The sequence below is a fragment of the Schistocerca americana genome, chromosome 1 (assembly GCF_021461395.2).
Source record: "Schistocerca americana isolate TAMUIC-IGC-003095 chromosome 1, iqSchAmer2.1, whole genome shotgun sequence".
Taxonomy (NCBI): Eukaryota; Metazoa; Arthropoda; class Insecta; order Orthoptera; family Acrididae; genus Schistocerca; species Schistocerca americana.
In genome coordinates, this window is record NC_060119.1 from 167,418,478 (window position 1) to 168,539,345 (window position 1,120,868).

A 1,120,868-nucleotide genomic window follows, 5' to 3' on the forward strand; every position below is an offset into this window, starting at 1 on the left:
ACGTATGGATGTAAGGAATATATATGTCAGTTTTTAAGTAAACACCCAACGGTGTGTGGCGGGGGGGCACTTTACGTGCCACTGTCATTACCTCCCTTCCCTGTTACAGTCGCGTATGTTTCGCGGGAAGAACGACTGCCGGAAAGCCTCCGTGCGATCTCGAATCTCTCTAATTTTACATTTGTGATCTCCTCGGGAGTTATAAGTAGGGGGTTCAAATGGTTCAAATGGCTCTGAGCACTATGGGACTTAACATCTGTGGTCATCAGTCCCCTAGAACTTAGAACTACTTAAACCTAACTAACCTAAGGACATCACACACATCCATGCCCGAGCCAGGATTCGAACCTGCGACCGTAGCAGTATAAGTAGGGGGGAGCAATATATTCGATACCTCATCCAGAAACGCACCCTCTCGAAACTTCCTGGCAGATTAAAACTGTGTGCCCGACCGAGACTCGAACTCGGGACCTTTGCCTTTCGCGGGCAAGTGCTCTACCATCTGAGCTACCGAAACACGACTTACGCCCGGTACTCACAGTTTTACTTCTGCCAGTATCTCGTCTCCTACCTTCCAAACTTTACAGAAGCTAGTTCTAGCAGGAGTGGTAGTTCTGCAAGGTTCGCAGGAGAGCTTCTGTAAAGTTTGGAAGGTAGGAGACGAGATACTGGCAGAAGTAAAGCTGTGAGTACCGGACGTGAGCCTTGCACTTAGAGGAACAGGACAGGTAGGGCAGGTTACACGTATTACATGAGGGAGGGGAAGCAAGATTAGGGCACTGCCTGCCGAAATGACAGGATTTACAATGGAGGCAGGTGGAAGGGTGTTCACAGTCAGTGTTCAGGTGGTCCTTATACATGAGGCATCTTTGACAGTGGTAGGACTGACAACATGATCTGGATAGTTCAGCTGTGTGTTGTTGTTTGTAGATCTGAGCCCTATGGTGGAGAGGATGGTCGATTGTGGATGAGGATTCAGTCAAGATGTGGACTTTGAAGGTCAAGTCAGAATCGTCAAAGATACGGAGCCAAACTTTCAGATCAGGATGGCAGTTGAGCTCAGACGCCACCTCCTCCATTGTGGTCTCAGGGTTGATCCCTTTGATCACTGTGATGTGGGTGAGGGGATGGCAGAGAGGTTGTGATTACTTAGTCTGGGTGGTTGTAGGAAAAGGTGTGAGGCTTGCATGGGGACCGAAAATGACATGGGGAATCTTCTGGATGAGTCTGGTGTGGAATTCTGGATCATGGGTTTGATGAGGATGGAGTTTCTTCTACGGATGATCTGAGTGGTAGGCAAGGAAAGCATATATTTTCTGATTTCAATGAGGAGGGTTTCCGATTTGAGGAAGCTGGAGTCAGGATGGGAGAGAAGGAAGATATGCAGTTCGGTAGATGTGGTGGCAGATGGGATGGCCTGGCAGTCCACATAGTATGGGCTTTCCATGTGTTAGGCTTTCTTTTTGGTGTCAGAAGTGGCAGCAGATCAGTGCTGAGGCATTTGGCAGTCTTCCTGATAGCTGTAGGTAAGGAGGGTGTGGTGCACACAATTGAGAGTAACAGGTGACAGGGTTGTTTGGAAGGAGGCTTGGGTGAAGGAACCTGGCCAAGTCAATGGAGATGGTGCAGGTGGACTGACATATGGTAGTGGTAGTTTTGGTGTTGTTGCTGTACTAGATGATGTTGGTCCTTATGCTGGATCTGAAGAGGGTGCTACTGAGGATGATATGGCTGGAGAAGAGACAACTGAGAGAGGAGGATAGGCCTGATGAAAGTGCTCCAAGTGATAGTAGGACAGGATTGGGAGGGGCAGTTACAATGGTGGTGGTTGGAGAAGGCATGGTGGCGGCAAAGTTACCAGTTGATTGATGATGACGAAGTTGGCAGTAGTGGTATCGGTGATGAAGGCGGTGGTGGTTGTGCTGGCAGTGGCACTGATGGTTGTGGCAGAAGCAGCAGCAGTGGCGGCGATGGTGGAACAGCAACAAGATATTGGCGAGATGGAGATGGTGACAGTGATGATGGACAGGCACACGCGCATGCGTGCATCGTGTGCGTGCGTACACACACACACACACACACACACACACACACACACACACACACACACACGCACACGCACACAAAGTCTTGGAGGCAGAATAAAAGAATGATGAATAAGCACAATCACAGAAGAAGTCAAAGGCACAAAAAACTTCACAGACAAACAGACGCAAAGGAGAGGGGAGTTGCCCTATCAGTCTGTGGTATAAGTAGAGTAACAAGAAGTAAACTAGTTGTAGCTACACTAGCCAGTTGATGCTAGTCAAAGGATACACACTGATAACTTTGATTCAAAGCTATATATCATTTACAGTGGAACACTAGAACGAGTAGATAGCGAGCTTTTCTATAAACAACTAAAAACCAATAATTGCTTATAAAAGGCAGGGTGTCTCAAAAAATTTACTAACACTTTGAATCAATATAAAAACTTTATTTATAATCGTAGAAATAAGTTTAAAGGCTTGAATTACAGAAGACAAATGTACTTAAAGAGTCATGTTCAAATTGATGACCATCATTGTCCAGACAAACCCGATAACACCAACCAATGGATTCACAAATGTCACTATACAGTTCCCTTGGCAATTTCGCGACATTATCGCTAAGTTTACAATTTCAGTTTATCAATTGTTCTATTTTGTGCGATAAATTCTGTCCTAGAGGTATCCCCAGCTAAAGAAGTTCATTGGCATGAGGTCTGGAGAACACGCAGGGTATTCAGGGGTAACCCTCCGTCCAGTTCAGATGTTTCAGAATGCTGCATCAAGGTGAGCTCTTACATTGTAATGATAGTGGAGAGGTGCTCCATCTTGATGAAAGTAAAGCTCATCATCATCAAACATCAAAGTGGACTGATTGACTCATCAGTAGGGTTAGGTTCCTGCCACCAGCAACAGTTCTGTTAAAAAAATGGTCCTATGGTGCCCATTGCTGATATACCACACTACACTGTTACCCCTGGTCATTTTAAATGTTGTTCAGCTGTAACATGGGGATTTACAACACTGTACTAGGTAAATTATGGCCATTAGTTGTGCCATTTAATTTAAAGGTGGCCTCACCACTCCAGGCAATTTTGTATGGACGCCCTGCATTTTCTGCACATTTCACCACGTACCGGTCACAGAATTGAGCCCTCCAGTCTGGATTGTCTTCATTGAGACCGTGAAGTAGTGTTAGTATGTAGCATTTCCGGAGCAAATGCTTCATGATGCGATGAACACTATCTTTTGAGACGCGTATCTCCAAGCTGTTTGTCATAGAGATTTCTGTGGGGATTGAATGAGGGTTTCTCCCACCTGCTTTTATTTTCTAGGGCTGGTGGATGTCTGTGGCCGTCCAGAACGTTTCTTGTTAACGTTGTGAGCGCTTCCACCTGCTTCAAATTCATCTCTGATGCGAGAAATGGTCTAGTGCATTGATGGCAGCTTATCGAACTCCCTTCTGAACCGTCTTTGCAATTCTATGTAGTGTTTTCGGTTTTCCAGTAATATTTAAGGACGAACTTTCTCTCTTCAAAGCTAAGTTGTTCTACTGCCATTCTGTTCCATTAGTTACACTTGGAAAAACAAAAATGTCAGCACGATATGGGCAGTCAAAGTGTTAACACATTTTTTGAGACAGCCTGAATAAATAATTCTCATTTGTTGAAAATGAGTTGCTTACCTTAAGTATTACCCCAAAAGCTCTGAAAATGTAAATAAAGGCAACTTTGCTGTCCTAGTCGTTGCCATCACCAGCAGACGGCTGCAATGAAAAAACGATATTTTTCCACAAATAATTAAAAATTAATACTTGCTTATAAAATACAAATAACGAGTTAGGAATTTGTATTTGCTGAACATACGTTTTACCTAAAATACCATTCCACAAACCCAGAAAATGCGAAATACTACCAAATCCAGTTTCACATCGCAGTTCCTTCTGTCTCTAGTAGATGTCTGCACTGAAAAATCGCGATCGAAGTTCCATGGTCGCATCACACCATTAGATGGCTCCACTGTTAAAAATCGTCCTTAGACCATCGGTTATACCATCCCAGATCACGTAAGAAACAGATTGACCGTCCTTACGGCGGAACAGGCAACCGTAAAAATAGTTTTCCCGTCGGTCAACAGATGTCGCAGGCGACGCTACAATGCTAACTGACCTGTCCATGTCGCGGAATTGGCAACGCTGTATCTTCGGTGACGTGAATGACGCTGTTTTGCGTTCGGCTAGAGCGCTGCGCGCGAAATGCATTCGTCACACTGCTGACTGTAGCTCATGATCGGCTGTCGTTTTTCCCGAGTTTTCAATCTAAGAATGTAGATTAGCTCCTGTAATTCTACAAACCAAGTTTATTTCTCACAATCATATGTGAAATGAAATAAAAGAAAAGTAACACACAAACATATTTTCTCGCGAGTTACTGTTTAAATGCAGACTTTATTGCAGTCGCAAGGGTTTTACACTCGCCTTCCATGCCGTCTATTTCCTCTTTGCTATATAGCTCTACTGATACGGATTATGGTGGTAAAAAAGATCTCCACGTGCAGGTTAACACTAGAAAGTTTTCAAAATACGCACTCGGTTATGATGCGAATTAAGGCTGGACATATTTCAGTGACAGTCATTTCAAATTTAAATTCTTTTACTTTGCATGTAACTTATCGCAAATGATATAAGAGTGGCACAAAACGAATAATTTTGCATTGTTGTTGAAAGGGGGCTGCAAACGCGGTAATATACAAGTGAAAGCGTGTTTTTCGAGCATATTTTGGCGGTTCAACTTTGAAGAGCCACAGACGGCAAACCATAATTATGTTAAAAATTTACTTTGTACAGTTTAAAGATAACCCGCAAATATTCGCAACAGACCTACGCCTTTATCTGCAACACAGATATTACTGGGGATATCTGCACTCGCGCAGACCTGTTACTATAAGCAGTGTTGTTTTCTAGTGAAAGCTGTGTGAGGATTATTGGCGCACAGATAAAAAAAAAAAAATAAAAATAGGCAGCGTCTATAGTTTGCATGTTATGCTCGTTCTCTTCTATTCTCCTCCCTTCATTCCAGTATAAACGCTTGTTCACAAGTGTAAACGAATGGCAGTGAACATTGGCGAATTATCTATGAATACTCGTTTTCAGCAGTGTAAACGAGGTTTTACACTCGTTCACTTCGTTCGCTCTAGTATATACCAGGATTTTTCAGTTAGATGACGACTATTGTTCATTTATTTCACTGTTGCGATTTCAGCTCTAGAGATATTTTCAAGTACCAAGGGAAAGGTCTTGTAAGGTAATGCTTCTTAAATTGTTTACCAAATGTTACCACACTATGCTTTGCATTTTGTTATCCATATGTTATATTGGTTTCAGTTTTCACATTGCACACAAAAATGCCTCTACACCCAAAATTAACGATAGCGAAGTGAATAAACAGATTTAAAAAGTACAAATGGCAGCAAAGATTTCATTTAAAAATTATATGATATGATTCTTGTACAGGAAGGGCTGCCACGTTATATCGAATATAACATCGAGAAAATTTAAATAGGATCGAATGCTTATGGCTCTTTATTAATTCTTACTCGTAACTAATTTATTGATTTACCTGAATTTAAAATCCACTCACGTAACCTTTCTTTATCTTTGACCAGAAATCTGAACATTTTTAGTTCAGGATTTGTTCGTCTACCCCTTCCACAGTTGATATACTCGTAGGTCCTCGGTATGACGACTCGATCCTCTACCACCGGTATGTCAGAAACAGCTGTACTTCACAGACGCTTAATAGTGGAAAGCTGCAAACGTTCGGCCGATGTTGCCACATATTTCACAGAACGGAGTGTCATCTAGTGGTTGATTCCACAAGTAAGGGTGTGACGCTGTTGCCGCCTGGTGGCCGTTCCCTGACAAGGGTTGCCTGCTAGACCAAGCGATCGGGCAATCTGTTTCTTAGGTGATCTGGGATACCATGAATAAAGTAGTTCTCATTCTTACCAACAGATGGCTCTCAGTAAAAAACAGGCCTGAGTCGTAAATTATTTTCCTCAGCTAAGAAGTTGGAGTATTCTAACATACCTGCATAATACATAAGCAGTGCAAAAGTACAATGTTTACCCCTGTAAGACTCAAATCAGTTCATGATATGTCACCATACTGTGATTTAAAAAGGCAAAAAAGTTGTCAATTAATTTTTTTTATTTATTGATCCATTTTCATCTACAGCTGCACAATGTGCAAGAGATATTCGGATTTTTTTGTTAATATTAACAGTTTTACATATAATATACCGTTGTACATAATAACACACATTAATATATCAATTAATGATGAATACTTAAATAAGTTATGCTATATACAGAGAGATAAAATGCAAATATTCTTCTGAATGAGACTACACAGGGTAACCACACAAAAATTTAGTTTTATAGGTATTCATTTACTGTGTAAAAGCAGTGATCAACCAAGTACGACTCCAGTTTAGCTTTGAAGTGACCAATGTTTTGTATGTGTTTAATGGTATCTGGTAAGGCATTGTATAGTTTGGTACTAGGATGGATAAGGCTCTTTTGAAATAACTTTGTGTTGGTGCTTTGAACATGTACATCCAATTTTTGTCTTGCATCATAGCTGTGTATTGTGTGATTTTTAGTGATGAGTGGTCTTCATGTATGTAAGTTTTGCTTTATAAATGTTATATTTTCAAGTACATATATGCAAGGAAGTGGCAGGATCATCCTTTTTTGAAACAATGGTCTGCATGATTTGCGATTATCTACCCCTTCAATTATTCTTATAATTTTTTTTTTGAATTTTGAATGTTTTGATGGCATCTCCAGAATTTCCCCAGAACATAATCCCATACCTGAGGTGAGAGTGTACAACTGCATAATATACACACTGAAGGGTGTGGTAGCTCGTACAATTTTTAATGTACGCAGCACAAAACAAGAAGTACTTAATTTTTTGTTCATCTGCTCAGTATGTGCGTTCCACTTCAAGTTGTCTTGTAGATGATGTCGAAGAAGTTTGGTACAGGCTGTTTTGGCAATTGTCTGTCTGTATAGCTCTAGATTGGGTGATATCAGATTTTTTGTTTGTGCTGTGTTTATTATTAATGCATTGTCATCAAAGTAACATGTTAGCCTGTCAGTGGTTTCTTTTATGTTTTTTATAAGAGTTTCTTCTGAGTTTCCTGTAATTAGAACACCCGTATCATCAGCAAATTGAAATATTTTACTGCTGTCATTGCTTATGTTTAGGTCATTTACATAGAGTAAGAACAGAACAGTACCCATTACTGATCCTCGTGGCACTCCATATTTAAGAGTCAGTAGCTTGGAATTATATTTCCACATATTGTTCCCTGTTTTTAAGATAAGGGCTGAGCCAGTTGTTAGCTGTTCACCTAATGCCAAGATTTTCTAGCTTGTGTAGCAATTTGTCATGATTTATGGTGTCAAATGCCTTTGACAAATCTAAAAATATACCCATGGTAAATTTTTTGTTGTCTAATGCTATCAGTGCCTCCAATAGAAAGAAGTGAACAGCAGATTCGGTTGAGCGGTTTGCTCTAAATCCATGTTGAGATTCTGACAGAATGCCATTTACCTCTAAGAAGTCTGTTAGGCTCTTATTGAAAAGTCTTTCTAATATTTTTGAGAAAACAGAAAGAAGTGCCAGTGGTCTGCAGTTGGAAACGTCATCTTTGTTTCCTCTCTTGTATAATGGCTTTACTTTTGCTATTTTCAAACATGAAGGAAAAGTTCCTGTAGCAGAAGATAGGTTACATAGGTGGGTTAAGGTCTCAGTAATCAAGTCCCCACACTTCTTTATAATGAAATTAGGTATATCATCTACACCTGCAGAGTGTTTCATTTTGAGACTTTTTATTGTAACCTGTATTTCTTCTACATTTGTTGGGTACAGAAACATTGATCTGCTTGAGATTTTTTCCCCGTTTCTTTATTCTGTTTTCTACTAGAAGTCTGTTGTAGTAGTTTTCTGTTACATTTGTAAAATAGTTATTAAACATATTAGCTACTTCCTGTGGGTTATTAATGTTTTCCAAGCCAGCCTTTAATACTATATTATTAACTCTACTTTCGTAAGTTTTGGTTCCTTTTATACAACTTGCCAGATTGCTTTGGTTTTGTTTGAAGCATCTTCTATGTATTTGTCATTGTCTCGTTTCTTTGCCTCCTTTATTGTTGTATTTAACATAGATTTATATGTTTTAAAGTAACTATCGCCGGCCGGTGTGGCCGTGTGGTTCTAGGCGCTTCAGTGTGGAACAGCATGACCGCTACGGTCGCAGTTTCGAATCCTGCCTCGGGCATGGATGTGTGTGATGTCCTTAGGTTAGTTAGGTTTAAGTAGTTCTAAGTTCTAGGGAACTGATGACCACAGATGTTAAGTCCCATAGTGCTCAGAGCCATTTGAACCATTTGAAGTAACTATCAAACTCCTGAGTTGTGTTGTAGCTTCTTGCAATATTGTGAAGGTACCATTTTCTAGCACAAGATTTCCTTATACCACTAGAAATCCACTTGTTGCTTTTAGTGGTTTGCATTGTTTTGGCTTTCACTGGAAAAGCAAGATTAAAATAATATTTAAAAATATTCATGAATGTCTGAAACTTATCAGAAATATTTTCTGTACTGTACACTATCTCCCATGATTCTTGTTGGAGATAATTCTGGAATGTTTGTACTGCAGTATTACTGAAAGTTCTGCCCAAGTGTGTAGTCTTCCTCATATAATTATAGGATGGATTAGTGCTTACACAAAAGCTTATAGCCTTTGCATGATAGTCTACCAGTCCAGCATTTATTACAACTGATTTATATTTTGTTTTGGAGATTATTATTATTTGGTCTATGGTAGTGCTGGAATGATTCGTTTTACTTGTAGGGGAGTGGATTCTAATCTCCAAATTATTGGCTGTCAATATGTTCATCAGCTCAGATTTTGAATTGCTTTGCTTTTTAAAGTCTCCATTTAGGTCTCCACATATAAGAACTGTTTTTCGATTTGTTACTACTTTATTTAGTAAAGTATCAAGCCGATTACTGAATTTTTTTAGGTGGGTATCTGGAGATCTGTATAAACATATTACAATTAACTTGAATGCTGGAATTTCTACACCTGATATTTCAAAATTTTTCTCAGTGTTTAAGGATTCAACATTGTATAAGTTATTGAATTCAATATCTTTCTTTATGTATATGCAGTTCCCTCCACATGTAAACTGATTTCTACAAGTTTGTGCTGCTAACACATAATCCGTTATTTTCACTGTCTTTAACTCATTTTCTTCCAGCCAGTGTTCAGTTAAGCACAGTATATTAATGTATCTGAGTTCACGTGATAGCAAGATTTCAAGCTCTCTTACTTTATTCCTAAGTGACTGTATATTCTGATGAAGAAGACTGACCTGGTGAAATTTTAGGTTTGTTCTCATTGTACTTGGTTGACCACTTACCTTTATTCCTGAATTTAAATTGTGTGAGAAATCTTCGTTCTCATCTAGAGGTGCGAGTTGGTTTTTTCCATTGGTCATAAGAAAATGTCCTGATGGTGAAAAGGGACAGTTCTCCATCTCTCTAGTCATTTTACTTGTGTGGTCGATGTTGAGGTGGTTTCTGTTTTTTCTGCAAGGACTCCTACTGGAGGTGGTGTTGATAGGTGCACTAGTTATCCTAATTTGGTCTTCAGGCTTTTTGGGAATAAAAAATCTTGTAGATGACATGGTAGCCTTACATTTCTTCTCACTGGAATTGCTGAACTTCCTCCTGTTGCTGGGGTGGTAGTAGTTGATTGTTGGTGTTCACTGATACATGTAAAATTAGATGTCCTTGGTGATACTTTCGAGACTGGATCTGCTGATGTCTTTAGTGGGTCTCCTGTAGGTACTGCTTCTGGTTTCCAGTGCCCAGTTCATCTTGTTGTATCTTGAATATCTTCGGGTGTGGAATTTTAAAGTGTTAATCAATGTTAGCATGCTTATGATACACTCTTTTAAATGTTCAATATCTGTTACACATTTGTGACAAGGAATATTTTCACTTTCAACAGCTGTATTTCCACGTGGTAGAACATTGCGCACATCACACTCGTGAGCAATTTTATTTGGCTTCATATAAGTACCAGTAGTTCACTAGTTCTAGACCGAATTTCCGGACACTTGAGTTATAATATCACGCACAATGCATTTGCGACTGCAATATTCGCTGATTTTTACGTATGTCGTACATTTTTCGTTCAATTTACGTTTATATTTGTAGAGCTAACACACTTGCAGTTTATATTTTCCGTATCTAAAACGCTGAAAAATTCTAAAAGTCTACGAAATACGTCAGTAGCGCGAAAAATGCTAAGTTGAATTAGCTTCTTGAGGGGAAATTCGATTTTTAGGTCACGATTTTCTACTGGTGCCAATATATTGCTGCACAGTTAAAAACCGCAACAGAGTTGTAAATTAATTATCTTTCCTAAATTCTAAAGTACCCCAGTACTAATAACAGCCAACATTACAAAATGTAGCCTAAAAACTCGACAGCTGAAAACTACCCTGACCAGGCTTCTAACAGCAGAAAAATACGTGTCAGCTAACCAGGCAAATAGACAGACTGAATTTAACTAATTAGGCTTATATTGATGTGAGTCACCAAACAATATTTCCAGATTTCAGTGGTTCTGAAGTACAATTTTAAGTGGGATAAGGCTAATCTGTTGTGTGTCAGTCAGTAGAAAAAATATAAATGACTATAATGATTGAAAATAGGTGCTTTTACTAGGAAACACACAGACCTACAAGAGATTAAGTAGAAGAACAGCAGTTTGCAATCAGAACTACGGTATTATAGCTCTCTAAAACCTTTACAGATGGTATTTCCTACATTCTTTTACACAACTAAGTAGTCACAAAATTCCAAAATCCATCGCAAAATGTGAAGTTCACATTGCAGCAATTATTAAATAAGTAACATGTGTACTCAATCCGAGCAGCAGTATTCTGGGAAACTACAGATCACGAAAAGAAAAGCTGTAAACCAGTACATCCCACAAACACGTGCACAACACAAGTGCTGTTATCAAAGAAGGAAGCAATACGGTGCTCTATTAAGTAATGTCACTTGAGGTGGCATGTACATAACCAAACCAGTGAAAGATGTGAGATTTCCAAAGACAATGTTTGAATCGATATCGAAGAAACATGTATTAAAGTGATGTTATTCTCTACCACACACCGAGTCGGGAGGCCGTGGAAAGAAGACCTGCTAGCGAAGCGCAGCCGAAGCGGGCCAGTCTGCCCCGCCACCCCCTCCGCGCCGCGCCGAGACCAGCGGAGCAGTGCGCAGCGCCCACAGTCAACGGGCAGCGGCCGTAGCGTGCGGACCTCGTCCAGCGCGCTCTCCCCACCACCCAGCAGCGCCAGAGCGGCGCAGAACAGCGCAGCGCTCACAGTCGGCTCAATGTCCGTAAAAAAAATAAGGTTGAGCAGTAAGCGTTCTGTCCTGCCATTGGCTGCGGCTGTGACGTCACGAAGGAACCGCCGCTGCCTCTGGAACAGCGCTACAAGACGCAGCCGGCGGATTTAAGCGATGTATTTGTGAAATGTTTCAGTTTCTACAGAAATAGTGAAAGGTAAATTGTTATTCTGCTATTTCTAGAAAGCTACTGCTATATTCTGTAACTTGTCCAGCTTTTAAACAGACACTGCTGAGTGCTGACTTTAATAAAATCAAGCGTCTATATACAAAAATAAGCGCAAAGTTCAATCTGTTTTGCAGTTCTCGACGAAGTAAACGTTCGAAATGAGCATTCAATTTTCTAACTTTGGTTCTGGGAGAAGTGTTAACTTGTAGACAAGCTCTATGTAACGCTCATTTATATTCTGTTTATATCATGTCTACAAAAACACTGTCATTTTCACTCAAGAAATTATGCAACTGCCTTATTTGTAGGAAGCATTTGAATTACCTACCTGAACTGCCACAAACACACACACACACACACACACACACACACACACACACACACACACACACACACACATTCTTAATTTTCTCACACCTCAAACCTTTGGGTTATATTTTTATCAAGGTGGATGTATAATGTTTGCCCTAGTTGTTAGAAGGGCATTGAATCAAAAAAGTGCTGCAAAATACGATTTACAGGAAATAGTGGTAAATTAACTTACCGAGTCCGCCGTTCAGCAAAGTTGGTATGTAGTGTGGGAAACAATAAGCCAATCCTTGTCACTGTCAGTGTAGAGTCTTGCTAGTTGTGAAACAAACACAGAGGACCTTCACTTCTAGCACTAAGTTTATATATTATTTAACTTTCACAAATATGGTTTATTTACATTCTAAAGCGATGACAAATACCACTTTCTTGCTTTCCGTTGCTGCGCGGCAACTGCTTTCTTTGACTTGTCCTTTGCAGACAGCCAACGCAGTCGGATAAATGTTCTCGTCCTAGCGTAAATCTTAATGATTTCTGGGTGAATAGTGGGCAATAGCTCGGTAAGTATAGTGCACAGGTTCTTGGTGTCACCAGTTTCCCTGGACAAACTGTCGTGTCCATGGATCTGGGCAAAAATTAATTCAAATTTGCTAATTGTTTCGAGCCACGTTTCTGAAGGCACAAGCAAACCCCCATGAGAAACCATGCCCAGCCATCCTCTCGATGTCTCCTCAGGCAGTGTCAGTAACTCCCCAGTGGGTGTGGCCAATGATCTGTCATACTGTCTGCATCGATAAGCTACATATCCAGCAAGATATTTAAATCCTTCAGTGCTACAATCAGAAGCCAGTGACATTGGAGGCACATCAGATTCTCCTACTCCAAAATCTAAATCTTCTATCTCCTTCTCTCCTTCAACCGCTGCCAACGCCTCACACATATCAGACAGGATATTGCCAAAAACAGTTGCAGTCACGAATCTTCCTTCTTCATCTGGCTCAACAGACGATGCATTTGAAAGTGAAATATCATGAGCGTTTGCTTCCAACAGCAACAGTCTTATCCGGCTCTTTGCCTCGACTGGCAATGGATGATCATAAAAACGTCCAAGGCCTCTTAAAAGAGAAAAAAAGTTCTCCAAGCAGTCTTGATTTAATCTTGCTGTAAGAATATATTCAATATTATAAACAGCTAAGTCACTGAACAGACCCAATAGTGACCGAACAGTTTTCAAAAATCCTTTCTGGAAGGGTAGGAGATGCTTTGTGTTGCCAACACGCATCTTCTCACAACACTTAGAAAATTTACATAGGCACTGTTCTTGGTCTTGAAAATTGACACCAAATCCACAGGCTAGTGATTTATTACTTTCTTTTGTCCTTGAATTAAGTACATCGAAAGTCTCACCCACCATCTGTATGAAATCACTGGCGTGTCCTTCTTCAGGCATCAATTACTGAATCGCCTGTGCGGTTGTATTTGATAGCAGCTGAGCTGCTTAGCGTACTCGCTGTCGCTCTCTGCCCTTCACTGTAATGTGTTGCTGAGATAACTTAGGACATATTTTCATCTCGCCACTGTCCAAAACTAACAGTTTCTAAACACAGTTTTTGTCACAGCCTTGTTTTCCAACATTATTCCTTGATCCAGCAAGTGGTTCCTTAAGAGTTTGAGGAAATGGGGAACGTCAGCAAACACCCACACACGTCTCAGAGAATCACACGGGTGTGGAAAACAAGTATTTTCATGAGTAACGCCAAGCTCCTTCCAGACAGAACTATTCTTTGCACCCATGTCTGCTACTGCAGCCACAACGTTGTAGCAAATGCTGGCCAGGGAAACAATTACTTCGTTCAAGAGTGCTGCTGTCATCTGAACGTCAAAATTGAAATAGACAGGCTGCTTCCACGTTGCAAACAAGCCTCGGACCATGACAACAAGGACATTACTGTGAGGTCCAAGAATCCAGTCATCTTGCTGATCGTAACAAATTCTACCGTCAATGTTCATTTCATCAAAGGACAAAACACAAATACGTTCCCTGTCAGTCAGTGTTGCAGCCTGCATTTTCATCATCACTAAAACATCCTTCAAAATTCCTGGTTGGCAACTGAAACTGCGATTAATCCAAGAACGCAAGGTTGACACTGCTGGCAGAGGATATCCGAGTTTTTCTCTGAGAAAATTGTAACTCTTCTGCAAAAGAGCATGTAAAGTAATAGACTTACAAATGTCCTCTTTGTCCCATCGAACCCGTTTTGAACCATGCAAAAAACTTCTAATTTGATTGGGTGAAAATATTTTACCCAGTATTCGATTAGTTTCACGAGACACAAGTTCCTTTTTATTAAATTATTCTTCGTGCAGACGTCGTTTCATTGACAGCTGACCTCTAAGATCTTTATTACGTGCTCGCAATTTCATGCACATGTTCCTTAGATGAGCATTTCTCCTCTGTAGTGACGCTACAGAATTCTGTAAAGTGACTTTATGTGGATCACTACAAAGAACTTCATCTGTAAATGTATACATGTCAACATTCCTCTTCAATGGTGAGAGCTTCTTCAAAGTCTCTAGGCTTCTTCTACGAATTTCACGTTTGTTAAATCGTTCTTTCCTTTCTTCTATTGCAGTCGGTGTGTTATCACTGGCGCTACTACCACAAGGCAAATTGCAAGACGGATACGCATCACTCTTAAGGATTAGTTTCCGCGGTAAATTTAACAGTTCTGAACGTAAGTCCCGGATATAATCCGTTTCCTTGAAATGACGAGAGCATATTCTAGCGTTCCCTACGTTCTTTCCTAAAGCATTTTGAAAGCCAAACCTTTTGCAGACTTTCACCACGTGGGAATCAATGCAACAGTATTTCAGTCCCTTTTGTATTGCGATTGTGAGAGTTACTGCCAACAACAGCACGACCTGGAATTGCTTCCACACACTCAAATACTTCGGACAAACACTCACTGCACAAAGATAACCAAACAGAAACGAGAACACGCACGAAACACAACACGGACGAACCACGACAACACAAAGCTCAGACGTACACTTCGCGCGCGCCAAGAACTGTTCCTCAGTGACGTCATGTGCAGAACGTCAGAAATGGGTTTTCTTCTGCGCAGCAGTTACTGTTCCCTCGTGAATCGGCTGGCAGCAGCCGTAGCGTCGGACCTATTCCGTCGCGCTGCCCTCACCACCTGGTGGTGTGTCGCACGTGGCGCAGCGCCTTCAGTCGCGGTTTAACGGCCGTAGCGTGCGCAGCCCAGACGCCGCGCTACCCACGCCGCCGAGCAGCGTGCCGATAGTATTTCGGCAGTCATCAATCGACATCAAAGCGGTCGCTATAGCGCGGCACGGCTCTCCACCGCCGACTGAGGGAGGCAGACTGGCACCTCTCACAACTTTCTGAAACGATGGTGACACATGGGATGAAGCAAAATTGTCGACTCACAAAAAAGCAATGTCGTGTTCACACCCAGGGTGCCGCCCCACGACAGGACGCGTTCTGTCGTAACTCATCGACTGAGTCGCCACCGCCGAGTGAACACTCACTCTACACCTGGATCACTGAGTTCTGTCTCAGCCACAGCACACAAGTGTCACACCTCCCATTAAAACAGCTAGGGCAACTACCGTGCCAGGGCCCGGTGGCTTGCCCCCTCGAACTGAACGGAATCGAGGTGGCCAGCACCCATCTCCCATGTATGTGGAGCAAGTTTAGGAGACCCTCTCTCCCGTGGAGATCCTCAATCCCTCACGGATCACAGGAGGTGTTAACGAAGTGGGCGAAGGTCCACCCCACTCTAGTGCGACCACACTTCCACACCAGTCCGTCCTTCCCCCTCTCCCTCCTGGGATGGCGTAGTACCAATCTCGTCAACCCAAGGACAAAGGCGACCCCCCAACCACAAACATGGACGCACCAAGCTATGCACCACCAGCAACCCCAACCTACCCCACTCCTACCACATCCTCAGTAACTCAGAGGCTATCCCTCACCCTAGATCTTGACCCCACACTCCAGTTTGACTCCACCCAGGAAAGCCAACAACCAGAAGAGGAAGGATGGCAAACAGTGCAGCGAAAGAAAAAGTTCTCCAGAAAGCACATCTCACTGAAAGACACATCCCTCCCCCCCTCCTCCCCTCCCAACAATGACACCATGCTGGAAGATCCCAGGTTTCGACATAACAGCCTCCCCATTTCCCCCATCCCCTCTCCTGTAACCCTCTGGCCCTACAACCTCCTCAACACATCATCATTTCCCACCCACTCCCCAAAGCAGGAACCCTCAAAATCCTCTGCTCCCTCCATATACTTCCTCAAGAACCTCCCAGACAACTCCGCAAACAAAACCCTATCCCTCACCCTCAGGGAACACCTCCCCTCGTTCCGAAACTTCAATGGCTCCCTCAATGTATTCAGAGATCGCAGGACGGCCAAATTAACCCCCTACAAAGGCATCGACCTGAACCAACTACAACAAGAGCTCAAGAAACTCCTCAACTCTAGGGTGACAGTGGAGAGGAAAATGTTCAGGAAAACTGCGGCCCCTCCTCACCACCCGAAACCCCCACAATCAGCATAGTAATCAAAGATGTCGGCTTTGACATTCTTCCTGAAGATGTCAAAGCCGAACTCCAACGCCAGGGTATCCCTGTCCTAAATGCCTGGAGAATTAAATCAAGGAAGACAGGCGGCTTTGGCCCCATGATTCGAGTCATCTCGAACAATCAGAGCGACATTGACTTCATGCTTGAACATGGAGTCCACATATTCCTATCTCACCACAGGGTGGAACCATCCAACCCACCTAATCCACTTCCAATACAATACCATAGATGCCAACAGTTCAGTCACAGAACTGAACAACGTTCTTCACCACACAAATGCAGCCGCTGTGGCAAGGATCGCCCTCTCTCATCCTGCTAACTAGACCCCTCCGTTACCCCCACCTGCACCAACTGTGGTGGCCCACACTCCTCCCGCTCCTTCAGATGCGAAAACCGCCCCCAACAAGCAGAAAACGACCACCTTCAAGCCCCCCTCTACCTCGCCGCTACCCCCGCCACCCAAGGACCTCACCTTCTCATCGAGGACTTCCTAAAAATCATCACCTTCACACCTGCTTCTCTCTTCTGAGGCCGACGTAAAGAGATCATATCTACTCTTCGACAGGTGGTCCAAAAATTCTTCCATAAGGACCTTAAGTACAACCAAACAAGCAACAACGTCATGACGACAGTAACCAAAACACCATACTCGCAAGCACTGAGGAGCTAAATAACAAATGCCAACACCCCCATCCCCTCCTCCTTAACCCGAATCATGGCAGTACACCCCAACAGAGATCTCACCAACCTTCTTTTTGTCAACATAGAAGGCCTCCACAGCCACAAAGCCCTCCTCAACGACTGCCTCTGCAGAAACGACATAGACCTCCTTGGACTAGCAGAGACCTGGACCAAACCTACCAACAACATGAGACTAAATTGCAACTACGACCATTATGCCAAACACCGACCTGACGCCAGAGGCGGCGTTGCGATATACACCAAGACAACCCTGGCCACCCAAGTGGTCCCACTTCCCCACCAAAACCATCGCCTCCTTCAAACCGCACCTACCCCCCGAAATCCTCAGACTGATCCGAGAAAAATGAAAGCTCTACAGCGAAATCAACAAAGACAGAAACCCCGACCAAAAAAACAATTTGGAACAGGCTGAATAACGAAATTAAGCGCCTCCCCTCTGAACACCGACAAAAACAATGGGATGAAACCTGCTCCAAACTTGACTACAGACAAGGATGCAAATTTTCGAACAAGTTCAAGACACTCACAGGACAAAACACTGACAGGACCATCAAACTAAACCTAGGCAACTCCCCTACCACCGACCCCACCCAAATAGCAGAAGCCTTCAAAACCGTCTTAGAAGATACCCACAAATTTCCACAGGACCCCCTATTTAACGAACCATTCTACCACACAGTCGCCACAGAACTCCCTCTGCTACTCGTCTCCCCCACGGCCCCCTCAGAAGACATTAAACTTAAGAATGCAATCACTGAAAGAGAAGTAAAAAAGGCCATATTCTCAGGCATGAATTCAGCCCTCTCCTCACCCTCCTTTTCATCTTCTGCCTTTCCCACACCACCATCCTCACAGCGTGGAAATCTGGTAGTCATCATGATCCTCAAACCAGGTAAACCCAAATCAGATTCAAAATCCTACCGCCACATATCCCTCCTTGATGTCCTCCGTAAGACCTTTGAGAGAATAATTACAGACAGACTCACACACTTTACCGACAAACTCCAACTCATCCTTCACCTCTAGTCCGGCTTCCACAGGCTCCACTCCACCAATGATCCCCTTCTCCAACTCACTTCAGACAACACAAGACAGCAGAACCTTGGACAGTGCACGCTCGCTGTCTTCCTGGACATCGAGTGGGCATTCGACAAAATCTGGCATGATGGACTTTCATACAAACTGCTAAAGACAGGCTTCCCACCTCAGACAGTACAACTAATCCAATCCCTCTTACACAATAGGTGCTGCCAAATCCACATCAACCAAACCACCTCATCCTCCTTCTGCCCTGTAGCAGGAGTAGCTCAGGGCGGGATTATCTCTCCCCTGCTCTACTCCCTTTCCACAATCGACATCCCCACCCCGATAAGAACAACTGAACAACTCCAATTATATGCAGATGACACAGCATATTGGAACTCAGGACCCTCGACAAACACCATCAACAATCAGACAGCGACCTACCTCACCAAACTAGAAGACTGGAAGCGACAATGGCGCATTAAACCCAACCCCACCAAAACCCAACTCATCCTTTTCAAACACCGCAACATCCACAAAAAGACCAACCGAAAATCTGACCACATTTCCCTCACACTGTGGGGCACCCAGCTCATCCCCTCCTCCAATGCAAAATACCTAGGCATCCATGTAGACAAGTACCTAAACCTGAGCAACCACATAAAGGAGACTCTGAACAAAGTCTGACAACGCCAATCCCTCATATGGCGAATCCAAGGCAAATTCATAGGCTGTAACGATAAGCCAGCTGTAAATACATACAAAACGTTCGTCCGCCCACTATTCGAATATGCGGCAGCGCCCCTCACATGCATCTCCAGAACCCAAGCCGAAAGAATCTACCACATTGAGAGACGAATTGTACGCAGCATCCTTCGACTCCCACCCTCCACCCCCAGACAAGAGGTCTTTGAGGAAGCAAAAGTAACACCCATTCAATCAAGACTAGCCAACCTGAGAGCCCGCTATGGGAAAACCATCCTCACCTCCTGACCGGACCTACACACAATATACACCCACAGAACCAGACACAGAAACAAACCCAAACACAAATACACGTACCCACCCAGAACAATCATAAACAACACCCTCCACACCTTCCCTGACACAATACACCAACACGAGCATGCAAGACAATTACACATACAGAACAGCAACACTCCCACCCCTCCCCACCTCCAGGCGCTGAACCCCAACCACCCACCACCATAAACCCGCCCCAGTCTACTGTAACCAAAACGGCAAATAACTCCGCTTCCACTGTCACCCTAGCAACAACGCAACAAAACCCATTACACAATATGTACAGTGGCTTGAGCCAATATAAAAATATAAAGTAAGTCATTATAAAGCTGTATCAATGCAGTCCAATCACACAATTGTTAACCCATTCCCATCCCCACTCAGGCCACTGGTACAAAGTAACTCTATCAGATACTATCAAAATTCAAAAATTCCATATTAAGTAAAATGCTACTAACTTATAAGATAGGGTAAAGAAAAATAAAAACGAAAAAAACATAACTAGGTATCCATTTATTTCTTTATTTCTTGAAAAACTGTAGTCTCTAAGTTAACAAAACAATTATATAAAACAATTACATGTTGCTAAAAGCTACTTAAGAAAAACTGTAATTAGTATGTAAGTTAGCAATAAGTTCAATATGAATAAACAAAACCAAAAGAAATACCCTCATCTCTGGCCCCATTAGAGCAATAAGCTCTCCTGTGGCCCATCTGCCTCCCTTTAGGAGCGGAAATGAATAGTATAAAAAAATAAAAAATAAATATAATGTACACATTTGTAGATGTGTTCTAAATCTTATTAGTCACAACCAGAAATGACGTTAAGAGATTCTGCAACCCTTGATGCTGCGACAACCGAAGTATATACTTAATATCAAATGCCCATCCAACTGTTCATATTCGAACATTCAGTAAGCAAAGCGCAAACAAAATGACTGTAGTATTACAAGGTGCAGTACGTTAACATTGCTGTGTAACGGTATGACTGTGCCAGTGTTCAGATCCGAAAATGTCAACGTCATAATACAAGGAAAATAATGTGATAACAGCAGCGTTGGTGACGGAGAATTTCCAAAAACAGTCAAAATGACATAATTATATTCCATAACAGAGTAGCTGAAAAGAAAAATATAAGTCACCAAGTATATTTCAAACGTTCTTCCAAGCTTGGATACTACTTATCATATTTTGTGAGACATCTCACACTTTGGAAGAACAAATTAAATATTGCTGTATCTAAATTGTCTGCGTAACTCATTCAAATATATTCTTATTGTAACTAAAACAAAATCGTACGCCTTGCAGACCCAAAGAGCCATCATAACAAGCCTAATTCAAGGCCTTGTATGACCGCCCTCCATTGCTATGAACGCTAAACAAATGTCACAACATGTATTAAAATGATGCTATTCTCCATAACGTGTAGATATGAAGATGTAGATGTGGAAGTCATCGTGTTCTAAAATTCTGTTCAGTACTTTTCAGATTATGCATAAGGAAAGATCTGGCCAACCAAAAACATCAACAAGTCCAGCTTCCAGCGCTGCAGTGTTACAACATTTTACTAGGTCACCTCATAAATCTATAAGCAGGATGCATGTGAAAGTGGGATAAGACGATCAAGCATATGACTAATTCTGAATTCCGCAAAGTGGAATGTGTACATTCCAAGATTGCTGCATGCTATGAACAAGGGTCAAAGGAAGGAGTGCTGCGAATGGTTTGAAGGCATCCTTCGAGAAAACGAACGGTTTGCAGGGATGGTTATCTGGTCTGAAGAGGAGCAATCCAAACTGAAAGGTAGTGTAAACCACCACAACTGCGTGTACTGGATGCTTGAAAACCCTCACATGGACAAACATGTTAATCTACCAGGTGTTAATGTGTAGTGTGATCTGTCATTGCAGGGTTTGATTGTCCCATTCTTCTTTGAAGGTACCGTAAATGGTGCATATCTTCATATGCTGAAAACATCGATTTTGCCTGCCATCCAAGAGGTGTTTTGAAATGAAAGATTTTACCTACAACAAGATGGCGCACTGCCTCACTACTACACAAATGTCAGAGCCCACTTGGATGAAGCTCTACCTGAATGATGGATAAGTTGAAGAGGAACTGTTGAGTACCTACCACTGTCTCCAGACTTTACACCTCTTGACTTCCATCTCTGGGGAATCTTGGAAAATGAAGTTTATGAACAGAAGCCAGCTACACTGAATGAGCTACGAGAAACCATCAAGGATCCTGTGCAGCTATCACATCTACAACACAGACAACTGTAGTTCGATCAACAGTTCAGGGGCATCGACGTTGTTTTAACACGTGTCACTTTGAACAGATAAAATAATCCAGCCCCATGCAAGAATTGTAACGGTATGTCATTTTGTTTCATTAATAATGACTATCACAGAGTGTCCACATTTTTCTGGACCCCTGTGTATGTACCCAGGATGGTTACATGACTATCATCGATCTGAAAATGCCTTGAATTGGAATCACAATGCACACTGCTGCACCACGTGCAGCTGCAGAGTACTCCAAGAACTGAGGACTCTGCATAGCAATACCATGACTGCTATGACATGTAGGTGCAATCAGAGACAGGTCAGGTCTGAAGGCTCTTCTTGATATCACCTAAGGTTGAAAACTGGTGAACTGATGTCTTGGCACCATGACTGTTGGGATATGCTGTTAGGACCTGCTGTTGCCATCAGAGAACAGGCAGGTCTCACACTTAGCAGCAACAGATGTGCAGCACAAGCTGGAGAATGAACACTAGGAAGCGAGTTCACTTCTTGGCACTGTGAGCACATCAATAAAAAAAAAATGTGTTCGAGACTTGGGATTTTACCACATACCGGGAGGTTCGCAAGGGGTCCTGGATACAAGTGGCAATCGACCGCTGGCCATTTGATCGTCGTATTAACGAAATCTCCAAAATTATTTCACCTATTCCTCAACAGGGGCGTAGACGACATATGTTAAATACGTACATGGAGCCAGTAAGTGAAGAGATGGAAATTGGGAAGAGAATAAATAAATAGACGGTTCCATTTATAAAAGAGATATTTACTGGTGGACGTGTACTTTACACTCCAATATCAGTAACAAGATTGTTCATTTTCTCCAGTAATAACCACAAACCAAAGAGTTCATCAGTTGGTTTCTTCTTCCTATCTGATAGCTGAGGAATGTTTAGCACACTGGGGGAAGACATATTAATACTTTCCATTACTACAGAAGCATCCTTTTACACTCTAAAGATCAAATACGAGAGTACTCATCATGTGATATTTGGCTCATTCCTACTAAATTTGCTTATACTTACAGTATAATTGTAAACTCTTAGCTCAACTGCACTATCGTGTGTGCATGAGTGTCAGTTTCTTGCAGGGATGTCAGGCATCGGACATTGGGCATTGTGCATCAGGCTTCAGGTATCAGGCATCTGGTGTCATGCATCGGACATTATGCAGCAGATGTCAGGTGTCTGGCGGCAGATAACCAGCATATCCACTCAAATTTGTGTCCTGTTAATGTTAGATAGTAGGGAAACTCCTTGTCCTGGCACGCTAATACCGCATTTTATAACATGCAGCAACATAGGTGGAAAGTGGGCAGAGAAGCAAGGCATCCAATGTCACTCACAAGTAGGCAGAACCACTTAGGAAATTTCAAGTTAAACATCACATGGTCTGCAGTTTGTATTTGGAAAGAACATCTTGATATATAGATCAGAAATCTCTCTTTAACATATTTTTGTACCAGTACACCCACACATTCTGTGGCTTTTTCGACAAATATGGAGATGAGGTAAGGTATGTATTCTACATAAGTTTTGTATTGTTATATACATTATCTAGCAGCCAGAAATCATCTATTTGCTTCTTAAGGTTTAATGTTTAACAAAATTATCGTGCTGTGCTACAGTTTTAGTGTGTTTTATGGGCATCATTTCCCATAACTTTTTAACATTCATTCATTTTTCCCCATATTCCACATATAAATGGGCAAGTATGGATATGCTCTTATTGATTACATAACCAGGTGTGGTTTGCTCAGCTATACATCAAGATATTAATGTGTATGGGTCACCTAACAACTCAATGCTTGCAAGATAACCGGAAGTTAATGATAAGATGATTAACATAATAGTAGAGATATTGCCGATTGTAAGGTTCAAGACATAGATGCAAGCATCTATCTGTAACATATGTTTCTGCCACAATATCCATGGAATCTCTAGTTTTCTTGGTGAGTATGGAAGTGGGAGTACTCTGCTGCTCCCTCCACCAACACCGGAGGCAACGGCAGTTACAGTGGCGGCAGACATAACACAAGAAGATCAAAATTTTGGATACTAACCTGGACCACACGTGGGTGGATCCATACTGTACATTATATAGTAATGATTGTATGGATGGTTCCTGTCCAAGCATAATCTCAAACTTTGTACAGTTGGACCCATCCTGAAAAATATTCTGTGATACACCACATGATGGATCCTACCTGAACAATATTCCCAGATGTAGCGATCGTGGAGCCACCTTTCAGAAGATACCACAGATGATACATGGGTGGAACCATACAGAGTGTTATCCAAAAATTGTTTTATGTTGATCATTGTCTTGGCCTTGGCACAGGTGGATCCATTCTGAACAGTATCCCAGATGTGGTGCATACTGGATCCAACCGGAACAATATTCCCTGACTTGCTGCATGCTGGGTCCAGCCCAAACAATATTCCCAGGTGTAATGCTGGTGGATTCACCTTTTGGATGCATTCCACCACTTGTGCTATCGCTGCCATTGCTGCCACTGCCGCCACCTCTGGCATCAGTGGAGTGGGTGTCAGAGCACACCCAACTCCATAGTCATCTAGAGTCAAATGTGGGAAATGTCATCCACACAAACTAATATAAATAGTATAGCACGATAATTTCATTAAATACTAAAAAACCATACAGCAGATAGATGCTTTCTGGGTGCTAGATAACATATATAATAATAATATAAAACTTATGTAAAATGTAAGCCTAATCTAAAGCAGCCTCACCTCCATACTCATGTGGAAATCCAAAGACTCCCTTATGTCTCTGGTCGCTTTATGCCTCTGCTGCTGCACTGTATGTTACAATGTGTTGTACCAGCATGAAGTGTTGCCATACTATCTACTGTTAACAGATCATAGATTCGAACATGCATGCTGCTTGCCTGACACCTGACACTGACACATGGTGTCTGATGCATAATGTCCAACACATGATGCATGATGTATGATGTCTGATGCATGATGCACAATGACCATTGCCTGACTCCTGACACATCTGCAAGAAACTTACACTCATGCACACATCATAGTGCAATTGAGCTAGGAGTTTATGACTAGACTCAAGTACAAGCAAATTTAGAAGGAATGAGTGGAAGCTAGCGTACCCAGTGCTACCACCATCTTTGATCTTTAGGCTAAAAAATGAGGCTTCTGTGATAGTGGAAAGTATTAACACGTATTCCTACAATGTGCTAAACATCTCTCAGATATTAGGGAAGAAGAAGAGCGCAGTTGATGAATGCATTGACTTGTGATTATCACTGGAGCACATGGACAATATTGTTATTGATATTGGTTTCATAAACCATACCAGACAAAGCAAACTTCTTAGCAGGAAGAATTTAAGTGTGCTTACAGCCTTACAGAACCATTTTGCGATAAGATTATGGTTGTTAAAATCTAATGATCAAGTGGACTGTGAGGAGCAATTAGAGAAGGGGCAGTCTATTATGCTAAAGAAGGAGATGTGCGAATCGTTTTACTATTATCTATGTATAAATTATCCAAGTTCGTCACTGTGAGACATGGTGTCAAGGCAAAGCTACGTCTTCCCTCTGCACAGGAACGACAGTGTAACAGCAAGAGTAGCACCGGAAAGAATTCGGCAAGGAAGCCCTGAAAACCGTTTTAGGAATCACAAATATTCTGGGGCTATACCATATTAAATGGAATTAGCTGACATTGAAATCGGTATTCAAATGAAAGAGCTGCCTGGAATATTGCACCAGCTTGATTTAGATAATTATTACCTTTTCGATTCGGACATAATGCAAGATTCTGCTAGGATTTTTAACAAAGTGGAGATGTGCGAATGCCTAATGTCAAAGTACAGCTTCTGCATGGAGTGAAGTTGACAGGGAAACAGCAATTTGATTTTGGACAACGATAAGACAGTTGGAATAGACTGCTTAATGTGGATAACCTAAATAGGAGAGTAAAGATGTATAATAAGTTTATGTGTCAAATTGCAATTTGGTAGTAAGCAAAGTTTTGGTAATCATGTTATAAATTTCATATTGTGGCCATATACACGACTATGAGGAAGTTTTATATTTTTCCTAGCTAAGGAGCACGGTATTGCCAGGTTGGAGGCTAGAATCTACGACTACAGATTGTATGGTGTCTTTGGTCCCTGTACGAGATTGTTTAGGTGTGTATTTCATTACTTTTACCTTCCTTTTCAACTACTCCATCTTCAGGCCACAAGTGGCCAACCGGGACCATCCGATCGCCGTGTCATAGGAGGGGTGTGGGGTCAGTACACCGCTCTCCCGGTCATTATGATGGTATTCTTGACCGAAGTTGCTACTAATCGGTCGAGTAGCTCCTCAATTGGCATCGCGAGGCTCAGTGCACCCCGAAAAATGGCAACAGCAAGTGCCGACCACACCCAACAGCGTTTAACTTCGGTGATGTCACTGGAACCGATGTATCCACTGCGACAAGGCCATTGCCCTTTTGACTACTGTGTCACGAATAATTGTGTCACCACAGCAATTATTGGTAATTCTGCACGCTTATTGCAGCTGTAATCACATTATTTCATCTCTGTTTTCCGTGTATTATGGCGTCGATATCTTCATCTAGCACAGTTATGCTGTTACACTACAGTGTTGAGATACCATACTTTTTAATATTTGCAACCGTTTTGTTAGAGCTTTGCTTATTGGAAGTCATAACAAGTATGATGTTATTATGAGCTTGTTATTAAGTCTGTATTCCCCCTGGGGCAGCATCAAGGACTGGCAGAATTTCTAACGATATTTCCGGTTGTGAACCACTAAATTTTAGAATACGACGACTTCCACATCTATACCTAATATCTATACCTTATAGAGAATAGCATCACTTTAATATGAATTGTTTCATTTGTTTAGCGTTTATAGCAGTGGAGGGTGGTCATACAAAGTCTTGTGTTAGATCTATTTTGATGTCTTTTTGTGTCTGCAAGGCACACGAAATCGAATTTTCGTAGAGATTTTGTTTATATTACGATAAACATGTATTTCAAGAGTTACACTCCCAATTTAGATGTGGCAGTATTTAATTTGTGCTCGTAAAGTGTGGAACATCTGGCATTCATGATACATCGTTTCTTTCGAGTATACAAGACTGTTTACGAATGTACTTGACAATAGTCTCTTTTTTTTCTATTACTCTGTCTTGGAATATAATTACATCACATTGACAATTATTGGCAATTATTGGCTAATGCGGCTGTAATCACATGTTTCCACATATTATGATGTTGATTTCTTCGTGTTTGCAAACTGGCACTGTCGTGTTGTTATACTACAGGTGTTGGGGTACCACACCTTGTAACATTCACAGTTGTTTTATTTGAGCTTTGCTTATTGGAAGTCCAAGCGTAAACGGTGTGCTTGGACACTTGATATTGGCATAGCTATATGTTCGGTGTAGCAGCACCAAGATTATCAGAACCTCCAACGTCATTTCTGGTAACAACCTACTAATATTTAGAACACATCTACATACCTGAACATTATAGGGAATATCACCACTTTAACCCTCGAATGGATGAGCTCATATATTAAGTGTGCCAGCTGCAAATAACATTGTGTTGCACCATTCCATTGTTTTTAATGACTGCTTGTCTGTACCTATTCCTTTATTATTGCTTCAACTAACACAGTCATAAATTGTGCTGTCATATGTCCAAGAGTGCAGCAGTAATATGAAATAAATAGCGAGCTAGGAGATAAAAAAATTATACTCAATGGAAGAAAATTGGTCGGATTCTGAGCTAGCAGCACAGTCCGACAATGAGGCAGCTGTCTACAAGATAATTAGCAATCAAATAAGCAGTTTATTGGAACCTAATGCAAATACGCTGTTTAAATGCATTGTGTCGCTCATTACTGTAGGTAACACTTGTATACAGCAACAGAATGATATAATGAAAGTTTACTTTATTACAGTTTAAGTAAACAGTTGTCTAGGTGATACAATGTAAGTTTATTATACGGATGTTTAACTAAACTAAGATTACACTGTGATTTTACTCATACATATTTACCTTGGTAAGATAAAGACATATGTACAAAGTGTGCTATATCTTTTGTATGTCCATCCTTCTGACTGGGGACCACAGCTGTTCACTACTGTAAGAAAATGAAACGCCTACAGCTGTCCTTATGATCTTCTTTATTGGGTAGATACAAGTTTTGGCGCTTCAGTGCGCTATCGTAAGGCCATAGTTGATGCTGAAGGGGTTAACTCGATCCATATGAAGACGCATCAGTGGCCAACATAACTCGTTTACACAGACTGTCTGTAAACTTTAGTGTCAGCACTCCAACCAAGTTTGGAGTCTGCATAAACCAGTTATGTTACCCACTGATGTGGTGTATATATGGATTGTGTTAACTCCTTCAGCATCAACTACAACCTCAAGATGGCACATTGAAGTGCCGAAACTGGTAGCTACAAAATAAATAAGACCATAAGGACGGCTGCAGGGGTTTCATTCTCTTACAAAAGTATGCTGTACACCCGCTCGTGTTGTAAGAAAAAAGCACGCCTTCTCGAGGGTTAATATCTGTTGCTTGAGATATGGACCCTAATGTTATCTTTGAAATTTTCACAACTCTGTTATCGACTTTGGTCGTGCGTTCGCAAGCTCTACATGTTCTTATGTTATCTATGTAATGTTTCTGTAGTAAAAAAACTTAGTCTTTCCTTCTTTTCCTAATAACACAATTGTGTTGTGTGTGTGTGTTTGTTTTGGTGTAGTTGGCTACTGTTTTTTTTTTTTTTATTTTTGCGAGCCATAGTTTCCAGAGATACAGCTGTACAGACCGAATAATCAATTTACATATCTGTACATCTCTCTTTTGACGCTGCTAACGTATTTTTTAGAATAATATTAGCCGTAATGTTGGACAAACACAGACCTTAATGCTTTAAGGGAGTCTTTTGCCTGGAAACAACTGTTATTTACATGGCTTTCAGTAGGTCTGTGTCGTTCGTAATGATAACAATAACTGGCAATGAATAGCTTCGATTATAGTGTTTGAGTGAAGAACATGATGAATTATGTTGCTTGAGAACTGTTTTAAATGCTGGAATATATACTTTGAGATGTATTGTGAGTAGGCCTAATTGATCCGTCTGTTTGCTTGTTTAGCTAACACATACCGTTTTCTACAGTTATAAGCATAGGCATGGTAGTTTTACAACATCAAGTTTGGGGGGGGGGGTTTGAGGTTTACGGGCTCTAAACAGCGTGGTCATCAGCGCCCAAACATCAAGTTATTAGAACTACCTTCTAAAATGTCAAGTATTATATCGATATCTACCATTGGGCCACACACCTCACACTTTTTGGGGGGAACTAATTTCGTGAATATGAGTGCATGTGGAAGTTAATTCACACTTTCTTTGATGTTGCAGATGTATGTGAAGTCACTTTAATTTATTTGAGTCCCACAGTGTTTTTTTTCATGTAATAACCCTAATTTGCAATCTAATCATTGTACTTTTTGTGCTTTTGCAGGTATATTTTGCTTAGGAATGTGCCTAATTGGTTACATTCAGCCAGTGTGTTTTTCTTGCATGGCTAACACTCATTTTTCTGCTTTTGTAAGCCTGGTCAGTGTAGTTTTACGATGTCGATTTTTAGGTCTGCATTCTCAAATGTCAACTATTATTAGGCATTGAAATCTACCATTGGGGTACTTGTCTTAGAAATTTGGGCACTAATATTGCGAATATGTGGATGTGCAGAAATTAGCTCATGGTTTCTTTTATACTGTAGACGGATTTTTGCAATATTGTGACATCAAACAGCATTTTTCGCATATTAAACTCAACCTGCAATGTAACCATTGCACTTTTTCGTGCTGCTGACGTATTTTTCAGACATCTTATAATTTTTTCAACACTGTGGATGTAGAAAAATAATTAATGTACGAATCTGTTGAATGTTGTAACTGTGTGGCAGTATATTGACGGCAGTATAAAATCGTGGTCTAAAAATCGAACTTCCCATCAACAAGCTATGGAAACATCGCATTTTTCTCGCTGATGACGTATTTTGCAGACAGTCTAGAATTTTTGCAGCTTTTTAGTTGGAGGAAACAATTAATTTACAGCTCTCTTAGGTTTTGTTAATTGCAATATTGTTATATCTGGTTAACTAATATTAGTCTTACAGAGTTTTTTTATATGCCTTCACCTCAGGCTCGGTGTTAACAGCGCAACTTTCGCGCTGGCGACGTATTTTGCAGATATTTTAGAATATTCCAACATATTATCTGTGGAAAATAATTAATTTACGATTCATTTGTGTTTTTTACTGTAGAGACTCTGTTTGTAACATGAGAAATATTTACTTATGGTACACCCGACTACCTAATGACGATTTTTGGAAGTGAAGCCATCCATCAGTGTGGTACAACAATGATCTTTGATAGCGATTTTTCAGTGCAGCCGTCTGCTGATCGCAAGAGGACTGGGAAGCAACACTGGATTCGGTAATATTTTGCATTTTTTGGGTTTGTGGAACGCTATTTATGGTAAAACCCATGTTAACAAATACGAATTCTTATTCTGTTATTTCAGTTTGATAAGCAAATAATGGTTCTTAATGTTTGTAGAGAAATATGCAATCTACTCATTCCAATATTCCATGGCGAATGATGTATCCTTTCAAACCAAAGTTGCCAATGAGAGAACTGGCCAGCCAGTGTTTAAACGAATTCTTGGAAGTTAATATCTCACTGCACTATGACTACAAAATGTCTGTCATGTCTCTGCCTTTATCCTCACTGTAAATTCTGCGGGTCAGTGACACTCAGACTACCAGTGTTTCATGTGTTCCAAATCTGCTATGCAGTGTTGTTATGCATGTGCCCCCAAACTTACAGGCGCCATTACTAACGGTGCTTGCTATAAAGCAGTTACTAATGCCCCCCCCCCCCCCCCCGCCCTGTGCATTATAAGGCTCATTGCCTCAACACCATCAAACTCCGCCATGCTAAAGCTGGTATTCAGGACCTCTTAGATTCCTAAATTGTGTGCTCTTGAGACAGTAACTGGTTGTCGCCTACACATTTTGTACCTAAGAAAGATGTTCTGCTTTTGTGGGGCCTATCACAAACTCAACAGTTGGATGATATTTGACTATTATCTGATAATGCACATCCAGGATTTTGCACAACTGTATGGTGCGCAGATTTTGAGAGGTATCAACTGTCACAAGGGGAAGAAATCCCCATGCACGGTGACGAGATACGTAAAAAAAGCCATTATCAAGCCATTCTGTTTGTTTGAATACTACTACATGCCAAGCGGTCTCAAAAAACCCCTGCAGGTGTGGTAATGTTTTATCGACTCTGTTTTCTTTTCTGGTTCCCATTTTGCTTTGCATATCTTGATGATATACTCATCTACCCCTCCTATGCTCAAGAACACAAATTCCATTTATCTCAAGTCCTCAGCACATTCGCTGACAACATTGTCGAGATAAACTATGATAAATCTCAGTTACATACTACCAGAATAATTTTCTTGGCCCATACAATCTCCACCGACGGTAATCACCCTACATACAATCAAATCGTGTTCATCCATGGTTTTACATTACCCAAGATGTTTTGTGACCTCCATTGTTTCCTTGGAATGATTATTTTTTTCTGCGTCATATTCCTCACACTACATCTCTGAAAGCACCTCTGACAGATGTCTTGGCAGGCAGAAACACTCGTGGCGCCCACAATGTGCTATGCTCTGACGTTATGCCATGTGCTCTTGTTGTGCTTAAAACGACGCTGGCCAACACTGTCACACCCGCTTACTGTGGCACTAATATGCGAATTTCTATCACAACTTACACAAGCGATTCTTCTATCAGCGTTGTCCTACATCAGCTAGTGGGCGACTCAATGTAGCCCCTTCGTTTCTTCTCCAAGAAACTATCCACCTCATTATGTAAGTGGTCCAACTTCGATAGGGAACTGCTTGCAATATTCGAGATGGTCTGGCAATGTCATGAGGACATAGAGGGCCTGTATATAACTGTCTACACAGGTCACAAACCACTTGCAGATGCCATCCATAATCCTGCTAATGATTTGCCACTTCGTCACGTAGAACTCATTTGCCAGTACATCATTGACGTCTGCTATATCGAAGGAGCCCATAATATTATCGCCTATGGTATGTCATATCTATAAATCATCTCCCCATTGTTGCACTAGGGTGAACCAGCGCACCTGCAACAAGATGATCCAGATATATGCCATTTACAACAAGAATGTACTACCAAATTGACAATCAAGCCACACTGCCTCCCTTGCTCTTCGTGTTCTGTGCCATGTGACACGTCCACAGGTATCCTCCACCGCTATGCAGTCATATTGTGCTAACTTCAATAAAAGTGATTTCTATGTGTTAGTGATCTCCTTTCTTCATCAATTTGTTGTGGGAATAGGAATTGCCACATGTTAATTCTTTTTGTTACGAGGTTTTTATGTTTGAATAGAAAACGCTAAAAATAGTTCTTCCAGATAGCTAAAACATTTTTTCTGATGAATGATAGATAGTAACACAGAGATTCTAAATAATTCATAAAAATATTGATATAGGAAATGTAGCTATCTGGCTGGTTCTTTTATATGCTGCTGCATTGAGAATGCTCGTGAAAAATTGCATCCTGTTGGATTCGTTGAGTCTAAGAAAACAACAAGGCTATGGAAACAAGTATATAAAAAAATTCAGAAGAGTTTTGTTGCCAATTCGCTGAAAAATTCAATAACGAACTACAAGCGGTTGTGAGCAGTGCCTCCTATGAATTGATAAATTCTGGCAAGATAAGCTAAGTTTTAGAACTCCAATCTCTGATGAAATCTACCCAACAGGACCAGTGCTACCTTAACAGAGCCCTCTACCATTTTTCACAGCATCCAGATCTGCCTTTTGACTTCTTTCAGCTATCACATCAACAACACTCCCTCCCAACTTCCCGCAAAACCCAGAGCATAAAAAAAACCTGCGACACTTTTGTCCTCATCAAACTTGCAAATTCTCTTTATACTCGAACTAACCACGTTAACTAACTGCGCCCTCCCACCCCTCTTGTTAACTAGTTACACTGGAAGAACTTAACCACATCCTCAGCCAAGGCTTGACCAACCTTCATCATATGATACAGAATGAACATCCTTGCCAGCTCCCCATGAAGCAGGATTGTGCTGTCCACTGAATTTATGAAATATCCTCAACCATCCTTATCTCAGTCCTACTCCCAACTCCTTTCAACAAGATCATGTCTGTCTGCAACACCTATATAAAGTCTTGTCCAAAGTATCCAACCAGTATATCATATACCACACCCATCACAAGCATACCATACTTCATCAGAGGCAAGGCTACCAAGGAAATAAGATCCATTGTGTATCAGTTTCACTATAACTTTAGCACTTTCTTTTATGTGGGAATTACCATTATTTAGCTGTCCACCTAAATGAATGGTCACTACCAAGCTGTGGTCACTTTATTTTTCTGCCCACCCAAATGAATGGCCACCATCAACCTGTGGCCATTTTAACTTCAGTAGAAGATTTACAACCAACACCATCTAGGATTCCAGCACCAGTTATCCTGAATTCAGAAGACGAGAAGAATACCTATATCACATCATTTGATTGATTCTATCTCTGTAGCTTTACTCTCTTAATTTTTAGCCCTCATTCCTTCCCTATTCTTGTCCTCTCCTTGAGGTAATACTAAATGGCTCCACCCAACACAATCCCTTTCAACATTGATATCATAACGCTGCATATATTTTGATAGATCAGAAGAAAATTGCTTGTAAAATAAACAATACATTCTAAATATTACTTAGCTAAATGGTAAGGCTGTAGTCACTTGCTGGAGATGTGCATCTCATTGGTTTGAGTCCCACCTTCTACTGTTATTAATGATGTGATGTTTCTGATTTCTGAAACGTTCTGAGACTTTCTCATTTACGAAAATGGTAATCTTGTGGACGTTTCCTGTATGTATAAGTAGGAGCACTCTGCAGAGGCAGACAGATCAGCTCTTTGTATACTTAATACACGCGCTTTCAGTGTAAGGTGTTAGTTCTCGTTGATGACCCTGTTCTTGTGACTGGTACTCGAATGTGGATAGCATGTGACAGACTTTGACGGATGTTTTGGGTATCCCAGAAATCGTCATTGCTTTGGTTAAAATAACATTAGGCAAAAGTCATCACCTTCACAGAAAGGAATCTACACTCCTGGAAATTGAAATAAGAACACCGTGAATTCATTGTCCCAGGAAGGGGAAACTTTATTGACACATTCCTGGGGTCAGATACATCACATGATCACACTGACAGAACCACAGGCACATAGACACAGGCAACAGAGCATGCACAATGTCGGCACTAGTACAGTGTATATCCACCTTTCGCAGCAATGCAGGCTGCTATTCTCCCATGGAGACGATCGTAGAGATGTTGGATGTAGTCCTGTGGAACGGCTTGCCATGCCATTTTCACCTGGCGCCTCAGTTGGACCAGCGTTCGTGCTGGACGTGCAGACCGCGTGAGACGACGCTTCATCCAGTCCCAAACATGCTCAATGGGGGACAGATCCGGAGATCTTGCTGGCCAGGGTAGTTGACGTACACCTTCTAGAGCACGTTGGGTGGCACGGGATACATGCGGACGTGCATTGTCCTGTTGGAACAGCGAGTTCCCTTGCCGGTCTAGGAATGGTAGAACGATGGGTTCGATGACGGTTTGGATGTACCGTGCACTATTCAGTGTCCCCTCGACGATCACCAGTGGTGTACGGCCAGTGTAGGAGACCGCTCCCCACACCATGATGCCGGGTGTTGGCCCTGTGTGCCTCGGTCGTATGCAGTCCTGATTGTGGCGCTCACCTGCACGGCGCCAAACACGCATACGACCATCATTGGCACCAAGGCAGAAGCGACTCTCATCGCTGAAGACGACACGTCTCCATTCGTCCCTCCATTCACGCCTGTCGCGACACCACTGGAGGCGGGCTGCACGATGTTGGGGCGTGAGCGGAAGACGGCCTAACGGTGTGTGGGACCGTAGCCCAGCTTCATGGAGACGGTTGCGAATGGCCCTCGCCGATACCCCAGGAGCAACAGTGTCCCTAATTTGCTGGGAAGTGGCGGTGTGGTCCCCTACGGCACTGCGTAAGATCCTACGGTCTTGGCGTGCATCCGTGCGTCGCTGCGGTCCGGTCCCAGGTTGACGGGCACGTGCACCTTCCGCCGACCACTGGCGACAACATCGATGTACTGTGGAGACCTCACGCCCCACGTGTTGAGCAATTCGGCGGTACGTCCACCCGGCCTCCCGCATGCCCACTATACGCCCTCGCTCAAAGTCCGTCAACTGCACATACGGTTCACGTCCACGCTGTCGCGGCATGCTACCAGTGTTAAAGACTGCGATGGAGCTCCATATGCCACGGCAAACTGGCTGACACTGACGGCGGCGGTGCACAAATGCTGCGCAGCTAGCGCCATTCGACGGCCAACACCGCGGTTCCTGGTGTGTCCGCTGTGCCGTGCGTGTGATCATTGCTTGTACAGCCCTCTCGCAGTGTCCGGAGCAAGTATGGTGGCTCTGACACACCGGTGTCAATGTGTTCTTTTTTCCATTTCCAGGAGTGTATATATACACAGTACAGTCCGCTGTTGCGCTGCATTGTCACAGTATCAACCAATAAAAAAGCATTGGCAAGAGATACAGATCAAGCACTCAGTACTGTTTTTGCGAGGCACTGGCCAGGATCTAAGTAAATGCTTAAATGGATTTGACTGTTTATTAAATATAACAGACTGAATAACACAATGTGTCTTGCCAATGTCTACTTTTAATTGTATGGTACTGTCCATCTGGATATTGAGAACAGCCAGGAAACAAGAACTAGAATGCATTACAGACTAAAATTAAGAAGACATTCGGCATCAAGTAACAGAAGGTGTTTATGTAATAAAACATATGACAGTGGTGAATGGCCTGAAAAAACAAGGAACCACGAAATGCAGCGAGCACAGGACAATCAGCCTCATTTCACATGCAGCCAAAGTGATGTTAAGAATAATTAATAAAAAACTTGAAAAAGTAATGGCGGAGAATCTTGGCGGAGCAGTGTGGCTGTAGATGGAATATGGGCACCAGAGATACAATAGGGCTCCTACGAATCTTGGGAGAAAGGTTTATTGAAAAAGGAAGAGACCTATACATGTGCTACATTGATCTAGAAAAGGCATTTGACAATGTGGTTTGGGACAAGCTGGCGATTATAATGAGGGAAAAGAGAGTGGACTGGAAAACCAGGAGACCATTATATCTTAATCAAAAAGCTTCAGTTAAAGTGAGAGGAGAAAGCACAAACTGGATGAGACAAGGAAAAGGAGTAAGACAAGGATGCTGTCTATCACCTACACTTTTCAACCTCTACTTGGAAAATATGATTCAACAATGCTCATTAGATCACAAAAGAGTAGAAATTGGAGGAAGAACAGTAGGGTGTTTGAGGTTTGCTGATGACATGGTCCTTCTAGCCACAGGGGAAAAAAATTACAGGATTTGGTGGACACCATTGCAGCTAACGGAAAAAATTATGGAATGAAAATTAACACAAAGAAAACAAAAGCATTGGCACTAGGACGAAATAAAGAAATAAAAATTATGCTGAATGTAGATATACTAGAACAGGTGCAAAATTTTAAGTATCTTGGAATCAGGATAGACATCGATTTGAAGTGCACCACAGAAATTAAAACAAGGATAGCAATGGCAAAAGAGGCGTTTTATAAGAAAAGGAGAATTTTCTGCAGCAGTCTGGACAGAGAATTTTCGTTGCGTTGAGTCCGGTAAATTTTCGATTGGCCAGTTAACGGCATATGACGGAAATCTCCTTAGCTTTGCCTTGTTAAGCAGTTTATTACCTTTCATGAAAACAGAAATATCTCAGGTATTAACGGTCGTTTTAAAATTAGTACATAATTAATCCAGTTGCCATCAGGCCCCTGAGAACTAATTTTTATTACAACATTCCGTGCAATACACGCAGATTAAAGCCGGGTTCACACAGGCAACAAAAGTATCGCCACTGCTAATGGCGAACTGCCGTTGCTTTGTAGTTGCATGTGTGACCTCCTGGTTTTAGATGGCGCCATTTAAGAAGCGTAACTTTTGTCACGCCACAAAAAGTTGAACTTGGTTCTACTTTGTTGCGCCATTTTGCCTTCTCCACAATCGAATAACGTCATTCGATTACTACCTCGCGGCTGGATTCAAACCTTTCTAGTGCGTATTCGTTCGCAGATAGTGCTTTTGTTTGCGCGGTTGCTATCAATATGTCGAAAAAGTGGTCAACAGCGACAATTATGAGATTCTTGGAGGTGTATCAAGAACGAGAATGCCTTTGGAACCACCATAGCGAATCATACAAAGACAGAAACTTGAGAGATGCTGCATTAATTGAAATAGTAAACAGTATGCGTGAATATGTACCTGGAATTGATGTAGCTACAACAAAATTAAAAATTCGAAGCATTCGAAATGCTTACATTAATGAACATAAAAAGTACTGAAATCACTTAAGAGTGGTGCGTCTACAGACGGTATTTATAAACCTAGCCTTGCTTGGTTTGACGCTGCAGACCGGTTCTTAACATGTAGTCGAGACAAGAGAGACGAGAAACACTTTGGTAAATAATATTTTACATTTATTATGTATCCTAAACATCTTATTTAGTAATATGTACAGCCGTTTAATGAGCTCAGACAGGTGATACCATTTTGCAAACTGCGCAATTACGAAGAATTTGTGGCGTCCTATGTGAATGGGAGCGAAAGGCTATTTATAATTTGTACAGAAAGCAGATGGCAGTTATACGAGTCGAGGGGTATGAAAGGGAAGCAGTGGTCGGGAAGGGAGTGAGACAGGGTTGTAGCCTATCCCTGATGCTATGCAATATGTATATTGAGCAAGCAATAAAGGAAACAAAAGAAAAGTTCGGAGTTGGTATTAAAATCCATGCAGAAGAAATAAAAACTTTGAGGTACGCCGATGACATTGTAATTCTGTCAGAGACAGCAAAGGACTTGGAAGAGCAGTTGAACGGAATGGACAGTGTCCTGAAAGGAGGGTATAAGATGAACATCAACAAAAGCAAAACGAGGATAATGGAATGTAGTCGAATTAAGTCGTGTGATGCTGAGGGAATTAGATTAGGAAATGAGACACTTAAAGTAGTTGAGGAGTTTTGCTATTTGGGGAGCAAAATAACTGATGATGGTCGAAGTAGAGAGGATATAAAATGTAGACTGGCAATAGCAAGAAAAGCGTTACTGAAGAAGAAAAATTTGTTAACATCGAGTATAGATTTAAATGTCAGGAAGTCGTTTCTGAAAGTATTTGTATGGAGTGTAGCCGTGTATGGAAGTGGAACGTGGACGATAAATAGTTTAGACAAGATGAGAATAGAAGCTTTCGAAATGTGGTGCAACAGAAGAATGCTGAAGATTAGATGGGTAGATCACATAACTAATGAGGAGGTATTGAATAGAATTGGGGAGAATAGGAGCATGAGGCACAACTTGACTAGAAGAAGGGATCGCTTGGTAGGACATGTTCTGAGACATCGAGGGATCACCAATTTAGTATTGGAGGGCAGCGTGGAGGGTAAAAATCTTAGAGGGAGACGAAGAGATGAATACACTAAGCAGATTCAGAAGGACGTAGGTTGCAGTAGGTACTGGGACATGAAGAAGCTTGCACAGGATAGAGTAGCATGGAGAGCTGCATCAAACCAGTCTCAGGACTGAAGACCACAACAACAACATGTGAACGATAGCTCACAGCGCCACTCCAAAATGAATTGACTTGTGGCGATACTTTCGTTGCATGTGTGAACCCGGCTTAATGATAGCAGCCACTCACGCAAACTTAACCTTAGAAGGCGGTGAGTCCCGCGCTATTATTCGAGAATTGTTACGTACCAACTGCACCGCGGAAAATCCAAAGTCTACGTAAATACTTGTGGTGGTATTGAGTTTGCTTAACAGTCTCATGCTAGCCAAAATCAGAATCCAGTGCTTATGACGACCAAGTACCAAAATATAAATAGGAAATTGCTATTTTACGTAATATTATCACCCACCAAATAAGAAATATTGTTAAATTTTTTTACATACCACAACAAAGTACAAATAGAAATTACTTCAGGAAACATAGCACATAATGTGCACAGATTTGAACAAAGAGTTTGAAGGAAATTGGAAATTACATTTTTGTTGTAATTATAAAGAGATGTCAGTGAACGTAGAACATGACATACACAGATTCAGATGACATGGAATACCATTCCTGACAGTAGCATTGTGCTGAAACTGGTGTATAATATATTCTATTACACCTGAGTAATAATAAGTAAATATTTATATTGTAATATTTCATTGTATTTATAACAATTATATTCATATAGACATGTTTCTTTCTTTTCGTAATGTGGAGATAACAGGATTGAGGAACTGTGTTTTTCACTTGATACATATCTCCCAAGTGGTGATCATCGATTACCCACTGGTGAGAGATGTGTGAGAAGATGGCAGCTGTATTGTCAAGATAGTCTCTGTTTCCGATTGTAAGAAAAAAAATAGTATTTGTCTGACTGTCATAGCATACAGTTTATTGTGTATTTACTAAGTTTGATAAAGGGAGAAAAGTTTAATGTGGTTTTCTGTATCCTCCTGTATACTACTGAGATGTGGACAATGAAGAAGAAAGAGCAAGGTTGAAGGATTCTGAAGATGTGGATGTGGCAGCAAACAGAAAACAGTGGATAGGGAGTAGGACAGTAGAGACATTTACTGAGTGTAATAATGAACGGAAAGAAAAGAAATCGGATAGCTTATAGATAAAAAATGAATGAGGGGTTTATATAAACAGCGTTGGACGGATATGTGGAAGGAAAGAGAAGGTAACAGAATGAGAGATTACTTGTCCTGGATGATGTGATGCATGGCAGCATATACAGGAGCTTATATAAATTGAAGGTGGAAAGGGGCAGGGCAGAGGAAGAGAAAAGGAAAGGGGAAAATTCATGATGACAGCTGCATCGGGACTATGCGGAGTCAGCAGGGATGAGTGAAAATGTGTGCCGCAACGGGATTCGAACCTGGGATCTCCTGCTTACTAGAAATTTGCATTAGCCACTACGGAATCTGGACACAGTGTTTATCGCAGCTGTGCAGGCTATCTTGGTACACACCTCGGGTGACTCACATTCCTACCCAGCACCATCTATTGACAATTTCCGCCCATATTCCCCTTGCTCACTACTTTGACATTCCCAAAAGAGGCTGAATGTGATAGTGTATTCTCACTGAAGGTAGTGGATTCATAACCCAAAGTCCGTCAAGGTAAATTAATTATATGAATGCGTGCTGTCTGTTCTTTCAGACATGTCCAAAAGAACAAACACCATGCATTCATATAACAAATGGAGACACAAAGGACTTGCTAACAGCTGAAAACTGATGATGATGATGATGACTATGCACACTGAACAGTCATTACATACATCAAGAAATTAATAAACTGTGGTTTGAGGAGTATTTATTGAAAAGGAAATAATTAACAGTTGCATTTTTTCATTTACAACAAATTTAATTTATTTCAAACCCAAAAATGAAGGTTATCTCCTGTCATTTTAAATTACTTGGAAAAGAAATAAGATTTACAATAAAATAAACAGAAGTCATTGCAATCAGAGATATTCATTCACAAATTCTGCACTGTAAATCCCGTATGAAAGAAAGCCTACAGAGATGCGGTACGAGTCAATTTATACATCAACAGGCAGAAGCAACCAATGCTGGGAATTTCTGTAAAGTGTACTAGCAACAGTTTGTGACTGGTGCTACTCTATTCAAACTGAAAATTATGGTAATTCCTTTTAGATTACTTTATATATGTATGTTGGGAGAAACACAGCTGCTCAGAAAAGAGCCACAGTTCCTCCTCCTATACTACTCAGCTACTGTTATTTAAACAAAGTATTTATGTTAATTTCACAGACCACGATCAACTGTCTATAAACTGGCAAAATCATAATTTAGATTCTTTAGTACAAATATTCTGATAGTGGTACGAGGAGTTGTTAATGACCCTTTTTCTTCCTCATGATGACTGGGTGTTGTGTGATGTCCTTAGGTTAGTTAGGTTTAAGTAGTCCTAAGTTCTAAGGGACTGATGACCATAGATGTTAAGTCCCATAGTGTTCAGAGCCATTTGAACCATTTTGTTAATGACCTTCTTTATTTCATTTTCAAATATCTGGGGGCTTTCGATTTCCTGCCTGATCTACATTGGCAACCAGTTATAGATTTTTGCATCAGAATATAAAACTCCATTCTTAACCCTAGAGAGTGGCGGATAATCTACTTGGAAATTATTTCTGCTACATGTACTGTGATTGTGAATTACTGAGTTCAACTTAAATTCACTTTTGCATTAACCACAAATACCACTTGAGAGTCTATGTCTTGGGATGCAAATGTAAGAATTCATAGGCCCCAAGAATTCCTAGACCCCTGAAGAGGCTTCTGCAAGAGCTTTGGTTATCAACTTTACACAATATCCTATTGGCACAGCTCCATAGAGTAAACACTTTTTTCATCTTAGCTGCACTGCCACAGAAGATTATGCCAAAGGACAGAATTGGGTGAAAGAATGCTAGAACTTGTGTTAGCAAGGTGGACAGACAGACGTTTTTAGTTAATTTATCCACATGTTGTTGCCATTATAGTTTGAGATTCATCTGGAGGTCCAGGAACTTCACACATAGAGCCTTATCAGTGTATTCCCATCGATCTCTACTTCTGGTTCTTGTTAAGTTGTTTTACTTATTTGGAATTTCATAGTCTGAGCTTTTGAAAGATTTAGATTTCAGCTGTTGGCTGTCAACCAGTTGTGAGCATTTTCCATGAATCTCCTGCCTTGGTCTGGTACAAGTGTTGTTGGACATTTCATCAATATGCTTGTGTCATCAGCTTATATTACAGTTCTCCATTGTTCCAAGTAAATCATTTATATAGACCAAGGAAAGGAGAATCACTGTATGGTAATTTGCTAATGCGATCTTCTACTTTCTATTGTTAAGATATGACTCAATCTGTGCAAAGGGATGACCCTGAATGCTAGTTCATTTTACTCTACCAAGCAGAATTTTATAAACTGTACAGTAAAAGGCCTCGGCAACATCACAGAAAATGCCAGAACGATAATCTGTATGATCTAGACAGTCAAAGATCTTGACAATGTCACAGAAAATGCAAAAAGGATAATTCGTGTTGTTTAATTCTACTAGAATTCAGCCTGTGAGCTCACATATTGCATTCTCAGTAGATAACACTTTACAGAAGCTAAACTGAGCTGTTGTTAAAAGGTTGTTTTAGTAAGATGCCTCAGTGTTCTTTCGTAAGCCACTTTCTCAAAAAAAATCTGAGAACATGAGAAGGAGAGAGACCAATTTATAATTGGAGGTCGCTTCCTTATATAAACTTTTGTGCATTCACGTTACTACTGCATGCCTTAGTCTTCAGGAAATGCTCTGTGACATATCAAGTAATTACCAAAGTAACTCAAGGGTGGTGCTTACAAAGTCAAAACAAGATTTTAATACTTTGGCTGAGAAACCATTATAGTCAGAAGAGTTACTACTTTTTAGTGGCCTAATGATTTTTGTGATCTCTAAGCAGATGACTTGGCAAAACTTAGGCCTGTCTGTGAAGCACACATTGCCTGTCCAACAGTATGTTAAGTTTATTGGACCTGCTTTATGTGGATGATTTTTTGTCCTTGTTGTTTAAGGTAGTGTTAGGAAAAATTAATTGAATTTAGTAGCCAACGATATTTATTTGATATCATCTGTCTCGCCGCTACTGTCATCTGGGACTTCAGTGTCATTTGGCTTGCCAAATTTATTCACTTTATACCCAATAATGCTCCAAATTGCCCTTGCTTTGTTCTTGGAACCTTGCATTTTTTGTGTCTAGTGCTTTAAACCGCAACAATGTGTCCCCAGGTGCCAGAAAGGAGAATGCCCATCAGGATTTGATACATAGAACATCTGACACGGAGAGGGAAGGTAGAGGAAGTGGTAGACTTGATGAATAGGAGGAGACTGGACATTCTAGGATTGTAAGGAATCAGGTGGAATGATAAAGGAAGTAGGGAATTGAGAAGTAGACATAAGACATACTGTAGTTGGAATGAGGAAGAACGAAGACAGGAAGTGAATGTAGTTATGAGAAGAGGGCTGAAAGAAGAGGCGAATGGCCTAAGTGACAGAATAATGAAGGTAACAGTGAAAGTAAAAAGTAAAGTTGTACAGCATTGTTGGCAGAAAGATCCCAAGGAGTAGGCTCAGCCACTGAGTTAGAAAGGGTTTTCTCTGCTGTGCACAATGTCTCTTTCCCTTGTAGATATGTGAGAGGTGTGTCTTCTGCATGTTTGTAGAGTGTAGATGAATGTAATTGATACATGTAACTACGGTGTTAAGCTTGTGGATGATGATGATGATGATGAGAGAAGGGAGAGAGTGAAACCCAGTGCCAGCACAAGTCTTACTCCTTTCAAATAGCACCAAGTGGGCTGCTAGCTTAAAATCCTCATCTTACAAATAGATCACCATCAACATCGTCACATGCTCTCACATCATGAGACACTGTGGAGACGTCTGAGATTCAATCTAGAACATTGATGCAAAGAATAGTGATGGAGATCTTTAACATTACAACATTTGCTCCCTTTGCTGGCCAAATACTGACTGTGAAAATTTCATCTACCAGCAGGCTTCGAATCAGCTTACCTCTAAGTCAAGAATTTTGAAGAGGAAATTCAGAGACAACTAACAGAAGATCATGATATGGGGAGACATGTGAGCAAGAAAGGAGAAGGGTATGAGGAAGTATTGTGAGAGAAAGTGTGGGGAAGGAGAAACAAGTAAAACTGTAGACTTTTGTAAAAGGAATAGACTAGGAGTAGGCAACAACTGGTTTAGAAGGAAGCAGACTGTAAGCTACAACAGTCAAAAGTCACAGTTACTGAATGTCACTAGATGTGTTCCCCAAGGATCAGCGCTTGGGCCATTACTATTTATAATATTTATAAATGACCTGCCCAGCAATATGCCATGCAAATCTGTGCTTTACACAGATGATACAACTTTCATCAATTTAGGGAAGGACATAAATAAACTGAAGGAGCAAAGTAAAGATTTTCTCAGACCATCCAATATGTGGTTCGAAGCCAGCGAGTTAGCTATTAACTATGAAAAGACTGTAAATATATCCTTCAGCTTATCCAATGCTGATATTGAGTACGCTTCTACCAAACTTCTTGGCATATACTTAGATATGAAATTAACCTGACAGAGTCACATAGACAACATATCTCGAAAGCTTTCACAAGTTATCTATCTACTGAAAAAATTACACACCTGTGTTTCTGAAAGCCTGCTGATTAATTCCTATTATGCATTCTTTCATTGCCATATTAGCTATGGTATTCTTCTATGGAGTAATTCTCCATGGTCCAGGAAAATTTTTATTTGGCAGAAGAAAGCCATCAGGAGCATTTCTAGGATTACCAAAAATAACATATCATGTAGGTCATACTTCAAAGAATTACAGATAATGACAGTCCTATCTCTTTTTATATACAGCTGCCTTTTGTGCATAAAAGAAAACTTTAACAGTTACAACCTTAGGCAGTCCGTTCATAATCATAACACTCGTCAAACATTTAAGATAGACATACCAACAACTCGACCCAAGAAAACACAAGACAATTAGGAATACATGGGAATAAGGCTTTTCAACACAATACCTGTGCAGGCACATTGTGTCTCTCTTAATATATTTAAAAGTAAGACTAAAAAATGGCTGAAAGACAAAGCTTTTTACAGTGTTAAAGAATTTGAAAACTCTTCAAAAATAGACGTGACTTACAAAACAAGTTGCAACTTTGTTTGTACCTCTTCCTAAGCTAGTTTTGTCTCTGTGGTTCCACATTTAAATGTTAAACATGTGGAGAAATCCTTATGTATGAAAATATTATTTCATTATGCACATTCTTTAAAATGCATACTTTAGTTATGTGGGATATCTGTATGTATCAGATGTATTCCTTTTTATGTATGTTCTTTTAAAATGTATACTTTAGCTTTGTGTGATACCTCACAATAGTTATACTTCTTAATACGTAAATTATACATTACTCATAACGACATCGATTGCATGTAAATGCTTAAAGATGGATAAATAAATAAAAATCATAAGGTAAGGTGGTACAGTCATTTACATCTGTGGTAAACTACATAATATGTGACCAGGACACAAAGAAAACAGTCACAGATGTCAAGGTAATACCTTCCAAAGTCCTAGATAATGGTCACTATCTTTTAGTAGTAACAGTTAGAAGGATTAAACAGGAAAACTATGCAGGAAGAAAGACAAGAGTGTGGAAATTGCAAGAACAGAAATGAAAGGATAATTTCAGAAAATAATAAAGAGCTTTACACCAAGGGGTGAAATGCAGTCACTAGAGGAGAAACGAGGAAGGTTCAAAGTGATGATGGTAGAAGCACTGGAAAAAGAAAAAGCATGCAGAAGAATCAGTAATATGAAAAGATAGAAAGAAACACCCTGATAGAATGATAAGAGCAGGGGAGGAGGTTGTGAAGGGCGGCTAAGGATTCTGTATACACTGCCCAACCAACAGTATCTGGACACTTCTATGTGATGCAGAATTGATCATTAGATGTCACGAGTATAAAAGGAGGCAGGGAGTATTGTGTTGTCAGTAGAGAAGCAGTAACAGCAGAATGGGCCAGTCAGTAGAGCTCAGTGATTTCCATCATTAACATTTCAATCCTTCCACAGCTGCCCAAGTCACCTGTTGGTGATGTGGCTGTGAGGTGGAAACATGAAGGAGCAACCAAAGATAAAGCAAGAGCAGACCTTATGTACCATTGTACACAAGGACCATCGAGCATTGCAGGGGGTGGTTGTTAAAAAACACATGAAATCACAGAAGTAATCACTTGTGAATTCCAAAGTGGTACCAGCAGTCCAACTGGCACTGTGATTGCATAGAGAGTTGGAAAGAATGGGGTTCAATGGTCAAGCAGCTCATCGTAAGCCACACATTTCTGTAGTCAACACTAAGTGATGTTTGAGGTGGAGTAAAGAGCAATACCACTGGACAACGGATGGTCAGAAACAGGTAACAAATCATGGTATCCCCTGTAACAATCCAATGGAAGGATTTTAGTTTGAGGAATTCTGGGACAAGAGAGCAGTTAGGGAAGATCCTGTATGGAATGGTTTAAAGTTAAGAAGTGAGGCATGATGGAAAATGCCAAGACAATCTATAATGAAAGAAAGGGAGATGAGAATAAATGAAATAAACAAGATGTGGGACAAATATTTTTTACTAAGCCCCAATGGAAATATGGGAGACGAAAATGTAGAGCCAGGGAATGTACAGGACGAAGAGATGGACTTAACCTGGACAGAAGTAGACGAAGCGATAAAGACCTTGCAATGAGGAAAAGCACCTGGGCTGGATGAAGTAATTTTGAAGATGATGAAAGCAGCGGACTCTTCTGGAGTGCAGTGTTTCTATTGGATCAAGAGAACAGTATAGTCCAGTCAAGGGGAGAAAATTAGGGGAAAAACCGTGTAGTCACAAATTTTTGTACAGTTGTAGGACACTATGGGACAATGGGATGTCAGTGCATGGTGAGGGAGAAGAAGGAGGGGTGTTTATGGGCCACTTTTTAATGTTTCCCTTGAATAACTTGAAAACTGTGATTCAAGTGGCAACATTTTCCAATAAAAAATAGACTACTTTAAATTTCCTATAAAAATTCTCCTATTTATTTTTGCTTACAACCAATAGTTTCCACTTTGCAGGGGTTGGAATACTCACACGTGACTGTAAAAAGTATTTTAATGGTATAAAATTAATGTTTATTGTTAAATGAAGTCAGCTAACAACAAATATTAAATTTGTGTACCATGTCTATGTGCAGTAGCAACGTATTAAGGAATAAACTGTGTTCTGGGGGTGTAACAGGGTGGAGGGGTCAGGGGGCAGAGGATAGAAGTGTGAGAGAATTTAGGTTGCCAAATGGTAATCATGCAATTTTCTTCTTCATAGATCTGCAAACTGAAGAGCAAGCAACTGATTCTCCGCTCTATCTAACTCACAAAGTCACAAGATGCAACTACAGGATGTTATACTGGCCTTTCGTTGTGCAGCTTTTGAACTGCTGGCAATGAATGTTTTGATGGGAATTAATAATGCAGATAATAAGATTAAAATTTTATAGGAGGTTGTCAACTGGGAAACAGAAGTGTACAAGCTAACTTAAAAATTAAACTAAATGACAGTGTTGTGACTGATAATTCACAAGCAGCAGGTACTTTTAATATCACATCCTAAATGCAACAGCATAGGTAGGATTAAATGGTTCAATTGAAGAAGCAAGAGAATATATTAATAATGTCACTCCACAAGACTTCAAGCTAACAGAAGCTTCACTGCAATTAACAGAATTATAAAAATTCTAAGAAACAAAAGCTCATGTGGCGTTGATGGAATTTCAAACAGAACCCTGAAAAGTTGTTCCAATATAATAAGTGATGTCCTAAGTGATATTCGCAATGCATCACTAGCACATAGAATTTTTGTGGCCAGGTTAAAATATTCAGTTGAAGCGTGCACACAAATAATGTTGTATGACACATTTTGACATTTTGTAGAATCGTGTGGAGTAATGTTCTATATGGCAGTCTGCATTGCCTGCTGTAACAGTTGACCTGTTTACTGTCCAAGGCAGCGCTAGACAGCAAGGAAAGAGAGACACAGTTTTTGTGCCTCTGCATGAACAATGCTGTATGTTACAAGAATGGCAAAGTGTAGCAAGGTGATGCTTACTGCAAGTGGTTTGAGTAATGAGTGTGAGTAATGAGAAGAAAAGGAAAATTAACTTCAGTAATTGGCAGGATATCAAGAGCAAAAGACTTCATGATGCTGGATAGGAGCATAAATTGTGGAAAGGAAAGGTAGTTCATGCCAAACAGCCTCCAGTACAGATGCTTTATCGGTTTTATAGAAAGGTGAATGTCTATAGAATAGCATGTGTGTACTGTGTAGCTGCATATATGCCCTGTAGAGTAGATGACTCTAATGACATATGTTATTTGCATCTTCTGAAAACATTACAGTAAAACTATGTAACAGAAATAAAATTAACTATAGTTCTGTTGTTATCCTCAACAAAATAATATAATACACACTATGACCACTGTTAAATTATTAAAAGAGAATGTGAAATATGATAATTCAGTTGAATATTAGGTAGTAATATTGATTGCTTGATTCAGGCTCATGTATACAATGCAAAAGTGTGTTCAAAAGATGGCTGCAAGGACATAAACCTGGAAATTAAGGTAAAGCTGTATGAAGAATATCATGCCTTGATGCATGATGAGCAGTCAATTTACTTGATAAAATCCATGGAAATAGGCATGCCAACCAGACAAAAGGAAGATCAGACAGATGAGACTTCACAGAAACAAGCCACTTTCAAATACAAAGCACAGTCAGAAGAAGCGTGTCAAAAAATGTTGCTTGACATATTCTGCATCACCCACCAATGAATACAGGCTCTTCAACGTAAACTGAAAGATGGAATGACCACTCATAAAGATGGTGGAGGAAAACATTTCAATAGGCCACATGGCATATCAAATGACAACAGGGCTCTGATTTGGAACACATTTCGAGTTTCCTGAAGCAGGTGAGCCATTACAGCATGAATAAATATTGAAAAGAATGTCTGTACCACAATATCAACCTCTGCAGAATGTGTCAGTTGCGTGATATCAGATTTTTTGTTTGTGCTGTGTGTACATCCACAGCTACAGTTTTTTCAGTGTTTGCTATTAAGTCATTGTCATCAAAGTAACATGTTAGCCTGTCAGTGGCTTCTTTTATGTTTTTTACAAGAGCTACTTCTGAGTTTCCTCTATTTAGAACACCCATATCATCAGCAAACTGAAATATTTTACTGCTGTCATTGCTTATGTTTAGGTCATTTATATAGAGAAAGAACAGAACAAGACCCATTACTGATCCTTGTGGCACTCCATATTTAACAGTCAGTAGCTTGGAATTATATTTCCTAATTACATTGTCCCTTTTTTGATCTATTTCAACATATTGTTCCCTGTTCTTAAGATAAGAGCTGAGCCACTTGTTAGCTGTTCCCCTAATGCCAAGATTTTCTAGCTTGTGTAGCAATTTGTCATGATTTATGGTGTCAAATGCCTTTGACAAATCTAAAAATATGCCAACGGTAAGTTTTTTGTTGTCTAATGCTATCAGTGCCTCTAATAGAAAGGAGTGAACTGCAGATTCGGTTGAGCGGTTTGCTCTAAATCCATGTTGAGATTCTGACAGAATGCCATTTACCTCTAAGAAGTCTGGTAGCCTCTTATTGAAAAGCCTTTATAATATTTTTGAGAAAACAGACAGAAGTGCCAGTGGTCTGTAGTTGGAAATATCATCTTTGTTTCCTTTCTTGTATAATGACTTTACTTTTGCTATTTTCAAACATGAAGGAAAAGTTCCTGTAGCAAAAGATAGGTTACGTAAGTGGGTTAAGGGCTCAGTAATCAAGTCCCCACACTTCTTTATAATGAAGTCAGGTGTATCATCTACACCTGCAGAGTGTTTCATTTTGAGACTTTTTATTGTAATCTGTACTTCTTCTACATTGATCTGCTTGACACTTTTTTCCCTGTTTCTGTATGCTGTTTCCTATTAGAAGTCTGTTGTAGTAGTTTCTCTGTTACATTTATAAAATAGTTATTAAACATATTAGCTACTTTCTGTGGGTTATTAATGTTTTCCAAGCCAGCCTTTAATACTATATTATTAACTCTATTTTTGTGAGATTTGGTTTCTTTTTTTACAGCTTGCCAGATTGCTTTGGTTCTGTTTGAAGCATCTTCTATGTATTTGTCATTGTCTCATTTCTTTGCCTCCTTTATTATTTTATTTAAGATAGATTTATATTTTTTAAAGTAACTGTCAAACTCCTGAGTTGTGTTGTAGCTTCTTGCAATATTGTGAAGGTATCATTTTCTAGCACAAGATTTCCTTATACCACCAGTAATCCACTTGTTGCTTTTAGTGGTTTGCGTTGTTTTGGCTTTCAATGGAAAAGCAAGATCAAAATAATATTTAAAAATATTCATGAATGTCTGTAACTTATCAGAAATATTTTCTGTACTATACACTATCTCCAATGATTCTTGTTGGAGATAATTCTGGAATGTTTGTACTGCAGTATCACTGAAAGTTCTGCCCAAGTGTGTGGTCTTCCTCATATAATTATGGGATGGATTAGTGTTTACGCAAAAGCTTATAGCCTTTGCATGATGGTCTGCCAGTCCAGCTTTAATTACAACTGATTTATATTTTGTTTTGGAGACTATTATTATTTAGTCTATGGTAGTGCTAGAATGATTCATTTCGATTGTAGGGCAGTGTATTATAATCTCCTAATTATTGGCTGTTAATATGTTCATCAGCTCAGATTTTGAATTGCTTCGCTTATTAAAGTCTACATTTAGGTCTCCACATACAGGGTGAGTCACCTAACGTTACCGCTGGATATATTTCGCAAACCACATCAAATACTGACGAACCGATTCCACAGACCGAACGTGAGGATAGGGGCTAGTGTAATTGTTTAATACAAACCATACAAAAATGCACGGAAGTATGTTTTTGAAACAAACCTACGTTGTTTTAAATGGAACCCTGTTAGTTTTGTTAGCACATCTCAATATATAAACAAATACGTAATCAGTGCCGTTTGTTGCATTGTAAAATGTTAATTACATCCGGAGATATTGTAACGTAAAGTTGGCGGTTGAGCACCACTCCTCCGCTGTTCGATTGTGTGTATCGGAGAGCACGGAATTATGTAGGGATCCAAAGGGAACGGTGATGGACCTTAGGTACAGAAGAGATGGAAACAGCACATTACGTCCACATGCTAACACCTTTTTATTGGTCTTTTTCACTGACGCACATGTACATTACCATGAGGGGTGAGGTACACGTACACACGTGGTTTCTGTTTTCAATTACGGAGTGGAATAGAGCGTGTCCCGACATGTCAGGCCAATAGATGTTCAATGTGGTGGCCATCATTTGCTGCACACAATTGCAATATCTGGTGTAATGAATGTCGTACACACTGCAGTACATCTGGTGTAATGTCACCGCAGGCTGCCACAATACATTGTTTCATATCCTCTGGGGTTGTAGGCACATCACAGTACACATTCTCCTTTAACGTACCCCACAGAAAGAAGTCCAGAGGTGTAAGATCAGGAGAACGGGCTGGCCAATTTATGCGTCCTCCACGTCCTAAGAAACACCCGTCGAACATCCTGTCAAGGGTCAGCCTAGTGTTAATTGCGGAATGTGCAGATGCACCACCTTGCTGATACCACATACGTCGACGCGTTTCCAGTGGGACATTTTCGAGCTACGTTGGCAGATCATTCTGTAGAAACGCGATGTATGTTGCAGTGCTCTCCGATACACACGATCGAACAGCGGAGGAGTGGTACTGAAGCGTCAACTTTTCGTTACAATATCTCTGGATGTAATTAACATTTTACAATGCAACAAACGGCACTGATTACGTATTTGTTTATATGTTCAGATGTGCTAACAAAACTAACGTGGTTCCATTTTAAAAAAAACGTAGGTTTGTGTTAAAAAACATACTTCCGTGCATTTTTGTATGGTTTGTATTAAACAATTATACTAGCCCCTCTCCTCACGTTTGGTCCGTGGAATCGATTCATCAGTATTTGATGTGGTTTACAAAATATATCCAGCGGTAACGTTAGGTGACTCACCCTGTATAAGAACTGTTTTTCAATTTGTTACTACTTTATTTAGTAAAGTATCAAGCCGAGTATTGCATTTTTTTAGGTGGTTATCTGGAGATCTATGTAAACATATTACAATTAACCCAAATGGTGGAATTTCTATGCCTGATACTTCAAATTCTTTTTCATTGTTTAAGGATTCAACATTGTCTAAGTTATTGAATTCGATACCTTTCTTTATGTATATGCAGTTCCCTCCACATGTAAACTGATTTCTACAAGTTTGTGCTGCTAACACATAATCCGTTATTTTCACTGTCTTTAACTTATTTTCTTTCAGCAAGTGTTCAGTTAAGCACAGTATATTAATGTATCTGAGTTCACTTGATAGCAAGATTTCAAGCTCTCTTACTTTATTCCTAAGTGACTGTATATTCTGATGAAGAAGAGTGACCTGGTGAAATTTTAGGTTTGTTCTGATTGTATTTGGTTGACCACTCACCTTTATTCCTGAATTTAAATTGTGTGAGAAATCTTCATTCTCACTTAGAAGTGTGAGTTGGTTTTTTTCCATTGGTCATGAGAAAATGTTCTGATGGTGAAAAGGGGCAGTTGTCCATCTCTCTGGTCATTATACTTGTGTGGTCGATGTTGAGGTGGTTTCTGTTTTTGCTGCAAGGACTGCTACTGGAGGTGGTGTTGATAGGTGCTCTAGTTATCCTAATTTGGTCTTCAGGCTTTTTGGGAATAAAAAATCTTGTAGATGAAATGGTCGCCTTACATTTCTGCTCACTGGAATTGCTGAACTTCCTCCTGTTGCTGGGGTGGTAGTAGTTGATTGTTGGTGTTCACTGATAAATGTAAAATTAGGTGTCCTTGGTGATACTTTTGAGACTGGATCTGCTTATGTCTTTAGTGGGTCTCCTGTAGGTACTGCTTCTGGTTTCCAGTGCCCAGTTCTTCTTGTTGTATTTTGAACATCTTTGGGTGTGGAACTTGGTTCTCCTGCTTTTCTTGGGTTAGATGCTTTTGCCGGTATCACAGCTTGGTTTAGTCAATGGTAGTTTTGTTTCGCTGTGTCTTCTTTGAGTGATGAAGGTGTGGTACAATTCTTTTTTGCGTCTGCTCGTTTATCTTTGATAACTATCGAGTTGGATAAGTCCGTTTCTGCTGCTGATTTTTCTTGTGTTTTCACTGTCATATTTGCTGAAAGGTCTTCACATTGTATGTATGTTAGAGCTGGTATTTCCAGATTGGCACCTACTGCTAAATGTAAACGTCTACATAATTTCTCTTTGCCTTCCATTCACAAGTGAAGTCCATGCTTTGTATAATCGCTTCTGCTGAGGAATGTATTGATGTCCACTACCAATTCAAGCTCATAATTTTTTGCAGTCCTCATTGAGAATTCGTTTGCAGGATAGATTCTGTTGTTCAGTTTTGGTACATCGTATCTGTACGGAATTGTGCACAAGATAACTTTTGTGTGGATTGTCTTATGAAGAGAATCTGTTAAGGCAAATTTGAAATCCTGAAATTTCTTTAGGATGTCGTTTGACCCACCTAGAATGATGACACTGTTATTTTTCGTATATTCTTTCGTCTCCCCATCTATGTTACAAACCATGTCCTTTAACTGTGCGTTAGTTTTTATTACAGAAGAGATGGAGTGTTTTTGATTTTGAGAACTGATCATAATTTTTGCACAGTGATGACCATGACTGTCAGAAAGAATTAATACGTTCTGTCTCTTGTTATCACTGTGTATCATTTTCTGGGGCACTGGGCGATTGCTTTTTTTACAGTTTTCATTTGTATTAACGCTGTTGGTTTTGTCAGGGCACTTCATAACACAAGCACTTGAGTCCTTTGCTGTAGTATATTTGCTTCTGATCCATTCATGCTGCTTTTCTTTCTCACTATTTACAGTTTTTGTCGGTTTTGTTTTGATTGGTGCAATCGATTTCAGATAACCTAACAGTTCGGTATTTTCATTTCGAAGTTTCGTTAAATCATTCTTTAAAGTGTTAATCACTGTTTGCATGCTTATGATACACTCTTTTAAATGTTCAATATCTGTTTCACATTTGTTACATAGAATATTTTCACTTTTAACGGCTGTATTTCCATGTGGTAGAACATTGCGCACATCACACTCGTGAGCAATTTCATTTGACTTTCATTTGACTTCATATATGTACCAGTAGTTCACTATTTCTAGACCGAATTTCCGAACACTTGAGTTATAATATCACACACAATGCATTTATAACTGCAGTATTTACTGATTTTTACGTATGTCGTACATTTTTCGTTCAATTTATGTTTATATTTGTTATATGTGTGTACCTACAACAGGTTTTACTTTGTCCTACATTGACACATTCCACAGTATTCTGCCTGAGACAGCTGTCATACAATTTCATGAAATTGGTACTGGGAACACCACACTAAATTTGTGGGACAAATCCACTGCAAGGAAAGGTCCACCAAAATAGCTTCCTGTCTGCTTAAATTTGGGATGTTCGAAGAAGATACGGAATGCAAACTGATTGTATGGTCTGATCACTGTATTGGGCCGAACAATAACTGGAGAAATTTAGTGCTTAATTTATATCTTGCAGCTGCAACTACTTTACAGAAATACATCAAAAGTTTTTAGGTTTGAGTCATAGTTTCCTACCATGTGACAGGAACTCCACAAAGATCGAGAAAAGAAAGAAAATGTCAAAAGTTATGGTACCTATAGAATGGAAGCATGTCATTGCTTAGGCATTTGTCGATCCTTCAAAACTGACCATTCAAGAGATGATGATGGAAGACTTCAAGGACATAGAGTCCATTGACTTGGTTTTCAAAACGCTACCTCCTTTGAAAATTACTGATGTGCTCTGGTTGAAGCTACGTACTGATGATCCTTGAGACATAAGCATGTGTTGTAATCACAATGTGCTTCATTAATGGGAAAGGCATTGTATTATGAAACATGGTTGTGAACAGAAAGTAAAAAAAAAAAAAAGAGTAAATTCTATTGCCTTCTGGTTTTAGCTTGCTCTACAGTAGGGCACTGAAACTTCATACAGAGAAGAAAAGCAATGTATTGGACATGACAAAACATATGAACCCAAAATACAGGGATTTTTACAAAAATCAGCAGTGTGACAACTGAGTTTAATGTGCAAGATTTGTGTCTCAGGTTGACAGCAAGCTCATGTTCTATTACCTTTTTAAGACCAAAGTAATCAGTTTACAAAAAATATTAATTCATATATTGTTATAAAATTCTTACCTACAACTTTTGGATTCTAGGCAGCCTTATCATTACAGTCTGTAAATGTGAACAATACATATCTGCTATTATATTACTATTGCAATAATTCTCTGGAATTAACAGAAAACTATGGCAATTCGTTCATCTCCCAGAACTCGCAGAGAGGAGCTTTGGCAAGACTCCCTAGCTGAAGACAATCACATAACGGCCAAGGAGGAAATAGCCGAAGGTTCACACTTGCCATATGTGACCTGGAAGACTTTGAACAGACTGTGAGTTGGGGTGTCAAAGTGCAAAGTGAACCTCAGGAAGTGGGGCTTCAGTAATGGGGAGGAAACTTGTCAGTGTGGTGATGTACAGGACGAACAACATCTGGTAACCTGCAGGAACCTACTGGCTGCATGCACTATCTGTGATGTTGCTGCAGCCATCAAAACTGCTGTGATAACTGTCGAATACTGGGCCCGTCAAAAAATATAATCATCTTGCTGTTTGTTTTTATATATTATTGAATCTGTCTCATAAGTACTACTGTACATATTTAATTTTGCAAATTTGTTAAGTGAATCAATACTTATTAGTTTTTGTATTTACTTTATGTCCTGGACATGAAAAATAAATAAAATTTCTTAAACACTGTAAATGCGTCATACAGCATTATTTGTGCACACACTTCAATTGTTACACCCTTTTATAAGGAAGGTGATAAGATCAAAAATGGTTCAAATGGCTCTGAGCACTATGGGACTTAATATCTGTGGTCATCAGTCCCCTAGAACTTAGAACTACTTAACCTAACTAACCTAAGGACATCACGCACATCCATGCCCGACGAAGGATTCAAACCTGTGACCGGAGTGATAAGATTAACTTAAACAATTACTGTCCTGTTTCCTTACTGACACCTTTTTCCAAAATACGCAAAAAGTAATGTACTGATGAGTACCAGTAGTCTCACTTTAAATAGAAACAATTTACTTGGCATATTACAGTTTGACTTCCAGAAGGGTTGCTTGAGTAAGAATGCTAATTACACATTCATGCATCAAAAAAAAAAAAGTTTGGCATCACCTCGGTTCTGAGAGTTCCAGAACCCCTACAGAAAACTCGAATAGAGAACAACATAAGTATCATTTGCACCCTTTTTATTGCTCATGAAAACCACACATTGCATGTTGTACCACCATACAGCGAGACCTTCAGAGGTGGTGATCCAGATTGCTGTACACACGGGTACCTCTAATACCCAGTAGCATGTATTACCTATATTTGTTGTGGCATATTATCCACAAGTTCATCAAGGCACTGTTGGTCCACGTTGTCCCACTCCTCAACAACGATTTGACGTTGATCTCTCAGAGTGGTTGGTGCATCATCTATAAACAGCCCTTTCCAATCTATCCCAGGCATTTTCGATAGGGTTCATGTCTGGAGAATATGCTGGCTACTCTAGTCAAGTGATGTTGTTATCCTGAAGGAAGTCATTCACAAGATGTGGACAATGGGGGCATGAATTGTAGTCCATGAAGATGAATGCCTCACCAATATGTTGCCGATATGGTTGAACTGTCGTTCAGAGGATGGCACTCGCATATCGTACACTCGTTATGGCACCTTCCATGTCCACCAGCAGTGTACATTGGCCTCACATAATACCATCCCAAAACAGCAGGGAACCTCCACCTTGTTGCAGTTACTGGACAGTGTGTCTAAGGCGTTCAGCCTGACCAGGTTGCCTCCAAACATGTCTCCGATGATTGTCTGGTTGAAGGCATACGCGATACTCATTGGTGAAGAGAATGTGATGCCAATCCTGAGCGGTCCATTTGGCATGTTGTTGGGCTCATCTGTGCTGCACTGCATGGTGTTGTGGTTGCAAAGACGGACCTCGCCATGGATGTTTGAAGTGAAGTTGCACATCATGCAGCCTATTGTGCACAGTTTGAGTCATAACACAACGTCCTGTGGCTGCACGAAAAGCATTGCTGTCAGGGTTCCTCCGAGCCATAATCCGTAGGTAGTGATCATCCACTGCAGTAGTAGCCCTTGGGCGGCCTGATTGAGGCATGTCATGGACAGTTTCTGTCTCTCTGTATCTCCTCCACGTCTGAACAACATCACTTTGGTCCACTCCAAGACACCTGGGAACTTCACTTGTTGAGAGCCCTTCCTGGCACAAAGTAACAATGTGGACATGGTCAAACTGTGGTGTTGACCATCTAGGCTTGTTTGAACTACAGACATCACAAGCTGTGTACCTCCTTCCTGGTGGAATGACTGGAAGTGATCAGCTGCTGGACCCCCTCCGTCTAATAGGCACTGCACCTGCATGGTTGTTTACATCTTTGGGCAGGATTAGTGACATCTAGGAACAGTCAAAGGGGCTATGTCTGTGATACAATATCCACAGTAAACATCTGTCTTCAGGAGTTCTGGGAACTGGGGTGATGCAGAACTTTTTTTGATGTGTGTAGTACAAGCCTAAAATAATAAAATATTGTCAGCTGATGGCATTTGATTGAGTACATCATGTAACTTTCTCAGAAATTTTCACTAATGGCTTTACATGGCTGGTTTGAATCATACTTTATAAACAGAATGCACAAGTTGTGCTGAATAATTCAAACAAATTTTAGTTACTGGGGAGAAATCACAGGGGGAGTCCCACAGGCTTCAATTTAGTGTTCACTTCTATTCCTTATATATGTGAATGACCTTCTAATTAGAGTAGACAATACTTGTGTCATGATAAATGCTATTAGAAAGGAAGCAACAGAAGAGATCGTAAATGATATTTTCCAAAGAATTATAAAGTGGTTCTCAGAAAATCAACTAAAAAAACCATATTCAGTTCTGTACAAGAAACAGAGTCATACTGACAATTGATGTAGCACATCAGCAGGAGTGAGTAAACAGGGCAGAATGCTCCAAATTTTTTAGTGTACTTACTGGTGTAAACTTGAACTGGAAGAAGCATTACTGAGCTTCTCAAGCAGTTAAGTTCAGCTACTTTTGCTCGCCATATAATTGCCAGTCTTGGAAACAAACAAATCAACCTCCTGATTTATTTAGCATATTTTCACTCAACAATGTCTTATGTAATAATTTGCTGGGGTAATTCATCACTTAGAAAGAAAGTAGTGATTTCACAAAAGCAAGAAATAAGAATAATACCTCTTGCAGCTAGGCCTTTAAACTGTACCATCACAATACGGACATTCACCAAAAAAATCCATCATAAATAATCTATCACAATTTAAGAAGAACAGTGAGGTCCAGACCTACAACACTAGAGAGAAAAATAACCTTTTTCCCAAGTATTAAAGCTGTCAGAGGCTCAGAATAAGAATTCAATATGCAACAACAAAAATTTGTGATTATTTCCACAATAACATAAAATGTCTGAGAAGTAGCAAAGCGCATTTTGAATCTAACCTTAAATCAGTTCACCTAAACAGCTCTATCTAATCCAGGGGTCTCCAAACTGCGGCCCGCGGGCCGAAACTGGCCCGCGAGGGCCGGCAAACCGGCCCGCGTTAGCTGGCCGGACATCCCTGGTATCGGGCCCACGAGTCTGGTGCAAGTCTTTCAAATGGACGCCACTTCGGCGACTAGCCTTAGTAATCAATCATTATGGAAGATGCTTCTTAAGCAAGGTTTCACTTTCTTTACGTATTTAGATTTTCAGATTTTCCTTGTCTCTTCGAATTCAATCTTTGAATTTTCCCACACCTACTAATACAGCGCATAAACTAAAAAACTCGTGCGACACTCGCAACATACACACAATCACGCAACAGAACTGTCAAATATATGCTCTGGCTCTGCTACTCGCTACAAGACTACATAACTAAACTTATTGTTGCGCTGCTTGAAATATCAATGCTTTGACATCTCTACCTGTGCTACGTCTTGTAGTAATAGTGTTGTTAACAATGATTTTGATATTTCGTTAACTTTGCAGTACGCTTTTGTGAAGAATGTGCAGTGACATACATTTTTGTCGGTGAAATTCGCCAGAATAAAATATGCCTGAAACTCGGTCAGGTACGTCCACCAATCAAAATTATGTAATTAAATAAAAATCATAGTTCGTTTCAGTGCTAGCTATTCCCACAACCTTATATTTTTGTGATTTCATCTTTCCTTTAGTCTTACATTACGGTGATCATGGAATGCTAGGGTTCTTTAATCCCACTAGGTAGATCTTGGCCCTTATGGCTTTGTGGAGGAATCAATGTGGCCTACAGACTAAAATGTTTGGAGACCCCTGATCTAATCCATAGATGACTTTATTTTTAAAAACTGGCAGCATATATATATAAAGTGTAGTTGCCTGAGTACAGGTAAATAAATAAATAAATTGTTCATTAATGTCGATAAAATAATCATTCAAATGATCTACGAACATGAAACTAACTAATTAAGTAGTTAAATCAAACAATGGATTATTCAGGATGAAATAATGACAGTAATGCTACTCATGATATAGAGGAGATGTCGAGTTGCAGACAGGCATACAAAAAATTCGGCTAAACATGTGAGCTTTCAGCAAAAAGCCCTTTTTCTTAAGTAGACAACACACAAACATTCATGCAACCACAACTCACGCACACACATGACCACTGTCTCCAGCCACACAGGCTAGAATGTGAGCAACCGTACATGATGGGAGAAGCATTCTGGGTAGTGGGAGTAAGGAAGTGGTTGGAATGGGGAGGGGGAAGAATAGTAGGATAGGTGTGGGGGATGAGGGATGGTAAAGTGCTGTTTGTGGGAGCATGCAGGAACATGATGGGGACATGGTAGGGCAGTTAGGTTCAGTTGGGAGGTTAGAAGGGGAGGGGGGAGGGTAGATAAGAAGAGAAGTAGAGGAGGGGAAAAAAGAGAGAAGTAGAGGGGGTTCGGGGGGGAGAGAGAGAGACTAGTTGGTGCACTGGTGGAACAGAAGGCTATAAAGTGTTCGAGTGGAAGTAGGGAAGGGAATAGGTGGTTGAAGGACAGGTACTAATGATGACTGATGTCGAAGGGTTACTGTAATGTAGGGTATATTGCAGGGAGAATTCCCACCAGTACGGTTCAGAAAAGCTGATGTTGGTAGATAGGATCCAGGTGGTGTAGGCTGTGAAGTACTCACTGAAGTGCAGAACTTTTTGGTGGCCAGCATTCTCAGCAACTGGATGGTCCAGCCGTCTCTTGGCCTCAGTTTGTCGGTGGCCATTCCTGAGGAGAGACAGGTTGTTTGCTGTCAAGCACATACAGCACAGTGGCTGCAGCTTAGCTTGTAGATCACATGAATAATTTCACAGATAGCCCTGTTTTTGATTGGTTGTCTTTGATGGACTAGGTGAAGCTTGTGACTGGACTGGAGTGGGCGCTGGTGGTGGGAGGATTTATGGGACAGGTCTTGCATCTAAGACTATTACGGGGATATGAGCCATGAGGCATGGGGCTCGAAGCAGGGATGGAGTAGGGACAGACAGAATAATTCCTTAGGTTCAGCAGGTGACAGAGTACCACTGTGGGAGTGGTGGTAGGGATATTTGGTAGGATACTCCTCATTTCAGTGCATGACAAGAGATGATCAGAAGCCTAACGGAGAACGTGGTTCAGTTGCTCCAGTCCTGCATGGTACTGGGTCATGAAGAGACTGCTCCATTGTGGCTAGACAGTGAGACACTGGGAGGTGGTGGGTGATTGCAGAGATACGGCGCACTTTTTCTGGAGAAGGTTGTGAGGGTAATTTTGTTCTGTGAAGGCCACAGTGAGAACTTTGTTATATTTGGACAGGGACTGCTCATTACCACACGTGTGATGGTCACACATGGTTGGACTGTATGGAAGTGACTTCTTGGTATGGAATGGGTGATTCACCCACTCTGTCCACAAATCAACCCCCGTTAACATTTCAAAAGTTCCTAACATCAAGACTTGCCTCATCGTCATTCCCCAAATCACTCAACATGGAAGCTAACCTTACATCCACAGAAAGAACTTTTAATCTGCCACCTAAAAACTGATCCTACCTTCCACATCTTATTAAAGTTCATAAACCCAACCAACCCCCCAACGCCCCCCCCCCCCCCCCCCCCCCATGAACCATAGACCTTGCCGTTGGTGGGGAGGCTTGCGTGCCTCAGCGATACAGATAGCCGTACCGTAGATGCAACCACAACGGAGGGGTATCTGTTGAGAGGCCGGACAAACGTATGGTTCCTGAAGAAGGGCAGCAGCCTTTTCAGTACTTGCAGGCGCAACAGTCTGGATGATTGACTGATCTGGCCTTGTAACACTAACCAAAATGGCCTTGCTGTGCTGGTACTGCGAACGACTGCCGTAATTTTTTCCCAGGGCATGCAGCTTTACTGCATGGATAAATGATGATGGCGTCCTCTTGGGTAAAATATTCTGGAGGTAAAATAGTCCCCCATTCGGATCTCCAGGCGGGGACTACTCAAGAGGACGTTGTTATCAGCAGAAAGAAAACTGGCATTCTACGGATCGGAGCGTGGATGTCAGAGCCCTTAATTGGGCAGGTAGATTAGAAAATTTAAAAAGAGAAATGGATAGGTTAAAGTTAGACATAGTGGGAATTAGCAAAGTTTGGTGGCAGGAGGAACAAGACTTTTGGTCAGGTGAATACAGGGTTATAAATACAAAATCAAATAGGGGTAATGCAGGAGTAGGTTTAATAATGAATAAAAAAAATAGGAGTTCGGGTAAGCTACTACAAACAGCATAGTGAACGCATTATTGTGGCCAAGATAGACACAAAGCCCATGCCTATGACAGTAGTACAAGTCTATATGCGAACTAGCTCTGCAGATGACAAAGAAATTGAAGAAATGTATGATGAGATAAAAGAAATTATTCAGATAGTGAAGAGAGACGAGAATTTAATAGTCATGGGTGACTGGAATTCAATAGTAGGAACAGGAAGAGAAGGAAACGTAGTAGCTGGATATGGATTTGGGGTAAGAAATGAACGAGGAAGCCGCCTGGTAGAATTTTGCACAGAGCATAACTTAATTGTAGCTAACACTTGGTTCAAGAATCATAAAAGAAGGTTGTATACATGGAAGAATCCTGGAGATACTAAAAGGTATCAGATAGATTATATAATGGTAAGACAGAGATTTAGGAACCAGGTTTTAAACTGTAAGGCATTTCCAGGGGCAGGTGTCGACTCTGACCACAATCTATTGGTTATGAACTGTAGATTAAAACTGAAGAAACTGCAAAAAGGTGGGAATTTAAGGAGATGGGACCTGGATAAACTGGCTAAACCAGAGGTTGTACAGAGTTTCAGGGAGAGCATAAGGGAACAATTGACAGGAATGGGGGAAAGAAATACAGTAGAAGAAGAATGGGTAGCTTTGAGGAATTAAGCAGTGAAGGCAGCAGAGGATCAAGTAGGTAAAAAGACGAGGGCTAGTAGAAATCCTCAGGTGACAGAAGAAATATTGAATTTAATTGATGAAAGGAGAAAATATAAGAATGCAGTAAATGAAGCAGGCAAAAAGGAATACAAACTTCTCAAAAATGAGATCGACAGGAAGTGCAAAATGGCTAAGCAGGCATGGCTAGAGGACAAATGTAAGGATGTAGAGCCTCATCTCACTAAGGGTAAGATAGATACTGCCTACAGAAAAATTAAAGAAACTATCAGTTTAATAGTCACAGCTGCAAAATACTAATGCAAATTCTTTACAGACAAATGGAAAAACTGGTAGAAGCCGACCTCGGGGAAGATCAGTTTGGATTCCGTAGAAACGTTGGAACATATGAGGCAATACTGACTCTACGACTTATCATAGAAAATAGATTAAGAAAAGGCAAACCTACGTTTCTAGCATTTGTAGACTTGGAGAAATCTTTTGACAATGTTGACTAGAATACTCTCTTTCAAATTCTAAAGGTGTCAGGGGTAAAATACATGGAGTGAAAGGCTATTTACAATTTGTACAGAAACCAGATGTCAGTTATAAGAGTCGAGGGACATGAAAGGGAAGCAGTGATTGGGAAAGGAGTAAGACAGGGTTGTAGCCTCTCCCCGATGTTATTCAATCTGTATATCGAGCAAGTAGTAAAGGAAACAAAAGAGACCTTTGGAGGAAAGAGAACCACTTGTATGAATATCAAAAGACACAGATGGAAACCCAGTTCCAAGCAAAGAAGGGAAAGCAGAAAGGTGGAAGGAGTATATAGAGGGACTATACAAGGGTGATGTACTTGAGGGCAATGTTATAGAAAGGGAAGAGGATGTAGATGAAGATGAAATGGGAGATATGATACTGCGTGAAGAGTTTGACAAAGCACTGAAAGACCTAAGTCGAAACAAGGCCCCGGGAGTAGACAACATTCCATTAGAACTACTGACAGCCTTGGGAGAGCCAGTCCTGACAAAACTCTACCATCTGGTAACAAAATGTATGAGACAGGTGAAATACCCTCAGACTTCAAGAAGAATATAATAACTCCAATCCCAAAGAAAGCAGGTGTTGACAGATGTGAAAATTACCGAACTATCAGTTTAATAAATCACAGCTCCAAAATACTAACGCGAATTCTTTACAGACGAATGGGAAAACTGGTAGAAGCCGACCTTGGGGAAGATCAGTTTGGATTCCGTAGAAACGTTGGAACAAGTGAGGCAATACTGACTCTATGACTTATCTTAGAAAATAGATCAAGGAAAGGCAAACCTACGTTTCTAGCATTTGTAGACTTGGAGAAAGCTTTTGAAAATGTTGAGTGGAATACTCTCTTTCAAATTCTGAAGGTGGCAGGGATAAAATACAGGGAGCGAAAGGCTATTTACAATTTGTACAGAAACCAGATGGCAGTTATAAAGAGTCGAGGGACATGAAAGGGAAGCAGTGGTTGGGAAGGGAGTGAGACAGGGTTGTAGCCTCTCCCTGATGTTATTCAATCTGTATATTGAGCAAGTAGTAAAGGAAACAAAAGAAAAATTTGGAGTAGGTATTAAAATCCATGGAGAAGAAATAAAAACTTTAAGGTTCGCTGATGACATTGTAACTCTGTCAGAGACGGCAATGGACTTGGAAGAGCAGTTGAACGGAATGGACAGTGTCTTGAAGGGAGGATATAAGATGAACATTAACAAAATCAAAACGAGGATAATGGAATGTAGTCGAATTAAGTCGGGTGATGCTGAGGGAATTAGATTTGGAAATGAGACACTTAAAGTAGTAAATGAGTTTTGCTATTTGGGGAGCAAAGTAACTGATGATGGTCGAAGTAGAGAGGATATAAAATGTAGGCTGGCAATGGCAAGGAAAGCATTTCTGAAGAAGAGAAATTTGTTAACATCAAATATTGATTTACGTGTCAGGAAGTCGTTTCTGAAAGTATTTATATGGAGTATTTATATGGAAGTGAAACATGGACAATAAATAGTTTGTACAAGAAGAGAATAGAAGCTTTTGAAATGTGGTGCTACAGAAGAATGCTGAAGATTAGATGGGTAGATCACACAACTAATGAGGAGGTATTGAATAGGATTGGGGAAAAAAGGAGTTTGTGGCACAACTTGATTAGAAGAAGGGATCGGTTGGTAGGACATGTTCTGAGGCATCAAGGGATCACCAATTTAGTATTGGAGGGCAGCATGGAGGGTAAAAATAGTAGAGGGAGACCAAGAGATGAATACACTAAGCAGATTCAGAAGGATGTAGGCTGCAGTACGTACTGGGAGATGAAGAAGCTTGCACAGGATAGAGTAGCATGGGGATCTGCATCAAACCAGTCTCAGGACTGAAGACCTCAATAACAACAAACAACAAACCCAACCACCCAGGATGTCCCATAGTGGCCAGTTACTGTGCCCCCACCGAGAGAATCTCTGCTCTTGTAGGCCAACATCGTCAGCCTATCACCAGTAACCTACTGTGCTATATAAAAGACGCCAACTATTTCCTCCACTGACTCTCCACAGTTCCTGCTCTTGATTATATGGCACCTTGCTCATCACAGTTGATGCCCCCTCCCTTTACACTAAGATCCCAAATGTATATGGTCTTGCTGCTATGCAACACTACCTTTCCCAAAGCCTGATTGATTACAAACCTACAACCTCCTTCTGGGTCACCATGAGCAACTATATCCTCACCCACAATTACTTCACCTCTGAAGGCACCACCTACATACAAATCTATGGTACAGCAATGGGCACCCAAATGGCACCATCCTATGCCAACCTATTCACGGACCATCTACACGAATCCTTCCTAACAATCCAGTATACCAAACCCCCCACCTGTTTCAGATTCACTGATGGCATGTTCGTGATCTGGATTGCGGGTGAGGACACTCTATCCATATTCCTCCAGAACCTCATCTCCCTCTCCCCCATTTGCCTTCACCTGGTCCTCCTCAACCCAACAAGCCAACTTCTTGTTGTTGAATTCCACCTCAAAAGAGTGCAACATCAGTACCTCCATCCATATAAAACCTATCAACTACCAGCAATACCTCCCACTTGACAGACACCGTCCATTCCATACCAAGCAGTCCCTTCCATACAGCTTAGCCACCCTTTGTTGTCACATCTGTTGTGATGAGCAGTCCCTCCCCAAATATAACAAAGGTCTCACTGAGGCTTTCACAGATTGAGATTGCCTCCCAATCTTTGTACAGAAACACATCTCCCATGCCTCATCTCACCAGTCACCCACCACCTCCCAGAGTCCAGACTTCCAGCCATAAAGATCATTCTCCTCATGACTCAGTGTCACACAGGACTGGAACAAATGAACCACATTCTGTGCCATGGTTTCAACTACCTCACATCATGCACTGAAATGAGGTATATCCTGCCCCTGGTATTCTGCTACACATTGAATTTACGAAATGTCCTCACCCACTCCTGCTCCTAGCATCTTGCTCCATGGCTCATATCCCTGTAACAGACCTAGATGCAAGATCTGTGCCTACAACATCCCACCACCACCACCCACTCCCATCCAGTCACAAGCATCACCTATCTCATCAAAAGCAGGGCTACCTGTGAAAGTAGTCATGCGATCTACATGTTAAGCTGCTACTATTGAGCTGCACTCTATGCAGCCATGACAACCATCAAGCTGTCTGCCTGTATGAATGGCTACTGAAACTGTGATCGAAAGCCAGATGGACTACCCAGTTGCTGAGCATGCTGGCCAACACAATGCTCTTCACTTCAATGACGGCTTCCCAGCCTGCACAATCTGGATCCTTTCTACCAACAACAGCTTTTCTGAATTGCGCATTTGGGAACTCTCTCTGCAATATATCGTATTTCACCATAACCCCGCTTGCCTCAAACTTTGTTAGTCCCTGTTCTTCAACCTCTTGTTCCGGTTCCTGCTCCCATTCCAGCACTTCCTCCACTTCTCTTATTATCTGCTCCCCCCTCCCCCCTCCAATCCCTGTCTATCATCCTGACTACCTAGTTGCCCTCCTACACAGCTCTTTACCATTCCCCACCCCTGTCCTGCTATCCCTCCCCCTACTCCACCCAGATTGCTTGTTCCATTGTGTGCAGCTGCTCACAGTCTTGCCTCTGTGACCGGAGACAGAGTGGTCATGTGTGTGTGAGTTGTGGTTGTGTGAATATGTGTGTATCATCTACTTTAGAAGAAGGCCTTTTGACCAAAAACTCACAAGTTTAGCAGTCTTTTTAGTGTGCTTGTCTGCAACTCAATTTCTCCTCTGTGTGGTGAGCAGCAGTCTGCCATTTTCATAATGTTGTAACTAACTAACAAACCATTCACGGCCGGGGTGTTTATTTTCTGTAAAGTGTGTTAACAGTACATGGAATATAGATATTAATTACTAATAGTACCAATGTAGGAAATGCAAATGGACATAATCTATGTAAATCTCTGCACACTGTTTTATAGAGCTATAGGGAAACTGATTCTTGGTCATCCTATATGGCAGCTGTAGCATTCCTCTGGAAAAGGTAATGTTATCTTTGCATTTCAGTTTATGGACAGATAATATTTCCTGTTCAGTTCTCTTACGTGAACAGGCAAAATAGTTTCACTGAGATCACATTTATGCAGTGGAATTATTTTCAGTTTATTAAATGAGTACTTATTTGCAGTTGTTAAGTGAACATTTATGTAAATTATGTTTCTGTATAGAATGGCTAAGAAGTGTATAACTTAATAATTGTGATGTCATCAGTGATCCTTGTAGTGTTGGTGATAAAGGGACTGGATTCGTAAATGTCACCATGCTTTTGTCTATAGTTGACAGGGTCTTGTTAACCTGTTTTATTGTGTTGTAGTCACTTAGTGGTGAGTTAATGACTGACCAGAGGGTTCCTGTACTCCCATCATCATTAGCTGTATTACTGGTAGACTGCATAAATGTTTTCCATTCAGGCATTGATGGGGCTTGTAGTGTGAGCTGCACTGAATGGAAACACTTACCACACATACACAGTATATCTTCCAAGGTGGGTGCCAATATGTCTGATGGGATGGGACTGATCACATTCAAACCTAGGACAGTTATCTGCTGTAATGCTTTGATTGACTCATGTTGAAATGTCTGAAGTTCCAGAACGCATATGTCACCTATTTCTGTTACAGAGGGAGGCAATTTAAGCTTCTGGAAGAGCTGAATTGGAGGTGATGCAATTCATACCCCTCATTCTGTGAAAAGTAACCCAGACTGTGATAGTGGAGGCAATGAAATCAACATGGTTGATTATCTTCTGACAGCATGTTACATTTGGGATAGGCTCTTCAATATGGCAGATAATTGACAGCTCCAGCTGTTGAACTTTTCTACATAATAGTTCACTTAATGCAAATAAGTACTCATTTAATAAATTGAAAAATTCATGTTTGAGAACTGGGCACGAAATTCTGAGGAGGTATATTCTGCAAAATTAAAAGTGAGCAGTGCTCATGGTGGTGAAGATGCCTTCCCCAGAAGAATGTTACAGCTGTTGTACAGGATGATTAAGAACCAGTTTTCCATCTAGAAATGTGGAACAGTGTGCAGAGTTTTATGTAGACTGTGTCCACATGTATTCCTTGCATTAGCATTATTAGTAACTCATATCTGTACTCCATGTTGTGTTGATGCAATCTGTGGAAAATAAACACACGCAGGCATGTCTGCACACAATTTATTCATAAGGTGTCACTGCATAGAGTTGGTATAACTTTGTGAAACACACTGTAGTTGCTTCTCATGATGTAGTGTGGTAGATAGAGTGAGGTATTATCTGCTCACTCTTCAGTCTGCAGACCTACAATGGAGGGGAATGTATGACCACAACCTGGTGACTTGCCTTCCCTTGTGCTACTATCCTACATTCCCGCCCCCTCCATGCTGTTACATCACCAGAACACAATTTATCCCATAATATGGCTTCACCACACTTGGATATGGTACACACATTTCGTATTTGTTCTTAACCTACTTCACTTAATAGTAAACAGTAAACTTATTCCATTAAACACTATTTTCAATAATCAGTGATTTTCCCAGCTACTGTAATGTGGAAACTGTTAGACCCGAGGAAAAAAACGAAAAAAAAAAAAAAAAAAAAAAAAAAAAAAAAGAAAGAAACATGAATAGGAGCTATTTTGTAGGAAATTTGATGTAGTTTAATTTTGCTTGGGGAAACATTTTTGCTAGAAGGTGCCATTTCTTAGTTACTCAAGAATAACATAAAAAGTGACATATAATCCCCCCCCCCCCCCACACACACACACACCCCTTTTATGTTGTTCTTTATACTCCCTCCTACCAGCATACAAAAGTTTGCCACTACATGATTTTTTTCCTCTACTTGACCCTTTTCGGTCTTCACTAATTGGACTAGTAGGGAAAGAAAGGACCACTTAAGGCTGGAAAAAGGAACCATAGAACTAATTCCTCAGAAGGGTTGCACAAAACAATGTCAGAATTATAGCGGAGTTAGTTTGGTGTGTCAAGGAGTTAGTTTGATGTGTCATGCTGTCAAGGTATTTAAGAAGGTTCTCAGAAAGAGAGTATGGAAGATAGTGGGAGGAGGACTGAGAGAGGAAGAATATGGGTTGAGACCAGGAAGGTCAATAATGGATCTAATTTTTTATTGCAAGGCAGCTCCAAGAGGAGCATCACGAAGATGGTAAAGATTCAGTAATAGTGTTCCTGGACACTTTGAAGGTGTGTGATACTGTGAAAAGCAGCGAGATCTGGGAAACACTTCAGAAAGGAATAATTGGATGTCTGACTAGAAGAAAAATAATGTGAGTTGTGTAAAAGTAGAAGAGAAGACCGACAGATTTGAACAGATAAATGGGATGAAGCACGGGAGTCCACTATCCTTTCCACTTTTCATCACTGCCACAGATGAGATAATGACATGAGTGGCAGTGTGAATAGTAGGTGAAAATATGAAACCAATGGTATTTCCAGATAATTTAAAAGTGTGAGGAAATGGAGAAGGAGAGTCACAAAAGGGATAAGTGTAGGGTTGAAGTAGAGGTTGGTGGGGACATGCAGAGGGGGATGAAGAGGTAGAGGAAAAAGGAAAGAAGCAGAGAAGAGGGAAGGACTATGTATATGTGTTGGCAGGATAGAAGGCATGTGTAGTACTGGAGTGGGAGCAGGGAAAGGGATAGGCGGTGGAGGAAACAGCTAGCAGAGGTTGAGGTCTTGAGGCAGTTTATGGGAGCAAAGAATATGTTGTAAAAAAGAGTTCACACCTGTGAAATTCAGAAAATCTGGTGTTGGTGGGAAGAATCCAGATGGCACAGACTGTAAAGCAGCCATTAAAGTGAAGCATACCATGTTGGGTGGCATGCTCAGTAACTGGGTGGTTCAGGTATCTCTTGGTCACAGTTTGGCAAAGGCCATTCATGCAGACTGACAGCTTGTTAGACTTTATGACCATGTAGATAGCTACATAATGGTTGCAGCTAAGTTAGTAGATCACATGGCTGCTTTCACAGGAGGCTCTGCTTCAGAAGTGGTGGCAGGTAAGGAATTGGGGGGGGGGGGGGGGGTTACAAGGAGGATGTTTGGGACAGGTGTTGCATCAAGGGCTATTGCAAGGATATGAGTCATGAGGCAAGGGGCTGGGAGCAAGGGCAGAGTAGGAATGAACAAGGATTTTGCTTAGGATGGGTGGGTGGCGGAATACCACTGTAGTAGGGGATGGGGAGTTTATGAGAGATAATCCAAACGGTAGTGGAGAATGTGATTCATTGCTTCAGCCCTTGGTAATATTGAGTCATGAGAGTTGGGTCATGAGATTAATGCTCTTTTGTGGCTGGATGGTGGGAATGTGGAAGGTGACTGAAGAGATAAGGTATAGGAGATCTGTTTCCGTACAAGGATGGGAGGGTAATTTCAGTGTGCGAAGGCCTCAGTGAGACCCTTGGCATATTTAGAGAGAGGATGCTTGTCACCACCAATGCCGTGTCCAAGGGTCACTAGACTGGATGGAACGGACATCTTGGAATGGGTGGCAACTGTTGAAGAGGAAGTATGTTGGTGGTTGGTAGGTTTGAAGTGGACAGTGGTACTGATGTAGCCATCCTTGTGATGGAGAAAGCATTGAGGAAGGAGGCTTGCTTAGCTGATGAGGACCAGGTGAAGCATATGACAGAGAAGGTGTTAAGGTTCTGAGGGACTGGGATAGGCTTTCCCCTTATTTACTTCTCTCCTTCACCTCCCCCCCCCCCTCCCCCCCAACATAACTCCCAAATGCTACACATAGCAGATCTATCCTGTCCCCACAGGCAGCACTAATATCTTCCCCCACCCCTACCCTGAATCCATCCCCCATTAAACCCATACTTCTTTCTCACCACCGCTACACACCCCAGATGGACTGCCGTTGCATCAGACACTGCCATAGTTGGGCTTTAGTGCCTGGGTAGAGTGAACATTTGTTTGTGTGTTGTCCTTGTGCAATGTGTATGCTATCTATAGGACGAGGCAGAAAGAATGAACATTTTTAGAACAGCTAGTATTCAGGCTCAGGCGGTCAGAGTGGGGGGAGTGATTTGGTAACGTGATTGTTAGCACCTGAAATTCTGTTTAGTCAAGGTCATGGAGCTGTGGACTGTGCAACATCGTCTGTTTAGCTACAATAGTTTTGTGCACAATAGTGAGGCTATCATTGCAGTACAGTGTGAGTTTTGTTGCCATTTCAATCTCGCTAGACATGATAAGTGTTCCCACCCGTAACACCATTTTACATTGGGTAGAATCATTTTGAAAATGAGGAACAGTTATGAACAAAAAACTACCAGGAGCTCCTTGCTCAGTTCGGACACATGAAAATGTGGAAAGAGTTCAGTAAGCCATACTCCGTAGTCCTGGTTGATCTGCTAGAAGACACTCGGCTGAGCAGCATCTCAGTAATCGCTCGGTAAGTTGTATTTTGCACACTAACCTAAACTTTCATCCTTACAAAGTGGCCATTGTGCAAAAATTAAACCCAAGAGATTATGAACAGCGGCTAAATTTTGTCCGAGAAATGGAGGCCTTATTTGAGCAAAATGACAACATTATTTTGATTATGAGTGATGAAGCTCATTTCCATTTGAAAGGAATGGTAAGTCAGCAGAACTGTCATTACTGGGCCAGTGAAAACCCAAAACTACTGCATGAGAAAGCATTACATAATCCTAGGGTGACAGTTGGGTGTGCAGTGACAGGTACAGATGTTATTGGTCCACACTTTTCCCAAGACGAGAATGGGAACACTGTAACCTTACCCTCTGAACAATACAGAGAGATGATCACTGAATTCTTCCTACCTGAATTAAGAAGAAAATGTATTCCTATCCGGCAAGTGTGGTTTCAGCAGGATGGAGCTACAGCTCACACGGCAAGATTGACTATGGAAGCAATTAAGACTGTTTTTCGTGGTAGAGTTATTTCCCGGTTCGGGGACATTCATTAGCCTCCTCGTTCCACTGACCTATCCATGTGACTACTATTTGTGGGGTTACCTCAAATCATGTGTGTACATGCATAAACCACGTACACTTGAAGAACTGAAGGAAGCTGTTCATGTGGAAATCGTCCAAATAGACAGAGGCATGTTGCAGAGAGTTGAAGCCAACTTCTGAGAGTGCCTTGAGACGTGCATCGCTGGATACAGCCGTCACCTGAGAGATGTTGTTTTTAAGCATTAATTTTGTTAAATGGCAACATTATTTGAGTGTTATTCTGTAATTAAAATTTTTTTGAAACACTCCTAATGATGTATTGTTCATTTGAAAACCAATGTATTGTTCATTTGGAAACCGTTCATCCATTATGCCTCACCCTGTATTTCTGAGGAAGAAGTTTATCCGCAAGCTGAAATATTTCTAGTATTCTTTATGATTGTGCTTGTCTGCAACACAATGTGTTCTCTGTGTGGTGAGTACTAATCCATCCTTTCCATATTGTTGTTATTCCATTCTGTCCTTTCCATTATCATAATTTTTTAGCTCCAGACCAGTGTGTTCATGGTTAAAAAGCATTCTGAGGTTGAATTAAGCTTATAATATAAATATAATGGAACAATGTTAAAGTCAAACCAAGGTAAGATGATACTATTCTTGGTGAAATGAATGTCTGCTCTATTCATGTACGGAGTTTTCAACTTTTGTAAGGTCATGTTAATGTTACTTCTCAATTTTCATGTTTCTGATTTTTCAGGTGCAAGGGAAAAATTAAATGTAGTTTATTTAGAAGATAAGTTTTGTATTATGGCCAATCATATCACAATGAGTTATTTACAATATTATTTTCTCTTTTCTTTTCTCATATATAGCACAGCTCTTTTAAATATTACAAACTCACCCCACAATTTCAACAGTGTAACCATTTCTAGAACAAATGGAATATTTATGGACCAGTCATAAGCTCCCAATCCCAGTTAGAAAGGGTAAATTTTACTGTATTTAGCACTATTTGATAACAATGTGCTAAATAGATTGATATACATGTAACACATTTTGTTATATTAAAATGTATGTAGTCCCATGAGTAATGTACAATTTTTGTGTGAACCATCTGCTAGAACTGTCTGTGAGTACTTAAAAGAAATACAATGAACTGCACCATAAAATTAACAAAACTGATTAGTGATAAACTCCAAAACTGAAATTTTATTTTCTCTATCCACTAGATGACAATGCTGTTGAGTGTTTGTAGCTGTCATAGTAATCTGAGTGCATACATTGAAGTGTTTCATGTATATCAAACATTTCAGCAAAATAGAAAGCCTGTCAGTTGTTCAAGCAGTACACTTGAAGTGGAGTCTGAAAAGCTCCTTCTTTCTGAGGCACTTCAATATGTTAGCAATTTAAATCAAATTATTAATAAATATGCTTTTTCTTGAAAAATAAATAACTAGACAAATAATAAATACTTAGAATGGGGTGTATAACTTTGCTGTTATATTTCTTCTCTTTACTAGTTGCAGGACTACGAAGTTTTTTGTTACACACATACATTTTTAAAATGTGTGTGTAAGAATAGTGCACTAGTGCCAATGGTTTAAACTATTTAAGAGTAAAAAAAAGTAATAACTGAACTGTCATATCCATTATCAATAGTTATGATTCTGACAACAACTTAATGTTAAATGACATCTCATTTGTGAGCAGGAACCACAGACATATTCCTTTTTATTATCTCCATAAGACATAAGTTACTCTATTTCCAGCAAAATGTGAGGAATTTAAAAATAATAGGCAATTTTACTGTTCAGTGATAAACAGAGAAACAGAAATTTCTAAATAAGGAAGAAACAGGCCCTTACAAATAATCAACAACTTTTAAATAAAAATGTATGATTTTATGAATTGAATGTATGATTTGTCATTCAATTAAAAACAAAAAGATTATCAAATTCTAGAAACCCTTATCTACTGTGAATATTTTTAAATTACTAATTACACACCCACTGCATGTACAGTAGTTATCCATTAAACTGGTGGTGTGTGATAATTGAATGTGCACACAGCACTCAATTTTAATTAATGGTGAGTGATGCACATAAGCAACTTTGTGGCTGTGAGTCCTGCTTACATAATTTTAAAATTTCCGGGAGAAAAATGATAGCTTTCCCAACTCATAATCTGAACCAACCACATGTAAAACAGTTCTAACAATATTAGCACAATTCTCTAACTGAATCAAAAATTGATATTGCAAGTAAAACAGGAGGGGGGAAAATTGAATTAAAAGTTAATCAGTTTCAATGATCATGCCTTACATACTGACAGACTAACTAAAGAGCTAAATGCAGGAATAAGAAATCTTACTTGCATGTCCATTCTCTACTAATCACATTTCTTATTTTGATTCATAGAGAAAGACGTGGTGGTAAAATTTAGGAATCATGTCAAACAGAGTTTTATGGTTGCATACAAAAAGAACTGCAACAGTAACAATTGCATTAACTCTTACTAAAATGACACATTGCACAAAAATATATAAAAGAAATATTTCAACTTGAATTAATGCACATGAGTAATAAAAATTGAGGTGATGAATTGATCACCAAATTCAACAAGACACACAGGTGAAATAGCTTACACTCATTTACAGTGATAAGATATTTAAACTTAGCTTCCATTTTCTCAAAGTTACATTGAAAGAACACACACTTTAGCACAAAAAATATCACTTTGGATTTATAAAGCATTTTGCTACAGCCTCAACAAGTTCAAGTCAATTCACAAGGTCACTAATATTTTGTAGAGGACCACAGGCCCAAAAGAACCACACTCTTGTGTAAAATATTCACACCAGTGTAGAATATATTTTGTAAAATACACACCAGTAACAGTGAGTCCTGTAATAGCAAATCAGACCTAGTTTATTCCAAAAATACAGATAAAAATGTCTTCATAGATGATTGTAGGTAAAGACTTAATGCTCACATACATGAATTCCAAATAAACATTTTAGTAGTTAAGAAGTCACACACAAGATTGCTATGAGAATTATGTTAAATTGCTTTAAATCATACTGCAGAAGATCTGAACATTAGCATTATAGTTAAATTGGTACTAAAAACTGAAAAACTGCAATAAATTTTTATCACAGTCAACTGAATAAAATATGGATCATATAAATTCACCAGTATGTAAAACTGTACTATATTACAGTTCACTGCAGTAGATTTTTTTTTGGTCAACAAGTAATTTACAACAATCTTCTCCACTTTCTTAAGAAATTCTGTTCTTCTGGAAGACTTTCATAGCAATTTATGCTTTCATTCTCAATACTGAGATACAAGTTACCCAGAAGTTACACCAGAATACAAATCACTTTATAAGAACTGGTTTAAAAAAAAAAAGATTAATTTTACATAAGGTTTCAATTAGCATTAAAACATGGATTAAGAATGGAGTGGAATACATCTTACTAATAAGTCACTCTTCATTCCTCATACCCTACTGCAACCCCCAGAATACGAACAGTAAAAACTTCAAGTCTGAATAATAAACATGTCCGTCAACTGCTGCTACTGTTCACCCAGAGGAATGACTGAAATGTGAAGCAAAAACTTCCACTTTATTTATTTTCAAAAAGCCATGTAAACTGTTTCATTTATTTTGCTTTATTCTGTTTATAATGAGAAAAGGAAATTAGCACCACTGAAAAATATTGTCGACTATTCAGACTCACACTAACTCATAAAACGGGAATTTGCCACTGTAGCTTCTATAGTTAGTTGAGAAAGTAAATTTACAAGTTTCTTAACATATATGAAGCAATTTAAATAAAACTGATGATGATCCATTTTCATGCATGTCACCATGCCTAAAGTTATAATATTTGATTGATGGGCACATATATATCCATGAGAATGCTTTACAAACAGCTACCCAATGTGAAGAAGAACTCTGTACCATTGCCCACAGATGTTTTCATTTCTTATCATGAACAGCTCTCAATTTCATTGTTTGTTTGAGGTAATACGACATTCTAGATTTATTAAGGAGGACTATGGCAGGAAAATAACACCTCATCAAATGCAGAAAAAAAAATCCTGCCTGGCTTTAATGTTTTATAATGATTACCAAAAGTAAAGTGTGAGATTTGGTTAACCATTTACAGAAAAAGGGCATTTTGTTACAACCAAGTACACTACATTGTCCCAAGCACAGTATCCTTCATTAGAAGATAAAATCAATTGACCAAAACATCCTTACTTTAAGCAGCAGGTAACCTGTAGGAAATGCAGATCTCTGCTAGTGCTAAGTCTCTTAGCAGAAAATGAATTTCAGTTTTATTGTTAGTTACAATTTCACTCAAAATTCCACCAATAAAAGAGTCCTGAGTTGATTGAATGTGTAAAAATATTTCAGAATATTAATTCAGTGCTCAATAATGAGACTACCTGCCTATTATTTACATAGACAAGTAACAACAATTTAGATGAACTTGCAGTATTTGCAGTTTTTAGTAATGATTTATAAAGGTGACATTCTTGACATTAGGCCTTCAGTTAAAATGCATAACAGTACACCCAACTGTCATCAATAACAGAAAATAATACAGTGTGCACCTAATACACAAGCACAGAACTTCAGCAGCTGATTATTACAAATTTCAGAGATTAAAACAAGTCCAGAGCTGCAATCTTACACTAGCGGGGATATTTACATATGATAACAAATTACTCTGTAACATACAACCCTGTGTGTGAGCATTTGAGCGTTGTACTTGTATAAAAACATACATCTGCGAACACACTCACTCAACCTCACACACACGCACACAATAATTTCATTCTTATATAATTTCACAAGCATTTTTACATATTAATTGTTAACAAAAGTAGAGTATTTCATAATTATTAACATGTTTAGAGCCAAACAATGAGGTTAATGGCTTAACAGCAGATATATAAAAATTTTATGGCAAATACTTTACTGTAACCTTTTCTACTAAAATATGTATTTAAAAAAGCATGCACTTCAAAAAAATGAAGTTGCAGCTGTGACATGTTGCTGACAGTCATTTCCCACAGTACTTGGAAATAGAAACCCAACCAAATATTTTTGTCAATAGTGTACAACTCAGAAGGAAATCACCATCTCGGTATGAAAGCCATTGTGGTTTGAACCAAAGCCGAATGTCAACACTGCTTACATGACTGAACAAATGATATGGAATACTCTTTCAAAAATATGGATAAATGGAATACAGCTTGGGAAATAATTACAATAAGAAACTAGTTTATGACAAACATTCTGTTTATCTGTTTTACATGTATTTCCTTTCTGTAATGCAAAACTATGGCAACAAGACCAATAAGCATTCTGACATGTTCCACATCCTGGAGGACCTCCTCACTACAGATCAATTGGAATGAAAGTAAATCTAATCTAATCTAATCTAACCTTCAATCATAGAGTAACATCTATCTGAACAATTTAAATTGGTTATAAGAGAGAAGAATGGAAATAGTGTAATATTGAAACAAAACCCCTTTGATAAGCTATTTCCAGAAAATTTCTAAATGCAGTTTTTCGCTGTATTTAAATCACACAGTCAGTAATAAACTCCTGTTTACAGCCAGTTCTCAAGAGTTTTATCATTAATTGTTGCTATCTGATTCTTGTGCTGTATTTCACTTTCATTCCAAATAATTCTCATGCTAAATTAGCAGTGGTTCTTAGTTAATATAAAAATTCTGTTTAGTTTTAGCAGAAAATCAGTTCTGGATGAGTTCATATTTTAGTTTATATTTTTTTAAATTAAACCATAAATCATACACCATTCAAGGTGAACAGTAATATTTAGCATTATCTGATGAATGTTTGTTTAGATTTATTAACTCACTGGACAACTGTATAGGCCAAGTAAGTGCAGAGGGTAAAACAATTTATAGTTATTTTCTATTATTGACAAATGTCTCTGGGATTCCTACATTCATTACAGAAACCATTGAAATAGATTTTGTTTATTTTTAATGAAAATACAAATATTTTTGACGTTTCTTATCATTATTGAAACTGCTTCTGTTATTAGTTATTATGTTTAAAACTAATATAAGGAAATTCTAGGATACTGAAACAGCAAATGAAAATCAGGAAAGGCAGTCTTCTAGTTGCAGATTTTTTATGAATGTCTCAGAGACACAAGTTGTGCCAAATCAGAAAATTATATTAGCATTTTTCTAGTCCCCTCTCTTTCCCTCTCAAATACACATGCACCCACCCACACGCACACACACACACACACACACACACACACACACGCACACACACACACAGAGAGAGAGAGAGAGAGAGAGAGAGAGAGAGAGAGAGAGAATGTGGACAGAAACAGTTGTTGCCACAAGTGTGTGTGTGTGTGTGTGTGTGTGTGTGTGTGTGTGTGTGTGTGTGTGTGGGTGTGTGCATATGTACGCTCTAGGTGTGTGTGTGGGGAGGGGGGGGGGAGAGGGGGGAGAGCTTATGAGAATGTGTAATTAGTTAGACTAGAAGAAGAATAAGAGCATGAATGCCAGTGCAGTTATTTGATTTGTTGCATGTATTGTTGATTGTTAAACATTTAAAACTTATGTGAAATGATTCTACACAAATTTCTATAGATCAATAAGAATTAACCACGTCAGTCACTTTTTAAATATTAAAGTAGGATGGTAAAAGGCTTAAAAAGAAAGACTGATCTCAACTGATTATTCGTGTTACATCCACAACAAAAACTTTTCAGAAAAAGAAAATGAATTGTGTTAAGCTCCATATATTTAAAATATACCAAGAGCAGTGTTGAATTCTTCTAATTTCAATATAATATTCCACCACATAAACATAATTATGGAAGTAAGCATCAAAGGACAGATTAATGTGGGGAAAAATATCTGAGACTAAACTGTTCTTTTACAGCACTTTCATTAGATGCAATAATTTTTAATTTTTCCACTGGAACCACCAGTATTTCAGTTTAATCTCATAATGAATTTCAAGAAGTAGACTTACAATAATTGTATAATTCGACTACACTTTAGTTCATGAGGTGTATAATTATAAAATAAGTTATTGTGAATAGCATTTACTTCATAGAGTAAAGTCAGTTTTAAATTTAGTTTCATAGGGTGAGGGAGACACTGAAATTTTCAATGGAACTGCTATAATCTGATTACTGTAATGTATCTGAAGAAAAACAACAAAATATTCGGATTAAATGTTGTTAGCAAAACATGAAATAATGACAGTTATGAAATGAATAGAAGACATGTGAAGTTCTCATTCCAAGTACATTTAATATCAAAATGAAAGTACAAAATCTCAGTGAAGTATTTGCCATTAATTCCTTTTCTTAACAATAGTTTATAATCCATCTTGCTACAAAATATTTATTTTATTTTAGAGATTTTATTATAACAACACATTTAGTAAAACTTCCTTGTTCAATACTTTTCAAGAAGCGCTATAATTATGAACGGATATTGAGCTGAAAACTGGCTCTTGAAATTGTCAGTATATATTGCTTCAATATGTAGCAGCCCTTTACAATTAGGCCAGGATAATCAGTACTACCTGGCAATGATGGCCCCTACAACTTTATTCCTATTATTTTGCCTGCACATATGGAGCACTGAGATACAGATTCGATGGTGGCCTAAGTCAATTTTTCACAAAATAATGTGATCACATTCATATAAGGAACACATTCCTATGTGACACGTCAATTCCCTATAACAAAAATGGTGGCCAATAAATCATAAATAAATGGGAGTACATGTCTGAAACATACTTTTAGTGAAGATGCAATAGATATTAAACTGTTTCCACAGTAGCTACTTAGACCTTTCTTCAGTTTTCACACATATCAACCAACAGCTATATTCTCTGTGACTTATTGACTTAGATCACAACCATATAAGGCATACATAAGGTACATGCTACATTTAATGTAACATGAATTTGAGAAACTCCACCACTTCTTTAAAATTTTATGAAAATTAATTGCTGAAGAAAACCAGAATATCACATATTGACTTAAAAAAATATGTATTTAAGTGTGAAAGCACAGTCTGAAAACAAATGTCTGTGCACCTTAGCTTCAAATTGCTGAGCAAAGTACCTAATATTAAACCACTTATTCAACATCACAAGTGTTCCCTGAATCTGCCACAGCACTCTGTTTTCAGGAAATTCTATTTGTCACCAGTGCAGACAAAAGAGGATGATGTTTTAGATATAGGAGTAGGGTCCATCGGTCAGGGCGCTACACAGCAGCAGTCAGGAGTTGTCATCTTTTCCACGTGCCCCTCTGTTTGGTTTGTACTCAAGCCCTGGATCAAACTGCATCAATACAAACACCTGGGAAAGACAGAAATGTTTAGAGTTATTTACATGATATGGACAGTACATATATTTTTTATTTTTATCCTTTTCAAGCTCACCAGGAGAGAAAGATCATCTGATGCATTTTGGTTAGTAATAACTTCAAGTGCTTTCAAATTATACAGACAGGTGAACATTCCTTTGGGACTGTAAATAAGTGCTTGAAGTGCCTAAGAGATTATACATACATAAAAAAGTTATACATCACCCCAATTGACAGAACTCCTGAAGACAGACGTTGACTGTGGATATTGTATCACAGACACAGTCCCTTCAACTGTTCAGAGATGTTACTAAACCTGCCCAAAGATGTAAACAACCATGCATGAGCAGCACCTATTAGACAGAGGTGGTCCGACAGCCAATCAAGTTAATTCCAGTCATTCCACCAGGAAGGAGGTACACAGCTCATTTTGTCTGTAGTTCAACCATGCCTAGACCGTCAATATTACAGTTTGATCATGTCCGCATTGTTACTTTGTGCCAGGAAGGGCTCTCAACAAGGGAATTGCCCAGATGTCTTGGAGTGAATCAAAGCGATGTTGTTTGGACGTGGAGGAGATAACAGAGAGACAGAAACTGTCAATGACATGCCTCACTCAGGCCACCCAAGGCTACAAATGCAGTGGATGACTGCTACCTATGGATTATGGCTCAGAGAACTCTGACAGCAAAGCCACCATGTTGAATATTGCTTCAACTGTGCGCTACAGGTTGCATGATTTGTAACTTCACTCCTGACGTCCATGGTGAGGTCCATCTTTGCAATCATGACACCATGCAGTGTGGTACAGATGGGCCCAACAACATGCCAAATGGACCGCTCAGGATTGGAATCATGTTCTCTTCACCAATGAGTGTTGCATATGCCTTCAATCAGACAATTGTCAGAGTTGGTCAGGATGAATGCCTTAGACACACTGTCCAGTGTGTGCAGCTAGGTGGAGGTTCCCTGCTGTTTTGGGGTGGCATTATGTGGGGCTGACATGCGCCGCAGATAGTCATGGAAGGCACTGTAACGACTATACAATATGTGAATATCATCCTCCGACCGATAGTGCAGCATATTGGCGAGACATTTGTCTTCATGCATGACAATTCGTTTCCCCATCATGCGAATCTTGTGAATGACTTCCTTCAGGATAACGACATCGCTTGACTAGAGTGGCCAGCATGTTCTCCAGACATGTACCCTATTGAACATGCCTGGGATAGTTGAAAAGGGCTGTTTATGGATGACGTGACTCACCAACCACTCTGAGGGATCTACACTGAATCGCCGTTGAGGTGTGTGACAATCTTGACCAGCAGTGCCTTGATGAACTTGTGGATGCCACAACGAATACAGGCATGCATCAATGCAAGAGGACATGCTACTGGGTGTTAGAGGTACTGGTGTGTACAAAAATCTGGGCCACCACCTCTGAAGGTCTTGCTGTATGGTAGTACAACATGCAATGTGGTTTTCATGAGCAATAAAAAGGGCAGAAATGATGTTTATGTTGATCTCTATTCCAATTTTCTGTACAGGTTCCAGAACTCTTGGAATCAAGGTGATGCAAAACTTTTTTTGATGCAAGTATAACCTTCAGATGTCTTGCTGACAGTGTGCAAGGCAGATGTGAGAGGTTGGAGACAGAACGTGATTGTCAGCATTTCCGTCTTTTTGTTTTGAATGCTGCTTTTGTGATTTTGGTCCCAAACAATGAGGCCACATATTTTTTTTTTTTTTTTGTTTTTTTTTTTTTAATTGCCGTTCTGATTTTTTTTTGGCAGGAGAGGAATTAATGTGATGCCACTGTGACAACTGTCTTTTTGTCTCATGCATGTAATGAGCCACCCACATTTCATCTCTAACCACAAAAGAGCTCATAATATCCTCACCTACCAATTCAAGTCACTCAAGAAATTTGTGGGTGCTACTGACCTGATTTTTCTTGTGCTGCTTTGTCAGCTATTTTGGGACCCATCCTGTGCACATTTTCCAGTATTTCAGCATTTCTGTGGGTGTCTCATATAAAGGATTTCTCAAAAGTTGTGGAAACACTACAGAAATTTCATCACTAACAGTTTCCTCAGTTTTTTTACACCAACTCATCAGTCAAAATGGGAGGTCTACATCTCCTCTATTTGTCATGAACATTTGTTCTACCTCCACTCAACTCCATACACTACTTAAACACACCTGTTATATTCATAAACCTTTACAGTAAATCGTTTTGCTTTGCAAAACAATTTCAGTAAGTGTTATTCTTTTCATTAGTGCAAAGCGGATCACAGAACATCGCTTGCACTTGGTGGGATTTTTTACTAAAATCTTTCATGCAATTTGACACTAAAATGTACTACCATGTTGCTGTGATGCTTGATATGGTCAGGGGTCTCCCGCAACCACTCAGTACTGCCAGCCTTCAAAAAACAAAAAAAAAAAAAAAAAAAAAAAAACAAAAAAAAAAAAACTACAGCTCATTATGGTCACTTACTTTCTGAACAACCTCATAACACCAGAAAAAGAAAGGAACAACCCCAGAAGGAAAATAATATAAAAATTAAACAATGGAAAGCCCAGGATGGAATAACAATGACACTATCACTGCTACTCACCATATGGAGGAGGCATTGAGTAGCAGACTGGCACAATGAAATGCTCATTCACACAAGCACAACTCTCACACATATGACCACAGTCTCTGACTGAGGTGTATGAGTTGTGCTTGTGTAAATGTGTGTGTGTGTGTATGTTTTCTGCTTCAGAAGAAGGCCTTTAGGCCAAAAGCTAAAATGTATGGCAGTCTTTTTATTTTGCCTGTCTGCAACCCGATGTCTCCTCTTCACATGAGTAGCAATCCATCATTTCCACAAAATCAGTGAACAAATTATGAAGAGTGTAATGTTGCTTTTTGAAAGTTGAAATAAAACAATGTAAATCTTAGGACATACATAAAAAATTTATAACTTCTATGCTTCAGATAGTCTGTTCTTTCTCAACAGTAGTCAGACTTGTGGTGGTCTAACAATGGCAGCCTAAAGACACACTGTAGAAACCATTTCACTCATTGCAATCCTCAAGTGAGCATTCCAAAGTTCCACTGTAACTGTGAAATATCCCTCTTCTTTCTTGGTCAGGGACTCAGGAAAGGAGGATGTGGATTCCAGGAGAAATGTCAGCAAACTAAGGATTACTCTCCGATGCTTTCAGATGGAACATTTTTATACAAATGCGTTTTATGAAGAGTGCAGCTGGTCAATCAAATTAAAAGCCACATCTAGGGTGAATTTTGCTGAACTCTGGAGGAGAGATTCAACTTAGAGATATTACAACTGGATGTACTTTTTTTATGTGCCACTGCTGCTAAAGATTTGGTCCACCTCAGTCTGGCTGCAGCAAACAAGCAACACTGGGTGCACAAGGATGCTGACCACTGAAGGACACAGCATGAAAGTCACCAGTTACTAGATGCCTGCCCACACACTCATCTGGCAAAGAAATATAAAATGTACCCCTGTAAAAGTCTGTCCATCAATATTCATTTTGCCAAAAAAGTAATAAATAACATCCAAGAAATTGTTCCTCAGACATTCACAACAGAATAGGAATATAACAATTTTCACTTTCGTCTGAGTATGTGATGGTGATATATTAATTGGTTTAGGTCAAATATTACTGAGTAAGTTCTCAAGTAACTTTGTAATAGGTAACTACCATCAGTTTAGCCATGGTTCAAAGTAGATAAATTTTGTGGAAGATAAGCAATTATGGTGTACATTATCACATTCTTGTAACTGGCACACCTAATCCATTTATTTTTATTGACTGGAAATGCTACACTTATGAGAATTTAATAAACATAAATTAGCTTCACGAGCTGTATAGTACAATAAATCCATCACCACATAAAACAGATTTGTAAGATGAGCTTAGGAAAGTATCACCACAGAATGAAAGACACCATAATTTTCCAGATTCTTAACTAGCTAAAATCTGAGGAACAAATTTTATATTAGTGTGTGCTGTTTCATATGGATTTTAATCTAAAGTTCTGCTTTTCTGTGTTTTTATTATACATGTTTACTTTTGCGTTAGTTCAATTACTGTGTGTGGACAGACTGTGGTGTACCACACAATGATTAGCATTACCAAGGTAAGAAAGTGAGTTTGTGTTTACTGGACAACTAATGACACTGAACAACTTGAGTATCATTAGGAGAAACATAAAGCAAATAAAATGGCATGAAAACTCTAGTCTCTCTAAATTTTTTACAGCCTTTTTTTAAAAAGAAGTGAAAGGAAAAGAAAGATGAAGGCAAAATAAAAAAAAAAAAGAATGAATGAAAGACGAAGAATTGCTTGAAAAAAGGAAAAGAAAAATACCTCCAATTACAAATCAGAATATCCATAAAAGGACTTGAATGAAATAATATTGTACAATGGCCATTCTAGGTGGTAAGAAATTGGCAGTTCAAAGAGGCAAGCTAAATGATTCCACCGGTTCCAGGTGAAATTGAAAGACAAGAAGGTGACACAGGATTCAGTGGACTAGTGTGTCTATATTGATGGTCTGTTGACTGCACTCCACAAGCTGGCATAATACAGTATTTTCTTCTCGTGGTTCTAGTTTGTGAGTGAATGTTTTTCATCACCATAAGATTTACTCAGAACTGTGCTTACTATTGTAACTGCCATTTATGTATACAACAAAGTAGTCATGCTTGCCCTACATTAATTTCAGTCGAGAACTATTAGTGTTTGGTTGTTTACACTAACAGAGAGTATAATCTGTTGCTACAGAAATCTTATTTTGTGTTCAATAAATGTTTATTGACCCTAAAGTGATGGTTCTAATATTGGTGACAGGATAGTCTAAGTTTGATATGCCAAGCACCACAATGGATGTAAAATTTTTTGAGCTTTGGCAGTTACAGCTAAACCAGTATCAGAAATTAGTCAAGCACCTAACTAGTTCTACGCAGTAGTATTACAGATACTGTCAGCCATCCTGGCATTTCAGCCATTTAATGAGGCTTAAGAAGACTACAAAGTATAGGAAAAATGACTTGTGCTTCACATCCAGATTGTGAGTGGGCCTTTTAGCTCTACACAAATCCAGAGTTATATAATTTGATTCAAAAGTTAGCTACACTGTCTGATGCAATGTCTGACATATTCTTCTTCTTATCAGACAATTTTTTACACAAAATGGATGCAGTAGTAGCAACGCTCAAATTCTTACAACACTGCAAGTCACTTGCTATAAGTTATGGCTCCTGCAGAGTGGATTTGTAGGGGCTGAGTAGGACATGTCAATTCAGTTTTGAGTGATGTGAAGCATACGCAGAAAATTTGATATGTGATGTAGTGATTTGCATAGCTCCACTTAACCATTGAGCAGGTGTGCCTATGTGTTAAGTGTGCCAACCACAAATAAAACTGTTTTGAATTGTTCCATTGTTGTATCACAATTATGAGCCCATAAGTATCCTTCATTATTGCTTCAGCTAAGTTGATGATACATAATGGTGTCATACATCCAAGAGAGCTGCAGTTATATAAAATAAACAGTGAGCAGGGTGAGAAAAAAAGTAAGATTCATGCAAGAAAATGACCCAGATTATGAGCTAGCAGCACAATCCCACAATGAGGCAGTTATCTATGAGATAGTTAGTAATTGAATAAACAGTTGGTTGGGATCCGATGCAAATGCACTGTTTAATGGTCATTACTGTGAGGCAAAACCTGCCTGTGGGAACAGAGTAGATAATGAAAATTTATTTTATTATTTTTTAATTAAACAGTGCTTTAGCTCATATAATGTAAGTTTAATTTATCATAGTTTTATTAAAATGAGATAAAACTGTGATTTTGTTCATACATGTTTGCCTTGCCTTGGTGACATAAAGCCAGATATTCATCCCGTGTGTACAAAGTACACCACTCGCCTGCTCATGTGTTAAAGATGTCAGCATGCAAAACTTAAGACAGTGTGATCACTACATGGTTGAAGTGCTGTGAACTGTGCATGTATTTGAAAGTTGCAAGCTGTATAGCAAAATTTTTCAGTAGACTTTCATGTTTCACATGTGACCCAGAACCACAGCAATACAGTGCAGCAGGTTTCCATAACAGACTCTACAGATGCAACTAATTTCTGTTCACCCACCATCACTCTCCACAAGCCTGAGCTAGTACTATGTGTCGTTCACAGTGATACATTTGGTTTCCAAATTGGTTCAACTGTTTTATCTTGCATCTCAAAACAGTATGTCGACAGTACGAGGACGTGTGTTATAAGTGTTTCCACAGATGTCATATTGCAGAAGTATGCCATAGCTTGGTGGGGTAACTGGTATCAGCTCCACCTGATTCAAGTTAATAAAAGTCAAGCAGTGATCATTTGGTGGCACCACATAAGTTGATACTGGCATATCAGTCAGCCATTAACCAGCCCACGTGTTTTAGTATGGGTGATCCCTAGTTCAGCAAAATGTAGTCAAAGTTGTGGATGTACTGCCATCACGAGGTACCACTTCTGGGTCATGTGCACCTGACAGACACTTAAATCTGTTACCTCTGGTTGAAGCAAATCTAGTGGCTGAGAAAATTTTTGGTCTTAATGCATATGCTTCCTTAGGATTATTGATACATGGTGAAGTGTACTCCATCAGCTTGTCACAACCTTGTGAGCCCACTGCTACACTTTGTAAATAATTTGCACTACTGCTTAAATGAGGGTTAGGGAAAAGTTGTTGACTTTCAGGTCTGCATTGTCTTAGAGCCAATGTCTATGATTTTGCAAAGCTCGTCTGATTCTGTTGACCACTAAGGATGAGGTTAACACTGAATTACATGCATTAGGACAACAATAGGTTTTGTCTCCTGTTTCCAAAAGTAATTTGGCTTCCCATTAGTGGAGGTTAGGCAGCCTGGGGGCTCTCTTCGGTTGTGTGGAGACTTCAAGTAAACCATTAATGCGCAAGTGGACATTATTCTTATCCAATGTCTTGTCCAGATGAACTTTCAGGAGAAAATCTATTTTCTAAAATCAGTCTAGCAGAAAAATATTTTCAGTTGACGTTTGTTGAACACACATGGAGGAATTTAGTCTTGAACACCACTGAAAGCATGCAATATAACAGATTGCCTTTGGCATATCCAGCACCCCTGACATATTCCAGAGGTTTCTTGAACACGCTGGTGTACCAGCTCTGTATTATGTGAATTAACACTACTGTGGTCACTGGGTGAATGACAGAAGACCATTTGCATAATCTATGTCTAAATTTGTGGCCCTTGCACAGAATGATTTTATGTGTAAATTTTTTTTTTTTTTTTTTCAAATGAGCCTTCTTTCAACCAGAAGTAACTTATTTAGGCACATCAGTGAAGAGGGCTTTCAGGCCATCAAAGAATATGTAGGAGCCATTCAGAACATGCTTGGCCTGAATCTATAAAAGTCTTTCAAATATTTTTAAGAATACTGAATTACCATGTTTGGTTTCTTCCCTGGGCAGTCTCCACAGCTCACCCATTAAATCATCTCCATGGAAAGGGTGTCTCCTTTCAGTGCTCAGAAAAAAGACTTTTCAGAAATTAAAATTGGTCCTCCAGTCAGCACCTTGTTTATGACCTACTAGCTCCACATGCTGTTGCTGTTGGCAACAGATAGATACCCACAAGGCGTCAGGGATGATGTGCGTCATAAGGTAAGGGGTCGTACTGAAAGCCTGAGAGGCCACTTGCATTTATGTCAAGGATGCTTACTCCAGCCAATAAACATTATTGACAGATTGAGAAGGAAGTGATGGTGCTCATCTTTCACACACACACACACACACACACACACACACACAAACACACAGACACACACACACACACACACACACACACACACACGCACACACACACACCAACGTGTCAGAACTCCGGAGATGGGAACTTGCCTTTCAGTATATCCTCTCCTCTCATTATACACCAGGCCTCAACCTCCGCTAATTTCAAGTTGCCGCCTCTCATACCTCACCTGTCTTTCAACATCTTTGCCTTGGATATGTGTGTGTATGCGAGTGTATACCCGTCCTTTTTTCCCCATAAGGTAAGTCTTTCCGCTCCCGGGATTGGAATGACTCCTTACCCTCTCCCTTAAAACCCACATCCTTTCGTCTTTCCCTCTCCTTCCCTCTTTCCTGATGAAGCAACCGTTGGTTGACAAAGCTAGAATTTTGTGTGTATGTTTGTGTGTCTATCGACCTGCCAGCACTTTTGTTTGGTAATATATATATATATATATATATATGATATGGTTATAATAAAGGGAAACATTCCATGTAGGAAAAATATATCTAAAAACAAAGATGATGTGACTTACCAAATGAAAGTGCTGGCAGGTCGACAGACACACAAACAAACACAAACATACACACAAAATTCAAGCTTTCGCAACAAACTGTTGCCTCATCAGGAAAGAGGGAAGGAGAGGGAAAGACGAAAGGATGTGGGTTTTAAGGCAGAGGGTAAGGAGTCATTCCAATCCCGGGAGCGGAAAGACTTACCTTAGGGGGGAAAAAGGAAAAAAGGACGGGTATACACTCGCACACACGCACATATCCATCCACACATATACAGACACAAGCAGATGTATTTAAAGACAAAGAGTTTGGGCATATATATATATATATATATATATATATATATATATATATATATATATATATATATATATATAAAACAAAGATGATGTGACTTACCAAATGAAAGTGCTGGCAGGTCAACAGACACACAAACACACACACACATATATATATATCTGCTTGTGTCTGTATGTGTGGATGGATATGTGCGTGTGCACGAGTGTATACCTGTCCTTTTTTCCCCCTAAGGTAAGTCTTTCCGCCCCCGGGATTGGAATGACTCCTTACCCTCTCCCTTAAAACCCACTTCCTTTCGTCTTCCCCTCTCCTTCCCTCTTTCCTGATGAGGCAACAGTTTGTTGCGAAAGCTTGAATTTTGTGTGTATGTTTGTGTTTGTTTGTGTGTCTATCGACCTGCCAGCGCTTTTGTTCGGTAAGTCACCTCATCTTTGTTTATATATATATATATATATATATATATATATATATATATATATATATTATTGGTGTTTTGCCCTTAAAGAGCGCATTTGGACTAAACTACATGGCCAGTTCCTTTTGCTGCCTTCCTTGCTGCCCAAACTTCCCTCATTCGCTCGCTGTGTTTCTGTTTCCGGTCCTCTGTCCATGCTTCTTGTCGGCTTCGTGTCTTCGGCTTCATCTTGATTGCCTTTTTGGTTGCCCATATTTCTTTCATCTTCTGGCTGTGATTTTGCTTGCGTTCTTCGGTCCATTTTATGCCTGTTCGTTTGTCGCATTGTATCTCATGTAGTTTACTTTTCTTAATGATGTTTCTGAACTTTATTCTGTCGTTTATTGTGTCTGCTGTTATGTTGAGCTGGTTCAGGTCGTTTTCTACCTCTGCCACCCATTTGTTGTTTCTAGTGGTTACCCAGTCAAAGATCTGTTTGGTCAGCCTGTGTGATGGCATTCTGTATAGGTGTCCATAGAATTGTAGTCTGCGTTTTCTAATCTTTTCTGTGATTGTCTCCGTATGTTTGTACAGTTCCTCTGTAGGTTTCTTGATCCATATTCCATTGTTGTTAGTTGCGCCAAATATTTTCCTAAGTATTTTCCGTTCTACTTTTTCTAATTGTCTGATACGTGTATGCCCTCGGATTAGTGTGGTCTCTGCTGCATATAGTGCCTCGGGGAGCACCACCGTGTCGTAATGGCGTAATTTGGATTTTTGTGAGATAGACTTCTTGTTGTAATGATTCCACACTACTTTGTATGCCTTGTCCAGTTTAGTCTTTCTTTCTTCATTTGAGTCTCTGTTATGTCCACTCATTTGTAGTGTTTCACCGAGGTATTTGAAGTTTGCTGTTTTGTAAATCGTGCCATACTTTGTGTTCAGAGATGAGAGTTTCTTTGTGCTCATAAACTGTGTCTTTTCGTAAGAGATCTGTAGTCCAGTTTTGGAAGCGATTTCGTGCAGTTTTTCAATAGCGTCTTTTGTTTCCTTTATACCTTTCGCGACAATCGCCAAATCGTCTGCAAAAGCCAGGCATTTAATCTGTAGGTTTCCTAAGGTTATCCCCTGTTGTGATGTTTCCCATTCTCTTATGACCTTATCTATATATATATATATATATATATATATATATATATATATATATATATTAAGATGATGTGACTTACCAAATGAAAGTGCTGGCAGGTCGACAGACACACAAACAAACACAAACACACACACAAAATTCTAGCTTTCGCAACCAACGGTTGCTTCGTCAGGAAAGAGGGAAGGAGAAGGAAAGATGAAAGGATGTGGGTTTTAAGGGAGAGGGTAAGGAGTCATTCCAATCCCGGGAACGGAAAGACTTACCTTGGGGGAAAAAAGCACAGGTATACACTCGCACACACACATATCCATCCGCACATACACAGACACAAGCAGACATTTGTAAAGGCAAAGATTTCGGGCAGAGATGTCAGTCGAGGTGGAAGTACAGAGGCAAAGATGTTGAAAGACAGGTGAGGTATGAGCGGCGGCAACTTGAAATTAGCGGAGGTTGAGGCCTGGTGGATAACGAGAGGAGAGGATATACTGAAGGGCAAGTTCCCATCTCCGGAGTACTGACAGGTTGGTGTTAGTGGGAAGCATCCAGATAACCCGGACGGTGTAACACTGTGCCAGGATGTGCTGACCGTGCACCAAGGCATGTTTAACCACAGGGTGATCCTCATTACCAACAAACACTGTCTGCCTGTGTCCATTCATGCGAATGGACAGTTTGTTGCTGGTCATTCCCACATAGAAAGCTTCACAGTGTAGGCAGGTTAGTTGGTAAATCACGTGAGTGCTTTCACACATGGCTCTGCCTTTGATCGTGTACACCTTCCGGGTTACAGGACTGGAGTAGGTGGTGGTGGGAGGGTGCATGGGACAGGTTTTACAGCGGGGGCGGTTACAGGGGTAGGAGCCATAGGGTAGGGAAGGTGGTTTGGGGATTTCATAGGGATGAACTAAGAGGTTACGAAGGTTAGGTGGACGGCGGAAAGACACTCTTGGTGGAGTGGGGAGGATTTCATGAAGGATGGATCTCATTTCAGGGCAGGATTTGAGGAAGTCGTATCCCTGCTGGAAAGACACATTCAGAGTCTGATCCAGTCCCGGAAAGTATCCTGTCACAAGTGGGGCAATTTTGTGGTTCTTCTGTGGGAGGTTCTGGGTTTGAGGGGATGAGGTAGTGGCTCTGGTTATTTGCTTCTAAACCAGGTCGGGAGGGTAGTTGCGGGATGCGAAAGCTGTTTTCAGGTTGTTGGTGTAATGGTTCAGTGATTCAGGACTGGAGCAGATTCGTTTGCCACGAAGACCTAGGCTGTAGGGAAGGGACCGTTTGATGTGGAATGGGTGGCAGCTGTCATAATGGAGGTACTATTGCTTGTTGGTGGGTTTGATGTGGACAGACGTGTGAAGCTGGCCATTGGCCAGATGCAGGTCAACGTCAAGGAAAGTGGCATGGGATTTGGAGTAGCACCAAGTGAATCTGATGGAACCAAAGGAGTTGAGGTTGGAGAGGAAATTCTGGAGTTCTTCTTCACTGAAGATGTCATCAATAAATCTGTACCAAACTTTGGGTTGGCAGGCCTGGGTAACCAAGAAGGCTTCCTCTAAGCGACCCATGAATAGGTTGGCGTACGAGGGGGTCATCCTGGCACCCATGGCTGTTCCCTTTAATTGTTGGTATGTCTGGCCTTCAAAAGTGAAGAAGTTGTGGGTCAGGATGAAGCTGGCTAAGGTAATGAGGAAAGAGGTTTTAGGTAGGGTGGCAGGTGATCGGCGTGAAAGGAAGTGCTCCATCACAGCAAGGCCCTAGACGTGTGGAATATTTGTGTATAAGGAAGTGTCATCAATGGTTACAAGGATGGTTTCCGGGGGTAACAGATTGGGTAAGGATTCCAGGCGTTTGAGAAAGTGCTTGGTAACCAGCTACAATGGGGTGGCCGGGATGATTGGGTTTATGAATTTTGGGAAGAAGGTAGAAGGTAGGGGTGCGGGGTGTCGGTGAGGTCAAGCCCCCACAGAGCGTATCTCTGCCTACGTAGATCAACAGCTTCAACCCATTACATGCAGTCTCCCATCCTTCATCAAAGACGCCAACCACTTTCTCAAACGCCTGGAATCCTTACCCAATCTGTTACCCCCGGAAACCATACTTGTAACCATTGATGACACTTCCTTATACACAAATATTCCGCACGTCCAGGGCCTCGCTGCGATGGAGCACTTCCTTTCACGCCGATCACCTGCCACCCTACTTAAACCTCTTTCCTCATTACCTTAGCCAGCTTCATCCTGACCCACAACTTCTTCACTTTTGAAGGCCAGACATACCAACAATTAAAGGGAACAGCCACGGGTGCCAGGATGGCCCCCTCGTACGCCAACCTATTCATGGGTCACTTAGAGGAAGCCTTCTTGGTTACCCAGGCCTGCAAACCCAAAGTTTGGTACAGATTTATTGATGACATCTTCATGACCTGGACCCACAGTGAAGAAGAACTCCAGAATTTCCTCTCCAACCTCAACTCCTTTGGTTCCATCAGATTCACTTGGTCCTACTCCAAATCCCATGCCACTTTCCTTGACGTTGACCTGCATCTGGCCAATGGCCAGCTTCACACGTCCGTCCACATCAAACCCACCAACAAGCAACAGTACCTCCATTATGACAGCTGCCACCCATTCCACATCAAACGGTCCCTTCCCTACAGCCTAGGTCTTCATGGCAAACGAATCTGCTCCAGTCCGGAATCCCTGAACCATTACACCCACAACCTGAAAACAGCTTTCGCATCCCGCAACTACCCTCTCGACCTGGTACAGAAGCAAATAACCAGAGCCACTTCCTCATCCCCTCAAACCCAGAAGCTCCCACAGAAGAAACACAAAAGTGCCCCACTTGTGACAGGATACTTTCCGGGACTGGATCAGACTCTGAATGTGGCTCTCCAGCAGGGATACGACTTCCTCAAATCCTGCCCTGAAATGAGATCCATCCTTCATGAAATCCTCCCCACTCCACCAAGAGTGTCTTTCCGCCGTCCACCTAACCTTCGTAACCTCTTAGTTCATCCCTATGAAATCCCCAAACCACCTTCCCTACCCTCTGGCTCCTACCCCTGTAACTGCCCCCACTGTAAAACCTGTCCCATGCACCCTCCCACCACCACCTACTCCAGTCCTGTAACCCGGAAGGTGTACACGATCAAAGGCAGAGCCATGTGTGAAAGCACCCACGTGATTTACCTACTGACCTGCCTACGCTGTGAAGCTTTCTATGTGGGAATGACCAGCAACAAACTGTCCATTCACATGAATGGACACAGGCAGACAGTGTTTGTTGGTAATGAGGATCACCCTGTGGCTAAACATGCCTTGGTGCACGGTCAGCACATCCTGGCACAGTGTTACACCGTCCGGGTTATCTGGATGCTTCCCACTAACACCAACATGTCAGAACTCCGGAGATGGGAACTTGCCCTTCAGTATATCCTCTCCTCTCATTATCCACCAGGCCTCAACCTCCGCTAATTTCAAGTTGCCGCCTCTCATACCTCACCTGTCTTTCAACATCTTTGCCTTGGATATGTGTGTGTGCGAGTGTATACCTGTCCTTTTTTCCTCCAAGGTAAGTCTTTCCGCTCCCGGGATTGGAATGACTGCTTACCCTCTCCCTTAAAACCCACATCCTTTCATTTTTCCTCCTCCTTCCCTCTTTCCTGAAGAAGCCACCGTTGGTTGCGAAAGCTAGAATTTTGTGTGTATGTTTGTGTTTGTTTGTGTGTCTGTCGACCTGCCAGCACTTTCATTTGGTAAGTCACATCATCTTCGTTTTTAGATATATTTTTCCTACGTGGAATGTTTCGACTTACCTTAGGGGAAAAAAGGACGGGTATACACTCGCACATACACACATATCCATCGACACATATACAGACACAAGCAGACATATTAAAAGGCAAAGAGTTTGGGCAGAGATGTCAGTCGAGGGGGAAGTGCAGAGGCAAAGATGTTGTTGAATGACAGGTGAGGTACGAGTGGCGGCAACTTGAAATTAGTAGAGATTGAGGTCTGGTGGGCAACGGGAAAAGAGGATATATTGAAGAGCAAGTTCCCATCTCCGGAGTTCAGATAGGTTGGTGTTAGTGGGAAGTATCCAGATAACCCGGACGGTGTAACACTGTGCCAAGATTTGCTGGCCATGCACCAAGGCATGTTTAGCCACAGGGTGATCCTCATTACCAACAAACACTGTCTGCCTGTGTCCATTCATGGGAATGGACAGTTTGTTGCTGGTCATTCCCACATAGAATGCGTCACATTGTAGGCAGGTTAGTTGGTAAATCAGGTGGGTGCTTTCACACGTGGCTCTGCCTTTGATCGTGTACACCTTCCGGGTTACAGGACTGGAGTAGGTGGTGGTGGGAGGGTGCATGGAACAGATTTTGCACCGGGGGCGGTTACAAGGGTAGGAGCCAGAGGGTAGGGAAGAAGGTTTTGGGATTTCATAGGAATGAACTAAGAGGTTACGAAGGTTAGGTGGACAGCAGAAAGACACTCTTGGTGGAGTGGGGAGAATTTCATGAAGGATGGATCTTATTTCAGTGCAGGATTTGAGGAAGTCGTATCCCTGCTGGAGAGCCACATTCAGAGTCTGATCCAGTCCCGGAAAGTATCCTGTCACAAGTGGGGCACTTTTGTGGTTCTTCTGTGGGAGTTACTGGGTTTGAGAGGATGAGGAAGTGGCTCTGGTAATTTGCTTCTGTACCAGGTCGGGAGGGTAGTTGCGGGATGCGAAATCTGTTGTCCGGTTGTTGGTGTAATGGTTCAGGGATTCAGGACTGGAGCAGATTCGTTTGCCACGAAGACCTAGGCTGTAGGGAAGGGACCGTTTGATGTGGAATGGGTGGCAGCTGTCATAATGGAGGTACTGTTGCTTGTTGGTGGGTTTGATGTGGACGGAGGTGTGAAGCTGGCCATTGGACAGGTGGAGGTCAATGTCAAGGAAAGTGGCATGGGATTTGGAGTAGGACCAGGTGAATCTGATGGAACCAAAGGAGTTGAGGTTGGAGAGGAAATTCTGGAGTTCTTCTTCACTGTGAGTCCAGATCATGAAGATGTCATCAATAAATCTGTACCAAACTTTGGGTTGGCAGGCCTGGGTAACCAAGAAGGCTTCCTCTAAGCGACCCATGAATAGGTTGGCGTACGAGGGGGCCATCCTGGTACCAATGGCTGTTCCCTTTAATTGTTGGTATGTCTGGCCTTCAAAAGTGAAGAAGTTGTGGGTCAGGATGAAGCTGGCTAAGGTAATGAGGAAAGGGGTTTTAGGTAGGGTGGCAGGTGATCGGCGTGAAAGGAAGTGCTCCATTGCAGTGAGGCCCTGGACGTTCGGGATATTTGTGTATAAGGAAGTGTCATCAATGGTTACAAGGATGGTTTCCGGGGGTAACAGATTGGGTAAGGATTCCAGGCGTTTGAGAAAGTGCTTGGTGTCTTTGATGAAGGATGGGAGACTGCATGTAATGGGTTGAAGGTGTTGATCTACGTAGGCGGAGATACATTCTGTGGGGGCTTGGTAACCAGCTACAATGGGGCAGCCGGGATTATTGGGTTTGTGAATTTTAGGAAGAAGGTAGAAGGTAGGGGTGCGGGGTGTCGGTGGGGTTAGGAGGTTGATGGAGTCAGGTGAAAGGTTTTGTAGGGGGCCTAAGGTTCTGAGGATTCCTTGAAGCTCTGCCTGGACATCAGGAATGGGATTACCTTGGCAAACTTTGTATGTGGTGTTGTCTGAAAGCTGACGCAGTCCCTCAGCCACATACTCCCGACGATCAAGTACCATGGTCATAGAACCCTTGTCCGCCGGAAGAATGACGATGGATAGGTCAGCCTTCAGATCACGGATAGCCTGGGCTTCAGCAGTGGTGATGTTGGGAGTAGGATTAAGGTTTTTTAAGAAGGATTGAGAGGCAAGGCTGGAAGTGAGAAATTCCTGGAAGGTTTGGAGAGGGTGATTTTGAGGGAGAGGAGGCGGGTCCCGCTGTGACGGAGGACGGAACTGTTCCAGGCAGGGTTCAATTTGGATAGTGTCTTGGGGAGTTGGATCATTAGGAGTAGGATTAGGATCATTTTTCTTCGTGGCAAAGTGATATTTCCAGCAGAGAGTACGAGTGTGTCTATATATATATATATATATATATATATATATATATATATATACACTCTTTCCAATTTTTGCACCTAAGACAAAATTGACATAGCTTACAGCACATCTACATCACTGATGGGCTCTCTATTTTACAAATTTCCAATAATCGATTCACTATCACTAACTCATTCAATATTCTAATGCAGATACATTCTATTGTCATACTGTGGACCTGGATTCTGATTTGGATCATCAGCAGACAGTTTGCTTTCTGACAGCCAGCTGGAGGAACAGCTCAACGAGATCCCTGTAAATTCCCAGGACACTGCTATAGCATCTAGGAGAGAACCACTTCTTCAATAGGTCCTACGATATATCCAGTTGGGTTGGCCAAAAATCCTCCCTGGTGCAGATACACTTGACCTTCACTGTCCCCCCCCCCCACCCTTCCCCCAGATGGTGGGCACCAACTTTAGGTTTGGCAAGGTGTGACATTCCTTAAGCAACATGAACACTGCTAAATCTACTGGTCTAGTATGGATGATGATGTTGCAAGGTTGGTTTACAGTGTGCTCTTTGCCAAGCACGCCAGCTGGTCCCATCCATGCCATTCTCTCCATGGCCAGTGTTGACGCAGCTGTGAGTCATTTTTTGTTTGGACAGTGTCGATGCAGCCATGGAACCGAGTTCACACTGACTTTATGGGACCTTCACTGAGGTCCAGGTGGTTAATAATCATGGACACCATCTCTCACTTCCCATATGTCAGCCACCTCCAGCAGACAACAAAGGTGGCCACAGTAGGAGCCTTGGAACGGATTTTTGCGGTTCAGGATGCACCCTGCATGATGGTAATCATTAATGGTCCTCAATTCATGGCTGAAGATTTAGGTTATGAAAGTTATTACAAGATATTGGACATTTCTGTGACTGTCTTCCTGTTGAGATTTCTCTGTATTTACACTACACTCAACCATGAGCTGAACAGTCCTGTCACTATTTGCACTGCCTTCCTTAGTTTACACTTGATGACTCTTGATAGCGTAACTTAATGCAAACCATAGCTACATGGTTGAACAGTATTCCAGTATGAGTGAATCATGTGCTTCATTTGCAATTTATTTTGAAGACAATTGTAATTTTCCAGTGTCCTACTAATTAATCAAACTTAATGCTGTGCTTTCCACAAGCACACCTTTAATCAAATGCTCAAAGAAAACTTGAGAGAACAAATCAAAACTTGCCATAAACATTCTCCACAACTCAGCCAGTTTCATTATTCCACTTCATATCCCCAAATTGACAGTACCAGCAGTAGCCAGTCCAGTTTGACTCATTAATCACATAGTAGGAAGCTACTGCAGTTTTTAAGTTTATGAGGAGCACAACTTTACATTTATTATTATTAAAATCCATATTTATGTTTGCATCAGACTGATATTTTATCTAGATCTAAGTAGATATTGCTACATTACTTATTGGATAACAATTCCTGTGTCTATGACAAAGCTAATTGCACCATCTGCAAACAATCTGAGATTTCAACTAATACTATCCACAAATCCAGTAACCTTTTCAGTGCCCAATTATCTGGAACATATTCACTGTCTGAACGCCAGTGTGTGAAATAGGAGCACACCTCTGATGCTCAATTGTTTTATAAGCATGCTTGCTTAGACCTGTTGTAGAATTATTTTTACAAGTGTGCTTCATTTAATGTATGTTCCATTTTTTATTTTACAATTGCACTTTATTGGATCTGTTTGTAAGTACAATGGCTGGATTGTATTCCCAACAACTGTGAAAGCGTGTGGAAGGTGTATCATATTTTATGAAAATGGCAGTGAACAATAAGTGTGCTTTTACCTCTCAATTATATCCACACATCAGGAGGCTGAGAGAAGCGTCTAACATAAATCTGATAACACATCAGGAGCCTCAGTTGAACACTTGACCTAAATGAGTTAACAAGATTAATGGAAATGATGAGAGGAGTCAGATATAATACGAACAACAGATCTTCCCCTTTCGCAAGACACATCTGAAATTCTTCTATGTCCTTGGATGGCTTTCTGCATTAGATAATGTGATGAATTTTTCAGTCTAAATTCAAACCTGACTAGACATATCACATCAACATATTTTCTAAAGGAAGTATCAGTGTGGTACTGAATTAAAAGTTTTATGATGTTATAGGAACACTGGATATTCCACACAACCTCATCTATGACTACTAGTACATTGTGTCTGAAGAGTTAATAGCCAGATTTCAAATGAATGGTATCTTGGGAATCCACACATTATGCCATAACTTCTCAGCTCAGAATGTGTTCTATAATTCTGTTAGCAATGGAGGTGAATCATACAGGATTGTAATTCTGGAGACCAGATCTGCTGTCTTTTCTTTACATAACTGTTACCTGTGTTCTCCTCCAAACACAGGGAAAAGTTACCCTTTCATGGAATCACTGACATATTATCACCAAGAATGGAGTTCTATAGCTTGTACAATCTGCATAGAGCCAAATGGAGACTCGTAAGATCCTATGTACAACTGTAACATTTGCCAGCCACTATGACTGATTACTAAGTCATTTATATTTACGGTGGCATGGTAAGGGAATGAAAGCAGCATTGTGTGATGTTTGTTTCAGAAGGAAAATTGGGGGAAAGAATTAAATAATTATTATTCCACTTTTCTCCCTTAGGATAGAAAGAGGTTGGGTGGGTGATAGAACACCACTTAAGAAGGAGTGAGGAGTATCCTGAGCAGGATGTCTCTCATTTCTGTGCATGATGAGATTGTCAAAGCTCTGATAAATGATGTGATTCAGTCGTTCCAATCTGGGTTGGTATTGGGTGATGAAAGGGGTGCTCATTTTAGCCTGGTTCTTGAGGGTGGTGTGAGGATAGGGGGTGTCAGCCACCCAACCTGCACAACATCCTATAGTCCATCCATATCCCAGTTCCAACCCTTTGTCACAGGAATCCTGTCCCTGTGGAAGACCCAGGTGTAAGACCTGCCAAATCCATCCAGCATATCCTGTTCCAGTCCTGTCATAGGTTAATCCTATCCCATCAGGGGCCAGATGACCTGTGAAAGCAGCCATGTCATATACCAGCTCTGCTGCAATCACTGATACATTTTTATATTTTTTTGACTTTCAACCAGCGGTCCACCAGGATGAATTGCCACTGCCAAACTCTGGCCAAGAGCAAAGTGCACCACCGTGTGGCACAACATGCACCTGAACATAACATGTTTGATTTCAATTGCTGCTTCACACACCTGGGCTCTCTGGATCCTCCTCTCTACCACCATCTTTTCTGAAATGCGCAAATGGGAGTTATCCTTAAGACACATTCTCCACTCTTGAAATCATCCCAGCTTCAACCTAAGGTAACCTACTATCCTCACCTCCTCCACCCAACAGTTTCCAGTTTCTGCCACCTCTGTCCTATCACTTCTCCCAATTCATGTCTCCTCATCCTCACTGTGTGCCACTCTCTGCCACTGCATGCACAGGTCTTCTCACCTTCTCTGCTTTTCTCCTACCACCATCTAGTCCCTGCACAGTCTGCCATGCTTGACTGACTTCTCTCCCCCCACTGTACCCTGCTATCCCTTCCCCTTCATCACCAATCTTCTGATCGCTGCTTCTGTTCAATGCAACACAGTTGCATTCTGGTCAGAGCGGCTGGAGATAGCAGTCATGTACGCATGTGTGCTCACTTGTGTTCATGTGTGTGTGTTTTCCTTTCTGAAGAAGGCTTTGGCCCAAAGCTCCATTGTGTAACAGTCTTTTTTGTTGTGCCTGTCTACAACTCAGCATGTCATCTTTACAGTGAGTAGCAATCTATCCTACTCATGAGATATCACACTACACAGTTTAACCATGTCAGGCTTTATAAAATAATTCTTGCTACTGCATGTTTCTGTAGAATAAATACTATTTTGAGCCTAGTTACACTGTGCCAGTCAGTTAAGTCTTAGGAAAGTGCTAACTGAAAGTGTGCAAGGTTATGCTAGCACTTGCATCTGCAGCCAACATAATCAGAAACAGTTCTAATTGCTAAGTTAAACACAGACATAGCTCAGCTTTTTAGTTAACTTATCCACATTTGGTGGTAGTTTACTATCCTTCTGAATATCTATGAACTTCTCACTTGGAATCTCATCCAGTGTGTACCCACTGATCTCTACTTCTGGCACCTGTAAGTTATTTTCTTTGTTTGGAATCTACATCTACATTGATAATCTGCAGCAAATTACTGTGAACTGCATTACAGATCCTATCTGCCATTGTAGTACATTTCAGGTTTTGTTTCTGTTCCATATACATTTGGCACACATGATGAGTGGCTACCTAAATGCCTCAGTGGATGCAATAATTAGTCTAATCATGTTTACAGTCTCTGTGGAAACAATATGAATGAGGCTGCAGTATTCTTCTCAATTTCTCACGTAATACTAGTTCTTTTAATTTCATATGTACTTTCCAAATATCCTGCTTTGGGTAATAGCTGTATGTCATTTCATTATTGAAAACATTATCTGTTTTGGTGAAACAACAGACCATCCTCAGGAATTAAGAATAATATTAATTAAAAGTAATGCTTCCAAATATGATAGCTGGTATCAAAATCACTGTTATCCATTTTAAAGTTTTGGCACAGAAAGTGGATAATGGTTATTTCAATACAAATAATTACTTTTGGAAACACAATATGTAATTAATTTTATCTTTAAGTGATCATTAAACTTATGTGCCAAAAGATTAACTGGCTGATAGTTTTTGTCTTGATTTACTGATAGATGTAACTGAAGACTGGAAAACTGAAGAACTAATCAGCACTAGTGAACCACTTTCCATGAAATTTTGCTAGCTTTTACCAGAAAAGACAGGACTGGTGGTGGTGTAACAATATTCATTGTAAAAGAAAGTAATTTTAATGTTAATTATGTAAGTGTTTCTGCTTATGAGTCTCATCAGAATTAGCTGCAATAAATCCAAAATGTGGCAGAGAAAACAAAACAGTTATTGGTGTCTACAGGCCACCTGGGGCAAATACAGATAACTTTTTCAAAAATATATTTGTCTTCCTTGTGTGTACAGATAAAAGATTTTCTCAGTTAAATGGCTGCGTAAATTTTGTAACAGCAAGGGATATAAATACAGATTTTTAACCAATGATGCCAGCACCAAAAAGATACATCTCCTATTAGATGAATTCCATATGACCTCCCTCATTTGTGAGTCAACTAGAAAAGCTGGCAACAGAAAAATATGTCTCAATAACATAATAATAAACATAACCCATCTTTCCTACAGTACATTTGTGCTAAAGCAAGCCATCTCTGACCACCATTCAGTATGGCTGCAACTGGAGTCCTACAAGACACCCATTATCATTAAAAAAAAAAAAAAAAGTAAGCAAAAGAATTATGTATAATTATGACATCAATAGGCTGAACTGCATCTTAGCACACATACCATGATTTAATGACCATTATAGCTTTTCCTACAATAACTTTAATGCTGACTTCTACTACTGTTCTGATGCCATATGCGCAGTTGTATCCACAAAAGTTAACCATACTAAAATATAAACAAAAGTATCTGCATAAATAGTAATGTCATGAAAACAACGGGGAAATAAAAATTACTCCATTGTGCAGAGTTAAATGATAGAGAAAATCTCGCGTTAAAAGAAGCCTTCCAGATTTATCATAAGTAGTACAAAGATTTATTAACACAGACCAGGAGTAACTATGTTACAAGAAAGCTTCAAGTTTCACTACCTGAACCAGTGTAGATAGAAAACTATTTATCGTAAGGCTACCTAAATTTTTGGAAATGTTTCTCAGACTGTACGCAGTGGATGTCATTAGGTGCAGGTACTGGTACTGTGATGTTAAATACCTGAATAAATAAAGTAGTGACAACCTTTTATGTGATGATTCCTGACAACTGTGCACTGCCATCGGTCAGCTGAACATCACATGATACAAGACAGCCATTTTGGACCCAAGTAAGTGCATGAGCATAAGTGGCAGAATTGATCTAATTAGCAGTTATCTTAGTATACAGGGGTGTGTGGAACACACAGACTCATATCAAATTAAGAGCCTAAGAAAACTCGTCAGCTTTCCTGTGGTGAAAAATGCTGCAGTGTTGTGCAGTAAACTTCTGTTCAATGGCAGAGGGTGGTAGCAGGTTTTCCAAATTTCACATGGTAAAAGAACTGCAAAAAGATAAAAAATATGCCTGCACTGAACTGAAAGGGAAGATATATTCCCATACAAGTCTGCTGGACTATGCAAAATAGACAAGCATTTCTCTCATTATGGATTACTTAACATTAAAATTATATCTTTCATTACATAGTACTTATAATGTGTAAACACTTGTTGCACTTTTTTCCACATTCTCTTCACTTATTACTACCATATTTTTACTTTTTTCATAATAAAGTTGTGTAAGGGCTCAAAATTTTATGTTACATTTAATATCTTTTTTCATTTATTGGTTTCATTTTGCATGCAATCAATTTGAGATGAATGAGAAGGATGGTGTTAAGAAACTGTACTTAATGTCTATGGTAAAGCTGTATCATTTTGACAAAGAGAATAAACTGGACGTTGCTTGGAACCTACGCAAAATGTAACAAGACCAGGGCATTATTATGAAATGAAAGATGATCCTGCTTAAGCACTTTTAAATCATAGTAGCTCAGGCAGCACTTAAGTATGCTGTGGAACAACAGATACTTCAAGGTTGTCAAGTGCATATTTCATACAGAAAATTTTCCAGTAGTTAAAATCAATGACCTAGAAGAACAGAAAAATTGCAATATGTGAAGCTGTTAAAGGCAAAAACAATGATGCTCTGCAGTTGGCCATGAGTGTTGTTATGCTGTGTGAGAATTTAAAAATTTGGAAAAGAGGTATCTGGATAACAATAGTAGTTCTGGAAAAAACCATATCACTTAACAATCAGAATTAACTTTGAATCAAAAAGGTTTCCACTGTTTTTTATTGTGCTGGCTTTCACATGATGCACTGGAAAACTTTTTGGCACGGTTCGGGCGTAAAAACCAGTCCAAGATCCCTTCAGTTTTAAGACAGTTTTGTGGCTTATTGCTGTGTCACAGTATTTTTGTCCCAGTTGCCATGGCAATTATCAGACAAAAATACTTAGTTCCTCACTTATTACCTAAATCAAAAGTGTACTTGTGATATATCACAGAACAACAATGATGCACCCATGCCTGTAAGTGCAAATTTAGACAAAAGCAACCTAGATGAGATTTCACATAATGCAGAACAGTCCGTATTATCTAGTTGGGAGAACGGTAAAACAAGTTAAGCAAAATATGTGTTGTGTGATTTGCAACTTGTAATTCTTCCACTGAGTTAACAGTCTGAATGAGAAAGGTAAAAAATTAAGGTACAACTGATAACTAGAAGAACCCTCAAAGAGAAAAACCACACTTTAACCCAAATTAGGGTTATGTTCATGTAAATAATTAATTTGAAAATATTAGTTATTACTTTACTACTCATGAAGCTGTCTGGCCAGTTTAACAAACATCTTAGGTTCATTAGCTATTTTCATTTCAGTAGTTGTACGTGTTGGATGAAAGATATTTTAGGCATGGGAGAGACAAGATGGAAAGGAGAAGGCAGTAGGGAACTGAGGGAAGGTTACAGATTGCATTAGATGGAAATGAAAAAGAAAGACAAAAGGGAATAGAGTTGTTGTGAGGAATGGTCTGAAAGAAGAAGTACAGAGGGTAAGTGACAGGATAATGAAGATCAGAATAACGACGAAGGGGAGAATTATAGGTGTTTCAGGCATATGCCCCTTATGTGGGCTGTACACCTCAAGTGGAGGAAGACTACAAAAGCAGATGAATGGACAAAGGATAATACAGCGGAACTTTGATTTTATGTTTTTTGTGATTCTGCACCATAAATTTGTAGTCCCTGTGAAAACCATTAAGATCAATGCTAAACTTTCACGGATTTTACGTTTATTCCTACTAAAGCTTACCTTGATTCTATGATCTTACTCGATGTCTCACTTGAGTTCATCCCTGTTTATTACTATGGACATTTGATGTGATTGAACGAATTATAAGTGGCACAAAAGACAGACAGTTTGCACTGGTGGAGTTAAGGGAATATTTTAGGCCATTGCAAAGAGGGGAGACATGAGAGAGAAAATGCTGATGTAATCCAATACAGCTTGCAGTGTTTAGCTTCATCATGCAGTTATGATACAACTACTGCTAGGTCGTGGCAAAAATGGAAAAACAGCACAATTGACATGAAATATTCTGGACTGAGCCAATACATGGTGAAGGGGCTCAACAGCCACCTTTTCATATGACACTTATAACTCAGTCTCATCTATTTGCTTGTATTTATGATGTACTGCATTCAGCAACAATATCAGTTGTCAACCTTTTAAATTCAAACACTGAGTCTCAGAGAAGATGCTTGGTCGGAATCAAGGAAACCTTGGCCATTTCTGCCTAGTGAGCTCTTATTGGCTGGTGACTTGTTATGTCACCCAACAACCAGGCAGCCTCCACACCCCGCTAACACCCATAATAAGTTTACAGACCTTAGTCAACGAAACATTTGAAATTCCAAGTACTGGATTATAAAGTATAAACAGGCTCAGAAGCTATAAATAAAAGCCGGTGCAAGAATTTCATTCTTCTTCTTGTAGGTAGCAATTTTATCAACACTCATGTCAAGTGACATAGCCGCATCACAAATCTATAAACAAACAAGACAGTAATTTCAAAATTTTATGTCATATACTAGACCTATTAGGAAAAAAAGTGGGTTTTGCCACAAGTAATACTGTAGGGCATGCAATTGTAAAGACTATCACTTTTGCTAATGATGAACAAGGTAATTTAGTGTTTTCCCAACACAATAATGCCACAAATTATACCTTGAAACGCGCAGTTTTGAGGGTTCCTTCATTTTATATCCACCTCAAAATTAGCAAAAATTTATAGCCTACATGGCTACTGATACTGTAAAATACACTGAAAACTGCCAGGTTACAAAATCTCAGATGTTTGTTTTCCATCTGCAGCCAATAACTGTATAACATGGTGACATCATGTTACTGCAGTGGTTTCTAGCATATAGAGTGATAAACAGCAAGCATACTAAGTGGCTTGTTCCAAAGTACAGCTGATGTTATCAGCGTATAGCAGACACAGTGACTGCAGTTTCCACTCAGGTTTAATTTATGTAGTTAGACACTGTATGCCCATCACTGCTGTACTTTAATTTTGCTGGTAAAATTTTACTTATGGCAGCAGTGGCCTAGTGTACTAATGTTGGCAACATGCAATGGATCTGCAAGAGCACATTGATGAAGTGGATGAATGTTTTTTAATTAAATCATGGGAGGAGATGGGTGGATCAATGTTTTTTAATTAACTCATGGGTCTCCCATGGGTCAATGTTGTTTAATATATTGAATATGCAACACTATTATGAATAAACATTAATCCACCTACCTTCTCACATGATTTAATTAAAGAGCAATGATCCAGTGTGATCACGCAGATCAATTGTGCATTGTCAACATTAGCAAATGATGCCACCACTGCCACAGTGAAATTTAACCAATTTTACTTACAGTAGTCCTGTTTGGAGCCTGTTGACAGAATCCAGAATGTATCATGCCTCTACCAACTGCAGCCACTGTAGGTTACTTCATTTGCAATGTGTGGCATCACAATTAACAGAGTGTGTTCAGTGAACAGTTGTGCAATGGTTTGTTCAACTTAGTTGCAATGCTCATTGGTGTTTAATGTACTGTGATAGCAGACAGATTGTTGTAAATGTAACAGATTGCTGGGACAGACAATCACTGAAATCACAGCAGGCTTAACTTTATTTCATATTCATTGTTATAAATAAGTAGCACATATGAAGGAAATTTTTTTGTATATACGTACTATCACAAAACCTGCTGTTTACACAACAAGTAAAACAGTAGCATTACATTTTCATAATGTCAAGAGAAACATTGAAGAGGATATAAGAATTCAGATGTCAGACATGGATATTGCAAGTGTGCCTAATACAAAATTTCTGGGGGTCTGGCTACAGGATAATCTTAGATGGGAAACTCAAATTGACAACATATTAAAGAAGCTAAGTACCATGTGTTATTTAATGAGAGTGCTAGAAAACTGCTGTCATAAGGACTGTCTAATGACAGTTTACTATTCTGTCCTAAAATATTGGATCACTTTTTGGGGTAACTCGCCACCCTGCCTAAAACTCTTCAGGACGCAAAAAAGGATAGTGAGAATCATGGCTGGAATAAAAAGGAACAAACCATGTAGACCATTATTTAAAAGGATGGGGATTCTTCCCCTTCCATGTATTTTCCTATTTGAAAGTGCAATGTTTATAAAGAAATATACAATAACAAATCCTAGTATCCTCCCCAAAAATGAAAATGTTCATCATCATAATACAAGACAGAAAACTGACTTTCATGTACTCCATACAAAAACCAGTTTGTGCCAAAAAGGAACATTACACCATGGAAAAATTATCTACAATAAATTGCCAAGAGAAATTAAAGTAAAGACTGATGTAAAAATTTTAAAGCAGCATTAAAAGAATATCTGTTGACACATTGCTTTTATAGTGTGGAAGAGTTCCTCCAAAATTCTCGAGAGCCTAAGTGATGATTATGCAAATACTGTAACCATTAATATTGGCCTATAAATACATTCAGATGTAATTCTCAAGTTTCTAATGGGGTTCAAGTATAAGTTGTATACTGACTTGCCCAGTATATGAAGTAAAATTCTGTGAATGTAATTCTCTAGTGTACATGTCAATTCATAGTGTAGAAGAGTTCCTCAAAAATCCTTAGAGCTTAAGTGAGGATCATGCAAATACTGTAATCATTAATATTGGCTTATACATGTATTCAGTTGTAAACTTCAAGTTTATAATGTGGTTTAATTATAACTTACAAATTGACTTGCCCAGTATATGAAGTGCTGTAAAAATTTTGTGAACATAATTTTCTAGTTTCTAAAGTGTTTTAATTGTAAGATATACTTTGACCTGTCCAATATCTGATGTGCTGTACTGTACATGTAAGATTTACTGGACCAATAATACAATACAATACAATACAAGTGATGAGTTTGAAGTGCAAGCATACATTGGCAATATGGCAGAACACTCCGTTTTGACTACTCCGCACAATGAACAAGAAAAAGTTTACAAGCAGTACACTAGAGGTCATTGCACTCATGTCACCAGAGTGTGCTACACTGCCATCATCTATAGAAGAAACACACACACACACACACACACACACACACACACACACACACACACACACACACGTTAGAACTGATGCCTTTTACCGTACTTCACAATTTTCGGTTTAATTCACCATGTCATTCACCAATTTTTGTTTTTCTTTTCTGGGTGAATCTAAACTTTTCTGGGTGAGTACAAGGGAAAGATTTATTAAAAAATGTGTTTTGAAATATAAATTGTGGTCACATAATATTGGAAAATACACTACTGGGCATTAAAATTGCTACACCACAAAGATGACATGCTACAGATGTGAAATTTAACCGACAGGAAGAAGATGCTGTGATATGCAAATGATTAGCTTTTCAGAGCATTCACACAAGGTTGACACTGGTGGTGACACCTACAACGTGCTGACATGAGGAAAGTTTCCAACCGATTTCTCATACACAAACAGCAGCTGAACGGCATTGCCTGGTGAAACATTGTTGTGATGTCTCGTGTAAGGAGGAGAAATGCGTACTATCACATCTCCGACTTTGATAAAGGTCAGATTTTAGCCTATCGCGATTGTGATTTATCGTATCGCGACATTGCTGCTCGCATTGGTCAAGATCCAATGACTGTTAGCAGAATATGGAATCGGTGGGTTCAGGAGGGTAATACGGAACGCTGTGCTAGATCCCAACAGCCTCACATCACTAGCAGTTGAGATGACAGGCATCTTATCCGCATGGCTGTAACAGATCGTGCAGCCACTTCTTGATTCCTGAGTTAACAGATGGGGATGTTTGCAAGACAACAACCACCTGCACAAACAGTTTGGCGACGTTTGCAGCAGCATGGACTATCAGCTCGAAGGCCATGGCTGCGGTTACCTTTGATGCTGCATCACAGACAGGAGTGCCTGCGATGGTGTACTCAATGATGAACCTGGGTGCACGAATGGCAAAACGTCATTTTTTCGGACAAATCCAGGTTCTGTTTACAGCATCATGATGGTTGCATCCGTGTTTGGCAACATCGCGGTGAACACACATTGGAAGCGTGTACTCATCATCGTCATACTGGCATATCACCTGGCATGATGGTATGGAGTGCCACCGGTTACACGTCTAGGTCACCTCTTGTTTGCATTGATGGCACTTTGAACAGTGGACGTTACATTTTAGATGTGTTACGACCTGCGGCTCTACCCTTCATTTGATCCCTGCGAAGCCCTACATTTCAGGAGGATAATGCACGACCGCATGTTGCAGGTCCTGTACAGGCCTTTCTGAATACAAAAAATGTTCAGCAGCTGCCCTGGCCAGCAGATTCTCCAGATCTCCCACCAACTGAAAACGTCTGGTCAATGGTGGCTGAGCAATTGCCTCATCACAATATGCCATTCATTACTCTTGATGAACTGTGGTATTGTGTTGAAGCTGCATGGGCAGCTGTACCTGTACATGCCATCCAAGCTCTGTTTCACTCAATGTCCAGGCGTATCAAGGCCGTTATTACAGCCAGAGGTGGTTGTTCTGGGTACTGATTCCTCAGGATCTATGCACCCAAATTGCATGAAAATGAAATCACATGTCAGCTCTAGTATAATATATTTGTCCAATGAATACCCGTTTATCATCTGCATTTCTTCTTGGTGTAGCAATTTTAATGGCCAGTAGTGTAGCTCAGTTACCTCATACCCAAATACGTATTTCAATTTTTTCCCAAGTTTTTACTCTCTGTTACACACCTGTGATTTTCTAAAAACTGATGAAATTCTTTAGCACAAATTATTGTGTAAATATTGTGTTGTACATTTAATTTCCTTTACTTATACAGATTTTATACAATGTATTGGAGAGGATCACATTTTTTAATCAAATCTGCCAATTATATATATTTTTGCTCATATTTTTGGGGGTTTTAACATTTTCCTCAGTTTTGCATTTTTTAAGACTGGACCGCACGAAAACATAAAATACAGGGTTCACTGTAGTGTGGGCTGCAGAAGGGAAAGGCACAAAAATATACTAGGAGGAGAAGGATGGGGATGTAGAAATGAAGAAGCAAGAAGATTGCTGGAATTGTGCAAGAGAAATTGTTTAGTGATAGGTAACTCATGTATTCAGTTGAAAGAGAGCAACTAAGTAATGTCAGCAGGAATCTAACACAGAAATGGTTGGTGAATTACATGCTCCATGAATGGAAAGCGAAGAGGACTATAATGGATGTAAAGGTACAACCATCTGAGGCATTGTTTAGTGACAACTGGCTACTGGTGATGAGCATGAGGAATGGAAGAAGACAGAGAATGAGGAAAGGGGAATTAAGAGTATGGAAACTGAAGGAAAAGAAAGTTAAGGAGGAACACCGACAGATTACAAGGGAAAGGTTACCAAAGGATGAACAAAAGACAGGAGAAGACGAATGGGGATGATTTAAAAGTGCTATGGTAGAAGCTACAGTAGGTGTCTGCAGAAGGAAAAGTGGCAGAAGATGGTGGAAGGGGACACCATGGTGGAATGAGAGAGTCAAGGAGATAGAAGGAAGCACAAGGCCTTCAGACTAAGTTCGCAGAAAGGACAGGATTAGCAAGAGAGGTATAAGAAAAAGAAGAAAGAGGCAAGTAAGATAGTGGCTGAGGGGAGAAGATTGGACAAATGAGCAGAGGCAGTAAGAAAGTACTATATGGAATGGTCAAAAGTGATAGGAGAGGTTGGGGGGGGGGGGGGGGGGACCTAACATGGAAAGAAATGGAAATGGCACTAATCAAATTGAAAGGAGGAAAGATGCCAGGTACGAGTGAAGTAAATGTCAAAATGGTGAAGGCAGCATGGGAGCTTGGGAAACAGTGGCTGTATTGTGTGATGAGGGTGGTGTGGAATGAGAAGACTCCAGAAGATTGGAAGAGAACACTAATTGTCCCTGTATTCAAGAAAGAGAGTAGGAAGGATTGTAGATACTACAGAGGGTTCACACTGATACCACACTGTGCCATGGTATATGAAAAGATCCTGGGAAGCAGAATCCAAACAAAGGCCGAAAACAAAATGAGAGAAGAACAGATCTGGAAGGTGAATTTTTGACCTCACATTTGCAGTGAGGCAGCTCCAGGAGTGCCACTATGAATTTGGGTAAGACCTCATGATAGCCTATCTCAACATAGAAAAGACATTTGATAGCATCTGTAGAAGAAAGGTCTGGGAAGCACTAGAAAAAAAAGGAAGTGGTAAAAGAGACTATTAGAGTGGAGAAGATCTAATGTGGAATTCTGAGTTGTAGGAAAGTGGGAAATGAAAGGACAGATTGCTTCCAGCTACCGAGTGGTGTGAAACAAGGCAGTGCGACAGCACCTCTCCTCTTCATTGTTGTCTTGGATAAGATAATGACTGCAGTGGGAGGAAAAACTAGAGGAAACAAGCTGAAAGCAAAGGTGTTTACAGATGACTTAATGACCTGGGGAAATAGAGGGGAATACTGCGAGACAGTATGGAATGAAATTAAGTGTAAACAAATGCATGAGCCTGGTTACAACTAGAAAGAAAAATAGATAAACTAGCAGAATAAGGATTCAAGGTGAACAACTGAGGAAGGTGAAAAGTGTTAAGTACTTTGGAAGCAAGATGGAGGAAAATGGAAGAAATAAGAAAGACATCAGTGGATGTGGATGACAGGCAGAAGCATTCCTTCGAAGTGTTAGTAGCCTGGTTTGGAACAAAAATGTACCAAAAAAAGGAAAGAAGTGATATACAGAAGTAACTACATCCCAGTAGTGACCTATGCATCAGAAACATGAGCAACAGGGGGGGGGGGGGGGGGGGGGGAGATGTAAATAGACTACAGGTAGATAAAAATATAAAAAGGATTAAGAAGACACTTGAAAACAAAGCTCTCCTCCAAATTGATGAAGAATTTGCTAAAAACAACACAAGAAGCTTTTACAGAACTTTCAAACAAAGGTTCTCAAGATACGAAGCACCCACCCTCCAATTTTGAGATGTAAATGGGACCATTGCTCACAATAACACGGAAAATTGCAAAATGCTAGCAGGGTACTTTGAGAAAATCTTGAATTGTGAACCCATCCTTGAAAAATTTGAATCCATCCCAAGTAACAGTGAGAAGCCAAGTTCAGAAACACCAATGACTGAAGAACTACAGAAGGTCATTTCAGAACTTAAAAACAACAAAGCATCCGGAGAAAACCATATAGTGGCTGAACTATGGCAAAAAGCTGACAAAAATGCAATTACATCCCTTCAGTGTGTTTTCGATAAAATCTGGAAAGAAGAAGAGATCCCCACAGAATGGAGAATAGGTCTCATCCACTCTATCCACAAGAAAGGTTTGAAGACAGACCCCAACAATTACAGAGGAATATCACTGCTGGATATAACATACAAGATTCTTTCTTAAGTCCTTTTGAACAGGGCAGAGCCACAATTGGACCCACAAATCGGGGAATACCAGGGAGGTTTTAGAAAGGGTAGATCATGTTCGGAACAAATACTAAACCTCAAAAACATCATGGCATACCAAAAATCAAGGGCAAAGACATATGTAATCTCCTTCATTGATTTCAAAAAAGCATATGATTTGATTGATTGAGGATCTCTATTATCAGTCCTGGAAGAAATGGGTTTGGATAAGAAAACAACCAATATTATAAAAGCGACCCTTACAAATACATTTTAGAAAGTTAAATTTATGGGCAAATTATCACAACCCTTTGAAATAAAAATGGGAGTGCAACAGGGGGATGGGCTCTCACCGTTGCTGTTCAATTGTGCACTTGAGAAAATAGTCAGAGAATAAAACACAAATATTAAGAGTGGTATAAGACTGGGTTGCAAAAAGAAGAACCTCAAAGTAAATTGCATTGCCTTTGCAAATGATATGGCCCTATTTGCTGAAACAATGGAAGAAGCATGGGAGCAAATTCTTGAATTAAACAAACAGCTAAAATAGGTCTTCACATCTCCTTTGAAAAAATTAAGATATTGACAAACATCAAGCATTATGTAAATACCTCAAAGTTCAAGAACAAAAGATTGAAATAGTAAAAGAATTCAAATATCTTGGAGAATGTATTAGTTGGGATGCTGGGGAAAGCAAAGCAATGGAATCCAGAAAAAATAAACTTGAATTGGCCTTCCAACAAACAAAAAATACGTACAACAAAAAATCCCTTTCATAGGGGTCCAAAGTTACACATTACAAAACAGTGATTAAGCCAGAAGCACTGTATGCAGCAGAAACACTAAACATGAATTTCAAGGGCCAAATGGAGAAACTTGAGCTAAAGGAAAGAAAACTTTTAAGAAAAATCATAGGATCAAAATTTTAAGAAAATAAGATTATGTACATCAAAAATGAAACTCTCTACAAGAAAATTGAAAACTTTCAGATACTATGCGAAAAAGGAGGATAAATTTTTATGGCCATCTTCTCAGAATGAATTCCAACAGATTAACTAAACAAATCTTTGACTCTTTCCGTGACGACAAAACAAAACCCAACTGGTTTAAAGAAACTGAGAAAGACCTAGTAGAATTAAGGATTTCAGAAAATTCACTTACTGATCGGACAGCTAAATTAATTACTAAAGATGAAAGCATAAGGTTCCAAGACAAATCTAGACGGAAGTCCAAACTCTGCATCTCGGAAGAAGAGAGGAAAAGAAGATCAGAAAGAATGAAGAAATACTGGGCCCTAAGAAAAGAACAACACACAAGGAAATGATTGATCCAGTGTACCCCAAAGAGAGTGAAACAAAAGAAGAAGAAGATTACAGGTATGGGGAATGAAGCCCTTCAGAAGTAGGATAGGAGTAACAAGGAGAGGTAGGATGAGGAATGAAAAGGTAAGGAAAACACTGAAAGAGGAACCCTTGCAGAGCAGGACAGAAATATCAAGGCTAAAATGATATGGACACTTAAAGAGAATGGAAAACATGAAGATTCTCAAGAAGATACATGAAATAGAGATGCGAAGAAAACAAACTAGAGGAAGACAAAGGGATTGATGGCTGGAGAGTGTGTTGAAAAAAGAGGCAAGAACTGGACCAAAGTAAATACAGAAAGATGGTGGGGAAAACAGGGCTGTACATGGTGAGGCTTATGTTCCAAACAGACTCAGCCTGGGGCTAGAAACGTTCAAGATGATGATGATCAGTTTTATGTTGGTCACACTCTCCTTTTATGATTGCTTATATTGTGAGGTAATTCAGAAAAGCTCACAAATCAATTATCCTCTAAGTATATTTTGCATCTGATATCTTGCAGACAATTATCCTCTGAAAACAATCATGATCAATGCCAAAAATTGTATACTGATTATTTTTCAACTGCTGTTTTATTCTGACAGAATCTGAAAGGCCATGGATAAAATGAATAGGACAAATTATTGCTAGATTAATTCCAATTTCTGTGTGCCTCATAGTTATGCAAAATGATCAGTAAGTTCTAGGCCATTTCATTGTCAGTCCATTAAACATGATCTTTGTTTGAATTTGCTCCTACTGGCATTTCATTTACTTGGCAGTCACATTACTTTAAAATCAGTTGGATCAGGTTCACTTTCTTTATGTGTTATCTTTGTACTTGCAGCCATGGTTTTAACTTCACACAAGAATCAAAGAAAATTGTCAAGTAATAAACCCTCAAACAGCACTGATGAATTACCAGACTCTGCTTTAAAAGCAGGGGCTTAGCACATAACAATATCATTATCAGTTATCTGCACTCTCTCTGTACAGAATAATGTCTTTCTGGGTATTCTCAACACAGATACTACTACACAAAAACATCCTACTGATGTAGTATCCAACTACAGAGCTGCATCACAACAGAACTTCTGTTCAAAAGTGTTCGTCTACACTCCCAAAAATATCTTAACTAAATATTCACCGTGTACCTTTAAATACAACAGCCTTAAAACAGCAACTCTGAATTGTTAGAGTACACTTCAACTTCACTAGGACTTTATTCGACTTTTCAAAAGCATTTCATATTCTGTATCTTCAAACTCCAACTAGGAAAATTAGAAAGAAGGGATGAAAGGTGCACAGCATATGGCTAGAAAAACTACAGTACTAAAGTGAAATTTCAGTATAAGTTCAATGTCCAGAATAAACCAATAAACAGAATTTTCCTTTCATGTAAATAATTAGCAAAACCTTAAGAATTTGCCAGGGCTTAATTCTAGGGCAGTTACTGTTTTCATTTGAAGTAGATGTTGTTGAATGTATAAGTCTCCAAAAATCTGTGTTTTTTAATGACACAAGTGTATTCTTCATTGAATCTGGTCTATAAAGACTGCAGTCAACACTAGAAAATTCTGTGTCAAACTTTCAGAGTGGTTAAACAGAAACAAATACCTCTTGACTCACAGAAACATAAATCACAGTATGACTTTGATTGAAGTATATACCAGAGAAAAATTTCTCTTCTGTACAAGTTTTTTTCAATTATAGCATATCAGTAATTTTTCTTTACATGTAGATTAATAGCCTTAACTTAGAACATAAAAATATGTGTGTGTGTCTACTGTAAGGAATATAATTGAATACTTGTTACAATTTAATTGTTTAAATTTAAGTATGAGTGTATTATGTATTGAATAACAGTGCCTGCAATGTTACTATAAAATATCTATACTGATATAATTAATTTAAAGTCCCTTGAATCAATTTCAGTCTATATATTAAAGATAATCTCAGGAACTATTGTACAAATTTTGATATGGTTTTCACTAATAAACTGATTCATGAGAAAGGTTTGTGTGCATATTTTTCCATTGCTATGCCAGACAAATCATCTGGCCACAGACAAATAAAAGCAACTTTTGCAAAGCCAGGGTGGGTCAGCAGCTTTTATTACTAGATACCACAGATTTACTTGGAATCCAGTTATTCAGGATTTTGTGAAATACAGATCACCGTCCTGCAGTTATTTATAAGTTAATTTGAATTCAACAGTGGAAAATGCATGATGGAATGTAATAATATTCTGAAAAGAATAGTTGCTACTCAGCCTATAGCGGAGATGCTGAGTCGCAGATAAGCATAACGAAAAGACTGTCACACAATAAGCTTTTGGCCAACAAGGCCTTTGTCAAAAACACACACACACACAAACACACACACACACACACACACACACACACACACACATGACCCAAGTCTCCAGTAGCTGAAACCAGACTACAGCAGTGCATAAAGGGAGAGGCAACTGGGTGGGGGTACGGAAGAGGGCGCGGCCACGTTCCTCAATGTTGACCTCCCCCTCAAAGATGGCTACATCAGTACCTCTGTCCATACCAAAACTACCAACTACCAGCAATACCTCCATTTCGACAGTTGCCACCCATTCCATTGCAAGAAGCCCCTTCCTTACAGCCTAGGCTGTAATGAGCGGTCCATCTCAAAATACCCTGAGGGTCTCACTCAGGCCTTTACAGACTGTAATCACCCCTTAAATCTTGTACAAAAACAGATCTCCCATGCCTTATCTTTCCAGTCACTCACCACTTCCCAAAGTCCCACCATCCAGCCACAGAGGTGCATTCCCCCTTGTGACTCAGTACCACCCAGGACTGGGGCAACTGAATTACATTCTCCACCAGGGTTTCAACTATGTAACCTATCCCATCAAAGGTAGGGCTACCTGTAAAACCAGTCATGTGAACTACAAGCTAAACTGCAACAACTGTGCTGCATTCTACATCGGCATGACAACCAACAAGCTGTCTGCCTGTATGAATGGCCACCAACAAACTGTGGCCAACTAACAAATGGACCACCCCGTTGCTGAGCATGCCACCCAACACAACGTTCTTCATTTCAATGACTGCTTTACAGCCTGTGCCATCTGGATCCTTCCCACCAACACCAGTTTTTCTGAATTGTGCAGGTGGGAACTCTCCCAGCAATATATCCTATGCTCCCACAACCCTCTTGGCTTTACCTTTTGAAGGTCATTGTCCTTACCCATCTGGCCCTTTCCCTGTTCCCATTCCATCACTACACAGCTCTCTATTCCACCAATACACCCAGTCTTTTTATTTCTCTTCTTTCCTGCTTTTCCCCCACTCCCCCGCTCTTTGTCTATCTCCCGACTGCACCTGACTGCCCTAAGCCCTCTCCACCTTGCCCCTGTATGCTGCACTTTACTGTCCCCCATCCTTACCCTGCAATCCCTCCCCCTATCCGCCCCAGCCCCTTCCTTACCCCCACTCTCACGCCTCTCTCATCATGCACTGGTGTTCATAGTCTGACTTCAGCTGCCAGAAACAGTAATCATGTGCGTGTGTGTGTGTGTGTGTGTGTGTGTGTGTGTGTGTGTGTGTGGGTGGGTGGGTGGGTGGGTGTGTGCTGTCTATTTTTGACAAACCCTTGTTGGTTGAAAGCTTACTGTGTGACAGTCTTTTTGTTGGGCCTATTCTGCACTGTGAATTAGCATCTACGCTATATCATGATTAGTAACTATCCTTTTCATAATAACATTAATTTGAATTAAACTGCAGCTTGCATAAAAACATCACGTTGGGAAATAGAATATACTGTTGTCTTACGAAAAACATACCTGATCTGTAGGTAGGAGCGAAAAATCATCAGGTGGGTTTGTAATTACATATCGTTTTGTTGATGCATCACAAGAAGAACTTGTGTCCCGAAACCTGTAACATACAGAAAACATTTCTTATAACCACACTTTTAATCACTCTTCTTATGTACCACATAATACTTTCTGGTTGGTGCTGAGTTATTTGGAAACAAATTTAGTAATGCAGTCTACTTATACATGAAGTAGTGTTTCCAATGTTGTATAACACTTTGTTGCTGAAAGGAATTGAAAATGGTATCTTATTACTCATATTTACCAAAAGAATTCCACCACTGAGACTTACAACATTTGACAATTATTTTATTAGACAAACATTAATACATAAATGGACCCATATATGGTCATACATGGCTTGTTTAATTCTGTGTGTATGTATTTAAATTGAAAAAAGAGTGGTAAGATATAAGTTGGTAACATCTTTGTGCTGTAATATGTTTACTATGAAGTATACATCGATGATATACAGCCAGAATGTCAACTGCACACATAATCAAGAGATGAAGCAATAAGAGATTCCCCCAAATACACAAATGTCTAAGTGATCAAATATTCACACATCAAGCTGCTAAGATAGTAAATACACAACTGGCTTGAGCCAGCGGCTTCCTTAACATGATATCTTGGAAACAAGAGGCTCTCTCCAATACACATGGTGTGGGTACCTCTTGTCAATGACCGTCATACCTAGTTTGCTGCTTACCATCATTGTTGGTTATACATCTTCCATTGCCAACGCATTATTGGCAGGCATGGATATTAAAGTGACTGAGCAGCAGAGGCACTGAGTTGTCAACAGGCACATAACCAAGAGTGAAAACTTTGGCAGCTTTTGGACGAATTCTTTTTTGAGCTAGTATACATACATACACATGCGCAAAGCAACATGCAGCACGTGCAAGCATGAAGGACCATGCACACACACGCACACGCGCATGCTGCTTTGACTTCATCTTTTCTGGTTATCTGGATTCAAATACATCGGAGATTTTTTGTGCAGCAAATTAGTAATTCGCACTAATTTAGGCTATTTTTTGACATTGGTTACATTGGGCCTCACCAGTATGTAGAATGAAGGAAACATGTTAGATTAAAAGCTAATGTACCATTGCAGTTTGCATGTAACACAAAGCTCAGGCACATGGTAGGAATGAAATGCTATTGTAATTATGGAGTAATTAATGATTAAAGTTCCTATATTTCTAGTCATCAAGAGACAGCTATTTTTATGCTTTGTTAAATCAAAAATAAACTAAGTGTATCTCTAATTGAAATATGACATCATGATTTTTCAGCCAGAATTAAGCATACTCATGTTTTAATTGGTGTTAGTTAACTGAACTATAATCCTGAATATATAGGAATGTAAAGTTTTAGTTGTACAAAATTGAATTAATTGAATGTAGGCCTTTCATTCAATAAAACTAATCCCTTTGTTCACCTGAAAACGATTGGGTGATTATCCTTTAAGTAAGTAAAATAATATATGCAAATTAATGAAATATATTGTTGCAATGATAAAACATAACTTGTAGTCTTAATAGAAACAGATTCTTTCCTATCTTTGTATGAAATTTTAATTGTATAAATCTAAAAATTTAATATGTAACTGCAGTAGCCACCAGAAAGATCATGGGAGGCGCACATCAGCATGGCACATCACGGACAGTAGTTGCCGCAAGCAAAGTCCCGTCCACCAGAGGGCACATGAGAATTAGGCCGTGCCCTCTGCCAGCGGAACAACAACAACTCAGGCAGCACGGGCCGTGCCCAGTTCAGTTCACATCAGGCATGCTTAGCAGACAGTTCCTGGTCTACACTGCGTGAAGTGTGACAGAAACGTGAATTGTGTTACTACACAATTAGTGACGAGGATGGGATCATTCTTTCGTGTGTTGCGTCATTGTTCCGGTTTCGCAGCTTATCCATGACATGGAGGAATTAATGTGGGTTTTGGTTGAGCAGCAGACGGATCTGATGGCCACCATGAAACAACTGCTTCCGGCGTTGCTCTCCCCGCAGTCTTCTCCAGCGCCATTCCCTCCTCCCTTTCCCCCGTATGACGAGACGGCGGAGGATTGGGATGCATATGAACATTGCCTTGGGCAGCATTTCCAGGCGTTTCATGTTGCCGATGCGGAGGTATGTCGTGCTCTTTTCTTGTCTTGGATATCTCCCTCGCTGTATCAAGTTTTGCGGCAGCTAGCGCCATTGCAGGAGCCCTTGTCCTTGTCTTTTGACGCATTGTGTTCATTACTGTCTTCATATTATCGCCCCTGCACGCATGTTGTGGTGGCTAGGGTCGAGTTCTATCAATGCAAGAAACAGCCCCATCAGTCTTACCGGGCGTGGGCCGCTACCTTGCACGGTCTTAGTCGCAAGTGTCATTTTGTCACAGAGCAGTCGCGAAAGTTGTATGCCCACGTTATGGTGCGTGACGTCATTGTTCGTTTGGCCCCTGATAGGAAGGTCTGGCAATGGGCCCTGCAGTTCGAAGATCCTTCCCTTGAGGAAGTCCTGTCCATTGCTCAATCGTATGAAGTCTCTCATGCCGCAGGTCAACAGTTGGAAGCGTGATGTGACATCGCAGCGGTTCAGGGCAGCACGGCCGCGTCCACTGTGTCCAGGGTGGACGACGTGCGAGCGGTACAATCCAGCCGTTATGCCCGCTCCTGCACGGCACTTAAACAGAGTTCCAGCCGTCGGCCCCTGTTACCGTCCTGTGCGTCATGTTGTATACGTCGATCGGGAAGAGATTATGTGTTTTCATTTCGATGTGGCGTCCCGCCAAGCAGTTGATGGCTTCCCAATCACTAGCTCTCCAGTCGCCAGGGAAACGGCAGCTCACCCGGTTCTCCGGAAAGTAGTTTGCCCCCGTTCAGCAGAGATGGTCATCCCGAACTCCAGGCTGGGCCTCGGACCCTCTTTGTAATTATTTTGTTCTACGAGACTGCCTCTCAGTCTCGGAAGGAGTTCCCCTTCTGGCTACCGATGATACAGCTCCTCGCGTGGTTGCTCCTGCAAGTTTGCGAAGGGAGGTCCTCACGTTATTACATGAGGGGCACTGGGGTGTTTCCTGTACTAAAACCTTGGCTCGCAGACATATGTACTGGCCCAGTATTGACAGAGAAATTGAGCACTTGGTGGCCACCTGTTCCCATTGTGCGAGCCAACAGGCGTCTTGCAGGTCAGCATTCTCTTCATGGCTGCCTGCAACCCAGACATGGGAACGGGTTCACATAGATTTTGCAAGCCCATTTCTCAATGGCTTTTGGCTCATTGTCATTGATGCTTATTCCCGATTCCCATATGGGGTTCGCTGCTCCTCAACCACTTCAGAAGTTGTCATCCAGGCACTAGCGAAAATCTTTTCTGTGGAAGGTCTGCCAGTCAACCTGGTATCGGACAATAGACCGCAGTTTCTTTCACAGACCTTCCAGGATTTTTTTAGGCGCTTCGGTATTCGGCACGTTTACTCTCCCCCCTTTCATCCACAATTGAATGGGGAAGCCGAGCGCATGGTGCACACATTTAAGACGCAGATGAAAAGTATGTACACGAATTTCCTGTAGAGGAGGTGTTGACGTTTTTCCTGATGGCATACCAGACCACACCAATGGGGGAACGCAGCCCCACAGAGCTCCTCCATGGGCACCAACCTAGGACTCTGCTGCACCTCCTCTGGCCTGGTCCTCGCCAGTCTTTGCAAAATGAAGTACCCGGCTTTCCACCGGGTATGTCGGTCTAAGCACGCGGGTTTGGTCGCAATCCACATTGGATACCAGCAGTGGTCCTGCGCTGCAATGGCCACTGGCTCTATACTTTGCAGGTGGGGGACCGGGAGGTACGTCGTCACCAAAATCAGCTACGTCCACATTTGGGCACCCATCCTCCGACTCCTCGGGCGCCGGCTTCCCCATTGCCAGCACCTGTGTTGTTTTCTCAGGGGACGCTACCACCCCTCCCACCTCTGACTCCACCACACTGCGATGGTTCTCAGCCTTGGCAGCCTCCAGTAGCTCTAGCACCGGCATCGCCATTGTTAGAGATGCCCTGGCGAGAGCAGGCCCCCCTCGCAGGCCCAGTTTCTCAGGAGGCTGGTTCCCTTCCCCATCATCCGCACCACTGGGTCTTGCCCCTTCTGAGGTGGACCGGGATCTGGAGTTCGACGGCTTGTCACCCATTCTGTCCCGGGCTCCAGTGGTGGGACGACGGGGGCCTCTTTGTGTGGGTCAGTTCCAGCCGCATTTGAAGGTCCTGGCTCGAGGGTTGGCAGATCCCCCCAACTTCAGCCTTCCAATGGACGTGGAGGTCATCGCTATGGCACAATGCTCCACCTTCCGACGGAGTGGATCACAGTGGCTTCGCTCCCTGAAGGAGGAGGAGTGCAGTAGCCACCAGAAAGATCGTGGGAGGCGCACATCAGCACAGCGTATCACGGACAGTAGTTGCCGTAAGTAAAGTACCGTCCACAAGAGGGCACGTGAGAATTCATCCAAGTCCTCTGCCAGCGGAACAACAACAACTCAGGCAGCACGGGCCATGCCCAGTTCAGTTCACATCGGGCACGCTTAGCAGACAGTTGCCGGTCTACACTATGTGAAGTGCAATGGAAATGTGAATCGTGTTACAACAGTAACAATGACCATAATTTTTTCAAACCATGCTTTTTTTTTTTTTTTTTTTTATTTATTTAGCCATCCGTGGACATTTTTAAATATATGAATGTTGTCAGTTTGTGTACACTCATATATTTATACAGTTTGTTGTTATATGTAGTTAAACATTGTGACATATGAGTTACTTACAATCATTTTTGCTCCTTATCAAAATATTACACATGCTTAAATATTGCGCAACAAAAGTTATTTACAATCATCTTGTACTATGAAATTCACTTATAGTGTAAAAGCAGTGTTCCTGCAAAAACAATTTAAGATTTTTCCTAAAGTGGTAAATGCTATCTGTTTCTTTTATTTTCCGTGGCAGTTTATTATACAGTTTTACACCTTCATAAAAGAAGCTAGTTTGAGTCTTATGTAAATAGAAGTGATTTGTACGCAGTCATAGGTCAGTCTTATGTCAGTCATGAGGCAGTTTTAAATCAATTTTACGCATATAGTGTACCGCTGAAGTTCTAGCATGCAAAATAAAACTCTTTGTGAACAAGAAACACTGGAACTTATTTCTACCATTGAATGATTCCCATGTGGCGATGCAGCAACATCAAAATGAATCTATGGCAGCATTAAGAAGCAGCACCCCGGATTACACAAGATACGTACTATTTATTTGATGGAGGATATCTGTAATATGATGTGGTACATTTTTTCTCTTGTTTTAAGCAACAATACACATCCCAAACTTCACTAACAAGAAACATATTTGCCATGTTATATTACAGTCCTTAAACGGTAGTAAAGTAGGGAGTCATGATATTGGTAATTTTTCAGATCATATTAATGATGTTTATGGTATTTTTTGAATATAATAAATTGAAGGTAAGTGATGATGATGAGAATATTAATGAGGAAGAAAAGTATTTTGTTTGTTTTAAAGAAGAATTGGAGGCTTTAGGTATTAGTATAGAAATGTGGAGTAGTAGCTATGATGCTCTTAAATGATAATGTGAAATTAATGACTATAACACACCAAATAAAGCTCTTGATTTAATTACTAGTAAGGGGGCATGTATAGATGATCATACTAATTCTGTTACTGGTTGTAACAGTGACAGTCAGCTGTTTAATGTTATGAATGAGAATGAATCCTTTTTATGTAATATGTGGTTAAATAGTGATGCTAGTGAGAAAGATGAAAGCTTTAGAATAATGACAAAAAAATCTGTGTTTAACTTTGTATTCATACTGGTGGCATAAAATTAAACACATTATTGTAAAACAACTTAAAGACAAGTACCACAGTGCTGTTCCAAGTGAAACAAGTAAGTGCATATGGACTGATGAAATTCTCAGTGACAGTGACAATGATATCCATGTTGTTGTTGTTGTTGTTGTTGTCTTCAGTCCTATGACTGGTTTGATGCAGCTCTCCATGCTACGCTATCCTGTGCAAGCTTCTTCATTTCCCAGTACTTACTGCAACCTACATCCTTCTAAATCTGCTTAGTGCATTCATCTCTAGGTCTCCCTCTACGATTTTTACCCTCCACGCTGCCCTCCAATGCTAAATTTGTGATCCCTTGATGCCTCAGAACATGTCTTACCAACCGGTCCCTTCTTCTTGTCAAGTTGTGCCACAAACTCCTCTTCTCCCCAATTCTATTCAATACCTCCTCATTGGTTATGTGATCTACCCATCCAATCTTCAGCATTCTTCTGAAGCACCACATTTTGAAAGCTTCTATTCTCTTCTTGTCGAAACTATTTATCATCCATGTTTCACTTCCATACACGGCTACACTCCATACAAATACTTTCAGAAACGACTTCCTGACATTTAAATCTATACTCGATGTTAACAAATTTCTCTTCTTCAGAAACGCTTTCCTTGCCATTGCCAGTCTACATTTTATATCCTCTCTACTTCGACCATCGTCAATTATTTTGCTCCCCAAATAGCAAAACTCCTTTACTATTTTAAGTGTCTCATTTCCTAATCTAATACCCTCAGCATCACCCGATTTAATTCAACTACATTCCACTATCCTTGCTTTGCTTTTGATTATGTTCATCTTATATCCTCCTTTCAAGACACTGTCCATTCCGTTCAACTGCTCTTCCAAGTTCTTTGCTGTCTCTGACAGAATTACAATGTCATCAGTGAACCTCAACGTTTTTATTTCTTCTCCATGGACTTTAATACCTACTCCAAATTTTTCTTTTGTTTCCTTTACTGCTTGCTCGATATACAGATTGAATAACATAGGGGGCAGACTACAACCCTGTCTCACTCCCTTCCCAACCGCTGCTTCCCTTTCAAGCCCCTCGACTCTTATAACTGCCATCTGGTTTCTGTACATATTGAAAATAGCCTTTCGCTCCCTGTATTTTACCCCTGCCACCTTTAGAATTTGAAAGAGAGTATTCCACTCAACATTGTAAAAGCTTTCTCCAAGCCTACAAATGCCAGAAATGTAGGTTTGCCTTTTCGTAATCTATTTTCTAAGATAAGTCGTAGAGAAAGTATTGCCTCACATGTTCCAATGTTTCTACGGAATCCAAACTGATCTTCCCCGAGGTCGGCTTCTACCAGTTTTTCCATTCGTCTGTAAAGAATTCGCATTAGTATTTTGCAGCTGTGACTTATTAAACTGATAGTTCGGTAATTTTCACATCTGTCAACACCTGCTTTCTTTGCGATTGGAATTATTATATTCTTCTTGAAGTCTGAGGGTATTTCGCCTGTCTCATACATCTTGATCACCAGATGGTAGAGTTTTGTTAGGACTGGCTCTCCCAAGACCGTCAGTAGTTCTAATGGAATGTTGTCTACTCTCGGGGCCTTGTTTCGACTCAGGTCTTTCAGTGCTCTGTCAAACTCTTCACGCAGTATCATATCTCCCATTTCATCTTCATCTACATCCTCTTTCATTTCCATAATTGTCCTCAAGTACACTGCCCTTGTATAGACCCTCTATATATTCCTTCCACGTTTCTGCTTTCCCTTCTTTACTTAGAACTGGGTTTCCATCTGAGCTCTTGATATTCATGCAAGTGGCTCTCTTTTCTCCAAAGCTCTCTTTAATTTTCCTGTAGTCAGTATCTATCTTACCCCTAGTGAGATAAGCCTCTACATCCTTACATTTGTCTTTTAGCCATCCCTACTTAGCCATTTTGCACTTCCTGTCGATCTCATTTTTGAGACGTTTGTATTCCCTTTTGCCTGCTTCATTTACAGTGTTTTTATATTTTCTCCTTTCATCAATTAAATTCGATATTTCTTCTGTTACCCAAGGAGTTCTACTAGCCCTCGTCTTTTTACCTACTTGATCCTCTGCTACCTTCACTACTTCATCCCTCAGAGCTACCCATTCTTCTTCTGCTGTATTTCTTTCCCCCATTCCTGTCAATTGTTCCCTTATGCTCTCCCTGAAACTCTGTACAACCTCTGGTTTAGTCAGATTATCCAGGCCCCATCTCCTTAAATTCCCACCTTTTTGCAGTTTCTTCAGTTTTAATCTACAGTTCATAACCAATAGATTGTGGTTAGAGTCCACGTCTGCCCCTGGAAATGTCTTACAATTTAAAACCTGGTTCCTAAGTCTCTGTCTTACCATTAAATAATCTATCTCAAACCTGTCAGTATCTCCAGGATTCTTCCATGTATACAACCTTCTTTTATGATTCTTGAACCAAGTGTTAGCTATAATTAACTTATGCTCTGTGCAAAATTCTACCAGCCGGCTTCCTCTTTCATTTATCTCCCCCAATCCATATTCACCCACTATGTTTCCTTCTCTCCCTTTTCCTACTCTCAAATTTCAGTCACCCATGACTATTAAATTTTCGTCTCCCTTCACTACCTGAATAATTTCTTTTATCTCATCATACATTTCATCAATTTCTTCATCATCTGCAGAGCTAGTTGGCATATAAACTTGTACTACTATAGTAGGCATGGGCTTCGTGTCTATCTTGGCCACAATAATGCGTTCACTAAGCTATTGGTAGTCGCTTATCCACACTCCTATTTTTTTATTCATTATTAAACCTACTCCTGCATTACCCCTATTTGATTTTGTATTTATAACCCTGTATTCACCTGACCAAAAGTCTTGTTCCTCCTGCCACCAAACTTCACTAATTCCCACTATATCTAACTTCAACCTATCCAGTTCCCTTTTTAAATTTTCTAACCTACCTGCCCAGTTAAGGGATCTGACGTTCCACGCTCTGATCCGTAGAATGCCAGTTTTCTTTCTCCTGATAACGACGTCCACTTGAGTAGTCCCCGCCCGCAGATATCCATGTTAGTTTAATGAAAATATAATGTGTACTCACCAAATAGCAGCAGCAGAAAACACACACACACACACACACACACACACACACACACACACACACACACACACACACACACACACAAAAGGGTTTAACTTTTACAAGCTTTCGCAACCAGTGGCTCCTTCTTCTGATCGAAGGGGTAGGAACAGGGGTGAAGGAAAAGGACTGGAGAGGTTTAGGGAAAGGGGTACAGTTCAGAAAAGTCAACCAGAACCCTGGGTCAGGGGAGACTTGCAGGATGGGGTGAGAAGGAATTGTCAATAATTGATTACTTTCATTGTTATATTAGTTTAATGAAAGTGTGTCATGGCAATGAAAGTGGTAAGAGCAACAATGATTTTAGAGGCTTTTTTTTGAAGAGATAGAAGATGACCTGTCATATGAGGATGTTAGGATTATAAATGTACTGAAGTTTGTTGTCTGTTCATTAAGGTCAGAACAGGATCATGGGAAGGCAGGTGCCTTGCTGACACAGGCAGTCAAATCTCTGGAGTATCAAAATCCTCAGATAAAAAAATAAACCATAATGAGGACTATATAGAACTACCTGTAATTGGAGTATGGGTTAAAGGTGCAACTGGGAAACATAGTAAAGTGGTTAAAAGTCAGGCTTTAATAACTTTTGCAATTGAGGGAGGGACTTTTATGCATGGATATTTAATAATTCAAGCTCTCTGTGAAGGTCTTGTTCTTGGCATGACATGGATAATTAGTGTAAAAGCAGGTTTTGATTGGGGAGGCCAGAAATTGATTATCAATGCAGTTGATGGAGACTATATTTGTACTGATTTTAATAAAGTTAACTATATATTATGAGGAGGAGAAAATAAATAGAACACAGTGTTAAAAAGACAATGGATTTGTAGTCAAAGATATTCTAGGATTAGACACAAATGAAGCAGAATTTAAAGAACTTGTAGACACTAAGATTTCAGAAGCAAAAGGGTTAACAGATAATCAAAAAGACGCATTGGAATCTTTTTTTATGGGATTATAGTGATGTGTTTAGTAATATTCCAGGCAGAGTGAGAGAATATCAGTGTACTTTACAGCTAAAACCACATCAACCATTCTTTATAAAATCATATTGTGTACCTGTAGCTAAGAGACCTGCAGTTGAAAAAGAATTGCGTAAGATGGAAGTTTGTGACATCACTGAGAGAAGTGTTAGCCCAAATTAATAACCCATTAGTCATTGCTTCCAAAAGAGATGGAGGAATGGCACTGGTTTGTGATTCTAGGCATTTGAACAAGTATTTGTACAGAGAAACAGATCTAGCTGAAAACACTGATGAACACAAATTTAAAAATATTCAGATTATGTCTAGTTTGGAGTTAACTTCCAGATTCATCAGGTATCTTTAGCTCCTGAATCTTGTAAATATACTGCCTCTCTTTACAGTGGTAGATGTTTGCTATGCTGTGTAGTACCTTTTGGTCTGAACTCATCTATACTGAGTTTTTAAGAGCATTAGATTATGTACTTGGCCAGAATTGGTAGAAAAACTTACTATTTTTGTGTATGATGTTTTGGTAACTGGACAAAGTTAGGAAGAACATTTGAAGTTGTTGAAACAGGTGTGTGAAAAATTCAGAGAATGAGGTATGACCCTGAAACTCGAAAAATGTAAATTTGCTGTCCCTGAACTAAAATTCTTAGGTCACGTAATTGCTGGGAAAGGAATCTTGACAGAGCCTGATAAAATGAAAGTAATCTCAGATTTTCCATCACCACATAGTAGAAGTCTGTTTATGGATTTTATTGATAATTTATGAGTGGACAATGTTTGAATGCATCCTGTTTAAGCAATTTATTTATAAAGAAGACTAATTGGATTTGGACCCAAGAGTGTCAGAAAGTGTTTGAAAACATTAAGAAAGAATTGAATAATCAAAATTTGTTACACAGACCAGATTTTTGCCTATCATTTTGTTACACACAAAGAAGAGGCATTACAGTTTGGGAGCAGAACTATTACAGGAAATGAAGTTAATGGGGAAATCACACATGACACAACTGTCTTTGCAAGTAGAATGCTGTTAAAACATGAGAAATTTTATGGAGTTACAGAGAAGGAATTGTTAGCTGTTTACTGGGCATTTATTAAATTCAGAACATATTTGTTGGGTCATAGAATAATTGTATATTCAGACCACAAAGCACTAAGCTGTGTGAATACCTAAGGGACCAAACTGCTGAGGTCATTGGTCCCTCGATTTACACACTACTTAAACTAACTTATGCTAAGAACAACACACACACACCCATGCCTGAGGGAGGGCTCGACCCTCTGGCAGGAGGGGCCGCGCAATCTGGGATATGGCACCTCACATTACACTACCTACAAGAATGTAGACTATATTGCAACAGACTTACCAGATGGGGAATATATTTGCAACAATTTAATTATGAAATTAAATATATTAAAGTTGTAGACAATGTTGTGCAGATGCATTGTCAAGGATACCATTAGGTGCAGGTATAAAAATTTTGATCAGATGAGGAAAAAAGTGTTTAAAACCAGATATATGAAGGGTATACATACTGAGAAAATTAATAGGGTGATGTGCAACAAAATCAGAAGGAACCAAAACCATGATTCAAACTGGAGGTATATAAAAGGTTGTTTAGGCAAAAGAGGTTATGAAAAATTGGAGAGGTATTATAAAGTATACAAAGGAACTCTTTTTGGGAGAACAGATGTGGATTCTAATGATTGGAAGTCATGTCGGCTGGCAGAAGGAGCTGGACAGTTAATTAAATATATACATGAAAGTGACAGACACTGAAAAAGGGACAGGTATACACTCGCACACACACATATCCATCTGCACATATACATACACAATTACATATGTCTGCTTGTGTCTGTATATGTGTGGATGGATATGTGTGTGTGTGTGCGAGTGTATACCTGTCCCTTTTTCCACCTAAGGTAAGTCTTTCCGCTCCCAGGGTTGGAATGACTCCTTACCCTCTCCCTTAAAACCCACATCCTTTTGTCTTTCCCTCTCCTTCCCTCTTTCCTGATGAAGCAACCGTGGGTTGCGAAAGCTTGAAATTTGTGTGTGTGTTTGTGTGTTTTTTATTGTCTCCTATCAACATACCAACGCTTTCGTTTGGTAAGTTACAGCATCTTTATTTTTAAATGTAAGTAGTTTGTCACTCCACATCCTAAACTTCTACAGATCGCCAAATGGGTGCATACACACTTCCACTGAAAACTAAGCAAAAGCTGTGCACTTATACCACTAAGTGACCTAAACATACACACATTCCATGATTCCAGAGACAGTAGTGAACTTCTTAAATATATGGCTTACACAATGCAGCCTCAAATCCAACATGTACAACTGCAAACACCTATCAATAAATAGATCACATATTCACAAATCTATGTGACTTTCAGTATAAAACTGAAATCATAGAAACAGCTGTCAGACCATAAGGCAATCAAAATATGCTTAAATTGTATCACCACAAAAGAAAAGATGCAAAGAAATGTGAAAAATGAAGCCTAAATGAACAGAACTTTACAGCCCTTAGATTTAAGTTTGAGAAAGAAGGATGGGAAATGCTGGAAAAGATTATTTACTGGATATTGAAACTACAAATTTTATAAATACCTTTTCCTACTATCTCAACATAACGTGCCCAGTAAAAGTGACTAATTCCAAAAGTCCATAAAAATGAAGTTGTGTAACAAAAAGTGTTTTGGTGTCTAGGAACAACAGAAAAATGTTTCAGAGGATATACAAAACTAGCAATGATGAAATCTTTAAAGAGTATTACAGAAAATACAAAACAATGTATGCCCCCTAATGCACTATAAGTTGATTAATTTAGCCACAGGAGGGCATAAACTAAAAGAAAAAACAAATACTAAATATAACAACACATTGAAAGCATTTATGAGCCCAAATAAATAACCACTGAGCTGTTTCCAGTGAAAGCGGAAACAAGACAGATAATAAAAAACCTAAAACAAACAAAATCACATGGCACTGATAGATTATCATCTATAGAAATTAAATACTGTATATAGGAACCCAAGAAATCTGTTACACAACTCAGTAACACACAATTCCTGAAGGAATTTTTTAAAATTGCTTAAAGAAGCACTGATAAAACCAGTTCATAGAAAGGGAAAAAGAATATAGACCAGGACATTATAGATCTATAGTTATATAAAAGTATTTGAATGAGCTTATGCACAAAGACTAATTGCATTTATGATGAAATATGAATTAAACAATGAGAACCAGTTTGTCTTCCAGAAAGACAAATGCACCACAGATGCAGTCATAAATCCTATCATGACTATAACCAACTTAGACTCTAAAAGGCAAAGTGTATGAGTATTTATGGATCTAATAAAAGCATCTGATTGTGTAGAGTACCAAATTTTAGTAGAAATGTTAGCATAAGAGGGAACGCAGCAGAGTGGATGCTATTATAAACTGACAAACATAAGACAAAAATAGAACCACAAAAATGACACAAGAGAAAATAAGATCTGAGGCAATGACTCTGCACTTTTATGTACCACATGGATCAGTTCTTGGCCCGCTGCTTTTCATTTTATACGCAAATCAGACCCCAAACATCATAAATTATGGTAAAATAGTTACTTTTGCCGATGACACAATTCTATTGTTCATGGACAAAAACACAGAAAATATAGAAATAAAAGACAGATTAGAAATAAATAGTGCTATTCAAAGATTTACTGAATTAAATTTGCATAAAAATATTACTAAAATTCTTTGTCTAAATTTCAAACTAAACAGCCTTCACAGTGAAGACATCAACATTCACATAGATGGGTGCAAAGTTGAAAATTTCAAGTACACTAAATTTGTTGGAATAATAATCAATGAAAATATAAACTGGGATCAACACACTGAATATGTAAGTCAGAAAATCATCTTAAAACCATTTGTACTGCCCAAACTCAGCTACCCAAAAGCCACAAATACAGTATTATGAAAATATTGTGAAAAGGATAGTTGCTACTCACCATATAGAGGAGATGCTAACTCACAGATAGGCGCAACAGAATGACTATCATCAAATGAGATTTTGGCCAATGAGGCCTTTGTCAGAGAGAGAAAACACACACACACACACACACACACACACACACACACACATACACATCATGATCACAGTCTCTGGCTGCTGTGAACTCAGCAGCCAAGACTGCAGTCATGCGTATGTGAGTTGCATTTGCATGAGAGAGAGAGAGAGAGAGAGAGAGAGAGAGAGAGAGAGTCCTATCTCTGATGAAGGCCTTCTTGACTGAAAGATCAATTTCTTACTGTCTTTTTGTTGTGACTATATGCAACTCAGCATCTCTGCTACACAGTGAGTAGAAACTATCCTTTTCATAGTAATGTTACAGTCCATCCTGGGTTTTCCATTGTTGAAATATTGTGAAAATGATATACTAAGTACTACTCTTTTCAACAGGAAGTTAGGGCATAGTTTTATGGGGAGGCACCTCCAAACCAAACATTAATGAGTTATTCAAATTACAAAAAGGAGCAATAAGAATGATAGCCAACCTTAAATGGAGAGAATCATGTAGGCCAACATTTAAAGCTATTTATGATCATAACACTATGGAACATACATGATCTGTCCAGAAAATTCCAGAACATTCTTAATTTTGCATCAATAGTGTGTTGGAGTGAAATGTGGTTGGAATCCCTGCACACATCAGTGTTTAATGTGTAACCACTGTAAGTTCCATTGTCATATGCTGTTACTCATTGTTCAGTGCTGTATTGAGTAGAATGTTGTGTCACACAGTCTGTGAATTTTGAGATGGTAGAGTTAGAGAAGCAAGGCATCCGCATTAAATTCTGTGTGAAACTAAAGAAAACTGTTATGTCTAAAGACTTCTTTCAGTTCAGAATAACATACTATGTTCTGTTTGCTAGTAATTCTTCAAGCCACTCACATGACTTGTTCATGAAGTGCCAGTATGAAACTGTATTGAAAAGGAAGTATTTCCCATAGCCATATGGGTCACACAGACATGCTGTTATCAGTGTTCAACTGCGTGCACTCCTCGTGGCAATTTTGGGACAAGAGGCATTTTTCCAGGCCACAATTGAAAGTCAGGGTTCTTTGCAGCAACAATCTGGGAAGTTATCTGATAGTCCACCTACAGTAGATGTTTTCTACTAGTTTTTTGGGCCTGGACATTGTGTCCTACTACTGCTAGAATTCAGGTACTCCTGATGATGGGGCTAAGCACCCATAACTGTGGTAGTGTATTGCAGCTTCTGTCATGCAAGACTTCATTAAGTGTTTTACATGTGTATTGGATTTGTTTACCATGAACATACTGCACAACAGTTGTGGATGTCCCTCAAATAAAAATTTATATATGAACGGTCTTAGCTGGCATTAAAGCATTTACTGATAGTAGCACAAACAGAATTTGTACAATTGGCATGTTCAATTCCAAATTAACATTTATGAAATAAGGGTTGTCTGTAAAGCATATAGAGAGTTCTTACATGAATATGCAGTTGTCCTACTGTATACGGATATTTAAAATAACCCTTCGTAGCAAAATAATATCGTTGAACACATTATATATAACTTTACTTCCATGGACATGTATTATTTAGCAATAATCGAAATTCCTGGATGGAGCAATAAGTAAAATAAGGAAAAGACAACCTCTCACCTACAGAAGATCAATGGATGGAGCACAGAAACACACAATAGCAGCAGTATTTACACTATCTTTCATGCTCTAGCCCTTTTTGACCGAAAATACGTACATTCACATGCACAACAAATGACATAAGTGGAAATACAATAGGACTAATTATAATAACTACAAAAATGTAAGAATCTATGTGTTTTATTTAAAAAGAACAATTGTATCAACCACTGGTGACATCCATACAATGTACATTGTACAACAGAAGAATAAATAAATAAATAAATAAAAATTCCTTAATGTGGCATACCTCAAAAGAGCTGCTGACACAGTACTCTTTAAGATGTAGAGTACAAGATTTGATTCTGTTTTGTCAGTCTATTACCAATTCATTCATTTTAAAAGTTTGGCAGTGATATGGTGCCTACAGAGTGTGTCTGATAAGTGTTTGTTATTTCTGTAAGATGTCCTGATAATATTTATTTAACTTCTCACAAACTTACATTGACAGTAAAAGATACCTGTAATCAGACGAGACAACAAACAAAACTTTATAACTCGATCCCCTTTCAACTTACATAGAGCCGCTTTCTGCTTCACATGTCTGAATATAAATGCAGCATGATGGCAGAGCTGCAATGAGTGGTGCAGAAGGGTTGGTCTTTATGTTGAAGGATGCAACTGGTTCAAAGGGCAATGCTCTATTCTGTGTTGTATTAGCTTTATCTTAATTTCTGGAAAATATGTTATTAATTTAAAATCTGCAAGTTGTTATTCACTATGTGTATAATCTTTTGCCAATATGATGTGTGAAATCCATTCTGTGCATCTATTATTTCATGTACACAAATGCTTACCTGTTCTCATGCTCAGTACATCTGATGTCTTATTCTCTTGTCAGCAAACATGAAAAAAGTGTTTTTAATGTTCCAGATCATACTAACAGTTACAAATGGATTATGAGCTGAGTGGAGGGCATGCAATGAAATCAAGAGAAAATTTTTTCTTCTGAATAGTTCTCACATGCTTGACTGGTCTAGCACCTTTGACACCCCCCCCCCCCCCCCCCCCCCCCACGCCGCCTTCCCCATATACATATTTTCTTAGATGAATAAGTAATTGCAGGACACAAATTGTTTATGCCCAACATTCATAACCGAGCTGCTATTGTTAAAACTCTTAAAAACCAGCTGAATGGAAAGAGGAAATTTTATGTGACAAGATGCACATTATCTGAACTTCTAGCAAATGTGTCTACTTTTCCACTTTTCTCTTCCATAGTATATTTTTCCACATGGGGAATATTTCTTCTTCTTCCAGTTCTGAAAAGTTATGCAGGTTCTGCAATTGTTTGTGAAGTAATCTCATAGGTTATTTGTGGTCATAATAAAAGTAAAGACAATTGACAGTGATGTTCACTATATTTACAATATTGATTTGATGAGCATAAAGATCCTGAGATCCTGTAGCATATTTTCTGTGGTCTCTGCACTTGCAAGATGTCCAATTAATGGCTCTTGAGACTCCACTAGCATATATATGTAAACTGTAACCATTTTTTGTTACGTCTGGATGGAGGATATCACTGGATGACCTCCCTGGGGCCATCTCAAAATGACTTTGTTGTATGTAGGGAAGTATCATTGACAGAAAATTGTAGGACTTATACACAATAAAGTAGATCCAGGGAACAGTCATATATTTTGTTATTAGCTCCTTTAGTATTATTAATATTCTACTTGGTATATTGCCTGTAATGTTTGTTGTATGTATGAATCTTTGCTAAATTACATCAATATCTACTCCTTAGGATTGCAATACAAACTGTATTTTTTCTTGTAAATACTTAACCATGTCCAATATCCTTGTATATATTCTATACTTATAGGATTTGAAGGACTAAATAAATAAAAAATAGTAAGTGCGAAAACAACATGTAAGGACCCAGCCAAATTCAGCTGCAGATTTTACAAAAAGTTACTATACATCATGGGGTGGTTCACTGTTAATATTTCAAGAACATATACTCCAGGAAGAGTTAAGGAACATACTACCACTTCTTAAACATATCATGTGAAATGAACATGACAGTAAGATCAGATAAATACGTTCTCATACAGAGGTTCACCAACAGCCATTCTTCCTGAACGTCATTGGTGAATGGAACAAAAAAAAATGATGAAAATGATAGTGGCATAAAGAATACCTGCTCCTAAACATAATGAAGTGGTTTTAGCAGTATAAATGTAGAGTGAAGGCAGTAAATACACTTAACATCACTGCTCGTACCTGCCACTAAAACGTGGTTATTTTAGTCCCTGAGATATGGGACAAAAAGACTTAATCATAACTCTAATAATGCTCAGAAATATATTACATGGTAAATATGACAGGATAGTTATAAACTGATATGTATGGATGAAAATTAGCAGTGTCTTGCATGCTGATATTATGGTGAAAAACTGGACAACTGTGAATAGGGCTTGAGTTCTGAGAGTTCTGCACAAACTTATATATGTATATAGATAATAAATCTAAAAACGAAGATGATGTAACTTACCAAACGAAAGAATTGGTATGTTGATAGACACACAAACAAACACACACGCAATATTCAAGCTTTTGCAACCCACGGTTGCTTCATCAGGAAAGAGGGAAGGAGAGGAAAAGACGAAAGGATGTGGGTTTTAGGGGAGAGGGTAAGGAGTTATTCCAATCCCGGGAGCGGAAAGACTTACCTTAGGGGGATAAAAGAACAGGTATACACTCGCGCGCGCACACACACACACACACACACACACACACACACACACACACACACACACACACATATCCATCCGCACATATACAGACACAAGCAGACATATGTCATATGTCTGCTTGTGCCTCTATATGTGCGGATGGATATGTGTGTGTGCGTGCAAGTGTATACCTGTCCTTTGCCCCCTAAGGTAAGTCTTTCTGCTCTCAGGATTGGAATAACTCCTTACCCTCTCCCTTAAAATCCACATCCTTTCGTCTTTCCCTCTCCTTCCATCTTTCCTGATGAAGCAACCGTGGGTTGTGAAAGCTTGAATTTTGTGTGTGTGTTTGTGTTTGTTTGTGTGTCTATCAACACACCAATGCTTTCGTTTGGTAAGTTACATCATCTTTGTTTTTAGATATATTTTTCCCACGTGGAATGTTTCCCTCTATTATATTCATATATAGATAAAATAATGATAATTTTATGTGGCTCTGCAGCCTGGTGCAGGTCTTTCTATTGGATGCCACTTTGGCAACAATTATGTCCCTAACCCATCTCAGTTATCCAACTAGGGAAATGTGACATACCGTTTAATGTTGTATCTGAACCATGTTGTTCCTTGTGACTCCTCAGATTGTTCAGATGTGATGACTAGCTTAACAACAAAGAGTAAAAAAATCTGTCATCTGATTGAGATTTGATCCCTTCATGCCTCGGTTTCCTGGCACGATTTACTGCTAGGCCATCAGGCCCTCAACATGTATACAAATACTTTACCCATAGGTTTTGATGACTGAGTTTGTAAGTACCACAATAAGTGACATGGCAGCCATATCTTTTGATTGCAGTGACTTAGAAGCTTAAACTTTTTACATTGCCAAGGGAGTCTAGACATTAGTACCTAACATGAATTTCAACTTCATACATCTACCCATTCCTGAAAAAAAAGGGGATTTTAACAGTTGGAAAAAAAGACAGACTGACAAACTTTTTGACAGATGAACAACAAGGTGATCCTATAAAGGTTCCATTTTTACTGACTGATGTATGGAACTATAAAAAACAGTTAAATCATAAATATACACTATTTTATGGAAGAAAAAATTAATGCAAGAAAAAGAAGGTACAAGTAACTAAAAATGCTTCTAATGTGGGACACAGTTGCAACTTATGCAACAAATGCTAAACTACATATAATGTCAAAAATAATTACTAATTAAAAGTATGCCTACCTGTACAGCCCAATACAAAGCATGCCATATGACTTCAGTGCAGCTACAAACAGGTCACCATACTTTCCAGTCTCACCATACTGAGCTAGAGGTCCATCATACAATGATATTTGACCCACTCTGCACCTATCTCTGTTTGATAAACTGTCTGCAGTACTGCAAATGTGAAAATAATTAAGAAGCTTAAATTAGCATACAGTGCTGAAAAGAATTTAACACTAATTTTTGTTATTTTTTTCCATTTTTACTTAGCGAATACAATAATTTTGAAGTGAAAAGATCAAAACTAATGCATATACATACCTGTAACCTCCCCTCAGGCCTGCACCTTCTGCCAGAATAAGCTCCAACTCAGGAGTAGCACCACCAGTTATTAGTGAACGGATGAGTGTCAGTGCATTCTGATTGAAATATGTCTAAAAATCCAAACAAGATTATCTGTTTAACAGAGTGTATATTGATATAGTAGGCCAATTTAAATTAACAAATGAGATGTGTTAAGATCTCTCTTCTCAGCAACTTAGATATTATGGCCCATATATTGTGGTAAAAAAAAATATTACTAATAATTTTACAAAAATCACATGTTAGAAGGCTTGGAATGTTATCGTTGAGCATTCAGCACACTGAAAGTGAGAGAGGGTAATATGAAATTTCAGTACAATAACCCTACTGAAGAAGAAATAGAAGAAACTTTCACTTACGAAAATTATAAAATTATGAAAAGAATTGCTTCCCAGACTTTCCTTCTGGAGGTGAAATATTAAGTGCTGCTGATAAGCATAAGACACAATCCAAACTTTGGACATCATTGATAATAGTATAAAGAAAAAGAATTCCATAAAACATTAAGAAAAAGAAATTACGCTGCCAGTGAAACTCCCACTATTAAAAATAACAAAGTAATTGGCATGGGACAAAGGAGAAAAAGTAGCTTGTTAGGAAGGTTTTGTAAAAATGTTTCATATGTAATGGAGAAAACCATCACTGCTCATCCTCCAACAAATTTCAGGCTCGAAGCCAGTTGCCATCAATACATTTCATGATATTTCACACTGGAACCTGCCACTTTTCCTCAGGCATTGAAGACCGACAAAGATATCCTCCATTCTGCAATGAATAACATGCTGTGGGTATTATGCACATGCATCAAAATCAAGTTGACAGATGGACCACACTACCTGGTGGCAGTGTCGTCACTGGTGGAACCACAGAACTCAGCTGGCCACTGCATTACTGCTCACCACAGTCATCAGCAGAGTCTGTCATCTACAATTAGAGCAAATCGTGAAGATGATGGGGGTTCCAAGTACTGTCCAATGGCTAGCCACTATCGAGGTTCATCAGATTGTCTGTCAAGTTTATTTCCATAGATTCTTTAATAAAGGAGTCCCAAAAAGACATTACTGTGTGCCAGAATCATTGTTTTATCAGATTCCATCAAATGTCTAATGGAATTATAATGCTTGGCAATAGCTGACTTGCTTGGATGTAAAAGGTGAGTGCAGTATTAATGTTCAGTGCAGCGTTTTTTTTTTTCCTTCCCCCCCCCCCCCCCCCCCCCCCCACAGTGCTTGTGGACTGACCTACATAACCCATACAAAACTGGCAAAGTATTTTGTAAATTTTGGCCCTCTACAATAACAATTCATCCTTTAATGATCCTACAAGGTCTGCAATGTCAAGTGGGGGATGGAAAACCATTTTCACTTGAAATCTATGGAGGATTCTTGTTATCTTTAATAAAATAATGCCCATAAAAAGGAAGAAAAGTTAAAGATTTTGCTGGTGTGTTCTCCTCTTTAACCATTTTCTGGCTCTTGGTTTTAACTAATAGCACCCTGTTAATCGGCCAGGTAGAAAATCCATTTTCCCTGAACACTGTCTTTCAGTGAGTGAGGTCTGTAGGCAAACTATCTAATCTGAGACTGTGTGAGCTCTGTGTGCAAATGTTTTAAGCACACTCATAGTTTGCAATAGGTGATGACAACTCAACAATTTAAATACAAAACAGTTTTTGAACTATTCTTGGAAAAGGAGACAATGTAATTACAGTAGAAAGTGGAAGCAACAGTTTGGACCATAAGCTCAATTATACGATTGATAACGAAGTCAAGCACATCACTGAGAATGCTTGTCACACCAATGTGAATATTGTGTAACTCTTTCAGTGGTATGGTAAACACTGTATGAACCATTCTGTCAAATGCGCTATTGTAGAGCTAGGAGAACTTCTTACAAAAGAGGGGCTTTCACACATGGATGTGACCAATGCATTGTGTCCTAATCTTACCAGTTAAAATGTCCTATTGATTATTAATTGAAATTAATACTTTTAGTGTATCACAATACTAAAAAAATGTTCTTATCTGTGTTGCTAAATCACTACAAAAGTTACCTGGATCCAGTTCTAGGCTGCCTATCTAACAGCTTCCAGGAACAACAAAAAATTGATTTTCAGTTTTTATATAATTACTGACCAAATTCAAAATTTTCAAAAGTTGTCATTAAGATTTGACACAGCATGTTAGGTATTAAACTTAGAGAATCTGTATATGTCTTGACGTTGTACAACTCATGGTGTGCAAATTATCCAGACTACAGCTCATGCTGAGTTTGAAAACAAAAGCACTTAGTGATGTCCAATAAGCTTTATGTATAATTTCAAACATTTTGAAACTTTTTATCACTGACACCCTGCAAAAAATAATGAAACGAAAAAAAGTTTAGTGTTTACTACATTTTTGCTGTCCATGCAGTAAAACTTTAGCATCAGGCAGGGCATTTTAATTTATTACTTCTTTGTAGCCACATACACTACTGAATGTACCTGTAGAAACACATCACTGTATGAGACACAGTTTAGGAGATGTGACATCTAGTTTAGGAGCTATAACATCACAAACAAGGGGGAATTTTCTTTTGAACTGGTAGGTATTCATAATCTCTTACATAAAGTCAGATGAGAGCTTGTTGAATACTCCTGCACTCAGAAATGTGCAAAAAGTATTTTGTAATGCCTATAACACAGTTATATTTCCTGCTTTAGAGCATAGTCAAAAGGATTTAATGCTGACTGAAGCAGTATCAACATTAATATTAAAAACTGACACCTTTTATTAAATTAGCAGCTTTTCTGCATTTAGGTAATAGGACATCAGTTTACTAATGTATGTGTAAATGCTTGAATCAATATTAATAGTTTTATTTTAATTACAGCTGAAGTGGTTGTCACTGAAAATTATCTGCAAGAAAAGATTTCTATCCTTTGTTGTAGAAAATGTAACAATATGACACAGTACAAAAAATAATCAGGTAACATGTTTACCAGGAGAGAAAATGCACAGTGGGACCAGACTATCTTAATGAGCGAACCACATCAACGGATTTAAAAGTAAGTGGCCACTGGTAAACACATGAAAATATCACTTTATACAAGGGCTATACAGAGAGTAACTTATGTTTTGCCTCTGCATGGTGAAAGATGGTGCTAGCATCCCTACCTTGATGTCAGAATGTCTACTGACTTATTACATACAAGGTTGTGATTGTTCACAGGCCACGTTGACCCTGCTTCATTCATTGCTCGCAGAGCATGTCGCCTCTGCTTCATTCACTTCTTCTTCTTCGGTTATCAACCCACAGGTTGGTTGGCAGCAGCACGCCATTCCGTTCTTTTGTCAACTTTCTTCTTCATATCTGCATAGGTCTGGCACCCGATGTCATTTATTACTTGTTGAATGTAGCTTAATCTAGGTCGTCCTCGGCGAGTTCTTCCTTCAATGATTCCTTCTAATATTCTCTTAATGAAATTGTTATGCCGTAAAATGTGACCTATGAAGGTTATTCTTCTTTTCTGTATATTTCGCCAAAGAGATCTGTTTTCTTTCACTCTTCTGAGGACATCTTCGTTTGTAGCCTTGTCTCGCCAGCTGATTTTTTCCATTCTCCGGTAGCACCACATTTCGAATGCCTCTAATCTTCTCTTTTCTTCTTTTCCACTAGTCCAAGTTTCACATCCGTAAAGGGCTGTACTCCACACATAGGTTTTCATGACTCTCTTTCTTACGTCTAAACTAACATTTCTACTCGTCAGTAAGTTTCTTTTTCCTTTGAATGCTATTTTGGCAAGTTGTATTCTGTTTTTAATGTCACTTTTGCTCCTTCCATCTGCTGTTATTTTGCTACCTAAGTAGTTAAATTCTGTAACCTGCCCTAGTTTCTCTCCCTTTATTGTTATTCGTATGGGTTCATTGTAGTTCAGGGCGCCACTCACCATCACTTTAGTCTTTTTCTTATTTATTTTCATTCCATACTGTTCTTTTAAGGTGTTTTCCATTTCATTGAGTGCGGCTTCTAAATCTTCTTTCCTTTCTGTAATTATGGCGATATCATCTGCATATCGCAACATATCTATTTTCATTCCGTTAAGTTTTATTCCTACTTCAATATTCTCTCTTATTTTGTCTATTGCTTCTTGGATATATGCGTTGAAAATTACTGGAGATAGTGGGCATCAATGTCTCACTCCTTTCCTTATTCTTGCTGTTTCTTCTTTGTTTTCCTTCTTAACTAAGGCTGTTTCATTTTGGTATATTTTAAAGATTATCCTTCTATCATTATATTTCAGACCAGCCTTCTTCAGAATTCTAAACATTTCTGGCCATACAACATTGTCAAATGCCTTTTCGAGGTCTACGAAGGCTATAAATACTTGTTTGTTTTTGGAAATTTGTTTCTCAATTATTAGTCTTAAAGATAAGATTGCTTCCCTCGTCCCTACACCGCTTCTAAAACCGAATTGGTCTTCACTTAGAGTGCTATTCAATTGGTTTTCAACTCTTTTCAAAATTATTCTTATTAGAATTTTTGATGCGTGTGAAAGAAGACTGAGTGTTCGATGGTTTTCACAGTCCATAGTAGATGCTTTCTTAGGTATGGGGAATATGATGCATTTCTGATAGTCTTCAGGAACTTCACCTGTTTTGTATATTTTCTGTATGAGTTGCAGTAATGTAGCTTTCATTTTGTCTCCTGATTTCTTAATTAGTTCAGAAGGTATATCATCAACACCTGCCGCTTTCTTATCTGGTAGTTCTTTTAGTGCTTTTTCAAATTCATCTTTCAGAATTGTGTCCCCTAGTTCTTCTTTCTCTACTTCTTCGCTTAATTCTATCATATTATCTGTTAGAGGGTCTCCTTGATATAGCTCTTCAATGTATTCTTGCCATCTCTTCAGCGTGTCATATCCAAATAGTACCTTGCCCTCTTTGTTCTTTATAGTTCCTGAAGATTTTACTTTCCGTTTAGCAAAGTTTTGTTTTATTGTTCTGTAGGCCAAGTCAGTTTTTCCTTTAACCATGTTTTCCTCCACCTCTTTACAAATGCTGTTGAGGTAATTTTCTTTTGCTTTCCTAGATTCTCTGTTTATTTGGTTTCTAAGCTTTCTATATTTGTTTTCGCTTTGCTCGTCAGAGGCATTTTTGTATAGTCTTCTTTCTTCCATTAGACAAATTATTTCAGGTGTTATCCACTCTTTCCTGTTTACAGGTTTGGCTTTCCCAATAAATTCTTCTGCTGCTTTATGTATGCCTTCTTTGATTTGTTTCCACTCCTCGTTAGTACTCCCGGGAATAATGTTTGATGCCATCTCATCAGTTTTCCGTGCATAAGGGATCACTAGTTCTTCAGACTTTAGGTTATCTCTGTTCCATACTTTGTTCGTTTTTCTCTCTAATCGCTTGAGTTTGAGTAAGCATTTCATCATTACAAGGTTGTGATCACTATTAATATCCGCAGACGGGTAGCTTCTGCAATCCTTGATTTGGTTTTTAAAACGCGATTTTACTAATATATAGTCGATTTGGTGTCTTCTAGTATCTCCTGGGGCTTTCCACGTGTACCTTCTTCTTTTATGGTGGTTGAAAAGGGAGTTCGCTATGACCAACTTGTTTTTGGCACAAAATTCAATTAGCCGGCTTCCTCTTTCGTTTCTATCTCCTAGACCATATTTCCCTACAATTCCGTCAACTTTCTCTTCTCCAACACTAGCATTCCAATCTCCCATTATAATTAAGTTCTCTTCACCTTTAACATAATTTATAACTTTGTTGATGTCTTCATACACTGTTTCTATTACATCGTCTTCTTCTGCCGATGTCGGCATATAGACTTGTACTATTACCGTGTTCTTTGGTTTAGTTCCAATTTTGACTAGTATTATCCTAGAGTTAAATTGCACATATCCTGTGACTAGATTCCCGAGTTTTCCTTTTAGAATTATTCCAACTCCACCGATTCCAGTTGTTCCTTGGTTAGTACCTGTATGAATGATACGATAATTTCCTGATCTGAAGTCTCCTGGTTCAGGCCATCGCATCTCAGATATTCCTATTATGTCTGTTCCCATTCTGTCCATCTCTAGTTTGAGGTTCTCTAATTTCCCGCATTGGAGGAGTGTTCTTACATTCCATGTTGCTATTTTTAGTGTATTCTTCAACTTTGCCTGACCTTCCATTGTCCCCACCCGGAGATCCGATTGGGGGACTATTACTCCGGATTTATGTTTAACAGAAGATTCTGGCATGGTGCGCTACTGATTCTTGGGATATCTTGAGTGATCTTTAATGGAGTGGTTTCCCGTTGCCTTCTCCATCCTATGCCGTTGACTGTGAAGTTCTTCCGCCTTTAGGAGCAATTTCTCACTCCAAGGACAAGAGAGTGCCCCGCCTCTATCCGCTCATCCGCTCTCTTTGAGACCGTTGGCACTTGATAGGGGGCGTTTCCTTATCCCGGGAAACACTCGGTCGTCAGAGCCTCGTTAGCAATAACAGGGTGTACCGTGCAGCAATCCTTAGCTGCAACTCGGGTAGGTGAGGTTGACATTTGTACAGGAGAGGCTGTTAGAGTCGCTTCACTGTACCTTACATTCACTGTGAATGTTTAAAATGTGCGCTGCAATAGAAAATCCCTTCAAGCTGTGAAGTGTTATCAGTTATTAGGTTCTTGTTTGTCAGAAACCTGAGATCAATTGAAATTTATTGGGAACTCTGTAAGTGTATAGAAACAATGTAATGAGTGAAACTGGAGTGAGACAATGGTGCATCATGTTTAATAATGGCTGCACTAACATTCACGAGGAAGTATGAAGTCAGCAGACAAGCATGTTGGACTGGTGGAGAAAATAGACAAAAAGATTTGCAAAACAAGTGTTTCACAATTGTGGGTCTCTCAGTGAAGATTTCTCAAATTTCATGAACTTTGTTGTTTAGTGTTGTGATGCAAGATCTTATGCCACTTGAGAATCAAAGCTCTTGTCAGAAGACCACATAAAGCATTGCACAGTTGCTGCTTTGAAATTTCTTGAGGCTTACAATGAACATGGTGAAGCACTTCTACATTGTGATGTAATAGGAGACAAGTCTTGGACACATTTCATGATTTGTGAGACAAAACAACAGTGTATGGAGTGGAATCACATGAGTTCTACCAGGAAACTAAGGAACTGTTTGCAAACACTGTCATCAAGAAATATCAAGGCAGCTGTTTTTTAGGGACAGAGAGAGCATGCTTATGATGGATTTCCTAGAATGTGGTCAAACAATAAATAATGATAGTGCAGAATTTTACAGTAATTAAGAAGACTGAAACAGAAAAAGCATTGAGGAAAGCTGCATTCCATGGTTTTCCCTCTCATGACAATGCTTGACCCAACACAGCAGTTAGAACTTAATGGAACTTGGATGGTCTCGCATGGGAGCATTATGGTCATCCATTGCACAGTTCAGGTCTTGCTCTGAGCGATTTTCACTTGTTTCCACATGCAAAGGTCTGCTCTTGCAACACAGCGCTTTGGCGATGATGAGGAAGTGCATGGATGTATCCATTCGTAGTTGAAGTATCAGATGGCAATATTTTATGACAATGGAATTAACAAGCTGGTGTACTAATAAGATAAGTGTTCTAATTTATATGGAGTTATGTATGTTATAAAAATGTATCCTCTCATCTTTTTTTTTATTTTTATTTTATTAAGTAAGTTACTCTCTGGTTAGCTCTTGAATAACATACAAGTCATCTAGAGAGTGACAATTTTCAGCTAGCAAAAAGTTTTGGTTTAATTCATCCATAAATTCTAAAATTATGCTTGCCAGACCTTAACATGAAGAACACTAGATGGCTACATATCAGACTGGTACTTACAGTAGACATAAGGGAGTCAAGGACGCTAACAGCAAAAGCAGTACCACAGGCAAAAGGCTGTGTAAGATAAAGCTCTGTGTCAGGATCGTCATCATCATCTTGGTCCAGGAACTGCACATTGCTGTCATTTACTAGCTCTGAAAAAATGTAACAGGTGAAACAGTTCATTCCACACTACAATGTAACACATCACAATATTCTACAAATTCCTCTGGATGAAAGTATTAATTATATTCCTATATCAATTAAAAAGTTATTTGTATTCTTTTTTAGTGATAACATTATGTCTTCAAGAATAGAATACACAGCCCACCATATAATTTCATATCATACTGAGTACTGCAGATACCTGTTATCATAGGCACATTGGCTCCGTAGACCGACCCTCTCCTTTGAAGAACAATAGGACTACCTACAGGCGTGAGATTGTCTTGCTCACTTGCTGCTGCAAAGTAAAGAAGTACATGTCAAACATTGAAGCAAAGCAGAAAATACAACAATTTTTATTCCAGAAAACAGTTTGTGGTTTCACTTTGACTCATTCATTAAAAAGGGATTGATGGAAAGACAGAGAAACTGCTAACCTATGAAAATTATAGTTTTATATCTGGGGGTCTTAAGAATAGTATACATAGATGTACCTACACTGAAGAGCCAAAGAAATTGGTACATCTGCCTAATATCATGTAGGGCCCAAGCGAGCACACATAAGTGCCACAACACGACATTGCACGGACTTGACTAATCCCTGAAGAGGTGCTGGATGGAATTGGCACCATGGATCCTGCAGGGCTGTCCATAAATCCATAAGAGTATGAGGGGGTGGAGATCTCTTCTGAGCAGCACGTTGCAAGGCATCCAAGATATGCTCAATAATGTTCATATCTGGGGAGTTTGGTGGCCAGTGGAAGTGTTTAAGCTCAGAAGAGTTTTCCTGGATCCTCTCTGTAGCAGTTCCAGATGTGTGGGGTGTTGCAGTGTCATGATGGAATTGCCCAAGTCCGTCGACATACACAATGGGCACGAACAGATGCAGGTGATCAGACAGGTGGCTTACATACATTCACCTGTCACACAGTCATATATAGACATATCAGGGGTCTCTTATTATTCCAATACACACATCACTACAAAGTCTCCACCAGCGTGAGCAGCACCCAGTGACATGCAGGGTCCATGGATTCATGGGATTGTTTCCATACCTGTACACATCCATCCATTCTACACAATTTGAAATGAGATTCGTCTGACCAGGCAACATGTTTCCAGTCATCAACAGTCCAATGTCAGTGTTGATAGGCCAAGACAAGGTGTAGAACTTTGTAGTGTGCAGTCATCAGGGGTACATGAGTGGGCCTGTGGCTCCAAAAGCCCATAGTGGTGATGTTTTGTTGAATGGTTCACATGATGATGCTTGTTGATGGCCCGGCATTGAAATCTCCAGGAATATGTGGAAGGGTTGCACTTCTGTGACAGAAGATCTTGAACAATTCTCTTCAGTCATCATTGGTCCCATTCTTGCAGGATATTTTTCCAGCTGCAGTGATGTCAGAGATTTGATGTTTTACTGGATTCCTGATATTCTTGATACACTCATGAAATGGCCGTAAGGGAAAATCCCCACTTCATCACTACCCTGGAGATGCTGTGTCCCATCACTCGTGTGCTGACTATAAACCATGTTCAGACTCATTTAAATCTTGATAACCTGCCAAAGTAACAGCAATAACTGATCTAACAATAATACCAGACACTTGTTGTCTTATATACGTGTTGCCGACTGCAGTGCTGTATTCTGCCTGTTAACATATCTCTGTATTTGACTATGCACACCTATACCAATTTCTTTGGGGTTTCAGTGTAAATACTGAAGAAGCAGAGGAAAATTATCTCTAAAGTAAAAAGCATTTTTATAACTGCTAGGTAGACACTGGTAAATTTACAAATTAAAAATGAATATGTGACTACATTTTCACTGTTCTGATCTATCTTAGTTGAGGTTTTCAACTGGGTCTTAAGTGTACGTACACGCACACACACACACACACAGACACAGACACACACACACACACACACACACACACACACACACACACACACACACACACAGAGAGAGAGAGAGAGAGAGAGAGAGAGAGAGAGAGAGAGAGAGAGAGAGAGAGAGAGATAATTTTGATAAATGGCCACAAACCGCATGAAAAAAATATTGCAGAGGGGATAAGGAGCAAAAACGTTCATATGGACTCAGGGGTATTCTACAACCATGCGAAGGTGGAGATGGAAGATCTTTTGACAGTGACCCTGATATCAGCACCAGGCACGTGGACCACCAACATGAGGTAAGCCAGGGAAGCATGTGGAATATTCTCCATCACAGCTGCCACTATCCATATCACTAAAAATGCATGCAAACCTTATTACCTATTGACTTGCCACTGTGGCAACTGTTTTGTCACTGGTTGAGTGCACAGGCCACCATTAATGGCAATATCATCAGCCATCACAACACTCACTTTTGGGTTAAGGAGAATTCCCTTAGTCTGTTGGGAGCAAACCACCAGCACCAGTTCAGCTTCATTGTGTGGATGGAAATTATTGGCGAGTATCTCTTTGAACCAGTTATCCTTCTGCAATACCCCACAGTCAAGGCGTATCTGCACTTAGTGTGAGTGACACAGACCCCCTGGTGGGACTACATGCCTTTAGTGGTAAGGATGATGTGGCTACTACATGATGGTGCTCCTGCTCACTGCCCTCTCAAGTGTGCTGCTAAAACACTAGCACAGACAGAAAATTCTCATTTGCCTGCTGTCTTCTCATGTGTGCTTTTAATCATTGAAATGAAACAAAATGATAATCTGGGAAAGCTAATCTGGGGTTCTTTGACCACTTAGTGCACCTTTATTTGACACCACTTCAGTATCTTGTGCATTGATGATAATGAGGAAAACACAACTCCCAGTCCCTGAACAGATAAAATCCCCAACATGGACAGGAATCACAGCCAGTTGCATGCACTGAGTACTCAGCTATGGAGGGGGACTTTGATCATTGAAACCTACACTGACAAACATCTTTTATCTCCACCTTCAAATGAGTGTACCTCGCGCAATTGCAGTTTGTCATCATTTAGCAATATCACTCTGTATATAAGTCCTAATTTGGAATCTCCTATTATGTTATCATCTCAACAACAAATTTTATGGCAACCCCTGTATTACCTCAAGTTTGAACTAATCCACTTTTCCAAATTCTGGCAGCTTACATCTTAACACTAGCAATTTTAATTAAAATTTATTACAACAAAGTTTAATTCTGGGTCTCTCAAAATAAAACTTATACATGTGAATACAATGAAGAAAGGAGAGCTACAATCAATTCTGATAATGATTACTAAGAAAGAAATATAAAAAACATGGTCACGGTAGGAATTTTTGAAACACGAACTCAAAACAAGACTAGAAGACTTTTCTTCATCAATGCATGCAGCATTGCAAATAAATATGCATTTGTGGAGGGATTTATCAAATTGTGAAGATTTGTGATCTGCTAGGTGAACGAAAATGCAGATGTGGAGAGCCAACAATTATGTCATTTGCATAATGATTAAGAGATGTTTTTGGTAATTCTATTCACTAAAAACTGCATTTTTTCAGGTATTTATGTCTGTAAGTAGCATACTTTTGTTAAGTGAAATTGTTGCCACAGGGTTCCTATTATCCCATTATATATAACATTATTTTCCAGGAATGAAGCTAAACGAGGCTATTAAAATCACTTCATATTTTAATATTTATAAAAAAGCATTCCACTTTCAATTGAATTTATTTGCTTCAATTCAGTACTTACAACAAAAATATCCCAAAATTATTACAGAAACTGAAACAAGTTCAAAATTTGACAAACATTAAGGAAAAATCATTATTTGCATGACAATTTATGTTGTTGATCTGTTATGTAACAGAGTTTGGTTACAAAGAGGTCTCATTCCTGTAAGCCATGGAAGAGAAATGGTTTTTTGAAACATCACTGCGCGTGTTCTTCAGTAAAGAGAGTGGAAAGATAAGAATGTGGTTTGTGGCATGCAGTTAGTGATCTTTATATTGTCTTCTTGGAATATGTACCATCAACAAAAAACAAAACTTATTACAGATTAAATTAAAACAAGAAAATTAAGTCACACAAATAAATATTAATTAAATTAATAGGCAAAAAAATATTTAATTTAAATTTGTTTGTAAATAATTTCTAAATAGAAACACAGAATCATTGAACAGAAATGATAAAGGGGAATAACTATGACAGTGGAAAAATCACGTCTTTAGTCTTTTTCCAACTCCAACATACCACACAATGTTGAAACCAGTGATGCAGTCTGCATTTTCTTTTGCATGAATGGGGCTGAAACATTGAAAAGCAAAAATGTCATGCACCTTTTGCCTTATGTCTCAACAGAAAAATGCAGAAACAAAAAGAAAAGAAGGAAAAAAATATCACTCAAATAATAACTGTTTTGCATTTCACTGGTACTGCTTCAAAATATGTTAAGACCAAATAAACTGCTGCAAAGTGTAATCTGCAGATAGATGCTTCCAAAGATCCAAATATCAAGTCAATGAAAATAAGAAGTGACAGTATTGAATGATATCTATAAGCACCCACATGATTGTAGAGGTAACTTAAAAGTAACTAGTACTTTCAGATTTCAGGAGTCAATTATCTCAACACTAAATTGTGTTAGTTGAAGATTCTAAACTTAGTTGGAGTGGGAATGCAGGTAGAATAGAAGAGTACAGAAATAATGTCAGAAGTATTTACAGGCGGAAATTAAAGTAGTTAAGAAAGATAAATTGCAAATGCAGCTAAGGACAAGACTGATTAAATGCACATCCAATAAGTTAGAGATTTGCTAAAAAGTCACAAACTTTATAGATACATCTACTACTCTGATTAGTTCATGAAATATTGGATATTGCTATAATGTTAACAATCAGCTGGAACACTAGAGATGTAGGTTCAGTTCAGAAGGGGAAGAAAATAGTAACTGGTTGTTAAAAAGCACAATAATACTGCTGTAATTATAGGCATCATGAATAAAAAAAATAAAAAAAATTAAAAACCATTAGACATGCTGAATTCTTGCAAGAAAACAGACAGCCTACATTTTGCGACAGAAATGCATACTTGGGTTTGTGCCACTAGTTCATAGTCTTTTTTCCACTTTAGCTGTGGCATTGTTGTGACAGATGCATCTATTTTTTGCTGTAAAACAAACAAATAGAGAAAAAGGGAAAGAGGGAATGAAAGAACAGGAGACTGTGTGAATCCTAGCACTGTAACACAGAGTCAGGCAAGTGAAATATGAGACTTAATTCTGACAAGGGAAACTCCCCATTGCTCCCCTCTCAGATTTAGTGGTAAGATGGCTCAGTGGATAGCCCATCAAAAACTGGACACAGATCAAGCATGAAAAGAGGAAGAAGGTGTACTGAAATATGAAAAAAGAAGCAAAATAGAAACAGTGAACAGTACCAGCTTAACAAGTTTAATAATGAGGAAAGATAGAATGCTGCAGTGACGTGATTAAGTGGTCACGATGTTGGACTGTAAAATGGGTGAGCAATATTCAAAACTCCCTTGTGCCATTTACTTTATTTTTTTTTTCACAAAATTATGAACTGTCCATTCCATCATTCAAATGTTCATTCTCTTTCTGTAGGCTTTGTATCTGTCATACTATACAATGGTTATAGAATACAAATCATGCGGTAAGAATATGTTTCTATCACAAATAAACTTTATGAACAGTGAGAGCAGGCAAGATTGTTAATGTGAAAAATTCCAAGTAGAGCCACAGTTTGCCATACATGTTCAATTGTAGGTCCTCTTATAACTGGCTGGGTAATGCAGTTCAAAGGTCACAGAAGGTTGAATCTATGTATAGCTTGATTTAAATTCCAAGTATCTCCAATCGGAACATGTTCTGTGAATACTACAGTGTTCAAACCAGTCATTGGCCCTGGCATTCCAGCCCAGAACTGCACAGTTATGTACACAGTTACTTGGATGTTCAGCATCATATTCTGTTGGCAATGTGTTTGTGACTGTGGCCATCTATACATTTCTTTCTACCAGCTACACAAATTCCAGAAAGCACAGTAGCCACCACTGACAGCAGCCATCATCCAGGAACACTGCAATCTGATGTTGACCACTGCAGGGTGCCTCACTCAATACACTTCAATTATTCCTTTTGGTCTTACCACTGCAACCTGCTACTAGACCACCACAAGACCATAGGATGTGATGCTGCTCACTCAGGTTTCCCAAGGATCTGGATTTATTGCTTCCACTGGAAGGCCTGAATCAAGTACAAGCAGTCATGTCTTCTCCTTTCAATATCCCTCCATACTGTTGTGCTGTCCCTGGCAGATATCAACACCGATTTATACACACATCCAGACATTCAGATAGCCTGCAGCTGGCCATCACATTGTTTAACAGTCTCCCAACACCCATCAGAAAGAGCCACAAATGCGGGCATCTGTATCAAACTCCAAAGGTGATACTGCAGATCTAGCAGAGATGGCGACTGCCAGATACAGGGGCACCAGCAATGGCATAAATATTACATTCTGGCACAGTGTCAGCTTTGTGGACAATTCTGTTTCCCAGGAGCAATAAACATGGGATTGTGTTCTGTGCAGCAAGCAACAGTGAGTCAAAGCACCAACAGTGAGAATGCTCCACTTCCATATATCAGTCCATCAGTAAGTCTGATGATGAGAACTTAGGTTATTCTTCAATTATGGTACATGTAGACCACTACTTTCTGAGTGTACACCCAAGAGCTCTTGTTACAGTGTATATTAACGTTTTTCAGGTTATGTTGACAGTGATCTCAGAATTTTTACAGATGAAGTAGTTATCCATAACAGAGTAGTACCTAAAAAAAGTTCTACTAATATCATATCCATTCTGGATAAGATTTCATAGTGGTGCTGAGAGTGCCAACATGCTTCAAATGTTTATAAATGTAAAATTGTGCACTTCACAAAATTATCCAAAAGTGTTGGATATTATGACTACAATATCAATGCATCCCATTTGTAATCAGTCAATCCAAGTAATTACCTGCGAGTAACAATTTGAAGTCACATGAAATGAAATGATAATAAATGCTCAATTGTAGGTAAGGCATATGGCAAATTCCAGTGCACTGGTAGGAAGGTGAGGAAAATGTAGTCAGTTTACAAAGGAAATTGCTTACAAAATAATTGTGTATCCATCCCAGAATGTTTTGCAAGTGTGTGAGATGATTATAAAAATACAAACATCAAGGTTACTGAATTTATACAAGGCAGTACAGTACAAACGGTCACAGATTTGTAGAGTCACACATAAGAATCACTGAAATACTGAAAAACTTGAATTGGCAGCTGCTTCGAGATAGATGTCAACTATCCCACTAGCATAAGTTTCAAGAACCAATATTAAGTGAGGAATCTAGGAATATTTGAAAGTCCCTGTCATATCAATCCAATAGGGAACATGAAGAGAAAATCAGACTAATTACAGTGAGCACTGAGGTATTTCAACAATCATCCCTCCCATGATCCATATGAATACAAAACATATGTGATTCTGTTTGTTGTTTCCATAAAGCATTTGGCTGTTTTCTAAAAACTGCAAGAAGCTGTAAAATGATGTTGCATTTGTAAAAATATTGCTCAGAATTTCCTAGAATGGAGATGATGCTATGGTTATAGTTGCTGGGCATGGACAGGAAGTTCTAGCATAATTTATAAGTGATGGTGAGACATTTGTTTTATGATGAATTAATTTTCAAGTTGGAAATAAAAAATCATAATAATTACATAATCTCGATTCACAGAATATTTACTTACAATTAAATAATTTCTCTTTAGTCCAAGAATTTATCTTTAGTCGAAAAAGAGTGTTTTCTGTTATTTGCACTTTATCTCTACAAACTGAGGATATCAGGAGTAATGAAGTACTACGAAGCTAGGATGTAGGGAACTACGCTGCACATTTCAATTTGAGTATGTACATATGGACTTGGAACAGTGTTTTAAAGCACAGTCTGGTGTATTTACAGGAGGATACGACTAGAGTATGTTCACACAACCATAAGGGTACAAAAATGACAAAGGAGGTGCATGCAATGTAGAATAAATTATATACTGATATTAGTAGTGAGGTAAGAGCCTAATGTTTACAATTGTGGAGGGATAATGCTCAATGAGGTTTCTAAAATAAAAGATCATACTGACTGAGAAAATGAAACTACATTGTAATTTTATAAAACATTATGAAATAATAGTATAACTCAGATTACATATAACAACCATGACAGTGAGAAGTGTTACATAAAGCTTTAAACATTTAAAAAAAGCTGTACAGCCATAAATGGAATACTAGCCGCTGCTTACAAATGATAATTTTTATCGGACGTGATTAAGTACATACAAATTATCTTTGTAGTTACTCACGAACCAAAATAATATTAAAACTGAAAATAATAGAAAGAAAGTTGATATTTAGGACTGGGACTGTTTGAAGCAATTGTTTACTCTCATGTTTAACTACAATAACTAAAATTGTTTTTACAGATAATGATAGGTTATAACAAACATCAATTCTTCTTTGACTTCTTAGAATAATTAGGCTGTAGCTTAACAGAGATTATTGGCTCTTTTACTTCCACATCCTAAAGAAGACAGAAGGAATATTAGAGTTTAACATCCTGTACACAGCAAGGCTATTAGAGGGGCAGCCAAAAATGATATAAGGCAAGGATGGGAAGGAAATCAGCCATGTCATTTTCAAGGAAACCATCCTGGACTCTGCCTCAGTCAGTTTCAAGACAAGACCAGAAATTTAAATCTGTATGCTTGAACATATATCTGAATACTAATCATCCAGAATACACATCAAGAGCTTTAATTACCATTCCATGATAACTGGTCAACTAAGAATCTTGATGCAAACCCTAATCCTATAATATCTAAAGGGGATGAAAGATTTCAAACTGCAATTTTCTAAGGATAAGGACCATGAAATCACAAGATACACTGATACCGGCTGGGCTCGGGACACTGGAGATAGGAAATCAATCATTGGTTTCTTGTTTATGTCACAAGGTACAGCAATCTCATGGGACAGCAGAAAACAACCAACAATGTTGCTGCAAACCCAGCAGCTCTGTCTGATGTTTTATTACACCTGATAAGATATGATTTACTGAATGATAATCCTCCAAAAACATTTACTTCATGTTAGTGTAATATAATGTTGGAAGTTAGAATCAATGCCTCAACTAGAAAATTCACCTTTGGTTTCATTGCTATAGGCACTTTTTATATACACACATAAAAAAAAGTACTGCATCAGCTCGGTTCCAAGAGTTCCGGAAACTGAACAGAAAATTGGAATAGAGATCAACATAAACATCATTTCTGCCCTTTTTATTGCTCATGAAAACTACACATTGCATGTTGTACTACCATACAGTGACACCTTCAGAGGTGGTGGTCCAGATTGCCGTACACACTGGTACCTCTAATACTCAGTAGCACATCCTCTTGCATTGATGCATGCCTGTATTCATCATGGCATACTATCCACAAGTTCATCAAGGCATTGTTGGTCACACTCCTCAATAGCAATTTGGTGTAGATCCCTCAGAGTGGTTGGTGGGTCATGTCATCCATAAACAGCCCTTTTCAATCAATCCCGTGCATGTTTGATAGTGTTCATGTCTGGAGAACATGCTGGCCACCCTAGTTGAGTGATGGAATTTTCCTGAAGGAAGTCATTCACAAGATGTGTACGATGAGGGCACAAATTATTGTCCATGAAGACAAATACCTCACCAATATGCTGCCGATATGATTGCACTATCAGTTGGAGGATGGCATTCATGTATCGCACAGCCATTAAGGTGCCTTCCTTGACCACCAGTGGCGTACATTGGCCCCACCCCAAAAACAGTAGGCAACCTCCACCTTGCTGCACTTGCTGGACAGTGTGTCTAAGGCATTCAGCCTGACTGGGTTGCCTCCAAACATGTCTCCAACGACTGTCTGTCTGGAGGCACATACAACACTCATTGGTGAAGAGAATGTGATGCCAATCCTGAGTGATCCGTTAGGCATGTTGTTGGGAATAGAGATCAACATAAACATCATTTCTGCCCTTTTTATTGCTCATCGTGTCGTGGTTGCAAAGATGGACCTCATCATGGATGTCGGGAGTGAAGTTGCACATCATGCAGCCTATTGTGCTCGGTTTGGTTCTTAACACGACGTCCTGTGGCTGCACAAAAAGCATTATTAAACATGGTGGCATTGCTGTCAGGGTTCCTCTGAGACATAATCTGTAGGTAGTAGTCATCCACTGCAGTAGTAGCCCTTGGGCGGCCTGAGCAAGGCATGTCATCAACAGTTCCTTTCTGTCTGTATCTCCTTCATGTCTGAACAACATTGCTTTGGTTCACTGCGAGACACCTGGAAACTTCCCTCATTGAGAGCCCTTCCTGGCACAAAGTAACAATGTGGGCGCAATCGAACCACAGTAGGCATGGTTGAACTACATACAACATGAGCCGTGTACCTACTTCCTAGTGGAATGACTGGAAATGATTGGCTGTAGGACCCCCTCTATCTAATAGGGAGAGTTTAGTGACATCTCAGAACAGTCAAACGGACTGTGTGATACAATATCCACAGTCAATGTCTATCTTCAGGAGTTCTGGGAACTGGGGTGATGCAAAACGTTTTTTGATGTGTGTATGTTATTTTACTTAATTCCAATTTGTTACTGATCATGTCAACATTCGTTCTGTGTAGAGAGAAAGTTTATTACTCAGTTTCAGACTATAGCCATTTTTTCATTTAGAACTCAAATAATAACAGGTTATGGGGCCCAGTTATGTAGTTAGTCAATATTACCTAAAAACAGTAATTTATTTGCGGAGGAGAGGGGGGAGGGGGGTGGGGGAGAACTATGTGAGTCTCGATTACATCAAGAAAGTTCAGTTCAAGACACAAATACAGAACACTGAAATCATGAGTTCCATCAGTTTTAACTGGTTGCCATTAATCAAAAAAACTAAAAGGAAGAGAAAGCTACAACACATGGAAATTTGCAATGAAAACTTATTTGCAACATGAACAATTGTGGCAGCACACAAAGGGCAACATCTAAGGTGAAGTTACGAGACTTGTATGGCAGGGGCCAAAATAATCTTATTAGTTGACCCTGCTATTTATGTGCATCCACAGAGCATGTCAACTGTGAAACAAGCATGAGATAAATTAAAACAAATTTATGAGGACTGAAGAATAGGATTGTTGAGAACACTTAACTACAAGGCTGTAGAACTGTTCATGCATGGAAGAATATGTGTTGAGAATAATTTCCATGTCAAACAAATTAAATGATCTTAACTTCAAAGTGCAAGAATTTTATTAGCTGGGTTATCTAATGAGTACAAACCAATGATAACGGGTTTAGAAAATTCCAAGATGCTGACAACAAAAGAGTCCACTAAAAATAAACTACTACAGGAAGTAAAGGATGATGCATGCAGCAATTCAAGTTCCAGTGATACAGCTCTTCAACTAGATAAAAAGGAAAACTACAATAACCCATATTACAGTCCTAAAGTACCAAAATGTTACAACTGCAAAAAATATGGACACACAGTGAAGAACTGTCACGTAGAAACAAAGCGAGTGGAACATATACCATGGAAGAAACAAGTTATAAGACATTCTTAACATCATCAGTGTCAGTTGAAGCCATATGCAAAGACTAGTACGTAGATTCTGGTACATCTGCACATATGTAAAAGCAACCATGTGATTTGAATTTTACTATGTCACTGTTCAGTTCACAAGTGGTAATAGCTAACAACAAAAATTTACCTAACAAAAGGAACACATTGCATGCATATTGAGAGATTGAGAGCACTAGGAGTCAGAGAGATGACAAACATTAGAGAGATAGATGTACCTCAGTCGAGTACAAATTTGCTTTCTGTAAGAAAATTAGTGGAACAGGGCTACTCAATCATCTGTGATGATAGATGCTGTCACATTCATGATGCAGAGAAGAAATTGATAGTGACAGCACTGTTAATCAGCAGAATGTATAAAATGGATTGACCAAGTGATCACAGTGTTGAAACAAAGTGTGCATCCTTGTCTAATGATGCAAATTTATGGCACAGAACATTACAAAACCTACAATCAGATCTGCTGGAAGAATCATGGAAATGTTTGGCTAATGGCATCGGATACAAAGGAGCTGCCAACACGCCATGCATCATATGCCTAGAAGTTAAGCAAATTTGATTTTCCTTCTCACCTTCCACTTCTAGAGCTAAGAGGATTTTGGAATTATAACAATTTTATTTCATATACTCAGTAATTGTCACCCTGTAAATGATGACTTCCAATACCCAACTAGAAGTGATGCTTCTCAGTACTTAATCCTCGTAGTCCAAATTTTTGTGTTAAATGATGTCTGGTTCTTGGCAGTGGCTTTGTTATCATACCTGCAACCATTCTGTTTGTTGAAATTTTCCCCACTGTGATTTCTTCTGAATAAATTTGTCCATGATTAAATGATATGTGGTGTCAATGTGTCTAATGCAACCTTTGTATCCACTAGTCTTTGACAGATTGGTTGAACCTTTGTTATCACAAAACAGTTTAATCAGCCCCTCTTTTGGGAAAGGGGATATTTCTATTTGCAGTTAGTGCAGCCAAAGTGCATCCTGACAGGCGGATTTTAATGCCCTACACTCTGCTTCTGTCTTCGAGAGAGCTACTGTTGGTTGTTTTCTGCTGTCCCATTGTGTGTTCCAAATCAAAACACATCAATTGGGGGAGCTAAATATTTTATAACTCTGAGTGCAGATTTTTCCAGAAAGATTTTTTGTACACGGTCAGTAATAAATACCAAGTGCCTGAAATTATTTGCATTTTTAAGAAATTGGTAGATAATCAGACAGGTGAAAGACTCTGTGTCTTATAAACTGATAATGGAAAGGAATACGCAATTGAAAGATTGACAAAATTATTTAGGGGACAAAGGAGTCAAACATCAAATGACAGTTTGCCCCACTCCAGAACAAAAAGTGTAGCAGAGAGATATAATGGAATGATTTTGGAGAAAGCAAGCTGTATTTCATTTACCTACACTGAAGTTTATCTTATTAATGGATCACTGACCAAAGCTTTCAACAACACATTGCCACAGGAAGCTTTCTCAGGGAAGAAACCAGACTTTTGATGTCTGATATTATTCAGCAGTAAGACATATGTTAACATACCAAAATGGGACAAGAAATATGTTCAGTGCATACTTGTTGGATACTGCGAATCAGCAAGGCATACCAGTTGTTTTGTCCTGTCCAACAAAGAATTGTAAAAGCCAGAGATGTAATCTTTAAAAAAGAAAAATTCAGAAGAGTAATGATAATTCAGAAACATCTGGTCATTCGCTGTAACTGGACCAAACAAAATATTTATTACATTCACAGATAAGGAGGAGAACACTAAGGCACAAGACAAGTCAAGAGATGCCGAGATGGGTAATACCATTCCAGAAGAAACTGGCTCAGTTGAAATAAAAGAAGATTCTGAGCCATCTTCCTATATACTAAGATCAAAGAAGATGAATGATTACAAATCCTATTGTACTTAAGTTTCACAAGGATCAGAACCATCAACTTTACAAGAAGTGTTGCAATTTAAGGACTCTTAGAAACAACTTTATGCAATTCAAGTAGATTTAAAAGCCCATGCAAGAAATCAAACTTGGGAGTCATAACTCTTGCATCCAAGTGAAACAGCTTAAGATGCCAAGTTGGTCTTTAAGATAAAAGAAAGGCAAACAAGGACAAATAATTCCCCATAAACCTTGTATGGTAGTTAGCGATGTCCACAAGGCAGAGGTTCAGACTATGAACAAGCATACACACCAGTGGTATGATACAATTCATTCAGATATTTATTTAGTCTAGCTGCTAAATATGATTTGGACATTGGTCATTGTGATATAGTGTTATGGTTTTTGCAAGGTGACTTGAAAGAAGAAATTTATGTTAAAATTCCCATGAGTGACTACATGACAAAAAACACTGGAAGATGAATGGATTAAAAGACTTAAGAAAGCTGTCTATGGACTGAAACAGGGAAGCCTCTTTTGGAACATCAAACTCAACAAATCTCTACTAAGTAGGTCCACAGCTGACACTCGAGTTTACCACAAAAATCAGAGAACTGATATATTCATAGTAGAAGTTTAAATAGATGACATGATTCTTCGTAACAATCTGCAACAAAAAATTAAATTAAAGACAAACTTAACAAACTCTTAAAACTAAAGAACTTTGGAGACATGTCCAAATGTCTAGGAAAGCGTGTAACAGGAGACTGAAGGCGTGGCCTTTTATGGATGAGCCTGACTCATTATATAAATCAGATTGTGCAAAAATATAACATGGAACATTGCCATCTGGTATCCACACAAACAATCTTTATAATGCAGAAAAGGCTATTAAAGATAATGAAGTAAGAAAATTCTAGATCAGCAACCTTCACAACAATTTGAACATTCATCTGCTGCCACAGAGAATAAGTAGGTGTCTACGTGGTATCAGGAACATAGGAACTCAGCTGTACAATAAACTTCCTATGACCATTCAAAATAGTGAAGGGATCTAATTCAGGAAAAAAGTAAAGTGCTGATGAGTGCTTAAGGGCAAATTTACACTACCTCTCCAAAATTACTTCCCAAAAAATAAGAACACAAGCTCACTACTTGTCAAGAACACATTAAATTTATTTTTGCCTATTCTTAGTCTTGTTTTATAAACTGAAATAAATAACACGCCAAGTCAGTTCTGTTAGGACTGTACAGAAATAAGCCTATGTGTCTGTACTTACTGTAGTTTCTTAATTCCCATCACACACTGGAAGCCCATATATATTACTGTTACTTTATGTTCTATGCACCCCCACATAAATGTAAACCGTCCCTATGTGTATTTAGCTTTATGTCAGTTTTTAACTCAATCATACATGTGAACTGTCCCCTATGTGTGTTTAGTTTTTTGACAGTATTTAATGCCATCATACATGTAGGCTTTTTCATTTGAAAATATTTAACTTTAATACTGTTAGTACTATGTCTCATAAAAAATGAAACCATCGTCACACAGTTACAGCAAACCATGTCCTATATATTTGTGCATCGTACACCATAAGATGCCAGGGGCAATAAATAAATAAATAAATAAATAAGTATTAATTCATGAAATGAGCCCACAGATGGAGAGTGAAACAGCTGGCATGAAGAATGTCCTGTATAGAGGAGCCTGATGTATGCAAAACTATGTACTAGACCATATCTAGTATTTACAATGGTAGTGGTGAGTTGTTTAACATTAATTGAGGAGTGCTCTTGGTTTAAAAATAACTGAGGAGTACCCCACTGGCAAACTGCAAAAAAAAATCCTAATCCTATAATATCTAAAGGGGATTAAAGATTTCAAACTGCAATTTTTTAAGGATAAGGACCACGAAATCACAAGATACACAAATGCTGACTGGGCTCGGGGTACTGGATATAGGAAATCAATCATTGGTTTCTTGTTTATGTCACAAGGTACAGCAATCTCACGGGACAGCAGAAAACAACCAACAGTGGCTCTCTCGAAGACAGAAGCTAAGTGCATGGCATTAAAATCTGCCTGTCAGGATGCACTTTGGCTGCACTAACTGCAAATAGAAATATCCCCTTTCCCAAAAGAGGAGCTGATGAAACTGTTTTGTGATAACAAAAGTACAACCAATCTGTCAAAGACTAGTGGATACAAAGGTTGTACTAGACACATTTACACCAAGTATCATTTAATCGTGGAAAAAATTTATTCAGAAGAAATCACAGTGGGGAAAATTTCAACAAACAGAATGGTTGCAGATATGATAACAAAGCCACTGCCAAGAACCAGACATCATCATTTAACACAAAAATTTGGACTACGAGGATTAAGTACTGAGAAGCATCACTTCTATTTGGGTGTTGAAAGTCACCATTTACAGGGTGACAATTACTGAGTATATGAAATATAATTTTTATAACTTCTGAAACAGTTTGCATTAGGACGTTCAAACTGCATGGTTGGTTGTGGGGCATGATGAGAATTTGTATGGTTTGGTTTAGTGACAAAGCCCAATTTCATATGGATGGGCTTGTCAATAAGCAAAATTGGGGCATTTACGGGACCAAGAATCCACATTTCTACATCTACATCTACATATGTAGTCCGCACTCCACCATTCGGTGCGTGGCGGAGGGTGCCTTGTACCACAACTAGCATCTTCTCTCCCTGTTCCACTCCCAAACAGAACGAGGGAAAAATGACTGCCTATATGCCTCTGTACGAGCCCTAATCTCTCTTATCTTATCTTTGTGGTCTTTCCACAAAATGTAAGTTGGCGGCAGTAAAATTGTACTGCAGTCAGCCTCAAATGCTGGTTCTCTAAATTTCCTCAGTAGTGATTCACGAAAAGAATGCCTCCTTTCCTCTAGAGACTCCCACCCGAGTTCCTGTAGCATTTCCATGATCAGACCTACCAGTAACAAATCTAGCAGCATGCCTCTGAACTGCTTCTATGTCCTCCCTCAATCCAACCTGATAGGGATCCCAAACACTCGAGCAGTATTCAAGAATAGGTCGTATTAGTGTTTTAGCGGTCTCCTTTACAGATGAACCACATCTTCCCAAAATTCTACCAATGAACTGAAGACGACTATCTGCCTTCCACACAACTGCCATTACATGCTTGTCCCACTTCATATCGCTCTGCAATGTTACACCCAAATATTTAATCGACATGACTGTGTCAAGCGCTACACTACTAATGGAGTATTCACACATTACAGGATTCTTTTTCCTATTCATCTGCATTAATTTACATTTATCTACATTTAGAGTTAGCTGCCATTCTTTACACCAATCACAAATCCTGTCCAAGTCATCTCGTATCCTCCTACAGTCACTCAATGACAACATCTTCCTGTACACCACAGCATCATCAGCAAACAGCTGCACATTGCTATCCACCCTATCCAAAAGATCATTTATGTAGATAGAAAACAACAGTGGACCTACCACACTTCCCTAGGGCACTCCAGATAATGCCCTCACCTCCGATGAACACTCACCATCGAGGACAATGTACTGGGTTCTATTACTTAAGAAGTCTTCAAGCCACTCACATACTTCAGAACCAATCCCATATGCTCGTACCTTAGTTAGGAGTCTGCAGTGGGGCACCAAGTCAAACTCTTTCCGGAAGTCAACGAATATGGCATCCGTCTGATACACTTCATCCATGGTTCGCAAGATATCATGTGAAAAAAGGGCGAGTTGCGTTTCGCAGGAGCGATGCTTTCTACAGCCGTGCTGATGCATGGACACCAACTTCTCTGTCTCAAGGAAATTCATTATATTCGAACAGAGAATATGTTTGAGAATCCTGCAACAAACCGATGTTAAGGATATTGGTCTGTAATTTTGAGGATCTGTCCTTCTACCCTTCTTATATACAGGCGTCACCTGCGCTTTTTTCCAGTCGCTCAGGACTTTATGTTGGGCAAGAGATTCACAATAAATGCAAGGTAAGTAAGGAGCCAATGCAGTAGAGTACTCTCTGTAAAACCGAATTGGAATCCCATCAGGACCTGGCAATTTATTTATTTTCAACCCATTCAGCTGCCTCACAACCCCAGGGATGTCTATCACTATGTCCTCCATACGGGAATCTATACGAGACTCAAACGGCGGTATGTTTGTAAGATCCTCATGCGTGAAAGATTTCTCAAATGCTAAATTTAAAATTTCAGCTTTCGTTTTGCTCATCCCCAATATCCAAAATGACCCTGATTTAAACAGGATGAGGTTTATCCAAGGCAGAGCTTTACTCCATCAAAGCAGGAAAGTTATTGATGTCTTGGAGGAGCACTTTGGGGACTGCATTCTGGCTCTGGAGTACCCAGAGGCCACTGGCATGGGCCTCGATTGGCTGCCATATTCTCCAGATCTGAACACATTCGGATCCTTTTCATGGGGCTATATTAAAGACAAGGTGTACAGCAATAACCCCAAAACCATTGCTGAGCTGAAAACAGCCATTCAGGAGGTAATCGAGAGCATCAATGTTCCGACACTTCAGTGCGTCATGTAGAATTTTGCTGTTCGTCTGCGCCACATCATCAGTGATGGCAGGCATATCAAACATGTCATAACCTATATCAAAATATCTGGATGACATTTACATATTGAATAAAGTGTGTGCACACCATAGTTTGTAACTAATTTATGTTTTTTTTTTTTTTCCATATAGATCAATAATTGTCATCCTGTAGAATCAATGCCTCTAATGGCATATTCATCTGTGGTGTCATTGCTATGGATTCTTTTTATGTACAGTATTTGATTAATTCAGGTCTGCCACTGATCACATTGATATTCATTCTTTGTAGAAATAACGTTTATTATTCAGTTTCAAACTATAATTGCATTTTCATTTAGAGCTCAAATAACAATATATAATAATGTATCAGAATTTTTATAATCATACAAGAAATGCAAGTACTTGGTCTCTATACAGATCATCATTCACCTATACTTATTCTCTGTCATCTAGTATCATCAGTAATGCAACGATGATCTAAACTGCTTACAACATTCTATTGTGTATACTTTTCTATTGTAAATGCAGAAAAGAAAATTCAGACAGAAAGTTGCTTAACCCCACATTCTCTTTTACATACATTATTTTTTCTGTCTACATCAAGAGAGCTGTTCAAATCCTTGTGAAAACCATACTAGTTGAGATTTAGTGTGGTTTCTGTAACTATGTTAGAAGCGGGCTGAAATGGTTCTATGGACATGGCAACAAACAATGCCTTGCACAACTGAGACTTTCAATCCTCTTGGAAATAATCAGTCAAAGTTTTGAATCTAAACTGTTCAGATGTCTTAATGATTGAAAATGAAAGAGTAGACTCCTTCTAATCTCTGACTCTGAATGTGTTTTCAGTAACAATATACCATACAAGTAAAACACAGATTATGATTGCACAATATTTAAATTGTCCATTTAAATGAGATACGCATAACATGAGTACTTTAAATAGTTCTATAAACAAAACCGATGAAGCTGACATTTAACCAACATTATGATGCACATGCACTGTGTGCCGCACTTTGACTGGGTGAAGGATAGTCTGTGGTGTGGCAGTTTGTCTTCACTCACAATATTGGAAATCATTGCTTAGCTCAGTCACGTAATGTCACTGGAAGAGAGAAGGAGACAATGAGAATGTAAACAAGTGGGGATGATAGAGAATGAGAGGAGAAGAAAGACATGGGGGGAGAGAGAAGGTCAGGTGAGAGGAGGGTATGAGAGAGGAAGGAGACCAGAGATTGAGAACTGGGGTATATTAGCTGAGGAACAATAATCGTTACTATTTTGTATCTCTGACAGCTGTTCAGTGATTGTACTATATAATGAATAGTGTCTGATCTCATTTCAGTTCTTATATGCCATTTGGTATTTTTTATAGTTTGTCAACAAAATCACAGTAGTAAAAGCAAGTGATCTGTCTATGGATTTGATAAATTATCAAGTATAAAGCTTATCTCACAGTTTTAACAACACCAGGTACAAAACTGCATTATTCAGTCATACGTTACACATTGTAAATATTTCCTGTGATGACTTCAGTGACAGAAGTTTTTTAAGTGTCTTGGATATCACACCACAATTGAACACAATAACAAAATAATCCAAATAGCAGAGACCACAAAGCAAAGGTTTTCACTTACTGGCATCAAGACATATCCCACTGTTACCATATCTGTCTCATTCATAATCAGTCCAACTATTTAAACAATTTTTATTAGGCTGACTTACCTTGGCTTAAGACACCAATTGTGTCATCAAATGTCATAGCTTTAATATTTAATGACGCTAAGATGGCTTCTTTATCAGCCAATGTTGGATCATCATTACTTGGTACTTTGGCTGACAGGATGACACACATATCACATAAGTTGACATTCACTGCACGCAGGTCTGCACGGCTCAGTGGCGAACCCTAAACACATCAAGATTAGACATGGATATAGCACTGTAATAAGTTGATTCATGTTTGTGGATACATATATCTCTCCGAGGTGTTTTGAAAGGCACAAGATTAGATTAGATTAGATTCAGTTTTTGTTCCATAGATCCAAAAAATGAGATTATTCTCGTGGGTGTGGAACATGTCAGGAAGTATAAACTAAAAACATAAAACATTTGAATATAATATTTACTACCCTGATCATTTGTCAGGAGATTGTCAAAATAGGTGAATACAATGCGATAAACCGGAACAGCTAATATTTATAGAATTACCATGCTGTCAGAATGAAACATTGTTATGCACTATTAATAAATTTATCACACACAAAATACGTAATCTTGACTGTTGTGACCAAGTTCTGTCAAAAGTGAAATCCAAAAGACATTTTTACTTAAGCTGGCTTAGCAGTCTATTTTAAGATATTCATCTAAAGAGTAGAAGGATTTGCCTACCAAAAAGTCTTTCAAACTCTGTTTAAATGGTGCTTTATCTGAAACCAAGTTTTTAATGGTTGCTGGAAATTTATTGAAAAATCTGTGTTCCTGAATATTGGACACCTTTTTGGACCAAGGTAAGTGATTTTAGGTTTTTATATACAAGATGTACAACTTTGCTTCTGCCGTTTGCCGACAGGTGGCGACAACAGTAAGTAGTGGTCGAAAGAAACAGGTCGCAGGTGTCAGGCAATTAGCTTGGACCTCAGTCAACATAACCTCATCCAAACATTGGTCAATTTGTGTCTGCATCATAAAGTTGTTCTTGATTGAAAACGTCAGTTTACGAGCCTAATTCTTGTCATTTGCGGGAGGTGTTACTGTTTTGTTTCAATATTAAGAAAACAGAAGCTGAGTCTCATCGAATGCTCTCAAGTATGTATGGTAAGGACGATATTAGTGAAAGAATGTGTTGTGAGTGGTTTTAATGGTTCAAGAACGGTGCTTTTAAAATCGTAGACTGGCACAGTGGTGGAAGAGATAAAGTTTTTGTGCTGACTGAAGACTCACGTCAAACTCAAGAAGAATTGGCATGACTAGTGGTAGTGACACAGCAAGCCACTTCAAAACGTCTCAAGGCTATGGGCATGATTCAGTAAGAAGGAACTTGGGTCTCAAGTGAGCTGGAACCAAGAGACATTGAACTGCATTTATGTGTTTGTGAACAGTTGCTTCAGAGGCAAAAACGGAAGGGATTTCTGCATTGCATTGTAACTGGGGACAGAAAATGGGTTCATTATGATAACCATAAATGAAAAAAATCATGGGGTTGTCCCGGCCATGCTTCCACGTCAACGGCCAAACCGAATATTCATTGCTCCAAGATCATGCTCTGCATTTGGTGGGACCAGCTTGGCATCGTGTACTATAACGTGTTGAAACCAAGTTAAAGAATCACAGATGATTGTTATCAAATGCAATTAATGTGTTTGAGCAGAGTATTAAAAGACAAAAGGCTGCAATACCGCGAGAGGCACAATAAAGTGATTTTGCAGCACAACAACACTTGACTCCACATTGCAAAAGAGGCCAAAGTGCACTTGGAAACGTTGAAATGGGAAGTCGTACCCCACCTGACATATTTTCCAGACGTTGCTCCCTCTGACACATGTTTATATCGATGGTGCATGGCCTGGCTGACCAACACTTCCGATCTCATGAAGAAGTCACAAGTTGGATCGATTTGTGGATTGCTTCAAAAGATGAACAATTTTTTCGTTGCGGAATTCATACACTGCCCAAAAGATTGGATAAAGGAGGGGCCAGCGATGGAAAATACTTTGAATGATACATGTATAACCGTTTGTTTAGTTAAAGCCTCAACTGTTGGGGAAAAATGATTCTTATAATGTGCTTTCGCATCACAAAAACGTTTGCTTGGTTTGATGAGTTGTCCCAGAATATGAGCAAATATGACATAATAGAATGAAAGTAAGCAAAGTATGCAAGTTTTTTACATTTATGTCTCCTACATCGGACATTGTTCTCAATGCAAATACAGACTTATTTAGGTGCTTAAGCAATTCTGTGGTATGCCCTTCCCAACTGAATTTATTATCGAGTTGTAATCCCAGAACCGCCCCCGTGAACCATGGGCCTTGCCATTGGTGGAGAGGTTTGTGTACCTCAGCAATAAAGATAGCTGTACCGTAGGTGCATCCACAATGGAGGGGTATCTGTGGAGAGGCCAGACAAACATGTTGTTCCTGAAGAGGGGCAGCAGTCTTTTCAATAGTTGCAGGGGCAACAGTCTGGATGATTGACTGATCTGGCCATGTAACATTAACCAAAATGGCCTTGCTGTGGTGCTACTGCCAACAGCTGAAACCAAGGGGAAACAACAGCCGTAATTTTTCCTGAGGGCATGCAGCTTTACTGTCTGATTAAATGATGAGGCTATCCTCTTGGGTAAAATATTCCGGAGGTAAAATAGTCCCCCATTCAGACCTCCAGGCGGGGAATACTCAGGAGGACTTTGGTATCAGGAGAAAGAAAACTGGCATTCTATGGATCGGAGTGTGGAATGTCATCTGCCTTAATCGGGCAGGTAGGTTAGAAAATTTAAAAAGGGAAATGGATAGGTTAAAGTTAGATATGGTGGGAATTAGTGAAGTTTGGTGGCAGAAGGAAAAAGGCTTCTGGTCATGTGAGTACGGGATTATAAATACAAAATCAAATAGGAATAAAGCAGCAGTAGGTTTAACAACGAATAAAAAATTGGAGCGCGGGTAAGCTACTAGAAACAGCATAGTGAATGCATTATTGTAGCCAAGATGGACACAAAGCTCACGCCTGTCACAGTAGTACAAGTTTATAAGCCAACTGGCTCCACAGATGACGAAGAGATTTTGAAGAAATGTATGGTGAGATAAAAGAAATTATTCAGATAGTAAAGGGAGACAAAAATTTAATAGTCATGGGTGACTGCAATTTGATAGTAGGAAAAGGAAGAGAAGGAAACGTAGTAGGTGAATAAGGAATGGGGGTAAGGAATGATAGAGGACGCTGCCTGGTAGAATTTTGCACAGAGCATAACTTAATCATAGCTAACAATTGGTTCAAGAACCATGAAAGAAGGTTGTATGAATGGAAGAGGATTGGAGATAGTGGAAGGTTTCAGATGGATTGTATAATGGTGAGACAGAGATTTAGGAACCAGACTTTAAATTGTAAGACATTTCCAGGGGCAGATGTGGACTCTGACCACAATCTATTGCTTATGAACTGTAGATTAAAACTGAAGAAACTACAAAAAGGTGGGAATTTAAGGAGATGGGACATGGATAAACTGACAGAACCAGAGTTTGTAGAGAGTTTCAGGCAGAGCATTAGGGAACAATTGACAAGAATGGGGGAAAGAAATACCGTAGAAGAAGAATGTGTAGCTTTGAGAGATGAAATAGTGAAGGCAGAAGAGGATCAAGTAGGTAAAAATATGAGGGCTGGTAGAAATCCTTGGGTAACAGAAGATATGCCGAATTTAATTGATGAAAGGAGAAAATATAAAAATATGGTAAATGAAGCAGGTAGAAAGGAATACAAACGTCTCATAAATGAGATTGACAGGAAGTGCAAAATGGCTAATCAGGGATGGCTTGAGGGCAAATGTCAAGATGTAGAGGCATATATCAGTAGGGATAAGATAGATATTGCCTACAGGAAAATTAAAGAGACTTTTGGAGAAAAGAGAACCACTTGTATGAATATCAAGAACCTAGATGGAAACCCAGTTCTAAGCAAAGAAGGGAAAGCAGAAAGGTGGAAGGAGTATGTAGAGGGTCTATACAAGGGTGATGTAGTTGAGGGCAGTATCATGGAAATGGAGGAGGATGTAGATGAAGATGAAATGGGAGATGATAGTGTGTGAAGAGTTTGACAGAGCACTGAAATACCTTGCATTAGAAGTTCTCGGTTTACTTTCCACATCAAATTTGGATAAAAATCCAAGCTTTCGATGACTGACTCCATCATCTTTGTCAGGGGTAAAACTGACTGTCATGGACCGGTGAGGTTTCTGCTTTTATAAGCAGTGGATGGCCTCTCATTGGCTGGGTGACGTCACGGTGAAAATGGTGTGTACGGAACTGGCGGCCTCTATATCTATAGATTTTGTTTGCACGCTTTATCCAGCGTTGCTTGCAGCGCCATCCATCACAACAGGTGGAGAACTGCGAGAAATGTAAGAAGTCTCCATCTGTGCTCTTTCTTTATCAATTGCGTGCTTCCATGCATTGATGAGTGCATATCCGGAGTCTCTGTTGAAATTATTTTCACAGAGTCTTATTTCAACTGCTTCCCTGATGGCAGAGTCTCAATAGTTTGAAGTGTGAGCAAGTATTCTTGTTTCATCGAATAAAATCATATGTTTATTTAACAAACTGTGCTCAGCCACTGCTGATTTTTCTAGATACCTGTATTTCAGGTGACGCTGATATTCCACACAGCGATTGGCAACAGTTCTTATAGACTGCCCCACATAATTTTTGCCACACTCGCAACGAATGCTGTAAATTCCCGGTACTCTCAGGCTGAGATTATCTTTCATGGGTTGCAACATCTACTTAATCTTGCTGGGTGGCCAGAGGACTGGTCTGATTCCCTGCTGACTCAGGACTCTACCGATCTTGCTGGTCGTTGCACCACAGAATGGTAGCCGTGTGATGCGTTGGTCCTCTTGATCTGTTCGAACAGCATCCTTCCTAGGTTTCTTTGCTAGTGTAGATCTGATATCACAATCAGAATATCCATTTTTTCTGAATACCATTGTCAGATGGTTAATCTCAGAGCCGGGATGATCCTTGTCCAAAATAGTCCTTGCTCTGTGTACCAAGGTAGCATAGCTCTCTTCTGAGCTGGGTGGAGAAAATTATGTGCATTTAGATATAAATCTGTATGTGTCGGTTTTCTCTACATAGAATGTCTGAGACATCCATCTGATTTTCGCTCCAACAGCACATCTACGAAGGGTAACTTCCCATCCTTCTCCACCTCCACTGTAAATCTTATGTTCTGATGTATACCATTCAAATGATCAAAAACTGCAGCAGTGCCTCATTGCCATGTGGTCAGATTAAAAATGTATCGTCAACATACCTGAAGAAGCAGGATGGGCGTAAGGGAGCACTGTTCAATACTCATTCTTTGAAATCCTCCATGAAAAAGTTAGCTATAGCCGGTGACAGTGGCGAACCCATGGCTGTTCCATCAGTCATTTCATAATATTTTCCACCTTACAAAAAATAAGTGGTCATCAAAGTGTGTTGAAATAATTTCAGTATTTCAGGAAAGAAATGAGCAGCCAACAGTTTTAACGTATCTTCCACCGATATCTTTGTAAACAAAGAGAGTACATCTAGGCTGAGCATGATGTCATTCGGACCTATCCTCATCTGCTTTATGATGTCAACAAACATTTTGAGTTATTAATATGATGGTTGCAGTGGCCGACTATAGGTGCTAATAATTTGGTTAAGTATTTTGCCAACTGATATGTAGGAGACCCAATAGCACAAACAATAGGTCTCAACAGGACGCCATCTTTATGGACCTTGGGTAGACTGTATAACCTAGCTGGCCTTGGTGCTCCTGGTCATAGATTCTTGACTAGTTCTTCTGGGAGGCCAGAGTTTTTCAGTAGCTCCCTTGTCTTCCTGCTAAGTGTTGCTGTGGGATCCTGTTTAAGAATCCGGCACGTGGTATCTTCCAATAATAGAGCCACTTTCTAATGATAATCAGTAGCATTGAGAATAATTGTGGCATTCCATTTCTCGGTTGGTAGCACAACTAACGCTTCATCCTTCCCCAAAGATTTCAATGCCAGTTTCTCCACTCTGCTTACATTGGACTTAGGTGGCGCAACCTCACCAGTTCACGACAGTCAGTTTTACTCCTAACGAAGATGATGGAGGTAGTCATCGAAAGCTTGGGATTTTATCCAAATTTGACGTGGCAGGTAAACCGAGAACTTTTTATGCAAGGACTTCGTCGCGAAAGACTTCTTAATCTCACTGAAAGACATCAGTCGAAACAAGGCTCCTGTGAGTAGACAACATTCCATTAGATCCAGTTATAGCCTTGAGAGAGCGAGCCCCAAAAAAGCTCTACCGTGTGGTGAGCAAGATGTATGAGACAGGTGAAATGCCCTCAGACTTCAAGAAGAATATAATAATTCTATTCTGAAAGAAAGCAGATGTTGACAGATGTGAAAATTACCGAAGTATCAGTTTCATAAGTCATGGCTGCAAAATATTAACTCAAATTCTTTACAGACAAATGGAAAAACTGGTAGAAGCTGACCTCGGGGAAGTTCAGTTTGGATTCCGTACAAATGTTGGAACACGTGAGGCAATTCAGACCCTACGACTTATCTTAGAAGACAGATTAAGAAAAGGCAAACCTATGTTTCTAGCATTTGTAGACTTAGAGAAACCTTTTGACAATGTTGACTGGAATACTCTCTTTCAAATTCTTAAAATGGCAGGGGCAAAACACAGGGAGCAAAAGGCTATTTACAGTTTGTAAAGAAACCAGATGGCAGTTATAAGAGTCGAGGGGCATGGAAGGGAAGCATTGGTTGGGAAGGGAGTGAGACAGGGTTGTAGCCTATCCCCAATGTTATTCTATCTGTATATTGAGCAGTAAAGGAAACAAAATAAAAATTTGGAGTAGGAATTAAAATCCACAGAAAAGAAATAAAAAACTCTGAGGTTTGCCAGTGTAACTCTGTCAGAGACAGCAAAGGACCTGGAAGAGCAGTTGAACTGAATGGACAGTGTCTTGAAAGGAGGATATAAGATGAACACCAACAAAATCAAAACAAGGATAATGGAATGTAGTTGAATTAAATTGGGTTATGCTGAGGGAATTAGATTAGGAAATGAGACACTTAAAGTAGTAAAGGAGTTTTGCTATTTAGGGAGCAAAATAACTGATGTTGGTCAAAGTAGCGAGGATATAAAATGTAGACTGGCAATCGAAAGGAAAGCGTTTCTGAATAAGAGAAGTTTGTTTACATTGAGTTAAGTGTCAGGAAGTCATTTCTGAAAGTATTGTAGGGAGTGTAGCCATGTATGGATGTGAAACGTGGACGATAAATAGTTTATACCATAAGAGAATAGAAGCTTTCGAAATGTGGTGCTACATAAGAATGCTGAAGATTAGATGGGTAGATCACATAACTAGCGAGGAGGAATTGAACATAATTTGGGAGAAGAGAAATTTGGGGCGCAACTTGACTAGAAGAAGGGATCGGTTGGTAAGATATGTTCTGAGGCATCAAAGGATCACCAATTTAGTACTGGAGGGCAGTGTGGAGGGTAAAAACTGTAGAGGGAGACCAAGAGATGAATACACTAAGCAGATTAACAAGGATGTAGGTTGCAGTAGGTACTAGGAGATGAAGAAGCTTGCATAGGGTAGAGTAGCATGGAGAACTGCATCAAACCAGTTTCTGGACTGAAGACCACAAAAACAACAACAACATTGTGGTTTTCACAAGACTTAGTAATTACTGTGCAGGATGTACAGAGAGGCCACAGAAACTCAACAACACAAAAGCAGTTTCGAAGGATTGAAATTAGACAAGCTGAGGCCCCTAGTGCTAAATAAAACAAACAGCACCTACTCTTCCCCTGTACAAGCTCCACAGCATGCATTGGCACAACTCTATGATCTTAGGCAATGGTCTGATGTCATGAATCGACCACTGAGTGGATACATGAAAACAGTTCAGTTTGTTGAGTTTGTTTTGAGTCTGTAACAGCTTTCTGCTTTGTTAAAACCTCCGATGGAGTCTCCAGCAGTGGAAGAAGAAATGTTAGGAAGAGGCTAATGGCTTGGATCATGGCCTTATGCCCATAAATCAAATATCAGCAACATCACAAATGAAAGCCTACATTGAGCGATTGCTTCTTTAGCCATTCCTTCTACAATATAATTATCTGAATTTTTGGCTGTATTAATGTAAAATTTGCCTAATTAATTAATATTTATGTGAAATATTGGAAAGGCAACCACTCACCTATAGCCACATATAATAAATAACAACACTTACACTAGCTTTTGACTGTTGCTCTTTTTCTAACAAAATTATACACATTCACACAAATAACCACATAGACTCCCAAACATGTACTTAGGCAGCTGCAGCGAGACTCATTATTGTTTATTGATAACAGCTGACTGGACAGATGGAATCTGGGAGGTGGGAGGTGGGTGGGAGAGGGGACAGGCAAGGAGGCAGTAGTGGGGTAATGCGAGGCATGACAGATGACTCAGTGGTTACGCAACAGATGAAAGTAGTTCAGAGGGTAGAGCATATAAGGGATAGAGAGGGGGTGGGGATGGGGAAAGAGAGCAAGGTGATGATGAAGAGGGAGGCAGAGAGAGGGGAAAGAAACAGAAAGGGGAGGGGTGGGGAAGGGAGGAGAGAGAGGAGGAGGAGGAGGAGGAGGAGGAGGAGGAGAGAGAGAGAGAGAAAGAGAGAGAGAGAGAGAGAGAGAGAGAGAGAGAGAGAGAGAGAGAGAGAGAGAGAGAATGCCTAATGGGAGGGGATGGGGGTGGGGAGGAGTGGTAGGATAATGTAGTAGAGCCCACACAGGGTACAGTGGCTGGTAGATGCACAGATGGCAGGGCATGCATGGGGAGAGAGAGTGGTAGTGATGAGGGTTATGGGCAGGCACTGCAGGGGACATGCCGGGCTCTGGAGGGGATGTGCTGTTCTAAACTGAACACTATGTTCACATTTTTGTAAATATTAAGTAGAGCCTCTCCATGCACATACTTGCATGGTGACCAGTCAAAAGATCTGTCTTCTCTGCCTTGGTTACTATTTAAAAAGAATTCCACCAAAAATGCAGTAATTTATTTTAACCTGGCTTATTAACCACTTGTAACTTTCAGAGAAGTGTCATGACTGGCGAATTTTGAGTAAAACCTATGCATTCCCCTTCTTGCCATGTTAAAATTTGCTTCTTTTTCCATAACACAGCATAGCTTACACAGTCTCAAATCACTAACATGTGCAGACGCAATAGCAAGAGAATTCTGAAACAGTGGTTTATGTAGTTTACGAAGTGCGGAGCTGAGCTAAAACAACGTCAGTATCTTATAAAAAAGCACATCCTTGCTACAAAATAAACATGTAATGTCTTCATTTATGCTGTTCCAAAATCCATTTTTTTCTCATTTCACTAGCTACCTGTTGTTGTTGTTTGTTGTTGTGGTCTTCAGTCCTGAGACTGGTTTGATGCAGCTCTCCATGCTACTCTATCCTGTGCAAGTTCCTTCATCTCCCAGTACCTACTGCAACGTACATCCTTCTGAATCTGCTTAGTGTATTGATCTCTTGGTTTCCCTCTACAATTTTTACCCTCCACGCTGCCCTCCAATGCTAAATTTGTGATCCCTTGATGTCTCAAAACATGTCCTACCAACCGATCCCTTCTTCTAGTCAAGTTGTGCCACAAACTTCTCTTCTCCCCAATCCTATTCAATACCTCCTCATTAGTTACATGATTTACCCACCTTATCTTCAGCATTCTTCTGTAGCACCACATTTCAAAAGCTTCTATTCTCTTCTTGTCCAACTGGTTATCGTCCATGTTTCACTTCCATAAATGGCTACACTCCATATAAATACTTTCAGAAACGACTTCCTGACACTTAAATCTATACTCAATGTTAACAAATTTCTCTTCTTCAGAAACGATTTCCTTGCCATTGCCAGTCTACATTTTATATCCTCTCTACTTCGACCATCATCAGTTATTTTACTCCCTAAATAGCAAAACTCCTTTACTACTTTAAGTGTCTCATTTCCTAATCTAATCCCCTCAGCATCACCCGATTTAATTTGACTACATTCCATTATCCTCGTTTTGCTTTTGTTGATGTTCATCTTATATCCTCCTTTCAAGACACTGTCCATTCCGTTCAACTGCTCTTCCAAGTCCTTTGCTGTCTCTGACAGAATTACAATGTCATCGGCGAACCTCAAAGTTTTTACTTCTTCTCCATGAATTTTAATACCTACTCCGAATTTTTCTTTTGTTTCCTTTACTGCTTGCTCAATATACAGATTGAATAACATCGGGGAGAGGCTACAACCCTGTCTCACTCCTTTCCCAACCACTGCTTCCCTTTCATGCCTCTCGACTCTTATAACTGCCATCTGGTTTCTGTACAAATTGTAAATAGCCTTTTGCTCCCTGTATTTTACCCCTGCCAAATTCAGAATTTGAAAGAGAGTATTCCAGTTAACGTTGTCAAAAGCTTTCTCTAAGTCTACAAATGCTAGAAATGTAGGTTTGCCATTTCTTAATCTTTCTTCTAAGATAAGTCATAAGGTTAGTATTGCCTCACGTGTTCCAACATTTCTACGGAATCCAAACTGATCTTCCCCGAGGTCCGCTTCTACCAGTTTTTCCACTAGCTACCTATGGCACTTAAAAATGACATTCTTTAGTTAGAAGAGACTGTAGTTAGTGGAATAATACAGCAGATAATGAAGTTTTGCATAATATCCAAACGGCATAATACTCTCCTCTTTGTATGCTATCATTTGCCAAAATCTCATTTTGATATCTCAAATTATTTATGAAATATGACGAATGATGTGGATACTTCACTCTGGCTTTATCACTATCACAGAGTGATCACAAATGAGTGTGCCTACGTCTGATCAATTGTCTTGAGACTGGTGACAGATAGAGACCTACACACAAGTCTAAAGAAAAATTCAATACGCCAGCTAAATTTCATATGCTGCAACATATCATGTAATAGAAACCAAATGCAAAATCAAAGCAACCCCTATTTTTCATTTCAAACTTATTCAAATTTCACATACTGTCATACTTCCAAGTAAATATCACAGTAACTATGACCATTAGCGAAACGATGGGCACATCATCATGAACCTGACATATAAAGCTGTAAGTAATGCAAAAACGAATTTTTTTACGAAAGAGTTTCCATAAGATCATTTGAGAAAGACTGCAGCAGCTTAATTCTGTCATCACAGACTGGCCGAAAGTAGTCAAAACACAATCTGCCTCTCCTTCCATACAAGAGTGAATTTGCCCAGTGCTTTGGATGCAAACTGGCCACTGCACATCGGCCACTGTATCCTGTATAGACTCTACATGATATGCATGGGGAAGGACTGGTGTGGACAGAAGAGAGAAGGGAAATGGTAAGGAGAGGCAGTAAGGAAGAGGTTGGCAGAGGTTTACACCAGAGGTATTGCGAGAGGGTAAGATATGCTGGATAGACAATACTCACCTGTGTAGTTCAGAGAAGCTAGTGCTGGAAGGAGGTATATGAATATCCTGAATACTGAAGCTGCTGTTGGAATCATTTATGTAGTGGTGTACAGCATGTTCAGCAATGGGATCGTCAAGTTTACAGTTGACCATTAGTGAGATTAGTCGGTTACTTGTCATGCCCATGCAGAATACTGTGCAGTAATTGCAGCATAGCTGCTTTCATGCATGGCCCTGGGTTTTATTGGGTGGAAAATGCCTGTTTCTGGACAGAGATAGGAGGTGGTGGGTGGGAGTATAGAACAGGCCTTCCACTTGGATTGACTGCAAGGATTGGGAGCAGGATTGGGATTCATTGGTGACGGATTTAGGAAAGAAGGGTAAGGGCAGGTTAGAAGAGGGGTATTCCTGAAAGATTACCAGTGGATGACTGGGTGGAAGGGGAGGGGGGACCACAGTTGGAGAGAGGTGGCTAATGTTTTATATGGGGTTTTGTTTGGCTGTTTGGCTATTGTCAGTGGCGTGCATGGTGAAGAAATGTTTCCAATACAGAGAAGGAGTGAAGGAAAGAAGATCCTTTATAAGTCCAGCATGTGAACCAAGATTTCTAGCTAAAGGTGAGGCCATTAGAAAGAACAGAGATGTCTGCAGGGGTCAGAGTTTTGTCAGAAAGTCTGAAACAGTGTTGTGAGACGAAGTTCACATGAAATGTGGTTTGTGAAGGGTTAGAGGAAGTTTTTGGGGCTATGGAAGACAGATTAAGTCAGCAAGGCATGGTCGGCAAGCTATGAGGTGCTGATTGGGGGGCAGTGAAGGGGGGGTAGTGGGTGAGGTCGGGGGCTGGCAAAGTGGTAGGCTTTTCCTTGGCTATACGGCTACATGTAATCCCATGCAGACATGAGACAGGAATAGCTGAGACAGCTTGCTCAGATGGTGCTGAGGATGCTGTTCCAACTGTTGAAGGGCAAGAGCTCCTACTGCAGTGATGGCATTCATAAGTTGTTGTCACAGAGTAAAAAGATTTTGCAAAAGGAGTAAAGGCTGTCAAGCATGGTTTTATAATAATATTTATAGACAGAAAAGGAAAAGAAATGGCTGTTTTTCTCCTAACATACATATACAAAGCAATATAAAAGTAACAAACTAATGATCGGTTTGACTATATTAGTGTTAGTAATTCATAGTAAATAGAACTTACAGAAGTAGGTGGCAATGGTTGCTACAGCACATTAATGTATAACTTTACTTGTTCCACATTCCTGAAGGATCTCTTTCAAGATGGGACTGACAGAACACAATGTATGAAAGGGTGAATGAATGACTGAACAAAACTTATTTGCATACATCCAATAACTGCTTCCAGCACATTGATATATCGGCACTGAAGCCTGTGTTTGGATAAATTATTGTGTTAGCAGACAAAAATGGAAGGCTTTAGAGTGTTTGGATCCTTCAACATTATTTCTGTATGTTATTTAAAAGAAAATAAAACTCCAGAAATATTATGTACAGGAAAAGGCAATCTGAATCAATTTTCTGGGCATCAGAAGTTATTAAAAAATAAGAATACTCACCCCCCCCCTCCCCCATACGTCTACTGCCTCATTTAATGTGGCCTGGCAAGACATCCTCTACTGGTACAACCTCTTCATCTCAGAGGAAAACTTATACCCAACATCCTCAATTATTTGATAATATTATTAGAAGGATAGTTGCTACTCACCATATAGTGGAGATACTGAGTCACAGTAGGCACAACAAAGAGACTCTCACAATTAAAGCTTTCAGCCATTAAGGCCATTGTCAACAATAGACACACACACACTTGCATGAGATTGCAGTCGTGTGTGTGAGTTGCATTTGTGTGGGTGTGTGTGTGTTTGTGTGTGTGTACGTATTGTTGACAAATGCCTTAATGGCCAAAAGCTTTAATTGTGAGAGTCTTTTTGTTGTGCCTATCTGTGACTCAGCATCTCCACTATATGGTGAGCATCAACTTTCCTTCTCATAATATTGTTACATTCCATCCTAGATTTTCCATGTTTGATCCTCAATTAGTTATTACATATATTCCAATCTCTGTCTTCCCTGATAGTTTTTGCCCTCTGTGGTTCCCTCTAGTACCACAGACAATATTCCCTGATGTCTTAATACACGTTCTATAATTCTGTCCCTACTTCTCATCGCTGTTTTCCTTGTATTCCTTTCGTTGCTGATTCTGCAGAGAATCGCCTCATTTCTTGTCTTGTCAGTCCATCTAATTTCAGCATCTTTATACATTGCCATATCACAAAAGCTTTGATTCTATTCTTTTCCATTTTTCCCACAGTCCACAATAAACTACCATACAATGCAGCGCTACAAAAATACGTTCTCAAATATGTCTTCCTCAATCTAATGCTGATGTTTGGTACTGACAGATATCTTTTGGCCAGGAATGCCATCTTTATATCTGCTAGTCAGTGTTTTATGTCCATCATGCTTTGCTTATCATGTGTATTTTAGCCTCCAACTTAGTGGAATCTGTTCACTTCACCTACTTTGTAATATCCAATTTTGGTGTTAGACTTATTGCTAATGTCAATTCTCTTACTCCTCATTACTTTTTTTTCTCTCAATCCATAACCTGTGCTTATTAGACTTATCATTGCATTCAGCAGGTGCTGTAATTCTACTTCACTTTCATTTATGATAGTGAAGTGATCAGGACATGTTATCGCTGATATCCTTTCACAATGAATTCTTGTCTCACTCCTGCAACTAATTTTTTTATCCAATCATTGCTGACTTGATGTATATATTGAACAACAGACACAAAAGATAGCACCCTTGTCTTTCACCTTTTTCAATCTGAGTACTTCATTCTTGGTTTTCCATTCTTATTGTTTCCCCTTGGTTTGTATATGCACTGTATATCTCTCATCTTTCTCTATAGTTTACAACTATTTGTCTTGAGAATTTCCATTGTCATGGGCCATTTTACTTTATTGAATCCTTTTTCTAGGATGACAAATCATATAACAGTGTCTTATTTTTCTTAAGTCTTGCTGTCATTGTCAGGTGCAATGTCAGACCTACCTCTGTGGTGCCTTTACCTTTCTTAATACCAACTGATAGTAATGTAACAGGTCTTCAATTTTACTTTCTATTCTGCTGCAATTATTCTTGTCAGTAACTTGGATGCATGAGCTGCTAAACTGATTGTACAATTGTTCTTTTATTTATCTGTCCTTGCTATCTCAGGATTGTGTGGATGATATTTTTTCAAATGTCTGATGTTATTTCTCCAGTCTCATAGACTTTACATGCCAACTTGAATAGTCATTTGATTTCCATTACCTCTAATGATTTTAGAAATTCATAAAGCATTTAATTTATGCCTTCTGCCTTATTTCATCATAAGTCTATGTTTGACTCTAGTAATGGATTCCCTGTACATTTCACATTAGTTCCCATTTCTTCCTGTATCTTGTTATCAAGCAGCTCCCCTTGTAAAGGCCTTTATTTTATTTTGACTCTCATTTCTTGATATACATGTCATCAGACATGTCTGAAAGAACAGATACCATGCATTAATATAATGGGCACTGAAGTCACCACCTTCAGTGAGGATGCACAATTATGTTTGGCCTCCTGGGGGACTCTCGAAGTAGTATGCATGGAGAACATGAATGGGGTCTGCAGATAAATGGTGCTGGGTGGGAGTGTGGGTCATGCTGAGAGGTTTGTTGAGATAGTCCATGCAGTTGCAATAAGCACAGTGTCCAAGTGACACAGCGGTTAATGTGACTGCCTAATAAGCAGGAGAACCTGGATTCAAATCCTGGTCCTGCATGCTTTTTCATTGTCACTATTGATTCTGCATACAGTTCCAATCCAGCTGACATCAACAGTCCCTTCCCTTTCCTTTCCTTTCTCCCCCTCCACCGTCAGTTTACACAATCATCACACTGTTTGCATAATGCATGAATTATAGGTAATTAATTAATTCTATTTCTGTGATTAAGCTCTCGGTCTGTCAGTCTGTTGAACAAATCTGATGGTAAGCTTATCTCATTCACCGTACAAAGTAACCTGATGTTTTGTGCTATGTAAGCACCATAAAGAAGTCCATGACATGGATGGTCACATTCCCCATACGAAACATAACAAACAGTATAATTGAATCTCATGAAACAGCCGCCTGTGATGAGTGATGCAAAACTACTCATTTGACTATTGAGGAATACATGCTGAGCAGCAGATATTTTGATTGGTTACAATAAATAACCAAATTGAATCAGAAAACAAATATCACTTTCATAATAGGTTGCTAAAATTATTTGAAAAAGTACTAATACAAACTTAATTTTGGTCAAGAAATGAATTTTAGCATCTCTAACGGTTTCCTAGCAGAATACCTAATTTGTAGGAAATTTTCACAGTATGAAATAGCCATCAGAACTGCTTTTACACTCACTGCATTTATTTTGTCTTGGTAGTGGCAAAACCTCTAGCTACAAGATTAGTCATTCCAGAATTATTCATCGCAAGGTGAGGGAGGTTGCTCATTTCACATTGTACATGGCGCCCTTAGAAAAGGGGTGTATTTTGATATGGCAAGGCATGTAAATGGATTGGGGAGTACAATCCATTTATGAAGACAAATAAAGCAATATTAATGAAAATAAAGGGTTTAAAACAGAAAATCTAAATCTGTAAAATGCAAAATGATTTCCACATAAATTCAAGGAATCAAGTCTCTGACATTTAGGTGCCCACATTGGCATGCAACATGCCATATGTGTGGCAAAAAGGACACTTGCAAGAGGCACATTGTAGCAGTTTCAATGCAGGTACGTCCCAACGTATGACAGTGTGCCAAGTCCACAATACATCAACAGAAGTGCAGACTGTCCAAGACGAAACTCACAGGCATACATACTGTGAATTACTTCTGGACACTGGTGCTTCTGTCTCTTTCCTAAACCAATCTACTTACTTATGCTTACAGATACTGTCCTTGCAGCGAGCTGAGACAAAACTGTGGAACTAGGGACACTATCACATATCACTGTCAGTATGGTGTTACATACAACTCCAGAGCAGTGATGCGAATCTCTGCATGTTCTTACCAATGAATGATCTATAATGGTGAGCACAAATATTGTGTGGATTTCTTATTTTACTTCCATGTGGAGAACCATGGTGAGAACAGCTTGTGTCTTCAAAATGGGATGGTGACCGCAGTAACTTTGTAAAATGAAGTGCTCCCCGGATGCAAATATATGAGTTCCCAGCATCATGGGCCTACATTGGAGACATGTGACATTTTTGGAGTGGGAAAATATATATACACAAAAATAATTAAATTTGAAACTATAATGTAATTGCATGGATTAAAATATCTACTCATTATGTGGGGACAAGAGAACACACATATAACAAGTACACTCCTGGAAATGGAAAAAAGAACACATTGACACCGGTGTGTCAGACCCACCATACTTGCTCCGGACACTGCGAGAGGGCTGTACAAGCAATGATCACACGCACGGCACAGTGGACACACCAGGAACCGCGGTGTTGGCCGTCGAATGGTGCTAGCTGCGCAGCATTTGTGCACCGCCGCCGTCAGTGTCAGCCAGTTTGCCGTGGCATACGGAGCTCCATCACAGTCTTTAACACTGGTAGCATGCCGCGACAGCATAGACGTGAACCGTATGTGCAGTTGACGGACTTTGAGCGAGGGCGTAGAGTGGGCATGAGGGAGGCCGGGTGGACGTACCGCCGAATTGCTCAACACGTGGGGCGTGAGGTCTCCACAGTACATCGATGTTGTCGCCAGTGGTCGGCGGAAGGTGCACGTGCCCGTCGACCTGGGACCGGACCGCAGCGACGCACGGATGCACGCCAAGACCGTAGGATCCTACGCAATGCCGTAGGGGACCGCACCGCCACTTCCCAGCAAATTAGGGACACTGTTGCTCCTGGGGTATCGGTGAGGACCATTCGCAACTGTCTCCATGAAGCTGGGCTACGGTCCCGCACACCGTTAGGCCGTCTTCCGCTCACACCCCAACATCGTGCAGCCCGCCTCCAGTGGTGTCGCGACAGGCGTGAATGGAGGGACGAATGGAGACGTGTCATCTTCAGCGATGAGAGTCGCTTCTGCCTTGGTGCCAATGATGGTCATATGCGTGTTTGGCGCCGTGCAGGTGAGCGCCACAATCAGGACTGCATACGACCGAGGCACACAGGGCCAACACCCGGCATCATGGTGTGGGGAGCGATCTCCTACACTGGCCGTACACCACTGGTGATCGTCGAGGGGACACTGAATAGTGCACGGTACATCCAAACCGTCATCGAACCCATCGTTCTACCATTCCTAGACCGGCAAGGAAACGTGCTGTTCCAACAAGACAATGCACGTCCGCATGTATCCCGTGCCACCCAACATGCTCTAGAAGGTGTAAGTCAACCACCCTGGCCAGCAAGATCTCCGGATCTGTCCCCCATTGAGCATGTTTGGGACTGGATGAAGCGTCGCCTCACGCGGTCTGCACGTCCAGCACGAACACTGGTCCAACTGAGGCGCCAGGTGGAAATGGCATGGCAAGCCGTTCCACAGGACTACATCCAGCATCTCTACGATCGTCTCCATGGGAGAATAGCAGCCTGCATTGCTGCGAAAGGTGGATATACACTGTACTAGTGCCGACATTGTGCATGCTCTGTTGCCTGTGTCTATGTGCCTGTGGTTCTGTCAGTGTGATCATGTGATGTATCTGACCCCAGGAATGTGTCAATAAAGTTTCCCCTTCCTGGGACAATGAATTCACAGTGTTCTTATTTCAATTTCCAGGAGTGTATTAAAGTTTGCAAGCTTTCAGAGCCAATGGCTTCTTCTTCTGGCAACAGGATTGAAGTGGAAGAAAGAGGGGTCAAGGCAAAGGACTGGTGAGGTGTTTGTAAAGGGGGTAGAGTTTGGGAAAGTTGCCCAGAAACCCCGGGTCAGGGGAGATTTACCAGATGGGATGAGAAGGAAAGAAATTAAAGTTTTGGAGACTGCCACCTGGTAGAATTTTGCACACAGCATAGCTTAATCATTGCTAAAACTTGGTTTAAGAATGAGAAAAGAAGGTTGTATTTGTGGAAGAGGCCTGGAGACACTGGAAGGTTTCAGATTGGTTATATAATGGCTGGACAGAAATTTGGAAACCAGATTTGAAATTGTAAGACACTTCCAGGAAGAGATGTGGAGTCTGATCACAATTTATTATTTATGAACGGCACATTATAACTGAAGAAATTGCAAGAAGGTAGTGAATTGAGGAGATGGTACCTAGATATGTTGAAAGAACCAAAATTTGTAGAGATTTTCATAGGGAGGATCAGGCACTGATTGGCTAGAATAGGAGGAAGGAATAGAGCAGAAGATGAATAGGGAGATGCAACAGGGGATCAAATAGGTAGAAAGAACAAGGCCTAGTCGAAATCCTTGCATAACACAAGAGATATTGAATTTCACTGATGAAAGGAGAACATATAAAAATACTGCAAAAGAAATAGGCATTTAAAAAATGAAATTGATAGGGAGTGCAAAATGGCTAAGCAGGAATGGCTAGATGACCAGTGTAAGGATTTAAACACATTTATCACTAGGGGAAAGAAAGACACCACCTACTGGAAAATTAAAGGGACCTTTGGAGAAAAGAGAAGCAGCTGTATAAATATCAAGAGCTCAGATGGAAAACGAGTCCTAAGCAAAGAAGAGAAAGCCGAAAAGGTGGAAGGAGTATATACAGGGTCTCTACAAAGGAGATGAACTTGCAGGCAATATTATAGAACTGGAAGAGAATGTAGACAAAGATGAGACGGGAGATATGTTACTGTGAGCAGAATTTGATAGAGCAGTGAAATATCTCAGTTGAAACAAGGCCACAGGAGTAGATGACATTCCGTCAGAACTTCTAATTCCAATGTAGACATTTCATGTGGGCCATTCTGATTTGATGTTTAATATTACTGGATACTGTATATGTATTTATTCTAGAAAATTTGATGTTGTAGTGTTGCATTTTCTTTCAGCAATCAGAAAGCAAGGAGGAAACAAACTCCTTTACTACTCCATCTAAGACAGTTTTCAAAAAAAGTAAGAGATTAAGAATATTGATATCAAATCCACATTGAACGATTCATATCTAAAACAGCTGAAATGCTACATTTTTGGTGACCTAGTTGAAGAACACTGAACTTGATTCTGAATCTTTTTGCAAGATGTTAATTTTCAAATCATGTTGCTTCACTTGGCAGTGCTGTTACAATGCATTACAACGATAGACTACATTTGCAGTGCCCTAGTGGAGGAAGCAGAGCTGATTATTACTGGAAGAAAGGCTGGAAGTAAAACACTGATAAAACAGTTTGTAAATGATATTTTTTAAGAATAAACCATTGTGAGTGAAGATTTATTGTAAAATAACGTGGTTACCATTGAAAACTAAATAAATAAGTGCTGGATGGGAAGACATGGACATATCAATACACACAATAAAAACCAGATATTAAACGTAATGTATTGTTGAATAAATACAGCTTTACTGACGCCATTATATGTGAGAAAGAAGATTATTAAAAGAGTGAGTTGGAAGATTGGCACCTGACAGCTTTTATGATGCAGCTACTAGTAGGACAATTGGCAGCTTCTCTACAGCTTTATGATGTCGATGAGTTGCGGCGGTGAAGCAGATTCTACATAACAATGCTGCATGCTGCACAATAGAGCCTGTTGTTAAGACAAAACAGTTTTATTAATTCTTTAGTGTCTCTGTGTGTTATATGAGTGTTCCCAACAAATGTAAAGCAGCATGGGACATTATCAACCAATATAATTCACAAACCCACACACAACATGCAATGCTGGTCCAAGAAGAAGTAAATAATTATTTCCTAACCTCAGTGAGTGAGCTGAAAAACAAAATCATGCAAAATGGCACTTGTGCACTAGATCATCTTGATGCTGTGCCCCATAGAAGGTATACTTTCCACTGGAGTGTTGTCACTCCAGAGGATATTGTAAAAGCTGTGGCAAGGTTCACCAACTCCAAAAGTATGGACTGTTATTGGTTCTCTAACTATGTAATGAAAAAAATGATACACTTTATCTATCAACCTCTTTCTTTCATTTTTAATATGTGTTTCGAATCTGGAGTATTCACAGATGCACTCAAAACTGCTAAAGTTATACCAATCTTTAAAAAGGGAGATAAGCATCTGCCTCAAAACTAGCGACCAGTTTCTATTGTCCCAATTTTCTCTAAGGTTTCTGAATATCTAATGTACAGTCAACTAAATAACTATTTTGAAAAGCATGATCTCCTCTCCAACAGACAATTTGCATATCAACATGGTAAAAATACTACTACCACTGTCACTGAAGTTGTTAACCAGGTGTTAACTGCATTCGAAAATAAGGATCTAGTATCAATTCTTCTTTGTGATCTTAGCAAAGCCTTTGACTGCATGCCATTTAACACCCTACTTGCAAAACTGGAATTTTATGGCTTACACAAACCATCTCTATATGTAATCGAATCATACTTCAGTAACAGGAGACAGTTTGTATCGATTAAAAATAGATGCTCCTTGATGAAGGAAGTTCGGACTGGAGTGCCTCAGGGTTTGGTCCTAGGTCCTTTTCTGTTCATCATTGCAATTAATAAATTAAATTGTGTGCACATGAGACAACACTGCTCAATACACACCATGACACAACAGAATTGCATCGGGCGACACAGGGAAAACTAGAACTAGTAATGAATTGATTTTCTTCTGATGAACTCCTATGTAATCCTGATAAAACCCAAGAACTTATTCTGGGTTTAACTACAGCTGTTGAAAGCAAATCAGTAAAATTGTTAGGATTCCACATTAATTCAAAATTAAACTGGGAGGAACATATTAGTCATGTCTGCAAGAGAATAGCAAGCATGTGTTATCTCATCTGGAGACTGACAGATGTAGTCACTGATGAGTATCTAAAGGTGGTATATTTTGGCCTGTTTAAGTCACACATTTTCTATGGCATATTGTTATGGGAACATTCTTGCTTTGTCAGTGAAATTCTGAAAATTAAAAAAAAGTAATCAGAATAATGAGCAAAGTTAGGCCCAAGGAACACTGCCGCCCCCTCTTCATCAAGCACACGATATTAACTGTTGTGAATCTATACATCTACACAGCACTGCTTTATGTCACAAACAACTTAAATGAGTTCGAGACCAGAGAGAACATTCATCCCCACAACACCAGAGGCAAACTGGACTTCGACATACCAAGACACAGACTCTCAAAGACTGCAAACTCACACAAAATAATGAGTTTAAAATTCTTCAATAAACTTCCAGCATATGCTCGGTCACTGACCAGTAACATTTTCAAACATAAGATTTATGACTGGTTACTCAACACACATTTTATAAGATAAGAGAATATTTTGAAATAATCATTGACATTAGTATATAAGAATATTCCCAAAAGAAGTGAAATTGGATTGTAAAAACTTTTCTGTAAAGCTATTGTTAATTGTATATTTAATGTTCAGACCTATGCCGCTGTAAGTGGTCAATGGTAAATAAAATGAATACTGAAACTGAATGAGAAATGAGTTGGGTTTTCTAAGAAAGTGTTAATCACTATTGTGAACTGGGGATGTATTATTCAGGTGTTAGGATTGTTTGCCAGTGAGAACTAGAAAGATGAAGACAATATTGGAGGCTATTGCTGACCCAGAGCATAAATTAGAAGCAACCAATGATAACTTAAATGCCATTCTGGCCCAAGCTGCCTGAGTTGGCAATCATGAGGTGTGCTTGCTTGTGTGAATGAATGATGTGTGTTTCTCTTTTTCTGACAAAAGCTGTGGCCAAAACCTTACGTATAAGTGCCTTTTAACTGTGGCTGTCTGCAACTTAATGTGTCATTTTTACAGTAAGTAAAATCTATACTTTTCATTATATTGTAAACAAACATTCCAGCTAATTAGATGCTGATCTGAAACCAGTTTCAGTCGCTAGTGTCAGACTTAATATTACTGAACAATGTACAGATCCAAATGAGTTATAAACTTCATGTTGCACTTTTACAGCATAGCACGAACATGACAGAGATTTAATTTAAAAAAAAAAAAAAATATGTACAGCAAAATATTAAGTCATTTTTTCATACAGCTTTTTCATCAGGTATTGTCTGTGAAGAATTAATTTTGGAGAAATTATTTAAATTTAATAAACAGCTACATCTGAACTGGTGGGAAAATACATAAATAGTTTTAGTGAATAATTTAGAAATAACTGCAATGACTTTGGTGATTCAATAATATTTGGTGCTAGTTTATCTGCAATGTTTGACTTTGGCATAAAATTAAAGACCATAGTTTAACATTAGCAATAAATGAGACAACTATTAATGAAAGGAAAATAATAAGGTTCAGTTATCCATGTAAGTCTAGATGGTATGGTACAAACAGCAAAAAAGTAATTATCTTTTGACAACTAATAAACAGAAAATAAAAATTTTAAATACAAGGTAGGAGACCTCAGGGTTATATTAATCAAAAGGAGGTAGGTTAGTTGGTATCTATATCAAGAGGTGGGTATTTGGATGCACTTTCAGGTGCCAATGCCACGATGTGATTACAGTTACTTCCAAGTTCTTAGGGGAATCACATTTTTTGTTGCTTACTAGACTGATGTCTACAAGGTCCAGAGAGAGTTGCTCTATTTCTTCATATTTAATTTCATACAATGATTCTCCTCTTCTACTATCCTATATACTTTAGCAATGTTTTCTGTTAACTATCATGATCACAGGCTATAGGCTATAATCATGTTGAGTGCATAGGGAAAAATCAGGAAGGGGGCTTAGGTGTTTTTATACCATTACATATGGTTAGTGAACCTTATAGTTCATATCAAAATGCAATAAAATTGCTACTTTTCATGAGAGTAAGTGGAATTATCTTCTACAACACAGATTTTGTAATGATAGGGCTCGTGTTATGTGACCATGAATTGGCATATTCCATACACAATACTTCTTATAGATATGTTTTATAAGTATAAATTGATATGAACCAATTACAGTAACCAAAAAATTATTGAAAGGGAATTTGAACACCCCACAGTAGCTCTCCTACTTTAGTTGTAGTATGACCTTACGCAATTTACCGTAAGCACATGGATCATCATTTTATTGAGCACTGCAGTGGAATTTCTTCTTCAGAAGTTAGCAACATTATGTTGACAAGGGGAAGAATAGGCAGATGGTTTAGAGAAAGCATAATTTATGACATGTTAACTTCAATATTACATTAAACAATGAATGATGTGCCTTTATAACAGTGAAAATAACAGTATCGCAAATTAATACAATTTTTTGATGATCAACTTAATAGCAACAAATGCCAGCCTTAAAAGAGATACAAGGAATGCAACTAATGTTGTCTAGTTGAGTACTTAGTTGATAAAGATTAGACAAAACAAAGCACCTGAGTGTGTTCATACAAAACATGAGTAAGGATGTTTCAATGTAATACATGTATAAAACTAGGTTGCTGTGACCTAATGTATGTAGTGTGGCAGCAAACAGTGTAGATATACTGAGGAAAGAGGATGTACACCTGTGCTGAAGCAGGGGAATGATTTGATATTTACGGACATCATCTCTGTACAGTAAAGGACAAGTGATGACAGAAAAACAGGAGAAATGAGTCTGTTGAAAGAGGTGTGAAAAATAATTTCTATAAAAGTGGAATATTTAATACTTTGAAACTTATCCTGAGCTTGTGTAGAAGTGCACAAGATAGTATGTCAATCTGAGAACATCTTTTCTGCAAAAGTTTGTTTCTAACTGTGTTTTCCATTATGGTTCAAATGGCTCTGAGCACTATGGGACTTAACACCTGAGATCATCAGTCCCCTAGAACATAGAACTAGTTAAACCTAACCAACCTAAAGACATCACACACATCCATGCCTGAGGCAGGATTCGAACCTGTGACCGTCGCGGTCGCGTGGTTCCAGACTGAAGTGCCTAGAACCACTCGACCACAGCGGCCAGCGTTTTCCATTAAGTCTTTCATGTACTTGCCCAATATAACTTCACCAGTGACACTATAAGGTGCTGAATTCATCATCACACCACTTTTTCTGTGCATCTGCTGAATTGACTGGTGTAGCCATGCCACTGTTTTAATGAAAAGCAAAAATGAGAGGCAAGTTACATGTGTGGTCACTAGAGGGTCTTACAAAATATGGTGCAACTGCTTCTCTCCCTTGTTATCCAGCTTTCAGACAGAGATGACAGTTTCTTCTGTTGTAGTATTTGTTCGGGGCAGAGGGCCTTGTACTGTCTGTCTGTATTTGTCATTCACAATTCTTCCCAATTTATCTTTACCTGTTTTATTTTGCAACATCCTTTCTGATGCTCATCTGTCCTGCTCTGCATCCTTTACAAATTGGCATCAGAATCAGGATCTAATCCACCGTCCAGTCCAAAGGGTGACCACAAAACTTTGGTTCACACTCAACACTGTGTGGGCAGTCAACAACAGTCACCATTGTTATTTGCGAGAGCTGTGGACAAACTTGCTGTGCAGCCTAGTGTGCACCATGCACCCATGCGCCAATCACTGGGCTGAATCTCAACATGAGCACATCAAGCCAACATATAGTGTATGTTGTGGACGTGCAAACTGTGTGTGAGGCTGCCCTGTTTGACTGTTGAGGGCTGCTAGTCAGCTGGAGTTTCTCGATTTGCACTTGCTTCTTCTGTGCATCCTTGCTGAATGTGTGGGCATGCTTTTATGGCCAGCATGGGTCACCTTCCACTGCTGCTATCCAGAGGCGCCACTTGGTTAGCTGGCTGAGGCCCATTGTCATTTCCCACATGTAAATTACCATGTGGCTGGCCTTGATGCCCTGCTGCCTGCTGTCTGTCTGCCTATGAGCCAAGCTATTCACCACCTAGTTGCATGGCATACAATGACAAGTGGCATGCTGCTCTCATCTAGGCAACACAGTCTCACTACCACCTACAGCACGTTTGCTGGTCATTCAGTAGTGCAGCCCATCTTCTTTACCTGAGGGTCCTGCTGTCGACCCTGTTGCCACATGATGCCTCGCCGCTGCTGCAATAGCCACTGCCGGGACCCTGCTGCACTTGTGCAGATACCACATGTCTTCTGCCCCACTACCATTATGCCACATCACACTGCACAACAATAACCAAGAGGAGAAGCATTTTGTCATGTTATTCACTACTCTTGTCAGTTAAATTTTGAGATGTTCAAACATGGAAGATGGCACATAACTTTGCTTTATAGGATTAATGACTGAGTATGCTGTAACAATGTCTTTAGGAAGAGATTCATTCTGACTTGTTAAGAGTTGTAATTTCATAGACAGAACATTGCATTGCTTGATAAATGTAAGTAACAGTGGACAAGTGACTTTGTTGCTTTGTAATCTTGAAGCTAACTCATATTCATATACAAGAGCTTTAGTTTTGAGAGTGCTTAATGATTTGTTAGTAAATGTTTACATATTAATGATATCATTTTAAGTTAATTTTTATAAAGCCAAAATAAAATGAAATACTGCTTCTCAAAACAATAATTAGTAATTTTATCATGTGGTCAGGTGAGTCCCTTCTTCTTACAATGCCTTGATTTGAAGCAGATGTTTTTGAGTAAATACATGAGTTGAATTATAGTACATAACATTACATTTTATGATTTTTGAGTAGAGTTTTCAACTAATCTCAAGAGACTTGTGACTAGAAAGATGTGGTTTGCAACTGTGGAGTATCCCTGCTGTTCATGGCACTTTCTCCAGTTTAAGTGTCATGTGATAATCCTTTTTGTCTCTTTTCAATCTTCCCATTGATACCATTTGCTACCAGTGGGAGTAGGTTTCTGTCCCTTGGGCACATTGCTCCACAGATGTGAAGGCCCCAACCTGCTGTGGCTCCACACTGCATATGCAAGCCTTGCAAAACCATCAATGCACTGAATCTTTGAACCTTTGTGGCAATGACTTTTTGTTCAGGTAAGGACACATTCTGATATCTAGGTATTGTAAGGAAAACCACATACCATTAACTTTCTCAATACAGGTTGTGTTTACTGGATTACCAGAGGAATTAGGTAATATTGGCCTGTGGGGTCTATACAGTAACTAAACATGATTAGCACCTGCTGTCACTGAAACTACTACGATGCTGTTGTGGCCTACCAAACTGTGGAACCAAATGCCTAAATTCTTTCCTCTCTACCCTCTGAGTCTTGTATACCTTTTTCTCTCCATTTTTCTCTGTAAGTAATGGTTATGTTCGTTCCCTCTCACACTCCAATTAAGTTTAAAGTTGTTTCATGTTCCTGTCATTGCTGTCATATATGTGAGAGGCACCACCACACAAGAACAGATTAGATTCTTCCCCTTCACCTTTTACGTTTTGTTTGCTTTTTTTTTCTTGCCTCGTAAACTGGACAATTCTGCACATGACTATGTGTTTCCAAGAGGCTATTATGAAGAACTGATCCACCACAGCCTAGTAAGTTGTAAGTAAGTAAGTAATGATGAAGTACATTTATGCTGCACATTGTATTAGAATACAGCATCTTATGCCTGGCAACTATTACAACTCATTGCTTTGGGTTACTTCACTTACCCTAGAGGACAGCAAAAATTAGCTGAGTATTAAGCAGTTTTAAGCTGATGGCATCTATCATGTATACTGATGATGGCATTGTAATTAATAATGTGCCTGAGAATATGATTAATCAATGTGAAGAAGACAAAGTGCACTAATACTGAATAATGATGACTTGTTTGTGACTTCGGAATTAAGCTCCTATGTAGCAAGTTGCAGCATAAACAACACATTTTCTGACCTCTGAGTAATTCTTCTGATTGTAATGTTTACTCTGACAGATGTCTTTAACTGTTACTCTACCCTCACTGTTCAAAGAATGCCTGCAGTACAAGGAAACTCATTGTATGAACTATATTTACTATGTTCAAATTTGTTTCTAATGACCTTCTGGTAGGAATGATGCTGGGTGATAAATACTACTACTATTTTGATGGTGTTGAGACAGCAACCAGCCACTAATTTATTTTAAGTTCCTTTATTCAAAAGGTACCGGTACCATTACTGGTTTCAAATCATTACAATTCATCATCAGATGGCTTTCATGCTTTCATTAGAACATGGAGTGCATTTTTAATTATTAGTTGTCCTAAAATATAAATAATACATTATTAGAAGCACGTCACACAGATGGTTGCATTATAGATTTTCATTGGGATATGTGACTTACGTGAAATGTCAGTCTGGAGTATTTGCTTTCATAGTTTTCGTCCAACAAATCTGTAACGCAAGCATTTGTGTGGCATGCTTATAACTATGCATTATTTATATTTTATGACAACTAATCAATAAAAAGTGCACCACATGTTCTAATGAAAGTATGAAAGTCATCTGATGATGAATTGTAATGATTTGAAACTGGTAATGGTACCTTTTGGATAAAGGAACTCAAATGTGTGGCTGTTTGCTGTTTTAACACCATCAACATCTGTTTACAAACAACAGCCACAGTCTCCAACCATGTCTCCTTATGACAAAATTGCACTGAAAGCAAGATATTGTGTCTATGTCCAGTGGTTGTTTCTTGCTTAAATTTGCTTCATTTTGTGAGAATGAGTTTTCATGTGTATATTTGCTTATATTTTACACTGAGTGTTGGTTTTTAGTGACCATAAACATTAATGGCCTTGGTGAGAATGAACTTCTTTTTATTAGAAAAATCAGGAAGCTGTGACAATGAACTGCATGTGTTTTAAGTTATAGCTTTTCTCTAACTAAGAAACTGCATAAGTCAACAAGAATGCAGGCTTTTAGGTATACAAAGGTGCCCTCTCTCATTTATTGTATAGGTCTTTGCCATTTTATTATATTAAGCAATTTACATTATTCAGTCATGTTGCAGAATTTTAAGAAGAGGTCGGAAGAGGTCATGATACAGATGTTCTTTCATATTCTTTTTCTATAGATAAAGGTTTTGTTCTGTCTATTTTGAGGCTTTCTTGGGAGTTGAAAGAATGTATTAAGTCTGCCCTGTTAACAACGTTGTTCTGCAGTACTATGTTTTATATTTCTCATTCATTGAGTGTTACAGTTTGTTGACAAGTTTAAAACATGCAACCCTATTTTTGTGGAATCTATTCGCTTCAATCTTTATTTTCAGTGGACCATTCTACCCTGAATTTTCATTTGATTTCAGTAACTAATGCTGCACTGCTATGCAGATGATCTAAGTTTTGTCTCTTGTATTGAAGTATTTATCACAGTCTTTTCCTTTTAAGTTCATTCTTAAGAGTCGAAAATAATAGTAAATTTTTAATTTTTATGCCTACTGTAGTGTTTACCTTCTCCATTTCTTTATACAACATTTGTGTCCTATATTCTGTGAAAAAATATACATTCTGTACCTGCTCACTTAATTTCACGAGCATAATTTCACCTGAGGTCTGAGTTACTATACTTTATGTAAGCCTTGCTCTTCATGTAACGAAATTTTCATCATCTTAGCGCAATTCTATTGCAATTTACATGCACACAGAAAATTCTTGCAATGGGTGGCCAATGTTTTTGGAACCTTCTGTTAACTGAAGTTAAAAAAATGGGAAGCATCATCTTACTCTGTTTCTGTCATCACTACACTTTTCTATGATATGTTTTCCATGATAAACACAATATCCTTTGTCTTACATAAGTTTTGAGTACCAGCACACCTGTATGAACTGCGTTCTGTGTTTGGTATTTTGTCACATAAAAGTTCCTTTACTACTCTCCCAGTATAACTTTGCCAGTGTCTTTGTTCCATCCCAGCCTGCCTTTCATGATAGAGGCAGTTCAAGCCAGTATAAGTTGTTGAATTCAACATCATGCCACTTTCCCAGTGTCTCTGCTAATTAGACTGGTGTGCCCATGGCACTGTTTTAATAAAGAGGGGAAGTGGGAGGAGAATCATGTGTGTGGTCAGTGAAGGATCTCAGAGGTAAGAGCACAGGTGCTTCTCACTGTTGGTTTCCAGTTCTGAGACAGAGCAGATGTTCACTTCCGTTGTAGCTTTTGGTCAGAGTGGAGGGTCTCATATCATCCACTTCTCTTTCTGCTTGCCAGCACCAGCCACGAGCCACACAAAAATGTCAAATGTTACCTCTCCCATTCCCCATTCCATTATTTTGTTCAAACTGTTAGGCTAGCAGTCAGTCCTTATCTTCAACCCCAGGGCGAGCCCTTTCTGTATTTGTTATTGAAAATCTATCCAAAATTTTCTATACTTAACTGTTTTATTTTGCCATCTCTCTTTCAATGCTCACCCATCCTGCTCCGTATCCTATACAGAAGGGAACTTACCTAAGTTGTAGAAGTTTGGTAAGCATAACTGGACAGGAAATTATTGTAGACCAGTGAACCTGGCAATGCCCTGCAGTTCCTAAATAAGTATGGATATTGGGTGTAAATCCTAGCTCCTTCTCCCCCTCCCCACCCTCTTGTTCTCCATCTCCTCCTCCTCTCCCTCTCTCTGTCCATCTCCTCCTCCTCCTCCTCCTCCTCCTTTTCCATATCCATTTCCTCCCTCCCTCTCCATCCATTTCTTCTTCCCCCCTTTCACTGACCTTAAGACTTCTTTATTGATTGGGAACTGAAGCCAACTGAAAGAAATGAGCAATTTAATTGGAATCAGTGATATACAGGGTGAAAGACCACTCCTGCTGCTGGATCTGCATGGATAGTAGCTTTAGAGATAATATTTTGGGTAGTTTCAATCTGTGAACAAGTATCATTACAGACCTTTTGATGAATCAGATTCCATAGTAGTATTTTCTCATAAGACAATGAGTTGTAAATACAACTTTCTGTTAAAACCGTCTGAGAGGAAACAAACAAATCGGCATATATTTGTGTACACAATTGTCATTTAAAATTACATATAAGGAGAAAGAATATATATGAGATAAATAATTTGTTTCATAGTTTAAGTGCCCTGCTGTCACAGTTAAACCAGACTATGATAAAGAAAATCAAACCTCACATTTTCATGGCATAGCATTTTCTATCCTGCAGTCATTTTTAAAAAGAACACATGTACATTGCTGTTTAAAATAATATGTAGCCTATATCTGTCCAAATGTTTACTACAATATCATGTACAAATCTTAAGTAAGTCGGTCAAGACATTCTCGAGATTCTTGCTAACAAAGTTTCGTCCTTATACATTACTATATGTGGGGCATCCAGTAAAAAGATTCCAGTATTTAAAGAGAATGTAGTATGCAACAAGGGAAGGAAAAAGTCCCAATAAACATTGGTCATAAACCTTATATCTGCGGAATTATGTTCTATTATCACTACTGTCCATGATCACAATGCCTCTGTGCTAATCTTCACGGCGTGTGCTTGATATGACCACCATCCGATATTATGCAGCCATCCACCTTATGTTTCATGGAATCAAACATTCACTGGAACATCCCTGGTTGTTACTGGACTGGAAGAACATGTGTTCTTATGGTGTATCCACATCATTCATGGGAACTGCAAACACCAAGCCTTTACATGTCCCCAAAGCAAAAAATCCATAATGTTAAGGTCAGGAGAATTGGAAGGCCAAGTTACTGGCCCTTCCCAACCATCCAACACTTCTCAAAGAATAGTGTTATGTGTCACCTCACCTGAAACTGAAAACAGGCTGGAGCTCCATCATGCATGTTCAGTGTGTATACACAAGCAGATTTCCCATTTATAAATACACTTTTTCACAGGTAAAAATACACTATACACATGGTGAAGGTACTTTTTTTCCAAGTCAAGTGACAATATATTTTTCATCAGAGCTGTAAAACTTATCAATCCTATGAATGGTGAAGTTTTTACATATCAGCATATACTCCCTGTGTTTCAGTAATGAAACAGCAAAAAACATCGCACTTTGGAAACGTCTTTAATGTGCTCCAACACAAAATTTTTTGCTGTCCTCTAAGATATATCACACACAAATGCATGAGTAAAATTTTAAATAATGGCATAAATGTCTGGTTATCTGGACTGAAAATTTTTCTAAGTGGCTGGTTAAGTTTTGAATGTGATTCAAGCACTATTAAATTTAATAAATTCATCACACATTCTCACACATAATGTTATTCATCTTGCATAAAAGGAAATTAAGAGTAATGCTTATCAACCACAATTCGCAATACTTTCCTGTGACCCATAACAAGCTTTATCAGTTGTGACATATCAAAAGCAATTTGTTGTTACGAAATACTGCATAGTCTTTGACACATTTTGCTGTAGGCAGACGCTCGTGTGTGCGCTGTGTTTTGATGTTATAAATGGCACAGTTTCTTTACAACTAAAGTTTTATTTTTGTGTTATTCTTTCATTTATGTTTTGTTGCTGCAATATTATTCTGGAGTAGTGTGATAACTAAAATTAAGTGTTAGAGAATTAGTTCTTACCACTCAAAATTACAAAAATTTAGCTGAAAACTAAAACAATGAAATTCTAAAACATTTCTGGGTTTTTCCCGTGTCATGTTGATGGAGGTTAGGCAGTCAGTTTTATTTTTATATACAATTTCACGATCAGTTGCATTGCACTCCTTTGAAAAAGATTGTAATGACTTTCCGCTATGTAGGGCGAAATTTATTCTGATTATATGGATATTTTAGAATAGGTTATGAATAAAAACCCAAAACTAGCCATCATCAACTAATAAATAGGGCTACTTACAACTTTGCCTGTTTCTCATATCGAAATAATATGCTATTACAAGTTACTGATCATTCAATATCTCAGCATGCTGGACATCCATTTATTAAAGTACTGCTAAAAAATTTGTAGTAAATTTATCAAGAACTTATCAAGATTTTTCTTTAACACCAAATAATGTTTAATCATCACTATATTTGCTTTTCAGTGGCAAAATTGTTACCAAAAAGCCTCAAAAATTTCTTGTATGATTTACTTCAAATTTTTTACTTAATATTTGAGCAAATGTTCATACATACAGGGTGGTCCATTGATAGTGACCGGGCCAAATATCTCATGAAATAAGCATCAAATGAAAAAACTACAAAGAATGAAACTCGTCTAGCTTGAAGGGGGAAACCGGATGGCGTTATGGTTGGCGCACCAGATGGCGCTGCCATAGGTCAAACGGGTATCAACTGCGTTTTTTTAAATAGGAACCCCCAATTTTTATTACATATTTGTGTAGTATGTAAGGAAATATGAATGTTTTAGTTGGACAACTTTTTTCACTTTGTGATAGATGGCGCTGTAGTAGTCACAAACGTATAAGTACGTGGTATCATGTAACATTCCGCCAGTGCAGACGGTATTTGCTTCGTGATACATTACCTGTGTTAAAATGGATCATTTACCAATTGTGGAAAAGGTTGATATCGTGTTGATGTATGGCTGTTTGATCAAAATGCCCAACGGGCGTGTGCTATGTATGCTGCTCAGTATCCTGGATGACATCATCCAAGTGTCCGGACTGTTCGCCAGATAGTTGCGTTATTTAAGGAAACAGGAAGTGTTCAGCCACATGTGAAATGTCAACCACAACCTGCAACAAATGATGATGCCCAAGTAGGTGTTTTAGCTGCTGTTGTGGCTAATCCATACATCAGTAGCAGACAAATTGCGTGAGAATCGGTAATTGCAAAAATGTCGGTGTTGAGAATGCTACATCAACATCGATTGCACCCATACCATATTTCTATGCACCAGGAATTGCATGGCGATGACTTTGAACGTCATGTACAATTCTGGCACTGGGCACAAGAGAAATTACAGGACAATGACAGATTTTTTGCACGCATTCTATTTAGCGACGAAGCGTCATTCACCAACAGTGGTAAAGTAAACTGGCATAATATGCACTACTGGGCAATGGAAAATCCACGATGGCTGCGACAAGTGGAACATCAGCAACCTTGGTGGGTTAATGTATGGTGCAGCATTATGGGAGGGAGGATAATTGGCCCCCATTTTATTGGTGCCAATCTAAATGGTGCAATGTATGCTGATTTCCTATGTAATGTTCTACCGATGTTACTACAAGGTGTTTCACTGCATGACAGAATGGCGATGTACTTCCAACATGATGGATGTCCGGCACATAGCTCGCGTGCGGTTGAAGCGGTATTGAATAGCATATTTCATGACAGGTGGATTGGTCACCGAAGCACCATACCATGGCCCGCATGTTCACCAGATCTGACGTCCCTGGATTTCTTTCTGTGGGGAAAGTTGAAGGATATTTGCTATCATGATCCACTGATAATGCCTGACAACACGCGTCAGCGCACTGTCAATGCATGTGCAAACATTACGGAAAGTGAACTATTCGCTGTTGAGAGGAATGTCATTACACGTATTGCCAAATGCATTGAGGTTGACGGACATCATGTTGAGCATTTATTGCTTTAATGTGGTATTTACAGGTAATCATGCTGTAACAGCATGTGTTCTCAGAAATGATAAGTTGAAAAAGGTACACGTATCACATTGGAACAACCGAAATAAAATGTTCAAACGTACCTTCGTTCTGTATTTTGATTTAAAAAACTTACCTGTTACCAACTGTTCAACTAAAATTGTGAGCCATATGTTTATGATTATTACAGCGCCATCTATCACAAAGCAAAAAAAGTGATCCAACTAAAACATTCATATTTCTTTATGTACTATACGAATATGTAATAAAAATGGGGGTTCCTATTTTAAAAAACACAGCTGATATCCGTTTGAACTATAGCAGAACCATCTAGTGGGCCAACCATAGTGCCGCTTGGTTTCCCTCTTCAAGCTAGACAAGTTTTGTTCTTTGTAGTTTTTTCATTTGACACTTATTTTGTAAGATATTTGGCCCGGTCATGATCAATGGACCACCCTGTATATAAAGCTGAAATGTTGGATGCAGGTCTTCAACTGATCTCCTGACCAACACATGGCCATCACTGGCATCGTAGCACAAGCAGCTTTCATTAGAAAACATGACAGACCTTCACCCACCCTTCAATGAGCTCTCGTTTGATACCAATGAAGTCACAAATGGTAGTGGTTTGGGGTCAGTGGAATGTACACTACAGGGTGTCTGGCTCAGAGTTGTCGTTGTAGTAAATGATTTGTAACAGTTCAGTGTGTCTCTGTGGTGCCAACTGCTGTTCATATTGCTGTAGATGCAGTGTGATGTGTCAGAGACATGAGCCGAACACGATGGTTTTCCCTCTCGGTAGTACCGTGTGGCTGTCTGGAGCCCAGTCTACTTGTGACAGTACAGCCTCATGACCATTGCTGCCAGCAGTAATTCTCACTGGCTACATTTCTGCCAAGTCTTTTTGCAGTATCATGGAAGGAACATGCAGATTCTCATAGCACTACTACACGACCTAGTTCAAACTCAGAGAGGTGTTGAAAATGCTGTCTTCGTTGTCTTAAAGGCATTCTTCACTAACATCAACTCTCATGTCTAATCGCAAAGGTAACTTTACTCACACAACCACTACAGCATGTATTTAAGGCAAACCTGATTTCCATACTTGTACTGGCACTGCTAGTGCCACTCTTATGCAAATGGTGCAAAATGTGAAGAGACATCATATTGCAGATGTTGACAAATGCCTACCAACTTTCATTCATGTCACACAACTCCTTGTTGGTGGTTCCCCCCTGTGTATTTGAAGTTCAGCACTGACTTTTGCTTTTGGCATGATGCGGCTATGCAGCTACTTGGGAAGTGCGTGTGATGACTGTATACCAGGGGTAAGGGGTTTGCTATTACAGAGGGAACATATTTTGTAAATTTCTTTGCAATATCATTCTAAATATGTACTGAAATATTTTGATCATAGGATGGCCTGAGCATGGTACTTTGTAACGAAACTGGTAGCCAGCAGACAAAATAAAAAATTGTGACTGTAGATTAAAACACAATATTTTTTCTAATTTAAGAAAAGTAAAAGTGTATTAATTGTGGAATCGTTTGTCTAAGGGGGCATGGGGTAAGAGGTGCTACGTACCACTCCAGAGATGAACATATGTTCTTAGCAACAAATGATACTCATGAATGAAAATAATAAAACATGTTATTGTAGAGAAAAGGGCAAATATTATGAGTATTTGTTGATTTATTTACATGTGGAGAACCATACCAAGGGGTAATCACAGTAACTGAACAAGAAGAAGTACCTGCGTGGATACCAATACATAAGCTCTTAGCATTGTTGGGCTGCACTGGAGAAGTGCAATGTCTTTGGAGAATAAATGTATGTATTTCTGACTGTAGTTACAATGGAACTCAAGCAAATTGACTGTTAATGAAATGCCATTCTAATTCCGTCACTCCTTGTATAAACTTGTATGTAGATTTTGTGTTGGGCACAAAAAAATTAGATGTTGCAGTGTTGCATTTTCTTCCAGTGAATAGAGAGCAAGTAGAAAATGAAATCCTCTGACACTGCATCATGTACAGTGATTGAATAACAAATGACATCAAAAACAACAATATTAAAACTGCATTATACAATGGAATGTCTAGACTGGAATATCAACAGTTATGAAAAGGATAGATTGCTATTCACTGTAAAGATGACATGCTGAATTGCAGATGCAATGAAAAGACTCTCATAGACTGTGTTTTTGGCGATTCGGCAGACATCAAGCTGATAATCAAGTTCCTCCCACACTCGGTGCAGCATGTCCCCATCAATGAGTTTGAAAGCATCGTTGATGCGAGCTCGCAGTTCTGGCACATTTCTTGGTAGAGGAGGTTTAAACACTGAATCTTTCACATAACCCCACAGAAAAAAATAGCATGGGGTTAAGTCGGGAGAGCGTGGAGGCCATGACATGAATTGCTGATCATGATCTCCACCACGACCGATCCATCGGTTTTCCAATCTCCTGTTTAAGAAATGCCGAACATCATGATGGAAGTGCAGTGGAGCACCATCCTGTTGAAAGATGAAGTCGCGCTGTCAGTCTCCAGTTGTGGCATGAGCCAATTTTCCAGCATGTCTAGATACATGTGTCCTGTAACGTTTTTTTCGCAGAAGAAAAAGGGGCCGTAAACTTTAAACCGTGAGATTGCACAAAACACGTTAACTTTTGGTGAATTGCGAATTTGCTGCACGAATGCGTGAGGATTCTCTACTGCCCAGATTCGCACATTGTGTCTGTTCACTTCACCATTAAGAAAAAACGTTGCTTCATCACTGAAAAGTTTCGCACTGAACGCATCCTCTTCCATGAGCTGTTGCAACCGTACCGAAAATTCAAAGCGTTTGACTTTGTCATCGGGTGTCAGGGCTTGTAGCAATTGTAAACAGTAAGGCTTCTGCTTTAGCCTTTTCCGTAAGATTTTCCAAACCGTTGGCTGTGGTACGTTTAGCTCCCTGCTTGCTTTATTCGTCGACTTCCGCGGGCTACACGTGAAATTGCCCGCACGCGTTCAACCATTTCTTCGCTCACTGCAGGCCGACCCGTTGATTTCCCCTTACAGAGGCATCCAGAAGCTTTAAACTGTGCATCCCATCGCCGAATGGAGTTAGCAGTTGGTGGATCTTTGTTGAACTTCATCCTGAAGTGTCGTTGCACTGTTATGACTGACTGATGTGAGTGCATTTCAAGCACGACATACGCTTTCTCAGCTCCTGTCACCATTTTGTTTCACTGCGCTCTCGAGCACTCTGGCGGCAGAAACCTGAAATGTGGCTTCAGCCGAACAAAACTTTATGAGTTTTTCTACGTATCTGTAGTGTGTCGTGATCATATGTCAATGAATGGAGCTACAGTGAATTTATGAAATCGCTTCAATCATTTGTAATAGCCCTGTATATTCACACAAGCAGGTACCCCCCCCCCCCCCCTCCCTACCCCACCCTCCTGCGCACACACGTGACCGCTATCACGGGCTAATTTGGCTGGACTGGAATTGCTGCGTTGAACGAAAGTATGGAAGGAGAAGGGATACAGGGTATGGAGTGGGGAGAGAAGAGTGCTGCCTGACAGAGTGTGCAGGGACTACAAGATGGCAACGCAAGGCTGCCTGAGTCAGCATCAGTATGATGCGGGCTAGGTGGGGGGAGGGAGGGGGGTGGTTGGGAAAGAAGAGCAACAGAGAGGGAAAAAGACTGGTGGGTGCATTGGTAGATAGTGAGCAAAATGAGGGTGAGGGGACATGAAGTGGGAGTAGGTTACAGGATGGACAGGGCAGACACCGTTGGGTGGAGGGTGTGGGGACAGTAGGTTATTGCAGCCTGTAGCCAGGATTATTTTCGGAGTGGAGAATGTGTTGTAAGGATAACTCCCACTTGTGCAGTGTAGGAAGCTGGTGGCAGAGGGCAGGATGTGGATGGTCTGGGTTGTGAAGCAGCCACTGATATCATTAACTTCAGCTGCATTTGTGCCACAGGGTGGTCCAGTTTGCTCTTGCTTCATGTTCTGTAGACCCATTAGCGATAAATCGCTTGGGTGTAGAATGTGTCATTTACATAGAATTGAGACATTTGTTTATACTAATAGGTTGTACAATGAATAATATGTTACATAGAAAAAATGTTTACAAGAATTGTTTTTTGTAAAAAGTTACAAATAATATTGAACAGACCTACAGTAGATCAAAATCAATTCACATATTCTCATACATAAATTTGTCCAGTGAGTAATTGGTTTTACTTAGAAGATACTGTTTAAGTTGATCTTTAAAAGTAGGTGGATCAGTAACCGACATTTTTATTGCCTGAGGGAGAGCATTAAATATTTTTATGCAAGAGTAGTGTACTCCTTTTTTCACCATACTTAGATTCTTTTGTTCAAGATGTAGATCAGTTTTTACCCTAGTGTCATAGTTATGATACATGCTGTTCATTTCAAAAAGGGAATGGTTTTTAAACAAGAAACACATGAGACAGAAAATGTACTGAGATACTGTTGTGAGTATTCTCAGCTCTTGGAAGAGTTTCCTGCAGGAATGTCTGTAATTGACACCACACAGAATCCTACTGACTCTTTTCTGGGCTATGAGGATTTTGTTTGCCTTTGGCTGGTTTCCCCAGAATATTTCAGCAGAGTTGATGTGTGTGTGTGTGTGTGTGTGTGTGTGTGTGTGTGTGTGTGTGTGTGTGTGTGTGTGTGTGCGTGTGTGTGCGTGTGTTGTGTGTGTGTGTGTGTGTGTATGTGTGTGTGAGAGAAAGAGATATATTGGTATGACTACCAACCAGCCGTCCATAAGGATGAATGGCCACTACTAAACTGTGCCCAAGTTCCCAAGAGCAAAGGGGTCCATCTTGTGGCGCAACGTACTGCTGAAGATAACATGCTTGGATTCAATGGCTGCTTCAAAACCAAGGCCATCTGGATCCTTTCCTCCACCACCAGCTTTTGCAAATGGGGCAGATAGGAGTTATCATTACAACACATTCTTCACTCCAGAAATCATCCCAGCATCAATCTATGGTAACATACTGCCCAACACCCTCCACCCATCAGTTTCCATCCCCTCTGTCCTATCACCTCCTCCCAAATCACATCTCCTGTCCCTCACTGTGCACTGCTCTCTGCCAATGCACTCACCAATGTTTTCCCCTTTCAGCTCCTCTCCTTTTCCATTCTCCTCCCCCATCTACCCCCACTGCCTCAAGATGATGCACCTCGCAGCCTTGTCCTACTGCCTTTTATTCCCAATAAACTACACTCTTCCCTCCTCCTTCCATTCCCTTCCCCTTATCTGCACACTCTGGGCTGCTGCTTTTCTTCAATACAAAAGTTGCAGTCTGGCAAGAGATAGCAGTCATGTGTGCATAAGGTGTGCCTGCTTGTGTGAATGTGTATGTCTTTTCCTTTCTTTTCTAAAGAAGACTTTGACAGAAACCTCAAGATGTAACAGTTTTGTCATCGTGTCTGTCTGCAACTCAATGTATCATCTTTATGGAGAGTAGCAATCTACACTTTTCATAATTGTTAAATCTGCATTAGGTAATTCACAGCTCACCTGACTGAAAAGTTACACTAGGAAAACTTCCACATTTACTATCTCACAATAAAGTCACTCATTTAATAAATTTTATTGTATTAGCTGATTCCACACTGGGTAATATTTCTGGGATACTCTCTTTCCAGACCTTTGGGTTTATGATTCACAAAAAAGCAGTGGGACTAGAGCACAACCCAGCCAAGGTTTTTTTACACCAGGAAGCAACCCATAACAGGTTTTGGTTGCAAACTTTTGGTCATTGGACTCCAACAAGCAGAAGAGTTCATCATGGTTGACAACAACATAGAAATTATGCCTGACACAGCACTTAACCCATTTTGTGGTCTTTTAGTAAGTTGCAGGATCACACTGAATGAACCAAAGTCTGGTAGAGCAACTTAATGACTGTCCATACCACATCCTCTTGGACAGTTCATGACCATTGCTGTCACAAGCCATTACCAAAGCACCTCACTGTGGGCCCATGAGATCGGATGCTTTGCACCTTGGATCTGTGGGGCAATCTCCATCTGCTATGGATCACTGACATATCCCAAGGCATCTGCCTGCAGATTTCTGCACCTCTGCCATCCTCTTCTGCAGCTGCCATTTTCTCCACCCCAGTGGACCTTCAAGTCCCAGGGCAATAGATGCAACTTCCATTGAACATCATACTGCCTTAGTTTTCAGCAGTGATGTCTCTGTGTATCAATGTGTCACCTTCCCCAGTGGAAGATCATCTGGACCACGCACAACCTACGTTGCTCTCCTCTGGTGGTCACTGCTTGGGAAGGGGATTTAGTAGTGTCATCTGACAATGGTATGGGACCAAGTAGTTTTTGCACCATTACTGTTAACCATTGTGGTGTCAAGCCAGTCCAGGGTGGGCCTAAGCAGTTACGATACAAGCATCACGAGGGTTATCATATTGACAAAATAGTTCATAGATGAACAGCCAGATGAAAGTGTCCAACTGGCACAATATTTCAACATGCAGCCAAGTTGTCACCATCAGGCGTGTTGACGAAATGACTGCTTGAGGGCTGGTGTGGCACTTTTCTCTCTTCCCCCTCCTACCTCCAACCTGCCATTCTATCCACTATCTACACCCATAATCTCCTTGCCCACTTCTCCCACTACTCTATCCTTGGCTGAAGCCCAGGTACATATGCTCACAGCATGTCTGCTATTCCTCCGCCTCTCCCAAAGTTACATCATTGTGAGATATTCCCTTCCTTTTCTTAATGAGACTAATTGAAGGTTCCCAAGATATTATTAAGGATGTAGGTGCTATCACAACTGATTAGAGATATGCTTACCAGAATCTCAAAATATTCTTTAATGACACAGTCTCATAAGTAAGATATATGTGTCAGAACCTCAGTATGGCCATAATCAATTCTGTGTAGCTCCATCAGACAATGTTCGGCCACTCCTGAGTTGTTAGGCTGCTGTAATCTGGTGTCCTGTTGGTGTTCTTGGCAACAATCTTTGACAGTACACACCATCTGACTTCTTACATTGGCAGTGTGTGAGGGAGACCCCAAATTTCTGCAGTCCAAGGTTGTGTTTGATACTAACAAGCAGTGAATATGTTTTAGTTGATGGGTGGCAGACTGTCTCCACTTGGTGTTTCCTGAAAATTTGTACTATCCTTCCAGATAACGTGCCATGAAAAGGAACAAATTCAAACTGCATCCCCCTGAGGTTCCACTTCAGTTTCCCCTGGTTGTACAGTTGGTGTATGACATTATCAAATTCATTATGGTATTAGTCTTGTGGACTTTAGAACTATGATACGGTTTAGACTGGACTATGTTTGAGAATACAGACTTGAGATAGCTTGCACTGTTCCTAGTAGGATCTTACATATCTTGTCATGAATAACCTGTATTGTATTCAAACTCCATTGGATGCAACATATTGCAACATGGAATCACAGAATTACAATTTCAGCAGTTCAGTTGAAATGGATGCACAATAATGTGACAAATTGTGGAAAGATGGAGCATCTTTGTTTGATCTTATGCTGTTAAAAAGTCAATTGTACCAGAGAATTTGAGGTATTTAGATAATTCCCCACATTAATCTCATCGAATACTGGCCCCAATTACACTTCATCCAAAGAATGCTGCAACATGTAGCTTTTAAAAAACTATGCCAATAAATTTTAAAATTTAAAAGGCATTAAAGTAACACAATAAATGAATTTAAATGATCAAATATGAAGTTCTTTACACAAAGAAATTGTTATATAAAAGTGTTATACGTCATCAAAATTGAATAAGTGTTTTAAAAGTTTATTTCCTGGTTACGTATTGAGAAGTTGGTGCAGTTCTCACTGAGGCAATACAATGTGCAATACATCATGTTGCAATAAAGGTCACATGACATGACTTTTTCAGTGTGGCGCTTGTATTTCCACCGGGATAATACATATCCAATGTGATACACATTGGAACTGGCGATTCGCCAAGCAACAAAACAGCACGAATCATGTTCCTGTTTCAGCTTTAGTAGCAATCATCAGCTATTCTGAAGAAAATGTTATTGTGGATTATGATTATTTAAAGATCAAAAAACTGAAAAAGAAAAGGAAGTACTGGGTGCACTCATACAATGCTTAAATATCAAACACAGTTCAGCTGTAGTTTCTTAAGGGGTCTCTCAACATGAACAAATATTCTGTGATTTCTACAGAATGAGTCTAGGCAGTTTTCACTTTTTTAAATCAACAGGTATCAGTCCCTCTGACAAACTAGGACACAAATTTTTGACTTGGTGTTTTCCCTGTGGAAAAGCAACTCATTACAATAGAGTAAGTTTGTGAAAGTATGTGAATGATGCTAAAAAAGAACAGCATGAAAAGTTTATTTTTTGTAAGACCACCAACTATGGTACCCTATTCAGTGTAGTACATATATAAATAATGGTTACAAAGTAATAAGGCTAGGATAGTATTTCTACAACTTCTCAACTTCCCAAAGTTGTATATGATTTAGATTGAGGAATATTCAGATGAAACACTAAATCTGAAGTGATGGTGGGTGTAGCAGTGGCTGGTAAACTCTGTGTAGGGTGGACAATTTTTCTGAAGGAATGGAAGAAGCTCCTGACAATAAGAAAAGTCCTGATGCATGCTGCTCAGCTTCATTCAGTCGCTCACTCAGAACTAATAGGATGTTTTTTTACACTTCTCACAAAGTTTTGTGAAATCAAGGGGTATAAGCTGAAAAAACATCCAGTCAGCATTATCAGCTGATGACTCCCATTGCCATTTCAATAAGTTTTTCATCTGCACTTCAGCTTGTATCAACAACCTAAAAAAAGCAGGCAGAGCCTCTGATGTACGTGTACCGTGCAGCTCTCAACCTCACTACGGACAACCTCCAATACATCTCAGGTATTTTCTCAAGAATGGGAAGAGGTATCACTCTCCTTCAACCATTAAAAACAATTTCAATATGTCTGCTGTATTTAGTATGCAGCAATCTATGTCCTAAAACACACCACGGGTGAACTGGGGACTGATGACCTCAGATGTTAAGTCCCGTAGTGCACAGAGCCATTTGAACCATTTGAACAGGTGAATTGGTCACAGCAAACTTTTGAAAATATGCCTGGTGGTTTACTTATATGAAATATCACAATAACTATGGGAAGTAGAAAAAATGTAAAAAATAATTGTTTTTAATCTTTTACATAAAAAGTAAAATGTTTACTGAGCAACTAAGTGGAGGCAAGGATGTAGATATGCTTAATGATAATAAAACAATTTTTTTCAAGGTACTTCTGATGAGTCACTATTTGTGTCATATGATATAGTTGCACAAAGCAACAAGATCATCCTGCTGCACTGGACAATATGATAGAGAAACATTTTGGTGCCAAATCACTATTGTCCCAGTATGAACCAGTTAAGTTGCTTCAACCACTTTTCTCTGTGCTCTATCAATGCATGTCGCTTCTATGTCATGTCGTGAGTTGCATAATGTAATGTATCACATATTGTGTCGTGTCAGTGCGAACCAAATCTTAATCAGTGGTACTTTTGTTGATTATTTTTGTTAATAATCAAGAGAATTTTCTCAAATGTTTTTAGATTTTTAAATTCTTGATTTTTAATTTTCAGGTTTAGCTGGTATATTAACAAAAGTACACACTCATACAAAAGAAGTTAAGCACACAGGAGGAGTGGATTGATACTTCATAGGTTGAGAGGATACATGATGTTATTTGAGTAATTACAAAATCAAGTCAGATTTATAAAGAACTTGGAAGTAAGAGCCCACTTATCAGTATATTTTTCTATGCCCTCTGGCCTGGATGTATGCACTGATTCAGTTCATAAGAGTGTCATAAAGCCATTGAATCCCCTTCTGCAGCAAACTGGCCCACAACTATTCTTAACCAGTCCTTGATATCTTGGATACTGATACTGGATTCAAATTGGCATCAGTGTAATTTTTACACATCTTCTATCAGGGACAGATCTGGGGATCTCGCTGGCCATGAGTGTACTTCAGCATCGTGCAGACCATTCACAGAAATACGTGCCATATGTGGTCAAGTGCTGTCTTGTTGAAAAATGGCACCATAATGTTGTTATACAAGAGGTAACACATGAAGATGCAGGATGTTTACAACGTACCTTAATGACTACCAGACATGACTTGAAATCATATTCAATGGTTTCCCATACCATGATCCCAGGAGTAACAGCACTGAGCCTACACAAAACACTGGAAAAATTGGAGCTCTTCCCAGGTTGTACTGTACTTGCTGATGGTGGTCATCCAGGATAATGCAGAATTGCAATTCATCGCTGAATGCAATGTGATGCGATCCATCAGCAGTTCCTGCTTCCTATCATAGTGACACTTCAAATGCAGCCATTTGTTTTGTGGTTTTAATGGCAGCCTACACATGGGACAGCAGTTCCCTAGTTGGTCTGTTGCTAGTCTCCTACCTATCTGCAGGGTAACACAGAGTGTCACAGGGAGTTCAGTATTTGTTGTTCAATGGCAGAGGCAAATGTGAAGATGTTGTGATATGCTTGGTGCACAATACAGTTAACTTCCCATGCAGTGGTCAGATATGATAAACAGAACTTTACAGTGAGTATGCCAGCCCTCATACTCTCATGCAGGTCACTGTCACATCTGAATGCCCTGCAAATCCAGATATTGTACAATTCGACCAAGGAGACTCACAATGAGGCCCTTTTAAACTGTGCCTGCAGCCAATAACACTGTCTCACACAGAAATGCAGCATCTCCATTTCCTTCACAGTGATCACTCAACATCTGATGTTGTTCACCTTACTGGATTAGTTACATGTTTCATAAATCATATGAATGAGTCTTTTAGTGAAATAATGTTGAATGAGTTTTTTTATTGAAATAATGTTGAATGAGTCAGTTTACAGGGTATTATACATGCTTATTGTTAACATTAATGGACACATTGTTTATTTAGTCCTACTCATGCAACAAGGCTCCCCCCCCCCCCCCCCCCCTCCTCAGACTATCAGCTTTTAAGCAGAAATTTATCAATGGAGTAGAAGAAGTCATCCAGGAGAAATTATTTTAAGTTAGATTCAAAACTTGCTTTACTACCTGTCAGACATTTTACATAATTGGGTAAATGATCAAAGGTTTTTGTTCCTGCATATGAGCTCCTTTCTGAGCCACTGAAAGCTTTAATAATAGGTAATAAAGGTCATTTCTCCCTCTAGTGTTGTAGGTATGGACATCACTGTTCTTCTCAAATCGTGATGGATTATTTATGATGAGTTTCATTACAAATAAATTTATTATGGCAATACAGTTAAAATACCTAGCTTGTTTAACCCTCAAGTGGTCGCACCAATTTTTGTAACACCAGTGGGAGTTTATTTTGGCTTTTTAATTAATAGAAATACAAATTTTAATATTTGACCTTTATTATTTCTGAAGATACAGTTACAAAATCTAATTAAAGAATCCTAGTTTTTCATTTAACAATATATTCCTAACACACAGGATAACATTAAATCACATTTTACCTGCATTTATTTCTCAGTACATGTTACTCATACAGCATTTATTGGATTATACTCTCTTTATTGAACATGACTATATTGTTTCTACATAAAAACAGAGTTTACTCATCCTGTTCCTCTACCTCATCCACAGTGCTACATGCACACTTTTCACACACAACTGTGGAATGCTTCTTGCATACAAACATCTTACACTGACTGCAATGAATTGTGGTGACAACATTGTTTTTTGCAGTGAAACAGTATTTGGGCATTGATACCAGCGATGTTTAGTAAAGCGAACCATACAGCCATCATCCACCCCCTTGCTACTCGTGGAACAGAATATCTACTGCACATTTGGTCGACTGTGTCAACCCCTACTTTTGTCATGTTGTAGTCCACGATAATGTGTGGTATATTGGTATTCTCATCAACTGTGTCTTCACTGTGCATGGTGCTAAGCAGAATGACACATTTGTTTCTTTTGGGCACTTATGACACCAGTGTGATATCTTTCTCGTGTCCAAACAGTGAAGACTCAATGTTCCTGGATTTCAGGGGTAGGAATTCCAGAGGGATTTCCATTTTATTTTTCTTCAGAGTTCCAATGCATGTGATGTTTCTCTGCAAAAGTGAGACTGCCAGTGCGTAACTGGTATACCAATTATCAAAAGTAATATTCCGATTTGATCCCAGCAGAGGTTCTCCCAGGTGTTACACAATATTGTATGGTTTATTTGGCACCTTGTAAGGGCCAGCAGGTTGTGATCCACAGTACAGCTCAACAGATGCTGTATAGAATGTTTTGGCATCGCAAATAACAAAGAATTTCAAGCCGTACTTTGCTGGTTTGTTCGGTATGTACTGAACAAATGAACATCTCCCTCTAAAATGTGTCAGCATCTCATCTATGGTTACAAACACTCCCAAACTGTAGCTTTCCTTACAACTGGCGACAAATTTATCTAAATATGACTTGATTGCTGCTAATTTGTTTCTCTCGTGTCTTTGTGTTTTTGTCGATTTGTCATCTAATTTCAAGCTTCTGAGGAGAAATAAGAACTGTCTGTATGACATGCGAGCTCTAAGGATCTTCATACCAGTGCCATCTTTACTCCAAAGTTCTTCAAGATTTGTTTTATTTCCACCCTTCAAGCCAATCAATATAAGGATTCCAATGAGAGCACATATCTCTTCCTTAGAAGTTTCCTTCATGTCTCTCTTTCTAGAATAGATGTTCTGTGATACTACATTTCTGATATGCAAATTGGTGTATTCCACAAATGAATCAATCATATCTGCACTAACAACCTTATTGAATGCTGTCATTTCTTGTTTAATACCCTTAGCAGACCTCTTTGGACCACGTAGAATTTTTATTACATTTTTTGTGGGCATTTTTGCTGTCTTGGCTCTTACACTTTCCTTAGACCACTTAGTTTTGCCATCTTTACCAACAAAATACCCACACATAAAATCAAAATTATTGTCACCATCTCCTTCATCTTCATGACATTGAGTTTCCTCTTCAGTATGTGTACGCCCTCCTCCCTCTAAAGGAACTACTACAGTTTCTGATTCACTGCTGTGATCACCAACTACTATTTGTTGTTCTTATCTGTCACACCAGTCAAATTCAGAACACTTGATGTCATCTGAATCTTCATGTTAGAAGCCTTTCAATCTCCTCCACTGATAACCCTTTTTTGAAAAAGGCCTTAAAAGTATAAATAAAAGCAGAACATAGTAGCTAGTGAAAGATTTTAATCCAAAATAAAGACAGTATTCACAATTACCATAAAAAGACTTACATCACAAGTAATGTGGTTGACTCTGTACACCAAACTTATCACGGACTAAAATAAGCCGCAATTGTTGTCAATGTGTGAGAACTACAAATACAGCAACAATACAAGCGACCGACAGAGATCCAACTTTAAGATAAGTGGAACTGCCAGCACTGCACCAATGCTTTTTTTAAAATTTGGAGTGAAAAAGTGAACTCTGGTTGACTCAATCAATCAATGAGACCACTCGAAGGTTAATAGGTACATATGTGACATCTACAGGTGAACACCACATATTACTCTTCCTGCTCACTTTTCTGCAATCAATACTTTCTTTTTAAGTGGTGAGTTACCCGAGAAAATTATTCCATAGGATATTGTTTGCTTCCATATTGGCAATTATTTGAAGAGCAAAAGTAGTTGAACTTGTTTGAGAAGCTCAGTAATATGGTTCTCCCAGTTCAAGTTTTCATCAATATCTACCCTAAAAAATTTGTAGCATTCTGCCCTATTTACTGACTCTTGTTCATGTGGTACATCAACTGTGTGTATGATTCTATCTGTTGTACAGTACTGAATATAGGGTGTTTTCTAAAATTTAGGGGAGTCCACTTTCTGCGAACCATTTTATAGTTCTTTGTAAAATATCATTTACCATCTCTTCTGTTGCTTTCTCTGTAATGGGATTGATTATATCATTAGAATCTGCTGCAGAAAGTACCAGTTCTGGTTGTTGAATGTTAAGTGAAAGGTCATTCAAATACATAAGGAATAGGAGTGACCAGAAACTGAATCCTGCAGGACTCCCTTTGTGATCTCTCCCCAGTCACTAAAATTTTCTACCCCTCTGACATTGCTGAATTACTCAGCACAACCTTCTGCATTCTGTTTTTTAAGTATGATTCAAAACAGCTGTGCATAAGATCATCAATTCCATAAAACTTGTGTTTTTCTTAAAGAGTAACATGATCTACACAAACAAATATCTTGAGATGATCTCAAGGTGATATGATTTTAAAAATATTTTTAGTGTTATTCATAACTCATTGGATACGATAGACGTAATTTCAGATTATAAATCAATGTGATGGCATCTATATACATATTGACAGCTGTAAGTCTGCTGTTCTCATGGTTCGTTCAAATATTGGTATGTGCATACAAACTTAAAGGACAATAGCATTGGTGGCCTCAACAGTGGGTTTGTCTGCCCCATGTTTAGTGCTCCAAGCAGCAGCAGTCACTCTGCAGAGTCCTTGGCACACTGTTGCAGTAGATGGTTATGTGGGCCATTTGGGAGACATTGACTTGATTCGTATTATATGGATGATAAGAAGGTTTTTCAAAACAGTATTTACTTGTGCAAAATAGTCCAAGGTTTTACTAAATTATTGGTCAGATAGTCCAGTTAAAGACAGTGAAATATAGTTCTTTGTTAAGTTTGGTTATAATGGAGAAGGTTATTAGTAAAATAAACAAACTCATTCGTATGACAGTTAAATTCAATTTCTGCAGATGGCCATGCAGTGAAGTTACTAAATGTTATGTGTGATGTGAGTAATGGCTGCCTTATATTGTGGGTTTTACTTTTGATGAAGTTGGAGGAAGTGGGAAGATGGAAAAGATTTTGCAGTGGAATCAGTTGCAGGTTATAGGACTCTTGGGTATATTGCTGGCTTTGGACATTATGTTTCAGTGATTCGACAGACAATAGCAAGCTATTACAGATCACACAGAGAAGTTGTGTCTGGGATGAATAACCTCATTTCTCTCCTCAACAGAAGAATAAATCCTTTTTGATATTTGTTTTATGGGATTAGGCCATGGCCCAAGACATTGAAAGACAAAATTTTAAGCAGAGAAGTATGCCTTCTACTATGGCATATTGTCCATAAAATAAAAATCAGCAGAAACACAAATTCTAGCCTTGACAGTCTGCATTTTATGATCAAAAGACTACATTGGTGAACTGAAAGATTGGACAGAAAAGCGTAACAATGGGAATCCACCCCGGGTGTTTGAAAGGAGGAGTTTGGCTGTTGCTAGAGAAAATAGGAACTGCCAAGGATTTTTATAGATAAGGACAGAAGAACAGTTGTTGGGGAGGAAACTGTGACAAGCTTTATGGATATAGGTACAGCTTTACAAGCAGAAACATTTGTTCATGTTTTTCTGAGGAAAACTTTAGTTACTGATGTTAGAGAGCTTAGTTGTCACTAATATTACTTAACATAATGCAGACACACTCAGAGACCTCCTAAAAATTAACATAAACATTGAAATACTTTCCTATTAATAAAATTTTTCAGTTTATTTCTGCTTACCTGATGCAAAAATAACAGGAAATAGGGTAAGGCAGCTAAGTACACAGAGTAATATCTGACTTCAAAGATTATCTCACAATAGGAACTCTTTGTTCTATTATCAAGTTTGCCATCAAATGCTGCATTCAACTAAAATAATTTTTCCATGACCTACCTTACTGTCGGCTGCAATGTGTAAGAAATGTGAAACGACATGTGTAGTTGAATGTTGCATCTTGTGACAAACTCATGAGGACTCTATAAAGTAATACACCATTTGGAAGTTATGTTAGGAGCAAATTGTAACATATGATTCTAAGGTATAAAACAAATTTCACTGCTGAGAATAATTTCATAATGTGAAATGAATTATCCTTTTCATAGCTACAGGCGTACATATATGCCCGGCAGGTAGAAAGGCCAGATGGCTACGAGCGTAAATGTACACACAGCAGGTGGGAAGTCCAGATGGCTACAGGCATTCATGTACACTTGGCAGGTGGAAAGTACAGATGGCTAATAGCATGTATATATGCCAGAGCCTGAGGGCAGGTAGACGTGCACATCAGAATGGCTACTTGCTGTTGTCCACATTTCTGACAACAGCGTCATTATCTGGTCTTCTTAGTAATGTAGGAAAGTGTTTTACGTTTCTCCTCCCCTGGGCCCTTTCTGCTTATGTGTCTAACATTTGGCCAGTCCTCTTTTCGCTTCTGGTGATATGACAGCATTCGCATGTGTAGCCTTTGCCATGTTGTGACCCAATTTATAAGACAAGGAGATAATGGATATTCTTATGAACAGTGGTGACGAAGATTTATAGTGATATTTCAGAGCTTTTTTCCTGACGAAGAGATGTATGTGTCTGGATGTATTGCTGAATCCTTGACATCATGAACAGAAGATTCTGCCTCTGAAGATGGAAAAGAAGATGAAGTAATTGAAACTTCATCAGAAAAAGAAAGTATGATTGGACGGAGAATCATCCAGTGATGAAACGACACCATTTTGTGAACACATTTTGTGGGTTAAAAGCAGACTTCGAAGAGTCAGCAAGTCATTTAGATTTTTTTTGTACTTCATGCCCATGGAATTTGTTTCTGCCATCTGTACACAGACCAAAAATTATTATAAATTTGTTATTGAAAAAATGACAACAGTACCCAGGAGCTTAGCACACTGGAATCATAAAAGGCCAGCAGAATTGTGTTGTTTCCTAGTATGTTCTCTGCTTCTTCCCAGAAGTAAAAACATTAAAAGCAAATAAATATTGTTTGACAGATTCTTTACTTCAAACACTAATACTTTCTAACATGATAGCCAGGAACTGGTACAAGCTGATCCTGCATTTATTGCACTTCAGTGACAATTCCACCACATCTCAAGATATTCTTGTAAAAATATGTCTCATTGTAGATCTTACAAAAAATAACCCATTAAAAACCTAGTGATCAACAAAAGTCTGCTACTTTTCAAAGGAAGTCTCCGATTTAAGCAGTGCAAACCAAATAAATGTAGCCATTTTGGCATTAAAATTCTCATCCTTTGCGATGAACAAACCAATTATATTTTGGATTATATTGTCTACATTGGTGCTGCCATGGAAATAGAATCTGGAAATGCTGACTGGGGAAAAATCAGGTGATGTTGTTGTGAGTTTGTTATTACTATACCTTAGCAAAGGTCATACTATTTATTTAGATAATTGGTATTTGAGCCCCGACTTATTCCTGGGGTTCCATGATAAATGTACAAATGCCATCAGAACAGTACGCAAAAACAGGAAACATCTACCACCATTGCCAGACAAGATGAAAAATGGGAAAATACAGTTCAAGCCCTGTGGAGCATTACTGACACTAAAATGGATGGACAAGAAAGAAGTCTGGATGCTCTCCACTGTAAATGAAGACAGAGAAAAAAGAACATAGACTGAGCCAAAACAAGTTGAAGCTGTAATAAGTCAATGGGTGCAGTTGATAAGACAGACATGTTAACTTCTGTACAGTGCATCTGAAAGACAATCAAGTGGTACAAGAAAGTATTCTTTCATTTGACTGACTTGTGTGTGCTTAATGCAAAATCTATTTTTGAAATACAAAAGCAACAGGAGATACCACTAGCAAAATACCACGTGGAAATAATCACTCAGTTGCTTCATAATTTTCAAGGTCAAATGTGTAAAAGTGGGATCCCATGGACAACCAAAGAAGAAAGCCCCTTCCAACTGAAGAATAAAGGACTTTATCCAGGGTTCCTAGTAGCAACAGAGAAAAAGGAGATTTCCCAGAGATGCTGTGTTGTATGTACTGCTTATTCATAATGAAAAATGACATGCATTAGATGCAAAAAGTGTAATGTGGTTCTCTGCATGGTGCCATGTTTCGAAAAATATCACACACTAAAGAAATATTAGGATGTTTTAGTAACTGTGTACATTTCAAGTAAGGGAAAGCAAAAAATAAAAAAATAAAATAAAAAAGTAAATAAAAGAAAAAAAAAGGTTTCTAGCTCAGCCAGTGGTAGTCCAAAGGCTGCGTCAAAAATGAGGATGGGAAACAACTAAAGTAAACTATCCGATTTCTTACTTGGAGAATTGACTTTTGGTTTTAATTACAAATGAAGCCAAGGGCCTACCACGAAATGAGTTACCCAGATATATTCTTTGTTTAACTCTGAGTCTGGGTACATGACACAATTTGGTTTTAAATTTCTGTAATTATTTTTTGTTGCAGATAGTAGGAGGAATTGTCTGAGATTTGGGTGTTTTTGCTACATACTACTCACTTTAAAACTATACATACTGAAACACATTCATTCGATGTTAATGAAATATTAATGTGTTGTACACACAAACATTGACAGTGTAAGTATCAAGTTACAGGAATTACTATTAAAAACTGCCAATCATTTTTCTAAATCAACTGTTTTTCAACCCATAATAAACAAATAAGTGAAAGTGTTGGTTTGTTTCCAAGCTCTTTTTCGAGGTTATCAGAAACTATAACCAATGTGACCATACAGGGTATACTGTTCGTAGGAAGAACATAACTGAGCGGTGGTTCTGTGCATACTGGAGCATGCAGGAAGCCTGCAGTGGCCGTAGCCTACAGCGACCACAGGGCTCAGTCGGTCACCTGCTGGACAGGCGCACACTGCATTTCCTCTCCTCTTGTCAGCTGGCCGGGCAGCCAGTACGCTTGGCCCTTGTAGCCACAAAAGGGTTATAGCCAATAATAATCAGATAAATTCTGCATAATAAATCTTAAATTGTCAAATCATTAACTAAACTATCACTGGTAGCAAAATGTGAAATTGTGGAAAAATTGCATTAATGAGGTTTCTTGTGGTAAACCTACAGTTATCTCAAACTTTCACCATCTGCTCGCTCCAGATCCATATGCTGCACAAGCAACTTAGTGCACTGACTCACAATAGACATTACTCAATGCAGTGAGCTCAAGTTTGCTAGCCACTGATATGGGGATCAACACCAGAGGCTAGACCATCTGCCTCCAGCATAAGTTTACAACACCGGCTGCGTGCTCCAACTAAAAACTAATGCCGGCAGTACCAGTGATACCTATGCTTGTCTATATCTAGGCCAACATGAGCCTCCCAGACTCAAGCTGCACCATGCTGTCAAGAGTTAATTATTGTGCAGTCCTCAAGATTTGGGTATTGTCACACCACTAACTTTGTACAGCCTCTGGGTGGTTTCATTTTATTGTATGTTGTGCCATCGTATGTTGTGTCGAATAAAGAAATTTAAAAAAATCAGTGCTCATTTGTGCTATGTGCTGCAACATATATTAAGAAGTGATGAATGAAGTACAGAAACATTTAACTATATTAAAATTATTTTTCAGGTAACAAAGTGGTACTCACATTCAGAACTGATATCTTAGGCAGGTTCTGTAACATCTTCCACTCCCTTCTAATGTAATCTACAGATCCTACTATAACCACATGCTTCAACTCATGATAATGAAAATTGGAAGCTCTTAATGGCATCACAAGGTTTCGGAGACCAATAAGTGGTGAGTCTGGATCAGCAAAGAGGCAGACAACAACATGTCCATTGAGAACAGTCATTGCAGCTTGGTTCCGATCCTGTAAGTGTGAAAACATATGATGATATTAGAATTACCACCCATCAATAATTAAACTGTTAGATGACAAGACTGCATTTTCACTCTCTCTCTCTCTCTCTCTCTCTCTCTCTCTCCCTCTCTCATCAGTTCCTCAAATAGAAGAAGACATGATTATGTAAGACATTGCAAAACATCAATCCGTAAATTGTGCTTTAAACACCACAGATTTCCTATTAAAGATATCAAACCTACAACAGCCTGTGAGGAGCAATGCTTATGAGAGCAGTAAACCACAATAAATGGTTCCTGAATGGAACTGATGCACAGTTCGAAATGTCTAGCATTCCTTTCTTACTTTTTAGACTACCATACACATAAAAGTAGGTTATCTTCTGATTAGCCAAAATAGATAATCATTAATCATAAAAGAGTGTGTGTGTGTGTGTGTGTGTGTGTGTGTGTGTGTATGTGTGTGTGTGTGTGTGTGTGTGTGTGTGTGTGTGTGAGAGAGAGAGAGAGAGAGAATGTACACAAAAGTGTGTGTGTGTTGTGTGTGTGAGTAGGTGAGGAAGGGAGGTGGAAGAATTAATTCATGCAGAAATTGACAATTCTTATATGAATTTGTGCTGAGTTCTATTAACGAAGATATTCCTCTACAAACCCACAGATATCTGTTTTTCATTAGAAAATACCTCTTGCTAAATTTAAAAGCAAAAGTAATTGGAGCACATAATGTTAATACACTGGCATTATTGTAGATATGGTACCTTTTCTAGTAATCACTAGATAATGGCTTAGAAAGACGAAATTAGTTGCGGACTGTAGAAGTGGTTTAAATAAATCTACATCTTCAGACACGTCCACAAGCCACCGTGTTGTGCTTGGAAGAGGGTACTATATACCAGTACTAGTCACTTTCTTTCCTGTTCCACTCGCAAATAGGGCAGGAAAAAATGACTATCTATATGCCTCCATATGAGCCCTAATCTCTCTAATCTTACTTTGTCTACTGTCTAAGTGGAAAATGCTGCATTCATGCAAGAGGTATTTGCTATGAAGCTAGGTTTGTTAACTGTTGAGCATTTGGACAAAAACATGTTTGGTTATTTCATTTTAGTAAGAAACAGTATATTCAGTACCTCCGTTTTGTAAAATCCCAATATTCTTTCCAAAACGCAAGTGTAAGATTTAATAAATAGTTAAACAAAAATGAGTAATGGCAACCACTCATGTGTAACTTACTGATACATAACATACAGAAAGACATAACTTTATAGTGAATTTACTAGAGTATGGTAACACTTTCTTGTGTACAAACTTTCCCACAAATTTTGTTCACAAGCTGTGTGTTTTTTGTATCCCATGGAATGAAGATAATTTCTTGCAGCACATAAATTAAATATAATTTAAGTAAAATGTTTTAAATTTGGTAGGTAAAGAGGTGGTAGTAATAAAAATGGATTTTATTTTGTTTTTCATGCTGCAGATGATGGAGACAGTGAGAAAGACAATCTGGGACAGATGTTAGTTTTTCCATCTGTTGGGATTAAGGAGGACTCAATAAAGAGAACATGATTTGTTGATGAGAGTAACTTGTGTCCACAAGTGTGAAAACCTAAACAGCACCAGGGAGTTCTTTTTTATAAAAAAAGCAGCATAGATGAAACTGTGAAAAACAACAATTCTTCTTTGGTACGGCAATGTATTAATTTCTTATTCTTAAGAATGTTCTGCTGTTTTCCTGGATGGATAAATGAAATATGCTGTCTCATGTGAGATTATAACCATGAAAAAGGTTTTGTTGTAATGTTTTAAGAAGGAAAGGGCACTGAGCATTTAAAAACTTACAAGAACATTTGAATAAAGAATGCATGCTAATTAACTGGAATGATAAAATATAATGTAACTAAAATTTACTTTCATTTTATTAATCAGATTGCAGATGGTTTCTTGTCTTGAAAAACTTGAATTACAGCCCTTTAAGCACAAATCAGTACAACAGAGTTTTGCTGGAAATGTACCAGTAAGTAAGCTATAGTGAATTGGAGCCCCACTACACTCAAGTGGGACTGAACATAATTTTATTTTCAAAGAGAAGTGCAGCATAACATCTACTCGCCAAGCAAGTGAACTGAAAAGTCATTACAGAGGAGTAACACACATCATAGCAGTATGTATGATTACAGTGGTTAGAGAGTGTACTAGCTGGATGATTTTTCATTAGAGCTATTCACTCACTCTTTCATATACAGGTAGTAACTCTAGCCCCCTTTGGATAACATGGGAAGTGCCACAATCTTGCTTTTTTTTTTCAAAGAATTGAGAAACATCTACAATATAGAGATTGTATCCTATCACACTAAAAAGCTGCAACTGAAATTGTGAAAGCAAAGTACCATACATCAAAAGACATCCAAATATTAACTTTCTGTCACATTACAACAGAAAATTGTCTTTATTTACTTTGGATACAGACCTTGGCTCTGTATCCTGGTAATCATGTTCAAGTATACAGAACTCAAAACACTTTGATTATTTCATGGATGAAGTACAATGCATGCTGTCATTCTGTTCACTCGCACCAGCTTTTTGAGATACTGTTATTTTTTATTTTATTTTAGGAACACACTCTTACACATAATGTTACACATACATCCAAATGTTCTCACCAGAAGCCCTCATGATAATCTAGTCATGTAAGAATTTGTGATTATGAAGCTAGAAAAACAGTAATGTAGCTCAAAACCTAGCAATGCACTGCTGCTGTTATGTGTTTCGGTATGCCATGCTAAAGCTATAGATGAGTATTTGTCTTTTGCAGTTTTTGTTTATAATTCTCATTTTGGAATTTTCATTATTGTAATAAGGATTATATTTATTGAACTACATATGCACAGGGAATGTTAGGTAATATCACATAGTCTGCCTTGAAATTAACTTGAAGGAGTTCCTCAGCAATAAATGTTTTTATAGCATTAAGGAATTGCTCTCAGAGGTGTAGAATACTTTCATTTGTATAAAAAGTATTTACATGTAAAAAAAAATAGTAACATAATTTTTTATCTGTTAGAACTATTTTATATAATTGTTTCCCACAATGTTATAAAGGGAAATGATCAATATGTAAACTGTTCAAAACAAATCCTTGTATTTATTCACGGAGAATAAATAAATAAATATTACTTGTACATAAAAGATGAATATAAATTCCACAGCACAATAGCTATTTGAATGATGTGTACGAGTATGTAGTTGTATGATATTTATCGCTACCGTTATTGGACAAGCAAATTAATACTCGAGTTTCCATCCATATTAGTTCCATGCTAAAAAGGCATTTCAATAATAGGCTTAGCTTAAGCTACTTATTAGAAATATTTCCAGTTCATGGTTTCACTTTATTTTTCAAAAAGAATATAGAACACTTGATGAATGGGCTATTTTTTCTCAATTTTAGTCTTTAATCTTGTGGTGATCTGTTCTGTTGCTGGTACTGTCACGGTTCACCTGCATAATCCTATTTATTTATAACTTAAAGTGTCCTCTTTCACTGTCTTAACTATTTGTAAAACACACACACACACACACACACACACACACACACACACACACACAAATACAAACACTTATATAAAGATAAAGGGCAATCAAAAAGTTTCCGTTCAAAGGCCATACAGTCCACAATCAGTATGCTAACAAGGTACAATCCTGCGAGCATTGAGGAAATCACACCAATGATGCACCATGTTGAAGATACCCATTTGGTGAAACACCGTGTCCTGCTGTGTGAAAAGTTCGTAACTGCCTGCTGCACATCCACATCGGCTGGAGTGTCAGCCCTCCAAGGCCTTTTCTAAGGGACTGAAGGTGTCATAATCACTTGAGGAGAAATCAGGAGTACAGGGTGGGTTCTTGAGCATCTCCTACTTGAGCTGGCGTAACTCCTGTGTTAAGACATTTACAATATGGGAACATGCTTTATCTTTAGGTATCAGCACCCATTATAATGTTTTCCTGGCTGTTTCACCTTAATTACACACTGTAATTTCCCCAGTTGCCCCGTAACAGACACACCAGCCAAGAAAAGTGTAACAGCACATTAGTCCTGTTTGGATGCATTTGGTAATAGCATCAACGTAGTTCACATTCCCGCATTTACCACAAGCATGTCAGAAAGATGTGAATGCTACACTAATCGCCTCTCTACACATTGATGCTTACATAGCCACATTGTAGTCACAGTTTGTTACATAAGTCCTTCAACAATGCCCTCAAATGGAAACTTTTTGATTCAGGTAGATAAAAAATCTACTCACCAAGTGGCAGCAGGAGAAACCAATTGTAAATGTTGAGGAATTGCGCAAGTTTTCAGAGCCAGTGGCTGCCTCTTCTGGTACAAGGGTTGAAGGGCAATGAAAGGGATGTAGGGAAATGACTGGCAAGGTTTTGGAAAATAGGGGGATTTCTGGGAAAGTTGCCCAGGAGTCCAGGTCAGGGCAGTCTTTCTGAAGGGGACAATAAGTAAAGACCGTTTGAGACCACACTGCTCAAGATTTGAAAACCTGAGAGCTTAGAGGTGGAAGAGAGGGTAATAAGCAAAACAGAGATTGCTGACAAAATGAGGTGGAAGACTTAGTAACAGCTAATTGCCTTAAAATGTGGTAGAGATGTAAAGAAATTAATGTAAATTAAGAGCAGGTGGGTGGTGACAACCAAAGACATGTTGCAGTGCCAGTTCCTACTAGCAGAGTTCTGAGAAACTGGTGTCCAGGGGAAGAATCCAGATAACACATGTGATGATGAAACAGGCACCAAGAATATGTCTACCATATTGTGGAGCATTTTCTGTTACAGGGTGTTGTGTGATGCAAGTACACACCCTCTATCTATAGCCATCCATCCTAACTGATAACCTGGTGGTTGTCATACCAAAGCAAAAGGCTGAACAGTGTTTACATAACAGCTGGTACACAACATGCATCATTTCACAGATGGCTTTCCCTTTCATAGTATATGTTTTACCAGTTACAAAGTTAGTGTAGGTTGTGGTAGCAGCATGCATAGGGCAAGTCTTACAGCAGGGATGGTCACAGGGGTAGAAGCCACAGGGTAAGGAATGGAGTGCAGAAGGAGCATAGCATCTGAATGGGATATTGCAGATATTGGGGGAGGAAGCAGGGAAAAGGGAGTGGGGGGCAGGTTCTGGGAACTATTCGACATGTGGTGGGCAAAATGTCACACAGAATGGACCTCATTTTTTCAGTGGATGATTTTAGGAAACCATAGCCTTGTCAAAGTAGCTTATTAATATGTTCAAGACTAGGGTAGTACTGGATGACAACAAGGGTACTCATAACTGGTTTTTTGGAAGGATCAGCAGTACCAGGACTGGATGTGTTGACTTAGGAAAACTAGTTTTGAACTAGGCTGGTATAATTACATCCAGTGAAGGCTGAGGTGAGAATGGTGGTGTATTGCTGTAAGGAGCCTGAATCTGAACAAATACATTTGCCTCAAATGCCAAGGCAATATTGTAGGGAACATTTGACATGGAAAGGATGGCAACTGTCAGATTCCAGGTGCTGTTATTTGTTAGTAGATTTAATATGGACAGAAGTGTGTAGCTGACCCACAGTGAGGATGAGGACAACATCAAGGAAATTGAGATGGGATTTGGAAAAAGACCATTTGAAATTTAATTGTGAGAATGTATTTAGAGAATTTTAACAGTTCAGCATCACCATGACTCCATATGCCAAAGATATCATCAATGTATCAAAACCAATCCAGGGATGATGCCTCAAGGATCTCAGGAAACCCCCCCCCCCCCACCCCATGAAAAGGTTGGCATAGGAAGGAGCCATCCTGATTCCTATGGCCATCCCCTGACCTGTTTGTATGTCTGCTGCTCAAAGGTAAAGTAGCTGTTCGTAAGCATAAAGTTGCTTAAGGTGAGCAGGAAGGACATCATAGGTCTGGAATCAGGTGGCAGCTGCTGGATGTATGTTCAGCAGCAGACCGACCATCTACATGGCAGATGTTGTTGTAAAGGGGGGTGGTGTCAATGGTGATGAGCAAGATGTGTGCAGTGTGAGTGGGATAAGCACAGATTTCAGACTATGCAGGAAATGGTTGGTTTCTTTAATATAAGAGGGGAGCTTTGTGCTATCAGTTGCAGGTATTGATCAACTAAGACAGATATACACTCCTGGAAATTGAAATAAGAACACCGTGAATTCATTGTCCCAGGAAGGGGAAACTTTATTGACACATTCCTGGGGTCAGATACATCACATGATCACACTGACAGTACCACAGGCACATAGACACAGGCAACAGAGCATGCACAATGTCGGCACTAGTACAGTGTATATCCACCTTTCGCAGCAATGCAGGCTGCTATTCTCCCATGGAGACGATCGTAGAGATGCTGGATGTAGTCCTGTGGAACGGCTTGCCATGCCATTTCCACCTGGCGCCTCAGTTGGACCAGCGTTCGTGCTGGACGTGCAGACCGCATGAGACGACGCTTCATCCAGTCCCAAACATGCTCAATGGGGGACAGATCCGGAGATCACCAGTGGTGTACGGCCAGTGTAGGAGATCGCTCCCCACACCATGATGCCGGGTGTTGGCCCTGTGTGCCTCGGTCGTATGCAGTCCTGATTGTGGCGCTCACCTGCACGGCGCCAAACATGCATACGACCATCATTGGCACCAAGGCAGAAGCGACTCTCATCGCTGAAGACGACACGTCTCCATTCGTCCCTCCATTAACGCCTGTCGCGACACCACTAGAGGCGGGCTGCACGATGTTTGGGCATGAGCGGAAGACGGCCTAACGGTGTGCGGGACCGTGGCCCAGCTTCATGGAGACGGTTGCGAATGGTCCTCGCCGATACCCCAGGAGCAACAGTGTCCCTAATTTGCTGGGAAGTGGCGGTGCGGTCCCCTACGGCACTGCGTAGGATCCTACGGTCTTGGCGTGCATCCGTGCGTCGCTGTGGTCCGGTCCCAGGTCGACGGGCACGTGCACCTTCCGCCGACCACTGGCGACAACATCGATGTACTGTGGAGACCTCATGCCCCACGTGTTGAGCAATTCGGCGGTACGTCCACCCGGCCTCCCGCATGCCCACTATAGCCCTCACTCAAAGTCCGTCAACTGCACATACGGTTCACGTCCACGCTGTCGCGGCATGCTACCAGTGTTAAAGACTGCGATGGAGATCCGTATGCCACGGCAAACTGGCTGACACTGACGGCGGCGGTGCACAAATGCTGCGCAGCTAGCGCCATTCGACGGCCAACACAGCGGTTCCTGGTGTGTCCGCTGTGCCGTGCGTGTGATCATTGCTTGTACAGCCCTCTCGCAGTGTCCGGAGCAAGTATGGTGGGTCTGACACACCGGTGTCAATGTGTTCTTTTTTCCATTTCCAGGAGTGTATGTTCAGCGGATGCTGTGAAGCCAGCAACTATGGTATAGCCAGGATGATTGGGTTTGCAAATCTTAGGAAGAAGGTACCTGCTGGGAGCATGTGGCTTTGGTGGGATAAAACATTCTATGGATTGAGGTGTAAGTCCTTGTCAGGGGCCTGAGATTTTAAGGAGAAACTGTAGGTCAGTTTGTATTACAGAGATGGGATCTTGAAGGCACTCTAACTTACATACTCCCATTAGTAAAGTATCACTGTACAGATTCCTTGTTTACCGAGAGGAGAATGATGAGTCATAAGTTTTTAGGGAATGATGAGCCTGCAGAGGAAAAGTTAAGGTCATATTGTAGGGTCCTGAGATATGGTTGTGAAGCAATGCTAGATGTTAGGAATTCCTGGAAGGGTTGTAAGAGGTGATTTTGAGGTAGGGGTGGTGGGTGAAGTTGGAAATGCTGTCAGAATTGTTCAAGGCATGGTTTCAGTGTCACGTTTGGTGTTGGAAACGTTTCAGGATTGAACTGCAAAGTGATATTTCAACTTGAAATTACACACAAAGGAAAGTAGGTTCTTCACCAAAGCAGCATGATTAAATGCATGTTTAGAGGTGAAAGTGTGACCTTTCATTAATTACCTCATTCAGGAGGGGAGAGTGTCTTAATGAGAGTTTGAGAACACTATAATGTTTTGACTAGTTCTTGGGATCGTGAATTATAATTGGCCTAGGAGGCAGTGGTGAAGGCTGGGAATGTTGAGAATGTTGGTCATGCTCAGTTTGTAGGAGAGGAGTGGTGATAGATGGTTGTGGCTGTTTAGTGGATGGATCACACCACTGAGGTTGTTTAGAAGAAAGTGGGTTACCTTTTTGAGGTGACGTCTGGCCTATTATTGCAGTGTGATGTTGGCTTGGTGGATGACACCATGCAAAGAAACATGATGGGCATATAACTGGAGGACTTTGTAGGAGGAGAGAAGTCTGGTAGAGTAGAAACTGACAGATTAGTCATATGTATCATAGATAAGGTGGCTAAGTGCAAGAGATTGCTGTATTTTAAACTGTAAAAGGGGCTGGTGTGGAGCAGGATTACATCCAGAAACAGGGAATTTCAATGTTAAGCTTTTGCAGACTACTGCCAAGTACAAGCACATTAAAGCATGTTTTCAAAAGGACTGAATATAATATGTGATGTGATTCATCATGCCAAAGTAGGAGGGTTTGAAGTATTACAAATGATACAAGAGGCAAAAGAGAAGCATGGGGGGTGGGGGTGGGAGGAAAAAGGACAAGAAGTAAGGATAAAGATCAGAAAAATGTAGAAAAATATGTATGGAAATCTTGAGAACAGACAAGGGTTAACAAGAGGTAATGAGAGGGAAAGAATTTCTTGTGAGAAAAGTAGATAATGTGATACAAATAAATTATGACAGGAAAAGATTACAAAAATAATCTGTGATTGGGAAAGTTCATGGAAAGGACCTGGAAACAGACAGAAGCTTAAAAATGGGACAAACAGAAAGAGAACATTGTTGGAGAAAATGAAATCTACTTTGTTTGACAAATAAAATAATGCAGGAGATAGCAGTAACAGTTGCTCAGTGCAGTTTAGTGAAAAAAAAGTACAAAAATGTGAAAGAACCATGCTGAAGCAATGTAAGTGGTAAGAGGTCAAGAAAGCACAAGTTCTGTCAAATTTGCAAACAAATCAGCAAAAGACGAGGTGAAGGCCCTGTAGTGGATAGTGAACCATAATCACAGAGTTATATGCAAGTTCATAAATAACAATGGATCCTTCTAACTGCGCAGAAATTGGTACGAGAAAAGATGAAGGGGCAAGATGTTGGTTAGTACAGGTGGTACAAATAACTAAGTGAATGAACTAGCACATAAGGTTGAAAACAGATGACAGTTTCAACAAGATAGATTATATCACAGATTGACAATGAGGTTACATAGGAAGGAATGATGGTCACAGGAAATAATACATCAATGAAAATAATCAATAAAAAATCTACCTACTAAGCCGTGGCAGAAGAAAACACACATAACAATCACGGAAATGTGGAAGCTGCTAACCTGGTGGTAGTCATATCAATATATAACCTACTAATCTGTGATATGCATGCCTCATCTGCTAATTTCCACTCCACCAGATGTCTCTCCAGGTACAAAATACAGCACCTAGAATCAAATCTGGTCAACTTTCTTAATATCACCCAGCCTTCACCACTGCCTCCTAGAGCTATGGTAACTCGTGACCATAAGAATGACTCACATTAGTACAGAGTTCTCACCCTCTCCTCTAAGGCACTCTTACCTCCTGAATTGTCTGTACTATACATAGTTCTCGCTTTAAGCTGTAAAACTGCATTTAACCATGCTATGTCGATGAAGGATCTACTTTCCTTCACATGTAATATCAACTGGAAATACAATTTTGCAAGCCAATTCTAAAACCTTTCCAACACATAATCTGACAGTGAACCATACATTGAATGGTTCCGATCAAAATCCCAGCTTGATCTCCCACCACAGCCTCCAAATCACTCCTTATATGCCTTGCAATAATTCCTAACATCTAGCATTGCTTCACAACCCTTTGACAGGACTCAAGGCTCTTCATTCCCTAAAAACAGATGACTCCACCATTATCCTCCCAATGAGCAAGGGATCTACCACTGTCATACTTGACTGAAGGGAGTATGTAAGTGAGGGTATCTGCCAGCTGTCTGACACCTATATGTACAGCATCTGCCATCAAGATCCCACCACTGTAACACAAAGTGACATACAGTCCGCACTTACAACTTCAGGTATCACACAAGTGCTAACATCTTAATCCATAGAACTCCTTACTCCACACAAACTATGCACTCCCATCTTTCTACAATCCTGAAAGCCACCGTCCCTTAGTTGCTAGCTTGAAAGAACTCACTGATCATATATCTGCCTTAGTTGATCAATACATGAAACCTATAATATAAAGAATCTCTTTCTATATTAAAGGCACTAACTGCTTCCTAGATCATCTGAAATCTGTGAATTCCCATTCTTGACCCTGGTAGAGCTGATCCCTCCATAAAACAAATTAGGAGTACAGCTCTTGTCATCTGGCAGTATGCTGATTAACACCCCCCCCACCCCCCGTCCCCCTCTGAATCTCCACAAAATCGTGTTCAGATGCTACATTCCTTCTATACTCATTTCTCTACTCTATGGCTCCTACTCCTGTGGCTATCCCTTTGTAAGGCTTGCTCTATGCACACTGGAACCGCAATCTACACTCCTGGAAATTGAAATAAGAACACCGTGAATTCATTGTCCCAGGAAGGGGAAACTTTATTGACACATTCCTGGGGTCAGATACATCACATGATCACACTGACAGTACCACAGGCACATAGACACAGGCAACAGAGCACGCACAATGTCGGCACTAGTACAGTGTATATCCACCTTTCGCAGCAATGCAGGCTGCTATTCTCCCATGGAGACGATCGTAGAGATGCTGGATGTAGTCCTGTGGAACGGCTTGCCATGCCATTTCCACCTGGCGCCTCAGTTGGACCAGCGTTCGTGCTGGACGTGCAGACCGCGTGAGACGACGCTTCATCCAGTCCCAAACATGCTCAATGGGGGACAGATCCGGAGATCACCAGTGGTGTACGGCCAGTGTAGGAGATCGCTCCCCACACCATGATGCCGGGTGTTGGCCCTGTGTGCCTCGGTCGTATGCAGTCCTGATTGTGGCGCTCACCTGCACGGCGCCAAACATGCATACGACCATCATTGGCACCAAGGCAGAAGCGACTCTCATCGCTGAAGATGACACGTCTCCATTCGTCCCTCCATTCACGCCTGTCGCGACACCACTGGAGGCGGGCTGCACGATGTTGGGGTGTGAGCGGAAGACGGCCTAACGGTGTGCGGGACCGTAGCCCAGCTTCATGGAGACGGTTGCGAATGGTCCTCACCGATACCCCAGGAGCAACAGTGTCCCTAATTTGCTGGGAAGTGGCGGTGCGGTCCCCTACGCCACTGCGTAGGATCCTACGGTCTTGGCGTGCATCAGTGCGTCGCTGCGGTCCGGTCACAGGTCGACGGGCACGTGCACCTTCCGCCGACCACTGGCGACAACATCGATGTACTGTGGAGACCTCACGCCCCACGTGTTGAGCAATTCGGCGGTACGTCCACCCGGCCTCCCGCATGCCCACTATACGCCCTCGCTCAAAGTCCGTCAACTGCACATACGGTTCACGTCCACGCTGTCGCGGCATGCTACCAGTGTTAAAGACTGCGATGGAGCTCCGTATGCCACGGCAAACTGGCTGACACTGATGGCGGCGGTGCACAAATGCTGCGCACCTAGCGCCATTCGACGGCCAACACCACGGTTCCTGGTGTGTCCGCTGTGCCGTGCGTGTGATCATTGCTTGTACAGCCCTCTCGCAGTGTCCGGAGCAAGTATGGTGGGTCTGACACACCGGTGTCAATGTGTTCTTTTTTCCATTTCCAGGAGTGTATATTAACTTTGTAACTGGTAAAACATATACTATCTAAGGGAGGGCCACCTGTGAAACACTGTTCAGCCTTCTGTTTTGGTATGACAACCACCACGCTGTCAGTAAGGATGGATGGCTATAGACAGAAGGTGTAAATTGGCATCACACAATATCCTGTTTCAGAATATGCTCTACAACATGATAGACATAATCTTTGTGCCTGTTTCATCACTACATGTGTCATCTGGATTCTTCCCCTGGACAACACTTTCTCAGAACTCTGCAGGTGGGAACTTTTGTTGCAACATGTCTTTGGTTTTGCCACCCACCTGGCCTTAATTTACATTCATTTCTTTGGTTTTATCATTTTTTTATCAGTAACTATTCCTTTATTAACTTACTTTTAGTTTTCTATATCTTTTATTTCTGACCAGTCTATCACCCCCCTCCAGACACACACACACACACACACACACACACACACACACACACACACACACACATTTTAAGACAATTAGGTTTCCGCTGTTACTAAGTCTTGCACCATGTTTTGTCAGTTCCATCTTTAAGCTCTCAGTTTTTCAGATCTTGACCGAGTGCAGTCCTCAACAATCAGTCTTTACTTGTAATCCCATTCTGACCCAGGCTCCTATGCAACTTTTCCATAACACTCCCTATTTCCTAAACTCCGCCACTCCTTCTCCTTCAACCCTTCTGCCAGAAGGAGGAGCCACAGCCTCTGATAGCTTGCACATTACTTTATTATGTTTGTTTCCTCCTGTCGCTGATTGGTGTGTGTGTGTGTGTGTGTGTGTGTGTGTGTGTGTGTGTTGGCCCATGAGAGAGAGAGAGAGAGAGAGAGAGAGAGAGAGAGAGAGAGAGAGAGAGAGAGAGAGAGAGAGAGAACTATTTTAATCATGCCATTCATATATTACACATATGTACGCAGACAACAATTTGGAAAATATTTTGTCGTTTTCTTGAATTTTTGTTGTAATGATATACTTACCAAAATACATTCCTCTAAATTCTTGGCAGGACCCCAATGAAACATGCCTGTAGAATCATACTTCATCTCAGTTTTCTCAAAATCAAAATCTTTGGCTTGATCATCAGCTATTCCTACTTGAAGGCCACCATTGTTGTTCATGTTGTTGCTCCCTGAGTTTCTACTCGTTGGCCTGAAATGACATCAAGAATTATACAAATATTTAAAATGCATATAGTTACTTGAATCAAACAATGGAAAATCCAGGATGGAATGTAACAATATTATAAAAAGGAAAGTTGCCACTTACCATGCAACAGAGACGCTGAGTTACAGATAGGCACAACAAAAAGACTTTACAAATAAAGCTTTCAGCCAGTAAGGCCTTTGTCAAAAATAGACTACAGACACACACACACACACACCCACACACACACTCAAATGCAACTTACACACACGAATGCAGTTTCAGGCAACTGAAACTGCAACCTTGTGTGTGTGTGTGTGTGTGTGTGTGTGTGTGTGTTTGTGTGTGGATGTGTTGTCTATTTTTGACACAGGCCTTACTGGCTGAAAGATTTATTTGTTATAGTCTTTTTGTTGTACCTATCTTTGACTCAGCATCTCTGCTATGTGGTGAGTAGCAACGATCCTTTTCATAATATTGTTATATAGTTACTTGAGATAGCTACTGAATAACAATGACCTAACTTGAACATTGAGAAAAATAAAAATTGTTTGAAACATGCATTATTATTAACGGATATCCTTGGGATTTTTTGTGTCATGTTTGATTTAAGGCCTTTTTGCTGATTATTTTCACTATCAGTCTAATGGCTTAGTGCTAATTTTAGAATAATAGAAATTTACTGTGAACAGCAGTAACAGTACAGTCATTGTCTACTGTGGGAATTATGATGCCTAAGTCATATGAAGAAGATGTGTTGCATTACAAAAGGTGTGCTGTAGATGTCTGTGATGCAAAAGAATCACTGAGTTTATATAATGTACAGAAAACTTTAAAAAATCATGACTCAGATGATGTACAAGTTCATTATAGGTATGATATTAAGCAAATTTTATTTTTTTAAATTTAACTGCCATGCTACGGGACATAGATGTTGGACATGGATACTGGATAATTCAGATGATGAAAGATAAAGAAAATGACTGTGAGCCATCTTGTAGTTACACCAATGGCCACAATGAACCTAAATTAGTATGGTTGACCTGGGATATAAATCTTGCTCCTATAATATGCATGAGATTACGCCATGTTTAGTCAAAGTGCCCTCAGTGCCTTCATGTAATGATGGAGAACAGTTGTTTTCAGCTAACTTTCAGCATTTAATAACTGAAAGCACATCTAAAAAACCTTTGTTTGTGAAACAAGCAATATTCTGAATAAATATTGGTCAAATTGTTTTCAAACACACCTCTGCATAAAAACTATGTGGCAGATTCTAGAAAAGAAGTACAAATCTGAATCACAGATGAGGAGATCTGGAGCATGCGCAGTACATTATCAGTTGGAAAAAGCATGAAAAATTATTGGTATGACAGACACTATAAAAATGAGACTTAAATATGACCAGAAAAATATTTCTAAATTCATCACACACAGGATACAAGTACAATCTCAGCATTTACTTCAATGATTATATCTACACTCTCCTAACACTACATCTTCATGCTACTTTGCAGAATATAATGTATAAAAAATATGCAGAACCTACATCAAATAGTAGTTTGAGATATATATAATTTTTACCAAGCAATTTACTTCAATTTCAAAATTTGCAAATAAGCTGACTAAAATGGATATTTACATAATAGAATCAAACTTAATGATGTTCCAGCTGAACCTCCCTGTTGTGGTAAGATGCGTTAGATATAATTAGTTATTGATTGGTAATGAATTGTCTACATATTGATTTTTCTGTTATAATTGAGAAAATAAATATAAACTTATAAGCACAACTATTTACCAAGCTATTGCTACTGCCATCGTTCGAGACTGTGCACCCAGATTAGAAATTTACAGATCAACAATACAAATCTTAACAATATTACAATGATTGTCCTATAACTGAATACCTAATTGAAATGACTAACAGATCTTCTGTTACATTCACTTATCAACATCATGCAATTCACATATGGTGGTCATCTATAAGACACAAACACAAAAGTTTACCTAGTGTTGGGTCACAGACGCAACAATTTTCTGAAAATATCCAGTCCATGTCCTCATACATATTCCACAAGCCATTGTATGTTGGTTGGCATACCACTACTAGTCATTTCCTTTCCTGTCCCACTCACAAACAGAGTGAGAGTGTCTTGTTTAACAAAAGTGTAACTTGTCTTTTGAGTGGTAATTAAAGGTAATTGTAAAATATTCACTGCTGTCAACTGTTACCTACCATGAAAGAAAAAGCAAACTGTAGGATTTACGGTATTCTGATGTGCCCTGTTAGTTTTAGTGGATTTTTCATTATAGGTTTATTTCTGTTGACTTTAATCTTTCTCTATTTTATCCTCTAATCTCTTTGGAATTTTGTTTTCAATTCATGATTACGTGAGTACACATCAGAATTAATGTTCATTTAGCAAATTTCAGTGTACTAAAATCCAAAAAATTATCTTACGTTATACATTTAAAAGCTTTTGACTAATGTCCTATAAGCCATTAGTACTATTTTAACAATTTTGTGTCAGTACATTTATTTGTGAGGGCTAAAAAGTTTGTATGCTAGAAGCCAACAAAAAAATTAACAATCTTTTTAAAGGAAACTAAATGAAGTGAGAGAATATGAGAAACAGAGACTGCATTTAACCTACTGCAAGTGTAAGACTGCATTTAATCTACTGCAAGTGTACAGAAAAATGTAATTTTTTCAGCCTATTGGACTACACGACATCTTTTCGATTTATTCCAAAATGCTCTCAGTGTACAAAAACCTTATTTAGATGGCATCTCGGGAAAGAAGAAAGATTACAGCTTAATGTTCAGAGGATAATGTGACCACTAGAGACATAGTACTCACACAGTAGGAATCTACACAAGAATTACAATCAATAAAGTATCTCAGTTCCCCCCCTCAAAATTCACAACATCCAATGCTATAAAATTTTTTATTTGTCTTTAAGCGGTTACATGAAAGTGGAGGAGTCAATATAATAGAGTTCAAGTGGTAATGATCCAATAGTATTGTATATTCTGATGAAGGCCTCTTGTAATACCTGTAGTGACAAAACTGTTGCTTCATTTTACAATAAGTCATAGTTTGCAACTAAGAAAAATTTTATGGAAACTGACCCTGACTGAAAAAAACCTACAAACAATCAACAGTACATGCCAAATACAAGAATCAAGTACAGGACTTTGCTCCTCAAATATGCAGCATGCTTCATTCAGTTTCACTAACATTTGTAAAGTGTACTTTGTGTTACAACAAAGTATTAAGATAATTTTGAAACAATAAATTACTTGTTTTACGTTCATATGGCATAAAAATGGAGTATTCTTTACTGACACAGAGATGTAACACATCTTGATCGTTTGATGTATAACTGTAACAACACTGCAGTAGATTGGCTTCTGCCTTCATTCACACGATATAGATGACAATATTGAGATAATTAACTGCTGTTTTTTTTTTCAAAATAAAAACTGAATACAATACAGTATGTGAACAAAGTGAAAAATACTTGGCCAGATATTCAACGATGGCATTTTTTAAAGCAAAAATGCTCTTTTTGTCAATACAGCTTCCAATTATATCGGTCTTCATTGCCCACATTCCATCCTGAAGCATAATTTTGGAATTTCTGAAAAACATAATCTATTTCTGGTATAATGTCTTTAGTGTACTCAAAATGTTTTCTACCCTCCATTTTCTTTTCATATGGAAAAAGAGATGGAAATGAAATAGCAACAAATAGGGTGAGAAAGGTAACTAATGACCTAGCACTGTTCTGATTTCCTTTTTCTCTGGCATGAAATTACAGACACATATCTCTTCCACACTGAGAAACTTATACATGGAAACAGTTAGATTATTTTTAAAATGGTCATAACATGATGAAAAATTTGTTTCACGTAAGTTTTTTGTCAGTATTCAAAAAATACCACATAAACCTTGTATAAAGTTTCTCATAATTAATACCTGCCCCCACAAGTCATAGAACATGACAAGGTGGGGTAGCTTGTGTGCCTCAATGATACAGATAAGAGAATTGTAGGTACATTCACAATTTAGGATGGGAGAGGTCATACTAGCATACAGTTTCTGAAGAGATGTAACAGCATTGCCAGTAGTTGCAGTGGCAATCATTTAAGTGACTGACTGATCTGGTTTTGTAATATTAGCCAACATGGCCATGGTACGTTGGTATTTGAAGACTTGCGGTTGTACTGTATGGTTTAAGAATGTGGTATCCTGCTGGGTAAAATATTTCCAGGAGTAATATACCACCCCATCCAGATTCCATATCAGACACAGCCAGGAGATCAATGGAACAGGCATGCAGCCTGTTCACAGTTAACATCTTTATCCTTCATCAGCCAAGGGAGGGGGAGGGGGGCTGTAGAGTGAGACCAAGGTTTGAAGACAATAAGCATGTTCAATTGGACATAGGTCATAATAGTTATGCAGAAGCTTGTACAGGATAGACTACCTTGGACAGCTGCATCAAACCAGCCTTTGGTCTGAACCCCATGACAACAAATAAAAATGAATTACAGGTACCAGAAACAGAGATCAATGTGTGATCATTAAATGAAACACTGAGTGCGAAATTCCTTGTCATCTATATAAATAATACACTCAGGTGGCACCACCACATGTATAAATTAACTGAAAATTCAGTTTTTCATGATTTTCACTTTGAAATCTCTCTCATTGTTTTGACTTGCAGACAGAATTCCCACTGATCTCTATTTATGGTACTTATAAATAATTTTTATTTGTTAGAATTGCATACTATCACTCACCACTGTCATACAGGATAATCACGTGGGAAAATACAGCTAAGTATTTATTCAGCAGAAATATGCAGTAAAAATTATTGTAATCTGTCAGGTATTTGTAGTGGGGATGGTTAATGGTGACTTGTCCAGTGTTCATTCCATCTTACTGTGCAATATTTCAGCCACTGACAGAGCTGTCTTCTTCAGGTGCCATATGCTGCATTATTATGCGTATTTGTTGTCTGGTATAGTTCAACAACCAATGCAGTAATATCTGTCAGGTCCTGTGAGCTGTGTTGTTATGTGTATTCACTGCCTGGGCTCCACCCTAAGTGTTTGGAATCCAGGTAATGAGTACACATAATAACATGGCTAACAGCACATGAAGAAGTTATCTGGATGAGTCAGTCATTGAAGTATCACACAGTAAAATCTTTTGTATTCTTCAGTGTCCAAAAGCTGCAGATGTCCCTCTGGCTTTGTTACTAAAAATGTCATTCTTTCCATTGAGACTGGGCTGCAAAAAATCCTGAAAACTCCATACCTCTCCTGATCCACACACTCCCACTTCCTGCTTACTTCTTAAAATACACAAAAACAACCATCATGGATATCCCATAGTAGCTGATATCAAAGTCTCCACTGAATTTAATACCTAAACTGTGACATCTGTCACTCCTTTCACATTAGATGCCCCCTTCCTTACAATCCACACAACCACAGCAAATGTATCTGCTCCACCATTCAATGCCTCAACACCCACACCAACAACCTCTCTCAGGTTTTCCTCCCGCACGACTACTACTCAGATCTTATTCGCAAATAAGACTTCATAGCAGTATCATTCTCTACTCTACCCTACCCTACCCTACCCTCCCTCCCCCCCCCCCCCCCCCCAACCAATCCCATCCCTGCCCTGCCCTGCCCTCTGCCTAATGCAGTTCTCGCATCCAAAAACTTTAGAAGCACATCCCTTGTCATTCAGGACTCTATACAGTACTCTGCCAAGACTATAATTTTTTAAAATGAAACCCTGAAATGAAATTCTCTCTCTCCCTGATATCCTCCTCACACCATCCTCTGACACTACCGTCACCTCTCCACCGTCTGCAACATCCTAGTGAAACCACATGACATTCCCAAATCCTTATCCCTGCCCAAAGGTTTCTATTCTGGCAATTATCACCACTGTTAAACCTGCCATCTTGCACTAGTATAAGAAAAGAAGCACTGGTCCCACCTTGCCCCTTTCAAAATAGCCATTTTTCTTCTAATTTGCATATATAAAGTAATATGGAATTACTTTTTATATCAATGAGATTGAGTAAATTAGCACTATAGTCATAGTTGTTTACATTTTACAGAAGTAGCTGAAAAAGGGAAATGGATAGGTTGAAGTTAAATATAGTGGGAATTAGTGAAATTCAATGATCAGAAGAATTGGATTTTTGGTCAGGTGAGTAGCAGGTTATAACCAGAAAATCAAACCGGCGCAATGCAGAAGGTCTAAGAATGAACAAGAAATCAGGAATGCAAGTGAACTACTGTGATCAGCATAGTGAACAGACCATCACAGCCAATACTGAGAAGACCACCACAGCCTACAAGATAGAAAACCGCAATATTCAGCAGCAGTAAAAGTATAAATAGGTACAGCTTCTGAAGATGAGATATAGTCTGAAAAAAATATATGATGAGAAAAATATATTCAGTACATCACAAGATACAAAAATTTTACTGTGACGGCAGATTGGAATTTGAAGGTGGGGAAAGGCACCAGGAGTAGATGACATTCCCTCAGAATTATGCGATCTTTGGAGGATCTATTGTGAGAAAACTGTTACACTTAGTATGCATGATGTATGAGGCATACAAAACATCCTTAGACTTGAAAAAGGATGGAACAAGTCTAATATGAAGGAAAGCATATGCTGATAGATATGTGTTTAGTGAAGTTATGTTTGCAAAATACTAATCTGACTTATCTATCAGTTTGAGATATGGAGATATGTAGGAATAGGTAAGGCAATACTGATCCTATGATTTATCTTAGTAAAGAAGCTGAAGACAGACAAATCCATATTTACAGCTATTGTAGATTTAGAAAATATTTTTGACAATGTTGGCTGGAATATACTCTTTGGAATTCTGAAATTACCAGGGATAAAACACAGGCCACAAAAATTGCCTATGACATGTTCACAAAGCAGACTGCAATTACAAAAGTTGACAAACATGAAAAAGGGGCTATAATTGAGAAGGATTGAGACAGGATTGCAGCCCATCCTCCACGCTATTCAGTCGGTGCAATGAACACATGAAAAAGTAAAACAAGGTTAATGGAGATTAATAGAATGAGTCAGGCAATGCTGGGGCTGTTAGGTTATGAAGTGAGACACTAAAGGCAGTACACGAGGTTTTTTTTATTTGGGCAAAATAAGTGATGATGCCAAAGAAAACAGGACATAAAATACAGACTGTCAATAGTCAGGCAAAATATTTATGAAAAAGAGAAATATTTCAACAGCTACCATAAACTTTAGTGTTAGGAACCTGCTCAGATATCTGAGCATCATAACGTGCTCCTTCTGGGACACAGGGATGTGAGCCCGATCCAGATTGATCTTTTTCGCAGATAACAACAGTGGCTGGTGAGGTGGTCAGTCTGGATGTGGTTTTTAGGCAGTTTCCCACATTCCATTAGGTAATCACTGGGCTGGTGCCCACATCCCATCTCAAATACATGTTATGTAAACATATAGAAAATGATCTCACACATGCACTTGAGATTTACATATACAGATGGTGTACACAGACTTTGTCCTGGGAATTGATAAAAGACTGATGACCATAGATGCTTAGTCTATCTACATCCACAATTATCATTATTAGTGTTCAGAAGTCTTTTCTGAATGTATTAGTTTGTAGGTTGTGCTTGTATGGAAGTTACATGTGGCCAATAAACAGTATAGGCAAGAAGAAAATAGAAGCTTTTGAAATATGGTGCTACAAAGGAATGCTAAAGACCAGGTGGGTAGATCAAGTACGAGGGTTATTCCAAAAGTAAGGTCCGATTCACCGTAACTATTGAAATTTGGCGCCAATGACAAAACACGCATGCGCGCCGACTCCCGGCAAGCCTTGCGCGTCAAACGCCGCCATTCGCTTTGTTACTGTTGCTGAGTGTAGTTCACAGTGTCACTTTACAATGTTTAAGACAATTGATCAGCCCGCCGATTGTGAAGTAAGGGCAGTGATACGGTTTTTGTCTGCAAGAAACAATTCAGCGGCGGAAATCCATCGGCAGATTACTGAAGTGTACGGTCCTAACATAATGAGCGACAGTAAAGTGCGCAAGTGGGTGCGAGCTTTTAATGAAGGACGGGATAATGTGCACGATGAACCACGGTGTGGCCGACCATCAGTGATTTCAGACGATTTGGTCAATGCGGTTGACAAAAAAATTCGTGAAGATCGCCGATTCACTATTACAGACGTAGACATGCATTTTCCGAATGTGAGTAGAACAACTTTGTACAGAATTGTGTCTGAACATTTGAAGTTTCACAAATTGTGTGCCCGTTGGGTTCCCAGGCTGCTTACTGAGCCCCAACGAATGAAAAGAATGGCTTTTGCTCTTGATTTTTTGGAGCGATATCATAAGGAAGGTGACAGTCTTTTAGACAATGTTGTCACAGGGGATGAGACATGGGTTTCTCACATCACTCCAGAGTCTAAACGTCAGTCAATGCAATGGCGTCACACGTCATCGCCAGTCAAGGTCAAGGCAAAGCAGACAATCTCAACACGTAAGGTTATGGCGACTGTGTTCTGGGATAGACGTGGAGCATTGTTAGTCGACTTTATGGAGAGAGGAACAACAATTAATAAAGCCGCCTACTGCGCTACCCTGACTAAACTTCGACGAGCAATCCAGAATAAGCGACGTGGTCTTTTGTCGTCTGGAATCTTGTTGTTGCATGACAATGCCAGACCCCACACTGCAAATGAAACGCAAGCTCTGATCAAGAAATTTGGATGGGAACAGATGGACCATCCTCCTTACAGTCCGGACCTGGCGCCAAGTGATTTCCACCTGTTCCGTTACTTACAGGAGTTTCTCGGCGGCAAGCGCTTCGACACAGATGATGAAGTGAAAGAAGCAGTTAAGGACTGGTTATCGTCACAGGCGGCCGATTTCTATAACATGGGCTTTCAAAAGCTTGTTGAACGATGTGACAAATGTTTAAATAAGTATGGAAGTTATGCAGAAAAATAGATAAAGATGTAAGGAATGTAAATAAAACAATTGTTTTGAAAAAACATTTTAGTTTTGATTTTTTTTTTATAACCGGACCTTACTTTTGGAATAACCCTCGTAATTAGTCAGATACTAAATCATATTGGTGAAAAATAGATTTGTAATACAACTTGAGAATAGACTGATAGGACACATTCCTGAAGTGACAGAGAATAGTTAGTATGATAATTGAAGGAAGTGTAGGAGATAAAATTTTTGGAATGAGACCAAAGCTTCAGTACAGTAAGCAGCTCCAAATTATTGGTGGAGGATGCAGTGTTTATGGAGGTCTGAAAATATTTGCACAATACAGTCATGGAGAGCTCCATCAAACAATTCTTTGGACTGATGAATACCACAAAACACTACTTTTTCAAGTAAAATGTAATATATTCTTTCTTCAGACAATCCTAGAATGTCAGTTATATGTGAATTCCATAGTCCTGAAGAAATATTCATTCAAAAGATAACTACACTCCCAGCCTTCTTTAGGTGCCTGATGCTGACACAGTGCCTCAACTATTCAGTGAATTGTCTCCTTTACTCCTTAGATAGATAGTTATTTCCATATATCATTTGAGCAAATTATATCATACGCCTTTAATTGCTCAGAATATTTCTTGATGTTTTCAGCTGTAGTTGAGGACTTGGGGTGTCTATCATTTTGATCATCTTCAAGACCATTATATATAATGGTTACAAATGGAACAGGCTTTTTAGAAACCTTCATTAACTTTGGATGAATTTCTCTTGGTGAAAAATACCAATAAAAAGCAAACATTTGTATATTCACCATATATGTGTCAGGCTTCAATTTTGTCCAGTGGGATAAGGTGAGAGTCACAAGAATTTACCAAATATTAAGCACCACTGCATGAACACAGCAGAGTTACTTATGATAATTCTCCTGTATACATGTTTTCATATTGATTTTTGTGTTATTCTTTGAATATTCATTGTAGTTAATTTAGTTATCCTAATTATATTGTTTTCAAGTGTTACAGTTTTTGAAAACAATGGTTCATGAATAATATTAAGTACTATTCAAAAGCTGCTGAAATTGGAATTTTGCATGCAAATAGTAACAAAAAATGTGTGTGAAATCTTATGGGACTCAACTGCTAAGGCCATCAGTTCCTAAATAGTAACACATAAACTGAATAACACTTAGAGTATCTCTGTATATCCTTCTTGAATGATTGGTGCTAGTTGCTGAGTACTCTGGTTAGCTGTGCATTTATGGTTTTATGGTGGATGAGATTAATGAGCAGCTTTTCTATAAAGTTTTGATTTCAACTTTGAAAATCTGCTGCAGAAATGCACCAAAGCTTTTGGAGACAATTTTTTAGCCCATTCATGGATTTACACTGGTGTAAGTGTTTAAAAATGTGCAAACATGGATCTTGTGAGGCTGACTGTTTGAGTCAGCCATCAGCTGACATTACAACAGAAAACATTCAGAAAGTGGAGGACCTGATAGTGCAAGGTCATACACAGACCGTTAATGATCTCTGCAATACCTGAAATAAGTTATGGTGCATGTGAACATAAACTTTTAGAGGAATTGAACATGACAAGGGCCACAGCAAAAATTGTGCCATGATTATTTCAAGGTGATCAGGGGCAACATTGCCTGGAAGTCAGGAGGAAACTTAACCAACCGCTTCAAGACAATCCAAAATTACCTTTCATGTTGTCAGTAGTGACAAAAGTTGAGTTTGGGTTTATGATCATGACAATAACCCGCAATCATTCTAATGGAAAAGTCCTTATTCACCTCAGGAAAAACAAGACTGGTAAGTATTGAGTAACATTATGTCCATGTTGCTCTATGTTTTTGTTACTGAAAGGATTGTTTATAAAGTTCTCCATCCAGATCAGCTGGTTCATAAAGAGGCCTGTCATGAACTTCTCAGGTTATAAAATCTATGGTACTAAGGTATGATAATGTTTGTCACAATAACCAGGATTAAAACAAAGATATTTATCTGAAATTCATAGCTAGCAACTCATTAAATCGAGTTACTGACCTTATAGATGTCTATGCTTTGATAAGTCTGTTTCCCTTGCAGTCAGCAGACAAAATTCCATTGGTGTGCAACACCTACTGTAGTTTTCCAGTGATGATTAATGGAAGAAAATGTATTATTCTGTGAAATTCATAGTTAGCAGCTTATTAAATCAAGTTACTGACTTTGAGATGCCATGGCAACAGTAATTTTGCTATGCTTCAAATGGTTTTGTTTCCTTTGGAATCATCAGATAAAAGCCATGGGTATGAAACACTCACTGTAGTTTTCTCAGTGATAATTAATGAAAGCAAAGGTATTATTAATTTATTTGCATAGATGAATCTGTTTGTTGAAAGTACCACACACCAAGCTATTAAGAGTTTCATCAACTGTTCTATTAATGAAACAGTCGGAGTATGCTGTCCAGTGTATTTTCTACTTTCTGCTTAACTCTCAATGGCTCACCCATAATAAAATTGATCTTTCTACTGTATACTTAATATAACTACACTGCCTGACAGAAAAAGTGAAACATAAAACATATCGTCCGATGTCAATGCAAATTCACGCTCATTCACAACATTGGAAGGTTTATAAACGAATGGAGCTACAATTATCCACATAGAATGACCTTTAGAATGTATTAGTGTTGCCCATGTTTGTTGTTGTTACCACATATGGTAGGATATGTAAGGGACGCAAACAGCATCAGGCGCTGAATCAACACTGTGAAAGACACGGAACTGCTGCACACCGAGCATTATCAGCACAGAGTTTGAAAGGGGCCTCATTGTGGGTCTACATTTAACCAGTTAGTCAAATTCTGCAACATCCACATTTGCAGGGCATTTGGATGTGACAGTGGTCCAACATTGGACTGCATGGGAATATGAGGGTTGGCACACTTCTCCTTGATGTTCTGGTCAACCACATCTGACCATCACAAGGGACGACTGCTGTACAGTGCACCAAGCACATCGTAACCCATCCACAACTGCTCCTGCAATCTAAGGATAAGTAATGAACCATTTGCAACATTATATGTCATCCCACACCACTGGTCAGAGACTAGCAGTAGCTGCATTACAGAATTACCCTCCCATGCGTAGACTGCTGTTAACATCATAACACAAATGGCTGCGTTTAGATTGATGCAGTGACTGGGAAGCAAAGACTATGGATGACTATGATGTTGCATTGTGTTCAGCAATGAACCGTGGTTCTGCAATACTGTGCATGATTGATGTTGGCATTTATGGCAATGACCTAGAGTGTCATTCCACTCTTCCAACACTTAAGAGAGGAACAGCACTGTCACTCCTGGCACTGTGTTGTGGGAAGCTGTTGGGTATGACTTAAGGTCACAGCTGGTAGTGATTAATGGAACTAAGATGGCAGGTCACAAATATCCTGCACACCCTTGTGATACTTATCATGCGACAGAATCATGATGCCATTTTTCAAAGAGACGATCCACATATGGTACATGTAGCTATGAACTGTCTGCCTGATGTTTAGGTACCCCTGTGGCAAGCAAGATCCCCGTCCGTGATAGAACATGTAAGAGACCATCTTGGATAACCAATTTGTTGCAGTGCCAGTACATAGGATATGTAATGCCTTTACGACACCCTTTCCAATTGAATTATTCCATGCATCCAGGTCAGAGTGAGATCAATGCCTTACTAGTAAGTGGTCTTATACTGTCAGTTTCTTTGTAAATGTGAATCAATTCTGCTATTACTGAAATAATATCACATTCTCTTTTAACCTGTGAAACTTCATTTTGTTCCCTCCTCCCTTCTGGGTGCTTCACCTTTTTTGACAGACATTGCATTTCATTCCTATTCGCCAATGACCTACGCTTTTCTCTTGCAGACTTCAAGTGCTTTGCAGATTTGTGTTTTCAGAAAACAAATACATCCATATAAAGAACATTATACTCTGTGAATTTGAATAAACTAATATCATTTCCAGAATAATTAATTAGCTTTCATTTTCCCGGCGGGGTCAGGGATTTTCTCTGCCTCGTGATGGCTGGGTGTTGTGTGCTGTCCTTAGGTTAGTTAGGTTTAAGTAGTTCTAAGTTCTAGGGGACTGATGACCATAGATGTTAAGTCCCAAAGTGCTCAGAGCCATTTGAACCAATTAGCTTTCATTAATTACCACTGACAAAAATACTAGTGAGTACTGCACATCAACTGAATTTTGAAAACTGACTCTGACGGAAATGAAATCATTAAGTGGTGTCATGATATCTGAAAACACAGCAGCTTGGTTTAAAATTTTGCTAACTATGATTTTCAAGTAAATATTTGATTGCTAATCCTGTCATCATCTTCTTGGAGTGTAAGTATGTTTTATGAACCACACCACTTTTGCTCATGATTACCTTAATGACAGTGTATTTGTTTTGACTGTGAACCACAGATTCAGATTTCTAACAATTTATTTATAATAGTGTAACACATACTAAATGGTATTCACCATCATCATCACATCATCAGCCACTTATCCACTGCTGGATAATGTCCTCCTCCTTTTCAGATATATGCATCCATATTGCTCTTGTAGATTGTTTAAATGTCATTAGGTCTTTGTTTCAGTTCTTCCTTGTCTTCTGGAATCCAGAAAAGAAACTTCTGTGGTCCATTAATTGCCCATTCACCTAACTGCATGACCTGCCCACCTCCATTGCACATTCAATATGTTGATAATTAGATCTGCCACTCCAGTCATTCGCCTGACCAATTTGTTTGGTTCCCCACATTTTCCAGTTATTTTTAATTTCATTTTTTCATTGATAACTGAGCAACCCATTGATGATAGCAAACAAGGTTACTCTGCCTTTGACTCAGGTTCAATCCTTTCTACTGTCTCATGTTCAATTTTTGTATTGCTCTCTTGTTAAGTTTCACGAAACCAAATGAAAAACATATTTTGTGACACGGTCTCTGGCAGGCTGCTTGAATTTGCACACATGAGGGATTTATTTGTTAGCTTCAACACTAATTAACTCTGAAACAGTACAACATGTTGAATTTTTTCTTAACAATTATTTCTCAGTATAAATTATCCTGCAACACTCTCATGAGGTTTTCATACTGTTTGTGACCACCCCGTATCTTATTTTAATCTTATTACAAGTGATTTTCAGGACTTCCTTCAAACTTGTCCTATAACATTCTTCCAGAAACTGCTGAATTTTTCTTTCAATAGAGGGAAACATGAAGATGTTTCATATATGATCCATTAACACACACTCATTTATCATTTTTTCAGGATCTAAAATCTTCCCCTACAGCTACTGAGAATAGTTTTTGGGAAATGAAAACTCTTTTCATGAACCCTGTTTCACTGTTGGAGTTTCTCATTAGTCTGATGAAGTCTTCTGGAAACTGTAACAGTGAAGTATATATTCTCCAGAACGTTAATCTAAGTTCAAGGGCACCCATACCCATGGGCAAGGGGGCTGCCCTTCCCCCTTCACCTTGTAGCTCACAGGGAAAGGAAGAAATATATTGCAGTCAGGTATTTTCTTTCAACAAAATTAATTACACAAGTTTTTTAAAAGGGCCGGAACTGGAAGAGTTTTATGGCTACTTACAAGTCACCAGTTATCTTCCAGTCTACTGTATGGGCACCCTTGGCTAAGGTGAATCAATGCCTTGTTTCTAGGGAGTTGTTGGTAAAGAATTTGATGAAAATGAGTCAAAGGCTTTCTCAAGAAGTAGAAATTACACGCAAATTGGTAATTTGTGCTTATTAATGTCTTCTATAACATCATTCATGACATGTGTATGTCTCATTGCACTAGATCCACTTCAAATGCAAGTTATTTTCTTACCAGCTGGTGGTAATTTTTGTGAATATCTTGTACATTATGGAAAGTGGGCCAATAGGTCCATAGCTTGTTTTTAATTTGTGTCTCCATTGTTGCAAATAAAATAGTAACGGCATTGTTCCATGTTCGAGAAATCTTCTTTTTTCACAAATATTCAATAATTTTGGTTGTATAATTTTTCTTTCAACTCTAAAATAACATCCTCTTTCCTGTTTTCATATCCTGAATGACTTTGTACACTTCACCCAGCATTAATTTATGATTTTCATTGTTCACTATCAGTATTTCTCATTACTCCCTTGAATACACAAACATAAACAAATCTCACTTTTAATTATTATATTATTTGCCACTGTAACTGATAAAATGTGCTATCTACCATCTATGAAAATTTCTAATTTGTTTTCTTCATAATCTTATTGCTTTGAGTTGTATCTCTTGCCTAATTTCATTGTATCTACTCAAATCCTCTCAAAGGAATTGAAAAATATTTTTGGTCAATTCAGCATGTTCTATCATTTTCCTCTTAACATTTGCTTTAAATTCTTGCTTTCTATTTACACTGCTGCGTTGTTTCATTAGATTCTTCTTTTCTTTTGCTTTATGGACACCTGCCTTTGACAAAACAATGCCCCTTTCACCCATTTATATCTACATGGATACTCTGCAAATCACATTTAAGTGCCTGGCAGAGGGTTCATCGAACCATCTTCACAATTCTCTATTATTCCAATCTCATACAGTGTGCGGAAAGAAATAAGATCTATATTTTTCAATAAGAGCTCTGATTTCCCTTATTTTATTATGGTGATCATTTCTCCCTATGTAGGTCATAGTCAACAAAATATTTTTGCATTTGGAGGAGAAAGTTGGTGACTGGCATTTTGTGAGAAGATTCCATCACAATGAAAAACGCCTTTCTTTTAATGATGTCAGCCCAAATCCTGTATCATTTCAGTGAACTCTCTTCCATATTTCATGATAATACAAAACGTGCTGCCCTTCTTTGAACTTTTTCGATGTACTCCGTCAGTTCTACCTGGCAAGGATCTCACACTGCGCAGCAGTATTCTAATAGAGGGTGGATAAGTGTAATGAAGGGAGTCTGCTTAGTAGATCTGTTACATATTCTAAAAGTCCTGCCAAGCCTTCCCCACAACATTTTCTATGTTTTCCTCCAATTTACATTGTTCGTAATTGTAATTCCTAGGTGTTTAGTTGAATTTACAGCCCTTACATTTGACTGATTTATTGTGTAACTGAAGTTTAATGAATTCCTTGTAGCATTCATGTGGATGACCTCACACTTTTCGTTATTTTTCTAAGATGCTGAATTCATTGCTTAAGCTTGAGAGAGATATGCTCACTGCATTAGCCCATAAATGAGTACTTGTGAATCTCAGAGCATGTGATCAAAATGATCTACGAGGGCCGTTCAGAAAGTAACCTCCAGTTGATTTAAAAAAATACACCAAGTTAAATAAAAATATTTTAATATATACATCTTACAATTACATCTTTGCACTATTTTTCTACATAGTCTCCATAGCGATTGAGGCACTTATCGTATCTCTTCACAAACTTTGAAATTCCTTCTGCATAAAAATCACCCGCTTGTGCCTGGAGCCAGCCTGTGACCGCGTCTCTGAGCTCTTCGTCGTCATCAAACCGCTGTGACCCGAGCCATTTCTTCAAATGCATGAAGAGGTGATAATCACTTGGCGCCAGGTCTGGGCTGTAAGGTGGATGGTTGATAACGTCCCACTTGAAGGACTCAAGAAGGGCCGTTGTTCTGCGAGCAGAGTGAGGACGGGCGTTATCGTGCAAAAAAACGATACCGGAAGTCAGCATACCACGGCGTTTGTTCTGTATAGCCCGTTGTAACTTTTTTATTGTTTCACAGTACACGTCTTGATTAATGGTCGTACCACGTTCCATGAATTCAACCAACAACACCCCTTTGGCATCCCAAAACACCGTTGCCATCAGTTTTCTGGCAGAAAAATCTTGCGAGGCTTTTCTTGGTTTGGTAGGCGAATTTGAATGTGCCCACATCTTTGATTGTTCTTTTGTCTCAGGGTTCACGTACTTAATCCAGGTTTCGTCACCGGTCACGATTCTGTTTAACAATGGTTCTCCTTCGTCCTCATAACGTGACAGAAAGTCTAATGCAGAGGCCATTCTTTGAGTTTTGTGGTGGTCGGTAAGAATTTTGGGCACCCATCGTGCACAGAACTTACGGTAACCCAATCTTGCTGTCACTATCTCGTACAAGAGAGTCTTAGAAATCTGTGGAAAACCAGTAGACAACTCCGACATCGAGAAACGTCGATTTTCACGAACTTTTGCATCAACTGTCTGAACGAGTTCGTCAGTCACCAATGATGGTCTACCACTCCTCTCTTCATCATGAACGTTTTCTCGTCCACTTTTAAATAAACGTACCCATTCACGGACAACTCCTTCACTCATAACTCTTGGTCCGTACACGGCACAAAGCTCACGATGAATAGCTGTTGCAGAATATCCTTTGGCTATAAAAAACCTTATGACAGCACGCACTTCACATTTGGCGGGGTTTTCTATTGCAGCACACATTTCAAACTGACACAAAAAATAAACTAGCGCAGGTACGACGTTCACTCGACCACGGCTTGATGCCGACTGACCTGTTGAGTGCGTGAACGCACAGATGGCGTCGCTACTCCCCCCACAACCCGCACTGTGACCAATCGGAGGTTACTTTCTGAACCGCCCTCGTATTTGCATTTGGAACACATCACAACAGAGCTGCCAAGTCTCCTGTCAATACTGTCATTTAACAGTCAATCAGTCTTGTATCATTCTTTACACATTTAGTTCAGAGGGCAGCAGACAGACTCACCACACTATCTGTAGTGTGCTTTGGTGAGCACCCCATCTAGACTTGTCCATTACAAAACAATCTGACAATCCATCGACATTATTACCTTATAGGTACTAACAGGACACTGTGTTCCGCTGATTACACCCCTGCCAACCCGAGCAAAGTAGTCATCCTTTGCAGTCTGAATGGCGTTATAAAAAGAAAATGCAATGATCTACTACAATATGAAATTCTGAGTGCTGGAGAAGTGCATTAGAGGTTAAGATTACTACTTACTAAGACTTCAGATACAGAGGACAAAATATTGGATTAATGGAAGAAAGATCACAATGGAAATCCTGCTAAAATGGGCAAAAGAGGTGCAAGTAATGTACCACTGGATAGCTGGTGCAAATGTGAACAGCATATTTTTGAAACAAATGAAAAACACACAAACAAATGAAAAACACACAAACAAATGAAAAACACACAAAACACATCAGAACAGTTAAAAAAGAGAGGTAAAGGAACAAAGAGCATATTAACTAGATAGAGTGCAATGCTACACAGATGAAACAGAAGTAATAGGGCAAAGAGTGATTGTCTAAGGAGGCGGAGGAGAAGGGGAAGGAGCAGGAGGAGGAGGAGGAGGAGGAGAAGAAGATGAAGAATAAGACTTCTAATTTATTAATCAATCACCCCAACTTCTTATAAACTATTTATACAAATGTCTGAATAGATATACGTCATTCACTACATTAATGATAAGGCACACAGATGCCAGTCACTTCACACATCACAGCTAGAGCTTGGTAGCCACAGTTGATGAAAATGGGAGCATTCTGTTTTTTGCAAATATTTAAAACAACACTAATACATGGAAGAGGATCATGTAATGTGATCCATCATGTACCGTGTTGTGGCACTACAAACACTGAATATCAAACTAGCAAAAACAGAAGTAGTATTACTGACAGTATGCAAAAATTACACCCACTCCCAACACAAACTGTGAAATTTGACAGTTCACATATTATAACAGACCTTCCTCATACGACAGCAAATATAAAAATTGTAAGCCTGGTAGTGATATACTTTATTTATTAGAGCTAAGAAATTTTATCTTTGGCGTAGTTTCCTTTTAAGATAATAGACCATGTCCAAATTTTTTTTCAAATAAGTAGATTCCGTCCATGAATCTGTTTCTGAAAGATGCTCAAGATAATTATTTATCGCTCCAATAACTCCAAAAGCTGGCCAGTGTGGCTGAGTGGTTCTAGGCGCTTCAGTCTGGAACCGCGTGACTGCTACGGTCACAGGTTTGAATCCTGCCTCAGGCATGGATGTGTGTGATGTCCTTAGGTTAGTAAGGTTTAAGTAGTTGTAAGTTCTAGGGGACTGATGACCTCAGATGTTAAGTCCCATAGTGTTCAGAGCCATTTTTGAACCATAACTCCAAAAGGTTTCTAGTCACAGTTTTTTTAGAGGCAGAAACAAATGTTAAATGCAGGAGTCAAAATCTGATTAACAGGACAGATGTTCCAACAATTTATACTTCAAATCCATTTGTTCATCCATTTCGAAAGCAATTTGGTAACACCACTGAGAATGCTCCTCACAACAGTGAGGAGACTGAATCATTCTTTGATTGGTATGATTTAACATTGGATAAAGCATTCTGAGGAAAGTGCTAGTGCAGAGCACTGAAAATTTTTCAGGATAGAGAAATATTTAAAAGAAGTGTGATTAATGCATAGCCTCTCACTTAACTGTGTTGTACATTGCTTAGTTCATATCTGACACTTCTAATAAGAAGCTACATGTACAGCTAATTGCCAGAAGCATCCCATCGTAGAAACAGTATCCATCCAATTCTAATGATTTCTAGAATTTTCTCTGGACCTTTTTATAGTAAATTCACCCAAAAGACAGAGGTGTATAATGATAATAGTCACAGTTGAAATGGCTGCCAGTAGACAAAAATATTGCAACTTGGAGAAAGCACTGGCTATAAAAGAAAATGTTTTTAGTGTCTTTTATAAAGACAACAGAAGTGTCATTAATGGTAAGTGTGAATTTCACACACCAATACAGAAAAATGTAATGTAAAATTGTCAGCAGATATGCTTTGAATATCAGATCATTACATGAAATCACTGAAATTGAACAGACTCATCTTGATTGATACAATTAATACTGTAATGCTGTTGAACCGATAGGAAGAAAGAAGGAGTTGCTACATATGCAAAAAGTGGAGTTGGTTATTTGCCAGAATGAAATTTCCTACAAGGACTGGATGGCTTAACACAAAAGCAAGTTGCAGAGTTAGAATCACTTAGAAATCTTACCAAGATCAGACTGAATATTTGTGCAACTTTCTTAAGACAATACTCGATTATAGAGAACTGTGTAGTCCGCAGAAAGTTTGAGGTTATTATTAATATTGTTTTTTGGGTCAAAAATGTATCACATGAACAACAAGGATTCCTAACACACTTCACTAGGTCATGACTGAAGTTACTTCTATGTCTGTCAATGATTCTACAAACAAGATATTGTGCTAAATGCTCCTTATCACGAAATCTTCGATCCAGTCACAAATTTCATTTAATATCCCATATGATTGTACCTTCAATAATAAACATAACTGCAGTAGTGAGTCAAATTCTTTACAGAAATCTACCTGACTGTCTTTATCCATAGTGTTCAGGGTGTTATGTGAGAGTTTGGTTTTGCATGAACAGTGTTTTTGGAATCCTTGACAGCATGAGATCAGAATATATTCTAAGAGTCTACAAGAGACAGATGTCAAGGATACTGCATGGCAGTTTTGTGGACCACATCTGTTAATAGGTGTGACCCATGATTTCTGGCAACTATTGGACAAATGTTTTTCTCTAAGGTACCTGCTGTATATTTTGATTATAAGAGGGGCAAAGCTAGGTGCAAATTTCTTTGTGCATGAAATCTGTTTCTCAATTCCACCAACTTCATCTGTGTCACTCATCATTGCAGTGGTGTTAGAATTAAACTAGGGCTACTGGATTTTCTTTCATAAGGAGCATATGAAAACAAAGTTCAGTGTTTCTGCTCTTGCTTTTTACTGCAACTTTCAGTTCCTGTCTTATCCATGAGTGTTTCAGCACTAGCATTGGAGCCAAAGACAGCCTTTACATGTCACCATAATTTCTTTGGTTTTGTGAGAGGTCTTTTGATAAGATTCTGCTACTGTAGAAACTGAAGGCTACACATATTGCCATTTTGACAAGCAAATCTGTTTCTTTTAGCATCTCTGTATCTATAGCACTATGCTTTCTTTTACACCTATTGCACAACAGTGAAAAATTTGTTACAGAGACTTTGAACTATGGTGTGTCTCTACAGTCATGAACCGTTTTACTATATACATATCTTTTCAGTGCTTCACTAAGTATTCTCCAAATTTTGAGCCACAGTCCTCCTACATGCTCCTGCTTTGAGGTTAAATTTTCATGTTCCTCCATGATATATGACACTACTGCTTATTTATCTTGTTTACTCAAGATGTAAAATTTTATACTTGTTGTTTGTGTTGTTACAGCCTCCTCATGGTCACTGATACCAGTTTCAAAAACAGTCCACTCAAAGAAGTATATCTGTTGCCATTCAATTTAATTTATTTCCATCATGAGTAGGCTTACAGATGATCTGCTGAAACTTTGCACCTGATATATGTATTTCAAGTTGCCAGCATAACAATTTAGGAAGTGAAGAACATGAGGCGTGAGGCTTTGGTTGTGAACCAATCTTGTGTAGTGTAAACATAAACAACATGCTTTGTGTATGGTTTTTACCGTATGCTTGCACTGTACTGTGCCTTGTTTCACTGTGATCTAGGAAGTTCCGATACATGGAAAATGCCACCAACATGACTTCGTTAACCTGGTAACAAACATATTCCTCAAGGTGTGCCACTAAACAGCCAGGCACTGGACTCTATGAAGAAATTTTATGAGCAGGAAGAGGATTGCCATCAATTCCTGCTGATGAAAATGTGGAATGAACATCAAAAACTCTTGGAATTACAGAAAGAACAGTAGTAAGTAAGGGAGCATTATTGCAGAAGTTTAAACATGTAGATTGAGCCATAATGGTTCCGAGTCACCGGGATCAAATGACATATTTTTAATGACTTTAATGACCTCTGGAAAGAAGGCTAAGCAGCCTCACCCAGTCATTAATTTAAATATCTTTTCAGAAATGCAGTTCATATACATATATGCTTACTACAGCAGGGAAGAGTATCTCACCACATTTTTTTTTTTTTCTTCCCCCCCTAAGTTACTAGTGCCTTCAAAGAAAGTGAACTTTCAGGGATGCGAAAAGTCACTAGAAATGTGCTGAAAAATATGGGGTTTCATTATAAAATGCTAGACATACGCAAAGTCTTGTTACAAAAGGCATGTATTGTTGTGGCTCAAAGCTTCTCTTGCACAAAATTATGGGAAAAGAGATTCATTCTAAAATATGGCTACATGAAATTGTGTTTTAATGCTTGGGAAGCTGTCAGTAAATGCTGGACAAATGACAGTCCAACTAGAAGCAATCTTCAGGTGATGGAAAGAGGAGCTAGATTATTTGGTCCACAGCAGCTCTTCCTGTGGTTTTGTTCCTGATGCACTTTTAGTTTTTTGGTCCAAAAAGACAGATGATTGCCAGAAAGATATGGGCCACACGTGGTTTGTTGAGTGATTCAGGAACCTTTTAAAACAGTTTCCTGTCTGTACAACAATTGTAATGGACAATGCTCTATGTCATGCAATGATGCTGAAACAGCCCCAACCACAAACGATTGTGAAGAAATTATGGTGCAGTGGTTACAGGTATGAAATATTACTGGGGATATAAGTATAACAAAGCTTCTTTTACATTCATTTGTTAAAGAAAATAGGCGTACATATGCAGTAAAGGAAAATGCCAAGAGGCTGCCATTTCAACCCCAAAAGATTAGTATAGAATCGTGTGAAGACATACATAAGGAACAATAACAACTCTTTTACAATAACAGAGGTGGAAAGGCTGTTGCATGATGTACTTACAACTGAGGATGCTGCATTTTGGAAGAAAAAAAATCTCCATGAATCACAATTAATGTAGCTCCTCTTTCTGCTGGCTGATGATGCTACTGCTTGGAGTGTCATTCATCCAGCATTTACTGATAGTATCCCCAGTGCTAACTCCTATTTTGTCTTGCCATATTTAGAATAAAAATCTTTGTGCACAATTTTGTGCAAGAAAATGCTTCAAGCTGTAACAATACACACCTATTCTAACAGGACTTTGTGCACCTCTAGTATTTTGTAATGTAAACCCATACTTTCCACCACAATTTTAGCACCATTTTCACAGCCCTGAAAGTTTACCTTGTTTTAACAACACTAGGATACTCTCTCCTGCTGTAGTATGCATAAACATGACTGTGAATTTAATCAGTTTGGAAAGAATCTAGCTCAGTGACAGGATCAGTCCGTTTTTTTCTTCTTTTCCAAGAGTCAACAAAAATATGTTAATTAATCCAGAATCATTACAGCTTATGTCTACATCTTTCAACTTTTTCAGTAACACTCCCTGACTTAAGGCTCCATCAAAGGCAGAGCAGATAGCCCACGCAGGCATCTGCTGCAGTCTCTGTGGTGCCAGCTGTGGCGTTATCCAAGTCAAACTGGATGTGTGCACTCATGCTAGATTAAGTCCCATAGTGCTCAGAGCCATTTGAACCATTTTGAACTCATGCTAGACCTCTAGACTCCAATGAAAACTTGGTAAGAAATCTGATAAAATTCAGTTGGGTTCTAAAATTTCATTTAGTTTTAGCAATTTCAGCTGTATGTGTTTCAATTATCTTGGCACTGATTTGAAAATTAAACTCAGTCACTACTACTGGATTTTCTTTTACAAAGGAATAGGAAAATTAAGTCCATGCAAAAGTATTTGATTTTACCTAGCTTGCAATAATTTGAAAGCTATTTTAATTTAAAGATTTCATTATTTATGTAAGAACATAGGAATGAATGTCATTTAAATTCCACTAAAAAACTAAAGCCTGATTAATTGATGTTTATAATGGCATATGACTCAATGTGATGTATAGTAGAATCCATTTTAATGAATCTTTAGGGACCAAAATATATTTTGTTGAACAGGGGTTTTCCTGAAATGGGAGTTTTTCCCAAGAACACAGGAGTGACCCAGACTCATAATTCAAGACTGCTTAGGTAAGATAAGTGCAATTTAATTACAAAATTACCAATTCCTGTGTTGCAATATACTACACATACACACATGTACGCACACACATACGCACGCACACTGCACACACCCACACCCACACACACACACCCACACACACACACACACACACACACACACACACACACACACACCGCATGGCAAAAAAAAAATTTATATATATATATATATATATATATATATAAAAAAATAGAGGGAAACATTCCACGTGGGAAAAATTTATCAAAAAACAAAGATGATGTGACTTACCAAATGAAAGCGCTGGCAGGTCGAAAGACACACAAACATACACACAAAATTCAAGCTTTCGCAACATGTCTGTATATGTGTGGATGGATATGTGTGTGTGTGCGAGTGTATACCTGTCCTTTTTTCCCCCTAAGGTAAGTCTTTCCGCTCCCGGGATTGGAATGACTCCTTACCCTCTCCCTTAAAACCCACATCCTTTTGTCTTTCCCTCTCCTTCCCTCTTTCCTGATGAGGCAACAGTTTGTTGCGAAAGCTTGAATTTTGTGTGTATGTTTGTGTGTCTATCGACCTGCCAGCACTTTTGTTTGGTAAGTCTCATCATCTTTGTTTTTAGATATATTTTTACCACGTGGAATGTTTCCCTCTTTATATATATAAAAAAACACAGATGATGTGACTTACCGAACGAAAGTGCTGGCAGGTCGATAGACACACAAACAAACACAAACATACAGACGAAATTCAAGCTTTCGCAACAAACTGTTGCCTCATCAGGAAAGAGGGAAGGAGAGGGAAAGACGAAAGGATGTGGGTTTTAAGGGAGAGGGTAAGGAGTCATTCCAATCCCGGGAGCAGAAAGACTTACCTTAGGGGGAAAAAAGGACAGGTATACACTCGCACACACACACACACATATCCATTCACACATACACAGACACAAGCAGACATTTGTAAAGGCAAAGAGTTTGGGCAGAGATGTCAGTCGAGGCAGAAGTACAGAGGCAAAGATGTTGTTGAAAGACAGGTGAGGTATGAGCGGCGGCAAATTGAAATTAGATATTAGCGGAGATTGAGGCCTGGCGGATAACGAGAAGAAAGGATATACTGAAGGGCAAGTTCCCATCTCCGGAGTTCTGACAGGTTGGTGTTAGTGGGAAGTATCCAGATAACCCGGACGGTGTAACACTGTGCCAAGATGTGCTGACCGTGCACCAAGGCATGCTTAGCCACAGGGTGATCCTCATTACCAACAAACACTGTCTGCCTGTGTCCATTCATACAAATGGACAGTTTGTTGCTGGTCATTCCTACACAGAAAGCTTCACAGTGTAGGCAGGTCAGTAGGTAAATCACGTGGGTGCTTTCACACATGGCTCTGCCTTTGATCGTGTACACCTTCCGGGTTACAGGACTGGAGTAGGTGGTGGTGGCAGGGTGCATGGGACAGGGTTTAAACCGGAGGCGGTTACAAGGGTAGGAGCCAGAGGGTAGGGAAGGTGGTTTGGGGATTTCATAGGGATGAACTAAGAGGTTACGAAAGTTAGGTGGACGGCGGAAAGACACTCTTGGTGGAGTGGGGAGGATTTCATGACGGATGGATCTCATTTCAGGGCAGGATTTGAGGAAGTCATATCCCTGCTGGAGAGCCACATTCAGAGTCTGATCCAGTCCCAGAAAGTATCCTGTCACAAGTGGGGCACTTTTGGGGTTCTTCTGTGGGAGGTTCTGGGTTTGAGGAGATGAGGAAGTGGCTCTGGTTATTTGCTTCTGTACCAGGTCGGGAGGGTAGCTGCGGGATGCAAAAGCTGTTTTCAGGTTGTTGGTGTAATGGTTCACGGATCCAGGACTGGAGCAGATTCGTTTGCCATGAAGACCTAGGCTGTAGGGAAGGGACTGTTTGATGTGGAATGGGTGGCAGCTGTCATAATGGAGGTACTGTTACTTGTTGGTGGTTTTGATGTGGACGGACGTGTGAAGCTGGCCATTGGACAGGTGGAGGTCAACGTCAAGGAAAGTGGCATGGGATTTGGAGTAGGACCAGGTGAATCTGATGGAACCAAAGGAGTTGAGGTTGGAGAGGAAATTCTGGAGTTCTTCTTCACTGTGAGTCCAGATCATGAAAATGTCATCAATAAATCTGTACCAAACTTTGGGTTGGCAGGCCTGGGTAACCAAGGAAGGCTTCCTCTAAGAAACCCATGAATAGGTTGGCGTACAAGGGGCCATCCTGGTACCCATGGCTGTTCCCTTTAATTGTTGGTATGTCTGGCCTTCGAAAGTGAAGAAGTTGTGGGTCAGGATGAAGCTGGCTAAGGTAATGAGGAAAGAGGTTTTAGGTAGGGTGGCAGGTGATCGGCGTGAAAGGAAGTGCTCCATCGCAGCGAGGCCCTGGACGTGCGGAATATTTGTGTATAAGGAAGTGGCATCAATGGTTACAAGGATGGTTTCCGGGGGTAACAGACTGGGTAAGGATTCCAGGTGTTCGAGAAAGTGGTTGGTGTCTTTGATGAAGGATGGGAGACTGCATGTAATGGGTTGAAGGTGTTGATCTACGTAGGCAGAGATACGTTCTGTGGGGGCTTGGTAACCAGCTACAATGGGACGGCCGGGATGATTGGGTTTGTGAATTTTAGGAAGAAGGTAGAAGGTAGAGGTGAGGGGTGTTGGTGGGGTCAGGAGGTTGATGGAGTCAGGTGAAAGGTTTTGTAGGGGGCCTCAGGTTCTGAGGATTCCTTGAAGCTCCGCCTGGACATCAGGAATGGGATTACCTTGGCAAACTTTGTAAGTAGTGATGTCTGAAAGCTGACGCAGTCCCTCAGCCACATACTCCCAACGATCAAGTACCGTGGTCGTGAAACCCTTGTCCGCCGGAAGAATGACGATGGATCGGTCAGCCTTCAGATCACGGATGGCCTGGGCTTCAGCAGTGGTGATGTTTGGAGTAGGATTAAGGTTTTTAAAGAAGGATTGAGAGGCAAGGCTGGATGTCAGAAATTCCTGGAAAGTTTGGAGAGGGTGATTTTGAGGAAGAGGAGGTGGGTCCCGCTGTGACGGAGGATGGAACTGTTCCAGGCAGGGTTCAATTTGGATAGTGTCTTGGGGAGTTGGATCATTAGAAGTAGGATTAGGATAATTTTTCTTCGTGGCAAAGTGATATTTCCAGCAGAGAGTACGGGTGTAGGACAGTAAATCTTTGACAAGGGCTGTTTGGTTGAATCTGGGAGTGGGGCTGAAGGTGAGGCCTTTGGATAGGACAGAGGTTTCGGATTGGGAGGTGGGAAACCAGGAGATTGGATAGTTTTTTGAGGTGGAGGGTGGCATGCTGTTCTAATTTGCAGTTGGCCTGTAGGAGGATGCTCTGAACAGGCGGTGTGGATGTGGGAGAGGAAAGACTGAGGACTTTTATTAAGGATAGAAGTTGACAGGTGTGTTCATTGGCTGAGTTGATGTGTAGGTGAAGGATTAGGTGGGTGAGGGCAACCAGTTCCAAACTGAACAATCCATTGCTTCATGAGTTGAGAGTGTCTGCAATTATAAAATCGGGTCAAATTTACAATGAAATTGACAGTCTGAGCCCATTTATTAATACGATGTTAGACCCCTCAGACCTGCATGCATGTACTACTTTGGTGTCATAAAGCCATTGCACCTTCACACTGGCACTGGGATGGAGATAATGTCCACTCATAAATTCTACTGGTGACAGATCTGAGGATCTTGCCGGCCATGTGGGTACTTAAACATCATGCAGACAGTTCATAGATACATGTGCCATTTGCGGATAGCATCATCTCGATTAGAAATGGCATCAAGTTACAGTCACATAACAAGTAACACAAGGGTATGCATTATATCTGTGTCCTGCCATCTTAGTTCTCTTAATCACTACCAGTTGTGACCTTAAGTCACACCTAATGGTTCTTCACAACACAATGGAAGGGGTGACACTGCTGAGCCTCTCCAAAGCATTGTAAAGTTGGAATGACTCCCTCAGTCACTGCCATAAACGCTGACAATGATCATACAGAGTAATGTAGAATCATGATTCATTGCTGAATGAAATTCAACACCATTACTAGCAGTCCATGCTTTCCTGCCACTAAACTAATCCAAATACAGCCATTTGTGTAATGATGTTAACAGCAACCTACACATGGAAGAGTAATTCCGTAGGCCAGCTGCTGCTAGCTTCTGACCAGTGGTGCAGGGTGACATAATATTGCAGGGAATCACTTACTTGTCCTAGGATTGCAGGTGCAAATGTGGATGGGTTACAATGTGTTTCATGTACAACATAGCAATTCTCCAGTTTGATGGTCAGATATACTCAACCGGAACATTAAGGCTAAGTGTGCCAGCTCACATACTTCCTTGCAGTCCAACATTGGGCCACTGTCACATCCAAATGCCCCTCAAATGTGGATTTCCTTCCAAGATATAGTCGTGAAAGAAGTTGTCATTCCATTTGGTGATTCAACTTCATTAAAAGAGGAACTTTGTGCAAGGGCTTCTTCTTCTTCATCATCTTCATCATCCACCACCTCCTACTTCACAGTCTTCCTTCACAAATATATCACACATCTCACTTGCATCCATCTGGACTGTGGATGTCAGGAAGCTGTCATCACCATAAACAACATAATGGTATGTAACATTTTCAGACTTATAGGTTACACTACTCCATTCTTCTTCTGGCACAATGTTGTCTGAAGAGGTACATTCATTTGATGGTGTAGCGAATATCTTTGGTTTTGGGAGCTTCACAGTTGGGTGACTGAGCACACATGAGCTGGATAGAACAATTCTCCTTTTCTACTTTCTAGCGGTTTTCGATTATGTTGTAGCATGTCGAGTACTTTTTCATTACAGATGCATTATGTGTTTTCAAAATAATATTTATGTTACTAAGATAAGTTTTAGAGCAATTTTCAAGTAATGAACTTTCTTGGAAGTTAGCAGTTTAAAGAATTGTACTAAAGGTCTTAGTACATGTAAAAGGAAATATGGTAAGTGAATGTTTTGATGTGATATGGCAGTGTGCTTGCGACTCTGCTGAGGTGAAGGTACAATCATCCATGTTGTGATAAAATGCATCTTATCTAAAAAGTAAAGTAGTCACCAATCTGAAGACTGTTTTGAACCACACAGGGCTTTACTATGCAGGTACTGTTGGAGGTGGTATGCTGTTGCCTGTCTGGAACCTCTGAACTGACTTACCCAGACAGTTATAGGAGGATCTATGGTACTGTTATTTTGTTTAGTAATCTTGTCAATGATAAATGAATGAAATTTCTCATAACTGATGGACTAAGCTACCATAAGAGCCAGTGAACTACAAAATTACTTCCCATTATGGGTTGAAATAATACTGCCTGATTGGCCATGAGCACCAGTATAGATTAGAAAGCAGAAAAATGCAGTGCTGATTAAAGTGAAAAGTTGTTACCTAGAAGGTGTGATACTCACTGAAAAGTGGACTGAATCAAAATTTTGAAGTGTGCATGAGTAAAGTTTTATGTTCATATTAACTACACAAAATATTGGTAAAATGATGAGGATGCTTCCTGTTTTCATGGGAATAAAAGTAGTAAGGAGATCATTCAAGAAATGCAACAGAAAGAAGTCTGTGGGTAGGCTGATTAATATTGTTATGCTGGTAATCAAATGGTGGCCTTGACCTTGGAAGGTCAGTCCAGGTTTTTGTAACCTCTGTCTGCAGGTACCTAAGAGTCACAGCTGGTGTGAAATTGCCTGCGGAGTAGACAATTGGAGAGGGAGGAGATAGTGGTGTCCAGCTGCAGTGGGTAGATACTCCCTTTCTTCTCTCAATGGGTCTGACTCATGAAGGATGAGGAACCACTGAGATGTCCATTGTACTTCACAATCAAACCTATTCCACTTACCTTTGACATCAACAATCAACAAGACTTAAAAGTTTGCTTCGAGTATGAGAGAAGGGTAAAAATGTTGATGTCATTTTGTACTCAACAGAACATTCATCATGATGAAAGGCAAGAGTTTCCTGTTATTTTTGATAAATGCAAAAATTGTTTATGAAGAACAGAATCATGTTTCATATTAAGTTCGAGGAAGATTTGAAGCAACGTTTTCTCAGTCAGTTTCTAGACAGTTTATCGATTCCAGTTTTTAGGGGAATCTAGTAAGACACTGATTACAATTGTAAAGAAAGCAATTATTATGAGGTATGTGTATAGTGTACTGAACTGGGCACCTAGAAACGACGGAGAGTCTTAGTCCCGCCATAGCCCTCAATGGTACACAACCCCACAATGGGCCACAGCCGTCCTCCCACCTCTCCGCTGCCCCACACCAAACTTAGGGTTATTGTGCCGTTCAAACCCCAATGGGCATCCCCCTGAAAGGTCTCATACCAGATGAATGTAACCCCAAATGTTTGTGTGGTAGAATAATGACTGGTGTACGCATATGTGGAGACTGTATTTGCGCAGCAATTGCTGACATAGTGTAACTGAGGCAGAATAAGTGAAAACAACCTGCATTAACTGAGGCAGATGGAAAACCACCTTAAAAACCATCCACAGGATGGTCGGCACACAAGACCTTGACACTAATCCACCGGGCAGATTTGTGCCGGGGACCAGCACACCTTCTCGTTCGGGAAGCAACACATTAGACTGTGTGGCCAGCTGGGCAGGTTGCATTCCATATATTCCTCCTTTCTTGAAATCAAACTTCTCCTCCCCACTCTTATCTTCCATTATATGTAATAATTTGTGAGTCAGTATCCTGTAATAGTTTGCCACCAAGTGCTGAGGACAAGAGGGGACTTTTAAGCTGCAACTGTTGTGTGAGACATTCTCATATCCCATACAGGGATATCTTCTGAAGTGTTCAGCTCACTTGGGATGCTGTGAAGTCATGGATATGTGCAGACACTTGAAATGAAGCACAGCCCCTGGGTTTGTTGTTGTGTGGCTGCTTCTTTGACAAATCAGGAAAGTAATGAAACCCATCAATAATCCATTAGAAAGATTGAAGCAAGCACTTGGAACTGCCACAACTTAGATAATGTGAGAAAAAGACAGAAGTTCCCAAGTCACATGCCAAACATCACAAGCTTGGAATTTTTCACCCTGCATTAAGACTAGGTGGTGTGGTCACAAACCACTGGTCAGTCATTGGGTGGAATAGCAATTCTGGCCCACCAATGACAACGCCAACACAACAGAAAATTCAGGCAGTCTTTGAGCAATGTGAGCAAGAAAGAGATCCTTTATTCCAAGAGATCCAGTCTATCAGCCAGTGAGAGATAAAGACGACATTCAGGCAGCCAGTGGATTTGCCTTCTGGAGGCATGTCACCCTATTGCCAACTCAGTCTCTGGACTTTGAGCAGTTCCCTACTCCCATTTCAGTGTTTGTCTTCCTCTGTAACGTATTCATTCCCTGTTGAATGGACAAATCCTTGGGATCCAGTGCTTGAGCCTTTAAGTATATGACTGCACATTGCATTTTCCTTGTCTGTCCTCTGCCTCAAAATGTTACAGACTTCCATGAGACAATTACTGCAGAAAGTAATAACTGGGAATGTGAGCACAGTCACCACTAAAAGCACTTCCTGAGAGTGATTAAGGACAGAAAGTCAGTAACCATGGAAAATTGAATACATCGTTAAGTCACCCCAAGCTGACACCTCCAAACTGCAGAACATGGAAGAAGATGTTGTCTGTCAATTTGATGTGGCACAACAACAAGATATTCAGTGCATCATACTGATCTCGCATCTGTTGCACATGTCTTCTCGACCAAACTGACTCTGTTTAATGTTGAGACAGTCCACTGCCCCTCCTGCTTGCCCAATCACTGAGTCATATCTCTGCCCAATCAAATTTGATATTTATATCTGTATTAATGATGTTGAATAAGCATAGATGTTCCATGTTTCAAGCATTGTTTAACTTGCATATCAATCGTGCATATCAATAGCTTGAATTTACTACATTCTGGTGCCTGGAATGGCACCCCTTTTTTGTCATCTCTTGTATCACTTTCAGTTCATAACAATCCTTACCATAATTTTGGTATCAAGAGGATTATACTTACTGGTTGTATTTTGCTCATTTCTTGGTACCCAATTTTTTGGAGACTGGAACTATCATTGTCTTGACAAAATCTTGTGTCTATGTACCTCTTTTGTGTATTGCATTTCACAAAGCTGTCATTTCTGCTACTCCTTTTTCATCCATACACTGAAATAATCCAACAAGATCACCATCCAATCCAGCAGATTTATCCCCCCTTCATTTTCTTTATTGCTTTTTCTACATTAGTGGTCAGAATTAAATTCCTCTTTCCTTTACTTATGTCTCACCTTCCATTTCAAAGGTTAGGTTGGTTTCTCCATTTCTCTTTTATATCTCACTTTCCATTTCAAAGGCTATATCCTACCATTTTCATTCTGTTTCTTTTCCCCTACTATTCACTGTCTGTTCATCCAAAGCAACACTCTGCATTTCCTTATAACATAGGTCATCTTGTTCTTTTCTTTTTACGTCTACTGCATTATCAGACTTTTCTTTTTCCACTACTTCTTCAGGTTTTGTATCTCCCTTCTCAAGTGAGTAGTTGGTCTCTTGTACATTGTTTCTCTGCTCTCATCTATTTTGTTTTTATATTCCATTGTCTCTGAGATTTTCTTTATTATTTCTGTTGATACTCGATTTCTTTTCTCTGTCTCCACTGAAGTTTGAAAACCAGGCATTAGCGATGAACATTTACCACTTCTCCTGTCTCATTCTGTCTTCCCAAACTATATTTTACCACAATATGTTCTTACTGCCTTCCCCTATCAAAGCACAACAGGCTTCTGTCACAGACCTACAGAAATCTTCCTCCAATAGAACTCAACTACATTCATTCATTTACTCTGTTAGTTTTCTCCATAAGAGGATGTGGAGTTGTACACCTGGCCTATTAATAGATTTTACAGTACCAATCCTACATCTACATCTACGTGATTACTCTGTTATTCACAATAAAGTGCCTGGCAAAGGGTTCAATGAACCACCTTCAAGCTGTCTCTCTACCGTTTCACTCTCGAATGGCACGCGGGAAAAACGAGCACATAAATTTTTCTGTGCAAGCCCTGATTTCTCTTATTTTATCGTGATAATCATTTCTCAATATGTAGGTGGGTGCCAACAGAATGTTTTCGCAATCGGAGGAGAAAACTGGTGAGTGAAATTTCATGAGAAGATTCTGTCACAATGGAAAATGCCTTTGTTTTAATGATTGCCACTCCAATTCACGTGTCATGCCTGTGACACTATCTCCGCTATTTCGCGATAATACAAAACAAGCTGACCTTCTTTGTACTTTTTCGATGTCATCCGTCAGTCCCATTTGATGCAGATCCCACACCACTCAGCAATACTCCAGAATAGGGCGGACAAGTGTGGTGTAAGCAGTCTCTTTAGTAGACCTCTTGCACCTTCTAAGTATTCTGTCAATGAGTGGCAGTCTTTGATTTGCTGTACCCACAATATTATCTATGTGATCATTCCAATTTAGGTTATTTGTAATTGTAATCCCTAAGTATTTAGTTGCATTTACAGCCTTCAAGTTTGTGTGACTTATCACGTAATCGAAATTTAGCTGATTTCTTTTAGTACTCATGTGAATAACTTCACACTTTTCCTTATTCAGGGTCAATTTGCAAGTTTTTGCACCATACAGATATCTTATCTAAATCATTTTGCAAATCATTTTGATCAAAAAATGGTTAGAAAGCTCTGAGCACTATGGGACTTAACAGCTGAGGTCATCAGTCCCCTAAAACTTAGAACTACTTAAACCTAACTAACCTAAGGACATCACACACTTCCACGCCCGAGGCAGGATTCGAACCTGCGACCATAGCAATCGAGCGGTTCCAGACTGAAGTGCCTAGAACCGCTCAGCCACTCCAGCCGGCCATTTTGATCATCTGATGACTTTACAAGATGGTAAATGACATAATAGCATCATCTGCAAACAATCTAAGACGGCTACTCAGATTGTCTCCTATGTCGTTAATATAGATCAGGAACAATAGAGAGCCTATAACACTTCCTCGGGGAATGCCGGATATTACTTCTGTTTTACTTGATGACTTTCTGTCTATTACTATGAACTGTGACCTTTCTGACAGGAAATCATGAATCCAGTCGCACAACAGAGGTGATACTCTGTAGGCATACAATTTGATTAGAAGACGCCTGTGAGGAAATCTAAAAATATGGAATCAATTTGACATCCCCTGTCGATAGCACTTATTACTTCAAGAGTATTAAGAGCTAGTTGTGTTTCACAAGAATGATGTTTTCTAAATCCATGCTGACTATGTGTCAATAAATAGTTTTCTTCGAGGTACTTCATAATGTTTGAGTACAGTATATGTTCCAAAACCCTACCGCTAATCAACATTAGTGATATAGGCCTGTAATTCAGAGGATTACTCCTACTTCCCTTTTTGGGTATTGGTGTGACTATTCTGAGAACTCTCTGTACTCACTGAGGTACGTTTGGTACTGCAGTGCCAACTCCATGCTACCCTTTTCTCTCCCTGAGTTATAAACTGTGACACCTTCATTTTCATTTCACCTCGTCCTTTCTCTATAACTTCACTTCACTTCATTTTATTGATCTTCATTTCTTTCTTTGGCGTTTCCAGTTATCCTGGCTATAGCAAAGCCTGAACATCCCAAGCCCCAATACACAATGGAGATAATAGGCCCCTTGGGTTAGGTAGCATATAACTTGTAAATTGGTTAGACCTTACAGGCTGCCAAGATGGATATCTTGTGAGCAAAAACTGATGGAGTTAAATACACAAGATTTCAACCAAGAAATTATTTCTTGTAAAGTAGATGGTTGTTACTGACCCTTTGCTGAAAACTTGATATAATTAAAAATTTGTAAAAATCAAGAAATAATCACACCTGTAGAAAACAACTCCATACTGAATAAGAACAGGAGTGATTATAAAAGTTGAACAGACTGAGAAAATTATTGAAGTATGTAATTCATCTGAACAATGCATAACTACCAATGATATTGTGAAAGAGAAAGAGCTGTTGAGTTGTGACTGTTATTACCTAGAGCAACAATGAAGAAATTGATGACAAGAAATTTCTAATCATTTTTGGATAATGTAGAGAAAATTCTTCTGCTGGTTTTCACACTTTACATTTGACCTCTTAACAAGCTATCGGTAGTTTTTTTTATAAATAATAAACTTGATGCATTAAATGCAGTTCTTGTATATAGCACTGCTTTTAATTTGTTACGCAGTTTGACACTGAATTATAATCATTGTACTGACCTACCATCACCATTTGATGAAACACTTATGAAGTCAAGTACGATAAGCAAAAAATTTTAAGTTATCGAGATCTTAAAATTTGAAAAGTATGTTACTAAAAACTTTGGATCTCAAATGTAGACATCTATTTTCCCTTTCGTAACTTGGCTGTAAAATATAATTCTGCACTAGTTTTAACTGAATCTGAATGGAGGAACTTTAATATATACAGAATCCATATTTTATTGTTTTTCTGCCAATAGAAAATATACCTTGCTTATGAATACAGTTAATCTTAAATTAGATTAGATTAGATTAGATTAATACTAGTTCCATGGATCATGAATACGATATTTCGTAATGATGTGGAACGAATTGAATTTTCCAATACATAACATAATTAGGTTAATTTAACAACATACTTAAGTTAATACAACAACTTTATTTTTTTTTGTGTTTTTTTGTTTTTCTTTATTTTTTATTTTTATTTTTTTTTAATATTTTTGTTTTGGTTTTTTTCTTTTTTTTTCTTAATTTATATCTAAAAATTCCTCTATGGAGTAGAAGGAGTTGTCATTCAGAAATTCTTTTAATTTGTTCTTAAATACTTGTTGGTTATCTGTCAGACTTTTGATACTATTTGGTAAGTGACCAAAGACTTTAGTGCCAGTATAATTCACCCCTTTCTGTGCCAAAGTTAGATTTAATCTTGAATAGTGAAGATCGTCCTTTCTCCTAGTATTGTAGTTATGCACACTGCTATTACTTTTGAATTGGGTTTGGTTGTTAATAACAAATTTCATAAGAGAGTATATCTACTGAGAAGCTACTGTGAATATCCCTAGATCCTTAAATAAATGTCTGCAGGATGATCTTGGGTGGACTCCAGCTATTATTCTGATTACACGCTTTTGTGCAATAAATACTTTATTCCTCAGTGATGAATTACCCCAAAATATGATGCTATATGAAAGCAATGAGTGAAAATAGGCGTAGTAAGCTAATTTACTAAGATGTTTATCACCAAAATTTGCAATGACCCTTATTGCATAAGTAGCTGAACTCAAACGTTTCAGCAGATCATCAATGTGTTTCTTCCAATTTAATCTCTTATCAATGGACATACCTAAAAATTTGGAATATTCTACCTTAGCTATATGCTTCTGATTAAGGTCTATATTTATTAATGGCGTCATACCATTCACTGTACGGAACTGTATGTACTGTGTCTTATCAAAATTCAGTGAGAGTCCGTTTACAAGGAACCACTTAGTAATTTTCTGAAAGACAGTATTGACAATTTCATCAGTTAATTCTTGTGTCTCAGGTGTGATTACTATACTTGTATCATCAGCAAAGAGAACTAACTTTGCCTCTTCATGAATATAGAATGGCAAGTCATTAATATATAATAAAAACAACAAAGGACCCAAGACTGACCCTTGTGGAACCCCATTCTTGATAGTTCCCCAGTTTGAGGAATGTGCTGATCTTTGCATGTTACGAGAACTACTTATTTCAACTTTCTGCACTCTTCCAGTTAGGTACGAATTAAACCATTTGTGCACTGTCCCACTCATGCCACAATACTTGAGCTTGTATAGCAGAATTTCATGATTTACACAATCAAAAGCCTTTGAGAGATCACAAAAAATCCCAATGGGTGGTGTTCGGTTATTCAGATCATTCAAAATTTGACTGGTGAAAGCATATATGGCATTTTCTGTTGAAAAACCTTTCTGGAAACCAAACTGACATTTTGTTAGTACTTCATTTTTACAGATATGTGAACCTACTCTTGAATACATTACTTTCTCAAAAATTTTGGATAAAGCTGTTAGAAGGGAGATTGGACGGTAATTGTTGACATCAGATCTATCCCCCTTTCTATGCAAAGGTATAACAATAGCATATTTCAGTCTATCAGGGAAAATGCCCTGTTCCAGAGAGCTATTACACAGGTGGCTGAGAATCTCACTTATCTGTTGAGAACAAGCTTTTAGTATTTTTCTGGAAATGCCATCAATTCCATGTGAGTTTTTGCTTTTAAGCAAGTTTATTATTTTCCTAATTTCAGAGGGAGAAGTGGGTGAGATTTCAATTGTATCAAATTGCATAGGTATGGCCTCTTCCATTAACAGCCTAGCATCTTCTAATGAACACCTGGATCCTACTATATCCACAACATTTAGAAAATGATTATTAAAAATATTTTCAACTTCTGACTTTTTGCTCATAAAGTTTTCATTCAATTTGATGGTAATACTGTCTTCCTCTGCTCTTGGTTGACCTGTTTCTCTTTTAATAATATTCCAATTTTTTTTAATTTTATTATCAGAGTTGCTGATTTCAGACATGATACACATACTCCTGGATTTTTTAATAACTTTTCTTAATATAACACAGTAGTTTTTAGTCACACAAAATGAATCTGTGTATGTTTTCCTATGTCAAAAATATAAATTAAATTAATTCTGGCTGATATTGGCTGAAGTTGTCCATAAGATTAGACATAAAGACAGACTATAAATGAACTACTTTCTGAATGGGATGTCAGTAAGCAGTTTAAATGCAAATTTGCAATTATATTCCAGAAAAACTTGCATGTGCGCTCATTTTTAGTGATGATGCAAATAGAAATAGAAGAGGTAGGAGACATAGGGGTTAATTTATATTGCTTCAGGTGTCATAAGAAAAAAAAATATATGAAATAATTTTTCAGTGATAAATAGTAAAGGAGAAGTAGTGATAAAAAGTTTCTGAATTAATTTTCATTACAGGGTTATTTTTTATTTCTTGATGCATACTGCTACATAGGATACTGAGGTTGAATATGATACAGATTGAAAGTATAAAGAAAGGTTTCAACAGTAAAGCTGAAAATGAAATATTCAAATATGTATTATGATAAAGAAAAATCTGGTACTCACCATCTGCATGCTGTTACAGATTAAGCCCCTGTCAGAGCAAATGGATTCTTCTTTGAGAGATAAGTAGAAAAAAGGAAGGAAGAAATATATATTGGAAAGTATTAAAGGTAGTAAACTGTAAGATGGAGAGGAATCAAGATGGAAACACATGACACAGGATATGAATGTAACATACCCCCCAATAGCAGTTCGATCACCATTGTTGATTTTACGGTTGTAATGTTCCTGAATTTCATCTTATACAACTTCCTCAAAATAAATATACCATAATTTTATCTTATGTTTTCAACATCATTTCAATACCTCATATTTATCTTTCAAACTTGCAGCTGTCTTATCTTTTCTTACTCCACTGTCATTACCTACTACCGCATATACTACTTTATTTATTCACAACCTTACATATTTTTTTTATCTTTCAAAATAGTTGGTAATAATACTTTAAGTCTATATCTTATAGTTATCATGTTTTATTCCTCCTATTGTGTCTCTGTTCTTTATATACCTTGACTTTACTTTTCTATTCATGAGTAACGTAGCAGCCAATTGTCTATTAGCAAGATACATCTTTATTCCATAACCTACACATTCAAATATATCCTGCAGTCACCTCAAGATAGAAGACTGTTTCTGAAAGCAACTTATCAACACCATTTACCTAATTTTTGGAAAGTTAGATGTCTGTCTACTTATATTTAGTTTTTTCCTTTGTTTCATTTTATGAAGTGTACACTATCAGTGAGTAAAGTTCAGACAACATCATTATTTTTTGTTACTGACAACGCTAACTCATCTGATCAGCATGAGCATTTATCTGTCTTCATTATCAATTATGAAGTTGATGTGATAGCACCCAAATTTTTAGAAAAAGTTTACAAAATAAATGACTGTACGTGAGAACAATGCTTAGTGTAAAAATGTTTGATTAACTGTATAATTTTGAAATTATTAGTGTGTACAAAAATAGTAATTTCATATAATGTTGCATTGTTACACTGAAGAAAAGAAGGAAATTACTTCTACGAGCTATTTATTTTATAATTACTTCATATTCAAGATCAAATTTGAACAAGTCTTTGACACAACTATAATATTCTATATCAAAAGACAATAAATGGCACCCAAAACATGAGTATAATATCAATCAGAGCATTCTTTGTTAATATATCTGATTGCTAAGCTGAAGCACGCTGAGTTTACTCAAAATCTAAAGAAGAAAATAGCCTGTAAGTGTGTAACATGAATTTTCTGCATGTTCACTTTTGAGATAAGCAGCACATATTCATTTTCTAATAAATTCCATGCAGCTACAACATTTCTGAGAATATTAATAACCATCATGGCAATTATGGCAAAAGTGTTGCCAAATCAATACCATACCCTTGACTGCACTGCACTATTTGCCCTCCTTAAGCAATTAGATGGGACTTATCTCAAAGCCAGCAAAAACTGGTTATGCACTGAGATTTCACTCAACACCATGAAATTCTTTGACTTTTTGACGTACCACTCACTCAGGCACACCACAATTAAATACTGTAAAATAGGCATAACTAAATGAATTCAGCAACTTAACTTTAAAAGGAAGAATGCAACACAAACATGAACATTTACAAAGTAATGGAAACAATCATGCAAAATACATGCAGCTTGCTACACAAAGGGTCACTATTTCAACTGCCTGCTTTCTAGCGAATATAATGTGACTGAGATAGAGATATACTATGAGAAAATATGGAATATCTAACAGAAACAAGAAGAGTTAAGTGCTGAAAGCATACATGAGCTTTTTGACTTCATAGGCAAGATGATAGCCAGCATATGTCGAGTCCTCTTGAGGCCTGGAATAATATTAAAAATCACTATTGCCACAATTTTCTTTTTCAACAAAACTGAGATTGTCAGCGAGATAAGTATAGATAACAAAGTGCTTACATAAAATTGAAATACAATAGAAATAGAAACAACAGTATATGTATACAGTAGGGAATACTATAGAAACTAAATAAATGACAGCTTTTGAGTGGAAAACATATTAATCATGGGTGGGCCTGGTTTATATTTTCTATTATTCTGACTCAGACATGTATATTGTAGCTGTTCTCAAAAAGTAAAAGTATTATATGTTTTGAAGGTATCACTATGATTGTGATTACAAATCTAAAAGAGTTGTGATAAATAAATGAAGAAAGCAGTGACAAATATGGTCTATAATTTTAAATCATTAGGGTTGGAAATGTTTTTATCTTTTCTAAATTATGTTTAAATTTTGAATTTTACATTCATGTTATATATAAAGTGACATGTTGAATTTTAATGGTGCCAAAAAACAGAATAGTCAATGGAATTAAAAATAACATCAATATCTTTGACGATCACACAAGTACCAATTCAAATTTAATGATTTTGCATTACTTTACCTCCACTGCATAAACTTGAAGCAATTCACATTTTCAGCTCACATTTCACAATTTCATGAAAGTGTTTGCATTAATTTTATTCCATATTTGAAGAAACTTCTTTTTAGTGGAAAATGTCAAATTTTGTGCATGTTAACTTTTTTCTCTTCTTGATTAGTTCATGTAACTATTATATTCTATGAAAGCATCAGAAAAAACACCACCTACTTGGCACTCACTTAAACTAAAGCAAATAGACAAAATGAATGTCAAAATGATTGTGTTTTTTTAAGTCCAACGAAATTTGTTTCTATTTTTTGTAACTGATAATTTTTATTATGTTTCCTATCATTATATTAGTTTTATGTTTTGAGATTACGCCTCCTTGGGTATATTTTAAAGTTATCTCCAATGTTTTCTTATTTGGATTATTTCAAAGATCCCCAGAGGTACCGGTATACTTTTCATTGCATAGGTTCATACAAATACACTTTCAAAGAATGAATGTTTAATTGGTATACTTTATTCAATCTAGTGATATTTCACAAGTCTATATCTTGGGTATGTATGTGTACTCATACAATATAGACACCACCAATACTGGATCCATTTCACAATAGAATTTCCTGAGAACTGGAGACAATTTTTCAAGGGCAATTGCAGTAACATACCCCCACATTGTCTTTCTTCTAATTTCTAATCAATTAGTTGTAAAGCTGGTCTTGTCAATCTGGATTGTCTAGCAATTTTCATTACCTTCCTTCCACAACTCATCAGATAAAAGTTCACAATTATACACAAAAATGTACCACTTCCAGACTAGAAGCTAAACAAAACTTTATCTTAGTAAGCTATGTTTCTATTTATCACAGCCACAATTTATAAAAATTTAGAATCTGTTTTTTAGAAGCCACCAGACACTGGAAGCTGTATTATATGCATGGCCTGTTAGTTTTCAATGCATTGTAAGTCTGTGAACAATAACTGAAGTGAGAATACTATTCAGAAATATATCAAAAGTTGATGATGTATAAAACAGTCAGTTACTGAACTTATTGGCTAGTAACTGCTAAGACGTATGTCTCATCCTTTTCTGGCTTACATCGGTATTCAGCTATTGGGTCATGAATTCCTTAATCAAAATGTAGAAACGTTATGTTATAAGCATTTTGTAACAATACACTGTTTTTTAATTGCAGTCAGATGGAAAAATAGTTTTACTGGATTAGCATCTATGATGTGTGACTGTATTTACGTCTTCTGCATAGCAGGAATATGTAATACATTTCATCACATCCATGATGTAAATAGTTACAACCATGACTGTGTTAGAGCAAAAAATTTGGCATTAAACGCATTTCTTTTATTAATGTGCACTGCACATCTAACTCTGTGGGTGCATCTTCAAGTGCTGTTTAACATTTTGACATACTTTAATGTCAGTTTCTGGTCAAGTACTATCTTTTGAAGGGAATTATGGTGATATTTTGTGTATCAGTACCTTAACACACAAATTTTAATCACCATTAATGCAATTTTCTATGATTTTTGTCGTTTTTTTCTGCATGTCACATGTGTATTGTTTATTGCAGATACCTTATCCAGATATAAATGATATATAATGAGTATGCCGTGCCTGCCACTTAGCTGATATATGAATACCTATTCTTGATATTATTTGTGCAATTAACTTGAAGCCATTGTGTAAGGTCCAGAAAGCAGTGTAACAAATGTATCTTTGTTAAAAAAGAAGACATTATCCCTTGTAGGCTGTATTGTTCTTTATTAAAATCATGCTATTAGCTAACTTCAGGCATGAGCCTTTATCGAGTATACTTGCAATGTAATGTACTATATATCATGCTCATCACAGCTGACATTAACTAATAGCATGATTTTGATATGCAATATAATCTATTATATATCATGCTCATCATGGCTGGCATTAACTTATAGCATGATTTTAATAAAGTACAATACAGCATACTACGAGCAATGCATTCTTTTATTAAACACTTAGAGGCTGTGGATCCCTATGGAAGGGAAACGTATCTTTACTGCATTTGAAGCAGAAAAATTATTACAGACAGCAAAGAACAGCTTTACATAGTTCAGAGATATATTTTTCAAGAATTTATGTAGTTAAGGTTTACATATTTTGCATGTGCTATGACTGATGCAATTACAACAGCTATTAGATTATTTTTAAAACTGCAAGTATGCATGCCATTTTATTTTTAAATCTGCTATACAGTAATGTATGCACTGTATACTTACTACTACGTTTCCTATCATGCCTGCAATATTAAAACTAGCTATGTTACTACAGATTAAATTAACGGTCTTAAATTTTCCTGTGCCACAGTCAGGGAGCAGCATGTCCACTGATGTGACTGTAGTATAACACTGATGCACTGAACAGCTACTGTTGCCATTATAAAACAACAGGAATCTGTAATGTAGATGTAGCTTGTATATAAACCAGAGTATCACTAAATGAGACAGTTTTCAGAGAAATAGAACACATCTTCCACTCGGAATTTCACTATCAAGCTGTTAAAATTATACGTGACAGGGTTCAAAATGTATCTTCCCCAATGGATTAAGCTTATAATTCTAAAAGTGATAGCCAACAGACAGTAAGGAACTATTGCGTAACTTCAGTAGCATCCTGACCAATGTCCAATACATTATGAAAAATGTTGACAAATTTCCTCTATCCTTGTATCATATATGCTACATCACTCCAAATAATATTTGTTCACAAAGTGAACTGTATTTTGGATGAACATCAACTGTGTCATATTTGATACACTATGTGGAAAAAATATATTAGTGATTTGTCATTTTCAAAATAGTCATTATGTGTCAAAAAGAACCATTAACAAGTGGTTTTTAGAGCAATAAAGCTTGACTTCATGAAAGAAAGTTTATTCTTACTGATTTAGCTTTATTTATTTTTAAAATGGTTCTAAATGTCATTAATTACTCACTGAGTCAAATTCTACTAACAAAAATGATGCAAAAGTTGATTTTACACCTAAAAATCATGCTTTCTTAGTTATTCTTAATTGATGCACTGGGTGTTTGTGACCACATTCCATTTTTCTTTGTTCACTCTCAGTTACAGTAATGGTTTCTTGTTCTTAGAACATGTATGTCTAATTCAGTAATAATTACCATAGAATATGTTTGGAACAGGGACTCACTACATAATTTTTTGATTTCATCACTGCTGAAACATAGGATGAGCGTAACAGTTCTGCACCTGAGAAATCGTAAAGGAAGCAAACAGTGTGATAGTATTTGTTTGAAGCAGATATTGCCATTAATTAATGTATAATAACAATCGAAGAGGAAATACTAGCATAGAGAATCCAGCAACTGAGGAAGAGGAAGATGGTGAAGGTGTAAAGGTGAACAAAATGAAGAGAAAGCTAATCTAATCTTTATAACCATTGCCTCAAACATATAAATATGAGATATTCTCAATGCACAATATTCTTCTCCCTTACTTCAGAAAAAAAGAGTTTCATAGTTGCTATGATGGAAAAGTAAAATAGACTGTCAGAAAGTGAGCCTTCAACCAACAAGGCCTTTGTCAAAAATAAACACCACACACACACACACACACACACACACACACACACACACACACACACACGACTACAGTCTCTGGCTGCTGAAGGCCACATTGCGAACAACAGCACATGATGATAGAGGCAACCATGTGGTGGAGGTAAGAAGGGGGCTGTGGTGGGAAGGGGAGGGATATCAGGGTAGGAGTGAGGGACGGTAAAGTGCTGCTTGTGGCAGTGTACAGGGACAAGGTAAAGGGAGGATAGGCCAGCTATGCGAATTTGGGAAGTTATACGGAGGGCTAGTAGTACACATGCGGACCCTCTCAAAATATACTGGATGTCTCATTAAGGTCTTCACAGACCATAAGTACCCTACTAACCCTGAACAAAAACAGATCTCCCATGCCTTATCTCTCCAGTGACTCCCAAAGTCCCACCGTCCAGCCACAGGTGAGCATTCCCTCATGACTCAGCACCACCAAGGACTGGAGCAACTGAATCACATTCTGCACCAGGACTTCAACTACCTAGCATTTTGCTCTGAAATGATGAATGTCCTACCCACTTTCCTTCCTACCTGTCCCACATGGTATTCTGCTGCCCAGCAAACCTACACAACATCCTCGTCCATCCCTACACAACCCTTGCTCCAAACCATATGCCCCATGGCTCATATCCCTGTAACAGACCTAGATGCAAGACCTGTCCCATAAATAATCCCACCACCACCTACTGCAGTCTGATCACAAGCATTACCTATCCTGTGCGGCTAGTCCCAGTGGAGGTTCGAGTTCTCCCTCGGGCATGAGTGTGTGTGTTTGTCCTTAGGATAATTTAGGTTAAGTAGTGTGTAAGCTTAGGGACTGATAACCTTAGCAGTTAAGTCCATAAGATTTCACACAAATTTGAACATTTTTCTGAACATTACCTATCCCATCAAAGGTACGGCAACATGTGAAACCAGTCATGTGATCTACAAGCTAAGCTGCAATCACTGTGCTGAATTCTACATGCGCATGACAACCAAGAAGCTGTCTGTCCATATGAATGACCACTGTCAAACTGTGCCCAAGAAGCAGTTGGACCACCCAATTGTTGAGCACAGTGCTCAGCACAGAAATCTTCATTTTAATGACTGCTTTACAGCCTGTACCATTTGGATCCTTACCATTACACCAGCTCTTCTGAACTGCCCGGGTGGGAACTCTCCCAGCAACATATCCTACATTCCCATACCCTCCTGGCCTCAAACTTCATTAGTCATTCTCCTTACTGTTGCCATTCCAACACCACACAGCCCTCTGTTCCACCAATGTGCCCTCTGTCTATCTACTGCTCTCCTTTTCCACCACCTGCCCACCATCTAACCTCCTGCCCTACCCTCTCTCCACTTTGTCCCTGTATGCTCCCACGAGCTGTACTTTACCTTCCCCCACCCCTACCTTGTTATCCCACCCCTCTTCCACACCAGTCTGCTCCTTACCCCCCCACCACCCAGTTGCCTCTACCATCATGCGCTGCTGTTTGCAACATGGCCTCAGCAGCCAGAGACTGTGTGTGTGTGTGTGTGTGTGTGTGTGTGTGTGTTTCTTGTTTATTTTCTACGACGGCCTTGTTGGTTGAAAGCTCACTTTCTGATAGTTCTTTCGTTGTACCTATCTGCGACTCAGCATCTCCATTATACAGTGAGTAGCAACTATTGTTTTCATAATATTGTTAATTCTATCCTGGATTTGTCATTGTTTAAAACAGAGTAATATTTAATTTTTACCCATGTGTAATTTTGTCTCATTAGCAAGCTGCTATATCATATATTATGTTTGGCCTGTAACTACATGCCAGGATCGTAGAATAATTATACATGAATACATTATCTCAGTGATCGTTTGTTTGATTTTGATTTAAGAATTTTGCTTCGAGCATCTACAGGATATAACATTGGTTAAACTACTAAATATTAACTTTGAAACAGAAATGATGGAAAGTGCATAATGAGAATAGTAACATTTATGCTGACACATGATTGAAGAAGAAAAGGTAATAAGAAAGTAGTTTCTCATTTTTTCTTTATTTTCTCTTCATCGAAGCTCTGCATGCATTGACATAAAATGTGTTGCTCGTTTTCCTTTTATGGGCAGCCTTTCACGTTTTACATTAGAAATTACAATATCTAGAAATAGGTCATATTTAGATGTGATGCTTAAAAGAGAAAATTAAAAGCCTGCAGGGATGAAGTTAAAAAGACAATGAAGATCGGTACACACTCTCGGTGATCAGTTAAATGTCCATAATAGATATGTATTAAAATTAATAATGATTGTGAATCTGAAGAAATGTTTGATGATTTAAAAGTTGAAAGTTAAACAATCAAAAATCCAGGGTGGAATGTAACAACATTAGAGAAGGAAAGTTGCTACTCACCATGTAGCAGAGATACTGAGTCATGATAGGCACAACAAAAAGATTCACACAATTACAGTTTTCAGCCATTAAGGCCTTTGTCAGCAATAGACACTCATACACACACGCACACACACATTCATGCAAATGCCACTTGCACACATGTCTGCAGCCTCAGGTAACTGAAACCACACTACGAGCAGCAGCACCAGTGCATGATGGGAGTGGAAACTAGGTGGGGGTAAGGAGGAGGTTCGGGTGGGGAGGGGAAGGGATAGTATGGTGAGGGTGGCGGACAGTGAAGTGCTGCAGTTTAGACGGAGGGCAGGGGTGAAGGTGGAGTGGGGAGGGGGGGGGGGGAGACAAAGGCTCCACCACTGTCGTTTCGAACCGCAAGGATTACCTGGTGGAAGGACTCTGTCAGCTGTCAGATACTTCCACCTACAAACCTTGCCACAGTGATCCCATTCCAGTAGTCCAGCAGGATGTCCGGTCACTGCTCAAATCCTTAGGCCCATCCCAGAACCTCTCCCCAGAGTCCATCTCTCTACTTACCCCTACCAGTCCCTGCAACCCTACCTTTTACATGCTTTCTAAAGTCCATTAACCCGACCACCCAGGACAACCCATTGTAGCTGGTCACTGTGCCCCAAGTGAGAGAATCTCTGCTCCCATAGACAAACACCTTCAACATATTACCCAGAACCTATCCTCCTATATTAAAGATACCAACCATTTCCTCCACAGTTCCTGTCCCTTTACCACACGATTCCCTGCACGTCACTGTTGATGCCACCAACCTGTACACTAACATTCCTAATGCCCATGGCAACCTCCTTCCTAGTTGCAATGACCAGCTATATCGTCACCCACAATTACTTCTCCTTTGAAGGCATTACCCACAAACAAATCCAGGGTATGGCTACGGGCACTCATATGGCACCTTCCTATACCAACCTATTCATGGGCCATCTAAAGGAATCCTTCCTAAAAACCCAGAATCCTAAACCCCTCACCTGATTCAGATTCATTGATGACATCCTTGCTATCTGGATTGAAGGTGAGGACACCCTATGCATATTCCTCCAGAACCTCAACAACTTCTCCCCCATTTGCTTCACCTTGTCCTACTCAACCCAACAAGCCACCTTCCTAGATGTTGACCTCCACCTCTGAGATGGCTACATCAGTACCTCCAGCCATATCAAACCTACTAACCACCAGCAATACCTCCACTTCAACAGCTGCCACCCATTCCATACCAAGAAGTCCCTTCTGTACAGTCTAGCTTCCCATGGTCATCAGTCCTGCGGTGACGAGCAGTCCCTCTCCAAATATACCGAGGGTCTCACTGAAGCCTTCACTGACCGAATTATCCTCCCAACCTTGTGCAAAAACAAATCTCCCGTGCTTTATCTTTCCAGCTTCCCACCACCTCCCAAAGACCCACAGTCCGGCCACAGAGGAGCATTCCCCTTGTAACTCAGTACCATCTGGGACTGCAGCAACTGATTTACATTCTCCGCCAGGGTTTTGATTACCTCTCGTCATGCCCTGAAATGAGAAATATCCTGCCCACTGTTCTTCCTACCCCTCCTTCAGTGGTATTTTGCTGTCCACTGAACCTTCACAATATACTTGTCCATCTTTACACAACCCCTGCTTCCAGTCCCTTACCTCATGGCTCATACCCCTGTAATAGACGCAGATGCAAGACCTGTCCCATACATCCTCCTACCACCACCTACTGCAGTCCGGTCACTAACATCACATATCCCATCACAGGCAGGGCTACCTATGAAACCAGTCATGTGATTCACAAGCTAAGCTGCAACCACTGTGCTACATTGGGCATGACAACCAACAAGCTGTCTGCCTGCATGAATGACCACTGACAAACTGTGTCCAAAAAACAAGTAGACTACCCTGTTGCTGACCACACTGTCAAACATGATATCCATCATCTCAATGACTGCTTCACAGCCTGTGCAATTTGGATCCTTCCCACCAACACCAGCTTTTCTGAACTGTGCAGGTGGGAACTTCCCCTGCAATACATCCTACATTCCCATAACCCTCCTGGCCTCAACCTTCATTAGTCACTGTCCTCACCCATCCAGCCCCCTCCCTGTACCCATTCCAGCACTACACAGCTGTCATTTCACCGACACAGCCAGTTTTTTAATTTATTTTTATTTCTGTCCTTTCCACTACTTCCCCCCCCCCCCCTCCCCTACCCGACCTTCTGTCCTGTCCTCCGTCCAAACTGCAGCACTGCCACCCCCACCATAATATCCATTCTCCTCCCCACCCGAGCCTCCTCCTCACCCCCACAAGTCGCCACTCCCATCATGCACTGGTGCTGCTACTCGCAGTGTGGTTTCAATTGTCTGGGACTGCAGACATGTGTGCAAGTTGCATTTGCATGAATGTGTGTGTGGGTGTGTGTATGTGTGTCTATTGCTGACAAAGGCCTTAATGGCCGAAAGCTACAATTATGTGAATCTTTTTGTAGTGCCTATCACGACTCAGCATCTCCATTATACGGTGAGTAGCAACTTTCCTTCTCTAATATTGTTAAAAGTTGAAAGTGTAAGTCAATATAGTTGCAAAAATGAAATGAGGAAAGATTTTGACAATTTACAAGTTCATAGAGGACATGATGCCATGGATGTGCATCCTGGTGATGCACAATTTTAATTCAGACCACCAGCAAAAGACACTGATTTATCAACAACGGGTTGTTCTTCACAACTTCAAGATAACCAGCAAAATGCACCTTTTAGAACTGATAAAAGATTATTCCAAGATAAAACTTCATGAGAAACTAAACAAAAAATTATAAATAGCAGGCCACACAAGCCTCAAGGTTCTTTCACTAGTGATGCTTAGGCCAAAAGATCATTTGGATGCGATTATCATTATAACTATACTAAAACACGTCAGAAAACAACACCCCTGTTTAAAATGCAGTATATCCCGTAGTGTGCTAGTTATTTGGAGATGGAGAAAATACAAAATATAATGTACAAATTAATGAGTGGTAAGATCTAAGCATGAAAATAAAAGTGCGTGAAATTTGCACTACACATTAAATGTGTGTATTATTTACAGCACATGGAAACAAGGAATGACTATTAACACACTTTTTGATGAAGGGCATGACCAAGTGAAAACTATAATTTCTAGAATACGGGATACAACAAGGACATTAGCTTTATGTCAAACTTTTTTCTGTGGCCACCACGAATTTGAAGTATGGAAAAAGAGTGGCAGTTTCTCAAACACAATAGACCACCTCTGCAGATATGATCATCTTCTGGGTGCGTTACATCTTTCAAATGAAAAAAATTAAAACAAAATATCTAAGCCCACAAATTCAAAATAAGATGATACAACTGTTAAATGATTCTACACTGAAGAGCCAAAGAAACTGGTACACCTACCTACTTACATGTAGGGCCCCCACAAGCACACAGAAGTGCCGCAACACAACTTGGCATGGACTCGACTAATGTCTGAAGTAGTGCTGGATGGAACTGACACCATGAATCCTGCAGGGCTGTCCATAAATCCATAAGAGTACAAAGGGGTGGAAATCTCTTCTGAACAGCACGCTGCAAGGCATCCCAGATACACTCAACAATGTTTGTTTCTTGGGAATTTGGTGGCCAGCAGAAGTGTTTAAACTCAGAAGAATGTTCCTAGAGCCACTCTGTAGCAATTCGAGATGTGTGGGATGTCACATTGTTCTGCTGGAATTGCCCTAGTCTGCCGGAATGCAAAATGGACATGAATGGATGCAGGTGATCAGACGGGATGCTTACACATGAGTCACCCGTCAGAGTGATATCTAGACACATGAGGGGTCCCATATCACTCCAACTGCACATTCCCCACACCATTACAGAGCCTCCACCACGTTGAACAGTCCCCTGCTGACTTACAGGGTCCATGGATTCATGAGGTTGTCTCCATACCTGTACACACCCATCCGCTCGATACAATTTGAAGCGTAACTTGTCCAACCATGTGACATGTTTCCAGTTGTCAGCAGCCAAATGTTGGTGTTGATAGGCTCAAGCGAGGCGTAAGGCTTTGTGTCATGCAGGCATCAAGGGTACATGAGTGGGCCTTTGGTTCTGAAAGCCCATATCAATGATGTTCATTGAATGTTTCACACACTGGCACTTGTTGACGGCCCAGCACTGAAATCTGCTGCAATTTGCAGATGGGTTGCACTTCTGCCACATTGAACAGTTTTATTCAGTCGTCATAGGTCCCATTGTTGCAGCATCTTTTTCTGGCCACAGTGATGTCAGAGATTTGATGTTTTACTAGATTCCAGATATTCGCGCTACACTCATGAAATGGTCGTATGGGAAAATTCCCACTTCATTGTACCTTGCAGAGGCTGTGTCCTATCACTCGAGTGCAGACTGTAACACCACATTCAAACTCACTTAAATCTTTGCATTGTAGCAGCAGTAATTGATCTAGCAACTGCATCAGACACTTGTTATCTTATATAGGCATTGCTGACTGCAGAGACGTGTTCTGCCTGTTCATACACTGATGTACCAGAGAAACTGGTTTAGGCATGCTTATTCAAATACAGAGATATGTAACATAATCAGGGGACTGTTCAATCTGGTGGAGGCTCTGTAGTGGCGTGGGATGTGCGCAGTTGGAGTGACATGGGTCTTCTGATATGTCTAGAAATGACTCTGACAGGTAACACATATATAAGCAACCTGTCTGATCACCTGCATCCATTCACATCTGTTGTGCATTCCAACGGACTAGGGCAAAGCCAGCAGACACCCCACACGTCCAGAATTGCTACAGAGTGGCTCCAGGAACACTGTTGTGAGTTTAAACACTTCCACTGGCCACCCCAGACTTTAACATTATTGAGCATATCTGGGATGCCTTACAACTTGCTGTTTGGAAGAGGTCTCCACCCCCTCATACTCATATGGATTTATGGACAGCCCTGCAGGATTCATGGTGTCAGTTCCCTCCAGCACTACTTCAGACATTAGTCGAATCCATGCCAAGTTGTGTTGCAGCACTCCTGCGTGCTTGCAGGAACCCTACATGATATTAGGCAGGTGTACCAGTTTCTTTGGCTCTTTTAGACTGGACTATTGGTGAAATTAAAAGGCAGTCATTCTTTTCACTGGTTGTAGACACAACCCATGATGTACCGAGAAAGGAAAAACTTAGTGCTGTTGTAAGATATTTGTACTTAGATTTAAACAAACCATTTAAAAAGGAGTTTGAAAAAAAGGAATTGCTTTTAGGATTCTATAGGTAAGGGGTCAAGATGCTGAGAGTTTTGAAAAACAAATAATTTAGAGAATATGAGCAAACTACTGGATAAATGTAGAAGTCACAGATACGATGGTGCTGCATCTATCAGTGGCAAATACTCAAGTTTGCAGTCAAGCATATGCCCCTAAATGCTGAATTTATACATTGTTCAACACATAATTTAAACTGGGTATAAATAATTTCATTGTGAATATAATGGAACTACAACAGTTTTACAAGAAAACACAGTTCTGCCCAGTGGAAACAATAACGTGGTCTGCTGAGTTTGCTTTTTTTTTTTTTTTTTTTTTTTTTTTTTCAATATGGGATGCATAAATATGGAGAACATCAGAGAAGTGTACATCAAGATCAGCTTGTGTTTTTGCGAGCCACCATATTGTCTATCGGGGAGGATACTGTTAGTACCAACTACATTTCTGTCCTTCCCTGTTCCACTGGCAAATGACTCATGAGATGAATCATTGTTGACCATCCACCCTATGATCTCTAATTTATGTAATTGACTGTGTACACTATGGAAATAGCAATGGGAGAAAGTAATATATTGCCCAAATCTTCCTCGAATGTGCACTTTCAAAATTTCAGCTGTAAAGCTCTCCATGACACAAACTGTCTCTCTTGTAGTGTCTGTCACTGGAGTTAATTGAAAACATATTCATAATGGTCTAGTGTTGACTAAGAAAATCCATCACAAAACACACCAGTGTTCATTGGGTTATCTCTGTCCCATTAATCCAATATGTAAGTGACACAGGCCAATGTACAGTACTCGATATCCAATTAAGTAAGTGCTTTATATCTAAAAACAAAGATGATGTAACTTACCAAATGAAGGCGTTGGTATGTTGATAGACACACAAACAAACACAAACACACACACACAAAATTCGAGCTTTCGCAACCTAAGGTTGCTTCATCAGGAAAGAGGGAAGGAGAGGGAGAGACGAAAGGATGTGGGTTTTAAGGGAGAGGGTAAGGAGTCATTCAAATCCCGGGAGCGGAAAGACTTACCTTAGGGGGAGAAAAGGACAAGTATACACTCGCTCGCACACACACACACACACACACACACACACACACACACACACACACACATATATATATATCCATCTGCACATATACATATGTGCGGATGGATATATGTGTGTGTGTGTGTGTGTGTGTGTGTGTGTGTGTGTGTGTGTGTGAGAGAGAGAGAGAGACAGAGAGAGAGTGTGTGTATACCTGTCCTTTTCTCCGCCTAAGGCAAGTCTTTCCGCTCCCGGGATTGGAATGACTCCTTACCCTCTCCCTTAAAACCTACATCCTTTCGTCTCTCCCTCTCCTTCCCTCTTTCCTGATGAAGCAACCTTAGGTTGCGAAAGCTCGAATTTTGTGTGTGTGTTTGTTTTTGTTTGTGTGTTTATCAACATACCAACGCTTTCGTTTGGTAAGTTACATCATCTTTGTTTTTAGATATATTTTTCCCACGTGGAATGTTTCCCTCTATTATATTCATATAAGTAAATGCTTTGTAAGACACATTCCACTTTAGGTCATTCTAGAGCAGACTTGGGCAACCTATAGTGACCCATGGGCCTGATTCACACACTTACTTAAGCTCTTGGGCCATCTTACCGTGTGAAGTGACAGCAGTGCTGGAACTATAGCATTGATGAATTTAATGTTTATGGGATAACATACCAATATGGCTGCCACATCTTTTCTGATATGCCACACCAACAAATTACACCTAAAAGCACACATTATTGAGAGTACACATATTAAGAAAAGGAAAGTTGCTACTCACCTCATAGTGGAGGTGTTGAGTCGCAGATAGGCGTAATGAAAAGACTGTCACAAATAAAGCTTTTGGCCAGTAAGGTCTTCGTCAACAATAGACAAAACACACACACACACACACACACACACACACACTCATACAAACGCAACTCATACACACGACTACAGTCTCAGGCAACTGCAACCACATGAGTGCAGTTTCCTGAGACTGCAGCCATGTGTGAGTGTGTGTGTGTGTGTGTGTGTGTGTGTGAGCTACATATGTGTGTAGCAAATTTTGTTTTCATAATATTGTTACATTCTACCCTAGATTTTCCATTGTTTGATTTTTGAGATTAGCTTCATTTTATGTTCACCCTATCTTCAGATGCTTGCATTTACTTATTCTTGGTGAACTTTGTATCTTTACTTACAACTTTTTACAACAGCTGTCTTAAAAACGTAAATTAATGTAAACAATGACGGGTATCATCATATGTAAAAATAAATAACTAAATAAATATTATTATTATATATAATCCCAGGCAACAAACAATAGTAGCAACTTCATGAATTTAGTTTGCTAGCCTGACTGAGACCAATCACAGGCTGGATATATCTCATGGCCTACCAGTTGTTTGCACATGTATTAGAGTGTTCTGGCATTGCAACTTGCCTAAAGACACCGACATCATCCACATGTAGACTCCCAGAGCTTCCAACATCGTACACTAGATCATCAACATCTATTGCAAACAGTAATGATTCTATCACACCCTCTTGTGTTACTACCAAAATTATCTTTAAATCTCTCAGTTTTGTTGTGTTAAGAACAATGTTTTGAGTTCGATCTGTCTGGAATGCAATCAGAAACCTGGTCCAATATTTGATAAACTCATATTTTGTTCCCTAACTAACAGTGCTTAACCTTATCAAAAGCCTTCCTGAAGTCATGGAAACAGCACGGATCTATTATGCTCTGTCTCATGGGTGACCAGACCAAACTAAGTTTCACTAGACTTATATTTGCACAATCTACATTGAGTTTTTATTTTCATTTTCATTTCTAAAAAATATCACAGTTTCTATGCATAAAGTATAATTCATAATTCTATAACAGATCGACATCAGTGATATCAGCCTGCAACTAAGTGCATCTTTTCAAAGATTTCCAGAATGAGATTTTCACTCTGCAGCGGAGTGTGCGCTGATATGAAACTTCCTGGCAGATTAAGACTGTGTGCCCGACCGAGACCCGAACTCGGGACCTTTGCCTTTCGCGGGCAAGTGCTCTACCAACTGAGCTACCGAAGCACGACTCACGCCCGGTACTCACAGCTTTACTTCTGCCAGTACCTCGTCTCCTACCTTCCAAACTTTACAGAAGCTCTCCTGCGAACCTTGCAGAACTAGCACTCCTGAAAGAAAGGATATTGCGGAGACATGGCTTAGCCACAGCCTGGGGGATGTTTCCAGAATGAGATTTTCACTCTGCAGCGGAGTGTGCGCTGATATGAAACTTCCTGGCAGATTAAAACTGTGTGCCCGACCAAGACCCGAACTCGGGACCTTTGCCTTTCGCGGGCAAGTGCTCTACCAACTGAGCTACCGAAGCACGACTCACGCCCGGTACTCACAGCTTTACTTCTGCCAGTACCTCGTCTCCTACCTTCCAAACTTTACAGAAGCTCTCCTGCGAACCTTGCAGAACTAGCACTCCTGAAAGAAAGGATATTGCGGAGACATGGCTTAGCCACAGCCTGGGGGATGTTTCCAGAATGAGATTTTCACTCTGCAACGGAGTGTGCGCTGATATGAAACTTTCAGGAGTGCTAGTTCTGCAAGGTTCGCAGGAGAGCTTCTGTAAAGTTTGGAAGGTAGGAGACGAGGTACTGGCAGAAGTAAAGCTGTGAGTACCGGGCGTGAGTCGTGCTTCGGTAGCTCAGTTGGTAGAGCACTTGCCCGCGAAAGGCAAAGGTCCCGAGTTCGGGTCTCGGTCGGGCACACAGTTTTAATCTGCCAGGAAGTTTCATATCAGCGCACACTCCGCTGCAGAGTGAAAATCTCATTCTGGAAACATCCTCCAGGCTGTGGCTAAGCCATGTCTCCGCAATATCCTTTCTTTCAGGAGTGCTAGTTCTGCAAGGTTCGCAGGAGAGCTTCTGTAAAGTTTGGAAGGTAGGAGACGAGGTACTGGCAGAAGTAAAGCTGTGAGTACCGGGCGTGAGTCGTGCTTCGGTAGCTCAGTTGGTAGAGCACTTGCCTGCGAAAGGCAAAGGTCCCGAGTTCGGGTCTCGGTCAGGCACACAGTTTTAATCTGCCAGGAAGTTTCATATCAGCGCACACTCCGCTGCAGAGTGAAAATCTCATTCTGGAAACATCCCCCAGGCTGTGGCTAAGCCATGTCTCCGCAATATCCTTTCTTTCAGGAGTGCTAGTTCTGCAAGGTTCGCAGGAGAGCTTCTGTAAAGTTTGGAAGGTAGGAGACGAGGTACTGGCAGAAGTAAAGCTGTGAGTACCGGGCGTGAGTCGTGCTTCGGTAGCTCAGTTGGTAGAGCACTTGCCCGCGAAAGGCAAAGGTCCCGAGTTCGGGTCTCGGTCGGGCACACAGTTTTAATCTGCCAGGAAGTTTTCAAAGATTCTTTTCAAAACTGGGAATGAACTGTGGGACCTCAGCAGTATTTCTCACAGCTATCTCATCCAGACCCACAAAAAAGTTGTGCAGTTGTAGTTCATTTCTTAAACATGTTGTTTTATTCTAACTGTAGAAAATGTTAGAAGGTCTTTTACTGCTGTTATGGAGTATGACAATAAGTACTCAATCTGTGTTAATGCTTACAGTCAAACTATTAAAGTCTGTATAGCTAAACTAAACAGCCAAAAACTGAAGTGAAGAGGATATAAAAAGCAGACTAATAATAGCACGAAAAGATCTGCTAAAAAAGAGAAATTTGTTAAAATGAAATATAAATGTAAGTGTTAGGCAGTCTTTACTGAAAATATTAGTCTGTACTGTAGCCTTGTATGGAAGTGTAATGTGGTTGATAAGCAGTAGAGACAAGAGGCAACTAGAAGCTTTTGAAATGGGCTGTTACAGGAGACTGCTGAAGATTAGACAGGTACATTGAGTACCAGAATTAATTGGGAAGAAAAGAGTATTAGGACACAACTTGACTAAGAAAATAGATTGTTTGAGAAACATTCTGAGAATTAATTAATATTTATAAAGAAGGGAAGTGCCAGGGATAAGAAATTTAAATGGTGACCAAAGCTTGATTACACTAAGCAGATAGAACTGGATGTTCGTCCCAGTAGATATGCAGGGATGAAGATGCTTTAACAGAATAGGATAGATGTATGAAACCTGTCTTTGGACTGAAGACTTCAACAAAATACCCTTTTTGTGCAGGTGATGCCCCATAGTTATGAACATTTAAAGAACATCATGTTTAAGAACTACCAAGAGCTACTGAGAAGTAAACCTTTTGTTCACTACCAATTTTAATCAGCTGATAATCATCAGATAATTTAAAATTATTTAGATCAACCTGTATAGCATCATGTTTGCTGTGACATAAAAAAAAACCTATCCTGTAATACTGAAACTGCCATAAATAGTAAAATGCATTAATATAGTTAAATAATCTTAGTACACCAACTATATTCAGGTTCTATGCTCCTGTGTGTAAAGCATTGTGCCTGGAGCTCTAACTTATAAGGGAAGAGGGATTACAGCTTGTAAGGCTTGTGAGACATTATCACAAATTTCTGATTTTTTAAATATTTTATGTAAATGAAAATAGCAATGGAGATGGAGAAAACAAGCAAATAGTGAAGTGGAAGAAATAATCCTGCATACCACTGTATACTATGTATACCATGCAACCATTACCTCCTGTTTGGTTCTCCAAGAAGACTGGCTGGCCCTAAAATTTTGTTATATTAATTACTAATGTCTGTGGAAAATTTTAACACTGATGAATACTGAGTCTAAACTTAGAGGATTTATAGAACATTATACCAGCAATAACTGATTAAAATTGCAGAGAAACGGCCTACATGTGGAACATCTAATGCCCTCCATTTTGTTGGTGGAAAGGCCTGTTTGCATTGACTATTGATTCAATCTGCTACAAACTGGACTAGATGCATAGAAAAGAAACCAGTGCTGTGTAAGGTCACATTTTCATTTCTTGTGTTTCTTGAAGCTCATTCTAATGTTTTGTTTGTATTAGCCATTGTTAACAACAAAATGATTTTGGATGAACCTTGAGTAATGTTTACTATCTATACAAATGTTTAATTATTTTGTTACTCTGCATTGATAAGGTGGGGGCACAAAGAATCAAGATGACAACTCTGGACCCACACAGAGGAATAAAACTTCAGTGAGTGACATCCAATGGTATCTGCCGTAACTACACCAAGGTGCAAGCATCAAAAGTTAATATAGTCACTAATGAAGAAGTAAACAATACTAACCACTAAAGGAGAATTGCGTGTGCATACATAACAATGTATGGCATTATTGTAAAAGAAAAAAGTGCTCTATCTTTGCTTGTTTAATGAAAGTTAAGAGTTGCATTTTACTTATCATCCAGAAAGAATGCACATGCAGAAAAGAGTCACATTTTATCTGTAGTTCATAATGGACACATATTCAAAGAAAAGCTATGTTTTACTGGTATTGTGATCAAGTATAGCAAGCAATAGTACTACTTCTTGCTTTTATTGGATGGATAACATCTGAGTTATTTTATATGTAAAGAAGAGTTGTGTAGCTCTGGGATGAGAATAGAGTAGCCAGATTGTATCTCAAACTGATCAAAGGTAATTCTTGTCTGGTAGGAAAAAAGTGGCTTTAAATAAAAAGCAGTCATCAAGGCAAAGGCTGTGGGTAAACTGTTAAGGAATTTTATATCAACCCAGGAATTAAGAATACTGCATTATATTTTGTTTGAAAGAAAATCTCATGTTTTCAGTTTAGTTTGATTCCCTATAAGCTGGGCTATTTCAAAAATTTATAGGTCTTATTAAGACCTCAATGAGGAAAGAATAACTTCAACTTTTAACTGTTAGCCTTATGTAGGAAGTGATCTATATTATTTAGTGATTAACCTCAGTGTGTGGAGGGAGGGGGGGCTGGAACCCAGTTCCAGGTTTAAGTTGCCTGTCTAGCATCTTCCAGGGGCAACAAAAATTTGATTTTCAGAACTTCATATAATTTTGGACCAATAACAATTTAGAGCGCTGTTATAATCAACTCATTAAGCTATATTCTTCCAGTATTTGAGAATGGGACCATTTAGTAACTTACAACATACTTAACATACATTTTCAAATCTTTAGGAAACTTTTTGTTGTTGACACCTCAACAAAATGATGAAAGGAAAAAAAAATTATTGCTTGCTGTTTTTCCACTGTTCATGCAGTCAAACTTCAGCATCAGGCATGACATCTTAATTTACTACACTTTACTATTAACCCTATTTGCAACACATTTTGCAAACAGTATCAACATATCTCTCTGAACCTATCTCCACAATTATATCATTGTATGATATATAGTTCAGGAAATATGACATCATAAATACTAGCCTTTGCTTGCAATGGAGTGCTAATTACCCAGCCTGTTTTCATCCAGTGTTTGCTAATTACAATACTTATTGACTTCCAACAAACATTAAAACCAAATTCCAAATTTTTTCTAAACTTTTTCTTGCTTACATTTTTAACATCAAATATTTAATGCATTAAGTCACTGGTAAAGTAATCACAAGTTAAGCAATTTTATATATGGGAGTTTGAGACTTTAAGGAACTGGGATTTACTCATTATGGACTGCCCTAATAAACGAAGTGTAACTTACAGTTACCCACAAAAGATTGGAAAAAGAGAGAGAGAGAGAGAGAGAGAGAGAGAGAGAGAGAGAGAGAGAGAGAGAGAGAGAGAGAGGGGGGGGGGGGGGGGGGAGGGAGGGGGAGAGTCAAAAGAACATAAACTGGAATATCAAACATACAATTATAATTAAGTGCTCAGTTGATATTCAGATATTGCCGTCTTCATAAAGTCTGAAATCAGAACTACTAATAACTGAGAAATCTCTGAAATTAAAGTGTTGTAGTAAAAAATGCATTTTTAACACCACAAAGAGTTTTATTTTTCTATTTTCAGTCAGAAGAGCTTCTTTCAGGCTTTCGGTAGGGGAGTCATGCGAAAAGTGACACTTTAGGTTTACCGGTTTAAAATTCTGAAACAAAGAAATAGTGAATAGTAATATTGTTGCTATATTCTTGTTTCTCAATGTGTGCATGTCACCCAAAAGCACTGCCCATGCAGGGAAATTTCTTCACCAAGTGGGGTAAACCAGTTTACCAGAAGAACAACAAGACTAGAGATCTACTGAGGATCACAATAGATGCAATTTATGCAAAAATATATGTTCTTCATTTATTTAGTGAGTAGTAATTGTCAATGGTGAGATCATGAATGGATAGTGTTAATATTTCCATTTTGAAGCAATATCTGTACAAGCCTGCAATACTTATTATGTAATGATTCTAATGGTGAATTATAAAGGAACACATTTCCTACTTCTATGTCTGGATCTGTGAATATGTTGAGATGTTTTAACACAGAAGTTATTTAATCACAACAGATTGTTTATATAAGTTGTAATATAGCCCAGAAAGAAATTTTGAAATATTTGTTATCAGGTGATCTCAACTCTTCATCAGAGAAGATCATATCTTGCAGCAGAGTACACACTGACAACAAAAACCAATAAAATCTTTGCAGTTAATGAAAAAAGAATATGGTGAACTTTAATTATGCAGCAGTTAAAGAATTCTTAATACACTATGAGCTAATAGTTTAGTTATGAAGTTACTCTACAAAGAAGAGAGCTTACAAAACTGCTCAAGTGTGGAGGATAAACAGGGCACACTGAATGTATTTGAAGAACAGCAGCACAAATTGTCATAGGTTTTCTTGATTCATGGGAGAGCATTACAAACACTTTAGTTTATTGTAAAAAAAGTTACTGTAGCTATTATGCTGATTATATTGGGTTTGGTTGTAGCTTGCATAAATCCAAACAGAATATACCAGTCTAGCAACATAATAGTAATAATAATAATAGCATCTAACAAATTCCTTACATATTTCAAATACATAAAATAACACATAAAAAGTAATCAAAGAAGCTAAAGTAATGACAAATGAGTGCTATATAAATAACTCCAGTAACAAAATGAAAGCTCTTTGGAATATAGTGAAACAGAAACTGATAAGGTTTTTCCTCAAAATCCCAATATTAAATTGATTTGCAACAGTAAATAAATTAATGATCCTAAAGAAATAGCAATATAAGTGAAAAAATTAGTCGCTGAAATCCAACCTTCCAATAAAAACTGACCTTTTATGATCCGTAAATACTTCACTTTTTCTCTCGCCAGTAACCCAGAAAGAAGTCCTGTCAGATATCAGAACTTTAAAAATGTACCATTCCACTGCAAAATACGGCATCCAAGACAATCTTATCAAAAAAACGTGGAGTTCACATTGTTCAGCCAGTAGCTTACCTGGAATTTTCCCATCACTCACCAATGTCCAGTCATTATGATTTACGTTTTCTGTGATTTCCCTAAATTGCTTCACACAAATTCCGGGATGGTTTCTTTGAAAGGGCACAGCCAACTTCCTTCTCCATCCTTCCCTAATCTGATGGGACCGATAACCTCACTGTTTCATCCCCTCCCCAAAATCAACTTAACAACCAACCTTCACTCATGCCTAAAAACAGCTAAGCTCTAACCACTTTTCAAAACAGGTAAAAATGATGAAGTGGCTAACTACAGGCCCAATGCTCTACTATCTGTATTCTCAAAAATTATAGAAAAGCTTTTCCAAAGAAGGGTAACACACTTCCTAGAAGAGCACAAAATACTACCCACAGCAGAAGATGGTTTCAGAAAGGCTGATCAACTGATGCAGCAATTTTATAACTCTTAAGTGACGTACTTCAGAAACTAGACAGTGGTGAAAATGTCATTGGAATATGTCTAGATCTTGATATCAAAGAGCAAATCAAACTATTGCCTAAGCTTGAGAACTTGCAGACTAGAGGAACATCTAATAACTGGGTAAAATTGTACATAAGCTGTCGAAAACAAATGGTTGAAATACAATATCGAAGTTTCAGCAGATTGACTCAACACTATTCAGAATATGAAGCCACTAAATATGGAGCACCACAAGGCTCAGTTCTAGGGCCTCTTTTATTTTGTTATATTTGAATGACCTACAGAAATTCTACAAGAACACCATGCAGCTTGCTGATGATACAGGTGTGCAAGTGAGTAGGAAAGAAATGGAAATTTGTCATACGTCTACAACAGAAACCCTGAAAAATACTGAAAACTGTTTCAGTCATAACCAACTGGTAATAGTTGCAAGTAAGAAAGTGGCACTAAATTTTTATAATGTGAAAATAGGTGAACAAACTGTTCAGATTTGGGTATCTGACTCGGACCTTCAGAATGTAGACAAGATTAAGTTTTTGGGTGTACGGCTTCAAGATAATCTTAAATGGGGGATGCAAATTGAAAAAGCTTGTGATAAATTAAGCACTGCATGCTACTTAATGAGAATGCTGCAACAAAGACAGTCTGAAAACTATATAATATGCCTGCATAATTATACTCAAGACTGAAATATGGAATTATTTTCTGGGGTAACTCTTCTCTTAGAAAAAGCTCTTTAGGCTACAAAAGAAATCCATAAGAATAATGGAAGGTGCAAAATGGAACCAAACCTGTAGGCCACTCTTTAAAAAGCTAGAAATTCTGCCACATCCTACTCTTTAAAATATAGACCTCTATAACACTAAGCAAAAAGGAACCCTATATCATGTGTAAGTTATAAATAAACTTCCCACAGAAATAAAATTAATAAATGACCTGGCAAATTTCAAGTCAGCTGCTAAGGCATATCTGACTCATCACTGCTTCTGTAGCTTCTACGTGTTCCTTCAGGAAGTACACTAAAGATTTGGTTGTGTCATTAAAGATTTAAGTGTCAGGAAGTCGTTTCTGAAAGTATTTGTATGGAGTGTAGCCATGTATGGAAGTGAAACATGGATGATAAATAGTTTGGACAAGAAGAGAATAGAAGCTTTCGAAATGTGGTGCTACAGAAGAATGCTGAAGATTAGGTGGGTAGTTCACGTAACTAATGAGGAGGTGCTGAATAGGATTGGGGAGAAGAGAAGTTTGTGGCACAATTTGACTAGAAGAAGGGATTGGTTAGTAGGACATGTTCTGAGACATTGAGGGATCACCAATTTAGTATTGGAGGGCAGCGTGGAAGGGTAAAAATCGTAGAGGGAGACCAAGAGATGAATACACTAAGCAGATTCAGAAGGATGTAGGTTGCAGTAGGTACTGGGAGATGAAGAAGCTTGCACAGGATAGAGTAGCATGGAGAGCTGCATCAAACCAGTCTCAGGACTGAAGACCACAACAACAACATGTTACTGTAATACAATATTAATCTGCCAGTGTAGTAGATACTCCACTTTATAATCTCTTCTCTTTATTTTTGTCCACTATTCGTTCCATATATTGTAAATTAATGATCACGTAATGTAGAAATAGTGAAATTAATGTAAATTTAAATTATTTAAAATTATATTTTGTTATACATTGACTTGTGCTACATTAGAATGTACAATTTGTGTATTATATGATTACAAGGACCAATAAAACTCTACTCTACTCCATTCTAATAATAATAATAATAATAATAATAATAACTAGTTGATGATACAGTTTAAAAAATAAGTTTCTCACAGCTACTGCATCTGCATCTGTGAATGGATATCTCAACTCAATCTAAATTCATAATGATTATCCTTGTCTGCACCTATACTTGATACCATGAGCAGGAGGTAGTACCTACTTTTGCATTGGATGGTTTTTCATGCTGAGAAATAAATGCAGACTGGTTGACAAATAGTAGTATATAGATTTCAACTTCATCTGTTGAAAACAATCTTTAACTATATGAGGGAACCAGTGACAACATTTGTAAGATGACCATGGCCTGCAAAAAGTCTTTTTAAGCAAGTTACACATGCCAACAATTGTTTAAATTGATTTTCCCATGATATGTAAAAGCTAATTTAAAACTTGGAAAATTCAGAATAGAATAATGACAATATTATGAACAGGATAGATTGATACTCAGCAAATAGTGGAGATGTTGAGTCACAGACAGGTACAACAAAAAGACTGCTAAGCAAGTAAGCTTGCGGCCAAAAGACCTTCTGAATTAGACAACACACACACACACACACACACACACACACACACACACACACATCCATGCAAACACCACTCACACAGACATAACCACTGTCTCTGGCTGCCAATGGCTTTAGTTTACATGTAAACAGTGTGCTAGAACACTGGTCTGTAAAGATTTACGTGAATGATGTTAAAATTAGTAACATTTCATGTGATTTGCATCATTCCATGATGTACAGAGCTTCACACTCATCTGATGTTCCTGTATTTCTATGGCAGAAAGGCCTGTTTTTGATATGAGGTATACATGTTGGAGGATTTTAAAGTCTGATGTGCTGAAGCAAAGTCTTTTGTAGTACCTGTTGAAAACGACCCAAAGGCCAAAATTGCAGTTGTGAAATAAATTATTTCTAAAGTCAATGGCGAATATGATGTCCTTTAAAAATTTGATTGAAATTTCATCTATAAAAGTCGGAATATAATGTGCTCTAAACCATAAAGCCATGCTCATTACTCCAGTGACATCAGAGTGTACTACATGAAGTAGATCTTTTGCTTTCGTAGCTGATGTTTTCGGAAAAGGATGTTAAGACTGTTTTTCTTTTATACAACAAATCTATGGATCTAAATTGATATTCACCCAATTTAGTCCATGAGCCATCTGCCAAATACATCTGGAAATACAAACCTACCACTACAATGAGATGGAAATTCAGTATAAGCTACCAATGCGTTTTCGTTTTCAGACTTTCTTATCAATCCTTTGAATTTGTTGAACCACTGGATGTACTTATATATTTGTCTCAGAAGGGAATTGCTGAGTCATCAAACATTGTGTCAGCCTAATAAAACTAGATGAACTCTTGCCTTTGAATGCTGACTGCAAATTTTGCTGTGCCCTTTCAACAGTCATTCTTCTATGAAGTTTTGGATATATAAATGAATTTACAGATAACTGTAAATTCTTTGGATTGTTTACAGTACCAGGCCATTTTCTTCCACAGTTTGTCATGTTTTAGGCACATTTTAATGGTAAATTTCTGGTTGTTATAGTTAGTAAGACCAGTCAACTTTTCAAAATTAAACAGTGATTTTCCATCCATAGCCATCTTAGATACATTAACCTAGTTCAGAAAAAATAAACTGTGAATTTATGTTAAGGAAAAAGTAGATAACATACACTGAGCACACAAAAAATAACTTACAAATAATACAAATGTTAATTTAAGTCATGTGGGTACTACTTATCTTCATTTTTCAATATCTTCTTGTAATCTATTTCTGGGTCATTAACCTATTGGATATTGACTCCAATCATTTCTTTTTGATAAAAATAATGTTGATTTACTAACGAATTAAATTCAAACAGGGACTACTTATTCCATGATAATTACAAGAAAACCAAAGATATAAACAAGAAACTACCACAAGGTCTCCATCCACAAACTAGTGGGCAACTGAAATTCCAAGTTAATAACAGATACAGATGTTTGCATTATGCATACAAACAACCTCTTATATATAAGCTTTCAGGTTCATAAAAATCTGCTATTTCATGTTGGATATGGGAAAAGAAACTGTAACACACGAAGATGAGAGGTTTTTACATGATATATAAAAGGAATTAACAGTATTCCATCTATAGGTGCGAAGGGCTCAGATCAAGGAAAATCCAGACACCTTTAGTCACCTGTTTGGGATGCCAGTGGATAGACTACAGGACTTAAACCAAATGAAGAGTGAGAAACCAGGTCAGAATATAGTAGGACATCTGTCTGAACATCTCCAGGTACATATGAATACAAAGTAAATCATACTATACTCAGAAGCAACAGGACTGGGAAGGCACATGAGTTGGACAATGTGTCTACTGACCTCCTAGAAAAGACTGACTCGGCAGTTGTGCCCGACATGGAAGAACTGTTCAGGTTAAGCTTCGAGAGATGAGCAGTGCCAAATAACTGTAGGGTAGTCATAGTGATCCATATCCTCAAAGCAGATGATTCACATCATGTGGGAAATTAAAGGCCAGTTAATCAAACATCACTGGACAGCAAAATGATGGAAATTCTAGTAACTAAGTATACTTACACAATACACAACACAGATCACTTAAGGAAACTCAGCATGGATTTAGGGAACTCTTGTGAAATTATCTTGTAGGATTTACTCATGATGTAGAGTACATAATAAATTGTGGGTGGAGGCAATTACACCTATCAAAGGCATTCAATGGCCTTACTCATGGGCTCTTGTTACATTAACTACAAATTGCTGGAGTAGAAGTCAGGATTGTGGTTTGAGTAAATGCAGGACCAACAGGGTAATGGTGGAAAAGATGTTCCACAAAAAGTGGAGGCATCGTCATAAGTGCAACAGGGAAGTGCCCTAGTATGCCTGTTACAGTACCTATAACACATGTAATGAAATAGGCAATGGAATACAATAAATATTAAATGCATGCTGATGATCTGATGATATAGTGAGGAACTGAGCAATGACCTTGCAATGCAATGGAGAATTGGGTAAATACAAATAAAATGAGCATCAGTGTAAGCAAGAACTAGACGGTCAGTTTTCGTTTCAAAAAATCCAAGCCAACATCTAAGTGGGCCTATAAGTTAGGGGAAGAGATACTCTCTGTGTCAACTAATTTGAATATTTAAGAGTGATATTTGATAGGAAATTGCATAGGGAACTTTGTATGAGAGGGATAGTTTGCAAGGCAAACAAAGCTCACTTCCATATGATGAGAATCTTGAAGAGATGTTCCTTGGTAAGCCCTCATCTGGAGTATTTCAGTTCTTTATGGGATCCATAAAGATTATGTCTGATTTGACACCTGGAAGATGTGCAAAAGAACGACAGCAAAATTTTTAGAAGGACATTTTGATCAATGCAATGGAATGAAAAAGTAGCTGAAATAGAATAGCAGATGTGAAATGATGCCTGCCAACATCAAACACTGCAAGCAAAAGGGAAAGGAGCAGTTTATATAAAGAAACACTGTAAGTAGCTTGCAGATCAACTTTATAAAGAAAACACTGTTTTTAACCTAAAAAACAAATAAAAAAATAAATGTACAAACATGTATATCCAATTTACATAATACCACAGAAGATGCTTTATAAATAAAAGTGAAATGAGTCTGGTGTAATTCTTTTTAATTACATTGCAATCAGCTCAGGACAGATAATCTATAATAACAAAACAGAATTCATGGGACAGCGGAAAAAAATTTAATATATTTAATACAATGTACAGAGCTGGCACAGGTTGCACTGCATAGGCTTACACTAAAAATAAGTTGAATATGGAGGACTGGAGGAGAAGCCAAAGATTAGATTATTTGCATAATGTAGACATACTGCACTGCAACACTCCTGGGAACAGATTTTTTGTCACAGTACAGTGAAGTCTCAACTACTTACCTCCCTAAACATTTAGGTTCACTCATATATTGCTTTTTGGTAGAGTGCAAAGAGACAATTGTCTGTGGTGTCTGTAGAATATGCACTACCCTGACACACAAAAAAAGTCTGCTCATACATTTTGATAACTATTTGTCATGGCATATTTGTTAATGACTGGTGTCGGGCATTGAACACTGTTCCTATGATTTGGTAGTCCTCATAAGAATCAGTTCGCTCACTGGCACTGGAAGGTCAGCCAGCACTGAAAAGATTAGAGTCCAGCACATAGGACAAATAATGTGAAAGAGAGGAGATTGACTGATGCTCTAGTGTACTATGTGCAAAGCAGCAAAAGTGCCATGGTTTGTTCACTATTCTTTAGTCACCTAAACTAAGTATTTCAACTTTGGTGATCTTCCAATGAAGAATGACTATGTGCCTGATAAAAAATATGGACCTCTTCATAATAACCTATAATTTGGCTAATTACATTAAAAATAACGAAAAGGTGAACTAAAATAAAACTGTCTATATCATATGGCTCCGTGTTCAGCAAAAACAGAAATGAACTCGACATGAAGCCACAGTAACTGACATTAACAGGTTGATTTACCTCAGAGTTAGCCACTGCACTGTCAACTACTCTTCATTAAGGATTTAAAATATCTTGAAAATGTAGGTGACCATGATTGGTTTTACAATAGTTCTCCGATATTCATGCACAGTATCAAAGTGACAAAATGGCTCCTCTCTGAAGTCGAACACCACATGGTAACAAATTCTATTGGCTGCATTTACTCAGGTGAATCACAATCTGTACTTAAAAACAAAGATGATGAGACTTACCAAACAAAAGTGCTGGCAGGTCGATAGACACACAAACAAACACAAACATATACACAAAATTATAGCTTTCGCAACCAACGGTTGCTTCGTCAGGAAAGAGGGAAGGAGAGGGAAAGATGAAAGGATATGGGTCTTAAGGGAGAGGGTAAGGAGTCATTCCAGTCCCGGGATTGGAATGACTCATACCAACAAGGCATGGTCTACACCTGAATTCCTCCACTAGGAGATTACTTTCACAACCAATTTTCAGAAGCATTCATTGTAACCAGAGCACAGTCTGTCCAGTCCCTGAGACTTCCAAAATTTTCACTAGGTAATTTTTAGAGTAAATTTCTTTGGAAGGCAGAGCTACCATATAATTATTGACATAGTTGCAGCATTTAGTGGATAAGAAGGAAACAACAGTCTTGAAAGCACAGAACATATTCATTTGAACTTTTCCATCAAAACATAATAGTCTTATTCAACATAAAAGATGAGCTTCTCACATCATTACAGTGCAATGAAAAATGTAAACGTATTTCTGCTGGTATTCAATGCATAACAGAACATCATTTGGAAGTCACAGAAATTGAAAAGATGTGCCTAGACATATACAAGTTAGTACCCCAGGATTTTGGGTATAATATGAGAAGACCGTGGTCTTGGGGTAGTGTCTTTGATTTGTAATCAAAACGTCTTCAGTCACGGGTTCAGATACCGCTGATACTTAAATTTTGATTAATAATCAAGCAATGGTGGCCAAGAATAGGAAGTCACCCTCATTCTGCCAATGGCCTTGTCAAAGAGGGTGGAGGAGCGGACAGAGTTTCAGGGCACTCTCTTGTCCTAGGGGTGGGAAACTGCTCCTGAAGACAAAGAATCAACAAAGATCAATGGAATGAGGATGCAAAGGCCATGGAAACCACTGCATTAAAGAAACATAACATGTATCCACAGGACATGTGGCCTGTAATTGAAGAAGTGTCATGATGATCTCTCCTTTAGCAAAAGATTCCGGAATAGTCCCCCATTCAGATCTCTGGGAGGGGACTACCAAGGGGGAGGTTACCATGAGAAAAAGATTGAATAATCAACAAAATAATAAGTCGGGGCACGGAATTTCAGATGCCTGAATAAGGCAGGGAAACTAGAAAATCTGAAAAGGGAAATACAAAGGCTCAATCTAGATATAGTAGAGATCAGTGAAGTGAAGTGGAAAGAAGACAAGGATTTCTGGTCAGATGAGTATAGGGTAATATCAACAGCAGCAGAAAATGGTGTAATGGGAGTAGGATTTATTGTGAATAGGAAGGTAGGGCAGAGAGTGTGTTACTGTGAACAGTTCAGTGATAGGGTTATTCTTGTCAGAATGGACAGCAAACCAACACCGACAGCGATAGTTCAGGTATACACGCTGATGTCACAAGCTGGAGATGAAGAGATAGAGAAGGTGTACGAGGATATTGAAAGGGTAATGCACTATGTAAAGGAAGATGAAAATCGAACAGTCATGGGGTACTGGAATGCATTTGCAGGGGAAGGAGTAGAAGACAAGGTTACAGGAGAATATGGGCTTGGGACAAGGAATGAGAGAGGAGAACGATTAATTGAGTTCTGTAATAAACTTCAGCTAGTAATAGTGAATACTCTGTTCAGGAATCACAAGAGGAGGAGGTAAGATAGAAAAAGACCGGGTGATATGGGAAGATTTCAGTTAGATTACATCATGGTCAGACAGAGGTTCCGAAATCTGATACTGGATTGTAAGGTCTACCCAGGAGCAGATATAGACTCAGATCACAACATAGTAGTGATGAAGAGTAGGCTGAAGTTTAAGACATTAGTCAGGAAGAATCAATAGGCAAAGAAGTGGGATACGGAACTACTAAGGAATGACAAGATACGCTTGAAGTTCTCTAAGGCTATAGGTACAGCAATATGGAATAGCTCAGTAGGCAGTACAGTTGAAGAGGAAGTTGAGAAAGAAAACATAGGTACAAAGAAGGCAACTGCGAAGAAACATTGGGTAACAGAAGAAATACTTCAATTGATGGATGAAAGGAGGAAGTACAAAAATGTTCCGGGAGACTCAGGAATACAGAAATACAAGTCGCTGAGGAATGAAATAAACAGGAAGTGCAGGGAAGCTAAGACGAAATGGTTGCATGAAAAATGTGAAGAAACAGAAAAAGAAATGATTGTCAATAGGACTGATTCAGCCTACAGGAAAGTCAAAACAACCTTCAGTGACATTAAAAGTAAGGGTGATAACATTAAGAGTGCAAGGGGAAGGCCTGTATGAGGGGAAGATTGTCTGATGTGCTAGAAGAAGAAACAAGAGTCGATTTAGAAGAGGTAGGAGACATGGTATTAGAATCAGAATTTAAAAGAGTTCTGGAGGACTTAAGACCAAATAAGGCAGAAGGAATAGATGACATTCCATCAGAATTTCTGAAATCGTTGTGGGAAGTAGCAACAAAACAACCATTCATGTTGGTGTGTAGAATGTATGAGTCTGGCAACATACCATCTGACTTTCGGAAAAACATCATCCACACAACTCTTAAGACAGCAAGAGCTGATAGGTGCAAGAATTATCGCACAATCAGCTTAACAGCTCATGAATCCAAGTTGCTGACAAGAATAATACACAGAAGAATGGAAAGGAAAATTGAGGATGCACTAGATGATGATCAGTTTGGCTTTAGGAAAGGTAAAGGCACAAAAGAGGAAATTCTGATGTTACTGTTAATAATGGAAGCAAGAGTAAAGAAAAGTCAAGACATGTTCATAGGATACGATAATCTGGAAAAAGCATTCGACAATGTGAAATGGTGGAACATGTTCGAAATTCTGAGAAAAATAAGGGTAAGCTATAGGGAGAGACAGGACATATACAATATGTACAACAGCTAAGAGGGAATAACAAAGTGCTTGTACTAAAAAGAGTGTAAGACAAGGATGTAGTCTTTTGCTTCTAGTGTTCAATCTGTACATTGAGGAAGCAATGATGGAAATAAAAGAAAGGTTCAGGAGTGGAATTAAAATTCAAGGTGAAAGGATATCCATGATACAATTTGCTGATGACATTGCTTACCTGAGTGAAAGTGAAGAAGAATTGCATGATCTGCTGAATGGAATGAACAGTCTAATGAGTACAGAGTACGGACTGAGAGTAAATTGAAGAAGGAAGAATGTAATGAGAAGTAGTAGAAATGAGAACAATGAGAAATTTAATGTCAGAATCGATGGTCATGAACAAGAAAAAGTTAAGGAATTCTACTACCTAGGCTGTAAAATAATGAGTGATGGATGGAGAAAGGTGGACATCAAAAGCAGATTTGCAATGGCAAAATGGTCATTCCTGGCCAAGAGAAGTCTACTAACATCAGATACCGGCCTTAATTTGAGGAAGAAATTTCCGAGAACATACATCTGGAGTACAGCATTGTATGGTAGTGACTCATGGACAGTGAGAAAACCAGAACAGAAGAGAATTGAAGGATTTGAGATTTGGTGCTACAGACGAGCATTAAAATTAGGTGGACTGTTAAGGTAAGGAAGGAGGAAGTTCTGTGCAGAATTGGAGAGGCAAGGAGTATGTGAAAAACACTGATAAGGAGAAGGGGCAGGATGATAGAACATCTGTTAAGACTGGAGGGAATGACTTCCATGGTACTAGAGGGAGCTGTAGAAGGCAAAAACTATAGAGGAAGACAGAGATTAGAATACATCCAGCAAATAATAGAGGATGTAGGTTGCAAGTGCTACTCTGAGATGAAGAGGTTAGCACAGGAAAGGAATTCGTGGTGGGCCACATCAAACCAGTCAGAAGACTGATGCCCCCCCCCCCCCCCCCCCCCAATTCAGTTCTCTACTTCAGCAACAGGCTTGGAAACAAACAAGACTGCTATTCTGACAGTGTGTGGGTTCTTAACAGAAGATGATTTAAACTTCAGTAACAATCATAGGATACCAATAAGACTTACTTAAAATACCTGGCTAGGTTTGTATGTGAAGATATTGTTTTCTTCTAGGGTAGTTCTGATTGAAGAGACCTAAGTTACTAATGTCTAATGACTCAGAAATAATATTCCTAACAAAACTGAAGAACATAAAGCAACAGTAACTGATGGTCTATACATGTTAATAATTTAAAGTCTCCGGTCAAAATTTCTGTTTGTATGTGAAGGCTAATCTAAGGAATTGTTGGAGGGATTGATCATGAGGACACTCTGTGTATATTGTTTATAATTATAGTAGGGATGAAGGTGTAATATTTCATTATCAAGTGCAACATTGGAACTGTCTCTTTGGTGCCTTTACCTTTCCTAAACTCAGATAACCAATCTTCTATTTTATTTTCCATTCTTCTGTATGTTATTCTTGTCAACAGACTGACTGCATGAGCTGTTAATTTGACGGTGCCATTTCAATGACCAATTACTTCTCAATTTCTGTACATTTTTCCTTTATCTTCCTTGCATATCCTATAGATTTCATTCCAAAATCACTGTATTCTTTCTTTTCTGAACATTTTAAATTCTTTCTTCTGTTAAACAACTGAAGTATTTCTTGTTAGTCATGATGACCTTATATTATATTTGTCTGTCCAACTTCTGTGATATTCATTATTACAGTTTCAGTTTCTAAAGCATCAGAGAACTTCAAATGCACATCATAATTCTTTAATAGTTCTGAATTCCACACCCTTACAAACTGATTCTTCATGCTATAAAAATGTACTGTATCATTTTCTGAGAGACTGATTTTGTGCCAATTCATTTAGATACAGTTCAAGCCAAACAAATTATGTAAGCCAGTGTTGAGTACTATGTTTTAACAATAAGAAAATAAGAAACTTCCTGGCAGATTAAAAGATAATAAGAACATAATTTTTGCTATTTCTTACAGAAAATATTCATATGTGCTGTCCACAGTTGCCATAAAATTTTGAAAGCTTTATTAGTATACACACTAAACTAAATCATATTTGAAAATTTAATCTTTAGAACATTTATGACCAAAAAAGAACATAACTTGGGCAACAATACTGTGTTTACAGGACTGTGCCTGAATATTTCACATGCCACAATGTTTTACAATGCATGATCCATCTATTGTTTGAAAAGTGGAATAGTTTCATGTGAGAACAACACATGGACATGCTGCTTGACAGATGATTCCCTGTGTTGTAAGTTACTAGATTTCCTTCAAAAGAAGAGGTAGTGAGCATAAGAATTGCTGTCATGACTGACTGAGCCTTTGTCTTCTCACATTGTCATGATTTTTGTTCATGTACTCATCAGGTTTTAATGTTTTCTATAATTTTGCTAAAAATGTGTCACATTTCTTGAGTGAGCAAGAAATTTTGGAAGGATGAATGATTCTGGATTGGAGGGAGAAATATCTGAGTGGGAACAGTCTGCAGAAATAGGTGAAGAACTCTCTCAGAAAGGCACAACACTGGCTCAAGAAGTTTTTCCTGCCATCAGTAGCATTGCAGGATGACATTTTCCTAGTAAAATTACTGCAGCCAAGAAGTAGTATCCAACATGAGTTTGCAACATTTTTTTTTAGAGAATACAAAACACTCAACTTGCAAAGCACACTGGAAAGAGACAAGCTGGTATTGTCTTGACTGCAACAAACTTTTTTCCATCCCAGAATGTTTCAGATTTTTCCATACAAAAGCCAATGAAGTGTGAGATTACTCAAGAATGTTACTTGCATTTCCTTCTTGGAAGGATAATTGTTCTTCCTACCATAATTATTGTACAATTTGCAATCTATCACAGAAATAAAATCCAGATAAGATGGAGATAAACCATGAAGTTTGGTCTTTTGTAGACATGGATGGGCCAGTAACATTTTAAAAATGGGATAACTGGCTGGTTTTCTGGGCTTATTTTTCCCCCAGATTTTTCCACAGATAACATATGGTTCGAGTAATAGTTTAACCTAAGGGTTCTGACGTACAAAAGGCTATTGAGACATACAGTGAGAATATATTTCTGAAGGGTTCTGATACCGAGACAGCACTTTACACATGTAGTAAGAATGTATTTGATTCATGCTAACAGTTAATTCTGTGATTTACAAAAGGTTTCTGACTGTGTGAATCACAACACTGTTTTAAACAAATTAGAATACATGGTATCACAGGAAATTTCTTCAGAATCATTCAAGTTGTATATTTATGCATCTAAGATGCAGGAAACAGTCATGTATTACGTTTTCAGTCAACTAGAAACTGATATTTGTGACCCATGAGGTTCCATCTTAGGGCTCTCGCTTTTTCTTGCACATGTCAATGAACTGTAATCATAAACATTACCAGACATTGGGTTCCTTACATTTTCAGGTGACACTAACACCGTGATAAACAACAAATCATATTTAGTTTTACAAAGAGCAGTTAATGAAATTTTGATGGACATTAATAAATGTTGTTAAACATTGAAATAACCGAATAAAAGCAGTTAAAAACTTCCAAGACATTTCTATCTAGTTAATGAATGAAACAGAGGACATATAAATGCAAGAAGTTGACAGTGTTAAATTCTTGGGATTATAGATCCATAAGAGATGTAATATGAATGAGCATATCATAAATGGCTAAATAAATGTTGATCTACAACACAAATCCTGTCTCACACTGATGAAAAGAGGGTATATTTTTGTTACTTTCATTGTAGAATATCACAAGTATTTTATTTTAGGGTACAGGTAACACTTTAACACAAATAGAAGTTTTCCAGGTGACACTGGAGTGTAATTCTAAATTAGTTGTACTGGAAATAAAATAAGATCACAAAATTCATTGGGTCACTGAAAAGTAATAATTATACTGGCTATGCTGGTGTTTCTCGTAAAATATTAAGATCTTGTGCTAACTTGATAGGATTACTCTTAATCAGTGACACAGGTCATATTTCTTGACAGGTTTAAATATGCTGTAGTAACACCCACTTAGGAGAAAACGGATGGAACAGAGCAGAGAGAGGGAAGGATACGTTGGTAGGGGTGGGGGAGGATGCTGCAGTGCTGCCAGTAGGAGTGTGTACAGTTGTGCCAGGGACAGGATGGTGGACTGTTAGGTGCAACTTCAGTTGACTGCACTAGGAGGGGGAAGCAGAGAAGAAGAAAGAATTATGCAGGCATGTGTGAGGTTGAAGTGGGAGTAGTGAAGGGAGTAGAGAGAGTTGGAGATAGGGACTGAGGAAAGTTGCAGCCGAGGGGGAGGGGGGGGGGGGGGTATGGGAATCCACAATTCACAAAAGCTAGCCTTGCTGGAAAGAAACCAGATGGCACAGGTGTGAAGCAGTCAAGTACACCACAGTAGTCACAGACAGCTTGTTAGTTGTCGTATCCACACAGAATGCTGCTCAGTGTTTGTGGCTAAGTTGGTAGACCATATGGCAGCTTTCACAGTCAGCCTTTACTTTGATGGAGTAGAAGATGCTTTTGACAGTAGCGGAGTAGATGACAGTGGGAGGCTGTATGCCACAAGTCTTGTACCTAGGTCTATTAAAGGAATATGAAGCTTGCAAGAAAGGGTTGAAAACAATGGTAATATTGGGATGGACAACGATATTGTGTAGACCTGATGAGCAGCTGAATACTACTGTGGAAGGGGTAGCGAGGTTAGTGGGGAAGATATTTTTCCATTTCAGAGCATGATGAGAAGTGACTGAAACCCTGGTTGAGAGCCTGATATAATTACTCCAGTCCAGACAGACGATATGTTGGGAATGATATGTTGTGACTGAGTTCTTTTATAAATATATATTATGTATTTTTGTTATTCTGGCATGTTTCCCATTGATGAGATCTCCTCTTTATGTGTTTACAGATTGAACAGTGTATCTAATATAAGCGAGGAACAACGAAAGTGAAAGTTCAAATTGGAAGCCATTGCAGGTGTCTCCAAATGCAGCTAAGGCAGTGCAATGTATGATTTGAGGAACCTGCAGAACAAAAGTTGTCACTTCATAGCAGAGCTACATGGTCATCCTAGGAAACTCTGGAGCAAAGGAAAAGAAGTGTTACTATTACTACATGTGAAGACCAGCTAGGGAGTAACATTGGAATAAAATGCAATCACGTTTCAACAGCTTTCACAAAGTGAATGCCACTCAGTCAAACAGCACATAGAGTTACATATTTGAATGTTCTGGAGAAAAATAGCACATTTTGTTATAATCTCTGAAATTCACTGAGGGAAAAATGATCACTGCTAACATTACGAAATGCAGTAATCAAGGAAAATCAAAAAGTAAAATCTGATTTATACATCTGTTTCAAAAGGAAAGGTATATTAATTATTTTGATATATCCAAACAGAGTTGAATCGTTGAATCAGAAAGCAATTAAAAACAATATTAAGGGGATGTCTTTGTCTACTCTCCTGGCCAAACAAGCACACTGTAGATTGTCTAGCATTTGCAATGACATGGCTCATTTTAGAGATTTACTTGAAGGTGAACAAGAACAAATCAGGAGTACAATGTCAATTAGCAAAAGCAGAATTACAAATAACATACGAAAAACACAGTTCCTGATAAATATCAGTAATGTGCCTCAAAACTTTAAAATCAGGAACAACGTATAAAGCAAGCTGTTTTAAATTGATGAATGGATATCAAACAACATGAACAAAAAGACAGCAATAGAGACTGGTATACATATTATGGAGAGGGCTATTAAGGCAAACAAATCAGAACTCTGCATTTCCTCTCCTCCCCTATGATGGTTATTGGTTCTGTGTTGTATGAATTTCTTTGCTCCTATGAGTTTCTTTTATTTTCGATGCTTTTACTCTACAAAGTTTTTGTTGTAGCCATGAGTCATCCTTTAGATATTAAAGGAAGAAGATAACTATTCCTAAAAGTTTTGTGTTCTTGCTATAATCTTATATCCTAAGTTCACCCACAACAGGCTATGGGCCCAGGTTTAAATGATTCAGGTTCTGAGAATTATAGTATTCATTCACCAGACTATTTTTCCATTTGCTAGAATATTTCTGAGATTGCAAAATTTTTCGAATGGCAGATATAGGGCTTCAGTTGAGTGACAATAGCAGTCATACAAACATTTGCAAATTGTCAAGTGAAGATCAGTGGGAAACATGGAAATGGCAGATTCAACTTTGTTTAAAGGCACAGTCCCTTTATTCGATTATAGATGGTATATGTCAGTGTCCGTCATTGGCAGAAGGAGACGAGCCGTCCGACGCATATCGGCACTGGCAACAGGACATTGCTCAGGCAACTTGCACCATTGGAATGGTGCTTGATGAGATGCCTGCTTTTTGTGTAAGAAAAAAGACTGACACAAAAGAAATTTGTGATACCCTTAGGTCAGTATATGAACAACCTACACTGCAGTGACTATTTACGTTGTTCAGTTGTTTCTTTGAGACGTCAAAAAGTGATGTCACATCTATAACAAAACACACGTTGCTACTTGTGAACATTTTTTGTGACTTGTGCAGTGAACTGAACAAAATTAATCCAAATGCAACTCTGCCCCTTACACTGCTCCACCATCATACGAGGGTCGGTCAAAAAGTAATGCCTCCCATTTTTTTTCTACTTAAAGAAATTAAGTTAAGTGAAAAATTTGAATTTGGCGTCATTCCTCAAACCTTCTTCTGCAATCCACTGCAGTAGTAACTTTCTGTGTCAACAGGTGGCAGCACAGCAGAAGTTTGTAAGATGGCCGACATCGATGTTCGTTTGAGACAGCGTTGTGTGATTGAATTCTTGAATGCAGAAGGTGAAACGTCCATACGCATTCATGAAAGACTGAAGAAGGTGTATGGTGTTGTGACAGTGGATGTCAGCACTGTTAGACGATGGGTTCGTCGTTGTAAGGAAGCTGAAGGGCAAACACCGTTGACTGACGAAAAGCGGAGCGGCAGGCCGGTGAGTGCAGTGACTCCACACAAAATTCAGCAAGTTGATGACATCATTCGTGGTGACTGTCAGGTGACTGCAGATGAAGTGTGTCGCATTATTTCTCTTAGTAAAGGCAGTGTGATCACGATTATTAAACAATTGGGGTACTCAAAAGTTTGTGCACGGTGGGTTCCAAGAATGTTAACCGATCAGAATAAAGAGGCAAGGAAAACAATAGCCTCCCAACACTTGCAGCGCTTCCGTTTGGAGGGAGATGAGTTTCTGAAAAAAATTGTGACCGAGGACGAAACATGGGTGCATTTTTTTGAACCCGAATCAAAGAGGCAGTCAATGGAGTGGCGTCACACAAGCTCGCCGAGGAAGAAAAAATTCAAAACTGTGCGATCGGCAGGGAAAGTTATGGCAACAGTTTTCTGGGATACAGAGGTGTGATTCTGGTTGTTTTTTTGGAGCAGGGATGCACAATAAATTCTGTTCAATACGTCACAACCCTCAACAAACTTAAAGCACGTCTTCAGCGAGTTCGCCCAACAAAATCAATGGCAGATGTTCTTCTTTTGCATGACAATGCAAGACCACACACCAGTCGTCACACCTCTGACGAGATTGTCAAAATTGGATGGGAAGTTTTGCCTCATCCCCCATACAGCCCTGACCTGGCACCATCAGACTTCCATCTGTTCGGGCCACTAAAAGAAGCTCATCGTGGGATTCATTTTGAAGATGAGGAGGCCGTCAAAACATCCGTACGTCAATGGCTTAGGAAGCAGAGCTGTGATTTTTACCGTGCTGGGATACATGCCCTTGTTCAAAGATGGACCAAAACTGTAGAGATGGGTGGAGATTACATTGAAAAATGACAAAATGATCCTCAATGTTGTGGTTTTCAACCTATGTAATTGCATTTAAATTTCCTGACAATTAAACGTAGAAAAAAAAATAGGAGGCATTACTTTTTGACTGACCCTCGTATTTTCTAAACATTATGACCCGAATATCAGTTTTACAGGTCAACCTGGTATCATGTTCATGAACCTGAGCAGACAACACAGCATCTTAATGAGAATTTGTGATCGATTGACAATTCGCTGGTTACACACGCAGCTCATGCTTTCTATGCAAAATCGAAATCGGATGAGCAACATCAAAAACAGAAGAAATTTGCAACATAGGGGAGTAAGTGAAAGATAGAACAAAGTCATATGTGTCTGTATCGCAAGAAAGCTGGACATATCATGACAAACTGCCGAAAGCACATGGCCACAGAAGAAGCAAAAGCAACAGCTAACAACAATAATAATTCGAGCTCCAGTTAAAAGTGAGCAGCAAACCAAATACATTTCTAGCCACTAGCTTGTTGTCTCATGTTAACGTTGATAGTGCAGATTCTTGGATTTTGGACTCTGGCATGACACTTCATATTTCATCAAATAAATGGAATTTTGCTACATTTGAAAATTTCTGATTCCACAATATGTACAGATGGCTGGAAAATGAGTTATTTTTGTATATGGGACTGGCAGTATTCATATTGAAATATTCATAAACAAAAGGTGGACACCTGCTTTGCTTGAAAATGTCTGGTATATACCTGATGTCAGACACCAACTTTTCTCTGTCCGTCAAGCTACACAACATGGATATTATGTGAGTTATGATAACAAAGGTGCAATCATTCAGTGACATAGTGAAATAGTCACAACAGGAAAACTATTTGGGTCAGTAAACATTATGAACATGCGAGTTTGTCCTTCAAATTCACAAGTAATGATAAACTTAGCAATTTTCGAAGAACAGCTACAATGTTGGCATAAGAGACTCAGTCGACAAGATAAACGTCATGTCGAGATGTGCTGTCTCGTTTCGTTATGTCGGTTAAATTACCTGATACCACAACATTTTGTGATGTATGTGTTCTTGGAAAATCCCACCGTAAAACATTTAGCCATCACAGAGATCATACACAAACTGTTGGCGAGTTGATCAAGGCAGACATTAATGGACCCATGTCTGTTGACTCTATAAATGGTTTTTGTTACTTTGTGATTTTCAAAGATGATTATTCCCACTTTGTTTGGATACATTTCATGCAAAATAGATCTGAAGTGGCTAACAATTTGAAAACGTTTTTGGAGGAGTGTGATGCTGCTGGTCATAAGGCAAAAGTATTTCGTTCTGTCAGTGGAGGAGAGCTTAATTGTAACATGGTAGCTCCTGTGGTATAAGACTGTGATACTGAGTTTTGTCTTATGTGTCCAGACACTCCTGAGCAAAATGGTGTTGCTGAACAAGCAAATCGACATATAGTTAAATTAGCTCACTCAAAGTTAACGTCTAGCAAGGTACCTAAATCATTTTGGGCTCATGCAAGTGACACAGCTGCTTTTTTACTCAATCATACTGGGAAGTCAAGTGTTGAAGGTAAAACACCTTTTGAATTGTGGACTGGCAAAGTATTTAACAGTTTTAGCTATCTACAAATTTTTGGATCAAAACGCTATGTTTATTTGCCAAAGAAATTTCATTCTAAGTTCAATGACAAGGCTATACCTGGCCATTTCATTGGATAGGTGAATGACAAAAATGGTTACAAAGTGTGGATTCCATCAAAACACTGTATGATGAAATCACGTAGTGTTGATTTTCAACAAGAAACAGGAGAGAAAAGTGATTCTACTGTTTATCAGATTGAAACTAGTGACCAAGAATATTCGAATGTGCTATCAAATGGATGTCCAGTTCATGAAATACGTCCCCCAATAAAACTTACTCACTACAAAATACCAGCCTCACCACTCTCACACAGCAATTGCATTAGTTTGCCTTACAAAAGTAATCCATGAAGAGCTTGCACCAAGAAACTTCAATGAAGCTAAAGAAAGTAGTAATTCCAATAAATGGTTTAATGTGATGAAAGAAAAAATGAAGGCATTTGAAGAAAATGATAACTGGGACTTGGTAGAACCACAGTCTAACATAAACTGTGGCAGAACTGCCTAGAGGAAAATGTGTTATCGATAATTGGTCGGTACTTGATGGATCAACTGATTGATACCGTGCTCACTTGGTTGTGTGCGGTATGTTTCAACATGTTGGACTTTATTATGATGAAACTTTTAGTCCACTTGCTCATTATGACACTATTAGTGCTGTATTAGTGACTGTAGCAGAAGAAAATGTGAAACTTGGTCAATTTGATGTTAGAACTACATTTTTATATGGTGGCTTGGATAAAGAAATATACATGGCTCACCCAGAAGGCTTTGATGATGGGTCAGGTTGTGTTTGTTGCCTCAAGAAATCATTGTATGGACTTAAGGAATCACCTCATTGCCAGAATAATAAGTTTGATTCATTCATGACAAAAAGTGGCTATATTAGTTCGACAGCAGATTCTTGCATTTACATTCGACAAAGCGAAACAGAAAAATTGCTGATTGCTATTTATATTGATGATGGACTTATGACAGGAACAACTGAAAGTGATATGTTAAAGTCTGAATTTGAAATAATATGGGAACATTAGCATTATTGTTTGGGTGTGGGATCATTAATATACATTGCATGCTCTACTTGTCCAGATCTCACTTATGCTGTTTCAAAAGTTGCTCGATCTATGGTTAAACCCACTTCTCCTGATTGGAACTCTGTAAAACGCATTTTCAGATACCTTTGAGGTACTTCAGACTTAGGTCTCTTCTATACTTCATGTGGCATTAGTTTGCCTGACAAAAGTAATCCATGAAGAGTTTGCACCAAGAAACTTCAATGAAGCTAATGAAAGTAGTGCCTATGTTGATGCTGACTTCACTGGAATCACTAAAAAAAGACGAAACAACAATTGGTTTTGTTTCAGTGATTGATGACATGACTGTATCATGGACATCTCAACTGCAGAAATCAGTTGCACTATCCGCCACTGAAGTGGAGTTCATTACTCAGTTGAAGGAGCCAAGGAGTTATAATGGCTCAATAGACTGCTGTTGGAAAAAGAAATATACCCATATTTTTCATTGACAATGCAAGTGCCATTAAATTAGTGAAAAATGCAGAGCTCTGCAAACGCTCTAAGCACATTGAAGTATGATATTATTTTGTGTTGGAACACCATCAAAATGGGGACATCAATATAGAATACGTGTGTTTTGAAAATCAGCTTGGTGACATGTTTACAAAGCCTTTAAAATTGAAGAAATTTAAAGCAATGTGTACCAAGATAGGACTTCATAAATAATGTGTTTTGCCTTCTTATTTTGTATTTAACCCTTGAGTGGGCACACCTGTGTATAAAGTGCGCCAACCAAAATTAAAATGATTTTGTGCAATCCCATTTTTGTTTCACACCTACAGACCTATACCTATTCCTTCAGTATTGCTTCAAGTAACATCGATAAAGTGTGCAGCAGTAATATAAAATACAAAGCAAGCTAGGTGAGAAAAAATTTTGGATTAGTTAAAAAAAATGACCCCAGTTATGAACTAGCTACATAATCCCACACTAAGGCAGTTGTCTATCAGATAATTAGTGATCGAATAGGCAGCTGACTGAGATCTGATGCAACTGCACTGCTTAATGCTTTGAATGTGTCATTACTATCTCTTTAACACCTGTCCTTGGTGAAAGAGAGTTATAGTGAAAATTTATTTCATTATTGTTTAATAAAAGAATAGTTTAGCTCATATTATGTAAGTTTATTTTCTCCTTATTTAAATAAACTAAAATTAAACTGTGATTTTGATTATACTTGACTTACCTTGGTAACATAAGGAAAGCTATTCTTTTCATGTGTACAAATTGTTCCTTGCATTCGCTCTTGTTATGAAAATGGCGCGCCTGCTCGAGGGTGAAAAGTTGTTCAGTGCATCACAGTTTGATTTGGCGGGAAGTGTTAAAGTAAATAAGTCAGAACTGTGTATTTCCTATCCTCTCCTATGGTGGTGCTAGGTTTTGTGTTGTATGAATTTCTTTGCTCCTAAGAGTTTCTTTTATTTTCCATGTTACTACTCTATGAAGATTTTGTTGTTGCTGTGAATCATCTTTTAGATATTAAAGGAAGAAGATCACTATTCTGAAACGTGCTGTGTTCTTGCTATAAAATTAGGATATAATACGTTCACCCACAACAAATAACAAGAAACATCTATTCTAAAAGATCAGTATCCTGGAATACAAAACTGGAACACTATGGAAGTGTATTCAGACCAGAAATATAGAAACTCTTGAACTGACTACAAAGGAAGAGATCAAAAAACTAGAAAAAAATGAAACAAGAATTGTATGAATAATACTAGGACCCAAAAGCAGCAGTCAATCAGAATACAGATTGAAATCTAATAGGCAACTATATCTGAAAGATGAAAGGATATCAGATGTAATGAGAAAAAGGAGACTAAAATTCCATGGACACATGTGCAGGATAAACAATGATAGAATATCTAAACAAATCATTGACTTTCTGAAATAAATCCAAAATCACATGAATAAGAGAAGCAGGAAGAAATATAAAAACTGCAGGAGTCAACTTCAATGCAATAAGACACAGAACACATTTTAAACAAAGGATACAAAGGGAAGCTTTGAGGACAGAAAAAAAATCAAGAACTGAAAGAAGATGGAAATAAGAAGAGAAGGAACAACATTCTCAAAGAATGAACAAAATGTGGGCCCAAAGGAAACTACAACTGAAAATGAAGGAGAAACAATGTTGATTTACTATACCCTCCAAAAGCATTTTTTGAGACAAAGAAAAAGGTCCAAATGGGGCTAAGTAGAATTTTTCTGTTCTGGGTCTCGAACAACTTCCAGGTTTTCCTATTACAATTAGTACCGTCATGGTGTCATCCATTAACAGTCAGTACCATTACCTGAAGATAATAAGTAGGCTTTAGTGATGCAATTGAATACAAAGCCCAAGAGCCCCAGAAACACAAAAATGTTGTGCTGAACAGCAACACGAAAACAGTGGAAGGTTTTTAAAAAATTATTGACTATTCTACAGATCAGTCTATTACAAAATCTTGTGTGAAAGTTTAGCTCCTAAATTAATGACTGTTCTACAGATCAGTCTATTACAAAAACTTGTGTGAAAGTTTAGCTCCTGTTGATTTCATACTTTGGAACTTTTAATTCACTGATTTTTAAAAAATAATTTGTGTGTGTGTGTGTGTGTGTGTGTGTGTGTGTGTGTGTAAAGAGGAAAGGGGGGGGGGAGGGTTGTAAGTATTAAATTCTATGAAGTCAAAGAGTTATGGACATTATTCTAACACCTTTGTTTGCTCTTATTGGCTAGGGATAAAAGCTAATGAAAGAAGATAAATCACTGAAGTTTTACTAAATAAAGTGATATGCTGTATTATCACACAAGATCAGGACATCAGTAGTTTTACATAAGGAAAACATTTTTTTTATTCATTTGACACTCAACTTCTTCAAGTTTCTCAAATAATATCTTGTTGTTTTAGGTGTTGGTTTGGAAGTGTTATACAGACTTCGCAATATGAAAGTTTGTGAATGTCAGGGCAGTTCCAGTTATTCATGCATGTCAAAATGAAGAAACCACCAAATTAGGCTATTATCAGAGATTAAATACAAGATAGATTACTGCTCTCTGCATGTTTAACTATCAACAGTTGGTTTAAAATTATTACACTCAAAACAAAAATACAAAAAGGTAGAAGAAGAAGGAGGAGGAGAAGACAACTTACAAGGAGCCCAGAAAATGAATATCTTGCTAACAATGTTTGTAAGTGTCTCAAGTTTTTGGAGCACATAGATAAGTAGCTGTAACTGAAATCTCTATTGCAGTAATGCAAAATAATTCAAGTGCAAACATTAGATTCACAAATGAGCCATAATAAATAACTATGTAAGATCTAGTTTTAACATTTACATTTATGATGCTGTAAAATTCTTAAGACCATTTTTTATAATTTTCAAAATGAATTGCCAATTCTTTTCTAGTGTCAGCCTCATGTTAGTAAAGTTATGCACTGAAGTGCCAAAGAAACTGGTACAGTCATGCATATTTAAATACTGAGATATGTAAACAGGCAAAAATATGATACAATGGTTGACAACGCCTATATAAGACAGCAAATGTCTGGCACAGTTGTTACATCTGTTACTGCTACGACACTGGCACGTTATCAAGATTTACGTGAGTTTGAATGTGGTGTTACAGTCAGTGCACAAGCAACGGGACACAGCACCTCTGAGTTAACGATGAAGTGGGGATTTTCCGATACAACAATTTCATGAGTGTACCATGAATATCACGAATCCAGTAAAACATCAAATCTCTGACATCACTGTGGCCGGAAAAAGATCCTGCAAGAATGGGCCCAACAACAACTGAAGAGAGTTGTTCAACATGACAGAAGTTCAAACCTTCTGCAAACTGCTGCAGATTCCAATGCTGGGCCAGGACCAAGTGTCATCATGTGAATTATACAACTAAACATAATCAATATGGGCTTTTAGAGCTGAAGGCCCACTTGTGTACCCTCGATGACTGCACGACACAAAGCTTTATGCCTCACCTGGGCCTATCAACACCAACATTGGACTGTTGATGACTGGAAACATGTTGCCTTGTCAGATGAGTCCCTTTCCAAATTTTATCGAGCAGATGGATATGTACGGTTATGGAGACAACCTCACAAATCCATGCACCCTGCATGTTAGCTAGGGACTGTTCAAGCTGGTGGAGGCTCTGTAATGGTGTGGGGCATGTGCAGTTGGAGTGATATGGGATCCCCTAGTACATCTAGATATGACTCTTGACAGGTAACATATATGTCTGATCACTTGCATCCATTCATGTCCGTTTTGCATTCTGATGGACTTGGGCAATTCCAGCAGGACAATGTGACACCCCACACATCCTGAATTGTTACAGAATGGTTCCAGGAACAATCTTCTGAGTTTAAACACTTCTGCTGGCCACCAAACTCCACAGACATGAACATTATTGAGCATATATGGGATGCCTTGCAACATGCTGTTCAGAGGAGTGAGAGGGGGTGGAGATCCCCTCTCACTCTTATGCATTTATGGACAGCCCTGCAGGATCCATGGTGTCAATTTCCTCCAGCACTATTTCAAGGATTAGTCAAGTCCATGCAAGGTCATGTTGTGGCCATTTGGCATGCACAAGGGGACCCTACACAATATTAGCCAGGTGTACCAGTTTCTTTGGCTCTTCAGTGTATATTTTAAAGAGAGCACTATTATTCCACAATAATGACATGTTTTTTAACTGGTTAAAATGTTATAAAACATATCCAGTAATTCAAGACTTTGCTGATGACTGTCACAGCAGGCCATTTAATGCAATATAGCTATTCGTTAGCTAGAGTTCCTTTTTGTTTGTCACAGAATTTGTAAGTCATGCAGTCCATGTTTGTAAAAGAATATTAAGATAGAGGTACAAACAACATTTACAATGTTTAACTGAATTTCAGACATGCAACAAACAAATATTTAGAAAGCACTGTGGCTCTCTCTCTCTCTCTCTCTCTCTCTCTCTCTCTCTCTCTCTCTTTTTTTTTTTTTTGTCTCCAGGATCACAGGACAGAGATTATAGTGTGATGATTGACCAGTGCTCTGAAAGGCGTGTTAAGAAGCCAGAAAATCAGCTAAAATAAAAGTAAACATGCAATGAAATGTTCCTCTCACTCTCATTCTTACAACTATGAATGATATTCTTCATCTTTATCATGAACTTACCTTTTTAAGCAAGTATAAATATAATTCAGAACATAATGTTCTGAGATAATTTATCCAAATAATAAACATTATACTTCAGTTCACCTGAAGTCTTCACTTACCATACAAAAAGCAAATTTTGTAGAAGAAAATCTTCACTCATTTAATTTTTGTAGTAATTTAATATATAAGTAAATACTGATGGAAATAATAACCTTCAATCATATTTATGAGGTACAGAAATGAGATGATAGCAAAATTCTGCGAAATTCATGCACTCCAGAAATTCGAGGATATGTGTTGAGTTATGTAGCAGAAATATGAGTTGGAGAAACAACAGAAACTTTAAAAGTTACAGACAGTTAGAGATTAATGATACCAACATGAAAAACTGTAGACATTACTATGTATTATGTAAATGTATTAATTAGCACAAAAATGCTACTTCTTTTAGACTCATTTCATTAGTCTTGTGTTTCACATTACCTATTCTTGCTCATAGTATATGTATACTATTTATTTACTTTTTCATATTCGCCATGTACTTCATTCTCCATATTAACAAACTGATTTAAATTTACTGAAAGGCAGAGATTCAGTGTATGACTTCTCATATACCTATCAGTCAGCCCCGATTCCATTGCCCGTCTTCTAGCAATTCAAGAACAGAAATTCCAATTTTGTCAGAAGCAAGTAGACAGCAACTACAATGTGTCAGTTCAAGAACAACTTTCATAGCGAGTGAAATATACATCTCAGCCATTGAACAAAACATTTATAGTTTCATGCAGTAAGTCTTTCTGTTTACTGGACCAGACATAGCTAATAGGCAAAGATATTCTCTTTGAAGACAAATTTACTGCTCAACACTATGTAAGTGGTACCCAAATGAAAATGAGACAGGTTGAAATAAGATACATAAACTGTTTATTATTTAAGAAATAATTGACGTAACTGTTAATACATGTATCCCACTGTGTGACAAGACAGTCATTGCCTCCATGCTTGTGATTGCCTATGGAACCATGAGTGTACCAGGTGTGCCCTTCTTCATCTGAAGCAAAGTGACAGCCACAAATGTCTTTCTTCATTGCTCCAAAAATAAGGAAATTGCATGAAGAAAGATTTGGACAGTATGAAGGACATGTAAGGGATTTCCAACAAAACTTTTTCTGCGTAGTCTAACCAACGTTGGCAATATGTGGGCGAGATGCACATCCACCCTTACACATCCTCCATAGAGTCCCGATCTTTCCCCATGCCATTTCCATATTTTTGGAGCCCTGAAGAAAGACATTCATGCCAATTTCTTTGCTCTAGGAGGGTTGTGCATCTGGGTATAATCATGGTTCTGTAGGCAATTGCAAACATTTTTTCATGAAGTCACTGACTGTCTTGACTCAGAGTGGGTTAAGTGTATTAACAGCAATGGTGATTACGTTTGAAATAAAAAACAGTTTAACTATCTTTTTTAGCCTATCTCATTTTCATTAGACTGCCCCTTACAGATTACATACATCAAGGAACACTGAGCCATCGGCCTGGTCGAAGGAGGTACTGTATACCACCTAACACAAGAAGGTCCACTAAAATACAGGATAGAATACGGACATAAGATAGAGGAGATGCAACTAAATGTACAATATGGGGAAACTGAATGGTAGAAAGTAGGTTGAGTTGGCAAAACATCAAAGAAACAATGGTATGAGATTGAAGCTGAGATGGAAGACTGTAATATATGTTAAAATATTACACAGTAAAATGAAAGTCACAAGTAAATAAAATGAACAAATAGAAAATCAACAGACTGTACGTTTTGGAAAATTGTAAATCATTGTGTTAGGTCTGTATCTGAGGCCTGATAGAATGGAGAGATTTAACTTGATGAATTGGAAGGAAACATTTTATTTTATTTGTACATATGAACCATGTTAAAATACATCCAGCACACTTCACTTTGGTATGTATTGAAAAATATCATGGCCCACAATAATTGCATCTCTCATACCAGTGTCAAGAGTTACTCATCCTTTCCATTCTACTTTGCACACCTCTCATTTTCCTTCTGTAGGTACAGCTGAAGGATCCTCAATCTCAAGAATTTCAGTATTCAACGAAATTTTCCATATTTTCTTTGTGTCATAGCTAACTGTTAATTTAGAAGTATGACTATTTCACATTTGTACAATGGTGTATTAACTTTCTCTTCTAAATGTCATAGGATCTTTTACAAAATACATAAACATGCAATGTAAGTAATTATCAGCTTGGCAAAGATTGACAAATATCGACAAAATACAGAGGATAAAAATGTGAGATAAGAAGAAGTTTGCTATATATTATAAGCTAAGTCCTTTGTCAGAAGAAGACAAAAAAACACACACATTCACAATGAATAGCTGACATACATATAGACACTGTCATCTCTGGGTGCAAAGGCTGGACTAGGACTGTAATGAGCAGTGATCTTGGATGGGGTGGATGGTCATGCATGTGTGACTTTGTGTGTGTTTTGTCTACATCTGAGAAAGGACTTAGTCTGGTAGCTGATAATACCCAGCAGTCTTCTTTCAATGTGTCTGTGTACCACTCAACTCATCTTCTATGTTGTGAGTAACAAACTATTCAAAACAATTGTAATTCTGTTCCACATTTTCCATTCCTTGATATAAGCAGAGCATATCCTTACTGATTTACCAAAGTGAAACTATGAGATCAGAGCACACAGAAATGCAAACAGAAAAGAAACAGAAACTTGAGATTTGAGACTGCACATAGAAAGCAAAAAATACCTACATGGAGAAATTATGATCAGTGTGTGAACGAAACAAAATTTCCCTCAAACCAAAGGCCAAGATAATCACAAAACATGGACAGTTGTTGGGTGCTGCAATTAACAGTGGCAGTTCTTACTAAAATTACACAATATGAATAATGAATGTAAGCAACCAACAGATCAAAGAGAGGAAAAATACAATGGAAATAAAAGGATTTGCAAAGGTAGTAAGACAGTGAAATATAAATAACCAGAAAGAGAGGTAAAGAAAAAAACTGATAATGGTTTCAAGTATGAAAGCTGAAAAAGAAAGTGTGAAAGAAGTGAGGGAAAAGTGATGTTGGCTCAAATAATGTGGGCTGCAAAATCATGTGCATTACATGCATGATGAATTCTAATGTTGGAAACATTTCTTGTTTGTGGTTTATAGTTTTAACAATTAACAATTCAGATCATATTTCACTGACATGATAATGGCTCAAATTTTTCTGTTATTGGTCCTCATGCTTACGCCCATGTGTAGTATCTTCCATTTCTGTTATACAGGGTGAGCCACTAACTATTGCCACCAAGAACAGCTCCGAAAGTATGATAGGAGCTGACAAGTTTGTGGGACAAAGTTGCATGGGGCAACAGGGGCCAGAATATGAGATTGGTATTTTGTTGCTAGGTGGGGTCACTTCAGAGATATGAAGGTCAACTTTGTTTTTTTTAAATGGGATGTTATAGTTTGGTACTTATTTTCTGATAGTGGCTATCGAGATGAATTCAATGATGCATAACAGTAAGCTCTTTGAAGGTCAACGAAGGTCACGAGGGTGGCATGAACGTCCATATTCAGAAGGTGTCCAGAGGGATGACCATTGGTATCAATGCAATGCTGCAATTATCTTATCGTGGATTGAGTGGTATTCTTATCACATTGACACTTATTGAAGCACATGCTCTAACAATTCTCCATCGCATATCTTCAGGTGTAGTTGGAAAGTCTTTATAAGCAATGTCTTTTATGAATCCCCACATGAATAAATCCAGAGGCATCAAGTCTGCCAAGTGAGCCAGCCATCACACATTTCCTCCATCTCCAATCCAATGATTTGAGAACTGTCTCTGCAACTCATTTCTAGCCATCAGCAAAAAATGTGCTGATACCACATTCTGTTCCTTGTTCCTAAAGGTATTTCTTCCAATAACAGATCTAATGTTTCTTGCAGGAATGTGGTGTACTTCCTACCATTAAGACTTCCTTCGATGAAATAGGGGCCTATAATTCTGTCCTCCAAAATCCCACACCATACATTGGTTTGGTGTGCAACCTGCCACAGCCAACATGATTTTCAGTTGCCCAATAATGCAAGTTATGTAAATTAACATTTCCATGGTTTGTGAATGTAGCCTTGTCAGTAAATAAAATTATTGTTATTACAGGATTAATAAATATATAGATTAATTAATAACAACATCTTGTTGTATTCCTGTCATCCTCTGCCAAGCCTCTTTATCCAGTACATCTTCCTTGTCAATGCTGTGATGTTCCATTACTCCATTTATGTGGTCTGTCCAAAAAGTTATGAAATTCCCCGCTTACATCTGCTGGGTGGTTTCCACTCATAAATCTTCTCTGGCACTGATGATCTGGCATTCTCATCATATGTCCGTACCATTTTAATGATTTTCTTTCAATTTTATCTGTCACTGTATCATTTGTCTTCATTTTAGCTCTTACTTCATCATTACATTTCCTTTTGATTCTTGATATTCTGGCACTCCTATGCAAATAATCCATTTCCACAGCTATTAGTCTTCTTTTGAGATCCACATTTAAGATCCAAAGTTCTGACCCATAGTATAGCACTGATTCAACCATTATCTGACCTACTCTTTTTTTATTGCTGTTTTAAATATTCTTATCCCACCAATAAGAATTCATACATCCTACCACTTTTCTGCTTTGCTGTATTCTATATTTTACTTCTGCATGGTACAATCCATTTTCATCAATATGTGCCCCAAGATATTTAAATTTCTCTACTTGTCTCATAACTACTTTGTCATTTATGTGTACTTCAAATTTAGAATCACTATTCACCACCAAATACTCTGTTTTTGTTAGACTCATTTGTGGTCCCAATCTGTTGTATTCCTGATATAATAGTCATATCATGAACTCAAGGTCATAATCATCTTGTGCTATAATAGCTTGACCATGAGCAAAACTTAGTGAAAATATCTGTACATCGTTGACAGTGCTTCCCATTCCTCTACAGCTGTTCTTCCAATTTCGGAGAACTACTTCTACATAGCAATTGAACAAGATGGGTGACAAACTGTAACCTTGTAGCAAATCTTTAGTGACATTAATATGTTTTGATAACTTAGACCCTCATTTAATCTGTAGCGCATTATCTCTGTACATTTCAAGAATTATTTGTAAAAGGTGATCATCCATACCTACATCTTTCATAGCTTCCCACAGTTTAGATCTAGGGATTGTATCATAAGCTTTTGCTAAATCTACAAAGGCAATGTGTAGCTCCTTCCCTCCTGCTATAAATTTCTCCATTAGTTGTTGTAAAAAAAATAGGTTATCTGTACATGATCTGTTCTACCTAAACCCACTCTGGTCTTCCCCAATATGGTGTCCAACATTCTGTCAAATTTTTTCAATCATTATCTTGCTAAATAAGTGGCTCATTGTAGAGTTGACACTAATGCCTCTATAGCAGTTTGTGTCTTTTCTATTCCCTTTCGTGAAAATAGAAACCATAACTGACTTTTTCCATTCTGAGGGAATTTCAATCCTTTTACAACAGTTTTTCATCAGGCAGGTTATTCGTTTCTTCAGATATCTTCCTCCAGCCATCAATAATTCAACAGGAATGTTTCCTGGACTATGTGATCAGCCATTCTTCATTTTAATTAATGCACAATTCACTTCCTCTATTGTAATGTTTATATTTTGATCAATTACTTGCATCTTTTCTTCATTCCCTTGTGTGTAATATGGCCTATCTTCAGTTAAAAGGGCTGCATAATGTTTTTTTTCCATTCCTTTAAGGTAATTAGGTTGTCTACTGCTTTGTTTACTTGTGTTTTCTTCATACTGGTAATTTTCCTCCACACTTCTGTTGTTTCTGATCCACCTGTTAGACTCTCAATTTCAATGTATTTCTGTTCCCACACCTTGTTCTTTTCTAATTTAATTCTGTTTCTTAATTTTTAATTTGTTGTCTGGTAGTTTTGCCTGTCTTGTAGTGATTTAGTTGATAACCAGTTTTGTAAAGATTTTTCTTTTCCCTAATCAACATCTTCAGGTCATCAGACATCCATGGAGGATCCCCTTTACCTAGACTCTTACACTCCATCCCTAGTACCTCTAGAGAAATTTTTGTAAGTGCCTTTTTAATATTTTCATATTCTACCTCAACATTCTCATCTTCTGGAACCGCTTTTAGCTCATTTACGTTGAAATAAATCCTTGATGTTCAACTGCTTCAGGAGAAAGAGCTTATAACTTGCCTGCTTTAATTTCTCATGATTGCTGTGGTCAACCATTTGTCCAGTTGTTGCTGGTTTTCTCCTAAGTAGGTATGTCAACTCTGCTAAAAGCAAGTAATGATCAGACCCACAGTTGGCTCCCCACATGACTCTACAGTCTTGAACTACCGTTTTTGGCCATTGCTTGGTAATGATGTAATCAATTATTGATTTCTGCTGTAATGATGGTCTCTCCCACGTATATATGTGGATATTTTTATGTGAATAGTGTGTGTTTAGAATTTTCAAGTCACGTTGGTTACAGGATTCTACAAGATTTTCACCAGAACTATTAATGACATTTTCTCCATATCTTTCTACTACTGCATCATTTACTTGTGAGCCAACCCTCGCATTAAAATCTCCTGCTATTATTACTTCTTTGTGCTTTTTGACTTGCTTGATTAGATGATCTAATTTCTCATAGAAATGGTTTTTGGTTTTCTGTGTCGCATTGCCGTTTGGTGCCTACACCCCTATCATAACTGTTTCAATGACAAATAACTTGATATTAATAGTGACAATTCTTTCGCATGCAAATGCCTTTTGCTCGTTTATGTTTATCAATTTCAGACCAAAATTGGACGAAATTTCCAAATTTCTCATTCCCTTGTCCCTTCTTTTTTGTTTCTGACAGAATAATTATGTCTACTTTCAGTCGACTAATTTCATTCTCTATTTTGGTGTGTTTATTTGTCAGGCTTTGAACGTTATATGTACCAACTCTCAATGCCCTTTTCCTTGCCAATAATTGTTGTAAAGAGTTCCTATCTGATTTCTGAGCCTCTGCTTTAGATTCTGACTCTTGAGCTTGTAGAGAAGTTTTTTTGTGGATAATGGGGTACTGGCCTTCTGAACCAACCCCCAACTTGGAGGACCAGGATTTGGTATCAGGGTTTACTCCCCTAGAAGGGTTGGCTTCACCATACCTATAGAGATGCCCCTTCCCTAGGTGGACACATTTTGTCTGGCTCCTCCACTGAGGCCTGTCCAGCTTGGGTGATGGTGCTAGTAGCGACACTGCCACCGGCGTAGCCCTCAATTTCGCTGGAGAAAGCTATCCCTCCTGCCTGGTACTGAAGGTTCCTTTGATAAGGCAGTGTTACCCCTCTGAATCTGAATTTGAGCCCATCAGCAGAATTCAATGCAATGCATACAATCCATACCTGCTAATTCTTGGTGGAAACTGATATTACAAGGATAATATTTATGGTGATGCAGAACACAAACAACACTACTCTGGCTCATGCCAGATTCCCTTGCGATTTGACATGAACTAACACAAAGATCTCTAACCAGTGGCAAGAGTACCAATTTCCATTCCCTTGATAGTAACTTTGCTTTGCCGGATATGTTTCTGATGCATTAAAGATCCAGTTGTTCTCAATGTACGATATACACATTTAAATGTATGACATGTAGGGTGAGTACACTGAGGATATCTTTCAGCATCTCTAGCCATCACTGAATTTTGTTGGCATTATCCATAAATGAGAAGCATATCAACTTGTTCTTCAAAGGAATACATCATTCACATTCGCTTGATTTGACGATACTAGTCTTACCATTCCAATTGTGTTGTGTTGTGAAACTGTCAAATGGTGTTTACATGTCAATGGCACGTTAGATGGATACGCCATATTTGGTGAGTATTTACTATTTGCACAATACATGAAAGAGAATTGTCAGAACATGTGCTTTGATAAGTGCCGAAGTGATAAGGAATACCATTCAATCCATGATAAGGAGATTGCAGCATTGCATTGATACCAATGGTCATCGCATCGAACACCTTCTCTAAATGGATGTTCATGCCACCTTTTTGACCAGCATTGACATTCAAAGACCTTACTGTTACACGTTATTGGATTTGTCTTGATAGCTGCTATCACAAAATGAATACCAAACTATAGCATCCCATTTATAAAAACAAAGTTGACCCTCATATTACTGACATGACGCCTGCTAGCAACAAGAAACCAACATTATATTATGGCCCCTGTTGTCCCATGCAACTTTGTCCCACAAACTTCTCAGCTCCTATCATACTTTCAGAGTTATTCTAGGCGGCAATAGTTAGTTACTCACCCTATCTATTAAGGATCTGAAAACTTCCTCTGAGAATATCTTAAATGGAATGGTGTCTCCATGTTGAGTTCCTTCTTTAATTCTGAATTTTTCAGTATCTTGACAAAGCCTAACAAAAATTTTAGGATTGGCATACAGATACATGGCTTGTCTGGAAAATAAGAACTGTTTCATTCTATTGCTACCATAGCAATAATGTCACAGTTGCGTACATTCACACACATCTCTCTTGCTGTCCTCCCACTGACACCATTACAGACAGATTGTGTTGTGTTTACATTTGTTATTGATCGTTCAAAATATTTAAGACGCTCTCTGAGCCCACTGACTGTAAAGTGCATTCTGTGATAGAGATTTTAAATGCAAAGAATGTTGAGCCAGATGAAATTTATTGCCAGCTTGTAGAGATCTATGATGAAAACGTAATGATTGATCGAACGGTGAGACAATGTGTGGGAATTCAATGATGGAGAAAGCAGTGTTCATGACAAAGTGCAGAATGGGAAATATTCTGTTGTTAACGATGCCTTGGTTGAAAAAGTGAATGAGAAAATTCATGAAAACAGATGGTTCACAATAAGAATGCTTTTTGATGAGTTTCCACAAATTTCAAAAACTGTGATGAGGGATACAAATTTATTAAACAGAGTTGTGACCAATGATGAGACCTGGGTTCCTCACGTCACTGTAGAATCAAAATAACAGTCAAAGGAGAGGAGGCACTCACAATCCCTCAAAAAACAAAAATTCAAAACACTGTCAGTACAAAAAATTATGTGCACTGTGTTTTGGGATAGAAAGGGCACTTTGCTTGTTGAGTTCCTTCCCAGAGATTAAACTGTCAATGTGGTATGATGCTGTGTAACACTGAGAAAATTATGGCACGCAATCTAAAATGAAATGTGTGGACTGCTCAGTGACTGAGCAGTCCACACTTCTTGCGCTTTTTGCTCTGTGACAACGTATGTCCCCATTCTGCTGGTGTCACTCAAAACCTGATTTAACAGTTCAGTTGGGACCAGTTCAATCACCCCTTACTACCACTTGTTCATAAACTTGTAGCATAATTTTGATGGAAGGCGCCTTGACAGTGATGAACAAATAAAAAATGGTGTTCAGCAGTGGCTGATTTCACTTGTGGCTTCCTTCTAAGAAGAAGGCATGGAAAAGTTGGTTTCCTGCAAAAACAAATGTCTGAACAGTGGTGGCAACTATGCAGAAAATAGCTTAAGAAGTGCTCTTTCTTACAAAAATAAATTATGGTTTGAAAGAATGTTTTTGTGAGTTTTTTTCCAAAGCAGTACATACTTTCCCGACGCATCTTGTACTCATATTACACTGTTTTAACACAGATGGAACCATTTTATTGTTTCTCAAGTACTATTAGTATAAAACTGGTTGAAACTGAGGTTTCTCATTGGCTATGAAATACAGACAAAGTTTTGGTATGATACCAGCAATGGCATAGACAATGTATTATTAAAATTAGATGAGGGGCAAAAGATATTTATCCTTAACATATTCGTTTTCAAGGTGATAAGTAAATAATGGACTTAGCAGGATTCAAATGACACTCCAATTGAAAGTGAGTAAATATTTTCAAATGATAAAGGAAATTTTACAGGATGTGATAGTCTTAAATGACTTTGGAATTTCTTGTGATCACAGATGAGCAAAAAGCAGAGTAAAAATAGATGCAAAGCTAGAAAAAAACTCACTATGCAGGATTTCAAATGACTGTTGATGTTGTTGTTGATGATGATGATAATGAATTATTCCAAAATTAAATAACAGGCTAAAACTCAGTTGATTCATTGGATTCATTTTCTGTTAGGCTGGTGGTATGTGGTTTTGTTTGGAGATGTTAAAATTGTATAAATGCAAATGACAACATTTCAGATATGATGAACTGATGTTTTTAGGTAAGTATGCAATCTTTATGAACAATGACATGGATTATGCTCAAGAAAATGTCAGCTACTTTGTTCTGATTCAGCATCATATGTAATGGAAAATATTGTACATAGCTGTAACACAAATTCCATTTAAAATGAAATAAAATAAAATTTAAGTGGCAAAATGAATTAATATTATTTCTTTATTTTTGTTATTGCCTAGTTCTGAAGGTGTAACACTGTACTGAATGTTGTTCTGTTTTACAAACTCTAACCACATCTTGAAATTGATCTATGCACATTATAAATTAAAGTCCCCAGATGCATCTTTATTTATATTAGATTAAGTTTTCATTCTACAGACCCAAAAAATGAGATGATTCTCATGTGTATGGAACACATCAGAAAGTATGTGAAGGTTAATCTCAAATACTGCTGAAGGGATACAGATGCGGGTTTCACTAACAGGTAGACTGATTCAGAACGGACGTTTCTGTACATACACCGAGGTCACAAAAGTGATGGGAGACCTCCCAATAAGATGTCAGATCTCCTTTTGCCCAGCACAGTGCAGAAATTCATCGTAGCATCAACTAAACAAGTCGTTGGAAGTCCCCAGCAGAAATATTGAGCCATGCTGCCTCTATATCCATCCAAGATTTCAAAAGAGTTGCCAGTACAGGAATTTCTGCATGAACTGACCTCTTGATTACGTACCATAAATGTCTGATGGGTGGCCAAATTATTTGTTTGGATTATCCAAAATGATTAAAAAACTAATTGCAAACAATTCTGGCCTGGTGACATGGTTTATTTTCATTCATAAAAGCCCATAGTTGTTTGGGAACATGAAGTCCATCAATGGCTGTAAATGGTCTCCAAGTAGCTGAACAAAACCGTTTCCAACCAATGATTGATTCAGCTGGACAAGAGGACACAGTCCATTCCATGTAAACACAGACCACACTGTCATGGAGCCACCATCAGCTTGCACAGTGCTTCTTGACAACTTTGGTCCATGGCTTCATGGGCTCTGCACCACATTTGAACACTACCATCAGCTCTTATGAAATGAAATTGGGATTCACCTGACCAGGTCACAGTTTTCCAGTCATCTAGCATCCAAATGATATGGTAATGAGGTCAAGAGAGGCACAGCAGGTGCTGGTGTGCTCTTAGCAAAGGCAGTCCTACCAAATTTGACTGCACTGTTCAAATGGATACATTCATCATATATCCTACACTGATTTCTGTGGTTCTTTCCCACAGTGTTGTTTAATTGTTAGCATTGACAACTCTGTGGAAACATTGTCACTCTCAGTCATTAAGTGGAGGCCACTACATTGTCCAAGGTGAGAGGTAATGCCTGAAATTTGGTGTTTTCAGCACACTCTTGACACTGTGAATCTCAGAATATTGAATTCCCTTATGATTTCTGAAACTGAATGTCCCACATGTATAGCTCCAACTACCATTCCACGTTTGAAGTCTGTTAATTCTTATCATTCAGCTATAATCTCCTTGGAAACCTTTTCACATGTGTACAGATGGCAACTTCACCAATGTGCTGCCCTTTTATACTTTGAGTATGCAATACTACTGCCATCTCAACATGTGCATGTGGTATCTGATGACTTTTGTCACCTTAGTATATATTTTTACCGCTACCAGTCTACCACATACCATCACATGTTCTAACCAATGTTTTAAATGGGACCTCATCACAATACCTTTCAACTTCTCTGTGTCAGCATCAACAGTCAATAACTCAACTGCTCAACACATCATCAGATTAAGATGAACATTTGCAAATGTTATTTGGTTCTCTCTCTGGTTCATCAATTGAACTGTCTGGGGTCAAGTGTTACATGACCTGGACTGTCCATGGAAAATCCAGGATGGAATGCAACAGTATTATGAAAAGGATAGCTGCTACTCACCATATAGTGGAGATGCTGAGTCGCAGAAATGCACAGCAAAAAGGCTGTCAGAAAGTTAGCTTTCGGCCAACTAGACCTTTGTCATAAACAGACAATATGCACACACACACAAGCACGCGCGCACACACACACGCACGCACACACACGCGCCCACGCACACAAAAACACACACACACACACACACACACACACACACACACACACACACGCAAATGCAACTCACACGCACATGACCACAGTCTCTGACAGTTGGCTCCAACTGCTCACTTTGCAGACTGAACTCGTGCAGCTGTTAACTGAAGAAAGACAGAACTTATCTACCACAGTGGCCCTGCCACCATCTCTTGCTCACACTGTTTACTTGTGAGTTGGAGGACTCGGATGAATATATATACAGGTTACATCAGCACTTCACTGGGTACAGAATCGATGATTAGCAACACCATATCTAATTTTTTGTGTGGGCTGCCCTCTACTTATAAATTAACTGTGAAATTGTGCCCCTTAGGAGCCCACTACAGTTACTTATCATGAATAGCTCTAGAAATTTCGTGACTGCTACGTACATTCATTGCATATCAGCATGGTGCAATTTAGATTTTTCTTAACTGCAAAGACTCCTGAGCAAACATTTAAGCAATGGGTCATGAAACTACAGGGTTTGTTACAAGAGTGTTAATTGAAGCGCATCGAAGCACCTTGTTAGGGTACATATTCAGATGAAATGATTCAGGATTTGGGTTACAGCATCTCCATGAATAGAAGCTACATAATCAGGTACCGAACATCAGTAATTCTCACTGAACAATGTGCCGAAATCATTTATGCTGATGAAGCTTCCTTGTCTGCTGAAGAGCAATTTTAACCAATGGAGGTTCGTAAGATAAGCATAGCTGGCAAACACCATTCTCAGACAGCAGGACCTATCCCATATTGTGCAAATGCACTATATCTACACTGGCTTGTCATAGTTAAAATGTGCCAGTGCATCAGGCTGCACAGTGTGTAACTGTGCTTCCACTTTTCATGGAAATCAGTCCTGACCAGGCTACTTTGTGAAACATCATCATAGAGAATGCAGATTTGAGTGCCGCAGGTGATTACTTCCATAAAATGAGACATAACAAGTCTGTTCATTTGCAAAATCAGAAACATTTGTCATTGTGTGAGGAAATGATGGATATTAATGCTGTGCAGAAGTAAGGGCTAGCAAGTGGTGTCTACAAGCTTGATTCCAAATTGAACCAGGGTGACAATAGCATGATTGGTAAGGGCCTGTGCAAAACTTGAGTTACATTCACATGGCACATAAAGTATGCATTTTCGTCTCTCGGCCATCAAATTATGACACATCACAAGGCTGTCACTCACATTCAGTCCATGTTGCTGAAAGTATTGCTGCAAAACAAACCACAGGAAATGAAAATCAAATCGGAAGAAATTGTTCATCACATTGCCAATTAAAGAGCAGGTCATTGACTTTCAGCTAGAAACAGAAGCTGCAACAACCGTATTAATCTGGAAACGTACCAGCTCATAGGAAAGCTGTTTTTGCAACCTAGACAGGTGGAACTGGTTGAATACAAAAATACAGTCATTCCAAATGAAGGACTCTGCACTATTTCTGGATCTGGAACCAACAGTGGTCAATAAATTTGCCACACAGAGCACCTTTGGGATTGATTTCTTCCACATGTTCTGGCTTACTGTTACAGACAGTGTGCACACTGTGTCAGAGGCCATTCTGACCTAGGTTATTCATTGTTTATTTGCTCAGTTCAAGGGTCTATTTTTGGAGTATTTAAGCCACATCAAGAATTTTCAAGCCCATGCCATGATGAAACCAAATGCTTGGCATAAGTTCTGCAAAGCACACAATGTGCGCTTTGCTCTGCAAGACGCCATCAAAATTGAATTGGATTGATTACAAGCTTTAGGAGTCATCGAACTGGTGACAAAGTGAATGATCCACCTCAATGGTGATTGTTCACAGGAAAAATGATGAAATTGAATTGTGGGAAGACTTCAAATTCACAGTCACCACACAAGCCATTATGGATACCTAGCCGATGCAGAAGTCCAAAGAATTAGCAGCCAGGCTTGGAGGGTAACAATACTTTTCAAAAGTTGACCTCAAAGATACATATTTTCAAATGGAAGTGGACTATGACAAGAAACAGAAACTGGTGATTAACACACCACAAGGGTTATACAGATATAAAAGATTGCCTTCCAGAGTTTCCTCAGCCCTAGCAGTATTTCAGTATCATGAACAGGTCAGCAAGGAGGTTCCTCTGCTACTGCAGCTACTTGGACAACATTGCTGTATTTTGCAAGGCTCAACAGAACGACCCCTCCAACCTTCAGAAACCGTTTCAGGTATTACATAAATTTCAGGCTTTTGGGTAAAATCATCTATTACATGCAGGTTATGCCTAAAGCATCAAAACTTTCATGCCTCTTAACAAACTGGGGGATGCCAGTATGGCATCAGCACTATCTTATCACACAAGGTTGACAGTTGTCACAGGCCAAAAACATTCACCTCACCTCAAAGATGGTGAACCAACATACATCCAATAGAGTCAGGTGGAAAAATAGGTCCTAGCTATTGTGTTTGCAGTTCATCATTTTCATCAATATATTTACAGCTGCAAGTTCACCCTGATTACTTACCATAAGCTGCTTGCTGGATTGTTTTGACCTGACTGAATATCAGAAGGGCAGAATACAGTTTGGAAGCAGGGGCCTTGATTTTAAACAATTTTAACTATGATTTCATGTACTGCCCATTGAAACAGCATGTCAAAGCAGATGCATTATCATGGTTACCAGTTGGACGTGATGAAGAGTCTGACTGAACTGAGCTTCGATGTCTTCAGAGTGAAAACCCTCATTCAGTTGCTGAGTCCTGACAGCACAGCTGTGTCTTGTGCCACTGCTGCTGGTGTCCCTGGACACTTCAGTTTTGCCAGCTTTCTTGGCATACGCAGGCAGATGCCTCCAAGGCACTCAACCTGAGCTGCACGAGGACCATCTTTCCTCCAGGTTGATCTCATCAGTCAAGTGTCACTGGCATGTCAGCAGGCTGTCTACATGGCTGAGTTCTCTTCCCTTTTCAGTCACAGAGAGGAGGGATGTGGTGTCAGCTCCTAACACCTAGTTTGTTGCCTCCAATTCAGTCTGTGCAACAGCACAGCATGCACAGCCATTGCCCATGGATACAGTGTGGGCAAAGGCCTTAATGCAGATGAGCATTCCTCCACAGTACATTCCAGTTGCTGCCAGTAGCAGCATCATGGATGAGCTGTAGCCTGGACACCAGTCAACCACATGCTGTCATGTGTGCAAACAAACATCTGAACCAGGAGTTCATTGCAAAACATTTCAACTTTTCTATGTCCACTTTGAGTGTGAACAGCTCATGTGCTCAATCAATCTTCAGTTTCTAAGATGAACCTTTGAAAACATTTTTTTGGCTCTCTCTCTCTCTGGTTCATTGATTGGATTGTCTGTGCTTAAGTGCAATACAACCTGGACTGTCTACAGAAAATGATAGTTATTTATATTTCCATGTATGGTATCTCTGTATTAAAAATACATCTGTTTCACTGTGGCCTGCTGCCTGATTTCAGATCCTGATTTAACAATTCTTTGTGAAGTCAGTATTGGTGTACAATAAATCTTTAGCTCCCCTTAATTTGATAGCAACCTCCCTTTTTCTACAAAGTGCAACACCCTCACACTTTCCATTATATCTGCCAATGAATGCTGCTCATTCTTGAGATGATTTGCTACAGCTGACAAGCATCTCAAGAATGAGCAGCATTCATTGGTGGATATAATGGAAAGCATTAGGGTGTTGTACTTTGAAGAAAAAGAGTGGTTGCTATCAAATTTAGAGGAGGTAGAGCTTTATTGTGCCTTGAAAGTGGACTGTGTCTGTATTTTAAATGAGAGGACAGAAGTGTCTAAAGGTCATTTTTGGGCACATTTCAGCAATATCTTCCTTCAGAAGCAGCCACCAACACATTTTACCCACTGACACAGTATTCACATATGCTATTTCCGGTCAGACTGCAGCATCTAGGTAGTTTTAAGTTAGGATGGGCTAGGACGAGACAGGCATTTCTCGCAGATTTTATGACACAGAGTAGTATCATTGGTGCTGAGCATTAGCTTTAAGTAAATATCATCATTGGTAGGAGAAGGCTTGGATTTCAATCTGCAACTGTACCTTGGGAATGGTGGACACAGTGGATTGTGATGTTTCAGGTTTTATAGTTTGAGTTGACAGTGCACTTGTACAGCTTGTTGTTAAGTTGTGGTGAGGGTTAATGGCATAAAAATTTTTAAGGTAGGTTACAACTCAGGATATCTGTAACACTTATATGTCTGTTGGTATAAGGTAGATTGTTTTATGTGATTTACTTGTTTTTAGCTCTTGAAAATGCGATAATGTTGTTCCGAAACATGTTACAGCAATAATCACACTATTAAAAACTGGATTGAATATCACCAATGTTGCTGCCACTGTTAATTTATACACTGTGTTATACAATACTGTTGTTGGCACTAAACTAATTATGAGTCTCTTGGAGTATCATTGAGGACCAAGCAAGACATGATCACTGTTTCACTCAATGTACAACTTAGATGCAACTGATTGACATTAATGAAGCTAATATCATCCTTGATACAAAAGACACTTCTTCTTACTTGAGACATTTGCATTTTCTTTCATTATGAAGTAATTCCATGTTTTTCTTGCTAAAAATATTCATATAGAAGCAAATTTCGATAAAATATGTTTTTTTTTCTTTTTTTAAATTAGGAAATCAAAATCACATCAGATTGTGACAAATTTTTGAATGGCCAATAAATTTCAAAATAATTTCCTGGAATTGCCCATTCTCAGTATTCATTTGACACAGAAAAACAATACGCAGAATCAACCTCTCACTTACGGTAAAAGTAAAACTGAATTCTCATTGTATTTTAGTAGTGTATCCACAGTTTTTGTTTATGAACAGGAAAATGTGCCTTGTTTACACTATTTGTTCTGTCTCAAAGTGTCATTTCAAGCTTAGACTGTGCACATTGTTATTCTATGGCAAGAAGGGCTGACTGCATGGGAAACTGCCTGCCAAACTGGCATACACCATAGCCATGTTATTTGAACATTCAACTGATACTGTGAGACACACAACATTGAAAATCTGCCTCTTAGTGGTTGCTTGAGGACAACAAGGCCAGCTGATAACTGCTACCTACAAATTATGGTTGGTAAGTATTCTGAGGAGACTGCAACAGAACTACACACAGTCTGTTTGGAGCCATCTGCAATACCTGTGTCAACTCAGGGAATACATAACTGCTTTCATACAATCAATTTGGGCTCCAACCATCTGTTATGAATGACCTGAGAAAGTCTCCAGAACCACATGTGCAGAGAATATGGCTAAGTGAACTCCTGGAGGTGAATCTGGATTATAGTATGATGTTCTTTTCATTGACAAGTGAATGATTTGTCTGATACCTGACAAACAGTGTACAAGACTGTGGAGTAGACCAGGTGCCAGTCATGCTGCCTCATAGGTTCAACTTGGAGGTGAGTCAATCATGTTTTGAGCTGTTATCATGTATGGATGCTAGATGAATGTCGTCACTATCAAAGGTAATATGAAGGATGTGTTATGTGAAGGCAAGACCCTGCAACCTATTGTCCAGCACAATAATTTGTGTTTTGGCAATGGGTTCATCTTTCAAAACACTCATGCATGAGCTGTTCCATCCACCTCAAGAACATATTTGTCCAGCAGGCTGGAATCAATTAATCAAAATGCCCTGCAATACCTGCTATATAAAACAGATTAATTATGCTTAGAACCGGTTGAAAACTGCGATGGGACACTGCAGGAGCCTGTCTCACATATTGCTGCCAATGTAGAATGGGACAGGATTCAGCAGTATCATGTCTATCACCTAGTGGACAGCATGTAAGGAGGATCCAAGCATGTTACAATGGACAGAGTGGAGTAACACTGTAAATGTTCTCAACATAAGATATTGATTACAGATACGTGCACATTGGGAACAGAGTCTCATTATAGTGGTTAATGTTTTGTTCATATTTCATACGCATGTCCGAATCTCTGCTGTTTTACACCGTACAGCTCCGGAGAGGATGTGAAATTCATTGTGGTATGATCTTTGGTGCCAAAACACACTGACGAAAATATTGCCTCACTGCAGTGTTCATTCTCATGATCTTGTTGACACAATGAGAAGCATTCCACTTTTCATCCCCATCATCTGCTGTTGGGTTGTTTTGTGGGTCTTACGGTCGCAGTAATCTTGTCCACATTGCAAGTCACGTTTGCCAAGTTTGTTAGAAAATGAGGTGGGATAATGGCCCTCCCCTTCTTACACACACACACACACACACACACACACACACACACACACACACACACACACATACACAAACACAAACACACAAACACACGTCATCATGACTGTCTTCAAAGAGCCTAGCAACCTCAAAAACTGTGGCTTCATTACTAGTATCAGTTGTTATCAAACACATGGAAAAATGTAATTTCTCACTAACCCACCTTCCCCCTTGCTTTTCTCTTCCCTCTTCTACCTAATTCATCACAACCTGTCGATCTTCCACCTGGTTTCTCACACCCTGTACCTCTCCCACCTGCCTCCTCACACCTTCTCCATCTTCCACCTGCCTTCTCTGCCCCTCTTCCTTTCCCATCTGCCCGATACCCCCCCCCCCCCCCTCCTCCATCTTCCACCTGGCTGTTATACCCTCCTCTCCCTTCCTTCCATCTGCCACCTCTCTCTGTACATTTCTCCCTCCCCTCTCTCTCCATCCATCTCCTCTTCCTCCATCTGTCAACTGTCCATTAAGTTCTCCCCGTCTCTCTGTCTATCTCCCCTACTGCATTCTGCATCCCTCCTACAAGACAGCAACATGTAAACCTGCACCACACTTACGTCCCATGGGTGGCCATGCTTCAGGCATCCTTTGCAGCAACAGACACAAGTGCCTGAAAGCGAAACACTGATCCACATTTGTTCTGCACTTTGGTAAAGGTTCCATAGAAAAACATCAATAACAACAGTAATGCACTGATTTTTTGTCAAAAGATTATCTGGCATCAGCCAAGATAAACACCAATTATATTGCCAGCAGAATGCACTTCCATGACCACAGCGTTGTGATCATGCGCACATTTTCTTACGACGTGCCACATGCTTGCCAGCAGCTCACTCTGTGATGTTATTTAGGCTGGCACTCAACCGTGGACTGGCAGTTTTGTCTCAGCTATCAAAACAATCGTGCCTCTGAGTTCCCTGGGCCAGGCATCAGCTGCATCCAAAGTCCATCAATCAGGGCTCTCTTTGTTGGACAGTTACCATACAGAGTTTATCTTCCAACCCCTGCTGAGCTTAGGACTGTGAACTGTAACTTCTCTCTCTTCAGATTTTGCCCTTATGCAAACTACATGCATATAGTCTCCCTTCACCAAGATCATGACTGACTGTGTCATTAACTTCTGAATGTTCAAAGTGATTCTGGACTCAAATCTTACTGTTACTCACTTTGGCCTTTGTCCACTTAATCATTATTTGTCTTCCTTGTTTTGGGACTCAAAGTACCAAACAAGCTTTCATTTGTATATAACTTAACACTCCATGAAGGAGAGTCATTTTATTTAATGTTCATATAAAACTATTCTACATTGTTTTCCTGGGCACTGTTCTCATTGTGCCTCCATCAGCACAAGACAATATCATCCTCCTCCCCCCCTCTCTCTGCCTATTGCCTCCCCCCCCCCCCTCTCTCGGTCCACTGCCTTGTCTCCCACTCTCTGTCCATCACCTCCTTCCCTCTTTCTGTCCATTGCTCCCTCTCTTTGTCTATCTCTTCCTCCCTTCCTCTCATTATCCACCTCCTTCATCCCTGTCACCTATCTCTCTACTCAGCCATGCCTTTCCGTTTGCATCCTGCCTGGAACGAACTCAATCTCATCCACACAACATATCAATCATGCAGATCAGCTGAGAAGTCGGGTCTTACCAACTCTAAACAACCCCCCCCCTCCCCCCCTTCCTTCAATGCGGGCTACACTATGTGAGCAAATTTATCCGGACATCCCCAAAAGCATACGTTTTTCATATTACATGCACTGTGCTGCCATCTACTGCCAAGTGCAGCGACCTCAGTGGTCATCAGACATCGTGAGAGAGCAGAATGGGGTGCTCTGAGGAACTCCCGGACTTCGAACATGGTCAGGTCATTGGGTGTCACTTGTGTCATACGTCTGTATGCGAGATTTACACACTTCTAAACATCCCTAGATCCACTCTTTCCAATGTGATGGTGAAGTGGAAACGTGAAGGGACACATACAACACAAAAGCATACTGGCCAACCTTGTCTGTTGACTGACAGAGACTGCCGACAGTTGAAGAGGATCATAATGTGTAATAGCCAGACATCTATCCAGACCATCAGACAGGAATTCCAAACTGCATCTGGATCCACTGCAAGTACTATGACAGTTAGATGGGAGGTGAGAAAACTTGGATTTCATGGTCGAGCGGCAGCTCATAAGCTGGTAAATGCCAAACGACACCTTTATACACTGAACGATTGAACAGTGGAAAAACATTGTGTGGAGTGATGAATCACAGTACACAATGTAGCCATCTAATGGCGGGGTGTGGGTATGGCGAATGCACGGTGAACGTCATCTGCCAGTGTGTTTAGTGTCAACAGTAAAATTCGGAGGTAATGGTGTTATGGTGGGGTCATATTTTTCATGGAGGGATCTTGCACCCCTTGTTGTTTTGAATGGCACTATCACAGCACAGGCCTACATTGATATTTTAAGCACCTTCTTGCTTCCCATTGTTTAAGAGCAGTTTGGGGATAGCAATTGCATCTTTCAACATGATTGAGCACCTGTTCATAAGGCACAGCCTGTGGTGGAGTGGTTACGTAACAATGACATCCCTGTAATGGACTGTCCAGCACAGAGTCCTGACATGAATCCTAGGGAACACCTTTCGGATGTTTTGGAATGTCGACTTCATGCCAGGCCTCACCAACTGTCATTGGTACCTCTCCTCAGTGCAGCACTCCATGAAGAATGGGCTGCCATTCCCCAAGAAACCTTCTAGCACCTGATTGAACATATGCCTGTGAGAGTGGAAGCTAACATCAAGGCTAAGGGTGGGCCAACACCATACTGAATTCCAGCAATACCAATGGAGGGCACCATGAAGATGTAAGTCGTTTTCAGCCAGGTGTGCGGATACTTTTGATCACATAGTGTAGATACAGTAGTTCTTACCCACACAGTGCTTGTTTTTCAGACAATAGGTGTTATGTTCAAATAACTTATGGGGATGCAGCCAGGTGACATCAACAACAACTGACAATATTTCGACAGGTGCACACCTTGTCATTTTGAAGACAAAATTGCAGCAACTAAGCACTTAGCAAGGGATTTTAAAACCTTCATTTGCAGAGCAACTGCGGAAAGATAACGCAAACACACACATACATATACCAACACACATCCATGTGTGTGCATGCCCATGCACACTGTAAACAGTAGCACCACCATACAATTGGAGATGACTAACATCAGACATTAGCTATAGTGAAAGTTAATAACCAGTAGATGTGATAGCATTAATTCTGTTTTTTGCAAGGGAGAGAGGAGGCTTCCATGCAAAATTTAAGTAAAACCCTCCATCTCTATTTAATTTCAACTACTTCCTTAATAATGCCATCTCAATGGCTGAAAGTGCATATCAGAATCTTGTTACATTCCTTAGGATGACCAGTGCCAAGACAATATTCTGTAACAGCAGATTTGCTCAGCTGTTGAAGGTGAGTGTTACACTCATGCTCAGTAAACCAGTCTTCCATAGTCCTGGTAGTCTGAACATGTATGACATGCCACAACTGCAAGGAATACAACAGACACCAAGATCTTTCTTTATGGTATCTAAATGCACCTTAATCTTAGATGCTCGTCAAAAAACTATTTCACATCATATTCCTGCAAAGTATGACCACTCCTGTTGAAAATGCTATCTGCATAAGACAAAAAGGTTGTATACTTTGGTGCCTCACGGTATTACCGCCACTCACCCAGTGCACAGTTCATCGATAGTGCAACAGACTTTTGATCTGCCTTTCTCTGTTACCATTGTGACGAAATGTGACCTCAAGAAGAGCTAACCCTGCTGATGAACTTTCTGAGTCTGAGAAGACATGAGCCCTGTGAGCCTAGGTACGAAGTGCCATTTGACGCTGAGTCAGATGGTGACAACTACCAGCCTATAGATACAAGTTAGAGGGAAATGGCTACCTACAAATAGCATGTCCCAATGTACAGTCAACCTTCTTCCCCACCAACAAACCAAGGAAAGGAAGGCAACCTCTTTTTCCACATCCATATTGAAACAAATATTCAGGTGGATTGAATTCAGATGTAGTTCAAATTCTCACTGGCATGAGGTGAAACAACAGAAGTATGATACACATATCTGAAAAAAGAAAAAGAACCACATATGTTTCAAAGCTGCCGATTTCAAGGCACATTTCTTGAAGACTTACATAAAAAGATTGGCAATAATGGGTGACAATAGACTTCCCATCATGCTTCCATCTGTCTGCTCATAGTACTGGTCATTGAACAAAATGTAATTGGAATTCAACACATGTCAAAATACGTTTGTTAATTCAATACAAAACCTAACCTCAATTAACCATAATTAATCAGACAGAGGAATGTGAATGAAGACAGAGACCACATCAAAAATTAGTATTAGAATATCAGAGTCATTCAAATATATTCCCTTTAGTGTATGTAATTAATGGAGCAAGTTCTTATTGTGATGCTCACACTGACCTACTAGGGGGCTCAACAGCAAGGTGTTTTTGCTACACAATATGTCAGAGCACAATGTTACTCACAATTGGCCTAAGTGAAACCCCTTCCCTGTGGCTCTTCAGGAGACCATATAACCTAAGGGAAACAGTACTGTAAGAATTAAAGACTGTCAATAGTCTTCTAGAGCAAGAAACTTTTCTTCAGAAGGCTGTTACACCTTTTGTGGTGTCAGTATGGGCTCACGATACACTAAATCAGATGGTAAACACTGCATCTTTCGAATGCAATCCTTCTTGACCAAAACACTGTAGTATTGCCCATGTCCATGGGTAAGAAACGTTATATGTATAAAGTTCGGTTAAAATCGATCCAGGTTTTCATATTTGTAATTAGCCTTTTTTTCTTCATCTCCTTGTCTCTCTATGTTTCCTCCCTCTTCCTCTTCCCTCCCTCTTCCCCCCCCCCCCCCCCAAAAAAAAAATCTCCTCCTCACTCTCCCTTATTTTAGGAGGAAATGGGGAAAACAAACAAACAAACACACACACACACATTTTTCTGAAATTTTCCACCCTGTCTGTAATAATTATGCTTCAGTAAAATAATTTAAGTTTAGAAGATAATCATCTACAGAATACATTTTACTTATTTATTTCATACTGTCTCATTGAATTTAGTAGTGATTTTTCCTTGCATAAGAGGAAAAGAAAGCCAATAGAACTCTATTACACAGATTCATGATCTCTTTCTTGGCTTACTCTTTACTTGGCTGCAGAGTAAAGAATATACTGTATTTCTTTAGATCAGACACGTTGAAAAGTGGGTTAACTAAACATTCCACTGCAGTACAGCTTCCAAATTTATCAATCAGTGTCCTCAAGAGTAAAGTGATCCAAGCTGAGAGTAGCCTGTAATGCTCTTTCTTTTCTGCTGAAAGAACTGTATGAAAATAGGCAAGGAATTGTGAGATTACAAGCTCTTTAGCTGAATGACCCAACTTATTTTATCTTCTCTATTTTTTTATTTGTTGTTGACCATGAACAAATTTTAAATTCAAGAACAAATAGGGAATAGATGAGATGAGCAGGAGTGACTACAGAGCAGGTATGTCTATACCAGTGCAGGGCAGTTGAGAGTTCAGTGTGAGTCACCTTATCATAGACAAACACAGAGCTTAGATGGATGAAATAAGTCAAGTACTCTCTGTACATCCATCTTCTGGTCAAGCTTGGGACAATAGCTGTAACTATATTTCTATGTAATAGGGATGACACCTTCAAAGTGGATGTATGGAGATTTAGCATGCCATACTGGGCAAAAGGAGACATCCATAAATTCACACTAAATAAGACCATGCTCATGAAGTTTACAATGGTAACCAACTTCAACAATCAATGTGCCCCGGATTGGGCATCAAGATAGTGTATTTTAATACCAAAATCAATTGAAAAAAAGATCAATAAGCACAGCTGAAGGTGTATTAACTGACACGTAAAGATATGTCAAGTAATCCTGTGTGCTATAGACAACTAAGAGTTATGCCATACATAGAGACATAAATTACTAGTGATCATGGCTAATAGATACTTCTCCACATATTTAAGATGAAAAGTCAATGCTGATGCAGGTGTTGGAGTTGAAAATGTAAAGAAAAACCACATGTGAAAGTTGATGAAGGCTCACATAATTTGAACACTGGTTCAGGTTTTAGGCCTTCTGCACAGGATAGATTTACATTTAATACACAATTAAAAATATAAGGCAAATTCTTTGTTTTACTTCAGAACATGAATTCCACAGTGTCACTGATTTCATTACAATCACATTCCCAATCTATTCTTTGTGTGAATGAGAAAGATGTGATTACTGAAAATATTTCTTTTGTACTCAGCCACACATTAACTCTTTAATTGGCAACACCAGTTGCTACAAGAATATCAGCAATACAGGACATTCCATAACTCAGATGTTACTAGCATTTTGCCTAGAGTAATGGTAGTCAGTTGTGAAACCAAATTCACTATGATGTACTACCCAGAGTTAACTGACACTAGCAGTTTGAGGTTATGTTGCTTGTTGTAATCTGAGAAACAATGAATAGAAAGAGAATTACAGAACAGTGTGAATTAGTTTTCCAAACATGGTGGAAACATGACCATAATTAGTGTTCTGTATGTGATTTGTTTGTGGCACATTTTTCCAAACATCCAGCCTCCATCTCAACAGGGTATTCTCCAACTAAATTTAAGATTTAAAGAGATTGGTAATGGAGCTTCCTTGTTCAGGTGCACTAATGTCTGTTATATAGAAGTGAATCTTAATGTTGTCATGGAATGTTTTGCATAGTTACCAACTAAATCTCAAAGAAAAGCATCAAAGGAGTTTGGAATAGCAAGAACAAGCCTATGAAAGATTCTGGTAAATCTAAAATTGAAACAATATAGGCCTCCTATACTTCAAGGCCTAAATGAAACTATGGACAGGCATAGGGAATTCTCTGACAAGAAGTCAATGCCAAATTTTGCAAAGGCATTCTTTGGATAGACAAAATGACTTTTTAGGTGAATGGCATGAGTGACTGGACAGGGGTTTTCAGCATCAGGCTAATTGTGCCTTATTCTTTTAATGGTACTGTTAGTTCTGTAAATTATCTAAGTATGCTTCAAGAATCAATGTTAGCACTGGCAAATAGTCCCCTTTTGGCACATCTGCTGTTGATTAAGGAAAAGCTGATATGGCAACATAGTCCCCTTTTGGAACATCTGCTGTTGATTAAGGAAAAGCTGATATGGCAACATACTTCAAGAATTAATGTTAGCACTGGCAAATAGTCCCCTTTTGGCACATCTGCTGTTGATTAAGGAAAAGCTGATATGGCAACAAGAGGAACTACCTCCACATTATGGAGTTGTTATGTGAGACTTTCTGAATGAAAACTTTGATGAACAGACTGGCAGATATGGTACTAGTCAATGGCCTCCACAATCCCTAGATATCACACCCATGTATTTTTCATTCCATGGTATACTAAAAAATGGTGTCTATTCTGTCAAAATTAGTGAAGGAACAAATCGAATCACAATTTGAAAACCTACAGTCCTGGAAGATATGTGACAAAATTTGTAAATCAGTGTTGAAAAATGTAAAGTTTGCTTAGAAGAGCATGGAAACTGCTTTGACCATATTTGTAGGATCAGTGAATTGTACATGTATTCCTGTATTGATAATAAATTTCTATTTTCATTTGTTTAGTATTGTTGCACCGAACACGTTTGACAGATTCATAAAACGTAAAAACTACAAAAGAGTATCTTAAAAACTCAGACTTAAGAAACAAACATAATTAAACCTGCTAATATTGAATTAGTACTAGCAAATCTGACTGGCAGTTTTTGAAGTCCCATCAATGAGTGTATTTAAACACAAAGTTTCTGATCAGTGAGACTCATTTCTCATAAGATGATCTTAATTTCCCACTTCACATGAACACAATCAGCAATGGATGAGTTAGCTTCTCATGAATAGAGCAACATGAGCAAAATTATCCAAACTACTTTAATCAACTTATGGGCATGCAGAGAAATTGGTGAGAAAATGATACATATTAGGGAATTAAGTCTCATGGAGTTGTTCTTGTTTTTGTTATTGTTCTTGTAGTCTTCAGTCTGAAGACTGGTTTGATGCAGTTCTTCATGCTACTACATACATACATACATACATTAATCCTTGTTCCATTGATCATGAATACGACATTTCGTAATGATGTGGAATGTGTCACTTTAACATAAGTTTTCTTTAGCGAAAATAATTATTTATTAATTTATTTATTTAGTTACTACTTCATATCTAAGAATTAATCTATTGAGTAGAAGGAGTTGTCATTAAGAAATTCTTTTAATTTGCTTTTAAATGTTGGTTGGATATCTGTCAGACACTTAATACTATTTGGCAAATGACCAAAGATTTTTGTGGCAGCATAATTCACCCCTTTCTGTGCCAAAGTGAGATTTAATCCAGACTAGTGAATATCATCCTTTCTTCTAGTGTTGTAGCTATGCATCTTGCTGTTATTTTTGAATTGGGCTGAGTTATTAACGATAAATTTCATAAGTGAATATATGTATTGCGAAGGTACTGTGAATATCCTGAGTTCCTTAAATAAATGTCTATCTTGTGTGAGCCCCTTTATCACTGAGTAGCTACTACCACCTCCATCTTTCTAAATCTGCTTACTGTATTCATATCTTGGTCTCCCTCTACAATTTTTACCACCTAACCTTCCCACTGATACTGAACTGGTGATCCCTCAGTGTCTCAGAATGTGTGCTATCAACCGATCCCTTCTTTTGGTCAAGTTATGCCACAAATTCCTTGTCTCCTCAATTATATTAAGTATCTCCTCATTAGTTACATGATTGGCTGATTTAATCTTCAGCATTCTTCTGTAGCACCACATTTTGAAAGTTTCTTTTCTCTTTTTATCTAAATTACTCATCATCTATATTACACTTCCATACAAATACCTTCACAAGATACCGGGTGATCAAAAAGTCAGTATAAATTTGGAAAATTAATAAACCACGGAATAATACAGATAGAGAGGTAAAAATTGACACACATGCTATTCTACAGCTTGCTCCTGATAAAGAAGTTCAGCAACGTGCCTTACAACTGCCAAACCAGTCATTGTCGGAAGTTCTAAGTATCGCTCAATCTTTTGAAGTGTCTCACGCTGCTGGTGAGCAAATAGACGCATGGTGTGATGTAGGCGCTATACAGACCACTTTTGATATGGACAATTTGCCTGTTTCCCAGGGGACCGACGATGTGGCGGCGGTTCACTCGTGTCAACAACGTCGCGTTGGGCCGCCAGCGAAAACAGCAGCCACAGAAGCAGGTTCGTTCCGCACTTCCTTCTTGTCCACGTTGTTTCGTACAGCATGACAGGGCCGCGTATCCAAAACGTTGGGCCACGTGTAATTCATGTAGGAAAGAAGGCCACATTGCTTCTGTGTGTCAGTCCCCTAAAGTTCCTGTCGACGAGGACGAGGCATCGGACATGGATGTTAACTGTGTGCTTTCTCAAACAAATAAGTTGTTTGTTACTGTTCGTGTTCTGGATAAAGACATTTGCATGCAAGTGGACACTGGCTCTGCTGTAACTCTCGTTAATTCTTGCACGTATTTGGAGTTGGGTTCCCCTCCCTTGTCTCCAGTTACGCGAAACCTGAGAACTTATAATAAACAGAAAATTCCTATTGTTGGCCAGCCTCTCTTTGCAAAGATGTTCTCAAACTGTTGCATGAAGGCCATTGGGGGATTTCTCGGACTAAGTCCCTGGCCCGCAGGCACGTTTATTGGCCCGGTATTGATTCTGACATCACCCACATGGTCGCTGCGTGTGGTCAGTGTGCTCAACAACTGGCTGCACCCCGTACAATGCCCTCCCCGTGGCCTGATCCGGCGCAGCCATGGGAACGGGTGCACGCTGACTTTGCCGGCCCCTTCCTCAGCACTTATTGGCTGCTGTTGATTGACGCCTTCTCGAAGTTTCCGTTTGTTGTTCGATGTCCATCGCCAACCACTGTGGCGATGACGCTGGCTTTGTCCAAAATCTTTGCGCTAGAAGGTCTTCCATCCACGATCGTCACGGACAATTGCCCTCAGTTCTTTTTGCAGGACCTCCGTGATTTTTGTACTGGACACGGGATTCTTCATGTTACAGCACCGCTCTTCCATCCACAATCGAATGGGGAGGTCGAGTGCCTTGTCCGCACTTTCAAAAGCCAGATGAAAAAATTCCTTAGTGATTTTTCCACAGATGACGCTCTGTTGCATTTTATGAGTTCTTATCGCTTCACGCCTCTGGGTAATAGCAGCCCTGCTGAACTCTTGCATGGCCGCCAACCGCGCACTCTACTGCACCTGCTTCACCCTGTCAGGCCTTGTACTGTGTCCCCTCGTGTGAGAAAATACTCGGTGGGCGCCGACGTGTGGGCACGAGGGTATGGATCTCGCCCTAAATGGATTTCAGGGGTGGTCAAGGCTCTTCGCAGCCGCCGGCTTTGTGAAATACGTACGGACGACGGCATGGTTGTTCGCCATTACGACCAGATGCGCACACGAGTGGTGGCCACGCCAGTGCCACCGCCCCTTCCTTCACCTCCACCAGCCCGAGAAGCCAGTCCTGTCGCTGCTGCCGATCTCCCGTGCGTGTTGCTGCAGCCAACGTCGCTACCGCTTCCGAGTGCGCCGGAACCGGCCCCAGTCACGACGCCGCCTTCTCCGGGACCCATCTTGCTGGAGCACATCCCCAGGTCCACGACACCTATGGATGCTGCTCCGGAGTTTTCACCCATCATCTCATCCAGGAGGCATGTTCCACGCATGGGCTTCCATCCTGGACATTTTCGACCGTACTCTCGTGTTTCACCGCGGGATCTTCTCGGGGCCTCCCAAGAGGCCATGGATGTCTCCGCGCTGTTCGTGTCTCCCAGGAAGTGAGTGTTTTTTTTTTTTTTCAAGGGGGGAAAAGTGTTGTGACAGTGCCACAACATTTAAGAGTGCCGCCACGTCAGTACGCGCAAACGGCGATAGAGGCGCTCCCCAACTCGGCTGAGCGCGGGAGCGCCACCTAGCTGCGAACGGCGCCGGCCGCATGTCACGGCACGGCAGTCGAATGACTGATACGGAATTGGTAGCATGTAACCAGCTATTGTTTCTACGTTTGTATATCCACGCAATTTACTAGTGATTAAAGGTTATAACAATTTTACTTTCAAAATATTTTACCCAAGAGGATGCCATCATCATTTAACCGTGCAGTAGAGCTGAGCTGCATGTCCTGGGGAGAAATTATGGCTTGAGCTTCCCCTTGCTTTCAGCTGTTTGCAGTCTCATGGAGATTATATGTAAAAGTCTCATGGAGATTATGTGTCAGGTCCCATGGAGAATGTATGTCAATACTTCAGTTTCAAAAACTAGTTTGCCTATACCATTAGAATACCAAGACAAATCGTGCCACTACCTCCATCAATCTACATATTAAGTGAGTTACTGAATCTTTTAACCCAAGTATTTCATAATCTGTTGATGCTGATATCCCATTTTTATCTAGAAACATTGTGAAACAAGTGAATAAGGCAATTAATGAAAGACATCTTCAAACAAGAAGTTAATAAAACAACAAATAACATTCTTTGAATGCAGTCACATATTGCAGTTAATCTTTTCTTGATATGATTCAAGGATTCAGCCGTTATATTCAAGTGCATAACAGATGTTTCTTTAAATTGTTTCACATTGATTGACTGTTCCATCAGTTTTTGGTAGTATATTTTATACGTTATGAATGAAAAATGCACAACACTGGTGTAATATTCTACAATACTTGTCTTTGTACCTGATGATGAGTGGTCCATGTAACAAATAATAAATATTGCAGAATATTACACCAGTGTTATGTGTGTTTCATTAATAATGTAATTTAAATTGCTTCTTGAGATTTTAATGCTAGGTATGATAGGTGATCTGTTTTGGGTATCCAGCCAGGTGGAAAGTTCTGATGTAGTTGTTGTGCTTGGTGATCTTGTCTTTGCAGACTCAAATCAGACAATACATACAGCATAATGTTGGCAAATAAAAAAGTTCCTGTTGTGACAGTAAGTTAAGTTATGAATGTCATTCCATTTGTCATTATTTACAGACTCGAACCAGCTTTATGAAGTGAGAACAAAATAACATTCTCTTCAATAGGGTAAAAAATGTTTGAAACCAATGCTGTCTGTATCTGCTTTATGGCCATAAAATGTGCATCAAAGTACTCATGTTTATTCCAATGTTTATTTTTTCTATGTGCATTTACACTCTCTCTCTCTCATCAAATATAATTATAAATTTTTCAAGTTTCAGGACTGTTACAGCTCTTCCTCTTACCTGCTATTACTAATTCCAGACAGTGTTGTTTAATCTGTCTAAATTAAATATATAACTTTCAGTTGCTAATGAACTTAGACACATGCATGCGTCCCACCTATAAATTATATGCTGCAAGATATTTTTACATAATACAATAAAGCTCTTCATGCATCAGATATCACTGCCAGGAAGACAACATTGTGTTATAAATACAATATTAACAGGGAATTGACATTTCCCATTATTTCCATCATTATTTCATGCAGTTTAGTTTGTATATTGTAGTTTACAAAAAGGTATGTTTTGCTAATAGTTCTCTTTAGAACCTGAAATTATATCAATCACAAAAATTTATATATAGCCAAGCGGAACAGTAAAATAAATGTTATAAATTATTTTCACCATTACATGCTACTAGATTTTCTGCAAAGAGTTGTTGAGGCTAAGCAAATGGTCTAATTAATGTGTCTCTTACCTGTTATAGCCTTGGTTTGGAGAAGTTAAATTATCTGGTGTAGTCCTATTAACATTGGGCTTCACTTTATTTACTTGCTTTGTTGAATTCACCAAAGCAGTTGGGGTATTTCTGTGGTTTCTAAGCACTGAAAATTAGAAAACAAAAAATAAACAAAATGTACTGGAATATTAAATGCAGCATTACCCTCCATTAATAGCACTTTTGTCACAAAGAGGAATGTAAGTTAGTGAACATTAATTGTTAGCTACATGTTTTACTCCCTCTCCCTCTTGACTGTTATGCAAGTAAATTCCAAATATGAATTCAGCAACTAACACTTACTCAAGTACTCACTTGTAGAATGGCTTGCCATGAAAATATAATCGTAATCTGGTTTCAACTGTAGTTTATTGTCTGTCAGACATTTACTTCTGTGGATACAGTACTAAAGAAGTCTAAGTACTTCATTCCATTTGGGGGTTGCAGTGAGATGCACTAGAATACAGTGGAGAATGATTTTCCAACTGGCACTGTTACTGTGAAAATCACTATTTTCACGGCTTCTCTCAAACTGGAATGGATTTCTGATAAAAATTTATCTATAGAAGAAATAACTCAGGAACTTTTAATATAATTTCCTAAAGGTGAATAGTTACTTCAAAATACTATCCTTACACTTGTCTATGAGTAGCAATACAACACATGAATTTCTCTTCCCTGAAATGAATGATTACTCCTTTGGATAAATTTGATGATGCTATTTAATTAAGACACTCTACAATATCAATTTTCTTGTTTCAGTTATTACTTATATTGACACATATGGTACATATCCTCTCATACAGTACTGGATGAACTTTGTGACTTTCTTTAACTGCTTTCAGTAAGGTCATTCAGGAAAAACCAGAAACAAATTTAATTACAAATGTCATTTGGTCTTTATTGTGTAGATACTTCTTGTTTTGTTTACCAACAACAGTTATGTAATAAGCAAAGAGGACATCATTTGAACTTTTTTCAAATAAAAACATGGGACAAATCAAATATGGAAGAAAAATCAATTATTCAGGTTTGTGGAATACCCTTTGTAATTTATTGCATTGAAGGTAAACTGTTATTACTTTGTTTATCCTATTTCTTAAACAAAAAGTAAACTAGTCATATGCAGACATATGTTCCATAAAAATTATAACCTCTCTAACTGACTGTTTTAACTTGTATCATTAAATGTCTTCAATAAATCACAGTCCCAAGAGATGATACTTCATAATTTCGAAATTTGTTATGAAGTCAGTACATGTATACGGTCCCATCACATTAATGTGATCATCACCTCTGTTCAGCATCAACGTGCAATAACCAGTCACAGATGATAGGTGGTAGCACTAACAGTGGAGGATATATAAAATGTGTTGGAGCTCATGGTCAGCAGTGCAGTCATTGTTGTAATGCAGAAACAGAGCGATTTATCTGATGTCCAATATGGAATGATCAATGGCTTTTGGGCCAAGGGCGGAAACATTTTTGAAAGAGCTAAATTTGTAAACTGTTTGTGAGGCACTGTAGTTAAAGTAAACCATGCATAGTAAAATGGCACCATCCAAAACTAGCGCAGAGGCAACTGGCAACTATGGTGCATCATGGCCCATAGAGGACAAGGGTGAATGACGGCTGTTGACTGAATCAGTCTTTCTTCTCATCCAATCTGGTAAGTCTCCTCTGACTTTGGGTGACTTCAGAACTCTACCACTTTTCCCAAACCTCATCTGTCCTTTCCCTTCATCCCTCTTCCTCCCCCTTCAACCCTTCTGCCAGAAGAAGAGCCACTGACTCTGAAATCTATGAAACTGTAATACCTTTTATTTGTGTGTTCTGTTGTCACTAAGTGAGTATATTTTTTGTATATGCAGTTACTTGATTATTTTAATTGATATATTAGACTACGTGCAGTTTGTTTTTACTTGGTACAATGGCATACACCAGCAGGACAATGCAACAACCTACACAGCTCACAGTGTACATGCATATTTCCAAGCTTGAGGATTAGTTATTGAGAATCTGTGGGACCACCTTGATTGGACTGTATGCACCTTGGATTCTCAATAACAAAACCTAGCACAGCTGGCAATGGTATTGAAGTGAGAATGACTTCACATTTCTGTTGGCACCTTTGAGAAACTCACTGACTCCCTTCCTGAAGTCTCATAGCTGTCTGCACAATAGAAGTTGGTTAGTCAGGCTTTTGACAGGTGGTTGCATTAACCTGATTTGACAGTGCATAAGAAGCTATGTATCTGAACTTCTGAAATCCAGACCCTGGTGGCTAGGCATGCCATGTGATAAACAACTCTGGAAATCATTATCTGCTAAATGAGACTCAGAAACTGGTTTAAGTAGAGAGACAATCAGGAGCAGAACTAGTGTTCCTGCAGCACATCTTATGAGAGGCTTACTTCCAGCTGTGTAGAAAATCATGATGGGTTATCTAAGTATTACATATATGACTGAGAATGTTTTACATTGGAAGTATTATCGACGCCACATGAATTTTTACTTTAATAAAGTGTGATAATTTTTCTTACTGGTGTAGGGGATATGGAACAAGTTGTACATTCACTTCATTCTGAACATGTTCAGTGAATGGTTGAGTCTTTTGAATCTCCTTAGAGCAATTTACATACTACACAAATTCTGCAACGCCCCTTAACAAAAATAATCCTCTGTTATGACTGCTGTCTTAGACTGTCATTTAAGATGTTCCAAAGCTGCTCATAACATCTAAGTACAAATGGATTTTGACAAATTCTTGCCATTTTATTTATATCCCTTTTTCATTGTGAAGGCTCTGAACCAAATCTACTGGAGAATATGTTGAAATCAATATTATCAACCATTTTCTGTTGTACACTGCATAGGTGTTGTTCTTGTTGTGGTCTTCAGTCCTGAGACTGGTTTGATGCAGCTCTCCATGCTACTCTATCCTGTGCAAGCTTCTTCATCTCCCAGTACCTACTGCAACCTACATCCTTCTGAATCTGCTTAGTGTATTCATCTCTTGGTCTCCCTCTACGATTTTTACCCTCCATGCTGCCCTCCAATACTAAATTGGTGATCCCTTGATGCCTCAGAACATGTCCTACCAACCGATCCCTTCTTCCGGTCAAGTTGTGCCACAAACTTCTCTTCTCCCCAATCCTATTCAATACTTCCTCATTAGTTATGTGACCTACCCATCTAATCTTCAGCATTCTTCTGTAGCACCGCATTTCGAAAGCTTCTATTCTCTTCTTGTCCAAACTATTTATCGTCCATGTTTCACTTCCATACATGGCTACACTCCATACAAATACTTTCAGAAATGACTTCCTGACATTTAAATATATACTCGATGTTAACAAATTTCTCTTCCTCAGAAACGCTTTCCTTGCCATTGCCAGTCTACATTTTATATCCTCTCTACTTCGACCATCATCAGTTATTTTGCTCCCCAAATAGCAAAACTCCTTTACTACTTTAAGTGTCTCATTTCCTAATCTAATTCCCTCAGCATCACCCGACTTAATTCGACAACATTCCATTATCCTCGTTTTGCTTTTGTTAATGTTCATCTTACATCCTCCTTTCAAGAGACTGTCCATTCCATTCAACTGCCCTTCCAAGTCCTTTGCTGTCTCTGACAGAATTACAATGTATTGCATAGGTAGAACATTGTTAATGATTACTTGCACTTCAGCCCACACGCAGTTCCTGTGCTTGATGACAACAGAGATTATGAAATAAATGGTTAACAAGAAGCAAAATCCAGTGTATTGTAAAAGTCATCAAAAACATGTACAATTAGTCCAGGGAACAATCTGAATTGAAAAACGTAAACAAAGGTGAGGTCAATCACTCTACTGTTCATGGTATGAGAACTGCCGAAAAAGTTCAGGACCACAGTATTTATGGACTCTTTGTCATGCCAATGGACAGGCCCACATAATATGCCCAGTGCCAACACACCATTCAAAGGAGTATGCTGTGGCAGTGATATGAAATCTGAGTATCTCTGACCTCTCTTCTACACCAACACTAAGTCTGAGAGGGTAATCTCAATCACTGTCGCACACTAAACCCCTCCCCCTTTAATCAGGATGTAGGGCTGGGAATGACCCAACCTGTGTTGACATTTTGAGAAAGGGGAAAGAGAGGTGGTGGAATCCCCACCAAGGGTTCCTGCAGTATTTCCTCCTCACAAGTGGCCGTGTCAAATGTGAGCACAACCTGTGGAATTGCTGGCTTGTCAGTTACTGGGGTGCTGCTTGCACCTATGTGCAGGAGAGCTGGAGTGGGAATGGGAGGGATAGTGGTCCAGCCTCAAGGACCAGTCGGGAATCCTCAACCTCCACCAAATGTTTGGAGATGGGGTATCTTGATGTAGGCGAGAGTTGCAAGTGGCATAACACACCGAATAGGTTCCATCTCCATAGATGCCCATCATCGGCCGTTGTCAACACCTGTTGTCACTTGCAACAAGGGTGACAGTTGTAGCATTGGCAGACAGGCTGTTTGCCAGGCTATTCCTGGGACTGGTTGTGTGAGGCATGCCCGGTCAGCAGCTGAAGGGGACTGTGGATGGAGAGGAGGAGGGGAGGAGATGGCCAAAAGAGCGAGCGAATATGTGAGAACCCATGTGGTAAGAAGGCTAGTGCGTGAGGGGTGGGCCTGCTAGTTTGAGTACAGAAAGTTGATGTTGATGCAGGCTCTGCAACCATGCAAAATTTTGGCCAGATTGAGTCCATTTACTGGGATGGACCCGTAGATTGTGAGGAAGCTTGTGATTGCTTTCCCAGAGTTGACTGTCAACATTATCTTGTACATCTGCATTTTGAACGTTCTGAACATACTCTCAGCTTCCAAACTGGATGCTGGATGGAAAGGGGCAGTAGTCAGATATTCAGTATAACTGTCATTACAAAAATCCTGAAACTTAGGTAACATGAATTGCAGATCCATTGTCAGACACCAGATGGAAGGTGTCCCATTATTGCAAATATGATGGAGACGAAACAGATCATAGGGGCTGTGGTGTTGGTCAACACTGGGCCAGTACACATAACACCACACTACTGCCTTTATTCTGCACATTCCCCAATGTGCAGTGTGTAGAAACTTCAGTATGCAGGGGCAGAGTGAGGGCAGAATTACAACTAGTCATTCTGATTTGCCTATCAGTTGGGCTATGCTAGTGTCATAATGAAAAATGTCGTGTGCCATGCTGAGTCTGCACCCTTTGGCAGGGTGCTCCAGTCAACCTCACCCTACAGCAATCAACATCATTCACAGCAGCAAGTCATGAGCTATTTCTGCTGATACTTCAAATTTGCATGCCATAACCGGGAATTCACCAAGGGTGTGTCACTGATTGGTGTCTAAGACAAAACACAATGCTTTGTACCAGGTTAACACTACATCTGGACCACAAGGCAAAGTGGGAAAGTGTGTTCAAGTTTGAGTGCTGTGTGATGGGTCTATAACAGATCTTGTAATTATAGTTACTAGGGAATAACAGCCACTGTTGCAGCTGCTGCACTGTCTTCTCATCAAGTTCCAAGAGGGACCTAATATCAAAATAAGGGGCTTGTGATTAGTGATCAGGTGAATCATAGTACCATTGAGATACATGTGAAACTTCTTGACATTGTACATGATAGGCTACACCAATTTCTGAATTTGTGAATAATTTCAATGATTCGAATTTAATGTTATAGATGCAAAGACAATTGGTTGTTCTGTGCCATTGTAATATTTATGGGACAGCACTGCATAAATGCCATAATCAGAGTCATCAATGATCAGCATTACACTTTTGCTGGACTGAATGTTGCTAAACAAGGGACCAACCTCAGGCACCTTTTAAGTTGCAAGGAAGCTATCTGGCACACCTGTGTCCACATGAACTTAATTCCTTTTTTATGCAACTGATTAAGTCAGAAACAAATATGGGACACACTGGAAATCAATTTCAGATAATAATTAACTATGCTCAGGAATGACTGTAGTCTCTGAGGAGCTGGTAAGTTACAGATTGTGTCCACTTGTTCTTGTGTGCATGTGAGCCTTTCTTTATTTAATATACACTGTCTGACAAGGGAAGAACTCAGGGATATAAGTGAAGTACTCAAAAAGCATGGTTGGACATCAATTCTAGCTTTGTACATGTACACAGGGCCTCTGAGAGCCAGGGCTGGAACTGGGGGGAAGATTTGCGATTCGACCCCATCTCCAAATATGGCAACACAAATTTTGTTGTTATGTTAAAGAAGGTTTGACATGATTTAAACATAGCACAATTCAGAGGAATATTTGAGGTACACAAAAAATTATAATTGAGATAGAATAAAGAACGAATGTAATTTCTCATTAAATACTAAACATATCTTCACAAATGCAGTTGGTTCATGCACTGTGTTCCAAAAAAACACGTCAAGATTTGATTTTTCAGGGGATCTTATTTTGGGTTATATTGATAAGGTGGAGCAGTGCATGGCTTGTATTCCTGCCATCATGTATTTTACAACCTGTTTTTAATGTACTTCCATCTCACTACGTCAATTTAAATTACTACTGTCACTGAGTTGCTGCTTGCCTCACCGTGAGCAGCGTTAGCAGATCATATCGATACATCCCCTCTCCTAAAATCTTTGCTTGACCTCTATTAATTCTTGCTCATTGTCTGTTGTAAGTTAGTTAGTCGTAGTGCAGGTTGCGAGTTCGGGTCGGCCAGTCAGTTGGAATGCTTCTGGACCACAGTCCGGACCTGCCAGTCGGGAGTCGCACTGCGGCACTAGTGCAGTCAGGTTGGAGCAGCAGTGAGGTATGCGTTGACATGGCTCACCTGACCATTGCCACCATGCATCACTTGAGCCGGGCCATGGTCTTGGTGGATCGTTTTGGCTCGCCGATCGTTCATGAGTCAGCTGTGTGTGTGTGTGTGTGTGTGTGTGTTTGTGTGTGTTTGTACTACGAGCTTCGTGGTTCACCAACCTAGGATGTCAACGTTGAGTAGTGTTTTCAACTACCCAAGCCATGTCAATTCTTGTTGTGGTGGTTCGTTTCGGTGGTTTGTTGTTGGCGAGGTTTTCCTGTGAGCAATACCGAGTGTTTCTACTGCTGAAATTTAGCCGCTATGTGGTGCAATTAACTATTTTGCTTGACTACAATTCAAGTGCACCAGTGGAATTTTCTGCCTAGTGGCCATTAGTGTTCCAGTTACCTGCCCTGGCCACTAACGTAATTTTAGGCAGCGTCCTTTCCTCACCTTTTGTTGCTGTCCAACATGATGTGTAATTTTGACAGCTAATACATCTCCATTGTGGATTATCACGTCGGTAACCTTTCCTGTTTGAGTTCTCATGTAGTGATTGATGGGAAGCAAGTCATTGTGTCGGTCAGTCCGTGGCTGTCTCCTAGTTGGGTTCCAATGGATCAAGTGTAGTTGGGCTCACCACCTGTCTCACCTAAGTGAACGAGGGCAGACAGACCTCCCTGGACGCTCCTGAGTGCCACCAGTATTTAATTATCTGTTTTCAGCTACTTAAAATTTAAGGCTTATGGTTATTTTTTTCTTTTTTTTACTTAAAAATTTTCCAAAATTTATTCTTAATTTTTTCTTTCAAGCTTAAACATTGTGGCCTTCTGCCTTTAAAAGGTTATGGTAATATATTTTAAAATTTTGACACTTAATTGTGGCCTTCTGCCATTGGTATTGCACCTTGCATATGGTTGTTCTATCTGATTTGCCTCGAGGCTTTCCACTTAGGCATGATATGGTTTTTTTATTTATTTTATTTGCCTTTTTAATTGCATTTTATCTTGTTAATTTTTAAGATTTCTTGTTTTTAAACGTTGTGGCCTTCTGCCTTTAAAGTCTATGGTAATACATTCTAAAATTGTGAAACTTAATTGTGGCCTTCAGCCATTTGTATTGCACCTTGCATACGTTTGTTCTATCTACTTTGCTGTGATGTTTTTTTTTTAAATTATTTTATTGCTATCTTAAGTGGATTTTTATATTCTTGATTTGTAAGGTTTCTTGTTTGGAGGACTTTAGCTGTGAAAGTGTTGCATTAGGTAAAGGTCCGGCTATGTGTCGCTTTGGCTGTAAAATTTATTAAATTACAATAAATTACAATTAGAAGGTGGAACTGACCACAACCTATTTGGCCCCTTTCCACAATCCTAATTACCTGTTCTGTCCAGCGAGTTTAGTGGGCGTATCGGGCATCAACTGCTTTGGATAGCCCTTGGCCTAGTGACCATTTGTATACTCATCAGAAGAACTGGTATACTGCAGCTATCTTCAGTACAGGATCAAAATTTAAATACTACACACTTACTCCAACCCAGGCAAGTTGAGAAAATTTTTTGCATTAGGTGTGGTCTAGAGAGGACTTCAGATGGTTTACAAGAGCACAACTTGTTTGTGTGTAGTTCCTGAGAAAGCTCGGAAAACCATGATTTTTTGGGTACAAAAAGTACAATTTGTGGTGATGGCCACTTTTGCAGATTCAATTAATGGCAGACTGTCAAAAGTTTTGCCGTATATTCGTAAGATATTGTTAGGTAACATTTAAACTTTTATCAGTATCATTATCCATTACTAAGAACCAGTGGTTCAAAGTTGTTGTATGAATGCAGTAAAATAAGCATGTAATAACCATTCTGACAAGTAAACGTAGTTTCAAATGACATTGTGGGCACACGGCAAGGGAGCATTGAAAGGTTCTGAGGTCATCAAATTATGTTTATAGTCATAAAATTATTTAATTCGATAGATAAAAAAAATCTACTCACCATGTGGCCACAGAACACACACATAAAAGACTGTTGTGATGGGCAATCTTTCGGAGGCAGAAGGGTTGAAGGGGGCTATATGTTTATAATCAGCATTTTTTCACTGGTAAAATTTTATGATGCACTGTCTCTGTATAATGGGCAAGTCACATCTATACAAACATGCCCAAAATGGTATTGCAGTAGCAAAAAATAGGCTATAAAGGGTCTTAATATTCCTTATAAGAAAATGACAGCCAAAAATTATGTAAAATTGGGAAGATGGGAAATTAATTAAAATATTTCTAACAGCATTTTTACTCTTTTATGATACAAATCATAAGCTGGGAATTTTCAATGAACTGCAGCGGATGAGTAGAGTCTTGAGAAAAAGTATAAAACAAACAATTGTTTGTTAACTTTATATTATACATACTTATTTGTTGTTTATATGTATCAAAATATACAAGTGTGTCAAAGTGTATAAATTAACTGTCAAAACTTTACTGATCTATAGGATTTGCAGCAGGCAAAGAAGGTGAACCAATGGAAAAATGCCGCCATCAGAGCACAAGAAGATGAATATATTCGTCTTGAAAAGATTTACAGAAAACTGGGGAAACAGCTGCCTCAGGCTTCATTCCATGCACATCACCAAAAATTTTGGCATGCATATATACTCATGCTTTGTTTGTGCTGAAAGAGAGTAGCAGAGAGACAGTGATAGTGGAGGGAGTGAAAGAGAGAGGGGACAGTGATGGTGGAAGAGAGAAACTGTCAGTGAAAGACAAACAGAGATGAATGAAGAAGTGGGCTCCAAAGAAAGAGGAGGTGTTGATGATCTTTCCTTTGTGGGGCACCACAGTCAAGTAGAATTTTCTGAAACAAATTTCTATCATTTGATTGTTAGTTTTTAATTGTTTTATGCAATGATTTCAGTTTTATAGCCATTATAAAGTGCATGTCAAAATTTTAAAATATGTCTGACCTGTGTGTGACATGTTGTTGTTTTAAAAACATATTTCTGGTCTTATGACCAGTTGGATATTTCACTGTGCACAACATCAGTCATATTACATATCTTCAATATGGACTCATATCCTGCAATACAATAACTCATCTTATAAGAGCAGAAATATGTTTACAAATATAGACTGGGTACAATAATTTAGAATATTATGTGTTAAAATGTGGGAATATGTTCATATGAAAAAATTTTTGGTGAGGAAAGTGGAATGAAGATTGAGGCAGCATGTTATCTACTTTTGTGTCGGTCTTTTAAAGAGGAACATATTTGCCTATTATGTGCTTCAACAGAAACATTATTCCACTGGTTCATACTATGATACTATACATCGCATGAGATGTTGCCAACAGAATTCGAGTGAATTAACAGTTGCTCATGGTGTAATAGGTTGAATCAGAGCATACAGTAGCATACACATATGTATCATCAAGCCGCTATTTACTTATTCAGTATTACAGTACATGTCAACATTTGAGTTCATAATTTTCTGTATCACTAATACAGTGTTTGCTAATTTTTGTTTTCTGTACAAAAGCTAGTGCTCATCATTCTGATTTTACACGCTTTTGCTCCATCAGTTTCCTTACCATGAAAAAAAAAGGAGCTACTGAAGTTAATTGGTTACTATCTGTCACAGTATATCTTCTGTGAAATTTGTTTACTTAGTTTCAGGTATTAAAATATGAGTGCTATTCAGAAAGTAGGGAACGTTTTGCCATTAAAAAAAAAAAAAAAACTAACTACAAGAAATACATTTTATTATATGTACCTGAAAGAATGACTGACATACTACTTTTCCACAGTCACCAAACACATTGAGGCACTTATCATAGCATTGGAAAAGCTTTGAAAGACCTTTGTCATAAAATTCTGCCACCTGAGACTTCAGCCAGTGAGTCACGCCTGCCTGGAGTTCTGCGTTGTCATCAAAGCACTGCACTGCAAGCCAGTTCCTCATCTTGGGAAACAAGTGGTGCAAGATCAGGGCTGTAGAGCAGATGAGGGAAAATTTCCAATTTGAATGAATTAAGGAGTTCTCTAGTGTGGTTTTCTGTGTGAGGTTGGGCATTCTCGTGCAAAAACAAAATTTTGGATGTCAGCTTCCCTTGGCATTTGTTTTGAACTGCTCTTCTAATGCTGTCAAAAGTTTGTCAGTACCGGGCAGAATTTATGGTTGCTCCATGTTCGAGAAAATCAATAAGAAGCACACCTTTCCTATCACAAAACACTGTTGCCATCAACTTCCTTGCTGAGAAGGTTTGCAAACATTTCCTTCACTTTTGGGAGTATGTTGTGTGCCCCCACTCCATGGACTGTAATTTTGTCTTGCAATTGATGTGTTTCACCCAAGTCTCATCAATTGTTACGATTTGATCCAATAATGAATCACCATGTTTGTGGTAGGCCTCCAGAAATGTCAACGTTGCCCCCATTTGCTGTTGTTTATGGTGCTCTGTAAGCATTTTGGGCACCCATCGTGCACAAAATTTGTGGTAACACAGCTTTCTAGCGACAAAATCAAACAACAAAGTCCATGAAACATGTGGAAAAGAAAGCAAAAGCTCCATTATTGTGAAGTGATGGTTTTCACGAACCATTTCATCAACTTTAGCGACAAGATTGACAGTCACAGTGTTTGGCGTCCACTCTTCTCTTCATCATCAACGTTGGTTCAGCCACTTTTAAACTGAATGCACCAGTTCCATACAGAACATTCACTCATTACTTTGTTTCCATACACTTCTCACAGTTCACGGTAAATTTCCTTAAGTTTTGCTATCAAAAACCGTATCACAAACTGCATCTCATAACTGGCAGAATTTTCGATTGCAGCACACATTTCAAATTTGAAAAAAAAAAAAAAAAAAAAAAAAAAAAAAAAAAAAAAAAAAAAAAAAAAAAAAAAAAAAAAACTGACGCACAGAGACGTTCCTACTGTCACGGATGGATGACAACTGAGCTGCAGAGCATGCACATACCAAAATATACGCGATTGGCATGTGTCTTCAGATGGAAATGTTCCCTACTTTCTGAATAGCCCTCATAAATAACATTATTTTTCAATGAAACTGGGAAAGACAGGCTGATAACTGATGATGAATGTTAAAGTGCGCCCTTATTGCCTTCTAGTTACAAATTGTACGAAGTTGAGTAGAAACTATGTCCGCTCTCAAACCCCAGAAGTTTGAGTTTTTGTGATGTTTGAAGTTTGCTGACTCACTATTGTGATCACCAGTTTCAGTTAGGCTAATATTTAATCAATGTGTTTAACAACATAAGAAAACATATACAGAATAGGCTACTTGTTTGCAAGGCTTAGCATTAGCACACAATTGTGGTTTTTCCTATCAATAGTGTGGTGCATTGTATGCAGAATCATTAATCCTTTAAGTTTAATATATGTCTGTTCCCTTACTGTGAAGGTAGTGCAAAGGCTTTGAAGTCATCTCATCCAACCCTGAATGACATGCTAAAAAATTGCCAAAGCTCATGATGTAACAGCATCAGTGCAAGCTATATTTTGTGATACTTCTGGTGTCAACTTTCTTAATAGTCATTATGTTCTACAGTCAACTGATGACAACTAACAGTATTTCCATAGAAAGGAAGCAGTAGCACACCTGCCTGATGTGCCCTTGTAAAGATCATGCTTTGCAGTGAATTACTTCCAGCACATTTATTACATTCCAGTGTAAATTCACAACTACACATTACTGGACACTGCTTTATGAAAAAACATGTTTAATTTAATGCCCTCCGTTATTTCAGAAAACTAGTAACAGCTATTATGATAGATCTTGTATAATGTTTTTGACATCAAAATTATTTGGAATGTAGTAAAACAAAAAGAGTCATAAACCATGTCTTTGGTTTCTCACTGTGGCTTTGAAAGAACAAATATTCCAGTCACACGAATCATGAATGAGTGTGCAACGGTTAAATATATCAAGAAAGAATACTAGTGCTCTGACACTTTAATGGAGTAGGAGACTGAATATATAGACACACACACGCACACGGTGGTTCCTTGATGGTGACCAGGGCAAATATCTCATGAAATAAGCGTCAAATGAAAAAACTACAAAAGAACAAAACTTGTCTAGCTTGAAGGGGGAAACCAGATGGCACTATGGCTGGCCCACTAGATGGCGCTGCCAAAGGTCAAACGGATATCAACTGCGTTTTTTTTTTTTTTTTTTTTTTTTTTTTTTTTTTTTTTTTTTTTTTTTTTTTTTTTTTTTAATAGGAACCCCCATTTTTAATTGCATATTCATGTAGTAAGTAAAGAAATATGAATGATTTAGTTGGACCACTTTTTACGCTTTGTGATAGATGGTGCTGTAATAGTCACAAACATATGACTCACAATTTTGGACAAACAGTTGTTAACAGGTAGGTTTTTTAAATTAAAATATAGAATATAAGTACGTTTGAACATTTTCTTTTGATTGTTCCAATGTGATACATGTACCTTTGTGAACTTATCTTTTCTGAGAACCCATGCTGTTACAGCGTGATTACCTGTAAATACCACATTAATGCAATAAATGCTCAAAATGATATCCGTCAACCTCAATGCATTTGGCAATACGTGTAACAAAATTCCTCTCAACAGCGAGTAGTTTGACTTCCAGAATTTTTGCACATGCACTGACAACGCGCTGACGCATGTTGTCAGGCATTGTCAGTGGATCACGATAGCAAATATGCCTCAACTTTCCCCACAGAAAGAAATCCGGGGACGTCAGATCCGGTGAATGTGCAGGCCATGGTATGGTGCTTCAACGACCAATCCACCTGTCATGAAATATGCTTTCAATACCACTTCAACTGCACGCGAGCTATGTGTCGGACATCCTTCATGTTGGAAGTACACTGCCATTCTGTCATGCAGTGAAACATCTTGTAGTAACATTGGTAGAACATTACGCAGGAAATCAGCATACATTGCACCATTTAGATTGCCATCCATAAAATTGGGGCCAATTATCCTTCCTCCCATAATGCCGCACCATACAGTAATCTGCCAAGGTCACTGATGTTCCACTTGTCACAGCCATTGTGGATTTTCCATTGCCCAATAGTGTATATTATGCTGGATTATGTTATCGCTGTTGGTGAATGACACTTCGTCAATAAACAGAATGCGTGCATTCATCGGCCAGTAATTTCTCTTGTGCCCAGTGGCAGAGCTGTGCACAATGTTCAAAGTCATTGCCATGCAATTCCTGGTGCATAGAAATATGGTACGAGTGCAATCGATGTTGATGTAGCATTCTCAACACTGATGTTTTTGAGATTCCCAATTCTTGTGCAAATTGTCTGCTACTTATGTGCGGATTAGCCGCAACAGCAGCTAAAACACCTACTTGGGCATTATAATTTGTTGCAGGTCGTGGTTGACCTTTCACACGTGGCTGAACGCTTCCTGTTTCCTTAAATAACATAAGTATCTGGCGAATGGTCTGGACACTTGGAAGATGTCTGCCAGGATACCAAGCAGCATACATAGCACATGCCTGTTGGGCATTTTGATCACAATAGCCATACATGAACACAATATTGACCTTTTACACAATTGGTAAACAGTCCATTTTAACACGGGTAATGCATCATGAAGCAAATACCATCTGCACTGGTGGAATGTTGCATGATAACACATACTATACGTTTGCGACTATTACAGCGCCCTCTATCACAAAGCGAAAAAAATGATCCAACTAAAACATTCATATTTCTTTACGTACTACACGAATACGTAATAAAAAATGGGGGTTCCTATTTAAAAAAAAAACACACTTGATATCCATTTGACCTATGGCAGCGCCATCTATCGGGCCAACCATAGCGCCATCTGGTTTCCTCCTTTAAGCTAGATGAGTTTCGATCTTTGTAGATTTTTCATGTGATGCTTATTTCATGAGATATTTGGCCCGATCACCATCAATGGGCCACCCTGTATATAAAAGTCAACTGGTGCCAACAACTTCATCTAAACAGGTGCTACGATTAAACACCTGAATCATCTGACATAAGACAGAACCGCTTGTATCACAGAATGTGTTTCAGTTGAAAAATTTAACTTACTGAGAGTTTCAATAGCAATGGTAAGTTTATCCAAGTGAGCTGTGATTGATATTGAAATGTCAATCTGAGCATTCCAATGGGTATCAGACATGGAGTATAAAGATCTTCCAACACCTTGTTTCAGAGTTTCCTACCGTTATGAACTTTTACTGTTACTGTTACTGAGCAGGCTGTGAAAAAGGCCAATCTCATAGAATAAAGTATCTGCTTCTTGGCAACTCTCAGCTACTTATACTCCATATAACAAGGCTCTGATGAGCACATGGAGAGATTTTACAAGAGGATTTCACTGAAGAACATGTGTCTTAGCTCCTTTATATTACCCTTTAACATTACTTCTGCTATCATAACCTTGTCTGCAGAATACCTGTCTGAATTGAGTGTTTCACAAGTATTGATCAAATTAAATGTGCAATAATAATTCTCATTTTCTAACTGCCCTCTACAAATTCCAAAAACTGTTCATCTATTTTGTTTATATCAATTTATTTATTGAAGTAAATATAATGCAGGGTGAATGTTGTTTGTTCAATATTATTTGAATCAGAAGCTGAGCAATAATATCTGAATAATGCTTCTCATTTTCTTTCTCTTCCAAGATGGTACGCCTGTCATGATGGGCACAACGAGAAATAAATTCATTCTGAATATCACATGACCAATAATGCACATGTAAAGACTTTTCAGATTCTTGTCGGTCTCTGACCTTGCTAATGTGTTTTGTAATAACTGGATCACAGTGACTCAAGAGTTCAAATATTCTGAGGAAACTTCCATTATTTGGATCTGCAATTTTCTGAGCTGAATCTCTGAATGCCAAGCCTCTTTGACCAAGGCATAATATCGCATCAAGTAACATGAGAGCTCCAATGTAAGTTGGCTTTCTCAAGGAGGTTAAAATCCTCCTTGGCTATTCCACAGACAAACAAAAGAAGAACATTACTTCTTCACTTCTGAGCATCAGTATGGCCAATGTACCACAACACGTCATTTCATTTCTTGTTTCACAATTCTTCCAGGACTACTTATTACAATCAGAAATATTTTGTTTTGTGTTTACTCTTGAATGCAAAATATTTTCTGTGTACTGGTTTTCCTAAAAATCACCTCGTGATGGAACCAGAAATACCTGACTTCTGAATGATGTTGGCAAACATACAAAACCATAATAATATTTCACAGCTGCTGCCATATATATTTATTGGGGAAATGTTTTGATAGGATTTCCAAGAACTTTTAAAGAAAGCACTTTTTTGACTCCATCACAATGTGGTTTTAGTGAATGATATCTATAGAAAAAATAGTGCATTTAAGATTAAACACAAAATAGAACATAATCCAACTGGCCTGTATGACTCACAAAATGGAAGAACTGAAATGGAAAGAAAGTTTGATTATGTTGGTGCTGTGGTAACATTCTTTTATTTATTATATGACACAAAATTTATTTTGCAATAGCAGTCCAACGTATGCCAACTTAGCTCCCTAGGTGATCTGAACCCTTGAGAGAGCTGTGGCCTCCATGTGGCTTGGGCCCCAGGGATTTGAATTTATCAGGCCTACATGTACAAACTGTTGTTAACTATGTAAATAATTAACGTTGCAATTCTCTATAACGGGTAGAATGGCCGGCAGAGTGCATTAGTGTTGTTTGTGTTTAGCCTTGTTACCAGGGCTGGTATGGTATATGAGTAGGAAAAGAATCATATGTTAAGTGATCACTGTGAAGGAGACAGAGAGGTTATGCACATGTTGGAGACAGCATTATCAGCACCTGATGGAGTTTGAAAGGGGCCACATTGTGGGTCTCCAATTGGTCAGCTGGTAGAGTCATGTAATATTTAGACTGATGACGTATTCAGATATGACAGTGGCCTGATGTTGTACTGCTACAGAATGTGAGGGCAGGCATATTGATCACCAGGTTTCTTGTCAACCTCATCTGACCACCACAAGGGGGATCACTGTATTGTGCACCAAGCACACAATAACCATTTCACATATGTGTCTGCCATCTGAGAACACATAATGGTCTCACTACAACATTTTGTGTCATCCCATACTATTGGCTCATGGCTACAGCAGCCAGACTGGGAAATTACTATTACAATGTAGTCTGGCATTAGACCACAACATCAACAGCTGTATTTGGAGTGGTGCAGTGACTGGGAAGCATGAACTGCTGGTGAATGGCATTGCATTATGTTCAACTTTGAATCACAGTTCTGCATTACGTTGGACGACCCTTATCAGTGGGTATGGTCGTGAGCTGGGAAGAGCTCACATTCTTTCATTGTTTGGGAGAGTCATGGCAGTGTTACTACAGGAGTCATGGTGTGGGAAGTTATTGGATATGATTTCAGGTCATGATTAGCAGTGATTGAGAGGACTCTAGGGCATAATCGGATGTCATGGATATCCATGCCCAAGGCAGGATTCGAACCTGCGACTGTAGCAGCTGCTTGGTTCTGGACTGAAGCGCTTAGAACTGCTTGGACACAGCAGCCGGCTGTCTTGGAACTCTTGCATAACCTACTGCAGGTTCAAACATTTCCGTATATTTGTGCACATCCCTTATCCCATTCCTTGAACTGAATCATGGTTGAAATTAGATTCACTTGATCTTTAATTTAGAAACTATAATGGACGTAAGTGGCTATAGGCCAAAATGTTTGTTGTTGCCCAAAAATTTAGTACCATCAGGGTTGGTTATTGAGTGACATTTTTATATTATACTATGACCTGACCTCACAACATGACTGACTGTCCACTATCTGTCACCACTCTGCAGATAGGATACTGCACCTGTGGGGAGCCAATGTGCCAGTACTTACAGAGACTTAGGTGTCATAGTCTCAAACTGAAATTCCAACATTGCTCTATTAACTTCCTGCTACAGCTACATCCCATCTGCTGCTGATACTGGCATTGAGAAGATCGTGAGCAACACACTGGTGCCTTTTGCTATTGTCACACAGCTGCCACGGCACACATTAAATGTCCTGGTTAGTAGCACACAAAACAAGTGATATCATGCAAAGGGCAGTGACAGCATCAATGCCTTGGTCTGCAATCTGGACAGGATTTGATTGCGTTAACTTTTCTGGGATCTTTTACAATGATGTGGAGGAATATTTTTTATAAATTTCACCAACAGTGAACAAAGGGCTTCTGTTTGTCTGTGTCTACCAATGATGAGGCCAGTGGACTGATAACAACAGCTGTAATTAGTGAATCACACTCAATGTATCACTGGTTGACCCAATGCTGGGTATATCAGATGATGAATTTGGTAAGATGTCTTCAGTTGACTGTAGAACATAATGACTATTAAGAAAGTTGACACCAGAAGTATCACAAAATATAGCTCGCACTGATGCTGTTACATCATGAGCTTTGGCAATTTTTTAGCATGTCATTCAGGGTTGGATGAGATGACTTCAAAGCCTTTGCACTACCTTCACAGTAAGGGAACAGACATATATTAAACTTAAAGGATTAATGATTCTGCATACAATGCACCACACCATTGATAGGAAAAATCACAATTGTGTGCTAAGCCTTGCAAACAAGTAGCCTATTCTGTATATGTTTTCTTATGTTGTTAAACACATTGATTAAATATTAGCCTAACTGAAACTGGTGATCACAATAGTGAGTCAGCAAACTTCAAACATCACAAAAACTCAAACTACTGAGGTTTGAGAGTGGAAATAGTTTCTACTCAACTTTGTACAATTTGTAGCTAGAAGGCAATAAGGGCACACTTTAACATTCATCATCAGTTATCTGACTTGCCTCGCAGTGAAGAACAAAAAAGGGTAAACAGACCTCCCAAATCTCATTTACCTTGTCAAAACAAGCAAATGGTTGAGGAGAAGGTGATGACACTGTCGCTGCAGCTGATGAATAATTTTGATTTTATAGTATCTGTAACAGTAATTCCTGCTGTTACTGTAACTGATGTTGCAGCAGCAACTGCTGTTGACACAGCTTTAGAAACAAGATCCGTATCTCACAATGAATAGGAGTGTGTTGAGAAAGTCCTCATTGCCACTTTTCTCTCTCATTTTGGTGTATGTAGAACTCAGTTTATCATAATTCACATTGGAGGTATGTGGAGATGGGGAACAACCAGGCAGTTCCTGTTCTGAATGATGGCTGTGTTCATAAAGTGAACATCAAGGCATTTGCAATTTCCAGAGCACAGCAACACTCATAAACAGTGTGCAAATAGTTCCAGGAACAATTCAAATCAAAAACTGTACACAGAGGCAAGATCAGAGACTCAAACTTCAACTATGTGTATAAAAGTCCTCAGAGAATAATGAGAACTGCTGGACAAATGGGGGACAGTGATATTTATGGACTCAGTTCTGCCAATGGGCAGAAACATATGATATGCCTGAGATTGTGGCAGCACTCTCCATGAGAGCAAGCTGCAGATGTGGTATGAAGCCCAAGTATCTCTGACCTTTGTTCCATATCAATACTCAGGCTGTACAAGAAATCTGAATCACTGTTGGCTATTAAAATCCAGCTCATTGTAAACACCACTGAAGACAAAATTTTTTTACATACTATTGTTTTGTTGTTCAGGCATTTACCAATATCACTCTACTTGATTGTTTCAGAACTGTGCATGAGTTTAAGATGTAACCAACAATGTATCATGATGTGACAATACACTTTCCACACAATATGTATAGATTTGTGTACCTCCAGCTTGTCACCTTAATGCATGCCTCCTTTTGGTGCTACTAATCTGGGTAACCTGAGTGTGAATATTTGAGAAATATTAAATCACAAATGAGCATTAAATCAAAACTCACTACATTAGTAATATTCTTTTATTATACTTCTTTAGATTTGACACACATCACAAAAAGTAACAGTTTTCTGAACAGGAATGGGAATACTGTCTAATACCAAATACCAATCATCAGTTTAAACCAAGGAAAGAATCAGACATTGTTACCCTAAAAACAAAGATATGTGACTTACCAAACGAGACATACTAAATACATATATTACAGATATGTCTGCTTGTGTTTGTATATGTGCAGATGGATATGTGTGTGTGTGTGTGTGTGTGTGTGTGTGTGTGTGTGTGTGTGTGTACCACTCCCTTTTTCCCCCTAAGGTAAGTCTTTCCACTCCTGGGATTGGAATGACTCCTTACCCTCTCCCTTAAAACCCACATCCTTTCGTCCTTCCCTCTTTTCTGATGAAGCAACCGTGGGTTGCGAAAGCTTGAAATTTGTGTGTGTGTTTGTGTGTTTTTATTATGTCTATCTACCAGCACTTTCTCGTTTGGTAAGTCACAGCATCTTTGTTTTATATATATATTTTTCCCACATGGAATATTTCTTTCTATATATATAATCTGGCAATCAAGATATCCTTAGTTACATGAAAATTAAATAATTTTATCAGAAATGTCTTCTGCACTGCAGTGGAGTATATACCGTGTAACAAAACCTCCTGACAAATCATAAATGTATGCTGTGCCTGAGAGAAAGTATATGGCATGGAACTGTTGAATGATGTTTCCATCCTATAGTTGTGCCTACACTGTGACAAAACTTACTAATAGATTGAAACAGTGTGCTGGTCCAGAACTAGAAACTGGGTTATTGCCTGCCTTTTCTATCTTATTCTTTCTCACGTGAGTGTTTGGATACCAAGAAAAACCACTATATAAATGTGAAATAGAAGAGAGATATTGGAAGACTGAGTCTTTATTTCAGGGCAGAACAGTTTATAAGAGCGCTAAGCATGATATGCAAGTGTTTGTATCTGAGTGCTGGACTGGTATACAGTTTCGGTGCATTAGAAATTTTCAGGATAATAAATCTGGTCTCCCCACCAGATAAGCATGCCTCCTTTCCACGTGGTTTAACTAGCTCTGTTTGTGCTAATTTCAATGTGTCTGTCAACAATTTTGTACGCTATGCGTCTGTCACGTGTTTTCATTGAAGGGACATTTTAAGCACTCACTTGAACTTAAATCAGTAAAATGCAGGCTGTAATATTCTTTGTAACCAATTGTTCATAGAAAATAAACATTTGAATGATACATAAAATGCTCACACAATTTTGTATTATTTCACTAGACTTGTCCTATATTACTAGCACCCCCTTTGTACATATATTATCAACACGACCAAATAAAAAATCAAATCAAATCAAACCCATTAACCAAATGCTGTGTCTTGTTTTTTCATCTTATTCTTTCAACAACATATGTTGACCTGTGTTGCATTTTATTTAATTACACACATTATGCCTAGTAAATAAAATGATAAAAGTGAAGATAAGTAAACATACTTAGTTACAGACTCAGTTCCAATACCTCAAAATTTATTTGAGAAAGCAGATATAATGCAATTAAGTCTACTTGGCAAACAATAATCTGTTTTCAGCCTCTCCACCTGGCTTCTGGAAACAATCATATTTGATCTTATGGAAGAACTGAAGCTCAAGCAAAAAATTGTGAAACTATATAATTGTGTGTTATGGCATCTACCTTAGGTTGATGGAGTATTACCTCCATAATAATAAGAGAAATTAAGAATCACATTAACACACTGCTCCACATAAATAAAAATCAGACTCTATGTGGGAATCATCAACACAAAGTTACTCAAGTCATGAGTCTAGATCCCCTTCTAATATTAACATACATAAGTGATCTATAAATGACACTAAACAGCTTCTCCAAAATAGCAATTTCTGTAGATGACATGGATGGGATAATGAAATTAATAGAATTATCAATATCAGAAACAGAAATAATGGAAAATCCAGGATGTAATGATATTGCAAGATCATAAATAATCAAACTGTACCACAGATAATAATTTCATAAGAATTTCAAAAATATTTTAAACACAACTTGGTCTTAAATGTTCACTCTGCAAATCTCAAACAATTCTTTGTTAAAAACAATGAAACATATAAAGAGAAGCAAGGAAAAATGTACAACGGATGATGAATGCATACTTAACAACTGTTAAGACTTGAGGAACCATAGTTACACTCAAAAACAAACAAAATCTTTCAGGACACCAAAAGATGTTTCTGTGTACAAAGGGAGAAAGTCAGAGATCTCACAAGAAAGACAAATATGAAACTTGTAAATGAATGTAAAAAGAAATTGTCACACAAAATGCTATATCTTGGTTCTCAATGTTTGTTAAGGTCAAGTGTCAGCTTCTGTCATTTGCATTACTGAAGATGAAAGCACTGTTATGTTGCTTGCACTGGCTAATGATAAATATGGTCTTCTTTTCTGTCTCACAATGTCAAGTAATTTGTTGTTGTTTCTGCACACGTTACTGTTCTACACATATGAAAATATATTGATTATTAGGAGACATAAACTTTATTTTCCACAGTAAGATAGAGTTACTTACTAGAACAAATATATGGGTTACTTACATGCCTCCTCTTTCTCCCTGCCTGCTTCACCTGTAAAAAGGAAACTAAAGTCAGTGCTGAATGATTGTTAATAAGACTTTTAAGCAAGTGTTGGTCACCATTTCTGTGTTTAAACAAGAAGAATTTTCTTCACATAAGACCTAGCTGCCTTTCCCTGAATTTCCTTTCCTCTTTCTAAAGGAATTCTGTATTGAACTTCCCTTTTCTTACATCTACACACATAAGTATGTTCTAAATCAAATAAAAGTACTATGCATCCTAAAACTAAAACTCTGGGAAGCCATTGAACAGAATTTTTATATTCATAAAAATCTTATTAGTTATTTGTTTTAAAAATTTCAGGACTCCATACAGTTCCATTAATAGACAGTATCATAATCCAGTTGAACAAAATTGTACTTCCTACCATTAGCCTATAAAAATGTGTTACCATTCAGTATCCCATATGGGTTCCACATATTGAAAATACAATAAAGACAGTATCTCATATCCTGTACTTCTATAGCAACTGAACTTCACTGGTAAATAAGCAGTTGTGTATGCCATTAATGTAACACATCAGGAGTTGCAAAAAAGCAAAAGTGTTCATTTGTTGAACATCTGCATAAATAAACAGAACTGAGTTACTAACATACTATTTTTGATCCATGTGACGATTTCACTGATTGTTAATTCTTCCTAGCTTAGCTTTTTGAACTGTGTCACCTCTTGCAAATTTTTTTTAAAAATTTAAATTCATTTCATTTGTTGGAGAAACTATGAACCAGTGGAAATAATGGACTTCTGTAACTTCTGGAAAACTGGAAAGTGCTGCAGATAGTTATGCTAAATAAAATATTTCACAACAGAGAGTAAAATAAAGTTTGCAACTGATATATTGTAGTTTTTTGGTGCATCTGTTGGCTACAATGCAACAGTCTTTTTGGGAGAACAGTTCTTTTGTCTATTCTTCTATTTTTTCATTTATTCATTTTTCTCAATAGGGCACAAATTTTAGTATTGATAACATCTGACTGGAAGATATGAACCCTTACATACCATTTCGCTTGGTACACAACACTGTCTATCTTTTCACATGGCTTCTACAAGATTTCAATTTATATCACTACTCTGTGTTATACTGTGTAAGAAAATATGTGCACATTTCCATTAAAATATATTTACTATGTCTGAATTCCAGTAAAGACATAAAAATTCTGTTTCAGCTATATTTCCCTGCTAAGTCTTACACCAAGAATCTATACAAAGGAAACATGAACTAAGGATTAAATACAACTACATTATCATAAAATGCTCAATAAATGCATACACAGTACATACATCTCTCTAAGTAAAATCAAACTAAGAAACATGTAGTAGAGGCTAAAAAGTGCAGTGAAGAAGGAACATACTACATTTATTGTACTTCTAAAATGTAACAAAAAGCTAAATGCAAGAGAAAAAAATATCTTCTATATTGAAAATGTTTTACAATACTATTGCTACACAAAAGGATAATATTATGTGTGTTGAGCCACAAAACTCAACTGCAGAACAAATCTACAGAGAATTATGTAATTACACCTTGCACTAGATAATTCTCAAGCAATAAATTTGGTGCCTAACTTAGTATCTACTGATGTCAACTAATGTGGTACTTAAGTTTTGGAGGGAAGATTTATTACAGTTCAGTGCTGATGAGAAATTGAAAGTATTGTCAAAGAGGCAAAAAGAGAAAGAAATGATACATTAGAAATTATATTATTGATATTCTTGTAGCTTTATTAAAAGATAATAATAATAACATCAGAGACACCAGCTTATATTTGCAGTGAAGAGACTGTATTGCACTGAGAAGTCTGATCATGTTGTAAACCACTCAAGAATTTCATAACAATGATCTGATGCAGTTTGAACAATTGAGATCATAGGTACATTCTCCATACTACATAAGCGTTGTTCTAAAACAACTGAGATTACAAGAAATTCTGGCCTTCATCCATGTATAAAAGAATGTTGATGCTGAACATGAGTGCAGAATACAAAGATGAACTGACGAAAACCCAGGACAGAACATATTTGAGAATATGAGGATAGATTGTAGGACAACTCACCAAACAGAGAAATAGAGAAGCATGTAAAAAGGATTACAACATGTTAAGTGTATCAGATAACTCTTTAAGAACTCTGAAGAAGGACTTCGTACTAATTATTAGCAAAGATATTGTCCTTTTTATTCACCAGTTTACTGTTAACACTGACTCTTATTTAGTGAGTAGTGGTCTACCCTGAATTAAACAAGATAGACTATTTTCCATATGTATCTACAACAATTTCAGTGACCAAATAGTAAGGTTCAAGGCAACTGAAATGCAATTTTTTTAAAAAAAGTATATACAATGATTATATCACAGAACATGCAGAAATGAGCTGGAAGCAAGAGATGTTGTCTTCATATTAATATTATTATACATCTTTATATATACTTTTATAAATTATTAGGCTGCTTGGCCTGGAAATTCTATTAGTATTTCATGGAATAATATAGACAGTAAAAATAAACACACAGTTTTTTTTTCCTTTCAGTGCATGTCTATTCAGTGTCACAAATTTGATGTATGCAAAGACATGTCAACTAGCTGAAAACATAGTAACTGTTTTCAAATTAGTGATCTTTGATAATCACAATAATTGGTTACAACCACTTGCTTTCAGAAAACAAATATGGAGAAAATGTTTTTCGATGGCAGTGACATCATTCACAAATAATTTCTGCATTCAGGTAGAACATCTATCATGTTATGTTATTACACTTCCCAATAAAAACAAAATCTCAATGTTGCACCATTCATCTGACTACCCAAATTTGTCACCTCTTTCTCTACTATATCTTAAAACAGACATGAACAGTTAAACTCAACAGAGAGCTAGAGGACTCTGAGCAACAAATTCAAGACAATATTGAAAGAACACTCACCTATGCCCATGCAAAGACTAAAACTCATGTTGAGCATTTGAATGCAAGTTCACAAGCACAACATGTTGTTTTCTGATTCACATAGTTTGTTATAGATATTAGAGCCAACGCCTTTACCATTTTATATGTGACATGAAGAACTGCTTCCTTGAAATTGTCAACATATTTATGTTTACAGATGCTTGCCACTTGATGACAAATGTAGTTCCAAAAGCAGTATGGCATATTACCCTAAAAATTTATATGCCTTTGATACTGGATTTCTTACTATCTTAATTCGGGAACTTATGGTATGCACTATGTGGACAATAGTGGGTATCTTGGGAAGAGCAAACTACTTTCCTTGGGCTGTCGATGCACTGGATGGATTAAAAAGTATACAGGAAGTAAGAACTCAGAAGTAATTTCATTGCATGTGTCTCATCTGCACCAATGTTCTTGAAATCTCGAGTACCAAACAAGTCATAGAAAGTGAATGCATTTTTCAAGCAAACTTTGAGGAGACAAGTGGAACTAACAACTGAGAAGAATAGGTTGTTGGATCTTCATGCATTGCCATTGTTGACAACCTTTTAGTAGGTTTCTATTTATGATTGCTGACATTTGAATGTAAGATCACAAACACAGCATGTTGTTTTCTGATTCACATAGTTCATTATAGTATATCAGATCCACAGGCTTTCACCATTTAATATGTTAATGAAGAACAGTTTCTTCATATTTAGTCAACATATTTTTTATATTTACAGGTGCTTGCCACTTGATGATGAACATACTTCCCAAAACAGGAGTGGCATGAAATAAAATGGAATAAAGTTTAAAATCCAGCCAGTGGTCTTCATCTATGCTGTGGGATCTACTTTTGCATTTTACAGCTGCTGAACCCACAATGCATAAATTATTTTTCTGGTCTAAGATATTACAAAAGTTGATTTTATACAGAAATTCGGATTAACCTTCTGCCTGTTGTTGTTGTGGTCTTCTGTCCTGAGACTGGTTTGGTGCAGCTCTCCATGTTACCCTATCCTGTGCAAGCTTCTTCATCTCCCAGTACTTACTGCAACCCACATCCTTCTGAATCTGCTTAGTGTATTCATCTCTTGGTCTACTTCTACGATTTTTACCCTCCACGCTGCCCTCAATGCTAAATTTGTGATCCCTTGATGGCTCAGAACATGTCCTACTAACCAATCCCTTCTTTTTGTCAAGTTGTGCCACATACTCCTCTTCTCCCCAATTCTATTCAATACTTCATCATTAGTTATGTGATCTACCCATCTAATCTTCAGCATTCTTCTGTAGCACCACATTTCGAAAGCTTCTATTCTCTTCTTGTCCAAACTATTTATCGTCCATGTTTCATTTCCATACATGGCTACACTCCATACAAATACTTTCAGAAACGACTCCCTGACATTTAAATCTATACTCGATGTTAACAAATTTCTCTTCCTCAGAAACGCTTTCCTTGCCATTGCCAGTCTACATTTTATATCCTCTCTACTTCGACCATCATCAGTTATTTTGCTCCCCAAATAGCAAAACTCCTTTACTACTTTAAGTGCCTCATTTCCTAATCTAATACCCTCAGCATCACCCAACTTAATTCGACTACATTCCACTATCCTTGTTTTGCTTTTGTTTATGTTCATCTTATATCCTCCTTTCAAGACACTGTCCATTCCGTTCAACTGCTCTTCCAAGTCCTTTGCTATCTCTGATAGAATTACAATGTCATCGGCGAACCTCAAAGTTTTTATTTCTTCTCCATGGATTTTAATACTTACTCCGAATTTTTCTTTTGTTTCCTTTACTGCTTGCTCAACATACAGATTGAATAACATCGGGGAGAGGCTACAACCCTTTCTCACTCCCTTCCCAACCACAGCTTCCCCTTCATGCCCCTCGACTCTTATAGCTGCCATCTGGTTTCTGTACAAATTGTAAATAGCCTGTCACTCCCTGTATTTTACCCCTGCCATCTTTAGAATTTGAAAGAGAGTATTCCAGTCAACATTGTCAAAAGCCTTCTCTAAGTCTACAAATGCTAGAAACGTAGGTTTGCCTTTCCTTAATCTTTCTTCTAAGATAAGTCGTAAGGTCACTATTGCCTCACGTGTTCCAACATTTCTACGGAATCCAAACTGATCTTCCCCGAGGTCGGCTACTACCAGTTTTTCCATTCATCTGTAAAGAATTTGCGTTAGTATTTTGCAACTGTGACTTATTAAACTGATAGTTCGGTAATTTTCAAAACTGTCAACATCTGCTTTCTTTGGGATTGGAATTATTACATTCTTCTTGAAGTCTGAAGGTATTTTGCCTGTCTCATACATCTTACTCACCAGATGGTAGCGTTTTGTCATGACTGGCTCTCCCAAGGCCATCAGTAGTTCTAATGGAATATTGCCTACTCCCTGGGCCTTGTTTCGACTCAGGTCTTTCAGTGCTCTGTCAAACTCTTCATGCAGTATCGTATCTCCCATTTCATCTTTATCTACATCCTCTTCCATTTCCATAATATTGTCCTCAAGTACATTGCCCTTGTATAGACCCTCTATATACTCCTTACACCTTTCTGCTTTCCCTTCTTTGCTTCGAACTGGGTTTCCATCTGAGCTCTTGATATTCATGCAAGTGGCTCTCTTTTCTCCAAAGGTCTCTTTAATTTTCCTGTAGGCAGTATCTATCTTACCCCTAGTGAGATAAGCCTCTACATCCACATATTTGTCCTCTAGCCATCCCTGCTTAGCAGTTTTGCACTTCCTGTCGATCTCATTTTTGAGACGTTTGTATTCCTTTTTGCCTGCTTCATTTACTGCATTTTTATATTTTCTCCTTTCATCAATTAAATTCAATATTTCTTCTGTTACCCAAGGTTTTCTACCAGCCCTCATCTTTTTATCTACTTGATCATCTGCTGCCTTCACTACTTGATCATCTGCTGCCTTCACTACTTCATCCCTCAGAGCTACCCATTCTTCTTCTACTGTATTTCTTTCCAACCATTCCTGTCAATTGTTACCTTATGCTCCCCCTGAAACTCTCTACAACCTCTGGTTTAGACAGTTTATCAAGGTCCCATCTCCTTAAATTCCCACCTTTTCCCAGTTTCTTCAGTTTTAATCTACAGTTTATAACCATATAAAATGTCTTACAATTTAAAACATGGTTCCTACATCTCTGTCTTACCATTATATAATCTATCTGATACCTTTCTTCCATGTATACAACCTTCTTTCACGATTCTTGAACCAAGTGTTAGCTATGATTAATTTATGCTCTGTGCAAAATTCTACCAGGCGGCTTCCTCTTTCATTTCTTAGCCCCAATCCATATTCACCTACTATGTTTCCTTCTCTCCCTTTTTCCACTCTCGAATTCCAGTCACCCATGACTATTAAATTTTCGTCTCCCTTCACTACCTGAATAATTTATTTTATCTCATCATACATTTCATCAATTTCTTCATCATCTGCAGAGCTAGTTGGCATATAAACTTGTACTACTGTAGTAGGCATGGGCTTCATGTCTATCTTGGCCACAATAATGCGTTCACTATGCTGTTTGTAGTAGCTTACCCGCACTCCTATTTTTTTATTCATTATTAAACATACTCCTGCATTACCCCTATTTGATTTTGTGTTTATAACCCTGTATTCACCTGACACCTTCTGCCTACATTGCAATAAAAATCAATTAATTCTGGGTATCTTTAGAGTTCAAGGTGGTGATCAGCTTTAGGTCTTCTTTCACATGCATCCCAGATGACTTCATGGGATGCAAGTGATTTATGAGAACCATTTCAAAATTGGAATGAGGAAACAGATGGAAAGGTTGTGACTGAGGATCAGTCAAGAAATTTTACACTTAATGTCAGATGTATGTTTGTGGCTTATCATATACAACATAAAGAATGGCTAGTTAAATCCATTCTTGGGTACATAATATTCATGATATTTACATTTGTAAACACTGTTGATCCACACATCAGCCATCTGTAATTGAGTTGGAATCATAAAACAGGAAATGTGTCTAAGGAACTTAAGGATATTCAGTGCTTTGAGGGACCCTCAAAGGAGAGAGAGCTTGCTATCAAAATGTGACCCAGAAACTTCATTTAAAAACTGTGCCTCTTATTCTTAATGAACATGTCTTGAACAATGGTAATGGACACTCGCAGACTTACTGCACTAGTCAAGGAAATAAACTTCTGGACTGAGTCCATGATAAAAGTTGATGTTTTGTGAATAAGCCTGTCTAGATCACTTAATACATTGCATTGCTACCTGTGTCTGACATGCATAGCAATGCACTTTTTAATTTCTAAGTAGATACACATGTACCAAGCAGACACACTGACATGTGTAAAATAAATGATAATGATATTTTGTATGTCAAATTAAGTTTGAAAAAAAACTAATGGAAGTGCTATGGGCAATACAACATTTGTGTTCTTTCTTTCTTCTGCAAAAACAAATAAATTTTTCAGCTGTCACACTCATAAGCATCCAACATATAACTGACTATGTGAAAACCATGGATTTTCCAGATTTAATCTACGCACTTGAAGCAACTGATCCAGTACACTGTTGACTGTCATTGACAACACCAAGTAAATGGGGAACTGCAGTAACTTGAAATCAATTGGCATGTTGGTGGGAATGATGGAATACATGAACTCAGAATGTCCTCTCCTTCTGAGTTGCCATTCAGAACTGTCACTTTGATGAGGTTTAGCTTTAGATTTCTGACAGCGAGCATGGTTACATTACACAATCATGGTGGATTAATGCCGTGCTGAAGAATTATTGGGCCACATTTCTGAGTGAGAATCAGTGCTGTGGCACACCAGAAAATTCAAATGAATTTAAACATGTGACCACATAATTTAAAATTGCATTATATCTAAGACAAACACACACATATTTCATTTGTATTTCCAGTAAACTACACCCTACAGGTCCATATGAATTCTGAAGATACTTCTTTCTCCAAAAAAAGCCAAGAACTTCAAATGTATCTATGGTATTAATCCATATCACATGATCTTTAGCCCCAAAATGTGCTGGCAAAATTATTGGATCACTGGAGTGCTCATTCTCACAATGTGATTGTCGCACTGAACAACGCAGATTTAAAAAAAAATTACTTCCTACTTTTAACAGATTCCAAGTCAACCAATTACAGGACAGCAATACAAACAGAATATTTTTTGAGGTTTCTACATATCATCCATTCTCACTGAATCCACACCCTCAGCAATAATATGGATATCTTAGCCCCACAGTAAATTTTTCCACACAGCAAGTGACACATGTGCCAATTTTGGTAGATTATCCTTCAGACATTACAAAGGTATGCTGTTATGTCACTATCTTTGCACTCCCATCCCATCATATACTCTAGGATAAATTTCCTTTACTTCATGTCTACGCTCACAAATTTTTTTGTCATCAGACTACCAGTTTAGGTCTATAATGACCACCTTCAGATCTGTTCTAGGGGTGAAATGATAAAATGACTATCACCAGTAAGTCAAGTGACAATGGGAACTACATGTTTGATACTTATGTATGCCATTATCAAATATCTGTATATATCACATCTTCTCACCTCCAGCCCTAGAGGTGTTTGTGAGGTATATTATCCCCAAAGTATTTTTCCAAGAAAAGTTGTGCAAAAAATGAATCACACACATACAAAATTTGATTGACACTGATCCAGACATTTCTGATTTCAGTTTCTACATCACCCCCTCCTAAACCCAACCGTATTGGTCATATGTGATTGTTACTCATACAGAAATCTCCACGGGCACATACACAAAACTCACTAAAGTTTCATCACAATCAGATGAATGATATAGGAATTCACAGAGGACAAACAACAAAGAATTCATTTTTGTACAGCCTCAAAATTAATCAATTTTTGGAAATATAATGTAGCTGGACAGATAAAAAAGCTACTCACAAAATGGTGGCATGAGAACACACATATAAAGGAATTTAAAATTTGCAAGTTTTCGGAGCCAGTGGCTCTTCTTTTTGGCAGAATGGATGAAGGGGAAGGATGAGTGGTGAAGGAAAAGAACTGATGATGTTTAGGAAGTGGGAAGAGTTGGAGACTTACGGGATCAGATAAGAAGGAAAGACTAGTCATTGGGTACTGCACCAGAGATTTGAAAACCTGACAGCTTAAAGGTGTAATACACAAAACAGACATTACTGCTGAAACATGTTAACAACAGCTGAAAGTTAAGTCTATTTTATATGAGAGAAGAGAGAAAGGGGTGGGGGGGAGGAAGGGAGGATAAGAGGAAACATAGACAGGTCAGAAAATGGAAGATATAGAAAACCAACAGGGAATGAAGACAGGAATAGTTACTGTGAAGAAATGGTGAGGCTGAAGAAATTTCAGTGAATTGAGGATAGATGGGTGGTGAGACCCAAGGCCATGTTGTTATGCCAGTTCCCATCTGCAGAGTCATGAGAAACTGGTGCCAGGGGAAGCATAAATATGGCACATGCGGTGACACAGGTACCAAGGTCACAACTGTCATGCTGCAAAGCATACTCTGCAAAAGGATATTATGTATTGCCAGTATACACCGTTTACCTACACTGAGTCATCCTAACTGATAAATTGATGGTAGTCACGCTGATGTGAAAGGCCAGACAGTGTGCACGTAACAGCTGGTACATGACATGTTGTTTGACAGATGGCTCTTCTTTGATAATACATGTTTTGCCAGTTACAGCGTTTACCTCACTTACATGCAATTCTTTCATGTTTTGTTTGATTTTTCTAATCTTTTACCTTGCTTTTCTTGCATTTTTCTATCTTTTTCCAGCCTCTGTTTGTTTTTAGACATAAGTTTCTGATCAACTTTTACTGCCATCTCCTGCATTACGTTATTTGCCAAACACAGTGGATTACATTTTCTCTAACGACTTCCTCTTTCAGCCCTGACTTTCCCAATTGATCATTTTTCCCCAATCAAATTTTTTTGCATCATACAGATCACTTTTCCAGTAGGAAATTCTTGCCAGCTCATTACGGCTGTTCTCACAATATTTGTTTGATTTTTCTACTCTTTTACCTTGCTTTTCTTGCATTTTTCTATCTTTTTCCAGCCTCTGTTTGTTCTTTCTTGGCATCCACCATCTCCAACACTTCACACCCTCCTCTTTTGCCGTGATGAATCCCATCACACATTCATTCATGCTGAACACATGCTTTTGTAATATCAAAACAAAGATCTTACATTTCTTGAAACTTACTTGTGCCTGGGAGTTACTCTCGCTCTACACCAACCTCTTATACGGTTGCAAATACAGCAATTTATTGCTCTTAATTGACTAATCAGCGTCATCTGCCAATTTCCACTCCAACAGACTTCTCTCCTACAAAATCCTGCACTTATTTGCCCCTCATGTTTTCTTTGGTGGTATTGTCCTCTAAGCCAACTTCAAACTGAAACAGCATGCCAGACTTCATCTCGAAAAGCTACCCCCCTTCTCTTAAATTATCTCACCATTGGTTTTCCCTTTCTGTCCCTCTGCAGCTCCCTAAACAGCCACACAATCAGCCACAACTCCTCTCCTGGAAACCAGGCTTGGCTAACCTTCTTAACATGCCAGACTAATGATAGCTCATAATCACAAGAACCAATCACAACACTATGTGCTGGTTCGTCACCATCTTTTAATTCTTCATTTGTTTTCCTCAGTGTCAACGTACTGGCTGAAAAAATAGGGGGTGGAAGTGCAGTACTGTCTACAGTAAATGATGTAGCCAACAGCTGCACATTTGCATTCCACAGTCTTTTACATACACTTTTCGCAACCCCACATATACACATTTAATATGGCCAGTGCACTATAGTTTAACTTTTGATAAGCCTCATTAATAAAATGGTTCAAATGGCTCTGAGCACTATGAGACTTAACTTCTGAGGTCATCAGTCCCCTAGAACTTAGAACTACTTAAACCTAACTAACCTAAGGACATCGCACACATCCCTGCCCAAGGCAGGATTCGAAACTGCAACCATAGTGGTCGCGCGGTTCCAGACTGTAGCATCTAGAACCGCTTGGCCACTCTAGCCGGTGCTAGTTTTCAGGCGAACATCCACATACTGCTACAATAGTTTACTGTTGAATGTCTATGAGTAGTAAAAACCAAACCACAAAGTTCACAGTTCTTGAAGAATAGAAAGGCACATATGGAGCAGACACTGCCTTTGTTTTTTACACATGGCCTAATTGTGTAACACTTATTCCACAGTTAAGTTGAAGCATTGTTGTTGTTCTAACCAACACAGGTTTCTTGTCTGAAATTTGGCCATGGACTGACTCTCTCAGGTCCAAAAATTGGGCCCTTATATATCCTCACAATAATAGGTACTGAAACTACACATTGTTTAAAGTTAAATTTGCAGAAATTACAGTTAAAACTTAACTTACTCGATTAACCAATTAACTGAATATATCAAAAAATTGATTCTTTTTAACAGTTTCTTCTACTACAAGAGTTAGGCCAAAGTATTTGTTTAAATCATGAAATTAACATATATAGTTAGGCAAACAATACTTTTGACAAAACTGTTAATTACTTTGGAAATAATTAAGGGTTGGCTTTGCTAAGATGTTTTCCAATAGAGTCAAATAAATACCTAATGAATGCTATTAGTTGTTCCTCTAAATGTTTATACTTAGGACAGAATTTATATTTTTTTAAATGTCAACAATATAATTTAAGTTATGAAACAATTACTGATTTCATCCTATAACAATAGTATTAACTAGGAATAGTCAAAATAAATTAGGAAATCAATCACATATATAAAACTAAGCACAAAATTAGATCTAGTGTTATATCCTTTAAAACCAAGGGCCAACCTTTCTCTTTTATGAAAATGCAGATTATACTCACATATGTTAATGATAATTAGTTAAGAACAAAATGAATTTTAAGAAGGCAGACTGCAAAACAAGAGGGGAAGTAAAAGTACCCCAGCTTGCTTCGACACAAGTATGGTGTTCTCAACCTATCATCTAAGTTTACTCTCCCCTCTTGAATTATCACTATTATCCAAGGGTCTGACTTTCAGTCTTAAACCTGCCTTTTCTCACACTGCTTTGATGGATGTACTTTACTTCACACATAATTTCAACTGGATTCACATTGCAACCCAATCCAAAAACCTGACATTGAAGTGTGCCTTGAACAATTTTGACCAAGATTCCAACTTGATCCATCACCACTACCTCAAAATCATCCCTTAAAAGGCTTCCAAAAATTACTCACATCCAGCATTGCTTCACAATCCTTCCTCAGGTCCCTACAATATGATCCTAACTTGTGTTCTGCAGAACACCAGGTACTTCATGCCCTAAAAACTGATGACTCCATCTATATCCTCCCAGTGAACAAGGGATCTACCACTGTAGTACTGGATGACGGGAATATGTAATCAAAGGTACAGAGAACCCTTTGCCATGTGCCGTATGGTGGCTTGCAGAGTACCAATGTAGATGTAATCGTAGAAAGTAGACATCAACTGTCGACACCTCTAGCTATAGCATCTGCCATCGAGATCCTATTCCTGTGATTCAAACTGACCTGCAGCTCCTCCTTAAAACCTCAGGCCCTCACAAGGACTAACAACCTCAGTCCATACAACTTCAAACCCAATCACCCTGGTCGCCCCATAGTTGCTGGCTTTGCAGCACCCACCAAACATATATCTGCTTTAGTTGATCAACACCTGCAACCCATAGAACAAAGACCTTCCTCATTTATTAAAGACACCAAAGATTTCCTGGACCATATGAAATCTTTGCCCATCTCACACCCAGCACACATCTTGCTTGTCACCATTAGTATCACCTCCCTCTGCTCCAACATCCCCCAATTACATGGTCTGTCTGCTGATGAACATTTCCTCAGTCAGTGCCCACCGGATTCCAAACTTATGACATTCATCCTGTTCACCTTCATCAACCGTATACTTACCGACAAGTACTTTACCTTTGAGAGGCAAACATACAAACAGATCAGGGATATGGCCATGGGAAACAGGATGGCTCCTTCCTATGTTAATCTTTTCATGCTTCACTTGGAGGGGGTTTTCCTTCAACCTGTTTTGGCTTAGATACACTAATGACATCTTTGCCATATGGACTCATGCTGAGGCTGACATGCTAAGAGTCTCGCAATCTCTACATATATTCTCTCAATTATATTACATATGGTCCTATTCCAAATGCATGGCACTTTCCTTGACATTAACCTCATCCTCCCCAAAGGTCAGCTATGTACTTCTGTTCACATGAAACCTACTAACAAACAATAGTATTTACATTTTGACAGTTATCATCCTTTCCATGTCAAATTTCCCCTTCCATACACTCTTGCCATTCAAGGGAAACATACACTATGTGATCAAAAGTATCCAAACATCCCCAAAAACATACGTTTTTCATATCAGGTGCATTGTGCTGCCACCTACTGCCAGGTACTCCTTATCAGCAACCTCAGTAGTCATTAGACATCATGAGAGAGCAGAAACTTACAGGTTTTGAGTGCGGTCAGGTGATTGGGTGTCACTTGTGTCATAGGTCTGTATGCAAAATTTACACATTTCTAAACATACCTAGGTCCACTGTTTCCTATGTGATAGTGAAGTGGAAACATCAAGGGACATGTACAGCACAAAAACATACAGGCCGACGTCATCTGTTGACTGACAGAAACAGCTGACAGTTGAAGAGAGTCACGATGTGTAATAGCCAGACATTTAACCAGTCCATCACACAGGGATTCCAAACTCCATCAGGATCCACTGCAAGTACTATGATAGTTAGGCAGGAGGTGAGAAAACTTGGGCTGTCATTCCCCAAGGAACCTTCCAGCACCTGAATGAATGTATGCCTGCAAGAGTGGAGAGTGGAAGCTATCATCAAGGTTAAGGGTGGGCCAACAGCACACTGAATTCCAGCATTACCGATGGAAGGTGCCACGAACTTATAAGTCATTTTCAGTCAGATTTGTGGATACTTTTGATCACATAGTGCATTTAACAGATGCAGACTCTTTACAGCAATACACCACCATTCTCACCTTAGCCTACACTGGATGTAACTCCAGCCTAATGCCCTGAAATGAGGTCCACTCTATCCAACATTTTGTCCACCACACCTAGAATAGCTTTATGTTGACCTCCAAATCCCCTCATTATTATGCTTCTTCTGCACACATTTCCCTACCCTATTGGTCCTATCTCTGTGACCATCTCCACTGTAAAACTTGCCCCATGCACCCTCTTACTATGACCTATATGAGCCCTATAATTGGAAAAACATACACTATCAGAGGGAGAGCCACTTGCAAAATGACAGCTGTGATCTTGGTGCCTACTTCATCATCACATGAGCCATCTGCATTCTTCCCCCTGACAACAGTTCCTCATAACTCTGCAGATGAGAACTGGCATAACAGCATGGCCTTAGTTATCATCACTCACTTGACCATAATTTACAATAATTTATTTGGTTTCAGCATTTCTTCACAATAGCTATTGCTTTCTTCACTCTCTTTTAGTTTTCTATACCTTCCATTTTCTGAACTATCTATTTTTCCTTGCAACCCCCCCCCCCCCCCCCTGCCTTTCCCACTTCTCTCACATAAAATGGACTTAACTTTCAGCTGTGTTAAGTTGTTTTGACAGTAATGTCTGTCTTGCATATTACTCTACCTTTCACCTTCAAGTTCTCAGGTTTCCAAATCTTTTCCATTGCAGTCCCCAACAATCACTCTTTCCTTCTAATCCCGCCAGGTAAGTCTCTCCTGACCTGGGGTTCTGGGCAAATTTTCTGAACTTTACTTCTTTTTCTAAACCTCACTAGTCCTTTTCCTTCACTGCTCTTCCTTCCCGTTCAACCCCTCTGCCAGAAGAAAGAGCCACTGGCTCTGAGAGCTTGAAATTTTTAAATACCTTTATATGTGTGTTCTCCTGCTGCTGCTTTGTGAGTGGATTTTTCATCTATGCAATTTCATTATATTTTTATACAGCCTATTAAATTTAAAATATTGTTTGGTTACTGCCATCATCAGATATGTAGTTAATGTTAAAGTGACATAATAATGACACCCATTTGTTGCAAATTATCCAGCTACAAAGTACAAAAACTTTTGAAAGTTCACTCATGACAATTTAAAGCTTGTAATACATCATTCAGTGTCAATCAATAAAACCTCTGCCTCAGTGGAACCAAGTTGACAATTGACACCATATTTAGGCATACATTTTATGGACTGACAACGAATGATGTTTAGAAAGTTTTAAATCATGATGAGTGAACTTTTAAAAGTTTTCTTAACCTTTCAAAAGTTTTCATTCTTTTTTAGCCTGATAATGTATATGAAACATCTGTTATTTTTATGTTACTTTAATTACACTTCCCAATAAAGAATTCACCATGTCTACTCCTCAACATCCACATGGTGAGAGATGGCAAACAGTTAAAGAGTTAAAGAGGACACAAAATGTAGCTGAGCTTTCTACAAATGCGCTCCGAAGTGGTCTCCTTGTCACTGACATTATAAATATTATTGTTATTCCAATTCTGGTAACAATGAGGATACTTCCTTTAAGAATTCTATACTTTTTTCAAGTCTGTCTCATAGGACTTCACCGAGACTAGAGAGAAAATACTGATGTACCATGAAGAAATACACAATAATGAATGGAAGCTCCATTGATGAAGTTGTTCCAAGTCTCAAAACCAAATGTCAACAAGAAAATAAATAACTGAAATTGCCTATGAGGTGTTATTCCTGGAAGAAAACCTTTCATAGATTACACATGAGGGTTTAAGTAGATAGCAGATCTTGATCAAATTGACAAGTAAAGAGTGTGACACAATTTACATACAAAATTACAGTTTTTGACAACAAGGAGAAATATTCGAAATCCATAGGGAAATGAAATACATACCATCAAAATCAGTGACTTTGTTTCTGTTGGGAAAATACGCTAAATACATACAAAAAGATACAGTGATGCAAGTGGATGAGGCACTGGATTTAACATAAAGAGTGCTAAACAAAATAAACACTATATGGTAGTTTATGGGAACATAATTGAGACAAAAACCAAGTAATTCATGAAAATAGGACACTGAACTACAAGTGCATAGTTTATCAAGGCAAGGAGCACCCTATGCTGATAAAAATAAAGAGGAAGTTACTTACAGATGCTACACAGAATGGCAAATTTATGAGGCATGTAGTACTTTAATAACTGATAATTCTTTCACAGTGCTCTGCTTCATAACATGCTACATGCTGTAACTGCAAAAAATAAATGTCAAGAAATTGCTTCATATTATACAAGAACAATGCTTCTGAGATTAGTTACAAAACAACAGCTCTTCCCTGTGGACAGTGACTACAGATTGTCTACTCTGACAGATACCCAGCTGATAATGGTTGCAAATAAATTTTTTGAAGCTATAAAATCCTTTTGTTACATTCATATTATGATACAGTATGCAGTTACACTAGAATGTATAAAGCATGCAGTGGCACATACCAAAAATCTTTATTACAACAAGAAGTTACCAAACAGCAACCTTCTGGAAAAAATGCATACTGAAGTTCTTGGAAGCTGTATCTACGAGTGAATAGTGGGGAACTACTGTTGAAATAGTCACTGCTGCTTTACTATGAAATTATTATGCACTACGAGCTCATGAATAGGAAGTTCAGCACAGTTCAGCTCAGATTTTGGGCGACTACAATGTCTTTTGAGGTTCAATCAACACTTCAGACACTGAAGCAGCAGCCATACATGTCAGGAGATGAATATGACTGCCACAAGTATCTGTCAGGGAAAAAGTTGCACCATTTTCTTATCATCTGCTTGTTGACAATATTTGCATGAGTATTATTATAATTAACATTATTATCTTGACAACAGCCGTCCACAATCGTTGCTGCTCTGTTAATTTCAGAAAGATTTACACTGTTTCATATATTTTCTTTTAATGTGCTTTTGTTTCTGATTTAGCAAATACCTCGTATGTGCACCTTCTTTGGCAACTCAGGTGGCGTGAACGTAGGGGGAGGGTGGTGCTCATCTGCAAGAAGAAACCACAAACTCCCGACTTAAATGCCCAAACAGATTCACCCTTCACTCCATATGAGATATTGTGGACTTAATGATCTACATCACTGACTAAAAGGCAAAGCAAAATCTATCAGGACATGACACCCACTAAGAGACAGTTTTCAATTTTAAGTGTTTCAGAGACACATACAATAGGTTTGATTTGAATAACATGAGACTGGTCATTGAAAGCATAACAATTATTAAGCTGTTACATTATGTCCTGATACAAAAATAAAAAGCTCTGAATGGCACTATGGGTCTATACAAAATACATATAATGCAATCTCAAAAATTATAAAGTAAGATATATGAACTGAAATAATAATAGATTCTAGTTCTTGACTAGGAATAGTAGACCTATTTCTTCACTGGCATATATAATGCAGTAATTGATAAGCATGTGAGGTACACAGATATGTTACTCATGATATTAATGTTAGGATACTGCATTATTTCTCTTACTAGTACAGAATGGAATGGAAGCAAAATGTAGCTACCATACAGTCCACAGATCAAGAGCTGAGCCATGGAGGAATGTAATTGCCAGTAGCTTAAAGTCCTCTGCTTCAGCTAATATAAAGGTATCATCAGTGGCCACATTGGACATGCACATACAACACTACAGAGATGTATTTCATGTATGTGAGGGCTGTTGCAACAGCTCTTGCAGCAAGATAACTGGATGCTAATTTTGCACACTGAGACCTTCATAGTTCACCTTTTGAACTGTGCACTGTAATCGTGAATCAGTTTTTAAGTAAAGGAGAAATTACAGAAGTTAAATCACAGATTGAACTATAATAAAACATTTTTTAATACAAAACATACAGACAATTTTCATTTCATATTCTAACAATAGTTATCAACATACATGCCATTCAGAGGGGAAAATACTAAACAGAAAACATGCTAACAATCATGCCAATCACTACATGGTGCAACACATTTTAGAATTCTTCTGCTATAAAGGAAATTATTTTGAGAAATTGCACAAAAAGCTACAATTTTATAAGCATAGGGAAATTGCTATTTTTAAATACTGACAATAAATTGCAGTGCAGCTTCTTGTCATTAAAGATAAATATCATAAACATGAGCAACAGATAATGAATTTCAGGTTGCATTAGTGTTTTGAGTAACAATTAAGTTCAGCAGCTTCTCTATCTGCAGGTGACATGCTTTTGAATTTTAGATGTGTACGAGTAGGGTAACTGTGCTGAAACAATTACTATGATGCCTTACAAATGATAACAAATTTTGAAAACACTATAGAAATTCAATGCAAATAATAGAAATAAAAATCATTGCACTGAGTAGGAGGTTCATATTATTGCACCCAGTACAATAATTACTATTGATATATGCAGATGAATAAGTTTTTCAATATAAATATGACTTCTGAAAAATTATACACAAATCCTTCACAGAAAGTAGTAGGAAGGTGTGATTTCTTTAGTGCTATTATGATGATGTGAGTGAAAGGAGATGTGCCTCAGATGTAGCCTAACTTACTTGCATACAGGTAATCCTCATCAGCTACAAATGCGCAGTTGTTAGTAGAAGAGGAAGAGCAGTATAAATAAAAATACAGAAGAAGTAAATATTGCCACAAAAGAAAAGAAAAAATATACTTAATTTCCTTTTAAGAAATTTCATAACAAATGATAAACTTCAAAATGTCTTGATGGCTACCTCAAAATGTATCTAAAGAGCTATAATAGAGAGATAGGAGTATTTAAAAATAAAAAAAAAATGTACCCTAAACATTTTATTCACTCATTTAAATTCCCAAACAAAAGATTCCCAGCAGATGGTGTAACAGATTTGTTGATAGTCACACTACATAAAATAAAAGTTCACAAAATTTATATAAAATTCTTAATTTTGTGACACCTTCATGAAACACTACCAAATACACAAAATCAGTAAATAAATAATCCATATTTCTTTCTTCCTGTCCATTCTACTTAAACTCAAAAGTTTTTGACTGTATACAATGACATCAAAAGGAAAATTCTACTGAGAAAACTGCCAAATTAGAAAGGGACAGAACTTACTGTCAAGAGAGAAAATTCCAAATACAGTACGTAGAAACACTACAAAGCGTAAAAGCTATTCCTCTTTCAGAACTAATATATGCCTTCTTAGGGCAGGAAAGAGGGACAGGTTGACAATGGTTGAAAAGGAAGGGTCAATCACTTGGACGCCAGTTTGAGAGGGACCTGCACCTGCTTTGCAATCTTCCACAATCAATAATTTGTTCCTCCACAAGATCCAAAAGCTAGGAATAATTTTATTAATTTGTTTGTGTTCCTACTTGCATCATCTGGAATTTTGTCTCTTGAAGGTAAGTAATGACCTGCATATAATGATTCAGATGATTAATCGAGAAATTGTTCTGGTACAAATTCATTATTGTTGTGTAAACTTTTTAATCTAACTTTCTTCACCCCAGTTTACTTGCTAATTTCAGCGGTTTACAAACACACATAACTATATTCTCTAATGGTGTGCTTCTAGGTCTTCTGGCAATGTATGGTTTCCATTTTATGCACACTATTTCAATAACCAACACAGCTGTCCTCTTCAGGTGCCACAAATTTTGCTGCAATGTTTATTTGCAGTCTGACTCCAACCAGACTTGGAACTATTGTTGGTCTGATGCCACTATTTATAGCGGAGTTCAGTATCTGACACTCCCTGCACCCTTTAATGTTCTTTGTTTTTTCAGAGCTCATACTGATACTCCATGAAACACAAAGGCTCTCAGGGGTTTTCTACTCTGGGCAATGCTCTAAATTGGCTAACTTCATACTTACACAACAGAAAACAAAGTGTAACTATCACCTCAGATGAAGTGAATTGTTATTCTAAATGGAGTACAGTATCACAAGGTGTGCCCCAAGGCTCCATTTTGGGCCAAGCCTGTTCCTATTCTACATAAATGACTTAACAATAAATATAAATCCCCCATCAGTACTGTTTGCAGATAATACTTCTGTTATTATGAAGATGATGATGCAGAACAAATTCTGAGCTCCGTCATAAGCACACTGGATACTTTAGAGAAGTAGTTTCAATTAAATGGGTTGATACTGAACATTGCAAAAACCCATATGGTATATTTCAAAACCAAACCTTCAAAATGCGTGGATCTTAAAATACAACATAACAATCAACTTATGAAAGAAGTTGACATGGTCAAATTCCTGGGACTAAATGTGGACAAGAAGTTAAGATGGATTTCAAATATTGACTTCCTCTCAAATAAACTAAGCAGTTTAGCATTTTTGATGCAAATGCTAGCAAATTCCAGTGACTTGAGTACACAAAAATTTGCTTATCATAGTTATTCTGAATCTGTCATTAGATATGGGACAATCTATTGTGGCGTAACAAGACAGCTACGCCACACTGAAGTAGCCGAAAGGCACGCGTTATTTCAAGGAGGTTAGATAGAGGTCTGAAACAGGATACTTATTAATGTTATAAAGAAAAGTATGTAGCTACTAGAACACTTAACTTTTATATCTGCATTGGTTTACAACGTTCTTGGTGATACAAGTGAGACTCTATCTTGAGGTACATGCAATGTTACAAATGGCGCCTCGCTAGGTCGTAGCCATGGACTTAGCTGAAGGCTATTCTAACTGTCTCTCGGCAAATGAGAGAAAGGCTTCGTCAGTGTAGTCACTAGCAAAGTCGTCGTACAACTGGGGCGAGTGCTCGTCCGTATCTCGAGACCTGCCTTGTGGTGGCGCTCGGTCTGCGATCACACAGTGGCGACACGCGGGTCCGACATGTACTAAATGGACCGCGGCCGATTTAAGCTACCACCTAGCAAGTGTGGTGTCTGGTGGTGACACCACACAATCTTCCAGGGAAGTTCAAGTAGTGTACCTCGAATACTGAAACTGCAAAAGAAAATTGTCCGATACATATGCTCTAAACAGCAAACAGTTTTGTCACCCATTTGTTCAGCAACTACAAATCTTAACTGTTCACTTCATACACATTTATAAAATTATAGTCTTCCTACACAGCAGACAAAAATTATTTGAGGAGAATCAGTTTAAACACATATAACACAACAAATGAAAATAATTTTATGCTACCCATGCACCAGTTGAAATTATGTGCATGGACTCCACAGTTATATGGGGATGACAATATGTAACAAGTTAATGGGCAAAAACATATTTAATATGAAGCCAGAAATTTTTAAAATGAGGCTACAGTGGATCCTGTTGGAGAAATGCTACTATTTAACAAATGAATTCATAGAGGAAGAGATGATAGAGCAAGGAGTAATGAAGTGTTACAAGTTTTTGTATGTATATATAAAAAACTGTATTATCATTATGATGCTGTTTGTTAACATCAGCTGTTCTTTGTTTAAGATGAAATTTTATCGCAATTTTGACTTGTCTCCTGTATCTGAAAGATTTAGATCATGTACATTATGAGACAAACATGTTGGTTTCAGCTTGGCGAATTCTAGTGCCTTTGCTTCAAAGGTTCACCATAACCATAAAGGATGATAACACATTACCCATTACCAAGCTACTCTTTAATTCACAATATTTTCTGTTGAACAGGAAAAAAGATTATGTCAAAATGTAAATACTAAGTTCTGTGAAACAATGATTAAAAGTTTCCCATGATTAGTTCCAAGGGATTAGAAAGTGGAGCTCATGTGAAGAGTTAAACTACATCAAAACTGACCATAAAATCCATATCCTAAAGCTACAAATGACTGCTGTCAGGCACTCAATTTACTGAAATCTCACAAACCGTCACATCCAGCAGAGCAGGAAAATACTGAAAAAATTAGCAATTCACAGAATAATAGTTCAAGCTCTTTGAAACATAAAAGCATAAAAGGGTGTAAACAGCAGTGGGATTGAACTCAGCTATAAATAGCGGCTTGCGATCAACAACAGTTCACGGTCTGGTTGTAGTCCAGGCAGTGAGTGCACGTAACAGTAATATTCTCAACATCTGAAGAATAAAGCTGGGCAATTTGTCGAAATATTGTGAATAAATTGGAAACAATAACTTGGCAGAACATCCAGAAGCAAGCCATTAATCAATCACAATGAGGAAACCTGAGAGATCAGAACTATATTCTCATATGATGTACTGGTATGTAGTTGGGTTGCACAAACCTGCATTTTTCAGTGAGTTTTCACTACTACCTTGAAAATTTTTGAAAAATTTGACATGAGCACTACTCAAGGTCCATTGTGTCACAACTGTTCTGTAATGGACAGGGGAGAAAAGCAGGAGGAAAACTGTGATTATATATATATTGTACTCATAGGAATGAAGTAGTTAATAATACCTTATACAGTACTATAGAAGTAGTGTCAATGGTTCACAAGATGGATAAGTATTTCAAACAATTATAAGTTAAGATCCATTAATAAGACGAGATACGTCAAACAAAGTCATGGATACCAAGAGGCATAAATGTCTCAAGCAACACAAAAAGAAAATTGCTCAGTTACAGAAAAAAACACAACATATCCCCTCTCCTCAACTTATTCAGGTGTAAAAAAACTCTTATGTCAGGCAAAAATAATGGCAAATGATAAGTTTATGTAAGAATCAGAAAATAAAAACCAAACAATCTGAAAAGTAATAAAACAGGAAGGAAATAGTAGGAGGAAAATATCACACTGAACTGTGACAACAAGAGAATAACTGAGCCACAGCAGATTGAAAATCTCTTCTTGCAGTACTATGAAGACAATTAAACAAACCTAATAATTAATAATAAGAAAGATAGTCCAATTAACCAACAGAATAAAGTAAATTCTTGCCTCAACTCAATCTATCTCTATGACACATTCCCAAATGAAATCATTCACATAGCAAAAATCCTCAGGAAACTGTCCTGAGGAATTGATAGTATTCCAGACTTCATAATAGCGGAATGTATTATAAACATTGCAACACCACTTGCAGAGATAATCAACTCATCTTTCTCAACTGGAACCTTTCCTCACTCACTGTCTTAAAATTACCAAAGTGATCATTATTTATAAAAAAGGTGACAAAGCAAATTTAGAAAACTATAGACCAGTCTCATTATTGTCAGTTTTTGCCAAACTCATTGAAAGATCATGTATGACAGACTAATCCTTGTTGATGCCCAACATGGTTTTCGGAAAAATAAATCTACGACCAGTTCCATATACAATTTCTTACAAAATGCCCTAGACATACTGCATAATAAACAAAATGCTGCTGATATTTTTTTAGATCTGAGCAAAGCTTTTGACATTTTGAACCACAGAATCCTAATCGAAAGACTCCAAAAGTATGGCTTTATGGGCACTGCATTAAAATGGTTCTCCTTATACCTGACAATTCGGAAACAAAAAGTAGTAATAACATATGAACTAAAATGATAGCACTAGAAGACTTTTTTTCTGATGCAGAAATAATTAAAACTGGAGTCCCTCAAGGATCCATTCTTGGGCCTATTCCTTTTCTTCTCCTTCTTACAGGGGAAACACAAACAGAGCTACAAGAAAACATAAATAAAGCTACAGACCAGCTAAATGACTGGTTTGGAGGAAATAAACTAATAATAAATGCTTCCAATACAACTGTGCTTAATTTCTATTTTAAAGAGTAAGCCTGCAACACTTCTGTGACAATAAAGAACAGTGGAATTACACCCTCACTGGAAGCAAAATTTTTAGGCATACGGCTTCAAAATGTTTTTGAATGGCAGACACATATAACAAAAATGAATATGACACTGAAATAAGTATACTACAACCTAAGCTTACTTGCACACTAAGCAAGCTTCCACATTGTTGTAATTGATTAATGGAAAATCTCATATAAGATATGAAACAAATACTAACAAAGAGATAGAGGGGCTGGCCAGTACTTACCTCAGCTCAGTACAGCCGATAGATACACATAAAACAGAACTGAAAATTTACATTCCTAGCTTTCGGAACTTTGTTCCTTCATCAGGGAGGAGAGAGGGGAAAAAAGGGAAGAAGGGAAAGTGGATTCAGTTACTCACAACCCAGGTTATGAAGCAACAGGGAAAGGTAAACAGGGAGGGTAGCAAGGATGGAGGCATGGTTGTCAGAGGGAAGCCAAAGATATTCTACTGTAAGTACTGTGCCAGCTTCAAACCAAAGAGGATGCATACAGAAGTATGCATCCTCTTTGGTTTGAAGCTGGCACAGTACTTACAGTAGAATATCTTTGGCTTCCCTCTGACAACCATGCCTCCATCCTTGCTACCCTCCCTGTTTACCTTTCCCTGTTGCTTCATAACCTGGGTTGTGAGTAACTGAATCCACTTTCCCTTCTTCCCTTTTTTCCCCTCTCTCCTCCCTGATGAAGGAACAAAGTTTCGAAAGCTAGGAATGTAAATTTTCAGTTCTGTTTTATGTGTATCTATCGGCTGTACTGAGCTGAGGTAAGTACTGGCCAGCCCCTCTATCTCTTTGTTAGTATTTGTTACATTGTTGTAATTGTATATTTTTCCCAGTTCCACAGTATTCTACAGTATGGAATTATATTCTGGGGTAGCACAGTTGACGGCTCAATCATCTTCCAGACCCAAAAAAAAAGAGCTGCAAGGGCAATGCACCATGTAAACTGAGTGATGTAGGCTCCTCTTTCAAGTCAACCATCCTCCCTTTCCCCTGTCTTTTTATTCTAGAAAATTGTAAATATGTAAGGAAAAATATCAAAGAGATAAATAAAAACTGTAATGTATACGAACAATGCCAGGCAAAAAAACAAACTCCATGTTCAGTTAGTAAGGAAAACAGCCTTTAAAACCTCTAGTACAAACAGTGCAATACAAATGTACAATAGTCTGCCACATAAAATTTAAAGTTATTTCTTCATTTTCTCTGTTTCACAAATCCCCAAGGGCATTCTTATTAGATCACTGCTTCTATTCAGTGACAGAATTCTTAAACCATGTGAAGTACGACAGACAAGAATTTTCAAAAACTAATACTGCTGCGTGTGTGTGTGTGTGTGTGTGTGTGTGTGTGTGTGTGACATGCATGCAAATGACATCCTACAATCTGTAGAGATTAACTGGATGAATGAATAAATAAAAATGATGAATTACAAGCCTGTGTGCTGAATTACATTTATTTAATTGTTGCAATGGCATGAATTTGCAGTAAATTGAAAATATTTGCTCCTTTAGAGACAATAATGCTCTTAACAGAAAACACTAATCCATTTCCTAGAGTACTGATAAATAGTAGCGAAGAAGGAAAATCAATGAATTTTCAATTATAACATTTATTTGGTACTTAAAAGCAAGGTATATTTGTTAGATATAAACACAGTCTTTGTGTCTTCATATAGGTAATTCCACTTCCACTTCTTGGCAACGGGTTAAACAGCTCATTTGACACTTTTTTCTCTGACATCATTAGATTTGATTTCTCTCAATCGATATAGTCTTTGAGTATGAGACCAGGAGTGCACTTCAGTTCCATGGGTTTACATATCTGAGAGACATCATTGTAAGCAACTCCCAAATTTAATATGAACAGCAATTACTGTAGCCTAAAATGACAGAAGATTTAAGACTTTAGAATCCCACTGATTGGTAGAATACAAAGGACACTGCACGTCATGAAAGATTAAAAAACTGTCTGACTGGTTGCCTGCACACATAGCACTTGTATATGTGAGGTATACACACTGGCATGTATCATTCTTGTGACCATTTTCTTCAAACACTCATGTAGGTGCAACACATAGTTGTTTATTGAGTGAACACTGTCTTGAGTTTTATCTAATTGAGATGCTGAAGATCCACCACTACAGTTGGAGAAAGAACTGTGATCAGAATACTGGATTGGGCTAAAGTGAAGACACCCTTAAAAAAATCAAAATAAAAAGTGTTTTGTGGGTGATCATTGTGATGTTTTTGGTCCATTCAGAATATAAAAATGATTGTTGTGCTTTGTTAAAGAACAGTGCTCATAATGCCTTGAAGTGTGTAAAAAACAAAGTGCAACAGCTGGAAGTCAAATTGCAAAACTTAGACAGCACTGTTATCTGTATTACAGGGTACTGGTGTAAAGAAAGTGAAATCTTATATATTAATTTACCCTCATATGTCCAAGCATGTTCTTACTGCAGAAACACAATGAAAGGTGGAGGATCAGGTTGGTTGGTTGGTGTGTGGGTTTAAGGGACCAGACAGCAACGGTCATCGGTCCCTGGAGGATCAGGTATTTATGTTAAGAACAGTATTGAATTTAAAGTCAGAAATCATATTATCATGATAAGTGTAGACAAAGACTTTGAAGTGTCAGAAATACAGATAGTAGCTATGAATATGCTCAAGAAACTAACTACATTATGTGTATATAATTCTCCCAGTCTTAATTTAGAAATACTCTTTTCAAAACTTACACATAGCCTAGAACTAGCATTGTCTCTGAAACATAATATCCTTTTGTGTGGGGACTTTAACATAAATACAGGTAAAACAGACAACACCAGTAACACATTTATAAATATCCTTCGTAGTTTTGGCGTGTCATCACCAGTCAACTGTGCAACAAGAATAACCACCCATTCATCATTTACCATTGACCATGTAGGCAGATAAAACTGTGATGTACTTGTTAACAATCTGGGACTGTCTGACCATCTATGTCAGATTATAAAAGTAAAAGCTTGTGTAAAAAAAGAATCAAAACTGCATGTATATAAAAGAGTCTAAAGCAGCAGAAGAATCTCTTCCAACCAAAACTAAACACAAGAATATCTGATGGAATGAAAAGTGCAATGAAGCTTTGGAAAACAGACAAAAGCTATGGCAAAAATTGAAATCGAATCCAACACAAAACAACCTGGAAAGGTTCAGAGAAGGTAGAAAAATGTCCTCCTACAAAATCAGAAACGAAAAGAGACTGTATGAAAGACTATCCCTTCAACAAATACCGGTGTACTTCATCCAAAACAAATCCAGACACTATTACCAATGTTTCAAAAGACACCTGAAAGGTTACAGAAAAAAACACAACATATCCCCTCTCCTCAACTTATTCAGGTGTAAAAAAACTCTTATGTCAGGCAAAAATAATGGCAAATGATAAGTTTATGTAAGAATCAGAAAATAAAAACCAAACAATCTGAAAAGTAATAAAACAGGAAGGAAATAGTAGGAGGAAAATATCACACTGAACTGTGACAACAAGAGAATAACTGAGCCACAGCAGATTGAAAATCTCTTCTTGCAGTACTATGAAGACAATTAAACAAACCTAATAATTAATAATAAGAAAGATAGTCCAATTAACCAACAGAATAAAGTAAATTCTTGCCTCAACTCAATCTATCTCTATGACACATTCCCAAATGAAATCATTCACATAGCAAAAATCCTCAGGAAACTGTCCTGAGGAATTGATAGTATTCCAGACTTCATAATAGCGGAATGTATTATAAACATTGCAACACCACTTGCAGAGATAATCAACTCATCTTTCTCAACTGGAACCTTTCCTCACTCACTGTCTTAAAATTACCAAAGTGATCATTATTTATAAAAAAGGTGACAAAGCAAATTTAGAAAACTATAGACCAGTCTCATTATTGATACACAAACTGCTAACATTATTTCAAATTTCTTTGCGTTCACATCAAAGCTGTCCTCTGTACCATGGAGGACTACTGTGAATTTCCAGCTGATGTTGCGGCATTGTGCCAGGTGGAGAATACCTTACTGGATGCTGTACCTCTTTCAAATTGGTTCAAATCGTTCTGAGCACTATGGGACTTAACATCTCAGGTCATCAGTCCCCTAGAACTACTTAAACCTAACTAACCTAAGGACATGCCCATGGCAGGATTCGAACCTGCGACCGTAGCGGTCGCACGGTTCCACACTGAAGCGCCTAGAACCGATCGGCCACCAGCAGCCGGATGTATCTCTTTCCTCTGAGATTAATTCATTACCAAGACATCAGCCAAGTATGCAAGAATAACAGTTATTTATTGGTATTGGAGTCTGCATGATAACATAAACAATAAACTCTCCCTATTGCCCAAACATGTTTCAATCTGTTTGTGATATCATCAGTGTGTTATGGTTACTGAGGTCTGGAAATATGGTACATATTAATTCGTGAGTGGAAAAAATTGGCCTAAGCATGTTTTATATCTATTGAGCCAATCACTTTAGTCCCTAGAAGGTTAGGTTTTGTATAACCTTAATGGGGTAAATAAATATATATGATCCTATTAAATTATTGGCTGGCAGATCCTATGTGAGGTTGTTCACCACCTAGGTTGTATAGTGTGTTATGTGCAATAACACGATTTTTTTAAAAATTATTATTCAAGTGAAACTTATAGTCAAACTGATTGTAGTGATCCACAATTTGACAGACTTCCCTGCACAGAACATTGTGCACCACCGTTCACAAACATGCTATGATCTGAAATTTGTTCCAATGCAACGGAGTCCTTCACAATGTATATGCAGTAGACATGCTTATCTTTTCTTCCTGAGGTGACTGCCACCTCCTTATACTGCAGATTGGCTTGACAGCTGAGCACAGCCTACACACTAACAGCAGGAAATCTGTCACATTCAAATTGTTTTCAGGACCAACGGCTGGTTGAAATCCAAAATAGAAAGCTCAGAAGTACTTAGCAACTCATGGAAATTGTATTGGAAAGTCAGATTAGACACCATAGGAAGGGGCTTATACATTGTAGTTGACAAAAATATTGTATCCAATGAGGCTGATTTGCAGTGTGACTGTGAAGTTACCTGGAAGTGTATAACAGGTCTAGGTGAATTCAAGTTAATAGTTTGATATTTCACCAGCCACCTGATTTTGCCCTTACAGTTTTAGAGTCACTCAAAGAAAGTCTATACTCAACAGTTCTGAAATACCCATAACATGTAACATTAGTTAGAGGCAACTTTCAAATGTTCAAATAAGTGTGAATTCTTAAGGGACCAAACTTCTGAGGTCATCAGACCCTAGACTTACACACTACATAAACTAACTTATGCTAAGAACAACACACACACCCCTGCCTGAGGGAGGACGCAAACCTCTGGCAGTAAAGGCAACTTTAATCTAGCGAGTATAGACTGGGACGTCTGTGGATTTATTGCACGGGTACTGACAGGCAGTCTCGTGAAGTACTTTCGAACATAATTTCTAAAACCTGACTTGTAGCTACACAAAGATCTGGCCTTATCAACAGTATCAGTCTATTGTAACAGGAATTAGTAAATGAATCAAGAAGGCTAGGAAAGTATATTTTAAGTTGTTAACATACTACTTAGACAATAAATGGAGATCATTTATATCCAATAAGATGGAAGAAGAGGAATTGTGGATGAAGTTTAAATAGATCATAAATCGTGCTCTGGAGAAGTATATGAATGGATTAAAAATGAAAATATCCACCATGGTTCAATAGCAAAATTTGGAAAATGCTGAGGAAGCTGTTGCACTCTTGGCTCAGAAGAGAACATGCAAATGATGACAGGTAAAAGTTACGAGAGGTTTCTGCATTTGTAAAAGATCGATACATGATGCATACAACTACCGCCATTGTACCTTAGCAAAGGAGCTAGCCATGAACATGAAAAAGTTCTGGTTCTATGTAAAATCACTAAGCAGGTTGAAGGCTTCTAGCCACTCACTTGTTGACCAATCTGGTATGGCAATAGAAGATAGCATAGGAAAACTAAGGTTTCAAATTTCAAATTTAAGGAAACCTTCACACAAGAGGATCGTACTAACACACTGTTGTTTGACCATTGCACAAACACTCATATGGCGGATGAAGTAATAGGGATTCCTCGCATAGAGCAGCAACTGGAAGACTTGAAAACAAATACACTGCCAGGTCTGGATGGAATCCCAACTCACTTTTACAAAGAGTGCTCTATGTTACTGGCCTCTTACTTAGCTTGCATTTATCATGAATCTTTCACCCAGCACAAAGTCCCAAGCAAATTGAAAAAAAGTGCACATGAATTCCTGTATACAAGAAGAGTAAGAGAACTGACTCACAAAATTACAGACCAATATCCTTAGCATCAATTTGCCACAGAATTCTTGAACATATTCTTAGTTTGAACATAATAAAGTTCTTTGTGAAAATAAAGCTCCTGTCCACAAATCAGCATGGTTTTGGAATGAAATGTTCACACAAAGCTCAGCTTATTCTTTTCTCCCACAATATTCTGTGAACTATGGATAAAAGGCAACAGACAGATTACACATCCCTTCATTTCTGAAAACCACTTTAGATTGTTAACGAAGGTATGAGAGTACAGAATAAGTTCCCTGATATGTCAGTGGCTCAAAGAGTTCTTAAGTAACACGAACCAAAACAATGTCCTTATGGCGAGTATTCATTAGAGACAAGGGGATGAACACAGGTGCCCCAGGGAAGTGTGAAACAACCTTTGTTAGTCATTACATACATAAATGATCTGACAGACTGGGTGATCAGCAATCTGCATCTGTTCGCTGATGATTCTGTGATGTATTGGAAAGTGTCATCATTGAGCAACTGTGGGAGTATACAAGATGACTTAGAAAAAATGTTTAGTTGGTGTGATGAATTGCACCTAGCTCTAAATATAGAAAAATGTAAGTTAATGCAAACTATTAGGAAAAACAATCCTGTAATGTTAGAATATAGTATTAGTAGGGCAGGTCAATTAAATATCTAGGTGTAACTTGGCAAGTGTTATGAAATGGAATGAGTATGTAAGGACTGTAGTGGGGAAGGCAAATGGTCGACTTTGGTTTATTGGTAGAGTTTTAGGAAAGTGTGGTTCATCTGTAATGGAGACTGTAAATAAAACACTAGTGTGACCCACTCTTGAGTCCTGCTCCAGTGTTCGGGATCCCCACCATGTCAGATTAAAGGTAGACATTGAAGCAAATCAGAGGAAGGCTGCTGGATTTGTTACCAGTATGTTTGCTCAAAAGTATTACAGAGAACTCAAATGGGAATCCCGGGAGGGAAAGTGATGTTCATTTCAAGGAATGCTACTGAGAAAATTCAGAAAATTGGCATTTGAAACTGACTTCAGAACAATTCTACTTCTGCCAATCTACATTTTCCGTAAGGACCACGAAGATAAATTAGAGAAATTAGAGCTCATATGAAGGCATATAGACAGATGTTTTTTCCTCCTCTGTTTGCAAGTGGTACAATGTACCCTCTGCCATGTACTGTATGACAGCTTGTGGTGTATGTATGTAGATGTAGTTATAGATGATGTTGTACACAGTAGTAGTAACAGCTTGTTCTGTACTCTTGTCAATCTAGCAGTGATTGTATATGTTGGCCATCTCTTAAAAGCCAAATCATGACAATAATTTACAATGCGCTCCCTATATATTACAATAATCATGTTCCTCAAGAAACTTTTACTGAAATTTTTTGTTTTTATATCACTAATTGCAGTTCCTCCTATGAGATGTTATTTACATATTAGTTTGAGCAATGTACTAAAACCATCTGCACTGTAAAGAGACATAGCAATCATCTAAAGATCTCTAAATGTATGATACATTAAATGACAGAGACATTCGAAAGAATGAAAATCCAAAATTCCTATCCTTTAACAAATTAATTTTAGTTTACACTACTATCATTCCTTCATTAGCAGAATGTGATGGTACTTATAAAATCAGTAAATCACTATAAACTGAAACATGTATCTACTAACTCAGAGAGTAGTAATGTTTCTTATATTAAAATCACAACTCATTAATTATTAACGTAGTTTGTTGACAGTAGAAATGTAGTCCCTGTACATGCAGTCATTGTGCACTTCCCAAATGTTGCAATTTACATCTCACACAGTGGATAGTGAAGAAGATAACTGGGTGGATAACATTAAAATGCTGCACAGACAAACAGAATGTTACAAGTAGTACTCAGAATGGAATTATGGAGAAACTGCACGTGGCTCCAGCTAAGAAACCTTTATCATCTGGCCTCACAGATGTGAAAAACTGGGAGAATTCTTAGAACACTTAAACAACATTCACAGCCACATTAGGATCACAATGTAAATAGAGATAGATGGTGCACTGCCTTTCCTTGAAGTCCTCATCTTCCAGTGGGCACATTAGCCACATTGTCTGCAGGAAACATACACACATGGATAGGTAGCTGTATGCTCACAGCCACCACCATCCAGCATGGAAAATGTTCTGTTCTGAACACACTTGTCTATCATTCTTACATCATCTCAGACGCTGAAATTCTGCCAACAGAATTGAGCTAAGCCATCTCCAAAGAGTCTCCAGGAAAATGGCTACAATCACTGCCATGTATCATAGGCTATTTCTGATGAGATGTGCAGGAGAAACAACACTGAAGTAGAAAGCTAGAAACTTGTGTTCTTGCTTTTCTGTGGCCCAGTGTTGGGAAAGATTAGACAGCCCCTAAAGAGACACAATGTTTCATCAGTATTCAGGCTCCCATCAAAAATACAACAGCTTGTGAGGACTGTGTTGGAGTGTACAAGATACCATGTTAGTGTGGCTGCTACATTGGCCAAACAGTACACACTATGGAGCAATGTCAGACAGAATACGAGAGGTGCTTACACCTACGCTATCCTGAAAAAACCATCTGTGACAAAATACGCTTTGGAAAATTGACACCGAATTCTATTCAGTGAAACATCTGTCTTATAAGGACAAAGGGGTTTTGGGATAGCGTTACAAAAGAAGTTACAGAAATAAAAATATCTGGAAACACTTTCAATAAGGAAGGAATTTTGCAGCTCAACACAGCCTGGGAGCCAGCAAACATGAGGTTGAAGCAGGTGTAATGTTTGCGGGATGAAAACATTACCACAATTGGCAAGGAAGAGAGCACCAGTGACATCACAGCCTGCATCACAGCTACGTAACAGGAAGGCCATGGTGAACTGGCAGTTATTTACCAACTGACAATGGTTGATAAGAGCTTGATTCATAGCTCTTGGGATTTTAACCACCTACATTGCTGGAAGCCCGAGAAGATTCTATTGATCAGCAATAACTGATAGGAAAATTGTAGTTGATTTTCTGTTCTAATTAATGGCAGAGCATAAATCTTCAGGTTGCATGATTGGGCAAGCAGGAGAAAGATGACAACACTTATTTGTATGTTTCTCAAATTATATTTGAAAAGATCTGTTAGTGATAACTGTAACACCATCAGCCTGGAAATTACCATCCTTGTTTGAAGAAGTCATTCCAGACTATGCAATTATTTACTTATGATAAGCACAATACCCATACCCATAATTTGTCAGTGGATAGTAACAAAAGGATCAATAAAATACCTCATAGCTGGGACACAGATCATCACACAGCAGTCTCAATTTTTAAAAGGAGTACACATGGATTGTAACTTACAAACTCTGCTCAGTACCCGATTGTTTTTGGAAGCAAAGTAAAGGATATTTCATTGGCCCAAATACTCTCTTCAAACAGGTCAGTGCTTCACATTTCACCAACATATGCACTATGTATGAGGATGGTTTGAAAAGTTCTCAGAATGGAATAGAAAAAAGTACTTACATCATTAAAACATTTTTTTATTTTTCAATGTAGTTCCTTGTAGATCAATGCAATTGGTTCAGTGATGTTCCAATGCCTTGATCCCATCTCGAAAATGAGTTTCATCCAGGTCTGTAAAATAGTTGTCAACTCTATCAATTCTTCGTTTAAGTGAATCTTCATCCACCAAGAAAAATTTTCAGTTTTGGGAAGAGATGGGAGTCTGACACAGCAATATCAGGTGAATAAGGTGAGTTTGGCAACAATTCATACCTTAGTTCCTGTAATTTTGTCATGGTGACGGCATGTTTATGATCCAGTGTCAAGGGTCATGGCCCCCATCTTGCAGATATTTTTTTCATTTCTAATTCTTCAGTTAAAATGTGGTATACCATTTTAGATGACATCTGGTAAGAATGAGCAATTTCACACACTTTCAATCAGTGATCCTCCATGACCATTTTGTGCACTTTTGCAATGATTTCTGGAGTAGTGACACATCTTGGTTGACCACTGCACGGATCATCATCTGGCTCTCCTGACCAAATCTAAATTAATTTGTCTACTTGGCCACAGTTGAATATTAAAAAGAAGAGTCCCACAGTGTATTTGGGAAATTGGCATGAATGTCCTTTGCTTTCATACCTTTCTTTATAAAGTACTTAATCACAGCTTGAATCTCAGTTTTTTCCATCTTTGCAAATCACTATGCAGGAACAACAACAGAGCCAAGTCACCGCCACAGTTCTCCTCCAACAGCAGTGACATGGCACATGTTTACAGGCAACAGTCCAATGAATATCAGGTGAACAACTCGTTGCACTAGCGCTGATCTCTCGTAGTGATTCCAAGAACTTCTCAAACAAACCACGTACATACTTTCTAGGATATTATCAAAACACACTCACACACATGCACACACACACATCGTGTCTCAGCAGATAATTGCAATTTGGTTTTTAAGTGAACAGACAGAGACAGCCCACAGAAATACTGCACATTATGTACGTTATGCAATTCCAGTCTAAAAAAAAAAAATAAAATAAAAAAAATAAAAAAAAAAAAAAAATAAAAAAAAAAAATAAAAAAAAAATAGTGCTGTCACTTGGCAACAGCAGAAACATAGTACAGTGTAAGTGAGAACAAAAGACAGGATAGGTAAGTGAGGCAGAAATGATGTGACAAACAAAAGATACTGATATGACAAGTATTATTATTTGTTTTCAGTCCCAAAGCACAGCCAAACACAATAAATATTACTGTGTTAAGTGTATGTAACTGCAACAACAGTCTACTGTATGTCTTGAAAGTGCTACTGTACTGGGTGGTATTAGCACTGTGGTTATGCTGCCCACTCTCACTAATCTGTAACACAGCTGATACAAATGACAGGCACTGAAAGTTTGTTAAATATTTCATCCTCTATGTCTATCTAGCGGTACATGCCCTTTCAAATCAGTTGCCATGCTTTCTGCCTATTAAAACCCACCAAAAAGTGCTTTTCAGTTAACGTTAGCATTCTGGTTATTATTTGCATTTCTTATACATGTTGAGACATCAAACTGCATATCTGAGACCCTTCCATCAAATGGGTACACAAACTTTCATTAGAAAAATTGTTTGTAACAATGAACAAATCAAGAGTTCTTGCTGATAATGGCTGTTGCATAAAACATATGGTGAACAAAATTTGTTCGGACTGTCTCCATCTCCACACCAGAAAAACAAAACTGAAGATATCCATCAAAACAACTGATATTCTCTCTCTCTCTCTCTCTCTCTCTGTGTGAGTGTGTGTGTGTGTGAGTGTGTGTGTGTGTGTGTGTGTGTGTGTGTGTGTGTGTGGGTGGGTGGGTGGGTGGGTGGGTGGGTGGGTGCGCATGTGCACAAGGGCACATGAGGGGTGAGAAGAGGGTGGGGGCACAGAGAGAGACACACACACACACACACACACACACACACACACACACACACACACACAGAGAGAGAGAGAGAGAGAGAGAGAGAGAGAGAGAGAGAGAGAGAGAATCTATTCAGAGCAGTTAAAATTAGCTGTAGGAAAGGTAGAAACCAGACTTTAACCTATTGGAAGAAACCTAAGAAAATTTAAGTTAGCCAGGAAAGAAGAATCTTACAAACTCCTCATCTCACCAATTCTGAAATATTGTTCAGTTGTCTAGGATCCTTACCACACACTTTTAATTGAAGAGGTAGCAAAGATTCAAAAAGAGCCATTTGTTTCGTCATCATGGGATGGCATAATCAGTGTGGGAACATGTCCATCTAAATCTAGAGATAAATGTTACAAGTGAGACAATACACCAATATTCCAAAAACATATGTTAGGTATGTATAATCTTGTTTCAACCAGAAACATTTGTAATTATTGTTAGTCAAATACTTGATATTTGATCAACAATGCTAACTAAAGTTTATTTTCTCCAAAAAGTAGTTTTTAGTTGCTACTTCTATATAAATCATAAATCGTATATTTTCTTCTTCCTTAACACAGACATTTTTCTATGACAAATGGGACAAAGATATTAAACATATGGCAATGCAGTTTCATATTGTATCTATTCATTTTCATTGCATACTTTCGAAACTGTCCAAAATCTTATGATGCTGAAAACAACAATATAAATGCCTTTATATTAGGATTTTGTACTTCCTTCTATAAAAATCATTGGCTCTATCTAGCAAGTAGCTATAATTAAAGTTCAGCTATTCATCAAGGTCTAGTGTAATTGTCATATGGCAGCAAAACTTCATAGATACGTTAATAAATTACTGTGGAAATGATTTACATCGGAAGAAAATTAGTTCCAGTTTTGGCCACCAGGTGCAAATTTGGCACTTTACTCTGTTTGTATGACTCCATGTTGGCATTTGACAGGCTACAACATGAATCACCAATCTGGCTGTGCTGCTAGTGAAACTGTTTTATGTGAACAACAGCAATTATAGTGCTGCACTGGGAGAGTATCTCTAACTGAAATGTCTGGGAAGAGGCTTAGTGTCATTAAATGGTTTAAAGAAGATGATAATGGTGTGGCATTTGGAAGAGGAAGGTGTCCTACCCCAGTGGAAGTAATTGGTGAGTTGCTGTTACTGTAACTAACAATGTAACACAAACCTTCACTTTGAGAAAGATACCAAAATACATAATTCTAGCTTATTACACCAGCATAAACAGCTGCTGGTTAAGAATTCTCAACTATCAGCAGAAATTTCAACTCTACCCAATTTTAACTCAGTCAAAGAGAAATGTCAGCTATCTTTATTGCATCAAAATATTCGAGAGCTGAGAAATAAAATTAATGAATTAATTATCTGCATATATGAATTAGTGCTCTCAATACCAGCTGACATAACCTGCCTCTCTGAACATCATGTGACCACTGGTATAGAACTTTTTAAGTGTTACAGGATTCATGTTAGCATCTCACTTTTTTAGAGCAGAAATGGAGAAAGGAAGAGCTGTCACATTAATCAGGAACTGTCTTAAATTTAAGAACATAGACATTCATAAAATTTGCCTAGAACAGCTTATGGAAGCTTGTGCAACAGAAGCAGAATTTCATAAAGAATCCTTCATAACATTAAGTGTATATCGAGCACCTACAGGTAACTTTAATCTGTTCATAAACCACCTTGAAGCTGTAATGGCCCATTCAACAACCAAAAACAAAGAAATAGTGGTGTGTTTATCTTATTTGAATACTGTTTTCCCCCAAAACTAACCAAGGTTGTAGCAAAGTCTAAAAAGAAGCCATGGATTACTCAAGGAATAGAGGTAATTTGTAAAACAAAAAGAAAACTGTATCTGCCAATCCGAAACAGTTCTGATGTTGATGTTATAGCACACTACAAGAAATAATGCAAAATATTAAAGACTATAATACAGACATCAAAGCAAATATATTACAAGCAAAAGATAGTCATATCAGAGAACAAAATAAAAACTATATGGGATATAGAGAAGGAGGAGACTGGTAGAACCAGATATGAAGAGGGGCAAATAGCATCAAGAGTAAATGATACATTGGTGACAGATGTGTATAGTGTTGCAGAACTTTTCAGCAAACATTTTATAACAGTTACTGAAAAGATGGGGTTGTCAGGTTCTGTAGGTGCTGCCATAGGATATCTTAGACCAGACATTTCAAGTAACTTCCATAATATGAATTTGACCCTCACTACATAATATGAATTTGACCCTCACTACCACAGCAGAAGTAATGTCCATCATAAAATCTTTAACATCAAAAACATCTAGTGGGTATGATGAAATATCAACAATGTTAATTAAAGAATGTGATTCTGAGTTAAGTAACATATTAAGCTCTCTGTGTAACCAGTTGTTTATCAGTGGAATATTTCATGAATGGTTGAAATATGTTGAAGTTAAGCCACTGTTTAAGAAGGGAGATAAAGAAATAGCATCAAATTTCTCTTTTGCCAGCATTCTCAAAAATTTTAGAAAAGGTAATGTACAATTGGCTTTTTAACCATCTTATCACAAATAATATACTGTCAAAGTCGCAGTCTGGATTTCTAAAGGGCTCTCATATTGAGACGGCTATCTACACTTACAGTGAAAATGTACTTAATTCATTAGACAAAAAATTGTGGGCAATTGGTATATTTTATGATGTGTCAAAGGCATTTGACTGTGTAAATCACATTATCCTTTTAAGTAAATCAGAATATTATGGTGCAACAGGAACTGCTACAAAATAGTTCAAATCTTATATCTCTGGCAAGAAACAAAGGGTGTTATTAGGAAAGAGACATGTATTAAGCTATCAGGCATCATCCAACTGGGAACTAATTACATTTGGGGTCCCACAAGGTTCCATCTTAGCACCCTTACATTCTCTTGTGTATATCAATGACCTTTCATCAGTAACATTACCAGATGCCAACTTTGTTTTGTTTTCCAATGATACAAACATTGCAATAAATACCAAATCAAGTGTAGTCTTAGAATGGTTGGCTAATAAAATATTTTTGGACATTAATAACTGGTTCCGAGTCAATTCTGTGTCACTAAACTTTGAAAAAACACACTACATCCAGCTCAGAACTTGTAAGGGGTTCCCACGAATATATGCCTAATATATGATGACAAGCTGATAGAAGAAGTGGACAGTGTTAAATTCTTGGGATTACAGCTTGATAATAAATTCAGCTAGGAGGAGCACACCATAAAACTGCTGAAGTGTCCAAACAAATCTCAATTTGCAATGCAAATTCTGTCAGACATACGGGATATAAAAATGAAAAAGCTGGCATACTATGCTTACTTTCACTCCATAGTGTCATATGGGATTATTTTTTGGGGTAATTCATTAAGCCAAGCTAAAGTTTTCTGGGCACAAAAATGTGTAATAATGTGGTCCGAACTCAAGAACATGCTGCAGAAGCCTGTTTAGAGACCTAGGGATATTAACTACTGCTTCCCAATATGTTTATTCCTTAATGAAATTTGTCATTAAAAACATATCACTTTTTCAAATCAACAGCTCAATTCATAGAATCAATACTAGAAATAAGAATAATCTTCACAAGGATTTAAAGTTACTTACTCTTGTACAAAAAGGTGTGCATTTTTCAGGAACACACATTTTCAATAACTTGCCAGCAATCATAAAAAGCTTAACAACCAATGAAATTCAGTTTAAAAGAAGCCTAAAGAAATTATTAGTGGCCAATTCCTTCTACTCCATTGATGAATTTCTCAATAGAACCAACAGATTATATATGTGCTTCTGTACCATTTCAGTGCAGTAATGTGTTCATTGTAAATAAGTATTGTAGTAGTTCTATTGCATGTATATTACCTTATAAATAAACAAACCCATTGTTTTTTAATTTTAAATTCAGTGCATTAATGTTATATTAGTTATTTGTTTTAGTTGTAAATATTTGTCATGTATTATTGTTTTTCGGACATGTTCTACATTCTGGAGAACCTCCTCACTATGGATCATTTAAAATGAAAGGAAATCTAATCTAATCTAATTCATAGGTACAGCTAGTGTTCGTGAAGTGTCATGAGAATTTTCCATTTGCTGGTCAAGAGTATGGAAAGTTCTGCTGCCTATTTTACTCTGGTACCAGTACAAGACCCAGACAGTGCAGCAACTGAAACCTCATGATCCACAGCAACATTCTTAATTTGCTCATCTGTTTCTGGCATGGATCGAAGTTGATGACATATGACTGAGCAGTATTCTATGTAATGACAAGGCACATTTTACACTACAGGATGCGCTGAATACATAGAACTACCGAGTTTGGGGTACTACTAAAAATGTGTGTTGTGCATGAAGAGCCACTGTGCTTATCAAATGTGAATGCATGATATGGATTCACAAGCACTTTTAATCTTGGTCTGTTCTTCTTTAAAGAGAATACACCCAGAGAGCCTGTCAGGTGTACTATGATGTCTGCATCTTATCAAGACCTTGTAAAGCATATGAGTACTGCTTTGGAAGAACACAACAGTGTGCAAACAAATGTTTTCACATGAGATGGGGCAACACCTCATATCTCTCACCCTCTGAAAGATATGCTTAATGCAACCTTCCACACATGTGTGAACTCCAGATGGTTTCCAGATGCATGACCTGCAAGATCACCTGAGCTGAATCCATTTGACTTTTGGCTCTGGGGATATCTAAAAGAACATGTTTACCAGAGACATGTTCAGTCTCTATCTGATCTGAAGGCCAGTATACAGGAAAACGTTGCTGAGATTCCACTAGAACTGCTGTGAGAAATGGTTATTACACTGTTTTATGGATACAGCATCTCGTGGGTGTCTCTGGCGCTCATATTATACAACATGGTTAAACGGGAGTTTATAATAAAATCAGCATTATGCCTTTCTTATTTGTTTGATTTTTCCTTTCCCATGCCTAATCCATTACATATGGAAGTGTTTCTGTAAGTCTTTCTTGAATTAGTAGTGCCAGATTTGCACCTGGCGGCTAAAACTGTAGCTAATTTGTTCCAGCGTAAATCAGTTACACATTGACATAGTAGAATATCTACCAAATTCAGCTGCTATATAGCAATTACAGCCCATACTGGACCTCTGTGAGTAGCTGCATTTTAATTAGAACCACCCGATACCTTCCCATTTTTCACTCCCGTGTTTCTCTCTTTCTGTGGCTGGATGAACGCATGCGTTTGCTTCATACTACATCACAAGAGTCATATTCCATGGGGGGTCCTCAAGAGACTGTCTGAGAGAGATGGAAAGAAGCCAAGGATGTACATTTCACTTAACTCCAATACAATAAAATGAACTAATCGGATATAATACCACTGTATAATAGTTTAAATATTAATTATAAAATGGTCTAAAACAATGATTTTTAAGACTTTTTGTGAAGTTGATCCTTTTTAGAGTAGGATTAGTTTGCCAATGATCACAACCCCCACACAATACATATTTTAGTAAGAATGTAGTAATGGGAAGTCCTGCATGATATATGTATTTATTTATATTCTTCTGAAAACATTATAATGATCTGGCAGATATTTGATTATTGGTGTACTATATGTATCTGGTTTATTTCTGTACAAGTCTTAAGCCTGAAAGTTTTTGTAGTGGTTATTTATGGTCCTATTATAAGATAGATTTTGTGCTACTTTTAGATACTGGCATTGATAAAGCACACTATGGATATATGAATTGTGAAACAGTTGTCCAAATACCAGATTATTTAAGAAAAAAAGGATGGAAGATTATGTTTGAATGAAGTTTTCTTGAAGAGATCTCTGCAGGATTTTCTGGAAATAAGCTGAGATATAATTCTTATAACACACTTTCATATCCTGAAAACAGTATCCCTGCGAGTTGAGTATACCCCAAAAATTATACTTTAAATTGAATGCTGAAGGTTTATATTAAAACCTCTAATTACCAAGATTGCAATTTAGATGACAGTGATTACTAGTTTCAGCTGCTTAAATGGTCATCTTCAGATCAGGATACAAACATGTGGCATCTGCGCCAAGACAATAGGTAACACACTTAATCACTTCAGTGTTAACATCCTTAAGGAAATGTCAGCTTACAACTATATTTATAATATGGGTATATGAAACATATGATGACATTTTCTTAAGGATGTTAATGCTGAGATGACTTTATGGCTTACCTAATCTCTTGATGTAGATACTGCATGTTTGGATCCTGAGATGATGATGAGCATTTAAATGTTTGAAACTAGTAATCACTGTTTTCTACTTGCAATCTTTGCAACTAAAAGCTTTGATAAAAAATCTACAGTGGTCATGTATACAGATTACACTCTTCATGGTGAATATGTTGGGTAATTACAATACTTTAACTCATTAGTGAACAGGAATACAGAGAATTAAGGATTTATTCATTTTTAAATCACCTATATTAGTAATATTGGTCACTGCAAATGATCTAAGGCAATTAATGAATTCTATGGTGTCTGCATCTCATGATCATCTAGTTAGAATTGCTGCCGGTCCCAGGGTTGATTCCTGGTTGGATGGAAGATTTTCTTTCTCGGGAACCGGGTGTTTTGTGTTGTCCTCAACATTTCACCTCTTCTTAATCACTACGCAAGTTGCCAATGTGGTGTTAAACAGAAATACTTGTACAAGGTTGCCAATCAATGACAGAGGAAATCTTTCAGCTAATAATGCCATACCATCATTTCATTTCAGTTCTAAGGTTTCCCAGTTGGGGTTATGATCTCTCTCTCTCTTTCTCTCTCTCTCTCTCTCTCTCTCTCTCTCTCTCTCTCTGTGTGTGTGTGTGTGTGTGTGTGTGTGTGTGTGTGTGAAGACACATATGCACAAGAAACCTTTTAGCCACTTGCATGCTTTAAAACTATGCACAAGTAAAAGCATCTTATTTATTAACTAATTCTTTTTTGCTTAACAAATCTGTTACTTCTGCTTTCTTGAAACTCTTAATATGAAATAATAATTTAAATTCCTTGTAATATTGTCTTTATGAGACATGGATAGCTCTGCAATATCAGAAAAAGAAGAGTATGTCACATGACTAAAATGTTTATGCTGGAAGTTAAGAACAATAACTGTAATGATAAACAGACATTTCATGAGAGATCCTGGAAATTAGAAATGAATTCGACTACAGATGAATTGAAACATTCTGCAAGTAGCATATCTGAATCACAAGAAACTTTATAAAAATAAGGATGCCACAACCATGTCAACATTATTTAAATTACTGTTGTGATTACGAGATGCTAGCAACATGAATCAGTAAAAATCAGGATTACTCTAAAGTATTTAACAACAAATGCTCTTTCAGAAAAGCATATCTTTTTCATATGTAAAAGTCAATAACTTTAAGAACTAGTGTTGTCATTGATATAATATGGGACCTTGATCTAGAAATAAAATTGATGTAACAATAATATCAACATGCTTCACCAACCAATGGACAAAGTACTTGTATTATATGAAAACAGTTGCAGATACATATTTGCCTAACTATTTCGATAGTTTCATGTTTTCAATGATGATTTCTTTGATGCTACTCCTCAGCATAAGAGAGAGAATGTCACAGAGAGGTACACTACCACAGCAACAAAACAGACTGAAGAACTGACTGTTGTGTTGCATTTAGTCAGACTCAAGGTGTTTGATCAAGGATAATAGCACATAACAGGTGATATAACATACAACTGTCAATTTTCAGCAACTGCAGCCATGAACAAAACCGCTGCTGATTATAGTGCATGAATACTTCATATGTTACTTCTTTCAGCAGTTTCAACAACCAATGTACAAATACTACAGTCCTGACTCAGTTGCACAACATACATGAGGAGAAATCATTGTCCCCAAAATTAAGTTTACAATTAAGGCTTGTGTGTTTTACTATACCCTTTCATAACATAAATAATAACAACAATAATTCTAGGAGACATGAAAAATGCACAACCAGGTGTTCAGAGAGAAACATTTCAAAACAGTTTCATTCTATTAATTGTGTACATATCACATGGTTAAATATGATCAGGAAAGTTCTGGGAGAATGTAAATAATTTAGGAAGGAAGGGGAACACTCACCAAACAATAAAAATATTCAGTCATTGATAGGCACACAAAAAAAGAATGAAAACTTGCTACCTTTGGGGTGAATACTTTAATGAGCTAGAGACTCTCTCTCTCTCTCTCTCTCTCTCTCTCTCTCTCTCACACACACACACACACACACACACACACACACACACACACACACACACACACACCTGGTTAGTTACACTGCACTGGCTGTACACACAATTCTGGGATTGCAGGAAGCAGGTCAACTGGCGTGAGAAATTGTATTGTTGGAGTGGATAGAAGGAGAAAGAGACAAGAAGTGAGAGGACAAGTTAGGAGAGGGTAGCTCACAGTTTGGAGAGAAGTACCAGGTGTGTGGGACAGAAATGTGATGGTTTGTAGGGGGGAATGCAACACAAGGGTTCCAGAACCAGTGAGTTTGTGTGGCACACAATGATGGTGACTAAAAGCTATGGTTTGGGTGAGGGTAATAGGGCAGAGGAGAGTAAGACTGTTGAATAAGGGGGTGGGTGCAGTGTATTAGCAGAGACTGAGGCCATGAGGATGGTGGAACAAATGATGTGTTTACAGGATAACTCATGTCTGCATAGTTCTGTCATGGGAAAGGATACAGAAAGTGTGGGTTGGACTCTGGTATGTTGTACTCAGCAGCATGTTCCATTGTTGGGTGGTCAACAGTCCTCTTGCCCATACTTGGCAATGTTCATTCATTTCTGGTGGACAGATGGTTAATGGTCATGCCGACATAAAATGCTGTGCATAAATTGCAGTGGAGTTGGTACTAGGCATTGCAACTTTCACAGGTTGCCTTGCCTCAAATGGGATAGGATAAGACTGTGAGAGGATTAGAGAAACACATACTAAGTGGGTGAGTTGGGATGGTCTTGCACCTGGGTCTTCCACAGGGATATGATCTGTGGGGTAAAATGCTGGGAGTGAAAGTGGTATAGAATGGACCACGACATTGTAAAGATTGAGAGGAAGACAATGAATCACTTTAGGTGGGGTGGGAAGGATCATGGGTAGGATGCTCTCCTTATCAGGCATCATAATAGGTAGTCGAACCCCAGAAATGGATGAGGTTCAGTTGTTCCAGAGAGATACTGGGTGATGAGGATGTGCTCCTTCACATTTAGTTCTTGAAGGTACTGGGAGGTTTAAGAGCTTGTGATGATATGGTGAGGCAGTCTGACTGCAGATTAGGTTTTGGAGGGGGGGGGGGGGGGGGTTATGCCTGTCTATCAAAACTTTTTATCCTTGCAACACATCTTTCACTCCAGTCCTCCTGGTCTCAGTCTCTGCTAAAGCACTTCATTCACCTCCCCCCCCCCCCTTTTCCCTTTTTTTAAGTCTCCCCCTCCTCTACGCTGTCAACTCTTGCAAATCTATACCTTTATATCATTGTCATTTTGCACTGCACAGACTCACCAGCTCCAGTGCTCATGTGTCACATTCCTATTCTGTGCCCCTGCTTATTCTTCCTCCTGCATTCCTATCATGCACATGCTCCCTCCATCCCTCCAAGATGCCAGCTACCCTCCTCCCACTTCCCACCACTTTCTCCCTCTGCTCATTCCACCCAACACAACCTCTCATCCCAGTTCACCAGCCGAACTGAAAACTTGGCATTTGGCAATATTTGGCATTATGTGTCCAGCCAGCAAGTGTATGTTTCAGGTGGGGAGGATGAGAGGATGTGGCGGAAGGTGAGGGGGGGGGGGGGGAGGGGCATGGGGGGTGATTGTTGGATACATGTGCCCACACATTGTATGTGTTCTCTAGCTCATTAAAGTATTTGTCTGAAAGCTAGCAAGTTTTCATTCTTTTTGCCTGTCTGTTGACAATTCAATGCTATTACTGTTTGGTGAGTGTTCTCCTCCAGTCCTAAATTATTTACATATCATACTAATATTCATGTTTATTAGAAATATGTAAGCAGAAAAAACCAAAGTTACAATCAAGACTCTCTGGCTCCAGGAGATGCATTATGACCTAGGTCAGAAAACCTGCTGTCTGTGCGATGAAGTTTTTGGATGATCATAAGCTTACAAAATTAATATTTACAAATGCTACCCAACACAATTAGCTTTAATGCAAACATTTATAGTTTCATTGCTTTTATGTATGCACTGACATGATCAGTGTAAGGTAAACCTGATTTCATAAACAAATAGTAGATGATGTTTGAAAATTGTGCCCCAAATTCTCAGATGAGACTGGTTTAGTAGAGATTAAAATTAGAAAAAAGAAACATTAACATACATCCATAAACAAATAGTTGTTGAGATATGAACAATTTTGCCATGTACAGCCATGTCTCTGTTGACTCTACCAGAGATGCTTAACATGATTACAACTCATTCTTGCACATCCTTCAGCCTTTCGCGTGAAATAATCATGAACTTGTGAAAAAACACCTATCTGCCTCTGGTTTTGTTCGCTTGCTATGAACATTTGCCCTTGGAATGCATGCTAGTTATTGATGGGTTGAAATACACCAATGCTTTTAATGTCCCCAAAGCAAGAAAGCTGAGAGATTTAAGGTCAAATGAGTGAAAGGGCTGTGACAGTGGACATCCTCAATCAATCCATTGCTCATTAAACATTTGTGATAGGTACTGTTATGCAAAGTTTAGAAAACAGTAACATAAGTAATTTCTGATACAGAAGTTAGTGATAAATAACACCTGTTACATTTTCTGGTAATGTATATCTTCCTGTAAGTCTAAATATATCAATCATCCTGTAAGGCTACTGCCCACAATTTGTTGGCACACATTGATAGTAAATAAAGCATACCTGATGCCTTGCTTCCATGACCATCTGAGAATTTGAATCTGTCGATGCATGTTTAATAGAATAATTTAGTATCCCACTCTGTGTGAATTCCACCTCATCTGCAAATAAAATGCAAGTGATAAATTGTGGATCTTCAGCATGCCTCAAGTACTTAGAATCCACTAGCAGAACTGTTGTGACCGATGACACATGGTGTTAAGCGAGTTGGGTAAAGTAACAAGTCTTGCAAAACGACCACCCAAGGGGCCCTCTATTCTTTGCACACTTGTTTTAGGATTACATTCTACTAGTTGCAACATCCCCCCCATGAACCATAGACCTTGCCTCAGCGGTACAGATAGGTGCAACCACAATGGAGGGGTATCTGTTGAGAGGCCAGACAAACGTATGGATCCTGAAGAGGGGCAGCAGCCTTTTCAGTAGTTGCAGGGGCAACAATCTGGATGATTGACTGATCTGGCCTTGTAACACTAATCAAAACAGCCTTGCTGTGCTGGTACTGCGAACGGCAGAAAGCAAGGGGAAACTACAGCCATAATTTTTCTCGGGGGCATGCAGCATTACTGCATGGATAAATGATGAAACTACGGCCGTAATTTTTCCTGAGGGCATGCAGCTTTACGGCATGGATAAATGATGATGGCGTCCTCTTGGTTAAAATATTCCGGAGGTAAAATAGTCCCCCATTCGGATCTTCGGGTGGGGCCTACTCAAGAGGACGTCGTTATCAGGAGAAAGAAAACTGGTATTCTACGGATCGGAGCGTGAAATGTCAGATCCCTAAATCAGGCAGGTAGGTTAGAAAATTTAAAAAGGGAAATGGATAGGTTTAAGTAGATATAGTGGGAATTAGCTAAGTTCGGTGGCAGGAGGAACAAGACTTTTGGTCAGGTGAATACAGGGTTATAAATACAAAATCAAATAGGACTAATGCAGGAGTAGGTTTAATAATGAATAAAAAAATAGGAGTTCGGGGAAGCTACTAAAAACAACATAGTGAATGCATTATTGTGGCCAAGATAGACACAAAGCCCACACCTACTACAGTAGTACAGTTTTATATGCCACCTAGCTCTGCAGATGATGAAGAAATCGAAGAAATGTATGATGAGATAAACAAAATTATTCAGATAGTGAAGGGAGACGAAAATTTAATAGTCATGGGTGACTGGAATTCGACAGTAGGAAAAGGAAGAAAAGGAAACGTAGAAGGTGAATATGGATTAGGGGTAAGAAATGAAAGAGAAGCTGTCTGGTAGAATTTTGCACAGAGCACAACTTAATCATAGCTAACACTTGGTTTAAGAATCATAAAAGAAGGTTGTATACATGGAAGAAGTCTGGAGATACTGGCAGGTTTCAGACAGATTATATAATGGTAAGACAGAGATTTAGGAACCAGGTTCTAAATTGTAAGACATTTCCAGGGGCAGATGTGGACTCTGACCACAATCTATTGGTTATGAACTGTAGATTAGAAGTGAAGAAACTGCAAAAAGGTGGGAATTTAAGGAGATGGGACCTGGATAATCTGACTAAACCAGAGGTTGCACAGAGTTTCAGGGAGAGCATAAGGGAACAATTGACAAGAATTGGGGAAAGAAATACAGTAGAAGCAGAATGGGTAGCTTATAGGGATGAAGTAGTGAAGGCAGCAGAGGATCAAGTAGGTAAAAAGACGAGGGCTAGTAGAAATCCTTGGGTTACAGAAAAAAATATTGAATTTAATTGATGAAAGGAGAAAATATAAAAATGCAGTAAATGAAGCAGGCAAAAAGGAATACAGACTTCTCAAAAATGAGATCGACAGGAAGTGCAAAATGGCTAAGTAGGCATGGCTAGAGGACAAATGTAAGGATGTAGAGGCTTATCTCACTAGGGGTAAGATAGATACTGGAGAGACCTTTGGAGAAAAGAGAACCACTTGTATGAATATCAAGAGCTCAGATGGAAACCCAGTTCTAAGCAAAGAAGGGAAAGCAGAAAGGTGGAAGGAGTATATAGAGGGACTATACAAGGGTGATGTACTTGAGGACAATGTTATAGAAAGGGAAGAGGATGTAGATGAAGATGAAATGGGAAATATGATACTGTGTGAAGAGTTTGATAGAGCACTGAAAGACCTGAGTCGAAACAAGGCCCTGGGAGTAGACAACAGTCCATTAGAACTACTGACAGCCATGGGAGAGCCAGTCCTGACAAAACTCTACCATCTGGTGAGCAAGATGTATGAGACAGGCGAAATACCCTCAGACTTCAAGAAGAATATAATAATTCCAATCCCAAAGAAAGCAGGCATTGACAGATGTGAAAATTACCGAACTATCAGTTTAATAAGTTATGGCTGCAAAATACTAACGTGAATTCTTTACACACGAATGGAAAAACTGGTAGAAGCCGACCTCGGGGAAGATCAGTTTGGATTCTGTAGGAAAAAGGGAACACGTGAGGCAATACTGACCCTACAACTTATCTTAGAAGCTAGATTAAGAATAGGCAAACTTATGTTTCTAGCTTTTGTAGACTTGGAGAAAGCTTTTGACAATGTTGGCTGGAATACGCTCTTTCAAATTCTTATGGAGGCAGGGGCAAAATACAGGGAGCGAAAGGCTATTTACAATTTGTACAGAAACCAGATGGCAGTTATAAGAGTCGAGGAACATGAAAGGGAAGCAGTGGGTGGGAAGGGAGTGAGACAGGGTTGTAGCCTCTCCCCGATGTTATTCAATCTGTATATTGAGCAAGCAGTAAAGGAAACAAAAGAAAAATTTGGAGTAGGTATTAAAATCCATGGAGAAGAAATAAAAACTTTAAGGTTCGCCGATGACATTGTAATTCTGTCAGAGACAGCAAAGGACTTGGAAGAGTTGTTGAACGGAATGGACAGTGTCTTGAAGGGAGGATATAAGATGAACATCAACAAAAGCAAAGCGAGGATAATGGAATGTAGTCGAATTAAATCAGGTGATGCTGAGGTAATTAGATTAGGAAAGAGACACTTAAAGTAGTAAAGGAGTTTTGCTATTTGGGGAGCAAAATAACTGATGATGGTCGAAGTAGAGAGGATATAAAATGTAGACTGGCAATGGCAAGGAAAGCGTTTCTGAAGAAGAGAAATTTGTTAACATCGAGTATAGATTTAAGTGTCAGGAAGGCGTTTCTGAAAGTATTTGTATGGAGTGCAGCCATGTATGGAAGTGAAACATGGATGATAAATAGTTTGGACAAGAAGAGAATAGAAGCTTTCGAAATGTGGTGCTACAGAAGAATGATGAAGATTAGATGGGTAGATCACATAACTAATGAAGTATTGAATAGAATTGGGGAGAAGAGGAGTATGTAGCACAATTTGACAAAAAGAAGGGACCGGTTAGTAGGACATGTTCTGAGGCATCAAGGGATCACAAATTTAGCATTGGAGGGCAGTGTGGAGGGTCAAAATCGTAGAGGGAGACCAAGAGATGAATACACTAAGCAGATTCAGAAGGATGTGGGTTGCAGTAAGTACTGGGAGATGAAGAAGCTTGCACAGGATAGGGTAGCATGGAGAGCTGCATCAAACCAGTCTCAGAACTGAAGACCACAACAACAAACAGTTGCAACATTAGCTTCTTCACTTCCAGCATGAAAATTGCACAATCCCTCATGCTTTTTGTGGTAATCCCATATCTGCAAGTTACTGAAACAATCCACTGAACTTCCTTTTCAGATGGAATGCGGCATCGGGGATGTTGTTCAGTATATAAAATGTGTGCCTCTCAATTAAAGGCATTGGCTAAAGCCTAGCAGAATATCATATCTGCAATTTGCTGCAGGGAACAACAGGAATTTGGTTACCACATCACAGTTGTTCATGCTACACAAAAACTCTATTACTCTGACTCCAGAGAACCTCAAAAGGATACATAGCATCTATTAACTGGAATCAGATCCGAAGCCACTGAGGGCACCGATGGTGAGTTGCGCAAACCCACAGAAAGACAGCAATGGACGACAACAAGGACAAAAACCACCATGAACGAGTATGCCCATGAAAACAACAACAACAACAACAACCATGAACAGATACGGCAGTAGACAAGTCGATAGAATAAACCAGATGGAGGGTCGAGATGTAGCGAGATTCAAGAACCAACAATAATGCATATGGTATAGAACATAAGAGAGCACTCGAAACACAAATGACTTCCAAGCCCCTGCACTGCAGGCTTTATAGGCCTCCATAACTGCCGATAGGCTGGCATGGCAGGTGTGGCCCACACACAGCACTGTGTCGATGACAGTAGTGCTCACCAGTTATTAAGGTGCTGCCTAGCTGCTGTCTATGTCTATTGACTCAGATGGACCGTCCAAATTGTCAGACTGGAATACCAAACCCCCCCCCCCCCCCTCAAAATGGGCACATTGGGCCTGAAGTGCCCTGCCCAACGTTTAGAGAGATGAACAGGTGGCATCGCGTCAGTGGAAGCTGCCAGCTGGGAGAAGAAACACAGGGCATCAGGCATTGCACTGGGGAAATGCAGTGTGATGGATGACTGTGGAGCAGATAGAGGCAATGGTGATGGTTCAACATCCGTACCCATGCCCACGGGATCTGCTGACGGAGTCCTGGAGTGCAAAGAGTCCCATGAGGTGGAGGGATGTGTGAAGGCAGGGAGGCCAACTCCAAGTGATATGCTGCTGGAGGGGTAGGATGGAGGTGGGGATGGAGTTCATTAATGTGCTGATAATCCAAACCTCTCGGGGTATTAACCATCGTAAGTCACTGCTCATGAGTGGCCACCACCATAACTGGGCTGCCATCCATAAGTGTTTTGCCCCATAGGAATGTGCCCAAACAGCTGCACCAGGAGGGTATCGACCAGAGTGTCGGGTCTCAGGTGCCAAGAGATGGAGGAGAGTACACAGTTGACAACTGTGAAGAAGTTCTGCAGGGCTGTGCTCATAGACAGGGGTGGACTTGCAGGTGCTCAGGGACATCACGAGTGCTGTTGTCATCATAGAGGCACCCACAGCCTTCAACATTTGTTGCTTAAATGTGTGCACCATCCACTCCACTGTGCCATTTGGAGGAAGGATGAAACAAAGGGCTGCAGAGGGGATTAGCAGTGCAGCTTCCCCATGAACCATGGACCTTGCCATTGGTGGGGAGGCTTGCGTGCCTCAGCGATACAGATGGCTGTACCGTAGCTGCAACCACAACGAAGGGGTATCTGTTGAGAGGCCAGACAAACGTGTGGTTCCTGAAGAGGGGCAGCAGCCTTTTCAATAGTTGCAGGGGCAACAGTCTGGATGATTGACTGACCTGGCCTTGCAACATTAACCGAAATGACCTTGCTGTGCTGGTACTGCGAACGGCTGAAAGCAAGGGGAATCTACGGCCGTAATTTTTCCCGAGGGCAAGCAGCTTTACTGTATGAATAAATGATGATGGCGTCATCTTGGGTAAAATAGTCCCCCATTCGGATTTCCGGGTGGGGACTACTCAAGAGAACGTCATTATCAGGAAAAAGAAAACTGGCGCTCTACGGATCGGAGCGTGGAATGCCAGATCCTTTAACTGGGCAGGTAGATTAGAAAATTTAAAAAGGGAAATGGATAGGTTAAAGTTAGATATAGTGGGAATTAGTGAAGTTCGGTGGCAGGAGGAACAAGACTTTTGGTCAGGTGAATATAGGGTTATAAACACAAAATCAAATAGGGGTAATGCAGGAGTATATTTAATAATGAATAAAAAAAATAGGAGTGCGGGTAAGCTACTACAAACAGCATAGTGAACGCATTATTGTGGCCAAAATAGACATGAAGCCCATGCCTACCACAGTAGTACAAGTTTATATGTCAACTAGCTCTGCAGATGATGAAGAAATTGAAGAAATGTATGATGAGATAAAAGAAATTATTCAGGTAGTGAAGGGAGACGAAAATTTAATAGTCATGGGTGACTGGAATTCGAGAGTAGGAAAAGGGAGAGAAGGAAACATAGTAGGTGAATATGGATTGGGGCTAAGAAATGAAAGAGGAAGCCGCCTGGTAGAGTTTTGCACAGAGCATAACTTAATCATAGCTAACACTTGGTTCAAGAATCATGAAAGAAGGTTGTATACATGGAAGAATCCTGGAGATTCTTCCATGTATATCCAGAAGGTATCAGATAGATTATATAATTGTAAGACAGAGATTTAGGAACCAGTTTTTAAATTGTAAGACATTTCCAGGAGCAGATGTGGACTCGGAGCACAATCTATTGGTTATGAACTGTAGATTAAAATTGAAGAAACTGCAAAAAGGTGGGAATTTAAGAAGATGGGACCTGGATAAACTGAAAGAACCAGAGGTTGTACAGAGTTTCAGGGAGAGCATAAGGGAACAATTGACAAGAATTGGGGAAAGAAATACAGTAGAAGAAGAATGGGTAGCTTATAGGGATGAAGTAGTGAAGGCAGCAGAGGATCAAGTAGGTAAAAAGAGGAGGGCTGGTAGAAATCCTTGGGTTACAGAAGAAATATTGAATTTAATTGATGAAAGGAGAAAATATAAAAATGCAGTAAATGAAGCAGGCAAAAAGGAATATAGACTTCTCAAAAATGAGATCGACAGGAAGTGCAAAATGGCTAAGTAGGCATGGCTAGAGGACAAATGTAAGGATGTAGAGGCTTATCTCACTAGGGGTAAGATAGATACTGGAGAGACCTTTGGAGAAAAGAGAACAACTTGTATGAATATCAAGAGCTCAGATGGAAACCCAGTTCTAAGCAGAGAAGGGAAAGCAGAAAGGCGGAAGGAGTATATAGAGGGTCTACACAAGGGCGATGTACTTGAGGACAATATTATGGAAATGGAAGAGGATGTAGATGAAGATGAAATGGGAGATATGATACTGCGTGAAGAGTTTGACAGAGCACTGAAAGACCTGAGTCGAAACAAGGCCCCGGGAGTAGACAACATTCCATTAGAACTACTGATGGCCTTGGGAGAGCCAGTCCTGACAAAACTCTACCATCTGGTGAGCAAGATGTATGAGACAGGCGAAATACCCCCAGACTTCAAGAAGAATATAATAATTCCAATCCCAAAGAAAGCAGGCATTGACAGATGTGAAAATTACCGAACTATCAGTTTAATAAGTTATGGCTGCAAAATACTAACGTGAATTCTTTACACACGAATGGAAAAACTGGTAGAAGCCGACCTCGGGGAAGATCAGTTTGGATTCTGTAGGAAAAAGTGAACACGTGAGGCAATACTGACCCTACAACTTATCTTAGAAGCTAGATTAAGAATAGGCAAACTTATGTATCTAGCTTTTGTAGACTTGGAGAAAGCTTTTGACAATGTTGGCTGGAATACGCTCTTTCAAATTCTTATGGAGGCAGGGGTAAAATACAGGGAGCGAAAGGCTATTTACAATTTGTACAGAAACCAGATGGCAGTTATAAGAGTCGAGGAACATGAAAGGGAAGCAGTGGGTGGGAAGGGAGCGAGACAGGGTTGTAGCCTCTCCCCGATGTTATTCAATCTGTATATTGAGCAAGCAGTAAGGAAACAAAAGAAAAATTTGGAGTAGGTATTAAAATCCATGGAGAAGAAATAAAAACTTTAAGGTTCGCCGATGACATTGTAATTCTGTCAGAGACAGCAAAGGACTTGGAAGAGTTGTTGAACGGAATGGACAGTGTCTTGAAGGGAGGATATAAGATGAACATCAACAAAAGCAATGCGAGGATAATGGAATGTAGTCGAATTAAATCAGGTGATGCTGAGGTAATTAGATTAGGAAAGAGACACTTAAAGTAGTAAAGGAGTTTTGCTATTTGGGGAGCAAAATAACTGATGATGGTCGAAGTAGAGAGGATATAAAATGTAGACTGGCAATGGCAAGGAAAGCGTTTCTGAAGAAGAGAAATTTGTTAACATCGAGTATAGATTTAAGTGTCAGGAAGGCGTTTCTGAAAGTATTTGTATGGAGTGCAGCCATGTATGGAAGTGAAACATGGATGATAAATAGTTTGGACAAGAAGAGAATAGAAGCTTTCGAAATGTGGTGCTACAGAAGAATGATGAAGATTAGATGGGTAGATCACATAACTAATGAAGTATTGAATAGAATTGGGGAGAAGAGGAGTATGTAGCACAACTTGACAAAAAGAAGGGACCGGTTAGTAGGACATGTTCTGAGGCATCAAGGGATCACAAATTTAGCATTGGAGGACAGTGTGGAGGGTCAAAATCGTAGAGGGAGACCAAGAGATGAATACACTAAGCAGATTCAGAAGGATGTGGGTTGCAGTAAGTACTGGGAGATGAAGAAGCTTGCACAGGATAGGGTAGCATGGAGAGCCGCATCAAACCAGTCTCAGGACTGAAGACCAAAACAACAACAACAGCAGTGCAGAACTGTTCGAAGCCTGTAGAAGTGAACTGGGGGCCATTATCAGTGACAATGGTGTGGGGAAGCCCTTCAATGGTGAAAATCTGGAGAAGGGCATTGAGCGTGGCCACTGTGGTGGTGGATGACATGCTGGCCATGTAAGGGTAGTCTGAATAAGCATACAAGGCAACAAGCCACATCAAACCAAGGAAGAGGCCAGCAAAATCTAGATGAATGTGGTACCAAGGGCAACAGGGTGTAGGCCAGAGAGAGAAAGACTGGAGTGGAGGAGCCTGATGCTGAGCACAGGCATAACAGCAGTGCACCATAGACTCCAGATCCTTGTTCAGTCCAGGCCAGTAGACGCATCGCGTGGCAAGTGCTTTTATCCAAGACAAGCCCCAGTGCCTGCAATGGAGGCGTTCCATGACGTGAGTGCATAAGGTAGGCGAGATGACAATGCCATGGGAACCTGCCTCTGCATCCAGCAGGAGCACATTGGAGATGATAGACAAATAATGAGAGAAGTGAGCTCAGGCCGGGAGCTCAGGAGCAGCTGACTACAAAAAACAAGTGGGCCATCCATGGAGGATACAGTGCATGACAAGCCGCAAGATTGGGTCACAGCGTGTAGCTGCTGCCAAGTGAGTAGCGGTAATAGGAAATCCATCCAAGGTGTGTTGTGACTCCACATCAGTGTGAAAACAGGAGAGTTCCAGTTGGTTAAACACTCGGTCTGGTCCTGAGGATACCGTATTTACTCGAATCTAAGCCGCACTTTTTTTCCGGTTTTTGTAGTCCAAAAAACCGCCTGCAGCTTAGAATCGAGTGGAAAGTAAGCGGAAGTTCTGAAAAATGTAGGTAGGTGCCGCCACAACTAACTTCTGTCATCGAATATATGTAGCGCTACGCAGGCATGCTTCGCAGGCACAAAGACAGATACTGGCACCAAAACCTCTGCGTCAGTAAATAAATAAAAAAAAGGTGGAAGACGAGCTTTTTTTTTCTCCGCCCCGAGTTTCGACCACTGCATTTTCATACATTATCCAATGAAGTAAATACAAATTCCGTATTGTTCCTCTTCGAACGTAGCAGTATTTCAATGTACTACGAAAATCTGACTGGCAAGACTGTTTGGGATATTTGTCAACATGGCCAACTCTGCTTTCTGAATTTTTTCCTAACTGTGAGAAGAAATGGTTGTTAATAGGAACTTTTATGAATTGTGAATCACATGCAGTATTCTCTTCACCATAAGAATAATACAAATATAAACATTTTGCCATGTATTCTTTCGTGTTTGCTGCTATCTCATTTAAATCCTGTCTGCCTAATAAACTACGAAACTAGAGTGAGACAACAGCAGACGCGGAAGAATACACATACCATGTCATGTTTATATTTGTATTATTCTCATGCCTAGTAGTGATACAGTCAAAAATGAAGCACGGCAATTGACTAGATTTTTAAATCTAAGATGACTCTAATTTCTATGCACAATGTAATGTACTAAAGAGGTATCTGCAAAGAATTTCAAACGGAAAAAATTTTCGCTAAATTCTCGTTCAGAACATCTTCTACCATACGCAGTCTATTATTTGATTCTTGTTGATCCTTATCAAAGAATGCAGCGGTGTAAGTAGCAACGAATAGCAGTCTCATGCCATTGTTTTGCTAATGAGACAATTCCTCTCCTTGTTTTTTTAAAATTGTAAGCGGCGGTAGCGTGCACAAAAGCAAGCTATGCCGCGAGCGGCGACAGGCCGTAAACCCTCATTTTCAGAATGCGACAAATAATGCATGACACAGTACAGTAATGCATTTTCAGCTTTGAGTGACAGAAACACCTATAACAAAGAGAACTGCACTTGTCAGGTCAAAGAAAAATAAGCAATCAATTCAAACCAGACGAAGCACGTGAAAAAGGAAGGGTACCCGTATAAATACGGACGGAGCGCCTGACGCATAACAACGGCTACCTGGTAAAGCTTAACTGCTAAGCTTACGACTCGAACCAAACTACTACAGCTGTATCGTCATTCATTCAACCTAAATTGTGTCTAATATTACAATGGACCAAGTTTGTTTCGATTTGGAAGTGCGGCCTAAAACTTTTCTCCCCCCTTGAATTTCGAGTCTCAGATTTCAGGTGCGGCTTAGATTGGGGAAAATTTTTTTTCCTCGATTTCGAGTCTCATTTTTCAGGTGCGGCTTAGATTCGAGTGCGGCTTAAATTCGAGTAAATACGGTAAACATCAGAGGGCATCTGCATTTGCATGTTGCACAGTAGGCTTGTGATTGGTGGTATAAGTGTAGGAGCTAAGAAAAAGAACCCAATGCTGGAGCATCTGGGCTATCCGCTCTGGAAGCCGAGAGTGTGGCCTGAAGAGTGCTATGAGTGGTTTATGGTCTGTAATGGGTGTAAGCTGGAACCCAAATAGGTACACATGAAGTTTCTTCATGCCCAAGATGACCACCAATGCCTCTTTCACAATCTGGGAGTAATTGCATTGGGCAAGCGTCAGTGTTTTGGATACATAGGTGATGGACTGCTCTGTACCATCATCATTATGGTTTGCCAGCACTGCACGAATGCCATAAGGAGAAGTGTCCACAGCAAAAACAGGGAAAAGTGGGTAAGGCTGGGTGCAGATTGTAACATGCACTTCAGCTATGTAAGGGACTGTTCACAGGCCGCCGACCACTGAAATGGAATGACTTCCTTCCACGACTGGTTGAGTGGATGCATAATGTGTGCAGCCTGTGGAAGGAACGTAGAATAATAATTCACTTTCCAGGAAATAGCCTACAACTGCTGGAGGTTTTGGAGATGCAGGAGAGAGTAATAGCAGAAACATTATGGTCAGTGGACTGAATCCCACATTTGGTGAGCAAATGGCCCATGTAACCCACTTGGTCCTGGAAAAACTGACATTTGTGCAGATGGCACTTAAGCTCTGCATCACACAATGCAGTAAAGATGGTATTTAGGTTATGCAGGTAGTCTTGTCTGTAGTACCTGCAACAATTAAGTCATCCAGGTAATTGGTACAAGCTGGGGTGGACATGTTTAACTGTTCCAGGTATCTCTGGAAGATTGATGGAGCAGAAGAGATTCCAAAAGCCAAAAGGTAAATGCCTGTATTTGTATATGACAAAAGGCGTACTGATGACAACAATGTGTTGCAATTCCTCATCTAGTGGGATTTGTAAGTAAAGCATTAGGATCATATATTTTAGAAAAACATTCACCTCCAACAAGGTTTGTGAGGAGGTCCTCTTGATGTGGTATGGGGTAGGTTTCCACCAGAGCTTGGGTATTGATCAACTTAAAATCACCACAACGCCAGAGGGAATCATTTTGGTTCCGGACTATGACCAGAGGTGAAGCCTAAGCACTAGTTTTGGGTGGCTTGAAGACCCCAGCACCTTGAAGTGATCGAGTTCAGGCTTAATAGCCATCTGTATGGAAACTAGAAGAGGACATGCACGACAGAACTGGGGCACCACATCTGGATGTAAAGAAATGTGTGCCTCAAAATCAATGGTGCACACCAAGCCAGGATCAAACAGAGACACGAAAGAGACACAAAGGTCACGAACTTCCTGGAAGGGAACCATGTCAGAGATGAACTGAACTTCATCCATGATGGAGAAGCCAAACAGTGAGAAAGCATCCAGGCCAAATACATTGCCAGCAGAATGACTGTTGACAACATCCAGCATTAACAGCCATGTAACCATCTTGTACGTAGTCTTAGTGGTGAATTGACCTCTAAGGGTAATAGAGCTGCTACGACATGCAAACAACTTGCAAGAGGGTGTGGCCAACACTGGGTGACCCAGACAAGTGTATGTTGGGAGGTTGACCAACGAAACTGTTACTCCCTTGTCGACATGGAAATGAACAACCTGATGAGCAATCATGAGATCAATAAACAACTTGAGGGCACAAGGATTGCCTTGGGGAATGATGGCCTGAAGTTCATGGACCATCCCATGAAGCAAGGTAGGAATATGGAGACAGCAGACAGTATAGAGATGCCCATCCTTGCCACAACAGGTGCAGTGCACCCAATGATCAGGGCAGTCTGCCTCACAAAATAGTCAGGACAATAAGGAAGACCTGGCTGTTTGTGCCAAAGAGGCTGGACTGGCTGCTCAGAAGTCATTGATACATCTGAAAGTGACAAACCATGATGCCGCTGTCGGAAGAAGGCTGCCAATAATTTTGACATTGCAGCGGTGGCTGAACCACAGCAATCTGGAGGTGGGCAGTAAGACGTTCATTCGCTGCCTGCACTATCTCAAAAGAGTGGGCAGTTTTCAGTATGTCGTCCAAGGAAGGACTGTCGAGCTAGAGGGCTGCAGTGCTAACTTCTGGATCGGGACCGAGCCAATTCGACCACTGCATCACAGATCTGGGAATTGGCATATGAGGTTTTGCGAGACGGGTTGGCACAGGTAAAATTGCAATAAACAGCTCAGACCTTGCAAATCCATCACCCATGATCTCCAAGATTGGCCTGCTTGTTCATGGTACTGATGGAACTCGAGGCACAGTGCGACCATGTGGAACTGTTGTGAGTAATAGGTAGCCAGCAACAAACACATTTCCTCGAAAGTGAGTGCAACCGGCTTTGAGAGGGGAGACAACTTCTTAAGTAGGAAAAACATCTCTGGGGAAGCTCAAGAAAGGAAAACCAACCATTGGAGAACGTCATCTAAAATTGAAAAAGCAGCAGAGTGCTGTTTCAGCTGCTGAAAATACGTGTCTCAATCCTGCGTGGTGTCATTAAACAGTTGGGACGCGGGTGGATGGGTCTCTGTCTGCCAAGTGACCACATTCAGGAAAGGTTGTGAACCTTGGACCTGCAATCAGTCGGACAGCAGCTGAATTTCCTGACACAAAATGTCTGTCTGTTGCCAGAACTGCTGACGGAATTTCTGTTGCTGTCGCTGTTCCATTAGTTGTACAAGTTTCATGTCCATAATCCATTAACCTTTTACCACATCGCCAATTCTAGCAACCAGAATCAGATTGGGAGCCACAGGCTGACCAGCTGAGAGCATCGACATTGAGTCAACCAAACCCACAGAAAGACAGCTATGTATGACAACAAGGACAACAACAACAATGAATGGATACAGCAATGATGACAACAACAACCACCATGAACGGATAAAGCAGTGGACAAGTCAGTAGAATAAACCAGATGGAGGATCAAGATGTAGTGAGATTCCAAGAACCAACAGCATTGCGTAGGGTATAGAACACAAGCACAGTCGGAACACAGCTGACTTCTGAGCCCCTGCACTGCAGGCTTTATAGGGCCTCCGTGAGTGCTGATAGGCAGACATGGCCTGTGCACAGCGCAGTGGCAGTGACGGTAGTGCTCACCAGTTTCAGGGGCACCACCTACTGGCCGTCGTCTATGTCCATGCCCTCTGGCGGGCCCCTAAATTGTCAGACTAGGATACCAGATAGCGAATTTCATGTTAAGTGCTATGTCTGACAACAGCATCATAGTTGGAGGACTTGATACAGAGACTAGCAAAATCAAGAAGAAATGAGCTATAAAAGTCAACAGAAAGACAGGCTACATGACTGATTATTGACACAAATAAAATGGACCAAATTGCACCAAGTATTTGTTTCCAGACATATGTTTATGTGACTTTTTGTTTTGTTTTGACTGATACAATCTTCAATGAATATGGGACATTCTATTGAACATCTTGTATAATACTTGTATAATACTCACTTGTATAATACACACTAACATTCCTAATGCATATGGCCTTACTGCCTTACTACCTTTCCGGATGCCCTATGGATTCCAAGTCAGCAACCTCCTTCCTAGTTTCCATGACCAACTATATCCTCACCCACAATTACTTCTCCTTTGAAGGCATTACCTACAAACAAATCTGCAGTATGGCATCATCCTATGCTAACCTATTCATGGGCCATCTAGAGGAATCCTTCCTAAAAAACCAGAATCCTAAACCCCTTGCCTGGTTCAGATTCGTTGATGACATCTTTGCTATTTGGGTTGAAGGTGAGGACACCTTATTCACATTCCTCCAGAACCTCAACAACTTTGCCCCATTTGCTTCACCTGGTCCTGCGCAACCCAACAAGCCACCTTCCTAGATGTTGCCCACCACCTCAAAGATGGCTACATCAGTACCTCCGTCCATATCAAACCTACTAACCACCAGCAATACCTCCACTTTGACAGCTGCCACCTGTTTCATACCAGGAAGTCCCTTCCGTACAGCCTAGCTACCCATGGTCGTCGCATCTGCAGTGACGAGCAGTCCCTCTCTAAATATACCTAGGGTCTGACTGAAGCTTTCACATCCTTGTACAAAAACAAATCTACCGTGCCTTATCTTTCCAGTCTCCCAACACCTCCCAAAGTCCCACAGTCCGGCCACAGAGAAGCATTCCCCTCATAACTCAGTACCATCCGGGACTGGAGCAACTGAATTACATTCTTCGCCAGGGTTTCGGCCAGGGTTTCGACTACGTCTCGTCGTGGCCTGAAATGAGAAATGTCCTACCCACTATCCTTCCCACTCCTCCTACCGTGGTATTCCACCGTCCACCGAACCTACACAATATACTCATCCATCCTTACACAACCCCTGCTCCCAATTCCTTACCTCATGGCTCATACCCCTGTAATACACCTAGATGCAAGACCTGTCCCATAAAATCTCCTATCACAACCTACTCCAGCCCGGTCACTAACATTACCTATCACATCAAAGGCAGGGCTACCTGTGAAACCAGTCATGTGATCCACAAGCTAAGTTGCAACCACTGTGTTGCATTCTATGTAGGCATGACAACCAACAAGCTGTCTGTCCACATGAACGGTCACTGACAAACTGTGGCCAAAAAACAAGTCGACCACCCTGTAGATGAACACGCTGCCAAACATGATACCCCTCACCTTAATGAATGCTTCACAGCCTGTGCCATATAGATCCTTCCCACCAACACCAGACTTTCTGAATTGCGCAGGTGGGAACTTTCCCTGCAATACATCCTACATTCCCATAACCATCCTGGCCTCAACCTTCGTTAGTCACTGTCCTCACCCATCCAGCCCCCTCCCTGTTCCCATTCCAGCACTACACAGCTGTCATTTTACAGCCACACCCAGTCTTTTAATTTCTTTTATTTTTATTTCTATCCTTCCTGCTACTTACCCCCTCCCTCCCTCCACACCTTCTCTCCTACCCTCCGTCTAAACTGCAACACTTTATTGTCTGCCACTCCCACCATACTGTCCCTCCCCCTCCCCACCCCACCCAGTTGCCACTCCCATCATGCACTGGTGCTGCTGATCGCAGTGTAGTTTCAGCTCTCTGAGACTGCAGATGTGTGTGCAAGTTGCGCTTGCGTGAGTGTGTGTGTGCGTGTGTGTATGTGTGTCTACTGCTGACAAAGGCCTTAATGGCCGAAAGCTATGATTGTGTGAATCTTTTTATTGTGCCTATCGCAGCTCAGCATCTCTGCTATATAGTGAGTAGCAACTTTCCTTCTCTCGTATTATTCTTTACTTTTACATTACATCATCATTGTATTATGGCAGAGACCTAATCAATGACAACACCATTTCTTCCCTAAATCATAACTTTAACTCATAGCATAATTATTTTAATGCAAATACAACAAACCCCTATACCTTTTTTATATATAGTAGCTTATGTAATCCAGTGCTAGCATTTAACACCATCACAACACTAATCTTCATATGAGATACACAGATAAAAGCACTTAAACTCTTGAATCCATGCGCACATTTAACTGACAACAAACATACTTCAATACATTTCATATTGTAATAACACAGACATGATCAACTATGGACACATAGAAACTATTTTGCTATGATCACACCATGATGATTAAAAACTGGACTAATTCTACACAGTGATGTGTGATCATATTACTTATTCTGAAACTGTCTTCTATCACATTGGTAAAATGGCATCTGAGTTGCCCTTAAGTTGTCAACTATACTGTAAATGACCGCCAAACAAAAATACACATTTATTTAGTCAGCTGCACACTGACACCTTAATAGGAACTATAAGTAATTCAATTTTTTCTATCATGTACCAAATCTTTTCTTACTGAATATTCAATATCATTAATAGTCCCAACATCTGTACTTAATATTCTAGTATATATAAATACCATAATATAATGCTGAATGTCACAGAATTCATAGTAAACAAATATATCCCATGGGGGTATAATAACACAGTTTGTAACATACAAAATTTTGCAGTTATCAGAAGATAATAACAACAAAAGGATATACAATGGCATCACGTGTTATTTCAACATAACCGCTATTTTGTGTTTTACAATTTTTTATCATGTTGCTAGAGACCAGACAAAAGATGATCTGATTATATTTTGTTTCTGAATGTTATTTTCTTTGTGAGAGTGTCAATGCTGCATCACAAGGTATCCATTATATTGTTACTAGAATGAACAAGTTCACGATAATAACAGATGTGTGTAAAATGAAAAGTTTCATCATGTCATTTAGGATTTGTTGATAAGGCATCTTTTGAAGTATCATCATAACAAAATAACTTTCCACAAAGTATTTGCTACATCTGTTTGTTTACTATTAGTACTTCATCCAAGTTATGGCAGTCCACAAAATATCCATTTTGTTAAAATTGGCCAAATATTTACTTGTTAAATCATAAATAATAATATCTATTAACACTTTGCATTGTAAAGCTATACACACAAAACAGAAGACTGCATTTTACCTCCAGCTTTTCAAATAATAAGATATTAAAAAGTACAGATGTTGGTAAATATGTTTAAATCAGATTTTAACCCATTTACTTTTTCAGTATTTTAAATAACCATTGGAAATATATCATTTAAATATCAGGGAACTCAGATGCCTCCCACCTGAGTGGGATGCACTACTTCATACTAGCACTCAGAAGATTAAGGACAGTCTAAAGGTAATTCTAATTACATAGATTGTAATCAAACCCAGAGTCTAGCCAATAAAAACACTGAACCAACTAGTTTGTTTGAAGATCTACTAAAACATCAGACATTCAGATGTTTTTACCAGTAATTTTTAATGTTTATCTTATAAGATGCAATGTACTATATAAAAAGAAATAAGAGTTTCAGATTTAACAGATACCAGGAAAAAAACCTATCTACACTTACTATTATGATTAACACAGGGAAACAGGTACAAAGTATCAGAGTGCTAGTATGACAAATGTTGTACGAAAACAGTGACATGAAATGAGAGGGATACATACTTGCTCTCCCTACCATCTGCACGGCACGAACTCCCTTCCGGAAAGTAGCCACTGTCCAGCATGACGAAGATGAGAGAGAGATATGTAACGTTAATTGAGCAGCTTGTTACTGGTGCTACCATCGAAATTCTGCTGATTATCGATGATTATTAAAGATGTTATGTGAGAAACTAAGTAATTTCATAATATGGCACATCCCAACAGAATTTACTATTAATCATCAAGTGCAGTTAGTAAACTATAGGTAACAACATGATGGAAAGCTGGCAACCGTAACAGCTGCAAATATAACCACAGAGAGTGCTATATTTATGACATGTTTCTTGAAACAATAGACAGGAAATGGAATGTGCACGATTCTTCATACTGCTAAATAAAGTTATCACAGTTAAAATTTTCATAAATAGAAAAGGAATGAGATATGACTCAAAGTAAAAAGTGTTTTCCAAAAATACACTAACCAAAGTAAGAGAGACATTCAGTATATGTGTTCCAGCTGCAGCTACACATCTCTTTGATTTTATGGTCATACACACACTGCATGAAGAATAAGCTCTTTCGCTTGCTGAAGTGGTCACGCAGATTCCTTACTTATTTGTTTTAATGCGTGCACCGTGTATGTGTGTGCGTGTTTGCTGTAAGATGAGGTATCTGTTTCCTAAATGAGCATTTTAGGACATTTTTTAACAAAAATGCAACACATGACAACAAAAATGAATACCTAAGAATTTTAAATTTTTGAGGATTTTACATTTTAAAAAAATCTGGCTTTGAATGCATCCACTATGAGTAAACTTAGAAAACAACATTGTAGTCAAATGTTCCAAGGAATAAAGTGCATTATTACTGCAAAGAATATGCCTGCAAGAAAACTGCAAGACATCTGCTAAAACTACCTATGAAGCACTAGGCTGGAGCTATAGGTACGCAGGAACAGGTCTGCTCTAATTAAAATCAATTTAAGAAACACAGTGTCTTTAAGAAATTAAGAAACACATGAAAATCTAAAGACATTAACAAAATGAACGATATCCTAGGGAAAAACTGTATACTTAAACTCAATTAGTATCACAGATATGCGACATACTGTGGATAATAGTGCGTTTAAATATGTATTGTGGAAACAGTTTTCTGAAAGCATAATATCTGATGATCATATATGAGTAAAAAAATAAACTGCTAAATCAGAATCTATTCTATTGTCTCTAGAGCCTGCTTAGAAAATACTGGATTTCAGGAAATTGAAGCAGCATGGGCAGTCCACATTTTCTTTTCTTGAAAATACAGACCCCACTTGGACTTTCTTAGTCCTTTAATTGTTTGAACATTCTGCTTGTCAAAATACTGGCTAACTTGATGTTCCTCATGTAAATTGGGTTTACTGCATTTGAGAATGATTTCTCCTCCATATCTTGCCATAGTCATTGGACATCACCCCATAATCACATACAGAGCACACACTGTCTTAACACATCTTCTAAATGATACTTCAGTAAAATAAGTACACTCTGGCTACACATACTTGGTAATCATAGTCAGTGATTCTATATGGTGGTAACATTAACTTCCATGACAGTGTATAAGTGGTGCAAATGTCACTGGTTATCTAGGTGAGCACACAGCTGAGATGATGTGGTATGGCTGCATTTTTGGCCACTCTTGTAATCAATCCTCAAAACCCAATGTTATATGTGAGAAGTCACTGATGTAAAGCAATGGAGAAACAGTAACTTTCTCTGAAAATAAATATACCCTGCCTGACAAAAGAAAGTGAAGCACCTAGAGACATGGTTGGATGTCAGCGTTACTTCAAAATGCGTACATCATCAGTGAGTATGCAAACGATAATAGTTGCAGTTTTCTATGACAGGCAGAATGGCTACCAAAGCACATTACTGTTATTTGGGTTTCATGTTATTACCAGCCCTGGCAGGTTATGTAAGGGGTACGGACAGAATGAGAAACATAGAGGTTGTGTACTCCTGTGACTCAAAGAGTTTGAAAGGAGCCTCATTGTAGGTCTCAATTTGGCCAGCCGGCTGAATTGTGCAATATCCAGATTTATGGGCCATTCTGATGTGAAAGTGGCCCAAAGCTGGGCTGCATGGGAATGTGAGAGCAAGTATATTCTTCCACAAAGTTGTGGTCAATGAGATCTGACCATCACAAGGAAGGGTCACCACCATCATAACCCTTCAAATCTGAAGCTGCCATATGAGAACAAGTGATGGACTCCCTACAACGTTCTGTGTCAACTTGCACCATTGGTCAGACACTAATGAAAGCTGGACTACGAAATTACCACCCCTGTGTAGGATGCCATCAACACCACAATACAAACACCTATATTTAGAGTGACACCTTAACTGAGAAACATGGACTGTGAATGAATGGTGTAGTATTGTGTTCAGTAACGAATCATGGTTCTACACTACCCAGGATCACAATCATCAATGAGTATAGCAGTGACCTGGAGAGTGGTCACGTTCTTCCAATGTTTTGGAGAGGCATGGCAGTGTTACTCTTGGTGTCATAGTGTGGGAAGCCATTGGATATGATTTCAGGTCATGGCTGTTAGTGGCTGAGGAAACTCTGACTCCTCTGTGGTATGTCCCAGACATCCTACAACCTCATGTGTTACTTTCTACACGATAGTATTGTAGAACTATATTTCAATAGGACAATGCTCATCCGTACATGACATATGTCTTTATGAAATGTGTGGGTGATGTAGAGTTACTCTCATGCCCAGCAATCTCCTCAGATCTGTCCAGAATAACAGCATGTGTAGTACCAGCTCTGACATCAACACCATCCCAGTGCCAGCATCCGGAATAGCAGGGACCTGTTAGATCAGTTAAGGGTCAGGTTGTCTCAGGTGAAGATGCAACAGATTTATGACAAGCTTCCCACTGAATCAGTGGGTGCATCCAAACCAGAGTGAATGCACTGGCATGCTGACAATTGAGCTCATACTGTCAAGCTTATTTGTAAATTTGACTTTATTTTGTAAGCACTGATATAACATCACATACCCTCTCAACCCGTGAAGTTTCATTCATTATACAATTGATGGGGAGACAGGGTTTGCACCAACAAAGTTTTTGAAAGAGGCGTACCGTGCGAAAGATTCATCTTACTAATAAATTGACATCAGAACATTAAAGAAACTTGAATTACAGATTTCATCTGCAGATTTATCTATTGGATCTGTGAGCATAAGTAATGGTTATAATCTTGTTCATGTTGTTCATGAAATGTTCAATCAACAGCCTACTGCACATACAAAACATCCGTTATTTATATGCAATATCTTTATCTTAAAATGCGTAATTTTCAAAAATTGATTACTTTTGCTAACATTCTAGGATCAGTTACATCAGTAACTTGTAACCAATTCCCTTTCTAGACTGACTGCATTTCTCTATTATTCTATTAATGAATGGAACTCTGCCAACTGCTTTACCTGTGACTAAGTGATGTGATCGTTCCATTTCTTGTCCCCTACAAATTGTTACACCCAGACATCTGAATGATTTGACTGATTCTAATTGTGACTCATTGATATTTAGTTACAGAACACTGTGTTTTTCCAATTTATAACAAAGAGAATTTTAGATTTCTAGATACTTCAAGAAAGGTGCCAATTTTTGCACTACTTGGAAATCTTATCAAGATACAACTGACTATTTGTGCAGATTCTTTCAGACAGCACTTCTTTAAAAAAAAACTCCATCTGCAAGAAATTTGAGATTACTAGTAATACTGTCTGAAAGGACATTAACATCATGCATGAACAGCAAGGGCCCCAATACACATGCCTGGGCTTACCTGAAATTGCTTGTACATCTGTTAATGACACTCTAATTGGTTAACATGTTTTATGTTTCCTACCAAGAAACCCTCAATACAGTCACAAATTTTTCTCGAGTCAAATGCTTTTCACAAATCAAGAAACACACCATTTATCTGGCTGGGGTGATTCACAACTTTTAGGATGTTATGTGAGGTAAGTGACAACTGCACTTCCCATCTTCAATGTTTTCAGAATCCATGCTGGTTGGTACGGAGGACATAATTCTGTTCAAGACACCATTATGTTTGAAATCAGAATATCTTCCTATGATACTTCAACCAATGTACGTTAAGGATATTGGATGTTAGTTTTGTGGTTCACTTCTGTTAACTTTCATCTAGACAGGTGTGACCTGTGCTTTTTGCCAACTACTGGGCATATTCATGGGATTTATGGTATATCTGAGCCCCAAATTCAGTACAGAGTCTGACAGAGCTTCCACTGGCCATTAGAGCTTTGTTCAATTTTAGCGATTTCAGCTGTTTCTCAATGCTACTGACTAATATTTACATCATTTGGCCTTGCAGTGGTATGAGAATTAAATTGAGGTAATACCACTAATTAATTGGCAAACATAGCTACATAATAAATAATTATAACTTTTTAATTTTTTAAATACAGGGTGTATCATAATTAATGTCATAAATGCATACAGTTGAAAGTACATGATACTAGAAGCAAAAAAGTCTCAGTAAACATAGGGTCAAAAATGCATACCTTAAGAGCTAAGAGCAATTTTTCATCTTCAGTACTGTGAAACAAATCTCTTCTACTGCAAGTTCTTTGCTTTCCATAATCTGGGAACTGGAAGTACGGACCAAAACAAGAAAAAATAGTTCAATACAAACGTGTTCTAAAATGCGTTCCTTATGAGCTATGAGCACTAGATCATTAGAAGAGTTGTGTTTCAAAGTAGCAAAGATGAATAATTGCTTGTAACTTTTAAGGTATGCATTTTAGAGCACATATTTGCTGGACATTTTTTTCTTATTTTGGTCCATACTACCACTTCCCAAAATATGGAAAGCAAAGAACTTGCAGTAGAAGAGATTTGTTTCACAGTATTGAAGATGAAAAATTGCCTATAGTGTGTATGCATTTTCGACCCTATGTTTACTGAGACTTTTTTGCTTCTAGTAACATGTGCTTTCAACTGCAAGCATTTACGCCATTAATTATGATACACCCTGTATACAGATGTGAGTTAGTTAATTCCTACCCCAACACCTTTTACACATTACAACGGAAATTCTTCTACAGAATAGGAGTTTTCAAATGAGCAACTTTTACAGTTTGTTTTCAAATTTTACTTTGCTGCTTCTCAGACATTTTATATCACTAGCTAAGTGTTCAAACATATCTGTTGCAGCGCTGTGCACCTCTTTTAGTGCTAAAGACAACATTTACATGGAGTAACCAATGTCTTTTTTCCTTCTGGTTTTGTAATTATGTACATCATTGCACCTTTTAAAATGTAGTGTATTATTTACAACAAATTTCATGACGGAATAAATATACTGTGAAACAGATGTCTACAAGATGATCAAGGATGAGCATCACATTATTCTTATGGGACGTTTCTGAGCAATGAAGATTTTCTTACTTAAAGATGAGTTACCACTATACATTACACCATATGACATTACTGAATGAAAATATGTGAAAAATGTCAACTTTCCGATTTGTCTCTCCTCAAGATTTGCAATGATTCTAAGTGTGAATGCAGCTGAACTCCATTGTTTTAGGAGTTCCAACATGTTCTTTTTCCAGTTTAAATTCTTATCAAAATGGACACCTAAAAATTTGAACTTTCCACCCTATTTATTATTCCCTCACCATGTGTTACACTTATCAATTGTGTAGTATCCCTACATATGCAGAAGTGAATATGTTGAGGATGACACCGTTCACAGAAAACCAGTCAATGATACCTTCAAGAACATTGTTTACCATATCTTTTGTTTCAGTATGTGTGCTTGGACTGATTACAATACCAGTGTCACCTGCAAAAAGAACCAATCCTGCCTGTTGTACATTAGACAGAATATTGTTTACATATATGAGGAACAGTAGGGTACCCAAGATTCAGCCTTGGGGAGCTCTATACAGTATTTCTCCCAAGTCAGAATTAAATCCCTGGACCGTATTGGTTGAATTTCTAATTATGACTTTCTGCACTCTTTTAGTTCAATATGACATTATCCACTGGTTGGCTATACCATAAATCCCAGAAACCTTCAATTTATCTAGAACATTACTGTGATTTATACAGTCAAATCCTTTAGATAGGTTGTTTAACAATGGAATATTACAGTTTCTCTGGAAAAATGCCTTGAGTTAGTGTTGCATTAGATATTTAAGATAAGACTGGACTTATTAAATGGGACAAATATTCAATACTCTTTTGAAAACACCCAAAATCAGATGAGTTTTTATTTTTGAGAGTATCTGGACAGTAACTCTGGTATCATTAACAGCCTTAACATATGACCAGAAATTCTTTGGATTTTGTAAGAGAATGTTCAATAATATTCTGCTACAGTAGTGGTTCAAAGTTGAATGTGTTGCCCTACTGATGGCCAAATGCACTTCATTTAACATCACTCTATCTGTGTTCCAATACTTCATTTTGCATCTACTATGTTGTAGTCCCTGTTTTTTGAATTGAGGAGGAAAAATCTTATTACTGTGAGTACAGTCTGTACGGTACTATATAGCAAAATTTATTCTAAGTGAAAATTTTCCATTGCTGAAAGTCTACGGTAGATAGAATGATGAATATTTTTTTTAAAGAATTTATTTCATTCATACAAAGTAAGTTCATGAGCAGATGTGTTTCTTTTAATTTACATCCACAGATCAACTTAATGTGGAGCTATTTACAGAAATGGGTGCAATACATGAAAAATGCAGGTGAATTTAAATCAACTGATGCACTGTGTAACAGTCAAGCTGTGCAATACAAGACAAGCATTGATGTGCAACATTATAGACATACTTGCGGTAGAAAAGACTGGATGGGGGAAAACAACTGTAATTTGTTGATCAAAACTTCGACATGGCCAGATGATCTCTATGACATGGTACTAACTTCGTGGCAGCATCAAATGGGAATAATGGACAGAGGTTGAATGTGAACATTAGAATAGTAATTTATCTGTGATATAAAAATTGTTTTTGTCTTTGTTAGTATTAGGTTCTCTGGTACCAGTGTGTGATGGTCCATGATTTGGTTATGTAGTAAAAGTGATCTACTCATGCAAAGTGTAATTAATGCAAATTAAAGTGTTAATCACTTTTACACTACATATGTATTTGAAATAGATCAATAAATAGATCAATTGGATCTGTGCATAGGGCTGTTAAATTGTAAATTTGAATCTCTCATACTCTGCCTGAAGAAGTGTAAAATATGTCAACAGCACAGTTCACCTGTCTCAGATAAAAGAATATTAGAAACATACAGGTATGCCATAGAACAGAGAAAAGATGGAAGAGCAAAGCACTACATGACAAGAGTCCTTTGTTATGACTGCGAAGTCTTTATCGCTTGAAAAATAAAATGCACCAAGGAACCAGAGACAAATCAAAACGTGTACTCTACAATTACATGCTACAGTTTGTTTCATAAACAGAAAAATTACTAATCATGATTAACTACTCAGAAAAGATGACCCATCTCAAGAAAATTATTTATTAAAAAAACAGATCCTACTTTTCCAATGAGAATACATGATGCTGATGAGCCACTATGTCATGCCTACTGAATGGCATCATTCGAATACAATATGGAGGAACATGTGGTTGGCATGCCACTCTCCCATCCATTGTCAGCTTTCTACACCTTGGAGGTGTTATCTCACACTCAAGTAACTTCTACATTAGGGCCATAAAGCTGGTGTACCCAATTCTAGTCCTCCTATCATGGAGAAGTATTGGATCCAGATCCTCCAAATGTCACAGTGATGAGCTGATTGCTCAGTTATGGACACGGCCAATGGCAGTCAAAGAGTTCCACAAAAGAAGGGAGGAAAATACATGTACTGCATATAATCAGTATTAGGAGACAAGTAGATTCTGATTTTTAAATTTCTCTCAAGGCATACTACTGTGCTGACAAATTCACAAACCGTAATATTTTGCAATAAAAAATGAATGCTCAGAATTATTTGTATGTTAATAAAATATTGAGACATCTCAACATTTTGGGTTTGAAGAATTCATAGGGACAATTTATTGTGTTTATGTGCAAGAAACACATCGCTATACTTCTAATAAGTTGTTTGGTGCCAGACATCTTGTCTTTAAAGATTTTGAATAGATAAATTATTCTTGAACACTTTCATTTATATACTGTCTATAACATACAACACAAATGAATTGAAGCAACACTTTTCTCATGGCCCAATGAAATTATGTAGAAACCTGATAATAAATTTGCAGTCTTTCTTGAAAAATCAGCTTTAACATTTGTGATTTTATCATTACAGCGCCAGTAACCAATTTATAAATGAGTTTATAAAATCAGAAATTAACAGTCTGAATAATTTTTACCGCAATTACATTTTGGAACCTCCATCCCCCACTCACACACACCAAAGTACAGTTTACTAAGACATTTATGTTTTTACCTACATGTTTCCAAGCTTTCAGAGCATAAACTAGCATAGTAACCAACAGTCTCAAGAACTGCAAAGAAATTTAGAAAACTACAAGTTATGATTAACACAGCATATTTTTCAGTTCTGAACCCAAGTGAATGGGGCTTTAAAAAATATTCTTGCCAATCCTTAGGCTCACCATACCTGCTACCAACAACAAACCCACAATGATTTGTTGGTCCACAGGTGCACTGACAAACCACAATAATTTTAGTAAGGGAGTAGTACTAAGGTGATGTAGTAATCATTGATGTAAAAAAATTACTATTTAATTACAATGGAAGTAGTCTACATATTAAAGAACTTAAAGAACTGTACGTAACTTTTTAAAGGTAAAATTTGCTGCTTCCTCCACCTAAAATCCTGTACCTAACGACAAAACAACTGCCTATGAGAAGTGTCTGCTCAACTGGACGAATGCTACATGACCCCAAAAGCCTTGAACATTGAACCTAATAGATGCACTGATTTCATTCAAAGGTGACAAGTTCTTCCCTTTCCCCACCATCTCGTTTTTTATTCTTAGAGATAATTAAGACTATACATTACAGCCACTGTAGCATTCATTTAAAAAACTGTGAACCTAATTTCCAAAAAATTAAAAAAAAATTTTTTTTAGAAAATTGTGTTTTTGTTAGCAATACAAAAAGTTTCTGTAAAGAAATAAATTTTATTTACAGCTTCTATTGAACCAAAACATGATGTGAGTGAATAGATACTGAACATTGTTTTTTTGTTAATCTGAATTTGGTAGCAGTTACATACATTGAAGCTCTCCAAAAACAACCTATAAAATAAACTGCTTCTCTCTTTCACTTTTAGTGAGAATTTTATGGTAATCTGGGATGAGTTCCTTATCTCTTTCTGCGTGTAATGATTGTCTTCCAATTTTTTTTCTATTCCATTTTGTAAACGATATCATCTTTCAATTTCACAACTGACATCATGTCTCAGTGGTCAAGATTTTAGTTGTTGTAATGAATGAACAAACACTGTTTGGATCACTATGTCTTGTATTAATTATAACCAGTGCAGTGTCATTACCTAATTTAGTAGAACCTGGAATAATCTGTAAGAAGCTTTGATGTAGCACTGTGTCAAGCCACTGGTCGTAAGAGTAGTGTGGCGACATGAGGGTCAGAATAACATGTACACTAAAATATTGCAATATGGGCTGCCTGTACTCAGTGGAAAACTGCACTGCACAGTGATAATAGCCATAGGGGGCAGAGCGATATCACCAAACCAGGGCAAGACCCTTGTTATGAGCTATGTGACCCAATGTGAGTATTTCATGTAACAAGTGTACACCAGAGCCATATAAACAGTAGCAGATTTTGAAGCAGATACATTCATAGTCCAGCAGCAGTACCACCATGTTGCCAAATCCACAGTAAACAATGAGAGGATGGGGCACTGCCAGCTGCAGTCATGGATCTGAGTTTGCCTTGGGCCAGCCACCACCAGCACTGACAGTCCTTGGTGGTTCCATGTGACTCCTGCCACAGGGTAGCAGATTGTGTTCCATGCACAGCAGTTTTCCTTCACACGTATGTGGTGGACAACGCCATGCCTGAGTCACCTAAGTGTAAGTGTCCATCACTGCAGCATGCTGTTACAGCAAAATGCAGAGTGCCGCTGAGATCACGGCTGTATCCCACTGTCAGGCCAATGGCCGTCACTCTGCCTGATATCAACACTGCGTGTTGCTGATGCTCTCCCATCTTACAAAGGAGGAAGCCAATGCCTGTAAGCCTATGTTGGCCTGGGTCACTGCAGTTGTGCACGTCTGGCACACACTGTTAATGACATTATGTGTATGTGAAGAACTCTTCCCTGGTCATCATTGTATCTACTGGGCTCCACTGGTTTGCAACCACACCACACATACTACCGAGTGCCCTTGTTTCTCCTCAGTGGTGTCAGCTGTCAGGAGAGCTAACATCATCACAGTGAACAGCGACAGATGTTCCACCCCTGAAGCACATCATCTGCACCACAGCCTATGGTATCCTCATTGTGGAGTGAGTGAGACTGTTGTTTTTTCTGTGTGGTGATAATCGTGGGGCCAAGTGTTAAGGATTGTAGGGTTACATTTGAGAGGCCAGAAGAACTGGTGGATATCTCTCAGTATAAAGATAATTCTAGAGATGACTGGCCATAGCCTGTGTGATGCACACAGTGTAATTTACTTTTGTCCTTAGTGCCAAATCTGTTTGATTTTATCTGTCTAGCAATATGGCCTAACATAGCAGAATCCTAGGCAATGTAGGGAGACCAGGTAGTTCATCATTAGACAGAAGAAGTAAGAGTGGTAATGTGAGCAGTTAAGGAGTGTTCTACCCAAGTTATTGTTAACTTGTTATAGCTGAGTCTTAAAAAACGAGTAAGAGTGATGCAATGTTGAAATGAGAGACACAAGATGTTGACAGTGAGAAAGCAACAAAAGCATTATTTAATCTAATCAGGTGGTATAGCTGAGGGTTGAGAAAATGTTCATGAGTAATAAACTAAAAGAAGAGCTGGTGTGTTCAACTCAAGCAGAGATTGGTACATAGATAAAGGAAACAAAATAGCACACGGTTTTTCCATGAATAATTCAGAGGCATATCTAAGAGGCCTAACAGAGCTGTGGAGGACTTTGCAGATAGAATTAGAAAACTCAATGTATATGAGTTAATACACAGTGAGGAAGTATATAAGATGTAACTACAGGAAGTCAAGTAAAGGGCATTCAATGTTTTCCTGAAATATTTCGCACCAGAAATATCCAGGAGGAGAACTAGCAATATTTATGCGGCAGTTAAGTTGACATTAGAATCTGAGGAGACTGATGTTTCAACAGGTGTAAGAGATCAGAGAAACGTGTTCACATTAAATATAAGATGTTCCAACTGTGAGCATATGCTGCAAGTGTGGAGGCAATGCCGCCAACCACAGAGTAATAGGGGTGATATGACATACCAGTAGTGTAATGGAAATAACAACAGAGGTAGTATGTATTAGCAGCAGTGAAATACGGGTAATGCTTAGGTTGGTCTGGGAGGTAATAGCAACCGTTAAACTTAAGCAGGAACCCAAGGACCACCAAAGGACATTCTCCCTAAAATAAAATCCAGACGAATACTGGGCCATAATATGCGAGAGTTGGTGTAATAGGTGGTAGGGTATAAGGTTTTGTTGGACACAGGGGCACATGTGTCACAGGTTTCAAGAGATTTAGTGGGTAAGAGGCAATGGAATCCAGCATGTTATAATTGTGGGGCTTACAGGATAGTGATAGACAACCACTGTGGTGGATAATGCTGAATTTTTCATTAGAGCCAACCAAGTTTAAGGAGTGGGTGGAGCTGGTGTCTCACGTGAGTGATTGTTACAGAATGATCCTAAGTTAGACTTTCTGTACCAGCATCGTGGCATAATTGGTCTTTGACGATGTGTGGTGGAGCTTGGTGAGAAACTATTTCAGCTGATGGAAGCTGTCATCAATGTCGATCTGCCACAAGGAACGTCTGTTGTACAAAACAATCTGTGGAAATCATGAACAATGATATTAAGATGTGTTGTTGGAAACTTTCCCAACATAATAAATGTTTCAGTTGTTAATGGGCTTAGCATCAGATAATGTTGTGAAAGCTTCACAATATTTCAATGAGACAGCTGCTCATCATCTTTGGGTGTTTACTGATGTGTTGCTGCAGTAGCTCGCCAAAATACGTGCTGGCCAGCTAAAAAAATACAGGCACAAAGTGGTGAAGCTATAATGTCATCCTAGACTAATCATAGAAGACAACAACATTCAGAGGCCCCTGTGAGAGAAAAAGGCCTTGATCTACACAAGCATGATACTGGAAAAGAGCGGCTATAAATTAGATTCCCCATCTCTGTCAACGCAGATTCATTCGCCTGTGGCTGACGATGGCTTAGTACCAGCAATATTGGTTCCCATGTCTTGCTAAGTTGAAATCCCATGTGTCTATTAACCAGGTTATTATTTACACATATTTTGATAGCTTCCTTAATGATGGGGCCCCAGTATGTGGATGCACATGAAAGGATCATTGTCTCTCGACAGGTCACACTATGTATCATGCCAAGAAAGTGTTCAGCAACAACAAACTTTTCTGGCTGATCCAATCTGCTGTGACATCTACGTTCAGTGTATCTGTCTTTAACAGTCTGATGCACCTGGCTAGTGTGTGATTTGCCACACTGGCATGGGATTTTTTTCATCCCTGATTTCTTTAGACCTAGATTAACTTTAACAGAACCTAGAATCATTTGTACTCATACTGAAAGGTGGAAGACAAATTCTATTTGCTGTTTCTTGAACAACCTGCTGATCTTAATGGACATGCCACCAACGTTGGGTGAAAAAAATCATTATTGTGGAGTTCTCCATTTCATCTGGCTGTTCTTGAGGTTTAGTGCATCCAGGTTGAAATTCATTTTGAATCTATTTATCAGAATAACCATTCTGAGTTATCACAGAGCAAAGATGACTAAGTTCCCTGAATCTGAGATAACTCTAGCCCTATGAAAGAGCATCTGTAATACACACCTGCATTGAGATATGTGATGGCAGCTCGTAGCTCATACATGTAGGTCAGTGTGAGTTGGTTTACGGAACATGCTGTGCCCATCTTCTTTTCTGCAGAACAAGACATCTAAGAACACTAGGCCTTCATTTTTTCTCCACTTCCATGGTGAAGCAAATGCTCCTAAGGAGGGAGTTAAGGTGATCCACAAATGCAAGAAACATAGTGTCGCATGTGGCCATATTACAATGGTGTTGCCTACATATCTCCAGAAACAATTATGTTTCAGAACCACCAACTGAAGTGCTTTTATCTTGAAGTCTTCCATAAAAATGTTAGCTACTATGAGAGACAACGGGTTACCTGTAGCAACACCGTTAGTTGGCTGAAAGTATTGTTTATTAAATAAAAGGTCAAGGTAGGCACATTTCTGAGTAAATGTAAGGCATTCTACTCCAACAGGCTCTTCAAGAAACAGAAAATAAAATTTGTCTTCCACTCTCCGGGACGTGTGCAAATGATTCTGGGTTCAGTTAATGATAAGATCTAAGGAGACCAGGAATGTATAAACTCACATAATAATAATAATGTCGTGTGACTAGGGCCTCCCCTCGGCAGACCTTTCACTGGGTGCAAGTCTTTCGATTTGATGCCACTTCGGCAACTTGCGCGTCGATGGGGATGAAACGATGATGATTAGGCCATCACAACACCCAGTCCCTGTGCGGAGAAAATCTCCGGCCCAGCCAGGAATCGAGCCCGGGCCCTTAGGATTGACATTCTGTTGCGCTAACCACTCAGCTACTGGGGGCGGACATAAACTCCCATGCCAGTGTGAGAAATCATACACTGGCCAGACATGTCACACTGTTAAAGATACATGCACTGAACACAGATGTCACACCAGATTGGGTCACACAGAAACGACTGCTGTTGCTGAACACTGTCTTGACAATGAATATAGCACGTACTATGGTCAGATGAAGATTCTTCCATATACACTAATGTAATGGTACTCCATTCATTAAAGAAGCAGTTTAAATAAGTATAAATAATGACCAGATTAATAGAGGCATGGGATTTTAACCAAGCAAGGCATGAGAATCAGCACTGGTGGCCTCGGTGCATTGTCAACTTCAGATAAATGAATCCGACTCAACATGGACTGGGAATTGGAGTCTGGATGCACAAACTGGTCTGAGGGCTGCAATCTGTAGGCATACTTTTTTCACATTGTATATGCAGAGACTGTGGCCTGTTTTTCCAATAGGGGGCAATGGAAGTTGTCATCCTCTCTGATTTATCTAAGATGTTATAGGCCTGTGCCTTGTTTTTCTGAGCTTTTCTAGAGACCAAGTGCATACCTTGATGAGCCACTGCAGCAACACATCAGAAAGCACCTGAAGATGACAAGCAGCTTTCTCATTGAAGTATTGTGCAGCTTTCACAACAATATCTGACGTGATGCCCACTACTGAAGCAATGATATTAAGGGTTAATTCACATGATTGTGTCATGCGGCTTCAGGAAGTCGCTATGGGTGAATGTCGAGCCCGATTACCAGTAGGATTGTTTTGTGTAGTGTAACCACTGGGACATAGTGAGGTATTAGATGCAGCATGTTGTTTAATGAGGTGATCATACATATACAGGAGAGAGATGAATGTCTGTTATTACCCATCAATGTGAATAATTTTGGCACTTAGGAGGTGAAGTTGTTAACAAAATATTGGTGGCAATGTTAGAAATTCCAGAGGAGGAGGATTGCTGTGCAGAAGGTGTATGTTATAAGCAGGCATAGGATGGAGCTATGACTGGCTTTCGTGGAAAGGTGAAGCATTTGGAAGGAACAGAGAGGCCACAGATGGAAGAACTGTTTACATGGGCTGTTGTTTGCAACACCCGTGACACAGAACAAAACTCTGAAGGGGAACAAAGTGCCAGTGTAACAGAGGCCATACAGAAAACCATGGTCTCTGCTGCCAATTTTAGAAGAGTTTATTAATCAACAGTTGGCCAACGGCATAACAGAAGAGAGTAGTAGCCCAGGTGGGTGCGGGGGGGAGAGGGTGCGGGGGGGAGAGGGTGCGGGGGGGGGGGCGGTGGGGGGTGTTGTAGGAGGGGGTAGGGGGGGGGGGGGGGAGGAATGGTAGTTGCAACAAAGAAATCTTAGACTGTTCAAAGAAATATCTATTCAAGGCTACAACAGATGTCTACCCGATTCCAAACATCATGGAGACAAAAAAAGAAGAAATGCAGCAGTAACATTCCAGTGTTTGTTGGATGGGGTGTTGAAAGGACTGGAGCCTCATCAATGTGAATTGTGTTTTATTCATCTCATGACGTATATTTTCAATCCGTTTGGTTTGCACACAGGAGATATGTCAAAAATTTATAATACAGTTAGAATGACTTTTACATTAATAAATAATAGCACTACAATAAATAATAACATTATAAGGATATTTCTTGGAATATGTAACACACTGTATCCAGCTCAAATTTCCAGTTTGTCCTGCATGAATTTATCCACTGAGTAATAATACTTCACTTCAGTGACATTACCTCATATAGCTTTCTTTTAAATGAACCCAAATTCATATGCATCAACTTGTTCCCTTTTAATTTTTAACAAATTTTCATTCCCATGATTGAGGTCCCTGGGCATACAGTCTGAGGTGTTGGGTGGGGACCATAAAATTTTCTAGTATAATGTGAATGGACAAAATGGTTTCCCTCAAGTAATTCATATCTGGTGTACAAAAATATAATAATCTCATATATGTATGAGGATGTCAGAGTTAATATTTTAAGTTTTCTATATAATAGTCGACATGGTTCTTTGTGATTTGCAGTGCACTTATTTTGAATGATTTTTTTCTGTATTTTCAGTATCCGCACTATGTTTGTCGAGTTACCTAAAAAAACAATACCATACCTACTAATGGCTAATGGGTTCAAAGTAGCTTGTATATGCTACTTTTCGTGTGTCCATGTCAGCTGCAATTGATAATATTTGCATTGGAAATGTAAAGCTGCACAGTTTGTTTGCCAGGTATTCAACGTGTGTCTGCCAGCTCAAATTTTTATCTACATTTAAAGAATTTGACTGAGTCAACTTCTTCTATATCTTGGTTGTTGTGTACAATCCTAATCTGCTCACATTTTGACTGTTTGGTTTTGAACTGCATCACGTGACTCTTAGATATGTTTAGATTCAACCCATTTAGCTGAAACCAAGTTTCTAAGGTACTGAGAGTACTGATAATAGATTTGGGAATTTTTCCCGAATCCTGATCTTCAACTAAGACAGCAGTATCATCTGTGAACAGAACTGATGGTGAGCTGATATTTAATGATAAGTCATTAACATAGAAGAGAAATAGGACTGGGCCTAACATGGAGCCACGTGGAACACCTGGGGATATTTTTTTCCAGACAGAAAAATAATATGCGCCATTTGAAGAGATGCTAACTCTTTGCTTTCTGTTGGATAAGTACGATTTTAGCTATCTTAGGGCACTGCCACTAATGTCATACATTTCTACTTTGATAACAAGCAATGCATGGTTTACAGAATCAAACGCCTTTCTGAGGCTGCAGAAAATACCTGCCACCTTATTCCTCTTATTTTCGCAATGAAACTGTTTACTGCATCTACAGTGTTTTTCCCCTGCTGAAAACCAAATTGATTGTTTACAATAACAGAATATTTTGCAATTAAGTTATGGATTTGTGCAACAGCAAGTTTTTTTTTAATATTTTAGATAGGAGGGGGAGAATCGAGATAGGACGATAATTTCCCATGATTTCTCTTGATCCCTTGTTGAAGAGTGGTTTGACTTCAGCATATTTGAGTACCTCTGGGAAACAGCCCTCTTCAAAACATTGATTTATTATTTGAGCTAGTGGGTTTGCAATTCTGTTGTGTAACACTTTAATAACTTCGGTGGGTATTCCATACCAACCTGCAGATTTTTTGTTAGAATAGCAGTTTCTACGTCCTCCACAGAAACTTTTAAGAATTTTGTAAAGTTTTCAGAGTTCTCACCTAGTCCAAAGGGATTTACTTTGTTGTGATAATCTGTTTCATCTACATCAGACTTCGCTACATTTATGAAGAATTCATGGGGTACTCTGCTGTTTGAGTTGGATTTACAATAGTATTTCCTTCAATGTCAATTTTTGAAATTTCCTGGGTACAGGTTTTAACACTTAACTCAGATTTAATGACTAACCACACACCCTTTGTCTTATTTTAATTATTTAAAATTAGCCTCCCCTGACAACTATTTAAATATGGTTTAGTAGAGTCTAACATATTTAATGAAATCAATATCTTTATTATATTTTAGTTCTCTCTGCAGTTGCATTTTCCTTACACTGGAAAATTTTATGCCCTAGGTAATCCACTTTACTTTGTTTATTTTATTGCTGCAGAGTCTAATTGGAAATGTTTCATTAAAGCAACAAGAAAACTATTTAGGAATTATCCAAAGTTTTTGTCACTTGAGTTACAATGACCAAAAGGCCATCTTTTCTCTTTTAGCTTCTCACTGAATGTTAGCAAGTTTTCTTTCCTCTACTAAGGATGACATAAGTGTTTTTTCATGGGATAGGCAGGTATGCACACAAAAAGGTGTTCAAGAGGTTACGAACTGAACATCTAACACTGAGTAGAGAAAAATGTCACTTGACAATACAAGAAGTAAATTACAAGGATCATGTAATTCGTAAGGATGGACTTAGGGCTGATCCAAGATTGATACAGGCAGTGTGAGATTTTCCAGTACTAAAGACGAGCAAGGAGTTACAATCTTTGCAGAGAGGCATGGAGTACAGTATGCTCATGCAGAATGTAAGCAGTACATTAAGCAGCAGTGGTAGAACAAGTATGATGGATATTGTGAAGGTTGTGAAGGTTGTTATATCAGCAAAGCTGCAGGAAGAAACACTGAAGGAAATGCATGATTACATTTTATCTAACCACAGAGGGTACAGAACAATGAACCAGAGGGTGACAGAGAAGTACTGGTGGAGAGAATGGAAGAAAGAGGTCAATCAGTACATCATAAATTGTGTAAAGTGTGCAGATTTGTGTTGGAAAGATGTACTGTTGCAGAGGATGCTGAAGCAACAGAACAATTTTTATTGGGTGTACATGTTATGACCGTTCAACTGGACTCAAGTATGAAATCGTTTTGACTTAAGCATCACAGATCATATTTCTTATTATACTGAGATGACACCAGTGCTGGACCAATAGACAATCATGGTCATGCAAGCATTTGTGAACAGATTGTTATTGAACTTTGGAGTGCCAGAAACAATAATAACTAATCAAGGAATGAGTTTCTTGTCAGATATGATGAAGGAGTTGTGTTGGTTGTTGAAGATGAAGAAATTAAGAACTAGTTCACTTCACCCTCAGTCAAACGGTAGGATGGAGTAAGTTCATCGGATGATCAGAAGGATGCTTAGTTATTATGTGAACTCCAACCATACAGATTGGGACACATATTTATCTGCTGTGGTGAGCATGTATAATTCGAAGATATACACAAGCACCAGGTTGTCACCAGTTGACAAGGTATTTGATAGTAAGATGCCATGTTGTCAAGCCCATACACTCAAAAAGGAAGGTCAAAGAAGTTTGTGACACAGTACTAGGGCCTGCAAAAAGTGACTGAAACCACGTCACTTGTGAATGTGAAGCTACTGTTGCCAACAAAGTCAAGAGTTGTACATGTTTGGTGTCTATGAACATTCAAAGAAGCACCAGAAGCAATTCCAAGGAGAATATTAGTGGAACCAAGGTTGAAAGTGAGAAAGAAGGAATGGAAGAATGAACAACAGAAGGAAGAGGTCGATACACCTTGTATGCTGTATGCATTAAGCTGTATGCATTAAGGTTGAGGAAGTTGTTAAAATGTGTTGTGTTTTGTTGTTGTTGTTGTGATTTTGATAATTTTTTTCTGTGTGTGTTATAGATTGCTGAGATAGGTATCAGTAAGGTTAAGTGTATAAGACAGAGTGGGTGTTGCGTGCAGTGATTGTATGAAGGATGCTGGTTGGACACAGCAAGATATGTCCTGCTCACAAAATTAAGACAAGAGAAAGTACTTGTGCCAGTAATTGTTCAGAGGTGAGGCAGAGGGTCATCCATGCTAAAATGAGGTGATGGCACCAAAACTGTACTTCCATCAAACAGGGCTACACTGGATATATTCAGTGGTGACAACATAGTAGTGGCTACAATTTGCTAGGAGCAAGGCAAGCTCATGGGGTCTGATGCTTATAATTAAGAGGCAGTGGGTTTTACTGACCATATAAGCCCTTGGAATATTGCCTAAGCAAAACCTTACCTCTTAAATGGCACCTAGGAACCACACCTAGAGCATTCCTCAAGTAAAACCATTGCTACACAGGAGGGGCACATCACTGTGGAACAATTAATGCAACAATTAATGCAACACATGCAGCAGTATCAGGATAGTAGACAACGAGTAGCTGAGACACTAAGTGCCACTATTCCTAGTGCCATGATAACTCTGATTTTGCTCTGCACAGCTTTTGTTTATCTGTGACAGTGAGCCACACACAAATCTGATTCATGGATAACAGACGATCTGGTGGACTGGATCCCAAGAGCAAGAGACAGAGAGTGAAGTTTTAGAGTGACAAGGATAGAAGGTAACCATAAAAATTTAATATAGTAAGCGTTCAGTATCTGAAGTTAACAGATCGGTGTAGAGGTGGAACTGATCAGAGTAGAGAATTGGTCCTAAGAAAGACCAGAGGGCCAGGTCTTCCCCATGGAGAGGGGTAGTTTAGTTTCACTGTCCAGTTTTAGTAGAACTTGGAATAATTTGTAATGAGCTGTGGTGTAGCTTTGCGTCAAGTTACTGCTGATGGGTAAGCACAGTTTCGTGACATGTGGCTCAGAATATTCAAAACACAAAAGGATTGCAAGACGTGCTAGCTGTACTCAGCAAAAAACAGTACCATGCAAAACTAATAGCTTTACTGGGCAGGATGGTGCCACCTCACCAGGGCAAGACAACTGTTATAAGGTACATGATGAGATGTGAGGTTTTATTGTAACATGCACGCACTGTAGCCATATAAATGGAAGTAGATTTTTCGCCAGAGGCATTCGGAGCCCAGAAGCACCATGACAATTCCATGTCCATATCAGACAGTGAGAGGGCTGGGAACTGTCCACGTCTGCCACTGGTTCAAGACTGGGTCAGGTCAGCTGCGCTGATGGGTTCCTATGGGACCAAACTGCTAAGGTCATCAGTTGGGTCAGCTGCCACAAGCACTTAGCCTCCTAGCTGGACTTAATGTCACAGTGTTGCTGTCCTGCCATCAATGCCTGCTGCCATCTGGCTCCTTCCTGAAGGCAGCAGGCTGTGTTCCATGTACAGCAATCTTGCTTTGTCTACATGGTGGCCATCACCGGGCCTGAGTCACAACAGCACAACAAAGAGTGCTACTGATGTCATGGTGTTGATCCACTATCAGGCCATCAGCCATCACTTTTCCTGATGTCAGCATTGTGGGGCACTTTTGCTATTCTTTCTCACCAAGGCAGAAGCTGATGCCTGCGAGCCTCTGCCGGTCTGGGTTGCTGGAGCCTGGAGTGTCTCTCACACGCTTCTAATGATATAATGTGTTTCTGAAGGTAATAAAGTGTTGTTTCTCACTTTTGCTATTCTTTCTCACCAAGGCAGAAGCTGATGCCTGCGAGCCTCTGCCGGTCTGGGTTGCTGGAGCCTGGAGTGTCTCTCACATGCTTCTAATGATATAATGTGTTTCTGAAGGTAATAAAGTGTTGTTTCTCAGTCAGCAGTGTATCTACTGGACCCCACCGGCCTGTCACACCCAACATTCACCCTACTGAGGACTGCTGGCACTCATCACCTGGTTTGATAAGCCCATCACATCAACTTCAGATCTCATGCTGCAAGGTGCAGCTTGTCAACAGTGGTATTCATTTGCCTTACTGATTTTCATACAAATAATCTGTTTTTCATGTGAATAGGAAATAATGACAAGAAGTTTTAATTGCTTCTGGTTAGAGAAATGAAGCTTGTATGTACATTCATGCAAGGAAAATGCATATTATTCTTAAAGAGACATTCACCCCTATCTCTACGAGAAAACTGAAGCTGATGTTGAAAGATGTTTGTCATATATGCTGAAACTGTCCTAGCACACACCTAGTGTCTCTTACAACTAGTCAGCTTGTCTGCATCTGATATCATTTCCTTCAGAATTCGGTTGTTAACTACAAAAGATCCACAAAGGAATATAACATATTTTAAAAATCATCTGAAATCAAATCATTATTGATTAGTATGACAAAAAGAGTAGTGACAGTATACACAAAAAGTAGTCATCATGAATTCAAAATGTTGTTGTTGTTGTTGTCTTCAGTCTGAAGATTGACCTGATGCAGCTCTCTATGCCAGTCTATCTATGCAAGCCTCTTCACGTCTGAATTACAACTGAAATGTATATCCATTTGAACCAGCTTATTGTACTGATTCCTAGGTTTCCCTCAAACAATTTTATCCTCCACCCTCCCCCCACCCCCACATGTATTTCCTTCTGTTGTTAAGCTGCCTATTCCTTGATGCCTCAGAAAGTGTCCTGTCAACTGATACTTTGTTTTACTCAAGTTCCACCATAAATTTGTTTTTCCTCCACTTCAATTCAGTGCTTCCTCACTACTTACTCAGTCAGCTATGTAATCTTCAGCATTATTCTGTAGCACAATGTTTCAAAAGCTTCCACTATCTTCTTTTCTGAACAGTTTCTTGCCCATGTTTCACTTTTGTACAATGTTGCACTCCTGACAAATACCTTCAGAAAAGATTTGCTAACACTGAAATTTATATGAGATGTTAACAAATTCCTCTTTTTCATAAAATGTTTTTCTTGTTATTGCCAGTCTGCATTTTCAGTTCTATCTACTTTCTCCATCATCAATTATTTTGCTGTCTAAATATTTAAACTTCTTTATTACTTTTAGTGTATCACTTCCCAAATTAATTTCTTCAGCATTACCTGATTTAATTCAAGTACATTCTATTACCATTCTTTTAATTTTGTTGGTGTTCATGTAATAATCTCTTTTCAAGACAAATCTTACATCATCTCTGAGAGAATTACAGTGTCTAAACAGCCTCTTTTTGCAAATTACAATGTCACTGGCAAACCGGAAACTCAATTTTTTTTTAATTTTTCTCCCTGAACTATAATTCCCTTTGCTAATGTCACCATGGTTTACTTCATTACCTGCTTGATGTACAAATTGAATAACTTTCGGGATAGGCTAAATCCCTGCCCTGCTCCCCTCTCAATTACTATTTCCCTTTCATGTTCTTCAACTCTTATACACTATCTGATCAAATGCATCCAGGTAGCCTCATGTAATGCAGAATTGACCATTAGATATTGAGATATGCAGACCCACTGGTTTAAAAGGAGGTGTGGGGAGTTGTATTGTCAGTAGAGAAGCAGTTAACAGCAGAATAGGGTAGTCAGGAGAGCTCAGTGATTTCGAATGTGGACTAGCCATCGTACATCACCTCAGTACAAATCCACTGGGCACATTTTAACTCTTCTAAAACTGTCCAAGTTAACTGTTGGTGATGTGATTGCAAAATGGAAATGTCAAGGAACAACCACAGCTAAACCAAGTCCAGACAGCCTTCACATACTGGCACGCAGGGAACATCAAGCATTGCATTGCATGAAATCAGCAAAAATCACTCCAGAGTTCAGAAGTGCTACCAGCAGCACAGGTAGTCAATGACTGTATGAAGGTAGCTACAAAGAATTGGTACAATAGCTGAGCAGCTATTCATAAGTCATACATTTCTGTAATTGATACTATGTGATGCTTGAGGTGGCATAAAGAACAATGCCAATGGGCAGTGGATGACTAGAAATGAGTCATTTGGAGCGAAGAATCACTCCTATGGCAATCTGATGGAAGAGTTTCAGTTTGGTGAATGCCTGGAGAACATCACCTGTCATCATGTGTAGTGCAAACAGTGAAGCATGGAGGAGGTGCTATTTGGTATGGGGCTGTTTTTCACAGTTAGGGCATGGTCCTTGTGCCTAAGGAAATGCTAAATGTGGAAAGACATGCTCACATTTTACAGCATTGTGTACTGCATACAGTAGGGGAATAAGAATTGCTTGTATCAGTATGACAATGGACACTGACATAAAGAAGCATGTGTGAGGCAATGTTTCGTGGACAGAAACATAACTGAAATGGACTGGCCTGCCCAGAGTCATGACCTGAACATCTTTGGGAGAAGCTGGAATGTCATATTAGCTCCTGACTGCAGTGTCCAACTTCCCCATCTTCTATTTTACCTGATTTTGGCTCTTGCGGAAGAATGGGCTGCTTTCATTTTCAGGCACTGCAATGGAAGTGTCCCCAGGAATGTCCAAGCCATCACAAATGTGAAAGATTGACAAACCACATACTAATGTCAATGTGTGTGGATACTTTCTATATATAAAAACAAAGATGAGGTGACTTACCGAACAAAAGCGCTGGCAGGTCGATAGACACACAAACAAACACAAACATACACACAAAATTCAAGCTTTCGCAACAAACTGTTGCCTCATCAGGAAAGAGGGAAGGAGAGGGGAAGACGAAAGGAAGTGGGTTTTAAAGGAGAGGGTAAGGAGTCATTCCAATCCCGGGAGCGGAAAGACTTACCTTAGGGGGAAAAAAGGACAGGTATACACTCGCACACACGCACATATCCATCCACACATACAGACACAAGCAGACATATTTAAAGACAAAGAGTTTGGGCAGAGATGTCAGTCGAGGCAGAAGTGTAGAGGCAAAGAAGTTGTTGAAAGACAGGTGAGGTATGAGTGGCGGCAACTTGAAATTAGCGGAGATTGAGGCCTGGCGGATGACGAGAAGAGAGGATATACTGAAGGGCAAGTTCCCATCTCCGGAGTTCGGATAGGTTGGTGTTGGTGGGAAGTATCCAGATAACCCGGACGGTGTAACACTGTGCCAAGATGTGCTGGCCGTGCACCAAGGCATGTTTAGCCACAGGGTGATCCTCATTACCAACAAACACTGTCTGCCTGTGTCCATTCATGCGAATGGACAGTTTGTTGCTGGTCATTCCCACATAGAATGCGTCACAGTGTAGGCAGGTCAGTTGGTAAATCACGTGGGTGCTTTCACACGTGGCTCTGCCTTTGATCGTGTACACCTTCCGGGTTACAGGACTGGAGTAGGTGGTGGTGGGAGGGTGCATGGGACAGGTTTTGCATCGGGGGCGGTTACAAGGATAGGAGCCAGAGGATAGGGAAGGTGGTTTGGGGATTTCATAGGGATGAACTAACAGGTTACGAAGGTTGGGTGGACGGCGGAAAGACACTCTTGGCGGAGTGGGGAGGATTTCATGAAGGATGGATCTCATTTCAGGGCAGGATTTGAGGAAGTCGTATCCCTGCTGGAGAGCCACATTCAGAGTCTGGTCCAGTCCCGGAAAGTATCCTGTCACAAGTGGGGCACTTTTGTGGTTCTTCTGTGGGGGATTCTGGGTTTGAGGGGACGAGGAAGTGGCTCTGGTTATTTGCTTCTGTACCAGGTCGGGAGGGTAGTTGCGGGATGCGAAAGCTGTTTTCAGGTTGTTGGTGTAATGATTCAGGGATTCCGGACTGGAGCAGATTCGTTTGCCACGAAGACCTAGGCTGTAGGGAAGGGACCGTTTGATGTGGAATGGGTGGCAGCTGTCGTAATGGAGGTACTGTTGCTTGTTGGTGGGTTTGATGTGGACGGACGTGTGAAGTTGACCATTGGACAGGTGGAGGTCAACGTCAAGGAAAGTGGCATGGGATTTGGAGTAGGACCAGGTGAAACTGATGGAACCAAAGGAGTTGAGGTTGGAGAGGAAATTCTGGAGTAGTTCTTCACTGTGAGTCCAGATCATGAAGATGTCATCAATAAATCTGTACCAAACTTTGGGTTGGCAGACTTGGGTAACCAAGAAGGCTTCCTCTAAGCGACCCATGAATAGGTTGGCGTACGAGGGGGCCATCCTGGTACCCATGGCTGTTCCCTTTAATTGTTGGTATGTCTGGCCTTCAAAAGTGAAGAAGTTGTGGGTCAGGATGAAGCTGGCTAAGGTGATGAGGAAAGAGGTTTTAGGTAGGGTGGCAGGTGATCGGCGTGAAAGGAAATGCTCCATCGCAGCGAGGCCCTGGACGTGCGGAATATTTGTGTATAAGGACGTGGCATCAACGGTTACAAGGATGGTTTCCGGGGGTAACAGATTGGGTAAGGATTCCAGGCGTTCAAGGAAGTGGTTGGTGTCCTTGATGAAGGATGGGAGACTGCATGTAATGGGTTGAAGGTGTTGATCTACGTAGGCAGAGATACGTTCTGTGGGGGCTTGGTAACCAGCTACAATGGGGCGGCCGGGATGATTGGGTTTGTGGATTTTAGGAAGAAGGTAGAAGGTAGGGGTGCGGGGTGTCGGTGGGGTCAGGAGGTTGATGGAGTCAGGTGAAAGGTTTTGCAGGGGGCCTAAGGTTCTGAGGATTCCTTGAAGCTCCGCCTGGACATCGGGAATGGGGTTACCTTGGCAAACTTTGTATGTGGTGTTGTCTGAAAGCTGACGCAGTCCCTCAGCCACATACTCCCGACGATCAAGTACCACGGTCGTGGAACCCTTGTCCGCCGGAAGAATGACGATGGATCGGTCAGCCTTCAGATCACGGATAGCCTGGGCTTCAGCAGTGGTGATGTTGGGTGTAGGATTAAGGTTTTTTAAGAAGGATTGAGATGCAAGACTGGAAGTCAGAAATTCCTGGAAGGTTTGGAGAGGGTGATTTTGAGGAAGAGGAGGTGGGTCCCGCTGTGACGGAGGACGGAACTGTTCCAGGCAGGGTTCAATTTGGATGGTGTCTTGAGGAGTCGGATCATTAGGAGTAGGATTAGGATCATTTTTCTTCGTGGCAAAGTGATACTTCCAGCAGAGAGTACGAGTGTAGGACAGTAAATCTTTGACGAGGGCTGTTTGGTTGAATCTGGGAGTGGGGCTGAAGGTGAGGCCTTTGGATAGGACAGAGGTTTCGGATTGGGAGAGAGGTTTGGAGGAAAGGTTAACTACTGAATTAGGGTGTTGTGGTTCCAGATTGTGTTGATCGGAATTTTGAGGTTTTGGAGGGAGTGGAGCTGGAAGTGGGAGATTGAGTAGATGGGAGAGACTGGGTTTGTGTGCAATGAGAGGAGGTTGAGGTTTGCTGGAAAGGTTGTGAAGGGTGAGTGAGTTGCCTTTCCGGAGGTGGGAAACCAGGAGATTGGATAGTTTTTTGAGGTGGAGGGTGGCATGCTGTTCCTCCACTCCTTTTAATATACTACACGCAGTTTTTTCGAAATTTTCCCGAATTTCTGCGTCCTTTAACGTGTTTTGGCGGCAACACAACCACCTAACCTTTATGCACATCGTTGTCTACCAACCCAAGTCCAACATAGCCCAGCTGTAACCAACACCTTTTCGCCTTTTTTCATTCCAGATCTCCTGTTTTTTCCGGTTCACCTTTATCTCTCCCCATATATTTTTATTTTCATTTTCATTTCACCTCATGTTACACTTTCCACCTTCTAATACCATGTCACCCTCACAACACCCCCACAATGACCCCATTAAGTTTTATTTACATTCCCTCCGCAAACATGCCTTCGCCCTAGCCAGATTACACTCCCATATTCGATTTTCTCAGGCTTGTCTGACATTTGGCATCACCCCCAAAGGCCTCACACTTAAAGTTCCCATCTCTGGCTGCAACCCTTCCTTCCATCAGTCCCTATACCAGTTCCAAACTGAACAATCCATTGCCCTCACCCACCTAATCCTTCACCTACACATCAACTCAGCCAATGAACACACCCGTCAACTCCTATCCTTAATAAAAGTCCTTAATCTTTCCTCTCCCACATCCACACCGGCTGTCCAGAGCATCCTCCTACAGGCCAACCGTAAATTAGAACAGCATGCCACCCTCCACCTCAAAAAACTATCCAATCTCCTGGTTTCCCACCTCCGGAAAGGCAACTCACTCACCCTTCACAACCTTTCCAGCAAACCTCAACCTCCTCTCATTGCACACAAACCCAGTCTCTCCCATCTACTCAATCTCCCACTTCCAGCTCCACTCCCTCCAAAACCTCAAAATTCCGATCAACACAATCTGGAACCACAACACCCTAATTCAGTAGTTAACCTTTCCTCCAAACCTCTCTCCCAATCCGAAACCTCTGTCCTATCCAAAGGCCTCACCTTCAGCCCCACTCCCAGATTCAACCAAACAGCCCTCGTCAAAGATATACTGTCCTACACTCGTACTCTCTGCTGGAAGTATCACTTTGCCATGAAGAAAAATGATCCTAATCCTACTCCTAATGATCCGACTCCTCAAGACACCATCCAAATTGAACCCTGCCTGGAACAGTTCCGTCCTCCGTCACAGCGGGACCCACCTCCTCTTCCTCAAAATCACCCTCTCCAAACCTTCCAGGAATTTCTGACTTCCAGTCTTGCATCTCAATCCTTCTTAAAAAACCTTAATCCTACACCCAACATCACCACTGCTGAAGCCCAGGCTATCCGTGATCTGAAGGCTGACCGATCCATCGTCATTCTTCCGGCGGACAAGGGTTCCACGACCGTGGTACTTGATCGTCGGGAGTATGTGGCTGAGGGACTGCGTCAGCTTTCAGACAACACCACATACAAAGTTTGCCAAGGTAACCCCATTCCCGATGTCCAGGCGGAGCTTCAAGGAATCCTCAGAACCTTAGGCCCCCTGCAAAACCTTTCACCTGACTCCATCAACCTCCTGACCCCACCGACACCCCGCACCCCTACCTTCTACCTTCTTCCTAAAATCCACAAACCCAATCATCCCGGCCGCCCCATTGTAGCTGGTTACCAAGCCCCCACAGAACGTATCTCTGCCTACGTAGATCAACACCTTCAACCCATTACATGCAGTCTCCCATCCTTCATCAAGGACACCAACCACTTCCTTGAACGCCTGGAATCCTTACCCAATCTGTTACCCCCGGAAACCATCCTTGTAACCGCTGATGCCACGTCCTTATACACAAATATTCCGCACGTCCAGGGCCTCGCTGCGATGGAGCATTTCCTTTCACGCCGATCACCTGCCACCCTACCTAAAACCTCTTTCCTCATCACCTTAGCCAGCTTCATCCTGACCCACAACTTCTTCACTTTTGAAGGCCAGACATACCAACAATTAAAGGGAACAGCCATGGGTACCAGGATGGCCCCCTCGTACGCCAACCTATTCATGGGTCGCTTAGAGGAAGCCTTCTTGGTTACCCAAGTCTGCCAACCCAAAGTTTGGTACAGATTTATTGATGACATCTTCATGATCTGGACTCACAGTGAAGAAGAACTCCAGAATTTCCTCTCCAACCTCAACTCCTTTGGTTCCATCAGTTTCACCTGGTCCTACTCCAAATCCCATGCCACTTTCCTTGACGTTGACCTCCACCTGTCCAATGGCCAACTTCACACGTCCGTCCACATCAAACCCACCAACAAGCAACAGTACCTCCATTACGACAGCTGCCACCCATTCCACATCAAACGGTCCCTTCCCTACAGCCTAGGTCTTCGTGGCAAACGAATCTGCTCCAGTCCGGAATCCCTGAATCATTACACCAACAACCTGAAAACAGCTTTCGCATCCCGCAACTACCCTCCCGACCTGGTACAGAAGCAAATAACCAGAGCCACTTCCTCGTCCCCTCAAACCCAGAATCCCCCACAGAAGAACCACAAAAGTGCCCCACTTGTGACAGGATACTTTCCGGGACTGGACCAGACTCTGAATGTGGCTCTCCAGCAGGGATACGACTTCCTCAAATCCTGCCCTGAAATGAGATCCATCCTTCATGAAATCCTCCCCACTCCGCCAAGAGTGTCTTTCCGCCGTCCACCCAACCTTCGTAACCTGTTAGTTCATCCCTATGAAATCCCCAAACCACCTTCCCTACCCTCTGGCTCCTATCCTTGTAACCGCCCCCGATGCAAAACCTGTCCCATGCACCCTCCCACCACCACCTACTCCAGTCCTGTAACCCGGAAGGTGTACACGATCAAAGGCAGAGCCACGTGTGAAAGCACCCACGTGATTTACCAACTGACCTGCCTACACTGTGACGCATTCTATGTGGGAATGACCAGCAACAAACTGTCCATTCGCATGAATGGACACAGGCAGACAGTGTTTGTTGGTAATGAGGATCACCCTGTGGCTAAACATGCCTTGGTGCACGGCCAGCACATCTTGGCACAGTGTTACACCGTCCGGGTTATCTGGATACTTCCCACCAACACCAACCTATCCGAACTCCGGAGATGGGAACTTGCCCTTCAGTATATCCTCTCTTCTCGTCATCCGCCAGGCCTCAATCTCCGCTAATTTCAAGTTGCCGCCACTCATACCTCACCTGTCTTTCAACAACTTCTTTGCCTCTACACTTCTGCCTCGACTGACATCTCTGCCCAAACTCTTTGTCTTTAAATATGTCTGCTTGTGTCTGTATGTGTGGATGGATATGTGCGTGTGTGCGAGTGTATACCTGTCCTTTTTTCCCCCTAAGGTAAGTCTTTCCGCTCCCGGGATTGGAATGACTCCTTACCCTCTCCTTTAAAACCCACTTCCTTTCGTCTTCCCCTCTCCTTCCCTCTTTCCTGATGAGGCAACAGTTTGTTGCGAAAGCTTGAATTTTGTGTGTATGTTTGTGTTTGTTTGTGTGTCTATCGACCTGCCAGCGCTTTTGTTCGGTAAGTCACCTCATCTTTGTTTTTATATATAATTTTTCCCACGTGGAATGTTTCTTTCCATTATATTGTGTGGATACTTTTGATGACAGAGTGTAGATGCTATCTGGTTTGTGTGCAAGTTGTAAATAACCTGTATTTTATCACTGCTACCATCAAAATTGTGAAAGTGTAGTTCAGTCAACATTCATAAAAGTTTCCTCACACTCTACAATTGCTATAAATATAGGTGTTCTTTTTCTCAACTTCCCTTCTAATACAAGACATAGGTTCAATATCACATTGTGTGTTCATGCATTTCTCCGGAACCCAAACATATTTTCTCTAGGTTGGCTTCTTGCTAGTTTTTCCATTCTTCTGCAAATAATTCATATTTATGTATTGCAACCATGAATTATGAAATTGGTGGTTTGGTAGTAATCATACCTGTCAGTACCTCCCACCTCTGGAATTGGAATTATTACATTATTCCCGCAGTCAGAGGCACTTCCATGTCTTGCACAAAGAAAAGTTTTGTTATGGCTGGTTCTCCCAAGTATCACAATAATTCTGAGAGAATGTTATCTACTCCAGGGGTCTAGTTTTTAATTAGGTCTTTCAGTGCTTTCTCAAACTCTTCTTGCATCATCATATATCCCATTTATCTTCACCTATTTCCTCTTCCCTTTCTATAAAATTACCCTCAAATTTCTTTCCCTTATACAGACCTTCTTCACATTCTTTCCATCCTTCAGCTTTCCCTTCTTCACTTAGCACTGGCTTGCTATGTAAGTTATTTATACTCCTAATATTGACAAGTATTGTACTCAACAAGCTTCTGGGCTCAGTGGCACATTGTAAAACTGAAAGTGCAGAAGAAATACAAATGAAAATACTTTATTTCTTACTAGCTAAGAAACCTAGGGTTGCCTGGATATTTATTTATAATTGTGCCAAAGATTTCATACATGTGGAATTGCTTCTGACTTATAAATCTTCTTTGTATACAACATTGGAAGTAGCATGACTGAGAACATGAACAAAGAGTATGTTTGCTTCATTGCCATGGGACAGAGCCATGAAGAGTTGGCTGTGTGAAAAGCAACTCAAATTTATGTCCACAGGCAGCGTCTGCTCTTGTGCTTTGTTTATGGTCACGGCATAACATAAGCTCAACTTCAATTGTACACATTTAAAGTAAAATAGTCAGTTGTAAGAATAAGGACAATTTGGGCTACAAAATCTCATTCACCCGCACCACTTCCCATTAAAAATTCCATTTCTATAATGTTACACTGGAGAGAACTAACTTTAAGAGTCTACGAGTGAAGGGCTCTGGGAAGGGAGATAATGCATGATGCTCTCAATCAGAATTACATTGTGCCTTCATTTTGGAAGGAGTTTCCAAAGAGCGAGTTAAAGCCTGATGTTCTCCAGCCACAGAAAGTCTTGTCTCATTATCATCACTAGACTCTTGAGACTGTGTAGTCTTTAAGTCTTTTAGCATTCTGGTGTATTCGGAAAGACACAACCATTTGCTAGACATTTTTATTTGGAAAAAAAAAAAAAAAACTACAATAAGACTGTATGAACTATATACCCAAATCACAAAGTAGCCTTAATAACTTTAGTTTTCCTAACAAAGAGTATAAATAAAACCTATCAAACAAAGCAAAGCCATGTCATTAAGTTTTTAATACACAAAGTGGAATCAGTAAATCCACACACTGTAGCCATTAAATTCATTGTTAGTTTGTATTAGTAGAGATAAGATTGGAGCACTTAATTCTGTCACTGACATAAACTTCTGAATATTTATCTGTCACCGAGTTAAAAAAAACTAACATCAATTTGTTCTTTGCTGTACTATGAAACTAACAGTGCCATGTACTGGTTCTTTTGTGTGCTTCACCATAATGATTAAACATCTGAATTACTAAGCTAAGTGGATGATTTTAGATACAGTTTTAAATTATGATTTTTTTTCCGTGATCTGATTTTATTAAATAAAGCCGGTATGTTACCCCCAAGGTATGCTAAAGTTAACTATAAAAAGCCCATGAAAATTCATCTAGTAGTTATGGAGATTAGGAAGTTCAAACAGAAAAACAAACTACAATTTTATACTTTTATTATTAGTAATAGTTATAAATTGTGCAGTTAAAGATTGTATTAATAATTTTTAGTAAAAATGAGTCACTAATGTGGGAATATTAATGCTCATTTTTTATTATAGAGAGACTTTTGGGAGCAACTGGATATGATGAATATTTGCTGTAAATTTCTAATAGAAGTGGCATAAATCAGAATGCAAAGGTTTTGTTTTAGGATCATTTGAAAAAAATTTAAATCTAAGCGATTTCGGTAACTCAAATCACAATTATGAAATATCTGATCACTCAGCTTTTTCTAATAAAGGCAAACACAATGTGACACTATCATTTTAAATTTGTCATTCAGAATACTTACTGGGAATCTGTACAAAGAACTGTGCAACGAGATATACTAAGCAGATATTGCAAAGACTGATTTTCTTGCACCACACTATTGAAATGAAACATGAAAAATTCAAACACAAGAACAGAAACTACATTTAATTCAGAAGACTACCAATGATAAAAACTAAGGAAACACTATTATCACTCTGTTATTTGAAAGGCAAAAAACACGTACAATGCAAAAAATTAACCAAACCAAATATAGATAAACAACCATATTTTGTCCTGGCTAGGTTGTGTTGTATTTTTTTAATAAAGAGAATTAACAAATAGGAAAGGAAGGCCTAGAAGTATTATTCATTTTCCTGTCTCTAGTTTTGAGATAAATGGATATGCAATGAACTTGTTGCTTACAGAAAGTTTGTGATTATTTCTGGGAGTCACAAGACCAATATAAAAAAGAATAAATCAAGTAATTAAGTTTATCCAAGCAGACTCTTGAACAGTAATTCCACATGAAGGCAATGAAAAATTATAGGAATCTGTAGATCACACAATAAAGTTAACACACAGTATTTCAAGACATGTGAAGGATTTCCTTTGGCAATTAATTTTCTGGTAATGCTTTCAAGTAGGATATGGTATTTTGAATGTGAAAATTGTTGCTTTTCTCACTGTAACATGATGAGCAGTGTGCACATCGTTAGACAACTAATCTAACATGGAACTGGTACCCTAGTTCACCTCAAAATGTTTGATAGGATTCAAGAGTATCCTAAAAATTTCCTTTGAGCCATACCCAATGGCCCTTCCTTTTCAGAGAGGATATTTATTACTTTTTTACCAGTGCCATACACCAGTAAACAAATTACTGACCAAGAAGTGTTGCCAAAAATATTAATTCATTTGGGTGTCATTCAAAAGTAATGGACTGAGTTCAAGCAAAGAACATCAACCCCAGAACACAGCATAGCCTCTACTGAATTATACTACCTCCTTTTCCAACTTTTGGTTACCCTGCCCTTCACCCTGAACCCTTCCTTTTTCTCAATGTTTTTAGTGGTTCCCTTATCTGCCCAGGCATATAAGTTCCACCCCCTATGAGCTTGTATAATTCCCTCACAATATGTTCCCTGCTCACTCATTCCCTATTCATTTCCTTTGGGGAATTCAAATTATATGGTACAGATATTAAAACTTCCAAATAAGAAACATTAGGAAGATGTGTGCAACACATCCAAGAACCTCATGTTATCCATTGTTTAAAAAACTAAATATATTATCTGTCCTGTCACTAAACGTTTTTGAAATTCTAATTTTCCTGTATAGTAAACTTGAACTTTTCAAAGAATTTCACTTCAAACACACTTACACAACTATGCAAAAACAAAATTTTATGCTCCCTCCACACCGATTAAAGCTATATACTATGGCACCTCAATATATGAGCATGAAAATATACAATAAATTAAAGGGCTGTCATATTCTGAGCATGGAAATTGGTCATCTAAAGTAAAAATTACATGACCTCTTAGTGGAAAAATGTTGTTATTCAGTGGAGGAGTTTATGAATGGTGAGGTGATAATTTATGCAGGGCAACAAACATCTCTGTAAAAAAAAAAGTAAAAGAATTGTACTGCTAGAAAATTGTTTGATAACTATACTCATTATTATTTTTAAAATTATATAGTGACATGTCTCCAGCACAACAGATCACACAATCTGAATATTGTATGTTATGAGATGAAATAAATCAAATCAAACATATCACAACCAAGAACTCTATTTGTTGCAGTCAGGCAGCAGTCAAGAGAGATGACAGTGGCTCTCTTTGCTTGTATGGATGAGAGCATATTAGTGCTGGCAAGTGCTATTTGAAAGCTAAGCAATTTCTGCCCTTTTTATGTCTTGTCCAATGTTCAACACAATGTATTTGGATTTACAAAATACAGTAATGTTGGCTAGATAGAAGGCAAGAAGCAGGAAGCTCTTCTCATAAAGGACATGGTCGATTCTTCTCAAAACTAAGATGATTCCAAATCTCTGCTAAGACATTGCAGAGGGAACATTTAATATTTTCTGAAAATTGGCTTGTAGTAAGTATGCATGAAGGAATTTTTATTCTTTCAGATTCTGTAACTGTTCGTAATACAAGAAATTAAAGACTTCGTCTTTGAGCTTCAAATTGCCGTCTTGTGGGCTGGGAGAGTATGAAGTCATTGCCTCCACCGTCATTGGAAAGGCCAATGGAATAGAGCAATAAATATAGTACTTAATAAACTATGTGATGAGGCCTGATGACAAATTCCAAAATATGACAGGAAGATTATGGCAATAATCCTATCATCATTCTATCCATTACAGTCAACATCATAATAACCTGGAGAGGAAGGTGTCACTCACATTATTTGTGAATATAATCCTTGAATTATCATTAAGAGTGAATAGTTTTTGACTGCATTTGGACCATGAGCAATTTTGTTTCAGAGCACAGAAGGGTTTAGAATCTTGGCCAACACAAGAATATGTTTTCTCCAATGAACATAAAATCAGCGAATAAAAACATTTATAATGGTAACACAGAGATTATTACTGCATGTCAAATTTAACAGGATACTGAAATATTTGTGTCTTCAACAAGAACAAAATTTTTGAAGTTGATCTGCTGTTTGGTAAATTTCAACTCTTTCTTGTAAAATCTAGTTCTACATCTCAGCCTGCATTAAGACCATCATCAACCAGACTGGGAATTGCAGGCAAGCTACTGTGAAATATAAAATACACAGAAAATGGAGAAAAAAGAGAAAGAGAAGAACAAGAAGAGGAGGAGGAGGAGGATGAATTCCATAATGAAGTATTATAAACAAAGAACATTTTGTCCATATGCACACTGCATGTTATATTTTAACAACTCAAGAAAACTAAAAATTTATAAGACAGAATAGTTGGGTGGTACTTACTGCAGAAGGCAAAATATCAGTACTGTCAATAGCTAAATATAGAGGGTGACAATAAGTCAACTACATGAAATATAATCATCATAACTTCTGAACAGTTTTCATTAGGACATTCAAACTGCATGGTTGGCTGCAGGATACAATGGTAATTAGTATGCACATGCATGGTTTGGTTTAGCAACGAAGCCCACTTTCATTAGGATGGGTTCATCAATAAGCAAAAGTCGCACATTTGGGGGATGAGAATCTGCATTTCATGACTGAGAAGTCTCTTCAACCTAAATAGGTGGCTAAGTGATGTGCAAAGACCAGCCATGGAATATTCAGTGTGATATTCCTTGAGGGGACACTGATTACTGAATAGTACGTGAAGGTTTTGGAAGATGATTTCATCCTCAGTACCCAAAGTGACCCCAATTTTGACAATATGAGGTTCATGCAAGGCAGAGCTTGACTCCATCAAAGCAGGAGAGTTTTTGATGTCCTGGAGGAGCACTGTGAGGACTGCATTCTGGTTCTGAGGTACCAAGAGGCCACTGGCATGGGCCCTGATTGAATGCCATATACTCTGGATCTGAACACATGGGACTCCTTTTTGTCGGGTTATATTAAAGACAAGGTGTACAACAATAATGATAAAACCATTGCTGAGCTGAAAACAGCCATTCAGGAAGTCATTAACGGCATCGATGTTCCAACATTTCATTAGGTCATGCTGAATTTCACTATTGCTCTGTGCCACATCATCGCCAATAATGGCAGGCATATAAAATATATCATAACCTAAATCGAAATTCTATAGTGATGTTTACATGTTGAAAGTTTGTGTACAATGCAATTGGTAATTAATTTACTTTTTCATATACTGGGAGTTTAATAATTGTCACCCTGTAAAAGTATGCAACTCTATCCTAGATGTGAGGTATAATAGTTCTTTTCTTGGGGAGAAAGGACGAATAGGTTAAGAAGGAAAGGCGTGTCACTCAGAGCCCAGTATGAGGGACCCAATTGTTTTGAAGACATGGGTATATAAGAGAGCATCTTTGTTTCCCTTATCCTCAAAACAGGCGAGTCTTTCTCATCCTGGGCTCTGCGGTACCTGCCTTTCCTTCTTCAGCTTCCTCAAACTATTCCTCTCCCCTCTGCAATTTTTATATTTGGCTTTGGCAGTAGTGATATTTCTACTCCTGCAGGTAAGTATTGGCCAGAAATTTATATACAATGCCTGACAAAAAAAGTGAAGCACCCAGAAGATGAGATGGACACAAAATGAAACTTCATGGTACATGACGCTATTTCAGTAATTACAAAATCAAGTCAAATTTACAAAGAATACTTTATTATGAAGCCACTCATCAATTTGATGTTGCACACCCTCCGTAATGGATGCATGCACTGATTCTGTCAGAAAGTGTGTCATAAGTCCATTGTATTGTTTCCTGAGACAAATTGGCCCATGAAGGGTGTAAATGGTCCTTGACATCCCAGATACTGGAACTGGGATGACATTGATGCACACTGTCCTATTGGAAAATTGCACTATGATACTGTCACATGACAGGTAATACATGAGGGTGTAGCATGTCCGAGGTGCACCACTGTGCCATCAGGGTTCCCTCAATGGCTATCAGTGATGAGTTGACATCATGTCCAATGGATTGCCATATCATGATGAAAGGAATAACCCACTGTGCCTTTCCAAAACATCAGAAGTATTGAACCTCTCCCCATGTCACCATCACACTCACTGACAGTGGTCATTTAGGTTAGCACAGAACCACAATTCATTGTTGAACACAATACAAGGTCATTCATCAGCAGTCCTCACTTCCCTGTCATAACACCATTCAAGATGCAGCTATCTGTGTTGTGATGTTAACAGCAGCCTAAACATGGAACAGTATTTCCTAGTTCGGCTGCTGTTAGTCGCCAAGCAATGGTGTGGGGTGACACAGAATGTTGCAATGAGTGATGGTGTGTATGTGTACAACGTAACATGGACATTTGACCATCTCTTCCAGGTGCTTCACATTTTTTTCAGACAGCATATAATTTTAAAAAATGGAGATTTTTTTCTGTTGCATTATAGGGATGTTGTTGACGTCAACAATGACAGGGCTTGTGGTCTGAAGTGTTCCCGTTTTTTACACACCGGCAAGCCTAATAAATTGTTGGCACACAGGCAAACTTAAATTGAGACTTTATCTGAATGTTGTTATTTACTGCTTAAACTCAGTCAGGTTACCAGATAGTATGCTGATAAATTTTGTATAGTCACAAAAGCAAAACTATTAATTACTAAAAACCCATGTGGAATGAGATTAAAATAAGATAATGTCTTACTTTCAGTCACCAGTGTCTATTGTAAAAGTGTTATGATTCATAATACAATATAAAATATATTCATAATATAATACAAAATTTATTTGTAAATTCACTGTTACTACTACACTGATAGAAATTTTTTCTTGCTACTGTATTTTAATATTGTCAGATAACACAGTGAGTTTAATTGATTAATTAAACCTTTTGCAACTGCCCTTTCTATATTAGAAAGAGAAAAAGTACATTTGCAACTCATACAGCAAACTACAGGATTCAAAGAGGAGAAATTTAATGTAAAACTGCAAATGTGTGATGGAAACTACTTCTTTATTCCTTTCCCAGCTATTTAACAGGGGAACACTTCTTTCTTCAGTATTATCACAGAGCCAGCAAATTTTATTCATAATCTGATCAAATATTTGGCAATGTTACATAAGCAAACTGCATATTTTCCCTTGTTCTTTCTCGTTACAAAAGAATAATAATCATAAGCATATTGATGAACCCTCCACAATGGTTTCCTTAGATCCAAAACAATATCCAGTAGAAACTATGTATATGAGAATAAACAACTACTCACCAAACAGAAATGATGCCAAACAGTATGAAGGCGGGGGTTTTCCTGTCTCTTACTCAGTGCTCTTCTGTTTGGAGAGTAGTGATCTGTCCTCAAATACATAATTATATTTCATTCTGAATTTTTCATTTATATAATATCCAAGAAAAGAAACTTAAATGTAAGTGATATAATTGGCACAATAACTTTCAACAATGTGCTTCTGATAGACACTTCTTTATCTGCAGTAGTTCGTAAGTTCATCAGCTTTGGGTATACCACATCTCAAATAAGTAATAACTACTAATTTCTTTGTACATGTAATGTGAATTGTCAAAGCCCTTTCATACAAAAATTCTAATGGCTTTAAACCAACAAAGATGCTATCAACTCCTTCCAAATCAAACTTGCTCAGAAATAATGATACCACATGCCAAGTAGGCATCATCATTTAAGCCATCAAGAAATTAGCTTCTGCATAATTTCAATTAAGAAAGCTGAAGTTTGAATAAAATAATTAATACATCTTATAAGGAAAAATACTGTTTCATTTTGTGAAGGAGTTCTTACAACCATATCCCATTTTAATAAGAAAACATAGGTTCTGTGGAATATGAGGAAAATTTTCAACCTAGCATCGCTCCATCACTTATTATTACTCTTTTGAAATTTCTTTTGTACCTTATTGACCTAACATAAAGGGAATACATATCCTAGATCACTTTCTTGCTTTCTTTTAATTTTAAACAACATACTGTGAAATGCTGTTTCATATTCTTATTCTTATTTCTGGTCAAATACAAGTACTGCTTTATGGCAAGAGAGTAGCACAAACCACACAGAAGCGTCAGTAATCAACAAGTTAAATGACATACACAACTGAAGTAAGTGTGACAGGCTCTCAATAATTTTGTCTAATCTATGAAAGCAGACAAGCAGTTGTCTATAAAAATTAGTTTTGTATATAGGAAAGCAAACTACATGGATATACTAAAGTGGCACCGTGCTCAGCTAACCATACTGAAAATATAACAATTAATGCAACCAATAGAGTAATTCCAGTAAGTTCCAAAAGGAAAGAAAACAATGGCAGTACCAGTAACTTAATATTAATAAGTTTCTTGTTAAATATCACCTAAGATTTAAAATGCAATGATTAGCAAACATCTTCATATGCCAGTAGTTCTGAATTGCAGAATTCAGACACCACACAATAGCTCCAGCCATTCCATACCGCATAGAAGAATGTGTTCTTTTGAGTGTCTGTTATCAAGCTTTTCATACTGTCAACTGAACCATTTATTAACCGGATCACTTTCAGTTCTTGATTAGATGTATGAAATTCATAACATACATGTTCAACATCTTACTCTCATTAACAATTTTCTGTAATACACCAAAATTTGTTTCATACTATTAGGTATGTAAATGTTAGGTAAGTAGTGTTAATTTTTCTGTATTACACTTCTGTTTTAACTCACCTAATGACACAGTGTTTAACAATGTTACTTTTTAAAGGAAATTTATTCTTTTAATAAACAAAAAAAAACCTTTTAATTTACAAAATGAATTTTTAATCATAACAAACAACAAAGAATTCCAATGATATTAATTTCTTTTTTTTTTTTTTTTTTTTTTTTTACTGTATCATGCAATATGGAAATATTTGAATAATGCAGCACTCACAACTGTGTAAATAACAAAGAAGTGCTGAAGTAAGGCAATGCACAACATAGGCATCTGGCTTGGCTTCCAGATGTTTATTTACTTTACTAAAAATAACAGAGTGGCAGCCTGGGTGTGCACTTTACTTCCAGATTATGAAGTGACTTGATGAAATAAATGAATCACGTGCAGTGACAGTGAAACATGATACAAAGGAAGTCTGAGACATCATGTGTGTAGGGTGTACAGAGTAAGATGTGTACAGGATGATCAATAAATATTTTGTATAATTTAGGAGTTGACATGCAGGGGGTGAGATAGTATGTAAAAATAATGTCAACATGACAAACTATGCTGCTGATGACATGTTAAACCAAATACTTTCAACCTCTGTTACTCATCATGCTGATACATGATACACTTTCAACACAGCAGCACCAAAGAGATAAACGCCAACAATATTGCAGAAATACTGCCATCTTAGGTCTAAATCTTTTGCAGTGTGAATCAATTATTTATTTCATCTTAATGACGACTGGTGATGGGATTATGGTGTTTAGGCTTGGGCAGCTTTTCCAAACTCTCCTCATTTCCTAAACCTCACCAGTGTTTTGTCTATGTCTCTCATCCTTCCCTTTCAAGCCTTCTGCCAGAAGAAGGAGCCCCTGACCCTGAAAGTTTGCAAATTTCCTTAATCTTTATATGTGTATGTTTCCTGTCTGTGTTTGTCACTTAATATGAATGAGTGCATACCAGAATCACATAAGATGTTTGTCATTGTTATTCCAATTGGAAAGCATATCTTTTCCTTTCTCTTTCATGATCGGTAAATCTTTTATATCTACACTCCACCAGCTACATGGTTTTCTTGGATTCTATGTGAAAAATAGAACACACAGCAAACTTTCCTCTCCATCCAATAAATGGGTAGTAGTTATGAAAGTACACAAAATATTAAAAGTGACAGTGCACAAGAACTGCAATAAGAGATAATGTCATGACAAGGAGAAAATACAGTAAAACTGACATGAGTGCATCTCTTAACATTGGTTGCAGAAAATGTGCAGATGATGCTAGACTTGAATAAGAGCACTGCAAGATGTGGATGCAGGGCAGAAAAAATGGAACAGATACACAAACAGAGTTGAGATAAATTTGATATTTTAAGGATAACAAATGAACATGACAAGCTAACAGAATACTAAACAGATAAAGAGCAAAGCAGTCTGATAAATGGAGTATAATTTAGAACATATCTGGCTGCCAGTATCTGAGTGCTAACTGTTATGATAGACACATTTTCCACAATTGTCTCCTGTATGTTGTTAAGATTAGACTGACTGTCATGATTTTGATAAATATATGGAACCATAGTATGGCTTGGTGTCTCAGTGGTAAGGGGCCTGTTTACAAATACAAAGGTCTCTGGTTTGATCCCCAGGCAATACTAGGATTTTTATCTCTCACTTGTCACTTCTTTCATCTCTGGCAATGCTTATTGATGTGAACATTGTCAAGTGCCACTGTGGTTCTGAAATCGTATTTAATGATAGGTCTCCCTATAACTGGTTGGGCAAGTCAGTTCAAATGTCAGAAGAAGGCAATGGCATACCATCTCCTACAGGACTATGCCTAGTAAAGCACTGAGGTGTTCAAACCAATCTTTGGATTGACAAGAGCTATGGAACTGTGACATGTTCAATCCTTTCTTTTTTTTTTTTTTGTAAGAGTGTCATTTCAGTCCTGTCATTAAATACACTTGATGTTTTCATACATCCAACATAAAAATATCACTATCTCAATGTAAAAATACTGCTGTACCAACTAACTAAATTTTCCTTCCCTTGACATACACATCAGAATGATACATGAATCTGTTCTGATCTGGACTATTTTACATCTCTACTAGCATCTTACAAAATCATTAATCTGTAGACTAGACCACCTCCCCTGTTCCTCAGCTTGAGTAATTCTTGTCTGATGAGTTCACATCGTGGGTATAGGCATCCTACAGTCCAATAGGCCAGAGTGATGGTTGAGTCCATGCAGGGATCTAATCCTACGGAGTGTACCATAGAACCCAGGTCAAGAGTTACGGGTTAAGACATCAATGGTAGCAAAAATGGAGAAGATTATTTGGTACAACAAAATTGGCAACACGTTCCTCTGAGGTAGAGCGCATGGCACCCACTGCCTTGTGGGATGAGGAGGATCAACTTTTCTTCCACAGCCAATACAGAAATCTAAGACTGGTGATAGTATTAAATCAGGTAACAGAGGTACTAATAGTTTCTCCTTTTTATAGCTGTGGGTTGAAAGGACACAAAATATCAGACCAGCAGAAACCTAAGAAAAACTAAGGAGAGAAACCAAAACAAAACTCTGCAAGGGCAGCAGCTGATGATCAAGATGGAAAAGAGAACAATTACTGTTTCCCTGCAGCTAGTTATGAAAGCTCAGCAACTTCAACTGAAATTAAATGGTATTTAGATTTCATAGCTACAAAGCATTTAATAAATAGCAATATACAATTGAAAATTGTGAAAAGATTGCCAGAGCCAATTAAAATCAATATTGTGAAGTCTGGAACATTTTTATATGCTAAGTGTGTCATGAAATTGAAGTTATGAGTGGTGTAAATGGCAAGAATATTCTTATATTGATTACGGATATTTTGTCAGGTATCCAGAACTCTGCTATAACCTACAAACAATATGAAAAATAGAATCAGAAGGTCTGCGAGTAGTTTCTGAGAACCGTAAAGGTATTATTTGAAAGAACAGTGTGACTCTTGCCATTGGACAAAGGAGTGAGTCAGACATCTACATACTAATCTTTACACATAAAAAAGGAACATCAACATCACGCAGCTTCACCAACAGAAACATTTGCAGATCTGAGTTATGATCATATTCATAAGTCGCAGATGCAAGGTGATGAAATAAACCAAAAATCTGACAAGTCAGATTATTATTTTTGTGCTACATGTATTGAAGGGAAACAGACATCACAGCCCCATAAAACACAAAAAGTAGAACGAACCAGACCACTAGAAAATACTCATAGTGATCTAACTGGACCTGTTACTCCAATCTCATATGATAAATGAAAAGTACATTTTGACATTTATTGACGACTTCACTCATTTTGCCTGTGTATATTTTCTGGAAGCTAAGTCAGAAGTGCCAAAGTTTTTAAAAAATTTTGAAGTAATGTCTAGAGCTCAATTTAATCAGAAAATAAGTCCTCTTCACTGTGATAATGGGCATGATTATATATCAAATGAGCCGAAGACTATCTGAGAAGACTTGGCCATTTAGTTTGAGTTCACAAAGTGATATACATCACAGCTGAATGGGGTTTCTGAATGTCTAAATATCACCATTTTGAATAAAGTGCACTGTAAGCTTTCAAAATCCAAACTTGACGAGAGTTTATGGACAGAAGCAGTGTTGACAATGGTTTATATTAGAAGTAGGAGTCCAACTGCAGCCTTGGTAGGAAAAGTACCATCAGCTGAATGATTTGGGACAAAACCCAACCTCAAGAAAATGAAGGCTTCTGGTTGTTCAGCTTCCTTAAAAATTCCAAAGGAACATTTAGTTAGTTTGATACTTGTTCACTTAGATCCATTTTTATTGGCTGCTATCCAAATATATATAGATTTTAGTGTCCAGAGCAGAAAGAACTTATTTCAGGAGAGGGTGCAATTTTTGATGAAATGGAATCTATTTTCAACTGGATAGCTAGTGAACAGTGGCTTTTAGGAGAAGATGAAAACAGGACAGACAAAAACAGGACAGAAGAGTACAAAACATACAAAAAGAAGAAAGAAGACAGGAAATTTGAGAGATTTGATCAGGACACCTGAAAAGGAACAAAACACTTTGACACAGCAACAGAGACCGAAGGATGCCTGAATGATTTGACAATTACGCAGTACTGGCCTGGCATGCTGAGTCATTTGTTGTTGATGGTCCTGAATGCTATTAAGATATACAAGGGAGACATGCTCAACATGGATGGAGGGATGTGATCAATGAAGAAAAAGTAACTGGAATTTATTGTGATTTGAGATTTGACTGAGTGCTATTCAGGGAAGAAATCAACTGATAGCAAATTTGTGTTCAAAATTAAACAAAATCAAGATGGAAATATTGAAAGATATAAGGCATATAAGGCTAGGTTTCTAGTCAAAGGCTGTGCTCAGAGAAGGGGTTAGGATTACTATGAAATATATGCTCCTGTTGCATGTTTGGCTATGTCGAGAACACTGGTGTCAATCATCATTGAGGAGGCTGTATTTAATGCCAAATTTATGTCAAAAATGCCTTTCTTGATGGGGAACTACTTGAAGAGATCTACTTGAGGATACCTCAAGATGTCACAAGTCAAAATAATCAAATCTTCGAATCAAAAATGACTTGTATGGACTGAAACAGGCTTCTCATACATGTAATCCAACAATTGATAGTTCTGTCAAAGTTGGTGTCCTTAGACAATCAAACACTGGCAGATGACTGTATGTTGGTACTTTAGAAGAAAGCAGAGTGTATCTTATATTATACACAGATGATGTTATAACTACTACAAGTAACTTTGAAGAGATTAACAAGATTAAATGGGGCTTTGGAAAATTGATTTTTCAAGCGAGAAATGGGAGAACCTCTTGGCACTGATTTCAAAAGGTCAGATGATGGAAAGATTATAAGTCAATCTATACATGCTCGAAAACTACTGGAACATGCTGACATAAATGGTTGTAACCTGGCTAAGACACCATCAGAGACCAAACCCACAATGCAAAGCAGACCACTGCTGAATAATGGTGTAGAGTACATAGGTGAATCTTAACTATTTTGTCTGTCAGTGGGTTGTTTGATGTATGCTATGCTTACAAGACCAGAACTGATTGTTCCAGTAAATTATTTCAGCAGATACCAAAGCAAACAAAGAGAGGGCCATTAGAAGGGACTTTAAAAAGTAACAAGATACATTAAAGGAACGCTGAATTTTGGTTTGCACTATGAAAGAGGAGGAGCAGAGTTGGTTCTCTGCTATGCAGATGCAAGTTTTGGCAGTGGATAAGACAGGAAGTTTACATGGGGATCCCTTTTGCAAGACCATGGATATATTATTCGTTGGACAACAAAATGTCAAAGCTGAATCTCCTATCTCCAACTAAAACAGAAGATGTAGCCTTGGCCACAACAGCAGCTGAATTTCTGTGACTAATTCAACTACTGACTGACATGGGTCTCAAGGTCAACTACCCTAAGGATTCTTGCATTCATTTACTTGAAACATGGGAGCATCAAAGAATGAACACGTTGACATTAAATATAATTTTGTCAGAGACTATATCAGCAAGGGAATTATTGATGCACTTTATATAAGTACAAAGGGATAACAGGCTATCTTGTTGACTACGCCATTCATTACTTGTCAGAGAATCTGTAAAGTTGTGAGACTGTTTAAATTTTGCTGGGTGAGTTGAGAGTTGTTTGAACTGAGGAGGAGCACTGAGTGTTGCAACTGAGATCTCTCAACTGAATTATTTGTTTAGTACCTCGCACCCCTGTGCTATTATTTTTTATTCTGTCACTGGTAGCCAAGAGTTACAGTTTTCTGTCTTTATTCAGAAATCAATAAACATTATCTGAACGTTGACAAATAAATTGATGTTATTACATGTAAACTGATAATTCATGTGCCTGAGGAATGCTCATAGCTCTCTAAATTCATCGCCTCCAAATAATGGAGTTTTAAATTGGGTGACAGTTATTTCTTCTCCATTTTGTTAGGGCTACCCCTGATGTGAATCAATCTGATTCTGCAATGAACAAATGGACACACCAGTTTTGTACCACAATGTAAAACTTAATTTGGGCTTTTCATATTTTTCATCTTAGTGCTATGCCAACTCTACTGATGCACACTAAGTCATGCATTCATAGCTATTATCCAATGCATAATATATTACCACTAAAATGGTCAACAGAAGTTACAAATTTTGTTTGCATGTGACAAATATGTCATGAAAGTGATTGAATCCATGTGTCTGTTAGACTATCATAAATGATCACTTTGCTGGTCACAAACACACAACTGGTTACGAATAAGCCATTCTCCACTCTTTTTTGGATGATGTACCAGCCTCATTGTTACAGGAGTCCGTGTATATGGTTATCAATATTGGAACTGCTAGATTACTGCTATGGGTCATGCAAAGAGGATTCTTCAGATGGTTCATCTGGCAGAACATTTATAAAAAAAGACAAAGATTGTGTTGTGAGTCTGGGTCCAGTAACCAGTTTTCATCTGTCAGTTATTTGAACATAACTTTTGTACTTCTCTCTTCTTCCCTTTTTGACCCCACTGCAGAGCCTCCCATAGCTGTACCCAACAGCCCACTGTTCCGTTCCAAATATACCCCTGCACACACCCAAAGGCAGCACTAGCATTTTCACCGACCGCTACCCTGCTATCCCCCTCCCCACCTTACCCAGCAGCCGTTCTGTACCTCCACTACATGAACCAACAAAGATCACTGCTCACCTCAGATACAGTCACTGTCAGGGCTTAGTGCCCATAGACAACAGTGGCAATGTGTGTGTGAGTTATGCACAAGTGTTTCTTGCTTTGTCTATATCTGATGAAGGACTTAGTTCTATAGCTATTAATATTTAACTGTCATTTTTTCAATGTGTCTGTCTGCCACTCAATTTGTCTTCCATGTGGTGAGTAGCAGTCTATTCTTTCCATATTGTTATTCAATCCTAGATTTTCCATTGTATTTTGTCATTAATAACAGGCAGAGATAAACATTTATAGATTAAATAAAAGAGCAGAAAGGGCAACACTCTCATAATTAGAAAATGAATTTCATGCCAAGTCCTGCAAGCTTAGTTGGTCACTTAAGTGGCTGTCACGTGTAGAAAATATGAGAAACACATTCATAAACTTTTGGGGCTGGATTTCTCACACATGACACACATTCATTTCTCCCATGTGACCATGCATTCACCATTTTTGATGTAATAGTAAATGTTTCTGTTCAATGTGTTCTAGGGAGAAACACAACAAGTGTTTGTAGCTAACAACTAAAATTCATTTTGAAAGATAAGGTAGTGACTACTGCACCCATTATATCCATGATCGCAGTGTGTTGCTACGGAAAAATTGGTATAGTTTACACATGAAGAAGTACTGAGAAACCTGTGTATTTCACAGATTAAGAAATATTGAGAAACCTGATAAGCTCTTGTTTAACCATGGAGGGTTATTCTTCTCACGATCAGGCATTTATGACTTTCATGAAGAGCCGCACAAATGATAATGGATGTGAAGCTAAACAATTGTATCAAAACACAATTTTGGACAATTGACTCATACAATATTTGCTTTTGATTATCAACACTTCATAGAGACAGAACAGCAACATCAGTTATTTACTGACACAGGATAAGATTAGCTCTGGTCATATGTCAGAAAGAGTTTATTTCACACATTGTCAAAGAACCAAGTACCAACACATCACATCTTCTCAAATCTTATATTATGACATGAACTACTGATGTATCTATACACATTCATCTTTAGCACATGCAGAGTGCTTGACAACTTTTCACTGGCCAGAAAAGAACCTACACCAGCCTGTTGTTTTGGTCATCGGTACTGTGTACAGATGATCTGGAAGATGTGCAAATGACGTTTTTCATAACCAGTATTTGTAGGCAGATGAAAATCCTCATGATATATCTTAGGCTAGACACCAGCACAGTAGCTGTGTTGGCTTGGAAGGATACATGATTGTCTGCTAGTACCATGTTCTTCTAGTATAAATTATAGTTTCTGCCTACAAGAACTTGTTTCAGAACACATCTCTAGACTCCTTACAGGATGCCTTCCAATAAAAAATGAAAAATATATGGTTTATGCATAAGGGGTCTTCCAGCATTTTTCAGTTAAATTATTTAACATGCACTGGATATTTATTATGACAGACTCCTTCTCCTTGACATATGAAGCTAAGGAAGGACCACTTCCATTCACTGCATCTTCACTTTACCTCTGTCCTTTTGACTAACATGTGTGAAGGAACATAAAAAAATTCGTTTATGCAATACATAGATGAATAACCAATGTGTCATGGAAACTTCAAAACTTTTCAAGACTGTGTGGAAGAGTTTTTTTTCCATCATTACAATTTTGTAAAATGTTCTTTCATTAATATTTAAGAAATGAAGGACTTTATGGTTTTGCATGAATATTTTGTTGTTTTGTGTGTGAAATCTTTTTAATGAATTTACTACACTTATCTCATAATAGAAGTCTCAGATATTCTGAAATCCATTAATACTTTAATTGTTGTGAAACAAATTAGGAACTTCTACCACATTTCTGTTACTGGTACAGTCCAGTTCACTTCAATATGCCACAATGTACTCTGTGATTGCTCATTTACTTGATTAATATGCCATGTATCTCTTTTATACTAGAATTACAACTTAATTTACTTGTGATTAATCACACTCATCCATTTTAAAATCTGCCTCCAAGATCCACTGATGAATGTAAGACTGCATACCTTTTTTTATGAAGAAGCATAATGTAGATATTACAACAGTTTTTTGTATGAATGTGCATATTCTGATTACTCTGTTTGAATGATAATTCATAAATACGTGTTGTAATTACTGTGATGAAGGAGCTTTCATTCAAAGAAGTTGCTATCCACTGCAGTATAGATAAGTTATTGTAGTCAAAGAAAACCACCACAATGTACAACTGGACTGAGAAAACAATCTGAATGTCCCTAAGAAGGAACCAACACAACCATATGTACTATTTAACGTTCAGACTTCAAATGTCCAGTGAGATTGATACCAAATCACAGATTTAAACACCTACACACACAATTTTAAAGAAATTCTTGTTTCTGCTGATCTATATGGGTCAAATACATTACAACAATATATTTATGCGTACTTTCATATAGAGTTGGAACTGACATGGGTAAGCGAGCATTTTACCTTCTTCTACTTGTTAAATTACAAAGTATCTTCACAGTTTGTAAGTATAATAAATAGTGAATTAATGATTACTAAAAGTAGAATTAATTGCATAAGTATGTAGCTTTACACAAGCATCAAGTATAACAAATGAACTGTTGCTTTGGCAAGGTTTCTAAGGGAAGGGATGTTCGTGCTTAAAAGCTATTGAAACCGCCATTCCTGTACTACAGCTATCAAATTTGGCTTATAATGCCACAGTGCTTACAATACAGTCAGTACATAATGGTCAGTGAGCCATGCACTCAAAAGAGACACATTCTTCTGTACAAATCAAAGGCATCTGTTGAGGCAAGCGTTGCGGGCAGCAAGGAAGAAACTAGCAAATGGACACAACGCAGGTGGCAACCAACAACTGGACAGACAAAAAACTCAGTATTAAATATCTGAAATATTATTTTTGTTATTGAGAAAGCAGAGGAGCAGAGGCAAGCCCTACCCTCCAGATAGTTCTGGTAGGTCGCATTCAAGCCACCTTTCACCATGCCTGACTGCATCATCATCATCCCCACATCTGCAAACAGGGAAATAAGAAAATACTGCAAAGTCCTTTAAACTGCAATATAACTATCATATGTAAAATTGTTAATCCAGGCAGCAGTGTCAAAAGGAACACTCTGAGAAAGCAGATACAGCAAAGCATCTGTTTTTCCCAAGACAAAAGATGCTATTAGGTAAAACCATATCAATAGCGGGATACTGAAGCTAATGCGAATTTATCTTACTAAAAATATTTATTGATGCAGCTTATTCAAACTATGATTCAATATTGAACATTTTTAACATACATGAGTGAATAAAGAATTTTTTAAATTTCAAAATACAGGAGATATATCTTAGCAAGTAATTTATCCAAATTTTAGTAGATATTAGAAAAGATGTAATTAAAAAAATGACAAAGCAATAAAGTGATGTTCTAATTTATCTCTTGCAAGCAAATCACCAAATAAAACTGCATCAAAGAGACTGGAAGTTTACCTGATATCATTACCAAAGGATAAAACCATGCATTAAAAAATCAGTACTATTCCTCAAATAACACATAAATATTAAAAGTCTATCACTATACAGAAAATTTGGATACAATACAATTAGACTAAGATAAGAAGTCACTTCTGCTTTGTTTCATTCAGTACTTCTTCTGGTTATATTAGAAATATTTAATAACAAAACTATCCAGTAATTTGATATGCAAACAACAAAAATCAAAATCTTCAGACAACACATTTTTCTGTCTAATTAAGAAAAGTATTTCAGTTTCATAAAAATGTACAAGCTGTCATAAACATGCCACAAGAATAGGTAAAGTTAAAGTCTAATGAAAGGTAGTAACAATGTTCATAAGAACCTCTGTGTTTTTCTATATCTAACTGAGAAAATGCAAGCACAAATCAACACACTGACTGTAGTACAACACATTAAGAATATTTATTTGGGCACAGGATAACAACATGCAAAATCAGGTGCCCACATACACAGGTAAAAGTTGAAAACAGAAATAAATATTGGGAATATACAATATTAACTTTAGATAAGCTGACCCTCACTCACCAGAGAGCTGGAACCATGCCAGAGCCAAGATAAATATATTCATGAAGGATTTTTAAAATTTTAATTCTAACCTTCCCCTTTTCTTCCTTCTTTGTTTGCAGAAATTGCATATCTCTGAAGTGTTAACAATCTATATGCCAACATCTCTTTGATGTTACTCTGTCACATTAATTTATTTACATTTTTGCAGTCTCTTTCTGTCATCTAATCAGAGTCCCTTTCTCATTCCATGTAAACAGAATCCCAGCAGAAAGTTATTTATGTGATTTACTCTGTACCATATTTCTTATGGCTGTCACTTATCCCTGACCTGTTTACTAAGCACGAAACATTTTACGCTAAGAATATTAACTGGTGCCAATGGAATGACATGCTGCTTATGTGTTCCAGGAAGTCTTACCACCACTTCTGTCACATGGGCAGCAACAACCCACTCACATACACTCAAGTTTAGTGAGACTGGTAACATATAGGAGACTGAGCTTCTCCAAGAAAGAAGTCAGCAGTGCCATCTTGAAGATTATAACAGTGACCAACAGAATGTTTTACATGATTCTGGCAAAAAGTGGTATGAAACACATGTGAAATGCTGCACTATTCCAAGTCGTTCATAAAGATAAGTCTATTCCAGTGATAGATGTCTGGATAAGGAATTGCTGCATACCATGCATATACTGCAAAATCGCGCACTGAGTACAAGCTTCTCTGAGACTAGAGATACTTCATACACATTGTACATTATGTCTTTGGTAAATTTCTTCATATGTAGTCTAGTTGGAGAAAAAGACCTATATAGCATTGGTGTCATGTTGTATTAACAATTAATATCTTTCATAACCAAAGTAATTAGTATTTTGCATAAAAAATATGTTTTATTTAAAATGAAATCATCACTGTATATATAGTGTGTGAAATTTAAAACAACATTATTACAATAAACTTGTAAAGTAATGTCTTGACTGTTAACTTCATGTAAATCTAAACAAATGATGTCCTTTGAATGTTTGAAATGTACACGTGTAATTAAAATTCAAATGGTTTCATTAAATTACTCAGGAGTATGTTGATATTGATATAAATGGAGTCATTATTTACACATTTAAAGGCAATTATATGAAAATAATATGATTACAGTAAAAGAAACAATAATTTGCACAAATAAACTACTATGATGATTATGTATTTGCATTAGAAAATATTTATGATGTCAAATGCTGAATGACTTGAGAGTGCCATTTCTCAGCTCACATTACATGTAATTTTTTGACAGCAGTCCCATTCCAAAATCTGTACAGAAGAGAAGCGTTTTTTGAACAAAACTGAATACTGTTGTTAAGTGACTGTGTGAAAGAATACAATATGTGGAACACATCAAAAGTCATACCTGATGCATTTCATTTAAACAATGTGTATTAAAAACATGAATTCTAAAATCCTCTTGCAGTATGGAATCATCAACTTGGTAACTGTGCCATTAAGAACAATGATTGTGGACAGAAATATGATAAATTCTGATAAGCTGAAAAATTAATCACTTACCTAAATGAGAAAACTCATTTATTCTAACTTTCCTTCATGTGAAGAGTTTTTGATGTTTCTGAGCAAAAGTAACAACAATTTTTAAATGAACCCACCACAATTTGATTGTATTGCTGTTTACGTAATTATGACCCAGGTTTCAGCCTTTTATGCCATTTTCATGTGACTGAGTTTATGTCATTAACACATATTGCAGGACATCAAGCTCATAATTGGCCATAAATCAATAAAAATATTTTTCTTAATTTATGGCCAATTTTGAGCTTGATTCCCTGCAATGTGTGTTAATGACATAAACTCAGTCACTTGAAAATGGCGTAAAAGGCTGAAATCTTGGTTGTAATTAAATAAACAAAAATACAGTCAAATCACAGAGTGTTCATTTAAAAAAAATCCTTCATGTGTTAAACAAAACTTTTATCACACACTGTCACATAAGAATCTTTTGAAAATTATAGTCTGCCATATAATAAGATTTAACTGAGCAATAGAACTTGGTGGAGGTTAGAAAGTGATCTAAATTTTCAGCTTTATTTTTAGTTGATTATTTTTGGTCTCATCTGGAAGTGTCACTTTTTAAGGATGATCTGCTTTTGTAATTTAAAGGTGAAAAAATTAAGTGATTCGCCATGTAATGTAATCAAGCTCAAGAAATACAGTGAATTCTATGATACCAGCAGGTACTGATATCTTTCTTCACAAAAAGAAAAGTTGTCATAAAAATTATGTCCACAGAAATAAGTTATTTATTGCTTAAATATGTATATTCCATGTATTTAGAACAATAATGAAGTTTTATCATAAAATTTTGTAAATTCAATTCTATTAAATTTTGCTAAATATGTATCAGTTATAGTCTCTGACAAAGATTCAAACTCTTTGCTTTGTAGACCTATATTACTCCTGTTCCCCCTCCCCCAATCATATACAGACTTGGCATAAAGTTATGGTGAATGGTGCTGAAGTCTTAACGTAAGGCTGCATAAAGCAGACTTATTGTTCAAATTATTTGGTCAAACTGTGATTATAGTGGGTGAAAAGTTTTGGAATACATATAAAAATACCACACTTCAGTTTTGTAATTTCAGAATTACTAGATATTTCACATTTGATTCATCAGTTTATTTTTTTACACACTAAGCCAGCCTGTAGACATTATCATGCCTCTGAAGAAGCCAATGAAGACAACATCAAGACAATCAATTGTGCAAAAACTTCATGTATTAGTATGCGGATATGCCCTTTCTGCAACCACTTCGAAATTATTAGTAAAGATCAGTCAAAAGACAAGCAATTGAAAACACAGTATTGGAGAGGCATATTACAACCAGTAACAGGAGGATTTCGATTTGATGCAACAACTATAATAACCAGCCTCGATGGAAGAATTAACCGTACATCTTAGTATAAATGTACTGTTGTTGTTGTTGTGGTCTTCAGTCCTGAGACTGGTTTGATGTTCTGTAGGACATGTTCTGAGGCATCAAGGGATCTCCAATTTAGTATTGGAGGGCAGTGTGGAGGGTAAAAATCGTAGAGGGAGACCAAGAGACGAATACACCAAGCAGATTCAGAAGGATGTAGGTTGCAGTAGGTAATGGGAGATGAAGAAGCTTGCGCAGGATAGAGTATACATGTATATGAACCTTTAAACCAATTTAAAACAGTATGATGGACTAAGAGTTCAAATGCAGTTTCAGTCTCTCATGTGCAGTACTCTTAGCTGAGCCATCTGACTGACCTTGAAATTGCCACTACTTTTCTTTGATAGTTCCAAAACTCCATGGAGTTCACAAACTTCTATCCATAAAATAGGTAAGATTTGCACATACTCTGCTGACAAATAAATGTATCTATTTATAAATTAACTTTAGTTAAGGATTCAGTCATAATACACTATTCTTTAATTCCAACTCTCATATAAAAATCAGTGAATATGCTCATGGGAAAAATATATCTAAAAACAAAGATGATGTGACTTACCAAACGAAAGTGCTGGCAGGTCGATAGACACACAAACAAACACAAACATACACACAAAATTCAAGCTTTCACAACAAACAGTTGCTTCATCAGAAAAGAGGGAAGGAGAGGGAAAGATGAAAGGATGTAGGTTTTAAGGGAGAGGGTAAGGAGTCATTCCAATCCCGGGAGCGGAAAGACTTACCTTAGGGGGAAAAAAGGACAGGTATACACTCGCACACACACACACACACACATATCCATCCACACATACACAGACACCACATACACAGACACCACATACACAGACCCCAGTCTGTGTATGTGTGGATGGATATGTGTGTGTGTGTGTGTGTGAGTGTATACCTGTCCTTTTTTCCCCCTAAGGTAAGTCTTTCCGCTCCCGGGATTGAAATGACTCCTTACCCTCTCCCTTAAAACCCACATCCTTTCGTCTTTCCCTCTCCTTCCCTCGTTTCTGATGAAGCAACCGTTTGTTGCGAAAGCTTGAATTTTGTGTTTATGTTTGTGTTTGTTTGTGTGTCTATTGACCTGCCAGCACTTTCGCTTGGTAAGTCACATCATCTTTGTTTTTAGTGAATATGCTCAGATTGACAACTCATCTGATGCAAACTGTCATGGAAAGATGTTAGTACTGTTAATAATGGTGAACAAAACATGCTGTAGTGGGTTTTTAAAGAAGCATCCAATATGTGCTAGATATATGTTTCATTTTAATAATAGCACATTTATAGACTTTGACCAAAATCACACTTGTTGGCCAGCTGATGCAAGATTAATTTCAGGCACATTGTAAAGGTGATGATAAACTTGATTACAGTCAGAATTCTGTATGTCCAACAATTTGTATGTATGTCCAACAATTTGCACAAACTGCCAACACTAGAAGTAACTACAATTTGGAAAGGAATTATTTAGCAATTAATTTATCTTTTGTGCTAACTGTTTTTGGGCTCATTCTTCAATTCTGTTAAACTACCTTTCATCTATATGCTAAAAGTATGTGTCTAATATATGTGCAATTATAACTTATTTCACTTTATCACAAGCCTGAATAGAACTCCAGTCCAAAAATATTTCATAAGATGTCTTCGCTGGCTACCAGTTTGGAAACCTTTTGCTTCAGTGTTCTTCTGAGCATCCCTCCATTTCATTGAACACAACTATGGTGGTCACTTTGCATTCCAGTGAATGCCTTTGCTCCCAAGAGCTGCTGATCACTTTCACAAGTGTACAGTTGCTGGAGGGTTTACCAAAAAATACATATAAGCAAATTATCTCTGACTGCAGACCCAATCCAATGCTATCACAATTTTCAAAAGTTTTTGAGAAAATTCCCTATCATGGAGTACTCCTCATTTGTCTGAGGAGTACCTGGTAGCTGCATTTCAATGGCAGTTTGGTTTTTGTAATAGATTCACCACAAAGAGAGCAAAAAAGGTTCAACTGATAAAGTTCTGGGAGAGAAATATAAGAAAAATTATTCTGTTTGTAGATTTTGTGATTTTTACCAAAGCCTTTGTGTGGATCAAAAGATACAACTGAAAACCTAAGGTTTTAAGGGATAATGGTATCCTTCCATTTGTATGAATGGAGTCTTATCTTCACAAAACAAATCAGAGTGCCATACTGATAGGCAGTGTCACAGGAATGAAAGTAACAAGGATCAATACTGTGTCCCCTCTTGTTCTTAAGTTACGTTACTTGTCTTCCAATGACTCCAAATAATGGTTCAAAAACTGTAATGTATGCTGATGACACAAGAATACTTATCAAGGGTCCAAATTCAACCTTAGCAGACACAACTTAGATGACAATGTCCAGACCAACAACTGGTTCACAGCAAATAGTTTTAGTCTCACAGAAAAATTTTATGTAAACAATAAAATTAAAAATTACATTAAATCTACAATTTTTACCAATGTAACGTGAAACTGGCAGTTTTTTCAAATTGTCAAGAAATCTGGCATTTTTCTCTGTTCCCATGTAGAAATGTCTTAAATCTGAGGGGCAGTTTACTAATATTGGTAACTGATAGCTACTGAATGCTGATATTGGATTTGGACTATTTTTTTCATAATGATGTAAACTGTGTGTGATCTTACTATGACAGTCAATTTGTCGAGGAAAGATTTATGCACGTAGATATGGTATCAAATGAAAATGTCCTACCCCAACAATATCTATTCTAGTAAGTTTGGTGTCAATGTGGCACTTCCCGATACATTTTTACACAAACTATTGTACAAAAAACTACGTGTTTCTGAGAAAACTAGTGCATCAATTAAACAACACATGTTTGTGGTATGAAAGCACAGAAATGAAAAATATCAAATACGACACTTTAGTTGGGCAAAAACATTAATTAACATGTTATCTGATGACATTTTTATCCAATGTAGGACCTGGTCTACATAACAGATCACACTGTTACCGCAAATAACCTAAATATTGGGGAAAAAATTCTCAGTTTCTGTTAGAAACACACCTGCATAAAGTTACACATCCTGTGCTCTGATTCACTGACAGAAGTAAACCGAGTGGGTGTCACATTGATTTACATGTTTATGATTCTCAAGTACATTGTTTGATGTTATTCATATATATACTTGTGTACTATTAGGTATAATTTGTTGTTCAAAAATATTAGGAAGTGCGATGTCACCAGATAAAATCATTAGTTATTTCCAAAGTTAAAAGTGAAGATTGCTTCATTACTGTGGGAAATGGGTTATTAGTGATTAAATCGGTAGGCTTTTAAGAAATATGAAGGGTAAAATACTTCAGGCAGATTGAATAAAATCTTCTTCGTTTAAAATTCTTGAGCTTTCAATGGCTAGCTCCGCCATTGTCATCAGGAGTAAAACTACTGACTACTGGGGCTGGCATTATATCCCACTTATATACCTACAGTTATGGGTGCTGGCACCAATTAGAGGTGGCTAAAATGACGCATGTGTAGAAGGTGAGTTGGGTAGTTCATAGCATCTCTGGCCCCCCTGTGGGTCTAAGTGATGTCAGGGGATGCAAGGGCCCATGCCACATTTGAAACTGCTGCTCCCACCTCCCTAGAAACATTAAGCATCCATTGTTCAAGGAGAATGGCTGCAGCAAAGGACACATTGCAAATGCTTTCAAGTGTCACCGAACAAGGATGCCTTGTGAATCGGCAGAAGAAGTCAAGCTGGCGGCTTTCCTGCTGTACTGTGGGGCAACAAGCACCAAGTTAAGATGAGCACTGCAGAGATGGGGATCGAGACCAGTGTTCTGGCTTGCCCCCAAGGTACAAGATATGTTGCACCCTGTTAAAGATGACGTAGCTCTTCGTGTGCCCACTGTGTATCGCGTCCCTTGCAAGTGCGGCAGCATCTACATAGGACAGATCCAGTTGCAGATCATTGTATCAAGCACAAGAGCCATATTAAGCAAAGGGAGCTTGACGAGTTGGCCTTAGCTGAGCATTGCCTTGAAAAGAGCTACAAAATATAGTTTGAGAACATGAGGGTCTTGGCTCACGAGTCAACATACTGGGACTCCATTACAAAAGAGGTGGCTGAGATTAGAATGAACAGCAACAATTTCAGCAGAGACCAGGACTAAACACTGAGTAGGGCATGGTGGCTGGCTTTGGATGTCAAAAGAAAGCAATGACAGTTGCGACATCACTCAGACATGTGGCCGGCCAGAGCAACTATGAGCTGCCACGCACATACCATTTTGGCCCACTCTGACTGGTGCTAGCAGCCATTATTATAGGTATATAAGTGGGAAATAATGCCAGCCCCAGCAGTCAGTAGTTTTACTCCTGATGATGGTGGCAGAGCAAGCCATCAAAAGTTTGAGAACTTTATTCAAATTGATGCGGCTTGAAGATTTTAATCAGTTATGCTGCTGTGAAAGACTCTGAGGACACTTCAGGAAGAGGTGTAGGAAACACCTAAGACTGGCTTGCACCGTCAGATTAAGCTCACAACCATTATACCCACAAATCCATGTATACATTCTGTTTTACAGAACTAGGTTTTAATTTTAGCCATGGGATGATAATCAATTAGCCCAGTCAATGAAGACGAAAGAAGGGAAAATTGGAGAAAAAATTCCTGTAGCCACAATTTTAGTAGTGGTGGTGTGGAGCATCATGAACAACATAGAGGGGAGTGTCATGAATAACATACAACAAATCACCACCTGTGGGGTTTGAACATTGTGGTTGGGTTGCGTTTAAAGGTCCTTTTTGACGTTTTACTTGAACAGCTTGAATACCGCAGCTTCTAACGAAAGTGTTTCCCATTACAAAATCAAACAACAATAAATTTCCTACAGGAAAGATCCTATTCATTTTTTCTCTAGAACCGATAGTTTCTACATTTCAGGATATGGAAAAAATTGCAAATTATTTAAAATAGTGTTTTAATGGTATAAAATTAATGTCTATTGTTAAATGAAGTGGCTTAAGACCAAATATTGAATAACTGTGTAATATCTAACAATAGTAGAGCCATACTGAGGGATAAACTGTGTGCTGGAGACGTGATGGGTGGCAGCAACAGGGAGTGGGACCGGAGTCTAGAAATGTGAGGGAAGGCAGGTTGCCAGAATGAGGTAACTTGTTTCCCTTATTTGTGCTCTGCAAAATGAACAGTGAATGAGTGAGACCTCACTCTCTCTACACCACCACATCACAGGAAACAACTACACATTGTTTTACAATCATACCAACCCTTCCACAGCATGTCTCATAAATCACTGTTGACTCAGTGTGCAGACACACCTGGAGAGTGTTTATTTTCCAGAAATGCAGTAACACCAAATGGAATATGGATATACAGATATAGATTACTAAAAAATCTACACATAAAAAGATAATCTACATGAATCTCTACACACTGCCTTGGACAGCTACAAGGGAAATTGATTGTTAGTCATCCTCTACAACTGTTGTTGCTTTCTTCTCAGAAAGGTCAGTTCCACCATGATGAGAACTGTTCATTCTTCAGTTCAGTTCAAAGATGAACCAGCTGAATGGGAAAGAATTGTAAAAACAGTTGCCGCTATGATACTGATGGTTCAAATGGCTCTAAGCACTATGGGACTTAACATCTGAGGTCATTAGTCCTCTAGACACAGAACTACTTGGACCTAACTAACCTAAGGACATCACACATATCCATGCCTGAGGCAGGATTCGAACCTGCGACCATAGCAGCAGCACGGTTCTGGACTGAAGTGCCTAGAACCACTCAGCCACAGCAGCCAGCTATGACAGTGAGTCAAGGAATAAGATAGTTCTGTTTTTACAACTTGTGAAAACTTCTGTAGTAGGACAGAGGAAATGGTACCTCATACATTTCACTTCATGTCTTCATGGACTGCTTTCATACTGGAAGTGGGCAGCGATGTGGATGCAGAAAAGCCAGCATTATATGTTCTGTAAAAAGTGGGGCATGCCATGGTATGTCTACAAATTGTGCACCATTACTTGATTTGCAAGATGATGATGATAATGATACAGTTGTTGATTGCTGATATGTACACATTACAGATGAGATTTTCTACTTCTTAGTTCAATGGGCATTAAATATTAATTTTTACAATTAAAACACTATCTTTAATAATTTAAGATTTTTCCATCCCCTGCATCACTGAAACTATCAGTCCTACAGAAAAAATGAATAGGACCTTTTTTTGTAGAAAATTTAATGTAGTTTAATTTTGTACTGGGTAACATTTTCACTAGAAGCTACAGTTTTTGAGTTATTCAAGAAAATATCAAAATGTGGCCTACAAATGGCCCCACCCCCACTCCAAGGCTCACACCCCACATGTGGGGTATTATTTGTATGTTATTTATGACACTTTCCCCTACCACTGTACAAAAGTTTGCGAATATGTGAAATTTTTTCCCTAATTTTCCTTCGTTGACTGGACTAAATTATATTAATGCTGAAAGGGCAAAGAGTCTGCTATGTGTGCCTAGGTGGCAAGTCTCCATCATGTACAATATTCTAAAAGAATACAAAGCCCTTAATAATCTAGTGTAAAAGCAACTTTTTATGCCAGAAGGATATTTGGACAATCTCAAATGTCTGATGTTGCACTGAAGGCAGCTTATGTTCCACTCTCAAATTTAGACTACAGACAACTGTTTCCACATTACAGTGAAGTGAAGACAGATTAGCAGCATAATGTTTTTTCTTTGATTGATTAGATTTACAAAAAATCTTTTTCAATAATGTAAATAAATGTGATCTGTGATGTCAATAACTAAATGTAATTGATAGGTATATTTTCATTTTAAGTGTAACATTGAAAATGAATTAAATAAGACAAAAAATAAGGAAAATGTGGTACTTCGAAAATAAGCTGCTGAGAACTAATGTAAAAATTGGCAAAAATATAATGCCAAAACTGGCAGAAAATAACAGAAATTTGGAAAATATAACTATGAAACTGGCAAAAATATTATACTGTAATTGGCCATAAAATAAAATGATTTTTGTTTCTATTCCTGTTCTTATGATATGTTTTAAACAAGCAAAAATAACCTGCTAGAACAGTAGCCGATACACAGAGACATTCAAAATGAATATAGGAATTACAAACTGCTATAACTATTTAATGCCAGTGTATCCAACTCTTTAGCTTACCTATGCCACACTGGAAGGAGACAAGTACTTTTGGGCCACACATAATACACTTAGCAAAAGCAATAATCACTGAATAAAAATGGGAAGGGGGTTGACAGACAAATAACATAATAGCATCATGTGCCAGGAGTTTCAAATTGAAATTATTCAGTTTATCATAATTTTACACAAATGAAATGTTATGGAAGTTTTTTTAGTGATCATTTGATAGATGCTAATTTCTTGGGCCACCTTGAGACTCAGTTTCGGTGGCATGCAGAATGTGGGCCCTGGGCTGGACACCCCTGATTTAATTCCAGAGAAAGTAACAGAAAGTTCAATTTTTAACACACTTTATTGGTGTTCTATAAGACCCCCCATGTTCATATGTACATCTACACAATAATCCAATTCACACCATACCTACTAAAACAATCAATGTGAGTGCATTAACATTTACATTTTGAGTTTTGGAATTGTGCCCCCCACTGACAAACACACACAAATGAGTGATCCAATTGTTGGAAGACTTTGATTTATGCTTTATTGGGCATGTTCTGGATTCCAGTTTACTGTGCTTGTGTAAGAATTGAAATTTTGCACTTCTTTTTAAGATATTTGTATATTTATTTATAGAACGTCATGTATTCAGTGGTTACAGTCTTTCATAGTCACCATATTCATTTTGAATTTTTATGTGCTCCTTGGAGTTAAGTTAGACAACAAAACAATATTTAGTTATGACAAAGAAATTCAGTACACCATGGTTTTAATGCAGGAATGTATCTCACTTTTTTTTAAACTAAAACATGAGTGTTGGTTTATTTTTCATGTCTTCATTTCCTGTTGTCTTATTTAAATATCTTCTGTGGCAGTGCAACTATGTTAAATAAAATATTTATTCATCTTCTGTGAGCAGTAAGAATATTGTGTAAAGTAGGTAACTGCATTTTTATAGAAGCCTTTTTAAGCATATTGATGTTCTTACACTCAGATCCCACTACATTTACTCCAAAATGGTATTTGTTGTCAATAACAAATATCAATTTCAGTTTAAGTGTGATTTACATCATCACAATATATAATTTTAACTTAGACAGCATTCAATAAGCTCCCACCTAGCATAAAACAAGAAATTGAGAATCCCTACAAATTACAAAGAAAATTGAAAATACAGCTCATTAGTCACTATTTCTACAAATTATTCAGATATCTAGATTCAAAGACCGAAAATTACTACTGGCTACATGCCAAGTAACAGCATTCATTGTTAACTTGCTTGACATGTAATATATATTGTAAATAGAACTCTTCATTTACAGAAATAAATTTCTATTTTCTTTGAGAAATACCTACATTAAGCTTTCAAACATGCTTTTTGGTAAAATATTTCAGAGACAAAATAGTCCCCCTTTCCGTTCTCCAAAATGTGACCACACAAGAGGATTTTGTTATCAAGGAAGACAAACCTGGCGTTCTAAAGTTCAAAGTATGGAATCTTTTAATGAGGTAGGTAAATTAGAGAATACAAAAAGAGATGAGGATAAGTTTAAAATAGATAAAATGTGAATTAGTGAAGGGCAGTGGCAGTGAGACCATGACTTATGATCTGGTGATCCAGGTTTATCAACCCAAAGTCAAAAAGGAGTAATGCAAGACTAGGACTAACAATGAATAAGAAAATAATAATGTGGGTGAGCGATTATGAACAACATGGCACCCCTCTATGCCAACCCATCTATGGGCCATCTGGAGGATAATCATCGTAGACTCCCAAAACCCTGAACCCAGAATCTGGTTCAAGTTCACTGATGATATCTTCACGATATGGACCCATGGCCATCCATTCAGAACCTATACACCTTCTCTCCCATCCATTTCACTAGTCTTTCTCAACTCAGCGTGCGTCCTTCCTACATGTTGACTACCTCCTCTCTAATGATTCCATCCATACCTCTGTCCACATTAAATCACCAAAATCACATTATCTGGATTTTGACAGCTGACATCCCTTCCATATGAAAAAATTCCTCCCATACAGTCCTACCATCCAGGGACAGCTTACCTGCAGTGACAAGAACTCCCTTTCCCAGTATGCTGACGGTCTTAACAAAGCCTTCACAGACAGACACTTTGTCCCAGACCTAGTCTGTAGATACATTTTGTCATCCAGTAAAAGACTGGAATGGAACAACTGAAACACATCCTTTGTCTTTCATTATCTGTCATCATGCACTGAAATGAAGGACATTCCACCAAAGATCTTCCTCTTCCCTCATAAAGTGGTGTTTTGTCACTCCCCCCCCCCCTTCCCCAGCCTCCAAAACATCCTAGTCTATCCCTCTGCCACTCCCAATCCAAACCCCTTGCCACAGGGATCACACCCTTTTGAAAGATCCAGGTGCACAACCTGCCTAAACTACCCACCATATTCCAGTCCTGTCACAGGTTTATCCTGCCCCATCAGAGGCCAGACCACCTTTGGAGGCAGCTGAGTCACATACCAGCTCTGCTTTTTTATTTTTGTATGACTACCAGGATGAACAGCCACTACCAAACTGTGGCCCAGAACAAACTAGATCACTCTGTGGCACAAAATGCAGCTGAATATAACCTGCTATATTTCAATGGCTGCCTCACAACCCAGGACATCTGGCTCCTCCCCTCCATCACCATCTTTTCTAACCAGTGCAGATGGGAGTTATCCTTATAACACATTCTCTGCCCCCAAAATTATCAGCCTTGACCTATGGTAATCTAAAGTCCCTACGCCTGCCACCCAACAGTTCACGCCACTTTGTCCTATCACCTCCACCCATTTCACATTCTTTCAATCTCTCTGCGTGCCACCCTCTGTCAATGTGATATACTTGTCCATCCTTTCCCCTTCTTTCATCTCTCTTTTTCCACCAGCAGCCTCCCCCCCCCCCCCCTCCCACACCACACCGCACCACATCTCCTGCCATTTGCACCTGGCAGTCTCTAGTGACTGCAGTCCCTATCAGGCACTGCTCTTCTCTCCCTCCATCCCTCCACCTGTAACCTGCTGTATCTTGCCCTCCCCCATCCCTCTCCACACCTCTATTTATGTGACAGTCACATTCCAGTTGGAGCTCCTGGTGGATGTGGTCATGTGTGTGTGTGTGTGTGTGTGTGTGTGTGTGTGTGTGTGTGTGTGTGTGTGTGTGAACTCAGATTGCTTGTGTGTGTTTGTATTTCCTTTGCTGAAAAAGGCTTTGGCTGAAAGCTATCAATGTGTAACAATCTTTTCATTGTGCCTGTCTGCAAGTCAATGGATCATCTTTACAGTGAGTAGCAATCTATCCTTTCCTAACATTGTTGTATGAATGTTTATTTCTTCATTTGAAAGTTGAATATTATCCAGTACTTTACTTTTAAATGTGCCTGTCTGCCACTCAGTGCCTCCTCTATGTGTTGAATAGCAGTGTATCGTAATTCATACTGTTATTCCATTTGTGATATTCCATTATTTCCACTTCTAGTACTGTGGTTGTCAATATCATAGTTGATTCTAAATTCACTCCCATTACTAATCAAAAATACCAACAGATAATAAATGTGCTGGTAAGTGAGTGTTAGAACCTCAAAGTTCCTAAAGAGGCTTGTGCAAGATTTTTGGTTACTGAATTTATTTAATATTGTTACTCCACGTATCTATAGTACAAATATTTTTTGGTTATGGCTGCATTTCCCCAGAAAATTATGCCATAGGACTCTAAAAGTCAAACAATGCAAGATACACTAGCAATCTTACTTGCATGTCAACATAATGAGAGATGTTTTAAAGTGCAAGGCAGATAGAACTGAGATATTTGGCTAACTTATCCATACATTGCTGCCACCTTAGTTTATACCCATAGGGATACCTACAAATATCACACACAGAGTTTCTGCTATTGTCTGTCTATTGATCGCTATGTCTGGTACTTTTATTTTTCTGGGATTGCATAGATCAATTTCGGAGTGACAGTTTGTTGTGAATCAGTTGTGAGCATGTTCCACTATCCTCCTGGTTTTTTCTTATATGGACAAGTCTAAGATGTTTATCAGTATACTTCCATCATTAGCAAAAATCAGTGTTTTTGAACAGCCTTTCATTGTATGTGGTAAGTCATTTAAATTGTTTCAGGACAGGAGTGTGCCAAGTACCGAACCTTGTAGCACAACTTGGCTAATGTTTCCTTATTCAAACCCTTATTTTATTTCTGTGGTATCATTGTTAATATTTTCCTCTGTGTTCTGTTGTTTAGATATGGCTAGACCCACACAGAGGGAAGTGATTTTAACAATTTAACATTGTAATTTCCCTAGTAGACTTCAGTGATTTTCACAATCAAAGGCCTTGGTGAGATCATATGAAATCTCAACTCAGCAACATTTCTCAATTAAATTTTCCAGCATTGTGTTCTTGAGGTCAGACACTGCTTTCTCTGCAGGCAGCACTTTATAAAAGCTGAACTATGCAACTGTTACCCATTTTTTGTTAGAAAACTGGTTCAGTATTCTTTTAGGCTACCTTCTGAAATATTTGAAAACATGAGGAGGGAGAAGAGTCTATAATTGCAGGGCATATGCTTATCTCAACCCTTGTAAGTGAATATTATTACAGCATATTACAGTCTTCTGGGAATTAATCTGACTGATTAGAAAAGATGAAAAGATAACTCGGTGGGTGGGGTGGTGGGGGGTGGGGAGAGGCCAGCCAGCAAAAGATTTCAGTACTTTGGTTAAAACAGTAACACAGTAATTGATTTTCAGTAACCAAATTATTTTCATTCAATTATTGAGGTGAAAGTGCAAATGTAGAACATTTCATCAATGCAGGAGATGAATACTGTATCTAGTCAAAAGTATCTGAACACCTATAGTGGACATTAATATGGGTTGTGTCTACCCTTCGCCTTTATGACAGATTGAACTCTGATGGTGTCAGTATGTCCATAGAGGAATGGCAGATCATTCTTCCTCAAGAGCTGAAACCAGAGAAGGTTGGATGGGGTCTGGAGCAAAGTCAACATTATCTCTGACTGTTCCTCTACTGTGTGCAGTACACAGTGCTGTAAAATATGTTCATATCCTTCTACTGTCCAGTAGCATTGCTCTTTACAGTTCCTAAAGTGTTACTTAGCAATGACTACAGAATATGTGACTTATGAGGAGCGGTTTGACCATCACATCCCACTCTTTTTAAATCACTATGCACAGCAACTGTGCTAGCTGGACTGCCAGTAGCATTTTTGAACTCACAAATGATTTCTTCTTCTCACTCCAAGTGATTTTTTACAACCTTCATTTGCAATGCGTGACAATCACTGTCCATCAGTACATGAGGTCTGCCTCATCTTAGTTTAGCTGTGGTTCTTTTTCCATACGTAACATCACAATCATATCACTAACAATTGTCTTGGGCAGCTTTAGAAGGGTTGCTATGTCCATGATGGATTTATTACTGAGGTGACACCCAATGATTAGCCCAAATTTGAAGTCACTGAGTTCTCCTGAGCATCTCCTTTTATACTCTGAGTCGGCCTCTTGTGACATCTAGTTGTCAAGCGCACATTACATAGGAATATCTGGGTACGTCTGATCAGATATGTCTACAGTCTTATTGTCCAGTTTGGGTAACATACCAGTCTCTTAGAAATGATACTAATGCAAATTTTATCTGCATAACCCATACTAAACATAAAGGAATGTGCTAAGAGGCTGGGTGAAAATACCAGCTGTTAATTATCACAGAGAGAATCTGAAACCTTAATTTTTATGAAATTGGATAATCTGCAGAGGGGACAGCTATCAAGGTGTGTTTATTACTTTTTCTTGAATTTATAAATATTCTACATGTGTAACTTGGGGCACTGTAGGAGCTTGTTGAAGACCAGAATACAGAATTCCATTATAAAACCTGTACAAGGAGACAAAGCCTGTATAGGAATTACCCCATATCTTGTGCTGAGGACATGTAAATCAGAATCTGTCTAAAACTTATTTGACTTACTTACAAGAAGTAATAATAATAATAAACAATAATAATTACGAGCATCTGCACTGGTAAACTAGTTAAGAATTCCAGGATATTCAAAAATGACCTCTGCATGATGGGTGGTTACCTCATTTACATAATACTCTCAATGAACACTTTTTCTAAACAAATATTTCACTAGCTTTAGTTTCCCAAAAGCCAGTTTTATAAGGCAGTATAAGAAAGTATGCATACCAAGTTGGAAATCTTGCCTTTGGGGTGTTTTTGTTACATTAAAATTGTGGCCCTTGTTTAGTGTGTTTGTGTGATCAAGAAATATTACAGTTTTTGAACAGATCTTTAAAATCACTCTGGAAGATGATTTATGTACATTATACACAAGACTACATGTGATACTAGTCCCTGCGTGATCATATGTATTATGTTTCCATATTCTGCATTTTGGTTTACTCCTGTTAGGGAGTTTCTGGATGTCGCCCTTTTTCTTTCATTCTGTACGTAAGATACTATCAGTGCAAAGGAGAAGCCATCATATCTGAACATTTTAGTTGTTGGAGTATAAATTAATGGTTGACACAACTGAAAGCCTTACGAAGGCCACAGAACTTACTGAGATAGAGTCTACTGTCATTTTGGTCTTCCAGGACTTCACTTGTAACCACATTTACAGATTTGCAAGAAACTGTATTCAAAAAGCAGAACTAAGATGCAGTTTTTCTTTAAGAGTGAGTTTGTATTTCTTTGTATTCGTTTCCTCAATTAAAATAAAATGCCTTATAGAGTGAAGTTCACTTATAATTTTAAATGAACTGCCCATCTTCAATTTAATACATGTATATTACTACAGGATATTTAAGTTTCTCAAGAAATATGTGCTGATTGCTCAAGATGTCTTATCAAGTCAGCGCAAGAGTTTAATACTCTTGTGCACACTCCATCACAGCCACAAGAATTACAGCTTTAGCAATATAACAATTTAAATAATCTCTTTAAGGGTTGTATTTTTGAAACCAACATCTGTCAGGTAAATGTGTAGACTTCAGCAGACAGAGTCAATTAACATAGACTTTTCTGTTATTATACTACATCATACTGTAAAATAACTGTCACTGAACAAAAATGACATTTTGATCACAATTCAGTGGCCTTCCTCTGGGTCTACTGCCCCATACAATATCATCCATGATTGGCAGTCATTGGTGAATTGGCTGTAGGTTACATGTGATCTACTCAGTAATAATGCCTGGCAGCTAGAAAAGTGCAAGCCTGTAGTGATCCTCTCTATTCATTTATTAGAGTGTTTTAATATTTCAATGGCCTCCTTTATCTTGGATTTCAATATCCCTGGCTGCTTGGCAAATACACAACTTCAGCTGAATTTCATTTTTTTTCAGCTGTGTTTCTTGTGTTTGCTCATTGCTACTTTGTTGAGTTGCACTAGTCGAATGTAGCACTCACACTCTAGGATGCATGTCACCTCTGGCTTGACAGTTTTGCTGATGTACACTTGTATACACATACAGACCACTTGGTACATGTCTGCAGCATGCACAGCATTTAATTTGGTTCTTAGTGGAGCTTACCACATCCTGAATTTTACGGTCGCTTTAGAAGAAGGGGTTGGTCAACAATCCGGTGAAGATGGTTTCAAATTCGTTCAATGAAACCATCACCTAATGTATGTGCACTGTTGATAAAGTTTATTTATGTTGTGCATGTCTATCAGTTTTTTATTGGTTCTTTTGCCTCTGTGTATGAATCTCATGTTACAGACATTGGTAAGAACATTGGTCAAGTGTTATATTGTCAGCATGTCAGCTGCATGTGGGTTCTGAATGAGCAAGCAGATGACTGAGTGTTTCTGCACTAGGTGGTGGTGACATTCAATATATGTTAGTTTCTGGTAACTTTGTGTCTGATTCAGCATCCAGTACTCTATGTGCTTCTACGTCTAGGACTGGAATTGCTACATGCTTCTCTACTTAAAGTGTAAAGTGAATCTTTGTGTGCAGGTTGTTCAATTGTTCATAAAACCTGTGTGGCTCTGGCTCATCATGGAGCAATAGAGTGAATGTGTCATCCACTTACCTGAACCAGCATCATCGGAATATCAGAACAGAACTAAGCACTATTGCTTCAAAGCAGCCAAGAAATGATGGCTGCTAATGAAGAAAACGAAGAACACTTTGTTATGTCATCTGTAAACGCACAGTATTCTTCCAGCTATTTGAAGTAAGTTGATGAAAAACGTAACTCAAATAGGTCACATATGTCTTGTAGGACATGTTGCTGTAGAATTTAGTGTTTTGACTACTGGCAGATTTCTAAGTAGTGACTTAAAGTAAAGCTAATCACAAGCTTATTATTAGAATTGTCTCTCCCTTTATGTGTAATATAAAGTGAGTTCTTCAGATAATAATTCATTTTGCCAACAAAAGATAATGTTTTGCCAACCAAATACTAATTACTCAGTTACTTAGAACTTTACTTTTCATTTTTATATCTTCACATTTTTCTTTTCTCTTTTCTTCCTCTTTGGAAAGGATTTTTCTGCTTTCCTCCTAATTATTGATTACATTATTCATTTCTGTTGCCCTAAATCCATCGTTTCTTCTCACTCCGTCCTCCTATCTTCACTGTTTGAAGCTGGCACAGTGCTTACCAATGCACCTCGTTTGACCTCAAACTCTCTTGATGCCTTTCCCTTCCCATTTTTCTGCCTTTCCCCCTTGGTAACAGATGAACACCTCTCAACTTGGCGTTTGAGTAACTATCACCTCTCTCTTTTTAACCCATCTCAAAACCATCCCTATTTCCTTTTTGAGTATGAAACTTGTTCGTGAATTGATTATTACATGAAGAATTTAATACACTTTCATAACAAATAAAGGAAAAGAGAATTTCACCCAATTGAGCTCATTGTTAGCTTTTACGTCCAGTCTCTGTTTACAAGCAAGCCAGTAGACAAAGCCACAAATCGTACAGCAGCATGTTGCACTAGACATATGTGACCTATCTGAGTTATGTCTGTCATCATACATTTGCCATTAACTTTCTTCCAGTAGCATGGAAAATGGGTACTATAAACCTACAGATGGTACAGCAAAGTGTTGTGTCCTATCTCTGTTAGCACACAACAAAGTCATTAACACCTTTAAAGCATTGGCACTTAGTTCTACACCATTACTCCCATGAAGCTGGTTCACACAGGTGGATTGCACATTTGATATACACTATCTGATCAAAAATATCTAGACACCCCTACATAACATGTAATTGAGAACTAGATGTCATGAGAGGTGCACCCACCAGCATAAAAGGAGATGTGGTGTATAGTGTTGTCAGCAGAGAAGCAATAATAGCAGAATGGGACAGCTTGGCAACTTTGAACATGAGCTACTCATTGGGGTCACCTAGGTAACAGATTATTCACAGACATTTCAGCCCTTCTAAAGCTGCCCAAGTTGATCATTACTGATGTAATTGTGAAATGTAAATCTGAAGGAACAACCACAGATAAACCACTACTAGGCAGGCATCATGTACTGATGGACATGGATCATCATGCCTTGTGGATGGTGGTTGTAAAAAATCACATGAAATCAGCAGAAGGAATCACTTGCTAATTCCAAAGTGTTAGCAGCAGCCCACTTCACAAAGAGAATGTGGTACAGAGTTAATAAGAATAGGGTACAATAGTTGAGCAGCTCCCCATAGCACACACACATTTCTGTTCTTAGTGCTAATGTCATTTTAGGTTGTGCAAAAAGTGACACCACAGGACAATATAAGTCAGGAAATGAGTGATTCGGAGTGATGAATCTTGCTATAACCTGTGGCTATCTGCTGGAAGGGTTTGGGATTGATGAATGCCTGAAGACTGTTACCTGTCGTAATGTGAAGTGCCAACAGTTATGTATGGAGGAGGTGGTGTTTGGTATGTGGGGTACCATTCACAGTTAGGATGTGACTCCCTTACTGCAGTTAAGAAAACACTAAAAGCAGAAAGATACATATATATTTTACAGCATTGTGTACTACATTATGTAGAGGAACAGTTCAGTACAAAAACTGTTTGTATGAGCATGACAATGCACCATGTCATAAAGCAGCATTTGTGAGGCAATAGTTTGTGGGTAATATCACTCCTGAAATGGACTGGCCTGTCTAGAGTCATCACCTGAAGCCAACAGAACATCTTTAGGATGATTCAGAATGGTAACTTCGCTCCAGATCCTACAGTTAAACATCACTACCTTCTCTGGTTTTGGTTCTTGAGGAGGAATGTGTAGCCATTCTTCCACAGACGTTCAGATATGTCACTGAAAGTGTCCCCAGCAGACTTCAAGCCATCATAAAGGTGAATGGTGCACACAATACAAGTTAATGTGTACTACTAGGTATCCAAACACTTTAGATCAGATAGTTTAAGAGCTCATAATGAGCCACAGGTACATGAAATTCATGAATATTTGAACAATTCACAATTTAAGAATCAGTTCACACTCAACGTAGAAAAGCATGTTTGAATTCCTTCCCTAGACCAAAGGATACTGTGTGAATCATCTAAAACTTTCTCTACAAATATTGCACAAATGGAAAGTGCTATTGATGTGCAGTTTTCACAGAAAGGATTGGTAGTCAGGGGCTCACATCGTTGGCTAATCAAGAGATTGTAATAATACATAGAAAATGTATTTTTTGTGCAAACATACATTTTAAATGAAACAATTCCTATTGAAATTAACAAACTAAAAATATGGTAAATTAGAATGTCAATGGTATTTGTTAGAGGATTCTAGTGTGAGTCATTTACGAGATACCATATTTCAAAAAGTTCCTAAATCAACACTTGTACAATACCTGTGGCAGCACATACTAAAGAACAACACAAGTGGGTACATTAGTCATGTGGATTCTGACCAGTAGCAAGACAGTTCACTATTGCAGGTTGTGTTCACACTGACTACCAGTAGCAGCAATACACACTTCCAGTGGAGATGTCTGAGCAGGCTGCAATAATATACCACTGCATATCATTGACTGTAGTCAGTATTTCCTTGTAGACAACATCTTTCAGCTTTCCCCACAGAAAAAAGTCTGCAGGCATCAAATCTGTGGATAGGCCAGCCAAGGTACAGATCCTCTGAGTCCAGTTCAACGATTTGGAAATGATTAGTGAAAGCATGTTGTAGTATTTTGTGCACTATGGGCTGGACAGCCATCATGCTGGTACCACAGGTTCCTGCTAGTCTGCACAGAAATGTCTTCTAGCATCTGTGGAAGATGATATGTTAGGAGGCTGTGACACTTGTGTGCTTTCCATGTTCCGTCTATAAAAAACAGGCCTATGAACTGATGGTTCACAATCACACCACATGTTTACACTCCATGGATGACAACATTCCACCTGATGAAGTGAATGAGGATTGTTGTCTAGGTGTTACACTACCACTTTCATGTAACTGGTTCAAGAGGTTGATAAATAATTGGCAAGATGATTGACATCTATTGAGGTATCTTGTCACATATACCATACAAGAATGTACAGCATTCTTCCTACACTCTCTGTATACCCTGAGCAAGTCAGCTTTTTCTTGCTTTGGTAAATCTCATAGTCCACTCATGATCTACTGCTTGGATTGTCACACACTAAGTTACTAGGAAATCACACTGCACTCAAAGAATACACAAGCACACTGTAAGCAAACATAACAACATCGTACCTAGCAACTAAACAGTTTGAATGGGACGAACAAGTGTCAGTGTTGAAACTTTTCAAAATACTATCTCTTGTAAATGACTCACACTAGAATCTTGTAACAAACACCACTGACATTCTAATTTACTCCACTTTTTAGTTTGATAATGTCAATAGGCATTATTTCATTTAATAAATGTATATGCCTGAACAAAAAATACACTTTCAAAGTATTATTATTATTGACTAACAATAACAGCCCATGACTACCAATCCATTCTGTGAAAACCACACATCAATAACACTTTCCAATTCCGCAATATTTGCAGAGCAAGTTTTACAGAATTCACTCTGTATAGGATACCAGATGGCACACTACAGCACAAGCATATCAGAAACCAACCAGAATGGGCAGGTATTTACATGCTGAATCTCACCACCAACCAGCGCAAAACCAGTCATCCACTTGCTCACTATCTGCAGCAACATTCAATGTTCACAATATAGCATCTGAGCATCATTCTTGCCAAAGACTGCAACATCGAACTCATACAAAGTGGCAAGGAAATCAATAGTAGAACAAAAGACATGCAGGGCGTAAATAAATTGCGTAACACAACACATGTATCTTAGGTGTCTGGCTCATCGACATAACTGGAAAACAACTTCACTGGACTGGTGACTAACACTTTCTTCTACAGCAACTGTAAGATTCAGTACGTCTTACATTCCAGGAATGATTTAATTAATGATGATGATGATGATGACGATGAAGATGATGATGGTTTCACTGTTGACAAAATGCGAAATCCATTACTCACATAGACAATGACATTGTCCTCCTATAGACAAGAATTTGTGAAACAATATCCCTCAGAGAGGGGTCACATCAGCATATGGTGTACTTCTTCCAACATAATTAGTTGCATACTCATGATTGCTCTAATGGTGTACAAGGTCGATGAAAGCACTTTACAGTCAGTCTGACACTTTCTGAAGAAAGCTTGATGCTTACAGCTGAAATATCAGTAGTATCTGTTTTTATCCAATTTCATGCCTGGTGTCTGCTAACGACTTGATAAAGAATTTTACAACAGAATATAAACCTCAATTCTCAAAACCTCAACAGTGGCACACTGATTATATGTACATCATTTTTACTTCTAGTAATATGATCGTGTTCAGCCTTATCGTTGTTCTTGTTGCTGTTGATGTGGTCTTCAGTCCAGAGACTGGTTTCATGCAGCTCTCCATGTTGCCCTATCCTGTGCAAGCTTACTCATCGTAAAGTACCTACTGCAACCTACATCCTTCTGGATCTGCTAAGTGTATTGATCTCGTGGTCTCCCTCTATGAATTTTACCCCCCACACTGTCCTCCAATATTAAATTGGTGATTCCTTGATGCCTCAGAACATGTCCTATCAACCGATCCCTTCCCCTAGTCCAGTTGTGCCACAAATTCATCTTCTCCTCAATTCTACTCAATGATTACAAATACCACTAGGTAGTAAATTCTTTAGCAAATGACTGTAAGAACCCAAAGTTTCATGATGTTTGTCTAGTTTACAAAACATGCTCACTGTACACTTATGTGGAATAAATATTTTTTCGATGTTGACTGAATTGTCTCAGAAGATTATTAATGTAACAATACTGAGTGAAAAAATGTGAAGTATGCCAGAAATTCTTCCTGCAAGTCAACATAATGAAAGATATTTCTGAAACTTCCTTGCAAATTAAAACTGTGTGCCAGACTGAGATTCAAACTCAGGGCCTTTGTCCTCCCAGACAATTGCTGTACTGACTGAGCAAGTTTGACTCATGACCTGTCCTCACAGCTTTACTACTGCCAGTGCATTGTGTTTGGGAAACTCAGTCACTACAATATTTGTCCACTACAGGCAAAGGTACCGAGTTTTAAGTCTCAGTCTAGCACACAGTTTTAATCTACCAGATAGTTTCATACCAGTGTACATTCCATTCCAAAATAAGAAGTTCATTATAAAGAGATTTATATTTGTGAGGCAAGTAGAACTATGCTTTTTGATTATTTATTCATATGATGATGTCACATCAGTCCAGAGGGACATTCTTGATGTCTAGTAATTTCATAATCACTGTTTCCTTTAATGTGTGCTCACTGATATATTTGAAACTGAATAATTTGTGTCTTTTGCATTAAAAGGGAAACTTACTTTCAAAAACTATAATGTTACAAGAAACTACAATGGCATGTGAGTACTTATTTTCAGGAAGCAAAATGTAAAAATACCACTCATGTGTGACGAAATGTTTTGGCAGTGCAATAAGTGTGCGCAGGATGGTTCATGGAAGACCGTGGAACACGATAAGATGGGTCAGTTCACCCCCCCCCCCCCCCCCACACACACACACACCTCATCCAAATGGCATTGCAGAACAGAGCTGTATCCTCCTCAGCTCTGGTGCAACAGTGGAACACTGTAACACTTCATACACTATCATGAGTAACAGTCCATGGCCACTTATTAGGGCATGGGTTACGTGTGCATCATCCACAGCTCCACCTACCTGTGGCAAATTTACAGAACCATGCTAGAACACAATAGTGTATGGAATGGAATCACTGAGGACAGGAATAGCATCAGATAGTGTTTTGGACAAATCTAGGTTCTGTTTCTTTGCAAATGATGGCTGGATTATGCTTAGCTGCATACAGGGGGAGAAGCATCACAGTGACAGCATTCTCACTACACATACAGCACTAAATGAAGACCTTATGGTATGAAGTGCAATTGAGCACAACCACGAAACACAGCTGATGTGTATCCAAGGCACTGCGACCAGTGTGGCCTACGAGAATGATGTCCTGCAACCCACAGCCATACCCTATCTGCACAACACCCCAGATGCCATTTTTCAGCAAGACACTGCATGACCACATGTTGCTACATGAACATGTGCCTTCTTGGTGTCACAGGATGTCTGTCTCTTGCCCTGGCCCACCAGATCACCAGACTTGTTGCCAATTGAAAATGTGTGGGATACACTGAAACAACAGGTGCAGAGCTGTGACCCACTGACAACCGGCAAAGATAAACTTTGAAACCAGGTGAAAGCACCATGGGTGGATATACAACAGGATGCCAGTGACACTTTATATTCATCAATACCATCAGGCACAGAACAAGTTATCAGAGCCCATGGCAGACCCTGTGCCTACTAGGCAACAGGACACAGGGTGAAGTGAGGTGACTGAAATGCTAATCATTTCTGCAGAACATACTAATGTGCATGTCCTGTGAATATGAATGTCCTATCTCTAGTCACTCAAGGTGTTTTTTTTAAATATGACCATATATGAGTGCAGATGATTGAGAAGAAATGGGGTGTATTGTTCCCAGTGTAAACTTTATACTCAATTTCATTTACAGACTGCCTAAACTAAAAATTAAGACTTTTGTTTTACTTCTTCTGTTGTGTTTTGTCTCTTTATTTAACTTTTAATTATACTTAACACCCATATTACCTTGGACTTACACAAAACTGAATTATTGTTGTAATGTTTACATAAGATCACGACTACAAATCTGTATTCCTGATGTAATTTGTTGTTTAACTGTGGATCATATTTTATTCTAGTCTATGATCCTTATGCAGAAGAGAAATCTGTTTCATTAGAAATAGTATAGATTAAGACAACAACAATAGACACAAATTTGCTGCTCCTACTCATTCACAAGATCTTGAAGGCTGTAGACACATGTTTACTTACAGCAAACCTTTTATTCTTTTACATGCTGCTGCTTACTAAACACAATATGTGTTTAAGAAACATAAGACCAGATAAGTAACTTCCAAGAAAAGAAAATGCAATATGACATCCTCAAGAGGGAGATGCCCACAGAAGGGAAAGTAGCACTGGCATTACCTCACAAACAAGAGTGAATGTATAGAAAGAACAGAGTGTTGTTGTTGTGGTCTTCAGTCCTGAGACTGGTTTGATGCAGCTCTCCATGCTACTCTACCCTGTGCAAGCTTCTTCATCTCTCAGTACCTACTGCAACCCACATCCTTCTGAATCTGCTTAGTGTATTCATCTCTTGGTCTCCCTCTACGATTTTTACCCTCCACGCTGCCCTCCAATGCTAAATTTGTGATCCCTTGATGCCTCAAAACATGTCCTACCAACCGATCCCTTCTTCTAGTCAAGTTGTGCCACAAACTTCTCTTCTCCCCAATCCTATTCAATACCTCCTCATCAGTTACGTAATCTACCCACCTTATCTCCAGTATTCTTCTGTAGCACCACATTTCGAAAGCTTCTATTCTCTTCTTGTCCAAACTAGTTATCGTTCATGTTTCACTTCCATACATGGCTACACTCCATACAAATACTTTCAGAAACGACTTCCTGACACTTAAAACTATACTCGACGTTAACAAATTTCTCTTCTTCAGAAACAATTCATTGCCATTGCCAGTCTACATTTTATATCCTCTCTACTTCGACCATCATCAGTTATTTTACTCCCTAAACAGCAAAACTCCTTTACTACTTTAAGTGTCTCATTTCCTAATTTAATTCCCTCAGCATCATCCAATTTAATTTGACTACATTCCATTATCCTCGTTTTGCTTTTGTTGATGTTCATCTTATATCCTCCTTTCAAGACACTGTCCATTCCGTTCAACTGCTCTTCCAAGTCCTTTGCTGTCTCTGACAGAATTACAATGTCATCGGCGAACCTCAAAGTTTTTACTTCTTCTCCATGAATTTTAATACCTACTCCAAATTTTTCTTTTGTTTCCTTTACTGCTTGCTCAATATACAGATTGAATAACATCGGGGAGAGGCTACAACCCTGTCTCACTCCTTTCCCAACCACTGCTTCCCTTTCATGCCCCTCGACTCTTATAACTGCCACCTGGTTTCTGTACAAATTGTAAATAGCCTTTCGCTCCCTGTATTGTACCCCTGCCACCTTCAGAATTTGAAAGAGAGTATTCCAGTTAACATTGTCACAAGCTTTCTCTAAGTCTACAATTGCTAGAAACATAGGTTTGCCTTTTCTTAATCTTTCTTCTAACATAAGTCGTAAAGTTAGTATTGCCTCACGTGTTCCAACATTCCTACGGAATCCAAACTGATCTTCCCCGAGGTCCGCTTCTACCAGTTTTTCCATTCGTCTGTGAAGAATTTGCGTTAGTATTTTGCAGCCATGACTTATTAAACTGATAGTTCGGTAATTTTCACATCTGTCAACACCTGCTATCTTTGGGATTGGAATTATTATATTCTTCTTGAAGTCTGAGGGTATTTCACCTGTCTCATACATCTTGCTCACCAGATGGTAGAGCTTTGTCATGACTGGCTCTCCCAAGGCCATCAGTAGTTCTAATGGAATGTTGTCTACTCCCGGGGCCTTGTTTCGACTCAGGTCTTTCAGTGCTCTGTCAAACTCTTCACGCAGTATCTTATCTCCCATTTCATCTTCATCTATATCCTCTTCCATTTCCATAATATTGTCCTCAAGTACATTGCCCTTGTATAAACCCTCTATATACTCCTTCCACCTTTCTGCCTTCCCTTCTTTGCTTAGAACTGGGTTTCCATCTGAGCTCTTGATATTCATACAAGTGGTTCTCTTCTCTCCAAAGGTCTCTTTAATTTTCCTGTAGGCAATATCTATCTTACCCCTAGTGAGAAAAGCCTCTACATCCTTACATTTGTCCTCTAGCCATCCCTGCTTAGCCATTTTGCACTTCCTGTCAATCTCATTTTTGAGACGTTTGTATTCCTTTTTGCCTGCTTCATTTACTGCATTTTTATATTTTCTCCTTTCATCAATTAAATTCAATATTTCTTCTGTTACCCAAGGATTTCTATTAGCCCTCGTCTTTTTACCTACTTGATCCTCTGCTGCCTTCACTACTTCATCCCTCAGAGCTACCCATTCTTCTTCTACTGTATTTCTTTCCCCCATTCCTGTCAATTCTTCCCTTATGCTCTCCCTGAATCTCTCTACAACCTCTGGTTCTTTCAGTTTATCCAGGTCCCATCTCCTTAAATTCCCACCTTTTTGCAGTTTCTTCAGATTTAATCTGCAGTTCATAAGCTATAGATTGTGGTCAGAGTCCACATCTGCCCCTGGAAATGTCTTACAATTTAAAACCTGGCTCCTAAATCTCTGTCTTACCATTATATAATCTATCTGATACCTTTTAGTATCTCCAGGATTCTTCCAGGTATACAACCTTCTTTTATGATTCTTGAACCAAGTGTTAGCTATGATTAAGTCATGCTCTGTGCAAGATTCTACAAGGCGGCTTCCTCTTTTATTTCTTCCCCCCAATCCATATTCACCTACTACGTTTCCTTCTCTCCCTTTTCCTACTGATGAATTCCAGTCACCCATGACTATTAAATTTTTGTCTCCCTTCACTACCTGAATACTTTCTTTTATCTCGTCATACATTTCATCTATTTCTTCATCAAGAACAGAGTATACATTGTCATCTCTCTATGAGGTGGCATTGCTAAACTATTTAGGAAATACTGGTGTGGAGACTGGTGACCAGTTTTTGATACAAGCAAATTTAATGTGATGGCATGATAGTTACAAAAACACACTATTGTTCAAATATATCATATGCAATACATAAATATTTAGACATTACTTCCCAAAGCGTTTTCACACAGAACCAAACCTTAAACAAAGTTGGCATCAAAGCAGATGTCAAATTTTAGTTGCAGAATTCTTAGTAAAACGTAGTTCACCTAAACAGAAAACTGCTATCAAAATTCACATCTGATACATTCTTTTGTACTTTCCCCATCTCAGATTCCCTATATACAAGATTAACAGACAATTTGGAGCATACTACCGGTAAATGATAACATTTTTTTTCCATTTTGCTTGTATAGCTTCCTTTCTGGCGCAAAAAGAAAACATACAAAGGAAGGCCCTAAAGTAAAAGAAATCTCACGCACAAAGTTTCCAACAGAATTTAAATTTCATATGGCCATTATAGAAACATAGTGACCGGAGTGACAAAATTTCAACTTGTAGAGAGGTTTAGAAGTATTTGCTTTTTGCATGTAATACACATGGAATAGAAGAAGAGGTTAATGGAATTGTACACAATGTACTTCTGATCACAGATAATATAGTAGGTTGCAAAGTACATATGAACATGTAGCTAAGATTCTTTTTAAGCTTTCAAGCTCATAAGTATAGTATAAGGTATGGATTAGACATTTCATTACCATTTAATAACAATTTTCATTAATCAATGTAACTTTATTTGGCAACTTAAGTTATACTGGTTCATCATAGCAGATTACAATCATGAATAATTTTGTGCTATCAGTATTGTTACCTGGTGAGTGACAGTATGATTATTTGGAAGGGAACTGAATCATCAAAATAAAACTAAAAGCTTAGCTTCACTTAAATGACATTTGGACTATGAAAAATTACTTGTGGGTGCTGGCTAATTATATTTTCTTACTGAAATTAATTTTAAAAAATACATGTGAGCACAAAAGATAGCAATATAAATGAAAATATTTATGAGCGTAAAAGAAACACACACACACACACACACACACACACACACACACACACACACACACACACACACACACACACAAACTTTCCTCTTTTTCATCCAAGACTAATAAAGAGGCAATAATATACATGAAAGGGGAATGAAAAATGGTGAAGTGTGAAAAAACATTAGAATGGAAGAATCTAAAATAAACAGAGGGAACTAAAAGTTTTGGATGAATTAAATACAAACAGGCAGTACATTATTGAGATAATCTGACAGTTTTGGCATAAGAGACACTGAAACAGCTTACTCATGCATATAATAAATAGTCAGTGTTGGATGAACAGCAAGATATGATGCTGCCCAAAACAATTCACATTCCAAATAGTACATTTATAAAAAAAAATCATTATTTTCAGTATCAGTAATATAGATTGTATGGCTATACAGCTTGTTGTTTCTCCCATGTAATTTCTGATGTTCTGCTGGATCCAAGTCCTAATTCAGAAATAAATTACAACTCCAAATATTTAGAGATATACCTATGAAAATATCTTCATTCCCATACATATTAAATATAAATGAGCAAATAACTCATGTCTCAACACACCTAAATTAAGTTAGCACATAAACCAACAAACTGACACACAGAAAAACTGCTCCTTTAAGTTCTCTTTCTTCTATTTTACATATCTGTATAGAGCATTCATAAAACATACCTACAGTATTTATGAAAAAAACATTTGACAATAACACAATTGAAAATATTTCACTATTAGTGGCTCTCAAAAGATCTGGAAAAAGAGAAGCTTATTTTCTGTAGCCATTTATAGAATTATTTGTTGTTTGTTTTTCTGGATAGTGTTGCAAAACTACATGCCTGTTCATAGTCTCACTACAAACAATTATCAGTAAATTTTTTGGTTTTGCTATGTGTGTCTTAAAGGGTCAATACCTCAAAACAAAGAAGACTGAATGGAAACCTTCACAATAATGTTAAGCAAAATTAAGATCAGATTTTAAAACCATGTTATATCAAAGACATACTGCAATTCACCAATTACTACTCCAATAGTGCAGTTGAATGTCTTTTGTCTCCTGTTATGAAACTGAAATGCTACAATAATAAATAAATAATTTAAGATATTCTACATAGTAGGAACATGTCCACAGAATTAATTACATTAAGGATTACAGAAAGAGAATATGGGAATAATTAGGGCAAAAAAATCTGAAATAATACCTCTGATAACAGCAAGGTTAAGTATGTCAGTGGCATTGCCAGCAAAAAGAAGGAACTTGGGCCAAATGCTAGAAAGTTAATACTGAAGCACAATATTTCAAAAGAACTGGTGCCTTCAGAAATTGTGCAGGAAATGAAATAAATGATTTCCATTTGTTTGTATGGTATATAATGTATTAAAGACAAATTTGCATTGTATTTTTTTCACTATTTTACTGTATGAGACCTAAGATTCTGAACAGCTTTAATTTGACTTCAGTATTATGAAAAGGATAGATTACTATTCATCATGGAGAGAAGATGCTGAATTGTAAGCAGGCACAACAAAGAGACCTCTGTGTATTTGAGCTTGCAGCCAAAAGGCTTCCCTCTAAGCAGCTGCTGAGGCTGAACTGCAGTCTCCCTCAGTGGCCAGAGACAGTGGTCATATGTGTCTGAGATGTGCTTGTGTAAAACTCTCTCTCTCTCTCTCTCTCTCTCACTCTGTGTGTGTGTGTGTGTGTGTTTTCTACTTTAGAAGAAGGCCTTTTGGACGAAACCTCAAACGTGTAGCAATTTTTCTGTTAGGCCTATCTGCAACTCAGAGTCTCATTCATATGTTAAGCAACAATCATCCTTTTCATGGTACTGTAGTTATCATATCTAGGATTTTCCTTTGTTTAGTTTAATTTCATGGTTAATAAATGCTTCCTTCCTGTATTTCTCCCTTCTGATACAGCTGTTAGCTTATGAACATTAAAAAATTAATGTTTGCTATTCTTAATGTAATTTTACCTAAAACAGCTACACAATACCCATTCATTTCCAAAGTTTTGAAGAGCTAATATTATACAACAACATTTTGTGTAGGAAATGAAATAATTAGGAAATAACTGAATCAACGGAACAGCTCAATGTTCTTTAATAGCAAATAATTGGAACCAGTAAAGAGATGCATAATGTGCAAAATAAACATATTTCACTGGAGAAAATTATTTGACCTCTCTCCAACACTTTGGAGGAACACACAGTGAACTTGTTTTAAAGCCAGAAACAAATAAACAAGGGAAAAATCTATTGATCAAGCAGGAGCAGATAAGATAGTAACATAGAAATGAAGGAGTACATACTACTAAATTCCAAATCTTTGTGATTTTTTGCCACCAAAAGAGAGGTGAAAGTTTAGTGTACGTGGGATGTACATGAATTTGGCAAGAAAATATCTCACAAGGTCAGGTAAGAGACATTATGGCAGAACTACAGGGAGATCAAGAGAGCACAAACAAATTTTACACTATGTGCATTCTCTTGTTTGTTTGCATTTTGTACACATAAAACAGAAGTGTACGTTATTTGCAGAATAGGTGGAACAGTTGTCACTGTTAGCTCAGCTCAACTCATTCTATGTGTGAGTCACTGATTTTACACTTAACAATTGAAAAATGAAGTACCAATAGTTTTTTAAATGTGCAGAATGAATATAAGAAATTATTAGTCCTAGTGACAAAGGAAGTTATGATGAGTAACAGTCTTGCTTTTAATAATGCAGATTGGAGACCAGTGAGTTGTACTCACAGTGTTATGTTCTGACAAGCTGTAGCATAAACTGATACTAAAACATCAATAAACATTCAGATCCTATACAACAAAACCAATTTACAAAGAGGATATGGAAAACATACAAACAAAATTTAAATATAATTATAATCCAGGAAGTCTGTGTGTGTGTGTGTGTGTGTGTGTGTGTGTGTGTGTGTGTGTGAGAGAGAGAGAGAGAGAGAGAGAGAGAGAGAGAGAATAACGATAACAAGTGATCATATGAGACACTGTGGGTTATTTAATAATCATTTTATGCATAGCATGAAGAAAAACACGCAAAATATGAAACGGGGGATGTATCTGATATTTTCTGGGAAGAAATTTGAACAGAGCAAATGAGTCACCAACTACATGTATCTTGCTGATATCTGTTACATCCTTCAATACAATTATGGATGTAATAAGTGAAAAATTCTGAAAACACAACCCAAATAACATGAATAGTTCTATATATGCATAAACATGAGACAACCAACACAAACGAACTATATTTTTAAGTAACAACTTTATACTCATCTTTTTTCATAATCTAAAGCAATAAACTTACAATTCTTGCATTTGCACTTCTTGATCAATGTTTCATCCTTTATGTCCTCATGGCAAGCTTTACAATAATACCAGGCACTGTAATGAAACAATGAGAAAATGTTTCATAAAATAAATGAAAAAATGAGTCAAATGAAGAAGCACCAAAGCTCCTATTAGATGTATTTATAAATAGTAATACACAGTTACATAAGCCTATTCATCCAAAGATTTAAAAAAAAGAATGCTAGAGTGACATGAATTCGTGATAATAGACAAACACATAACACAAATATGTTGTTCCACCTCTCTCCTATCAGGTTTCTGATAACTAGTAAACAAGATACACACATACAAAATTGTAAACTTTTTATGTATACTGACTCACTTCTTTTTAGCAACAACTCAGTATGTAATTTGAAATAATGAGAAAAACTGTGGTATACCCACATTTTGTGTCTTTAACTTTTAAATATGAAATTGTTCTACCAAGCAGTGATGCAGGAGTAAATTAACAGCATGTAATTCTTATTAGGAAAATCAGGATTGTGAGAGGAATCTCAATCAAGAAAGTGTAACAGGGTCATTACTGTTGATGTACATAAAAGGCCCTTTGCATATCATCAATGGATCTTAAGAGGTTATTCACAATGGGGGCAAACTGTACCATGTCATCAATAACAAGAAGATGATTCTAGTTGGTTCCCTTAACACAAATTATTTCTTCTTTTTCCTGGTTTAGTGATCTGAATGTTTCCTCTACAGTTGATGATAATTAAGGTGATATAGAATTTCCTTCCATGACTGCTCACTCATACGGTGGTTCAAATCCACATCTGACCATAGGTTTTCTGTGATTTGTTTGTAGGTTGGGCACTCACATGGCACCATCCTATGCCAACCTATTCATGGGCCATCTAGAGGAATCCTTTCTAAAAACCCAGAATCCTAAACCCCTCACCTGGTTCAGAGTGATCAATGAAATCTTTGCTATCTGGATCGAAGGTGAGGCCACCTTATCCATATTCCTCCAGAACCTCAACTACTTCGCCCCTATTTGCTTCACCTGGTCCTATTCAACCCAACAATCCACCTTCCTGGATGTTGACCTCCACCTCAAAGACGTCTACATCAGAACCTCTGTCCATATCAAGCATACTACCACCAGCATTACCTCCACTTCAATAGCTGCCACCCGTTCCATACCAAGAAGTCCCTTCTGTACAGCCTAGCCACCTGTGATCATTGCATCTGCAGTGATCAGCAATCCCCCTTGAAATATACTGAGGGTCTCACTTAAGCCTTTACTGACTGTAATTATCCTCCCAAACTTGTAAAAAAAAAAACACTCACGCTATAGCTTTCCAGTCTCCCACCACCTCCCAAAGAAGTCCCACCATCTGGCCACAGAGGAGCATTGTTCTCGTAACTCAGTACCACCCAGGACTGGAGCAACTGAATTACATTGTCAACCAAGGTTTCAATTACCTCTCATCACGCCCTGAAATGAGAAATGTCTTGCCCACTATCCTTCCCACCCCTACCACAGTGGTATTCCGCCATACACCAAACCTTCACAATATAACGTATTTACTCGAATCTAAGCCGCACTTGTTTTCCAGTTTTTGTAATCCAAAAAACCGCCTGTGGCTTAGAATCAAGTGCAAAGTAGGCGGAAGTTCTGAAAAATGTTGGTAGGTGCCTCCACAACTAACTTCTGCCGTCAAACATATGTAGCGCAACACAGGTATGCTTTGCAGGCACAAAGATAAATACTGGCGCCAAACCCTCTGCGTCACGTGTCAGTAAATAAATTAAAAGAGAAGGTAGAAGATTGTAAACATTATGCCATGTATTCTTTTGTGTTTGCTGCCATCTCATTTAAATCCCGTCTGCCTAATAAACTACGAAACTTGAGTGAGACAACAGCAAACGCGGAAGAATATACATATCATGTCATGTTTACATTCATATTATTCCTGTGCTCAATAGTGATACAGTCAGAAATGAAGCAGAGCAATTGACTAGATTTTTAAATCTAAGATGATTCTCATTTCTGTGCAGAATGTAATGTACTAAAGAGGTGTCTGCAAAGATTTTCAAATGGAGAAAATTTTTCACTAAACTCTCGTTCAGAACATCTTCTATCATATGCAGTCTATTATTTGTTTCTTGTTGATCATTATGAAAGAAAGCAGCAGTGTAAGTAACAACAATTAGAAGTCTCTTGCCATTGTTTCACTTACGAGACAATTCCTCTCTTTTTTTATTGTAAGCCATGGTAGCTCGCACAAAAGCAAGCCATGCCGCGAGCGGCGACAGGTCGTAAACATTTATTATCAGAATGCGGCAAACAATGCATAACAAAGTACAATAATGCATTTTCAGCTTAGAGTGGCGTAAACCCCTATAACAAAGAAAACGGCACTTACAGATCAAAGCAAAGTAAGCAATCGATTCAAACCAGACGAAGCACGCGAAAAAGGAAGGGTACCCATATAAATACGGACGGAGTGCCGGACACATAGCAATGGCTACTTGGTAAAGCTTAACTGTTAAGCTTACGACTCGAACCGAACTACTGTAGCTGTACCTTCAGCCATTCGACCTCAATAGTGTTTCAAGTTACAATGGACCAACTTTGTTTCGATTTGGAGGGGCGGTCTAAAACTTTTCTCTCACCTTGAATTTCGAGTCTCAAATTTCAGGAGCAGCTTAGATTCGAGAAAATTTTTTTTCCTTGATTTCGAGGCTCATTTTTCTGGTGCGGCTTAGATTCGAGTAAATACGGTACTTGTCCATCCTTACACAACCCCTGCTCCCAATCCCTTACCTCATTGCTCATACCCCTGTAATAGACCTCGATGCAAGAGCTGTCCCATACATCCTCCCACCACCACCTCCTCCAATCCAGTCACTAACATCACCTATCGCATTAAAAGCAGGACTACCTGTGAAACCAGTCATGTGGTCTACAAGTTAAGCTGCCACCACTGTGCTGCATTATCTGTAGGCATGACAACCAACAAGCTGTCTGTCGGCATGAATGGCCACCAACACACTGTGGCCAAGAAACAAGTGGACCACCCTGTTGCTGAACACATTGCCAAAGATGATATCCTTCATTTCAATGACTCCTTCTCAGCCTGTGCCATATGGATCCTTCCCACCAAGATCAGATTCCCTCAACAGCACAGGTGGGACCCTTCCCTGCAATACATCTTACATTCCCATAGCCCTCCTGGGCTCAACCTTCATTCTACACTCTCCTCACCCATACAGCCCCTTCCCTCCTCACATTCCAGCACTACACAGCCGTCATTCCACCACCACACCCAGTCTTTTTATTTCTCTCCTTTTCCCCCCTCTTTCCTGTACTCAGTCTAACCTGCAGCACTTTGCTGTCTGCCACCCCCACCATACAATCCTTCCCCCTCCCTGCTCCAGTCTCCTCCTTACCCCCACCCAGTCACTACTCCCATCATGCACTGGTGCTGCCGCTCGCACTGTGGTTTCAGTTGCCTGAGACTGCAGTCGTGTGTGTGTGTGTGTGTGTGTGTGTGTGTGTGTGTGTGTGTGTCAAAAGGCCTTAACAGCCAAAAGTTTTAATTGTGAGTGTTTTTTTTTTTTGGCCTATCTGCGACACAGCATCTCCTCTATATGGTGAGTAGCAACGTTCCTTCTCATATATTGTTAAATTCTAATGTAAATTTTATTTTTTTAAATATTTTGTGGAAGATTTTTTATGTTTTTATTGTTACATGTATAATAAACAATAAAAATATAGCAAAAAATAAAATTTGGAGTGCACGGTATTTGAGTTTTCATAGCATTAACTTTATCATGTAATATCATATCGATTTTGTGTAGTTTTCTGTTTAAATGCACTTTCTTTTCATAAAAATAAACTTTAAAATTTAGTTGAATATATATTTTTGTGTAGTATTAATGTAACCCTTTTACATAAAATCTCAACTTTTCCACTGAAATTACTTAACGCAATTGTTATGGTTATTTAAATATAGCAGTCACTCAGATTGCACCAGGGACAGTGTGTGGCTAAAAAATGACCTGGGAAAGTAACAGTTAAGCAAATTTCAGAGTTTTGTAGCACTTATAGCAAATTCCTGAAAAATAAAATGAAGAAGTACACAACAGTAATGTTTCCAATATATCTTATTCAATGTATAGAATGAAAATGTGGGTACAGGGCAGGAGAAAGAAAATACAGCTTAAGCTACAGAAATGCACATCCTGAGTCAAGTTAAATATTGCAGGTTTGTGCAGTTCTGTGTATAGTGTTTTCTTGTGTATAGACTGGCGTGTAAAATGAGAAAACAGATGAAGTTATGAGCTCATGAAAAAAAAACTAATCTTGATCAAAATTGTTCATGTTTAATAGACAGTACATATACAACACATTCCAAATATATCTGTATGTTTCATAAAACCTCACCATTACAAGATAGGATTTGTAAATCACATGAGTAACTTCATGACTGTCTTTCAAGCACAATGAAAGAGACAGAAATTTACCTACTATACAACAGTCTTACACCTAGCTACTAGCTACTTGCTGGGAAATGTTGTACGAAGAGCCTCACTTAATCTTCTAAGCACAATGGCTGTCACTTATGTCAATACCAGGTAATGAGTATTTTTAAGCCAATTGCAGCACTCAGTGATGTAAGCAATTATTTAATTTCTTTGAGAACCAATATTTCATTTAGTGATGATTGGGAGAGGGGGCATAAACAGTAAGCTCATCTCTGCAAGTATGGATAGCATTATGCAGATCACTGGGGTTGTTCCTTACACAAATGTGAAGACTGTATCACTCTGTAGGCGATATTACAAGCCCTCAATGAAGCATTCCGCTGAATATAAAAATGCCAAGATTCAGGAGCTGCTCAACAAAATGGGGTGATCATGCACGGATGTGACTGATGTGTCACCCCACACACTGTCACATCAAACACATGGCCTACCTCTGAACGTTCTTCTGAATGTTCTTCTTCAGCACACATGTGCAGAAGTGTGCACAGAATCATCTACGTGAAAAATCCATGCAATAAACACATTTATTTATATATAAAAGCCAACTTAGGAATTTACCCTTGTGTGAGACTGCTTCTAAAAGACCATGTGTTGTATGTCAATTTAAGGTTCTAAATTCGCACATTTTACTATTTGCATCACTTCTTCTGTGTTATCTTTCATTGACTGTATCAATACCGATTTGTATTGTGATTTCAAACATTTGCGGGTGCTGCGATAAACTAGTATTGTTATTGTCAATTGTAAGCTTAAACAAAATTGTGCTCCTCTAAAATTTTTCTGGATGCTTACAAAACTATATTTTCGTCTGTTAGTGGTACGAGTGTTTTGGATACGTAGTTTTATTCATAGCAATTCATAGCAAATAAATCAGAATTTATGGTTCACAGTTCACCCAAAGTTTACATCACACCTGTATTTCATTGAATATCAATGCAAATTAACATTCGTTTTTTAGAATTTTTTAAAGCTACAATTGTCCTTTGCATAATTTACAAGCAATCTGTAACAAATCAAGGTTTTTGATTTAGTCACTGTAGCAGATTTTCTTACCAATATTATGTGTTATGTAAAGTTTTCCCTTTAAGAGGAGTAGCCCTATGTATTATCTGCAGTTATCGTAAATTAAGTTGATTTTTAAGTTTGGTAACAACTATAATTAAGATCAAAATGATTTACAAAACTAGTAATTTTTATGACAGGTTTTTGTGTTCCTTTAATAGAAATCTCATTTTTTGTATCTGCTTCAATTCCCTAGGGATTTAGCGGCTTTTCAGCTCAACAGATTAAAAGATAATCAGCAGGTTTAATTTAAAGTCAATTTTTCACTGCCTTGAAATATATTGCACCAGTCAAAATGCAGCCCCACTGTGATTGCTATTCTCAAACACACGATGAGTTGGTTGGCATTTGTAAGCAGCTGGATATCACCCTGAATAATGTCAAACTATTGACAGCTGCTGCGAATCGGTGTGACAGAAGAGCTCCCAAGAGTCATGTACCTGTGATACTCATCCCAGAGATACCTCAAGTACTATCCTCTCCTGTGGATCCTATCTCCTCTGCAGAAAATACAACATCTGTCGTTTGTCGTTACCCATCCATTTGACTGTCATTGGTGTGTCAGTGGTAGATCTATATATACGGTGGACAGGGGCCAGGGAGGACTCAAGGTGTTGTACCGATTCCCCTAACCAACAAGTTTGAGGTGCTGCCTTTCACTGAAATTGAAACTGACCTAGTGGGACTCACTTCACCTATTGTGGGGAGACCTGCTTTATCCAGTGTCAGGAGGAGGCAAACACTAAAGGTTAGGGGTCTAATAATTGTTGGCAGTTCAAACATATGGTGAATGATGGAACCCCTTAGGGAAATGACAGTAAAGGAAAGAAAGGGCACCCAGTGCACTCAGAGTGTATATCTGGGGGGGCCTCATCCAACATGTTGAAGAGGCTATTCCAGCAGCCATTGAAGGAACAGGATGTGACCAACTGCAGATTGTGGCACACGTTGAACAAATTATGCCTGTTGTCCAGGCTCCAAAGCCATTCTTGGGTCATTCCAGCGATTGGTAGAGAAGGTTGAGAAGACCAGCCTTGGGCATGGAGTTTCAACAAAGCTCATAATTTGCAGCATTATCACCACAACTGATCATGACCCTTAGGTTCTGAGTTGAGTGGAAGGAGTGAACCAGAGACTTCAAAAATGCCTTAACAAATTAAGCTGCAATTTCCTGGACTTGTGCCACAGGGCTGAGAACTGAAGGGTCCACTCAATAGGTCAGGTGCGCACTATACATCAGATGCTGCTACTCAGGTAGCTGACTGTGTGTGGGATGCACACAAGATATTTTATTTTTAGATTAGGTGACTCTACATCCAACCCAGATAACAATGCCTCCCAAAGGTGAGAGTATTAAAATCCTAATGGTAAACTGCTGAATCATTCACAACAAAGTGCCAGAGTTTGAACTGCTCATGAAAGCAGTGAAGCTCACATAATACTAGGTGCAGTAAGCTGGTTCAAACCTGAAATTGACAGCAGTGAGATTTTTGGGGAAACTTTAAAGGAGAGAGCAAAAGGATAGGCAAATGGGAACTGGAGGTGGTGTATTTATTGCAAGGGACAAGTAACTCAAATCAACTAAGAAGGAATTGAAGCTGCATGTGAGATTGTTTGGGCAAGACTCAGTATAAGGGTTGGGCATAAAATGATAATTGGATCCTTCTATTACCCACCGGACACATCTCCTAGTGTAACCAAAAATTTCAGAGAAAACCTCAGTTCACTCATACGTAACTTCCCCAATCATATTCTAATCATTGGTGGAGATTTTAATCATCTGACAATTAATTGGGAAACTCACAGTTTTGTTTGTGATAAGACATTCTGTGAAACTTTACTAAATGCCTTCTCTGAAAACTACTTAGAACAGATAGATAGAAACCTCAGTCATGATGGAAATGTATTGGATCTATGACAATAATGTCCACATCAAAACTGGTATCAGTGACCATGATGTGGTTGTGGTAACAGTGGATACCAAATACAATGGACAACTAAAAGGAGTAGAACGATATTTACAGGGTGGAGAAAAATTGTGTCATGAAATTTTAACCCTGGATAGCTGATGCCAGTAGGAATCAAAATTACTAATGTTGCATTGGTTGACTACGCACAATTTTTAAACTACGGAAAGTCGCTCTGGACAACGAATGACTGCGAATGCTTTGCCTGCCAACGACCATGATGTATCCAAGGCGGCCCTCATGCTCGGTGTAAGCACGTCAGCCTTCCACTCTGGGGGCAAATCCACCAGGGTTCCAACACATCCATTGTAGATTCATGATAAGATGTACCAGGAACAAACCCATCAACAGCCATTAGTTCATGTACAGAAAGTCTTTTACAAATTGTGTCTGACCTGCAAAGGGCCTTTTTTGTAGCTAGGACATTGTTTACTTAAAGAAAATGTTCAAACTGATGACCCTCTGATGTGGCACAAGCTTGGTAATATCTGACAATGTTTTGCTGAACTCTTTCAAAGATTCCTGGCATTGCCCTGATGCGATTGGCGGCATGTTGAATGTGATCCATTAATTCCTCTTCATTGCTATGTGGTTTGTGTCTGGGTAGGTGAACTAGAACCTTGAAGAATCCCCACAGGAAAAAGTCCGGTGGTGTGAGGTCTGGTAATTGCAGGGGCCTTGTCCTACGAGCACCCCTGCCAATTACCCAGTCGTCAAAGAGCTCATTTAAATACTCACGCACAGTACGACTGTTATGTGCGGGCACCACATCATGCCACAACCACATACATAGCCGCATGTCCAGGGGCTGGTTAGAGTGTTTTGCAAAAAGTGAAGGTAATTTGCCTCGGTAAGCCGAGCAGGTAGATGGACCAGCCCACTCAGATGGTTACCCACAATACCTACCCAAATGATGAACAAAAATCGTTCCTGGTGTCCGTGGACATACGTGATGTGAAGATTTCCCCATGCCCAGTAATGAATGTTTTCAGTGTTATAAAGGCCATTCTGATGGAAATTGCACTCATCAGTGGCAGAGAAGTTGGGATCTTGTGCAACACATTGCAGTAACTACTGGCAAAACCCTAGCCTATGTTCATAGTCCACCACAGGGTGGAAACTAAATGGAAGCTGGCCATCATCTCCCAAAATCCTCCAGACTACCCAATGAGTGACTGCCATGTTATGTCCAACCGCTCGAGTACTTGTCGTAGGTGCTTCCTTGAAGCGCTCAAGAACAGTCTCTTCAAATGCAGCATCCCATCATCTCCAAGGTCGTCCAGTGTCACCATGATATACAACTAACGAGCTCAATCCGCTGAGATGCCAGTGAATTGCTGTAAACATTTGCGGGTGCGGGTGGTGTCTTGCTTGGTACCGTTTCTCATACAACCATCGAGCTTCATGCACATTATCGTCAGCTAGTCCATAAACAAAAACCATATCTCTTCTTCAAATGAATACTGTGCCACCATGCTTACTATATGACTAAATTACAGGTGACATGTGTGTGCTCTGCAGTGAAGCTTACATGCGAATGCCTCTGACGAGAGATGGAGACAAACAGCAAGGCCTATTTGACACATGTGTTTATCATGTTGGGGAAGTGAGGGGTGAGGGACATTTGCATGTGTGAACTGACAACCATAGTGCAGCCCATCAATCAACGAACGGCAACAGTGCAATCCCACAGCCAGTCGGAGAATGTGGTGCCAAGTTTCCATAGTTTAAAAATGGTGCATTATCGACCTACACAACATTAGTAATTTTGGTTCCTACTGGCATCAGATACCCCAGGGTTAAAATTTTGTGACACAATTTTTCTCCACCCTGTATGTTCTGTAAACTAGATAAAAAATGTAATGTCATCTCTCAATGAGGAACTTGAGACTTTCAGCACAGGGCAGGTGCATGTAGAGGAACTATGGCTCATGTTTAAAAGAATACTTGACCACACACTGGATAGATATGTACCCAGTAGGACAGATCACAATGGGAGAGAGCCTCCGTGGCATATAGTCACTGTAAAGAAACTGCTAAAGAAACAGATATTACTGCATAATAGGTCTAAAACAAAGTATAGGGCTACAGATAGAGAGATGCTGTCAAGAGAGCAATGTGAGACGCCTTCAATGACTACCGTAGCAGAATATTGTCAAATGACTTTTCATAAAATCTAAATAAATTCTAGTCATACGCAAAGGCTGTCAGTGGCACCAAAGTTAAGGTGCAGTCCCTAGCCAATGAGACAGGAACTGAAATTGAGGGTAGCGAAGCCAAAGCTGAAATGCTTAACTCCATTTTCAGTATTCCATTACAAAGAAATATCCAGGATAATTGCTCCACATTAATCCTCATACCAATGAAAAGATAATGAAATAAGTATTAAAGTTAGTGTTGCTGAGAAACAGCAGAAATCATTAAAACTGACTAAAGCTCCAGGCCCAATGGAATCCCTGTCAGATTCTATACTGAATTTGTCTGAGTTAGCCCCTCTTCTCAGTACAATCTATCATAGATCCCCTGAACAAAAAACCATGCCCAGTTCTTGGAAAAAGGCACAGGTCACACCCGTCTACAAGAAGGGTAGTAGAAGTGATCCACAAAACTACCGTCCAATATCCTTGACATCGAGTTGTTGTAGAATCTTAGAACGTATTCTGAGCATAAACATTATGAAGTATCTTGAACAGGATGATCTCCTCAATACCAACCAGCATGGATTTCAAAAACATCAATCATGTGAAATCCAACTCACGCTTTTCTCACATGACATACTGAAAGCTTTGGATCAATGCAACCAGGTAGATGCAGCCTTTCTTGATTTCTGAAAATCATCTGACTCAGTGCCTCATCTCAGCTTATTATCAAAAGTATGATCATATGGAATATCAAGTGAAATTTGTGACTGGATTGAGGACTTTTTGATACGGAGGACACAGTGTGCTATCTTGGATGGAGAGTCATCATCAGATGAAGAAGTAATTTCTAGTGTGCCCCAGGGAAATGTTCTGGGATCCTTGCTGTTCATGTTATATGTTGCTCTGTGCAGAGTAGTGCAAATAGTACAGTGAAGTGCAGTGCATGCCATGACTGCCAGGCAAATTTATTACTATTGCTAGCTGGCTGTTTGGACACTCCTTTGCCATCAAGTGTTCCATTAAAGTGGTTTTTCCCGTGCCACCACATGATGCCGAACAAAGGTTTGCAAGCCACACATGGTCCATCCGGTCCAGGTCCTTCTCGATTAAGAGGTATTAGCCCAGTCGGAATGTTACTGTAGTCATGAGCTTTTGGGTTAGTATGTTAGAACCAGCTTGCACGGCTCTTCCAGATTTCCCCTTCATGTACTGCTGTTTTCTTAACTAGCACACCATGTAGGCATGTATGAAACTTAGGCATATAGAAGGGAACATAATTCGTTCCTTCACTGGAGACCTACTCTAAACCAAAGAGCTGAGTCTCATTCCTGAAACCTGCTGGTTTTCCTTTCTTTAATACTTTGATTAGCACAACCCATGTGGTCGCGATATCAGTTCCCATTAGGTCAGCTGGACACATCCTGATTGCAACCCCTCCCACACCCCTCCACGCATGCCGCCCCTGCATGCATCACCATCCCCTGCCTGCACCCCTCCATGCACACTGTCCCTTCATACGCATCAACATACCCCTCCCACCCCACTCCAATGCCCCTCTGTGTACGCCATCCCTCCACATGCACCACCACACCTGTCCTGCAACTGAGAGACACACACCTGGACAAGCTGCAATGTAACCGTGTGGTGTACTGAAGACCCCTTCCCACAATAACACACAGAGGAGACTGCATTGTGTGCCCCGCCTGTCTTCTCCGCAACACTGCCTGCCAGCAACCCCCGCATACTGCAAAGCACTGCCTCCACCGTTAAGTAGCAATGTCTCTGCCATACATTGTCACTCCTATGGTGATCATGCCTTATGAGCTCTCTTACCAGCAGCCCCCTAGCACCCCAACACCTACAAGCACTTAGGAAAAGTCGGGACTCAGCACGCAACTGTAGCATTACAGAACCACTTGACTCAGCCAACCATCAGTGTAGTGGGTCTAGCTCAAGCTAAATCTGCAGACTTTCCCTACAGTCGTGCTGCTGCTTATTTGCCCCCCTTCAACTCGTGAGACCTATGCCTCTGATTTGCTTCCATTGAGGCAGTTTTCTCAAGTTTCTCTATTGTGAGTGATGCAAAATAATTGAGGATGGTTGTTGGCCACCTTGATCTGACCACTGCCTCTCTGGCAACTACAATAAACTAAAAGAACACACAATCTCCAGCTCTGCACCCTCAGAACTGCAACATGCATCTAATTTGTCATCTTCTGAACAGTGTGACAACACTTCCTGTTGCTGAAACACATCCGAGCATCCACAGAACTGCACATCCTTCCTAAAGGCCTGCTCCTAAAATACTGGCTTGTGTGCCTTCCCACTCACATTCAGGCTGCCGTGGCCTCGCACTCCCTTTTACCATTAGGAAACACAATGGTTTGGCTGATAAATTGTTCAAAACCCAGAACTCCTCCCCTGCTGCAGCTGCAGTGCAGAATGCTGGCTACAACCCTACAGCTCCAGCCGGTGATTAGCCCATCCCTCCCACTCCACCCCAAGTGACAACATGCATGACATTGCTGGACCTGGCCCATGCCCTTTGGAATGCGAACACCAGCCTCAACCTGCAGCTAAGATTCATACCTGGCTCCACCCGCTAGACTTGGTGTGGCATCCTTGTGGATCCTTCACAACCTGATGGCTCTAATGATCATCCCTGCCCCTTACTCCTTTCCATCTTCCGAAAACCAGCATTTGACCATGTCCATGGCCTCGCACACCCAGGCATCTGCACCTCCACCACACTCATGAAACAATGGTTCCTCTGGCCAGGCATCCAACGCGACTGCAGCAACTGGGCCCAATCCTGTTTTCTGTGCCAGTGCGCCAAGGTCAGACGGCACGTTCACTCCCCTGTCGCCACATTTACCCTGACAACACTGGTTCACGCACATCCACCTTGACATTGTTGGCCCACTACTTTCCTCCAACCGGTATTGATATTTGCTGAAAATTATTAACAGATTTATTCACTGGCCGGATGCCACCCCTCTTATCCCAGACATTTCAGCTGAAACCATGGCTGCAGCCTTTGTTCAAATCTGGGTATCCTGCACTTCGGTTGTCCATGGGACATTACTACAGATCACAGGCACCTGTTCAGCTCGGCCCTCTTCCAATCTCTGGCAGCCACTTGCAGCTCCAATTTGAATTAGCAGCAGACAGAGGCCAGAGCAGTTTCATCTCTGCTTGCAGAGTGACGTGTCCGAGCAGCAGTAACAGAAACTAGTCGTATATTCAGTTTTTCATATTAGTTCTGCAGGTTTAATTCAAATTACCTTGTGTGTTTGTGCAGTGAAATTTTTCGGATCTTTGCATATTTTTGAATTAGAAAGGGGTAGTATCAAATTTTAATAATGGTAGAGTGTAACATCGCATACACAGTTGTCATCTGTACTAAGACAGGGGTAGGATTGCATTGCAATATCTGTATAGCGGCAGGGTCATGGTCATTTGATTGCTTGGTTTGTAAGTAATTGTTCATATATCGCAGCTCAATCTGGAGCTGGTGATGCAACTGTGCAGTCGCATATTGCTGTTTTATTTGTCGCAACTCTATACGTCCAGCTATTAGCAGTAGGATGGATAGGGTGTGTGTATGCTGTGTGCTGGCGCAGGAGGAACTGGCCGTCGTTTGCAAGCAGCAGAGAGTGCTGTTGGCCACGGTCAGCTATCTTCAGGCTGTTGCCTTGAGGTGCAGTGACGGCGGAGGGTCTGGCGCTTCACTTGAGACACCCCAGGTGTCGCTTGCTGCATCCGCTGACTCAGCCGCTGAGGCACCTTCTAGTGTACCTGGCGCGTTGGGGCCGCCCTCGCCTCAGGGTGAGTGGCGGACTGCAACGCGTTCACGTTGCTCGAGGCGGAGGGTCAATGTGGAGGCTGGCCTCGCCTGTTCATCCTGACAGTTAGCAGGTGGCCGCTCCTTCAGCAGTGTCCGAGCAGGCATACGGGGGTAAAGGCTTGCTGGTTATTGGGAGATCCAACATTAGGCGGGTGATGGAGCCCCTTAGGGAAATAGCGTACAGGGCTGGAAAGAATTCCAACGTGCACTCGGTTTGTCTGCTTGGGGGCCTCATCCAAGATGTGGAGGCGGCCTTGCCTGCAGCTATCAAGCGTACGGGGTGCAATAGTCTGCAAGAAGTTGCTCACATCAGCACCAATGATGCCTGTCGCTTGGGTTCTGAGGCGATCCTCAGTTCGTACAGACGGCTGGCAGATTTGGTGAAGACCGCTGGCCTCGCACACAAAGCGCAAGCAGGGCTCTCTATTTGCAGCATCGTTCCCAGAGCGGATTCAGGGTCCTTTGGTTTGGAGCCGAGTGGAGGGTCTCAACCAGAGGCTTCGTCGACTCTGTGACGGTCTTGGCTGCAGATTTCTAGACTTGCGCTATTGGGTGGGGAATTGTAGGATGCCCCTAGATAGGTCAGGGGTGCACTACACAAAGGAAGCGGCTACTTAGCTAGTAGAGTACTTGTGGCATGCACATGGTTTTTTTTAGGCTAGGCAGTAGTGCTAGGTGTCCTGAGGAACACTCATTAGTCGACGTACAGGCAGGGAAATTAGGACGCGTCAGTGTAAAGACACTTCAGCTATCAAGATATTAACAGTACATTTTCAGAGTGTTCGGAATAAAGTTCCTGAATTTACTGCCCTCCAGGAAGAGTGTGGCGCGCAAATTATTCTCGGGACTGAGACCTGGCTGAATCCTGAGATAGGAAGTTCTGAAATATTTAGTGAGGGTTGGAACGTGTATCGGAAAGACAGATTAGACACCGTAGGAGGTGGTGTCTTCATTGCAGTTGACAAAAATATTGTGTCTACTGAGGTCGAAGTAAAGGGTGATTGTGAAGTTATCTGGACACGTTTAACAGGGCTAGGAGAAATAAAGGTAATTGTTGGGTGTCAATACCGGCCACCAGGTTCCACTGTGACAGGTCTAGAATCATTCAAATGGAGTCTACACTCTGTATCACCAAAGTACCCGGATCATGCTATATTAGTCGGATGTGACTTCAGCCAACCTAGTATAGACTAGGATGTCTACAGGTAGTACAGACAAGCCGTCGAGTGAATTACTTTTGAACACATTATCCAAAAACTGTCTTGAGCAGCTAAATTGACAGCCAACGCGTAATGGAAATATTTTAGATCTGGTAGCCACGAACAGACCAGATCTCATCGACGGTGTCAATATCGAGACAGGGATTAGTGATAATGATGTTGTCATTATGACTATGGTTATGAAATTTATAAAGTCGGTCAAGAAGGCTAGAAGAGTATTCTTACTAGAAAGAGCAGATACGCAGTTATTAGTATCCCACTTAGTAAATGAATAGACTTCATTTACTTCCAGTACGATGGACGTGGAAGAATTATGGGCAAATTTTAAACACATTGTAAATCACACATTGGACAAGTATGTGTCGAAAAAGTGGGTTACGGATGGAAAACACCCACCGTGGTTTAACAGTGCAATTCAGAGAATGCTCAGGAAGCAAATACAGTTGCACTCACGGTACAAGAAAGATCGGGAGAATGAGGACAGGCAAAAGTTAGTAGAGATTCGTGCTGCTGTAAAAAGAGCGATGCACAAAGCATACAACCACTACCACCGTCATACCTTGGCAAAAGACCTTGCTGAAAACCCAAGGAAATTCTGGTTCAAAATGGTTCAAATGGCTCTGAGTACTATGGGACTTAACTTCTGAGGTCATTAGTCCCCTAGAACTTAGAACTACTTAAACCTAACTAACCTAAGGACATCACACACATCCATGCCCGAGGCAGGATTCGAACCTGTGACCGTAGTGGTTACGCGGTTCCAGACTGTAGCGCCTAGAACCACTCGGCCACCCCGGCCGGCAGGAAATTCTGATCTTACGTAAAATCGGTAAGCGGGTCAAAAGCTTCCATCCAGTCACTCACTGATCAGTCTGGCCTGGCAACGGAAGACAGCAAAACGAAAGCTGAAATTTTAAATTTAGCATTTGAGACATCTTTCACACAGGAGGTTTGTACAAACATACCGCTGTTTGAGTCTTGTACAGGTTCCCGTATGGTGAACATAGTGATAGACATCCCTGGGGTTGTGAAGCAGCTGAATGGGTTGAAAATAAATAAATCGCCAGGTCCTGATGGGATTCCAATTCAGTTTTACAGAGAGTACTCTACTGCATTGGCTCCTTACTTAGCTTGCGTTTATCACGAATCTCTTGCCCAATGTAAAGTCCCGAGTGACTGGAAAAAAGCGCAGGTGACGCCTGTATATAAGAAGGGTAGAAGGACGGATCATCAAAATTACAGACCAACATCATTAACATCGGTTTGTTGCAGGATTCTCGAACATATTCTCAGTTCAAATATAATGAATTTCCTTGAGACAGAGAAGTTGCTGTCCATGCATTAGCACGGCTTTAGAAAGCATCGCTCCTGCAAAACGCAACTCGCCCTTTTTTCACATGATATCTTGCGAACCATGGATGAAGCGTATCAGACGGATGCCATATTCCTTGACTTCTGGAAAGCGTTTGACTCGGTGCCCCACTGCAGACTCCTAACTAAGATACGAGCATATGGGTTTGGTTCCCAAATATGTGAGTGGCTCGAAGACTTCTTAAGTAACAGAACCCAGTTCGTTGTCCTCGATGATGAGTGTTCATCGGAAGTGAGGGTATCATCTGGAGTTCCCCAGGGAAGTGTGATAGGTCCGCTGTTGTTTTCTATCTACATAAATGATCTTTTGGATAGGGTGGATACCAATGTGCGGCTGTTTGCTGATGATGCTGTGGTGTACGGGAAGGTGTCATCATTGAGTGACTGTAGGAGGATACAAGATGACTTGGACAGGACTTGTGATTGGTGTAAAGAATGGCAGCTAACTCTAAATACAGATAAATACAAATTAATGCAGATGAGTAGGAAAAAGAATCCCGTAACGTTTGAATACTCCATTAGTGGTGTAGCACTTGACAGAGTCACGCCGATTAAATATTTGGGTGTAACACTGCAGAGCGATATGAAGTGGGACAAGCACGTAATGGCAGTTGTGGGGAAGGCGGATAGTCATCTTCAGTTCATTGGTAGAATTTTGGGAAAATGTGGTTCATCTGTAAAGGAGACCACTTATAAAACACTAATATGACCTATTCTTGAGTACTGCTTGAGCGTTTGGGATCCCTATCAGGTTGGATTGAGGGAGGACATGGAAGCAATTCAGAGGCGGGTTGCTAGATTTGTTACTGGTAGGTTTGATCATCATGCGAGTGTTACAGAAATGCTTCAGGAACTTGGGTGGGAGTCTCTGGAGGAAAGGAGGCGTTCTTTTCATGAATTGCTACTGAGGAAATTTAGAGAACCAGCATTTGAGGCTGACTGCAGTACAATTTTACTGCCGAAGCCTTATATTTTGCGGAAAGACCACAAAGATAAGATAAGAGAGATTAGGGCTCGTACAGAGGCATATAGGCAGTCATTTTTCCCTCGTTCTGTTTGGGAGTGGAACAGGGAGAGAAGATGCTAGTTGTGGTATGAGGTACCCACCACCATGCACCGCATGGTGGATTGTGGAGTATTTATGTAGATGTAGATGCAGAATTTCTACCATACCACCAGATACCAGCCTGCAGCTAACGGTATGGCAGAGCGGTTCCACCACAAGTTAAAGCTACCCTCACATGCTATTCTTCTGAATGGTCTGCTGCCTGCCCTGGAACTTCTAGGCTTGTGGATCACGCACAAAACTGACCTGGGAACTTTGGCTGCGGAGCTGGTATATGGACAAGCACTCACCATTCCCAGAGAGTTTTTATACATGACTCTGCTCCTTCCTTACAGCAGCATCTCTGCCCTCAGTATTCAGGTCCACACAAGACATTGCGACATGGAAACAAGACAGTCTCCATTCGTCTGAAAGGGCTCACAACAACTATCTATATAGCTAGGCTCAAGCTGGCCGATGCCCTACAGCCCCTTCCAGCCAACAAGCACAGCACCATCAATGTAGAGTTGCCCTCATCTACCACCGGATCCATCCACAGCACCATCGATAACCCACCTGATACGATGCTGGCCAGCACTGTCCTCTCTGGTGTCCCTGATGTGCCACTGGCTAATGCCACCCCCAACACCATGTCCAACACACCACCATCCAATGCTGCCTGTGGTACACCACCAACTAACTGACTTTATGAGTGACACTCCTCGCAGGCCTGGTACCCTGATGTCACCACCGTACTAACTTTTCTTGCAGCCTCCAGCCGACATCGACGGCACCCCATCCTCACAGGTGCCCGCCACACTCAAAAGTGTTGTCTCCATTGTTGCTAGCACCTGCACCATTGGAACAGCGACGCTACTTCACACACTCACAATGCTGCACACAGGAGCTGCCCATCACCCTCCTTTCACTAGAAACCATAGTAAGAGCACAGCACCCCATGCATGCCCTACAACAAGGCAGCTTCAAGCACCACTCTGTGCATTTGACACCAGTGTTTTCCTTTCAAAAGAGGGGAACTGTGTGGCAACTCCTTCTCTCGCCTCCATCTCTAGAAGTAGACGACAGGCTGCATGGACCAGAAACCATCCCCACAACACCCTCACTGGTGACTTCTGCTGAGAGGAGAACATAGACAGTCACGCTTTACTAATGCTGGGTATGCCAAAACATCACTCGACCAGTCTCTTGTTCTGCTCTAACAAGGCAACATCCCCAGTTGTGCCTTCAGCAGCTTGCCTGTGCAGCACCATGTGGCCCGTTGTCATCGTCTGCCACATTTTTGGTGGAGTATGCACAAACCCCAGAATTCTTATCCTGCAGTCTTCGCTGTTGTTCTGTCGCAGTCTGTTTAATGAGAGGAGTACTACTGTGTTTTTTTCACATCAGCTAACCAAGCTGCATTTTCTCGATGCAGTTCTACTAACTACAGGAGTACAAAGCTTGAATCTGGATGCCTGGTTCATCCCCCCGGTATCAGCAATTGGAATACTCTGTGTGGTGTAGTGCAAATAGTGCAGTGAAGTGCAGTGCAAGCCAGGACTATGACACCAATTTATTACTATCCTATCCCCGACCATTCTGACACTTCATTGCCACCAGTACGCCATTGAAGTGGTTTTTCCCATTCTGCCAGATGCTGCCGAACAAAGGTTGCAAGCCACCCATGGTCCATCCAGTCCAGACCCTCCTCAGTTAAGAGATATTAGCCCATTCTGAATGTTAGTGTAGTCACACTAGCTGGGTTAATATGCTAGCCCCTGCAGCTCTTCCAGTGTGCCCCTTCATGTACTGCCTACTGCCGTTTTCTTAACTAGCACACCACGTAGGCATGTGTGCCCCTCACACGCATAAGAGGGAACATAATTCACTCCTTCAGGGTGTAACACTTTGTAGGGATATGAAATGGAATGACCACATGGGTTCAGTCATGGATAAAGCAGGTGGTATACTTTAGTTTATGGGTAGAACAGTGGGGAAGTGCAACCAATCTGCAAAGGAGATAGCTTACAAATCACTCGTGTGACCAGTTCTACAATATTGATCAAGTGTGTGGGACCTGTACCAAATAGGACTAACAGGAGATATGGAATGTATACAGAGAAGGGCAGCACAGATGGTTACATGTTTGTTTAATCTGAGGGAGAGTGTCACAGAGATACTGAAGAAAGTGATCTGGAAGACTTGTGAAGATAGACATAAATTATCCCGAGAAAGTCTTTTAACAAAGTTTCATGAACTGGGATATACTACAACCCCCTACATATCACTCACACATGGAGATCATGAGCATAAGATTGGAATAATTACTGCACGTATAGAGGCATTCAAAAAATCATTCTCCCTGCGCAACATACATGTATGGAACATGAGGAAACACTAATAACTGGTACAATGGGATGTGCCCTCTACCATGCACCTCACAGTGGTTTTCAGAATACAGATGTACATTTAAATGTAGATAAGATACATGTTAAAGAAGAAAGATGGTGTTCTGAAATCATTTTATCAAATTGAAAAATCCACAGATACATATTTCTACAAATGTGAAATTACATAATAACATGAAACAATGGAAAATCTAAAATGTTATAACAACAATACGAAAAGAATAGCTTGCCACACACCATACAGAGATAGATTTAAGTAGGAGACAGGCACGCTGACAAAAGACCGCTAGATGTTATTTAGTTATCAGACTAAGTCATTCATCCAATATAGACAAAACAGAACATACACAATACTGGTCATATGTGTGTGTGTGTGTGTGTGTGTGTGTGTGTGTGTGTGTGTCAGCATCTATTGCAATACTTAGTCTGATAACTAAATAACACCAAGCCCTCTCTTCTAAATATGGATGTTTGCTATTTACTACCTTCGCTATGTGGTGTGCAGCAAACTACATGATTTGTAGCAATCTATTCTTTTTATACTGTCACTATTGTTTTACTGTAGACTGTAACTGTTTGTGGAATTTTCAATATCTGTTTAATGTTGGATAGTTCTGATCAAGGGCACCTAGAGCTGATAGTGTAGAATTCTGGTTTGATCCTCACTGTAATATTCCAAAAAGAATAGGATATAATGCCACAAGAACTAATAATTTATTTTTAAATTCAAATGTCTTTAATAAAACAGATGCAAGATGAGAGGTTTATCTGTGTAGGATGGTCGAATTGCAGCAGCTCCCTCAATCAGTTTCCAAGAAAAGGAGAACAGTTAAGTTAAAGAGAAATGTAAATGCTGTTTCAGTTACACCATTAAAGGAAAAAGCACACAATGAAAAGTGGAAAAAGCTTTCAAAGATACATAGTAGATGAAAAATTTAATTCCATGAAGAGATTCTTAAAGCACAGTTTTCATTTACAATAGGTCAGGAACAATCACAGTAGAAGCTGTGAAATATGGTGGGTAACATCTGGGATCAAAGATTCATTGGCTAGGGACTGATAGCTTTACTTAATACAGAATATTAGATTTAAAACTTTGCTATAAGCAGTGTTGCAAAGAGTTGATCAAAGAGTTTCTGTTTGAGGCTGTTGCTATTGCGTATCTAAAATGTAAGTTACTCTGATGCAGTGTATAAGCACCAACATGTAGGCAAGAGATTAGTGCAGCATTTGTGTCTTTATGATATGCAAGCAGTAAATGCAGAAATATTAACTATGGCAATGTTATTACCAAATGCATCAAAACAGGACCAACATGCTGTTGTTCTTTTCTTGGCTCCAAAAGGACAAACATCACTAGACATCCACTGGAGGATGAAGAATGTGTATGGGGCAGCATGCCTGTCAAAACCACAGTTGTGGAATGGTGTGCTAAGTTTTGTGCTGGTTGAGATTCAACACAAGAGGCTGGTCTAATTGTGAGGCCAGCCTCACCCATTACAGGCAAGCAGGGGACACTTAAGGACCTGCTCTACAGTCCTCATCTTTGCCCATGTGATTATCATGCCTTAAATCCCGTAATAAAGGCCTTGAAGGGTCAGTGTGCAGCAGACAGTTACCGACGTCTTCACGCAATAGGATAAAGTATTTTACCAAATGTGTATCTTCATTCATCGGGATAGCAATTTTGCCTGGTTGCTGTAACAATTCTGGGCTGTATCGCCCTTCGAAACAAAAACTTTTTGATCACTTTTTATACACTGAAGAAGCAAAGAAACCAGTCTCGGCATGTGCATTCAAATACAGAGACACGTAAACAGGCAGAATATGGTACGGCGATCGGCAACGCCATATACAAGACAAGAGTCTGATACACTTGTTAGACCAGTTACTGGTGCTACAATGAGAGATTTTCAAGATTTAAGTAAGTTTGAATGTGGTGTTACAGATGATGCATGAGTGATGGGACCAAGCATTTCCGAGGTAGTGATGAAGCGCAGATTATCCCGTACTACCATTTCACGAGTGTACCGTGAATATTAGGAATCTGGTAAAGCATCAAATCTCCAACATTGGTACAGCCAAAAAATGATACTATAAGAATGGGACCAATGAGGACTGAAGAGAATTGTTCAGTGAGACAGATGTGCAACCCTTCTGAAAATTGCTGCAGATTTCAATGCTGGGCCATCAACAAAAGTCAGCGTGTGAACCATTCAACAAAACATCATCAATATGGGCTCTCGGAGACGAACGCCCACTTGTATCTCCTTGATAACTGCACGACACAAATCTTGCGTGGGCCTGTCAACTCTGACATTGGACTGTTTATGACTGGAAACATGCTGTCTTGTCGGACAAGTCTCATTTCAAATTATATAGAGTGGATGGACATGTACAGGTATGGAGACAACCTCATGAATCCATGGACCTGCATTTTAGCAGGGGACTGTTCAAGCTGGTGGAGGCTCTGTAATGATGTTGGGCATTTGCAGTTGGAGTGATATGGGACCCCTGGCATGTCTAGATATGACTCTGACAGGTGACATGTATGTAGCATCCTGTCTGATTACCTGCATCCATTCATTACCATTGTGCATTCCGACAGATTTGGACAATTCCAGCAAAACAATGTGACATCCAATATGTCCAGAATTGCTGCAGATTCGCTTTAAGAACACCATTCTGAGTTTAAACACTTCCACTGGCTACCCAACACCCCAGACTAAACAATATTGGGCATAACTGGGATGCCTTGCAACTTCCTGCTCAGCAGAGACCTCCACCACCTCGTACTCTTCTAGATTTATGGACAGCCCTGCAGGATTCATAGAGTCAGTTCCCTCCAATACTAATTCAGACATTAGTCGAGTCCATGCCACTTTGTGTTGCAGCACTTCTGCGTGCTCACGGGGGACCTACACAATATTAGGCAGGTGTACCAGTTTCTTTGGCTCCTCAGTGTATATACCACAAACAAAAAAATTCAAAGTTTCAAGAAAAAATCATGGAAAATTTTGAACATTATTAGGCATGAATAATGTTAAATTTTGGTCAGACACATGACATTCAGTTCCCTGATGACAGTTATCAGTGTCACAAATGATATTAAATTCAAAGCTCTGGCTACTAATTGCATTGAATTCTTAGTAACAGTAACTGAAAATGTTGGGACCAAAAAAGCAGATCTATTAGACTTAGTTAGACAGGAAATGCATACTGCACCACTGGATATCAGTCTCAGAAAATCTTTTGTTAAAAAAAAAAAAAAAAATGTATCTTTACGAATGTGCTATTATGGAAGATCAAAAAGTTTCCATTTGAAGACCATGCGGCCCAAAACAAGTATGCCAATCAGGCAAAATTGCCTGAGCACCATGTTGAAGATACCCATTTGGTAAAATGTCGTATCCTGCTGTGTGAAGAAGTCCGTAACTGACTGCTGCACATCCTTGTCCCACAGGAATCGTTGACCCATCAAGGCTTTTATTTTTGATTACCAAAGATGTAATAATCATATGGGGAGAGATCAGGACTACAAGGAAGATGCTCAATTGTCTCCCACTTGAATTGGCATTATGATATTTACGACATGGGGACATGCATTACTATGAACTTGGTGCACCATTTCAGAATGGTGGTTTTTGAGAGACATGCTGTTCCGCCACATTCTTAATTCTATGATAGATGTAAACCAATACTTGTCCTTGAGCATTCAAACTGGAGCAGTGTGGTCTTGTTCTTTTCATGGCTGCTAAAAGACAAATATTGTAGTAATGTCACCATAGTTCACATGTCTGCATTTACTGCATGCATGTCATAAGGACACAAAAGCTACAACCACTGTTCTATATTCTATGTGGGCATGAAAACCAGCATGCTGTCTCTCTGCATGAATAGATACCAAAACACTGTGGCCAAGAAACAGCTCGACCACGCAGTTGCTGAGTACACTGCCCAACACAACATTCTCCATTTTAATGACTGCTTCACAACTTGTGCCATCCTGATCCTTCCTACCAACACCAGCTTTTCTGAACAATGCAGATGGGAACTCTCCCTGCGGCACTGCACCATATCTTATGTTCCTGTAACCCTCCTGGCAGCACACTTCATAGACATTGTCCTACACCCATAGATCCCCTTACCTGTTCCCATTTCTGCGCTGTTGTTGTGGTCCTCAGTCCTGAGATTGGTTTGATGCAGCTCTCCATGCTACTCTATCCTGTGCAAGCTTCTTCATCTCCCAGTACCTACTGCAACCTACATCCTTCTGAATCTGCTTAGTGTGTTCATCTCTTGGTCTCCCTCTACGATTATTACCCTCCACGCTGCCCTCCAATGCTAAATTTGTGATCCCTTAATGCCTCAGAACATGTCCTACCAACCGGTCCCTTCTTCTAGTCAAGTTGTACCACAAATTCCTCTTCTCCCCAATTATATTCAATACCTCCTCATTAGTTATATGATCTACCCATCTAATCTTCAGCATTCTTCTGTAGCACCACATTTCAAAAGCTTCTATTGTCTTCTTGTCCAAACTATTTATTGTCCATGTTTCACTTCCATACATGGCTACTCTCCATACAAATACTTTCAGAAACGACTTCCTGACACTTAAATCTATACTCGATGTTAACAAATTTCCCTTCTTCATGAACACTTTCCTTGCCATTGCCAGTCTACATTTTATATTCTCTCTCCTTTGATCATCATCAATTAGTTTGCTCCCCAAATAGCAAAACTCCTTTACTACTTTAAGGGTCTCATTTCCTAATCTAAGCCGGCCGCGGTGGTCTAGCGGTTCTAGGCGCTCAGTCCGGAACCACGGGACTGCTACGGTCGCAGGTTCGAATCCTGCCTCGGGCATGGATGTGTGTGATGTCCTTAGGTTAGTTAGGTTTAAGTAGTTCTAAGTTCTAGGGGACTGATGACCACAGATGTTAAGTCCCATAGTGCTCAGAGCCATTTGAGCCATTTTTCCTAATCTAATTTCCTCAGCATCACCCAACTTAATTCGACTACATTCCCTTATCATCATTTTGCTTTTGTTGACGTTCATCTTATATCCTCCTTTCAAGACATTGTCCATTCTGTTCAACTGCTCTTCCAAGTCCTTTGCTGTCTCCGACAGAATTACAATGTCATTGGCAAACCTCAAAGTTTTAATTTCTTCTCCATGGATTTTAATTCCTACTCCAAATTTTTCTTTTGTTTCCTTTACTGCTTGCTCAATATATAGATTGAATAACATCAGGGAGAGGCTACAACCCTGTCTCACTCCTTTCCCACCCACTGCTTCCCTTTCATGCCCCCTGGACTCTTATAACTGCCATCTGGTTTCTGTATAAATTGTAAATAGCCTTTCGCTCCCTGTATTGTACCCCTGCCACCTTCAGAATTTGAAAGAGAGTATTCCAGTCAACATTGTCAAAAGCTTTCTCTAAGTCTACAAATGCTAGAAACATAGGTTTGCCTCTCCTTAATCTTTCTTCTAAGATAAGTTGTAAGGTCAGTATTGCCTCACGTGTTCCAACATTTCTACGGAATCCAAACTGATCTTCCCTGAGGTTAGCTTCTACCAGTTTTTCCATTCGTCTGTAAAGAATTCACGTTAGGAATTCTTCCATGTACACAACTTTCTTTTATGATTCTTGAACCAAGTGTTAGCTATGATTAAGTTGAGCTCTGTGCAAAATTCTACCAGGCAGCTTCCTCTTTCATTTCTTACCCCCAATCCTTATTCACCTACTATGTTTCCTTCTCTGCCTTTTCCTACTCTCGAATTCCAGTCACCCAAGACTATTAAATTTTTGTCTCCCTTCACTACCTGAATAATTTCTTTTATCTCATCATACATTTCATCAATTTCTTCTTCATCTGCAGAGCTAGTTGGCATATACACTTGTGCTACTGTAGTAGGCATTGGCTTCATGTCTATCTTGGCCACAATAATGTGTTCACTATGCTGTTTGTAGTAGCTTACCCACATTCCTACTTTTTTTTATTCATTATTAAACCTACTCCTGCATTACCCCTATTTGATTTTGTATTTATAGCCCTGTATTCACCAGACTAGAAGTCTTGTTCATCCTGCCACCGAACTTCACTAATTCCCACTATATCTAACTTTAACCAATCCATTTCCTTTTTTAAATTTTCTAACCTACCTGCCCGATAAAGGGATCTAACATTCCATGCTCCGATCCATCCTTATGGGGGACTATTTCATCACATCCAGAATATATTTTACCCAAGAGGAGCCATCATAATTTAACCATACAGTAAAGCTGCATGCCCTTGGGAAAAAGTACAGCTGCAGTTTCCCCATGCTTTCAGCCATTCGCAGTACCAGCACAGTAAGGCCATTTTGGTTAGTGTTACAAGGCCAGATCAGCCAATCATCCAGACTGTTGCCCCTGCAACTACTGAAAAGGCTGCTGCCCCTCTTCAGGAACCACACATTTGTCTGGCCTCTCAACAGATACCCCTCCGTTGTGGTTGCACCTATGGTACGGTCATCTGTATCGCTGAGGCACACAAGCCTCCCCACCAATGGCAAGCTCCCTCTTGCCCACAGTCTAACATCCCAACTGCACCTAGCTGCCCTACCCTCTCTCCACCTTAACCCTATATCCTCCCGCAAGCACCACTTTACTTTCCCCCACCCCTACCCTGTTATCCCTCACTCCCCCCCCTCCCCCCCCCCCCCCCCCCCCCCAGCCTTCTCCTTATCACCACCATCCAGACTGCTCCTCTCATCATGCACTGCTGTTCACAGTCTGGTCTTGGCAGCTGGAGACTGAGGTCATGCCTGTATGAGTCATTTTTGCATGAGTAAGTGTGTCTGTATGTTGTCTAATTTCGATGAAGGCCTTTTTGGCCAGAAGCTTTTCCACTTGACTGTCTTTTTGTTGTGCAAGTCTGCAACTCAACATCTCTGCTATATGGTGAGTAGCAATCTATCCTTGTCATAATATTGTCAGAAAGACATAAATGGCACACCAATCCCTTGCCTAAATGTCAGTGTTTATATACCCACATCAGAGTCATGCTACACTGCATATATGCTACAGCATTGCCCTCAGATAGAAATTTTTTGATCATCCCTTATAAAACCTTCTGCTGACTTGGTAGCGAACCCCTTGAATTAACTTTGTACTCAGTTAAGATGTATTTTCTGAAAGAGTGAAATACTTGACAGTACACAATTTTTTTTAAATATAGGTATGCTACTGACCTCTTATCAGAGATGTATCTCTGGTCATCCCCTTCTTTCAATATACAACAATAGTTCAGTTTGGCTTCTGTAGAGGTTTTTTTTCTACTGAGAAGACAAGTAAATATCAGTATGCCTAAACAAAACAAAGCTTATCCTGTTACATTGTCTGTGACCTTACCAAGGTCTTTGACTGTGCAGATTGCACAAGTCTGCTAGGGAAACTAAAATGTTATGGCATTATATGCCTTCCAACTGTGGAGATGGAGTCTTTAACTTAACAGTAAAAAATAGGGGATTACATTAGAAAATGATATGACAAAAATACAGACATTAAACACAGTGTCCTGTAAGATTTGGTGCTTTGCTTTCTCCTGTTCTCTACCTATGTAAGTGATTTAACAGGGACTCTTCAAAAATTGCAATGTTTGCTGATGACTGATAAGGTGTCCAAATGCATATATACCTGTCACAGCCTAGAGATTAATGGAACAGGCTATTGCTTCACAGTTATCACCTTAAACCCAAAATCTTGCAAAACTTCATATTATGCAATCCCAAATAAACAAAAATGGCTTATAGGCACTAAAAGTAGAGGTCACTGAGCATACACAGGGTAACGGCATGTAGGAAATACCTTTGTATACAGATGGGTTATATACTGAGACACACCAGTACACAGATAAATTAACCAAACAGTGAAGTTCTGTCTGTTTTGTATATACAAATCTCTCTCACTGTGCTGAAATTCAGGTAGGATTACTAGGATACTTTCACTCAACACTTTCCTGTGGCATAATCGTCTGGGGCAATGCATCTAAGGTCAAAATAAAGAATTTATTCTACAGAAGTGTCCAATAAAAGTTTTGTATCAACATGATAGCTGAATATTTTACACAAGGAACTTCTGGGACATGGGGAATGTTACACTTACATGACAATACATATACCACCTAAATATATTTGTGGTTAACAATTAGAGTGAATTTAGGATGAACTCTGCAGTTCACAACCACAACACCAGAAAGATAAAAAAATTCCATGTAGACTATACATACTTATGCACAGTTCACAATCAAGCATTATACCCTGATGTAAATTCCAGCCAGTGGATGTCAGAGAGCAAATTGAAAATCTACAGATATTGAAAAACAAAATAAAAACCACTACTCCTAAAATTTGTCACACTATTTTGACTTCAGAGGTATAAATTCTGCATAACTTTCATGTTTGCATTAAAGAGGTTTTGACTTTGCCAGTATACAAGGTAATTTTGCTAAATGAGGCAAACTGACATCCCTGATAGAATTACAGTGTCATAGGCAAACCTCAAAGTCTTTACTTTATTTCTTGCCCTTGAACTTGAACTTTTTTTCACATGTCTCCTTGGTTACTACTTGCTCAGACTGAGTAATCTCAGTGACAGGCTACAACCATGACTCATTCCATTGTTGACCACTGCCTCTGTTTCACGTCCTTCGGCTATTATAACTGCAGTCTGGTATCTGTAAAAGATGTAGGTAACTTTCTGTTCCCTGGATTTAATCCCTGCTACCTTCCAAATTGCAAATAGAGTATTCTAGTGAACACTGTCAAATGCTTTCTATAATTCTATAAATGCTATAAACATAACTCTACCTTTCTTTAACCCATTTTTAAGGTAACTGGTAGGGTCAATATTGCCTTGTATGTCCCTACATTTTTCTGGAATCAAAAAGGATCTTGTTGGAGGTTGACTTCTGTGGAGACTTGTGTACCAATGGTTAACTGATTACACTGCTAGGTAAAGTTGAAAGCACTTGCCCACACTGGATCAACAGCTAGCGAGGAAACTGGCACAGTGTCAACTGTAGTCAGAAGTACTGGAACCAGTTGAAGTGTGAATCCAAGTTCTGTTAAGGATTGAACAGTGAGAATTTGTAGTTGCTCTTGCCAGTTATGTTGATACATGTGCCTGCCTGCCTTCAGTCATGTAGGAGACTATGGAAACACAGCATTGTGCCACAGCATGTGGAAACTTAGCACACCACTATGGCAGACATCGATATCGCTGTGTGCTGTGTCAGCAGTATTCTAGCACCCAGCACTAGAATTTCATTAGCAAATATACATACTCTGATGGTGCAGTTAAAATACCTAACTCCTTGAATAGGTGCCTACATGATGTCCTTGGGTGAACACCACTAATTATTCTCACTGCTTTCTTTTGTGCAATCAATACTTTATGTCTAAGTGGCGAGTTACCCCAGAAAACTATTCCATAAGACATTATTGAGTGGAAATATGTGAAGTAGGTTAGGAAGCTGATCTGTTTATTACCAAGACTAGTGATTATACGAAGAGCAAAAGAAGCTGAACTTAGTTGTTTGAGAAGCTCAGTAATATGCTTCTTCCAGTTCAAGTTGTCATCAATGTGAACACCCAAAAATTTGGAGAAATCTACTCTGTTAACTGAGCCCTGTTCTAATGCTACATCAATTGTTGGTATGACTCTATTCAGTGTACAAAACTGGATATAGTGAGTTTTTTCAAAGTTAAGGGAGAGTCCATTTTCTGAGAACCACTTAATAATTTTTTGAGACATACTTAACAATATCTTCAGCCGATTTTTCTGGAATGGGATTTATTAAAACACTTGTGTCACCTGCAAAAAGTACTAGTTCCAAATGCTGAATGTTAAGCGGGAGGTCATTCACATGAATAAGGAACAGCGGAGGACCTGAAATTGAACCCAGTGGGACTCCCTTTGTGATAACTCCCCATTCACTAGAATTTACCACCCTTCCAACATTATTTGTGCTATTCAGCACAACTTTTTGCTTTCTGTTCATTAAGTATGATTCAAACCAGTTGTGTGTATAGCCTTAAATTCCATAAGATCTGAGTTTTTCTAAAAGTGTGACATGATCCACACAGTCAAATGCCTTGGAGAGATCACAAAAAATACCAACTGGCGATAATTTATTATTTAGGGCTTGTACTATTTGATGAGTAAATGTGTAGACAGCATTCTCAGTCGGGTAACCCTCCTGGAATCCAAACTATGACATACTGAGTAAATTATTTTCACTTAAATGTGAGACTACTTTTAAATACATAACTTTTTCGAATGTTTTAGAAAATGAAGTCAGCAATGAGACTGGTCTATCATTATTTAAGTCACTCTTGTCCCCTTTCTTATCAAGAGGTTTTACTATTGTGTATTTCAATCTGTCTGGAAAAATTTCCTGTGCCAGCGAAACATTACATATATTGCTAAGGACTCCACTTATTAAATTAGAAGAACACTTCAAAATTCTGTTAGAGACTCCATCAACACCACATGAGCTCTTGTTTTTCAGTATATTCATAATTACCTTAATTTCAGTGGGGGATGTTGGTGCTATTTCTAAAGGCCTAAAGTCCTGGGGAATGACATTTTTAACATTTTTTTTTGCTTCTTCAACTGAACCCTTTAATCCTATTTTTGCTGCTATACTCAGAAAATGATTGTTAAAAATACTTGCAACTTGTGAATTTTCACTCACATCATCATTTAGCATTATTGCTATGGTATTCTGTGCACTGTCGGGCTACCCTGTCTCCCATTTGACAATATTCCATATAGTTTTAACCTTATTATCCACATTATTAATTTCTGTCAGTACACATAAGCTTCTTGACTTCTTAATGACTTTCCTTAAAATATTACAGTATCTTTTGCAGTAAGCAAGTAACGTCGTATCCTGACTTATTCTGGCCTGTCCATATATTTTCCTCTTCCTCTTACATGATATCTTAATTCCCTTAGTAATCCATGGCTTACTTGACTTTGTAATGGGTTTTTTGGATAATGTTCATGAAAGCAACTCTCAAATATTGAGACAAATTTATGGTGGAAGAAATTGAGTTTGGCATCAGCATCATTTTCTGTGTATACTTCGGCCCATTCTGCTTCTTCTAGGCCTGCACTTAAAGCTCTGTATTCTGTTTGCATTAATAAGCCTCCCTGCCTGGTATGAACCTGCCTGAATCCTGTAAGGTGGTATATGTGTTAATTCCATTAACTGTGCATCATGATCAGATAGCCCATTAACAATTGGGTACACATTAATTGTTTCTGCCTGAGCACTATCTATGAAAATGTTATCAATAAGTGACCTACTATCCTGCTGCAGACGAGTTGGAAAATTTACAACAGATACTAGATTGAAACAACCAAACAAAGATGCTAGCTCATTTTTCCTATCCGTATCTTTTAATAAATCTACATTAAAATCACCACAGACCACTAACTGCTTCTTTTTGTCTCATAGGTAGCTCAATAATGCGTCCAGATTTTTCATGAATAGCTGGAAGTTACCTTGAGGGGATCTGTAAATTGCTACAATTACTATATAAGTATACTGCAGTAGCAACTCACAAGCACATACTTCAAGGATCTGACCTACACAAAAACTACTTGTTTCAATATATTTGGCTTTGTGTCCAGTTTTTATATAAGTAGCAACTCCTCGTTTTTCCATGTACTCTACATGAATAAGATGTTAATCTGTAATCCCTTAAATTTAACTTCTCCATCCCTGCAGTTAGATGATGTTCAGAGAGACACAAAACATCTATACCTTCAGAATTTACCCCATTTTGTAGGCACAAACCACAATTGTCTCTGCAGTAACATGAGTGTTATTGTATGAAAACTTAAAGCCTCATCACACTTGCGAAAGTTTTAAATTTTTATGCTTGAAAATGTTTGTGTATTAAGTTTTGACTGTCTTTTACAGAATGACTTACTGTAGGACATGACGTATTCATGAGCACAAGATGAAATACATATATGATAATAATCTTAAATACACTAGAGAAGTTATATAGCCATGTCACTTCATTAGGTCCCCAGCACATACTATAGGTGTTATTAGCTGGGCATTGGTGACTGTCTCTTGGTATACCTCTGAACAGTTGTTTTCTGTAAACCGGAGTGTTCTGAACAAACCAGGGTAGAGTAACATTATGTGTGACAAATTGTATATTTTTATGTTTATGTGCCTACACTACTATGGTATTAATGATATTTTAGAGCATTGGTGAATGTGGAACATTGTTCTGACTCATGTTTACTATGGTCTGATTCATGTTTACTATGTTACAGTTGATACTATGGTCTGACTCATGTTTACTATGGTCAGGCTAATGTTTACTATGTTACAGTTGATTTTGTTAATGTACAAGGATAAAAGTACGCATTTGAAAATGGCAAATGATAGAAAACAGCTGATTGTGCAACAGTCAGGAAGAAAAACACAACTGTATTAGCATGTCATATTTTTTGTTTATTTTGCACATTTTTCACCACTTTGTGACACAGTGAAGAAGATGGCACACTTTTAGTGAACTTTCAGGTCTTTATTAGAGTTGGTCTTCTGTATTAAATAAAGCTCTCCCTTCCAGATAGAAGATACTTTGAGTCCAAATATTAGGTATCCTTTCTCTCTGCTTCCACTGTAATTCTCCCTAAACCACTGTAAAGGAAGACCAGATTCACTGTGTTGTAAGAATACTTTTAGGAAATAACTAAGTTTTTTATTTACTGTGTTCCCTTGGCAAGCTTCTTTCCACACTTTGTCCAGTAAATCCATTGTGAAATGTGTGACTGAGTCAGTATTTATGATTCTGTGAAATCTCCAAATTTCAGGAATAAGATCAAATAAATCATCAACCACACTCCACCTCTGTAGTTAAAAATGGTTCAAACGGCTCTGAGCACTATGGGACTTAACATCGGAGGTCATCAGTCCCCTAGAACTTAGAACTACTTAAACCTAGCTAACCTAAGGACATCACACACATCCATGCCCACTCTGTAGTTACTTAGACTCTAGAATGAAGGTATTTACAAGCAAATAAACATAAAACCATGGGAAAAATGGACGGACCAGCTTGAAAGAATGTATCTACACTAACAATACAAATGTAAAACCATACATTCATTTATATTTCTGTTTGAACACACCAATCTCACAAGCAACTGGATGAATTTTCATGGTGTTTTCACAGGTAACTTGAGTGTTGCTTGGGGCAATATACAGGCTTTATTTTATCAAAATATGATAACAGAAAAAAATGATATAATTTACAATTTTATCTAAAACTGTGAAGCCTGTTTATTTCAATGCACTTATTTCCAAAACTGCTTGACAAATTTTCATGGGGTTTACACATAACTTGACCATAGCTTAGGGCAATATACAGGCTTTATTTAATCAAAATTGGATCACAGCAAAAAATTTAAAATTTTACCTCTGCTCAGCATAGTAGTATGGATGTTTAATCATCATGGTGTAGTACACAAAAGAAACAATAGGTGGTGCTCTTAGTTTTTTAGTACACCAAAGACCCAATAGATGGCACTGTTAGGGGTTTATAACTAAGTGACGTGAGTATTTTTGGAAGTTTACGTCAGTGACAGAATCAAGCACCACAATCTTATCTTTACAAATACAAGCCAATAGCAAATTTGCTTGGGTAGTATCTATGGATTTACTGGTTTTGGACTGTGTATTAAAAATTTTATCACAATCCTTTGCTTCTTTTGGTACAGTTATTTATATTCTTTGTTAGGGAAAATGGCTTTATTAAGTTTGTTTTGTTATTTAGCAGTCTACTCCTGACCTTTATATTTCGATTTGTTTATGAATAAGAATGCCTAGAAAATAGATGTTTCTTTCTGAATACTCCAGAAAGGCTAAAAGACTGATGACTTTGCAGCTCCAAGAATCCAATGAACACATTGAGGCTAGATTTGTTGTGGCTTGAGAACATCAGGCTTTAACTCACTCTCTGAAAACTCCCCCAAAAATGGTGTAGGATGTTACTCTGGTCAATACTGTTATGCATCAGAAGCCTTTACTCACAGTTGGCTTTAAGTCAGTTATCTCCAATGTAACATTACAGAAGCAGAATATAGGAAGGCACAGGTGGGCGAGATTTTATAATCTGAATCTCACTTTAAAACACTGTACAATTCCACTTTAAATGTGTACAATTCCTAGTGAGCTTAAGTTATGCCATGACCATAAACAAAGCACAATGCCAGACACAGTGTTTTGTAGGTGTGGAACTTAGTGTCAGTTGCTTTTAGCACAGCCAACTCTATGTGGCTCTCTCCCATGTTAGTGAAGCAAATATGCTCTTTGTTCGTGCAACCAATCATATTGTTTCAAACTTTGTAGACAAAGAAGCTTTACAAGTTAAAAATAAATTCCAAATGTGCGATGTCTTTGGCCCAGCTATAAATAAATACACAGGCAAGGCAATGTCGATTCTTGCCTAGTTCAGAATATAATTGAAAGTTTGCAAATATAAAGGAAGGAAGATGGCGTTTTGTGGAAATTTTTGAAGTGCTGAAGAAAGTAGAATGAGGCAGATGGTACCCCTCTTTCCACTCAGTTTTTTAAAAAGGGCTATTTTTGCCATTTTGTGCTCCAATAGGAGCATTTTTTCACTGGTTTCTTTTTCTTTCCCTGCAACAATAGGGCATGCTGCTCATATGAAAAGAACTTTATGGATCAGTAAAATTTTGATAGATTACTTATGTGAAATTGAAATAAAGCAAAATTAATTTTATGCCTCAGACCAGACTTCAATTGCACAAAAATTATGTATGTGCTTCAGTACTACAGCAGGGGGATTCCAGAATTCTTCTATTGATAACAGAGACACTTCAGAGCTTTTCTCCATACTAAGTCACTCTTAAACTATGTTTTAACCTCATATCAGATTTCATGTCCATATTTTACATGTGGATGCCAGGTATTTTTCAACCTATTGGAAATGGATATAGAAATCAAGAAAATTTTCACGGTTGTTCGAGATGGGGGTATTAGGAATACACCGTAAAAACTTCAGCCATTTGCTGTGAGTAGCCAGCTTGGAATATGCAGCTCACTCCAGTACAAAAAATGGTAAGAAAGATCTTTTTTCAGGTTTCTTAAGAAACTGCCCATGAACTAGTGGTGTCTCCATAACCTACTTAAGATTGCTGTACACCACATCGAATGCAAAAAGAACCACCTGATTTGCCTATGCTTGAGGAAGTGAGTAATTTTCATACTTTGTCCCTGCACTATAGGAGGAGGAGGAGGAGGAGGAAGAGGAGGAGATTAGTGTTTAATGTCCTGTTGACAATAACATCATTAGAAACTTAGCACAAGCTCCGGTTAGAAAGGATGGAGAAGAAAAGCAGCTGTGCCATTTTGGAAGAACCATCCTAGCTTTTGCCCTAAGCGATTTAGGAAATCACAGAATACCTAAAATCAGGATGACTGGACACGCAGTTGAACCATCGTCCTCCCAAATACGAGGCCAGTGTGCTAACCACCGTACAAAGGATAGTGACACTAAGTCATTCCATAGCCCAAGGGCTATCTAAAATGCTTGACCCTACATTTCTATCACCAACAGAACCCAAGGAACAATCCTGTATTTTAGCATGGCTTTTTGGAACATATTACATAGGACATGCTGTTGCATGCATACCCATTAATGTTTACTAGAGCCAGGGGGTAATGAATATGAGGGAGACTCAGTTCCAATCTCCAGAGAATGAATTGCTGGTAGGTTGGTCGATTGGATCAGGGCTGGGATGGGGAGGGGGGCAGAACTATGGGAGGAGGAACAAAAACAGCACAGTCCAGTCAATGGGAAACGAAAATGGGCAAACAAAGAGGCAAATGGCGAAAGGAATGTTGGGGCAGGAAATAACCATCCTGATCTCAATATGATCATGAAACAATGGGAACAACAACAGGGGAAGAAGATACAAGAAAAGCAAAAACAAACTAGCACAAAACACCAGACAAAATGTGGGAGGGGGGGAGGGGGGACTTGTCCAGCATGGAGGTGAGGCTGAAGGCCTTAAAAACCAACTAATGCCAACATTAACTGTGAGACTCCAATTAGAGGAGGAACTGCAGGTATGGTGCTTAAATCTGGGAAGAGAAATCGCTTTCATAGAGAAAACTGAGGACGGAAATAGCCATGTGAGGTTTGTCCACTAACAGTTGGGACAACAAAGCAGAGAGAGCAAAAAAGGAGCGGGAGCAGCTCATTATGGAGTAAAAAATCATGGGTCACCATGGTATAGCTGATATGAAAATGGCAGAGGGTGGTAGATTCCTACCAGGAGAAGCAGAGGGAAGAACACCACGTGGTGGGAGTCTCCTTGATCACAGAAAGTTTATTAGACATGGAGGCTACCTCCAAAAACTGGTCCATGACTGAGCAGAAACGAATTTGATGTGAAGCTGCAAATTCATCCCTCGAGGGGTCACAGAAGGTGGTGGGTATGTGGCTGCTCCCCCCCCCCCCCCCCCCCCTTTTCCACGCCAGCCAAGCAATCAGAAAGCTCATTACCCAGTATACGCACATGGCCAGTAACCCAAAGGAAAGCAACCAAACAAGCAAAATAATCAAGATTGGCAACAAGGTCATTGACGGCAGAGACCAAGGTGTTGCGGGAAACACACTGGGTGATAACCTGAAGGCCACTCTTCGAGTCTGACAAAATAAAACTCAGGTGAGGTATGACTGTTTTATAAAGCAGAGGGGCTGAGAGATGGCCACCAGTTGTGCATTAAACACCATACTTGCCAGGCAAGAGACGGTGTTCCATGCCAACAGAAGACGTGTAAGCATAACACAAGTGATCGGCAGATTTACAGCCATCAATATAAAAAACAATTGCATCCAAAAATGCCTATAAGAGTGGGCAGAACGAACAGTGGAATACTTCTGGAGTGATGGAGGCTTTCAAACCGCAGAAGAGGACCTTCTGAATCTGAAGCAAAGGAACTAACCGAAGGTGGGTGCTTGGGAGGGAACGTGGGGAACAGGACAAAGAGGGAAGATGGATATTTCACAGGAGAGAAGTAGTGTGGTGCAGCCCAACCAGTAAACCCAGCAGTGGGCAGGCGACATGCTGAAGCCATGAAAAGAATAGAATAGGAGGGGTGAGTAGGGAATGAGTGGATTGTGATGGCACAGGAAACCAGGAGCTGGAACCACTCAACCGAAAAGGGGGCCCCAGCATCAATCAGAAGACTATCAACAGGGCTAGTGCAAGAGGCACCGGTGGCCAGATACCATGATGGGGAGGAGTAATGTGGAAGGGGCAATTGAGTCATAAACTCGACAACCATAGTGCAAACGAGCCAGATCTAAAGCCCAATAAAGTTGGAGAAAAGTCAAACAAGAGACTGGGGCAAGGAAGTGGACACTGAGTTTACAGAAACAACCAACCTTCAGAATGCAGATATAGGGCAACCAAGTAAGATTGTTGTCAAAAAGAAGACCCTAGAAAAGAAGATGAAGGACCACAGTCAGGTGTTGCATATCAAGGTACAACTCCAGACCAGGGTGGACCATAGTATGGCAGCAGAAATGTACTACCCTCGATATAAGGAGCGAAAACCATGTGAGAGTATGCAGACACATGCCAAATGGCAATCTGGAGCTGTCACTCTGCAGAAGCCAATGAAAGAGAACTAGCCCAGATACAGAAATCATCCATATACACAGCAGGAGTGACCAATGGTCTGACAAAAGCCACAAGTCCATTAATAGCAATGAGGGAAAGAAGAACACTTAATATGGAATCCTGTGTAACACCTTTCTCCTGGGTCTGCAGAGAGTTGATAATGGTGCCAACCCAAACTCGAAATGTCTGGTGGTGCAGGAGCTGGTGAATGAAAATTGGGAGGGGCCTCGAAGTCCACACTTTTGGATTGTACGAGGGTTGGAACTTAAATAGTGGCAGCAATTTATTCACAACTGAAACAAAAGAGTTACATGTTCACACCTGTTACTGTCCTTCAAAGTAGTCACCAGCATTTTGTAGAACCTGTTTCCAGCAATGTGGAACGCGTAGTATATCGTTAGCAGAGGCTGTTCTGTTGAGGGCGCGAATGGAGAGGTCTACTGTCTGTCAAATCTCTGGAACAGTTCTGAAGTGAATGCCACCATCAATGCACAGTATTACTGTTCGTTTTTGGAGCATCACCTGCGACCAGCTTTGCGAAAGAAGTGGTGACACTTTCTGCACAACCTACTGATCATTTTGCACGACAATGCGTGGGCGCATACAGCGCAAGCTGTGGCTGCCCTGTTCAGTTGATGGGACTGGGAAGTACTGTGCCATCCATCATACTCCATGGAATTAAGTCCTTGTGACTTTGATTTGATTCCAAAGATGAAGGAATCACTTTGTGGCATTCGCTTCAGAACTGTTTTCAGAGATTCGACAGGCAGTAGGCCTCTCCATCCGCACCATTAACAGAACAGGCTCTGCTAACAGTATACTATGCCTTCCACATTGTTGGAAATGGGTTCTAAACAATGCTGGTGGCTACTTTGAAGGACAGTAACAGGTACAAACATGTAACTCTTTTGTATCATTTGTGAATAAATAGTTGCCAAATAGTTGTCTATGAGGAGACCATGACTAGACAAAAAAGCACTGCCCCACAAGGGGTGATGGGCATTAAAATCCCCAAGGATTAGGAAGAATAGGTGGAGTTACTGAAGGTCAGTTACAGCAATGGGTTTAGGTGGACTGTCAAGAGAGAAACAGTGATTGCAAACTATGACTGCAGAGTCCAAGTGGAACTGGACGGAGACAGTTCCAATGTGGTACAAAGGGGTATTTATGTAGTAACAAAGTCTATACAGTTCAATGTGCAAACACCACCAGAAACCCTCAAATGGACAATCCAGTTCCAATACAAAGCAAGGAACCCATGAGGAGTCAGGGAGTGACCATTGGTAAAATGAGATTCCCGGAGAAAAAACAAGACGTGGAATAAAAGGAAATAAGTAATTGCAACTTCAGATGGTGATGGTAGTATCCCCACAGTTCCACTGAATAAACAGTAAAAGGGGATCCAAATAAGAGGCCAACTTGTTGAAGCCAGTGACTCAGAAGGGTCACTATCCTTCACCAACAAGGCTAGGGTGACGTACATAAACAGAAGGTTGATTTCAGGTTGAAAGGATTGACTTGTGTTTCTTTTTTTCATTTGTAGGGTGAGGATGGCAGGGTCCAAAGAGAGAGCGGCCTTGGGCCCAGAGAGAGAGCAGGTTTCAGCAAGACCTGGAACCAAGAGAGAGTGGGTGACCTTGGGACACAAAGACTTTGAGTCCTGCAGATGTCTTGTGGCAGTGGGCCTCTGGTATGAGAGGCTTTGTGAAGGAGGTGTCTCATGAGGGGATGCCAGGAGCCCATCACCAGCAGGCACCAGAAAAGGGGGACACTTCTCCAACTGGGTAGGGGGAGTGGCATCCAGAGAGGAGGGCTCTGATCATGTCAAGGATGGGGAAGGAAATCAGCTATGCTTTTAGAAAGGAACCATTCTAACATTTGGCTGGAGAGATTTAGGGAAATCATGGAAAAACTAAATTTGGATGGCTGGACATGGGTTGGAGCTGTCATCCTCTGTGAGTCCAGTGTGCCAACCACAGCACAACCTCTCTCAGTGCAAGACTGAGGTAAGTAGAAGGGAGGAGAGGGAAAGGACATAACAGAGGCAAAGTCAGATGTCACAGACACAGGTTGAAGATGGTCATATTTATGATGAGCCACAGTGCAGGATAAACGATCAAGTGAGTTATACTCATAGCCATGACAATTTACACATGGGCAATGGTACACTGGGGCTCCCCTGTTGGAGAGGGTGTCCACATGCACTGTATGAAGGGTCCACTGTCAGCCGGAGGACAGTCCCAATCACAAGCACCCAAAACACTTCATGGGTGACAGGTTGTACGGCTTTGTGCCACACCGATAAGCCATTACCTCTACCTACTCCACAAGGATATCCCTCTGAAATGCAAGAACAAAGGTACCAGTATCGATGCAACTGTCCTTATGTCCTCTATGAACACACTAAAAGAAATTAATACCTCACCATTCCAGGTTGGCCCAGAGTTCCTCATCAGTTTGAGGATGAGTTCCCTATGAAAAATGACTCCCTGAACAATATTGAAAAATTTATGAGGACACTGGGATGTCATCACAATTGTCACAGGAATGAAGGGCCATAGATTGGGCAGCAGAAGAAGTGTTGATTAACAGTGGACCCTACCACATCTTACTCAGAATCAACTTTACTGAACTTGTCTTTGATAACTTCCACAAAAAATAATCTCTTGGTGGCAGTGAAAGTACGCTGTCAGTCCTGGTGCAAAGCAGGTATCGGTGATAGGATTTCACCCCACACTGATGAGCCTGACCGTCCTCCCAGCATGTAGCCAGGGAAGGGAAAGCTACAAGGTAATAAGAAGCAGCATTAAGATCCATTGCCAACTAAAGAGATGGCTGCAGAAGAACAGCTAATTTTTATTTGAAACTTACGGCATTTCATACACAAAGCATCCGCCCTGATACCAGGGGCTCTCCACGTCAGTACCAGCAAGCCACAGCAGGGGCTGTCTGTCTTTTTGGTGGTTGCTGCCCAGAAATCCGATGCTTCAGAATGACAAACATCCACTCCTGCATACAACCAAGGCGACAACAGCTCAGATATCAGAAATATGATCTCCTGAGTTGTCAGGGGCTCAACCAAAATGGTACATAACTATGCCACCACATGGACTGACTACCATGCTGGCTATATAGCAGTGTCAAGGAAAGGCTGCAAGAAGAAGTAAGGCCACATGCTGAAGATGCTGAGTAAGGTGTTCTTCCCCAGCTGGCTCACACTACGGAGAGAAAATTTAGAAGGGGGAGATCAAAATGCCGAAATGAAAAGATGAAAAAGAAAACACAAGAGAAACAAAAACCAAAAGGAATACCAGAAACCAGGAGGATAACCAAGCCAACTGCTGACAGTTTTTGTTATATTTGTGGCAAATCTGTGAATAAGAAACACCAAAGAAACATTACAGACTTTGTGAAAAAGGTTTATCTACCATACTTTGGATCTAAACTTGGTGATCCAGATAAATCTTGCTCACCAATAAGGTATGATATGTGTGTTGAAGTCCAAAAACGAGAAAAAAAAACTTTAGATTTGCTGTTCCTATGAAATGGAGGGAGCCAAGAAATCATTCTGACGATTGCTACTTTTGCAGTGTTGATATTATTGGTCATAATTCAAAAAGCAAGATCTTCCATCTGCCATCTGACCAGTAGGGCATGGTGTAGATTTGCTGGTTCCTGAACCACCAGATGATTTAAATTCTGTTCCAACAGAAGTATTTTCTGATGTACAATGTGATTTAGATGAACCAGATGATCATGAATTCCATTGTAATACGGAAAGTCTAGAGCCCAAATTGTTTACTCAGACCAAGCTTAACGATTTGGTCAGGGATCTGGGCTTAACAAAAGAAAAGCAGAATTGCTTGGCTCTAGATTAAAAGAAAAGAACTTATTGGCAGTTGCAACCAGCATATACATGTACAGAAATAGAGTGCAGCAATTTTCCAAGTTTTTTCAACAAGAAGGTGATTTAGTGTACTGTTCAGACATTCCTGGTCTGATGAATGAGTTTGCTATTGAATACAAAAAGGAAGACTGGAGGCTGTTTATTGATTCATCCAAAACTCATTTAAAGGCTGTTTTATTACACAATGGTAACATGAATGCATCTATACTTGTTGGACATCCTGTACATATGAAAGAAAGCTATGAAAACCTAGAAATAGTGCTAAATGCAATAATATGCTATTCTGTTCATGGTTGGATAATATGTGGCAATCTAAAAGTAACAGGCATGCTCCTTGGTCAGCAAGGTGGCTTTACCAAATTTCCATGTTTCTTGTGTGTATGGGACAGTAGGGCTAGAAATCAACACTGGTGCAGAAAGAACTGGCCCGTGAGGGAGTCTTTAAAACCTAGTGAGAAGAACATTCTACACAAAAACCTTGTAGGTCCACAAAACGTATCCCTACCACTTCTACATATGAAGTTAAACCTAATGAAACAGTTTGTAAAGACTTTGCCTAAAGAAAAGTTTCCACACCTTTCAGAAGCTAAACTAAAAGAAGGTGTCTTTGTCAGACCTGACATTAGAAAATTGATGTTTGATGTTAACTTCGAATCAACACTGACCTTAAATAAGAAAAAAGCATGGGTATCATTCAAGCAAAGTATTACAAAGTTCTTAGGATGTGAAAAAGACCCAGAATATGTTTCTATTATAGCTACAATTTTAAAGAAGTTTAAAACTTTGGGATGTTTAATGAGCCTGAAAGTTCTCTTTTTGAACAGTCACGCTGATTACTTCCCGGACAATATGACATATGTTAGTGAGGAGCAAGGAAAGTGTTTTCACCAGGACATTAAAGTGATGGAAAAACACTATGAAGGCCGCTGGAACACCAACATGATGAGGGACTACTGTTGGTCACTTCACAGAGAAGTTCAGCAAGCAACTCACCATAGAAAAAGCTACACAAGAAGCTTTTTTTTTTTAAAAAAAAAAAAAAAGGAGAAAGAAAATACAAACCAATTTCAGCTGACAAGTGAAACCTCTATTAACACACATCATTGTTCCAAGTAGCTTACTGTAAATACAAACCATGCTTATGTTATAACAAAGCATTACATTAATTTCCCAGGGTTTACTGTATAGAATTGGATTTTTATACTATATAATAAAAAGCATATTGCTCAAGACCTATGGGTGGTAAAAAAACTAAGGCTAGATTTGAATTCAGCTAATAAAAATCTATAAAGATCAGCTATCAAAGTAAAAAATGTATTTAAAATTTTTTTTTCGTTGCCCTGTGTAATCTTTCTTCAAGACACTATCCATTCCATTTAATTTATCTTCAAAGTCATTTGCCATCTCTGACAGAGTTTCAATGTCACTGGCAAACCTAAAAGCTTTTATTTGTTCTCCCTGAACTTTCATTTGCCTTCCAAATTATCTTTTGTTTTCCTTTACCACTTGTGCAATGTACAGATTGAATACACATCAGCACACACAACTACTGCTTCCCTTTCAGATTCTTTTACTTGTAACTTGAGTCTGATTTCTGTATAATTTCTAAATACTCCATACTCCCTGTATTTTACCCCTGAAGGTATTCAGCATTTGAAAGTGAGTGTTTAAGTCAACTTTGCCAAATATTTCCTTTAAATCTACAAACTTTATTATGTTAGCCTAGCTTCTAAGAAAAGTCATAGGCTTTGTATTGTCTAATCTATTCACACATTTCTCCAAATCAAAAACTGGTCTCTCCTAAGATCAGCTTCTACCAGTATCTACATTTTCAGTAAATAATATGTGTTAGTTAATTACATAAGTGTATGGTGTAAATATGTCATTGATGAATCTGAATGTATGAGGGGATTTTCTATAGGAAAGAATATCTTAGTCCCCATTGTTGTACAACTGATCTTTTTGTAACTCTTCATCTCACAATCTAGGTAGCCTCTATGAAGCTGTCAAGAGTGAATAGAAATAATTTCTTGAACTTGCAAACAGAGTGATCCTGGATAAGGTATTGTTCAGTAGCAGAAAGGCCATGTACCTGAGGAACATTCGTTCAAAGTAACATGGTATAAATAGTGGCAAGAAGGGTAGTAGTTGGATGTGAAATAGAGAGAGATCTCAGGCAGTCAACAAACTAATTAGTGTCCTTGATAAATTATGGCAGTTATCAACAAAGGGAAATCATATAAAGATCAATTCCACAAGTGAAAGAACTGTCATCCTTTTGCATAGGAGTAGTTCTAAATTTATCGTTGACAACTTATAAAATTAATACAACTCTCTAGAGGTACCATTACTAAATGTTTCCTACACTAGTCTATATCAATACTGCTGTTATCTGTTAAGTACAAATTTATATGATTTATATGCAGTGTTTATAATATAAGACTTTATTAAGCCTAAATTTACATGTACACACGAAAACTTACCGTTTCACTTCATCAGCTGATTGAGCAATGAAGAATCCTTGTGTGTTTGCTTGTATTTTCACCCCGCGTGGATTTATGGATATCTTGCTATCAGCACCATCTTCCCCTTTTATTTCAATTGCTAACAGGAGTAGTTTTAATTTTGTGAAGCAGAGCCTGTATTCAAATATTAATCAAAAATATTTTATCAGTACGATGAGATTTATGTTAAGTTAGTAAGATGATATATATTAATGACACTACTGTTGCAGATTAAATTTGACAAAATATATTTAAATTTAGAAGACTATCTTGATACTGGGAAAAATAATACTGTGGAACTGACTGAGCACTGTTAACCATGTTTTAAAAGAAGCAGCAATATGAGATCATTTCTCTTCATTTTTGCACTACTTATCTAAAAGAATGGTTGATTTACATTAAAAAATCTTTTATCATGACTTTACATGAAAGGAGGAAAACCTTTTTCTTCACTGTTTCATCTCTTCTGATCTCATTTATCTATAGAAAAAAGTTTTTATTTATTTATTTATTCACCTTAATATAAAGAAGAAGAAGAAGACATGCAACCAATGAGAACATGACATGGACCAGGTACTAGATGTCATTAAGCTGGCATAAATCACACATGGGGAAAGCATATGAGAACAAATAACAGTTTGGGGAGAGTCTATTGCAGCTGTGATGAAATTACATTTAAGGCCACTTGAAATAGTACCATATCTTCAGTGTAATAGTTCCAGTATTAAGTTACTGCTTCTTCAAAGCCAACAGTAAGAGATATTGCTAACAGGTCTGTTATTATGAAGGTTACCAAAGATAAAATCTCTCCATTCTGTAACAAAAATGTTTTCTACCTTTTGTCTACACTCATCTACTGTCACTTGCAAATATTATAAGCACTCTTTGATTTGCAGAAGGCAATTTGTAACTTATTGAAAGTTACAATGTGCAATATCAGTGACTCTCTTTGTACTTTCAAACATTCACACAAGCACAACTCTCATACAGACACTGTTGCCTCCAGGTGACATCTGGAGACGACAGTGTCCTCCAGTATGTGAGTTCCACCCAACTGTGACAATGTCTGAGGTGAGAAACTTTGGCATGGTTGGTAGCAGAAGTACAGAGGAGGTGTGGGGGGGAGGGGGGGGGGGTTAATAGCAGGGCAGGGTTGGGGAAGATGATAGTGCTGTGTGAAGGAGCATGCAGGGATGTGGTGGGGACAGGACAGTGTGCTACACACAGTACAAGAGGCTGTGTTTGGGGGCTGGGGGCAAAGGGGAGAATACAGAAGGGGACAGGACTATGCACGTGCTCTGGCAGGATAGAAAGCATGTGTAGGGCTGAAGCAGGGGCAGCGAAGGGGATATGCAGGTGGAGGTGGGGAACCAATGAAGATTGAGGCTGGGACATTACAAGAATGAGGGATGCATCACTGGGAGGCACAACCACCACTACCACCACCACAAATCAGCCACCCAGAGCTGTACCTAGCAGCTCACTTTCCTGTCCCCATCATGACTCTACACACTCCCATAGGCAGCACTAGTGTCTTAGCCCAATTCAACCCTGCCATACCCTTCCCTCCCTCTCCTCCTCCCCATCCCCATCCCTCCAAAGCTGCTCAACTCAGACACAGATGCAGTCCGGCTTCAGCATCTGGAGATGACCATCACCATGTGTCAATCAGTTGTGCTTACGTGAATGTGTGTGAGTTGCCTACATCTAATGAAGGACTTAGTCTAACAGCTGGAAATGTCTAGTAATCTTTTTCCTTGTGTATGTCACTCAATACCTCCTCTATGTGGTGAGTAGCATCTATCCCTCTCTTTTCATCTCCTTGCATTTTAAAATGTAAAATGTGTTAATAGCCTATGGAGCTAATATCTCTTCTGTTAAGGTGAAAATAAAACAGGAGGATATATTAGGATTTACTAGCCCATCAACAATGAGATCATTAGAGATGAAACAAAAGTTCAGACAGGATAAGGAAAGGTAAGGAAATGGGCCATGGGCTAAGGAATTCTGCCAATTGTCTTAAGTGATTCAGGGAATCCAAGAGTAATTTAAACTTGGATGTTCTCATGACAATTGGAATATCACTCCTGTCCTCTCACATCTTTGTTTACAATTTTATAAATGTAAACTGATTTACTATTTAATCACTTGTGCTCCTCAGTGTTAAGTAAATTTTTATCTTAGTGTTGCAAGACTTACTGATGTACACAGTAAACCAGTAATTCAGAGATCAATAAGTCTGGGGGAAAAAAAGAAAAAAAGCCTCCATAATCAGGTCCAGAGGACCACATGATGCTGAATAGCTGTTGCTATCAGAGGCAGTGGTAAGGAGGGGCATGTGGTCAGCACATCACTCTCCTGGCTGTTGCCTGCTTTCAAGACCTTGGAATCAATATTTTTCATTCACGCAGCTTCTCTGTTGGCATCACATGGTTGCATGGTCCCTGTTCTAGGAGAAGTCCCTGGCAGCACAGAGAATCAAATCCAGGTCCTCCATATGGTACTCACACATGTTGACCACTGAGCTACAGAGATGGGCTTAATATGCTTGATCATCAGGTTTGAACAACAAAAATTTTGTAGCAACAATACATTTTTAATGTATTCCTGGTGAACTGTGTATGTTTCTACAGTCTGTATTTCTCAAACGATCCTTGAATTGGATGGCTGCTTTTCATTTATTCCCCATGTAGTTTATCATTAACTGTTATTTTTAAATGAAGCAGCATAATATTAAGATTAGCAGCTGGGAATCACAATCTGAAAAATCATTAAATGTAGGAATTCCACCATTATTTTCGAGTGTGAACATACCTATAACATGTTATATGAAGGAGTGGTGCTGGTTTCCATAATGATGGTTAAAAATCAATATTACGGTTATTGCTACCAATTCAGAAAGTTAGCAGCTTCAGATCTGTCTCAGTGGTGTCAGTTAGTTACATAAATTAACCCTTTCCAGTCCAATGAAAGGTAGTGCTCAACACTACAAATTTTGTTTTCACTCTGATGTCAGGCTTCATTTGACATGATTTTTCATAGTTCTTGCATGCTACATTCCCAAATCTAACTGTACTAGGCATCAATGCTGTATAATATTGCTGTTTAGGGAAGCCTGTGTTAACATGGTGTCAAACTGTAGCATTTGTGTTGAGAGAAAGGTTGTAATTATTATGTTCAAGTTAGTAGGTTTGAAATGGCTAGTTTTTCATGCACAGTCCTTGGTGAAAAAGAGATTGTAGAGCTTTTAGAGGGATGTCAATGACAGTGAATTAGATGAGCCTGTATGGGCATATTTATTCAATTTGTCACTAATTCTATAGATGTTACAGATCTTTTTCTCATGCAACATGGTGCAAGACTCTTAATTATGGTTAACATAATCTCTCTCTTCATTTAAACAAATAAAGATAATAAAACAAACATCCCAAAAGTAGAATGTCAGTTGTTTAGTACACATAGCATGTGAACTATAGAAGTATTTATAATATAATATGTGACTCCTCTGTATTTATGGCCCTGGCCAGGCTAGCTGAGACACTGGAAATAAAAACAGTGGGTGTATCAAATGGTTTGAAAACAAAAACAATTTTAAAACCCTCACTCACTTGATAAATAAGACAGTTTAGGAGGTATCATAGCCTTCATTTACAAAACATATTTTGTGCTCATACATGATGGAACTTTTACTAACTTACCAACTTCTTTCTAATAATCAGTGTGGATTTGCTGAGCACTAATCATATGAAACTCAACTTGCTCTAAAGTGACAAAACAACATTTTGGTCATTTTTGTAACTGGCCTTCATCATGCCATGTGTTACATCTGTTTACGACATACAAAGCAAGGGAGCTCAGACATGTGCAAAGTTCCCCACTTTCAGAAAATCTGTGATACACTCTGTGACCTATTAAAATGAATAAGTACAGATATAAGAACAGGTAATAAACTCCACTGAAAATTTCCTGGTAAGAAGAATTGACTGCTTCTCTAGTGATTGTACCACCCTCTTGATGTTTCACATTATAGCAATGGGCTAAGGACAACAATTAAATAAAGCAAACTCATCCAATAATCAGAGTCCAGTGCTCACTTTTCCATAGCTCAGTGGTTTTTGACGATATTTAGATGATATCAGATCAAGATCATTGTGCAAAAATGACAAAAATTGTTTGTCCCTTTCAATTAGCTGTGTCAACAAAGTGTTTCACATTTTCGCATAAACAATAACTAATACCAAAGAATCTAATCAACTGTATCCACAATAGTGAACTCCTTAACCTTAACTGTGATGTATGGAACTAAATATACCCTAATTAATGAAAAAAATATGTGTATGGCAGGCAGTGTTTGCAATTCTCTGAGGCTGTTTCTGTATGACTCAGTTGTGTTCAGGGAGGTCACTCTGATAGAAAATTATTTAAAAAAATGCATGATTATATGCAGATAATCTGTGCACTGCTCAAAGAATGGCAGTTAATACACTATATATATAAATGTTGTGTAACTAAGGAGTAAAAGAGAGAACTCACTGAATAGTAGAAGCATAGAGTTTACGACAGGCACATTAAAAAAAAATTAAAAAATTAGAAAAGTTTGCTAGCTTTTGTATGAACCATTTAAAGAGCTAGAGGACACAAAAATATGAGTGTGTGCACAGGTTTGCGGATGTACCTATACACACACACACACACACACACACACACACACACACACACACTATAACACACGCATGCCCATGTGCACACACACACATGCCACACACACGCACATTAGAGGGTGAAATGAGGCAGGAGCAAATTGGGGAGGGGTGACCAGAAGATCAGTAAGAGGCAGTAGTGGTGTGAAGAAAATGAATGTGGCAAGACAAGGTGGCAGGTGTACAGGATGGGGATGCAACACACAGACACCAGAGCTGGTGAGTTAGACTGTAGTCTGATGACAATGACATGGAGGAATGGATTGGGAGGTGTGCAGGACAGAAGAAGTGGAGACTATTTGATAGAGGATATGGGTGCAGTGGGTTAGTGGAGATAGGTGGCAAGAAGGATTAAAGGAACAAAGGGTGTGTCGCACAGGTAACTCTTATCTTTGTAGTCCAGAACTCTAATACTGTGGAGGTGGGATCAGAGAAGGGAGATCCAAAATGCATGGGATGTGAGGAAGCCACTAAACTAAAATTCTGGCAGAATGTAAATAATTTAGGAGCAAAGGTAACAACTTGCTGAATAGTAAAGGCACTGAGTCATTGACAGACACACATTTTATTTTTTGACCTAATTAAGTTTTCAGTCTTGTTTGTGTGTGTGTGTGTCAATGACTAAATGTCCGACAATAATAATAATAATAAAAAGAGATTTTCTTTTTTTGTAGAAAAATATTTTTGCATAACTACCATGATAAACCAAATTTGTTTTGCAAATATTATTTATTTTTATTATTTCAGGTCTTCTCTTATCCATTGTTCACTTCTTGTTATTTCTAATGATTTGTTTTAACTTATCTAAGTCAGCATCCATCTTAATAAATCATGTTATTTCTATAGCTGTCTCCATGCTAATGTAAGCTTCATCAGTTGAAGACAGAAAAGTAATTGTAATTGTCATTTTATCATGGTAGACATGTATTTCATAACATTTTTAAATGCTGCCACAAATACATTTACACATGTTAGATTTAAAATATGTGACTGCTTTTCATATATGCTCTTGAGCTATCAAACACACTTTTTCATTAATGCATTTCCTTATGAATTGCATTGTATGCATGGATTCATTTCAAAATATTTTAAAGTAGCAAGCAAGTGAATTTATGAAAATGAACGTAGACAACACAATAGGCAATAACTGTTCTAAACCTAAGAGTATCAGTCAGTAAAGATACAATAATTAGTGGAACAAAACAAAGTTGTGTTATTTTCATCCTTAACTATAAACTTGCGATAGGTGATTGAAGGATGTTACAGAATAAAAATAGATGAACTTATTTACTGAAAAGCAACAGCCTCTCCTAGCTACTCCATATGCTTACACCAAGCTTCATAAATTCTCATTAGACACCAGTCTTTAATAACCTCTCCCCCATGTCTATCCCGCCCCCCCCCCCCCCCCATCCTCTTATAAAAACTGCTTGCTGTGTATTCTTCCTAAGTTCTATTTTACTTGCCTTCAGATAATCATTCTACAGTTAATACATGGAACAGCTGCAGCCTTTCCAAACTGAATTGTTCTCCATATGACACAAGAAAGCAGTAACTGGAGAAGGTCATGGAAATGGAACCCAAATTAGTATTTTTGTATTTCATTTTATTTATTTTAATTTTTTTAATTTTTTGTTCTAGGAAGGTTGTGATGTACAGGTAGTATCTATGGGGAAGGCTGCAGCAACAAGCATAAAATTTGAAGCAAAATTTAAATTGAAGTAATAGATTTCATTCAAAATAATATAGTTTTTGCAGCATCTTTAAGAAGTAGTATTTTACTTAACAGAGATTGCAAAATCATCAGTCAGTGAAACCTGCTCCAATATAATGACAATTTGAGGGAACAGGCAAGCACCACAAATGAACAAACTGAGAAGTAAGAAATAAAATATTGAGAAAAAATGAAGATGAAAGTTAAATATTTGAAGACAGAATTGGCCTACAGAAAGGGTGAAGATGGCAAAATTTAAGCAATATGAATTCAACAAAAAAGATATGTATGTATTCTGGTGGGACACAAAGACATTTAATTATATTACATCACATTAAATTAATACTTGTTCCATACATTATGAATATGGCATTTTGTAATGATGTGAAATGTTTTAATTTGATTTTAAATGTTGGTTGGCAGGAAAAACCTATAATATGGCATGCATTCCTGTTTAATAATGTTCTCTTTCTCTCTGTTCACATTTATACCTGCTGTATATAAATACATTAGTTAAATATTATGCAATATTCAATACATTATTAAGCAGTTTTCAATAATTTCCACAATGAAACTACCATTAACAAACATTTTAACAGCATCATCTCTGGACAATTTCTATTGTCGAACACAATGAAATTAAATGAGAAAGTAGAAAAAATTATTTTAGATGTTTTGTCCATGAAACACAATTTTCAGGAGGGAATGACAAAATTTTCTTTGCACTTGGAGCTTCTTTAAATACTCACTTGACACATAATGCCACCACTGAACTTGTATGAACAGCCAGAAACATTAGCTAATTATTTGTGACTACATTTTATTCAAAGTAATTTCAGTAATAAAGAATCCACACAGAACTTCCAACTAATTCCAGAAAAATTCAAACAATTGAAAGCACTAAAGAGGCACAATACATTCTCGCTATGAAACATGCATTTTATAATAAATCAAAGTAAGCTATGATGTTGAACGGATGCCAAACAAAACAAGGTTCCACATAGATCACAGTTACTTAACAGAAAATATTTCTACAGTAGATCACATTACTTTGTCATCAATTACTAAAGAAAAGTTATTTATAAATTGAAGTGTGAAAAAAAACTGAAAGCAGTCTCAGTACCATATTATTTGAAAAGAAAGTATGAAAAAAGTTAACTTTTAAGCAAGAATGAGTAACCTCTAAGTCATTTTATTTGGAAATTTGCAATTCAAAGTTTTCTCTCTCTCTCTCTCTCTCTCTCTCTCAGTGCACTAATTAAATGCAGTCATTTACTAGGAGCAATAATATTTTTCTACACTGCTCACTGGAGTTTCTTCCAAATTACAATGGCATTTACATGGTTTGATGGAGGTGATCCACCATCATATTTTCCCATTATGATCACTGACACAGAAAATAATTAAATACTGATGATGGTAACTTCGGTGCACCAAGATCTTCAGCAATACACAACATGCATTGTTCTTGCAGCACCATTCTTCCCATAGCTTTCTTAATGACAGGAGAAAGTGAGTAATTTATCTTTTAGCACCATCTTAAAATAAAATTTCCTCCAGAGATTAAGACTGACATCTCTTATAAAGTGTATTATTGCCATCATAACTGCAATCACTAGCTACATACAGAAACCTGTGATGTTATAATTAGAATTATACGAAATTATTTTAATGCTTCAATGGAAATTTATTTTATTTGGCTTCCACACTGTCAAATAAACAAGAAGCTGTCTAACAGTGAGCACATGCAATGTCTATCCAGTGGAAAAATGTAAAATTATATAATAAAATATAGGATTTCATTGGTTGTTACATGATATTAATAGCATAAAAGTTGGATTTTAATTAACATATACAATTACATTCATGGTTTTCCTTCATTTCAGTCAAACAGATCAATCCCTTAACACCTGCATTGTCATAGTTTTTCAGATCCCTATATGTTACTAACAATTGGGAGTTATAGTGTGATTGAAATAATCTGCAAGAATTGCTTGCAGGACAGCTCCTTTATTAATGTCAAAGACGAGCCCATTTATCCTAACATGCTACCTAACCTAACAGATTGTTCATAGAGTGCACCTTGTTGATGTATCACGTGAGTTCAACAAAAATAACAATTTTTTGAAAGTATAATCTAATTGGATAGACAAAAAAAATCTACTCTCCAAGTAGTGGCAGAACAACATACATATAAAGCTATTAAAATCTGCAAGCTTTTGGAGCCAGTGGCTCCTTCCTCTGGCAAAAGGATTGAAGGGGAAGAGGTGTGAGTGAAAAGGACTGGTGAGGTTTAAGAAATGAGAAGAGTTCAGGAAAGTCTACAGGAACAGAAGTACCACTGTTTAGGTAGTTTAGGAGAAGATGGGATAGCTTTTTGAAGTGAAGTCTAGCATTGCAATATGTCCTTGGTTCTAACCAACCACCTGGACTTAATTTACATTAATTTCTTCAGGCTCAGCATTTCTTCACAGTAACTAATCCTCCTTTCTGCAATCCCTTTTAGTTTTGTATTTCTTTCATTTTCAGGCCTGTCTATTTTTTCCTCACACCCCTTGTCCCTCCTACCTTCATCACATATAATCCACTTTGCTGTGTTTTCTTATGATTTTGTGCACGATGCTTTGGCAGTGAACTCTGTCTTGCATATTACCTTATCTGCCATCTTTACACTTTCAGGTTTTCAAATCTTGTCAGGTTGCAGTCTTTCCTTCTCATCCCATTTGGTAGGTCTCCCTGGCCTAGGGTTCTGGACCACTTTTCTGAACTCTCCCCCATTTCTGTCCGCCTGCTTATCTGGGTGGCAACATGCTCGCCTCCCATGCAAGTGGGCCCGGGTTTGATTCCCGGCCGGGTTAGAGATTTTATCTGTTCGTGGACTAGGTGTTGTGTTGTCCTCATCATCATCATTTATTCCTCATCACCAGTGCGCAAATCGCCCAATGTGGCGTCAACTGAAATAAGACTTGCATTTGGCGGCTGAACTTCCCTGAATGGGGCCTCCTGGCAGATGATGCCATATGCTCATTTCATTTCCCCCCCATTTCTTAAACCTCACCAGTCCTTTTCCTTCACACCCCTTCCCTTCAGTCCTTCTGCCAGAAGGAGCCACTGGCTCCAAAGGCTTGAAAATTTTAATTCCTTTGTATGTGTGTTCCCCTACTGCCACTAGGTGAGTAGATGTTTCATCTATCCAATTTCATATTATCATGTTAGTTCTGATGGCAAATAAGCTCACTCTACAAAGAAAGAAGGCAACAAATACTGCAGTTCCTCTCTTAATCTCATGAACAAATTTACAGAACACAAGATTCTTCATCTGCTGTTGTACATATAAAAGTCTTTACTTTTCTAATGCATGTTCTTTGTATCAATTTTGCAAAATTATGAAAAATCTGTAACTTAAATCCTTTCTTAGAAACCTATAAAAAATTCTGTAACTCTTACTAACATACTTCAACATGATTTATTACTTATTTTATTGCAATTGGTACAGTACTCAATTTGAAAAAAAAAGAGCTTGTATCTCTCTATCATAAATAGTGTTACAATTTAAAAGAAATTACCAGGCATGAAAAATGTGATATCATTATAATGAAGATTCATTTCGCAGATGAGCTGTACTGTTCAATTATTATTAAAGAGGCAGAATATGGCAATTGCATTTTCAGTAACTGATACATTCTGCAGTCTTGTTTGTGTAATTTTATTTGTTTCATCCTCTATAGAAAACTTGCTTGATTTACAGTCTTAGTACCAGCCCATGAGACAGATAATAGGTACAACATGCAGATGCATGGTATCATTGTTGCTAGGGGTAAAGTTCCAACTTCCACCACAGAACACTGGTGGACCATGCAGGATGACTTGTGCACCTACATAGTTCTCAGTATTAATAGAAATATTGTCTATTGCTTTATAGACTGTAAGGCAGGTACGCCTTCTCCTCCTATAATATAGTGGAATCTTCTGTGTAAGTGGTCCAATGCTGTTGCTCGAGCGGCTGTACAAAGACTAACACCTTCTTAACAAAATGATTCCTTCTTAACAAAATGATTACTTATACAGACAAAACTGTTGCATCTTTGAGCCCCTGGTTCTTGATGTACACCTACAGGTCCTTGATTGACGCTGTGGACCAGAAATTTTCTAAGTCCAGTGTCTGGGTGTTATCCCTTATGCAAGCTGTATTCACTCTAGCACCATGCGCGTTCAGGTGTCTGTTTTTAAACACAGAGCAATAAGCAGTTGCGTAATCACTGAAGTCAATGTTCACATGGAGAAAATCCCATGTGGCTAATGCTATGTGCTCATTAATAAAGTAAACAATTTGTAGTTTTTTGATAAAGATAAACAAAAGGGATTAATTTGTTTAATTTCTATAGTAATGGGTGAGATCACCCATACGTTTAATTTTTTTACAATTGTCAATACCTTTAACCCTGACTAACATAGATTCAGATTCATTATTTTACGATGATTCCTAGTCCCCAGTATTAATATGGTTTGAAAATGTCTGCAAGGAAGTGTGACTTTCTGTGTTTCTCATAAATACTCATGAGCAGCGAAACATTTAGATACCTCACACTCAGCATCCAGAGGCTGTGATCATGCGAGTGTGAGTTGTGTTTGCGTGAGTGTGCGTGTGCATGTGTGTGTGCGTTGTGTTTCTGTTTCCGATGAAGGCCTTGTTGGCCGATAGTTTACTTTCTGATGGTCCTATTGTTGCACCTATCAGCAACTCAGCATCTCCGCCATATGTTGAGTCATTCCATTTTAACCTCTGTTAATTTAACTTCCACAGAATTTAACTTTCCAATACGCACTGAGGTTTGCTCTCAAGATTCTGTTACTATCTGCAGACAACACCTGTTACTGAGTACTATGTGAGCCACAACAGTTCTTAATTGCTCTTCAGACTCTTGCACTTTTTCACAAATTCAAGAGCAGTTTCAAAAGTTTCCACAATCACCACCAGATAATAGCATTAGTACAATGAGGTTCTTGCATAAAGCTCATTCTTTCTGAGTAAACTTATGGCGTGTCAATTGTCTGGCTAGAGAACTCTGATGCATATGTCTCTCCATTGTTGATTCCATACACTGAATTGCTGAGATGAAAAAAAAATAAAAAAAAATAAAAAATTACAAGCACTGGTTAAGTACTTTGCAAAGAAAGGTATGAAAGCAAAGGAAATTCAAGTCAATTTTTAGAGCACATCAGGAGACACTGATACTTCATATTCAACCGCTGCCATGTAGACAAACGAGTTTAAATTTGGTCTGGACAGTTAAATTCTAATCAGTGTAGTGGTCAGGCAAGATGTGCCACTACCTCAGAATTTATTGCAATAGTGCATAAAATTGTCATAGAGGTTCATTGACTGAAAGTGCGAGAAACTGCAGAAGCTGTAGGGCTGTTATCTGAAAAGCTTATAACATTTTAACAGTGGAATTTAATATGAGAAAATTATCTGCTAGATGCATCCATGACATGACATGAGAAATGCATCAGAATGATAATGTTTGAACAATTCTGACCTGTTTTCAGAGCAACCAGCAAGGTTTTTTGCACCAGTACATGACTACAGATGAAACTTGAGTCCACTACTATACTCCAGAGATAAAACCACAACCAAATCAGTGGAAATATGTTGACTCACCATAACCAAAGCAAGCAAAGGCAATATAGTTGACCGGAAAGATCACAGTGTCAATTTTGTGGACCAACTACAGGAAGAGAGATGTGAACAATGGACAGGTTTGGTAAGGAAGAAAGTAATTTTTCACTAAGACAATGTGTGGCCACACACAAGTGTCATTTCCATGGCAAAAATATATGAACTAAGAAACTAAATACTGCCACTTCTCCCTTTGTTCACCTCATTTGCTGGAGGAGTCTAATTTCCAAGATCGGCTCATGGCATTGAAACATCACTAGACCAAGTACATTAGTGTGCACATAGACTACATTGAAAAATAAGGTAGTTTCAATGAGATGAGTCATTTCTTTCTTTTCAGACTACCAACATACTTTTACACTTTATCACTAATATTTTGATATTCTTACCCATTTTCTTATCTTGACAATTGATGATCTTGATGATCTGAGACATTTGAATGCCCCTAATTAAAGTGGAATTGACCGCTAGATGTCATGGCAGGTCGACCCAACATTATAAAAGGTAGAAGGGAATATTGTGTTGTTAGTACAGAAGCAAGTAGCAGCAAAATGGGTCAATTAAGTACATGTCACCTGAGACAAATCCAACACAGATATTTCAACCCTTCAAAAACTGCACAAATCAAATGTTGGTGATGTGACTGCGAAGTGGAAATGTTAAGGTACAATCAAATCTAAGTCAAGACCAGCTCACCTCATGCACTGATGGACAGGGACTGTTGAGTACTGAGAAGTGTGGATGTAAAAAATCATATGAAATCAGCAGAAGAAATCACCCATGAGTTCCAAACAGCTGCCACAGGTCCAGCTAGCACAATGACTGTATGCAAGTATATAAAAAGAATGGGCTACAGCTGTCAAGCAGCCACCATGTGCAGTGCCAGCAGTAAGCTGATAATAGCAGTAAGTAAAGAGGCAGTGGTGTTGTAGTACCTTTATTATTCTTAAGTGAGCATTAAATGCAGAAGAATATGAACACATATTAGCACTGTGTACTGTGTACAGTAGCGGCGCAGCACGGGCCATATGTTGACTTTGCTCCACACACTAGCCTCATACACCACTACCTTCTCTGGTTTTTGCTCCTGCGGTATAATGGGCTGTCATTCCTCCTCAGACATTCAGATACATCATCGAAAGCATCCCCAGCAGCATTCAAGCCATCACAAAGATGAAGGGTGGACTCACCCCTTATTAACATCCACTAGTATCTATCTGGATTCTTTTGATCAGATAGTGTATTTAGGAGCTATCTATATCAATGATTAGAGTAACCTATTGTATAAATCCATTGTTTGCATTTCACAGATTAGAGAGTCACAATCCATGTTCTCACAGAATTTCTGAAGGCACCGATTCAGGCTTTCTACTTGGCTCACAGCTAGATGCCTACAGTCAATTATACAAAAAATATTACAGCTTCTCTGCCATTTGTGAAAAGAAACCAAGTATGATTCAGAACCCAAGCAACAGGCATCATTTGACTAACATGGTAAACAATCCACACCTGGCTTCATCTTTTTCCCTCAAGCACTGCTGGGATGACTGCTTCAACATTTTTCTTTTTTGCAAACTCTTGCTTACAAACTGGAGAGGCAGGTAGTGAAGACTGAGGACAGGCAGATTATAGGAATGATGGATATGTTGCATGGAGAGTTCCCACTTGTGCAACTCAGAAAAACTGATAATTGCTAGGAAGAATCCAGATGGCACAGGCTGTAAAGCAGTATTAAACTGAAGAACGTTGTGTTGTGCAGCATATTCAGTATATGGGTGGTCCAGTTATTTCTTGGCTGCAGTTTAGTGGTGGCTGTTCATGAGGACAGAAATCTTGTTGGTTGCCATTCCCATGTAAAATGTGGTAAATCACATGGCTGCCTTGACAGGTGGCCCTGCCTTTGATATCAATGTAGGCATCCTTATGGTAGAGGATGATATTGAGGAAGGTAGCTTGTTAGGCTGAGGAGATCCAGAAGAAACGAATGGGGGAGAAGGTGTTGAGGTTCTGGAGGAATGTGGATTTCAGGAAGGATTCCTCTGGCCCATGAATAGGTCTGGATTGGATGGTGCTATGAAGGTGACCATGGCTGTATCACAGATTTGTTTATAGCTGATACCTTTAAAGGAGAAGTAATCATGAGTGAGGACATAATTGGTCATAGTAGCCAAAATGAGGTGGTAAGTTTGGAGTCGGGCACACATTGGGAAAGGTAGTGTTCAATGCTGGATAGGCCACTGGCACTAGGGATGTAAGCATAAAGGAGGTGACATCGACAGAGCTGGGGTGGGGGTGGGGGCAGGTAGTACAGGGACAACAGCTGAGGAGATTAAATGGAGGAAATGTTTGGATCTTCTATTGCAAAAGTAGGTTATAGGTATAGGCTGAAGTTTGTTGGTCCACAACTACAGAGATACTCTCAGTGGGGGCACAGTAACCAGCCACAATGGGGAGTTCAGGGCTGTTGGGTTTATGAATTTTAGGAAGAATGTAGAAGGTGGAAATGCGGGGAGTGGTGAGGATGAGATGGGAGGGAGATTTAGGGAGAGGTTCTGAAATAGGATCAATGTGACAGGGTCTGTAGGTGGAATATATCCGACAGCTGGCGGAGGCCCCTGCCAAGTGATCTCTGTGGTTCACAACTATAGTTGTGGAGCTTTTGTAAGAAGGAAGGATTATAACACAGGGTGATTCAAAAAGAATACCACAACTTTAGGAATTTAAAACTCTGCAACGACAAAAGGCAGAGCTAAGCACTATCTGTCGGCGAATTAAGGGAGCTATAAAGTTTCATTTAGTTGTACATTTGTTCGCTTGAGGCGCTGTTGACTAGGCGTCAGCGTCAGTTGATGCTAAGATGGCGACCGCTCAACAGAAAGCTTTTTGTGTTATTGAGTACGGCAGAAGTGAATCGACGACAGTTGTTCAGCGTGCATTTCGAACGAAGTATGGTGTTAAACCTCCTGATAGGTGGTGTATTAAACGTTGGTATAAACAGTTTACAGAGAATGGGTGTTTGTGCAAAGGGAAAAGTTCTGGACGGCCGAGAACGAGTGATGAAAATGTAGCACGCATCCAGCAAGCATTTGTTCGCAGCCCAGGAAAATCGACTCGCAGAGCTAGCAGAGAGCTGCAAATTCCACAATCAACTGTATGGAGAGTCCTATGAAAAAGGTTAGTTATGAAACCTTATCGTCTGAAATTGGTTCAAGGACTGTCTGCAGCTGATAAGATTAAAAGAATCGATTTCTGTGATTTTATCCTTGCTCAAGTGGAAACAGATGAATCTTTCGTTTCAAAGATTGTGTTTAGTGATGAAGCAACTTTCCACACTAATGGGAAAGTCAACCGTCACAATGTCTGTATATGGGGCACTGAGAATCCGTGGGAAACAACTCAGTATGAACGTGACTCGCCTAAGGTGAACGTTTTCTGTGCCATTTCAGCCAATAAAGCTTTTGGTCCCTTTTTCTTCGAAGGTGCTACTGTAACTGGACTACAGTATCTGGAGATGTTACAGAATTGGCTGTTCCCTCAGCTTGAACAAGAAGCACAACAATTCATATTTCAGCAGGATGGAGCGCCACCACATTGGCACTTATCTGTCCGTAACTACCTGAATGTCAACTATCCGAGGCGATGGATCGGCCGCCAGGCAGCCTGTGACAGAGCACTTCATCACTGGCCTCCAAGAAGCCCTGATCTTACCCCTTGCGATTTTTTCTTATGGGGGTATGTTAAGGATATGGTGTTTCGGCAACCTCTCCCAGCCACCATTGATGATTTGAAACGAGAAATAACAGCAGCTATCCAAACTGCTACGCCTGATATGCTACAGAGAGTGTGGAACGAGTTGGAGTATCGGGTTGATATTGCTCGAGTTTCTGGAGGGGGCCATATTGAACATCTCTGAACTTGTTTTTGAGTGAAAAAAAAACCTTTTTAAATACTCTTTGTAATGATGTATAACAGAAGGTTATATTATGTTTCTTTCATTAAATACACATTTTTAAAGTTGTGGTATTCTTTTTGAATCACCCTGTATTAGGATCAGTTTTTAGATGGTGGACTACAATTCTTTCTTTAGACTTGAGGTTGGTTTCCACATTTAGGGATTTGCGGGATGATGGTAAGGTAAGATACAAGATTGCAAAGCTCTGGAAATTTAACAGGTGGTAATTTGGGAGCAGTGGGCGTGGATCATTGTTCGATGGAGGAGTGAACTGAGTCACACAGTGTTAAGTATTGGTTTTGGACTGAGTCTTACAGGTGGGGTTGGTGGCACAAAAGTGTTTCCAATGTAGGGACCACGAGAAGGAAAGCAGCTCTGTAACAAGCCTAGGATGATTGAATTTGGGTGTGAGACAAAAATTAAGACCTTTGGAAAGGACTGATACTTCTGTGGGACTGAGGCTTCTGGACGACAGGGTATGGCTGTGTTGTGGGTCAGGTTAGGCTCTGAGTGGTGTGGCGTGATGGGAGGTAGGTTTTGATGGTGTGATAAATGTAGTAGGTCTGCTAGGCAGGGTTTGGATGGTCTTAAGAGATGGATGACTTCGCAGTGGTTGTGTGTAGTGTGCAGTGTGATTTCCTATTTATAGACTGTCTTGTGGATTTATAACATTTACTTACACTTTCTTGTGCTTATTTCTGAATTCTGGATGCTATTATGTTGCTGTGGTTTGCATGCATTTTCACAGAACATTTATGTTTCAGATAAGCTGTTGACAGTTGTCTGTTTCACTGCTTTTTTTACCCTCAACTGGCAGCCGCTAAGTTCGAACTTATTCAGACATGTTTAAAGTGTGTGTGTGTGTGTGTGTGTGTGTGTGTGTGTGTGTGTGTGTGTGTGTGTGTGTACCACATGAGTTTATTATGTGTTGTTGAATAGTTCACTTAAAGTGCTGATTAATGTTCTGTTTGAGAGCGAGAGCAGTGTTTTATCACTGACGATTTTTCAACCTGTATGAGAGCTTTGATGAGTTAATTCTCTTCTATTATTAATAAATAGACAGATAGTTACTATGTTTTAAAATATGGAGGTCCATTTCCATGCCATTGGTGTGGTGGCTGTTTTCAGTGATGTGGTCAGGAAATGTGGAGTGTCTGCTGTGTGTTTGCAATGCTCTTAAATGTCCAGTGCATCTTATTCTGAAATTTCTAAATGTCTGTCCCACATGTACTGAATCAAAATTGTCTGGTTCCCAGGATGCATGGTCAATATTCAGAGACACGACAAGAACGATCATTCTAATTCTAGTAAACAGTGGCTCCAAAATGCATACCTTGAGAGCTATGAGTACTTCTTTATTTTCAATACTGCGAAACAAATCTCTTCTTCTGCAGTCACTTTGTTTTCCATTGTTTCAGATGTGGTAGTGTGGATTGAAACAAGAAAAATATGTCCAGTAAACATGGGATCTAAAGTGCATACCTGAACAGCAACAAGCACTTGTTCGTCTTCGCTTCTGTGAAACACATCTCTTCTACTGAACAAGTGCTCATATCTCGTAAGGTATGCATTTTAGAGCCCATGGATAGACATGTACAGGTATGGAGACAACCTCATGAATCCATGGACCTGCATGTCAGCAGGGGACTGTTCAAGCTAGACTTATTTGCTTCAAATGACTGCTCCTGTCACATCCTTGAATACTGACCATTCCTCCTGGGACACTCTTTATACCAGCTTTAGCGAATTTATTTAACAAAGTGTTGGGTGCTTTTCAGTACTGTATTTTTTGTTCTATATGCCACATGTATGACTTGTTTTCTCATAATGTTTCCCGTTATGTGGGTTATATTGCTATTAAATGTCAGTGTGTACCACAAATTCCTGTAGTTTGTGATTTCATCATCTTTTGTGCTTTGTGCATTCTCTGCTGTATTATTGTACAGGTGTTGTCCTATAATATTGTTATGTGTGTTTTGTACACTGAAGCACCAAAGAAACTGGTACTGGCATGTGTATTCAAATACAGAGATATGTTAACAGGAAGAATATGGTGCTGCAATTAGCAACACCATATATAAGACAACATGTGCCTGGTGCACTTGTTAGATCAATACTGGTGCTACAATGGCAGATTTTCAAGATTTAAGTGTGTTTGAATGTGGTGTTATGGTTGGTGCACAAGCAATGGGACACAGCATCTCCAAGGTAGCGGTGCAGTGGGGATTTTCCCGTACAACCATTTCATTAGTGTGCTGTAAATATCACGAATCCAGTAAAACATCAAATCTCTGACATCGCTGCAGCTGGAGAAAGATCCTGCAAGAACGGGACCAATGACGACTGAAGAGAATCATTCAATGTGACAGACGTGCAACCCTTCAGCAAATTGCTGCAGATTTCAGTCCTGGGCCACCAACAAGGTCAGCATGCAGACCCTTCAATGAAACATCATTGAAGTGGGCTCTCGAACCTGAAGACCCATTCATGTACCATTGATGACTGCTCAGCACAGAGCTTTATGCCTCGCCTGGGCCCATCAACACTGACATTGGACTGCTGATGACTGGAACGATGTTGCCTGGTCAGACGAGTCTCATTTCAAATTATATCGAGTGGATAGAAATGTACAGGTATGGAGACAACCTCATGAATCCACGGACCTGCATGTCAGCAGGGGACTGATCAAGCTGATGGAGCCTCTGTAATGGTGTTGGGCAGGTGCAGGTGATAAGGGGCCCCAGGCTAGTCTAGATATGAATCTGACAGGTGACAAGTATGTAGCATCCTGTCTGATCACCTGCATCCATTCATGTCCTTTGTGCATTCCGACAGAGTTGGGCAATTCCAGCAGGACAATGTGACACCCAATATGTCCAGAATTGCTGCAGAGTAGCTTTAGGAACACTCTTCTGAGTTTAAACAATTCCACTGGCTACCCAACTCCCCAGACTAAACATTATTGGGCATACCTGGGATGCCCTGCAACGTGCTGTTCAGCAGAGATCTCACCCCCTTGTACTCTTATGGATTTATGGACAGCCCTGCAGGATTCAGGGTGTCGATTCCCTCCAGCACAACTTCAGACATTAGTTGAGACCATGCCAGGTCGTGTTGCAGTGCTTCGGCATGCTCGTAGGGGGCCTACAAGATATTAGTCAGATGGACCAGTTTCTTTGGCTCATCAGTGTGTCAGTTCAGCTTGTATTGTATGGTTCAGTTTGTCTATGGCGCTTAGTCTGTAGCCGTTTTCTGGGGCAGTTCATCCAGTTCTTATGTGTTCTTCACCCATTGGAATTACATTCAATCTGCGTAGGAGGTTGCTGAGGCTGTCTTGTTTAGTGCTATGGGGCAGTTATATCTAGTGAGTTTTCTTTATATTGAGAACTGGTGATGGTCGGTTTTGTTTTCTATGGTAATTTCCATGAAGAGTATCTTCTTGCATATTTCAGTTTCAAGTGTGATGTGGATGTCTGGGTGAGTAGTACTGATCTCCGTGTATAACTTGGATATGTGTTTCATCTACCAAGCAAATTATGTCACCAGGATAGTGTTATTAATGCATTACTTTTTACTGGTTAGGTTTAATTATTACTTCAAAGATTTTGTACATCACATCAGAAAAGCAATCACACAAGGCAAAAAAGGCACCAATGATCAAATTACGCTTTGTAACAGAACATTATTCAACACTCACACACACACACACACACACACACACACACACGCACACACACACACACAAACATACAATGCAAACACATATGGTCAAATTCATATTTATGGCTGCCAATATATTACATATTAGCAATTTCTATTTATGCTCAGTTATATTCTGTAATCATTCTAGGCCTGTGTTTGTATTATTGTGAAATAAAAACGGCATGGAAATCTTTGTACATGTGTATAGAATAACTGTAGCTTTTTTTTGAAAGTATTAGCTCCACTGAGCCAGCGCTACTGAAACTAATCAAGAATCAAAAGTGAAAAACACTGATACTGCAGCAATGATGCACAAAAAACAAACAGATTTTTAACAACAGCAGAAGCAATACAGAAAAAGTACTGTCAAGAGCAGCAGCATGTTGTTACTGCAGCAGAAGGGACCGCAACCTCGCCCAATTAATCTTAGTCCAGCTTTCAAGGAAGCTAATCAGGACTGGGCAATATGCCTGCATTGACCAAACTAAGTTGTCATTTCAAGGTAAGCGGAACTGACTCTGATTCAGAAAGCACCTGCTAGTTGTTGTCAAGTGTTCAGCTTTATGAATTAATTTGCAAGCTTCACTTCCCAGTAGCCACAAGGAGTCTTTCTCATGCAGACTTTTGTGCCCCATTGTTAGTCGTATTAGAATAACGTATATGATAACTGTAAAAACAATTCACAATTCTATATCACTTTTGTTGCACAGATAAAAGGACTCAACAGTATTTGTCAGCTTAAATAACAAATTATAGTTACAGCCATTCTTATGCATGACCATTAATCAGGGATGCAGTCATTGGTTTGGTACTTGATATCAAGCTTTGAAGGTAATTGCTAAAACTGTTTGACCTATATTGGATGAAGTCCTTGCACATTCTTGAGTAGGTAAAATTTCTGCTGCATTTCAGAATACAATAAGCAGACAAAGGAATAAAACATGATTGTGTGACCCAATCCATTCTGCACAGAATCATAAGAATTAATTAGGGGAGGTATGTCCACATCACATGTTCAGGCCATCAAATTCCTCATGTTCCAATCTCAGAACTCTATCACGTAGCTAAGAGATATCATCAGTGATACTGAGTAATTCGTACTATTCATCAGTATTTGCAGATTCTAAAGACACATATACAACAAGTACATTCCAATTATGTATATAGATACCTTTGCAGCAGCATATGGAAACAATCAAATGCTTACCAAGTCTAATGAACATTAAAGAATTATAATTGTTCTTTGTGAGTTACAATATGAAGTTTATTCTGAACATAGCTGTATAGGAATTCATTACCAGCCCCCTCAAAAGCAAATATCATTGTGGATATGTGAACAGCCACACATCTCATGTGATAGTAAAATACTTGAAGCCTGACAATATGAGGCTGTTGCAGCCATCTGCACATTTGCTGTGTGATTAGGTCAATAAACACCAAAAACAGCTGTGACACAAATGTTCACCCTCCGCCATGTCATTTGCGGAGTATATTTGTTAGTCATACACTGTAGGCTTTCACGGCTGGTGTTGTCCTCAGTTAAAACTTCCGGGCTGAGAGGCCGTCGTTGATGTACAAAATTTCCACCTAATGTTTTGTCTCCATCTGCGGGAGACATCATCTGAGGTCATCTGGCTACTGCCGCAGAGGCTCCAGGTACTCTCGCATTTAGAGAGTGCATAGAGGACACCGCCATTTGTCACACGATGCTGATGGTATGCCTATCTTTGGGAGGCGTCATCATTCTCGATTAAGAGTAATTGATTGTCATTCTGCTGGCGCTTCGTCAACATCCATATTTTGTCCAACTTTAAAACTTCCTCTTTTCTTATTATGGTGTTTATGAATTATTTATTATTTATGGTGTTTATGAATTATTTATTATTTATGGTGTTTATGAATCTCTATTGCTTCTCTATACATGCATGCATGATAATGGGATGTTTGTGCTAGAATGCTTGTCTCATTAAATTTAATTTCATGGTTCCCATCTTGAAAAATATGCTCAGCTACAGCAGATTTTTCGATGTATCCTAAGCGACAGTTTCTTTTATGTTCAGCTAAGCGGGTATTTACACTTCTTTTTATTGTTCCAATATATACTTGTCCACAAATGCATGGAATTTTGTATATTTGTTAGCTTTGTAACATTACGGATATACTACAAGAATAATTCAAGCTCAAATAAACTTGTAGGGTAGATGACAGAGCTGCTTCTAGCAACTGGGTAAAAAAAATTTACAGCACACAATGAACATTGATAGTTAACATATTAAGCAATAAAAAGCTTGGACCTTCTGTGCCTGTATTCTTTCAGATTTAGCCACAGAACTTCAGGTGGAACTTATCCCTTTTTAAAATAAATAAATAAATAAATAAATAAATAAATAAATAAATAAATAAAAAAGCACTATCTGCTTCCATATAAATCTGCATGGTCCTGTGTTTCTGGTTATACAAAACGAGTTTTTTTAGTGTACATGCAAATGATAATGAGTGAAAAAATGACAGTGGTTTGAATTCTTTAATTCCTCTCTGTTATTTACTCCTAAGTGAAGAATTTACAGCAAATATATGATGATATTATTTATTCTGTTACAATTAGGGTTTACAATAGGACTTTTAGAAGATAATCAGTTATTTCCATATCCATTGCCTTCCTGGACTGAATCTAACACTTAATTAACAATAAGAGCACCATATATATGACATGAGTAGAGGCATATCAAATACAAGGAAATGTATAGCCTTTCAGCCTGAAACATAACATTGATTGTCTAGTGTTAAAGAAGGCTCCAGAAATTAAAAATATAATAGACAAAATTGTTGAGTTCCACACTACATTCGGTCCTCTTCAGAAATGAATACACAACTGACAGAAAAGTTCACATAGGTGAAGCACTGTAGTAATTTTAAAGACACTGAGGGAGGACTTATCTATGGCATTGTGGGAGAAATTGTTACAGGTGGACTTATTCAGTGAATGTGAAAGACTACTGACAAATGTGTCATTTTTCAGCTTGTGGTTAGAGGTGTCTTGTAGCTAAGAAGTTACACTGTCTGGTACTACAGGTGGTATAGTACATTGCATGACTGGTTAATCAATTCATCATCTGCAGTAGGCACTATTGCACACCAGTATTGGAGTGACAGGAGATCAGTTTAGCAGCCTCCTCATCATTAACCCTCACAATACCAAGGGTGGGAGAAGGAGCGGGGTACTTTATCCTAAATTCTTTAAAATACTGTAGACTAGCCAGGTTCTGTACTTTACGCTTTAAATTTTTGAAAAAAAAAAATTGTTTTTAATGTAGTCTTCTACCAGATTCCATAAACATTTTAAAATATTCCATAAACATTTTAAAATTTTCAGTTAAACTTAACCCAAAATTTAAGTCTTGGTAGCAGATGTCATTTCTTACTATGAATATTGTATTCAGTATTCTCAGGTTCACAGCCCTACATACACATGAATGTCTCTTTAGAAATTATGTTGTAAATGTAAGTCAACAAAAATTAACAAACTTTTTTTAAGTCTTTTTGGGTGGGCATAAAAATCTCCCCCCTCCCTTGTAATACATGTTATTGGATATGTGCTAGTAATGCTAGGGTTCATGTAATCTTCATAAAGTCAGAAACGCTTCTTATCCTTCAGGGAGATTCTCCATTATCATGAGAAGGCACACTGACCCTCAGTCTTCTCCTCCAATGAAGAAAAAGATCTTTGGCAGAACCAGATAATAAATACTGTCTGCTTCCTCCCCCTCCCCCCCCCCCCCTCCCCCCCGCCCTCCAAATCACATACAGAATAGATGACTTAACAATCATATTATATTTTTTGATGCTGCATGTCTGGAGCACAGCCATATATGAAAGTGAAATGTGGACATGGAAATGTATGACAATAAGAAAATGGAAGCATCTGAAATGTGATGCTATAAAAGCACGTTACACATTACATGAACAGATAGCACACGAAATGAAGAGATACTTATAGAGTACAGGTGAGAAGTCCATGGAAAAACCTCATTAGAAGAAGGAACAATTTTGTGGAGCATTTGGTATATTGCCTCTGAATAGATAACTTGATACCGGTGACAGTACTAAAGAGGAAAAATTTTAAAACTAGAACACTTAAAGAAAATTAATAAGAATTCAGTGTAGCAGGTATAGTCTCTAAATATGAGAAAAATTCAAAGGTGGCTGGTATTAGAGAAGTTTTATGACTGTTACCTAAAAGAAATGTTACAGATAGGAAAATCTGTACACATATGTAAGTCTAAAGCATCACACATACATTTTCATTTTTTTTTTAAGACAGCCTGTGACTCTTAGATCAGACTCAGAGATCACATTATACTTTGACTAAGGCATCAGTGGATGGCATTATTGCATTATTCACACTGCTCTCTTACTGTTAATGCCTGGTTTTGATTTCAGGGTCACTTCTCTTTCAGATAACTCCTCAAATGTCACCAGCCATCACATAGTTGAATGAATCCTATCAGGACAGCCTCTGAGATAAAACCCTTAGCGGTGCCAGCAATTGGATGCAGATTCTCAACATGGCAGTCAGATTTGTTGGCCACAAAGGTAATGAGGCATTCATTAGTTGCATTATATGAAAATAAAGTTTTGTTCAACATCCCATTAACCAAAATTTGCAGTACAATCGTCAGCATGTTACATGTTGTGCACAGGAAAACATAAATAACTAGAAGCACTACAGCAAGAACTTATTTGAAATGTTTCCTAATATGATGAAGGATTTTATATTATCAAGCTGAACCTAAATGACTGAGATGCATGTTGTTTATGCTTATTTTGTCTAGCTACAATAGAATGAGTGATCAATGCGCAGAGCTAGGTGACCAAGTATTGCAGTTCCGTTTCCAGAAACATCACAAATCAGATTTCTGTTACAGATAGTGATTTCCTTTTCTACAAAGACAAGAGTGTACTATGTGACTGAGCTGTATCTGCTGTCTGGACCAATTTTATATAATTTACATCAGACCAGGCAGAATTAGCACTCACATCACATCAAGTATTTCTTATTCATTGAGTATCAAAGAACAGACTTCTTATTTTCATAACATATGTTCCAGCATATAGTTTTGAGAGGTCTTATTGGTACCAATATGATTTTTATTACAAATGTTGTCTTCTTTTATATGTCTCTACTGTTTGTTCAAATCCAGTACAGTATTCATCAGTATTTCCATGCATTGTCCATCACAGTGGATTTGTTGCAATAAACATACAAATAAACAAAAGAGGAAGGACATCTTCACTTTTTGCCCCTTTTTATGTGAATGAACTTATACAGGAAAGTGTACCATCAAATTGTTTGGTTAACACTGCCAGAGAGCACAAACCTGTTGTTGCATTTTTAAAATCTTTTTACACTCAGATTAAATTTTGTAGGCATGTTCTTATCCAAAATATCTGTTTCTGCATGTGTGTTCATATTTTAGATATGTTGATCCTCAAAAATTGAATTACAGTTTATTACTGATTTTTGTTGTATAAATGACACTACATAAACATTATGTTCAGTCAAAGTGAAAATTTTATGCAGGGTGAGTCAAAAAGGACTTTAGAATATTGGAATGATACAGAAATATATTGAGATAACTTACAGAACTGGTACATGGTGACATTTTGTAGCAAACAACCTCAAATTTCATATAGAAATGTCAAATGTCATTTTGGTTCAATGTGACTACCATTTACCAAATATATGGAGCTTGATGAATGCATAAATTCATTAACAATCAACAATAAGTGACAAGGACATGGCATTCTATGAGAAAAGTAGAGAGGGTGGGTGACAAAAAAAATTAAAAAGGCAGATATAGCAGTGAATTTAAGACACTCTGAGTACCATAATTTAATAAGGGAAATGATTATTATGCCAGACCTGTATAAATTGTGAAAACAGTAAGGCTTCATTGGTTTTGATGAAGATGTTTTTAATATAGAAATACACAACATCTTCCAGTTGTTATCTGGGTACGGAAACCCATATGTTTACAAATTAGAATGGTCAACATGGATTACAATTCCAATTCCTCTTTAAGGAATTTCCACAAATTTCTTACATTTTTCTTGCCATCATTTATAAATGACTTTTCCTTCAGAGAACTGACACACTTCAACAGTAGCTGGAGTGCCTTGTGAATAATTGACGATCACTATGTTTCTTATACAGTCATTGTTGCAAAGAAATCAGTCAATCAAGTCACAATCAAAAATACTTATTTAAGACAATGTAATAGAAGTAAGTCTGTCTTCATATTTCTCAATGATTATTATGTGCCTTTTACTAAAATTTGTTACACTGGTTGTAATTTTAAGAAGAAATGCAGTTAAGAACAAGAATTTCTGTGATACCATTTTCTTAATCCTACAATCCTCAATATTCAAGAATATGCTTAAAGTGAATGGGTTCTATGATTTGCCTGAAACCAATGACAGGTGCTGCTGATAGTGGGAGTAGTAACACCAAAATATAGCATACTAACCCCAGCCGGTAGAAATTATTTCTTTGTTGAGATAGGTTTGGAACGATCACTTCCTGCAAACTGTACTCAACTATAGATCACAAAAGTTTTGATAATGCATTCGAAAAATCATCATGTGCTGGACCACTCTACTTATGTTTGGGTATTCCATACACTGAGTGGAACACAGGTTGAAATAAACAAACACTTACACAAGAAAACACAAGAAAAAGAGTCACATTATTTATCAAACAGTGTTATAGCAATAAAATTAGCTTCCAAATGTACTAGTGTTAATTAAAATCCAACATGCATAAATATCAGTTAGTTATGGAAGTTTCTATAGTGAAATAACTAATTTGGGGCTCATCTCAGGCTTCTGCACACCAGTGCAAACTTACTCGCTTGCTTGTGGGAAAGTCATCCCGGTGAATGAAGGGGACAGAGTTTCTGTATACATCTCGCAGCCCGTTCCTTGCAGATAATCGTTCTGCCAGGCTTGAGTATCTGGGGACTGAAACATGAACCACGATTTTTCAGGAACGGGAAATCAGTATTCTACAAAACCCAATGGTTTGATTTTGATGTACAGCACCATCCACGTGCGACAGACCATCATGTGAAGCCAGCACATGTATTCTTCCTAGATGGGCAGCCCCAAACAATATTGATAATGGAATAAATCAAGAGACTGTTATTAGATTACTGTCAAGCAGCAAGACATAGGCAAAGATCTAAACACACATGTATGCACGCCAAAATTTAATTCCAGTTGCTCAGGATATAAACGCAAAATATAGACCAAAGTCCAGTTAATAATCCATATACAAGTAATACTTCTTGAGAACTGCATGCTATATGGTGTAGAGAGTCATGAAGAGAAACTGAAACAAGGAACACAATGAATCACAGATATCATGATGGTATGTGAGATAACACAAATCATCACAAAACACAGACAAAGGACACACAGTATGTACCTAAAGAATTGCCTCTAGAAAGTTGCTAAAAGATTTACAAAGTGATTACAGATAATAACTGAAGAGTCTCCATGACAGATGCTACAATTATGTATTAAAAAAAGACAATGAAGTTACTGTAAATCTGAGAAGCTACTGAATCTATCACAATTTTTTGGTCTTGGAACCCTTGGGGATAAAACATGTTTCTTGTACAAAAAGGGAAAACTTGGCATTACATAAACAGAATCACAAGACTGTAAGAATGTTGAGAATCATAATGATGCCTTTATTATCTTCTAAAGAAACAATATTCTGTCTTTTTTTTTAAAAAAAAAAAAGAAAAAGAAAAAGAAGAAAAAGTATTTGGCATATTTATAGCTAATAGAAATCTTATGTGGAACCATTTACTTGTTTCAATGACCCCAGTAATTAAAAATATAAATATACAGTGGCTCACTCCCTAGTCTGCAAATAAAACTATTGAAACTTTTGAGAGATCATTATACTTTTCTTTTGCTTATTCAATGTATTAACTAAGATGGACCTCTTCTCAAATAACATCTCATTGAATGTTGTGGTTCAAATTCTGCTCTATGATAAAAATATCTTGTCATTGTTCAGCCAAGTACAAAGATACTAGAATTTTTTTATGAGAGAGAGAAAGGGAAGGTGGGATAAATATTTCTTCAGACCTCTAGCTCCATTAAATTTCCAATTACATAAAGGAGTGGTAATGACATAATGAAGATTTTTCATTTACACTTTTGATTACGTTCCTTCATTACACAACCAAAATAGTCAACCCTACTTTCTTTGAGTTTTCAGGCATCTGAGGTGAAAATAATGAGAGGTATCAAAAGAAATCTACTAGAGTCACAAGAGAGAGAACAACAATATTAATGTGATAAATTTATTAATTTTAGCAATTTATTTTTAGGGGTGAAATACTTCATGGCTAGACAGAAATAAAATAGGAACAAATGAGAAGAAGTTGTAGCATAGACCTATAGATACTGAAATAAATGCAAAACATAACTGCAACAGCCCACTACTTACTCGGTAGCCTGGGCAAAAGGCATGCCTATAAATGTAGGACTCAGTGTTTCTGTGTACATCTCCATGCCAGTTCCACGTAAATAGTCGTTCTGCCATGACTGCATATCTGGTGACTGGAGACACATATTACATGATGAAAAGTTTGCAATTCCTAAACTCTGAATTTATCAATTCTTAACACAATAAATTATTTATCTCTGGTTGTCTTTGAGAAAACACATCCAGATGACCTCACAGCAACCTTCAAATTGTTTTACAGATCTAGGAGACAATTAAAATCTCATTAAGTGTTATTCACTACACAAAAAATCTGCCATTACATGAAACACTCCTCACAAAGTAATCCCATTTTCTTCTCTAAATAATGATGTTCTGCAATTAAACAAAAATTTTGGTGAAAGTCAGGTGCCAACTTACATGTCAATAAAACCCATGTATACATAACAAATAATGCTCTTTGAAATTCCTAAGGATTAATTCTAACAACTATGACTGTAATCCCTGCAAATAAAGAAATTAATAATAAGACTGAATCCAACAAAGAGGTTGTGTGCATGATTTATGAAAACATGCAGCTCAACTGCAGTTCAGCCTCTATCCCTGTAAAGAATAATTTTCAGATCCTGTGAAAGAATAAACAACTGTATTTATGAATGTTAAAGTAATAACAGCACTGTTATGCTTATGGACATATATTTTACATTGTTAATTTTTTCTTTGCCCTAATAACAAAACTGAATAATATTTTATATTATTCTTCATATCTGTTTATCTCCATTCAGTATATCTACATAAGTGTTCCATAAGCCACTTTGAGGTGTGCAACAGAGGGTATTTTGTATACCACTGTCAACCCCCCCCCCCCCCCCCCCCCCCCCTGACAAGTCCCTTATAAATACAAAATATGGAAGTTAAAAGTGAGTATTAACAGTATTTGAGGCACTAGATGAGCATGTGCTTCACTTTTTAAAATAGGAACAAATAAGGATAACTGACCCAAAGTGAATGTCCTATATGTAGACTTTTCTATTGAGAATCTACTAAGGACTGCTACAGCAGATATACACAGAAAACAAGAAGAAAGGCAGGTGGTCAAGAGAAGTTAAAATTAATCCAAAGCCTACAGCAGGACAAACACGCCATTCTAGGTTATTTTAAATTCCCTATCTATACTTCATTAACTCTTACATAATCCTTGAAGTGCCCAGTACTGAACAATGTAGAGTATGAAAACAAATGTTAATCAATTTCTGAACAAGTAAGTTTTGGCCAGAAGGCCTTCCTCTGATAAGACAACATACAAACCCACATTCACACAAGCACAGCTCACACCATATGATCACTTGTTTTTGGCTGCCATGGTTTTGTTCTCCCTGTCTGCGACTCAACATCACCACTATATATGGTGATTAGCAATCTACCCTTTTCATAATAATCTCATTATTTCATTCTGGATTTTCCATTGTTTGATTTTGTTATCCACTTTCTTGCTTTAACATTTACAATCACTTTTCACTTAAACTATCACTTGCAGCTAATGCAAACAATATTATAATCATAAGAAGACGTTTGTGATTGCTACAATACTGTTGAAAAACTTTTTATTCATTTTCTGACAGAATCACATTTATAGTTTTACATGACCAGATTCAACTGTATAAAAATGTCATCCCCAGATGAATACATTGCATTGCAGACTTGACCTCATTAAGGACAAAGAACTGTCATTGTCAATTATCCCTAACACTAAGTAATAGCACTCTCTCCTACCTCCCATTATCACCATAAACAACATAACATGCACACCACAGTCATCTATAAAAAACAGTTGTATTTAAAAGGAACCTAACATGAAAGTGACATTTGCACAGCAGTGAGAAAAATGAGGAAGAAAAACCTCTTTTTCACCACAAGGAATGGGACAAGCAGAAAGGACATGCTACATGCTATCTAACTTCTACATTTACTACTTACAATTTTCAGATAGTGTACATGCCACTGTCAAAAAAAAAAAAAAAAAAAAAAAACTTCCCACATGGAAACTAATTTTTGAGAGCACTATTACTAGTAATAATTTTCTTTCCCCTTTGAAATTGGGAAATTTACTGTGTATACCAGCTGTTAGCAGAATCTAGGTTCACTATTATAATAGGTCTTAAGACTTGCTTAAAATGCAGTCATGAGGAAAATTTCAGATGCACCATTTACAAAATAAAGAGCTGGTATAGAAGGTCTAGAACATATTGTATATATACTTCCAGCATGAAGGTCTAATTAATGGCTGGTTTATCAAATGCTAGTATTCTTTACTATTATACTACAAAATCTGTATCGTAAATGAGAATTTTAACAGTTAAATTACAAATCATAATTGCAGTATAAAATACCAAAACTAATGATGTTTTGTCTCCTTTCCTATGAGTAAAATTCCATCAGCTAATTCAATATCAGACTCCTGCAACTTATGGTGGTAATTTGGAGTCTTGTACCTGGGCAGAATGAAAACCCCTATCTCCTATCCTCTTAAATATTCTGAGCGTAAGTATAGACTCAAAAAGAAATAATTACAACACCCTTTTAAAAAAATTTTCTATCTTACCACTAAAATATCAGTTGATACCTGTTTAGCAAACCTTGTATTTGATTAAAGCATAGAATACTTTACTTAATATATCAGACAACAAATTTGTTCAAATTGTTAATAACACATAAATGTAAAGTTTCTAAACATTTTAGAGTGACCTGGTTCTTAGTTCTGAATCAACAAAAAGTTGGACAATTTTGGCAGTTAGTATTTTGTATCAGTGTTTCTTTGTGCAGTAGCACTGTAATTGCCACTGTTCAAGTCTGTGTTTCATTTCACTGCATTGTGTTTGGGCAATAGCAAGTTACGAGGTAATTGCTAGTCCATCGTGGGTGTTATTTGAACTCCTTTTATTTGTTTATTTGAGTGTGTCCCATAGATCCATTAGAATGAGTGATTCAACAGAAATTAGCATGGTTTAGTTTTGAAAAGGATTCAGTATTCCATAACTTTATAAGCCCACTGGGAAGAAATTTGGAAACATTTGCACTAGGTATAGACTTTTTTGGTTGGTAGTGTACACTATTTTTACATCTAGTATAATGCACATGGAATGGTGGGTTGGTTTCTTTTTGGGGGGGGGGCTCTTTATGGTGAAGAAAATATGAGAAACAGTGGTAAGAATTCCCATCTGGCTAAACAATTTGTGACAGAAGGTTCTCAGACTTACAAGTACTCTACAATTGAATCTTTTTCTTTCTTCCTTTCCCTTGCCTTCATCCCATCTAGTACAGAGTTCACATTTTCAGGATCTGGTAAATTATATGGATTACTTAACTTCGTGGGCAGATACCATTTTTAACACCACAGTCATCACGGTAACTTCTGGTAGGGAAATCATGTGTGTCATCTGTCTGTGAATCACACAAACTTTTTTTGTAAGTTATCGCACTTTAACTGTTTTCGTACTACATCGTCTGAGGTGAAAGTTGAGTATCGGCCCTCCAACTGTCTAAATTAGCATGGGAATCAGCTTTAAGTAATGCTCAGGAGGGCTCTCGTACCAACCCAAGGTCATTAATCCACCATGGGGATTCGGTATTCAATCTGGGTCTAGCACACCTCCCTGTCTCACTAACTAGCACACTGTGCATTTTGCTATATAAGAAGGCACTCTAAAAATGGTTGTACTCCATCTTTTCTGAACAATGACAATTTTTGAACAAGAAAAAAATACACTCCCTTTCTGACCATTTGATCACCAATGCAAGACAGCACTCTTAATGCAATAGAGCAGTTAAGCTCAATAATTTCAGAGATGGAGTTTCTGATGTCTCCAGTTTAGTCTGAAGTCTAAGTGGAGGTCCAACTCTTTACAACAGCTGGATGTTGAAGATCATCATGAATTCATCTCCAGTCCGCAGCTTGTGGTCTTGTGGTCGCGTTCTCGCTTCCCAAGCACCCGGTCCCAGGTTCGATTCCCTGTGGGGTCTAAGATTTTCACCTGCCTCAAGATGACTGGGTGTTTGTGTTGTCCTCATCATTTTATCATCATTCATGAAAGTTGCGGGACTGTACTGAGCAACAATTCGGAATTTGTACCAGCACTGATAACTGTGCAGTTGAGTGCCTCACAAACCAAACATCATCATCATCATAAATTCATCTCCATTTCTGTGACTTCATTGAAACTGCATAAAATTCGTCTTTCTATGGTTAGCATAAAGGGAGTTAACATTAAAACTGTTAAAAGACTTGTGATACAATGTTGTTGGTAACTATGGTTAGCAAATTTTCCATTACAAAACTGGTGTCATCTGCACACATAGCAATTTTGCCCTTATCACCATATGCATCACCAGACAGATCATTAGTATAAATCAGAAACTGTAAACGACTGAGGACAGAACCATGTGGGACTCTGTGATGAGTAACACCTTGCCCTCCACCCTGAATGAGATAGCTATTCCCAATTTGCAATCTACAGCTTAAAATTTTACTTTCTGCTGCTTGTTGGTCAGACAGTATTTCAGGTTACCTAATTAGCCCAAGATGCCACTGGACTTTCTCTAAGAGTAGTTGGTGATCTATGCAATCACAGCCTTTCATAAAATCACAGAAGATACCCATTCGTGAAGTGTTCTTGATTATAAACTCTAAGAAACCATCCACAAATTTGAAGGCTGCCTATTCAGTTAATATACCCTTCTGAAAGCAAATATGCAACAACTTTTGAATACTTGTAAAAATACTGTAAAAAGTTAAATTGGTCTGTAAATGTCTACATTCGGGGAATCATATTTTCTTCCTAAAAATGGAAGTTCACTATCTACAGAGGTGATAGATACTTGATATGAAGCAAAAACAATAGTGTAGTATGTTCATTATGTGATTAGGGAAGGGAATAATCACGCCAAACTATTACTCTCACACGCACCAGTCTATATGTTCGATGGGTATTGTTTCTTCCAGTTCCTGTACTGCATAATCATTTCTGATTAACATTTGCTTTGAACACTGTAGTTTTGGTGCTGTTATTTTGATTCTGCGTCATCCAATTCTATACTGGTCTCCATAAACCAAAGAAAAATAATAAAAATAATGTCAACTGATACACTGAAAATTGAATATGTTGAACACTGAAAAACCCAGGAGGGAATAATGACAATATTATGAAAAGGATAGATTGCTACTCAGCATATAGAGGATGAAGAGTCGCAAATATGGGGGGGGGGGGGGGGGGGGGACAAAGAGCTTCTACACATTTGAGGTATTGACCTAAAGGATTTCTGAAATAGAAACACACACACACACACACACACACACACACACACACACACACACACATTTTCACACAAGCACAACCCACACCCGCCAGTGTTTCTGGCCGCTGAGGTCGGACTGTGTACAGCTGCTTGTCGGAGCAAGTGGGGACATGGTGGGGCCACGGCAAGACAGTTAGGTGCAGTCAGGAAGTTTGAAGGCGAAGGGGGAGAGAGTTGAAATGAAGAGACGTAGAGGAGGGGAAAAGGATTAGTGGATGCATTGGTGAAATTAAAGTTGTGTAGTGCTGGAGTGGGAGCATGAAATTGCCAGCTGTCAGATTCCTCCACCCACGAACCCTGCCACAGTGCCCCCATTCCAGATCTCCAGTCTTTCCTCAAACCCCTAGGGCCCCAAGAGAAACTCTACTCTCGAGGACCTCGTAGACCAACAACTTCAGCCTACAGCTTGTAACCAACCATCATGTATAAAAGATGCCAAACATTTCCTCCACTGACTCTACACAGTTTCTCTTACTTTTTTACATGGTGCCCTGCTTTTCACTACTGAAGCCAACTCCCTCTACACTAACATTCATAGTATCCACAGCCTTGCTGCTATTGAACACTACCTTATCAAATGACTGACTGACTCCAAACTTGCAACTTACTTCCTGGTCACTATGACCAACTATATGATCACCCATAATTATTTCACCTTTGAAGGCATCACCTACAAACAAATCCCTAGTACAGCAATGAGCATGCATGTGACCCCATCCTGTGCCAACCTATTCACAGGCCATCTACAAACATACCTCCTAACCACCTACAATCCCTAACCCCTCACGTGACTCAGATTCATCAATGACATCTTTGTGATATGGACTGAGGGTGAGGACATCCTATCCACATTCCTCCAGAACCATAACACTTCCTCTCCCATTTGCTTTACTTGATGCTACTTAAGATGACAAGCCACTTTCCTCAATGTTAAACTCCCCTCAAAGATGGCTAGTACCTTTGCCCATATCAAACCTACCAACCACCAGCCATACTTCCACTTCAAAAGCTGCCACTCTTTCCATACCAAGAAGTCCTATACATACAGCCTAACCACCTATGGCCATCACATCTGTAATAATGAGCAGTCCCTCTCCAAATATACCAAAGGTCTCACTGAAGTCTTCACATAATGAAATTACTCTCCCAATCTTGTACAGAAACAGATATCCCATGCTTTGTCTCTCCAGTCCCCTACTTCCCACTGTCAGGCCAGAATGGAACACTCCAATTGTTATTCAGTACCACTCAGGACAGGATAAACTGGATCACTTTCTCCTCCAGGGTGTTGACTGACTCCTGTCATGCCTTGAAATGAGAAATATCCTAACCATTACCCTGTCACTCCTCCCACAGTGGTATTCCACCACCTCTACCACCACCTACCCCTTTCCCACCCTCCCCCACATGCCTCCTGTCTGTACCTAGCAGCCTTAACCTGTTCCCAACATACTGATGCTTCTCCCACAAGCAGCACTACACCTTTCCCCACCCCTAACATGCTATCCCTCCTCCTCCCTGCCCCAGTCTCCTCCTTACATCCACAATCCACAGATTGCTTCTCCCATCAGTCACAGCTAACTCACAGATTGCATCTCCATCAGTCACAATTGCTGTATGCAGTCCGGCCTCAGTGGCCAGAAACATTGGTTATATGCGCGCAAGTTGTGATTGTGTGAATGTATGTGTTTTCTACTTGAGAAGAAGACTTTTTGGTTGAAAGCTCAAATGTACAGCAGTCTTCTTCTTCTTCTTCTTCTCCTCTCTCTCTCTCTCTCTCTCTCTCTCTCTCTCTCTCTCTCTCTCTCTCTCTCCTCTCCCCCCCCCCTTTCTTTTGCCTGTCTCCGACTCATCATATCCTCTATATAGATATTAGATGTTAATATGATGATGAAATTTAGCAAGAAATTTCAAATATTTGTCGCTGGTGGACAATGTTAGCTTCAGGTGAAATTTCTGATGGTTGAACCTATGGTTAATAATTGTTACCACAATCTATGAGCAGCAAAAGTCCCACAAATTATGTCCACATGTTACTCAACCAAAATGGCTATCCCAGCCACCCTGTCAGACTAGCAGCAGCTGCTACTATCCTGCTCTCAAGTATAAAATGGTTTCCTATGTTTAAGATTACACAAGTAGATTGCAGTGTCACTGGTTACGTATGACAGTTTTTTACAACACCATATTGATAACAACACACCAAATGCTGTGTATGTCGCTGCATTACTTGCGTTTTTTCTTAATTTACGGAGACCAGTGCAGTATGAACATCTTATGAAATCCTTAGTTAAATGCCCTTTGGAGTACCAAATATGAAACTGTTTGTATGAGTACATGGATGCATATTCTAATGGTAATTTGAAAAAAAAAAAAATGTGCGTATAAAAGACTGTCACAAAGTAAACTTTCTGCCAACAAGGCCTTTGTCAACAATAGATGACACACACACACACACACACACACACACACACACACACGACCACAGTCTATGGCAGCTGAAGCCACACTATGAGGAGCAGCAGCAGTGCATGGTGGGAGAGGCAATTGGGTGGGGGTAAGGAGGAGCAGGAGGGATAGCAGGGTAGTGGTGGGGGATGGTGAAGAGCTGCTGGGGAATGAGCAGGAGCGAGATGGAGAGAGGCTAGGGCAGCCACATGCGCTCTGGAGGTTAGACAGAGGGAGGGATAGAGGTGGAGAGGGGGGGGGGGGGCTACTGCAGAAAAGGAGAGAACTATAAAGACTTGTTGCATTGGTGGAATGCAATGCTGTCTAGTGCTGGAATGGGAACAGGGAAGAGGCTAGATGGGTGAGGACAATGACTAGCGAAGGTTGAGGCCAGGAGAGGTACCAGAACATAGGATGTATTGCAGGGAGAGTTCCCACCTGCACAATTAAGAAAAGCTAGTGTTGGTGGGAAGGATCCATATGGCAGAGGTTGTGAAGCAGTCATCAAAATTAAGAACGTCATGCTGGATGGCGTGTTCAGCAACAGGGTGGTCCAGTTTTTTCTTGGCCACAGTTTGTCTGTAGGCGTTCATGTGGACATACAGCTTGTTGGTTGTAATGCCTGCATAAAATGCAGCACAGTGGTTACAGCTTAGCTTGCAGATCACATGACTGGTTTCACAGGCAGCCCTGCCTTTGATGGGATGGGTGATGTTTGTGGCTGGACTGGAAGTAGGTGGAGGTGGAAGGATGTATAAGACAGGTCTTGCATCTAGGTCTATCACAGGGATGTTAGCCATTAGCATGGGTTGTGTGGGAATGGACGAATGTATTGTGTAAGTTGGCAGAATACTGTGGTGTGTGGAGTGGTAAAGATAGTGGGCAGGACATTTCTCATTTCAGGGCTACGACAGGTTGTCGAAACTCTTGTCCTCCAGCAACTAGAGCAACATGCACAACACCACCTCAAAAAACTCTCCATCCTGCTCACTTCCTACTCCCACCTTGGAATATCACTGTCCACCATCTCTACAACAACCTTCAAACCTCCCCCATGTCTCCTCATAGCTGACAAACGCCGTCTCACAGACCTACTACATTTACCCCTACCTCCAGAACTCCCTCCCACCACCACACACAATCAAGAAGCTAAACAGACCTGAAACACAATCATGAACCTTTCCTCCAAAAGCCTTAGCCCCACAGAAATATCAATCCTTTCCAAAGGTCTCACCTTTTGTCCCACTCCCAAATTCAATCATGCAATACTTCTCCTGGTCCCAACAGTGGAAATACTCTTTTGCCACCAACCCTACCAATCATACTCAACCAAACACTAGTGTTAAACTGTGCCTGACTCAGTTCACTCCTCCATCCAACCATGATCCATCATCACTGCCCCCAAATTACCCCCTGTTAACTTTCCAGAATTTCTTGACATTGAACCTTGCATCACCATCACTCCCCAAATTATTCAACATGCAAACTAACCTTACATCTGCAGACAGAACCCTAGTCATCATATAAAAACAGATCCTGACCTTATAATCCTACCTGCATACAAAGGTTCCACCACTGCCATTTTGAACCGCAAGCATTACCTAGTAGAAGGACTCCACCAACTACCAGATTCATCCACCTACAAGCCTTGTCACAGTGACCCCATACCAGAAATCCAGCAGGATCTCCAGTCTGTCCTCGAATCCTTAGGCCCATCCCAGAACCTCTACGCAGAATCCATCTCTCTCCTAACCCCTGCTACTCCCTGCACTCCTACCTTCTACATGCTTTCTTAAGTCTATAAACCCAACTGCCCAGGATGTCCCATTACAGCCAGTTACTGTGCTACCACTGAGAGAATCTCTGCTCTAGTAGACCAACATCTTCTGCCTATTACCTGGATCATACTCTCCTATATGAAAGATACCAACCATTTCCTTCCCTAACTCTCCAGGATTCCTGTCCCTTTACCACACAGTGTCCTGCTCATCACTATTGATGTCACCTTGCTTTACAATATCATTCCTAACGCCCATGGCCTTGCTGCTACTGAACAATAGCTTTCCCAATGCCCTGTGGGATCTCCTTTCAAGGCATTATCAACAAATAAATCTGGGGTACGGCTATGGGCACCCGCATAGCACCATCCTATGCCACCCTATTCAGGGGACATCTAGAGGAATCTTTCCGTAACACCCAGAGTCCTAAACACCTCACCTGGTTCAGATTCATTGATGACATTTTTGCAATCTGGATCGAGGGTAAGGAAACCCTATCCACATTCCTCCAGAACCTCAACAGCTTCTCCCTCTTTCACTTCACCCGATTCTACTCATCCCAACAAGCCACATTCCTAGATATTGACTTCGAACTCAAAGATGGCTACAGTGGTACCTCTGTGCATATCAAACCTACTAACCCTCAGCAATACTTCCACTCTGACAGCTGCCATCCGTTTTGATACGAATAAGTCCCTTCAATATAGGCTAGCCACAATTGGTCATCTCTTCTGCGATGACCGAAATATTCTGAGGGTCTCACTGAAGCCTTCACTGACTATAACTATCCTCCCAACCTTGTACAAAAACAAATCTCCTATGCCTTACCTTTCCAGTCACCCACCAACTCCCAAAGTCTCACTTTCCAGCCACAGAGGAGCATTCCCCTCGTAACTCAGTACTGCCCGGGACTGGAGCTACTGAATTACATTCTCTGCCAGGGTTTCAACTACCCCTTGTCATGCCCTGAAATGAAAAATGTCCTGCCCATTATCCTTCCCACTCCTCCCACCATGGTATTCCGCCAACCTACACAATATATCCATCCATCCCTACACAATTCCTGCTCCCAACCCCTTACCTCATGTCTAACATCCCTGTAATCGACCAAGATGTAAGACCTGTCCCATACATCGTCCCACCACTACCACCTACTTCCAGTCTGGTCACAAACATCACCTTTCCCATCAAAGGCAGGGCTGTCTGTGAAACCAGTCATGTGATCTACAAGCTAAGCTGTAACCACTGTGCTGCATTCTATGTGGGCATGACAACCAACAAGCTATCTGTCTGCATGAATCGCTACAGACAAACTTTGGCCAAGAAGAAACTGGACCACCCTCTTGCTGAGCATGCCACCCAACATGACATTCTTCATTTAAGTGACTGCTTCACAGCCTCTGCCATATGGATCCTTCCCACCAACACCAGCTTTTCTTAATTGTGCAGGTGGGAACTCACCCTGCAATACAGACTATGTTACAGTACCCCTCCTGGCCTCAACCTTCGCTAGTCATTGTCCTCACCCATCTAGCCCTTTCCCTGTTACCATTTCAGCACTAGACAGCCCTCTATTCCAGTGACACACCCAGTTTTTTTACTTCACTACTTTTCTGCACTCCCCCCCTCCCCTCTCCTGTCCTCCATCTCACCACTCAAGTGCACCTAGCTGCCCTAGCCTCTCTCTACCTCACCCCTCCATGCTCCCCCACCTCTACCCTGCTATCTCTTACCTTCCTCGCCCCAGCCTCCTCCTTATCCCCACTCAGTTGCCTCTCTCTTCATGCATTCCTGCTCATAGTGTGGCTTCAGTTGCCAGAGACTTCAGTCTGTGTGTGTGTGTGTGTGTGTGTGTGTGTGTGTGTGTGTGTGTGTGTGTGTGTGTATGTGTGTTGGCTGAAAGCTTACTCTGTGACAGTCTTTTGTCGTGCCTGTCTGTGACTCAGCATATGCTATATGGTGACTAGCAACTATCCTTTTCAAACTATTGTCCATTCCATCCTGTTTTTCCATTGTTTAAATTATATACTGAATAACAGTACATTTCTGTTAAGGAAAAAAACACACGATGTTAGAGTTCAATATCCTATAAATTTTAGGAAATTGGTCACATAATTTTCAACAAACCACATTCACCTCAAGTGAATTACAGAAAACCATTGAAAACCTAGATCTCATTGGATGGTCAGTGATTTCAACTCTGCTTCCCTTGAATGCAGTTTCTATGTCTTAACCACTGTGCTACCCTAAGTTATTATGTGTTTTTGTTAATTCATGTTTTGTAATAATCAACATTACATCTGAATTTGCAATCAAGAATTCCAGTTCTCCTCAATTTTGAAAATGACTGTGCTAATGATTTTATATTTGATACTTTTGTACATATTCAGCAGCATCTGCAAGCAAGAAAAATGTAAAAATGCTACCAAAACTATTAAGTAATGAATGATACACTAATAATGAAGAGAATGAGAAATACTCATAATATTGTTTGTTTGGGGAATAGGCCGTAAAAGTTATTCTTCATTTTTCTGAAGAGAAAGATTGTGAGCAGCTTCTAATTGAAGCCTCACTAAAGATAAGAGGTTTGTTAATTGATTTTGTAACAAAAGTACAAATACACATTTCACAATCTTTTTTTGTTCTCTCTCAGGAAATTTTTTAATAGTAGTTTTTATTTTATTCTCAGGAAATTTTTTAATAGTAGTTTTTATTTTATTAACATGTGCTGTACACAATCAATTTAAATTTTAAACTGAAATTCTCTGCGTAGTTATGGTATTGAGAGGATTATAAAAAATTATGTCATGGTTCTCCACTTTGTAAGAATATTTGGTGTACTTTGCTTTCTTTCTATTATGTCTTCATATAATGTTGGCTTCTAGGAATGTGTTCATGCACAGAAAATGGAAAATGATTTACAAGGAATAAAAGAAAAGTAAACAAAACACTATGATTAACTGAAGCACACAATGATTTGGAAAAAAAAAGAGATAATGAAAAAGGAGAAGAAACTGAAAATGGAGGCTGAGAATGAAAGGAAGTAGTTACTGGACTTTGCTCACCAATATATGTATTCTCAAAGCATTTATTTAAATATCAATAATTGGCAACTGTAAAATTTTATGGTTTACAAGATGGCACTGTGGATAACTTCCCTATGTATGGCTAACTATGGCATGGTTGCTTTGGAAGTGGTTGCTTTCTAGCACTGAGATGCTTCGTGTAAATTGAGAATTTCCACTATAATTGTTCTCTGCTACCTCAGTGGCATTAGTGATTACTGGAACTTCATAAGTTTCCTTACAGTTGTAGACTGACCTAGCATCCACAACCACATTTTATTCTTGTAAGTTACATGACTTTTCATCACTTTTGGAAGATTTGTGCAGTAACAATGGAACATTCTGAGATCCACATACATTTCTCAGGATGTATACATGGAGAAGGAGGGGGGGAAAAAGGTCCCAAATTTCCTGATTAAAAACACATTTTTCCCCACATGAAAATACAATTCTTCCAAGGTGAAAAATACTCTTTTCCACAATAAGTGACAATATATTTTCCCTTGGAGCTGTAAAAACATCAATCCTTCGAATGGTAAAGGTTTTATACACCAGCACGGAACTTCAGCAAAAAAAAAAAAAAAAAAAAAAAAAAAAATAAAAAATAAAAAAAAAAATTAAATTAAATTAAAAAAATAAAAAATGAAATAAAAAGTGTGTTGGAAAAATCTGTGATGTGCAGCAATATTACACTGCATATTTTCATACTGTGATACAATGCATATTTTCATATTACGACACTGCATATTTTTGTATTTGTATTACTAAAGTATAGATTCAACACAGCATATCAGTTTCCGAAGCACTGAAATCAAGATCAACATGCACTTTTGTAAGCCAATCATAGCTCATGTCATGTGATCTCACCAGCCAATGACAAAAGATATTCAGAACATAGGACATGTGGTGTAGTCAGCCAATAGCAGCAACACAGTTAAGCAGTGTGAACACACAAATAGGAAAAGTAAATGGTTTAAACAAGAAAAGCTACAAGAAAGCTACAAGAAAAGTTAAGCTTTCAAATATAATATTGGTCTTTTTTGGATGTGTTACACTTTAAGATACATTATACAAATGTGTCAGTAAAATTTTAAATAATGACCATGTCTGGTCTTCTGACCTTGAAATTCTTCTAAGTGGCTAGTCCTCAATGAGTTAAGTTTTAAATGAAGAGTCAAGCATTAAGAAGTTCATTGCACATTCATACACATTCTAACACAATTCATCTAGTGTAAAAGGAAATTTAGTCTGAAACTAACACCTTTCAAAGCACCATTTGCAATATTTTCCCATGACCTGTTAGAAATAGCTTTGTTTCAGCAGTTGCCAGGGAGCGATAGTAAACAGGCATTACTGGATGTGGGCAGCTACGGTGATGTAGGAAGCCCATATGTTTGTACGTATACAGTATTAAGAGATCTTGCATAACTTCATGAAAAAAATAGGATACTTCAAGAGGATCGGGCATTTCGTAAACGATACTAAAATATATAATTTGGCTTAAAAGTGCGAATTCGTATGCCCAGATTCACTATGACATAGGCCCCATACTGATAAGCTTTTCAGTGAAGTTTTTGGGGTACAAATTTTTTTGGAGTTCCACTACTGTGTTATCTCATGTTTGGTTCTTTATTATGACATAATATCATACATGCCAGAAGATGAAAATGCGCACTTGAAATTCAGTCCACAGTTGAAACTAGGCAATAGTGCAGAATGAAACACTTTGCATCTAATAAATTGACTGCCTCTGAGAAAAAGATTAGTAAAAGCCACATATATTTAGCAAACTGACAAAAATAACTTCATTGCTCTACAAGGTCACTGACTGCCAAAAAAGTGGAAATAAAATAAAATCAGTAAACAAACAAATAAAATATATGTTAGCCTTCTGTATTTTAATTCACTTGACAGCTCCCAACCACAGAAATCCATTTTATTTTCATTCGATGTGAGAAGTGTAAATGAAGAGGAAACAGCAAAATCACTAAACTAAACACAACTTACGTTGAGGCTAACCCTCTCTCATCTACAACCCAGACTGCTAAGCGCATGCACAAATTTGGCAGCTTGGGCATGCCAGAAAAAATTTTCCGGGTAGCAACTGACTGTTTGTTGCTACTGCTGATATAGCTAACAGCCACGCTACCAGTAGCTGGAGGTGGGAGAAGATACTACCCACATGCAACTTAAATGCACATGCACATGAGACCATGGGCAACTGCTCAAACAAACTTAATGTAAACAGTTGTGATGTCATGCTTGTTGGCTGCAGTTTATTGGTGTGAAGAATTGCATAGTCTTCTTCCTAAAGCCTTTGACACATTTTGCTGTTTATCAGTTGCTACAGCTCGAAATTACAAAAATTTAACTGAAGACTAAAACAATGAAAAATTCCCAGAATTCCAAAAAATTCCTGGGTTTTTCCTAGATTTCCCAGCTCGTATACACCCTGTTTCTTTTTTTTTCTTTCTCTCCACCATCCATATGATATGAAACTGATTACTGAGTAACAAATAAACAAAAAATTGTAGTGTATCAAGAATTCGTGATACAGCCAACATTGTCAGCTGAACTCAACAAAGGTGTATTTAACTTAAGAGAGTCACTCAGAAAGTTTTACTCAAGGTGAAAATAATATTCTAACATTAACTGAATACAATTACGATAATAGTAAAGATGAAGATCTGCTTAAAAGTCTATAAATATGTGGAACAATAACCAGAACACTAAACTACAAAACCAAAACAAAGTCAAATTCGGATTTTTTTTTAAAACAAGGTGGTACTCTTACTGACTTACAGATGCAAGGATTGAATAAACAGCAAAAAAATATGACAGAAAAATATAAGCAGCAGAGATAAGGTTTTTGTGTGGAATAAAGGGCTGCACAAGATGAGAATAATTACAAATGAAAATGTTCATAATGAGCTGGCTCTACAGATTATTAATCAGAAAATATTTGAGTACAAAGATGAAAGGAAGAGATTTCTAATCCTTGTATATGAGACAATGACAATAATAATGACAATGATGACAATTTTCAAGATGACTAAAGCAGAATCAGTTTCTTGTGGTAAGGTTCCAACATAAGAAAATTGAAACTAGCACTAAACCTGGATTAAATCAAAAGAAGCATAAAAACTGCAACCTTTTTACTGGAAGGTTTACACTAACAAATAGTGAGTTCTTTAAATATTACACACAAAAAAGGGCTCTGCAAAGTCGAAAGGAATATGCACCCATTCTACACAGTTCCTCTCATTATTCAATTTATGTATATTAATAAAACATGACACTGGGCACACATTTTCTAGAGATGTATCACAAGTACTTTGCAATTACATATAATACAATGAATGACTCAAATATAAACATAATTTCATATTTTGTATCTCACAGAAACTTTAATAACATGTGTCACCATCAAAATAATGTCCATTGTACCCAATGCACTTGTTAAAATACTTCACTCAGTGTTGTAAATCGGTTTTAGATTCATGCAAATTTATAGCAACTCCAACAATTTTTGTTTCATTTTCTTCTATGTCTGGAAAGCACTTCCTTTTCAGGTGGCATTTATTCATAAGAAACAGGAAAAATTTGCAATGAGTCAGAACTGATTGAATAGTGTGGGTGTGAAACAAATGAGACTTTGTTCTGAGACAAAAACTCTCTCAATATTTTGTGAACAGGAGCACTGTTATGGTGGATGAGCCAATCATTTGACCACATACAAGCTGCTTTTTCACCACTGGGCCTCACAAACATTTTAACTCTCATAGATGGGAATGCTGGATTGTTGTGTTACCTTGTGGAATGAATTCATGATAGAATATCCACTTCATAATGCAAAAACAAACCAACAATGTTTCCACATCGGTTCTCACCTGTTTTGCTATCTTCAGTCACGGAAATGAAGCAGTCTGCCTCAACACTTCATCACTGTACATCTGATGAAGCAAAGTGGCAGTTTCTGATGCTGATTTCCCTAACTGGAAACAGAACTTAATGACAGCATATCTATAACTGCAAATCTCCAGTAATGTGAAACAGTATAGAAGAAAACAAGCACTGTGACCTATCTGATACTTCCTCATAGATGGCAAATGATGAATTGATAAAGGCAGTGACTCTGGAAAATTTTTCACTGCCCGTCCTCCTCTTGTAGGAAAGGGGTTTTTGCTATATTTGGGTCCTGCTCATACTTTCCATGAATAAGATTTTCTGTTAGTGTTGCCAGGAAGCTAGTCACCTCTTTGATATCAAAGCATCTCTCACAGATCAGCTTTTATTAATGAAGGATTCATTCAGTCAGTTACACAGGAAGGTAGTGATCAGTAACTTCTATGGGTGCAGAGGTTAAATAAATACTTTTAAAATTCACAATCCTCTGCTTTAAGTGATGAGGATTTTGTATCAAACAACTGCACTGTTTGAGAATAATATTAAGTTACCTAATTAGTGATATCACTGGCAAACCACAGTTAATTGTATCATGGCAGAAATGGGAATGTTATATAATATGTGCACAGAATAAACGAACACTAAATTAATATTTGCAGTAAGTACCTATATATCCTTTACGTAACACTGTTGGTATTACAAACTGAAATTTTCATAGTTTGATTTGTTTTAAAATATAATTATGGGTTTCGTGGCTAACAACACATTAAGCTGTGAGAAAATCTTTCAAAACAGGTCCCTGAGTTTAGACACTGAAGTGAAGAAGGTTTATGAAATGCTGGACTTAATTAATGAGGAATTACTGTTGTGTCTATCACTTCTGATGCTCACTTCAGAAGGACATGCCCGAGTTTTTGTTAGCTATTATATAGGCTCAAATTTTACTGTCTTCCAACATGTGGAAGTTGTTTAGGAAACTAGCATACAAGCTCTTGCATGAGGAAATTAAGAGTGGACTGACAAGTAGTGATCTAGCCTTTGATTCACTGGAAACAAATAAAATTCTTATCTGTTAAGAAATTTGTAAAGTCTTTCTCTAAAGCTAATCGAACTTTTCTTGCTGTTAACATCTATGAGAAGCTCTTCCTATACCAATACTTGAATTTGGAATGACTGATCTGTTCTGAGGACTGTCTGCCTAAATATACCTGAAATCTTTTCAGCAAATCCTGTCCTGATGCTACCTACATAGGCTTACTTGCAAGTCATTAATATTGCAAAGTGATATGAAATGAAACAAGCATGTGAGGATTGTGGTAGGGAAGGCAAATGGTCAACTTCAGTTCATTGGAAGAATTTCAGCGAAGTGTGATTCATCTGTACAGAACACCACACAGAAGACACAACTGCACCCTATTCTTGAGTAGTGCTTGAGTGTCTAGGATCCATGCCAGGTCAGATTGAAGGAAGCCACTGAATCAATTCAGAGGGATGCTGTTAGATTTATTATCAGTAAGTTTGAACACTATGCAAGTATTACAGGGAAGGCATAGGGAACTGAATGGGCATCCCTGGAGGAAAGGTGTTCTTTTTGAGAAACACTATTTAGAAGATTTAGGGAACCAGCATTTGAGGCTGCCTGCACAGCAATTCTGCTACCACAAACATACATTTCATGTAAGGATCACAAAGGTAAGTATGAGACATTAGGGCTCATATAGAGGTATATAGACAATCACTTTTCCCTCAGTCTATTTGTGAGTGGAAAAGGAAAGGAAAGGAAAGGAAGGGTACCCTCCACCATACGGTGGCCTGTGGAGTACATACGTAGATGTAGATTAGACAGAATCATTCACAGCTCATGTTCTGCCAACCCTTCTCTGTAGCAGAGCTTCAGGTACGTTGAATGAGCCAACATACACATTTGCAGTCAGAGGAAACAAATGCTGGTCACTTTTCTAAGCATATCAAAACCTATAATAATAATTTCATGTGTCTCAATGATCCGATGCAAGTATTTCAATTGGAAGCCACTACAGTGACTTGCATGACCCTAATCTATCCCAGTAATCGTATCAGGGAAAGGGGGCCTACAATTTAATGTGAAATCTAAACCACATGCCATTCCTAGCAAATATCCCCAGCAATGAGGTGTCAAGGCCATTTCCCATGGTATGACTGGGACCTTTCAGTTTCCAGGTGCACATACTATCACTACTGTTATCTACTCATTTAGCTAATTACTCTTAGAATACATCCTTTACTGCAGTATAAATCAGGATAATGTGTATATTGGTAGAGAAGAAGGTACTCTGAAGAAAGCTACACCTGTTCCTCTTATACTAATCAACTGCTAATTTCATCCATCACATACACATTTATATGATATCAGAGAATGCTGTGTATATAGTGGAAACGTTAAAACATGTTGAATATCAACAAGAGTTTTAACCAGAGTTTACAATTGCGAATACAATTATTGTGAGAAATTATAGAAAGAGCAGGTGATAAGTTATTCTTTTACTTTATGTTTAAGAATCTGAAGTTTTCCTAGTTCATCCCTGATTACTGCCAGGAACTTACTAAACACTTCAACACCAGAATACAAAGGTCCTTTCTGGACCCCAGTATTGTGCATGTGAATTCTGCAGTCATCCTAAATTCGCTATTATTATTATTAACTCATAGACCACTATGGAGGAAATGTATTGCTGTATGAGTGTAAGAATCCTTAGGTCTCTGAAAAGGCTTTATAACTATTATTAGACTTAACTTGCACTTTTTCTCTCATCTTGTCAGACATTCCTTGAATTTCTACACACTTCTATCAACTGTCTTAAGAGCAATAAAGCTGATGGAGACATGAAGACTGAAGGTAAATGACTTGCAGCATCTGTCAAACCTTTTATGTGGTTTGACAGGTTTGACCACAATACAGATACCATGTTATTCTCAACCTTACTTCTATAGATTTCGAGTCATCACTCTTTCCAATTTCATTCATGTCAGATTATTTAGGGTAAACTGTCCACTGAAAAATTAAGATTATTTGATCTTCTGCTGTGTCACTTAACCAAAAACAACTGGTGCATGATAATTATGTAACATTTAATGAATATGCTGTTTACCTTCTAGATAAGAATAAATATAATTTGTCTTTTGCAATCAAATTTTTATTTGATTTCTATCTTAGTATTATAACAACTATTTGGTTAACTATAGCTTTTTACATATTACATTTAAACATATAATACTTTATGGCAGGACTTTTATGTGAAAGCATTATTTGTATTAGCTGTAAATACATTATGAGACTGTATGCTTACTTTATCTCTCTTGTCTTTAATCTATGACTACTGACTCTTCTGTTAGCACTTAGGGACTCAGACATGCTTGTGTAAAAGAACTGAACTGCATTTCACTATGCTTCTGCTGCTAAAAATAACATTACTACCCAATTAACTATGGTGAAATTCTATTCCCAAATGATCAAGTAACAGTGAGAAGTTCAACTGAGGCAGGAAAGACATAGCTAACATTCTTATAATCTTTTGAATAATTTCATGATGTTTTCAGCTGCCATTCTCTTTATTAAGTATACACTAGTATAATTTCTTGTTTTATTCCAAAACAGCATTTGCAGACAAATGGCATACACAAAAATGGATATGTAGATATGCTTCTAATCCTCAGTATACGTGATAATTGTATCTAAAAAACAAGCATGATACGATGGATGCATTTATATCACTTATGAATTTAAGAGATGAACAAGTCATATCCCAAGGCATACTAGGCAGATTCTAACTTACTTTATGGACAATTCTTTAAGGATATATTATGCCATGTAAGTTATAATCTGCCTAGCATATCTTTGAGATATGACTTGTTTCTATGTTAGGGTCATTAGTAATACTAATGCATCAATTACATACTGGTAATGCTTCCATTTTAGATACTTGAAAATAGACTATGGCCTACATTGTACAATGGTACATCAAATAAAGAGAATGGCAGCTGAAGGCATCACAAAATCGTTCAAAAAATTCATCGAAGCTGTAGACACTATTGCAATAAGGACTCTTATAATCATTTCAAACATTACTTTGCCCTCCTTAACACAACCACACTGTGCCATATTTGTCAAGTCTTACAGCAAATTTACATATGTTTATCAACAGAAGGCTGCAAAACTTGTCCTATATAGTCTCTCACCTCAAACTCCATCACAGAAATAAACATTCCACCTCCAGCACTCATGAAACATACGAAGCACCAACAGCAAATTTTGCATGGATTTCTTTGTTAGCACCATCACCAATGAGTGACTGCTTAAAATCAATTGCCAAAGGAAACTGATTACATTCCCTACACTCAATATGCTTTGGCCAAATATGCTGCCAAATCTAATACCATGGGCTTTGGTTATTGTCCTCGACTGTCTGGGTCCTTCGCATAACAAATTTGGATAATAGTCTCTCAAAAATCTGAGGTTGGAACTGCCACTAAATCATGCAAATGATGCATCTTCTCATTTCTCTGCTGCAATATTATGGTTTTCTCCATTAATATCAATTTAAACTTTGTGCCCTTTTGTTACTTCATTGTTTTTATTTATTTACTCTTGCATTTCTTAGGGAATAATGGAGTAAGTTATAACAATAACAGGGAAACTGATAAGCTGACACTGATGAAACTTCCTGCCATATTACAACTGTGTGCCAGACCAGACTTGAACCTGAGACCTTAGCCGTTCATGAGCAAGTGATCTATCAATCGAGCTCTCCAAGCATGACTCATGATCCACACTCCCAGCTTCATATCAAACAATATCTGATCTCCTACCTTCATAATTTCACAGAAGTTCTCCTGCATACCTTGAGGGAACTGCACTCCTGTAAAAAAAATTGGCTGAGACATGGCTTACTTACAAGTCACAGGGATTGTTTCCAGAGGGACGTTTCACTTTATGTTGAGGTGAAACTTCCTGACAGATTAAAACTGCGTGTCAGACCAGGGAACTAGTCCAGCAAGGTATGGAAAAGAACTTCTGTTAAGTTTGGAAGGTAGGAGATGAGGTAGAGGGGGAAGTGAAGTAGTGAGAGCAGGTGGTGAGTCATTCTTCAGTAGCTCAGTCAGTAGGGCACTTGCCTGCTAAAGGCAAAGGTCCGAATTTCGAGCCCTGCTCTGGCACACAGTTTTCATCTGCCATGAAATTTCAAACCAGTATACACACTGTTGCAGAGTGACAGTTCACTGTGATAGTTATGTCTCACATACTCTTAATATTAATTTTTAATTACACTGGAAGCCATTTTCCTTTTGTATTTTCTTACTATTTCCTTTCTACATTCTCCATAATCCACTTCAAATTTAGAATTGCTGTTGTTCTTTATTTCTGTTTCAAAATGCATTGTTCTTTATTTCTGTTTCAAGATGCATTGTCCAAGGCACAATGCAGCTATGACATGAATCCCCTATTCCAACTAGGGCTCCTTATCGCACATGCAGAGTTTGAGTTTTGATTGCGACACATGGCTGGTGTGGCTGTGACCGCAGCACTGCAACAGTGACCACTAATGCTGTTATTTTCACTAAACCTTTATTTCCTAACATTTTAGGTGAAATGTGCAAGGATAGACAGAGAGATTCATACCACAAAAATAGAATGAAGCTTGGAACACAATCAAATACCTCAACAGAACTGAAGTAATAGATTCTGCATTATCACTTGGCTTTCCAGAAGACAGTTCAACACAAAAGGCATGTACAGGATGCGTAGCCAGGGTTATTGGGAGTAATTCATTACTGCTTCACTGAGAATCTAAAAGTTTTCCTTCACAATCTGCTACAGTAACAAGTTTCCACAGTGCCTGCTTTCCTGAAAGAACCATGGCATCAGCACCACTTCCTGATGTATGCTGAATAAATCAGCTGTATGTCCACCATGGCTTCCAATAGGAAGGTGTTAGAAAGGGGTCATGTGGGTGGTTTCTGAAGTACCTTGGGAACAAAAGACAGCTGATTCCTTCCCTTATATTCCCGCTTTCAGACCATGCAGACAACTTTCTGACATTTTCCTCTGACTTTGTGCTCCATGACCAGTCAACAGCCAAACTTAATGACAACTACCTTATCTCCATCTTCCTACTCCTGTATTAAACTATCACTCAGACTGGTGGATGCACATTACAACTCAGCATGGACGAGCTATCATGTAAACTGTTATTTAAGAAGAGAGACCAAGTTTGCTTAATTTCACTCTTTTATTTCAAAACCCTGGTGTGTAATTCAGTATTCCACATTGCAAGACATTTCAACCGGCAAGTGTTTAGTGCCCATGTGGGTATTGTCTAGTTCTGAGTTCTGCCAATCATTGCTGGTACTCCAATCTAGTAAATGTGTGCCTGTTCTTTGTATCTTGCCCTGGCCATTTCTGCTGTGAGAGATCATTAACCCAGCACCTCACATTAGAAAAATTAGTGTTATGCTGGTGGATACTCTGGGACATAGTGGCGCCTTGTTCTGTGTCCACTACTCTTACCAAGCCACTGTTTCACCTAGTACCATTACATCTGCAAGTATATTTCTCCAATAATTGTTAATTTTGAGGTCATTTCACTTTTAGCTGCTGTAATTTGTGTCATTTTAATATATGTATTTTCTTCACCACGTGTTGACATTGATCTTTGTGCAACATTTATCACACCTTATTTTACAATTTTGTAATTTAGTATATTAGGTAGGGCAACACTCCTATAGTATCATTACAGCTGTGATGAAGAAACAGATTTTAATCACTTTCAAAGCATGTGTAAATTTACTGGTATTTAATAAAAATAAGGTCTGAATTTCATATCAGCATTTAGAAGGTTCCTGTCAATCAACATGTTATAACAACATTCCCTGTCATGTGCCACAAGAATGGTATTTATCTTCTTCTTCTTCTTCTTCTTCTTCTTCCTACTACTGAGGAGTCACAATAATATTATACTGTCAACCTCTTCTTCTTGTAGTAAAATATCTAGGTGGTTTAAAAGAAAAATTCAATTCAGCAATGCTCCTCACAATTACATTACCCACTGCAGCTCGGGACTGGAGCCCCAACTTTGTAAACATCAAAAGCTCTGGTTGAGTGGGGATAGTTTTACTGTATACCTGAGTGATGAAAGATGGCCAGACCTAGCTGCAGTCACAGGCAGCAGCAGTGCACTGGACACTACACCTTTAAGATAAACCTGCCATTTTGAGTAGCTCATTGTTTTTAGTGCAGTACCCATCTACTTCTACCTTCAATTGTGGATCCTCTGCGTCTGCTACCACGGCACTGGGCATAGCAGCTGTCAAGTTTGGCTTTCCTCTTCTGTTGCACATAGTGTTAAAATTCATGAACACATTTGCATTTTAAATTATATGCATAGGAAGACATGCATGTACATGTAAAACATACAGAATCTATTACAAAAAATATATATAAAATAAAAACTCTTGTCAAATGCCACCATAGAGATTTCACTGAAAGAGAGATTAAATTTTCGTCCACTTCTAAGGTGGAACGCTTCAGAGGTAGACCTGTGTAAACAGTGTGAAAACTTTAATGCGATTAACTGCTGCAGACATGTACATCTGGAATGAAAATAACACTAATGTAATTAACTGAAATACACTGACAAAATTAAAATTCAGTATGTTACATTTGTAATTATTTCAAGAAGTTACATCAAACACATCATTTGTAAGTTCTTACACTAGTCAGTTTATGATTAAATCAAACACATCATTTGTAAGTTCTTGTACTAGGCAGTTTATGATGAAATAATATCACTAATATGTGAATTTGTTTTAAGTGAGATGTGTGAAGCTCTCTTGTGCTACTACATACAATAGTCTTTCTGATTTTTCAAGTGGGAAGAAATATTTTAATTGTGATTTATCCATTTCTATAATTTGTGCACCAATACAGTATAGAAAAATAGATACTTTTGAAACACTCTTTTCATGGACAAATATTGTTGTGATCATGTTGTAAAACATCTATAAAAAATTCACATGACCTTACATATTATCTCACTCTGTTACATCACTACAAAACATGATCCGCAGTACTGTAAAATGTGATCATGTACATCTTTTTCTCAACACACACACACACACACACACACACACACACACACGACAGACAGACACGGACACAGAGAAACCAAACTGCTATAGTAAACAAAAGGTATTTCAGCCTGAATAGCAAATCAAGAAAGGAATTAAATTTAAAACTAATGTTGTTAAGAATAAAATATCTATCATCATTTCAACAATGGATAATAGAATTTATGTATAACAACACTGTCATATGAGACTTAGATTGATTTCCACTTGTTTCTTACCGTTTTAAAGGAACGCATGGCAAACAGATTGGCCATCATAGTTGAAAACCCAGGTGCCAAACAGCTTTGAGCAATAAACCCCAATTTAAGTTCCGCGAGACATATCACATCATCACCCTGCTTCCAGTCCCACGATGGAATGTTTAAGAGATAGGCCTGAGAGATCAAAATTACAAAACAATATTAACTGCTATCAGTGAAAAATCATAACTAGAATATAAACATAGATATTCTGCACACTGTTTCAATTTTACATATACAAACATCAAAAAAAAGTTTTTCATCATCTCAGTTCTGAGAGTTCCGGAACCTGTACAGAAAATTGGAATAGAGATCAACATAAACATCATTTTTGCAGTTTTTATTGCTCATGAAACCCACACATTACACATTGTACCACCATAAAGCCAGACCTTCAGAGATGGTGGTCCAGATTGCTGTACACACCGGTACCTCTAATACCCAGTAGCACATCCTCTTGCATTGATGCATGCCTGTATTCATTGTGACATACTATCCACAAGTTCATCAGGGCACTGCTGGTCCAGATTGTCCCACTCCTCAATGGTGATTCGGTATACATCCCTCAGAGTGGTTAGTGGGTCACTTCGTCCATAAACGGCCCTTTTCAATCTATCCCAGGGATGTTCAATAGAGTTCATGTCTGGAGAACATGCTGGCCACTCTAGTCAAGCGAAGTCATTATCCTGAAGGAAGTCATTCACAAGATGTGCATGATAGTGGTGTGAAATGTCGTCCATGAAGACGAATGCCTCACCAATATGTTACCGATATGGCTGCACTATTGGTCGGAGAATGTCATTCACATATCGTACAGACATTACAGAGCCTTCCATGACCACCAGCAGCATACGCCAGCCCCACATAATGCCACTCCAAAATAGTAGAGAACCTCCACCTTGCTGCACTCACTGGACAGCATGTCTAAGGCATTCAGCCTGGCAGAGTTGCCTCCAAACACGTCTCTGACAATTGTCTGGTTGAAGGCATGTGCAACACTCATTGGTGAAGAGAACATGGTGTCAGCCCTGAGTGGTCCATTTGGTATGTTTCTGGGCCCATCTGTACAGTGTTGCATGGTGTTGTGGTTGCAAAGATGGACCTCACCATGGACGTTGGAACTGAAGTTGCGTATCATGCAGCCTGTTGTGCAGAGTTCGAGTTGTAACATTACGTCTTGTGGTTGCATGAAAAGCATTATTCAACATGGTGGTGTTGCTGTCAGGGTTCCTCCGAGCCATGATCCATAGGTAGTGGTCATCCACAGCAGTAGTAGCCCTTGGGCGGCCTGAGAGAGGCATGTCATCGACAGTTTCTGTCTCTCTGTATCTCTTCCATGTCTGAACAACATCACTTTGGTTCACTCTGAGACGCCTGGACATTTCGATTGTTGAGAGCCCTTCTTGGCACAAAATAACAATGTGGACATGATCGAACCATGTTACTGACTGTCTAGGCATGGTTGCACGACAGACAATATGAGCTGTGTACCTCCTTTGTGGTGGAATGACTGGAACTCGTCGGCTGTCGGGCCCCCTCCATCTAATAGGTGCTGCTCATGCGTGGTTGTTTACACCTTTGGGCAGGTTTAGTGACATCTCTAAACTGTCAAAAGGACTGTGTCTGTGATATAATATCCACAGTCAATGACTATCTTCAGGAGTTCTGGGAACCGGGTGATGCAAACGTTTTCTGACGTGTGTAGAGCAGATACTGAGCTAAAAAACAAAACTGAATTCTATAGATCAATCCAAAAAGAACAGATAACGACAACTCATACATAATAAAACCCCAAAACCTTTTTAAGTTTGGTTTCTGGAGTTAGGGAATTATTTGTCAGAAAAATAACTAGAGTGAAGTATGAAGGATAAAAGGAAAAGTGATAAGTAAGAAAGAACTTGTTCAAAGCAAAGGATCAACTGAAAGGCAGCAGAGATGGTATGTGTGCTGTGGACTCAAACTCTAAACTAAGTTGTGAATGGACTATGGGAAGAGCCGAAAAAACCTTAGAATGCATGATAGTGAAACGAGAAGCTGCCTCTCGTAATAAAACATACAGCTGATTGGAGACTTTACAACAGTTATTGGTTTGAATGTCTGCCTAGATCAAATACGGATTCCACATAAAGATTGTGTAAGGGAATCTAACTACAATATTCTTTTGACAGAAATCATCTTAGGGCTTGCGAAACCAGCAAGGAGAAGATTTTTCTGTTACAAACAGCCTCATCAACTCTCTCATTTCTCATTGTGGTACAACTGAGTGGAATCATTTCATTTGCATGTCATCTTTGTGGACCTCATCAATGTTATCAGTACTAATGCTCCCATTCAGTGCAGAAAAGAAGGTCCAGTTTCATGCTGCACTGAGCAAAGAGCTATCTACAAATACCAGTTCTCAAGGACTGTGTATCCTCAGCAATTTCAACGTCCAAGAAGGAGAAGAAAACAACAGTTAACCTATATACCCTGACACCCACGGTGTGGAAAAGGAGACTGAAAACTAGCAGAGACTTCTGCAGTTATGTCCCCTTCATGGAAAGTGTATCACTAGCACATACCTTGATGTTAAATATCTTACCAGTGGATGCATTAATGTCCTCACCACTTGCACCAGCTAGACTTGGTCCTAACAAAGAACAAAGACCTTAGGAACCTGTCGGGACATGTAGACCACCAACATAACAAGCCAGCGGATGAGATGTGACCCTGTAGGCACCATGAGAGAGAGAGAGAGAGAGAGAGAGAGAGAGAGAGAGAGAGAGAGAGAGGGTTCCAAAGAACAACTTCAAGGACAGTTTGTTGTCATGGGAAACTCCGGAAGCTACCACTATGACCAGAGCCACCCAATTCACCAACAGGCGGAGTCCACAAAAGGTAATGTGGCGACAAGTAGTCTGTAACATATCCTTCTGCTGTGACTGTATTTAGGATGTCACATGGTCATTGCCAAGCCAGTTGAAGTCAATGCACCATTCAGAACACCACTGCCTACAGAGCCCTCCACAAGTTGCCAGCAGAAGCAATGTACACTGATCTTGGCCTCTACGGATTCCAACACCAGGACCTGATATCCAATGGTCTCAGACTTTTTCTGTGGTTGTGAATTTTGGACAGTCAGCCAAATTGTGGTTCATCTGGATACAGAACTTACACTGTTAGGTTCACAGTAATAATGTTTCATTACACACTTCTAATTTCAAAGTTGTCTGTGATTATACCACTATCGAAGAATGTGTCAGTTTTCCAACTGATCAAATAAGTCTTGTTGTATTTCTGTTACCAAATTAACTTCAGCTCTTTGGGTTTAATGATAAGTGTCTCTTTTTCATTACTTCTAATGAAGTATTTATTTTTATTAACCGGCCTGAGAGCTTGTTTTTACTTACTCAGTCCTAGTCAGGTCACTTCAGTCATTGGTGACAAGATTTGTAGGGAATTTCACAGTTCCCATGTTGGATGGTGCTCTTAAGATAAATTTTATCTTATCTGATGTAGTAATGTTCACTTCTCATTTTCGTATGTGTGCTGTCAACACAAACATGACCATCCAAGTGCTCATAATCTTGCAAAACATCTAGCAGCCACAACAACTTATTTTGGATAATATGGCTGCTGTCACCACAAGATCAGTGGTTTCCAGCAGCACTTTCTTCAATGACTCAGTGGTCAAAGGAATGTGTGCCCCACACCTACCATTCCCATATCTGACAAGAAAATGGAATAGTGAGCCAAATGAATAGCCCACCTGGAATTGCCCTTAATCTCTCATGAATTATTAAAATATAAAATAATGAAGGTAGGTTATAGTTGTCTTCCTGTAATATGACTTCTATAAATTAGTAGCAAGGTTATAACTGGTTCCCAACCGTTTATGGGCTACCTCAATTGTTCTAGTGGGAAAACCTGATGGACTGATAAAGATTTGTGTAGAGTTCAAGTCAACAATGAACTCCCAGTCAGTTGTGGACACTTAACCTATTCCCAAAGTGGAGGATATCACGTCAAAATTGTAGAGGGGCACCATTTCCATGAAGATCAACCTCTGTGATGCGTACTTCCAGTTACCACTGGATGAGGGATTCAAACATATCCTGGTGATCTACCGGGACAGCTCAATTGCTATTGGAAGTTAACACCTCATGCAGGTGTTACTGCAGAATCACTGCACAAACTGCTGCATAAAAATGTCCTGTGGGCCTAGTCCGTCAGCTGTAAAAAGGCTTCCAAAACTTAAAGAGGCTCTTCTTCAATCACTATGTTTAATGTGAAAGTGACCAGACCAAATTACTAATTGTGGTAGCTGACACATCAGACACTGGCTTTGAGGCAGTTCTCTCCCATAAGGTAAATAGCATACAGTGACCTATTGCATTTGCATCAAAAGCACTAATGCCAGCACAGCGCAATTACAGTCAGATTGAAAATTAGGCTCTGGCCATTACATTTACCTTAAAAGTTTCAGTATTATGCATATGGACAGGGATTTGTTCTCCTTACTGACCACAAACCACTGCTGTTCTTTTTCAACACAACTGTGGGCATATGTACCAAAATGGCAAGATGACTCCAGCACCGGGTTATGTTTTTATCAGAATACATACACTACTTGCCATTAAAATTGCTACACCACGAAGATGACGTGCTACAGACACAAAATTTAACTGACAGGAAGAAGATGCTGAGATATGCAAATGATTAGCTTTTCGGAGCATTCACACAAGGTTGGCGGCGGTGGCGACACCTACAACGTGTTAATATGAGGAAAGTTTCCAACCGATTTCTCATACACAAATAGCAGTTGACCGGCGTTGCCTGGTGAAACGTTGTTGTGATGTCTCGTGTAAGGAAGAGAAATGTGTACCATCATGTTTCCAACTTTGATAAAGGTCGGACTGTAGCCTATCGCAATTGCGGTTTATCATATCGCGACATTGCTGCTAGCATTGGTCGAGACCCAATGACTGTTAGCAGAATATGGAATCGGCGGGTTTAGGAGGGTATTACGGAATGCTGTGCTGGATCCCAACGGCCTCATATCAATAGCAGACGAGATGACAGGCAACTTATCTGCATGGCTGTAATGGATCATGCAGCCATGTCTCGATCCCTGAGTCAATAGATGGGGACGTTACAAGACAACAACCATCTGCACGAACAGTTCAATGACTTTTGCAGCAACATGGACTCTCTGTTTGGAGACCATGGCTGCGGTTACCCTTGACGCTGCATCACAGACAGGAGCACCTGCGATGGTGTACTCAACAACGAACCTGGGTGCACGAATGGCAAAATGTCTTTTTTTTTTCCTGGATGAATCCAGGTTCTGCTTACAGCATCATGATGGTCGCATCTGTGTTTGGCGAACGCACACTGAAAGCGTGTATTTGTCATCGCCATACAGGCGTATCGCTTGGCGTGATGGTATGGGGTGCCATTGGTTACACATCTCAGCCACCTCTTGTTCGCATTGACGGCAGTTTGAACAGTTAATGTTACATTTCAGATGTGTTACGACCCATGGCTCTACCCTTCGTTCAATCTCTGTGAAAGCCTACATCTCAGCAGGGTAATGCACAACCTCATGTTGCAGGTGCTGTACGGGCCTTTCTGGATACAGGAAACGTTCGACTGCTGCCCTGGCCAGCACATTCTCCAGATCTCTCACCAATTGAAAACATCTGGTCAATGGTGGCCAAGCAACTGGCTCGTCACAATACGCCAGTCACAACTCTTGATGAACTGTGGTATCGTGTTGAAGCTGCATGGGCAGCTGTACCTGTACACGCCATCCAAGCTCTGTTTGACTCAATGCCCAGGCGTATTAAGGGCATTATTACGGCCAGAGGTGGTTGTTCTGGGTACTGGTTTCTCAGGATCTGTGCACCCAAATTGCATGAAAATATAATCACATGTCAGTTCTAGTATAATATATTCGTCCAATGAATACACGTTTATCATCTGCACTTCTCCGTGGTGTAGCAATTTTAATGACCAGTAGTGTATAAGACACACAATATTGTTCCAAGACATGGCATGCCAATAATGTAGACACACTTTCTCAACTTCCAGTGGGGTAAGATGTGGACTTTGACAATGCACCTGAAGTCTGTGTACACACAGATGGTATATAAGAAGTAGTAATCATGAGATTACTGATTTAACACTAAATTGATGCCAAAAACAGCCCTGGGGAGGGAGTGGGAAAGGAGGGGGGGGGGGGGGGGGGGGGGTGGCGGTATGGTCCAAAAAAGACATTAAGAATGGGTTTCTGTCTTAGGAAACTTCCAAGAGCTACCCCTACAACAACAGGTGCCTGCTTTGCCAACAGGTGGAGCCCACATCGCCATTAGGGTGCGTGGCTATTGTGGCCCTACTTGTGTCTGCCACAAGTAGCCGATGACATATTCTTTTGTTGCATGGATACTGATGAGCCAATTGAAGCCAAAACACCATTTAAGGGCACCACCACCTTCTGAGCCCTCTATAAGCTGCCAGTACTATAGCATGACCAACATGCAATGATCTTGGCCTCCAGCACTAGCATCTGATTTCCAATGGACTGAGGATTTTTTCTGTGCGCGTGAATTTTGGACAGCTGTCCAAACTATGGTCCATCTTGATCTAGAATTTATACTTTTAGTTTTACTGTGATAATGTTTCACTATGGAACTCTAACTTCAGACTTGTCAGTGATTATACTGTTATCAAACAGTTTGACTGTTGAAACTTTGTAACAGATTAAAACTATGTTCTGGACTGGGACTCCATTCCACCTTTGCCTTTCACCAGTAACTGCTCACTGACTGAACTACCCAAGCGCAACACATGACCCATCCTCACAGCTTTACTTCTGCCAGTATCTCATATGTGAACTACTTTGCCTATGCTGTGAAGAAGAATACATTCCACAGAATACGCTGCCTCTACTGTGAAGGAGGGTACATTCCACAGAATATGCAAGATGCTGAAAGCGTGACCCTTCACTAGTAAGTTTTTGATTCAGCCAGCAGAATCAAGCTTTTCAAGTTACCTCATAAGACTGATAGCCCTCCTAAATTCCTAGCTATTATCATCCACTTTTCTCATATTACACGAGAACATGTAAGCTACTATATGTATTGGGTGCAAATTGTCATGACCCTTTCGCATAAAAACTGGTACTAAACAAGGCTGCTTGCTGGTTTCTATGCTTTATACCCTTATCTCCCCCATATTCTAAAGTATGTTTTTCGACAACAGTTGGACAATTTTCATCTTGCTACTGTCACAGAAGAAGCTCAGTAGCACCAAGGTGTTGTGGTTATGATACTAAACTGTTGTATGGAGGGATGTGAGTTCAAAACTCACCTAGAATGTACAATTTTAATTTCTATATCCGGTTCGAGTACATTCTAGTAAGAAGTATCCACAAATGCCCAGAATCACTGTACTGGAATGTTCTGCAGCTGTATATATACTGTATGTGTTCTGGCCAGAGGCAGTTTGCTCCAAGCTCTTGTGTGTGCAAGTGCTGAATAAACCTTCGTTAAGTGAAGTTAGTATTCATCATTCACCTACTTACACCTTATTCCGCGTTTCTGTATGTCATTATTCTGGTGGAGGCGCCTGGTATTGGATCTTATCATAGCGCACATTATCAAAGTGGCTCCCATGACGCCATGACAGAGCCGCTGGTTACGTAGCCAAAAACCTGAGTTTGAGCCATATTCAACAGATTGCACACTATCGGAGACAGAAGAATAAGAGAAAGTTACCATGACAGCAACTCTGTGCCACCACATGAGACATCCTTCCAGGTTCTCTGGTGGTGATGGCCAAGATTCAAACAAGTGGTTGAAGGTATATGAGCTTATAGCCAAATTTAACAAATGGGATGACACTGTGTGTTTGGCTAATGTATTTTTCAACTTGGAGGGCACTGCCAAACAATAGTATGAGAACAACGAGGAGAAGTTCACAAGCTGGGAAGTATTCCAGGAGGAACTGCGCAAGTATTTCGGCGACACACAACAAAAGAAGTGCAAGGCTGAAGATAAATTAAAGTCCAGGGCACAGCGACCAGGAGAAACTACAGCATCCTACATTCAAAATGTCTTGGAGCTGTGTAAAATAGTGGATCCTAGAATGAAGGAGGAAGATAAGGTTGCATATCTCATGAAGGGTGTTGATGAGGACATGTATCAAGCCCTACTCCTGAAGGGGTTTTTGATAGCAAACAACTTCATAAAATTGTGCCAGTATATTGAGACAATGTATCAACAAAAAACAATCACACAAAAGAAGTTTGAATGGCTTCCAAATGTCATATCAATGTCTGTGATGGAGGAAGCAAACAATTTCACAAGTGTTCTTTGTCAGATAGTGAGAGAGGAAGTTCAGAAGGCACTTGGATTGCACGGCAAGCAAAAAATTGAGACACATCAAGAGGTCATGAGGGAGGAATAGGAACACACATTGAACCCAATCTCTCGTCCTTCATTGCCCTTTAAAAAGATGAAAAAGTCGAGATCCAGGCAAAGTTACATTCCTAGAATGCTGCATGAGGAACCTGTTTGGGCACCAAGGAAGACTGACGTCTGGAGAACCCAGGATAACCAAACAGTATGTTTCCATTGCAGACAACCACAACATATGGTGCACTACTGTCAAGAAAGGCAGCGGATATTTGATGAAGCCCGCACCAGAAGACAGCAGACTGATCTCAGCCGATGTCAACTCCAGGACAACGAAGATGAACAAGAAGATGTGGATGCAAGACGACGTAGGTCACTATCGCCGCAAGCTAGCCACTGGAGAGGATGCTTCCCAACATGCCAATCAAGGTCTCCATCATTGTTTAGAAGCTCCAGCCAATCACCCAGCAGCCACAATCTGTAAAACTAAAGGGTGCGACCTTTCTTGGAGGTGAGGCCACCAAAGAGAAACATCCTCCGCCGTCGATCACTACAAAAATGATAGGAAACTACGTCAATATACTCATGGAAGGCCAACCAGCCCAAGCTCTTGTAGAATCTGGAGCATCATATTCAGTCATTTCAGAAAAGTGCCATCACCAGTGGCAGAAAACTGTATTCATTGACAACAAAACATCTCTGCTGAAGGAGGCTAATGGGAAATATGTAAAACCTACAGCAAGGTGTACCATTTGTGTGGGTATAAGTGGCCATATACAGCCCTTAAAATTCATCATCTACAAGAGTGTAGTCATGACGTCATTCTCGGATGGGACTTTTTGAAAGCTTCTCAGGCAATTATAGATTGTGGTTGCTCAAAGATTATGCTAGATGAGACGAGATACTGTGGACAGGAAGATATGCATCCAAGTGTGCGGAGACTATGTGTGTTGGATGAAGTGATCATTCCTACAGTAAGCACTAGAAAGGTAACTGTCATGTGTCATACCATGCATCAACCCATGGATCTTGTAGTGTAATGTAAGAGAAGTGTACCACTAAAGAATAACTCAGTCATCCCAGTCTCTGTCATCTCATTTAAGAACAGATTCAGTGAATTGTGGATAGTTAACTGTCGCTGAGAACCACAGATTCTTCCAAGATGCATGTGCGTATCAAACGTGAAGCCATTAATTGAAGAACAGCTGAGCATCATAGAAACTTCCCATGCCGAGTCTGTGGGCGAAATTATCACTACCACTATGAGATCTTCTAGCTTGACTACCATCAGATCTCACTAAGGAACAACAGAAGAAGCTACTTGCCATTTTTCAAGAGTTCTCTGGATGTTTCAGTCCACAGGTGAAGAGCAAATTAGACAAATTGACAGTGAAGCACCAGATTAGCACTGGAGACCATCAACCAATAAGCCAGAAAGCATACCATGTATCAGCAACGAAAAGTCAAATAATTCACAACAAGGTAGAGAAAATGATGAAAAATGACATCATTCAGCCTTCTCAGAGCCCATGGTCATCACCAGTGGTCCTTGTCAGGAAGAAGGATGGTAGTTGGCGCTTTTGTGTTGATGACAGGTAGCTTAATAAGATAACTAAAAAGGACGTTTATTCTCTTCCACGAATTGACAATACACTAAATTGTCTGAAGGGGGCTAAGTTCTCCTCAACTATGGACATGTACTCGGGATACTGGCAAATAGAAGCAGAACATGGCAGACATGGCCTGCACCTCAACAGGTATGGAAAGGAGAGGTTGGCAAAGCTTATAGGTGACAGCATAGGTGGGGTGGTGGGATCACTCATGGGAAAATTCCGGTAGTTGTGGGTGTTAGAGCTGTACCTTTTTTAGATTGAAGTCAGCTGATAGGTATTCCTGCTTAAGGGAAGTCTCTCTAACAAAGAAACCACTTTTGACAAAGCTTAGGTATCCGATTAATGAGGGAATTAGTATATTTCATCAAAATATACAAGGTATTAGAGATAAAGTTAGTGAACTGCTTATAGATGTTGACTCTGAAATTATTGGTATATCTGAACACTTCTTAAATAAGGAGATAATTCAGAGGCTTCCTTTACCAGGATACAGGTTGGCTGGCGGCTTTTCTAGGATCTCTTTGTGGTGTGGGGGAGTAGCCATGTATGTGAAAAACGGTATCCCATTTGAGTCAATTGATGTTTCAAAGTACTGCACTGAAAAGATGTTTGAATGTTGTGCAGGTGTGGTTAAATTTAGTGGAGCTAAACTTCTTACTGTTGTTATTTATAGATCCCCAGACTCCGACTTCACAACATTTTTGCTAAAGCTAGAGGAAGTTCTTGGTTCACTTTATAGGAAATACAAAAAGTTGGTTATATATGGTGACTTCAATATTAATTGTATAAGTGATTGTGCAAGGAAAAGGATGCTGGTAGACCTCCTTAATTCATATAATCTTATGCAAACAGTATTCTTTCCAATGAGAGTGCAAGGGAACAGTAGAACAACCACAGACAATATTTTTGTTCATTCCTCATTACTAGAAGGGCATTCTGTTAGCAAAAATGTGACTGGCCTTTCAGATCATGATGCACAAATTTTAACTCTAAAAGATTTTTGTGCTGCAACACATGTTAAATATAGTTATCAACTTTTTAGGAAAGCTGATCTAGTTGCTGTAGAGACCTTTGTAAACCTTATCAAGGAACAAGAGTGGCAAGATGTTTATAGTGCTGATACAGTAGACGATAAATATAATGCTTTCCTCAAGACTTTTTTCGTGCTCTTTGAAAGTTTCTTTCCATTAGAACATTCAAAACAGGGTACTAGCACAAACAGGCAGTCTGGGTGGCTGACTAAAGGGATAAGAATATCTTGTAGAACAAAGTGGCAATTATATCAAAACATTAGAAACAGTCACAATCTAAATGCAGCAGCCCATTACAAACAGTATTGTAAGGTGCTTAAAAAAGTTATTAGGAAAGCAAAAAGTATGTGGTATGCAGATATAATAGCTACATCTCAGGATCAAATTAAAACCATATGGTCAGTTGTAAAGGAAATGGCTGGTCTGCAGAGACAGGTCGAGGATATTGAATCAGTGCGTAGTGGGAATGTACATCTTACTGATAAGTCGCATATATGTACAGTATTTAATAATCACTTTCTGAATATAGCAGGTGAACTAAATAGAAACCTAGTCCCATCAGGGAATCATACAGCGCTCATAGAAAAAAGTGTTCCGAGACTGTTACCTGAAATGCTCCTCCATAATACTGACAAGAGGGAGATTGAGTTAGTAATTAAATCACTAAAGACCAAGAGCTCTCATGGATATGATGGGGTATCTAACAGAATACTGAGGTATTGTTCTATGTATGTTAGCCCAGTACTTAGCTATATCTGTAACTTTTCCTTTAGGAGTGGTCGGTTTCCTGACCGATTAAAGTACTCGGTACTGAAGCCACTTTGTATAAAGGGAGATAGGTATAATGCTGACAATTATAGACCTATTTCTATGCCATCGGTGTTTGCTAAAGTTATCGAGAGGGTTGTATATACAAGGTTACTGGAGCATTTAAATTCACATAATTTGCTGTCAAATGTACAGTTTGGTTTTAGAAATGGCTTAACAACTGAAAATGCTATATTCTCTTTTCTCTGTGAGGTTTTGGATGGATTAAATAAAAGGCTGCAAACGTTAGGTGTTTTCTTTGATTTAACGAAGGCTTTTGACTCTGTTGACCACAAAATATTACTGCAGAAGTTGGACCATTATGGAGTAAGAGGAGAAGCTTACAATTGGTTAGCCTCTTACTTTAAGAACGGAAAGCAGAAGGTAATTCTCCGCAATATTGAGAGTGGTAGTGATGTTCAGTCCCAATGGGGCACTGTTAAGTGGGGCATTCCCCAAGGGTCGGTGCTGGGGCCACTGCTGTTTCTTATTTATATAAATGATATGCCTTCTAGTATCACAGGTGATTCAAAAATATTTCTGTTTGCTGATGACACCAGCTTGGTAGTGAAGGATCTTGTGTGTAATATTGAAACAGTATCAAATAATTTAGTTCATGAAATAAGTTCGTGGCTTGTGGAAAATAATTTGATGCTAAATCACAGTAAGACTCAGTTTTTACAGTTTATAACTCACAATTCAACAAGAACCGATATTTTGATCAGACAGACTGGGCATATTATAAGCGAGACGGATCAGTTCAAGTTCCTAGGCGTTTGGATAGATAGTAAGCTGTTGTGGAAAGCCCATGTTCAGGATCTTGTTCAGAAAATAAATGCTGCTTTATTTACTGTAGTGTTGGCAGAAGCGCCAACACTGTGTTGCTAGAGGAGGCCGAAATGCACGCGTTTAATTACACGCTGACTGGCGTGAGGTCTGGAACAGGACAATATCTTGAGAATTGCAAATAAAGTAAGTAGTTGATATAATACTTAACTTTAATCCACAATCGTAGAACATCGCTCTTGATGATACATGCTTCACATAATAATTATCAATTGAATACGGCGCCTTGCTAGGTCGTAGCAAATGTAGCTGAAGGCTATGCTAACTATCGTCTCGGCAAATGAGAGCGTATCGGTCAGTGTAGCTTCGCTAGCAAAGTCGGCTGTACAACTGGGGCGAGTGCCAGTATGTCTCTCTAGACCTGCCGTGTGGTGGCGCTCGGTTTACTATCACTGACAGTGGCGACACGCGGGTCCGACGGATACTAATGGACCGCGGCCGATTTAAAGGTTACCACCTAGCAAGTGTGGTGTCTGGCAGTGACACCACATTTACCATTAGAACAGTATCTGAAATAAGTGACAGTTCAACACGAAAAGTAATCTATTTCACATACTTTCATATGCTTATGTCGTATGGTATTATTTTTTGGGGTAATTCTTCTGATTCAAAAAGGGTATTTTTGGCTCAAAAACGGGCTATTCGAGCTATGTGTGGTGTAAGTTCGAGAACCTCTTGTCGACCCCTATTCAATAGTCTGGGAGTTCTGACATTGCCCTCACAGTATATATTTTCTTTAATGTCGTTTGTTGTTAGCAATATTAGCTTATTCCCAAGAGTTAGCAGCTTTCACTCAGTTAATACTAGGCAGAAATCAAATCTGCTTGTGTAATGCACTTCCTTGACTCTTGTGCAGAAAGGAGTGCAGTATTCTGCTGCATCCATTTTCAATAAGCTACCACAAGAACTCAAAAATCTTAGCAGTAGCCCAAACACTTTTAAGTCCAAACTGAAGAGTTTCCTCATGGCTCACTCCTTCTATTCTGTCGAGGAGCTCCTGGAAGAGCTAAAAAATTAAGCCAATTCCAGTGTTACATTGTTGATTTTCTTTATTTAAACTTACGAATTGTCACCTGAATATGTTTCTTATATTTCAATTTATCTGTTTCCACTACCGTGTTATAATTTCCCGTATTGACTCGTTCCATGACCATGGAGACTTCTCCTTAAGGTGGTCCCATGGAACAATAAGTAAATAAATAAATAGTGAGAAAACTGCATTCTTCACCCCTGGGAGCCTGTATGAGTTTACGGTAATGCCGTTTGGTTTGTGTAATGCACCAGCAACTTTTGAACAGATGATGGAAAATCTTATAAGGCACCGGACGTGGACAATGTGTCTTTGTTATTTAGATGACATTATAGTGTTCTCAGAGATATTTGATGAACATATAAAAAGACTGAGGGCCGTTCTTAAGTGTCTCCAACAAGGCCGGCTGAAACTTAATCCAAGAAAGTGTCTCTTTGGAGCAAAAGAAATCAAAATACTTGGACATCTTGTGTCAAACGAAGGTGTGCGACCAGACCCAGAAAAGGTGAGATCTATACCAGAATTTCCTATTCCTAAAAGTATTAGAGATGTGAGAAGCTTCCTTGGATTATGTTCTTATTACCATTGTTTTATCAAAGACTTTTGTATCAAAGCCAGGGCACTCCAAGAGTTGTTAAAAGCTAATGATAAATTTATCTGGGGTGGTACTCAACAAGATTCTTTTGATGTGCTGCGAAAAGCTCTGATGACTGACCCTGTACTTGGTCTGTATGATGAGAGAGCAACCACAGAACTACACACAGATGCCAGTGGGTATGGGATCGGTGCCGTTCTGGTGCAAATTTCGGATGGAAAAAAGAAGGCCTATGCTTTTAGGACACTTACAAAAGCTGTGAGAAACTACTCAACTACAGAAAGAGAATGTCTTGCTGTGATGTGGGCCCTGTGCAAATTTCGACAGTATCTCTATGGAAGGACATTCACAGTTGTTACAGACCATCATTCACTGTGTTGGTTGACAGGTCATAAGGATCCAGCAGGATGATTCGCCAGGTGGGCACTACATCTTCAAGAGAATGATGTTACCACAGTGTAAAAAAGTGTAAGAAAACACCAAGATGCCGACTGTCTCTCAAGAAACCCTGTGCAAGACCATCAAAGTCAGGGAAGATAGTGACTGTCTCACTGCACTCCAGGATCTCTCTGCTGAGCAGAAGAAGGGCGCCAAGATATCTCGAATTATTCTTGCCTTAAATTGGTCAAAGGATGTGAAAGGACAATTTAAGGTAGTTAATGGACTACATTGCAAGAAAAACTTTTATTTGTTTGGAAAGAGGTGGTTACCAGTGATTCCTAAACACATGGGCTTAGATGTTCTACAGAAATTCCATGACAGACCTGAGGCTGGACATTTAGGATTTATTAAGACATACGATAGAATCCGCAAGAAGTTTTTCTGACCAGGTTTATTTAGAAGTATCCGTCACTATGTTTCGCACTGTCGAGAGTGCCAGAGGAGAAAGTCAGTTTCTCAGAAACCACCTGGCTGACTCATACCAATTCCACCAACCGAAACTTCTTTCCAGCATGTTGGGATTGACCTCCTCAGATGATTTCCGTCTGCTAGTGGCAATAGATGGATTATTGTTTGCACTGATTATCTGACATGCTATGCCATTACAAAAGCTGTGAAAACAGCTGAAGCATCCGAGGTAGCAAACTTCATCATGGAAGAGATTGTATTGTATTAATTACAGATCGAGGGAAAGTTTTTCAGTCAAATCTTGTGACAGAGATAAACCGTCAATGCAACATTAATCATCACATGACGACTTCCTACCATCCACAAACTAAAGGGCTTACTCAATGCCTTAATAAGACCTTGGCTGACATGCTATCAACGTTCGTCAATGTTGAGCAGAGCAACTGGGATGAAGTGCTACCTTTCGTGACGTTTGCCTACAACACCGTCAAACAAGACACCACAGGATTTACACCATTTTTCGTGGTGCATGGGCATGAGGCGACTACGAGGATGGACACTGTGTATCCATTAGATCCTGATGACATGGACGATGACCACATCGGCCAGGTGTTAACCAGAGCTGAGGAAGCATGGCAGTTAGCTCGACTCCGGATGCTGCAGGCTCAAGAAAACAATCGCCAAAGGTATGACGTGAGCCACCGCCCTGTTGTCTACCAGCCTGGGGACCTCGTCTGGATCTTCATTCCAGTTCGGAAGATTGGTCTCTCTGAGAAGCTCCTCAGGTGCTACTTTGGACCTTATAAGGTTGCAAGACAGTTGTCTGATGTTACTGATGAAGTTGAAGATTTCGACCCTGACACAAGGCGATGAAGGATCAGAGATACGGTGCTCATCCTTCGAATGAAGCCCTATAAGGATCCTGCAACCTTTGAAGCTTCAGCGACAGGCAACAAGCGGAAAGGTGACGAAGGGCGTAGCGGCAAAAGAAAATCCAAGAAGACTACCACCAGGGTGAGAACCAGTCTTGGGAGCTGGAGTATGCAGGACCAATGACTCATTCACAGACTAGGAGGACATAACACCGAGGCACTGTTCACTTAAGGAGGGAGCAATGTCACAAAAGAAGCTGAGTAGCACCGTGGTGTAGTGGTTATGATACTAAAAAGTTGCATGGAGGGTCATGAGTTTAAAACTCACCTGGACTGTACAATTTTAATTTCTATATTTGATTCGAGTACATTCTAGAAGTATCAACAAATGTCAAGAATCATTGTACTGGAATGTTCTGTAGCTGTACATATAATGTATGTGTTCTGGCCAGAGGCAGTTCGCTCTGCGCTCTTGTATGTGCAAGTGCTGAATGAACCTTTGTTAAGTGAAGTTAGTGTTCGTCATTCATCTACTTACACCTTCTTCTACTTGACACTATTTCAAGTTGATCATCCCTCAGACTTCAAGGAGGGACAAAGCCAGTAATACTTATGTTCTGTGGTGAACAGTGATGAGAGAATTCAAAATGTGCAACTTACTTGGTCAGAGACAATTTCAATGGTTATGCCATGTCAGATGCATTGATCTTGTGAGATTGCCTGAAACCTCTGTGAACAGGAAATTTTAAAGATGGATGTCTAGCTGGAAGATTTTATCTCCACTTCAGACATGTGGATAAAAGATATCTGCAGAAAACTGGCATCTTTCACAATCAGAGGGAATGTATACTGACAATACAGGTTCTACATCTACATCTACATCCATACTCCGCAAGCCACCTGACGGTGTGTGGCGGAGGGTACCTTGAGTACCTCTATCGGTTCTCCCTTCTATTCCAGTCTCGTACTGTTCGCAGAAAGAAGGATTGTCGGTATGCCTCTGTGTGGGCTCTAATCTCTCTGATTTTATCCTCATGGTCTCTTCACGAGATATACGTAGGAGGGAGCAATATACTGCTTGACTCTTCGGTGAAGGTATATTCTTGAAACTTCAACAAAAGCCTGTACCGAGCTACTGAGTGTCTCTGCTGCAGAGTCTTCCACTGGAGTTTATCTATCAACTCCGTAACGCTTTCGCGATTACTAAATGATCCTGTAACGAAGTGCGCTGCTCTCCGTTGGATCTTCTCTATCTCTTCTATCAACCCTATCTGGTACGGATCCCACACTGCTGAGCAGTATTCAAGCAGTGGGCGAACAAGCATGCTGTAACCTACTTCCTTTGTTTTCGGATTGCATTTCCTTAGGATTCTTCCAATGAATCTCAGTCTGGCATCTGCTTTACCGAGTATCAACTTTATATGATCATTCCATTTTAAATCACTCCTAATGCGTACTCCCACATAATTTATGGTATTAACTGCTTCCAGTTGCTGACCTGCTATATTGTAGCTAAATGACAAGGGATCTTTCTTTCTATGTATTCGCAGCACATTACACTTGTCTACATTGAGATTCAATTGCCATTCCCTGCACCACGCGTCAATTCGCTGCAGATCCTCCTGCATTTCAGTACAATTTTCCATTGTTACAACCTCTCGATATACCACAGCATCATCCGCAAAAAGCCTCATTGAACTTCTGATGTCATCCACAAGGTCATTTATGTATATTGTGAATAGCAATGGTCCTACGACACTCCCCTGCGGCACACCTGAAATCACTCTTACTTCGGAAGACTTCTCTCCATTGAGAATGGCATGCTGTGTTCTGTTATCTAGGAACTCTTCAATCCAATCACACAATTGGTCTGATAGTCAATATGCTCTTACTTCGTTCATTAAACGACTGTGAGGAACTGTATCGAATTCCTTGCGGAAGTCAAGAAACACAGCTTCTACCAGTGAACCCATGTCATGCCAACAATATGAAATACAATCAGGCTGCAGAGTAAAAACTAAATAATGTGCTCACTCTTAAGAGAGCTAGAAAAAATGAGAGAGAAGTTTCAGTCCAAGTCCAATTGAACTTTGAACTGTACAAGAAATTAATAAAATATTCAGGCTATTATGCCGTGGTCAAATGGATTGCACCTTGAAACCCAATGTTTCATCCCAATTTGTGGAGGACATTTTCAAGAGGGATTGTAGCTTCTTTGAATGTCCGATTCAAACCCTGGCTCACTACTGAATGCAGTAAAATTCCACCTCCATGTTCTTCTGCACGGTGGCATCATGTCACATTTTTGAGTAAGTCAATGCAACTGGCTGTTTTTGACTGCTATCATCCGCTGTTGCTCTCATCCCCAGGTGGAAGACTGGTACATCATCATCTTCAGCTCAGAATCCAGATTTCATTCAGTTTCAAGGCCTCCTCCTTCCTGTTAAAATTCCTGGGGTGTTCTACAATCTCAATGGGCCTCTCTAAATAACCTTTCATGGCACCTGCTAGTGGCTGCCAATACTTGAGTCCTATCAAAAAGAATGTGGTGTCTCCTGGCTGCAAAGCGTGTTCCACAACAGCTGATCTGTCAATCTGCCCTCTCCTGCAATTGCCCTTATGATCTTCTAGTCGTTTTATGATTGTTATTGTTGTAGTACCCACATACACCTCCCCCCAACTACACAGAATCCTATAAATTTCTGCTTTGTCCAGAGGTTGGTGAGCATCCTTGGCTGATTTTGGGTACTCTTGTATCTTCCGTATGGGTTTATACATTACTGTGATGTCCTGCTTTTTCAGGCTTTTTCCTATGTGGTCAGCAACATCCTTAAAGCAAGACAGGAAAATTTTCGATTTCACTGGTGCTTGCACATTGCTATGATTTATACATGGTGATCTCAACACTCTTTTCGCCTCAGTGAACAAATACCCATTCTTGAGCAATGCGTAGATGAGATGCTTTAATTTTGTATCAAGCAACTGGTTCACAGATCTTCCTTACTCTATCTGCTAATGTTTTTATGCTGCTTTGTTTTTGCTGTGGCATGTGGTTTGAATTCCCGTGTAGGTAATGGTCTGAGTGTGTGAGTTTTTGGTAAACCATGTGGCCCAAACTACCATCTTCTTTCCTGAAAACTAGAACACAAAGAAAATTTAATCTTCTGCCTGCTCCTCCTCTATGGTAAACTGAATCTTTGGATTGATCCTGTTGAGATGTTTGTGAAAACGCCCAGTTCCTCCCTGCCACACTGCCAAAAAAACAAATGTATCACCCACATACAGGATCCAGATATTCAGTTTCCTGATCGCAGTTTTAAATGCATGCTCCTTGAACTTTCCACAAAGATATTCACTATAAATGGGCTTAAGGGGCTCCCCATAGTGTGTTCATAGAACTCATCATTCCATACGATATATGTGGTAGTGAGGCAATATTTAAACAGTTCTGCAACATCGGTAGAAAAAATCAGATGCAGCTGCTGCAACTCTATAATGAGTGCTATTGGTTCACTCATTTACTCGATTGCCAAGCTCTTGAAAGCATTATTACAGCAGTAAATGGGCTGATTGGATTCGTATATCAAGAATTAGGCACATTTTATCAGTAAATTAAAGGGCATAGTGGTACTGCCAGAAGACATATTAGTTTTTATGTGGTATCACTTTCCACTATGGTTCCACTCAATGAAGTGTTGCACGATGTTTTAGCAGTAATCTCGGTCTTGCACATTACCGTGTCTTCCACCTTTAAGCTTGCAGGTTTTCAAATCTCATCCAGCGCAGGCCCCAACAATCAGTCTTTCCTTCTCATCTTGTCCGCTAAGTCCCCCATGACCTGCAGTTCTGGGTGACTTTTCAGAAATCTACCCCTTTTCCTAAATCTCTCCAGTCCTTTTCCTTCATCTCTCTTCCTTCCCCTTCTGCCACTGCCGCTCGAACTAAAAGCTTGCGTAAGCATAACCTTCTTTTATGTGCGTGTTCTGCCACCGCTTGGTGAGTAGTTCTTTTATCTATCAAATTACATTACAGCATAGTATAGGCATAAGATAGGAGTCATTCATTTACCCCCTCTATTTTCCCCAGCCTCCATCCACACAAATTGTGCATGTGGGTGGGTGGGGAGGGGATGGGGGTGATGGTGATGGTGGAGGGTGGAGTGTATGGGCTGCACCACAACCTCCCTGGCTCAACTCCTCTCACACACACCAGGTATCTTACAACCTTCCCATTATTTTCAAAGCGGAAGTTTGGTGTGACTCTTCCAGCTTTCCCAGCAGATGTATAGTAAATAGTCTTCACGGGTTTGCCGCTGGATCACGTTGTGCAAATTGCACTGAATTTGCACAACTTGATCCGACGGCAAACCCGTGATGACTATTTACAGAAGTTTGGTGTTTGATCTAGTAAGTAGCTGATGAATGTGTTAGCTATTGGAACATGTCATCATTGTCACAAACCAATGATGAAAAAATTGTCAACTAAAGAAAAACAGGTAGACAAGAATTAATAACTAAGGCATAATCTTCCATATTTTAAAATGTATATGAGAATTTAAATTGAAGAAAAAAAAAAGAACTAAATACAGATTAGCATTTACAGCACTTCAATGAATTACAAGTCTTGAAGAGACATAAATTGTTAAGAGTAACATGAATTAACAAGCCTTGAAGAGAAATAAATCATTAGAGTAATAAGCTTTGCCTGTTTTCATTCAATAATGTAGGAAGTATATTCTCTGGTAAATCATACTGCCACAAACAAGTTTTCGTTCAATGAAAGCAAGCAGCAAGAGTAATGTGTAGCATCCAGTCAGAGTCATTCTGTAAGCAACTAGCACTGAAGTGAATAAATTCTACCCTGAAACTTACTGTATATACTTCATTATAATCTATTACAGCAAAGAAGAAACAAATAAGCAATGTGAAAAAGTGTCTTCTGGACTACTTTTCACTTCAAAGAACAATGTTTATTTGGAAACAAGTTGCTTGTGAAGTATAACCTCTGATGTTAAACCAAATACTTTTTACTGTCATGACCCACAAATTCATTTGTAAATAGTCTCCAGTATTAATTAGGATTTATCAGACAAACAGACCATTGAAAACGTAAGAAAACTAACAAAACAACAATGAACCTGCAGATCATGTACTGTTTGACATTCACATAATTTAAAACAGTATAGTTACTAATTTACAAAACTGGACTTTGGCAAGGAAATTTTTTAATTTCATATTCCAGTCATTTTTATGTCACTTTTCAACTACTTCATGGCAAAATACTGGTGTTTAGTTCCATTCAGATGTCTAAAAATTAAAAACGATGACTTAAATAACACTCCTGTTTTGGTTTTCTACATTTCACATTTTATTTGATGGCCCTCTCTTTGAATCTTCAAAAGCACCTATTACCTCCTCTTGTACCAATGATTGCATCTCTGCTTCATCTCTTGCACGTACCTCAGAATATGTGGGTGTGCATCATTGTGCATTAGTATAAAACCATCAGTATAACAACACCAACAATAAATGGAGCAAATATGCACAACATGTGCCAATGACACTAATATGCAGTGGTGCAAGAATTAAAGTGGGTGCTATTCCTGGATTTTAAAGTAGACATCAGCATTTCTGATTTTGCTTTGCTGCCCTCAGTTTCAGTTGTTATGTCATCCTAGAGTACCTGGGCTCTAAATTTGGTACCAGTGGAAGCCTTTACATATTACCGCAATTTCTTTGGGTATTGTAAAAGACCTTTCTGTAAGATTCTGCTACAACAATTGCTGAGCTCTCGCATTGTCCTTTCAAAGAACTAACATATTTTATGTAGCATTTCTCTATCTATATCCATATTGCTTGTTTTACATACATTGTGCAGTAATTACTGTCTCTTTACAGATTGTATAGCTTGAAGGTCCCTCTATTATGAATTATTCTGTTAGAAATGTATCCACCAAACGCAATTATTTTTTTTAAACTTCTGCCACAGTGCCTGTAGATACTCCTGCCTGCAGAAACATGTTTCAGGTTCCTTACTGAGATATGATACTATGACTTTGAGTAGTAAATCTTGCTATTTGCTTTGATTGTCCTTTGTACTATAATAATCATTGTTGCTACATATGTCCCATCATCACTATAGCAGCAACCTGGATATCTTCAAAGATGTGATTTCTAGTTGTTGCCAGTAGATTTAATATATTTCCATAATGAGTGGGCTTCTGATCTATCTTTCCTAGGTTATTTTCAGAGAAGGTATTTTGTACTATTTTCCAGAATTTCTTGTCGTGTTCATCACTTATGACTCTGTAGTTAGCCCAATTGAGTGCTGGATGATACAAGTCTCTTCCAATGATGACAGTCTTGCAGAGAACCAGCTATAAAATGAAGCCCTCCCTTGGTACTGAGTCTTGACCAAACAATGTTACATGCAGCAGCTTCCATTTCTATTTCAGTGATTTGGGTTCATTGTCTACCGTGAAAAATACACCACCTCCATTTCCCACTAGCCTATTCTTTTGACATACACTTAAATCCACACCAAAAATCTTTGGAGGAAAGGCTGACTGCAGCAGCATGGAAGCGGTTTTGTCATGCAAAATAGATACAGTCCAACCAAATTTTCCATTAATACCTGGGAAGTAATGTGCCAGGAGGAAGAGATGGCTGGACCACATTAAAGATGACCTTGAATGGAAAGTAGACACATTCGATGCTGTTTTGAGAGAGGAAATCTACCACGACTGAAACAGATGGAGGAAAATAGTTTTAAAACATTCATCCTCACTTGCTGGAATGACTCCTTATTGGTGATGATGAAATGGAATGATGATAAAGGCTCAGTTGAAGGCAAAGTACATGGTAGACTTCAGCTCATTGGTTGGATGTTGGGGGAAATGCAAGCAGCCAACACTTGAGCAGTCAATTCTGCAACACTGCTCCAGTGTGTGAGAACTGTACTAATTAGCACTAACTGCAGATAGTGAATGTACCTAAAGAAAGGCAGTACGAATGGTCACAAGTTTGCATATGAGTGTGCCAATGAAATGCTGAAAAACTGAAACTGGCAGATTCTTGAAGGTACATGCAAGACATCCTGTGAAAGCCTGCTTATAAAGTTCGAAGAACCAGTATTTAGTGAGGAATACAGGAATATACTGCACCATCCTATATATCATTCACAGAGTACTCATAAATAAAAAAGTACACAAATTACAGTGTGCATACAGGCATTCTATTCATCATGCTTCCAACACTCCATATGTGAATGGAATAGGAAAGAACCCTAACAAGTGATAAAATATGAATTACTCTATGTTTCTCACACCATAGTCATTCGCAGAACATAAATGTTCATCTCTTTTTAGCTTGTTAAAGGATTTCCCCCATCAGTTCACATTATTTCCCATTGGTAAAAGACATGAAGTGTCTAAGAAGGTGTTTTTATTCAGCATAGAGGTTTTTTCTAGTTTTCTATTGTTACATATTTAATCTGACCATACAGGGAGAAGAGTTGCAATATTTATTGACAATAACAGGAGTTAGAAAATGCTCAAATCTATATTTCAGTTGCAGTGACACAGGTTAAGTTGAAATGAGGTGAATGTTTGACATTAGGAATATGCTATTCTGTGATCAAATCCATAGGACTGCACAATGCTCATTGGCCACCATGTCAATCTCTGCCACATGACACCATTCAGATAGGCATGCTTGTCAATGTTATGATGTTAATACTGGCACATGCATGGGTTGTCAGCTTTGGAGGCCAATCATTAGGAGTGTTCGGTGCAATTTTTGTTCAGGCACACTTGTACTCTGCCCAGCATTAATGTCTGATGTTAGTTCTGACACAGTTTGCTGCTTGTCCTGTTTTACCAGCCTGCCCAGCCTATGACATCAAGCTTCTGTAACCCCACAATGTCTGGACATGGTCTCACCTTGGTTTCACAACATGTTAAAGACACTCATGACAGAACTCTTCAAACAGCCTCCAAGTCATGCAGTTTCTGATATGCTCATGCTGAGCCTCTGCACTATCACAATATATCCTCAATCAAACTCAGATAGATCTCGTGCTTCCCCATTCTACACATGGACAGTATGCTCACTGGTATTACAATGAACTACGTGTGTGTCTGACTAGCAGTCGTCCCTCACTAGGTGATGCTGCTGTCACCTGGAGAGGTTTATATCAATAGTCGATCAGTGGATATAATGTTCTGGCTGATGAGTGTATTTATCAAGTGTGATTTCAGCACTCCTAGCTTGCAAGGAAAAATTACATATATAAACACTGTGGATACTGAAGTGACTATATATAAAGTCGACACACATGTACCATATTTTATTAAAATTGTCACTTGTAGGACTGTGTGTGAAGGATTTCATTGTGCCAGCCCAAAATGAAGTAATGTGCAAGCTTTGGCTATATGACAATCTTACGAGAGGAATAGATTGCTACACATCACATAAAAGAGACATTGAGTCACAGACAGGTGCAACAAAGAGACTGCCATACCTTTAAACTTTCCTCAAAAAGGCCTTCTTCTAAAGTAGAAGACACACATACATTCACACAAGCACAACTCACACACAAATGACCACTATCTCTGACCATCAAGACTGTATTGCACATAGCAACCGCGCCTCATGGAAGAAGCAATCTGTGGGTGGATGGTGTAAGGAGGAGGATGGAGTGGGATGGGGGAGGGATAGCAGGGTAAAGGTGGGGGAAAGTATAGCGCTGCTTGTGGGTGTGTGCTTCTCACTATTGGCCCCAACTCCCACAGGATCTTACCGAGATTTTCGTAGACCAAAATTACCCTCTCAACCTTGTACAGAAACAGATCTCCCATGCCTCGTCTTTCCAGCTTCCTGCCACCTTCTGAGTTCCCATTGTCTGGCCACAAAGGAGCACTTTCCTCTCGACTTAGTACCGCTCCGGACTGGAGCAAGTGAATCACATTCTCCACCATGGTTTCGACTACCTCTCGTTATTCTCCAAAATGAGGAATACCCTACACACCATTCCTGTCACACCTCACACAGTGGTATTTCATCACCTGCCAAACCTACACAATATCCTTGGTCATCACTACTCAGCCCTTGCTACCACCCCCTTGCCTCATGGCTCATAATCCTGCAAAACACCCAGATGCAAGACCTCTTTCATACATCCTTCCACCTCAACCACTACCTTCTCCAGTCTGATCACAGGCATTACCTACCCCATCAAAGAGAGGGCTATTTGTGTAAGCAGCCATATATCAACAAAGGAAGCTGCAACCATTGTGCTGTCTTCTACACGGGTATGAGAACCAACAAGCTGCTTGTCTGCATGAATGGGGGATGATGAACTGTGGTCACAAGACAGTAGGAAAATCCTGTTGCTGAAGATGCTGTCAAACACAATGTGCTTCACTAGAATGACTGTTTCACAGACTGTGTCATCTGGATCCTTCCCACCAACACAGGCTTTTCTGAAACACTGGTGAGAACTCTCCCTGCAAACACATCTAACAATCCTGTACCCCCCTGGTCTCAACCTTCACCAGTCTCTGCCCTTCACCAATCTAACCCATTCCCTGTCACCACTCCAGCACTACACAGCCTTCTATTGCAGCAACACACCCACTAGTCTTTTCCCTCTCCTCACTTTTTTTCCTTTCCCACTCCCCCAATCCTCCTGACCGCACCTAGCACTCCTATCCTCTCCCCACTGCATCCCTGCATACTCCCACAAGCAGCATTACACCTTTCCCACACCTATCTTACTACCCCTCTCCCTCCTTGCCCCAGTCTCATTCTCACCTGCACCATTCACAGCACCTGGCTACTCCCATGAGGTGCAGTTGCTATGAGTAATCCATCCTTGACATCCAGGTATGTGAGAGTTGTGCTTCTCTATGTGTTATTTACTTTAGATGAAGGTCTTTTGGCAAAAAGGTTTAATGTGTAGTAGTGTTTTTGTTATGCCCGTCTGTGACTCAATGTCTCCCTTACAAGGTGAGTAGCAGTCTATCCTTTTAGTAATACTGTTGTTATTCCACCCTGGATTTTCCACTGATTGACTTTGCCTTGGCTAGATGAATTGTTCATGGTGCTGTGATACTAAGACCACATGAGCTAACCTCAGACAACATGTTTCAGATAGGAAACATTTCTTGAATTGTACACGAATGGACTATTTTTAGGTTCAACAATAACATTCATTATGTGTTCAATTCACAATTAGTGCTTAATTCAACATAGTGATTGAAATACTGGACTCTTAGGAGGAGGAGTTGTACAGATTTAGCATTTCTTTTTTTGTGATTTTCCTAAACAGTTTAAGGAAAAAGCCAGAGTGTTTCATCTGAGAAAGAATATTGCCAATTTCCTTTTATATCCCTATTCAATGGGATCTACAGTCCAGGGTGCCACAGTGGTTAGCCACTGGACTTGCATTCAAATATCTGACTGGTAACTCAGCTGTAGGTTTTCATTACTCCACTAAATCTCTCAAGCAAATGCTGTGATGGTTCATGTTGTTACATCTGTGATGACCTAATACTTGACAAGATGCTGAACCTTAACCTTCATTTCACCTGCCTTTTTCTCAAATTCAGTGTATGCTATCCCTCTAGTGATCTCAACATTGATAATTAAAATCTAGTCTTTCTTTGTTACAGAATCAACAACTGCTGATTTTTATTACTAAAAGTGCATGTGATTTTTTTCCAACTGGGACAATTTTAAGAGGCATGATAAAAGAGTAATGGGAATTTTTGTTTTTTCTCAGGAATAATTACTTATTCATCAACACCAATTTTGTCCCCTTCAAAGTAATCCCCTTCAGATATAATACAATTGCGCAAGCACTTTTTCCACACTTGAAAGTATTTCTGGAACTCACTTATCATTATGATGTTCAGCTCCTTCAGTAATTCTGTTTTTATCTCATCAATGCTGGCAAGATGATGTCCTTTCATAGTTCTCTTCAGCCTTAGGAACAGCAAAAAGCTACATGGGGTCATGTCCAGTGAATATGGTGGCTTAGACAACATAACAGTTATGTTTTTTGTCAAAAAAATCACTAACAAGCATTGAGGTGTGAACCGAGAGCATTATCGTGATGCAGTTTCTAAAAGTGATTTTGCCACAATTCTGGTTGTTTTCTTCAGGTTACTTCACACAAACAGTGCGAAACTTCTGGGTATGGTTCCTTACTGACCGTACAACAACAAGCTGCAAACTCTTGATGCACTAATCCACTGTAATAGAAGAAAACAGTGAGAAGAAGCTTCACATGTGATCAAAACTGCCAATTTTTTTCAGTCTTGGCTCTTCAGGCAGTTTCCTGTGGGATGATTGGGTCTTAGTTTCATCACTTGTTACAACTTTCTTTAGTTTGTTGTTAACTTTCTGGTTTATGGTTGACTTCATTCAGCAATTCCTGAGTGATGTATATGTCATATTTGGTCAAAATCTAACAATTTTGGAGCAAACTTTGCTGCTACAATTTACAAGCCCAAAACTTCAGAATACATTGCTTGGCTGAGCCAAAGGATATACTGACATCATCAGTAATCTCTCCGATGGTAATTTGGTGATTTTCCAGAACCATTTTCTTTACTTCTTCCACATTGTTGTCGATAATTGTTGATGGGCTGAGGCATGTAGGGCAGCTGTCATTTTCAACTTCTTCTCAACCCTCTTCAAAACATTTATATCACTTGTAAACTCTTGTCCTAGTCATAGCAAATATGCCGAAGGCCATAGTCAGCCTTTCAAATGCTGTGCTGCACTTCATTCCATTTTTCAGGCAATATTTAATGCAAATTCTTTGATCCATCTTTCTCAGAAATAAAAATTTACTGAGCACTCAAAAACACATACGTATAACTTTTTTGACTGTCAAACTAATATTCAAAACAGCTGAAAATGCAAACATATATCAGGAACACATGTACCAACGACATAAAAAAAATTGAAAGTCTGATGTATAAAGCACATGAAACAAAAAATTTCTATTACTTTTTTATCACACCTCTGCCACTGTAGTAGTTGCTTCACAGATCTTTAGAAAATACTCCAACACCCAAAAAATTTTGATGCCTTATTGTGTTTATTTGTTATAATTATAACATTGTAAAAGGGATCTCATACTGCACAAACACTCGAAAGAAAGAGTGAGGATGTTAAAGCAATAGAAGATTTCAAAGAAATCAAACAGTGTTTTGGCCCCCTATGGGCACCATCTATTAAATTGTTTTTAATGATTACTTTTTAAAAGCAGTTGAGAAAATTGATGCTAGAAGTTTAGAAAAAAAGAATCAGTACAATGAAGAAGAAATATACCGGAAATTTCATGAAAAAAATTCTTATATATCTACATTCACAATAAGAAAACCATTACTACCACCAAAACTAAAACTTGATGTGGATGGCTCAATTAGTAGAGCAATTGCCCATGAAAGGCAAGTGTTCCGAGTTCAAGTCCCAGTCTGGCACATAGTTTTAATCTCCCAGGAAGTTGTAAAAAATTAAATTTAATTGCAAACATTTCAGGATGTTGTTGATATGAATTAAAAATCAAGTTTGTTGTGACCAGTTACAATTTATTTGTTTCCACATAACAATGACATGTTGTTCCATGTGATGCAAACACAACATGAAAAGGAGTCTTTGGTCACATTTCCAATTCATACCCAAAATGTTGCAGTATGATGCTTGAGCAGTACAAAGAGATTACATAACCTGCACAAGGAAAAATCACTTTGAGCGTTCCACAGGGCCTGATCATTGGCCTGTTAGTGTTCTTGCTGTATATTAATGATCAACCATTAAAATTCAATGATGAGGCAGTATTAGTTACTTTTGCAGATCATGTATCAATGATGTTTTTGTGAAAGTTATTACACGATTTTGAAGCAAACACAGCTCATACAGCACTGAACTGTCAGAATTTTACACCATGGTGTATCAACATAAACTGATTAAAAAGTATACTGGAAAAAATTATATTTTAGGTGTGTAAAAACGTTTAGATTCAGCTACTTTCAGCAATAGAATAACTGCCAACTTTTAGGATATGAAAATTATTAGTATATTTTGTAAATTAACATATAAAAAATCTACTCACTACTTGGTAGCAGGAATGTACATACATAAAGGTTCAGGAAATGTGCAAGCTCTCAGATTCAGTGGCTCCTACTTCTGGCGGAAGGGCCAAAGGGGAAGGAAGACAGATGGGGTAAAAGGACTGGTCAAATTTATGAAATGGGAATACTTTAAAAAGTCACCCAGAATCACGGGTCTGGGGAGCCTTACTGGACAGGATGAGAAGGAAAGACTGATCGTTAGAGACCGCACTGAACAAGATTTTGAAAATTGATTAAGGATGGAAGAAGGGAGTAATACGCAAGTCAGAGATTATTGACAAAACAAGGTTGATCTTAGGAAGAAGGTAAAACACAAGGGTGTGTGATATGAGGACTGACCTACAGTCCCCTCTTAAAACCTCAAGCCACTCACAATGACTAACACCAGAGAATATATTGTCAGATATTTGTGCTGCACAAACACTTCACGGCATGAATCTCTATGTCCTATCCCATGTACAAGTCTTATTGCTCTTTTCTGTAGAAGTAGTAGTATTCTTTTTAAATGTACATCAGCTGCACAGTCCCATAGTTCAATTCTGTAATTGAGAAAGGGGTAAAGTGTTCCATAATATACTAATTTCAGTGCTTGGCTAGGAACTATCTTTGTGAGCTGGCTGAAGAGATATATGGCACTACTGACTTTTCCGCATACAAAATTAATGTGGTATGTCCACCGCAAATTGTCATCAATATATACACCCAGGAATTTACAGTTACCATTTTCTGTTGCAGAGATATTACACACACTATTCATATTGTTGTGATGAGAAATGCCTGTTTTAAATGTCAGTAGTTGAGATTTGGTGACATTCACCTTGAGTCCCTAATTTTGTTACTTCTGTTACACCACCAGTAGCAAGAGATTCGAGCTCTTTAGATTCATTCCCGTAGAATAAGATTGACGTGTTATCTGCATAGCTTACAATATGGGAGTTAATGGGTTGTGCAATGTCGTTAATATATGTAACAAAGAGAAATGGTCCAAGGATTGAGCCCTGTGGTACACCTTGTAATACAGGTTCACTGGAGGACTGGGAGTTCATGATTTTATTATCTAGTTTGTATGACAATTTAGTGCTTTGCTTATGATTCAACAGGTACGTTTTTAGAAGATTCATGGCTTGATCCCCAATACTATAAGATTTTAGCTTTTTAAGAAGTACCCTATGGTTTACCGTATCAAATGCTCTTGTCAGGTCCAAAAATGTACCTGCAGTCTGCATCTTTTGGTCCAACAGACAGTAAACTTCATGGATGAACTGCCGTTGTACTTAGCTCTTTTCTGAAGCCATGCTGTGAATCTACAAGCAGTTTATGTTTTGTGAAAAAGGCTCTTAGCTGAGGAAGAATAATGCTTTCGAATATCTTACTAAAAGTGGGAATTAATGATATTGGTCTATAGTTGGAGACTTCTTCCTTACTTCCCTTTTTATACACTGGTTACACTACACTCATTTTTAGAACCGTTGGACACTTGTTTTCTCTAATGCTGCAATTAATCAGGTGAGTAAGAGGTTTAGAAATTTCTTTTAAGCATGCTTTAGTAATAGCACTGGATACGCCATCCCATTCAGATGAAAATTTTTTCTTTAGCATGTATATTTCCCTCCAAACCTCCTGCACATTCACTTCCACAAATTCAAATTCGGTACACTGGGTGAGATGGTATCGGATCTCTATCTGTGAATCTGTAAAATGCGCTGATTGTTCACCAGAAATGTAGTAGTTATTAAAAATATTACATATAGTATCAGGGTTTTTTATAATGTTACCATCATGTCTTATGCTGAGTGGTTCCCTGTTCATCTTGTTGAGGCCTTTTCGGTATTTGTGAATGAGCTTCAAAGATCCTTTACTTATGTTGTCAGACTGTTCTATTGTTTTGCTGTTAATCTGCTTCCTTAGATTGACAATTTCAGTTTTAAAAGTTTGCTTGGCCCTATTGTATTTTTCCTTGAAAACCTGCATAATAGTAGCTTTATAAAGCTGGTTTAGATCATGTACTTGCTGTCTGAGCCAAATCAGATTTGTTGGGAGTTTCAGTCTAGGATTACTTCCATTTTGACAGTATTTAACTACCTTCTGGATTTCTCTGACTGGACAACTATATTCATAATGATGCAATAGGGTTGAGTAGAATTCATTCCATTTCTCATCCGACCCTTTTACCTGGTACACAGAATCCCATTTCTCATTTGCTAGTTTGTCTTTAAGAGCATTAATATTTGAGGTATTCAGCACTCATTTCTGTAGCACAATTTTTGTTATTTTAGGCACAACTGAATTTTTGTATTCTATCGCCTGACAGAAGTGGTCAGAATAAAGAAAATCTAAGTTACTGTAATTTACCTTATCTATAACATCTTTGTTGATTATAGCATAATCTATTCTAGTGGAACATGTGTCCGTCACTCTGGTGTCAGAGTTCACTATATTTACAAGGTTGTATGAGTTCAGTACATCACTGAATTTCAAGTTTACTATACTATTTGAGTTTGCATCTATATTAAAGTCACCTAATATAGTAAGGTCATTGGAACCAACCTGACCAGCAACACTACTAAGTTTATCCATAAACAGCATTACATCAGCATTTGGTGGCCTATACACTCCAATCACTTTATGCTTTGGTAACTTAAGATCATTACTGTGGAGTACAATACCTGTCATTTCAATTGATCCTTCTTTGGTGTGGTGTTCAAGAAAGGAAATTTTTTTAGCTTCTACATCCTTACTAACATAAATTGCCACACCACCACCTTTATGGTTTTGCCTACAATAACTACTTGCTAGTAAGTAACTTTCTAATCTATAGTATATTATTTCACTGCATTTTAGGCCATGTTCTGTTATTACTAGTACATGTGGCAAGTGTTCCTCTATGAATATTTGTAGAATGTCTAGTTTGTTTCTGAGATATTGCACATTTAATTGCATTAACTTTAAGGGTGTTATCCCTTCTTGTATATTTACCATTTTGCACGAATCAAAATTGTTTGAGTTACACTTTTTATGACATTTTGCATACACTGGTTTTTTGGAACTGACCTGCAATGACTGAGCACTTACTTCACAGCCTGGCTTTTCTTTGCACGCACGGGACTCAGTCATATCCAAAATACATCCCTGAAAACTATTATTATGGTCCTTTATTCTAAAAAAGTCTCGCTGTTGTAGCCCAGAGAAATTGGAGCTTTCTCCACACTGTCTTTCTCGCACAGTTTGCTTATGTGGGAAACTAGCTTGGCCTTACTTTTCCTGTTTAAGTGGAATCTGTGTTTTGTATGTTCATCACGACTCATCTTACTTAAGTCTATCAAATGTACATGGTTAAATTTATCACACAGTTTCTTTGGCTCGGAATTGTAGTGTCGAATCTCTTTGTTTACACACAACCACAGTGGTAAATCATGTCGCACTGGTACGTTTGTGATGACAATGTTCGTTTGAAATAGTTTTGGTAATATGTTATGGAAGCCTCGCAGGGCTGTCTTGCTTTCGTTTTTGTATACGTCATTGCTGCCGCCAATAATCACAACGTGAGCGTCTTTGTCCAATTGACTTGTTTCTGTTGTAATATTCTCCACCACTGCATTTAACATTGCACCAGGCTTGATTTTTGCAAAAACTGAATACTTTGGAGGCACACTTTCGCGAAAACGTTTGGATAGGTCTTTTCCATGACTGTCGTCATACTGAAGAAGCCCTATGGTGCACCTTAAGATTGGCAAGTTCTTATTTGGTTCTTTAGCGAGGGTTTTGTGATTACTTTCTGGTTTGTATATGTCTATTGAGTTACCACAATCCGCTACAAGTGCTGAGAATTTGTTTGATAATGGTATCACTGGGGCTGTACTTACATGTAGTTCTTGCTTCTTTGTTTTTTTTGGCACACGCCACATTTTCTGCGCGGAATGACTATTAACAATGGTGTTGTCTTGAGCTAGACAATAATTCCGATCCACTGCTTTATATTTAGTTTCCAGCTCTTGATATTTTCTCAGAAGTTCTTGATATTTTGTATTGATTGATACTAAATCATCTGTTAACATGCTTATTATTTTTTCTTTTGTCTTTAGCATGTTCGTTATTTCATTTTCCGCGGCACTTATGAAGCACTGTCGGCATGTCCAGTCATATTCGTCTTTTATATATTTCAAATTGACTTTGACACATTTATCGTGGTACCAGTACTTGCAGTTGGCACACAGGATACCTCTTTTGACCTTCTTCACGCAAATTTTACAAATCTCATTATCACTTTTTAAAGAAACTGGGACATCACTGCACGAAAAATGTTCACTCAACGTCATCTTGCATTCTGACCCCTGTGACTGTCCCTGCTATAGGACTTTCCCTATGCTACCATCTCCTATACCAGCCCTGTAACTGGCAAAACACATATTATCAAAGGTAGAGCCACCTGTTAAATGACACATGTCCTTTATCAGCTGTTATGTGAAAACTATTTGGCCTTTCATGTTAGTTTGACAACCACCAAGTTATCAGTAACAAATGGCCTAGACAAAGGGCGTATACCGGTGACAAACAATACCCGGTTGCACAGTATTCTCTGCAATGTGTCGTTCGTGACCTCAGTGCCTTTTTCACCACACATGCCAACCAGATTCTTGCCCCAGACACCAGTTTCTCATAACTCTGCTCATGGGAACTGGTGATATAACACGTAATAGGTTCTCACCACCCAGTTGTGTTTAATTTACCACCACCCACCTGCCTTTAATTTACATTTATTTCTTTGGCCTCAAGATGCCATCTCAGTAGCTTTTCCTTTCCAGACTCCCTTTCAGTTTTCTATGTCTTTTATTTTCTAACCAATCTACTCCCCCTCACTGCTGCCCCCACATCTACCACGTATAATGACTTACCTCATCTCCTCTTATTAACTCTTGCACAATGTTTTGTCAGTAATCTCTGTCTTGCTTTTTACCCTATCTTTCGCCTTCAATCTCTCAAGTTTTCAAACTTCATCTGGTGCCTCTGTAACATCAGTATTTCCTTCCCATACCACCTAGGAAGTCTCCCCAGACCCATGATTCTGAGTGACTTTTCTGAGCTCTCCTCATTTCTTAAACCTTTATTAGTCTTTTTCCTTCCCCTTCAACCTTTCTGTCATAAGAAGAATCCACTGGCTTCAAGAGCTTGAACATTTCCTTAATCTTGATGTACGTTTTCTCCAGCCAATGCCTGCTGAAAAGATGTTTTATCGATACAATTACATTATATGTTCAAAAACTAATTATTTTTGTTGGTGTATTAATTTACTTTGATTACATTCATTCATTAATGTTATAATAGATAATACTCTGGGGTAACTAATCTGGAATTACTGTATTGGCCCTATGATAAGCCACCACCGCATTTAAGCTGAACCTCTATATTTCGGAAAAGAAACAAATATTGAAACAAACATAAGCTGCACAGTGACTGAGAGGAGAAAAATTACCAGAAATTAACTTGTTCTCACATGTAAGACATACAACAGTGTAGATGTGTACTGCATATATTTGTTCTAAAAAATGGTACAACACATTGGCAGCTGACAGTGGGTACCATATTTTGACTTGTTCACTCTCATCACTGTCAGTATAGGTATTCGCTTCAGCTCTCCCACTCTAAAGAGTTTCTCGATTCTCTTCCCACAGTATCACCTTCACTGCCATCCAGCGTATTCAGAGCTTATGGGCACTCAACACCAAGGTTATCAGCAGCCAATGTATTCAATTCTTCTTGAACACTCAATGACCATGATTATATGGAGGATCATGAAGAAAGAATCCACTTGCACAGAAGGGTCACTAACAGCTTCTTAATCTCACTAGACATTGTAAGGGATTGGTCTTCTTCCAGGAGCCAATTTCTTTGTGCATGGTTTCTCTTTTCAGAATGACATACAGGGCTAACTTAACCCCATTGGCTGTAATAGCTAACATCACAGTTGTCCTATTTTTTTCATTCAAAATTCCTCTTAATGGGACACTTTTTGCCCTGTTTATGTCTACTGTCATATTGTTTAACATGTCAAAAATTCTGGCATCTGTTAGTATTGCCAGTCTGATGAAAAGGGCAAAAGTGGCACTTTTGCAACTTGATGACATACTGGTGGAACTCAACCAGTTTCGCCTCAACATCTGCTGGTATTCTCTGTGCCAGTGTAGTACTTCATCAGAGAGCAAGGCCATTTCTCTGAACAATTCACTCACCAACCAATATTCACATATAATTTTCCTTGTGGCTGTTTAAGACTGATGCGATTGCCAAGGCTTTCAGTTGCATTATATCTCATGGGATAAGCATTCCATATTTCATCTTATCTTGCACATAGAAAAGAATTGTAGTTTCAAGTTCCAGATATTTGTCACATATCAATCCCCTCAGTGATTTTCTTGTTGAATCTGCCTTCATCCATTTTTCTTCTTAAGCAACTCAAGGTTACACATCATATTTATCCAGATCATACTTTTTCTGGGCTTTTTGTTGGTTATGGTTTTGGCATATAACAGAACTGCGAATAAGAAGTTCGTGTTGTAACTGCTATAGTTTCTTGGCTTGATAAAGTTGTTTGCTCTAAATAGACATTCATGGTAAAAGTTTGCACAGTCCTTCAAACATCAAGTGTATATAAAAAGACAATAAGCTACACCCTAAGAACAAAATTTGAATAAAAAGTGTGGCTTATTTTCAAGCCAACACACTACATCACAAACAATCTGTTTAGACAAGTGGTAATATTAGTCGCAACCTCACAGTCCATTTAATTCTACTTCTTCTTCTTGGCTTTTAAGGAACTTTAAGTTTCTGTGCTGAGCTTACATGTTGCCTCCAAATGCTTCTATCTTGTACTACTTTCTGCCAATTACTTATTATGTGCATTCTGTTGCACCCCCCCATGTACTACTGGGTCTCACCCTTGATCTCTTATAAAACGACTTCTCCAGGACTATTCCTGAAACCACTTGACCCTCTCACATTCTCATACCCACTCATTGAACTCTTCTGGGGTTTACTACGCTCATTATTAGGGCTAAGATTTTTACAACCTAAAGTCGGCACAATATATAAAAAATACAAAAACCCCATTATCATGATCAAAAAATTAAAAAACATAAAAATTTGTGCCAATACAACAAAGGTGAAATAAAATTACTGTTGTAAAATAAATTAGTAAGTCAGTTTATGATAATGAAACATTTATTCAAGAATAAAATGTGCACAAGAAGCAAGATAAAAGTATGGGATTTGATGCTTTTTATTAATGTTACCAGAACATAATTAACCTGTTATGAGTTAACATCCTCATTTTCACTCCAATTTATGAGCTCTGCTTTGCCCCATACAATGAATACCTTCCGAAAATTTCCAAACAGAAAGATTTCCCATTGTCAAATAACAAATTCTTGTACTTAAAAAACATCTTTCTAGTAGTTGAGGATCACATTTAAAATGATCAATATAAGGTGAATCTAAATGACTAAGAGAGAACTTTTCAGCCAACAAAATCATTGAACTGGAACATTTTTTCCCTAACATGTTTCCCATTTTCTTTGACATTTATTTTCGCACTTTAACAACATTTTCTAATTTATTCACAATTTTTTTCACTTGTCATATCTGCTTCACTAGTGGCACTTCCGATTGCTCCACAGTAGTTATGGCAGCAGGAACAGATCCACAACTCGATTTTATGTTTGAATGTTTGCATGAAATTTCACCGTTAGAAATGAGTTCTTGGGCTAATCCAACTGAAGAGGCTTCATGGATCAATGATGCTTTTCACTACATTTAAACTCTGGCACTGATATGCATGCATCAATCCAGGACTCCCATCTTATAAAAATGGGAAAATGGTGGTAAGGAAAAGTCTGGAACTAACAACTTAAATGCTGCAGTGAGCAAAGGGGCTTTCAAAATTATATATTTGATACACCCAATAAATTTATTCACATTATGCAATTTACTACAAATATCTTCTGAAAATCTGTGTAAGGTATGACATTAACAAGTCACATGCACAATTTTACTGTATAATGCTTTTAGTGAATCAGCAGCTTTTGCCATGCAAGGTGACCATCCATTATGAAGACTATTACATTGTCATGCATAACACTTTTGGGCCATACAGCACCCACAGATCTGTCGAACAATTTACTAATGGTGGAAAAATTTACTTTTCTAAATGTTCACAGTTTGTTACAAACTTTTTGCCTGAATTAATTTCTTCTAAAGTTTCCACAGTGACATTTGTAATACTACTGTGCACAGACTACAGTTTTATCAATTGATACCCATATTTTTTCTTTGCAAACTGTCTGACTTGGTGCATCTCTGCCCATCTACCCCCATAACTTTGGCTGATGGGTTTTTTCTTAATATGGAAGAACCAGGAAGAGATTTGACTGGTATTTTTCTAAGAATTCTCAGAATTTAGGATGCGTCAATTTACTTAAGGGAATGTCAGCACAAAGGGAAGCTGTACGAATGTCTTCACAGAATAGGGAATAAGATTGGCTGGATTCCCATAGGAGCATTTTTTGTAATGGTTTTCCATTTTCAGTCCACTGGAAGCCATGATTATCTTTTTCTGTTGCCACATGATACTATATGTTAAATGACTTCTACACAGTTAGTTGTACATTACACAGATTACAATACAGCTTTTTACCATCAATCGTAAATACTTTCTCACTGTACTAAGACATAAGCCATTGTAATTTTACTTGAATCATTTGCTTCACTTAAAGCATTTTTGTTTTCTGAACTATACTGCACCCAAAATGAGACACTTGTCTGCAGTGCAGGGTCCAGAATGCCTTAAGTAACTACCAGCTCGTAAGAATGACAATAGGCTACACAGACTCATTGTTGTGTACAAGTGAATTCCACACCGTTTAATTCAAACGAAATAGGGGAGAAAGGTAGATATTTTGCATTTTCTAGGAAACAAAATGAGATATGCAGTTCTGCAAAATTTGACACAAAAGATGCATGAGTAAAGTTCATTACTTTCTGAAAGAGTGAAAAACATACTGAATTTGATCACTTACTTACTAAATATGCTCTACCAGAGAGAAATGGCTACATATGTGTAAATATGACTTAAAAATTACAGTAATTTATTTAGTTTTTTCATAATAAACACTTACATGTATTTAAGGAAAATATCAATCTTACCAAAAAATATATCCCTATCATAAATATCCCAGCCCTACTCATTGTTGTTGCTTGTTGTGACAGTATGTGGATTTGTGTGCGGTGTCTTCTCTTCCAGTTTTGCTATTAATTATCATGGTATGGACCAAGGATTTACTATGAACTTTGTACTCAAATACTTGTATCTGGTGTTCCTGACTTCAGCTAATCTCCATGTTTTTGCTGCATAGGTTAGGACTAGTCTGACTGTGTTACAAGCTCCATTTTAGTTTTGTTTGTCAGCTGTCAAACCCTATAAGTTTTTTTATGGAGTAGTAAGTTATGTTATCATTTTTCTGTCTCAATTTTAATTTCTGCTTGCCTCTGATTTTGTACATCTTTCACTGCACCCATGAATTTGAATTGTACAGCGTGTTCGAATTTATGTTTTGTGATTATTAACTGTAATTGGTTGTCTTTTCAATCTATGTATCTTTGAAATATCATGTATTTTTCTCTCTGATCACTAGCTATTAGTTAAGTCTGGAAGCTTCTTCTATGAGTTCCACAAATAACTGTCTAGCCACTATTCCACTTCTTCAAATGAGCACTATATTATCTGAGTGTGCTAAAACATTAGCTTTGTTTCTTTGGAAAATCCCAGCAGGCAGTAGTTTCAGTTTCCTCAAAACTCTCTACAATGATACATTAAAGTGAAGAGGGGACAGAGCATCTCCTTGTCTTAGCCTGACATTATATTTGAAATGGTCGGAATGTTTTTCAATGAGTTGTTTGCGGAGTGGGGGAGCGGCCATGTATGTAAAAAATTGAATTTGATTTGAGTCTGCAGATGTATCATGGCATTGCACTGAACAGGTATTTGTATTTTGTGCGGGGGCAGTTGTAGTTAGTGAAACTAAACTTCTAATTGTTGTTGCTTATAGACCTCAGAACATTTCTGCTCCAGCTAGGAAGGTTCTTGGTTCACTCTATAGGAAGTACCAAAACTGAGTTATATGTGGTGACTTCAAAATTAAATTTGTATGTGGTTGTGCAAGAAAAAGAATGCTGGAAGATCTCCTAAATTCATATGATCTGTAGTGCAGACTGTTCCCCCCGCCCCCAATCACACTGTAGCAGAACACTAGCACAGCCATAGACAATATTTTTATTCATTCTTCACAACTAGATGGGCATTCTGTTAATGAAAGGATGAACAGCCTTTCAGACCATGATGCACAAATTTCAACACTAAAATGTTTTTGTACTCAAACAAATGTTATAAATAATTGTAGACTATGTTGAAAAGCTAATCCAATGGCAATAGACAGTTTTTAAAACCTTGTTAAAGAACAAGAGTGGCAGGATGTTTATACTGCTGACAACATAGATGACAAACATAATGCTTTCCTTAGCGCATTCCTCATGCTCTTTGAAAATTACTTTCCATTAGAACATTCTAAACAGAGCACTAGCACTAAAAGGCAGATTGGGTGGCTGACAAGTGAGATAAGGATGTCATGAGAATAAAGTGGGAATTATATCAAAATGTTAGAGGTAGTAACAATCAAGTTACTGTAGTCCATTACAAATAGTATTATAAAATGCTTAAAAATGATATTAGGAAGGCAAAGAGTATGTGATTTGCAAGTAGAATAGCTAGTTCACATGACAAAATTAAAACCATGTGGTCAGTCATGAAGGAAGTGTCTGGTCAGCAGCATCGGGTCGATGATACAAAGTCAGTTCATACTAAAAATATTTCTGTTACTGATAGGTTAGATATATGTACAGAATTTAGCAATCAATTTTTGAGCTTTGCTGGTGAATTAAGTAAAAACTTAGTTTCTACAGGCCACCATATAACTTGGACAATGCCTTTGCAAGATTGATGTCTGAAATACTCCTCTGTGATACTGACAAGGGAGAGACAGAGTCAGTAATAAAATCACTGAAGACTAACGACTCTCATGGATACGATGGAGTTCCTAACAGAATATTAAAGTATAGTGCTGCACTTTTTAGCCCTGTAATTAGCCATATTTGTAATTTTTCCTTTAAGAATGGTCAGTTTCTTGAACAATTAAATTACTCATTAATAAAGCCTCCTTTTAAAAATGGGGAAAGGGATAATGAGGCAATTTCAGACCTTTTTCTATGCCATCAGTGTTTGCTAAAGTTATTGAAAAGGCTGTGTAAGTAAGGATAACTGATAATTTTATTTCACATAATTTGCTATCAAATGTACAGTTTGGTTTAGAAGTGGTTTAACAACTGAAAATGCTATATTCTCTTTTCTCTGTGAGATACTGGATGGATTAAACAAAAGTTTTTCAAACGCTAGGCATCTTTTATGAATTGACTAAGGTGTTTGACTGTGTTGATCAAAATTATTGGTCTAGAAGTTGGACCATTATGGAATAGGGGAAGTAGCTCTCAGTTGGTTCACCTCTTACTTTAACAACACACAGCAAAAGGTCATTATCCACAGTGTTGAGTATGGTTATGATGCGGGGCCTGAGGGGACATGGCGAAATGGGGGGGACGGGGGGTCCCAGGGATCAATGCTAGACCCACTCTTGTTCTTTATTTATACAAATGGTATGGCCTCTAGTATCATAGGCAACTCTAAAATATTTCTTTTTGCTGATGACATTAGCTTGGTAGTAAAAGATGTTGTGTGCAACATTGCCACTGTTTCAAATAGTGCATTTCATGACATTAGTTCATGGCTTGCAGAAAATAAAGTAACACTAAATCATAGTAAGACTCAGTTTTTACAGTTTCTACCACATAATTCAACAAAATCTGATGTTTTAATTTCATGGAATGGGCATATGATTAGTGAAACAGAACAGTCCAAATTTCTAGGCGTTCAGAAAAGCCCACGTTCCGTATCTTGCTCAAAGACTTCATGCTGCCATTTTTACTACTCGAATGGCATCCGAAGTAAGTGATAGTTCATCATGAAAAGTAGTCTACTTTGCTTGTTTTCTTTCACTTATAATGCATGATATTAGGTTTTTGGGTAACTCTTTCCATTCTCAAAGGATATTTTTGGCTCAGAAATGGGCAGTTCAGGCAATAAGTGCTGTATGTTCACAAACCTCCTGTTGACCCCTATCTGTTCATTAATCTGGGTATTCTGACATCAGCCTCTCAATATATATGTTCTTTACTGTCATTTCTTGTTAACAGTATCAGCTTAGCTTTCACTCAGTTAATAATAGGCAGAAATCCAGTCTACATTTGGATCACACATCCTTAACTCTTGTGCAGAAAAGTGTGCAGTATACTGCTGCATCCATTTTCAATAAGCTACCACAATAATTCAATGATCTTAGGCTACCACAATAATTCAAAGATCTTAGCAGCAATCCACAAGCTTTCAAATCGAAACTGAAGAGCTTCCTCATGAGTCACTCCTTCTATTCTGTCAAGGAGTTCCTTGAAAAATTAAGCTGATTCCTGTGTTGTATTGTTGACTGCATTTACATAAGCTCATGGCTTGTCTTTTTTTGGGTCCATAAAAATTTTATTTTATCAGTTATTACTTTTATTTTTTAATTTCATGTACTCACATATTCCATGATCTTGGAGATTTGCTCCTCTATTTGGTCTTATGGAATTAGATGTGTAGAAAAAAAACTGTGTTTCATTTAACAAAACCCTGCTTATATTATCATCTGTGCACATCTGTACAACCAATAAAACAGGGAACTACAAAAAATGGGTCATTTTACTTGGTGACAATCATGCCAAGAGAACTGCTGAAAAAAATAATGAAAACAGTTCACATTTACAGCCACAAGAATAATGAAGCTGAGCGTGTCTTTGACCGAGATAATGAAAAACAGTAACTTACTAAATAAGTTATCTAAGAATGACATGGTCATAATCATGGGTGGAAGCAATGATGTATACCAAAATGAGGGTAAATTTGGCACACAGTGTCTAAAAACAACACTACTGAACCTCAAAGTACCGAATATTCTAGTGACAAGCATGCCTCACAGACACGATCTGCAGGACAACTCAATCGGAAATTTGTAGCTTACAAAAATAAACAGACAATTTCATAAAATATGCCAAGTATTACCAAAATGTAACATTCTTTGAGCTTCCCAACTCAAGAGACCTGTTCACAAAACATGCTCAACCCTATAACAGCACTGGGAAGTCATGCAGAGGCAAAATTCTGACAAAACTAATACAGAAAGACGACCATGTTGCAAGAAATACAATTGCTATACAGCCAGCTTCAATCAAGGAAATATGAAAACACTATAACAGCTCCATAACAAGAAAGCCAGTCGCAGCCACAGCATCAGCACAGCCACGATCATCACTTGAACAAGAAGAGGCAGCACCAGAATCATCTACAGCAAAAACAGCAAGAAAATGTGAGGATCCAGCAGAAGAAACAGTGGCTATTGTACCAATCAGTGGGATAACTGTAACAACTCATCACTAAAAGGATGTTTTAGACCAAGGCAAGAGAAATGTAAAGTCTATAAGGTAAGCAGTGCTCAGTGTTTCTCTGTCTTCCACCAAAATATGCAATGTATAAAATACAAAGTGGAACAATTAGAAGTGGAACTGCAGTCTATTGACAGCTCACTTGTTAGAATAACAGAACATTGGTGTAACAGTTCAGAATTAACAAATTTAGCACGAAATTCATACAGTCTAGCCTGTCATTACAGTATTAACACTATGAAATGTGGTGGATCATGAATATAAGTGAAGGAGGGGATTATGTATAAAATTAGATTTGACATTATGGCATTAAGTGAGGATAAACACATAGAAATATCAGCTTTAGAGATAAAAAACCTAGATGTATTCCAAAGACTAACTGTACTATGTATTAATCGTGCTTCTAGTGGTGACATGGACACATTCACTACAAAGTTAACCCAATCACCCAATCACCCAATCATTAGAAATGGTCTCCAGCCCCAAAGGCAAAATCATCATTTGTGGAGATCTAAACATTAACATGATGATCCCAGATATGTCATGCAACAGTTTTCTGAATATTATGTACACCTATGGTGTATCACCAATAATTAACACTGCTACTAGGATAACCAGACATTCAGCATCAAGTATTGGCCATATGCTAATGGACATAGAGAAAGATAGGTGTGACATTGTCATAGATGACCTTGGCATTTCAGACCATTCCAGTCAGTTATTAAAATTAGGCATAGAATTAGATAATAACACTAAAATACACAAGTACAGTAGGATTTTCTCCAAGTCAAAAAGAGCTCTTTTTGCCTCACTAATTAACAGTGAAACGTGGGAGGAAGTGCACAGAGAAACTACTATAAGTGGGAAGTTTTCAAAGTTTATGTCAATATTTAAATTCATAATTGAAGAAGTTTTTCCTAAAATTCTAAGAATCACTAAATCATGTAACAATAGCACCTCGGTAACCAATGGGATAAGGAAATCCTCTGAAACTGTCAAGCACCCTAGCTCAATGAAAAACTACCGTAATGATTCAGCATTTCATAACTATTATCATACATACAGAAAGATCTTCTATAGAAATGTATTGTAAGCAACTGAAATGTACCAACATGAGTTATAGAAAAAGCTAATAATAAATTCAAAGCAGCAAGGAAAATCACCTGTGTGCTTACTGAAGGACTGCATAGACAACATCAATGACCCTTTAGTGCACATCATCAATGAATCCTTCTCCACAGGTTGCTTCCCATATATACTAAAGCACGTTAAAAATCTACATATATATAAGAAAGGTGACCCAGAAATCATAGAAAATTGCAGACCAATCTCGTTACTGTCATCCTTTTTGAAAGTCATAGAGACCATAATGGAAAACAGGCTCAGGGGATACTTTGTTATTTACGTTGCAAAAAAGGGCCACATGAATCATAACGAAAAGTAGTGAGTAAAGAGAAATTTGGTTTCCAGGCTGGCAAAAGCACAAATTCAGCTGTAGCTCATTTCTCAAATGTTATCCTCGAAGACCACATAACAGGGATCTTCTTTGATTTGACCAAAGTGTTTGACACAGTAGACCACACAATTCTGCTAAACAAACTAAATGTACTAGGAGTAAGAGGAGTAACAAACATGTGGTTTCACTCATACCTGCAAAATAGGGTCCAACAGGTGGAGATCACTCAAACTAACTCCAATCACACCTTTTCATACATTTCAAACCCAGAACACATCAATACAGGAGTCCCCCAAGGAAGTGTGCTGGGCCCAATCCTCTGTTTAATATACATCAACGATTTTACAGAAAGTGTCAAACATGGTGAATCAGTACTGTTTGCTGATGACAGTAACATCTTAATCAAAGCTGAGTCGCCAAGTGCACTCAATGGAAATGCTGAGGAAACACTTAAGCATGTATGCCACTGGATAGAGGCTAATAAATTAACACCAAATGTAAAATCAACAGTATTAATTTCCACTTAAACAGAAAACCGAACAGTACCAAGCTAAAAGTTAATGATGAGCACACAGAATGTGTACCATCAACAAAATTTTTAGGCATGCATGTTTATTCTCAACTAACCTGGAACGAGCACACTGCGGTACTTGGAAAGCAAATAGCTTCAGCATGCTATGCACTTAGCATAATAAATTCAGTGTTCATTAGCTCATGTACCAGAACTGCATATTTTGTGTATGTCCACTCTATAATTAGTTATGGCAATCCTTCTTGGGATCAACAGAGCAGAACAGACAAACAATATTTACATTGCAAAAAAGGGCCATATGAATCATAACGAAAAGTAGCAATAGATCCCATTGCACAGAGTTATTTAAATCTTTGGGTATATTGACAGTTCCGTGTGAATACATTTTGCAGACAGTAATATGCATAAAAAACATACATTGACCGGTTCCCAATAAACAGTTCCATACATGCACATGAAACCAGACACAGATATCACTTACACCTCTATAGGAAAAACTAATCAAAAACTCAAAATAGCATGATATATAATGGAGTTAAATTGTACAACAATTTTCCACAAGGGATCAAAGACATAAGAAAAATAGATAACTTCAGGAAATCGCTAAAAAAATATCTCTTGGAAAACTGTTTTTATACTGCCAAGGATTGCTTGGAATGATGTAAATATATAGTTATATGTAAAAATTATCAAAATTATTATGTGGTTTAACAATGTTTCTTTATGTTACAATATTCATGAATTCCGGTTGTGATAATTATAAATTTGTGTACCTATTGTATATACTTATGTTGACAACATCCATACAATCCTGATTGACTACAGATGGACAAATAAATAAATAAATAAAATAGTAAGGTTTTGAGTTAAGTAGAAAATCCCAAGCCCATCATTACTTTCAACAGGATTTGCCTATGAAGGGAATCATAAGCTTTCATAAAATTGATGAACTAGTGAATTTTTTCTTTTTTTTTTCATTCCCATATATTTTCACTTACTGTTCTGATTACAAATACATTTATCAGTAATGCATCTATGTCTTCAAAAGTCATTTTGATAATCCCCAACTTTATTTTCTGTATTATTTCAAACAATTCAGCGAAAAACAAGATAAAATCTTATATGCTGTATGATATTCCCTGGTAGTTCCTGAAGTATTCCCTGCCTCTTTTTTATGTATTGGGGCTATTAATTATTCTTTTTATTCTATTGCCATGGTATCAGTTTTCCAGACCAGGTGAAACAAACATCTATGCAGTGCTTCTCCTCCATATTTTAGTATCTCAGCTGGAATTCTGTAACTCCCAGTTGTCTTCTCATTAGTTAGGTCTTTGATATTCCCCAGCACCACTTTGTATGGCAGTTCTGGAATCTGGTCAGTTTTGGGACTGCTGCTGGAATCTGTAATTGGTCATTCTGGATCACAGAAGTTTGGTAGATTGACAAAATATTTGTTGCTTGTTGATAAAATCTTGCATGGTTCATACCGCCATCCTTATTCTTCATCACCTTAAATTTTTAATTAAAACATCTTTTAATTTTGCTGACTGTGCCATGCAATTCCTGAACATTTTAATTTGGTAAAAACCACGAATTGCTTCAATCTGTTGGTTTAGGTATCATTTCTGTTTCTTACGATTTACTTTATTAGCCTGCTTTTGTGCCTGCCAAGAAGTAAGTTCTATTTTAGTATTCTTATTTGCCTGTAGCCATTCCTTGCATAATTTTATAATCTTGTCTTTAGCCCTCCTTCCATTCTTCGTCAAACCACTTCTTCCTGCCTTTCTTTAGTTTCTGTAGATTATTACTTACAGCTGTGAGGACAACTTCTTTTATTCTATTTCAGTACTCATCACCAGCCATTTCTTGATTTTCTCAAATGCTACTTGAAACCTCAACTTGATGATGGTAACATAGCTTTACTAAAACCAGTCATCCGCAATACAGTATTTATTGCGATCTTGGCTAAGAACTTTTTCTTCTCCAAGAAAGTAAATACAGGTTGCTCCTTCATACTAAGTATGAGTAACCCAACCTCAAATCAGTTTGAAACTTGAACTTTATATTTCAGTATTTCTTCTGTCCCTATTACATTTTCCACGTCTAATTTGGGCTCTTTTTAATTACTGATAATTTTTTTTGTCAACAATCTGATAAAATTTGGGAGTTACATACATTCACAGACACAGTACAAGAAAGAAAAATGATCTGCACTTGTATCTAATGAATCTACATTTGGCACAGAAAGCACTGAAATGCACAGCTGTAAAACTCTTTCAAAAACTGTCCGTGGAAATAAAATATCTGACAAACATCAGACGTGCTTTTAAATGTAGATTAAAATGATTTCTCTTTTTGAACTCCTTCTACACAACAAAGTAATTCTTGAACAATAGTAAGTTTTCAGTTACAGTTCTGTAAATGTGCTGTATGTAACCAAATTGTCCAGTACGCACATTCCGTATCACAATGTTAATCATGAGTATGATGCATGTAACATGGAACTAAAAAGCAAATAGTGGAGGAAAAAAGGATTCAGTTTCCCCTCTTAATCCAAGACTAAGCTAACAGATAAAGATACAGATCTCTATCTATCTTCTACAAGAGGCTAAAAATTCTTCTTTAACAATGCAACAAAGCAAATTAGTGCACAGAACTTGCTAAGCTGTCAGTAAAAAGAATTAGTAGTTTTGAACACTAGAGACTTTAAATCTACAGAAAAATTCACTTGTAAAAAAAACTGCAAAGAGACAGAATGGCTGCCATTTTTTTTCCTTTGCCCTCACAATAAGTGGATCGCTCTGTCATTCTGGAGTCTGAGTGATGTGTTGCTACTTTGTAACCTTACCCAACTTCCCCCCCCCCCCCCCCCCCTCTTCCTCTTTGAGGAAGGAACTAATAATTCTGAAAGTTAGGATTAGCGTTTTCTCTTTTAAATGTGAATCCAGCAGTGCTGCACTTTAAAACCTGCAGTCACTGAACTTTCAGCAGAGCCAGGGGGCGGGGGGCTAAGACAAGACAAGACAGAAAAGAAAAGAATTTGTGTTATATTAATGTTACCAATATCAAACATCATGTTACTAGTCTCCTTTCAGTGAATTATTTTCTACAGTTATCTTCGTGCAGCATATAGGAAAGTCCACTTTTTATAATTCTTTGTGGGAAAAGTAATAAAACAATCAACACATGAGTATATTTTGAGCATAAAATGAGTTTTAATTATGAAAAATTGTACTTTTGTGTACTACAATGATTCTGACCTTGTTGTGATACTGCATTAGCTGGATGATAACACGGATATCATCCGAGTAGTTCTTAATGGAGATAACTCGCATGATGTTAGCAGCATCCTCGGCATCAGGATCCTGGCAGTATTTATTAGCTAGCACCAAGCACGCATCAGCTTCATGCACCTGCACATTGTAATAAGTGTATAATAATTAAACACAATTAGTTTGATTCTGCATCAACAAATGATAACAACTGTAATTAGTACTGTATAGGTTATAAAATTACATGGTCCAGTCACGTTACCGTGACCACCTATATTCAATGTAAGTGTGCAATAACCACTAACAGGTGGCAGGTAGCAGCAATAGTGTTTAAAGCTATGTATAGGAAAGTACGGCCAACTTGCCAGTGGCTGCCATTTTGGACCCACTGCCCTGCTGGTGATACATTGACTTCTGCATCATACTAAGCCCTTTATATTAAAGAAGTGCACTCAACCATCTAATGCATTGCTAAAACTGGTCAGTGGCTTCAAACAGAAGAGGTCAGATATTTAGCAACAAAAAGTCTCAACAAATTTAAGCTAAATGAGTCAGAAAGCATTCATTGCGATGAGCATGAAATGCAGTTTTTCCCCATTATCCATTATTAATAGCGAAAGCAGATTTTGCAGTTCTTTTTGTGGTATTGAGTTTCAACATCTGTTTTCATAATTAGCATTAAATTGGTCCTATCCAATTGTTAGAAGGACGAAAGGAAGCCAATATTAGTTCACAAGTGCAAGGAAAAATCCATTGCTAATTGAAACTCTATATTGACTTCCAGAATGAGATTTTCACTCTGCAGCGGAGTGTGCGCTGATATGAAACTTCCTGGCAGATTAAAACTGCGTGCCCGACCGAGACTCGAACTTGGGACCTTTGCCTTTCGCGGGCAAGTGCTCTACCATCTGAGCTACCCTAGCAGTTCTGCTAGGTTCGCAGGAGAGTTTCTGTAAAGTTTGGAAGGTAGGAGACGGGATACTGGCAGAAGTAAAGCTGTGAGGGCCGGGTGTGAGTCGTGCTTCGGTAGCTCAGATGGTAGAGCACTTGCCTGCAAAAGGCAAAGGTCCCGAGTTCGAGTCTCGGTCGGGCACACAGTTTTAATTTGCCAGGAAATTTCTATATTGACTTGCTTCCTGTTCCTGCAACTTGTTGCTACAAAAAATCGCACAATGTCTCTTTTGTTATACCAAATAAAGGATTGGATTCAAATATATATATATATATATATATATGCTGATAAACATGCCTATATGATTACACATGCTTTATATTTTTGTCAGATCTATCCCATTAAATTTTGTCTGCAGATTGATCTAAGACGCTAGGAGAATGATTACAAAAGTACAAGAGAATATAATATTTTTAAAATGTGTTTGAATAAAACTAGGCCTATGATCAAAAGTAGGCTGTAGGAAACAGTAACAACCGTATTTGTATTAATACAGATTAGCAGCCAGGTAGCCACAGTAACCACGGTTACTGAATGGTGTAGGTTCGGTACTTGTCTAGTGAATTTTTTTTTTTTTTTACATTACATTGTGGGGAACAAAGTACAATTTATTATTGTGAGCATCACAGATGTAAGTTTAAACTATACTGTACAGTCAATCAGATCAAATTTTTTACCAGTCATGATAACTTTGTATGGTACCACTCACTATTTTTTGTTTTATGTGCTAACAGTGGCAGTTGTATCTCTAAGATTTCTATTTTGTAATTAAATTACCATTAGACCATCCTATTAGCTCTTCTGACCCCCCCCCCCCCCCCCCCAGAAGGATTGGAACCTAAGTAACAGAAATGTAAAAAGGAGACAAAACAAATGAGCAGAAAAGAATAAAATTAAATGAATGGTTAAGTTGAGCTCCTGGAACCTTTCCCATTGCAACCAGTATTTTCCTTCTTCTTGCGTCTCTCCCTTTGGAAGGAATTCTGTGCAGTTTTCCTCCCTTTTCGCTTTAAAGCTAACAGTCAAAAGCACAGAATTGAGAAATTACTCCACTTAAAACTTCAAAGATACACAAAATTTCCTATGCTTCACATGTAATGCTTGGGCCCACAATGGCTGCTAATGTCATGTGACATGAATTCGGCCAATCCTGAACTGCGGATGGTGGCAACCGCAGGGGAAAAGGTTGGCTATACATTCCTTTATACAGAGCTTCAATAGCAGTGGAGGGTATATAAAGCATGTTTGGGGACATGATAAACAGTGCAGTCATTGTCATAATGTGGAAATGGAACAATTTATTTGATATCCAAAATGGCATGTTCATTGGCTTTTGGGTCATGGGTGGAAGCATTTACGAAACAGCTGTTCCTGTGCCATTGTGGTTCAGGTATACCAAGCATGACAAAATTGTGCTACTAGGCATAGATTACAGAAGTGAATAACAGCTGCAGAGATGTGTACGGGTGGGTAAATGTGCAACTGTTGACTACTTGACCCCCTCCCCCATGAACTATGGGGCTATCAATAGTGTCCCATTAAAGATCATTCAGTGAATGATGTTGTGTATGGGCCTCCACAGCAGGTGCCCGGCTCAATGCTCACTGCTCTTCATCAACAAAGAAGGCTGGAATTTGCACGCCAGTCCACAATTGCACAACCAGTGAGTGGTGACAGGTGGGCTTTTCAGATAAATAATGTTTTATGCTCCACTGAACAGATGGCCATTGGTGTGTACGGTGTGAAACTTTGAAAGCAAACACTCTGCCAACACCTAGCCATGACATTGGAGGTGGCATGGCTCCACATCCCTCTTGGTACCTTCCAGAAAGTCATTGACTCTCTTCCTGCAACCTTTGCACTGCAAAAGGTCATTATTCAGGCTCTTGACAGGTGGCCACATTAATGTGACTAGACAGTATAATTTCTTAGATAAACACATTATGACCTACACGCTATGATTAAACACATTATGTTTCAGATACTAATGCATATTTAGTAATTGACTGATATAAGTTATTATAATTCTTTGGATCAGTGAAACACATCAGGGGCAGACTTCACTAACTCATACCTAATATTTTCTGCACAGATTTTATGACAACTGAAATACCAGGATGGAAACAAACAAAATGAAGAAGGGCAACTACTAACCTGTAGTTGACTGATGTGTAACACAAAGACACATGTTTAAGGCACAGAAAAGTTTAATAATTTTCTAGCTAAGTATTGTCGTTCACACACACACACACACACACACACACACACACACACACACACAGACTAACAAATAAAAATTAAAAACAATTACAGTGAGCATCATCGGCACAATAGATCATCTAGAAACATGGTTTCAGCTCAGTGGATTAACCCTTGACTTCCCAGAAAGACACGTGATCCAGTCCAGAACAAAACAGTCAAAATAACAGTAAATTAAACTAAGTAAAAAAAATTGAGAAATATAGGAAATAGATTCTGTGAAATTTTTAGAGTTAAGCCCAGACAATAATCTGAATTGGAATATACATCCTGTTGGCTGTCTAGAACAGCGGTAGGTTAGTGTGCTATCACAGGCGTGGGTGCCCATGACGGGCCTCACTGATTGTCCACTATCATGTTTTTTTTGTTACCAATGTGCACTCGGCTGCATGTGCCTCTTTACTCTGTGTTCTTATTGTTGTTGGTGTCATAGTCTCTTTGGCATTCACGGTAAGGCAAAATTAGTGAGCAGAAAATGGTTGAAGAGGAATTAAGATCTTCAAAACACAAATAGGTCAAATCCCGCAGTGGGAAGAAGATTGCTTTTTATTGAAACACAAATTGGCTCACAGACCTTTCTTGTAATGCTATTTTATTTGTGTGGAATAAGTACCAACTGCAGCAACATTTTCAGTTCCTTCCTGAGAAATTCATGATTACTTTAGATTTTGAGGGAAGTAAGGCCAAATATCTTGAGATAAAACAGGAAACAGAGAAAGACGAATGTTCATATAGACATATTTCATTTCTAGAATACACTACTGTTATTTATAAAGTATTATGTGGTTTTGCCCACTCTACTTTACCTCTCCTTTTTGACATATTTACAGAAGAGAACCATATCATCCACAATGAAGGGCCACTGAGAGTGAGGTATCACATATCTCTTGATATAACCAAATCAGCACATCCCTTCAGAATGGAGAATTTGTTAAGAGTATTTTATTGCTGCTCCAACAATTTTGTGTCCAGCAACTTTTCCAGTTTTTGAAACAGCCGCCCTTTCACGGAGAAGAATTTGCAGGTGTACTGAAGAAATGGCGAACAAAGTGGAAATGCGACTGAAAGATAAGACTAAAGCTTTGGTCTTTTTTCCCTCTGATTTTGGGTGAATGCATGGATGTAACAGATGTTCCCTGGCTTGCGGTATTTGTGAGAGGTGTTGATGCTGGGTTCAACTTGATGGAGGAACTTCTTGATTTAGAGCCAATGAATGATACAGCTACAAATAATGACACATTTTCTTGTTTAGTTAGGAGACATTATTGGCAAACATCAACCCTGCTGGGAAGACTTTCATTCACTTCAAAAAGTGGAGCTCCTAAAATGGTTAGTTAAAACTCAGGTGTAGTTGCTTTGATAGGAACAAGCAAAAGAAGTTGGTACCTGGCAGTGAATAACAGAAATACAGTGTTCCGTCATTGCACAAATCTGCCGGTAAAATGTGCCCAAACAAGTGGCTTCATGGACATTGTTTTAAAAACAGTTAAAAAATTTAGATCGCATGGTTTGGGACATTGGCAGTTCAAATATTTCCTAGCAAAGATGGGGTGTGATTGCGGTGATGTACCATATTTTTGTGAAGTATGCTGGTTGCATCATGGTGTTGTTATAGAAGCTTTTTCAACCTTCATGAAGAAATGTAAAGTCTTATGAGATGAGGTGTGCATAAAGGCATGCACCCTAATGTAAACTCATACAATTTTTTTATGACAGGATTGCTATAAGCTAACCTGTAATGTTCAGATACAGTATTGCTAGTGTCCAGCTTGACACAGTGAAGTTGTTTAAATATCTGGGTGTAATGTTGCAAAGTGATACGAGATGGAATGAACATTTGCGAACTGTGGTAGAGAAGGCAAATGGTTGACCTCACTTTATTGGGAGAATTTTAGGAAAGAGTGGTTCCCCTGTAAAGGAGACCACATACAGGACACTGGTCCAACCTATTCTTGACTACTGCTCGAGTGTCGGCGATCCATGCCAGGGCGGACTGACAGAAGACATTGAAGCAATTCAGATCTGGGCTGCTAGATTTGTTACCAGTAGGTTCAAACAACACATAAGTGTTGCGTCAGGAAATCAAATAAGAATCCCTTAAAAGGCCATTTGCTTCAAGAAACACTATTGAGGAAATTTAGAGAAGCGGCATTTGAAGCTGACTGCCAAACGTTTCTACTGCCACCAACATACATTGTGAATAAGGACCATGAAGATAAGGTACGAGAAATTAAGGCTTATAGGTGTATAGGCAGTTGTTTTTTCCTTGCTCTGTTTGCAAGTGTAACGAGAAAGGAAATGACTAGTAGTGGTACATGGTACTCTCCACCATGCACTGTTCAGTGGCTAGCAGAGTATTAGTGTAGATGTAGACCATGGAAGTCATTCCCTGAAGTCTTAACAATGTCCTGTCATCCTGTCCCTTCTCCTAGTCAGTGTTTTCCACAAATTCATTTTTCTGGTTCTGCACAGCACCTCTGCATTCCTTACCTTATTTGTCCACCTAATTTTCAACATTCACCTGTAGCACCACATCTCAGATGATTTGATTCTCTTCTGTTCCAGTTTCCCTACAGTCCATGTTTCACTACCATACAATGCTGTGTGCCAAACACCCATTCTCAGGAATTTCTGCCTCAAGTTAAAGCCTATGTTTGATACTAGTTGACTTCTCTTGGCCAAGAATGCCTTTTTGCTGGGGCTAGTCTGCTTTTGATGTCCTCCTTGCTCTGTCCATCATTGATTATTTTGCTGCCAAGGTAGTAGAATTACTTAACCATTTCTGCTACTTCGTGTTACTTTCGTCTCTCTTCGAGTTATTCTCAATCCATATTCTGTTCTCATTAGAGTGTCCATTCCATTCAGCATATCATGCAAATCCTTTTCACTTTCACTCAGGACAGCAATGTCATGTTCCAGTAGCTATCATTATATTCACTACGTTTGCATATGACACCTCTTCTGAAGGATGAAAACCGAATTTCGGAACTATTTTTCGCTGTTGTGTTTATGTGTTAAGATCTGAAGTGGATTATAAGCTCAGTTAAATACGGTATCTGGGAAACAGTTGATCCAGTTGGTGATTCAGTCAACAAAGTCATTATTGCTCTTCACTTAAATGTTACACGTAGAATGCTTCAAGCACAGTCTAGTATTTCTGCTTCTCCTTCACTGTGCAATAAGTCCTTATTAATTGAATACTCTGAAAACAAGACATAACTTGAAAACCTGAGCATGTTTCAAAACTGGTTTTGTTCACATGGAAGCAAAAATCAATAGCAGAACTGGAAAACTGACAACTAGAAGTCGATTTCCAGAATAAATTTTGAAGTGTTCAGATGACCACCCAGAAGCAGTATTGGGAAATTTTACTGGATTGGGTTTTGGCAGTACCATGTAAGTGGGGTGATAGTATCTCATGGTTTTTATCTTCAGACTTGGAGTGACCTTTTTGGTGCAGATTCCCAGCCACGCCCAAGTGCAACTACCTTTTCCACAGCCTTTGCCATACAAGATGGACAATGCTTAAACTAACTAGGCCTGCCCAATTGCAACTGCAGGATTGGATCCCCAAGTGTTATGGGATTCCTTAGGAAGGTGACCCTTGCACACCTGCTGCCAGTGTGCTGGTCCAGACTAACAGCTTCCTGCCTCACTCAAGCCTGCTACTGCCAGCCTTGGACTTTAATAAAAATGGCAGGATTTGCATTATTTTGTTTTACAGTCATCAGCCACCCATTATGAATCTGGAACTATTTATAACAGCACATAGATATGAGACATGTGATGCAAAACACCATGGCTGCAGTACATTGCAGTGAGTTCGGCCCCTTTACAGTAATATTGGACTTAAACGGCAACAGACCAGAAAGGACAGCTCTCACCACCCACGAGACAGTTAGATTAGATGTAGACATTGCTGCCTAAAGTGAAACCATATTATCAGGCAAAGAGCACATTAGTGAGACTAGTTCATGGCACACTAGCTTCTAGAAACAAAAGGACACAGATGAACCACACATCCATGGTGTAGGATTTGCAGTAAAAACACAAATAGTGAAAGAACAATGATTAACCTCGATTTCTGTATATGAAAGTATTATGATTCTTTGAATTCCTCATTCCTCTCTTTGGAGATATTGTTTTATCATCCTTATCCCTGCCTCTGCTTTTGCTTTAGACAATGATGAAGATAAGAAAAATCAGTTCTACCATAAACTCAACAGTGTTCTCATCAAGATATCAGCTAAGTATAAACTTCTTTTACTTGGTGACATCGATGATACATTGGGAACAAACAATCATTTTTGTGGAAACGTCATGGATAATTAAGATGTTGGAAATTGCAATGCAAATGGGCTGCTACTTCTTGGTTTGTGTGGAGCATAAGCATTGTATCACTAATATGCAACTCTGCTTACCTAATCATTATTAGACTTCATGGATGCATCCACACTCCAAACACTGGCATCTCATTGAATATCATTATTTGGCAGTGTGACAAGAATGATGTCCTGACCACAAAAACAGCTTGCAACTTCATGATTGTTGGACTGATCACAAACTGCTCATTAGTTGTATGATTCTCATACATCATAAACTGTGAGCCCAGTTCTTAAATTCTTGCAGGAGGAAACTGTACATCAACAGCCTGCAGAATAAAACTGTCCACTTTCTCTTGCAAGACACACTTCTAAGTCAACTTATCAAAACATCGGCTAAAGCAGCAGATGAAAAGTAGAGGACCACTTTAAAAAACTTGATCAGAAAGACTGTAGAGGAGGTCATTGGTTAACACATTTTCTAGAGCCAAAGCAGAAATATTAAATTGAAATAACAATCAAGGAAAACTGGTCACAGCAAAACACCAAGGAACTCCAAAGTCTGTCAGATACCATGGACTTGCAAAAATTTTACACTCGAACAAAAGAGGTACATGGATCTCTTCACTACCCATCAGGAATCTTGAAAGTCAACAACAGTACAACTATCCTCACTGACAGTCAGGGCATTTGGAGTCATTGGACAGAGCACTTCAACACACTCTTGAACTGTGGTTCTACTGTTGCTGGTGACTTCCTCAAAACATGTTCTACAACTACACCACAACCATGTATGGCAGTCCCACCAACATTTTATGAATTTATCAAGGATCTAGACAGTGTGAAACTGATAACAATCAACAGATATCACTCAAAATGGCGGCTTGCCTCTTAAAACCAGACTCTTCTGTCTACTTCTTCTAATGTAGGCAGTCCATACGGTACCAGCTGACATGAAGAACTTCACAATTGTCACCATCTTTAAACAAGGCAACTTAAACACTTGTGGTAATTACTGTGGCAGATCCTTGCTCTCTGTTGCTATTTAATTTTTTTGTGGCATTGTGTCGAATCTCTTCCAGACTCTTTCCAATACTGTTCTTCCCAAATCTCTGTGCGGATTTCATCCCTCCAGACCATTACCGATATGATCTTCTGTGTGACAAATGTATGTGAAGTGCATAGAACAACACAAGACCTAGAAAATATATTTGATATGGTGCCCAGAGATGGTATGTGGACAATCTTAAATGTTTCAGTTGCCCTGAACATTTTGTTGGACAATTCAAGATCTCCATGAGGGCATGTATGGGCAAGTGCTACATCAGAATGAAACATCTGATAAAGTACCTACTACTAATGGACTCACACATGGATGTTTTCTCGTGCCAACATTGTTTGCCCTACATGCCTTGCAGCCACACTTTATGAGACAACATTTGTAAACAATGCAGATTTTATGAAGGACTTCTTAAACAGTCCAGACTATTTTTTAAAGGGTGTACAAGTTGCATCCACATATATATTATGCAATATGCAGATGCCAATGCTTTTCTAACACATGCAACTGCACAGCTGCAATTCTCTGTAGATGGTATCAGTAGTGTATATGAATAGTTTGGCCTGCCCACCAACATTCCTAAAATAGAGGTACTCACACAGCCTACTGCTGGCACTGCCTTTCCAGATTTCAATATCTCCATAATACCTTTGGAGCAAGTAGATCACTTCTTCTATCTAGGAAGTATATTACCAATAAATAATACACCTTAGAACAACAATGTTACATGTGTTTGAAAGACCCAGGATGGTTCAAGAATGTTTGATACGTAAGCAAAGAGAACTTTTCAGTTTCAAGTGAAGTCAACATTTTGTTGAGAAGATCTAGAAAGCCAAAATGACCAGAGAGCAATGTGAGAGACAGTCAAGGAATTTGAAAATAAAGTTTTGCCAATTGATCAGGCCAAAAGCCCTAAGATTTCAATTTATGTTAAATCAGAGAACTGATCAAAATCATCTATTCACTCATCACTCAGACAGAAGAAGACAGAGATAAGACCGAAACATTGAATCTGATCTGAAATTGTCTCATGGCTACAAGAGGGTAATGTGGTACACCTTTCAATCATAAAACAAATGCCAAAATGGCATAGAAAATCAACTAAACTGCTAAACCGTCAAAGGAAGTTACTGCAAGATTCTTTGATCACAAGAATGAAATTACTCCCTTTCTAGTAACTGTTTATTGTAGTTTCCTGGAGAAACATAAGGTCCCAGGCAACTGAAAAAAAAGAGCAGCCCATTCCCATTTTTTTTTTTAAAAAAAAGGGTCACTGGAAGATACACATAATTCTAGGCCTTTATTATGGGTGTCATTCTGCCATGCAGTTATATAACAGATTTTATATTGAAGCATTCTGACTCTCTCAAAGAACAAACATCTCTACGATAAAAACCGATTCCTCGAAGATAGATCTTCTGAAAAAGGTTGTTTTGTTCGTGTATGAGATCCAGAGCAGCATGGACAATGGAGTCCAGGTTGAAGACGTATTTCAAGATTTCCAGAAGGCATTCGATAAATTGTACTGTCATTTACTGAACAAGATGCTATCTTACTGAATATCAGACAACGTTTGTAACTGGACTCAAGATTGGCTGTTATATAGAACATAACACACCATTCTTAACAGCATGTAACTTCCAGATCTTTTCTGAGAGAATCTCAATGGAAAATTAGAGCACAATTATTGTTTATGACCATATAAATAATCTAATGGATATTGCTGCAAGCTCCATAAGGCTGTTTTTGAAAAATGCTGTTGTTAACAGGAAGGCCGCAATATCTCATGACTGTAACAAAATGCCAGAAGATTTCCAGAAGATCAACAACTCTTAAAGGAAACAACAATTAGGTCTGAACATAACTAATTTTAAGGTACACACAAATAGGCATCTAGATCCGTTACTGATTGATTACACTAATGGCTGATATCCCTGAACCAGCAACAGTGGTAAAAACCTTAGCAGTGAGCTGAAATGTATTGACCACACAAAACTGTAGGAAAAGCAATGGCCAGACAAACTCATGGCAAGAGTGTTAAGGAACAGTAATTCATTCATGTAGTGAGTAGCTTACAGAACACTCATAAATCAGTTCTTGACTGTCGTTCATCAGTTTGGGACCATTTCAAGGTCGGGTTAATAGAGGAGGCAGGGAAGAACAAAGAGCAACATGTCCATGACAGCATAAATTCTCCAGCATATTAACTGATAATATTCTTGTCAGTGTGCACATGGATCATATAATCATTTCAAATACTATTTCTGTGGTGCATATGGCAGCAGTCTTAAGATATGTGTTTGAAGTGATACAGAATTTAGGTTGTACCACTGTGAAAATTTTTGGCTCCAAATATACTGGAGAGTATTCTGTATAATGTGTTACATATGCATTTTAATGGTTTTTACAGTAATAACAATGTAATACAAAAACTATGAAGTTTTTGTTTCATGTTTCCTTTGTTGCACGAGTGACGCAGAGATTTGGTGTGAGATGACAGCTGTTCTTTTAGTGGCACAGGAATTTTATGCCACAAGATAAAGCCTTCACCAGGTCAATAACAACAAAATAAATTAATTAATTTGTAAAATTTTAATGTTAATGGTTGTATTGAATTAAGTTTCTTTTTTATCAGGATTGCTTTCACATTTAAATTGAGTAGCAAAATTTTATTTGTTGCAACGAAATGTACATTCTGATATGCAATACAGCTATTTCAGGTGTCGAAGATAAAGATGTGTTTGTGTGGTAACTACTTTTGGAAATGTTCAAATGAAAATTTTGAAATCTGTCTACTGGAAAGATACTTAAAAATCACTGCTATTCCTGAATTAAACATAAAAATGCAAGTACAGTGCAAAACTATAACTGTGCACTGACTCTGCCCTTGAAATATTATGACAGAGTTAATTTACAATAAATTATTTTAATATTTCTGAGAGAAAACGAGCAATAATTTGTGTTATCAGTGAAAAGTATGATAATTATGTGGAAAATGATCATAGTGAGAATGAGTCTTATAAAACACTGAATATATTTTAATATAATTAATTTGTATCCAGAAATTAAGACAAGTTGCTGTGTAGTAGTAATGTAACACTGCTGGTTGTCATAAACAATATAGAACTCAGCAATTGCATTACAAATAATTCCATGCAATGTTGTTACCAATTTGTCTTATATGAACAGCACCTCTATTCCCACTGATGAAGTAAAAACCCACAATACCACTACAATGGGGGGCGTGGGGGAAGGGAGGAGGGTGGGAGAATATTGAAAGAAACCCACTTAGCATTCTCACCTGATGATGGCGCTCAGATGGATCACAGAAATGGTGTGTCAATATGATAGTATGATCCAACTGCAGACCCAACACAAATATTAGCAGCAATATGTATAGGTAAACAAGAGCATTACAGAGTTATCCCAGTGGCAGACACTACAAAAGAGGAATTGTGCATCACGGAGAGGTCTAGTCTTAAAATTCTGAGAACACACATTCCAAAAAAAGAATTAAGCAAAAAATATCTTCATCGCACATGTATTGCAAAATGATCCTGGTGATAAAATCAGAGTAATTATAGCTCATATAGTGGTGAACTGATATTCCTACCCAGCACCATTCAAAAACTGAAAACTTAAAAGAGAGAAAGTGATAGTGGTGATCCCCCACGAAATGCTGCAAGATGGTTTTCACATGATGCATAATTGATGAATGCTCTGTGCCTAGCCACACATATGTGTGTGTGTGTGCGAGTGTATACCTGTCCCTTTTTCCCCCTAAGGTGAGTTTTCCGGTCCTGGGATTGGAATGACTCCTTACCCTCTCCATTAAAACCCACATCCTTTCGTCTTTCCCTCTCCTTCCCTCTTTCCTGACGAAGCAACCATGGGTTGCGAAAGCTTGAAGTTTGTGAGTGTGTTTGTGTGTTTTTTATTGTGTCTATCTACCAGTGCTTTCTTGTTTGGTAAATTGCAGCATCTTTTTTAATATATTCTTCCTGTGTGGAATGTTTCTTTCTATTGTATTCAAAACATTTTATGTGTATTATAAAAATCGTTTTGAGTATCAGTAGGTATACATTTTTTCGTGAGGTTTCTTCTACTTTTCAAATTTTATTTTTCAAGGCAGCACAAGAAGATTGTATTTTCTGAGTTAGAGTAGGAAAGATAAATAAAAGCGCAGCAGTTTTCCCAGTTACTCAACACGGTATTCTTGTGTTGATCAACAGACACAATAAGCAATGCAAGTCTATCTATTATTCTTGCCAACGTTCATAGCTTTTTTATTTTTACACATTTTATACAACTCCAGAGTTTAAGAGGCAGACGATTCAATGACAATGCCTTTCTCACGAAGACGTATACGGTAGGTATTACTGTACTCGTCACCTTTCCTGCATGCAAGCATACTGCAATGGGCGGCGGTTGGTACCCAACAATCGAACGGAGTGGTAGCGCATAATGTGGCTACACTGTCACGGCTGGCAGCTGGCTCCCCCCATCAATGTTGTATTGCCAAAACAAAAACCCTATCTGTTTCAAAATGGAGCAACATTCATATCTGAACATTCATTCACAAGATGATTATGGACAGTCATACATTTGTTGAGAAACATGTCTGAAGAGAAATATAAAAACATTTTAGAAAATATGAAGAACCAGTCTTCTGTACACAATATATGAGTATCTTTTGTTCCAATCCTACATGCCACTAGTCCACGGACTGTCAAACTACAATTACAGTAATTACAACACACACTGAAGTTGGGGGCCACTCTGACCCACTTTTCCAAATGTGCAACAGTAAGAACAGTAAAGTATACCACTATCACCTCAAAGTGAATTAATAAATTTGGTTGTAAATGCTGACTCAGATAAAATTTAATAAACATGTAAATATTATGATAGACACAAGAGAAGGAGATGTCAAATGTTACAGATAATCATTCACAAATAATAATTCTTCTGGTTCTTTATCTTCACTTTGCCTCTCATGACTCATATTCCCTTCATTTTTCCTAATTTCTGTGAATAAGTTGCTTTATTAGTACCAGGACCTTTATTTGTGTTTTCTCTTGCACTCCCTGGTGAGAACATTTTTTTTTATCTATCCAACTATATTGTCCAAAAGCGGGTGACTTTTGTTGATATACTCACTATAAGCATTATTTCACAGCTGTTTCCCCTTTCTTGAGATAGCACATATTAAACTTTTCATATTATGATGCAGCATTAGCAGTCACACATTTTCTGAAAAGACATTGAAGTACCCATGTGACCAATCAGATTTAATAAGATTAATCAAAAAACTCCTCTTCTGCAACTGTAGTTACAAGTCACCTTACAGTCCAGTAAAAGAATACCTGACTCAGTATTGTCTCAGGTAATATGGCTTGTTATAGTTGAAATACCAATGAAATAAGTTATTTTTAATACATAATTTCTTCATATTCATCATTACTTTATCTGAAGTGTTTGAATAGGTATCTCCAAATCTATTGGGGCATCTTTTCCGGCATGTAACACAAATTAGGATCATTTGTATTTTCTGGGATGATATGTTATTTTCAAGCAGTACCAGGAGTGAAAGGTAATATTTTCAAAACAAAATTCAAATGTTTCATTGTTGATTTTATCAAGAGTTTCAAGATGTACATTACATAATATGACAGGAACAATTTCAGAGTTAAATTGATAAATCCCACTGTTAAAATTAAATGAATTGCGGAATACTGAAAGTCCACTGACTTGTCACAACTGATCAAAAAACTTCCACAGTAAGTAATAAAGTGCCAGCCATTATTATAGTTCAGTGAAATGTTTGTACTGCTTCTTTTCACAGGCTAATAGTTCCATGGCCATTTCTGAATGATCTACAAAACCTGAGTGATGCTGAGGAAATGACAGGTGTGCTTATAATATAAATAACAATAGGTAAAATGGTGACCTAATTCTGTTGAATCTGGTACTAGTCTGACTAACTTATGAAAATGCAAATGGGGCTGCTTCTGGCACTCTTTCCTAATAGTAGTGTTCACAGAGATCCATCAAAGTAAGTATCCACCATTGTACTGCTCATGATAAGCGACCCTGTCATGAACAACTACTGCGAGGATTTATAGTGTTTTATCAACTGTAGTTGTCATATGTATGTTTGTGTCTCTTAAACTAAATCACATACAGTTTGTATAAATGAAAGATTTTCTTGTTCATTTTTCATTTCATTTTAATGTTCTTCATAATATTGGAATGACTCCTCCAAATGAAGGAGACATGTGACTGATGTTTCATAATAACAACTTATTACTAATTAAAAATCTGCATTACTACATAATCCAATCCCATTAATATGACCAACACCTACATCTCATGTGAACATGCAATGATCAGTCACAGGTGGCATGTGGCAACACTAACAGTGGAGGGTATATAAAGCATGTTGGGGGAGGGACATGGAAAACAGTGCAGTTGTCATAATATGGGAAAGGAGTGATTTATCTGGTGTCCAATGTACACCCTTGCAACAAATTCCTCAGATTTAAACTCAATTGAGAATCATGGGAGATCCTCGATGAGGCTGTTCGCACCATGGATCCTCAACCGAGAAACCTAGCACAGCTGTCCACGGCACTAGAGTCATCATAGCTCCACATCCTTGTTGATACCTTCCATAACCTCATCAACTCTCTTTCTGCACATCTCACAGCAGTTCACATTGCAAAATAAGGTTATCTGGCCTTTTGACAGATGGTCAGATTAATGCGAATGGGTAGAGTATATGTTGTAAATCTATGTCACATTCAAGAAGGACATTAAAGGTATCACAGTCTAAAATATAAAAAACTGTCCACAAACTCTCACATATTATTTTCTCTAAATGAGAATGTGTGTTCAGTTTTAAACAATATTGTAAAAAATAAAATCTGTAAGATGTCTGAATAAATTTTTAATAAAGAAGACAATAAGTTTATAAATATATGCACATCATATCTACTTAAAGCTCTGGTTTAAGGATACAGAAATAATGAAATAGTTGTGCACATGAAAGCAAGACTCATCTATTACTTGTACTTATGGCTTCTGCAATCTTGTTACACATTACCGTAGCATGCAATATGAGGAATAGCTGCAGGCATCCAGAAAATCATGTGAAATCAAGAAAACTGTCTATAACTTACCGCCAGAAATCAGTACATATAGAAATGATTCTAAAAGCTGAAGACAAACTGACTACCTTCAAATTATGAGAACGTTAGAATCCAGTTGCACTGCAAATGTATAGTTAAAATAGAATAAAGAAACTACAGTATTAAGATAAATATAATAAAGGTTCACATCTGAAGACAGAGCTACACACTATATGTATTTGAAATATGAACAGTCACTAGAAGGGCAAAGTAATTCAATGCAATTAAAAAGAAAATAATATAAAAGTTTTTCTACAGATAGTAGTGTAAAATATAGCTGAGACAGATTTATTCCAATTCCATATCTTTCACAATAAAAATATCGTTCCTAATCTTGTTAAGCATCACATTATATTTGTATTTTTAGCAATGTCCCCACTTTCTCCATTATGTTTCATGAAAACAATATATTTCAAATTTGCATTGAAATCTAGTTAACGTTATTCATGCTTTAAATAAAATGTGATTCTGTACACTTATGTAACTTTTTATTAATCAAGAAACAGGTTAAGTTAAACAAATACTTACCAGTATTTCAAGAAATGTCAGACTTACCAGTACTGAAGTACCTAATTTAAAGGTAAGGCAAACTATTCTGAGAAAAGGATTCTCTAACAGACAAATTATAACTGCATGCTCTACTTAAGAAATATTACCAAAAATTTATATGGCCAAGATTGGTGGAGCATTGACTGTACACAGACTTATCAGAATGCTATTTACATGAGCTCTAGAAATGTTAATAAAATTGCCTTCAAATTTGTGAAAGTGCATGTGTGTCATTCTTGCTTCTTCCCTCAAGAACACTTTACATATGGAAGCTTGAAGACATCACTCAATGAATTAAGGAACCGCGATCAAGCCACTAGAGTATATATGAAGGGATATTGTGAAATAATAAAAAACAGCATTAAAATACTCCATGTTGTGTTCTGAAGAGTATTATGAAATGGAAGGGTCAAGTGATCATCATTATGTGAAAAGACAGAAAAACTTTGTACCTAATAAGCAGTGACAAGCAAAGTAAAAAAACAAATATAAATTTTGAGGCAGAAATTAATATCTTTTTATTGTTGTCCGGCCAGTAACACTTTATAAATCTAGCATAATGTAATCTTCTTTTCTTTTACTGCCTTAGGGCAAGATATTAAAATGTACCATTTGTAACCACTTGTAATTTTCATTGTGGGCTTATCCTATATACTAAGTGAAAGAAATGAAAATTTTAGGATAGGAAAATCACTTATAATAAAATTATCAAAAATGAATAAACAAACCAGAATACAACTGAAGTATTGTTCTTATTTCCAGAACACACATTTATTTTCGTCCACAACAATTCCTGAAAGGGGAAAAAATTGTTCTCCTGCATTTATTATTGCTGTTCATGTACTGTGTTTTGAATATAAGTCACAGATATATTGATCCCACTTTTTCTGAGTCACGTAGTTCAGATATTAAATGATCATATTCCTTACATGTTCAACTGGTTCATGGTTGCTATGGAAAGTAGCATATGTGGTCATTGCAATGAAACCGCAAGCATTTCACACAACATGAGGTTGAACATATCTATTGCAATGTGCCAAAAGTATGTGTTTGGCAAAGTATTATATTAACTCCGATATTTTTATTGATAGATGTTTATGTCATAGTATTTAAGGTGACTGGAGAAATTTACATTTCAGTTAACAATTCCAATTCATCTTATGGAGAGCTGACAACTTAAAAAATATCATCCAGCACAAACCCTCATCACTATAACTCAAAACAAAGTGATACTCATATTTTATTTGAACACATGCCCTGTGGCAAGCAAGTCTGTTGTTGTCTACTGACAGCTTTAAGTCATTTTCTAGCATGAATTATGGTGAATTATGCCAGATTAAAAATGAACATGAGCATCTGGAATGTCACAGCACAATATTAATAAATGCTACTAGTATGGGATTTTGCTGCTCAAGATTTGTCTCAAGATACTTCAGTCTCAATATGGAATGAATGTACATATTACCAGCCAAGTCCGATTTTAGGATGAACTAGTTTCGCCTAGGTCAAACTTGTTCATCCTGTTATCAATAGGATAAAACAGTTTAGCCTAGGTCAAATCAGTTTATCCTAGTTAGAATTTACATGCTTTAGGATAAACTGGTACGTCCTAGTCTGAACTAATTTTGCCTAGTCAGAACGCATGTCGCCGCCTGTACGAATGGGGAATCTCCGAATCATCTCTGGCTCGCCCCTTGCACCTCTCAACCGCTCTTCACTCACATTGTTCTTTGTTTTGAATGGTATTTTGCATTGACAAGTGGGTTTGTTAAGTTGATGGTTGCGTTTTACTATAATTCTAATATAACTATTGTGAGGGGTTTCATCATGGATGAGCCTTCGTGTAGTAGACAAGCCAATCAAAAGATGTGGGGAGAGAAGTTTCTGGAGGAAATTTTGCAGAGTGAAAACAAAAAGGTCTTCTCATTATAATGTGTTATCAGCAGACAAATATGCAGATTTGGTTAAACAAGTAGAAGATGTGAAAAAGTTGGAAAAAAGAACATCATTACAAAAAAGAAGACTGAAACGATTTGCTGTTTTGAAAATTGGTGATGTGAAAAACTCATTACATGGTGTGAAGGCAATATAAAATACTTTGTTCCAGCTGAAGAACTTTATGGTGTGATTGAAGCAGCTCATGTAGCTGTGCGTCATGGTGGTAACAATAGGATGTTAGGCAAGACATCAAAAAAAGATGCCAATATTACAAAGGAAATGATATGCCTATTTATCAATGTGTGATGTTTGTCAACAAAAGAAGACAAAAAAGAAATGAGGGCTAGTTCCAAAGCCAATTCTCGATTTGGAAATGAATAGCAGATGCCAAGTCGATTTGATTGATTTGCAAACACAACCAGGTGGGACTTTAAAATTCATTCTAGTTTACCAAGGCCATCTCACAAAATTTGTTCTCCTTCATGCGTTAACATCAACGAGGACTGAAGAAGTGGCTTACCATTTGAAGGAAATATTCCTAACTGTAGGGACACCGTGCATTCTTCACTCTGGTAATGGCAGAGAATTTGTCAATAATGTTTGGTCAGAATTGAAAATTGTGCATGGAAAACCAAGGCACAGGCAAAGTCAGGGTTTTGTTGAATCTGCCAACCAAGACACTGAAAATATAATAAATTCTTGGTTAAAGGACAACAATTCAACAAAGTGGTTGGAAGGATTAATGTATGTCCAATTCATGAAAAATCGAGCTTACCACTCTGGCATAAAACAATTACCTTACAAAGCATTATTCGGAATTGAACCTAGAGTAGACCTTTCCACTTCCTCATTGCCTCAAGAAATCTTAAATGATATTCAGGATGAAGATGACCTAAAGAAGACAATTGAAGATGACAGCAACATTGAACAGCACGAAGACAGTGATGATGATAACATTGTGAAAATGGACACAAACAACATTCAAAATGCTAGTAAAATTGCAACAGAAAATTTAAAAAAAGAAAGGCTAAAAGAATGAAAGCTTCCTCTGACAAATCCCATCCACCAGCTGAAAAGAAAGAAAGAAAAAAAAAGTTAAAAGAATGAAAGCTACCTTGATAAATCCCATCCACCAGCTGACATTGGAGACAATGTAACCATACCTATTCCAGATGTAGATAAAGGCAGAGGTGACCTTCGAAACATAATTGAAGTAAGACTTCGAAAGACTGATGAGGGTCTGTACAAAGTTGGCACCAAACATGGTGCACTTTAAAAGCATTATTGCAGGTATAATTTTATTAAAATTTTCCATAATTTTTTGAAATCAAATATAAAAAATATTTGTCTTAATTTCTTTTTATTTTTTTTAGAACTGATTTCGAGGTCTGCATTAAGAAGTTTTTAGATGTGCGAGATACTAGATATATCTTTAAGGACTGCAGCAACAAAACATTCTGTTGGATCAGGGCAAGGCTTCATGAAATGCAGTTGTATGAAAAACTGTACAACAAACAGATGCAACTGTAAGAAAAACAAAGTACTCTGCAATTATAAGTGCCACCAAAGTAAACCTTGCAAAAATAACTAAATAAGCAAATTGCAGATTTCTGTGGATGTAAGTTGATATAGTGATAGATGTGAAATTACTGATTAGTTAATAAATAAGTTCAATGAATCACATTAACTATTTTATTTCTATTCCTTTATTCAATTTATTATTCAATTTACTTTGAACAGCTTATAGAAGATACAAACTACATGAAATTAGTTCAGACTAGGGCATATCAGTTTATCCTAAAGCGTGTAAATTCTAACTAGGATAAACCGATTCGACCTATCAGTAACAGGATGAACAACTTTGACATAGGCGAAACTAGTTCATCATAAAATCAGGTTTTGCCGGCAACATAAACACATTTATTATTATTATTTCTGATATTCCTTACATAGTTCAGTTTTTGGTTTTGTAAGCAATAAATAGAAGAATGTATTCACTAGATTGATGACTGATAAGATTTAGGAAAGATGACTGAGTGGGTCACAAGAGATACCAGGCAGTTATAATGAAAGTGCATGTACTCACAGAGTACTTTAACCATCATGTGGCAGTGAAACTTGGCAGATATTCTATTGCATTAATATGGAACTGATTTATGCTAGAAAAAAATTAGTTGCAATTTTGGCCGCCAAATCCGGCATTGTACACTGTTTGCATGATGGTACAACATCCATGCTACCTTTTGACATGCCATAGCATAAGTGAACAGTATGGCTCTCATGAAGAGAGACTGTGCACTGTTACTGAAACTGTTTCATGTGAACAGCAGCAGTTACAGTGCTGCATTGAGAAAGTATTGTCGATACAGGTCTGAGTAGAGGCCAAATGACATTAAATGGTTTAAAGATGATGATTATTACATTTGAAAACATGGTTGAACTTTATGTGGTACCTGGAAGAGCAAGGCGTCCTATCCCAGTGGAAGTTGTTGACAAGGTTGCTCTTGCTGCGACTGATCATGTAGCACTTGTCATGAGAATTGTCCATCCTATGGTCAACAGTATGGAAAGTTTTGCAGTCTACATTACACTGGTGTCCATACAAGGTCCAGATTGTGAAGTAATGTAAACCTCATCATCTGCAATGACATTATGAATTTGCTCTTTGGTTTCTGGTATGGATCGAAGTTGATGACATATGGCTGGGGAATATTGTATGGAGTGACGAGGCATATTTTACGTTACAGGGTACAGTGAATACACAGAACTGCCAAATTTGGTGTATTCTGAAACAGTATGTTGTGCATGTGGAGCCAATGCTCTCATCATACGTGACTATGGTGTGAATGTACAAGCACCTTTATTCTCGTTCTGTTCATTTTGGAAGAGAGTACATCCGCAGGGCCTGTAAGGTGTGCAATAACATCTGGACAATATAGAGACCTCCTCCTACATCATGCAATTCCTGCTTTGGAAGATCACAACTGTGTGAAAACCTCAGTTTTCATGCCAGATGGTTAGTAATAAAATCAACATTATGCCTCTCTCACTTGTTTGACATTTTTTGCCCATATCCCATTCCTAATCCATTACATATGGAAACATTTATACATGTCTTTCTTGTATTCACAGTGCACGCAAAATTAATACGGGGTAGCACAAATGAGATTAGAGATAAAATTCACAACAAAAATTAAGATCACAAAATAGATTAAATGAAGGAATTCCGCTACGCTGGAACCATAACAACTCATTATTGATGAAGTAAGGGCATAAAAAGCTGGCTAACACAGGCAAAGAGGCCATTGCTGGCTAAATAGGTTTGCTAATATCAAACACAGGCCTCAACTTGATGAAGAAATTTTTGAGAATATACTTCTCATTATAGCATTGTACAGAAGTGAATCACTACCTTTGAGAATACTCAAAAAGAAGAAAATCAAGTATCTGGGATGTGGTGGAACTGACAATTAAGAAAGAACATGTGCAGAACAATGAAAAGAAGAAGGGACATGATGTTATGACTACTGCTAGGAATAGCTTCCATAGTACTAGAGGAAGTTGCAGAGAGTAAAACCTGTAGGAGATTGGAATACATCCAACAAGTGACTGAGGATGTTAGTTGTAAGTGCTACACGGAGAAGAAGGGGTGGGCACAGGAGAGTTAAGTCACGGTGGGGTGCATCAAACAAGTCACAAGAATGATGCAGTGTGTGATTTCAACCACTTATCACATCCACTTACAGAGAGTTATGTGTTAATATTGCTGTTACACTTGTTTTCACAGCATTCTTTATGTTTCACATAATATATTTTATCACATGAGCTAGAAGATGAAAATCAGGAATGTTATTAAGAAGCAAAACTTCAAACCAAATACATTTGAGTAAAACAGCAGATTTTGGCATAAAAGTAAGATCACATGGCAGCACTAACATATCACACACTACCAGAAACTGCAGTACAAATTTTTCTGTCTGTTTTCACTAGTGAATCGGCGAATGTCATAGTCTCTTAATACTTTTATTCAGTGGTGCTTTTTCTTCTCACTAATGTCGAATATTGAAAAATTTCATGATGTCAAAATTTTAAGAGACGCTGATTATTTAATTTCAAATTGTCTAAGAGGAAGAACATCATTCACTAAGACAGGAAAAAAAAGTATACCCGAGAAAAGTAGAATACATGAATTCATGAATCCCAACAGCTTGCACTGGTTTAACAAAAACACTAAAAGGAAAACATCGATTCACAACGTTCATAAACAATTTTTTTATGTAAATGCCCTTAAGAACTCTATGAAAGTTCTTCTATTTAAGCTTGCCATTTTTTCCCTTTATGTTGTTTTATACATTATGAGTTAAATAAATTGTTAAGATACAAACACAGCACCTCCCTGTTTCTAAATACGTAGCAGTTCACTTAAAATTATATTAGAAATAAGTAATTCTCTACTCTAATAATGAAGGCATTTTAATGCACTGTTATGGGGCACATGAAATATATGAAAAAAAACCTCGATTGACTAAACACTGCCTTCATAGAAACAAAGAGATAACAAAAGCACACAGCTCAATTAGTCTGTGCAGTAGTGAATTGAAATAAGAAGTACTGAAATTATGTTACACTCAAAATACTGAAACAACATTTTGGAGATGGTATACAATAGACATGAACATATAATGTCAGTAAGCATTAATTATGCTGATATTTGATTTTATAAGAGCATACTTACTTTTCAGAATACAAAATGCAAATGCAGAAAATTACTGAATCTCATAAACTGGGCACTGTATTTCAACATTTCAATATGCAAATCTCAAGTTTGTGAAGTGGATGTTCACACAGAAGCAACTTACCACCAACACATCAAACTTTCATGGAACCACAATTTATCAGACTTTCAATATAAGAGTAGTAAAAATATGAACATTAAAAGTACTATAATTATTGAAAGTTGTGATATCCTAACAGAAAGCATGAGTGTTATCACTGAAATTGTATTAACCCTCCATAATTCTGTTGGAGTGTACTAAACTTGGGTTATAACACCGGTTTTAATTTTAGTGAGGAAGGAGTATGAAGGACTGCATAATGCTCTCAGTGATTCAGTGCTTTGAGGAACTTAAACAGGGATAATAAAAAATATCAAAATTGTAAAACTTAATGGTGAGAGATACCAATTATGATCTACGGCATTAAGTAACTGGCTCAAGAACTGCAAATAATTTTAGAAAGTCTCATACCATGTGGTGCCTAACATGTTACAAAAAACAGTCAGCTATGGAGGAAACTGATGTAAAGTATTAATATGGTGATAAAATATCCAGTGATCTTGCTCGTGGTATACTGAGGACAACTCTAATGCTTATGTTAATAAGAACAAACACAGCCCTATCAACAGAGATTTATTATGTCACGACTGTTTCATTCAGTGAATGTAATCACTGCAAAAAGCCTTCATAACATACTATCACAAAATTGTACCATGAGTCAAGAAGTCTCATCATCATATGTAATGGTGAAAGCACATTCTGGAACATGCCGAGCACCCAAATAATTCTGCTGTGTGTTGTTTCCTGCATTCACTACTCACTGTGCTTCTGACAGGTGGTTGGCTGGATGTTTGTGAGCTCGTCATTCCAGAGTGTGCCTTCAGCACTATGTAAGATGATTAGACTTCCTGACTCATGATATCAGCACAGATCTGTGGTAATTTCTTACGAAGACTATTGGTTGTGTCACCTGATGATGTTTACTGAATAAAACAGGTCATGTCGTATATGTTTACCTTGACCCTCGTATTGCCAAGGGAGGGGGGATACTTTATGTCTGTCTTTTGAAAATATTGTTTTACTACAGTCAGTTTTTTTTATATTTCAAAAATATTGAAAAAATATTTATGTTTTTAATGAATTCTTCTGCCAAATTCCATATACATTTTAAATGTTTCAGTTAAACTTAACCAGTTTAAGTTTCAGCAGTAGATACTGCTTTCACCAGTGAAAGTCATATTTAATATTTCCAATCTCTCCAAAAAGTATGTTGAGAGTAAATATCAATAACAAAAACGAAATTTGCATTTTTATGTATTTCTGTGTTCAACGTAAATTCATTAAGATATGTTAGTGAAAGTGTGTTGCTATCGATAAGTATGTGCCAAATGGTATTTTCAGGTTCCAGACCCTGATTACACATCAATATCTCTTCAAAAAGCAAGCTCTTAATATAATGCAACAACACTTAACAAAATTTTGTTTTTCTTAATTTTTTCTTTCTTTCAGGATGAGGCACACAGTAACCCCCCCCTGCCGCCTCCCCATAATACGCGTTATGAAAAATGCCTTGGTACTGCTAGGATTAATAGAGTTCCAGTGCTCCGTGTTCTTATTAACAAAAAACAGGAATCAGCTACGGAGCACAAAATGAGAAGATTATTGCAACTACAATGCTATAGGAGCAATGTACTAGCTGTGTGTGATACAGCACCAACAACACCAGCCATTAATCCTGGTTCCAGTCAAAAAGTGGAATGCAAAAAGGCAGTGATCTGTCACAAACATTGTTTATCACTGCCGTGGATGACTAATGAACATAAAAAAATTCAGTGCAGCTTAGCCCTTGAGAGCTTGCATTGTTTTTTGTAATATGAGTGGTGTGTGGTTGACTCTGTCAATATTTGGCCTTATACGATTGGTACTGAAAAAAAATTAATTCTATTTTGCCAATATTAAGAGTAGGAGGAGATTAGTGTTTGTCATCCCATCAACAACAAGGTCATTAGATACCCTTTCAAAGGAACCATTCCGGCATTTACCTTAAGCAATTTATAGAAACCACAGAAAACCTAAATCAGGGTGGTTGGATGTGGGTTTGAACCTTTGTCCTCCCGAATGCAAGTATATGCCCCAATATTATGGCAAGTGTAGAGAGCTATGCACCATATAGTGGAAATACTGAGTAGCAGACAGGCAAAACAAAAAGACGGCCTAACAACATTTTGTTGTGTCTGTCTGGGGCTCAACATCTCCACTATAGGGTGAGCAGCAATCTACTCTTTTCAAAATATTGCATTATTCCACTCACACTCGTATTTTAGTAATTGACCCTTATTTCTTCTATACAGGCAGTTACAAAATATTATGAAGGTATCTTAGTCTTTTATTTAACAATGCATTCTGAACACACGTACTAATCTTACATCACACCTGGCCTGCATTTATTTCTCAGTACATGTTGCTCCTACAGCACTTAGTGTATTATATTATGGTTATTTATTAGATGTGATGATATTACAACAAGTATAGATTGCTACTCAACATACAGTTATCCTCTTCCTCAAACTGATCCACAATGTTAATGTACACTTTTCACAGAAAATGGGAGAATGCTTCTTACATACAAAAATCTTACACTGACCACAACAAATTGTGTTAACAACATTCTTTTTTCTGCCACACATAATGCAGTGACTATTCTTCTTGTCTGAGGGCTCTTCTGGTTCTCTAGGTTTTACCAGTTTATAAGATGGCAAAAATATTTTAAGATTCCATCGGACTGTGGGAAGTTGTGACTGAACGAGCTTTCATAAGTTGTTAAGGCAACTGTTTCAAATGTTTTTTTTTTTTTTCATTTCCTGCATTGGATTGCACAATATTTGGGCACTGATATCAGCAATATTTAGTAAAGTGAACCATACATCCACAGTTCATCTTCTAGTTACTCTCAAACCACAGACTGTTCAATCACTGCACATTTGGTTGACTGTGGCAACCACTCCCTTTGTCATCTTGTAGTCTATGCTAATGTATGGTTTATTGGTTCCCTTATCAATTGTGTCTTAACTGTGTGTGGTGCTAAGCAGAACAGCAGCCCCCACACTCACACACACGACATCAGTTTGATACCCCCTGGTAATCAAACAGTAAAGACCCAATATTCCTGGATTTCAAAATAAGAATTTTGGAGGAACTTCAATTTTATTTTTCTTCAGAATTCCATTGTGTTTCTGCAAAAGTGAGACTGATGATGGACAACTGGTGTATCACATATAAAAAGTAAGTCTCTGATTGAATCCATTCACAGTATCTGCCAGATAATGCACAATATCATATGTGTCCACAATCCTGCTCAACTTGTCCTGTATAGAATGTTTTGACATCACAAATTGCAAAGAATTTGAAGTCATATTGGCTGCTTTGTTCGGTATGTATTTAATGAATGAACATATTCTTCTAAAGGGTATCTCATCTATGGTTACAAACTCTCACAAACTATTGCTGTCCTTATGATTTGTGACAAATTTATCAAAATATGACCTGGTTGCTGCTAATTTATCTTTATCATGCCTTTATGTTCTTGTCAAATTATCATCAAATCTCATATCTCTGAGGAGAAATAAGAACCATCTGCATGACAATAAACCCTAAGAATCACCACACCTAAGCTTTTTTAACTCCAGAGTTCTTCAACAATCGTTTTGCTTACACCCTTTAAACCAGTCAAAATAAGGGCTCCAATGGAGCACAGATCTTTTCCAGGAGACCTTTTAGGATCAGGGAGAATTTTTTATTATTTTTTGAGCACATTTCTGCTGTTTTGCTTATCACACTTTCCTTAGTTTTACCACCTTTAACAACAAAAGACCCACAAATAAAATCATTACCATCATCATCTTCTTCTTTATACCATTGTATTTTCTCTTCAAGAAATGTATGTTCACTTCCCTCTAAAGCACCCATTTCCATTTCTGATCCACTGTTGTGATCACTACCTATTATTTGTTCTTCCTCCCCGTCAGACCGACCAAATTCAGAATATGCACTGTCATCTGAATCTTCATTTAGAAGCCTTCCAATTATTTCCACTGACGACCCTTGTCTCAAAATGGACTAAAAGCACAAATAAAAATGAAACATAATTGCTAACAAAAGATTTTAACCCAGAAAAATGATGATTTAAATAAAACGGAAGGCTATGAGTTGTGACTGATGATGTGGTGCAGAAAATTGAAGATCATCATCTGATTACCATTTGATAATTGATCAGCTGCATGCAGTTTGTCCAAACATTTCACAAAATGCTGATCATGAAACCTTTTAACCTGATCATGAAACCTTATCTGATCAAATAAATTATTGCAAGTTATGTACACGATATGAGCCCAAGATGCTTACCGAAGCATGCAAAATGAACAGAGTCAGTCCTGCTCCGAATGTCTTGACTATTTTGAGACGGATGGTGAGGCTTTTCTCAACTTTATAGTGAGGAGATGAGACTTGGGCTTGTCACCACGCGCCAGAGAGCAAACAACAAACAATGCAGTGACACCATACTCATTCTCATTCAGTCAAAAAATTCAAAACTTAGCAAACAGCGAGGAAAATCGTAGTGTCAGTGTTTTGGGACAGAAAAGTGGTTCTGCTCACAGATTTTTTGGAAAGAGGTGAAACAATAAATGCTGCAATATATTCCAAGATCATGAAGAAACTTCACAGAGCCATACAAAACAAACTTTGCAGGATGCTGACAGTGGGAGTCTGTCTCTTCATGAAAACATGAGTCCACACACTGCTCATGCAATGCAAGAGTTGTTGACTTCATTTAGTTGGGGTGTTTCAAGTCACCCCTCTCACAGTCTCTATCTCGGACATAATGACTATCAACGGTTCACTAAATTGAAGTAACACCTTTGTGGAAAACACTTTTTCAACAACAACAAGGAGAAAATGAAAGTGAAGAACTGACTGAAATAGGTGGTGGGAGACATATGAGACACAGGAATAAAAAAACTCATTACACAGATGACAAAATGTATTGAGGTAATTGGTGATTATATGGAAAAATAGTGCAATACCTATACTACAATGCAAGGAAATTTGATTAAAATAAATTCCTTTTTTCTACTTCAAAAAATTCTGATAACATTACTTCCCAGATTAGACTTGTATGTTAAGCCACCAATAGTAATGGCAATGAATAGAGAAGGAAGATCAGCAAACCTCAAGCCAGATTATTTCCCCCTAATTGTAAGTGTGAAAATTATCGAACAATCAGTTTAATAAGCCACAGCTGCAAAATACTAACACGAATTCTTTACAGACGAATGGAAAAACTAGTAGAAGCCGACCTCGGGGAAGATCAGTTTGGATTCCGTAGAAATACTGGAACACGTGAGGCAATACTGACCTTACAACTTATCTTAGAAGAAAGATTAAGGAAAGGCAAACCTACATTTCTAGCATTTGTAGACTCAGAGAAAGCTTTCAACAATGTTGACTGGAATACTCTCTTTCAAATTCTAAAGGTGGCAGGGGTAAAATACAGGGAGCAAAAGGCTATTTACAATTTGTACAGAAACCAGATGGCAGTTATAAGAGTCGAGGGACATGAAAGGGAAGCAGTGGTTGGGAAGGGAGTAAGACAGGGTTGTAGCCTCTCCCCGATGTTATTCAATCTGTATATTGAGCAAGCAGTAAAGGAAACAAAAGAAAAATTTGGAGTAGGTATTAAAATCCATGGAGAAGAAATAAAAACTTTGAGGTTCGCCGATGACATTGTAATTCTGTCACAGACAGCAAAGGACTTGGAAGAACAGTTGAATGGAATGGACAGTGTCTTGAAAGGAGGATATAAGATGGACATCAACAAAAGCAAAACGAGGATAATTGAATGTAGTCGAATTAAGTCGGGTGATGCTGAGGGAATTAGATTAGGAAATGAGACACTTAAAGTAGTAAAGGAGTTATGCTATTTGGGGAGCAAAATAACTGATGATGGTCGAAGTAGAGAGGATATAAAATGTAGACTGGCAATGGCAAGGAAAGCATTTCTGAAGAAGAGAAATTTGTTAACATCGAGTATAGATTTAAGTGTCAGGAAGTCACTTCTGAAAGTATTTGTATCAAGTGTAACCATGTATGGAAGTGAAACATGGATGGCAAATAGTTTGGACAAGAAGAGAGTAGAAGCTTTCGAAATGTGGTGCTACAGAAGCATGCTGAAGATTAGATGGGTAGATCACATAACTAATGAGGAAGTATTGAATAGGTTTGGGGAGAAGAGAAGTTTGTGGCACAACTTGACCAGAAGAAGGGATCGGTTGGTAGGACATGTTCTGAGGCATCAAGGGATCACCAATTTAGTATTGGAGGGCAGCGTGGAGGGTAAAAATCGTAGGGGGAGACCAAGAGATGAATACACTAAGCAGATTCAGAAGGTTGTAGGTTGCAGTAGGTACTGGGAGATGAAGAAGCTTGCACAGGATAGAGTAGCATGGAGAGCTGCATCAAACCAGTCTCAGGACTGAAGACCACAACAACAACAACAACAATTGTAAGTGAAATTTCTCAACACAATCTGGTCATAAAAGAGGTTGCGAATATGTTTCAGAAGAATTTGTCTTTTACCATCATGTTAGACTGCTTGTATTGGGTCCCAAGTTGCCATCAACAGAAAACTCAGTTATGTTCAATAGTTACTTCAAATCAGTGCTGTCATATGATAAAGAAACAAGCACTCTAATAAAGAGGGAATTACTGTGACTACAGGTGACAGAGAAGAAGTTCTTAAGGTCCAAGACACAGGAAACAAAACTGAACAAATTACAAAATTAAGAGTTGGGAGAGATGACTAGATATCAATAAGGCCAGCTGAAGTAAATCTGGAGAGATAATTTCAAATGACTCAGCACATAGGATAATTAAAAACCCGTAAGGTGGATTTGGAAAAAGTATATCTGTGCCAACAGCTGTATAATTTTACAACTATTCTCTACTGGGTTCAACTGTTACAACCATCTTCAAGGAAAAATCAGCAACGTTAAAAAAAGTCTAGTGAATATTGTCATACAAACGCATGGTGTCTGCTCTTTCGGACAAAGAACTGACACCATGAGGAATCTGCAGCTGTGATACATATTATGTTTACTGAAGGTGGATGAGGGAGCAAGGAACGGAAAGGGGAGAAACTCATGATGTCAGCTGCATTGGGATTTTAATGTGGAATCTGTGGCACCAAGTGAAAATGTGTGCCAGACTGGGATTTGAACATGGGATCTCCTGTTTACTAGGCAATTGTGTTAACCAGTGTGCCACTCATACACAGTGTTTCTCACAATCGTGGGGACTATCTCAATACGCCCCTTGACCAACCCACATTCCAATCTAGTGCAACCAGTCCAAAGTCCCCATCCATCTCCTCCCTGCTTGCTACTTTGAGATTCCCGTAGGACGTAGAAAGTGAGTAAGCATTCACAGTGAAGGTGGTGGGCCCAGACATTTCTGAAAGAACGGATACCATACACTTATATATTTGAATCGCCTCAATGGGCTGATGCACAATCAAGTTCGACATCCTGTGGCAATCTCAAAATAGTGAGCATGGTGGACATGGATGGGGACTGTGGATAGGTGGCGCAAGGTGGGACTGTGCGTTGGCCGAGCTGCATACCATAAATAGTCTCCACAAAATGGAATAAACACTGTGTCATATGGTGCACTGGTTAGTGCAACTGCCTAGTAAACAGGAGATTCCCAGTCCAGCACACAATTTCACTCAACACCACTGAATCCACCTAAAAATCCTGATGCAGCCGACATCATGAGTTCCTTTCCTTTCCTTTTCTTTCCTTTCTTTCTTATCCACCTTTAGTTAACATAATAAAATATGGTGTTTTTTTCCTTACAGTTGTCTCCTTGAAGATGATTGTAACAATTGAAACCAGTAGATAATAAACATAAAATTGTACAGATGATGGCACAAATATGCTTTTTGCAAATTATTTAACAGCTGTAGACAGTCATCTATACAAAACTGTATCAACATTAAATGGACATTACAAAAATGAACACTGCAGTGAGAGGAGGAACAATGAATGAAGCGAGGAATACTGGACAATGTGAGGTACAATGGTATTTAAATGATAATGATTACGATGATGATGTCAATCTTGCTCAAATTTAATACTCCAAAAATTCTCAAATTTTGATATTCAAATAGGTTGCAGTCCTGGTGAGTCAATATCAGAGGTACAATCTCACATATTTTAAGAAGTGAAAGCTGTAAACAAACTTCTTGTAAAAATCTTACACCTCAAGAAAAACCAAGAAAATGAAGTTTAAAATCAATAAAAAAAGATGGGTTGACTAGTCGCTAACTCCCAGTTGTATCATTCAAAGCGAATATGATATACAAAATAATACTTAAAGGAGGAGCTTGCTTTAAGAACCAAGAACTTCACTCTCAGATGAAGGGAAGAAGTACACAATACGAGGGCAAGGAGCCATTCAAAATGCAAGTTAAGAGGGACCTAATTACAAATACCCACTGTGATCTAAGACTTGAATAATAATAAAGGAAATGATTTTCTGGATCACTGGAACTATGTGACAACTTGTAATCCTAATAAACTTTCATTTATCACTTATCACTGTGCTAATATATATAGGTACTGGTATCTTTCTGTATTATGTATACATTGCACATGTTTTGAACACAGTTCTGGAACATATTTTCAGTGGTGATTATTTGAAAAACAGCAAATGCAGTCCATTTCAAGAAGAAAACTGATGATGTGAATTCATTACAGACAAGCTTAAAGTAAGATGTGGAAACTAATAATCTGATTAAAATTACGTTACAGTTGGCATCTGTCACTTGCCATTGCAGTGTTGCCACATCGGCTGTCTGCTACCGCTTGGTTATAGGTGACACACACAACAGGCCATTACACAAATGCTGCTAGTGTGCAACACGGAGCAATATTGTAAGTGGCCACTGTGTGGTATGTCAGAAATGCAAGATGCTCAGTTGACAGCTGATTTTAAGTGATCAATGACTAATCTGTGGCAGATGACACATTTTGTAGCCTTACTCATGTCTGGAGGTAATCACAGCCTTGTGAAGTATGATGTCTCTGAGAAAATAGTGACTAACAACTTGCGGCAGAACTAAAATCAAGATCTATTTGTTCCTGGCGATTAAAGCTAACCTTACAAGCAAACTCAAGACAGAAAAAAATTCAGTTTCAGGGCTAACAGCAAACTGTAATTTCTTGCTCTCACCTGGTTACCTGAAACTATCCTCACTCTGGCTACACAAGCTACTGAATTACAAATGGATAAATGGATGAATAGACATCAGGGGCACTTGGTTACAGCTTATAGTAGGCGATAGAGGCAGATTTAAAAAAAAAAAAAAAAAAAAAATAAAATAAAATAAAATAAAATAAATATCCGACGAGAGGAAGAAAAATAGGAGCACATAAAGAAGTCAATATGACGATAAAAATGATTCAGCAAAGTATTAGACATGGAAAAAATACATTTAAACCAGTTAATTGAATAATAATAATAATAACAATAACAATAAACTCTTGATTAGATTTAGAAACAAACAAAAATTCACTACATTTGACATGTTTCGAACCTATGACCTTCTACATGCCAGGTTTGTATGCTAAACCATTGCACTAGGCCATAACTCTGGGCAATGAAGGAATAACTATGGTGACCCAATTACTATGATGAATTGCATCCTTCAAAAATTAGGCTTCACGCAATGTTGTGTGAATTAAGCAGATCTATGTGATTATGATAACTGTATATGTGATGCTGAATCACATCTTGTGCAGAAGTATCCAGTAGAGTTTGATTAGCACTGAGTATAAAACATCTACACTCCTGGAAATGGAAAAAAGAACACATTGACACCGGTGTGTCAGACCCACCATACTTGCTCCGGACACTGCGAGAGGGCTGTACAAGCAATGATCACACGCACGGCACAGCGGACACACCAGGAACCGCGGTGTTGGCCGTCGAATGGCGCTAGCTGCGCAGCATTTGTGCACCGCCGCCGTCAGTGTCAGCCAGTTTGCCGTGGCATACGGAGCTCCATCGCAGTCTTTAACACTGGTAGCATGCCGCGACAGCGTGGACGTGAACCGTATGTGCAGTTGACGGACTTTGAGCGAGGGCGTATAGTGGGCATGCGGGAGGCCGGGTGGACGTACCGCCGAATTGCTCAACACGTGGGGCGTGAGGTCTCCACAGTACATCGATGTTGTCGCCAGTGGTCGGCGGAAGGTGCATGTGCCCGTCGACCTGGGACCGGACCGCAGCGACGCACGGATGCACGCCAAGACCGTAGGATCCTACGCAGTGCCGTAGGGGACCGCACCGCCACTTCCCAGCAAATTAGGGACACTGTTGCTCCTGGGGTATCGGCGAGGACCATTCGTAACCGTCTCCATGAAGCTGGGCTACGGTCCCGCACACCGTTAGGCCGTCTTCCGCTCACGCCCCAACATCGTGCAGCCCGCCTCCAGTGGTGTCGCGACAGGCGTGAATGGAGGGACGAATGGAGACGTGTTGTCTTCAGCGATGAGAGTCGCTTCTGCCTTGGTGCCAATGGTGGTCGTATGCATGTTTGGTGCCGTGCAGGTGAGCGCCACAATCAGGACTGCATACGACCTAGGCACACAGGGCCAACACCCGGCATCATGGTGTGGGGAGCGATCTCCTACACTGGCCGTACACCACTGGTGATCGTCGAGGGGACACTGAATAGTGCACGGTACATCCAAACCGTCATCGAACCCATCGTTCTACCATTCCTAGACCGGCAAGGGAACTTGCTGTTCCAACAGGACAATGCACGTCCGCATGTATCCCGTGCCACCCAACGTGCTCTAGAAGGTGTAAGTCAACTACCCTGGCCAGCAAGATCTCCGGATCTGTCCCCCATTGAGCATGTTTGGGACTGGATGAAGCGTCGTCTCACGCGGTCTGCACGTCCAGCACGAACGCTGGTCCAACTGAGGCGCCAGATGGAAATGGCATGGCAAGCCGTTCCACAGGACTACATCCAGCATCTCTACGATCGTCTCCATGGGAGAATAGCAGCCTGCATTGCTGCGAAAGGTGGATATACACTGTACTAGTGCCGACATTGTGCATGCTCTGTTGCCTGTGTCTATGTGCCTGTGGTTCTGTCAGTGTGATCATGTGATGTATCTGACCCCAGGAATGTGTCAATAAAGTTTCCCCTTCCTGGGACAATGAATTCATGGTGTTCTTATTTCAATTTCTAGGAGTGTATTTCATACACATTGTTTTCCATCTGTCCGTGTGTGTATGTGTTTGTGTGTGTGTGTGTGTGTGTGTGTGTGTGTGTGTGTGTGTGTGTGTGTGTGTTTCATTTTTGATGTGGTTACTATAAATGATATATATGAAATGTAATACCAATGATTCGCAATCATAACACATCAGAAAGAGACCCAAACAAGTGAGTGCTCTGATTGCCAGATACATCCAGCACTAGTTCGCTTCCGCTAGCTATGTGATGCTAGACAATTTCCTGGTCTTCCCCTATCACGCGGTCGTTATACGATGCCACAAAGCAGCTCACCCATCAGTGAGAGTTAGAGTCTCAATGCTTGATATCTGAAGTCCACAACTATATTTGTCAGAGGGCAACACTGCCAGTCAGAGCCCAAGACTTCACTGGTGTAGGCTATACGGACTTTGTCTACAGTGATGTTTCTTTATGGCAACCAACAGACTGTGCACTCAGCTGGTGCCTTGAAGAGTTGTTATCTGAACGATCTTTTAATTGTCTTCTTTCAAAACTATTTCAGCTGCAATGCTGAATGAAATGTCATTGTGTACTGTCTCTGTTAGTAATAAGGTACTATGGTTCTTGGCTACTTGGGCAGATTTCCTCTTCTTGTAGCATGTACCGCCTTCAATGGCCTACTAATGTGGCAACAGGGTAATCTTTTTCAGTACCATACTCATCTCAATGACAACTATCTTGTTCTCAGTGAGGTAGTTTTGCTCTCCCATGTTCCGTACTCTCTGTCTTCTTCTCCCTGTTTTGCCTTACATTTGTCAAGTGCTCATACAGTTTCCTTAGCTGTTCTGTTTCATTGAGGTCCTCTACTTCTATAGCTTTCTGTTGATACTGGATTCTCTTTCATGTTTTTGTCTTTGGCCTCGCTTGCCATTACCTGCAGCTTGGCTAGTTACAGGGTCAGCTGTTGCACTGTTTGACACATGACATCATTCCTATGACCCAGCACTGTTCAGTGGCTACACTACCACATGCTACAGATAGCATAGCTTCTGCATCATGCACAGTACTTCCTGCACACCACTGAGCTCTTTTGAGGGCACCTCACAAATACTGAAGCTTTTCCTTCCCAAGAATCCTCTCCACTTTATCCGGAGTTTGGCAATGCCTAGTATTCATGGACCATTTTCCTCACAATTCTGTTTTTCCTGCTGCTTCCCTCCTGGCTACCTCCAGCCCCAGTGCCATCTCTTTGGGTCCCACCACCACTGGCATTCTCCTCACTGCCAGCCCACGTGCCACCAGCCCATTCAACTCTCTCCTCCTTTGGCTGTGCCCTTGTGCTTTCAGGGCCTTTAGCTTCTGACCTTTTTGTGGTCTGATGATAACAGCATTTGGTCCTCTGTCAATTCTGCTGACCTCACCCTGACCCTCAGGACTTGCTGCTGTTGGTTCGGCCTTTTTTTTCTGCCTGCTGCCAACTTTCAGCTCAGATTCTCAGAGTCCAATTTCCTCTTGCAGGCATCCTCCCCTTTCACTGTTGGCCTTGCGCGTCTCCTGTTCTCGTCTTCTTCTTCAACCAGCATCTCCACAGTGTGCACGCCAACTTTTACCCAGTGCCACACTGATGCGATCACTACATCGAGACGTCTTTCATCACAGTTATCTCTTGCAGCCTCATGGACTTTCCTGGACCTCCTGTGCTTGGATTGTGGAAGTTTCACCACAAGGCCTGGCCACATTGGATCTCACTGCCGTCAGTGGCCTTTCTTCACAATGGTGCTGCATGCATCTCATTTTTCAAGTCTACTCCTTGCATAATCTCCCTCCCTTTCTGCCTGGCAGCTGCCCTTCACCAGCCACAATCAGTGCTGCTTCCACCTTCTGCCAGAAGATGTCAGCCATATCTGGCCTTCCTTCAAGAGATGCTCAATGCACTGGGCTTCTACTACCACCAGAAATGATGCATTCAAAAACTCCGGGGACATTCCTCTAGCATTGCTGCATCTGGAACCAGCTACCCTTGTGTTCTCTCCAGCTGTTACAACCTGGCAAGCCCCATCGGCACCTTTATGTCCGTGTGGCCACCACTGGTTAGAGAAATAGCTTCCCATTGACCAGCATTGCTTCTTTCTGGGCCCTTGGCTGGATTTCATTTGTCTCTTGTTCACTGATCCTGGAAGTTTTGTCACAAGCCTGGCCTCTCCTGGTCATGCAGCCTTTAGCAGTCCAGCAGCTTTTCTCAATGAAAACCTTGCACGATTCTTGTCTTTTTTTCTCAGTTTCACTATCCCTGAATGGCTCTGCCATCTCCTCCTTGGAAAAGATCAGTGCCATAGTATGAGGGCTGTTCAATACAGAATGATTATAATTTTTTTATGGTCATAATTTCTAACATTAAAATTTAACCTTATGATATTCTGTTAGCTTAATGTGAAACGAACGTGTACCACAGTAGTTTCATTGGTGAGACTCCTGCTTCCCGCCTGTGAGAGGCAGGCAAGGTCAGACATGTTCAGTACTACATACCGCTGCAATGGAGGAAACACATGAGGAACAATATGTGGCTTTGAAATTCTGCTTTTGTCTCAACAAATCTTGAGCTGAGACCTATATAATGTTACAGGAGACCTATGGAGAGTCTGTTCTTTCCTACAGCACAGCTCAAAGGCAGTTGAAAATGTTTAAAGAGGGGAGACAACCAATTTCAAAGGAAAGTGGACCCGGTGCTGCAGTTACTGCTCTTACGGAAGAAAACATCAACACTGCTGCTGTCATTAGGAGAGAGGGACAACGAATTACCTTAAGATCACTTTCTGGAATACTGAACATATCATTGTGATCCACCCACATGTTGATGACAGCAAAATTACATATGACACAAGTATATACGCAATGGGTTCCAAGACCAATGATTCCTGAACAAAATGACATTTATGTGCAGGTCTGCACGCAGTTAAAGTTGATGTTAGAGGAAGAACCGGAGTTTCTTTCAAAGCTAATCACTGCTGATGAAACCTGGCTACCTCATTTTGACCCTGAGGGCAAACAGCAAAGCTCAGTGTGTACATCTCCTTCATTAACCCCCCCTGCCAAAAAAAAAAAAAAAATAAATAAATAAATAAATAAATAAAATTGTTGCTTCTGATGGGAAAGTTATGATCATCTCATTAGCTCGCTCCATGAGCCATGTGATACTAGAAAACTTTTTGCTCTTCCTCTGTCTGTTAGTCTTTATAAGACACTGCCCAGCAACTTGGCAGTTAGTGCAAGTTTCAGTCTCAATGGTCTACATCTGAAGTCCTTGAGTATATTCAACAGAGCACAGTGCTGCCAGTCAGTGTTCTTTATGGTAACCGAGAGACTGTGTACTCGGGAGGTACCTTCAAGAACTATGATTGTGTTAAAGAAAGACTCTCATCAGATCATGGTGATCTTTCAGTTGCCTTCAGTCAAAACTATTTCAGTTTCTCTCCACAAGCTAATGTTACTGTGTACTGATTGTGTAGTAGTAAAGTTTTATGGTTTTTGGCTATCTGGGCACATTCCTCTTCTGTAGTATGCATCACCCACAATGGGATAACAAAGGCAGTATGATAAAATCATGGAAACAATTGTGGAGTATGACATCTCTGTAAAATTACAGCAATGACCCTGCAAAAGAACTCACCACACTTTTAGAGCCTTTTAAAGGTACAACATATATTCTTAAAATCAAAAAGTATCCCACATATCAGTTTTTTTTTTTTTGTGAGTGTACAAACTGGAAAGTCATCACAATGCAGAGCCCAACAATATGGAAATACATTTCTTTCAGTTGGTGTATAAACAGTTTTCTTGTTTAATATATGCTGCATGTCCAGCAGTGAAAACTGTATTTTATTGCAATATGCCAATTTCTGTGTTGCTGGTATTTGACAGTGTTGTACAATTGTGATATTGACATTTAATAAGAGCACTGAAAGAACATAGTCTCCTCCTCATTAAGGAGAAAGTTGGAATTCAGACACTGCAAAGAATAGCACCATTTCTCTGCCTGTCTTTCCCATTGTTAAAAATCATGTTTTTGGCTGACAGAGATGAAACATTAAATGCTATACATCAAATTTGTAATGTAATGTAATTTCCAGGTAAGCTAGAATCAAAGTGCAACATCACAGTAACACATTACTATATTTTTGTGATATCTGTAAATACTTATTAAGGGCCTAGAGAATGTCAATCACATTCACCAATCACAAAAAATTTAATATCTGTTTCTGGAGCGCCTACATGGGCCAAGTGATAATTTGCTGATGAGGTTGGCTTCTATTTAACTTTAATGGATGGTAGTTATGATGAAATCTGCTTGATAAGTGGAAGTGTAAAAGTTGCCCTCTTCCCAAGCTATCTAATTTAGCAAAAAGAATGTTTTGTGTTTCAGTCTCAAATGTGGCTAGCAAAAGAAATTTCAGTGCTTCAAGGAACCTTACCTCAGACAGACAAAGCAGACTTGATCCAAAACGATTTGCTGAGATCCTGACAATTCACTGTAATTGCAATGCACTGTAATTTTCCCACAGTATTGTATCTAAAATATTATCTTCAAGTACCTCCTCCTTTCTGTCCACTGTACTGACTCCAAGTGCAATCATTTGCATAGTCCTTCAATATATTCCATCCACTTTTCAGCTTTTCTTTCTGTGTTGAGTTGTGGCTTTCTATCTAAACTCCTGATGCTTTCCTTTTCTCTAAAGGACATTTTAATTTTCCACTAGGTGGCACCTATCTTTCCCAGACCCATGCATGCTTCTAAAAATTTGAATTTGTCTTTTAGTAATGTATTCTTTGCCATTTTGAACTTCCTGTTAATCTCATTTGTATGATCTCTGTATTCCATTATTCTTCTTCATTTGCTACAATTTTTTTAAATATTTCATCCTTCTGTCAATTAAATTAATTATCTCAAGAGTTATCCATGGGTTGTTACTGGGCTTCATCCCTTTGCCCCTTTGATTATCTGTTACTTCATTTCTCAAACCTACCCATTTATCTTCAATTAGTCCGCCCTGGTAGCTGAGTGGTCAGCGTGACAGACTGTCAATCCTAAGGGCCCGGGTTTGATTCCCGGCTGGGTCAGAAATTTTCTCCGCTCAGGGACTGGGTGTTGTGTTGTCCTAATCATCATCATTTCATCCCCATCGACGCGCAGGTCACCGAAGTGGCGTCAAATCGAAAGACCTGCACCAGGCAAACGGTCTACCCGACGGGAGGCCCTAGCCACACGACATTTCCATTTCCATTTATCTTCAATTAACACCATTCCACTGTTTCAGTCAGTAACTGCCAAGTGTTGCCTTTAATTCTCAACAACCTGTGGCTCCTTCAATTTACTCAGGTACCACATCCTTAATTTTCTACTTTGATTAAATTTCTGCACTTTTAACCTGCAGCGCATAACCAATTAATTAAGGTCAGAATCTACATCTGCCACAGTAAAATGTTTTGTAGTTTGAAATCTGGTTTTGATACCTCTGTCTTACCAATACATAAAATTTGCCTGATGTCTTCTGGTGTCTCTGTGTGATTTTTACATATATAACTCTTTTGATGACTGTGAAATGAAGTTTTAGCACTGATTGAATTTAGCTTTGTGTTACATTCTACCACTTAGTTTATTCTTTCATTTCTTTCCTCTAGTGCATTTTCTCATACTAATTTTCTTTTCTTCCTTTTCTACTATCGAATTCCAGTCTCCTATTACAATCACATTCTTGTCTTTCTTAACCATCCACCTAATTTCTTTTATCACAGTCATACACTGTTTCAATCTCCTCATTTTCTGTTATATCTCTGCAATTATGATCAAAATTGATGCCTGAAACCTACAACATGATTTATATTTGTCTGAAGAAGTACATCAAGGTACTGTAAAACAAACAAAAAATAAAACAAATGATGTTTAAGTAAACTTTATCACTATCCATTTGTAGCATAAATAGTCATCATAAATAATAGTAATGAAAGAAACACAAGATCCCTTTGTAGAAACTTTCGCAGCACACCTGTATCTGCCACATTATGTACTTTAAAATGAGTTGTATTTTTGCATGCACAGACAGCACATGGTAGTCAGCCGGGATACTAGCCAGACAGCGCTACATGGGTCAGCTGTTGGATGGTGAGACCCAACAACCTACCTGACAAGAAAAACTGGTTAGGAAGCCCCTATGGACATCTAATTTATAGGACAGCCAGTAAGTTGGAATACATGTAGGGCCATTTGATGATCTGTTGGGAGCATATCCCCCCCTCCCACAAAGAATATTTTACCCAAGATCATCATTAGACCATACCGTACAGCTGAATCTCCTCAGGAAAGTAACAGCTGTACTTTCCCCCTTGCTTTCTACTGTTTGCTGTACTAACAAAGCAAGCCAAGTAGCCTAATGTTTTAAGGCCAGATCAGGCAAACTAATACCTGTCTATTGGCGTCATCATGGCTCACAAAGGAGTGAAGGGTGGTGGATTGGGAGTTGGGGGAGGTAATTCTATGCTGTAACTTCTTCCTTGCACTGTCATTATATTTGTGTGTGTTGTGGCAGCTTGTATCTTTTGGGTTAGGTTGTTAGCTGTGGTGTCCAGCTCTCCTTAGGTAGCAGGTCCACTGTTAGTTATACTCCCAATTCAACTGTAATCTTTTGAATTTGTTCTGTGGAGGTGTTTTATTCTATGGAACCTGTCTAGCATTGTATCATAGTTTGATATGAGATATTTGATTGCATCTAATATTGCTTCATTGTGCACATTTCTGCTGATTACTATGTCTATACATCTGGTCAACAGTCAGCAAAAAATTACGATATGTGGGGACCATCTGGCACATGCACAAGCCAGTGGAATCTGTCCTCAAGTCTAAAAAGTTAAACATCTTCAATTTAATACAGGCTGCTTTGAAATCAGGCTATCCCCATAGGATTTTAGCATGATACTCAAAAGTTTCTTTTTCTAGATACGGTACTTTTCTAGTAGCCACAGATCTGAGATAAGGAATTCTACCCTAGTGTGAGGTTATTTCTACAACATGTCCTCCTCTTTGCTGGCTTGGTGAGTAGCAATTGTTTCGAAGAGCCAAGTGCTGTAGCTTAAAAGCTCCCAATATTTACTCCGTAACTCATCAAAATTATTACAACTGATCAGCTGATTACCAAATCATCAGTGATCCAAGGCGGAAAAATGACTGGTAGCACAATAATGTAAAGTTCATTACCATAAATCTGGCATATTCTGAATAAGAAATTTCTGATTGTAATGTAATTAAGAGTAGGAGAATGGAAGGCATGGATAATATGTAATGGCTGCAGTGATAAAAATATCTGATCTAGAATATAGAACAGATGAAATAACATCGCTGATAAACACAGAAAGTCAAAGGTCAGTGCATGAACCCTGTTTCAAATATTGGAGTTAACTGATCTCCCCCTCCTCCCTTCAGTTCATAAAACATCAAAAATATTACAGTCTTGACAGAACAGAGTTGCTAATTTACATAATGAAGTTGAAGACTTAAACACATACAAAGATGAGAACTTGTACAAAGCTATGTGAACATATACTTTCCTTGCATGTATCATTGATGAAAAGCTCTCTGGCTTTTGGACCGGATGACAGTATGAAAGTACCACAACATTGTGCACAATTTCATACTTATCACTTTTTTCACAATATAATGATGGGTATGACAATCTCTGAAAGGCCACAGTATTTTAATACTGCTCCCCTGCTGGAGACATGAGAGCTTTTATCAGTTGTCCAAGTATGTGAAGAGATCTTTAAGAATTGTTGCATTTTTTAGCTGTTTCAGCCACCAATCCACAATAGAAACGATCTGTATGTGACCAACAGGAAATCAAGTTATTCCAGAGTAAAGATTTTACTGACATTTATTGTTGTCAAATAACAAGTGACAAAGAAATTATATGAACTTTTGCAGTACAGTGATTCCATTTTTAGTAAGTAATTTGGACAACAACACGATGTGCAATAATTTTTGACACAGTTTCTGTAGCATTGCAGCAGCTGCCACCTACTGACTGTAGAAAATAGTCTCAATGGCATTTATTTACTTCTGTGAGTGCTTTTAATCAGTAGATCATCAGATAAACTTGAGGCAGAAGTGAAGTGGGTATCAAGTTAATAACAAATGATATCTGTCAAATCCTGAATGGAAATTAGGCCTTAAATTTGTCTGAAGATGGTCAACTGACAGAGTGCTCATAATAGCACCATGAATACTGTTTACGGACAGGAGGATGAGTTGGTTGATGTTCACAAGCAGCTAGAAATTGTCCTGATTACTGTCAAATGATTGGCAACTGGTGCAAATTGGTTTGCTGGAAAAGCTCCCAAGAGTTGTGTACATGTGATACTGGTACCAGAGGTGCCTCAAGTACTATCCTCTCCTGTGGACCCTGTCTTCTCTGCAGAAAATATAGGATCTGTTATTACTTGTCCACTTGACTGTGAGTAGCATGCCGATGGTACATCAAGGTATTCTGTACAAGGTGGAAGAGTACCAGGGAGGCCTCAGGGCATTGTACTGACCCTCCTAACCAACAGGTTTGAGGTGGTACTGTCTTTTAGTGAAACTGAGCCAGTGGGATTCACTTCACCTTTTTTGGAGAAACCTGTTTTGTCCAGTGTCAAGAGGAGGCAATTGCAAAATGGTAGGGGTCGATTAATCATCAGCAGTTCAAACATACGGCGAAAGATGGTACCCCTTAAGGGACAGGAAAGGACACCAGGTGCACTCAGTGAGTGTGCATTGGGGCCTCATTCGACATGTTGTCCAACAGCCACTAAGGGAACAGGGTGCAAGAAACTGCAGATTATGGCACACATTGGAACAAATGATGCCTGTCATCTGGGCTCCAAGGTCATGCTTGGGTCATTCCAATGACTGGCAGAGGAGGTTGAGAAGACCAGCCTTGTTCTTGGAGTTCCAACGGAGCTCACAGTTTTTAACATTGTCCCCAGAACTGATCATGACCCTTTGGTTCTCAGTCAGGTGGAGGGACCAAACCAGAGACTTCAAAGGTTCTGTAACAAGCTAGGCCATGACTTCCTGGACTACTGCCACATGGTTGAGAACTGTAGGATCCTAATGGGTCAGGTGAGCACTACATATTACAGGCTGCTACTCAGGTCTCTGGTTGTGTGTGTGGTCGCACACAAGGAATATTTAAGATTAGCCAACTCTCCATCCAATCCAAATATCCAATCCAGACAATGACGGCTGTAGGAAACTCAGAAGTACCTGTGTAAGATGGAAAGAAATGCATCCCACAGGTGTGAATATTAAAGTCCTAATGGTTAACTGCCGAAGCATTTGCAACAAAGTGCTATAGTTCAAAGTGCTCCTGAAGACAAGTGAAGCTCACATAATACTAGGTATAGAAAAGTGGTTGAAATCTGAAACTGATACCACTGAGATTTTTGAGAAAAATTTAAGTGTATATTGAAAGGGTAGGCAAATGGGAAATGGAGGCGATGTATTTGTCACAGTAGACAAGAAACTCAAATGCACCTTACAGAAACTAAAGCTGCATGTGAGATTACTTGGGCAAGACTCAGTATCAGGTGTGGGCATAAGATGATAATTGGATTATTCTATCACCCACTAGACTCATCTCCTGATGTGAGCAAAAACTTTAGGTAAAACCTCAGTTTACTTGTACACAAGTTTCCCAATCATACTGTAATCATCGGTGGAGACTTTAATCATCCAACAGCCAACTGGGAAAATTACAGTTTTGCTGGTGGTGGGCATTTATAGGAGATCCTGTGAAAAATTAGTAAATGTCTTCTCTGAAAACTACGTAGAACAGATAGTTATGAACTCCATTCATGATGGAAATATACTGGATCTAATGGCAACATGTAGACCTAATTTCTTTCAGGATGTCCACATTGAAATGGGTATCAGTGACCATGACGCGGTTGCTGCAACAGTGATTACCAAAGTACAAAGGACAACTAAAACAAGCAGAAAGATACATACATAGAGTAAACTAGATTAAAAAAACAGTAGTGCCATATATCAATGAGGAACTTGAAACTTTCAGCAAGGGGCATGAGCATGTAGAGGAACTCTGGTTCAAGTTTGAAAGAATAGCTGACCATACAGTGGATAGATATTTACCCAGTAGAACAGTTCATAATGGAAGGGAACCTCCAAGGTATATGGTCACTGTAAAGAAACTTCTATAGAAACAAACATTACTGCATAATATGTGTAAAAAAAATAAATAAATAAAAGCATTGCACTATAGACAGAGAGACATGCAGAATGAAACGTGTTTCGCTGTCAAGAGAGTAATGCATAATGCCTTCAATGGCTACTATAGGAGAACAGTGTCAATGATACTTCACAAAACCCAAAGAAATTCTGGTCATATGTGAAGGCTTTTAGTGACACAAAAGTTAGTGTCCACTCCCTAGCAAATGAGCCAGGAATTGAAAGTGAGGGTGTCAAAGTAAAAGCTGAAATGCTTAACTCTGTTTTCAAATGTTCCTCTACAAAGGAAAACTTAGGAGAACTGCCACAATTTAATACTTGTAATACTCTGAAGATGAATGAAATAAGTGTTAGTGTCTGTGATGTTGAGAAACAGCTGAAATCATTAAAATTAAACAAAGCTCCATGGACTGATGACATCCCTGTCAGATTCCTACTGAATTTGTGGCTGAGTTGGCCCCTGTTCTAACTACAATCTATCGTAGATGCCTCAAACAAAAAAACCACGCCCAGCTCTTGGAAGAAGATACAGGTCGCAACCATCTACAAGAAGGGTAGTAGAAGTGATCCACAAAACTATTACATTTGACACTGATTTGTTGTAGACTCTTAGAACATATTCTGAGCTCAAACATAATGAGGTATCTTTAACATAATGATCTCCTAAATGGCAGGGAGGATGCATCAAGTTAGCTAGGATGGAGAGTCACATAATGTATGTATGTATGTATGTATGTATATAATAGAAGGAAACATTCCATGTGGGAAAAAATATATCTAAAAACAAAGATGATGTGACTTACCAAACGAAAGCGCTGGCACGTCGATAGACACACAAACAAACACAAACATACACACAAAATTCTAGCTTTCGCAACCAATGGTTGCCTCATCAGGAAAGAGGGAAGGAGAGGGAAAGACGAAAGGATTTGGGTTTTAAGGGAGAGGGTAAGGAGTCATTCCAATCCCGGGAGCGGAAAGACTTACCTTAGGGGGAAAAAGGACGGGTATACACTCACACACACACACACACATGTCCATCCACACATAGGTGTCGGGTATACACTCACACACACACACATATCCATCCACACATAGGTGTCTGTATATGTGTGGATGGATATGTGTGTGTGTGCGAGTGTATACCCGTCCTTTTTTCCCCCTAAGGTAAGTCTTTCCGCTCCCGGGATTGGAATGACTCCTTACCCTCTCCCTTAAAACCGAAATCCTTTCGTCTTTCCCTCTCCTTCCCTCTTTCCTGACAAGGCAACCATTGGTTGCGAAAGCTAGAATTTTGTGTGTATGTTTGTGTTTGTGTGTCTATCGACGTGCCAGCGCTTTCGTTTGGTAAGTCACATCATCTTTGTTTTTAGATATATGTATGTATGTATGTAGATGTAATTTCAAGTGTGCCCCAGGGAAGTGTGCTGAGAATCTAGCTGTTCATGTTGTATATTGATGAGCTTGCAGATAATATAAATAAAAAGAGAGAGAGAGAGAGAGAGCTCGATTTATGTTTTAGAAACCTATATATTTTCAAACTGTTTACAAAACAAGCTTATCCCCTTCAAAATACTCTCATTACAACTAATGCATTTGTCCCATCAGTGCTCCCTCTGTTGTTTGAAATACTTTTTGTAGTAATCTTCAGAATTGACTGACAGCTTCTCCCTCATTTTTTTCTTAACTTCTTCAGTGTTGTCAAATCAGCATCCTTTAGTGCTCCTTTTCATGCATGGGAATAAGAAAAAGTCACAAGGAGCCACATCAGACGAATCAGGTGCATGGAGCAGCAGAACTTCCCCTTTTTAGCCAAAAACTATCTATGAGAAATTGTTGCATGTGCAGGTGCATTGTTGTGACAGATGAACCAGTCTCCTGACTGCCACAAATCAAGTCTTTCTTTACAAACAATGTTGCGCAATTATCTTAAAACTTCCAAATAAAAGGACTGATTGGCACTCTGGCCTGGGGGAACAACTCTGAATGAACTATGACCTGGCATCAAAAAAGGAAATAAGCATTGATTTGATGTTTGATTTGAGTCGATGACATTTTTTTGGACATCATGATGACGATGACGTCTTTCATTGGTTTGACTGTTGCTTTGTTTCTGACTTATGACCAGTAATGACCTTTGACAGAAAGTCTGGATCAGTTTCAAGCTGTTGTTTCAAAGCACAACATATTTCAACTCTATATTCCTTTTGATTTTGAGTCAAAACCCAAGGATGATGATGTTCGGTTTGTGGGGCGCTAAACTGCATGGTCATCAGTGGCCATACAAGCTCCTAATTTTTACACAGTCCAATTGTTTACACAGTCCAATCAAGCTACTGTCACAAATAATGATGATGAAGATAAAATGATGAGGACAACATAAACACCCAGTCCCCGGGAAGAGAAAATCCCCAACCCGGCCGGGAATCGAACCCGGGACCCCATGATCCAGCGGTAGGACGCTAGCCACTAGACCATGAGCTGCGGACAGGGTCCAATGAAAAAACTAGGCAGCAACCCTTTTCATTCCCAAATCTTCCATTAAAATTCGTTGAACCAAGTTCCAAGGTACCCCTTAGTCCCTGACAGTTGATCGATTGTCTGTCGACAGTCTGTGAGCACAAGCTCTACAATTTTTCCAATATTTCTATCGATTTGAGCAGTTGACTGATGTCCAGGTTGAGGTTTGTCATCAGTTGAGATGTCGCCATTGTTAAATTGAGCAAACCATTCGTACACTTGAGTTTTTCCCATAGTGTCATCTTGTTAAACTGTTTTCAACATTAAAACAGTTTCAGCAGCATTTTTACTGTGTAGAGAACAAAATTTCACAGCTGCACATTGTTCACTTAAACTTGCTGTCATAAAAAACGTAACGAGAAGAGGGTGTAGAAAAATTTCTACTACCAGTCACAATAAAAGATTTTTTATTCATCAAACAACCGGTTTTCGGCTTGTGCCCCTCATCAGGTATTTATACATTTATGTAGATGTTTATATTGCCGGAGATCACTGTTTGAATACAAAGACAACTATTTTCTGGTGACTAAACAGATACAAGTGGAATAATTGTAAGTGGCAAGGCAGCATCATTTGTCAAAAAAGTAACTGTACTTACATAAAGTAAATACATAAAATTATCACCACAGCATAATTATAAAAAGGATACATCATCTTTAAGTTTTTGACAAATGCTGCCTTGCCACTTACAATTATTCCATTTGTATTTGTTTAGTCACCAGCGAATAATTTTCTTTGGATTCAAATAGTGATCTCCAACAATACAACAATATAAACATGAACATGAATGTATAAAAACCTGATAATGGGTGAAACCCCAAAACTGGTCTTGTGGAGCATAAATAATCTTTTATTGTGACTGGTAGTGGAAATTTTTCTACCCCCTATAAAGGAACAGTCACCAAGTTCATTAGTACCCACTATGGATAAACTCCACATAACAAGAACAAAACAGTGCTAGCAAAAACAATCACAGCAGATGAACAGAACAAGCCAGGTCAACAACACAGGTGACACTGAACTGGCAATGGGTTGTGCTGTAGACACCTAGCGGCAGAATTGGGTACTACACAAACTCCACCCACAGGAATGTTATTTCATTTTTTTTAGTAACTCCTCGTGTTCAGTCAGACCTTGATAAGATTTAAAAATGGTGCAAAGACTGGCAACATGCTTTAAATGTTCAGAAATGTAAAATTGTGCACTTCACAAAACAAAAAAACAATTGACTATAATATCAATGAGTCACTATTGGAATTGGCCAGCTCATACAAATACTTGGGTGTAACACTTTGTAGGGATATGAAATGGAGTGCTCACAAAGGTGGCCAGCTCATACAAATACATGGGTGTAACACTTTGTAGGGATATGAAACGGAGTGCTCACAAAGGTGGCCAGCTCATACAAATACATGGGTGTAACACTTTGTAGGGATATGAAACGGAGTGCTCACAAAGGCTCAGCTTTGGGTAAAGCAGATGGTATCGCTGTGCATTGGGAGAATACTGGGGAAATGTAATTAGTACGTAAGGGAGTAAATCGCTTGTGTGACCTGTTCTAGAATACTTCTGTGTATGGGATCCATACGAAACAGGACTAACAGAGGATACTGAATGTACACAGAGAAGGGCAGCACGAATGGTCACAAGTCTGTTTACCCATGGGAGAGTGTCACAAAAACACTGAAGGAACAGAACTGGAAGACTCTTGAAGACAGACATAAATTATCCCAAGAAAGTCTATTAATAAAGTTTCAAGAACTAGCTTTAAATGAGGACTCTAGGAATATACCACAACTGCCAAAGTATCATTCATATAGGGATCGTTAGGATAAGATTAGAATAATTACTTCAACAGGGGTATTCAAATAATCATTCTTCCAGCACTCGATACGTGAACAAAATGGGAATAAACTCTAATACCCAAAAGCTGGTACAATGGGATGTATCGTCTGCCATACACTTCACAGTGGTTTGCAGAGTACAGATGTAGATGTAGATACAGGATAGTAGAAGAATGTGATTAAGATTTGACTTTTTCACAATCGGGATGGGTAATGATGTAAATATGTGAAAGGTAACAGGTGGAAAGCATTTTTGCAGGTTGATGGTTGAAAGAAAGAGGAAGCGAAAGAAAGAATAAAAGAAAAGTGTTGATATGTTGTCATAGAGAGAATGAAAGTGAGAAGGAGCAGAATATACTCAGATGGTACAACAAAACTGGATACAACAGAGAAAAAGACTATGATTTTTTTTTAAACTTTTTTATAGACTGCGGGGATTTTCACAATTATTAGATCCCCTAACCGCCAAAACTACACTATAAATTTTAATACTCTCTTAATATTCCCATTTGCTAGCTCCCAGACTTTACTGTCAAGTTTCCCATTAGTCACTACGCATAAAAATTTACAAAAATGAAATTTTCTTGCACTCAAACCTCAGGTTATATTGGCATTAAAAAGGTACAGTAAAGTGTTTTGGATAGCTCTGGGCTAGTTACCACTTGTACACCCAGCAGAAAGATCATCTTAGCGTCAGTTCCCTACACTAGAGGGGCAAAATATGAATATTACACACTTCCTACTGCTTAGGAAAATGGAGAGAATCAGTTGGTTCTTTTTCAGTTTCATATGGTCGATGGTAGGCTTAATGTGACTTAAGGAAGCACCAATAGTTCATTGGCGGTTTCTCAGAAAACCCCATAAAAATGGTTTTTTACTATATTTTCACTGTCACCATTGAAGCAAACCCAACAAAGGATTTCAAGACAGCTATACATAAGAAATGATCGAAATTTTCGGGATATATTCCAAAGATCCTAATCTTTAACAACCTTGAAAATTTTCTTCATATCTTTATCCATTTCCAAGATACAGACGTTCAAAGTTACCCTACTTGAACATGTAAAATACACATTAAAATCTGGTGTAAGATAAAAGTATGGTTTATAAAGTGATGTAGCATGAACAAATATGCTGTATAGTATCTCCATTATCATCTAGTAATCTCATGTTGTAGTACTGAAGCACATGGAAAATTTTTTTGCTTGTAAAATCTGGCCTGAGATGTAAAATTATTTTAGTGTTATTTCACTTTCATATAAGTACACTGTCTACATTTTACTGACCAATACATTTATTTTCATATGAGTTACATGCCCTGTTACAGAAGGGAAAAGAAGGGAACCAGTAGAAAAATGCTGCTGTTTAAACACAAAAAATGTTATTATGTTCCTGTTTATTTAACAGACTTTCAAAAATTTTGGCTTGCTAATATGTTAGCGCTTTCTTATACTTAGAGAGAAGAAGACCGTGACAGTGGCAACAAGACAGAAAAGTAATAAATACTGGAAGATAGTAGACAGTGGTTGTGTTATAGAAAGAGCAAAGGAGACAATAGCAGTGTGAGAGAAAGAGAGGGACACTCTGACAGTGAAACAGTCAGTGACAGAACAGTCCTGGGAAAAAGAGTGAAGGAGACAGTGCCATGGGGAAGGAGTAAAGAGAAGAAGACAGTGCCAATGGAAAGGGAGGGAGGGGGAGGAATAAAGAGAAAGAGAAAATGGGTGAGAGGCAGTAAGAACGAGAGACAGCGTGTACAACAATGAGAAGGAAGAGAGAGATAATGACAGTGATATGAGGCAGAGGTAGTAGGACAGGGAGACAATGACAGTGAGAGGGGACTGTAGTGGCAGGACAGAATGAAGGGACTGTGACACAAGAGACAATGACAGTGAGACACACAGAGGTAATGACAATGAGTTGCACTGAATGAATGAGTGCAAAAGGATTATTAGAAGTGGATAGATTTTAGCAACTTACAGGGATAGACTAGTGGGCATGAGTGAGTTACTGTTAGGGAAGCTTGAGTTGATTTGCATGTCAACAAAAGCATATGTTCACGTGCCAAGATATTTGGGAAAATTTGTAAAGGAAGATAGAATGAGACAGCTGGTACTGTCCTTTTCAGTCAGTCTTTTAAATAAACAGGAACACATTTGTATTTTTTGTGTTCTGATAGGAGCTTTCCCACTGGTTTATGCATGCACTAATTCTCATAATTAAACAATAGCAGAGCCTGAAGTTAATTTTCTGAATGCTGAAAAGCTTGCTATAAGAGTAATATATTGGAAATAGCACTGCAATTGCCTCGGTTAGTGAGCATCCATACAACCCTATATGTGTTCTACAACAACTGCTGCATATAAGGAAAAAATGAAAGATTTCAGAACTATGATACAATAACACATTTTCAAGAAGATATTGTGTTCTTAACACAATGGCAAAAAGACAGCCAAGAAATTATCTGAATAAGCATTGTGCATATAATGCAAGCTGAAGTTGTAAAAACAGTTGATCAAATCAGTTACAGCTGTCTTGGACAACAGAAAATGATATGTTTGAACCTACAGTAAATAAGGTGCTATGTTTGCTGTGCATGGAATTTTAAACACATCATTACAACAATAAATACAAGTCGTGTGTTCTCTAGACTGACATTAAGCACCAGTAATGCTATTGTGACCTTTAAATAATAATGAAAAAGTTTAAAATCTTTTTTCTTTAAATTTATGTGTTGTGAGGAGCACAACAGTTACTTCATGCAGTACAAAAGTATTGACATATCAAATACAACCAAAAATCAAAGAAAACAAAATAGGAATATGAAATTTTAAATTACAGACATTATGAAAAATGCCAATATTACAGACTAGACACTGACACATGCTGGAGTCCATTTCATTAAGTTGTTTAAGAATACATGCTATTATTGGTGATGGTCCAGATTCTTTATACTGGACTTCTTAGAAAGGCAGGATACAGTTTTTGAAAATCATTAGTACAAGGAAAAAATAACATTTACATGACAAATTGTGCAAACCATATATGTGCTAAATAGAACAGAGTATGCAGCTATATGGATAATAGTCAGAAAATAGTAAGTACGCACTGAAAGGAGGAAGGACTTTATGTAATGGATGACCTTGAATCTACAGAAATGCAATTTACCCTATTACAAAGTCATTAATACATTGGGTGTGCCTAAACATTTGTAATAATGTTGGAAGATGTTCCCTAAGATCAAAATAAGACAAAATGTTTATATGGGCATAGGTAGTACTGAGTTGTGTGTCACAGTGTTATTGGAATACTATCATCACATTACAGGAGATGGTCAAAGTTACTGAATTGAGGAACAAAGCATGCTTGAAAATGCCTCAGCTCAGTTAAACAGCTGCACATGTGTTATGTTCCAAGTTGTTGTGTGTTAAGCTAGAGAATGGTAAACATGCTTTCTATGCATTAACACCACAAAGAGACTCAGTGAAGTCAGGAGGCTGTGCATGTCAATGCACAGGACCTCCAAACCTGATCAATCATCTTGGGAAAGTCTTGTGCAAAAACTGAGGTACACACAAATTGAATTGTCCTGGGAACCCGTTATCCAGAAGATGCATGAAGAGGTCAGCTCCTAAAGACAGTTCCCCTGTACAGACAGTATATCTCTCAAAATGCCAAGTAAGCTGGTCCATTCAACTGATCGTGGATAATACTATACAACAGAATGAGTTCAAGTTTGTACAGATGATTAGCAACAATCACATCAAAGGGATTATTAGCTACTCACACATGTGAATTTAGTAGGTTTATGATTTCATCTATTGAAATGTAGCCTTGCTGATGGACCAAATGGATGACTAATGCCAGGATAATACTAGTCATGAGAAAGACAGATTTCTACCAGCAAATGAAAATCAGCCTCGCTCAGTTTCCACTTCTTTTGCAAATATTGCAGATACCACGTACAGTCACGTAAAATATGCCTCAAGTACTTGTGACGTGCATTTTATGATCCATTTGTTAGGTATGTATAACTGGATGATTGTTGACAATTGTAATGAATGTTCTCTCCCATGGCAGGTGGGTGGTACACAGCAGGCTCAACCATTATCCATACCATTAGGCAGTTATGACCCTGTTCCACACATGTGATGAAACACTGCTGCAGATATTCTGAATGACAGTTGATCTAAGTATACAACATTCTGCTTCTGCTCACCATATGGGGGTATTAATGACCACATATGTTGCCTGTGTATCCATCATCCATTATCTCCTCAAAAAGATCAAGAAATTAAAAAGAATGAGATACACTTTATCCACTTGATCTGTAAGACAGACACTCTTTAGTAAAACTTTCATTCTTTTGAAAATTTTCAACTCCTAGCAGCTAATGAAATGCTGTTATTTTATGATATTTAATAACCTTTGTGTGCCACTGAGTACCGAAAATATACACAAGTGGGAGCTAACCTATAAATATGGAGGGAAAACTGTGTGAAGCTAAATGTAGAGTAGAGATAATCACTCATCAAACTTGTGAGAAATAGCATAATTGGAAATATCCTTCAAATAGTTACATTTTTTCCCATGGTGTACCGATTAACAGAAAACAGTAAATTAGATAAAACAATACCTAAAAGAAATAAAGCCATATTCTACATGTCTGTCTGTTCATCTAATAATCTTTCCTCTGACTCCTGCAGCAAAAGTGTCCAAGGTCAAGTCTAGTAAAATTGGTTTCGTTGCTTTTTTTAGTTCTTTGACTAACATCAGGTTTCAACTGATTCATTATTTGATTTCATATCTTAATAGCTGCCTACAAATTTATCACACTGTTTACAATTATTTAACATTATTTAATTATGCTTAAAGTAGGAACATTTCTGTGTTACATGCATTATGTAATAGGGCTGTTCTTGGTATTGGTAACAATTACTAAAATTCCAGGGGATGAAAATATTTTTATTTGCACTGCTCCGCCAGTCTTGTCTCACCTTAACCCGTTGAAGATCAATTGGATTCATTATTGAACCTTGGAAGAATTCAACAGTAGTGAAATGCCTCTTGAACAGGCCTTCCAACTCAAGGTCTGGTGGTTTTCTGCTCATTCCAACACCGCCCGCACGAAAAAAGAATCACCGGACCAGATAAATAATGAAGAACAACAAAATAAATTATTAATAAAAACCTACAATGCTAAAATCTAGAGTACAAAAAATTAAACAGGTCATAACAGCTAACATTATGCTGCAAACAAATGCACGAAATACAGAGTCATCACACTGCTCATAATATTTTGGATATACAATTGTCTTCAGTCAAACAAATTGTTATTTCAGTCGTGATCGTACAAATCTGATGACCTTGTATTCCTTATATGCATGCAAAATACAAAGCAAACTGAAATCTTTTTATGGCTGCACCTGAATGGTTACACAGCAGCATTTAGATGCTGAAAAACCAATTTCAGTGAACAGAAATGTTCCCTGAGGTACACAAATGAATTACAGGCAATTCAAAGAGAAGACAAATCCAAAAATTTTCATCTAGACTTCAAAACAAATATTTGAAGGCAATAGTGCCACATATTTCATACACAAATTGAACACTAGCAGCAGAAAACTATCTTATAAGTAACGCTAGTTAATATAAATCATTTGATATAGATTACATTAATGCATATAATGTAACTTAGCAGTCAGACTACATGACTAACTCTACTGGCTATTATACTACAGCTAATGTCTTACATTCCTGCTATTAGAAAACATGCACATTTTCTAAGATCAGTTGTACTTCAGATGCAACAATGAAAAGATTTCAGTCTGAATAAAAGTGCTGCTTATAGGTATTAAAGAAATACAAGCGAGATGGGGCGAGACTATGTGATGCACCGCAGCATTCCAGAGCCAGGCCAGCAATGAGTTTACCTTCACTCTCTCTAGATCTACAGCATTCATCATAGTTCCCTGAAAAAACTCGACAGTCGTGTAGTGCCGTTTGAGCAGTCCTTCCAGCTCGAGATCTGGCTCTTTCCTGCAATATAAGTGGCTGATAGGCTTACAATAGGTTATGTGGTTGATTAGGAAAAAGTAATTCCCACAATGAGATGGATGTCAGAAACAGAAGAAGTGCAGTGGCTGCAAATTCTGTTTAAGAAATGGAAAGTGGTATCTATCAGACAGAGCAGTACTAAAGAATCTAGTTTCCAGCACTTTAAACATGGACCTCTGGTATAAAACTAAACAGGAACTTACTAAACAAAGCACATAATTTCTATGTAGAAACATATGTGATGACAAAATTGAACACGAAGACACTACACTTTGTTGGCACTGAAATAGAGCTGCATCTAATTACTCTAAAAAAGAGATGCATTGTAAACTAAAAAGAGCAGTTCTTCATATGCCAATCTGCCAGAGTGTCCTGTTTCTCTAAAATTTCCTTCATTCATCATAACATAATGAAAAAATAACACACTGAAACACAAACATATAACAAGGAAAATTAATTCCAGCTTGATTGTTAAGGTACTTATTTGATATTACCCGGATATAAGAGGATGTCCTTCTAATAATTGAATATTATATGTTCATGAATATGTTCTTATGAATGATACATACACTATTTCATGGATGAAAATTAAAAGAAAATGATAAATTCTAACTTAGAGCAATTACATAGAATGTCACAAATGAATTCATTACTTGCTACACCTCCACTGTTCAAAGGTTTGCCAACAATTTCAGTTAACTGTCATTATTTAATTTCCGTAGCTAATATAAAACTTGTAACTATGAAATTAAGCAGGGAAAGAAAATTTTTCTTTTAAATAAAAAACATTAAATCAATACTGTATCACAGTAAATTACTCCAATATAAAAGAGAAATGAGGAATATTCTACAGAAGTGATAAGATATAGGACATGAAAAAGTACAAAAGGAATTACAATAATATGGAAATAGGGAGCAAACTAAATATAATATGAATAGAGACAAGTATATGGAACAATATGTCTCTTAGATCTTATTAGAGAAGCTATAAAAATTATTAGTTATGAGTAACTAACAGACACACGAACAACGTATCAGCCACTGCGTTATTTAGGAACTGTAGATTTATGTTCATTAGTAAACATGCAGGGAACCTATTAAAAACAATTCAGATGAGAATTAACTTTCATGGGTGGCCAGAAACAATGATATGGAAGTGCATGGTACTTTAAAGCTCCACAAATGCCACTGCTCCTTCTGACATACACACAGGCAACAGCAGGATCACTACAGGGTAGGCTAAACATGGAATTGAGAAAAAATTACAGGAGAACAGACTCTACAGTTTTACACAACAAAGCAATTTAAAGGTAACATTACAGTTACTTAAACAACAAAGATCTTACATTAAATGTATACTTGAGTAAGCAAAGCTTTTGGCCAGTCACACAGTATTTTCCTACTATCTCCGGCCGATACAGTGCCGTCTTCAATATCCTTAAACATTAACTATAGGACAAAAATACATTTGTAATGTAGTGGAATTTAGATGAGTAATTCCCAACATAGCCAATGGATAAACGTATGCAGCAATAGAAACACAAATGTGGTGACTAAACTCCATTTCACCTAAGACTCTTTATGGATTTTTCAGTGCTTCATTACACTGTGAAGAACTCTGTGCATTGTAAGAGAAAAATTTAAATGTTGGAGGAAATTGTAACAGGCACTTATAACTTGAAGAGCTAATACAAATGAGATGTAAAAGGATAAACTATGGAATCATGTTTCAATATCTAGGAGATGTTAACATCTTTAAAATCTAATAAACTGTTACAGTTCAATTCTTCTGTGATCAGTGAAAATTCAGGTGCACAATGTTAACAAAAACTGAAGTAATGGTTCTGCAGCCTACTTTTTACTGAATTGCATTATTTCAGCTGCAGTCCGCAGCTCGTGGTCTTGCGGTAGCATTCTCGCTTCCTGCGCACGGGGTCCCGGGTTCGATTCCCAGCGGGGTCAGAGATTTTCTCTGCCTCGTGATGACTGAGTGTTGTGTGTTCTTCATCATCATTGACTCACAAGTCGCCGAAGTGGCGTCAACTAAAAAGGACTTGCAATACGGCGGCCGAACTTCCCCGCATGGGGCCTCCCGGCCAACAATGCCATACGATCATTTCATTTCATTTCACTGCCAAGGTTGATAAAACGTCTCAAAATTGTTTATTAAATATTGAAAGAGGTGCAATGTCTCAAAATATCGTTTCCAACAAAATACACAAAGTGATTTTTAATACCAGTCACAAATGTATGTAATTATCAGTGTGTGATTCCACAACAGGTGAATAAACTGTGCCAAAGCTATTACTCCTATTCCATTTAACACACTTTGATACAAAAGTGTCAAATTTGAGTGGTCTGTAGCAAGTGAAAAGGTTTTCCTAATGCTTAAACTAAATTTAAAATCTACATCCTGCCTTGTTCCGTACAGCTCCCAGCAAGCCCCTGTTGTAACAACTGATGCTTCATATAACCGCATTTGGAAATTTCTCACTCACAGGGAACCAAATGGAATGAAGCATCACACATAATACAAAACTATTTATTTATTTATTGGTTCTGTGAATCTTGGACTGTACAGTGTACAAAAGATATTGGCCCATTAATTAATTACAATACACATTACCTGACATTTTTTTTTCAGACATTATTTTAACAAAAGATAAAATTATACAATATTTTCTTACTTTAAATATTTTATAAAAACAGTCTTCATTGGTGAGAAAGTTTTCTTTTTCTAGGTATTCCCTTACTGTATAGAAGCACCCAGTAATTCCAGGTCTCGCCACCTCAGAATCAGCCACAAATGTGACATGCAAAACAGCTCAAGTGTTACTTTTCCCTGTCACTATCTACTTCTGTATCAAAGAATTTCTTCTTCTTTCAGATCTAAGAGTAGTAATCCTCCCTACACCATGATGTCGTATCTTATCTCTCGCGTATCATAGTCACTGGGAAGTTGGTGACATGAAATGTTGGTTCATTACCATGCTTATGGGCCAATCCGTGTCTCAGACTTTGAACAACTAGTTCACTACAACAAAGCCTGTGCAGAAAATGGCAAAAGACTTTTTTCCCCATAATTAATAAACTACATTAGACATACATTAAGACATTGTGGGCCATTATTGATACATACTCTTGTTTTTCTTAAGTACAGACAATGGGCACTACAGACTCAGACCCAAAAATCATCATTCTTTCTTTCTCCAAAGTTCACCAACAAAAGGCCTTCTCATCTTACTGTGACAAAGAACAGTCCACAATTCACATCTGAGACTATTCCCACCTTTTTAAAAGAGCAAGGAATCACCTACATTCCCACAGAACTTTTTCACATCAAGCCTAACTGAATGTAGAATCTGCGGTGGGATGCTTTAAAACTAGTATACAAAAGCTATGATATCACATTTCTCAGTTCTTAAAGTGCTATACAGTGTGGGGACAACAGACCCGCTCCATCAGCACCCCACTGGTACAACTGTTGCTATGCACTGTATGACCTGGTCTGTTTCCACCACTTTGGTCAGCATCCAGCCCAAAAATTCCACTTATAGATTCTCTGTAATGATTATCAAACCTGGAAGCACCATCAATATCACCTGTGGGCCCAGTTCCAGCACCGGCCAACACTTGCCGAATGACACTGTACATCTAACATCCTTCTCTGACAATCCATCAAGGACAGTGAGGCAGCAGCCAGACATGAAGTACCTGAATAATGAAAACTGAAAGCAACAGCTGTATCTTAAGTCAAATGTCATACATCAGCATGTGCAACCTGTGGAGTTTTAGTTGTCATCTGACCATTCATGGACTTGTTACTGTAAGTTATGGAATCCAGTCGATTTGGTCCTGATGCGATTGACTTCGTTGGTTGCACTTGTTGACATAACGTGCTCAATACGTTGTCTTGTTTTCATTTAAAGACTCCATTGTTCTTTGTTCTTTGTCATTGTGGTCCAAACATTATTGGCAGATTACACTTGGGGCCTCATGATGAGGCTTTTTTGTGTCGAAACTGGTAGCATGTTTTGAAGAAATGACATCTGAATTATAATATAGCTTTCAGTTTCAGTTTTCATTATTGAAGTAATTACACTCTCTGTTGGAAGTTCTGACAATATCTGAGTCTAATCACCACTACTAGCATCTCTGAATGAGTAGGTGACTATTATATCTCAACAACAGTTGCAACAGTTTCAAATCTCTTGACTGGCCCTTCCTCATATTATGTCTGGCCCTCAGGGAGGCGTAATATTGTGGCTGCCTGTGATACAGACAGCGCTCATACTGATTTTATAGTCTGGGAGATAGAGTTTTGGTACTGACAGCTGAGTAGCGTTGTTCCGTTGCCTAGCGACTGCAGGTAGCCAGTCAACAGTGGACTGCACTCTAGCAAGTAGCAGGAGTCACACTGCCACTCTGCAAACCTCACAAATGTGTCAGAAACATACACTATGTGATCAAAAATATCCAAACACCTAGCTGAACATGACTTACAAGTTCTTGGTGCCCTCCATTGGTAATACTGGAATTCAATATGGTGTTGGCCCAACCTTAGCCATTATGACAGCTTCCACTCTTGCAGGCACACATTCAATCAAGTGCCGGAAGATTTTTTGGGGAATGGCAGCCAATTTTTCATGGACTGCTGCACTGTGGAGAGGAATCGATGTCGGTCGGTGATGCCTGGCATGAACTCAGCATTCCACAACATCCCAAAGGTTTTCTATAGGATTCAGGTCAGGACTCTGTGCAAGCCAGTCCATTTCAGGGATGTTATTGTCGTGTAACCACTCCGCCACAGGCCGTGCATTATGAACAGGTGCTTAATCGTGTTGAAAGATGCAATTGCCATCCTCGAATTGCTCTTCAACAGTGGAAAGTAAGAAGGAGCTTAAAACATCAATGTAGGCCTGTGCTGTGACAATGCCATGTAAAACAACAAGGGGTGCAAGCCCCCTCCACGAAAAACATGACCACACCATAACACCACCACCTCTGAATTTTACTGTTGGCACTGACGTTCACTGTGCATTTGCCATACCCACCCATACCCACACCTTGTCATTGGATCGCCACATTCTATACCGTGATTTGTCACTCCACACAACATTTTTCCACTGTTCAATTGTCCAATGTTTACGCTTCTTACATCAAGCGAGGCATTGTTTGACATTTACTGGCATGATGTGCAGCTTATGAACAGCTGCAGCTCGACCATGAAATCCAAGTTTTCTCACTTCCTGCCTAACTGTTGTAGTACTTGCAGTGGATCCTGAAGCAGTTTGGAATTCCTGTGTGATGTCTGGCTATTACAAATTATGACTCTCTTCAACTGTCGACAGTCTCTGTCACATCGGAAACAGTGGACCTAGGGATGTTCAGGGGTGTGGAAATCTCACATACACATGTATGACACAAGAGATACCCAATAACCTGACCACGTCCAAAGTCCGTGAGTTCCCCCAAGTGCTCCATTCTGCTCTCTCATGATATCTAATGATTACTGAGGTTGCTGAGAGGACTGCGTGGCAGTAGGTGGCAGCACAATGCACCTAATATGAAAAACATGTGTTTTTGGGGGTGTCCAGATACTTTTGAACACATAGTGTACCAGTGAGTCACGTGAAGCCAGTGTGGTCATTTCGTAGTTTGTGTTAATAGTTCAGTTCATAGTTTATTTCATTTTTGTTGTTGTTTATTTGCTTCTGTTTCCTTTTGAACAATGTCCAGTGAAATGAGTAGTGCCAGCCCAACACATGAAGTAAAACAGAGGAAGAAAAGTGTGCTACACAGCCAAGCACATGAATTCGTGTGTTCGGTGAGGGAGTACTTTGAAAAAGAAAAGGAAAAAGGTGGCCCCTTATTTCCTGTTGCTCAGGTCATTAACAGAACTACAGCAGTTTTGAAAATGAAGAAGAATACTGTTGTAACTATAGGAAAAGAACAGTACAGTATAGACTGTGATGAGAGTGACACAACAAGACCGCACACACCATGAAAGAAGTGGCCCAGGAAGAAGCAAGTGATAACTTTGGACGATTTCCAGAAAGAAGCTATTCGTCATCATACATATGGCTTTTATAAGAGAAGGGAGCATCCCATCCTATCTAAATTACTTGTGTCACTGCAGAAAGATAATCTTCTTAAAGGAAGCAAGTTTTCACTACATACAGTTCTGAGAGACATAGGCTTCAGCTACTCATTGTTTAACAGACAAAGTATTGATGGAAAGAACAGATGTAGTCATATGGCGGTGCAGATTTCTATGGAGAATCAAGGGTGTGAGATTTGAAAATATAGTGTGGCTAGATGAAATGTGGGTTAATGACAGCCATTCATTCTGCAGAGAATGGAGGATGGAATGCCCGAGGGGACCATGGCAGTGCTTCTTGGGAAAGGAGGGCAAATTATTCTTTTACATGCAGGTACAGCAGCTGGTTTAGTGTCAAACTGCTTGTTAATGTTTCATCAAAGGCAGGTGATTACCATGATGAGATGAATAATACGGTTTTACAAAAGTAGTTTGAAACATCGCTTATGATGAATCTGACAAATCCATCAGTGATCATCATGGACAATGCCCCTTATCAGTTTGTTGTTCACGATATGCTACCAACTTTAGCAATGAAAAAAGAAGATTTATTCAGTGGCTGAAACAACGAAAAGTGGATTTCAAAGAATATATGAAGAAGGCACAATTACTCGAAACTGTCGTACAAAAGAAAGTACAATTTCCGACGTATGTAATTGGTGAGATTGCCACATGGCACAGGTATGAAATTGTTCGGCTTCCTCCATCCAATTGTCACTTCAATGCCATTCAAGGAGTATGGGCACAAATAAAAAATTATGTTGCTACAAACAATAAAGAATTCAAGATCTCTGAAGTTGAAAAGCTTCTAGTAGCAGCTATCAATCAAGTGACAAGTGAAACATGGAAAAAAATTGTGAACAGTACTGTAAGTGTTATAAGAGAGGCATCCAAAATAAGGGGTGGAGGAAGAATGCATAGAAAATTTAATTACACAACTGGAAGGGAGCTGTGATCATTTGAGCAGTGCTGAAGAAGACTATTTTAAATCATATTCTGATGAGAGTGGTGATTTCCCATAATCATAAATAAAATGCACTCAAGAATGTAAGGAGTGGGCATGTCATCAACCTATCATCATACTGTGAGTACAATCTTCGGATTATAAATGTTAATATGCTGATAAATTATTCAGTCACTTTTTGTGGAACCATTGCTAATATTCAACAATGGAAACAAAAACTGTATGTTCAACAATTTGAGAAAATAGTTTGGTTTTATATTGTGAAGTGTCATAAATAAATGTATGATATTTCACTGTATTAGATATTAAATATTTTTTTCAATTTTTCAACGTTATATATTACAAGTAGCAACTATAAATACATTCACACTTACAAATGCAACCTGCATGTTATCGATGCTTTTGTTTCTGCTGCCAGAGAGTGTGTATAAGTAGAGACCAGGTGCGGAGTGCCATAAGCCATGTTTGATAACATTGTCATCTGCCTGCCTTAACTGTCAATATCAATCACTCATATCAGAGACTATAGCTGCCACACTTCACAAGAAATTGTGTGGTACTGTGACTGCCATCTTTTGTGCAGCTCACTGGCATAACTTGAAAGCCTGGGTTAAGGTGCATCATTGCTGAAATACATTGCCCTAAGGCTGGTATCAGCTTACTCCTACAAATTCTACTTGGGTAACACTAGGAAACCATTCTTACCTATACTATTCCTAAGAAAACCATTTACCAACTGGAAATTGGTTCTGGCTTGATTTTTTGACATATTCTATCATTGAATATAATGTTCTCAATATAATGGAAGGAAACATTCCACGTGGGAAAAATTATATATAAAAAACAAAGATGAGGTGACTTACCGAACAAAAGCGCTGGCAGGTCGATAGATACACAAACAAACACAAACATACACACAAAATTCAAGCTTTCGCAACAAACTGTTGCCTCATCAGGAAAGAGGGAAGGAGAGGGGAAGACGAAAGGAAGTGGGTTTTAAGGGAGAGGGTAAGGAGTCATTCCAATCCCGGGAGCGGAAAGACTTACCTTAGGGGGAAAAAAGGACAGGTATACACTAGCACACACGCACATATCCATCCACACATACAGACACAAGCAGACATATTTAAATATGTCTGCTTGCGTCTGTATGTGTGGATGGATATGTGCGTGTGTGCTAGTGTATACCTGTCCTTTTTTCCCCCTAAGGTAAGTCTTTCCGCTCCCGGGATTGGAATGACTCCTTACCCTCTCCCTTAAAACCCACTTCCTTTCGTCTTCCCCTCTCCTTCCCTCTTTCCTGATGAGGCAACAGTTTGTTGCGAAAGCTTGAATTTTGTGTGTATGTTTGTGTTTGTTTGTGTATCTATCGACCTGCCAGCGCTTTTGTTCGGTAAGTCACCTCATCTTTGTTTTTTATATATGAATATAATGTTCTATGGTTACCAGTGTCAGTACCCATTTATTAGTGTTTTAAGTGTATTTTGTTTCGTGTTACGTAAGTTGTGTGCATCACTATTACAACAGTTACCTTTACTCCGATTACTTGTATATAGCCCAGGATAGTATCCTACAGAAAATACATAGTATTCCAAAATTCCATATATTCTGTCTTTTGCATAAAAAGTCAGCCCAGTAAATTATTAAAATCACAAAAAGTCTGGCCACTATATTCCTTTAGAATGCACATATCTTAATATTGGCACAAGAAATGGTTAAAACAGGATACAGTGTTCCCAGCTTTTGAACCAAAAGGGAGTAAAGAGAGTAACCTGTTATGAAGAGGAAGGGAGGTGTGGATGAAGGAATATTCACCCTAAAGAGGAGAAGATTAAAGGCAACATATTAGTCAAAATTTCACTAACTTCAGTCAGAGTAAATAGAAGGGTCCGAGTGAAAAATAAAAATGCGTAAAAGAGGAAGAGAAAGGGAAAATTGAAAAGAATAGTGTTTTATTGGTTATATCATTAATAACACTGAGCTGCAACTTTCTACAAACTTTGATTATGATGAATGAAATTAAAAGAATAGTGCAGTTACTGAATTAAGGAAAAGAAGAAAAGGTAAATAACAAATAAAATATATTTACAAAACATCTGATGCACCTCTAAATGATGCTCAAAATCATGCTCAGCAAATGAGATGCAGATTGAGAATGCACATTTCCTTTCCTAAAGGATTCTCTACTGAAAAAATTTTTACACCTTTGAGCATCGATGGCATAGATGTCAACACCACACAACAGCAGATAGCATGATCTACATAACATGCCTGACAAATATCTTCTAGTACCCTTTAAAATTCCAAGCTAAGCATTGCAGTTAAATTCTCAACTGGCACCACATTTGCTGCACATGATTTCAAGCATCATTTGAGGGATGCCTTTTTTTTTTTTATAGCTCTGTTCAGAAAGCATGACCTTCACGTGAGCTCATTCGGCTGCCTATTGTCTTTCAGTTTCTTTCAAAACTAGACCTCATGTTGGTCAGTTTGATACTCCTTTTGTCCCTTTCCCATTCTTCATATGGCGATGAAAATTCAGTCAAAATCCCATTGTGTAATTTATATGGAATCTTATTCTTGCTCCACTCAAACATTTAAACAAAAAGAAAAAAACAGTAAGAGAAAAATAAATCAGAGGGGCTGGGGAGGGGGCCTATTGCACATGTGTGGTGGTGGTGGTGGTGGTGGTGGGGGACTTATAAATAAGTAAATGACACAGCAGATAATTCTTTTTGAAAATGGTGAGAAATGATGAGGGGGTATGCTGAAGAGCAAGTTTGCATCTTCAAAGCTCAGGAGATGAGCCTATGGCCTGTGCACTACAGCAGATGCTCACATCTTGAGTCACTGTTAAGGATACCCAGAAATCAGGTACTGGATGTCCCCAAGGCAGACAGTTCCATATGCATCTGTGTGTCCTAACAGGACAGTGTCAGTCCATCTTACATATGAAGCCATACAGTGAATACATGTCAATTCCTGACCAAAATTAATTATTATTTGAACTATTGCTCTCTCATTTTGTATGCAGTTGCCAGGTTTCAGAGTAGATATGGTGTCTGCATCATAATATTTGACAATGATGTTGTGTTAATTTTGTTAGCAACAAAAGACAACAGTGGGAGGTATTGGTGGGGTATCAGGGAGAGATCATTTAATTTCAAACTCTGAATTAAGAAACTCATAGACTTGGAGGAGTAATTCAATAAGAAATTTAAGATCTGGGAGCTGATGAGAAATTTTTGAACTACTGTACAGGTTTTGAGTGAACTGGTATTAAAACAAGAACATGTATCATTTAAACTATACATCCAAAGGTCTGGTATTTGATGCTTAGCTGGTACAAGGATCTTTCTCCTTCTCTCTCACTTATTGTTTGTTCACCTCTGGCAATTATTTGCTAATATGTACAAAGGACAAGTCTTACCATAGTTTAGAGTCTGTTTTAATTGTTCAACATGCCACCCAAAATATCTGAGAATTTTATTGTACCCATCAAAGCAGTGGCAGTACAAAGTTTCACCACTAGAAGTATCAAGGTACATGTATTACCTACTGCAGCAAAAGGTTGTGCCATCTTTGGTACGTGCAGCTGTGAGTTGTGATGGTGCACTCCAGCAGCAGCAGCAGCACCACCACCACCACCACCACCCTTTTTTCATACAAACAATTACTCAGTCAGGGTAAAAAATATGCGTCATAATGTCAAATGTCAACAGCCTTCCTGCAGTGGTAACACCAGTTCCCGTCAGATCACCGAAGTTAAGCACTTTGGGCTTGGCTAGCACTTGGGTCTCCATCCAGTCTGCCAAGCACTGTTGGCAAGCAGGGTGCACTCAGCCCTTGTGTGGCCAATTGAGGAGCTACTTGACTGAGAGGTAGCGGCTCCAGTCTCAAAAACTGACAACGGCCAGGAGAGCGGTGTGCTGACCGCATGCCTCTCCATATCCACATCCAGTGATGCCTATAAGCTGAGGATGACACGGTGGTTGGTCAGTACTGTTAGCGTCTTACAAGACCTGTTCCGATGGAGTTTAGTAGTATAATATCAAATCCATCAATGTCATAGGAGTAAAACCTCTTAGGTTTTCCTGCCCTATAGCAACCCTGCTGGTGTTCATAAACTAATCTGCCTGCCAGTCTTCTCCTCCACTGCTTTGATCTGCATAGCTCTCATTGTCAAAAAATTCTTACTGTCATTCATAAGATCATCTCTCACTGATATCACTGCTGCCACTGAACACTATCTTTCCCAATACCTGATCGACCCCACACCCACAACCTACTTCCCAGTCACCATGACCAATTATATCCTTACCTGTAATTGCTTCTCCTCTGAAGGCAACTTCTTTAAAAATACATGTTATGGACATGGGCACCCATATGGCATTATCCTATGCCAACCTTTTCATGGGCTAAATAGAGGTATCCATCCAAGCCACCCAGAACCCCAAAACCCTCACCTAGCTCACAATCATACCACAAAACACTAAAACTTCAATGCCTTCTCCCCTCTTCCCTTCACATGGTCCTCCTCAGTCAAACAACCCACCTTCCTCAGTGTTGTGATCCACGTCACGGATGGCTCCATCACTACATCCAACCCAATCAAACCCACCAACCACCAAAAGTACCTCCACTTTGACAGCTGTCTCTCACTTCAAACAAGAAGTCCCTAGTGACCCTTCAAGCTTTCCCAGTGGATATGTTGTAAACAGTCTTCACAGGTTTGCCACTGGATCACATTGTTCAAATTCCACACTATTTCCTCGGAGGAACTGTCTGACGTCATCAGGTCGTTCAACCCCCCCTGGTGGCTAGGCATGACTGATGGTATCCGAACGTGAATACCCTGTATATAGAACACGTGCGCAGATAAATGGTGCAATATTAAAATGCTCGCTACCAAATATCACAGAGTGGCCCTCCTGCATGTGCACTGTCTGCTAATTCCCTTCCACACAACCTTGCTGCTTGTGGTCATCACACCTGTAGTGATGAACAGTCCCTTTCAAAATATGCCATGTGTCTTGCTATGTGCTTCACAGATTGAAATTACCCTTGCTTCCTTAACTTGTCTCCACAATCACACATTAAACACAACATACCCACTGACAGGCCACAAAAGAGTGTCCCCTTGTGACTCTGTACCTCATTTATAGAACTGGAGCAACTGAATCACATTATCTGCTAGAATTTTGACTACCACTCATAGTTCCTTGAAATAAGAAATGTTCTTACTAGCCACCATATCTCCCCCACAGGGGTTTTCCATCACCCGCCTAACTACATAATATCCTTGACTACTCCTGTTTCACCCTTACTCCTTAGCCTCATGGCTCATATACCTGTAAAAGATCCAGATGCAAGACCTGTCCAATACATCCTCCTACTACCACCAGTCTTGTGGCATATATTACCTACCTTATCATTTGTGTGTTTCTACCAACTTAGATGCAACCATAGTGCAACATTCTATGTCAGCTTGACCACTAATACGCTGCCTGTGTGCATGAATGGTCACCACTAAACTGTAGTCAAATGACAGATGGATCACCTAGTAAAGAGCATGCTTCACTGTATGGTGTGCTTGACTACAATGGCTGCTTCACAGCCCGTGCCATCGGGATCCTTTCCATCAACACCTGCTTTTGTGAACTGTACAACAGGGAACTGTCCTTGCAACATATCTCTCATTCATGTGACCCTCAAGCCTTAATCTACTCTCTCTCTCTCTCTCTCTCTCTCTCTCTCTCTCTCTCTCTCCCACCTTCCCTGATACCACCAGACTAACACCTGCCTTGTATCCACCCAGCTGTATAGTCCTTGCATATTGATAATTTCATCAACAAGTAGAAAAGTTCATACAAGACTATGATAACTAAAATTTATTATTTCATGAATAACAATTTGTATTTATGCAATTAGGATAACTTTGAAGTTTTAATATGAAAATCTGTAAATTTATTTTTACTAAGTTATGCTAAATTGTACATAGTCGGTCAAAACAATGTCTTTGACAACAATGTATATCATTTAAACTTCTTTGCCTCAATTGTTGCTTTGTGCTTTTGCCTGTTAGCACTTGGTGGGAAGAGTGATTGTATGATGAGGTGTTGGAAAGATGCTTGTAAAAAGTAGTAATGTTTATGTTTGCAAAGAAAGTCTTGTGGAACCTTTTGTGAGACATATCTTGTGAACCACTTTGTCTACAAATTTATGAATGCAGAAGATGCAATGAAGACAGTGACATTTAACACACCATCCATAATCTGTACAGCCAAATCTGGAGACGTAAGTTTGCCCTCAAAAGAAGATGATGAGGTTAACTTCAAGGACATCAGCTACATGAAAAGTTAGATTTTTTGTAATGTGAAGAAGTCCTTTAATGACACTTCCTGCAGAATAATGATGAAGGTCCATTCAATACATATGCCACTGAATAGATGTTATAGAAACTGTGTGTTACACAAAGCATCACAGCCCCCCTATGCTGTACCTAGCAACTCACAATTCTGCCCACATCGCATTCCTGCATGCTCCCACAGGGGGCGCTATAGCATTTTCTCCCACTCTTACCCTTCTATCCCTCCTTCTTCCCAACCCATGCCTTTCATATCCTCACCAGCTGTGACTGATACTCATCCCCATCAAGTCACAGCATCTGGGGATGACCGTGGCTTTTCTATCCTACTCTGAATAGGTATAACACATTTATTATCACTTGCAATGATGGTAATGGAAGATGCAGTTGGTTCCTGAGATCAATGGTCGCGGAGTTCACAATCTGAATGGCTAACTAAATGCAGTCTACAATATAGTAAAATCATCTTCAGCACATAAAAAGAGTCCAGGGAACAATTGCAATTAAAGATGTGATACAGGTAAGATCAAAACTTTCCTGATCAATGGCACATACTGAAGGCTTCAATGACTCGTGAGTGAATGACTGACAAGTAGGGGCTGCAGTGTTTACAGGCAGTCTCATGTCATTGGACTCCTCCACATGACATGCTTGCATCTGTGGTGCACTACTTGAAGGAGCAAGCCCAAGTATCTCTGATCTATCATCCACATCAATAATCAGGCTGGCCAGGGAACCTGAATCACTGTTGGATACTACACTCCTTCACCTTTCAACTGACACACAGGACCTGACATGGTCTGGCCTGTGGCACCTCTGTTGAGGAAGGTAAGAGAGAAGTGCCAGAATCACTATCAAAGACTTCTGTAGTATAAATTTCCTTTAAGTTACCTCTATGGTCACAAACCTTTTATTAGCACATTACCAGTTTCAGTCTATAATGTAAGTTCACCACAACACACACATCTTGTGGCTACTGTTCGGCAGCTTGTTTTGAACAGTAGTGCTACTGACAACATGACGCGTGCATATGGTGTTATTTATATATATTTGACGATGCTGGTTCTATTTTTGCGTTTAACATTTGACGATGCCACTATGGCTGCAGTACATTAGGTATGCCTCTTCATACATAAAGTGCAAAAATGCATATAGTTGTCAGTAGTAGTTTTCATTATGGTAAAGCAGTTGCCCGTGAAAAGCACAGGTCTCGAGTTCGAGTCTCGATCCGGAACACTGTTTTAATCTGCCAGGAAGTTTCATGGTCTATTTATTGTTTTTAAGCTGTCCACATTTACTCGAATCTAAGCCGCACTTTTTTTCCAGTTTTTGTAATCCAAAAAACCGCCTGCGGCTTAGAATCGAGTGCAAAGTAAGCGGAAGTTCTGAAAAATGTTGGTAGGTGCCGCCACAACTAACTTCTGCCGTCGAATATATGTAGCGCTACACAGGCATGCTTTGCAAGCACAAAGATAAATACTGGTGCCAAAACCTCTGTGTCAGTAAATAAATTTTAAAAAAGTGGAAGACGAGCATTTTTCTCCACCCCGAGTTTCGACCACTGCATTTTCATACATTATCCCACGAAGTAAATACAAATTACTTATTGTTCATCTTCGAATGTAACAGCATTTCAATGGGCTACGAAAATCCGACTGGCAAGACTGGGATGTTTGTCAATGGCCAACTCTACGTTCTGAATTTTTTCCTACCTGTGAGAAGAGATGGTTGCTAATAGGAACTTTTATGAATTGTGAATCACATGCAGTATTCTCTTCACCATAAGATTAATACGAATATAAACATTTTGCCATGTATTCTTTCGTGTTTGCTGCTATGTCATTTAAATCCTGTCTGCCTAATAAACTACGAAACTAGTGTGAGACAACAGCAAACGCGGAAGAATATACATGCCATGTCATGTTTATATTCGTATTATTCTTATGCCTAATAGTGATACAGTCAGAAATGAAGCACGGCACTTGACTAGATTTTTAAACCTAAGATGACTCTAATTTCTGTGCAGAATGTAATGTACTAAAGAGGCGTCTGCAAAGATTTTCAAATGGAGAAAAATTTTCGCTAAACTCTCATTCAGAACATCATCTGTCATACGCAGTCTATTATTCGGTTCTTGTTGATCATTATCAAAGAAAGCAGCAGTGTAACTAACAACAAATAGCAGTCTCTTGCTATTGTTTCGCTAAGGTGATGATTCTTCTCTCTCTCTCTCTCTCTCTCTCTCTCTCTCTCTCTTGCGGCGGTAGTGCGCACAAAAAAGCAAGCCATGCCGCGAACAGCGATAGGCTGTAAACACTCATTATCAGAATGCGACAAACAATGCAGGACACAGTACAGTAATGCATTTTCAGCTTAGAGTGATGTAAACACCTATAACAAAGAGAACGGCACTTATCAGATCAAAGAAAAATAAGCAATCAATTCAAACCAGACGAAGCACGTGAAAAAGTAACAAAGAGAATGGTACTTATCAGATCAAAGAAAAATAAGCAATCAATTCAAACCAGATGAAGCACGTGAAAAAGGAAGGGTACCTGTATAAATGCGGACGGAGCGCCTGACGCATAGCAATGGCTATCTGGTAAAGCTTAACTGCTAAGCTTACGACTCGAACCAAACTACTGTAGCTATATCGTCATTCATTCGACCTAAATTTTGTCTCATATTACAATGGACCAACTTTGTTTCGATTTGGAGGTGCGGCCTAAAACTTTTCTCTCCCCTTGAATTTCGAGTCTCAAATTTCAGGTGCGGCTTAGATTCGAGAAAATTTTTTTTCCTTGATTTCAAGTCTCATTTTTCAGGTGCGGCTTAGATTCGAGTGTGGCTTAGATTCGAGTAAATACGGTAATCTGTGAGTGGTTTTTTTTTTTTTTTTTTTTTTTTTTTTTTTTTTTTTTTTTTTTTTTTTTTTGCTGAAGATCTGATGATGGTCAATATAGACCGAAACCGGTAATCTGTTAATAAAAAGTTTGTGACCATAGATGTAAATTAAAGGAAACTTATTGTATATATGGGTCACTGTTTTATTTGCGACAATGTCGCAGCATATGAAACTTCTCTAGTAATTCCTTAACACAATAAGTTGGGCCAGATGCCAGTGTTGCCTGTAAGAATCTTGGATGATCGACTGGTTCTGGGGTGCAGCTCTGTCTGGCCAGCAGGACAGTTGGTGCTGGCTGAAGTGGAGATGGGGACACTGGTTGATCTCCTTGAGCACTGCAGTCTGAAAATGCTCAACCTCCATCAGTTGTGTGGTGAGATGGTCACTGGCATTGATAGGAGCTGGAAGTGATTTAGGGGGTGGTAGTGGTTCCGCCCCATTAGCTCCCATCACTGGTCACTGTTGACCCTCTGTCGATGCATAACGCAAGGGCAGAGGTTGCAGCAGAAGCAGGCAGGATGTTGGACTGGCTTGTCCTGCTGCGGTTGCATAGGTCTTGCCCAGTAGGCAGCTGAGGGGAAAAGGAGGGGGAGTTATGTGCCATTGCAGCTGGAGCTGATTTCAATGCCTGACTGAATGCTCCTCACCAACTGTAACCTCACACATTTGCCTGAACCCTGTTGCCGGCAACAAAGCTTGGTCCAACCAGGGCCCCAGATGGAAGTGTGGGCCCAGGTGTGGGAGCCCACATGGTAATACAGCTGTGTGCATGGGTGTGTGCCTGCAGAGATGGGTTCAGCAGATTGAAGAGGGTTGGACTACATCCATTTCTGGGGGTGAACTGGTAGGTGGCAAGGGAGTTGGTGAGTGCTTCCCCAGCGTCGGCTGTATTATCATCTTGAACACTTGTGTTTGAAGGACCTGACCATCCACTCGGCATCCGAATTGAATGCAGGATGGACACTGGTGACAATCAGCAGCTCAATGCAATATTTTTTACAAACATCCTTCAATGCAGATGCTGATACAGGACCATTGTCAGAAGCCGGGGTGGGAGGTGCCTCCATCTATTGCAAATATGATGAGGAGGGCATGGTTAGTACCTGCTGTGGTGTCGATAGCCATCAGTGAAGAGGTGAAAACACATGAAAACCACTGTAAGTCACAGAAACTTGATAGGGTGAAACAAGAGAACAAATAAAGGGACACGTATTTTGCCTTAGGTGCCAACTCTCAATGGTTTCCAAGAAAATGAAGGTCAAAGTTTCTCCAACACTTCATCAGTTTGTCTCATGCACTGTGTGTGTTCAAGTGAGTTGGTAGCACAGTTTCGAGGAAGATAGATTCATAATTTTGTGCCCCAAGTCCAAATCCAATCTAATGTTGTTTTCCTTTCTTTTGTTATTGCAGAAGTATATGGCACCTACATTTTTTGTGGCATCATGAAGTAAACATAATTACTGAGAAAAGAGGTAAGCATTTCGAAGATTATTAAAAATAGCTTTTATCATCACAACTGACATCAATTAATACTTTTCAAAAAATTGTTACCAGTAGTATTTGGTTGTCACTAATAAGTCAGTGGCAGATTTTCTCCTCAAGTCCAATAAGACTTATACTAAGTAATGGAATGGAAAAAGAATGTGTATGCAAGAGTCACTAAATCAGGAGAGCTCATAAAAGAGACTTGTCATCAGTTTTTAGCCAGGTTTGTGACCTTACATAAAAATGGAGCCATTTCTCAACATTACTGACTTGTGGGTAAGGCAAAGCAATCTTTTTTTTGCACAATGAACTGTTTGTCAATAAAATCGAAATACCAATGTTATCATTAAAACTAATTCCACCAACATGTATGCCTTTAACCCGGCAATGTATACATTTACTGACAAATGAGGAATGGCTTTCACTAATTACAGGAGTGCTTGATTTTCATTGCACACCAAAGGGAAATAACAATCACAAATGAAGCAATTAAAATACACAGTTTGATCCATAATCATTTATGGGCTCCAGATTTTGAGAAAATGTTTGATATGTGTCATTTGCTGAAAAATTATTGCCAGGTCATGAGGTATTTAGCCAAGTTAAGAAGAATGTTTTCCTAGTTATATCACCACTAAAAAATGTGTCTGCGGCATGTGGGGCTTATTTTGTAGCTCATGACGCTCAGAATTTTTACTTTTTGATTGTTTTTCTTGTGATAGTTATCAGTCTGAATAGTGGATTGGTTCTCCTGAAGCATAAAACTAAAAATCAAAGCAAAAAATGGAATATCATAATTTATATGTCTTTGATTTTTAGTTAATTATATAAGATTTTTGATGATAAAATCTATCTTAATAAGATTTGAAATACTTATTTCTTTCACCAATAACTCCACTATCTTTCTCAATGTCACAGAAAAAATGCCACATAACTCCATAACAACATTCTGGCCAAGAAGGACTGTATTTCTTAAGGTTATTAGGAGATGGTAAGTTAGTGATTGCACCTATATGATCCTGTATGTTCTCAGCTCAAAGAAACTATGTTTGTTACGGAGACAACACAGATCATGGGCTTGGAGCTACCCAAACGTCTGCAGATTGCACAGGTGCTTCTTCCATGTGGTCCAGGTAATTACCAAGTTATCTAAATAACTAACACAATTACAGAGACCTTATATAAGTTACTCAAAGTATCTCTGAAATATTGCAGGATTGATGGTGACCACAAATGGCTACCAGTTACGAATGGTAACCAGCTATAATGATACACGCTGAATGGTGTATTAATCACTAAAAACTTTTTTGTCTGATCATCTACAGGCAACTGAGAATGGGCATCAGCGAGATATGCTTATGAGAATTAATGGCCACCAGCCATTTTTGCTAACAATTCTTCTGGCTGAGGTACTGGATACGTATCAACATGTTTTTGAGCATTAACAGAACACTTAAAATCACTACAAATTCTGAGTGATCCATTTGACTTCTTAAATGTGACCATGGGTACTGCCCACTGGTTAGATGACCTTGGATATGTTACTCCCATATGCCACATTTTATGTAATACTGCTTTATAACATCATTGTGCATGGCAAAAGGCACAGGACATACTCTATGAAATTTATGCACTACAGATTGCTTTAAGGACATGTAGACTTGGAAACCAATTGCAATTTTCCTTTAAGGATACATGGGCTTGGAAACAGGTTGCACAACCTAATGTAGATTCAAACAGTTGTTTATATTGTGCTTATATTGCATCAAGTTCTGGGAATGGTACTGCAGTTAAAACGAGATTTGCTTAGGCTTCAAATTGGAAACCAAAATACACATAAGCTTCCAAGCCAAAAATGTAAGTTTTTGTCAACAAGTTGCCAACTAAAGCTACATTTTTTATACTTAGTTTATGACTTTACAACGGGGTCAACAGGCCATTTTATGCCACCACTTGGCACTGAGGGAGCCATAGCTGTGGGGAGCCAATGTGCTAGTACGTGTCCCCCTTAATCAGAGACACAGCCACACCTATCTACCATTGCTTGACAATATCCAGTTGCAACAAGAGCTTCTACATCCCATCTGCTGCAGTTATGAGCACCAGAAGATAGTGTGCAGCATGCTGGCAGCCACTGGAGCCACTTGTCGGACAAGGCAGACACCTGCAAGATGCCTCAGTTAGTGGCAGACAAAACAGATGATGTCCTGGTAAGAACAATGACACTGTTGATGCCACGGACTACAATCTGGACACAATTTGATGGCACATCTACCAACAATGAGGGCAGAGGATCATTAAATATCACACTGATTACTGAATCCTGTATCGTTATAGTACTGGAGGAATGAGTGGTTGGTATATCAGATAATGACATTCATTGGAAGACATCCACTGATCATAGAGTACAATGTTGACTATTACTATTAATAATGCCAACACTGGGACTATCATGAAACACAGCTTGCACTGATGCAGTCATTTTGCGATCCTTGGTCATTTTTAGCAGACTGCTCAGAGTTGAGTTAGACAACTCTAAAGCCTTCAAAAGCATGGAAAAAGACATATAATAACACCATAGATTGATGAATCCATGTACAATGTGACACACTGTTCATATGAAAAATCACACTTGTGTCAAATCCTTGGAAGTCAGCAGCCTATCCTATGTAGTGAATAGTAAGGTGGGGGAGGGGGGGGGGGGGGATAAAATGTAATATGTATTGGAAACTGATTAAAAATTGCTGCTTAAATAATTAAAAGGTAAATTTTGAAAGAATAATTGAAATAAATTGGAAGGTAAACATATCCTCACTGAACTTTAACTGGCACTAATATCAACAGACCTTCAATATTCAATTCATTTAAGATCAATATTCACCATTTAAATTTATATACTTCTCATTATCACTATTGGGTATAGAGCCATTTATGATGATTGCCCCTCCTCTGCTCACACAAATTCCTCTTGTTTGCTTCGATCCTCTTGATGCAGGATTCTCGGCATGTCGCCAAATGATGAACAGTTGGTTTTTAATAAGCTTCACCTCCCAAGTAACTTTTATAACGCTTCTTTAATGCCCACTTAGAACACACATTTGTTAACAATATTCATGTGGTGAAACGTTTCATATGTCTGCCCACTACCACTCATAGAGACAAACAGATTTTTTAACAATATTAACTCTGCAGAACTCTTAATACGTCCAGCCGTTATCACTTATAGAGACAAATGATTTTTTAACAATATTAACTCAGCAGAAATCATAATACGTCCACCTGCTATCACTTATAGAAATGAATATATAAAAAGAAAGGAATGAGGGAGAAAAGAAATAATAATAATAATAATACTAATAATAATAATAATTATTATAATGAGTCTCCTGAGGAGACTCATTAAGTCCTTTCTGGTTCTGCCTTGCTCGGAACCCACTATCCAACATGCTAAACAATACAAATTATGGATACAATATTACTGGAACATGCCAACACAAAATCACACATTTGCTATACATGAATGATCTAAAACTACTGGCAGCAACAAATCAACAACTCAACCAATTACTAAAGATAATAGAAGTATTCAGCAATGATATAAATATGGCTTTTGGAACAGACAAATATAAGAAAAATAGCATAGTCACGGGAAAACACACTAAAAAAGAAACTTACATATTGGATAACCACAGCGACTGCATAGAAGCGATGGAAAAAACAGATGCCTATAAATATCTAGGATACAGACAAAAAATAGGAATAGATAATACAAATATTAAAGAAGAACTAAAAGAAAAATATAGACAAAGACTAACAAAAATACTGAAAACAGAATTGACAGCAAGAAACAAGACAAAAGCTATAAATACTTATGCTATACCAATATTGACCTACTCATTTGGAGTAGTGAAATGGAGTAACACAGACCTAGAAGCACTCAATACACTTACACGATCACAATGCCACAAATATAGAATACATCACATACATTCAGCAGCAGAAAGATTCACATTAAGCAGAAAGGAAGGAGGAAGGGGATTTATCGACATAAAAAACCTACATTATGGACAGGTAGACAATTCAAGAAAATTCTTTATAGGACGAGCAGAAACTAGCAAAATACACAAAGCAATCACTCATATAAATACATCGGCTACACCATAACAATTTCATAACCACTTCTACAACCCTTTAGATCACATAACATCAACAGATATGAAGAAAGTAAATTGGAAAAAGAAAACATTACATGGCAAGCACCCGTATCATCTAACACAGCCACACATCGATCAAGACGCACCCAACACATGGCTAAGAAAAGGCAATATATACAGTGAGATGGAAGGATTCATGATTGCAATACAGGACCAAACAATAAACACCAGATATTACAGCAAGCATATTATTAAAGATCCCAATACCACAACAGATAAATGCAGACTTTGCAAACAACAAATAGAAACAGTAGATCACATCAGAAGTGGATGTACAATACTAGCAAATACAGAATACCCCAGACGACATGACAATGTAGCAAAAGTAATACATCAACAACTCGCCATACAACATAAACTAATAAAACAACACGTTCCCACATACAAGTATGCACCACAAAATGTACTGGAGAACGATGAATACAAATCATACTGGAACAGAGCCATTATAACAGATAAAACAACACCACATAACAAACCTGACATCATACTCACCAATAAAAAGAAGAAATTAACACAACTAATCGAAATATCCATATCTAACACAACAAATATACAGAAGAAAACAGGAGAAAAAATTGAAAAATACATCCAACTGGCTGAGGAAGTCAAGGACATGTGGCATCAGGATAAAGTTGACATTATACCAATTATACTATCAACTACAGCAGTCATACCACACAATATCCACCAGTACATCAACGCAATACAGCTACATCCAAATATATATACACAAGTACATAAATCTGTAATTACTGGTACATGTTCAATTACCTAAAATTTCCTAAATGCAATGTAACATATACTGTACAGTTAAAAGGAAGTCACACTTGATCAAGGTCCGCATCACTTTCCAATTTTAACTAGACATAACGTCTGAGAAAGGAAAGAAATAATAATGATAACAAGAGACATTACAATTGCCCCTCCCTTCAATGTCTGAGCTTATTTCTCTTTTTATGGGTTGATAACTCTGGCCAGTATGGGCATAGCCTTTATTTTCAGCCACTGGAGTTATCCTACATGGTTATCAATTTATATAGGCATGTCAGCTCCCTTAACACACACATGCATTAGTTTTCCTTCATAACAAATTGCTTGCTGTATATGCATAGTCCCATTATCGTCAGTCAGTATGTGCCCAGTGTTTAGATTGCGAAGCACGTGCACGCTGCTCGATGTCCGTTACCACCCCTGCTCGCTTTCACGTGTTTAATACAAAGTCAGAGTGCCCATGTCATGCGTTCACATAGTTGTCGCTACACAAATTCATGACGCTCATGTTCAGTGGCGTGATGCTTTGTGAAATCTTCAATGTGGTGACAACTGCTTTCCATGTCAGCGGCCCGAGGAATGTATTTCAACTCGCTTGCACTTATGCAGTGGGGATACTAGTCGTAAATCCGACATCCACTGACAAGGTAAGTTTCTTGCCGCTTCTATGACATTGTCGGGCACAGAAAATTCAAGTTTTTATGACATTGTCGAGCACAGAAATTTCATGTTACATGAAGTATTGTCTTTTTTAGTTCATCACACACACACACACACACATATCTCACACGCACACTTAACACTTTTCAGGTAGGTTTCGTATGTTCTTGTGTGTCTTTTATACTGCTGCATTACACAAAATTTCTGTGGTGTCCTTTCCAGATATTTCATTCCATATTTTTCTAATTTTGTGTTTAGATCATCTAACATTTGTTCCATCTCTCTTGCACTCTCTGCCATCACAACCATGTCATCTGCAAATCTTATACACTCCACTCTCTGACCCCCTATACAAACTCCTCTCCTTCCACTAAAAATTTCATTAATAATTTACTCCAGATAGATATTGAACAGTGTTGGTGATAAACAACAACCTTGTCTTACACCTCTTCCCAGTTCAATTTCTTCACTCATGACATCTCCTCTTCTTACTCTTGCTCTCTGGTTCAAATATAGATTTCTAATTAGCCCACTATCCCTCCAGTAAACTCCATGTTTCCTTAGGATTTCCATCAGTTTGTCCCTTCAGACACAGTCAAAAGCCTTCTCAAGATCAATGAACACGACATAAAACTTCCTTTTCTTCTCCATATATCTCTCCCCTATCACTCTCAGTAGCCCTCTGGCATCTCTAGTTCCCACTCCTCGCCTGAAATCAAATTGTTCATCTCCTATTACGCAATTCAGCTTCCCATATAGCCTTCTGTTGAGCATCCTCAGCAAGACTTTGGTTGCATGCAATATTAGGCTCACTGTTCTATGTTCCTCACATTTTTTGCTGTTCTTTTTCTTTTCTATAGGTATTAAGATACTTTACGTAAAGTCCTTTGATCATTTTCCTGTGCTGAATATTTGATTACACAATTCAATCAACTCCCTTTTTCCTTCTTTCTACAATGACTTTAACAGTTCTGCATGAATCTCATCAATTCCCAACGCCTTTCCATTTTTCATCTCCTTCATAGATGCTTCAATCTCACTAGTTAGTATTGCATTTCCTTTGTTATCATCTGCAACTTTATCTTCTTCTTCTATCCAAAGATCTTCTTCACTTGGTCGGCTGTCTGCAGCGTATTGTAGTGCCTCGAGAATTCCGACACAAATTCTAGAGACCCTCTGCTTTCCACAGACCCTCCGCTCATCACAGAAGCTACACAACCAGCACTAGGAGCAAGTGTGCCTTAATCCTTGATGATGCTACATCAGTCATTATTAGAAACAGTTGAATTGTGAAAAAGAAAAGAAAAGACACTTAATTTTACTTACTTACTGACTATCTAGAGTTGTGGATGGTGGACTGGTGAGAGCCTTGAGAGATTTTTGGAACTGTATTTATTGTAAAAGTAATGAATAAGTTTTGACGGACCGGCAGTCACCAGATTTACGAAATATGATTCATTGATGTGAAACAGTTATGTGGTGTTTTGTTTGTGAAAGTGAAACATAGGAGGGTTGATTTAAAAGTATCCTGAGTGCACGCAAACATTTTAAGAGTAGAGTAAATTCCTGCAACAGCATCATATCTTCAGAGAAAAAGTTGGGCAGATCGTCGCAGCCAGCTATCCTCAGAAGAAGATTGGCAAGGCACCTCCAAGTAAGTCCAATGATGAAGGGGATGTGTGAGTCTTGCACACCAACACCACATTGCTTCCTCTAGTCACCAGAAACTGCCGGAGTATAGCCATTCTATATATTCTTCCCATATTCTCATTATTTCTTGAGGTTCACTCACCATTTTACCGTCTGCTGCCTCGACTTCCTTTAGCCCATTGTTGTTTCTCTTTTCCCTGAATGTCAAATCCATTGCTTCTTTGTACACCAAATCATAATTTTCCTTCTTTCTCTAATTTCTCTATCTTGTCACACTTTTCTTTCAGCCATTTCTCCTATGCTGTTTCTGTCTCCCTTCTTAATTCATTATTGAACCTCCTACAGTTGCACTTCCCTTCTCCTGTGTTTACAGTTTTCCAGTTCCTGTGGTCATCCATCTTGGTTATCATATCTGGCATTACCCATTCTTTCTCTACTTTTTTCCTCTCTTTAACAAGAAGAAAATGAAAACTATAGCAATTGAAGGAAAGGGGAGGAAATGCCATATGAAAATAGGGGGAGAGGAAACAGAGCAAGTGAATAACTTCAATTACTTGGAAAGTGTAATAATTGATGATATGCATTGCTCAACAGAAATTAGGAAAAGAATTGCAATGGAAAAAGAAGGATTCAAGAGGAAACAGAAATTACTTTGTGGACCACTAAACAAAGAGCTGAGGAAAAGACTGGCCAAATGTTACATCTGGAGCATTGCACTGCATGGTGTGGAGACTTAGACATTGAGGAAGGAAGATGAAAGAAGATTGGAGGTGCAAGAGATGTGGATATGGAGAAGAATGGAAAATGTGAAATGGGAAGACTGAGTAAGGAATGAAGAAGTATTAAGAAGAGTTGTAGAAGAAAGAAACATGCTGAAAGTCATCAGAAAGAGAAAGCGGAACTGGATTGGACATTTGAGGAGGGACTGTTTATTGAAGGAAGGAATAGAAGGAATGGTGGAGGGAAAAAGGGGAAGAGGACAAGGAAGATATCAAATGCTGGACAGTATCAAAGGAGACAAATATTCAGAAATGAAAAGACTGGCTATGGACGGACAAAAGTGGAAGAGTACTACTACTCTACTTCCACATACTATACTTATATACATTGTAGTCTGATTGTCATTTTGTTTTAGTACATTTTGTTAAATTATAATTTTGTTACATTGTACAATCCCAATTATATGAGTGCACTTTTTATTTCTGTTTTCTTTACATAACATTCTTACAGTAATAGATTCTTTTTTCCTTTATGGCATAAATTGACATACATTACATTTCAATTTACAGTGACTTCTTGTGGGGCATATTTATCAAGTTCAAAGAATTAAAGAAGTAAACAATAGTCGCTACAACAGATTCTACACGCTGCTTAAATAACTACGCATGGCCTCGCCTCTCTAGCATTCTCCAGGAAGGATCTACACACTACAGGATTGAGGAAATTTCATGGAAAGGCATTTATGTGCTCCCTTACGTCTCAGTACTAGACTTAATCATGATCCCAAGAACAAAATAGTCTGTTGTTTATAAACCTAACGCAAACCTGATGGTACCAATCATATCAAATACTTATTCAGTGTTTAAAGTGCACCTCAATACTTCCTTATTATGTTCGCTGTATAAAGGATAACCATTTCATATGCTGAGGTATAAAGAGTTGTATCATCAATACTACATGTTGCGTACAATGGGCAGGACACACCTGTCACTGACAGCGCAGCATTTTCATCAACATTACTTGCAGAAGAAGGATTACTTGGGCATCGACAATTTCCAATATTTACTTCTGAAGGGAAATAACACACACTCGTCTTTATCAGAGCATTTCGAAATGTTTTACCTCGTACCTGGACTGAAGCCCAGAAAATTAGATTTGTTGTTGGATACACACAGGGTGATGTTCTGCTATGGGCTACGGACATGGCGGAACATTACCACTATTATGAACAGTTCGAGAGCACATTTCTGGATAAGTATTGGTCTGATGCCATACAAGAGAGGCTCAGACATGAAGTATTCACCCCAGCTCTGTTCCATAGCAAGTATGGAAGCTAAAGGGGCTATTTTGAATAATATTTTAATAAAACCAGATACTGGACGAACCCAGTATCTCAAGTGCATGTGCTGAAAATTTTAGAGCTGTCTTCCTGCCCACACTAGGGAAAAATGCATTACCATCCCAGAAACTGACACCGAATACATTCTATCTGTACTTGACTCAATAGATTTAATATACAAAGAGAGACCAGTAAAGCCGAAGCCTGTTGTTATGCCGAAAGTGGCACAGAGATTTACAGACCAACAAGTAAACATTGGATTCGTAGTACAAAACGGATGGCATCTTATCCCACCCAGACCTATGGTAATGGTAATGGTAATCACAACAGCAGTAGAGAAAGCCGTAAATACAAAGGTGGATATAGAAGAAATGGGCAAAAATTTAGTAAAAACAATTACAAAGTGCGAGTAGCGTGTGGCCAGCCTGTACAATATGTACAGGCACAAGCTACTGGCAATAATCAGCTGATCGCTTGGCAAATGCAAAACAATAACCACCAAAGTAATAAAGTAATACACATTTGCCGAATAACATGCAGAGGCAAAGAGAATTTCAGTTGAGAGCCTCTCAGGACACTAGTTGTGTAACCAAACATCAAGGGTCAACATAGTGTTTGTTATACCTAACCTAGAAACCAATGCCACCGTGATACCGGAAAACTTGAACCGGTCACGGTGGGCCCCCTTTCTATGAGCTTGGAGGAGAGTGGGGCCATGAGCCTGATCAACACTTGCTTTATCAGATATGATCAAGGTAGGTATGCCCTCTAAGTTGTACATATGTTAACAATATTAGATTTAGAATGCTGGAAAATCACACAGTGCAGGGCAACTGCACTTGCTCCACAGGTGCAACTGCTGGCAAGTGTTGTTGCATTGTGCGTCCTTCACTATTTTCCTTTGACTGGCTAACCCAGAATTGTGGATAACCAGTGAAGGCATCTAACTTCTCCAAAAGCATAGGTTTGTTTTCTGTCATATGTTGTTTTGAAATGTCAGTAGTTTTAGCAACACTGCCTCGTAATCTTTCCTCTGCTTCCTTTAAACCCATGTCTATTTTAGCTAGAAGTTACTTTCTTTCTCTTTTAGAGCTTCTTCTACAGTATCTACATAAATTTTGCATTCTGGGACTACCTTTTCAGCAAGGGTACTGCCCTTTCCAGCATCCCGGCTTCAGCTTTTTCAGTTATTTCCTTTACATTTGCACATAACTTATCTCTCTGTTTTTTGGCAAATTCTGACTAAACTTAAATGATCTACTTTTAGACTCAACTTCTCTATTTCTGTGGGTTGGTTTTTGCATATGTCTTGCAACTCGCTGACTGTATTCGTGACATTTTTTACTGATGCATCTACTTGGGATTGCGTCTCCTGAATTTGAGAATATGCTTCACTAAGGTTTTGCAACTCACGTTCAAGTTGTTACTATTTACAATCTATGGATATTACCCTTTCCGTTAACATATTTATACTGTGGGACATGTCAGTAATTATTTATTGTTTCAGTTGTTTACTAAGCTCTGTAAACTTCCTGGATAGTTCATCAGATAACTTGGTGCATATAGTTTTGCTCACCTCACTGAGCTGTTGACTAATACTATTCTTGAAATCACTAAATGCCTAATTTTGCTGTGCAAACAGTTGTCCCATATTTTCTTGATGTCTTGTGAACTGCTGTGTTACACCCTTAAGCTGTTGTGTTACACTTCCTTGAAATTCTTGTCTTGTAAACTGTTGTGTTACTAGTTGCTTAGTTGTGTCAAATTGTGGGTGTCACTAGCAGTTACATTGATTTTTCGAACTGTTTTCTGCTCTTGCATTCATAACATAGTGAGCATTATAGCCAGAGGAAGTTTTGCTGTCGTGCGCTTCAGTTTCACTATTTGGAAAAACATTTCCCAGTGAGAACTGAGAAACTGTCTCATCAAGCATCTTCAATTTTTAACAGTAGGATGCCAATCTGGTTGTTTTGGTAGTCATCAGCCAGTTCACGAGTTGGTGCATTACTTTCAACTGTTGCCAAGCTCGGATTTCTGCCATCTTGGCATAATACATTTTGTAATGAGTTTTCAACAATGGTCATTTCCTATGACTCCATTGTGAACAGTGTTTAACAAAATCATAAAAAGAAAAAAAATTTAAACATTAAATTTTTGTTTGTATCGTTACTTTTCAATTAAAGCAGATTTATATGAGTATTCATTAATGAAGCTGATTATTCTCTTATACTGTCTTACAGAATCTGAATTATTTATTTTGCACTTTAATGTTGACTTTACACAAAATTTTGTCTTTCCTATAGAAATGCACTTTCCATAAAGGATATTAATTGGAAGGAAAAGAGACTATTTTCTGCGGGAGAGATGGCGCCAAGCGTGGCTATATAAGCATACAGCGTAGCAGCTTCCTACCTTAACCGCTGAAATCAGCATTCCCAGTGTGTCTCATTTGTAGGCAGTATTTAATTTTAATTTGCTCCTTCAGGTTGTTAATAGTTCCAATCTCATGAACATAAAATAAATGCAACAAAGGCCTCATTAGTTTCTTGTAATGATAAAATGGAGCATTTATCTCTAAAAAAATTTATCTCCACAACTGAGAGGTCTGTTCATATTCCGCTAAGTGCCATCCTTTGAATGGTCACCATTTAATAGTGGCGAGGGGGATAAAATGTAATATGTATTGGAAACTGATTAAAAATTGCTGCTTTAATAATTTAAAGGTAAATTTTGAAAGAATAATTGAAAGAATTTGGAAGGTACACATATCCTGAGTGAACTTTAACTGGCACTAATAGCAAAAGACCTCCAATATTCAATATTCAATTTAAGATAAAACATTCACCATTTAAGTTTACATACTTCTTGTTATCACCATTGTGCATAGAGCTGGTTATGATGATTGCCCCTCCTCTGCTCATGCAAATTCCTCTTGTTTGCTTAGAATACACATTTTTGAACAATATAAATGCGGCGGAACTATTCATACATCCGCCCGCAACCACTTACAGAGACAAACAGATTTTTTAACAATACTAACTTTGCAGAACTTGTAATATGTCTGCCTGCTATCACTTAGAGAGATGAACAGATTTTTTCAACAACATTAACTTGGTGGAACTCATAATACAACCACCTGCTACCACTTATAGAGATGAACAGATGAATATACAGAAATAAAAAATTGAGGACCATAATATCTGCTTGTTTTGTTGCCATTCCAATGTTATCTATGGTACAAAATTATTATTATTATTTCTTTCCTTTCTCAGACGTTATGTCTGGTTAGAAATGGAAAGTGACGCGGACCTTAATCAAGCATGACTTTCTTTTAACTGTATGGTATATGTTACATTGCATTTAGTAGCTTTCGGGTAATTGAACATGTATCAATAATCACAGATTTCTGTACTTGTATATATACGTTTGGATGTAGCTGTATTGCATTGATGTACTGGTAAATATTGTGTGGTATGACTGCTGAAGTTGATAGTATAATTGGTATAATGTCAACTTTATCCTGATGCCACATGTCCTTGACTTCCTCAGCCAGTTGGATGTATTTTTCAATTTTTTCCTCCTGTTTTCTTCTGTATATTTGTTGTGTTAGATATGGATATTTCGATTAGTTGTGTTAATTTCTTCTTTTTATTGGTGAGTATGATGTCAGGTTTGTTATGTGGTGTTGTTTTATCTGTTATAATGGCTCTGTTCCAGTATGATTTGTATTCATCGTTCTCCAGTACATTTTGTGGTGCATACTTGTATGTGGGAACGTGTTGTTTTATTAGTTTATGTTGTATGGCAAGTTGTTGATGTATTATTTTTGCTACATTGTCATGTCGTCTGGGGTATTCTGTATTTGCTAGTATTGTACATCCACTTGTGATGTGATCTACTGTTTCTATTTGTTGTTTGCAAAGTCTGCATTTATCTGTTGTGGTATTGGGATCTTTAATAATATGCTTGCTGTAATATCTGGTGTGTATTGTTTGATCCTGTATTGCAATCATGAATCCTTCCGTCTCACTGTATATATTGCCTTTTCTTAGCCATGTGTTGGGTGCGTCTTGATCGATGTGTGGCTGTGTTAGATGATACGGGTGCTTTCCATGTAATGTTTTCTTTTTCCAATTTACTTTCTTCATATCTGTTGATGTTATGTGATCTAAAGGGTTGTAGAATTGGTTACGAAATTGCAGTAGTGTAACCGATGTATTTATATGAGTGATTTCTTTGTGTATTTTGTTAGTTTCTGCTCGTTCTATAAAGAATTTTCTTGAATTGTCTGCCTGTCCATAATGTAGGTTTTTTTATGTCGATAAATCCCCTCCCTCTTTACTTTCTGCTTAATGTGAATCTTTCTGTTGCTGAATGTATGTGATGTATTCTATATTTGTGGCATTGTGATCGTGTAAGTGTATTGAGTGCTTCTAGGTCTGTGTTACTCCATTTCACTACTCCAAATGAGTAGGTCAATATTGGTATAGCATAAGTATTTATAGCTTTTGTCTTGTTTCTTGCTGTCAATTCTGTTTTCAGTATTTTTGTTAGTCTTTGTCTAAATTTTTCTTTTAGTTCTTCTTTAATATTTGTATTATCTATTCCTATTTTTTGTCTGTATCCTAGATATTTATAGGCATCTGTTTTTTCCATCGCTTCTATGCAGTCGCTGTGGTTATCCAATATGTAATCTTCTTGTTTCGTGTGTTTTCCCTTGACTATGCTATTTTTCTTACATATGTCTGTTCCAAAAGCCATATTTATATCATTGCTGAATACTTCTGTTATCTTTAGTAATTGGTTGAGTTGTTGATTTGTTGGTGCCAGTAGTTTTAGATCATCCATGTATAGCAAATGTGTGATTTTGTGTTGGTATGTTCCAGTAATATTGTATCCATAATTTGTATTGTTTAGCATGTTTGATAGTGGGTTCAGAGCAAGGCAGAACCCGAAAGGACTTAATGAGTCTCCTTGGTATATTCCATGCTTAATCTGTATTGGCTGTGATGTGATATTATTTGAATTTGTTTGGATATTAAGTGTGGTTTTCCAATTTTTCATTACTATGTTTAGGAACTGTATCAATTTAGGATCTACTTTGTATATTTCCAACATTTGCAGTAACCATGAGTGGGGTACACTATCAAAAGCTTTTTGGTAATCAATGTATGCGTAGTGTAGCGACCTTTTATTAGTTTTAGCTTGATATGTCACCTCTGCATCTATTATCAGTTGGTCTTTACATCCTCGTGCTCCTTTGCAACAGCCTTTTTGTTCTTCATATATAATTTTGTTCAGTGTTGTATGTGTCATTAATTACTGTGTAATGACTGAAGTTAATATTTTGTATATTGTTGGTGGGCATAGTTATGGGGCGATATTTAGTTGGGTTTGCTGTGTCTGTTTGATCTTTAGGTTTCATGTAAGTTATTCCATGTGTAAGTGTATCAGGGAATGTGTATGGGTCTGCAATGTAACTGTTAAATAATTTAGTTGGATGTGAATGTGTTGAGGTGAACTTCTTTAGCCAGAAATTTGCTATTTTATCTTTTTCAGGGGCTTTCCAATTGTGAGCAGAATTAATTGCTCGGGTGACTTCATGTTACAAAATTATCACTTCAGGCATTTGTGGTATCATCTTGTATGTGTCTGTTTCTGCTTGTATCCACCGTGCATGCCTGTTATGTTGTACCGGGTTTGACCATATGTTGTTCCATAAGTGTTCCATGTCTGTTATGTTTGGTGGATTGTCTATTTTAATGTGTGTGTTATCTATTGTCTGGTAAAATTTCTTTTGGTTTGTGTTGAATGTTTGGTTTTGTTTCCTTCTACTTCCACTTTTTTTGTATCTTCTAAGTCGTTTGGCCAATGCTTGTAATTTCTGCTTCTTTTCATCTAATTGCTCTATCGCTTCTTGTTGTGAGATTTTACCTAACCTTTTTCATTTTTTGTCTGATATTTCATTTCTTATAAATTGTGTTGCCTGTCCGATGTCTCTTCTCAGTTTTTCTATTCTGATCTGTAGCCTGTGTTGCCATGCTGGTTTTGTGGGTTTCTTCTGTGTGTTGGTTGGTTCTGATCTCTGCCTAGTGTGTATATTTAGTGTAGTGAGTGCTCCTATAAAAATCAGTAGTTGTAACTCTTCCATAGTTGTATTTTCATTTATTTTGTTGTGTATGATTGTGTTGATAGTTGTTACTGTTGTTTTGACTTGTGGGTTATTTGGTGGTCTATGCAAGAATGGTCTAATGTCTGTATTCGTGTCTTTGTATTCTATATATGTCAGCTGAAATTTTTCTACTATATCTAACATGCATGTCACTTCGTGTTCTATTTGTGCTTGTTCTGGTGGCTGTCTTAAGATTTCGTTTTCCTCTGATTGTTTAATTGATGCGTATTGTTTGCTCTGGGATGTTTGAGTTGATTACTGTATTTTCTTCTTCTTCTGAGTGCACATTATTTTGTTCCAGTATTTGTTGTACTTGTTGTTTGATGTTTTCTAATTCTGACTGGGGTATCCTGTTATTTTTGATTATTACACCGATCTGATCAGCTAGTCATCGTTCTGTTAAAAATTTTAATTCTGGGTATCTGGTAATAAATGTTGTGTATACTTGTCATCTGTATCCAGTTGTGTTGGTTCCTAAGTTTGTTTCTTGGTAATAACAGAACATAAGGTGTTGGTTAACTTCATCTGACCATATCATCCTCTGTCTTTGTTTTTCTTCTAGAGTGGTTGCAGGAAGCATATCCTGCAAAACACCTCTATCTGCTTGTTTTGTTGCCATACCAATGTTATCTATGGTACAAAATTATTATTATTATTATTATATATTTATATGTATAAAAAGAAAAGAACTAGGGAGAAAAGAAAGAAAATAATAATAATAATAATAATAATATGATACATTACAGTAGGGTTGCTCAGTTGCTTGACACACTGATTAAATCTGAACCTAGTTGCAACTACATGGGATTGGTGACTGTAATAGTCAGTCACCAAATAACAAACATCCAAAAAGCTCCAAATAATGGGGTCCAGGAATGGGCGTGGTTTCTGCAACACTTCATACAATTTATTACTTGATTATAGTAACAGCATATTCTGGCATTCTGCATCAGCTATTTTACTTGCCTTGCATTGAAGAACAAAATGACAGAAATATACCTTCCAAACCTAATTGCCTTGTCAAAGTAAGTGGATGGAGGTGAGGGGGGGCAATAAAGCTGAGGCTGCTAACTGTTGTTGGTTTTGAAGCAGTTTTAACATCAATTTCTAAATTGGCATCCACTAGTGGCCAGTCTAAATGAGAGCTTTTTTTGTGTGGAAGGTATGACAGCTATCCAAAGGCATGTACTGTTGACAGTTCACGGGATTGATATGAACAGAGGAATGAATGGAACCACCAGAGAGATAGAGGTCAACATCAAGGAGGTGACATGATGGACTGAGGATGAGCAGGTGAAGTGAATGGGGAAGAAGGTGATGTAGTTGTGGATGAGGGTGTTTTGAAAGACTTTTAAAAGGTTTTCTGTAGATTACCCATAAACAAACTGACATAGGAGGATGTCTTTCAGGTGACAATGACCTCACCACAAATTTGTTTCGTACCTTCCCCTCCAAGAAGTAGTAATTATGTGTGACGACATAATTGGTTAAATGTATAAAGAGGGAGGTAGTGATTTTGTAGTCAGAAGGATGTTGGTTCTGGCAGTATTTGGATCACCAGGCCCCTGGGCATGAGGGAATGTTGGTGTGTAGGGAGAAGGGATCAACACTGATGAGTAGGTATCCAGGTGTTAATGGGAAGGGGAATTTTGGGAGCCACTGAAGGAAGAGGTCTGCATCTTTAATACAAGAAGCTAGCCTATGAGCAACTGGTAAGAGATACTGGTCAAAAAGAGTGAAGATTGTTGGAATATGAAACAGTAATCAGCTACAACATGGCATCCAGGACTGTTGGGTTTAACAATTTTGGGAAGTACGTAGAATGTGGGTGTACAGGTGCGTTTTGTGGTGAGGAGGGACATGGATTCTGGAGAACAAGTCTGGGATGGGCATAAGGATTTGAATATGGACTGGAGATTGTTTTGGATTTCTGGGATAGGATCACTGAAGCAGAAATTGTCGGTGAAGGAGTCAGACAGTTTGTGGATGCCTTCTGTCAGGTAGTCAATGTGATTCATCATGACAGTGGTGAAGCCTATGTCTGCTAGGAGGATGATTAATGTTTTTCTTCCCTAACGACAGACCATCCCAAGTAGACAGCATATTTGCAGTAACAATAATTGGATTTATCAGTACACTGAAGGTCTCACAAAGGCCTTCTTTGTAGACAGGCACTATCCCCCAGACCCAGTCTGCAAAGAGATTTCCCACATTATATCCTCACACAGCCCTAATCCTTACACCTCTCCAAGAACCAGCTTCAAAAGAGAACACTGCTCATCACCCAGAATCACAGGTGATATTGGGTGATGACAATGAGTGATAAATAAAATGAACATCTTTCACCAGAGCTTTAACTATCTATCTTTATGCCCAGAAATGGGGGACATCCTACCCACAATATTTCTCGTCCTACCTACAATGGTATTCCACCACCAACCCAATTTACACAGCATCCTGGTCCGTCCCTATGACACTCTCACTACCAGACCTTTGCTATAAAGCCCATATCCCTGCAAAAGGGGACTGATGACCCTGTAGTTTGATCCCTTTATACCTCAAACCAGCCAACCAACCTGCGAAAGTCTCAGCTGCAAAATCTGCCTGATTCATCTGCCCAGCACACCTCATTCTAGTCCTGTCACTGTCTTATCCAACCCCATCAGAGGCAGCGCAACCTGTGAAAGCAGACATGACATATACCAGCTCAGAATCAGCTGACCACCAGAACAAGTGGCCACCCCAAACTGTGGCCAAGAGTAGAGTTGACCAGCCAGTGGCACAGTATACTGCTGAACATGACATGCTCGAGTTCAATGGCTGCTTCACAACCTGATCCATCTGTTCTGATGGCTAGGTGCTGCACACCTATCCCATACACTTGTCGCCTGCCCCCAGCCCCCTCCCAGATTCGTATTCTATACATCTGCTCTCTCCCTCTGAGCTGTGAACCACCCTTCCACAACCCCTCTTCTCCCTTTCTGCCTCTTTTCTCCCTCTACCCAACCCACCCTACACAAATCCTAAATACAGTTAATCTGCTGAACTGCAGTCCAGGCAGTGTGCATTCAGCTGACACATTGTAGGTGGACTGTGTTTGTGTGTTTGTGTGTGTGTGTGTGTGTGTGTGTGTGTGTGTGTGTGTGTGTGAAGGGGAGGCAATTTTGTATGCCCCTTGATGACTTAATGCATCTGCTAATTGGAAAGTTCTCTCCATTACCCCTGAATTATTAATGAAATTATCAAACACAGAAAGGTCTAAACCATGAAAGATGTAGCTGCAATCAGATCCATTGACAAGATTTGTGATGAACAAAACATACAGAAAATTTTTTACGTTGTTTGATGTATAGATAAGAGCTACAATACCAGACATCCATGTTACAGTTAACTGCACAGACATGTGTTAATATAAATCTATAGAACAATACTGGAAAAGTCTAAAGTCAATTCTTCGGTTTCGTAAATGAAACTAGGATGTGTGTCTATGTTACAGAATAACAATTGTTTTCCCAGTTTATTCTAACTAGCAAAGAAAAAAGAAGAAGGAAAAAGGATTAGAGTTTAATGTCCTGTAGACATTGGGGGTAATTAGTGATATAGCACTTACTCAGATTGACTTAACAATGGGATAAAACACCCATTCCCTTTCAAAGGAACCATGCTGGCATTTTCCGGAAGAGATTTATCAGAATCTTGAAAACCTAAATCAGGGCAATGCAGATTTGAACACCATTCTCCTGAATATGAGTCCAGTGTGCCAATGACTGCACTACCTTGTTTGGTAGGAGAAGAAAAGAGGGCAGAAGATCTATAACAGGAGATGTATTTTTTGTCTCTTTTTATGCCATATGACATCACTAACTTTAACAAATGCAGAATTTGTCACTGTCACAAAAGTTACACAAGCAATTACATGATTGAAGAACATTCTTGCATTATTTACCATAACTGTGAAAAGTTTTATATTTTTAATATAATCAGTCAGTCTTGTACTCCTAATTGCCTAAATGAAATATTTGTTTTTCAATAACAACAATAAAATTAAGAAAATTCTGGGACCATATTAACTGAACTCAGTATGTAACACTGCTTAGTACAGCAGACAAACAATGATCTAAAAATGAAAATAATCTTTTGATAAGATGGCTAAAAATCTCAGCTCAGCATGCTTTGCTCTTAAAAGTAGTTCTGCCATCCATCCAACCTATGCAGTAGCCTTGTCTGTCCCCGCTCCAACCCTGCTTCCAACCCACTTACCAATTCGATCACATCACTGCAATAAACCTAGATGCAAGACCCATCCTGTACATCTTCCGATTACCAACTACTCTAAAACTACTACAAGCATCCCCTACCACGTCAAAGGCACAATCACCCTGTGAAAACAGTCATGTGATCTACAAACTTAGCTGTAACCACTGTGCTGCACTCTATATGTGGGCCTAATTACCAACAGGCTGAAACTTCCTGGCAGATTAAAACTGTGTACTGGACCGAGACTTGAACTCGGGATCTTTGCATTTCGTGGGCAAGTGCTCTACCATCTGAGCTACCCAAGCACAACTCACGACCCGTCCTCACAGCTTCAATTCTGCCAGAATCTCGACTCCTAACTTCCAAACTTCAACTCTATCAATAGGCTGTCTGTCTGGATGAATGGCCACCACCAAACTGTGGCCAAGAGATAATTAGATCACACAGTTGCCTGAATGCCAACCAACATGATGCCCTCCACTTTAACAACTGTCTGACAGCCTGTGTCATTTGAATTATTAACAATAACACCATATTTTCTGAACTGCACAAGTAGGAACTCCCTGCACAACACATCCTTCGTTCCCTAACCTCCCTGGCCTCGATCTTTGCTATTTCCCATTCTCCACCTGCTTATTCCCTGCCCAGCTCCCATTCCAGTACTACACACACCTTCTATTCCACCAATGCACATGTGTAGTCCTCTCCCCTTCTCTATCCTCTGCTTTAGAACAGTCCCCTGATGTTGCATATAACAGCCCTATTCTGTCCCCCAAACCACGTTGCTACATGCCCCCATAGGCAACACTAGCATCTACACTCGCAACTACCCTGCTATCTCTACCCCTCTCCACCCACACCCCATCCATACCACTACCTACCTCAGCTATATTTCAGTGCTCACCTCAGCTGCAGTTGCAGTCGGGCATAAGTGCTTGGAGAAAACATTGGCCATGTGTGCATAAGTTGTGCTTGTGTGAATGTGTGTGTGTTTCCCAATTGCTGAACATTTCTAACATTTCTTTTTATTGTGCTTGTCTATAACACAACACTTCCTCTACATGGTGAGTAGCAATCTCTCTTCTCCACAAGGTTGTAAAACTAACAGCTGTTGTTTTGTTTGATATCTTGTAGTACCAGGTGGTTCTAATTAAAGAAGAAAAAAAGTCATAGTTCCAATTTTGGCCACCAGGTACAAATCTGGCACTGTGAATGCAAGAAAGATGCTTTGAAATGTTTCCATATGTATTGGATTAGGAACAGGATATAGGCAGAAATGGTCAAACAAAAGAGAAAGGCATAGTGTTGTTGCTATTACTAACCACAGCTTAGAAAATTTGTTAAATATAAGCACCAGTCATCAACAAGATGCTGTATCCAAAAAGACGTCACAATCAACAGGCACTTGCAGCAGATCCAGTGGAATCTGAGCAATTTGTTCCTGGATACTAGCCTTCAGATCAGGTAGAGATGTAACATGTCCCTCATAAAAGTGTTTGACAAGATATCCTCAGAGGCAAAACTTACATAGATTAAGATTAGGTGATCTTGCAGGCCACGCATCTGGAAAACCTATGGAGGTAATGTGTTTGTGAAAAGTTGCATTAAACAGATCATTTACTGGACAAGCAACATGAGGTGGCTGTTCCAAAGCAGGAAGCACATGTTATACAAGGAATCTCGATCATGTGCACATGTCATGCTACACATGACATGCCGTGTGGGTACATTCTCTTAAAAGAAGAATGGACTGAGAATAAAAATGCTTGTGAATCCTATCACACACTCACATACAGCGAGTGTAATGCCTCTTTGTGCACAACAGGTGGTTTAACACCACCCCAAATTCAGCAATTCTGTGTATCCACTGCACCCTGTAGTGTGAACTGTGCCTCATCACTTTATAGAATATTGCCCTGCCACATGCCATCAACTCTGGTCTGAGCCAGAAAGCAAAGAGTAAATTCGGAATGTTGCTGTAGGTCATGAAGTTTCATGTGCCACGCCATCTGGGTCACATACAAGTACCAGTGTAAAACAGACCACAAAACTTTCCATACTCCTGACTATGGAATGGACAATTCTCATGAAAACGCCCAAGAACTAGCACTACCCAGGGCATACACTGCATGATCAGTTACAGCAAGAGTAACGTCTTCAGTAACTTCCACTGGGGTAGCACACCTTCCTCTTCTGGTGCCACACCACACTCACCCATGTTTTCAGATTTCATTATCATCTTCTTTCAATCATCTAATCATATTGGGCCTGTCCTCAGACCTTTCAGTTGGTGATACTCTCTCAATTCAGCACTGTAATTGCTGTCAATCACATAAAACCATTTCACTAACACTGTGCTGTCTCTATTCTCTATAGCTACACTGTTCACTCGTGTTATGGCTTGTCAAATGACAACATGGAAGTCATCACCAGCAGATTACAGAAATAAAACACAAAGATAGTGAAACACAAAAAATATCCAGTGTCTACAGTGATGAGGAGAATGGAAACCCACAAGGGTTAATTCTGGGACCTGTCCAATTTCTGCTGTATATAAATCACTTGGCTAGTAAAGTACATGATGGAACCACTGTACTCTTTGCAGATGACGCTAATATTCTAATTAAATCACAGAATAAGGAAAATCTGCAGGAGGCTTCAATATCAGTTATGCATACCTTAATGCACTGGTTCAAGACCAATAGGCTCATCATGAACTTTGAAAAAACTGTGGGAGTTAACTTCCACACCACACAAAACCTCCATCCTGCAAACGCAGTTTTCACTATCGATGGAAAATTTGTCAAAGGTAGAACTGAAGTGGGAGGTGCACCTAAACAATTTAAATAAGAGACTGAATTCACTAACAAAGACTGTTAGCATTCTCACTTGGAATACAAGCTGCTCATCAGTGATGACAATGTACCATTGTAGCATAAAGTTGCTACTTGTGTACAGTATAATTTTTGGGGGGAATTCCACATATTCAACAAAAACATTTAAAATACACAAAAAGATTATCAGGGTGATAAAAAAAGGCTAAATGCCAGGATTCCTGTAGACTCCTATTTAAAACTCTCAAAATATTGCTGCTGTCTAGCTATATATATACAAAAGGGAGCATCTTAAAAAAGGAAAATCTCTTCAGACACAACTATGATATACACACACGTAAAACTAAGCAGAAGATGAACCTACACATGAACACAGTAAATACAAGTTTATGCACAAGCGGAGTGTATCATACTGGAGCTATGTCATATAATTATTTGCCTTGTTCCCTAAAATGCATACCAACATTAATTGCATTTAAAATAAAGTTTAAACAGTTCTTGCTTGAACACTGCTTTACTCTTTGTCTGAATTTATGGAACATCATAATAGTTAAACATCATTTAGCAAATTTTAGTAATTGTCAATTCATAATAAAGTTTATGTTGAGCTTATCATGCCATCCCACTTAATGACTGCTTTATCACATGTAGATGAAATGTAGTAGACCAACCTACATCATTTTGCATTTTGATTATGTCAATAATGTAGTCAAAATGACTACTGTATTGTAAATTAACTAGTTTTACCACTGTCCTATGCCATATGTAGAAACAATATACTGAAATGATTCTTGGACAAATGAACATACCATCAAACAAACAGTGTACAGCACTAGATATGCACCAAGTGGCCACGACTGGAACTAATGTTGTTTTTCTTTTCCTGCATAAACGGGTTTTGCAATAAAGTATCAGCATATCTACCAAGTTTTGCAGTTGTGCAATAAAACATTATGTGCCCTGAATATATTACAAGAGAAGAGATTACAAAAATATCCACATCCATGAAGTACCATCTGATGACAAAATTAAAAAAAAAAAATCACGAAAGGTAGTATCTGCTTGGCATAAATTGTCATCACTAACACTCATGAGTGCCATATACCATGTGCGTTCAACAGGGTTGATTAATATTTTTTGCTTACAAAAATTTAAGGTTTATTTGCTGAAATAACTGAACACCCTAAAGTTGTCTTTGAGGGGATAATCACTGTTTACATTTGAAAAGTTCATTAGTATGTCTAACTACAATGAGTGGAAATTAATCACTGATTTGTAACTAAAACTTGAGGGACTGTAGAAAACAACTGCAGCTACTGAAATAGTCTAAAGACTGTACGGACAGCATTATCCATAATATGTTTAATTGTACATTCAAATGTGTACCCAAAACTTAGTTCAGCAAATACCCCTTATAAGCATGCCAAAATTTACAATATGTTCAAAGATAAAAGTTTATTTAGTTTATTGGGCTACTATACTGGTGGATTAACATACATTTTGCTTCTGAGAAAAATATGGAAGCTCGCTTGTCAAAAGTTAAGTCACTTATACTACTGAACAAATTTGAAGCACTGGTAAGAAAACTGATTACAATTTGGTAGAGGGACTCATGTTATATGGGTTTCCAGCAGATTTAAAACCTCAATTATGGTGAACGAGAATTCAGATGTCAGTATTACTAGTGATGCAGTAAGAGAGTGGTTGATTCAAGAATCAACAAAATGACAGTGTGCTTCTACAAACAAAACTACAGGTTCGGTGCTGGCAGCTAGTAAGCAGACCAATGCACACCAGATATCAAACTTCAATTTTAGTGCATAAATTTCCAATTTCACTAAAATTATGTACCAGCTTTTGAGTTAGCTTGGGTAAACGATTTCACAGAACTCAAAATGGCTACAAATGGTAGCTCTATCAATTTAAGAAGCAGAATTCAGCTGCACAAGAAGTAAAATATCTTCAAGTACTCTCCTTGAACTGTGTGTAAAACATTTAATATGAGGGATGCTTGTAAAGTAACACATAATAATAATTTTTCTCCATGGTATTGAAGCTGGAATGTTGAAGTTTCATGATGATACAGTTTCAAGTTTGTGCTACAGAGGGTATTTTGTTTTCATGTGCATCTGAACTACAAAACAAACATGGTGCACATGTTACTGTCATCAACTTGTGGAGAGCAGCAAAGTGTAGTTTGATATTTGTGGGCCAAAGAGCATAAACCAAGCAAAATTTAGAGGGGCATGGATGGGGTGTGTGGGAATGACTGCATGGACCACAGCAATGTCTCCAGGTGGTATGAATTCTTCAGAGGGGGTCATGTGAACCCTAGGGCTTAGCCACATTCCAGGCAATTGCTAACAGCTGCAATACCGCAGACTGTTGAAGCCACTGAGGCAGAAATTTTGATGACCAGCATGTGCAACTGCAAACCTTATTGCAGCAGTTCAATATTTCCAATGGAACAGTGTAAAATATTGTTCATAACATGTTTACATTTCATAAAATCAGTGCTTGCTGGATGCCTAAGAACCTGACAGACAACCATAAGAGCCAGTGAATGATGACAAGCTTGGATCACTTAATGTGTTATAGTGCAGAAGGGCATGACTTACTGATTATAAGGTGTGAGTGTACTACTTTAAAGCCGAATCCAAGCAGGCCTCTACAGAGTGGAAACATGCTGGTTCCCCAGTATGAATATAATTCAAAATGATTCAGCCTGCTAGGAAAGTGCTTATGACAGTGTTCTGTGAATGCTTCAGCCTACACTAAAACTTTGATTAAGTTGCATTGTACCCTATGTGACAGATGTCACAACATTAATGCTGTCGGTGTAAAACTTCTTCGTAACAAAGCTCACCCCCATGTTGCTGCTCCTGTTCATAAGAAAACTGCCAAATTTGGGTGAAAGGTGATCCAGCATTCACCATACATTCTGGACCTTGCACCATGAGACTTTCGTCCCATGAATAAATTCTTGGGCAGCCAACACTTTGCAACAGATGTGGAAGTAAAATCACCATTCCACAAATGACTGTACTCCGACCAAATGGATTTCTACAAACAGGGCATATTGAAACTGATACCACAATAGGAGAAATGTTTTGAGAACATTGGTGACTATGTAGAAAAGTAGGTACAAGATGTAAGTCCATTATGACCTTTTTTTTGTTAAGCAATTTGGTCATAAAATTATTGGGTGTTACTTTTCGACCTTTCCTTGTATGACTGAAATTGCAACCAATCAAAAACATAAAAATCACCTACATACACCCAAACAGATGAACACACATGAAGGCTACCAGATACAAAAGCTATCAAACTGAGACATTCTGTCATCTGATAAAAGAAATGCAAACTCTAGTTGAGGGTAGTACATCTTCATTGTGTATGATTAACAGAAATGAATCCACATAAATATGTACAAGAATTTTTATATAAAATATCAAATGTCTTATTAAACCTGGAAGCAAATATTACTATACCTCTAACAATATCTATATGGTTTCAAAGAAGCACAGATATTTTAGGCAAAACATTTACAGATATCATCACCAAAACAGAATGCAGTTTCAAAGGTGTGTAGATGAAAAAAGAAAATGAGACTTCCACTGTTTTCAACTCTTTTTCATGAATGTTTAAATAAGTGGCACACAGGGTCTAACTTTAAGGAATCAGATAAAGTTAGAGAAATAACTAAGCTGGCTGTCACAAAAATGTCATTTATACATAGAATCTTTGCTAGAGGAGCCACATACTTAGGAAGATCACAAACTTGGGCTAATAATATCTGGCATTGTTACAACAACTGAGAACCTCATTTATCCATGGATTTCCTGAATGTTACATTAACAGTGAATAACAACAACAAGACTTCCATGTGAAAACAGAGAGGTATATTTTTGAGCCAGAAAATGACCGCAATGTACAAATTATACATGAAGGAAGAAATGGTGCTAGTGTGAATTCCAAGCTTTCACAATAATATACACTCCTGGAAATGGAAAAAAGAACACATTGACACCGGTGTGTCAGACCCACCATACTTGCTCCGGACACTGCGAGAGGGCTGTACAAGCAATGATCACACGCACGGCACAGCGGACACACCAGGAACCGCGGTGTTGGCCGTCGAATGGCGCTAGCTGCGCAGCATTTGTGCACCGCCGCCGTCAGTGTCAGCCAGTTTGCCGTGGCATACGGAGCTCCATCGCAGTCTTTAACACTGGTAGCATGCCGCGACAGCGTGGACGTGAACCGTATGTGCAGTTGACGGACTTTGAGCGAGGGCGTATAGTGGGCATGCGGGAGGCCGGGTGGACGTACCGCCGAATTGCTCAACACGTGGGGCGTGATGTCTCCACAGTACATCGATGTTGTCGCCAGTGGTCGGCGGAAGGTGCACGTGCCCGTCGACCTGGGACCGGACCGCAGCGACGCACGGATACACGCCAAGACCGTAGGAACCTACGCAGTGCCGTAGGGGACCGCACCGCCACTTCCCAGCAAATCAGGGACACTGTTGCTCCTGGGGTATCGGCGAGGACCATTCGCAACCGTCTCCATGAAGCTGGGCTACGGTCCCGCACACCGTTAGGCCGTCTTCCGCTCACGCCCCAACATCGTGCAGCCTGCCTCCAGTGGTGTTGCGACAAGCGTGAATGGAGGGATGAATGGAGACGTGTTGTCTTCAGCGATGAGAGTCGCTTCTGCCTTGGTGCCAATGATGGTCGTATGCGTGTTTGGCGCCGTGCAGGTGAGCGCCACAATCAGGACTGCATACGACCGAGGCACACAGGGCCAACACCCGGCATCATGGTGTGGGGAGCGATCTCCTACACTGGCCGTACACCACTGGTGATCGTCGAGGGGACACTGAATAGTGCACGGTACATCCAAACCGTCATCGAACCCATCGTTCTACCATTCCTAGACTGGCAAGGGAACTTGCTGTTCCAACAGGACAATGCATGTCCGTATGTATCCCGTGCCACCCAACGTGCTCTAGAAGGTGTAAGTCAACTACCCTGGCCAGCAAGATCTCCGGATCTGTCCCCCATTGAGCATGTTTGGGACTGGATGAAGCGTCGTCTCACGCGGTCTGCACGTCCAGCACGAACGCTGGTCCAACTGAGGCGCCAGGTGGAAATGCCATGGCGAGCCGTTCCACAGGACTACATCCAGCATCTCTACGATCGTCTCCATGGGAGAATAGCAGCCTGCATTGCTGCGAAAGGTGGATATACACTGTACTAGTGCCGACATTGTGCATGCTCTGTTGCCTGTGTCTATGTGCCTGTGGTTCTGTCAGTGTGATCATGTGATGTATCTGACCCCAGGAATGTGTCAATAAAGTTTCCCCTTCCTGGGACAATGAATTCACGGTGTTCTTATTTCCATTTCCAGGAGTGTATTTAACTTGCTTGAGTGGAAAGCACTGGCACAGCCAAGGTTTTAACACTGCAATATACATAGTGAATCACAAAAGAATGATTACATTGTAGCTCTAATTGAGTTGGAACTAATAGAATTTAGGTTATCACCAATAACTTTATATTTTTCTTGAAAATGTAGAGTTCATCTTAATATCTCATCTTTAAGGTGTGATTGCCAACTTTTGTGAAATGCAAAAGTGGAGGTTTGGATAGCAGAAGTGTATTATTCTGTTGTTTTACAAAGGAGGAAGGTCGACCACAACAAAAACTCTCTTTAAAATATCAAGTACAGAGTGAAATATTACAGAAGGAACAATGAAGCAGTCAATGCCATAACAGCATCACTTTTGTGACATGGGAAAAAATAATTACTATAAAACAGAAAAGAGTATGTTTATATTTTCTTTCTATTCTATAATTAGTACTTTTAATTAAAAAAGTTTAAGTTAAAAATTTAACTTCTAAAGTGTTCTGAATATTTTATTATTTTCTTATAATGCTTATACTTGTGTAACAATAAAATTTGCCAGTTTTTAATGAAACATCAAAACGCCATCAAATTGCAGAGTTTAATATGGAGAAATGAGATAGTACACATTACATTTGTAACTATCTGCAGAAATAATAATAATAATTATAATAACAGACTATTTCATTGTTTCTTTCCTCTCTGTCCCTTTTGAGAAACATAAAAACCATTAATCTTAGATACATTTGTGAAAATAAAGTTAATCCTTATTCTTATATCTTAATTAAAACTAGACTTACTGATTAAACTCCAGCTAACAGACTAATTCTTAAAGGTTAAGTTAAAGTTGCAGAGTATAAAAACAATTTTCTTACCTGTGCAAGAAGACTACTTCAACATCCACATCTTCTCGGTCTTCGTGAAGAAAGTCTTTCAGAAAGTGGGATACCGACTCGTATGTTATGTGGCCACACACTACAATATGCCTGTTGGAAGTACAAGATCATCAGTTAATTCTGTAATACCATGAACACACATACACACTAACTTGCTACTGATATATAATAAATAAAAAGTTTCTCATGTTTAAATGTATCATTCAATTTTTGATTGATTCAGCATTGAAAAACATGAGATATTCTACAAATATATTTTCAATCTTTATATTTCTGTCTGCTGCCCTCTCTCTTCACAACTGCCTGTATCAAATTCAGCTAAACATCAATTAAGCCCTTGAGTATCTAGGTGTTCTACACACAGAAAAAGGTACACTGAAGCTAAAAAATACTTTTCAGCACAGGAAAATGTGCACATGCATGCACATAACATACAAAAGTGTATGCAGGTAGTTGACATATAAAAAGAATGATGAACTATCCTCAACAATTACAGAAATCACTGTTAAAAGTGACAGCAGTAGTTTTCTGTCCCCTCCAAGTTCTTGTTCAAAGGAAAAGGTAACATATATCACATAAAAAGTTTCCTGTGCAGATGAGTTCATGTTCATGAAATATTTCAGAGGGAATCTAAAACTGCAAGCAGCCAACATCAATTCTCAAAATTAACTACACAACAGTCAGAAGCATCAAGATACTGAGAACCCTATAACTGCAGCAAGGAAATCACTGGCAGTGTAAGGATTTCAGGACAGGATGAAAATCTGTATCTTATATGACTTGTTATAGCATGAACTGTGTTGTGAGAATATTAGTGTAAATGAGTTAAACTTCTCACCCTAGATGGTTGCAGCTAGAACAATGGTAACAGAAGACGCCATCACTATGCAGTAGTGTATGCCCACTATTGTCTGTCAATGTATATGTCATTCGTACAAAGTAATCATGTTTCTGATTAGGATGCAACAAAGAAGGAATAAGAAGTTCTGGTAAAAGATTATCTTTAAAGATTTTTTTTTGGAAACATGCTGTTCACTAAAGATGCAATGTACTAGGGAGCAATGATAGTGTCAAAGAGCCATTCATAGGTGTTTTTCAAACAATAACTGTTTAATACTGTTTATGTAAGACAGCAGAAACAGAATAAATACAGTTGAAATTGATAGCATGTATGTGACTGCATTCTTTTAGTGCCATAAAAAACCATTCTGATTTATGAAAGCTCTGGACACAGTCAAGTCTAATTACTTTTCAATCATATCTCTCTTTTGACCAAAAAAACGTTAGCACAATGTACTTCACATTGTTGTTTTGTACATTATACTTGCCAACAGTGAAAACGTAACTGGGATTAAATAATGTTTTTTAACTATATTGATTATGCTGATAATGAAAACGACAATGATAAACTTGAATTGGCTCTCACTTCCAAGTTAAAAGGGAGGGGGGTGGCATATTTCATTATAATTATATCTTATTAGCATTCACTGTCAACCCCTTCCTATCTGGCTTCAAAATTCCACTAATAGTAGACACAGTGATGAACTTTGAGGCAACAATAGCTGTGTGTATTTTGTCGCTATTTTTATCTCATATCTCAGGCTTGTAGCAACAAGAGGAATGGAACAAGAAGGAAGTACAGAACATGCTTCATTTAAGCATAGGTGGATGTGGTCCTTGTAGTTCCTGTGATTCAATTTGCCTGACAAATGTGTAAACAGTGCTGACAATTTTTGCTTCATTTGTGGACAGGTTAGACTGAAATCACAAAGGAGGACAAAATATAAACCTCACCCTCACACAAATTATCATACATGTGTATGTTATCGAAGCTCCAACCAGTGATATGAGCGCCTGATTATCTACCACTTTGTTCCCAACTTGATAATCACTGTCAGTATTTCCATGCAGCTTTCAACTGACACCCCAAATTTGGTAAAGGGCTAACCTACTTAATGTGACTCCATGTATCACTGTTTATGTTTATGATGGTCTTTTTGGAGAAAATTCGTTTAGTAGACATTCTTGACAAATTATTCCTCAAATTTCTTGATTATAAACTTTAACAGAACCACCCAATAGGAAAACTATTAGATCTGCAACTGTGCATCCACCATTTTGAAACAGATGGCAGAAGTGGGCAAGTGGTAGGGCAGATGATAGGTTGAAGTGTAAAAAAATAAGCTTAAGGTGTTTGGAAACACGACGCCATCAAAATATTTGGTGATTTGTGATTCCATTGTAAAGTTATTCTCGACTGAATACGGCAACTGAGGAGCCTAGTTCTCATCATTTGTGGAAACTTTTAATTTTCTGCTTTAACATGAAGAAATCTGTGGTTAAGGTTCACAAAATGCTGGTTAAGACCTATGGTGAGGCAACCACTAGTGACAGAACATGCTGAGAATGGTTGCAGTACAACAATGATGGTGATTTTGACATTGAAGCTTGGAATGGCGGTGGAAGGGAGAAGGTTCTTGCAGTTACTTAAACAGATGGAAATAATCACTGCAGATTGTTATCAAAAGCAATTGATGCATTTGAGCCAGCCAGCCACAATACAGTGATATAGATGAAAAGTTGATTTTGCAGCATGACAATGCTTGACTATATGTCACAAAAAACGTCAAAATATACTTGGAAACATTGAAATGAGAACTCCAGCCCCACATGTCTTATTCTCAAGACATTGATCATTCTGGCTGACCAGCTCTTTTGGTCATATAAACAAGTGTAAAATTTGATCAATTCACAGATCTACTCAAAAGAAGCCCAGTTCTTCTGCTGTGGGATTTATATAGTGCTCGAAAGAAGGGAGAAAGTTGTGGACAACAATGGTCAATCTCTGAATCAAAGTTGTTTTATGTTTTTCACAATAAAGCCTCAAACTCCCAAGAAATAACAGCAGAAGCAAAGTTGTAGATCTAATACAAAAAATATAACGCTATGACTGGTGCCTCTGAGACTATCCCTGAGTGGCCAATATAAAGTATGGTTTACAAACCACATTTAAAGCTTAAGGAAACATATGCAACTGCTCTTAATGGACCACACTCCTTAGAAAAGGTATGTCCCTCAACTGTTAAAAGACACTAAAATTCATTAACCAAGAAATGAGCTCAAATATTCAGTTGAGAATTGAACAGCAGCAGCCTTGAAAGTGCACATCTACTATTTGATCAGAATTTTCCAATGGAATTCTGTGAAGTAGTGTGCTCTTAGTTTTTTAATCAACATTAAAACTGACATACTTAATACTGAAAACATTTTTAGCATAATAAAACTTATCATTTAGAGCTATTTATAGGTATTTTCCAATCACGTATCAATTAATGGATTGTGGACTTTGCTACAACCTACTTCAATAATTGTAGTAATTATAAATAACCACAATTTCCCACTTTTTAACCTTTTTCTTCCATGGTTACATCAACCACAGAAATGTAATGGAATTTGAATATTTGAATTGCAAATTAATTGCAGCAGAAAAGTAATTTACTATCCAAATGAAAATAAACTAGCAATGAATGTGAATCATACATTCATCCTATGACTGAATGCTAATGGAACGTATGTAACATACTAATGGTTACACAATCTAAATGAAACCTGACCAAACAACGTGATGATTATGTAGCTATAAAATTATACCAAGAATTTCAAATACATAATCTAAAAGAAGGGAAAGTTGCGAACACCTTTAATGAACATTGTTTCTGCTCATTTACATTTAGAGGAGTGTTTACCTGAGCAGGAAAAGTGATAGCCAGTAAAACAAGAAAGGAAAATGTATGGGTGATGAAAAGTTGACAGAAGGGAAAGCAGAAGACTCAACAACTTAAATGAGAACAATGAAATAAGTGCTCATAAAAGATGTAAAAATTGGTGTGTATGACTGGCTTAACAAAAACGGCAACCATTTTGAAAAAGAATTATGGAAAAGATTCCACAAGTAAGGCAAGTAAAATATATAGGAGAAATATATTGAAAATAGCATGGGAAAAATTGAAGCAGAGCAATGAAACATTAAAAGAAAAGTTCAGTATAAACTTAGTCTCATGGAACTATGTATCACATATTGGACACTACTGTTATTTAGCATGATACATAAACCTACACTTTCTGCAGTAACTGAGTCAACAACCAGCTAATTCCACAAACAAATAATACTCATCCAGTTGGAATGTAAAACATTTACTAATTTATGAATAGTATTTAACCTTCATCACTTCTTGCCCTCTTAAAAAATCAATGTTACTTCATGCTTTCAGAGATCATACTTCATTTTCACAAAACACAGTTAACTAAGCTTCTACATAACAAATATTTGTATTTTACAAACAAAAATTCAGTAAGATATTTTTTGTTTTGTTTGTTTAATATAATATTTAGTAATTTAATGTGATAGAGCAAATCTGATAAAATTTTTCAATGTCACAGTGAGTAGCTTGGAGGTGACCTCACATACTCACAGTTAAATTATCAACTCCTCATATCTTTTCTGAGTTGCTCAGTTTATGAGGGTTTTTTGTCCTTTGACTTTAAGATAAAACAAATAATTGAAACAAAGCTATGTGTGTCATGTTTGGTCAATGGCTTCACCATGGTACATATGCCTCCCACAGAATAGGCTGAATAATCAAATAACAGAATATTATATGACACAAAACTGTGAAACTTTCACATAAACAACCTTAACATGGAAATTCCTTTTAATAATAGTTAGCAGTAATTCATACTGTTCAACATTCTGAAATGTACAATCCTGTGCAAAGACATTGTAGTGCAAAAATGTCTTTCTTTTTCTTTTGAATCTACAAAATTAAGACCAGTTCCTAATGCACCATATACCTGCTGTCCTTGTGGCTGGAGTGGGTGCAAAAGCACAGTCAAGACATTTACATCAGTACTTCACAGCACAGTTACATCAACCTGAAGGCAGTAAGGTATATGGCACATTATAATTATGATAATTAACATCCAACCAATGACTGAGGCTTGATGAAAGACAGTTAAAGACTATGCTTAGCCAAATGTGCACTGCAAAAGCTGCAGTTTTTGCATGCTAAGCTGTTAATTCCACTTCAGTTTTCAAAAATTCAAGATAGCTGCCTATATATATATATATATCAATCAAGCAAAGTTAATACATGCAATATGGCTCCTACCACTAATAACCTGCAATTCTGGGAAAAGGGTGAAGGTTGCTAAAACTAATGATTGAAGTTAATTGAGCCTAAAATATTTTACCATGCTACACTAAAAAATTAGCTTTTCATTCTTTCACTAGCCAAACTATTCTGTGAATACTATGCTCTTTGGCAAAAGATAAACACTGTTAAATAGTTTTGGAAACAGAGCCACAACCTACCCTAACAGCTTCACTCTACGCTAGTTAAAACTTATTTTGCCATGGTGGCATTAATGTCAGTATGACATAACACAGCTAAGCACACTTCCGAGAAAATATTGTAGTCCTTCCTGCTTGAGCTGTATAACTCAAAATCAAATGTCTGCTCAACACAGTTTCAGGGAAGTCATATAGTCATATTAGATATTCTGGTTGCTTATGTTGGTACATGCACCAGAGTTCATCTGAATCCAATTCATTTTCTAGAGAGTAAATTAATTATTAGGTCTAAAATTTTAGTTGTAAACCACTCTCCATTTCTTAAATCAAATACTTTAAAATCCTTTCCTAGGTTAAACCTTCACTGAAAAATTACTGTCTTATATTTTGTCAGCTATTTATTGGTAGCAGTAATGTTTAAATAAAATATTTTCTTTTAGTGTTAATCCATTATCAGATAACTGAACATTATCCTGCTGTATGAACACAAATATAAATTTACCACATTTTCTGTTAACTGGCAGGAAGTAATTTTCTGTCACAGTTAACTTTAACAATGAAAGCATTCCTCTGATAATTACTATATCAGTAATTTTTCTAGCATACAGTACAGCACTTCAGTATATCAGGCATTAAAATAAGAATGTTCTCACATACTAATGTGTAAAAGAAACTTTGTGTTTCAGACTTGCAAAATTCAACTTGTTAATCTAAATGATGAAATCATGGAAGACAAACACAAAACCAGCTTTATCCTAAAATCATGACATCATGAGAGTAAACTGGATGAAAGCATACGAAGAAGTTATGCACTTCTTCCTAGACATAACAGCAAAGTGTGTATGATCAGTTCCATTCTCATTTTCAAACAAATGTACATTCAAAACACAAATTTTCCACCTTTATGAATGTTTTGAAGTATTTTGTCAAACACAGTGTGATAAAATAATATGAAATAAAGTATTCTACTGTACTTTTATTTATTGTTATGTTCAATAGTATCCACTACAATTTGCTTTTTAGCTCTGGAGACCATTAGTTTTCAGGTATATCAATCAATAATTAACATGTTTCACAGATGTTACTGGTAAAAAATGTGCCATTTACAGCAATGAAAATATGAGAAAACATATACAAAAACAGATCATGCTTAATTTATGATTCTCAATATCCTCTGAATACACAAAACCACAGTAAGTTGTAAATAACAGACAAAAACTTTCCTATCAACCGACCTTAACTGTGAAAAAAAGAACTTCATTAAATATATCATTTATCTCCTTTCAACATGAACACCAGCAACGTGCATGAAGAAAGAAACCACCTATGTGATTACTGTTAGGTACTACTCATAAGTTTGATCACGTGGTGCTCACAATATAAGCTCCAAATGGGGAGCAGACCTGCAGCTTAAGCATCTAACCTGTAAATGAAACTGTTGTCAAAATTCTTCTGCTAGACAACAGTACGAACAAGTAGCTGGAGAGGTAGTGGGATGGGTACATCCTGTTGCCATAATGCATTGATAGAGAAAGTGTAATATACAACATTTTGATCTTTAATTCTTCTGTAGCAGATGTGTAGCAATTGCAAACTATTGTGGGAACCATTTTTTGTCCTTAAAATATTTTTCTTGCACGTTTAAAGTCATGTAATGGATTTAAACTAATAATATTCCTATCCAAAAGACATTGCCTGTCACTGAAAGAATTTCAAGTTACAAGAGAATTATGATGAATATATTTTTGAAAAATTGCTTTCTTTGGGCCATTAATTGTGGACATAATATGGATACAATAAATACTAGATAAAGCACAAAATTTCAAAACGTGTCTCTTTGCTGTTACAACAGAATATGACAGTTTGGCACCACATACACAAATCTGAGAATTTATAGCATTTCATGAATTCAGATCTGCCACTGGACAGGATCACTGTTGGTTAAAGAATGCAACAATCAATTAGCACTAGATACAAATGAACAAGGGTTGGTTTGCATCTTATCAGAGGAAAAATTATAAGGAAATTAAAATAATAGCAACATCAGGAAAAGTCAGATTAAAACAATGATTACCACAACAATAATCAAAGTGGAGGATATATTTATAACACTGTTTAAATGACAGATTTTTATCCTTAGTCACTGCATCATATGATTAATGAAAGAAGTTATTTCCAATAACATGGTTGCTGAGCAAGCTAAAATACTGTGACATATGACGATAATTTGCTATTTAATTATAACATGATCAAAATTAATTTTTATTTATTTATGAAATGAAATTTAATATTAACTAGTAAAGATACAGATGCATTTGGACAAAAGAACTCCTTAATAATTTTTCTTTGTTTTCTCGACAGACTTGTTAGGCTAATTGTCTCACCTTCTGCCGCGTTCATTCTTCAAGGTGCCGCCGTACTTGGGTCTAGTCCCAATCAGATCAATAATCTCGGGGATACAACTTGCGAAAATGGCCTATACACGGGGGTCGTCATGGCATGAAGGGATAAAACAGAACAAGACACAAAAACACTCGAATGAATAATGACAATTGAATGAATGATACAAGAGACTGAAAAGACTAGATTTTATAGTGGAACACGGAAAGCAATGTAAGTGCTTCTTCTGGGACACAGGTGCCAGCTTTTGGCAAATAGAAAAGTTCTCATCATATACCATGGAATCATGTTGTTTGGTTATCAATTACTGTTAAAACTATAACACACACACAGAAACCATGGCTTGTTAGCTCCAGGCACAAAGTTATTTTCCTTCAGCAAGCACATTCCAAGATTTAGCTTTCGCAAATAACATGTACCATAATTACCCAATCACAATGATGTGTTTGCTAAGACACCAAAACAGTGGCAGTACAACTGTGCACTTTATCACAGAATGTGCTGTGTCTTCCTACAACACTATCTATCTAGCAAACACATAACCTGCATTTAGGTAAGTAAGGTAATTGCATCACATCCACCAACGAGCCAATGTTTCTTGGTGTACAGCCATGGTGACACCTGGCTCATTTGAATGATATGAACTGCTTCTGTAGGCTTTCAGCTATCACTGCTGAGAGACGATATCTTTTAATAAACATAGCTGTATCCCGGATTGCTTTCTTTAGCAATCTTACAAAGAGGGACACTATATGTCTCGGAAGAGTGTTAATGTAGCACCACTAGTGCAGAAAACAACAAATAATAAAATTACAGTAAGTGAGGGGTGTATTTTGAATATCTAAAGCGATTAATAAGGCAGTGAGTGCATTCTACAGGAATATTAAATCAGCCGCAGTGGACTAGCATGATATCAACTCTACTCTATGTAGCAACAGGCCCTCAGAACCCAGAGAAAGCCTAGTATGAAAACATTCTGATATCAATCAAGGCATGCCACCAAGAAACCATTACATACTATCATGTACCTGCATTGGCTACAGTGGTAGATGGACAGTCATTAATATCTGTATTAAAATTCAAGCCTAATTTAAATCAAATCATTCACAAAACCCTTCTATAAAAGGTGTTTAGTTTATCAAAAATATTGTAAAAGATCATACTGAAAAACTGGGAAGGCTTCAAGTAATTGTGTAACGAATGTCTATGACATTACGCGAGTACCTCCGTCCACGTTCCCGCTTGTATTGCCCTCCGTATTTGCAGCGGTTGCCAGCCAACTCGGTGATCTCTGGGATCCAACTGGCAAACACCGCCTACATAGAACCACCAGCAGCTCCATAACTCAGGAAGATTTGCAGACAATGGAGGCAAGAAAACTTTTCTGACTGAATACAGAATATGCAGCTTTTTCATGCTGGAAACTTAAAATCTTTAAATTCTCCTGTACTAACACAGCAGCAGAAACAAGCTCAACATATTTCTTCGACTTTGAACCACTCGCAAAAGCTATGCTTCTAAATCTTGAATTTTTCAAGAATCATAAAATGATGTAATGTCAACAATTTTGCAAAAATAATCTATCAAACAGTATGCAGATTTCCTGGAATTTGATGAAACTGGTAAATAAAGAACTACAGGCTATAACTGACAATAAATGAAAGCAATATGAGAAGCTAGTGATCAAGGGTGTGTGAAGAGTGTGTGTGTGTGTGTGTGTGTGTGTGTGTGTGTGTGTGTGTGTGTGAGAGAGAGAGAGAGAGAGAGAGAGAGAGAGAGAGAGATAGAGATAGAGATAGAGAGAGAGAGAGAGAGAGAGAGTGTGCATGTACGCATCCCCCCCTCCCAGTTACTCATGCGCACGCATCTGCCTGACTGTGTGTGGTCACACACACATGTACAAAAGTGTGCATGCAAAAGTGGACTATTATTTGCAGATATATGAGCTGTGTGTCATTTCTTTGTATTCATTAATTTTAAGAATTTCAAATTTTAAAAGAAAGGTTAAAAATTATAGATAAAACTTTAAAATCCATTCCAACATAAAATTTACTGACTTAAAAAAACTTATCCATAAAACGATAACACCCATATTCCATAAACATAACATACAAAAATATTACAAATTACAAAATCCAAGCAAGACTCAGAAGCCAATTTAATAAAAAATTGACTAGTTAAACAGTTCTACAATAATACAAAAATCTGCAAACACAAAAGTTAGATATTATTGAATAAAAGCAAGTACATATCATACAGGAAATTATTAACAAAATCTGACAGGCAAGAGATTGAAATCCGAAATATTCGACAAAGTGAAATGCAAGTCAGTGTTGACAGGCAGCTGTAATTTCTTTGCTTCACATTACAAAGAAATGTAAAGAATTATGGGTAAACTGCTCATGCTTGAGAAGGGCAACAAATCATCTGCTAATAGCACTTGGAGCAAAAGAATTAAATAAATTGAGAAAGTAAAGAGGAAGCATGTGTTAACACTATTCCACCGTAACAGCTGTACCTACATCAACTTTTAATATAGTAAAATGTTGTCACTTGTGGCACAGCTAGAATTTCTTTCTTTGTCTGTTTACTTTGATTTTGTTGTAAAATGTATCATAACTTTATTTGGCACAAAGGCATTGTGCACAACTTTCCTATTTCCTACACTGATATTTTGTACAAGAATACACACCACCATATACTGATCGTGTCTGTCATAGTAATTTACCAAGTAGTTTATAGATGGTTCTAAAAACAAACATATGACTTGGAGAAACTATTTTCATTCTTTTCTGACAAGCTAGAAGGAACATTTGAATTACTGTAACAAAAAATATGCTAGTGTCACTGATAGATGAAATTTTCACATTCCTATTAGCAAATTTCTGATCTGATGAAAAAAACATTCGTTGATTTATTCCCGCATATTATGAGAATATTCAGGATGAACTAACAGATCTTTATGATGACAATTCTGAGAACACTACAGCAAATTAAGGACTTGTGGATAACTCTTGGAGTTAGTGAGAGAGAGAGAGAGAGAGGGAGAGAGAGAGAGACATTATACTCATTGAACTTTCACACTCAGTGATGCAGCCATCATAACAAATTTCTTTCTTTTGGACTGTTTAAAATCCATTTTCACTAAAAACAGAAACAACCTGGTTATTATTACTCACGCCTAATTATAGCTGTTAGTGAGTCAAGGGACTGTAAACCACGGAAACATGTCATAGCAGTCCACATCAAGATATTTAAAACACTCATAAAACTTGTATAATACTTCTCTTTTTAACTCCTTATAAAAATATGTGTTCTGAACATCACTCAACATTTTACAAATTGTTTTCAGGTTTGATATTTAGTTCAATGACAGTACTTAAAAAACAATAATACAGAATCATCAAATGCTTGTGACAAAACAAAACCTAGGTTACAGACATGCAATAGAATGGGATTCACATACCACACGAATCAGAGGCAATCAAAAAGAATTAAAACAGAACACTAAACAGACTGTTACAGCAGATTCTCTTATAAGCCAAAAATGGTGACATAAGTTAAAAGCCAAATTAAATAATTGTCTTTAAGATAGTATTTACTTTTTAATATTGTTAACTGCCAACTTATACTTCAAAACATAGTTCTCTAAGCAGACAACTGAAGCTCTGATGAAAAAGCTGTACCATACTTTAGAACAAACACTGGCAATCAATTACAATAATTATAAAATGCTGTTATGAAGAGAGTTGGTGGAATGTGTCACCTCACTTTTTATGAATAATATATGTTTCAGTCCAAACTAGTAATGATTGAAAAGTGTCAATGCACCAAATGATACATTGCTGGTTATTTTCTGATGACAGGGGGTAAAGGGGCAAACGAAAGTATGAAAATTATAGGACGGTGTCCATATTTAAAGAAATAGGACATGAAATTTGAAGAGAGGATGGATTATAGTCTTCACTGTGTTGAATATACTAGGAATTGCACATTCTTGTTTCCCTCAGCCATGTTGTTTTCCATCCAATTCCTTGCATTCTGGGTAGAAGTGATGATCTCTGCATTTCTTTACAACTGTAACTTTGCTAGTAGTGTCTGCCTACTCCCCAAATTTCCTACTCCCTTGACTGAATATCCAAATTTCTTCTCTCTCATACTTCCTGTTCAAAGTCTAACTAATTATCTGGCCCATCTGTAAGTTATGTTGTTGTCAAAAATAACACTAAAATCACACCAAGAACAACTCACCTTCTGTACACATACCAACAGTCTCTTATACTTGCCCTTTACATGTTTCTAACTCAAGCAGCTGCCACATTCAAAGCAGTGTAATGTGAGTGTAGAATACTCATGACAAATACATAAATTATAATCGTAATCAATCAGGGACATAGCCAGATCAGTTGGTTATATAAATTCTGAGTAGTCAGTGTGAGTCATAGTATAAAATTTGCTCTCAAATAGAATGAACAAGCACATGTTCGGTAAGCCAAAAGATAAGAGATGGCTTGAGACACTGAAAGAGACTTGGTGTTGTACTGTAAATTAGATGCTACAAGCCACCCATGTGGATTAAAAGCTTGGTCATCTTCTTCCTGTCTAATATAATACACTCCAACAGTAGATCAAATGAACAGCAAAATAAGTGAATGAATGAATGAATTCAGAGTTAGCTGTTAGTTACAACAGGTAATCGATTTGTGTGGTACTTTAGTGCTTATTTCGAAATTGGGCAATAAATAAGAAGAAGAAGTAGAAGAAGAAGAAGAAATGGGTAAGTATTAAGTACATGTCAAAAAGTCTAATGTAAGTCAGTTGAAGATTACTGACAGATTGAAGCTGTGTGCTAGAGTGAAACTCCAACTAAATGAAACTCTAACCAATACCTTTGGCTACCATTACTCTTTACCATCTGAACCGTCTGTGGCCAATTAGAGGTCTGCAGATTAGGGATATTATTTGCCTGAGCCCACCATCTCAGGCATGGCATCCTCAAATATAAATGCAAGTTGTAATCAAACAATGCACCCTGGGGGGAGGAGGAGGAGGTGGAAGCAAGATGGCACCGGGTAAAAGTGTACAAATTGCCGATCCCACAGTTCCAACGAATTTCGACCGTAATAAGTGCAAAATATGTTCGAAAAGAGTTATATGAGGTATTCTGTGTATTAACTGTAATTATTGGTATCACAAAAAATGCGTCAAAGTTAACCTGAAATACTTTAACAGTGAAGAACAGTGGACATGCCGCCAGTGCATCATACAAGCAACTGAATCCAAAGAAAACAATACTCTAAAAACGCAGGATCACATAATTATATCGTTGAAACAAGAAATAATGGACCTCAACCTGAAGCTTGAAAGCCTGCTGGTGAAGTTTCATGAACTATTAGTGAAGTGTAATGAACTTGAAGTGGCAGTAACCAATAAAACCACCAACAATGAACTAGTTATCCGCACACCGAATGTAAATATCGGTGACAAAAACTGGCGTTTGACGGGACAATGTACTACAAGAAATAGTCAAGCCGTAAATCGTGCTCAGAATGCAATGCTCAGAAATCGTGTGTTGTCTAGTGCCACATGTGATCATAGCCCTGTAAAATCTGAATGTAAACAAACTGCAACTGAAAACAAAGCTAATGTGGGGGTACGCCTACGTGAAATGGATCCAGAAAGTGATTTTAAAAGTGTAACTACTGATAACCGCCGTGTGCAAGATGCTAGCAAGGTCAATTTGCAGTCTAACTTTGCTCAATATCTTACGCAAAAATTAACCCAAAGTGAACAATCCGTCACAAAGTGTATGAATAATCCGCCGACGAACATAATCTCTCAAGCACCAATATATGTGCAGGACAAAAACGAAAGAAATTCCAGAACGTTACATAGCAAGAAAATCTCGGAAAAAATGAAAGTACTAACATTAAGTGACAGTCATGGAGAGACTGTGCTCAAATACTGCAAGACATACTAGGGCCCTCATACCAGGTAAAAAGCATAGTAAAACCTGGAGCCCCACTAAAAGAAGAGATAAAAAACGCAGAATATTTGACAAGAAGCTTCGGTACACGTGATACTTTGATTGTAAAAGGGTTTCTAATGACATAGACAAACCTCTCGATCTAATGTTGAAGCATGTGGTAGAACCATTGGAACCAATACTCGCTCTAAGTCACAAAATGAATATCATTATCCATCCTATACCCAGGAGATATGATGTTCAAAATTTAAATAGTAAAATTAATACTGCAAACCTCCACCTGATACAGGCTCTGAATTTAGCTAAACACGCATACAAAAAAAGAATTGCTGTGAACTTTGAAATAGAGAGACTAGCCAGAAACCACTTCACAACACATGGCTTACACCTAAACAAATGTGGCAAGGAGATTATCTGCAATAGACTGGCCTTCCTGACAACTATGGGTGACAATAAGAAACCAAAAGTCAGAAACCATAAACAGACGCTAATAAGCAATTGGATAAAGACAAACAAGATGGGAAATAAAAAGAGTAATAGTGGACATACTGTGCAAACTACACTAGACAAATGGGTCACGAAGTCACAGAGACGAAACACAAACCCCCTGACCCCTCAAAAAGGCCAGGAACCTGAAAGGATCAATAATGTGATGGTGAACATTATCGAGACATCCCTCCAAAACGTCAATGTGATGTCTCAACAGTGTGAAGTGCATGTGGATACTTTTCAGGCCCACCTGGAAGATGAGATGGCTGCCAAGGACGACCAACAGAACCAGCACAACTGCTCAGAAGTCAACATACATGGGATACAGCACAATTTAAACTAAAGGTCAGTGACACAGTAAATATGACTTCGAACCCCCTGAGTAAACCCCACTCAGACCTGAAAATCTATTATCACAATGTCCAATCGTTGAGCAACAAAACTGATGACTTAAGCATTTTGCTGACCAGTGAACTCAGTGATATCTCAGTAGTACGCCTAGCAGAGCACTGGCTCTGAACTGATGTGGTTAAGCTAATCTCACTACCCAACTTCAAATTGTGTGAACACTACTCCAGATCAAATGATGGACATGGTGGGGTTGCCATCTTCATTAAACAACACATTGAATATAGCCCACTTCCTATCCTAAAGGAAATAGGAACAGATAAGATCTTTGAATGTGCAGCCATAAAGCTTACAGATCTAAATCTAATTGTAGCTACAATCTACCGTCCCCCCTCCAGTAGTATTAATGATTTTCTGTTACAAATGGACTTGTTTCTATCCAAAATAAGGCAGTGGAAACAGGAGGTGATTATATGTGGTGACTTTAATATAGACTTTCTCACCCACAACAGAAACAGGGAAACATTGATTAACATTGCAAAAACTTATAATCTGTATGGCCTTGTAAACGAGCCCACCTAGAATAACACCCATATCCAAGACAGCTCTAGATCAAATTTTTGCAAATAGAAATAAACTTAACCCAACTCTAGAAGTATACAATGCAGGATTCAGTGACCACCAAGCTGTCATTCTAGAGGTCGATGTTAGCAAAGATACCTCAAACCCAGTCCCACCTAAAGCTTTACGAAGGTTTTTCACCCAAGAGAACTTGAACAAGCTAAATGCCCTCCTTAGTAAAGAAAAGTGGACAGAGATGTACACAGCCAATGATGTCAACATGAAATTCAACATATTTCTTGACAAAATGATCCACCACTTTCAAGAGGCCTTTCCGCAAAAACCAGTAAGGGTAAATAATAATAGAAACAAGAGTTGGATTACACCAGCTATAAAAATCTCTTGCAAACATAAAAGAATACTCCCCCCAACTAACAGAATACTATAAAAACTACACATGTATCCTAAGAAGAGTGATAAGACAAGCAAAAAGGATGCAGAATGATGAGTAAATTGACAAATCCAGCAATAAAGTAAAAGCAATGTGGAATATCATAAAAAGGGAAAGAGGGGAAATGAAAGCTTCACATACGAACATAGAAATCAAACTCCACAATGAATCTATATCCAATCCCGAAGTTGTGGTGAACTCATTCAACAATTTCTTTACAAGCAGAGCTGAAAAACTGGTCCAAAATAATCCTAACACAAATTACCAACCAGCAAACCAAAAATATCACACATGTGCAGAGTCAATTTTCATTACCAAAGTCACTGAAAATGATGTTGCAAAAGCCCTCAGAGAGTTAAAAAATTCATATTCAGCTGGAATTGATGGTATCCCAGCAGCTGTAATCAAAAATTGTGAACACACAATTGCTGAACCATTAACTCACCTCTGTGACTGTTCTCTCCAGGCAGGTATCTTCCCTGAAGCTCTGAAGCTTTCTAAAGTAATTCCTGTCTCCAAAAAAGATGATAATAAAGATATGAATAACTACAGGCCTATCTCAATCTCATCCTGCTTTTCTAAAGTTTTTGAAAAAATAATGTCCAAAAAAATGATGGACTTCATTGAAAAAAAAAAAAAAAAAAAAGATTTACTAAGTTTAGCTCAACATGGGTTCAGAAGCAACAAATCTACTGAAACTGCAGTATATGATTGCATAAATACACTTTTAGAACTGTTAGATAGAAAACAACCCATAACAGGCATATTTCTGGATCTGTCAAAGGCTTTTGACACTGTTGACCACAAAATATTACTGGAAAAATTAGAATACTACGGTATCAGAGGAATTGCAAACAACTGGATTGCTACATTCCTAACCAATCGGATGCAGAGAGTCAGCATGAAATATACTAATAGACAAAGCAACTCAATAACCGAAATACTATCAAGTAATAAAACTGTAAAGCAAGGTGTTCCACAGGGCTCAGTATTGGGACCCCTACTTTTCCTCCTGTATATTAATGACTTGAGCCTGAATGTTGATGCACACAAAACAATAATATTTGCTGATCACACAACTGTACTCCTCAAAGGGGAGAATACAGAGGCTGTGCAAAAAGCTGTGAACTTGGCTACTGATCAACTCAGCAACTGGGCAAAAATCAACAAATTAACTATCAACACCAAAAAGACAGCTTCCATGAACTTCCACAAAACACAAAATGCAAATTCCTCTCAGCCATCTGGCACTATAAATAACCATTCAATAGATACTGACACTGTTTTCAAATTCCTAGGTCTATGGGTTCAAGATAACCTGAAATGGAATACACATACAGGAAAGGTAAATGCCAGGATTTGTACTGGCTGTTATGCATTGAGTGTACTGAAAACATGTGCTAGCCTGAAAACATTAACCAGTGCATACTACGCTTATATACAAGCCCACCTAAAATATGGTGTAATATTCTGGGGAAATGCTCCAACTGCTCTGAGCACATTCAGAATCCAGAAGAGAGCAATGAGGATTATTACTGGGAGCAAACCAAGAGACTCCTGCAAACCCATCTTCAGAAAGTTGTAAATCCTTATACTACCTTGCCTCTACATTCTTGAGACTCTAAAATTCTTCAGAAAACACATAGTGCCAACTGACCTCAGAGTCGTAAAAAGTAGTGAAATACATGAACACAACACCAGGAAAAATGCAAACCTGCATGTTATACGTACAAACACTCAACTGTGTAAAAAGGGAGTTTTCCACATGGGCCTCCAACTGTTCAACAATCTTCCCACTAGTATTAAGTCCATTGAAGACAACATAAAATTTAGCAAAGCCGTGAAGTCATATTTGTTGTGTCACTGTTTTTACTCTGTAAATGAATACTTAGAACAATAATCTTGCTGTTTGTGTTAAACTGAAAACATTGAGCAATATAATACATTAGGATACTATAGGCTTACGTTAATACATGTTAACAATGTTAAATGATATTTTCCGACATCTGCAACACACTGTGTACCATCAGATCACATGGAATAAATAAATAAATAAATAAGTCTGAAGTGCTCACTGCTCTGTTATTATGACCATTATACAGTAGTATCCCTGCATGTCTGCAGGCCAGTGTGGCTTCTGATATAATTCCACAGAAGGATGACACTACACCACATCAATTTGATTATGCTGTACACATATATTCATGCATGGTAGCATCTAAATGTGACACCATTATGATTAATAAGAGAAAAATACTTCTTTTAAGGGGAGTTGGAATGCCGGAAAATGGAAAAAATTCACATTTTCAGTTTTTAACCTTATAACTTAATTTGAAATTTTCTGCTTAAAATGGTGCAAAATTTGTTAAGAAATTCCAATTGGAAGTATTTTTATTTAATTTTTCAAAATTACATGTGCGCCCAGCAAAGTTACCCATCTTGTGATTTGTACACATTTAAATCTTCGCATTTCCGAAAACATTACATATAGAAGGCTGTGGATTTCACTCTTCAGTTGTAGAATCTTTGATCCTTCCATAGGTACCATTGTTTTTACGACTAGCTGTGTTTATTGTTCAGTTTTTGATCTGTGAGTGTTTGTTTTGAGCCTCGAGTTTAGTTTGTCGCTCATTTGGAGTTTGTTATCTGTCTTGTTTTGACTTTCAGTGGTGAGTGCTTAGTTTCTACGATGCCTAGGAGTGCATCATTATTTAAAAAGCGAAAGTTTCGCGGTAATAGATTTACAAATAACGTTTGTTCAAGTGATTCTGCTTCAGCACCTGTTGATGCTGGTGAAAGTTCTGACGTTTGTACAGCTGAGATGTGTGAAGGAGACACGCCCACCAGTGCATCAAAAAAGAAGTTATCAAACTGTGCAAGTGAAATTACAGATGAAGCTTCTAATGAACAATATGTTTTAGTCGACTTTCCTGTTTTTACTGAGTTTATGAAGAAATGTTTGTGTTGTAATCTTTGTGGAGGTTCTTTTGATATGAACATAACAAAATCTATAGGACTTTCCTGCAAAATTGCTATAGTTTGTGCCAGTTGTGAAAATGAGACCTGTTTTTGGAGCTCTAAAACATGCAGTAGCAATTTGTTTGAGAGTAATATCAGGCTAATGTATGCAATGAGAGCAATTGGTAAAGGACATACTGCTGCTCAAACATTTTGTGCCATAATGAATCTTCCACCTCCACCTGCTAAAATTGACAATTACACTGAAGTGATAGGAGATGCTGTTCAGTCTGTAGCAGATTTATCAATGAAAGCTGCTGCCAGTGAAGCAAAATATATAAATGAAGGAAACCCAGATATCCCTGTTGCTTTTGATGGAACCTGGCAGAAAAGGGGTCACACATCCAAAAATGCTGTTGCTACTGTTACTAGTGTGGACAGCGGTAAAGTTTTGGACTATGAAGTGCTCACTAAACATTGTTACCATTGTGCATCTGGTAAGATAGAAGCAGCTCACATATGTAGCAAGAATTATGAAGGTACGAGTGGAGGCATGGAGGCTGCCGCTGCTGTGAAAATGTTTAGCAGATCAGAAAAAGAACGGGGAGTATTTTACACAAAATTCCTTGGAGATGGGGACTCCAAGGCATACAAAAGTGTTACAGAATCCATGCCATATGTCAATAAGACAATAACTAAACTAGAATGTGTCGGTCATGTTCAGAAACGAATGGGCACTCGTCTAAGGAAACTGAAACAGAATCTGAAGGACAAAATTTTGTCAGATGGTAAAACCATTAGAGGTCGCCTGTCAGATAAAATTATAAATGAATTACAACAATACTATGGTATGGCAATAAGAAATAATGCAAATAATTTGCAGGAAATGAGACAAGCTGTATGGGCCACATATTTACATCGATCATCAACTGATGATAATCCTCAACATTTTGCTTGTCCAGATGGTCCTCAGTCATGGTGCAATTATAGAAAATCTCAAGCTACTGGGGATCCTTATCACCATAAAAATTATATTCCATTGGCTGTTATGGAAGTAATTAAACCAATATATAGAGACTTGGGGCATCCTGATCTTCTGCGAAAATGTCTTCATGGTTGTACCCAGAATCAAAACGAGTCGTTCAACAACCTCATTTGGACTCGTGTACCTAAGAATGTATTTGTTGGGATAAAAACATTGAAATGGGGAGTCAGTGATGCTGTTATTTCATTCAATGATGGTCATATGGGTAGGCTAAAGGTCATGGCAAGGCTCGGCATTGCTCCTGGTATCAACACCATCAGAGGTCTTCAGCTTCTGGACAGCGTGCGAGTAAGGAAGGCTCAGTATGCAGCTGAATTTAATACAAAAAAAGCAAGGGCAGCAAGGAGAAGAAAGCTTCTAGGTGAAGAAGAAGAACTAGAAGATGACCCAGATTACTCTGCTGGACACTTTTGATAATAGAATAAAAGGTATTTGTGAATTTTCATAATAAATTACTTTAATCGCATTTTCTGGCATTTGACATTTTTAGTGTTACATGTACCTTTATCTCATAAACCACTCAACCAACAACATTCAAATTTTCAGAAATGCTGCAAAACAGTTCAAAGAGGCCACTGAACTAGAATCATGACAAGAACTGGCTTATTCTCTGAACTAGGGAAGTTTATGTTATACTTTTTCCAATAAAAAATGGCTTAATGGTAAAAAATTCATAAATACTATACCAACAAAAAGAAAACATTGGTTCTAGTTCAGTGGGCTCACAATATATGCTGAAAACCTCTGCCAGAATTTCAAAGTTCTGAAGATAATAGTTCCAAAGAAAAAGGTACACAAAGTTAGCAAATTTAACATTGGCGAGATAGGGCATTCCAACTCCCCTTAAGCAATGAAATGTTTGAAATGATGGTTTGTCTTAGAATGTAAAACCAAAATACTGTTTTATAAAATTATCTGCTTTATTGATTCAATTTTACATATGTGAATGTTACACCCTAACAAATTAGAAACCTAACAGAAAAAAATTGCCTCTAAATATTTTCCTGTTAGCATTGTAATTAGAATGAATTGTCAGAATATCATCAACTCACTTCCAACCAAGTCTGCTTCGTCTGTCCAAGGTAATGTTTCCTGCCACACTGAAAGTTCTTTCGCTAAGCGAATTTGAGACTAGACTATAAAATGCTTTGTTCACTAAAATAGCAAGCTTGGGAAAGAGACTACTCTATATCTGCATCTATATCTACATCTACATCCATGTTCAGCAAACCACTGGCAAGAGCAGAAGGTAGCCCCACTATACCAGTTATTAAGGCTTTGTATGAAATGTGGGAACAGTGAAATTAATCTAATTATGTCCTCACTATCCATAATGTGGTGCTACAGAAGAATGCTAAAGATTAGATGGGTAGATCACATAACTAATGAGGAGGTATTGAATAGAAATGGGGAGAAGAGGAGCTTGTGGCACAACTTGACTAGAAGAAGGGATCAGTTGGTAGAACACGTTCTGAGACATTGAGGGATCACCAATTTAGTATTGGGCCACGTGGAGGGTAAAAATCGTAGAGGGAGACCGAGAGATGAATACACTAAGCAGATTCAGAAGGATGTAGGCTGCAGTAGGTACTGGGAGATGAAGAAGCTTGCACAGGATAGAGTAGCATGGAGAGCTGCATCAAACCAGTCTCAGGACTGAAGAGCACAACAACAACATCCATAATGGAGTAACATATAGACGTTGTAGGGCATTCATTGATTCATCATTTAAAGTTGGTTCTGAAACTTTGTAAGTACGCTTTCCCCCTGGATACTTTGCATATATCTTCAGGTATCCGCTAGTTCAGTATCTTCAGGATTTCTGTGACACTCTCACATGGGTCAAACAAATCTGTGACCATTCATACTGTCCTTTCTGAATACCAAAACGCCCTTGTTGGTCCTATCTTGTACAGGTTCACACATTTGAGCAATGTTCTAGTTTGAGTCACACAAGTGATTTGTAAGTAATTTCCTTTTGTCGTCTTATTACATTTCCTTAGTTTAGTACCAATAAACTGAAGTCTGTCACCAGCTTCACCTGTAGCTGAATGTATGTGACCATTCCATCTCATACCCCTACAATGTTATACACCCAGAGATTTGTATGAGTTAACTAACTCCAAATGTGACATGTTGATACTGTAGTCATATGACATTATGTTTTTCATTTTGTGAAGTCCACAATTTTATATCTCTGAGCACTTACAGGGTTGCAACACATTTCCCTGGTGAACATCCAAAGTTACTTTTACATCTATCAAGAACTGTCCATCCAAGATAAAATGCTGTGTCCTCCCTACCAAGAAATCTCCAATCCAGTCATAAATTTCACTTCATACCTCATATGATCATACATTTGATAATAAGCATATTATGGTACTGAGTCAAGTGCTTTTTGGAATCAAGAAACACTGTAGCTACGTGATTGTTCTCAAGATCTCATGTGAGAACATTGTGAGTTGGGTTTCACATGACCCATGTTTCCTGAATCCATACTGACTGGCAGGGAGGAGGTAATTCTATTTGAGATACCCCATTAACCTTGAGCCCAGAATATGTTCCAAGATTCTACAAGAAGTGGATATCAAGGATACTGGATGGTAGATTTGTGGATCATTTCTGCTATCCTCCTTGCAGACAGGTGTGACCTCTTCTTTCTTCCAACTACTGGGAATCACTTTTTGTTCGAGGGATCTGTAGTAGATTATGATTAAAAGAGAGGCTGCCTCAGCTGCAAATTTGTATAGAATGTGATAGAGATTTCATTGGGCTCTGGAGCTTTGTCCAGTTTTAAAGATTTCAGCTGTTTGTCAACACCACTCACACTTATGTCTATATCATTCAACTTTACAATGGTGCAAGAACTGAACTGGTGCAATATCAGTGGATTTTCATTTGTAATGTAACAATTGAAAGTAGAATTCAGCATTTCTGATATTGATTTGCTACCCTTAATTTCAGTTCCTGTCCTGTCTGTTAGTGTATGGATACTAACTTTGGTATCACTGACAGGAGATCCTTCGATAATATTCTACTATGATTCTACTACTTCACACATTGCCCTCGTGACAGCCAAATGAGTTATTCAGCACTTCCCTAGCTACAGCCGTACCTTTGTTTTACACCTGTTATGCAGTCGCCCTCCCCCATGAACCATGGACCTTGCCATTGGTGGGGAGGCTTGCGTGCCTCAGCAATACAGATGGCCGTACCGTAGGTGCAACCACAACGGAGGGGTATCTGTTGAGAGGCCAGACAAACATGTGGTTCCTGAAGAGGGGCAGCAGCCTTTTCAGTAGTTGCAGGGGCAACGGTCTGGATGATTGACTGATCTGGCCTTGTAACATTAACCAAAACGGCCTTGCTGTGCTGGTACTGCGAACGGCTGAAAGCAAGGGGAAACTACAGCCGTAATTTTTCCAGAGGACATGCAGCTTTACTGTATGATTAAATGATGATGGCGTCCTCTCGGGTAAAATATGCCGGAGGTAAAATAGTCCCCAATTCGGATCTCTGGGCGGGGACTACTCAAGAGGACGTCGTTATCAGGAGAAAGAAAACTGGCGTTCTACGGATCGGAGCTTGGAATGTCAGATCCCTTAATCGGGCAGGTAGGTTAGAAAATTTAAAAAGGGAAATGGATAGGTTAAAGTTAGACATAGTGGGAATTAGTGAAGTTCGGTGGCAGGAGGAACAAGACTTTTGGTCAGGTGATTACAGGGTTATAAATACAAAATCAAATAGAGGTAATGCAGGGTAGGTTTAATAATGAATAAAAAAATAGGAGTGCGGGTTAGCTACTACAAACAGCATAGTGAACACATTATTGTGGCCAAGATAGACACAAAGCCCATGCCTACTACAGTAGTACAAGTTTATATGCCAACTAGCTCTGCAGATGATGAGGAAATTGATGAAATGTATGACGAGATAAAAGAAATTATTCAGGTAGTGAAGGGAGACGAAAATTTAATAGTCATGGGTGACTGGAATTCATCAGTAGGAAAAGGGAGAGAAGGAAACATAGTAGGTGAATATGGATTGGGGGGAAGAAATGAAAGAGGAAGCTGCCTTGTAGAATTTTGCACAGAGCATAACTTAATCATGGCTAACACTTGGTTCAAGAATCATAAAAGAAGGTTGTATACCTGGAAGAATCCTGGAGATACTAAAAGGTATCAGATAGATTATATAACGGTAAGACAGAGATTTAGGAACCAGGTTTCAAATTGTAAGACATTTCCAGGGGCAGATGTGGATTCTGACCACAATCTATTGGTTATGAACTGCAGATTGAAACTGGAGAAACTGAAAAAAGGTGGGAATATAATGAGATGGGACCTGGATAAACCGAAAGAACCAGAGGTTGTAGAGAGTTTCAGGGAGAGCGTAAGGGAACAATTGACAGGAATGGGGGAAAGAAATACAGTAGAAGAAGAATGGGTAGCTCTGAGCGATGAAGTAGTGAAGGCAGCAGACGATCAAGTAGGTAAAAAGACGAGGGCTAATAGAAATCCTTGGATAACAGAAGAAATATTGAATTTAATTGATGAAAGGAGAAAATATAAAAATGCAGTGAATGAAGCAGGCAAAAAGGAATACAAACATCTCAAAAATGAGATCGACAGGAAGTGCAAAATGGCTAAGCAGGGATGGCTAGAGGACAAATGTAAGGATGTAGAGGCTTGTCTCACTAGGGGTAAGATAGATACTGCCTACAGGAAAATTAAAGAGACCTTTGGAGAGAAGAGAACCACTTGTATGAGTATCAAGAGCTTAGATGGCAACCCAGTTCTAAGCAAAGAAGGGAAGGCAGAAAGTTGGAAGGAGTATATAGAGGGTTTATACAAGGGCGATGTACTTGAGGACAATATTGTGGAAATGGAAGAGGATGTAGATGAAGATGAAATGGGAGATATCATACTGCGTGAAGAGTTTGACAGAGCACTGAAAGACCTGAGTCGAAACAAGGCCGCGGGAGTAGACAACATTCCATTAGAACTACTGGTGGCCTTGGGAGAGCTAGTCATGACAAAACTTTACCATCTGGTGAGCAAGATGTATGAGACAGGCAAAATACCCTCAGACTTCAAGAAGAATATGGTAATTCCAATCCCAAAGAAAGCAGGTGTTGACAGATGTGAAAATTACCGAACAATCAGTTTAATAAATCACAGCTGCAAAATACTAACACGAATTCTTTACAGACGAGTGGAAAAACTCGTAGAAGCGGACCTCGGGGAAGATCAGTTTGGATTCCGTAGAAATGTTGGAACACGTGAGGCAATACTAACCTTACGACTTATCTTAGAAGAAAGATTAAGAAAAGGCAAACCTACGTTTCTAGCATTTGTAGACTTAGAGAAAGCTTTTGACAATGTTAACTGGAATACTCTCTTTCAAATTCTGAAGGTGGCAGGGGTAAAATACAGGGAGCGAAAGGCTATTTACAATTTGTACAGAAACCAGATGGCAGTTATAAGAATCGAGGGGCATGAAAGGGAAGCAGTGGTTGGGAAAGGAGTGAGACAGGGTTGTAGCCTCTCCCCGATGTTATTCAATCTGTATATTGAGCAAGCAGTAAAGGAAACAAAAGAAAAATTCGGAGTAGGTATTAAAATTCATGGAGAAGAAATAAAAACTTTGAGGTTCGCCGATGACATTGTAATTCTGTCAAAGACAGCAAAGGACTTGGAAGAACAGTTGAACGGAATGGACAGTGTCTTGAAAGGAGGATATAAGATGAACATCAACAAAAGCAAAACGAGGATTATGGAATGTAGTCAAATTAAATCGGGTGATGCTGAGGGAATTAGATTAGGAAATGAGACACTTCAAGTAGTAAAGGAGTTTTGCTATTTAGGGAGTAAAATAACTGATGATGGTCGAAGTAGAGAGGATATGAAATGTAAACTGGCAATGGCAAGGAAATCGTTTCTGAAGAAGAGAAATTTGTTAACATCGAGTATAGATTTAAGTGTCAGGAAGTCGTTTCTGAAAGTATTTGTATGGAGTGTAGCCATGTATGGAAGTGAAACATGGACGATAACTAGTTTGGACAAGAAGGGAATAGAAGCTTTCGAAATGTGGTGCTACAGAAGAATGCTGAAGATAAGGTGGGTAGATCACGTAACTAATGAGGAGGTATTGAATAGGATTGGGGAGAAGAGAAGTTTGTGGCACAACTTGACTAGAACAAGGGATCGGTTGGTAGGACATGTTTTGAGGCACCAAGGGATCACCAATTTAGTATTGGAGGGCAGCGTGGAGGGTAAAAATCGTAGAGGGAGACCAAGAGATGAATACACTAAGCAGATTCAGAAGGATGTAGGTTGCAGTAGGTACTGGGAGATGAAGAAGCTTGCACAGGATAGAGTAGCATGGAGAGCTGCATCAAACCAGTCTCAGGACTGAAGACCACAACAACAACAACATGCAGTCGCCTCTGGTTCTTTAAAAGTGACTGTACACAGTGGAGGGTCTTCCCAACATGAACTGTTGTACTAGATACATGTCTATGCACAGTGGATGGTCAACTATTCTTCTGAACCTGGGTCACATTTCTTCTACATGCTCCCTCCAGAATGAAATGCTTTGAATTCCTTATTGAGATATGACATTGCTGACTCTTTATCTTGTTTGTTGAAAATGTGAATCCTTCTACTTGTTTTAACTGCTCTTTGTACTTTGGTAGCTGTTGCTCCTACAACTGCTTCATGGTCCGTGAGACTAGTATTTCTGTGGAAATCCTCTAAGAGATAAGATCTATTTGTTGCCATTAGGTCCAATATATTTCCATAATAAGTGGGCTTCTGTACAATTTGTTCAAGATAGTTCTGAGAAAATACATTATTAATGTTTCACAGGATGTTACGACCACCATTCAAAATACTGTAATTTTCCCACCAACCACCTGTGAAAGCCACCAACACTGCAAAGTTTTATACATTGGTATGGCTATGACCAACCAGCTGTTAACAAGAACAAAGTTGACCCCCAGGTGGAAGAACATGCATCTGAGCACACCACCCTCGATTTCAATGGCTGTTTCACAACCCAGACCATCTGGATCCTTCCTTCCATGACCAGCTTCTCTGAACTATGCAGATACAACACATCCTCCTGTCCTGTAATCATCCTGGCATCAATCTCAGATAACCCACTGGACCTGCACTTTCCAATTTACAGTATCCCCTCCCAATTCATGTCCCCATGTCACCTTCAGTGTGAACCACTCCCCACTAAACCTTACAATTGTGCATTACATGCCTGGAGCACTGTGTTGTAATGTGAAACACATATAAGTTGGTGAGTTTCCATTTCTCATTCTTGTTAATTATTTCACTTTTGAATTTTTTTTTAGGTTAAACACTTTACTACATTTAGCAGTGTTTGTTTTCCTGCTATACCCCACTTTTAATTTTTCCTCTTGCTTGATTTCCTTTATTTTTTATTCCTGTAGCCCTTTATACTTTTTGTGTCATTTGGCTTAATCTCCAATATCTGGTAACACCTTCCCACCATTCAGAATCACTATGCCAAACTGCAACCATCAGAGCAGCAACAATAATGATGAGTCATGATCAATTGCTAGGCCACCAACCATTTCTTATATTCACTTTCCATTGCTTAAATCAAGCTTGGTGATTGACAAAAGGTTTCCCAAAACAAGCTGATATTCCACCTACGGTTTCCTAGAAAACTTCCCATTCCAATGACTTCACAACTAACATGGTATTAAATTAGCCTGCATTAGAGGTATACATTCATGTATAGTGGTACACTTACATATAATTTTTGTAAATAGTCTCATTTTTTATTTCTGCATAATACACATGACCATTTTATCAGTTCAGCAGTATCTGGTTTCCTAATTTAAGGACAGTGGCCAGGTAGTAATCATTAAGGCAGTCACAGTGCTTTCTAGTAGCTTGTGTTTGTAATCTCAAGAAATTTCATAGTAAAAATTTATGTCTAAATGACAACAGGGCTCAATTTTATTTATAATTTTCTTTCGAATTTTAATATTTTGGTGGATAGTGGGTCTGCTTATTGCATACAAATGCACGAGGAGCTGGCTGCAGTTCACACACAGCAGGAGATACTGTTCGTGATGGCCAATTGGCTACAAGCTGCTGCCATGGGATACAGAAGTGGTGCATTGCTTGGGGCACCATAAGAATCGCTTCATTTGCCAATGGGCTCTACTGATGAGACATCTTGCAGCACACTTGAGACAGGTGGAGGGGCCCACTCTCATCTGAGGTTGAGTGGCAGATTGTAACCCATTTGCATTGCTTGAGGCAGAGGGTGAAAGTGGGGACTGGTTGTCTTGCTTTGTCCATTTACCCTATGAGTGGATAAGTGGCCACTCCTTTAGAACAATCCAGGCAGGCGCACAGGGAGAAGGGTTTGTTAATTATTGGGAGCTCTAAAGTTAGGCAGGCTATGGGGCACCAAAGGGAAATAACATCCATGCCTGGAAATAAATCCAATATGCCTTAAGTACATCTGCCAGTGTACCTCATTCAGGATGAGGAGGAAGATAGGTTTATGGCCATCAAGGGCACAGAGTGCAGTCACCTTCAGGTTATGGCTCATGTCAGCACCAATGACTCATGTTGCTTGTGTTCTGAGGCCATCCTCCGAAGCAAAGCTGGTGGAAACAGTGAAGACTCTTGGCCTTGCTTGAAGAATGCAAACAGAGCCTACAATCTGCAGTACTGTACCCATGGTCCTCTGGTTCTGACAGAAGTGGAAGGGTAGAGAGAGAGAAAGAAAGAGAGAAAGAAAGAGAGAGAGAGAAAGAGAGAGAGAGAGAGAGAGAGCAAAACCTGATTACATACAAAGTAAAGGCACCTCAAATTTTGAAATTTTAACAGTAATTTTCCAAAGCATTTGGAATAAAGTAACTGAATTTACTGCTCTCCAGGAAAGCTGAGTACATTCAAACTATATTTGTAACCAACATCTGGGTGAAACCAGAAGTAGGAAGCTCCAAAATATTTAATGAAGCGTGGACTGTGTACAAAAAAAGAGCAGTTAGATATCATAGGAGGGTAGGATTCATTACAACTGACAATATATTACGTCTATCGAGGTCAAAATTGAGCCTAACAGTGAAGTAATCGAGACAGAATTAACCAGACTAGGTGAACTCAAATTAATCATTGGATATTTTTATCATCCACCTGATTCTACTGCAACATTTGTAGAATATTTCAAAGTATATGCTTTGTAGTACAGAAGTATTCTGACTATGTAATATTAGTTGGAAGCAATTTTTACCTAATGAGTATATACTGGGACATCTACGAATTTGTTGCAGATGGTTTCGAATGTTTTCTCCAAAAACTGTCTTGAACATGTAGTGTAACAATCCACGCATAATGGGAATATTTTAGACCTTGTATCTACAAACATGTGTGATTTTATTGTTTTGTTTTGTTTTAGGATACAAAAATAACTAGGGTCATACTCGCCCATGTCAAAACTGTAGAACACAAAGACAAAGAGAGGAGTTAAGACTGTCTACACATCAAACCCTATCAACAGAAGGGAAGACAGCTGAAAATAGGGGCATGGAGAAAGGTCTATAAAATACGTCATAGAGAAATGGAGGTCCAGAACTAAAAATTATATGGCCTTCACCATGTTTGCTATGATGGATAAAAAGTAAAAAGTGGTCAACAGCCTGCACATCATTCACTGAAACAGTTGATAACTCAGATGGCAAACACAAATGGGAACATCAGCAGTTAAATAAAGGGCATTCCAACAGGAAATGGTGGACCATCAAAAGTTGAACACATTGTGCACAAAGTGGTGGGGGAGCACCACTGAACAAATGGTGATGGCTGAAAGGACAGTGTCCAATATGCAACCTAGTTAAAACGATCTCACAGTGAGATGCCCAAGAGGAGGTCGTTCAAGCTGTTGGGAGAGACTTAACAACCTGGAGCTTGTTCCCATTAAGGGAAGACCAATGGTAACGCCAAAGTGACACCACCTGCTGACAGAAGGCAACACAGAAATCATCAGAGGGAATATAAGAACTAGAGGGCTAAGGTACAAGGACTGCAGCCTTGGCAGCATTGTCAGCGGCTTCATTTCCTGTCATACTAACGTGACCAGGAACGCACATAAACATCACAGTGGCTCCATCAAGAGCGAGCAAGCGATGGCTTTCCTGAACCCGTTGCACTAAGGGATGGACAGAGTGCAGCACACACAGACTTTGAACGGCACTAAGAGAGTCTGAGCAGATGAGCAAATGAAAAGCCTGCATCACTGGATGTACTGTGTGGCCTGATACAAGGCAAAGAATAATGCTGTAAATACTGAGCAGTGTCCGGAAGCTGCTACCAGTACCTTATTGACAGTGTCAATTCAGGGATTAGTGATCACAATGTCACCACAGTTGGTTACTAAAGGTAAATCCATTAAGAAGGCTAGTAATTTTTTTTTATGCTGGAAAGAGCAGATAAACATTTGTTAGCATCCTACTAAGACAATAAATGGATGTCATTTAATTCTAATATGATGGAGGTAGAGGAATTATGGACAAAATTTAAAATTATTCTATACTATACTCTGGAGAAGTTCATGGTGAGTAAGTTTTCTGAGGGTGGAAAAGATCCATGTGGTTTAATAATGAAACTCATAAAATGCTGAGAGAGCAGTAACTGTTGCATTCTCAGCTCAACTAAGGTTGTAGAAATGTCATCTGGCAAAAGTTAGTAGAAATCCATGAGCCTATAAAAACATCAGCCAAAGTTCTTGTTGAGAATCCTAGTATATTCTGGTCCTATGTCAAAGTCTGTTCAGCCACTCATAGGCGAGTCTCATGTGGCAACAGAAGACAGCAAAAGGAGAGCTGAAATTTCATATTTTGTTTTTAAAAATGATTCGAACAGGATATAATTGTACAGATATACCAATGTGTGACAACCACATAGGCTCTCTTATGGAGAACACAGAAACAGGTATCCCAGGAGTGGAAAAACATCTGAATGAGTTCGAAATAAGTTAAGTCACTGAATGCTGTTGAAACCCCAATTCATTTTAGTGAGAGTGCTCTTCAACATTTTCCCCTTACTTAGCTTGCATTTATGAGAAAAAGTCAAGCAAGTGGGAAAAAAAACCACAGGTGACTCCCATATATAAGAAGGATAAAATAATGTACCAGCAAAATTAGAGATCTATATCCTTGACACTCCTTTGCTGTGGAATTCTTGAGCATACTCTAAGCTCCATTGTGCAAAATTTCCTTGAGAAAAAATAGCATCCATCCACAAATCAACACAGGTTTACAAATAATCACTCATAAGAATCTCAGCTTGTTCTTCTCTCACATAACATCCTGTGTGCCACAGAAAAAGGGACTCCAGTTTCTAAATTTCCAGAAAGCATTTGACACAGTGTCACACTGCAGATTGTTAACAAAGGTCTATGTATTTGGAATAAATACTCAAGTTTTTTTAAGTAATGGAACCTCACCGGGACTGACTATGGAAATGTGATGGGACTACCCTTGTTACACACACACACACACACACACACACACACACACAAATCTATCGGATAGAGCAAGCAGCAATCTGTGATTGATTGTGGATGATGATGATTTGTGTACAAGAAAGTGTCATCGTTTGGCAACTGTAGGAGGGTACAGGTTGATTTTGCCAGAATTTCTCTATTTGGTGTGGTGAATGACAGCTTTCTTTACATGTGGAAATTTGTTCAAAAACAGTGTTAGTGGTGTACTGTTGATACAGACATGATGATTAAATAGCTAGGTGTAACATAGCAAAAGACATGAAATGGAAAGAGTATCGATTGTAGAAAAGGACCGGAATGTTCAATCATCAAATTAGTATGCCTGGAGGATAGAAAATTTTCCTTTTGCAAAACACTATTTAAAAAGTTTAAAGAAATAGAATTTGCAGAATGATCTTATTGTTACCAACATACATCTTGCATAAGAACCCGCAAGACAGTACACGAGAAATCAAAGCTCATATGAAAGCATACAGATAGTTGTTTTTGCCTTGCTCCATTTGCAAATGTAACAGGAAAGGGAATGAGTACTAGGAGTGCAAGATGTCCTCTGCCATGCACTGGATGGTGATATGTGTAGTGTGTATGTCGCTGTAGCTCACAGTGCAAAAGAAGATGAATGCAAACATACTGTATGATGCAGGAAGCCTTGGTAATTATTTATGAATAGTAACAATATGACTTGTGTCAGAGAAAACATTCTTATTCCTAAGGTCATATTAGGGTTTTGTGTCTAATGTCATTTAATTTCTGTTTGTTGAGCAATGTACATCATGCACACATTGGGTTTGGCTATCCAAGAATTCTAAATAGATATGTTAACATCAATGGTCATCAGGGATGCTGATATTGAGTGCCCACCATACTCGCAGCAGTCACCTTGCATTGGAAATACAATGAAAAAATCTTTGCTAACCAGTGACAGAATTATTGTTACACACCATAAGGAGTATAAAAAATTTGAAAATCTTAGTATGAGATGTATATGAAACTTGTTGAATACCTTGATAAAACTTAGATGTATAACATGGTGTGCCCTTTTAACTGATAAACTAAAGTAGCAATTAAAAATTTTTGTGGCTGAACTGGAACTTCTCCAGAAGAGAGTTTCGTGTTCATTCATTTTGGATGACCACTGGTGCTGAAACAACTAGCATAAAGGATAAATTTAATAATGGAACTACAAAAGAGACTTTTCATGTTAACAAGAATCTGTCTAACACTACAAGTTGCCAGACAAACATGAATGATGTCCATACTGCAAAAGTTATAGCTCACTAACTAATCAACAGAAAATCCAGAATGGGATAATCACAACCTTATGAAAAAGATAGATTGCTACTCACCATATAGCGGAGATGCTACGCCGGAGACAGGCACAACAAAAAGACTACTAAAAACATAAGCTTTGGCCAGAAGACATTCTTCTGAAACAGACAATATACACTCACACATTCGCTCAAACACAGCTCACACACACACGAATGCCGTCTGTGGCTGTCGGGGCCAGAATGCGTGCATGATGGGAGTACAATGGCCAGACACAGATGTAGAAGCGGTCTGGGTGTTGGGATATGGAGGAGGTGGGGAGGGGAGAGGGAGGGAGAGCAGGGTACAGGTGGGGAACAGTAACATTCTGTTTGTGGGAGCATAAAAGGACGAGATGGAAAGGTGGTAGGGCAGTTATGTGCCTTCAGGAGATCAGACAATGTAAGAAAGAGTGGGGCAGGGGGGGAGGGGGGGGGGGGAGAAGTAGAAAGACTGTTGGTCTCAGAAGCTCTCCCCAGAGTCTCTTCTCTCTCTCTCTCTCTCTCTCTCTCTCTCTCTCTCTCTCTCTCTCTCTCTCTCTCTCTCTCTCCCCCCCCCCCCCCCACCACTCCCAGCACTCCTACCTTCTATATGCTTCCAAAGAACATAAACCCCACCACCCAGGAAGCCCCACTGTAGCCAGTTGCAGTGCCCCCACTGAGAGAATCTCTGCTCTTGTAGACCAATAACTTCAACCTACCACCTGGAACCTATCCTCTTATATAAAAGATACCAACCATTTCCTGTTCCTTTACCATACAGTGCCCTGCTCATCACTACTAATGCCACATCCCTTTACACTAACGTACCTAATGTGATAGCCTAACCGCTACTGGACACTACCTTTCCCAAAGCCCTATGGATTCCAAACTCACAATCTCCTTCCTGGTCAACAGCCTCCCCTACAATTACTTCTCCTTTGGCGGCATCACCTACAAACAAATACGGGGTATGGCACTGGGCACCCACATGGCACCATCCTACGCCAACCTATTCAGGGTCCACCTAGAGGAGACCTTCCTAACCACTCAGAATCCCAAACCCCACACCTCGTTCGGTTTCACTGATCATATCTCATGATCTAGGTTGAGGATGAGAACATCCTATCCAGATTCCTCCAGAACCTCAGCACTTTCTCCCCCATTCGCTTCATCTGGTGTGACCTCCATCAATTTTAGACCTACCAACCACCAGAAATACCTCCACTTCGGCAGCTGCCATCTGTTCGGGATCCTTTCATACAACCTAGTCACCCGTGGTCTTTGCATCTGTAGTAACGAGCAGTTCCTCTCGAAGTATAGCAAGGGTCTCACTGAGATCTTCACAGACTGTAATTACCCTCCTAACTTTGTACAGAAACAAACCCCCATGTCTTCTCTCTCCAGTCACCCACAACCTCCCAAAGCCCGCCATCTGACCACAGATGAGCATACCCCTCATGTCTCAGTACCACTCACGAATGGAGCAAATGAATCACATTCTCCCCCAGGGTTTCAACTACCTCTCATCATGCCCTAAAATGTGGCATGTCCTACCCACTATCTTCCCCACCCCTCCCAAAGTGGTATTTCGCCACCCACCGAACCTACACAATATGATTGTCCATCCCTATATAATCCCTGCTCCCAGCCCCTTGCCTCATCGTTCATATCTCTGTGAAAGACCTTCAGTCTGGTTGTAAGCATCAATTGTCCTGCCAAAGACAAGGACACCTGTGAAGGCAGTCATGTGATTTACTAGCTAAGCTCCAAGTACTATGCTTCATTCTACCTGGGTACGTGATGACCAACAATCTGTCTATGCACATTAATGGCCATCAACAAGCAATGTGGCCAAGAAACAGCTGGACCACCCAGTTGCTGAGCATGCTGCTCAACACAATGCTCTTCATTGTAATGACTGCTTCACAGCCTATGCAATCTGGATCCTTCCTACCAACACAGCTTTTCTCAATTGCGCAGGCAGGAACGTGTGTGTGTGTGTGTGTGTGTGTGTGTGTGTGTGTGTATATGTGCATGTGTGTGTTGTCTTACAGGCCAAAAACTTTTTTGTGACAGTCTTTTTGTTGTGACTATCTGCAACTCAGCATCTCCGCTATATGGTGAGTAGCAACTTCCCTTTTCATGATGTTGTTACATTCCAGCCTGGATTTTCCATTGTTTGATTTTTGTCATCAACCTTTGTTAGTCATTGTCTTTCAGCCACCTATTCCCTTCCCTGTTCCCACTCCATAGCCTTCTATTCTACAAAGGAGCCCAGAGTCTTTTTACTTCCCTCCTCTTCAGCTCCCCACCCCCACCCTCCTGTCTAACCTCCCAAAAACGCCTAGCTACTCCCACAAACAACAATTTACTGTCCCCCATCCATAACCTGCTCTCTCCCACTCCCCCCTCAACCTTAGCCCCACCATACAGATTCATGCACAGTTGCTCGCATTCTGACCTCAGCAGTCACACACAGTGGTCACATGTGCGAGAGCTGCATTTGCATGAGTGTGTGTGTATATGTTATCTATTTCAGAAGAAGGCCTTCAGGCTGAAAGCCCACATGTTTACTAGTCTTTCTGTTGTGCTTGTCTGTGATTCAACGTCTCCAGAATATGGCAAGTAGCAATCTATCCTTTTCATATTGTCGTAGCTCAGTCACTAATAGAGATAGAAATAGATAATTGTGTTTAGTTGTGAAACATTTAGCATCTCTCAGAGCTTTTTACATTGTCCTTTGTTGCATATCTGACTTCGAGTACATCAAAATGGCGACAGACCAGGAGAAGTTGGAATGTGTCATCTGGTATGCACAATCCAAATCTATGACAATGGTACTAGGGAATTATTATAGCCAGGCTGGAAGGGTATCACTGGCAAAACAAGCATAATGAGCTGTTTCAAATACTTTAAAGAGACAGACAGTTTCAAAGATATTCCTTGAAGTGGCTTCCCGATGTCTCTGGTAAGTGTACAAAATGCAAGCAGCATTTCAATGCACCCACAGAAGTAAATTCATAAGGCAGCATGTGTTTTGTGTACACAGTACAAATGGTGCAAGCATTACAGCTATACAATGATCATCTGCTGTATGCATTTGCAAGTTACACATTGGCCTCCACATATCTTCACAATGATTACCTGAAGTAGTGCTTGTTTAAAGATGAAGCAATGATCCACATTTCTGTACATGTAAATTGCCACAACATTAGTAGCAACAAAAAATTTGTAAACACACTTGTGTAAACCTCAGACTTAATGTTTGGCATGGTCTAATATATGATAGGGAGACAGACCCTTTTTTCTTTGCAGAGAAAACTATAATGGGAAATTTTTACCAGGGTATGCTTGAACAGTTTTTGCACGAGAGACTGATGAGCTGCAGCTGTCCATCATCTTCGAGCATGATAGTGCACCCCAGCATTAGAGTTTGAACATGCAGAATGTGTTTAATGACACATTTCCTGAGTGATGGATGAGTCGTGATGGTCCCATTGCATCTCCCCCACACTCATGACATCACATCATTAGACTTTGTTTTGTGGGGTTATGTCAAGGATCATGTGTACACAACACCAGTCAAGGACATTGCTTCCATTCTTGCAAAATAGTGCAAATCCGAACTGCTGATGCGGCAATGTTGACCTATATATAGGCAGAACTCTCAATATCACCTTGCTGTTCTACAAAAAATGAGTGGGGCACACATTGAAATTCTGGCATAAGAGAAAAACTTTTGAGAGCTACTAAACATTTTACAAAAAACCACGATGCTCTATCTCTACTAATTTCCAAGTTACAGTTGTTTGAAATGATAGTGAGACTTTATGGATACACTGTATTAATATTTGTGAGAGTATAAATTCTTTGTAAATATCTCTTGGAAAGGAAAGTATTGGACAACAAAATGCCAATGTATGAAAATCCCTTGTTCAATTTTCTATGAAAAATTTAAATATTCACTGTTTGTTAGTGCAGTTTAACAGTGTAGAGACTCAATGTCTACAAATAATACAGAGAGAGAATGAATTCAAGTTTCACATCTGACTGTCTTTCATTTTGTTACACATAGGAGGACACAGCTTTTATGTCAACATCTGTACTGTGCTCCATCTAGTTCATTAAACAGTGGATTGAAGAATATATAGTGTATCATTAAAGAATATATAGAGTATCATTTCACTGTTATCCTCCCATACTCATTCCATTCTAGCATGCCCCTGGGAATAGTGAACACATGTAAATTTCTGTTAAGAGTTCAATTTTCTCTGATTAGCAATAATGTTGTTGTCAAATAATCTCTCAGTTTTTCATTTGTTTATGTGAATTACATCATGCCTGTTTAAATGATAGTCAGCTGACAGTCTTGATTGATTAGCTACACGTTTCCTTGATTTTATGGCAGTTCAGACTCAATAGCACCACTGTCAGTGACAGCATCATTTGCAAACTGTCTCAGAGACCTAATGACACACATATTCCTAACAATGATAACTTACTAAAATATCTGATTTGTTGTACGTAGTTGACAATTGCTAACACAATGTACAAAATGACAACATACAGCCAATGTTCTAAGTTTTTGTTGCAGACCGAACACTAAATTTGCTTTTGACAATGTGTCCTACTGAGGACAATGTACTCAGTTCTATCTGCCAAACTGCCAAATAGTTCTCACCACAGTTACACTGTGGTTGGGTATTCTGTAAGCACCTATTTCATGTTATGTAATAGTGTGTTACTGTGTAAGGTGCATTCTGTCACACTGAGAACCAAAATACCAACTTGAGACTTTTGATAACTGTAGTCACCAGGGATATATAAGCAAATGGAATCAACAGAGTTTCACATAATTACTAATCCCTGAATTCATGTGGGTTTCTACACCAGGATTGTCACTCTCCAGATAAGCTGCCATGCACATGCTGCAAACATATTCCACATTTCAGCAACAAACTGGCACCAGTGGTACTGAAATATGAGTATGTTTATCAGTTCTGAGACTGGAACAAACTGCACCCTCTTCAAGCCATAAGGTTTGCTTCATTGCTTCACTACACTCAAATAAATTGTTAGTAGAGGAACGGACAGTCTCATTATATATTTTATTAAAAATTATCATGTTCCAATGTGTCTGCAAGCGACTTTGATCACTTATATAGTCTGCTATCATTAATCTCTATCTCTTTCATTTTTAATCTGCTTTTCAAATGCCAGACAGTAATATGGGAAAATGTTAATGAAAAACCTTCAGAAAACAGAATTAAGAATATCATAACCCATGACATGTACAGTAACTCAATTTCTTTGATTCATTAATTGGCTTTATGGAGAGTCAGAAAAACAAGTTTCCTTTTTTTGAAAAAATTAACAGATAAGATTTTACTTTCAAAAATAGTCACATAGCTGTCTTATGTTGACTCTGATCTCACATGATTTATTAGTCAATAGTGCTGTTTTGTCCATTTATAAAGTTAATTACTTGAAGCAAGCATAGGCTATTTACATGTAGCTGCCAATATTTGGAATGAGGGAGCTGCTACAAATTAGTCTTCAGACAGAATACTATAACAACATCTCATATGTATGGTTCATTAATAAAAATCACATGCTTATTATTCACATAAAATAAATCTATGAAACACAGTGTAATCAAGTTGGCAACAATGACACCTAGGTTCGTAACTCCACATTTTATGCATGGTCAGTTTCTGCTAACAGTGCAGCAGTATGTGATACACCACAGAAGAAACTAGTTTTAAGCTATTACACACTCAAAAAATTTCTGCCCTTTATTTGTTACCTTTAAAAACTTTTTGCAAATGCACTAGCCAGTTAACACACACACACACACACACACACACACACACACACACACACACACACACACATACCACATTATATGAACATTACATTATTGAGTCACACCAACAAATGTTCTGAAGCTCTTTCAGTGAAAGAGATGGTACTACTGGTAGTATTTAGCATTATGAAACATTATCAGAATTCTGCTATACACCTGCATCTTCTACACAACATTTCCTAAACTAATAAAGAATTGTAATGACAGTTACATAAATTTTTTACCCAATCTTTCTTGCACTGGAAAAAAAACTGATCACAACTTTTGGCACAACTATTTTGCATGTATCTGAGAATGGCAAAAGAAACCCACATCTCTCTGGGAGACAAAGTTAAATTACTATATCACTGTAAAGTACTTGGGAAATAAGAAAAAAAGATAACCGTCTCAGAGAAAGCACAACACGTACAAATCACCTAGGGAGAAAAATAAAAGCTGTCATCATGCAGACGTTGCAGCAAAACTGATGCTTTCTTCATGCCTGATCGCTAAATTACTTTCCTATTCTAACATTTTCAGGCAGAAATTTCCTCTTTGGTGAATCTGTATTTCCCAACTCTCACCCTATTACAACTGTCACTAATAGTTCTTACAGTGTGTATTACATCTTTCACTTTTTTTCTGTCCTCCATTTTCCATTCTTGATTTCTATTATTTTTGCTCCTCGCCCCCCCCCCCCCCCCCCCTCCCGCCCATCAAGTTACAACCATACACACACCCCAAAACAAATGTATCCACTTATTTTGTTGTTGTACAAATAAGCAGGAACCTGAGCTAGGATTTGAGTAGTCTCATATTGTACATTATGTTCTCTGCTGCAACCAGTTTCCTCAATTATATTACATTTATGTCAAACAATTAGTGCATTACCGAACCATATTTCACATGACCTGCTCAATATCTCTTTAGAAAAATTTACTAAGTATTATACAGATTCCTGGAGCTCTGAGATAAAGCCTATCTGTAATGCATCTGAACGTTTCTTTTATCAGCAACTTTACATCATAGATTAGGTACACAAAAATGATTATTATTGCAGAACTGCATATGATCTCTCACTGTGAGAATTTAGTATGGTATGCAGTCCCCAACTGCTATGCTGAAGCCGGTGAATTGCCACTAACCTACCGGTGCGATATACTGCTTTGTTGGTGTGCCTGTCAGCTATTATCAATGCCTGACCACCCGTCTTACCGTTCCTTTTTTGATGACTCTCGCGACTGTCAATACGGGTTGTATGTATCTGCCCTGCTAACCCCTGGAGTTCGCTTTCATTGCCTCCTTCAGCACCTTGATTTTTCACTCACTGCAACCTTTAGACTGGGCGAGACCCAAACGCCACCTTGGCTCCAGGCTCAGGTTTGCATTCACCTCGACCTCAGCTCACTCCCAAAGGAGGTTACCCCAGCTTTGGTATACCACTCGTGGTTTGTCGAACTGCGTTCGAAGTTCATTAATACGATCTTCATTTATACAGATGGCTCAAGGACCAATGACAGTGTCGAGTGTTCTTTTATTGTTGGGGCACACAGTTTCAAATACCGGCTCCATGGCCATTGTTTGGTCTTCACAGCTGAGCTATTTGCCCTCTATCAGGCTGTTCTTTACATCTGCCGCCACCGACATTCTGCTTATGTCATCTGCTCTGATTCCCTGAGCGCCATCCAGACCCTCAGTTACCCGTATCCGGTTTACCCTTTCGTGCACCAGATCCAACGCTCTCTTCAGCAGCTGGCGGACGACGGTTCTCCGGTTACCTTTATGTGGGTTTCTGGCCATATCGGTATCCCTGGGAACGAAGCTGTGGTTGTGCTGCGGCCAAGGTAATCAGTCTCAAAAATCATAATATGAACCAAATTCCTGAGGAATATTCCTCTGTGTGATCCGTACGCAAGTACACAGAGAATCAACTGTGACAGCTGGAGGTCCATAACGAACAAGTTGGCAATCGATTGTATCCCAGACATATTTGAAAGGTGTTGTATCAGGTGAAAACACAGCTCTGGATAGCAATGGTATTTGTTGTTCTCTGAAGCAGACATTCAGATTTCTCCGTATGTATGGCTGGGTAATGTGCTGTTGATTCCTGGCATCTATGGTTGTCTAAATAATGGGCAGTAACTTAGAATTTAAAACCTCTCTTTGTAGCACTTTCTGCTCAGGCTGTCTTCACAACTTAGCAATTAGGATATCCAATTTGGAATTTTACTGCTAAGCCTCTCAATCTGCAGGCTCCTAAACTGCAGTCACTACCTGACATTTAACACTTATAGGCTAGTAAGAAAAATTTGTCAGTGCTAGTGCAACGAGGATCCTGTTTAATAACAGGTCACACTTTATGAGCAAACACATAGCACATCTGTGCTCTGGGTAGATATCTGTGGTATTGAAATCTCTCTGTTGTTGTTTCCTTGCAGTGATTTTGTGTGTGGGGGGAGGGGAGAAATCAAGATATGAGCAGTGATTAAGTACTTCATAAAGACTGTTATGAAAGCCAAGCTAAAGTTTTTCGGGCACAAAAACAAGCAATAAGAGTTATATGTGATATGAACTCAAGAACATCCTGCAGAGACCTGCTTAAGGAACTAGAGATACTAAGTACAGCTTCCCAATATATTTATTCCTTAATGAAATTTGTCATTAAAAATATACCACTTTTTCAAACCAACAGCTCAGTTCATGGAATCAATACTAGAAATAAGAATAATCTTCACAAGGATTTAAAGTCACTTACTCTTGTACAAAAAAGTGTGCATTATTTAGGAACACACATTTTCAATAACTTGCCAGCAGCCATAAAAAGCTTAACAACCAATGAAATTCAGTTTAAGAGAGGCCTAAAGGATTTATTGGTGGCCAACTCCTTTTACTCCATTGATGAATTTCTCAGTAGTACCATTTGATTTTTTTTGTGTGTGTGTGTGTGTGTGTGTGTGTGTGTGTGTGTGTGTGTGTGTGTAAAGTACAGGGTGGGCACAAAGTCTTGCCCCGATACTAAAAATTTATAACAGAATAACCATTTGACATAATAAGTTACATTTGATCCATTACATAGGTTAGTGTTACTAATTGTTGTGACCAATAGATGGTACTAGTACCCCACAACACTGACGCAGTCTGTTAGGTCACGTTAGTTGCTGGTGAAATGGCATCGAAGCAGGAGAAAGCGCAATGTTTGCTTTGGTTTCACGATATGAAATCGCCTATCAGCATTCAGAGTAAATTTTGGGCTTCTTATGGACGCAGCCCTCCTGATGTTATCAATAAAGTGGTGGTATGGAAAGTTTAACAAAGCAGGCAGTGTTGAAGATCGTCCTCGAAGTGGCAGGCCTCGTGTGAGTGATTCAACTGTTGATCGTATTAGGCAATCATTTCAATGGAGTCAGTCTAAATCAACTTGTCAAGCATCATGTGAACTTTCAGATACCGCAAGTAAGTGTGGTCAAGATTCTTCATGAAAGGCTTAGGCTGCATGGTTACAAGGTGTAAATCGTGCAGGACTTGCAATCGAATGGTTTGCTCACACATGCTGAATTTGCAGCTGAGATTCTCAACAGGACTGATGGCGCTAACGATTACTTAAATCACATATGTTTTACCAATGAATCCTCCTTTCATGTCAGTGGAATGGTAAATAGGCGTAATGTCCATATATGGTGTTCAGAGTCTCCACATGCTACTGTACTGTTACAGCGAGACAGCGAAAAAGTGAATGTTTGGTGTGGCCCCACGCACAACAAGGTTATTGGACCACTTTTCTTCGCAGAAAAATCCATTACCACTACATTTACTTAGACATTTTGCAACAGTTCATTGCCCCACAGTTAGAAGAATATCAATCATGGATAATTTTCCAGCAAGATGGAGCAACCCCCCCCCCCCCCCCCCCACCCACTGGACTTTGATAGTGCATATTTCCTGGATGAAACATTTCTGGATCAGTGGATTGGAAGGAACTGGAACTGTCCAATACCCTGGCCACCCTGTTCTCCATTCTCCAGACATTACACCCCTTGACTTTTTTTTCTGGGGCTATATCAAGGACAGAGTCTTTGTCACACCACTTACTGACACCAATGAACTGAAGGCTAGGATACAAGCTGCTGTGGGTATTGTGACAGAACACATTTTACGAAACACCTGGCGGGAACTGGAATAATGCCTCGACATTCTCCGAGCTACCAATGGAGCACACGTTGAGGTTTACTAACATAAGTGGTCTTAAAAAAATTAGTAACACTAACATGTGTAATGGCATCAAATGTAAATTATTATGTCAAACAGTTCTTCTGCAACAAATTGTTATAATCAGGGCAAGACTTTGTGCTCACCCTGTACAATCTAACTTCTGCACCATACCAGTGTAGTAATGTATTCACTGTAAATAAGTATCGTAGTTTAAATTTTAAATTCAGTGCATTAATACAATCTTAGTAAATGAGTGTTGTAAAATAGTGCTTTCACATAGAGTTAAAGAGAGAGAGAGAGAGAGAATCATTTCACTTGGTACCTGTGGAAGGTACATTAGCTTATTTGTTTTTGTTGTAAATATTTGTCATGTATTATTGTTTTTTCATTATTCAGAGTACTGACACTGCACAGTATGTCAACCACTGCTTCTGAAAGCCAAAGTTAAGAAATCCTTCAGCTATGGCGAGACTTTCCATAAAGCAGACTTATCAAGAAAAGGTGGCCAAGTGCAGACATCATCACCTCACCAGTAGCAACACACTTGAGGTAGTTCCTGTATAAAATTACTCCCATCCAGTAGTTTGCTCTACTTGTATATAGTTCACAGCTGGCCTGTCTGGAGGTTGGATCTCTGTCAGCCTATCCTCTGCTTGTTGAACTGCCTTCGAACTCTAATGGAATGGCAAGTCCTGTATGGAGGGCAATGCCACTGCAAGCTATAGTGCTGCCATTTGAGTTAAAATTCATGGGAAGTTGTGGACAACATCTGCTATAAGGTGCTCTGGTGGCTTAATAAGTGGGACTATGGAACAGTCAACTAGCACCATCACAGAGGGGCTTGCTGTAGCCATTCCTCACATTCCTTTCTTCTAGACATACTGTGATGCTACAGGTCTTACTCCTGTCCCAGCTCGATGCCACACATTCTGTGTAGAGCCAGTGGGTGCTTACCAGAGCACTATCTATGATGTCAACAAGAGTGCTCTGATAACCCATTCCTAACACAAGAGGCACGAGTAGGCCATCTCACTCTTAGCTACAGCTTATCCATGCCCAATGGGTGATGCCCCAGCCTGATCCTGACATTGACGACCTAACAAAATAACCCAAGTAGTGTCTGGTTCTTGAGCAGTTACATCTGTCATCCAAAGTGTTGCTGTCTGGCACTGTTAGGTTACGTGTCAGTAAGTGGTCCAGCAGCAGCACGTCTGCAATACAAGGCTCTTATTTTTGTTTTGGCCTTTCTTGTTTCTTTTTTTTGCATCCATGGTATGGTGTTGTAACTGTCATATGAACTTTATTAAGTATCATTTGTAAAGCCACAGGAGCCTGCGACCTGTCTCTGTTTTGTGGTAATTATAGGAAGGTTTACTTGCAACGACTAGTGAGATGCCCATATTATAATTTGGCTGAGCAGAAGTTGCCACGTATGCAGGCAGTGTCAGCTATTGTGGGACATGCAGGAAAGTTAGCCAAGAGGTGCATCAGTGTTCTGAATGTCACTGAGCTATGATATGACGCACAAACAAGAGTACTTTGTAATGCAGTTGTGTTTTGGCATGTAATTTTTGCTATTGTGTTGCTGGATAAAGAATTGATGGGTTTTTGCCAAATGTATAGTTGTATTTGTATGTATGAGATGAAGGACGTTAATGTAGATGATGTTCTGAGTATGTGTGTCAATGTGTTCTGTTTGGAACAGGCAATACATTTTGCTCTGGGCAAGGAGTGTGACTCATTGTGTTTAAATATGTGATAATGATAGCTATGAGTAGCCATTTAGGTGGAAACTTACGTTCTAATAAATGCATGCTACTAGTGAATTTAAGTAACTACATCATCGTTTTTGTCATGTTTGTTGGTTTTACATAATTGTTAGAGGGTCAATTACATCCGAGTTGGAAATGCAAGAAGTGTTGTTAACACTGGCAATACAAACAGCTCAGTTGCAAGTGAGCAAGCAAGAACAGGCTAAGAAAGCAGACCTAGCGGCTTTAGACACACAAAAACAAAACAAAAAATTTGAAGCGACTGTTGGAAAGGAAGATATCTTGAGTAGTTTACGTTCTCTTGTACTACGTCCGATTACCATTGACCTAGTTAAACCCACCAAACGTGTAAAGAGAGAGGAAAAAATGAGACAATTGGTAGATGATTTCATGAATGGGAAGGAATCAGTTCCAACATATTCTGAAACTGTGGAGTCTGAGGTAGCTGTAGTGCCAAACAAAATTGCGGGCTGTAAGAAAGTAAATAGGTGTGTGAGTAGCAACATGGGTGTCGCTGATGTAGGTGTTTTAGTATCCATGCCACTGGGTGATTATGATTCTTGTTTTGAGGTCATGGAGCCTGGACCAGATGTACAGTGAAGTACATGTGCCACAGATTTTTGGGTCATGCAGACTTGAACTGCAGTTGGTGAATATATTGTAGATACTATGGAGAATACACGGGAAGCTAATGATGATGTTTGTTTTTGACACAACTTTGAGTGGCACCATCTTCTCCAAAGCGGAAACTTTACAGAAGCTCTCCTGCTAACCTTGCAGAACTAGCACTCCTGAAAGAAAGGATATTGTGGAGACATGGCTTAGCCACAGCCTGGGGGATGTTTCCAGAATGAGATTTTCATTCTGCAGTGGAGTGTGCTCTGATATGTGGCTAAGCTATGTCTCCGCAATATCCTTTCTTTCAGGAGTGCTAGTTCTGCAAGGCTCACAGGAGAGCATCTGTAAAGTTTGGAAGGTAGGAGGCGAGGTACTGGCAGAAGTAAAGCTGCGAGGATGGGATGTGAGTTGTGCTTGGGTAGCTCAGATGGTAGAGCACTTACCCGTGAAAGGCAAAAGTCCCGAGTTCAAGCCTCAGTCAGGCACACAGTTTTCATATGCCAGGAAGTTTCATATCAGTGCACACTTTGCTGCAGAGTGAAAATCTCATTCTGGAAACATCCCCCAGGCTGTGGCTAAGCCATGTCTCTGCAATATCTTTTCTTTAAGGAGTGCTAGTTCTGCAAGGTTTGCAGGAGAGCTTCTGTAAAGTTTGGAAGGTAGGAGGCGGGATACTGGCAGAAGTAAAGCTGTGAGGACGGGCGTGAGTCGTGCTTAGGTAGCTCAGATGGTAGAGCACTTGCCCACGAAAGGCAAAGGTCCCGAGTTCGAGTCTCGGTCCAACACACAGTTTTAATCTGCCAGGAAGTTTAAGCAATATTTTATGTTTAGGATTTATTTAAATATAATTTCGGTCTTTTCAAAACTATATATTCACTGCTCTTTAATAGTTTGTAAGCATGGTTATTACTGTAAATTAAATTAGCTTTTTACAAAAATACCGTGTGAGTTTATGTTTTGTTTCTTTTTTCAAAGCCAAAAAATGTGTCACGCTTGTCGAGTTATCAAGAGTCTAGTTTTCGGGGTTCTAATGTTGATCATATAACTCTAAAACACTTTAAAAAACTTTAAAACTCACTATTTTTCATCTAAATTTTATAAAGTTTCCCAGGGCAAACCCCCCCCCCCCCCCCCCAGGATGCCCCCCTCCCCATATTTTTTATAAGTCGGTGCCCCTGCCTACATCTGACATAATTCTCATGGCAAATACAGACTTGTTTACATGCTTAAGCAATCCTGTGGTATGCCCTTCCCAACTGAATTTATTATCGAGTTGTAACCCCCAGAAATTTAACATTGTCTACCTCTTCAATCTGCATGTCTTATGTTACACACATGCTGGAAGGAAATCTCTTACAGGTTCTGAACTGTATATAGTGGGTCCTCTCAAAGTTTAATGACAGTGAATTAGCTTTAAACCACTTATTAATGTCAGTGAAAATTTGATTAGCAGCTATTTCTAAATCTGTACTTGACTTGCTACTTATTGCAATGTCTCTTTCATCTGCAAAGAAAACAAACGTAACATCTGGCAATGTAACAGATGAGATGTCATTAATGTCCACAAGAAATAGCAATGAACCCAAAATCGAACCTTAAGAAACACCACATGTAATTAATTTCCAGTCGGGTGAAGACTGACTGCTTACTGCGCAGGTATTTCGCGACAAAACCTTTGTTTCCTGTTAGATAGATAAGACTCAAATCATTTCGCGGCATTGCCAGTGACACCATAATATTCTAATTTATTTAAGAGAGTGCTGTGGTTCACACAGTCAAAGGCTTTTGACAGATCACAGAAAATGCCAGTAACCTCTAATATGTTATCTAACGAATTAAGTACACTCTCACTGTAAGTGTAAATAGATTCTCTAGATCAGAACCCTTAAGAAATCCAAACGGTGACTTGGACAATATGCTATTTCCAGTCAGATGCTTAAGGAGATGCTTGAACACAACCTTTTCAAATATTTTTAAGAAAGCTGGCAAAAGTGAAATTGGTAAATAGTTTGAAGGTATCTCTTTATCCCCAGTCTTGTAAAGAGGTGTAACTGTGGTCACCGCCAGACACCACACTTGCTAGGTGGTAGCTTAAATCGGCCGCGGTCCATTTAGTACATGTCGGACCCGCGTGTCGCCACTGTGTGATCGCAGACCGAGCGCCACCACAAGGCAGGTCTCGAGATACGGAAGAGCACTCGCCCCAGTTGTACGACGACTTTGCTAGCGACTACTGACGAAGCCTTTCTCTCATTTGCCGAGAGACAGTTAGAATAGCCTTCAGCTAAGTCCATGGCTACGACCTAGCAAGGCGCCATTAGCCTTACATAGTTTGATAGTTATCGTATGAAATGTCTCAACAAGAAGAACGAGGTATACAACAAGGATAAATAAAAGTTAAGTATTCGAGGAGCTGCATACTTTTCTTATTAGAATTCACTACTTCTCCTGTTCCAGAATTCACGCCCGTCTGTGTTAGATAGCGTGCATTTAGGCCTCCTCTATCTACAAGGTGTTGGCACATTTGCCAACACATCATTGGCAACGAGGGAAACGTTTACTTTCTAATTGCTTACATTTACTTGTGTCATGGCTTCGCCAGATGTACTGTCCGAATTTTATCGCTTGCAGAATCAGCAGACGCATGCGTTATTGGATGCCCTTGGACAGCTCGTCCAGGGTCAACGTGCCATTCAAACCGATGCGGCAGCCGCCGCTTCACCGCTACCGCAGCCACAACATGCAGTTGCACCGCCTTTTAGGCCCTACGACTCAGACGTGGAATCCTGGACGGAATGGTCCCGCCAGTTTGGGTTTCATCTCGCCGCCTACAGAATTCAAGGTAACGAGCGGCAGCCTCATTTATTGTCGTGTGTAGGGGTGCAAACGTACCGTGTGATAGTGACATTGCTTCCCCGACGCGACATAGCAACTCTGTCCTACGATGAAATTTTGTCGCCATTGGACGCCTATTTCAAGGAAACAGTTAATGTAGTTGCAAAAAGGTATACGTTTTTTCGTACAAAACGTACGGCCGGTCAAACTAATAGGGAGTGGGTTGCAACTTTGCAAGGCCTTACTAGGGATTATGCGTTTGAATGTTACTGTGGCCTTCCTTATTCAGATACAATGGTACGTGATGCAATTGCACAGAACGTTTCTGCTGTTCGTATACGGGAGCAAATTTTGAAACTAGTTAATCCCTCCCTTCAACAAGTGATAGACATATTGGATAGACAGGACACGCTTGACTTTGCTCAGGAATCTTTTGAAACTTCGCCAGCAGTGTGTAACATTAACCAGCCCGCCGGGTGCGCTGCGCGGCCCGGTAAATTGCCCTCGCGCACTTCAACGCAGCTGCCGCCACGCTCTAAACCAGGTGTGCCGCGCCAGCACACAAATGCAGTGAAATCATGCCCGCGGTGTGCAACTAGACATTCGCGTGAACATTGCCCATCACGCCAAGCTATATGCTTTTTCTGTAATAAGAAAGGACATGTTCAAAGTGTTTGCCAGAAAAAGCTCCGATCACAACCATTCCGGGCCCTTTGCTTCGCGCCGGAATCGAACCAAGGACACTCAGGCTCGTGGACCTTCGCCCATGGACATTCATGTAGTTAATTCCACTTCGTCCAGTGCCACTGTCTCTACCTGTGACTGTGTTCGTCCCACAACAAGTGTGCGACGACGTCGCCGGAAATCACGTCAATTAGCAAGTGATGCTGTACCTGTATCAGTTCAAATTGCACGAGACAGTCGCTCTTGTCGCCAGCAGGACAATAAACTTTTTGTAGATTTGGACTTTAATGGCAAAGTGATCCCATTCCAGCTCGATACCGGAGCTGCAGTTTCATTGCTCAATCACGACACGTGCAAACAACTGGGCAAACCTCCGTTGCGTGCCGCAACTGTTAAGCTTACTACATATTCAGGACAGCAGATCCCTGTGTTAGGACAGTGCACTCTTCTTGCAACATACAAGGGACAAACAAAACTTGTGTCATTTTACGTTCTTCGTTCTTCTTCTGCAGTGAACTTGTTTGGTTTAGATTTATTTCAGTTGTTTAACATGTCTATAGTAAATCAGGTCCTATCAGTGAATCAGACTGTGCCTTCAGACAGTGTTTCTCGGCTATGTGGAGAATTTGCAGACATTTTTGCACCGGGCCTTGGTTGCGCTAAGAACTATGAAGCACATTTGGAACTGAAAGTAAACGCGCAACCGAAATTTTTCCGAGCGCGCAATGTTCCCCACGCATTGCGTGATGAGGTCGCAAGAACATTAAACGATTTAGAATGACAAGGTGTAATTGAACGTGTGCAAGCTTCTCTCTGGGCCTCACCCTTAGTAATTTTGCCAAAACCTTCCGGAAAACTGAGACTTTGTGTGGACTTCAAGGCAACAGTGAATCCACAACTCGTGATTGCAACTTTTCCCTTGCCCCGCCCGAAAGATCTTTTTGATAAACTGTGCCCGGGTAAATACTTTTCGAAGTTGGACCTAGCTGATGCGTACTTGCAAATCCCAGTGGCCGCCGAATCCCAGCGCATCTTGGTGGTTAACACGCATCTTGGTTTGTACCGCTTCACAAGACTGCCATTCGGGTGTGCATCCGCCCCTGCATTGTTTCAGCAATATTTACAAACTATTTGTGCGTCGGTCCCTACTGCTGCGAACTATCTGGACGATATTGTGATCTCCGGAAAGACGGCAGACGAGCATTTAGCACACCTACGAACATTATTTCAGGTATTGCGCCAACATGGTCTTCGCTTGCGGAAGGACAAGTGTGTGTTTTTTGCTCGTGACTTACCATACCTGGGCCATGTCATCAATGCCCAAGGCATACATCCGAGTCCAGAGCACCTCCGTGCCATACAAGATTTGCCTTCGCCACGGAATATGAAACAGCTACAGAGTGTGTTGGGTAAAATTAATTATTATCATCACTTTCTGCGTAATGCCTCTTCTTTTTCAGCTCCGCTTCATCGCTTATGCCGTAAGGGTGTTCCGTTCGTCTGGACGACGGCATGCGAACGCGCCTTTCGCCAGTTGAAATCGGCGTTGCTTTCAAATACTTGCCTTACGCCATTCGATCCCCAGAAACCCCTTTTGTTGATGGTAGATGCATCGGATTTCGGGAACAGTGCTGTGCTTGCGCACAAAGTTGGCTCGCATGATCGCCCTATTGCCTTTGCGTCCAAATTGCTCTCATCTGCGCGAAGAAATTATTCACAGATAGAGAAAGAAGCTTTGGCTCTCGTGTTTGGTGTTACTAAGTTCCATGATTTCTTGTATGGTCGTCACTTTACCATCATCACAGACCACAAACCTTTGACGTCGCTTTTTCATCCGAACAAGCCTGTACCTCCACGTACAGCGCAGAAATTCATTCGCTGGTCTATTTTCCTCTCGCAGTACCGCTATGATACCTTGTATCGGTCCACTGCTAAGCACGGAAACGCTGATGCGTTGTCCCGTTTGCCTGTTGCTGACGATAAAGCATTTGATTCTTCCGATCTTGCTTGCATGTTCATTGATTCGGAAACCGATGAAGTGGTCGAATCGTTTCCGATTGATTTTCGTCGTGTAGCTACAGCCACAGCTGCTGACCCTGTCCTTGCTACCATTTTGCGTTTTGTTGCTTCGCAATGGCCCTTGCCAAAGTTTCGGATCGCGGATCCGTTGGTTCGCCGATTTTTTGCTCACAAGGAGAGACTTTTTGTTCGACGTGGTGTTTTGTTGTTGCGTTCTGATAATGATCAGTCCAGAGTCGTGGTCCCACATTCGTTACAGTCCTCTGTTTTATGGCTTCTTCACCAAGGACATTGGGGTATAGTGCGAACGAAACAACTTGCTCGTCAGCACTGTACTTGGTTCGGAATCGATGCTGCGATTACGAAAATGTGTTCTTCTTGCATGGCGTGTGCCGAACAACAATCCGCACTGCCGCGGAAAGTCTTTGCATGGCCAAACGCCACTTCCCCTTGGCAACGCTTGCACATCGATTTTGCTGGTCCATTCTGGAATGCTCGATGGTTGGTTCTGGTAGATGCCTTCAGTAATTTTCTTTTTGTTGTCCGGATGTCTTCCACGACGTCCGCTGCCACCATCCACGCATTGTCTGCTATCTTTTGCATTGAAGGTCTTCCGCAGACTATTGTTTCCGACAATGGCCCACAATTCACGTCCGCAGAATTTCAGTCATTCTGCCAGGCCAATGGTATTCAACATCTGACATCCGCGCCGTTTTCGCCTCAGTCAAACGGTGCCGCTGAACAATTGGTCCGGACTTTTAAGTCACAGATGTTGAAGTTGAAAGAGTCGCATTCTCGGGAGGACGCATTGTTGCTCTTTTTGTCGTCGTATCGCTCTCAGCCCCGAGATGGTCGCTCGCCGGCTGAGTTGCTCCACGGTCGTCCTCATCGAACCTTGATGTCTTTGCTGCATCCGCCGCATCAGGTTCCTGTGCAGCGGCAGACTCCTGCTTTTGCTCCAGGCGACGTTGTATTCTATCGCAACTATCGAGGTTCACGGCGTTGGCTCGCAGGGCGCATTCTTCGATGCCTCGGCCGCGCGATGTATTTGGTTTTGGGGGCCTCTGGTGAGGTGCGTCAGCATCTCAATCAGCTGCGCCTCTGTCGTCACACGGGTTCTGCCGCTCCCCGTCTGCTTTCAGCGATGGTGCCGTCCGGTCAGCGCCCTGGGGACCCATCTACTGGCTCGCCTCATCCCCAGGTGTTACCGACAATGCCTTCCATTTTGGCCCATGGCGACGCACCGCTGCAGCCGCCACCGCCTGTTCTCCCGCCAGCGCCGCCCGCATTCGACGCTTCCCTGCAGCCGCCAAGCGCCTCCCTGGGTCACGCGCCGCCGATCGCTTCCCGTGACCAGCTGTCCTCCGCCATGGAACTCTTGCCCGCTCCTGACCACATGTTGTCATCGCGCGTCGGATACCCCGACGCAATGGAGGTCGACCCTTTGGCCCCTCCTGTCTCTTTACGGGCGCATACACCGCATGTTGACTTGCACCCTGGACTAGGTTTTCAGGCGTTTCCTAGCTCCCCTGGGACCGAATAGCTGGGTGCGGGTGGCACAGCCTCGCCTGTTGTTAGGCTCCCCACCTCATCGCATACGTCAACATGGGGTCCTCCCCACGGCGGGCGGAAGCCTTATAACACGACCGTTCGCCGATTTGCGGGGGAGGAATGTGGTGTCACCGCCAGACACCACACTTGCTAGGTGGTAGCTTAAATCGGCCGCGGTCCATTTAGTACATGTCGGACCCGCGTGTCGCCACTGTGTGATTGCAGACTGAGCGCCACCACAAGGCAGGTCTCGAGATACGGAAGAGCACTCGCCCCAGTTGTACGACGACTTTGCTAGCGACTACTGACGAAGCCTTTCTCTCATTTGCCGAGAGACAGTTAGAATAGCCTTCAGCTAAGTCCATGGCTACGACCTAGCAAGGCGCCATTAGCCTTACATAGTTTGATAGTTATCGTATAAAATGTCTCAACAAGAAGAACGAGGTATACAACAAGGATAAATAAAAGTTAAGTATTCGAGGAGCTGCATACGTTTCTTATTAGAATTCACTACTTATCCTGTTCCAGAATTCACGCCCATCTGCATTAGATAGCGTGCATTTAGGCCTCCTCTATCTACAAGGTGTTGGCACATTTGCCAACACATCAGTAACTTCATCAGATTTTAGCCAGTCTGGAAATGTTGCACTGATAAAAGCTTGATTACACAAATAACTTAAGATAGAACTCAACTCACATGAGCACTCTTTGATTAACTTCATTCATATGTTATCATACCCATTGAAATACTTAGGTTTTAAGGATTTTATAATGGATGCTACTTCTTTGGGAGACCTGGGTGTCATTTCCATTTTTTGAAGTTATTTTCAAAGACTGGTCTCAGATACTCCATTGCACTGTTCACTGAACCTGATAACCCCAAGCTGTCAGTAACAGAAATGAAGTATTTGTTTAAAGGATTTGCAACACTACATGTACTTGTTACCAAAGTCTCATTTATTTTCTGAGCTATCTGTTCCTCTTCCTTTTTGGCCCCGCCTGTCTCTGTCTTCACTACATCTCATACAGTTTTTATTTTATTGCCTGATGTAATTATCTTTTTCTCATAATAAAGCTGCTTCAATTGCTGGATTACTTGCTTCAGTAATTTGCAGTATTCTAGAAAGTAGATACATCTCCTTTTGACCTCACATGAAATCTTTATTCCTTGTGTAATCCATGGTTTATTTTTTTACTTCAGTGTGATTTTAGTTATGTTTAGGGGAAAACAATTTTCAAAAGTGGAGGTAACTTTATTAATGAATGCTTTGTATTTTCCATTTGAGTCAGAAGTATTGCAAACATCTATCCAGTACGTGTCTTTCAGCAATTTCCTGAATTTCTCAATTTTTGACTTATTTATTACCCTCCTGTGCTCAGATTTAATAGATTTTTTATCCTGACAAGTTTCAACATTGAACACAAGATGCTGCATGTCATGATCAGATAGCCCATTTACTATTGGTTCTGTGATATGAGCCGTTTCCCTATATTTGTCTACAAAGATATTATCAATAGCAGGCTCAGAGCATTTACATGTCCTAGAGGCAAAGTTCACAGTAGGAACTAAATTGAATGATAGTGTTACTGGCTGCAATAACTGTTCACTGACAGAGCTTTTCAATAAATCCACATTAAAGTCACCACCAACCACTATTTCCTTGTTCTTTACCATGAGATGGGGCAGAAGAGCTTCCAGATTTTTTTTATGAAGAGGTTAAAATTTCGTGAAGGTGATCTGTATATACCTACTACTATAAAGGACTTATTATGAAATACTACTCCTCTTGTACAAGCTTCTAAGTGCTGCTCTGAGCAAAATTTATTAATATCAATATTCTTGAAATCAAAACAGTTTCTGACAAATACGGCAACTTCTGCTTTATCCATATTTTCTCTACATAAATAAGATGCTAAGTTGAATCCTGTAACATTTAACACATCTACACCACCTTGCATCATTGCAGGAACAATTTTGCCATTTCTCATTTCTCATGGTCCTGGTTATATACCTCCATTAATACGTCATGTGACCGCAGTGCCACCACATGGCATTTAATCTGATAGTGGGTAATGTATGTCCCATGCACAGCACTGCTATGAATTCTGGACTGTGGCAAGCTTTTCATACCAAATATAATGTGAGCTCTCTATGAATGAAATACTTTTCAAAACAATAGAAAATCCACGATGGAATAATGAGAAAATTATAAAAAGGAAAGATTGACGCTCTCCACATGGCAGAGATGCTGACAGGCACAATGGTTGGTTGGTTGGTTTGGGGAAGGAGACCAGACAGCGGGGTCATCGGTCTCATCGGATTAGGGAAGGATGGGGAAGGAAGTCGGCCGTGCCCTTTCAGAGGAACCATCCCGGCATTTGCCTGGAGTGATTTAGGGAAATCACACAGGCACAATGAAAAGACTACTAAACAAATAGGCCTTTGGCCACAATGCCTTCTTCTGAAATGAACAAAAGCAGCTGATACGCCCAGCAGCACTGTCTCTGGCTGCCGAAGCTAGACTACGAGCAACAGCACCTGATGGGAAAAGCAGTCTGGGTGGAGCGGGTAAGGAGAAGGCTGGGGTAGAGAGGGGGAGGGAGAGCATGGTAAACATGGGGGATGGTAAAATGCTGTTTGTGGGAGCATATAGAGACAAGGTGGAAAGAGGATAGGGCAGTTAGGTGCTTTCAGGAATTTGGAGGGGGGGGGGGGGGGGATGCAAAAAAGGAGTGGGAACAGGGAAGGGGGTAGGTGACTGAAGATAAAAACTAACAAAGGTTGATGCCGGTGTGTTTTCAAGAACATAGGATATATATGCACATTTCAGAAAAGCTGGTGCTGATAGGAAGTGTCCAGATGGCATAGGCTATGAAGCTATCATCAAAATGAAGAATGCTGTGTTTGACAGTGTGCTCAGCAGCAAGGTGGGCCAGCTTTTTCTTGGTCACAGGTTGACAGTGCCCATTCACGTGAATGTGCAGTATTGCTTGTTGGCTGTCATGACCTTGTAAAATGAAGCACAACAGTTGACGCTTAGATAGTCAATCACATGAGTAGTTTCATAAGTAGCCCGGCCTCTGAAAGGACAGGTGATGCTTATGACCGGACTGGAGTAGGTGGTGGTGGGAAGATGTATGGGACAGGTCTTGCATCTAGGCCTATTACAGGGATGTAAGGCGTGAGGCAAGGTGATGGGAGCAAGGGTTGTGTAGGGATGGGCGAGTATATTGTGTAGGTTCGATGATCAGTGGAATACCACTGTGATCCATCACGCGCCCCTCCCTCTCCACACCTTCATCCAGCCTCCTGACTACATCTAGCTGCCCTATCCTCTCTCCGCCTCACCCTGGTATTCTCATACAAACACTACTTTAAACCATCCACGTGAGTGTGTGAGTGTGAGTGTGTGTGTGTGTGTGTGTGTTTGTGTGTGTGTGTGTGTGTGTGTGTGAATGTGCATCTATGTTGGGTATTTCAAAAGAATGCCTTACGGCCAGAAGCTTTCATGTTTAGTAGTCTTTTTGTTGTGCCTGTCTGTGACTCAGTATCTGCACTATATGGTGAGTAGCAATATAACCTTTTCATAATGTAATATTTTTAAAACACCTTACAAACATTACATCAAGTGGGTCTTAAATGAGAGTCTTTATAAATTTCTTCAAATTACTTGTTTATTTTGTCATAAAATGTGCAAAAAATTAAGATTTTACTTTTTCAACAATTATTTTAATATTACATTGTTAAAAGATATTTTATTTATTAGCATATGTTACTTCAGGTTTACAGCTCAAAGTCCTGCTGAGGTGGGTAGGTCACACAGATTTAGTTTTTTGTGACTTCTCTAAACCATATTAGATGTCAGGTTAGTTCCTATGAAATGACAACAGTCTGTATCATGCCCTAACTTTGTCAATCTAAACTTATGCTCCACCTCTAATGACCTTATCAATGAGAAGTTGTCAACCCATAATCAGCTTTCCTTTTCTGATTATTTCCCTTCTTCTGGTGCATTGGGGACAGTGCCATTGCAAATATGATCACTACATAATAAAAAAATGCCTGGCAGTAAAACAAGAGAAATAGTACATATCTTTTTCAGTGTAAATGGAAGGATATGAGACAAACATTAAATGATATGAAGTTATTACATTGTTCTTACTGATGTCAGTATTATCACTCCTAAGTAGGAGTTTAATACCACAATAATAGTGAGCTCATCAAAGGCAGATAATTAGCTCAGTTAGAAAATGAGATAAACAATGGAAAGTCCAGGATGGAATAATGTCAATATTAGGAAAAGAATAGATTGCTACTCACCGTATAGCAGAGATGTTGAGTCACAAATAGGCACAACAAAAAGACTGTACAACACATTAGCTTTCAGCCAAAAAGGCCTTCATCAGAATTCGACAACAAACTCACTCAGTCACACTCACACAAATGCAACTCACACACATCATCACAGTCTCTGGCTGCCGGGGCCAGACTGCAAGCAGCAGTGCAAGGTGGGAGAAGCAATCCGTGTGGTGATAAGGAGAGGTTGGGGCAGGATGGGGGAGGAATAGCAGTGCAGAGGTGGGAGATGGTTAATTGCTACTTGAGAGCATACAGGGATGAGGTGGGGAGAGGGTACAGTAGCTGGGTGGAACTTGGAGGTTAGACAGAGGTACAGGGGGAGGGGGGGGGGGGGGGGGGGGGCAGTGCTGTGGGAAAGGAGAAAAGTAAAAAGTCAAATGACTGTGATGTGTTGGTGAAATAGAGGGTTGCATTGTGCTGTAATGGGAACATGGAAGGGGACAGGTGGGTGTAGGTCATTGGCTAATGAATGAAGTTCAAGGCCAGGAGGGTTACAGGAACATAGGATATACTGCAGGGAGAGTTTCCATCTGTGCAAATGGTGCAATAAGAGAATGCCTACAGTGCCTTGAATAAACTGTCAGAAAAGTCATTCGAACTGATTTTAGAAAATCAAAACAAGTCTCACTAAAACTGATAAATCCAGTTTTTCAGTCAGACCATTTCAACAATGTAGCTCTGCATCTTAGTCTATACGATCAACCTCAGTATGACTGTAACTAAAAAACTGAAGACTTGCACATCTGAACAGTAATGAGAATATGTGGGAAAACACTCAACTAACTTTCTTTGGAATAAGCTGAATTTATAACTGATGCGAAGATGGAAGTCTCATACTCTTATGGTTTTAAAATAAAATATATATAAAAAAACATATCTACTTCTCAGGTTATACCAAACACAGCCGCACAATACTACTGACAAGAAATGATAGCTTTTATATGGAAAAGGAGAGAAAAGGATTACAGGAAATAAATGAGTCAAGAATTAAAAGACCTCATGGCATGTGAGGCAAAGGAGATCAGGATCAGACAGAAATCAAAATCAAATAATATTTCCAATTTTGTGAAAATTCTCCAAGAAAAAACTAATGGTTTTTGTTTCAAGATCACATAAGTGAAAGCTATTCACATTCAATTACAGGCATTCAAGGTGTGCAACAACCACGCACATCATGATTCTTGTTCACCTGAAGTTGGGCTTATAATCACCCAAAACTGCCTGCGATTGAACCAATATAACTATTTGCAACTGTAGTAGTTTATTATCTCATACCAAATTATAATGTCTTACATTTAAAACAGATGTTGAGATGAGATTTAAACATGGTGCTTCAATTGTGAGTTAATCTCGTGTAAAATTAAAAGTGTAAAGGCAAGCCCCAACAAATAATAGAGGATGTAGGTTGCAAGTGCTACTTGGTATATTATAGAAAGAGTCATATCTCATATTTAGCTGGTTACTTAAGTGGCAAGTTGACAATTACACTAAGAGAAAGTTACCAACATGGCCACAAATTGATAAGGATTAGACATGTTCTGAACAGGCAGATTAGACTCAAACAGAAAACCTACTTTCCCTTGAGTTGACTGCCAATGTTAATAGGATGTAAGCTAACAGCAAATCAGTCCATAACTTTACATCAAATGTGACTTGCAAGTCATAAACAGGTAACAATTTTCCACTTTACAAATCGTTAGTAAATTTCTGAAGTGCAATAAGTAGCCAACAGATGGATGACACAGTGAAATACACTCCTGGAAATTGAAATAAGAACACCGTGAATTCATTGTCCCAGGAAGGGGAAACTTTATTGACACATTCCTGGGGTCAGATACATCACATGATCACACTGACAGAACCACAGGCACATAGACACAGGCAACAGAGCATGCACAATGTCGGCACTAGTACAGTGTATATCCACCTTTCGCAGCAATGCAGGCTGCTATTCTCCCATGGAGACGATTGTAGAGATGCTGGATGTAGTCCTGTGGAACGGCTTGCCATGCCATTTCCACCTGGCGCCTCAGTTGGACCAGCGTTCGTGCTGGACGTGCAGACCGCGTGAGACGACGCTTCATCCAGTCCCAAACATGCTCAATGGGGGACAGATCCGGAGATCTTGCTGGCCAGGGTAGTTGACTTACACCTTCTAGAGCACGTTGGGTGGCACGGGATACATGCGGACGTGCATTGTCCTGTTGGAACAGCAAGTTCCCTTGCCGGTCTAGGAATGGTAGAACGATGGGTTCGATGACGGTTTGGATGTACCGTGCACTATTCAGTGTCCCCTCGACGATCACCAGTGGTGTACGGCCAGTGTAGGAGATCGCTCCCCACACCATGATGCCGGGTGTTGGCCCTGTGTGCCTCGGTCGTATGCAGTCCTGATTGTGGCGCTCACCTGCACGGCGCCAAACACGCATACGACCATCATTGGCACCAAGGCAGAAGCGACTCTCATCGTTGAAGATGACACGTCTCCATTCGTCCCTCCATTCACGCCTGTCGCGACACCACTGGAGGCGGGCTGCACGATGTTGGGGCGTGAGCGGAAGTCGGCCTAACGGTGTGCGGGACCGTAGCCCAGCTTCATGGAGACGGTTGTGAATGGTCCTCACCGATACCCCAGGAGCAACAGTGTCCCTAATTTGCTGGGAAGTGGCGGTGCGGTCCCCTACGGCACTGCGTAGGATCCTACGGTCTTGGCGTGCATCCGTGCATCGCTGCGGTCCGGTCCCAGGTCGACGGGCACGTGCACCTTCCGCCGACCACTGGCGACAACATCGATGTACTGTGGAGACCTCACGCCCCACGTGTTGAGCAATTCGGCGGTACGTCCACCCGGCCTCCCGCATGCCCACTATATGCCCTCGCTCAAAGTCCGTCAACTACACATACGGCTCACGTCCACGCTGTTGCGGCATGCTACCAGTGTTAAAGACTGCGATGGAGCTCCGTATGCCACGACAAACTGGCTGACACTGACGGCGGCGGTGCACAAATGCTGCGCAGCTAGCGCCATTCGACGGCCAACACCGCGGTTCCTGGTGTGTCCGCTGTGCCGTGCGTGTGATCATTGCTTGTACAGCCCTCTCGCAGTGTCCGGAGCAAGTATGGTGGGTCTGACTCACCGGTGTCAATGTGTTCTTTTTTCCATTTCCAGGAGTGTATAAAGGAAAGGAGAGACTTCTTCTGCTAAATAAATTATCCAGTGAGTTATCTTTTTTACCTTATCACTGAGAGAAACACAAGTTTCTATCAAATATCCCTTTCTGTGCCTTTCCAGTGAAAAGCAACCTAATGGTGTAATTATGGGTGTTCCTCAGAAAGATGAAATCAACAGCTCATCTGCACACCTAAAATTAATGATGTCAAATTAAATACCTTTTAGCTGTCCTGTGTCCAAACTTTATTTGGCTACCAGTTTTGGCAGTTTACTATGCTGTCTTCAGGCCCCTGACTGATATGTAGGAAGATTCCCCTCGGTTCTGCTCAAAACAGAGGCCAGCAATACTGCTATTGGTACATTTGTGCTACAATAGTTAGATCTAACAGTCAGTAGATGATGGTTGAAGGTATAGTTATATCAAGCAGAAATCTACTAATACCAGTACTTCTGGACCTGTTTTGATCAGAACTGAAGTGGAATCTTCCTACATGTCAGTGAGGGGTCTGAAGATGGCATAGTAAATCGCCTAAACTGGTAGACAAATAAAATAAGTTTGGAAACTGGAAAACTGAAAGGTGTTTAATTTGACACCCTGTATCGAACAGCTGAGTCCCACAGCAATCTATGAAAAGGTGGACATACAGAGATAAAAATAATGAGGTTTGAAAAATCATGAAAAGCAATCTGTTTGGCAAACTGTGTCTCAATGCGCAGTTTACATTTGATGATTACAACTGAAATTGTTTATTGTGATATAGGACATTAGTGACAGCTGAAAGATCAAAATGTCAAACAAATCAAAGGTGACTGGCACAGTAAAATTCACCAAAATGTTGTATTGACACCCCAGTTAACCAAAATGTATTCTAGTAAAAAAACACACATTAACCCTGAGCTTACATTATTTGAAGTACTACATCAAACATAATGTATGATGGTGGGATACTTCATGTAACGATATAATCGACACATTATTACACGAAATTCTGCTTTTTATTCCTTGAAGTATTTTGAACAATAACACGTAAACTTCATGTGAATACATCAGCATTCAGCTTCAAATGAAAGCCAACTTTCATACTTGGGTTTAAAGAGTCTATGTAAACAAGAGAACAAATTGTCTTTACTCATGGGTTGATGTATTTTTTCCTCTGTTTGAAAACTCATTGTAATATCTATCAGTTTTTTACATAATCAGAGATAAAGGCTCAATTTAAGTTAATTACATTTATTCTGTCTTATTGACAGGGTAAGGAAAAAATTGAAATGGTTTCTCAAAACCAAGCAAGTTTGAAAAATAAACTGATATATATCTTACTAGTTATAATGACATTTTTGATAGGGGGATATATCATTGCACATAATAGCAAAACATAATTTGCACACTTTACTCACAAATGGGACCATGATGACTCCAGAAAAAAAAAAAAAAACAATTCTCTTTGGGCTGTCATATTAGTTGTTTGCCTAAGAGTAAGGGGAAATAATTATAAGCAGCAGTAATGTCTGTTGATAGGTAACATATTCAATTGGCTAAGGGAATAGTATGCTAATAAACCAATGACAAGAACGGTCCTTGGAACTGGACAGGATGTATGGAATGTTCTCAGTCAATGCTTAGCTGAGCTTAATTTGTTGGCATAAATAACAACAGAACTGAAAAAATTATATGCAAAGGCACCTGATGCAACTTTCAGTGCACATGGATCACATTTATAATAGGAGCCTGTAGTATTATTTTAAAATTTTTGGTTGCTGCTCAAAATAATTTTAATCTTAAATCTAACTCTGACCCTCCTGATTAATGTTTGTAGTCACAGATTTGTAAGTAACTTTAATCTTTATTAACATCGGTGCAGCAGATATCCATTTCAAAAAAATATATTATTGTGATGTCCCAATAAAGAGGAAAATTAACTATGGTTTGCTTACTTTAATACTGTATAATAATGTCCTCTGCTACTAACAATTTTCTTAGGTATCTTTGCTTTACTTGATCTACATCTACATCTACATACATAGTCAGCAAACCACCACATGGTGCATGGTGGAGGGTATCCTGTACCAGTACTAGTCATTTCTTTTCCTGTTCCACTCACAAAGAGAGTAAGGGAAACGTGTTTAGTTATTAAGCTTCAGCATTTCTCACGAAAACAAATCATTCTGTGAAGATACAGCACAAAGTACATCTTCGTATGACCAGTTTTGTAACTTTACACACAACTCAGGTTAGCTTTCACATTTGACAACAGTTGTGTGGCAGAATTTATCAGATAAATCATAATGTTACTGAAGCATAATTTTTAAAAATACTATCACTGACTTGATTATTTTTATAAAAGTCTTCAAAACAAAATATTGGGTGTGGTGCAGAATGCACTTCACATTCATATTAGTTGTCACAGTAAACACAGTGTCTTGCAGTAGCCCCTCTGAAAAATTGCATAGAGATGTTTCACTTGGTCCAGTGCTTAATAAAGGTCATAATGCGCATCAATCCATCATTCTGATGAAAATGGTTGTTCAACATTCCTATCATTTACAACACAATTTAAGCAAATAACCACAAACTTGAACTGGAGGATTCACTAGTACATGCTTATGCACTGACTTTACCAATTTTTGCCAGATACTGATATGTGTACTTCTGCAGAAATCTTTGCACAGAGAATGACTCCCAAGGACTTCTACAGAATAGACAATAGATGATACGTGAGTGGTTTCTGGGAAGAGACTGGGGATTTCTGGATTGTGTCTGACTATTTAAAAACTGGCATATGGATAAACTGTTATTTTGCTACCTACACTATCATTTGTAAAACTCATGGGTTAGATTTTGCTACTCAGGATGAACTATAAGTGTTAACAGTAATTTTGTTTATGAAATATGTGATGGTCTAGGAAATTAGACACTATTTTATGCCTCTCCATTGGGAATACCCCATTCACAGGTACAAGTGCCATAATATAAATTATGGTACATTATGCAAAAATCTTAATTAATGGCTTAATCAAATAGTGAAGTATGCCACCTAGTGCACAAAATTCAGGTCAACAAAAATATACTTGCAAAGGTCAGAATCTAACACACATACACAGAGAGAATCTGCAATGTAAAATGTGGTTATTTCTGAACTTTAATGTTAACTATTCAGTAAATTAATTAGTTTAACAGAAATTGAAATATGTTACTGAAAATGGGTGTTGACAGTATTGATGGACCTACTGATTAATTCCCTAGAAATTTACTGTTGGTGTTGCATTAAGCAGTTTAATAATTCATATCTTTTATTAGTAGAAGTTCATGAAATCTACACATGCTAGAAGAATCAGCACATTAAAAATAATAACCTGAATAATGAATCCAGGTGAAACTGAGCCTAAATAACATTCTGAGATGTTTCTATACATGGCACATATAAATTACATATATAGCTCTATCAAGGTAGGATAAAGATCAGAAAAAATCAATTATCAGGAGTTGTAATCATAACAGACAGGAATTTCAGCTTTCTGTGTCTCAGTGTCACTAGGAGTCTATATAACACTTCACAAAATTGTTAAAAGGTACACTGGTCACATCATGTGAAACATAGCTGAGCAATGCACTAATTGCAATTAAATGTAGCATGAAAATGTAAGTTAATGCAGATGAGTAGGATAAACAAACCTGTATTGTTCTGATAAAGCATCAGTGGCACCCTTCTTGATACAGTCACATCATATAAATAGCTGGGTATAACATTGTAATGAGATATGAAATGTCTGGGATCCACACCAGATCAAATTAAAGGAAGACACTGAAGCAGTTCAGGATCAGGCTGCTAGATTTGTTACCAGAAGGTTTGAACAACATGCAAGTGTTATGAAGATGCTTTGGAAACTCAAATAGGAACCAAGGAAGGACGGTGATGTTCTTTAAGAGGAATATTATTAACAAAATTTAGAGAAAATGATTGAAATTAGATGGCCACTTGTTGACAAACTGCCTGTTTGCTTCTGTCTTGGGTTCTTCAGGTGATGTTTGCTTGATGGTTTTTCTGACACTTTGCCAGCATGAGCAGCTGGCACTTTTAAAGTTTCACCCTCTATTGCTGGTGGTGCATTGGGGTCGAGCTAAGGGACACAGATTGTGTGACAATGTACAAGGGCTTTTCCATGGTCATTACCGCTGCGGTTCTCCCCTTGTTATCTGCAACAGTTGTTTGCTGCAGCATGGGAATCCAGAACCCGTTCACCTTGAGGATTTATTCTTCCTTGTTGAGCCTATTTAGAGAACTTGCATTTGAAACTGACTGTAAAACAATTCTACTGCTACCAACATACATTTTCCATTCGGACCGCAAAGATAAGATATGAGAAATTAGGCCTCATACAGAGGCACACAGACAGTCACTTTTCCCTCACTCTATTTGCAAGTGAAACAGGAAAGGAAATGACTAGTACTGGTACAGGGTACCCTCCGACATGCACCATACAGTGGTTTGTGAAGTATGTATGCATAGATGTATATCACAAATGAAGTGAAGATAATTGAAAAAAACGGTTAATAGCAAAGGACGTTATTGTACAATATGAGAATACTCAAAGCCCAATCTGTTCTCCTCCTTATAGGGGCATCATGATTAAATTATTTCCTGAAATGGGTATCTGCAGCACCAGTGTTAATGAAGATTAAAGTTACTTACAAATGGGTAACTATAAAAATTAAACATGATGGTCACAATTAAAATTAAGGTAAAAATTCTTTTGAGCAGCAACAAAAAATTTTAAAATAATACTACAAGCCCATATTACAAATGTGAACCCTGTATACTGAAATGTACATTAGGTGCCTTTGCAAACAACTTTCCCATTCTCTTTGTATTTGTGCCAGCAAATTAAGGTTAACTAAGTGCTGACAGAGATCATTCCATATATCCTTCACAGGGCCAATGAACATTTTTGGCATTAGCATTGAATACGCTATCTGTCAACAAACATTATTGCATCTGATAATTACTTCTCCTTACTCTTAGGTAAACAATTAATATGGCAGTACAAAGAGCACTGTTTCTTCTGGAGAGATCATGTAACTATTTGTGAATGAATATGGATGTATGTCTGTCCAGAGGAATCATCCAACTGTAGCATCTTTGTACAGATGCCTTTGTTATACTGATGTAACATACGCTGCTGTGTGACTTTACATCTGAGCAGATCAAGAATCACCATCTAGAGAATATTATGAAAATGGGTCACCTACAAGACTGTATTACAGATTAGATTAGATTAGAGATCTTTATCACATAAACAAACTGACAGCTGGTAAATGCCAGCATGTGACGTAGTTTAATTTGATTTTTTCCTTACCCTATTACAGTTATTTATTGTTCAACATCAACTGATTTTTCCGCTCTCCTCCAACTTTCCTCTGAGGTAATTTTTTTTTAGCATGGGCTGGTACTCCTGCAGACCACCAAAGAGCAGATACTGAATTTCCTCAGAATATCAATCTGCCCTAGCAGTTATTATAACGTTACATCATAGTTTATCAGCATCTGTTTGTCATTTGATCATTTTCATTCATCATTGCATTGTCCAAACACTCCATTACAGCTGTTCAGTAACTATGAGTAAAGTGTGCAAGTTATGTTTCACTATTATATGCAAGTAATGTCAATAATGTGAATTTCCAAATTTTAGGAAAAGGCATACACACTGCTCTGAAATCAGAACATGTATGTCACAATGCTGCTTGTCTTTGTAACTCAATAATGTGCCAGCATGCTGCCGTGCTGTTGATATGTAAGCCCACACGGAAATCAGCACTGTTTATGATGCATGGTCACTCTCAGAATATGTCTGCAGGCCACTGGGCTGGGACAAATCCAGCCAGTCTTAAATGCTGTCCAACAAGGGTGAGATACAGTAAAGGAACAAATCAATCACACTCAAGTCTTTATTTTTGTAGTTATAAAGTAAAGATTTATGATGTGTTGACTCATAGTGAGTAGTGCATTTTAAGTGTGATTTTGTCATGCCTAAACAGAAATCTTCAAAAATTGGTCTTTTCCAGCAGTGGAGTGGGGAAGACTCCAATTTCACAACTGATGGCTGAGTAACTTTTTGCCAAACATGTCAAAACAAGTAAGTACACACAGGTTATTTTAATCATTTAGTTCATCTACAAGACTTCTTGCTAGTCTTCTTTCTCATTTTGTCAAATCAAAATTTAAAATCTGTTCACTGGCATGAACATGCCATTCAATTGAAGTTGACGTTTTACATTTAAATACTGCCATAATCTTAATGTTCAACTGTTTTAATTTTTGGTAAGCCATGATAAAAGGCACATTCCCTTCAACAAAAGAGTTTGTGGCTCACAATACAAGTACCAATAGGAAGAAGAAAAAGCAATAAATTCGACCATCAATTTCCTCTCTAACAAGCAGTGCAGATATCAGATTTAACAGACTTGTGTGATATATTAGTATCATGGAATGCACTAAAGAACCCTACTTTTAAAGGCTTCCTGGAGAATATCATCAGCTGCAGTCTGCCAGATTAGTTGAGACTGCACAAAAATTATTTAAAACATGTGTATGAAAAGGCTGTTGCTTGTACTAAAACAGACTTTGGTGACCCTTATATTTGGCTTTCAGTTGACGAGACCACAAACACATTTATAGCTAATGCCATGGTGGGAATCAGATTCTACGACACCAAGAAAATCCCACCTACTCCTGTGTAAGGATTCGGAGAAGACGAATCAGAGTACTGTAGCCCACACTGTTAGGGATGTCCTACACATCCTACGACCAGGAGAAGATAAGGATGAGAAGATAAGGATGAGAAAGTTTCGTTTTTGGCGACAGACTGTACAGCCTCTATGTTAAAAGAAGGAGCAACAGTGAAAAAATTCCATACCAATAAGATCCAATGCACCTACCTAGCCCATGACTTATGCTGTCTAGCATACGAAGTCAAAAATAATTTTCCTGGTGTTAACAGTATCATTTCCTCTGTTAAGAAAGTATTCCTCAGAATTCCTACCCAATTCAATCTTTTAAGGTAATAGCTCCAAACATTCCCCTCCCACTGGAACCAATACTTATGTGTTATTGCATCTGGCTCTTGGCAGTTTTATATTATGGTGAATGCTAATAAAAAGTCAAAGAGATAGTTGACATATTTGACTCTAGTGAATTAGCTTTTACTGAAAAATCCAAGATGGCCTTTGAGAATAATAAGAATGCTGCTTCCTTGGGATTAGTAAGAGCTCATTTCCAATGTTTACCTGTTGTGATTCAACACTTGTAGCCCAGATCTCTACCACTGTAAGACACTGCAGATGTACTCTCTGAGGAAATACCTGTTTCAGTGAGTACAGTATGCATCACTATATTAAGGAAGGTTCTTTCGAAGAATCCTGAATATGAAGAAAAGTGTCCACCATTATTGAGGGACAGAATTTTGAATGTTGATTGTATTGGGTGGTATGAGCAATTGTGCCAATGAAACATGCACCACTGACTTCTTGTGCTGTAGGAAGATCTTTCTCAGCCTAAGAAAATGTCTTGAGAGAGACAATAGAAACAGTTTAACTTCGAAAAAAAAAAAAAAAATCTTAGAAATGTAGTTAACTGTCTACCGCAGTAAGAAAATGTAATATAAAATTTCTTGCTAGTTGTAATGTTAGACCATGCATTGCACTCATACATAGGTACACATCACAAGTATGTGTTTTTTTGTGACTGACTCATGAAAAGAATTTTTTCAGTAAAGACTTTTCATTAAAATATTATAAAAAGAGAGAATATTTGTAGCATGGGTAAATATCTTAATTTTTATGCATTTTTGTGTGCCACTGATAGGAACAGTTAACTGTTCTTTTTTCACAAAGAACTAAGACAACTGTGCCAAAATTATAATAAAATTTACTGTGTTAATATCAGTATTCCTTATATTTTTCCTTAAAAGAATCCAAAGAGGATCAAAATAGTTTGTTTAAACCTAAAATTGACTATTCTGAGAAAATAAAGGCCTAAAATCCATTTTATAAAAACCTAAAAACCTGGCCCCTGGTGATAATGGCACAGTATAAGCTTCATGTGAAGTTTGATGAACCATCTAGAATTCTGTAACAGTCTGTCACATCAGGATGATCGCACAAAGGCAAATATCATGTTTGATCTAGAAAGTCTCCTGAGAAAATAGAAAGAACATGTGAGGTGTCCCAGTCTTTGCAAGTAAACAGCTAGAGTAGACAGGTATGAGTTTCTAGTCATACAATGAGAAATATAAATTCCTATTAGCACAGGCATTTATATTATCATAGAGGACAAAACTGTTATGCTTGGTATTACTGACCAACATTGAAGAAGGTGATTTCATGGAAAGACTGAAAACTCTTTGAAAACTCTTCCAGTGCATCCAAATTACACATCACTTACAAATGTGGACACATCTAACATCCATATCAGGAGAACCAAGCAACCACATAAAATAAAAAAACATCTGCATGATTCTGAAACATGCTCTATCTCAGAGGTGGTTCAAATACACTGTATACTGAGGTAACAACCATAATATTATGAAAAGGATAGTTGCTACTCACCATATAGCGGAGATCCTGAGCGCAGATAGGCACAACAAAAAGACTGTCACAAAATGATCTTTTGTCCACCAAGCTCTTTGTTGAAAATAAACACACACACACACACACACACACACACACACACACACACGCACGCACGCACGCACGCACGCATGCAAGCTCAACACACAAACCCATGACCACAGTGCCTGGCAGCTGGAACCAGACTACGAGCAGCAGCGCATGATGGGAGAGGCAAACGGGTGGTGGTGGTGTAGGGGGGAGGGGGTGTAAGGAGAGGATGCTGGGGTGGGGAGGGGGAGGAATAAAAGGTAGGGTTGTGGGACAGTAAAGTGCTGCTAGTGAGGGCTGCAGTGGCGAGTTGGAGAGAGGATAGGGCAGCTAGGTACAATCGGGACGTTAGACAGAGAGTGCTACCCAGATTGGGGGGGGGGGGGGGGGGACTGCACCTAGCTGCTCTATCCTCTCTCTACCTCATCATTTCACACCCTCACTAGCAGCACTTTATATCATCCCCTATGCGTGCCTTCTATCCCCCCTCCCCACTCCAGCCTCGTCCTCACCCCCACCTGGTTGTTTCTCCCATCATGCACTGCTGCTCGTAGTCTGACTTCAGCTGCTAGAGACTGTGGTCATGTGTGTGTGATTTGCTATTGCATGTGTGCATTTGAGTGTGTGTGTGTGTGTGTGTGTGTGTGTGTGTGTGTGTGTGTGTGTGTGTGTGTGTGTGTGTGTGTGTGTGTGTGTGTATGTGTGTTTGTCCATTTCTGACTAAGGCCTTGTTGGCCGAAAGCTTATTTTGTGACAGTCTTTTTGTTGTGCCTATATGTGACTCAGCATCTCTGCTACATGGTGAGTAGCAACTATCCTTTTCATAATATTGTTACAGCCCGTTGTAGACTTTCCATTTTTTTTCTTTTTTTTGTGGGGGGTGAGGGGGGGGGGGGGGGGGGGGGAGGCCAACAGCATAATGTATGCCTGATAATGACATTATTAGAGTACATATACCAAATAGCTGCTTATAATAAGTAACCGTTATTTATGACAGGCTGTTTTGGCTTAATCGCCATTTTTGAGTACATCTAGACTGACGTGACATCCATATTGCATTATTAGTGGACTGTTTTGTATCTGTCACTCCTTTAATAATATCATAAATGATGTCAAGATTTTGAAAATAAAATGTTAATTACGACATGACGGCAGTTTGACAGTTCTACTCTTACGATGCTATATGTTTACAAAGACTGTAGACATATAGTATACTTTTTAGCACCCAACTGTCCATTAACTTTTTACATTGTGCCATGTATTTCTTGCACTTTCACAAGTCTGCTTTGAGATATTGCAAATTCTGTAAATCTCAGCTGTTTGGTAAGCATGACTGAATAACAAAGTCTTGAAACATTGATTGTGTCTCACTTTTGCTTTGTTACTATCAACCCAATTCAAGTAAAATTACAGGTTCCAACTTTGCATACTACATCCTGCATTTTCTTTCTTTAATTTTTTAATTTTTCAATATTAGCATGATTCTGCTAGTGAAACCACAGAATATTCACATCATCCTTTACGAATTGTGTTTTGTTACAGTCAGCATCCCAAACAAATCTGTTTGACATCACACTTCTGGCAATTTATTTTAATTCAGATGGAAAGTGGACACTATTATTTACTCATTCCTGCCCATCACATGACCAGCAGTCACACTTTCATGGATATATTTGCAACAAAATCCCCTAGCAGAGTAATTCATATCTCTCAAATATCTACTCTTTGCATGTCTTCCCATAACATAATTTTCATGATGTACTCACTAGAATGTTCCAGAAAGAAACTACAACTGACCAGATACTCAGACTTTATATTGCATTAACTTATCTGATCTTCTAAATGAAGCACAATAAATAGATTGGGAGACGACTTCTGCTCCCTTGTCAGACATGAACGAGAAACTTCATGGATTTAATAGCAAACTTACTCAACTACATGACGAATATGCACCCTAAAAAACAAGAAAACTAAGAAGGAAATCTGCACCTTGGCTAACTGATGAACTAAATCAGCTCATGAATCTCACGAAACACTGCACATCAGGCGTACAAACTGTGCCCCATGCCTGATAATCACTTTGCTTACAAGCAAAAGCGGAACAGAGTAAGTCAAGCTGTGAGAAATCAGACATGCCTGTACATTATCTGACAACAGACGCAGACCATCCATCCTCTGGAAAAAATGGATGGTCTGGATATGCAAAGGAAAAGCTGTAATTTATCTCACTGTCCCAGCCAAAGAATTGAACCAGTACTTCACATTACCTACATCCACAACTGATGTGAATATGAAACAGAGAATCATTGATTACTTCATGGGAATGGACAATTATAGCCACAAAAAAATCTGTCTAAACATGTTGCATGCAATACCAACAAAAAAGTCATGTATCAGATCAACATCTACTGAACATGATGGAATCACAGTCCATATGATGAAGCTCATTACTCAGAGTCATTACTGCCAACTCTATCAGATACCTTCAACCATTTCTTAACCACAAGGGTTTTCCCTGCGGCCTGGAAACAAGGACTGGTTAAGCTACTCCTTAAAAAGGACATTGTTACAGCACCCTCTGATTATCAACCTATTTGCATTCTTTCTGCACTGTACAAGACCTTAGGATATATAGTCCATGACCAGTTAACAAACTACATAACCACAAACAACTTACCAGACAAACATCAATCAGGTTTCTGTAAACATCGCAGAACAAAATCTGCCTTAATGAATGTAACAAATGCCCTGAAGCTTGCCATGGATGGACAAGAGGTGACTCATGTGCTTCTTAGACTTCAGCAAAGCCTTTGACCTTGCTGACTTTGACATTTTACTTGACAAGCTTAGTAACCTAAATTTCTGCTAAATGCAGTGCAACACTTTCGCTCATACCTGACATCTTGTCAGCAATGCATCATATCCTGCACCACAAAGTCACAATACAGGTAGGTAGTACCAGATCTCCCCAAAGGCTTGGTATTAGATCCTATGCTCTTTTTATTGTATGTCAACGATGTGGAATCAGTTTTTTCTTATTGCAAATGCAGTAGGTGACCAATACAATGTGAATTTTGGGGGACATGCTTTACTCCCACATTATAGCATGCTCATGGCATATTGACAATGAGCTCTCTAATGAAGAACTACAAACAGAAAGTTAGGAAGAATACACAATGCAATATTATACATGCTGTAGTAGATTGTACAGGGTTATTACAAATGATTGAAGCGATTTCACAGCTCTACAATAACTTTATTATTTGAGATATTTTCACAATGCCTTGCACACACATACAAAAACTCAAAAAGTTTTTTTAGGCATTCACAAATGTTCGATATGTGCCCCTTTAGTGATTCGGCAGACATCAAGCCGATAATCAAGTTCCTCCCACACTCGGCGCAGCATGTCCCCATCAATGAGTTCGAAAGCATCGTTGATGCGAGGTCGCAGTTCTGGCACGTTTCTTAGTAGAGGAGGTTTAAACACTGAATCTTTCACATAACCCCACAGAAAGAAATCGCATGGGGTTAAGTCGGGAGAGCGTGGAGACCATGACATGAATTGCTGATCATGATCTCCACCATGTCCGATCCATCGGTTTTCCAATCTCCTGTTTAAGAAATGCCAAACATCATGATGGAAGTGTGGCGGGGCACCATCCTGTTGAAAGATGAAGTCCGTGCTGTCAGTCTCCAGTTGTGGCATGAGCCAATTTTCCAGCATGTCCGCGGGCTACGCGTGAAACTTGCCCGCACGTGTTCAACCGTTTCTTCGCTCACTGCAGGCCGACCCATTGATTTCCCCTTACAGAGGCATCCAGAAGCTTTAAACTGCGCATACCATCGCCGAATGGAGTTAGCAGTTGGTGGATCTTCGTTGAACTTCGTCCTGAAGTGTCGTTGCACTGTTATGACTGACTGATGTGAGTGCATTTCAAGCACGACATACGCTTTCTCGGCTCCTGTCGCCATTTTGTCTCACTGCGCTCTCGAGCGCTCTGGCGGCAGAAACCTGAAGATCGGCTTCAGCCGAACAAAACTTTATGAGTTTTTCTACGTATCTGTAGTGTGTCGTGACCATATGTCAATGAATGGAGCTACAGTGAATTTATGAAATCGCTTCAATCATTTGTAATAGCCCTGTATTTAAATTTAAAGAATGATACAAGTAAGAGATTTCAGAAACACCAAATAAGTACAGCAATTACACAAACTTCACTCAAATACTGGCCAAACAATAAGATGGGTTTCAATATGGCATATAAAGTACACTATCACACACAGAATGATAATTTACAAAACTACCTGCAAGCTATGGTACACCATTGTTCTACACCTTTGAAGAAGCCAGTTAGCTTTCTTTGGCAGGTCATTTCATGCAGTTTCTTTAGTGCATATTGTTTTCTGTTCATCAGGTGCATAACTCAATGCGGTTTGGTTCACTTTCTTGCTCCACCCATGTAATCACTTTATTTATACTACCTAATATTTTACATGAACAGGGAACATCATCTATACCTTCTTCTTCAGCTTCATCATTCCCACCCTTGACTGCTTCACTACTCTCATTTCAAACAGCATCAATGATGCCCTTGTCACCTATGATCTCTGAAATCAGTTCTTCACTACCGCCGACTATCATACAGATCATGTCATCAAGATGAATACTGTAAAACCTAACATTCAGACTGGATGTCACTAGCGCATATATTTCAATTTAACTTGTTTCAGCAATTACTAATACTGATCAGACTGATGCTTTGTCACACAAGGCTTACTGAATACAACAATCTTAAGATCTGCAGATTTCAAGAACATTTCCATTTACACATCTGAATTTGCAATTGAAGTGAACATTTCATGGCAATAATGAGCCTTAAATACTCTCATAATACTTTGACCCAACAGCTGAATTGATGCTGTTGTGTTTGTTGACAAAAACAAAGTTTTTATTCTCCATCTTCTGATTGCAAAACATCAGCAGGTGGATGAGCTGGTCAGTGATCAATGATTGGTACAGTTTCTTCTCTCAGATTAAGTGACCGTAGGTGCTTTCTTACTGATGGAACACTCTTCTTGAAACATTGGTGGAAATGTCACATGTCATCCGAGTGTTCTTTGAAGCCTGTAAGTGAATTGTAATGATGAGATGTTTACATGCTTGAAACCTATACAAAGAGGTTTCAGCTTATGGCTGCCTGTGGCAAAGAGGAGGATTATTATGTCCTTACCCATTTTCAAAAATGTCTTATTTCCTTATTTTCTTTCTTCTTCTTTTTCTTTTTCTTCTTCATTGAGAGTTTTGGTTGGAAGCAATCAATAATAAAGTTTATTTCATTAACATTATACAATTGATGATCCATTAAATTTTCATCCACCATTACTTTTTGTAGAATTTCGGGAAACTGTGAAGTAGATTCACAGTATTAAGACCTTGCTTTCTCTTCAATGCTTGTTTGGTGAATTCGATAGCAACATTTCCACCTTGAAAAACCATCTATCAGAAGCCTTAAAATCTTTGCTACCATGTAAAACAAAAGTAAAATTTTTCACTTAGGCTTTAATAATTGGCCCAGAAGGTAGCACGACTCCATCCTCTTTATCAAAAGCCATCTACAAAGGCATTCATCAAGATCACTGTCATTTTCTAATTTAGTCCTTTTTCTGTCCATAGCCACATCACTTTAAACTGTGTTTATAAACTTTCCTTACTTTCAGCCTTCTCCACATGATCAATAATTTTTACTTTATCACTCACAGAATATGCTTTCTGTTGCTGTGACACTGTAACAAGCACACAGCAATCTAGACAATGAATGAATAATTTATGACCCATGTAATGGCTTGTGCTCATTTTGATTTTTGCTAAGCACTGTTGCATAGCCACTTTGTTGACTGCATCACAATGTCAACTATGAGATGTGTATTCAAAGCTTCTGTCCAGCAACAATCCTGATATGTTGATATGACAAGCCAAAGGTTGAGTTTAATTTTGTCCATATATTCTGGTTATTCTTCAGAGAGCTTTGAAGTTGCAGCAGTAAATTATACTGCAGAAAGGCTACATACAGACTGTAATAAGATTTTCTTCAAGTTTATAAAATATACTGAGAATGCAAAAATCATTTGTAAATGATGTTTTATTCATTCAGGGGGGGGGGGGGGGGGGCAGTTTACACTACACAACTATTGAGAATTTCAGTACTGACCTGTAAGCACTATCAAAATGAGCACAGAATATAGAATTAAAACTCAACCTATCCAAAACTCAAGCAGTACTGATTGGTCATTCTAGGCTCATTAGCCTGAAATATCAGGAATTGCTATCATCTTTGATCTTAAATGGGACAAATATCAACTTCTCTCTCCCAGAAGGAGAGTCTAGGTGAAATATTAAGTGAAAATCTGAATTGGACTAAGCACATGGCTGTGCAGTGTGCAAGAAGACATCGGGTTCTCTCCATGACCTACAAAAATATTAAAAAAAACCTTCCTTCCTGATCTGAGAAAGAAACTTGTACAAACACTTATACTTCCAATTACTGATTACATTGATGTTATCCTGCAGGAACTCTCTCAGGAAACCTCACAGTACCTGGAATTGTGTTTGATATATCTGTGACGTTCAACTCTTTGACAATATTTGGGCATCATATATGCAGCTATCCTGGCTGCATGCAGACAAATGCAGAGACTTCTGTAAACTCTATCTCCTTTGTTGTCTTATCAGTGTACACTGTCTCTCCTATCTCTCCTTGACCTTAACACTCAGCTGAACAGCATTGCAGAAACACCCATTCCCACCAGAGTGAAATCCACTGTTGCACTTCACCAAACCACTTTCTCAAAATCCTTTTCAGCAGCAGGAACCCGAATCTGGAATGACCTACCTCACTGTATTAGAAAACTGTATAACATCTTCAGTTTCAAAAAGACAGTTAAGAAACAATAATGATTGCCTTTTCCCTGTACATACTCATTATCACTGTAAATCCTTCTTTCCAGCCCCATGTTCCTCATTTCCCAGTGTTCTTAGCTGATACAATCTCCTTAAATTTCTCTTCCCAGAATTAGTTGTATCAAAAAATACACTATGTGATCAAAAGTATCTGGACACCACCAAAAACATATATTTTTCACATTAGGTGCGTTGTGCTGCTACCTACTGCCAGGTACTCCATATCAGCGACATCAGTAGTCATTAGACATCGTGAGGGAGCAGAATGGGGCACTCTGCGGAACTCACGGACTTCGAACGTAGTCAGGTAATTGGGTGTCACTTGTGTCATACATCTGTACATGAGATTTCCTCACTCCTAAAATTCCCTAGGTTCACTGTTTCAGATGTGATAGTGAACTGTAAATGTGAAGGGACACATATAGCACAGAAGTGTACAGGCCAACTCGATCTGTTGACTGACAGAGACTGCCAACAGTTGAAGAGGGACGTAATGTGTAACAGACCGTCACACAGGAATTCCAAACTGCATCAGGATCCACTGAAAGTACTATGACAGTTAGGTGGGAGGTGAGAAAACTTGGATTTCATGGTCGAGAGGCTACTTATAAGCCGCACATCATGCCGGTAAATGCCAAATGACACAACGCTGGGTGTAAGGAGCATAAACATTGGACAATTGAACAGTGGAAAAACATTGTGTGGAGTGACGGATCATGGTACGCAATGTGGCGACCCGATGGAAGGGTGTTGGATGGCAAATGCCTGGTGAACGTTATCTACCAGTGTGTGTAGTGACAACGGTAAAATTTGGAGACGGCGGTGTTATTGTATGGTCATATTTTACATGGAGGAGGCCTGCACCCCTTGTTGTTTTGCATGGCACTATCACAGTACAGGCTTACATTGATGTTGTAAGCACCTTCTTGCTTCCCACTGTTGAAGAGCAATTCATGGATGGCAATTGCATCTTTCAACACAATCAAGCCCCTGTTCATAATGCACATCCTGTGGCAGAGTGGTTTCATGACAGTAACAGCCTTGTAAAGAAATGGCCCACACAGAGTCCTGACCTGAATCCTATAGAACACCTTTGGGATGTTTTGGAATGCCAGCTTAGTGCCAGGTCTCACTGGCCTACTCTCTCAGTGCAGCACTCCATGAAGAATGGGCTGTCATTCCCCAAGAAACCTTCCAGCACCTGACTGAACATATGCCTGCGAGAGTGGAAGCTGTCATCAAGGCTAAGGTTGAGCCAAACCATATTGAATTCCAGCATTACCAATGGAGGTCACCACAAACTTTTCAGTCATCTTCATCCAGGTGTCTGGATACTTTTAACCACACAGTGTATGGACACATTGTGTGGAAAAAGTGAAACGCCAAGACGGAGAGATGTGTCCAGAATTAAATTTATTTCACTGGGTAGGGATGTGACACACCACAAATAATTATTACTACAGATCTGTAACTGCACTGTGACTGGAAATTCAGTACGGATTAGCACCACCAAGTGCCGCTAGACATGGCACAGAATCACAGAGTGCCTGAAAATGCTGCTGGGAAATACTCTGCCACACAGTTTGTAGGTACATCCACAAACCATCAACTGTGACTGCAGGAGGACCTGAATGAACAAGTTGCTGTTTGACCATGTCCCAGACATATTCTATGGACAACATGTCAGACCAGTAGGCAGGCCAGGAAGCAACGCACCCGTCATCCTTTGAAGAAGGCTTGCACACCCCTTGCCACATGTAGTTGGCCATTCTTCTGCTAAATATGGCACATGAAACAGCCTGCGGAGGAGTAGTGCCTCAGGCTGTAAAACCTCCCTGATATAAGAGGCGAGATCACATGTCATAAGCAATGATGCCCCAAACTAGCACACTTTGCATTTGTCTGCTATGCCGCTCAAAAAAACAGTCTGCCTGATTGCATTCACCACAGTGGCATTGAACATTTATGTGGCCATCACTGTAGAACAACTAGAAGTGGGACTCACCCAAAAACACAACATTTTGCCGCTCAGCATGCCAGTGTCAGCATTTACAAGCCCACTGCAGTCAGTGGTATTGGAGGGTTCTGGTCAACAGAAGCCGAAGTAGTGGCATGCGCACCACCAATCTAGCCCATAAAAGAGGGTCTCGAAGCATCAATGAAGACATGTCCACAGCCACCGCACTCTCCAACATTGTGCCAACACTGTGGACACAGCTGTTCTGTCTGTTACGCGAAGGGAGAAGATGGCGGTCATCTTTCATGTGGTCATCTCTGCACATGGCTCTCTCCTCTCCACTAGTTCCACATACGCTTCACTGTTGAAGCAGTATGCCCTGTACAAGCCGCAATGTCACAAAAGACAGGCACACCTCCCAGAGACCAATCATTCGACTCCCTTCTAATGCACTCACATGCCCACATGCTGATATTCCATGCTGTGATGTTGATGAGGCATAGTGGCACTTGGTTCTTGCTTCCATTTTGTGTGATGGCTCCATACCAAGTGTGTGTTGTGTAACACTGAACTCTCCAGTCACACAAGAAAGGCTGCTGTTGGGTCTACATGCACACCATCTCCATGCTGTTTAAATCACTTATTACGGTTTGCTTGTTCTACATGTACTCTTATCGTGGTCTGCTGCAAACCATTGCTTCTCAGAGGGTTCAGATTTTACAAACAGTAGTGTATTTTGTACCCCTAAAAATTCTCTTACATCTGCTGCTGTCGTTAATATTATTGTCATCGTCATCATCATTACAACTGTAAGCAGTGGCAGCAGTAGCAGTAGTAATAGTAGTAGTAGTAGTAGTAGTACTGCCAGTATTAACTTTATCAGTTCTTAGTCAGTACTATTTATTTACATTGTCTCTTCAGAGACTTAAATCATTCTATTGTGATTTGTCATGTCAAAATTATTGTTATTTCTTGAGTTACTAAGATGTAAAAAAAATACTGTATGTGTGAAACCCTGATTCAATGTGGAGAGGGCCTTAAGGCCCTAATCTGATGAAGTTAAAATAAATACATGAATAAAAATTACAATGATTCTTCCTCCATATGGCTTTCAATTTTCACTGCAATGATGATTTGAGGGTGACAACCATTTTCAGCTACTTCTTTATGTTTAAGCTAATGGAGCATACTTCACACCTCAATCTATATGAAGATTTTTTGTTGTAGAGTAAATGAGCACACTGTGTGACAAAACTTTGGCTGTTACTACATCATTCTTTAATACATCCTTTCTCTAATGGGTTCAATCCTACAACAGTATATTACGAAAGATGCGGGGAAAACAAACTTTGTATCAAACAATGAAATATGACAGCAGGGGCATTTAGCGACTATGTACTGCTGCGAAGGTTAAGTAAACATCTTGCAAACAGATTCAATCAAAAATGAGAATTTACATTGACATCAGATCATAAAATAAGAAGGATGGAAGACATTAAAAATGAAGACCAATCACTGGAGAATAATGAAACTAATAATTCAATAAAAGCAGCTGGTAGTGATAAATAATCTAAGGAAATGAAACTGTTGACAATATACAGTAGCTTGTAAAGATGAGTAAATAATAAATTCATGTTACTGTTAAGAGTGAAAAGAATGGACTCTCTCTTAAATGAGACCATAATGCCAAAATCGCAACTTGCAATGAATGTAGTTCTCAATTCAAAGCAAGAATACACTTTTACAGGTTATTTTATTAATGGCTGTAATTTTCAGCAACTGTAGTATTATTTTTTCAGGATAAATTTCAGCTATCAGTTGCAAAGAAATTTTATTACCCTTACTGGTTTTGACAAATTAATTTGTCATCTTCAGATGCTTAGTTTAGCAGATAGTCAATATCTTCTTCATAGAAGGATAATGCCATAGAATGTTCAGAAGTTTACATATTGTACGTGATTATTTTAAACACTGTTTGACAATTTACTATAACAGGATCGCATCTATGTATCTGTTGTGCTAGCAACCGGGGGAAAAAACATAAAAGCTTTTATATATGTTCCTTGCTGCTAGCACAACAGATGTGATTCAGTTATCATAAATTGTCAAACAATGTTTAATATAATCACTTACAGTATGTAAATTTCTGAACGTACCACAGAATTACCATGGCATTATCCTTCTAAGAAGAAGATACTGACTATCTGCTAAATTAAGCTTCTGAAAATGACAAACTAATTTGTTGAAACTAGCAAAGGTGATAAAATTTATTTAGAACTGATGACTGAAATTTATCCTGGAGGAAAAAGCAATGTCTGCAGATAATAAATGAAGAAAAAAATTAAGACAAAAAGAGTATGGGCACAGAAATTCCTGTCTGTTATTCTTTGCTACTATTAAGTTATTTTCTTAAAGTTATTGCCTTACTTGTCCAATCAGTATGTTTCACACAATCTAATTTGGTGTGAATATAATGAATTTCCAAAAAGAATCATTAGGAAAAGCCACTTAGAAGCAGAAAAGACCATGGCTTAAGCTCAGTGAAGTACTACACTAATACTCAAAAGTCAAAGATGGGGAAAAAGCGAAAAATGGAAAATGGAGAGAGAGCGGGAGGGGGGGAGGGGCAGGGCCACCAATCATTGTGAACGACCATTACGATTTCCTTATAAAACCAAAATTCTGTCATCTGCACAGGCAAGTACTACATGATCTGAATATCTATGTGATTAACAAATAACGAACAATAGTACATACTCCCAATACATCTCAAAAGCAATTGCATTTTTACTGTGAGCAGAGTGTATGTATGGTCTGTTAGTGAAGTTTAGAATACAATGGCAAAAACATGCCAACTGTTTCAGAACAGAATACTTGAATACCTTTAAATAGGACAGGCACAAATTGTAATCTCAGTAGTACAGAATGTTTCAGAAGGATTCATTTCAAGAGTGTGTAAACTGCAAGATACAGGAAATGTTCACTGTAAGCCCGTACAAGATAACCAAGAGAACCATGTCATAATATCTGGCCTTAACTGCATAGTGAACTCCATCTATGTCTGCAAGATAATCATCTACAGATCACATCCTACCACTGGAGGGATGCAAAGAGATTCACATCTGCATTGGTGGCTATAGGATTACTGCCTGAAGATACAGAAATCTATTGCATCACATATTCCACTTTTCAGCAATGAAATAACTCCAGGTTTATTCTTGATATACTAAATTTCCAGAAATATGGAACTGCTCTAATAACTGAATTCCTTACAGGTGAAGATATTAACAACACTGACTACTCAGTGAGGCCTTTGCTTCTTAGTCACATGTCAAGTATGTATACAATTCATTGGGAAAGAATAATTGTGACCTTTAAACTTCCTCCAGGAATTATTTGAGATCTCAGCGTATTTCTATATCAGGAATTACACTGACTATCAAAAAAGCTCCTGAACCACTCACAGCTACGTGTGGCACCTACAAAAAAGGAAAGAAAGAGCTATACACATGCACTGGCAGGATAGAAGGTGTGCATAGGTCTGGAATGGGAGCCAAGAAGGGATAGACAGGTGGAGGATAGGAACTAATGAATGTTGAGGCCAGGAGGGTTACGGGAATGAAGGAGAGTTCTCACCTGTGCAGGTGACAAAAACTGGTGTTGGTGGGAAGAATACAGATGATATGGGCTGCGAAGCACTCACTTAAGTCAAGTACATCATTTCGAGTAGCATGCTCAGCAGCTAAGTGTCCAAGTGGCTCTTGGTCATAGTTTGGCAGTGGTCATCCATGCAGACAGGCAGTTCATAGTTTTTTAGTTGTCATACAAATGTTGGATGCAGTATAGCAGTTGCAACTACTCCTGAAGGAGGGCGAAAGGTTATGCTTATTCTTCACTGGTGTCGCTAGGTTTTATGATGTAGAAGATTCCTGGGACAGGACTGGAGTAGATGGTAGTGGGAGGATGTGTGGAACGGATCTTGCAGCTTTATTGTACAGATATGAACCTTGTGGAAAGGAGTTGGTACTAGGAGTGGTACAGGGTCAGACAGGGATTTGTGTAGGTGGGGTAGGTGGAAGAACAGCATTGTGGAATTGGTGGAGAGGATAGTAGGAAGGGTATTTGTCATTTCAGGAAATGATGAGAGGTAGGTGAATCCTCGACGAAGAAGTGATCTATTGCTCCTGTACTGTATGGTACTGAGACAGTAGGGGGGTTGCACCTTTGTAGCCAGACAATGGGTATGTAAGGAATAGCAGAGGAAGGCACGGGAATCACCAGGTGAAGGGTTGGGGATTCCTCTACATGGTCCATGAATTGTTTAGCATGGCACGGTACCATAACGACACCTATTGCTTTACTGCAGATTTTTTTGTAGGTGATCCCTTCAAAGAAGAAGTAATTGTGGGTGACAAGATAGTTGGTCATGGTGTCCAGGAAGGAGGTTTTTGAGTTAGCTGGGCAACAAGAAAGGCAACTAATGGGCACTGGAGATGTGAGCATAAAGGGAGTTAATAGCGACCATGATAAAGGAACAAGAATTGTGGAGAGTCAGTGAAGAAAATGATTGGTGTCTCTTATATAGGAGGATAGGTTCAGGTAATAGGCTGAAGGTGTTCATCCACAAGGCCAGAGATTCTCTCTGTGGAGGCACAGTAAACAGCTATAATGGTACATCCTCGGTGACTGTATTTATGGACTTTAGGAAGCATGTAGAAGGTAGGAGTGGCTGGGAGTGGTGGGGATGAGGAGGGAGATAAATTCACCGTAGAGGTTCTGTGGTGGGCCTAGGCATTTAAGGAGGGACTGAAGACAATGCTGGATTTCTGAAATGGGGTCACTCTAGCAGGGCATGTAGGTTGACATACCTGACAGGTGGTGGAGACCCTCTGCTAGGTAAACCCTGTGGTTCATAGCCACAGTGGTGGAGCCTTTGTCAGCAGGCAGGATTATAAGATTGCGATCAGTTTTTAGGTGGTGGTCAGCAGTTCTTACTACTGGTGTGAGGTTGGTTTCTGTGGTGAAGGATTTAAGGAATAGTGGTGATGAAAGTTTTGAGTTTAGGAAATTCTGGGAAGTTAACTTTCCAGTATTTCATAACCTCAAAACTTGCTTCACTAACATTCTCCTACTCCTCGACATGGAAACCAATCTAACATCCACAGAAAGAACCACAATCAGCCACCTAAAAACTGATCTTGACATTATAAATCTACCTGACAAAGATTCCACAATGTAGTTATGAATGGCTCGGATTAATTGGCAGAATGGATATGTCAGCTGTCAGATATGGCCATCTGTAAGCTCCACTACAGTACCCTACTCCAGAAATCCAAAAGCTTCTCCAGTCCCTCCTCAAATCACTAGATCCACCCCAGAACCTCTCCAGTGAGTCCATATGCCTCTTCATCCCCACCACTCTCTGCACTTCTACCTTATACAAGCTTCATAAAGTGCATAAGCCTAACCACCCAGGACACACCATTGAGGCTAGTTAATGCGCCTCCACAGAAAAACTTCCTGCTCTTTTGGTCCAACACCTGTTACCTAACCTCCAATATAAAAGTTCCTTTTCATTTACTAACCAGTATCCTACTCATTATGTCAATGCCACCTTCCTCTTCATTAACTCCCCCAGTACCCATGCCTTACTACAACTGACCACTAACTATCTCAACACCTGACTGACTCCAAACCTACGACTTCCTTCCTGGTCATCAAACCAACTGTATCCTCACCCACAATTACAACTTCTGTGAATTCATCCCCTACAAACAGATCTATAGTACAGCATTGGGCACACACGACACCATCCTATGCCAAGCTATTCACGGGCTATGTAGAGGAATCCTTCTTAACCATCCAGAATCCCACGCCCCTCACCTAGATGACATTCACTGAGGACATCTTCATGATCAGGACAGAGAATGAGGACACCCTATTTACGTTCCTCCAGAATTTAATACATTATCCCCCATTTGCTTCACCTGATCTTCCTCAACTCAACAAACCATCTTCCTTGATATCAACCTCCACCCTAAGAATGGCTACATCATTACCTCCATCCACATCAAACATATCAGCCACCAACACCGCCTCCAGTCCTACAGCAACCAACCTTCCACACCATGACGTTGCTTCCATTTGCCCAAGCCACCCCTGGTTGTCAAATCTGTAGTGACTAGTAGTACCTTTCCAAATATGCCAAGGGATGCATTGAGATCTTTGAAGAGCAAAATTATGCTCCCCACCTTGTCTCCCCAGTCACCTACTATCCCTTACAACCTCACCAGTAGGGAGCAGCCCCATTCCCTCCTTGTGACCTTTGTCCAACCCTGTTCCACCCCTGCTACCAATTCATTGCCCCATGGCTCATGCAACAGACCTAAATGCAAGTACATGTTCCATACATCCTCCCACAATCACCTACTCCAGTCCTGTCGAAGCAATCTCCTACACCATCAAATGTAGGGCCATCAGTGAAAGCATCCATGTGGTCTAAAAAATTACATGCAACTACTGTACCCTTATTCTATATATGCATGACCATGAAAAAAATGTCTGTTTGCATTAATGATAACTGCCAAATTGTGGCCAAGAAAAGAACTGGACTACCCAGTTGCTGAGCAAGCCACCCAACACGATCACGATGTCCTTTACTCCAATGATTGCTTCACAGCCTGTGCCATCTGGATTCTTTCCACCAACAACAGCTTTTCTGAATTGTGTATATGGGAAATCTCTTTGCGATATATCCTCCATTCCCTATAAAACCCCTGTCCTCAACCTTAGTCAGTCCCCATCCTCCAGCAGCCTATCCTCTTCCTTCCCACCACTCCTATCCTACAAATGCTTTCTATCCTACCGGTACATTTGTACAGCCCTGTCTCCTTCACTACTTCTGTTCTCTCCATTTTGCCCCCAGCACAGCCTCCCAGTATGGCACCTAGCAATCCACAATCCTGTCCCCACCACAACCCTGCACACTCCCTCAGGCAACACTAGTATTTCCCTTCCCCCACTTTGCTACCCCTTCCTCTGCTCTCCTCTCCCCACCCTGCGCCCTTTTCTGTACCACACAACTTACTCTACAAAAGATTGCTGATCACTTCAGACTAAGTAGCACATGTCTTCCAGATGCAACCTCAATTAATATAGCATCCCAGTAAGGACATCAGTAGTTTATATTTGTCAACGACCGCCAGCAGAAACCATCAGAAGATTTCAGGGCTTACCTCCCAAAAGTGCTTTGCTCCATGCCACATCAATACTTATTAATGAAAGTACTGTTATATGGGGAATCAAATGACATTTATGAATGGATTGTGGATTTGTGGGTAGGGATAATACAGTATGTTAACCTGGAGAAAGTCATTAATGGTGCTGGAAATAATGTAAGCATCACAGAAATGTGATGGCATGCTTGCTTCTCATGTTGTCTATTAATGATCTGCAAGACAACGTTAGTAGCACTCTCTGACTTTTTACACATGGTACTCGTACCTATAATGAACTAGTGACTGAGTTCAATCACAATTTGATACGCTTTTAAAGAGGTGTGAATACTGACCACCTGTTTTAAATGTTCAGAAATTTAAAGAAAGCATTTCACAAAACACAAAAACAGTATCTTTTGACTACTGTATCATTGTTTCACAACTAGAATCAGTCAACGCATACAAATATCTTGGTGCAACAATTTGGGAGGAATATATAATGGAAAGAGTACATAGGCTCAGTTGTAGGTAAAGCTGGGGGCACACTTCGGTTCATTGGGAGGATACTAGGACAATGCAGCTAGTTTACAAAGGAGATAACTTACAATACAACCATACAACAAATCCTTGAATATAACACTAAGTGTGTGGGACACACATCAAATAATTCTAACATAGGATATTGAGCACATACAAAGGAAAAGCAAGAATGGTAACAGGTTTGTTTGGCCCAGAGGACAGAGTCATACAAATGCTGAAGAATACAAAACTGCAAGGAATATGAAGGTGCACTGTTCAAAATAATAAGGGGAACATGCTTTGAGCATCTGCTGCACTCCACTGAGCAATAATTGAGAACTGTGTATGTTACCAAACACATCTTTATCTTTCACAAAGTAATTACACAAAAAAACCATTACATCATTGATCATTTACATAAAAAGAACTGAAATTTCCAACAGGTGTTGAAAACAAAGTGAGGATAATCATTCATCCCAATATACTGCATGCTTTTCATTGGACTTTGAGAGCTTCCATAAGGTGTATGCTCTCTGTGAGCATTTATCACTGCCTGACTCTTTCTTGGCCTGCTCTGTATAAGACTAAGGAGACCTCCCTGTGCTATTCATTCCCATTCTTCAATGAGAGCCCATGAAAGTTCTTGGAGTGTGTGGTGGAACAGGATGACCATGAACGCATATGTCAAGCATGGCCCATGCATGCTCTATGTCATTCACACTGGACTCACTGCCAACCATATCATTATTTCAATGTCCAGGCTTTGCAAGGCATCCCCACTGACGCCTGCCTCATAGCCCCTGGCATTAAAAGGAATTCAGACCACTACCATATGCAGCACCAACCACATGGTGTTGTAACTGTTTGATGTACTGCCTGGCAGTAATGTGTCAGGTTTCCTGGAAAACATTTAGGAGGTACTGCTCACCAAGAGTGTCCATACATGAACATGGCCATTACCTTGCATCACAGAATATCTGAACTTGTCTGGAAATAACATGTTTCACCAGTGATGAAGTTGCCAGTTGGCATGGGAATGTGAAAGGTGAGCTGCAAGATGATGTCTTGTCAAGTGGATTACTCAAACAGGACATCAGGTTCATACGATCCTTTATTGCAACCTGTGTAACCTGTTCATCACAGTCTGACTGGACGCACAAGCTCAAGTGGCCCTCCTGAGATCATCTTGCTGCACTCTAGTGGTATCCGTGCAATGTCACTATGCAGAGATGGCTGGATGTCGGTCTTTGCGTGGAGTTGTAAAGCGTCAAGAACATCCTATTCGCCTTGTTTACTGACCTGTTTCCCTGCAGTGTGTCTACAATCTATGAATGACAGATGGAAAGGCAATGGATTCTGCAGCAACACTACGGAAAGTCCATCTTTCTTGCATCAGACTACGGTAGCAACTTGTGTTGCATTAAGATGCTGCACTGCATGTGCTTGATTGGATACAATGGCCACAAATGACAACTGCATCTGTGTCCCTCACCAGAAAGCACTGGGACACCAGCACTCACTTCCCTCTGAGGGGATCACCTGACACTGTATTGCATAACACAGCCAATATATGGTGAATGATTTTGCATACATCAGAAGTGAAGATCTGAAGGCATGCAATAAGACCACAGGTATTGCCTGTAACAAAACAGATTTAGCATACTGGATGCTGATTCATGTGTTCCCCTAATTCTTTTGAACAGTGTAGTTGCAAGCTCTCCCCCAAAAGGCTACTTATGTTTCAAGGACCAGTATAAAGTAAGGGATCAACAAGTACAGGGTTTGTATAAAAAGTAATGAGTCTGAGCTTTTGAATTAAAATTTATTGTAGATATCACTACAACCACTTAGTACTCTTCAATGTATGTCCTTTGAGAGTCAACAACCCGCTGCATGTGATATTTCCAAGCTTCAAATACTGCCGCGAACACTAATTCTGGATGGCCTTCAATGCCCTCATTGTGGCAGCTTGGACCTCCTCTGGGGTCCCATGACAGTGTCACTTCGGGGAAGTTTTTAGTTTGGGGAACAACCAGAAGTGTGGCAGGGCCACATCAGGACAGTAGGGGGGCTGGGGAATCACTGGAAACCCTTTGTTGGCCAGAAAGATGGCCAATATGAAGCAAGTGTGTCTTGGCACATTGTCATGATGCAGTTTCCAATCATCGGCAATGGCTGGCTTCACCCAATGGAACCTGGCTTTCAGTCTCTAGAGCACTTCGCAACACTTCGCAATAAAAAGCACCATTGATAGTTTGGCCTTGGGGCACAAACTCATGATTAACTACACCCCTGACGTTGAAAAACACAATCAGCATGGCTTTCACCTTCGATTTGCTCATGTGAGTCTTTTTTGGATGCGTGGATGCTGCGGTGTGCATTTGGCACTCTTGCGTTTTGTCTCTGGGTCGTACTGAAACACCCAGGTTTCATCTCCAGTGATAACGTTATCTAAAAATTCAGGGTGAGCTTCAAGGCTCTGGAGATTGTCTTGACAGGCATCCACACGTGCTTGCTTTCGAACATCTGAAAAAGCCTTCGGATCCATCTTGGCGCAGATCTTCATTGACAATTCTTTGGTGATGATGTTGGGCACTGTCATTTTATCAAGTCTGAGGTCACCTGCTATCATCCTGACACTCATCCGATGGTCCCTGTTCAATAAAATGTGCACACGGTTAATGTTTTTGTCTTTTTTGCTGGTAGACGCACGTCTGGAGCAGTCCTCATCCTCAACACTGACCCGGCCCTCTTTAAAGCTCTTCACCATCTGAAAAACTGATCTTTTGACAGTCAATCATCACCATAGGTTTGCCAATACATATCCAATGTTTCCGTACCCGATCTTCCTAGTTTCACACAAAACTTGATGGCGTAACATTGCTCAATCGGTTGCTGCATGTCGTGTCATGACCGACAACTTTGTGACATGTCCACTCAACACATGATGTTGCCGAGACAAGAGCCAGCAAGCAACTGGTACACCATGCATTTTCGGCCAGACATTGTCCCAGCACCAATCCATCCGGGCGAGTGTGGGCTGCGAAGTATAGTCATGTTACAAAAAAATCAGTATTATTACTTTTTATACAAATCATGTGTACTACAGCTTCCTATGCAATTTACTATATATATCTGTTGTACATTTGGAACAGAAGAGAAGCATCTTTTGCTGGCAACATTTCTGTTGCTGCATTGATGCAGATGTAAGGAAGAATGACAAGCATGAAAATGACAACAACACTGTTGTTTTCTTCAATATTGACACTGTGTTTGTGAATGCACAATTAATCAACACAAAACACAACAGCACAAAGGGATAGCAGTTGGGCTCTCCTCAAGAAACATTGAGGAATCTGTAATGTGAGGAGGAGTTACAGTGATAGAACTGACAAGTTACTAATGAACTGAATCTGCATTCAGATAACGATTTTAGAACCTCAACATCATATAGGATGCACTTGACATAATTTCATGCCAAAGATACCTATGTACTTAAATTATACTGAGTGGAGGAAATAGCACTGATATCAATCAAAAGATAGTGCAGACTTAGGCAATCGGAAAGTGAAACAAATAAAAATGTTTGTTTCTGCAACATAGATGCGGACCCTAACCCTAATGACACGTGTGTTTCTAAACTGAAGAAATTATAGATACAGTGCAAAGATACAATTGTAACTTTAGTAATGCTTCTAAAAACTTCGACCTAAAAAGCTATTTCCTATGGCCTTCACAAAGTCATAGTGGTAATGATCATTAATTGTTCCACAAAGTCATAGTGGTAATGATCATTAATTGTATCTCTTTATATTTATGCAACATAAGACAGAAGCAGGGTTTTCGCCAGAAGAACACACTTTGTTTAGATCCTCAGTTTTATGCAGCAGATTTAGGATGGAGTTTAACACATTCAGCACTATGCCCAAAGGTCCTATGAGTGTGCATGTATTGGCAGTGTGACAGTGGTTGTATCTCGTACAGGCGCAAGTTTATCATTCACTGAAATGTGTTTTCCTGCATGCTACATGTTGTCAGCTGTAGGATAGCTGTAGCAGTTAATGTTTCGTCTGCTATATGCAATAGGAGTTGATTCATAAGTGTAACTTTACTGAACATGTTGCAGGAACATCAGACACTATCTGTTGGAACTGTTATGAGGAACAGAAATGGCCACAAAACAATGAAGTGGTACAAAAAAGCTTTTCTTTTGCATTTTCCTAATGTGCACTCTGAATGATTTTATTTTGTACAAGGATGTCACCAAGCAAAAGAGATCTCTAGCTGAATTTATATATAAAAAAAAAGCTAGCATTGATTTGATAGCTACAGAAGACATTTGATCACTCAAACCAACACCAACCACTAGCCTGAACAGAAATTTTGGTCAGAATTTTCCAGAAAAGGTACTACCCACTGCCAATAAAGTAAATGCCATGTGCTAATGGAAAGTGGATATGGAAAGCAGATGGTGGTGCAAAGACTACAATTTTGGACTTTGTGTACCAAAATGTTTTCAAGATTACCATATGCACATGCATAAATTACATGTAAAAATGTTTTGTTTTAAAATACATAATAAATATGTACTTCTAAAAATTTTTTTTGAGGAGGGGGGGGGGGGGGGCAGCTTTTCCATGTTTTGGAAATGGTAATACATCAGAACTGATCTGAACATATATAGGGTGTCCCATTTATCTTGACCACCCTAAATAACTGTTTGTCCAGATGAAAATTACAAAACGTTTCAAGCAAATGTTCTTTAGCTGTCAGGGTGACATCAATCAGCATGACTGCCTTCATTGTAGCTTTGTATACGTACAGCGGTATGACTTTTTTAAATAGCACCCTGTATTTTTTATTCGGTAATTCATTTCCTCTCCTAAAGATCTATTTAAAAATGTATCACAGTGTACCATTCACTGACACACAACGTTATTAATTACATAACACAACATTGACGTTGACACTCCCAGCGCTTAGTGCAGGTACTTGGGTAATAGAACACATCCACATGCTGACATTGACAGAGTACAAATGTAAACATAAGTAGAATGCACACCCATTATTCCATCAACCATCATCAGTTGAAGAGTTGTGTGAGTAAAATGTACACCAACAAAGAGGAGGTAGAAAAGCTACTCATCTATGGGGAATGTAAGTTATCAGAACAGTAACTGCAATACTGCTTTCTTATGTATGGGTACATTTAGTGCAGTAGTTTAGTCCTTTTAAATACTATTTTGTAGAGTAGGCATACAGTAAAGGCTGTCCTTCTTACAAACTGCCTCGACATAAAGTTTCTTTTATTGTTGTTGTTGTTGTTGTTGTGGTTGTTGTTGAAGGTAGGTGAAATGTTACGCAGGCAGCAGAACTGTGCAGAGAGCAATATCCTGACAAGAACCCACCTTCCCAATGGATGTTTTCTCATCTTGATGTAATGCATCAGGAAACAGGAAGTTTCAACCCACAACAAATCAATCGTCATAGCACTAGCACAGATAAAGCTGCCGGAGTTACTGTTCTCGCTTCCATTGCTGTGAATCCACATGTGAGCACATGAGAGCTTGAACACAAGATTGGCATTCCTAAAACCAGTGTATATCATATTCTTACACGTCACTGGTTCCATCCTTACCATGTACAGCTACATCAAGAATTGCATGGGAATGATTTCCAGAATCATGTGCAGTTCAGTCAGTGGGCACAGCAGCAAATCCTCGCCAACCCTACTACTTCTCCAATGTACTATTTACTGATGAATGTTCCTTCTCAAACAAAGGACAGGTAAATACAAGGAACATGCATTATTGGTCCAGCGACAACCCACTATGGCTTAGACAGGTGGAACATCAGCATCAATGGGGAGTTAATGTCTGGTGTGGTATGCTTGGTACTACAATTATTGGCCCTTATTTCACCGATGGTAGTCTAAACGGCACAGTGTATGCCAACTTCCTCAGACTAATTCTTCCTCCTCTTCTGGATGAAGTGCTGCTATGAACCGGAATGCTTGCGTGGTAGGGTTTTTCAGTTTTTCCAGGTTTAGTTGTAACAATGGAAGGTCCAGGTAGTTACACCAACAATTATGCGGAGGATACATCACTATTCACATGAAGATGACTCACTCAGTTTCAGATAGGCACAACAAAAAGACTGTTACACACTAGGCATTCAGCTAAAGCCTTCTTCACAAAACAAAAGAAAACACGCACACACATACACAAAGAGCCACTATTTCTGGCCACTTTAGCCAAACTGAAAACTTTTGCACTGAACAAGAGAAGCAACCAGGAGTGGGGCAAGAATGAGTGGGGGACGCAAGCAGGGCAGGGAGGAGCTCTTTGGCGGAGCATGTAGGGTCTACTGCAGAAAGCAGCAGGTTGGGTAGAGGCAGTGTTGGGACGCAAGGGAGCAAAAAAGAAGAGCAACAGAGAGTGCAAATGAGTGGTGGGTGTCTGGCAGAGAGCAAGCACAATGATGGTAAGGAAATGTGAATTGGGAGAAGGTTATATGACAGAGGGGACAGAAACTGTTGGGTGGAGGGTGTGGGGACATTATGTTACCATAGTTTCAGGCCAGTATAATTACAGGGGAGGAGAATGTGTCACAAGGATAACTCCCATCTGTGCAGTTGAGAAAAGCTGGTGGTGGAGGGACAATCCAGATGGCCCAAATGTGAAGCAGCCATTAAAATCAAGCATGTTATGTTAAGCTGCTTGTTGTGCCCCAGGTTAGTGTAGCATGCTCTTTGCTGCAGTTTAGCAGAAGCCATTCATCATGGTAGGCAGGCTGTCAATACCAATATGAAAAAGCTGTGCAAAGACTGTGGGAGAGCTGGTATATGACACGGCTGCTTTCATAGGTGACACAGTCTCTGATGATGTAGGGCAAGGCTATGACAAGACTGGGGTAGGAAGTGCTGGGTGGGAGGACTGGGCAGGTCTTGCATCTTGGTCTTCCACAACAATTGATCACTGTGGCAAGAGGCTGTGCTTGGGAGTAGTATAGGGATGGACTAGGAAGGTATGGAGATTGGGTGGGCAATGGAACAATACTTTGTGTGGGGTGGGAAGGATCTTGGGTACGATGTCCCATATTTCAGCGCATGAAGATCAGTTTCAAAGCTCTGATAAATGGTGTTGTTGAATTGTTCCAGTCCAAGGTTGTATTGGATGACAAAGTGGGTACTACTTTGTAGCTGGTTCCCGGGGGTGGTGGGAGGATTGGGGGTTTGCAGGGATATTGCACAGGAAATCTGTTTGCAGACTAGGTCTGGAGACAGTGCATGTCTGTGAAGGCCTTTGGGAGACCTTCAGCGTAATGGGCAAAGCAGTTCTTGTCACTGCAGATATATCGCCCACAGATAGCCAGGCTGCATGGCAGGGATTTTTTGGCGTGGAAGGAATGACAGTTGTCAAAATGCAGGTACTGTATGTGGTTGGCAAGTTTAATGTGGACACAGGTATAGATGGAGCCAACACGGAAGAGGAGGTCAGTGTCCAGGAAGGTGACACACTGGGTTGAAGAGGACAACATGAAGTAGATGGGAGGGAAGGTGTTGGGGCTGGAAGGAATGAGGATACAGTGTCTTGGCTCTGAGACCAGATCATGAAGGTATCATCAATAAACTTGAACCAGATCAGGAGTTTGGAGTTTTGATGGGCTAGGAGGGTTTCTTCTAGATGGCTCATGAACTGGTTGGTGTAAGAGAGTGTCTTGTGGATGACCACGGCTGTGCCAAAGATTTGTTTGTATACCTTCTGTTTAAAGGAGGAGTATTTGTATGTTGTGATAAAGTTAGTAAGGTGTATGAGGAATGAGGTAGTGGGTTTGGAAACTGAACGCCATTGGAAGAGGCTGAGTTCAATAGCAGTATGACCATGGGTACGAGGGATGCTTGTGTTCAGGAAAGTGATGTCAACAGTAATAAGTAGGGAAACAGAAAGTAATGAGGTGGCGATTGTGGGGAGTCGGTGGAGGAAGTGGTTGATATAGGGGGCTAGATTTTGGGCAACTGCTTAGAAGTGTTGGTCCATGAAGTACAAAATCCTTTCAGTGGGGGCACAACAACCAGCAAAAGTGGCATGTTCAGGAATTTTGTGTTTGTGGATTTCAGGGAGCATATAGAAGGTGAGTGTGTAGGGTTTCATAAGGGTGAGGAGAGGAATAGATTTAAGTGACAGGTTCTTGGAAGGGCCTAAAGCTTTCAGCAGGGGTTACGTTGAAATTCTGGGCTAGGAACACTCTGGCACAGTTGATAGGGGATGGAGCAAGACAGTTGGCAAAGCCCAGTAGTCACTGTGATTTGTCTGCAGGTTGGACAGTTATGTGAGGATCTGTTTTGAGGCTGTGTATGGCTGTCCTTTATTCTTAGGACAGGTCTTGGGCAAGGTTGGTGAGGCAAATTTGAAGGTAAGGAATTCCTGAAAGGTGACCAGGGGATGGTTAGGTGGGAGGATCGCTTTAGGTAGCTGGTGCAGACTGGGAGAGGTACGGTTCAATGTTGGGATTAGGGTAGCTTTGGTTGAACGTTCAAATCGTTCAAATGGCTCTGAGCACTATGGGACTTAACTTCTGAGGTCATCAGTCCCTTAGAACGTAGAACTACTTAAACCTAACTAACCTAAGTACATCACACGCATCCATGCCTGAGGCAGGATTCAAACCAGCGACTGTAGTGGTCGCGTGGTTCCAGACTGTAGCGCCTAGAACCACTCGGCCACTCCGGCTGGCTTGTTTGAAGGGATTGGTGTAAAAGAAGTGTTTCCATTGCAGGGATCGGGAGAAGGAGAGTAGATCTTTGACAAGTCCAATATGGCTGAATTTGAATGTATGCTTGAAGCTGAGGCCTTTGGATAAATCTGAAATTTCTATGCAGAGAAGGATTTTGGTGGAAAAGTTAACAACAGCATTTCAGGAGGGGGGGGGGGGGGGGCTGGCGTCAAGTTGAGAAGGTCAGCTAGGCAGGGTCTGGATGCTATGAGGGGTTCATGAGGAGGAAAACTGTGCGTAGGATAGGGGTTGGATAGTGGTGCCCCAAGGCAGCATTAGGTTATCAGGGGGTTGGATAATTTATGGAGATGGTGTCTGGAATGTTCTTCCAGGTGATGGAGAGCAATGGATTCCATTTCGAAGATTTGAGGTATGTAGTAGAGATTGCACAGTAGCAATACCTTGTGGAGGGAGCAGCAATGGTTCTGTGATGCCTGTGCGAAGGAGATGTTATACCATGTTAGGCAATGACAGAATCTCAAAATGAGAAGGTCATAGTGAAAGGAGGAGTGGGACACAGAGAAAGGAATTTTTATTGCTAGGTCTTTGAGTTGGTGGGTGGGGAATCCATGCTTTAGGCAGCATTTAAGGAAGAGGATGTGGAACTGGGTTTTAGTTAGGGAAAGTGATATTTTTCTGAACTGATGCAGAAAGATGAAGTAGTGGTTCATCGTGGCAGAGATAGCACTGGGGAAATGGACAAATGAAAGGGTTCAACCATTGTGAGGAGAGCTGGATAAAAGAAAAACATGTGCAAAAATATGTGGACACACAAAAATATGCACAAATAAGAAAAAATATGCCCCAATAAAGGAAAATATCTAAACATGCACACAAACAATTACACAAAAAACATATACAACATGGGGAATTGGTTATGTTGAGATTCACAAGGTCCTGTAGCATAGGTAGGGGTGGAAAATAACAAGCAATAAAATGCGAGAATGAAGGAGGAAATGGGATCAACAGGAATAGTTTACTTATTGGTGGGAAGAATCTGGGGCATGAGAAGCTGCACCAAAGTTCTCTGCGGGCATGTTGCTGTATGTTGTGCACAAATGAGATCACTTATACAGTGTGGCTCGGATGTCTGTGGGTGCGTGCGTGTGTGTGTGTGTGTGTGTGTGTGTGTGTGTGCGTGTGTGTGTGTGTGTGTGTGTGTATTGGAAAGTGATGAAAAAATGACAGAAGAGAAAGAACGGACAATGCATTGAGTATTGCTTTAGAAGTAATAACAAAGGAAAACCTCACAGGGTTATGGGCTGCAAGAGAAGCAGTTAGTCAAAATCAAACAATGGAAAGTCCAAGTTGGAATATCAACAATTATGAAAAGTATAGATGAGACACTGAGTGGCAGACAGACACAACAAGGACTGTTACATACTAACCTTTCGGCCTCTCTCAGTTCATAAAACCATACAACCATGATCCTCCCATCGCTCACCTAACCACACCCTTGTCACCTCTCTCCTGAATCAATTTCTCTCCTTATCCCTATGAAACCCCACACACCCATCTTCTAGATGATTCCCAAAATAATAACCCAACAATCCTGGACACCCCATTGTAGCTGGTTATTGCACCCCACACTGGAAGAATTTCGGCCCTCACTGACCAACACCTCCAACCGACTACCCAAAACCTAGCCACCCACATCAAAGACACTACCCACTTCCTTCAATGACTTTTCACCATCCCTAACCCTTTACCTACTGGGCCCCTTCTCGTCTCTGTTGATGCTGCCCCTCTATGCACCAGCCACTATCAAACATAACTTTTCCTAACGTCCTTCAAGCTCCAAATCATCATCTAATTCCTTATACATCTTACCAATTATATCATGACTCAAAACTACTTTTCTTTTGAGTGGAAGGTATACAAACAATTCTGAAGCACAGCCATGGACACCCACATCGAACCTTCCTAAGCCAACATGTTTATGGGCCATGTAGAGAAAACCTTCCTAGCCTCCCAAAACTCTCAAACCCTCATGTGGGTAAGATTCGATGAAGATATCTTTATGATCTGGACTCAGGGCCAAGACACTCTATCCTCATTCCTTCCAACCTCAACATGTTCTCTCCCATCCGACTCACCTGGGCCTCCTTTATCTAATGTGCCTCCTTCCTGGGCATTGACCCCCACCTCACTGATGGCTCCACAGCACTTATGTCCAAATTGAACCCACTAACCACCAACAGTACCTGCATTTCCATAGCTGCCATTTTTTCACACCAAAAAATCCCTCCCATGCGGACTAGACACCTGTGGACAACATTTCTACAGTGACAAAAACTCCCATGCCCAGTATGCTTAAGATACTATACTGCGGCAAGGTCTATTTTTATGGGGGCCATAATAATCGGTCTATTTTTATGGGGGCCATAATAATGGTATATATAGAAATATTTTGGTATTTGGTACATAATGTGAGGTTATCGTTAGTGAACACTTCTTATGTGTCTTCTGAAAGGGTTAATATGCACAGAGTAAAGAACATTCAGTTACTAACCACGTGCTTGCTAATGAGGTTTACAGGAACAATCATATGCAGACTGAGTAAGACTCCTGTTAAGAAAATCAGGTAAGGTGTCTCCAAGTTAACCACAAAATAAATGCCACATTAGTGTTCATATAGAGCCTTAGTAACATAAAACTGTATATGAATGTTTTCTTCGTAAACCTACATAGGCTGCATAGAATAAAAGCTGTGGTTCAGACTCAAATTAACAAATTTATTTTCAAGATTGTTGCTGACAAAGGACATTATTCTTGAGACATCACTAATTCAGGCATTTTTACTGGAAGGTAACCCCTCTTGTCAGCAGCTGAATCAAACTGAGCCAAAATTACATTTTCCATGTTTTTAAAACGTAAGTCACGCAAATGAAACAAATCAATGACAAAACCTGCAAGAAGAGTGATTCGACTGCGTAGGGGATAAAATGGTTATCTGCCACTACACAACTTTTAGAAATATAAAAGATAACTTCAGTTTACAGACTTGGTTTTCTTACATGGTGACTCCACAAAATTAGGAAAATAAGTGTCCATATTATTCATCTGATATGTGAAATACATACTGGCAGATATGAGAATTACTTGCTACACTTATCAACCTCTTTAGTATACGATACACTAATGACAAACTGGATTATTCTTTTACTTGCTTCACCAAGGTTTTGTAGCATGATAGCTTTCATTTGAACACTGTTTTATCTTTTTTTGTGCACGTAACTGTAATATATAATTTTATAAAATAATATCCTAGTGCCCAATTAATAAAATATCAGTTACACTGAAAAGGATAATGCCCCTCTGTTTTTCTACAAAAGTCACTGGAAGTGAATGTACATGAAAGTGAATAGTCATGAACAGATTAGCATTGGAGGAATAGGTAACTCATCAGCAGCAATTCCATCACAATTACTTTTAGTCTCTCTCCCAACATTTTTGTTACTTATAGAGACAATACTAAGTGCATAAACAAGTTGCATCCAAAGAAAAAATTTGAAACTCTGCTCAACTGGTAGCACAAGTTTGACAAAGTCATACAAGACTTATAAAGATTCTTTAGCTTTCAGAACTTCAACGTTTTCTGTTTGAGGGCAGCTGAAGCTAATGACTCGTATAAGTTTATATGTATGCGTCAATCAGCTGTTGGCACCTAGTAAGTAGCAATGTTTCTGTCTCTCTAACTGGATATGGTTTTTTGATTACTTATGTTATTTGATGAAGTGGCTTATGATGAGCCTGCAGTTTGCTTTTAAGTAAAGAAAAGACTGGTTAGAAATATTGCCAGATCACTTTGTCATATAGTTACAGTTTTCCTTCCATAGAAAACACTGGACCACCAAGTTGGCTTTAACACTGTTCTACGAAAGGTCTTTATATAAAATAACTGGTCTTATGAGGGAAATTTTGGAGAGTGCATTTATGCGCTGATGAGAAAAACCAATTTTTTATTTAATATCAAGTGAGTTCTACTTTAATTCATACTGTTATGTGTTTGCATTATGATTGCTTCCTTTTGCTGGTAAAACAAAAATTATGTCAAAATGCTGGAAAAAATAGCTCCTTCATGAGCCTGTGATGGCAGTCACCACATGTATCTAATAAGCAGCATGGCGACTAATTTATATTTTTAAAGAAGCACAAAAAATAGTTGGTTCACAAGCAAAACTTGGTTGCAACACAATTTATGCGAAGAATCTGAAAGAGCATGAACATATGTTAGAGAGCAGAGCAGCTGACAGTTCTGTTATAGTTTCATAACTGTGGCTTTAAAAAATACATCTAAATCAAACAAAACCGGTTAATCACTAACAGTTCGCAAAGCTTAGTTTCAAATGTAGAAATACTGAAACCAAATATTATGTATAATGTTTAGGATGAATATTCTTACAGTTCAGTACAACTACAATTTCTTATCATCATGAAAAATTGTGTAAGACAACATACTGACCAACGTCAGTCGTATTTTCAAACAATAGTCCGAGGCACATTGATCTCTCTCTATAAACAGAAAAACGTCAATATTCTTCAGTCATCTGAGGTTGTCAAGAGGTTGGAACTACAGTTAATACAAAGCTGATGAGTAAGCTACTAATATCATTATGTATCAGAAAATAATACATTATAAAACAATAAATGATTTCAGTATTTCTATTTTTTAATTAGCAAAAGGTAAGTCAACAACAATGGGTGTACCTCTTTCCATGCTCCCGCTTGTACTCGCCACCATACTTGGATCTAGTGCCTACCAGCTCTATAATCTCTGGAATGCTACTGGCAAATATTGCCTAAAAGGGAAAAATGTCATGGACTAAAATTAAGCTTGCATATCAAGGGTGTATTCAAAATATGTAGGTATTGTGGCTATATTTAACTGCCAAAATTTAAATCAGAAAACAAATATACGAAGATTTTTGTCTCCCTAACATGTAGTTTCTCTAAGAATTGTATTAAAATATATCTCTATTGTAGGTGGCTCCATTATTACAAGTTTCACTTTATTTTAGACATATACAAGTGCCTCCAAAGTAGTGTACTCATCCTTACTGCTAAGGAAGTAATTTTTCTTTCCTTTGGAGGGCTTCAAAATGATTGTGAATAAAATTAGTTGTAAATATAGCCACAATATTTTCAATATCCCTTGATAACTGTTAAAGTCATCTTCAGGTGCGTAAAGCTAGTGGGAATTTCACTAAGGATAAATAATTTTGTGCACAGGCTTATGTGAGTTCATTCAAAACACTATAACTATTAAATTATCACTACTTAAAACTTCTAGTCTACTCTACTTGCAAAAGACTTCTGTGTCATATACAGTCATGCAGATTAAAAAGCACTCATGATCTTAAGTTATTTTAGATCAAGAAAGATAAAATTTTGAAGTGTCCCATTAAAATATTACACTATTTTACCAAAGATTAAGATATATTATCTTATATTTTAATTGATATACTGATACATCACAATAACACAATAGTGGAATGAGCTACTATATAAATTTAGGCATCATAATGGGATTTACAGCTACAATGTATGAATCTATTTATCCTCTTGTAAAACTAACTCAAGTCAAGCCACATAATGCTGGTTTTCTTGATCTGAAATATGCAATGAAAAGTTAGTAAAATGTTAGCAAAGCTAGTGATGTGTTTATATTAACTGCTCTGTTGATCACTCACTCAAAGAACTATAATCAAAATAAAATGCCGTAACTAAAATAATGGCTATGTTTTCACTTAAACTGAGCCTAATATGCTTTGAGCTGTAAATGCATGACTTCAACAAGACTATCTGTAATTTATGAGATAAAAAGAAGCCACTGCAAGGGAAGTACAGCACATGAAAAACACAGTGTTAAAAAGATAATAAGTAAATTCTAGTTGCTTGAATTTTTACTGGTAGAATGGAAAAAAAGTAATATACGTAATGTTGAAGAATGACTGAACATCACAAACTTTTTCAATGAAAAAAAGTAGACAAAATGCATGTATTGCATGAACTATGACTGTTCCTAGTGGCTGATGTGCTGTTTCTATTTGTTACTGGATTGCTGTTGCCAAGGCTGGCACCAAAGGCCCAGCTGCCAACGACACAGTAGTGTACTGCAGGAGGCTGTCCCCCCAAGGCACCTGCAGCAGCAGCCACTGTGGTACCTGATGGCACCACATATGCAGGATACAGCGCTACTATCAACAGCACTAGCTCACCTCCACAAGTCGCAAGCTAACACCATGATTTCCAGCTATTCCTCCACCGGACAGCTTTATTGGACACTGCTCGGCCACTATCCAGCCAGTCGACAGTGGGAGTTTACAGTTACGGTTTCCTGGGCTCAAAGTCAAGCTCGCAACACACACTGGTCCGAGTCTATGGCCTTGCTTTGTGTCCAAACTGCCAAACCATTGTGAGTACATCAATATGAACTTCATCTATGTCAGTGACATCCCATTGGAAACAATGGGTTACATAACCCAGTGATTAGATTAGCATAAAAGGGTGGCTTGTGCATTCAAGAAACTGTCATTGCATTTGGTGTCAAACTGTTATCAAGTCAGAATGATTTTTAGTTGTATTAATTCAGAAGCTTCTTCCTGTTGTTCTTGCTGAAAGTGCTAGTTTAATAAAAGTCCATTGTTCTCTGGCTACCTGGGCACATATAACCATCAGTAACATGCATTATATATAGCAAGGGACTTAACAGGAATAAGCTTCTTTAAAGAGGGAGTGCCCTAAATTGAGCCTCCTATAATGAAGGTGCATACACAAAGAGCAAAAGACGTTTCTCTACTGAATTATTCATGCAAGCGTGTGATTACATTTCAATAGAAACTTTGACAATTGCACTGGGTGCTCTGTAACAGAATAAAAAAATACATGAGAAGAAACTCGGTGTTTGTGGGGAGGGGGGGGGGGGGGGGCACTGTGCACAGATTTTCTGTCAAGAAACTGCTGTTCTCAGTTCTCTGACATTGTGAGTTTAACTGTTGTGCATGAAGAATCATGTCAGCCAAGTTAACACATTTGTCATGGCTGATCTGGTGTTTGAACTGTCACTTGCTAAGTTTTTGCTGTTATGGGGGCAGTGAATACAACTGTTGCTCCACACCATTACTACCACTACTCACTTGGTTCAATGTTCAGTGGTAATGCCACTTCAAGTGGAGGATGTGTCATCACAGCTTCTGCAACAAGTACAGAGCCAAGACGGCATCTCCAAGCTGATTCTGTGGCAGCTTGCCTGTTCTGTTGCTGCCTCACCCTCGCGCAAGTGATGAGGCCTCCACCTCCTCTGGAGTTTGACAATGTCTTGGACTCATGACTCACATCCATTGTGCAGCTACACACTTCTTTGAGGCCTCTGTTCCCCCTGTGATGATTGTCTCCTAGCCGCCTCTGGCAGCTCTGCCTCCTGCACTGCCTCCTTGGCGTCAGCGTCTCTGCTGGCCCTAGCAACTCCTCAGGTTCCAGTGTCTCAACCGGTTCCAGTGCCTCTTCCAGTTTCAACACCTCTTCAGGTTCCACTGCCTCAACAGGCACCATCACCACTGGTTACAAATGTCCCCTCCATTGGACCCTCTCCTTCCCCTGTGCTTTCTGTGCCCTCAGCCCTTGCTGTAAACTGTCCCTCTCCATCTGATTGTGGCGTCATTCCACCATTTCCTACTCTACTGCCCGCAGCTTGACCTTCCAAGTGTGGGTCATACTCACCTCTCACACTTGCTTTCCTCTCAAACAGGCAACATTGTGGTGCATATCCCACCTTCACCTGGCACCCATTCCGCACTGCTCCGCCCTGATCTCCACTCCCAGACATCTCCTGTTGTAATTGTCGCCAGCACTCTTCAGGGCCTTCTTCTCCCTGAAGAGTACCTGCTTCATCTTCAGGACATCCTCCATGGGACTTCAGTTCGACTTCGCCGATGCTTCTGTTCTCCATTTTCAGAAAGTTTTGCCCTGTTGGATCTTGCTGCCTTCAGCATCTAGGTCATATTTCCCAGCATCAACCATGTGTGGTTCTTTTTCCCAAGTTTGCTTCTCCTTCATCAGAGCTAGTTGTGTCTCTCCCTCTTCATGACCACCTTCATGCCATCAGCCTTTGGCAACAATTTTGGGTTCCAGTCTACACCATTCTGGCACCCATTTCTGGAACCGCCATCCTACACCCCTTGAGAGGTGCTTCTTCTCCCAATGGGGCCATCATCACCCCCTTGGGGAAGTGGGTATGCTACATCCGTGGTTGCCATCTACATCACAGCTGCTGACTACCACGGTGGTTCCATCATCTTCTCCATAGAGCAGATAGATACTGTAGCCTAGGTTGACACCTATAGCCTAGCTGCCAACCACAGAATGGCATACTGCTGGTTGTCACCCTTCCAAGGTGCCCGCGACATAACCCAGGGACTTAACACATGCAGCAGCTGCTGCGGGACCTGGTGATGTTACAAGGGGCATTCACTACATAATCCAACACTTTTTTCTGAAGGACGGTTGGTTTTACTTAGGATTCCATCACACCACATTATTTCCAACTCTTCTGGCTACAAAACCCTATTTTTCAACATAATCACCATTCAATGCGACAGCCTTATGCCACCTTACTCAGTGAGCCTGTAGGCCTGCATGGTACCACTCCACTGATTAACATCAGAGCCAATGTCTTCCTGCATCAATAACCTCCCCATCATCCACATATTGCTTCCTGTGGAGTGCATCTTTCATTGGACCAAACAGGTGGAAGCCAGAAGGTGCGATATCAGAGTTGTAGTGCGAATGAGGACAAACAGTCCACTGAAGTTTTGTGAACTCTTATCAGGTGTGCAGACTTGTGTAAGACCTTGCAATGTCATGGAGAAGTTCATTTGCATTTTTGTGGCAATGAACATGCTGAAGTAATTTCTTCAGTTTCCTGAGGGTAGCGCAATACAATTCAGTGTTGATTGATGTCCTTCCTCACGGTGCCACAAACAGAATAACCCCTTCAGAGTTCCAGGAGACTGTCAACTTGACTTCACCGGCTGAGGGTATGGTTTTCAACTTTTTCTTAAGAGGAGAGGCAGGGTGGTACCTCTCCATGGACTGCCACTTTGTTTCCAGTTCACAGTGATGAAGCCATGTTTTGTTGCTTGTGACAATGTTTGACATAAAATTGTCATGATCAGCCTTATAACATGCAAGCAATTCTGCAGAGGGTTCTTTGTTGCTCTTTATGGTTATCTGTTAGGTGATGATGAACTCAGTGGGCACACACCTTGGAGTACACCAATTGGTGGACGAGTGTGTCAACACTATCAACAGAGATATTCAGTCAAGCAGCAACATATTTGATTGTGATATGTTCATCACATTGAATGAGAGGGTCCACACATTCCAACACTGCAGTCACAGCTGTGAGAGGCCAGCTATCTGGTGGGAGGTTGAACAGGTTTGCACAACCTCATTGCAATGACGACAGATGCCTTGCCCAATGACTTACCATTCTGTTGTTCACTGCCATGTCTCTGTAAACATTCTATGAGCACCTATGAATATATGTGATGCTCTGGTTTTCTGCTAGAAGAAACTGAATGACAGCTCCCTGCTTGGAACAAATCTGTTACAGATGCCATTTTGAAACCTATGCATAACACCCCCACCTACTGGAACTTTATGAAACTATAGGGGTTGTAGTGGGAGTATTACATCATGTCGCACAACAAATTCCACGTCCCCCCCCCCCCCCCCCCACAGAAGAAAAGTGTGTAGCATTACTTATTTAACACCCCTTGTACATTCACAGGATAACAGCACTGCTATCAATGGGACAGGTTCACCTCCATGACTCATGTGCTACTACCATGATTTCTGGGTATCCCATTGCCAGATAGCTTCATGGGACAGCACCCAGGTACTCTCCAATCAGGCTGAGCTCAACACCTAGTGGGCAGCACACATCAGTCAAAGCCTACAACCTCACATCATGTTCAAACAGCCAAATAATCACGAGTGCATTAACAAGAAATTCATCTACTACAGTGATACCCTATTAGCACCAACAGTGTACTTAATTCAGCGACTGCATGGTGTACTTAATTCAGTGAGTGCATTAGTATAACAGTGCAGTTTATGCATTTAAGAAACTGTCATTATGTTTGGTGTCCAACTCTTATGAGATAAGGATGGTCTTTTAGCTGTATTAATTTGAAGGCTGCTTTCTGTTGTGCATGCTTAAGGTGCTGTGTTAATACAGTTCCAATGTATTTTGGCTACTTGGGAACACCTATCCATTAGTAGTGTGCACCACCCACACAAGGAGCTTAATAGAAGCAAGCTTCTTACAGAATGGAGTACCTAAGTTGAGCCTTCTATAATGAAGGTGCATGAACAAACAGTAGAATACATTACTCTACTGAATTATCCACACATGTGTATGATTATATTTTAACAGAAATTTTGACAGTTTGATTGGTAGCATGGTAACAGATTAAAAACCACACAAGACACACTGAGATCAGACTAACATCTACATTCCACTAAAGCAGGAAAAGTGTGAGTGTTCTGTTGCGAAATAACATGATTACACAGAGTAACAAATCAAGATTTACAGCAATTTTTATGATGGTTTATGTTAAATGTCGACAGTTTGGCAAAATAACTGGCATAATTTAAAATATTTTCAGTGTGGGTGAGGGTATGTGAGAAAACAAGAGAGAGAGAGAGAGAGAGAGAGAGAGAGAGAGATTGACATGTAAGCTTACAGTATTTATTAAGAACACATTACTATCTGTATTGTGTAGTGACCTGTAAGAAAAATCTCTTCCTGTTTCACATCCAAAGGATGGTGAGCACCTGACATCCTGTTGACACTGTGGTCATTATACATGGAGCACTGTCCCTATTGCACATGGATGGGGAAGGAAACTGGCCATAGTCTAGTTAGGAAACAAATTTAACTGAAGTGATTTAGATTAAACAAGGCAGTCCTAGTTTAGAACAACCAGATGGGGATTTGAGCTCTTGTTATTCTTCAATACATGTTCAGTGTCTTATCATCATGCCATCTCAGACAATAAATTTTTCCTAGCAATACTGATGGAGCATGCATTCCAAACAGAAGTTTCTTTATTAGCCCTGGATTTTAATCCACTCTAACAATCAATGCTATATAGTGCAGGCAGCACTACTGAAATTAAGATAATGGGAAACTTTATCACACAACATGAAATTATAAGGGATACCTTTCTAGTCATACATACTGTACAACTCACTGTTTGTAATATTATTCTTTGAATCTTGGCAACTCAAAAAATAAGCACTGAGCCACTTATATAAGTGTTCTTAGTACAATCCCAGTTGGTCGAACATTCCCCCCCCCCCCCCCCAAAGGTCTATGTATGTTAAAATGGAAAGGACACCACAGTATGGATATGCCCAATGCAAAATAGATTAGGTGGGCCAATTTACAGAATGGAAGCAAGAACACAGTACCAGTAATAGGGCCATTCCTACTGAACTACTGGGGTGTTCAAATCAATCTTCATTTTGATGGCTGTTTTACTTAAGGTTACTTAGAACAGAGCATTCAAAATATACTGTTGTTAATACTACACTTATATTTTTTGCATAACAATGTTAGTATAAACAACTGATATACCACTTACTGAAACCCATGAGAATGGATATCCCAAATGAGCACACACCGAATTACAAGACACTGAGAACTATCGGTCAATAACAAGCATTTTCCTATACTGGGACGAAGTAAGTTTTGTGATCTCTTGTCATTCTATCATTTACATTCTGGAACAGGTCACTTGCTATGAGATTGAGCATCTATATCAAACATTATCCTCTGTGAAGCAAAGTTTCCTCCTGTATGGATACAAATATGGCATTTCTAAACTTCTTAACTTAAAGACAAGAACCAATTTATAATGGATATAGTTCTTAATTGCCTTGAAATTTCATAATATTGTACATATTTCCTTTATTATAATGATTCATGGGATCATGAGCACTACACCAGCTTACCTTCCTACTTTCATTTCAGATGAGTGTGTCACTGGGGACTACTGAATTGCTAATGCCTCCTAGGATTCAAGATGAAATCACATGATCTTTAAAGGTATATAAACCGAGTTACAATGTCAGTTGCTGTTTTTATACTGTTTAATAAAATTATTTGGCATTTTTAAAAATTTTGTCAATGACACGTACTGTATATTTTAGCATCCCTGTATAACACAGTAAACACTATTCACATCTCCTTTTAAGGAACTGCTACTCTTGAAAGATTACTGTAACTGCAAAATCATTTACACTTAGATGCCTTGATGATATGTGCAAACTAGGTAAGTAAATACTATGGCAGGACATGTGAAAAGAATGGAAAAGGAAACTATCCACTAAATAGTTCTCCTTTATTAACATTCCTTTCTTTCCTTTCTTGTGTGTGTGTGTGTGTGTGTGTGTGTGTGTGTGTGTGCAAATTTCTTCTGTTCCATTGCTTCCATAACCCACGTCCAGAAGAAGAATAATGGACAAAAATTTTTCATATCGTCTTACCTAAGGGTAACTGTCTTATAACTAACTATCGAGTAAAGGCTGTTTTCTTCAGAACAAGTGATCCTTAGCACATGTAGTGCAGAAGTAGAGTCAGAGGTAATCCCTTGTACACATTACTGCAACATATTTTCTCAAATTAATTTGGAGACATTTGTTGCTTAACTAAGTTAAAAAAAGTTGAAAAAGAACTGGTATCAGTTTCAGTCCTTTAATGTGAACAAATTTGTGAGGATACTTGATGGAAAGAACATTGTATTTGTTGGAGTTGTTGTTATACTGCAAATTTTATGATATCTTGAGAGTAAATTACAGTTTTAAAACACTTTCTATATGGGTTAAGGTTCCAAAAAATGCTATATATAAATTGCGATAATGTAACTAAGAAGCAAATGTTTTAATGTGTAGCCTTTTTTTCTCTGCCGCACTGATCACATCCAACTTTAGTTTCAGGTCTTGTTTATGTAAAGACTTAAATCCTGGACAAGAAGGTCATTTGGACAGATCATAAGCAGAACTCCCCTCACAATATGCTTCTAATTTTGTAAACCTAAAATGTTGACAATATAATAATCCTTTGAGTGTTATTATGTCTCAGTATTTTTCCTCACATTTATCATGCAAATATTGTTGGGTGATGTAGTGCAGTGCGGTAAAATAATAAAATGACCTGTCTTAACAGATACATATATGCAGAAGAAGATAGTTGCAAAGCAAAAGATGTCCACAACAAGTTTCAATAATAATTAATGACACTGATTTGGAAGAGGAAAATGTTCATCCAGACATCACTGATGCTAACGACTGAGAAGTGCTATGGATGACTGTCGGTATGAAGGAACATATTTAGTTTAACCTCAAACACTACATTGCTGATACCATGAATTATAAAACTGCCTTTTCCTTTATTGTGTGCTGTATTAATGAGTGTTCTCATGCCAAACATGCATCTATGTAGCAGTATAGGAATGTAACAATTCCAAGATATATGCATCACTAGTCAACCTTGACATTTTCTGAAATCATGTGATGCACAAACTAACTTCAGTTCAGAAAATACTGCTAGCTGCTAGAAGGAAGATATCTTTCATTACGATCACTGTAATACATTAAGAAGCAACAGACGAGAAAGAAATGCTGCTGAAAGGCTGCCTTACAAGCGGAAACACAGACGGAGGCAAACACAATGTTTGTCTCTCAAAATTGCAGAAACAAAAAAATATTTTACGCAGCAGAATAAGAAATTTTTTTATGAAGTAGATTAGCCTTCTGTAGCAACATTAATAAAAATGCAGTCCAGTATCATCAATAAGCACAGATAAAATATGCATCCAAGCCAGTACCATTATCTGTTACAATATTCCCAATTTATGGAAATAACGTCTCAGTTCTTAGTAGAGTGACAATGCTATAAACACATAATTAGTGATTAAAAAGCATAGAATACAAGAGTAATTAAAATATGTATATCAGAATGCAAGTTTACAGTACTGCACCTAAACATTTTCTTTTTTATATTGGAAGAGAGCTATTACATTATACTACACTATTTTCAAAAAAACACTAAATCACAAATGGATTAACTAAGAAATTTAATACTTTTAAATTTCAGTTATCTAAACAGCACTGTAATATAGTTCTTTCAAACAAATCCACTGTCTTAAAAGTTACAAAAGCGGAAGAAACCAGAAATTTTAAATTGTTTGTTGATGTCATACTTGTCAGTACAATGCCAGCATGCAAGAAAATGGGCCTGAAATATATTACGAAAACAGTTGTTACCATTTCCTACGCAATATTTTACACACATGTACAAAAAACATTAATTAAAGGAGAAGCTCCTCGGTAGCCAGTATAAAACTCGTCCAAAAGAAGGGAATTTTATGCTTGTATCTAAATGTTCATTTGGTGGTAAAACTTCAAACTGAAAAATAAAAACCAGGACAAGGCTGTAAGCAATAACTACTATCTAAAACAGTCATTTCAGAATTTTTTAACAGTGTTATTTCTCTTGATCTTGTGGAACGAAGGAAGATTTGTGCTTAATGCTCACTGACAACAATGTCATTGTAAAGAGAACACAATGTCTTACTGGATAGGAATGGGGACTGAAATTTACGTCCATTTCAAAGGCCCATCTCAACATTTGTATTAACCAATTCTAGAGTAACAACACAAATCCTAAGCCTGTATTGACACTTAGGATCTTGAATTGTGGTCATCCTAAATTTAAGTCCACTGTGCAACCACACTTGGAACATCTTTCACATGCCCTCTTAACCTCTTTTTATATTAGCTTATAAAATTCCTTACAAGCTTTAACTTGGTGTAAGACCCTGGCACAAAAGGAGCAACACTACTCACCTTACTAAAGAACTATTTATTACCACACATGAGTATATTACTGTTTTTTAACTTTAACTGTCACTCAGCATTGTGAAATATTTCATTAAAACTGATCAACTCTGTGGAAAGAGAAAGCAGCTTACTACAAATGTGTTGTCGAAATCTGTGAAAACACAATATCATGCAGCTTCTGGTTTGATTTGCTTTATTTATTCAACCTGACATCATTTCATGATTATGTAATACAATTAAACTAAACAGCACAAACTATATATACAAATGGAGTATATGAGTCTGGTTTTATGCGGATAAGACAGGGGACTGACCATGGTGTTGCTGGTGAAATTGTTCTGACTTTTATAAAATGATTTAGGAAAACTATGGACAGCCTAAATCAGAATAGGTGGAAGCAAACTCCATTCTCCCAAATATTATGAGGTCATCATCTTAACAACTGCGCTGCCTCATTTGGTAAGTACCTATTGTACAATGTTCTTTTATTTACACACAGTTAGCACCAGATAACTATATAATAAAATATAGTTGTTCACTGAATATCTGCAAAGCTTCATGGAAAAAGACATGCAGGAATGTTCTGAGCTGAGAAAGGAACAAATGCTACCATGTGTGGACTCAAATGAGTCTGACTTTGAAGGCAATCACCACTAATATAATATACACTCCTGGAAATTGAAATAAGAACACCGTGAATTCATTGTCCCAGGAAGGGGAAACTTTATTGACACATTCCTGGGGTCAGATACATCACATGATCACACTGACAGAACCACAGGCACATAGACACAGGCAACAGAGCATGCACAATGTCGGCACTAGTACAGTGTATATCCACCTTTCGCAGCAATGCAGGCTGCTATTCTCCCATGGAGACGATCGTAGAGATGCTGGATGTAGTCCTGTGGAACGGCTTGCCATGCCATTTCCACCTGGCGCCTCAGTTGGACCAGCGTTCGTGCTGGACGTGCAGACCGCGTGAGACGACGCTTCATCCAGTCCCAAACATGCTCAATGGGGGACAGATCCGGAGATCTTGCTGGCCAGGGTAGTTGACTTACATCTTCTAGAGCACGTTGGGTGGCACGGGATACATGCGGACGTGCATTGTCCTGTTGGAACAGCAAGTTCCCTTGCCGGTCTAGGAATGGTAGAACGATGGGTTCGATGACGGTTTGGATGTACCGTGCACTATTCAGTGTCCCCTCGACGATCACCAGTGGTGTACAGCCAGTGTAGGAGATCGCTCCCCACACCATGATGCCGGGTGTTGGCCCTGTGTGCCTCGGTCGTATGCAGTCCTGATTGTGGCGCTCACCTGCACGGCGCCAAACACACATACGACCATCATTGGCACCAAGGCAGAAGCGACTCTCATCGCTGAAGACGACACGTCTCCATTCGTCCCTCCATTCACGCCTGTCGCGACACCACTGGAGGCGGGCTGCACGATGTTGGGGCGTGAGCGGAAGACGGCCTAACGGTGTGCGGGACCGTAGCCCAGCTTCATGGAGACGGTTGCGAATGGTCCTCGCCGATACCCCAGGAGCAACAGTGTCCCTAATTTGCTGGGAAGTGGCGGTGCGGTCCCCTACGGCACTGCGTAGGATCCTACGGTCTTGGCGTGCGTCCGTGCGTCGCTGCGGACCGGTCCCAGGTCGACGGGCACGTGCACCTTCCGCCGACCACTGGCGACAACATCGATGTACTGTGGAGACCTCACGCCCCACGTGTTGAGCAATTCGGCGGTACGTCCACCCGGCCTCCCGCATGCCCACTATACGCCCTCGCTCAAAGTCCGTCAACTGCACATACGGTTCACGTCCACACTGTCGCGGCATGCTACCAGTGTTAAAGACTGCGATGGAGCTCCGTATTCCACGGCAAACTGGCTGACACTGACGGCGGCGGTGCACAAATGCTGCGCAGCTAGCGCCATTCGACGGCCAACACCGTGGTTCCTGGTGTGTCCGCTGTGCCGTGCGTGTGATCATTGCTTGTACAGCCCTCTCGCAGTGTCCGGAGCAAGTATGGTGGGTCTGACACACCCGTGTCAATGTGTTCTTTTTTCCATTTCCAGGAGTGTATTTGACAAGCAACAAAATTTTCACTATCAAGCCACAGTTACTCTGAGTCACATTTTGTGCACATCATTTTCTGGCAAATTGCAACAACATGTCTGTAGTTGACTGCTGCTCCATTACCACTGTCTTGATCAAATTTGAATACCCACATTCCTTCTGTGACAACATAAGTCATAAATGCAAAACTCAAAACCGTTTGTGCTGAATCTGTAATCCCCTCAGTCAATATTCAGAAAGTAAATATTTCTTCTTATTATTGTCACATGATAAGGACAGTTCCCCTCAGTTAATCTTAGACTGTATTTGAATGATTCTGCAACTCTCATAGCCAATTCTGGTGGCCAGTAAAATCAATGAGTAACCAATATGATTCAGACTTGGTCAACCACATCCATGCAATTATGCTACCAGATACAATTGATACAACTCTACTTTCTTATGTATACACTCTAGCTGATGAACACCTATCCTTCCTTTTCAATATATGTTAATGTGTTTCACTACTTTCAATCTTGGAACCTTGGGGTACATGAGGAAAAATAGAGGGACCCAATTCTTAGAAGTGAGCACTGAGACCAATATGGGAAAAACATTGCTGTTCTAGGCAAGAAACTAGTGAGGTGGTATGGCACTGCCTTCTCACAATATATAACAAAATGTCAAATATGTATGACTTTTATGTGGATGGACGTTTAAAGGTTTGTGCACTAACTGCTGGTATTACCAAAATCTTGTTCTCTGAACTGCTTTTTAACAAATTTCTTCCAGTATTATGCAATTGCTTTTCAAAATATACATCAGGAATCGGTCAACACAAAATCAGCCCATCTCATTACTACGAATAACATGAAGATAGTACCCCCATAAAAGCATAGGGCTGGTATTAGAAGAAAAGAAGCCTCTTGTTCTCAAATGTTTATGGCATGTTTTACAATTTCCATATTCCTTCAGAGAGTTTTCTTTGTTTGTAAATCTCACAATATCAAGTAACTTATTTTTAATTTCACATGCAATGTCTCAACACCCTCTCCACTCTCCTCTTTCTTCCACATGCTGATTATGTCAATTACTGATGCACCACCTTTTCTGTAAACAACCACTTTTGCTTAAGTAATGGTGATTCATGTAGGAGAAAATGGGACTTGTATAAGAATATCGAGGAATATAACGAAAATTCACTGCAGACAAATGGAGTATCAGAGATTTCAGCAGAGGTTGATCTCATTAATAAAGCAGTTAGTGATACACCAACATTGTGTCAAAATATTTAGCAACCATTTTCCATAAGTCATTACCACATTGGATCATAATTTTATAGGACAATCTTCCATAACTTTCATAAGCTGTTTTTGCAAGTTTTGTGGCACACAGCTACAGGTAACAAGCAAAGATGGAATGTATGAAATTGCTTCCTCAGTGAGTAGTAAAGACTCACATGAAAATGACAAAATATCAAGTAGGCTCACAAAGATTAGGTCATGCACAACATGATCTACACACCACTACAATGTGGCTTTTAGGTATGATCAGTTTCCAGAATGACTAAAATATTCATTGGTAAAAAGATCTTCTGAAAAAGAAGGAAAAAACAACACAGAAAGTTAAGGCTAATCTCCTTATTGCAAGGTTTCTGAGAATAGCATACATAAAAACAGCAACATATCACAGCACACACAATTTGTTGTCAGACTCAGTTTCTTTACAGGGAATGAGCAACACAAAATGCAGTTATTCACTTTGGATGTAGAGTACTTGCAGGGCTACAGTGGAAATAAACAGACTTTAAGGGTGGAGCTGGTTGATGCTACATATTTATGAAGTATCATGGACTTAGCATGCGAACCCAAACCAAAATATCTCAGAATATGCCACAAGAGTACAAAGAGAAAATATTATTTTTCCATCACTTTATTTTATTATTCAACATTAAAAGAAAACCAGTGTGTAATTAGGCTAAATAGTGAATATGGATAAAACTCCTCTGACATTTGATGCACCGAATAACAGAAAGCATCACATTCAAAACCTTATACTAAATTGAATAATGTTGGCTTCATTATTATGGTAGTTGCTTCTGAAAATGAAATTTCAAGGCTCATTCACATTGATTATTTTCAGTATTATCTCCTACAGTAAAATATTTTGGATTTGCAAAGAACATTCATAATTCAGAAAAGGACAGTCAGAATGATTTGCAGTATCATTCTCGGAACTTTGCATGAGCCTTTGTTAACATACATGGAAATTGGTACTTGGCTAACAGTTCCTCAACCTTTGTATACAAAAAGTGGAAACACGCACAAGTCTGCAATGACTGAATATCCACTATACCTACATTGATGTTGGCTATTAATTTACTATTTTAACTCAATCAACAATTTTATTTTATTTCTGTGCTTTTATCTTCAAAGTTTTCTCCCGTTCTCTACCTTCACCAAACCAATTTCTGTTCTCTTTCTCCACCTCTCTGGAATATTCATTGATCAACATCAATGTGAAAAGGAATGTCCCATCTAGAGAAAAGAAAATCTCTTAAAAAAGGGTGAGGAAAAAATTAGCTGTGACCTTATCAAAGGAAACACTCTGATGAACACTTGAAATAATTCACAATAACCATAGTAAACATAAACCTTAATGGCCAGATAGGAATCTGAACATTTTGTGAATATCAGTTTAGTGTCATAGCAATTGCTTCTTATCTCATGGTCCAAAGTAATAGAGAAAGAGGAGGGATATCCAAATGTTAGTGGAATGAGGGAAAAATGGATGTCTACATGCCTCCGTATGAGCCTTAATTTCTTGTATCTTATCTTCATGGTCCCTATGTGAACTGTATATCGGCAGCAGTAGGATCATCCAGCAGTCGGCTTCAAATGCTGGTTCTCTAAACTTTCTCAATAGTCTTCTTCAAAACGTACATCTTCTTCCCTCCAGAAATTCCAACTTGAACTCTCAAAGGATATCCATAACACTTGCATGCTGGTCGAACCTACCAGTAACAAATCTAGTAGCTCACCTCTGAACTGCTTCGATGTCTTCTCTCAATCTGACATGGTGCAGATCCCAAACACTTGAGCAGTACTCAATAATAGGTCACACTAGCATCCTATATGTGGCCTCCTTTACACATGAACCACACTTTCCTCAAATTCTTCCAACAAACCAAAGTCAACCATTTGCCTTCCCTACCACAACCCCCACATGCTCACTCCATTTCATATTGCTTCATAATATTATGCCCAGATATTTAAAGAACATAACTGTGTCAAGCAGGACACTACTAATGCTGTATCCAAACATTATGCAGTTGTTTTTCCTATTCACCTGCATTAACTTACATCTTTCTACATTAAGGGCCAGCTGCCATTCATCACAGCAACTTGAAATTTTGTCTTGGTCATCTTGTGTCAACCTACAGTCACTTATCTATGACACCTTTCTATACATCACGGCATCATCTATGAACAACTGCAGATTGCTTCGACCCTGTCTGCCAGATAATTTACATATAAATAAAATAGCAATGGTCCTATCAGACTCCTGATGTTACCCTTGTCACCGACGTATGCCATGTACCACAAATCACATGTAGTGTGAAAGATACATCAGAAATGCCAATGCAGCTCATCACTAAAATTAATAAGAGTTACAAAGGTACTCCAATATTCATCTTCAGGAGAAATAACTGAAAATACTGTTGTTGTTGTTGTTGTTGTTGTCATCGTCATCATCATCTTCATTCTGAACACTGGTTCAATACAGCTCTCCACACTGCTTTAACATGTGCAAGCAACTTCAGCTCCAAATAACTACTGCAACCCACACCCATTTGAATCTGCTTATTGTACTTGTCTCTTTATCTCCCTCTGTTCTTTACTGCATCACACTTCCATCCAGAACTAAGCTGTTGATGCTTTGATGCCTCAGAATGTGACCCAACAACCGATCCCCTCTTTTAGTCAAGTTGTGCCATAAATATGTTTTCTCACCACTTACATTAAGTACCTCATCATTAGTTATGCTATCTACCCATACAATCTCCAGTATTCTTGTGTAGTACCAGATTTCAAAAGCTTTTACTCTCTTCTTCTCTGAATGGCTTATTGCTAACATTTTACTTCCATACAAGGCTATACTCCAGATACATGCCTTTAGAAAAGACTCCCTAACACTGAAATTTTTATAGAGTGTTATCATATTCCTCTTCTTTTTCTCTTCTTCTCTTCCACTGTCAGTCTACATTTCATATCATCTCTGCTTTAGCCATCATCAGTTACATTACTACCCTAATAGCAAAGTTCATCTATTACTTTCTATGTCTCATTTACTAATCTAATTCCCTCAGAATTGCCTGATTTAATCTGACTACATTCCATTATAAAGGAATAAAAATTTGCTTCAGTTTTAATTCATTTGTCTTTCTTATTGAAAAATCAATTTTGGAAGCTTAAAGCTCCATCATTAGGTGCCACCAAATAATTAACAATCATGAATGTGTGGTGGCTGGGCCAGTCAGTCATGGCTTGATGGTCATACATTTACAATTTTTAAGTCAGGCACAACTTGACTGCCACACTTTTATGATTTTTTAATTATTTCATGGTACTCGATGATGGAGCTTTAAGTTTCCAGAATTGATCATGCAGTAAAAAGAGACAAATAACTTACAAGTGAAATCAATTTTTATGCCATAAAATATTCCTCAGTTGTGGGTGTTCTTCTCTTCAAGTGTTTTTTACATTCCATTACCCTTGTTTTGCTTTTGTTTGTGTTCATCTTATATCCTCCATTCAAGACACTGTCCATTCCATTCAACTGCATTTCCAAGTCCTTCGCTGTCTCTGATAGAATTACGATGCCATAATCTTGATCATATTTAACACCACACCTGACACTAATTTAATGATTAATTAAAACCACCCTAGCTGTATTGTTACACATTTATTGTGCTATAAGTGGTTTTATTCTTATAAAATATCAGGTTGCCAGGATTTGGTGAAGTCATGACGTAAATTGTCTGGTTTTTGTACGTAATGTTAACCCTAACAATACCAACATATTTTCCATACTGTGAATACCAAAGAGGCAAGGCCAGAGGGGCGGAGGGGGGTTTACAGATGGTAGACTTTATGCCCCCCCCCCCTCCCAAAAAATATCATTAATTGTTGGTGACTTATTTTAAACACATAATTTTTAAAGAAGGTACTCATGTGTCAGTACGGTGCCAAACCTGAAAATATCTTTTAGCAAACTCTTAGCAATATTAACGCACTTTCAATAATAATGTTCAAAATACACTCACTGTTGTTGACTTTTAATCACAATATACTTTTTAAAGAGGTGTGTAAGTAAGACCCTGAAAATATTGAATATAAAATTCACTGGGGAAAGGGGCATCTACTAGTGAGACTTAAATTTTTTGGTTACATTAAGTCAAAAAATTCGGAATATATATTGAATCTTGTGTAAGAATTCTTTAAAAACAGCTGATATTTTTCAGATTTTTTAAATATGAAGCAACTGACTACATTGCAATATTTTCCAAAGGTGGCCATAATATAACCCCCCCCCCCCCCCCCCCCCCAAAATAATGTGAGGCGTAAAGACCAAATCCAAAAACAAAGATCACAAGTCTTTTATCAGTTGCCTGGCAGAATTACAGCAATCTGAAGATATTCTAAGAATGAACCTAGTTGAAGCGCAATAAATGTGTAATAATACAGCTGTGGTGGTTTTTATTAATCATTAAAATTACAATTCCATTCGAAAACCACAATTTATTTCTGCTCCCTGAACTTTAATTCCTTGTCCAAAGATTTCTTTGGTGTCCTTTACTGTTTACTCGAGGCACAGGTTGAATAACATCAGGAATAGGCTGCACTCCTGTCCCACTACCTTCTCAAGCATTGCTTCCTTTCCATGCCCTTCAACTCTTATAGCTGCCATCTGGTTTCCCTACATGTTATATATAACCATTCACTCCATGTATTTTACCCCTGCTTCCTTCAGAAAGTCAAGAGTGTACTCCACTCAACATTGTCAAAAGCTTTCTCTACGTCTACAAAAGATATAAACATAGGCTTGCCATTCTTTAACCTATCTTCTAAGGTCAGTATTGCCTCACATATTCCAACATTCCTCTAGAATGCTTTTTCTTTTTTCACTCTTCTCTATTTAATTTGTGTCAGTATTTTGCAATGATTTGAATTATTAAGTTGATAGTTTGGTAATATTTACACCTGTCAGCATCTGCTTTCTTTGGAACTAGGATTATTACATTCTTTCTGATGTCTGAGGGTATTTCTCCCATCTCACATATCTTGCGTACCAGGTGGAATAATTTTGTAATGGATAGCTCTCCCAAGAATACCAGCAGTTTTGAAAGAATGTCATCTACTCCAGAGGCCTTGTTTCAGATCAGGTCTTTCAGTGCTCTGTCGATTTCTTCTCACAGTATCATATCTTCCATCTCATCTTCATCTGGATCCTTTTCTCTTTCTATAATATTGCTTTCAAGTTTATTTCCCCTTGTACAGCTGCTCTCCATATTCCTTCCACCTTTAAGCTTTCCCTTCTTTGCTTAGTAGTGGATTTCCATCTGAGCTTTTGATATTCATAAAGTTGTTTCTCATTTCTCAAAAGGCCTCTTTTAATTTTCCTGTAGCATTCCCAGCATTAACAACCATCTCTTGCATCTCCTGGGAGGAAATAGGGACTGGATGGGAAAGATTGAAAAGGGATCACTTGGAGCCTGCGCTGATGGCCCATATGTTATCGGAAAAGGGGATGCAAAGACAAAGGAAAAAGTGCCAAAGAGAATGTAAGTGTACGTCAAGTATAAAAGATTAACAAATACAAAAGGTGGTAGACAGGGTGTAGATCAAAGACAGCACATTAGCAAGTAATGTTTCAGTTCAAAGATGACTTCAGAATACAAATGTAGATGTAATATTCAGTGGCAGCAATTCCTAGAATTTCCAGTTCTTTGGGAATTTGAATTTCATGTGTTACATTGTCCAGAAAACTCTACAGAGAAAATTACTAAAATTTCAAAGACACAAAAAGGTTGGAGAGTACCTATGTTAAGGGTATTCAGCTTCCAGTATTGCAAAAAGAAACATTAAAAATAGGAAATAACGCTCTTAGCTTCTGGAACTATATGGTTCTCTTCTGGGAAGGATGAGGAATTTGTTGGGAAAGGTTGGGCAAGGGAGGGGTGTGCGCGTGTGTGTGTGTGTGTGTGTGTGTGTGTGTGTGTGTGTGTGTGTGTGTGTGTGTTTGTGTGTGTGTCAGAGGTGACAGAAGAGGCTTGTGACAAGTAAAGGTGACAAGGAAAATTGATTAAAAGGGAAAGAGAAATTTAACATTGAAAAGAACATCACCGTTAAGAAAAGGAAAAGAGTGATAATGGGAGGGAATAACCAAAGGGAAAGACAGAACTGAAAATAAAAATAATAAAATTCTAACAAGCACCCACTTTCCAATCACTACAGATTTCCCACTGTAATCCACCCTCACCCACCCACCACCACTTGCTTCATCCCCACCACTCGTAAATTGAAAAATTAGACGTTAAACAATTTGTGAAACTGTAACTCTTCAGGCTTTCCCAGTGAGATCTTGACATGTGGAATAATCGGGTCTACTGCCAGATGTTTGTGTTGCTCTGGCACAAATGCGCCAAATGCGGGTCTGGCCCCAGACAGCTGCCACGGCCACAGATGGTGGACGAGCCGGGCCCGGACGTCCGGGGGAACACCAGGGAAGGACCAAAACCTCAGGAGCAGCACCAGGCTGGCGCAGACTGCAAACGGAACGCCCGACACAGGATGGGCCCCAGACAGCTGCCACAGATGGCGACTAAGTCGGGCGCGGACATCCGAGGGAGCACCGGCGAAGAGGCAACACATTACAGGCAGCGCCAGGCGGGCGCAAACGGCAGAGAGAGCTCCCAGCGCCCTCTGAGCATAAATACTGGACAAGGTTCTCCAATACGGCACTCTCAGGTAGCACCTGAAGAAGGCAACGAGTTACGTGGCCGAAATATTGTGCCAGAGCGACACAAACATCCGGCAGTAGACCCGATTATTCCACATGTCAATTTGTGAAACTGCTCATGTTGTTTACCAAGTAATGTGTTCACATGTCCAGCAGCAAACTGGGTAGACAAACAGATGGGCACAGAACCATTTGGCTTGGGAACATCCTGTATTCAGATGTTGAGCACACTCTACAACACGATCTGAGTAAGCTCTGTGCACTACTAGGGCTGACTGGATCCTTTCAGCCAACCCAAGTTTCTCTACAATCCAGAGATGGGAACTTGCTTGGCAATATGTCCCCTCATCCTGTCGCCTCTCTGAACCTAACACCCATCAGCATAACTCTTCCTCCTTTTTTATGTGATAGTTTTAGAATTTTATTATTTATTTATCACTTTTTGTTTTTCAATTTATTTCTTTTTTCCTTCTTTCTATTCACTGATTGCTTTATTTTTTTCCACATTTACTGTTCTCTTCATCTTTTACTATATATTTAAAAGTTCCCAAAGAACAGAAAATTCTAGGAATTGTTGTCATTGGATATTACATCTATATTTGTATTCTGAAGTCAACTCATAGTAGCTGACAATGTGTGCACTGTGTACCAGTTATCCTTCCCTCCTCCTCATTCACTGGTGCGACAGGTAGGTAGAAAGACTGTCAGTGTGACTCAGTAAATCCCCGATTTCTCTGGTTTTATCAAAATTGTCATTACAAGAGATATATGTGAGGGAGAAGTGATATGTTAAATGACTCTTCTTTTAACACACACTTTCAAAACTTTTACAGTATGCCCATCCACTGATGCACAACAATTCTCTCATCTAGTCAACTTCTGGAGTCGACCGATCATATCTACAATGCTGCAATATTCATTAAATGAATCTAACAGAAATCCAAAACTTTGCTTTGAACCTTCTGTCTTTCCTCTATTAACCTCACTTGGTAAAATTCCAGATTGCCTAATAATACCTTAGGATCTGTTGAATGTGGGATAAGTATGCTTCCTTCCAAATAAGTGATTGTAGAGTTTCTTAAGATTCTTCCAAGAAAATCTCAGTACAGCATCTACCTATCATACAGCTAGATTTAGATAGCCATCCTACTTAAAGTCATTCTGTAAACATACACTCAATGTTATAAGGTGTGGCCGATTAATCATTGGCAACAATTACAGTGTCATTAAATGATAATGGGTCTTTCTACTTGTTTACATGGGATACATCTCAATTTTTTATTGATATGATCAGCACCAGACAACGATCATCTGCATGTTTTCCTATAGGTTGTTAAGTTACCTAATGTTGTGGTTCTCCTACAGATAACAGCAACATTAACAAACATCTTCATGAAAGAAGAAAACTCACCCACACTGTCCTTTATCGCCACACACTGAGCCATCACCATCCATCACAAAAAAATTTTGTGCTTAAGATTCCCCTCCATACAACTACAACGCTTTCGGACAAGGAGATCCTCACTGAAGAATTACACTACCTATAAATAGTGTTCTGAAGGTATGGGTACTCAAATTATCAAGTTCAAAAAACATTGCAGTCAAAAAGAGGTTGAGACAGACAGAAAAGAGAAGCCAAAACTCTATAATCTACCTTTTGCTAGTGAAATATCCAGAAAGATCAATAAACTCCAACAGAAACATGACAACCAATGTATTTTGCTTCCATCAACAAAGATAAAAGGTTTTCTTTCTATTCTTAAAGACAAACTAGGTCCCCATATGCTGGATGTGTAGCACGTTCATTACAAATGTCACATGCCTTACATAGGGCAGTATATTAAAACCGTGGAGAAGAGATGCAAGAAACATTAGCAACACACCTGACTAAAGCAACCAAGCAAATCATCTCTGACTGAGAATTGCCTCAAATATAATCACCAAATTAAATGTGATGCGACAAAGGGTTGGGTGTAAATGCCAAGATTTGGGACAGCATAATTAAGGAATCTGTCAAAATAAAGGTATCGGAAAACCTAATAAACAGGGACAAATATTTAGATTTAGACAAGATTTGGGGTCTGGCACTCAATTCATTAAGGTCTCACTGGCTGTCAGTCCTGCAGAGCTGGGAAATGTGGAGAGCATCAAAGGATGCAGTGGATGCTGGGAGACAAATTCATCTATAAGTAGTGATTCAAGACTAACAATAGTTTACAGTCTGGTTGGAGTCCAGGTAGTGAGTACATATAACAGCATATCTCACAGCACCTGAAGAATATGACAGAATCAGTTGTTGAAATATGGTGCATAAAACAGAAAACACCAACTTGGCTGAACGCCAAAAATGGTCTCAAGAGAGTTTGTGTCGTCTTTAATACATGCAGCATTATTTTGTTAAAGTGAGAAAGACCTTGAAGGCATGCATTGGATTATGTCCAGCTGTTGGAATTAAGACTGTTTGTTATCAAATCAGCTCATGTTATTAATCCATCAAGTTGCCTACAAGTTATTTTTAGTAAATATTATAGCTTCCAGTCCTATGTCAAATGTACTTTTTCTTTAAATGTGATGCTAAATGGTATAATTTTCTCTCCTTCAGTCAGAATGGCATAATTCCAATTTCCTCAGTTTTACATGAGAGACAAAACTAGGTTCAAATTGCACCTGACTAAATTTTAGAGACAGTTTTATGAACTACTGCACTGAACAATACACCTCGTAGAATGTATACTAGCAGAAACTTTTCAAAGAATATGATCAAGTTCCCTCTTCTGTGACCTGAATTTGTGGACCAGAACTGTGGCAACTCATACCTTTATGTAACAGATCAGACAGGTCTAATTTTACAATTTGGGATGCTTTGCCGGAAGGAGCAGCTTTTTTCTCGCTACTGCACATCTCATACCATCTACTGACATTTTATTGCATTAATTGAAAGTAAAGCATTTTATTACATTTTTGTCTGGCTTAGTTCTGTGTGACCTCTAAAAACATTATAAACAGCAGTCCAAAAAACCGCTACTTAACACTTCCTTAAAATCCTTCGATACATATATTTTTATGCACGTGAGGCTCACAACAGTACTCTCAATAGGTTATTCTAATTTGCATTGTGCTGCACATTCACTCTGATGATCTTCTTCAGAGTCATCAGTCTGATAGTTTATGTGGAAGAGCATTCCTAACATCATCCACTGACAACAGATTATGATAACATAAATGGAGTACTGTACATCAGGAATTAGGGAAGCAAATCAATAATATCTTTTTCTCTCTCTTTCTCTGCTGGTGGGGCAGGGTCCCACTCATTCAAGGAATGCTTTAGCACATCACAACTAAATCCTCTTCTTAGCTCACCCATCCCTTTGAAGTCCTGAGACACTTCGAATGTTTCCTTGTGGAGAAAGTCTCCCATATTTTCTTTTGTAACTTTTACCCATGTCACACATTTTCCACAAAAATCTTTCCCCGTGATCATTATATTTCTTCATTTGTAATTCACACTTGAGAAGTCCTAAACAAGAATAAAAAACCTTTTAGATTTCACTGACTATGGAAAGCTTTTTTTTTTCTCGTTTGCCTTACAAGTTGGACCAAATCACAGAGGTGGAAAACAGACACTGAACATTTCTTTGAGTTTTAATTTAAAAGTTATCTGCGTTACACTCCATATGCGTTTGACTTGACACAAATACTTTATGATCAATAACTTCCAAACATGGGTGATCTTTAACTTGCGATAATTCGCACTTCAGAAAAAATCTAACATTCATGATTTTACTGCAATATTTCAATATAATTTAAAGATAATGAAGTGTTAATCTAGCAATACTTTCTTTGATATTTCTACCTTCATGCATTGTTTGTCTGCTAAATTACAAATAAAGCCTGCTAGTGGAAGTTTCGTTTGAAGCAATGCACAATCTTAGATTTCTTCTCACACACAAGTTATGTAATGATCCCTTGCGCATTCCTGAAACACTGCCTTGCTTCTTATTTAGTTTGTTTCTTTGCACTAGTAATGTGCACCTGGGTTAATTTTTCATCCCATGTGTATTCTGCATATATTATGTCTTTTATAAGCAAAGTAAACATTCTTATGGGGTTTAAATATTAAATGAAACATTGCTTACACCGAGTACATGACATGCTTTGCCAAATACGCAAATATATAAAATTCTACAGGAAAGGAATCAAGTTAGACATACAGCTATTGATGTGGCTACAAGAACTCTAGCCGATAAAATCCACTTACAGGGCTTGCCTCTGAATATGGAAGCACAATCTAAGCAAGAAATCAATGTAGCAACAGAGCAGCCCGACAGCGATTCTGAAACTGCTTCTACAGAACACCAACTTCTGCAAAATGTGTTATGTATCACGGTAGGAATGAAGAAACAAAATGGTTCAAGCACAAAGCCCTGCAGCAAAAATTGGTTGTCAGAATATTTTCTCACAGCTTCCACATGTAAAAGGGAAGCAAAAAATTATAAAACAGTTCTGGAGTGCTGGAACAAATTTTTTACATGCAGTGTAACTGACCATTTCAAAAAATCACAAACTAATAACTAGACAGAATAGTAGCAGCTTATTCGTGGAGTATTTGAGACTGCCCAGAGATAGATTTTGAAGAATCGTCTCCTTTTCTTGGTGTTTTGTTCCTCACGGGAGAAAAAAACTCACAAGAAGCAAGGTCTAACTTAAGTCAGTAAAACCAGAGTGAAGATAATGTTAGCTGTTGAAAGAGATTTCGGGATTGCAGCCGGTTGTCATAAACTTCATTCTTTGATATTTCGGCTGGACAACTGCCAGCTATCTTCAGGTGATCCAAATGAGGACTGAAAAAGACATTCTCCACTCCATCTAATATAGTGCACTGATGGCACTGCCATGCATGCGTTGAAATCATGGAGACAGAAGGACCACACCACCCAGTGGCAGCGCCCTCGCTGGTGGAACTGCAAGACTCAGCTGCCATCAGTATCATTGCTGGCCGCAGCTATCGAAGTCTTCTGGCGTCTTCGTCTCGAGCAAATTTCGGAAATGACAGGATTCCACGCATTATTCAGTTGGTTACCACTGTCATGGTTCATTAGATTTTCTGCAATGCATATTTCAATGGAGTCTTTGATAATGGAGTTCCAAAAGGTTGTTGCTGTGGCCAAAATCGAAGTTTTGCTATACTCCACTGAATTTCCATTGAAAATACAATGTTCTGATACTGTAGACTTACTGGGTTGAAGTGCAACATTGAAGTTCCATACAACGCTCTTCCACTGTACGCGTTGTCTGTCCTATATAGGCTATACCACAATGACACGGTATTTTATAAATTCCCACTTTCTGTAGTTTTTGGGAGATATGTCAATGACACTTTCATAGTGTGGCCCCACGGAGAAGAAAAGTTAATGGGGTATTTTCATCATCTTAACTCCATCCATGAGAATTTACTATGGAAATGGAGAAAGATGATTACCTTCCATTCCTGGATGTTTTGGTTAAATAGAAGAGTGATGGCTCAGTGGGACATTCTGTTTATCATAAGCCCACTCACACTGATTTGTACTTGCATTCAAGCTGGCATCACCCACCCCAAACCGTGAGTGTGCTTAAAACCCTTGTGCACAGAGCACATACGGTGTCAGATGCATAGAATTTGCATAAGGAACTTGCACATTTAAGGGCGGTGTTCAGAGACAATGGATACTCAACCCGGCAAATTAACAGGGCCTTCTCAACTGAAGCCAGAAACCGGGAAGCCACCTGTTCAGCATCTCATCTGACTTTTTCTTCACTCCACATGTGACAATAAGTTTTTCCTTCTTTGAGATTTTGGACAGTCTGATTACAAGTCCACTCATTACTTTCAAGCAGAGGAGTAGGCAAAAACTGTCACCATGTTAGGAGTGGCAGTTACTTTACTATTATCAGTAAAACTACTATCCTTATTCGTGTCTTTTGCCCTGTACATGTCAGCCAATCCTTGCTGAACAGTCAAATTCAATTTGAAGTTCTGTTTTCTAGTATTATAATGCATAATAAATCTGCACATGATCAAAGATGTAACATGTATCATTATATGGTTTTTGATATGGATGTTGAACTGGTGCAAAAGCTTCTGGTGCACACTTAAATTTGTATGCTGCTGTAATGCGAGTGTACTGTTCATACATTGTTGATAACAACTACCAAAACTGTAAGTGACATCTTAGTTGCAGTTTTTCTTTTACAGTGGCTTTCCTATGATTGTATCAAAAGAATGTGCTATCTGGGTAATTTGATTTTTGAATCAGTTAGTTTCTTTTTAGGGAAATGACTTTCTCTGATGTCACCAACAATAATTCTGAAGAATGCATCTCATATTTTTGTAACAACTGTAATTACAAATTTGTTGTTAATATTAAGAGACCTCATCAAACATGCTTTACAAATGGGAAGCTTTTGTCCACAGATCCAACGGTTAAAACTGTAGTGGTATGCCCATTTATGGTGTATGAACACACCCACAGAGTTCACATTTGACACTGTCAGCAAGAGAACGAAATGAGAACACCTGCCTCACTTGCTGCCAGTATCATTGATGGCCAGTGGAGGTGCCTGCTTGCCAGCAAAACAGCCCGCTACCTCTTGCATTGTTCACACTTCATGAAGCTTTTTATTGCAGATTAGGGTTATTCAGTCATTTGTTATGACTAAAGACCAGATTTTTTATGCATTTTCGTGTTGCATATGCATTTGCATATTTGGCTCCTTTTCACCGGTTATGCATACCAGTTATGTCACCCAAAATAAGAAATGCCAGTTCGTGGATAGCTGGCAACCCTAGAACATTTACATATGACAGAATTATTTTATACTGTCGAGTTTGCGAGAAAAATGTTTCATGCAAAAAACAGTTTCAAATGGACCTGCATGTCAAGACAAGTCTTCATATCACAGGGATGCAGAAGGAAAGACCATGACAACAACTTCTGACAACAGCAAGTTCCAGTAGCAGGGATGTGTCCAAAGGCAACCAAAAAAATTGGTTTAACATGGATTTATGTGAAGCATTCATTGCAAAGATATATTCCTCTTCACAAACTTACAAACCCAGCCAAGCTGTTGAACATAAAATCTAAGGAAACTTTTTACTTTATTCAATGTACAGACTGAGTTTTTGGATTTTCAACCTAGATCAGAGTTAGTTTGACCCTGTTATAGTTTTCTGTGTCCCATTTTCTTTTACCCATATACATAACATAAAAACCATTTCCTAGAGGAAGTGCCTGTTCTGCCAAGCAAATTCATTAATAACAACATGCAAGAACATGCAGAAAATAGTCCGAAACCAACCAGATGTGAAGAAAATGGCTCTTTTGTAGGCTTCTGATCTTTTCTGAGACAGATTCTATGCATACAACCCTTCATATCCACCTGCAGCTCTATTCACATTCTTCAATTTAGCTCCGAAGAAACAAGAACCAGATGTTTTATTAATTTCAAGATTTATCATCTGTTTAAAGTTATTCTTCATTATATTATGATTGGATTATCACTGACAGAGTTTATGACTGTGAATTTGTTTCTGTTTTATATTATCAAACAAAACTATTAGAGTTTCATTTCTACATGTGAGCCAAAAATTTGTGGCTACATTAAAGACTCCTAGTCAGAAAAAAGATATTATGGTAATAGGATCTCAAATGACTGTTGAAATACAAGGTAAATGGACCAACATGCAAACAATTGTGTAACAGCAGGTTAAGGATTTAAAAGGGAAAATAATCTGTCACACTTGTTAACCATTTAACAGCGTAAGGTGAGAGAAGCGTTACAACAAATGGCCTATTAGTGACTAATGCCTCACGCATCTCAGCAATATTATTTACAATCCCTACTGTTGCTGAGAAACTCTTAATTCAAATCAATGGAGAAAGGAAATGGCAAATCATTTCTCTTGGAGCTTTGTTGGTATTCCACACTGGTTGCTTAAACTCAAAAAGCAAGAATGGCATCTTGAAGAAGACTTTGTTTAATTGAAAAGCTCACTGATAAGATGCAGCTTTCTAACTGGCATCAAATATTGGAAATAGAATTTAAAATCCCTCAAAAAAATAGAATTTGAAATCTCAATTTAGTAAAAAATGTTTCTAACCAAGACTAAAAACGAGCATTTTTTTTTTTTTAAATAACACATTGTACTGACAAAGTATGCACATCACATAACTGAATTTGGTAATGTAAGATTAAGCTTACAAGAAAAAGGATTGCATGCTGTTTTAACTTTTGGTTGTCAGTAATCAGAATGTTTAAGGCTGTCAATCTCTAAAATCTTAAATAGACAACATATTTCATAATATAAAATCATATTTTCCATCCACTAATTTTTCTGAAAGTTTGTTAAACATTACAGCACTTAATGGCTAAAGGGTTTTGAGCTTTATGAGGTGATATGTATTACTGCAGAATTCATAGTCACATGAAAAAATTTAAAAGTTAGAATTCTGAGTAACTTAATACTATATATCCTAGAACTATTTCATAGACACCAACATTCAACTTAAATTACCAACGTATGATATAAATAATCTTAATATATCAGCAATGATGTAAGACAATAATTGTACATAATAGAACATGTAGTATGTTTCCAGTTTCACCTAAGACGGTTTCCTGGAAGAAAGAGACCACAACACATTTGTTACAGAAGGCAACATAATCTTAGGTATTTATGAAATGTAACTACCCAAAAGTGCACTTCCCAAATCACTAATAGACATATGACTTGGAGTATTCATTTTGTTACCATATGTTTGTGATTTTTACTATTCTGTTCATGAATTAAGAGTAGCAAGAGTGACTACTGATATGCTTTTCTTTGAGCTGCTATCAGTCTAATTTGGTAAGGAGGGATGAGGAATATTTGTAGATTGCAACATTACAGAAATTCTCCTAATTTTCTAGGTTAGTTTTTGTGAGATATTTGGGAACATTCTTTAAGTGTTTGCCAATTCATATTTTACAGTGACATTCCCACAACAGTCAGACAAATCAGAAACCATTTACAATACACTTGCTTTAATATACGCATCCCCAGTTAGTCAAACTAAATTATGAACTCGTGTAATACTAGAATTTCAGTACACATTTTGTAAGCATTTTAAATAGAGTCTACCAACGAACCGGAGCCTGTTACATGTTTTGTCCAGTTCTATTGTTCATCACAGCTCCACTCACTGTGGTTGACAGGTACTTCTGTGCCTGATTTGCAAAATTTTTGTCTCAATAACTCTTATAGGCAAAGCACAGTACATATTATAAAGTGCATAGCTTGAAATATCTCTAAATTTAGACCTAGTCTGATACTGCATTAATGTCTTACTGGACATTTGTACAATTATTTTGTGCTCTTCTATGTTTATTTATTTAATTTTGAAAAAAATCACCACAAGATGTCTATTACAGAAGGCAATATAAATTTTGGTATTAGAAAAACGTATCTCTATCTGAAACTGCACTTTACAAATCAATGGTAACTATATAAATGGAGTCCTCATTACTGTACCACGTGTTGATGCTTTTAGCCATTCTATTCACAATAAAGGGTGTCTAAAATGACTATTTCCATCCATATTGCTGGTAACAGTCCAATTTTATAAAGCCAGTTATTAAAGACAGTTCATACTTAGATGAATCACACGCAGAAAGAAAAAAAGACACTATGTAGCACATTATTAATATATCACATAACCGATAGTTTTCATTTGTCATTGATTATCATTCCTGTTTGTTGATTGTTGTCCATTGTGTCTTTCCTGTATCAAGGTAAACCCGAAATCTATCAGTAATTTAGATGTAATAATTCCCATACTCAAGATAGGAGACAGCACTAATCTCAACAACTACAGAGGAATGTGTCTCTTAAACTCTGAATGAAAGCTTTCCACATACTTGTTGGAGGCAAGTGGCAAACTTTTGAGAATATATTACTTGAAGAACATAGCAAGCTTTTTAAAGGGAGATCCCACAACAACAATGTTTTTTTGATGAAGCATATTGCTGAGGAAAGGTAGAATGCAATTTTAATATCTTCATTGCATATGCTATGTTAAATGTTTTGATGGAGTAATGAGAAGAAAGCTCCCAAAACAGGATACGGAGATGTTGAAAATCTCGGTAACAAGATTCAAATTTATATCAAGTTACTGTAGAACTCAAACTTCAGTGCTGATGCAAGTTACCAAGTTTCTGCTGCCTCCAGTTAATGCTTTACAGTGATTGAGAGAACACATAACGAGTGTGTCAGAGTCAACATTAGTGAGAATGGTTTACTAAAACGAACAATGGACATAATTTAATGCATGGCAAAACAAGATGATTTCACATTATTGCAAGAAACCAAATTGAAACCTCCAATTAACAATATGAAATGGATGGAGAACAGAAAATCAAAGATACAGTGGCTTCTTTTGCACATAAAAAGGTGTATTCTTGTACTGGACATAGAACTGGGACTTCAAAGTTTCACACTGAAGTAAAACTGCATCCGGCCATCCTGATAGGTTTTTCCCGATTTCCCCAAAACACCCCTCAGCAAACGCTGGGATGTTTCCTTACATGGCACGGCCAATTTTTTACCCCATCCTTGAATCAGTCTGAGCTTCTACTCTGTCTCTAATGACCTTGATGTCGACAGGATGTTAAATTGTAATCTCCCAAATCTTCCTTCCTTCAAATTTGTTAAAGCATGGGTGTGAGGCTGGGCAATGTAGTATAATTCCTCCTTTTTTTTAATTGTAAGAGAGAAATTCTTAAAATCTCACTGAATCTGACAGTAGCCGAAGCAAAAAAGTTCATCAATTTTGTCAGCAAAGACATTCTACCTTTCAAAGTAGCATTTGGAAATGGATTTCTTGAGAAGTTGAAGCTGTTGTTCTTTCTAGAAAAAACTCAGTAAGTGGAAAATACAAACAACACACAAACTTGTAAGCTTCTTAAATCCTAAATACAAAAGTTAGTTTCTTAGCAGTGCTGAGAAAGATGAAGTTATAAAGGACACTAGGAATTATGTTGCAAGAAAGTGCCCAGAGTTCAAAAATAATGAGATCATATCCATAAACCTGATGATTTTTTCAGTGAATCTGAAAATTCATTGGGAGATAATGTTGACAACGCTGCAGATGAAATTTCGAAATGTATCAGTGACAAATCTGCGACCTTACAGTTGGCTTGAGTGGATGTGAAACATGTATTAACATCTTTTCAAACAGATGTATTTTAGACACTGCATTCCAGCATCCTGTGCACAATCTGAGAGGAGTTTCTCTACTGTGGGATGAATAATGCAGGACTGATGCATATCTTTGAGGACACAGATGATTGAGGATGATATCTTCCTGATCAGTAATCTTGCAAACTAAACAGTTACAATAATGTGAATAAGGAAAGTTGCTACTCACCATATAGTGGAGATGCCAAGTCACAGATAGGAGCAACAAAAAGACTGTCACAAATATAGCTTTTGGCCGTTAAGGCCTTCATTAATATTTGTGACAATCCTGTTGTTGTGCCTATCTGCAACTCAGCATCTCCACTGTATGGTAGTAGCAACCTTCCTTTTCACAATATTGTTACATTCCACCCAGGATTTTCCATTGTTTAAACTAAGCTGTTACCTGTACAGTTTCTCCTCTTCTGCCATTAATCAAGTTACCAGTATTATTTTTAAATTTTTCATTTGTTTTCTTTTTTTTACAGAGTCTGAAGTAGCACTAGACGGAAGAAGGATCTATTTAATCTAAAAGTTATGTTTTTCCCTGTAATTTTTATATTAGAGACCTCTTTCAAGATATTTTTAGTATTTTTACTGCCCCCAGTAAGAACATTTCACTTCAAAATCAGCCTTGTGAAGTATTATGAAACAAAATAAAAATTTACATCCTTCACCACACTGGCTCCAAGCCACTGAAATGAGTGCTCCAGAATACTGTTGCTTGATGGCCATGCCACTGTTGCAACAACCTGGTCTCAAATATATAATAGTTTGCATAATTTAATAAGCAAAGTGCCATAAATTGCTGCTTAAATTACTTCTTAATAATAGTTATTATTGTTGGATCAAAGGAGACTAATCACTGAAAAGGAGAAGCATTGAGTTGTTGAGGCACACACACACACACACACACACACACACACACACACACACACACAAAGAAAGAAAATTTGGCAGTTTTTTTGTTTCTAATGTTTACACTTGCCCATTTCCTATGTCATTTTCAATTTCCCTGACACCATCACTATCTTAATGGACCCCTACTTCACCTTTCTGCACCAGTTCAGACATGTATTCCATTCCCTAGCTAAAACACAGTCCCACTTTCTGTTACATCAACACTGTATAAACCACAGAATTCTCTAAATGGTCTAAACCCTTACAGATTCCGTCAGTCCCTATCCCTCATAAACCTGGTTGATGAAACATCTCTCCCTGGGACAGGCATCCCACAATCACCTCTACTCCTTCCACAAGATACTATTACTGTACAAACCTTACTACGCACAAAATATATCTCAAATTGGAACCTTTGCTCTCAGCACCTAGAGGAGCATTCCAGACACCAGTTCTATAAACTGTCATATCTGTTGAATCTACTCCCATCTTGTGTTACCACTATCCATCAACACCATTCCTACTCATTATCCTCCAAAACTCCCTCCCAACAATCCACAAAACCCAACACCCAAGCAAATCTTAAACACTGTTGTTAACCTTTCCACCAAAAATTTCAGTCCCACACAAGTTTCAGTCCTACCCAAAGGCCTTGTCTTCAGCTCTACATCCAGGTATGAACATGCTGGATACTCTTCTTCTCCCAATCCCTACAGAAGAAACACTTCCTTGCCACCACTCCCTCCAACCAAAGCCAACTTAATCCCAATCATGATCCTTGCCTCCACCCCTCCCCCCCCCCCCCCCCCCCTCTCCCACCAAACCATCGACTGGTCACCTTCCAGGAATTTCTTACCTCCAACTTGACCTCAACATCCTTCCCCAGGCTCCTTCCTAAGAATACTAACATTTCAGCAGAAGAAAGGACAGCCGCAGGCAACCTGGAAACAGATCCTGACCTAAACATTCTCCCTGCAGACAAAGGTTCCACCACTGCTGTGATGAGTCACAGTGACTACCTGAAGGGAAGCATCTGCCAAACATCTGACAACTCCATCTACAAGCTCTGCCAAAGTGATTCCATCCCAGAAGTCCAACACAACCCTCAATCCCTGTTGAAATCTATAGACCCTTCCCAGAGGCTCTCACCTGAGTCCATTGCTATGACACTTCACACACACACACACACACACACACAAACCACAAAATCCACAAACCCAACAATACTACACAAGCCATTGTAGGTGGTTATTGTGCCCCACACTGAATGAATTTCAGCCCTCATTGATCTCCAACCAACTGCCCAAAATTTAGCCTCCCATATCGAAGATACTATCCACTTGCTTCGCTGACTTTCCATCATTCCCAACCCTTTACCTCCTGGGCCACTTCCCATCTCTGATGATGCCACCTCTCTATGCACCAACATGCCTTATGTCCATGGTCTTTCCACTATCGAACATAATCTTTCCCAACATCCCTCAAACTCCAAACCCACCATCTAATTCCTTATACACTTTGCCCACTATGTTGTTGTTGTTGTTGTTGTTGTTGTTGTAGTCTTCAGTCCTGAGACTGGTTTGATGCAGCTCTCCATGCTGCTCAATCCTTGCCAACTACATCCTGACACAAAACTACTTTTCATTTGAGGGGAAGGTAACAATTCTGCAGCACATCCATGGGCACCCACATGTTTATGAGCTGTCTACAGAAAACCTTCCTGGCCTCCCAAAACTCTTAAATCCACATCTGGGTAAGGTTCATTGATGATATCTTCATGATCTGGTCTCAGGGCCAAGACACTCTGTTTTCATTCCTTCTAACCTCAACATGTTGTCTTTCATCTTATTCATCTGGGTCGCCTCTACCTTAAGTGTCTCCTTCCTGAACATTGACCTTAACCTCTTTGATGGCTCCATCCACACTTCTGTCCAAATTGAACCCACTAACAACCAACAGTACCTGCATTTTGACAGCTGCCTTCCTTTCCACACCAAAAACTCCCTCCCATGTGGACTAAACAAGGCACATCTACAGTGCCCAGTATGCCAAATGCCTCACAAAGGCCTTCACAGGCAGGCAGTACCCCCAAACTTAGACCACAAACAGATTCTTCCCACGCAATATCATACAGATTCCCAACTCTTCCATCATCCCCAAGAATCAGTTACAGAACAGTGCCTGTCGCCCAGCATCACCCTGGGCTAGAACAGCTAAACTATATCCTTCTCCAGAGCTTTGATTATTTCACATCCTACCCAAAGTCCTTCCCATCCCTCGTAAGTAGTGATCTGTCACACGTCCAACTGACATGACATCCTATTCCATCCCTATGCCCCACTCACTCCCAACTCTTGCCACAGGCAGGAAGAAAGGATAGCACTGAATGTGGATGACCAAGGTGCAAGACCTGCCCATCCATGCACGCAACACCACCTACTCCATTCCTGTCACACACTGTTCCTACCACATCAGAGACTGGACCAACTGTAAGAGCAGTCATGTCATACAACACCTCTGCTGGAAACACTGCACATATCTTTGTCAGTATGACTACCAACCAGGTGACCACCAGGATGAATGTCCATCACCAAGGTGTTGCAAAGAGAAAAGTTGAGCACCCTGTGACACAACATGCTCAACTTTAATGGCTGTGTAACAACCTGGGGCATCTAAATCCTTCCCTCCACCACCACTTCCTCTGAACTACGCAGATGGGAGTCATCCTTACAATGCATCCTCCACTCCTGTAATTGTGCTGGCCTCAGTCTCAAGTAACCCACTGTCCCTGCACCCTCCACACAACAGTTTTGCTTTCATCAGTCTTGACACCCCCTCCAAATTCATTTTCCCATGTCACCTTCAGCACGTGTCACTCTCTGCTGGTACCTACAATCATGTATTACATACCAAGACCATATACCTGCCATACCTTCCTTCCCACATTCCTAGCTGGCAAACCAACTGCCTCCCTCCAAGCTGATAGCCACCCACCCCAGTCCCTCTCCCTGCCTCCCTCTCACTCTAACCACCCACCAGACAACACCCCAACCACAATCAGTCCACCTGCTAAAAAAAACAAAGCACTACAAATGGCAAATCAGTCCACCTGCTAAGAAACAAACCACTACTAATGGCACCACATAGGCACAGAGGCGTGTGTGTATGTGTGTGTGTGTGTGTGTTTTATTGTAACTCATCAAAGGATAACTTCAAAATCTAGCAAATTTTGTTTCTCTTGTATGTGGCTATCTCAATGCTTCTGTTTTTTGATGAGTGATCTTTAATCCAAAAGTATTTACACTCTAAAAGAACTTTCCTACAACATAATTATAGTAATGATTTTCAAGACTATTACTATTACACATGTAGAACAAGTACCACTATGTAGGTCTGACTGAGCAGTGCCTTGGAAAGGATATATGCATTGCTAACATTTGCAAGTGCTAAAGAAAGTGGCGTGTTCTTTCTGGTTTTCTACACCTCTAAATTCACATTCTGGCTCCATCGTATAAACAACTACCTTATATCTGACTAATCTGTATTTATTTTGCAGTAGTAGAGCTCACATACACAATTTCAAAAAGCAACCACAACCTGATAAGTGGGGTCTTCTAGGACAAGCTATTTTTGGAATTTTCATTTCAAGATCTCACTCCCATTTGTTAATCACACACACCATAAATAATATTCCCATGAACCATGGACCCTGCCGATGCTAGGTAGGCTTGCGTTCCTCAGCGATACATAAAGCAGCGCCATAGGTGCAACCACAATGGAGGGGAGGGGGGTTACCTGTTGACAGCTCAGATAAATGTGAGGTTCCTGAAGAGGGGCAGCAGTGTTTTCAGTAGTTGCGGAGGCAACAGTCTGGATCATCGACTAATCTGGCATTGTAACTTTAACCAAAAAGGCCTTGCTGTGCTGGTACTGTGAACTTCTGAAAGCAAGGGGAACTACAGCCATAATTTTTCCTGAGGGCATGCAGTTTTACTGTATGGTTAAATGATGAAGGTGTCCTCCTGGGTAAAATATTCTGGAGGTAGAATAGCCCCCATTCAGGTCTCAGAGCAGGGATTGCTCAGGAGGACGTCATTATCAGGAGAAACAAAACTGGCATTCTACGGACCAGAGTGTGGAATATCACATCCCTTAATCAGGCAGGTAGGTTAGAAAATTTAAAAATGAAAATGGATAGGTTGAAGCTAGATATAGTGGGAATTAGTGAGGTTTGGTGGCAGGAGGAACAAGACTTCTGGTCTAGTGAATACATGGTTATAAATACAAAATCAAATAATGGTAACGCAGGAGTAAGTTTAATAATGAATAAAAAATAGGAGTGTGGATAATCTTCTATGAACAGCATAGTGAACGCATTATTGTTACCAAGACAGACACAAAGCCAACACCTACCACAGTAGTACAAGTTTATATGCCAACTAGCTCCACACACAATGAAGAGTGTGAAGAAATGTATGACGCAATAAAAGAAATTATTCAGATGCTTAAGGGAGACAAAAATTTAATAGTCATGGGGGACTGGAGTTCAGTAGTAGGAACAGGAAGAGAAGGAAATGTAGTAGGTGAATATGGACTGGAGGAAGCCGCCTGGTAGAATTTTGCTCAAAGCATAACTTAATCATAGCTAACACTTTGTTTAAGAAACATGAAAGAAGGTTGTATATGTGGAAGAGGCTGTAGACACTGGAAGGTTTCAGATAGATTATATAATGGTAACACAGAGATTTAGGAACCAGGTTTTTAATTGTAAGACATTTCCAGGGGCAGATGTGGGCTCTGACCACAATTTATTGGCTATGAGTTGTAGATTAAAACTGAAGAAACTGCAAAAAGATAGGAATTTAAACAGATGGGACCTGGATAAATTTAAAGACTCAGAGGCTGTAGAGAGTTTCAGTGAGAGCATTAGGGAATAATTGACAAATACAGGGGAAAGAAATACAGTAGAAGAAGAATGGGTAGCTTTGAAAGATGAAATAGTGAAGGCAGTAGAGGATCAAGTAGGTAAAAAGGCGAGGGCTAGTAGAAATCATTGGGTAATGGAAGAGATATTTACCGTATTTACTCGAATCTAAGCCGCACTTTTTTTCCGGTTTTTGTAATCCAAAAAACCGCCTGCAGCTTAGAATCGAGTGCAAAGCAAGCGGAAGTTCTGAAAAATGTTGGTAGGTGCCGCCACAACTAACTTCTGCCGTCGAATGTATGTAGCGCTACACAGGCATGCTGTGTAGGCTGGCGCCAAAACCTCTGAATCAGTAAATAAATAAAAAAAAAGGTGGAAGACGAGCTTTTTTTTCTCCGCCCCGAGTTTTGACCACTGCATTTTCATACATTATCCAACGAAGTAAATACAAATTACGTATTGTTCATCTTCGAAAGTAGCAGAATTTCAATGTACTACAAAAATCCGACTGGCAAGACTGTTGCTAATAGGAACCTGATGAAATGTGAATCACATGCAGTATTCTCTTCACCATAAGAATAATACGAATATAAGCATTTTGCCATGTATTCTTTCCTGTTGTTGCTATCTCATTTACATCCCGTCTGCCTAATAAACTACGAAACTAGAGTGAGACAACAGCAAACGCGGAAGAAAATACGTATCGTGTCCTGTTTATATTCGTATTATTTTTATGCCTAATAGTGATACGGTCAGAAATGAAGCACGGCAACTGACTAGATTTTTAAATCTAAAATGACTAATTTCTGTGCAGAATTTGATTTACTAAAGAAGCGGCCGCAAAGATTTTCAAACGGAGAAAAATTTTCGCCTAACTCTCGTTCAGAACATGTTCTGTAATACGCAGTCTATTATTTGGTTCTTGTTGATCATTATCAAAGAAAGCAGCAGTGTAAGTAACAACAAGTAGCAGTCACTTGCCATTGTTTTGCTAATGAGACAATTTCTCTCTTTTTTTAATCGTAAGCGGCGGTAGCGTGCACAAAAGCAAGCCATGCCGCGGGCGGCGACAGGCCGTAAACACGCACTATCAGAATGCGACAAACAATGCATGACGCAGTACAGTAATGCATTTTCAGCTTAGAGTGACGTAAACACCTATAACAAAGAAAACGGCACTTACTAGATCAAAGCAAAATAAGCAATCGATTCAAACCAGACGAAGCACGTGAAAAAGGAAGGGTACCCGTATAAATACGGACGGAGCGCCTGACGCATAGCAATGGCTACCTGGTAAAGCTTAACTGCTAAGCTTACGACTCGAACCAAACTATTGTAGCTGTATCGTCTTTCATTCGATCTAAATTGTGTCTCATATTACAATGGACCAACTTAGTTTCGATTTGAAGGTGCGGCCTAAAACTTTTCTCTCCCCTTGAATTTTGAGTCTCAAATTTCAGTTGCGGCTTAGATTCGGGATTTTTTTTTTTTTTCTTGATTTCGAGTCTCATTTTTCAGGTGTGGCTTAGATTCGAGTGCGTCTTAGATTCGAGTAAATATGGTAATACAACTGATGAAAGGAGAAAATATAAAAATGCAGTAAATGAAGCAGGCGAAAATGAATACAAGCATCTCAAAAATGAGATCAACAGGAAGTGCAAAATGAGTAAGCAAGGATGGCTACAGAACAAATGTCAGCATGCAGATGCATATATCACTAGGGGTAAGACAGATACTGTCTACAGGAAAATGAAGGAGATCTTTGGAGGAAAGAGCACTACCTGTCTGAATATCAAGATCTCAGATGGAAACTTAGTTCTAAGCAAAGAAGGGAAAGCAGAAAGGGGGAAAAAGTATATACAGGGTCTATAGAAGGGTGATATACTTGAGGGACATGTTACGGAGATGGAAGAGGACATAGATAAAGATGAAATGGAAGATACGATACTGAGTGAAGAGTAAGACAGAGCACTGAAAGTCCTAAGTTAAAACAATGCCCCGGGTGTAGAAAACATTCCATTAGAACTACTGATACCCTTGGGAGAATCAGCCCTGACAAAACTCTACCATCTGGTTAGCAAGACGTATGAGACAAGCGAAATACCCTCAGACTTGAAGAAGAATATAATAATTCCAATCCCAAGCAAAGCATGTGTCGACAGTTGTGAAAATTACCGAACTATCAGTTTAATAAGTCATGGCTGCAAAATATTACCACAAATTCTTTACAGGCGAATGGAAAAATTGGTAAAAGCTGACCTTGTGGAAGATCAGTTTGGATTCTGTAGAAATGTTGGAACACGTGAGGCAATACTGTCCCTATGACTTACCTCAGAAGATAGATTAAGGAAAGGCAAACCTACATTTCTAGCATTTGTAGACTTAGAGTGAGCATTGACAGTGTTGAATGGAATACTCTCTTTCAAATTCTGAATGTGACAGGGGTAAAATACAGGGAGCGAAAGACTATTTACAATTTGTACAGAAATCAGATGGCAGTTGTAAGAGTCGATGGACATGAAAAGGAAGGAGTGGTTGAAAAGGGAGTGAGAGAGGGTTGTAGCCTATCCCCGATGTTATTCAATCTGTATATTGAGCAAGAAGTAAAGGATACAAGAGAAAAATTTGGAGAAGGAATTAAAATCAAGGGAGAAGAAATAAAAACTTTGAGGTTTGCTGATGACACAGCAAAGGAACTGGAACAGCAATTGAACAGAATGGATGGTGTCTTGAGAGGAGGATATAAGATGTACATCAACAAAAGCAAAATGAGGGTAGTTGAATGTAGTTGAATTAAATCAGGTGATGCCGAGGGAATTAGATTAGTAAATGAGACACTTCAGGTAGTAGATGAGTTTTACTATCTGGGGAGCAAAATAACTGATGATGGTCGAAGTAGAGAGGATATAAAAAGTACTCTGGGTCTGGCAAGGAAAGCGTTTCTGAAGAAGAGAAATTTGTTAACTTCAAGTACATATTTTTTTTAAATGTCAGGAAGTCTTTTCTGAAAGTATCTGTATTGAGTGTGGCCACATACGGAAGCAAAACATGGACGATAAATAGTTTAGACAAGAAAAGAATATAAGCTTTCAAAATGTGGTGCTACAGGAGAATGCTGAAGATTAGATGGCTAGATCACATAACTAATGATAAGGTGCTGAATAGAATTGGGGAGAAGAGGAATTTGTGGTACAACCTGACTAAAAGAAGGGATCGGTTGGTAGGACACGTTCTGAGACATCAAGGGATCACCAAATTAGTATTGGAGGGAAGCATGGAGGGTAAAAATCATAGAGGAAGACCCAGAGTTAAAATACACTAAGCAGATTCAGAAGGATGTAGGTTGCAGTAGCTACTCAGAGGTGAAGAAGTTTGCACAGGATAGAGTAGCATGGGGAGCTGTGCAAAACCAGTCTCTTGACTGAAGACCACAACAACAACAACAATACTAGTGAATCTATGTTTGTGTCAAGTATATTTAAAAGTACACAATACAATGCTTGTTACAGTGAAAGGAATAACAAATTGACACAGTTTGTAATTGTGGTAATTTATTTAGGTATGATAAACCAACTATGTGACAAACTTTTAACAATATTCAACATGTGACAACTTGCACCACAATCTCATTTGACTTCTCATGGCAGTGAAAATAGTCTACAGAAAAATTTGCAAAATCTGCTTCAGTAATTATGAACATTATGTTTTTATTTGTTGACTGTATCGAGAATGTGCTGGCCATGTAGTACTACAATATGGGCATATAGTTACCTGAGTTATGAGACCCATGATTAAAATGTTAAAAGTCGGGTATGAAATTTCTTGCATCAAATGGCTTTCTGCATAAATTATGAACAAATATGTTTTCCACCACTTTTAAATGCAAAATATGAGATGAAATCTGATATGACAACTACGAAATATATCTAGCCTCAATTCACAACAAAACCGAATTGAACTACAGTAGACAAAAACTCACACCAGGCACATACCTTCTGCCAGAGCACTGTCAGATTAAATTGCTTCACAAAATTTGACTATCTGTGGGAGTGAATGTGAATAAGGAATCTGCAGCTACAGATGCAGATGTGACTGATAGTCTTGGGGATGTGGTGCAGATAGCATTTTCCTTACCTGCACAGACTTCTACCTCTGGACCATAAACAGGGGTTAGGTAGATTCTGTTGTGAGTTTCTTGACTTTCAAAAAGGTTATGTACCAGTAACACCCAGGTGCCAACTAAAGAAAAGAAGTTTCTATAAGATAACTACCAAAGTGTATGGTGGATTAAAAATTACTTGACAGGACAGAATGGAGCACATTATTCTGGATGTAGACTGATCTACAGACATATAAGTAATACTCCATGTGCCAAAGAGAAGTGTAAGAGACTCATTGTTCACATTATGCATCAATGACTTGGCAGTCAGTATTATTTGCAATATCACACTCTCCAAAGATGATGTTGGTGTCTATAAGTAGTTTTTTCCTATTAAAGTTGCAACAATTTCCAGTTATATCAACAAAATATCATCCTAGTGCAAAGAATGGCAAGTGGTTCTCATGAAGAGAAATTAGAAGGTCAATATTTCATTTACTGTTGTATCCTTTGGTTTCATAACGAATGAGTTAGAACTAGAAGCAGTCATTTGTTACAAATACCTGAGAGTAATAATGTGTAGGGGTGTTTTTGTTTGGGATAAGAGCACCTAACACCATGGTCACTGGTGCTTACTCATAAACATTTAAAATTCCCTAACAAAAAAATCATACAGTAAAATAATCAATAATCAAATAATACATTAAAAAACTCTAAAAAAAGTAGATTGCATAAGGCTGCCCAATTATATATGAATAGCTACAATATATAGACAACTTGTAAATCTTAGCCATTATAACCCAGCCTGAGGAGCTAATTGTTCCTTTCCACCATTTTTGGTATGAGCTGGGACAAAAGACAATGATTTGTTGTACTTTATTAAACACTGATTATCCCTTAAAAGAAATGGTTTGTCCTGTTTCAAACCTTGGGCTCCCTCTTGCCGGCAAACTGCTTGCCATCTGATGTTTGTATGCCACAGGCATGCAGTGGTGGTTCTTTTTCCTCCACACAAAGAAATCATGCATCAAAGAGCAGTATCCAATCCGTAGGTGAGTAAACAGATTTTTGCTCTGACTGGAAAAGGCTATGCCACGTAGTCAACTTAATCAACTGCAGCTTTTTGCCCCCGACTTCTAGCCACAAATCAACCAAATAATACAAGCTTATAGAGCAAGGTAGCGTTTGTGGAGGAACTTTATACTGTGCTGCTTTATACTATGCTGCTGCATCTGCATATTCAATGTCAAAAATTCTCACAAGCTCCACTACATAGCAAAACGTCATCTCCTTCTTGTAGGTTAAGGAGGGTGTCTTAGAATGTCTACACTAGGTTTTTTTTTAATTTCTCTACCTTGAATGCAAAATTCCTCATCTGCTACGACTACACTACTCAACAGTCACAAACTCTGTGTCAACAGAGGTCAGGACAGCATGGGCAACATGCTGTCTCGTATTATCTTGAAAGATAGTGTCACAGAGACCTCTAAGAAAGAGTACAGCCACCAACCTTCTTATGCCAGAAATGTAACACATGCTGTCCAGAATACTGACTTTATGAAGGAAAGGTGATTATGTTGTGTACCTGATGGCTTCTCATACTGTCATGCCAAGTTCTTGGCTTGTATGACAACAACAAATACACTCTGGCAATGTTCGTTTTCCTCAAAGCCTCCAAACATGGATACATCCTTCATGATCCTGTATGCAGGATCAGGACTTGTCTGAAAAGACGATGTGCATGTGCCACCTGCATTTCCTATGTTGTTGTTTGGTGCACAGTCACCGTGCAGATAATCCGTAACACTCCAGTCTTTGTTCCACCATCCATTTAAAAGTACACCAACTTTATACCTTCCCTCTCAGGCACTAGTCACAGGAGCCTATGAAATGTTGCATTCCCTATTCATGACTGTCATGGGGTTCTGACCAAAAGCTGCATTAGCATCACAAAATGATAAACGACTGCCTCTATAGACCATGACCCTGCTGGTATCTAATTCTTATAAGGGCTGGTAATGTTTCTCCTTGTTACACAAGGCATAACACTATCTTCTCACAATATTCAAACGCAATTTCTTAATGAGAAAACAGCTGCACAATTCTTCCTTAAATACAGAATATACAGAGAATTAATCATGTCTACTTGTGTGGTTGCACCAAAATGCTAGTCAAATGATATTAAATTCAATTTACTGCATGTGTATCTACTGAAATTATAAGTAACAACAGCGGTCAGCAAACAAGCATCAGTGCTGCGAGTTGCAACTCACCTACTAGAACCACAACTGAACCTACCCCCCACCCCTTTCAAGTACTGTTTTGCACACATCTAGTGGACAATGAAGTGACTACCTGATTCCATTAGACATTCTAAAGTACAATATTAACATTACAATATATGACACTTTTGTGTCTCCTCGAGAATATTGCTGCTGTGAAATCTACTGTCATCACTAACTCAGCAGAATATTATCTCTTCAGCACATTCTTGTGACGTAAAGTGAAATCATAAGTTACTCATCTGTTGTTCAGCAGCCCTCATTCCTTTCCTTGTTTGCCTGTTCACTAGGATGTTACAAATCACACATTTAAGGGATATGTCACTTGGGAACTTTATAATTAATTTCTGCTATCAGTGATAACCAATGTGTGTGGTCTCCAATCAAAGCAGCTTGACAACTAATATGTCAAAAACACCACCTACAAGTTTGATTTGAAGTTGTGACTTACAGCTTGTGGTAAACTTAGTTTATGCTTGTAATACTGCTGTACTGGTTGGAAGGCCTCATTGAGTGACAGTACCACATGGTCATGTTTGTTGTCAGGGAACAAAATTGCATTTTTTTCATGATTATTTCATTGTTGGTGGTTTCTCTTTCAGGAAAAAGTAAGAAAAATTGCTTACAGGAGGAATGACTCTCATTTTTCTAACAAGAAATATTTTGTTTGAACCTTATGTAAGACTGGAAACATACTACATGTTTCATAATAAATAATTATCAAATTAATATTGTTTTTACTCAAGAATTATCTACTTACCAAACCGACGAGTAAAAAAAATACGAGAAATGTTCTTCCAAGAACAGTCTGACAGTAAACATCACCATATCCAACAGTAGACATTGTAACAATAAGAAAATAAACGCATGTCCAATATGAGAGATGATTTGGATTTTTGAAGTCCAATGGATCACCAGAGTTTTCCAGCTGCAGAAATTGAAAACAGTATTTCTCCATACCAGCTTATTTCAACATAGAAACAGAATAACCAACAACATACATTTAGTTTAATCTAGAACAAAAAAAGCCACTTACTTCTGTTACATACATACTACCTACCAGGTGAATAATTCCAGCAGCCGTGAGCCATACAGAAATGAATATTGACACAAGTTGTGCAAGGCGAATGGAACTTGAAGTCTTCAGGATATTAAGATATTGTAGAATATCTGGTACAGTCATTAGGCGCAATGCCCTTAGGAATCTTAAACCTGTGTGGATAATAAACAATGGTCAGACATAAACTATTACATGCAAAACTCTTATCAAGAGGGACAAACAATGAAACACAAACAAGAGTTACAGTTATACTGTATTATATACATACTCTTAGCGGATGTGGAAACTAAATTACCCACAATTAATCAAAGGCAATAGACTAGATCAATTTGTTAACTGCAGTTGAGATTCACATACTGCCAGGCTCGAAAAATTATGGCACGAGACACCCAAATAATTCAGAAGTGGTGATAAAAACTCCATTATTTTTATCTTTCTTAAACTGTGACGAGTCTGCTGACTTCTTTTATTTATAAAATTATTACAATATGCTAAAAGAAATTTTTACACATCAGTAAAATCATGTATTGCACAGCCATAAAAAAAATCATGCTGTTGTATGAACAGTTGATAAATGATACAATTTATGTCAGTGCAATTAGTGACATGTAACATTTCTTTGCAGCTGATTGGCCAATTATTGCCTTAGGTGTGTGAAAGTAAAAGTATTAAGAACTTTTCAACACTGGTGTGCAATATTTCTGCCTCACAAAAGCCTGTTTTTATTACACTTCCAACAATGGAGCTTCATTCACAATATTACATTATCAACTGATGTTTCATTTAGGAACCTACAATGCTTTTTGATCCCTGTTTATTTCTTTATTAAGTCAAAGTTCTCAATTGTTATACATGACTAGAATAGCAGTAGGGCCAACACAAGTCTGTAATAATCTGTCCTGCAGTGATGCCCGTATAATAAAAATCACCAACGAAATAAATACTAGCTGTGAAAAGTTACAGTGTGCGACTATTTTTAGCCGACTTATCTAAACTTGAAGAAAATTACTATTTCTACATATTTAGAAATTCTTGTACAGGACAAAATCATGGCTTCATTAGAAATGTCTCTACTTTATTCTTAAAATAGTGTCTCAGGAGCAATTTTTATTCCTTTTGTGGTGTTACTGTGTAATGCGACGCTACTGTGGATTACATTTTTCTGATAGGATGATGTTCTGGAAAACATTTGGTGACTATCTGACAGTTCTCTGAAATCATAACTGCATACATCCTTATTCTAGATTAGCCCCAAGTGAATAAGATAGTTTCACATGTAAACAAACATGGTACTTTAAGCTCAGCAAATGGTGCTTGCAAAGATAACATTCTTTAAGCCCACAAATTACCCTTAGTGACCTTTTTTGTGGTATAACTAGGTTTTATGGTTGGAGTAGCATTTCCTCAGAAAATGACCCATACCAACTAAGTGAATGGAACTGAGCATAGTATATCTGCACCACTATTGGTTTATTTAATGTAGTTTTTAATATCCTCAGACAAGAGCACACAGCTGAGAATTTCTTTGGCAAGTTACTTACAGGTGTACAGTACTGCTAAAGACACAGACATAAAAATTTTGTAGAACTAACATTTTCCCCAATCTCTTTTAATCTTCCTCAGATATGATTTGGATCATATTGAGGAAGGAAATTAAAACTGAAACTTTTATGGAGAATTAATTTGCATTTAAACACTTTGGATGTTTTATCATATAGTTTTCTGTTGTTAACTGTGAATTTTCTATATTAGATGCAGAAAGTAATACTCCGCTATCTTCAGCAAACAGAAGATATTTTTAGGGTCCCATATGTTCAAAAGGGTTATCCACATACATTAAAAACAGTACTGGGCCTAGGACTGAGTCCAGAGGTACTATATATTTTCACTGCATCTTTCATTCTGAACTTGTGACTCATAATGAAGTGATTCCTCCAGCTTCCATTTTAATAGGTAGGAACACAACCAGCTGAATGCTGGATCTCTCATAGCATACCTTTTTAGTTTCTCAAACAACATTTTGTGATCAAGGCATCAATTACTTTGAAAAGTCTAGGAAAATGCCTGTTCATTTTGGTTGAATGATCTTCAACACTCGAATATTTTTTGGGTAATCATACACTTTCCGAAGCTATTCTTTTGGCTGGTGAGAGGTGAATATTTACTTCTTAAATTAAAGGGTAGTCATAGAAAAGTTTTTCTTGGACTTTTGGGAAGAAATTAACTGAGATATAAGTCGATGTTGGAGACCGCATCAACAGAACATTTGTCAGGAGTAGCGAGAAATCTGGAAAAACATCTGTATGTAATGAGAGGTTGAAAACCTTTGACAGAGATATTATCATGTACTTAGCGCATCCTTTTAATTTGATGTTTCCTTCATAAATTCCACTTGACGTTTTATTATTTAACATTTTTATTATTTCACATAGTTTCTTCATAGAAGCAGCTGTGGTCACTGACTTTCTACAGATATATGCATGTTATAAGGTTCCATACAACACTTGGATATGCACCATGACAACAGGCCACTGGTGTGCTACGCGTCGAATATTCCACCAACAGCATCTGTGTGGGCTAGCCATCTACTGGAGTCCTCTTTATAAGTGCAGTGCAGTAGGCACTTGCCCTCCTAGTGTGTAGCTCTAATTGTCAGCATCTGCTAGTATCAATACCTGGATCGTTTCTATATTTGTGTCTATATTCTCAACTGTTAGTCATTTGTATGTGGACGAAAAATATACTTTGGTTCACTGTTACTGTGCTGTTGTTTGTGTCTTACAGTACAATACAACTGGTGACAAGTGGGGTGTTCATTTCCATGTGTTCTGTCTATTGGTTGTTCCTTTGGTTCTTTTGTTCATGGTGACAGTGCTCTAATCTCTCCTCGAGCAGCAGCAGCAGGCTTTTATAGTTGTTACCACAACCTTATCAGCCACACTGACTATGCAGGCTTCATGCCATCTGTGTACCTGCTGCCTTCTGTCCAATACAATGATGCAGCAGAGGACTGAGAAGCTTACAAGAAGCAGCTTTGGCAACACTTCTTGCTTTTGGTGACACTGATGCACACAAATGTAATGCTTTGTGCCTTTCCTCAACTTCTCCTCGGATCTATTAGTTGTTGTGCCAGTTAGCACCATTCCAGAAACTTGTGTCACTTTCATTTGACAAAATGTGTAAGCTGTTGTCCAACTACCACCATACATGCACATCACTGCACCACAGGTAGAGTTGCTTCATTGCCATAAACAGCTCCACCAGTCCTACTGGCTTCAGTTGAAAATGTCAGTTTCTTATTGATGCTCATCATGATTCCTATGCTGAATCTATGCTCCATGATGCCATCATTTGGTTGGCTTGTGACAAACAGGTGCATCAACATGCATTATAGTGTGAGTATACATCTTTGGCTGACATGTTAAATAATGCTCTACCTATTGAGGTATCTCGTGCTGCTGGTGATCAGATTGAGGCTTGGTGTGACGTCGCTGTGGTGGCTCCTGATCCTGATTGTCAGGCCCTGGTAGTTCTTGTGGGGATGATGTGTCAGCCATACAAATGCGGTCTGCGCACCTCACTGGACAGTGACGGGCCAAGCAAAACCACAACAACGGCAGCACTCCGCACTTCCATTCTGCCCATACAGTTTTGTGCAACATGAGAAGGCCACATGTCCTACATGCCAGGCAACTTGCAACAACCATAGGAAAAAAGGACAGTATCTATTTGTTGTTCCCAGACCCCTCCTGTAGACACGGACATGGATGTTAATTGTGTCTCCAGTGGTTCCAAATCACAGCAAACTGTTTATCAAATTGTGAGTGATGGACAAAGTGCTCAGACAACAAGTGGACACAGATGCAGCCATGACATTACTCAACTCACAAACTTATGTGGACTCAAGTTCTCCGGCGTGGTCTCCAGTTCCTTGATGTTTGGCGAGTTACAACAAGCAGCATAATCCAATTTTGGGGCAATTTATGGCTCCCACTATCTACAAATATGTGGTTTGTTCCTTTAATTTTCTGGCAGTTGATGATGATGATGATTACGATGATGATGATTACGATGATACCTGTGGTATCGGCTGCCATCCTGTCAGCCACACTTTCAAATATGCGTGCCACCAGTTACACTGCCGCATCTCCTATTGCTGCCACTGCAGCATGAAGGCACAGCCATGAATGATTATGCTGCTGCCAATGAGATGCAAGCATCCCATCCATGGAGCTCCACCAGTGGGTTTATTTAAGTTTGAAAATTCATGGACTGATCCGTTTCTGAGTATTTGCCAGCTGAATAACTTTTACAGATTTCCATAGTGGCCAAGTCTCAACATCATCTGAAAACACATTGTACTGAAGAGTGATAGGTGTTTAAATCCTTTGTATCTAGAAATATTTCTACTTTCAAATCTACTTTTAGCAAATTTTTACTATTTGGTATTAGATGTAGAATAAATAAATATCTGAATTCTCTATTCATGAACGTCATTTGTTCCTCACTCCTGTGTCCACTAAAGAACCACACAGTTGCAAAGGAAGTCATAACAGTAACATAAACTTGTTCAGTCTGCGTGTTTTCAATGCTTCTCATTTTACCATTACAGATACGGTGCATCTCATTTCTGACCAGGTCCCTTACCAGCAGTTACATTCTCTGTGTTCTGAGTTCTCAACGCTTTTCTTGGATGTATTAAGCTGTGCCACCAATTTTGCAGCCCACATTACTCTGAAACCTATGGTGGGGCTGCACTTTCTCTGTGTGTACCCTGCTCTAGGGACTTCGCATGACCAAGTGAAATCCAAACTGGACAGGCTGTCATATTTGTGTGGCACACAGCCTCCACACTGAGTGAGTGTTCTAACCTGTCATGATTGTTACAAAAACTGAATGGTCGACTTCACCTCTGTGGTGACTTCAAAGTTTCAGTTAATTCTCAATCTATCATTGACGTTCGCAGCTCGTGGTCTCGCTGTAGCATTCTCACTTCCCGAGCACGGGGTCCTAGGTTCGATTCCCAGTGTGGTCAGGTATTTTCACCTGCCCCGAGATGACTGGGTGTTGTTCTGTAATCTTCACCTTCATCTTCCTCATCATCATCATCATCATCATCATCATCATCATCATCCATCCCCATTACAGTCTAGTATGGTGGTGTGGGTCTCCTGCATCGCTCCCCTGTGCTCTGTCAAGAAGCATGGGACTTCATTTCCATTTCCTATCATCAACACCTACCCTTCAATCTGTCCAGAGAAGTTATCGGCTAAACTTGTAGTGGGCCAGTTTTTCTTCAAAACTGACTTATCTGAAACTTATTTACAGCTTCTGTTGGATGAGGGCTCTACACAGGTCCTTCTGATTAACACCACCTTCAGGTTGTACAAATACCAGTCTCACCTATTCGATGTGGCAATTGCACAGCGATTTTTTGGCATTTATTGGAATAATTGATGATTTAAATTCCATGGTGCATCAACTATCTATGACATCATTGTGATGGTGCAACCACGGAAGAACCTCAAAATAACTTACGCACCGTCTCACTGTCTTACATACAGCTCCGTTGAAATGCAACTTGGCCAAACTGTGGAGTTTGAAGTCTCACGGAATGGTGTTAAGCCTTTACATCATCATGTTGCCATGTCACAGCTCTGCCTCATACTACACATGTCAAAGAACTCCAAGCATTTTTAGCATTTTCAGATAAAATTGCTAACTACCTCAAATTTATTCTGGATGCAACACTTCACAAGTTGCTCCACAAGATGCTCCTTTTCAGTGGATGTGGGCCTGTGAGTGTGCATTCATGGTTTTGAAATCTAAATTACATTCTCCTCCTTGTTTGACTACTTTCCATCCCGGTCACCACCTGGTTTTGGCTATTAATGCCTCTGAGTTTGGACTCAGGGCCGCTCTTGCACGTTAATGTGAGGATGGTTCCAAACATCCAATAGTTTATGCATAAAAATGCTCAATTCTGCTCACCAGCACTACTCCCTATCTGTAAAGGAAGCACTTGCCATTTTTTATGCTCTCAAAAGTTTCATATGGTCTTGAATGGGCCTACGTTCAATCTCATTACTGACCATAAGCCCTTGGTTTCTTTCCTTAATCCTTCTGCTTCAATGCCTGAAGCAGTAGTAGCAGTAGTACATTGTCTCCAGCATTAGGCCTTGTTTTTGTCACGCTACAACAATGAAATACATTTTCAGCATACTGTGCAATATGCCAACATTGATGCACTGTCACAACTTCCAATGGTGCCTGACCCTCTTTTTGATTAGGGTGAACTCCTTTTCTTCCACTTTGATGTTGAAGTACAGCATACAGTGGAAGGATTTCCTATTATGGGTCCCAGATTGCATATGCTGTTGTTGCCAGTTCGGTTTTGCATCAAGTAGTTCACAACATTCAGCACGGTTGACTAGACTGGTCTCCAGGCAGGGCTTCAGATGGTTTGTGTAATTATTTTGCCCTCCATCACCACCTTTTGCTATTTGATGGTGTTTTTCTGTTCATTCTGTGGTCTGCTCTCATGCCCACCAACAGGTGGCACCATGGGTGATGCTCTCTGTATGTCCTGCAACACACCGCCTGTGGCAACACATCCATGTTGATTTTGCATTGAATTTCCTGAATTCTTCCTGGTTGTTAGTTGTCAACACTTTCTCTGAATTTTCATACATTGTCCACTGTCCTCAGACATCAGCCACAGCCATGATTCAGGCTCTCTCCAAAACTTTTTCTATTGAAGGATTGCCTTATATGCTTGTGACAGATAAACGTCGACTGGTATTCCACAATTTCTGTGTCCCTTCAGGGATTTGACACATGACTGTCCCTCCTTTTCACCCCAAACCTAAGGGCGAGGTGGAACATCTTGTCAGCACGTTCAAGGTTCAAATGAAGAAGTATGTCACAGACTCCTCCATGGACAATGCCTTGACATGATTCTTGAGTTTCTAAAGGTTTATGCCAGTGGAGAATTGGAGTCAGGCTGAGATGCTCCATGGTCATCAGCCCTACGCACTCCTGGGTCTCCTCATACCACCCAACTAATGCCCTTCAGTGCAACCCTCGCAATATGATCTCAGTGGTCCAGCTGCTGAGTAAAGTGGATTCTGACCATGATCCACAGCTTTTGAGGCCATCGCCTCAGGATGGTATGCACCAGTGATGGGTTGGTGGCATGCCACCATGACCATCTGCATCCTCATGCCACTGCGGGGGGTGGAACCCACCATCCTTGTGGATGTCACCACCTCTTTCCTCTCCTATGGGGCGCAGCACCCCGGTGCCTGCAGCCAGTACTTCACATGATGCTTCATTGCCACTGGGGATTCCAGCACCAGCTGGGTCAGCGTATTTGGGCCCTTCCACAAAGAGGTCCTTGGTGCCTGCACTGTTGGTGCAATTATGCCACATCAATATGCTACCAGCACCCTTGACATTGGTCCTGAGAGCAGTTGCTGTGCATGTCCATAGCCATGCCCCTTCCACACCTACCCACCGGTTCTGCCGCAGAGGACATGGATGTTTCAGCAATCCATGTGACGTCACATCCATGCAGTACCCTTTCCCCAAGGGAGGAAGGGGCGCTATAACCCTGTAGATAATGCTTAGACACGCACCGTGTCATCAGGCTACCGCCATGCTACGCTTCAAATATTCCGCCAATGGCATCTGCATGGTCCGTCCAGCATAGGCCACCTGTGGTACACCACATGACTTGTGCTTACGGCACGGCGTGCACTGCACCATCCACCGGGGCCCTCCTCTTCATACATGCAGTGCAGCAGGCACTCACTTCGCATTGGGTTCATACTTAATGTCAGCAACTGCTAGTACCAGTTGTTTGCTTGTATATGGAAGAAGAATACACTTTGGTTCATTGTGGCCGTGCTGTTTGAAACTTACAGTATGATGCATTGTGCTTGGTCCTTTTCAGTGTACTTGAAGTTGATCTTCAACCAGTGATATGAAGCTTTCATTGAATCTTTTCATGAGGAACCATGTATGCCACGATGAGTCCATCAAATTATGAATTTTAGTACACTACCAGTTCCTCTTTTGACAATATTATTTAATTGGATAGATAAAACCTCTACTCACCAAGTGGTCGCAGAACACACATATAAAAAACCGTTGTAGTTGGCAAGCTTTCGGAGCCAGTGGCTCCTTCTTCAGGCAGAAGGGTTGAAGGGGAATGAATCAGTCTTTCCTTCTCATCCCTGACCCATGGTTCTGGGTGACTTTCCCGAAATCTACCCCTTTTCCTAGACCTCTCCAGTCCTTTTCCTTCACCTCCTTCCTTCTGCCTGGAGAAGGAGCCATTGGCTCTGAAAGCTTGCCAACTGCAACCATCTTTTATGTGTGTGTTCTGCTGCCACTTGGTGAGCAGATTTTTTCTATTCAATTAAATAATTTTGTCAAGTACTGATGGTTTTCTTTTGACAATGTTTTACACGGATCAAATTTATTTGAAGATTTTCTTATCCTTTTGTCATTGCCATAATTTTTTGCCTGCCTAGTCACTCTACTACAAAACATTTTGTAGATTTTAGAAGAGTCACCCAAAAACTGGATATATTTGACAACAGTAAGACTGTTGCAGAATTCTTCTTCTTCTTAAGACCTAACATTTTGGTCTGAAGAGAGAAAGATACAGTAAAGTACTTTTGAAACAAACAAATATCATTTTTCTCTGTAAAAATGTTTCCCCATTTTCCTGAGCTAACAGGAAGAAAAGGTTCTCGTTTTTAGTTACTTTTTTTGCAACTGTCACTACCTCTTTAAATCTCTAGGCATAGTAATTATGCCTCATATTCATTATATCCCAAACTCAGTAGACTGCTAGTGAAGGAATGCTTTGTATCCAAGATACATATCTGATTACAATGATTTTTCAGTGCTACAGAGATGGAACATTTCTAAGTTGCTATGGGATATGCTGTTAAAAGAGAGAGAGAGGGGGGGGGGGGGGGGGGTAGGGAGGAGGAGTAGGAGGAGGATAAAAGGGAGGGAGAATAGAACACTTGTGATCCAATTACAAATTATTCAAAGTTGGAATGGGTAGTTTTACAATTTAACTATCTGAGGATTTGGTGACCTATTACCTGACAGTGACTGAAGATCAGCAAAGTGCATTCTGCTGTTCAGCTTTTAAGTGAGCCAGAATGGTAGTAGTATTGACATTAAAGGATTCATCACCAGTTTCATCCACTTCAGTTGTGCATGTAAGTACTTAATAATATTTCATTTCAGAGAAAATTCTCTCTCATGTAACTTCATCAAAGCTACTTGCTACTCTCTTTCTACAATACAACTAGCATCACTGTTCAGCACTGCAGTTTTTGTTGTTTACTAGCATTCAGACACTGCACTGCTAAATGTTATGTATGGTATACTCGCTTTATTACAACTGAAATGCTTACTGGTTTGGTTCCAAAATAAATTAGATGCAACAAAACATACTGACAATGGCTAGAAACTGTGTTCATTTGCTGGTGGTTATGATGTATCAGCTCGAACTGATGATGACTGATGAAGAAACAGAAGAAAACTGATAAATATACAGAACATCCATATTTTGTCCTAAAAAGTGTAAAGCATCAACTACATTGAGAACAGAGGAAATAGCTTATGCATAATTATAATAGTGATGTAGTAGATGTATGTGTGGTTTGAGTCCCATAATTACTGTTAAGGTGCAGGTATTATCTGAAAGGCTTAGTGATGAGAAAAAGATTTTGTCACGCAAAAGTTTCTTAAATGAAACTTTATTATGAAAATTAAAGTTGCTACTCACCACACAGCAGAGATGCTGAGTCGCAGATATGCACAAGAAAAAGACTGTCACAAATAAAGCTTTCGGCTAGTAAGACCTTTGTCAAAGACAGACAACACAAACACAAACACACACACACACACACACACACACACACACACACACACATTTCAGTTTTTTTTCATAATTTTGTTACATTCCATCCTGGATTTTCCATTGTTTGATTAAATACATTGAAAATATGTTACAGGGTACAGCAGTTGCAATTCTGGAGGGAAAAGATATCAGCCAATGGTGTAGTGGCTATTCTGTTTTATGAAGAATTTCAAAATTTGGTGGAGAAAGAGAATCATATACTACTACTAGATCAACTAAATACAGCTGATGATTCAAGCTTAAATTTTAAAATGTTACACACTAAAACATTTTTGTTGTGAAATGAATGTCATACGTGATAAAAAGAACAAAGAGCAAGTTATTGTTGTAACACATGGTAATGTTTCAAGCAATGTTATCTCTCAGGTTTTGTCAGGGTGATTGATTAATAATGTACTTACGAGTGTACAGCTGAGTTGTTTTTCCATTTTATGCACAATATTTAATGCACAATTTCCAGCCATTGAAATACTGTACATAAAATAGAAACAATGACTCAGCTGTACAGCCAATAGTACACCATTAATATTTAAGGCACGTATCGCTTACCTCTTATGGACACTGGTTAAATCTGCTAAGCCATGAGCTATTAACAAAGGTGTCCCTGAAAGTCTCACTGCCTATTATATAAAGCACTGAAACACATGTATGCCTGCAGATTTCTTTCATGATTTGTTTCACAATGAGTTTGTTCTAAAAGATGAAAAATATATCTCATCTAGGTGCTGCCAAAAAAAGTTCTTCTCTTGTTGGACAATGTTCCATCTTGTTCACTGAGAATTCATTCAAAATGAGTAAAAAACCGAAAACTTAGTTAACCTAGCATTAAAATCCTAATTTAGACCATGGATCAATGCGTTACTGAAACCTTCAATAAACATTGCTGTAAGGAATTGCTCCTTTAAGATTTACTTCTGAAGCACAGTGATAGCACATATTGCAACAACACATGTAGCATCAACATCAAACATGTAATATGCACGGTAGCTGAAGCTTTGAGTACAGGTCAAGAATTACCATAAAATCATTCTGCAATAACTTGCTGAGGCCCTGATGTTGATGACAAAACTTTGGACCTGGCAGTAGCAGGTAACACACTTTCAAATTGGACAAACAATTTTCCTGAACCCGAAAGCATTACTCTAAATGGTGTTAATGATATGATATAGTGGCAGATGATGTCAAATTCACACTTAACAATGACAAGATGGACGAAACATATAATAAAGTTACTGAAGGTGGAACATACATTAATGAAGAGTCTTGTGAAGTGGGACAGAAGAGTTTGATTGATCAACAAATGATTTTAGCACTTTAAACTGTCTTGATTTCTGTGTAGCACCAACCTCCAGCCTCCTCAAGTGACAACTGTGTACAAAAAAGTACATGAAATATTGTTCTCTCTGGGTCTCAGTTTCTGAATTGCTAGAAAAAACCCCTAGCTTACAAATTTTTCTAATGATTCCAAGTATGGTTTCATAAGTACACTTTCAGTAAGCATGCATACAGTCAGAAACAACTGATAGTATGTCATATTTGTTTATTTTCATAATTTAATCACTACCAGTGTACTAAATACATATTGCAATGCTAAGAGGCTGATTAGCTGCATTACTGCTCATCAGGACAGTAGTATTGTATCTCCAACCCTTTTACTTAAATGTGGTCTCTTGTACTTCAAGCTTATGATATGCAAGAATATAGAAAAAGGCAAATTAATTGGTGGACTTTTAGTTATTTCCTTAACAGCTTTAAGAACAGTTTGCGATGCCTATAAAAATACGTATTCACAACAGTTAAAATTATATTAAAATAAAATTAATTCCAATTGTTGAATTTATATTACCATAAAATTAATTCCTTTTGTTACACCTGATTTGTACTTTCATAGTTTATGAAGAATTCCTCAATTTTTATAAGTTTTGATGTAGTGTACTACAGTGAAAAATCTCTTTTCTAATATTTAATTAAAATTTTATATTTTTATTTTTATTGGTAGCTAGAAATATGAAATAAAATCTATTGGGTTAGGTACTAAACAGAAATTAAAATAGAACAAGACAAGGCATGTTGTCAACGAACAGAAAAGAGCATTTATTAAATGTATAACTAACCAATGCATTAATGCTACCAAAATTTGACAAACAATGAAAATGAAGAACAAAGAACCATAATCATCACGAGGTTAACCAAAGCAAAGGCCAGAATATAGAAGAAAGTAAGAATGCTACAGAAGACAAAGAATCAGTCAACAGTCAATAAGATGAAAATCAGTAGAAAAGTTAGCTAGTACAACAGAAATTACTGAAATGAAAATAGAAAAATTCTGCTTAAGTAACACTAAAGAGCCTAATACCGGTATCTTATCAAATAAGATTGTTGACAAACTATGGACATTTGTATAAATATCATTTTTAAATAAAAACTCCAAATGACGCAAAACATGAATGGATGTGGCTAATCTTTTCTGAAATATCCAAATCAATTTATTGTTGTCTCTAAAAAACATTTCCAGAGCAAAGGTATAAGATGGCTAAGGATTCAAAAATTCAAAAAATGTTGGAATAACTTTTACCTATCATGAAAGGTGAAAAGAGCTTATTCTTTAATATGTACGCTATCTGCCCAGAAATACCCGGACACTCTATGTAATGCTGAATTGACCACCAGATGTCATGAGAGGTGGGCCTGCCATCATAAAAAAAGAGGTGGAAAGTATTTTGCTGTTATTAGAGAAGCAGTAACAGCACAATGAGTCAGTCAAAAGAGCTAACTTAGAGTCTACATGTATTCCTAGAATTTTAACTGCTTTCGCCTCTACCTCTTTTGACAATCCTAGTATAATCTGTTAGTTTTTATCAGCGTTGTAAAGCAATATATTTTATGAGAACCAATTTAGTGCTGCTTCCGTGTTATCTTATATCATATCCTGCAGAACCAATGTGTTATAATGCTGAGCTAGCAATGTTGTGTCATTGGCATAAAAAACACCAGAGTTGGGAACACAGTGGGGTAAATCATAACTACAATTGTAAAAAAGGAGAGGCTGAGGAAAGAACCTTGTGGGACCCCTTTTTAATTTCGTGCAGCTGTGACTGCCTGTTTCTGACGGAGACAAACTGTTTCGTAAATTTTACAATTACTGCCAATGCAGAGTCTTGTGCACCAGAGAATTTGAGTTTAGCAAGTAAGATATAACGAGAAATACAGTCAAATGTCTTGCTTAAATCACACAAAATAAGTTAAGCTTTATTTTTATTCTCAAAGGCTGTTACTACCTCATTCACAATTGAGAGAACAGCAGTGGTAGCATCTCTTCCTTGCAGAAGCCAAACTGACTGTCAGAAAGCAGATTATGTGACTGAAAGCACTTGTTTAGTTGGTCATAAATAAAAGATTCAAATACTTGGGGAAAACAGGAACTAATGCAACTGGTCAGTAATTTTTGAGATCATGTTTGTAAATGGGAATAACTTTTGATATTGTTAGTATTGTAGGAAAATTCCAAACTCTACACACCTGGTTCACTAATTTTACATACTGTTTCTCCAATTATAAAATTTGGCAACCAAGAGTAGTAAATGTTCTTGGACTTTGAGAACTCTGCCACTACTTTTGTGGTCTCAGTACGTGTGATTGTGCTCCATTTAAAGCTACAGCTCCCAGATTGGTGTTGCTTAAGTAAATCATCTACATTAGTACTTGCAGTTTTAATTTTGTTCCTAATATTGCTTGCAGAATCCATGAAAAAAAGATTAACTTTAGTCAGTCAAGAGCTATGTTATGTTCAGATTGCATGTGATGATCTTGTGCAACAACATTCCACGCAGATTTGCATTTAAAGGAGCATCTTCAATGTACTTTCATATGCTGTTGTTTTTGTCATTCGAAGCTTAGTTCTGTAGGTTCTCTTACATTCAAGACAAGCCGTGTACAATTCATCATTCTAGTCCGCTCCATATTTATGAGAAGTTTTATACATATGGTACAAAAATAACATATTTTGCCTGTATTGGTAAGTTCATCTATGTACCAATGATTATTCTTCTTTACAGCTTTCAATATTATGAAACAGAAAGTTGCTGCTCGTCACATGATGGAGATGATGAGCTACAATAGCCAAAATAAAAAGACTATCACACTACAACAAGCTTTTGGCCATCAAGGCCTTTACACACACACACACACACACACCACACACACACACACACACACACACACACACACACACACGACAGCAGCCTCTGACAGCTGAAACCACACTGCAAGCAACAGCAGCAATGCATGATAGGAGTAGCAACTGAGGGGGGATAAGGACGTGGAGGCTGGGGCAGAGTTAGTAAGGTAGGGGTGGCAGCCAGTGAAGTGCTACTGGGGAGAATGCAAGGATGAGATATAGAGAGGGTAGGGCAGCTAGGTGCTGTCAGGAGGTTAGATGGGGTAGGGGGGGGGAGCAGAGGAGAGTTTTGGGGGGGGGGGTGGAAAAGGAGAGAAGTATAAAGACTGGGTGTGTTGGTGAAATGAGGGCTGCGTAGTGATGGAATGGGAACAGGGAAGGGGCCGGATGGATGAGAAAAATGACCATTGAAGGTTGAGGTCAGGAGGGTTATGGGAATGTAGGAAATATTGCAGGGAGGGTTCCCACCCGTGCAATTCAGAGGAGCTGATGTTGTGGGATGGATCCATATGGTACAGGCTTTGAAGAAGTCATTGAAATGAAGTTGGGCAGCATGCTTAGAAACAAGGTGGTCCACTTGTTTCTTAGCCACAGTTTGTCAGTGGCCATTCATGTGGACGTACAGTTTGTTGGTTATCAGGTCCACATAGATTGCAGCACAGTGGTTGCAGCTAAGCTTGTAGGTTACATAATTGGTCTCACAGGCAGCCATTCCTCTGATGGGATAGGGGATGTTTGTGACACAACTGGAGTATATGGTGGTGGGATGATGTATGAGTCTTGCATCTAAGTCTATTAAAGGGGTTGGGAGCAGGGGTTGTGAAGGGATGAATGAGCATATTATGTAGGTTCGGCGGATAGCAGAACACCACTGTGGGAGGGGTGGGAAGGATAGTGGGCATGACAACACAAATGTCCTTTGTGTTCCCACACTTACCGTATTAGGCACAGGATTTGTAATGCAAAGAGACAGCTACATTGTCTGCCCAATGACAATTAACTGGCAGTGCACAGTCCCTAATGGACTATATTTCTAGTATCCTACGTTCCTTGATACAAATGTGTTATCCTTTTTCTGGAATTTACTCATTTACCTTAGTGAACTCCTTAGAACCACAGTCTGCACTGAAGAAATGTATAATGTGGGCCAACCGGGTAAAACTATTTAAAAGGTAGGCTATACTATGTGTCAGCAGGATGCATAAACTGATCTGTGGCATGATTAAATGAGGGTTCATTTTATCAGATTTGACTGAAGGTACTAAATGAAGCAGTACTTAGCTAAAGAGTCTGTGACTAACTTTAGTAGTACTACCAAGTTCAGCCTAATGCACAACTCCTGACATAAAAGCATTACTTCCACATAGTTTGCACTATTTCATTCACTCATATAGCACATTCTCTCTAGTGTAGATTCACAACCTGCTGCGCAAAAACCAAAAATTTTGTCAGTCAATGAACATTTCAAAAGTTCACATGATGGTTATCAGCTTAGTATGCTTGCATAATACTACACAGTTCATCAATATTCAGTAATCTGAAGTTTCTGAAATATGGTTGCACAGCGTGCCAAGCAGAATTCTTTAGTCACAATTTCCTCTATAAATCTCAAAACTTTTGGAAATGTTATTTGGGAATACCGGTACCTCTGAATTCACTCGTACCGTCAGTGTCGTCGTAACTGCCGCCTGCTTCATGTCTGCTGTGCAGCGAGCTACCTTAGTTTGAGTATTAACTGTATTTTTCTTACTTGTCACTTCTTCTTCCGTGTGTTTTTGCTTTTAGGAAGCTTTAATTGTTGGGTGCTAGTAATATTGTTCCATAGATTTTGTGTTTGTTTTGAATACAGTCAGAGAGCGTCCCTTTAGTCAGCCACAGTGCCAGTAGTGCTAGTGTTTGTTTTGAATACAGTCTAGAGACAGGTAGTGCTATTTTCATTGTTTTCTACAAGAAGTGACTAGCAATTACAGTTTAGTCAACAATCAGCCGCCTTTAGTGAATTAGCAGTCTAGTTAAAAGTTGATTAACTCTCTACAGTAAATTGATTCCTTAGGATGGATAGGATGTGTGACTGCTGTGTACGGATGCAGGAGGAGCTGGCCACTGTTCGGGAACAGCTGAGCGTGTTGATGGCCGCGGTCAGCCGTCTTCAGGCTGCTGCCTCGGAGTGTAGCGGCAGTGGGGAGTCTGGTGCGTCGCATGGTACACCCCAGGTGTTACATGCTTCACCCACTGTCCCTGCTGTCGAGAAATCTGCGCGGGTACCGGGCGCAGTTGGGCCACCCTCTCCCCAAGGGGAGTGGCGGGTTCAGCGGCGTTCACGGCGCACGAGGCGGAGGGTAAATGTGGAGGCTGGCCGTGTGGCATCGCCCGCTCTGCCTGTGAGTGGACATGTGGCTGCTCCTTCAGCAAGGTCCGAGCAGGCACACGGGGGGAGGGGTTTATTAGTTATTGGGAGCTCCAACATTAGGCGGGTGATGGAGCCCCTTAGGGAAATAGCGGAAAGGACGGGGAAGAAGGCCAGTGTTCACCCTGTCTGCTTGCGGGGGGGTCTCATCCGAGATGTGGAGGAGGCCCTGCCAGCGGCGATAGAGAGCACTGGGTGCACCCAACTGCAAATTGTTGCTCATGTCTGCACCAATGACTCCTGCTGTCTGGATTCAGAGGTCATCCTCAGTTTGTACAGGCAGTTGGTGGAATTGGTGAAGGCGGAAAGCCTCACTCACAGGGTGGAATCAGAGCTAACTATTTGTAGTATCGTTCCCAGAACCGATCACGGTCCTCTGGTTTGGAGCCGAGTGGAAGGCTTAAACCAGAGGCTCAGACGATTCTGCGGAGATCTGGGGTGCAAATTTTTCGACCTCCGTTATCGGGTGGAGAAATGTAGGGTCCCCCTGAATAGGTCAGGCGTGCACTACATGCCGGAAGCAACTACAAAGTTAGCGGAGTACGTGTGGAGTGCACATGGGGGTTTTTTAGGTTAGAGAATTCCCTCCCTAGGCCCGACAAACCGCCTCCTGACACGCGGCAGGTTAGGAGTAGACAAAATGCAACAGGGAATAACAATATTAATGTGCTAATAGTAAACTGCAGGAGTGTCTATATAAAGGTCCCAGAACTGCTCTCATTAATAAACGGTCACAACGCCCATAGGGCCCATAGGTACAGAAAGTTGGCTGAAACCAGACGTAAACAGTAATGAAATCCTAAACTCAGATTGGAATGTATACCGCAGAGACAGGCTGGACAGTGAAGGGGGAGGCGTGTTTATAGCGATAAGAAGTGCAATAGTATCGAAGGAAATTGACGGAGATACGAAACGTGAAATGATTTGGGTGAAGGTCACGGTTAAAGCAGGGTCAGACATGGTAATTGGATCTCTCTATAGGCCCCCTGGCTCAGGAGCTGTTGTGGCTGAGCACCTGAAGGATAATTTGGAAAATATTTCAAGTAGATTTCACCACCATGTTATAGTTCTGGGTGGAGATTTTAATTTGCTGGATATAGACTGGGAGACTCAAACGTTCATAACAGGTGGCAGGGACAAAGAATCCAGTGAAATTTCTTTAAGCGCTTTATCTGAAAACTACCTTGAGCAGTTAAACAGAGAACCGACTCATGGCGATAACATATTAGACCTTCTGGTGACAAACAGACCTGAACTATTTGAAAGATTTAACGCAGAACAGGGAATCAGCAATCATAAAGCGCTTACGGCATCGATGATTTCAGCCGTAAATAGAAATATTAAAAAAGGTAGGAAGATTTTTCTGTTTAGCAGAAGTGACAAAAAGCAGATTACAGAGTACCTGATGGCTCAACACAAAAGTTTTGTCTCAAGTACAGATAGTGTTGAGGATCAGTGGAAAAAGTTCAAAACCATCGTACAATACGCATTAGATGAGTATGTGCCAAGCAAGACCGTAAGAGATGGAAAAGAGCCACCATGGTACAACAACCGAGTTAGAAAACTGCTGCGGAAGCAAAGGGAACTTCACAGCAAACATAAACATAGCCAAAGCCTTGCAGACAAACAAAAATTATGCGAAGCGAAATGTAGTGTGAGGAGGGCTATGCGAGAGGCGTTCAATGAATTCGAAAGTAAAGTTCTATGTACTGACTTGGCAGAAAAACCTAAGAAATTTTGGTCTTATGTCAAAACAGTAGGTGGATCAAAACAAAATGTCCAGACACTCTGTGACCAAAATGGTACTGAAGCAGAGGATGACAGACTAAAGGCCTAAATACTAAATGTCTTTTTACAAAGCTGTTTCACAGAGGAAGACTGCACTGTAGTTCCTTCTCTAGATTGTCGTACAGATGACAAAATGGTAGATATCGAAAAAGACAACAGAGGGATAGAGAAACAATTAAAATCGCTCAAAAGAGGAAAGGCCGCTGGACCTGATGGGATACCAGTTCGATTTTACGCAGAGTACGCGAAGGAACTTGCCCCCCTTCTTGCAGCGGTGTACCATAGGTCTCTAGAAGAGCGTAGCGTTCCAAAGGATTGGAAAAGGGCACAGGCCATCCCCGTTTTCAAGAAGGGACGTCGAACAGATGTGCAGAACTATAAACCTATACCTCTAATGTCGATCAGTTGTAGAATTTTGGAACATGTATTATGTTCGAGTATAATGACTTTTCTGGAGACTAGAAATCTACTCTGTAGGAATCAGCATGGGTTTCGAAAAAGACAGTCATGTGAAACCCAGCCCGCGCTATTCGTCCACGAGACTCAGAGGGCCATAGACACGGGTTTACAGGTAGATGCCGTGTTTCTTGACTTCTGCAAGGCATTCGATACAGTTCCCCACAGTCGTTTAATGAACAAAGTAAGAGCATATGGACTATCAGACCAATTGTGTGATTGGATTGAAGAGTTCCTAGATAACAGAATTCAGCATCTCATTCTCAGTGGAGAGCAGTCTTTCGAAGTAAGAGTGATTTCAGGTGTGCTGCAAGGGAGTGTCATAGGACTGTTGCTATTCACAATACACATAAATGACCTGGTGGATGACATCGGAAGTTCACTGAGGCTTTTTGCAGATGATGCTGTGGTGTATTGAGAGGTTGTAACAATGGAAAATTGTACTGAAATGCAGGAGGATCTGCAGCGAATTGATGCATGGTGCAGGGAATGGCAATTGAATCTCAATGTAGACAAGTGTGCAAATACATGGAAAGATAGATCCCTTATCATTTGGCTACAAAATAGCAGGTCAGCAACTGGAAGCAGTTAATTCCATAAATTATATGGGAGTACGCATTAGGAGTGATTTAAAATGGAATGATCATATAAAGTTGATCCTCGGTAAAGCAGATGCCAGACTGAGATTCATTGGAAGAATCCTAAGGAAATGCAATCCGAAAACAAAGGAAGTAGGTTACAGTACGCTTGTTCGCCCACTGCTTGAATACTGCTCAGCAGTGTGGGATCTGTACCAGATAGGGTTGATAGAAGAGATAGAGAAGATCCAACGGAGAGCAGCGCGCTTCGTTACAGGATCATTTAGTAATCGCGAAAGCGTTACGGAGATGATAGATAAACTCCAGTGGAAGACTCTGCAGGAGAGAGGCTCAGTAGCTCGGTACAGGCTTTTGTTGAAGTTTCGAGAACATACCTTCACTGAAGAGTCAAGCAGTATATTGCTCCCTCCTACGTATATCTCACGAAGAGACCATGAGGATAAAATCAGAGAGATTAGAGCCCACACAGAAGCATACCGACAATCCTTCTTTCCACGAACAATACGAGACTGGAATAGAAGGGAGAACCGATAGAGGTACTCAGGGTACCCTCCGGACACACCGTCAGGTGGCTTGCGGAGTATGGATGTAGATGTAGATGTAGATGTAGAATGGATCTCATCTGAGAAAAAGCAAATTACACTAATTTTACAAAATTACTGGCACACCGAAGTAGAGGTTCTAACACCACTAAAATTCAGTCACACCTCCTTGAGACGAGCAGGTGCAAATATCTCCTAATTGCAGAACATGTGATCTTTCTGCTTTCTGATTGGTTGGACTATATTTTAGCCCATCAACTTCATAGCTTTCACAGACAGTTCAGTAATTTCCCTAATTGACCAATCTCCAACTCTTAATTTATTTATTACCCAAACCCTGTTTTATTTAAAAAGTAAATAAACTCAAAACAACCCTATCTTGACTTGTTTATAGGACAGAAGTAAATATTTTGTTTCTAGAATCCTTAAACTGGCTACTTCGGTTATAAGCATTTCATGCCATGTATGTGATTCGGTGCATGATCACACAATGTGATTCACATGCTCTTTCACCATTAGTTATTAACAAATTTCAAGACATATACATCACATAAACTCTGCATTCACCCCTTCACTCACTCTGATAGCAGAATAAATTAAAATAATTATTACTGTTTGACAACTGAAAACATTACATAAATTATACTGTTATGAACAAAATACTGTTTAATTAACAATGTAGGAAAAGATAGATTGCTACTTACCACAAAGATGACACATTAAGTTGCAAGCATGCGCAATTAAAAAGCACTTATACATAAGCTTTTGGACATAGCCTTCATCAGGCAAAGAGAAACACACAAGCAAGCGCACCTCACACACACAACTGCCAACTCCGGCAGCTCAGGCCAGAATGGTCCTAGCCCCAGCTGCTGGAGTTGGCGGTCATGTGTGCTTGAGGTGAGCTTGTTTGTGTGAATGAACGTTGTGTGTGTGTGTGTGTTGTGTGTGTGTGTGTGTGTGTGTTGTGTGTGTGTGTTTTTCTCAGCAAAGGCTGTGGCCAAAAGCATGTAAGTGTCTTTTAACTGTGTCTGTCTGCAACTTACCATGTCATCTTTACGGTAAGTAGCAATTTACCTTTTCTTGTACTCTTGATATTCCTATCTGGGGTTTCCATTGTTTGATACTGTTTAATTACCTGTTTTGTGACAAAGATTTTAGTTTAGCTAATTCTCCAATGTATTTACAAAATTGTATCAATGTGTCAGTATACTGCTTTAAATAAGAAGCTATAAAATTTATGTTTTATGTAATTCTGAATGTCTCCAAAATTATTTCAGGTATAAAACTGATATTTACAAGTTAACTATTGTTTTTTTTTTTGAATGGCTACATGAAATTTCACAGTGATTATTATACAGAAAATGACTACTTGTTCACAGACTGGTGTGAAATTTATAAGGATATGCAAAAAGTACACAGATATGACTATGTCTGCAATGTGCAGGCAACAAGACAACAGATGACAACTTTACAGTGTCAAAATGCATTCACAGGCAACTGGGTCACTAAGGTATATCTTCCTAACCATCAATGCATACTGCTAAGCTACACAAAGTATTGTCAATGCAGACATGTGCTCTAGTTCATCGTCGTCACTGCCAATGACATGGAAGAAACAGCGCACTTCCTCAAACTTGTGTGTCCAGTTTCCACTAGTGTTTTAATTTCAGTTTTTTTATGTGAGTGCGTGTTTAATGTAATGAGTTCAGTGTTGTGATCAGGATGAAAATGAAGTGGATAACTTACCTCTACTGAAATTCATATTCAAAAAAGAAATTTCTGAACCAGTTGATACTACTACATTATCTAGATTAATTCAAGCCTGATGATGTTACAGTGACACAGCAACCAACTATCAGTTGTAAATGGGATATTGGATGATATGTGAACAAAACTCATAATGATGATTTCTGTAAATACCAACAGTTGCCATCTAAAGGCTATGTATTCCCAGCACCTTCCAATAGAAACCTTCATTCAAAAATCATGGTTTCTTAGGTACACCTGGTTGGCATATGCTGGGCATATGCAAGCAGAGTTTTGTAAATAATGTATTCTTTTTAAACCATACACTGACAATAAATGTGGACATCAACACTACAGTCTATTAATGTAGCCATACACTGACTAGAATAAAACTCTAAAGCATTTTCTCTATCATGCAAAGACAATGTATCATCCCGAATGTGTCACATCTGTAGATAGTTTTTTGGTGATGGCAGAAGGAAAATAAAAACCTGTTGTGCATCAATTGAACAGCAAAAATTCACATCAAGTTGCTAACTGTAGAAAAACACTTCAGTCACTTATGAAAACTGATCTTGTGTGGCTGGCAGGCACTGGCTGTTTACGGCAAACACAACTCTGGAAATTTAATACCACATGAGTTAAATGCTGGAAATTTTCAAACACTCATAAGGTTCAAAGCTGAAGCTGATGATTTGATTTTGCAAAGGAATCTTTAAAATTGTCCTAAGAACAGACAGTACATCAGTGCTACTAATTAAAACCAGGCAACAAAAATGTTTAGTGACATTATAAACGAATAAATTGTACATATAGTGAGCAGTTCTAAGTATTTAGCTGTTATTGCTGATGAAACTATGAACATCGCAAGGACCAAGTAACTACCTTTCTGCGCTCAGTATGTAGATTTAGAATTAAACATTATTCCTGAAAACTTCCTGTTGCTAGTACATCCTGCTGATTTCACACGGCATGGGTTGGCAAACTTCATATGTTACATCTGACTGTGAATTTTTGGTGGGCCAGGGGTACAATGGAGCAGCCCCAATTCCCAATTTGCAGTCATTTATGCAGTGCATAAGCTTTCATTAGAAAAGAATACCCAATGACTGTTTACATGCACTGATGTGTGTACTCTTAAAACTTAGCCTTATCTGAGTCCTGTTCTCTGCAGACTATCAGGAATTGCATAGGGACAGTACAATCCACTGAAAACTTTTTTTAGGAGTTCTGATAAATATAATGACATTTTGAAACAATTTGCAAAAGATTTACTACCAGTGAGCAGACACTCAAAACCTGTTAGATTTACAAACATGAGGCAATTCAGCACTCTAAAGAAATGTTCTTACTCGAAATGCATTTTCCGCAACAGTTAGAATCATGTTCTAAAACGTTCTGTGCAATCACTCACAGGCAGTTCATTGTTTCTCTTCTATTAGTAAAAAACTCTTGTCCTTAAATCTTTCTCTTTGCAAAATGCTTCAAAGTATTAACTCATGTTGCAGCATTATAATACATTAGCAGTGTGTCCATTGTCTTAGAAGAAATAGTATGGGATAGTGACAAAGAATTCAAAAACCTGTTTAGACAGGTCTCAAAACTCGCAGAAGTGGAAGTAATGATCACAGTACCAAGGTCTCAGTCCACAATGAAATATCAGGACAATAGTCCTGCTAGCATCGCTGACAAATATTACAGAAGAAATATAGTCTTAGCTTTCTTGCATCATGTAAGAAACTAGTTCCAGGACAAGTGTCAGAACCATCAAAATTTAATTAAATCCCTTCACAGAGCATAATGCCGAGGTAATGCATAAATTGTAGTGCTGAAGATATAATGGAGTCTAAAAATTTCATCATTCAGTGTTGCCAGAACCTTCGACTGTAGCTTTTTTTTAAAAAAAAAAAAAAAAAAAAAAAAAAAAAAAAAAAAAAAAAAAAAAAAAAAGTACAAGATCAGAGAATACTTTGGTGGTGTTAGAGACATGCATTTCAAAATGTTACCTTCTATTAAAACTCTGCTCTAAATTTTAATCATCCTCCCCAGTTTCAGCAGAAATGGCAGGAATGACATTTTCAACTTTAAAACATTTAAAAACCTACCTAAGGGACAGTAAAAATCAAAACAGAATGAGCTGTCTTTCTCTCCCCTCTGTGAATCACAGCATTACTTCTGACGCAGAGGAAACAGTCGACCATTTCCAAATTGCCACAATGGATAAATATTTGTTTAAGGTAAATGCTTGCAGCTACTCTGCATTTAAGGGTTTGCTTAGTATTGATAAATTTTTGAACTGAAATGAAATAGTAAATATTGTGTCTTTATCAAAGTCAAGCAACATCACCCTACCCAAAAAATCCTGTGTATGCTAATGTTTTTAGGTGTTATGATGAAAGAGCAAGATCTTTAAGAAAAGGGAGTTATTTGAATAGTGTAAAATATTTTTAAAGATGCACTTACAAAAGTATAAAATATTAGCCAATGAAAATATAAATTTTAGTTGCACTAGGTGGCTGCAGTCAAAATAACTTTTCACAGTGATAGCAATATACCATACTGAATGTCACTAAGAAAAAACAAAGTACTTAATGCAACAGATGTGTATTGAAATTTACTGTTAGTATTATCTGCAATTATAATTGTACTTTTATAATGTTCAGCTACTAGTTCAGATGTAGTACTACTAGAGTCACCAAAATTATTATTTTCTTCTTCTTTAAAAGTTAATACAAAAGAGTTTCAAATCTTAGTAAAAGATATTGGAAATTTCCTACCACAGATGTGAAAATTACAATTATTGCAAATTTATTACTTCAATAGTTCCGCTAGGAATAGTAAAACAGAAGGAATATTGAAGGCTACCAACAATAATGTTATCTGCCTATTTAACATTATACCACAAATAAATCTTAATATTTGTGCATAGTATAATCTCTAACCCACAACAATCTTCAATCAGTTTTATATTACCTGGTTAAAACTGTATTCAGTTCCCTGATTTAGATCATTTTCCACAGACAGTCTCTGCTACACTGAGACAATACATAACAATTTATCTATATCCACCAAACAGTTATATTGGAAAATGTGATGGTTATCAGAAGATGATATTAACTTACAGTACTATATATGGGTGTTTGCTACTGCACATTATTTAATGGAAAACCAGAATGACCAAAGATTTCAAAATATTTATACTCCTTACCTATCCACGTTCTGTCCAAGTAAATTGAGACAAAAGAAGGTGGTATTGTAAAGTAGTCCACAAAGGAATACATTTCCAGCATAAACCACAGTTTATCGCTTGCAGCTATAAACTGAAACACATATGGAAAACATAATGTAAGTTCTAATGCCATGAAATCAAACAAAAACACACACAGTTTGAACACATGTGAATTTCTGTAACACCAGTAGTTTGGAACCTGCATCACGAATTTTTCAAGATGCAGATGTCTAACTACACACAAGATTCGCAATAATATATGGATTCTGTTAATAAAAAAGTAATGAGTGGCTATCAATTAGGAAACTCCAATGCAGGAACTTTTGACTGAATTTGTCATTAGCACATATCTAAGATATCATGTGGATTTCTTGAGTTTTTGTACTAATTATAATATGGCACCTGGAACTGTGTAGTGAAATGAACAGCATAGACAGTAAAGTGCAATCTATTATGAAACTTTTATGTGTGCAATATGTATGAGATATACTACACATCAAGCCCTGGCTAACCATACCGTGTCATACTTAACAAATGACTGACAGATATCTCCCAATAAGATGTTTGCTGCCAGCTGATGCTGGAATGCTAAATTAATCAAACAATATAAAGTGACTCACTCCTTCAAATTTCACCATGGTCCTCAGTGGACATATATATAACATTTAGTTGACAAACAAGTTATACACGTAGAAACCAACAAACTGATGAAGAAATTGCTCTCAGGTTCTCGGAAAAAAAAGCCTGAACTGTATTATTTTTCTCGACAATAATGCAGGCTCTCTCTATGTTTGATTGCCACATTCAACTGCGGCAATGGACAGTGTTGCCCTCTCTGGAACTGTTTGTACCCAAGGGACGACGACCAGCAGTGCACCCCTCCAAGGTGCCTAACAATACTTTCGCCTCTCCAAGGGTAGAACTGTGGTAAAAGTAGTGTCAGTCAGTTCAGTTATCATAAGCTCAGGGCCCCCGTACCATATATATTAAATGGCAGTTATGTATTTTTTTAATTGTGACTATTAACTTAATTGTTAATAATAAGTGACTATTTAACACACTATCAATCACTGCAATCCAAATGGAGTCAAAGCACTGTACAGTCGTTCTAAATTCCTGGTCCTCTGGTAACAGTTAGAGTTTACATTTTCACCTGCAGGCACTAACATCATGCTGCCAACAGTGTGGCACAATATTTACGCAAATGAGTGTTATAACGATACAGCCTCCCCAGGACTAATATGAACTGTCCGATACCACCTTTTTTTATATGTATCTGGGTAGTTATCGGATAATTCAGTGCTTCCTAAGGTCTTGTATGTGTGTCTTCATATATATCATCTGGTCCTATTTGAAAAAACTCGATATTCATTGTGAAGGCGTGTGGAATGTTCTGGAAGGACGTGCGTTGTCGTAATTATTGTTGTCATTAATAAAATTATGTACATATACTAAATTAAGTAACTAATCAAGAAATTGAAGTAATAAGTCCTTAGCAATAAATAATGAGAGACTGCAGAGATGTTAGCATGAAAAATCAATGCTTCTAATTAACAAAATGGTAATCTAAAAATACGGTAACAGAAGACCTCACTATCTTGAGAAACTGCTTAAAAGTTATTACCAAGTGATGTATTTTCATTTGTTAATTATTTTTATGTCTTCCTCTGTAATTAATATACTTTGTAATTACATTTCTAATTAACTCTCCAAGTGCTTACATCTCACAGTTTCCCAATTCCCAGAATTTGATGCCTTATGTGTGCATTTTATGTATGTAATTGGATAAAGCACGAGCTCTGTGCTACCATTAAATGTTAGTAACCAAATCCAAATTGTAATTAATTACATAACTAAAATAATACAAGAGACATTATTGCAATTAAAGTTCAGTATGATGTTCTTATGGAAAACTACAGATATTACTATAAAAAATTGTCATTCAATATTGTATTTTATACCTTATTCAGCTGTAACATCAGTTTCTTTACATTTTGCAAATTTTAATTGTAGCATCAAAATTGTACAAAATTAATAATGCTTTATTTTGTAAGTTAGTGTTAGAATTATATATAAAGTGATGCAGCAATGCTGTGACAAGTCAGTTTTGAAGTTACTTTTGGAAATCAAAGATATCAGTGAAATCTGTCCGTGTTTTGTTTACATGATGAGTGTGCAGTTTGGATGTCAATTAATATGAATAAATTTTCTGAAGCATGAAAATTTTGCATTTGTCAGTGGACCAGGCAGAAGAAATTTAAGTTAAGTAACAGTCACATGAATCATTACAGTGTGACATCCTACATACAACACATGTAATGCCACACGTGGCTTCTTTTATCTCATTAAAAATAATAAATATGCCTATCTGAAATAATAGCCAGGAACACAATGGTTGTGGTTACCATGGCTATTTCATAAAAACAGAAGGGCCAAAAGGTATTCACCATGTAAAAGGCAAAGATGATGTGCCTGTTACACACAGCTTTGTGGGGATTACTTCTAGTAAGACCTCTTTCATCTGGAAGCCTTGAAATTTACTTCATTAGTACAAAAATTGATTCGCTGCTAACACCAACTCAACCTCATGTTTTAAATTCATTTTAAAGACTTATTCTACATTGAACTAAAATTGAACACAATATGTAATGAATGGTCTGATATCATCACACAGTGATCAAAGAATTTTAACAACTTTTGGGAGTAGCTGGTTGGAGTGAATGTTTAATTCCTTTTTCTTTCTCTTTTTTACTCATTCATTAGCTCTTACGGACCACTGTGGCTTCAGTTCTGCATCAAATGGATTCATCTTCTATTTAGTATGCCATCATTTCTTCTTCCCAGCAATGGAGCACTGTTTTAGGTAATACTTATTAGATATTTCCCATAAACCAATGTTAATAATATCTCACCTTTTCTTCTAAGCTCTTGATTTCCCCCTACTTACCCAATCATGCACATGCTTTACATCTAATGAGTTAGTCACAGATGGGATGTTAAACTATAATCGCCCTTCTTCTTACATTTCACCTCAAAAACCTTAACCTGGATTCTGTTTCAGTCCTCCTCTTATTACCTACTGACATATAGACAGACCATTACAGCCATTGCAAACTTTAATTATTGTATCTTTCCTGGTTCTTTTGACCAATGTTACACAAACATGGTCTAAATTTTATAGATAACAGTCAATAATTATCTCTGGGAAGTATGAGACGCAGCATTCCACAAAGTTGAATTGACTGACTTGTTTAAAACTAATGGTTCCAAAAATTAACTTGCATTGCCCTAGTGAGGATTCTATCAAAAGTATGATTAGGGTTTACTCTCCAGCCAGCAACAAGGTAGTGACAGATGGAAACTAGTTTGGATTGGAGACTGATGGGGGTAGAAATCAGGCATATCCTTTTCCAAGAAACCATCTCAGCATTTGCCTTGAGCAATTTAAGGAAACCACAGATAATCTAAACATGACTACGAAGTCTTTCGCGACGGAGTCCTTGCATAAAAAGTTCTCGGTTTACTTGCCGCGTCAAATTTGGATAAAATCCCAAGCTTTCGATGACTACCTCCGTCATCTTCGTCAGGGGTAAAACTGACTGTCGTGGACCGGTGAGGCTTCCGCTTTTATAAGCAGTGGACGGATTCTCATTGGTTGGATGACGTCACGGTGAAACCGATGCGTACTGAGGTGGCGGCCTCTATATCCATAGATTTTTAATCTGGCCACATGGCAATGAGGCACTGCAGCAGTTTGTTGAACGTTTGAATGGTATACATCAGAACATAAGATTTACAGTGGAGGTGGAGAAGGATGGAAAGTTACCCTTCTTAGATGTACTGGTGGAGCGAAAATCAGATGGACGTCTCGGACATTCTGTGCACAGAAAAACCGACGCATACAGATTTATATCTAAATGCGCGTAGTTTTCACCACCCAGCTCAGAAGAGAGCTATGCTGAACACCTTGGTACATAGAGCAAGGACTATTTTGGACAAGGATCATCTCGGCTCCGAGATTAACCATCTGACGACAGTATTCATAAAAAATGGTTATTCTGTTCGTGATATCAGATCTACTCTGGCGAAGAAACCAAGAAAGGACGCTGTTCGAACAGATCAAGAGGGCCAACACATCGCGCGGCTACCATTCTGCGGTGCAACGACCAGCAAGATCGGCAGAGTCCTGAGCCGGCAAGGAATCAGACCAGTCTTCCGGCCACCCAGGAAGATTAAGGAAATGCTGCGACCCGTGAAAGATAATCTTGGCCTGAGAGTACCGGGAATTTACAGCATTCCTTGTGAGTGTGGCAAAAGTTATGTGGGCCAGTCTATAAGAACTGTCGCCGATCGCAGTGTGAAACATCAGCGTCACCTGAAATACAGGTATCTAGAAAAATCTGCGGTGGCTGAGCACAGTTTGTTAGATAAACATAAGATTTTATTCGATGAAACAAGACTACTTGCTCACGCTTCAAACTATTGGGACTCTGTCATCAGGGAAGCAGTTGAAATTAGACTCTGTGAAAATAATTTCAACAGAGATTCCGGTTATGCACTCAGCAATGCATGGAAGCACGCAATTGATATAGAAAGAGCACAGAGGGAGACTTCTTACATTCCTCGCAGTTCTCCACCTGTTGCGATGGATGGCGCTGCAAGCAACGCTGGATAAAGCGCGCAAACAAAATCTATGGATATAGAGGCCGCCACCTCAGTACGCATCAGTTTCACCGTGACGTCATCCAGCCAATGAGAATCCGTCCACTGCTTATAAAAGCAGAAGCCTCACCAGTCCACGACAGTCAGTTTTACCCCTGACGAAGATGACGGAGGTAGTCATCGAAAGCTTGGGATTTTATCCAAATTTGACGCGGCAAGTAAACCGAGAACTTTTTATGCAATCTAAACATGGATTGTCAGAAGGATAGTTCAACTATCATCCTCACAAATATGAGTCCAAGATGAGAAACATTGATTTTAAGTATAGGGATTACTGTATAATCTCATATATCAATATATAATCTTATATACCAATATATAATCTTACATATGAAGCTCTCATTGTTGAATTTCTAGCTGTCTGTTATCAATACTTGATCATCTAAAGACATGCGAGCTGAAATAATAATACAATTTAGGTATTTAACTTTTATCTATGACAACAGGAGCCTGCACACTGATTCACTTATTCATTCCCATGCTGCTGTGGTCTTCAGTCCAGAGACTGGTTTGATGCAGCTCTCCATGCTACTCTATTCTGAGGAAGCCTCTTCATCTCTGAATAAACTACTACAACCTACAACCTTATTGGCCTCCCTCTACAATTTTTACCCTCCACACTTCCCTCCAACACTTAATTGGTGATCCCTCAATATCTCAGAATGTGTCTTAACAACCAACCCCTTCTTCTAGCCAAGCTGTGCCACAAAACTCCTCTTCTTCCCAAGCATTCCTCTGTAGCACCATATTTTGAAAGCTTCTATTCTCCTCTTGTCTACAGAAAAGACTTCCTGATACTCAAATCTATACTTGATGTTAGCAGATTTCTCTTCTTCAGAAACACTTTCCTTGACATAGCCAGTCTACATTTTACATCCTCTCTAGTTTGCCAATCATCGGTTATTTTACCCCCCAAACAGCAAAACTCATTTACTACTTTAAGTGTCTGATTTCCTAATCTAATTCCCTCACCATCACCTGATTTAAGTCCACTACATTCCTCTACCCTCATTTTCCTTTTATTGATGTTCATCTCCTCCTTTCAAGACACTGTCCATACAGTCCAACTGCTATTTCAGGTCCTTTGCTGTCTCTGACAGAATTACAGTGTCGTCGACAAACCTTGAAGTTTTTACTTCTTCTCCATGGATTTTAATACCTCCTCTGAATTTTTCTTTTGTTTCCTTTACTGCTTGCTCAATATACAGATTGAATAACATTGGGGATAGGCTACAACCCTATCTTACTCCCTTCTCAACTACTGCTTCCCTTCCACGCCGTTCGACACTTGTAACTGCTAACTGGTTTCTGTACAAATTGCAAATAGCCTTTTTCTCCCTGTATTTTACACCAGCCACCTCCAGAATCTGAACGAGAGTATTCCAATCAACATTGTCAAAAGCTTTCTCTAAGTCTACAAATGCTAGAAACATAGGTTTGCCTTTCATTAACCTATCTTCTAAGGTAAGTCGCAGGGTCAGTATTGCCTTGTATGTAACTACATTTATACAAAATCCAAACCACTCTTCCCTGAGGTTGGCTTCTACCAGTTTTTTTCATTCGTCTGTAAAGAATTTGTGTTTGTATTTTTCAACCATGACTTGTTTAATAATTCAGTAATTTTCACATCTGTCAACACCTGCTTTTTTTGGGATTGGAATTATTATATTCTTCTTGAAGTCTGAGAATATTTCACTTGTCTCATATATCTTGCTCAACAGATGGAAGAGTTTTGTCATGGCTGGCTCTCCCAAGGCTATCAGTAGTTCTAATGGAATGTTGCCTACTCCTGGGGCCTTGTTTCGACTTAGGTCTTTCAGTACTCTGTCAAGCTCCTCACGCAGTATCATATCTCCCATTTCATCTTCATTTACGTCCTCCTCCATTTCCATAACACTGCCTTTAAATACATTGCCCTTGTATAGACCCTCTATATACTCCTTCTCCTTTCTGCTATCCCTTCTTTGCTTAGAACTGGTTTTCCACCTGAGCTCTTGATATTCAGACCGGTGGTTCTCTTTTCTCCAAAGGTCTCTTTAATTTTCCCGTAAGCAGTGTCTATCTTAACCCTAGTGATATATGCTTCTACATCCTCACATTTGTCCTCTAACCATCCTTGCTTAAGAATTTTGCACTTCCTGTTGATCTCATATTTGAGAAGTTTGTATTCTTTTCTGCCAGCTTCATTTGCTGCATTTTTATATTTTCTCCTTTCATCAGTTAAATTCAGTATCTCTTCTGTTACCTGAGGGTTTCTACTAGCCTCATCTTTTTACCTCGGCTGCCTTCACTATTTCATCTCTCAAAGCTACCGATTGTTGTTCTACTCTATTTTTTTCTCCTGTATTTGTCAATTGTTCCCTAATGCTCTCTCTGAAACTCTCTACAGCCTCTGGTTCTTTCAGTTTATCCAGGTATCAACTCCTTAAATTCCTCTCTTTTTGCAGTTTCTTCAGTTTTAATCTACAGTTCACAACCAATAAATTGTGGTCAGAGTCCACATCTGCCCCTGGAAATGTCTTACAATTTAAAACCTTGTTCCACAATCTCTGTGTTACCATTATATTATCTATCTGAAACCTTCCAGTGTCTCCAGCCTCTTCCACATATACAACCTTCTTTCATGATTCTTAAACAAAGTGTTAGCTATGACTAAGTTATGCTCTGTGCAAATTTCTACTAGCTATCTTCCTCTTTCATTCCTTACCCCCAGTCCATATTCACCAACTACATTTCCTTCTCTTCCTTTTCTTACTACTGAACTCCAGTCCCCCATGACTATTAAATTTTCATCTACCTTAACTATCTGAATAATTTCTTTTATTGCATCATACATTTCTTCAATCTCATTATCATCTGAAGAGCTAGTTGGCACATAAACTTGTACTAATGTGGTAGGTGTTGGCTTCGTGTCTATCTTGACTACAATAATGTGTTCACTATGCTGTTCATAGTAGATTATCCACACTCTTATTTTTTATTCATTATTAAACCTACTCATCCATTACCATTATCTGATTCTGTATTTATAACCATGTAATCACCAGACCAGAAGTCTTGTTCCTCCTGCCACCGAACTTCACAAATTCCCACTATATGTAACTTTGATATATCCTTTCCCTAAATTTCTAACCTATCTGCCTGATTAAGATATCTGACATTCCTCACTCCGATCCATAGAATCCCAGTTTTGTTTCTCCTGGCAACAACAGCCTCCCGAGTATTTGACTTCCGGAATATTTTACCCAAGATGATGCCATCATCTTTTAACCATACAGTAAAGCTGCATGCCATCGGAAAAACTTACAGCTGTAGTTTCCCTTTGCTTTCAGCAGTTTGCAGTACCAGCACAGCAAGGCCATTTTGGTTGATGTTACAAGGTCAGCTCAGTCAATCATCCAGACTGTTGCCCCTGCAACTACTGAAAAGGCTGCTGCCCCTTTCCAGGAACCACATGTTTGTCTGTTCTCTCAACAGATATCCTTCTGTTGTGGTTGTACCTATGGTACAGCTATCTGTATCACTGATGCATGCAAACTTCCCCACCAAAGGCAAGGTCCATGGTTCATGGGGAAATCCCATAGGGAGAATCTTTAGGAACATAGAATGAGTCAAGTCACACATAATAAAAAAGAAACAGCTCTTAGAACTTAATCTTTACATCGTGTTAATAATAAACTTTCGTAAAACTATACCTAAACTGATCAATACTATGCTTCCTCAGTTAGCAGCTGTTTATCTTCTATTGTCAGCTTAATATTTACTTGATGACAATGGAATTTTTCAGAGAAAAACGACGTTCATCACAATCAGAAAGCACAGTAACAATGGAGTAAACACTGTTCTATGAAAATATAATCAATAAGAGTCTTGGTATCTTGCTGTATATAAATTGCAAAATAAACTACTGTCAGATTTTAAGAGACAAAAAAATTTTTCACCCTATTTTTTTCTGTCAGAATGTTTTAAGTGCTCTTTTATGAAATCTCCACAAACTATCAACTATTTCTGCTTCTCTGACAGGTAACTCAACAATGACTCAATTTCTCACAAATAGCAGAAAGTTTCCTAGTGTGATTTTCTGTAACAGCTCACAAGCATCATTTCTAGGTTCTAATGAGAGTGTCTATCCCAGTATGCCAAGAGTCTGGGGATGAGGACTGCAAGCAGATGGACATATCCCACTTATGGATAACAGTGCAACATTGGAAGACTTGAATTTCCTTGACTGTACCAAACCTGAACTATGGATCATTTATGATGGGTACCCTTCTTCCATGAGTCAAATTTTCCACTTTATACAACAAATGGACATGACTGTATCTACAGATAAATGTCGTAGAACACACGTGGTAAAACCTGCTGAAAGATCACTATAGGGTGGTGAGAAGATGATTTATGGTCTGGGTATTGTTTTCATGAGATTCCCTATTACTAGTAATCTATATGGAAACAATCTTGATCTATTTGCTCATATGTTAATCCTCAGATATCATATTCAGTTGTGCAATATTGTCTTCTTTGGCAAGGCTGGGATCTCCCAGAAAGATACCACATAACTGTAGGTGCCCACAAGTAACTAAGATTATTATCCTTGTTAGAAAGTACCTCCCTGGCACTTAACTTCCAGAATTTTAATCCACTTAAAAGTCAGTAGGATCACCATAAGATTCCATTTTAAATAGTTGCTGGAGGGTGAATTTGTAGGTTGTTATATTAAGTGGTAATACTATTATTGCTATAAAATGAAAACTCTGTATTATGGCATGTTTAAAACTGTGTACTACATATCATGTGTAAAGCAATGAATGAGGCAAATAATGTATGTAACTAATATTTGCACTAACCCAACTCAGCAGCAGAACATTTAAATACAACTAAATAACTACATGTTTAATCATTGGTAAACTAATACTTACTCGTATAAAAAAGTACACCATAAAAAATATATTGAACGCTAAATCTATTTGCTGTGTAATATTGTTGCTCCATTTTTGGCATCTTTCCACCACTTCACTGCAACAGAATGAATTAAACAACATTAGATAGCAATAAATGTTTCTTCAAGTATTTAGGATTCTTTTGTAAGCAACAATCATGTCATAAACAACCACAGTTAGCATAAAAATGTACAAACCATCAAAATATTTCATATTATAATTACACTGATACACAAATTCTACAGAATGACTGCAAACTGTTATGTAAATTGCTAAACCAAAACATTAATAAATTTATATAAAATGTTTTGTTTGTGCAATAAAGAGAAAAAGAAGGAATATTCAGTTTTAATGTGTTACCTACAATAAATACCCAAGGAGTACTTCAAAGTTTTGTCTGCCACATCGAAAAATCAAATTGTACCATGAAACTTGGTAATAGCGTTAATACCTCTCTACATCTGCCCATTGAATGTGACATTCCCAACAATGGAAAGTCAGGTGGGAACATCAACAAAATTATGAAAAGATGGCACAGATAGCAGTCATGTGCTTGCTTGTATGAATGTGTGTGTCTTTCTTTCCTTTCTGAGGAAAGATTTGAGCAAAAGCTCAATTTGTAATAGTCTTTTTGTTGTGCCTGTCTGCAACTCAACATCTCATCTTTACAGTGAATGAAAATCTATTCTTTTCATGGCATTATTTCCAATTATGGATGACTTAACAGATACCTTCATAGTAGCCAACTGCATCTCAGATGTTCAGGAAACATACCATCTCAAAAATCCTAGTCATCTTTCTGGAACTGTCTGCCATGCAGCAGTTTCTTCATCCAAGGAAAGAGGAATAAGTCAGTTGGTGCCATGTTAGGAGAATATGGAGATGGGGGAGGGAGACAAAATTTCATAGCCTAAGATGCATCATGTATGATTGTGTCCAATGGAAGATGAGCATGGGCATTGTCGTGAAACACAAATGTTCACTTATGACAGCTTCCTGTGACAGCTTTCCATACTCTCATTAGGAGATTTCAGCACTATGCTCCTGTGACAGTTTGCCCCTTAAGAACATAATTTGTTGCACCACACCATGGCAGTTAATCAGCGTCTACATCTGCATGAATACTCTACAATTCATTAAATTCCTATGGGTAAATTCCTATGGGACAAAACTGCTGAGGTCATAGGTCCTTAAGCTTACACACTACTTCATCCAACTTTAAATTAGTTTAACGTACGTTAAGAACAACGTGCTCACCAATGTCTGGGGGATGATTCAAACCTCAGACAGGGTACCTACAATTCACACTTAAGTTCTTGGCAGATGGTTCATCAGACTACTTTCAGGCTATTTCTCTACCGCTCCATTCTCAAAGAGCACACAGGAAAAACAAAACCTTAAATCTTTCCACGCAAGCACCAGTTTCTGTTATTTTATTATGATGATCATTTTTTCCTATGTATGTATGAATCAACTAAATGCATCCCATTCCGAGGAGAAAGTTGGTTTCACCACAGTGAAAAAGTCTTTGTTTTAATGATTGCCACCCCAACTCATGTATCATGTCCATGACACTATCTCCTTCATTTTGTATTAATACAAAATGACCTCCCCTTCTTTGAACATGTCCTCTAACAATCCCACCTGGTAAGGATCTTGTGCTGCACAGTTTGGTCTTCAACTTTTTTAGCAGTAGTGAATCCATATTTTTCCACTATTGCTTTCACTTTGTCATCTTGTGGTCTACATCTACATCTACATTGATACTCCGCAAGCCACCCAACAGTGTGTGGCGGAGGGCACTTTACGTGCCACTGTCATTACCTCCCTTTCCTGTTCCAGTCGCGTATGGTTCGCGGGAGGAACAACTGTCTGAAAGCCTCCGTGCGCGCTCTAATCTCTCTAATTTTACATTCGTGATCTCCTCGGGAAGTATAAGTAGGGGGAAGCAATATATTCGATACCTCATCCAGAAACGCACCCTCTCGAAACCTGGCGAGCAAGCTACACCGTGATGCAGAGCGCCTCTCTTGCAGAGTCTGCCACTTGAGTTTATTAAACATCTCCGTAACGCTATCACGGTTACCAAATAACCCAGTGACGAAACGCGCCGCTCTTCTTTGGATCTTCTCTATCTCCTCCGTCAACCCGACCTGGTACGGATCCCACACTGATGAGCAATACTCAAGTATAGGTCGAACGAGTGTTTTGTAAGCCACCTCCTTTGTTGATGGACTACATTTTCTAAGCACTCTCCCAATGAATCTCAACCTGGTACCCGCCTTACCAACAATTAGTTTTATATGATCATTCCACTTCAAATCGTTCCGTACGCATACTCCCAGATATTTTACAGAAGTAACTGCTACCAGTGTTTGTTCCGCTATCATATAATCATACAATAAAGGATCCTTCTTTCTATGTATTCGCAATACATTACATTTGTCTATGTTAAGGGTCAGTTGCCACTCCCTGCACCAAGTGCCTATCCGCTGCAGATCTTCCTGTATTTCGCTACAATTTTCTAATGCAGCAACTTCTCTGTATACTACAGCATCATCCGCGAAAAGCCGCATGGAACTTCCGACACTATCTACTAAGTCATTTATATATATTGTGAAAATCAATGGTCCCATAACACTCCCCTGTGGCACGCCAGAGGTTACTTTAACGTCTGTAGACGTCTCTCCATTGATAACAACATGCTGTGTTCTGTTTGCTAAAAACTCTTCAATCCAGCCACACAGCTGGTCTGATATTCCGTAGGCTCTTACTTTGTTTATCAGGCGACAGTGCGGAACTGTATCGAACGCCTTCCGGAAGTCAAGAAAAATAGCATCTACCTGGGAGCCTGTATCTAATATTTTCTGGGTCTCATGAACAAATAAGGCGAGTTGGGTCTCACACGATCGCTGTTTCCGGAATCCATGTTGATTCCTACATAGTAGATTCTGGGTTTCCAGAAATGACATGATACGCGAGCAAAAAACATGTTCTAAAATTCTACAAGAGATCGACGTAAGAGATATAGGTCTATAGTTTTGCGCATCTGCTCGACGACCCTTCTTGAAGACTGGGACTATCTGTGCTCTTTTCCAATCATTTGGAACCCTCCGTTCCTCTAGAGACTTGCGGTACACGGCTGTTAGAAGGGGGGCATAGTGATACACCCAGTACTTGTCCACTGTGGTTACGCGGCTTAAGATTGGCCAGACACAGCTGCAACATTTCCGCTGCCACTTTTGATTGGTGAGCCTTCCGAATGATTGTGAGCATTTGTGTATGGTGGGTGACATTTGTCATGTTCAAAATATCATATAAGCTATTAAAAACTGATTCATGAATGATTGTCACTTTTACACTACCACCTTGATTGTGACACTCCAATCACTGAGCATCAGGTCATCCACATCTTTAGTGGTTCCAGAATCTTCACAGATGTGACTTGCACTTTGTTTTTCATCCTTCAGACTTATCTGACCAAAAGTATCTGCACCACCTAACCACAATGTCATATGACAATTATTGCTGTACAATTTCCACCAACTCAGCATGGATTTTTGCAGCGCCATTCCCTCCACATTAAGAAAACAAATAACCACATTATACTCCATTTTATCAATAGGCTGTGCAATTTCAGTTTGGCAGTGTGTTATGATACTGTAGCACAGAGATTTCAGTGTGTACCAGGATGGCAGACATGTGCATGCTAATGAATGAATAACACAGGCCAACAATGGAAAAACTTTTTTGCTGCAAATACCTTATTCTGATGATTTTTAGGGTGGGAAATCCAAATATAATACTTAAAAAACTGTATCACCCACCACTTCTTCACATTTTACAGTTAAATTTATTTATTTATTTATTTAAAGAATTTAACAGCTTTTACATAGTTAAAATAATTTAAAAAGGAGGTTTAAAGAATGTAGATGACGTTGGTAGTACTGCTGAAAAACATTTGCTGGCAAAAAAAGGTAGATTCTATTTTTGTTAACAGATGGTGTTTTGTTTACTGTAAACTAACTTCACTTTCCAGCTTCCTGTATATGTGCTCAATATAATGTCTAATAGTGTTTGTAAAAACTCTGCTGACAGTTTTTGTTATATCTGTGGCGAATTTGTGATTGAAACATTACAGACTTTGTGAAAAAGGTTTATCTATCATACTTTGGATCTAAACTTGGTGTTCAAGATAAATCTTGGCCACCACATAAGGTATGTTATGTGTGAGCTCACCATCTTCAGCATCATCGACAGGACTGACTGAGGACCTTTGGTACAGAGACAAGAGGAGGGTCTGAATCAGAGGCTGAGATGGTTCTGCGACCGTGTGGGCTGCAGATTCCTCGACTTGCGCCATAGGGTGGTGGGGTTTCAGGTTCCACTGGATAGGTCAGGAGTCCACTACACACAGCAGGCAGCTACATGGGTAGCAGGGGTTGTGTGGCATGGACTGGGTGGTTTTTTAGGTTAGATGGCCTTGGGCAAGAACAGAAAGGGCAACAGCCTCAAAGGGTGTGGTGCAAAGTCAGGAGATGCAAGGACCAAGCAGCAATCAGTATTATAATTGTAAACTGTCGAAGCTGTGTTGGTAAAGTACCAGAACTTCAAGTGCCGATAGAAAGCACTGAAGCTGAAATCGTTATAGCTACGGAAATCTGGCTAAAGCCAGAGATAAATTCTGCCAAACTTTTTACAAAGGGACAGACGGTGTTTAGAAAGGATAGACTGCATGCAACCGGTGGTGCTATGTTTGTCGCTGTTAGTTGTAGTTTATCCTGTAGTGAAATAGAAGTGGATAGTTCTTGTGAGTTCTTATGGGTGGAGGTTATAATCAATAACCGAGCTAGATTAATAATTGGCTCCTTTTACCGACCTCCTGACTCAGAAGCATTAGTGGCAGAACAACTGAGAGAAAATCTGGAATACATTTAACATAAATTTCCTCAGCATGTTATAGTCTTAGGTGGAGATTTCAATTTACCAGATATAGACTGGGACACTCAGATGTTTAGGACGGGTGGTAGGGACAGAGCATCGAGTGACACTATACTGAGTGCACTATCCGAAAATTACCTCGAGCAATTAAACAGAGAACTGACTTGTGGAAATAACATCTTGGACCTACTGATAACAAACAGACCTGAACTTTTCGACTCTGTAAGCGCAGAACAGGGAATCAGTGATTATAAGGCCGTTGCAGCATCCCTGAATATGGAAGTAAATAGGAATGTAAAAAAAGGGAGGAAGGTTTATCTGGTTAGCAAGAGTAATAGGAGGCAGATTTCAGACTACCTAACAGATCAAAACGAAAATTTCTGTTCTGACACTGACAATGTTGAGTGTTTATGGAAAAAGTTCAAGGCAATTGTAAAATGTGTTTTAGACCGATACGTGCCTAGTAAAACTGAGGGATGGGAAAAACCCACTGTGGTTCAACAACAAAGTTAATAAACTACTGTGAAAGCAAAGAGAGCTTCACTGCAAGTTCAAACCCAGCCAAAACCTCTCAGACAAATAGAAGCTAAACGATGTCAAAGTTAGCGTAACGAGGGCGATGCTCATCAGTGTGGGATCCATATCAGGTCAGGTTGACAGAGGAGATAGAGATGATCCAAAGAAGAAGGGCACATTTCGTCACAGGGTTATTTGGTAAGCATGATAGCGCTATGGAGATGTTTAGCAAACTCAAGTGGCAGACTCTGCAAGAGAGGCACTCTGCAACATGGTGTAGCTTGCTGTCCAGGTTTCGAGAGGGTGCGTATCTGGATGACGTATCGAGTATATTGCTTCCCCCCACTTATACCTCCCGAGGAGATCACGAATGTAAAATTAGAGAGATTCGAGCACGCACAGAGGCTTTCCAGCAGCTGTACTTCCCGCGAACCATACGCGACTGGAACAGGAAAGGGAGGTAATGACAGTGGCACGTAAAGTGCCCTCCACCACACACCGTTGGATGGCTTGCAGAGTATAAATGTAGATGTAGATGTAGATGTAGATGTGTGTTGAAGATCTGAGAAAAAGGTCCAAAAAGGAGAAAAAAGCCTTTAGATTTGCTGTTCCTATGATACGGAGGGAGCCAAGGAATCATTCCGATGATTGCTACTTTTGCAGTGTTGATATTACTGGTCATAACTCGAAAAACAAGAAGGTAATATGCTATTCTAACCTTCCATCCATCATCCAACCAGTAGGGAATGGTGTAGATTTGCCAGTTCCTGAACCACCAGATGATTTAAATTCTGTTCCAATGGAAGTATTTTCTGATGTACAATGTGATTTAGATGAACTACATGATGAATTCCATTGTAATACAGAGAGTCTAGAGCCCAAACTGTTTACTCAGACCGAGCTTACCAATTTGGTTAGGGATCTTGACTTAACGAAAGAAAACGCTGAATTTCTTGGCTCTAGATTAAAAGAAAAGAACTTATTGGCAGTTGGAACCAGCATATACACATACAGAAAGAAAGAGCAGCAATTTTCCAAGTTTTTTTGACAAGAAGGTGATTTAGTGTACTGCCCAGACATTTCCAGTCTGATGAATGAGTTTGGCATTGAATACAAAAAGGAAGGCTGGAGGCTGTTTACTGATTCATCCAAAACTAGTTTAAAGGCTATTTTATTACACAATGGTAACATGTATACATCTATACCTGTTGGACATTCTGTACATATGAAAGAAAGCTATGAAAACCTAGAAATAGTGCTAAATAAAATAGGCTATTCTGCTCATGGTTGGATGATATGTGGCGATGTAAAAGTAACATGCATGCTCCTTGGTCAGCGAGGTGCCTTTGCCAAATTTCCACGTTTCTTGTGTGAATGGGACAGTAGGGCTAGGAATCAACACTTGTGCAGAAAGAACTGGCATGTGAGAGAGTCTTTAAAATCTGGTGAGAAGAACATTCTACACAAAACCCTTGTAGATTCAAAAAACGTATTCCTACCACCTCTACATATAAAGTTAGGCCTAACGAAACAGTTTGAAAAGGATTTGCCTGAAGATGGACCATGTTTTAAGTATCTCTACCAAAAGTTCCCACACCTTTCAGAAGCTAAACTAAAAGAAGGCGTCTTTGTTGGACCTGACATTAGAAAATTGATGTTTGATGTTAACTTTGATTCCACAATGACCTTAAATGAGAAAGAAGCATGGGTATCATTCAAGCAAGTCATTACAAAGTTATTAGGACATGTAAAAGACCCAGAAAATGTTTCTATGTTAAAGAAATTAAACTTTAGGATGTTTAATGAGCCTGAAAGTTCACTTTTTGAACAATCATCTTGACTACTTCCCAGACAATATGGGAGATGTTAGTGAGAAGCAAGGAGAGCGTTTTCACCAGGACATTAAAGTGATGGAAAAACACTACCAGGGCCGCTGGAACACCAACATGATGGGGGACTATTGTTGGTCACTTCACCGACAAGTTCAGCAAGCGACTTATCATAGAAATGGCTCTGAGCACTATGGGACTTAACATCTGTGGTCATCAGCCCCCTAGAACTTAGAACTACTCAAACCTAACTAACCTAAGGACATCACACACATCCATGTCCGAGGCAGGATTCAAACCTGTGACTGTAGCAGTCGCGCGGTTCTGGACTGAGCGCCTAGAACCGCAAGACCACCGCGGCCGGCGACTTATCATAGAAAAAGCTCCACAAGAAGCTTCAAAGGGAAAAGAGAAAGAAAATACAAACCAATTCCAGCTGACAAGTGAAACCTCTATCAACACATATCATTTTTTGAAGTAGCTTACTGTGTATACAAACCATACTTATGTTGCAACAAAGCGTTTCATTAATTTCCCTGTTTACTGTGTAGCATAGGATTTTTATACTATACAGTAAAAAGCATACTGCTTGAAAACTATGGGTGATACAAAAAAAACTGAGGCTATATTTGGATTCAGCTCATAAAAATCTATAAAGATCAGCTAGCAAAGTAAAAAAAAAGGTTTTTTTTAAAAAAAAATTCATCGGCCTGTGTAATAAATTACATAGCACTGTGTTCTTTTTTTTTTTTCTTAATAATTAAAATTCTATGAGCACCCCTCATAAGTTCATAAATATGGATCATTATTACCTGTGTTCCCAAACCACTATGGGGATAAGATTGGTTGGTTGGTTGGTTGGTTGGCAGAGGGAACAAAACTACGGTAATAAGAAGAAAAAAATAAGAGAAATAAAATATAATTATTAGGCAGTAAATATAAACTAACAAGATTCAACATTTCTGTGGATTGAATGTTAATACAAATGCAATTAAAAAGGTAGCACATGCTAATAGGAGGAGAAAAGTATAAATCAATTAAAAATGAAATACAACTGGGCATATAAAAAATATACTCTTCAAGCAGCAGCAGGAGAAAATATACACAAACGTTAAAGAATTAGCTTTCAGAGCTGGTGGCTCCTTCTTCTGCCAGATAGGTTGAAGGGGAATGAAGAGTGATGAAGGGAAAGGGCTATTGAGGTTTAGGAAATGGCGAGACTTCAGAAGAGTCACCCTGAACCACGGATCATGGGAGACATAACGGACGAAATGAGACAGAAAGACTGATTGTTAGGGAATGCATTGGACAAGGTTTGAAAACCTCAGAGCTTAAAGATGGTAGATAGGGTAATAAGCAAGACAGAGATTCCTAACAAAAAATTTGCATAATTTAATAAGAGTGGAGAGCTAAGTGTGTCTTTTGTCATAGGGGTGGGATGGGAAGGGGATAACAGACAAGTCAGAAAATAAAAGCTTTGGAAAACTGAAGTGGAGCTAAGAATGGAATAGTTACTGAGCAGAAATGCTCAGACCACAGAAGTTAATGTAAATTAAGGCCAGGTGAGTGGCAAGAATCAAAGACATGTTGCAATGACAGTTCCCACCTGCAGAGTTCTGAGAAACTAGAGTCTGGGGGAAAAATCCAGATGGCGCATGTTGTGAAACAGGCATGGTGGTCACAAATGTCATGCAACAGGATGCAGTGTGTTGACAAACACACCATCTATCTGCATCCATTCATCCTAACTGATAACTCAGTGGTAATCATGTTGCTGTAAAAGGCTGAATAACATTTACGTAACAGGTGATACACATGTGTCATTTCACAGGTGGCTCTCTGTTAGATAGTATATTTTTTGCCAATTACAGAGCTCGTATAGGTGGTAGTAGCAGTGTGTATAGAAGGACCATTGGGTCTGACCAGGATACTTTGGAGGTTGGGGTAGGGGAGGGGGGGGGGGCGAAAAGCTATTCTGGGTGTAGTGGACAAAATGTCAGACAAAATACTAAAATCATGCCCCGAGATGAGGCCCAATCTGTCCGACATTTTATTCACCACACCTACAATAGCTTTTCAGCACCCCTCTCCCTCAACATCCACAGTATCCTGTTCAGACCCTATGGTCCTTCTACACACACTCCTACCACCTACACCACCCCTGCAAGTGGCTAAACATATACTATCCAAAGAAGACCCACATGTGAAATGAAAACTGTTGTGTACCATCTGTTACATCTTTTACACTGGTATGACCACCACAAAGTTATCTGTTAGGATGGATGGATAGAGATAGAGCGTGTTTACTGTCAACGCACAATAACCTGTTGCTAAGCAGGCCGACAGCCGTGACCACCATGCATGTTTTACCATATGTGCCATCTTTATTTTTCCCCTGACACCAGTTTCTCAGAACTCCCCAAGTGGGAATTGGCTTTACAACATGTCCTTGGTTCTTGCCATCCACCTGGCCTTAATTCACATTAATTTCTTTGGTCTCATGATTTCTTCTCAGTAACTATTCCTTTCTTTGCTCCCTTTTAGTTTTTCATGTATTTTATTTTGTGATCCATCACCCCTGCCACCTCTACCACATACAATGCACTTAGCTTTCTGCTATTATTAACTCTTGTAAGATGTTTTATCAGTAGTTTCTCTCTTGGTTATTACCCTATCTTCCACCTACAAGCTCTCAGGTTTTCAAATGTTGTATGGTGCAGTCCCCAACAATTAGTCTTTCCTTCTCATCCCGTCCTGTACGTCATCTCTGACCCAGGATTCTGGGTGACTTTTCCGAACTCTCCCATTTCCTAAACTTCACCAGTCCTTTTCCTTCATCCTTCGTCCTTTGCCTTTAACCATTTTGCCAGAAGAGGGAACCACTGGCACCAAAAGCTCATGCATTTCTTTAATCTCTGTATATATTTTCTCCTGCCATCACTTGGTGAGTAGACTTTTATCCAGCCAATTATTTTATGTTTTCAAAAGTTGATTAATTTAGATCAAAATGAAATCAAATATGAATATTAGCAATATTTAAAAGTGAAGAGGAGTGTCACCTTCCCAGATGCAAAGACGTAAACACTGCTTCACTGCTTTACAGGGGAAAAAATCATTTCAGTCTCTGGTTTTCTCAATTTCTATAGAACTCTATAATCAAGAAAATGCTGAAGAAAGGAAACAGGAAGGTTAAAATGTTGAGGTGCTGGACAGAAGAGAACTCACTGTAATAGAGAAATATGGAATAGCTCCATTTCTTTTGGTTAAGTTCCTAAGAAAAGACTACTGCTTTTTTTCTTTCTTCTACATACTTTACATTAGTCACCTGTACATCAAACATCAAAATTATTTTTCAAGTCGTATCTTTCAAAGGCTTACTGTTCAAAGTAGAATTTACATGTGTTTGATGGCAACTGCACAAGTCTTTTATGCAAGATCTTTTTATTCAAAGAAATGATCAAACTTTAAGATTCAGAACAAATGCATGCACTTAAAAAAATCAGACCCTTTTGATATTTGCTTTCTTTAGGACTGACATATCTCATTGAAAGGCTTCATTCTCTTCTAAATAGGGAGCATCTTGTCTTCTTCCTATATTCTGTAACTTAGGAAATATTACTACTCAAAAATGTTGCTGCATAATTGTTCAATTTTGGAATGTACACATTAGAAAATTACTGTATTATTATCCTATAGCCCTAGTTCTCTATATTAAAAATGTAAATTTTTTACTACAAAATTCTAGAATTTTACTGGTTGGTTTTATTAGACAACGCAAGAGAAAAAATGTATGCCTATAAATCTGATCCAGAAAATATACCCTCATATTAATGCCATTTTATGCATACATACTCAATAATTAAATGAATTACCTTCATTGATAGAGGTGTAAAAGTATTGCTTACAAATCTTGTATTTTATGTTATCTTATATAGGCCTAATTGCCCTGTTTTTAACTTTTTGTAAAGCCTTCCTACATAAGGGTTTGTCCTACCAAGGGTACTAAGTTCAAATCCCAATGACAACAATTGTTTTTACTGTATTATGCAGGAAAAGTGTTATATGGGACAACATGTTTATGACTTGCAAAAAGATTGTGTGGAGTTTACAGCAATGTCCTCTTGGCAGTTTGCTTTCACTTTGTTTTTTTTTTTTAACTAATAAATCTGTAGAGTACATTTCTAGTTTCACAGAATATACAATCGGAACAGAAAAATAAAGAAATCACCGCATGAAACATCTGGAAGTAACAGTAATAGTAGTAATAGTAGTAGTAGTAGTAGTAGTAGTAGTAGTAGTAATAACAATAATAATACACATAATAAAACTAACAGTAGTAATAAAAAATGGTTCAAATGGCTCTGAGCACTATGGGACTCAACATCTGAGGTCATAAGTCCCCTAGAACTTAGAACTACTTAAACCTAACTAACCTAAGGACATCACACACATCCATGCCCGAGGCAGGATTCGAACCTGCAACCGTAGCAGTCCCGCGGTTCCGGACTGCAGCGCCAGAACCGCTAGACCACCGCGGCCGGCTAACAGTAGTAATAGTAAACAAAATAATAAGTTTAATAATAAGTACATTATGTTCACAAATCAATGAAAACATGATCCCCCCCCATACACACACACACACACACACACACACACACACACACACACACAAAGTGTCATTCATTCAGCAACAAAAACTTCACAATAATGGCTGCATATTTGTGCATACACAAGTTTCAAGGGGTCTGGGTTCATCAATGAGTTTAGCTATTATACATCTGTGACAATGAGAATTATAGAAACGTGGTGAACGCAACTGACTGTACATGAGGGACTGCAACTTAAAAAAATTATTGCATTGTTGCAGACTAATCTCTTCCTAAAAATCTTGAGCAGCATTTGACATTTTATGAATCATATGCTTGCACATTCTGAAGAAATGAGGATCAAGGGGTTGACAAATGGAGGTTGTGTTTGCTGGAATTATGTGAATTGTGATTTTGTCTTCTGGTAGGTTATTTTGTACAAGCACATCACGAAGGACACTAGTGTCTTTGTGGGGCCTGTGAGAATCCAAAATTAGCAGAAGTCTCTCTCTACTGATTTGTTCCACTACTGCTTCTTACAGAAATGTCCTGAACAGTTCTTTAGTCATTTTGCCGAAGAAATGAGAATAGATTATTAAATTTTGTGCTGGGAACATGGAGTGATGTGTATGAGCACTCAAAGAATGAGACTCTTGAAGCAAGTTTGCCCACCAAGCAATGGAAAAACTGTGTACATGTGGGTTGTCGCATGAATGGAGTGTACAATCCCTACAATACCTTTAGAATCTCTAATTGCAAGAGTGCGGCCACTGACATCTCCATGTTGCATCCACTTTCATCAGCATTGTAAATGTAGGCTGTCATGAGTGCATGAGTTGCTTAATGCCAGTTCTCTGCTGTTTTCTGGATGTTGTTTTTGTTGTGGCACATTTTCACTTTAACAAAAGATTTGATTTTACAGCTCACAATATCATTTTTATGCTTCCAGTGCAAGACCCAACTGTAACTGGCATCAAATCTTGGGAAATTGAACTGCCTGGCTTTTGTTTTCACCCACAATTTGATGTCTACACCATGAACACATCAACCTTCCTGACGACTGTGTTCGAAGGTTTCCATCACATGCATTGTAATATGCTTGTACTTCTCCATCACAGACATTAACTTTCAATTTTGCCACTGCCATTTCCATTCATACAACACACACCATGCAGCATGTCTAGTGCAAAATCTCTTTTTCATCGCAGACATCATGCGATGCAAAATGTTAGGATTGGCTTCAGCTGCTTTTTGATGTTAAGTCAATATTTGAGCATTTTGATTTTCTCATTTCTTCAGTAAAATACTGTTCTTTTCTCCTTCTGAAGTATTTTGTCATTTCCATTGCTTGAGGACCCTTCTGGCGACAATATCAAAGACATCAACCAATCCACACTTCATCACAAACTAACAATTCCACTCCATCCATTGTTTATGTTTATTCTGTGAAACTACAAATGCACTAGCTGCTTCATCATGAGTGATGTCTGTTCTGTCGGACATGTCTGATAGAACACCACACCCCTCTATACAAGTGCTCTCTATAGGTTTGCTATTTTCAAAAAAAAACAAAGCAAAAGTAGCTGCCATGAGGACATTGATGCAAACTCCAAGCAGCCCTTTTTCATGTCATAAACATGTTGTCCCATATAATACTTTCCCAAATAATAGAGTAAAAAAATGTTATCATTGGGATTTCAACCCAGGACCCTTGGCATATGATCCTACACTCTACCAACTCATCCATGGAGGCCACAAGTAATAATTGCTCACAGATACACTTTTCCTGTGCTCTGTAGTGCTGGTGTTACTTTTAATTAATGTTTATTGTCATTCTGCTGGACAACAGCACATAGTAGGAACTAAATCAACATATGACATTTGGTACCAACCTCAGTGTCTGACATTTGATGGTTCGGATGTTAGCAGCACACTACATTGCTCTTAATTCAAGTCCTAATACTGCTTTTGCTACCCAATTCAGGCATACACCTGAACTGAATAGATGTGGAAATCTGAGTATTCAGTACATTGCACTCAGAGCTTTTTGAACAACAAAATTTGGTGACTTGTGTGAGTCATAAAAATCTGTACAATTTTCTAGCACATGGTAGCTACAGGACTCTTCCTTGCCCCCTCCCCCACTTTTACAGGTAGGAGTTTTATCTACAGTAGCCCCTAAATATTTATTATTTATTTCTTAAAGAGGCATTAATCTTTCAGTTATTTATACTTTTACAGGTAAGAGTTTTATCTACAGTAGCCCCTAAATATTTATTATTTATTTCTTAAAGAGACATTAATCTTTCAGTTATTTATGTTGAAAAATTGGCATGGGTCACTATTTCTAATGTTTAGATTTCTTTATAAAAGTTGCATTAAATTTTTATCCTCCACTTAAAAGATGACTTCCTTTCTTAAGTTCCACCTTTGATTGTTGTGAAGAAGTAACTGATTTCATCAAGATTGATGGTGACTTCCTGATTCACATTTTGTAACAAGTTATTTATACACAATATAAGTAATACTTCCCCAAGTGCTGACTTCTATGCAATAGAAGAGATGATGGATGGGTCCGCGACCACATTATCACACAACATTTTTTAACAGTGAATGGCAAAGTGATGGATTGGGGGAGTGGGGATGAGTATCCAGCCAGTATGTAAGTAACAATTAGAGCAAGGCTGACAACTATATGAATAACACAATACAATCTCTATATTTTGTAGTAATTTTCTTTCTCATTTTTAACTGTCAGTGGAGGTAAATGAAAATGGAAGTATAAGACGTACAGGTTGTGAAGATATGGAAAAGTCACTTTTTATTCTGGTTCATAAGATATAAAAAGAGCATTAACAAACTAACTTCTTAAGAAGTGTGACAAAACATGTTAAAAGCCTTCCAGAGGACTGACACAAACCTAATAGTTTTGCTGCAGATTAAATGGTGTATATTGAAATTCAAAAAATAAGAACAGAAAAGGAAATGCAACAAAAACTACGGAAAGTTTAAATAATAGTAATGGGAAGTGTTATCTAATTTTGGGTGCCTTTATACATAATGAATGAGAAATAATTAATCTAATAAGTATTAAATTCCTTTGCAAAATAAATCAGCACCAGAGAAGTCAAAAATATAGAACAATCACATTTACAAGTCAAGTGATAATACTATATTTAGGACAACACTTATACAGAAAAGAAAAAGAAATCAGAAACAGGACTAGAAGAACCAACATAAAAGAGAAAATGAAATAACATTAGAAAGATGAGTAATTAGTAGTCCTAAATGCTTACCTGGACGCATCAATGAAGTAAATGATAAGTGACGCAATACTAAGTATGAACACCAACACCACCTGGAAGAGAAAAACCATGAGGTCAGCACCATGAATAATGTTTCCAATAATTTATTAATGTGGAAGAAATATTATAAGTTGATATTTTACATAGATTTTTTGCTGCTTACCAAGACATGTTCGAAAATTACTCACAATATCCTTGTTAGTGAGTGAAAAACAGGTAACCATTAAACATGATACATCTATATTAACTCCACAGAAAAAGAATAAATGCATTTGTAAAAATACAGATATTATACAACAGTGGATCTTACTGAATGCTAGGGGAAATATAAAAGCATTGTACAGTCTAGCATGTGATCAGCATGTAAACCATGTGTGTAGATCCCAAATTCAGAGGTTCAGATCCACTTAGAGCTCGAATAAAAGAAGTGTGTGACTGACAGACTGCAGTAGAAGAGCAACAGTTTTGCCAGTGTGCAAACAGTTGTATCTGACAAGACTACATGGTGACTGAAAAAGAAACATCAGATTTCAATTGTTTATTACAAACTATGAAAGATAGAAACATATTGTGCATGTAATGCATAGATACCCACACGGATGCTATACCATACACTCAAGATGAACCCCTTGTGTTGCTTCAGAATCATCAAAATGGTAGTCCATTTCATTCCACACATGAATCAACAGGTCCCTATTAATTAAATCTACAGCTTCACCAATTCGATTCCCAGTTCTTGAACTGTAGCTGCCATACATGGAACAAAGACTCTGTCTTTTATGCACCGCCACAGAAAAAAATTGCAAGGTGTGAGGTCTGGGAAGCCAAAAACAATTAACAAGATCTTGTTGTCCACCTCTTCTAATCCAACATTGTGGGATGGTACTTTTAAGCTAATGCCGCACCTCAAAGTGAAAATGACACGGGGCATAGTCACAGTTCCCTCTGCAAAAAAGAAAGGTCCATAAACACATCAGTTTCAGTGAGTCTCTTTCACGTTTGACAATGGCGACAAGATTTTGTGGCTTCCAAATCCTTACATTATGGTGATTTACTTTATCTGATAGATGAAATGTCAATTCATCTGTAAAGATGAGTCTTTCAGAAAAAGTGTCCTCTGCCATATTCTGGAAATTGAAATGAACAATTTGTACCTTCTGTTGCGGGCGTCAGGACACAATTGCTGGGGTCCATGAGGTCATACGACAAAAATATCATCAACGTAGCAATAAAAACAACTAGGTTCTGCAGGAGCTGGTCCAAGGCAATATCCTCAAAATGTTCTATAAAGAGGTTGGCTACAACTAGAGTGAATGGGTTCCCCATCACAAACCCCTCTGTTTGAAATATTCTCCATCATGCAAAAAATATGATGATATCAAGGGTATGTTTAAATAAATCCATGATGATGCTATCAAAGAGCCAGGACAGCAAGTCTATAGAGTCTGTGAAGGGGACACATGTGAATAGGGAAGCCACATCAGTTAAGCATAATATCTCCGTCACCAAGGAGTAGCAAAGCCTAGTTGCTTTTATTGCCACATCAACAATACCTTCTTCATATGGCCTCATGGACATGAAAAGCTGGAAGAGTTTCTGGAACACATCACCATCATCCACGACCACATAGATTTCATGATGAAAGTAGAGAAGGATAGTTCCTTGCTGTTCCTGAATGTCCTCATCTGCCATAAACCTAACAGCTGTGTTGGGCACATTGTTTAATGCAAGCCTACCCACACAGATCTGTATCTGCATGCCATCAGCTACTGCCACCCAGCACAGAAAAGGTCTGTTTTGAGGACCTTGGCACATCAAGCTGAAGCCATCTCAGATGCCAAAAACCTGCCAAGGGAACTGAGCCACTTACATAAATGTTTCAAGGAAAATGGTTACAACAACAGATAAATTTTGCAAGCAGTTGTTTCACCTAAGCCACTCACATAAGCCACCAAAGTGGAAGGCCTTTGAAGAAGACATGAAAAAGATGGTATTTTTTACCATTTTGTGGCTCAATAATAAGGAAGATTAGAGAGCTCCTGCTGAGACATAAAATCGATATATCCTTCAGACACCCAGCAAAGATAAGGCAACTAATGAAGCCTATGAAAGATGATGTAATGCTCAATACATCTGGTATATTCAAAACAGCATGTGGATGTCGGTAGTTTTATGTTGGTCAGACTGTTCAAACTATTGACCAGAGCTGCATAGAACATGAGAGATGTTTCTGCTATCCTGAACATAGTCTGTACCAGAACATGTTCTGGAAAATGGACACTGAATTGTGTTCAACGAGACCTCTATTATTAAGCAGACCAATGGCTTCTGGAATATTATAATAAATGATGCAACAGAGATGAGAATACAGGAAACACCATCGATAAAGATGACGATTGCAACTGAGTATGGCCTGGGATCCCTTGATTGGGAGTTTAAGCAGGCGTAGAGGTCACGCGACCAAAGTATTACATATATGGGGCAGGACTGAGCACTAGTGATGGTGCAGCCATACAAGCATGACAGTGGCATCTACATGACAGTGAACCACTTGGAAATAGCAGAGAAGGCCTCTGCCAAAAGCTTGTGGGCAGGTAATCACTTGACGTGGCTTGAAACCCAAGAATATTTTATTAATGGATATTGCCACGAGAGCATGCATTCATACAAATTCCAATTGCTTGTATTACTTTTTATTTAGGGGCAATAAAAATTATCAGTAGTGTAGGACTCAAGAGATAAATAGGTTGGTATACAGGATTCCAAAAAACAAATGTTGTGACAAACTTCTAAGGGAAATGGGGCACACCGTAAGGCTTGAGAATTTCATGGACACAAATGTCATTGTATACGACTAGGTGGTGCTGTACACAAGAGTACAGGATGGGCAGATGAGCATTTTGTCAACAGAGCACTAGCCAGCATACGAGTATCATGGAACAGTATATGAATGGTCAGCTTGCAGAGATGTGTTTATTGTGTGTAATACACAGTGGACGAGCTACTGGACATATTTATTCAGAATGATTCCCAGACAGACATCAACTGCAACATAGTTTGTTTGCAAGTCAGTGACTATTCAAGTCAGGCTGTACCTTTTACCACCGTGATTGAGTGCCTCGAAGTACCATACCTTGCTGCAACCGGTTCTTCCTGGTTTGCTTGAAGATGTTCCAGCAAATGTGAGATGCAGCATGTGATTCTAACATGATGGTATGCTGCTCATTTCGAACTAGCTGTTCATAGGCATTTGAATAGATCATTCCCACATCAATGGATTGGACATGGTGAACCAGTTCCCTCACGCCCATGTTCACTGGATTTATTGAGTCATGATTTCTTTCTGCAGGTTGCCATGAAATCTCTCATGTATCATGAGTCTGTGGAGTCCTAAACGGATCTTCTCACAAGAATGGTCTGTGTCGCTGTACAATCAAAGAAACGTTATTCAAGAATGTCTAGCAGTCAATGCTCTGTTGATGCCAGGCATGTGTGGTGTCTGATGGTGCAAACTATGGCCATCTGTTGTACTAATATAGCTGTATTCATGTCATACACCATGTGCAGTCATTCTGTCCAATACGTGTTTCAAATGGATCACACTCTTGTTTCCTTTCTGGTCTCCAACCCCTGCTACCAATTGAACTTGACATTAGCGACCATGGATTGTTATGCAATTTCCAATCCTTATAATGTGCCCCACCTCCCCCAGAAGTTCGTTGCAACATTTCAGGGACACCGTGTATAATAATAATAGGAGGTGCAGGCAACAGTTTGTATCAAAACTTAGCTATACAACTGAGGAGGATATAAAGCAAATTGCTGAGAAACTTCCTCATATTAGTGTGATCATCATGTAACTCTTTGTGCTGGCTTTTCTTGTTTTAGGCAAGAGAAAAATACATCTTTATGGGTGACAGCAACAATGTAATGACCAATAAAATATTGGAACTTCTGGTGGACAAAGTTTATGAAACCCTTAGTGGTTGCTCAAGGAGCACTGGAAAGATTCACATTGTGAATAATAAGGAGAGAGAGATGATAAACGGATCAGGGAATACCGTGGAGTGAAAGGAGTAATGGTAATGAAAATAAAACGGAGATGATAGGGACATGTAGCCAGGCTAATTGATGGTAGATAGACCAGTAAAGTTCTTTGTTGGATTCCAGGAGATAAAAAAAGACCAAAATGTTGACCTGACTGAAGATTGACAGATGATATAAAACATCCAGGCATGACAGGGTGTATAGATGAAGACAATGATCCATGGAAAAGTCTAGAGAAGGGCATTATGTCGAAGTGAATGTCAAACAGAAGTTGTTACTGTTGCTTTTGCTGCTGATGTTTATTTTGTCAGTATTTACCTACAATCATAATTTGATTACTGATGGGGCAATTTTAACAACTTATCAATTAATAACTATGCAGACAAGATGCTTTCTTTTTTACAAATGCTTATCATGCTTCTAAATTAAATCATTATAGTTATATAATACTGTTCAAATGTTCCCTGTCATTTTACAGCATAACCTGAGAATTGCCCTTCACCTTGGCTTTCATCATGGATACTCTACAAAGAAAGCCATACACGATATCGAAAATGAAGACCTGTCAAAGCTGGAGAACAAAATCATCTTATTCATATATTTGGTGACCTTGCCACATTCTCTGATTACTCAAAAAATTTAATGACCCAGTACACAAAATGTTTCTCTATTTCCTACTTTTTGTGCAGAATATTGTGTTTTCTTTTAGCTGAGCTGCTATGCCCTGTACTTTAGCTCTGATATCTCTTGTTATGACATCTGAGTTTTTCAACAATTTTCATTGTGATAACCATAACATAGCTGCCAGAATTCTTCACTGTACCTGCAGCATCATCTAATTCATTAATACAAAAGTAAATGGTCTGTAGTGCCAGTGCAGACGCCTAATGAACTTAATCCAAATCAAAATGTTGAAAAACAATATTTATTAATAGCTAACATACTAATGCTACCTCTTTATAATACATTTAACTGAGCAAGACATGCACATATAATTTTGTTCAGTACACCCATCTTCCAATATATCATGAGATGACGGCTATGCCAAATCTTCCCCCCCCCCCCCCCTCCCCCGCCCCCCCTGCTTATGGGATGAACCATATGCTGCTGCTCTTCACACCATAAGCAGGAAAGAAGCTTCAGTATAGCATATTGATTTTTTTGTACCTTGTATGATGTAACTCTGTATCTACATGATCACCTGGTATCAAAGAGAGACCTGAAAAAAGTGTAATATACCACTAAACTCAATTGCAAATAAAGTAAGTCCTATAAATAAAGCTGAAGGAGTCACACATACTATATAAAGATATTATTTTGCTATCATGCAGGTAACATTCAGATACATGTGAATGCTTTCTATATTCAGATATTTTCACTACATTTTTTACACTGTCTGGCAACATGAGAGAAAACATGGAAAACTGAGGGTATAATCTGTTATTTTCAGCTGCATCTAGAATAGTAATGAATGGTGAAATGTTTATGACATTTCACTACAAATGGCTATAAGGACACTAGCTACTTACCAATATCCATTACCGCTACATGTGGTGTTTTTCTTCAAACTGTCATGACTTGACATAATACATATGTATGAGTGGTAGACAGGACACGTCTGGTTTGCAAAGATCAAATTTTTTTCTGGTGTGTGGAGGTGGGGAAGACTGGCAGCAGCTATCCTCATTACCAACAAATATGCTGCCTGTCATGGAAATTTAACAGACTTGTCAAATGGACGAGTGGAGTGATCCGCACCCCAAGAGGTGTGGGCAAGGAAGCGAAGGACATTGCGTTAATGGAAACATCCTATCTTCAGAAGTCTGATACGAGGCAGCTAAGTGAACTTTTTGACGAAAAGAAGGCCCCGGAAACGAAACTGTGGGACCACAGGTAATTGCTGTGCATCGAGGTAGAGCTCTGGACTGGGGTGGACTGTAGTACAGCGACAGAAGTGAACCACCTGTGGTTTCAAAGGAGAGAACTGAAACCCGTGTGAGAGGGTCCATGCAGAGGCACACCGTATAGCACCCTGGAGCTGCCTCTCTGCAGAGGATATCGAAGGGGAACTAACCCAAATGCAAAAATCATCCACATACAGAGCAGGGGTGACCAAAGGACCGATGGAGGCCACAAGTCCATCTATAACAATGAGTAAAAGAAGTACACTCAGTATGGAACCCTGTGGGATGCCATTCTCCTGGGTCTGTGGAGAACTAAAAACAGTACCAACCCGAACCCTTAACGACCGATGGAACAGGAACTCGTGGATAAAAATCGGGAGTGGGCCCCGAAGACCCCACTCATGAAGTGTAAATAAGATATGTTGGCACCAAGCCGTGTCATAGGCCTTGGGAATGTCGAAAAATACTGCAACCAAATGATGATGCTGGGAAAAAGCCTGCCAAACTGCAGATTCCAAGAGAAGTAAATGATCGATCGGAGACTGTCACTCTCGGAAGCCACGCTCCTAAGGGAACAATAGATCCTGAGATTCGAGGACTCAATGGAGCCGACGGGCTACCGTCCGTTCAAGTAACTTGCAACCAACATTGTCAGACTAATTGGCCGATAGCTTTCGATAAACAGGGGGTTCTTACCAAGGTTAAGGACGGGAACCACAAAGCTATCCCTCCATTGAGAAGGGAAGTCACCCTGGAGGCAAATATGGTTAATCACCCGGAGAAGTTGTTGTCGTTGTGGAGCACTGAGATGTTGAAGCAATTGGTTATGAATGGAGTCTGGGCCAGGGGCCATATCATGAGAAGAAGAAAGTGCGGAAAGAAGTTCACATTCAGTAAAAGGTTCGTCGTAAGATTCTGACTGACAAGGGGTAAAACATAAGGTGGAAGCTTCAGCCCGCTGTTTCTGGTGAAGGAAAGCAGCCGGATAGGAGGTTGATGCTGATGCTGTTGCAAAATGGGTCACAAGACGTTCTGTGAGAATCAACGGGTTCGTGCAAAGGCCATCCGGGGGGCGAGTCCCAGAAGGGTAGACTGCCAATGGCAACCTTGGAGAGAGCGAAGTTTAGCCCATACCCGTGACAGAGGGACAGTAGAACCGAGGGAAGAAACAAAGTGTTCCCAGCACACCCGTTTGCTCCGTCTGATTAAGTAATGTGCTTTGGCTCGAAGGCGTTTAAAGGTAATAAGATTGACAGCGGATGGGTGCCTCTTAAGGTGCTGGAAAGCTCGACGCTGATCACAATTGGCAATGGCAATGGCCATACTCCACCACGGAACTTGCCGTGTTGTAAGCCATTATTATTTTTCTGGAAGTACGTTGTATGAGTTTTTGAAAGATCAAGAGTTAAGCTGTTGGCTGTGAACCAGTTATAAGCATGTTCCATCATTCTCCTGGCTGGATTTAATATGGATGTGTTTAGGCCTTTGTGTAGGAACATGCTGAACGACCCTCCAGACATGGTACAGTTAAATTTTATTAAAAAATGAAACGGCAATAATGACAGAATCAAAGACCGACCATAAACGTCAGCAAAGACATTAATTATGAATGCGCAGTAGGTGGCAGACAAATGAATAAAAAACATAATTCAATTTTTTTTGTACATGATTTTGATTCACTATCTCTTGTATGTGGAAGGATGGTTATGACTTATTGCTCGGAGTATGAAGCGCTACGAGTGTTTTGTATTCTATGTGATTCTGAATAAGAGAAGACTTAATAACAGTATCTTAAGTATTTTTATTGAAGTGAAGTGACGTAAAGTTGGGAGGAATTTCCTTAATATTTTATATCATTTTGAGAGGTACTGGTGTTCCCTGGTGTGTCGGCTGCCTGCATCTACAAATGACATGTAGGAAAGGAAGTCCATAACCATATTTTCACAAGATTAACAAAAAGCAGCTTTCAGAAGACGACAAAAATAATTAATATAGATATTGTGATGGACACAAAAAAGGAGAAATGACGCAAGGTAAAGTGAATGAACAATAGCACAATTTCGTACAAGCAGAAACATTTAATAATAATGCAGTTGTAATTGCCTTCAATTTTTCTATTTTAATTATATACCTATCATTTTTTTATTATTATAATACAACTACCAACCTAAGTGCCATGACTTCAGGACACTGGCTATAAGTAGGGTTTGTGAACTATTGTTATAGTAAGAAATTTCTATGATATTATTATTAGTCATAAAAACTAATTGTCTGTATCTTCTGTTTGCATGAATCACAACAGGGGGGAAGAAAAGCAAAAATGAAAAGAATGAAGAGAAATTTCTGGAAAGATATAACAGTTGGTCCCAGGTTACGTAAAATTTTCCACTGCAAACTGTTACATTCGCCGCAGCAAAGGTAGGACGGCTACGTAAGTTGCTTGCATGGTTACGCTTGGTAGCGCCTTTTTCTGATGTAGATAGAAACCTTTTCCTCACTATTCTTTCCTTGAATTTTATTGTGGAAAATTTACAGGAATTTTTCAGTGTGATATGCGTTGTCAGTAAAACACAAAGAATACAATACAATAGTTTGCATGTCAATGTAGACGTAAAACAGGCTTTGACATCACATAAATTACAATTATCAAGTTTAATAATTAGCATACGAAATTTTTCCATTTTTTGTGAAATTTTTATTTTTATATATTCATAAAACATGGCAGAAAAATATATGTCCATTGTTAATAGCAATAGCGAAAATGCAATCAGCCAAGATAGCGTAGAATTGCGCGATCGAACAATTGAAGTTTAGGCGCCATGTATGCCTACCGCAGAAAGTTTAAGTAGGTCAGGGATGAGGTGGTCGCAGGTATGAAAGATGGTAGCGACACTCCACAGCAGAATAACTTTGACGACACAATGTTTGCAATTGTCGAGATAACGTTATGCATCTCCCAGAGTCATGTACCGCTCATGAGGGAAACATTGAAGAGCCATACAAATATGAGTCTTGACAACATGTTACAAACACCACTTGTTCAAAAAACAAACATTAATTTTGAAAGTACAGCTGACAGCAACCACAGTAGTACAACTGACGCACTGCTATGGCAGTTATTATCTAAAGTAAACGCGAAATTATATAATAAAAACACCAATGTCAGTGATATGAAACAAGCTATGAATACCAAAATTGATAATTTGACACAGAATCTGAACACCGTCACATAAGATATGAACACGGTAAAACAGCAACAAATCACTGTTACGTAAGATCTAAATACAATGAAACAAGAACAAAAACAAGTATTCAAGGATTTGCAAGACACGGTCTCGTATAAGTTCAATGACTTAGCCAAATTTTTTGCACAGAAATCAACGAAGAACTGAATGATATGAAAAAACAAGTAAAGTATAAAGTACTTTCTCACGTTATCAGCAACACTACGGAGTTAAAACAGAGGGTAGATTCTTTTAACAACCATCCTGATCTAGTAGAGCAGCAGTAAAGAAAATCACACACACGAACACAAACATTGAAGCCACGCAGAACCAGTTGTGTTCAACAGCACAAAAGATAACCACTGTCGTTAACAAACTAAAAAAAGACTATGAAGGTGTACCTCTAGCTACAGAAGAGCTTACTTTAAGGGCAGCAACGTTAGAAGTTGACTCAGCAAGTGCTAAGAAGGAGAGAGAGAAGATCAGTGTAAATCTAAGTGATATCATTAGTCAAGCTGAAGCAGGTACATTAAATAAGAGTAGTACCATTGCAGAGAAGTTAGTAACCGTTTGTAAACTATACACAGATGTAATAGAAAAAGCTATTCAGAAAAAACATTAACCTACAAGCCGCGGAAGGTAGGATACGCAATATTTTAGAAGAAAATATTCCTGGATCTCGAAATATGCATGTAAATCATACACAGGCTACAGTGAACAAACTACAACGTGCTGGTATTTATCCACAAATTGTCACGAGTCCTACAGCAGGAACCAGTGACAGTTGTAGAGTGCAAAATGTAAACATACCCACAGCTCCAATACCTGAGCAATTACCAACCGGAATTACAGGTAACTACAAATTTTTTCATACGAGAGTTTGCCGAGACATCGACAGTTTCCTACAATCACTATCGAAGGTAAAAGAATGAACCCGGTAGTATTTATCAGGGCTTTTCTCCATGTCTTTCCACGCAACTGGACGGAATCACAGAAAATCAGATTTGTCATGGGAAATACGCAAAGTGTCATTCTTTTATGGACAACTGAAGTGGTCGAACGTTGCAGCACTTATATACAATTTGAAAGAGCTTTCCTAGAAAAATACTGGACTGAGGCAGTACAAGAAAGACTCAGACGTGCAGTTTTCGACCCCGTACCATTTAATGGCAAATACGGTTGTCTACGCGGATACTTTGAAAAATACCTGAACGAGACATGCTACAGTACCGGACGAACCCAATATTACAGCTAGACGTATCAAAAATTTTGAAACGTAGTTTACCACCGCACATTAAGAGAAAAATTAGTCGCAACGCCAGAGCACAACACTGAATACTCTCTGTCAGTGCTTGATTCTATTGACTTAATCGTTGAGGAAAGACCTGTACCCAATAGAACAACAGAAAATCAGGCACAACAACAATATAGTTACATAAACCAGTCAGTGAAACGTGATCTAAACACACAGCATGGATGGTACTCACAACAGTAAAGTTACATACTCAGAGGAACAAGTACGATAACGGGAACGAAAAAAAAAAAACAATTTAAAAGAAATTTTGAAAGCAACATGAGTAATTTCAATGCACGAGCGAATTACAATCCACCATCACAACGCCATATGCCGAACACAAACAGAAACAGTTTCATGCAGCAGTGGCCGACGCAAGGCAACAATGCCATTCCTTATGCTGTACCACAGCCAACCTTTGGGCAGCAAAATAACGGCACAGCAGCTTTTATAAATAACAACAGGAGCACTCGCGAAGGAATATCGCAAGCAGCCAATGACACAAATTGGCGAAGTACCCACACTGTGCAACTAGCCGAAATTACTCCAAGTAATGAATTAAATAACACTACCCGTCAGAAAACCCCAGGCTATTGACCTCGCAGGAAATGGGGCCAAAACAAAACTACAAACATGTTTCATAATATTTGACAAACAAGGTGGCATTAAGGATGATCTGCATCAGCATGAGTTAGATACAAAGAATAATATCCAGGAAGAACAAGTACAAGCAATCATTAAGGCGAAAATATTTAACACTGACAGACAGTTAATTTTAGATACAACTATCATTCTAATGTCAAATGCATTTTTCTGTGAACTGAAGAAGAGAGGCAAATCTCCAACATTTCCTGTCCAAAATCGCAAGTTGCAAACAGCTACAGGCAGTAAGACTAAATTGGTAAAACTTCAGGCACTTATTCCATTACAAATTGAACATTTTACGCTAAAGTGCCATTCTCTTATAATTGACAAACTTACAGTTAATTGCCTTATTGGCATGGTCAAGTTTAGAACATACAAAACACAGACTGATATAGATAATGGTAAATGCCACTTTTATGTAAAGTATCAGATTTTTTCCACTGATTTAATCAAAACACCTGACAAAAGTAACAAAAACAAACCAGCGTCAAATGTAACAGTACAATATTCCTTTTCAACTGAACATTTCACAAACAAATATGATGCTGAACAAGAAGCAAACACTGATGATGTTAGTTACGAAATGGTAGAGCAGAAACTAAGTAAATCACAGATACTAAATAATATGCAACAACAAGAACTTTCTAACTTGTATTTAAGTATGCAAATGTTTTGAGTAAGGAACCAGGAGTAATTAAACAGTATGAATATAAATTTGAAGTTTATCCACATAACACATTTTGTGTCACGTCATATCCGATATCATGGGCAAAACGTGAGGCAGTAACGGAAGAGATCAATAATACGATTAAACGGGAAATTATACAACCTTCATTTTCACGTTACTGTAGTCCTATATTACCAATAAGCAAACCAGATCGATCTGTAAGATTATTTCTTGATGCTAGAAGTATCAATAATTTTTTAGTACCAGTATCCACAAGACCAGACAACCTGGACAAACAGCTTCTAAAGCTTTACAATACAAAATACTTCAGCATACTCAATCTCAAGGCATCCTACTAGCAAATAAAGCTCCACGAAGAAAGCAGAAAACATACAGCATTTGTTTGTGGTGGCAGACGTTACCAATTCCGTGATGTACCTTTTGGACTGAACATTTGCGCAGGCTCGTTTATATCTGCACTGGACAAGGTCTTAAGACCAGAATTGCTTAGCAAAGTCACTGTTTATGCACACAACATGCTAACAGCCACACCCGCTCCGTTAGAGTATATCACGCTGATTGAACAGGTACTTCAACGATTTGCAGAATATGGAGTAACAGCCAATTCAAAAAAGTCTAGTTTTGGCAAGGAACAAGTCAAACTTTTAGGGCATGTTGTGTCAGAACAAGGTATAATGCTTGACCCAAAAAAACTTGATGCCATACAAAGAGTCCAGCTCCAATGAATAAGAAACCGCAAAGCTCATTTAGGACTAGCATACTTTTTCGTAAATTCGTACCACAGCAACTGATGAACAGTGATGCATTACTCAACTTGCTACGAGAAAAATAGGCCTTGGTTATGGGATGGTAAGTGTCAAGATGATTTTAATAACATTAAGCAGGAATTTGTCAATGCAAACATTCTTAGCCACCCTGACATGTCCAAGGGTTTTTGTCTATACACAGATGTCTCATCTCAGGGGCTGGGAGAATGCTCGTTCCAGATGCAAGAAGAAGGTAAAGAAGTACCTAAGGTCATGAGTTTTGCTATTCAAACATTACCAGAAGCAGAAAGATCTTATTCTGTGTCAGAATTGGAAAGTTCAGCTGTAGTATAGGCATTTAAACAGTTTGAATAGTTTTGTGGGGTAAGAAAACCACATTTCTTTTAACATACATGGTGGTCCATTGATAGTGACCGGGCCAAATATCTCACGAAATAAGCATCAAACGAAAACACTACAAAGAACGAAACTCGTCTAGCGTGAAGGGGGAAACCAGATGGCGCTATGGTTGGCCCGTTAGATGGCGCTGCCATAGGTCAAACGGATGTCAACAGCGATTTTTTTTAAAATAGGAACCCTCATTTTTATTACATATTCGTGTAGTACGTAAAGAATTATGAATGTTTTAGTTGGACCACTTTTTTCGCTTTGTGATAGATGGCGCTGTAATAGTTCAAATGGCTCTGACCACTGTGGGACTTAACATCTGTGGTCATCAGTCCTCTAGAACTTAGAACTACTTAAACCTAACTAACCTACGGACATCACACACACCCATGCCCAAGGCAGGATTCGAACCTGCGACCGTAGCGGTCACGCGGTTTGAGACCGAAGCGCCTAGAACCGCACGGCCAGACCGGCCGGCCCCCTGTAATAGTCCCAAACGTATAAGTACGTGGTATCACGTAACACTCCGTCAGTGCGGACGGTATGTGCTTCGTGCTACATTACCCGTGTTAAAATGGACCGTTTACAAATTGCGCAAAAGGTCGATATCGTGTTGAGGTATGGCTATTGCGATCAAAATGCCCAACGGGCGTGTGCTATGTATGCTGCTCAGTATCCTGGATGACATCATCCATGTGTCCGGACCGTTCGCCGGATAGTTAACGTTATTTAAGGAAACAGGAAGTGTTCAGGCACATGTGAAACGTCAACCACGACCTGCAACAAATGATTATGCCCAAGTAGGTGTTTTAGCTGCTGTCGTGACTAATCCGCACATCAGTAGCAGACAAACTGCGCGAATTGGGAATCTCAAAAACGTCGGTGTTGAGAATGTTACATCACAATTGATTGCACCCGTACCGTATTTCTATGCACCAGGAATCGCATGGCGACGACTTTGAACGTCTTGTACAGTTCTGTCACTGGGCACAAGAGAAATTACGGGACGATGACGGATTTTTTGCACGCGTTCTATTTAGCGACGAAGCATCATTCACCAACAGCGGTAACGTAAACCGGCATAATATGCACTATTGGGCAACGGAAAATCCACGATGGCTGCGACAAGTGGAACATCAGCGACCTTGGCGGGTTGATGTATGGTGCTGCATTATGGGAGGAAGGATAATTGGCCCCCATTTTATCGATGGCAATCTAAATGGTGCAATGTATGCTGATTTCCTACGTCATGCTCTACCAAAGTTACTACAAGATGTTTCACTGCATGACAGAATGACGAAGCATTTCCAACATGATGGATGTCCGGCACATAGCTCGCGTGCGGTTGAAGCGGTATTGAATAGCATATTTCATGACAGGTGGATTGGTCGTCGAAGCACCATACCATGGCCCGCACGTTCTGACGTCCCCAGATTTCTTTCTGTGGGGAAAGTTGGAGGATATTTGCTATCGTGATCCACCGACAACGCCTGACAACATGCGTCAGCGCATTGTCAATGCATGTGCGAACATTACGAAAGGCGAACTACTCGCTGTTGAGAGGAATGTCGTTACACGTATTGCCAAATGCATTGAGGTTGACGGTCATCATTTTGAGCATTTATTGCATTAATGTGGTATTTACAGGTAGTCATGCTGTAACAGCATGCATTCTCAGAAATGACAAGTTCACAAAGGTACATGTATCACATTGGAACAACCGAAATAAAATGTTCAAACGTACCTACGTTCTGTATTTTAAATTAAAAAACCTCCCTGTTACCAACTGTTCGTCTAAAATTGTGAGCCATATGTTTGTGTTTGTGACTATTACAGCGCCATCTATCACAAAGCGAAAAAAGTGGTGCAAGTAAAACATTCTTTTTTTTTACGCACGACACGAATATGTAATAAAAAATGGGGGTTCCTATTTAAAAATACGCAGTTGACATCCGTCTGACCTATGGCAGCGCCATCTAGCGGGCCAACCATATCGCCATCTGGTTTTCCCCTTCAAGCTAGACAAGTTTCGTTCTTTGTAGTTTTTTCGTTTGACGCTTATTTCGTGAGATATTTGGCCCGGTCACGGTCAATGGATCACCCTGTATAAACTATTGCACCATACATTAGCTAGGTGGTGTCGATATTTACAAGAATTCAATTTCCAGCTCGTTTATATTAAAGGAAGTAAAAATGTTATTGCAGATGCCTTGTGTATGTTCCCACAAGGTTTAGAGGAATTTGGTGAATTAACAGAGCAAGATGCAGAAATCAAAACGTTATTAATGCAAGGTACAACACAACAATCTGATTACCATAAGTTTTGTAAGCAAATGAAAATTATACAACAACAAGATCGCAGATGGAGTAAAGTTATGCAAAACCTTAAGCAAGATGAAGGCGGAAAGGTAAGTAAATGGTATCCGGAGTACACGGGCGTTTTGTTTCATAGGAAGTATGGGGACATTACAGAGTAGGCAAATGTACTGGAAAAATTGCAAAACTTTGCTGATTTCCAAATTTGAGAAGGCGAGTCCTACAGGTATTAAGAAAGTGTGCAATATGTCAAAATTAAAACAGTCCAATGTGTTAAAATGTACTGAGCTACACCCAACACTCACAAAAAAAACCTCTAGATATAGTATATCCAAGGAGTAAAGGAGGTGTAATATACGTAGTAGCACTATACGATATTTTCTCGAAACATATTAAAATGTATGCCATTAAAAATGCAACAGCGACAAATGCCACAAAAAGAATTGAGGAAGACTATTTTAGAAGAGTAGGTTACTACTAACTGACAACGCTTCATATTTCGATGGGAAAAATTGGAAACAATTTATGACCTCACAGGCCACAAAACATGTATTAGTATGCTTTTTTCACCCAGAAGTAAGCCCAGTAGAACGAGTTTTTACAGAATTTAACCAGTTTATTAGGATATACTCCCCTCACAAAAACACCCGATGGGTACAATGCGTAAATCCTTTCATGAAAATTGTCAATAACCTTCCACATTCTTCAACAGGTTTCCCACCAAACGAACTGATGTTTCGGGCCAAACAAACGAATGAGTGGGAGTCGCCTATACCAAAAGTACACTCTACAGAAATGACACTACAAGACAAAATCAAACAAGCCATGGTTACATTAGAAAACAGGGCGAAGTATAGAAAGAAAATTTATAATAAGAAAGTGAAACGTGTTACACAGGGCAACGAGTCCTCTTACGAACGCACCCTAAATCCACAAAAATTGGCAAACTGAATAAGAAATGGCAATTACTCCATTAAGGGCCATATATAATTTCCTAAATACCTCACCCTGGAAGATACAGATTAGTCTATGAGAAAACAGGGAGAGACAAGGGTCTCCTCCCTCACAAAGATATAAAAGCTTTTATAGATCGATGAAGCAAGGTAACATTTTTCTTTCTATCACAAGCGAATTATACGTAAGTGTATCTTTTTTTTTTTTTTTTTTTTTTTTTGGAAAATATTTTAGAATAAAGTAATGTGTATAGGTATAAGTAATTCTTTTGATTTGTACACGTAAACATAAAATCAACAGGAATTAGAAGTAATACACACAGCTTCACAGCTTCATGCGAAGCGAAAGTATAAACAGAATTAGTTTATGGCTCAGCTGTGCGCGCTCAACAATACGCGGCTGATGTCAGTAATAGGAGAGGAGGCATTGACCTGTGCACATGCGCGACAGACTGGCAAAGGCGCAACCCAATAGGAATGCGATATGTGCAAGTACCTAACTTAAATACAAAGAAAACGAAAATACTAAGCAATTACATCTATTGTCAAAGGAACCTATTGATATACGTACACAGAGATTTAATGAAATACTAAGCTACATACAACATATTTACAAACAAAAAGCAGCATTATGAAAAAATATACGTGTCGTGTAAGATAAGGAGAAGCGACAAAATACCGTAAGAAATGTCAAATAATTTACTTTGCAGAGTAAATGATCACAAACAGTAACAGAATAAACGAATGTCTACGAATTTAAACAAAGTATGGAAATATCTGCGGACGTATGCAATAACCAAATGTATCAGTGGCCATCGAGCTACGTAATGCAATTTGTTTTAAGTTTTTTTCTTTCAGCGACCGTGCATCGTCACGGCGCAGAAGGGCGGAATTACGTCGAGAGTAGCAGGTACCAAATGAAGAAACGGGCCGCACCTCGAATAAGCAATTTAGCTATAAGGATATTTATACGAAGGTCATAAGGCAAATTAAAAATGAAAATATCCATCGTCGCAGTGTAGTTCCGTGACATTTACCAGTACCTATTCGCTGCAAAGTACACATACACATTTAAGCACGTGATTTTTCCAAAACCAATTAATTTTTATCGTATCACATGTAAGCATAAATAATGGCATTACCATGTATTCTTGAAAGATAATTCTACGATGGTTAAAAATACTCCATAATTAACACTAATTCAGTCTGGAACCGCGCGGCCACTACGGTCGCAGGTTCGAATCCTGCCTCGGGCATGGATGTGTGTGATGTCCTAAGGTTTAAATAGTTCTAAGTTCTAGGGGACTGATGACCTCAGGTGTTAAGTCCCATAGAGCTTAAACCTAACTAACCTAAGGACATCACACAAATCCATGCCCGAGGCAGGATTCGAACCTGCGATCGTAGCGGTCGCGCGGTTCCAGACTGAAGTGCCTAGAACCGCTCGGCCACTCCGGCCGGCTACGAGTAACATTTCCTCATAAATACTTGAACCAGTAGATGAGTATTTCCTTCCTTCCTTCCCTCCCAAGCAAACGAGGCGGTGCCAAGCGTAGTTAGACCAGCAATGCGTAATGTTTTAGTCCTATTTCTCAACGTTTTTTCTTCCTTCTCTACCTAGGGAAGAAATAAGCTACCGGTACCATAAGTGATAAAAGCCTATCTATAAAATGAAGTATAAATGTATCCTATGCATGTATTGTACCATAATAATGTGTTGTATAATTAATTTGTAAATGTGATGCGAACGAAGAAAAGTTGAAACTAACAAACAAACTGCAGTAACAGAAACCAGTTAATGAAAAATTTATGACGTTTTAAAACCTAAGAAATTCATGTTCGCAGTATAAGTGACGGATAAAATGTCAGACATAGGTATTTATAAGCTATCCTGTTATATATTGTTGTAACTCAATACTTGTATGAATTTTCATTGGAAACCAAATTCCATGCAAAGGGGTTAACTTTAAAAACAAGCAATTTATACAATGTATTGGATGGCAATATGAGTCTTTCAACAAATTGGAAGGCGAAGTGTGGTGACATTAACATATGTGTGTATTAAACGCAGAAACAAAGTTGACACTCGGCGCGCTGGCTGATGGGAGCAGCTGTAAATGGGAAATGCCTTTGCAGTCGCTCCCATCAGCCACCGCGCCGAGTACGAACCACAGTCTAACTGTGGTACGAACTTTGTTTGCGCGTACAATAACGAAGTAATCTCTGAGTATTGTGTTTCACCACGCCTGATACATTAATAAATAAAAAATAGTTGTTCGAGACACCAAATACCTCGTTGGCCAGGGTTCTCTCCACTGAAAATGCGAGTGGGACGGATTTTGAACAACAAGCAAACACAAACTGCACCCTGAATGAAGACAAACGCCACGGCAATTCTTTAATATATAATACTCATGTGGAAGTGTGACTCTCAAAATGAAATTAACACTGAGGAACGAGTGCACACACATACGACATAGCAACTAGCACGTTGACCGTTAGCGGCTCGCGCTTAGCCGTCAAATCTACTAGCGCGCAGGCGCAAAACCCGGCAGCAAAACTGAACATTATTGTCAGAGCGCTATATTCAAATACGTAATGAACTATCATATTATGTACATAATCTTTTAATTCCTTTTAGAACTCTAAATATACATAGGATAAGCTGACACATCCATTCCATTAAATAAAGGAGAAGCCGACAAATAAAGGGCATCGACCCCTATCAGAAAATGCAAATATAAGTTATGTACACGCAAAAACACTGTATGTCTCCATACTGTGTCAACCTACAGTGTGGGGGCAATTGTGTAGGTACATGGTGAACGACCCCCTGGATATGATTTGACTTAATCCCTTTGGTCACTATGGGGCATAGGGCATCCAGGAGAACTCGGCATCGGTCTCTGTCTTTGGCCATTTGCCTCAACCCCACTTTCTCACTCGTATCTGGTCTTCTATAGGTATCTGGTTTGTTATTCGCCAGAGCTCCTCATTACATATGTTTTCTGACCACGAGATATTCATAATGCGTTGGAGACATATGATATATAATATATATATGACATATGATATATGAAGCTTTGTAACTGGGATGTTATCTTTTTATCCATTTTCCAGCTTTCACTGGCGTGCAGAAGGATAGCCTCCACATTTTTCTTAAAAATACGGATTTTTGTTTTGGACCTGATATTTCTATTTTTCCATATTGGATACAACTGTATGAAGGCAGCATTTGCCTTGTTAATGCGGTTTTTCACGTCGTATCCAGCTCCACCATCTTCCGTCATTGTACTACCCAGATACAGGAATGAGCTGACAGTCTCCACCCGCTTCTCCCCTATTAACAGTGGCACCTCCATGTTCTCTAAATTTACTCTCATTTCCTTTGTTTTGCCTATATTTATCTTGAAGCCAGCAGTCTCTGCTTCTTTCAGCAAGTTTAATCTAGCTTGCATATCGGTCAGCCTTTGAGATAATAAAACTAAATCGTCTGCAAAATGCAAATCCTCCCGACGTTCACGGATCACCCATTGGATTCCTCGTCTCCTGCCTGCTGTGACTCTTCTCATAACTGAGTCTAGAACAAATAGAAAAAGTGTTGGTGATAAAATACAGCCCTGCCGGACTCCAGATTGTTACTTTTATGGGCTCTGTCACATTTCCATTGGCAAGTACGCAACATTTGTAGCCATCATATAGATCTTTTATGATGTTTAAGATTTTCTGTGGTATACCATACTCCAGCATAACCTGCCAGAGCACTTCATGTTTCACGGAATCGAGGGTCTTTTGAAAATGAATGAACGCCAGGTATATGTTTGCTTGGAATTCTTTGCTTTGCTCTAAAATGATCCTAAGATTGTTAATAATATAAACACAACTGCATTGTGCCCTAAAACCGGCCTGGTCTTTACGCAGTCTATTTTCAATAGACTCTTTAATTCTGTTTAAAATAATTCTGGTGAGGACCTTACTGGGCACTGACAATGTTAATACCACGCCAGTTGTTACAGTCTGACAAATTACCCTTTTTTGGGAGCTTTACCACCACACCATTTTTCCACTCCTTTGGAGATCTCTCTTCAAGCCAAATATGCTTTAGCAAGTGATGAAGCATTTTAGCAGTACTTTCAATATCGGCTTTTAAGAGCTCCGGTGCTATGTTGTCTAGGCCTGGAGCCTTTTCATTCTTTACTGTTTTCAAAGCAATCCTAATTTCATCCAGTAAAATCCTAGTAGTAGTACCACTACGATTTTTTCGAGTCTACGTTAGCACTATAGACGGCGAAAAGACCGACATACGTAAAATTTGTATCCCGTACATCAGTTGACGTGAACAGGTCAACTGAAGAATAGGATACAAATGCTAATGAAAATGAAGAAATCGACGTACATTAAATTTGTATCCCGTACTGGAGCTAACCTACATAGATCGATTGAAGTTCGAGATACAACACATATTAATATTCTGTTCGAAATATTACTGGATATGATATACGTCTACCATCTGTTTTCTCTCCTACATTCCTTTGTTTATGAATACTCATCTTTGCTGTCAAATCAGTAGGCTATAATAAATCATCTCTGGCAAATTATGACGTCATTGGTCAAAGCAAGCGGGTTGTATCTCGTTCTTCAGTAGTCCCGCGTGCGGCGAAATATCTGAACTTTTCGTTGCATACGAAGCGTTGCGTTGGCCGGCACGGCGCCGGCGGCTTACGATGTTGGAGACTACTGAAGAACGGGATACAACCCGTTGGCTTTGGCCAATGACGTCAGAATTTGCCAGAGATGGTTTATTATACTGATTTGACAGCAAAGACGAGTGTTCATAAACAAAGGAATGTAGGAGAGAAAACAGCTGGTAGTCATATATCACATCCATTAATATTTCGAACATTATGTTAAGGATATCCCGTGTTTGAGTCCTAATACTTGTGTAAAAAATAAAGAAAAAAAGGGATAGAAGCAACGTTAGCATGGAATACCTCAGTTGACATATATGTGAGTTTTATCTCGAATTTCAATCTATCTGTGTTGGTTAGTTGCAGTACGGGATACAAATTTAACGTTTGTCGATTTCCTCGTTTTCGTTAGCATTAGTATCCTATTCTTCAGTTGAACTATACAGGTAAATGATAGCAATGTTACATACGTCGCGATTTTCGTCTAGCTGGCACCAGTACTTTAGTTCACCTGTATATGTCGACTGAAGAACAGGATACGAATTTTACGTATGTCGGTCTTTTCGCCTTCAGTAATGCTGGTATAAACCCGAAAAAATCGTAGTGATACTAATATAAGGAAAGGAACAAAGAGCAACAACTGCAAAATCTGTATTCCGTACTGCACCTGACGAAGCCATACTTAACGCAGAACAATATAATACGACAAAGAAATATAAAATAGGCAAATTCAGTACAACATAAAAATAAAACTTACCATACGCAAACTCTGCCAAAAAAAATGAAATAAAAAATTAAGCCTGCCTTGAAAGACGTCAAGAAAAATCACATACCCACATACACAAGAAACACATCAAAGGAACATGCATACAAATTACGACCCCAGAAGTTTAAATCAACGAAATGAGGTAAAATAATTTAAAAAATATCCACAGAAGAAAATTATCTAACATCTACATCGATACTCTGCAAATCAAACGGTTGTATATGGTTGTTAAGTATGGAGCTAATGCATCAGCATACTCCGAAAGGAACCTTAAGGAACCTAATTGGTATACAGTCTGGACCAGAAGACTTGCTTTTATTAAGTGATTTAAGTTGCTTCGCTACTCCGAGGATATTTACTTCTACGTTACTCATATTGACAGCTGTTCTCGATTCGAATTCTGGAATATTTACTTCGCCTTCTTTTGTGAAGGCATTTCGGAAGGCTGTATTTAGTTACTCTGCTTTGGTAGCACTGTCCTCGGTAGTATCTCCACTGCTATCGCGCAGAGCAGGCATTGTTTGTTTCTTGCCGCTAACATACTTCACACACGACCAGAATCTCTTTGAATTTTCTGCCAGGTTTCGAGACAAAGTTTCGTTGTGGAAAATGTTATAGGCATCTTGCATTGAAGTCCGAGCTAAATTTAGAGCTTCTGCAAAAGATCGCCAATCTTTGGGATTTTGCGCCTGTTTAAATTTGGCATGTTTGTTTCGTTGTTTCTGCAACAGTGTTCTAACCAGTTTTGTGTAACAAGGAGGATCAGCTCCGTCGTTTGTTAGTTTATTTGGTATAAATCTCTTAATTGCTGCCGATACTACTTCTTTGAATTTAAGCCACAACTGGTCTACACTTACGTTATTAATTTGGAATGAGTGGAGATTGTCTCTTAGGAAGACGTCAAGTGAATTTTTATCTGCTTTTTTTTGAATAGGTATATATTTTTTATTTCTGGAGGATTTGGGGGTTACGATATTCGATCTCGCTGCGACAACCCTGTGTTCACTAATCCCTGAATCGGTTTTGATGCTCGTTATTAACTCAGGATGATGCTCGTTATTAACTCAGGATAAGAAAATAGACATAAGAAAATTAAGAATGGTCGATCAACCCCAAAAAATTCAAATAAATGTTTTAATTATCCCGACCAAACTCACCCTTTTCCTTAATTATCAGTTACCCCCACCCCATCCCAACTTGAAATTAAGTAACAAATCTTGGAGGATATATTTGCCCAATACTTCATACATTCCCCACAAACTCCTCTACGAAAGGAATACCAGTCTAAAACGGTACGCTTACTCATGACATTCATGCACACACAATCACACAGGATATCTCTAACACCAACAATATGTAATTTTTGTTATATCCTTCAAGGCCAGCTTCGATTTCTCAAACGATGTTCCTTGTCTAATTGAGCGCCATAGTCCATCCTTGCTACACGTCCATAAGAATAAGCCGTGAGTACGACGAGTAGACAAGCTTATCATGCGCAAACATTCGCCGCACTCACGACATCGAACGTAATCGGCAAGACGACCAGACATTTGTAAAAATCGAATGGTTGCCATCATGTCTACGCACAAAGTCTGCTTTAAGTCTTCCATATTCATGGGATTAGATAAATTCATACCTACAAACGAAAATCAAAAACTATAAATCCTTCTAAATGAAAAACTATTCTCCCAAATTATTTTAAACTCACTAAGAATGAAATTAAGTACCGAAAGAATTGGAAAGAACCAATTATTTACATAAATTCAAACGAGGAAAGTCTTTCGGAACTTCTAGTGCTGTATTTTAAAAATACATCCACTTATTTCAATTTACAATAGTGGCGCTTATCCACAGCAGATAACCGATTTATTATCTATGGCTCTAAAGCAGTGTTTTTCAACCTTTGGGTCGCGACACCCGGGGGGGGCGGGGGGGAGGGGGAGGGGTCCCAAAGCCTTCCTCATGGGGTCGCGGACGCAGGAGAAAGCAGTTGCAGCATGGCTGGAAAGTTATGTTACAGGACGATCAACTGCTGTGGTATAAATGTCACATGGAAGTGACAAGGTTTTGTGAAAGCACCTAGCAAATTCGCTCACGTTCAGATCTGGTACTTATTTATAACAATGAATAGGAATTTCATTTAAATCTGTTGAGTAGTTCAAATACCCAAGCACTTGCAACAGTGAGAAGCAACACGATGTCTATCGATCTCTTCCCATTTCTGCGGAATGGAACTAGGACGGCGAGAGTCACTAAGTCTTGTACAGATAGTGTTTACTTCTGAGAGGTTTGCAGGGAGAGGGAAAGCACCACATCAACTTCCGGGCTGGAACGGCGATGCAGTGGTAGCATCTTGTGTATTACTGACAACTTAGTTTACGTGCCAATCATCTTCTGTGAGCACTATGGGACTTAACATCTGTGGTCATCAGTCCCCTAGAACTTAGAACTACTTAAAACTAACTAACCTAAGGACAGCACACACATCCATGCCCGAGGCAGGATTCGAACCTGCGACCGTAGCAGTCGCGCGATTCCGGACTGAGCGCCTAGAACCGCTAGACCACCGCTGCCGGCTCACTGAGAGATGTGCGGTTCTAGTTATGTGGAAAATAAACAAACAACCAAAAAACAAAGAGAAGTCGTCGATTCCCAATTGCTCACCTACACATTCATTTATGTTTCTTTCACCACCAGTGCTACCAATACTACTGGTAATTCTACCACTTACTACATCATTTATATAGTTTACCGAAACTACCGAACTGTAGCGTTGGTAAAGAGCCGCTCTAATTAGGATTCTTGCTGTTCAGTTACCTAGCCGACAATACTAACAATAACCTCAGACATCCCGCAGGTGATGCAGTTATCCACCGGTTGGTTGTAATTAAACTTTACCTATTTAACATGTTATAACACGTAAACTAATTACTGTACGAGGACCAAACTTGGTAGCGTTAACGTCAAGGACACGGGGAAGATAAATAATGCAGAATCAGTTCAAGTGAAACACTTTTAATGTGCTGCTACGGCACATCATTCCACTACATACCGGAATCATTACTGCTACAAAAGGGGCTCAGTATCGCGCCCATCAGTCTCCAGAAGAGTGAAAGCGCAGGACTGCATTCTGCATAGCAGAGGTAGCTAGCTACCTGTCTTGATATGCTGCTCTTCAGGTCAGCATATGTGTGGACGTTTCCCTGGTAAATCCTGTCTTGAGGTAGCCCCACAACCAGAAATCACAGGGAGTGAGATTAGGTGATCGTGGCGGCCAAGCATTTGGAAATGATCGGCTGATGATCAGATCGTTTCCAACTGTGTTTCAAAGAAGCAGGTGAACTTCACGAGCGATATGTAAAGGGACCCCATCCTGCATGAAAACTGTTGACTTCAATGCGTCTCTCTCCTGTACGGCGGGTATGACATGCTGGCGAAGCATATCGCAGTAACACTGGCCAGTCACACACTGTCTTTGGTCCTCGAGCGCGAACCTGTTCAAAAAAGAATGGGTCAATGATGAACGTAGCCGTGAAGCCACACCATACGGGACACGTTCACCATACAGAGGAACTTCATGCACAGTGGCTGGAGGTGAAGATCACACTCAGCAATCCTGTTCGTTCACCTCACTCGTCAGAGAAATATGAGCTTCGTCCGTCCTTAGGATGGTCCAGGGCCAGCCCTCGTCAACTTCAATCCTTGCGAGAAAGTGGAGAGCGAATTCAACACGTCGTTGTGCGTCATGTGGTGCAAGCTGCTATACGATATGGAACTTATGTGCTGTACCATATGAGAATGGTTCGAAGCACCGTCCGTACACTGGACCACGGGATGGTCAACTGTCGTGACACAGCACGCGCACTGCCTGACGATCGGGAATTGCGCTCAGCGTTGTCTGCCATAGCAACAGCGATTTCATCAACCACCTGTGGTACAACCAGTCATCGGTCTCTTTCTGCAGCGACGTCCAGTTGATTCGAACTTCCTCGTCACGCTCCGCACAACAGGTGGAGAAAGGTAACCCTTTGGGAATTCTTTCAGCCGGCGATAATCTCGAAGTGCAGCTGCAGCATTACTGTTGTTGCTTCACCAGTAATGTCCTGCTCCTTTTGTACAAGTCATGTTGATACGCCAACAAGTACACTGCGACTGGTCAGGTGTGAGAGACTATGAATCACGATTACTGATCACGGCACCTGGTGCGCATAGTTGGAACTGGACGGTGGCGCTGTGACGAATGACAATCGTCTCTCGAATATCTTCAGGTGTAGTTGGAACGTCTTTATAAACACTGTCTTTTACGAATCCCCACAAGAAAAAATCCAGAGGTGTTAAGTCGGGCGAACGAGCCGGCCTCGATACGTCTCCCCCGCGTCCAATCCAACGATTTGGGAATTGTCTCTGCAACTCAATTCTAGCCATCAGCGAAAAATGTGCCGGATACCCATCGTGTTGATAACACATTCTGTTCCTTGTTCCTAAAGGTATTTCTTCCAATAATGGACCTAATGTTTCTTGCAGGACTGCGGTGTCTTCTTACCACTTAGATTTCCTTCGATTAAATAGGGGCCTATAATTATGTTCTCCAGAATCCCACACCATACATTCAACGATCACGGTTTTTGGTGTGCAACTTGCCACAGCCAACATGGAATTTCAGTTTCCCAATAAAGCATGTTATGTAAATTAACATTTCCATGGTTCGTGAATGTAGCCTCGTCAGTAAATAAAATCAAATTAATAAATGTGTCATCCCTCTGAATCTGAAGTTGAGCCCATTGGCAGAATTCAATGCGACGCATACAATCCGTACCAGTTACTTCCTGGTGGAGACTGATACGGTAAGGATTATATTTATGGCGATGCAGAACACGAAAAACACTACTCTGGCTCATGCCAGATTCCTTTGCGATTTGACGCGAACTAACACAAGGATCTCGAACTACAGTGGCACGAGTACCAATTTCCGTTTCCTCGTTAGTAACTTTCCTTTGCCGGATATGTTTCCGATGCGTTAAAGATCCAGTTTTTCTCAATTTATCATACAGATATTTAAATGTGCGACGTATAGGGTGAGTGCGTTGAGGATATCTTTCAGCGTATAAATCTCTAGCTCTCACTGAATTTCGTTGGCATTCTCCATAAATGAGAAGCATATCGACATGTTCTTCGAGGAAATGCATCATTCACATTCGCTTGATTCGACGATACTAGTTTTACCGTTCCTGTTAGTGATGTACTGCGAAACCGTCAAATGATGTTTACATGTCAATGGCACGTTAGATGGATATGCCGTATTCGGCGAATATTTACTATTTGCGCGATATACGAGAGTGAATTGTCAGAGCATGTGCTTCGATAAGTGCCAATGTGGGAAGGAATACCACTCAATCCATGATAAGAAGGTTGAAGCACTGCATTGATACCAATGGTCATCACTTCGAACACCTTCAATAAATGGACCTTCATGCCACCTTTTTTACCTTTGTTCACCGTCAAAGACCTTACTGTTACACATCATTGGATTTGTCTCGATAGCCGCTATCAGAAAATAAGCACCAAACTATAGCATCCCATTAAAAAAAAAACAAAGTTGACCATATCTCTGACGCGACCCCACTCAGCAACAAAAAGCCAACGTCATATTATGGTCCTCGTTGTCCCAAGCATCTTTTGTCCCACCAACTTTTCAGCTACTGTCATACTTTCAGAGTTATTCTAGGTGGCAAAGTTAGTGACTCACCCTGTCTATCCTCACTCAGTTTCTAGCCAGTTCATCGCTTCAGGTTCTTAGAGAAATCCATTAAGACACTGATCGCATGCATAAAGAAAGCAATCGGTATGAGGTAACGCCCGATAGGTATGCAACACATCTAACATGTAGGTAATGTGGGAACGACCTCAAATGACCAAAGCTACTAATAAAACTACCGCGATCTACGCTTACTTATGATAGTCTACGGTAGTTTTACAACTCTAATAATGTCCATAAGCTGCAGCAGGCTCATATCGGTAGGTTGGTAGTAATGCTCTATTTAGTAGACGCTCTTCGGATTTTGCATACCAAACGATGGAGGTGACGAGAGAGGAGCAGTATGGTGCAATAAAATTCTGTGTTCGTTTAAACAATACAGCCCCTGAAACTAACGAAAAGCTGTAGCAAGCGTACGGTGAAGATGCACTACCTCGTGTAACACCGTTTAGGTGCTTCAGAGACTTCAAAGAAGGCCGACTTGTCTGTTATGCAAGATCGGCCTGGTGTGTCGGCTTCTGCTGTGGCCCTTAGGTAACTTCAGAGAGGAGTTGAGAATGTCATGTGGAAGTTTCTATTCGGTTATGCATGATCATCTGCATATGGTCCGTGTTTGCGCCAACTGGGTGCCACTCTGTTGACTCCCGAACAAAAGGCTGCGCAAATGAAAACGATGGAAGGTGCTGCGTCTCTTTGTTGATGGAGGGGACGCGTTTCTGAAAATGATAATCACCGGTTATGCGTTATGGCTGCATCATTATGCTCCTGACGGATAACGAGCCAGCGCAGTGTGGAAATCACTGGCTTCTCCAACACAAAAAAGACGAAAGTTGTTCCATTTGCAGAGAAAATGATGGTGATCACATTTTTGACTGTCACGGAATGATTAACCAGTATACACTACTGTTACAGCAGCACATTACAAGTCAGTATTTGCTAAACTGAGGAAGCACTTTGCAAGGAAACGACCAGAACTCACCCAGACTGGATGGTGACTTGATCTTGATAAAGCGCGACCTCACGCCGCAAGTCAAGTAGAGCAGAGCAGTTTCTGGCTCAATTCAACATTACCTGTCTACCGTATCTGCCTTATAGCCCCAATCTTGCATCTTCGGGGTATTCGAGTTGAGAACTCTGAAGCAGTGCTCAAAGAAAGTGAGGCGGTTCTCAAGGACTGACAAAGAATGGCTTGCACAATGTGTTCGAGGATTGGTAGAGACACTACAAAAAGTGCATTCAACTAGGGTGAGTATTTTGAAGAAGATCATGTAAACACGGGAGTAATAAATACTCGAGAAGAAAAATCAGTCTCAATCTTTATTGATTAGTCCTCGTATGTTTCTTTTTAAAATGTTGTACAAATGTGATGTACTGTACCTTCACTTTGAAAATATCAGACACACACATTCAAAACATCAAATACGAATACTCTATTATTCTACTTCTGTGCCTTGAAAAAAAATAACACATATTGATATTTAATTTTCTAGTTTTCTACAGTCACGGCGAAGACAGTGTTGTTTACTTTTTTAACTAGTTGCTTTAACTTTGAAATAAAATACATCTAAGTATACTACAGTATACTGACCTACTTAAGGTAATCAGTTATCTTTGTCTGCTTTTTGCATTCAAGGCGTGTGTACGCACTTTGCGTTTGACGATGCAATAGTTTGAACGTCTCCTCATTGTCATCTGTATTGAGCTCTTCTTCGAAAACAAGTAATTTTTGTAAAGTTTCCATTGCACTGGAAGTTTCGTTAAGTGATAGCATAACAAACTGTTCTTGTTCACTTTCATATTCGTCAATCACGTCTGGCTTTGGATGTCAGCTGCATCTGCTTCTTCACTCGGTGAGGCGTACACGGTAAAATTTTTGTCCACCTGGGCGAAGTCGTCTATTTGACAAGTTGATAAAGACAGACAAAGTTCTTGAAATGATTCCGCTAGAGGAATCTCATTCTGAACTCCATCAGCAGCACCACCTGTTGCTGAAAACCTGTCGCCCTTACCGTAGAATGACGAAGAAACGTTCTCGAAACATGCATGTTTAAAACAATTGGCAACTGTCTTTCGAGCAACATTTTCCCGCGCACCCGAAATAGTTAAAATCGTATCTACAACGTTGAAAATTGTTTCTTTACCTCCTTCGGTTTTTTGTAACATGTTCTGTACTGTACTGCATTTTCTGAGATTGTATAGCTTCCCGGCCCACAGGTTGTAGAACTGAAGTGTCGTTTGGAGGTAAAAATACAATTTTATGCACTGCAGATTGTCGACTACTGGATGTGCAGGGCAGTTATTGACCAGGAGGATAAGTTGTCGTTTCTTTTATTTCAGCTGTGAGTCCCAGTTGAGCAACCAGTTTTTAAAAATGGCAGATGTAATCCACGATTTTGCATTGTTTTCATGAACTATATGTATGGAGTGAGTGTTTATTAGAACATCTTGGGTCTCTCGTTACATGAGCGTGTCATATTTCCAGAAACCATAACTGCAATTCTTGTTTTGGACTTTCCCCACCAGAACTCTGTTCATCTTAAAATTTCAATGTCTTCTTGCAATCATGTTGTGAAACGAGACTGTTCCGTCAACACTGAATATATCATCTGGCTTGTAAACTTCACACAAAACTGGCTACTTCATAGGTAGCCACTCGTCTGTTACGGCATCAGGTAGACCGACAATAATATCATGGCGAGCTCGGAAACATTGTACCCAAGATGAACCATTTATGTTCGGATTTCCCAACACGCACAAATTCATTGGTTCTCCCCTGAAGGATAGTTCCATTGGTCGGCACATTATTTGATCTCTGCCGCGTAAACCATGTACCTAAAGCTTCTTCAATGTTTTTGTGCTCGGACGATCTCGCACATTTGTTTTTGTTTTAAGAAATATGTACTAAAAGAGACTATATTTTCTCTCTATCCTTCCAAATCGTAGAAATCAGCACTATTTTCTAATCGCCAAATTATTATCTGTGACTTTTCTTCAATATTAAATATCTCTTTTAGCGACATATGGAAAGCAAAGCATGCACTGACTGTTTAGCAAACATACTGATATCAAACCAATCTTCAGAAAACAAGAATCTTAAAATAAGTGTTACACTGTTGTTAGAAATCCACAAATACTTAACAAATACAAATGAACATCGGACGTTATAGCCGATGTATTTATCCGAAAATGTAATAAAAACACGTCATTTATAAACGATAATTAACAGTAAGCGATCTCGTACTAACGATTTTTTAAATACAGGGTGGTCAGAAATAGGCTTTTGCAGGTGTTGCGGGATAAAAAAATCGACACGTTGCGCCGTTTCCGAGTTAATTAACATTGAATCTGACAATGAGGCCGTTGCGCGCGCAAATTCAAGCGACACGCCGGATACAGTTATTAATGTCAGTTGTCATAGGGTAGATGAAAGCGCACGAGGGTGCTCAGACTTTAGCTTGGGTTTGATCTTTAGTTCCGTCCCATACCCAGTTTCTGTACAGCTCTCTTTATGGTTTTCGTAAACCAAACGAAGAACACATTTGTGGACATCGTCTCTGGCAGGCCACTTCAATTTGCGCTCGCAGTTGCTTCAATGCTAATTATCTCAGAAACGGCGCAACGTATCGAATTTTTCTCTTAATAGTCATTTCTCAGCACAATCTACCCTGCAACACCCTTAGAAGCTTTTCAGACTGTTTTTGACCACTCTTTATAGCGTTTACTATAGGATTTAGACGGTACCGTTAGATTTCATAGTTATAGTCAATACGATGCTAATAGCGATGTCGCTATGAGCAGTATCGACAGCATATATTGTTGGTTGATTTTGGGGGAGGGGACTAAACAGCGTGCTCATCGGTTCCATCGGATTAAGGAAGGAAAACATTATGACTGCCTGCTTAAGGCGTATTGGTCCAGATTTGGACGACAACGCAGCAACGATTCTGCTTGGCATACACTCGACAAGTCCTCGGTATTTTTTCGGTGGTGTCGGGCAACAGATTTCTTACGCACAGCTCACGCAGTTCCAGTAAATACGAGCTGATGCCCGATAACTTCCCAATGTGTTTCATCCCGTTCAGGAACAGGCGATCTCGGCGGCGAAGACATCAACGTGAGCTCACTATCTTGCTCCTTAAATCACGGTAGGGTGATTCTGGTCATGTGACATGGGCAGTTATCCGGTTGGAAGCCTACCGTCTGGGAAGAACTCAAGCATGAAAAGACGCAGGTGGTCCACAATGTTAACTCAGTCCGCAGCTGATACGGTGCCTCCGCTGCCCACCGAGAAGTGGCGCAGTGGTTAGCACACTGGAATCGCAGTCAGTAGGAGAACGGTTCAAATCCGAGTCTGGCCATTCAGATTTAGGTTTTCCGTGGTTTCCCTAAATCGCTTAAGGCAAATGCCAGGCTGGTTGCTTTGAAAGTGAACGGCTGATTTCCTTCCCCACTCTTGAAACAATCCGAACTTGCGCTTCGACAGTGACGGTCGGAAAACTCTGATCTTCCTTCGGTGACTACCGCAGTTCAGATGAATATCCTCCGTAACTAGAGCTGCGCTCTACCGAAACTAAAGTTTGGTAGTTTTAGTTCACTATATAAATGACGTTTTGAAAGATAGCATTACCGTTAGTAGTGGTAGCATTGGTAGGGAAAGAAACATAAATGAATGTGTGTGAGAGAAACTTATAGCCGACGACTTTTCTTAGCTCTTTGTTTGTTTGGCTGTTTGTTTTACGCAGTTAGAACCGAACATCATTCAGTGCTAGTCTATTGTGTATTTTATATCCTATTGGAATGTAAAATGCATTTTATAAATAATAAAAATTAGTTGGTAGCGTTACTTTTCCACCTTTGTGCAAGCTAAGCAGTTAGTTTTGATGCAAACGTTTTCCATCATGATCAGAGGCAACAGTTTCCTGTTATTATTGGCAAATGCGAAAGTTTTTTATGAATAACAGAAACATGTTTTATGTAAGCTCGAAGAATTACTGGCGGGATGTTTGAAATACTTTTTGTATTGCGACTTTATTTTACATTTTTGTTGAGGAAATTGCGGTTTCTAGCGCTATATGATAAATCTGTATTGTTTCATTTATTTTTACTGCACCATCCCTCTGTATCAACAATTTTCGAATAAAGCCTGAACTAAACATTGACAATTTTAATTTTGCTAGCAGTAGACTACTATTTACTTTTAAGTAACAGACAGAAGGAAAACTATGGACAGCAAAAATGTTCTGTTTGTTACTTGGCCCTTAATATGTTTTCACTCAGTTTCTAGATGGTTCATTGCTTATGGTTTTTAGGGGAATATAGTAGGACATTGATCACGTGCGTATAGTGAGTGATCATTGTGAGGTAACACCCGATAGGTATGCAACACACTTAACATACAGGCAATGCGGGTACGACGTTAACTGACCAAACACACTAGGAAAACTACCGTAGAGTACGGTACCCTACAGCAGTTCTACAACTCTACCCATAGCACAATCCCCTCCCACCACCCTTATTCCATGGCACAGTACATTTTTTGAGAAGCTATTCGCCTGCATGGCAACGTATCCGTAAACGACCATCCACTAGGTGTAAGAAACACTTAATTCATCTGAGATAGCGCCACCCTTCCACTGATCCACGGCCCAGTCGCGGTGATTACGTGTCCACTGCAATTGTAATTGACGACGTCGTTGGAGCAACACAGGAACACATAGGGGCCGTCCGCTGCAGAGCCCCATGTTCATATAAAGGTATACATAGTTTTCCTTTGCGAAGATGGATGAAACGACAGATATATTTGGCAACGGATCTATTCGCAGAACTGCGCCGTTCTGCGCTGCTCTAATCCTAGCGTTTGTGCGCAGCACGAAGCGTTCGGTGTGGGCGCAGCTGTAGACAGAATACAAGAGCCAGAAAGTGCACCTGACATCCAACAATGTTGTAACATTGCCACAGTCGGTGTAAACAAAACTGAGTTTATTATCAAAATAATATGTTTTCAGCAACCTATGTGCCGACGATCTTCCCATCGTATTGATACAGAAAATCACCACCCTCAAATTACTGGACTTACAGAGATATGAGACCCGACTATTATCACCGGCAACTTCACGAGGGTAATTTGAAAATTTCGCGGGAATCAACACCAGACGTCAGCGCTAGCGCAACGAGCTTCCCTCGTAATAATAGATCATCTCATTTATGAGTAGACACACGTAACTGCCTTGGGTAGAGGTGTGTATCTGCTAAAAAGAAAAGAAAAAAACTATTCGAGCGGTGATTAATTACCTCGAAAAGAAAGGTGTGAAAGCAAAACAAATTCATGTCGATTTTTAGAACATGCTGGCCGACTTGTCTCCTTCGTATTGAACTGTTTCCAAGTAAACATACGAGTTGTTTAAGTTCGCTCGGGACAGCGTCGGTGATGGTCCACTCAGTGCTCGGCCAACATGCACCACTACCCCACAAGTAAATGAGAAAATTTCATAAAACGGTCATGGAGAATCTCTGATAGAAAGTGCGAGACGTTGCTAAAGCTGTAGGGATGCCATCTTAATGGGCATATCACATAAATAACAATGGAAGTAGAACTGGATATGAAAAACTTATCATCAAGATGGTTCCCGCGACTCTTAATACAGGATAAGAAACGCATCAGTATGGGAGTGTCCGAATAAAATTTAACCATTTTCAGAGCAACTAACAAGATTTTTAAATTTTTTTTAATTTTAATTTTTATTTTTATTTTATTTATTTATTTTTTTTTTTTTTTGCATCCGTCTGTTACCATAAATGAAACTTCGATCCACTACTATATGCCAAAGACAAAGCAACCCATCGACCAACTACACCGAAAGATACATAAAAAGGCCAGATCTGACAAGGAAGAAAATCATCTTTCATCAAGACAATGCGCACCCACACAAAGGCATCGTTACCATGACAAAAATACATGAACTAAGATACGAACTGTTGCCACACCTTTTTATTCACCTGATTAACTCCATCAGACTACCATCTCGTCCCCAAGCTTATAATTTTAATCGGGTGACAGATATTCTCTTCAGACGAAGAACAGACAGCTGAAGTTGACAGGTATTTTCCAGGCCTGGAAGATTCCAATTTTCGAGGCGGGATCAAGGCAGTGGAACATAGCTGGGCCAAGTGCATTTCTGTACAGGGAGACAATTTTGTCCCGTACAGGGAAAGCGGCGAAACGTCATCCAGAAAGCGGATGAACGTTTGCGTTAAGTAATCGTGACAAACTGTGATTGAAAGGACTGTGACAAAGCGTAAGAAGACAAGAGCTAAAAAAGTCGCTGCAGAACTGAATGTCGCATTCGTGAACCCTCTCACCATCATAACGACACGAAGTGAGCTCCGTAACCGGGGACTGCAGAGCGAGCTGGAATCGCAAAACCATTACCAGTGATGATCATAATTATGTTTGGTTTGTGGGGCGCTCAGCCCGTACAAAGTACCAATTTTTTCACTGTCCAATTTTCACACAATACAAAGTAGCCACGGTCACAAATGATGGTGAAATGCTGAGGACAACACAAACACCCAGTCCCCGGGTAGAGAAAAATCCCGAACCCGGTCGGGAAACGAACACGTGACTCCATGATCCCGAGGCAGCAGCGCTAGCAACTAGACGACGAGCTACGGACATTATCAGTGATGCAAGGAGCACCACAATGTTTGTTCTCCAATGGTGATGCTGCGTTCCAAGACAACAGGGCCACAGTTCACAATTTGCATCGTCTCTGACTGGTTCTGTGAGCATGAGGATAAATTTTCACATCTCCCCTGGGCATCATAATCACAAGATCTCAATATTATTGAGCCTCTGAAGCCTACTTTGGAGAGAAGAGTGCGGAATCCCTATCTACCTCCATCACTCTTACCTGAACTTGCCACTATTTTGCAGGAAAAATGGTATAAAATTCCATTGAAAACCATACACGACCTGTATCTATCCATTCCGAGACCACGGAAAGCTCTGTTTTGAATGCCAACGTGTTTCCTGCACTGTGTTAGGTATGGTAACATATCCTGTTTTTGGTGTTTCCGTATTTTTGCCCAACGCCTTTACATAAAACGGAGCTTTTCGTTCTTGGAAACAGTAGGGAGGTTTCGAGGAGGCTGAACCTATGGTACGGCCCTTGACAGAGGTAAATGTGTGTTATTTAACTCGCCAACAAAAACGTCTTTGAGCATTTTTTATTATTAAAATCCTGTAACACAGCATTTAAGTTCCGTTATTAAACTGTAGACCCAATAATATTTCATTCTACAACTACAGGGTGCCCCGGAAATAGGGACGAATATTAAAGTGCTGTAGTACATACCAAATTTATTGAATATGTATTTTTTTGTACAAACACGTTAAGCAGCTTCTCCCATTTCTGCATAAATAATTATATCCTCCATATGATCACACAAGGCGGCGCGGCAACAAGCAATGCATTCACTGAAGTTCTCGGTGACGCGTTCACAAACATTTGGGCCGGCCGGTGTGGCCGAGCGGTTCTCGGCGCTTCAGTTTGGAACCGCGCGACTGCTACGGTCGCAGGTTCGAATCCTGCCTCGGGCATGGATGTGTGTGCTGTCCTTAGGTTAGTTAGGTTTAAGTAGTTCTAAGTTCTAGGGGACTGATGATCTCAGATGTTAGGTCCCTTAGTGCTCAAAGCTATTTGAACCATTTTGAACAAACATCTGGTGCGATGCCGTTCGTAACCCTTTAATGTTATCATTCAGTTGGTGAACTATTCGTGGTTTGTTTACGTACACTTCTGATTTCACAAATCCCCACATAAAAAGTCACCAGGTGTAAGATCGCACGATCGGGCAGGTCATTTCTGGTTGCAACGCAAAGAGATAATTTTTTGAGAAATCTTTTAATACAGCTGAGCAATCGTTTCACGGGAGGTGTGATATGTTCCACCGTCTTGTTGAAATAAAAAATTGTCATTTTCATCAACAAGAAGGAAAAAGCAATCAGTAAACATGTTTCAATAACGGTTGTCGTTCACAGTGACTGCAACTTCCGGAATTACTCTCCAGGAATAATTCCAGTTAGAGGTTTAAATAGATCAAATGGCTCTGAGCACTATGGGACTTAACATCTGAGGTCATCAGTCCCCTGCACAGTCCTTAGAACTACTTAAACCTAACTAACCTAAGGACATCACACGCATCCATGCCCGAGACAGGATTCGAACCTGCGACCGTAGCGGTCGCGTGGTTCCAGACTGAAGCGCCTAGAACCGCTCGGCCACACCGGCCGGCCCAGTTAGAGGAATGGTTGACATACGGTCCTGGAACTGCATCCTAAACGCAAGTAACGAAAATGCTTTTTTTTTAATCAAATTTTGGTCAAAACATAATTTTTAGTCTGCTGTATTGGATTAGCCTTTTGAATTCTGAAAATCTAACTTTTCCTTTACGTTCAGCGACGTCAAAAATATATAATTACACGTTTTTATGCAAATCGAACTAATAGTACTTATAAAGTTTTCCCTAAACTTTAAACACGTTTTCTCGAGAAACGGTTTTTCGATCTTCTCGCAACATCAAATAAAAACGGTACAACCTATTAACTTTCCCCTTTGACGGCCGAAAAGTAAACACATTTCTAGGGAGCTTATACCTACAATATGTGAAATTTTCAAACGTTAACTATTTTTTGTGAAGCCATAAAAAGTGAAACAAAAGCCTCAAAATCGAACTCAGAGTTCGAGTTAGCCCCATACCGTTAAAGTTAAGGTTTTTTGAATGTGTTTAGTTAGAAGCTCCCATAACTTTATTGTAGTATCGACTGATGTTATCCATTTATTATTTCAGATGACTTCTGACGGGCTACACTGCACCCAGTCTGTGTAAGTTTTGTTTTTTGTATTGATAATCTAAAACAAAGTTCAAAGTATGATCTGTAGTAATCCCCAAACAGATCCTTTGTATGTCTTTTCAGTCTCAAAAAATTTCCAGACTTTGCCTATTTTTCGCTCATTGAATGAGAACTTGGCCTTAATGAGATAAGATTAATAATTATGTAAACAAAATATACTTTTAATATAACGAATTTTGAAATTAGATTACAAAGCATAAAATAATGTCCCCTAGCCCAATACCGATTCTTAACACCAGACAGACAACGGTGAAAATTTGTACTTGTGAATTTTTAATAGCTACGACAATTATTATAAATTTTACAAGGGAAAATGTTGGGTTCATGCAAAATATAACTGATTCATGAATAGTTCACCTACAAACTGTTATTTGACTATTTTACTATCAATACGACAATTATTATTCAATTAGTCTTGCCTAATCTTTACTACTGTGATGTAATTTAACACGGCACAAATAGTGAAAATTCGAGATGCCTCGAGCTAGTGATGAATGCTTGGGTTAGATACGTGTGCAATATACGGTTGTATGATCATATCAGTCCTTCATACTCCCAGCTAGGTTGGATACGCCCACATAAGGCATGCGATCTCCACACGATGTGCTTACTTCATCGATTTCTTAGCCACTGGTGCCCGCACATTCTCACATTAAACACCTATCATCATTCCACAACCGCAATACCAGATCGGATACGTCTAGCATCTTGGCTGTACCTTTACATAACACAAAATCTTTCTCCGTGTCATTCTCCATCTTAGCCATACGACTATGGAACGCGCTCCCCTGTGATCTGCGTCTTATCCAGAACCACTCAACATTCAAGAGGGAACTCAAAACTTACATATTAGGGACGGTATAGCCACCATTGTTGAGCCCCTCTCATCTCTATCTTTCTCATCTCCATTATAGCTTCGAATTTTACCATTCCATTTCTCTTCCTCTAACCTTTTAACCTCTTCTATATCTCTTTCACCCCCATTCTATCGTCTTATGTCTCTGCTCGATGAGAATAACTCACAAGCTGCAAGAACATAACGAGAAAATTCCCAACTAGCAATAGGACTGACATTCATAAAAGAAAAATATGTTTACTTTCATATACATAGTCATTACTATTATTATTATTATTATTATTCTTGATGGTTATAATTATTGTTTGATTGTTATAATTATCATTGTACTACTGTTATAATCTCTATTTTTTCTTTAACATTAATACTGTATAACACGTTATATGTCCTTAATGTAGAAACTGAAATTCGTTCAATCTGAGTATGCCTGGTTAGGTGTAAGAGAGGGCCTGAAGGCCCTAATCTTGCCAGGTAAAATAAATGCATAAATAAATAAATAATTCACAGAGCCTAGTCACATGTACGTCCTACAGGTTCATAGGCAACTTCTGAAGTGAGTTACAAAAAATTGAAACAGGTATAGATTTTCTTTAAATTTCTTGTTTATATTGTCTTTGCGTTACAACCAATATCATTCTCTAGTCTTTGAGATTATATACATTTATATTCCATCGTGCTCTTACGGACTAATTAATTCATTGTAAGAATTTGAAAAATACAAAATAACATATCTTTTACAAGATAGGTTTCAACATTCTGACGCGTAAAATAAACAGATACAATGCAAACAATTGAACGAATCACGAATGTTACATTACCAGTGGCAAGCGTCGTGAGCGTGACAACCGCAGAACGCCAGAATATCAGAACTGCTAGGTCCATGTTACGCCACGGAAACAGATCGACAGCAGCACTCGAAGTAGAGTGGCAGTGAACTTTGAATATGAGAAATGTGGCGTGGAAATCCTATATTGCTTCCCGAAATACGAGTACCGTACTAGATGACAACGTTTTTCATATATACTTTATGGGTGAGTCTGGCGGTCTGATGGTAACGTGAATTTATTTGCAAAACCTAATATTGCAATTTCAACTGAATTATTGTTAGCAAGGGGAAATCGTGTTCCTGATTACGACCTTCTTGTGTGTATGGCATTTTGAATTGCAACGTAAATATGTTGCTCCTATTCTGCTTAATTTTTGCTCTCATCTGTAATATTGTGTGGGGTAAATGACTCCATCTTTGTTTTTATTTCATATTAAATTGAAACTGGTATTCTGCAGACTCATGTCTATTTGTTACCGCTTACGAATCCGTGTAGGAACTGCTCGATTCAAATGCACTGTGAGTATACTGATCGTATTCTACGTTATTTTTGTTGTCATCCGTTTTTCGTACTTCCTTTGGCACTACGTCCCAGGGTGGGACTTTGCCTCTTCAATAATTTTCCGCCATTCCTTTCCGGCGTTCGTTATAGACGTCCAATTACGGCAACCAACTCGGGCAGCGTCTTCTCAAACTCGGTTGTCCTCTAGCTCTTCTTCCTCCACGATACTTTCCTTGCAGAATCTGTCTCATCGAGTCGTATTACCTGTGCAGCCAATCTCAATTAGTTTTTCGTACACTGGAATTTAATGGAGGCCACTTAAATTTTCATTGATTTACGCTAAAATATACTGTTTGTATTATCTGTTAATAACGTGTGCCGGCCGGAGTGGCCGAGCGGTTAAAGGCGCTACAGTCTGGAACCGCACGACCGCTACGGTCGCAGGTTCGAATCCTGCCTCGGGCATGGATGTGTGTGATGTCCTTAGGTTAGTTAGGTTTAAGTAGTTCTAAGTTCTAGGGGACTTATGACCACAGCAGTTGAGTCCCATAGTGCTCAGAGCCATTTGAACCATTTTTGAATAACGTGTGAAAACATTTGCGTAACCACTGTCTCATTTTTAGCACTTTCAGGGAAAAATATTCTGGTCGCCAACACTACAAAGGATGAAGCCTAATCATCTACATCTACATTCTTACCCTGCAAGACACCGTGAAATGCGTGGAACTCAGAGGCAAGAAGCAACAACATTCAAAACAGAATTACATACTCGTTCCATGGCAAGATACAACAAAGCAGGATAGCAATATTGTCGCAACTTGCTAACACGGAGTTCTCTATTAAATACGAGAAATTACGGAAAACGGATGCAAACAAAAATAACGTGGAACACGATCAATATTCTTACAATGCAATTAAATCGAGCAGTTCATACTCAGATTAGTAAACAGCAATAGATACACCATCTGTTTTATGTGAAACAAAAACGAATTTTGAATCATTTACTCCACCGTAGCGGTCGCGCGGTTCCAGACTGAAGCGCCTAGAACCGCTCGGCCACACCGGCCAGCGAAGTCATAATCAAAAATGCACTGTGATGGAACCATGTTTAGGTAGCTACGAATCGAAAAGAAACCCGGAAGACTTTAAAAATAAGCCATTAAGAAAGCGAGATGATGGAGTGACAAACCAGCAGCGCTCCAAGTGGCGTGGCAGCGAACCAAAGGCGTCTTACCAGAAATCCCTATATGAGATTCACCCCCGTGGTGGTAACTAGCAGCTGAGGTAGTACGAAGAATGATATGATAACAGTAAACCAGTATGATTATATGATAGCGGAACAAACACTGGTAGCAGTTACTTCTGTAAAATATCTGGGAGTATGCGTGCGGAACGATTTGAAGTGGAATGATCATATAAAATTAATTGTTGGTAAGGCGGGTACCAGGTTGAGATTCATTGGGAGAGTCCTCCATCAGCAAAGGAGGTGGCTTACAAAACGCTCGTTCGACCTATACTTGAGTGTTGCTCATCAGTGTGGGATCCGTACCAGATCGTGTTGACGGAGGAGATAGAGAAGATCCAAAGAAGAGCGGCGCGTTTCGTCACAGGGTTATTTGGTAACCGTGATAGCGTTACGGAGATGTTTAACAAACTCAAGTGGCAGACTCTGCAAGAAAGGCGCTCTGCATCGCGGTGTAGCTTGCTCGCCAGGTTTCGAGAGGGTGCGTTTCTGGAAAAGGTATCGAATATATTGCTTCCCCCTACTTATACCTCCCGAGGAGATCACGAATGTAAAATTAGAGAGATTAGAGCGCGCACGGAGGCTTTCAGACAGTCGTTCTTCCCGCGAACCGTACGCGACTGGAACAGGAAAGGGAGGTAATGACAGTGGCACGTAAAGTCCCCTCCGCCACACACCGTTGGGTGGCTTGCGGAGTATAAATGTAGATGTAGATGTTAACAGAATAGCAGGTGTGACTAGTCTCATTCTCTGATGTGTAGCTGCTTTGCGATCTTGACGCAGGTACAGAGTGCAGCGAGCAGCTGAGCTGTGGCCACCTGTGAGGGCGCAGCTGGGACAGGCTCTGGGCGCATCTATCGATCGGTCAGCTACCAGTTGCTTGCCTGCCCTCAGCTGACCAGGACGCGTGGTACACCTACCCCTTTTCCGCCAGTGCTGACTCCATCAGTTACTACTACGGAAAGGCAGTCGGCACTGCAGAGTCTTCAGGAACATAAAATACGATCGGTAGACCATTCGCCGTCATCAATTCCGTACCTCTGAACCCGCTTACAACGCTCATTGCAATTGTAATGTTCATTGTATCCAAAGACAATGTACACTGTGTGAATTAAGTCAAATCTGTATATCAAGCATAAATAGTTCCTTCCTACTATTTCTAATAAACTGCAGTTATCAGATTATAATTACACACGTCATATGTTTTCGGCCTACATCTTTTTACATCACAACTTTGCCGATGAGGACAATCTTCTAACGCTATTTTTTTCCAAATGCTCTGACATTTTCGGTGTAAGCGACATCACATATTGAACACAATATAAACACAGTATTATGTTACAAAAAATGGTTCAAATGGCTCTGAGCACTATGTGACTTAACATCTGAGGTCATCAGTCCCCTAGACTTAGAACTACTTAAACCTAACTAACCTAAGGACATCACACACATCCATGCCCGAGGCAGGATTCGAGCCTGCGGTTCCAGACTGAAGCGCCTAGAACCGCTCGGCCACAGCGGCGGGCTATTATGCTACAATTTAAGCCTAAGTCATATTACAATTTGTATACGACAACAATCAGTAATGCTATGTATATAATTTTTTTCAAATGTTTTGACGCGATTTTAAGAGATATTTCGATGTTAATGTAAGCTACATCACATAACCTTCAGCTTTTGTAGTCCTGTTGTCCTCAGTTGCATGTAACATTACGGAATGTTGATACTTTTTACTTTTGGACAGTCTAAAACACACACACAAACACACACACACACACACACACACACACACACACACACACACAAGCGCGCGCGTGCGTATGTGTGACACAAACAGATCACAGATACCCCAAAAATTACATTCGAAAGTTGGCAATAGCATTCGATCTTTAGCAACAACGTCTGCGGTCTGGCTAACCAAACCAAATCACAGCATCAAAATAAGTGTTCATTTGCTAGTGCTGTGAAGTTTGGAATACAAAAATCCAAATGGCAATTACAAGAAGAAGAACAGCGCCAGAAATGGAACAAAAACACAACATGTAGAACATCATACACCCAATCTGTAAGTACAATAATTTAAAATATCACTACGCCATAGAAAAGCCTACCACCAGAACTATTTATAAGGTATATATACATGATCCCAAAATGTAAACTAAGTAGTAATAAATATGTACATATTCCAGGCCACTGAAGATGCAATGCAGAGAATAAAGGCGAAACACGTGTGGCACGAAAATTGTGTTTCATTCAGTTGTAGTTAGACTGTCCAATAGTAAAAATTACCAGTATACCGTAATACATCAAATTTTGTAAACACAGGGATAGACAAAAATTTAGAAACATCACAAACGCAACACATTACCGTGTCTAATACAGTCTAAGCACAGACAGAGAGACAGACAACAAAGTGATCCTATAAGGGTCCACTTTTTACAGACTGAGGTATAGAATTTTGAAAAATATATCAACTGATGAAACCACAGAGTCTGTGGGAAAACATGCTGCAAATGTCATTGTAGCAATTTTGGAAGCAGATGGTCCAAGCCAAAAGTTTATTAGAAACTACGAACATTTAGCAAAAATAATTTTCTGGGCCAATGGTAAATTGTTCTACAAATCTGTAGTGCCTTATGGCCTGAAGGCGTTAAGCATAATAATGTATAACTATTCACAATGGATGGTGCGCTTTATATGATGAAAGCTGCTGATTCACTGAAAGCATTATACAGTAAAATGGTGCATATGACTTGTTTACGTCACGGCTTAAACTGAGTTGTTGTTGTTGTTGTTGTGGTCTTCAGTCCAGAGACTGGTTTGAGGCAGCTCTCCATGCTATTCCATCCTCTGCAAGCTTCTTCATCTCCCAATACCTACTGCAACTTACATCCTTCTGAATCCGCTTAATGTATTCATCTCTTGGCTTCCCTCTACGATTTTTAGTCTCCATGCTGCCCTCCAATACTAAATTGGTGATCCCTTGATGCCTCAGAACATGTCCTACCAAACGATCCCATCTTCTAGTCAAGTTGTGCCACAAATTTTTCTTCTCCCCAATTCCTGCTGGCACTTGCTAGTACACCTTAGATATCCCCACAGAAAGAAATCCGGCGACGTTAAACGCGGAGATCAATTAGGCTGCACTCACAGTGGCATCGACAATGGTCGTCAGACTCCGGCGAGAGGTCGCCCGATAACATCGGCCGACAGCTTGGTCACGGTGCGGCCGATCTTCTTCGTCAGTTTGTGGCAGGGTCAGGTAGCTTAGGTTAGAATCTATTCTATGTATGAAGTAGGCTAGATTTTAACCTCCAAGGACGCTATGGATATCACGATGCCTCTGTGCTTGGAGATGGGTGCTGCAGTGCGGCACTTGCTATTAAAAAGACGCCGAATGCAAGTAAAAAGCTATACCTGTCTCGAGAAGAACGTTGCGAGACTTTACTCCCTGTTCTCAGTTACTGGAATTACCAGACAAGTTTTTCGAACATACGAGATGAAGGGGAAAACACCCTGGCACAAAAATTAGAAACGCTTTAATTGTGTGTCATCACTTTCCTTCTCCCACCAATGACTAGCGTCAGAAGGAGCCACTACTTTTATTTTAACATACCATTTCTTTATATTCTTCACATTCATTCGTGTCTGTTAAGAAAATATGTAGTTTCAATGATTTGCTGCATTAAGGATCTCTGCCAAACACGTTTTTCCGTGTACGGTTTATTATGCCAACAATAGTAGGATGTGAACTCCGGTGTTCTGCCAATTACGTTATGAGCACATAATGCTTCGGTTATGGGGTAAAGCAGGTATTGTTTCTATTATTGACGCACGGACAAAATTTGTCTGAGAGTAAGCAAGTATTATGTAATTAATGAAAGGTAGATTTGTGCTTCCACGGCACCTTATTTTATTATAAAAATGGTGAAAATTAATGCAATACTGTCAGAATATTCAGGTACTCAGACTCTAGTACTCCAAACTTTAAACAATTGCTAGTGGTAGTATTATTTCAGAGTGAATATAGCTTTTAATAAAGGAAATCACAGTGTCTTTTTAGTGAACTTCCACAAGGCATAGCCATAGAAAAAATTTAACATTTAGTGCACGAGTGAAGATATTAGCTTTTTTAATTAGTATTTAGGGCATCGTATATACTATCCAACGTAACACACAAAAACTTTGAAATTGTACGTTTGAGAACGTGCTATGGCAGGGTAAAGACTGAATATTGAAAGATGTAATGGCCAGATATCAAATACTGACTTGTCGCGTCTAGTCTTACTTGAGCCAGAACTGAATCTTTAATGTGAATATCGAAGATTGTAATAGAACTCGAATCACATTTTTACAAGTGCTCGAAATTAGCTTTCGTTAAGTGGTGAACCTGAAAAGCAAGACTACAAACACTATGTTTCGCTGAATTTATTTCAAGTTGTGCAGACATGCGTTAATGAGCCTTGAAATTGGGTTGTTTGGAGGAAGAGACCAAACAGCGAGGTCATCGGTCTCATCGGATTAGGGAAGGACGGGGAAGGAAGTCGGCCGTGCCCTTTCAAAGGAACCATCCCGGCATTTGCCTGAAGCGATTTAGGGAAATCACGGAAAACCTAAATCAGGATGGTCGGACACGGGATTGAACCGTCGTCCTCCCAAATGCGAGTCCAGTGTGGTAACCACTGCGCCACCTCGCCCGGTGTTAATGAGCCTTCAATGACTGTCATTTAGCATACGTGTGAAAGATAAACACAGTTTGGTATAAGACACTCTGAACATGCAAATCACCTGATTTAACAGAATCACCATCCTACTGGCCTAAAAACACCAATACGTTGTAATAATAATTTATAGACAGGTGATGTCCACCTACCACAACCCAGAAAAGATCCACTACAGTAAATTTAAGCGCAAGATACGTCATCCTTCTCACTTGAACGAATTAATTTTATGACACTACAGTTTACACCTAAAACATTCGACAAAGATTTTACCTACTTGCTGCTTCTACTAAACGTGCGATTTCAGTCCATAGATCCCGAACCATATCCCGATTACGATATTTTATCCTCACGATACGACAAACTTACTCTTCCTTGGATTAAACTTTACAGTTTCTCACAGCCCATATGTGAGAACGTCGGTCGATTTGACCTAAGAAAAACTTATTTGAATTTCACCGACTGTCTTCCGAAGTCTACACGTTCGGGTGATGAGATCGGCTACAGTACGACCGCCCCCGTAGTAACATTCTGATTTGAAAATATCGGCCGTCTTTGACCGATGTCTGTCGGCGGCGGAATCCGCCGACATTGGTGCCACTGTGGTCGCAGCCTTAACAGGGCCACCTCTGCGTATCCACCAACCAATGTAAACACGGTATAATGCCTCCCGTGTTTCAATTGCGGAATGCGCCGAGCAAACGTCATGCTGAAACCTCCTAAGCTGTCGAACGCACTGGACAATATCCTGCAATAGTACCGGTAGTTCCTGTTCCAAAAACGTTCGATATTTGCGTCCATTCAACGTTCCGTCGATAAAATATGGACCAATGAGTTTGTTTCCCATGATGCTACACCATATGTTAACCGACCATGGACGTTGATCGTCAACTTGCCGTAAAAAGTGGGGATTGTCTACACCCCAGTGATGTACGTTATGTCTGTTAATGCTACCATGGTTTGTGAATGCAGACTCATCGGGAAACAGTTCTTCGGCAACGAATGTGAGGGTCGTTAGCATTTGTTGACGTGACCATTCACGAAACACTACCTGGTTATGGAAACTGACGCCACGAAGTTCTTGATGTAGTGACACATAGTATGGATGATATTTATGACGATGCAGTATTGTGACAATAATAGCTACGGACACACCGGAACCGCGATGTAATTGCCGAATGCTCATTGTTGTTGTGCACCGTTGCTAGTACAGCTATTTCATTAGCTTCTCCTACAACACGTTTGCTTCGTTTCTTTTGCCGGTCTGTACGCACGCTGCCATCACATATAATGGTGTTCACAAACCTCGAAGAAGGGACGAGAGCGAGCTTTTTCTGTAAAACGCTCGGCATACAAGGCAACAGCAGCCTCAACATTTCTCCTACATTCACCATAAATCAGGATAATTTCATTTTTTCTTCTGTGGTTGCAACATTCGTCGTCCACTTGCACGTCTGTTCTCCAAATGATGGGTAGGTGTGCAGGCAATAAACACTGCGCAGGTATTGTTGTGTTTAGAGCCGCTGTCCGATCTACGTCTGCACTATTCACGAGCTCCGGTCGCAATGTACTGCCTTTTGTAGTATGTCGTAGTTCGCTACGCGGCCACGGTGGCGTGCCGAGTAGTCCCCTGTTCGATAACTCAGAGGAATACAGCGTTGCGAACGGGGTTCCCAATTAGAGACTGAAATGCTGACCTGTCCCATCCGCCCAGTGTGGAGGTGGGGTCCCACGTACAACTGGATATTCAAGGGCTACTGAGCAACCCGCCGTAAATTACGATTGTTTCTGTTCCTGCGATTACAGTGCCATATGTGGTGAAACGAAGTTAGACAAAACGTATGTAGATTTAGCCGCAGAATTTCAAAGTTTCCACCGCCAAGCACAGAGGGGTGGAGCGGGGAGGGGGGAGCGGGGTGTCGACCGTGGTATCGTTGTTTTGTTAGACGTCCCCCTCCGAGACAAACAAATTGGAATTTTAATTTTTTTTTGATCCGGTGCGTAGTTTTCGAGACATTTCATAGTCTTCAATTAAAATGAACACGCTGTATATGTGGACATGTCCTAAAGAACAGACACTACACATATAAAAGTAATATTTTCTTACGAACATGAGTTATGCGGCCTGTGTTTGGTAGGTATTAGTTGGCATTTCTTCAACGTTGATTTTCATCGATTGAAACACTAGCGAAGGTGATGGACTTCAAGAAGCTTATCAAAAGGGGTGGACTGAAATTTCTGCACGGAACTAAAACAAGAATATTTTGGGGGGAACTGCAATCTGAAGTAGACGTAGGAATTTTAGGAAAGAAAACGCCCCACCGTAATATCACAGCACTCCGTCTTCAGGCCACGAGTGGCCTACCGGAGCCATCCGACCGCCGTGTCATCCTCAGTGGGGGATGCGGATAGGAGTGGCGTGGGGTCAGCACACCGCTCTCCCGGTCGTTATGATGGCATTCTTCACCGAAGCCGCTACTATTTCGTCGAGTAGCTCCTCAATTGGCATCACGAGGCTGAGTGCACCCCGAAAAATGGCAACAGCGTATAGCGGCCTGGATGGTCACACATCCAAGTGCCGACCACGCCCGACAGCGCTTAACTTCGGTGATCTCACGGGAACCGGTGTATCCACTGCGGCAAGGCGCAAGACCACAGCAGTGAATTCAAAAATATTAAAGGAAGATTGTCTCACAATGCGACCAAACCTGCCTTCGCTAACCATGTGCCTTTTTTTCTTTTTTTTACACTCTCTCTCCACTTTCTAAGATTATGTATTATGTTTTATTATTATACTGTTTTACTTCCTAACTAATTGGTCATTTTTATGAACATAAAACAGACTGAATCATATAGGGACTCAACTTCTGGTAACCATCTTTAAAGGTGTTATGTATTCATAAAGATTTTAATAACACAACAAGGATTGCCTTGTAAGTATGTCAGCAATCTACCAAGAAAAATTATTTATTGAGCATCCATCAAGTTTTCGAGCTGTAATAAGTTTTCTTTGTCGCCTATAAAATTTAATTTTTGATACATGAATTCTCGCCAGTTTCGAGATTCTTCATTCCCATGTTACTTGACTGCCCAAAAGATGTCTGAGAAAGTAGAAAACTGGTATACTATTAATTGTTCATGAAGTCCAGATCGAGAGCTCCGTAGTTATGGATCAGCTGAAGTCGGTCGGCTTTGGGCAGGGAGTGTTTTGTGGAGGCCGCTGTCAACATTATGATCTAAAAATACTTTACCTGTGTGTACGGTCGATATTATGAAGCGTCTGACGTGCTGTGCCGTGATGAGGCAGTAAGCACACGTGCAGTGTCAACACTGCGTTAGGGTAGCACAGCTTGTTCCCCTCGCACTTACATCTACATCTACAACAATACTCCGCTAGCCACCTGACGGTGTCCGTCCCCAGTAGCTGAGTGGTCGCCGGCACGGTAGCTCAGCGTGTTCGGTCAGAGGGCTGTGTGCTCTCTGTAATAAAAAAACTGAGTCAAGTAATGAACGATCAACTTGAACGAATGTCTTGTGACGTCCGCCCAGACCAAACGCAACGAACTATACCAGAAAAAAAAAGCTGTCAACGCGACAGAATATCAATCCTAAGGGCCAGGGTTCGATTCCCGGTTGGGTCGGAGATTTTCTCCGCTCAGGGACTGGGTGTTGTGTTGTCCTAATCATCATTAATACATTCCCACCGACGAACAAGTCGCCAAACCGAAAGACTTGCACCCGGCGAACGGTCTACCTGACGGGAGGTTCAAGTCACACCACATTTACTACATGATAGTGTATGGCAGCGGGTACTTCTGGTACCACTAACTAATCCCACCTTCCCTGTTCCACTCTCGAGGGGGGTGTGAGGAGAATGATTGTTAGTAGGCCTTTGCTTTAGCTCTAATTTCTTAAATTGTTTCATAGCGGTCATTTGGCGAGATGTAGATCGGAGGGAGTAATACAGTTTGTTTTTCGACTCTTCCTGCGAAGTACTCTCCCGAAATTTCAACAGTATACCTCTCTATGATGCATAACCACCCTCTTGTAGTGTCTGCCACTGGAGACCGTTGAGTATCTCGGTCCAGCACACAGTTTTAATCTCCAGGAAGTTCCATCTCTGTGAAGTTCTAACGCCGACTCAATAGCAAGCGAGGTGACGCAGTGGTTAGCACACTGGAGTTGCATTCGTGAGGACGACGGTTCAAACCCGCGTCCGGCCATCTGATTTAAGTTTTCCATGATTTACCTGAGTCGCTCCAGGCAAATTCCGGGATAGTTCCTTTGACAGGGCACGGCCGATTTCCTTTCCCCTCCTTGACAAAATCCAAGCTTGTGCTCCGTTTCTAATGATCTCGATGACGACGGGACGTTATAGGCAATCTTCCATCCTTCCGACTAAACGAAACCATGGCGAAACGCACCGCTTTTCATTGGATCTTCTGTATCTAGTCCATCAGTCCTTCGTGGTGAGGATCCCAGATTCATGAACATTACTCAAGAATCGGTCGCATAAGAGCACTATGAGCCACTTCTTTCGTGGATGAGTTACGTTTCCTTAAAATTTTTCCTATGAATTTCACTCCGGCATCTGATTTTCGTATTATTTGTTTCGTGTTGTCGTTTCATTCAAGATATTTCGCGGTATGTACCGTTTCCAAGAATTTATAGCCGGCCAGTGTGGCCGAGCGGTTCTCGGCGCTTCAGTCTGGAACCGCGCGACCACTACGGTCGCAGGTTCGAATCCTACCTCGGGAATGGATGTGTGTGATGTCCTTAGGGTAGTTAGGTTTAAGTAGTTCTAAGTTCTAGGGGACTGATGACCTCAGATGTTAAGTCCCATAGTGCTCAGAGCCATTTGAACCATTTGAACCAAGAATTTATAATCTATAGTGTAGTTGTAATCTATAGTGTAGTCGTACAGTAGTGTATTTCTTTTCCTGTCTACGCGCAACATGTTAAATTTATTAACGTTCACGGTTTACTGACGGAGACTGCGTCATTAATTTCTTGTAGGTTATTTTGCTAATCGATAACGTCTTCTGACGTTGCTACTTTCTCACAGACAACCGCTTCATGTGTGAACAATCTTAAAAAACTCCCGATGCTTTGTACTACATCATTTATACACACTGTAAGCAGTAACGGCCCTATCGCTCTTCCTTGGGATACTTCGGAAATTACCTTAACATCTGTATATGTTAGTCCGTTGAGACCGACCTGTTGAGTTCTATGTGCAAAGAAATCGGTATCTACCACGAATCTGGTCCGATACTGGGTAAGTTCGTGTTTTTTACTTTATTTTTACTAGAGGGGAGTGCGGGACGGTGTCAAATGCCTTCATGAAGTTTAAGCGTAGTTGACAGGACGACAATAGGTTGCACGCAACTGCGTTTCCGGCCAGTGCGCGTGGATATCTATGCTTTGCATAGGTGTTTGTGGGATTTCAGTGATGCTGATTACAAAAATAAGCAATATATTGCTGCTCCTGAGACCTTCACGTGCGATCAGAACACAGAAAGTTTGAAAATATCTGAGCTGCAGCGCAAAATTTATTGAATTAGAAGCACATATACAGCAAGAAAAATACAAGAAAATGTAATTCTAGCTGTGGAAATGCTCTCGCGTACGAGACTAAAATCCCATCGTTCGAGTTGGCCGACTCTTATTATTTTTTTAGGGATATTGTTGACAGGAGGGAAGGCTACACAAATCAAGAAGCTGCATTCTTTATTCAATATTCATCTGTTTAAAACGTCGCAGCAGTGCTCCCCATTCACATATGTTTGAATTTTGGAATTTGCCACTGTACATAACTTCAAGGCAGTAGTTTGCAAACCATTCTTTACTTAATGCGGCCTGTTCGAATAATTACTGCTGTTAATGTTAACAATTATTGCTGTTAATGTTAATAATTATTGGTGTTAATGAAAAAGTGTCATCGCCAAATAAATCCGCATCTTATAGCATGTCGAGTGTCCTCGATTGTAATGCACGCAATGTGATATGTAATTTCAGTTGTTGCCAAGTGCTTAATGCATTACAGTATCTTTATTCCTTATCGGAAAATTGACTATTTAGAAGAAACGTGAGCAGTTCTGGTGGCATTCTAAGATAATTAAAAGAACTTATTGGGTCTGCCATTACAAATTATTTCAGCAAGAATGCTGAGGAACCGAGCTGACGTCTTTTCTTCATCCAGTCACGAATCGAAACACATTTCTTATTTTTTTTTCTTATGCAGCGATTCCGACACAACAAGCTTTAACTCTGTAACGTCCCCTTAGAAAAATTTATGAATTACTGTGCTGATAAACTTCTTACATTATTTGATTTTCAAACAGCTGAGCAGAACTGAACGTACTCAGACATTTCGCTCTTTACCTATTCTGATCAACACTAAACTGACACACAATATTTTTAGCGCAACGCAATTTGACTTTCAAACATCCCTACAAAAGAATGGCCCTGACTAACAATAAGCTATACTTTTCATGAATCACTTACCTCACAAAAATCTTCATTACTCGAACTACTGCAATACGGCGAGCGCCAAAACTGCCAGCTAAATAAAAGATTCTAACTACTGAAGTCACTAACTACTGATAGGCATAGTTAGCAAATGAAAGATTTTGATAAAGAACAAACAATGTATTTACCTTAATAGTGTTCAAAAGTCATTTTATATATATATATATATATATATATATATATATATATATATATATATATATATAAGTTCATGACATCCAGTCTTACAAATTTACTGTCTCTGATGGACACACGTCCAGATCATCCGCTCTCAAAACTCCGCCATCTCACTCCTCACATCCACCACTGCTGGCGGCTCACCTCCAACTGCGCAACCCTACGCGCTGTTAACAGCCAACTGCCCAACACTACAATGTTGTGGGTAGAGCAAACCAAAGACAGCGATTCATTGGCAGAACACTTAGAAGGTGCAACAGATCTGCTAAAGAGACTGCTTACACTACACTTGTCCGCCATATTCTAGAGTATTGCTGTGCGGTGTGGGATCCGTATCAGGTGGGACTGGCGGATGATATTGAAAAAGTTCAAAGAAGGGAGGCTCGTTTTGTATTATCGCGAAATAGGGAAGATAGTGCAACAGACATGATATGTGGACTGGAGTGGCAATCATTAAAATAAAGGCGTTTTTCGTTGCGACGGGATCTTCTCATGAAATTTCAATCACCTGTCGCTACTATTCCAACAATGCCACCCAGCCACGAACTGCACACAGCACAGCCAGTGATTTTCATACAGAGCGCTACGTGGCATTACCAATATAAAACCTAAACAGCCTACTTACAACTCAATCACAACTCGTGCGACGTGCAGCTGCCAAAACTTTCATTTCAGACACGACTCAGGAACCCATAAAACGACGAAACTGAAGTGTATACTGGTGTCGCCGTGTCGACAGTCAAATATGAAACCATTTGCGTGCAACTCATTCCACGCAACGAGTGGCGCAACCCTATGTCGTCGTGTAAACTAGGCTTTAGGTATACACCAACCTGAGCGCCGTTGTCTACAGCACTATGGATCTAATGGAAGAAACAGAACTTTCCTGCGGTTATCAATGTATATGCTTCGGTCCGCTTCCTCCGCTCCCCGTACACTGTTGAAAAATTGGCCAGGACATTGTGTGGAAAGTGTACATAAAAATATAAACGCCTTAGTGAATTGGTAACACTTGCGACTGCCTTCTGGAACATCGATTGTTTCTCCCAGAAACATCCTGTAGCCTGGGCGCCAGTTGTGCTGGAGATGATCGGTGCTCCCTGTTGCTGTTTTTTCCTTTTTTCCCTCCATGCATGTAGAACTCGGTCAAGTAGTTGGGTCCCTCCCACGTTGCGGAAAGAAGGCACACGTAGTGAGGGGGAGGAGGAAGAGAAGGGAGAAGAGCTGGTGGCTGGAATGGTTCCCGGGGGAAGTGGGTTTCGGAGGAAATTTATACGGAAGGGCGGCTCGCCGAGTTTACGGCGCGCTGTCCGCTTCCGCAGGAAGCCGAGTTAGGGGCGCCAGCGAAGGGAGTGCCGAGTAGAGCTAGCGGTGATTTTTCCGACGCTCGGCTCACAACGCTCTGTACAGGTAGAAGCTAGCGTCACAAAAACTTTCAGTCATTACATTTGGTACGACACATCTTCCGAAAGACGAAAATCGAATTTCGGAAACCATTTTAGCTGTCATATTTACATGTTAAGGTCTGAGCCTGATTTGCAGCTGCAGTTAAATGTGGCCTCTGGATAACAGCGTTCCAGTTTCTGATTTAGTCAGCACACTCCCTATTTTTCTCCACTTTTAATTACAGGTATACAGTTTCATGCTTAATCTAATATTTATTTTTCTCCTTCGCTGCAAAATAAGTCATACCATCCGTACTAGTCGATTATTTTGAAAATTGACAAGACAACCATGTTTCAAAATCGTTGTGCGCTTACACGGAAGCGAAAATCTATTTCGGAAGTAAAAAACCGGCAGCTAGAAACGAATTTCCAGAATCGACTTTGGACTATTTACATTACCAACCAGAAATGGTATTGTGAAATCGGTATACCATATCCGGTTTTGGGAGCCACATGTAAACATAGTGACTCGATGAGAGAACGAAATTCGACAACCGTCAACAACTGAAGAACTATTGAGATGCTATTTCCACTTTTTGTTTTCGTATTATAGCTTGCATGTTACGACATTATGACGTTTCAGGGCAGTGACACATTGAAGATTTAATATAAATGCGTCACTCTTGGTTAGATTAGTTATAATAAAATCGCAGTTAATGAAATATAAGAGGTAAAGCATTGAGGACCTCGTAAGATGAAAGATGTCAGATGGCGAGCCTATGAGTTCACTATATACAGTCGCGTAGTAGAAAGAAATAGATCCATCGAGTTCTGCTATATTCTCCTTTTTTTTTTTTTACCTTCGCGTTTTTAAAATATTCTGGGGCTTTATTGTTAAGTTAATAGAAGTATGTTCCCCAGTATTCACTGTTATCTATACTACTATATAAAGGCAAGTCGTTATTTAACGTTGTTACGAAAATAAAACCTCGAAATTTCTTGACCAACTTACTTCAGATTTTTACACGATTGTCCAACAAACATTCGTACGTATATACACTACATAGACTTTTAAACAACAATGTAAAATCGACTGTGCTATGGTGTGCTGCGAAAATGTGCTGTTTCTTTTTCTTTGTCGCAATCAATTTTAACAACGATAGCAGCACATTTAAACATCATACAGATTGTTTCTCCTGCATCTACATTTACGTGATTACTCTGCTATTAACAATTAAGTGCATGGTAGAGGGTTCAGTGAACCATCTTCAAGCTGTCTCTACCGTTCCACTCTCGAACGTAGCGCGAGAAAGAAGAGCACTTAAATTTTTCTCTTATTGTATCGTGATGATAATTTCTCCCTATGTAGGTGGGTGCTAACAGAATGTTTTTGCAATCGGAGGAGAAAGCTGGTGATTGAAATTTCATGAGAAGATCCCGTCGCAACGAAAAACGCCTTTATTTTAATGCTTGCCACTCCAGTCCACATATCATGTCTGTGGCACTATCTACCCTATTTCGCGATAATACAAAACGAGCCGCCCTTCTTTGAACTTTTTCAATATCATCCGTCAGTCCCACCTGATACGGATCCCATACCGCACAGCAATACTCCAGAATATGGCGGATAAGTGTAGTGTAAGCAGTCTCTTTAGTAGATCTGTTGCACCTTCTAAGTGTTCTGCCAATGAATCGCTGTCTTTGGTTTGCTCTACCCACAACATTATCTATGTGATCGTTCCAGCTAAGGTTATTTGTAATGTATATATTGTATATATTCCTTCTCCTTTCATATAATTTCAAACAAAAATTGTATATCCAACTACGCACTGTTTTAGCTTTCTTCCTCGCAGCCTGCTTTAACTAAAAAAGAGGAAAGCATACCAGCTTATGATTGGATTATTACTACTGAATCTGAAACGTCTGAAACTTTGTAATCCGCCCCATTTGCAGACTGAAATTTCGCAAAATATCCACAGAGATCCAGCAGGAGAGTGATTGTCATATCCCATATATCAATGATCCAACCGATTTTAAGCAACTTTAATTCCCAATCAAGATCTGATTGGCAGTCAGAATAAACAAGTCTCAAGGAGACAGAGAGGAGGGGGAAGGCCGGCCGGTGTGGCTGCGCGGTTCTAGGCGCTTCAGTCTGGAACCGCGTGACTGCTACGGTCGCAGGTTCGAATCCTGCCTCGGGCATGGATGTGTGTGATGTCCTTCGGTTGGTTAGGTTTAAATAGTTCTAAGTTCTAGGGGACTGATGACCACAGATGTTAAGTCCCATAGTGCTCAGAGCCATTTGAACCATTTTTTTGGAGGGGGAAGAGATGTACAGAGACGGGGGAGGAAATTAACATATACTTGGAAGGAGAGACAGCATTGGTCGTATATTTTTGTTTATTATCGCAAAATCGATTTTCTGTCACTGAGTGACCATCTTCAGTGCTAGAAGTTAAAAATTTTTTCACATTAAGATCAGAGAGTATAAAACAGAAAATCACAATTACATCTGCATATGAACATAACACTTGTTGGGAACATACCTCTAATATATAACTTAAATTAGTAAGCACTGGTATCAATAAGCTTACGGCGATCACATAGACTGAGGTCGCTGTTTACATGCACTTGTTCAGCAGACCTCGGTGTGACGGGGCTTGACACGCCCTCTATGTGACATGTGTCACGTGAAGACATAGTATTACTGGTTTTGCGAGATATTAACTGTTATATTGCTAGAGAAGGCCGAAATGCACGCTATAAGCTCACGCAGAATGGCGTGAGGTCTGAAACAGGATACGTAATGAATGCTATAAAGAAAAGTACGTAGCTGCTGGAATACTTAACTTTAATCCATCATTTGTATACATCGTTCTTGATGAGACATGCTTCATATGATAACTATCAATTCCTATGGCGCCTTGCTAGGTCGTAGCCATTGACTTAGCTGAAGGCTATTCTAACTATCTTCTCTGCAAATAAACGAGGCTTCGTCAGTGTTGCATCGCTAGCTAAGTCGTCCGTACAACTGGGGCGAGTGCTAGTAAGTCTCTCGAGACCTGCCGCGTGGTGGCGCTCGGTCTGCGATCACTGACAGTGGCGACATGCGGGTCCGTCGTATACTAATGGACCGCGGCCGATTTAAAGCTACCACCTAGCAAGTGTGGTGTCTGGCGGTGACACCACATTAACACTAAATAACTCTTGTGCATTTGTGAATCGTGCAGTAATTCAAATTTAAAATGTACGTACAACACATAGCAGACGAGGGGGGAAGGAAATAGCTAAAATACATTAGCGTATTGTTTAAAAAAAAACTTATAAAACATAAAATATCGATCTGTTTTATGTTTCATAAGTTTGTTTTTTTAAAAAACAATACGCCAATGTATTTTAGATATTTCCTTCCCCCTTCGTCTGCTATGTGTTGTACGTACATTTTAAATTTGAATTACTGCACGATTCACAAATGCACAAGAGTTATTTAGTGTTAATATCTCGCAAAACCAGTAATACTATGTCTTCACGTGACACATGTCACATAGAGGGCGTGTCAAGTCCCGTCACACCGAGGTCTGCTGAACAAGTGCATGTAAACAGCGACCTCAGTCTATGTGATCGCCGTAAGCTTATTGACACCAGTGCTTACTAATTTAAGTTATATATTACAGGTATGTTCCTAACAAGTGTTATGTTCATATGCAGATGTAATTGTGATTTTCTGTTTTATACTCTCTGATCGTAATGTGAAAAAATTTTTAACTTCTAGCACTGAAGATGGTCACTAAGTGGCCGAAAATCGATTTTGCGATAATAAACAAAAATATACGACCAATGCTGTCTCTCCTTCCAAGTATACCCATTATCTGGTCGTAGTGCACAGGACACTATGGAGTCGCCAATCAATGAAATTAACATAGATAGGAGAAGGAGGAGATAAACAGAAAGATGAGGAGGACGAGGTGGAGAGAGATAAGGGGTAGAAAGAGATTAGAACATGTATCTGATTCCTAGACATACTTAGCAATTGCGAAGTATTACCGAGTTCGTAATTTAGGCAGCATATAAGAGCACTGCCTGTCAGGAATATGTTTGTTCAATTTTGTGACTGCAGTCTCATTAAAAAACGAAAGATTAAATTGCTGCGACTGAAACGAGCAGCAGTGGTATCTGTATTTTTGTTCGTCACAAACATTTGGATGTTTTTTCTGCATATCTCGCGATTACCCAGGATCCACCAGCGCATCTTACTTCCGCAAAACTTGACGTGACCACGAAATTCGATACCAGTGGACAAATGTGCAGGACAAATATCGGGTGGTTATAGTTAAACTTTCTCTATTTAACATTATAACACTGAAACTAATTACGATACGAGTACCAAACTTGGTAGCATTAATGTCCAGAGTATGGGATGCATGCTTTCCACGCATCACAGCGCCACCGTCCAGATCCAGCTATGGGCACCAGGTGCCGTGATCAGTCATCGTGATTCATAGTCTCACCCACTTGGCCAGTCGCAGAGCACTTGTTGACGTGTCAACACGAGCTTGGACAAGCGAAGCGCATTATTGGTGAAGCTCTATTATCAGAACAGTAATGCTGCAGATTCACTTCCAGAATATCGCTGGCTGAAAGAATTAGGGAAGGGTCCTTTTCCTCCACCTGTTGTGCGTGGCATGAAGAGGCCTACGACCGGTTGTACCACAGGTGGTTGATGAAATCGCTGTTGCTATGGCAGACAACGCTGAGCGCAATTCCCGATCGTCAGGCAGTGCGCGTGCTGTGTCACGACAGTTGAACATCCTGAGGTCCAGTGTACGGAAGGTGCTTCGAACCATTCTCATATGGTATAGCACATAAGTTACATATCGTATAGCAGCTTGCACCACATGAAGCACAACGACGTGTTGAATTCGCTCTCCACTTTCTCGCAAGGTTGAAGTTGACGAGGGCTGGCCCTGGACCATCCTAAGGACGGACGAAGCTCATATTTCTCTGACGAGTGAGGTGAACGAACAGGATTGCTGAGTGTGATCTTCACCTCCAGCCACTGTGCATGAAGGTCCTCTGTATGGTGAACGTGTCACCGTATGGTGTGGCTTCACGGCTACGTTCATCATTGGCCCATTCTTTTTTGAACAGGTTGGCGCTCAAGGAGCAAAGGTGTGCAGTGTGACTGGCCAGCATTACTGCGTTATGCTTCGCCAGCATGTTATACCCGCCATACAGGAGAGAGACGCATTGAACCCAACAGATTTCAAGAAGGATAGGGCCCCTTCGCACATCGCTCGTGAAGTTCACGTGCTTCTTCGAAACACATTTGGAAACGATCGAATTATCACCCGATCGTTTCCAAGTGCTTGGCCGGTCACCTGATCACGTTCCCTGTGATTTCTGGTTGCAGGACTAGCTGAAAGACAGGCTTTACTACGAGAATATTCACACATGTGCTCATCTGAAGCGCAACATATCAAAAGATGTAGCCAGCATACCTGCGGATGTGCTTCGTTCTGTTGTGCAGAACGCAGTCCTGCGCTTTCAGGCTCTTCTGGAGACTGATGAGCGCCGTATTGAGCCCCTTTTGTAGCACTAATGGTACTGGCATGTAATGGTATCAAGCATCGTAGCAACACATTAAAGATGATTCAATTGAATCGATTCTGCATTATTTCTCTTTCTTATGTTCTTGACATTAATGCTACCGAGTTTGGTCCTCGTACGGCATTTAGTTTCCGTGTTGTAACGCGTTAAATAGGGAAAGTTTAATTATAACCACCTGGTACATGTTATTTCGACGTCACTTCCCAGTAAGCTTCGAGTGAAACAAGCTTTTCCCATATGCGTACAGTAGGAATAGTTTTCTATAACACTGTCTTAAAATTACCTGGCCAGACAGGCCCGCGTGTTAGCACACCGCTTCCAGGAATCGGCCGGTGCGCCAGTCCTAGATCGAATCTTCCCAGCAGATTGATGTACAAGAGCTGGTGTACCGGTCAGCCTGGATGTGGTTTTTAAGCGGTTTCCCACACCTGGCTAGGTGAATACAGGTATGGTATTCAAGTGCCGGCTCAGTTGCACGATTCGCAAGCGTATAGAGAATTTTCACACACTTTTACGTGAATAACTAGCACACACGGTTGGGGAACCCATAGTCCCTCCCAGGAGGTAACGGGGTAGTGGCAGGAAGGGCGTCCTGCCACCCCTTAAATTAACCGTGGCAAATCCAACCACGAGAGGTTCCATGCCCTCTTTTGCATGTCACCTCTCATTTTCATCAATTTTATTAATGTTCTATGTCATTGCACGGTAGTAACAGACCGAATAAGGTTATTGTAATGGGAGTATTTGTAGCGAGAGCTCAAAAACTACTTTTCACTTAGTCCCCATTCATGTTGGTTTAGTTCCATGGGTGGCCTATGCAAAGCAAGCATCGGAGGACGCGGCACACGGCATTTCCGGTTGGGGGCTGCACTTCCCTGAATTCTGTGGGGTTCGTACAATAGGCTTAAGCACCTGGCGGAACGACTGACGTTGGTCGAGTTTCGCCTATTGTATGCAGGGCGAAACGACCTGCGAGACGTCTGAATGTCGCCGCAGTTTATGTGTTTAACCGTTCCGGCGCGTCCGGAACGGAGATTCCTGGCACCGACTGACTGCATTGTCCTCTTGATTCGGAGAAAACTTGTGGACTGTGCCCTGCTGAGTGCGACTGTCTGTCACCGGATGGCCGGTGGTCTAGGCAGGTTGTTTTCGTAGCCGGTCAAACGGCAAGTTCAGTGCCCTCAGCTGAATAGCAGAGGCATGATTGGTCAACTTAAACTGATGGTAGTTGACGTCATAAAGCCCTGCTCGAAATTGGAGGGAACGGCCACTACTGGCACGATTGGTGTTCTGAGACAGTGTGGGGGAATTTTGGAATCTGAACTGAATGCTGATTCGCGATTTTCGAGGAAAGTAGAGAGTTGAGATATGTTGACTTCACTGTTGCGTTGCGCGGTCAGAGGGATTCAAGATCTGATCTTCCTCGGAGTCGGACGGTCTTGCGACTTGGTCGTTCGTTTTCGGAAGAACTTAAAATTCTCGGACAGCCTTCGCGGCCACGGGTTGACACAGAGTTGCTGCACGGCAGAAGTCGGCGCCTACATCATCAGGACGCTGCCTACAGACGACGAGCTGCAGATTTCAGTACTGGTACAGTATTTTGCTGCTCCGGCATTGTAGGACCTTAGCAATTTTATACTGAATCCCTCAGCAGGACGCGCGCTCGCTTTGCTACAAGTCCATGTGATCCTATAGAGCTCTCACTACTAATTACGATACTGCTATATAGTCGGGCGATTAATATTTGATTCATTAGGACCTCCAGTCATTATCGTCAATCTTTTGCATCAAAGAGAGTATGAGCACTTTATTCTCGAGCCAACTCTTATTCTCATAATATTTTAGTATACCCTATCCTTTAACCTACTGTGTGTGTCGACAGTCAAGTGCATTTATGTTCTGATGTACACTCCTGGAAATTGAAATAAGAACACCGTGAATTCAATGTCCCAGGAAGGGGAAACTTTATTGACACATTCCTGGGGTCAGATACATCACATGATCACACTGACGGAACCACAGGCACATAGACACAGGCAACAGAGCATGCACAATGTCGGCACTAGTACAGTGTATATCCACCTTTCGCAGCAATGCAGGCTGCTATTCTCCCATGGAGACGATCGTAGAGATGCTGGATGTAGTCCTGTGGAACGGCTTGCCATGCCATTTCCACCTGGCGCCTCAGTTGGACCAGCGTTCGTGCTGGACGTGCAGACCGCGTGAGACGACGCTTCATCCAGTCCTAAACATGCTCAATGGGGGACAGATCCGGAGATCTTGCTGGCCAGGGTAGTTGACTTACACCTTCTAGAGCACGTTGGGTGGCACGGGATACATGCGGACGTGCATTGTCCTGTTGGAACAGCAAGTTCCCTTGCCGGTCTAGGAATGGTAGAACGATGGGTTCGATGACGGTTTGGATGTACCGTGCACTATTCAGTGTCCCCTCGACGATCACCAGTGGTGTACGGCCAGTGTAGGAGATCGCTCCCCACACCATGATGCCGGGTGTTGGCCCTGTGTGCCTCGGTCGTATGCAGTCCTGATTGTGGCGCTCACCTGCACGGCGCCAAACACGCATACGACCATCATTGGCACCAAGGCAGAAGCGACTCTCATCGCTGAAGACGACACGTCTCCATTCGTCCCTCCATTCACGCCTGTCGCGACACCACTGGAGGCGGGCTGCACGATGTTGGGGCGTGAGCGGAAGACGGCCTAACGGTGTGCGGGACCGTAGCCCAGCTTCATGGATACGGTTGCGAATGGTCCTCGCCGATACCCCAGGAGCAACAGTGTCCCTAATTTGCTGGGAAGTGGCGGTGCGGTCCCCTACGGCACTGCGTAGGATCCTACGGTCTTGGCGTGCATCCGTGCGTCGCTGCGGTCCGGTCCCAGGTCGACGGGCACGTGCACCTTCCGCCGACCACTGGCGACAACATCGATGTACTGTGGAGACCTCACGCCCCACGTGTTGAGCAATTCGGCGGTACGTCCACCCGGCCTCCCGCATGCCCACTATACGCCCTCGCTCAAAGTCCGTCAACTGCACATACGGTTCACGTCCACGCTGTCGCGGCATGCTACCAGTGTTAAAGACTGCGATGGAGCTCCGTATGCCACGGCAAACTGGCTGACACTGACGGCGGCGGTGCACAAATGCTGCGCAGCTAGCGCCATTCGACGGCCAACACCGCGGTTCCTGGTGTGTCCGCTGTGCCGTGCGTGTGATCATTGCTTGTACAGCCCTCTCGCAGTGTCCGGAGCAAGTACGGTGGGTCTGACACACCGGTGTCAATGTGTTCTTTTTTCCATTTCCAGGAGTGTATAATAAATCTCATTGTAATATTTATCCACATATCATTTCGTAGATATAGACAGAATCCCATGTCCTGTTGTTTATTATGATAAAGTTCTCTTTTTTTGGGCAGATTACGATTTTTATTAAATTATTGTGAGTGTGCGCTCCTTTTTTAACAACTAGCAGGGTCCACCATCATTTCCTTCCGTTGCGCGCATAATTAATTAGCTGGTAGATAAGGAGGGGCTCGAGTGCATGTCTCGTTCTCATGCAAAATTCGTCTGAATTAAAGAGGTACAAACTCTTCTCCACCCCGGCACCTCGCAACCGTGCCAAATGCCAACCTGAACAGATGCAGGACAAAGGCACAAGGAAAACAAAAAGAATGTGTTTAGCCCTGGTCCAGTCATATTTATGTGACCACCACCTGCGTTCGAAGTCAACGTGAAATAACCACCCACATACAGCAAGTTGCATCACTAACAGTGCAGGGTGTGTAGAAAGCATGATATAGCAGTCGTTGTCGTAACGCGGAAACGAAGCGACGTAACTGACGTCCGAAAGGGCAAGATCATTGCCTTTTGTGCCAAGGGTGGAGGCATTTCCGAAACGCCAAAGTTGGTAAACTTTCCGCGTGCCGCTGTGGTTAAAGTATACAGTGCATGGCAAAATGACGCTACCAAAGACTGGCGGAGAGACAAATGTGGTTCACCATGGGCAATGGATGATCAGGAGTGAGCGACGGCTGCGGAGGTGTGTACGGGCGAATAGACGTGCAGCTGTTCAACAACTCAATGCCTAGATGAAGGCCGGCCGGGGTGGCCGAGCGGTTCTAGGCGCTACAGTCTGGAACCGCGCGACCGCTACGGTCGCAGATTCGAATCCTGCCTCGGGCATGGATGTGTGTCATGTCCTTAGGTTAGCTAGGTTTACGTAGTTCTAAGTTCTAGGGGACTGATGACCTTAGAAGTCCCATAGTGCTCAGAACCATTTGAACCTAGATGAAGCAAGGGGCCACCAACAGTGTCTCTTCAACGACCGGCCAGCGAACGTCGCTGCGTATGGGCCTCCGCTAAAAGCGCCTAGTTCACGCACACACGTTGACAACTGTTCATCGGCGACGCTGCTATCTTCATTCATGTAGAAGACAGTCTTGTGAAATCAGGTAAATATATTTCGAACTGCCTGAATTGTGCGTAAATTTTCAGTTCTGGTTCAAATGGCTCTAAGCAATATGGGACTTAACTTCCGAGGTCATCAGTCCCCTTGACTTAGAACTACTTAAACCTAACTAACCTAAGGACATCACACACAACCATGCCAGAGACAGGTTTCGAACCTGCGACCATAGCAGCAGCGCGGTTCCGGACTGAAGCGCCTAGAACCGTTCGGCACAAAAGGCCGGCAAATTTTCAGTTCTATATGAGTAGTTTTTGATCGTACCATTTCATCTCACCAAAGAAGGGTACCTTTTTCATATTCTGTTTGCGAATCTTGGTGTAGAATTGCACTCGGCAGTTTTGGCACACCTCATAAATAGCGTAGTAAGTGGTAGTAATGCGGTAGTATTGTTAACACTGGTAGGGAAAGAAACGTAAATGAATGTGGAAGAGAGAAACTGGCAGCCAACGACTTCTCTTTGTTTTCTGCTTGTTTGCTTGTTTGTTCTGCACATAATTAAAACTGTGTATTATTAATTGCTCGTTCATTGTGTATATTATATCCTTACTGTAAGTTTACAAGTAATGAGAATTAGTTGCTCACGTATCTTCTGCACTTTTATGTATCAAAGCAGTTACTTTTGATACAAGTAAAGTTTACATGCACAAACATAAAAAATATATGTAATTATTCTTGTTATTTTTTATTCGGTAGAAAGTTCTTCATCGTGATCAAATGCTACAGTTTCCTGTTATTACTGATAAATGTGAAGGTCGTTTATGAATAACAGAAATATGTTTTATGTAAGTTTGACGAAGTATTGAAGCGATGTTTGATAGAGTTTTGTTTTTTGACTTTTTTATTTTACATTTTCTAAATAAATACGATAAATCTGTATTGTTTTCTCTATTTTTACTACATTATCCCTGTTTCATGTTAAAAATCAACAATTTTCGAATAAAACGTGAATAAATTATTGACAATTTCAATTTTGCTGCAAATACCGTTTACTTTTATGTAATAGACATGAGGATAACTAAATACAACAAAAATGTTTCACTGATTATGCAGCCTTTTATATACTGTCATTCAGTTTCTAGAAGGTTCACTGGGTCCAGTTTTTAGGGGAGTCGCCGGCCACGGTGGCCGTGCGGTTCTAGGCGCTGCAGTCCGGAACCACGGGACTGCTACGGTCGCGGGTTCGAATCCTGCCTCGGGCTTGGATGTGTGTGATGTCCTTAGGTTAGTTAGGTTTAAGTAGTTCTAAGTTCTAGGGGATTGATGACCTAAGATGTTAAGTCCCATAGTGCTCAGAGCCATTTGAACCATTTTTTTAGGGGAGTCGCGTAAAGCACGGATCGGAACATGAAGAAAGCAGCTGTTATTAGGTACCGCCTGACAGGTAAGCAACATATCTAATGTAAAGGTAATGCGGGTAGGACCTTAAACGACCAAAGCTACTAATGAAACTACTGTAAGCTACGAAACTTCCTGGCAGATTGAAACTGTGTGCCGGACCGAGACTCAAACTCGGGACCTTTGCCTTTCGCGGGCAAGTGCTCTACCAACTGAGCTACCCAAGCACGACTCACGCCCCGTCTTCACAGCTTTACTTCCGCCAGTACTTCGTCTCCTACCTTCCAAACTTAACAGAAGCTCTCCTGCGAACCTTGCAGTTGATAGAGCACTTGCCCGCGAAAGGCAAAGGTCCCGAGTTCGAGTCTCGGTCCGGCACACAGTTTTAATCTGCCAGGAAGTTTCATATCAGCGCACACTCCACTGCAGAGTGAAAATCTCACTCTGGATACTGTAAACTACGCTGACTTATGATAGTCTACACTAGCCTACGGCACTTTTACAACTCTATGTTAGCGTCTCGTTAGTGAAGAAAGTGCCTGAGAACATACTAAAACGGGAAACCAGTTCGAAAAGTTATTTTGCATTAGTAGTCATGGAATCTATCAAAGTAATTTTTCAGTGAAGTTCAAATGGTTCAAATGGCTGAGCACTATGGGATTTAACTGCTGTGGTCATCAGTCCCCTAGAACTTAGAACTACTTAAACCTAACTAACCTAAGGACATCACGCACAGCCATGCCCGAGGCAGGATTCGAACCTGCGACCGTAGCGGTCGCGCGGTTCCAGACTGTAGCGCGTAGAACCGCTCGGCCACTTCGGCCGGCTTTCAGCGAAGTATTGGACTGTCATTCATTACACGTAAAGTGCAGCTTTCTACGAAGGCGAGGTAGAACATGTTTTTCAGTATCAGTTCAAAACTGTCAGTCAGAAACATTTATGAATAGTCACGTTCATGATTGTTAGAAAAGAGCTGTTACAGGTGAACTGAAAGTTTATACTACAAGGGGCGATCAAAAAGTTTCCATTCGAAGACCGTACAGTCCGGAATCGGTGTATCTATCAGCCAAAATCGCCGTGAGGAGTGAGGCTATCAACCTACCGACGCACCAAGTTGAAGATACCTATTTGGTAAAACATCGCGTCCTGCGTGAAGATATCTGTAATGGCATGCTGACAGGGTTCTTCGACACTTCTAGCTTGTTTCAAGGGACCGAAGGGGTGACAATCACATATTAGGACTATGGGGCGGATGATAAAGTGCCTCCCACTTGAGCTGGCCTAACTTTTGCGTCTTGTATCGAATCGCGACCACCACAGAATTTGGCGCACCATTACACAACAGTGGTTTTTCGACAGACATGTTGCCCCAGACACATTATTTATTCTCCGATCCATGTCTACGGATGTCTACAGGTGTTTGTCCTTCGGCAGCCAAGGAAAGAATAATAGCACGTTGGTCCAGTTCACGTTTCCACATATACAGCAAGCACTTCGGAGACACGAGTACCACACTAACCTCTTGCCGACATGTTTGATACTCGCATCGTCGTCGCACTGGGTTCCGTATTTGCTGCAGCAACGTCCTCAAACGGAAGCTTTTTGATTGGCCATTATAAAGTTAAGTAACTATGAGGTGAATATTAGTATGTGTCCAATTGTGACAAGCAACCTTGCAAATTATGGTCATAATCTTTCGTAACTGAAGTTGTGCAACACAAATTAAGTCGCCGGCCGGGGTGGCCGAGCGGTTTTAGGCGCTACAGCCTGCAACCGCGCGACCGCTACGGTCGCAGGTTCGAACCCTGCCTCGGGCATGGATGTGTGTGATGTCCTTAGGTTAGTTAGGTTTAAGTCATTCTGAGTTCTAGGGGACTGATGACCACTGCAGTTAAGTCCCATAGTGCTCAGAGCCATTTTTGAAAAAGCTAAATCAATCCATTCATGCACTCCATTGTTACCGTAACTGTTTAAGACCATATATTTCACTTTTCGGACTGTGGGAAGTGCTTGGAGCTTATGGAGAAATCATTATTTGGATCGTACTCACAAGGAGTGTGATTATTTTATTACTATCACGGTTAAAAATTTCAGAGCATTCAGTGAAAATTAATGGCATATCACATTTCATAAATACGTGTCACTTTATATACAAATTTTAGTGAACCAGTATCGCAAAGCTTTCAGTGGGAATATTACGCAACGATTTTTTCTAAAAATAGATTTCCCTCTAGCTGAGATTTTGTTGCATTTATATTATACTCTCCTGTTATCCATACAATCATGTGGCCATTCATGTAGTCGTTCTTATTGTTCGCCAGACCTGATTTGGATGCCACAAGCTTGAGTAGTATTTTAGCAAGGCGCACAAGACATTTGTAATTAAAACTTAATGAAATTAAATGTCTTTATAACACTTATCAACACAAAGGATTTACCGACTAATGCAACTCTTTTTTCCTTTAATTTGCTGGCATTCGGGGGGTGCCCATACAGCCAACTCAACAGTGGAATGTAAAGGCAACACAACGCCCAGTCCCCTAGCGGAAAAAATCTCTGACGCGGCCGGGAATAACTAACACCATTTACAAAAGAAGAAAAGTTACAAAAAGTAATATCTGATTTTTTATGGAAAGTACTGCATGGTTAAAAGTTTTTGTAGAATATTTGCCATAAAAGTGTTAAATACTCACGAAAGGACAACATATACTATCGTAAGGAATAGAGATGGTGGACCTCACCCGACTAAGTGCGAAAGTACAAACCCGAAGATCCACTGTTAAACTCTTAACTAGTGCCGGATTTTTTCCTGCCTTTAATCACTTCTTTCACCTCTGGCAAAAATTTGTAAGCTTTAATTGGTGTTTAAAGTCCTGTCGACAACGAGGTCATTAGAGACGGAGTAAGAGTTCAGATTAAGGAAGAATGAGGAAGGAAATCGGCCGTGTCCTCTCAAAGGAATAATCCTGGTATTCGCATTACGGCGGTTGAGAGGAATCACGAAAAAACTAAATCTGAATGACCGGACGAGGATGTGAACCGTTATCCTCCCGAATGCGAGTCCATCTCGCTCTGTGAGATTCGATGTCCACGTTAAACTGGCTCAGATAGTCAGTTAGCTAATATGAGAAACGTAAGGGCATACCGTCTCCAATAGAATCATGCTACCCAAAACTCTCCAGCATTCAAGACAACTATCGGGTTGATGCTAGCAGAAATTGCTGTCGCTACTTTGCAGATATCTAAACTGAAAGTGTACCAGGATATGAAACAATGTGATACTGGGAAGAATTAGTTCTTTATGCAAATAATTTCCAACATATTAGTAACAAGTCAGTAACCTGACATCAGTTTCTGATATTCAAGAACAACCTTTTCTTCATTGCAATGAGGCCAGGATATACTTCGAAGAGGGATATTTGGTACTCGGTATATTAAAGACGACACAAAAGAAACTTTATTAGAAGGATGGAGAAGGAATTCGGCCCTGTTTTTGTTTCTGTGACAAGTCCGATACCCTTGAGAATCTCTGCACAGTGGATCAATCGAACAAAGAGTGTGTACCTACCCATCTACCTATTTATCTATCTATAACTCATTTAGTTGTTTGAGGATATCCAACTACATAAATACTGCGCAATTTAACATCCTACAAATAAACTGAGAATGGTTTCTTTTATTTGCTTTTGGCTGATTATGTGTTAAGGCGCTTATTTTGTGACAAGTTCAGTAAACTATTTGTCTCATACCGTGACGGAAGACCAGCTGAAGGGTTTATATAAAAAACTGACGGGTCTCGGATTCAAGTTTAGGTTCTAATTGTAAATCTCTTTCTAATGGATTTTGGATTGTCTGTCGAAGATGATAGTGTCTCTCGGAGATAGTATTGGACAATATTCTTCGGATTCTAGTCCCCAGATGGTATGCAGTCTGAACTTGGCAAAAAATTGTCACTCATTTTAAGTACGCGAATGACAAGTTCTTTCCCAACAGCTGTTAACTCTTCGTACATCACCGGCCGGAGTGGCCGAGCGGTTCTAGGCGCTGCAGTCTGGAACCGCTCGACCGCTACGGTCGCAGGTTCGAATGCTGCCTCGGGTATGGATGTGTGTGATGTCTTTAGGTTAGTTAGGTTTAAGTAATTCTATGTTCTAGGGGACTTATGACCCCAGAAGTGAAGTCCCATAGTGCTCAGAGCCATTTTTAACCTTCGTCCGTCAGCATAGCAACAACATTTGAGGTACCCCTTGTTTGCAGATAAAAGCGCATTTTACTCGTACTTTATTTCCAGTTTTGTCATTTCACATATGTGAAGTGACTGTATCACCCCTGCAACACCGACGGAGTAAGGAGCGAGCGGTAGGTTTCTACGCTGGGTAGCATAGGCGGTTGACCATCTGGCGCTTCCAGACCCAACGAGATGAGGTGCTATTGCAGAAATCACTAGTGAGTTCAGCAAAGAGATATGTAGGGAAAGTACATTTACTCTGGCGCGAATCTAGTAACTGTTATTAATAAACAAAAGTTGCATTTTGCCACTTTGACATTAGGAGGAGTCTACGGGTCATAAACACTATCTTTCAGTAATTTTAAAATGCCAGAAAACGTTATATTAATAAATAACTGAACAACTTTGGCTTAACCGAAGATGTATGATCTTGTACAGGCTATGTCGATTGTATTCTCAATTTACAGACTGGGCGCCATAGTGGGCAGCCGTCGATAGGATGCCTTTCGATGTAGCCACGGGGTAGACCGCGCTCTCATATCGTTAATTGTTAGCTTATAATCAGTATGAATAAGTCCATTTCACAGTGTTTCTTAAAAGCACCATAACGGCGTATCATGTAAAAAGTATTTGCACAAATAACTTTTTCCCCTCTTCATTATGTAAAACACAGACAATAGTACTACACTTTCAGAGTCGGACAGCGCTGCTACGGCTCTGCAAGGGTACATAAAACTACGAGAGCATCTCCACAGAACAAGTAGGAAGAATTCCTACGCGGCGGCTCACTAGGTCAGTTGAAGGACGGACTTGCTTAATTATCGCAAAACTCGGGTGGGAAAGCGTGGCCTGCTACTCAGTACTGCACTTATATCACCATCCACGGACTCCCCGGCTACACTGAGACACTTCTGGAGGTATAGTACGATTGCAAGCACCAGAAAAACTATCGTTTCCTATTGAAGAAATTTTATGCAGTATATTTTATGCGGTTTTATCGTATTATCAGTTATTTTGTGCTGGTATTTACACTAACATGTTCTTACAGTATTGCACCGTACGTAAATTTCGAGGCTGTCGTTACAAAGTTTGGAGATTAAGAGTTCTTAGCTGCATGCAGTCACTAATATCGAAGCAATCCGAAAAGTAAACGACGAAAAAAAGTTGGACCTGGATGAGTTTGCTAAAATAGTTGTAATTAACATTATTCTCCGCAGTAGCGATAAAATTTTCTGTCCATTATCCGCATTTATCTACACCCACACGGGCGCACTCTCCACACACACACACACACACACACACACACACACACACACACACACACACACCCACACACACACACACAAATGGACGGAAAAAGTCCAGCAAGAAAGCAACTTAGAGTTAACTGCAGGGAGACTTTTCTGGAGGTATTGAGGTCGGGAAGCCTCATCAAGATCGTCTTTTTTTTTTTTGGAGACGAAGTTTCATGCATAAATTGTCCCAATTAAAACTTCTTCCAGAGGCGCCTGGTTAAGCGCGTTAGTTGCAAAAGTATGCGCAATTCAGATCTTCTGATGAGCTCTCTGACACAGCAGAAATCTTCTCTCAAAATTACATCAATGACCATCCAGAATTAGTCCACGTCCTCTTCTTGCACACTAATCTACTTGCTTCCGCCATCGTATATGATCTTGCTTTTACGGTATCGGAAATCTTTCACGTCTTCTATTAATGCGTCTCCAGTTATTTTTATATCAAGCAAGCCTCTCTTTACTCCGACCTGTTGCGGATCCAAACACTTGTGCAGTACTCGAAAATGGACCGAACTAACGTTCTATACCTGTTTCCTGAGCCACAGTTCTGTAGAATTTGTATCCTTCTTCCACTCTAACTGGCAATGCAAATGCGTGATAATTAAGGTACAGTGATATAGCATTAGGTATTTAATTAGTAGAACTTATTCAACAACATCCGCTTTTCGCGTCTTTTACATTTTGGAGCGCCAGAAGGTAACAATTCGGCATACAGACCATGCACCGTATATTAACACATATTTCAAATACTTTCTCAATGGTTTGGCACCTGGATCACGTCTAGGAACATGCAACAGATTACAGACAACACAAGAGCACTGGAAACGCGTTATGTGAAAAAGTGGCACTTAAACCTTTTTCCGTTTCCACTCTTCAAATAACAATGTGCCAAAATTTACGAATTCATTCTAGGAGTGAAAATAGAAGAGAATTTCTTTTCACTTTTTAGTGTTCATTGATGAGGCTACGTTCCATTTAAGAGAAAAAATGATTTGCCACAACATCAAGATAAAGGTAACACGGCAGACGGGTACCAAATTCGAGCGCGAGACAGACTCTTTGAAATTGCATGCGTTATGCACCGTTCCCCGAGATAAAAATTATCAGTCAAATTTTTCCCCCGGAGTACATTGCTGAAGCCGTCACGTTTAAGCTGCCCATCGATTGAGTGCGGCTGCCGCGTATAACGCTTCTTGCGCGGCAAACCCGTGCAGCTTTGCATGCGGTAGCCCGCGTTCGATTAGTACGCGACTTCGCTCCGCGACAGGTGTCCGCTGCTAATCGCTGCTCACTCGATGCATGCCTGAAAACAATGAATACGGCAAGTGCAGACGCTGCCTTCACACCGATGTACAGCATCGAAAACAGTAGGAAACAGAAACGAAAAGTGCGTTGTATGACGAGAGAACTGTATCGTCAAAGAACGCAGTATGGAAAAACGCTTGTGCAAGATATCACTCCCCATGTGGTGAAACACGATTGTCGTTACGTGACATCGAGCAATTAAACGTGGCCAGAAAAATACACTGGGGTGACAAAAGTCATGGTTCAACATGGCTCTGAGCACTATGGGACTTAACATCTGAGGTCATTAGTCCTCTAGAACTTAGAACTACTTAAACCTAAGTAACCTAAGGACATCACACACATCCATGCCCGAGGCAGGATTCGAACCTGCGACCGCAGCGGTCGCGCAGTTCCAGACTGAAGCACCCAGAACCACTCGGCCACAGCGGCCGGCGACAATTGTCATGTGAGAGCGTTATGCACCTATAGAGATGCCGGTAGTATCGCGTACACAATGTACAAAAGGGTACTGCATTGGCGGAGCTGTCAGTTTCACTCAGGTGATTCCTGTGAAACGGTTTCCGAATTGCTTATGGCCGCACAGCGAGAACTAAACATGGAATGGTAGTTGGAGCTAGACGCGTGGGATATTCCATTTTGAAAATTGTTACGGAATTCAGTATTGCGAGATCTACGGTGTCAAGAGTGTGCCGAGAATACCAAATTTCAGGCATTACCTCTCACTACGGACAACGCGGTGACCGACGACCCTCATTTAACGACCAGGAGCAGCGGAGATTGCGTAGAATTGTCAGTGCTAACAGACATGCAACATTGCGTGAAATAGCCGTAGAAATCAATGTGGAACGTACGACGAATGTATCAGTTAGGACAGGGCGGCGATATCTGGTGTTAATGGGCTACGGCAACAGACGAACGACGCGAGTGCCTTAGCTAACAGCACATCGCCCGCTGCGCCTGTCCTGGACTCGTGACCGTATCGGTCGAATGGAAATCGTGGCCTTGTCAGATGAGTTCCGATTTAATTTGGTAAGAGCTGATGGTAGGGTTAGAGTGTGGCGCAGACCCCGGGAAGCAATCGACCCACGTGGTCAACAAGGCAGTGTGCAAGCTGATGGTGATCCCATAACGGGTGCGCTGTGTTTACATGGAATAGACTGGATACTATGGTCCAATTGAACCGATTATTGACTGGAAGTGGTTATATTCGATTACTTGGAGACCATTTGCAGCCAATCATGGACTTAATGTTCCCAAACAACGATGTCACGTCACCGGGCCACAGTTGTTCGTGATTAGTTTGAGAACATTCTGGACAATTCGAGCGAATCCATCGAGCTGCTGTACAATTTTAGTTAAGTTTCGCAACATAGTGAAGTGCATGTTTGTGGTCACTAATTTGCTTCCACTGTCAGAGTTCCTCCGTCCACCTCGGAGCACCTAAACCTAATACGACAAGCCGTTCTACCCAGACGACCTGTACATATCATTTATGATATAAGAGGAGATCATAAAGTTTCTGTTTGAGAGAGTTGCTGTAGCGTATATGCAACGTAGCGCGACCCCTATGCGACTCTAAGAGCACTGACAAGGGATAAGTGTGGTATTTTTGTCTTTCCGACATGCGAGCAGTAAATGTGGAAAAGTACACTTATGGCGACGTTACTACCAAACAGGACCAATGTACTGTTATTCTTTTCTGGACTGCCGGAGGACGATCACCGGTAGACATCCGTTGGAGAATGAAGAATGTGTATGGGGCAACACGTCTGTCGAAAATCATAGCTGTGGAATGGTGCGTCGAGTTCTGTGCTGGTTCTAGGCGCTCCAGTCTGGAACCGCGCGACCACTACGGTCGCAGGTTCGAATCCTGCCTCGGGCATTGATGTGTGTGATGTCCTTAGGTTAGTTATGTTTAAGTAGTTCTAAGTTCTAGGGGACTGATGACCTCAGATGTTAAGTCCCATAGTGCTCAGAGCCATTTGAACCATTTTTTTCTGTGCTGGTCGCGGTTCGACGTAAGACGCCAATCGATTTGGTAGGCCATCCTCTTCCATTACGGATAAGTGGGAGACACTCGATCTCCTATCATATAGCCCTGATCTCTCTCCCATGCTATCATCACGCCCTGGAGGGAACGACGATTACTATCTGACGAGGATGTTCAGTAGGTTCAAAATGGTTCAAATGGCTCTGAGCACTATGGGACTCAACTGCTGAGGTCATTAGTCCCCTAGAACTTAGAGCTAGTTAAACCTAACTAACCTAAGGACATCACAAACATCCATGCCCGAGGCAGGATTCGAACCTGCGACCGTAGCGGTCTTGTGGTTCCAGACTGCAGCGCCTTTAACCGCACGGCCACTTCGGCCGGCAGTAGGTATTTACGGACATCTTCACACAGCAGGACACGGTCTTTTACCAGACGCTTATCTTCAGCCTGGTGCGTCGGTGGCAGATGGTTGCCTCAATGCTCACGGCGATTTTGCCTGATTGGCGTACCTATTCTGGACTGCATGGCTTCAGCACGAAAACTTTCTGATCACCGCTTATAAATACACAAATAGAAAAAAAATTATCGTAGGTGTAACAGAGTTTCACTATTACAAAGCAAGTTATTTTCATATATGGCGTTACAGCGTATCGCCAAGCGCCGGCACGAAGATGAAGACCGCATGAGAAGAGAAGGCTGTTAGACGACTTCAACCAATAGCCCGCTGCCTAGGACCGCACGACGGCAGGAGCGGCCTCTACAAGAAGACAATATAAGCGCTGCTCCTGCCAGCCGCGGCCGCGTAGTACTAGACAGGACAGTATCTGCATAGTACCAGACCGGTACTCGCAGACCAGCACAGTAGTAGGCGAGCACTACGACAGCAGTGACGTGTGATCCATGGTTCAAATGGTTCAAAAGGCTCTGAGCACTATGGGACTTAACATCTGTGGTCATCAGTCCCCTAGAACTTAGAACTACTTAAATCTAACTAACCTAAGGACATCACACACATCCATGCCCGAGGCAGGATTCGAACCTGCGACCGTAGCAGTTGCGCGGTTCCGGACTGCGCGCCTAGAACCGCTAGACCACCGCGGCCGGCGTGTGATCCATACCAATAATTACGTGGACCTTGTATACAGCAAAGGACTTGGACCTTGTTTACATGTCGCCCATCTGGCTTGCGACACTATTGTAAATTCAAAGTTAAGTATTGTCAATCTTCTTTATTCCAACAAAAATTATTAATCTGATTTGTTTGAATTGTTGCATAGCTGTCTGAGAAAGCAGCATACTTTAGGCACCCTACAAGCGACGAGTATAGAGAAAAATATCTCTGCCACGATTCTTACAGTGGTTACTAAAAGTTTCGTGGCATATTTTCACAGGCTGTGAAACGTAAACTTGTACAATCACTCTTTCTTCCGAACGTTCGCTAGTGTGATGTTATCCAACACGGCAAGAGTAGAGAGTACTCTCGACTGTTAGAGCTGACCATGAATTCTTGTGTGCGTTACGCCTGCAACATCCGTCTATTTGACAATGTTGCTGCATACGTCCAGTTTAGAGCGTTTCGGTTAGACAAGTTACTTGAATAGCATATTCTACGACTACTTCAGCGGCTCCTAGGTACGCATGAACCCGAGTCCTCGCATCAGAGGTTGAGTTCCTGTCATTTCATGATAAGCGAAACAATTATCTAGTACGCTAGTTTTTCGCCCATAAAACAAAAACATTCGGAATATTCTTTCTGTGCTGCTGCTGCAGCAGCGCACCCCTGGGACAAGGTACACGACACTCAACACACAAATGGTCTGTTTACGTTGAAGCACTCCTCCTTTCAAACTCATAAGGTTTCCCAAAAGAAAAAATATAACAATGTACACAGTCACTTTCCCTCCGTCTAACAGTGAAGTAAATGCGTCTTCTCCCAGTTACTTTCTTTCTCCTTTAATTTCTCCATCACTCACGCCACTTTCTTTTCCCTATCTTCATTAACTATGTTTTAACAAGTTCCTTTTTCTCTTCGTCTTCCAATCATTCTCGCATGTCCATTTCCGCCTGTCTTCATTGTTGTATTTCTTGTTAACAACTGCGAACTGTTTTTTTCTACACTATAGTAATTTCCACGAGGGCTTGGTGGAAACTAAGTCCTCCCAATATTTTGTGTGAAAGCTCTAAAAGCTTTTTAAATTGGAGAAACGCTATTAACATCCTACATCTTTATTCTTCATGTTCGCATATTTATTTCTCATTGTAGTCACTCGTGCGACGAACACATTTCTCGCAACGATAGACCACTTTGCTGATACCTTCACTGTAGAATGTTTGACATTGTTGAAGGAGCCACAACCTCGCCTCTGCTTGCACCTCTTCGTCGCAATTAAAGTGAAATACTCGAAGATGTTCTTAAAGTTGGGAACAGATGAAAACTGGATGGGGCCAAGTCGAGATTGTACGGAGGATGATCGATAACAATGAACCCAGGTCTTCGGATTATTGCAGATGTCAGAGCGCTCGTGCGTGGTCTGGCATTGTCATGCTAAAGGAGAGGACGAACTCTTCGAATTCGAAATTCGATTACAGCACGCTGTTTCTCACACACCGACATAATTACGTTACTCACTGCCATGACACACGCTACAATTCCGAGTCCACTAGCGGCAGAAGTCTGTTCATAAGTAAAAATGAAGAATAAAGATGTGGAATGTTTGTTTTATATAAAGAGCTGCAAGGATTTTCACACAAAAAATTCAGAAGCATTACTTTTACAACACGCCATCACAAATGTTGGAGTCTCGATTACGTGTAACTTGTAACATCCATAACGTGGTTAATGTAAAGTAAAATACGTAAAACGCGTGTATGAGAGTACCGGAAGGCCCTAATCCTGCCATGTTAAACAATTCAATAAATAAGTAATAAAATATAGATGTAAATGTTATACTCGATTCAATGGTATTTTTATAAAATCAAAAGAACAGAAACTGCCGTTTTGTTAGTTGGCGCAAGAGGGATGCATACAAATGACGTTTGAAACAAAAAATGATTTACGTTACGTAAGTGATTCATACTTTTTAAAATATCGAATCAGTTTTACACTTTTCGCAAAGGCAAAACATATCTGAAATACGAAGCACTGCATGCCCGCACATTTTCTCTCAGAGCACGACGGAACTCTTCTCTACGTCTACCTTCGTTACTGTTCTCGTGTAAATTTGTGAATATTTCTAGATACAAGCAAAATAAATCATAAAATTAGACCTAAATTTAATTTTTAACTAAACAACTGAAGAATAAGAACGTCATCCATCCTGTAGTTGGCCGGCCGAAGTGGCCGGGCGGTTCTAGGCGCTTCAGTCTGGAACCACGCGACCGCTACGGTCACAGGTTCCAATCCTGCCTCGGGCATGGATGTGTGTTATGTCCTTAGGTTAGTTAGATTTAAGTAGTTCTAAGTCTAGGGGGCTGATGACCTCAGCTGTAAAGTCCCATAGTGCTCAGAGCCATTTGAACCATTTGAACCATCCTGTAGTTGCCTACCGCATAAAGTGTAAAAAATTATTGCACTCGTATATATACTACGAACCATATGTTACGGTTAGAATTACATGGTGTAGTTAATGGCGCACTAAAGAGTTAAAAATAAGTTTACAGAAGATTAGATACTCAATTATTAGCAAGAGCACTTAAAGAGTAGCGTGTCGCGCCGAGTATCGGCGCGTGATTTTCTGCCAGTGAATTGCGCCAAAATTGAAGCAGCGACCTCATCACAGTCAGTGCATAATTTCTTCGAAAAATTTCTGTTATCTAGAGGGAAATAAGAAGACTTAACAATTTTTGTCTTACGGCTAATTTGTGTGCTAAGCTTCCAGTACGTGCCGACGTAACGGTTCTCTTTACCTGTAATCTCCGAGTACAAACAGCGTGCTCCGCGCCTAATTGGACGGTCATCTCGTTAGGGCCAGTCGCTAGCTTTGATAACGGGCCAGCCAAGCGCTAGCAGTGTCAGTCACGCATTTCACATTACAGAGGAGCAAGTGAGCCCGGCGCGAGCGCGACGTCCCGAGTCTTAAGTCCTTCTTGCTTATACAGCTTAAGCAGATGTCTCATGAAATTCTCTATCAAAGGACAGCTTACGGAAACAGCTTACAAAAAGAACCCAAACAGTTGCAGCCAAAATCATAAAGTGGTTTTAAGTCCGAAGATGGTCGAAGTAGAGAAGATATAAAATGTAGACTGGCAATGGCACGGAAAGCGTTTCTAAAGAAGAGAAATTTGTTAACATCGAGTATAGATTTAAGTGTCAGGAAGTCGTTTCTGAAAGTATTTGTATGAAGTGCAGCCATGTATGGAAGTGAAACGTGGACGTTAAATAGTTTAGATAAGAAGAGAATAGAAGCTTTCGAAATGTGGTGCTACAGAAGAATGCTGAAGATTAGATGGGTAGATCACGTAACTAATGAGGAGGTATTGAATAGAATTGGGGAGAAGAGGAGTTTGTGGCCCAACTTGACTAGAAGAAGGGATAGCTTGGTTGGACATATTTTGAGGCATCAAGGGATCACCAATTTAGTATTGGAGGGCAGGGTGGAGGGTAAAAATCGTAGAAGGAGACCAAGAGAGGAATACACTAAGCAGATTCAGAAGGATGTAGGTTGCAGTAGGTACTGGGAGATGATGAGGCACGCACAGGATAAAGTATCATGGAGAGCTGCATCAAACCAGTCTCTGGACTGAAGACCACAACAACAACAACAACAACAAGTCCGAAGACTGGATGGAAGCAGCTCTGCACGCTAGTCCGTCCTGTACAACCCTCTACCGTCTGCGTAACTACTGCAACCTACATACATTTGAACCTGTTTGTTATATTCAAGCACTGATCCACTCTACAATTTTTACCTCCCACCCTTCCTTACCAAACTGACAATTCCTTGACGTCTAAGGATGTGCCCTGTCTTCCGATACCTTCTTTTACAAGTTATGCCATGCATTTCTTTTTGCCCTATTCGATTCCTTACCCGTCATTACCTATTCTATGTACCCATTTAATTCTGATGTTCTTCTGTAGCACCACATCTCAAACTATTTTCTTCTTTTCTCGTGTGAACTGCTTATCGTCTACGTTTCGCTTCCGCACAAGATTACGCTCCATACAAACACATTCAGCAAATGTTAAAAAATATATCGGCTCGACCACTTGTTCATAGTGTAAAACACTAAGGTTGGCGCGTTTCGGAATTCAAGCTTCCATCATCAGAATAATAAAAAGTAAAAGAACCTGTTAAAACTCGCTAAAATGGAACATGCACCAGGCGTAATAAAATTGATGAAATTAAAACATCGTGGCTACTTCCCTTGTTGCAGCCATGTCTTCCAAGGTGCATCTCCACATAGTCGTTAAAATATAAAAAAACTCTAAAATGGTGTCGCCTATGGTGTACAACATCTAACGACATGGCTCTCTCCTCTATCGCCGTAAACCGCCCGTGCTTCTTCGTTGATACCACACACCACGTAGCCAAACACGACACTGAAACGCGAGTGAGCTCACGCGCAAGTAAACAGGGAAGTAACGTATACATGTTCCAAGGCTCTCATGAAATGATGGTATCCTGCCAATTGCTAAAAATGTAGTTACTAAAATAAACCAGTGAAATGTTTGGAAAAGTTATTTGTATCGCCAGTTAGCTGTTCATTCAGTGTGTTCTGATTATCCACGCTATGTATCGTAATTTCCAGCTGTTCTAGTAGATCCAGCTTTTTGCCTTTGTCCTGTCTATGTAAAATAACGAGATCCTGATCTATTCCCAACATGGGGTGTCCCGTTTCCCAAATATGCATGCCTACAGCTGACGTTTCGAAATTATTAAGCCGGAAAGCATCGCTATGTTCTTTGTAACGTACTTTTAAAGGACCTACCAGTTTGGCCTACATAGCTTGCCTTGCACATGTTACATTGAATTTTATAGACCCCAGCTCTCTCATATTTATCGCTTTCCTGCTGTAAATTATTTCTTAGTTGAAACCGCAGCGTATTATTGGTCTGAAAAGCGGCATCAACTTTAAAAGGTTTGAAAATGTTAGCCACTTTTTGCGAAATATCACCGAAGTATGGTATTGTGACTTTCGTAATATTATTTGCTGTATTCTTCCTTGCATTCGCGCTGTTTCTGTCGTATTAATTTATTGACAACGTTTTGGTGATATTACTTGCGCGTGAGCTCACTCGCGTTTCAGTGTCGTGTTTGGCTACGTGGTGTGTGGTATCAACGAAGACGCACGGGCAGTTTACGGCGATAGAGGAGAGAGTCATGTAGTTAGATGTTGAACGCCATAGGCGACACCATTTTATAGTTTTTTTATATTTTGACGACTCTGTGGAGATGCACCTTGGAAGACACGGCTGCAACAAGGGAAGTAGCCACGATGTTATAATTTTATTATCAATTTTATTGTGCCTGGTGCATGTTCCATTTTAGCGAGTTTTAACAGGTTCTTTTACTTTTATTATTCTGATGATGGAAGCTTGACTTCCGAAACGCGTCAATCTTAGTGTTTTACACAATGGTTCAAATGGCTCTGAGCACTATGGGACTCAGCCGGCTTGAGTGGCCGTGCGGTTCTAGGCGCTACAGTCTGGAACCGGGAGACCGCTACGGTCGCAGGTTCGAATCCTGTGTGTGATTTCTTTAGGTTGGTTAGGTTTAATTAGTTCTAAGTTCTAGGCGACTGATGACCTCAGAAGTTACGTCGCATAGTGCTTAGGGCCATTTGAACTATGAGACTCAACTTCTGAGGTCATTAGTCCCCTAGAACTTAGAACTAGTTAAACCTAACTAACCTAAGGACATCACACACATCCATGCCCGAGGCAGGATTCGAACCTGCGACCGTAACGGTCTCGCGGTTCCAGACTGCAGCGCCTAGAACAGCGCGGCCACTTCGGCCGGCTTTTACGCTATGAACAAGTGGTTGAGCCGATATATTTTTTAACATTGGCATTCACAACCACGACCTCTCTTCCAGTATGGATAAAATCAACATTCAGCAAAGGCTTCCTAATACATGAATTTGCATTTGATGTTTAATTTCCTCTTTAAGAATTACTTTTCTCATTCCTAATTTAATTCCTTCAGCATCGCCTCATTAAAGTGGGCAGGCGCTGTAAGAGGTAGTAGAATCGCTGTCGCGGAATCAGAGACGCCCGTGTCTGTTTCTTGCTCCTTCTAGCCTGCTTCGCATTCGTTATTCCGTTGCCGTCTGCAGTTCGAAGCAACATCCGCGAGAAATGACTTCCGGCGGCACGTGCGAAAGGTCTGAAACAGAGAGCGAACGCAGAGCAAGTCGTTTTCTATGGCACCACCGTTGGCGTGCAGAGACATTAGGTCACAGCACAGATGGGAAGAGGTAGTGCAGAGGAATAGTGTTCGCCGGGGAGACGGCGAGATTGGGCGGCTGCGCTGTCGTAATTGGCCATCACGGCGGGAGCACGGCCGCCCCACCGTCGCAAAAGGCGAATGGGCCATCGCAGTGCTGGGCCAGCGCTCGCGCAGAAACTCGTTAGCTGCTGATGGCGCGGGCTCGCGACCCCGTCCGAGAGGTTTCTCGGCGCTTTCGTACCTATGGCTAACGGGATTAACTCCGTGTCGCGCGCCTCTCACTGCTTGTCGTCGGATGCTTCGCTGCGAAAAGCGAGGGATGTAATGCGAGCAAGAGTAGGGTATAACGCCCCCCGTTGATGACGTTGTCTTCACAGTAGGAACACAAGCTCGGAATGGAAGGAGGAGCCGGCCGGGGTGGCCAAGCGGTTCTAGGCACTACAGTCTGGAACCGCGTGACCGCTACGGTCGCAGGTTCCAATCCTGCCTCGGGCATGGATGTGTGTGTTGTTCTTAAGTTAGTTAGGTTTGAGGTGGGTAGGACGTCGAACGGGTCGACTTGGAGCAGGAGAGGCATCACACAACATTTTAATTTCCACTGTCTATATTTTTACAAATAAGTTCATAAAACTTTGTCAGCATCACCAGGAAGGATTCAGAATTCACACTCATTACAGTGGAAGTTCGAAAACATAACAAAATAAATTTTTTTACGTGCGAAATTTCATAATTTTTTCACTTACTAATGTCTGCATTTGTTGCTATAGGTACACTTTCATTCATAAGTTAGAGAGATTCTTCGATGAATTTTGCGCAGCATACATACCACACTTACAGGTGTATGAAACTCTAGAATTTATTTAATTTATGAAAAACCGAATGAGCTGTTGTACTTTAAACTTCATGTTTAGAAAAAAAAAACAAATTTTATTGGTAATTACCTCAATTTTTACCACAGTTTTTAATAGATTTGGAAAATTCGAGAGTTTCATACGCCTTTAAGTATGGTTTGTAGGCTGTGCAAAATTCATCGAATAATCTCTCTTACTTATGAAGAAAAGTGTACCTAAAGCAACAAATACTGACATTAGTAAGTGAAAAAAATGATGAAATTTCACATGTAACAAAAATCATTTCGTTGTGTTTTCGAACTTCCACTGCTATGAGTGTGAATTCTGAATCCTTCCTGGTCATGCTGACAAAGTTTTATGAATTTATTTGTAAAAGTATAGACAGTGGAAATTAAAATGTCCTGTGGTGCCTCTCCTGCTCCAAGTCAACCCGTTTGACGTCCTACCCCCCTTAAGCAGTTCTAAGTTTTAGGGGACTGATGACCTCAGAATTTAAGTCCCATAGTGCTGAGAGTCATTTTTTTTTTTTTTTTGGAAGGAGGAGGATCGGGAATTGGCCTTATCCCTTAACAGAACCATTCTGGCATTACATATAATAGGTATTCCCTATAATAGGTGCAAGAAAACCAGGGGAAACCTAAATCTGGATGGTCGGATGGGGATCTGAACGCAGCTCCTCCCGAACGCAACTCCAGCATAGGATTCAATAGGCCACCTCGCTTCGTGCTGCGAAAAGCGACCCGCCGTTATACGACGAGTGTTAACTACGGGCATCAATTCTGTTTCAACTCGTAACAGAAACAGGACGAAGTACGCAAACTAGAATTGAAACAGCTAAAACTAAGCGGTAAAGTCCGGATGATGGCGCGATGGCGACCGACCGCCATAAGGAGTTCATCGGATGCGGCGTGGAGGATCGACGGGTCAGCACACCGCTCACACGGCCGTTGTCGGCTTTCGAGGCTCTGCAGCCGCTACTTCACAATCTAGCATCTGAATGCTAAGGGGGGGGGGGGGGGGGGGGGAACCCCTCTCGAACTCACTCACCAAAAAAAAAAAAAAAAAAAAAAAAAAAAAAAAAAAAAAAAAAAAAAAAAAACTCGCTGGCAGTAATGGCAGTCGGACCCGGGTCTTCTGCGTGGTAATCAGACGCGGTCTATAATGACCAACAGATCTGATTCTACATCTACATTTATACTCCGCAAGCCACCCAACGGTGTATGCCGGAGGGCACTTTACGTGCCACTGTCATTACTTCCCTTTCCTGTTCCAGTCGCGTATGGTTCGCGGGAAGAACGACTGCCAGAAAGCCTTCCTTGCGCGCTCGAATCTCTTTAATTTTACATTCGTGATCTCCTCGGGAGGTATAAGTGAGGGGAAGCAATATATTCGATACCTCATCCAGAAACGCACCCTCTCGAAACCTGGACAGCAAGCTACACCGCGAAGCACCGCGCTTCTCTTGCAGAGTCTGCCACTTGAGTTTGCTAAACATCTCCGTAACACTATCACGGTTACCAAATATCCCTGTGACGAAACGCGCCGCTCTTCTTTGGATCTTCTCTATCCCCTCTGTCAACCCGATCTGGTACGTGTCCCACAATGATGAGCAATACTCAAGTATAGGTCGAACGAGTGTTTTGTAAGCCACCTCCTTTGTTGATGGACTACATTTTCTAAGGACTCTCCCAATGAATCTCAACCTGGTACCCGCCTTACCAACAATTAATTTTATATGATCATTCCACTTCAAATCGTTCCGCACGCGTACTCCCAGATATTTTACAGAAGTAACTGCTACCAGTGTTTGTTCCGCTATCATATAATCATACAATAAAGGATCCTTCTTTCTATGTATTCGCAATATATTGCATTTATCTATGTTAAGGGTCAGTTGCCACTCCCTGCACCAAGTGCCTATCCGCTGCAGGTCTACCTGCATTTCGCTACAATTTTCTAATGCTGCAACTTCTTCTCTGTATACTACAGCATCATCCGCGAAAAGCCGCATGGAACTTCCGACACTATCTACTAGGTCATTTATATATATTGCGAAAAGCAATGGTCCCATAACACTCCCCTGTGGCACGCCAGATGTTACCTTAACATCTGTAGACGTCTCTCCATTGATAACAACATGCTGTGTTCTGTTTTCTAAAAACTCTTCAATCCAGCCACACAGCTGGTCTGACATTCCGTAGGCTCTTACTTTGTTTATCAGGCGATAGCGCGGAACTGTATCGAACGCCTTCCGGAAGTCAAGGAAAATAGCATCTACCTGGGATGCCTGTATCTAATATTTTCTGGGTCTCATGAACAAATAAAGCGAGTTGGGTCTCACACGATCGCTGTTTCCGGAATCCATGTTGATTCCTACAGAGTAGATTCTGGGTTTCCAAAAACGACATGATACGCGAGCAAACAACATGTTATAAAATTCTACAACAGATCGACGTCAGAGATATAGGTCTATAGTTTTGCGCATCTGCTCGACGACCCTTCTTGAAGACTGGGACTACCTGTGATCTTTTCCAATCATTTGGAACCTTCCGTTCTTCTAGAGACTTGCGGTACACGGCTGTTAGAAGGGGGGCAAGTTCTTTCGCGTACTCTGTGTAGAATCGAATTGGTATCCCGTCAGGTCCAGTGGACTTTCCTCTGTTGAGTGATTCCAGTTGCTTTTCTATTCCTTGGACACTTATTTCGATGTCAGCCATTTTTTCGTTTGTGCGAGGATTTAGAGAAGGAACTGCAGTGCGGTCTTTCTCTGTGAAACAGCTGTGGAAAAATGTGTTTAGTATTTCAGCTTTACGCGTGTCATCCTCTGTTTCAATGCCATCATCCTCCCGGAGTGTCTGGATATGCTGTTTCGAGACACTTACTGATTTAACGTAAGACTAGAACTTCCTAGGATTTTCTGTCAAGTCGGTGCATGGAATTTTACTTTCGAATTCACTGAACGCTTCACGCATAGCCCTCCTTACGCTAACTTTGACATCGTTTAGCTTCTGTTTGTCTGAGAGGTTTTGGCTGTGTTTAAACTTGGAGTGAAGCTGTCTTTGCTTTCGCAGTAGTTTCCTAACTTTGTTGTTGAACCACGGTGGGTGTTTCCCGTCCCTCACAGTTTTACTCGGCACGTACCTGTCTAAAACGCATTTTATGATTGCCTTGAACTTTTTCCATAAACACTCAACATTGTCAGCGTCGGAACAGAAATTTTCGTTTTGATCTGTTAGGTAGTCTGAAATCTGCCTTCTATTACTCTTGCTAAACAGATAATGGTCATTATAGACCGAAACCGGTAATCTGTTAACAAAAAGTTTGTGACCATAGACGTAAATTAAAGTAAACTTACGGTAGTTTAATTTTCAGACAATCATGCCGAGTTTTTTCGAAGATCATTACTCGCGTCCTCATTTAATTAACATTTAGTGATGCTGTTTTGAGCAACGCAAATTTCGAATCTTTCTCACTTCCATTCCGACTTGTTTCACCACTTTATGAAGCAAGTTCAGAATATCTGTACGAATTATTCACAGAAGAATAGCAAAACTGGTAGAAGCCGACGTCGGGGAAGATCAGTTTCGTTTCGGGAGAAACGTTGTCTGTCTCCGCAGCTGAGCGGTCAGCACGACTGACTGCCGTCCGAGAGAGCCGCTTTCGATTCCAGGTACTGCCAGCGGTTTGTCCTTCGTGGGAGGGCTGGTACGGCGTGTACTCAGCCTCGTGAAGCCAACTGAGGAGCTGCTCGACTGATTACAAGCGGTCCCAAGGTCAAGAAACTCGATAACGGCCGGAAGTGCGGTGTGCTAACCACATGCCTTTCGACACCGCATCCAATGTACGCCATTTGGTGGAGGATGAGACGGTGATCGGTCAGCCCGTCTAGTGCCAGAACGCGGAATTTTTTTCAGAGAAATGTAGGCTCCCGCGAGGCAGTACCGACCATACGACGTAAATTAGGAGATAGTTTAAAGAAAGTAAAATCTTCGATTACAGCATTTGTAGAGACAGAAAGCTTGACAATGTTGACCGGTATACCCTCTTTTAAAATATAACTTTAAAAAGCGTAAAATACAGGGAGCAAACGGCTGTTTACAACTTGTGCAAAAACCAGACGGCAATTAATGGAGGGACATGAAAGGGAAGCAGTAGTTGAGAGACAGAGAGAGAGAGAGAGAGAGAGAGAGAGAGAGAGAGAGAGAGAGAGAGAGAGAGAGAGAGAGAGAGAGGGGGGGGGGGGAGAGAGAATTATAAATTATCTGCGATGTTGTTCTGTCTGCACATTGAGTATTGAGCATTTCCGTCTAGTGCCAGAACGCGGAGTTTTTTCAGAGAAATGTAGGATCCCGCGAAGCAGTACCGACCATACGACGGTAATTAGGAGACAGTTTAAAGAAAGTCAAATCTTCGATTACAGCATTTGTAGAGACAGAAAGCTTGACAATGTTGACCGGTATACCCTCTTTTAAAATATACAGACAGCAATTAATGGAGGGACATGAAAGGAAAGCAGTAGTTGAGAGACAGAGAGAGAGAGAAAGAGAGAGAGAGAGAATTATAAATTGAAGAAACGACTTCAGCGTGTTCGTAGCCACAAAAATCTGAACGAACTTCTCCTTCTTCATGACAACGCAAGACCTCACACAATTCTTCGCACCCGAGAGGAGCTCACAAAACTTCAGTGGACTGTTCTTCCTCATGCACCCTACAGCCCCGATCTCGCACCGTCGGATTTCCATATGTTTGGCCCAATGAAGGACGCAATCCGTGGGAGGCACTACGCGGATGATGAAGAAGTTATTGATGCAGTACGACGTTGGCTCCGACATCGACCAGTGGAATGGTACCGTGCAGGCATACAGGCCCTCATTTCAAGGTGGCGTAAGGCCGTAGCATTGAATGGAGATTACGTTGAAAAATAGAGTTGTGTAGCTAAAAGATTGTGGAATAACCTGGTGTATTTCAATGCTGAATAAAACAACCCCTGTTTCAGAAAAAAATGTGTTGCATCACTTATTGAACTGCCCTCGTACAATATGAATTTGTATGTCTACGTAGATTAACAGCATCTTTCGTGATAACAAACTAAGCATTACTACTAACAAATCCATTTCTCTCCCCCTGCGTTTTCCCATATCAAAAAAGTAAAGTAATCTGTATAAACAGTAAATAAAGTCAGTGTTTAATAACAGCTCCAAATTTCATCCCTGGGACGAAAACAAGAACTACACGGCGGACGAAATTACAAACATCTCCAGATTTAACATATTGGCTGCTACAGCAAATAGGCCACATTCACGACTTTAACGATTACACACCAGAATCTACAACACACGACTGAAATACACCCCAATATTTGAACACAAATCAGTGCTTAAACCAGTAACTGCAGGCTGTTAATTTGACTGCTACGCAAACTCATCTTAGGAAAAAAAAAAAAAAAATCGCACATGCACTCTCAGCTCAACTTTTGTTACCAACTGTCGAAACCGAAAATTCCTAGGGGGGGCGAAATTACGAGAGCAGCCGATGTTAGGGCCGACTTTATATACCGCTCTCGAAACAGAGCCCAAGACCAGAAAGGAAAAGTGTTCGTGTGTTTAGGAGGCAGCCTGAAATAAATCGATAGATGTTTCGCAATGCAGATTGTATAAAAAGTTGCTAAACCCTCATTCGGGAGCCTATAATATATTACATCTTTGTTAATTCGATCACCAGTTTCCTCACTACATAACGAGGACAAGGTTGACAAGTGTGTGGAAATGTGTGCTAAGGACTTGAGGCCATTTACCAGTATATAGGCTTTCTAAATTTAGGGCAAACATTAATCTAAAAAGGAAAAAATATGGATCAGTAGAGATTCAAAACCACATTTTGATGGTAACGTAGTGGTGACATGCGCGAGGCATCCGTTTCATAATCGTCCGTTTCATTGCCCCATCTGTTATTTGTGAAAAATTGCATGTTTATAACGAGTTACAGAACACCGAGTAATACATTCGCGTACGCACATGTAGTACATGGCAAATTATTTATGCTATAGGTATGGTCATGAACTATTTCGTGTCAGGATTCCATTAGAAATGGGAATATTACGTTTTCCGACTTTTTACATATTCAAGGAATCGGCCCGTGATTTAGGCCATCCTGTTTGTAATTTTCCCACCTGCATGTAATCTGAGTATTTAGGTACACTTTCTTTGCAATGATTGGAGAAAGCAGCCGTTGATGCCCCTCCATATGATGCGTGAAACATCGCGGAGAAGTCTCAGATTCGCAAAGGTAGTAACTGAACGTAAAGTAACAAAAGTAACTGCAAAAGTAAGACCCGATTAGAAAGGATTTGGTTAGACTAGAGTTTTAAAATCAATGTGGGGGAGCGGCGGTTAGTATGGGCTGTTAGTAGAACGCGTTCGTCGAGTTTGCAGTTAGACAGAGGACGCATTCAGTGCTTGGCGTAAAGCACAGACATCACTCCACCATTTCAAGAACTTGAGCGATGTAGCTGTTGAGTTTGTGTCACAAATTTTATTTGTTTTTGGGTATCCAAGCTGGTGAATGGAGTAATTTTCAGCAACGGCATATACTGATGAGGGTACGAAGCAGTATTATCACACTGGTATTAATAAAGTAGTCTAATGTAGATTATATTGCAATTTTGAAATCCTGCTCATTGAAGCCGGTTTTTGTTTTCGCGACGTACAGCGATGGACTAGCTGGGTGTGAACGAGTTACAGTTAGAGGAACTTGTGGGTTCTAATGACTCTGAGCACTATGGGACTTAACATCTGAGGTCATCAGTCCCCTAGAACTTAAAACTACTTAAACCTAACTAACCTAAGGACATCACACACATCCATGCCCGAGACAGGATTTGAACCTGTGACCGGTTCCAGACTGAAGCGCCTAGAACCGCTCGGCCACACCGGCCGGTGAACTTGTGGGAGTGACATGCGAGCCGCATGTTAAAATGAGCGCGAAAATGTCCGCATTCTGAAGTCTTTGGGAGAATTTTTAAAGTTGCTGGGGAACGTAAAATGAGGCAGCTGGTAGCCCACTTTTCAGTCAAGAGTCTTTTAAACTTGCAATACGTGAGCCTTTTTTGTGCTCCGATAGATGCATTTTTTCGTCTTGTTTCCTTTTTTCCCCTGTTATAGCAGAGTGTGCCACGCGTATTAAAAATAACTTTATGGGTCAGTAAAATTTTGATAGTTTACTTATGTGAAACCGAAATAAGGCAAAACTAATTTCAGAACCCATCCGATGGTAACGGAGGAGACACTTCGCAGCATATTTCTCCGCGCTAAGTCACTTTACAAACTATGTTTTCGCCTCACGGGATTTTACGTGCGTATTTTACGTGTACATGTAGAACAACTTTGAACCTCTGTATCTCGGAAACTGAAGATGATATAGAGAAAATTTTCAAGGTCGTTCGAGATCGAGATCTTAATAATATATCGTAAAAATTTCAGCCATTTGCTGTGCATATCTGTCTTGGAATTTGCAGGTCAGTTTTGGTACCCACAAACCATGTTTTTCGCGTTTTCTCAGGAACTGTCCATAGACTACACACGACACAAAAAGAGCCAACAGATTTTCTCCACTTTCCTAAGCTGGAGGAAGTGTGTAATATTCAAACTATGACCGTGTCAGGTACGACGGTGACAGTGACAGTAAGATAGGCTTTGTATCACCAATAGGACTGCGCTAAGAGCCCTAGAAAAATCCGGTCCTTTATGCGCAGCGTTTTGGAACATATTAGGTAGCGCTTGCTGTCGCATGTCTACTGGTATGGTGTTTTACTAAATGCAAATGTTTGGAGTCCGCAGCTCGTGGTCGTGCGGTAGCGTTCTCGCTTTCCGCGCCCGGGTTCCCGGGTTCGATTTCCGGCGGGGTCAGGGATTTTCTCTGCCTCGTGATGACTGGGTGTTGTGTGCTATCCTTAGGTTAGTTAGGTTTAAGTAGTTCTAAGTTCTAGGGGACTGATGACCATAGATGTTAAGTCCCATAGTGCTCAGAGCCATTTTTTGTGGTTGGACCTGGACTGTAAAAAGTAAAAATTTCAGTAACAAATCCTACAATATGTGATTCACCATTAACTGCTATCAACTAAATCATTTACAGTCCGATTCTTCAAATGCTTTTTAAAAGAATACGGATAGCTGGAGGCGAAAAGGAGTAATGCAGTGCCTAGCTGATACTAAGCACCGTGCACCACGTGTCTACCATCTACTTTCTCGTTCCCACGTCCCTCCAAGCATATAGGCGGGTCTGCAGGGAGTCCCAAGCCTTTAGGGCCAAAACTATACAGAAGATACAGGTTCTACGAGGTCTTGAATAAGCAATTGTATCTTAATAAATAATGATGAGGTTAACTATATGCAGTCAGCTCATTCAACATTGCGCACAAAATGAGGCTACAAGAGGTAAAAATTGTACGTTTCTTAACCTTCTTGTATGCTAAAAATTATTTGGCAGAAATTACTGGGCGATAATATGAAGCATAATGAGAAACTGTGATTTTTAATGAAAAACTTGACTTAATTTTCTATGCTGAGATATTATTTGAAACACAAACTTAAAAAATTATTTGCCTCCTTCGCTTAGAGATAGAAAGGTACGTTTCGGATAACTTTGTACAAGATTGTTAATTAGTAAAGTAAAGTGATTAAGTTTAGGGAAAGAACGTTTTAACGGAGAGAACGTACGGTACGAATGCGTGCTCTCGTGTTCGCTCCTTGTCCCATTGTTCCAGCAGCCTGCCAGAGATCCCCTTCTTTGTTCGGCAGCTTGTGCTGCTTTTATTGTGATGAAAGGCGACAGAAGGTAAAAACTCGGTGGCGGCTGTGGGTAAATACTATACTATGAGAAATGCAGAGTGATGGCAAATTTCAGTAAAAGTCAGATTTTGATTTTCTTCTTGGGAATCTAATAACTTGTACCTCAAAGCACGACACTGCTATGCGTATTACGATTCCTGCAGCGATAAATATGGCAGTAACATTTCGTTATCTGGCGACTCGTGCCAGTTGCATCTGTTTGTTTCGTACTCAAAACATAGTACATTAAGGTGACAAGTCATGGGATAGTGATATGCACATACACAGATGGCGGTAGTATCGCGTGCACGAGGTATAAAAGGGCAGTGCTTTGGCAGAGCTATCATTTGTACTTAGGTGATTCATGTGAGTAGGTTTCTGACGTGATTATGGCCACACAACGGCAACTAACAGACTTTAAACGCAGAATGGCAGTTGGATCAAGGGGCACTTCATTTCGGAAGTCGTTAGGGAATTCTGTATTTCGAGATCCACGGTGTAAAGAGTGTGCCGAGAATACCAAATTTCAGGCATTACTTCTCACCATGGACAACCCAGTAGCCTAGCCGACAGCCTTCACTTAACGACAGAGAGCAGCGGCCTTTTCGTAGAGCAAGCAACACTGCGTGAAACACACGCAGAAGTTAGTGTAGGACATATCCATTAGGACAGTACAGCGAAAGTTGGCGTTAATGCGCTATGGCAGCAGACGACCGACGCGAGTGCCTTTGCTAACACCACGAAATCTCCTACAAAGCGTCTCCTGGGTTCGTGACCACATCGGTTGGACCGTACACGACTGGGAAATCGTGGCCTGGACAGATGAGTCCCAATTTCATTTGGTAAGAGCTGATGGTAGGGTTCGAGTCTGGAGCAGACCTCACCAAGCCATGGACCCAGATTCTCATCGAGGAACTGTGAAAGTTGATGGTGATTCCATAATGGTGTGGGCTGTTTATACTAAATGGATTGAATCGATCTTTGACTATAAATGGTTATAATTGGCTACTCGGGAAGCTTACGCTGGCATTCACGGACTTCATGTTACCAAACAACGATGTTATGTCACCGGGCCATAATTGTTCAGGAATAGTTTTTCTGCACAATTCGAGCGAATGATTTGACCACTCAGATCGCCCGATATAAATCCCATCGAACGTTTATGGGACATAATAATCGATAGGTTAGTTTGTGCACAAAATTCTGCACCGACAACACTTCTGCAATTATGGATGGCTGTAGACACAGCATGGCTCAATGCTTTTGCAGCGGAGTTCCAACGACTTGTTGAGTGCAATGCACCTTTGTTGTTGCACTACGCCGCGCAAAAGGAGGTCCCACACGACATTTGGAGGTATCCCACACCTCTGTCATTTCAATGTATTTCAGTGATCATTTTTGAAAATGCGAAAACCTCAAGCGATGTTCTTTGCTGTTAGGAAAAAGTTACTTAATAATTATGTGAACCTTGGCTGACTTTTATCATATTTTATATTAAAAAAATAATCACGCGGCTTCACTCAGAAAAGGGCTACACATTAAAATCATCCGACTCGACAAATTCGGGAATAGCAGAACCAAGAATGAACAACAATGGGGGGTCTTATTCTCCAGATTTCTATTAGCTTATTTGCTGTCCTAAATTTCAGTTACTAGTAGTTTGTTGAGGAGCTCCACGTGTGCTATCTTTTAAAATTGTTTATCTGTCAGGAAACTGAATTTTTGTGCTATTAAGTTTCCAAAGCATGAGTATTCATCCACATACGCTTTTAATAAATTTGTGAGCTGCTGCTTCTCCATTTTCCTACACCGAGACTTGGCACACTTTTTACAGTAATAGCAGGTGAAAGCACATCAGTGATACGATTCGCTGACGACATTGCTGTCCTGAGTGACAGTAAAGAACAACTACATGAGCTGCTGAATGGAATGGACAGTCTAATGTACACAGAATATGGACTGAGAGTAAATCGAAGAAAGGCGAAAGTAATGAGAATTAGCAGAAATGAGAACAGTGAGAAACTTAACATGAGGACCGATGGTCACGAAGTTAAGGAATTCCACTTCCTAGGCAGCGAAATAACCAGTGATGGACGGAGCAAGGAGACAACAAAAGCAGGCTAGCACTGGCGAAAAGAGCATTTCTGGTCAAGAGAAGTCTACTAGTATCAAAAATAGGTCTTAATTTGATGAAGAAAATTTGGAGTACAGCATTGTACGGTAGTGGAACATGGACTGTGGAGAAACCGGAATGGAAGAGAATCGAGGCATTTGAGATGTGATGCTACAGACGATTGTTGAAAATTAAGTGCACTCATAAGGAATGAGGAGGTGCGGCGCAGAATCGTAGAGGAAAGGAATATGTGGTAAACACTGACCAGGAGAAGAGACAGAATGATAGGACATCTGTTAAGACATCAGAGAATGACTTCCATGGTAGTACAGGGAGCTGTTTAGGTCAAAAACGGTACAGGAAGGCAGAGATTGGAATACATCCAGCAAATAATTGAGGAATTAGGGGTTGCAAGTGCTACTGTGAGATGAGGAGGTTGTCACAGGAGACCGAAAAAAACCGACAACTTTTTTATCTTATTTTTAGTTTCCGGCAAGTCAAGGTGATACTTTGCGCTCAAAGCATTGCATGTCAAATTTTTGTTAAAATAATCTTTAGAAATGGCGTTCTATATGAAATATGTATGAATGTGTGTGAATTCCTAAGGGACCAAACTGCTGAGGTAATCGGTCCCTAGACTTACACACTACTTAAACTAAATTATGCTAAGAACAACTCACACACCCATGCCCAAGGGAGGACTCGAACTTGCGGCGGGAGGGGCCGCGCAATCCGTGACATGGCGCCCCAAACTGCGCGGCCACACCGCGCGACTGTATATGAGTCCCCTTCATTTGTAACATCTACGAATTTCAGGGTGTTTACTTTGGAGTCAACAGACATCATTGTACATAAATCGACTTAAAGCACAGTCGCAACACAGCACACAACGAAACACAAACGGGCATCAGCTGCCTGTCAGCTAGTAAACAGTGCTAGAGACATCAACCAAACAGGAGACGCAATACGCCATGACAAATGCATTCCAGAACAAATTACGCATACACAAATGCACAAGCGTAGTTTTGATTTTGCACATGTGGAGTGCACGCACTTGGTTGAACAGCGTATCGTGTGGACGCACCTTAACGGACACAGTGCTGTGTGTGTGTGTGTGTGTGTTGTGTGTGTGTGTTTTGGCCCGGCCAGAAGCGCCGCTGTCGTGCCGGGCAGCCGCTTGTTGCGCCGTCAGCTGTGGACTGGAATGCTGCCAACTCTCCCGTGCTGTCCACTGTCGTAGTTCTACGCCAACTTTCTCTGACACCCGCACCCGTGTCCAGCAACGGTAGCCGTCAACCACTTCACCCTTTCATTCCTCTCGAACCAGTCGCGACTCTATTATGCTGCAGCGCTCAGGTGTACTAACGTCCGTCTTGGTACTTCCTGTGTTTAAGCAGGACCAACTCACCTGCGTGGGCCTTCCACCCAGGGCTTGAGTTCCGTCTGCCGTTTCATTTCCACTGTCGTTTCAACCTCTACTAGTACAGGCAATCATTCATTACGCCGTTCTGATAATAAAGACACTCCGTCACCTTTCATGCAATAAGCGTTAACAATTAGGGAAAGGCGTGGCAAGACGGGGAGGCGGGGTAAGACGGGGAAGGGCTGTAAGCTACAGTTAGAGTGCTGCCATCTGTGGATAGCTACGTCAACATCATCAATACACAGGTCCCAGAGTGTTGACATTGCTGAACCTTAGTTTCGCGGCGGTTTCTGTGAGCTTTATAGGTACGTACACTAGTTATACTGATTTGCAATGTTTTACACCTTTCGAGGTCCTAAAACAAGTGTTTCGTGAACATTTGTCCAGACTGTATATATAGCACTGAATAGTACGTCTTATTAACAGTAAACTGCTGTGTCAGTAGTCAATGTTCACTACATAGTGTTCATGTAGGCGTAATATAACCTGACAGACTGGTAGGGGGCAAGACGGGGTGGGGCAAGATGGGGAGCTTCCCCGTCTTGCCCATACTATTTGTCCAGCCATTACGTTCTTATCGTCTCATGTGTTTACCTCGCTGCGGGTTTCGAACACGTACATTATACTTTGAATACAATTGTAAATAGAATGGTATTCGTTATTCCAACACTTTCCTAATTAATTACAAAGTATGCCTTAGGCTATATGGTGAATAAAAATACACAAAACGTGCAAAGTCAGTATTCTTGCCATGCTTTAACGACTGACTATTGGAAATATGGTATTTACTGTATAATATAGATTACCAGGAGTGATCTGCCTCAATAGTACGTTCCACGTGTTTTATTTCAGACGATTCGCAAGTATCGGCGGCAAACGTCTAGGCAAGATTGGTCATTGGAATCAATGGAAGGCGCTGTAAATGCTGTTATGGAAGGTCGTATGGGTTCTTTCAGGGCTGCTCGACAGTTCAACGTGCCACAGAAATCTGTGTTTCAGCGTCGGGGTGACCCCGACGCTTGTGCAGGGACAGAAAGTGATGATGACGAGGCTGTCCACACTTGTGTACTATGCGAAAGTAAGAGGCCTAAATAAAACGTACTGCCTGATTCTACAATTCACAGAACCATGTTTCGAAACCTTATCGTCACATGATTTCGTTATTCCAGTCCTTATTTAAGCTTTAGAGATGAATTCATGCTAGTTCCCCATCTTACCCCGCATATGGGGCAAGATGGGGAATTGGTAGTTTATGTTTCAAATCGAGATATTTCTAACTAAATGTAACAAGTTTGCAGGTTTCTTTGCATGCTATTGTAATTCAATGGTAAATAAACAAAAATGGTTCAAATGGCTCTGAGCACTATGGGACTTAACATCTATGGTCATCAGTCCCCTAGAACTTAGAACTACTTAAACCTAACTAACCTAAGGACAGCACACAACACCCAGTCATCACGAGGCAGAGAAAATCCCTGACCCCGCCGGGAATCGAACCCGGGAACCCGGGTGTGGGAAGCGAGAACGCTACCGCACGACCACGAGCTGCGGACGGTAAATAAACAAATGACAATCGAACCTACTTGAATTTGTTTGTTTTTGTCCCTTTCGTAAGGGTTTAAAGTTAGCTTCCCGATCTTGCCCCGCCTTCCCCTATTTACAAGGCGTACGTGACAACGTCAGTCTTCGTTATATATTCATATATACGATGTACACCCTATCACATGATACTAATTGTGTTTGTAAATCACGGCAAAGTATCTGAATGAGTGCTTGTAAGGTGCGAAATTATAGCCACCTTACAGAAGCATATCCGCAATTGAATCGGTGATTGCAGGAACTACTGTTTGTTGATGATGGAGATGTTGTATATAGAGAAGCCGCAACGCTAGGAAACTGTAGCAGAATTCATGAAGAACTGCGGAGGGTCGACACTTTGTGCAAAGATTTGCAGTTGACACTCAAAGAAATGTAACGCACTGCGCACAGTAGGCGGAACTCGCCGTTGTTGTTTGATTAAACTATTGCTGAACAGTCACTGGAAGTAGACACATCCATTAAATATCTGCGAAGAAGCGTACGGAGTAATTTAAAGTGTGACCACATCAAACTAGTCGCAGGTAAGGCAGATGCCAGCCTGATGTTCATTGGAAGAATCCTCAGACAGCGTAGTTCACTTACAAAAGACGTTCCCTCCAAAACCATCGTTCGATCCATACTTCAGTATTGCTCGTCTATTCGGGACCTTTGCCAGGTGGGACACTGATGGAGAAAATCCAGAAGGTCATAAGAAGAGCAGCGCGTTTCCTCACAGGTTCGTGTAGTAAGCGTGAGAGAGGCACAAAGATGCTCATCCGACTCCAGTTGCAGACACTACAAAAGAGGCGTCCAGCATCACGGTGTAGCTTACTGTTAAAATTAAGTGAGTGTTAAGTTCCTAAAAGGGTCAACTAATATACTGCTCGCTTCTATACATATCTGTCGACTATAACATTAACGTAAAATTAAGAAGGTCTGAGCTTTTACACAGGCTTATCAACAGTCATTCTTCACACACATCCTTTGCACCTTTTACTGTAAAGGCGGGGGAAGTGCACAGGCTGTCACAATATGAAGACAAGACTGCTGCCTTTAATAAAACCAGTATAACCGTCCATAAGGAACACACTTACAGCAGGTTGTTATGAACTAGTGAAATGTGCCGTGTTTCTCTCACTTTAAAAACGTCGTGGAAAGTTATAGAGGGAAAACCAGTGAAAAAAAGAGCTCCAGAAATGAGGATAGGTGTTGGGCCATCGCAGCACCCAATGGAGAGTCATGCAGTAAGTTCAAAAAATGGTTCAAATGGCTCTGAGCACTACGCGACTTAATTTCTGAGGTCGTCAGTCGCCTAGAACTTTGAACTAATTAAACCTAACTAACCTAAGGACATCACACTCATACATGCCCGAGGCAGAATTCGAACCTGCGACCGTGGCGGTCGCTCGGCTGCAGACTGTAGCGCCTAGAACCGCACGGCCACTCCGGCCGGCTGCAGTAAGTCATCAGCTTAGTATCATAATATACTTTTACTTCTTTTCTCAAGAAATACACCACACATGTTGTGAGAGATATGCTCTCGATGTAATGAAGACCCTGCAGTCTCAAGAAATTAGCGAATTTAATTTAATAGTGTTAATAGCAAAAATAGTATTTAGGTGATTTGTATGCTCTGATATATGATGGCAAGCAATAGTTGCTGCAAACATGTCCCTAACAAATTAATATCTTAAGTTTTATTAATCCGGAACATTGTATCCGATAGTATGTACATTCATACATCCTTTATTACAACAGTCACGGAAGGCTAACGTGTCACTATTGTTAATCGTTATTCCCGCTATGTTGCATTGTAGATGATTGTATGTTCCCTTTCTGTACAGAAATTTTATTTGTCATGTTTTTCAAGTGATTGACTTTGGTATGATTTGACAACTATGTTTGATGTACGACATTTTATGTGGAAAGCGTGCTTTGTTTTTTATCCTCGTCCGCGAATGAGTAATTGAGCTACACTTGGTATACTTGGTCATTTTGTGTTGTCTGTCGTGTCACGAAGATTGTCGCTGGAGGCCTGTACATATTGTGGTGGCTTGCTCATCCGCTCTTTTTGTAAGTGATCAGCCAACGCATATCCCTACCTAATATTTTTGGCATTCCTCTTATATTACTTGTATTTTAATTGAAAGTTTTAAAACATTTGACCAGATTTACGGTTCAAAGAATGTGAGATAGTGTGATTGTACGAGTGAACGCGAGTGCCGATTGCAGAGAGAGTGCAGCTTTGTGTAAGATTGACTTAAACAATTTAAAAACACACCCACATCCCCACCTTCAAAGTCACCAGGATTTATATTACTATACAGAGAAAGGTTCTTCGTGCACGTTCTTATCAGTAAAATCCCATTCATTCTCCAAAAAAGCCGCTTTGTACATCAAACCGTGAAAAAAAATTATCAGACTGTGCATCAGACATTGTACGACACTCGAAGTAAAGCGGAAAATCGATGTGTCAGGCGAGGCTGCACAATGGAGCAGAAAGGGTGCAAGGCGTTGTGGGCTCTGTTCTAGAAATGTGACGCTATGGTTCACCCACTATCAACTTGTTTTCAATGGAAAAAGTGCCGTCCGGCGCGACATCTTTGTGTATCGGCACGGTCCATGAAGACGCTGTTGGTTTTGTTCCCACACGAACTGAGAACTGCGGTTGCGCAAGTGTATGCAATGGCAACGGTGTGCGCCGTGGTGCGCGCCAGCAGCACCATCCCAAATGGGGGCCGTCCGCAGAGATACAATACCGCCACGGCCGCAGCATTTACGGGTCGTCGCTAAGTCTGCAAATAAGCACCGGGGCGGTGGACGGGTAATGACAGGCAAACACCGCCGTCCCGCAACTTACTCAGTTATGCGGCACACCTAACGCAGTGTCGTGAACGACACCTATATCGATTGCCATCCACCTGGTTCGGTGTCCTCATCCCGGAGAAAGTAGTCTGCTACTTAGTGACTGAGCACACAAGCTTTAAAAATGGCACAAAACAACGTGAGATGTTCATGACGTCGACGTGCTTCTCGTCTCGTGGAACATAAAACACACATTTAATTTCGTAAAAACTCTTTAGCCTTCCTACTGTTGTGATGGGGGTCCTTCATCCCTTCCTGTCTTTTAGTTCATGTTATGGCTCTGCGCACAATACAATCAAGAGCTTCAATAATCTAGAACATTATGCTGACTGAAATGTCGACGTTGGCTGTATACTAGAGTTTATTTAGAATGTATTACTTCGGAATTGTATCGGGCCGTATGCTCCTCTTCTGCGACACATTACAAGGGCAGTCAAAATGTTGAAACTTACACTGATAGAAATGTAAAGTGTAACACCTTTGACGCCTCATACAGAACACTACCTAGTTGAGCCGGCCGCTGTAGCCGAGCGGTTCTAGGCGCTTCAGTCCGGAATCGCGCTGCTGCTGTGGTCGCAGGTTCGAAAGTTCTAAGTCTAGGGGACTGATGACCTCAGCTGTTAAGTCTCATAGTGCTTAGAGCCATTTGAACTACCTAGTTGAGGAACGAATGGATCCTTCAATATCCTTCCCTGTCCGCTCATTTGACTCCCACAAAACATATCTGACGCGTTTCGAGCGAGGTAGGAAGGTCCCGAAGATGAGGTTCTTTGGTTCCACCTCACAATAAATACTAGTTTAATTCGTCGCATTGAGGGTGATACCTATAATGATGTTTTTGATAAAATCAGTTCCTAATGGGATGAAGTTAAATTATTTAATACTTGTCATATGATGAACATCTTTTTTACAATACATCGAAGGCAAAAACTTATACAGTCTAAAATTGCTTTTTAAGACAACAATGCATTATGAAACTTTTGGTTTTTGGCACAAAAGTCTGCCTCTTTGAAGTCTAATGCCTAATACAAGATATTTATACAATGGTTATAAAGTTCACAACCTTGAAGCCTCAACAGGAAATAATATACAGCGCAAAAGTGGTTAACTAGACAGTACACAACCTTACCAGTTATATAGCATCTCACCTTTACCATCGGAACAGTGCAGTGCCTTGACAACGTTTTCGCCTGAATGTGAACACACCAGCAAGCACAGAACTTTTTCACTGAGAGTCAAGTTATACATAAACACGCTGTGTGTGTGTGTGTGAGGAGAGAGAGAGAGAGAGAGAGAGAGAGAGAGAGAGAGAGAGAGAGAGCGAATATACGAAGTTGCGTAACAGAACCTTTTAGTAAGTATTTCCTGTCAAAATACTGTACTAAACATTTGACCAGATTACTTAGGCAAGAAAGTATGTATGTCACGAAAATAGACATTGTCTATGGAGCTCGGAGTCTAATAATAACAATTTTTTTGAAATTGTATTGATCGCTGAAATTAATAAAAAGGGTGAAAAGATTCGCCTGCTAAGTAGCCAACACCAGAACTGAAGTAGAGAAAAAAACAGAATGCAAATATTTACTGTGAAACACGAAAAATAAAAAGTGCACACATATTAGAGAAAACATACCTGTTAGGCATGTAGCAGAGTCATGTGTCATAGTTCCACGAACAATACGAGACTGGAATAGAAGGGAGAACCGATAGAGGTACTCAAAGTACCCTTCTCCACGCGCCGTCGGGTGGCTTGCGGAGTATGGATGTAGATGTACAACATTACGAAATGCCTTTCGTGCGTCTGCATCACGTTTATAACGGTAAAATAAACTAAGAGTACATCAGGGGAAAGAGAGAGAGAGAGAGAGAGAGAGAGAGAGAGAGAGAGAGAGAGAGAGAGCAGATGCATGCTCGGCTTACATCAGAAAACCAAATAAATTTAAAACAGATGTAAAATAAAATGACAGTAGAGCTCATTGTTGAGGAGGAGGAGGAGGAGGAGGAGGAGGAGGAGGACGTCAGTGTTTATAGTCCAGTCGACAACGAAGTCTTTAGAGACGGAGCACGCGCTCGGATTAGGGAAATCGGCCTTCCTTTTCAAGGGAACCATTTCGGCTTTTGCCTGAAGCGATTTAGGGAAATCACGGAACATTCCCGACAGCGAATGCAGTATGCTAAGTGCTGCGCCATCTCACTCTGTCTCATTTACTAAAAGAATAGTACAATTCATAAACTAAAATTCAAAAGACTTTGCTTTTGGCAGGGGAATTGTACGGGAAGTAAAAATCATGTCACAGGACAAATGTACTACATGCTAATCATAATGCAGTTGTAATGACCTGGTGTGTAATGACTGCTAGGCATGGGGAGGGGGGGGGAGGGAGGCCATTCATCTGCTTTCTCATACTGGCGTTCGACACTCTGTTTACTGTAATAACCTATTCCATTGCTAGAGTGCATTCTGTGACGCGACTTTTACTACGGAGATGAAGACCCTTGCGTACGCACATATATAGGGTAGTGTGGAGAGCTGCATCAAACAAGTCTTCGTACGAAACACTACAAAACAATAATTAACACTACAGTGGGTAACTTCATTATAGATAAATTAAGATGCAAAGCAAGACTCACCCAGAATCGCACATTACAGACAGACGCCGCAGAATGACTGTATTGGCTGAAGCGTCACGTAAGACACTGCCACTTGCTACTGCCCATCGCCCCACCACTTACCTTCTTACGTGTATTGCAGTTATAGAAGAAGGTGAAGCGGTTCAACTGGGTCCGGTAGTAGAAAAAAAATTTAGTGTGTCTTGTCTGTTTGACCAGCCTGCATACATTTGAGAGGGCATCGCCCGTAAATCTCCAGTGGCAGGGATGCTTCTTCCAGGACTCTGCGTACTCGCGGGATCGCACAGCAAACAAACGCACGGCCAGCTGGTGGTGCGTGCCACTAAACTGCGCGCCGAGTGAAAACAACTCAGCAGCCGGCGCCAGTAAACATAACACCAGCCGCTGCGGAGGAGGGCCGCTTGCGGGTTCTACTGTCCCGCCCTACGAAACGATGCATACCTATTTGGGGCCGGCTGCGGTGTAACGTGACCGGAATGACTTGTTTGCTGTCTCGGAAACAACTGGTCGGGAGAGGACGCCCACCGCCTTTACACACGCAGCTCATCTCCTCTGCGTTGTGTACAAAACACAAAGGCAGAAAGTAAACTGCTTCGCGTCGGTGGACTTCTTGATGACACACACTTTCAGACGCTGTCGTGAATATTCGAACACCCCACTATTTTTAGGAATTCGTGTGTTTTACTTCAAACTGTCATTTAACAAACAAATGAAATTCCATTACTTAAAAATGCATTTCTTAATGAATGTAAACTATGCCATGTGGCATTCTCAATAACATTATAAAACGATACTGTCTTAGCATTTAGAGTTTTCATAATTTGTTCATTATAATTTCACAAGTACAATTTTAAATTCATGCAAAATTCCAAGCACTTTGCTCCATATCTCAGCTTGCAATCAGAATTTCAAAATTTTCTCTTGAGACAACGTTTATTATGTTTACAGAAATATGTGTACAAAATTTCATAATTCTAGCATTCATAGAATCTGACGAAAAGGTACATAAACTTTAAAAAACAAACTTTTCAGAAAACGTAGTTTAAAGTACAACCTAACTTTTCTCCTGATGTCACTTCTTCAGAAGGCACTACATTTGTACTCTGGGTCGTCTTTCCCTTCTCGGCTTCTCTTCTGGTTACTTGTTGTCTGTCTTCTTTCCTTTACGAGGTCTTCAACTGTCTTTTCAGCTGCAGAGACGGGCTGTAAAGCTATTTTTCTCCGGATGTCTTGAGTAAAATTTCCTATCTTGAAGCCCATTCTTTCTAATGCCTTCATCCTCCAGACGTTCCCCTCATTAAATACAATAACTGCATCATAAGTTGCAATTCTGACAACTGTAGCAGATGCAAATGTGTTTTTAGGGCATAGTTTCCATATGAGTGAATTTAGAGACTCATCTGGATTTGGGGTTTTCCCATGAACACACTTTTTGAGAAATGCAAAATCGGCCAAAGATGAGCTATAAAACCAAAGAGTACGTATTTCGGCCTTCTAGATGTATCCCACACACGTTTGGTTGAAAGTAATACACAGAATCGGTGTTCACTGACCTGGTATTGAAGTGCTGCTTCAAAACTTGGGCGTGGCAGGGGGGCCGCGTCACACTTTTAATTAATTTTCAGGCACTTCGGACGCGGTTTCAACATTCAAACTTTCGGAACTTATTGTCCATGAGTTGTACTAACAAATAAAAAATAAAACGAAAATTAACATTTTTGGTCAATTTCATCAACTTCGCCTTTAAAGTAACAGGGGACTACAAGCATTGGATAGATACGTACCTAGTAGAACAGTTCATGATGGGAGGAATCCTTCACGGTGTTCGATAAAGAAACTTCTAAAAGAAACAGCGACTACTGCATAACAGGTGTAAAACAAATCATAGGGATACTGACAGAGAAATGCTGAATTAAACCCGTTTGGCTTTCAAGAAGCCAATGTGTGAAGCAGAATCTTAGCCTAAGATTTCTCATAGAAAAGAAATTCTATACATATTTAAAGGCTGACAGTTGTACCAAAGTGTATCTCCAGACAGTCATGTGTAACAAAGGATGTGAAATTGACGGCAACAGAGCAAAATCAAAGATGATGAATTCCAACATTGTTGAGGATTTCGTGGCAAATTGTTGACGTACTTCTGTCTGCTTTCATCTCGGGATCTTCGGCCGACGTTTATTGAACTACTTTTCTGACGTTTCACCAAAGCGTGTCAAATATTCACTCTCGACAGCTGGTAGCAGTCTAGGTTGAGTTCTATGAATTAGGAAACACTGAATCGAATCACAAAGATGGTCCCCATGTTGAGCACAACCTAATAACACCGCTTGGTGAACAATACCGATCGTCTCCGTTTATTTTTTTTTTAAAGATTACTCGTGGGGTTCTTTAAAGAAGATATACCTTATTAACACCTTAAATACCAATGGTTTCTGCCTGAAACCACCATTTATTATTATTATTATTATTATTTTAGTACCAGTGCCTTTCGCTGAAATCACAGATGTTTCTGCAAGACAGAGACATCTAGTGGTTCGCTGCAGTATTTCAACGAATGTAGTGCATTGTAGCAGTCACTTACAGAACTGGAAGAAACAGCCCGCACAGAGAATGTGCCATATGATTGTAAGAGAGTGACATTTTTAGAGAGATCACGTTGAAGAAATCATTGACAGTAAAAGTAAGTATATTTAAAATTTTTGTAACGTAAATTAGAATTTGTTCTACTGTTATTATGAGTGTTTCCGAACTGAAGCCACTGGAGTAGTGTTTACTTTTAACACACATTTGTTAAATTTTAGGTCCACTTTTGCTCTTTATTTAGAACTATAATTTTTTTAGGCCTTATGAATTCATGGAGATGTGAGACTGTGTCCAGTAAAAATGCGAAACTGCTTTTAAACATATCTCATGAAGTGGTTGGTGGTTGGAAATTTTACGTCTCAGTGGTTCCGAAGCGAAACCACCTCAATAAAAATTGATTAACTTTTTGCCAATTTCTTCTCGTATTCCTTGCTTACTATGGTAATAAAGGTCGATTTAATAAAAAATTTAAAGTTAAGTTTTCCCATAAGTGGGACTCAAAGGGCTAAACAGACGTTTTTATTGTGTGGATAGAGAGAGTATGAGGTAAGGAATAATGGAGATGAAGACAGACGACAGCAGACAACAGATAAGGGAGGATTCAGAGAAGAAAATGACAAAGGCGATAGGGAGCGACAGCCGAGCTCATCAACCAGTAAAATCAAATGCCACGGTGACCAACTCGTCTCAAATGAGCCGTAAGGAAAAGATCAAGAAAACCTTCGTTGAGAATGGATAGAAACTTACTGTTTCGGTTAAAAGCCAAATCGATGTGGGAACAGGAAGCAAGAGCAACATAAAATCTGTCCGTCGTTAATAATAAAATAGAAAAATGTATAGTGGGCGTAATGGGGACAACACGGGACCACTTGATACTTTGCTGCAAGCTGTCTTATGGCCACGAAGTCGAAGCTTACTCTGAAACATGAGTTTCTTAAAAAATGTAACAAAAGTATGTCGAGAAACAATATTCCTGCGCACGTAATTTGAGATATAGCTCTCTAGCTGAAGCTTAACAACCAGTAAGTATTAGACAACTTCTATATCTGCAGAGTGAACACACTTTGTTACCGATACCAAGCAATCGTAGGTATGTAATTCGCAATGCACGAAATCCAGGTACTAATTAACAATCCAAATGTCAGAGAAAAGATGTCCCAAAAGTATTACAGCTGGAATTACATCTGAATCTGCACTATTACTCTGCGGTTCAGTTCAAGTGTTTGGCAGAGGGTTCATTGAACAACACCTTCAGACTATTTCTTTATCATTCCACTCTCGAATAGCAGATGGGAATAATCAACGCCTTATCTTCCCGCGTGAGTTGTGGCTTTTCTTATTTTAGCACGATGATAATTTTTCCCTGAGCATACGAAGTCAACAAAGTATTTTGGCATACGGTAGAGAAAATTTGTGATTGAAATTTCGTGACAAGATCTTGCCGAAACGAAAACACCTTCGTCTTAATGATTGCCAGCCCAGTTTCCGTATCATATCCGAGACTTTCGCGACAGCACAAAACGAAATGCCGTTCCCTGAGCTTTTCTGATGTCTTCCGTCAATGGAACTTCGTAAATATCTCATACTGTGCAGTACCACTCCGAAAGAAGACGGACAAGCAGAGTGCGGGCAGTCCCTTTGGTAGATTTATTGCACCTTCTAATTGGTAGCGAATAAAACGCAGGCCTTGTTTCACTTACCTTAAACATTTTCTTTGTTATAATTCCAACTTAATTTGTTCTTAATCGTGATTCCTAGGTGTTTAATTGAATCAACAACTTTTAATATTGTGTCATTTATCGTGTATTATCAAGGAAATCTTTTAGTACTCCTGTGGAGGACCTCACACTTTTTATTGCTTCAGGTCAACTGTCACTTTCCGCACCACGCATATACTTTGTCGAAATGATTTTGTAATTTGTTTTAGACGTTTGATGACTTTACTAGACACTAAACGACAACATCATCTGCGAACAATCTAAGAAGGCTGCTCAGATTGTTCCCTAAATTGTTTTTAGAAATAACGACAAGTTAGGATCTATAACGCTTCCTTGGGGAAACCCTGATTTCGACTTCGGTTTCACTCGATGTCTTGTTGCCTTTCTGACAGGAAATCAAAAATCCAGTCGCACAGCTGAGACGAGACTCTATAGGCACTCAATCTGATTAGAAATTCATAAGAATTGGTCCGGCAGCCAAATAATAATCCAAAGCCAAAGAACTTGCACACACACGAAAAAAATGTCTAAGGGAACTCGGCACAGTGTAGTAAGAGATAGGATGCACAGGGATGTGCGAATTCTTAGGCCACGGTGCAATCCCACGTGATTCTCGTTTAAGAGTGGACGCTGCCAGAGTGGCCTACAAACACGCCAGCTGCAAGATGCTAGCGACAACCGTTCCTGGTGGACTATTTGAATCCGTAACTACATACGGCTGCGAGCAAAAATAACAATAGCTACAATGTACTGAACATGACTTCTTGCTGGTTTTGTCTGCAGACTAAGGTTCAGCAGAAAAATATCCATTTGGGATCGAAATCTGGGTTAAATTAGACCAATCGCTCTATCTGAAGTATTTACTCGACATCTAAATTATTTTATGTAAGTATAGCGATATTCTATTGCCTCTCAAGTTATTCATCTACATTCGTTGTTTAATTGGTGCGAAGCTCTGTGGCACACTATGAAGATAAGAGTTTTAATATTACCGTCCACATGAAGTAGTGCAATTTTTGTACTTACGGAATCACAAGGCTTGCCATATCAGACGTGTTCACTTACCTGAAACAAAATTTATTAAGAATGTTAGAAATTAACACCATTAAAAGTTGAAAACATAATCATGAGCTGGAATCAAAAGGAGCGATAAGTGAGGGACGGAAGTGGTCGTGAAAAATCAACACACTGTTTTTTAACAACTTTTATAAATACATTCGAGTGTTTTAAAATTACAAAAATTTGATAGAACCGCATGAGATATATGTGACTGAAATAACCAAGGACAAAAGATAACAAGAAATAAATGAATAAGTAAATAAAGAAATAAATAAATAACAAACCTCGTTACCCTGCGAAGTCTCATCGTTAACTGGAATTCCAATGAAACAGCGAGTACTGTAATGAGAGTTTCTCCATACACGGATCTCAAAACAAGGAAATGCGTGAATGTACTCTTGTATGTAATCATTTATGTAGTCCGAGCACGCCTCCCTACCCGGCATATACATCAAGCGCGTCAGTACTTCTTTCCCGAAGACAGTTAAAATCTGTCAGGAGGTGTTCCTGTGTACACAATTTCCCTGCATAGATACGACGTGCCTTGTGTCTGAGGTACAGAAATTGCTCTGTAATAATCGCGATATTTGGCAAACATGCATGATGAACCAACTTCTGGAAGCGCACGTGACTGTCGGATAATTTTGCGTTAGCATTTGGGCTGTTCAAATGGCTTGAGGCAGGGTCAGTTTTCAGTCATGCAAGCTTGTGGAAGCATAACGATGTGTACGTGTGTTGTAAAAATTGTTTAACGAGCCATTAGGTCAACACTATGGCGTTATTAACGCAGTTCGGAAGTTTTCTGTAACTAGTGTATTTGGAATTGATTTCTTCATTAAAATCGTTGTGGAATTACATATTATCTGTAAATGTACTTGTGCACGTGGAACATGTGCTGTAGTAACAAAACTAGTCCTCGGCCACTGTAGTAACAAAACTAGTCCTCGGCCACTGTAGTAACAAAACTAGCCCTCAGCTACTCCTTTGCGTAATATTTCGCGTATTCAAACTTAATTAATCGCTATCGCAAGCAGTTTTCCTATTTCACAATTTCTAGAAAGATTTTTATTGAGCATTCTGGTAAGATTGTGGTTATATCGAACCATGTGATCTTTGTCTTAACTTCCAATAACAGTCTGTGGTTATCCACTGGGAACACGACTACGCTAGGAGCGGAATTTCTTTGCCTAAATAGTCTGGATTGGCTATGGTTCAGTTCTTTTTTGCGTACCTTTGAACTATCTTTGTGTGTTTGTTTGAATGCTGTGTCCCATCCTGTTTCCTATTCTTCGAAAATCACGTTTTATGCTAATTGAACCCCCTCTGACTAACACTTTTCTTAATTAATTTCCAACAGTGAATAATGCACGAGCTTTGAAACAGACTTAGTATGTGTTATCGGTTTACTCAACATTGAATTTTCAAATAAATAAAAAAGTTTAAACTTGCTTTACTTTTCTTTAATCTAATTTTCCCCATCGTCTGTTTACTTAATAATAAAATGATAAAAAATGAGCTGATAGTGTGGGTGACTATTGTATGGATTTAAAAATTTATAACAGTAATAAAAATTTATATATCAGTCACCCACGCATACTTTTCACCCTAGGTTCGGAAGGTGTTTTAAAAACACTAGGCTCATTATAGTCGCATCATTACAGAAGAACTGATTATGTGAAAGGTCTGCGCTAATCTTGACCCAAGTATTGATGGAGCAGCATGGAGTAGTCGAGTGTTCAGCGCGAGTGAACTGAAGGAATGTAATCGGATTATTTGAACAACGTTATTACCGGTGACGAAATGGGAACATTTCAATACGGCACAGAGGTTAAGCGCCTAAGCGCCGAATGGGACACACCAGCGCCCCGAAAGAGAAGAAGCCGAGGACGAGAAGATCCAAACAGAAGACAGTGTTGACTGTCTTCTTAGACACCAAAGGTGTGATTCACGATGAGTTTGTACCTCGAGGAGAGACTGTTAATGCTGGTGCTGTGCAACGACAGCGGAAAAGGGTAGCCCGTGTGCAAAAAGATACCGTCGCTACATGGATGCTGCATAACGACAATGTCTCCAGCCACACGTCTCACTGCGTCCGTGAGTTCTTGGCGAAGCAAAACACGGCAATGCTGCCGCAGCCACCCTATAGTCCTGAATTCGCTTCCGCGGAATTATTTTTCTCTCTAAGGTCAAGAATGTACTCACCGAGCGCCGTTTCGACTGCAACGAGGTCATCCAATCGCCTATGATAGCAGCTTTGAAGGAGATCCCGTCGAGGCCTTCATGGCCATGAATCAGTGGAAAAGTGTCGCCGAAACAGATGAATCACGTTTCGTGTTACACCAGGTCGATGGCCGTCCACGGATATCGAGGTGAACTGCAGGCCGAAGCACCGCACCATGGACGTAGGTCTGTGGGGGCAATATTGTGCTATAGAGGACACTCACATGGGCTTCACCATGGAACCTGTATGTGGAGGCATGATTGCAGCTGTCGACAGCGTGATCATCATTGCGCTTCAGCTGCATTTCGTGCTTGATTCCTTCACCGACGGTGATGGCATCTTCCGGGATAAATATCCGTGTCACAAGGCCAGAATCGTGCTACAGTGGTTTCAGGAACATGACAGTGAATTCACGCTGATGTCTGAGTCACCAAACCCGCTTGATCTGAACTTGATGGGGCATATCTGGGATGATATCGGGAGCCCTCTCAGTGCCCACGAACCACTGGCCAATAATTTACAAGAATTGGGTGACCTTTGGGTTGACAACTGATGCCACATACTTCCCAAAACACTTTAAGGACTTGTCGAATCCCACGTGACGCAGAAGCGCTGCCTTATTGCGGACCAACACGTTGTCGCAATGTTTTAGCTCATCATTGTACCACTGTGTTCTGAAATGCCGTACGAAAGTAATTATACCAAACTCACAAAACTCAGGAAAATATACTCATACATCTGTGGACACCCCCTCTCGGTCGCCATTAAAACACACAAAGTTAACATTCCAATTTTTACACTGATTGATTAAAAAAATTCATTAATTTTTCTCTTAATTTTACGGCAACTGTGGTGTCGTGCATTGATATTGTCAAGCCTTCAGTGCCTGAATCTTAGACGGATCTTTGAGCAAGGAGTAGTACGATCAGGACTGCGATGCTACAACAGTTCCGAAATGCGTCTGAAGTGATTTTGGGGAAATCACCGAAAATGTAAATCAGGATGGATAGACGGACGGACTTAGATTCTAACGCCCCTCTTTCCAAATATAAGTCTATCAGAAATTTGTTATCATCCACAAGTCAAATTTCCTCGTATGCAAATACGAGAGTATACAGAGGACATTCTGTAAGAACAAATCTGTTTTCAAAATGATCACTGGCCGATACTGACTAATAAGGCGAAAGAAATGTTGAAGTACATTTCAGCTTGTTCCAATAAATTAAACAGGTTATGGTTGACCAAACAGGTTTTGACCATTGAGACACCGGATCCAAATATTTAGGAAACTTTCTTGAATTGCCAAGCTCGTAGGAGTAACTGCCATGTTTGATATTAGAAAAGTGTCCCAGAATCTAAGTCGATTATAATATCAAAACGTATTTTACACTGTGTGTAGATGCAAATGTTCTTCAGATATGCATCAGTGTCTGAAGGAACAGATAGTGCTGACGATCAATATCCTTATTAAATATATGAAATGTATTCGCAAATTGCGAATACGATTCCACATCAGCTGTACGAGTTACTGGAAGCACATGAAAATTTATGACGGAGTGGGACTCTAACTCGTATTTTCCGCTTATCGCGAGCTGTCTTTTATCACTTCAGCTATTCGAGAACGCCTCTAGGACCGATCAAAACCTCTGTATATCCTCGTGTTTACGCCCCATACTGCTCGCACATTATATGATTCTCGCACATGGAGTAACAATGCTTTGCTCGTCAGTTTATCTTTGCTTTGACTGGAAATACAGTTGTTGCAGTGTTTTTATTTTACAGTGTGTGTAGTTTGATGCAATTGTCATTCATATATATGCATGTCTGATGGAACACTGCTGTCGATCTAGAACCGTATTAAATAAATCAAATATATTCACAGTTTGCGGACTTCATTTTACATCAGCTGTACCATTTATTAGGCGACCGCAACATTGTCTCTCCCTGTTTAATTACATAACGTGCGAGCAGTATGGGACGCAGGCAATAGGACATACGGAAGTTTGTTTAGGTCCTGGAGGAATGTTCGGACAGCCATAGTGGTTAAGGCGACCGCTCGCGATGAACAGGAAATTCGGGCTCGAGTCCCAGTCCGACATTAATTTTCATGTTTATAGTAAAAGGTACAGCTGATGTATAATCGTATTCGCAGTTTGCGAATATATTTCATGTACAATTTCCTTAGCCTAAATCAGAGATAATGTCTCCTTCACAGGGGCAGAAAGTTCCAACTCCTATTGACAGCTCACTCAAGGAAAAGCGGTCGAAAGGATGCACCGATGACGATGTCGGTGATTCGTCGTCTTAGAGACCCTCTTGGCTTTTTTACACCCGCCTGAGGAAAGCATGATGGATGGTCAGCTAAGCGCTGGCGCTTATCGACAGCTGGCCGCTCGCGAGCGCTGCGGGATTGCCTGCTCACAGGCGCGCCAGAGGCCGCTGCGAGACCTGTGGTGGTTGGCCATGGCATTATGTAATTCGCTTTATATTTCTCTCTGTCTCAACATAGATAAGGAATGGATACTATTGAAATAGATGCAGGAAGTAAGCGCAACTCGAGTCATCAACGAAACGAAATCACTCTCACTTTTTATACAGCACGACTTACTATCAACGTTTGGAGACGACCGTGATTGCTGAAACAGTTAAACTATTTCATTTTATTTTCCGGCAAAAAACACAATTATCTTTACAGGAAACCATTTTCAGATCCAGCCGACGCGCAGGACACTACGTTGCCAACAACGTAAACCGTTTACTGATATATTTTACATAGCAGAATTGATAATAGAAATAGAATATGCGTCCACTATCGACATCTGGTGGCAGTTACAAGAGCGATGAAAATGAGAAAAGTACACATTTTATCTAAAGTTTAATAACTTAATTATTAGACAGAGAATCCTTTGTTTTATTTTTGCAATGCAAAATTTTATGTAAACCCACTAGAATACTGACGCAGATTTGGGTAAGGTCCACTGGAGGGCGCTTTCTCTTCGACTGTTTTGTTTACGTCATAGTCGAGCCTCATAGGCGTCAGCAGCATGTTGGAAGCCGCGGAGATACAGGAATGGATTGCTTATCGGGCAGCATTCTAAATAGGTCATCATACACTCCTGGAAATGGAAAAAAGAACACATTGACACCGGTGTGTCAGACCCACCATACTTGCTCCGGACACTGCGAGAGGGCTGTACAAGCAATGATCACACGCACGGCACAGCGGACACACCAGGAACCGCGGTGTTGGCCGTCGAATGGCGCTAGCTGCGCAGCATTTGTGCACCGCCGCCGTCAGTGTCAGCCAGTTTGCCGTGGCATACGGAGCTCCATCGCAGTCTTTAACACTGGTAGCATGCCGCGACAGCGTGGACGTGAACCGTATGTGCAGTTGATGGACTTTGAGCTAGGGCGTATAGTGGGCATGCGGGAGGCCGGGTGGACGTACCGCCGAATTGCTCAACACGTGGGGCGTGAAGTGTCCACAGTACATCGATGTTGTCGCCAGTGGTCGGCGGAAGGTGCACGTGCCCGTCGACCTGGGACCGGACCGCAGCGACGCACGGATGCACGCCAAGACCGTAGGATCCTACGCAGTGCCGTAGGGGACCGCACCGCCACTTCCCAGCAAATTAGGGACACTGTTGCTCCTGGGGTATCGGCGAGGACCATTCGCAACCGTCTCCATGAAGCTGGGCTACGGTCCCGCACACCGTTAGGCCGTCTTCCGCTCACGCCCCAACATCGTGCAGCCCGCCTCCAGTGGTGTCGCGACAGGCGTGAATGGAGGGATGAATGGAGACGTGTTGTCTTCAGCGATGAGAGTCGCTTCTGCCTTGGTGCCAATGATGGTCGTATGCGTGTTTGGCGCCGTGCAGGTGAGCGCCACAATCAGGACTGCATACGACCGAGGCACACAGGGCCAACACCCGGCATCATGGTGTGGGGAGCGATCTCCTACACTGGCCGTACACCACTGGTGATCGCCGAGGGGACACTGAATAGTGCACGGTACATCCAAACCGTCATCGAACCCATCGTTCTACCATTCCTAGACCGGCAAGGGAACTTGCTGTTCCAACAGGACAATGCACGTCCGCATGTATCCCGTGCCACCCAACGTGCTCTAGAAGGTGTAAGTCAACTACCCTGGCCAGCAAGATCTCCGGATCTGTCCCCCATTGAGCATGTTTGGGACTGGATGAAGCGTCGTCTCACGCGGTCTGCACGTCCAGCACGAACGCTGGTCCAAATGAGGCGCCAAGTGGAAATGGCATGGCAAGCCGTTCCACAGGACTACATCCAGCATCTCTACGATCGTCTCCATGGGAGAATAGCAGCCTGCATTGCTGCGAAAGGTGGATATACACTGTACTAGTGCCGACATTGTGCATGCTCTGTTGCCTGTGTCTATGTGCCTGTGGTTCTGTCAGTGTGATCATGTGATGTATCTGACCCCAGGAATGTGTCAATAAAGTTTCCCCTTCCTGGGACAATGAATTCACGGTGTTCTTGTTTCAATTTCCAGGAGTGTATAATGAAATATGCATCCGTAATGAATTCATGTTGTCCATTCATCAATTTGTCCGGTTCCTTCCCGTTTTTTTCTCCATTTCTAGCTGTTCCAGTGAGTCCAGATAGTATCTTTTGTTGGCTATGTGTAAGACTTACAGGTTTTTGTTTATGTTTATACTATTGTGTTATGCAGTCTGTACGTCTGTAGCAATGCGTAATCTACAGGTAGCGTCTCTGACTAGCAATCAAAACGTCCTGGGTCCCGGGTTCGATCTCAGACACTGCTTCAATTCTGATAAAAATCATCATCCCAGGCGCTCGGATACGACATGAATGAAAAACACTGCATAAAACGTTTGACGTGACCCGTAATATCAAAAAGAATTACGACGATCTCTACTTTGGCAAAAGATTCCGGATGATTATTACTCCGTCATTCAGATCACAAGGGGGGGGGGGGGGGGAGATTCCAATCCAATGGGGAGGGTATCCATGAGAAAAAGACTGAATAATCGATGGACAGGTAACATTATAAGAGGCGGAGCATGGAATGTTAGAAGTCTGACTGTGGTAAGGAAGTTAGAAAATAGCCTGACCAAATTGAGGATCTGTTAGATGTTGATTAGTTTTACTTTCGGAAAGATAAATGCACCATAGAGACAGTTCTGACGTTTTGACTGATAATGAAAGCAAGCCTTCAGAAAACTCAAAGACACCTTCACAGGACTTGTCGACCTAGTAAAGGCTTTCGACAATGGAAAATAGTTGAAGATGTTCGAAATTCCTAGAAAAGTAGATGTAAACTATAGGGAAAGAGAGGTGATACGTAATACGTAGTAGAACCAAGAAGGAACAATAAGAATGGAAGTTCAAGAAACGAAGTGCTCCTATTAAAAAGGGTGTAAGGTAGAAATGTACTTTTTCGACCCTGCTGTTCTTCCTATACATCGAAGCAATGACAAAAATAAAAGAAAGGTTAAAGAGAGGGATTGAAGTTCAAGATGAAAGGATATCAATAATAAGATTCGCGGATGACATTTCCCTGAAAGTGAGGAAGAACTATGGGATCTGTCGAATGGAATGGACAGCCTAATGAGTACTGAATATGGATTGAGAGGAAACTGAGAAAAGATGAAAGTAATGAGGAGTACTTGAAATGAGATTAGTTAGAAACCTACCATCAATGCTTGGGACCATGAATTATATGATGTTAAGGAATTCCGTTACCTTGGAGGTAAAATAACGTATGAGACCATAAACAGCAGACTAAGGCAGAGGACATTCCTAGCCAAAAAAAGTCTACTAGTATCAAATATTGGCCAAAAATTGAGGAAGAAATTTCTGAGAACATATCACGGGAGCACAGCAATGTATGGAAGCGAATCATTGATTGCAGGGAAACCAAAAAGAAGAGAATCGATGAATCTGAGACGCGGTGGAGTATACTTGGTGAATTATCTAAAACGTGCATCGCAGATGTTGTGGATATGGAAAGTGCTATTGATGTGCGGCTCTCACAGAATTGTTTGGTAGTCAGGGGCTCGTCTTCGCATCCAGTCAACAGACTGTAATAATACTTTGAAACTGTACTTTAGGTGCAAACACGCAATTTTTTAAAATGGAACAGTGCCTGTCATCTTTAACAGACTGAAAGTAGGGTAAATTAGAATATCAGTGGTGTTTGTTGCAGGATTCTAGTGCGAGACGCTTACGAGGTATCGTGTTTTGAAAATTTTCCATACAGACACTTGTTTTTTGTAGTTGCTAGGTATGATGCTGTTGTGTTTGCTTAGAGTGTGCTTGTGTGTTTCTTGAATGCATTGCGACTTGCTAGTCAGTTAGTGTGTCACAGTCATAGTGGACCATGGAATTTACCAATGAAGAAAAAGCAGACATGCTCATAGTGTATGGAGAGCGTAGGAAGACTGCAGTACATTCTTGTACGGCATATGCGGCAAGATACCTCAATAGATGTCAACCAACTCGGCATTTATTTATCAACCTCTTCAACCAGTTACGTGAAAGTGGCACTCTAATATCTAGACAACGTAACGAAAGGAAACAGGTGGCATCAAAAGAGGGGGACATTAGTGTTCATGCTGTTGTTGCAGTTGGCTCTGAGCACTATGGGACTCAACTGCTGAGGTCAATAGTCCCCTAGAACTTAGAACTAGTTAAACCTAACTAACCTAAGGACATCACAAACATCCACGCCCGAGGCAGGATTCGAACCTGCGACCGTAGCGGTCTGGCGGTTCCAGACTGCAGCGCCTTTAACCGCACGGCCACTTCGGCCGGCGTTGTTGCAGTTAATCGGCGCGTTAGCTCCTGCGTAATCGCAAGAGGAAGTGGCATGAATCATGCAAGTGTCCTAGCCAGTCTTCATCAACATAGGTTCCATCCCTCTCACATCTCTTTCCATCAAGAGCTGCACGGAAACGGTTAAGGGATTCGTTTTAACTTCTACAGATGAACATTAAGACAGGATACTCCAGATATATCAATCATCTTGTTTAATAATGATGCGATATTTACCAATCACGGCGAGGTAAACCGCCGAAACATGCTCTATTGGTCTGTTGACAATATCCGTTGGCTTCGTCAGGTGGAGTTACAGCGTCCATGACGTGTAAACATTTGGTGTGGGAGACTGAACCACCAGGTGATAGGCCGGTTTTTCATAGAGAGGGCCTGCCGGAGTGGCCGTGCGGTTCTAGGCGCTACAGTCTGGAACCGAGCGACCGCTACGGTCGCAGGTTCGAATCCTGCCTCGGGCATGGATGTGTGTGATGTTCTTAGGTTAGTTAGGTTTAATTATTTCTAAGTTCTAGGCGACAGATGACCTCAGAAGTTAAGTCGCATAGTGCTCAGAGCCATTTGAACCCTTTCATAGAGAGGAAAACTGAACGCGCACAAGTATAGCTTCCTCTTAACAGACCATCTTTCACGGATGCTAGAAGATGTTCCTCTGCATACTAAGAGGAACCTATGATACAAACGTGATGACTGTCCAGCCCATAGTGCATGAAGTGCTACAGCGTGTCTTCACGAATTGTTTCCATATCGTTGTATTGGATGCAGAGGACCTGTTCCTTGGCCGGCCCGTTCCCCGGATTTGACGCCCGTATACTTTTTTCCCGTTGGGAAAGCTGAAAGACGCTGTCCACAAGGACATTCCGACTACACCCGACGATATGCAACGACGTATTACTGCAACCTGCTCTGACATCTCTGCTGAAATGCTAGCAAGTGTCTAGCATTCGTTCCATACCAGCCTGGAACCGTGTTTTGCTGCTGCCGATTGTCATTTTGAACACAGACTGTGATGGTTGATTGTCTCGTTACTAGTCAGAATCTGCATAACTAGTGTGCGCACTTTGGTTGTTCTTTAGTGTGTGGTACCACAGGCATTGTACAAGTGTCTGCGTGGTAACTTTTCAAAATAAGATATCTCGTGAACGACTCGCACTAGAATCCTGCAACAAACACCACTGACATTCTAATTTACCCTACTCTCAGTCTGTTAAAGATGACAGGCACTGTTCCATTAAAAATGTATGTTTGCACCAGTTTTAAAGTATTATTATTGGCTAGCAATAAGAGTCCCTGACTATCAAACCATTCTGTGAGAACCGCACACCAATAGCACTTTCAATTTCTGCAATATTTACGGTGCACTTTTAAGGTACTTCGCCCAGTATATGTATACGTAGAAGCGCGTGGTGCCTCTAGCAGCTCGACTAGACTTGTGAAAGCTCTCGGATGAATACTGTATTACATTTCGTTCTCGAGGAAAGATTTATCGATTCCTAGACGCTTCCTATTCTACTCACCAGTAGTTTTCACTGCTTTGATGAACACCTGCACATTCTTGTGCACAAGGAGACGGATGGACGAATTGTGAGACTATACGACGGTGCAGCGCCCGCCCTCGAATCTGATAACCAATTTTTCCCCGTAATGGGATGGATCTCCCTCGTTTCTGGGAATCCACAGCTCTCCGTTCCACTCCGCTCTGCTGAGTCGCTTCTGAATGCAGGGGAGGAAATTGCATCCCTCCTTCTTCATACCCGACGCTTTATGCGCGTTCCTGAAAAATACATTAGCCCTTAGCTACGGAGCTCTTACGAGAGCTTGGCTGCACGCCAGCCGGCCACGGCTTCCACACTGCGGGCGCCGCTGGCGGGCAACAAGGGAAGACACGGCTGTGACGCGCAACCATCCGCTGTTTCACGGAAACTACTGGAACTAGAGTACCTGCAGAGTGGATAAGGTTTACAATGCCGTATACGGCGCTACATTTCTGTCCTCCATTTTACAATGGAAGGAACACTTAACTAAGGAGCCTGTAACACTATTATCTTACCTATATTTGTCTTATCTAACTTCGTCTGTTTTTATTTAATGTGACTTCTGTATCACCAAACTCTTTGATGTAACATCTATGTAAATCTTTTATTCGTTATTTATGACCTTTCGTTAATGTAATTAATCTATGGATGTAGCTTAAAAATAATGTTCTGCAAAAGAATGGAAATGTTAAAAGTTTACTTGTAATACTGGTTCATGCATGGGGAAAGTAGGATTGTTATCATGAAAAACGTTCAGGGAAGTCCGTTCGCAGTGAAACTGGCTTGCTGGGAATAGGAAAGGTGGATTTGGTGGTCGAACTGCAAGTCTCCTTAATGCCAATTGTGAGTCCGTGGACAGCAGGCAAAGTGTTCGCATCTTGTGAACTGAACGAGGTAACAAGAGCAGCAAGATTATATAAAATAGCCTAGAACGTGGGTATAATTTGTCTTATTATTCACGGCGTACTTGGTTAGCTCCGTACTTCGAAAATCCGACACTAAGAAGAATATTTTCAGAGCTTTTCACACAGAAAGAGCGATGGATACTTTCGCCACCTTTTTTTTGGATAGCCACAGGAGATGGACACTGCCACCACCATCGTCTCAAAGAATCAGTTGAGTACTGTTTAACTGCGTGGACAAGTTTCTTACTCAGTGATAAGTTTGTGTTCTTTAAAATTTCTCTGGAGCACCCGTTTTTTATGCTTTGTCATTAGCCCTGACAGGGTTCTACTGCAAGTGCTGCGATATTTCCAAGTATTCTATTTTAATGAACTAAAAAGTAATTAACTTCCTTAACAAAAGCTAGTAAACTTTGTGAAGTTGTAAATTTCATTATTATTCAGTGGGATTCATGTTAAAAGTACTCTATGTACTTCCCATAAAAGGGTAATTAAAATTTCACGAAGATTTAGATCAACCAACTTAAAGATTTTTCTTACTGAAATCTCAGTTCAGTATTACAGTTACCTGCAAAAACTGTGATGATCCATAATAGTTATTGGCTAGTAGACTCGAAGGGCCAGCATAAGGATTAATTACTGTGTTGGATTGAAAGTGACAGTGTTAATAATTTCATATGCATATAGCTAATAGTGTTTTTCATATTGATTTGTGACTAAACCGTTCAGCGCTGAACTGAGTCTACTGATATTTTAGTTTCTAGGTCTCCATGCTAATTGTTGAACCTGATTTAAATTTCATATTACAGCTACAGCATTAATGAAGTGCACTTGTCAGTCTTTAATATTTCTCTTCAATAATAAGCAACCGGCCACAACTATTAAAACAGTACTAGATCCAGGTACCACGTGTCCTATTCCAGCTGAACAATATAAGGAGCTGAATTATTCTTGAGAATACAAATAATAGTCAGTAAAAATAATACAGTTATCTGAAAACCATTTCAATGACAGTATTTTGCAATAATTCAACTGATAAAAAAGCCTCATATCCAAGTTAGTAGTGTTCCAACACAAGCAAATTTACTTCTAACGATAATTCCTTTGCTGCTTTATTGTACAGACGGTAACTGTTACTGAGAGACAGTTGTTGCAAAAACGGTGCTGCTCGTGCCAAACTATTATATTGCTTGCTAAACTGCACTACTGTCTTTTATCTTATTTGCAAAACAGAATGTCAGTATCAAGTAAAGTCAATCCCAATAGTTAACTTTCTTTATAAACAATGCTAGTACTTGGTACACCTTTGCCTAGTTAGGCTGGCGACCGTTTATCTTTTACGTAATTGCAGTGCACTTGTAACTAACAGAATCTTGGTTCGGATCCCGTTTGTTCTGCTATTGCTTTCTTTCATTAGTAATGTTTCGAGAAACGAAGACAGTCCGGTATCTTTCCGTCAAGCACGTTCACGGTAAAACTAAAATCCTATCGCAGGAATGACATTATCAATCTATTGTTAATTTAGTAGTAGCCGGTAGTGTTATATCTGGCTTTTCCCGTGACAGGACTATTAGTACTGTCAGGGGAAAGCGGTGTAAGCAGACCAGTCTAATGTTGGGTGCTGCGGTTACGTTCAAACGTGCGGTTCTGAAAATTAATCGGCACAGCGGTTCGTGCGACAAAAGATATGAAGAGACGTAACAGCTCTTTGTACATGGTTCAGTGGAATGCTGCCCACAGGTATGTCGGCGACGGGCTGGCGTCGAACATAACCACAGATCACCCTGGGAAGGAGCAACGATGCAGCCGGACTTAACGCGCCTAGAGAAACAAAAACTGAATTAACGAATCATAGTCATGCATTTAAATTGTGGATGTTCTACAATGGTGTGCAAAACTTAAGGGCGAAAGTAACTTTCGCATGACGTATCACCGCCAAGTAACATAGCTCGTTGATATTTGGACCATACGTAGAAAGAAGTGTTATAGTATAGTACAGAAGGCAACTGAAAGACATGTGCAATGAGACGAACAGAAGTGACACTTTTATTCAAAGACGATAATTACATTGACGTCACTGCGATTCATGATGGTCTCCTGGACATTGCAAACGACTGGACTCGGTTCTTAATAGGGTGTGTGATCACCGCGGATGACGCTACATCCACTGCAACGTGCTGACATGCTGACCACACGAATGGCAAGGATTTCTTGTATACTCTCTTCATCATAAGAATAAACCTGGTGTAAATATTACGCCATTTTTCCTTCCGCGTTTGCTTGAATCTCATTGGATTTCGTTTCACGTGGAGTGGAAGCCAAGCTGTGACCAGTACAGTCAAGTACGATCGTAAGGATACATTTTATGCTGCGTTACATGCACGTAGATTGAGCGATAATGCGGGGCAACTGCTTTACCGACTCATTAAACTTGGGACAGTACTGCCCATCCAGCAGTCCAATTAATCTGTAATGACGTGAGCAGTTGCAGTTCAGACGCAAAACAAACGAGCAAAGAAACAATAGAGCTTAAAAGTCATTTAATTTTTAAAGAGAATGAAATACTATTCGGCAAAACTCCAGCACTACTGCGCGCTTCTTAGGTGACCAGACGGAAAGCATGAAACGCTCTCGCTTTCACCTGACTTGGTATTCTAATTATTGTATAAAAAAGTGTGATGAAAATTTCTAACGTAAACACAGGGTAATTTTTGTGAGTGAACTGTGTGTGATGCAAAAGCGTACTGCAGGGATTTCACCGTACTGTTGGATACTGAAAGTATTAATTACAGTCAGTCGTCTGGTAATCTCTTAGCTCCTTCCTTCTCCGAACCGGAGAAATACATTTCAGTTCTGGAAGTGTCACCTGCTACGTTCACAACGAGCCGATCAACAACAGAATCCACGAAGCCAACCGGGCGCCGCATTTTTTTCTCTCTTCTTTTATGACGAGCCGTTCTATATCCCTCTAGCGTTCGGCAGTGACACGTGAAAAACCTGCGTGCGTTAGTTCCAGAACGTCTGGCAGCTTAACAGTCTTATTACTTCTAGGCTCCAATCCCGTAACTTGGTTCGAGATCAATTTTGTTCATATTGTAATCATATAGTGACAAACGTAAAAATTCAGCTTTTGTGTGGTGTGCTCGATGCTGTGAAAATGATTGTTTTTCATGTTTCAAAATGTGTGTGTGTGAAATCTTATGGGACTTAACTTCAAATGGTTCAAATGGCTCTGAGCACTATGGGACTTAACTTCTGTGGTCATCAGTCCCATACAACTTAGAACTACTTCAACCTAACTGACCTAAGGACATCACACACATCCATGCCCGAGGCAGGATTCGAACCTGCGACCGTATCTGTCACGCGGCTCCAGACTGTAGCGCCTAGAACCGCTCGGCCACTACGGCCGGCGGGACTTAACTGCTAAGGTCATTAGTCCCTAAGCTTACACACGACTTAAACTAAATTATCCTAAGGACAAACACACACACCCATGCCCGAGGGAGGAATCGAACCTCCGCCGGGACCACCCGCACAGTCCATAACTGCAGAACCCTAGACCGCTCGGCTAATCCCGCGCGGCTTTTCATGTTTCTACGACACTTATCTACATCTGTTGTATAAAACGACACGCATAGTCCAAATAAAAAGGATTTAGTTTATCATTTTTGCATTAAAAAATTAAATTGTTATGTTTCCTTAATTTAAGCAACTTTTATTAACACTCTTTCATAAAATATCGATAATTAAGAATTTATATTTGAAATGAAAACAGCAATTTCGCCTGCAGTGTGTAATTAGAAACAATTTCAGGTGAGCTAACTAAATAATGGAAGTATTCTTAAGAGGAAATAGATGACGGAAACAGGCCAATATGGCTAAGCAGGAAGATTGGTGTTGCATTGAGAGAAATTGATTGGAGTCGATAAACGTACTCCATGTGAAATAAAACTGCGTTTAAATTGAGTGAATTTCATAATTTAAGAAAATTCGTTAAAAGTAGTTGCCCTTAAGTGAAGGGAGCAGTTGATTTATAGGTACCACAGCTAAGTTCAATCCCTGCATATCTAACGTAACGAGCCCCTTTTACTCGTCCGTTTGCCACGAAATTGATTGAATATTATTTTTCTAAATTATATAGTAGTATTTATGATGATCATCTTAATTTGTGCTGCAGCATTTTCAGGTCGTACCTTTCTTGCTTGCTTGCTTTCTTTGTTATCTGGATTTCCAGCGTATAACTTTAGCGGGGTGTCAGGACGTACAACGCTGTGAAATAGTCTCGCGTGTTGCACGCCTGAAGTAACAAGCCAGTGAACTTGTTACATGTGAGCGGACTCGCAGCGACTGGCATAAAAAGTGTGGACTTATTTGCATAGACGGCTCCCCGTTGGAGTTATTATCTGCTGCACGGTGCAGTTGTAGAACCAGCAGCACGGAAAAGAAACGAGATTTTCCTACCAGGACTGCGTGCGCAAGGTAAATGAGAACAGCCAGAGCGGAAACTCCCAGATGGAACGACCGAGGAGGCTCACAGAATACCTACTTTCACAGTAAAGCCGTCGGCACGCGGAGCGTGTATCCTAACGTTGAGCGCGCAGAGTTTCTGACGTCATAGCGTGGAATAGCACGTTGGGAAGTCTTTCTGCACGTGCATGTCAGATATTTCGAAAGTGCGTATGAACGTTGACCGATGAGATAGCAGAATGCCACTTACGTCACATGCACGCCAACTCCCTTCGGTGCAGAGTCGTGAGGCGCCATACTGGCTCTCAGTTGAAGCCCGTATGTATATATACCGATTCTGAGCAACAACAAACTGGGGATTTCTCGAAAACTCTCCGTTAATTGTATGATTCGTTATAATAAAATGAGAAGAAACGTCATATTCGTGGAAAAAGAATTATTGTTTTTTGCGTATTATGAGAGTAAGCCATTTGAAATCAATAGAATGTTGAGTACCCACTAAAAACGCGTCGTAATTGGTACAACCTGTTAAAATTAAATCTAAATTAGTAATATATCTACAGTTAACGCTTTCTGGATATGGTAAGGAGCTATATATGGTCTCTTAACACTCGTGGTAGCAGTAGCACAACGAGTAACGAAATTTTGAAATGTTGGTAGTTCTCATCCATCCATGCCCAAGAAGTTTTTCTTTTAACATTCGCTTTTTTAATACGTTCTGATGCTTTCTTATTAGTGTAATATAAGTACATACTATAATATTCGATGTTATGTAAATATAAGGGCGCTCTTTTTCAGGGGTGAGTTTGTTCGATTGGCTTAATCTACAGGGCATTCCTTGCAGTAAGACATTTTGCCCATTTTTTCTTTTAAGTTTTTTAATCCACATGTAGAGACTCTGCTACTGAGTAGGAACAGTGATCAAGTAAGAAAGACCTTAGGCTTTTACTAAAAGATGAGAATGACGAAATAATTTTTATCCATGTGGAGAACTATTGTATATTTGTAACGCACTATTTGTAATGGAAATTTTACAAGCCGATGTCCTTACTGACTGGATATGGTATTTCCCGTTTTTCCTTATAATATTTACACGGATAATGAAATTTTTAGCCGGTCGTTGTGGCCGAGCGGTTCTAGGCGCTTCAGTCTGGAACCGCGCGACAGCTACGGTCGCAGGTTCGAATCCTGCCTCGAGCATGGATGTGTGTGATGTCCTTAGGTTAGTTAGGTTTAAGTAGTTCTAAGTTCTGTGGGGCTGATGACCTCAGATGTTAAGTCCCATAGCGCTCAGAGCCATTTGAAGCATTGAAATTTTTGTTTGTGCGTACTACAGACAGAACAACCTGACTAGCATATGGACAAGGGAAAATATATTTTAGTAGAGCTAATATGGGAATTTTACGGCCGTCCATTTTGCAAGCGGTGTGATTTACAAGGCAGATACAGCCACAACTGCCGCTGGAACGCGTTGTGATCGCGTATACCACGTTGGGGCCCACGTACCGTATGCATCGTTCCGGGGCGTTCCGCAGAATATTGGACTCGACACGCTCAACGTCGACATTCGACAGCACGGCCCGTGTGCCAATAGCTTAAGGCAAGGCTAACGGAACGTAAGAGCCTCCGTGCGAACGTTTTTCGTCGGGAGAAATCGAGTTGAATCGCCAGCAACACAAAGCGAAACAAAACTTAACGTTTAGAAAAAAATGACAAATTCTTCACCGCATAAAATGAACTTTGACTTTAGCAAGACAGTTTTCCAAAGCAACCAAAATGAATAAAAGGTGATTTCGCTAATTGTATGAGTTTTCCAGTAAGTGGTGTCCCATAACTTTAAAGTATTTATTGGAAAGTCACATTGAACCACAAACAGCTGCTATGGCGAATAAATTAATTTATTCAAGCAATATCCGTGTTAACAGCCCATTCATCGTATCTGCCTCATCAAAGTTTGTGTGGGAAAAAAATTATGTGGAGGTGAGTCACTCCACCCATTCCTACAATTGGAATAAAATGTCAAAATAATCACAGGTCTGGAACACTGAGAATAATTTTAACCATTACTGGTACACATACTTACTATTTCGACAACATGCAGTAGAGGGGAAACTTTACGAAGTAAGCGTATCTCGGACACACCCGGCGCCATGCCAACCAAACATATAGGTTATTATATGAAAGAAGTAGTAAAGTAGTAAGGGACGAGAGTCGAAACAAATTACATGTAAAATTTTCCAGTACAACCATTATCGGTGTTGCTGTAGTAAACCTAAGTATGAACTAGTGAGGCGTATGAACTGGTTGTGACTGACTCACGATATAAACAACATTGCATGAAATACTCGATATATTCACTCCCAAGCAACAAAGGTACTCCATATTGACCAGCACTTGAAAAATACACAAATGTGTCCTATCTTTAGGAATAAAGCGTCATTAGCATTTCAAGTAAAACTATGAAACCGCTGAAATACACATATATATCGATTACCGCGGCTATTTTGATAAAGAATAACTCTGGAACAGCACTTAAAGTCTTAAGTGTTTTTAACCTTATTAATTATCATACAGACGTTTCAATTTTTCGTTGTCCGTAAGCATACATATTCTTTATAGCAGCCATGCTCTGATTTGGGTTCCAATATTTTGAGACTTTCTAGTGTAGAGATACGACGCCACACACACACACACACACACACACACACACACACACAGAGAGAGAGAGAGAGAGAGAGAGAGAGAGAGAGAGAGAGAGAGAGAGCGTGAAAGAGAGAGAGATAAAAGAGTGTGTGTGTGTGTTTTTTAAAGCGCTGATGGCGCCAGCGATATACTTGCTTGCCTACACATCTCTGTCCTATTTACTTCTTAACCAAAGATGTATTTTGGAATAAATATCCCGCAGGACCTTTTGGAAGGAACTAATCTGTAAGAAGCCATTTTTGCATGCGTTTTCTTCTCAGATATCGCTCTTCTTCCTACAAACACCCGTAAAGACACAGGGATTTATAAACGGAATTTGGAGCGGCCAGTAAAACAGAAGAAGTTATTTAGGTTACGTCCAAATGGAAGGATAACAGAAGATCATGAAGTACTGAGGAGCCCACTCTACAGTAGCAAAAACTACATATTTATCAAAATATTCTCCTGTTTGTATGCTATTATTTACCAAAGCTAGTTTTTCTCCTTTGAGATGATTATGCGATATAACAGATGCTGTTAGTAATTCACTCTCGTTGCATACTTTGTGAGCTCGGACAGAAGTCGGTGCACCACATTCTCGAGATTGAAGGTATAGATATCCTTCCAAATTTAAAGAAAAATTCAATATAAAGGTGTCCAGTAATTCCCCTTACAAACTTCTACGACTTGTAAAGGGGAGTGAGTACATAGTATTTTGGATAGGAACCCACGTCCTGAAACGCACCGTTTACATTCCATGACGTTTTCAATTCAGATGTGTGACGCGTCCATGACTGCTTGAGGAACTGAATCAGACATGACGCATTACAGCTATTAGGCAACAATTCGAAATGAAACATAACCGAACATCCATTTATCACCCAAGCACATTTGTTTGTATTAACACTTCAACATTACGTGTTTACATTATTCCAAAACAAAAAAGATTCTAGAATACTGTGCATACAAAACAATACTAGGGCATTACAACAGAGGTTTTATGTGGCAACCGCCAACATTGCTACAGACATTGTATCTACAAAGCATGTTCTGGTACACACTCTACATACCACCTCGTGTCTCTTTAATTCCCAGTGCAGGGGCCAAAACTCGTGGCAGCAGATTTTCTTCTGTCTCTACAGGCATCTTGTAAATTAAACTTTGCAGACGACCGCACAAGAAGTAGTCCACAAGAGTTAAATCCGGCGACTGCGACAGCCACGCAGGTGGACCACCTCGACCTATCCATTTTTCACCGTACCGTCTACTGGAATGTCTCCGAAATGCAGCCGGCCGCTGTGGCCGAGCGGTTCTAGGCGCTTCAGTCCGGAATCGCGCCGCTGCTACGGTCGCAGGTTCGAATCCTGCCTCGGGCTTGGATGTGCGTGATTTCTTTAGGTTAGTTAGGTTTCAGTAGTTCTACGTCTAGGGGACTGATGATCTCAGATATTAAGTCCCATAGTGCTTAGAGCCATTTGAACTATTTCTCCGAACTGCACATGTGAAATGAGGTGGCGCACCATCATGCTGAAGCCACATTTCCTGATGGACATTCAGTGGCACATGTTTCAAGAACATCATCCCGTCTACCCTACTGCATACCAGGACAAGCAACTCTGAGAATTTTCTCTTCCCCTCAGCAGACGAGGACACATTACACATCTCAATTGAAACTGTCATAGGAGGGAAACGGTACATTTTTTTACGCAGATCCCTATTAGAAATATTGTGTACTCACTCTCCACTACAAGTTCAAGAAATTTGTAATCGGAATTTCCAAGTTCCCTGTACTGGCTACATTTTATACACAGTGATGTGTGGCTAAGACGTACAAAATGTAAAGTCATGGCGACTACAATTTTTCTGTGCAAACTATTGAAGTACAGTAAAGTGGGTTACTTAGTTTCGAATAATCACAGTAACTACATGCAACTATTAAGGTAATGATCAGCAGCTCACCATTAAGCTGAGAAAGCTGCCTTCTTGCAGCGGTGTACCGTAGGTCTCTAGAAGAGCGCAGCGTTCCAAAGGATTGGAAAAGGGCATAGGTCATCCCCATATTCAAGAAGGGACGTCGAACAGATGTGCTGAATTATAGACCTATATCTCTAACGTCAATCAGTTGTAGAATTTTGGAACACGTATTATGTTCGAGTATAATGACTTTTCTGGAGACTAAAAATCTACTCTGTAGGAATCAGCATGGGTTTCGAAAAAGACGGTCGTGTGAAACCCAGCTCGCGCTATTCGTCCACGAGACTCAGAGGGCCATAGACACGGGTTCACAGGTAGATGCCGTGTTTCTTGACTTCCGCAAGGCGTTCGATACAGTTCCCCACAGTCGTTTAATGAACAAAGTAAGAACATATGGACTCTCAGACCAACTGTGTGATTGGATTGAAGAGTTCCTAGATATCAGAACGCAGCATGTCATTCTCAATGTAGAGAAGTCTTCCGAAGTAAGAGTGATTTCGGGTGTGCCGCAGGGGAGTGTCGTAGGACCGTTGCTATGAACAATATACATAAATGACCTTGTGGATGACATCGGAAGTTCACTGAGGCTTTTTTCGGATGATGCTGTGGTATATCGAGAGGTTGTAAGAATGGAAAATTGTACTGAAATGCAGGAGGATCTGCAGCGAATTGACGCATGGTGCAGGGAATGGCAATTGAATCTCAATGTAGACAAGTGTAACGGGCTGCGAATACATAGCAAGAAAGATCCCTTATCATTTAGCTACAATATAGCAGGTCAACAACTGGAAGCAGTTAATTCCATAAATTATCTGGGAGTACGCATTAGGAGTGATTTAAAATGGAATGATCATATAAAGTTGATCGTCGGTAAAGCAGATGCCAGACTGAGATTCATTGGAAGAATCCTAAGGAAATGCAATCCGAAAACAAAGGAAGTAGGTTACAGTACGCTTGTTCGCTCACTGCTTGAATACTGCTCAGCAGTGTGGGATCCGTACCAGATAGGGTTGATAGAAGAGATAGAGAAGATCCAACGGAGAGCAGCGCGCTTCGTTACAGGATCATTTAGTAATCGCGAAAGCGTTACGGAGATGATAGATAAACTCCAGTGGAAGGCTCTGCAGGAGAGACGGACAGTTGCTCGGTACGGGCTTTAGTTGAAGTTTCGAGAACATACCTTCACCGAAGAGTCAAGCAGTATATTGCTCCCTCCTACGTATATCTCGCGAAGAGACCATGAGGATAAAATCAGAGAGATTAGAGCCCACACAGAGGCATACCGACAATCCTTCTTTCCACGAACAATACGAGACTGGAATAAAAGGGAGAACCGATAAAGGTATTCAAGGTACCATCTGCGACACACCGTCAGGTGGCTTGCGGAGTATGGATGTAGATGTAGATGTGTCAGAATCTATCTTTTATTCGAGTAGCTTGTTCAAAATCGATTGAGAAAAATTATAGAGGTTCCGGCATGAGTGCACAGCCGTACCTGCCGCATAGCGACTCTGCTGTTGGCTGTTCCGAAATCGGTAACATTTCATTCATTCTTGTTGGCAAGGCGGCAGACCTCCGCTATCGTCGGTGTTGCGACATGCCCCATTCTCTAACAGCCAGATATTCCTTGAGCTGCTACATGCCGAACGCTACCATCCAGTAGGCAGGTAGCCTGCTTCCGCGCTTCGCGAGTGAGCTGTGAGCTGGGAGCTTGGGCATGAGTCGCTGGCAGTGTGGTTGTCACAGCCCTTGCACCACCTGCCGCCTGACGCGTGCTCAAGGGCGGGCCTGCGCAGGAAACAAATGAAGACCTCGCGGCATTGTGCGCGCACAAAGGGCTGGCCGCGCGCTGCTCCCCCTCCCTTTCCCCATAGCCGCCTCCCGCTGCCCCTCCACCTCCTCATCATGCTTGCTTCCTGCTTCCCCTTCCTCCCGGCTTCCTGCAGCCGCGGTAATTACTTCCCTGTCCGGCCGTTATCTGGCGAGCAACAGTTGTGCGTCCCCCCACCCACCCCCTCTCAACCCACCAGCTATTTCCCAATCTCCCCACACCCTCGTCGCCATCTAGCGTCGATGCGCTGGTGACATTACCCCGGCGCTAGGTACCAAATAATGGAAATTACTCTCCCGCCACTTAAATCTGGTTTGCGAACTAGTCGACGAGGCCAACTCACGGCGATGTTGATCGTGGTAGCAGCCGTCCATTGCCCTGCGATTATTTGCTAACACTGGACGTCATTACACTGTTTACAGGAACTCAGTACGTCTGCTGAATCACTGCAGGTGACAGCAGTAGGAACTAAAGTGGCCAACACAACAGCGCAAAATTTCGTGTTATACAATATATTTGTATAAGTGTAGCAAAGATTGAAATGACGTGCGACATTACTGAGTGGATCAAAAACATTAAAAGACACTGATGACAAAAATCGCAACACCAAAAATAATTAATGTAGAGCAATATAATTCCGGGACTGCACACTGGTGTCCAAAAATAAAGCAACAAATGGAAATTTTGCAAGGTCGCGTTTATTTTGTTACGATACAATATAAACAGGTGATAGTAAAGTAGAAACGATGTAAAGAATACCGAATAACTGTTATTTGCATAACGGTAGACAAAAATTTTCTTCGTTTTTTTCCAACTCAACGGATTTGCAGACCCATCCCGACAACTGGTTAATGTGCTCAGTATGCGGTGTGACCATCTCTGCCACAAATACAGGCCCGGTAACGACGAGGCACGCTGTGAATGACATCAATCTAATGTTGAGGCAATAACGCCCATTCTTCCTGCACAGCTGCTTACAAGTCTTGGAGAGTGCTTGTTGGGTGCTGACGTGATGCAAACCTGTCTCCACTTGCATCCCAGATATACTCTATGGCATTCAAATCGCCAGAGCAAGCAGGCCACGCCATGTGTGCAACATATTCCGTTTCCAAGAAAACAGCTACCCGTTCTCAATGAGGCGGAGCATTATCATCCATCAATACGAAGTCTAGGTCCAAACCACCTCGCAACAACAACACGTGAGGTCCTAGGATACCTGATAGTAGTTAAACCTTGCTGACTCACCCGTACAGTTACATGAAGAGGTGTTCGAGTTGTCCACATAATCCCTGCTCACACCACTATGTTCAAATGGCTCTAAGCACTATGTGACTTAACATCGGATGTCATCAGGCCCTAGACTTAGAACTACTTCAACATAACTAACCTAAGGACATCACACACATCCATGCCCGAGGCAGGATTCGAACCTGCGACCGTAGGAGGTGCGCGGTTCCAGACTGAAGCGCCTAGAACCGCTCGGCCACAAAGGCTGGCCCACACCACTAGGGATGCTCCTCGATATCGGTCTCTTTTCAGAATGCTTGGGTCTCGAAATCGTGTTCCACGTTGCTTCCAGATGCGAATGCTTCGAGAATCACTCTCCAGATCAAATCGGGACTCATCTATGAAAAGAGCATTGGCCCATTGTCCAGATGGTATGACGACTCCACTCTAGACGTTCCCTTCTGTTAAGACCCGTCAGAGGTACACACGCAGCAGGCCTCCGACAATGAAGGCCACTCTGCCGAAGCTTTCTGTCTCCGTTTGCCTCGATACAAGACGACCAGCGGATACTGCGACGTCAAGTGTCTGTTGCCATGCAGTACTAAGGCGGTACCGTCGTGCCCTTACAGCCAAATAACACTCCTCTCTTTCTGATATAACACGTGATCAACCATGTCCTGGTCTTCGGAATACTGTTTGGGTCTCTACGAACTGCCCCCACATCCGAGAAAAAAAAAATCCCCAATCCGCTCGGGAATCGAACCCGGGACTCCGTGATCCAGAGGCAGAAAGGGGACAATAACAGAGATGTGGCAACACGATAGGAAATAAATAATATTTACAAAGAGTATGTTATAAAATGGTAATTAACATGATTTTATGTCTAAACCTAATACAGTCAAATCTAATTAACTTTGCTGTCTCTTGATAGTCCATTATGTTGTCACTGTAACTGAATGTATTGTTGCAGACACACTATTAGAGGTCGAATTTCTCCGTAAATAGCGACTGCTAAGTCGAAAGGTAGTCTTCAGAGTACATTACTGAGCTGACTGCAGGCATTCAACTGGGCTGTCTAACTGATGAGTGTCCGTGGCGCGTCCATTTTGTGCCTGTTGGCGGAAGAATTTCCAAGTCTGCCACTACGAGGTGGAAGCAGTATAGTCCATGGTTGACAGTGCTCCCTGCTGGTTGTACACACTATAGGGAGACGTATACGAAATCGAATGGCTCTGAGAACTATGAGACTTAACATCTGAGGTCATCAGTCCCCTAGAACTTAGAACTCCTGAAACCTAACTAACCTAAGGACATCACACACATCCATGCCCGAGGCAGGATTCGAACCTGCGGCCGTAGCAGTCGCGCGGTTCCGGACTGAAGCGCCAAGAACCGCTCGGCTACCGTGGCCAGAAGTTTACGTCGATCTGGAGGAAGTGGTGCGGAAGCAGAAACAGGTTTGGGTTTTTGAGTGCCTTCTGGAGGCTGCTGCCAGAAAATGCCAGGCGGGTAGTTGTGCCTATGTGGTGGCAGACTGTCGCGTTATTTGTTGTGTATCTTTTGCTTCATGAGATAACAGTTGCAGAGTTGGCTCTGAGCGCTATGGGACTCAACTTCTGAGGTCATTAGTCCCCTAGAACTTAGGACCAGTTAAACCCAACTAACTTAAGGACATCACACACATCCATGCCCGAGGCAGGATTCGAACCTGCGACCGTAGCGAACAGTTGCAGAGCACAACAACGAGCTCTATATTCGGTCTTAAGACTTCTAGAGCTCCCTTTCTTGTTTTCATGTTTTGCCTGGGATATGAAACAATAATTATTACGAAATAAGCGAGTATGAAGATTGGTGTTTCACGCTGTTCCATTTTGGGCGAGGAGAAATATTTGCATGTCTTTACTATCAGACAGACAATATTCGATGTCTGGTTCAAATGGCTCTGAGCACTATGGGACTTAACAGCTATGGTCATCAGTCCCCTAGAACTTAGAATTACTTAAACCTAACTAACCTAAGGACATAACACAACACCCAGTATTCGATGTCTGACAATATAGTAAACAATGATACCAGTAGATAGTACTATTTTACGTTTCATGCAAATGGTACGGAACAGTGGTCGCGGTGAGGCATGCGAGATGAATATACCTGCTACAGTGTGTCTCAAACATTTTCGGTCAAAATGAAAAAGATGGTAGCGGGTCCTCAACCGATTATATTGAGATAGGGGACCAATGGTCAGAATGCATATTTATTGTGTTACGGGCATTCACAGTGTACACCGCATAACGACAACGTAGCTCACAGTCATTGTTCAAAGTAACGACCACCAGTCTGAATGCATGCATGCCAACGGTGTATGAAGTTCTGCCGCGCTCCCTCAAAGATTCCTGACGTCTCCTGTACGAGGAGGCAGGCAGCTTGGACCCTAGCAAGTAGGTCTTCATCCGGTTCTACGGGACTTTCATACACCAGCGTCTAGACGTCACTCCAGAGGAAGAAGCCCAGAGGTGCGAGATCCGGGGATCGCGCTGGCCATGGGATAGGACCACCTCTTCCAATCCACGATGAGGGTACGTGTTATTCTAGTGGTCGTAGACATTAACATCGAAGTGGGCTGGTGTGCCGTCTTGTTGAAACCATATGCTTTCTCGTACAACAAGGGGTACAGTCTCTAAAAAGTGTGGCAGCCCACTAAATGCATTGATACTGGCAATCGTCGCTTTGAACAATTACTATGCTGTTGTTGTTCGGTGTATGTTGTGTATGTCCATAACGCAATAAATATACGTTTCCGACCGTTGATTCCCTATCTCATTATAATCAACTGCGGACCCGCTATCATCTACTTCAATATGACGCAAAAGATTTCAGACACCCTATAGAATGAAGCTACCACCCCAGAAAACGCTGACCTCCCAGGAAGTAACGTTACCATATCTATATAACTACGATATGTGGAAATACAGGGGAGATAAATGAGTTACCTCCGGGTCGAAGATGGTATTGTACTCTTAACTGCTGTTAAGTCATTCGTACTCTCATGGTTCGTTCAATGGCTTCGTATTGCGAGGCCAGCCGTATTTGACGCTCTATTCACGCTGACCTCACGTCAGGTTACTTTCAACTTAGTGTGCACGATTGGGAGACAGTTGGCAGCACGATCCCGTAGTTTCATTCATTTCCACCGAGTAGTTAATATACTTTATCTATTTGGTCCTCAAGTTTTGTACTGTAGTGTAGTAGTAGGACGTGAATGGAGTTTTATTTATCTTGTCGCCACAGAACATCCTCTTGTATTCACTGCTTCAGACATGTTTTCGCCCATGATCCAGAAAATTGTTTCTTCCCAGCAGACTGGTACATTAGATTATCTGTTTCTCTTAACGCTCATCAGGAAACCGATGGTCTTGGTTGCATCAACAAAAGAATAGCATTAATGGCTAGATCGATCTTATGATGCTACATCTCTTACCGTTTGTCAAGAGGTGTGTGCACTAAACATTTTGCATGGAACCTGCAGTACACAGGTTGCCAAGAACGATCTATAAGAAGTCGAAATCCAAAACAATGGCGAAACGTAGCGTGAAATGACGAATCGCACTACACCAGTTGATAACAGCTTTCAGCGGGTCCCGAACCTAGTGACAGGAAATACTCTTCCGATCTGACACACTGCCATGTACCACAGACAGATTCAATGCTTTGACTCGCCAATAGCTTCTCCCCATGGATTCGAAAAGAACGCCAATCTAGCACGGTTTCAAACTGCTGCATATTTTCAATGCAAAGTCCGCTTCTTTAAAAGGGGACGAATATTCTTTCATAATAACATTTCATTATTTGTTTTATTGAGTTAGTCGCACAGCAAAATGTATAGGGTTTGCTTTAACATTTGCGTCAATAGCTAGCACGCCACACAACGTAATTGACAAAAAAATCCAAGAGACGTAATATGGCAAATATGCAGTGTCCATTAATTGTCAAACCGCGTTGTTTCATAATGAAGTCTGCTTTCTTTTAAGTAGTTTTTTGAAAGCCATTTGAACCTAATGTACACAGTTATCTATGGAAAACAGTTAATGAATATTAATTAAGTATTAAACAGTGAAAAATAACTGAGTCACGTCTGGACACGTACAGACGTAGCTTACTCTTAAACGGAATTGATTGGAATCCGAATTTAACTCCCCGACCTGGCACAAATTTTCAGTTGCCATAACATATATGGATCGGTAGCAAAACAAACAAGATTACAAACGTAACGAAACGAATAGGTAGAAGGCATTCTGGTAACCTGGATGTGGAATGTGAAAGGATATACTCTTTGACGCTGCGCACCCATTCGATAGGCGTGCTCTATTGTCTAAATTGTAAGACTACAAGAGGATCTTATGAGACCGACACAGCTCGAAATGGTACTGTACTCTTAATATTACGTCCAAGTGGAATATGGCCGAGCTGCACGCTACCGTCGACAATCAGACATTTGAAACTAATCTCTTAATATTTCTCGTAGTCTAACCCTGCGACTTTTATTAGAAGATAGGCTAAAGAAACTCAAACCTGCGTTTCTAGCATTTAAGGATTTACAGAAACTTTTTGAATTTCAACAGTACGGACTAGAATACACTCTTCGAATTTCTTCAGCTATCAAAAGTTTTCAAGGATAAGGATCACCAATTTAGTTCAAAAATGGTTCAAATGGCTCTGAGCACTATGGGACTCAACTGCTGAGGTCATTAGTCCCCTAGAACTTAGAACTAGTTAAACCTAACTAACCTAAGGACATCACAAACATCCATGCCCGAGGCAGGATTCGAACCTGCGACCGTAGCGGTCTTGCGGATCCAGACTGCAGCGCCTTTAACCGCACGGCCACTTCGGCCGGCGATCACCAATTTAGTATTGGAGGGCAGCGTGGAGGGTAAAAACCGTAGAGGGAGACCAAAAGATGAATACACTAAGCAGATTCAGAAGGATGTAGGTTTTAGTAGGTACTGGGAGATGAAGAAGCTTGCACAGGGTAGAGTAGCAGGGAGAGTTGCGTCAAACCACTCTCTGGACTGAAGACCACAACAACATCAAGGATAAAATGTAAGGAGCAAATGGTTCTTCGAAGCTTCTACAGAAAAGAGACTGCGCTTATAAGAAACTGAGAACATAAAAGGGAAGAGGTAGGTGAGAAAGGAGAGAGAGGGGTTTGTAGCCCATCTTTAATGTAATTCGATTTGTACATTGTGTAAGCACTAGAGGAAACCCCTGAAAATGTTGGAAAGGTACAAAGCTAACGGAGAAGAAATAAAAAATTTAAGGTTAGACACTGACGTAATTCTGCCAGAGATGACAAAGATTTGGAAGAGCACTTGAACGGAGTGGTTAGTCTCGAAGACATCAAAAAAGGATGGATCATGCAATGCAGTCAAATTAAATAAGCCGACTGCTTACATAATTTGATAAGGAAATGAGCCACTAGAAATAGAAGAAAATTTTTCTTATTTGGGAAGCAAAATAACTGGTGATGGAAGAAGTAGAGAAGACGTAAAATTCATTCTGGCAATGATAAGAAAAACAATGCTGAAGACGAGAAATTTGTTAACGTCGGATGTACACTGAGGTGAAAAACGACACGGGACAGCCGTATGCATATAGAATACAGATGACGGTACTATCGTGTATACGAGGTACAAAAGAGCAGTGCATTGGCGGATCTGTCATTTGTACTCAGGTGACTCATGTGGGAAGTTTTCCAACATGATTCTGCCCGCACTACGGGTACTGACAGAATTTGGAAGCGGAATGCTACATGGAGCTAGACGCATGAAACATTCCATTTCGGAAATCGATGTTGTTGTTGTTGTTGTGGTCTTCAGTCCTGAGACTGGTTTGATGCAACTCTCCATGCTACTCTATCCTGTGCAAGCTTCTTCATCTCCCAGTACCTACTGCAACCTACATCCTTCTGAATCTGCTTAGTGCATTCATCTCTTGGTCTCCCTCTACGATTTTTACCCTCCACGCTGCCCTCCAATGCTAAATTTGTGATCCCTTGATGCCTCAAAACGTGTCCTACCAACCGATCCCTTCTTCTAGTCAAGTTGTGCCACAAACTTCTCTTCTCCCCAATCCTATTCAATACCTCCTCATTAGTTACGTGATCTACCCACCTTATCTTCAGCATTCTTCTGTAGCACCACATTTCGAAAGCTTCTATTGTCTTCTTGTCCAAACTAGTTATCGTCCATGTTTCACTTCCATACATGGCTACACTCCATACAAATACTTTCAGAAACGACTTCCTGACACTTAAATCTATACTCGATGTTAACAAATTTCTCTTCTTCAGAAACGATTTCCTTGCCATTGCCAGTCTACATTTCATATCCTCTCTATTTCGACCATCATCAGTTATTTTACTCCCTAAATAGCAAAACTCCTTTACTACTTTAAGTGTCTCATTTTCTAATCTAATTCCCTCAGCATCACCCGATTTAATTTGACTACATTCCATTATCCTCGTTTTGCTTTTGTTGATGTTCATCTTATATCCTCCTTTCAAGACACTGTCCATTCCGTTCAACTGCTCTTCCAAGTCCTTTGCTGTCTCTGACAGAATTACAATGTCATTGGCGAACCTCAAAGTTTTTACTTCTTCTCCATGAATTTTAATACCTACTCCGAATTTATCTTTCCTTTACTGCTGGAATTCAATATTCTGAGATGCACAGTGTCAGTACTTTGCAGAGAATACAAAATTTCAGGCATTTCCTCTCACCAATGACAATGCAGAGGCAGGCGGTTTTCACTCAATGTGCGAGAGCAGAGGTGTTTTCACAGCGTTGTCAGTGCTAACAGACAAATAACATTGCACGAAATATTCGCAGAGGTCAGTGTGAGACGCGCGACAAACGAATCCGTTAGGACAGTGCGGCGGAATATGGCATTAATGGGCTATGGCAGCAGACGACCTACGCGAGTGCCTTTGCTGACAGCACGGCATCGCCTGCAGCGCCTCACCTGTGCTGGTGACCATGTTGGTTGGACCCTAGACGTCTGGAAAGCAGCGGCCTGGTCAGATGAGTCCTCATTTCAGATGGTAAGAGTTGATGGTAGGGTTCGAGTGTGGTGATGACCGCACGAAGCTATGGACCCAAGCTGCCAACAGAGCACTGTGCAAGCTGGTGGCGGCTCCGTAACCGTGTAGGCTGTGTTTATATGGGCTGGGCTGGATCCTCTGGTCCAATGGAACCGATAATTGACTAGAAATGGTTATCTTCGGCTACGTGGAGACCATTTTCAGTCATTCATGGACTTCATGTTCCCAGATAAAGATGTCTTATCATCAGGCCACAACTGTTCGGTATTGGTTGAAGAACATTCGGGCAATTGGAGTAAATGGTTTGGTCTTCCAGATCGCCCTACATGAGTCCCATCGAACATTTATGGGACATAATCGAGAAGTCAGTTCGCGCACAAAATCCTGCACGGTCGCAATTATCGACGACTATAGAGGAAGCACGGCTCAAGATTTCTGCAGCGAATTTCCAATGAGTTTTTGAGTTCATGCCATGTAGATATCCAGCACTACGCTTGGTAAAATGAGGTCCGACACGATATTAGATGAGACAAGAAGAGAACTGAAACTTATGAAATGTGGTTCTACAGAAGAATGTTGAATGTTAGACGGGTGTATCGAATAACTAAAGAGGTACTAAATTGGGAAAAAAAAGAAATTTGTGGCCAGACTTGACGAAAGGAAGCGATCGGTTGATAGGACATGTCCTGCAACCTGAAAGAATCGTTCGTTTGGCTATGGAGGAGAGTGTGGGAAACAGAAATTGCAGGAGGAGACAAAGGCAATGACAGTAAGCAGGTTGAAATCAGTGTACGTTGCACTAGTTATTTAAAAATGGAGGGCCATGCACTGGACAGACTAGCTGCATCAAAATAGTCTTCGGAGTAATACCGACTCCAGTGAAATACTAAGAAAAGACTTAAAAAACAGTATTTATAAAGAAGAGACATTTAAAAATTGAATAATAAGTGGACACCAGCCGCTCAGGTGAACATGTATTTTTTCTCATGTGTCCGTATTATAATAATTTCTCTGTGTAAGTTTCGACGGCAAAGAAACATGAAAACAAAATGATCTAAAGAGACGACAGGATACGCTCTTTTGTTAATTTTTTAGTCGTCTTCACTTCTTATCTGGTCTTGGTTGCGTGTAGACGGACATCTTGCGAGTGCTGGCAAATGTAAGCATATTTGAACTAATTAAGCAGATAATATATTGACTTTTAATTTGTAAGAGGTGTTCCCGATTTCATGTCCGCCATCCTTGAATTAATCTGCATTCGATTAATTTACAGTGCAACAATTGCAGTGGCCGATGCTGCCAACGACGCCATTACGTGGCGATATTAACTTATAAAAAATTAGCGGAAGCGAAAAACTCGCCCGCTATTAGCATAATATACATTTTTCTCCACAGCCGCCCGACGTTGCAGAAAATACGTAGCTTTAAGATTCTTATTTTCAGTACAACAGCCGAGAGCCAGAGCCAGGACTCCGACTGCAATGCAATCGTTAACGGAGGTAAGAAAAAATTCTCTCGCGCGTTTGTGGGCCGCAATTGTAATTAATATCTACAGATTTTTTTGCTTTAAAGTGAACTGACTAGTCGAGGAAATTAATATGAAAAGTTTATTCTATTGTTCAACTTATATGCTCATGTTTTAAGATTCAGCGAGTCTAACGTTCACTAACGCAACAAATAATTTCCACTGAAGGTTAATATTGTTAAAAAAAGAGAACTTCACAAAAAAATGGTTCAAATGGCTCTGAGCACTATGGGACTTAACTGCTGTGGTCATCAGTCCCCTAGAACTTAGAACTACTTAAACCTAACTAACCTAAGGACATCACACACATCCATGCCCGAGGCAGGATTCGAACCTGCGACCGTAGCGGTCGTGCGGTTCCAGACTGTAGCGCCTTTAACCGCTCGGCCACTCCGGCCGGCGAACTTCACAAAAACATTTAATTGTAAATCAAAATTGAATGAAATATCATTCTGATTAAGGCCCACCACCTAAGTCGGCAACGATCACCATTACCAATCAATTTCTGTAGTAAATAATAAATTAAATTACGATGGCCGACGGACGCGAGAAACTGAAGACCAAAGTAAGTCTTCGCGCTTGTAGAGTACTGTAAGTGAACTGTATGTATTTGTTTGTTTAAGTCATGGTAATTGTCGCCTTCACGATGAAGGACAAGAATTCTTCAGGATTCATCTGGCATTCGGTGCCGCACTAGTTGCCGAGAGTAGTAGTTCCGTATGATCCACACGTTCAAACCGCGCGCATTACAGGGCGCGCTGCCGGCGAGTCACGACCCGTGGAGCACTTTACGCAGACCTCTAGACTCGCACACCGATCCAATCTCTTAGCTTTCTGGAGTGCAGCGTTCTCACTCAGGGCACGTCCTACGGCCCACCGCAGATATATATCCCAGGTTAAAAATGATGCCAATTTACCTGCTCTCGTACAAAGAAATCCACACTTCATTTCAATTCAAATCCTGCCTCCGATAAATCTCTTTGCGTCTCAGGTAAACCTCAACGTATTTATGTGAACTATAGAGTGTGCAGACCAACACAGGAATGATCCACTAGAAATTTTTCCTCGAAGAGGGTCCTTGAAATAGGTCCATTCAGAAAAAGGAAGGAAGATTAAGGTTCATCGTCCCGTCGACAACAAGGTTATTAGAATCGAAGTAAAGCTCTGATAGTTTCAAAGGAACCATTCCCGCGTTTTCCTGGAGCGATTTATGGAAATCACGTGGAACGAAAACTCGGTTGGCCGGACGCGGATTTAAACTGTCGTTTTCCCGAATGCGAGTCCGATGTGCCAACCATTATGGCACCTCGGTCGGTGATTCATTCAACGTGTCCCGTAGATGTTATCAAGTAGGATGATCCTTCAGTCATATGTAACTAATCAAAGCATGTATTAACAAAGAGAAGCAACTGTTAAAACTAATTTCCTACTCTCAGTTAAAAAATTGTCACTAAATAGTTATATATGTGATTGCAGGCTTTCTCGGCGTATTCCAATAACGAAATCTTCGCATGTGATCAGTCGAGTGGTGGAGTTGTCTTGTCGCAACGTTTCGATGAGTTACATATCCATAATCATCAAGCGAAGTCGTACAATGCACCAGTTTGTGATTGCCGAGGAAGACAACTAGACCATCTTAAGACCGGAAAGAGACACTATTCAACTTCAGTTTGACGATACACCTGTGTGCCCTGTGAGAGTGATTAATTTATTAAAAAGGTCAGGCAACGGTAATTATGAGTCACACACCAAGTCCGTTCTTGACGAAGGTATGGGAGGAATTAAGAGGCGTTCACCTAAATATCGACGTGTGGCCTGCATGTATATGTTTCCTCTACAAACCATTGTTCACTTCATGGCCTATTACACTTTCCATTTTATTCATTTCGTGTATGGAGGGAAGCAATAATGACTGTATTCTTCCATACGCTATCTGATCTCCATTCCAATGACTTTACATGAGATCTATGATTGTCACAGCAGAATTGTTGCACAGTGTTTCTAGAATAATTGACCTATGAATTTTTCGGTTCCCTTCTCCGGTAGTAAATACTTGTTCAACAGCAAAAGCGGGAAACCTTTAGTCAAAAAGTTCTCATTTTGATTTAAACTAATGCACAATTCTGTTGTAAATCACTCTAAATCCCAAAATTCAATCGTATACCCAACTATTACCCTGCTGTCGGATATCTTAAAAGTGGTAGCGATGCCGAATGATATCAAAGAAGAGCAGCCACCTCCTCTACCCAGCCCCCCCCCCCCCACACCCCCACCCCGGGACAATCGGTATGCACGCGTACCTAATATGTTTCAAAACGCTCCGCATAAAAACGGGATTTGCCGGTGGCCATACCCCGGGTCCTGTCGGTGATAAAAAGGTAGGGCCAACTGATCTGGATAGACCTGGGCTAGGGATCATTTGTATACCCAGCAGTAGGACCGTTTTACTGTCAGTATCCGACTGTACAGGGTTCAAGTGTGAACATTACATACACTTGCTGCTTAGGCAAATTGAAAAAATCGGTTGGTTCTTTTTTTATTTGATATGGTCTACGGTGTGCTTGATGGAACTTACGTAGGGACCGTTAGTTCCAGGGCGATTCCTCGGAAAATCCCAGAAAAAAGTTTTTTATTCTATTTACGCCGTCACAAGCGGACGGAAACCCAGTCGAGGATTCTACAATGGCTCTGCACAACATATGGCTGAAATTTCCACGATATATTCCAAAGACCACAAATCTCTAACAGCCTTGAAAATTTTCTTGTTGTTTTATCTGTTTCTCAAGTTACTTTAACGCGTAAAATCCGGTATGGGGTGAAATCTAGATAATAAATAATCGCAGCGATTTGCTCAAGTTTTAACGGTTTATTCTCTAGGTATTTATCTAGAAGAAAAGTTTAGCCGTTTTCAAAAATATATGTCCATTATCGAGAAACACCCTAAAACCTTGTTTTTAGGATACCATAACCTAGCCACTAATTCCGGGACGGCTATCCACAACAAACAGCGGTAATTTTTACGATGTATTCTTCAGGTCCAGATCTCGGAAAACCTTGAAAATTATCTTTATTTTTTTACACAGTTCAGAAACACTGAGTTTCAAAGCTATCCTACTTGTGCACGTAAAACACTCACGTCAATTTCGGTTTGAGATGAAAACGTAATTTACAAAGTGACGTAGCACTGAAAAGTAGGCTGTAAAGTGCCTCCGTCATGGTTCAAATGGATCTGAGCACTATGGGACTTGGCTTCTGAGATCACAAGTCCCCTAGAACTTAGAACTACTTAAACCTAACCAACCTAAGGACATCACACACATCCATGCCCGAGGCAAGATTCGAACCTGCGACCGTAGCGGTCGTGCGGTTCCAGACTGAAGTCCCTAGAACCGCCCTGCCACACCGGCCGGCTGCCTCCGTCATGACTTAGTAACTCCATGTTGTAATGAAGCAGACGCAATTACTTGTTTTTTTAATTATTATTATCATTTTCTAGTAAAATATGGTGGGAAGTGTAAAATTAGTTTAGTGTTATTTCAATTTCGCATAAGCGAGCTATGTAGCTATGTAAATCTGACTCACCAACACATTTCTTTTCATATGAGTTATATGCCCTGCTACAGCTGAGAAATAAAAGGGAACCAGCGGAAAAATGCTCCTATGGGATCCCAAAAAATGCAAATTCACAAATCAAAAAAAGTTTTGCATCACCCTGGTTCCCAGAACTCCTGAAGATAGACGCTGACTGTGGATACTGTATCACAGACACAGTCCCTTTGACTGTTCAGAGATGTAGCTAAACCCGTCCAAAGTTGTAAAAAATCATGCATGAGCAGCGCCTATTAGACGGAGGGGGTCCGACAGCCGGTCAGTTCCAGTTATTCCACCACGAATGAGGTACACGGCTCGTTTTGTGTGTAGTTCAATCATGCCTGCACGGTCAATACTGCGGTTCGATCGCGTCCGCATTGTTACTTTGTGCCAGAAGGGCTCTCAACAAGGGAAGTGTCCAGGCGTCTCGGAGTGAACCAAAGCGATGTTGTTCGGACATGGAGGAGCTACAGAGAGACAGGAACTGTCGATGACATGCCGCACTCAGGCCACCCAAGGGCTACTACTGCAGTGGATGACCGCTGCCTACGGATTATGGCTCGGAGGAACCCTGACAGCAACGCCACCATGTTCAATAATGCTTTTCGTGCAGCCAAAGGACGTCGTGTTAAGACTCAAACTGTGTGCAATAGGCCGCATGGTGCGCAACTTCACTCCCGACGTCCATAGCGAGGTCCATCGTTGCAAGCATGACATCATGCAGCGCGGTACAAATGGGCCCAACATCATGCCGAATGGACCGCGCAGGACTGGCATCACGTTCTCTTCACCGATGAGTGTCGCATATGCCTCCAATCAGGCAATCGTCGGAGATGTGTTTGGAGGCAACCCGGTCAGGCTGAACATCTTAGAATCACTGTCCAGCAAGGTGGAGGTTCCCTGCTGTGGCATTATGTGGGTCCGACGTACGCTGCTGGTGGTCATGGAAGGCGCCTTAACGGCTGTACGATACGTGAATTCCATCCTCCGACCAATAGTGTAACCATATCGGCAGCATATTGGCGAGGCATTCCTCTTCATGGACGACAATTTGCGCCCCCATCGTGCATATCTTGTGAATGACTTCCTTCAGGATAACGGACTCGCTCGACTCTCCAGATATGAACCCTATCGAACATGCCTGGGATAGATTGACAAGGGCTGTTTGCGGACGATGTGACCCATCAACCACTCTGAGGGTTCTACACCGAATCGTCGTTGAGAAGTGGGACAATCTGGACCAACAATGCCTTGATGAACTTGTGGGTAATATGCCACGATGAATACAGGCATGCATCAATGCAAGAGGACGTGTTACTGGGTATTAGATGTACCGGTGTGTACAGCAGTCTGGACCACCACCTCTGAAGGTCTCGCTGTATGGTGCTACAACATGCAATGTACGGTTTTCATGAGCAATAAGCAGGGCGGAAATCATGTTTATGTTGATATCTTTTCCAATTTCCTGTACAGATTCCGAAACTCACGGAACATTTTTTTTTAAATATGTGTTTGTTCCAGTTTATCTAAAAGAGTGACTGAAAAGTGGGATACCATCTACCTCAGTGGCTGCGGCTGTGGCAAAGATACGGAAAAGCAATAAATTTTGCAACACAGTAGACAATGGTTGTGGTAGAGAAGGAGTGAAGGAGACTATGGCAGTGTGAGAGAAAGAGAGGGACACAGTGGCAGTGGAATATAGTTGACAGTGGCAAAACAGTGCTATAAAAGTGTGAAGTGAACAGTCCATAGGGGGGGGGGGGGGGGGGGAATAAAGAGAAACGCAAGGCGGAAATTGGTGAGAGCCAGAGATAACGAGACAGAGAGTATATGACAGTGACAAGGAAGGAGAGAGAGAAGGTGACAGGCGGCAGCAGTAGGAAGGAAGGAATGAGATATTAGCATTAAGAGAGAGTAAGAAGAAGACAACGACAGTGAGAGGAGACTGTAGCAATAGGACAGAACGAAAAAGCCTATGGCTCTGACACAGGAGACAGTGACAGAGAGATACAATGAGATAATGACAGTGAGTTAAGTGAATTAGTGAGTGAGAAAGGACACATAGGACTGGATGGGTATGAGCGACTTACAGCCATGGACTAGTGCCTGTGAGTGAGTTACAGTTGGGGGAGCTTCTGGGACTTTGATGTAAGTTGCATGTTAAAAAAAGCGTGAATACGCTCGCATGCAAAAAAATAAGGGACATTTTTTAAAGGTGCTGAGGAATGTAGAATGATGCAGCTAGTATCTCACTTTTCAATCGGATTCTTTTAAATACACAGGAATATAACGCATGTTTTGTGTTCCGTAGGAGCACTTTACGGCTGGTTTGGTATCTGAACCTCAGAACCATCAGTCTTCTAGTCATGCTAATGGTGACAGAACAGTAAGTAAGCCGTCTACTTTCGAAATTTGCCGAGCGGTTCTAGGCGCTACAGTCTGGAACCGCGCGACCGCTACGGTCGCAGGTTCGAATCCTGCCTCGGGCATGGATGTGTGTGATGTCCTTAGGTTAGTTAGGTTTAAGTAGTTCTAAGTTCTAGGGGACTGATGACCTTAGAAGTTAAGTCCCATAGTGCTCAGAGCCATTTGAACCATTTTTTTTTTAAGTTTGTTGACTCAGTAACATTTTAACAGATTACTTTTTACTGGATGTCGTAAAGACATAATGTAATCCGTCTGTTTTCTCCGAAAGGAAACAAGAAGTAATAGACCTTATGCTGAAGCCATATCTAGTATTAGTAAAAGAAGAAACGGCGAGCACTGACGCGAAGACATTGAAACACTGGTCTTCCTGTGTCCTCCTCAAAGGTAATGCACACTAAACTGCAGGCGAAGACGTAACTTAGTCGAGTCAGAAATGGAATAGTAAATTGTGCGACTGACAGTGATACGAAGCACCATATTTTATTTACCCAACAGCAGCTTGTTTGTTATATATGAAGAAGCAGAGTGTAATGTACGCAGTTCATTACAATATACAGAGGTTTTTGGAATTATGAATAATAATTTGCACAATAAATGACAAATATATTCAAAATAATACGTAAATTATGGTCTGACAGTAATTCGACATTTCTACTCGTATGACACATAACGTCGTAAGAGTAGAACTGTCAAGCTACTGTCAACCCATAATTAATTTATTATTTGCAATAATTAAGATATTATTTTCAATATACGAAAATATTTACGTCATTTGCCATCTGATAAATATATTGACAATTATGAGACAGTTTACTAACGATGTAATATGGACATCTCATCATTCTGGACGTATTTGAAAATCTTCAATAAAATTCTTCAGGGTATCAGACCGTCATCGCAGTAGTGGTCGCGAGCACACAAAGCAATGGCACGCCGCAGCCGGCTTCTGGACAGCATGGAAACAGTGTGACGTCACAGGCATCACCTGTTCGCTATTCGTCCGTCTCCTCCAATGGGGTGGATTAATATAAAGACCAATAGAAAACAGCTATTTTAGCCAATGACAGATAATAAAGGAAACACCAATAAAGCATACCTTTCACCCCTCCTCCTCCTCCTTTTACAGCCAATCAAGTAACGACACGGTTTTCTCGTGCAGCTATTTAAGGAACCAAGTGTGTTCATTTAGCAGTTAACGTAAGGCCCTGATGAAGGCCAGCTGCAACGCTGGCCGAAACGTTGGCGCATTTTAAATTATGACGATGCGGTCTGATACCCTGAAGAATTTTATTGAAGAAGACAACGGCCGCGGAAGCCTACGCTTGTATTTGAAAATGGTGATAAATGACGAAACAGACCGTCGTTAATTAAGATTAATTATTAGAAGCCGCTGTTCTGGTGCATCTTTCTAACACCATGCCATTATCTGACATATATTATGCTTTTGGCCCTAAAGAAGAAAAACAGTTATGACCTGCGTGAACATTATGGCGGCCACCTGCATTTCATGCTTGATGCCTTCCCCGATGGCGACATCTTCCAGCAGGATAACCGACAGTGGCCAAAATCGTGCTGCAGTAGGATGACAATGAACTCACGTTCATGTCTTGGCCACCAAAATCGTCTGATCTGAACCGTGTGGAACACATCTGGAACCCTAGCACCAGTTCGCACTTACAAACTTTTAGCCCGAAAGTAACGGGATTTTTTTTTTTTTTTAATTTTGTGGTAAGTTCCTATGGGACCAAACTGCTGGGGTCACCGTTCCCTAGGCTTACACACTACTTAATCTAACGCTAACTAACGTACACTAAGGACACACACACCCATGCCGAGGGAGGACTCGAACCTCCGACGGGGTGACTTGCGCGAACCGTAGCAAGGCGCCAAGACCACGCGGTTACCCCGCCCGGCCGGGAATTGCGGTAGAAGCACAGAGAAGAAGTGATTGGAAAGTTATTTCCTGAAAATAAAAAGTACGTGCGTATAGAAAATTAAATTTTAAATGAAGTTACTTTTTCATGAAACTTGATCCAGGATGGCGAAGATGGCCAAAGAAATCCACAAAGCTCCAAAAACGATTTTTGTTAGATGTGTAAAACATTTTCTCAGATTGAGAAATTTTAAGATAAAGTTGTAGGGCGTATATCGGTTGCGTGCTGTAAGTATCCATTGTTTTTATACATTTGGAGATATCATTAAAAATGTGGCACTCTATAACTGGTTGATGTTCACGTTCCCATACTTGCTACTTAACGTAAGTACAGCCCACGATAACTCTAAAACGTACTTGTCTGAAAATTAAAAATATTAATTATTATTCGAGATATATATCGCTTTTTTTGGAAAAAGAGCGTCCTCAATAATTATCTGCTATTTCTCAATGGATGGCGCTACAGTAACCGTTTTAGGCTTATTTTCTTCGCAAAGAGTTGTGCTATCGTGGCATTGCCAACGATCTCAATTTTTATTTTATGAAAATAACTTTTAAAAAGGAAAATGTCGGACAACCAATTGAGAGAAATCGGTATGAGCTATAGTTTTTTCTTATTTAAGAAAAACAGTTTTTTAACTTTGCGGATTTTTTTGTCATGTTCGCCATCTTGGATAGAGTTTCATGAAAAAGAAACTGTATCTAAAATTTAATTTCCTAGCCGGCCAGAGTGGCCGAGCGGTTCTAGGCGCTTCATTCTGGAACAGCGCGACCGCTACGGTCGCGGGTTCGAATCCTGCCTCGGGCATGGATGTGTGTGAGGTCCTTAGGTTAGTTAGGTTTAAGTAGTTCTAAGTTCTAGGGGACTGATGACCTCAGCTGTTAAGTCCCATAGTGCTCAGAGCCATTTTTTTTAAATTTCCTATACGCTCACACTTATAATTTTCAGGTAATATGTTTTGCAAATTTAAAATCTGGCCACTGTAGAACGCTTGGACTATTGCGTGACCTGTAAGTGGATACCCAGGCTCACATACTTCCAGAAACCTACTAAGGAATTGTCAAATCCATGCCACGCAGAGTCATTGCTGCGTTGCGTTCCGAAGGTGGACCAACACATTGGTCATCAGGTTGCCGTAATATTTTGTCACATAAGTGGAAAGATTGTATTTGCATTTTCAACGTCTTTCTGTAGTTATTGTCTGGTTCATGAACAAGTCTTCCCGAAGTAAGAGTGCATCATTTGGTATTTGAACCAGGCTGGCAAAAGTAAAAAATATGTAACGATATCAACACGGCGTGGCCAAATTTCACACGAAGTTTCGCTTTTTCGTACCGACACAATTTCGACGCGACGAGTTGAAACAAGCGCCAACGACAATGTATTAATCGAATTCCTGATTCATCCCACACGAAAGTAAATTGCAGCCGAACGGAAAACGCTGGTGTTTCGTATTGGATTTTCATCTGGCGCGCCGGAGGAAACTTCATTACGTCACGCCATTTATGCGCGCAACCTGTAATTACGGCGATTCCCGGCGCAGAGTGTGTGGACGTGAGTTTCGCACCGAGGGAAAGAGAGAGCGCGCTGACTGCCGATAATCGCTGCGGCTGCCTCTGCAGCTGCTCCCCACAGGCTTTCAAAGTAATTACACAAACACCACACACTGCGCACTGCAGACAGCTTCGTCCGCTGGGGGAATTCCATGACGTCCCGTATGCTTTCTGATATAATTTCTCTCTCTCTCTCTCTCTCTCTCTCTAAATCTCTCTTTCATCTTCCAACTCTCTCTTATCCAAACTTTTGCAGATTTTTGCTTTTGCAAATACATGATTCAGTGATTATATATATCTTTTTCTCCTCGAACAGCTAGGATTGTGTTTTATGTATTACGTAAATAATTTGTAAATAGGCTACGAGATGCAGAAAGGCAGCTCTAGTGTGTAGAATTTTGTTTGGAAAATATTCTGCATACTCCGGAATGAGATTTTGACTCTGCAGCGGATAGTGCGCTGATATGAAACTTCCTGGAAGACTGAAACTTTGTGCCGGACCGCAACTGGAGCCCGGGGCCTTGCCCATTCGCGGGAAAGTGCTCAACCAACTGGTCTCCCTAGGCACGACTCACGACCCGTCCTCACAGCTTTGCCGGCCGCGGTGGTCTAGCGGTTCTAGGCGCGCAGTCCGGAACCGCGCGACTGCTACGGTCGCAGGTTCGAATCCTGCCTCGGGCATGGATGTGTGTGATGTCCTTAGGTTAGTTAGGTTTAAGTAGTTCTAAGTTCTAGGGGACTGATGACCACAGTAGTTAAGTCCCATAGTGCTCAGAGCCATTTGAACCTCACAGCTTTACTTCCTCCAGTAACTCGTCTCCTAGCTTCCGGAGTTTGCAGAAGTTCTCCTGCGAAACTTACGGGACTAGTACTTCTGGAAATAATATGGTTTAGGGTAGTTGCAGTCAGATAAGTTACGTGGCTACCGTACGCTATGTCTATTTGATTGGTTCCTTAGTTCGAATGCACCCCTGCACCTCGCATTAGAGATTATGTACTCATCATAATCGCAACACAAGACGTCAAGTATCTAGTATCATAGCTGTACCAATCCATAATGGATCTCCATAATTTTTATTCAAAAGACAAAAATTCAGACAGTTTGCTAAGATGTACGGAAATAGCACTTATGTGTATAAGTTAGATGCAGTCGAACTGAGTTACCACTTTTTGTGCATTAAAAACTGGGCGTTGATAGGGATCAGGCAGTGTTTTCATAATATGAATCTGTATATAACTACGAGGTGTTCAAAAAGTCTCTCCGCATTGTCGTATGATTGTTATCCGCGCGTGCCTTATGCCGCAGTGAATATACCGAAATGAAACTCAGTGAAATACAAGTTATTAATTTATTGAATATTCATTTTTACTTACAAATTTTCACATTATATGTTGAAAGTGTTCCCCCTGTTGCTGAATACACTATTCAATTCGTCTAATCATGTTTCCAAACACAAGCCGTAACAGTTCTTCTGTAACAGAATCAGTGAAAGTGGATATTGCAGTTTCCAATTCAATGATAGATTTTCGACCGTTTTTATAAACAGTTGCTTTCGCTGCAACCCAGAACAAAAATTCAGGTGGTGTTAGGTTAGACGATCGTGGACGCCAAAGTCCCTGTGAAATTATGCGATCACCAAAAACATCAGCAAGCAGCGACATTGAAACGCGAGCTGTATGTGCGGTTGCACCATCTTGTTGAAAATAACCATTCAGTATTTCACTTAACACAAGTACTGCTATGAATGGGTACAGAATATCACTGCAGTATCGCTGTGCGTTTATTGTTTCGTTGAAAAATATGAGACCCACAATTCGACGTGTAGAAATTGCAATCCAAACTCCTATTTTCACAGAATGAAGTGGTTCCTCATGAATACACAATGGATTTGCAGTACACCACACACGAGAATTTTGCGAGTTCATGTACCCGGATAAATGAAACCACGCCTCATCATTGAAAAATGTTTGATTAAGAATATCCCTTCCAATTTTGTTGAACGAAATTTTTGAACCATTGACAATAATACAGTCTCTTGCCATGATCAGTATTTTTCAGTTCTAAACTTTAAACGTTCACCCCAACACGTAACGACTCACACCAACGATACTACTGACGTTGGCTGAGATAAGCGAAACAGTGGAATGTTGGGACAGTCCACTTGAAGGGAAGTAACCCAGGCAGGCGAACAATCATACGCCACGCGCGGCTAACAATCATACGGCACTGCGAAAAGACTTTTTGAACACCCCATACATAAATGTCTATCGCTGGGAAAATAGTCACGTTATGTATTTGCGAACGAATTTTAATACTTTCATATGCTTTACAACACCAAACTATTCTTTTTCATATTCTAATAACGTCGCGCTAATCAAATTTAATACAATGTATCAAACTTTAGTGCTGCATCTGATTTGTTAACTTTTCTAATCTACAAATAAACACTAAGCACATGCATAACCATTTTTATCCACTGAAAGCGATATTAACCGAAATTTATATAGAAATTAATGTAAACTGAAGTAAACGTGTGTCGTAAAATATGCGTTGAGTAACACAGTAACACAAAAGGTATTTAAGCACAGGCAGTTATGAAGTAGTCACAGATAAGTGGTAGCTAGTCAGTAGTCGCGTTGTGAGTTAGTTATGATGCGAAGATTTATTTTGTATCTAAATTCGTATTGATAGAACTGCAGATGATGAAAAAAAAATGACAACTAATAATGAATAAACACATATTACACTCTATGAGACCTATATATTGAAGCCTAATCTTTATTTTATTTACAATCTACAATGTTTAAAATGAGATAGTATCAGCTAAAAAAACATTTCCAGACCTAAGGAGTTAACTAGGCTTAACGACGTCAGCATCCTTAAAGACAACGATAAGAATTGTAGGATAATTAAATGAAAATCGATAAAATAAATATTGAAATGATTTCATAGTAATGTCTGTTTTTCTGGGGATACGTGAAGTAAAAGTAACTCTCGGTAGGTGAGAACGCATGCACTCAGGCGCCAGTTACGGTAGAGCAGCTACATTAAACTTGTGTCCGAATCACCAGCAGCTAAAAAAGGAAGTGTGATCGCCAGTCGAGCTATAACTAGTTTATACTCTCTCGTATTTATTTTGATTTTAGCAAATTCTTAAATGGCTCTGAGCACTATGGGACTTAACTTCTAAGGTCATCAGTCCCCTAGAACTTAGAACTACTTAAACCTAACAAACCTAAGGACATCACACACATCCATGCTCGAGGCAGGATTCGAACCTGCGACCGTAGCAGTCGCGCGGTTCCAGCAAATTCTTAGATCAGCCGCTTGTACGAGATACTCGAAATCGTGTTGCGACATTCTGGTAAAATCCTGGGAAAGGTATGTATCCAGCATCGGTTCACGAATTAAATTTTCTGAAGCACTCTAGTTGATAAAATAGAACGCATGAACAAAACCTGATTTCTTTTTTACTTTCCAACTTTATTCCTTGTGTGATGTCAAAGCGGGAGAATCGCATTCACTTCCACAACCTTTCTTTCGTCCGTTTTGAAACACACCGGGTCCCATGGAAACACTACCGGGCCGGAAATCCATTGCCGCAAACAATGTCGAGCAACAGTGGCCGGTAATATACTTGTACCGCGGGGATTATAATTAAATTGCAACTACTAGGACCGAGTGTGGGCTGTAATTATCGTATGGCAGCGAAACTTGGTAGATATTCTAACGCGTTAATGCGAAAACAATTTACGCTGGAAAAGAATTAGTTCCAATTTTGGCCACCAGGTGCAAATCTGGCGCTATGAACGCAAGAAAAACGTTTCCATATCTGATGGATTAGTGAAGGGACGTGGGTAGAAAATGTGAAACACATGTGAAAGGTGTAATGTCGATTTTATTATTAACTGCTGATTACACAATTTGTTCAATATGGGCACCGGAGACGTCGACGAGATGCTGAACAGCGCGAGTTTTGCATCTGATGGTCAAAACTGGAAATTTTTTTTTCCAGTGTTAATCGGATCCACATTAACGCATTAGCATAACTAGCAAGTTTCACTGCCATACCATAATTACAGCCGACACTGGACCTCCACGAGTATCTGCACTTTAATTATAAGCACACGGTACAAGTGGCTGCAATTGGTGTGACAGCAATGTTGCCAGACGATGTCGTTATGTATTATTATCGGAAATGTGCAATTTTTGTTGCCCTTGTAAACGGACATTTAATAGCGGGAGAGGTCTCATTACTTTCTTGCCTGACCTCCTCTGGTCGTTGTTGTCGTCTCCAGTCCGAAGACTGGTTTGATGCAGCTATCCACGCTATTATATCCTGTGCTAAGTTCTTAATCTACGAATAACTACTGCAACCCATATCCATTTGAACCTATTTACTGAACTCGTCTCTCTGTCTCTCTCTACAATTTTTACTCTTCCCCCCCCCTCCCCCCCCTCCCCCCCCACTTTCCTCCATTGGTAAACTGACTATTTCTTGATGCGTTAGGATGTACCCTATCAATAGATTCCTACACAAATTTCTTTTCTCCCCAATTATACTCAGTACGTCCTCATCAGTTGCACGATATACCCATTGTTCTGTAGCACCACAATTCAAAAGCTTGTATTCTGTTTTTGTCTGAATTACTTATTGTCGACCTTTCCGTTCCATAGAAGGCTACACTCCAGACAAATATCTCCAGAAAAGACTCCGTAACAAAATGGTACAAATGGCTCTGAGCACTATGGGACTTAACAGCTGAGGTCATCAGTCCCCTAGAACTCAGAACTACTCACACCTAACTAACCTAAGGACATCACACACACCCATGCCTGAGGCAGGATTCGAACCTGCGACCGTAGCGGTCTCGCGGTTCCAGACTGAAGCGCCTAGAACCTCTCGGCCACTCCGGCCGGCAGACTCCCCAACACTTAAATCTATATTCGCTGTTAACAAATTTCTCTTCTTCAGAAACACTTTTCTTTCCATTAGCAGCCTGCATTTTATATCCTCTTTATTTAGGTCACCATTGTTATTTTACTACCCAAACAGCAGAACCCACCTACTACATTTCGTGTCCCACTTCCTAATCTAATTCCCCCAGCAATGCCTGATTCAATTCGACTACATTCCATCCCCTCTCCTCCCTCCATTTTTTTCTTTATTTGATGTCCATCTCATAGCTGCCTTTCAGTATACTTTCCTTTCCGTTCAACTGCTCTTCCTACTCTTTTGCTGTGTCTGACCGAATTACAATGTCATCTGCAAACCTCAATGTTTTATTTCTTCTTCCTGCTGTTGAATTCCTTACGCAAATTATTCTTTGGTTGCTTTAGTGCCTGATCAGTATACAGACGGAGTAACCTCGAGAATAGGCTACAACCCTGTCTCTCTGCCTCCCTACTCACTGCTTCCCTTTCATGTCCTTCTGGTCTCGGAATTGCTGTCTGGTTTTTGTACAAATTGAGAACTTTTCACTGTCTGTATTTTAACCCTGTGTCGCAGTCAAGATTGTCAAAAGCTTTCTCTAAGTCTACCAATGCTGTAAACATAGGTTTGCCTTTGTTAAATAGTAGGGTTAGTATAGCCTCGCGTGTTCCATTTAGCAACGTGAGTGCTTACACCAGTAAACAATCACCACGTTCCTCGTTACATTATGAGGTGCAGCGGCGGCTTGAGGATGAAGTGCACCGAGGGCGGAACATGTGAGGGCCGTGGGCGGCCGGTTGCAACATGTCTGTGCTGTGCTGTGCTGTGCGAGGACAGATGGTGGCCGGGCCGCCTTGCGCTCTCCCGGGTATCGATTCGCCTCTACCGGCAGCCGCCAGCCCGGCAGGCGAGCGCTACAGCCGCGGCGACCCACTGATGCCCGGGTATCGAGCGAGCGCCGGCCTACCCATTGTGCGTCCCAGCAGATACCCGCCGGCCGCCTCTCCGACGTAGAGCCGTATCTGTCAGCGGCAGAACACCGCACCACGGAACACAACAGAAATAGCCTTTTCCCGAAATTGTCCCTAACGTATGTGACCGACGTGTAGTCTTTGGTAGGATGGCACTGTTTGTCCCCTCACAGCTGCTGTCTGTTATCGGGCCACTGTACAGACCTCGCTAACAGGACACGAATTCTGAAATGGATACCGGTTTACACGTTTATGAATGTGTGACACTACAACACATTTACCGCAACTGAAACATAGTTTATTTTCTCTCTTTTTTGGAAAATACAGTTTTTATTTACGCTTACTTACAGATTCGGGACAGATCACAGCACAATTTGTTACACAAATAAAATGCTATTTCCATTTGCGAGCTTTTATTACGCGGTTCGGCCACAGTAATGTGACCGCTTCCTGAGATGGACGACAACATGCAATAACCGCTCACAGACGGCAGTTGGCAGCACTGGCAGTGGAAGATATATAACACCTGTGAGGGAGGGTGGAGAGGAGCTGCATTCGCCGTTGTAACTCGGAAACGGAGACATTTATCTGACGTCCGGAAGGCCTCGATCATTGGCTTACGGGACAATGGTGGAAGCATTTCTGAAAGATTTTAAAATGGTCGCGCACCGTGGTTACAGTATACCGTATGGCGCTATACAAACCCGGCGCAGAGGTAACTATGGTGAACCATGGGCAATAGATGACAGGGGTGAACGACGGCTGTGGAGATGAGCACAGAAGAATAGACATGCAACTGAAACTTTCTGGCGGATTAAAACTGTGTGCCGGACCGCGACTCGAACTCGGGACCTTTGCCTTTCGCGGGCAAGTCCTCTACCAACTGAGCTACCCAAGCTCGAATATGGTGGTTCTGTATCTACAAAACTGTATTTCCAGCTTTGCTCACTAATTTTTCCCAATTAAATAAAACTAATAGCATCCCTGAACTTCAAATTAGATTTCTCATTCAATAGTTTGAGAGCCTTAGCTCACTACCTAGTAACTTTCACTGCAACATCATATCTGTTGAGCTGGACACCACGACCTACGTGCTACTTCTGCGCTGAGGCATCAAAAAATGGTTCCAATAGCTCTGAGCACTATGGGACCTAACATACGAGGTCATCAGTCCCTTAGACTTAGAACTACTTAAACCTAACCAACCTAAGGACATCTCACACATCCGTGCCCGAGGCAGGATTCGAACCTGCGACAGTAGCAGACGCATGGTTCGGGACTGAAGCACCGGCCACAGAGGCCGGCGCTGAGGCATAAATCAAGACGCCAGTTTGGTGGCCAATGGAACTTTTGTGTTATATCGTGACGCAGTAGGATAGAAATACGGCCTCTCGCACGCTCTCCGCTCCCTTACGACCCAAGATGGGCTCGCGTTGTTATTAGAAGGTCGAGCGAAGAGCAGGGTAGAGTGATCTTGTGGAGCTCCGAGGCCTTAGTGATACATCCTCCATCAAGAATCATTTACTGGCGAGATTTTTAAGATCACTCCGCCTTCTTCGCAGCGCTGCCTAGTAGCGACTGTGCAGAGAACGCACTGCTTGAAAACACGAGGTGGAACGTCAGCGGCCGGCGAGGAACTTGCTGCATGCAGATCCTGGCGTTGCCTGTGACTCCGTCACTAAGACTCGTATGACTTGAGCTGAACTGTCCGCCGTGTTTTTCCCCAAAGCACAGGATTTCATTCTTGTTTCCGTAGTAGTCACGATGCGAGTGGAGAGGTCTAATTAAATGTATTGAAGAATTCGTCATAAGCATGGATAGCTGCCCAGCTGGGAGATGCAGTAACTATTACAAAAATGGTTGTCGCATGTTTCTATTTCCTAGTGACCCTGAATGCAGAACAAGATGAGCCATAGACTGCCCGGAGAGAAAATTGGGAACCACCCGGCGCTCAATTGTGTATTTTAAATATACGTTAATAAAAGTAGTTATAAACATAAAACCAGTTGTATGCAACTGCGTTTCTTCCTAGACAATACCTCTACTGAAGTAGTTCGTCTCAAAATTTCCTGCGATATTTTCGCAATCGTAAAAGAGGAATATTTTTGATGTATTTATACGTCTTATGAGAAACATACATATACAGACTGAATAATACTTATCCCCATTTCGCTGGCCGTTGTGGCCGAGCGGTTCTAGGCGCTTCACCCTGGAACCGCGCGACTACTACGGTCGCAGGTCCTCGGGCATGGATGTGTGTGATGTCCTTGGGTTAGTTAGGTTTAAATAGTTCTAAGTTCTAGGGGACTGATGACCTCAGATGTTAAGTCCCATAATGCTCAGAGCCATTTTAACCATAACCCCATTTCTTACACGGGCAGGCCGCGGTGGTCTAGCGGTTCTAGGCGCTCAGTCCGGAACCGTGCGACTGCTACGGTCGCAGGTTCGAATCCTGCCTCGGGCATGGATGTGTGTGATGTCCTTAGGTTAGTTATGTTTAAGTAGTTCTAAGTTCTAGGGGACTGATGACCACAGATGTTAAGTCCCATAGTGCTCAGAGCCATTTTCTTATACGGGCACGGTAGAAAAAGTGATAATTCAAATATTTTATGGAGGGCTGGTATGTGATGGAACGTGTACGAGTAGCATAACTTTCAAAGAATAAAGTTTTTATCACGGTTCAGCATGCAACAAACCTATCATGAACTACATAAAATGAATACTGGTTAAATAATAGATGAAGGTATTTATAAAAATTCGTTTCACGGTAAGATCAAACTATACTTTCTCTCATCTCTGTACAATAAAACTGCGGCATTTCGTAAAGTACCTCCTTTTGAAAAAAAAAAGTAAACAGCTGATTTACAACTAACTGTATACCGGCAAAACTAATGAATAGCCACAGGTTGTTACTGCGTAACACCCATATTTGAAGACACTAGTACTGAATTATTTACCCATTATACAGGGTGCGTCAAAAAAATGTATACAGACTCTGAACTGTCATAGACAATTTATTTCCCGTTCTACAAGTTTAAATATCTGTGAGAAAGTAATGTCATGTTTCTTCAACAGGTGGCAGCAGTGGCAAGGAAGTAACTGCAACATGGCGGACGTGCGTTTGAGCTTTGAAGCGCGGAAGCATATAATTAAGTGGTACTGAAAGTTTGAGAATGTAGCTGCGGTTCGAAGACAGTGGAGAAGTGAGTATGGTACAGAACCACCTCCAAGGTTAACAATTACACGTCTACGGGATAAATTAGAAATTCATGGAACAGTGTGTGATGTGCATAAAGGACGATCAGGGCGGCCTCGTACAGCTACAAGTGATGATTCCACAACTGCGGTCTTGGAACTGTTTCAGCGTTAGCCTCAAAAATCTTCAAGGCAAGCGGCACGTGAGAGTAATGTAAGTGCTAGTAGTGTGCTACGCATTCTGAAGAAAGGCAAGTTTCGTGTGTACATTCCAAGGCTGGTGCAACAGCTAAGTGACGACGATCCAGACCGGAGGTTAGAATTTTGTGAATGGGTTCAGGAGATGGTGAGACGTGAACCGGGATTTATGGGTAGCATAATTTGGTCGGATGAAGCCCAATTCAAACTCAATGGAACTGTCAATACGCACAATTGTATGTATTGGGATGAAGATAATCCTCACATTACAGTTGAAAAGGCTGTGGATTTGCGTGGTGTAAATGTGTGGTGTGGTTTGTCTGCAAGGGGACTCATTGGGCCTTTCCTCTTTGAAGGTACTGTTACTGGAGAAAAGTACCTAACAGTGCTTGCTGACTCCATATTCCCTGCCATTCGTGCATTATATGGTAATGATGAGTTTTATTTCCAACAAGATGGCGCCCCGCCGCGCTATCATAGGGACGTACGAGCATACCTGGATCACAATGTGCCAGGCCAGTGGATAGGACGCAGGGGACCAATCGAGTTTCCTGCACGCTCTCCAGACCTCACGCCGCTGGACTTCTTCTTATCGGGCACACTAAAAGATGAGGTGTACAAACGTAAACCACGTAACCTGGACACACTTTGGAATGAGATTCAGGCGGTGTGCGCAGAAATCTCATTGGACAGTTTGGTACGATGCACGGAATCAGTGGTGACGAGTCACACTCAGAAGTGTATTGATGCTGAAGGCCACCAGTTTGAAAATTAATCACATTTGCAAAGTTTTCCAATTCGACTTTAAGCTTTCCATTTTCAGAAATTTAACATTGTAGAACGGGAAATAAATTTTCTATCACGCTTCAAAGTGTGTATACATTTTTTTGACGCACCCTGTATTTAATATTTACAAACTATCAGGCAAGCTCCGAGTTTACATTTCTATAGCTGTGTGATACTACATTTCAATTTTTCTTTTTTATGAAAAGGGCATTCTAAATATGTCTATACACATAATTACTGTTTGGTTCACTTCATACATGTAATATCAAATATTGTATAAGAAGTATTTTAAGAAGTTCCATGAATAGGTTAACCACACACGAGGTAAACACTGCTGAATCCTCGGAGATGGGAAAAACATGGCGGACGATTCAGCTTGTTATATAGGGGTTCTACCCGTCGCAGGAGGATGTGGCAGCCGTGCGTCCCCGCTGCCTGGAGTGGATTTGGACGTCCGTCAGAGCCTCAGCACTATCGATGGCTGAAACTGCGCTTAGGCTCGCCCTCACAAATGGGCATGCCCCTGGTGTCGTTAGTCCAGACTGCGTGTAGGCAGCAAACCCAGCAGCACCACGGACAGCCCGAGTGGCGGTCCCAGCATACAGCCAACAAGGCGGTAGTCGTTCTGCCTCAGCATTGGCCACACAGGCGCTCAGCGCATAAGCTGAGCAGCTTGCATACGGGCAATTCGGTTCTTCATCCACGGAACATCGACCCGACCCCATCCTGTTAGTCACTATTGTGTCCGGCATGACCGCGGCTTGGATGCTCGGAAGCCCCCGCCCCCCTTTCCATGGATGGTGCTCCGAGCAGGACTCCAAGTTGACAGCCACTTGTAGACGCTTGTTGAATTCATCAGAGTATCCTGCAACTTAACAGAGCTGGACTTCCATAGATATCCATAAGGCAGATGGAATGGCTTCACTCTGAGAATGAACTTGAAGAGAGCGGAGGTTTTATAGCAAGTAAGGACGTGTTTCTCTCTCTCCCCCCCCCCCCCCTGCCCCCCCCCCCACCCCCCCGGGGCAACTCCGCCGCCTCCTCACCAACCTTAGCTGGTAACTGAATATGCTCTCATTTTGTAAGCCCGTCAGCATTCTAGAATGCTCTAGTGTTTAACTTCAGGGTTCCAGAGCGTTCCTTTATGCGAAGTTCGCATCCTGAAAGGTGTTCTCGTGACGTATCTAAGTGAAGATACTACATTTAGCCTCATTACGGAAGAGCGTTCTGTTAGTTGCGCATTGTTGTCAAAGTGCTGAATCAGTTGTACTTTTCTTATCACATAGAGTGATGAAACGAGTTTCCAGCTTATTTGTGCTTCGGGTCTCCCGTGTTGATATTCGATTACGACTCCATAGTGCAGCCAGCAGACGCGCTCCACTTAGCGACGTCTCTGTCAGCTTGGTAACAAAATATTATTCCTGCGCTTACTTACTATTCAACTGTGCGACAATTCAAAGTGCTAATCTGGACTGGTGCGTGTAATCGATAGGAATTCGCGGGGCGGACACTAGAACGCTAGTTGTTGCCATATGGCGGCAATAGTTAATTGGTTCAAATGGCTCTGAGCACTATGGGACTTAACATCTGAGGTCATCAGTCCCCTAGAACTTAGAACTACTTAGACCTAACTAACCTAAGGACAGCACACACATCCATGCGCGAGGCAGGATTCGAACCTGCGACCGTAGCAGCAGCGCAGTTCCGGACTGAAGCGCCTGGAACCGCTCGGTCACAGCGGCC

At 39.5% G+C, this 1,120,868-nt stretch overlaps 1 protein-coding gene across 1 annotated transcript; it reads right to left on the reverse strand.

The window, feature by feature from the left end:
- Positions 1-79,227: 79,227 nt before the first annotated feature.
- LOC124552186 (calcium-activated potassium channel slowpoke) lies at positions 79,228-960,413 on the reverse strand. The gene is made up of 28 exons (XM_047126498.1): positions 960,357-960,413; positions 945,168-945,264; positions 935,506-935,617; positions 910,631-910,782; positions 910,331-910,498; positions 775,262-775,353; positions 767,507-767,617; positions 719,722-719,827; positions 665,729-665,881; positions 617,645-617,800; positions 592,718-592,830; positions 564,425-564,580; positions 520,704-520,780; positions 486,833-486,907; positions 390,197-390,259; positions 373,157-373,186; positions 350,803-350,929; positions 272,373-272,432; positions 232,127-232,298; positions 218,976-219,200; positions 165,400-165,583; positions 149,726-149,779; positions 145,728-145,823; positions 145,379-145,515; positions 137,480-137,592; positions 137,177-137,332; positions 117,511-117,604; positions 79,228-80,302 (listed from the first exon to the last, which is right to left on the reverse strand). The coding sequence occupies exons 2-28, from the start codon at positions 945,186-945,188 to the stop codon at positions 80,222-80,224; spliced, it is 3,084 nt and encodes a 1,027-aa protein (XP_046982454.1). The 5' UTR covers positions 945,189-945,264; positions 960,357-960,413; the 3' UTR covers positions 79,228-80,221.
- Between the last annotated feature and the right edge of the window lie 160,455 nt (positions 960,414-1,120,868).

Bases quoted from the DNA above. Each gene is read 5' to 3' on its own strand.
- LOC124552186 (XM_047126498.1), bottom strand. From the start codon at position 945,188: ATGGTGTACTTTTTTATACGA. The intron at 775,354-910,330 runs GTAAGTAGATAA...CCCCGTGTATAG, and splicing joins TTTTTTTACTCGTCGGTTTG to GCCATTTTCGCAAGTTGTAT. The intron at 390,260-486,832 runs GTAGGGCTTGCC...TTCTTCTTGCAG, and splicing joins CTACCAGAACTATCTGGAGG to ATGAGCACCACCCTCCCCCT.